A 1,153,433-nucleotide genomic window follows, 5' to 3' on the forward strand; every position below is an offset into this window, starting at 1 on the left:
CAAACTGGGTGGCTTAAAACAACAAAGCTTATTGTCTCACAGTTCTTGAGTCCAGCAGTCTGGAATCACTGGGCTGAAATCAAGGTGTCTGTAGGGCTGCATCCCTTTCAGAGACTCTAGGGTAGAATCCCTTCCTTGCTTGTTCTAACTGCTGCTGGTCACCAGCGTTCCTTGGCTTCTGGCTGCATCACCCCCCTTGTCTCCCTGATCATATGTATTTTTCCTTCTCTGTGTATCAAATGTCCCTCAGCCCTCCCTTTAAGATTTTGTTTGTTTGTTTGTTTGTTTGTTTTGAAAGAGTGAGAGCAAGTGAGCACAAGCAGGGGGAGGGGAGGGAGAATCTCAAGCAGTCTCCAGGCTGAGTATGGAGCCCACCATGAGGCATGGAGCCCAGTGAAGGTTTTGATCTCATGGCGCTGAGCTCATGACCAGAGCTGAAATTAAAAGTTCGTGCTTAACTGACTGAACCATCCAGGTCCCCCTTCCCTTAGGCTTCCTTTTATAAGGAAGCATGTTAGGGCACTTTGTGCCCACCCAGATAATATGGGATACTCTATTTCAAAATCCTTAATTTACTCTTATCTGCAAAGACTCCTTTTTTCCAAATAAGGTGACATATACAGATTCCAGAGATTAGGATCTGTTCTCTTCACGGCCACCATTCAGTCCACTGCACTATTCTTTGATTTGTAACCTTTCTGTGCCTTCTATCTAAGGTATGTCTCTTGTAAGCGATTTTGTTTAAAAAAAAAAAAAAATCTGACACTTTCTAACTTTTCATTTGCATGCTTGTTTACATTTAACAACATTGCTGATTTATTTAGGTTTCAAACCACCATCTTACTAGCTGTTTTCTATTTGTCCTACTCTTTTTCTCTTCTTTCTTACCTTCTGGATGGACAAAATATTTTTCCTTATCCATTGCATTTCTTTGTCTCAATCTCGTGTGCATGCTTTTAAACAGAGCAAAAAAATTTGCTTCCAGACTTTCAGTTGCAAAGGCATCTGGGAAGTGTATCTTTCAGCTCTTCCATTCTTTGGTTTAGAAGAAGTGTGCAAGGTGGTTGAGACGGGAAGTCCACCGTATCCAGCAGGCATAGTGAGTTAACAGAGCCGTGATCCTTCCCCTACTTTTCTTTATCTTCATTACACAGCATGACTCACTCTGTGTGTTCATGGGCTTTCCAGAACAAAATATGGAGCTTGGAGAGAATGGGTGGTTGGATATAAGGTTGGGCATGGAACGTGGCCATAAACTAAAGCACCATGACACCTTTATATTTTTATAACACTGTAGTGGTTTGTTGAGAGGAATAAACTGAGGAAATGATTTCACAGCTTATGTCTTGATTTTGAAGGGCTGTCAGAAAGTCTGATAAGGTGATTAATAAATGGGAATCGAGAATACACATCAGTAAAAGAAATCTGAAAATCTTTTCAGTCAGGTGATACTGACAAAGATTGATGAAAGGTGTGGTGAAAATGCATTTTTTATTGCATCTCTGATTAGTTCTGCCTTCACTGTGGATGGAAACATATCTCTATGATTTGGAATTACACTTACTTTTTAGTTTTGGTGTAAAGCAGATGAGAACAGAATAAAGCAGGGAGGGGCAGAATGAGATACCGGTTTGGTTCTGTTCCAAGTCAGTTTGGCACAGAAATTACAGCCTGAAATGGAGTGTCTCATTATGATTCCTCATGTGCTAGCAACAGAGGCTGAATAGATAATTTGCCTTAAAATACAATCCAGAATGGGAGTGAATGTGGGGACAGTTGCTGCTACCCAGAGAGCAAACAGGCTTCTGCAGCAGCCTAATGATCTATGCAAAATGATTCGAAGTGGCCCTTGCCAGCCTTGATGTTTGCTGGGCTGAGTTTTAGTTAACACCCCTCAGGGTGGTGCACATTTAAGTAGACTTCCAGAGACAGATTTGTGGAGTATTCAACCAGGTGATCTCCTCAGAATCTGTGCCTGGGCCTCTCTTTACCCTTTCTTGGAATACTTGGGACAGGTTTTTCAGAATTTAACGTTATGGACAGGTCTCTTAGAACTTTCTTAGTAGTAGTAGTGATTTTGTGTCCTAAACAGTCGTCACTATTTGGAAAGAAATTGCTAGAAGTAGAAAGAGTTTATATGACGTCTTCTAGAACATTGGTTTGAGAGATACTGTTTTCTCAGCCAGGATACCTCCCCAGTAAATTACTCCTATTCTCTACTCTGCATGTTGAAAAGGCTGCTTTTCAGGGGTGCCTGGGTGGCTCAGTGGGTTAAAGCCTCTGCCTTCAGCTCAGGTCATGATCCCAGGGTCCTGGGATCGAGCCTCGCTTCGGGCTCTCGGCTTAGCAGGGAGCCTGCTTCCTCATCTCTCTCTGCCTGCCTCTCTACCTAGTTGTGATTTCTCTCTGTCAAATAAATAAAATATTTAAAAAAAAAAAAAAGGCTGCTTTTCAGAGGAGGCCAAGTCACAAGTTTCTGGCCAAAAAACTATAAGAACTTTGGAGAGGGTTTTTGTTCCTGAATAAAAAGACAAAGCCTCAGGAAGATGACTGTAGCTTTTTGGTTTTTACTGCTTAATGTGTGGATGTAATGCCTGGAGATACAGCAGCCATTTTGTTAATGTGAGGATGAAAGTCATACATCAAGTTTGGGGGCAATGTAGGCGAAGACGAAGAACTCAGGTTGTTGATATCATTCTTGATCAACTACAAGAAGCCACAACGGTCTGCCTTCAGACTTTGTTTCTTAAGAAAAGACTTTGTTTGTGTTTGTTGAATTTTTTAATTTTTTGTCCCAGATTCTTCTTCTGTCATGTGGATCTACTTCAGTGACACAGCTCCTTACCCACTTCTCCCAACACATCCTACTTCCATACTGACATGTACTTGAACCCACTGATAAACCAATACCCTAAGTAAGTCAAAATTTTAATTTAAAAATGTTTAAAATGTTAAACATTTTGCATGTCGGACCTATATTATTTACTTTATGTAACCTCTTAAAAGTACTGGGGAAAATTACAGTGTATTAAAAATTAAGGAGTTTCCATATAATCCTAAAGGTGAGTGAAAATTAGGAATTGTATTTTTAAAAATTCAGTGTAACATTTTGATGCACACATGTTTGGAAGAATTATCACATGAGCTATACTATTTAAATTCAACGATTTTCATTTTGTTGTATTTGCCACATCACGCAACTCTGATACCACTGGGATCTGAGATCCTTTACATGTGACTTACAATAGTTAACTAAAATTCTGCATTAATAAGTTTTAAGGAATCTTTCAGAAGGAATTATGTGCAGCTCTACCAGTGTCCCTCCAGAGATACAGACTTGGATGTATCCAGATGTGAGACTGCTGGGCTTGCGGAAGAACATTGCTTCCCCACATTCTTACTCCATCTTTGGTCCAGGGGCCTTCTGAGCACAGTTCTTAAAGTATGATCTGTTGTGATCAGGATCAAGAATGAGAACTGGATGGAAATGCAGATTCTTTGGTTCCACTTCAGTGCTTTTAAATGAGAGATGCTTGAGTGCGCCCACCAACAAGGCTTTAGCTTTCTCATGAAAGTCTGAGAACTAGTATTTTTGAGAAATCAACTATACAGTATTAGATGGTGGTGGTTGAGGGCTTGTTATCACACACTCCTTCTTACAGTTGATCTTCTTCAAGATATACCACATGCATTTTTTTCCCCCTCTGAAAACACTATCACAAGGCATAATTTGTAACCAAAATAGAGATTAAAAAAAAAATACAATCTTACTGGAGCCAGCGGATCTGTTGTAGACCAAGTTCACCTCCACTGTCAGGTCTTTGTGGATGTTGATTACTTTTGTTAGTGTAATTGATCTGATAAAATGTAAAAAAAAACAAAAACAAAAACAAAAACAAAAAACAGGGGAGCAATTAATGTTTAAACTGCTCCCCCTACATTGCTCATGAACTGAGCAGAAATGTGACACTTTTTTCCTGATATGACAATTTAGGGGAATTCTTGCTGACCTAGCCTTTGTTTTTCACTTTCAAGTTTCTCCCCAAAGATACTGAGGAAATAAACTGTGTGTAATTGTAGCATTCAGTAATATTTATATTCTAATTCTTACAATGTCAGAAGCTTTGGTCTGGAAGCTTTTGTTCAAAATAAGTGTACATGTATGCCAGTGGGTCATACAAGTCATTCTTAATGTGAAATCAGAGCCTTTGGATGAAGAAAATACAGATGAGAGTGGGAACATGGGGAGTATTAAGGAATCTCTGAGAAAGACTCATGCACAGCTCTGCCACGTTCCCTTTGGAGAGGTAGTCGTAGACTCATCCAGATAGGAAATCCTTAAGCTTTATTCTAAGGATAAATCCTTAAGCTGTATTCTAAATTTCTTCCATTTAAGAGAGAATGAACAGAAAGCCAATGATATCAGAATGAGATGATTCAGTGAGTCTTAGAGGGACCAATAGTCTCAATGTTCCTGGGATTGGGGGGTTTCCTGGGATGCTGGACTTTATGTGATAAAACCAGCAAAATCTCAGGCAAAACTAGAATGGTTGGTCACTTTTATCTCTGTCAAGTGAGAAAATTCCATAAAAATGGATGGTTTCTAAATCTTTTATTTTCCTATAATGGGTTCTTGCTGTGAACATAAGGTCCCCCACCCCAGCAGCCAAGAGAATCTTAACTTTTTGTCATCACCAGATAGTAGTACAGGAGTCATGTTTCTAAGTGAAAACCTCACAGAACATTAGGCTAATGAAACCAAGGACTGAATCTTAGGAAGGAACACAGTGTTATCTCTTCCATGGAGGAAGAAGCTGTAGCTTTGACTCTTCATGGATTCTTGATCACGAGGATAGAAGTAGGACTAGGGCAGTTGACTTAATTAGCTGTATTGCTCATGAGTTTTGTCTTCCTGAAATGGGAGTAGAGCCACCCATCTAACAGAGTTGCAGATCTGAGTAAATGATTACTAATTATACGATGCAGCTTTGTTAACTCTGGAGTCACCGGAGGAGCGTGGCTCGTCACCTAAGTTCAACAGCACACTTAAGCAGGTCATTTCTAGACATATAGTAGGAAGATTGGGGTCTTGGTTGAGATGATTGTTTGCACATTTGTGTGTAGCCATAAAAGCACTTGAGATAGTTGTCATTGTTGCTGCATGAAGCACCATCATTATTCATCCATGCACACTCTTCTTTACGATTAATAATATAATGAACTACTTGCTAGTCTATACATAGGCTAACACCTCACCATTACTGATAATTCACTTCTCCCTATGGCCTTCTTTCTTATCTCATTCTCCTGTTTCCCCCAGAGGTAACCATGATCCTGAATTTTGTAAATTATCTTGTAGAGCTTCTTTTTTAAATTTTTTTTCGCTCATTATGATGTTATTAAGATTGATCAAAGTGGTCTCATGGATTTTCTTGCTGCATAGTATTCCATTGTGTGACTGTACTGTGATTTTTTGTCCATTTTTCTGTCAGTAGACACTGCAGTATTTCCAGGGTTTTGTAATTGTGAATAGAACTCCTATGAACATCCTCTACATGTGTCCTGGGGTACCCGTAGAAAGATATTTTCTGAGTTGTTATGAGGCAGTAGAGCTGCTGGGCCATAAAGAACATAAGATACTCAACTGTGAAGTAGAAATTGTTTGTCCAAGTGGTTGTAGCAGTTAACACAAATCAGCAATATATGAGCTCTCCTTTACTCACATTTTCCTGACATTGCCAGTTGGATAGGGTGGGGTGTCAAATGTTCTCACTGTGATCTCAGTTTGCTTGTCTCTGATTACTAATGAAATTGAGCATCTCTCTCTTTGTTCCGCAGTCATGTGGTTTCCTTTTCTGTGAAATGTCTGTTCTTCCCACAAGTGAGTTATCTGTCTTTATCTTACTTACAGGATACATGTGACTTTTTATTTACATTTATGTGGATTTCACATTGTGTGTACAAGTACACTGATTCCTAATACATATTTCTAATATGAACCCTTTGTTGGTATATGCATTTTAAGTATCTTCTTACAGATTATTTTTTTACCTCCACTTTCTTTAAAGTATCTTTTGTTGAACAGTATTCTGAATTTTAATATAATCAAAATTATTAATTATTTCTTCTGTGGTTAGCCCTCTGTTCTTAAGAAACCATTCCTTACAGCCAAGGTGAGAAAGACACTTCCCTGTATTTTCTCTTAAAGTCCTTTTTTTTTTTTTTAACTTCTGACACTTATATCCTTAAAATCTATCTTGGATTGATTATGTTGTGTATAATATGAACAAGTGTTCCAGGTTTTTTTCACAGACATAATGCTTTTTTCATCTCTATGGAAAAGATCCACTTCTGGGCTCTCATTCTGCTCAGTTGGGGGTATGAGCTCTCAGTTTGGTCGTGTGTGCTGGCACGGGGGAGGCAGGGGGGACGGTTCATCATTCTTAGTATCCATGCAAGTCTTAATTCCTAACATCTGTGTTTCTCTCGAAACCACACTGTAGGGGTCAGGGTTAAAAATACATCAGTATCTAGGTGTCCCTCCAAAATTTGCTTTAATTAGTCTGGGGTGGAGCCTGTGGGTCTGTATTTTTCAAAAACCCCCAAGGAGGTTCTAGTGTAAATGCAGGGTCCAGAAGAGCTGCTCTATGTTATGTCCAGAAATGATTTCAAGTGGGGAGCAAGCATCATGCTGTGCTACTTTGCCAACTTAGCAGAAACCCATAGGATGATTTTCAAGTTAACTTTTCTCCCTTTAAATCTACCATATCTCATTGCAGAGAAAACAAAAAGTTGAAAAATTTAAGAGTAAAAAATAATAATTCACAATCGCATAGCTTGTTTTGTATTTTTTCCTTCAAGCTTTATCGTAGCATGTATATATGCATTTAAGTGGTTAGAATCATCTTGAAAATCATTAAGAGCATTTTTCTACAGCATTCTTCTGAATCACTTTTAAAACTGTTTAATAGTCTATCTTATTATAATTATTATGTATTGTTCATACACACACTTACCCTGTCCTATTTCATTCCGGTTAGGGACTGATTTTGCTTATGGTGATTGCATTTCTTATTTTAGAGTGAAAAGAAAGCATATTTTGGGCATTGTAATTTAGCATTTAGCAGTTTTGGCTCCAGCGTCAATGAGATATGGGTTCAAATGCTACTTACCAATGGCGTGACTTTAGGGAAATTATTCTACCACTCTTTCTTTCCTTTTACTACACATTTACATGAAGATAATGCCAACTTCTCCCACACAGAGATCTATTTAAGGTTAAATGAGGTGACTATGAGTTGCTGAACACAGTGCTGAGCACATGCCAAGTATCTGATGAACCTAGCTCTATGCTAAGTTTTTGCACGCAATGTCTGGCAGATATTAAGGGCAGTCCTGTTCCACTTGGCTCAAGGGCCAGTATGATTTGCCTGACCCAATTTCTCTGGAAATAAATGTCCACTGGGAGGAAGACAGTCATCAAGATGAACTCTGTCATTGTCCAGCCCAGTAGCCAGGTGCAGAACAGGCTGGAAAGCTATTTGTTCAAAGGAGAAGGTAAAAAAAATATATATTTTTTTACTTATTTTTATTTTACTTATTTTATTGTTACTCTAACAATGGATGCTGCTCGCTGGCTAGCTGACTCGAAGTTAGAATAATTTCTCCCTAGGATTTTCCTTTATTGTAGTGAATAGGTCCCTGCAGTTGAGAGGCAAATGCAGTTTTGCAACTATGGAACCAGGTGTAAACACAGCTGGGGATCTGCCTGCTTGGATCTCCATATCCTCTTGGAGCCCAGAGGAACATAAAACACAAAGTAACAGCAAGCAAAATAAAGAGTCAGCATGTCCACATTTTCTAAGCAGAAGAAAGAGTAGTGGGGGAAAAGGAAAAATGCAGTGAGAGAAGATAGATTTGGGTTGGAGTGCTGTACGGTAAATCTGGTCGTATGTCCTATTTAAGAGAGCTCACCCTGGATAGAAGTGCAGCATCTGCACAGTGTTGGACACCTCATCTGCAATGCATACTTTTTGAGGATAGGAGATTTGGCTTATTACTGGGCTGTCCCTAAGAATTTAGAGCAGTGTCTGGTATATAGCAGGTGCTCAAATGGTTGATTGAATGGTCAACCACTGCCCATTATAACACTCAAAGGACAGGGAAGAGAAAAGAATCTCTTTTCTGAACCAAATTCATATCAGCAGGGAAGACCTGGTGAAGAAAACAGGGGAAAACACCAATATCAATTGAGCTCATGAGCTGGGGGGTAGCAGCCTGCCCATACAGAGCCAGTTGGACAGATGAGGCTTTGGACAGACAGACTGCAAAATGTCAAAATATAGTAATGAACCCAAGATCAGAACTTGGAAGATGACAGATCTGAGAGCGGGAGAAGACACTCAGAATTCTGAATCTCTGGTCAGGATCCCAGGAAAGGAGAGAAAAATGGTTCCAAGAGACAAATGTGGGTGGGTTAGTAAACTGTCCATTGAGTTGGTTTTCAACCAGTTTATGCAAAAGCTGGAAGGTGGGCAAATGCAGACCACCACAAAATAGTGGCCTCTAAGAGTAGTATTTGAAGCCTAAAATTCGGAATGCATGCAGGGGTGCAAAATGAGTTAGAGCTGATAAAAATATTTTTTGCTTTGTTTTAGCCTTTTGTCTGTTCAAAACCAGAATGTGAGAAAAGTCCTACAGTCCCTTAGATTTGACCAATGGTTTTCAAAGTATGGTCCTTGGACCAGCAGCATTAGCATCACTTGGAAGAGTGTTAGAAATGTCAATTAGCAGCTCTCACCCTGGACTACTGTGTTAAATTTGTAGAGGAGGGAACAACTTAGCATTTTGTGTTTCAGTAAACCTTCCAGGGAATTCCAATCCTCACTAAATCTCAAGACACACTAGATTAGAACAGTAATCCTCCACCCTACACATGGGAAGCTACAGGAGGAAAAAAAAAAAAAAAATCCCCAGCGCAATTAAAACGGACTCTCTGTGGTGGGTTCTGGCCATGAGTGTATTTTAAAATCTCTTAGTGAATTGAATGTACATTCAGGATCAAGAACCTAACTCCAATTCAGGTACCAGCAGTGCCATCGTATCCCCAAGGAGTTTATTAGAAATGCAGAAACTTGGGCTCTACCTGCTGAAAGAGAATCTACATTTTTAACTAGATCCCAGGTGACTGATTTTTAGGCACATTCAAGTTTGGGAAGCAATTGTATAAGATAAAAGTGTTAAAGGAGAGAAATCAGGATTTGTATTTTGCCTCCACTTTATTGATTTACTAATTTCTTTTAAAAAAAAAGGGGGGGAAATGACCAAAAAAGCCAGGATAAATACATTGACACTTGAGACACAAAGTAAAGGTTTGGAGTCAAAGAAAGGCAGATGTCAGGAACGCCATGTGAATGAGAGAAACAGGTGTTCTGTAAGCCTTAGGTACTTGAATTGCCCATACAACTCTTTTGACGATACTTGGGTTAATTTTTAGCCAATAAAATAAACACAGTAGGACAAAAGCAGGGTCAGTAACCATTGTGTGATCCCAGGCCATGGTGTTGAGTTTGGGAGAGTAAAGATATTCGGATTGTGCTGTAGTTTCCAAGGCATGCCCTGTCCTCCCCTCTCCCCTTGAGGAGTCCTGGGGAGTGTGTCCGGAGTCTGGAGGTGGTACACCACAGCCAGAACTTCTGATGGGGAAGACCTTGGGAATAACTTCTGAACTTGATTTGATTCCATGGCAGGATTGCAGGGAAGATGATCAAGGCGATGTCTTATTTATTAAGAGAGAAACAAAGAAAGCCCCAAAGCCACTCATGGTTCATGGAGTCATAGAAGTGTTGGTCTCTTAGGTTTTGTGACAGTCAGAAATAGTGTGGATGCAGTGTGTTGCAAGCCATGACAATAGGCATGTCCTTGACTCTGGTTTATTTCTTCTTATTTTTTATTAGCCAAAAGAAAGTAACACAGAACGATCATTCCTACAGTTTTGGGGAGTTTCTTTATTTTTTTTTTTTTAAGATTTTATTTATTTATTTGACAGAGAGATCATAAGTAGGCAGAGAGACAGGCAGAGAGAGAGAGAGAGAGAGAGAGGAGGAAGCAGGCTCCCTGCTGAGCAGAGAGCCCGATGCGGAGCTAGATCCCAGGACCCCGGGATCATGACCTGAACCAAAGGCAGAGGCTTTAATCCACTGAGCCACCCAGGCGCCCCCTGGGGGTTTCTAGTTAGAGCAATAACCATACTTCTGTTGATCTAATGCTGATTAATGCACCAAAGTCAGGCTCATCATGGGTCTCTGGTGGAAACCTCTAACGCCCTGCTCTGGGCTCTGTCATTTTCCAGAATATTATCACTACCTTGGCTGAGAGCTAGTAAAGCAGCATTGATCACTACTGTGATGACTGGAAGGGTAGGGAACCAATACAAATATCAGGATCTAAACAGATACTCATCTGAGGGCATGATAAAGCAAATTTTACAAAAGGATAATTTATAGAAGAAAAATATCAAATGAGAAATAGTACAGCAGCGGCAACTGGAGGAGGGGTTGAGGGATTTGAGTCCATTGGAGCCTGATTGTTTTTGTCTGTGTGAAGTGGTGGCCAACAGTGGTACCAGGTACCTTCAGCATGAATCATGATGACAGCAAAGAAGGGATGCTTCTTCTGCAACTGGACCCCAGCCACCCCACCTCTAGCACTGTTGAGTTTTTGTGTTCAGACGAGGTTAGCGCATTTCAATTGTGAAGTTAACATTTGGAGCAAGTTCATGTACAGGGGCCTGATGGATGGAAAGACCTGAATCTCTGTCCTGTTGATGTTGTAAGATGAGGACATGAAGGGCCCCGGGAGCATGTGGATTGCCTAGGATTCCATAGCTGATTCATCCTCCGACATAGGAGTTGTGATTCTGAATCGAGTACCTGCTTGCTATCTTATCTCTTCCCTCCTTCAGATGGAAGTGTTTCTGATGTAGCATATCCAGTCATGTATTGGCTTCCCACATCCTAGACTGGTTCCCATTCTGATGAAAAGAAGGACTTCATGGGAGGTTGTGTTCTCTCCTTTTCCACAAAGGCAGAGAGTACAAAGGGCAGGTCTCACCGGTAGCTTCCTCTGGATAACCTGGGTCTTCCCTGCCCTTAGAGACCCAGCTCCAGCCCCTCTTTCCACTGACTCTTCCAGCCCTCCTTCCGTGTTCTCCTGTTCTTCCTTTTGCTGACTGCTTTAGAAATATTTACAGAATGCCAGCTCCTTGTCCAAACTTGCTCTCAGTGCTGGGATAGTACGAGGAAGCAAACAGACAGTATAGCTTTTCTCCTAGTCCTCATTGCTGAGAGGGACCAACAAAGATGAAGAAACAGATAAATAAAGCAAGTGAGTGGATTCTCTGGGATGGGGGGAGGAGGCGGGCTGCTCCGTTAGATGAGCTCCGAAAAGACCTCTGATGTGATGATGTTTAAGAAACTGGAAATACTGAGGCAGTGGGGTCATGTGGCTGCATGGGGGTAGTTAGTGCTAGGCAAGAGAATAGACCTTACCTATGCTCAGTATATTTGAGGAAGAGTAGGGAGACCTGGAGGGACATTCGTTCTGCTGCCTGCTATTGGTCCATTTTCTATCACATCTGTCCTAGGGTGATAGACGCACTTCAACTCAGCTACCTTGTTGGGAAGGGAGGTTATGGAAGATGATTAGAACTGTCTTTTGAGGATTGTAAATTAAAGTATATAAAGCATATACTGTAATGCACATGATATACATAAGGTATATGACACATATAAAGGCAACGATATGTATTAAATGTACATATATATATATAATGTATATAACACATATAAGTAACAATTCCTTTATAGTGCTGTAGGTTTAACTTTTATCCTTGACATTGTCTTGATCACTGTTAATCTCAATTCTACCCCAAGGATCCAGGGGCAGAGTAAAGGTCCTTGGCAGTAGCTCTTTCCACTCCTCAGTGGAATGGCTTTTGTTATTTCGCCTGCACTCTTGCTCATACATCAGAATCATTGGGAAAGGCCATTACGTGATTTCTTGGTGAAATAAATTGTTTCTCCTACGTGGCCAGAAGTCAGCCTGGCTTACCCATGCACTCTTTTACAGATTGTGTTTGCACGTCTGGAAGGAGAAAGCACTGTGCCCTCCATCTGATTTTTAAGACAAGCTCTAACAACTGTGTTGGTACAGATGCTGGCTAATTGCTCTTGGCGTGATTTTTTTTCCCCCTCTTAATCCTCCTAAGTCTATGGGATACACCACAGTATTAATCTGTTTTCCAATGGAGAAAATGGAGGATTCAGAATGTGTCTGTAACTTTCCCCCAGGAGAGCTAGCATAAGGAGAGCCAGGTCTCACACTCGGTTGTTTGGCTCTACTACTTGAAAGTGTTTATAATCCAAAACTCCTATCTGCTGTAATTAGATTTTATCTCATTGACCTGTTGTATGAAGGGTATTTAAGGGATTGGAAAAGGTGGGAGATACTTTAATTTTTCTCAGGGTGATACTGAAATAAAATTTCTAGCTTTTTATACAAATCTCCTGGGCCAAGAGAACAGCAAGAGTTTGGTAGATTCTAGACACAGTAGAAAATCAGTCACAAGTGGATCCACAATGGGCCATTTAAATCCATTGAAATGGATTTTGGGTCCTTCCCTTGTGCTGAAGATCGGAGTCACCCTCTACAAATTGATACTCTTTTGTGCTCATGACACCCAAGTGAGTGTGAGTTTATCCATGAGGGTGTTTCTTACATATGAGTTTGGGGAACCCCAAATCTTAATCTTGCTGTCAACATGGACACCATATTTCTTTGGACGTATAGACAAATGCATTGTTGTAGTAATCTTTACTTAGATCCTTTGATAAGTTTCACAGAGATATTTATCTTTTCACTCACTTGCCCCCAGATTGTTTATTGAAGCTAATGCTCCTTTTTTTTCCTCTTCCCTTTGACACTTTTTTTTCATTTCTGCAGTTTTTAATTTTTATTGTTAATTTTTTATTGTTATGTTCAGTTAGGCACACTTTGGTTATTTTTGATGGGTGACTTACTAAGTCAGTGTCTGAAGGCTGTCTGGTCTTTGATTTTAAGGAAACAAAATAAACGAGCTTTGTGATATTCCTTTTTTATGAGAGTATTGAGCCCCTATAGGTTTACCATTTTAATTTCAGATATAACTTCACTTGTGAGCTAAGGCTTGTTTCTTTAACAAGTTTGGTTGTTTTCAGTATTCCCTGACTTAAGACTTCATGAAATAAGCTATAACTAAAAGGGGATAAACAACTAAAAATATTTATTTCAGGAAATAAAAAAGTTAACCAAAGTATTTTATTGGTACATTCTTGGACAATATCACAGAATTGAAAGAGAATGGAAAGGGGGAATTTTTCAGCAAGGGTGTTTTCCACTAAATTGGCACATAAGCAGCAAGATTAACGAAAGTACTTATTACAAACAGTAAAAAACATACATGCTTTTTTTTAAAGTCCTTATCACACTGGTCAGTCATAGAGGGGCATGAACAAAACCTCAAGACATGAAAAATCTGTATTCTTTTCTTCAAATAGCTTAATCATTATTAAAATTATTGCAAAATATCCATATACCTTAATTAAAATAACAAAAGAGAACACAAATACGAATATTGAACATAAATTATTAACATGTACTGTAAAATACATTACTGGCATGCATTCCAAAGAGCAAGACCTCTATTCAGTTCAGCCAACACTTTCCTTTCATGGGACCTATCCTCATACCAAAGATAGGTGGGGCATACTTTCTCAGCACAGTTTTTGGTCTTTAAATATCTTTTTTGTCTTAAAAAAAATAACATGATTTGCAGTGGTATTATAATCATAATTATACAGTCATTACATACATGGTTTTAATTTTCTTTCTTTTCTTTCTTTCTTTTTTTTTTTTTTTTGTCTGCCGAGATCTTTTTAACATTTAACTTGTTGCAAAATTTTCCCACATATTCTGCCGTCTGAGAGAATAGGGCTCTATGGAAACAAGGCATTCGAAAACAAACAGTGAACCGAGGTACAACATCAGATGGCAAAGTGCAAAAGTCCTCACAAACTGTACAGAAAATTTCAAAACTTGCAGTCTGGAAGTACATACGTAGAAAGACAGGTCAGCCCCAAAACGTTCACTGTGGCTCTCGGTGGTTCATCCTAAAGAGCCTGGGTGGGACTTGAGTCTCAACACTCCCTGTGGCAGGGAAGGTCCAAAATTGCAGCCGAGTTGGCAGTGCTGATACCAGTGACTTATTAAGCCAAGATAAAGTAAGAATATTTCATAAAGCAGCTGTGTAGGACACTTGGATCCTCTAACATTGGTCTCCTGGCTGGGGATGCTCCTCCAGTGACAGGCAGCGGGCAGGACCAAAAGAGTCCTATGCCAGGTTGGGTGACAAAATAACTGAGGGTCTTCCTCCTCCATGGTTCCATGGAATGAAACAGGTTAGATAACCAGGTTATTATAACTGACATACTTCTTTTTTGCAGCAGGGCCTGGAAAAAAATGTAAGAGTTAGTTGTAGCAATGATCTTATTTGCAAAGGTAGAAACAGACTTAGATCTGGGATGACTTGGGTGCAATGTCAAGATGGAACCATGCCCCACTGAGGAACACACATCACTCTGGATTTCCTTGATTCTTTTTAAGGTTTTGTCTACTAACTTCTACAGTGCCCAGCTATTCTCAAGCCATCTGTGCTCTCTATTCTGTGATGTCTCCAACCTCCCTCTTTAAGGTTTATAATGGTTAGTAAATTAATTAGTGGACGTTGTGCTTTCTAATCAGCTGACCCTAAGCTGAAAGCGCCCACCCACGTTGCAGTGTATTTTGTTGTGTGATCTTCTCCAAAACCTTCTCATAATAAATGGCCATTGCTTGGGACAGGTCTGTCCTGGGTCATGGTGACTGATTTTAGTTTAGGTCAACCAGTGCCTTCTTCAGTTACGATTCACACCGTCAAATTACTGGTGACCAACTTGCCCAGAGTTATCGTCAGTAAGTTATAAATAAGTTATAAATGGTAATTTATGGAACGACTTCCATCAAAGTTTGAGGCTCACTTAAATCTTACCATGCATACCTTTTTTGTTTGTTTTCTTTAAATAATCAATTACTTTTCTATTTGGTACAGTAATTCTAGAACTCAGCTCTACTCATTCATTCACTCATTCATTCATTCATTCATTCATTCAGCAGATTCGCATCAGTTGCCTGCCATATGCCAGACATGGGGCTAGGCAACTGACGAGCAGTTGATGAGCAAGACAGACCCTTTCCTGTTCTCATGCTGGAAATGACAACAAGATCCTGAAGTTTTACACTCTAGCTCTCAATACCAACTAATACAACTACTGTGATGTGACATGTTCTTTATTCACTAAATCTTAGTAGTTTTGCATCAGCTTCTGTTGGACACAAAGTAACTGTTAAGTGGCATTTACTGATGACTTATTTTATTTACTGTTTTTTATTCTAAGTAGTATTGTTCATTTATTATAAACAAGTAACAAGAATTCTTCCACCCCTCTTAAGTAGGGATTCATATGGGAATTCAGGAGACTGGAGAAGCCACAGTAACATACTAAGAGTTTGTAGCTGAACTTTGATTAGGAAACGCAGTTAGTTTATTACACATACGTAGATACATGTGTACACCATCCATAAAAACAGATTTTATTTCCTGGATTAAAAATTCAGACTCTCCACCTGGTAAATTCAGATTAGAAGATTCTGACTCATTTCCTCTATTAAATCACACTGCATTTATTAACTAGAACTAGGTTAAAGAAACACAGAGGTCCTCTGGAAAATCTCCCATCCAAGTACTAACCAGGCCCGACCCTGCTTAGCTTCCGAGATCAGACGAGATCGGGCGCGTTCAGGGTGGTATGGCCGTAGACTCCTCTGGAAAATCTAGTCATGAGCAGGGTCATGCTGCGTTGTCCTTGATAAATACATGGTGTCACTAATGCCCCACTGTTAACAGAGCCTTCACTGTCTTCACTGATATGCTTGGTTTGAGTATAAGGAGAAAAACTTTCTAAAAATGTTTTCTTTACTCTGAAGTCTATTTATAGTGTCATAGCTAAAAAATCCAGTAGATAGTTGTTAGAAATAATCACAGCCTGTCTTGTCAAATGGTAATATAATAATTATTCTCAGCAAAAAGGGGGGGATCAAAAAAAAAAAACCCAGAGGTTTAATGACCTAAATATCTGAGTTTACCACTATCATGTAATTATTGTGTGACTATTATCCATATAAGCATAACTGTCTAGTGACAAAAGCAAAACATATTTGAAATTCTTTAAACAGGTTACTCGAAAACACCAATTTCTCCAGAAAAGTCTTCACAAAAGAATAAGGAAGTTAGAAAATATTGTCCTTAAATTGTAAAGCTGAGCATTGTTTTGCACTAAACCATCATGAAGATGAACTTATGTTGTAAAAAATTCAAAATGATGATAATAGTAATGGAAATTCACTGATGCTTGGCATGGATTATCTTCTTGTGTATGTAAGCCTTGAGGTGAATGCTGTTATAATCCCTGCCTTACCCAGGACGGGTTTGAGTCGCAGAGGGACCAGCGTTCCAAAATGGGACTAATGTTTGAATCTACAGGTTGCTCTCCGGACCACAGTAGGAAGACCACGCTGCAGCTGGACTCACCTGACCCAGGTTCTGATTTAGCTCTGTCCACTTACGTGAAGTGTGACTTGACCAGTCCAGTGACATTGAACTTCTCTGAGCCTTTATAGAAATGGTTAGAATAATTGTTACCTTGTTGTCTGTTAATGGGATAAATGTATGAAATATTTCAGTTTCTCATTTGGCAACATAATGGGTAAAGGTATTTCTAAATTACAAAACTCTATACAAATGATTAGCTTCAATTCATGCCATCTTGGCAGAATAGCTGGGGAACTTTTCAGCAAAATGCTAATGGAGTTGTGTAGGTCCTGGAATGGTGATTTATGTGCTTTTCAGAGAAATACCCAATGTATTATAATGTTTATTTTTAAAATGTTCTGGCCTAATGAGTAAATAAGATAAGTACCAGTGGTGTCTGATAATTCCATTTATTTGAATACCAATGCAGTTTATGGCCTAGAAAAGAAAATTGCTTAGCTCAAAATAGTTGTACAGTGAAACACTTTCTAAGGAAAGGTACTTTTAGTATTTTTAAATAGTTAGAATTTTTTCTCTTGTAAAGTTACAAGATTTTCTTGTAAAGTTACAAGGAACATTAAGAATATACAGCAGGGTCCCTCTAGAATTTTTAAATAAGAGTTGATGTTCATGATGAGGCAGTATTATGGGTTCTAGCTTTTGGAATGAATACTTCTTCTCCTTTAAAACGTAAGACATTCCATCTTACTCTTGGTGTTTTGTCAAAATCAAAGTGGGCTTGACATTAACTTGAACTACTTGAACTACATTAACTTGAACTACTACAGGTGAACTACTTGTTTTCTCTTTAATTTCTCATGAGTCTTTTTGTTTCACAGAGGTTTCATTTCTCACTGTGTTCCATGGAACACTTAAAACCCAGACTATAGAAGTAAAGAAAAAAATAATAATAAATGGAGAAGAAAAAGAGTATTATGGATATTATAAGAAATACTAAATTATGGGAAACATAAGTAAATAAATATATAATTTTGAATAAGTAAGATTAAATAAGCCTCTGTTCTCTACCCATATTTTATTTCTTTATTTTTTACATAATAAGGAACTTGTGTAGTTCACTGACAATATTCCATATATTTCTGTGAGATCTTGTTAAAAATTTAAATGCATATTATATATATATATATATATATATAATTAGTGTATGTATGAAGTGATTCAAATAGCCACAGAAAGTGTAGACAATAGTTTATCACAGCCTTGAAAATAATACATTGATATATTTACATCTTTATTTCAAGTGCCCCTCCATCCACCCACAGAAAAAGCACAGTCTAGCCTTCCCTACTTCCCCACCCTCACTGCAAGTGCTTCCTTCCTTCTCCCATCCCAGCCTGTTACCCTGATGTGGGCATCTTTTCCAGCAAGGGTCATGCTGCTACAGCGTGTGTAGCTGCCCATAAAATACAGGGAGTTTTGCTTTGTGTTTTTTCAATTGTACAAAAATGGTATCACTGTGCATATCCATTTACAACCTGTTTTTCATATAATATTGTGGTTTTAATACTTATTTATGTTGATTTGGTAATCATAATTACTATATAGTTTCCTGTATAAGCATAACAAAAGTTTCTAGTTCTTTTTTAAAATTGATGGGCCCTACTTACTTTATAATTGTTTTCAATCGCAAACAATGCTGGAATAAATGCAATTTGAAAATTAATATCATTTATAAAGGTAAATGATAAAAAACTATAGAAGAAATTATTTGCAGTATAATTAAGTGACAAAGGATTGTTAAACAAAATTTTTTAATGTATACAAACTAAGAAATAAGAGATCTAATTTTTTAAAAAAATGAATCAAATGATCTTAAAAAGTAATTTGTAGATTAAGAAAACACTCAAAAAATGCTCAGCTTCAACAATTGGAAAATGCAAATTAAAATAATAAAGGGTCGGCATTTCATGCCTAGCCGCTGCAAAATAAAAAATGTATTGGCACTGATACGTGTACTAGTGAGGGTATGAAGTGTGGATTCTTAGACCACTCTGCTGAGAGTGGAAGTTGGTATAATTGCCATGTAAGAATCATTTGGAAAGACCTAGAAAAGCGGAGGATACACATAGCATTCATTGACTGGGCAATTTTGTTTCTACATAAATACCTGACACACATTTTCTCGTGTGCACATGGACATGTGTGGGACTTCTCAGGACTATTAACATAATGTTGTGCTTTATGATTCTCTAAGAGGGAATTCTCCTATAGTGGCTGGGCATAAAGTGCAAATGAGCAAAGTGGGTCAATGTGAGATACTAAGGAACAGCATGAACCCTGATCCATTGAAAAACACTTGCCCCATGTGACAACATAATCATCTGTAGGAGGCTTACCTTAATTTAGTCAGATATTTTGTTTTTTAAAGAGGTTGTTAAGTCAAGTTTCATTTTTTACTCACTTTAAATCTCTTTCAGAATTTATTTTTCATTTATTGAGCACATATTAGGTATTGAGCTCTCTTCTAGGAATTATAAATGCCTATTTTTTTATACCAGGTTCAAAATCATATTAAAACCTTGAGCAAGTCAAAGGAAAGAGGCCAGGTGGTTATTTCTTAAATGTTAGTCCTGCTTATTACTTCCATCCTTTGAAAGCTTATCAAACTTGGAAACACTGGTTTATTGCCTGATAAAACTTGGCTCAAACGGACTTTTCTATTAACTTATTCTAAGTGGTATCTGTGCCTCCCCTGTCCCCTGCCATTGCTTTCCTGTCAACATAATTTGCAGTTGTTGCTTGTTAAAAATACTTTTTTTGTTTTTACATTTTATTTATTTGTCTCAGAGAGAGAGAGAGAGAGAGAGAATGAGCAGGTGGAGCAACAGGCAGAGGGAGAATCATGTCTTCACTGAGCAGCAGGGAACCCGATGTGGGACTTGACCTCAGGAACCTGGGATCATGACCTGGGCTGAAGGCAGGCAACTGAGCCACCCAGGTGTCCCTAAAAATACCTGAAATGGATGAAATTTTTCATATATAGTTTACAGTTACTAAAACAAAAGGAAATATTTTAAGCTTTATTTCTGTGGTCACTAGCTTGTTTCCTGCTTGTTTGTTTCATTAATAAATGTCCTTAGCCCATTACTTAAGGGCAAGTAAGTATATGCTACCTTCAATTGCTAATTTCCACTCAGAATTTCAAAAGAGCTAGTAAAATTCCTATACTATGGTTTTACCTACACTTTTTTTTTAATGGATTGTCATCTAAAAGTAGCACATTACTCAGCCAAAAAGTTGGAATACCCAAGAATGGAGAATATGATTACCAAAAAATGAGGCATTCACAATTGTGCAAGTTGAACACTGATCTAAGAAAATCTAAGACTTTTCTACAACTTCTCTGTCTCACCTCTAGCTCTACTGCAGCAACTTATCAGGAGGATGTTGGAATATTTGTCTTTATGTTAGTTAGCTGGACTTATTGACACAAAGAACTTGGCAGGGGTGAAAATACAACCAGCTAAATATGTCAGGATTCCACATCACCAGTAATTTTAATCTAGTCACCAAAGATCCAGAATCTGAATTTCTGTCTATATATCCAACCATCCATCTAATAAAATATTATTTAGCACCTGGTAAATACCAGTCACTTTAATACATGCTAATCTTGCAAAATAGGCTTGGAAGCTTGCAAGCTGTTTGTTCGATTCTCTTTCATTGTAAATTTGGATTCTTTGACATTTAGAGAATACTGCCATGTGCCATCATCAAGGGCTTGGTATTTCCTTTGTTGTTTTTCCTCTGTAACGTGATCAGCTTAAGGCAGGAGATCATAGGTTAGAATCCCACTGGGAGGGGCCCCCAAAGCAAACTGGTACCTTCCCCAACATTAAATGAGAGAGGCCGTTCAATGGATAACTGGACCAGTCTACCATATTAGCAGACAATATTAATCCAGTTCAAGAAAACAGAGAAGCAACATTCTAGAAATCCTTAGAGAAAGTGTGCAAAGTGCTTGCTCCATTTTCATTAGAAACAAAGATATGAGTCAGGTATAGTCCCTTTTGTTAAGGAATTTGTTTTATAGTTGGGGAAATGATTATAGGGCCTGGGATAAGTGTTTAAAGATATTTAATGAGGGCTAACTAACCCTGTCTTGAATGCGGGTGTTTTGTACTAAGTCTGGGAAGGCTTCTCTGTGAAATGGGCACTTCATCTGGGAGAGCCCATGGGAAAATGTAAGAAGGATGCTGGTGGTTTAAAAGCATACCATGTTCATATCAACGTACAAGGAGAGAGGTGTCAGTTCTGGAATTGAAGGTTGATAGGAGGGTCCAGATAATTATTTCAGTAAATATGCATGCTGCCATACCAAATTCAAGACACTGAATGGGCGCCTGGGTGGCTCAGTGGGTTAAGCCGCTGCCTTCGGCTCAGGTCATGATCTCAGGGTCCTGGGATCGAGGCCCGCATCGGGCTCTCTGCTCAGCAGGGAGCCTGCTTCCTCCTCTCTCTCTCTGCCTGCCTCTCTGCCTGCTTGTGATCTCTCTCTGTCAAATAAATAAAAATCTTTAAAAAAAAAAAAAGACACTGAAGATAGTGATGAACAAGGCACACTCCCTATGATTATTTAGATTCCTAATGGAGTCTCTTGATAAAGGCCTTGAATGCCAAGGTAGGGTAAGTGGTGACTGAGAGGCTGTGGGGAAGCCATCGGTGGTTCTGAAGCTGAATCTTCAACTTGAAGTACCTCCCTACAATGTTTTCTAGCTTTCTCCTAAACTTGTTAGCTCCTACTCCTTGTTCTCTTTGTACAGTTTCTCAAAGTCACTTGATTCAGGGAGCCTTTCCCAACCGCCTCCAAACTAGTTAAGTGTCCCTGCTCTACTGTCTCCTGGCTTTTCTATTTTTCCTTTGCCATGCTTAGCACAGCGAGGGTGTGTCACTTACTGCTCATCGCTCCTGTGTGTCTCAGACCTTAGCCAGTGCAGGTGTAAGAATGGAACAAACCCTTGTTTTCCCTGGTGCTAGGTAGTGTGTGATACCAAATAAGTCTTGGTACTGAAGAATCATTGCAGAGAGGCTTCTGCTCTCTGAAGTCATTGTCAGATCTAGGAGCCTTTTAGGAGAGGAGAGTTCTGATGGCCTCACCTCACCTCCCACTCCTACCACAGAACACGTGGGAACTTTGTTGACTTTGTCAAGCTTCCCCCTCTCACCCGCCCCCACTCAATGCCCCACTCATTGCTATCCTGTACAAAGCTATTGCTCCTTAGATTTCATTTGTAACTTCTAAATCATGGTAGTCTGTCTTCCCCTTTTAGCAGCCACAGAGGCCCAAAACAGCCTAGCTAAAATTGAGAAATCAATTTTCAATTCTGCCATGAAAACGGTCAATGAACATTCTAGTGTTTCTTTAAGAAATCTAATTTGTTTTTTAAGATTTAAAGCATCAAGCAGAGGTTTACGTGGTTCTTGGAAGATGTTTTGGAAGCAAATAGACTAGGTCTCTGTTAGAAAACATCTTTAAGCTTGGCCAAGTTAAAATCTGGGTAGCTTGATTGAGGTTGTATATGTTTTGCCCTAGAAACAAAAAGGATGCACTCAATTACTGCATCATATATTCCTCCTTTTTCTGGTTATACACTTTTCCTGGGCATTGAAAAAGCTTTTGAGTATTTTGCAATTTCAGTCTGTTACAGATATGAGCATTCTGGAGCATATTATGGATGCAGTGGTGCCTCCAAGACTGAAGCTGTGCATGAAAGCCTGTCTTAAGGATAATGTTACAAATAAGGCAGTAGTGACAAAATAGTAGCAGAGGAGTACTTAGTGTTTCTGGATGAAAAGCTCTAGCTAAAATCCAGGTCTTGCTATTTTTGGGGTAGGACATTCACAGTCCATTCATTCATTTCTATTTTCTTTATTCTCCATTACTAAGAGCTTATGGTGTGCCAATGGTAGTTTAGTTTAAAACTAGTGGCTCAGAGATAGGGGATAATACTCTCTATCTTTGAACGACTCCTGCTTCAGTGCAATTCAGCTCATATTTATTGACCACCTACTATGTGACAAACATATGGCAGGGAAATTTAGCCACGTTACAGAGCTGCACAAACTCTGATGGTATGGTGCTTACACCCAATGCAGCCAATTCTTGTTACTTGCTGTTATATTCTATAAAGTTGCCATAAACATTGAATTATGGAATAGTGAACCATTGCTCCTAGGAGAAATACAAGGTTAGGTTCCTCTGAGACTCTGACCACAAAATTTTATCAACCAATCAAGACATAACATTGACTTATGTTTGCATCTGTTTGAAGATGCGTTATTTAATATATATTATTGGTCAGTATCATTGAACTCATGGCCAAGAGAATTATAATTCATTCCTGAACAAAGTTAAATAATACATGCATCCTGAACTAAAAAATACTAGATAGCACTTTAGTTTGGGGGCTATTTTAAACCACAAAATCACTGACAAAAACAGAACAATGCAAAACTTAGGCATTAAGCAAACTACAAATTCACCCTTAGAGCTAAAACAAAGCAGAGCATCACCTTGTCCAGCCTTAGCTGAGGCTGTGTGCATTGAATGACTCAAATATTTCCCTGCTCTGAATATGTCTGCAAATGACTTTAAAAGCACAAGTAATCACTTTGGAATTACACACCAATTTCATCAAGTAAGGGAGTTTGGAAATAGAGAACCTGTGAATAATGAGGTTCATCTCTATGCTGATGTCAGGCAATCACAAACACTGTGAAAAAAATGTTGACTAAGGGGTTAGAGGTTAGGCTGAGGTTGCTGTCCTAGGAAGGTGAGAAGATGTCCTTGGAGAAGATGACATTTGATCAGTGACTTGAAGGAGATGAGGGAAAAACTACGAAAATTCTTGGATCATAGAGTCAATAGCAGCTGCAAAGACCTGAGGTTGGCATCTGAAAAGCCAGAACGGCTGGAATAAAGAGAGTGAGCAGAAATGGTGGTCTGCATGAAGAATTCCAGCTTGGCAGAAGGTGCCATCATAAACTCGAAGAAGGTCTCAAAGTGCAAGGAGTATCCTGAGCAGTTAATTGTGGACATTTCTCTGCCAGGGAACCCAGAAGTCAAGGGTACAGGTATTGAAGAACATTCCATGTGGAGGACCTGCCACTGGCAAAGGCATGTTTTGTGAAAAGGCTGAGTGTTTGGAGATAATGGCAAAATATGTGGAGCATTTAAAGAGGACAGGGTTCATGGAGAGAAGAAAGAATGCTGGAGAAGATGACTAGGGAAGTTAATCTCTAATTGGCAAGGGCATTTTATGTTACATGTAGTGTTTTGGTTATGAAGATGAACTGTGAGAAGTTCAATATTTGAAAGAAGTAGAGAATGTTCCGATAGTTACCTGAAGGATAAGTTGGGGAGAAGAAGTGGATAGTAAGTGCATGCAGGGAGAACAGCTAGGAGTTGATGGAGTGATTAGGATTGTGTTTGTGATAAGTGGAATTCCAAAACAATATTACAGTGGGGGTTCTAGATGAGGAAGCATCTCATAGCTCCAGCAGTGCCCTTGCTAACATCTTGTTCTCTTAGGCATGAAAACATGGGAAAGAGCCTTGAAGGCCATTGTCATGGGGAAGTGCCTTGAGGCCAGAGCTAGGTTGTTTATTTGACTGATGGATTGATTAATTGATATTTAATTTAAGCGGGGGTGTATGTGACATTGCAGACAAGTGTTGTTAAGTTCAGTTAGGTTGACTTTGGGGCACAAAGAGAAGAAACCAGAGAAAACCTGGCCACGGCAGAGGAAAGAGATGAAGACTTAACATTTCCTTCCTTTTTTGGAGTCCAACTCATTTTAAGCTGATAGGCAAAAGACAGAGCCTGAGAACTGAGTCTCTGTTCAGGAGGAAGGATGCAGTATTTCAGAGAGGCTGTATGTTTTGGCATACTGGCTTTGGAAGATGGAAGGATTGGAATCTGCTACAGATAACAGAAATCAGCTAAAACTTTAGTTTAAAACAAATATAAAGCAAATGTCTACTAAATGTTTAACACTGGCTGCTGGGGTTACATAGGGAATAAGACATATCCCTGTCCTCAAAGAGGTCTCAGTCTAATAGACAGATTCCCCTGTGGCTAAATTAGGCAAGGACTGTAAAGCTTGAGTATGTAACAGTGAAGTGGCACACATAGGCTTCCATGATGTATAAAACTCATCAGCTCATATTCAGACCTGAGCCTATTATGTCAGTTTCAACATTAGAACTTTGTAATGATGGACTGTTCCTTCCTTATTATTAATTTGGCATATTAATTTGGCATATTAATTTTCTCATTTATTTAACAGTAATAAATTTTTATGAGCAAAGACATTCACATTAAACAACAGTAAATTTCAAGATTTTTTTGTTTTTTCAAGGGAAATAACAAACTTTTAAAAAAGTAAAATAGTAAATCGTATGAATTAATACTAGGAAAATGAGCATTTAAACAAAAAATATTAAGAATATTGATAGAAAATAATAAGGACCAAGCTATATGCACAAAGATGTTCAGGAAGAGGTAAAATAATATTTGCGGTTTTGAAGAATCTAAATCTCAAACTAGACAGGCGTTGAATAAATTCCAAAGCATTCTTTAATGGGACATTTAAATCTATCAAAGGTAGTGATGATATATTTTTTTTTTATTTTTTCAGAGTTATGATGGATAAACTTGGGAAAGTTTATGCCATAGCATTAATAATGTTTAGCACAAAGAATAGGTTACAGAATTGTGAGAGCTCTGTAATTAAAACAGTATACTGGGAATTCTGAAAGAAATGGATCAAATTATTAAAAGTTAAAAGAAAGCTGGTATGTCGGTATCATAATGGACAAAAATAAGACGTGGGACTGTTTCAGATTAGAGGAGTCTAGAGAGACAAAAACACTAAATGCAGTGCCTGATCCTTGACTGGACCATGAATTAAAAATAAACAAAACCCCCAAAATATTAGCTGTATTGGGGAAAATGGGAACATTTGAATTTTGACTTTATAGTAAGTAATAATAACACTGCTTACAAGAGGGAGCAGACAAGAGACTTCGTATTCAGATAAAAGATGGAGGGAACAGATGCCTGACCACACCATGCATGAGTAACGATAGTGGCTTCTATTGGAGGGGCTAGAAGAGTATACTGGAAATTGATTATGGCCCAGAGTTAATATAGCAAACTGGTTTACCACTCTGGGCTCTAATGACCAATCCAAGCAACATAGTCTGTGCCCAACCATAGCAGGTGTCTCATGGTTCCATACTTTCCAACCTCAGTGTTCTTTCTAGAAATGTTTCTCTTCTCTTCTTTTGTCTCACACATTGCCAATCTGTTACTTTGAATGGGATGGATTGATAATGACCCTTCAGTATGCAGATTAGTTCAAAGAGGTTAAGAGGATTTAACAATCCTGAGATATACCTTTCAAATTCCTGATTTTAAATTGATGGTTTACAGTCTTTGCCAAAACATTTTCTCTTTGCCATACTAATGCTTAATGGAACCGTCCACACTGCCTGTTCCTCTTTGTATTCAAGATCAGACCAATTATGATGTAAATTAAGGCATTTGGACAGGAGTCTGGAATTCTCATCTCTAGAAAACAGCAAGGTCTTGAGGAAATGAGCACTTAGCTGGGTTCAAGTCATTGGGTTTGGAGAAACTAGATGGAGGAAATGGAAGGGTGCCTTCTATCAGGAAAGACTGAGAGACTCTGAAGACTAGAGATCAGAAACTGAATGCTAAATGATGTTAGAGAATTACTGTGACCCTGGTTAGATAGATAATTATATGATGGTAGGTCGGAGAATGTCTGCATTTTATGATGAGCTAAATTTTTTAGAGTAAAGATTTATGGTATCTGTAGTTAAAAATGGTTCAAGGCAAAAAATTACATGGGTACAGATGGAGTAAGTAGGGGAAAATATTAGTTGTTCAGCCTTGGTGGTGGCTTATATTACTTTCCTTCCACTTCTCTGAATGTTTGAGAAGTTTTATGATTAAATAGCTTGAGACCTGTCATCTCCAAAGAAAAATGTATGCTTCACAACTTGTCTGAGAGCTAGCCCTACCTTTGTCTTATACCATTTGCCCCCAGGAAGCAGTGCTCTCAAGACAGTTTTGTATCTCAGAGAAGAGATGAAAACAAATGGCAGTTGTTTTGTGGCTGGGTATAGAACCCTGATGATCTAATTCAAGAGCAATCATCAAAAGAGCCACAAGAGTGAAAAGTAGAGCAGTGGAAAAGATGGACAGATGGACATACAAGGATAGCCACCACTCAGTTTTATGACCTTGGGCAAGTAACTTTATCTCTCTGGATCTGTTCCTATCTGAAAAATGGATGTAACCATAGTGTCAGTGGTGTTAAGAGGATAAAAGGTGTTAATACATGTGAGACACTTAGAACGGGATTTAGTATAATTTTAATATAGTTTGGCTGTGATCTGGCTTTTCTCTGGATGTGTTTGGAGAATGTCACACACATAACACTGACTCAATTGTGTGTGCACTGCCTTTCTCTTAGAGAAGGGGGTCCTTCCACAGCAGAAGGTCAGGCTCCCTGTAAAATGAAACCAAATTAGTTGTTTGGTGTTTGGATGCCCGTAGGGTGCCAACAGCTTTCCTTGAGGAGGTTTAAGGTGTTGTCAGAACACCTAGTGCATTTCTCTGTTCATTGACAAAGGAATCTGCCAAGTCACGGTCAACATGTTTCCACTTCTCTCTAGCTCTATTGCCATCATTAGCCACTGCTTCTTCTTTGCAAAAGTGTATCACTGAGCCCTTGTACTTTGAGAGATTGTGTGAGTCAACGGGAGCCAAAGAGGGAAGCAGGACTTTGGCAGGTTCTATTAAGACAAAAATGACAGTTTTTTTAACTGTATGGACACACTTGTACACATTATCAATGGCTGTTGCTACTCCTACATACAGTCCATGACATCTTTGTGCAATATTAGAACTTATTGATTCCAGGAACTTATTGATTCCAGGAACCTTTCCTGTAGTGCCATTATGTTATTGGCGAAATCAGTTACTAGAGCCTGTAAATGCGCATGTACTTATGTACTGCTTTTATCTGTTTTGATTTAGTAATTGGATATCAACTGAGAAGCACATACCAAAATCATTTAGATGAGCTGAAGTGACTTATCCTCTATTTATTTAGTCCTTAGCTTTGCAGTCAAGGTTTGAGTGGTGTCTGCACTGACAAAGCAAATTGAAGACTGGGCAACTACCAAATCAATTCTGTCCAAAAGACTGAGCCTGAAGCTATCTATGCATGTCTATGATACATGAATGTATAAGTACACTGGGTCCATATGACCCAGGTTGCTTAACAAACACTTAGCAGTGACCACTCAAATTTCCATGTTTTCCAGGGAGCATTTATGTACCCCATACCCGGGACAACCTGTTACATCCCAAGTGCAATCATACAACTTGATTGCAAACAGTGTAGGGTGGATCCTTAACCTCAGCAAACATTGCTGAGATGATGAAACACTATATATTTTTTTAATTCTCAATAGTTCTTCTTTCCCTGAAGTTAAGAAACATATGGATGTACAAATGCTTGTACTTTGACAGTAGTATTAGAACTTAAAATGTTCTAGGAACTCTGCTGTGTATTTGGTATTTACAAACCCTTTTAATACTTTCAGCCAACCCTGCAAGACAGATACCAATATTATCCCTACTTTACAAAAGGACATCTGAGGATTAGACAGATTAACAGATACATCCAATGTCACATCCCTAACTTCTTCCAAGTATGGGTTTTGATAAAGCAAGAAAGGAGTAAGAGAGGTGGATCTAAAGTCAAGGGGGCACAGATTATCTCTTATTCAACAAACAATTTCCAGGTGTCTACTATGTACCAGGCAGGGAGGCATAGTCAGCTCCAATAAGTCAGGACAACATCTCTGTCACTCACTCTGTTTTATATCTGGCATCTGTCCTGCCTTGGTGTCTTCCCCAGAATTCCATTCTCTAATCCCCACGATGTCTAGCTTGTTGCAGGAGGCACAGAATCCTGTGACGTGCTTAGGAAGTCTCAGTGACTAGAGTGGCAGCATGGATGCTTAGGTTCCAGGAGGCGGAGAAGCACTCTTACAGACAGTGAAATACCCTGACAACAAATCTGGCACGTGATAGCCCTTTGTTCATAATCACCTTCCTTCTCCCCAGAGGAACCAGCACAGGATAGATACTTGAAGAAAGAAACATAGCGTTTGTAGGAACTTGAGGATAGACCTGAAATGGACAGTGTGATCCTAATGCACTCTGTAAATTTGGAGATAAGTCTATGGCTGGAAGCAAAGACAAAAGAAAACAAAACGAAATAAAACAAAAGTTGACAAATGTCCAGACTTTGCCTTCCCCAAAAGAAGAGAAAGGTAGTATCACCCAAGTCAGTGATAGGAGCAGAGAATCTGGGGTTAAGGAGAGGTCTCTAGTGTCACATTTCAGGGATTTAAATCCCAGTTTTGCTCTATAATCTGTATCTTGTAATATACCCCTAAGCACCAACTTCCTTGCCTTTCAGTTGTTGGCAAAATCAGGATGGTGATACTAGGGACAGTGCAGGACATCGAAAAAATTATAACCATCACTTTCCCCCCTTACCCCCATCCCTCGCACCATTCACCTCCATCTCTTTCACTGTCCTACCAGCATAATTATCATCACTGAAAACTAGTCATCTGAACAAGACAGTGGAATTTAGAAGAATGGTTACATCTAAACTTAGCTGGTTACCTGTTTCACAGGAGGAACACATCTCATAGGCTGTGATTTAAGCACAAAATGGATATGAGACTCGGAATTGCCAGTTGTGCTATTATGTGCTAGAGAGTGGTCAGTTCTGAACTCCAGCTTCAGTGCCATCTGTTAGGCTCTTGGGGAAGAGCATTCCTGGTCTATATGTAGTGTGTAAGGAGATTATACTTTTGCAAAGAAAATAGAGGTGCATAGTTAAAAGGTAGATTTTGGTATCACTTCAGAAAATAAGAGTGGTCTCTAGATAAGAGAGCTTGTCTAAACAAATACTTTAATTTTAATTTAGTCAATGGGGTTTGGCTAAAGAAACAATTTTGGTTAAAGGAATATTTAAATATTTGAAATAAATTTCACTTAATTAAGAAAACTCTTAATATCAGGGCCATCTTAAAAATATGGGTTATTGTGTTGCTACAGAGAATAGCACTCTTTTGTTTTGACGAATACTTCCCAATAATAACTGTTCTCTAAGATAGTTACAGTCCCCAGGTTTACGTCACCTCAAACTGCCATAACGCAGACACCATTCCATCGCACAACTACCTGCCTCACTGCGAGGGGTAGAACAGTCAGTAAAGACTTACCAAGTCCCTAACCTGAGCCATCTTCCATTCCAGATTCTAGGGCTGGTACAGGTGTACAAATATATGAGGTATAACCCTAACCCTCAAAGAACTTTCAACTTGGCAGAAAATTTATGCGAATCATGCACACAGCAAGGTCGCCAACATTAGCAAAATTGCCACCAAAGACTGCTGCTCCAAAGCAGTCATTGCCATCTGTCAGTTTTCCATGACCTTCTCCTCAGGAAATTATTTTCTGGAACAAATGTCAATGACATCCTCCCAAATAGGAAGCCCAGACTGCTGGCGTGGCCAGTGGTCCTTGCTCAGGTATCCTCTCTAGGTCTTCTGTGTGAGTAGATGCCTGACTTTTTTCATTTCCATTTCATTTCCAGTCTGACTCCTGGGATGCTTTCAGTAAGCTGCTTCAATTCCAAGATCCGTGGTGTCTAAGTTAATCTTTCTCTCTCTCTTTGTTGGCTACCTTTCATTATGCCATTTTCTCAGGTCTGAGCTTTTCTGGAGGCTTGAGATAATTGTTCTCTACTCCTTTTAGTGCTGCCTTGTTCCAAGGCCTTCTTTTTGGTTACCTTCCACCCCCATATGATGTTATGAAGATTCTTCTGTCTATTGTAAGAATAATGTACAGAGGAGGGAGTAGAGAGAGCATGTCTCAAGTGCTGCTAGAAACTGCAAAGTGAGGGAACAATTTGAAATGCTGATTAAAGAGAATTTGCTTAATAATGGTAATAGTTGACATTTACAGCCAAGCATTATAGACAGATCATTTTCACCAGAGATCTGTGAAGATGCTTTCATTCTCCCCATTTTGCAGATGGGAGAAGAGAGGCACAGAGAGCTTAAATCTAACTTCCAAGACCACTGAGCTAATAGAGCTCGGTCCCCCAACCCGAGAACTCGCGTCTGACCCCTGGTGACTCTCTTCTTTATACAGGAAACTTCGGTCTTGCTCATCTGCTTCATCTTAGAAAATGGCATTATTGCACATCAGGAGAGTGGAGAAAGGGAATGAGGAGGGTGTGATAACATGTAGGTCCATTCTGCTGACGTGCTCTAGCATACTGGGGTGCCACACTGAGGACGAATAAAACGTAGCAGTGGACTGTGAAAAGCTGAGAGCAGATTTCCATCCATAGGAAGCGTCCTGGGTAGAATTTGCTGTCGTGTGTACTCTTCTTTTTCTTCTTGCCTCTGAAAAAGCTCATACCTGGAAAGAGAATCTCTTTTCTGTCTAGCACGGAAGCCCCTTCCCTCCTGTTGCTGATGGACCATTACACCTGTTGAGCTACAGGCTGCTAACGGATGTCCAGGAACAAAGATGTGTCAGTTTTGGGGAAGGACAAAAATATGATTTATCTTGGGCACTTATACTTGAATCGAGGTTTGCATTTAACCCGCTGTAATTTCTGCATTTGGGCAATATATCCATTGCTCCCTAAAGATCAAAACAGGTGATAGACTGAAGCATATATTGCAAGAAAATCCTATGGCTGAATGCCTGACTCTTCTTGGTCTCTGAGGGAGAAAAAATGCACCAGTAGTTTTCAGATCTTCCATAACTGCTAATATAAATTTTCAAGTCAACATGATTTCATCTTTTCAAAACTATAGTCAAGCAAGAGATCTGTGCTTTGCCTCTGTCTACTGGCAAAGAAATTAGTTTGATTTTGATTTTTTTTTTTAAGATCAAAGTTTTATTTTCTATCCATTTTTTGGGGGTGATTTTAAAAAAAAAAACTTAAACTCACCCATCTTTAAATCATCCATTTTTACATGTGGTTACCTAATCACTTCTTTGAAGAAGAATGGAAAAAAATAATCCATTTTTCAGAAATTAAGACAATCCCAGGAAGATATCACACATTCTAGACTTCCACACCTGCAAGTCGTTGTTTTACAGTTAATTCCAATAGTCAGAAAAATGAACTGCAGGCCATTTCAGAACTCCCACATGACAAGAGAAGATGAAATAATGCTCAGCGTGCTTCACCAAGTAAACAGAGTGCTATAGTTTTGAAAATAAAAATTTCAACTGTAAAGATGAAACAAAGACATGTTGTCTGGTAACCTCAAGTCAACCAGAAAATTCAATAAACCTCAAGGACCAGATTTCCCTGCTCACTGCTTAATTAGTGTTACTGGAATTAGTTTGAGTGAATCTACTTACTTTTCAACCAGCTGTTTAGATATCCTCTAAATACATCACAAATATCAATTTTTGTAGCAGAGCCAAACATAAAAATAAAATAAACCAGCAGCATCATTCAATCCACAGGATTAGGATGTCCATATGAACTATATTATGTATCCAAGTTGGACTGGGGCCATTAATGTCATTCCATTTCTGCATCCTCTGTGGTATTCTGTGAGCAAATTCTGGCAATCCCTGTTCTTTCCATGCCATATATTTCCTTTTTTAGAAAAGCCTACAGATGTTTCTACTTCTTAATATATGCCCTAGGCTTTGAGATGTTGACATGTAAAGTACTGAGCATTGGTATCATTTTTGCTGGAAATGGAATTGGATAATGGTCAATTTACAGACCCTAATCTTGAAAACTATTATTTTCTCTGTAGGCAAAAGAAATGAAAATGAGGGCAATAAATGTATCCTGGCCCTTGGGTAGTGATGCAATGAGTGTGGGGAATTGCTGGCTAAAGGAGCAGTCATTTTAGAATGTATCCTAAGAAGGAGACAGCTTGTGTGCCAGGAGCAGGATGCAAATGTACATGGAAATGTCCATTCCTGTGTTTTGGAGCTAGGAAAACACCCTCTAGTGTGTTAGAAAGCTCTATATTGGCCAAAGCTCCAGACCCTTGAACTAGGCACGCGTTTTCTCAGATGCTCTTGCACAGAGGGCATGTGATGGGCTCCTTAAAAGGGAAGAGCCTAGTGATGCAAGAGGATATATCAGGGATCAGAGGGGAGGGAGGCCATTATGAAGAGGTACTAGGAAAGGGCTGCTGAGTTCCTGTGTTCTATTTTGCAGGAGTAGCAGAAATGAGCAAAGGAGGAGACAGGAGACACTCACACACAATGTCGTGGGAGATGAAGAAGGAATAAAAGAGAAACAAATGATTTTTTAAAAGGAGGAAGGCTGAATTTGTGACCTTTAAGTTCTATCTTACTTCTCTGTGTACATGTAGAATCTGGATGAGTAGATTATGAGTGAGTCTCTGGAGCCAGGCTGTGGGAGTCTGAATCCGTGTTCTGCCGCTGACTGTGTGACCTTGGGCAGGCTGATGAAATTTTCTGTGCTTCAGTTTACTTATCTCTTCAATAATGATGATAGAACCTACTCACTGAGTGGTTCCAAGGATTATGTCGGTAAAGTACTTACTAAACATTGACTATGCACTTACTATGATGTCATCAGGCCTGCTGAGTATTCCTTTGTTCCCTTCTGTCTCTTTTGTGGCTTTCTTTTTGTCAGAGAAACAGTTGCAGACATGGTAGAGGCATACATTACACAGTGACTGCACATAATAATAAAAAAAGAAATAAACTATTTTAATTACAAGAGATGAGCCACCACTTAATAGGCATTGTGTGATGAATTCCTTTATAAGCTTATTTTGGAGTCATAAGGGATTGCAGAATCCAGGTCTGCTTATTAAGGGACTGGACCTCTTAGTTCTAGGATGTTCTTCTTGTATGTGTGGTGTTTCATTTTGTAAATTATCTTGGCATGTGTGGTGTTTCATTTTGTAAATTATGCCACAGTGTGGTATTGACTGTTCTTCTTTGGGCAACTGAAGAGTTCCTCTTAATCATCCTTCCTACAGAAACAGGTTCTCTGAGAGCTATATATTGTTAGAGCTGCTTGGATTTTATTCAGATTCAACAGGAAACATATACTGAACATCTAGCTGTTGGGTCTGATACTCTGGGAGTGTGTCTCTAGGCTCCTCTCCACACGATCTCAGTGTACCCCACATCCTAATAAAGATGTGTACTATTTCTCAACACTGCCCAGAATCACAGACCTAAGAGGTAGAGTTTTCAGAAGTTATCAGAAACATCATCATGATCTGGGAATGTGGCAATTTGTATTTTCCTCTTCCCAAGGGCCCAGAATGCTCTTCCACTGTCTCTGGCTTTTCTTACTCTTCTTTCATGTCATCCAGAAAAATTGGACCAAGGGCTGCTGCCCAGGGAGGATAAGAGAGCCAGTTCTTTCATGGGTCTCAGGAGAAATACCTCCTTTCTTTGTGTTTTCCTCACCCCTACCTCTGGAAAAAAAAAAAAAAATCCATGGGCTTTTACATCAGCTGTAACATATGGGTTGGTGATAAAAATCCAGCTAAGAGTAAATAATTCTGTTTTCCTGCTGTTTTGATAAACTATACAAACATACTTCCCTTAGGGACCTTGCAGGGAGCCTAGATGATCATCATGATGTCTCCATCTCTCTCACTAGCCATCACCTCATTTTAATTCTGAAACAAAGAAAATATTCTCCTTGCTCTAAAAGATTTCATGGCCTGGCAGTGATCTTTCATCTTTCTTATTTTATTATGGTCAACTAGGTCATTATCCTTACAGAGCAAATAGTATTTTCTTGTTATAGTCCCCAGAGTTCAAGAGCACATAAGACCATCTCTGAGTACAAGTAGTACTGACATTGAATGTGTGGTATATCAGGCTCTGAGACCCTGAAGATGCCTCCTTAGAAATGGATATTGATTATATTTGATGTGCTGTAATCACTCAATAGATGCAGATGCTTAGCTACTCTAGTAAATTACATAATGTCTCTCCTTGAGACTCTTAGGACAGTTTACTGCTCTGTTTACACAGAGCAATTGGGTCATAAGCAACACTTACAGCTGAAGCATTTTATTTGTATCCAGAATTCCTTACACATTCCTCAAAAAATTCCAAAGGAAGGGAATGCAATATTTTGCTAATCCCCTTACCTAGAAATTTGTTGTAATGGACTGTTCATTTTAGTTTGCAAGGAAATTTATTTTTAAAGAAATACTCTCCTTACAAACATGTTTATATTTGCTATTTTCTTTTTCGATAAAGATTGTATAGGTCAGTAAGAAAACTACAGGATCAGAACTTGAGGATGGGCAACAAAAGAAAACAAATGAAAAGCCCATCTAGTACTTAAAGGCACAGTCAGTAATAGATGGATAGTATGAGTTGCGATCAATGATAAATGCCTCAGCTAGCCATCAGGGTTTAAATACTGAATGTACATCTTCTAATAACACAGTCCCTAGGAAGTTCAAAATACTGCATTTGGGGAGGGACTATATTTGACATCCATTTACTTACCATAAACCAGTTGTGTTTAAGCAAGTTCACCCCTCCCACAGCAGAGTGGAGCAAGGGGCCAGCATGTTGAAAATCAGACTGTCTTTAATTCTTAGTTTACCTGTGTTTGTCATGTTGTTCATTTAAAGTTCTACAGCAGAATATCAGCCTGATCAATGGAAAAGGTGTCCAATCTCAATGGAGTGGATGCAAAGCATTTTGACCCTTGAATAACCAGTCAAACTTGACTTAGATATTGGTAGCTAGGGCTGCAAAATTCCCCGTCGGCCCTTTGATGAGAATCCCTTTAAAGCCCACAGAGGCAGAAGATAAAAGAAATGTGCATTTCTCTCTGAAATTGAAGCCCATGTTTGTTGTCCAGGGAGAGCCTTGGATGCCACGTTTTTGGGAAAGAGAAGCCTAGGTTCAACCACTGTTTGGCCGGGAAGAGAAGCCACCAGCTGGGTGGCTGTTAATTTGCCCCTGGCCTGGGATCGAGGCTGATAGAGCATTTTCCATCTGCAGATCTTCATAGGTGAGAACAAAGCCAGGCTTCAGTTCTGATGCTCTTCGTCACCACTGCCACCAACGAGCAATGTTCTCTGCAGCTTGTGACGGTGTCTCTTTTGGATTTAGGAAGAGATGGACTGAGGTATAGCCTCTCAGTATAGCTAGTTCTTCAGTAGAGGAGTTTCACGGGGAGACGTGCGTGTTGGTGGCCCTTGGCTGGTACAGCCGGGCTGCTGAGTAGATATACACACACAAAAATCAGCATGAGGCAGGCTAGGAGAGCAGAGTGGTGCTGAAGAGCACCTTTCAAACTATGACGTGCCTCTGAATCACCTGCAGATCTTGTTTTAATGTAGATTCTGAGTCACTTAACCTGGGATGGAGCCAAAGTTGATGCATTTCTAACAAGCTCCCAGTGATGCTGCTGTTGCTGGCTCACATACCAAACACTGAGTAGAGCAAGGCATTGGGGGAGTTTCTAGAAATGTACATCCCTGTCGTGTTCTGTTTATCACTCCCGGGCGTGTTGGCACACACAATTAAATGGAGTGCTGGCACTTTTTCCAAGGCTCATCAAGGTATAAAAGTTGAGATAACTGAAATAGACCTGGGTTGGAGTTCATTCTTCAGTTTGAGATACCAAAATGGTTGCCTCTGTTTTCTGTTCTTTGCTACGTCTATTTAAAGATGGCCTGTGCAAACATCTTCTCGCCAAGTCTGGTTTGTATACTAAAGCATTCAAAATAATTCCAAGCCTTCTGAATGACACCGTTCAGTTGTGTGTTTTGTTTTGCATTCTGGCTTCATTCACTGAGTAAGGTTGGCAACACATGCTCGAGGACGCGGGACTCAGAAACTCGGATGTGCACGCTGAGCAGAGATTGGTTTCCCTGCCTTCCAGTTCTGCGTCATGGAACTGACAACAGAGGCCCCTCTGCCTAATTCCAGGGAAAAAAACAGAGACATTGGGAATGGTATTTAGAACTGTCCTGTTTGTCCAGACAGGCTTCTTCACCAAGTTCGCAGTTTGGTTCCCAGGAACCAGGCACCGGGTCAGGCTGGTGAAAGGCTAACTCACACCACCGCAGGGAAAATAGCATCCATGCCTGGTGCTCCCCATGCAGCCAAGGGACAGACTTCATGTTGACAGCTTCCTTTATTTAAAAGTTGTAATCATCATCCTTTCACACGCAGTGTTCAAAGAACTTTACTTGGCACTAATGCCTGCACTATTATCTGAGCCAGGTATTATTTGTCCTATTACACATTTGAGAAAGCAACAATTAAGATAACTTATTCAAAGTCACGGTAGTAATCAGAAGTAGAAGTGGAACTCAGGCTTTTTAAAATTTTAATAATATTATTATCACTATTCTTTAGAAATTACACTTTTAAATGCTCCAGAGCTTTGAACTTTTAGTCCTGTAACCACTTGGAGTTCCATAGGGGACATGTTAGGGGTAAACTGCATCTCCCCCACCGCTCCCCCCGCCAAAGATATATTGAAGTCTTAACTCCCGGCACTGTGAATATGACCTTATGGAAATAGGGTTTCGGTGAGGAAGGGACAAAGAAAGAAGGAAGAGGGAGAGAAGGGGAGAGGGAGACTGTTCTGTCCTAACAAAATAGACCTTTATGCAGAGTTCAGCCCAAGGGGTAACTTATTTGAGGGACCAGCATAATGTATCCAATAAATAAATAAATGTTATCAAGTCTAAATACTGTGTAAGTAGTATTTCAGTTAATGCACACACACACACGTAAACACATAGAATAATCTATAAAAAAAATCTTTCATTGTTTTCATATTATAGATGTGATAATTAAGGTTTAGAGAGGCTAACTTACCCAGAGCCACCCAGATTATAAAAGGTGGAGCCAAGAGTCCCATCTGTCTGGTGCTGCCATCGCCTGTCCCTAATGTGATGGCCAAGAAGGCCTGCACTACTGGGGGAGACTGAGGCTTTCCTGGAGAGCCTGTAAATTGGAGGCAGAGGAGCTATGGATGCGGTATAGTCTCCTGAGTTTAGTTGTTCAGTTATGTAACTTAAGTAGGTGCAGAAAGAGCAGGAAGTACATAGACTGTTTTTTTCTCACTGTTTTAATAAAATATTTAAAAGTCTAAGAGTGACTTGTCATTTTATTCTTTTAACAGTCATAGTCCTTTAGATGGAGTTGATCAGGGAAAAGCAGTGAGATGTCATAGTCACCTGTGAGGGTAATGATGACCTCCAATATGTGACACACAGGTGAGGTGTCAAGAGAACCCTGGGAAGAGGGTGTTGTCCCTTTAGCAATTGAGCAGAATGTTTCCCGAACGTCTTTGAACACATCCTGTTTTTGAGAAATCTTATTCTGAATGGCAAGTCAGAAGTAGTTCAGTTAACATCACATGGTTGGTGATAGCCTTAGAGACTTTGAGACATAATGTGCCCTGTTCCTACCTGCAGCTCTGACTTCATTCCCTTTCACTCCCCTGCTCAGGTATTATACTACCCTTCTTGCCATTCTGGTGTGTGCCAAATTTGCTTCTACCTCAGGGCCTTTGTACTTGCTATATGCACAGTGTACCATTTCTGTCTTTCTGTCTTGAATGTCTTCCCAGAGATGTGGCTTATGACTTTTCATCATTTAGCCCTCTCTCCATGTCACCTCCTCAGGGATATTTTATCTAAAATAGCAACCCTCTATTTCTATACACCACCATGATGATTTTCTGTAAACATAACCTTTTCTTGCCTTTCTTTTCCACTGAAATGTAAGCTCTGCATGGGTAAGAATTTATCATGGATACTGTTGTGCTTGATACTTAGGAATTGTTCACCAAGAAGGGCCATGCGAGTGAATGAAACTGGGCAATGGCATAAAAGTGTGAGAGGGTTCTGTATACGGCAATGGGTATTCAGGAGGGGCATTCCAGCCTTAGAGAAACTCTCAGGAAGGGTAAGGATCAGTAAAGTACTCAAGCTAAGGTTGATGTTGAGATAAGGGAAGAGGGGGAAAGGTTTTTGGAGAGAGACTGGGACTTTTGAGATACTAAATGTTCAGCATGGATGTGGGGGTAGATTATGACACCGGGGACTTGGAGAGATGAAACTGGGGCAAGATCTTTCAGGGGCTTTGTCCCCCATGTTGATGAGTCTGGACAAACAGATTCTGGAGTATGGCAGAAGCCAAGACAAGTGAAGACAAGAGCTGAGCATCTCCTGATACGTGTTGCTCACCTAGGCGGGACCAATGTCCTACCTTTCCCCCACCTTGTCAATATTTAGATAGATGCCATCTGGCCTGGAATATTTGGTGAAGCCTTGGGTTTAATCTTGTGGGGCTGGGACTCTGGTTGGCTTCCTGATTTACTCCTCGTGACACCTTCTGGCAAGGTCCCAGGAATGTGAGTGACAAGGCAAAATAACACACCCTGAAATTACCTATAATGAAAATGACTGGTAATCTCTAGTGATTACTCTGTGTGTGAGTGACAGGGGTGCAGTTTCTGCAAAACCTTTTGCTGCAGCAAAAATGGGTCCTGTGGGGCTTTCAAGTTGGAGACTTGTATATATATATATATATATATATATATATATATATTTTTTTTTTTTTCCAAATGAGAATAGCTTCAAAACTTTGGCATCATGTATTCTTTTACCCAGATAATGAGGCTGATTATAAATATTTAATAAACCTTATGAGGAGATACACTGAACCTCTTTTAAAAATGTAAACCCAAGTTAGAATGGATGCAATAGTGTAATTCTTATATACTACAGTGGAGTGGGTCAGCAATTAGATGCCAGGGGTCCTATCCCAGGGCTTGAGTTCTTAGAACATCTACAGGTAACAGGGGAAAGAGGGAGCCAAGGTTAAGTGGAGGTGGAGGAACAGCCAATGTGTCTCCTAAGGTGGCATATGGAGAATGAAAGTAGGACCGAGGACGGTCTGACGGCCCACCTGCATTGACACATTTACTGTCCTTTGTGGATGCCAGTTCCCTGTTATGGAGAAAAGGGGGCTCAGAAATCATGGGGAAATGCCCTTCACCTAAGTTTCTCCAGACCAATGCAAGGAATTGGAGAAATACCGAGGTGCTTGTTGAAATTAGTTTTCAGACTTGTTTGGAACTCTAACTGGAATGAATACTGCTCGGGAAGCCAAGATAGATGCCAGATGATGGAGAGGCTGCTCTGCTTGAGCCCACATGGCCACTCTCGCCCCCGACCCTCTGGGCCACTTCCTGGTGTCCCTGTGCCATTTTTAGAACACCGTCTGTAGACTGGATACATGTATGTGTGTATGATTTTCAAATTAGATATAATTTTATATATTTATGTGTGATATTTATATTGTATATTAATATATAACTATATATACATATATACACATATATTTATATAATAATATACATATCTATATAATACATATAGTACATATAATAATACATATTATATAGATAGGTACTATATAGTACCTATCTATCTATATCTATATCTATATATAGTACACATCTATATAATATGTATATATTATATATATATACTATAAATATATATGTGTATATATGTGTATATATATATTTTTTTTTTTTTATGAGAAAAGAAGTCCAACCTTACTCACACCTGACTCCAAACTAACTCAGACCTGGCCTCAGGTGATTTTTTAGATCCATACCAGGTTACCAAGTGAACTGGTAGATCTAGCCAACCACAGGATGTCAGGCATCATGCTATCAAAAAGGAATGGTTTCTAACCTTCATTACTGACATTAGAGTCTCCATCCTGATCATGCTTGTCCTTCTTCCAGGCAAATGCCTTTGCTCCTATGACTGGAAGTTTAGGCTAGGTCTCCATACTCTAAAAGCACCTGTTCCTGTATCTATAAACATAAATGTATTGTACTAAGCTTCCCTCCGTCTTATCTACTAGACTCTGTACTTCTACCATGTTAATGCCTCTCAGCCTGTGAGATGCAAACTGCTGTCACCTCCCCCAGGAAGCCTTCTCTGAATACTTCAGGCAGAATTAGGTCTCTTGTCCTCTCTGCCCCCCTAGCACTCTGTGTTTTCCCCACAGTCAGCCTTTCTACCACCTTTTTCACTTTTTACCATATTTGTTTACTCTGTGTAGTATTGGTTCACTGCTTTCTGCGCATCAACCTTAAAACAATTCACTTGGGGGAAAAAAAAAGAAACTAGGCCTCCTTCTGGATAGCGATATACCAGAATGCATTGAAAAGTGAAGAAACCAAAATGCACTGAAACAAAAACTAGATATGTGTTGTTAGGATTGAAGATAAAAAGTAAAAATAAAAGAGACTTGGTGAGGGAAATAAAATGACAGAAGAGACTTGTTAATGTCCTGTAAAATCCTATAATTATGTGAAATTAGCCAAGACAAGTGCTCCATGAGATTCCCAATTTGATACATCCCCCAAACTTCCACTTTCTGAATTTGGAAATCAATAACAAGTTTGCTTTACAGAGTGTGGAAAATCAGGAAAATTAAAACCTTTATAGTGATCATGTCCTATCGCAGTGCTACAAAGACCATATTTTGCAAAGAATAAAGTTAAATGGCAAGAGGGCCAAACCAGGAACATATAGCACAGGAACCACTGTCAGAAGCCACTTACAATGGATCTGTCTTGGAGAGAGAGCCCATGGGGAATAGAAAAGATAAAGGGACTCAGAATTTCGGCAACAAAGAAAGCAAATATCAAATTAGTTCCTGGGAATGCTTTAGAAGCATCTGGCCTAAGTGATTTTGGAAATTTCTGGTGACCATGATGCTTCTACCATCTGCTGGTATCTTATAAGTAATATTTTCATCTTCTTTTAAAATAGATGGCTTCAATTAAAAAAAAATAGATGGAATATCAGCAACGATGCCAACTTAACATGGGGCTAACTTAACATAGTGTGTAGTACCATTGTTTACACATTATGTCAAGTGTTACCTCCATGGAACTGCTTGATTTTATTGAATGGCAAAGTATATGTAGGTGTGCCAGGGAAGAAACTGGCATTTCCTCATGGGGGTTTCCTCAAATATAGGAAGGGAAGTTATTAGGATCTGTCTCATTAACTGACTCAGCCAGAAATGACTCAACCAAGAAACTCAGAATTTGGAGAAAGATTAAAATGTTGAAATGGGGGCCAACTTCCCTTTTAGGTGATGTTAAAAAAAAAAATGCATTTTTCCTCCCTACCACAGGGGAGTAGATTTTGAGGACAATAAGAAAGAATAGATAGAGAAATCTTTAGAAGAAGCTTTCTAATAGATACAAAGCTAGTTCTGGACAAGGTAGAATTTGACCTTGGTTCATTTAATTTGCTGCTTCCAAAGAGAAATTGCATATTTCTACAAAGCCCATACTCCACTTCAATGCAATATTGACATTAATTACATTTCTACTGCTTGTGACATAAATCATCAATTTTTTTATATCATTTGCATATTATGCTGTAAAGAATTCAACCTTGCCCAAGAAGAAGTCTAGCCTTTTGCTCTTGGCCCTGGGATGTAACATTTGTTTGCCTTGGTGCCTCAGGTGAGCCAGATAGTAACGGTGTGATTTTGGGTGGGGGCTTTGGGTCATGCATGCCTGTTTGACCTGGAGACTGAGTTCAGTCACATGCACAGTCAGCCAATCAATCTTGCAGATATAATGGAGCCCCAGTAAATTTCTGAACACTGAGACTTGGCTGAGCTTCCTTGGTTGACCATACGCTGGGTGTCTTCTCACATATGAATGCCAGAAAAGGAATGCATGTTGACTTCATGGGGAAAGGACAATGAAAGCTTCAAGTGTGGGTCCTTCTCCTGGACTCTGTCTTACGTACCTCTTTTCTTGGCTGACTTTAATCTCTATCCTTTCCCTTTGATAAACCTTCAGTATAACAGCTTTCAGTGTCTTTCTAGCAAAGTATCAAATCCAAGGGTGGTTTTGGGAACTCTCTAAGCTTGCAGTTGGTGTCCTAACTGGGACGATTTTAAGGACTGCTCCCTTCTAACTTTGTAGCTGACCTAAGCTCATCACACATGTAAAATACTTTGACTTCTTGCATGGGGTTATGAATATAATATATATGGACACAGAGATCTCTTCTTAAAGCTCTCAAAATTAATTGGCTTTGTGCATTGGAGAAATTGTACTTTACTTCATAGTACAGATAAATGAACAATAATAAAATCAACTGAATTTGAGTAAAACGACTCTGTAAAGATTAACCAACCTACTTTGTTTTTCCCCATTTGGAGACACAGAAGTCAGTGAGTACGTAGGCAAGAACTGCCATCCAAGTCACCAGAATTTTCTTAAGGGTGGAGAACCAAATCATTACCAGATCCTGTTGGTTTTATCTCTGACATAATTTATCCCTTCCAGTTCTCTCTGCCTCTACTACCCCCCTATGCAGTCAAAGTCAATATTATCACCTCAACTAATAAATATCTTCAAGCTGAATTCTGGATGTTTACATACAGCCATTCCTCTACCCAGCTGCTGGAGTGATTTCTTCTAAAAATGTAAATCAGATCATGTTCCTTATTTTCTCACCTCTTTTGCTTGAAACTCTTAAATGGCTTCCTTCTGCCTTTAGAACAAAGATAAAGTGTCTCATTTGTTCTAAAAATATCTGTGGGACTTGACACTTACTTTTCCGTCTCTCTTGAGCCATATTTCCCCTGGTTTCTTGCCTCTGATCATACTGGCCTTTGCTCAACCTTTCCTCTTTTCCATGCTTCTGTAACAGGGCCTTTGAACATGCCTTTGCCTAGGTAGTTTGCCTACCACTTTTTGCTTGCTAATGTCCACATGCCCTTCAAGCAAACCTTTCTTAAGAAAGCTACTCTGGGTCTCCATAGTTAAGTTTCATAGCTCCCTATAATTCTTGTTCAGAGTGTGTTCTGTTATCTACATTTTATAATCTGTGTCTCTAGTAGACTGAGTTCTTTTAATTTGGGGGGCATCCATGGTACTGCACTTTTGCCAGGAGCCCCTGATCATTTTGGTGGAGGTGGGCTTCAGACTGGACTCTGTTCAGAAAACACTTGTCAGGCAGGATGCTGGCAGCTGACCCCTTGGGACTGAATATGGGTTGGAATGAGTGACTGCAGAACAAACGTAGCCACTCAGGATCATCATTCGCATCCAGGAGGTGCTTGCAGATTTTTTCCCTAGTGGATTTGTCCTGAGCCACTATTCAGAAAAGTGCCTTTGATGTCAAAATAATGGCATGGGTATGATAATTGGCCATCCTGTTGCCATCATGGGCTCCAGGAATGCAGAGTGTTGTAAGATACTGATCCCTTTAGACCTTGGGGCAGCTATTTGTCTACGGCCATACCACCCTGAACACGCCCGATCTCGTCTGATCTCGGAAGCTAAGCAGGGTCGGGCCTGGTTAGTACTTGGATGGGAGACCTTGGGGCAGCTATTTAAAGCTTGGGACAACCATATCAGTCATGTGTAGCCACCAGGAGCATTTTCTGGGATCTAGGTCTCCCTTGAAAGCTTCTTAAACAAGAAGGAACTGGTGACTTGTCTGACTGTTTCTACAGGTGAAGAGCACAATGAATGAGGTACAGCCCTTGCCATTCTTCCCTAGTGCATGGGCAATTAGGTGCTCTCCCAACTGGATATAAGATTCAGTATAGTGTGTGCCACTGCCATGGTGGACAAAGAGCTTTAAGAAGACTTCATCCATGTGCTCAGAAAGCCAGGCAGTTGGGGAGAGCAGGGCAAGATGGCTGAGTGGGCCTCCTGGCAAGTCCACATCCAACTGGTTACCCCGTATGTTTGCTTTCACATAAATAGTGGATACTTTTATCCATTTGTGACTGCGGCACCCTTTTAGTGGCAAAGTCTCAGTTGCATGATAACTGCTCTAACAGCACATGTGTATCAGCAAACTAAAGCATCATCATTATGTAAAACACTTGCAAGAAAAAGCTTGCACTGTATTCAAAATCCATTCACATTGTCAGAGGATATTTTAACACTACTTTTTTTTCAATAAAGGAGAAGCTACTAGACTCTTGAAATATAAACCCAAATGCTATGCATTTTTTAATTATTATAAAAATGCTGTCAAATATTCACCTACTTACACAAAGTTTTTCATTTATGGTCTCTATCAAGAATTTGAAGAGATCATCATCAAACAGTCTCGACCAGGGATACCCACTTCATGCATATAAGTAGATAGGAAATACCTGTTCATGGAATTAAGTCCAAGTTATGAAAAAAAAATGAAAATACTAGGTTTTGAAGTTAGATACAAATTCAGTCTCTTCTATAAAACTTTAAATTATTTGGTAATATCCTTACAAATAACATGCAATTTTTTTTCATCAAGTCTTGCATAGATTTCCCCTACCCCACCCCAAATCCTCTCGTTTGCCAAGTACACCTTACCAGTATTATCATTTTCACGTGTGCCAAGACATGAAAAAACACTGTTCCGATGGATAGATGGAATGCTAAACAGTCTATTAACAGTCTTGCTATGTAGTGTGCTGATCAATAGGACCCAGCAGGGATGATGAAGGGGCTAGGTACTGGCTATGAGGAACAAGGAGTATTTATTTTAGAGATAAGAGAATGTAAAATGACAGTTTAGTTTTCTTAACAACAGATTATTGATTATCATCTCTGAAAATGAATTCTCTATACTGCCTCAAGGCAAAGAACTTGGTATAAATTTGGTAAGAAACTGTATGACCTTGCCCAACTGTGAAACTTCTCTAAGCCTCAGTTTGTGCAGATTATGGGATCCATCCCAAGGGTCACTCTCACATATAAATGAATCATCTTTAAAAATACTTAGACTGTGTACCTAGTAAGCATCTGAAAGGGGAAAAGATTGGGCCATGTGGTAGTTCCTATCATTGGAGGTATTTGAGTGTATTATACATGATCTTATTTTTTAAAAGGCTTAGTGGCAATTAGACCTTTAATTAAATGACATTATGTTTCCTTCCATTGCTGAGACTCCCAGACTGAAAGTAGCAGAACCCACTCTAGAATTAACATTACAGGCCAGGTTGGAGGCCATCCAAAAGAGAAGTCTCAGCACGAGCTCTTTCAGTAGCCCCTCATAAGATCTCTTAGGTAAGAACACTGACAAGGACTTACCCACTTCTCAGAAAAGAACTTCCAGTAGCATGCATCAGACTCACCTAGAGGGCTTGCTAAAACATACATTGATAGACGCTGGTCCCAGAGTTTCTGATTCAGCCCATCAGGGATAGGCATGGGGTACAAGAATCTGCATTTTTAATAAATTCTCAGGTGATGTTGATCCTGCTGGTTCTGGGACCAAATTTGAGAATCTCTGCCATAGATCAAGGGTTCCCAGCCCTGGCTGCCATTAGACTCACCTGGGGAGCTGTTTGGACCACAGCTTCCTAGACCCCATCTGATAAAACTCCACAGAGTGCTAGGTGGTGAGGCCCAGAGTTAAAGGCATTCCAGGTAACTCCAGTGGGCAATCAGCGCCAAGAAATATAGAGTCAGAGTGTCTTTATTTCAGTCAGTGAGCTCAGGGCCCCTTTCACTAGACTTCAGTGTTGGATTAGTATTTGCGCTGTTTTTGTTATTACTTTCACTTTTGATTTTTTTTTTTTTTTGAAATGTCATAGTGACATTTGAAAAACAAGTGTTTTGTACTCTGAGGCTGTTCCAACCATAAGTCACACCCCTTCCTCGTAATTATTCAAGAGCCGACTCACTGTTTAGCAATTAGATGAAAATCTACAGTCTGTAATTATGATCAGTATATATGACAGTGCAAACAGGGCCTGAATATTTTACTATTTAACTTTTTATTACTTGATGTGTTTTCAACCATTGTACTTGCAAGAATAACCTAAAATGACTCACAGGTGAGACAACAACTTGCCATATTTTTATGTTTTCTCCTCAGAGAGACTAAAACACCTTCACATAGCAATAGTCAATTGAATCATAGGAGGTTTTCACATTCATTAACAATTCAGTGATTGTGTGAGGTTAGCTTAAAATGCTTGCATCTGGTCAATGCACATCTTTTATAGGTTAGGTTTTAAAGTCAACAAGCCTGGTAAAAGTTAGGCATGGTTAAAATTTTCCTACTTAGTCCCTTGAATCCATGATACCCAGAGTGTGGTCCAAAGGTCATCAGCATGGGCATCACCCAGGAGCTTGTTAGAAACAAGGAGTCTAAGAAACCTTTAGAGTCCACACCAGCATTTTAACGAGATCCTTGGATGATCACATGGACATTAAAATTTGAGAAGCACTGTCTTAAATTATACATTAATTGCTAAGGCCTGGGACTGCAGAAGCTGAAAAGTCCAGAATTACTTATTTGGATTCTCTCTGCATTTTCGCTGAGGCTTCACTTTTCCCTAGGTGGGGACACCTGTCTCTAGACTGAACAAGAAAAGCAAGGAGAGCAATTTTTCTTTCTTTCTCTTCCACCTCTCCTTCTACATTTTTCTTCTATAGAATCCATGTAGTTGAATTAATGTTCCTTGGAAGTACATGTATTGCAACTTTCATTGTATTTTATGCATTAGCTCAAAATTGGACTGCCCATATAGTGTGCACCAGGAACCCCACTATCTACTGAAGCTATTACAGCAGGGAGGAAAAAAAAACAGCTCCCAACTTAATAGACCTTAGTGTCAGAAACTATCCATTTAGAGATGTTATTAGCAGCTCTCATCATGTGAGTAATACATGAGTGTGTTCTGATTAACTCAGTGTTTGGTTTCCAAAAAAATTTTAGTGAGGAACCTTTCCTGTTAGGAGTTCCTGTTAACTGACCATCCACATTTGAGACTGAGAGGGCATTTTCTGAGTGAGGAACCTGCCATCAGTTTAATTAGACTCCTCCTACAACTCATAGAAAGGCAAGAAGGGATGGCTTGACATAATGTCTGAGCTTCCAGACCCAGCCTCCAATGGCCAAGGAGAATCAACAGTGTTGAGAACAAAAGCATCTTCTGGGAAAGGCTGGGCAGCATGCTAGCAAAGGTCGCATCTGTCGCTCTGCCAGAGCCTCTCAGTATTACTGTCCTGAGCATGTCTTGGGCTGTTGTCAGCGCCAACCCCTTGCTCTTCATCAGAGGTCCCAAACAGTCTAAACAATTTTGTGCTCCTGCTCCCTGAAGGAAAGAGGGGAAAATGCTTCTTTCTCCCCGCCCCCTTTGGAATTTATCAATTGCGCTTTCTGGCCGTTTGCGTTTTGTTGTTAACATCTTTCTTGGAGAATGCTTTTTTTCACTTCTGAAGGGAAGGAAGGCGTCTCCTATGAGATATGGGTTGATCACCTAATCCTGTGATCTGAATTTCTTCCTGACATCTTAAAACTACTTACATTCATGCCAGATGTTTGCCATCCTTAAAATGCCACAAGGCATTGCTTAGTGTTCTTTTTTCCCAACAATGGCTGGCAGATGTTTGGGGTTTGATGTCTTTACATGCCTTTCATCAGTATAGAAACTATACCTCTTGTTGGTTGTTCTTCCCATACAACGGCTGCTGTGTATTGATTTATTGTGTTTAGATGAGAAATTGCAACTTGCCTCCAAATAAAAGGAACAAAGCACATATTACAGGATATTTATGTCTAAATCTATTTACTATTTATGAAGAATCTAAAAACTTAACAGTCTCCTTCATAGACAAACGGTGAAGCTTGAAAAAACTACAGCTGTTTAAAATTTCAAATCATTATTTGAAAGCCAGATCTAGACTTAAACTTTCTCTTCGAGTACCTCTTTTAAAACAAAGCTGTTAAAGACAATGCAATTATGTCTTTTTCCCACTACAATGCAAGCTGAGGGCCTGATGTTATTTCCAGGAGAACTGCTGACTCGGAGATGCTGGGGTTCCAGTTTCTAGCCTCCTAGCCCTCCCAGCTAGCATTGAGCCCATGGTGAGATGGGATGTGGGGGAACCTCCTGCCTTGAGTTGAGGGAGAGTCAGACAGTGGCTGGAATGTACCCTTGCTGAAGCCAGGTCATTTTCCCATTTAAATACAAGAAGAATCTCCAGGAGGTTCCAAGATAGATCTGATCTCACAAAAGTCCTAAATGATTGTTTTAAGTTCTGGATGCGAAGGAATACTAATTACGGAATGTTGGGCATAGATCAGACCACAGCCTGGGGACTTAGCTTGTGTCATCTTACCCAACTTCAAAAGAGCCTTATTAATAAGGGTAGTCCAATCCTTCTGTTGACAGACATGGCAGCTGGAGTGGGAAGATACTTTTGTCAAAGTAACACTATGTCTAATTCTGAAGTCCATGACTCTCACCCTAAGGGTGTCTTTTTCTGTCAGAGATGCACTGTTTTCTTCCTGTAGGATTAGATAACTTCTCACAAGCAATCAAATTATACTCTTAAGAGAAATCCATCTTCGAAACTCCAAAGTTCATTAGAAGCTTAGAGCTGCACTAGATTCAAGATGGCCATGGTAATCTTATAAAGAAAGCTCAGAAAATTTTCCTTTCTAATCCTTTCCAGTGCCATAATGCACTGAGAGTCAAAACAGGGAATAGAAAAGAAAGCTGATGTTTGATGAACAGATGAAATTATGCAATTAGGCCAGTGTTTATTCACTGCCTGAGGCACAATTCTGAATTAGATCATTTGAGAACCATCTTTTGTTTTATAACATGTTTATTGTAGAATACTTAGAAAGTGGGTAGATCTTTCTTGCTGCTAATAGAAGAGCTGCTCTGAACACATACCCATAGGTCTGAAATTTTGCCCATTTAGAGACTTGCAGCAGTGGACATACTTCCACTGTTTCCACTGTTGCTAATTGTCTAGTGTATCTTGCTGTAGAAATGGCCTCTCTGAAGTTGTCATAACCATGTTCACACTTAACAACATAGAATCTGATACTGGAGCTTCTTAAGAAGACTGACTAGGTGATCAGTTTTTTCCCCTCAGATCCAGAAGTTTTCCTACCTGAAATAAAACTGAGTTTTGAGCTTTCAGGTTAGGGATTGGCTGCATTCCAGGGACCACTGGGTGAGATGGTTGCCTCAGCTTTTGGATTGTTCTTATAGATTATCCTTCGGTATCTTTAACTTCAAGATTTTGGAACATACAGTCCATAAAATCAGAGAAAATCTGTTCCTAAGCCGAGAACTCAGAATGTACATTGTATCTCAAAGAACCTACTGTTGTAAGGCTTCTGAAGGTTATCTCTTCTGCTGCCCTTCAGTTTAAAAACCCCAAATGGTGCCTTTCTTTCTAAGGATACATGCCCATAGCCTTCAGAATAGAATTTGAGGATAGTCACAGTTTTAATATATTTTTCTGTCTTGCTTCATTTTCACACATCATATGCTTGTCCAGTGGTTTCCAGCTGGGCCAATTGTGCCCTCAGAGAACATTTGGTGATATGTAGAGACATTTCTGGTGGATGTGCACAACTGTAGTGTGGAACTACTGGCATCTAGTGGGTAGAGGTCAGGGATGCTGCTAAACGTTCTACAGCACAAAGCACGGCCCCCTACAACAAAGATTTATTTGGCTCTAAATGTCACTAGTGTCATGGTTGAGAAGCCTTATGGTCTCGCTGTGCTGGGAAATGGCTCTTCCTCAATGTACCTATGTACCACAAGGCACTACAGTGGTCAGAAGCAGGACCTCTAAGCCCCAATGACTGAGCATATATTCAAGTTCCTCTATCTGTCAGTTGTGTGCCTTTGGGGGAGTCACTTAAAATCACTGTGCCTCACTTTCCTCATCTGTAATGTGGGCTTAATGATCCATATACAATAAGGTTATTATAGTAAATGAGTTAATACATGTTAAGAACTTAAAAATAGTGGCTTTTACGTGGGAGATAGTCAATACCTGTTACCCAGCCCTGTCACTAATATTGTTGCCACCATTTCACATACTTGGACTTTAATTAGGATGATCCATCTGTGTGGAACACCTTTTCCCATGTTGGTTCATTGTTTAAGCCACAGTTAGAATATCCCCTTGCCATCCATGAGAGCAAATGACCACTTTCAGCCCTCAGGACATACATCTAGTAATGCATCCATGAATCACATCTGCCAAGGAGTTGTTCTTCCCTCTCCTTTGGGTTGTGACCTAGGGAGCTCCCTATTTGAGAGTTACATGTCCAGTCCCTAACAATAGTAAATATTCCATAAATCATGTCGGTTGGTTTGGGGTCAGGATCTGTTGACAAGAAGACTAGTAGACAAAAGAAATAGTAAACTTATCTTTCTTTTCAGACTTGGTTTAACCTCTTTAGTAAGCTTCAGAAGCTTATAAAAAAGAAGCTTGAATTTAAATGGGGACATATGCATTGTCTTTATAACCCACTCAGCGTAAGCTAAATGAAATTCAAGACAGAATCCTCCTCCCTCCCGTCAGACACAACACACTCCTCTCTAGCCTTGCCAACCTCCTAGCCTCGGAGACATATCCAGCTTAAGCTGTTATCTGGTATTAATGATTCATTACTCCTAAAACTGTCTATCTTTATTTCCAATTCTGGCTTGAGCTGTTTACCTTTCCATAGAAAAGGTGACCAGTGGCTACTCATTGCTGATGATCTTCTACAGGTGGAAGGAAAGAGAGGCTTTTGTTGTTGTTGTTGTTGTTGCTGTGTTTGTTTTCCAGACTGTGCTATAAAAAGGAATCTTCTATAATGAGGGATTTTTGGCCCTTCTGCTCTGGCTTAAAAACTCACTTGTTAGTCTAAAGATATTTCAACTCTTTAAAAGAGTGATAGGTGTATGTAAAATGGTGTCAGAATGGCTTCCAAAGCTACCTCGTAAAAAATAGCGAGGATGATGTCCTTCACCCCCATGAGCTGTAGGTTGTATGTCTATAGATGCTGTATGTGCAAGCACAGGGCAAAATAAAACTATAAAATGTTATATACAGGGTAGTTGCTTGTCACAGTTAATTGATGATGATGCAATTTTTAAAAATTCTGTGAATTTTTCTTTTTATCTTTTCCTGTACTTCTGGAACATTGACTCATTATACTGTTCTGCAAACAATATTTAGAAATCAGTATAATCAATAGTGGGTTTTTTTTTTTCTTTTTTTCCATTAGACAATATATAGTTTGTCTGGAAAGTTCAGAAACAGAGGCACTTTTTGTTTTTCCTGTCCCTTATGCAGCCATTTTATATCCGAAGTTCGGGAATGAGCATCCGAGAAGCTAGGAGAGGCCTCTCTTCATTTGCTAGAGCTGCTCTGGGATTTAGTATATTGCATGGGCTCTTGTTCCTAGCGTTCTGTGATAGTTTTTCAGTAAAAGTTCTCTGGAATATAAACTGATAGCAGAGACTCCTTCAGACATGCATAACATCACTAACTGTTCCTCCTTCACATATAACGTCTTCTTGTTGAAAATGATAGAAATCTTCATTTTTTCACTTGTATTTTTTCCTTATTCTCAAACATTCACAAAGCACCTGCCAGGCACTGTTTCCAAGGACTAACCAATGCATAGGCCAAATCAAGTATCAATGTGTGGGACAAATCAATCCTAGGCCATGCCATTCTGACTCTGATGGGAAAGAACAATCATTTCTCAGCCAACACCAGCATTGCAAAGTTGGGTAATCACAAGTGAAAAGTGTCTGGAAATGTGCTATTTGAGATTGGGTGAAGGCCTGTGCTCACATCCTTGAATACTTAAGTTGACATTTCCGCTGTGGAGCAACATTGGTGTGGCAAGACAAATATGTACATTGCTTCCATTTGGGTGGCAATGAAGAAAATCATCCTCTCCACCAAAACATGTGATGACTACAGAGTTGCCACCGAGCTTGATTTTCAAGAATTATGTGCAGCTAGAGAATCAATAAATACAGAACATTATAAAAGAATGGGAAACTTTCCCACCTGAGAGAAAGCTGGTTATGGGAATTTTGTTGTTTTTCTTCACAGTATTTAGTGTATATTCCACAATGTAAACCACTCTTTACCAGATGCTGCACAAAAATGGATTCCAGTGCTTTCAGAGAGAGTCTTGAGACTATTTTCATAATCAGTGGAAAGTGCTAAGAACAAATGATATCACTTATATAAACGATGTTCCTATGCTCCTTTTTACCTTCTCTAGGTTACAGTCCAGAGCACTATCCAAGGGAGATCTTTAAGTGATGATGGCAGTATTTTGTATCTTTGCCATCCAATATGGTAGTCATTAGCTATGTGTGCCCACTGAGCACTTGGAAGGTGACCAGTACAACAGAAGAACGAAGTGAATTTCTTTCATTCTAATTAGCATACATAGCTCTGTGCGAGTAGTGGCTATCGTAGGAACCAATCAGCTGTCACTTAGTTGGTGATATTCATAAAAAGAATAACATAGTTATGGAGTATAATATTATATATCAATCAGTGTATTAAGCATATTATACGCACTAAGCCTAATCACAACCTGATGAGGTAGTCACTAATATTACACCCTTTTTGTAGGCAAGAAATTGATGCACAGAGAGTAAGCAAGGCCCCTACATTGTGATCTAGAACAGGGTACAGTTGGATCGGGCGTCCAGGAGTAAGAGTTTGGCACCCTCATTTTTAACCTGTGCACCAGGCTGCCTTTTTTTAAGATCACATTGAATTCATTAACACCAGTGGTAATTGAAACAATGGTTATCCCCATCTTTTTTGTTACCTGGTTGGGCAGAAAAGCATCAATGAAACTTTAAAATATTTCATCTCTTTGAAAACTTTTGGGGTAATTAAATTCAGAGGTGACCTACTGAGTAGCTTAGAATTGTTGCATAAAGATGTGTTACCTCACTGTGCCTACAGAAGGCCATGAACTGTGGCCCCGTTCAGGAACAAAAAACACTAACACAGCTTCTTATCTGGGGTTGTCATGGAGAATCAGCCTTAAACAAAGATGGTGCTATGTTTTCCGGCTCCGGTAATAGAGCTCAGCAATTGGCTTCATCTTTATTTAGTTTGGAGCAACAGTCTGGCAGACTCTCTCGAGAGGAGACCTTGAAATAGCTTCTCACAGTGCTAGCAGATAGCTAGAGATGATTTCCTGGGAACATGGTCGATGACATGTGTGTGACAAACCTGAGTATTTTTTTTTTTAATCAGTCATTTTAATATTCTGGAAAACACTCAGCTGTATAAATGATCACCATCACATCAACACCATATTTTATGTGTTATCAGGCAGAGTTTAAAGAGGGAAAAAAAAAAAAAAGAAAGAAAAGTTCTAAACCTGGATGTGTGTCAGAACCCTGGGGAATTTTGTGACATTTTGATGAGCACCAGGGGTAGGGAACAAAAGATATAAATTAGACTGAAGTATAAACTGAAATTCATTTCAAAAGATTTCTTCTTGGCAGATTTTCTGCCATAAATAGAATTTTTAAATTGATCCTTGGTATTTCCTTAAATATCTTAGTACTAACAGTAATATTTTAATGTAACATTGCCATGGTGGTGACCGTGTTGAATGTATTTATGGGAAGGAAATATGTGCTGTGTTATGAAATTAAACAGAAGCAAAGTGTGTTTAAATGTGGCTTCCCAGTTTCTCTCTTGATAGCGCAGTGAACTTTAGGCTTTAAGACACCGTTGCTCCAGAAATGATCAATACTAAACAGGTCAAAGACAAGACCGGAGATGTATTGATATTTCAATCTGAAAATCCTGCAAGTCTTTCCAGACAAAACTCAGATACAGATGGATTACTTGACACTCTCAAACTTTATTATGTGTGGTACAAAAATGGAATGGGTACAAGAGATCACATGGAAAAGGATCAGATTGGAATCTCCAAATTCTTTCCTAGAGGAAACACAAATAGAAAAATTCAGTTAATGTTAGGGGACCTAATAACAACACTGATGGCTAACATTTGAATGATTATTGTCCCAAACTTGCCAAACTCTTTTCTTTTCTTTCCTTTCCTTTCCTTTTTTCTTTCTTTCTTTCTTTTTTTTTTTTTTTTTGAAGTAGAGCCTTGAACTCACAACCCTAAGATCAAGAGCTGAGCTGAGATCAAGCGTCGGATGCTTAACCAACTGAGCCACCCAGATGCCCCCAAACTCTATTCTCTTTTATGTAGTTTTTCACAACTATGAAAACTAAAAGGTTATATTTTACATATGAGGAAACTGAGGCACAGATGATCTTTTTTAAAGGGTGAGCATTTTGTCCACTTGGCAGAAATGGCAGGGTCTCACACACTGATCCTATTTCACTTTCTTTTACTTTGTAGGGGAGTCAAGTAGGAGACCCTACTGATACTCTCATACTTGTCACTTTACCCAGGATGGAATGAGAACCCAATACCCAGGGAGGAACTGCCTTTGAAAGGGTCACATCAAAGTAGATCACAGTAGAAATCTCTCTCCCCATTTGCTGGTGTTGATGTCTTTCCTAAAAAAAAAAGTCCCTAGAAATGGTTCTAATGGGCTAAAGTCTAAAGTTTCCTTTGGTGTCGTTTCTCCTTGATTTTGGAATATTGATTTTGGAATATTGCTGTATATGAGGAGGACCACTGATGGCTAGCTTGTCCTGGAAATTAGAGAGGGTCTCTTCATCACATTCCTTGGTGGGTTGAGTAGTAAAGCTTGCTCAGGATACTTAGAAAAATGCAAAATTATACTTGCCTTGGGCAATTGCCTGACTGTATGCCCATGCAGATGGCCACTTGTGGTTGCACTTTTCACCTGAATAGAAACAACAGCTAAAGTCTTAGTCTGGACTTTGGCAAACCACTGCAAATTAAAATGCAAATGAAATTTGCAAACATGGCCAAAATGAGGAAAAGAGAAATTAAGTTCCTAGAATAAAAATCTAGAATTTTTCATGCTAACCCTGGGAGGCCAGCTTAATCGAATTTTCAGCTAACGCAGTTGATAATGAGTCCAGTGACCAGTTTCTTTATAGAGCTTCACTCTGGCAAAAGCAGACAGAGAAGGAGGAGGTGATGAAACTATGGTGGGAATTAGCTTTCCACATGTTTGTGCCAGGGAAGTGCCATTTTTTTTAATGTGAGCAAATCCTTTTCTAAGCTTAATTTCACTTGCTGAAGTTTACATAGCACTGAATGCAGAGGTGGAGTCTGCTTGCAGCCATCATTATCTGATGACGTGAGATTTTAACTCTTACAGACCCGCATTCACAGCCTGGGAGGACCACTAGGCCTTGAGTGTGTTATTCAGTGCATTTCAATGAGTTCTCAAGAGTTAACATTTTCAACTCTGGAAGACCATGTTCTTGGAGGCAAAAGCTACAGTCTTTAATTTTTCAGACCACCCTAAGAATCCAAGAATAGGTAAAACAACACCAAATTGTCTTATCATTTGCAGTACTGTCCAAGAAGAAAAAAAACGAAAGTGGGCCCTTCTCATTTCAAAGTGGCCCTGAACTCATTATGCTTTCTATCTTGAGGCCCTTGAGGGCTTTTAGAATCAACTGATGAGAGCAATAAATGTTGATGAGATAGATTATGTAGACTGAAGTGTTTTGTTCCACCCTATTTAATTTTAGAAATGTTGATTAAACGGGACTCTGGCCAGAAGCCCGTGTTCAGACATGCACTGTGCCACTGGGCACTGTGCTGCCTTGCTCTGAGCCTCAGTTTCTCCATATATTAAGTGGGGACAATAAGTCCTGTCTCAATGGATGGTTGAGCACTTTGTAAGTTTGTAGCAATAGGGATAAAATGGTCCGGTTACTATCCTCATCAGAAATGATAGTATTATTATTACTAATTATGTGAGGTCCTTTGAAGACTGAGATAAATGAGCCTAGCCCTTCAAGGAAGTTCTATATTTGATATAAGCTTGATAAATACCAAGCTTCAAAGTATCAACAAAGATCTCTGAGGGGTTTTGTTAATTGATTTCGTCGTAGTATCCTGGCCTTGAAAGGAAACAAAATGTGTTTTCACAAGCAAAGATTAAGGGACTCTGTTCCACTCAGTCATTATTCTGTCACTCAAGACATATCCCAGAATGATTATTTGTACTTAAAATGCTCTTCAACTTGCGAGCCAGCATGGAGTTACCTGTCGAAGTTAATCATATGGAGTGGTTCATGTATCAGGCAGTCTGAGCCTATCGGTCCCACAGCAGCCTTGCTGAGTGACTGATAGCCCTCCCTGTCAATTTCACCAAGCTGAAAGACTATCACTGACCCATCAAAAGACCAAAGTGACCCATCTTGGAAACAGAGCTTGTCGTACCTAGAGAAAAGGTTGTCTGACTTCACTGGCAATCTAGAGGTCATTTTTTCCAAGTTGGATGGTTTATGGAAACAAAAAATGTAACCATGAAAAGGAGGAGAAAGCAAAGCCAATTGAAATAAAATAAAAAGATGGGCAGGGACTAAAGATGCTACCTCATATATGCATAGCTTTTATAGAGGAAGGCTTTTATTTATAGGATGCCAGGCTCTCTTCATGGTATCCCCCTGGAGAAAAGCATGCTCCCGTCTTCTACAAGGGGAAACCGACGATCACATAGGACAGGACTTATCTAGGATCCCAGAAGGCCATGAGGCGATCAAGCTTATGCTACCTCAAATATCGGTGCAGAAACTTGGTGCAGTTTTCCTTATTCTTGGCCAGAGAAAAGCAACAGCATGCTCAAGGTCATAGCTAATACTTGGACCAACACTTACGGGAAGTGGGGTTGCTGATTCATATCGTGTTCTTCAAAGGGTTTGAGTCAGCTCAGCAAGAACAGGCTGTGGACAAATTTCCTCAATCCTCTTAGTGCAAGCTGGGGTCCTTGGAGGTTAACTCTGAAAGAAGGCAGAGATATAACGGCATTGAAAACTAATCTTAAACTTGAAAAGAAAAAAAAATGAGAATATTCATGTGGATCATAAAGAGAAATAATGATTACCTTTGATTCCTAGAGAAAGTTAATTTAAAATGCATCCAAGTTCCATTGTACAGCCAAAAACAACAAAAGAAAAAAAAAAAAAAACAACTCTGCGAAGCTGAGACATGTCTTTAGGAGGCAGAAATAAGAGTCAGCATCACTTGTGTCCTGAGAGGATGTGCATTCACAGTAATTGGGAAGAAGAAAGATTGTAGAGATTAACTGAGTTTGGTTTAGGATACACACTGTTTTCTTTTTAAATGCAAATGATACTTGGGGCCCAAAAGACAAAATCTGTTCTAAACGCCAGTTTCTTTAAAAAAAAAAAAAAGGTACTTAATAATCAGAAAACTACCAAATTGATTATGTTTTTGTTTTTACCAAATTAGAAGCTCTAACCACTTAAATCTGCACAGGATCCATTTCCAGGGGTAATTCTGAAGTTCACACGTCCTTTGAAAGACAAATAGAGTAAATATCCATAGGCCATAAAAGGAAAGAAATCGGCATGAAACTCTTGTTGATTTTATACACAGGGTTAGCTCATCAAAAGAGACTCTGGTTAATTACCTATGTGCAGATGTAGTACTGACCATCAGTTTTAAGAGTTTTATGTAAGAACCACAACATAGTTTTGAAACCTGTGACATCACAGTCAAAAAATTGCCTTTTCAAGGCAGTCTGCAATTTTTAGAGGTTTTATCTGGAAGACTATAACTCCACTTGCACAGTCTGTAGATGCAGTATTTTCTTATTATTAATAAATACTTAATATTTAATGTGTATATACTGTGTCCTAGGTAAGGTTAGGAGGCCTCGGTTTGTGAAGTATGATATATACTCCAATCATCTCATGCACATTTTCTGAGAACCTAGTATTTTCCATACCCTGTGCAAAAGGCACAGAGATAAAGGTGACTCCGTCCTTCTACACACAGGCCACTTTCCTGCATGTCATCCCCTACAACTATCTGCATCAAAACACAATACTTGAGCCTCACAGAACTGCTTTCTAATCCCAGCATACACCATATCCTTTTGTGCGTCTGGCTCTTTGTGCATACTTGTTTTCTGCCTTGAGTGTCTTTCCTTTATGCTTGCCTGGAGCCCTGCATCTTTTAAGACCAGCTCGAACAAAACCTGCTGGGTAATACTGTCCACCTGCAGCTTGCTAGCACCTGGTACAGACCTCGTCTAAGACCTACTCTTGTCACTTTGAACTCTAATTCCTTTCCTCTGAGTCTTCCATAAGATCTGGGCTCCCTGTGGGTATTGTTCACTTCTGTCCCCAATTCCTAGTCAGTTCAGGGCTGGCCCAAAGGAGTGGTGCTTGACAAACACGTCTTTGATGGACCCAACTTAAGTTCAGAAAGAGTTCATAAAGCCTGCCCAGATAGCATAGTGCTGTGATAAAATGTAAAATGTAATTGTCATGGCTTTGGGGTACAACGCATATGTTTCTTTAATGATAAGAAAGAGTGCAAATTCCAGCCATGTAAACTTTCATCCTGTTCCTTACGTGGAACTGAAGTTGTAGAACCGAGGTGGCAAATACTGTTTTTTTGAGGATGCTGAGATATCAAACCCCAATGAGAGAAATAATGGTGTTTCACGGAGCTCTTAGGTAGAAAGAAATAGGCCAACAAGATTTATAGCTGCATTTATTTCTAAGGTGATTCTATGTCAAAGGTCAGGTAACATATATTCTGTGCTATGCTATACTTACAGAGTGTTTCAAGATGGATTTTAAATTGACAGAGTTTCCAGTTAGCACAGAAATATCACACTGAATGTTAAGGACTAGGGAGAGTCTCAGTATGATACAAAAACGTGGCTTACCCAGTTCTGCAAAGCTTTAAAATATAAGATAACCCCATTATAGTAATTATAAGAGATGAGATTATTGATTTTTTTACAATATTGTTTGATAAATTAGTAAAATGTCAATAATATTATAACCAATGTGCCTGCTAGGAAGACTGTACCTTATAAAAATAAGACTCACGGCTATTACTTGTGAGGCTGAATTAAACTGTTCAAGTTTTAAAATGAGAAGACCGTCCTGTAGTGTGAAAATTTACCTCCTAATAAAGCAACCTGTTTGCTGACCTGGCAATGACTCTAGACTGATTGTGTTTTTGTTGCTTAATTGCATTTTAACACAAATGTCATTAGATTGATAACCCTCTGCAGAGTTTTAAAATCTACAAACATTCAGACAAGAGCCGGCAGGCAGTGCTGATCCAGTTGATGTCTGGCCTGGGGCGACTATGAGACAGAGCTGTTCAACGGAGTCAGGAGGTGGAGTGCATTTTCAAACCGGGTTGGGTCTGTTCTCCCTGAATTTGAACTTGCTTCCTTCAACCTGTACAAGTAGGTGCTTGGTCTGCTTTGTAGATTCCACCTTTGTTGGGGCGTGGTGGCTGAGACTGAATTTCTTACTAGCTCAGGAGTACAGAAGTTCACTCAAATCTACAAATTTCCCATTACTGTTTTGTCTGCCTACACACGACATAGTAGTGGATTTGAACGCACAACTTTACACGCCTTCCTTCCTTGTTCAAGAGTTGTCCTGTCTTACTGTCACCCGAACAAGGTAAATCACTCCCCTCTCTGAGTAAATGTAACTTGGACCTATTTCCCAATTATTTTTTAATAAGATCATTGTCATTAACTTGGAAAGCCACCTTCCCATTGGCAGAAAAGGAGAGCACCCAGTCAAGATCTTTGAAACAGGAAAATCCTAGCCAAAAGTTATTTTGAAACAGCACATCCTACAAGTATTTTTTAACTGAAAAATTGACTTAGAACATTTTCATCTTGCATCCTTTAACCCAAAAGGCATCAACTTAGAATGGAGCTAAAGAGAATTTTTAATGGATTGAGATTAAATCTATCATATTTACCCAGGGAAAATGCCCTCTTTTTTATTCTCAGAGAGTTTCATGTAAAAGGATGATTCAAGTGATGAGCTGCAGTGTTTTGACAAGCCCTTGGAGTACAAAAACTTGAAATCTCAGTGGAATACCGTTATATATTTGCTGGGAGAAAAGAATGCCCTATTTAAAAACTAGGACAGATCATTTTGATATAGAAAAAGGACATAAGTGTGTGAACAGTATATCCCAAATGAAAGACTGAGTTGGAGGCACCTACCTAAAAATCAACAGGAAATATAATATAAATGGATTAAAACACACACACAAACACACAGCAATTGATCTGATAAAAGTTCCATGCTAACAACATAGAAAAGAGGAATACTAGCCCAGGTTAGGAAGCAGTATTTCCCCCTCCCATGGCAGGACCTCTCCACTCTCTCTTGGAATCTTTCTACAGATAGGTTTTTCTATTTTCTAAGCACAATAGCAGATTTAAAGGGAATCAAAAGGCAACCTTTTATTCACAACCACCACATAATTTTAATAACTCTATACCATGTTTTCCACTATTTTCCTACAGTTTGGAATACTTTGACATTCAGCTGGAGAGGGATGCTTGTCAACACAAGGGTTCTTTCCCACAGTTTTATACTATTGTATAGGCTAAAGGAGGAAGGTAGTAATAATAATAATGAGTAACAATAATAATAAATTCATACACAGCATATACCTTTTAGTGAGCACCCCAAATAATAAACATCAGTGAAGAATCAATGATTATTCTTATGTCTGCTCATTCCCATGCCCAGTTCACACATCACACCATTCACCATTTCTCCTTAGTTATTTGTTTGAATATATTTGGTATTTATTGGTAATTCCTGGGTTTGACTAATGTTTAAACTCATTATAGATTCTTGATGCCCTTCATTGAAAATTTCCTTGCTCCGTGACGTGACTGGGGTTCGTTCTGTTTCTCTAAGACAGAGCTATGAGGCACAGTTCATCTTCAACAGACTTCTAGCCCACCTAGCATGGCCTTTTCTATTTCTTTATTGTGAAGAAGGGACCGAGACTTTTTTGGGTTTCATTGTTTTTTGAATGAATACATTACTGGGAATATATTTACTAGAAATAAAGCTGAACAAATATTTTTGCTAGGCTTGTAAAACATACCCCCCGCCTTGTTCCCTGTAAGTTTCCACATTGCCTTCTAAAACCAGAACAAGACAACATACATTTAAAAATAATCTCTCACCATCGGTCATTTTAAAGTAGCCCAAATACCAGAGTGACCCACACCAACTCCACCACTGTCAGCTACCTGATTAGAGAAGACAAATGTACACACACCCACATGCATGTTCTCCAGAAAAGAAACCAAGCATGTGGCCCATAGCAGCTGTCTGCACTATGCTTAGCAAACAGATCATCTTTGAAAACACGTTTTGTCAAGTAAATAGATTTACAGGTAATCATGCACAGTTTTCATAGAAACACTTCTTTTCTCAGTAGAGACAAGAACATACAAATAAATAAAAATTAGATTGTTTCTTACCTTTTAGAAAGCAGGCAAAAGCTATACTGTTGGTGGGATAGTGTACCAAGTAACAGACTTTTGTACACTCTTTCTTACTGGTGGTATACAGTCTACAGGAAAAGTAAATATATAGGTATGTATAAAATAAATGTACACACAATATTCCTTTATTTTATTTTTTCCCTTTTGGAGAAGAGGCTGCGATAGAGACCATAGAAAATATGCTCACTCTTTCAGTGCGTTCAATAGCCTTTGGTAGACCAGTTCACCACAATTCAGGTACCTCTGAACATGGGAGTGTTGGTGCCTCTTGATTTAAGGCAATCGGGTTTTAGTTGCTTGAGCTGTAGCAGTTGAGGGAACCAGGTCCCAAATAAGTTATCTATCTGGTCAGAACTTTCCTTTCTTCCTTTTGCCATCCCCCCCTTTTTTTCCCCCTCCTTAGCCTAGTCCAGCCATGCTGACCAGCTTGTATGGTTAGTCTGGCAGGATGAAACAAATAGCATAATGTTGAGAATGTTAGAGATCCAAATAAATGAAGAAGCAAAACAAAACAAAAACCATAACAAATTAACACAGCACAGGAGCGTGTTCCAGAGTTTTCTAGGCATCATTACTTATGTAGGTTTGGTAACTACATCCATTTTCCAGCAATATATACATATATATATATTTTTAATCAAATGTCTTCTTACGTTAACAGTTCAACTATTTTATGTAATAATTACCTTCTTTGAGAACAGCACAAGTTTTCATGTATGTTTTCCTTATAGTAGGTGCAAAAATGGTAGTAAAAAATGAAAAAAAAAAAAACCCAACCCAGCATCAGAATACAAACTTATATTTAAAATATCTTATTTTAGATTTTCTATTTTAGGTACAAATTATTCTTCTAAACTATGCTTCATCATACAGTGTATTCACAGGTCTAGTGTAGGTTTAGCCTCTATGTCAGTCAGTTAACCATACATTCCCACATCCTAGAAAGGGGGACCCAAGCTGTCCACCTGCCTGATATCTCTAGTTGCTACTGACCTTTTAGAGTCCAAGCTATCTGCAACCCTGCAGGTATTTGAGGACTTTGTCTGCACTACCTGGGGACATGGGCTTAGAAAATGGATCGTAGTTTAGGACAAAGGCAACTTAGGGCTACTCATCGCTATGCGCTACGATTCTTGACAAGGAGAGCATCTGGCCTGAAGATAATTGAAAGAATATCTTCTGTTTCTAACCAGTCCAGCTGAGGAAGGCAGCAGTTTTTATCCACCCATCCCAATAAAGACATACTGCCTCAGTTAATACCGTTCATCCAACTGGAAAAGGGTCCTAGTGGCCATCGATAAACCATGTCCCAAGCACAACAGGTCCTCTTATTTATTTGGCATCTACACGTTTGCCATGAACAGCCATCTACCAAGTCAGCAATAGAAAGTGTGGGGAAACGTGCTGAATTCAGGATGCAGATGCGAGAACCAGAGCTCGCGGTGCCCTTCTTCTTAGAAAGGAATGTTGAGAAGGCATCATGGTGGCCAGATCTAAAGCTATCTGAAGTAGGCCAGGCTCTTCTGATCCTCTAGCAATAGAAATCTTGTTTGTATACATAATAATTCAACAAGTAGCTGAGCTAAGCCCTTAGAAATCCTACTGTTTTTTCAATCCCAATACAGAAGCCAACTAGCATTTGCCCAATGCTGAATATCTAATGCCAGTAGTAGTAGTGTACAGATATGTTAAAATTTTAAGATTTACTTTTTGTGCATTCCACACAGAAGTTTTTCTTTTAAGCAATGACATTTTGACAGAAGAAGCAACCCAAGAGGAAAACTGAGCTTCCTGGGGGAAAACTCAGGCAGTGCTGGGGCAGTTGTAATTTCTGCTCATAGTAAGCCAACAAGCAAATTCACTATTATGTGGACATGTAGTTGCAGTGGATGAGTAGAAGCATGCATGCACCAGATGGCAAGCTGCAATGATGGAGCAGAGCTGTTAAAAACGAGAACACTCAAGGTTGAAATACATTGAGACTAAGTGTTTAGAGCAACAACGAATAAGGGGACACTGGTGTTTCATTATTACTTCGAGCTCATCCTATAAACCCAACTTCCTCTCAGATACCCTTCCTCAGAGAACAGCGTACAGAATTTTCCCTTTGGAAAGACACATTGCTTTTCCGAGTACATGGTATGTGCTTTTGTTTCTTTTTTCACCAGATAGCTTAATTTCAGCAAATAATTCCTTTGTTTCTGCTACCGAAGTTCAGGAATTTGAGAATACTTGAGCCATATTTGGTATAAATAGAATATAGTAATATTCCCTCACATCAGGTAGTCTTACTGTTTATTTTCATGAATTGAATTTTTCATTACTGCTCTTTGCCTGAGTTTTGCATTACTCAGGGCTGATTTTCCAAATAAAATGACTATCTAGAATACTACTATTTCTGGATTAGATGCTCTTCTGGATCATTTGAAATAACTACTTGTATTTTTGTCTCATCTCAAATGTTTCATCCCTTTAAGCTGACTTTATCCCTGGTCACCATCATTACTAAAACTTTGGGAGGCATTTCCAATACGTGCCCTAGATAAAGTCTTTGCCTATTAAGACATATGAATTTCTAGAGATGAGCTTTCTCATAGAGTAGCCACAAACACAGATGGCTATTTTGAATGAAATTATTTCAAAAAAACAACATTTTTTCCTCAATTAAGTAACCATATTTCAAGTGCTGACTGGCCACATGTGACTAGAACATTTCTACCACTACAGAAGGTTCTTTTGGGCAGATTTTGTTTGGATAAACTCTTTCGATTTTTGAGGGAGACCTTTGGAAGCTGGGTCAACAGAGACGCCAATGTTTGGAGGTACATGAATCTCCTCCTATGGTTAGGCAAATATCTATTCAAATTACTTATGGTATTTTAGGGAGTGTCTACACAAAACCAAATGAACTAAGAGTTTTTAAATTGTTTTGGACTGCTTATAAGACAAGGACTCTATTTGATTTCATTTTACCCCTGAAATGTTTATTTTTGCTCTGTGTAGACACGAAAATATCATTGACAAAACCCAACAAAACTTTTTCATGGGAAGACACCAAATGAATTCCAAATGGAATAGTTGTCATGACTGGCATAAATGGTAAGTTATATAAATTTTTGAGTAAGTAAGATGAGGCCTCTACCTGGGCAGCCTTCTTTGAGCTCAAGTTACAGCTATCTTTATAACAACACAGCAATAATAATACATTTCCCAGCACATTTAACTAAAGAGTCTGAAACACACATCATTATATGCCTTATATGCAACCTAAATCATCAGTTGAGGAAGCCAAAAGAGTAATTTCTGTTTTGGAAGTATGATATGACACTTACATTCTAAGGAACAGAGCAGCAGAGAGAAGTAGGCGTGGATTTGGGAGTCAGACCTGGGTTTCAGTCCAACCTCCACTGCTAACTAGATGTGTGATTCTGGTAATGGCACTTAATCTCACTCAGCCTGGGTTTCTTCAGTTAAAAGAACAATTCTCATACAGATGTACTGTGAGGGTGAGAGTGCACACAAAGCACTTTGGATAATGCCTATTTCAAAGGTTAGCTGATGCAATATTATTATTAGTATTTGTGTTAGTACTAGTACTAGTGTCAATATTAGTGTTAGTATTAGCATTTTACAACCATTACTGCATCCAAAATAGCTGCCGCAATTTATAATTAAATTAATAATAGTTAATTAATAAAATTATAATTAATAATTAATAATTAAAATTAAATCATTAAAAATAAAATTAATCATTAGAGATTATGCTGAGTGAAATCAGTCAAGCAGAGAGATTCAATTATCATATGGTTTCACTCATTTGTGGAGCATAACCAATAGCATGGAGGACAAGGGGCGTTAGAGAGGAGTAGGGAATTTGGGTAAATTGGAAGGGGAGGTGAACCATGAGAGACTATGGACTCTGAAAAACAGTCTGAGGGGTTTGAAGTGGCGGGGGGGTGGGAGGTTGGGGTACCAGGTGGCGGGTATTATAGAGGGCACAGCTTGCATGGAGCACTGGGTGTGGTGAAAAAATAATGAATACTGTTTTTCTGAAAATAAATAAATTGGGGGAAAAAATTAATCATTAGAATTAAAATTAAATTATTAATCATTAAAATTAATAATAGTAGAAAGGTTGTTTGAAAGCTAACTATTTTTAAGTAGCAAAGTACTGAATTGTCCAAATTCACAACTTCTAATGTGGTCATTTTTTTTTTCAATATGTACAGACTTTTGACCATATTTTCTGCTTATTAATTTTTGGGCATATCTAGTTAAATTCTGTGCATGTGTATGGGCGCACATGCTCAGATATAAATGTAAAATACTTAATGGAATGTCTTTAGGATAAAGGCTTAATAAAATGCAAGTCTAGCAAGGGGTCCTAGAATAAAACACTACAGAAGTATAAATGTGCAGGTATATTTATCAACACAAGTATGAATAAAAATAGATGCTTATGCATCTATTTTCATGGAAATATTTCTTTTTGGGCATCAGCTGCATCTACCTCCATACAGACCTGAACTCTACCATCACATCCACATAACCAATCACATTAAAATGTACTTTTCTGCCTTTTAAGGAATAAAAAAGCACAGTCACAACTGATATATTATTTTCTAGATGCATAACATTATGATACACTTATGACATAAATATTAGTATCACCATTTTAAACATGAAGGTGCTGAGCTTTAGGATAGCTCAGTGATTCTAAAAGCCACACAGCTGGGAAGTGGAGTGGTTGGGATTTGAACCCAGGTCTGTCTCAACCCAGAGCCTCTTCCAACATCACATCAAATACCACAGGATTCACTCTCCACTTTCCCTCCTCTCAATTCACCATTTGCTCTGAAGACACAAGAGCAGAGGCTATACATTCATTCCGTTTCTCCTTTCTTTCGGTGTGGTCTTTGCCCTTCCTCTTGTCTTGTCCCAGAATCCTTTCTATTAAAAGGTCCAAGTGAAGCCCACAATATTATTAACAAGCCTTTGTAACCCTGTCTACATATTCTCAATGAGTTTCGTAATATTCACTCAGCCAGCTGCTTAGAAATGGAGAGGAGCCAAGATCATGGATCTTAGCACAGTATTTGTCAGGAACAAACTCTGTCGCCTCCTGCTCTTCAAAGATCTCTTTCTTACTTGCAGAGTATAAAGGATTACCTCAGAGTCTTTAGAATAGGGATTCCTTTCTGCTTGGTGAGAAGTCTTTGTCTATGACAAAATGAGTTCATAACTGAAAAATGTCTTGAAGGATTTAATGGACGACCTGAACCCCCTCTACTTTTTAAAGCAAAGTATTATGAGCACTCGAATCTGCCACATTGTATTTGGAACTGGTCAGCTCGTTCCTAGAAAACAAATCCTGGAAGTAGTGGTTTTAATTTAAAATGCACTCTTATCACCATATTATTAGTAAAATTGACAAGTGGGAATTCTATGTGTTTAACCTCTAGTTAAAGCGGTCTTGTTTTCTTACATACAAGTGGTATCTGTATGTCCATCTTTTTGGAGTCATTGGCAGGGGTGACTAGAGGCTACCCAGGGGTTGCAGATATGCAATGTAGCATATCAGATGTGACATTTCACCTTTAATCTCCTCCCTAATATTCTGTCTTTCATGGAATGAAACTCTGCTCTGGTGGCACAGTAAATGTCTTTCCCATGTGGGGATGTCACGACCATGGTGGTCTTCAGCCTGTATACTTGGGTGTTTTCTTGTTTCTAGAAAGCTTGCTTAGTAAAGAATTATAACTTTCTCTACATTCGTGTTCCAGTGTAAAGAAGTTTTGCTTCCTAAGTTATTAAATATTCCAGTTTTATTCACTTTGCTACAGTTCAATCAGGTAATAAAGCTTCCCTACTGGGAAGTTGTTCCCCTAACATGAGGAGACCTAGAAAGGTGGGTGACAACCCAATGGGTATGTTTCTGTCAATTGGAGGGTTTGATACCAATGAGGACGAATGAAGGAGGAGATTTCACACTTCAGAAGCAGAACTTCTAAAAGCTTTTTTTCCCCACAGGGAGTAAAAGTGAAATCGGGCAAGAATAAGACAAACTCTTAAGAGCAAAGGTTAGCATTCACCCAGGAAATCACTCCATTAAGCCAAGAATGGACACCGTATCTCTCCAAAGAAAGGCAAACTCATACCACAGTTGCTAGAGCTTCTTGATGTAGGAGGGGAAGTCGAAAGGAAAGGAAAGTTACTTACTGTTTGGGTCTACGTTTTCACAGAGTTCTGTCTTTGCCTCACCGTTGGGTCTGTCACTGGGTTTGTGTGACAGCCGCGATGACATGGTGGCTGCCGTGACTACCGCCTTGAAGCTTCGCTTCCGCTTCTGGACATTGAGTTCAGGGTGGAAAATGATGATGTACACTTTCGGCATGTATAGCATCCCCAGAGCCACTGACGCACTTAGGTTCATGGAGATTGTAAGTGTGGTAGTTTGTATGTAGAGCTAGGAGACACAACACACAAGACACTATTACAAATAAAATGACTGCAAAGGAAGTCTGAATACTTAACACATGACATCAGGAATGATTTTGGCTAGGAAAGAAAGCATCTCTAGGGCCTATTCATTAAGAAAATAAAAAGGAAGTTGGTATAATAACTTGGCACATTTACTGGAGATTTTTTGCATATATTAATTGATCGAATGCTTTTGGGTAAATCCATGTGCATGCCTGTCCTGGAGAAGTCTCCTACATAGAAGTTCATACTGGTAATCAGAGTTGAAGTACTTTTGATCAGAACAAAGATGTGAAAATCACAGAAATCTGTAATCTTGAGTAAGGGTGGTTATTTTTTATTTTCCATATACGCACAGAAGAATTAATACTACATGATTTCTTGCTACACAAAGACTCTGGGACCTTTGAAAGTTAGGTTAATATATGCCCCTTTTGTTGTATTATTATTATTATTACTGTTCACTTTCACCATACCTACAAAGTAGTGAGTTAAGTTGCCCTGAAAAGTAAGCTTTTCTTGCTTAGTTCTGATTTACAAAACACTGACGGCAAGGACCCAAGATCTAGTGATGCTGACTCTTTTATGTTGACAAATTGCTAATAGGGCAAAAACATCCTGACATTTGTATTATTTGTGGTGTGGATGGTGTCTCCATAACTGTCCTTGTCTCCTTTGGCTCCCTTGAAAAATCAGTAAACAACTATTCACTTACTGTGCAGTGTGTTAAATCACTGCCTTGGTTATAAACTTGAAAAGATGTTGGTGGAAGAGCGTGGGGAGTTGTAAGATCAGTAAGGAGAAAACTACAGACAACTTGCCTTGGTCCAGTTGTGTTTATGAAGTGCCCTCTTTTGTGATCTGGAGCCCCACCCCTATATATTTAGATATGTTTGCCTTTTGCATGACTTCTAAAGGTTATATGAAATGTCTTCTAAAGGTTATATGAAATGTGAGGTGATGGACGCATTAATTAACTTGATGTGGTAATCATTTTTGAACTATACATATATTAAATCATCACATTGTATGTCTCAAAAAGGATCATGTTGTATGAACCTGAATTTATACAGGTTTTTTTTTAGTCATACCCTGGTAAAGCAATAAATAAATGAATATATTTGTTCATTCATAAAATTTCAATTACAATAAAAAAAATGAATAGGTGCCATGAACTTTTGTGTCAGTGGAAATCCAATGATATATTTATTCAATCATTGTGTTCCATAACTAGGAACCCATTGATCAGAGGGTAAAATCCCCATCCTTAATGGAGTCTACAAGGTCCCATGTGGTCTATACCCTACCAACTTTTTCAGACTAATTTGCCACCACTTTTCCCCTACCCTTCTCCCCAGGCCACCATCTATATGGACAGTCCTTTAGATCTTGAAGATGTCGTGTTCATTTAGCTACAGAACCTTTAACACATGCAATATTTCTTTACTTTTGTTTTCTTCTGTATGGAATGATTTTCCTCTGCTTCTTAGAACATCCATCCAAGGCTTCCCTCAACTACAGCTTCAAGACTAGGCCAGTTACAGGGTGCCTGGGTGGCTCAGTGGGTTAGCCTTTGGCTCAGGTTGTGATCTCAGGGTCCTGGGATCAAGCCCCACATCGGGCTCTCTGCCCAGTGGGGAGTCCGTGTCCCCCTCTCTCTCTGCCTGCCTCTCTGCCTGCTTGTGATCTCTCTCTCTCTGTCAAATAAATAAATAAAATCTTTAAAAAAAAAAAAAAGACTAGGCCAGTTTCTTTACTTATACAGAGAACTGTTTTCTTTGTACCATTGGCTTCTGCTTGTAATTATATACCCTTTGCTTGTAATTTATATACCCAATTATATGCCCCAATCATTTGACTGGCCATCTCTCTCTGATTAGGCCACGAGTACCATGAAGGCAGGAACAAGTGTCTGTGGTATATCACTGTGTCTGCAGTACTGACAAACAGGAGGCACTTAAATAAACATGATAGAGGAGCTCACTTGTTTGTATAATGGGTGTCTTTTACCTACCTGTGATTCAAACAGTCTTCTCTAAACATAAGAAAACTTCATCAGACCTATTGGCTGCCTGGATATTTCTGTATTGTATTTCAAACTGAGGCTCTGGTGAAGAATTAAGAGAGACTTTGCCATCTCATGTGGAAGGAATGTAGTTTTCCAACAAACATTAATTTGAATGTGCATGTCTTTGAATGGTTTTAAGGAGCTGCCAGCGGCTAACTGTATAATACATAATGAATGTAAAATAGAAAGACAAAACAATATTGAATTAATGATCCTTTTGGTTTTGAATCAGACTGTATTTTAAAAGCTTATCTTTTCCTACTGGAATACTTCTAGGCTTTGAATTCCATTCCACCATGCTAACCTACACCATTTAAGAAAGGCTTACCATGTTCACAGGCTTTAAGGACCTAGGCAATGTTGCTTCCTTCCTTCATGATCCTCGCTATCATCCTACTAATGAGGACTTTGCAAATCATGGTTTAGCAATCCAAAAAAGATAATGATACAATTTAACCTAGGGTTTTGTTCCTGTTTCTCTGTTCATGAGCAAATTTTACAGTTGAAGAAATCATCCATAGTTTCTTTAAACATAACTGTAAATTCTATACCTACATAAGCTTCTGTATGGGTGTGTGTCTCTGTGCGTTTACACTTTTTCTTAACAAATCCTACTTAGTGATTTAAGACCTCAAAAGCTATGATGTTCATTTTATGGAGTGTCTGATTTCATTATTCTCAAACTGGAGCCCATTGAGACTCGATGTTTTGTGTCGAAAGTTTTACAGTCTCTCGTGACACTTTAGGAGTATGTGAAAACCAACATGAATGCCACTGACCAAATTCCTGCTCCCACATTTCCTCCTTACACTGCATAATGTTTATGAATGAGTGAATGAAGCTAGCCTGAGTTCGATTCCCATTTCCTGGTTCTGTGACCTAGGGCAAAAAATTTAGCCTGTCCATGCCTTAGCTTTTGCTAAGGGGGTAATATGGGGGTGATAATAACAGTACCTACCTCATAATATCGTGTTGACAAATTAGTTTTTGTAAAGTACTTAGGATCAGACCCAGCAATACTATAAAAGTAGTTTTAGACAAGTATATACATATAAAGATATGCAGGTTTTAGTCTACAGGAATCCCAGAGGTATTGGTCCACAAAGATTCAACTCCACCAACTCCCAAAGAGAGGCCCCAAGTCACTGTCTCTTTGGCCTCTGGTGGGAGGCTCATCTTCTTACTGTGTTTATTCCACCATCAGCTTTTGGTACATTCTTTTTAATAAATTACAACTTATTTTAGTCTTGAGGCTATTCTTATTTTACCTGCTGCTTACTGTAAAATACATTATCCTGTTTATTTAACCTTGGGTATTTGACAATATGTTATCTTCTTTATAATTTCTTTAGCAAGGTCAAGGCATTGGTGATCACTGTTGGCCCCTTTCATCAAGATATAGAGGCCCTTGACACATAGAGAGATCAAGACTCTCTCCAGGGCTGACATTCAACTAAACCTCATCCCATTCTGGCTCTCTGAGGATCGTCCCCAGGGAAGCTAAGTCTCCCCATCTTGGCCAATCCTCAATGATTCAGGCCTGTGGGAAGGATGCAGATTGCCTTGGAAATTCAATGTGTTTTTATAATTAAGCCTTAATTTTATCATCACTCTAAGTGAATTTCCAGAATCTAGTTTCTGCTCCTTGGTTAAATGTGGCTTTTCTTACACCTATCATCTATAATTCAGCTTATATAACCAAACACATTCAGGCAAGGAATTTACAGTCAAGCCAAGAAAAGTTTTTGCATATATTCTAGAACAGTGGTTATTTTAAAGTCTAATCCCTGGAATTTTGGGCTATAACTCTTCTCTCTGTCCATCAGTTTCCTCATCTGTAGAATGAAGACCATAATTATTACTACCTCATATGGTGGTTTTGAAGATGCTCAGCATAATGCCTAGGAAAAAAGTACCCATGAAACATTAACTGCTTACTGTTATAGCTACTTTTTATTATAACCACTATTTATTTTCTGCTTAATATTTATTTAGATTAGGTTGTTGGGGTCTAGATCTCAAGATGAAGGCTCATAACCATTTTCATTTATTTTGAACTTTTCACATATGTCTTATTGATTAACTAGGTTGTAGTGTGTAAAACACCAGGCCTAGTCATGTCTGGTCTGGCTGAAATGTACCAGAAGATATATTGTTAGAGTGTATAGGTATATGCTTAATTTAATGTCAGGCAAAGCCCACCTGAATCTTTTTCATCTTGGTCTAAATTCATTATCAGGTAAAATGCTAATCCATATTATGAGATGCCATTGTTGTTTCAGAAGATGGTGTAGCACTATGGTTACTTGAGTTCTCCTTTTCTAACTTTTTATTGCTAAGATATTAAGAAATTTGAAAAGTGGTCAGATAGTGTTCATGTGCGACTTTGACATTTGCCAACTCTTCTGTATACATTTATTTTGAGAGATTTCAAGGGAAGCTATTAAAATTTGTAATAGTGACAGGCTTCAAACTTTTAACATCACAGTATTTGAGATACTGTTCAAAGAATAATGAGAAAAAGAAAGTAAAGAAAAAATTTTATAGAGCACAGAGACAGATACAAAACTGGATTAGGAAAAACTCACTTTCAGGTTTTTGAGTTCATGGAAATACTCTCATCATTACTACTGATGTCCTTAGAAGTATATACTACACAAAGGAACTAATACTATACTTATACTAATGAATTACCAGCTTTATCAGTAAAAATACTGTATTAGAAGAAGAGTTCTAGAACTATCTGATGGTGTCAAACTGTAGACATAAGATGAACGTACATTTGAGAACGTAATTTCTTCAAATAAGAACTATTTAAAAAGGTGTCAAGCCCATGCTGTAAATTCACGTTTAGTTCTATTTTCTAGACAGGTTATGTGAAAGACTTACTTCTCCACTCTTGGTGCTTTCATCCATGTGCAGGTTCTCCATTTTTACTGAGATACTACCAAATGCCTGCACCAGCCCAAACACTAAGTACACCATTGTGAAGACAATAGACATTCTCCCTCCATCCATTAGCCATAGTCTAATGGCATGAGAAAGCCAATCAAGAATGAACTAATGCACCAAATGTTCACTAAGTCCTTTCCCCACAATGTATATTGTCCCCCATTTTCCCCTCCTCTTGTCCTTTTCTTTGCTGACCTATTGTGCTTCTGACACCTTGTTGATATTTGATGCGTCATCCAGTGGCCCCCTCTACATAAAGCCTTCCCTATGTCTCCAGTCAGGGCAGTTCCCCTGTTGGCCCCATCATAGGTACAGCTCCAAAGAGCACTTATCCTGGACTGCTCAGAAAAGTATAGCCAGTTAGTTGTGTTTTAAGTCTTGTTTTGAAAATGCAAATGCATCCCTAACAGATGGATAGGTTAGGAAACAATTTGAATACAGTACAAAGCTTGTGCATGTATAAATTTTTTTTCCAAGAAACACTAGGTGAACACAGGAAACTATATACAGCTGTACCAAGCCATGCAGGAACACACAAAATGTGCACACACACACACACACACACCTCAAACATCCTTCTTTGTCCCCTTGCACAATTTTACAATAAATCACAAGCAGCAATGCTTCTGGCACTTCCTTCTATGAGCAAAGTTTACCTCCCTTTTCTTAAGGTAAAATGCCATATTCATTGTAACATTTATGCACTGCTTAGCCACTTAACTTGTATAAAACCATGCCACCATTTTATTAGATTTTTTTAATGTCACTGGTGATGTTTTTGAGTGTTATGTCCCTAACCCAATTTTTTCCCCATAAGTCTTGTATTTTTATTGCACAGTTTTGCCTAGCATAGTGATTTTTAGAGGAGAACTGACTGGATAATAAACACAATGTCTGCTAAAAAGTGTATGCTTATTACATTCTGGTTGAATAAAAAGTTCTATACTTGAAGCAGGCATTAGGTACCATAAATTCTTGGCATTATGTTGTGTTTTGAGGAAAGCTATTACTTGTAGTCTGTTAGTTTGATCACTTTTACTTTTGAAATTATTTGTGTGGCTCTGTTTCCTTATTTCTAGAGTGGAGATAATAATAGTACCTCTCTTAGCAGGTTGTTGGGACCAAATGGTTGCCATTGCCAATACAAGGTTATTGCATGTAGCAACCATTCAATCAAGTGTATTAGTACCACTGATTTATTAATTGGCTATACCATAAAATAGTTTTCTATGTTGCATTTCTTCATATTAGTTCATTTTGTAATGACAATATTTCTTATGAAATCTGAATCACAGCCTTTTCAAGGAACAGGCATTTCATTAAGTTTGCTTCTCTTTTGTTTGAAGTATTCTCAAACTCCTATTTTAGCTTTCATTGAATCTTTTATGAGAAATAGTAAATTCTGTGCATTCCCAAATGACAGGTGAAAATTGGGACAAGAAGGCCTTAATGGAGACTTCAGGTGGGAAGGGACAAGTTTTCATCATCCTCACAATATCCCCAAAGTCTGTGTAATAAAAATGAAACATGTGTCTGATGGAGTCCCAGAAAATAGGAAGGATACATTATTACCTGACAGATGCTTGGAACATTCATATGACTGAATTAAATGAAAGTTCCTGGCAGTTAAGACCAGTGTTTACCATCCTTACCCCCATACTCCTTGCTTCCTAATTAGAGTAACCATATCTTCAAGAAGAAAAAATAACATATATTTGAGGATAGGACAGGATGTTTGCAATTGGGACTTCCTCAGTCATCGGGAGGGTCAGTATACTCTTGGCTTAGTTATCAAATATTGCATGATGATAAAAGGATTCAGTATAATTATGGGGAAAAACAATTGTTTTTTGGGGTAGAGAGAGTTGCATCTTATAGAAGAATGGTGTAATAGAAAAAGTATGATCTTTGTTATATGAGAACTGATTACAAATCTTGGTCTCAGATTGTTGGTTGGTGAGAGTGGGCAAGCTCCTTCCCCTCTGGCAAGTGACAAGACTCAAAATTCAGACCCTAGCAATTTGTTACCAGAGGCTGATATACAACCCCATCAAACTCTACCACTACCATTGAGATGTTCTCACCATTTGAAGTTTAAGGGGTAGCATGTGTGAAAAGTAGTGCACAGTGCCTAGAATATGGTGGGTGCTCAGGAAATTCAAGTATATACATTACAGTTGATGGCCCCATCATCTGTAGATCATTTTCATGCTATTCTCTTTACATTTCCTATCTTTGATGAGGTAATAAAGAGGGAGGGAGGGATGGAGAAAGGGATATGGGATATACATAAAAAGATACGCACACCAAATAGTATAGCCACAATTTGTGGATAGGTGTCTGGCATAGAATTATAAATAATGAAGGCAACCAGATGACTATTGGATAAGACCTAGTTTTACTGTGTTTTGTTTTTGTCATTAGTATTTCTAGGCAGACATGATATTCCATCTACACACAATTACATTCTTTATTTGGATGGACAGAAGACTAGCACTCCCAGTGAATGTAAATCTGTTTCTAGAGTATGAGATAAGTGATTGTGTTATGCTTGAAATCATCTACATCCCAGTTCTTTCCTCTCCTGCACAGAAGCCTGGTGTTGTGTCTATTCCAGTGGGATGCTATTAGTACAACTGATCACATGCTTGGGAAATTCAGTGTTTGGCTCCCCACGATATCCTCAAGAGCTCCAGGCCACCTAAGTAGCCAGTTCTTCCGGGCGGTCACTTCTGATTTTGTTGGGCATAGGAATTTCTTTCCTCAACCAGTCATCTGACTCCTAAATTTCGATTTCAAGTTATTTTCCCCCATACCTACAAGGCATATTTGCTCTTTTATATATATATAGCCAGTGCTGGCACGGTCCATGCTGTTGTGTTATCTAGAAGGATATTTACCATTCCTGCTGGGTTGAGAGTCCCACAACTGTTAGGTCACTGCCTTGCAGTGATATAACATACAAAGGCAAAGCGTTTTCTCCACAGTCAGCCTGGAGAATCACACTTCTTTGAGATTCCATTGGTTCCCTTTGAACCTTTGGCCACATTCATCAAGAGTAAGCCGAAGATCCTTTTTGTAGGAAGCAACCTCAAATTCTTCCTTATAATATGAAAATGCTTGTTTGTACCTTGCTGGGGTAAAAGACGATGATGCTCTGTATTACTTTGCAAATAAAGCAAGTGGATCAACAACAACAACAAAAATTAAGTCTGGACTTAATGTATTCTTTTTCTTATTTTTAAAAAGATTTATTCTATTTTTGGTGGGGAGAGGGGTATAGGACAAGGGAGAGGAGACTCTCAAGTAGACTCCCTGCTGAGAGCAGAGCCCAATGAGGGGTTCGATCTCATGACCCTGAGATCATGACCTGGGCCAAAATCAAGAGTTGGATGCTTAAGTGACTGAGCCACCCAGGTGTCCCTAAAGTATTCTGTTTCTAAAGTTGTCATTAGGAATACTCCACTTCTATAAGTGCAGAGCTATCTAATCTTGCCAACTTTTAAAGTCAGCTTTATAGTTCTAAAGAACATAAAGAGTTAGAAATCAAATGAAAAAATTGATGTCAAATTAATAGCTGAAAGAAAGAGACGATCTTTGCATTTCTTAGGCATAGTCAATGTGTTTTAAGTTGGACTTGCAAAGTGTTCATTGAAACTGAACGCCAGAGTGTCATTGACAAGAAGACAAAGTCAGGCTCTTATTAAAATAAAGTATATTCTTATCTCAGTTTTCAAAGCCACTGACAATGGCTTTCTGTTGAACTTTGACAAGTTCCGATCATCATAATCATGTAGTTTTCTCCTTTCTCTTTTTCATTCTGGCTATTATTTTGGTTGATCTTCCTCTGTTCCTTTTGGACCCTATCTTTCCCATCTTGCTGCCAAGTTGTGGTATCTTTCTTTCTGCCCTTGAAATTCATTCCCCCTTTCATTAGCTCATGGCTTTCCATCTATCATTTTTACTCCCCTGCTTTTGCACTGCCTCCAGTGTGGTGGTGTGCATGTGGGTGGATGCAGGCCCCCTGTAGTGCTGCTATGCTGGGTAGTGCACTGTGGCACTCATTAGTGATCATGCCAAATGCTGCCCCTGGCTGATGGGCAAAACACTTCAACAGCTAGAACCCAGTCCAGCTGAATTGCCTGTCCAGAGGTAACTTAGGCTCTGAACTTCTCATCAAGGCCCTCAGCTGTTTAAGTCCATGGTTTAAGCCCATGGTTTTAGTCCCAAAGGAGCAAATAATTGCAATGAAACTTTACTCAGAAGATTGTCAACAAGTAGTTGCTCAGCCTATGGCCCTAACTGGAACAGTGAGGGCTCTGAGGTTGGGTAGAAAAATAACACCTATCCTTCCAAGAGAAATGTAGTAGTGAAAGGGAGGGAGCCTGGCTAAGGAGTAGGGGCTGTGTGGTTCATGGTTTTAATTCTGGGTTTTGCTTTTGTTTGCAAGGTCTTGTATCAGGGATCTCAAAACTGCCATTTCCTACCTACTCACTCTCTGAGCCTGTCATCTGGCCTCCATCATCCCCTAGTCTGAGTGTGTCCTTGAAACCTTCCAAGACTCCTTGTCAGACAGAAGAGGTTTTGTTTTGTTTTGTTCTCCCATGTGTCATTCCTTTTTACAATTCAGTGCTAAGGATAGTGCTCTTGGGGGCTTCTGCTGTCCTGCTGCATTTGCTCGATTTTCCATCACATTTGAAGTGAAGATAAAATACTCAACATGGCCCAGGGAACTCTGTAGGTGTCCCTTCTGTCTTCCCTCACCTTCTCTAAGTCCTTCAAGTGTGCAATGCTCTGTTTATCCCCAAAGATTTTGTACATGCTATTCCATCTGCCTCAGATGCTATTCCCACTTATCTTTACCTGGCTACCTCCTACCTGCCTTTCCTTTCTCAGACTTACTTCTCTGACTCTCAGATGTAACTTGTGACCTCCTTCTCTTGCTTGCATAAAGAATGCATCATGCCCCTTCATTACATTAATCATGGTTTGTGATTATTCATTCAAGTATTTATTTCCTAAGTATCTTGTCAGTAGACTCTCCCCCCGTCCCCCCGCCCCGCCACATGACATGTGGCCCATATCTTTCAAATTATTGTGTGTAGGTCCTGGAACATAGCATGTCCCTAATTCATAGCAGCTAAACAAAGCAATGAATATGGTACAGGAGATAGATACTCTACAGCCAAGAACAATAAAACGTATGACCAGTGCACTGGAATCACAGTCAGGAATTCGGCATTCGGATGTAGGCTCTGCTGCTTATTAACAACGGTGGGGGCATGGGCATTTTGAGTACCTCACTTAGCTTTTCTAAACTTGAATATTGCTACTTATAATATGAGGTGAGTAGTGGCATCTACCCTCGCTGTGACAAGGAAGAAATGACTTGTAAGTGGTCAGACTTCTTCAACTCTAAAGCCCTGGTCAAAATGCTGTGCTGGCAAAATTTATGTCTGTGTAGCATGGGATAAATAAACCATGTCCAGAGGCTCTTTGTCTCTGCACAATCATAACTGCTCCCCATTTTTTCAAATACTTTTTCCTTTAGCAATTTCAGTAGCTTCACTTCTGGCTCTACTCCTGGACCTGGGGCATTCCTGTGGCCCAGGCATGGTATTTGGAGCTAATAAATAGAGGATATAAAATATAGAGATAAATTGCTTCATATAATAGGGAGAGAACCAGAATATTTTATGAAGTCAGAGAGGAAGAGAATAGTTAGAAGTGAGCAAATCAAAGGCAGGAGAATGTTTATCCACATCTTCATGCCTGGCATAGGGAACAAATTCAATACATGATTGATGAATGATATGGTCTTCACTTATTTGACAAATCAAAGTCAAATTCAAAGGCATTTATTCATCTTTATTTTATAGTTCAACATGTCTCCCTGTCCCCTGGCCTCTTTCATATCCCTGAATATGGCATGCTGTAGTCTGCCACAGGGCCTTTGCATATGCTTTCCCCCTTTTCCTGGAATATTTCCCTACCCTCACCTACCTTGTTTAATTTATTCTTTAAATCTCCATGCAAGCATCACTTCTTCAGCTGAGACTTTTCTAATCAAAACTAGGTAATATCATCCTGGTATAAACTCTCAAAGCAATCATAAGATTCATACTTAAATATGTACATGAGTGTGTGTGTGTGTGTGTGTGTGTGTGTGTGTATCTATGTATGATAAATATCTGTCTCCCCCACTAGGAAGCATGTCTGTTTATTTCATATCGTATCCCTGCATAGCACTGTGTGTGTGTGTGTGTGTGTGGCAATAGAAGTGACTTGATTGATACTGACACTGTTAGTGAAGTAACTCTTAGTGATAAGGAGCTAGACAGTGTATTTCCAGTCTTTGGCTCCATACCTTCTTTCACAGAGCAGAGTCAAAAGGGAACCTGGCAGGAAGTGATGTTCTCATGGACTTAGACTGCCTGTAAAAAGTACCCTCCTAACTGGCCCAGGGAGGATAGAACTGTATTGTCCTGGGGGTTGCCACCAACATTTCTTAAATCCTCTTCCATGTGTTCATCAATAAATAAATAATTAAGTAGGTAAAGTAATTGCCAATAATGACTCCTTTGGAGCCAGAAGTAACAATGAAAATAAACAACCCTGCCCCTTTGGGAAGAATGAGATTTTTTTTCTTTCAAAAAGTTTGCACTACCACCCAGGTTAGAACTTAATTGTCCCTTTACAGTGAAAATAAAATGGTTGCTATGACAATGCAGTGAAGAATGCATTTTGTTTTTGTTTTTATTTGACAAAAAGCTGCTGATTTTGACTTAACTGAGGCCATATATGCATTTTGGTTTTGCAATTCTGATCCTTCCTGGAAATTTTCAGAAGCAGTACTAAAGATAAGTTAATGAATCCACCTTCTTTAGACAGTGCAAAAGCAATGAAGAGGATGAAAAAGGACAGGTGAGAGATGATATTAGGAGGGAGAAAAGAAAGGACATGGATGTGTTGGGTGGGAGGAAGTAAGAAGAAGTTACAAACAAGGGATCATTTTTTTACGTTCTACCTCATTTTATGCAAACCCCATCAGAGTACGATCCTAAATTGAATCAACCTTGCACAAACCCGAGAATGAGTTCTATCTCTCCTAAAAAAAAAAAAAAAAAAAAGTTGGCCTCCCTTCCTAAGTAAGAGCGGATTGGCTAAACATTTTTCCAAGAGATTTTTAAATTTTTTTAAGGATTTTATTTATTTATTTAACAGAGTGAGGGAGAGAGACAGGGAGAAGCAGGTCCCCCACTAGGCAGGGAGCTGGATGTGGGACTTGATCCCAGGATCATGAACTGAGCCAACCTGGGCCAAATGCAGATGTTCAACCAACTGAGCCACCCAGGTGTCCCTCCAAGAGATCTGAAGTGATATTAGCCTCCTTTGGGAGTGCTGGGACCCAGGCATTTATACCAGCTTCATCTCTCCCAATACCAGTAGAGCTCTGATCCTAATCTAGCTGATCATGCAAACCCAATCCTTCACCCTGAATTATTTTTATGGTTAAGATTTTCTCTTCAAGCCTCTACTCCACATTTATTCCTAGTTGGAACTCCTAAACCACCTGTGTAAAAAAAAAAAAAAAATCTACTTGTTTAGAAAGTACAAAAGAGATCCATAAAATGGTTAAGCACCAAGCATGTGAGTAAATAGCTGTCTCTCCACACCCCAAAATATTGAGGTTCATGTATAATCATTTAAGAAAAAAATTTTAACAGTCTTTGTCTCATGTGAGTCTTGAAACCATTCCACAGTTGGATTATAATTCTAAGAAAAATGGATGAAGGAGTCTTAAAACATAATTTTAAAGGCAAAATCTTTCTTCAATCTTGGCTTATGGAATCACCATATGCTATTTATGGGAAGGCAGATAAGACATGAAAGGTCTTCTCTACAGTTTATTCAATATGCCTACAGAGATTTCAGGCCTACATGTCAGCAGAAGGTTCTGAGAAGGTTATTCTTATTTATATGCAACTAGATGTTTATTATCTTTAGTGTAGGGATCATCACCTTTGCCATCCTCTTAGGGCTGATGACACAATCAAGCAGACATCTCAAATAACATTGAAAATGGGGATTTCCCTGCATCTTGCCATTGTACTAATTTTCCTCATCTCAAAACGTGTTACCCTCATCGACCTGGTTCCACAAATTGGAACTTTAAAGGTTATTCTTGAATACTTGCATTTCCCTCACATTGTACCATTTATATTCAGGCCATTAGCCAGTTAGCTAATATTATCTGTAAGATACTTCTTAAATCTTTTCCCTTCTCTTCCTCCTGCACTCCCCCACCCCAACTTAAATATGTTTAACCAGTAAACACAAGTAAGTACAGAGAAGAGTGGTTACCATTTCTCAGTTCTCAAATTTAGCAATGACAATGATGATGGTAAATGAGGATATGATGACACACTTTCACGTTGTTCCTGGGGTGCTAGAGTAGAATCCCAACTGATTTTACTATACCCATTTTTTAAGCTCCCTTTAAGCAACTCTGAACAGACTAACCAGAATGATCTTCGTAAAAACTGCAGATCAGCTTACATGGTCTCCTGTAAAACATCTTTCAAAAGACTTTTTCCATTGCCGTATGGTATGGTATCTGGCCTGGGTACATTTCCAACTTGTTAGCTAGACTTTCTTGAATATGATCAATCTACAATGGCATTTTCTTTTATTAACTTATAATGTATTACTTGCTTCAGGGGTATAGGTCTGTAAATCACCAGTCTTAAACAATTCATCACACTCACCAACGCACATACCTGCACAATGTCCATCACCCAGCCACCTTATACCTCCCTAACCTCCCAGGAACCCTCATATTTTTTCCTGATATTAAGAATCTCTTGTGGTTCATCTCTATCCCCAGTCCCATCTTGTTTCATTTTTTCTCTCCCTAGCCCTCAAAACCCCCTACCGTGCCTCTCAAATTCTTCATATCAGAGAGATCATATGATAATTGTCTTTCTCTGATTGACATACTTCACTGAGCATTATACCCTCTAGTTCTATCCATGTCATTGCAAATGGCAAGATTTGGGGGGTTATCGATGGCTGCATAGTATTCCATCATATATATACCATATCTTCTTTAGCTATTCATCCGTTGATGGATATCTATGTTCTTTCCATAGTTTGGCTATTGTGGACATTGCTGCTATAAACATTTGGGTACATGTGCCCCTTTGGATCACTACATTTGTATCTTTTGGGTAAATACCCAGTAGTGTGATTGCTGGGTCATAGGATAGCTCTATTTTCAACTTTTTGAGGCACCTCCATACTGATTTCCAGAGTGGTTGCACTAGCTTGCATTCCCACCAACAAAGTAGGAGGGTTCCCCTTTCTCCGCATCCTTGCCAGCATCTGTCATTTCCTGACTTGTTAATTTTAGCCATTCTGACTGGTACGAGTGGTATCTCACTGTGATTTTGATTTGTATTTCTCTGATGCCAAGTGATGCTGAGCACTTTTTCAAGTGTCTGTTGGCCATTTGGATGTCCTCTTTGCAGAAATGTCTGTTTATGTCTTCTGCCCATTTCTTGATTGGATTTTTTGTTCTTTGAGTGTTGAATTTGATAAGTTCTTTATAGATTTTGGATACTAGCCCTTTATCTGATATGTCATTTGCGAATATCTTCCCCCATTCTGTCAGTTGTCTTTTGGTTTTACTGACCATTTCCTTTGCTGTACAAAAGCTTTGATCTTGATGAAGTCCCAATAGTTCATTTTTGCCCTTGCTTCCCTTGCCTTAAACGGTGTTTCTAGGAAGAAGTTGCTGCAGCTGAGGTCAAAGAGGTTGCTGCCTCTTTGACCTCTTTCTCCTCAAGGATTTTGATAGATTCCTTTCTCACATTGAGGTCTTTCATCCATTTTGAGTCTATTTTTGTGTGTGGTATAAGGAAATGGTCCAGTTTCATTTTTCTGCCTGTGGATGTCCAATTTTCACAACACCATTTGTTGAAGAGACTGTCTTTTTTTCCACTGGACATTCTTTCCTGCTTTGTCAAAGATTAATTGATCATAGAGCTGAGGGTCTATTTCTGGGCTCTCTATCTGTTCCATTGATCTATATATCTGTTTTTGTGCCATACTTTTTTTTTTTAATTTATTTTCAGCATAACAGTATTCATTATTTTTGTACCACACCCAGTGCTACATGCAATCTCTGCCCTCTCTAATACCCACCACCTGGTTCCCCCAACCTTTCACCCCCCACCGCTTCAAACCCCTCAGGTTGTTTTTCAGAGTCCATAGTCTCTCATGGTTCACCTCCCCTTCCAATTTCCCCCAACTCCCTTTTCTTAACTCCCCTTGTCCTCCATGCTATTTGTTATGCTCCACAAATAAGTGAAACCATATGATAATTGACTCTCTCTGCTTGTGTGCCATACTTTCTTGATGCTGATAGCTTTATAATAGAGCTTAAAGTCTAGAATTGTGAGCCGCCAACTTTGGTTTTCTTTTTCAACATTGCTCTGGCTATTTGGGGTCTTTTCTGGTTCCATATAAATTTCAGGATTATTTGTTCCATTTCTTTGAAAAAAAATTGATGGTATTTTGATAGGGATTGCATTAAATGTGTAGATTGCTTTAGTACCATAGACATTTTCACAATATTTGTTCTTCCAATCCATGAGCATGGAATGTTTTTCCATTTCTTTGTGTCTTCCTCAATTTCTTTCATAAGTATTTTATAGTTTCCTGAGTACAGATTCTTTGGTTAGAATATTTTTGGTTCTTTGGTTAGAATAACTTCTAGAATAATTCTTTGGTTAGAATAACTCTTTGGTTAGCTATATTCCTAGGTATCTTATGGTTTGGTGTGCAATTGTAAATGGGATTGACTCCTTAATTTCTCTTTACTCTGTCTTGCTATTGGTGTATAGAAATGCAACTGATTTCTGTGCACTGATTTTATATCCTGACACTTTACTGAATTCCTGTGTGAGTTCTAGCAGTTTTGGAGTGGAATCTTTTAGGTCTACCATCTAAAGTATCCTATCATCTGCAAAGAGTGAGAATTTGATTTCTTCCTTGTTGATTTGGATGCCTTTTATTTCTTTTTGTTGTCTGATTGCTGAGGCTAGGACTTCAAGTATTATGTTGAATAGCAGTGGTGATAATGGACATTCCTGCCATGTTCCTCACCTTAGGGGAAAAGCTCTCAGTTTTTCCCCATTCAGAATGATATTCACTGTGGGTTTTTCATAGGTGGCTTTTGTGACATTGAGGTATGTGCCCTCTAACCCTACACTTTGAACAGTTTTGATCAAGAAAGGATGCTGTACTTTGTCAAATGCTTTTCAGCATCTATTGAGAGTATCTTGTGGTTCTTGTTTCTTTTATTAATGTATTGTATCACATTGATTGATTTATAGATGTTGAACCAACCTTGCAGCACAGGAATAAATCCCACCTGGTCAGGGTGAATAATCCTTTTAATGTACTGTTGGAGCCTATTGGCTAGTATTTTGGTGAGAATTTTTGCATCCATGTTTATCAAGGATATTGGTCTGTAATTCTCCTTTTTGATGGGGTCTTTTTCTGGTTTTGGGATCAAGGTAATGCTGGCCTCAGAAAATGAGTTTGGAAGTTTTCTATCCATTTCTATTTTTTGGAAAAGTTTCAGGAGAATAGGTATTAATTCTTTAAATGCTTGGTAGAATTCCCCTGGGAAGGCTTCTGGCCCTGGGCTCTTGTTTCTTGGGAGATTTTTGATGACTGCCTCAATCTCCTTCCTGTTTATGGGTCTGTTCAGGTTTCCTATTTCTTCATGGTTTAATTTTGGTAGTTTATCTGTCTCTAGGAATGCATCCATTACTTCCAGATTGTCAAATTTGCTGGTACATAGTTGCTCATAATATGTTCTTTTAATAGTCTATTTCTTTAGTGTTGGTTGTGATCTCTCCTCTTTCATTCATAATTTTATTAATTTGGGTCCTTTCTCTTTTCTTTTTGAGAAGTCTGGCCAGGGGATTATCAATCTTATTAATTCTTTCAAAGAACCAGCTCCTAGTTTAGTTGATTTGTTCTATTGTTCTTTTGATTTCTATTGCATCGATGAGTTATAGATCATTTACCCAATCTTTATTATTTCTTTTCTTCTGCTGGGTTTAGGCTTTCTTTGCTATTCTTTCTTCAGCTCCTTTAGGTGTAGGGTTAGGTTGTGTACTTGAGACCTTTCTTGCTTGTTGAGAAAGGGTTTTATTGCTCTATACTTTCCTCTCAGGACTGTCTTTATTGCGCCCCAGTGATTTTGATCAGTTGTGTTTTCATTTGCATTTGTTTCCTTGAGGTTTTTTGTTTTTTTTTTTTTTAATTCTTCTTTAATTTCCTGGTTGACCCATTCATTCTCTAGTAGGATGCTCTTTATCCTCCATGTATTTACATTCTTTCCAACTTGCCTCTCATAGTTGAGTTTTAGTTTCAAAGCATTGTGGTCTGAAAATATGCAGGGATGATCCCAGTCTTTTGGTACCGGTTGAGACCTGATTTATGACCCCAGATATGATCTGTTCTGGAGAATGTTCCATGTGCAATAGAGAAGAACATGTATTCTGTTGCCTTGGGATGGAATGTTGTGAATATATCTGTGATGCCCATCTGGTCCAGTGTGTCATTTAAAGCCTTTATTTCCTTGTTGATCTGTTTCTTAGATGATCTGTCCATTTCAGTGAGGGGGATGTTAAAGTCCCCTACTATTATTGTATTATTGTTGATGTGTTCTTTGATTTTGTTATTAATTGGTTAATATAATTGGCTACTCCCATGTTAGGGACATAGATATTTAAAATTGTTAGATCTTCTTGTTGGATAGACCTGTTAGGGATAATATTATATCCTTCCACATCTCTTATTATAGTCTTTGGCTCAATATCTAATTTATATGATACAAGGATTGCCACCCTAGCTTTTTTTGGATGTCTGTTAGCATAATAAATTATTTTCCACCCCCTCACTTTAAATCTGGAGGTCTTTGGGGCTAAAAGGAGTTTTTTGCAGGCAGCATATCAATGGGTCTTGTTTGTTTGTTTGTTTTAATCCATTCTGATACCCTGTGTCTTTTGATAGGGGCATTTAGCCCATTTACATTCAGAGTAACTACTGAATGATATGAATTTAGTGCCATTGTACTGCCTGTAAGGTGACTGTTACTGCATATTGTCTGTGCAATGATCCCAGAATAAAATATACAGTAACCAAATCAGAAGAGACAAAAATGGCAGGGGGAGGGTGGGACAGTAGGGAAAGGAAGAAGAAAGGAGGAAAAAAAAGAAAATATATATATATATATTAGACTGGTGAATAGAACAGAGCCACACACTTGATTTTGGGTGTATTTTGATCTGTTAGAAGAAACTACCTCCCAGAATTTTAAAGAAACATAAACATGTATATATACAAAAGTAAGGGTAAACACAATGAAGGGATGGAATATGATTGTAAAGATGAAAATTTAAAAAGATTCTAAAAAAGGAATTGATAAGATGTTCATTGAAAAAAGAAAAAAAAGAAAAGAATATGATCAGGCTGGAGACTAGAACAAAGCCATGTGTTAGATTTAGGATATATTTTGAACTTTTAGAAGAAACTGTATCCCACAACTTTAAAGAAATATAAACCTATATTGATACAAAAAATAAGGTTAAATATAAGGTTAAATACAATGAAGAGATAGAATATGACTATAGTAATGAAAATTTTAAAAGATTTTTGAAAAGGTATTGATAAAATAGTTTAAAAAAGGTTAACACAGGAAAGAGGAAAAATTTAAAAATAGAATAAGAAAAAAGTAAAATTTAAAAAATTTAACTTTGAAAGACTAAATAATCATGGGAGAAGAAGACATGAATTCTATGTGCTGCATTCTACTAGCTCTGGAGTTCATCAGTAATCACTGATCTGTGATCTTGGTTTTGGCTGGACATTCTTCTTAATTTTCTGGGGGAGGGGGGCCTGTTGCTGTGATTCTCAAATGCCTTTGTCCAACACAGAATTACACTGCCCTTGCCAGCAGCCAGGCTAAGTAATCTGCTTGGGTTCACTCTCAGCAGCTTTTGTTCCCTGAACACTTTCCGTACTGCTTTGGAGGATGGGAATGAAAATTGCAGCCTCCTAATCTTCCGCCCCATAGGAGCTGAGAGCTTGGGGCCCCACTCCTCAATGTGCCCTCAGAGAAAAACAGTCAATCCCTCCCTTCTCCCTACCTTCCAGAAAGTGGTTGATTTTCATTTCCTAGAATTGCTGCTCTTCTTCTTTTCGACCTCCTGCTGATTTTGTAGGTGTTCAGAATGGTTTGATGGCTATGTAGCTGAACTTCTTGGACCTGATGATATTTAGGTCTCCTTCTCCTCTTCCATCTTGCTCCTCCCCAACCCTGGCATTCTTGAGTGCTCCAAGTTCGTGTCAGCAAAGGGACATAGCACATACAATTCTCCCTGCCCAGAATTTTGTTTGTTTATTTATTTATTGCCTGAGTTCTTCACCCAGATAACTCTTAACTCATCTTTTAGGTAACTTCCGTGCATTTCTCTCTGACAGACTTAATATGACTACCTGCTGCTCCATGAATTGAGTTTTCTCCTTCCATGATGTTCTGTCACTGCAACTTGTTCTTTTTATTCATTGCATGTATTATAATCAGTAATGATCAACATAATCATGGATTCATTGATCCCAACTCTTAATTTCCTACTAGAATTTAAGCTGTGGCAGGAATAGACCTGTCAAACACACACAAAAAGACTTAAAAATATATATTTTTTTAATTAATGGAGGAGGATAAGAGTTAAAAAATAATTCTAAAGTAAGGCACAAATATAAACATCCTAATTAGTAAAACTGTTTTAGAGCTATAAATATATTTTGGGTAGATATTTGATCTTAGAGTAAACATCCTCAGAGAGTATTAAATCGGAATCCTGAGTTTCCAGATTATCACAGTAATGAGGTACAAAGCTAGGATGTAAGTTGAGGTCTTTTGATTCTAAAGTGCACTCTACTATATTCACATCCAACTAAAAAGTCTGTTTAATAAAAGAATGGATCATAGAACTGTTAAAGGTTTTATTCCCCAAGGCTTTAATTGCCAATGCTTAGAAAAACCAATAGCTCTAACCATTTCTAAAGGGAATAGACAGAAGCTTCCCATTCTTTTTTTTTTTTTTTTTTAAGAGTTTATTTATTTATTCGACAGAGGGAGTGATAGTGAGAGAAGGAAGGCATGAGGAGTTGGAGAGGGAGAAGCAGGCTTCCTGCTGAACAGGGAGCCAGTTGCAGGGCTCAATCCCAGGACCCTGGGATCATGACCTGAGCTGAAGGCAGAGGATTAACCAGCTGTGCCACCAGGTATCCTAGAGGCTTCCCATTCTTTATCACAGATTGCATATTTGTGTGCATTTTATATTTAAGACCATATTCCCCACCAAGAATAATGTGTAAATATCCCCTGCATGTGATTGAAACTGTGTCCAATTTCCTTGCCAAATCCAGCTTCTTGTCAAGAGGATGCAGCATTGCTGTTGTTCCCCAACTGTGCAGACACTTATACCCAAGGAGATGCCACAAATGAAATGATAAAAGGTTTGCTTGAGCAGGCAGAAAAACAGGATGAAAAATAAGTAATATGCAAATAGCATGTAAATATTATCTGAAGCACAAACAGGTTGCAATGTCTGATGATTCTGCTGACATGTGTTTATTATGTGACTGACTGATTTGGGAAGGTGCAGAGTAGACCAAGAAAACGGCACAGAGGAGAGGAAGGGAATTATCAGGAAAGGAAACTGGAATTCTTCAATTTTCAGGTAAACACTGAATGTCCTAGCATCTTTGTTTTTTCCTTTAGTGGTAGGACAGGACTCCTTCTCCTTCCCTTCAGTTTCTAAGTGTTTAGCATATCATAAGGTAGAATAAATAAAGAGCAGTTAGCTATTCCCCTACAGGCAGGGTGTCTGTGAGTAACAACACAAAAAGATGCTAAAAGGAGACCCAGCCCTGCAGTGGGAAAGGTGTGGTCCCTTTAGGGACATGTGGCAAGCATCTGAAACATGAAGTATTCATACCAGAGGACAGGAACCAAGAAGTAACACCTTGGTGAGAGGGGGCCAAGGAATCAGGAAGAGAACAAAAAGGATTTATTCCCATGACCACAAAAAAGAGGCAGTCTTAGGGGTGACCTCCAAAGGAAAGCCCTCCCCGTGCCCAGAAGTTGAGGGGATTAGTTGACTAGGAGAGAGGAAACTTTGCTCTGGCTGGGAAATATGGCTATAACCTTAGGATATGAACTATTTGTACCCCTCTCTGGACTCTGGGATATTTGGCTGGCTGAATATATTGTGTTTAATAATGAACTATCCCATCTCTTCCTTCCTCTATGAAGCCGAACTATGGGTTATACATACATTGGAGGTATTTTGGGACAAGCAATCTTATGCTTATGGTTAGAAAAGTGATAGTCTTTGTGTTAAGACTTGGGGCTGCCAGGTTTATTAATGGTATAGGGATGAGGTCAGTGGACTCAGGTGTCCGCAAACCTGGATGCTAGTTTCTGCTCTGACACTTAGTAAATGGATTTGGACAAGGCCATCTGTAAATATATTTGTGACAGTGTATTGTTATCTTACCTTGACCCTCAGAAACATGTGTCTACTGTCTTTAACTACATTTAAAAATAACAAAAACATAGTCTCTATATCATGCCATGAATTGAGGAAAGTTAAGCCATAATTTGGACAAAGTTAGAATTTGGAAATCATTTGTATACTGACAATGTATAAAAGCGATGAATGACTATATGCCAGTTACTTTATAAGCACTATAAACAATTAGTCATGCATGACTTGTAAAATAAGGAGGAAGAACCACAAGAAGCAGGGTGTTGCCTGCTTCTTGGGTCATGCCACACCACCCAACACGATTCCCGTTCAGAACTGAGGGATTCATTCCCCTAGATGCTGGTGGCTGAAAGGGGCTCCTGTTGTCTAAGGTTCTGTGCTGTAGCCACTGGAAGACCCCTTGCGCCAGGAGGGGGCAGCTTTGAAGCACAGCTTCAGAGCTTCTCAAGAGGCATCAGCTGAGATCTTGTCGATTCTGCATCATGGCCCAGCTTTTCCCTTATTTCGATCCTCTTTCTTTTCCTTCTATCTATGGCTGCTGATACCAGGGATACTCCCAAATAAACCTGCCCTTGGGCTCCCAAGGAGGCCAACTTGAGAATTGGCATATCAGTTATAATTCTTCTGGGCATCTCAGTTCCAATCACAATCAAGAATTTTCTCAGAACAATTTGTCCCATAGCACGGACCTCAAAGTCCAACCGAGCAGCCTACTGCATTTATAGCATGCGCTAAGTGAAGCCAGCTGATCTCAGACAAAATGTATTCCCTCCCCAGAACTTGTTCCTCCACTTCTATTGTGTATCCACGAAATGAAAATTTTCCCTCACTTTTCACATCCAGATACATGTATGTACTACCTATATTGTCCCCCAAATCTTATTAAAAACTTGAAAATTTTCAGAAACTGTGACGTAGGACAAGGATTATCTGTACAGTTCTCATTGAGGTCCACCACTTGTTAATATCCAACCCATTGTTTTCTCTTTGTCTTTGTGCCAAACACTTTTGTATGTACCACCTAAGGAAATGGACATTTACCACTTAACCGCAATAATATTATCATACCTAAGAAATTTAACAATTACATTGTATCATGTAATACATGATAACAGCCAAGTTCCCCCATTTTTCCCAAAAGTGTCTCCTGTGATTTTTCTCCAATGCAAAATTCAGTCAAGGTTCATGCATTGCATTTGGTTATGTTTCTTCAGATTCTTATAAATTAGAGCAGTCTTCATGCCTTTGTTTAAATAGCTTTATTGATGTAATGATAAACTGCACATATTCAAAGAGTAAAATTTGATGTTTTGACACATGTAAACACCAGTGAAATCATTACTACAATCAAGGTAGTAAACATATGCATCGCATCAGCTCCAAAAGTTTCCTCCCAAACCTTAATCCTTCCCTTTCACTCCTCCTCTCCCCCATCCCCAAGCAACCACTGATTTACTTCTTGTCATTGTAAATTAATTTGCATTTTATAGTTTTTTTCTGTGTGTGTGTGTGTGTATACACATACATACATATATGCACACTCTTCTGTCAGGCTTTTTGAATTCAGCATAATTACTTTGAGATTCAACCAAATTATTGAATGTATCAAGAGTTCATTCCTTTATATTGCTAAGTAATACTCCACTGTATGGTTACATGACTGTACTTATTCATCTGTGAACAGACATCTGGGTTATTTCAAGTTTTGGCTATTACAAATAAGGCTGTTATGAACATCATACCAAAATCTTTGTGTGAACACAGTTTCTACTTTATTTTGGGTATATTACTGAGAGAGGAATGTGTGGCTCATATAGTAAGTATATGATTAACTTAAAAAAATTTTTTTTCCAAAGTACAATCTAAAATGGTAGTATCATTGTACATTCTTTCCAGCTGTGTAAAAGAGTTCCAGTTCTTAGAATCCTCTCCAACACCTGGTGTGGTCAGTCTTGTTTAATTGTAGCCATTCTAATAGGTGTGTAGTACAATCTCACTGTCAATTAAATTAGCAATTTCCTAGTAGCCAGCAATATTCAGAGAAATTCATAAGGCTATTTCCTATTTGTATATCTTCTTTGGTGACATGTTTGTTCAAATCTTTTGCCTATTTGTTTTTTATTGGGTTTTCCTATCCTTAAAATTTGAGAGTTTTGGATTCCAGATATAGGATCTTTTTCAGATATATGTTTTGCAAAGATTTTTCTACCAATCTGTGGCTTGTCTTTTCATTCTCTTAATACTATCTTTTGAAAAGCAGAAGTTTTTAATTTTGGTAAAGTGTAATTTTTAATTCTTTCTTCTAAGGAATATGCTTTTGGGGTGTGATATCTAAGAAATCTTAGCCTAATCCAAGGCCAGAGATTTCCTCCATATTGTAGAAGTTTTAGAGTTTGGGGTTTTATGTTTAGATCTATAATCCATTTTGCATTAACTTTAAAATATGGTACTAGGTCTAGATTTAAGTTCATTTGGTGGGGAAGATGTGTGTGTGTCTATCCCTCTAGCACAATTTGTTTAAAAGGTTACCCTTTCTCCTGCATTACCTTTGTACCTGTGCCAAAAATTATTTGTCCATCCATGTGTGTTTTTTTTTAATGGACTCTTTATTCGGTATCATTGACCTATTTGCCTTTCTTTACACTAATATTATGCTATAGATTTATAATAACTCTTAACATCAGATGGTGCCACCCCTCCAGTTTTGTTCTATTTCAGAATTATTTTAGCAGTTGTAGGCTCTTTGTATTCTCATATGGATTTTAGAATCAGTTTGTCAGCTTCTGTAAGATTTTAAGGATTGTGATTGATATTGGATTGAGTGTATAGAATAACAATTTGAGTCGTCCAGCATATCAACAACATATATCACTCCATGTTTTAGGTTTATTTTAATTTCTCTCAGCAATATTATATAGTTTTCAATAGACATGTCTGTCAAATTTTGTTGTTTTTTAAGACATTGACTTTTTGGAAGATCCCAGGCCTATACCAACGTCTTATAAAATGCCCCACATTCTGATTTATCTGTTTTCTCATAGGTTGATTGAGGTCAGAATGTCAGGGTGTTCTGCTACTGGTGATGCTGTTTGATCATGTGGTTAAGGTGGTGACAACCATAGCTCACCATTATAAAGGTGCAATTCACTTTTGTCATTGGGAAATCATTTAGGAGTAGTACTAGAAGTCAAAACTGTTTAGAAAAGTTAAGTCATAAGTCATAAGTCATTAATACTTATGCTTTGACATGTGATAGTTTCTTTTTAAAAGATTTTATTTATTTATTTGAGAGAGAGACCAGGGGCAGGGAGGAAGGGCAGAGGGAGAAGTAGGTTCGTCGCTGATTAAGGAAGCCTGACAGGACATGGGGCTTGATCCCAGGATCCTGAGATCATGACCTAAGCTTATTAACTGATTGAGCCACCCAAGTACCCCTGACATGTGATAATTTTCTCAGTGAACGCAACTCCAGTTTTCTCTCCAGGAAAAGTATTAGAAAGTAGGCACTTATACTTTGCTTATCCTAACTCTCTCCTAAAATAATTTACCAGAAATAATAGGCCACTAGGAAAGGTTTGCCTGCCCCTAGTACCAAAAGCCCAATGATGGATCAGGGTGGGGTTAGTATGTATGAAATCTGAGATGAGCCCTCAAGACTTGAGGTTACTGCAAAAGCAAATCTTTCTCAAAATGTTGACAAAACAAGTTCAGCTCCTATCTCCATGAGACCTTGTCGCTATGAAGTCAGCCAGGTTTTGATCAATGCTGTAGGTTTATAAGCTCTGAACCAATTCTATAGGCCCTCAATCAACATTAAATACAAACAGGTGTCTTGTATAATGGCATGCACTACGTGTGAGCAGATGGGGTTTCCAGTAGGTGATCCCTTTCTTTTCAGACAGGGTGTGTTTTATATTCTGTGAAGAGAATGCAAATCTACTGATACTCTATATCAAGCTTCATGCTATAGGATATTACATGGGTGATCGCTTCAAAACAGTGACACACTAAGCATTATTGGAGGAACAGAAATGGACACATGGCCTTTTAATGGACATTGGACTCTTTGCTTTCATCCAATGCACCTCTCTTCCTTCCTCAAAAGACGCATTTCCCACAGCCGGAAAGTATATTTCTGTAAAATACACAGTATACTCTACTATGCAGTGTCTTCACATTCCTTTGCATCCATGAAAACCTGAGTAAACAGGTGTATTGAGATTTATGGAGAAGCAGCAGTTTTTATTTTTGCTCATGGGGAAATTGGCCAAGATTCAGCAAGTTACAGTTAATGTTCACCTCATTTGCCTTGGATCAGAGCAGGTCTTGGTAAGAGATGGCTAGAGAGAAATATGAGCAATTCAGACAAAAGAGCGTTTGGTTACTGGGTTGGAAAAGAGTAATTACTTTTACTATTTTAAAAGCCAGTTTTTACATCTTTGCTTAAATGCAAAGAAACGTTTCACATGGAATACCCCCAACACTATATTTATTTAAAATGTGAGTGTTAACCCTTATAAAACTTTCATGCCTTCTTTTCATAAATTAAAATGTAGCAAAAGGAAAAAAGCTGAAATATCTATAAATGACAACACAAAATGCATAGGAAATTGTTAGAATTGGAAGACGCCTTAAATTACTTTGTCGATTTCATTTACTTAAGGTTTGCTATTCTGTACACTACTATTATAAACAATGATAAGGATCATTCTAAGATACATTATTACTGTTAACAGAATATCCCCCTCTCCAAAAAATACTCTTTTTAAACTGTTTATACAGCATTTATCACAAAGAGCATCATTAACTTGGTTTATATCAGTCTGCTCTCGAAAAATTGTGGGTCAATTTCACTGGATATCAGACATTTTTGTTGCTGAGATCTCTTGCTATGGCTAGCTTTTATGGAATGTCATAGACCAAATGAGGTGGCAAGATAGCAACTTCTTCTGTCTAAACAAAATGATACAAAATAATGACAAAAGAACCAGTCTTCATTTCCCAAAACCAAACCGTTCAAGTTTCACACAATCAAATGGTTTTCCTTTCCTACTTTGTGGTATAGTCCGTATTCAAATGATAAATAGTGAATAGCGTCTTGCTACTGTATTCTTTAAATTCATTAGAAACTTATTAAACAAAAAAATAAAAATAAATTAAAAAAAAATTTTAAAAAGAAACTTATTAAACTAGGTTTATAAAGTTCACCATGAGACTTAGCAGGGTTTAACACCGCAAAGATTCATTTCAATTTTAGGGTGTGTTTACATGGATAGGTACATACATACTCAGTTTTCTTGCATGTATTCCCAGGGAATGCCTTTTGATGCACATGAACCTGGGAACTGTAGAGAAATGTAAATCGTGTTTTTCATCCTTAACAACTTTGGTTCCGCCATCATTTTTTGGTTAACGTCCTTAATTATCTAACAGAGACACAGGTCTAGGAGCTGAATGTTTTCCCCAAGCCTCACTTAGTTGTTTAGTTGGACGAATGAGTATTTGCTCTAACTTCCAGCCTGATCTGTATACTGAGACTAGAGTTCCTGCTCTCCTTGGGTGTGTCCCTTAAGGTTTCTTAACTTTCCCTGGCAGAGTATGGTGCTCCTTCTACTATAATTGGTATAATTAATAGTTTATGTATCTGTCTGCCCCCTCTCAGACACCACTACACTTGTACACTTGACTTTGAGGTTTTCTAAGGTATATATTATTCACTCTGCTAGCCATTATTGTAAGCGGATGGACTTTCAAAGTGATGGATACTCACTACGTATATATTTGGGGGAAAAAAGGAAATGAAATTTTTTAAAAATGTATTTTATTTATTTATTTGAGAGAGACCATGAGGGGGGTGAAGAGAAAGGGAGAAGCAGACTCCTCACTGAGCTAGGAGACAGATGCTGAGCTTGATCCCAGGACCCTGGAATTGTGACCTAAGCTGAAGGCCATTACCCAACTGACTGAGCCACCCAGGCACCCCTGGAATGAAATTCTTACGACTATTTTCTTTGTCTTGGTATTTCACAAACTCTGCCTCAATGGAAATTAACATCAAATCAAACCTTTTGTCCTCTTCAAAAACGTGCTTTAGCTGCTTCAGTACTTTTCTTCTTCTGTGGACTGGGTATACAGCAACACAAGCCCATCACAAATGAGCCCTGCCTAGACGTTCAATATGTGATAAAAGATTTACCGTTTCCATTAGATTGTACTGAAAATGTCTGACACTAAAAGGTATGGCCCACATAATCACTATTACTTTAATAGAATATCCCCCCCCCACCACATGCTTGCTATTTTTTTCTACTTTTAACATTTTTCTTATTTGGAGGACTCTAGACCAACACTGTTCACACAAGGGAATTGTGAACTCTACAACAACATATTCTGGTCACTCTTTCTGTTGACATATGCAGGGAACATGGAAAACAAGCTTTACATTCTGAGTACAAATGTGCCGTTCCTTTGGCACTCATTACCTGGTTAGCCTCAGTTCAGATAAAAACACTGGAAGATTTTCCCCTGTTGTTTTCAAAAGATCTTTGTACTTTACCCAAAGTAAACACTTATTATGTGTTCAGTAGCCTAAGTGTTCAAGTGACATTAGGTAATGAGAATTCACTTACTAGCTCAATTGGTAGGGAATTAGGCCCATTTTAGGTGACCGAATACTTCAGTTGATAAGAATGTCCTGATATTTTAAGGCATAGTCTAAAAGGCCCAATTATTTTATTTGTTTTTCTAGGAACTCTTCTTGACTATTTTTTTTTTTTTTTTTTTTTTTGCGGGGGGCAGTGCTTTGCTTTTCAAATGACATTTCTGAGGTGGGCTGTAATTTACAGTTTTAGTGTAGGCATAAAGGAGCTTGAGTCAAGTATAAATGAATGCTGATGCTCAGAGAGATGGGGTTTAACCTGGCTGTCACATGGTATTCTGCTTCTCTATCACCATACCTGCAGTATATGTCATTTTGTATGTTCTAGGAAATGTACAATCACAGAAACATTTTTTTATCCTGTCCAGATAGTGACAGGATACAAAGAAAACCTATAGTAAAAACATGTACGCATCACTAGAGAATGACCAAACAATCTCTCTAGGTTGCTGTCATATGCCAAGCATGGTACTAGGAGCTTTTACATTATTCTCATATTATAGATTGTAAGCCAAGTACTTTATGTAACATAAATATGGTCACATCGCACGTAAGTGTTGGAATCCAGATCTGTCTTGCATATGGTTCCTTTATAAAGAAACCCTGAAAACGGATGCATTTATTTTTGGATTTTTCCACATGTCCAAAATTTTTGAAGAGGGCAAGGATGAGCAGATTTCTATTCAGGGTGAGAAGTTGTTCCCACTCTTAGAATCCATATGCTACAATGGGAAAGCAGAATTGCATTCCTAGTCTCTTTCTTGTTTTGAAATTTTCAGTATCTAACAGTCATGACAACTAGTAAACCTAAAATGAAGTGATAAAAAGGGCGAAGTCTCACCCTAAATCCCATTCAGTGGGTGTTGCCCTTTTTCAATGAGGCCTCAAGGCAGGAAGGTTTATTTTCAAACTGAGAAGAAGTCATCTAGAAATAAGTCATTGTAATCAATTGAAAAGTGAATTGAATATATACTATATAATACACACACATACATATGTCTGTCTGGAGCTTGTGAAAGTGACCTTCTTTGGGATAACTGTCTCCATAGAGGCTAACATTAAGGATCTTGATTTTAGAATACCTTGGAGCAGGGTGCGTCACATCTAATGACAAGTGCTCTGAGAAGCAAAGAGCAGAGAAGACACAAAGTACTGTGAACAAGACAGCAGGCAGGAGTCATGGGTTTATTTATGAGCCACAGAAGCTGAGGATTGCTGGCAGCCCCTAGAATTTTGGGGAAAGGCTTGAAATAGACCCTCTCCAAGGAGCCAACCCTGCTCACACCTGCATTTATAACTTTTGTCCTCCAGAACTCTGGGAGAGAATACAAGCCTGTTGTTTGAAGCCATCACATTTCTGATAATTTGGCAGCCCTCAGAAACTACTGAAGCCAGTCTGGGGGCCAATGGAAACTAGTTTTGTCTTCCCTCCTCTCACCGTCCCCATCCCTTCCTTTGTTATTTTCTTTGTCAGCTATAGGGCTATCATAACAAAACTCCATAGCTTTAGTGGCTCAAACAATGGAAGTTTACCTTTCACAGTCTGGGAAGTCCAAGATCAAGATGGCGGAATGTAGGTTTTGTTCTTAGAACTCTTTTCTAGGCTTAGGTGACCTTCCCCTCACTGTATGCTCACATGAACTATTCTATGCATGCAGAGAGAGCGAGACAGCTGTCTGTGCATCTTCTTTGAGGACATTAATCCCATCAGCATGGTCCTACCCTGGTAATCTCATTTAACTGTAATTACCTCCCAAAGGCCCTGTCTTCAAAAACATCACCTTAAGGGTTACAGATTCAACATATGAATTTGGGAGGAGGGCCCAAACATTCAGTCCATAACCCTTTCTTCCTTCTTTCCTGCTCCTCTAGGTCAACCTTACTGACTGAGAATTACATACCATAAAATTCACCAATTTTAAATGCACACAATCCCACAGTTATTACTACAATCATGATAGAATATTTCCAGCATCCTGTAAAGTTCCTCCCTTCCCCTTTGCAGTCGAGTCTTTTTCCTACATTCTGGCCAATACAGATTTGCTTATCTTAATCACCACAGTTTTGCCTTTTCCATAACTTCATAGAAAGAGAATCATACAGTATGTTGTTTTTAGCATCTTACTCCTTATTTAGCATGATGCTTTTGAGATTCATCCATGTTCTTGTATGTAGTCAATTCTAGATTAGTATTCCACTGTATGGATATACGACCATCTATTTATCCCATGAATAGTTGGTTGTTTACAGTTTTTGGTGATTATAAATAGAGCTGCTATGAACATCTATGTACAACTTTGTGAGAACATATGTTTTCATTTCTCATGAATAAATACTTAGGGGTGGAATTGCTATCACACAGTATTTAATTTTTATAAGAAACCACCAAACTCTTTAATTAAGTGGCTCTACACTTTTGCATATCCATTAGTGTGAATGTATTAGTTGCTCCATATTCTTGCCACCATTGGGATTGTCAGTGTTTTAAATTTCAGCCATTCTAGTGGATTTTTAATAGTGTATCATTATGGTCTTATTTTGCATTCCTGGGACTGATTTTATACTTCTAATCCTGCACAGTTTCTCCCTCCAGTTATCTCAAAGAGCAGCACTGAATTCTTCATTTCATTCTTAGATTAAAAGTTGATAGCATGGGACCCTTGGACCAAAATAGTGTAGGAAAATAGATGTACCAACCATCGTACATAAGACCTATGTGCTTAACAGTGCTTGCCCCTGCAGTCATCTTGGGAAGAATTTTTTCATATTTGTTCAAGTTAACCATTATTATTATTTTTTTAAGATTTTATTTATTTATTTGACAGAGAGAGATCACAGTAGACAGAGAGGCAGGCAGAGAGAGAGAGAGGGAAGCAGGCACCCTGCTGAGCAGGGAGCCCGATGCGGGACTTGATCCCAGGACCCTGAGATCATGACCTGAGCCGAAGGCAGCGGCTTAACCCACTGAGCCACCCAGGTGCCCTCAAGTTAACCATTATATATGCTTCTGATTCTCATGAGTAGGGGGTACTAGGTAATAGGCCTTTCTTTTTCTTAGACCTTACTGTTCCTAATGTGAAAAGTATGGTCCACAATGGTGGTTTTTAAATCTGCATGCATACAAGTCACCCAGGAACTAAAATAAAAATGAAGATCTACTCCTAGCTTTCTTTAGTTAAGCAGATCTGGAATGAGACCTTGAATTTTGTACTTTTAACTGTCTGATTTTCTAGACTGGTGGCTGTTTTTTGGAAAGAAGCTTGCCTAGTTGCTCCCGGGTTGCTTCTAAGTTTGATATCCTATGTAGAACATGAGATGACCTTGCTCTATGACTCAGGCCTTTCCTCAAGGTTATAAAAAAATACAGTGTAAATAGTAGGTGCTTGATAAATAAAGGTGGGAAAGAAATCATTGATGGGAAGTCAGTTTTAGGAATTCAATTATTGTTTGCCTGGTTCAGAGCAGCCATCCCTGAGTGTCCAGAAACAGAGGTCTCCATTCATTTTCAGTCAGCTCTCTGATTTCCACCTGCTTCCTTTCATCCTGCTCTACCATCCTCTTGCTGTTGGACTGTGGCCAAGTGCTTTATTTCTCTGAGCCTGTTTCTACATTGTAAATGGCTATGGGGAGAACCTTCAAGAGCTGTTGGTTGTGAAATAATTGAAATAATACAGATGAAAGGCTGCATATAACACTTGGCATTTAGAAAATAATCAGTAAATAATAGCTATTGTTGTTTTGGTTACTATTATTCAGGGAAAATGATGCCCCCTCTCTCCTCTGAGCTGTAAAAGCTGGCTTCTGCACTTCCCTTTATGCCCTCCTGCAAGGCTTAGAAACCAAGAAAAGAGATGACCCAATTTAGCCTGCAGTCGGCCAAGGCTTTGAGTGTGCATAAAGGAAGGAAGCTAACATGGCTAGGGGTGAACTATGATGCCACAGATGGGGGGCTCTGAGAGTCACTCCTTGGAGGCTTTAGAAACAAATTTTCAGCAAACATGGCGGCAATTCATTAGAGAAGCTGAAGGAGAAGCTTTGGGGATTTTGCATAAAACTTCCTGCTCTTCGCTATCAAATTGAGGCAAGACAAAGCAAAGCTACGATATATATATATATTTTATGACAACAATCTAACAAAAGTCTACCTGCTTTGCTGTTTTACTGTGAAGTAACCCAACCTGAATCCCCTTTTAGTTGGAGGGTCACAAGCTGGACTTTAGCCAACTTGTTTTTTTTTACATGGGTCAATTCACTGATCTAGAACTCAGGATAACTGAGGCAGCTGATAAGAGGTTCCTCATGCATGTTCATTGACATCCTGTTACACTGTAAGAAGAAGAAGAGAGAGAGAGACAAAGGTGGGAAAACGAGGCAAATTTCTAGTCCTCTATGAGTAATAGCAATGACCATAAATAGAACATATATGTGGGCCACCATGTGGGATTGTTTTCTAACGCAGATTTAGGAGTCTAGAGAGGAACAACAAATAATTCAAGACTACCATGTTTGAGCATTTACTCTGAGCCCAGCACTGTGCTCTATATAATGTGATTTATACATCAGCTACTTTCAGCACCATGGTATCAATCTCAGGCAATTCCTATTTCCTCAGATGAGACCCATATACTCAGAACGTGGGGCCAATCTCACACAGTTGTCTAATGGAAGAGTATAGATTGAAACCCTGGGCTTCCCCTTTCCAAAACCCAGGGCTCAACCTTTCCAGCAACCTGAAAACAAGACTAAATCATGAAATGGAGGTGTTCTTTATAAAACAGTACCACTCCAGTAACTAATCCAGGAAAAAGAGCTTCTATATTAGAGACCTTATTAATTTGAGAAGAAAAAAAACATTTCTAGGCTCTTTTGTTAATAACTGAAAGACAGAGTCAAGTAGAAATTTGGATTCAAACTGGTAATACTTTAATTGTCGAGATCACACAAGGGCTAAAGACGTCACCTGACAGATGTGGGAGTGATAGATGAAGCCCCTGCCACCTCCCTTTATTATGTCGAGTAGGCAGGTTTGTGCAAAGGACACAGTGAAGAACAGGTTCAGGGGCATTCTCCAAGTATCAGTTAGTTTGCAACTTATTTATGTATCCCCTCTATTTCCACAAAGGCTTTTTATAAAAGACATTTTAAGGGGCTTACAATAAAACTAGATGAGCTCAGCGTGGATAGGGCGGGGGGACAAACGAGAATAGCATGCTTGAGGAAGGGAAGAGATGTTTTGAAGAGGGACCTAAGAGATAACTGCTACGAGCTATGAGTTTTTAGAGCATGATACTGAGTTTCCCGCCAGGGAATGAGGGCAGAATCAATGTCGTATCAGGATGATTGAAGGCAGAGGGGTTGGGGAGCATTGTCGGAGCCAGCAGTACCTGGAAGCACACTGCTCCTATAGTCCTGACCCCATGTTTTAGGTGCATCATTTTGTCTACTTACATATATTCAGAATAAGTCAGCTCCCAGGCACTGATTGGGTACTCTGACCTAGACCACCGCTGGCTCAGGTAAATGCACTGCCCTCCAGGATTTTATATTCTTTTGCCCAGATATTGGTCAAAATGTCCTATTAGGTTCTGATGCATTTCCAAAGGGATGAGGCAGGAGGAGACAGATGAGATACTCAAACTGTTTACTATTGTAGGCATGGGCCTGTAGGTTGGTCTGCAGGCCATGTAGTTATGCTTGGGCAAAGGAATGGAATCCTCTCCCTCCCTCTGTCTTAGTTCTTTTGGCTGGAGCTTTGTTCTGCAATGAACTTAACAGGAGCTTCTTCCTATCGCTGAGTTCCTTCTGCTTCTGTAAAATAGAGTAGGACTCCGTTATCTCTAAACACCACCGCCCAGGATATCTGCATTTGGAGCCACACAGAATGAGCACATCTTTGGACCAAATGTCCTTGCTTGAAATTCCCCCCATGGAACCAAATAGTGAATCTTTGCACAGAGCCAGGTCTGGGGATTCGTTCCCCGGAAGGTCTAATGAGATGTATGTAAATAGCTCTCCCTTCCACCAGCCTCCTCAATTACAGAACCGGAGCTTTGCCAATTCACCCGACTTCTAGAAATTCACCTCTCCAGTCCAGCAAAACAGGCATTAAGATGCCTATAAATAATCATCTTATTCCCACATTTCTGCAATAGCAGAGAGGCTGGTGCTGCAAACAGATAAACAAGCAGTTCATAGGCAATGCAAATGAATACTGAAGGATGAAGCTTGCCTGATGTATTTGAAAACAAGCAGCAGGTTGGGGTCTTTTTGGTTTTGTTTTGAGGAACAAAAGACAACCCCCTTCCCTCTGTCCCTCCTGTTTCAGTTTGTGGCTTTAACTCCTTCTCCAGCATTAGGTCCGCGGCTAGGGTTTCCATTTCACATGCTGAAGCTAAACTTCAGGAAGAAAGAAACCCTCTGGGTCCCTGAACTGGGAGGACCCTGTCATTTATCAGGAGAAGACATGAGCACCCTGTGCTATGAAGTTGCATGTATTGAATGATAAAGAAACTGCTTCTGGTTCCCCTCAGTTTTCTTTCAAAAGCCAGGACCTACAGCCAGATTTGGTGGCTGGGGTGGGATCGGGAGACTGTTTTCATGAATTTTCATTAGCACCCTTGCTGTAATTTTTTAAGGACCCTCTGACTCTGTCCTTTTGATGAGGAGAAATTACTGTGGACTTGGAATTTTCTCATTCCCTTCAAAGAAAATGACCCTGCTTACTCTCAGTAACACAGCAATGAAGCCACATTTCACACTCAGTGCTACAGTAATTAATAATCTTACACATCTGAAACCAAATTAGAGTCAGAGTCTTCAAAGGTGACAAGCAGAATGCCTTCTGCAAGGTGAAAGGGATACTTTCTTTACCAGCAGAAAGAATTATTTTAAAATTTCCATAGGGACCAATGTGAAGAATTGTCATCTTTTTGGTGTAATAGCCAATGGTAGGCTCTCTCCTCAGTGCTTTTTATGCAATGCCTCACTTAGTCCCTACACACCTTATGTGCTGGGCAGATGGGTGCCATCATTATCAGCAGATGTCCAATAAGTAACGAAGGCTCGGAGAACTCAAATCCTAATTCAAGGTCATATAGTGAGGGGTGCGGAGCAGGAGGCACAGTCAAAATCTGTACCTGGGAGTGTCCTCACTTCATAGCTCATGTATTTATAGCACACAAGGCCTTAAGTAACACTAATCTTAGTTAATGTCATGGAACTTCAAAATATCATTAAATCATTTCTCAAATTGCCCTCTTTTCTTTATGCAGCATAAAAGGTTCCCTCTCTTTACTGAACAAACTGGATTGGCAGACATAAGCATTCAAATCAAAATAATGAAGGAAAGAACATAAAAACAAATAATTCACCCTCTAATTAAGTCCTCAAATTTTCCATTTGAAGCCTAGATAATGATATGGTGTGATTATTATAAAAATAACAAACTATTATCACCACTATGAAATTACCAATTATTACAGAATTCATATTGACTTGGGAACATCTCTCCTTGTTAAAGTAGTACACCCCCATTCCCCATTTTTTTTTACCTGTAGTAGAAATAAATTTACGCAGAAAATTACATAAGGCATATTATATAATGAGAAAGAGTTTTTGGGAAGGAGGATGGTAAACACTTTGATTCACTCAGTAATCATTTTTCACCTAAATGTCAATGCTGCTCATCTTCCCAAAAGAAAGACACATACGTTTGTTAAAAATGGAGTGGTATAAAAATCTTCTCATGCAGGTAAGCAAGGCAGGTGGTGAGGGCATAGGGTGAACAAAGTGGGTGACCTTGAACCACTTAGCAAAAGAAAAGAAACACTTACCTCTCAACCAGGAGGCAGAAAATTTGTTTTTTGTGAAAAACTTTACCTAAAAGATTGGTTTTACCACCCTAGACCAAATGAAATATATAGTAACTTGAAAAGAATCTTAATTTCATCAGAGGCAGTCTCTTTATTGCAGAATGATCTTGGCCTGGTCAAACAGACACACAGTGCCCCATGACGGGGTGAGAAGTGCCTCCTTTGGTTTGTTCCATTAAACAAAGAGCAAACTTTGAATTGTAGGGGGAATGTTGCATGAGGCTGAGCAAACCCTATGAACACCACACTCTTGCTCTCACCAATTCCCAGAAGACCTACTTTTTCCTAATGTCACTAAGTCTGTCAGGAAAGTGTGCTTGCAGGAAAGCACACTTGGAATGAAGCTTAGTTTAACTGAATCTGAAGAACTTCTGCACTTTGGCTATTATAGGAAATCAGCTTTTTAAAAAATCCTCATTGTGTCCCACATCTCTATGTCTTTCTTTTCTCTATTAACCTTTTCCCCCTCCTTTCTACCCCTTCCCCACAAAATCCCAACTATTTTCCTATTACAAACATCAAAACTAAGCATAGTTAATAATTTAAAATCATAGCCACATTGAAAAAGGAAGTTAAAGGATTCTCTCATTTCCTTCTTTCTCAAAACCTCCTTTGGGAGTCCAAAAACACTCATACTCAAAGAACAGAGAAAGATCATACATTGCTTTGGAGATCCTGCAGTACAATTAAGCTTTGTCCCAGTTTATTTCTAGGTTGGTTATTGATCTACTGGGGTAGCATCATGAAATGGCATTTATGCCCAGTGAGCTTCAGGAGCCCAGTAACTCCCGTTGTGCTGAAATTCTCTTTTTATAGAGCTCAATAAACAAAAAGCAAGACATATAATAACAATCTCAAGTAGATTTTAGTACTTTTAATTTGTCCCCTTTCCTGCTACCTCCCAAATCCATTTCTTTCTTGCTCTACCCCAAGTCCTTCAATAACAAGGTCATCCTCTGAAGCCAGTGATGGTCTTCCTACCCTCTCTTCCTCCCTCACCCCCCAACCTTCAACCTGTAGCACGTCATGTCTGTTGATTCCAATTCTATGTCTATCTATTAACTCTGTCTCAGTGGCCACCACCATTTCTTACCTACAGGATTCCTAAGTGGTCTTCGTTTTCATTCTTGTTCCCGCTATAATGGAAAGAGATTTTTGTTTTTGTTTTTATTTTAAATGAAATTATGTAACTCTCATACTTAGAATCTCCTATTGGCTTTCTCTTCCTTCTGCAATAAATTCCAGACTCCTCAACATAGTCTACGCTGCTTCTGCACAGTCTGGCCCTAGCCTCCTTGCAGTTTCTCCAAAAATTCAGTCTCTCTTCTGGTTGAATTAGTTGGGCAAGGAAGTTCAGGTGGATGTGTTATTAAAAAAAAAAAAAGAAAGAAAGAAAAAGAAAAACAAAACAAAAAAAATTTTTTTTGAGACACGGGAAGGAGAAAAGACAAGAGATGATGATGTGCCTGTTCTTCCTAAGAGCAAGAAGGGGCTGGTTCAAAGCTGAATGAGTAGGAGGTCATAGTCACAGGCAGAGACACTGTGATTTGGAAGCAAGTGGCGGGGAGAGGTTTCCTAGGCTGATTCTTACAAGATAGGCATCCACATTCATCTCCTCATACCTACTTGGGGGCTTTCTTTTAGTCCATCTATGTAACCACACTTCTATCCACTTAGCAAACTCTCACAGAACACAAACTATGATCAAACAGAATGAAAAGTCAAGGAAACATTAGGACAAAAGAAGAATGCAGGTGGACAGCACTTCGGCTGGCCCCACCATATCTAAAAGCACACACTGGGGATGCAGCACCTAACTCAGGCCCTTTTCCTGTCTTGGTCCTTGAAAATGAACTCAGAATACAGACTTCCCATGACTCCCTGATTAAACAGCCAGCTGTGGACTGAACCTTCTTCCAGCTGTGGACTGAAACTTCTCTAGCCTAGGAAAGGGTCTTTTTTGACTTAAAAAAAGGGGGGGGGTCCCAATCTCAAACCATTTCCTATCATCAGAGATTCTAAGCTCACCTTCTCACTGTAATATATGCAGAAATATACATATAACCTTTCCCCCTGCCTCCCAAAAATCATGAAGCGGAGGGAGATATGCAGCTGGTTTTCTTGGGCGTGGGAAACCAGGCAAAGGCTGTTGACAAAAACAAATTACAAGCATGCCTTTGGCCCCATGTGTACTCTGTGACACTAACAAGGCCCTTCAAAAAGTTGGATATTGGATCTGACAGGACCAAGTGGCCTGTGATGGCTTGAAAAGAGACTGTGCTCCCCCCCAACACACACACACACTGGGAACAGGGAAAAAGCAACCAATGTTCCAGCTACGGAACACGGACCCTGACACTAATAACTTTTCTTTTATTATTAATTATTATTAATAATATTAATAATATTATTTGTTATTAAATATTATTATTATTATTATTTTATTATTAATAACTTTAGATTGGGAATGTGCTCATTAGATTTAAGTCCAAAACTGAGAGAGAGAGAGATAAAGAGATATGATGTTCTGATAGATTTTAAAACATATTTATGAGAGCTCAGCAAAAAGCACTTCTGATTTAAAACAACCAACCAGTTGCTCCCCAGACAATAACAAAATAAAATAGCTTATTTATGCAGGGATGAGGTGTGATAAAATTCTGTCTCAACATATTCCTCTGTAGTGGAGGCTTTGGACACTGAAAGGAAAATTGGGGTCAGACTGGGGAAGATTACCACATGCAGAGGCTAAATGCAAAGTCTGATAGCTCAGTCATAAACGGGGCCGTGGGGCTCATTTTCAATTCTCCTTCCCAGCAACTCACAGAATTGCGGCTGCTTTTTCCAGTATTACATTTAGGGGGATTGAATTAAGACTGCCTATCTTAAGACTCGAAGACTTGTATAGACTGGCCAGTCTACTGGGCTTCCTGAGTCTAGAAGACAGAGAATGTAGACTTCCTAGTGATTCTTTCATCTTTTTAGGGGCTGGCAGCAAGGAATTCACTTCCTATAGACTTTGATCCATCTCTCTCATTTCAGGAAGCAGACAGACCAGTTCTCGAGCAAGGTCTGAGTTATTCCTCTCACCTAATGCAATACAGATTCATCTGGGGGAATCTGGCAGGGAGAGCCAGCCTGGAGGAGGCTTGCTCCTTTTCATCTTTCTCTTCCTGGCTGAATCCATAGCTGAAAAGGGCTTCTGCAGAAAGGTGCATCTGGTGATAATGAGGCTTAGGACAGCCCTGGGAGAATGGAATTCCAGGTAGGATGTGGATCACTGAGAAACTGAGCAAGGTCTAAGAGGGAGTTTCTACCTTCTAGATCTGACCCAGAAGGGAGAATCAAGTCCATGTGAATTCCTCTGGAATAATAAAAATTAATTTTCCTTGTAAAACAAAAAACTATACAGACTGCTTGTATAATGAAAAGTGGTGGGAGCAGTTTTCCACATCTTACCTGGAAAAGTCCAGGTCGCTGAGACCAATTAAGTGTCTGTGGTAAATTATCAGGATAAATGGTTCAAGCTATCATTTTTCCTAGGGGACATTCGCCGGACTACCCTTTCAAAGAGTCTGACATGACATACCATGTTGCAGTATTTAGCATGATGAGGAATAAAGACCTAGGAATAAAGAATTGTTCCTCAGTTTCTGTACCTTTTAGCATTCTGGGAATTTGTCTGGAAGGCAACTGAATTATTTAGGTAATTTGACAAAAGGAATAACAAAAACTCACGATACTTTCTCACATAACGTATATCAAATGGCGACCAGGAGATAACTGAGGGATTACGTCTGTGCTGTTAAAACTAACCATTTCTGCAAGCCCCATTATCAGAAGATCTGTAGTCATAGAAACATGTTCAAGCACGTCTACAGCTTCATCTGTATTCTTTCTTGCATTCCATCACTATCTTGGCCCTCATACATACTTAACTGTACTTTAGGACCATAATAAGGGTCATAATTGGCATATTTAAAATCTGCCAATTTTCTCTTCAAGGCCACATATAGAAAGACAAGACCACAGAGTGGCCCTGCCCCTCAAATCATCATTCAGGCACTTCTCACATAGGAAGGATGGGTGTACTGCATCTACTGTCAGTAGGTAAATGGACTTTAAAAAGAAATAGCCCTCTCTCTCCCCTCATCAACACGGAAACCACTTAGGCATTGGGGTACAATGCTTAGGATGATGATAATGATATTAATAATCTTTTTTTATGCTTTATGATTTATAAGCGCTTTTCACTTACATTATCTCTGACCCCTGCCACAAAAATCGTGCATGGTAATTGTTATTAGCCTCATTTGACAGTTAAAAAAAAAAGACAAGGCTTTAAGACATAGTCCATAACCTGGTAACCACTGGACAACTCCCAACCCGTGTGGCAGAATGCTTAAAATTCATGACAGAATCACATTTAAAAGTCACAGATTTTCATGTAAAACTCTGGATTTCCAATTTTGTTTTAAAAATCTCAAGATCTGGGGTGCCTGGGTGGCTCAGTGGGTTAAGCCGCTGCCTTCGGCTCAGGTCATGATCTCAGGGTCCTGGGATCGAGTCCCGCATCGGGCTCTCTGCTTGGCAGGGAGCCTGCTTCCTCCTCTCTCTCTCTCTGCCTGCCTCTCTGCCTACTTGTGATCTCTCTCTGTCAAATAAATAAATAAAATCTTTAAAAAAAATCTCAAGATCTGGCCATAATTTTCTGATAGAGTTTGGTGGGGATGACCATCCTTAAGCAAAACAGGAGTGCTTTCATTTGTCACAGTCCCCACTGTGCCCTGTCACCCATGACTGCCCTGGTTATTCATTAGGCTCCCTACAGTTCCTATAGACACTAGAGTTGGCTAAGAAGTGGATTCAAGATGAAATGATTAATAAATGGTGGAAGTGAAGACTGAAATCTGAAATCAGCGTTCTGATACTAAGTCTATCTCGGCTTCTGTTTCTTTGGTGTTCCTCTCAAATAGAATGACCTGATTGACATTTTGGAATCCCAGGTATGGGGGGTCCAAAAGTCTGAATTTTGGAAAAATCACACAGGATGTGATGTAACTGAATGAAAGGAGCAACATCCTAAGGAGTCTGAAGACCCAGGGATCCCCTTGGTCTTTTGACTAAATTAATCTGCCTCTCTGTCCTTCAATCATGAAGTCTTTGGACACCCACAGAGTGCTGTGCTCTCTGGATGATGTCATCTTTTTGGGACCTTAGCTTCATTACTTACTTGTCAAATGGGTTTGATAATATTTGCCTTCTCTCTGCCATTTGGGTATTGTTATTTTCCACACTTGTCCATTCATCAAGCATTTACTGAATGTCTACCTTGTGATAGGAACTGTGCTTGGCTGTAGGGATCCAACATCACAGTGTAGACGTGGTTATTAAACCCAAGTGAGACTGAGCGGTGGGTGTGTATTATACAAAACGCACTTCAGCACTTACCTCATATTGGTAGGCACAGTCTTTACCAGAGTCCACATTGAGCTCACATGGTTAATGCATTCCTATGACCATGCCCCTTTTGTTGTGGACTTAACTGAAAGTCTTTTTCAAAAGCAACTCCAGGATTTAATTTTCCAGACAATGCATTTAAAAAGTAGGCAACTGTTCAAATGCCAAGTTTTAACTAAATATTTACTTATTTGCATGAGATTGAGAATAATATTGGCTCTTGCCTATGAGACTATATAGATGGGTATACTTAAGTTATATCTTATATATCCCTGACCATTATTTAAATCTTTAGAAAATCTAAAGATGAATATAAGCTATAGTCCTTTCTAAAATTCTGAAAGTTGACTAAGTCCTTGCTACTGAAAATTTGGTCCCAGAACCCCCTGTATTAGTACTTACTGGGATTTTGCTCCAAATGCAGTTTCTAGACCTAAATTTACATTTAATACAATCTCCAGATTATGACTATATACATTTAATTTTGGCAAGTGCTAAGTTAGATTCCTTAGTAACAGTTCCAATTAACCTCATTGTGATAATCATTTCCATATACACATATATCAAATCACATACTTTATATATGAGTTATACACACACACTATGTACTTGATATCAAAACATATATAATATATATCAAAACATATATAATCAAAACATATATATAATATATATATCAAAACATATATATATAATCACATCATCACATTGTACACCTTAACATTGAACAATGTTATATGTCAGTTATATCTCCAGAAAGCTGTAAGAAGAAGAAGAAGAGTTCCCAAGATGTGGGTGTTTTGGTATCTGCATTTATATAAGGACCTTTTAGATACAGAAGGCGAGGCAGTAAGTAGAAAGTGTCATTCCAGAGGCTCTAAAACTCTACTCTTGAACAGTTACTCTATAATTAGGATTCCTCTACTAAGTCTAAGTTGGTTTACGAATGGACAAAAAGACTGTCTGAGGCAGACACATCTCATGATAGTCACTGTCATGGCTTAGATGAAAATCATGGTCTTGACATTGTATTGGATAGTCCTAATTTCAGCTTGAAGACAAAACAATATGTCATTTTCTCCATAAAAGTAGCTGACATCACTGCAAAAGGCTTTATGGCCTCGGCATAATTTCCCACCTATTCCATAATTTTTTTTCCTGCCCCATGAAATTGGCACTCACTCTTAAGGCTTTAGAAGCTTGAAGTACCAGGCTCTAGTCATTGCTATAAATAATATCTCTGCCTCTCTTTAGATTTACTTTATACATAAACTAAAAGGGCAAACAGAATATGTATTCTCTCAAAATATTTGCTTGACTGGCATTCAGAATTTGAATTCTTCAACTTCATCACATTCCATTATTTGAGAACAAGTAGAATTTTTGACATTTTCAACTTCATCACATTCCATTATTTGAGAACAAGCAAAATTTTTGACATTTTCATTTGAAATTTGTGGTTATAAAATCCACAGAATCCAGGACATGGTAACCTGTCCCAGGAATGTGGTCATGTCAAAATGCCGAATTTCATAAAATCCACAGAATCCAGGACATGGTAACCTGTCCCAGGAATGTGGTCATGTCAAAATGCAGAATTTTACTTCCCCAGATATTGCATATTTGATCAATTCTCACAGAATATAATAAGGTGCTATAAGTATTGTGCTACCTCCTGCTTTACATCATGCCCCATAAAACCCTCACCTCACTAAAGCACCGTCCTGGGGACATAGAGTTTCACATGGGACATGCTATCTGCTCACATTTTACTTTTCTGCTGAAGTGGTCCCATGACCCAAGGAAGGAATTGATCATTTACTCAATTTAATTCAATAAATACGTATCCTGTGTCAAATATACTTCAAATCCTGTGTGGGGTATTGTAGGAGACAAAATATAAATTGGTTGTGCTCTTTGCCTATAAAAGATGACTTGTTAGGGGTGGAACAACAAGAACAAAAAAGACAAAGGCAAGGAGTTTTTTTAAAGATGTGGCAACAAAGTAGTCCAGGATTTAAGAAGTGTGTGTGTGGGGGCACCTGGGTGGCTCAGTGGGTTAAAGCCTCTGCCTTCGGCTCGGGTCATGATCCCAGGGTCCTGGGATGGAGCCCCATATCGGGCTCTCTGCTCAGCAGGGACCCTGCTTCCTCCTCTCTCTCTCTGCCTGCCTCTGCCTACTTGGCATCTGTCTGTCCAATAAATAAATAAATAAATAAATCTTTAAAAAAAAAAAAGTCTGTGTGTGTGTGTGTATGTAGTTATATATAACTATATCTATCTATCTATCTATCTATCTATCTATATCTTAAGGAAAGTTTTGAATAAAACAATCTAGACACAAATGAGTGCATACTATATAAATTCATCTGTGTGATGCTTAAGAGCAGGCAGAACTAATCGATGATGAATGAGTCAGAATAATGGTTATTTGAAAATTGGTACTAACTAGAAAGAGACAAAGGGAACTTTTTGGGCAACAGAAATCTTTATCTTGGTGTGAGTGATGGTTATACAAGTGTCCACATTTGTCAAAGTTCATCCCAAATAGACATAAGACGTGTGTGTTTCAGTTTGTTATTGAACAGTTATATATGTCTGTCTGTGCGTATAATTAAAAACAGAAATACTGTTGTACCAGAATATCATAAAAACGGAAATATCCAAACACTAGCTCCATCTTTTACTCAGAAAGAAGAGGGGGTTATTTCCCTGGGAGGCCTCCCTGTACTGGGGTGGCTTGTGTGGGAGAGTAAGTATTTGAACTGGTGGGAATCCCACCTCCATTACCTTCAAGTTGTGATCCTAAGGCAATCTTTTAATCTGAGCTTTAGCTTCCCCTTCTGAAAAAGATAATGATGTCTACTTTGGAGAGTTATTTTGAGTATCAACTCAATTAATTGGTGTCAAAATGCATTATAAACTGCAAATCACTGAAGAAAACTGAGCATCCGTCATTCTGTTTCATAATGGTTAAGTCCCTCTATTTGGGGAGCCTCTACTTCCTCCATCACTGAATGAATGTGTTCCCAGGACACTTTAAAGGCACAGTAATCTTTGTGAAGATTAATTTGTGATTCTGGAACTTGACCTTACCCCCTGCCAAAAGGATGTGGGTCTGTTAGAGTGAGCTTGTGTGGACCTCATCACAGAACATGCTTTCAGGGCCATTTTCTTTGTCTTGGTTTCTTATCCTGTGTCTCCCTTCTCTCGGATATGCCAGAGAGAAGTTAGCAAGTTTTCTCAAGGGGTCATCCAAGTCTCTGGACACTGCAGTGCTAGCAGGGGGCAGACGTAGCTTTTGGACTCTTAGGAGGCCTGTGTCAGAATTGTCAGAGCAGGTTCTGTGACCAGGCCCTGCCATAGAAGAGGGCCGCGAAGGCTCTCATGGGAGCGGACGCTCAGCACCACAGCCTGTCTGTGCCTTCAAGTTTCACTGCTGAGTTTGCACTAGCTCTTGCTGTCTCTGTTGTATCAGGTGTACATGCTGCGGTGACAGAGCAACACCACCATTCAGCCTGATCAACTCTGTCACCTCAGCACGTGGTCTGCCATGAGGGTTAGGTGTCTTTGTATCATAGGACTTCAAACTCTGTTTCAAATCCCCATGTGACTCCTTTCTACCCAACAGGTGGCATGCTCCTGCCAAGCCCCAGCAGAGAGAATTTCTACAAAGCAAGCTCTGTTTCCCCACTGGTAGACTTGTATCTGACTGATACTTTATTGGGGGGTGGCACCTGGCACGTGAGAATTGTCATTCTCGGGGACATGAACACAGTAAAGAAAGATTCTTTTTTTTTTTTTTTTTTCCTGACTAAATGGCTGGCTGAATGTGATCAAGTCTTTTGCAAAGTAACATATCATGACAAAGAAACCTAATACATCTCTTCTAGAAGTTGAGATACTCTTGTTTAGAGGAGGCATGTCTGCGACTGTTCCTCTTCCTTAAGTCTGTATCCCCCTCCCCCCCAAAACATACATTTCTGCTAAATGTTCTTTTGAAGCCATTTGGGAAAAAAAATGGAGCATAAGTTTGGGATGTCTCAGTTCATCTGGAAAATTGTCATGCCATGACTACTAAGTTACGGGCTTTTTCCTTAATCAAGGGAAAAGATCATTTTGGAGTATGATCTTTGAGGAAATTATCTCTTCTAGAAACCATTGATTTTAAATAGATAGAATGCTTAATATTTTCATGATTTGTGAGAAATTATGAAAGGTTTGCAACTTGGCATTTTACCATAGTACAGTGGTGAACCTTGGGTACTGGATGTTTATACATGATCCTGTCAGTTTGTGCATGAGTGAAGTGGTAACTGACACTCAGATCACCATGAATCTGGGCTTCTCTCTGCATCTACACTAACCTGGTGTGTGGGAAAATATTCTTTTTGTACATTAGGACCATAGCATTTAAGATAGGTTCAGATGCAATCACAGATGCCCTTTTAGCCATGAATTTTTATAAGAACCTGTATAGTCTATATCTCCAGTTGCTGTCCTGACATAGACAAGCAGATCTCTGCTTAGTACTTTCATTGAGAACTGATCCAGGAAGTTGTTCTCCCATACTTAATGGAAATGTTCTCATAAATTTTAGAATAAATATGTATTAATTTATCAAGTATTTGCAGTGTCTCTGCTATGCCCAGACCCCATCAGAGATTCAGAAAAATAAAGATGAATAGGACAGGGTCTCTGCCTTCATTTGGTTGAAGTCCAGTGGCAGAGAAAGAGAAGAGCACTCACTCCTACAATCTCTGTTAGCATGACTGAAGCAAAGCATAGGTTCTGGGAAATGGGGCAAGAACAACAACAACAACAACAACAAAAACCTCACACACAAAAATCATAAAGAGAGGCTCAAGCTAAATCTTGAAGGATGAATAGGATTTACCCAAGTGGACCTGATAAGAAAGGGTATTTCTGGCAAAAGTTAAGCACATATGAAGATAAACTATCTATAGTTAAAATTTGCCATAAACCGATTTTGAAGAAATCCCTTTTTAAAAATTTGCTGGTTGTGATTCTGTGGTGTATTTTTAAAATGATGAAAATCAGATATACTTTTTGTGGCGGGGCAGATTAGCTTGTACAGGTTTGCAGCAAATTTGGCTTTGGATTACAATAGTGTTACACAGAGGACTCTGGGCCTTGGATCGGTGTAACTCCCGACAAGGATCAAAGTAATTATCTACTGAAGATGCTACATGCAAACGCAGCAGGGCAGTCCATAGCATTCAGCTGAGAAATAATGAATTTCATCTTAAACACTAGTGACGATATCATCTAGAAAAGTTAATTAAAGATGCCATTTCATTAAAGAATTAGGCTGGTGTGACAGCCCCTTGTCTCAAAGTTCTTGATGAAACAGACATAGTGTTGAACATCCCTCAAGTTCTGCTTGACTTCAGCCAGTTTTCTTAAGTCACTGGAGAGATTTAGTTCCTGTACTTCTGTTGGGTCCACTTTTCAGGATTTTTAAGTCTCCTTTACTCACTGACAGTTGTTGTTTTAGGAGGTATAAATTCCTGGCTTTTTCCTCTCACTTGTATTGCAAGAAAAATCTCTATAGTTGGGTCATGCTACATAGTTCCATGGAGCTAGGAGACAGATGTGTTATTTACATTTAATTAAAATTAAGTATTTTATTCCTCAATTACACCAGTCACATTTCAAGTGTCCAATAGCCACCTGAGGCTCTGGCTATCATATTGGCAATGCTCATATAGAACATTTCCATCATCACAGAAAACTCTACTGGCAGTGCTGATCAATGAACACCCATGATTATTCCAACTTAACCATATTATAAGAGTATTAGGTAATACTCTTGAAGAGATCTTTTATACGTCCTAAAAACTTTTTTTTTGTGAATAGAATATCCAAAGTCTGGACCATGTACTAGTAACCTTGAAAGATCTATTATTTTCCTAAGTGCAAAATCCAAACCAAACATTCCCACCTTTAATGAAAATTTGACAATGTGTTTAATAGCATATTCTTTCAGTTTGCAATGGGAAAAAGAGATGTAGATATTCTTGGTGCTGTGTTTAGGAAATAGTTTCCTAATTGGCCCAGGAGAGATTAAGATGATATGTGAGAAATTACTTGATTATAGCCAGTTGGCAGTGGTGAACAGATCAGAAGTTTTGGTGAACTGCCTAGTATAGATTAAGATTAGTTTCACAGTTCTGAGCTGAAACCTACTGCTTCTTTCAGATTACTATTACGTTATCAGCCAAGTCATCCAAAAGTCACTCTACACATAAAAGGGAAATGGAGTGAACATTCAATATGATACCATATCATAACTAAGCACAATGTTGGAGTTTCCACATACCTATGGAATGAGATCTACCATGTTTTTCAAATACTAAATTAATAACGGTGTCTTTGTGAACAAAAAGCAAGCATAATGCATGGAACAAATTGGGATGTTTTCTCTTAGGCTGCTGGCAATATCTATTGTTATATACATATGCCAAGGTCAAGGAGTAGGACATCACTAATTAAGAGAGTCCTATTTATTGGAATGTAATTAAGTTGATGAGAAGGAGCTATACCACAAGATGTAAGAAATAATTAAAAAGAAAAGGTCAGCTTGAAAGGGTCTTATTGATAATCATTGGGTTCATACAAAAAAGCAAAGTAATGGAAAGAACATCAATGATCATTTTGCTAGCACCTTCTAATACGCTATCGTGCATAGCACAAAAACTTGAAATTAGTTTGGTGTGGTTTGTAGAAGCTGCCAAGAATAGTGGAGGATCACAAGAGGCTTCAGTACTGAGGACAAAAGCAATTCCTGTTTTATTCCTCTTTCCTCCTAACCACTTCATCCTTATCCATATGCACCCTGCTCTGAACATCACTTTTCCTAATTTATTTCAAATCCTGGCTCTATCACTTGCTAGCCATGCATTTTTGGGTAAGTTAATAAACCTCACTAAGTTCTCTGTTTCCTCATCTATAAAATGAGGCTAGTAATAGAATCTAAGATCAGATATCTACTACACCAAGTTGATAAGAGTATTAAATTACTAACAGAATAATCATGAACAGTTCCTAGCACATACAAAGTGCATGAATGCCATCTTTAGCAAAATGGGCTGTCTTTGGGAAACCTTTAGGGCCTTTGTCCCCAAATCGACATTTTATTCACATGATCATTGTAAGAATGCATGCCCCCTCCACTCCTGCATTGGCTGGGACCATTCTAGATTTTGATGTCTGTTGTATCCCAGCATCTAGTATGTACCCTCTTCATAGTAGGCATCAATCCAGATTTGTGGATGAATGACTGCTTGATTCCACCATTTCTAGGTAATAAATCAGGATACTAGTATAGTTTTCTTCAAAATATTTATTTATTTGAGAGAAAGAGCATGCAGGCAGGAGGGGCAGTGCAAAAGGGAAAGAGAGTCATAAGCAAACAATATCTTGAGCCCAGAGCCAGATGTTGAGATTGAGCCACTTAATCTCATAACCTGAGATCATGACCTGAGCTGAAACCAAGAGTCAGGAGCTGTAACTGACTGAGCCACCCAGATGCCCCCCACCTTGGCTTTTCTTTCTATCAAAGCACAATCTTATTTTCTGTTTATAGTTCTTAGGGTGATTCTGCAAACCTCAAGATTGGCTATTCAACACTGTACATGATATTAAGGAGTAAAATAATTCCACTGCAACTTTCCTTGCTCTATCATTAGTTAAAAATAGATTCACTAAGATCTTTTTTTCAAAAATAAGTTTAACATGAGTTAAATGCAAACTTTCATAACTAAGTTTAGGCTAGGGAATAGACTGTAGACTGCTGGTGGTCAAGAAGAGCAGGTGAATTTGAAAGACATGTAGGAGATAAAACATGACACTTAACATGGAGGAAATTGTTAAAAATAAGACAACAGATGTAGTGAAAAGAAGGGCCATCTATACCCCATCTATAGCAGCAGTGGCCACGGTCGCCAAACTATGGAAAGAACCAAGATGCCCTTCAACGGACGAATGGATAAGGAAAATGTGGTCCATATACACTATGGAGTATTATGCCTCCATCAGAAAGGATGAATACCCAACTTTTGTAGCAACATGGACGGGACTGGAAGAGATTATGCTGAGTGAAATAAGTCAAGCAGAGAGAGTCAATTATCATATGGTTTCACTTATTTGTGGAGCATAACAAATAGCATGGAGGACACGGGGAGTTAGAGAGGAGAAGGGAGTTGGGGGAAATTGGAAGGGGAGGTGAACCATGAGAGACTATGGACTCTGAAAAACAATCTGAGGGTTTTGAAGGGGCGGGGGGGTGGGAGGTTGGGGTACCAGGTGGTGGGTATTAGAGAGGGCACGGATTGCATGGAGCACTGGGTATGGTGGAAAAATAATGAATACTGTTATGCTGAAAATAAATAAAAAATAAATTAAAAAAAAATAAGACAACAGGCCCCAAATGGAGGGACTTACGCTAATCCCCATATCACCAAACCAAGAGTCTTAATCAGGAATCACCTGTTCATCACTAGTAAGGAAATCTGATAGACTCCTGACATTTCCTAAAGGAAAATGACCTTGCTACAATTCATCCAGTTTTTGCTAGTATAACTTCCTTATCCCTGCTCCCTTCTGCTTATAAAAGTCTTTCATTTGTACAGCTCCTTAGCATGCCTTTCCATCTGCTAGGTGGGATTCTGCCCAATTCATGAATCACTGAATCAAGCAAAAAAAGATCTTTAAAATTTATTCAGCTGAATTTTATTTTAATGAAGTTAATGTCATTGCTCTTGATTAAAGTAATTAAAATAATTATGTTCATATAGAATAAGGCTTTAGTTAATTATTTCATCTTCATTAATAGACATTTAATACATTCTATTTTGATCCCCATCTTACAGATTGGAAAATAGTCTTCAACACATTTCAAACCATCTTATCACTTAGCCATTTTGATTTTGTACCATCATTATTTCTTTTTAAATAAAATAGAATCTAAGATCAGATTTGGCTACAAATTAATTTTTCCAAATTGATGGGATTCTTGCCATATTATCAATAGGACTCTGTCCCTTTACTTTGTATCCCTTACAAGCACAAGTCAAACATACAGAGGGCCTTCCCACAGTAAATTGAGTAATAATGCTGACTTATCCTCTATTCCACCTCTTCTCCACCAAATACATTTTAGGAACAACAGATTTCCTCCTACAGTATAGACAATGTAAGTCAAATAATGTTATCTTCCATTCTTGAAATTCTCCAAAGCCTTCCCACCACATTTATAATAAAATCCAAACTCCTATCTCTGCCCCAGCACCCTCTTTGATGTGACTTGATCCTCCACCCCCAGTCCCATTCACATATGCCTGTTTCAGCTCCATGAATAGATCAACATTTGCTCCAAGCAAGGCCTGGGGACTGCTCTTTCTGGAACACTCCTGTATTCACTAGGATCCTTCTTTAAGTCTGATCTTAAAGATCACCCCCTTAAAGATACTGTCCCTAGCCTTTTAATCTAAATTAAGTCCCATTCTATGAATTTCTCTCTTACCTAGTGCCATATATGTTTCCCTTGTGATATTTGTAACTTAAAGATACACATATATGTATTTCATTTCATTTCTTAGTTTCCTTTTATTTTAGCCAGGTCAACCAAGGGTAGTTTTGTCCCTCCATTTATCTGGGGGTAAAAAGGTTTGGAGACCCTTTTATTGTTCCAACCAGGTTAAATGGGTGGCTACTGGCAGCTAGGGGATAGAGACCAGGGATATTTTTAAATATCCTACAATGCACAGACAGTTTTACTCCTCCCCAAAGAATTATCCAGCATGAAATGTCAGTAATACTGAAGTTGGAAAACCCAGATCTAGTTCCACCATTATCCTGAAAGCTTCACAAAGGCCATCCTTTCTCTGGCTTGTTCATCACTGTGGTCCCACAACCTAGCAAATTATCCTATTGGATGAATTAGTGAGTAATATAAAGAAGGGGGGCAAAGTGTGGCAAGTTCTGGAATCTAGAAGCTATCCAAATGCAAAGATCTCATATTCCATCAGGGCCTCCACTCCACTGATATGTTTTCATTGAAATAAGTATCCTCAGCTGGATTCTCCAGTACTCAACATTGCAGGTTACTTCTACCTGAGACACAGTAGTCCCCTGTTGGAATCTTTGTCATGTATAAAGCCAGAGATTTGTAGCAGAAACAGACTTTTCCAAAGGTGAGGATCACAGGGCACAAAGAGAAAGCACAATGGGTCAGAGCCAGCTGATTGCCCACTGGTGGTCTGGTACGGCAGAACACCATCCACCTTCTACACTACATGGGTCATGGGAGGGGCCAACTGTATTCCTGTGGTCTGGTCCCCACATCTGAAAAAATAAATGGTCTCTGACCCAGAGGTCTGAATGTTTGGCAAGCAGTCAGCTATGAAACAGACTACTGATCCACAGGGGACTAAATGAGGCTTCACAGTAATTTCCCCTTTTATAACACCTAAGTGTTGCAGTGATGATCATATTTGACATTTCTGGAAAAGTCACATCATTATTAAATAAGAATTCCTCCTTCACCTATTGAACTAGACACTTGGTGGTAACATAGATAATAATAATAATAAAAAATTAAAAGCAGGCAACATACATCGAATGCCCCAGAATCCCAAATAATGTCAAATATGCAGCTACTCCCTGAGGGTCAACAATTTCATCCAAAATTCATATGTCTATGAAACTGGAAGATGTGACATAGCTTAACTGTTCTCGGTAAAGTGTTATGCTTTTCTCCTAAAAAGGAATTGCTTGACTTCACTGATAATGTCAAATGTTGTCATAGGAAACAGAGGTTAGCTTACCAAAGCACGGACGTAGGATGAGGATACAAATGAATTGTAAGGGACCAGCCAAACCTGGTCCTCCAGTTCCAAGTGATTTCTAAAAGCCTTTTGTGAAGTAAGAGAGTACATTTTTGGATAGTAAATATCCACCCCTTTCCCGTCCCTATCTTCCCTCCATCTGGTCAGGAGGATGGACATCTGGCAATGCTGTCAGTGTGGCGGGTGAGCTCAACAGAGATGCAGGTCACCACCAAAATCTGATTTGGCAACTGACAGTCTTATGTAAATTTACACAACAGTAGCTATGTGCCAAAAATACTGAGGTAACTCAGTGAGCCCATTGTCATACTTGTTTGTGGCTGATCATACATCTCAGGGAAGATGATGTAGTCTGACAGAGCAGGTGAAAATTCTTATTCTATGTTCCCAAGGGGACTTTCTTTCATGAGTCTTCCACCACCCTCAAATTACTGAACCTTGATAATGGAACTCATCCTTGGCTTAAAAGATTTGGGGGCAAAAATACTACAGAGTACCAACCATACGTAAAACCAACTGCACTTCAGGCTAAACTTTAGGTGTCAGATTATACTAACAAGGCACCTTGCTTTAAATACCACCTCATTTCTAACTCTGAGGAGAGTCTAATGATTAATTCAAATTAACCTACTCCACAGCCAAAGCAGTATGTGTTATAAAACACGAAAGTGAATTGGCTGAAAATTTTTAATTTTCCCTACTTATTAGCTATCTGTTCTGGGAATAAATTGAAGGTGTTAATTTCCTAGGTTTCAAATCTATTTTAAAATGTGCTAGGCTGAGAGAAAGGGGAAAAAATGGAATGTAGAATAATCTTCTCTTTGAAACAGAATTAAGAAATGTGGCTGTTTTTTCAGAATTGTGCTGGCCTCTTAGATACTATTTAGGGTTCAGATGCCTGGTCTCTTATAATGCTTAGCATAAGATAATACTTAAAGTGATGTATCAAACCTGTTATGGATTGAATCGTGTATCCCCAAATTTACGTGTCGAAGCCTTAATTCCCCACTGTGACTACATTTACAGTTAGGGCCTTTGAGGAGGTAATTATGGTTAAGTGACGTTATCAAGGCTGGCCTTAATCAGATGGGACTGATGGTTGCTTTTTTTTTTTTTAATAAAGAGACACTGAACAGTTCTTTCTTTCTATGCACATTCAGACTTAAGACCACATGAAGACATAGCAAGAAGATGACATCTGCAAACCAGGAAGAGACAGACTGCACCAAAACCCATGCCTGCTGGCATCTTGATCTTGGAATCCCAGTCTCCAGTACTGTGAGAAAATAAAAGTCTGTTGTTTAAGCCACCCAAACTATGGTGTTTTGTTAGGGCAGACAAGCTTTTACACGACTTTACCTAATTCTCTGCTTTGGTCATACAGTACTATGTGTTACTAGAAAGTCACATAAGGAGACCTGTTTCTTACACAATTTCATCTTACTAGTGAGCCCAGTATTAAGTAATTAAAAACAGCTATCCCAACATCCATGTACTTTGAACTGTGATAGTCAGGTCACTTGCTTCCTTAACAGAGCCTTTGTAAATAATATCCACCAACCTACTGGGATCATCCTACTTTTTCCAGATCATTGCAAGATTTAGTTACAAGATAGGTGGAGATGCAGAATATATATCCCCATGCCTACTCTAAATAGGATGGCAGTTGAAGGGAAACAATCACAAAGAACAACCAGTATTTAAAAGCCAGTGATCTAAGAGGTCAGTGGTGACACACAACTAATTAATCACTGTCTTATCTGAATAATGTCTCTGCATGTTTCTAGAGGTTCACACTTGGGCTCAACTACCCACATGGCATCCGGAACTTGGGTCACGTTCTGGGACCACTCTAGGATTGATGCCACTTCTGATGACACTACCCAAAATGCTTTCACTACCCAAAATGCTCCTCTACCAACTCTCATTCATACTTCGTGATGAAACTCAACTGCCCCCTCTTTCAAGAGGGCCTCTCTGACTCCCCAAACCTGAGTTAGACATAGAATTATTGAATTGGAAGTGCCCTTAGAGCTTTCTGTTCCAAAGCACATTATGTTACAATTATAGAAACTACGGCAGGTAAGGTCATTGGCATAGGACTAGGACTCTTAGACAACCTTTTTTACACAACACATCAAAATACTGATGTCTAAAATAGTTTTTCAAATGCAGTTAAAATAAGGAAGGGGAATAGTTTGTAAGTAAGTGCTGAGCACTGAGGATATGAAGGAGAAATGGCTCCAGTGATTTTTCTAAAGTCATGGCCTAGACAAGTTGTGAACAAATATATTGGGGGCGTTACAGTAAGAACTTGATCTGAAGATACTGCCACAGCCCATGGACTGGCATACAGTAGGCCTTCAGGAGAAGGGTGGTGGATGAATTTGCTAATATCTATAATATAACTGAAGTATACACCACTTATTTAAAGGCAAAGGAAAAATGACTCTAATACCTTTTTTTTCTAAGATTTTATTTATTTGACAGAGAGAGGGAACACAGGAAAGTGCTATGGGAGAGGGAAAAGTAAGCTTCCCGCTGAGCAGGAAGTTCCATATGGCGCTCCATCCAAGGACCTTGGGGTGATGACCAGAGCCAATGGCAGATGCTTAACAGCCTGACCTCCCTGGGTGCCCCCTAATATCTTATTATTTCAAGTAAAAACTGCCTTAATTTTAGTATAATTTTGGGGAGCTATGCTTTGGAGTTTTAAAGTAAAATGGTAGCTATACTTTGCCTGTGAGGAGGACATTAATCTGGAGTGATCAAAGGGGAGAATGTTATGTGCTGATTGTGTCCCCCACCAATTCCTATGTAGAAGCCTCATCCTCGGTGCCTTAGAATATGTGACTGTATTTGGAGTTAAGGTCTCTAAAGAGTTAATTAAGTTGAAATGGGGCTATTAGGGTGAGCCTTGCATCTGTTATGACTGGTATCTTTAGAGGAGGAAATTTGGACCCAACGTGTACCTGAACAGGAGGAAGACCATGTGAAGACAAAAGGAGAAGATAGCTATCTGCAAGCCAAGGAGGGAGGCCTCAAAAGAAATCAAGCCAGTACCTTGATCTTGGACTTTTAGCCTCTAGAATTGTGAGACAGTACATTTCTACTGTTTAAATCCCCCAGTCTATGGTACTTACTTTATGGAAATCTAGCCAACTCCTGAAGTAGAAAACACATACCTTGAGATAAAAGGATTTTCCAGCAAGGTACAGTGACAAGCTTTCAACTCTGACTAGTTGAGACTTTGTAGTTCTAATCTTATGCAAATATCTGTCATGCTGACCTTTCTACACCTATAAAGGAAAATTTCTTATTGTCTTTATGAATATGAGATGCTACTCCTCCAATGGGGAATAATTATTTCTGAGATATCTAATCTTAATAAGCTAATGAGAACATCTAAAACAGGGACACGATCTCTGTTCTACATTCACAGAAACGTGGAGTGTTAATTTTTACTCCAGGTAAGATTTTTGAGACTAATTTGCCACCTAAGGCCATGCGCTTGATTCAAACATTTGTTGATCAATAAGAGGAAAAACAAAAATGACTAGGTTTCTTCTTGGTTTTGTATTTATAAACATGAAATGATAAAAAATAATGTTGAGTGTGCTTTATAGCTCTTCTAATCTCTTTTTGCATTTTATTTAATTTGAAGCACAATCCTGACTTGGAAGGATGAATTTCTAATATGTAAACAAGCAAGCTGAGGCTCAAAAACTTATCACAAGCTGAACACAGCCTGATAACAGTTGAGGTGGGACTGCAGTCCAAGGACCCTTCCTTTCTACCCAACTACTGATACTCTTAAGGCAGCTAAAGGGAACATAGTTGTTATTTCAGAGTTTGTATGAAGTGTAAATGAAAGGAGGCGCTTGTGTAGGCTTCTAGACCTGAGCTACAACAAATCAGATCACGGTAATGCCAGATTCTGAAATGATAAAGGTTTTGGTACTTCTGAATTCTGTTTCCCTCACCACAGATTCATATATGGAAGTCCTAACCCCCACTACTTAAGAATGTGACCATATTTGGGAATAAGGTCTTTGTAGATCTAATAATTAGTTAGGATGGAATCCTGCTGGAGTAGGATGGGCCCCAATCCAACATAACTAGGGTCCTTATAAGAAGGGAAAATTTGGGGGCACCCAAATTAAGTGGCTGCCTAAAGTTAAGTTTTAAGCTAAGTTAAGTGGCTGTTAAATTAAGTGACTCTGAAAAACAGTCTGAGGGGTTTGAAGTGGCGGGGGGGTGGGAGGTTGGGGTACCAGGTGGTGGGTATTATAGAGGGCACAGCTTGCATGGAGCACTGGGTGTGGTGAAAAAATAATGAATACTGTTTTTCTGAAAATAAATAAATTGGAAAAAAAAAATTAAGTGGCTGCCTTCAGCTCAGGTCATGATCCCAAGGTCCTAGGATCCAGCCCTGCATCGGGGTCCCTGCTCAGTGGGGTCCTGCTTGTCCCTCTCCCTCTGCTGTTCCCCCTGTTTGTGTTCTCTCTCCCCCTGTCAAATAATTAAATTAAATTTAAAAAGGGGGGGTGGAATGTGGACACAGACATGCATACATAGGAAATGCCATGTGAAGTTGAAGGCAAATGTTGGAGTAACATTTCAACAAGGAATGCCCAGGATTGCCAGCAAACTACCGGAAACTTTAGAAGAGACATGGAAAAAGTTGTTCCTTACAGCCTCCAAAAGGGACCAACCCTGATGACACCTTGATTTCAGACTTCTAGCCTCTAGAAATGTGAGACAATAAATTTCTATTGTTAAGAAACAGAAGTTGTTAAGTTCTGTTAAGTTACCCAGTCTGTGGTCCTACGTTATCCCAGCCCTGGCAAACTAATACAGTCCTGTTACCACTGTTGCCCATGTGATGATTTTAGAGCCAAGCAGAGGATATGCCAGTGTCTGGCCCGGGAACTCCAGCAGCCTTCTGGACTTTTTATTCTCAGGGATCTGCTTTATCCATTTATCTCCCAGAGCTGTTATTTCCTATCAGGTAGAATGGTTAGCTTCTACCAACCACCAATTTGTGAGCTATACTGTCCAAGTGAGACCTTGGGAGGAAGGGGCCAGGGCTCAGACTAGAGGAGCCTCGTTCAAAGTAGGCTGCCTGAGAAACCAGCTCCTGATATGGGCCACATTTTACCCCTTGTGGTCTAGCCTTGGAACCTTCCATTGCCCTAAGACGGCTCCCCTTCTCCTTAAAAAAATATCTCCATGATGCTTAATAACATGCTTTCCATGTTGTTGAAAACTGCCCTTTTCTCAGCTGTGAGGACAGTATGTAACCTGCATTTCTTCTCCCTTCTTGGGCCATGCCTTGTTCTCTTTTAAAGCCTTGTCTTTGCTCAACTTTTTCTCTACTTTCTCCCTTGCTGATATTGTCAGCAAAATGCCTGGATACAAATGCCTCTTTGCAGCCCCGGACCCTCTTTGATAATCCTAATATTTGAACTATCTACAGCACATTTCCATTTGCATGTCTAATAATTACTTCAATCAGCCTATAAAGGCAGCCTGGAGAGAAGACAGAGGAGATAGAGGGTATCTTCTTGCTCTTATATCTTTACCACATGAGTTGTGTAACCCTTAACTATTTCTAAGGCTCAATTTTCCCATCTAGAAAAGAAGCAAATGATTTATAAGGGCTTGTTCAGGTATAAAGTTCAGAGAGTTAAAAAAAAAAAAAATCAAGCTCCTGTACTAGTTGACTTGTTTTTTGTTAGAGTTCCATTATTTTTTTCTTCCTTGCCAGACTATGGACTTTGGACTCTCTTCATTCCTGATCTCTCCAGCAAATCCTGTTTCTTATTTCTTTGCTAGGTCCCTTGCAGGCATCTGACTCAACATTCCAAATGCACCATCTCAGAGCTGGTCCTTATCACAGTATGACAGCTATAAGAAGTCTCTACAGATTTTCTCTGGTCTGGAAACTTATTCCCATTACCCACTGTATCCAAAGTTGTGTGTAAACTGGCCTTCCTGAAGCTCTGCATTCCTTTTCTGCTCAAATCCTCCCAAGGTGGCCAGCCAAATGAAGTTCAGACTTGGGAAGAACAAAGTAGAGCCACAAAAAGATTATCACTAATCTAATCAATAGTGAGATTTCTAAGACAAATTAATGTTTATTGAGCCTCTAAAACTCTTTAGACTCTGAGTTAGATATTTCCTGCACGTTATCTCAGTAAATCTTTATAACAACTCAGACACAGTAGAATATATCACAGTTAGTAGAGATAATGGTTAATAGCTAAATTTACAGAACCCACTGTGAAAATTAGTAAAGGGAAACCTCACTAACATACAGTTGGAGTCTTACCATACAATGTCAACTGTTGGAAGAACTGTCATTTACAGACCCAACAGAACAATCAAGAGGGAAAAATAATCTATTAATTATAGGTCTTACCAGGGAGAGATGTACTTTATATCTCTTACAAGACACTAAGTATCCCTACAACTCAGCCAGTGAGATTCATTCAAAATAACCCCTCCCTGGATGCCTGGGTGCCTCAGTCAGTTAAATGTATGACTTCAGCTCAGGTAGTGATCTCGGGGTCCTGGGATGGAGTCCTGAGTCAGGCTCCTTGCTTGGAGGGGAACCTGTCACTCCCTCTGCCTATTGCTCCCCCTGCTTGTGCTCAGTCTTTCTCTCTCTCTTTCACTAACAAACAAATAAAAAAAAATATATCTTTAAAAACAAAACAAACAAAAAATTCCACCCAACTATGTCTTTATTCTCCATAAAATAATGTTCCTCTCTTTTGTTGGACTGGTCTTTGGTTTTCCCACAGTCCTTGCATGTGGTTCAAATTACAATTCTTTTATTTTCAAATGAACCCATTTTTACTGGTAAAATAATTGACAGTTTCAGTTTGAAGGTTCACAAACTGTTCTAGCACTTTCTATACATTAGGATTCTGTAGTTTGACAAACATTATATAAACTGAATTCAGTGTAGAGGTTTCATTAAGAAGTGTTATTAGAGGAGCATCTGGGTGGCTCAGTCAGTTAAGTGTCTGACTTCGGCTTGGGCCATGATCTCAGGGTCCTGGGAACAAGCCAAGCATCAGGCTCTGTACTCCGTGGGAAGTCTGTTTCTCCCTCTTTCCCTCTCCCTGCTTGTACTCTCTCCCTCTGTCTCTGTCTCTCTCAAATAAATAAATAAATAAATATATTTTTTTAGATTATTTTTTTAAAGTGTTTTTAGAAATTCCTGTGCTATCAGATACTATAATGCTAATATCCAAATGTACCTACCTAGTTATTACAAAGCCAAATGTAAATGATCTGTAGTTTTGCAGTTCCTGAGTGTATTAAATTCATACTATCATGACTTCTTATGTAGAGTTCTACTTCAGATCCTTAATTCCTGAAGTCCGTATGGTATCTCTCCTGCTAAGATGACTTCTTCTGGGAGAGGTCTGCCATTCCCATATATGAGACATAAACAGCCCCACTCTGAGCCTTTAACTTGCTTTATTTCTCTTCTTACTAATCATCAAGAGTTTACTTTCTATACCTTTGTTTGAAAGTAACCTCTGAGGGGTGTCTGGGTGGCTCAGTGGGTTTATGTCTCTGCCTTTGGCTCAGGTCATGATCTCAGGGTCCTGGGATCAAGCTCTGCATCGGGCTCTCTGCTGAGCAGGGAGCCTGCTTCCCCTGCCCCTCTCTCTGCCTGCCTCTGCCTACTTGTGATCTCTCTCTCTTTCTGTGTCAAATAAATAAAATCTTAAAAAAAAAAAAAGAAAGAAAGAAAGTAACCTCTGAGACTACTTTATTTCATTATTATACCTAGTCCTCAAAACAACCTTGTCACATAGACAGTATTATTGATAGAACAGGCGGTTAGCTAGATATGAGCTGGAGGCAAGGGTGGTGGTAAACAGTGGTTTTTTGGTTTCTCACCTCCTGGGGCTATCAGCCAAGAACAACAGTTGCCAAGCATGCACTCTCCTTTACAGCCAGTGTCCTACAATAACATATAATTTCATTATAGTATATTTACATTGCAATTTCAACCACCACCCCCATGGAGGAAGATGGCCATGAGGTCTGGTAAGAACTTCCTAAGGCCCAGCTCCCCCGCCCAACTGGTAGGAGGAGTCCCTCAAATGATTGGGAACAACCTCTGTCAGAGTCAGAATCAGCCCTAGTTATGACCCACACCTTATGCAAACGTAAAAAGAAAAACCACCCCTAACCCAGGTGCACTTGCTACCTCTGGGCCTGCCCGCTCTCCCACCTTGAGAGTGTACTATTCTTGATGAAATGCTTGTGCTTGATTAATTTCCTTCTGGCTTTCTTTACTGGAGCACAGATCCTCACGTAAATCTTTCGTGGGGAGTTCAAGAAAGAGAGCGCCATTCAAATCCCTCAAACCCTCCCACTAGTAACATTACCTCTGTATTGTAAACGGCTGAAGCCCAAAGGGCTGTAGTGGTTTAGGCCAAGATTCTAACCCCAATCTGATAAACTGGGCCCATGGATGCTCCTTTTGCTGTCGCAGAAGACAGTCGTCTGCCCAAAATTCTAGCCAAACCCATCTTGATTGAAGTTGATCAACTTCCTACGTGGGAAATTATACATCAGATCTGAGAGAAAGAAGTGAATCATCCCCATTTCTTAGTTCCTGTCCACGGTTATCTTCTGAAACTACACATGCCCCACCTTTTCCTGGATTCTCCTCCAGCCTCTTTGACTCACGGGCAGGTGTGTGTGTGCGCTTTTAGCTCCAGTGACGCATTATAAGGTCAGAGACACACACACTGACATAGTTTTCAGCTGGCCTTTCAAGGCTCCAGCTTGTCCTTATTCTGCCCCATTTTACATCCTTCTTCCCTCCTCAAGGGCCTTCCCTGTAGACTCCAAGTTCCAGCATCAAATGCCAGGATGACAGGCTTACAGACTCTGCCACCAGCTCCCACAATACCCTGCCTGTCACACTGAACACCTGGTTAAGTCTTCTTCAGATATCAGCTCCATCCCTGCTTGAAACTGGGTCAGTTTCACCCTAGTCCTAGTCCATGCCCCATAGCACAATATCCTTTCCTGAAGCACTTATCATTGTTGCAATTTCTCACTTATTTGTGGGGTTGCATAAAGACTGGCTGCCTCCCAGGATGCCTGGGTATTTCAGTCAATTAAATGTTCTTGATTTCATCTCAGGTCATGACCTCAGAGTCCTGGGATTGAGCCCCATATTGGGCTCCATGCTCAGTGGGGAGTCTGGATAGGATTCTCTCCCTCTCCTTTTGCCCACCCCCCCATTGCCTCTCTTTCTAAAATAAATAAATCAATCTTTAAAAAAAAATTTAAAAAGGAATGTCTGCCTCCCTTACCTTACCATAGTTCTCAAAAACATGGGGCATGTCTATTTCATTCAGTATTGTATACTTTGCACAATGTATATTCATTTCAATGACATTTCTGTAATGTATAGGTATCGAACACATTTCTTCAAAGGTGGTCTGTTGCATTTTGAATAAAAGGGCAACATGGCATAGGTAGGATGATATGGGAAGGGAAGTTTTATGGCAAGATTTTACTTTTTTTTTTTAAGATTTTATTTATTTGACAGAGAGAGAGATCACAAGGAGGCAGAGAGGCAGGCAGAGAGAAAGGGGGAAGCAGCCTCCCTGCTGAGCAGAGAGCCTGATGTGGGGCTCGATCACAGGACCTTGAGACCATGACCTGAGCCGAAGGCAGAGGCTTAACCCACTGAGCCAACCAGGCACACCTCATTTTTTTTTTTTTTAATTCCACATGCCTACCATAGTATTGGTTCTTAATAATTATGTTCATTGAATGTTTCAACAAACTGATACCCTAAAACCCACCTCTGAGCTATTTATGGAGCTCTGTTCTACAGTCTTCAGGGCAAGAAAGGCCCTGGCTTAGTGATTTGCAGAAAATCATCTTACCTCTGCAAGCTTTATGAGACTGACGCGCTGCCTACTGCGCTAAGAAGGCACTCCTCTGCAAGCTTTAATTCTCTCTAACTGAAACACGGAGATTGCATCACATTCTTTCCAGGACAGAGAGTATTAAGAGCAATATGAACAAACATTTACAGTGTCTGATGAGGAGAGAGCTGTTGTTCTAGCATTTCCCCAGATTCATAAGCAGAATTTAACAACACCATCCTACTTTATCTCAATTTGATCTATCATGCTCTTTGCTTCTCTGTGCGAAGTGCCCACCAGGCTTTCGATGATGTCAAAACATAGCTGGAATGCCACAGTTATTCCTATGTCCGTGTTTTCCATTACAAACTCCTATTTTCAGGAGCTCAGTGTGTTCGTGGAGACTCTGTGATTTCATCATTTTCTGTAATTGCTGTGAGCTACTGCCTCTCTCCGTGTGACATTTCACATATTTTCCTGATATGAACAGCAACAAAAAACCATGTTTCATTGATCACTGCTATTGTATTTCATTTGAGAACATATTTAAAAAAATAAATTATGAGTCTTGTAATGGGATAAGGCTAAGAAAGACATATGTAGAATACACAAGCACTTCAGCTCTCTCTCACCCTCAGCTGACAGGACTTACGCAATACACATTTTACAGGTGCATGCCAGTGGATGCTAATTTCATCCATAATTCTTTTGGCAGAGTCCAAGTTTCTGTTTAATTAACTAAATGACTTGAACCATCCAATTCTTGTTGCTACTAATGTATCACAATTAGAGCAAACAGTAGCCATGGAAACCAATGGCCTCGTCATAATTCCTAAAACAAGGATGGCTTTACTTTTGAGCCCATCAGATTCACAGCTCTCTGCAGCATACGTTTATGGTTATTGCTAAATGGGGATGTGGTCACTCTGGAATGTAATGTGGAGCTCCTCATTACAAACTAATGTCATTATAAGGAGTCTGTCATTTCACTTGTATTTGCCAAGTTCCAGTCATTCCCAGATCCCTCGTATTTATGTTCAATTAGGGAGATATTGCGGTTCATAAAAACAGATATGAATTCACTGCGGGGGTGGGGAAGCCCATCCCTTGTTCTACAGTATAAAAAAGGCAAAGAGAAAAAATGTGTGTTGGGCTAAAACTGTGACAGTCTTGAAATTAATCATTTACCTCCTCCTTTTACCTCCTCCTCTGAGATTTGTTCTCCCCTCTCCCTTGCAGCAAGAATGTTACTTTCCATAATTTTAGCACTAGGGTCTGCTCCACCACTGGGAAACACCACCACCACCACCACCAAAAACAAACAGACAAACAAACAAAAAACCCAAGATATGCCATTGTAATTCTGGACAAGCCTGCTCTAACCTAACAGGCAAGGACATGGAATCTGCTATTCCTGAATAGGGGTTGCTAAATGGTAGTTTACAATTTGGGTCATTCTAAAGCAATTTCTGTACTCTGTAACTGGCTATAAAAATGAAGAGAATCTATTTTTGTGTGTGGTGTAAGGAAATGGTCCAATTTCATTTTTCTGCACGTGGCTGTCCAATTTTCCCAACACCATTTATTGAAGAGGCTGTCTTTTTTCCATTGGACATTCTTTCCTGCTTTGTCGAAGATTAGTTGACCATAGAGTTGAGGGTCTATTTCTGGGCTCTCTATTCTGTTCCATTGGTCTATGTGTCTGTTTTTGTGCCAGTACCATGCTGTCTTGATGATGACAGCTTTGTAATAAAGCTTGAAGTCCGGAATTGTGATGCCACCAACTTTGGCTTTGTTTTTCAATATCCCTTTGGCTATTCGAGGTCTTTTCTGGTTCCATATAAATTTTAAAATTATTTGTTCCATTTCTTTGAAAAAGATGGATGGTACTTTGATAGGAATTGCATTAAATGTGTAGATTGCTTTAGGTAGCATAGACATTTTCACTATATTTATTCTTCCAATCCAGGAGCATGGAACATTTTTCCATTTCTTTGTGTCTTCCTCAATTTCTTTCATGAGTACTTTATAGTTTTCTGAGTATAGATTCTTAGCCTCTTTGGTTAGGTTTATTCCTAGGTATCTTATGGTTTGGGGTGCAATTGTAAAACCACAATGAGATATCACCTCACACCAGTCAGAATGGCTAAAATCAACAAGTCAGGAAATGACAGATGCTGGCGAGGATGCGGAGAAAGGGGAACCCTCCTACACTGTTGGTGGGAATGCAAGCTGGTGCAACCACTCTGGAAAACAGCATGGAGATTCCTCAAAATGTTGAAAATAGAACTGCCCTATGACCCAGCAATTGCACTACTGGGAATTTACCCTAAAGATACAAACGTAGTGATCCAAAGGGGCACGTGCACCCGAATGTTTATAGCAGCAATGTCCACAATAGCCAAACTATGGAAAGAACCTAGATGTCCATCAACAGATGAATGGATCAAGAAGATGTGGTATATATACACAATGGAATACTATGCAGCCATCAAAAGAAACGAAATCTTGCCATTTGCGACAACATGGATGGAACTAGAGCGTATCATGCTTAGCGAAATAAGTCAAGCGGAGAAAGACAACTATCATATGATCTCCCTGATATGAGGGAGTGGTGATGCAACATGGGGGCTTAAGTGGGTAGGAGAAGAATCCATGAAACAAGATGGGATAGGGAGGGAGACAAACCATAAGTGACTCTTAATCTCACGAAACAAACTGTGGGTTGCTGGGGGGAGGGGGGTTGGGAGAAGGGGGGAAGGTTATGGACATTGGGGAGGGTATGTGCTTTTGGGTAAATTGGAAGGGGAGATGAACCATGAGAGACTATGGACTCTGAAAAACAGTCTGAGGGGTTTGAAGTGGTGGGGGGGGTGGGAGGTTGGGGTACCAGGTGATGGGTATTATAGAGGGCACAGCTTGCATGGAGCACTGGGTGTGGTGAAAAAATAATGAATACTGTTTTTCTGAAAATAAATAAATTGGAAAAAAAAATGAAGAGAAAAGTAGCATGCCACATTCCTCCACCAGCATATAAAAGTCATTTTTAAAATAAAGCCACATATGTATATTTATGTGTAGCACATTTATAATGTGAGTGTTGGGCCCAAGTGTCACTGTATTGCCCACTAGGCTACAAATAGAAACCAAGAGGACATGCCATTCTATCCATTTCCTGCAGTTTTGTTTCTGAAAATGAACTGTGGTTTTAAGTCATCTTAGTTCACTGAGACAGTCACTTAATGCTTTACCTGTCTAAATTCCTGAAACATCACCTTCTTTCCCCCAAAGGTGATATATTTAGCTAGGCAAACTGAGTTGCCAGATAAAATAGAAGATACCTATTTTGATTTAAATTTCAGATAAACAAGAGGTATTGTTAATATGAGTATGTCCCCAATACTGTATGTTTTATACCAAAAATGATTCAGTTTAACTAATACTCAAATTTAACTAGGCATCATATATTTTTATTTGCTAAGCCTGGCAACTCTGGAAGCAACATGTTTGTAATTTTTTTTAAAAACATTATTTTTTTTATTTTTTTTTTAAAGATTTTATTTATTTATTTGACAGAGAGAAATCACAAGTAGACGGAGAGGCGGGGCAGAGAGAGAGAGCGAGGGAAGCAGGCTCCCTGCTGAGCAGAGAACCTGATGCGGGACTCGATCCCAGGACCCTGGGATCATGACCTGAGCCGAAGGCAGCAGCTTAACCCACTGAGCCACCCAGGCGCCCCAGTACTAAAACATTATTAATGATGTCAACAGTCTCTCTTCTTCTCTACTTCTTACTACTGATACTCAGCTCCCTGCAGAGGCCAGGGGAGTGGGCAATGAGATTAAGTGGAGGAAGCCTCAAAAGAAGGGGGTCACTGTGATTTATATTAAGTTGGCTGCCGTTTCTAAAAGAGCACAAAGGCAGAATTTCTGAAAAATGGCATTGGATGGCTGAAACGTTTTGCCAACAGTTACCTCACTCATCATGGACAACTGAGGCCAGAAATGATGCATGCTGAGGAAGGTGAACTTTTAGAACAGAAGACAAAAAATGTCATAAGCCTATTTACAAAATACAAGGTTTTACTGATCATTAGTCTAGGACTCCAGGCCACCTGTTCTGAGGGAGAACTTTCTGATCATAAGTTGTATTCTTTAAATCTGGCTTGAGTAGTCCTCAATACACTGAATACTGCCATAAATAGATACATGTTTCATGGACAGATTTGCTTCCTTAAAAAGAAATTCCTGGACAATGCCCATGTTTTACTGTGCTTCTCAGAGGACGTATGGACAACATAGCAGCTAACAATGATCCTTAACAGGACGGACCCTTTTTGAAACCATCTCTGCATCTTTTACTTTGTTCCTATGTACTGTTTAGTACCTAGGCCCTTCATGTCTTGCTTTTGGTCTTCATTCACAGTACTGAGACCAGGCAGATCCTTCTATGCAAAGGCCAGTATTTTCCTGAAATCCATGCATTTCTCTCTTCTAGGAGCCCACCTGATGACTCAGAGCCATTGTATTGTCCAGTATAGACTTTTATTGACACCTGACATTTGACTAATACCCCAATTCCTCAATTTCATCATTTAGGGCCATTTAGTCTTCACATTGTGTTGATAACCTAAATTATTAGCAAAAGCTATGCCACCACTAGTGGGGAGAAACTTGTCTTTAAATTACATTTAATTACCTTCATTAAGGATGGCAGCATTTGGTGACACATATTTGCAAATTGGACAGACTAAAATAAGCCTGATGCATCTCATTTCCTGAACATCCCAGGCTTTTTTCAGCCTCTGTCCTGTCTGTGTCTAGTCATTGTCCTCTCTAGCATTATGGTCAAAGGCAAGATCGTCCACACACTTTCTGACAAAGATATGGCCATCTTCTAAAAATAATTCCTTCTTTTGATCCCTGGACCTCTATTGATAAAGACTTTGATAAAGGCAATACTCACTACAGACTGGCATTTTTCTAAGGGACTGTAGATAGGCAATTTCTGCTTGCAGATGGGTGCCTATGGTCAAGAGAATTGGATCTTCAAATGGCTTTTCTGCATTATTATCAGGAAGTCACTGATGCCATGTCCAGTTCACTGTAATTAGTAGCCTTCAAGGTATAGGTTCTCTTAAATGAGTATGTGGATTGAGCAGTGGCCTGAGAGCTTCTATGAAGGAGATATAGCTTTGTGCTGGTGAGTTATGTAGGGGATTCTGGGTTACATACAGTCAAAATAGACTTTTTAAAACAATATTCATCCAGACTCAATTCAGTAGAGTCTGCTTTTACTTTATTTGTGATATTTAACTGGATTATTTAAAGTCATAGTTGGCAAGAGAAAATAAACTACCTAGGCCTACATGAACCAAAGGAAAAGAAAACAAAAAAAACACCTTTACTTCCCTTTTGAATGTTGTAAAAGTTGGCTTTGGAAGTTCCCTCTTGGAATCTTAACACACCACTGTTGGCAACAGATAGATCATCTAAGCAGAAAATCAACAAAGAAACAAGAGCTTTGAATGACACATTGGACCAATGGACCTCATAGATATATACAGAACATTCCACCTGAAAACAACAGAATACTCATTCTTCTTGAGCACACAAGGAACTTTCTCCAGAACAGACCACATACTGGGTCACAAATCAGGGCTCAACTGATACCAAAAGATTGAGATTATTCCATGAATGTTCTCAGACCACAATACTTTGAAACTAGAACTCAACCACAAGAAAAAGTTTGGAAAGAACTCAAACAGTTGGAAGCTAAAGACCAACCTGCTTAAGAATGTTTGCATCAACCAAAAAATCAGAGAATAACTTAAACAATTCATACAAACCAATGAGAATGAAGACACATCAGTCTAAAACCTATGGGATAGAGCAAAGGTGGCCCTAAGGGTGAAATACATAGCCATCCAAGCCTCACTCAAAAAAAATGGAAAAATCCAGTTCTTTACACCTTAAAGAACTGGAAAATCAACAACAAATTAAGCCAATCCCACACACAAGTAGGGAAATAATTAAGATTAGAGCAGAGATCAATGAATTAGAAACCAGAGATATAGTAGAACACATCAATGAAACTAGAAACTGGTTTTTTTTTTTTTTTAAAGAATCAATAAGATCGATAAACTACTGACCAAACTAATCCAAAAGAAGACCGAGGACTCAAATTAATAAAATTATGAATGAAAGGGGAGAGATCAAGACTAACACCAAGGAAATAGAAATTATCATCAGAAATTATTATCAACAGTTATATGCCAATAAGTTAAGCAACCTAGGAGAAATGGATGCATTTCTGGAAACCTATAAACTTCCAAGACTGAAACAGGACGAAATTGACAACCTGAATAGACCAATATCTAATAACGAGATTGAAGCAGTGATCAAAAACCTCCCAAAAAAACAAGAGTCCAGGACCTGACAGATTCCCTGGGGAATTCTATAAAACATTCAAAGAATAAATAATACCTATTCCCTTGAAGCTGTTTCAAAGAGGAAAAAAAAAAAAAGAAAAAAAAGGGAAAACTTCCAGATTCTTTCTATGAAGCCAGTATTACCTTGATCCCCAAACCAGGCAAAAACCCCACCAAAAAGGAGAATTTCAGACCAATATCCCTGATAAATATGGATGCCAAGAGTCTCAACAAAATTCTAGCAAACAGGATCCAATAGTACATTAAAAAGATTATCCACCATGGCCAGGTGGGATTTATCCCTGGGATGCAAGGGTGGTTCAACATTTGTAAATCAATCAATGTGATAGAACAAATCAATAAGAGAAGATATAAGAACCACATGGTCCTTTCAGTTGATGCAGAAAAAGCATTTGACAAAATACAGCATCCGTTCCTGATTAATACAATTCAAAGTATAAGGATAGAGGGAATATTCCTCAGCTTCATAAAATCCATCTATGAAAAACTCACAGCAAGTATCTTTCTCGATGGGGAAGAGTTGACAGACTTCCCATTGAGATCAGGAACACAACAAGGATGCCCACTCTTGCCATAGTCATCAACATAGTACTAGAAGTCCTAGCAACAGCAATTAGACAACAAAAAGAAGTAAAATGTATTCAAATTGGCAAAGAAGAAGTCAAACTCTCTCTCTTCATAGATGACATGATACTTTATATGGAAAACCCAAAAGACTCTACCCCCAAACTACTAGAACTCATATAGCAATAATGGGGCAGGATAAAAAATCAATGCACAGAAATCAGTTGCTTTCTTATACACTAACAATGAAACTATAGAAAGGGAAATTAGAGAATCAATTCCATTTACTAAAGCACCAAGAACTGTAAGATACCTTGGAATAAATCTAGCCGAAGAGGTAAAGGATCTGTGCTCGAGGAACTACAGAACACTCATGAAAGGAATTGAAGAAGACACAAAAAGATGGAAAAGCATTCCATGCTCATGGATCAGAAGAATAAACATTGTTAAAATGTCTATACTTCTCAGAGCAATCTATACTTGCAATGCCATCCTGATCAAAATTCCACCGGCATTTTTTCAAAGTCTGGAAAAAATAATCCTAAAATTTGTATGGAACCAGAAAAGACCCTGAGTCCTAAGGAAATGCTGAAAAAGAAAAACAAAGCTGGGGGCTCACGTTGCCTGATTTCAAGCTTTATTACAAAGCTGTGATCACCAAGACAGCATGGTACTGGTACAAAAACAGACATATAGACCAGTTTAAAGAGACCAGACGTGGACCTTCAACTCTATGGTCAAATAGTCTTCAACAAAGGAGAAAAAAATATTAAAGTGAGAAAAAGACAGTCTCTTCAATAAATGGTACTGGGATAATTGGACAGCTACATATAGAAGAATGAAACTTGACCATTCTCTTATACCATACACAAAGATAAACTCAAAATGGATGAAAGACCTCAATGTGAGGCAGTAATCTATCAAAATCCTAGAGGAGAACATAGTCAGTAACCTCTTCCACATCAGCCACAGCAACTTCTTTCAAGATATGTCTTCAAAGGCAAAGGAAACAAAAGTGAAAATGAAGTTTTGGGATTTCATCAAGATCAAAAGCTTCTGCATAGCAAAGAAAACAGTCAACAAAACAAAGAGATAAGCCACAAAATGGGAGAAGATATTCACAAATGACAGTACAGACAAATGGCTGATAACCAAGATCTATAAAGAACTCCTCAAACTCAACACCCAAAAAACATAATCATGTCAAAAAATGGGCAGAAGACATGAACAGACACTTCTCCAAAGAAGACATACAAATGGCTAACAGACCCATGAAAAATGTTCATCATCATCAGCTATCAGGGAGATTCAAATCAAAACAACATTGAGATACCATCTTACACCAGTTAGAAAACCCCAAATTAACAGGACAGTAAACAATAAGTGTTGGAGAGGATGTGGAGAAAGGGAAACCCTCTTACACTGTTGGTAGGAATGCAAATTGGTACAGCCACTTTGAAAAACAGTGTTGAGATTCCCTAAGAAATTAAAAATAGGGCTTCCCTATAACCCTGCAATTGCACTACTGGGTATTTACTCCAAAGATTGAGATGTAGTGAAAAGAAGGGCCATATGTACCCCAATGTTCATAGCAACAATGGCCACAATAGCCAAACTGTGGAAAGAGCCAAGATGTCCTTCAACAGATGAATGCATAAAGAAGATATGGTCCATATATACAATAGCCATCAGAAAGGATGAATACCCAACTTTTGTATCAGTATGGATAGGACTAGAGGAGATTATGCTGAGTGAACTAAGTCAAGCAGAGAAAGTCAGTTATCATATGGTGTCACTTACTTGTGGAGCATAAGGAATAACATGGAGGGTATTAGAAGGAAAGGAAAAGTGAATTGGGGTAAATCCAAGGGGGAGGCAAACCGTGAGAGACTGTGACTCTGAGAAACAAACTGAGCATTTTGGAGGGAATTGGTTGGGGAGTATGAGTGAGCCTGGTGATGGGTATTAAGAAGGGCACATATTACAAGGAGCACTGGGTGTGGTGCATAAACAATGAATCTTGGAACACTGAAAAAATAAATAAATAAAATATTTCTCATAAAAAATAAAAATAAAAGTTACCTCTTTAAAAGTTGGCTCATTGAATTAAAAAGAAAAAAAAGGATAAAACCATTAGATGAGAAAAAAAAAAAAAAAAAAGTGGTCACGTTTCCCAAATGTTCTTTCTGACATTTAAGCACAGTGTTGATTGCTACAGGTATTTTTGTCTAGGTAGAGCCAATTGTGCTCCTTTAACAAACACTTAAATGGCATTTAATGTATGCCTTACAAGTTCCATAGGCAACTATGCAGTCTAAATGTTAATTCAGTGAATGGTCTTACCAACCCTACCATGTAAGTACTATTATTTCTCCAATATACAAATGAAGAAACTGAGGCCAGAAAGGTTAAGTGGTTTACTCAAGATCATCTCCAGTTCCTTGATATGGATTTTGATTCCTGACTCAAAATGAAGGTGTGGAAGTAAAAAGTGTATCAGCCAACAGTTATTTTGCACTTGTTGTATGCCTACCACTGAGCTAAGCATTATCTATTTTCTCTTCAACAATTCTGTGGTATAGATATTCCTATCCTGGCACCCCCACTTCGCATATAAGAAAACTAAGGTACAAGTTGGGTCAGATGATTTGCCCAGGGCAATCACACAGAACAGGTATTTGGAACCCTGCTCACCCCCTGCACCCAACCCATTGTCCTAAGGTATTTATCGCAGGACTGAAATAGTTTGATTTACTGAGAAACAAATCCTTATTCTCTAATCAAGGGTCAACACTGGGAATTGCTAGCCATGGAGACTCCTCAGAATGTCCTCCAAATGATCTCGTATCTCTGGTAAGATTATATCTTGCTATTTTTCTCTGTCATTTGTTCACATGACTTTATCAACTCTGTCTATTCCAAGTTGTGGAAATTGTTTTCTATTTTTATTTTTCTTTTCCTTGATTTATTTTGTTTTCCTTACTCTAAGGAATCCATTATATCTTCTTGTTTCTTTTGTTTGCTAATAATATTTGTGTCCATTCTGTCATTCTTTTGCTTTACAGTTTCTTGGTTACTGTTCTCCTTAGAAAGTTCTTCCTGTCCTAACATTTTTCAAAATTTTATTATATTTATAGATGTTTTCCTTTTTAATTTTAGCTATTTTCCTTACCTAAAGTTTCCTTTTCATGCAAGATGTAAAATATAGGTTGAAATTATTTTTCCTTTCATGAAGAATATCCAGTTCATTTTATATTATGCACTGAGCAGAACACCTTCAGTTCATGATTTGCAATGACACTTGCAATATAAAGCAAATTCCCATATACATGAGTTTGTTTCTATACTTTCTATTATGTTCTACTGAGTTATTTACCCACCCTTATAACAATACCACTAATTATGTTAGCCTTGATAGATATCTTGCCATTTGACACTAACACCACTTTTCTTTTTTTTTTTTTAAAGATTTATTTTATTTATTTGACAGACAGAGATCAGAAGTTGGCGAGAGGCAGGCAGAGAGAGAGGAGGAAGCAGGCTTCCCACAGAGCAGAGAGCCCGATGCGGGGCTTGATCCCAGGACCCTGGGATCATGACCCGAGCCGAAGGCAGCGGCTTAATCCACTGAACCACCCAGGCGCCCCAACACCACTTTTCTAAACTTGTTTTTATTTTTTTATTTTTCTCCTCTATTACTTTTAGAATCTTACCAGAATTACACTGAATCTATATATTAATTGGGGACCAATAATCTTCCTATCCAAAGCCTATCTTCTCAATTCATTAAGGCATCCTTTACGTTTTTCTTTCTGAAGTCATAAATTACAGCAATAAAACTTAATAAACCTATTGTCTCTGGCAGGGTTTCTAAACTAATCAGTGCGTATCCTTAGTAACTTTAGGTTTTCCATAGTTAGGATCCAAAGACTTGGAGGTCCTTTCATATGTCTTACCTACCCCTTAAGCAGTTTATTACAACTACGTAGGAGAAACCAACTGTACAGATGCAGTAAGGAAAGGCTATCATACAGAAAATAAACACATGGCCCAGCAGCTAATGAGTACCAGAGCGTGGTAGCAGGAAAGTTCAATATGGCTGGGGTCATGAAGGGAATCTACATAGAGGAAGGGGGGTGTTTGCTGGGTCCTGATACACTTATTCAAAGTTTTGTTCAGTGAGTGACATGACCGCACTATGTCTAACCAGCTGCAACATACATTCTGGATTAGCAACCTGAGATTGAAAGTTTCAAGGACAGTCTGTGTTAAGTGTAACAAGCATGTAGATCACTTAGTTTTATAAACTTGAAAATATTCTAAGTTGTAAACTTTTTTTTGATGCTGAGGAAAGGGGAACACTTAATGTTGAAAGAGCCTTATGCTTTTCATTTTAGAAGCTTCAAATATGTGTGCAAAATGTCGCCAACAGTAAAGTCTGCTAGCATAAGACCTTGCATTTCATCACAGTAAACGTTTTTTGTCTGATTTTTAAGTAAAGTAGTATCTAAATAAAACATCATTAAAAATTGGATTTCAGGACACTTCTGCTAATGGCATTTTGGGTATTGCAGATCAACCTTCCAGTAAGGACAATTAGAAAAACTGAGCAAAAAAAAAAAAAAAAAAAAAAAGAAAAAAGAAAAAGAAAAACTGAGCAAAGTTGACAATCTTTCTCTTGCTCACTCTCTCTTGTTCTTTCTAATCTGTTCCAAGAGAAGAATTGTAGGGAGAAGATCGTAGGGAGAAGATCTTACAAAAGATGATAAAATATAAGTAATCCTTAAATTTTCAAGGGTTTTATTTTTTTCTCCTTCTATTTTGTATTTCTTCAAGAGCCAACTGCTTAGTCTATAAAACTTCATATTCATTCAGGCTTTGGTTTGAGATCTTAATGGGGTATAAGCTAGGAATAAAGACTATCTAGAAGTATACCAGTGCTCACAGAGATTGGTTTAGATTTACTTAGAAACAAAATCAATCTTTTCTACTACCTCAAATTATCTGTATAGTGTCTCCTACATAATATTCAGCAGGGATTCATTACTAGGTATTCAAGGTAACAAGAGTAAAATGATGGTTAAAAAAGTAACTCGGAAATTACTGCACAGATTTAATGGCAGATTAGAACAGAGCTCAAAATATTAGAAGATGTGTCAGAAGAAAATAACCAAAAAGGGAAAATTAAAAATAAGAGATTAACTAAGACATTCTAAGTTATTTAAACTTCAAGTCTCAGTATAAACTGAAAGTGAGAACATGGAAGAAGTAATATTCCTCTTGAATTTAGCCATTCAAGCTAAATCCATTTGAGGAGTGGACCAAAATTGTAGATTTGCATTTCTTACCTTCAACTGGATTCTTCTGTTTCTGCCATTATCCAAAACCTACTAAGGTGTTAGTGACAGGAAGGTGAGGGGGGTAGGAAGACCTAGGATGTTAGAAATACTCTAATTATGAACTTGGGTGCTGTTTATCTGGATGTGTTCATTTTGTGAAAATTCACTGAGATGCTCTTGTATTTTTCAGGTACTTTATTTAAATTAATTCATCAACTAGTTAATTATTTAATTCATGTTTTCTACAAGTTGAACAGCAGTATTATCACAATATCTAATAAAAGTATCCAAATGACAGTACAGACAAAAGGTTGATATCCAGGATCTATAATGAACTCCTCAAACTCAACCCACATGAAACAGACAAACACATCAAAAAATGGGCAGAAGATATGAACAGACACTTCTCCAATCAAGACATACAAATGGCTATCAGACACATGAAAAAATGCTCATCATCATTAGCCCTCAGGGAGATTCAAATTAAAACCACATTGAGATATCACCTTACACCAGTTAGAATGGCCAAAATTAACAAAACAGGAAACAACATGTGTTGGAGAGGATGTGGAGAAAGGGGAACCCTCTTACACTGTTGGTGGGAATGCAAGTTGGTGCAGCCTCTTTGGAGAACAGTGTGGAGATTCCTCAAGAAATTAAAAATAGAGCTTCCCTACGACCCTGCAATTGCACTCCTGGGTATTTACACCAAAGATACAGATGTCGTGAAAAGAAGGGCCATCTGTACCCCAATGTTTATAGCAGCAATGGCCACAGTCGCCAAACTATGGAAAGAACCAAGATGCCCTTCAATGGATGAATGGATAAGGAAGATGTGGTCCATATACACTATGGAGTATTATGCCTCCATCAGAAAGGATGAATACCCAACTTTTGTAGCAACATGGACAGGACTGGAAGAGATTATGCTGAGTGAAATAAGTCAAGCAGAGAGAGTCAATTATCATATGGTTTCACTTATTTGTGGAGCATAACAAATAGCATGGAGGACAAGGGGCGTTAGAGAGGAGTAGGGAATTTGGGTAAATTGGAAGGGGAGGTGAACCATGAGAGACTATGGACTCTGAAAAACAGTCTGAGGGGTTTGAAGTGGCAGGGGGGTGGGAGGTTGGGGTACCAGGTGGTGGGTATTATAGAGGGCACGGCTTGCATGGAGCACTGGGTGTGGTGAAAAAATAATGAATACTGTTTTTCTGAAAATAAATAAATTGGAAAAAAAAAAGTTTCCCCCAACTTTCCCTATCCTAAGACATAGTTATTGCACTAGGAGTATCAGTCAAAATAACAAACGTGGGGACCCTGGGGTGGCTCATTGGTTAATCATCTGCCTTTGATTCAGGTCATGACCCCATGAATCCCCTGCATTGGGTTCCTGAGCCTCCTTCTCCCTCTGCCTGCCACTCCCCCTGCTGTGCGCTCTCTCTTTCTCTTTCTCTCTCTCTCTGGCAAATTAAATAATTAATGAATTAAAAACAAAAACAAAATATTTAACTCAAGGTCCTGATGTCTGAAGTTGAGGCTTACTATCACTGTCTTCTGAATTAGCTTTTATCATGCCACCACACATTAGCTCATTTAGAAGTGGTCATAGATAGGAAACCAAGGCTCACATCACCTGTTTTCCCAAACACAGGGCATTCGTGTTTGGGGGAATGCTGAAAGACATTCTCTCTCTTGTTAAAATGTAAATATTCTTCAACTTCAAGGGGAAAACAGCAACTCTCTTTGTACATTCAGGAGATGTGGACATTTCCTTCTCTACTTCTCCACCCTGGGAGAGGTGGTTGCCTTATGTTTATATTCTGAGTGTCAGGGATGAATAATGCCACATAGTTGGAGTGTTTCTCAAATGCCCAGTCACCATCTGGGCTGAAATCTAGATCCTCTTACAAATGTTTTGCCAGCTATAATTGAATCTTGTTGAAATATGCTGGACATATGTATGTTACGGTTGGAATGCTGAATGCATAGACTGAGCCCTATCCAGCAGTTGGAGGGCAATCATAGAAACAAGTATTTTACTGGCCAACCCAACACTTCTGATATCTTTACCTTTACTATTTAAGCAAAATTGCATTAGTCTGGTAGTCATTGATTCCAAATCCCCATTCATTCAGACTAAGTGAAACTGGCAGAATTTAGCTCTGCAGATGAAAAATATTTCCCAGGCAAACTGAGAGGGTAAATACACTGGGAGATTGTTTTTAAGATCTTTACATCATATAAATATGTTAAAGACTTAGAAACACTAATTATATATTCATGTTGCTGATAATTATATGTTCATGTTATCTGTTCATTAAAGCAGCTCATTAATTTACTCTGAAAGAGTAAATGGTTCAAGTTACTGTGCATATTTGAAGGAAATGAAATTCTGCTTCCTTAAAGATAAGCAATGGATCTTTTACTGAATCTAATTGGTCCTCTCCACAAGCTAATTCAAATGCATTCAGTTTTATAGAAGTTCTTTAAGAATTCTTCCTTGGTGCCCAAATAAGTTAATCTCTCCTCTAAACCCAAGTCTTCCCAGATATTAGCAAATATGAATGGTTATTTCCCCAATCTTTAGTAGTCATCTCTCCAAAGTCCCTTCTACCCTCCATCTTAATTCTGCCCTTTGATGCCACATGGAGACATGTGAGCCGTTACTCCATGACCGCTCACTCTTACTTTAAGATGGCTACTATGTACAGTGTAGCTGTCTTATCTTCTCCAAGTTAAATAGATCCATTTCCACCATGAGCTAAAGCTTAATATTTCCATGGTCCTTTTGAACTTGGCCACTCACTTAATCCAGACATCCCCCGATTCCAATAATCACCAGCAGTTTCAACCCAGAGATCCCTCCTCAAAAGCGGGGATTCTTCTTTGTTGCACATGTTAGCCTTGGGCCTGACATATTAAACACTTAATGTTCAATGGTCTCAAATACTTTATAAATATTATCTCAATTTAATTCTAAAGATAAACTAAATAAAGTAGCTTTTGTTGTTTTCATGCCCATTTTAGAGATGAAGAAACTGAGACAGGTTAAAGAAACCTAACTAAGGGCATTAACATGAAGGTGGTGAGCTAGCTAGGGCCTGAAGTCTGACTCTGGAGTCCAGCTCTTAAATGCTAGTCTTTAACCATTCTCTCATGTATTATTAATGCCATCAATAGAACTACAGTCCAAGATTTTTAGAAGAATCTAAGACAGTATCTAGCAAAGCCACACAGAAAAGAAAGTATATCCAAAATAGGGCAAGGGACTTTAAGGTGACAAAATTAGGATTGAAATTCCAGACTACTGTCTTTCAGTCCAAAGTTCTTCCCACAATATTCTTCATGAGCAATGTGAATTTCTTTACGAAAAAATGTCCATAGTTTTTTTTTATTTGTTTCTACTTATTTATGACTATGTGCCATCAAATTGTGAATTAACTTTAATGTTCCACATCTTTAGACTTTGTAAGAGTAGCCTCATAGGGCTGTGGTTTTCTACCTTTAATGGGCATATGCGTTACCACCAGGGTATCTTGATAGAATACACATTCTGATCCAGTAGGTCTAGGGTCAGGCCCGAGATTCTACATTGCTGTAGTGCTCCTACAGGATGCCAGTGCTTTCAGTACATGGGTGTGAATTTACAAGCAAGAACACAGCTGTTCTAGTTCTTTGAGATCCAGTTTCCATTTCTAGTCATTGGAACCTTTGGCTTTGATAATGACAAAGACCCCCTCCAGCTCCAGTAAGTCTGTAGCAATTTTTGTTACTCTCTGGCCTCTCCTAATTTCTTTGTCCTCTTGGTAGAAATTCGAGCTTGTTAGCTGTGATTAGAATATGTAAGTTGGGGTTGAGAAGTCCTTCTAAATGAACCTGTTTCTCCCAATCTGGCTTTGGAACTTTGGAAATCCTCCCTCTCAATTTCCTCACCTGCAAAATGTACATGACCCCTTTACCCACAGAGTAGTTAAAAGGAGGGCTGGGTGGTGAATATTATTGTTTACACTGCCCTGGTGTGGCGATCAACAGACTTTTATTTCTATTCCTCTCTACCACCCCCATCACCGCCACCTCTCTCAAGGACATTACAGATTCGATCACATCACCTGCCTTCTCAAAAACCTCGATAGGTTATTAGCATTTTAAAAAAGTTCATCATACCTATTATCCTCATCTGGGGGAATATAGAGTCCTCTCTCATTATCATACCTAAAATTAAAGGTGCTTATTGTTCATCCACAAGTCAACAATAGAGGATAAAAATATGCAAAGCCACCTATAAAGAAAGTGGCCCTTGCCCAGATGATTAAAGCCAAAGAAGCCTTACAAGGCTATAAGATCTAAGAGAGAATTTGGGAATGGGAGAGGGGTTTGGTCTATCAGGCAAAGAACTTAGGGCAAAGCACTTTCTAAGAGCCTGATGCTATTAGCCTGTTGTATCTTGTTCTCCTGCCAAAAGCATCCTGAGGAGAGAAACAGTTACTAAATTAACTTGCCTGAAGCCCTTAACCACTCATTCATCTGACCCCCCACCATTATTTACCTAACCATAGGAGAGAGGACATGCTATTGGAAATTCCTGTAATGGACTGTTATGTCAATTAGTGTTGTGTTAGAGGCGGGGGTGAGGGCTGGTTCCAGTGGCAGTTCTGTTTGGCATTGCAAACTAATAGTCTGCTATCCCATTTTTTGTACAACAGTCTCCTGAGCTTGGATAATTCAAGTAGACCTATTTTATAGGTGGTAATTGAGTCTGATGGTCAGAGTCCACACAAGCAAACAGAGTTTCATCCACTGACTAAGCAGAACAATATGATCTACAGTGACTTGGGAGGGAGTGGCAATGGATGAAGGAGAGGCATTCTTCACAGTATAGTCATGGAAGGCTTCTCTGAGGAGGTGACTTTAAGTCAGACCATAGGTATGAGAGGTGAAGAAAGAGGATTCTGTACTGATCAGTCATATAGAAGTAAAGCACAATAAGGGTTGAGCATCATGTGTTCCAAGAATAGAAAGAGAAAGCTTCATAAGGAAGATAATACAATGAATGAGCTTGGTTAGAATAGAGACAAGGACCATACCATGCAGCCTTTTAAATTTTAGAGTTCCCACAGAGTACTGGGAACTCCAAACTCCCACAGTTTGGGTACAAACTGGCAAAACTTTCAATGGGGTAAAACATAATCCCTCACATAAAAAAGAATGGAAGTAAAGAACCCAGTCCAGGACTGTCATGGTCATAAGGAAGGATGGAGGTTTGTTTTCAGGTGGTAGCAATGCAGACTGGAAGGAAATAGGAATTACAAACATATTTTGGAGGAGGCTAGTTCCTCTTCCTTGACAGGGTTTTTTTGTCCTTTTTTTTTTTTTTTTTTTTTTTTTGCATCCCCATGTTTCCTACTTTAATTCCATGTTTCCTCTTCACGACAAATAACTCATTCATTTTCATATCATAGCTTACTGTTCTCATTCCCACCATTCTCTACCGAATGACAGGGGTCTTGATACAATAAAGAAACATTTTTTATATAGTAATTATTGGTCACTATTAGTCAGGCACTGTTCCAAGGAATTTATGTGGATTCATTCATTTAATCCTCACAACAATCTAAGGTAAGTACTACTAGCAACTCTATTTCAGAAATGAGAAATATGAAGGTCAACAAACTAAAGGAGTGTGTGCAAGGCTTGGGATGTTCATATGTATTTGTATAATTAAATTGATTATGATCCATGAGGGAATGTACAAGTCAATTCTACATATTCTCTAAGACTGCTTTGCATATAGATATATTTGAGGCTTGAGAGTATACTCCATTGGTTCAGCTATATCTAGTGAACAAAAAAAACTCTTGTTACACATTAAATATCTTCTCACTGATGTTTGTTTTTTAGTGGGTTAGCCAAGGATGGTCCATGTAAAGTTTAAGCTAACCATATCCCTTTGCTTATAATCTTCCATTCCAATGCATAGCGTGATAACTATAGGAGAAGCCAAAAACAAAAACAAAAAATCTTTAAGCCCTAAGAAAATGTGGCCTTGGGGATTATCTGGAGTCTGTGAAAGACTACAATTTCAACTGCTATGGGGACAGCAGAATAAGCCAGATGTAATGACCTGAATCATGAAAATAAGATCACAAGAAGCTTCTTTTGGACATATCTTGTACCTAATTCATTTTGCCATCTTTGCAATAGCTGACTTGTATTTTTCTGGTGTACTTCTTTTTGTTAGGCCAATTACCCACTGAAAACTGAAAATTTGTCCCCAAATATATTGCAGGTCGTTTAATTCTAAGTAGTAGTTTCATGGCCATAGCCAAGTATTTTAATAGAAATGAGAACATAAATGAAAATGCCTTATGACATTGCAGAAATTAAAAAATCCTATCTCGTTGTTTCATCTGCAGGGTAATTGCTTCATTTGACTAGACTGAAACCAATGTCAGCAGGGCTATTGGAAATTCCTGTAATGGACTGTCATGTCAATTGGTGTTGTGTTAGAGGCGGGGGTGAGGGGTGGTTCAAATTACTTTGAAAAGCATCTCTATTATGGCTAATTCTTTATTCAGTAGAGATTTCATGAATAGCCTTACACATTTAAAAAAAAAAAAAAAAGATTCCTGGAGATAACTACCACTACTATGGACTAAAATCCTACAGGAATTTGGACTTAAAATCCAAGAAACTTTTAGCCCAACACAGTTAGCCACAATTCTTCCAAGTCCTTTACATTCAATAAGATAGATGTTCACTCATACCAAAGAACAAAGATGTTCACTCTTTCTAAAAAATTAAAAAATTAAAAATTAAAATTAAAGTAAGCAGCAAGCTTACTGGACAGCAATGGTTGAGCCTGTTTTAAGTAAAACCAAGCAAACCAAGAAAGAGTTAAAGGACTAGAAATCTATTTGATACGAATACCCAGGTATAAGTGGGACAGCTACATTTAGAACCAATTCCTTCCTGGTATCATTTGTTTAAGTTTTCTTGCTTAACGTTCTTGAAGTAGGTTTTTCAAGTTGGCTTGTTTCACTTTAAATTCACTACTACTAATTTCAAGTGGCTTCTGGATGTCACCTAAACATCAGACTGTAATGCTAGTCCTACCTGTTCTAACTCTCTAGCTGATGATGTCTTACATTGTCTCATCCCCTTAAAATCTCAACATCTCTGCCCCCAATACTCATTTGATGTCCTTGTTTTCTATGTAACAGAAAAGAAGCAAACAGAAATTCCCACCAACTTCCAGCCCACGTTTACCCAGCTACCCACAAACTGTGTCATGCACTCTGCCTCCTCCTGACACAAAAGAAATGTCCATCTTCTGTTCAGTCAGCTGTTCCAATGAGTCTCTAGAGCTCATCTACTCTGCCCTCCTCAAGAACATTATTCCAGCAATCTCTGACCCCTCTCCCATGCATCATCAGTTTCTGTTTACTGGATCATCTTCTTCTACATGCACGCGTGGTGTTAGTTCTCCCAACATTCAATTTCATTTACTGACGCCACTTCCTTTATCAACTAAGATGACATTTCCTGCTTCTCCATAGTTTTGGATATCTAGATTATTTCGAACTTAAGTACAGTACAATAGTATACTTTTGACTTACATACATTTGTTTCTTACTTAGAAGCTCTATCTTTGGACTGTGCAAATGAATATATTCATTTTTGCCACTTTGAGAATCTGTATCGGGGCAGGTGGGGTGGTAGAGAGTTAAGTTTGCTTGTGAGTTCTGTGAGTTTGTTGAAATGCTGGTGGAGGACAGTCAGTCCTCAATTATCCACCTCACCATTTTGGTTTTTTTTTCCCCCATGCAGTAGTGTCTATTTATTTTTATTAACAATTATAACTAATATAAGCATTTGATATTACACTTAGGACCAATAGTTTCAGGGGAATAAAACTGTGTATACACTTCTGTGTTTTTTCAAGGAAAAGAATATTGCATACTAAAGCAGTGGGCAATTGGGTTTCTTTTATTCCTCATATTTGTCTCCTTTCTGCTCTTTACACACCTTATACTCCTACATTCTTAAAACCTATTAAAGACTCCAAGGAGATTTTATCTGTAAGTTGTAACCATCAGTATGTACCAAAGTAGAAATATAAAGGAAAATAGCTTGTATAATGATTCATGTGAAGATAACAAAAACGAAAACACTGCATGTTAAAACATCTTATTAAGAGTATAAAGTTAATTCTGACCTTGTATACTCTGAGATCTGTTCTAAAATAAAGTGTCAATTTGTTCCAGAACATCAAAGAACATGACAGACACAACTTAGAGGATGAAATTTATTTGCTTTTGTTAGAATACCTGAATCTGAGAAACTATAAAATGTGTTTGACTATCAGAAAAGCTTCTTTGATTTTGATTGACTTATTTTATTAATTTACTAATTAATGGCCTCTCCTGCAATATGAAGAATTAAATTTTTCTGCATAACCTCTCTAGGTAACAAAGGTATTGCTTTGCCAGATAAACTTCTGTGCTTTCTGTTGACTTTCTTATGCCCTTGATTAAGAAGAACAACAATCCTTCTCTTATTAAGAAGCCAAAGTTCTTTACAATTGTATTACTTTGTATGATTATTCACATGTCCTATTGTCAGATATTAAAAGTCCAAATCATCTCTGACATTATTTTTAATTTTTTGCCTTCCCCAAAGGAGATTCTTAATTAATAAAAAAGAAATAATTCAGGATACTTTTACCCCTAAAACTCTCTTTGATATTTCATAGAGGTCACCTGGAATCATAGCTTTGTTCTTCCACCTTATAGAAAGAGAAACTAGAAGTGATTAGGTTCATTTGCTATGTTACTGTTTATGGGATTGCATGGGAAAAGTCAAAATAAAAGAGGTGCTGAGCCTTCCCTAGATTAAATCTGTGTAAGGTAGATGTTATAAATATTCAGAAATTACATGCCTTATGGAAATTTCCTAGAAATGTGTCAGTGTCCTTACTGTGCATAGTATGTTTCTATTTCTCAGAGTCCTGGTTATGCTCGTTCTGATGATAGTATAATTATAGTACAGTGCAGCCATATGGTGGGCACCAGTCTAATATAGCCCACTACCTGTTTCTAAAAATAAAGCTTTTTTGGAACACAGACAAGCCCATTTGTTTATGTATTAACTATGGTTGCTTTTACCCTGTAATAGCAGAGTTGAGTAGTTATGGCAGAGACCTTACATCCTATCAGCTGAAAAGATTTATTAATTGGCCTTTTACAAAATAAGTTTGCTGAAGCCTGGTAGAGTGTTAGCCATAACTTTAAATTATTAAAATTTAAAATGCTTACTTGGCCGAAACCTCATTTCTTTTACTTACCTCTAGCGTTTTCTAGGACAATGGATTTCAATTTGGGGTGCACATAAGCCTTCCCTATGCAGTTTTATAAAGATAAAGATATTGAGGTCCAATTCTAGACTTGGGATATTTTTTCCATATTCTTGAAATTCCAGGTGATTTATGTCTTTAGATTATTATACGTTATACATCAAGATTTTGTTCATCTGTATAAATTCTGGTCACTAAGTTCTATAAATGATATCTAACATCCCCTATCTTCATTGAAAACAGAGTTAATTATTCCTAGAGAAGTTTTGTCTAAAACGTTTTTTGGATTAGCTTTGTTATCTGGTTGTCTATGCCACTGAAACAAACAAATTTCCTAGTCATTGAATTACACTTGATGTGAACTCTCATTAGACATTCCACATTTGAAAATGGCCACTAATAAATGAAACACAGCTACCATAAGTCTCTCTGTTTTACTGACTCTTCCCCAAAGGCTTTGCAATCAGCTACAGACCCTCTCAGAGCCCTAAGGTAAAGGATTACAGCAGAATTGGATGGCATGATTTGGACAACTTTCAGACTATACGAGGACTTCCAGAACTTTTTTTTGTCAAAACAGTCATCTTCATGAGACTGCTACCCAAGAGTCCAAATGAAACAAGAATTAATTACATAGGACTGAAGGAATTAATGAGGAAAATTTTATTTGTTAGCAATACTCTTGATGTTGGCCTAATGTCCTAGTTTGAATAGATAAGGAGACTCTTTTCCTTCTTAAGCTGTCTATAACTCATAACAATTTAGTAGGTTCTGCTTTTGTAAACTGAAATGAAACACTTGCAAATGCTATCATTTTCATTTTTTTAACTCTCCTGCCCCAGCTCAGGAATTCTTTTTGAATCCTTACTTCACATGACTGTATAGTTGCACAGATTCAGTTAAGAGTCTATTCCTCTATTTTACCAGGATAGGGAATACTGGTTATGCAACCAAAGACTTGCCTGATATACCATATCTGAGGGTGATATTCATCTAATCAGGTATGGCAAACCACATTTAAGGAAGAATAACTTTTACAGAAAACTGGTCCGGCACCTGGATTTATGGGGTCTCAGGTAACAGGTGGTAAGGAAGGCTGCTCTCAGGCAGGCCAAGAATACGGAAGTAATTTAGGAAACCTGAGAAGAGAGAAACTTAACCAAGTATTTAGATACTGCAGGTGAAATCAGGTAGACCTTCTTGGGCTTGACCTCCTAGCCTCAGAATGACAATGATAATCTTCAAAAGTCTAATACGAGATTCCTGAAATTTCCAGCGAAGCAAACTTAGGCTGTCCTAGATAATAAATTAACACTTGCTGCACCTCTATAAATAATTAGACTGAGCCTCATGAGACCAGTCTAATGTTATAATCAAGAATAATTTTTTTGAGATTACTTGTGGTCAAAAGGAAGACTACAAGAAAATTGGGAATAAATGCATAATTAATAAGTGTCTCTGTTGGAAAACTATGCATTTTCTTGTTTTTGTTTTTGTTTTTGTTTTTGTTTTAGAGCAACCCTTCCGGATTATCTGATTTGAACTTTCATTGCCTTTGAACTTGCAGTTAATTCATGGTATAATGCTAAATAATTCTTGTCTATAGACAGATCAGTTTTGTCCAGTATGTCCAAAAGTCAAACTTATTTCTCTGTTCCCACACAATAGTGAAAGTCAGTTTTGTGTCTACTGGAATATCCATTTCAACTTTTTTTATTCCATATAAATTTGTGCTTCTTTGATTTCTCCTCTGAATTGGTTGTATTATCTGCTTGATGCCCTCATTAATAATACTCTGAGCTCTGTGGGTTGCTGGGGGGAGGGGGGTTGGGAGAAGGGGGGTAGGGTTATGGACATTGGGGAGGGTATGTGCTTTTAGGTAAATTGGAAAGGGAGGTGAACCATGAGAGACTATGGACTCTGAAAAACAATCTGAGGGGTTTGAAGTGGCGGGGGGGTGGGAGGTTGGGGTACCAGGTGGTGGGCATTATAGAGGGCACGGCTTGCATGGAGCACTGGGTGTGGTGAAAAAATAATGAATACTGTTTTTCTGAAAATAAATAAATTGGAAAAAAAATACTAAAAAAATGTAATAAATAATAAAAATCATAATATTCTTTAGTGCAAAAAAAATACTCTGAGCTCTACAAAAACAATCTTAAACATGTATTTACTAACATTTCTTTGAAATTACTTGTGAAGCTGGATTTTTAAAAACAGTATCAAAATAACTTATCCCCCCCTCCTTGGCTGAAACCTGTGATAAATATAATAATTAGAGTAAAGCAGACAAAAATCCAATCATCCTAGACCTGACACTCTGAAAGAATAGATACAAAATGAATACCAAAAGGGGAGAGCAACAAATAAAACAAATCCATAAATTAGTACATTTGAAAGTGACAGTATTATGAAAAAAATACAAGACATCACTGGTAGGAGCTGCTACTCTGGACATTTAACTCAGTGGCACAGTTTTTCTCCAGGAGCTAACAAAACCTAGAAGGATAATTCTTGAGATTCTAGTGCCATTTGTGGCATATCAGGGTCTTGACTTTTGTGACATATACTATAAAATGGCAGAAATTTCTGGGCTGGGGGCACTAAGAAAAACAAAAATAACAGCTTCAAATAAGTGGCACGATGTATTAACCAGTCATAACCTTCTTTCCCCTAGGTTACAAAAGGCAGCCTCAAGCATGTGAGTTAAAGTGCTGATTTGACAGAGAGATTGATTTTTGTTTCCATTAAATAAGATTTGTACTTGACCATGTGCACATCAGGTCTTTGGGAAAGAAATTTAAGCTCTGTTGTACCAACTGAAAATGGACAGGTTTAACTGAAAGACACATGACTGGGCATTAGTGCAATATTCAATGGCAGCTAGAACTAGACAGACTTTATGACGTACAGTCTACACCACAGGTTTGTAGGAAATCAGACAGCTACAATTTTATGTCTGATCTCCCAATACAATGAGGTCATGAGATATCCCCCATTTTTGATATTAGATGGTTGGCTTACCCGTGGTAACCTACAACATTGAAAAACTGAACTTCTTACCTCACACCCAACAAACCAGCAAGCCTTTGGAAATAGTAGAAGGGGCTAGAATACTTACTCATAGGTAGTAGTGACGGCAGAATACCCTGATTTTCTACCAGAACATCAAAGACAAAACTAGCAAGTCTTCAAAGAATTCCACATTGACTACCAGCCTACCTTAGAGAATTCTAACTTATAAAAAAGTAATTTCTTCTGAAATAACTTTCTTTATTATGAAACAGTAGCAGGCAAATTAACTGCAATTGCATCTTCATAAAGATTTCCATTCCAAGAGCTAACATTTCAGGAAATCAATGGAGGGCTAATTATGCATGAGTAGTCCCTGATGCTGAAAGCAGGGATACAAGGGACAGTACCAGAGAGACATGAATTGTTACCTCCCTGAGATAGTATCTCTCCTTCTGCTGATAGGCATATGAATCTGTACATAATTATAGGAAGAAGATGACTTTCTGTTCTTTCTTTTTAATCTCTTCTGTAGATGATAATCAGAGAGACAGATACTGAATGAATATGAGGTATAAAATATGACAACAGAGAAGAACTGTGTTAAATTTTGGTGTTCATTTTGTATCCTTTCTTTCATGGTGTGTAAAGCCTGACTCACAGAGTGCCACCTGATTTAGGGGAAGAAGGGAATTGATTATTCAGAAGACAGAGATGCTTCTATTTCCCCTGCACATTCTTGAGTGAAATTCTACTCTAAATGCATTTTAAAAAAAAAAGCAGGCTGCCTATAAACATCATCCCTTTATAGACTTGCTCTCCCCATACCTTCTTTTCCAAGGAAATGTGTTTAACAAACATAGAATGGCATTTTTTTCTGCTAACACATGGTCTCTGATAAGCCTCCCTGAAGAGACGTGTGTCGTTGACTCCGTTGGTTCCCCAACTTGCATTTATCCCTTCCTATTGCTAACATGGCTTATCATTTGTTAATTTTTCAATCAGGCCCTCCTCAGCTGTGGACAAGGATGCTCATCAGTTTTACCCACCAATACATGATATTATGCTGGCAGGTCTTCTTGGTCTGGGCAATGACATTCATTCTAATTTGGCCTAGTGAGACTGAAGGGAAGATCACATGGTTAAAGGTGAGGGTCTCTTCCTTTCAACCATATAGAAACAAAGAAGCACATGGCCCTGTCTGCTCCTAGCAGCATCCTGTAAGCTTGACTACAGACATCAAAATTAAATCTTGGAAAGAGCCTGAGTTTTCCAGGTTTCAGAAACACTGACCACATTGAACCCTAAAACTGGTCACCTTTGGACTTCATGAGCACATGTCTCCTTAGTATTCAAGCCGTCCTGAGTCGGGTTTCTATTCTTTGCAGCCCAAATCATGTTAAAGAGAGAGAACTTTTTATGTACCTTTTCTCTAAGAATTAAACTTGAGCAGTCTGTATTAAATAACTAGATCCGGGTTGGGAGAAGGGGGGTGGGGTTATGGACATTGGGGAGGGTATGTGCTTTGGTGAGTGCTGTGAAGTGTGTAAACCAGGCGATTCACAGACCTGTAACCCTGGGGATAAAAATATATGTTTATAAAAAAATTAAAAAATTTAAAATAATAATAAATTTTTTAAAAAGGGGGATTGCATTCACAAAAATGACAATAAAAATAAATAAATAAATAAATAAATAAATAGCTAGATCCCTGAATGGTTATCTTTTCCAACTTTCTATTTTTTCACTTATTCATTCAACATATATTTATTTAGCATCTGCAGCATGCCAAAAAGTTTAATACACTGATCCAGCTACAGCCCCTCATCTAATTTATGGTCTAATATAGATCATCTTAAGCTCTTAGGTGCCCAAGACCTCTTGACAGTCCAAGGAAACCTATCGACTCGTTGGTATATTGCTTTTAGATGCGCAGGACCAAAAAAAAAAAATTGCACTACAAAGAAAACCATGTATATCAATATACAGTTATCAAAATGTTTTTAAAAATTGTGACATGCAGAGAAGCACACAAGTGCTTCTTTATTGATGATTTAAATAACAAGATCATGGCCGAAGTTTTAATAGCCAGCATAATTTAAAAGTAGTGATGAGCATAAAAGAGATATTGAGATAGCTACAAGTACAACGTGGTTTGAATATGTGCGAGATTTTTTTTTTTAATGTGTGTGATTTGTAACATGTGCAAAGATCCTGTGGCAGGACACAGCATAGTAAGTATGGGGGATTAAGGCCAGTGTGGCTGGGTCACAGAAAGTTAGAAAAAAATGATATAAATAAGGTTGCTTAGGTGAAGATAGGTTGCTTTTCTCTCTCTTATGCTTTGCTTTTCTCTCTCTTTCCCTGTATCTTGCACACACACACACACACACACACACACTCACAACTATAGAAGGGAAAGAGAACATGGCTTGGCTAAAATAGCACATGAGAAGGCAATGGACCTGAATATGCAGTTTTTGGAACAAATGGGGCCATTCATCAATTCAGTGAAATGTTAATTTTCCCAAAGACACTATAATCTATAGTCAGTTACAATCAAAAGAAAACCTTGCTTGAGATGCTATGGGCAACTGATAAGACATTTCCCCAGTTCATTTAATAATCATAGACTTTAGGTGACTTTAAAATCCATTATATGGATAAGGAAACTGATGCCCAGAGAGGAGAAAGTAACAAATGAGGTTACATGGGTGGACAGTGTCAGAGCCTGACATAAGCCCTGGTCCTTTCACTTGAATTCATGCTACTCTGTTGCTTTGGAACACCCAGTTGAACACGACAGGCGTAACAAGGTCATTTGTGCTGCTTACCAAGAGCTTTTATTGACAACTAAGGGCTCTAAGGAGAAATTCAAACAGAATTATCAAAATCTAAACTTGTCTTCTTGCCAGTCCCATCTCCCCACCTCTACTCCTGGGATCGGGAATGAGAATTTTATTTGATGTGTCTCTCATCTAGCCGACATTTCTCTGTGATAAAGAAAATCCATTTCCCACTAAATTAAAATTGCTTTTTCATCCTAACAAACACGATACCCCTGGTACACACCAGAATAAAAATAAATTGATTTTTAAGTATCCACTGGAAAAAAAATAACAATAAGAAGCATAAAAATCATGGTGCCATTGTATGCCTTTTGAACAATTTAGCTACAGAAATGGATTCCTTTCCTGGAGACAGCCATTATATGTCTATGATGGCAACACTTCAGGGAAGTTCAGCAGCTTCATTAAAAACTTCAGTCTTCAGGATATTTTGCATGAATGATGCCAAATGACCTGTTTGCTTGACATATTGCCAAGGTGATAAGATAGTTAATGGAATATACCATTCTATCACTCAATAAAAGAGAATAACTTAAAAAGCATCTCAACAACCTTTATGTCCTCACTAGAAACCCTCCAACCATGTATGTCAGGGTTTTAAAAGCCAGCACCCTATGGTGTGCTCCAGAAACAATAGCTGATACCTAGGGCTGCAAGGGCTCAGTTTGCCCCTAATCCCTTGACCTCTGGGAGACCAAGATCCTTTGCTCTGTCCTTCTGTCAAAAGGACAACTGTCCTTCTGACAACCCCTCCTCCATAATAAGCTTGTAAAACACTTGCAGAATCACACAAAGACTGCTTCTCTATGCAGTGCTCTGCTAGTCACTGGGAATATATCTTTCTTTTGATACTAAAGCAAGCATAGACAGATGTCTGTGTGCCCACCTCTGGATCTAAGAGCACAGACTCCCAGTACTAAAACTCACACACCAGTTATCAGTACAAAACTGAAGCTAATGCTTTGAGGACCAGGATTTCTTATCACTCAAGATACAGGAACTAAAGGTTAAATAGATGCCCGTAATATATCATTAAGTGATGCTCTGAACCTTTTTGGAGATTTATAACAACAAGTAGGAGGTAAATGTATTTTAGTTTCATGATTTAAAAAAAAAAGTCACAGAAGAATACTAAAAATCCCCAGTGTTTAACTTGTATGGCAAATATTAATTTTATAATAAAAACATCAAGAAGGACATCTCTGAATAATCAAAAAACCCCTATGAAAAGATAATGTGGTACTCTTAGTGCATTGTGGGAAACAAAATTTGCATTTGTCCCATTAAATGAAATCAATGCTGCCACTGATGATGGGTCCCTAAACAGGTCCCTTCAAATCTGAGCCTCTGTTCTCAGATCTGTAGAATAAAAGAGCTGGACTAGAGCATATCTATAGTTCCTCGGGGTCAAATATCTTGCAAGTGGGGGGGTCTCTTCAAAGAGACATATATAAAATTTAAGGGAAAAAGTTTAGTCCCGGCACCCTTGCCTTTTGCTCTGATTAACTCTATATAACTTCATTATATCCAAGCTTGGAATCCTTCTGAAAAGACATATTCATGTTTTAAGTCATCACTGCTCTATATTTAATCCATCAAAGTCAATTATTGATTATTTCATTATTGATGCAAATGCTTATTTTTTCATCATGGAGAAACCCTTCTGCTCTGTCAAGAATTATCTGTGTCTAGCCCACTTTGAAGTGTGCCTCATTAAATGCAGAATTGCCAACAGGATTTTCAGAAGCCTGAGTAAAGGTCACAACTTTTCAGATTAATTTTACAATTGTTTCAAGGATTAAAAAGTCCTATTTGATTTCATATCATCTGAAGGACAACTTCAAGACCCTTGTGATCAAAGCTTGGGAGCATGAGACCCTTTCCATGTAACTGATAAAAATGTTTTAAACAAAGTTTCTGTCCTCCACTATAGGGGTTGGAGCCATTGTGTCTCTATGAAGGAGAATGCTAGATAAATGGGTGGGGAGCCCAAGGGAAGTGCGCCTGTGTTATGGAAGGACACATTGTTGGTGACATTGCATGCTGTTGCAGAGATAGTGGTCACCTTAATACCCTTCCATCTCAGATATTCTCTCATCCCTCCTATGCTGCTGTGACCTCGTAAGTTGTGGGTTACAGACAACATCCCTGGAAGACAAAGAAGGGCTGCCCAAACTTTATCACACTTTACTTGGTCAATAACCACTAGGATATGGAGATTCATCATTTACGTCATATCCCAGCCTATACAAATACACGTCTTGACACTGACATTTAGCCAAGCGTTTTGTGATCACTGCTCCTCCCTCAACCTCCAGCTTTGTGTTCCTTATCTGTGATACACTGGATCCCAGAACTGAAGAACAGACTTGGGAGATTCAGAAAAAGTTCTGATTTGCATGCAGATTTTATGGCTGAACAAGGTTCAAACCTCAAACATATGCATCCCACTGTCCAGAGGAATTTGTCCTCTAGTCTTCCTGAGAATGAAACTCTCTTTCATTCTGTTCAGAGGAGTAGGAGGTAGAAAGAGAAGGGAGAGACTTCTTGTCTCAGACAGACTGTTGTCTATCCCCTGATGGCCCCATTTCTCATCTGTGATGTGTCCTGATTGACTGAAGACTATGCTGCTTCCTGTTCTAGCTTTCCTTCATTCCTGGAATCTGCCAGCACTATCGATCTATTTGATGACAGGTGTAGTTCCAACTGTTCATGATTCTGTGGTTCCAGGAGATAACATACTTTAAAAATCTCATCCTCATGGAAACAAACAAACAACAACAACAACAACAAACTCAAGGTCCACCATTACACAAAGAGATCCTAGATCAGAAGGCTTGAGATATATTCCATCTAATGGATGGAGGCATCACACCTCCTCATACACAACAGTCCCAGGAATTGATGTACATCCAATCCCAGTCAAGGAAGACCATTTAGCAGTCAGCTGGACTGCAGGCTCAGCAAACTATGGCCCATGGGCCATATCTGCATATTTGTGTATTGCCCATAAGCTAAGAATCATTTTTACATTTTTGAAAGGTTGTATAAAACAAGTAAGCAAATGAACACTTACCACTTTAGTAATGACTAAGTTTTCTCTCTCTGCAAGACTGTCTTTACCAACCAAACATTGTCTTCACCATCCAAACACTCTTCCTTAAGCTTAAGCTTCTAACCTCTACCTTCAACTTGGGTCTTCACAGCTATATTCAGGTTGTTTATAGAATTCTTATAGTCAGCCCCATGAAAGCCTTCACTATGCTCACTAATGAAACTTTCTCCCCTTGCAACCTTTCTCACATCTAAACAAGCTCTCACCTCTGCCATTCCAGCAAACCACTCTCTAAGGTCTCCTGTGATGACAGCATTGCCCAAGCCCATGTTCATGTTCGCATCTCAGTCTGCATCTTTCTCAACTTTTCAGTAGCATTCGGTCATTCCCTCCTCCTCCAAACCCTTTCTTCTATGTGTATCCAGGAAATGGTTCTCCTCCTCTCTAGCTGCAGGTTCTCATGCACTTTCTTTGCCACCTTTCCTTCCTTCTTCCCTAGTTTTAAATATGGGAGCATCCTCAGGATCATTCCTCCACCTTCTCTGCTTATAATCATGCCTAAATGACCTCACCAAGTCTCAAGGTTAATGTATTATTTGTAATCTGCTAACTTCCATCATTTCTCCTGAATTCCAGAATTGGATATCCAACTCCTAACTGACATCTTCACTATTTTTCATAGCAATCTCAAAGTTAACATGACCAAAATCATAGCCCTCCCTGCACCAAATCTGCCCCTTCCATAGCCTCTTACTTTTTAGGAAATATCATTGCCATCCACTCAGCTATTGACACCAACAACCATGGGACTCACACAGATTTCTCTCTTTTGTTTATACTGCCTATAAAGACAGTCACCAAATTCTCTCCAGGCCATATTCGCCTCTCCAAACTCAAGCCACGTCCAATACTTCCAGCCTTGTTTCTCCAGGCCAGGAGAACATCAACTCTTATATGGATTTCAGTTATTACACCTGACTCATCTCCCTTTTTCAACTTTTACCCCTAGAGTCTGTTCTCCCAATAGCCAGGAAGTCTTTGTAAACTATAAATTGGATCATGTCATTCTCTTGCTCAAAACATTCCAATAACTTAACATAAAAAATATAGAGTAAAATTGAGATTGCTCACTGTGGCCCTTGGCTCACCTGTCAGGTTCCTGCCTCTGTAAGATCCCCTTTTGCCTGCTCCACATTCAACACACCAACCTCCTGGTTCTTCCTCTTCCCAGTCATGCCTCTGTCTCAGTTCCTCTGGTTGTCCCTTTATCTGGAGTACTCCTCCTCACCATCTGCTCCCCTCCCAGATGTATTCACAGCTTCTTTCTCCGCTTTGTTCTCTGCACAAATGTTACTCCCCACAAAGGCCTTCCCTGACTACCTGCTCTCTCTCCAACCTATCATGTCACAACATTTAAGCAACTGATATTACATGTTCATTTTCTAATTAATTTAACATTGGCCTCTGCACCAGCATGGAAGTGCCATTAAAGAAGGAAATTTAATTCCTTAACTCTTTTATTCCCTAGAATGGATGCTCAACAAGTATTTGCCCCCTCAACACCGCCCCCCCCAAAAAAAATGGAATAAAGAAGAAAGGGGAAAAGGAAGTATCTAGGCACCTCAGTGTGAATGAGCTTAACAGATTATGTTTTCTCTCTGGATCTTTCTCAATACTAAGTCAGTGCAACTGTCACTTCCTCACTGAAGCCTTCCATAACTACCAGTCTGAAGGAGCACTGCTCTCCACAGCCACTCTCCATTCTCACTTGCCTATTTTAGTTTCTTCAGAGCATGTATGACTATCAAATTATCTGATGACTGTTTTCTCTCACTAGAATGAAAGCTTAATCTTGTCAGTTTTGTTCCCTCTCCAAGGCCTGGATAATGGCATGTACACAGTTGATAGTCCTAAAGCTACATTGAATGAATGAATCAATCAATAAGCCAAATGACTGAGTAGATCATTCCTTTGCAGTAGAAGACACCACAGTATAGAATATTAGAAAATGTGGTGGCAACAGAAACATACAGAGAGGGAGGAGGGAAGCAAAAGAGAGAAAGGTCAGGGAATAGAAGATTACTTTACCCTTCCTTCCACAATGATGTTGAGTTGACACTTTTAGCCCTATGAGAGGCTGGGCAACTTACCATCTGCTGGTTTCTCCTAGATTGTGTATCTTGTCTTGCTCATGGTGTGAGGGCCCTGAGCTTTGAGAAGAGCCTACAGATGTTTCAGTAGAGGCCCAGATGGTGCTCAGGGATGTGTCTAGAATCTCAGAGGAGCCCTGGCTGTAGCTCACCTCTGTTACCTGCTTTGATCTGAAATGTTTCTGATGGGTTTCCAGAATGAATGCTGCCAGAAGCCTGTCAAAGAGACAGGTTTAGAGGTTTTGCCTTTTTGAAAATGCACCCTGCTGGCTGTCCAGCCACTACTAGCTGGACTGGCACTACAACAGAAAAGATGTTAATAAACAAATGAACTCATTATGATGCCAGAACAAGGGTAATCACTATAACCTAGGTTCTCAGTAAACTGAAAAGATTACCTCTTGGTCATCTATTTCCAGTGGATGGAACAGTGGCAGGCTACAAGGTATAGCTGTGTAGGCTACACACTATACAACTCCATGAAGGGACATTTCCATCATAGTCTGTATGAAAAACAGACCCTGGCATTATGCAAGATATAACCTGCAAGACTCAACATTTTGATCCTGATTCATGGCATGCGGAACATCAAGGTTCTCTATAAAATGTGCTGAATGAATCAGGGAGGAGGATATACATGGGAGGCTCATTTGAAGTCAGGAACTATCTTAGATGGCCCCTGACCAGGTGGATGGGGCCTGAAAAACCCACCTCTTTTTAGAAGGAAAAAATAAAGAAGTAGGGTCCATAATCCTGGTGCATGACCTATAGAATTTGCCTACTTGAGGGAAGTTGTAGAACCTTACCTACCTACCTGGTCTGATAAAGTGGGTTCCCCAAAGGGAGGAAAACAAGATGTTTATGCTGTAAATCACTTTTTATTTCAATTTTCATTCCATGGATTATGTTAAGAACATAGTTGCAAAAACTCTATCAAATCTATGTGTGCTTCTGAAACTGATGTCTACCTCTCTGATCCTGCTCTGGGCTCTCTACAGTTTTCTTCTTACAAGCAGCCCAACTAATCTTTCTAAAACATTATTCAGGCTCTCAAGTCTCTTGTTGTTCCCCATCTTGCTCAGAATGGATTCTAAAGTCCTGCTCGAACATCCCCCAGTCTCCCTTCTTGAACCCATTTCCTACTTTCATCCTCTACATTCCAGCTTCTATTTCTCCAATCATACTCTGAGCAACTTTGCCCATGCTGTTCCTTGGCAACTTGGCCCATGCTGTTCCTTGGCAACTTGGCCTCCGCTATCTCATTTCATGCAGATTTCTGCACCTCCTCTAAGTCCTAACTGACCAGTCCCATCTAAAACAAGAGCCCTGGGGCACCTGGGTGGCTCAGTGGGTTGAGCCTCTGCCTTCAGCTCAGGTCATGATCCCAGGGTTCTGGGATCGAGCCCTGGATCGGGCTATCTGCTCAGCGGGAAGCCTGCTTCTTCCTCTCTCTCTGCCTGCCTCTCTGCCTACTTGTGATCTCTGTCAAATAAATAAAATCTTTTTTTAAAAAAAATTTAAAACAAGAGCCCCTGCAAGGTCTATTCCAGACCTGTCTTTATTTCTCCTACTTCTTTCTGTTGTTACCTATTTATTTGAATACTGTCTCACTTTTCCTACAAGCATAGAATTTCCCTGAGATCACAGATTTGTCTTATTCTCACTGTTTCATCCCTAATACATAGGAAAGTACCTGACACATATTAGACATTCAATAAGTATTTGTGGTGAAGGATGAATGAATGAATGAATCAATCAATGTTTGATGTATTCTAAATGCAAAAATTTTATTGTTGAATCAGAGCTGGAGGGATGCACCCATTTTAAAAGGTCTTCTGTGGTCTTCCTAGACTGTGTATTTCCATTATTGCATAATTACATATGTGAGTCCTAATGGTTGGTCCCAGGAAGTTATCAGCCCACTGAGGTCTGTTCAAACTTAACTGCTGTTAGGCTGAACACTAGGACAGGGTTGGTCAAGTATTCAGTTTCTTCATATTTTCCAGCACAAACTGCCTTCTCTTGAGCAATGAGGAAATAGCATGTACCTGGGTATATAAGGGGATAAGGGAAGATGAAGTTTTTCTTATTCTTTTACAATATATATTAGTCCCAAAGAAATTTTGAAAAATATATTGAAACTAGATGATAGATGGTGCTAATACCTCAAATAAAAATGTCTACACTTTATTGAACATTTAACATGTATCAGCCACTGTTCTGCATACTTGATATGAAATAAATGTATGTTACGTTGAACCCTTCAAAACTGAAGTCAGATCATTTTGCCTTCATACATAACCCTCTAAAGCCTTTCTATTTCATCTATTCTGATGCCATATGAACCAGTCCCTTGTTTTCTTTTTTTTAATTTTTTTTCAATTTATTTATTTTCATAAAAACAGTATTCATTATTTTTTCACCACACCCAGTGCTCCATGCAATCCGTGCCCTCTCCAATACCCACCACCTGGTACCCCAACCTCCCAACCCCCACCACTTCCAACCCCTCAGATTGTTTTTCAGAGTCCATAGTCTCTCATGGTTCACCTCCCCTTCCAATTTCTCCCAACTCCCTTCTCCTCTCTAACACCCCTTGTCCTCCATGCTATTTGTTGTGCTCCACAAATAAGTGAAACAATATGATAATTGACTCTCTCTGCTTGACTTATTTCACTCAGCATAATCTCTTCCAGTCCCGTCCACGTTGCTACAAAAGTTGGGTATTCATCCTTTCTGATGGAGGCATAATACTCCATAGTGTATATGGACCACATCTTCCTTATCCATTCATCCGTTGAAGGGCATCTTGGTTCTTTCCATAGTTTGGCGACTGTGGCCATTGCTGCTATAAACATTGGGGTACAGATGGCCCTTCTTTTCACGACTTCTGTATCTTTGGTGTAAATACCCAGGAGTGCAATTGCTGGGTCATAGGGAAGCTCTATTTTTAATTTCTTGAGGAATATCCACACTGTTCTCCAAAGAGGCTGCACCAACTTGCATTCCCACCATCAGTGTAAGAGGGTTCCCCTTTCTCCACATCCTCTCCAACACATGCTGTTTCCTGTTTTGTTAATTTTGGCCATTCTAACTGGTGTAAGGTGATATCTCAATGTGGTTTTAATTTGAATCTCCCTGAGGGCTAATGATGATGAACATTTTTTCATGTGTCTGATAGCCATTTGTATGTCTTGATTGGAGAAGTGCCTGTTCATATCTTCTGCCCATTTTTTGATATGTTTGCCTATTTTGTGTGTGTTGAGTTTGAGGAGTTCATTATAGATCCTGGATATCAACCTTTTGTCTGTACTGTCATTTGCAAATATCTTCTCCCATTCCGTGGGTTGCCTCTTTGTTTTTTTGACTATTTCCTTTGCTGTGCAGAAGCTTTTGATTTTGATGAAGTCCCAAAAGTTTATTTTCGCTTTTGTTTCCTTTGCCTTTGGAGACATATCTTGAAAGAAGTTGCTGTGGCTGATATCGAAGAGATTACTGCCTATGTTCTCCTCTAGGATTCTGATGGATTCCTGTCTCACGTTGAGGTCTTTTATCCATTTTGAGTTGATCTTTGTGTACAGTGTAAGAGAATGGTAGAGTTTCATTCTTCTACATATAGTTGTCCAGTTTTCCCAGCACCATTTATTGAAGAGACTGTCTTTTTTCCACTGTATATTTTTTCCTGTTTTGTCGAAGATTAATTGACCATAGAGTTGAGGGTCCATATCTGGGCTCTCTACTCTGTTCCACTGGTCTATGCGTCTGTTTTTATGCCAGTACCATGCTGTCTTGGTGATCACAGCTTTGTAATAAAGCTTGAAATCAGGTAACGTGATGCCACCAGCTTTATTTTTGTTTTCAACATTTCCTTAGTGATTCGGGGTCTCTTCTGATTCCATACAAATTTTAGGATTATTTGCTCCAGCTCTTTGAAGAATGCCGGTGGAATTTTGTTTGGAATGGCATTAAAAGTATAGATTGCTCTAGGCAGTATAGACATTTTAACAATGTTTATTCTTCCGATCCAAGAGCATGGAATGGTCTTCCATCTTTTTGTGTCTTCTTCAATTTCTTTCATGAGTGTTCTGTAGTTCCTCGAGTACAGATCCTTTACCTCTTTGGTTAGGTTTATTCCCAGGTATCTTATGGTTCTTGGTGCTATCGTAAATGGAATTGATTCTCTAATTTCCCTCTCTGTATTTTCATTGTTAGTGTATAAGAAAGCCACTGATTTCTGCACATTGACTTTGTATCCTGCCACGTTGCTGAATTGCTGTATGAGTTCTAGTAGTTTGGGGGTGGAGTCTTTTGGGTTTTCCATATAAAGAATCATGTCATCTGCGAAGAGAGAGAGTTTGACTTCTTCATTACCAATTTGGATACCTTTTATTTCTCTCTGTTGTCTGATTGCTGTTGCTAGGACTTCTAATACTATGTTGAACAAGTGTGGTGAGAGTGGGCATCCTTGTCTTGTTCCTGATCTCAATGGGAAGGCTGCAAGCTTTTTCCCATTGAGGATGATATTTGCTGTGGGTCTTTCATAGATAGATTTGACGAGGTTCAGAAATGTTCCCTCTATCCCTATACTTTGAAGTGTTTTAATCAGGAACGGATGCTGGATTTTGTCAAATGCTTTTTCTGCATCAATTGAGAGGACCATGTGGTTCTTCTCTCTTCTCATATTAATTTGTTGTATCACATTGATTGATTTGCGAATGTTGAACCATCCTTGTAGCCCAGGGATGAATCCCACCTGATCATGGTGGATAATCTTTTTAATATGCTGTTGGATCCTGTTGGCTAGGATCTTGTTGAGAATCTTAGCATCCATATTCATCAGTGATATTAGTCTAAAATTCTCCTTTTTGGTAGGGTCTTTGCCTGGTTTGGGGATCAGGGTAATGCTGGCTTCATAGAAAGAGTCTGGAAGTTTTCCTTCTGCTTCAATTTTTTTGAAACAGCTTCAGGAGAATAGGTGTCATTTCTTCTTTGAAGGTTTGGTAGAATTCCCCAGGGAATCTTTCAGGTCCTGGGCTCTTGTTTTTTGGGAGGTTTTTGATCACTGCTTCAATCTCGTTATTAGATATCGGTCTATTCAGGTTGTCGATTTCTTCCTGGTTCAATTTTGATAATTTATATTTTTCCAGGAATGCATCCATTTCATCTAGGTTGCTAAGCTTATTCGCATATAACTGTTGATAATAATTTCTGATGATTGTTTCTACTTCCTTGGTGTTATTTGTGCACTCTCCCTTTTCATTCATAATTTTATGAATTTGGGCTTTCTCTCTCTTCTTTTGGATTAGTTTGGCCAATGGTTTATCAATCTTATTGATTCTTTCAAAGTCCCTTGTTTTCTATTCTCCCTCAACTACTATGTTCTTCCTTACCTATACTGTCTTCCTTTTTATTTCTGAGCTATTCCTGACATGTTTCTCCCTCAGGACCTTTGTACTTCCTGTTCCCTCTACGTGGAATGCTCTTCGAGGGCTCCTCATGGTTTGCTTCTTTAAATTTCTGCCCAAGGGTTATCTTCTCAGTGGAGCCTTCTCTGAATACCAATTCAGAATTGCGAATGCCATCTCCCCCCATCCTGGCACTTCTGTTTCCCTTGGTTTCTTCATATTATGTGCCATAGTCTAACATTCTCAGTCTCTTTTATTTATTTAAAGTCTATCTTAGGATGCTTGCATGGCTCAGTCAGTTAAGCATCTACCTTCAGCTCAGGTCATGATCCCGGGGTCCTGGGATCCAGTCCCACGTTGGGCTCCCTGCTCAGCGGATTGCCTGCCTCTCCCTCTCCCTCTGCCAGTCCCCCTGATTGTGCTTCCTCTCTTTCAAATAAAAAAAATTTAAAAAAATGTCTATCTTCCCTCTACTACCTTACTGAGTATAGACTGGGAAATTTATCTCCTTCATTTCCTGCTGCTTCCTCAACCTACGCAATAATGCCCAACCCATGTACACATGTGCAATTAGTTAACTCATTCAATCTTCATGATAACATTTTGAGATACATATTACCTCATTTCTCATTTTACAACAGAGGAAACTGAGACACAAAAAGATTAAGTAATTTGTCCAGGATATCAGAAATGACTACTTCTATTGTTGATGTCCACACTCTTGAATATGGTAGTTATGTGAGACAGGCTTTCATCGCAAATTTCTTTGTCTTTACCCAGCTCTGGGACCAGAGTCACTTAACCTCTGTGAGCCTCTATTTTCTCATTAGTAAATGGGTGGATGTTAACATCTATTCAGAGTTTGGTGTGGAGTTTTTTTTTTTTTTTAAAGATTTTGTTTATTTGACAGACAGAGATCACAAGTAGGCAGAGAGAGATGGAGAAGAAGACTCCCTGCTGAGCAGAGAGACCAATGTGGGGCTGGATCCCAGGACCCTGGGATCATGACCTGAGCTGAAGGCAGAGGCTTTAACCCACTGAGCCACCTAGGCACCCTGTGGAGTTTTAAAGAGAAAATATATACAAAGTGTTCAGTCTAGAGATTGATGCATAGAGAATGCTCAACCATTGATACTCCAGACTTGATCATTTGCACTATCATTTTTTAACAATCCCAAGTAGTACACTGTATGGTAGATCTACAATGCATTTAACCACTTTCCTTTGGCCAGGCATTTTGATTCTGATGAATATTTGGTTACCTCCACCTTTGGGAAAATGTCCAATTTCTTCCTTATCCTAAACTCTTAGAAATGGAACTACTAGGTAAGAAGTCATTTATATTCTAAAAGCTCTTGGTGCATAGCATTAAACAGGCCCTTCTTATGACTTGATCAGTTTAGTGATGTGATAGAGGTCTTAAATATCGCTATGATTGCAACATATTATAACATCCAGTATACCAAGTTAACATATTGTATATCTTAAATTTATACAATATTATATATCAAATATATTTCAATTAGAAAAAGGAAAAAAACAGATGTTATCATCCATTTGTAATTAATAAGAATATCCATTTTCAATCACCACCATATATATTAATAGATTTTTTCATCTTGAGTATTCTGAAGACTAATAAATGGTTTGAGTTGGATATTTTTATAAATGATTTGGTAATTAATTTAAAAAATAACTTCCACAATCAGTTCCTCCAATTTAGAAGGACTCTAAGAGTGCCTGATTGTCTTTGAAATTTGCCTTGTTTGTGCAGTCTTCAAGAATACACTGCTCTGGCCAATCTTTCTCATTTCTTTCAATAAAGCAACTTTTTAATGGTTTTATATTGAAGGCCTGGGTTGCATCTTACTCCAAAATAGATTCATTCATTTATCTCACCCACTGAAATTCACTGAGCATTTACAAATTCCAGTCCCTGAGTTGCCATTTGGGACCATAGAGATCCAGAGTAGAGCCAGATAAACCAAGTGCTTGCACTCAAGGTACTTATATTTATGAGGAGACAGAGGCAAAATTATGTGTACAACTACTGATACTATTTATTGAAAAACAGGTAGAAACAGGATATAATGGGCTAGAGAGAACTTTAGCTGGGATGGAAGAGTTAAAGGACCTCTGAGATAAGTCTGGAAGCTGAAATCTGAATGATGAGAAAGAATAGTTTTGGAAGACAGCATTCTCGACAGATGGCACATCCTGTATAAAGGTGCTAGGAAGAAAATGGTCACAGTATGTTCAGGGGCAAGGGTTAATATCAGCAAGATGAAGAGAAATCAGCAAGCATGAGAAGCACAGGAAATGGGGGTCAGAAAGATCCACTAAGGCAGGGGCAGCAAACTTTTTTGGTAAAAGACCAGATTATAAGTATTTTCTGCTTTGCAAGCCGTATGATCTCTGCCACAACAGCTCAACTCTGTCGTTGTAGCATGAAAGCAGCCACTGGCAGTATGTAAATGAATGATTGTGGCTGTGTTCCAATAAAACTTTATTTATGAAAACAAGCAGCTGGTTAGATTTAGCCCACCAGCCAGTTTGTGACCCTTGTTCCAGATCCCATGGACTCTAAGGAAGAGTTTAAATGCTGTAATTTGCATGGTGACAAAGAGGCAATACTAATATTCCACTACTACTACCGCTACTAATATCCATGGGAAGCCACTGGGGAATTCTTTTTAAGAAAAGAGAGGGATAGGATTCCCAATTGTTGGGGTGTCAAGGCTTGACATGTTACAGACCCTGAAAAATCAATGCTAAGTAACAAGGGCTATTCTCAAAGACAAACTATTTGTAAACTCTCTTTCTGAGAATATCCAGCTCAGGGATGGTAGGCACTGGAAGGAAAAAAAAAAATAGTGCTATTACGGGGAACATTTACTGTTTTGGTGCATCTACTAACCCGGCATTTTTAGACCCATACAATGGGAAGCACTGGATCAAAAAATTGATCGTTGATTATAAGCCAAGCAATCAGTTGGAACATAAAGCTGAGTGGAAGTACACAGACACGTTAGAGAGATAATTTTCAATTTTAGGCACCTGAGGACCCGTTAGAGACACCAGCACTTTTGTGTCAGGCAGACTGATTGCTGGCATCACTGTTAAGGAATCATTCCCTCACGTTTTCCTTTCCTAACAGCTGTAGTGGGAAACTGGATTTCTATGACAAAATGAAACAATAGGCCCTTTCATTTCCCAAAGCTCTTTATTAGGACCTAAAATTTAACGAGCTCACTTACCAGTCATCCATACAGCTCAAACCCTAGCATCAGATGGTGAGTCTCCTCTGCCATAAGCATTCTTACAGTAGCCAGTTCATTTCCTGTCAGCTGTTTGTCTCTGTCTGTTGTTTTTTAGCTTTTGTGCCATATTTTCAACAATGGAAAATCTGAAGATGCTGAGCCCGTTCCCCACTACACTCTAACTGGGTAATGCCCCAATTCTGAAATTAACACACAGGTGCCAAAGTCTGATAAAACACTTATCCCTACTCCTGTCCACCCAGCAAGAATTCTGGGAAAAAGAAATGAGGAATTAGATTGAATTTCACTATGCAAATTGGAATTATCTGTGTGGCTCTTGGTCTCTCGGTTAAATTTCTTTAAAAAAATGAAAATGCACAGGATACTTCTACACCTCAAGATCTGGAACATTAAACAAAGACATAATTATTTTATTTCTTGGTTAAAACTAAGCACTCAGTTCACCTGGCTTTAGGTGCAGCACCAGATAGTGGCCCTTGTCTCATCAACAATGCAATTTGGCCATGGTATCCCAACCTAGTTACTTTGACAGGGCACTGGGAAGGTTACCAGAGAAACACAATGGACTTGATCAAATTGGAAAATTTAGCCAGTTTAAATACCTAGTCTTGGATGTGAAAACCCAATCATTGCAAGCTGATCTGGGGTTTTGGGGTTGTTGGCCAGAATCTCCCAGGTGTGAACAATTGAATTCTTATATATAAATCAAGCCTCATTGGAAACAATTTTAGTTTCCTAAAAGTTATAAATCAGCAAAGCATATCACATTGACATTTAAAGTGAAATTGGAAAGACTGCAGTATAAGAAAGAAAACGGGACTTCCTGTTTCAGTCATTCAGTTGCCCATTTTTACTGGTAACCCATTGTGCCTGACTGAGGTTCCTCCTTCCAGTGGTTAGGGATATTTGAGAATCTCAAGGAATTGTTAATTTAGTGGTGTTGACTTGTCCTTTACATTCCTTGCTATAATGTACACTCAGACTTTCCCTGTAATTTCTCTGTTGATAGTTTGTATACTCTTCTCTTCCCCAAAAACTCCATGTACATGAGACCTGAATAGGGAAGTGTGGTTTTGTTCAGAGTTGAGAGTTGAGAAATTCCACATGAGTCCTTTTGAGGACTAATTTCTTTCTTTTTTCCTTTTATTTATTTATTTTTTGTTGTTGTTGTTTTTATTTTTTTGGATGTTGCTCAATTCCTGATGCACTGACTTCCCAACAGCTTTATGGCCAAATTCAGCCAGACCTAGAGAGCCAAATGTGCTACTAAGCTGGGCTAGAAATCTACAAAAGGCACAGGTGAACAAACTTGGCCATCTGAGATTTTACAACTCCACAGCAGATGGCAGGCACCGTGATTCTAAGATCCAAGTGCCAGTCAGTTGAGGACAGCTTTATTCATTGGGAAATGCTTACAATTCAAAAGCCAGAGACTGTTATTATCCTTGGAAGAAACCAGAGTGGCAGTAACACAGTCTGGAAACCCAAAACCAGGGAGACCATGTACAGGCAATATTTCTAAATCTATATACTCTTCAAAACCATTCTTACCAACGCTCATAATATAAATCAACAAGTACTGTGTTGTAGTCTTCTCTGGGTTCTTCTCTATAGGTTCTTCTCTACATGGGGACAGAGAGTATAGACTGGAGGCAGTGTATACTGCCTCCAACCATCCTATGGAGTAGCGAAGGAAACAGGATTCTAATTCTCAGACCCCAGGTAACACTCCCTGGTATGGGAGGTTTTTGGCTCCTTTACTGAAAGAGAAGTAAAGGTAGGGACAGCTGGATACCAGCTCTAATCCAATGTTTTTCTTCAAGAGATTTGTCTTAATCTTCCTCATTCTTTGAATTATATACTATCATGGAACCAATAGTCTAAATAGAGGAAAAATCCACTTAAATCATCACTGATAACCACTGTCTAACTCTCCAGGTTAGCATTTCACATATAAATTATAAAATGTTCTGCACTCAATTCCAATGTGTGGATTTCCACCCCCCCCCCAACACACATCACCAGGCAAGGCTTTGGCACCTACTGAGTGTCCTGTAATTCAACCCAATTGTGACACTTTCTACTTGGAGATTGCATCAGACTGAATAAGGGCTCAGTCCTGTAAGACTGCACCTTTCTACTTCCACTTTAGATGCCAGTCTCAAGTTCAGGTTGTCACCTGTGCTTAAGACCTATAGGTTATAGATTAGAGGTTCCAAGAACACCCTCCTTAGGTTTGATTAATTTTCTAGACTGCTTAACAGAACTGACTGTGACTTACAGTAACAGCAAACAGTAAGTAAACTTACTGTTTACTTACTACATTACTGGGTTTTTGGCTTGTTTTCTTTTTGTTGTTTGGTTTTGTTTTCTTTTTGTTGTTTGGTTTCTTTTTGTTATTTGATTTTTGTTGTTTGGTTTGTTGTTTGGTTTGCTTGTTTGTTTTAAAGATCCGTTTATCTATTTGAGAGAGACAGAGAGAGAGGAAACACAGGCACTCAGAGTGCAGGGAGGGGCGGAGAGAGAATCTTCAGCCCAACTCTTTGCTGACCATTGAGCCTGACATGGGGCTTGATCCCAGGATCCGAGATCATTACCTGAGCTGAAACCAAGAGTCATACATTTAACCACCCAGGTGCCCTTTGTTTGTTTGTTTTTTTTTTTTTTTTTTTAATAAAAGGATATAACTCAGAAACAGCCTGATGGGAGAGCTGCATAATGCCTAGGTATTTTCCCTAATCTCAAAGCATTCATCAACCTGGAGACTCTCCAAACCCTGTCCTCTTGGTTTTTTATGAAGCCTTCATTATAGGCATTATTGATTAAGTCACTTGTCAGTGGCAATCCATTCAACCTGCAGGTCAGGCAGTGGGACTGAAAGTTCCAACTTTCTAATAACATGGTTGGCTCTCTTGGTAACCAGTCCCTATCCTTCAGTAGGGTCCAAAAGTCACCTCATTAACATCTCTTCATAAATTCCAGGGGTTCTGTGCCAGAAGTGGAACAAAGAGCAAACATATCCTTCTTATTATAAATCACAATATCACAACTATCATGCATACCATAACTCATAAGCAAAGAGGAATCTTTTGAAACCATAAATCCAACAATGTCCCACACATCACTGCTCTAAAATTCACTGCAAAACATTTCCCCCTTCTTGACTAAAAAACAAAATCAAGAATACAGGGTCCTTCAAGAATTCACCTCTCCCTGCCTCTTCAAAGTTCATTTCTATCATTCCTCTAATCCATACTAACTCCTCTACTTTCAGCTTCCTCAAATACAGGACTATTTTACCTTCTGCGGACTCTCTTGCCTTGACCTACAAAACAGTCTTTGCTAAGGGGACCCTGGGGTGGTAGGATACAGTTCTCCTTTACTGAGCATTTACCACAGGCTATAGAGTATTTGAAGAGCTCTTATATTGTAACTCATTTGTATAATTCTAGTTTCATTACTGATACAGTTTATAGTTTCAGTACCGGCACATAGGTTTATAGGCATAAGAGCACTTAATGAATAAGTTTCAGGAAACTAGAAGAGGAGGAGAGAAGGAAGAGGGTTTCTGGCAAAGCGGTTTTTAATGGCTTTATCGATATGCAACTGATGTATGATAAACTGAACATATTTGAAGCATGAAATTTGATTAGCTTTAACATATGCATGTGTCTGTGAACCCACCACTACAATGGAGAGACTGAACACATACATCACCCTCCAAATTTCCTTGTGCTCCTTTGTAATTCTTCAGTCCCTACCCATCCCCAGCAAACAAATGATCTGCTTTCTCTCACTGGAGATTAATTTCAAAGTTAAAAATATTTTGCTATAAGTAGAATTATACAGCTAATATTCTTTTTGTCTGTATTTCTTCAGTGAGCCTAATTATGTAGGATTTAACCAAGCTGTTGGACATATCAATAATCCATTGCTTTTTACTGCAGTATTCCATTCTATGGCTAGACCACAACTTATTTATATATTCAGCTATTGATGGGAATTGGGCTGTTTCCAGTTTCTGACTATTAAAAGTAAATCTACAAAAAAAATATATATATGTGCGAATGTATGCGGGTTCATTTCTCATGGGTAGAGAGACGGGACGAACGGCTAGAGTAGTACAGAATGTGCATGCACAACATTTTAAGAACCTTCCCAACTGTTTTCCAGAGTGGTTGACTAACTTGCACATTCCCACTAGCATTATGTGAGAGTTCCTGTTGTTCCACACCCTTACCAGCACTTGTTATCGTCAGTTTTATACACACTGTACTAAGCAATTTAAAGATCTTATTTTCTCCTACACACACCTAGAAGTTGGAATGATAATACACATTGGGCAAATGGAGGAACCTAGGGCCTAAAAGGTTAAGTGACACATTCGCACCATGTACAGTGATTAGGTTCAGAGCACCACAGCATGACAGGGTATGGAGGAATTGCCCTCTAGGACCACAGGGTACCTGGGACCTGCAAAAAATACTAAGTAGAGCAGTATTATGATCTGGGCTATGGGTAACTCAGGATCCCAAACCTGGATATGGCGGCCCCTGATGCTCACCAGCAGACTGTTCCATTATGATTTCCCATGCTTTGAGAAGAGTTGTTTCTGAAAATAACAGGTGGCCTTTGATGCTCAGAGAAATGCCAAAGAACAGAGATTTGTCTGACGTCCTAGTACTATTTATAAAGGTGAGGCCTGGGTCCTTGGAACTGTATCCTTTGGAGGCTGAGATCTCAAAGTGTAAGACACTTTGGACTCTCAGGGGACACCCCATGGAGGACTGGTTCAAGACTTGCTGAGTATTTCATTTTAGCAGCAATTTCTCTTTCTTGAGCACCTCTCTGTTCAAACCTTTAATGGCAGGGCCTTTTCTTTTAATAGACTAAGCTATTTCCTTATTCTCACTCAGTTCAGTTTTACAAAGGCTCTTGAATTTTAGCTGCTGAACTAGCTCTTCTGGCTAAAGAAAGGGACTAAGATGGTGAAGACTCCAATTATCCTAGTGACGGCACTTGAAACTAGATGATACATCATGAGGGGAGTACAGGAGAGCATTATCCCAAGCCATTGACTAATACCAGACATGCAAACAGCTGGTTTCAGAGTGCTGTCTGGAGAGGAGCTCAGTTATCATCAAGGTCCCAGCAGGAAGCGGAAAGGAGATGGTTCCATATGCTTCTGTTATGAATTTGAACGGACAAAACTGAACAACAGAAGCAAGACTTCAGCCACCAGTATGCTTGCCCATCACAGCATGAGTATACAAATGACTTCAGCCTGCGCTATGCACTGGGACACTTTTCTCAATTATGTTTAGATGCAAGGTGAAGGTAAGAATTTTTGTTTTAAAAGACATTTGTATTTGTGTATGAATATGTGTATATCTATGTATCTAGAAGCAGAGTCATCAGACTGTTGGCAACAACTATATACGGCGAATGGGAGAGAATCCTTTCTCTTGCCTTTAGTGGGCAAATTAAATAGTGGGCAATTGCTACTTGTAAAATTCAAAAAAAAGAAAAAAGTATCTCTAAGCATATCTCCATTTCAGGAACAAAGCAGCATATAACACAAAAAGAAAGATAAGGCATATTATGTTCTCATATTCTTTTAATGTTCAAAATGTTCAAAGCAGCTTTCAAACCTGCTTTATCTTTTCTAGTCCCTCAGGCCTTCTTCAAACCAGCACCATCTTTTGTCCATCTATTACAAGAGCTACTTGACTTAGTTTTCTTAACTCCAGCTGCTTCACCTTTGCTCAAGTACTGTCCCTGGAATTCACATTCCAAAATACCCTGTGTTGACGTTCTTCCCACCTTTATAAACTTGTCTTGGCTTAAAGGGATAAATCCAAAGAGAGTTCTCTGAAATTTGGATTTGCTGCTTTTCACTACATCATTAACTCTTTCACAGAGCATAGGCCTCCAAAATCAAAGGGTGGCTTGGGGGGGAGGGGTGGATTGCATCTGAGGGAAGACCCTGCATAATTCAACATAAGCATGAGGGAAAATATGAGCCTGAGAAAGGAAAGCAGGTGTTTCAGTTTACTAGTTCAAGTATTTAAAATTAACTTGGTCCGTCACTTTGAAAAGATGAGATTCTTGCCAATAGTTCAATTTGGGAATGAAATGTTGGGGTTCACCCTGTTTTAAAGTTTTCCCATAAAATGCAGTTCTATTAAGTTTTATTCTTACACCCTCATATTTGCAAGAGTCAAAGTTGCATTAAGCGTAATCTGTGTCTTCAGTCTCCGTACCATGTGGCGAAATTGCCATCCCATACTTTTTGACAGTGGATGTAATTTCTCACTGGGTTATCATAGTGCTTCCTCTGCCTGCTAACTTCAGTCCACTTGTCATTTTTCCATGAAGCAAAAGTGGAGTTCCTGTTTCTGGGTGCCCATCCTGCATTCCTTGTGCAACAACTACAGGATGCCTCACACTATTCAAAGTTGGTTTAAAAATATTACTCCCATAACAATAAATCTTGGAACACCGCATTAAAAACTAATGATGTATTGTATGTATAACACAGTAAAAATTAAAAAAAAAGAAAGAGAAAATATTATTCCCAAAGAGAGCTAGGACCCCCCTTTCTGTATGGCATTGTGAAAATTTAGAAGAGATGCGTAATCAGAGACAAAATAAAGACTAATTTAAGCACACTCCCATTTCCCTATTGCTTATACTTAACCAGATTAATTTTCATGAAAGCCACCCAATGGCTTTTGCATAAGGACAACAAAGCTGAATGGGAAGAGATATCAAAGGTCATTTGTCAGTGCCCAGTATTAATCAGAAATGACACATGGATTTCAGATTTCTTCTAGTTCTGACTTATTGGTAGTGGCCTCCTAAAGACTGTGTTGATAAGGATTTTTAAAACTGCACCTGGGTTCAGGGGAAGCTCACTGTAATTGATTATCAATGTCTGCGTAGGGCATGGATTAGGAAATGTTTACTTACCTGACAAATATTTCTGATCCCTAATATCAGTCCTAGGTTGGTCTGCTTTTTGTTCAAATTCTGGGGAGCTATCTGCTACATGTGGATGATCAAAATGTTGGTTTATAATCCAATCCCCTCTAGAAATACTCCCGGGACATATTCTTCCTGTCTTCTTGCTACCTCTGGTTGCAGGGCCAATGCCTTGGTCCTGCCTTGTAAGGTCTCTGGCTACAACCTTGGAGTTAACACTTCATTCAGACCTTCTGAGTCTAGGCTTTGTCTTTGTGAATAATGGCTTTCTTATCTCCTGGTTCCTTGATGTCTGGACTTCCTAGTTGCTTGAGACGAGAGTTAATATGTTCCTAAAGGCTCTAAAACTAGAGATCAGGAAATATTTAAATGATATATTTTGTAGATTAGGAAGAAAATGCTCAGGTAGTTTTAAGAAGCATGCTTGGTTTGCACTGATAAACTTCCAGCATGCTTGTTACAAAATCCAGCATTCTATGGCCATCCTATTGCCCTATTGAACCAGTCAGGAGGAGCAGATACAGAATATTTCTATTGATGGCTGCATAGTATTCCATTGTGTATATATACCACACCTTCTTTATCCTTTCATCTGTTGATGGACATCTAGGTTCTTTCCATAGTTTGGCTATTGTGGACATTGCTGCTATAAACATTCGGGTGCACGTGCCCCTTTGGATCACTACGTTTGTATCTTTAGGGTAAATACCCAGTAGTGCAATTGCTGGGTCATAGGGCAGTTCTATTTTCAACATTTTGAGGAACCTCCATGCCGTTTTCCAGAGTGGTTGCACCAGCTTGCATTCCCACCAACAGTGTAGGAGGGTTCCCCTTTCTCCACATCCTCGCCGGCATCTGTCATTTCCTGACTTGTTGATTTTAGCCATTCTGACTGGTGTGAGGTGATATCTCATTGTGGTTTTGATTTGTATTTCCCTGATGCTGAGTGATATGGAGCACTTTTTTATGTGTCTGTTGGCCATCTGGATGTCTTCTTTGCAGAAACGTCTGTTCATGTCCTCTGCCCATTTCTTGATTGGATTATTGTTCTTTGGGTGTTGAAAACAAGTTCCAATGGGGATTATCAGAGACACAAGTTTGAGAACCATGGGGTTAAGAACCCTGAGCTGGTTCAGAGATTGCTAATAGTAACCTTATTTCTGTCATCTAGTGAAATAATTCAGTAAAAAACAAAGCATTTGATTATTTAAGTGTTGTAACCCATGCTGTTCTACTCAGCTGTGTGCAGAAGATGGACTGTGGGTGGCATTATAGAAGACACACACTCCTTCCGTATGCAACTACTCTTTTTTCGTATTTTCCTCCAAGCAGAAAATGCCTCAATCCTTTACTTTCTCCTGTTCTCATCAACCTCCTACCTAAACAAACACATACAGACAGATGGGAAGACCTCTGAGACCCTCCAACTCCTCTCATGTTCTATCAAGGTCTACTTTGTCTTTACTTTGTCTTTGCAGAGCTAAGGGGTGTAGAGCTTGTCTCCTCATCCATGTGTAAAAAAAAAAAAAGATACACTGGTTTACCTAGAAAGTTCTGACAACAACTGGCTAAAAAAATCTGGATAATCATAGTGTCTTCAGGGTTTCTCAGATCTTGGGAAGGTAGCTTATGTCCTTCCTACCTGAAGCATGCTCTTTTCCAGGTTGCATGCAAAAAAGATAGATAAGCCACAAACCAAGCCTTTGTGTTCTTGGAAAGTAATCTAGTCCTCTAACAGCTCTTACTGGTATATAGCCATGGGACATTACCACACTTCACTAGACCAGCTAACTCCAACCTTGCTATTACTCAACTCTTTGCAGTGTTTCCTTGAATCATTTCAGTCATCTAAATAGAATTCCTAAAATCAAGGATTGTTCTCTTATGGCTAATGTTTACCTCTTCCATCCCTGACCATGTTGCATGATCCCCATTCTAAAAATCACAGGATTAGTAACAATAAAACAAGATAACTGTAATCTCCTGCATCCTTCACAAAAGCAAAAATATACTGAGGGTTGATGTTTCACAACAAAACAAACATTTCTCATCCTTTATGCTGTGCTAACAAACTCAAGTGGTAAGAAGTTTCACAAAGATATCCCTAGCATAATCAGAATGGAACTCAATTTCCTAAGACAGTAAATAGTTATTACTGAACTCACTGCCTAATCTTTTTTTTTCCTCTTACAATGGAATTCTTCCACTTAAAACACTCAAATTGTTTGATCTAAACAAAAATGTAAGGGCTGTGATTCTGAATATTGCTAGCTTGGCAATGATGCCTTTTTCTGTTATCTCTGTTGCATTTGGCAATTTGCCACTTTCCACAATTTAAATTCCATGGTTTCATGTACAAAAACTATTTTTAACTTACCACTCATGCTTCTGTAGCCATATGCCTATCTTTAAGATGTGTGAATTTCCATATAAAATTTACTGTTCCCATTTGGCAATTTAGTACCTTTAATTGTGCCAATCAACCACCTAAAACATCATAACCTACTGAGGATATATGAAGAAAAAATACATTTCTTCTCAATCTAGGATACCAAGCACACTACTTAAAGACAACTTAATTTTTCCTGCGGTTCAGTTCTACCAGCTCAAAGCCTTGTAGAACAAGTGGAATCACTGAATTCAATTCCTGAAACCTGGTATCATTTTCAGGTTTTTAAGCAAGTCAATTATACACTTAACCTTACTGAAAAGATTCATAGTCATGACTAGAAATGACAAATGAAATGGTAGACCCTTGCAGTGTCAAATATCATTACACCAAGGCCCATCTTTAAGACAGCTGCAGATGTTCCTGTCTTTTAAATCCCCCAAGAATAAATTTATAAGAAAAGGATTTAATGTTTTTAGCCTGTTACATAAGCAATTGTGTTTGTTTTAATAAAAAAATTATTATCTTCATAGGCTTTGATGATACACATCATTTCCCATAAAAAGTTCAATGGTTATCAACTTACCAGCATACATTTGGGAAATTCTTTTTCTTTTCTCTCTATTGCATTTCACTACCCTAACTCATATTTTACTATTCCCCTGGCCCAGGGATAGATGGAAGTAATAAAATGCAATTCAAGTTGGTTTCACAGATAGTAAACATGCATTATGAATTTGAAACATACTGTTGGAAACATACTATGCTCTTGAACATATATTTTAGAACTTCCTCATAGACACTTTATGACTAAAACCATATCTGGAACCACTCACTGTCCTTGGTTGCAGAATTCTTTGTGGTTTTATAACATATGCATTTAAAAAAAAAAGAAAAAAAGAAACAAACAAGCCCCCCAAACCCACACAGTCCAAACTGATATCTTCTGAATCAAACAGTTTAGGTGAAATATATCTCCTCTAGTGGAACACCAAATGTCATTAATTATAGGATTCTATGAGAATCGAAGTAACAAAGAAAAATTCAGATTCGACTAATTCCTAGAGGCACAGATTAGTGAATTTGTAGAGATACCTACTTCAGTCCTTGCTTTCTTCATGCAGGGCACTAAGTCCTTGATTGTTTTATGGACTTCTCGAAAGTAACATGGAATCAGGCTAGACTCCCTGTGTTCTAACTTCTAATCAAGCCATAAGTGTACTCTCTCTGATACAGCACACCAGTTAGGGCTCTAGGTCTTGGTTCTGGTTTCAGTTGTACTGCCCTGCCAAAGCTGACTTCACTGAATGAAGGACAATGTATCTTATTAAGACCAACATATTAAAACTGCCTAATTTGCATATCTACAAAACCATATCCAGGTGAGTATAAAAGTCAGATGTGTATGAACCTCATCTAGATTCAACGCTTTAGTTTTGCCTAATTTGCATGCCTGTCAAATCCACAGCTAGACATGCATTCATAGCTTTAGGATTCAACACATTAGGGCTGCCTAACTTACAGTTTCATACAAATGCATAACTCTATGTGGAGAACATGTATACTAACTATATCTGGGACAACACATTAAGGCTCACTAATTCTGAACTTCCATCACTTGACAACACTTGCTCTACTATATACTGTCCCTCCCACTGCTAGAAAGTTGAACCTCTGGTAACTCTCTGAATCATTTGATGCGATTAATGTATATCTAGTTTTAGGGAGCTGAGGGTGGAATGACAACCAAAACTTCCCTATATTCATCTATTATACACATACATTTGAAAATATTCAAATGGACAACTCATACATGGTGTTGCTCACACACTAGATCCAATCCACAGTGACAGCCTAGATGGTCACTAAGAGAGAGAGGGAGCTAGTAATCACCATCCCTATCCTAATAAAGGACTGTGGCCTTTTTCTTTTATCCTAAGGAGAGGGTGTGTCGAATGCATTGGAAGGTTTAATTTGGACAGATCACACAATTTTATACTGGATAATCTCTCGCTACGATGAGTAGTTCTATCATAAATTAACATAAAAAATTTACCTTTGGTTGGTTTCCAGTGAAATAAACATGGCACAGTTCCCTGCAGTTTTTAGATTTCTATAGAATTGATGCCTAGTAATTCAGGATATAAAAGTTCTCGTTCTATATAATCAATTTGGTTCCAGTATTTACAAAAACAAACATATTCCGAAATGAACAGGGTGGTGTGCATTTTCACTTACCTTTTCCGCTGACTGTGCAGTGCCAAAAAAAATGGGAATGAAGGCAAGCCACACTATACATGTCGTGTACATAGTGAATCCAATGGGTTTGGCTTCATTAAAATTCTCTGGGACACCCCGAGTCTTGATGGCATACACAGTACATGTGACCATGAGAAGAATGCTATATCCCAAGGAGCAAATGATTTGGAGATCTGTAATGTCACATTTGAGAACTCCCCTGGCCTGCTCAGGGTTCATTGTCTTATGTTCATCATAGTCTATGATGATGTTGGGTGGGTCAACACCAAACCAAATGAAAACACCTAGAAGCTGAACTGATATTAAACTGGAAGTGATGGCCAGCTGTGATGTCGGGCTTATGAGTCTGGGAGCTGTAACTGATTTCTTGCCCTGCTCAAATATGCGATAAATCCGATTGGTTTTTGTCAAGAGGGCTGCATAACTGATGCACATACCCAAGCCCAAGAAAACTCTCCGGAAAGAACACACTGCCACATCGGGTTTGGCTATCATCAGGAAAGTGATAATGTAGCAAAGAAAGATGCCAGTCAACAAAACGTAGCTCAGTTCCCGCCCAGATGCCCGGACGATGGGCGTGTCATTGTAGCGGATGAAAGTGGCCATGACAAAGATGGTGGCGATGATTCCCAACATTGCTAGGAAGACAGGGATTACAGCCCAGGGGGAATGCCATTCTAGTTTGATGATGGGGATATCCTGGCAGCCAGTTCGGTTTTCATTGGGCCTCTGGTCGTAGGGACAATGTTGGCATGTCATCTCATCAAACTGGTACTGGTAGCCGTCGCAAGGCTCACAGGTCCAGCAGCATGGAGTTCCCTTCTGTGTCTTCTTTCTTTGCCCAGGCTTGCATGGCAGTGTGCACACTGAGGGGGGGATCTCCCGGACTCCTTTACCCCACTGCATGTCCTCTATCTGCAGCATAAGAAATGAGAAGGGGTAACTGGCAGATTAGTTCAGAGAAAAGGAAAAGAATGGAATATAAGTGATAGCAGAAGCATTTGAGACTTGACAACATTAAGGGACTACCCCCCCGTCCCCACAGTCAGTATGAACTACAACTAAGATTTGACCCCAACTATTCCACCCCGGAATCCTTACTTCTCACCACTATGGAGTGTGCCAAACCTGCCTGATTCTAAGAATTCCCTGTGGAAACTATTAAAAGTACAAATCCCCTGTTCCTACCCTAGCCCTGCCAAATAAGAATATGCTAAAAATAAAAATAAGTAAAAAGACCTTGGGCTCTTCAACAAATGCCCAGAGGAGTCTTATGATAAATCACAATAAAAATCTTAAGTAATGCAAAAGTTACACACATCTCCCTTATTAGCTGCTTTAAAAAAATGTTTTAAAATTATTTTGAATGATATTGCAATGTTGACCACCTTCCCTAAAATTCTGTAGACATCACTGCCATTGTCAAAGAGAATTTTCAAGGAAAATTCAGTCTCGTCTATTATATATCACACAGGATCAACAAGGTTCATTACTGAAGGCTGTAATGGTAGTTGACTATATCTAAGTGATTAGGAGGCATTTGATTAAAAAAAAAAACTTTGGTCTAGAAACTTTTTTTTTAAATGATTTTATTTATTTCTTTGACAGAGATAAAGAGGGAGAGAAACTGAGAGACAGTGCACAAGCAGGGGGAACAGCAGGTAGGGGGAGAAGGAGAAGCAGGCTCCAGGCTGATCAGGGAGCCTGAAATGGAACTTGATCCCAGGACCCTGGGATCATGACCTGAGCTGAAGGTAGATGCTTCACTGACTGAGCCACCCAGGCATCCCCTGGAAATCCTTCAATATTGGTCATGTACCTATTTGGAGATGAAATTTAAAACTAAAAACTATATCCTAGAGGAGGATGAATGTGGATTTACTTAATCACAATAGTGGTCTTCTGGAGGGGAATTCATAGTCAACAGTGTTCTGAGAAATAATACCATTAGAAACAAAGAAAAAGTACTACTGGGTTGAAGTTTCATTGTACCAGAGGTCTCTCATTTGCCAGCACAGCGTCTAATCTTCCTCCTCCCTGACATCAGTTCCTCAGATCTATTTTCTATGTGCTTGTTGTAAGATGCAACTTACAGGGAAGCCCTGTTGCAGGGGGTAGGAGGGAGTGGGAAGTTTGCTCCCATGACCCAGTCTTCACCAATTTAGTGTACTGCACTGGTTCTCAAGCTCAAGCATTCCTCAAGATCACTAGGAGGACAATTTATCACCCAGTGGGCTGGCCTCCACAGCAGGATCTTTTGATTGTTTGGGTATGGGAGGGGGTCTGAGAGTATATATTTGTAACAAAATCTTAGGTGATGTTGCTGGCGGTTCTCTAGGGACCACACTTTGTCAAAAGCAAATATGTTCCAACCTCCTAGCCATGGAATATGGGTCAGGGACAGGATCATTATAGAATGGAAAGGAATTTAATTTTACTTTTACTAAGATAAATAAAAATATATATATTTTTTTGTTGGACTGGCAGTTTCTAGGATGTAATGATACCTGTACTCATGGTTTTAAGAAGGAAGAAGTTTATAAGAGAAAGAAGTCAATGCAAAGGGAAGGATTACTGAAAAAGAGAAAGAGAATAGAAAAATTACTGATTAGACTGTTTGAGTTACTTGATGTAGCCATGCCATGATTCCCTAGACCTCATCCCTATGCAAGCCAGTAAATTCTGCTATACTGAAACATGTTAAGTGGCTTTTCTGTTACTCACAACAGTCCTGAAAAACGTATGTACTAAATAAATATGTTGAGTATCTACTAGTTGCAAAAGCTGTGCTGAGTCAGCAAATTAATTTACAGAATAAATTCCAATGACCAAATTTAACTGATATTTCCCATAACTTTTTAACACAGTTGGGCCAAAAAATAGGTTAGGAAAATACTGGAAAACCTGAGGCTTTTAAAAAATGCATAATTTGGGGGCACCTGGGTGGCTCAGTAGGTTAAAAATGCATAATTTGGGGTGCCTGGGTGGCTCAGTGGGTTGAGCCGCTGCCTTCGGCTCGGGTCATGATCTCAGGGTCCTGGGATGGAGTCCCGCATCGGGCTCTCTGCTCAGCGGGGAGCCTGCTTCCCTCTCTCTCTCTCTGCTTGCCTCTCCATCTACTTGTGATTTCTCTCTGTCAAATAAATAAATAAAATCTTTAAAAAATGCATAATTTTAAGAGATAAGGGGGAAAGAAAATGAATTCATTGTTCTTAGAAGTTTAGTGTCATATTAAAACAGGATGTAATATATAGCAGGATATGATACTTCCATCAAAACTTGAATGGGAGCTATATTCACAATCTAAATCAAATGCAGGTAACTATGAAAAAAACAGCTCATGGATAAATTTCATAAAATTTCATAAAATATTTCATGAAATATAAAATATTTCATAAAATATCATAAAATACCATAACCATCTATGGCTGAATTTAAACTGTAAGCAGACACCCAAGAATCTTCAGATGACTCGTGTGAACTCATTTGCCTGAACGCAAAGCCCAAGTCAGCACTAATAAATCTTACTAAATATTAAACATAATCATCTCTTTCTCAACATCATCATTTTTGAGGCAGTAAGTCACTGGCAACCATCCCAAAGTCATAAAATTAAGGAAATAATTTGTAATAAGAGAGAAAGAGATATGCATTAACTTTACAAATGTCAAGTTGCAGTAAGTTGGAATCTAAAAAACTGCTATCATTAATACAAATGTTCCCAAATGTCAAATTAAAAGGTCTTACTCGTGTTTAATAAGAAAGATTAAGCAAAAACAAACAAACAAAACAAAACAAAATAAAAACAAAACTAAAAAACCCCTCTATAAATAAATTTCATTAGCTAAACTTGAGATTGCCTGATTCTAACACTAGTAGATAGTAATATACCATATGATTACACTTGATCTATGGGAATAGAAGTAGGGCTTATACAAAGATAAAAACAAATTATCATTATCTGTAATATTTTATAGCCAATTTTAAATGTTGCTAGCTCACTATTTTTCCCCACTTGGAATAAAATAAAATGCCCAGCAATGATGAATTGCGTTCGTTTCCCCCTTAACTTATACAAATATATACAAGAGCTGTAACTACAAACATTTCATTGACTGATTACTTAATTTGTTTTCAATTTTCATTTAAAGTACATCTCAACTCAGTTTAATTGTATACATTACAGCAATAAAGTTGCCTTTTGCACCAAATGAACAAAAGTCTAATTTACTTGCTTTGCCAACAAAAATCATTATTGAAAATATACTGTGTTCAATGAAGTCACCAACTAACCTTTAAAAGTTCTAGTAAGTGAGAATTTTTTTTAAAGTGATACTTTGATTTGTGTGTATTTATACCCAATCACACAACCTCAGTGGCTTGTTTCGTAAGAAGAAAGAGTCAGCTGCAAATGCCCATAGGTACTTATTGAAGGTAGAATAATCATTTAGGACTATGACAACTGAAGTATAATGTCAATTTACTTTGCCAGAGGGTAGTAGGAATGCAAATTTCAATTTCATTTTGAATGCTGCAACAAAGCCATGTTTCAGTTATGCATACTTGGAAAGCAAAAATTAAGGTGCTGAAAGATTAAAAAAAAGGGCTAGGATGTTAACTACTATTTTCTTTAGAAGATAGAGTTCTAAATTCTCTGTAAGAATGGATTTTCTTCTGGATGCCAGTGTGTATGGGTATTGAATACTGGATCTGCTCAGTAGCTGGCTCATGGGGAAGAGATGTTGAAATCCTAGCTGTTAGCAAGAGAAGAGACCCTTATTGACAGAACTATCAATTAACACCATGGGTGGCACATGTATTATATGGATAGGTAGATCAATGACTTAGGAAAGAGATAATATAGAGTTCTAGCCAATGCAAGCAAAAACAAGCCTGATGTAGTGTCCTAGGAAAGTGTTCTTCACTCTTAAAAGAGACACAAAGAAGAGATATACTGTCTTTAGCCTCTGAACTTTGATGTGTATAAATGTGATGTATGGAGCTGCAGCAGCCATTTTTTAGCCATAAAGAGACAAGTTACGGGAAGAAGCCAATATACTGAGGATAGGGGAAAAAATAGATAAAAAAGAATTTGTGTCTTTGATGTTGAAATAACTTTTTTTTTAATTAAATTGATTTATTTATTTTCAGAAAAACAGTATTCATTATTTTTTTGATGTTGAAATAACTTTTAGGCCCAAGATGGAGCCACCCCTTCCCAGGTGACATGTCAGAAAACCAAACTTGAATAGGCTGTGTGTCCCTATAAACAGGTTTTACTTGACCAGACACAGAGTGTATCCATTCAGCTGGTCCCCAAATGCCAACTCTGAAACAACCCCAAAAGAGACTGACTATATGGTCCCAGCCAATCAGATATTTTCTGTTTGTCTTTTGTTTGTTTATTCTTTATCCTGTAAAAAGTTTTCTGTCTTCCACCCCATTTTGTGGTTCTTTGCAAGGAGACTGCCTAGTTCATGATGTGTTAAAATTCGTTTGTATCATCTAAATTATCTTCATTAATCATTCTTTAAGAGCGTCATGATGATATCACCAAATTAACAAACACATGTACCACTGTACCCCTGCATTTTGAACACGAAATGATAAACTTTCCTTAGTTGATGACCAGTATTTCCCCGATAGTCTACTACTTGCAATGAAACATTGTAACAAATACACTTTTTCTTACTTCAGCATCTGGTATGTGAAGACCTTCTGACTGTAGGCAATTAGCCAATAATTCAAATTCCAACAGGGAGAGTAGATAGCCCCAGAAGGAAAACGGATTTTCAAAGCACATATGATCAGACACATGTGTCTTGTCTCTGGGGGATGCTCCTAAAAAAAGTGGTACAGCCCTAGACTCTGACCACAAGCTGTGACTCCATTGCTTCTGGCTCAGAGAGAAACAATGAAAAACACCTGTCAGCTAAAGTTCTCTAGCACATGTGACTAGCAAAGATTGGGGTCTGGCTCTAGTAGAGAGTTAGCTGCTCCATAGGGAATGTGCAGACCTTATAATCACTGGAATTTTAAAATAAAACCAAATTAGTTGCTGTCTTACTGCCAAATACAGAACTCAAACAGAGATAGAATTTTTATAAACACTGTTTGGTGTATCATTTTTATCTAGAAGAGATCTGTTCTTTTCCCTACATAGACATTTTCTATCTGAAAGAAATTTTTGTTACTTCAGGGATATTTTCTTTAGTGAAATTCCATTTGCATGTTTCCAAAGCTTACTCTGTAGACCAAACTGGCTGGGGCTTTTATTGCATAATTCTCTACAATATTATTTTCTTACTTATTAAAACCCTAATAGAATGAACTAATTTAAAAAGAGCTTTCTTATTAAAATACCATTTGTTCATTAAAATACATTTGTTCTGTCTAATTTATGAAAAAGGCTTTTTTTAGGAAACATGCAAAGGAATGTTGAATTTTTGATACTACAAAAGAGCTAGGTTTTCGTTCTAGGTGGAGAGGGTGGAGTGGGCAATGTGGAGGGGCCACCAAGAGCTTCACAAGGAATTCTGTAGCAGCACTCAATGACTTCCTTTTTATTTTCTTTCTTTTTTTCTTTCTTCCTTTCTTTTATAAGACTGAGCCTCTATTTTTAAGCCTTAGGCAGCATGACTAGACTATGAAACAGAATTTCAGGGCTGCTATTTTATAATAAAAACACTTACTAATTTAGATTCTACCTCTTCAAACTTTAATTATAAGAATCACTTTTTTTTTTCAATGTACTCTAGGAAGAATGCTAGGAATGGCTTTTTACTATGGTAGACCCTGGGCATTCATGGAGGAACCCAGAGCTTAATCTCACCACGAAGCCCCTGGAGATCCAAGATGTAGATAAACTGATGCTGGTATAGCCTTTAGTTTAAATTAAGCCAGTGGTTCCCAAACTTGCCTGCACATGTGAATCATTGGGGGAGCCTCTAAAATTTTCAAATAGGCATCAGTGTGTTTTAAAGCTTCTTAGGGGGCGCCTGGGTGGCTCAGTGGGTTAAGCCGCTGCCTTCGGCTCAGGTCATGATCTCAGGGTCCTGGGATCGAGTCCCGCATCGGGCTCTCTGCTCAGCGGGGAGCCTGCTTCTTCCTCTCTCCCTGCCTGCCTCTCTGCCTACTTGTGATCTCTCTCTGTCAAATAAATAAATAAAATTAAAAAAAAAATAAAGCTTCTTAGGTGAAATGTAGACAAGTTTGGGAACTACTGAATTATACTCTTTTAAGGGGCTAGGGTTACAAAGAAAATCTTTGCATTTTTTAAAGAAGCTACTGATCACAGAGATGTACTTCCCTGGACTTATGATGCAGTATCTCATTAAAAGTCTGAATGGGTGACAGGAAATGCTCAGTGATACTCTGTTATGATTTAATGGGAAAGTATGAAGTTGTAATGAAGTTATAGATTTGCATAGTCAGTAAAGTCTCCAGACTTAAATTTCATAATGTCATTGGCCAAACAACTTAAAATGCCTATAGCAGCAGAACATATGAAATAAATAAGTGACGTGGATAGGAGTAATACAATTTTGCCCCTAAAACAACCAAGTCTAAAGGAACAAAATACAATTCTGCATACTTATAAATAAGTGTCAAATTATACATCAAGAACAGACTTCATAAAAGTTCAGTCTAAATGATCTACATTCACTGTTTCAATGCCTGCATTTCCCTCGAATACAAAGCAATGGGGTGGGTGCTTATTTTTAAATGTATATAATTAAAACCTCCCAAATTAATTGAACGGTTTGCTCCTCAAGTCAATCTAGGTTCTCATTTTTCAATGCCACTCCTCTATATCTCTAACTAGAAGGAATGACTATACTTGGTTTCAGCACTTCCTTTCCCCACCCCCCAACAGCTTCATGTGAACCTTCTGATTCTTTATAAGATTGATGCCTTTCAAAAGATATCATGTACTCTGAGGGCCAAACAATGCACATCTGCTGATGTTAGCTAGCTGTCACTTTCTGAAACCATGCTGTCACTGGAGGAGCCATCTCCTTAAAATGTACATGCTAACTACAAATGACCATTTACCTACTCTTCCTCTGGGGATACAACTCCTTAAAAGATGCTTACAAATCAAAGATAGATATTTCATCTTGTTCTAATTACCGAAAACTTTTGGAAGCACTTTTTCTTAACAGCACGATTGAACAATCATTAGTAATGTGAATGTATGCATGTGGCTGCCTCAAAAATAGCTCCAATTCTAAAGTCATGAGGGACGCCTCAGGGTCTCAGTTGGCTAGGCATCTGCCTTTGGCTCAGGTCATGCTGGGATTGTCCCACATCAGGCTCCTTGCTCAATGGGGATCCTGCTTCTCTCTTTCCCTCTGCTGCTCTCCCTGCTTGTGTTCTCTCATGCTCTCTCTCCTTCTCACACACAAATAAATAAATAATCTTAAAAACAAACAAACAAACAAAAACTAAAGTCATGATCTGCTCAGGGACTGGCAATCTACTGCCCATGGTTGCTGACTGCCTGTTTTGCAAATAGCGGCTGGATCAGAACATCATAGCACTTGTTCGTTTAAGTTTTGTCTCAGGCCAATTTTATGTTACAGCCGCAGAAGCTGAGTATCTGTGGATGCATGGGCCACAAAGCCTAAACTATTTACTTTCTGGCCCTTTATAGAACATATTGACTGATTCGGATCCAAAGAAAACAGAAGGACAAAGCCCTAACATGGCAACCTTATCCGCCTATACACCACAAGTTTTGTCATCTGTCACATCTTTCCTTCCCTTTGGCCCCCCATATTTAAGTTACCAACAACTCATGTAGGTTTTACTTCTTGAAATTATTTAAGAGTTAATTATTTCATATAACAAACTATATATTAAATACAGGCATACCTTGATTTGTTATTCTTCCTTTTATGTCCCTTAGCAGGTATTGTACTTTTCAAATTGAAAGCTTGTGGCAACCTTACACTAAGCAAGTCTGTGGGTGACATTTTTCCAACAGCATTTTTCTTTCTTCCTTTCTTTCTTTCTTTCTTTCTTTCTTTCTTTCTTTCTTTCTTTCTTCTTTCTTTTTTAATTTATTTGACAGTGAGAAAGAACTAGCATGAGCAGGGGGAACAGCAGGCAGAGGGAGAGGGAGAAGCCGACTTCCCACTGAGCAGGGAGCCTGATGTGGGGCTTGATTCCAGGACCCTGAGATCATGACCTGAGCTGAAGGCATATGTTCAACCAGTTGAACCACTCAGGTGCCCCCGCAACAGCATTTTTCACTTCATGTCTCTGTATCATATTTTGGTAATTCTCACAATATTTTGAATTTTTGAATATTTTGAATTGTTATAATTATCTGTGATCCTTGATCTTTGATGCTACTATTGTAATTGTTCTGGGGGTGCCATCAAGCAGTCCTATATAAAATGGTGAATGGGTTATTTAATTGATAATTTATTTAATAAATAAATTTTGTTTGTTCTGGCTACCACAGCAGCCAGGTGTTTCCCCATCTTTCTTCGTCTCCTCCAGCCTCCCTATTCCCTAAGACACAACAATACTGAAATTAAGGTAATCAGTAACCCTACAATGGCCTCTAAGTGTTCAAGTGAAAGGAAATTTAATGGAGCAAACTTCATTATTGTTTTATTTTAAGAAACTGCCACAGCCATCCCAGCCTTCAGCAACCACGACCATGATCAATCAGCAGCCACTGACATTAAGGCAAGGCCCTCTACCAGCAAAAAAAAAAAAAAATATATATATATATATATATATATATATATATATATATATATATAATTAAATTTTTAAAAAATATTTAAAAAATTACAACTCAATGAACAATCATGCTTAACATTTTAAAATTTTTTAAATTTAAATTCAATTTAGTTAACATCTACTGTATTATTAGGTTCAGGAGTAGAATTTAGTGATTCATCAGTTGTATATAACACCCAGTGTTCATTATATCCAGTGCCCTCCTTAATGCCCATCACCCAGTTACCCCATCCCCCCACCCACCTCCCCTCCAGCAACCCTCAGTTTGTTTCCTATAGTTAAGACTCTCTTACGGATTGCTTCCCTCTCTGGTTTTACCTTAGTTTATTTTTCCTTCCCTTCCCCTATGTTCACTGTTACTTAAATTCCACATATGAGAGAAATCATACGGTATTTGTCTTTCTCTATTTTATTTCACTTAGCATAACACCCTTTACTTCCATCCATATCGTTGCAATTGGTAAGATTTCATTCTTTTTGATGGCTGAATAATATTCCTGTGTGTGTGTGTGTGTGTGTGTGTGTGCACGTGTGTGTGTGTGTGTGTGTGTGTTTGAGAGAGAGACATTTTCTTTATCAATTCAGCCGTCGAAGAAGAATATCTGGGCTCTTTCCATATTTGGGCTGTTAAAAACATTGCTGATGCTTAACATTTTTTAGCAATAAAGAATTTTTTAATTAAGGTATGTACCATTGTTTAAGACACAGTGCTATATCACACACTTAACAGACTACAGTTTAGTGTGAACATAACTTTCATATGCACTGGGGAACCAGAAAGTTCATCTGACAATCTTTATTATGGTATTTGCTTTTTTGTAGTGTTTGGAACCAAACCCACACTACCTCTGAGGTATGCCTGCAAACTCATTGGGTGTGATATCCTGTTTTAGTTGTTGGGAACAAAACAGAAAAAAAAAAAAGTGCTTTAGAAAAATGAATCCTACTTTCTCATCTTTGCTACCACACCTCCTCTGCAAAATCTTCCTGTGGAGTTTCCCCACCTCCCTTTCCTCCTAGCCCCTTCCTAATTCCATTAGCTGCACTAAAGCCAGAAGGATCCTTTAACATGCAGATTTGATCATGTCACCTTTAGGCTTAAGCTCTTCAGCAACATCTTGTCACAAAACATCCTAGATGATCCTGTACAATCCAGCAGGGACACACATCAACTGACTTAGCTGAGTTCCATGAAGTTTCCATGATGGTTACTACCCTACAGTGAGTATGGGGCTACAATATGCTGTTCTATGATTCTATTCTTTAGTTCACTGACTTCTTTTTTTTTTATTTATTTTTTATTTTCAGCATAACAGTATTCATTATTTTTGCACCACACCCAGTGCTCCATGCAATCCGTGCCCTCTATAATACCCACCACCTGGTACCCTGACCTCCCATCCCCCACCCCTTCAAAACCCTCAAATTGTTTTTCAGAGTCCATAGTCTCTCATGGTTCACCTCCCCTTCCAATTTCCCCCAACTCCCTTCTCCTCTCTATCTCCTCATGTCCAGAAATCAGTGGCTTTCTTATACACTAATAATGAAAATACAGAAAGGGAAATTCGAGAATCGATTCCATTTACTATAGCACCAAAAACCATAAGATACCTGGGAATAAACCTAACCAAAGAGGTAAAGGATCTGTACTCGAGGAACTACAGAACACTCATGAAAGAAATTGAAGAAGACACAAATAGATGGAAGACCATCCATTTGGAAAAGAAAAGAAAAAGTCATTTTAGGCCCCTGGCCATCTTGTGATTTCTCCCTAATCAGCACTACTTGCCCAAAGCACATTTCTTGTAGAACTTCCTGGGATATGTTGAAATTGCAGAATAGACCCCAGTAGATAATGATTTTAAGGGAACAACTGAATGTTAGAATAGCCACTATTAGGCTAGGAGATAACCTAATTATATCAGGGACAATCAATCAGTGGTAAAAGTCCCAATGCTGCTGGCTCAAAAGTAAAGACTGACCTGACGCACATTCTTGAATTATCTTTGTAAGATTTAAGCCCCTTTGAGCACTCAAATATGGAACCAACTAAAGCTAGAGGATGATGATGCTGACTGTTGCTGGACCTTATGACCTTGACTTGGACTCTGTTACCTTAAGATGACTTTTGCCCCAATTCCATGCTGAACTGCCTATCGTGTAAGCACCCTTAGTTTAAAACTTCCCCAGTATTGTTGTTCAGGGAGACACTGCTTTGGGAAAGATCTCCAGTGTTCCCCCTTACTTGTTGCATGCTCAGCGTGTCCCAGTTTCAGGTAACAAATGTTCTCTGAATACTACCTTCTGTTAATAAGCTTAGCTACAGCTCAAAATAGAAAGAACACAATCTGGGAAGTCAGACGTTCCTGGATTCAGAGACAGACCTCATCACCTTCAGACATGATACCCATAGGCAAATAGAAAATCCAAGTGTCTATTTGCCAAGCTTATCGGTTATGAAGACTAAGTGAGATAATGTGTCTAAGGAATTATCATGGTGCCTGACACACCACAGCTGCCTGAATAGTTATCATTAGAATATTTTATGGCTTCAGTGAGCAAGAACCTTCCAATGGCCATTGTCAATTCTCACCAAACTCTTGAGCACTGATTCTTCCACTAGAATATGAGCAGCAATTTATGCCACAGGGGCATTTCAGACTCTCTGTGTCAAAAACCGAACATATCATTTTCCTTCCTCATCTTGATTTTACCCATACCGTCTGACTTGTGTTGGAATAGCAGAGTACTCGTGTGAGTGTTAGACTCAGAGGGACATGTGATCAAATCCTAAGGGAAATCTTGGCTAGGTCATTTATGTTCTCTGAACTTTTTTTTTTTTAAATCTGAATTTTAGACAGTAAGAATACCTCCTGGACTTACCAAGAAAATTAATGATCTGTGACACACATCGTTTTACAACATGGTAAAAGCTACATGAGTTATGTCTATTCAAATAATTATTACTGACAATACTGTTCATTTTTGATACCCTCTCCATCTTGCTCCCCTCAAAAAATTACAGTTGCAAAGTTTGTTCTAGTCTTCTGTAAACCCCTTTTGTCTCTGTCCTCAAAGAGGAGGAACTATTATAATTATCATTACTATGTACTCTTAATGGCTTTCTCTGACTTTAGGTCTTCCCTTTCATTTCTTACTCTTTTCCTCTGGCATTCCTTTTCACAATAGTCACAATCTGCAATGAAACATGTATGTGTTTGCTTCTTTGCCTCACTCCCCGTGAAGAGAGCACATCGGAGTTGTTTCCTTATCTTCTTTAGAAGGAACCTGCACTTCAAAGGTTGGCTCGGAAAGACTATTTGCCATGTCAAGGCCAGAATGCCCTCTTGGAAGTGAGTACAGGGCTACTGCAGCCTAGATTCAAGTCCACTGCCCACCTGGTGCCAGTGCAGATGCCTCATCATTGAGTCCTTCCCTAATCTGACCTTCCTCTCCAGCCTCATCTGCATTCACCACCCCAACATCTTAAGTTACTCTTCTAGCAAAGGGCAGTACTTGTTTCCCCGGAATACCCTCTGATTCCCTACTTGTATTACCCAGTTCACACTGTCCTTTAGCTGTCACATATTTGCATAATTCTTCAAACACCGGCTCAATGCCCCAAATCTTCCCTGATGCCTCTGTGCTATAAACACCCTCTCCCTTGGTTGACATCTCTTAGCATTTTGACCTGGACTATTCTACCTCTTAGACTTTGAGAACTGGGACCACCACATATTTTTTTAAACCCTTCAGAGCTTAAAAGGTGGGTCAGAACCAGTGTAAATTCTGTTCCAAGAAAGAATCCCCAGGATTAGAATGTAAAGAGATGAATCCTTGGGCGGGGAGGGGTGTGTGTGCAGGGAATAGCTTCTTGTTATGCCCTTGAATGCTCCCCATTCTTTCTTTCTGTTTGAGACTCCCAACTCTGACTTGCTTAAATATGACAAAGTACATAAGCAAGCATAATAGAAGTCCTCATATCACTGCTACTAATCTTCTTTTCTAACCAGACAACTTGCAAATTGCTTTTCACCCACTCACCTGGGGTGAGTCATGCTCTCTGCCAGGTAAGTGGGGAAGGATGCTGATCAGTCAGTTTGCCATCTGAGACAAGAAGGATTTTGATTTTCTTTCTTTCTTTTTTTTCTCTCTTCTCTTTTTGTAAGCCCCTAGATCTCTTTCTTCCCTTTTCTAAACTAGAGGAAAGAAACTGTTTTTATACAGATTTTTTAGGATAGTTATCCCACATTTCATTCTGATGAATACTAGCCTTGCAATATATTCTTTTGAACTATAGGAACCCCACCCCCAGGCACCTCCCATTAACAACTGCCATGTTGGGAGGAGCCATAGTACAGTTTATTAAAGACCCTGAGAAGGTTTTCTATTAAGGAGACACTATGCTTTGATGCAAACCAGTGGTTTCTAATTATTTGAATATAGAACAAACATTCTTTACTGCTCTGTCATATCGACTATCTCAATATCCTGCAGAATCTGTATCTGTCCAATAACATACGGCATCCAAACACTATGGAAAACAGTGACACTGCTAATAATACTAATAACTAATTTGGGATTCTAGCATCACTTTTCAGATCTTTTTTTCTCTTCTTGGACGAGTGTAATCTGCCAGGTCATGGCAAGTCAGAGACATGAGCTGGATTGTCGACTCTCTGGATGCTAGCTGGATTGTCGACTCTCTGGATGCTAGCTGGATCCTCTTAGGCTTCAGTGAATCTTCACTTCCTCACCGGTAAAATGGAGTTAGTTATTGGAGAATCAAACATGACTGTACATTGGAGAGAGTTTTAGAAGACTTAATATTCAATTAAAGTATTTTTATTTTTTCTAACTTTTTCATTAGAAGGAGAATAAACTATTATTTCAAGCCGTCTTTAGCTTTCTCTTTTTCACTGCCTCCCTGCCTTTGACCACACAGCCCTGCTAACTGGCATGTGCTCTCCCCTATGCAGATTAGCAAGACTGAGCAAAATGTGTCTTCCTGGGGAACACCAGGCAAGCCATACTAAAATGTTAACTTCCTTATTACAGGGAACTGGGTTACAGCTCCCTACAAACTGAGCTTAAGTTACTCTTATTTTTAAAGCCTATACTTTTCAATGATGAATTGGAAATTTATCATTTTAACAGACATCTCCACATCAATCCAAGGAAACAACTCAAATAACTACAATTACAGACTCAGTTGGGAGCTCCGAAGATATGGAAGTGACATAATTGGGTAAGAAGCCTTTTGGTATCTTTCATATTACATCTAAGTAACTGGTCACCTACTGCCACTGAATTTTATCCCAAAAGTTTTGCAGAAGGGTGCCTGGGTGGTTCAGTGGGTTAAAGCCTCTGCCTTCGGCTCAGGTCATGATCTCAGGGTCGTGGGATCGAGGCCCGCATCGGGCTTTCTGCTCAGCAGGGAGCCTGCTTCCTCCTCTCTCTGCCTGCCTCTCTGCCTACTTGTGATCTCTGTCTGTCAAATAAATAAATAAATAAATCTTAAAAAAAAAAGTTAAAAAAAAAAAAGTTTTGCAGAAGGCTGTTGGGATGTTAGAATAGAATCTATGATGTCACAAGTGGAAAGTCCACAAAGAGACAAGTGGTCTCTAAACCAAAGAAGGACATGCTATTCTCCCCAAATTCCTACAGTGAAGAATTATCCCAATGGGATGATATTAGGAAGTGGGCTCTGGGAGGTAACTATGTCACTAGGTACAGCCATCATGAATGGGGTTAGCACACTTATCAAAGAGATCCCAGAGAGCTCTCTCACCCTTTCAGCCCTAGGAGGACAAAGTGAGAAGACAGGTGTCCCTGAACCAGGAAGCAGGCTGTCACCAGACACTGAATCTGCTGATGCTTTGATTTGGGACTAACCAGCCTCCAGAACTGTAAGAAATCAATTTATGTTGTTTACAAGCTACCCAGTGAATGATATTGGGTTATAATAGCCTGCATGGACCAAGACAGCATATTTGTTTATTTCTACACTGAGAAGCTAGGGTATCTTTGGGAGTGCAACGAATGAAGTGTTTATTTGATTCAGCTGATCTTCCCAGGACTACTAGACCACTAAATAAAGGGATATGAAAAGTATTTTTTCATCATGAAAAGTACATACAGGATTATAGAAACTATGATTTCTGGGAAGGTACTTTCATGGCAAAATTTTGAAGTTGACATGGGTGGTCTTTACATCCTCCTCCAGACATCATCGTGTATTTCTCCTGTCTCATAATTCAAAGGCCATTCCCTGAGACAGTCCTGTGCTCATGCACTACATTAAGCAATGACAATACAGACATAAGAAGCACCTATTTCCTTTCTCTCAGTTGAATTTTAGTGTCACGCTGAAAATTTGGACATAAGTGTCACTAAAATCCAATGTAACTCAAGATACAACTGTGGTCCAACTGGCCCTTTAACTACCTTTTCTAGGATATTAGTGCTGAGTATCTGGATGAATTGCACTCTTTAGTGTGACAAGATGGGAAGAAAGCATTCAGGAAGAATGAACAGCTTGAGCAAATGTAGAAAGCATGAAAACACTTGATTCACTGATGAGGATGAGGATGAAGAGCTATAAGTAGTTTAAACTGAGCTGAAATCTAGAATGCAAGGAAAGAAGAAAGAAGACAATGTTAGAGCCAGACACAGGCAGGCCCCAGATCACAGAAAATCAGTTTGCTCATAATGGATTCAACAACTGTTTACTGGTCACCCGGTCTGCACAAAGTGATGTTCCGTAGGATATGGCCGATGATCAAGTCAGGTAAGATTCCTTACCTTAAGGAGCTTATGTTAGCTTAAGTTAGTAACACAGACAAAGCAACAATACAATTAAAATATATATTATAACAAGTATGAAGCAAGAAATAATGGGCTAATGCAAGAGTAACGGGGGCAGCACCTCTCAGTAGATGAAAGAAAGAGAAAAGGTGATTTTCAAGCTATGAATTGAAGGATGAGGTCACATGAATGGGAAATAACTGGGCAACTGCAAGGGCCCTGAGGCAGAGAAGACTGGCCCATTACCACGATGACCACAGTGCCTTTCAGACTTGACTGTGCAAACAAATTCCCTGGGAATCTTGTTACAATGCAAATTTTGATTCAGTCTGCCTGGAGTGGGCCAGAGACTTTGCATTTTTAACAAGCTCCTGGGTGACAGTGCTGGTCTGGAGACCACACTTTAACAGCAAAGAAACTGAAGTCAGAGTGTGCCTAGAGCTTTATGGTGAGACTAACAACACTGTCTTTAAGTGTGGAGAGGAGGAAAGAGGTCAGCTCAGGACTGTCACAAGTCCCACTGGGAAGCCTATGGTTACCAGCAGGACTACAATTTATTCTCCTCCAGTATGGAGAGCTGGGGAGGGTAAATGTGGGGGCATCTTCCAGAAGGAAAAAAAAAGTAAAGTTGCTGCATCAAATTTCCTTGCTCTAACAACAGACTTCCAGGAAAACAAACCAATGGTAGGTTGAGAAGCTTATCTATGGAATGCTTTTAGCAGGATGTACCCACTCTGTGTGAAACTGCCTATGTTAAATAAACCCACTGAAATCTATCAATCTACAGGGTGTGATTTCCTAGAAAACATCTTATAAGCTCCGTACCTAAGTTTAAAATAATGTTTCATATCCAAAACAGCTTTTCTCCATAAATTTAGCCATAATTTAGCCACATAAATTACTTACAAACTTAATTTATTACCCTGGGTCAAAAGTATGACCTGAGGGCAAGAAAGGACCCAGGGGGTCGTGTTGGTACTTCCAGATCTCTCCCTACTTCATGTGTCTCACAATTATTTGTAACTCTGGAATTCAGAGTAAAATGTCTGTTAGTGGGTTTTATGGACTAAATAGTGTTCTCCCCCCAATTTGTAAGTTAAAGCCCTAACTCCCCCCGCCACCATGTAACTCTATTTTGAGATGGGGCCCTAAAAGAGATTATTAAGGTTGGATAAAATCATAAGTATGGGGCCGAAGTCTGACAGTATCAGTATCCTTGTAGTAAGTGAGGAGTCACCAGAAGTGTATGCACATACAGCAAGGAAGTGGGATATGCAGTCCAGGCAGAGAAGCCTCACCAGACACCAAGCCTGCTGGCACTTTTAGCCTCCATACCTATGAGGTGATACATTTCTGAGATTAAAGCCACCAAGTGTGTGGCAGTCTGTTACAGCAACCCGAGCTGACTAACACAATGGGTAAAATCACAATGTGTGGAAATCAGATTTTATCATCTAATCCTTTATGTTGACTCACCTTTGCAGAGGAGTTGCAAAATAATTCTGTAGAATGACTGATGGCTCAAAGCAGTAGTTCTCTGCCCAGAACATGTTGGGAGTTTTTGAAACGTACCCATGTCAAGGCCCTAGCCAGAAGAGCTCTGATTTAATTGTTCAGGGCCTGTACGTCAGTAGGTTTTAAAAGCTCCCCATAGGATTATTCTCTGCAGCCAGAGGTTTGAAACAGTGGCTTAAATTACAGTTGTGAAGAGATTTCTGAAGTTCCTGGACATAAATGTGGGCCACAAACCTTAGGTTTTGTCCTTCCCAGACGTGATAGGTGATAAACAGCACAGATTGCCTTCCTTTCAAACCTCCACATGTTCCCCTCTGTCAGGGCACTTGATTTTCTATTCGATGAGAAAGCAAGCAGTTCTGTAAGGGCCACAGATCCTAACCATGCCCGGAGTGCCAGGCCCCTCAATAATTGCCCATTTTAATGAAAAAAGTAACTTGGAATATATATGCATTATGAAAATGCACTCTCCAATCTTTCTTGCCAACCTGCACATTTCTATAATAAGCCATTTATTCAGAGCTCAATTATTTTGTGCTGTTTGATTAAACAAAAAAAGCACCAAAATAATTTTACTAGGGTTAATTGACATTTCTGAAGAAAATTAACCGTGTTTTTGGTCATGCTTTCAGTAACAAGCTTCCCAGATTTACATGGCCATATCTGAACACAATTCCTAAAGACCGCTCAGAAGATTGAATACAACCTCACAGATTGCTTTAACACAACAGTTACCATGTCAACAGATCAAACAGTTATTCAGCCTTATAGATAGCACTATAATATCCATAAGACTTGGCAGCCAGGATTTGACTACTTAAGCCTTATAATTACTTTCTTAATCTAGAACTTGAAAATGATAATAGTTTAATGCCCAGACTACGTCGGTAACATTTAGGCAATGGAATCCACTGAAACAGATAAAATTCGAATTCTCTTAAGACATATATGAGACAAAGATGAAGTTAGCTTGGATCTGGATTAGATAAGCTTTCTGAGCATAATAGTAATTAATTCATTGCTGTTGTTGTTGTCTATTACTATCCTCTTCCCTCCCATTAGGGTATGGTAGCTAGAATTGTAGAATTCTCCTATGGCACACAAGCACTCTATCAGTGCTAGAGGCCTTCACATCTTTTCTTTTCCTTTTTTGACTACCAGGTTAATATTTTTACTTGTGAAACTGCTTTGGACCTAAAACTGAGCCAGAAAAAAATTTATTTAGCTATGACTTATCATAATAAGACTTTTATTCTTCAATAATATAATTCTTGTTATTGAATATCCACTGAATGCCAGGCATTAAGTATACAACATCTCTAATCCTTATAAACCAGTCAAGGTAAGAATTATTGCCTGGACTTGGTGAATGAGGAAACTGGGGTTCAGGTGTTAAGGGTCTGAGTCCACAACTTTCTATTTATATCTTGGTGGCTTTCAGAACACAAAAATGTATTTAGTTACATATCTTTTAAAAATTCAAGAGGTTCATAATCATATACTACAATAACATAGTTTCCTTTCCATTCTTAGAGCCAGCTTCTCAGAGGCAAACACATTTGACCACTTTCCTGTACACGCTTCAGTGGATCTGTAAAAATACCTTCACTACTTGCAGTGCTTATGTTAATTTTCAAGTGTTTCCCTCACCTCCCCTGGGGCAGGGTGAGGGAAGAAGAGCTACAAGGGGTTCAAGACACCAATCATTAATTATAGATCTTGCTTATTTCTAAGGATTGTTCCCCTCCTCACTGGACTCTATGGCTCTTTGAGGTTATGCTCAGTTATAAAAAGAGCTGTCTTGTTTGTAAATGGCTGGCTTAAGGGAACAAAAAGAAACTTTACATATTCAGGCCCTCATTCAGAATTATTTTTAGTTATAGTAATTATAAACTATTTGAAGACGGTTAATGAGCTTATGTCTCCTACTGTTATCAAGTATATTTAATATGATTTTTGGTTACTGTTTTCATGAGCAAACTTGGATCTCTAAGGATGGCCGGGAATTCTAGTAGCTCTAACAGGTCTTTGCACACCCTCCTTCTTCTCTCTCCATTTAACGAAGCTCTCCATTGTGTCTCTTCCTCTGACCCAGCTCAGGGTTTTTCTTCTCCAGAAGGCACAGAGAAATCTCACAACTTCTCTTCTTTAGATCCAGGGCATCTTGCTTAAACCTCCACTCTGAAATTATAACTATCATCAAGATTTACATTTACATCTTCCTGTAAATTCTCCCAGGGTTGGAATGCAACATAAAGTAGGCATAGAGGAAAGATTTTTCTGGTGGAAAACTTGTAGTAGATTTTCATCTCATATATTTATGAGATCCAATACATATTTTCCTGATCTTTCACTTTGTATTTTTAGGCAAGTCAACACGTCTTTCAGAAACTTTTTCTGATTCAATCAATGAAGAGAGTGTCTGCCTTAGAAGCTTCTATAAAGATAAATGAAGATAAATTAAAAGCACCCAAAACATAGGAGATGATGAATACATGGTAATTTATCTCCTTTTTCTCTCCTCCTTCAATCTATGTTGTTTTTCTGAATTGACAAATATTGGCATTTTAGTTTTTATTTTAAATTAATTATAAAATACATCCCCAAACTTCAAAATTAATTCACAATCTGTTTGGATCTGGCCCTGTCCGGGTAAATGGTACAGCTATCCACACAGTTGAGGAAACAAGAATCCTTGGAGAGTTGCACTGCATATTGTCCTTCCCTATCTAATCGATCTCCAAATCCTGTCAATTTTACCTTCTGAATACCCATACCAGTCACCTGCTTTTCTCACTCTCCATATTTATCCCTAGAGAGTGAGTTCTCTTCATTTCTCATGAAACCCTAGACTCTAGAAGAAACCCTGTGCAGGTCAGTGCACATCTGTCTGCTCAGTTCCCCCCACCAGATACAGAAATGTTTCAAAAGGCAAGTGTAATCTAATCACAGTAACGCCACTTTTGTCCACTTAAAACCAACAAATGGGTATGTTTTCATTGTTCTTCAGCAAAATATCATACTTCTAACTGTAGCCTTCAAGACATGTTTTGTTGGCCTCATCCCGCATACCGTGATCCCCTTAGCTTTCTTCAAAGGCTTACGCATATCTGAGCTCTTGGAGCACATGTGGCTCCCTCTGATAGATTCCCCTTGCCTAGGCAAGCTCCTACTCCATCCTTCGGTCCTCAGCTTCCAGATCACTTCTTCAAAGAAGCCATCATTTCCCATTTGGTGAGATTCCCATAAAATGGACTTAGAGCATTATTCATTGTCACAAATCTAGTGTGATATGGTATGTGAGTGAGCATTTGATTACCATCTGCCCTGCCCCCCAACCAAGCAGCAAGTTCAGTGAAGGTAAGGGCAGTGTTTTGGTTCACCATTGCGTCCTTCTCAGCCAGCACAAGAACTGGCACAACAGAACCAATAAATGTCAGTCAAATCAGTATGTAAACCATCACTATAGATAACAACAGGTAAGAACTCAGTGCTTACTATGTGCCAGGCACTTTGTCTGGATCATAATAGATCTTTACACCAAGTATTTATACCTCTTGAACTCGACTTTAGAGAGGTGAAAATAATTCAACCATACAGCTTAATCTGTGTGGATTATCTAAAATGCTGATTCTCCTTTAAACATTTCAGGCTGAGGATATGAGGGTCTGCTGGTTGTTCCGCCATACTGAGCAGTGATCCTGCTCCTTAACTGCAACTGTCTGCCTTGAATATTAGTACCAGTAAATGCAAATACCCACCAACTCAAGATTTCTCCTGCCAAAGAGAAGAACTGAATTTCAGTCAGTCATAATAAGGTTTTATTTTTTCCATTAAAACTATACATAGGTTGTTAGAACTAAAAGAAATCTTGGAGAAAAGTTAGTTGAACTTATCATTTTATTATTTTTTTATTTTTATTATTTTTTAAGATTTTATTTATTTATTTGATAGAGATCACAAGTAGGCAGAGAGGCAGTCAGAGAGAGAGGAGGGGAAGCAGAGAGCCCGATGTGGGGCTTGATCCTAGGACCCTGGGATCATGACCTGAGCCGAAGGCAGGGTCTTCAACCCACTGAGCCACCCAGGCGCCCCTAAACCTATCATTTTATAAGAGAGAAAAGCCACAATAGCTATTTGCAAAATGTGAGTAAAAATGAACAACACACATCTACCCTATCAGAGTCCTGGTTAGGAAGCAGGTGTGGGGAGCCTGATATAACCAGGTAAAGGGAAGGGAAGACATTGTAGACTACTCCAGTGCTGATAAGCAAAGGACCAGGTGAACTATCACACTGACATAGGAGTGGACACATAGTAACCAAGAAACAGTAGCATTTTCTGTCTCTCTGATTTCAAATTCTAATTCCTTCAGGTCTTGCCTTGGTCACTCATGACAATCCCAATAACAATTTAACTGTAATAATGTGCTTGGAATAAACTAATCAGACTCTGTGCTAACTGTTATTTATAGAGTGCTCAATTATTTCATTTTACTGCTCACAAAACAGTGCTCTGGTATTGTCATCCATGCTTTATAGCTGACAAGAGCAAGGCATGGAGAGCCGGGATCACTAAATTCAAGCTGGCAAGTGGCAGAACCAGGAGGAGATCCAGGATGGCTGATGCCAGAGCCTGCATTTCTAATCCAAGTCATTTGCTGGGCGACGCTGTACTTGACCAGACTGTTCTCTACTTCTTCCTTGAGGCAGAGAACAACTCAAGACTCTGGCGGGCACCTAGCTGGTCCATGCTCAGACTCCCTTGCATTTATGTTATAAGCACGGTGGTGTGTTTCATTGGCAGACCTGCCCACATAGCCTTCCCCTTCAACTGCATGTATGCTGTCTGCCTGCTGAATAAGGGAGGAGGCCCTAGAAATGGCCACATGGGCAAATGGAGAGTCTGGGCACTTAAAAGACTGAATGGAGCCCAGGTCCTATCATCTCCATACCAGCCCCAGTCCCCACTGTCCAGCCATAGTGGCCTGTGACCTAAGAGAGAAAAAAAACAATTTTTATGTTTAGCAGCAGAGATTTGGAAGTGGGTTATTGACCATAACTAATTCAATGGTGTAGGTGTCCTGCACTGATCAAAATTACAATTTAATTTGTATGTTATTCATTTGCTGCTGTCTTCTTTGCTCAGTTGTAAGCTCCCTAAGGGCAGCAACCAAATCTGTTTTACCCACCACCATAGCTAGTAGCAAATACCCAGCCTGCAGCAATCCCCTGGTAATATTTGTTAAATATTGGGAGGGTGGGGAGTGAAAGCAACTAAGTGATCAGAGGCACATGCTCCCCTCTACTAGGGTTATGGGAAGTGCTGAATGGAATTTAATTCAAGAACCAGGAATGCTAGTGTCTTTGAGCATATTCTTAAATGAAAGCTTTAGGTTCAAAGGTTGTATATCTCCTTCCCCAAGAGATGTATTAGCATAAAATTAGAATTTAGCAACAAAATATGTCCCTAGATCTGGTAAAATTCTACCTTGCGTGGCTCATAGTGGCTTTGAACAGATAGTGGGGTCCTAGAAACCCACACTGAGGCACGAGGCCCCTGTTTCTACTGTATGGGACCACCCTCTCTCAGCTAACTTACAAATGGGGAGCTGAAAACAGATTGAGAACTTAATATAACTTTTAAGAGGGTCTGTGATCCCTCCTTGAAATCATAGCCTCCCCCAGATGATACACTGAATGAATGAAAACACACACACACACACACACACAACAAACAAAACTCTGAGAGCTCACCATGGACCAGGTACTAATATGATTCACCTAATCCTACCTCAATCCTCTTGAGCAAATAATGAAATAATCTTAACAATAATAATAATAATAATTCTAGTTTCTACGTACTTTCTAACTATTACGGACTAGTCATAGGCAGTGTCATATGTGCTTCAGACATTATTATATTATTTTTAATTTTTTAAGGTTTTATTTATTTTTTTATTTGGGAAAGAGAGGGCATATATGAGCAGTGGGGACGGACAGAAAAGAGAGAAGCTTGACCAGACTTTGTGTTGAGCATGGAGACTGGCCTGGGGCTCAGTCTCACTACTGGGATCACAACCTGAGGCCAAAACCAAGAGTTGGACGCTTAACTGACTAAGCCACCCTCGTGCCCCATTATTACATTTAATTATCATAACAAATCTATCATAACAAATTTATGACAAGTAATATCAAGGTTCTGAGATTTTACCCTATTTTCAAACTAGCAAGTTAGCCTGCCATGGTCTCATGGAGGCTGGCAGAAGAAAGCAAGCCCTGGGGAGAAACAAGAACCGTTTATTCCGTTTACTGTTCACAGTAATAGCATTAGCCAGAGTCACATCATTTGTGCTGGTTTCTGGAGTCCCAGTTCCCATAGGGCATTGTAAAGAAGGGCCTGATATAAGTTGTACAAACTGGTTGCCTTACAAGTGAAGGACCTGGAGTTTAAGAGACCCCAGTATCTCATAGGGACTGCACACACATGTTCTAAGCTCTGGCATGGACAGACATTATTTTTATTTTCCTGGACAGAAAACAAATCTGTCCTCTGCTCTATAAAGAGAAATTTATATCTTGCACAGTATTCACAACATAAATATCCTAGGGGGGAAAAAAGTATGAAACAAAAGCCGAATTCATTTGCTCACAAAACATGTGGAAATGTGACAGACCCATGGAGATTTGTTTCCCATTTTACAAATGTGATAACAGATCTAGGGTCTTTGGGTAATTTTTCCAACTAACTAACCATAACTAGGAAGAAGAAAAGCAAGGATTCCAACTCGGGTCTAACTAACTCTAAAAGCCACACTCCTAGCTACTATGCAACATTATTGTCAGGTTTTCTTGAGGAAAGAATTGAGGAATTAAGGATTAAGGCCCTTAATGCTGAAGGAGATTGTGAGGAAGATGAGATTTGAGACTAAACCATCCAGCTCCAGACCCAGTGGTATTACCACTATACCACAGCTACCGACCAAACAGACGCCAGGTAGGGACTCAGGGCAATCCAGACAAAGTGAACAAAGCAAGGAAAGGTATGGAGAGAATGGGAAGCACTGTTTACTCAGGTGAGGTAGGCAGGCTCCATCATGGTTAAAGAAGAGAGAGAGAGAGAGAAGAGAGGGAGAGGGATAGAAAAGTAAAAAGAAAGAGAGGGAGAGAGAAGGATGGGGGAGAGAGAAGGATGGGGGTGGGAGAGAGAAAAAGGAGCTAAGGGTGTGATGGGGCTTTAGTCTGAAGGTTGGTTTTTACTTTACAGGGTGTAGGTTTGCTATCTCATTCAAATGGAGATTGTGGGTACTGGGTTTGATGGACAGGTATTTTGGGGACAGACCTACCTCTCCTTTTCAGATTAGCTCACCTGCTGCACAATATCACATTATATTTGCCTGGGCTACCTGAAAGCTTAGCATAGCAGATGGCAACAACAAATAAATCTCACCAGTCATGGGAATATACACTCCATCCTAGGAGGCTTGTAGGTGATGCTTATAGGCTTTAAAATGAAATAAGTAAAAAAAAAAAAATTTAAAAAAACCCACAAAATACAAAAACCCACATAGGAAAATGAGCAAAGGATATGAAAGGACAGCTCATGGAAGGAAGGGAGGAAGGGAGGAAGGAAAGAGGGACGGAAGGACAAGGGAAGGGAAGGGATAAGAGATGAGATGAAGAGAAGAGGAGAGGAGAGGAAAGAAAAGGAAAAGAAAAGAAAGAAAAAAATACAAATTGTTTCTACCCCTATGAAAAAAGATCAAGGCCTCTCAAAATAAATAAAATACAATTTAAAATGCCATGGAGACACCATTGCTCAGCTGTCAGATTGGCAAAATCCAGCACTTTGACCACTCCTTCAGTGAGCTGGACTGCCAGGAAGGAGGCAGACCTTTCCAAAGAGTTACTCACTGCAGAATTGTGCAACAGCAGAAGAATTGGCTACAACCTACGGGTCAAGGAAGTGACTGATGAAATAAATTCATATAATGGAACACTCTTCAGCTATTATCGAAAAAATGAAGGAGATCTTTATGCACTCATATGGGAAGATAACCAAAATCTATCATTAACAGAAAAAAAGGAAAGGAAAAAAAAGCAAGTGAATATATTATGTAACATTTTGTGCAATAAAGGGGAGAATGGTGGTTAAAAACATATTTATTTCAACATGCAAATAAGAAACAAAGGGTATGTAAAAAGAGCAGTAGGGGTACAGAAGGCGCGGGGTGTTAGAAAGATGGTGTTTCTATACCTTCTGGTTGTTTGGACCACTTCACTATAATTTAAAAACTGAATTAAAATGCAAACCCTACAAATTTATGATCAAGGATTAGCTCTTCTGAAAGATCAGGATTGGGAAAGTTGGTCTTGGATTTCGTAAGGCAGTTTCATAAGCTTCTGGCATCAACATCACTCATGAGAACAGGACGGATTTCACCATCAGGAAGCAGAGCATGGATTCTACTGCTAGTTGCTGGATTTCTTTTCTCAGTATCTTCCCTAGTTTGTTTAAGATACTGAAAACCCCACCTGTTTTTTTTGTTTTGTTTTGTTTTGTTTTGTTTAAATATCTTACTTATTTATTTGACAGAGATCACAAGTAGGTAGAGAGGCAGGCACAGAGAAAGAGGAGGAAACAGGCTCCCCATTGAGCAGAGAGCCTTATTTGGGGCTTGATCCCAGAACCCTGAGATCATGACCAGAGGCGAAGGCAGAGGCTTAACCCACTGAGCCACCCAAGTGCCCCCCGACCTGGTTTTATAAGCACCTTTTGGGAAAGTCTTCTTCCAAGTTCTACCTCATCATTGTCCTTTGTGATAATAATCGAGGTGCTTCAACTGCACTCATCCCTTCTCCCCAAACAGTAACCCTACCCTAGAGGTGTGCTGGAAAGGTTGCCAGCCAGGTCAGTGATGGAGGAAAAAGGCTTACTTTATAGCAGTTGATGATTTCCACACTATGACTACATACTGTGGCTGATTTCGAGTCGGCAATGTGATGTCATGGAGCAGCACAGTGCATAATTATAGAGTATTTCCACTACACAGACTCAACAGATGTACATGACCTTAAGCATGGAGATAACAGTAAAATGCAGTAAAATAATTAGGAAGGCTGAGTTTTGAGTATTTATTACTTTTGTTTCTAATTTACTGAATTATAAGTTTATGTCACTTAATTTTAACATTTTCTTAAAGACTACCTCACAAATTTCCTAAAAATTTAAGTCAGCTCTTATGAATCAAAATACAATGGTGAGAGCTAGGTCCAGCGTGCCACTGCCATACCCCAAAGCTCTTTTCAAGGATGTGTACTCTCGCCACACTCTGCTCATGAAGCGAACTTCAGAGAAACTGAGTTAGACATCCCATGCCAGTTGATAGGCTACTAACAATCGTCATAAAATACCGAGGCTTACAAAGTCCCAGACACTGTGCAGTGTGCTTTCCATCCTGCCCAGCACTGTAGCCAAGCCAGACCCATGCCTGTTCTTTTTTTCTTTTTTTTTTTTTTTTAAAGATTTTATGTATTTATTTGACAGAGAGAAATCACAAGTAGATGGAGAGGCAGGCAGAGAGAGAGGGAAGCAGGCTCCCCGCTGAGCAGAGAGCCCGATACAGGACTCGATCCCAGGACCCCGAGATCATGACCCGAGCGGAAGGCAGTGGCCTAACCCACTGAGCCACCCAGGCGCCCCCCCCATGCCTGTTCTTGAACTCACCCTCAGCTCCTTGGAAATGTCTTCAAGAGAGGATTTAAATTGAGTTGGACAAATGAACCTAGTGGTCAATTTTATGAGAAGAACCAAAGAGAAATGAGACTAACAGGTGGCCCTGCTTCCCACCCTAGATGCAAATACATTATTCCTATTTTTTAAGATTTTTTTTTTTTGTTTTGCATTAGGTTTTACATTGAAATGTAGTCAGATTTCTCTCAGAATATTTTTCTCACTCATGCTCTGGGATGCTGTCTGGAACCTTTTAGAATCCGACTTGACACACCTTTAACTCTGCTTTTCTTCCTTGATCTTGCCAGCCACCCTTTCCTCTTTCTCCTGCCCATCTCCACCACTCTGCCTTCCTCGGGCTTTCTTTTGGGATCAATAGTCTAACAACTGTCTTTTCCAAACTAGTTCCTCAGGAAATGATGTCCAGTTAGTGAAAGGGCTCACCTGACTTCAAGTCCCCTGTATATAAACTTTTCCTTTTTAAGATTTCATTTATTTATGTGAGAGAGAGACAGTGAGAACACAAATGGGCAGAGGGGCAGCAGGAGAGGGAGAAACAGATTCCCTCTGGGAGCCCAACGTGGGGCTTGATCCTAGGACCCTGAGATCACAACCTGATACAAAGGCAAATGCCTAACGACTGAGCCACTCAGGTGTCCCTCAATTGTATTTTTAAAAGCCAAAGGAATGACACTTAAAGCATGTATGTGGCTAAGGAGCAGTTTATACCCATATTTGTTTATTTGTTTTTTGTCTTCTTGTTCATTTTTTCCTTCCCCTTCTTTGGGTACAAGTAGGTGTGAATAGGAGCCTTCTTAGGCTGGTGTTTGCCAAACTTTGTTACACATTGGAACAATCTGGGAATCTTAAAAAGATATATCGATGTCAAGGTCCACCTTGGAATTTTTAACTGGTAAGAGATTGGGCCTGGGCACTGGAGTGGCTTTGGTGATTCTTCTATGAAGCAAAGTTTGGCAAACAGCAGCAACTAAAAATTCACCCTGTAGGGGCGCCTGGGTGGCTCAGTGGGTTAAAGCCTCTGCCTTCAGCTCAGGTCATGATCTCAGGGTCCTGGGATTGAGCCCCGCATCGGGCTCTCTGCTCTGCGGGGAGCTTGCTTCCTCCTCTCTCTCTCTGCCTGCCTCTCTGCCTACTTGTGATCTCTGTATGTCAAATAAATGAATAAAATCTTTTATAAAAAAAAAAAAATTCACCCTGTAGGTGGCTGTGATGAGAAAGGCCACTCTCCCAAAGGGCTTTCTCATCAATCTCATATAGGACAGGTCCATTAATTAACACTTCAATTAACTAAATTTTCAATGAGCCCTCTCTTTCTACCTTAGGCCTGGTGGATTCATGATGTTTCAAATTCATGAGATGCAATTTGATTTAGTTTCCCAGCACCACCTTGCTTTCAAATAAAATAAAACAAAACAACCTCTCCCCCAAAAGAGATGCTCACTAAATAGAATGTAATTCAGCTGGCAGTAGAGAATGTTTTTCAATGGCTTATTAAGTTACTCTAACAGATGCATTTACATGCAAATAATTAATGGACAAATTATAAATTATTTGTTTTTGTTCATTAAAGCAGAACCATGAATTATTAAAGCAGGAACCAAAACAAATGCTCTTATTGTACAAATGATCCAGTCATTATAGAAAATTTAGAATGTAAAAAATCAGCATGTATGTAAGAGAAAAATATTTCTAGGCTTTTCAGTATTCATCCAATGGAAAATATGACTAATTCAAGGTCAGTGTTAGTTCATGAATTCACAAGCTCTTGGGAAGAATTTACATCTTCTGAGGTGTATGCCCTTGGCCAAGCCAAGGTCACCCAAAGTCTTTGTTTTTCACTTGCTTTTGTAAAGGACATAGTAGCCTTGAAGCTAAATTACCTCCATTTCCCACAGCAAGCTCTTTTGTTTATGGGCTGCTGAGAGACATAAATATGAAGGCCTGAATTAACTCAACATGAGACAGCACCATCCAGGTAAATTCACCTGAGAATATCTTCTTGATACTGGTCTATTGTTTACTAAGTTTCCTTAACCAGTTTCATCCCAGGGCTACGGTCCCTTTTCTGTAACAAAAGGCCCAGGTAGGGTCTGAGGAATGGATCTATCACACAGACAATCTACCAAAATGTTGAGTGTAGAATGCAGGTGGTTAGGTCTAAAAGAAGTCACTGTACCATTCTTTTCATTTTTCTGTGTGTTTGAAAATTTTCATGATGAAATGTTGAGGCCAGGGGGAAGTCTACATCTTATACTGTTTCTATACCAAGACCCCCATTGCTCATGAGCTGTGGTGATGGAGACTTCTAACTCAGTCTCAGTAAATCTGAGCTAAATGAATAATGCTAATGAATAACAACTAATTCATAATTACTAATCACCAATGAACCAGACCCTGTGCTAAGCCATTTGTATCCTACCATCAAACCTGTGAGGTAGATGCTAATATTATTTTGGTTTATAAAGACGGAAATCAAAGCTCAGAGAAGAAAAGTGACTTGCCTAAGTAAGTGACCTTTAGAAGGCTCAGACTTCATTTCTTGGTTTTATTATTCTGTCTTTTGGTTGAATTATAATGCACATCTATAAAAATACACAAGTCGTTAAGTGTGAAACTGTGAATTATCACCACCTGAACATATCCATATAATTAGCACCCAGATTAGGAAACAGAAACACCACAGAGCCCTCAAAGCTCCTCCTTTTTACCTCCCAATCACTGTCCCTGGGCCTCAAACTACCCCCTCTCCTAGCTTCTTATACCCTAGATTCAATTTGCTTGTCCTTATTCTTGGTGTGTCAAAATTCTCAGGGCAAAGTTCTCTTTTTGCAAGGAATAGCATTCTCATCCCAAAGATTTCTGGTTAAAAAGTGAGCTAAATACACTGCTATTCTAAAGTGCAAGGTTTCTTTCTCCTCTGCCTACAGAGGGCTTCCAGCTAACAGAAATAAATCACTTCAGTGAGAGAGAATTGGTGGTTATGAACAAAAGTATTATGCTCCACTCCTTCACTAGTGGAGAGATCTCTACACTCTTGGGACTATTTCAACCCAGGATGAGTTGATCTACATTTTAATTCCTCCTTTCATGTGTTTGTTCATTAAAAAGTTAACACAAAGTTAATGATACAGAGTAATAGGAAACATGAGTCCTATTGAGAGACGAAAACAAAGATCTGAAATAATTTCAAACAATGCTGTTGGAAGGTTTGGATTGATTTTTGGAAGTGAAAACAAATGTTTCCAATTGCTATGTAGCAAGCACAAGATTAAGCAATTTCTTTACATTGTTCTCAATTAATCCTCATCCCTCGACTGATAAATCATGCCTCCATCTGATAAATATCACTGTGCATTTCTTATGTGCTATACACTAAGGATACACTAAGGATACTGTTGTAAATAAGACACATATCTTTTGCTAGTCTATAATTTATAGTCTGGGGAGCGTATTCTCAACAAGGGGCAATATTACCCCCAACAGGCCCAGGGTGGTGGGTGCATTCAAAGAATATTAAATCTTACAATGTTTTATGGCCTTCTAAGGGACTACAGTACACAAACTGACAGAGCATCTGTGATATTAAAATACAATGGGGAAGGGAGCACCATTAGGAAAAAATGTCAAAAATAATCCCAAAGGGACAGTAATTCAGATAAGAAACACTGATCTAGAGGGAAGAACTACACCATGATAGATCATGGGTAGCAGAACAGCAGAAATACAGGGACTTTTGAAAAGAGGTAGCTAGGAGTTCTTGCAGGTGAGTACTTGGAAGTGACCTCAGGATGCCACCTGAAGGGATTTGTGGAACAACTGTAATCTTGGATTTATAAATGAGATACTGGGTTTATTCTGGCTGACAGCTACCTGAGATCTCCCACCTGGTGAAGAAGAGGCAGAGGTGATTTCGGATCCAGAGCCCTTTGCACCTGACTCTAGTCCAAGTGCATGCATGCTTTCTAGTCTGGAAAGTGTGAGAACTGAGATTCTCTATCCAGTCTACTCCAGACACCAAACTGTGAACTTGCCCCCTCCTGGCTGTAATCAAGCTGTAGTCAAGCTTCTTCACTAGATTTCTTCTTAATGAAATTATAGAATCCATACAATTGGCTTAACATAGTGAACAGCTCTGATTTAAGGAAAATGTAATAGCTTTGGCCAAAGAACAGCAAGTCTCAGCTTTTACTGGGATAGTGTAAGCCCAGGGATGGATCTGTGCCTCTCATTTAAAGCTAACTCAAGTGCGGTGCCATCCCCAGACCTGTATTTTGTCTCCTATCCCTTGCAGCAAGTGCTCACCACAGCTGAAGATCTGGTATTGATTTATAGCTTCCTAAAGACATATCCTAAAGATATACCCAAGGAATTTTCTTTTTCTTTTATATTCTAGCCAATTTTCTCTTTACAGCTTCTTACTAAAAATTTCCTCCATAAAGTCACAAGGACCCTTTCAAATTCCTGCACAGCCATCTTCAAGGATTTGAACTATTAAGTGAAATGGGCAATTCCCCAGGCCTGTTGCCTAGTGGCAATATTGTTGCTGAAGCAATTAGCTTCATGTGAAAAGCACACACAAAGTAGCCTCAGGATAGTACTGTCCTCTAGGTTTTTTTGGAGCTGGCCCATGAACTGAGTGAGACAAGATTGCTTCTTTGGGAACTTCCTGCCTGCCCCAACTTACATCACTGTTTTTTGATAACCTTCCATTGTTGCCTACCACCCACATCCTTGCATTCTGCCTCCTCCTCAATGACTAAGCCAAGTGGGTACTATAATCACCCCTGTTCTCCACACTGCATAACAGAGACTTAGAGGTGTCAAAGTCAAAGGTCATGTGATAAGTGATAAAACTGAAAGGTCTGTCTTATATTAACCTCTCTACTTTGAACATTTTATATAAGACTAACTTCTTGACAGAGATGTGTGTTTCCATACTTGCTTCTGGGTTATTCAATCACTCATTTGTTCAATTATTCCTTTGAACAAAAACTTAGGATACTTAGTGTGTGTCAAGCAGTGTGCTATAATTCAGAACCAGTCAAGATTCGTACCCTTCACAGAATTTATTTGGGGGGAGGGGGACAAGGAGAAAACCCCAGCAAGTCAGAAGTTAAATATTTACAGACTGTTTTTTATTTGTAACTTAATTATAACTATCTACAAATTGCTATGAAAGAAACTATCAGAGAAGAAAGAGAAAGAGAATAATAAAGAGGGATAAGGTCCTTTTTAAGAAAGGGTGTGATAAGAAATACATCTTAGAGGGGGTATTGTTCAAAACTAAGACCTAAAAACAAAGATGGAGAAAGCTCTCAGAAGATCAAGGGAGTGTACTCCAGGCAGAGCAATTTGTAAGAGTATATTCTAGACAGAGAGTGGTACATGCAAACAGCCTGTGATAGAAACTAAGGAGGATGCTCCAGAAAGTCAAAGATCAGTGTGGTAGCCTAGTGGGAGACAGGCAATGGGTAAAAGACAAATGGGCAGGTCTTGGGAGACCTTTATTATGGGTTGAATTGCATCACCCCTAAAGATATGTAGAAGTCCTAACCCCCAGTACAAGGTGACTTTATTTGGAAATAAGGTCTTTGCAAATGTAATCAAGTTAGGAGGAGGTCATACTCAATTAGGGTGGGTCCTGTTCCAATATAACCCTGTAAGAAAAGAAAACAGAAGCAGACACAGGGGAAAGATGCCAAGTGATGACAAAGGCAAAGTTTGGAATGATGCAGCTATAAGGCAAAAAAGGATTTCCAGCTACCACCAGGAGCTAGAAAGAAGCAAGTGAAGATTCTACCCAGAGACTCAGAGGCCCTGTCAATGGCTTGATTTAGGATTTCCAGGTTCCAAAACTATTTTGTTCAAAATTCTGTTGTTGTTTTAAGCCCCCAGGTAGGTGGTACTTTATTATGGAACAAATACAACCTTGTAGATGCCAGTAAGGACTCCAGACTTCATTCTAAGTGACTGAAAGCAGGACAAAGGGGCAGCTGGGGAACACTGGAGAGTTGCAGCAGCCAAGGAAAAACTGGTGGTTGAGTAGAGGAAAGCTGTCACAGTGAAAATTAAAACAAAGGGATAGCTATGTTTCAATACTGAAGCTAGGATTTTTATGTAGGACAGTGTAAAAGATCCAGAAACTACCATTCCTTACATCACTTGGGGGTAAGTTCTTAAAACAAATACATTATTCTGTAAAGTATGAGTCATAGACTTGTTGTGAACATTTACATTGCCCAGCACATAATAAACATCTAATCAGAGTTAGCCACTCTCGCTACTCTTGTTATTATTATTGTTATTATTTATTTATTATTTAATATTATTTATTATTGTTATTATTACTCATTATTACAACCCTTGTTATTATTACTGTATCAGCATTTAATGAAGCCTGGTACAAAACTTAGGCCCCAAATGTATGTACCATGTTAAATTTAGTGCCAGAAAGTTTGTGTCTAAATCTACATTCTTATAGTTAGGTTTAAAAAAATATTTGAAGATGAAATTTTTGATATTTTTTTTGACCAAGAAAAATTTCAATTTCTGATGGTTTAACCAAAGCTCATACTCACATGCAAAAGAATATTTACTATAATAAAATATAATAAATGTTGATCTCTATCATATTTGTCACTCAAGAATCAGAATATTGCCAGACTCTCATCTTTACCACAATGACTATGGTTTGGTTTTATTTTTTTTAAAAATTGGTTTTTTGTATCTATCTATAGATACAAAAAGTTGTATCTATCTGCCTACCTACCCACCTACCTGTTTATTTTCTGTTATCAGCCATTAAAAAGAGAACCACAAACCCAAAATAGAGTCACTAACATGTAGGCTTTATGTCAGCAAATCAAGACTTAACACCTAACAAAACTGCAGTCCCCACCTTCCCCAGGAACATAACCTTTAACCAGACAACGTGGGATTTTCTGGACAGAAGAAGTAAATTTTTTAATAGACCCCCTCTGTCCCTCTTAGAAGGGCCTCCTTCCCTAAAAGAACACATCACTTGCTAATAATTTCCTTTTCTTCTTCTCTCTTTGCCTTTAAAAACCTTTCCCTGATTGTAGTTCACCAGAAATCCTTTCTGTTTTCTAGATAGGATGCTGGCTGATTCATGAATCACTAAATAAAGTCAATTTCATCTTCAAATTTATTCAGCTGAAATTCTTGTCATTTAACACAGTGAATGTATGTTTTCAAGCTTTATAAACACAAGGAATAATCTTTGTATTTTTCTTCAACTTCATTTTTTTCCTGAATATGTTCTTAAGATCCATCCATGTCCTCACCTTTAGTTACAGTTGTTTCGTTCAGTGCTGTGTAATATTCTACTCTGAATATGCTGCAAATTTTTAAAATAATCTATTCTTCTGCCAATGGCCTTCCCTTGCTGGGCAAATTAAATCACTTTTCAGTAATCTTATGCCCTAATTTTTTTTCTCACATAGTTTTTGTAATGGAGATATAATCTGCATGTCAGAAAACCCTCCATTTTGAAGTTTAAGATTCAGTAGTTTTTAATGTATTTTAATACATTAAATATATTCATCAACTTGTATATAGTGTCACCACTGACCAGTTATAAAATTTCAATCCTGAAGCAAGCCCCAGACCCATTAGCAGTCATGCCTCAACCTGCTTTTCTCCATTTCTGGTCATTACTCTTTAACCCTCTGTCTCTATGGATTTGCTAATCCTGGACATTTCACATGAATGGGATCATACAGAAAGAGAGAGAGAGAGAGAGTATGTGTGTGTGTTTGTGTGTGTGTGTGTCTGTGTGTGGTGTCTTTCACTTAGCATAATGTTTTCAAGTTCCATCACTATTATAACATAAATCAGGACTCATCTTTTTGTGAAATAATATCCCATTGGATGGATATACCACACTATGTTCACTCACTCATCAGCTAAGGATTGGGTTGTTTCATCATTATGAACACTGCTACTATGAACATTCATGTACAGGTTTTTGTATGGATGTACATTTTTAATTCTCCTCAGTACACACCTAGAAGCCAAGGTGCTAGGTCATCCCGTAACCCCATATTTGACCTTTTGAGAAATGCCAAACTGTTTTCCAAAGCAGCCACTCTGGTTCACATCCCCAACAGCAATAAAGAGGGTTCCATTTTTTCCATTATCAGTACTAATACCTATTATCATTTGCCTTTTGGTTACAGATAGTTCCTCACTTTAAAAACAGGCATATAATAAGAAAACCCCATTTGCAAAGTTATTAAGGGAAACAAATATGATAGGTATGAGAATGCTCCTAAAATTGCTACATGTTCTTATAACACTGATGGAATCAAGGAAAATGAAGAGCTAGAGACAGCACTTCTTTAGTGTGCCACAGAGACACACAGGATATTTTAAGGACTAAGTAAGACAAGCCATCTTTGAAATTTGACTCAGTGCCAATTCCATTTACAATTCTAATGAACTCTTAAAGCTGAAAGAACTCTGGAGTTGGAAGCATTTAATCTCTCTTGCATTCCACTGGTTTGCCTTTACCAGGCTTTCAGTGACTGATGAGGGACTGGCTATAAAGAAAGCAAGAAAAACTTCATCAAGACATTTAGGAGAACTTCCTGATTCGAAGGCAAAAGGCAAATTTGCTTTTTCATGGCGTGGCACATGCTGATGGTTGGGTCATGAACTTGCATAAAACCCTGCCAGAGGCCATAGAGTAAATGTTAGGGTGAAGGCTTGGGGCAGAGTGGTGTGGTCTCCCCAGCTATTGTGCCCCAGTTCCCCACTGATCTAGACACAATAAATCACCTCAACAGACATGTTCTATGGCCTTTGAGTATTTAGAATCCCAGTTCTCATCTGTAAGAATCAACCATCTGAAAGTTAATTTTAGAGGTCCATGAAGAGGAACCAAATTTTGCATCATTTGGCAAATGGACGGTTAGTTTGGGGGTGGAGGCTGCTGTGAGTTCCTCTCTGAAATACAAAGGCACAGTGGGGCACAAATTCAGTTTTTCTCTTACTAGCTGCAGTCAAGCATAAAATCATATCCTATTTGCCAAGTCCCTTTTCTGATAACCTGCTTAGTAACCCAGGTTTACCTAGCATCTATTCACTTGATTTTGTTAGAAAAGGAACAAATAAACAAAAAGAACAAGAAAAACAAGATTCGTGGTAAATAATCCTTCTAGAACAGCTGACATTCCTTCTGAATCTTCAAAATACTATTAAGTTGTATTTAATTGTATGTTCTTTTCATCATGTTAAATTCTTTTTTTTGGTTGCTGTGGAGCATTATTGCTTTATAAGCCCTGAATCTGACATCTAGCTGGTCCTCAGTAATATTTACTAATTTGAATATGACTTTGCCAATACTATAAAAACTGCCAACATGCTTATACACTATCATCAACCAACAGAGCTTATTAAATTAAACCTTGGTACTTTCCAGTCTTGTGGAAAGAATGTGCATTTACTTATATACTTTCTCCAGCCTGGCAGGGGGGGGTGCTCCTGCCCAGGGGCAGTAAGAGCCAGAGAGGGCCACAGAGAAAGCCCAGGTGTCAAAATGCATTAATGACAAGGGCAGAAACTCCTGTTGTCATCATGAAGTCAGCAGAACCAAGAGGATAAGCTTAAACCTAGTTAAACTGTGGATACAGCTACCAAACATACTCCTTCCAAATACTATTTTCATCTTGCCAAAACCAGTTTGGGAAAAAAAACCCAAAACAAAAAAACAAAAACGAAAAAACTCAGCTGAACCTCTATTTTCTGTCCTGTTGATATAAACTGCAGACCATATCAGCCTTGATCAGTAGTTCTCACACTTTGGCGGGCCCTCTAAGAATCTGTCAAAAGCAATCGACTTTCACCTCTAACCATGGACATCTGCACTGTTAGTTGAAGCATATACAGGGAAATGACCCCTTCCTGGGCCACTCTGCCCACCTGCCTGAGTTCCAGAGGAGAGGAAGCTTACACATTCCATCTTTGAGCAAAACCTTTGAGCTAGTACAGGGCTTGCATGATCAGGCCTTCAATGTATTTCCAGCAACTGACCTCAAATCTGAAGCTGCTTTGGGCAATGCAACATGAAAGGCAAGTGCCTGTGGCCTCTTGCGTTGAGACTAGGGTTTAAATTGAATCAACCCATTTGCCTCTCCATGTACTTCTTTATTTTTTTGAGAGGTATTCTTCCAAGTCTCATGCATCTGCTGTGGTTGACCCTGCTGTTTGCCTCAAGCCACAGAGTTGGACACTCAATTCTGAAAACAGCTTCTTATAAGAACAAGAGATTCATTGTAGTCCTTTAGGGTTTGCCTGAGCTGACTGTCAAGAACCCTAGCTTTATGATATTTTTTAAAAATTTTTTATTGTTGCATGTTTTGGGTTCTTTATTTCATTTTTGGAGTGATTTATTTTTATTGTATTTTATATAAATAACATTATGTGCTAGATAAAAAAATTAAAAGCTTATCCTTCGACACAGGTAATTGGTTTATAAGACAGTGTAGGAGTACTCTTCCATACTTCTACCTCTCATTTCTCACATCCTATTCTCTCTTAAACCCATTTACTCATTTGTATAGCTAGCATGGCTGTGACCTGTCCTGACCCCTCTTCCAGAGGTCACCTGTAGCTTCCATGGACAGATGAAGTATATGCTATAAACATCCTTTCTCGGCCACCTGTGCTTCTCTTCCTCATGATTTTTTTCTGGCCACAGGAGCTCACCTGGCTCATGCAAGAAACAACTCAGAAGTGTTAGGAAGTTAATACCATGTATGGGTTATTAGTGCTGCAGAACAAATTACCCTGCACTTAGGTACTCTTTATTATCTCACAGTTTCTGAGAATCAGGGACTTGTGAAAAGCTTATTGAGATGGCCTCAGATCCTTTCTTGAGACTCTATTAAGGTGTTGGCCAGGGCTACAGTCATCAGGAGGTTTGACTCAGGCTGGAGGATCCACTTCCTAGGTCACTGACTCACATGGTTCTAGGCAGGGAACCAACAGGACCCATGTGAGCATCTGCACTTGGCTTCCTGAGTGACAGCTGGCTTTCCCCAAGTAAGTAATGCAAGAGAGAAAACAAGGCAAAAGTCACAATGTCTTTAATAATCTAGCTGCAGAAGTAGCAACCCATTGCTCTGCCATATTTTACTGGTCCTATAGACTGATGCTGATACAATGTGAGAAGGGGCCACACAAGGGCACAAATACCAAGAGGCAGGGATGGTAACTAGGAGGTTATATAGTTAACTACCACATATCCCCAGGCTCAATCATCATCTTTAGGAAATAGGAATCATAAATACCTGAGTTTTTGTTCCTTGGTGAGACAATTCTAAGTTGTGTCCTATAATGTTCTTAGATGGTTCCTAGTGGAATGAAGGCCCAGCTGCCAAGAGTGATAACTAGTATCAGCTTTCCTCTATTCCCTACCACATCACCATGCTTCCTGGGGTCATCTACCAAAAAGCTACCTGCCCTCAAACTCTTGGCTCAGAAGGACAAACTTAGACAATAACAAATAAGCCAACTTGGGGGCAAAGCTCAGGCATGATGTTTCCCTAGTCCATGCTCATAGCTATCACACATTTTTGGTATGGTTCTGGGCTGCAATGAAGGATTAAAACAATGTTCCTACTTTCCTGCACATTGTCTTACATGAAGGCCCAGCAGAGAGGCTCCAGTTTCTCACTGTGAGCATCTTGAGGAGCTGGACTGCTGCTAAGCCACATGGTACCTGGTGCCAATTTTTAAAAGGTATTACTCTCCCTGTGCAGATGCCGACCCCTAGACTTTTGCAAGTGTGGCAAGTGATGATGTCTCTGTGGGATGATGTATTCCCTGGGCTGGTACAAGTATCTACCAAGATGCACAGCTTGGTGAGTGAAACAGGGCTGGATTTAAACTCTCCTTAATGGTCAGCACTGTGGGTAATCTTACATCTATATTGCATAATATCTTTACTGGGAAAAAATTCTGGATGGATGTCTTCTGTTCTACTGGATGCTTAGAGGAATATTTATTGTTAGTCTCCTTGGGCATGGGAAGCAAAGATCTCAAGTCTTTCACTCCTAACAAAGGCTCCTACTGTGCCGCCGAAGAAACAGAGTGCATGGAGGTTAAGTAATTTTCCTGAAAGCACACAAGGAGGAGATAGCAGGCTGTCATTTGAACTGTTCCAGGTGAGTCCAGGTGTGGTCCTAAAGTCCAGATAAGACCCAAAAGAGGTAGAGTTGTAGAAGTGCTCCTTGTTCTCATGTCCCTGAGCATTCTGTGGCTTCCAAGGCATTCCCATAGCCAACAGTAGTCATCCCGGCTGGCTCCCAAGAACTACTTTGTGATTATCTCAGATTCATTAGCATATATCTATATCTATATCTATATCTATATTTATATCTATGTCTATATCCTCCTCCAGCTGCTTCAGCTCTGTCCCATGGGTCCTCTAAATCAGTCATAGTTGTTCCATTTCCTGAGACATCAATAATTTAGGGGATAGAGATTATGCAGTTCTGGCCAAAGATGCTCAGGAGTCTGTGGGGGAACATGTGGGAAAGGTTCTTAATTCTCTTTTTTAAGGATTTTATTTATTTATGTGTCAGAGAGAGAGAGAGAGTGCACAGGCAGGGGCAGTGGCAGACAGAGGGAGAAGCTGGCTCCCCACTGAGCAAGGAACTTGATGTGGGACTGGATCCCAGGACCCTGAGATCATGACCTGAGCTAAGGACAGATGCTTAACAGACTGAGCCAGCCAGGTGTCCCAAGATTTCTCCCTCTTAAAAAACAGGCACATAGGAAGATATGGTATATCCTTTAGTTTGTGGTCATTTTTGAGTAAAATACCTGATACTTTCACAACTACCCTGTAACAGTGAAGGAGGTTAGCTTCAGAATAAATGACAAGACAGAGTGGAAAGAAGGAAAGAATAACCTACATCTGCATCCTTATACTGTTGAGATGCTGAATGACCCAGCCCTCAAAGCACCCTGTCTGCGGTCTTCAGGTTATGTAAGGAAATATATTTCCAATGGTTTACATCAATCTGAATCTTGGATTTCTGTTCCTAAAAGCCAAAGGAAGCTCAGTGGTTTCACCACCTGAGCCATGTCTGGATTCCCACATGCTGTGTTTGTTTTCACTTGTCATATTGCTGTCAACTAGGCCATACATTCTGTAAGGACCGGGAACTGTGTCTTTAAGTTTATATTCCCTAGAAGACTGACTACAGTACCTTATTCACTGTAGCTTTTTTATTAACAGGACAAATAGGACAACTGAAATTTAACTCTTGCTTCAAAGAACTTTTAAAGGTGAAACAAAGCATAAGTATTCATGTATTAGCTGTGTGTGGCCTGCCAATGTTATTTTTGAATTTCCGTTTACACATCTGTGAAATGGGAGATGATGACAAACAGTGGTAAAACACCCAAGACGTGGAATTAGCAGCTATGGGTTCAAATCCTACCTCTGCCATATTCTAACAGGGCAAGTTGCTTCACATCTCTGTGCCTTTGTTCGCTCATCTGTAGAATCAGACAGTAACATATCTCAAAGCATGGTAGTGAGGCTTAAATATATATTTAAAGTATTTAGCACTTTCTATGCCCCATATTTAATACTTAGTAAATAAGTCACTTGTTGGGATTATTGTGTGGATGTAAGAAAATGTACTACTCATAGCACCTGACACATAGTAGGAATGCAGGAAATCACTAGGGAAGAAATTATGTCTTAGTTGTGAGGCTGAGATGGCCCAGCTTTTATTACCCTTTGGAACTAGGGGAAGTTGGCAGGTGAACGTAGGCCATGGAAGTATCTCTTACCTGTGGGAATTAAATATTGATTTCATTTTCACTTCATTAAGTCTCCTATCGATTTCAAACAGGCAGCGTGGAAGATGGCAGTCAATCACTAAACAGACACTCGATAAATATATATCAGGGAAGTTTGTTCTTCCTTCAGGATTGTGGCTCCCTCTCGATTTTGAGAACTTTTGTGAGGCCGCATGGTTGCCCTCATGAACCTAACCTCTAGTCCTAATTGTAAAAAGTCATCTATATATTCCCTAGGTTAGGTTTTAAGAATGACCATAGTTCTTCTTGTCACACCAGAATTTGACATCAAAGGACAGCACAGGGCAGAAGGGTCAGAATCCAGAGTCTGGGGGCACCTGGGTGGCTCAGTGGGTTATGCCTCTGCCTTTGGCTCAGGTCATGATCTCAGGGTCCTGGGATCAAGCTCCGGATCAGGCTCTCTGCTTGGCAGGGAGCCTGCTTCCCCCAATCTCCCTGCCTGCCTCTCTGCCGGCTTATGACCTCTCTCTCTGTCAAATAAATAAATAAAATCTTAAAAAAAAAAAAAGTATTCTCAAGCACTTTACCATATGGCACATACTATGTGACAGGTTTTATGTATTTTGTTCAAGCCTCACAACCACTTAGTGGTAGGAACTGCTTACTCTTATTTCACAGAAGGGGAAACTGAGGCTAGAGAGGATACAAAACAAACCCAAGATTGTACAGGCAGTAGTGGCAGTCAATACGCCAACCGAGATTCTTCTGATTCCCACAGTTCATGCTCTAAACCTCTGCTATACTGTTTATCAAAACCATGCAATAACAAGATTTCTCTAACACAAAGTTAGAGAAAACAAAATGGTGGAATGGGAAACCACACATACAGAATGGCAATAGCCATAAGGGATGTATACAGTAAGCAGACCAGGGGGAAAATGCCAAAATGTACACTGAGGTAGAATCAGGCATTATTTTCAAAGCTGCTGCTGCTGCTTCTTCTTTTTTTTTTTTTTCCTCTATTTCCCAGAATAAGCATGGGTTAGAATTAAAATGGGGGAAAACTTATACTTCCTTTTCAGCTATGTACTTCCAAGGTAAAGCCTATTTAGAAGAGGTCTTGGATATTATTCCACCTCCAGAGCAGCATGAAGTACGGAAGTACCCAACAACATTACAGGTTTTGTTTATGATATTTGCTGTCATTGTTTTGCTTTCTCTCCTGTATCCCTTAAATTTTAAACTATGCTAAAAGCACACTCCCAAAAGCTTTTGGAGAGACCCTTGGAAAGCTGGAATGGGGGGTGTGTGGTCAGATAAGCTTTGACAGAAGATAGCAGGTTTAATTATAGGACCTACTCTTGCTGCTCATTCGTAACCGCCCCCCCCCCCCATCTACTGGCCCTACTATTCCGGATGACCATATCTGGCCCCTGTTCATGTGTGTACTTCAATGTCCCTCAACCCAACCTCACCCTCAACAGCTCCAGCACCACCCCCTCCCCCACTACTGGTTGGTTCAGTGACCGCTCTGGCTATTCATGCAGGGTACATGGAGGGCCAGAAGGAAGTCTAGTTTCTACCTCATTTCTCTGCTGCTGCCTTTGTCCTGTACCCCTTATAACTCAGATTTTTGTCCTTCAGTTGTGATTCATATTACTGACTCCGTTTCCAGCGGTTTGCTGCCCTCCCAAATCCTAGAAGCCAAATGAATGTGTAGATAGAGGGCTAGCTACTTGAGTGGGTAGAGTCTTTCATTCAGAAGCACCTCTTACAAACCAGACTCTATCATAAACCTTCATTTAAGATTATTTAATATTATCAAATATTTAATATTATCAAAGATTATTTAATATGATCCTGAGTCAGGAACTATGCTACAAAATGGGATCTGTTCCTTCATGGCAGTAATTATTTTGTGACTATTAGGAGTCAGAGACCATATTAGACACTGGAACGCCCAGGATAAAAGGCTTTCCAACTTGAGTACATAGCAATTTTCCCAGACTTTTCCTAAAAATTTAGTTTCCCAGACTCTATTCCTAAAGATTCTGATTCAGTCCACATTGGCTGGGATTGAGAAACTGCATTTTTTGGATAATACCAAAAGATTTAATAATACATGGCTCAGATTACTTCTGAGAAACAGTGAACAGTGCTTCAAAGCATCATCTGAATTCACTTAGGGTCCAAACTGAACTCATTCCAGCCCACTGGTATTGTCAGTGACCTCCATGGGAACAAGATGGAAGAAGAGGGGCTTTTCCAGAGACACCTAGAGTTTACTGCTTTGGAAAACCATCGGCAGCAGAACCCAGAACTCTATGCTGAGATATCACCCCTAATCATCCTTTTTTGTTGTTGTTGTTCTCAAAGTCAGGATATATTTCTGGAATCCTCCCTCTCCCCATCATTGCATTTCTATGACTGTCTTTATTATCCAATATCTCCTCAATCCAGCCACCTGCTAATGTGACAGTGACTATGACTGTGACAGCCACAAAGGCCAGCATCAGAGCACATACCTTTCTAATCCAGTCCCTTTTAGGATCCTAAAGAATTCTTCCCTTTCCCCAACATTTTTCTTCTGATGGTGCCACAGCAGGAAAGCTCCTCCCTTGTCGTTTTCCCAGGTTTGCTTATTTCCCTTGAAGTTCAGTGATGCATATTGTCAAATGGCACATTTATTATTTAAGTGCAATTGGCTTCGGTCTTTCATGCACATGGCAGAATACAGCAGGAGTGTACCCTGCTACCAGCTCAGAGATGTTTTGCTGGCCACATTGTTCTTTTAAAGTCCAGTCAAGCAAAATGGAGTGCACATGAGCAGCAAAACACTTCAGGCTTTCTTAGGCTCCATTTGTTACAGGTTACTTGCTTAGGTGCAGGAAACTTGCTTAGGTGGGTTCAAGGTTTAATTAGGATAGAGGGGAAGGAGAGTGGGACAATTTCACGTTGGAAAAGAACTCCTTCTATATGTCAACTACTCCTTCCTCTTCTCTGACCTCTTTACTTAAAGACCCTACAGGAAATAAATGGTGACAAATAGCTCTCTCATGGGAAAATATGGGAAGAAAATATGTTAAGTAGAAAAAAAAGAAACACGAGAGCACAGAAATATTTTTCCTGTTTTTAAAAATAAATTTTTTCTTGTAATAACTATCATTAACAATTCTATATTTAATCCTTACCCTAGAGAATATACAAGCATACGCATTACCAGCTTTTAACATTTACTAAAAAGGTATACCCTATACTAATGCAAAAGGATAAGACTCCCTTCCCACACAGAATCTCTTCTTTACTATAGAGAATTCTCACTGCATTTGAATTAAGATTCTAGAGCATTCAGCAGAGAAGAACTTGGGTATTAGTCAGCTCCATCTGCCATAACAAAGTGTCATAGACTACGGCTTAAACAACAGAAACTTATTTTCTTACACTTACAGAGACTGAGAAATATAAGATCAAGTTTCTGGCCCATTCACTTCCTGGTGAGGGTCTTCTTCCTGGCTTGCAGACCACTGCCGTTGTGCTGTGTCCTCACATGGCAGGAAGACAGTGCAGGTCTCTCTCTTCCTACAGCACTAACCCTCCCAGGGCCACAAGCTCAGGACTTAATCTGACTAACTATGTCTTAAAGGTTCCATCTTCAAATACATTGACACTGGGGGCTTTAACATATGAATTTTAGGGGGATACAGTTCATAGGAATAAGCTATGGAGAGCATTCTGCCATGTTCAGGCTTCAAACCTTGACATGTGACTTACACTCTCTGAGTCTTGGCCTATAAATCCAAAGAATGTAAATTGAGAAGCAAAGCATTTTGGGAAGTATCAGATGTGGCCAGAGCCCAAAGAATGTTTGAACAGGAATTTTCTGACTGCCAAGTATCCATGCGTGCATGTGTGCATGGTTGTTGGTGGAGGAGGCAGGAAACTGATCTTCAGGAAATGGGGAGGAGGACAGGTTTTATAGCACTGAGGTCCAGCAGTTTGGGTCTCCAGATGGAGAGAGAGCAGCAGATAAGATGGTATAAATGGGAACATGAGGTCAAGGACACTTCAGGATCCTGGGAGGACAGGTTAAGTGGATTAAGTAGCACAGGAAACTAACTTTCTGGCCTATTTGTATGTTTCTAAACCTTAGGTTTTTTGGTTTTGTTTTTTAAGTTGATTGAATTTGTACACAAGGAAGGGATGGCACAGTATGATAGGATAGTCAAATTTTGGCTTTTGAAAGCTAAGGTCAAGTCATATTACAATGGATTTTTAATTGGCAAAACCAGTCTACCCCACCCTCTTCCCTTATCACCGGGCTAGATGAAGATTCCAGAAGCTGTACTATAAGTCAAACCTGAATAGGCTTATGGACCACCAAGTTGGGCTAGAAGGGAAAGGCAGGTCTAACCCTATATAAACTGCTTCCCTGAATAAAGCCCAAGGTTGAGACGCTGGGTTCCACACTCCAGTGTGAAGAAAGAATCAGAGAACATAAATGTCCACATGACTTTTGGAGGTGGGTGGGACTCGGGGGTTTTATCCAGCTCCACTGATTCACTGAGAATCAGGGAGCCTTCAACGATTTTTATACAGGTAAATGATGATAACTTCGTCCCCATTGAGTTGCTAGGTATCCCAAGTAGCTCAAGAGGGCAACTCAGTGTTTCTTTTATCTCTAAGGGGCATAGCAGTATCTAAAGAGGATCCCTGATGGAAGGATGATGATCAAAGATTGAGGCCACGCCCAACCACCATCATTGCTTTGAGGTCAGTGTCCATATACCACTGGAATCTAGGGAAAAATGGGAAGCAGAGAGACTTTGGCCTGCTTGACACCAGGTTCTTTTACCCAGTGGAATGAGGCACAAACTAGGAGTATATAAATTTATTCATTTAAAAATAATTCTTTGCACACCTGAATTTTGTCCTGATACTCCTTTCTATTCATTACAGCTAGATAATCATCCTACTATCAATTTAACTCTCTCACCTCCTTCTGCGTTCTTCAGGAATGAATGAAACTTGGATCAGAATCCACTCAGGATTTAGAAGGGCATGGGGTGAGAGGAAAACAGAATCTGGGGTATGTTAGGAACGGAAATCTCCCAAGTTTTATATATATTAGAGGGATGAGCAGCAATGAAGTAGAAATTCAAGTTGCCTTCACAATGAAGTGCAATATTATGCGCTGACAGGAACATTTCTGATGTCCCACTCTGAAAAGTAGGCCATTGGGATGATCTCCCCTAGGGAATGGAATCTATTTTAAATGAGAATCTGAACGCTACAATTACAGCTCAATTGTCTATGTAACAGCATTATAAGCCTCAGACAAGGGCAAGCTATGAATTGGGCCCCAGGAAACATGTTTTCTACACCCTCACACCCTCTGGGAAATAAAAAAGGAAACAATCCGTAGAACGTGAATTTGCATTGGGGTCAGTCTCAGTTGATTCTGGTTTTTAGATGCATTGTATCTTAATGGGCAAATGTTAAGAGTCCCATGGTGGTATTTTATTACATCCAGAGAGTCATTTGAATGTGGGATAAAAAGAAAACAGAACTTAGAACTAAGTGATGCAAGGAAGACCAGAATAAAGTAAGATGGACTCTTATGTGCCTAAAGCAGACACATGCCTGGCTAACCACTAAAGTAGCTCTTAAACCTATTAATTCAGCAGGCACTTGTCTGCCTCCTTCTTGTGTTACCTTTCCTTCAGGGTTCTAGCAACCATGGCTAATCAGATTACCAAGCTTTTGTGGGATATGACGTGTTCCAAATATGGCCCATGTCACATGCTCCTCTTATGACATAAAAGATGTTTTCTCCTTCAAAAGGTAAGATCTAAGTTTTCTCTTCTTTTATCTGGGTGGGGATTAGGATTGCCACAGTCAGTAGAGTAAGGTGAAGATGATGCTATGCTTTTTTCTGAAGGTTGGGTCCTTGGACTATAGTTTCTACCTGTCTCTCTCAATCTTACTCTTAGGATGGTTGCCCCTTAGCAGCCAGCAGCCACACTTTGAGGAAGCACAACCTAGCCCACAGGTAGAGAATATGGATAGGCTCACATGGAGTAGACCTGTGGTCCCAACAGTCTGCATCGACCACCAGCTAAGTCCGTGAATAAGGCTTCAGATGATGTTAGTGTTCAGTCTTTGAGCTGCTCTAGCTGATACTAAAAGTAGAGCAGAGTTGAGCTATCCCCACAAGACTTTTCTGAAGTTACAGACTCATGAGTAAAATAAACGTGTCTTGTTTTGAGCTACTAAGTTGCAGAGTAATTTGTATATTGCTTATAGGTAACTGGTACTGATGAATAGGTCCCAGGTACTACTATAGACTGGATTGTGTGCCGCCCCCCTGACCCACCAATTCATATGTTGAAGTCCTAACCCTCAGTGTGACAATATTTAGAGGTAAGCCTTTTGTAGATAATTAGGGTTAGATGAGATCATGAGGGTGAAGCCTCATAATGAGATCAGTGCCCTTATAAGAAGAGGAACTGGGGCGCCTGGGTGGCTCAGTGGTTAAGCCTTTGCCTTCAGCTCAGGTCATGATCCCAGGGTCCTGGGATCGAGCCCTGCATCAGGCTTTCTGCTCAGCAGGGAGCCTGCTTCCCCCACCCCACACCCCACCTGCCTCTCTACCTACTTGCGATCTCTGTCAAATAAATAAAATCTTAAAAAAAAAAAAAAAAGAAGAAGAAAAAGAGGAACTAACACCCCAGAGCTCTCTCTCTTGCCAATGTGAGGATACTGAATGAAGGCAGCCATCTGCGAGTCAGGAAGAGGGCTCTCACCAGGAAGGAATTGGGCCAGCATCTTTCTCTTGTACTTCCCACCTTCCCGGACTGCAAGAAATAAGTTTCTGTTGTTTAAAGCACCGTTCTGCGGCATTATGTTATGTCAACCCACACCAGCAAATATAAATCCTCACATTACTGAGGCACAAAATGATAGTATGATTCCTGGATCATCAATAAATGATCCCAGTTTTGCTTCACTGGTAATTAGAGTTATCTATGGCCTCTCTGACCCCTGTTCTAGGTAACTAGGAGTAAATGAATGGCTATTATTTGAGTTGGATGTAAAGTACATTACAAGTTCTCTACAACAACAAAGGTTCTAGACTCATCCCAGGTTACAGATCCAAAAAGAAGGGAAATATAATGGCAAAATATCAATTTTATCATGAAACACTTCTAGGCTCTGAGAGGTAGTGTGGCTTCATGAAGAATTACCTTTACAGCAAGAAAAAAAACTGGATTGAAGTATTCATTGTCGTTTTTTAGCTGAGCAGTCACTTAATTTCTCCAGACTTAGTTTCCCTCAAAGCAAAACTGGACTGACAATAGTGTCTCCTTAGCAAAGTTTGATGAAGAGTCAATTAAGTGGGTTCATAGAGGGAAAGTACTCAAAATTATTTCATGAATGAGAGTTACGAATGGCAGTTTTTTAATGATTTTTTTTTTAAAGGACCAATGTTAAAAATAGCCATCTAAATCTTAACATTAATCAGAGGTCCATTTTTCACTAAGGAAAATTAAAAAACTTATTTCATTAACTTATATTCATTAGTATTACATGAAAATTATTTTCCATATACTGGAAAATTATCTTAATAATTTCTACTTGGGCAGCTATAATTTTGAATTCCCCTGGCTTCTCAGAGTTTGATTGGCCGATGTTGGTCTTTTAACCAAAACATAAGCTACAGGAAACCAGGGCTGGCAGCTGCAATATTATAATTTTGACGTTTAAAAAGTCCAACCAGTTCCGAGGTGTTTCTCTTAGCATTTTAATGTCAATGAGTTAATGGCTTTGTGACAGGAGCAAGGTTAAGTCAAGAATAGGAATCTTAGATGTGCAATCTTTTCCTAGGAAGACAGGAAAGAACACCGTGGCTGGCACCCTTTTATCCTCTTGCTTAAAGCTTACCATGCCTGAATTACATAAGGTGACAGGGAACACCCAGGCCATGCCAGGCAGAATGAGAAAGCTTTTTTATGTGCTTTCTGATGCACTTTACACAGGAGCTATCAAATCACATTTACTTGAGCTATCTCCATCTGGGGTTTGATTGTGTAGAACTTCCACTGGTATAGTTAGAATTCCCCCACCCCTTGGAAGTGCTGCAAAGGTTCTCCAGTGGGAAACTATGAGGACTCTTTCTGAGGAAAGGATCACACCAAGCTGTTCTCTCTTGGGAGTACTTAGCTGCAAGGGTCCAGAGCCATCTTAAATCTGCATTTTGGGCACCTGTTCAAATCCCGCCTCTGTCACATGTCAGCTAGGTAAACTTGGGACAATTGCTTCACTTAAAGTCTGAGGATAAAAGAATTCTGATTTATTGAACCATTATGAAGATGAATTAGGGTAATCCATGAAAAGTGTTAATGCCTGACCCCTATAAGCCCTAAAAATAAGTAGCACTAGTATCAATAAATAATACTGTTTTAATGATATCAAGCATTAATTTATTTATAAAATTTATTCTCCATTCTCTACATGTTTATTAATATTTACTAACTACATGTAAAGGAAGTACAGAACAATTGAAATTAAAACAAATAAAAAACAACAACAGGGGGCACCTGGGTGGCTCAGTGGGTTAAGCCGCTGCCTTCGGCTCAGGTCATGATCTCAGGGTCCTGGGATCGAGTCCCACATCAGGCTCTCTGCTCAGCAGGGGGCCTGCTTCCCTCTCTCTCTCTCTCTGCCTGCCTCTCCACCTACTTGTGATTTCTCTCTGTCAAATAAATAAATAAAATCTTTAAAAAAAAAAAACAAAAAACAAAAACGACAACAGAACACTTGTGGACTCTGCCTCAGTTTTACCAAAAGGAAAGGAAACAGGACAGTTGGAGTCTCAGTATGATTTATGCAGCTCTGACTTGCCCATTGTCTCCTGTCTTGTCATGCCCTGTGACCACAATGCCAAGAGAGTCACAGAATGAGAAAGCTGCCACAGCCATGTCTGTGAAAGGAATTTCAGACAGGATCAGTGTACTTCAGCGAGGCTGGCCACAAAGAGATTGATATTCTAGGTGGTGGAAAGTGAACGGGATCTGCAGAGAGGTGCCTCTCAGCAACCTAAAATTAAGGTTCTCTTATAAAACAGGAGATTCACTAACTCATCTCAATGGAAATAGCAAGGCTCTAACTTAAACAGGACAGAGTTAAATCTGATTGGAAAAATGTTGAAATGCTGCGTCACTACAGAGGAGTCTTAGTCATCAATGGAAGCAAAGAAAAGAGATTGTTGAGACAATGTCGGCAAGACCCATCAAAGAACTCACAAGGGCCTCACTGGTACACAGCCCTACTGTGGGGTTCATTTGTGGGGTCTGGGAACTTGATGTCCTCCAACCCTCTGGTTTTTCAATGCATGCCCTTTGTTCTCACTACATGCTCACCAGGTAACTTCAGAAATCTGGCTTCCCCTACTTTGTTTTAGAGATCAACTGCACTGGTTACACCAAATTTAGCAAAGGTGGTCTTGATAATTTTATTTCTCTTTAGTGAACTAACCATCTAATTTTTATATCTGTCTCATGAAAGAGCCACTGCCTCCTAGTTTATGCAACAAGGAACATCTGGCCCTAGGTCAGTAAGATCTAAGAGATAAGCAAGGCTGAGAGCATATGGCCTTTCAAGTCTGAGAATCTAAGCCTTTCATGTAGCTAAATCATCAATTATATGTGACTTCTTCAGGTGGCAGGTCAGTTTACCTTGCTATACCCTAATCGCACTATGAGACTTCATAATTCTGGGGAATTATTGCAACAGATAACCATTATACCTAGGTAATGCTTTAAGGTCCCTTCTGATGCTTGTTTGATAAAATATTAGCAAGTATTGATTTCTGAGTCTTATTTTATCCTTTAACGCCTTAAAATCACAGACAAACTGCTAAGACAGACCTTCTTAGTGAAGTGATTTTTGCTCCCCAGGAAACATCTGAGTGCCTGGAAACATTTCTGTTGTCAGAACCAGGAGAAAGGGCACTACTAGAATTTACTGGGTGGAGGCCTGGGATGCTCCTAAACCTCCTACAATGCACAACACAAACTTCTGTCTCTCCCCATCTCCTGCCTCCCCAACATACATGCAACACACACACACACACACACACACACACACACACAAAGAATGAGCTTGTTCAAAGTGTCAGTAGTCCTCAAGATGAGAAAACTTCAGTTAAGAGAAAACGTGTGGGGTGCCTGGGTGGCTCAGTGGGTTAAGGCCTCTGCCTTCGGCTCAGGTCATGATCCCAGGATCCTGGGATCAAGCCCTGCATCGGGCTCTCTGCTTAGCGGCTCTCTGCCTCCTCCTCTCTCTGCCTGCCTCTCTGCCTACCTTTGATCTCTGTCTGTCAAATAAATAAATTTTTAAAAATATTTTTTTTTTAAAAAGAAAATGTGTTAGCTTTTTTTTTTCTCCATCTAATACTGTATTAGTTTCAAAGGAACAGGCACTAACATCTTTTGAGTATTTTGCTTTCACATGCATTCTTAATTTTCACAACACCCTTTGGGTATCAATCAGTATCCCCATTTTACACATAAAGAGAATGAGGATCAGAAAGGTTGAATAACTTGCCTAAGTTCCCACAAAAACAATATTCAGGCCAGGCCTGTCTGCTACAGTAGATATCCTCTATGAATTAAGATTTATAATCTGAATTCAAGGGTGAAAAAAACTCATCTAACTCCTAAAGACCAACTGAATTTTAGAGATATTAAAAACTAAGCAAAGTTTCACTGAAAAGGACTCTGGAGAATAAAAGCAAGTGCTTATGTCTTATGGAAAGTATTCCACTGAGTGGCACAGGAGGCAAAAGTTCTCACTGGCTCCTTTAATCATGGTATACACTTTCATCAAAGTTGGGCTCGTTTTGGATTTATATTGCACCATGCAGTGATTTATGTTCATTATTAAATTCTACAAATAAGATGGTCTTATAGGACTTTCACGGGAGTCCTGGGAATAGTGCCCAAGAACTACAGGAGATTCTCTGAGAAATCAGTTATCCTTACTGTAATGACCAGAAATAGGACTGGGGCACTGACTAGCCATAGCCATCCCAACCAAGAACCCTCTGATTAGAAAAGAAGTGAAACATCAAACACACATATGAAAGACAATATCTGGGCTTCACCACTTAGTAAATTCAGGACTGACTATTTTTTTTTTTTTACTAAATTTCTCAAAATTTGGCTTTCATCAGAGTACCTGTGAAGTTTATTAAAGAGGCAGATATGTGGGATCCTAGTTCAGAAAATCTTATTCAGTAGGAATCTGTAATATTTACATATTCTGGTGCAAGAGGTCCTTCTAACTACTGCTTTAAGCCAACCTATTCCAAAAGTAACCTAGAGTGAACCTCTATCTCCAACCTCATTTCTGTCCCTCTCTGGCATTTTTTAATAGGAGAATTACATATTTTTTATATGTTATATGCTCAAATTATTTCTTCAAAGAAAAGAGAAAAAAAAGGAGTGCTGGGTGGCTCAGTCAGTTAAGTGGCTGCCTTTGTCTCAGTTCATGATCCCATTGTCCCGGGACTGAGCCCTGCATTGGGTTCATGCCCAGTGAACCATGGGGAGTGTGTTTCTCTCCCCCCTGACCCCTCAATCTTGTGCTCTCTCTTTCTGTCCCTTTCAAATAAATAAATAAATATATTTTTTTAAAGATAAAAAGGTAATAAAAAATAGTAGCAAACTAAATTCGATAGTACATTAAAGTGAGATTCATCCCAGGAATGCAAGGATGGTTTAATATCCATAAACCAATCAACATGATATGCCAGTAATGAACCAAAGGATAAAAAATCATATAATCATCTCAATGAACACAAAAAAATACCCATCGTTTGACAAAATTTAACACCCTTTTATGATAAAAACTCTCAACAAAGTGTGTACAGAGGGGCCACAACCTCAACAAAATAGGGTTATATATGACAAACCCACAGCTAATGTCTTCCTCAATGGTGAAGAACTGAAAGCTTTTCCTTTAAATGAGACATAAAACAAGGATGTTCACTCTCAACACTTCTATTCAACATAGTATGGGAAGTCCTAGCCACAGCAATGAGGCAAGACAAAGAAATAAAAGGCATCCAAATGGGAAAGAAAGAAGTAAAACTGTCACTATTAGCAGATGACATCATACCACACAGAAAACCCTGAAGACTCCTCCAAAAATGAATTAGAACAAATAAATACAGTAAATTTGTAGGATACAAACATACAGAGATCTATTGCACATTAATAACAAACTATCAGGAAGAGAAATTAAGAAAACATTTCCACTTCCATTTTTATTAAAAAGAATAAAATACCTATAAATAAATTTAACCAAAGAGGTGAAAGACCTGTACTCTGAAAACTGTAAGATGCAGATGGAAGAAATTGGAGATGACACATATAGGTAAGAATATATTCCATGCACATGGATTGGAAAATTAATATTCTAAAATGTCCATACCACCCAAAGCAATCCTAGAAAAATACCAATATCATTTTTCACAAAACTAGAACAAATAATACTAAAATTTGTGTGGAATTTAAAAAAGACCCCCAAACAGCAAAACCAATAAAAATCAATCTTGAGAAAGAAGAACAAAGCTGGAGGTATCACAATCCCAAATTTTAAGATGTACTGTAAAGCTGAAATAGTCAAAAGAGTATGGAACTGGCACACACACACACACACAAAAAAAAACAGACACATAGATCAATAGAACAGAATAGAGAGTCCAGAAATAAAGCCATACTTACATGATCAATTAAGCTACTACAGAGGGGTCAAGAACAGTCTTGGGAACAGTCTCTTCCATAAATGATACTAGGAAAATGGACCTGCTACATGCAAAAGAATGAAACTGGATCACCTTCTTCTACCATATATAAAAATAAGCTCAAAAAGGATTAAAAATGTAAATGTAACACCTGAAACCACAAGGGATTAAAAACTTAAATATATCATCTGAAACCATTAAACTCCTAGAAGAAAACATAGGCAGTAACTTCTCTGATGCCAGTCTAAGGTATATCTATATCTGTATCTACATATCTATCTCCTCAAACGAGGTCAACAAAAGCAAAAGCAAACAAATGGAACTATATCAAATTAAAAAACCATTTGCACAGCAAATGAAAGAAACCATCAACAAAATGGAAAGCCAACTTACTAAGTAGAAGAAGATGCTTGCAAATGATATATCCAATAAGGGGTTGATACCGAAAATATATAAAGAACTCACAACATGCAATGACCAAAAACAAAACAAAACAAAACAAAAAATCTGATTAAAAAAACTGGCAGAGGACCTAAATAAACATTTTTCCAAAAGAAGATATAACATGGCCAACAAACACATGAAAAGATGCTCAACATAACTAATCATCAGGGAAATGCAAATCAAAATCACAATGAGATACTACCTCACATTTGTCAGAATGGCTAAAACAGAAAAATAACAGGTGTTGGTGAGGATGTGGAGAAAAAGGAACCTTCAGATACTGCTGGTGGGAATGTAAGTTGGAGCAAACCCTGTGGGAAACAGTATGGAGGTCCCTCAAAAAAATAAAAAATACAATTAGCATATGATCCTTTAATTCCACTACTGGGTATTTACCCAAAGAAAATGAAAACACTAATTCAAAAAAGATGTATGTACTACTGTGTTCACTGCAGCATTACTCACAACAGCTAAGCTAAGATATGGAAGCAATTTAAGTGTTTATCAATAGATGAGTGTAAAAAGAAGATGTGGTATGTGTGTGTTTGGAGGAGGAGAAGTGAAGATAAACATTCTTGAGGAAGGTGGAAAAGGGGACACACACATACACAAACACAGGGATATTATACAGCCACAAAAAGAATGAAATCTTGCTATTTTTTGGCAAATGGATGTACCTACAAGCTATTATGCTAAGTGAAATAAGTCAGAGAAAGAAAAAATACTGTATGATTTCACTTATACACGGAATCTACAAAAACAAAGCAAAAAAAATAGAACACAAACCCACTCCTACATATGGGGAACACACTAGTGGTTGCCAGAGAAGATTGGGGAGGTTGGGGACGCAGGCAAAATAGGTGAAGAGGATTAAAGGTAAAACTTCCAGTTATAAAATAAACATAATGTATAGGTCCATAAAATAGGACATAATGTATAGCAGAGGGAATATAGTCAATAAGGAAGTAACTTTGTGTGGTGATACACAATAACTAGACCTATTTTATATATTTCATAATATATAAAAAATGGTGAATCAATTATCTTATGTACCTGAAAGCAATTCATATGTCAATTATAATTCAATAATAAAATAGTATTATCAGCTGCCTTGTTTGAGTTCAAAGTACACACCAGAGCTTTTGGTAGAAGCTTCATTTAGAGTAACTTATTAATACCCACCCCAGACACTATCGTTACTCACATCCTACTGTTGAGGAAACTGATTAAGTTAGTCACTCAAGACACAAGGTAAATAGTGAAGAGCTGAGTTTAGCTCATTACTAAAATGAGGTATTGTTTTTGAGGAATTTTTAGACTAGTTAGAAGATAAATATGCATATAACTATAGATAGGAAAGATGAGGTCTAGTAAAAGAAAGACTGATTATGTCCTGGAAGTTCAGAGAATCAAGAGAATGCCCAGCGAAGGGATCAGTTCAGAGGTGGTCTTTGAGGTATGCCTTGAGGATTGAGTGTGGCCTTCAAGGGCTCACTAATGGAAAGCAGTGTTAATTTGTGAGGGTAGGTGCAGGGTAGCTGGGCATCCATCTCATTATTCTTAAGGAAGATATTGCCTAGGATGAAGTAAAAGTTGGCCTAGAGGTGAGAAAGCCCTGGGTATGCATGTACAAGGAATTGTAACTTGGTGACTGTTGGGGGAGGCTGTGGAGGTTGTTTCTGGTGTTTTTGATGTGTGAACAACTATTCTGAGTGTGCACTCCTCCTAGGGAAACACCAGGAGGGAGAAGAGAATGTGGAGAAAAAGAAGACAGCTCTGGCTGCATAATCCTAATGAAAAACACCACTTTGCAGACTTTATAGGTAATCTGTTTTCTGTGCAACAACCCTCCTAGGTTGAAGAGTCTAATGCCTTCCCTGAAATGCTCCTAGGAATTGAAAACAATTCCCTACTCCCTAGACTCATTTATTTTCTCCAGGTACTGCCTGGCAGCCATCTGTAACTGTAAACAATAGTTCCATTTGGGACAATTAAAATTGATTTTCTATTATGCTAAAAACACTTAATTAGTATTCCTGCCTTTGCCACATTGATGAATTTTTTAAACACAGTGACCCCTTCTAGTGACTGGGAGGGAAAGGACATCCTCTGAGTCTAGACTGGCCAGTCACATGCCTCCCTTTCTTGTCTATTTCCCACTCTTTTCCAGAATGTCTATCTTAGCTTCTCTCCTTCAGAGAAGTAGCTGCTGGGGCCTCTCCCAAAAGTGCTCTAGGTTGGGTAGAAATATTTTCCTCAGTATCAACTGATGGCTTTTAAAGAGCATTTTCTTCATTTCATTTCCTTGATTTGAAGGAAAGATACCCAGAAACACTCTTGGAGCAATCCCTCAAATTTCCCAAAAGCCTCTCCTCTATTAAAAAACATCCAAATGACAACAAATAGATCGATAAACAGGAAGACTCAAAACAAAAAGCTACCCCCACATATAGATCTATATTTATTTTCTCCCCCAAAAGATACTTAAGATGTTTCTCTTCTGTTGGAACCCAGAAAAAAGTTGACAAATGCCAAATATTTTACATCCTTATATACAAGACACACACGCACATGAACACCATACACACAGACACATTCTCTACAACTATTGCATACGAGCTCTATAGAAGTTGTATCATTTTTTTTTGGCGGGGTGGGGGGTCAAGGGACTGACCCTCACACTGGAAGGTAATTTACCAATCTCCAAACCTTTTATTACACTTAACTTTTTAAAGTAAAATTCAATTTCACATTTTTCACCTTTGGGCATTAGCCAAATATGCATTAGTCTGCTTAACATGAACTTCTCACAAGAACAATAGCAAAATGGTTTTTGTGCTGAAAACTATTGCTCCATAGGCCTTCCCATGGTCACCGACTGGTGCTGTTAATTTCATGGCAGTAACACATGAGGGTTAAGGCTGGACACACTGAAGACATCACTCCGATGAGCCTCATTCTTCCCACCACCACCTTCTTTCACCTTTGCAGAGAGGCAATGATTCCTCTGTTAGTCTTATTAGACATCTTCAGTTTAACTTCATTAGAAAGTGATTTATAGCAGTTCTAAAACTCGATTGGGAAAAGCAAAATAAATTTTTTTAAGTGCCCATGCTTTCCTTCGTGCTCTGCCACTTTAGCATGAGATGGGGCATCACTGGGTATGATCATCTTAGGCAAAATGCAGCTGCAGAGATGAAAGTTGACACTTATGATGAATGAGAGCACACTAAGTAATGAGGCGGCCGCTCAATCTTAATGACAAGAGGTCACAGAGTCAGGTGTGTGCCCACCACTGCTCAGCAACCTCTGAATGTGACCAGGTAGCAAACAGCTTCTGTTTATCTTTGGAAAGATACAGGAAGGAGCTCGGCTATGATTTTCTCTTGGCATTGCTGTTCAAGTACTGTAGTGAACATCTGCTCTTTTTGCTAACTTTCTGTGTGAGGTTTTCTCCATCCCCATCCCTACAGTCAAGGAGTGAATATGTAACCTAAAGCAAGCCATTCAGGCTCTCTGTTTCTAGATTTTGAAAATGGAGCTCAAGGAAACACTGATGAGGATGAACAGATTTGGTTTGATGGTGGCAGCCTAAATGTCAGTCTCTTTCTGCTATCTAGATTCCCAATAGTTCCCTGGTTTCTAAATTCCCTAAGCTCTGATCTCCCAGCTTGGATATCATGAGCTAATTTAGGAACTGGCAAACTTTTCCCATAAAGGGCCAGGTAGTGAATATTTTAAGCTTTGCTAACCATAGTGCCTCAGTCACAATTCCACCACTGTGTTGTGGCGGTGCAAATATAGCCGTAGAAAATACATAATCAAATGGACATGGCTGTGTTCAGTAAAAATTTATTTAGGGACACTGAAATCTGAATATCATATAATTCTCACATGTCATGAACTACTCTTTTTGTTTTGAATTTTTCAACTCTTTGTAAATGTAAAAATTATTCTTAGCTCATGAGCTGTGCAAACACATGCAGCAGAACCAATTTGACCTCACCCCTAACTACCCCTGATAACCCATCTCCTTCCTAGAATTTCCTTTATTTTACCTAATCTAAGTAGAGTCAGTTTCTGTTGCCCACAAGGGAAAAAGACTGGCCACAATGTGCACTGAATTAATTTGTATCCAAGAGACACTGGCTACAAGGTTCCCCAGCCAACACTATTCAGTTACTTATTTGTTCATTCATGGATTCAATCTGTGTTGAGCACCTTTTATGCTGCAGGGAATGTACCAGGCACAGAAAACAGCTATAATTTAGGCCAGCACCATTTTGCCTTCCTGAGGGAGCTTTCCTGTGTAAATTGTACGGACAACCCTGATGAGAAATAAAGGTGGGGATTTAAAAGAATCACCATTGGCTGCACAGGACACTGTCTGGGGAGCCTGGATGTTCAAAAGGCATGTTCCAGGAGTGGGAGGGGGGGGAAGGAGGATTAAAAAGTCCTAAATGGTAAAATAATGAATACTGTTTTTCTGAAAATAAATAAATTGGAAAAAAAAATTAAAAAAAATAATAAAATAAATAAATAAAATAAAAAGTCCTAAATGGTAAGAAAGGGTCAAGATGACTATGCTCTGAAATGATTATTGAAAACAAGTTAAGGTCATCAAAGGAATTTAAAACTCTCATTTAGAGAAAGGAAGAAGAAATAAGCAATCAAAATCTCAGAAAATCAATGTAAAGAAGATATTTTTAACACGTTTTTTATTGGTTAAAAAAGGAAACAAATAGTAGAGATGACATTGGCATGCTTTCATAATTTACCAAGTGTGGATGGAATCACACAAAAAAGCCATCTACTCTCTCTCTCTCTTCTTCTGCAATGTATGTAATCAATGTCCCCAACCAGGGTTTTGGCTTTTCAAATCTTTGTTGATGATTCAATATCCTTCCTCTCACCTCATCTTGCTTTTATTCCCTGATATGCAGGTTCAGTTTGTCCTTTTTAGTATTAAGGAAAACATCTGAAGCCAAATATATATGCCTGGCCTCCTTGCTGTGTACTCAGAAGAAATGAAATGTGAGGGCACCTGGGTGGCTCAGTTGATTGGGCATCTGCCTTCGGCTTGGGTCATGATCTCAGGGTCCTGGGATTGAGACCCACACTGGGCTCACTGCTCTGTGGGGAACCTGCTTCTTCCTCTGTCTGCTGCTCCCCCTGCTTTTACTCTCTCTCTGTCAAATAAGTAAATAAAAAATCTTTAAAAAAGAAAAAAAGGAATGAATTGTGGTTGCCTTCTCTATGAAGGCTTTCTGAAGTACTACTGATATTTGTTACTAGGATAAAAAAGAAATTGTTACTAGGTTGATCTTAAGATCATCATTCCCTGGGCTTAATTAATTTGGGTGAATATACTTCTTCCCAAAGGGATTATAGTCCAAATCCATTATGAAATGGTTTATCAGAGCACAGATTGGATCTACCTCCTATGGAAGAGAGAGGTCCAAAGTAGTGCCTCTTTCAGACTTGGCTTTCCAGTGCAGTTATAGTGTCAAGGGGATGCCAGGCATGTAGCAAGAGCTCAATAAATGCACTGCACTTTCATAGACATATTCTGAATTGACTTTAATGGGACATTACTGCTGCCTTCCCAAGGTTTTTGTAAATTCTGAATTTTGTCTTTTATTTTTCTAATTATCTCAAGGGAAATGCCATATGAACCACTTTTTCAAAAACAGCTTTTCAATCCATGAAAATGAAAACTGGCCAAACAAGGCACCTAAGAATACCCTTAGAAATACATTTCAGTCTCCTTTATCAAAGATTATTTGACCATAGAGTTGAGGGTCCATATATGGGCTCTCTACTCTGTTCCACTGGTCTATGTATCTGTTTTTGTGCCAGGACCCTGCTGTCTTGGTGATCACAGCTTTGTAGTAAAGCTTGAAATCAGGCAATGTGATGCCCCCAGTTTTTTTCTTTTTTAACTTTCCTTAGCAATCCAGGGTCTCTTCTGGTTCCATTCAAATTTTAGGATTGTTTGTTCCAGCTCTTTGAAAAATGCTCATGGAATTTTGATCAGGATGGCAATGAAAGTATAGATTGCTCTAGGCATATAGACATTTTAACAATGTTTATTCTTCTGATCCATGAGTATGGAATGCTCTTCCATCTTTTTGTGTCCTCTTCAGTTTCTTTCATGAGTGTTCTATAGTTTCTAGAGTACAGATCCTTTACCTCTTTGGTTAGGTTTATTTCCAGGTATCTTATGGTTCTTGGTGTATAGTAAATTGAATCAATTCTCTAATTTTCCTTTCTATATTCTCATTGTTAGTGTATAAGAAAGCAACTGACTTCAGTACATTGATTTTGTATCCTGCCACAGTACTGACCCTCACCTCTATGGTCAAATAATCTTTGACAAAGCAGGGAAAAATATTCAGTGGAAAAAAGACATTCTCTTCAATAAATGGTGCTAGGAAAATTGGACAGCTATGTGTAGAAGAATGAAACTTGGCCATTTTCCTACACCAAACACAAAGATAGACTCAAAATGGATAAAAGACCTCAACGTGCGGCAGGAATCTATCAAAATCCTATGGGAAAATATAGATAGTAACCTCTTCCACATCGGCCACAGCAACTTCTTTCAAGACATGTCTCCAAAGGCAAAGGAAACAAAAGTGAAAATGAATTTTAGGGACTTCATCAAGATCAAAAGCTTCTGCAAAGCAAAGGAAACAGTCAATAAAACAAAGAGACAACCTGCAGAATGGGAGAAGATATTTGCAAATGACACTACAGACAAACACCTGATATCCAAAATCTATAAAGAACTCCTCAAACACACACAAAATAGATAATCATGTCAAAAAATGGGCAGAAGACATGAACAGACACTTCTCCAAAGAAGACATACAAATGGCTATCAGACACATGACAAAATGTTCATCATCATTAGCCATCAGGGAGATTCAAATCAAAACCACATTGAGATACCACCTTACACCAATGGCCAAATTAAGAATGGCCAAAATTAACAAGACAGTAAACAACAAGTGTTGGGGAGGATGTGGAGAAAGGGGAACCCTCTAACACTGTTGGTGGGAATGCAAGTTGGTGCAGCTGCTTTGGAAAACAGTGTGGAGATTCCTTAAGAAATTAAAAATAGAGCTACCCTATGACACTGCAATTGCACTACTGGGTATTTATCCCAAAGATACAGACATAGTGAAAAGAAGGGTCATCTGTACCTCAGTGTTCATAGCAGCAATGGCCATAGTCACCAAACTATGGAAAGAACCAAGATGCCATTCAACAGACAAATGGATAAAGAAGATATGCTCCATATATACAATGGAGTATTATGCCTCTATCAGAGAGGATGAATACCCAACTTTTGTATCAACATGGATGGGGCTGGAGGAGATTATGCTGAGTGAAATAAGTCAAGCAGAGAGAGTCAAGTATTATATGGTTTCACTTACTTATGGAGCATAAGGAATAACACGGAGGACATTAGGAGATGGATAGAAGTGAGATGGGGGAAATTGGAGGGAGAGACAAACCACGAGAGACTGTGGACTCTGAGAAACAAACTGAGGGTTTCAAAGGGGAGAGTGGTGGGTGGTTGTGCGATACTTGTGGTGGTATTATGGAGCGCACGTATTGCATGGAGCACTGGGTGTGGTGCATAAACAGTGAATTTTGGAACACCGAAAAGAAAGAAAATTTTTAAAAATGAGGAAAAAAAAAAGAAAGAAATACATTCCAGCCTCCATCATATCGCTCATTATCAAAAGTAAACAGCTTTAAGGAAATTATTTATGAGTACTGTGTGACAAACGGACCCCTTTTTTTAATCCTGTGTGTGTATGTATATACACATGTGTACACATATATACATACATATAAAATTATACACTAATATCCTTTAGTGTAGAAATATTTTTTGAACATAAATTCTTTGTGTTCATATTTAAATATAAGCATAAAACACCACTTGAATATTTAAAGAACTACAACTTCATGGCACAGATCACTGCCTTCTCTCCAATATCTCAACTGTTATCTATCACACCCACACTTTTTTTTTTTTTTTTTTTAAGCCTCACTTTCTTTACGTTTTTCCCATAGGGCTAATTGTAAATGTGATTTCCACTCCCAGCGCTATTTTGTCACTGAAAGGGTTAGCCCACATATTCTTGTCTTGATAGTCTCACTACAGCTATAGGCCTCACCACTTCTAATCACTGGATTTCCCAGGATTAACTGGTTGACAAGTATCTGAGAAGGAAAAAATGCAAACAAGAACTTTCAGCACCTAGACACTCAAAATTATGCATTAGTTTTGAATGCTGTACATAAGAAAATAATACATATGGTCTTTTTCTGCTCTCAGACTCTACAAATCTATTTCTGGGTGATGATATGGGAAGAGGAGTGATTGCCCCAAAGGAAAAATCAAGGAGCTGTCACCAGAAGAATGGAAATAAGTGTTGAGCAAGCAAATGTTATCCAGAAATTATACATCTTTTCTGACCAACTTGAGGCATAACTATATCAGGAATTCCACCTTGTTTGAAAGAAAACAGAACCCTACATTTTACACTATGAATTCCTTAAAAAAAAATACACAGAAGTCTGAAAACAAACATTTTTTTTAAAGACTCAAAACAACTGGAATAATATAGTACCTTCTCAGTCATAATTAACTATCAGGTAATAGTTCAGGTTTGCTCCATCTGCCCCAAGTAACCAAAGTTAGTGGAACTACATCAGTTCTCTAATTGTACTAAGCCTTTATCTGTTGATGGATTAATTGACTTCATTTAGTTTGCAAACCTTTTCAGAACCACTGTAGTCCTTTAGTCTGATGAATCTTTGCAGAATAATGAATGCTTTCCCAGAAGCAGCTTTCCCCACAATACAAACACACGATACTGTATCTCCTTTCTCTACTAGGACTTGGTTTGATTCCTATCTGCTCATATTTCTTTATATGGAAATAAAAATCCTCTAAGTGTTCAAGGACAAATATGCAGTTTGTGTTAACTGACACCACATCTGTGTCCTGACCAGATGCCCCTGCCATGAGCTCGCTGCCACAGTTCCCACCTCCAAGTCCTCTAGACTAGACTGTTTCCTGCCTATTCCCAAGCTGGTTCTCCAACCACACAAGAGAAAATTTCATGTAACTCTCTTTTGGTTAAATTAACCAGAGTAAAATCCTGCTTTTTCCAATAAAATATTCTTATCTGACAAATCATTTATTCAACTGATGTTTTTTAAAATGCCCATGATCTGTCGGACAGTTGGGCTTCAATGATGGGCAAAACTAGTCTCTGCTTGTAGGAGCTCACACCATAGAAGAAGGGCTTCCAAGAATAGCAGTGAAAAACACACAGGATGTGAGAGGCACGTTGTGTCCCTTTAGATACGGTGACAGAGAGATGACTCTCTGAAGCTAATTTTAGAGCTCAGATCTAAGTGGAGAGAGGGAGGCAGATGTTTGAAGAGCTGGAGCAAGAACATTCCACACATAGGGAAGAACAAGTACAAAGATGGAGGAAAGAACTTGGCAGTTTTTGTTTTGTTTTGTTTTTAAAAGATTTTGTTTATTTATTTGACAGAGAGGAATCACAAGTAGACAGAGAGGCAGGCAGAGGGAGAAGGAAGCAGGCTCCCTGCTGAGCAGAGAGCCCGATGCGGGACTCGATCCCAGGACCCTGAGATCACGACCTGAGCCGAAGGCAGCGGCTTAACCCACTGAGCCACCCAGGCGCCCCTGTTTTGTTTTGTTTTAAAGAAAAGCAGACTGCCACATGCAGCACCTCATTTGGATGAGTCTGGGGTCTTGGAAGCTTGACTACCCTACGTTCTCCTACAGATGGACCTTGAGTGCTTGTTTGGAAGTTCTAGCAAGGAAGTACAGCTACTTATATACTTTTGAGTGAAGCTCTATTGAGAGGGTTGTTCTCTTTGCCTGAGCCTACAGTTTCAGGAGGGGCACAGTTGGAGCAATGAGAGAGAAAGGGGACACCTGCTTAGCCAGTCAGATCAGCCAAATCAATCTTGTCAATCAACGGGATGACATGTCACAATCAGATAATCCTAACATCCAAGAACTTGGCAGTTTTAAGGGGAGTGATTGAACCCGTGTTGGGTATTTTCACCAATAGCATCCTGCCCATAGATATCTTTGCCACAAGCATTTTTGCTGCAAATCTTTCTGTTACATAACTAATAGGCTATAGGGTAACTTGGCTGTAGAAGAGAAAAAAACAACTGGTTGACAGTTTGGTTTCATTTCTCCACTGATGGAGTACTCCAATTTTTATATTATATTCATCTTAGTTCCCATAATGGTTCCCATAGTGGTACACAGGCTTGAACGCACATTCCCCGTAGAATGTTGAAATGTCCATCAGTGGACGAGTGACAATGTGCCAAGGGTGGAGTGTGGGGCAGTGCATAAGGCTTTGATGAGATAGTATAAAGCTCAGTGACAAATGTGCCTTCTAGTATCTGGAACTAGTACCTCTCTTAGTGAGGGAAGAAATTTCAGCAAAGAAAAAAAAAAAAAAGAAAAAAGTGCAGTGCTGAATAGGGAGACAAATCAACTAACAAGAACAACAACAACAACAAAGTATAATACTATGAACAAACAACTGTGAAGATGAATGGTTAGGTACAATCCATAAAATAAAATCAGTTATTTGTGCAGAACTGCCATGAAACTATACCATTCATTTTAAGTATATTCAAGTATTTTGCAATCAACCCTTTTAAATCTTGTTATTCACTTTTTATGTTTCATTATGCTCTTTTTAATCAATGCCCCTCTTTTTCATATGATTTTATATTTTATAGCAAAATTACCTTATAAAAAATTAGTTACAAGGCAAAAATATTTGTGGCAAGGATGCTTAGGTAAAACTACCAATAACAATACCAATGATCTGATTCAGGTTAAGTGGGGCCTGGCCTCTCCTTAAATCCCCCCCAAGCCCCAGTAGCTATAAAATGCTTGTGAAGGGGCGCCTGGGTGGCTCAGTGGGTTAGGCCGCTGCCTTCGGCTCGGGTCATGATCTCAGGGTCCTGGGATCGAGTCCCGCATAGGGCTCTCTGCTCAGCAGGGAGCCTGCTTCCCCCTCTCTCTCTGCCTGCCTCTCTGTCTACTGTGATCTCTCTCTGTCAAATAAATAAATAAAATCTTTAAAAATAAAATAAAATAAAATGCTTGTGAAGCAACCATACTCCAAAAATGATATCTCCTTTCTCTAAAATTATTTTACCATAAAATTTTTACTTATTCTCAACTTGTTTTATACATTTGAGGCTTGTTTCTCAATAAAATTATAAACCCATTCAGAATTGGGGACACGTCAGGCACTTTCTTTTTATCCCCATGCATTATAAAATAGTAGGTTTCCCATAAAAGTACACCAATTGATATTCCAAGTGCCCATCAGGAGCAGATTATTGTTAGTCTGTTACCATGTGTGGCAATCATGCTGTAAAGATCTTGCAGCATTCTCTCTATGGGCCGCCTTATTTCTGCATTCATTAATTCAAGCAATTAGGATGGAGATTCTTCATATATCCAGTCTAGCCTGAAAAAGCTGACAGTTCAATTGGATTCATCAGCTAAGTCCCTAAAGTTACAAGCTCTTATAATTAGGAATTGACTTAGAGGATTTAGTGAACAATGACAAACATGCGGACATTTTCAATCCCTGCTAACACACAAAAATAATCATCTTTAATGCACGTATTAACACCATATACAGAGGGTATAGGCAGTATACTACCAAGTGGGGATCCACTCTGTAGTAGATGATTAAAAGATAATGTTTCCAGCATAATTGATTTAAAAAAAAGAAGAAGAAGAAGAAGAAGAAGGAATAATCACCAGGGATATGCCGAATGGTGGGTAAGTGATTTGCCTGGAATGTTTCTTGAAATGGAAAGAACTGAAATATATTACATTTGATGTGATGTGCAGGGATGTCTCAGGAAAACTGGGGGAAATAATTTTTTTTTCTTCTTGGTGGGGAGGCCATTGTCATCGAACAGGGAGCTGTACTTTCCATTTGTTCCCATGGCAATGAAAAGCTGCATAGTGGGGAGATATAGAGACAAAAAAGGCAGATGAACTTTATCTCATCTCTATCTTTCCTTGGGAAATCTTCATTTGTTCATTAATTTCAGAATTTTTTAGAATGTTTTGTCAAAATTAATGATATGGTTGGGTGCCTGGGTTGCTCTCATCAGACTCTTGACTGCCTCAGGTCATGATCTCAGGTCCGTGATTTCTGGAGCCCTACTTTGGCTCTGGGCTCAGTGGGTAGGGTGATTGAGATTCTCTCCATCTCCTCTCCCTGCACCCTGCCTCATTTTCTAAATAAATAAATATATACATAAATTTTAAAATTTAAATTTAAAAAGTTTTAAAAATGATACGGGAGATTTACTTGTCCCTAAAAAAGCAATTGTGTAATCCTGCGTGATCTTCTCCTGCCCTGCTTTCTAGACACTTCCTCTGATGCTAATTAGACATAGCTTGTGACAGGCATATTAATATCCTATAGAACAAATTACATCTGTTAGTTATTACTAAGTCTTTCGTACGGGCACAGAAATAGAGCAGGAATTTAAATTGAGAATCACAAGTCATAATTTACTGTAACACTGAATGGACTGTGTAGTTACATGGACTTAGAGTTTCATCTGTAAAATGGCATGTATCATACATCAAGGATTACATTAGAATTAAAATGAATGTTGATGAATATTCAGTCATTACTACACTAAATATATTGACCTTGCATTTTGTCTGTGATTTAATGAATATCCTCACCTATTCAGACAGCAGTAACTATTTACTAATTAGTAGAAAAGGATTTTTCTGGATAAATACCAGCATACCATACATTTTCTCTGAGCTTCTCAGGACATACAACATTCCATGGGACAGGTAGCAGTGAACCTATTCAGTAGAGACAATTGGGAGCACTCAGCCACACACATACACATTTGTATTTACTAGTATTTACTCAGATTGTTTACTCTCGTATCATGCATTTTGGTTTGTTAGTTGGGTTTTTTTGGTTTGTTTGTTTTTTTATATGGAAGGAATGAAAGTTGATCTAATGCAAACAGCTCATTTTAATGTCAAGGACCTGAGGCCCAGCAGAGGAAGAAACTTGTTGAGTTTCTTATGTCCACCTAACTAGTGTTGAAGATCAATTTCAAGAAGGTGCTCAATTCTGTGAAGTTTTAAAGAATAATGTCTTCAAATAAGAATATATGCAAATTAGAATGATCCAGATGGTGAGTGAACAAGACATAATTCCTTATTAGATAACAGTGGCTTTTATTAAATGATTTATTATTTATTGAGGATAGTCATTGAGCTAAAGGCTTTAATACATTTTCATTCTTGACTCTCTTTATAGCAAAGTGAGGTAAGCTCTACAATTAAGATTGTATAGATAAAAGTAGTGAGGCTTAGAGAGGTGACAGAGCTTACCCAAGGCCTTAGGTAGCAGGAAGCAGAGCCAGAATTTAGGTCCAGAATTTTGATACCAAAATCAAGTTCTCTTTTTCTCTCTAAATTTAATGAGTGGGGGGAGGGGCAGAGAGAGCGAGAGGAGCAGACTCCTGGCTAAGCCAGGACCCTGATACAGGCTGGACCCCTGAGATCATGACCTGAGTGGAAACCTAGAGTTCAATGCTCAACTGACTGAGCCATCCTGGCGCCCCCAAAACCAAGTGCTCTTTACCACTATTCCATGCTTCATTGTCTATCAAATCAGGTAACAAGTTCCACAGGATAGAAATCTCAGTGGTAGTTGCATGTAGAGCCCATTCTACCTTATGTTCTATGATCATATGCAACAGAAGAAGACCGATATCCAGTCCCAAGCTCCTTCCATTATTCACTTCCATTTCATTGCAGTGTTCGACACATATATTCTCAATCAATACTTTTTCAAGGAACAATTGCAAAAAATGATGAAGTCACTCAAGTAGGAAATATAATTTCTCTACAAAGACAATGCTAGTGAACAAAGTAGTAAAATATGCAGCAAAGAAATTCTGCATTCTGAATAAAGGTGACTTAGTGGAGTAAATTAGAAGTTAGGTGCTGTGTCTGAATTCCGTTAGAGTCACCTACAAGCTGTGTTACTTTAAGTATATTACTTAACCTCTCTGATCTTAAGTTTTTCAAGTATAATATAAGAGGATAAACAATAGCAGCCTCAGATGGCTATTGTGCACTAAGTGATATGATCAAAGCATACAGTCTGACACAAGCAGTCAATAAATGACACCCTTGATCACTGCTCTTACCAAATATGCCTGTGATAGTATTTTCTGGCAGGATTTCACCAAGGCCTATTCTTAAAAAGCAGAAGTTGTCAGTGTTCCAAGAATCTCAGAAGCATCTGCTTTTCTGATCTTAGTAAGGATTTTTGAAATCCACTTTGGTGCCTTGTTCAAAGGGGGAAGTTTTATGAATTATTCTAATCATTTTAATCAAAGGCAAAGGTCTTTCTAAGATGGAAAAATGGAGATAAGATTATATACTTCATAGGTTTGTTTTAGAATTAAAAGTTAATGCATGAAATGTGCTTAGACAGTACTTGATACCACATCTTAAGTACTTAATAACAATAATTTTATAACAATCAACACTGTTATGATTCTGGCACACCAATTTCAATGTGTTTTTTTTTTCCCCTTCCCCTAAACACTGAACAATTCTCTAACACTAGCATCCTCTGTGCCATCTCTCTTTAAAACTGAGCTTGTCCTTATGACTTGGAGAAACAGAACACTCTAGAAACTCTGGGTGGCTCCTAGGGCTAGGTTAGACAAGATGTGCTGCTTCTGTTCTCTCCTGGGATGCTCTATGGGAGCCTTCAGGTGCCCTGTAACAAGCCCAGTGATCTTGAGGCTGCCATGTGGCAAGACCACACCCCAAGACCACATGGAGAGTGAGAAATGCCTGAGGTGCTTCAGCTTTTCCACCCTGACCCAGCCAGAGAAGCTTTCAAGATCTTCAATGCCCAGCCACCACCACGTGATGGCAAGTGCTTATAGAATCTAAGTGACAGCTGCCTCACTGGTTCTAGTCAACCTCAGTTTCAGGGGTAATAATCAGTGACTTATTTTTTTCAGTCACTGTTTTCCCATGGTTTGTCATGTGCCAGTAGATACCCAGTTTGTAGTAATTCTGCAGTGCTCCAGTGGAATGAGGGAGCCAATGGTATGAAGAGACCCAGGGCAGGCTGCCCCAAAATATGCCACTATGACATATATATATATATATATATATATATATATATATATATATATTTTTAAATTTGTTTGAAAGAGAGAGAGACAGTGAAAGAGTGCACAGGCAGGGGGAGGGTAAGAGAGAGAGGAAGAAGCAGGTTCTCCACTGAGTAGGGAGCCCAATGCAAGGACCCGATCCCAACACCCTGCGATCATGACCTGGGCTGAAGGCAGATGCATAACCGACTGGGCTACCCAGGTGCTCTGGCATATTGCTCATTTTCAGTAAAAGTTCCTTAAGAGACACCTGTGCAAGAAGGACACTCAGAACTTCCTCCATCCCCCTGAAACCAGGAAACACATCTCTTATGGGAAAGGTACCCTCCCTCCTTATACCAGGAGGTAAAGAGACAACATTAATCACCAGAGATGGGACTTTAAGAGCTGAGAATATATATATAATAGAGGGTTATATAAACAACCCTTGTTACTTTTTACAATTTATTGCCCCCGCCCAAATTCTGTTTAGGATTCCTTACTAACCGAAGCTCCCAAGGTGAAGTTTGCTTTGTCCTGTCAGATATACTGTGTCTTTGTCTAAGAACTATAAAAAACTTCCTTCCTTGGTCAATTCTTCAGGACTCAATTTCATTATTGGGCCTCCATGCACACATAAAACTTTTTTTCCTGTTCATCTGCCTCATGTCAATTTATTTCTCAGTCTAGCTAAAAGAACGGTGGACTAGGAAAAATTTCAGCTTCACCTTCATGAATCATGAGGGTGGGGCTCTGGCTCACCCTCTCTATGTCAATCAGAATAATTCTCCTTTAGATACTGGATATCTCACTTTCTCTCTACATATATATTTTTTTCTTTTTTAATTTTGAAGAAAAAAAACTTTATGGTTCTGGAACTGGATACTATCGCAACCGTCTTCTAGATCCACAATTTCAAATATTAAGTTCACATTAAATAATGACAATGCTTGCCTATGTACTAAAAGCCACACGTACTGTGCACAGTGCTTTATATACACTGAATCATTAAATGCTCATCATGTTTACCAGCCTAAGGTCAACCAGCTGTGAAAAAACACAGCCAGGATGTGAACCCAGGCATTCTAATCTTAGGGCTCACACTTCTAATTAAATCACAAGTGCTAAGCTGAGCTGTACTGCTTAACAAGAAATAGACCTCAAGCTTCTTTTTTTTTTTTTTTTTTTTTTTAAGATTTCATCTATTTATCAGAGAGAGAGAGGGAGAGCGAGCACAGGCAGACAGAATGGCAGGCAGAGGCAGAGGGAGAAGCAGGCTCCCTGCCGAGCAAGGAGCCTGATGCAGGACTCGATCCCAGGACGCTGGGATCATGACCTGAGCCGAAGGCAGCTGCTCAACCAACTGAGCCACCCAGGCATCCCAGTCCTCAAGCTTCTTAAGAAAAGTTGTGAATGAGGGCCACATCTACTTGTAAGTTGAGTGTCAACTATGTGGCACAATTAGCTTCTAAAATATTGCTAACACAAATCACTGACCCCAACTGCACATTCTCTTTAGTAAAGGCTTTGCCACTGGGGAGAAGTGATTCATTAAGTCATTTACACACATTAATTTCTCCAGTGGACAAGCAATGTTCTATGAGGACTCAGAAATAAGAGAAGAGAGGCGAAGTTTATTGGTAGAAATGTCAATATTTTTTCCAAGCAAGTTATAGTGCCCAAAGGGCTGTTTCATGTGTATTGGCAGAGACAATGGGTGGTAGAAAAATTCAGATGAAGAACAACCTGAGGAAATCTGACACTAAAAGAATTAGAAGAGGTCCTCAAATAAAGATCTATATTTCTTTACTGAATCTTTCCAAAGGATCAGCCTTACCAGAATAATAATCAGTAATAATATGATATATTGTTAATACTAGTTATTGAGTCGCCAATACATACAATAGTTTTTAAAATATTACATGTAGTTATTACAATCACCTTATCATTGTATTTGCATTGTACTTATAAAGAAACTGAGATTCAGATGGGCTTAACACTTACTCCAGGCCACAGAGCTAACTATAAGAGGAGAAGACAGAATTTAAATCTGAAATTCAGTGACTAACTTTGACATATGCTCTTTCCTTAGAGACATAAGAGATATCTTAGGGGTGAGATTATCTCCCTGTAATTATACATAAAAGGCATATTTATATTTTTATCTATGTATCTACATAAGATATAGAAGAATCAGGTGTTTGATATATCTGACTCATATGGACATTTATATAAGATTAACTGTATGCAGATACATAGATATACCAAACAACTGACTTTTCTATCTCTTCTTTAAAATGACAGAAGAAAAAATTAAATGAGATGGATTATGTGGTCATGCTTTGTAAACTGAAAGCACTATGATGTAATCTCCAAGAAAATGTGACTCTGTGACAAAAAAGATAAATCCAGTGAAGCACAAAATTTGTATGTTGTTTGGGCAGTGGCTACATGGAGAGAAATCTAGGATCAAAACCAATTGTTAGGGGCACCTGGGTGGCTCAGTGGGGTTAAAGCCTCTGCCTTTGGCTCGGGTCATCATCTCAAGGTCCTGGGATCGAGCCCCGCATCAGGTTTTCTGTTCAGCAGGGAGTCTGCTTCCTCCTCTCTCTCTGCTTGACTCTCTGCCTACTTGTGATCTCTGTCTGTCAAATAAATAAATAAACTCTTTTTAAAAAAATGGTAATAAAGAGGGATTCATGAGCCATAAACAGATCCCAACAGGTAGGATTATGCTCCATGAGAGACATATATGTGGTTGCCAACACTCTATGAGAAACTCTGCCATATATTCTATTTATAAACTCATGTCATGGTGTGGCAATGATTTGCTGTATCTTGGACACCTCTGAGGCCCTGCAGGGTTTATCTGCTGAGGTGACATAAATTCCACACATGACTGAAAACAGCTCATACCACACTATCGAACTTATGGAAACGTTCCAGGAACAGTACAGAAAACTTCATACACTTTCACAAATTTTAACATTTTGCTATATTCTTTTTTTTTTTTTTGTCTGTTCTTTTTTATTTTTCCAATTTATTTATTTTCAGAAAAACAGTATTCATTATATTTTCACCACACCCAGTGCTCCATGCAAGCCATGCCCTCTATAATACCCACCACCTCGTACCCCAACCTCCCACCCCCCCGCCACTTCAAACCCCTCAGACTGTTTTTCAGAGTCCATAGTCTCTCATGGTTCACCTCCCCTTCCAATTTACCCAAATTCCCTACTCCTCTCTAACGCCCCTTGTCCTCCATGCTATTGGTTATGCTCCACAAATAAGTGAAACCATATGATAATTGACTCTCTCTGCTTGACTTATTTCACTCAGCATAATCTCTTCCAGTCCCGTCCATGTTGCTACAAAAGCTGGGTATTCATCCTTTCTGATGGAGGCATAATACTCCATAGTGTATATGGACCACATCTTCCTTATCCATTCATCCATTGAAGGGCATCTTGGTTCTTTCCATAGTTTGGCGACTGTGGCCATTGCTGCTATAAACATTGGGTTACAGATGGCCCTTCTTTTCACGACATCTGTATCTTTGGGGTAAATACCCAGGAGTGCAATTGCAGGGTCGTAGGGAAGCTCTATTTTTAATTTCTTGAGGAATCTCCACACTGTTCTCCAAAGAGGCTGCACCAACTTGCATTCCCACCAACAGTGTAAGAGGGTTCCCCTTTCTCCACATCCTCTCCAACACATGTTGTTTCCTGTTTTGTTAATTTTGGCCATTCTAACTGGTGTAAGGTGATATCTCAATGTGGTTTTAATTTGAATCTCCCTGAGGGCTAATGATGATGAGCATTTTTTCATGTGTCTGATAGCCATTTGTATGTCTTGATTGGAGAAGTGTCTGTTTGCTATATTCTTTATCTTATTCTCTCTCTCCCTTCCTCAACATGTGTATGTGTGCACATGCATGCAAGTGTGCTTGTGTGTGTCTATCCCTTTATACCTTAATGTCTTTTTCCTGAGCATGAGGACATTATCTTACATAACCACAGTTAAGTTACCAAATCTGGAAATTCAACACGAATGTCTTTCATGGCTTTGTCATTTTTGAAGAATATGGTCCCATTCTTTTTTTCCCTTTTTAATAGATGTCTTTCATTTTCAGTGTTTCTGATGTCTCCTCATAATAAAATTTTGGTTTGGTATTTCTAACCATAATATTATACAGATAGTAATATCTCCTTTCTCAACATAATGTATCCAGAGATTCATGGTGTCCACCTGCATTTATTGATGGTATTAATGATCACTCAGTCAAGATACTGGGTTTCTCCTCTGAATACTGTTCTTTCTCTTGCCACGTTCTGTGGGGAAACACTTTCATAGTATTAACTTCTGAGTCCGTGAATAAGGGTTAGATCCCTAGCTGCCTATATCTGCCCCCAAAACTTCCACATTCCCCTACTAATAAGACGACTGTCATAACAAATATTTGGGCATTGCTCGATATAAGAAAGGGTAGCAAAAAATACATTTTATGTTTCCTCTCCAGATGGGCTGACATAAACCCGTTTTTCCTTGCTTTTTCCTTCTAACTGTAACTATCAACTCTGGAAATAGCTTAAGAGACAACAAAAGGAGACCTCTGAAAGTGGGCAGAAGAAGGTGATTTGCAACCCCCTATGCAATTGAAGGCAGCCCAGACCCATGGTTGTCCTATACATGATCTAGCAATCAAAATCCAAGCGGATTATTTCTCCCAAGAAACTAGGAGTATCTCTGACACCACTGACAAGGGAGATCTACTGGGAGTCCCACCAGAAACAAGCCATCAGGGGGAACACTCTTTCTTTGCTGGGCCTGAGATTCTCCTTTCACCTATAGAGATACTGAGGTGGGCAGAGCAGGTCAAACCAACAAGGAGGACTCACATCTATCAAGGATTTGTAACCAGGAAGCATATTTGCCCTTATGGACCTGAAACTATTTTCCTCCATCCAGACACACAGAGGTAGATAAGGGAGGGACCCCACTACAGCAAGCATCCTGATCTGAGAAGCCTCTTTCTTCCTACAGACTCATGACTTTCTTCCTTCCTCCCCTGTACAGAAAAATCAAGAGGAGATGGGAGCGGTAGAAGCATCTCACCACAGCTCTCTTCCACCAAGACACCCACAGCCTGTCCTCTGGAAACCTATGCTTCTCCCTCAGGCAGCACCATCAGTGACCAATGGGAGTTGAAGTAACACCTGATAAGCCAAGCAGACCAAAACATCACTGCAAAGACAACAAAAATTAAGCCGTTATTGGAACCACAATTCACAGAAATAGGCCAAGACCCACATGCTAAATAAACTTTAATGCAGTGACTGCCTGCCTGTCAAAATTAAAGCTCAACTAAGCCAGAGTCGAGTAATACAATAAATAATATATGCAGGATACAAGTCGAAATTATTCATCATGCCAAGAACCAAGACAATCATAACTCAAATGAGAAAAGACATCCAAATGATGCTAACACAGAGTCAATCAGATGCTGGAATTATCTGACAAAGATTTTAAAGCTGTCATTATAAAAATGATTCAGTGATTACTTATAGATTCTTCTGAAACAAATGAAATTAAAAAAATTAAAGCCTTATCAAGGAAAATAGTAAGTTATTAAAAAACAAAAAGGAAATGATAGGGCTTAAATTTATAATGACAAAAAATACTCACTGGATGAGCTCAGGAAAAGAGCGGAGATGATAGAGGATACAATCAGTAACTTTGAGCATGTATTTATACAATGCACACTATTTGTACAAAAGACAACAGACTGGAAAACAATGACGAGAGCCTCAGTCACCTGTGGGATAATAACAGTCACCTGTGGGATAATATTTCTGTTTTTAGAGCCCCAGATGAAGAGAGAAAGAGAGTGAGGTTAAAGAGCATCAAAATAAATCATGGCTGAAAGCTTCCCAGTTTGGATGAAAGACACAAACCCACAGATTCTAGAAGTTGGACTGACCCCAAATAGGATAATCTAAAAGAAACACATGCCAAGACACATCATACTTAAACTTCTGAAAACTAAAGACAAAGAAAAAAAAAAATCCCCAATGGAATATTATCTGTAGAAGAATACCAATTTGAATGACAGGAGATTTCTTGTGGAAATGATGAAGGCCAGAAGGGTATACTTTGCAAATGATAAAAGAAAAGAACTGTTGGGGTGCCTGGGTGGCTCAGTGGGTTAAAGCCTCTGCCTTCAGCTCAGGTCATGGTCCCAGGGTCCTGGGATCAAGCCCCGCATGGGGCTTTCTGCTTGGCGGGGAACCTGCTTCCTCCTCTCTCTCTGCCTGCCTCTCTGCCTACTTGTGATCTCTGTCTGTCAAATAAATAAGTAAAATCTTTAAAAAGAAAGAGAGAAAGAAAGAAAGAAAAGAACTGTTGGGCACCTGGGTAGCTCAGTGGGTTAAAGCCTCTCCCTTCAGCTCAGCTCATGATCCCAAGGTCCTGGGAATTGAGCCCTGCATCAAGCTCCCTGCTCAGCTGACTCAAATGAACACGGATTGACTCAGTGTTAGCATCATACTGGGGTTGTGGAATCAAGCCTTACATTAGGCTCCCTTGCCCTCTACCACCCCCCCACCCCATGTTCACTCACTCATGCTCTCTCTCTGTCATAAATGAATGAATGAATGAATAAATAAATAAACAAGAAAACAGGGATTTGCAGGATTAAAAAAATGAACAAAATATATGCTGCTTAAAAGAAACTCATTTCAAATTTAGCTACATAGATAGGGTGAAGACAAAAAAATAATAAAAGGACAGAAAGATGTGTACCATGCAAATATTAATCCTTTTAAAAAAGCAGGAATGGCTACTTATTATCTTATAAAGTAGACTTCAGAGTAGAAACAATTACCAGAGATAAAGAAAAATGTTATTATAATGATAAAAGGATCAATTTATCTGGAAGACATAATGATCTAATATGTATAATCACCAAAAAACAGAGCCTCTAGCTAAATGAAACAACTGATGCAACTGAAACTTATAGACAGACCCACAATTATAGCTAGGAGCTTCAACACTCCCTTCTCAGTGACTATTTAAACAACCAGACAGAAAATCAGCAAGAATATTGAGATATGAACAACATATTAAACCAGCAGGATCTAATTGACATAAATAGAACACTTGACCCAACAAAAGAAAAATGTACATTTTCTTTCAAGTGCCCCTAAACATTCACCAGTATAGACCATATAATGGGCTATATAAAACAATTGCAACACATTTAAAAGGATTAAAACCACTCAGAGTGTTCTAGAATACCAACAGAATCAAATTAGGAATCAATAACAAAGAGAAAGAGGAAAATCTCCTAATAAGTACAAGTTAAACAAGATACTTCTAAATAATTCATGAGCTAGAAAGGAAATCTCAAAGGAAATTGTAGATTATCATTGGAGTGAATGGACATAGGCATTTCATATCAAAATGTATGGAACACAACTAAAACACTCCCAAGAAGTAAACTGCTTACTGATGCTTACTTTAGATATGAGGAAACTTCTCAAATAAGTTACCAAAATTTTTACTTCAAGAAACTGGAAAAAGAACAAAATAAACCCAAAGCAAGCAGAAAGAAGGAAATAATAAAAGGAGAAACCCCTGAATCTGAAAATAGGGAATGATAAGAGGAAACAATTCAATGAAAAAAATATATCAAATAATCAATAAAATTTATAAACTTCTAGGAAAACTGTTGAAAATTAAGAGAAGACATAAGCCACCAACATGGAATAAAATAAGATATTACTAGAAATCCTACAGTCATTAAAATGGTGAATATGACCAACAACTTTATATTCCTAAATTTAGGTACTTAAAAGAAATAAATCAATTCCTTAAAACTAGAAAAACAATTCCCAAACTCAATTAAGATGAAATAGACAGAAGCTCCTATCACTCTAATTTTGTTTATGTTTCAAAAGTCTCATTAAAAACCTTTTTAAAAATCTCAGTACCCAAGGGCACCTGAGTGGCCCTGTCATTTAAGCATTCCATCATTGGTTTAGTCTCAGGTCATGATTTAATGGTAGTGAGTTTGAGCTCCCAACTCTGGTGTCCCTCACCTCAGGTCAGCTAGGTATCTGCCTAAAGATTCTCTCCTTCTGCCCCTTTCTGCACCCGCACAAACTCATATTTGTGCTCTTTCTCTAAAATAAATTAATCTTTTAAAATGAATGATGAAATAGACAATCAAAATAGGACTGTAATAATCAAGCAAATCTAATCTATAATTTAAAATCTTGGGGCACCTGGGTGGCTCAATGGGTTGAAGCCTCTGCCTTCAGCTCAGGTCATGAAACCAGGGTGCTGGGATGGAGCCCTGTGTAGGGCTCTCTGCTCAGCAGGGAGTCAGCTTCCCTTCCTCTCTCTCTGCCTGCCTCTCTGCCTACTTGTGATCTCTGTCTGTCAAATAAATAAACAAAATCCTTAAAAAAAAATAAATAAAATCTCCTGAAAAAGTAATCTCTAGGCCCGGAGGAATTCACTGAGCAATTCTATCAAACACACAAACAAGAACTAACACCAATTTCATCCAATATCTTCTAGAAACCAGGAGAGAAGGAAATACTTCCCAACTCATCATAGGAAGCCAAAATTGCTTTGATACCAAAACCTGGAAAAAACAGCACAGGGGGAAAACAACAACAACAATAATAGACAAAAAACAGACCACTATCTCTCATTAATTCAGATGCAAATACTCAATAAATTATTAGAAATAAAATTTAATGGTATATAGAAATAATTATGTAGCATAATTAACTGGGATTTATTCTAGGTATGCAAGGCTGGTTCAACATTAGAAAATAAATCAGTGCAATCCACCATATCAACAAGGTGAAGAAGAAAGATGATATGATCTATGTCCTTGTTCCCCAAACAAAGTCTCTGTCTAAGTCTCTGTCTTAGTGCCTGAGTCTGGCCAGGTGAACCAGGGCTACTCAAGAGGCTCTCTGGAAAAGGGGCACATTCCTTCCAACACTAGAGTTTTTATGAAAGTTTTCTTGTCTTTTAGGCATTTCTTGAACATCTACCAGGTACTGTACTTTTTACCTGGTATTCCTATACTTTATATTATTTAATCCGTATTGTCTTCACTTTTCAAATAAGGAAGCAGATTCCGAAAGGCAAAAACGATTTGCCTAGGGTCATACAACTATTTTAGAGAGGAGCTGATGTCTAAATCCAACACCCATGTTCATTATACCCTCCACGGGTGACTAAACGGAGGCTATCACAAAATGTGGTCATTTTAAAAACTGGAAGGAAATGTAGGGTTTAGAGGTCTAACTTCCTCACCTCATTAATGAGAGGTGGAGGGACAGTCTCAGAGCTTACTTCCTGGGAGCCCAGGGCAATACCATAAACATAAACACCACACACCATAAACAAAAATTTTATGCAAATACCAAATGAAAGATTAGGCTCAAATTCCAAATGAAAGATTAGAAAGATCTGACCTACAGATTGCACATTCTATCTCAATAATTTTTTTAATATTTTATTGCACACACAACTATAAAAGTAAAAGAAACCAAAACATGTAAAATAATTCACCTAGAGTTCTAACACACTGACAAATCCCTAACAAAGTACCTTTTTAAAATCATTTTTGCATATTTCTCTCCAGTCCTTGTTTACCTGCCAATGTTATCTTTTTTTTTTTTGGCATTCTAATAAAACTTTATTATTATTTTTTTATTTTTAATTTTTTATAAACATATATTTTTATCCCCAGGGGTACAGGTCTATGAATCGCCAGGTTTAAACACTTCACAGTGCTCACCAAAGCACATACACTCCCCAATGTCCATAACCTCACCCCCTTTCTCCCAACCCCCCTCCCCCCAGCAACCCTCAGTTTGTTTTGTGAGATTAAGAGTCACTTATGGTTTGTCTCCCTCCCAGTCTCATCTTGTTTCATTTATTCTTCTCCTACCCACTTAAGCCCCCATGTAGCATCACCACTTCCTCATATCAGGGAGATCATATGATAGTTGTCTTTCTCTGCTTGACTTATTTCGGTAAGCATGATATGCTCTAGTTCCATCCATGTTGTCGCAAATGGCAAGATTTCATTTCTTTTGATGGCTGCATAGTATTCCATTGTGTATATATACCACTTCTTCTTTATCCATTCATCTGTTGATGGACATCTAGGTTCTTTCCATAGTTTGGCTATTGTGGACATTGCTGCTATAAACATTCGGGTGCATGTGCCCCTTTGGATCACTACGTTTGTATCTTTAGAGTAAATACCCAGTAGTGCAATTGCTGGGTCATAGGGCAGTTCTATTTTCAACATTTTGAGGAACCCCCATGCCGTTTTCCAGAGTGGTTGCACCAGCTTGCATTCCCACCAACAGTGTAGGAGGGTCCCCTTTCTCCGCATCCTCACCAGCATTTGTCATTTCCTGACTTGTTGATTTTAGCCATTCTGACTGGTGTGAGGTGATATCTCATTGTGGTTTTGATTTGTATTTCCCTGATGCCGAGTGATATGGAGCATTTTTTCATGTGTGTGTTGGCCATCTGGATGTCTTCTTTGCAGAAATGTCTGTTCATGTCCTCTGCCCATTTCTTGATTGGATTATTTGTTCTTTGGGTGTTGAGTTTGCTAAGTTCTTTATAGATTTTGGACACTAGTCCTTTATTTGATATGTCCTTTGCAAATATCTTCTCCCATTCTGTCAGTTGTCTTTTGATTTTGTTAACTGTTTCCCTTGCTGTGCAAAAGCTTTTGATCTTGATGAAATCCCAATAGTTTATTTTTACCCTTGTTTCCCTTGCCTTTGGCGATGTTCCTAGGAAGATGTTGCTGCGGCTGAGGTCGAAGAGGTTGCTGCCTGTGTTCTCCTCAAGGACTTTGATGGATTCGTTTCTCACATTGAGGTCCTTCATCCATTTTGAATCTATTTCTGTGTGTGGTGTAAGGAAATGGTCCAATTTCATTTTTCTGCATGTGGCTGTCCAATTTTCCCAACACCATTTATTGAAGAGGCTGTCTTTTTTCCATTGGCCATTTTTTCCTGCTTTGTCAAAGATTAGTTGACCATAGAGTTGAGGGTCTATTTCTGAGCTCTCTATTCTGTTCCATTGATCTATGTGTCTGTTTTTGTGCCAGTACCATGCTGTCTTGATGATGACATCTTTGTAATAGTGCTTGAAGTCCGGAATTGTGATGCCACCAACTTTGGCTTTCTTTTTCAATATTCCTTTGGCTATTCGAGGTCTTTTCTGGTTCCATATAAATTTTAGGATTATTTGTTCCATTTCTTTGAAAAAGATGGATGGTACTTTGATAGGAATTGCATTAAATGTGTAGATTGCTTTAGGTAGCATAGACATTTTCACATTTGGATTTTGTTCTTCCAATCCAGGAGCATGGAACATTTTTCCATTTCTTTGTGTCTTCCTCAATTTCTTTCATGAGTACTTTTAGTTTTCTGAGTATATATTCTTAGCCTCTTTGGTTAGGTTTATTCCTAGGTATCTTATGGTTTGGGGTGCAATTGTAAATGGGATTGACTCCTTAATTTCTCTTTCTTCCGTCTTGTTGTTGGTGTAGAGAAATGCAACTGATTTCTGTGCATTGATTTTATATCCTGACACTTTACTGAATTCCTGTACAAGTTCTAGCAGTTTTGGAGTGAGGTCTTTTGTTTTTTGCACATAGAGTATCATATCATCTGCGAAGAGTGATAATTTGACTTCTTCTTTGCCGATTTGGATGCCTTGAATTTCCTTTTGTTGTCTGATTGCTGAGGTTAGGACTTCTAGTACTATGTTGAATAGCAGTGGTGATAATGGACATCCCTGCCGTGTTCCTGACCTTAGCGGAAAAGCTTTCAGTTTTTCTCCATTGAGAATGATATTTGCGGTGGGTTTTTCATAAATGGCTTTGATAATATTGAGGTATGTGCCCTCTATCCCTACACTTTGAAGAGTTTTGATCAGGAAGGGATGCTGTACTTTGTCAAATGCTTTTTCAGCATCTATTGAGAGTATCATATGGTTCTTGTTCTTTCTTTTATTGATGTGTTGTATCACATTGACTGATTTGCGGATGTTGAACCAATCTTGCAGCCCTGGAATAAATCCCACTTGGTCGTGGTGAATAATCTTTTTAATGTACTGTTGAATCCTATTGGCTAGTATTTTGGTGAGAATTTTCGCATCTGTGTTCATCAAGGATATTGGTCTATAGCTCTCTTTTTTGATGGGATCCTTGTCTGGTTTTGGGATCAAGGTGATGCTGGCCTCATAAAATGAGTTTGGAAGTTTTCCTTCCATTTCTATTTTTTGGAACAGTTTCTGGAAAATAAGAATTAATTCTTCTTTAAATGTTTGGTAGAATTTCCCCAGGAAGCCGTCTGGCCCTGGGCTTTTCTTTGTTTGGACATTTTTAATGACTGTTTCAATCTCCTTACTGGTTATGGGTCTGTTCAGGCTTACTATTTCTTCCTGGTTCAGTTGTGGTAGTTTATATGTTTCTAGGAATGCATCCATTTCTTCCAGATTGTCAAATTTGTTGACGTAGAGTTGCTCATAGTATGTTCTTATAATAGTTTGTATTTCTTTGGTGTTAGTTGTGATCTCTCCTCTTTCATTCATGATTTTATTTATTTGAGTCCTTTCTCTTTTCTTTTTGATAAGTCTGTCCAGGGGTTTATCAATTTTATTAATTCTTTCAAAGAACCAGCTCCTAGTTTCATTGATTTGCTCTATTGTTTTTTTTTTAAGATTTTATTTATTTATTTGACAGAGAGAGATCACAAGTAGGTAGAGAGGCAGGCAGAGAGAGAGGAAGGGAAGCAGGCTCCCTGCTGAGCAGAGAGCCCGATGCGGGACTTGATCGCAGGACCCTGAGATCATGACCTGAGCCGAAGGCAGTGGCTTAACCCACTGAGCCACCCAGTCGCCCTGCTCTATTGTTTTTTTGGTTTCTATTTCATTGATTTCTGCTCTGATCTTTATGATTTCTCTTCTCCTGCTGGGCTTAGGGTATTTTTCTTGTTCTTTCTCCAGCTCCTTTAGGTGTAGGGTTAGGTTGTGTACCTGAGACCTTTCTTGTTTCTTGAGAAAGGCTTGTACCGCTATATATTTTCCTCTCAGGACTGCTTTTGTTGTGTCCCACAGATTTTGAACCGTTGTATTTTCATTATCATTTGTTTCCATGATTTTTTCAATTCTTCTTTAATTTCCCGGTTGACCCATTCATTCTTTAGAAGGATGCTGTTTAGTCTCCATGTATTTGGGTTCTTTCCAAACTTCCTCTTTTGGTTGAGTTCTAGCTTCAGAGCATTGTGGTCTGAAAATACGCAGGGAATGATCCCAATCTTTTGATACCGGTTGAGTCCTGATTTAGGACCGAGGATGTGATCTATTCTGGAGAATGTTCCATGTGCACTAGAGAAGAATGTGTATTCTGTTGCTTTGGGATGAAATGTTCTAAATATATCTGTGATGTCCATCTGGTCCAGTGTGTCGTTTAAGGCCTTTATTTCCTTGTTGATCTTTTGCTTGGATGATCTGTCCATTTCAGTGAGGGGAGTGTTAAAGTCCCCTACTATTATTGCATTATTGTTGATGTGTTTCTTTGATTTTGTTATTAATTGGTTTATATAGTTGGCTGCTCTCCTGTTGGGGGCATAGATATTTAAAATTGTTAGTTCTTCTTGTTGGACAGACCCTTTGAGTATGATATAGTGTCCTTCCTCATCTCTTATTATAGTCTTTGGCTTACAATCTAATTGATCTGGTATAAGGATTGCCACTAGCTTTCTTCTGATGTCCATTAGCATGGTAAATTCTTTTCCACCCCCTCACTTTAAATCTGGAGGTGTCTTCGGGCTTAAAATGAGTTTCTTGGAGGCAACATATAGATGGGTTTTGTTTTTTTATCCATTCTGATACCCCGTGTCTTTTGATTGGGGCATTTAGTCCATTAACATTCAGGGTAACTATTGAGAGATATGAATTTAGTGCCATTGTATTGCCTGTAAAGTGACTGTTACTGTATATTGTCTTTGTTCCTTACTGATCTACCACTTGTAGGCTCTCTCTTTGCTTAGAAGACCCCTTTCAATATTTCCTGTAGAGTTGGTTTGGTGTTTGCAAATTCTTTCAGTTTTTGTTTGTCCTGGAAGCTTTTAATCTCTCCTTCTATTTTCAATGATAACCTAGCTGGATATAGTATTCTTGGCTGCATGTTTTTCTCATTTAGTGCTCTGAAAATATCATGCCAGCTCTTTCTGGCCTGCCAGGTCTCTGTGGATAAGTCAGCTGCCAATCTAATATTTTTACCATTGTATGTTACAGACTTCTTTTCCCGGGCTGCTTTCAGGATTTTCTCTTTGTCACTAAGACTTGTAAATTTTACTATTAGGTGACGGGGTGTGCTGCCAATGTTATCTTTATAAAATTTCTCACTCAGTCCTTTGATACTTTTAATTAGGCACCTCATATCAGTTAAGAAATTTGCTGGACTATGGGGATGTAATGAAAAGCAAAAATAGTTTCTGTATCCTCATGATGCTTAGAAAATGAGGAGTCCATTTTTATTATTTTATCATAGTAATGTTCTTACATGTCCACATAATTTTATTTGGAGCTATGAAAACACATTCCATTTAGACAGAATATAACTTACTTATATTAAATGTAGAACTTGTTTCTCAAATTTTTACTGTTTTAGATAATAATACAGGTTTTTTGTCTTCTTTTCACTTTACATTATTTCTTCTCCCTAGGCTTCATAAAGTGGGGCTGTGGGGTTGTAAGAGTATGCATACCTATGTGGTGTTCAAATGTATTTCCAAGTTTGTTTCTGAAACTGCTGTCCATAGTTTATACAGCTGTCAGGAAGATACATTGGATTTTACCATGTATGTATTGAGATATTTTTAAAAACATTTATTTATTTATTTCTTTGAGAGAGTGCGTGTGTGAACATGATGGGGAGGGGCAGAAGGAAAGAAATTTTTAAGCAGACTCTGGCTTTAGCATGGAACCTGGCATGAGGCTCGATCTCACAACTCTGAGATCATGACCTAAGCCAAAACCAATGGTCAGACATTTAACCCATTGAGCCACTCAGGTGCCCCTAGGTACTGAAATTTTTAAAATAATTTTTAATGAGACTTTTGAAACATACACAAAATTAGAGAGAGAGTCTAAGGGACCTCCATGTATCAGACAATCTTTTTAATAATTACATACAATTTTTACCATTTTTTGAAGTATTTTTTTTATTAGAGTGGGGTTGAGAAAGAATTTTTTTTTAAGACTTTATTTTTTTATTTGAGAGAGAGAGTGAGCAAGAGAGAGCAAGAGTGAGAGTGAGAGAGAGAGAGAGGGAGATCACAGGCTGGGGGAGAAGTAGAGGGAGAGAGAGAGAAGTAGGCTCCCTGCCCCACGTGGGGCTTGCTCCCAGGACTCTGGGATCATGCCCTGAGCTGAAGGCAGACGCTTAACCAACTGAGCCACCCTGTGCCTAGAGTTATTTTTTTTTTCACCCAACGCCCACTAAATAAATATGCTACAAGTGATATTTCAAGTTATAGTTCCAGAGTAAGATGAATCCAAACATTTCCTCAACCAGTCAGCTTCTATTTAGTGAATATCATGTAGAGAAAAATTTGAATTGCATGCTACATCTGAATGTACTGAAAATGTAGCTTTGCATATTTATATCAAAAGAAGGATCTAGGGAATGAAAATCTGTTTTTTAAAAGATTTATTTGAGAGAGAGAGAGAGAGATAGGGAATGAGTGGGGGAGGGGCAGAGGGAGAGAGAGAATCTCAGGCAGACTCCCTATTGAGTACAGCACCTGGCATGAGGCTCCATTTTCTCATCTTGCGATTATGACCTAAGCTGAAATTAAGAGTTGGCCATTCAGCCAACTGAGCCTCCCAGGTGACCAGAGGAAAAATTTTTTGACTTGAGTTCATCCAGCACTTACTCTACTTCCAAGTTTCAAGTTTAAGTGCAAGGTGACTATGTGACCACAAGGTAAAAATACTGGGAAAGAAAACAGTTCAGAATAAAAGAAAAATAATGAATATGATAAATTTTCATTATATTTTTCATTAAACTTTATGTATAATGTCTACATATTGATTTCAGATGGCTGTTTATATAAATTTGTTTTTATTGTTCATTTAGTATCTTTTTCTGTTATAATCATTTATGGATCTTTGGTTGGGATGATTACAGCATATTTTTCATATTATAGGGTATATATTAATATCTGTGTGTATACATGTATGTAATTTTTATTATTTTATTATAGGGAATAATACATATTATTATATATCTTACTACTAATAATTACGTATACATACACACACAATCAGAGGAGTCTGGTGCTACAGTGCATTCTTCCTAAAGAAACTGGCTATCTGACTTTGGCTCAGGTCATGATCTCAGGATCCTGGGATCCAGCTCTGCATTGGGCTCTCTGCTCACCAGGGGGCCTGCTTCTCCCTCCCCCTCTGCCTGCCTCTCTGCCTACTTGTGATCTCTCTCTCTCTGTCAAATAAATAAATAAAATCTTAAAAAAAAAACCCGCAAAACTGGATAAATCACACAAGTAGGGGGAATGGCAGGCCGAGGGAGAAGCAGGCTCCCCGCTGAGCAGGGAGCCTGATAGAGGGCTTGATCCCAGGACTCTGCAATCATGCCCTAAGTTGAAGGCTGATGCTTAATCAACTGAGTTACTCAGGCACACCCAAATATAATTTTCTGAGCTACATTTGCAAAAGAGAAATAGCACATACATTTAAAAAAAGGTTGTTGTATTTACTAAATTATATAAAGTAAATTCCACTATATACAAATTCAACAGATGGTGGTTGTGGTAAAGGAGGAAGAAAAGGAAGAGGAGGAAGGGTACGGCATTTATGAGTCTACAACCAAAATCTTAACAAATAAAAGAATAAAAATACTTTTCTTTAGGTATGTTCATGTGTGTGTGTGTGTGTGTGTATGTGTGTTGTCATATGAAATGTGTTTCTTACATAAGCCACAGTCAAGTTTAAAAAAAAATCTGGGGAGACACTTTAATGAGTTAGCAATTATAACTAGTTGCTGAAGTTATAATTGGTATTGGTGACCTTGTCACTCTGTCTCCATACATGTGAAGAGTATGCTTTAATATGTACTCTAACTCTGTCTACTATGCCATACCTTCTGCTAAAAGAGCAAAGAAAGACCTTCTTGTATTACCAGTTTCCAGAACATGGAACAAAAGCAAACAGTGGACAGAAGAATCTAAAATAAGACAGCCAACTTTTAATTTTGCCAAGGACATAAGAAAAACAACAATATAATCTTCCTACATCTTATCATGATCACTACCACCACCATCATTACCCTTTACAAACCAAGTATATTTGAATACTTACAAATAAAACAGAAAAAAACCCAGAATAAAGTTAATCACATAAATGTAAAATCATGAAAAATCTTATAGTATCTGACTTGTTTCCTTAGAGCAAAGGGAAACATATTCCTAGATCAGAGTCCGTTCAAGAGGCAGTATTCAAGATCCACATTTTTCCTAATCCTTGGACTCTTAAACTTTAAAGCTATATCCTCAATTTTTGTGAGATCTGGTATTTATTTCTGGGGAATATAATCACATATAACATACCTGTTTCAATATGTATGCACTTACTTGCGCATTCACTTATGTCTTAGCATGTTAACAGTGCCTCAAGTTCCAGCTTCCACTATTATCTACTCATGGATTGCTGGATAAAACCCAATATTTAAGTTCTTCCAGTTTTTACTTTCATTCTACATGTAGGCAGAGTTTGTAAACATGGATTAATAATTTGTGCAGTAACCTTCCTATACAAGGGCACCAACAAAATTTTCTTGTTGTTGTGACAAACGACAAAGAACAGGAAATGCCTACTTAAAGATATATTTTTATCATCTTTGAAAAAGCAAAAATTAAGACAACAAAGAGGCATTCTGGGAAAACAAAAACTGCTATCACACATGTTAAACAATCAGCAACTCCTGAACTTCCTTTAATACTTTGATACTTTGGGATGAGTTAGTGTTTATCTTAGAGTTCTAATTTTAAAATCTCTTGTGTTTACACTTCTTGAAATTTTTTTCAACCACTCAAACATGAAAAGGTAAGTACAAACCAAAAGATACATAACACTATTATGAACAGATCTATCCCCCGGAAACTGGAGGAATGATAATTTTAGAACTGAGGTGATACATTATACACTTTCTTGACTAGATGTGTTTAAATGATGTGTCCAGGGCAGTCTTGGCAGGTGAACTGAGCAGCTCATGAAGGAACATTTTACTGTAAGTCTTAACTCCCTGGAGAATGTGCACATTTGAGGGGAAAAAAAAAAAAAAAAGTTGAACCCAAGGGAAAGGAGGCATATCACTTATCTACTGCTGTGTAACAAATTGTCCTAATGCTGACTTGAAACAACATACATTTTTTTTTCCTTGACTCGGAAACCTAGATACAACTTAATTGGGTCCTGTGGCTCACGGTCTCTCATACTGCTACATCCAAGGTGCCAGATGGGATGGAATCTAATTTCTAAGTTCAAAAGAGAGACTATTTCCTTCTAAGCTATGAACACCTCACTGCCTTTGCTTATTTTATCTATTACAAGCTGAGTCTCTAGCTTTTGCTGACACACACAGAGAAGAGAGTCACAAAAGCTTGAAACAAAGATGTGAGGAGCACTTTGGACCATTTTAGAGATCCCATTCCGAGAGGTTAGAAGGCTCTATTTTATCATACATTTCTCAACATTGAAATCAGAAAAGTAGGGGTATTCTAGTGGCTCAGTCAGTTGAGCATCTGACTCTTGGTTGTGGCTCAGGTCATGATGTCATGAGTCATGGGATCCAACCCCAGGTCAGGATCTGCACTCAATGGGGAGTCTGTTTGAGATCCTTGAGACTCTATCCTTCTGCCCCTTCCCCCATTCTCTCTCTCAAAATAATCAAATAAGCCTTTCAAAAATAAGAAACCAGAAAAGTAGAATTATAAGGAAATCATACAAACATACTAACACTGCAAGTACTTTTTGTTTGTTTTGTTCCAAGTGCATTCTGGTTCTAAGAACAGTGCCTGGCACACAGTTGAATGAAGGAAGGTGGGGAGGATATAACAGTTGTGCCCCCTGTCTGGGCCTCCAATTTATACATCCACACAATCAGGGGTTTGGAGTGTGTAATCTCCACTCGATGATCCTTCCAGCTCTGGAAGCTGGAGGAGACATATTTTCACATATCACGGGGACTGCCACTTACAGGGTATTGATATTATCCAGTGTAAAGCAATCCTCATAGTATGGACAAATGAATTTAAGAGAACTTTGGATTGACCAAAATAATAATGTTCACTGGTGCCAGTGAACATTAAGAAAATGGCAGAGCTATCAATTCTCTTATCTTTTTTTTATCTTCAGTGCCATTAAAGGGTGTAAACTGTTCTGATCCAATTAAGTCTGACAAAGTCCACACAAGCACAATGAACAACATCAGAAAGACAACTGGAAATAAAGATTGCTCTGCTGTTGTTAATAACATACCTTACCATAAGTCTTCATTTTATATTTACATTTTGTTCCCTTATGAGGGAACTTTCTCACTTGTGACTAACTATTCAAAAAAAAAAAAAATCAGGAAATAAACTGATTTTTTAGCCAGATCTGTGAATCTTAGTATCAGCATTTGTTAAAACACATTTAACAAAATAATAAAGTATACTCAATTATATTACTCTCACTAAAATATTAATGGTGTCTTAAATAGTAATGTTTAGTGAGAGCAGTATTTTACTTTTTTTTACTTTTAAAGAAATAAATTATTTAAAAGGTTACTTTCCTCTTTAGCATATTTCTCTCTAGCATATTTTAATGTATATTTTGTGTTTGATAATATTCCTAATATTGTAGTTCATATAGAGTCCAATATAATACATTTTTATATATCCAAAAATTTTTATACATATCAACATAAGCTTATATTGTATCTATTTATCTACAGAAAGATTGGGATTGCTGAAAGTTATTTTTATTCTTTGGAATTTCCATTTGAAAGACTTAATAAATGGTCCCTCTAAACCTGGAATAATAAAACCAAGAAGGCTAACTAGCTTCCCTACTGCTCCTATCCCCTACAACTTAGTCTCAGTCCCCAAACCACAGATATAACTCAGACCATATCACTTCCCTAATTAAAATCCTCAAATGACTTCTGATACTCTGAAGAAAACCCAAGCTCTTCCCAAGATCCAAGATCCACTGGCCCTTGCCTATCACTGACCTCTTTACCTGTCCCCTAATCTTGTTTACCTTCTACCATCCTAGTGGCTCCTTCAGTTTCTAGGACACACTTGTGTTCTCTCTCCTTGAGTTCTCTGTTCCTTGGCTGCTTTCTGTTTCATCTACCAAATCCATTCTGTCCACAGATTAGTATCCCTGGCCGCTTGTCACTGCCATGTCAACTTGACTGTCACCTCCACAAAGGACCTTTGCCTTCCAGTTTAAAGTATCCCTGTATCACATCAGGGATTTTCTTCTTATTTTCTTCTCACATAGCACCTATGGCTATCTCTTTAATTATTGGTTTATTGCCATCTTCTGCACCTGTCATGCTCCATATGAGCATAAACCTACACCCTTTTGACCAGGGCTGAATCCTCAGTATTTAGAAAGACATTTTGCACACAATACGCCCTCAGTACCTATCTACTAGATGAATCGATGAATATGCTAGAAGACAGTCATGTTACTCATGTTCTTCTTGCTCATACCCTTTTTGAAAAAGGGCAAATCAAGAATCACACACTTTTTTAAAAAAAAGATTTTTATTTTTATTTATTTATTTGAGAGAAAGAGGAGAAAGAGAGAGAGCCTGAGCAAGGGGTAGAGAGAAAAGCCAGCTCCCCACTGAGCAGCGAGCCTGATGCGGGATTCTATCCCTGAGCCAAAGGCAGATACTCAACCAACTGAGCCACCCAGGGAACTACACTTCTTAAGTTTGTTAGGAATATCATAGATGATAAGAGTAAATAAGGGTGACACGGGAGACAAAAAGTATATGTTTGTTCTTCCCCTTCTCTCCCTAAGGACCATATAATTCTCTTAATGTCACTTATTTAAAAAATCATCACATGACACAACAGAGCACATGAATCAGAGGAACCACATCCTCAACCTTTTTCTAGAATACTTCTGAGCGCTCTCTGCTTAACCTTTCATTAGTAAGGTCTGCTCATTCTCTCACTTTCTTTCCTTAAATTTCTACAATAACCTCTGTGATCTACTTTCTTCCAGAAAAGAATCCAGTTACCCTAACTTGGTAGAGAGTCTTTCACATCTGGACCTCAAAGTTGGCTTGTAGATATAGCATCACCTTTATATCACTCCGGCCTCTCATTTCATGACTGTCTAAAGCCATGTTGCTCCGTCCTGGCTACATCTTCCTTTAGGACCTTAGGGACTGACTCCTCATTGACTTTCACCAGTTCTCACAGGCAGAGCTAAATTGCTGGCACATTAAAAGGAGCTAGGTACATATGTATCCATTTTTCTTCCCATCTGCAGTTAAATGAGGCGGCTATTTTTCTTCAGGACATGCAAGTTTACTTAGAATCTATCAAGTGACAGATTCTTTGTCTAGAGCACTGGCTATGGGATTGAGACACATTTAATCAAAATCACTGGGTTTATAGGACCCAACTTGCCTGCCATGGTGTGAAATGTTAATTTCTAATTAGCAAAATGCTTTGACCTCTGAAGTGCATTCACACCTTCAATGCTTTCTGTAGTTCACAGCAGGGCTTTTGCATGGTGCAGCCAGATGCTCAGCCCAGCTAGATGGAGAATACTTCTTCCATATTCTCTAAGAACCTCGGGGAGGCACTGTGCAGATCCAATATCCACATGAATAGACATGAGTCCTTTTGCCTCCCTGAGACAGGTTCTTTCTACCAAGTCATTATAACATACATCAAGGGCTCCATCACACATAGTGATAACAATTATCGTTCTTCCTTGAAACTACCTAGCTAGCTGGCTATTATTCCCCCTTTCTCAACTGTGGAAATTGAGCCATGCAAGTTGCTCAAAGCCTTATAGACATTACTTGACAAATCTAAGATTCAACTCCATGTTTATCTTACTAGCTGCCTACCATTTGCATCAAATTAAAGAATGAATTTCAATTTGCTTTGAAAAGCCTGAAGACCAACTCATCCTGTACCCTGATGCCCACATGCATGCCCACTCATTCACACACTTTTGCACTGCTACCATCTAGGTAACCATTCTGGACTGTAACATAATGCCATTTTCAAATGTCTCCTTTTTAAATGTACTTTGTAAATGCATGGGTAAGCATTTAATTGATCATTTTGTTAAATTTAATGCAGCTCAATCTTGGCTCTCTTAGTAAATATGGGTAATGGGCCAGTCTTTCCAAAATGCATTCCATTCTTCAAGTACACAAGAATTACCTCTAATGCTGAACAATGTTGTTTTAGCAGAATCAGAATTTCAGAGGTGGTGGTGGCCTGTGGTAATCTCTATCTCAACATTCACTACAGTAATAGGAATGTATGGCAAAGCTTGAAACTCACAGCTCTAAACTGTATATTTCACCTCTCCTATCCTCCACTAGCTGTAAGTCTGCAATACTCACAATGAATTACTGTTCCCAGAGTGCAAGCAAAGAAAGAAAAAATAACATTTATAGACCATCATTTTGCTAGTTTGCTTTTTAGTTAACCTTGCAACACACTGGTAAAGTGGATATTATGGGGCCTATTTCATACTTTGAAGTTCAATCTCTGAGCGCTTAAGTCATTGTTAACAGAGCTCCAAACCCAATCCCAATTTGGTTCCAATTGCTTTGAGGTATGTTTATATATAACCCACTTTCCCCGCTGTAAGTGAAGAGGTTGGTCCCTCCCGCTCTGTGACTTTTTTCCTTATTATGTTGCTCTAAATCTGCATTTTCACCAGCTGGAACTTGGAAAACACAATCCAGGCAAGGAAGAAGAAACTCTCTGCTACCTTAAGGGGCCTAGCCTAGTTTTGCATGGTTAGTTTTCATTTCTGCCACTTAGGTAGGGAATCCTGGGCATCTGTACTACCTGGTTAGATTCAGTGATGGATGAGACTGTCTCCCCCACTTCCTCTCTAACTCCTAGCAGCTCTGAGAACAAAGCTCTGTGCAAGAGAAACCTCCCATAAATGCTCTTGACTAATGATGGCCTCTGTTTCTGACAAGCACAGCATCCAGTTGTGTGTAGCAAACGAATGGGTCTTGTCTAAATTAAGCAAAGTGTCAAGTCCTTTATCCAAAGGTCTCTTTCTGTAGTTACATAAATGGCCTGAGTGGAAAGGTAAAGATAAGGGTTAGAGTTAGTTAACATGTATGTGAATCTAAAGATGTTTGCAGTCATTTTCTGTTTCCTTTTACTCACAGAGAGGAATAACACATAGTTAGACATAGTGGTTAGACACAGAGACTGTGAAGCTAGATTGCCCAGGTTTGTTTATCACTCCCACTTAGTACCTTAGTACCTTTGGAACCCTGACAAATGTTGGGGAACCTTTGCTCCTCATCTGTAAAGTGGTAGTAAAAATACCCTCATTAGTTAACTGTAAGAGTTAAACAAGTTAGCATGTATATAGTGACTGGCAGACAATAACCATAGGTGATCAAAAATGTTATCTAACATTATTATTAATCAAATCTCTATTGTGAAGGCCCAGTGGGGTAGACATGGAGCTCATTCCTCTCTATACCTCACTCCTCTGTATACTCTGAGAAGAAGGTAATTAGAGCAAATGTCAGTGCTCTACTTTTACCAACATAGCCCACTTCAGAGGGTCCCTTGTGGATAGTTGCAGTATGTGCTGATTTCTTCCCAACACACTGGCCTGACATTCTTTGTTGCCTTGTCCAAGAGTGTTTACTGGCCATTTTTAGGTGGAAGCACTGGGGGATAATGCCCAAGGAACAGCCCTCAATCTATGAAGCATGCAGTTCCTTACCATGATTCTGAAGCTATTCTGGAAACTCACTCAGAGTCTCAGTGAGACTTCTCTGCAGATGCTCTCAATGATAACTTACCTGTCGACACACTCTGTACTGGCCTCTTCTTGCCTCACTCCCCTGCCCCCTTACATGTTTGCTAAGATCATCTCCCAAATGTGGAGATCTAAAACCTTGTCTCATAAGCTGCCTTTGGGGGAATGTAGTAGATGAGGACGACACAAATATCCTCACTTTACACATGTGTACACTAAGGCCAGAGAAGTTCACTACACTATGACATCTGAACTACCTGCAAAGATGAGTAGGCAATTGCATGCCTGGGGAAGGTGGTCAAAGATGGACTAATGAGCAATCATACACACAGGAATAATCTTGTGAGTTGTTAAAATACTAAAATTCCTTCACGTATCTTGGTGAGTAGGACTGACCCTTTCCTCTGGTGTTTCCTGCTGCTCTACATGCCTGGCCTTTCCCTGTGAGACCCTGAAACTGTCCATGACCCAGAAACTTATGGAGTAGCACAGTACGGGGTTTCCAGGACTCTAGGCTAGCAAGAGCTGGTGGCTGTGCTGTAACTGTACTGACTAGTTGGTCCCAGATCTTACTGGTTATTAAATATTTGTAATAAACCCTCTTGGAAGAAGGAAGAGCACTAGCAAAGATATTTACTTTTCAAATCCATCGTTCTTTCTCTCCTCTTCCTTTTCAAGTGCCCATTCATCTCACAGCTTATAATAAATAAATAAATGTCTACTTGATAGGTTGGCCAACATAAATTTTTAATGCCATGAGCAATTACCCAGTGAGTACATTCCCCAGAGCATACAAGCTGATGAAACAGAGCCCAGTGCTTAGCTGTGAAGACTTCCACCTATGAGGGCAGAAACATATGGTCTTGCAACAGGCCAGTAATTCCCCAGCTCTCCCTCCAGTTGGCTTGGGAAAGACCAAGCATACATATTCATGGTTACTGAAGGACACTGTCAGTGTGAGGTTTGGTGAGCTGAGGAAAGGAAAGCGACTACAAGGGAAGAACAAGCACAACAGACAAAGGACTGCCAAGTCCATGTTTCTAGTTGGAAAGCTGCATTTTTCACATTAATGAAGTCATCTGTTCTACACCCTGAACTCGATCTTCCAAGGGAAAGGGACAAGGGGTCATTATTAAAGACAAAGACTTGGCAACTTTACAAATGGACATCAGATGCCCTTTTGTACCACACTCTAGATTAGACATTGATATGTATTAAGGTTCTGAATATATTTGTATGTAATTTTACTTTTTATTTTTTATTTTATTTTATTTTTTTTAAAGATTTATTTTATTTATTTGACAGACAGAGATCAGAAGTTGGCGAGAGGCAGGCAGAGAGAGAGGAGGAAGCAGGCTTCCCACAGAGCAGAGAGCCCGATGCGGGGCTTGATCCCAGGACCCTGGGATCATGACCCAAGCCGAAGGCAGTGGCTTAATCCACTGAGCCACCCAGGCGCCCCTGTAATTTTAATTTTAATTGGAAGATACAGAGATTACAGGAGAGGGAGGAAAATTAGCAATCCCATGAGAAATGGCTGGAAGAAGGGATGCAAAAGCATTCAAATTAGATCTCAAAAGGCTTATTTTAAAAAAGGAACACATGATGATTTTTCTTTGTCGTGATCACAGCAAAGAAGAAGAAAACAAAAGGAATAAAGATCCACATCTCAGAATGAAACAACCAAAATGAGAGGCAACTAATAATAGCCCAAAGCCATGTCCTCAGAGGGTTCATTGTTAAAGAAGTTACCTAACACAGCTGAATCTGTTATCTCTGGCCACATGCCTGTGGATGCCTTTTTGAAAATAACCATCATGGATAGTAACTAATCTCTGTCTATTCATTCTGAAAGCCAACTGACAGTAGGGAGTTAAAAAGGTAAGATATCTGAAGTAAACCCCAGAGCTGGGAAGGGTAGGAGAGGAATGATTAGTGCTTTCTTAGTCTCTGTCTACAGAAGACTTCCTATGCCCTCTTCACCCTCTCTCAGGATAAGGTTGAACTCCAAGGGTCTGGGTGATTTCCTGCTCTGGGCAGCTGAGCATCTTGCTCTGTCAAGTGCATTTTACGAACTTTGGCCAGAGGTGCTTCTGCCAGCTTCAATAATGACTCTTCCCTTTACACCACAATTGCAGAACTCTCTAACAAAAAGGAAGTTGGTGGCAGGAAGGGGATCCAAGTTTTCAATATTTTACTGTTAATAATTTCATTCTTAAGTAGCAATTCTGTATCTAACACTGTGCTGGTGAATTTGGTTAGAGAAAGGAAGGTGCCATGGGGAGAGGGATAGTCCCATCTGGAGGGGAAAAGGAAGAGGAAATACTTGATGTAGGATCTTCCCAAGGAAGTTGGAGTATGTTCAGGGACCAGTGTTCAGTTCTGTAGTGGACTATGGCATTCATTTCAAGTGACTTGGTAAGATGCAGAAATGTCAGAGAGAATGTGACAGATCTGGGACACTTCAGGGAGGTCTGGGTGACATGAGTATAGCAGGGAGGTTACCTGGGAGAAGGCAGAAGCTGAGAGGAGTGCCCACCCTGACTCTGGAGGAAGGAGAGGACGGTGTACAGGTCTGGTAAAGAGTAATGACAAGGTCAAATTGGGTTTTAAGAAAAGCTGCAACAACAATAGTAGTCTTAGCAAATGGTGAATGTACCAGCCACCATGATCAGCACTTTTTAGGTAGGTAATCTTGCAACAGCCCTTGGCAGTAGTTCCCTTTATTAATCCCATCCTACAGATAGGGTGAGTGAGGCAAGTTAAGTGAGATGAAGCAAGTAGTGGTACTAGTAAGGAGTGAAGTTCAGGTGTAAGCCTTCATGGGCTTCCATGGTCCATGCTTGCTAACTCTATGTCATGTTGCCTTTGCCAGCATACCTGCTCATTTCACCTACTCCTCTCCATTTTTCAGCAAGGGAAATAAGGCAGGTAACACAAATCTCTTTCAGGAAAGGTCACCCAGAGGAATCAGTAGTATATTCTATTTGAAAATATTCCCATCAGTCACTTTAGCTCTAGGTATCTTTAAAAAGCAAATTTAAACATAAAGCCAAGACCAGCAAAAGCAGGCTGATTTCAACAGGAGTCCCTAAATCTTGTATACTCCTTTATAAAAAAAACTTTTACAATACTGGATATGCCCAATAAGAGGCTTGACAGTAACACGCACAAGGCATCCAGGAAATCTTCAACAGTTTTCCAACAATGCTGCAAGTTAATAACTATAAAGCGAATCAGCTAGTCTTCCCCTCAAGCTTCCTTTCATTATAGGCAGTCACTTCAAGTGGCGATGACACTCATTTCTGTAATAGTAACAGTGATGAGAGAGAAGAGCTATTGGTTCCACCCCTTCTCGCCAGACTCCTGACAGTCTAATCTGCCACTCTTGATTGAATCCTGTAACCTGGCATTTATAGTCAAGGTGATCTATACCTTTAATGGAAAAAATTAACTATTGGGAAATATGCACACAAATCATGTAACTGACTATTTACCAACTTCACTGCTAGCGTCTTACTGAAGCATAAACGATTTCAGGGCAATTTCAAAGAGCCACTTACCTTTCCAACGCATATCCATCAATGTGTTAAAGCTGGCTTTCAGAGCGTGATTTCAAATGGCAGGCGTCATGTTCCCTGCTAAGATAAAGGCCCTCGTGTCCTATTCAGTCATTGTGAAGGCTGTGTTACAGTATCACCACACAATAAATCAAGAATGCATTTGTTATTTATGAGAAATTTGGAGTTCTTTGTATTTTCCTACTGCATCTTTTCTGTCTTCCTTGTTCTGAGCTTGTTACTTCTTTCTCACTGTCATACTGAGGAGGATTATTAAGTAGGGCAATTGAAAAGCACCACCCACATCTGAATAGTTGAGTGTTTGTTGAAGAGGTTGTAAAGAATGAACACCTATTGGCCAGAGCACTGTGCCTGAGTGGCAGGCAAGATAACTCAAAGAAAGAGGACAAAGGGTACAGCTGGAAGACCACGGCTCCCAGGCTCTCCACATCTCATTTTCCAGGAACGACAGAGATTTCTCATGGGCTCCACAATCAATCAAATGAAAGAGGGTAAGCTCTGGGGTCAAAAACTCAACTGAAGCCACTTTTATTCTTAACAATGGGAAATAATCTGTGCAGCCGTGGAAAGACCAGCTGAAACCTGTTCCCAGGCATGGGAAACACATTTGTAAACATGCACAACATCACTGAGGGCTCGCAGGGTCTTTGCTCATTCAGATTTTTTGTGGGGAGGGCTTGCTAGTCTGAACTGTAGAATTTTTGGAGATGCTATTTGTAGACATGATGCTACATAAAATGCTAGGAAGAAAGATGGCTTTAGCAAAGTATCCCCAGGAATTGCAGTGCTTACGAGAGTACACTGGGGGTGGGGTGGAGGGAGTTTACAGGGGAGCAACCAGAAAAGTGAACTTTTCCAGACGAGAGCCCCTACTTAGGACACAGACATTAACTTCAACAGAGGATGACTTGAATAGCATCAGTTATGGAGGTGGCTTCCATAAGCAAGTAGAGTAGGTTGGGATGGCATATAGCTCAGTGTCTACGCTATTTGGGTTCTGAAGATTGGGAGAGAATGGAAAAAGCAGACAAGTTTGACTTTCCACCATGGCCAATGACATTTGGGCAAGAATTATCCCTGTATCTGAGCAGAATTGATACCATAAAACAACCCCTTGTTAGGTGTCCCAGAACTCTACTGAGGATGACTCTATACCCAGGTGGCTTATTGAAGGTGAAAACATTCTAACTTGGCCCATCTTTTTAGAAATTCTTGCATGCAAGCATCAAGGACACATCAACTGTCTATACTAACAATGGTTCCATAATCCCAGAAATGCTTGATCAGGAAGATAAAGTTATAAATATTTTTGTGGTTTATTATAGGAACATCCTAAAAATCCATCTATTTCAATATAGGATTTGATAATCCTATTTCAAGGAAAATAAATTGCCATAGGGGAAATTGTCTTTTTTCAGGAGGACTTATCACTCTACCTGCTCAAATCCTCCAATCAAATGATTGCTTACTCAAAGAGATATGCTCCCCAGCCCTCCTTGCTGTGTCCACCAACATGAAACTATAATATCATATACTTTGCTCAATTCTGATCAAGCCTCAGTTCAGACAGCCAAACTGTAGAAAGATCTGCCTTTGCCCTTTCTCTCCTGAGAGGCTATGAAGACTCTATTTAATGGGTGTCCTCCTTTACTGCAGTAATGGTACATATAACTTTGGTTTATCAACAGGTTGTGATGGTAGCTCTATCAGGGATAGATAGATAGATACCCCACATTTCAAGCTGGTACTATAGTCTATTGCTTCATGGTCTTTCATGAGCCACAGAAAGTTGGAGTTAAGTATATGCCTAGGAGTGGAATTGCTATTTCACATGGCAACCTGATGTTTATCTTTTTGAAGAACTGTTTTTTCTCTGCATTTCTGCTTTGCCAATTAAAGAGAACTAAGGTAATCAAAAATAAAGTGCTTGGGAATTGGGGGGGGTGCAAAATAGGAATAATAGGTTAAAATAATTGATCTTCTAAATTAAGAATGGGAATTAAAAGATTAATTAATTGGGGTAGGATGATTGGGAAACAGTAGTACTGTCAAATTATTATCCCCTGACAAATAAAAAAAGAAAATGGGTTAATGTAAGATGAAACCTCGTTTCTCATTACCCTTTTGGGAGTTTCACTTAATTTTAGTAGGTTGGGCCATGTTATCTGCCTTAGAAAGAGTTGGTGGCCACAGAGTTCCCTCCTGGAGCTGAGCTAAATCTCCTGTTGTACTGGAATCACTAATCCTTTCTGTTAATCTTTGATTTTGCCTCCCTTCTTAAAGAGGATTCTGTCTGCTTCTCATTAATTCAGGGTTCTTGCCCAGACTTTTCCAGAAATATGATTAGAACATTTATCAGTCAAAGTAAGGTAAGTCAAACAGGTAAGTTCCTTTAGACACCAAAGTTGCTTAAGTATACAGAACTGCATAAAACTCCTGTAACATATTAACTCTCTACTGATGAATAATGGGAATTTAATATGGATGTTATAGACCTCATAGAAAGAATTATGCAGTAAAGAACTGTAGTTAGGCAACATAATCTGCCCCCACCCCAACCCCAAGATTTCTACAACCTAATTTCTTAAACCCGTGAATATGTTCCAATACCTGGCAAAAGGGGCTCTTGTAGATGGAATAAAGCTCCAGACCTTAGATTATTCTGGATGATGAGGATGGGCCCCACATTGGCCCTTCAAAGTGGAAAGGAAGACATAAGGGTTATTGAGAGAGATTTAACTATGAAAGAGAAGGCAGGAGAGACCAGAGGCATGAGGAAGGCTTGACCTGCCATGGCAGGCTTGGAGGAAGGAGGGGGGTCACACACTACATCAAGATAGTCTCTAGAAGATGGGATTGACCCACAGCTGCTGGCCAAGAAAGAGACCCCAGTCCCATGCCACAAAGACCCGAATGGCTGCCAACAACATGAGTGAGCAGTTAACACATTACTACCTAGAGCCTCCAGAAAGAAACACAGTGCTGGTGACATGGTGATTTTAGGCCAGTGAGACCCACAGTGACTTCTGACTTCTAAGAGGATTCATTTGTGTTGTTTTCAGCCACTAAATTCCTGATTATTATTTCGGGCACTGATAAGAAAACTGATGCAAGAAACACAGCCACAAATGTCGTAGGCTTTCTTCTATCAGGAAAATTATTGAAATTTATTCTCAAAGTGTTCTTGTGAAGTAGCTGTTTTGCTTGACTTCACTTTATTTTAAATACATAAGGGAACTGTGGTTCAGGGATGTTAAATGATTTGTTTAAGCAGTAAGTGACAAAGGCAGGACTCCAGCTCAGACCTTCTGACACTATCTCCCTTTATAAGACTATCTCCCACTTATTTGAAAACCCTTCATATCTAATTCTTATATTTTAATTTTAACATAATCAGGTCATTCTAGATTTTTTGGTTTCATAGGGTGAAAAGTTGGGCAGAGGGTACATAAACTCAGCTCTTTCCTTTTTATAATTTTGGATTGGTGGCGATTGCTAAGAGCTCCTGGTATAACAGTTGAACCTTCTCTACTTGTCCTGATTACTCCTTCTTGCTTATGTATTATGCCTGAGTTCACAATGCACATGCTAATGAAATTTGAAAATTTCCCCATAGAACATAGTTGTATGTTCATAAACATGAAGTGATTTGCATGAATGCCTATAATGCCAAACAGGAAAAAAAAATGGGGTTTAGAGTTCTCTATTTAAATGTTTGTGGAGCCATAAGGATAATTATAAATACTATTAATCTTCCAAACGTTCATAGACTGAACAGTTATACACCACTGACTACTATAAAAAAACACTGACAACAAAAGAGTAAACCGTTTCTTCCATTTTCTTTTCTTTTTTTTTTTTTTTAAAGATTTTATTTATTTATTTGACAGAGAGAGAGGTCACAAGTAGGCAGAGAGGCAGGCAGAGAGATAGGGAAGCAGGCTCCCTGCTGAGCAGAAAGCCCGATGTGGGGCTCAATCCCAGGACCCTGGGATCATGACCTGAGCTGAAGGCAGAGGCTTAACCCACTGAGCCAACCAGGCACCCGTTTCTTCCATTTTCAATATTTCAGAATATGTACAAATACATATTTCTGAACAAAAGCACTGTCCTTACTAAGGCAGCCTTCTCTTGCAGGCTATATTTCCTGAGCCTTTAAATAAAGTGTTTTTACATATTAATAGGTGTTTTGGGTCATTGATAGTTCGATATATTATTGTTGATTTTTAAATTTCCAGAGAAAAACGTCCAGCATATGCTCAAACTAAATTAGTGGAAATAAATTAGAATGTATTCTAAATATAGATTGGGTGAATGAAACACACTGCTAATGGCAGTAAGGTAGTGGTGGGTTCTGTGGAAACCTGGGAGAATATACACCTTGCGGCGCACCTGGGTGGCTCAGTGGGTTAAGCCTCTGCCTTCGGCTCTGGTCATGATCTCAGGGTCCTGGGATCAAGCCCCGCATCGGGCTCTCTGCTCAGCAGGGAGCCTGCTTCCTCCTCTCTCTCTGCCTGCCTCTCTGCCTACTTGTGATTTCTGTCTGTCAAATAAATAAAAAAGGTCTTTAAAAAAAAAAAAAAGAATATACACCTTGCTCAGTGGGAAGCAGCTACTTAGGTCCAGACACTTGTTATAGCATGGGATAAAGATCTGTTATTGCCAGGTTTTCTGATTTTTAAAAGAATAGCCCAAAACATAGTTTTTCTTATGAAATTTCTTGATTTCTAAAATACTGCCAAATCAGTAACTTCCTAAACCTATCTGCTGTCTGTATTCAGTTTGTGACTTCTTGTCTCAAGCTGGCTGACAACTGGAAAACAGTAGTTATTGTCAGTTTCAGAAATGCTAACAAATGCAAAGAACTCTTGTTGCTTTGGTTTCAGGTGAAATGTCATCTTTTCAGGGAAGCTTCCCTTATCCTGGTTCATAGATCTAGGAACTGCAAAGAGCATGATTATAAACTAGATCTTCAGATCCCAAATTCTCTGCTCTTTGGCTCCACCACTAGGGTAGCATTAGAGGGTAGAGAAGCAGGTAGCAGATGGAACCAACTTCAATGGCTTGATTTTTGTTACTTTCACCAACACAAAAGTAGCCAATGACTCTCCCACTTCATTTCTCAGGACCATAATCCCACTGTTCTCAAATAGCAACAGGTAGGTTTATAAAATGAAAAATCAATGGAAACAAAATAAAACCATCTCCCATCCCCCTTTTTCCAAAGAGACCAAAACAGTCTATCTTTGCAATTTTAACAAGACTGTATACCACTTATAAAATGGAACCTGGCATCTGTCTGGTGAATCGAGTTCTTGAATGGATCTCTAAATCATACAGAATTTCTGACTAGGGTTGAACTCTGGATAAATTGCCCTATTCATTAATCTAATAGACACTGGAAATTCTACATTAAAAATGAAAAATCCTTACTCCTAGGTAATTTATGGTATAATTCAATGGTCTGTTCATCTCCTCATCTAGTTAATATAGAACAAGCCATTTTTATAAGCTAAGCATTATGTACTAGGGTATAAAAAATAGTGTAGCTAAACACTAGAAAGTGACATTTTGAGCAGTTACAGTTGATGTTATAAACTATAGATATTAAATTATTGTTGCTGTTATGGCTAACATTAGCTGAATATTTACTTTGTGCCAGGCATGGTTTTAAGTATACTCCATATATCACTACATTTAATTCTAACAATATCCTTAAGCTATTTGTGTACTGTAATCCTGCTTTGCAGCTCTTAAGTAGTAGAGAAGAGACGCAGGTCCATTTAATCAGGTCTGCTTCGAAACCTACAGTCTTAACAAGAAAACAAAAAATTGTAAAAGAAATGCTATTAATTATGATGAGCACTAAGGTGATTCTATAAAAGAAGACCATAAATTGAAGCTGAAGAAGTTCTAAGTTTTGACAAATCACATATATTTTTCCCTTGTCAACACTGCTGTGAGTATGGCTATCCATTACCCCCTATCTCAGGCAATACTCTAAATTATCAGTATGATTAGATTTTTGAAACATTTTTACTGTTGCAATTATGAACAATAGCGTGATTAGTAGTTTTATAGGCAGGTGTAAGTAAGTATTGATTGTGGCATATGTAATTTGATTAAACAATGATTTCTGCAATCAACTGTACTTTTTATGTCTTCAGATGCCTCTGAGAGCCAAACTTCTAAGTGCTGTGGAAGACTCAATATTTAACAAAATCTCAACATTTAAAAATTACATTTTGATCATCTCAATTTAATGAAATGTGGAAATAATGCTGCTTATTGAGGGTAGGCGCTTTTTCTTTTCTGATCTTGGCATATTAAGAGAAATTATTTTTAAAAATTTTGACGGCTACAGTGAATGATATTGCAATAAATAAGTAACATACTTAAGTTCATTTGATTTATTGATAATGGAAGAATCCAGACACCATTATAAGTGGCTTCTAGCAGGGGTTTCCTAGGGCTCAAAGGTAATGAGCTGGACTTAGTTTTTCTCTCCAAGTTTTGACTCCACTTCCCTGGAACTCCGTGGCCTCCAAATGGCTCCCTGTGGCTCTGAAGGGTCACACCCATTGGACAGGAGCTTCTTGGTACCTCAGATTACCCCACATACCCCTTGGTACTGACAGATTAGTGATTCTTTGTATTGGATGGCTTAGTTCGGCATAAACTCTATTACTAAGGTTCTGGCAATTGGCTTAAACAGAATCAGATCTCACCCCCGGTCTTGGGAATTCTCCAGGGCAAGCCATATGGCTAAAAGGAAACCTGGGGCTCCTCCCAAAGAGAGGAAGTATGGTTGCTTGCTGTAGGTCGTGTCTGTGATTAAAAAGTATTCATATTCCCTTTAAATGGTTTCATATATTAACAAAAACCCCAAAAGAAAAACACAGGTGTATGTATCAAGAAGTTCAGGTTAGAAGGTTATTATGGAATTTGATGTACTAGACAGCTCACTGTGATGATAAATAGGTTAAAAAATTATCTATATTTAAAAAAAAAATGAGCCAGAATAGTGGGAACAAATTAAAAATAAAAGTTGTCCTATGAAGTAGTGGTGGTTGTTCTCTTGCAGTCTTTTTTTTTGTTTTTTGTTTTTTTTTCTTTCCTGGTTCGTTTTCTGGGGGAGGGGCCTGCCACATGGGTTTTTAATCAATGATGTTCCCTGAGTTAAGTCCTCCCGCCCCGCTCAAGGGGGTGGGCTCTGAGGAAACCGGTTTTTTCAGGCTTTTGTTCTCTGGAGGTTTTTATGTTGTTCACTTTTTTTTTTTTTTCTCTCTCTCGCCTTGCCCGCTTTTGATGGTTTTTGTAGGTTTAGAGGAAAGCAAACTGCACCCTGATCTCCCTCTCAGAGAGAAGCCTCAGTCTGCTCTTCTGTGGGTGTTGCAGAGCCCATATAAATTCCCCCTTGGTCGTTGGCAGAGCAGGTTCCGACTTGCGGTCCCTGGGGATGCAGGATCTTCTTCAGCAATCAGACAACAAAGAGAAATAGAAGGTATCCAAATTGACAATGAAGAAGTCAAACTCTCTCTTCACAGATGACATCATTCTTTATATGGAAAACCCAAAAGACTCCACCCCCAAACTACTAGAACTCATACAGCAATTCAGCAATGTGGGAGGATACAGAGTCAATGTACAGAAATCAGTAGCTTTCTTATACACTAACAATGAAAATACAGAAAGGGAAATTAGAGAATCGATTCCATTTACTATAGCACCAAGAACCATAAGATACCTGGGAATAAACCTAACCAAAGAGATAAAGGATCTGTACTCGAGGAACTACAGAACACTCATGAAAGAAATTGAAGAAGACACAAAAAGATGGAAAACGATTCCATGCTCTTGGATCGGAAGAATAAACATTGTTAAAATGTCTATACTGCCTAGAGCAATCTATACTTTTAATGCCATTCCAATCAAAATTCCACCACTATTTTTCAAAGAGCTGGAGCAAACAATCCTAAAATTTGTATGGAATCAGAAGAGACCCCCGAATCGCTAAGGAAATGTTGAAAAACAAAAATTAAACTGGGGGCATCACGTTACCTGATTTCAAGCTTTACTACAAAGCTGTGATCACCAAGACAGCATGGTACTGGCATAAAAACAGACACATAGACCAGTGGAACAGAAGAGAGAGCCCAGATATGGACCCTCAACTCTATGGTCAATTAATCTTCGACAAAACAGGAAAAAATATACAGTGGAAAAAAGATAGTTTCTTCAATAAATGGTGCTGGGAAAACTAGACAGCTATATGTAGAAGAATGAAACTCAACCATTCTCTTACACCATACACAAAGATAAACTCAAAATGGATAAAAGACCTCAACATGAGACAGGAATCCATCAGAATCCTAGAGGAGAACATAGGTGGTAATCTCTTCGATATCAGCCACAGCAACTTTTTTCAAGATATGTCTCCAAAAGCAAAGGAAACAAAAGCACAAATAAGCTTTTGGGACTTCATCAAAATCAAAAGTTTCTGCACAGCAAAGGAAATAGTCAAGAAAACAAAGAGGCAACCCACGGAATGGGAGAAGATATTTGCAAATGACAGTACAGACAAAAGGTTGATATCCAGGATCTATAAAGAACTCCTCAAACTCAACACACACAAAACAGGTAATCATATCAAAAAATGGGCAGAAGATATGAACAGACACTTCTCCAATGAAGACATACAAATGGCTATCAGACACATGAAAAAATGTTCATCATCGGGCGCCTGGGTGGCTCAGTGGGTTAGGCCGCTGCCTTCGGCTCAGGTCATGATCTCAGGGTCCTGGGATCGAGGCCCGCATCGGGCTTTCTGCTCAGCAGGGAGCCTGCTTCCTCCTCTCTCTCTGCCTGCCTCTCTGCCTGCTTGTGATCTCTCTCTGTCAAATAAATAAATAAAATCTTTGAAAAAAAAAAATGTTCATCATCATTGGAAAAAAAAAATGTTCATCATCACTAGCCATCAGGGAGATTCAAATTAAAACCACATTGAGATATAACCTTACACCAGTTAGAATGGCCAAAATTAGCAAGACAGGAAACAACATGTGTTGGAGGGGATGTGGAGAAAGGGGAACCCTCTTACACTGTTGGTGGGAATGCAAGTTGGAGAAGCCATTTTGGAGAACAGTGTGGAGATTCCTCAAGAAATTAAAAATAGAGCTTCCCTTAGATCCTGCCATTGCACTACTGGGTATTTACCCCAAAGATACAGATGTCGTGAAAAGAAGGGCCATCTGTACCCCAATGTTTATAGCAGCAATGGCCACTGTTGCCAAACTGTAGAAAGAACCAAGATGCCCTTCAACGGACGAATGGATAAGGAAGATGTGGTCCATATACATTATGGAGTATTATGTCTCCATCAGAAAGGATGAATACCCAGCTTTTGTCGCAACATGGACAGTACTGGAAGAGATTATGCTGAGTGAAATAAGTCAAGCAGAGAGAGTCAATTATCATATGGTTTCACTTATTTGTGGAGCATAACAAATAGCATGGAGGACAAAGGGAGTTAGAGAGGAGAAGGGAGTTGGGGGAAACTGGAAGGGGAGGTGAACCATGAGAGACTATGGACTCTGAAAAACAATCTGAGGGGGTTGAAGTGGCGGGGGGAGGGTGGGGTGGGAGGTTGGGGGAACCAGTGGTGGGTATTGGAGAGGGCACGGATTGCATGAAGCACTGGGTGTGGTACAAAAACAATGAATACTGTTATGTTGAAAATTAATAAATTAATTAATTAAAAACAAACAAACAAACAAAAAAACCCAAATGCCTACCGTTTGCCAGGTACTTATTAGTAAGTATGAAAAACAATGACTTAATTTTGGGTTCTACCTTCCAGGAGCTTTTAGTCTCTAGGGGAAAAGTAAGTTCAACAGTGAACAAATCACTTAAAAAGCTAACGAGGCTCACATACCTCACAAGATCACAACGTTGTACTATTTTACAGAATGACAGATGATTGAGGATCCAGAAAAGGTTAAGTAATATTCATTCAGAGCCTTTTCTGTAAAAGGAGTGCAATTCCCTGTAGGGAGATGCCTACTAAGAATGCTTATTGTTTTGACACTCTAATTAGCATTTTGGTATTTGAAATAATTTCAGGTATTTGAAAATTTAACATTTGGGGGGCACATCTAATTTCCTACTAATTGTAAATAAATGAAAGATGACAAAAGTCACCTTCATTTCTCATACACATAATAAATACAGAGTTTACTTCACATCATACATTTCAAATTTTTAAAAACATCTACATTTCATTTTTTCCTTTCTCCTGACATAGTCCCTGATGCCAATTTTCAAATGATACTGCATTATGCATTTTAAAACGTGTTTTTTTCTTCTCCATCCTGGGAACACTATTTATCCTTCAAGTCCAACTCAAATATAAATAAAATGTAACTACAAAATTAAATTATACTATATCTAAGCTTTTTAGATGCAATATATTCATTACAGACCCCTTATCCTAGTCCATGAACACCAGGTACAGGGCCAACCCCTCCTTATCCCAGCATCTCCATTAGCTGTCATCCTTTCTGACACACTGCGGATGTCTCTTTGCTGCATTATCCCTTTTCCTGCTTTTTCTGCTAGGCATAATGTTTTATGGAGTCTCTGTATAGTAGAATACAAGCCTGAGAAAATAAGTCAGGATTATTTCCATGGAGGTAGCAATGGGGAGGGTAAACAGCTTTGCTCTTTAAGATTTCCTTCTGATGAATTCTTGTTCATACAGAAATATCCTAGTGGCAAATCGTGTGCTCATCTCTTAGTCCACAGAGCAGACAGACCCCTGGGCCTATCCAACAGGTAGTAAGGATGCACAATGGCATTCCCTAATGGGCAGCACACTCTTAGGCACCTAAAGTCCAGTTAAAGAACAGCAGAGCTGTCTGGTCGATAGACTGGATTCTTAAAACTCTGATTTCTTGGCTCAGAAACTCATTTGCAATCACTGACCACAGAAACAGCACTTGTGAAAATTTCATTTGCTAGAGATTAGCTCTAACTGGGGATTGCAAGAGTACCCCCTGAGTCTTTGTAAATGAGAACTTGGCACTTGAAATGCTTTGTTTTGTTCTGTTGACTGCAAGAAAGCAAACCTATGAAACTAAGTTTGCCTGAATTACACTCTTAATAGAATTTTTAACTGAGAGTAATTATAACAAAAGGAACCTTATGGACAGGGTGGTGCTGGGTAAGATATCAACCACTGGTAAGCACCTGAACCTAGCTCTGGCTGTCCAGGATAGGGTGCAGGAGTCCCCTCTGGATACTCTACTTTTCCCCTCTTTTGTCAATTTACTGATATCCTAAGAATCCCATAAAAGGCATCAACAGGCTGATAGCCTATCAAGGCCAGTTATTCTAGCAGCCATCCTAAACTGAATTAACCCAGCCTCTCACCATTTTGAACACCCTGGCTCAGTCATCCATACCTTCAGGTTGCATGTAGGACCAAGCATATGCTACTGGGTACATGTGAGAATTCAGGTGTCTTGTCTGCTCTTTATATAACACAGCGCTTTCAGCATGAAAAAGCAGAATGAAAAATGCTCCCACCTAATGCTATAGCTCCCTGATCAGCTTCCAGTAACAAACACAAAACCAAAGTGTGTGTTTGTCCTAACTTTCTGGGCTCATGAAACAGAGTCTTTCAAGTTGTGTAATATTTGGAGTCGTTGGAAAGGACCTGTACCATTTCCTATGAGGTTTTCAAGACCTTGGGTTCTTGGCTATTCTCTTTTCTCTTTCTTTAATGGCTTTAAATGTTATTTATAGGTTAACGACGAACTGGATTTGGTGGGTTGTTTTGTTTTTTAATAACTATAGACCAAAACTGTTTTCTGAGCTTCAGATTTCTATCCAGTTCATTTTGGCTCTCAAACATTTAAGAGCACTAACTCAGGATTCTCAGTTTTACCCCCTTTTCCCACCTGCTCTGAGTAGCCTTCCTAATCTTATGTGGCTATCATCCTCACAGCCTCTCAAGCTAGAAACATGGGGTTCACTTTTGACTTTTATCTTTCCTTCAACCTCAGCACTGAATCCATCACTAAATTCTACTATTCTTCCTCTAAGATCTATATATCTAAGAGGAAGAATATTTATACAGACACAGACACACACACACACACACATATGTAAATACACACACGTGTATTTTATGTGTTATCCACACATGTTTCTACTTACTTCATTGCAACACTACTATCAGCACACTCTCTAAGCCAGTGACCTCAAAGTGCCATCAGCATTACACAGAGGCTCTTAGAAAGGCAGATATTTGAGCCTCCTTCCACTCTGAGACCCTCTGAGTCACAGAGGCTGCTTTCAGGCAACAGGCTTGAGCAATGAAAACTTGATCAAGGCAAAGGGACCTGTGTGAGACCCCTTGGCTGAATACAGACAGGCTCATCAGGAGATCCACCTCAAGATATCCATAGGCGCTCACTGACCAATGGACTGTTTACCACCAGGCACAGTTCCCTAAGTCCCCATACCTCCTCACCTTCCCCCTTTAAAACAGCCCCACCTACTGCCCCATTGCAGACAGTTTCTCCTTTGCTATCCTTCCCATGGCTCCCTTGCAGGGTATTCCATAAATTTCTATCTCCTTTGCTCTGCCTTGGATAAATCCTTTCCCCACAGGTACCACCGGCTTCCACTGCACTGCTGCCCCACATCTGGGGGCTCTCTAGGTGGTCAAGACAGACACCACATAAATTAGAAACTCTGGCCAGCACAAACGCTCCGGATGATCCTGTTACCTGCTGAGGTTTGAGAACCCCCTTCATTAACCATCCTATTTCACTTGACAGCTAAAATCAACTCTCAGTTGGTCTTCCTCTCCCACTCTTGCCCCTTCCAATTCATTACCTTCTTAGTAGACAAATTAATTATTCCTAAATTTGATCCAGTCACTCCCCTGCTGAACAGTACTCAATGACTTTTAAATTCACTCTGAATAAAATTTAAAAATGTTTTAGCATAGCCTGCAAGGGTCTTCAAGCTATGTGTCTTAGCAATGGTACCACCTCTCTCTCCCCTCTCGCTTAGTCACGCCATTGCCACAGCAGCCTCCTGACCTGCTTGGTGGATCTTTCCTATTCCTCACACTGCTGGCTTCTCATCTGGGAAAACTCTCTTCACCTCCATTACTCTCCCTGCTTTATGCTTCTTCTCACACTTTCAAATCTCCAGATATACATCTGTTTGCTTGTGTCTCATGCACCTCCAATCCAAGACCACCAATTTTGTGAGAATAGGGACCATGTTTGTTTTCCTCCCCCACTGTGTACCCATTGCCTCCCGAGATGCTTATCACATCACAGATGCATTAGAAAAAAACAAACAAAAACCTGTTAAATGACTAATCAAATGTAATTTTTATGAAGGACAAAATACACACCAAATAAAGAAAAATAAAATTCTTGTTGATGTTGGTTCTTAAAAATTGTGGGCTTAAGAATTTCCTAGGTAATATCTGGAGTTGGTAAAACATGGTTGGGATTCTTTTGTATGGACAAACTACACACACCAGGAATTTAACACCGGTACAGGGGTTATGCTAGCAAAAGTAAAAGCACCTATATAATCTTGTGGGTCTTATAATAAGTGCTGAAAAGTTCACATGCATAGCACAGACTTTGATTCTCTACCTTTAGTTCAGGCTGATCCATCTTTGTATCCCACAGGCAATACCCATTCAAAACATACGTTAGCTATGTCAGCCAGGTTATGCTACTTTGATTCTGCTTCTGATTACCACCCCTTGAGATTACCAGCTGAATTTTGTTTATGTGCTTGCTCTGCTTTCATGTTCTCTTTTTGCTCATGAGTTTAGTATGCTTTAAGTTCAGCATAACTTTAGCTTTTTCTTTGCTTCTAGCACTCAGCTCTTATCCCAGCCATGGCTTGCACTGGCTGGTTGGTTCCATCCATTCTCGGATGCCGGATCACAATCCTTTGGACCCGATCATTGTGTGAACTCACTTGGATGGGAGATCTCAGGAGAGGGAGAACTGGACAGGTATTAAGAGAGCTAGGCCAGAGCAATGTGCAAATGAGGTAACTGGCCTCTGGTGGCCTCCTCAACACCCCACTCCACCCCTACTTATGAAAAATCCTCTCTTAGGATCTATGACCCAAAATCCCCACCCTATGACATTAACTCTGTATTCCACTCTCAAGAAACCCTTCTCTCAATAATTTCCAAAGTGCCTTCTAAAGGTATGGATTGATAAAAGCTAACAACATAATACCCAGCTTTGTAAGAGATATTAGAAGGAATTTTCTGAGGTAGGGCCTGTGATCATTCATTTTATGTACATGGGGTACCCAACCATTTGATTAAGCAGTATTTTAGGTGTGTCTGTAAGGATGTTTCTGAATGGGATGAATATTTAAACTGGCATAGTGGGTAAAACACATTGCCCTCCCTAATGTGAGTAGGCCTCAACAAACTTGAATGCTGAAATACAACAAAAAGGCTGAGTCAGAAAGAATCCTCTCAGCCTATCTTTACATTGGAATATCAGTCTTCCCCTTCCTTCACATTCAGACTGGAACTTACACCATTAACTCTCCTGGGCCTCTGGCTTGCAAATTAGACTTTTTGGGACTCCTCATCCTTCATAGCTGAATGAGCCATTTTCATATAATCTAACTACCTATCATCTACTCCATTGGTCCCATGTCTCTGAAGAAACCAGAATAATTCAGGAACCTGCTGGACCAAAGAAAATCATGTATTTGTATATACTATAATATTTATGAAGTTGGGATGTTCTACCCAATTTATAAGTCTTGCCCAGTGTAGCCACCCACCACACCACTGCAGGAAGGGACCTGCTGCAGAACCTCTTGAAGCATAACCCTCTCAAGTACACCTGAGCATAGAGGCCCCACAATGTCCTTACTTCTCCAACTTCTGCTGCACTGGGTTCCAGGACCCCAAGCACCAGGCTGGGACATGACCTGTTTAAGAACCCTTTCAGGAAAGGAGAAAAATCATGGGATACATGAGTTGCTGAGCTCCAGCTGGGTTTGGCTCAGCCAGGGTGGATGGACCATAGTTCGTGTTCTTTACTGTCTGTGAAGATTGGTAGATTTATTTGAATTAATAGTAATTTTAAGTAGGACATTGTAAATATTATGAGAAGCACACCAATGAATGTTGAACCTAAAATATTAAGAAATGAAAAAAAAATTTAAATGGCAAGAAAGCTGTTAGGTAACATGGAGGTGGGCCCATTCCAAACAGAACCTCAACAACTTCTGCAGAATATAAATGATAATCAGACAAAGTCACTCAATGACTGTGGTGGAACAAGACAAAAACAAGGCCACTCCACAACTGGGTCTGAAACTAGAAAGAAAGAAGGATACTCTGCAACCACAAATATAACTTCTCCCTTCTTCAGTTCTCCAAAGTGCCTATTATTTCTCTTTTAAGTGACATCTCTTGCTTAGCCTTTATCTCCCCATCCCCTACACAAAAATCACGAAGGTGTACTATCATCAACTTGTGTCTATTTCCTAAGAGGGCCCAAACCAAAACTAATCATTTCCCTAAACCTCCTGAAAATCACCCACCTCAGCCCCAAACATATAATAAATGACAACGAAACTCCTTCATCATGAAGAGGTTTTGCTGGCAGGAGAAAACTTCATGCAATTAAAAGTTAAATAAACCTAACTGTGTCTGACTACAGATGACCAACTGATGGTCTCTGGCTGGTGCACTTTGACCTAACCTTGCACAAGGAAGTGGCCGCTTACTCAAGGTCATGTTTGACCAGAAGAGGAAGAGGTTATGGATGTTAACATTGCAATTACTCAGAGAATCTCAGTAAAATCCAAAGTGACTCACTAAAATGCTCTAAATGAAAAAAATACATCACCATATGAAGAAGAAAAGAAGAAAGAAGAAAGAAAATATGACCAAGAGAAGGATCTTTTAAAGTATTAGCACGGAACTTGTTTGTTAAGCAATTCAAGCCTCAGGCTAAATGAGATCATTCCTGTAAGAGCTGAGTATAATACCCAGTACAAATTCAAAGCACACTTTTATCATCCTAATCATCATCACCATCACTCTTACATTATTATGGATTATCAATCCCTGCAGATGATTTTAACAGGATGCATGCCCACATATATAACTACACAAACATAAAAACAAGAATGTTTGCCAGACTGAGCACATTAAAAGTCTGTCCATTCATCGCATGAGAAAGGAAGAGGGATAAGTAGTACTCACATTGAGCTGAAGTTCATCTGTCCACTGCCCAATCAGGCGGTAACCAGGGTTGGTGGTGTTTGTGGTCTGGTACTGAAAGATGTCGTAACGCCCAGGAGCATCCCCATTTTTGTTAAACATTACTGGGGTGCCTGCACTCCCTGAGGAAGACAAGAAAATGCCAGATTTTATAATCGAGATTCTGTCTACCTTTTATGCCTTGGGTGATGGTCTGGAGACCTGCTGATAAGCAAGTTAGCTAGTAGATTATCACATTGTTTAATAGGTTCCCCCTAAATGGGCAATGGGTAACCCCATAGGCAAATCATCACTGTGGCCTGTGGATGCTTACTAGAGAAGGTGGGCAGGTGACCTGCCTCCCCCTTTGAACAGTTCTATATCTCAATATTTCTTGATATTTTATGCTAATCTTCTCCCCTTGTGGGGAAAATTAAATGCATTACTTCCCAGAGACCATCTAAAGTTGTATTATTATTTTAGTTTCCACTTAATTATCAAATGTGATTAATAAAGAATCATTTCAAAAATAGTACATTTTTTTAAAAAAAGAAATCTAAGAGAATTAAAATGCAACTAAACCAAAAACTTTACTTAAATATGTACTTGGATATTGGTCACATTTCAACATATTTATTGCTGACCATGTCTAATTTATATAACCAGTCTAAAATGCTTACCAATGTACACGGAAAGTATTTAATAATTTTTTTTTCAATCTGCTATGTGGGTCTTCTTTAAAATGTGGGGCTTAGATGAAACCCATTATTTTGGCAGAATTAGACACTGAAGTCAACTTAAAAAGACGAATACATTTATTGAGAGAGAGAGAGAGAGTGTGTGTGTGTCTGTGTGTAACCTTTGAAAGTTAGATGTGAGTGAAAAGCTCCTTAGTATTAACCACATGGACCAACTGGCAAATCATACACAGAGAATGAGAGATGTGGGTTTGGGTTACTTTCAGCAACAGTTACAAAGGATTCAAGAATTGGCAAACTGAGTGCTGTTTCTCTCATGATCCCTTGGAAATAGGATAAACACCACTGGCCTGAGGGTATGTGACTCTAGAGTATCTTAGAGTATTAAGAGTATCTTGGAGTATTAACTCAGAGTATTGATATTCTGCAGAGGAAACGATCTATTTCCTGTCTTTTACAAGGAAATTAAGGATCATTTATAAGCTGAAAGAGAATCACTAAGAACAGAAGTTCATTTTGCTATTTTTTGTTGAAGAGGGGTAGGATAAATAAAGATAATAAGCATGAAGCCCTTTTGATAATTTTCATTATAAATTTAAGACCCTAATGATGATAAAGTTCTGCATTTGATTAGCAGAGTCATTACCTCCTGCAGAAGCTGGGCCAACATGGTATTTGTATCAATAACATGCACGGGGTGGGGAGTGGGGGATAACAGACATGTTAACTAGAAAAAAATAACCTAAAACAGGAAGGAAAAAAAAAGAAAAAAAGCACCTATACTTAGGGAGGTAGGCATGGTGCTGAGTGGCCACACAAGGATAGAGTTAGGAAATGGGTCCAAACAGTGTGACAATATATTAGGTCATCAGAGACATACAGAATTGCAATCCTATGCTGAAGCTTACCTCTAGTGGAAGAGGGAATTCAAAATATAGGCAGGATACAGAAATAGCTAAAGAACTCCATACCATCCTCCAACTGCCGAGCATAGGATTTTATGATACTTCGTTATTGAAAATGGAAAAAAAAAAAATTGGAGCTTACAGTAGTCTCAGTACTGGCTCCCCAAATATTTCCATGTCCTAATCCCCAGAACTTATGAATGTTACCATACAAAATGAGAGATTTCTGGAGATATGATTGGGAATCATGAGATGGGAGAAAACTATCTTGGATTATTTGGTTAAACTTGGAGAAATCATAATGATCCCTCTAGGAACGAGGGAACAGGACTCAGAGGAGGAAGGATTTGTGATGGTCAAACCAAGGAGTTAGAGTGACGTGAGGAAAGGTTCATGATCCCAGAAGGCCAAGTGGGCCCTCACAAGCTAGAAAAATCAAAGAAACTGATTTTTTTCCCCTACACCCCACAGAAGGAACCAGCCCTGCCTTCACCTTAACAGAGCCCAGTGAGACCCATGTCAGACTCCCAAACTACAGAACTGTAAGATCATAAATGTATGTTGTTTAAGCCACTAAATTTATGGTATTTTTTAAGGCAGCAATATGAAACCAATAAAGAGCTAGAGAACACAGAACATCAAACTTGCTAATTTGACAGGTGACAAAGTATACTTAGGTTTAAAAGGGGGACGTTCCTTGCCCCAGAATGTCTCAACTAACGAAACTAAAATAGTCCTTAATAAATGGCTTTGGAATCCCGAAGAAGGGGTTTAAATTCCAGGAACCACCTTCTAAGTGTGACTGTTAAGTTATTCAGTCTCCTTCAGGTTCTGAATATCCCTAATGCTACCTTTCTCTAATGCTACTAATCTCATGATAGTGAGGATTTAGTGTAATTAAGTATATAAACTGCTTAGTTCCATGCCTCTTATGTAACAAATGCTCAAGAGACGGGAATGATTTTGTTTATTGTTTTTGTTTTAAAAACAAGCTCTGGCCAGTTATTAAAGAAAAAAATTTGTGTGATTTACTTTTCACCAGGCTGTCCTGGCATGCTTCTAATGAGAGCAGAATCAACTGGATTAATGATAACCAGTGTGCTTACTCTGTAGTATTTCCCACATGCTGTGCCCATCTCAATATTATTACCACTGTAGTGATGATGTACACCAGTTCTAGCCACAGGACATAGTACTCTATTTCTGATTTCCTCAGAACTGGGCAGTTGGTGAGGATGGCCAACTTCACTTTGCCATGTCTGATTGTTTTGAGAGTCTGTACTTCCCACTTTTCACAACAAGCTGGAGCCTAGGTTTATTGATCCCAGTGACTTTTTCATCTTCTCATGGCCACCGTCTTCCTGCCTTAGGTGAGGGACAGCCCCACAAAGAGTAGATGCCAAGGTGGCCAAGAGCGAGAATTATCATTGTTTTATTTGTTGGTATCTCAAGACGAGAACACCCATCTTCAGATATTTAGTTTGTTGTGCACCGAAGTTGTCTCTCCTAACTCATATCTTATTTGAATTTCTCCATCAGTGTAATTTTTTTTTATTTTCTAAAGATTAGATGACAGCCCATTCTGAAGATGAGCTGTGATCTATAAACAACATTAAGCTGGTCTCACCAACTTGAGTTAGTGGGTGCATCTTCGTTGGCCAAGGGCACTATTTCAATTTGCTCCTCCTCTGTCTTACCTAAACACTATCCCCATAGCCCACAAAGGCACCCAATTTCATCACAATAGAAAGCTCTTAAGCCCTCTCTGTATGCTAATCAACCTAAGCTTTTCCAGTAGAGAGGGGAAAACACACACACACACACACACACACACACACACACCATCAATAACAAAAATGATTTTTTTAAAAATTTTTTTTCAGCATAACAGTATTCATTATTTTTGCACCACACCCAGTGCTCCATGCAAGCCGTGCCCTCTATAATACCCACCACCTGGTTCCCCCAACCTCCCACCCCCCGCCACTTCAAACCCCTCAGATTGTTTTTCAGAGTCCATAGTCTCTCATGGTTCACCTCCCCTTCCAATTTCCCCCAACTCCCTTCTCCTCTCTAACTCCCCATGTCCTCCACGCTATTTGTTATGCTCCACAAATAAGTGAAACCATATGATAATTGACTCTCTCTGCTTGACTTATTTCACTCAGCATAATCTCTTCCAGTCCTGTCCATGTTGCTACAAAAGTTGGGTATTCATCCTTTCTGATGGAGCCATAATACTCCATAGTGTATATGGACCACATCTTCCTTATCCATTCGTCCGTTGAAGGGCATCTTGGTTCTTTCCACAGTTTGGCGACCGTGGCCATTGCTGCTATAAACATTGGGGTACAGATGGCCCTTCTTTTCACTCCATCTTTGGAGTAAATACCCAGTAGTGCAATGGAAGGATCGTAGGGAAGCTCTATTTTTAATTTCTTGAGCAATCTCCACACTGTTTTCCAAAGAGGCTGCACCAACTTGCATTCCCACCAACGGTGTAAGAGGCTTTTTAATACTGACTTTCTTCTTTCAGTGAGCATTCTAAGTATAAGGAGAAGAAAGAAAATCTGGATTCCACATGTTATTAGCAAGAAGATGAGAATCCTATCATTTTGCAGGAAGATATTAATATTCATATGCTCACCTTTCTTTTCTTTCACATTGGATACTATGATTCATGTTGTGCTTTGCTGTAATTCAACAGCTTCTATTCATTAAATAATATGACTTGAGCTTTTCATAGTCTTTGAGAAGAGAGAGCAAGAATATTGGAGGCCTGGGGCTCCAAAGGATCTCTAGCTCACCAGCTAAATATTCATCAAAATGAGACACACTGCCTAATCTTTCTCTATTCTTACAATCTTTGTTAGGAGAAATGATTCTTGCCATGCCCTTTCCATTCTCATTAAAGTTCATGCTTTAAAAAAAATTAAGGCAGAAGAGCTGAATACTTTATCTAAGTGATGACTTGTAATAGCATATTGTGTGGCTTTGACCTTTTTGATGGATTCTATAATGCAACAGGCTTATTCTTTCCAGGGTTTTCTTGTGCCATAGCTCCTATTTAACAGCATCCCTGAACTTCTTGAAAGAGAATAAAAGGGATTATGTTTAATGAAGACTTGAAAACTATATTAAAAAAAAAATCAAAGAAGTCCAGAGAAGAGAAAGAAGTTATCAAAGAGAAGTGATCATCTGCAGAAATGTCCACAGCTATCAGGGCCAGGACACAAGCATAGAATGGTGAAGGAAATAGGGCCCCTTGCCAAGCTAGGACACTGAGAGGAAACCAGATGACAGAAGGTATTTGTCATCAATATCCTCTACTGAATTAGAGTATCTGAATAAAATTCCTTTCTTCCAGAGCAGAATTTGGGATCTAGATTGCCCAGATGATGAGAGTCCTTTGCATCAAGGTATTTACATTTTTCTCTCACTTTACCACCCCATACCCAGATTCCAGAAATGCAGCACTGATTTGTGTTTAATCATCTATTGTTACTCAACAAACCACCCTAAAAATTAGTGCTTCAAATAATGACGACCTGTATTTTGAAATTTGAGCTGGGCTCGGCAGGGACATCACCTCTCTGGTCCTCATGTCAGTGGGGGCAGCTTGAAGCTCACATGCCTGATAATTGATGCTGGCTGTCACCTGGGATCTCAGCTGGGGCTATGGCTGCTGTACCCTCATATGGCCTGTTTGAGTTCTTGGCTTCCTCCCAACATGGTGGCTGTTTCCATAATACTAATGTTCCAAGAGTATCAGGCAGCAGTCCCGTTACTTTTATGCCTCAGAAATCACATGGTGTCACTTCTGCATTAGTCATAGGCTCCCTCAGATTCAAGGAGAGGGAAACTAGATCTTACCTCTCAACAAAGGAAAGCTAACCTTATTTTTCAAGAACACATGAGATGAGTCTTTCTTACAAAACATAGCCCAATCCGATGTGTTCTCTGGAAACTAACACATGTAGATACAGACACATTTCAGGTTAGCTACTTTCATGATACAGCAATTCTCTAAGATTAGATATGTGGATAACAAATTTGTTAAATTTACATCTGCAAGTAGTGACATTGAGTTGGATGGGCCAACACAGAGATAACTAAATCAAATTTAGGCTCAGGTCACTGCATTCATTTGGGATGCAGGAAAAAATGGCTGTAAGTAATGAAGAAAAAATTAGCCATCTTTTCTCTTGGTGCATAAAAGGAGGTTAAGTACTTGGTGAACCTATAACAATACTTTCAGGGCATTTTCTTACTTCCTAAATTGATGCTTTGGTAAATGTGAATTTCAGAGTTATTAAATTGTACTCTACTGGTCTGGAACAAAACTCCCAGGGGTACAAAAAACTTCAAATTAAAGTAACATAAGAGCACAATTAAGCTTACTGAGACAAAGAAAAATCAAAATTCTCCATAAAACATGCAAAAAAGTCTCCATTGTGTCAGCAGGAATGATGCAGTAAACCCTTCTTCTCAGACACTTAAATAGTAGTCAAGGGAGAAAGTTGTGGAGTTAGGAACATAGGGACCAAGTATGTAGCATCATCACTACATACGTGTCTTTGAACATCATTGTTCCTAATTTCTCTATGAATTTCCTTATCTATAAAAAATTAAGGAAAACAAGAGAATCTAAACAATTTTGTGTTTTGAAATTTAAGCCAGCCAATACAAGTGAAGTACATAGCACAGGTTTTGGTTCATAGTAATCATTTGAAAACTTTTTGTCCAGTTCCTCTGGCTCATCAGTGGGAAAGACCGTCTTGACTAAATGAGTCTACAGAAACCTAGAAGAAGAGTCAGTGAAAGGTCACAAAGGACATTTTTAAATCAACTTTTTCATTAAGGTAAGAATGCCCAAGCACATCCACAGACCAGAATGCAAAACCACAAACTGACCATAACACATATGATAAGCAGCTCTGTTTGATAAATAATAGAGTTTATATGCATTTAGTTCTGGGGAATTATATATTTTAGGATATTCTTAGAATTTGGAAAAAACAATAACAAAAGATTATTTGTGGTTAAACTGTTTTTCTGGTTTTATATATGGTCATTTTGGTCTCCATCTTAACTAAGAAACTATTAGTTCCAAAATTGGATATGGTTCCCCTACGTCCACCTGCAAGGTAACTCCTGAATGACTGACGTAGTATTGTGAGCTTAAATGGATTATTATTTACAAGAAGAGAAGATGATTTTTTAAACCATAATGTAATAATCTAATTCAGGAAATAAACATTGATTTAATACTATTTGAAACATATACAATTTTAAAAAGTTCTCACAATCAACAAACTAAAAGGCAATCTATGGAATGGGAGAAGATGTTTGAAAATGACACATCCATTAAAGAATTAGTATGCAAAATATATAAAGCTCAATACCCTAAAAGTAGTCCATTTAAAAACTGGGCAGAAGACATGAGGAGACATTTCTCCAAAGAAGACATACGGATGGTCAACAGACACATGAAAAGATGCTCAACATCACTCAACATCAGGGAAATGCAAATCAAAATTTCTCATACCTGTCAGAAGGGCTAAAATAAAAAAACTCAAGAAACAACAAGTGTTGGTGAGGATGTAAAAACAAGGGAACGCTGTAGTACTGTTAGAGGGAAAGCAAAATGGTTCAGCCACTGTGAAAAACAGTATGGAGTTTCCTCAAAAATTAAAAATAGAACTACCCTATGATCCAGCAATCTCAATATCGGGTATTTATCCCCAAAATACAAAGACACTAATTCAAAGAGATACATGCACACCTATGTTTATATCAGCATTATTGACAATAGCCAAATTATGGAATTAGCCCAAGTGTTTATTGATAGATGAATGGAAAGATGTGGTATGTATATAGAATGCAATATTTTTCAGCCATAAAAAAGAATGAAATCTTGCTGTTTGCAATGGCATTGATGGACAAGAGAGTATAAGGCTGAGTGAAATAAGTCAGTCAGTGAAATAAATGCCATAAGATTTCACTCATGTGGAATTTAAGAAACAAAACAAATGAGCAAAGGAAATAAAGAGATGCAAACCAAGAAACAGAACCAAGTCACAGTTACAGAGGAGAAGTGATGGCGGAATGGGTTAAATAGATGATGGGAATTAAGGAGTATACTTATCATGATGAAAAGAATAAAATAAAATGACAATTTAAAAATTCTTCATTGTCCTATTAATGTCCTTTAGTATAGGATCAATCAGTGTTCCCACATTACATTAATAGTAATGTCTCCTTAGTCTCTTTAGTCTGGAATAATTCCTCCTCTATCTTTATCTTGACTTGGAAAGTCTTAAAGAGTACCCATCAGTTACTCTAAAAAACATCCTTCAATTTGGATTTCTCTGATGCTTCCTTGTGATTAGAGTGAAGTTACACATTTTTAGCAATAACACCTCAGAAGTGATGTTGTAACATTCATAGGGTATCAAAGGTAAGTGATGTCACTAAGGTTCATTATTGGTGATGTTAACCTTGATTATCTTTTTAAGGTGCTGTCTGTCTTCCAGGTTTCTCCACTGTTAAGCTATTCTTTTCTCCTTTGCAATAAATGTTTCTTGGTGGAAGGTACTTTGAGGCCATGCAGAGGCCTTGTTTCTGATCATACTGTATCCCAATAATTTTAGTATCCACTGATGGTTCCTGCTTGGAACAATTAGTAGAGGGGTCCTTGCAAAATGGTGATTTTGAGCTACCATCTATCATTACATTATACTTCTTCTGCACTTATGTATTCAGTTCAGTTATTTATTTCTATCAGTATGGACTCATAGATGTTTGTTTCATTCTGTTATTATAATCCATTATTGCCCTCCAATTGGCAAGTGTGGTCTCCTTCAAGTTGGTTCCTGGGCTCTTTCAAAATCCCCCCTTCAGTTTTTGAGCACTCATACTTTCTGACATAACATGATGCTTCAGACTCATCTTTTAAATGTCCTGGCCCTTGAATCTACAGTTATTCTAGACAGCTCTCATGCTTTTTAATGGATAGTGTCTATATAAATGGGATGTGGGTACTAGGTGTCATCTTTTCTACCAGGGTGTCATTGCTCCTAGACCTTTCAGTGGCCAGAACTAGGCAACACAGGTATGTATACATATATAACATACACATATCTATTTCTCTATCTACTTATCTTCAGGCATATTAAAAGCTATGAGTTCTGGTGCATCTGGGTGTCAGTCGGTTGAGCATCTGACTTAACTTCAGCTCAGACCATGAGCTCAGGGTCCTGGGATGGAGCCCCATGTTGGGCTCCATGCTCAGTGGGGATTCTACTTGAGGTTTCTCTCCCTCTGCCCTGTCCTTCCAACATAATCCCCCACCTTGCTCAAACACACATTCTTTTTCAAAATAAATAAATCAAAAAAGAAAAAGCAAGCAAGCAAGCTATGAGTTCATGCAGGTATCTCCTATCCAAACACAACACAGCATTCCTTCCAGTTCTCTCTCATTCTTACTAGTAATTTTTTTTTCTGACTGTAAGAAACCTAGCGCTCATTATCCACAATATGCTTCATTATTCTCTGACTCCTCTTACATACATAAATTATTTTCAGAATTGTGAACCCACAAGTTTACTAGCTATTGTACAATAGTTGTGTATAGCTATTTTTGTCTTTGGTCTTATATAGCATATAGTCAAACTATGTTCTGAAACTACCCGTGCTCATTTTTTATTCCTTAAACCCTTCAGCATGGTTACATCACTCATTTGGACATAGTTAAATTTATTTATTACTCTCTATATTGAATTTTGCATTATACCTATGTGGTGGTTAACTTTCTGTGTTGCCTTGACTGAGATGCCCAGATAGCCAGTAAAATACTATTTCTGGGTATGTCTAATGAGGGTATATCTGAAAAAGATTAGTATTTGAATTGATAAACTGAATACAGCAGGTGTCCTTCCCCAAAGTAGTGGGGACATCGTTCAGTCTCTTAAGGCTCTGGCTAGAGCAGGAAGACAGAGGAAGGACCAATTCACTGTCTCTTCTTGAGACCTGTGCCTTCTCCTGCCCTCAGATACTGGTGCTCCCAGGTGTCTGGCTTTTGGACTCAGATCAGGACTTAAACCACAGGCCCTCCATTTCTTAGGTGTTTAGACTTGGACTGAATTACAATACCAACTTCCCTGGTTCTCCAGCTTGCAGACTGAAGGTAGAGGGACTTCCCTCTCTTTATAATAATGTGAGCCAATTTCCATAAGTTATTCTCTTCTGTATATCTATATATATATATCCTATTGGTTCTACATCTCTGGAAAACTCTGACTAATGCAAGCCACATTTGGGTTTATTTTAACTGTTTAGTTTTTGATACATGATGTGTTTAAATGTTGTAAGAGTCAATACTATATGAAAGATACTATCAGAGAAGTGGTATTTCGCCCTTATGCCTTCTACCCTATTTGCCCATTTTTCCTACCCTTTTAGGTAAACAATTTGTAACAGGAATGTGCATAATCTGGAATGTAGTTATTGTGGCAATTCACAATCATTATTTCAAATGACACAGACACCTGGAGCAATGGTTCCCTTTCTTTCCTCTTCCCCTTCCCACTCCTATGGATATTCACGGAGGAAGAATCTAGCTTTCTGCAAGTATCTTTCTATTTGGGGGAAGAGAAGACAAACCATAGCTCCCAAATATTCACTCACTCATTCATTTACTCATCATTCATATATTGAATGAGCCATTTGAAGTGATATAAACAGCTGGGTTTTTGCAATAAATAATTCAACTACATAACTTAGGAAACACACTATGCCAACACTTAGAATTCCAAAAGCGTGATTATTTAGAGACTCACCATTGAAATTAACATTGCGGATATATTTCAACAACTTCTTGCCCCCAGCTTGCTCCATCTCTGGACAGACGCCTCGGTAGTCAGCACAGAGATCTTTGTTCATATGATGGAGGGCATGAGCCATCGCATAGACTGCATCAATCACAAATTGAACTTTACCTTCCTGTTCATAGTTGGAATCTTTTCCAATTCTCTCCTGTCCTGCACATTAAAACAAGAAACACACACACAGAAAGATTGGTGTTGAGTAAAATGTCTACATTTGCATTTACTTTCAACTATACTTAAAACAAACAATGTTTTGGGGGATACAATTGTGCAAAGTACATATCTACGTTTGGCTACCTTATTAAGTTGTTTTGATAGTGTTTGGTATTTGACTTGGTAGCATTAATCTTTTTCATGTAATAGATAAATTTTAGAAGCATATTCCAAAAGATCACAATGACAGCTTTTGTAATAAGCCAACACACTGATCAAATATAGCAGTTCCATAGAATAAAGGGATTGTTGGGATTAAAGACTGGACTTCAATATTAAAATCTTCAAAGTTCACTCACTCTATAAAGGTGATAGATCAAAAGAAAAATGACAGAAAACAAACTGAATTCCACACCTAAATTTCAATCTTTTTCTATATACCTACTCCATCTTTTGTCTGGCTCAGTGTCTGGTATTACTGGCCACTCAGGTGCTCAGGATACAAATTGTCATTTTCTTATTCCTTCTTTTCTTACTCTTCACCCTCATATTATCTAATGAGGAGCCAAGTTCTATGAATTCTAGCTAAGTAATACTTAACAGTTGTAGCCACACTATGAGCCCCATTACGCCCTTCTCATCTTCCATTATGATGCAATGCTAGATGCCTCTCTTTATCTATTCATTCCTCCATATTCATCTTTCCAAACCACAGAGCTTATCACCTCACCCTCAGGCTCAGAATTCTTCCATGGTTCTTCATTGCCTACAAAATAAAATTCAAATTCTTTCCCCTAACAAATGAGGATGCTCATCACTTTGCCCTGATCTGCCTAATAAGAAGTGACATTAAATGCCCTTCACTGTGTTAGAAATGTTATATGTTATTTTTATTTCATTCTTACTTTATGAGTTAAATATTATTTATCTTTACTGTATAGATAGAAAAGGTCAGCCTTAATAGAGATTAAATTACTTCCCAAGACCACTTGGGAATAATCACTAAAGTGATTATGACAGGTCAAATCTGTCCAACTCCAAAGCCCATATTCTTCTTAATAGGATGGACTTACACAAACCTTTCACCAACAATTTTTTGTTGTTGTAGTTGTTCCAGACAGATAGGGTGCTCTTTTTTTCTGAATACTATTGACTCTAATGTTAAGTTACATTTACTCATGTTCTTGTCTTTGCCAGGAACATCTTGCCTCCTGCTGTCACTCATCACAACCTAATTTTCTCTCTCTGGCATGATGCAATTGTTGCCTACACTTAGTCCCTCAATCACATTTAAGGATTTTCAAGAAAAATTTGAAATCTTTATTATAAAATTAATAGTAGCACTATATTTTAATGTTCTACCAGTTTCCCATAATTTTTTCTTTCTTCCCCTTATGTCACCAAAAGCAAACACAATATTTAATATTTAGTAGATTCTAAACAATACTTGTATTAAATTATGCATTCATTAACCACATGATACCAGGAACTCTCTTTAGACTTCTTGATCCTTTAGGAAGAATAATTATCCACAGATTGAATTTCACTTTCACAGCGGTATTTCCCAAATTGTTTTCTATGGCACACTTCTATAGTAAACAAACAAGAGGAATTCTACAATCCCAAAACTTACCCCTGCAAAAGAAAAGATTCCTGATAGACACTGCATTACATATTTTTAGATTTGTCAACAGACTTTTCCAAAGCATTTAATGTTATGAGAAAAATTATAATCTCTAAGAACAATTTCCCAAATTTGCTTGAATTTGTATTTTTCCTTTTCAGACCACACATTAGTATCTCATAAGGTAGCCACTCTATTTTATATAGCTATAGAGACATAAGTATCTATCTATACATAAATATCTTTCTATGTATCTCATTTAAATATCAATCAACCTCATGCTTACTGCTTACATGCTTACTGGTTCTTAATGATACCGTTCTGAAGATTCATTTGCTCTATTCAATACTATAATGTTCTTAAAATATCGTGTCTAACACTCTAAGTATGTGAATAGCATTTTGAAAGTTGTTTTTCAGGGCACCTGGGTGGCTCAGTGGGTTAAAGCCTCTGCCTTCAGCTGAGGTCATGATCCCAGGGGCCTTGGATCCAGCCCTGCACTGGGCTCTCTGCTCGGCAGGAAGCCTGCTTCCCTCTCTCTCTCTCTGCCTGCCTCTCTGGCTACTTGTGATCTCTGTCTATTAAATAAAAAAATAAAATATTTTAAAAATTTTTTCAATTTTTTACTTATTTTGGTGGTAGAGTCTGAGATACGGATTGGTTTGTTAAAGGGTAAGTTTATATGTATTTTTTGCTAAATTCTGACACATTCTCTATGGTGAGACTATACTATTTGCTCTCCTACCAACAAAGGCTGAGAGTGATCATTTCTAAGGACCTCAGTCAAAGTATATTGTGGAACCTGATTTTATCAATCATATAGATACATGTGAAGCACCTCCTCAGTATATTTTCATTTGCAATTTTCATAGTATAGGGGAGGATGAACATTTGTGCATATGACTAAGGATGATTGTATTTATTTTTCTGTAAACTGTTCATAAAGCAACCAACTTTTATAAAACTTGGTCATTTCCTTGTCTATTTTTACAGGCTTTTTAAAATTAGAAACATTAACTCTGTGATTAACTTGCAAATCTTATTCCTAGTTGGTCATTTTTTCTTACTTTCTTTACATACTTCTTTTCCAAATAAAATTTTTAGATATAAAACTTTCTTTCTTTTCAGTTTTGTTATTTTAAATTCAATTAATTAACATATAGTATAATATTAGTTTCAGAGGTAGAGAGGTCAGTGATTCATTTGTCTTATAAAACACCCAGTGCTCATTACATCATGTGCCCTTCCCTTAAAACCCATCACCCAGTTACCCCATCCCTCTACCACTCTCCCTTCCAGTAACCCTCAGTTTGTTTCCTGTGATTAAGAGTCACATGGCTTGTCTCCCTCTCTGATTTCATCTTGTTTTATTTTTCCTGAGTTTCTTTCTTTCTTTCCTTTCCTTTTAAAATTTTATTTCTTTTTTAATTTCATTTTTTTTCAGTGTTCCAAATTTCATTATTTATGCACCACACCCAGTGCTCCATGCAATACATGCCCTCCTTAATATTCACCACCAAGCTCACCCAACCCCCTACCCCCCTCCCCTCCAAAACCCTCAGTTTGTTTCTCAGAGTCCACAGTCTCTCATGGTTTGTCTCCCCCTCCAATATCCTCCAATTCACTCTTCCTCTCCATCTCCCAATATTCTCCACGTTATTCCTTATGCTCCACAAGTAAGTGAAACCATATGATAATTGACTCTCTCTGCTGGACTTATTTCACTCAGCATAATCTCTTCCAGTCCCATCTATGTTGATACAAAAGTTGGGTATTCATCCTCTCTGATGGAGGCATAATACTCCATTGTATATATGGAGCATATCTTCTTTATCCATTTGTCTGTTGAAGGGCATCTTGGTTCTTTCCACAATTTGGCGACTGTGGCCATTGCTCCTATGAACACTGGGGTACAAATGGGTCTAAGAACCAGGAACATACTGTATGTTCAGTTCTTTGATGTGCTTATTGATGTTATCAGGTTAGCACACTCCTTTTATCCATTATATATTCCATGGCATTAGTGTCACTGGATTGCTTCATTCTGCTGTTGTAATTATGCCAACTTTTGTGCACAAACTTGAGCACAGAGGCTGGAATTTGAGGGGAAGGGTGTCAGTTTGAGTCCTTGTCATTCTGAGGTAAAGGTGTGTTGACTTGGCATTGAGCAGGTGGCAGGCAGTGCATGCTGACTTGGGCAGGAGGATGGCTGGACTGGATTTGGGAGCCATAGGCCAGTGCCATCATGTGTGATGTGGATGTGACTGGTTTTGCTCCTGGCCATGAATTCTTTTACTTTTGTTTTCTGGGAAACTATCTCTCCTTCTATTCTGAATGAAAGCCTTGCTGGATAGAGTACCCTTGGCTATAGATTTTGGTTTTTTCCTTTTAGCACTTTGAAAATATCATGGCACTCCCTTCTGGACTATAAAGTTTCTGCTGAAAAATCCACCGTTTGACTTATGGGGTTTCCCTTATATGCAACTGCTTTCCTTTCTCTTTCTTCTTTTAAAATTTTCTCTGTATTACTACTTTTGACTATCTTATTTACTCTGTATCTCGGTGCAGATGTCTTTGGGTTGGTTTTGTTGAGAGCTTTCTGTGCCTCCTGGATCTGGATTTCTCTTTCCTTCCCCAGATTCAGGTTTTCAGCTATTATCTCTTCTGCCCCCTTTCCTCTTCTTCTTCTGGGATCACTATCATCTGACTATTATGCTTGACAATATTACTGAGTTCTTTGGGTCTATTCTCATCTTGCATATTTTTTCCCTCTCATCTGCTCAGCTTGATTATTTTCCATCACTCTGTCTTCCAGCTGATCCATTCTTTTACTTCCTCTTGTTTGTTACTTATTCCAGGTGGTCTATTTTTAATTTCAGTTAGTAAGTTCATTACCTCTAATTGGTTTTTTGTTTGTTTGTTTGTTTGTTTGTTTTTAGGTCTCCTATCTCTTTGTGGAAGGTCTCATGGAGGTCCTGCACTTCTTTTTCAATTCTAGTCAGTATCTTTATGAGCATTACTTTAAATTCACTGTCAGACTATTACTTATCTCCATTTTGTTTAGGTCTCTTGCTCTGATTTTATTTTGCTCTTTCATTTGGGATATATTCCTCTGACTCCTCATTTTGTCTATTGCTGTGGTCGGTTTCTATGTGTTAGGAAAGTCAGATATGTCTCTTGCACTTGAACATAGTGGCTTTATGAAGTAGAGGTCCTGTAGTGCCCCATAGTGTAATGTCTCCATTTCACAGGAAAATAGTGCTTCAGTGGTATCTCCTATGTGCGTTGCTACAGGGGTGTCCTGCTATTGTGACAGAGCTGTGCTTGCCTTCAGTCCAGCCTGTGATGTTCTCTCGCTGGGCAGATGCTGGTGCCTGTGGTGTCAGTGGGCTAGTACAAGGCTGTCTTGGGCTTGAGTTGAGTCAGACCAGGTGTTTACCAGAGATGAGGTAGCATCAAACTGCTGTGCACTTTCCCTGTGTTGTCCCCTGAGAAGATTTATTGGGGGGTGGGGCTTGTAGTCAGGCCAGCTACCTGCCCTAGGCTACTGCTGGGGTTGCAGTCAGACTGGTGTGTGGTTATCTTCCCCTCACCTCTCCTTAGAGTGGTGCTGGCCCTTGTCTGGGCTGCTTGCACCCTACCAGGTTTGAGGCACTGCTTTGATGGAATCCTGCCAAGGCATATCTGAGGGGTTAAATTTCACTGTGGCCTCTTGTTTATATCTGGCAGCTGAGAGTCTGTTCTGCCAGTCTTCGGGTTGCTTTCTGGGTTATTTATGCTGATGTGTGTGTTCTCTAGGTGGCCACGTGACACAGGTGAGCCCAGTGTCTTCCTACCCCACCACCTTCCCAGCAGCCTCTCAATATAAAATTTTTTAAAACAAGCTTTCTTTTTCTTTTTTTTTCTTTTTAACTTCTAGGTTATGAATTTCCACTCTCAGAACATAGAATATTCCACACATATCTTTTTCTAATACTTGCACAATTTTGCTTCTAAAAGTTAGATAGTTTAGGGCTCCTGGGTAGCCCAGTTGGTTAAACATCTGCCTTCAGCTCAGGTCATGATCTCAGGGCCCTGAGATCGAGTTTCACATCAGGCTCCCTGTTCAGTGGGGAGTCTGCTTCTCCTTCTGTCTCCCCTGCTCATCCTCTTTCTATCAAAAATAAATAAATATAATCTTTTAAAAAAATGTTAGATATTCAAGGAGACCTGAGTGGCTCAGTTGATTAAGCATCTGACTCTTGATTTTGGTTCAAGTCATGATCTCAGGATTGTGAGAACAAGCCTCACTTTAAGCTCTGCCCTGAGTGTGGAGCCTGCTAAGATTCTCTCTCTCCCTTTCTCTCTGGCTCTCCTCTCCTACCCCTGCTATTGTGCATGTTTTTTCTCTCACTCCCTCTCAAAAAAAAGAAAAAAAAAAGTTAGATATTTGATCCATTTCAAATGTATTTGGTGTACAGAGTGAAGAATAAATCTAAATTTTATCTTTTTCCATATAGCTATTCACTTATAACATACAACAGCTTATTTTCTGTCACAAATTTGAGGTGGTGCCTTCATTCTATACTAAATTTCTGTATGTAATTAGGTCTATTTCTGGATTTTAAAAATCAATTTCATTGTTTGGTTTGTCTATTCATGCACCAACGCTAGGATTCGATTTTATGGGGTAACAGTTTTAGAACTGGTAGAGTTAGACATTTTTACACATAATTATTCTTTTCTCTTCAAAGTTTCCCAGTTATTTTTATTTATTGAAATGAATTTATTAATTACTTATATAGCTTGAGGAAAAAACTTGATGGTACATTTATTGGGTTTATACCATATTTATAACTAAACTAGAACAAATCTTTGTGAAGTTGAGTCTCCCTACCTTTTTCTTTCCTCTTGGCCAAGTCTACTTTGCTTCCTTAAATGTTTAACTATTTCTCAAAATAAAGGTTTTGCATGCTTCTTGAAAAGTTAGCCCAGGTATTTTATCTCTTTTTGCTATTATAAATACAATTTTCTTTGCTATGTATTTCTTATTGGGTTTTGGTTGTATATGTAAAAGCTATTCTTTGTTTTGTTGTGGTTTTATTACTTTCCAACTTTCTATCATGAAAAATTTTAAACATAGTAAAAGGTTAAAAGAACTTTACAGTGAACCCACCAACTAGATCCTTACATTAACATTTTACAATACTTAATTTACAAGGCAATTCATTTTCTCATATTAACTTTATAACCTGCTACTTTACAAATTTGTTATTTTTTATAGTACTTAAAAAAGGCAGTCGTGAAGGCATTATGACCACTATAAAATATGTACTATGGAAGAGGTTCAGACCAATAATTCAGGAGATTAGTTTCTAACTGTATTCATAGAGACATTTATCCCAGAAAGGATATCTTGAAAAATAATAGCAATATTTTAAATAATAGTATTTGTGGAACACTGCATGCTTTATATTTTTCTTGGAGAATCACCAGTTATATTCACTTATTTTTAAAGGCTCTATGAAGACTTAAGAGATAAGTTTGTCTTTGGGGCTACCAGGACTTGAAAAATGTAATTCTATATCAAGAGTATCAGAAGTGGAAAATTCATTACAATGAATTTTTTTAAAAGTTCAACTTTATTTTTCCTAGTGTCAGAGACACAGCTATTAGCCAACTTGCTCCCCTCCTTCTTTAAATGAGTCTGCTCTCTTCAGATACTGACACCACTAGTGTGTGTGTGTGTGTGTGTTGGGGGATAGAGGGAAGCAGGGAGATGGGGAGAAAGATAAGGAGGAGGAAAAAGAGAGAGAGAGGGAGAAGAGAGACAAGTGTTCTGAACCTTCCATTAGCCTCACTGAGTCGGTTCTGATTTGTCTCACTAATCTCATTTCTTCTGCAAGGGCCAGTTTAGAACAAGCATAGGAAGAAATTCTAGCCAGTGTGATAGAGGAGTTTGGTGGATTACTCCTGAGAAAGTTTATTGGCTCTTAAAGAACGATGTACTCAATTTTATCAAAAATTGTTATCAACACATACCCTGCAATTACTCTGGTCATTTTGTGGTCCTAAGGAAATTACACAGCAAACAAATGACAGCATAACAATATGCTGGGTATATGAAAATATAAATGAGTTTTGAGTTAGCCAAGCCTGAAATCACCCTATGTTTTCTCCCTGTGACATATTAAACAGTTTGTCCACTTAACGGAAGCTTAATACTCAATATTTTCCATGTTCCTATAATGCTACCCTTCTAATTCATATAGCACTTATATTATCCTAGCATTAAGTATCCTCTCCCCCCAAATACCACAAAATGCAGTTTTAATAAATACTTTTAACATAGACAGATGTAGAGGGAAATAAGAACATTTTCTTCTTTTTTTAAGATTTTTTTTTAAGAGGGAGAAAGAGAGCACCCCCACAAGTGGGGGGAGGGGCAGAGGGAGAGAGTCTTTAAGCAGACTCCCCACCAAACACGGAGCCCAAATTGGGGCTAGATCCCACAACCCATGAGATCACAACCTGAGCAGAAACCGAGAATCAGACACTGAACTGACTAAGCCACCTAAGTGTCCCGAAAATAACATTTTCAATTAATTGTTAGTTAACAGCTCATTCTTTCCATCTTTTGGATTAGCTAAGATGTTGTCATATTCTTTTCTTGGATGAAGTTCATCCCTTTCAACTTGTTTCCCAGGAAAGGGTCTCAGGTTTAGATGAGTAAGAAAAACTCTGAAGCATTATCTTTTATTTCTCTAGCATGCAAAGAAGCTTATCTTTTAAAGTCTCATGATTTTCTGGAAATAGACAAATTTCTAGAAACAAAATCTTCCAAAATGCAATCAGAAATAAGTAGAAATCTGAGCAGACTAATTACAAGTAATGAAATTATATTGGTAATTAAAAATCTAACAAAAAATTAAAATTCAGGACTAGTTGGATTCATAGCTGAATTCTACCAAAGATTTAAAGAGGAGTTAATACCAAAATCAGTAACTTTTCTCAAACTATTCTGAAAAATTAAAGAGGAAGGAGAAATTCAAAATATATTCTGGAGGCCAGCAATATCATGATTAACAAAACCAGGCAGAGAGACCACTAAATACATACATACATACATAAATAACCAAACCGCCAATATCTCTGATGAATATAGGTGCAAAAATCCTTGATAGATTATTAGCAAACCACATTCAATAATATACTGAAAGAATCATTCACCATAATCAAGTAGGATTAATTTGGGGATGCAGAGGTGATTCAATATTCACAAATCAAAGTGACACACCTCATCACAAAATGAAGGATAAAAATCATATGACCATCTCACTAGATGCAGAAAAAGCATTTGACAAAATTCAGCATCTGTTTATATTAAAGACTCTTCACTAAGTGGGTTTAATGGGAACATAACTCAATGTAAAAAAGGCCATATATGGAAAACAGAGATAACATTATACTTAATGGTGAAAAACTGAGAACTTTTCCTCTCCTATCAGAAACAAAATAAGGATATCCTCTCTCACCACTTTTATTCAATACCATGTTAGAAGTCTTAGCCATGGCAATCAGAGAAGAAAAAGAAAAAGTGGACATATGGGTAAAGAGGATGTTAAAATGTCATTTGCAGATGACATGGTATTATATATAGAAAATCCTAAAGATTCCATCAAAAATGTACGTAACAAATGAATTAAGTAAAAGTGTGTGATATAAAATTAACACTGAGAAACTGATAGCATTTCTCCCATCCAAGTACTAACCAGGACCGACCCTGCTTAGCTTCTGAGATCAGACGAGATCGGGTGCGTTCAGAGTGATAGCATTTCTAACCACTAAAAATGAAATAGTAGAAAGAGAAATCAATAATTCAATTTATAATTTCACCAGCAAGAATAAAATGCTTACTAATAAATTTAACCAAGGATGTAAAAGACCTGTACTCTGAAAACACTGATGAAAGAAATTGAACATGACACAAACAAATGGAAAGATATCCCATGCTCATGGATTGCATGAATAGTTACAATGTCTTTATTACCCAAAGCAATCTACAGATTTAATGCAATCCCTATCAAAATACCAACAGAAATATTTACAAAACTGTAAGTAGTAATACTAAAATTTGTATGAAACCACAAAAGACCTCTAATAGTCAAAACAATCCTGAGAAAAAACAAAGCTGGAGGTATGAGGTATCAAAATCCCAGATTTCAAGATAAACTGCAAAGCTATAGCAATCAAAACAGTATGGTACTGGCACAAAAATAGGCATACAGATCAACAGAACACAATAGAGAGCCCAAAAATAAATGCATGCTTTATAGAGTCTATAACCTATGCCAAGAGGGAAGAATATACAGAAAAGGACCGTCTCTTCAAAACACACTGCTGGGAATGCTGGACAGCTACATGCAAAAGAATGAAACTGGACCACTTTCTTATACAATATACAAAAAAGAACTCAAAATGCATTAAACATCTAAATATGAGACCTAAAATATATTCTGGAAGAAAACACAGACAGTAATTTCTCTGATACCAGTCATAGCAACATTTTTTTAGATAGGTCTTCTGAGGCAAGGGAAACAAAAGCAAAAGTAAACTATTGGGACTATGTGAAAATGAAAAGTATTTGCACAGCAAAGAAAATCATCAACAAAACAAAAAGGCAACCTATTGAATGGGAAAAGATATTTGTGAGTGATCGATGAGACTTATCAGTGATATATCCAAATATATATATATATATATATATATATCCATTAATATCCAAAATATATAAAGGATGTGTACAATACTAACACAACAATTTGATTAAAAAATGGGCACAGAACCCAAACAGACATTTTTCCAAAGATAACATACAGATGGTAGACACATGAAAATATACTCGACATCACTAATTAACAGGAAGAGCAAATCAAACCCACAATGAGATAGCCCTTATACCTGTTAGAATGGCTAAAATCAAAACAACAAGAAATAATAAGTGTTGATAAGAATGTGGAGGAAAAAAGGAATCCTTGCACACTGTTGGTAGGAATGGTAAAGGGTAGAGCCACTGTGAAAAACAGTATGGAGGCTGCTCAAAAAATTAACAGCAGAAATACTATATGATCCAATAATTCTACTACTGGGTATTTATGAACCACCAAAATTGAAAGCAGTAATTTGAAAAAATATATGCACCCCTAGGTTTACTACAGCATTATTTACAATAGGCAAATTATAGAAGCAATTGAAGTCTCCATCAGCAGATGAATGTATAAGGAAGTGTGGTGTACACATACACACAGGAATATTACATAGCCATAGGGTAGATGAAGAACGAGAAAAGGATGAAATTGTGCCATTTGTGACAACATGGAAGAACCCAGAGGATATTAGAATGAAAATAAGTCAGAATGAGAAAGAAAAATGTCATATGGTTTCACTCATATGTTGGTTCAAAAAGTAAATAAATAAACAAAAAGCAGAACCAAACCTATAAATACAGAGAACAAATGTGATTGCCAGAGAGCAGGGGAGTAGGGGGTTGGGCAAAATGTATGAAGGGGAGTGGGAGGTAGAGACTTCCAATTAAGGAATCAGTCATGGAAATAAAAGGGTGCAGCAAATGGAATCTGGTCAACGATACTGTAACACTGATGTATTGTGACATGGTAGTACACCTGCAGTGAACATAGCATAACACATAAACTTGAGGAATCACTATGATATGCAACTGAAACTAATGTAACATTGTGTGTCAACTCTATTAAAAAACATTTAAATGAAAAAAAACAAAACAAAAAACAAAAAAAAAAAGTTTAAATGAAAATAATAGTCTAGGGACTCCTGGGTGGCCCAGTGGGTTAAGCCTCTGCCTTTGGCTCAGGTCATGATCTCAGGGTCCTGGAATTGAACCCTGCATTAGGCTCTCTGCTCAGTGGGGAGCCTGCTTCTTGTCTCTCTGCCTGCTGCTCTACCTACTTGTGATCTCTCTCTGTCAAATAAATAAATAAAATCTTTAAAAAAAATAGTCTACTGATATTCTGCTCCTTTTGCATTTTTCCTTAAGAGTCTAGTATTTAGCTTCAAATGCACAACTTTTAACCTTCCATTGAATAAATTCTCAGCACTACACTACACAAAAATAATTCATAAACTCTTCCATTATCAGAATTTCTAGTGTTCATTTTGCTGGTGAAGTAAGTCTTCTCTTTGAAAGACCTGCTTATTTTACCCATTGTGGCACACTTCTTTCTTAGAGTGTATGCCTTAGTATGCATAAGCAAATTCTTAGAAGGAAAAGCAATTTAGAAAATGCAAGAAATTACATACTTAAATACATAATGTAAACAATCTTATTTCAGTGGGGAAAGCAAAAGAAAAAGACTGGGTGGGGGGCAGATAGGATTCAGAAGATGTTTGTTAATGCAGTCTGAAAAACTTACCAGACTAGTTCAGCAGCTTTGAACAACTGGCCTAAAGCTTACCATATGTTTATAAAAGAATGAAAAACTGTAATTTTTATTTTGATTTCACATATTGATTGAAATTATTTGCTTTGGAAAGACCTCTCTCAAGTAATGCATGCTTTGTGCTGACCATGCTTTTAAACCATGCATTTACAGATTTATTTTATTGAACATAGAGATTCAAACTTAAGTAAATCTTGAGGCTGAAGTACTGAGTAGTATACTACATAATTAACTATAATACTAATGTTTGGATTTATTGCAAATGGCAAATACCCTAAGCAACCGGAAAAGAGCGTATCACAGGAGCTCTCCAAATAGGGTCAGGGCAGATTTTGTTGGGATCATGACCTGAGCCGAAGGCAGACGCTTAATGACTGAGCCACCCAGGCACCCCTTCTTTTCATTTTTAAATTTAGAACCACAAATAATCTCTAAGTTTATGCTAGCCATGATTTTTACATCCTCTTGTCCCCACTGAGTTTTTCACTATAGAAGTTTTTCTTGTGGTGGTGGTGGGGGGGGTGATTTTGACAATGCCATCGTATCCTTCCCTGATCTCTCCTTGAGTGGAAAAAGTTAGCATCCAGAGAAATGGCCAAAATGCTGGCAAAGGAACAAAGAAAACAAAGGAGAAATGGCAGGTCACTTACCAACTAAATTCTTAGATGACCAAAATTTGATTACAAATGAACCATTAACATCCTAATGTTCTGCAGTGGATACACATGGAGTACTTTGTTATAGATTCATAAAGAGTTCCAGCAAGGAAAATACACAAGGTCTAGACACAAACTCTCATTTCTAATCATTTTTTTCCATGCAGGATGCTTCCTGGAGGGCTATTTAATTGTCCATTAAAACTGAGGTTTCTTCTGCAATTCTGTTTCCAGTGTCCAGTAAATACCAATAAAGATACATGCAGTGAATCAATGTATTTGTGTGGTGGGACAGAGGCAGGGGATAGTTTTCATAGAGTGCACTGGGGCACAGGAATAAAAGGGAGGGGTGTTTTAGTCCCAGTGTTCACACACCCCAAATGTGTAGGTGGTGTTGAGAGACTCAACCAAGGACTTTCTTCACTGCCAAGAGCAGCCTGTTGTAGGGAATGAGAGCCAATTCAGCAAAGGTAACAACACTACTTCTGAAACTCACACCAGTAAACCTGCTATACCAAACAAGAAAAAGATGTAGTTTCTTAAAGATGAGCATGGATCCAGTTTCAATTTCTCACATAGCTTTCTTCTCCTCTGATTTCTTAAGCTGAATTTCTGTTAATGTACTTTTTATTGTTTCTTCATGCAAACTGTAAAAACACTGGTGAAGTTTCCTTTCCAGAACAGACTAAAAGACTAAGAAAATATATGGTATAGATGACTATCTTTTTAACCCCTTCTTCAAGGGGTTTAAACTGCTGCAGTAATGGGGTTCTGTCCCTCTGAAATTCTGTGTATGTCATTCCAGGAATTGTACTCAGGTTGAACCTTCAGACTATTAATTAACCAACTTATTAAAAATACATTAGATACCAGGTGAAATAATGGATTTATGCAATCATCACCAGTAGCTGCTAAAACCATGAATGGAAAAGCTGATGTAAATTTTATAGTGGATCTGGCAACAACATTGGTGACACTTCTTAATCTTTTCCTTTCTTCTCTTCCCTCCCAACCTCTTTCTTTCTTTCTCTCTCTCTCTTTCTCTCTCTCTCTTTTTTTTTTTTGCTTTAAACATTTCACTATTTTTTTTTTAATTTAGAAATTGGCACTGTGTATGTATGTGTGAGAAGAGATGGAACATGTAAAACTAAAAACTTCACAACAAACACATTTTCAGAGTAAAAAGTGTCAACTTAGTTCCTTTGTCTCCAGTTGCTCCCCTTTCCAAAGACAGCTGCTCTCACTTATCATCATCATCGTCATAACATGTTACATGTCCTCTGAATGACGCAATAATAAATGCACCGCTTGGTAAACATTTTGTCCAACATAAGACTGCCACATAGAAAAAGAAAGAAAAAGAGTGAAAGAGAAGGGCAGAGAAAAACAGAGAGAAAGAAGGAAAGATCTGAATCTGATCTACTGAGTAAATGAAAGGAAATACAGGAAATGGAAAAACAGGTAAATCGACATTACAGAGATGTTAAGAGCAAGATCCAAATGTGAGAAATTCTATAGAAATAGTAATTAAGCTGTTCTATTCAACAAAGGCAAAAAGTAAAATAATGGAGAGAAACATTTTTTAAAATATTTTATTTATTTTAGAGACAGAGCATGCATGTGAATGGGAAGGAGCAGAGGAAGAGGGAGAGGGAGAAGGAGAATCCCAAGTAGGTTCAAGTGCTCAGTGCAGAGCCCAAAGAAGGGCTTGGTCCCAGGATGTGAGATCATGACCTGAGCCAAAATTGAGAGTTGGAGGCTTAACTGACAGAGCCACCCAGGTGCCGATGGAGAGGAACATTTTTAGATAAAAAGAAGATACATTAAAAATGGAGTGTATGAAAATATGCAGGGAATGATCCCAATCTTTTGATACTGGTTGAGTCCTGATTTAGGACCGAGGATGTGATCTATTCTGGAGAATGTTCCATGTGCACTAGAGAAGAATGCTGTGAAGCTAGAACTCAACCACAAGAGGAAGTTTGGAAAGAACCCAAATACATGGAGACTAAACAACATCCTTCCAAAGAATGAATGGATCAACCGGAAAATTAAAGAAGAATTGAAAAAAATCATGGAAACAAATGACAATGAAAATACAATGGTTAAAAATTTTTGGGACACAACAAAGGCAGTCCTGAGAGGAAAATATATAGCAGTACAAGCCTTTCTCAAGAAACAAGAAAGGTCTCAAGTATACAACCTAACCCTACACCTAAAGGAGTTGGAGAAAGAACAAGAAAGAAGCCCTAAGCCCAGCAGGAGAAGAGAAATCGTAAAGATCAGAGCAGAAGTCAATGGAATAGAAACCAAACAAACAATAGAACAAATCAACGAAACTAAGAGCTGGTTCTTTGAAAGAATTAATAAAATTGATAAACCCCTGGCCAGACTTATCAAAAAGAAAAGAGAAAGGACCCAAATAAATAAAATCATGAATGAAAGAGGAGAGATCACAACTAACACCAAAGAAATACAAACTATTATAAGAACATACTATGAGCAACTCCACGCCAACAAATTTGACAATCTGGAAGAAATGGATGCATTCCTAGAAACATATAAACTACCACAACTGAACCAGGAAGAAATAGTAAGCCTGAACAGACCCATAACCAGTAAGGAGATTGAAACAGACATTAAAAATCTCCAAACAAACAAAAGCCCAAGGCCAGACGGCTTCCCAGGGCAATTCTACCAAACATTTAAAGAAGAACTAATTCCTATTCTCCTGAAACTGTTCCAAAAAATAGAAACGGAAAGAAAACTTCCAAACTCATTGTATGAGGCCAGCATCACCTTGATCCCAAAACCAGACAAGGATCCCATCAAAAAAGAGAGCTATAGACCAATATCCTTGATGAACACAGATGTGAAAATTCTCACCAAAATACTAGCTAATAGGATTCAACAGTACATTAAAAGGATTATTCACCACGACCAAGTGGGATTTATTCCAGGGCTACAAGTTTGATTCAACATCCGCAAATCAGTCAATGTGATACAACACATCAACAAAAGAAAGAACAAGAACCATAGGATACTCTCAATAGATGCTGAAAAAGCATTTGACAAAGTACAGCATCCCTTCCTGATCAAAACTCTTCAAAGTGTAGGGATAGAGGGCACATACCTCAATATCATCAAAGCCATCTATGAAAAACCCACCGCAAATATCATTCTCACTGGAGAAAAACTGAAAGCTTTTCTGCTAAGGTCAGGAACATGGCAGGGATGTCCATTATCACCACTGCTATTCAACATAGTACTAGAAGTCCTAGCCTCAGCAATCAGACAACAAAAGGAAATTAAAGGCATCCAAATCGGCAAAGAAGTCAAATTATCACTCTTCGCAGATGATATGATACTATATGTGGAAAACCCAAAAGACTCCACTCCAAAACTGCTAGAACTTGTACAGGAATTCAGTAAAGTGTCAGGATATAAAATCAATGCACAGAAATCAGTTGCATTTCTCTACACCCACAACAAGACAGAAGAAAGAGAAATTAAGGAGTCAATCCCATTTACAATTGCACCCCAAACCATAAGATACCTAGGAATAAACCTAACCAAAGAGGCTAAGAATCTATACTCAGAAAACTATAAAGTACTCATGAAAGAAATTGAGGAAGACACAAAGAACTAGAAAAATGTTCCATGCTCCTGGATCGGAAGAATACATATTGTGAAAATGTCTATGCTACCTAAAGCAATCTACACATTTAATGCAATTCCTATCAAAGTACCATCCATCTTTTTCAAAGAAATGGAACAAATAATCCTAAAATTTATATGGAACCAGAAAAGACCTCGAATAGCCAAAGGAATATTGAAAAAGAAAGCCAAAGTTGGTGGCATCACAATTCCGGACTTCAAGCTCTATTACAAAGATGTCATCATCAAGACAGCATGGTACTGGCACAAAAACAGACACATAGATCAATGGAACAGAATAGAGAGCCCAGAAGTCGACCCTCAACTCTATGGTCAACTAATCTTTGACAAAGCAGGAAAAAATGTCCAATGGAAAAAAGACAGCCTCTTCAATAAATGGTGTTGGGAAAATTGGACAGCCACATGCAGAAAAATGAAATTGGACCATTTCCTTACACCACACACAAAAATAGACTCAAAATGGATGAAGGACCTCAATGTGAGAAAAGAATCCATCAAAATCCTTGAGGAGAACACAGGCAGCAACCTCTTCGACCTCAGCCACAGCAACATCTTCCTAGGAACATCGCCAAAGACAAGAGAAACAAGGGCAAAAATGAACTATTGGGATTTCATCAAGATCAAAAGCTTTTGCACAGCAAAGGAAACAGTTAACAAAATCAAAAGACAACTCACAGAATGGGAGACGATATTTGCAAACGACATATCAGATAAAGGACTAGTGTCCAAAATCTATAAAGAACTTAGCAAACTCAACACCCAAAGAACAAATAATCCAATCAAGAAATGGGCAGAGGACATGAACAGACATTTCTGCAAAGAAGACATCCAGATGGCCAACAGACACATGAAAAAGTGCTCCATATCACTCGGCATCAGGGAAATACAAATCAAAACCACAATGAGATATCACCTCACACCAGTCAGAATGGCTAAAATCAACAAGTCAGGAAATGACAGATGCTGGCGAGGATGCGGAGAAAGGGGACCCTCCTACACTGTTGGTGGGAATGCAAGCTGGTGCAACCACTCTGGAAAACGGCATGGAGGTTCCTCAAAATGTTGAAAATAGAACTGCCCTATGACCCAGCAATTGCACTACTGGGTATTTACTCTAAAGATACAAACGTAGTGATCCAAAGGGGCACATGCACCCGAATGTTTATAGCAGCAATGTCCACAATAGCCAAACTATGGAAAGAACCTAGATGTCCATCAACAGATGAATGGATAAAGAAGAAGTGGTATATATACAGAATGGAATACTATGCAGCCATCAAAAGAAATGAAATCTTGCCATTTGCGACAACATGGATGGAACTAGAGCGTATCATGCTTAGCGAAATAAGTCAAGTGGAGAAAGACAACTGTCATATGATCTCCCTGATATGAGGAAGTGGTGATGCAACATGGGGGCTTAAGTGGGTAGGAGAAGAATAAATGAAACAAGATGGGATTGGGAGGGAGCCAAACCATAAGTGACTCTTAATCTCGCAAAACAAACTGAGGGTTGCTGGGGGGAGACGGTTTGGGAGAAGGGGGGTAGGGTTATGGATATTGGGGAGGGTATGTACTTTGGTGAGTGCTGTGAAGTGTGTAAACCTGGCAATTTACAGACCTGTACCCCTGGGGATAAAAATATATGTTTATAAAAAATAAAAAATTTTAAAAAAATGGAGTGTATGGGGGCGCCTGGGTGGCTCAGTCATTATGCCTCTGCCTTCAGCTCAGGTCATAATCCCACACCCCCCGGATCAAGTCCTGCATCGGGTTCCCCGCTCAGCGGGAAGCCTACTTCTCCTCCTCCCACTCCATCTGCCTGTGTTCCCTCCCTTGCTGTGTCTCTCTGTGTCAAATAAATAAATAAAAGTTATAAAAATATAAAAGAAAAACAATAAAAGTAAAAATAGAGTGTCTGGATTTTGTTTAGATACACATGTGAACAAACCAACACGAAAGATATTCATGAGAGAAGTGGAGGCTATTTGATAAGGAACTAGTGTTTTTTGTGTGTACGTGTTTATCATATATTTTTAATAATTTCACAGAGATGTGCACTGAAAATAATTAAATGTCTGGATTCATTTTAAATGGGCCAGCAGTGAGAGAAAAGCACATGCTGGGTATATGAAAATAAACTACATTGGTACACATGGACTACTGCTGAGGTGCCGAGATGGACACATGGGATTCACTATACTATTCTGTCTGCTTTTGCATTTGTCTGAAAGATCACATCCCAATGAAAATAAAAATAAAAGGAGAAGAGGATAAAAGGGAGTAAAGGAAGAAGAAAAGCTGCAGTGGAAGCAGAGGTATGTGAAGGGGTACAGGAGGGAAAGGAGAAAGAAGAAGAGAAAGGGGAAAAAGAACAAAAAGTATAGGATCACCAGGGAGGCAGGTTAGTTGCATCAGAATGGCACCTACTACATGCCACAAACCCTACTAGAGACAAGGGATATAGATATAAATACAGAACCTTTTCCTATCGGAACTTTTCACAGTCCCACTCAGTCTCCAGCTGAAATGCAGAGTTTCCCTTATCTCGGGTCTTACAGAATGATTCTGCTTCCCAGGTGTTTTTTTCATACACACTGTAGATGCTAAGGCATATGGGCAGGGTTGCCTGACTCTCCCAGTCTAACGTCATTACCTAGAAGCACAGTGGCCAAGTTGCCAGGATGGAGCAGTTCCAGCTCAATGGCACCTTGACCACCACAGAGAAAAGTCCTAAGGGAATTCGTCTCACTGCAGGGTTTGAGAGGACTTCTCTAAATCATCCGTCCAGTGAAAGCTTATATAAAAAGAAAAAGCTATTGTTTAACTGCATGTGTGCTCCATATCCAGCACTAAGTGACTCTAAATAAAACAGACAAATATACCTACATTTATGTTCAACTCCCCAGAGGCAAGTCTGGAGACTTAAATGTTGCCATATGCCTAGAACCCAAAACAGGACCTGGAATGTAGTGGATACCTGCTACGTGTGTGTTGAATAAAGAATGAAATAATGAATGAATATCTTGGAAAGGGAAATAAAATAATGAGCAAGTAAGTACCTTCCGTAAAAGAGTAGGAAAGGAAGGTAGTAATCCTTCACTCAGGGTAGTTGATGGTGGGAATAGAGAGTTTAATTCCATACAAGAGGATTACATATAAAAAGGGAGAGAAGGTAAAAGCAAAAAGAACCCTGATATTTCGTATCTTTTTTTTTTTAAACTGAGTTTTTATGTGGCCAAAGTCTTATTTCTTTCACTGGATTTGATCATTTACATAAAGTTGAAAAAATACAGTTAGCCTTTTTTTTGAAGTCAATATTAATTTTTTTTGTAGGTCTAACTTTTTTTTTCCAATTTATTTATTTTCAGAAAAACAGTATTCATTATTTTTTCACCACACCCAGTGCTCCATGCAAGCTGTGCCCTCTATAATACCCACCACCTGGTACCCCAACCTCCCACCCCCCCCACCACTTCAAACCACTCAGATTGTTTTTCAGAGTCCATAGTCTCTCATGGTTCATCTCCCCTTCCAATTTACCCAAAAGCACATACCCTCCCCAATGTCCATAACCCTACCCCCCTTCTCCCAACCCCCCTCCCCCCAGCAACCCACAGTTTGTTTCGTGAGATTAAGAGTCACTTGTGGTTTGTCTCTCTCCCTATCCCATCTTGTTTCATGGATTCTTCTCCTACCCACTTAAGCCCCCATGTTGCATCACCACTCCCTCATATCAGGGAGATCATATGATAGTTGTCTTTCTCCGCTTGTGAAGTCAATATTAATTTTACACTAAACAAAAAACATATGTACTTAGACATACTTCTTCATACAAACTTTTAACTTTTTAGCTATTATAACTCAAAAATAAGGCTCAATATGAAGAAACTGGTCTTAACAATATCCCTAACTGATGAGAAATAAAGTCAACAGGATTCTCAACTCAGAAATTCTGAAGACTCTGCACTTCTTAACATTGCCACATCACACCAGCAGTAAGAAAAATCAGACACACTGAATAATTTGCCTGCAAAGCAACTAGCCACATCCATGTTACCTGTGGAGGGAAAAATCAGTCATGTAATGAAGTGGAACTCTTCACAGAGCAGTACCAAGAAGATTCTTGTCGTTAAGTTTCCAAATCCATGCTTAGTTAGTAAAACTTTGTCAGAGAGAGAAAACACAAGCAGGTTCCTCACCGAGCAATGAGCCTGATGCAGGGCTCCATCACAGGACCCTGGAATCTTGACCTGAGCCAAAGGCAGATGATTAACAGACTGAGCCACCAGGTGCCCCTCTATGCCCTTCCAACACATATTGCCAATAGGACTTAACTGGGTCAAAGTCAAAACACTAACATTTTGAAGCCAGTATGTGATGGCATTTCTATCTCTCCCATAAGCAACCCAACAACTACACGAGTTAGGAGCATGTAGGCTGGCATCAGACAAACCTGGGTTGAAACTCTGCCTCTCTGTGTATTATAGTTGTGACTGAAGTGAAGTTATATAAACTCTCTAAGCTTGTTTCTTAGTCTATAAAAAGGTAGTCATTATGAAAGAGAAACTGGGTACATTCTCCATGTGACTAGATAACATGAGAAATCTTTTATCACTGCCAAGACCTCCAAGCTTACAGCCAGAAATAAGCTACTGAAATAGAGATCATGATTTACCTTAACCCTATGGGGATTCTTGATTCCAAATTTCACCTGAATCTTCATAGGCTCAAATGATCACCCTCCTCCAGAACATTTTCAGAACTAAATTCTTCATGCCTCCTCTCTAAGCTTTACTGTGTACTGCCCATATGGCAAGCGTCTCTGGAGGCTTTACTTCCCTCTGACCTTTTACTTACTCTCATATATTGCCTTAGTCCTTGACCAATGACCAGCCCCTTCAATCTTCACATCTTTGGCTGTGCTCTCTGGAATTTTTTTTAAAGATTTTATTTATTTATTCAGCAGGCAGAGATCACAAGTAGGCAGAGAGCAGGCAGAGAGAGAGAGAGGGAAGCAGGCTCCCCACTGAGCAGGGAGCCTGATGCGGGGCTCGATCCCAGGATCTTGAGATCATGACCTGAGCCAAAGGCAGAGGCTTAACCTACTGAGCCACCCAGGTGTCCTGGATTTTTTAGTCCATATTGGTCACTCCTCTATGTAGTCTTACCCCAGTGTTCAAATACTTTTCCTTAACTAAAACCTGGCCATTTCCTGATACTGCTTACCCCATGGCTCTTTTAAATGGAGTCATCTTCTTCCACTTACACAACCCAAGTATCTTGCTGCCTTCTTTGCTCCCCAATACCACTTGCATCCTGTTATTTCTCCTTTTGTAAAAACACTCCTGCTCCTTTGAGTCTCATCCCCATAGGTCTTGACTCACTTGTCAAGAACTGTGAAGAGTCTGAGATTTTACAATGCCTGCAAGCCTACAAGTTACATACAGGAGAGACATGAGACTCATGGGTCAGTGCCAAAGGGCTTTATTATTCACAGCAATAGTATGGAGCATCAGCATTTGCTGGCCCTGGCTCTCTGACCCCAAGTTCATACACAAACAGGGTAACAGAAAGAGGGCCAAGTGATAAAATGTGCTGTGCTACAGGAAAGGAACCTGGTGTCTTACACCAGACCATAAACGTACCTGATCTTTGTCAGAAGAGAGTCACTACTTCCACCTTCCAAGATGGTTTGCTATATAAACTGCCTTGAAAAGATAGTTTGGAATAAAGGCACTTAGTGCAGAAATAGGAGAGACCTACAGATAATCACTTTCTGACAGCATTCACTCCTCTCATCATACCATTGGTCTCTGGGTTTGAGACCCATATTTCCTATCCTGGTAAGTCATATTCATTCAAATGACATTACCGATCATCTACTGACAAAGCTATGCTGTGTACTTCCACCACAGATTTCTGAGTTCTACACCGATGCACTGAATTGCCTTCCTAACCCTTCCGATTGGATGCCTTATTGCTGTACTGAACTCAACATGTCCAAATGAAATCAACTCTTGCCTTTCCCACCTACCAGATATTTCCCACCTAAATACTTGAGAACTCCTGCACTAGAATATATTGTTTTTCTCCCAAGATCTACTCAGCACCCTTCCTAATGCTCTGAAAAGCTCATGTTGGTAGACAGAATCACAGAATTCTCATCTAGTCAGGTTACCAAATAGACATCACAAGCAGGAGAATGGAGGGCAAGATGGTCTGGTTCTCCAGAGAGTACAAGTGAATACATTTCCCAACTCATCTTTTGAGATCAACATTAATCTGGTACCACTGCCATAAAAAGACACTATAAAAGATGCAAACTATAATACCAATGATGACCAGAGATCTAAAACTCCTTAACAAAATATTGGCAAATTTCATGCATCAGTACATTAAAAAATACTAGGATTACAAATTTAATATTTGAGAAGTCAGTATAATTCCTGGTAACTTAAAAAAAAAAAAAAAGCATTACATCAGCTCAACAGATCCTAGAAAAGCATCACATCATCTCAGCAGATACCAAAATGAGGAATTTATTAATGATAACAGAACTCAAAACTAGAAGGGGACCTCTTCAATCTTCTCAAGTAGGTCTACAAACATTGATACAAAATCCTAGATCTATGATCACATTCCCTGGTGCAAGAATGCTTTACCATAAGACTAGGAACAAAGTAAGGTACTTTCTTTTTTATTTAGTTTTTCAGGTAGCCTGCCTGGGTGATTTTTTTTTTTTAAAGATTTTATTTATTTCTTTATTTGACAGAGAGAAAGAGAGAGAGAGAAAGATCACAAGTAGGCAGAGAGGCAGGCAGAGAGAGAGGAGGAAGCAGGCTCCCCGCTGAGCAGAGATCCCGATGCAGGGCTGGATCCCAGGACCCTGAGATCATGACCTGAGCCGAAGGCAGAGGCTTTAACCCACTGAGCCACCCAGGTGCCCCTGGGTGATATTTTTTAAATTTAAATTCAATTAATTAACATATAATGTATTACTTTTTTCAGGGGTACAGGTCTGTGATTCATTTGTCTCTTTATAACACATACCCTCCCCAATGTCCATCATTCAGTTACCCTATTCCTTCCCCCACCTCCCAGCAACCCTGAGTTTGCTTCCCATGATTAGGAGTTTCTGGTTTTATCTTGTTTTATTTTTTTCCCCACTTCCTTATGATCCTCTGCCTTGTTTCTTAAATTTCACATATCAGTGAGATCATATGATGATTATCTTTCTCTGATTGACTTATTTTACTTAGCATAATATCCTCTAGCTCCATCCATGTCATTACAAATGGCAAGATTTCATTTTTTGATTGCCAAGTAGTATTCCATTGTATATATACCACGACTTCTTTATTCATTCATCTGTTGATGGACATCTGGGCTGTTTTCCTAGTTTGATTCTTGTGTATATTGTTATTATAAACATTGGAATTCAGGTGCCCCTACATTTATATATTTGGGGTAAATACCCAGTAGTGTGATTGCTGGGTCATAGGGTAGACCTATTTTCAACTTTTTGAGACACCTCCATACTGTTTTCCACAGTAGCTGCACCAGCCTGCACTCCCACTGACAGTGTAAGAGGACTCCCTTCTCTCTGCATCCTGGGCAACATCTGTTGTTTCCTGACTTGCTAATTTTAGTCATTCTGACTGGTGTGAGATGGTATCTCATTGTACTTTTAGTGTACTTTTATTATTACTTCTAATTAAAATTCTATTGGAGGGTCTAATCAGTGCATTATAGGACTAACAAAATGCACTGAGATCAGAAAATATAATGTCACAGATGACATGATCATTTACACAGGAAATCTTAAAAAAATCTATGAAAGCTTCTATACCTAGTGAAGTAGCACAGCAAATTTGTAGTATTCAAGCTCTGTATACAGAGGTCAATTTTATTTCAGTATGATAGCACTAACAATTGGAAAAAAGTACAAAGCCACTATTTTGCAGTAGCATAAAAATATGAAATACTTCAGGTTAAACAAAAGTTCATACAAAACACAGAAATAGTTAAATAAACAGAGAAGCACAGGATGTTGATGGATGAAAAATTGACTATTATTAAAATGTCCATTTTATTCAAATTGATCTACACTTTAGTATAATTTCAGTCAAACTCTGTTGCTGGTCTCATTTAAAAGTACACCCAAAACAACAGATATGACAGGATGACAGAAGTTTCATCATGATATGACAAAATTCTATTTTTGATGCTATTTATTGTAAACCTTTGGAGGGCACTAACCATCATTTAGGGATTATCCCTCAGTTCTGGTGATACATTTGGCTTGGGTATCCTTTACCAGAACAGTCCTGGAATAAGCTCTGCTCATCAGAAAAGATTTGAAAACACAACTGGATCATCCCTGGACTTAGATCTCATTCACTTTCATAGTATTACACATGTTCATAATATCATGAGTATAGTATCATAACATAATATGACAATAGGACAGCACTCACTCATCTTACCACATACTCTGACACTAGAAGTCCTGGTCTAATAAAATGTTATTCGACCTTATCAAAGACTCAGTTGCGACACCAGCTGGTAGACAGCACATTGCTGATAGGGATGGTATCTCAGAAGAGGAGATAGGTTCTTGTTAAAAAAAAAAAAAAAAAGAGTCTATGTGTAGTGTTGTTTCTCCATCACAGTGCTGGTTATCTTGAAAAGATCATCAATGCCTCTGTTCTCAAGATAAGTAGAAACATAAGGGACCCACAGAGAACTGCCCCAGTCAGATAATTATGAATAAAGCTAGGATGAGCATTTCTGCATAAATGTTTTGAGGATATGTATTTTTATTTCTCTTGGGTCAATACTTGAGAGTAAACATTGCTGTATCATAGGCTCTGCATGTTTAACTTTTAAAGAAGCTGCCCTGTTCCAAAGCAGTTATACCATTTTACATTCTTTTTTTTTTTAAAAGATGTATTTATTTATTTATTTATGGGGGAGTAGAGAGACAGAGAGAGAGAGAGAGAGAGCATGAGAGAAAATGCACGCACAAGTGGGAGGGGCAGAGGGAGAGAAAATCTCAATCTGCTGAGTGCCGAGCTTGATCTCGGGACCCTGAGATCACACCCTGAGCCAAAACCAAGACTCAGAAGTAAGGGAAAATGAAGGGTTGGGTGAGGGGGAGGAATCAGAGAGGGAGACGAACCATGAGAGACTGTGGACTATGAGAAACAAATTGGAGGGTTTCAGAGGGGAGAGAGATGGGGGGTAGCCTGGAGGGTATTAAGAAGGGCATATATTGCAATGAGCACTGGGTGTTATATGCAAATAATGAATCATGGAACACTGTATCAAAACAAATGAAATCCTGTGACTAACATAATAAACATAATAACATAATATAATAAAATCTTTGGAAAACCAAAAAGAAAAAATAAGGAGCTCAACTGACTGTGCTACCTCGGTGCCCATACCATTTTACTTTCTAACAGCCATGGATAAAGTGCAGGCGTCTCCTTATCTTCTTCAATACTTGATGTTATCTATCTCTTCATGTTATCCATGTGTAATCTCCCTGTGTTTATAATCTGCAGGTTTTTTGTGAATTACGATTAGTTACATCTTTTTCACATGCCTATTAGCCATTTGTATCAGGTCTCCTAGCCTCCTTTGCCATGCATCTTAGCATCTCAGCATCCTAGACTATCCAAATTCTCTACTAGATTAGTTCAACATTCCAAGAGACCACAGGATTAATGTCTGGATGATGGTCAAATTAAATTTATTTTAAAACTATCTTATTGGCTGCAGCCATCAAATAATACTGCACAAGACAACGACCTCTGAGTTGTAATTTGTAGCTAATTCTTTGTCATTTAGTACATCTTTCAAGGTCAGAACATAGAGTCTCTTTACTGGTTTCCCAATGAGCTACAGGTAGCAGCTTCTCTTATAGGATATCTAAATCATATTTTCCTATAGGCTTATTTAAGCTTTTTAAATGCAGTTTTAAAGATTTTATTATTTACTTGGTAGAGAGAGAGAGAGCGAGAGAGAGCACAAGTGGGGAGAAGAAGGAGAAGCAGGCTCTGGAGCCACATGTGGAGCTTGATCCCAGGACCCTGAGATCATAACCAGAGGCAAAGGCAGTCGCTTAACTGAGATACTGAGGGTGCCCTGTGTTAAATAAACTTTTAATAGGGAAAAGTTAGACATTGTTTGTTGTTGTTTATTTTATTTTTAAATTTTTATTTATTTATTTATTTGAGAGAGAGAATGAGAAAGAGAGAGAGCAAGAGCAGGAGCAGAGGGGAGAGGCAGGGGGAGAGGGAAAAGCAGATTCTCCGTTGAGCAGGGAGCCCGATATGGGACTCAATTCTGGGGCCCTGGGATCATGACCTGAAATGAAGGCAGACGCTTAACTGATTGAGCTACCCAGGCACCATGTTGTTTTTTTTAACCCCTTTATGCCAGGAGATGCCACTTCCATGAGTCATAGTTTACTAGAGTAAAAGAAAATGCTTTGGTTCAAATCACAGGTTTGCCAGATGCTATCCAAATGACTTTGGGCAAACCACCCAACAAATCTCTAAGAGCTTTTCTTTATCTTTCTCTTCTATATACTGTAAATATTATCAGCTCTGCCAACTCTGCTGAGTTGCAGGGATGATCATACGACACAAGGGGTATTAAAATAATTTAAATACTCTAAAGTCATCTCATAAAAAAGATAAATCAGGACCCAGACATAAAAAAAAAAAAAATGCTCAATCTTGCAAGTTATCCAAGAAGTACAAAAAGAAAAACAACATTTTAGCTGTGATTCCTGTGGCTAAATAAATTAGTACAAATCCTTTCAGAAAACAATTTGGCAATACATTTCAATTGTCCAAAAATACTTACATTTTGAGTCTAAAATGACTTTTAAAAAAGTAATATGTGCTTTAGTGGTATTTATCAAATGCTTCCTATGTGTTGCACATAGCACCAAGCACTTCACAACTTTATGTATGTTAATTTACTTAGTGCTTCTTCTTAAAACATAAAACCAAACCAAATTCTATCAGGTTTTATTATCATCTGAATTACAAATGAGGAAATGGGCACAGAAACCCAACACCATTTAGGTTAGGCTTCATGATAGAATGGAACAGGGATGGAAATTGATTTAAGGTGATTTGGCTTCAAAGTTCTTGCTCTTTATTACTCTATGGAACAACTTCTAGAAGTTCATCCTGAGAAAGTAATCCAAAAGAAGGAAAAAGCAAGGAGTTTAAAGATACTTTCTTAAGTATTTTGTATATACCTGCAAACATGTGGAACAATGTAAGTAAAGATTCAGTGATGGCAAATCTGATCAATTCATAGAACTATCATAGAACTAACATAGAACACTTAAAATAATCAATGAAATTCTAAGTATAGTATTTATGATGTAGATTTAAAAAAATTAAGTTATCTGAATTCCTTATTTTTACCACGTTAGGGTTATCAGATTGCAAGAATTTTTGCTCAGTCCTAAGGACTATGAAGTAGCACAAAATGCTACTTCCTATGACAAGATGAAATTCAAAAATCCAAGTGATGTCACCAGGAATTCCTTGTTTCCATGAACACTAGTCAACAGCAAAGAACCAATGAGATGTAACTCACTATTTTAAGGCAAGAACACACATTCTGGTGTTAAACTCAGAAGAAAATTAGATACAGATGAGCAATTAAAGATGCTGTCCCAGGAGAAGGGAAATAGTCTTAGTGGAACATTTGCCTGGAGTGGATTATGTTACTTACAATCTTCTCCATTAGAGAAGTGAAACTCCTTTCAACAACAATTTCTTTTCCTTTGTCCATTTCTTTTCTCTCCCCTTGGGCAGAAAAGAACTCAATTATTAAAAGATAGACACATACTCCTTTGGTGGGCCAACTCAGTAGTCCACAAACCCAAAGTAAAAAGCTCTGATCAGACACCCAAATTTAAAGCAAATGCTCAAAAGGAACAGAAGCCCGTGGTCATACGTGGCACTCTATTGCTCTTCAGCAATAGTAGTGGCTACTGCTGGATCCTGAATGTCTCGGCTTTACAGCATTTTCACTATGAGGTGTCTCTATTCAGGAGGACGGTTTGGAACAAAAATAAAACAAAATAAAAAAATAAAACAACACCAAATAGTGACATAAGGCCGTAGAGGTGATCAGACCTGGCTTTTGATCCTGTGTCTGCCACTTTCGAACTGTGTGACCATGAGAATGCAGCATAGCGAAGCTCCCAAAGGCTCAGCTGCCCTCCTGTGCTATGTGAGCCTGGGCCGGTCACTGCGGCTTCCTGGGCTTCAATTTCTTCATTCACAGAACAGTGAAATAACTATCTCAGAGGATTGTTCTGAGGAGTAAAAGAGTTAAAATTGGTTTCCTCTTCCTCAACTAAAAATTGAGGATAAAAATGTAATACTCATTTTGAGGATCATTGTTGTCTTTGATGAGTGCTTGAGCTACTGGCTCGCACATGACAAGCACTCAATAAATAGTACTTATGGTAATTATTTTTAAAAAGATGCTCGAAATTAAAAATCTTAAATGTGAAACTTGCAAAAAACTAATGTGTTTGTTCATTTTGGTATGTATTCACTGATTTGTTTGGTGGGATGAGAGACTATCATTTAAACATCTAATAAGCATTGCCTATTTTATTCTTTTCACTACTATGGTTTTAGACCTGAATCTCATTTCTTCCTCCTAGCATACAAAATGCAGGAATTCAGTTATGAGAATTGCAACAATCAATAGAGGGAAGGATATGATCAAAGCTGAGAGGCTGATGTGTTCCTACGCTCTGCTCCTGTGATTTTTTTTTTTCTTAAGGGAGGAATGGTTTATATATTATAGTTTATTGGATTTTGGAGTTTTCACATTTTTACTTAAAATGGAGTACTTGTCAACTCAAATAAATGCAGATCTTGCTATTTTCTTTTTGTGCTTTAAAAAAAAAAAACAACATAATGGGCTTATGAAACATGTAACAGGGGCAGCCCAATAAATCCTACAAAGACCTTGATTCAATCCATTTGCCCAGGCTGACTCCACAAATCGGAGATTGTGCTTCAGTTGCCTTACATGCAACAAGCTGGGCACCTTTAGCACAAGTCAGGCACGCAGGACCTGATCACCACCCAACGCCCACCCCAACCCCTCCCTATGACTGCAGGGACATGTTTTATGCAAAGCAGCTTTTTGTTTTAAGCACTGGAAGTTGATTCTTTGACAACGCCTACCCCATGCCTGCACTGAGCTAGGGCCAGCAGTATGAAGAAAGCCATCAACAGGGAAGTGGACGCCTGGTATCACGGCGCTCACAGCTGAGTAGAGGACAGAGACATTCACCACATACATAATCCAAAAGAACACCATTACAAACATACACAATGCCATTCAAAGGAAAGAAAGTGGGGGAGAAGATAACAAAGACCCTCACCTACACTGTGGTAGAAGCATCAGTGGAAGCTTCTCATAGAGGTGACACTGAGATATGAAGCATGTGTGAGTGTTAGCTAGTCAAACTAGTCCACTGTACTGAAGAAAGAATTCCAGGCAGCTGCAACAGCACATACAAAGGTCCCATGGTAGGGAAAATCCAGGTGCCTTTAAAGAACTGTAGGAAGTTCAGAGTTGCAGAAATAGGAGATGGTACCCTGCCCCAGGGGAGCCTGGAGATCAGGCTTAGAGTTTTAGTCTTTTTTCAGTGAACAATATATGGACACTGAAATGTCATAAATATTTGTGTAACATGATTACCGAATATTAAACATAGCACCAACCTAGGTTGTGAGCACTTCTTAAAATTCATTTAACACTTTCTCTGCAACCTCAAAACATGGAAGGAATGAGAATCTCCTGAAATACAGTCCGTGCTGGAAACGTGATTTATGAAGTCACGTTAACAGACAGGCTGTTGGATATTACAAGCCCAATAACGATCTGCCCTAATGATTTGTGTACACTTGGATCCACAGAAGGGGAACTGCTTCAGATTGGCTCTTGGCATAGTTGTCTTTTCCTCTTTGTGGTTTAAAAAAAAAAAAATTTTTTGATTCTAAAATGCAGCCATTTGTTACAAACTTGCCTGAAACTTGCTCCTGACAGTTGCATTTTTCTCAAATGAAAAAGCAATATCATGTTGTAATTCAACATTTTCCTTCCATAGTAAATTGCCTACTTCTGCCAGATCATCAGACCACTTTGGTAGCTCAATTTGTAACTGCTTCTCCAATATTGGTATGCATCCCCTTCAAGGTATTATTTTGTCCTTACTCCGTTTCTCACTTTCCGTCTCCACCATCTGTTCTGTAAGGCTGCAGGTCCCTTTGTCCCACCCTAGAAGGACAGGGAATCCCACGGGGGTGAGATATATTCAGAGAGAATTTTATGGTTGTAGCTGCAATTCCCTGTTGTATAATTATAGGACAAGGAGTTTGAATCCGGTGTCTTTTCTCTCTGCACAGCTACTAGCTTGTCATCAATAAAACAGAGTTTGAGCATAAACTGGAAAATACTGCTCTATTTTGAGTTCAGAAGAGGAGGAAAAGAAATGAGGTCAACTTGCTTCTTCACTGCACTGTACTGTTTATAAGGGAGGACCAAAGGGATCAATCCAGGGTAGTTTTCCGATAAATTCTACTAAGAGTCCTTCTGTGGCTGGGTGTCACAATGCAAGGAAATTGCTCTATAAACAAAACCACAAAGTTACCAGAATGATAAGTGCCTGGTCACACTCAGTTTTCCAGGAGTCCTAGAAGGTGACTAGGTCTTAGAGAAAAGGGCACTGAGAGAGATCAGCTGCCTTCATCATTTGGCAGCTCCAAGCGAGACACGGTTTTCTCATCTGCGAAATGGGCATAATAATCTTTCAGGGACAGCCAGCACTGTTGCGGTGACCTATGGCAACACCACTTTCCTGTGGCAATTCTTTCCCACGGTTTTCTAGTTTGGCCCCTTGTTTGTTCCTTTCGAAGGATTAGTCACAATTTACAATTATTTTATTCATTTGCTCTTGGTTTTCTGTCTACCTCTTGCGTTGGAAGAGACACCCCTCAAAGCAAAGCCTATATTCTCACCTCCAGCACAGGTCTGGCCCAGTGCAGCTACTGCACACACATTTACTATGAGAATGAGGAACAGAATTCATGAGGAAATCAATGTAGGCCACTGGGGTTATTTTATTTTTCTTATTAGCAACCATGCTCCCATGGAAGTCACAGGATTTCTCCAAACTTCGCTTTTGTTTTGATCTGTAAAAGGGGATGATACCAGCCTTGTCTATTTCACAAGGTTGACACAGGCATCAGATTGGATGATATAAACATATAAAAGTGTCTTAATACATGTATAGCTACATATAATGCAGAGGACATGGAAAGGAACAACAAGTCTGGGTATGAAAATAAGGAAAGGACAGCGATTCTAACTCATGGAGGAGTTTTTTGGGACCAACGGTAGCATCCATCATCACCACCAACCACCACACCAATGGCTGAACTCTGAGGCAGCGAAGTCCTGCTTGCCCTTGTGCATGATACTGCGTAGTAGGGACTATTTTTATCCCGGTTTTACACGTGAGGCTCAGGATGTTTGAGTCACCAGCCCATGGTGACATAGTGAGTCAGCCAGTGGGAATTCAGCGGGCAGCCTATCTTGTTTCGACCTAACATCCACTATCCTTCAAGCCGAGGAAGGGGAAAAAGATATACTATTTGAGGTCGAAGGAATGGGAAACTTCCCCATGTGTTTATCCACACACCCAATCTACCGTCATTGGAAACAGTAAGACAAAGTTAGAAGTTGCTCTTCCAGGTTTTTATCTGGGTTTATATATATGGTAGCTATTTAACGGGTGAGCACATTTTTATTCTCGGAAAAAATGAATATGATGCTGCACATGCTATAAAAACCTAAAATGCTTTTAGTATCCATATTTCTCTTTGGAAGTGGGAAGGAGGGAGAAAAAAAGAAAAAAAAAATCGTATTATTAGAAATTCTTCCTAAGGAAAGCTATACTCCATTCTAAGTTGCTTGATGATACTTGATAAGTCATTCAACAGCACTTGCTCATACCTACTAAAATGACTCTAAGCATCCAATTTATAATACTTCTATTGCTTAGAAGAGGTACTTTGTTTACAAGGACTGATGCTGAGAAGACACATACACATCAATTCTCCTAGTTCAGGAATTCCTTCTCATTAACTGCCAGGCCTGACAGACTTTCTGAATCTGGAAAGGCCATAACTACCATTTTTAAAGTCATTGCCTATCAGAACTAATGAGAAAGAAATGACACACAGCTCAAATAATTATGGCTTCTAACATTTATGGGAACCATTTTTCTCAAGTACCCCTGGGCTTTCAATTTGGTATTCTACTGTCTGGCTTGATTCTGCACAGAAGTAAGGACAACTCCTATAGATGCTTTGGTGTGCTGTCCGGCAAGAGGAACTTGAAGGAACATGACTTCAAGTACAAGGGTATTTGGTAGTGACACTTCTTTATACTTTGAAGGGTTTGTGGCAGAAAGAGTTCATTTACTGTGGTCCTATAAACATCTATTTCAGAAGGCTGAAGATAGCCAGCCCCTTACATGGGTATCTGGTCAAGGATTAGGAAAATGGGCTTTAGGAGTATAGTGCTATATTTGCACTATTTAGTGGAGACAAGGACCTGGCCTACCATCCACACCTCTGACACTTGGGTTGTGCTAATATAGTGTTAGATGGCAATATTCTTCTATGTTAATATGTTATTTTATTTTTTAAGATTTTATTTATTTATTCGACAGGGAGATTACAAGTAGGCAGAGAGGCAGGAAGAGAGAGAGGAGGAAGCAGGCTCCCTTCTGAGCAGAGAGCCCTATGTGGGGCTCGATCCCAGGACCCTGAGATCATGACCTGAGCCGAAGGCAGAGGTTTAACCCACTGAGCCACCCAGGTGCCCTTAATATGTTATTTTAATGTGCCTTTCATTTTCTTCCTTCCTCTCTCCCCTCTTTCTTCTTTCCTTCTTTCCTTGTGACTATCTCTCAGCCTTGGAAGCTATCGCTCTCATTCACTCTTTTTGTCAGTTTATAAAATAACACAGGAGAACAGGGAAAAAAAAAAAAATACTGACCTTTGAGTTTTAGAAGCCAGCATCATGCGGTCAGTATTAGGCCCTGAGCTTCAAAAGTGGAAGTCCTGAAAGATTGAGGACACACACAGTGTATACCATATACAAGAGGACTGGGAGGATTAGATTAGATCTAAGTGAGCCTCCTCCCCCAGCCTCTAACAGACACTCAGGAATGGAAGAGGAGAAGGAAGAGACCAAGGGGAAGCACAAAGGTGAATGCTGGCTTGTACCCCTGGAAAGGGTCCTAAGCTTGTCATCTCCCCCACCATGGTCACAGAAGGGCTAAGGAAATATTCAAAATCAGAACTGAACCCGGAGAAGCTTTGAGGCGAGGACCAAGAATCAACTGTAGTCAGTTTACATCTCTACTATTAAGGGCCAGAACAGTACATTCCTGCAGGTAGATTCATGCCCAGTAAGGAGTCATGGAGAGATGCCCAACGGCACAGAGCAAAGGGACCTCGTAAGCAACTCCTATATGCTAGCCTTGGAAAAGCCCTCTCTAACTATGGTTTAACCCCATTGATCGGTGGATTGAGGGACTCTAAAAATGGATTAAATTTTGACAAACTCTTAGAATATAGTCTTGTGAACAAAATGAAACTCTAGAAAACAATCAGAAGTTACATTTTTTAAGACTACTCATTATGTGACCTGGGAGTTGTACCTACCTTAATAGAGAACCAGAGGTGAGGCTATACTAATCATTGCTCTCAGAATCAAGAATTGCCACCATCTTGCTCACCTGCTCTCAAATGTATCTGCTGCAATAATGGACATAGCTACTGAGTTTCTGCCCATCAAAAAGAAGCCATTTTTTGTTCTTAAATTCTTTAAGAAAGATAATTGCATTGATTTTAAAATAATACAAGAAGATAAATTTTCATATCTAAGTGAATTAAAGACAAAGCCACAGAACAAACACGGCATTTAATGTTATACTAAAGCACTAAAGCCTCTCCTGACTTTTTTTTTTTTTTTTTTTGGATGATTCCATATGGGAACCAAATGTCCAAAAATGTAATTATCTTTTATGGACATGGGGTTTGTATCCAATACTCCTTTTCCAGAAAGAATTAAAAGAAGTTTTCCAAGAACAATGAGGACTTCAGATGTGACATTCAGGTAATTCTAACTTGGGGAATTCTATATTAATTATTGCTTCATTTAGTAAATTCTATTAGTAAATGCACTCAAATAGATGCTATAAAATTCTGTACTAGATCCACAAAGTCATATACTTGCAGCGTAAGTCTTGACAGTTTATTTTTTTGTTTTGTTTAGTAATTCAGACACAAGCTTCCTGATGTATACTTTGCAGAGACTTCAACTTTGAAGATGGTGATCTCCAATAAATGCATTATCAGCCACACAACTAGATAAAAGGGCCTGGCCACCTCTCTCTATTGAGGCTCCTCTGTTTTAGAAAGTGTGGTTGATTAGGTAAATGACCATTTGGGTCACTTGTCTTTTTCTGCACTTTAAATGATCACTTTTGTGCTTTATAAAGAGCAAGCCTGTGAAACCTTATGCCCCCACCCTCAGCCCTAATAAAAGTAGAAGGCCAGGCCCATGTGTGCATGCTCACTTTCTCTTGCTCTCCTCCTGCAACCTTGCTGGGTAGCCTCAGGTATGTTGTATAGTCTCCAGTCTTTTAAGTAATAAACGTATCTATTCACAGTTTCCTCATGGTTGTTGATGAAGGAGGCCATGAAATCACAGTAAGAACCTTAATGTCCAGTCCAATCACAACACTGGTAATTGACAGTCTGACAGCAGCACAAGAACAGTTGGTGTAATTGGCAGGATTGCATGTTTACTCTCGCAGTTAATGGAGGGGAATGCCCTATATCTGCAACCTACTTACTACCCACCTAATTCAGGTGGGTAATGCCATCTAGGAAAGGAGCACCATTAGCTTGGGGTGGGTCTTGTTGCTGTGTGCATGTGCGTATTGCCTGTGTCTTGTGTTGCCTGCAGTATCCAACCCAAGAGGTTACAGCTGCCACAGAAATCCAATGATCTCCCAGAGCATTGTGATCAAGGCCATATGGTCTAACGAGACTGTTATACTACTAATTAGAAGGACTTAATTGACTATTAATGTGTGTAGGGGTCCTGAAGACCTCAAGGCCAAGGAGAGCTAAGGAGGGTGAACTGGATGGCAAGGGTTTTGTCACCACCCAGGGTGGGGCTCTAGGCCCAAGACATGAGGAAAAGATCCCCCTAGATGGAGGACAGGAGACCTCTACCTGAGACTACTGAGTTTGAGGTTCGTGCCCAGGCTACATATCCTAACCCAGTTAGTGAAACACCCTAATATCCAGAAGGCTGCAGAACCACAGGAGGGAAAATCTAACAAACACCTCACAGTCTCTGTTTCACCACTTTACTAACTACTATTTATTGCTTTTTGTCCTCTGGCCAGATGAGATTTTTCTGGGTCCACCCTGGGTATCACCTTTCTAAAACCTTAATGGTCAAATATAAATGTGCTGAACATCTGGTGCCAGTGGCTTCTATGAACCACAAGGAGGTACACCAGCTCCTTGACAAATGCAAAACCCAAGGGACACTTCCCAGCTGTTATTCAATGCCATGCTTACCAAATGTGTCAGGACCCCGGTTTATGCTCCTGAGGCCCAGGGGCTTTCTGCAAAGACCCTGTGCATAACTCACTAGTGGAAAAAGATTCCGATCCCAGAGAAGTCTCTCAGGACACCTTGGGAAAGACAAGCAGCCACTTACAGAGCGGTTTCACTGTGGCATTATCTAAAATGTTCCAGCAATAACACATAAGATTAAGATAGGAGAAAAGTCAAGAAATAGAAAATAAGAAAAACAAAAACAAAAACAAAAACGTCATAAACACAAACCATACAGATCTCTCCTCAAGATTTTATGCAACAAAAAGAGATGGGAACTAACTTGGTATTGCAGGTTTTCTTGTTTGTTTGGAATAGGCTCTCAATTGTTACAGCTGCTGAAGTGCATCAACTGACTAGTATCTCTTAACACTCTAAAATCTGTAAAAATTTTTTTTAAAATTTTTTTAAAGATTTACTTAGAACAAGAGAGAACACAAACAGGGGGGTAGGGGGCAGAAAGAGAGGGAGAGAGAAAATCTGAAGCAGACCCCCTGAGGAGCCCAGAGCCACAGATACAGGGCCCAATTCCTGAACCCTGAGATCATGACCTGAGCTGAAATCAAGATTTGGTGGCTCAACTGACTGAGCTAACCAAGGGCCCCTGTAACTTTCTTTAAGATCCATCAGGGCTATCTGCTCATTTCCACCAAGGTACAGCACATTCTGGGTCCCCTCAGCTTTCCCTTGATCAGTGCAGAACTAAGAAATGCACCTCATGAACCATTCCTGCCACGAAGGGAAAAGCCAACAAGGTGATGGAGGCCCCTAGTGAGGAAGAAGGGAAATGGAAGACAAACATGTCTGGAGCCACTGATATTCCTAACAGGGCCTTCCCTCTCCTCACTTGGATATTTATTGTCTGACCACTTGCCCATCCTTCCAAAAGAGCAATCACTGTATGGCTCACAGTGAATGGAAAACATTAACATAAAGGCTTTCTCCTGCTGTGCAAAATTGATGTGGTCCAAGGGGTTTATCATGTCCAAGTCCAGAGTGACCCAGAAAACCCCCGCTTCATTTTCCACCCTGAAGAGGTCCCATCAGACTCTCAGTCCAGACAATTATTCTCTATAGGGCATTCCCCCTAATTACAAGGCTGCTATATTTTAATTGGGACTTCCAAAGCTATTCAAAAGGCAGTGAAACTCCTAGGAGGAAAACTTACATTTCCTGTCTCTGTTCCTTGAAGATAAAAGTCCTATCATGTCTTTGAAATGTAAACATCCCAGGAGGGAACTAAATTTGTTGGGAAATGAATTAAAAAAAAAAAAAAAAAGAGAGAGAGAGAGAGAAAGAGGCCTTTTTAAAATACAAACTGGTAAGTCAGTCTGAGAGAGGCAAATGCCATTATGATTTTACTTACATGTGGAATTTAAGAAACAAAACAGATGAACATATTGGGAATGGGGAGAGGTACACCAACCATGAGAAGACTCGGAGTTGATGGAGGGAGGTGTGTGGGGAATGGGCTGGATGGATGGGTGATGAGTATTAAGGAGGGCACTTGTTATGAAGCGCACTGGGTGTCGTTTTAAGTGATAAATCATTGAATTCTACTCCTGAAGCCAATATTGTGCTGTATGTTAACTAACTAGAATTTAAAATAAAAATTAAAAAAAATAAAATACAAACTGATAGAAAGGCTCTAGATCACAGGCCCCTTAATTAAGAGTACTTGTCAAGGATAAATTAAAAACTTAGACGTTTTCCCACAAACATTAGCAAAAAGCTTTTAGCAGAACTCCTTCTGCCTGCCAGAGACACAATTACTTAGCAACTGTTGAGTTTTGGATGATGCCTGCTTCATGGCTACGGTTTGGAATGAAACCAAGAGATCGGTATCTGCCTGCTTTTGTAGGTCCATGTAGGTATATTACAGATATGGTATTTTCCCTACCTCTGGAAAGTATTTCCAAAATTTGTAAAAGAGCTCTATCTAATGACTTAGAAATAAGCACAGCTATGAATTAAGTATTTCTAAATCCCAGAAATGTGACAGAAACTAACCCAAATGTTTTTCACATTCATGTCATATATCTTTAGAATTCATGAGATATATTCATATATTTGTCAATCTAAGGAATGCTAGTTTAATAGGCAGTTCACAATCAGTTTTCATAAGAAAGGATTTTGAGGGTTAAAGAATTCCAATATATGTCATTAAAGTTACTGGAAATAAGGGAAATGGTTGTATGCAAGGAAAGTAGGATCTGTTTTTGCCTGAGAACAGATAGGAAAAAAAGAAAAGGTACGAAGATATATTTTTGCTATGAGGAAAGAAAAGTAAATTTGTCCTAAAAGAGAACATGCTTTCAGCATGGGAACAAGGAAAACGAAGGACAAAATGCTACAGAAAATTAGGAAGAAAGAAATTTACCTTATAAAAGGTAAATTTGTGGTCATATTGGCTAAAAACTATTTTGTTATGAGGATTTGAAAATTAAGCTTTAATACCAAGTATATTCATATAAAATTAAATTTCATTTTCTTCTGCTAAAAGGACAAGTTTTCTTAGACTACTGATTTGCTCTTGATAAGATATTGTGAGAGCAAGGGTTTTTGTTTTGTTTTTACCCTTTGAAGTAATCTGCCTGGAAAACCAAGATTTTGTGTCTTGTCAAAATACTTCCCTGTGTTTCTTAAAAGATCTTTGATTATTTAAGAAGGCTGGTCCTTCTTGGGGTGACTGGGTGGTTTAGTTGTGTCTCTGCCTGCAGCTAGGGTCATGATCCTGGGTCCTGGGAGAGCCCCACATCAGGCTCTTTCCCTCCTTCCTCAGTAGGGAACCTGCTTCTCCCTCTCCCTCACTTTACTTGTGCTCTCTTTTGCTCACTCTAATAAATAAATAAAATCTTTAAAAAAGAAAAAAAAAAGGCTGTCCTCTATTAAAAGAGCTAAGTTGCTTTAAAACATATACATACCCACACACACATACACACACTGTAACTGTATTTGTCTGCAAAGTCTTCAATGATCACTTTGATTAAATGGAAAACTCTGTATTGTTTCAAAATGACCTATGATCCTATTCTACCAAGTATCCAAACATTTTGATATTTTTGACAAACTTCACTCAAATAAAATTCTAACTTAAGTTGTTTTGACCTTCAACTGAATCTAGGGTTTTCCAGAGAATCCCTGGAATGTGTCACAATGTCCTCTCTCTCCTTATCAGAATTGAGAGACAGAGAGAAAAGGATGTTACTTGAATTAGGCCTATTTGATAATGGGAAGTTGTCAAATAAGGGATGATAAACCTAAAGTTATATTATATGGGGAAATGTTATTAATATAAGTATCTTAGAAATTGTATAAAATTCCTAAAAATCTGACATATCCTGGGACACTTTTATCACTTATAATTCTATTTATCATCTTAAAATGTTTGTGTCCCAGAAATAGCCTTATTTCCTTTTTAATGAACTCTCATCATTCACCATGGCCATTCCTAAGTCTTTTATTATTTACAGTTACTATTACACTGTGATAGTTTTGTAGAAGTGTTTCATCTTAAAGAAAAGCTCATGGAAAGAATTCTGACAAGTACTCTAGAGTGTAAGTTTCTGCTTGCTTCTGGATAGTATAAGAACTGGGTAAGAAACTACAGAATTCTAAGGAAACAACTGATTCATAAAACTGCCAACAAAGATCAACAAGAATTACATGGGACTGAATGAACTGATAAGGAGGATTATAACTTTCATGACTTTTTGTGTGAAATATAGCTGGTTCTTTAATCTTTTGTTTCCCAGATATAAGGAGACCTGTCCTCCTAAGCTATTTATAACTTAAAGTAATTTAGAATATATCTTTGTGAGCGAAAATGAAACGTTTATGTCTTTCTCTCTACCTGATCCCTCCAGACTTTGGGAACTCTCAGTGAATATTCTTATTTTCATGGTAATATAGTTATTTGCATACATTCAATAAGAATCTGTTCTCCTTGTAACAGGACACCATTGGAAACACTGGTTCTATTACCAAGACCTTGATTAGAATGCCCTATTTGAGAGAGACATGCATAGATTTAGGTATGACCAGACTGCTTTAAGGAACTAAAGTTGCCTTGAAGGAGACAATAGGGCCCTCTGGAAAAACAGGCTGGTACCTTGTTTTCAGGATTTCCCAGCAGCCTTACCAGGTGAGTAAGGAAGGTCACTTCCTGATAGGCCCAGGAACCTCAGGATATTTGGGGACCTCAAGAAGACAGGAATCCACCCACATCTATAGGTACTCCAGGCAGTTTGATGGCAAGTTTTTGGTTTGGCTTCTTAGCCTAAGGAGGCTGTTAAAAGTTCAATCTGAAATTCCTTATAAGAGATTCCAATAAGGCAGACTTTCAAAAGCCTACATAGTCAATCATTACTCTTGCTGCACTTACATAAGTTTATGTGCAAAGGCCAAAGTTAACTGAACTTAATTTGCAAACGAATTAGTCTTACTACAGCTATCTTCAATAGAAACTGGGGTAATTGTAGGTGGAAAGACAGGTCAGGAGGAACTCTAAAATATGCCTATGGATATCAACTCTAGTTCTACTAGTTACTGTTGATTTTTTTTACCTGTTTTTTTACCTGTACACTGGATTGTATAGTGAATTGTTATTTCCTTTAATATCTGGTTACAATTTTCCAAACTAAGGTTTCCAATTTTTGGCAAATCCTCTGACTTGGAATCATTGACAACTAAAACTCCCTTTTTTTTTTTTTTTGAATTGCAAACTGAAGTGGGACAACTTGAGGGGCACCTGGGTGGCTCAGTCAATTGCATCTGTCTTCAGCTCAGGTAATGATCTCGGGGTCCTGGAACCTAGCTCCTTGTTGGGCTTCAGGCTCAGCAGGGAATCTGCTTTTCCCTCTCTCTGCCCCTCTCCCACTGTGTTTTCTCTAATAAACAAATTTAATTAAAAAATAAAAGGGGACAACTTGATATCAACTTCAGAGCAATCACAACAACTCATATATAGACAGTCTGCACACATGCACATGTTGCTGCATGGGCCACTCAGATCAGCAGGGACCATGAACTGGCACAATCTATCGGATTGCCAGTGCTGGCCCTCACTCTATCTGAAGTTACTTTGAGGCTGACATCTTTGAAATCTTCTCCAACTTAGAAACTACAGTTCCAGTATGCCCAGTTCTTAACCCTTTTTTAAAAATTTGTTTTCATAAAAATGCCTCTTATTGGGGGCATCTGGGTGGCTCAGTTGGTTCAGCATTTCCTTTCAGCTCAAGTCATGATCTCAGAGTCCTGGGATTGAGCCCTACATTTGGCTCTCTATTCGATGGGAAGTCTACTTCTCCCTCTCCCTCTGTGTTCTCCCTCTCCCTCTGTGTTCTCTCTCTCTCTCAAATAAATAAAATCTTTTTAAAAAATGCCTTATTAAATACTTGAAGGAAATAGGCCCAAAGTGGGTTACTATATAGTTGCCTCCTTTAATTGAACTGACCTGTTCTCAGGATTAAGAAACTCATTTGTTCATAGATGGAATAATCTATTAACTCGGGACAGGTTGAAATGTACTTACACTAGATGGCCCAAGATGTTAAAGTATTTCACAGTATTATTCAAATCCTTTAAAAGACTATCAGGGTAGGCCCCAGAGATCAGGGACCTATTTTCAGGGCTGAACTCTCCTTGTTTAGGACAATGATTGCAGACTGTATTTCAGACTCTTACCTCTATAATTATTAAAGGGTTTGTTACTATAATCCTACTTTGATGTATATACTCTCTGGGTTATCATGTGCTCTACTCCTGACTTTCAGCTTATCAGCTACCCAAGAAGTTAATGTCCTCATTGACTTTGATTTCTTGGCATCACAGGGCAGATTGTAGTAGAAGCCTTGACAGGTTTATTTTTGTTTGCTTGTTTGTTTCCAGTAATGCAAGTACCTGCCTTAAGCTCTGATTGCAGAGCCATCCTTTACAGAGGGCTATCTTTGTAACACATTGCTAGCCACAGGTACAGATCATGAGTCCTGAGGAACTTTCCCCAGTGAGATTCCTGTATTTTAGATCTTGGTTGATTTCAATAACTGACAACTTGGGTCACTTCCCTTTTCTCTTTCTGCACTTTAAATTCCCATTTTCTTAAAGATTTTATTTATTTATTTGACAGACAGAAATCACAGGTAGGCAGAGAGAGAGGAAGGGAAGCAAGCTCCCTGCTGAGCCAGATGCAGGGGTCAATCCCAGGACCCTGGGATCACGACCTGAGCCGAAGGTAGAGGCTTTAACCCACTGAGCCACCCAGGTGCCCCTATTAGGCTTTTAAACTCACCAATGAATACTAAGCCAAATGAAACCATGTGTCCTACCATGGCTCTTAATTAAAGTAGAGCCACAAGGCCAGGAGCATTTTCTTTCTCTACACACCAGCCCACTATGTGGCCCCAGGTGTGCTGTGTAATCTCAAGGTCTTCTAATTAATAAACCTATTTTTTTAAAGATTTTTTTAATTTATTTGCCAAAGAGAGAGAGAGAGAGAAAGAGTAAGTGTGTACACACAAGCAGACAGAGAGGCAGGCAGAGGCAGCGAGAGAAGCAGGTTCCCTGCAGAGCAAGGAGCCCGATGCAGGAGTCGATCCCATGACCCCGGGATCATGACCCGAGCCGAAGGCAGTAGCTTAACCCACTGAGCCACCCAGGCGCCCCAAAACCTATCCAGCTTTTTAAGGTTTCCTGATGGTTGTTGCAGAAAGTCTTCCAAACAATAAAAACCACAAGGACTGGTCCATTCACAATGGACCAGTGGATAATGGATAAAATGAGAAGGCAGAAAAACTCACCACACACACACACACAAAGAAGAACAAGAGGCAGCAACATCTATCATGTGCTCTACTCCTGACTTTCAGCTTATCAGCTACCCAAGAAGTTAATGTCCTCATTGACTTTGATTTCTTGGCATCACAGGGCAGATTGTAGTAGAAGCCTTGACAGGTTTATTTTTGTTTGTTTGTTTGTTTCCAATAATGCAAGTACCTGCCTTATCAATATGGACATTAGTAATAAGTCAGAACTAGAGTTCAGAATGATGATTATCAAGGTACTAGTGGGGCTCAAAAAAACATGGAAGATATTAAAGAATCGCTTTCTGGAGAAATAAAAGAACTAAAATCTAATCAGGTTGAAATAATAATTTAAAAAAAGCTATTAATGAGGAGCACTCAAAAAATACAGGCTCCTACTGCTAGAATAAATGAGGCAGAAGAGAGAACTAGTGATATAGAAGACCAAATGATGGAGAATAAAGAAGCTGAGCAAAAGAGAGACAAACAACTACTGGACCACAAGAGGAGAATTCGAGAGATAAGTGATACCGTAAGATGAAACAATATTAGAATAATTGGGATCAGAGTAAAAGGGGAAAGAGAGAGGGGGGCAGAAGGTATATTGGAGTGAATTATAGTAGAGAATTTCCCCAATATGACAAAGGGAACAAGCATCAAAATCCAGGAGGCAGAGAGAAGCCCCTTCAAAATCAATAAAAATAGGTCCACACCGTAACATCTAATAGTAAAACTTACAATTCTTAGTGACAAAGAGAAAATCCTGAAAGCAGCTCAGGACAAGAGGTCTGTAACATACAACGGTAGAAATATTAGATTGACAGCACACCTAGCCACAGAAACCTGGCAGGCCAGAAAGGACTGGCATGATATATTCAGAGCACTAAATGAGAAAAATATGCAGCCAAGAATACTATATCCCAGCTAGGCTGCCATTGAAAATAGGAGAGATAAAAAGCTTCCAGGATAATCAAAAATTAAAAGAATTTGCAAACACAAATCAGACCTACAGAAAATATTGAAAGGGATCCTCTAAGCAAAGAGAGCCTAAAATTAATTGACCAGAAAGGAACAATATACAGTAACAGTCACCTTACAGGAAATACAATGGCACTAAATTTATATCTTTCAATAGTTACCCTATACATAAATGGTCTAAATACCCCAATCAAAAGACACAGGGTGGGACGCCTGGGTGGCTCAGTTGGTTAAGCAGCTGCCTTCGGCTCAGGTCATGATCCCAGCGTCCTGGGATCGAGTCCCACATCGGGCTCCTTGCTTGGCAGGGAGCCTGCTTCTCCCTCTGCCTCTGCCTGCCTCTCTGTCTGCCTGTGCTCACTCTCTCTCCCTCTCTCTCTGACAAATAAATAAATAAAATCTTTAAAAAAAAAAAAAAAGACACAGGGTATCAGAATGGATTTTAAAAACAAGACCCATTGATATGCTATCTACAAGAAACTCATTTTAGACCCAAAGTCACCTCCAGATTTAAAGTGAGGGAAATGGAAAACAATTTACCATGCTAATGAACATCAAAGAAAGCTAGGGTGGCAATCTCTATATCAGATCAATTAGATTTTAATACAAAGACTATAATAAGAGATGAGGAAGGACACTATATCATACTTAAAGGATCTGTTGAACAAGAAGATCTAACAATTTTAAGTATCTATGTCCCTAACATGGGAGCAGCCAAATAAATAAATCAATTAATAACAAAATCAAAGAAAAACATCGACAATAATACAATAATAGTAGGGGACTTTAACAACCCCCTCACTGAAATGAACAGATCATCTAGGCAAAAGATCAAAAAGGAAATAAAGGCTTTAAATGACATACTAGACCAGACGCACATCACAGATATATTCAGATCATTCCATCTCAAGGCAATAGAATACACATTCTTCTCTTGTGCACATGGAAAATTTCCAGAACTGATCACAACCTGGGTCACAAATAAGGTCTCAACTGGTACCAAAAAACTGGGATCATTCCCTTCATATTTTCAGACCACAATGCTTTGAGACTAGAACTCAACCACCAGAGCAAAGTTGGAAAGAACTCAAATACATGGAGGCTAAAGAACATCCTACTGAAGAATGAATGGGTTAACCAGGAAATTAAATAAAAAAATTCATGGACACAAATGAAAATGAAAACACAACTGTGCAAAATCTTTGGGACACAGCAAAGGTGATCCTGAGAGGAAAATATATAGCAATACAACCCTTTCTCAAGAAACAAGAAAGGTCTCAAGAATATAACCTAACACTATACCTAAAGGAGCTACAAAAAGAAAATCAAAGAAAGCCTAAACCCAGTAGGAGAAGAGAAATCATAAAGATCAGAGCAGAAATCAATGAAATAGAAATGAAAAAAAAAACAGTAGAACAAATCCAATGAAACTATGAGCTGATTCTTTGAAAGAATTAATAAGATTGATAAACCCCTGGCCAGACTTCTCAAAAAGAAAAGAGAAAGAACCCAAATTAAAAAAATCATAAATGAAATAGGAGAGATCATAATCAATAAAGAAATACAATTATAAAAACATATTATGAGCAACTATACACCACCAGATTTGACAATCTGCAAGAAATGGATGCATTCCTAGAGACATATAAACTACCAAACTGAACAAGGAAGAAATAGAAAACATGCACAGACCCATAACCAGTAAGGAGATTGAAGCAGTCATCAAAAATCTTCCCAAAAAACATGAGCCCAGGGCCAGATGGGTTCCTAGGGGAATTCTACCAAACATTTAAAGAAGAACTAATACCTATTCTCCTGAAACAGTACCCAAAAATAGAAATGGAAGGAGAACTTCCAAATTCACTTAATGAGGCCAGCATTATTTGATCCCAAAACCAAATATCCCCTCAAACAGGAGAATTACAGACCAATATGCTTGATGAAAATGGATGCAAAAATTCTCACCAAAATACCAACCAATAGGATCCAACAGTACATTAAAAGGATTATTCACCATGACCAAGTGGGATTTATTCCTGGGCTGCAAGGGTGGTTCAACAATCACAAATCAATCAATCTGATACAATACATTAATAAAAGAACATGAGCCATATGATACTCTTAATAGATGCTGAAAAAAACATTTGACAAAGTACAGCATCCTTTCTTGATCAAAACTTTTCAAAGTGTAGGGATAGATGATACATACCTCAATACCATCAAAGCCATCTGTGAAAAATCCACAGTGAATATCATTCTCAATGGGGAAAAACTGAGATCTTTTCCCTTAAGGTCAGGAACACGGCAGGGATGTCTACTATCACCACTGCTATTCAACGTAGTACTCGAAGTCCTAGCCTCAGCAATCAGACAACAAAAAGAAATAAAAGGCATCCAAATTGGCAAAGAAGAAGTCAAACTCTCACCCTCTGCAGATAATATAATACTATATGTGGAAAACCCAAAAGACTCCACTCCAAAACTGCTAGAACTTGTACAGGAATTCAGTAAAGTGTCAGGATATAAGATCAATGCACAGAAATCAGTTGCATTTCTATACAACAACAGAAAGACACAAAGAAACAGAAATTAAGGAGTCAATCCCATTTGCAATTGCACCTTAAAGCACAAGATATCTAGGAATAAACCAAAACAAAGAGGTAAAGTATCTATAAAGTATTATAAAGTACTATAAAGTACTCATGAAATAAATTGAGGAAGACACAAAGAAATGGAAAAAATTTCCATGCTCATGGATTGGAAGAACAAATATTGTGAAATTGTCTATGCTACCTAAAGCAATCTACACATTTAATGCAATCCCTATCAAAATACCATCCATTTTTTTCCCAAAGAAATGGAACAAATAATTCTAAAATTTATACAGAACCAGGAAAGACCTCAAATAGCCAGAGAAATGTTGAAAAAGAAAGCCAAAGTTGGTGACATCACAATTCCCGACTTAAAGCTCTATTACAAAGCTGTCACCATCAGGACAGTATGATACTGGCACAAAAACAGACACACAGATCAATGGAACAGAATAGAGAGCCCACAAATAGACCCTCATATCTATGGTCAACTAATCTTGGACAAAGCAGGAAAGAATGTCCAATGGAAAAAAGACAGTCTCTTCAACAAATGGTGTTGGGAAAATTGGACAGCCAGATGCAGAAGAATGAAACTGGACATTTCCATACACAACCCACAAATATAGACTCCAAATGGATGAAAGACCTCAATGTGAGACAGGAATCCATCAAAATCCTTGAGGAGAAAAGAGACAGCAACCTATTTGACCTCAGCCACAGCAACCTCTTCTTAGAAACATCATCAAAAGCAAGGAAATCAAGGACAAAAATGAACTATTGGCATTGGAAGCAAGGGCATAAATGAACTATTGGGATGTCATCAAGATCAAAAGCTTTTGCACAGCCAAGGAAACAGTCAAAACCAAAAGACAACAGATAGAATGGGAGAAGATATTTGCAAATGACTTATCAGATAAAGGTTTAGTATCCTAAAATCTGTAAAGAACTTATCATACTCAACATCTAAAGAATAAATAATCCAATCAAGAAATGGGCAGAAGGGCGCCTGAGTGGCTCAGTTGGTTAAGCAGCTGCCTTCAGCTCAGGTCATGATCCTGGAGCCCCAGGATCGAGTCCCACATCGGGCTCCCCGCTTGGCAGGGAGTCTTCTTCTCCAGTTGACCTCTCTCCTCTCATGCTCTTTAATTCTCTCTCTCTCTATCTCAAATAAATAAATAAAATCTTTTAAAAAAAGGCAATTGGCAGAAAACATGAACAAGACATTTCTGCAAAGAAGACATTCAGATGGCTAACAGACACATAAAAAAGTGCTCAACATCACTCTCCATCAGGGAAATACACATCAAAACCATAGTAAGATACCACCTCACACTAGTCAGAATGACCAAAATATGGAGGTTCCTCAAAAAGTTGAAAATAGAGCTATCCTATGATCCAGCAATCACACTACTGGGTATTTACCCTAAAGATACAAATGTAGTGATCTGAAAGGGCACATGCACCCAAGTGTTTATAACAGCAATGTCCACAATAGCCAAACTATGGAAAGAACCTAGATGTTCATCAACAGATAAATGGATAAAGAAGATGAGGCATATATACACAATGGAATACTATGCAGCCATCAAAAAATGAAATCTTGCCATTTGCAATGACGTGGCTAGAACTAGAGGGTATTATGCTGAGCAAAATAAGTCAATCAGAGAAAGAAAATTATCATATGATCTCTCTGATATGAGAAATTTGATAGGCAGGGCAGGGGTTATAGCAGGGTAGGGAAGGAAAAAATGAAACAAGATGTGATCTGGAGGGAGACAAACCACAGGAGACTCTTAATCTCATGAAACAAACTGAGGATTGCTGTGGGGTAGGGAGGAAGTGATAGAGTGACTGGGTCATGGGGAAAAAAGTAGCTAGAATGAATGCTCAATAAATTTTAACTTGTTTTAAAAAATAAATTAAAAAAAAAACGATTAATTTGGCTTATATGCTTCCACTTACCATATAGACAGAAATCAGCCATTCAGGAAGAAGGTAGGGTCAGACTTAAGTGTGATGGTAGCAAGAGAAATGTCAACCAATTTATTGACTTCTAGAGGTAAGTCAGAATACAAATTTCAACAAAGAACCTAGTAACACAGAATTCCATCATGGTTGCTATGTGTAAACTAAGTTGTAATTAATCTGCCTTGAACTTTTATTTAAAAAGGCACTAGGTATAAAAATGGTATTTTACACTGCTTCTCATCAAAAGGACTTCAAAAAGTCAGAGCACCAAGGGGTTAGACTTTATCTGTAACACTTTGATGTGGATTCCTCAGTCATGCTGGGTATATTAGGTGCTGCAACAGAACATCTATATAATAATTAAAGGTCAATTCAGAATAAGATAAAATGGCAGGAAAAATTAATCAGTATAGTCAAATGCTTTCTGCACATATATTCTCAAAGCACTTGACTTACTCAAGTGTTCTTCTTTGTCTTGATAGACTTATTAAATTATGTAGGCTCTGATGGGCCTGGATCCCATGAGAAACGAATGAAAACTTGAGAAATACATGATTTATTCATTAACAGCTTTTCTTAAAAAACTTTTTTTTGTTCCACCAAGAAAGTGACCTTTACTTAAACTATAAGCTTTGAGAAGTGAGGTGTAAAGAAAAAGATAGTTTAAGGATTCTCCCAAAATGTGATCATTTACCAGAGTATGCTCTTAAGCCTGTGATAGCTTTCTACAATAACCACTGATTGATTAGGGACTCAATTCAAAATTGAATTTGCTTTTTGTAGGACTTGCAAGCACTCGCATGGAAAATATTTTTTTTTCAAAGTCATCAATTTATTCATCCTCTGTCATTTCAAAAGGAAAACAAATCTTTGAAAGTCAAATTGTGCCTTCATGGGATGATGGATTTCTAAATGCTGAGTTCCTTCTGTTCAGTAAAGAGGTAACTCTGATGAATCAGTATCCACAACATGGCATTTGGCAGAAGAGTAATGTTAGTTAGACAAATGTTCTATGTAAGTCATAAAATATGACAGAGTGATAATTTTTATGGGCTGCAATAGGCAAGCACATGCAAATACTCAGAACATCCTTCTGAATTTAAAAAATGGGCTTGAAAGTGAAGACCTTAGAGATGCTACCAACCACATAAAGATATAGCATATCAGAGATAAAATGGCACAAAAGTTGGACTTGATGGACACCTCATGTACCAAGTCCCAGGGATGCCTGGACACATACTCTACATTATGGCACTGAAATTTTTGAAGCCCTGAGCTTCGTATTCTATCACAGCATGAAGTTACCTGCCTGTCTGTAAACTTTTGCTATCTCATTATATCACTGTGCAATTTGTATCCCACTGAAAAGTTCCTGTCCATATTTACATTCTTATTCAATTCCCTGGCTGTGTTTTTCAGGAAAAATTTTATATACAGCCTGATTTTCTACAGCATTAACATGTGGCCATAGGATCTTCATGAAACCCTCACAGGCAACTGCACTGTTTCTTGAGGTTTCATGAAACCCTCACAGGCAATTGCTCCAAATGGCAGGTAATTGTTACAATTACTCAGTTTTCTTATTTATTCTTTCAAGATTGTATTTATTTGAGTGAGAGAGAGAGAGAGAGAGAGAGAGAGAGCAGGCATAGGTAGGGGGAGAAGGAGAGAGAGGAGAGGGAGAAGAATCCCCACTGAGCAGGAAGCCCGATGTGGGACTCTATCCCAGGACTCAGGGATCATGACCTGAGTGGAAGGCAGACACTTAACTGACTGAGCCAGTCAGGCTCCCACCTTACTGAGCTTTCATATACCAGTATCATTTTAGATGCCAAGTTACCTAATGTACTCCCTACAACAACTTCAGGTATAAAGCTTTATTATTCCCATTTCGAATATGAGAAAAGGTTTTGAAAAGCTAAATAATATCCAGTCTCTCATGGGACCATTCAGGGATAGCTCTGAAACATAAACACAGGCCTCTTTCATGCCAAAAACTGGTTTCTTAAACACTTGGGTAGAGTGATTTTTTTGCACTCCAGGATGGCCCCAAATTTCTTTTTCAGGGATATCACCATCTGGGTACTTTCCCTATTCCCTTAACCTTGGTATCTCCACAAAAAACGTGTCATTCCCCCAAAAGATCATATTCTAAACTGGTCTTTGTGTCAACAATATGCTGTTAAGTGTTAAGGATAAACACAGTTAGCTAGTGGGGTAGGAGTGGGGAAGCACAGAAAAGAAAAATCACATCTGACCTTTCTGTTCCCAAACAACAAATAGTCTACAAGTATACTTCTAGAAGTATTGAGAGGGACTTACTTTATTCTGTAATCTATCTAGAAGAACTTACTTTATTCTGGAAGTATCTAGAAGGACATTAGTATGTGTAGCTAGCACTATGTCCCTGACAAAATCTAGGTCTACTACGAAACAGCATAGGATCTTTCAGAATTTGTGTTTTCTGTGAAAGTTTAAACCACCAAAAAACTTAACTGCATGTCCCTGTGTGGAATGTCAGTCAAGCTAACCCATGAGCAGGATGGGTCACCAGCAAATCTTAGTGTGTATCCATAAAAATCTGAGAATCACCAGGGAGGGTAGGATGAAGAAAGACTAGCTCTTAAGGTTGAGAGAACTAGGAACTGGGTATCAAGCAAAGTTGGATGTTCTTAAAATATTGAAGACTATGGCAGCTTTCCTTGTTTGAAGGAGTTTAAATGTTTGAAGGAGCATTTAAATGCATATGGATCATTTATAACAATAAGAATTGCCTGGTTGTTCAGGTTAAGTTTCTATAATAATTAAGACACATCTATCTCCAAGTTAAATTACCAAGAGTACACAGCTTAATAGTAATATTTTTTTCATCATTCTTCCTACCATGACTTTTTAACATCTTGGCTTTTCAGAACTCACTGCTATTCCCTGACTGCAGAAATCTGCTCTCTTCAACTAGTATGGGACCCACTCCTCATCTTCAAAGTTGTCTGGGCAGGTGACTAACTCATTGAATGTCTACTTGGAGTTACTATATAATAAATACCTCATTATGGCTAAAGAAGCTATGTAAAACGATAAAGAGAAACAAGTTGGCATTTTAATTTGTGCCCAAATCCTAGAAGCATTTTAAGACTCTCTTATTCTTTAGCAGAACCCAGTCATAGAGGGAGATCTATAAGTTGGGCTGCTGTCTGCAGTCCTTAGAACAACCACGGTCTATGCTGTCTAGAGCCCAACTGTCTGCAATGCCAGACTTCTTAGTCTGCTTCATCAGGGTATTTATTTCCAATGTGACTATTATTTCTATTTTCAGAATCTCATTCCCAAAGCATCTCTTTTATCAGCTACATCCTTAAGCTTATCAACACTTCCCTCTCCCATCCACTCTTTTCCATCATTAAAACTTATTTTCTCACCATGGTTTCAAGAACTCTTATCAATACAATAAGATTGGTCCCGTCTCTCTCCATCTCTTCTTTCCCTCTAGTCTAGCGAATCTCAGCATGCTTTTTCTCTGATTATTCCACCGCCAAATTGACTCTTCAACAATGTGGGTGGTTAGTATTGTCAACCCCTTGCATAGTCAAATGTCCACCTATGACTTTTGATACCCACAAAACTTTACAAATAGCCTACTGATGCAAGGAGGCCTTACCAGTGACATATTAATGAACACATATTTTGTATGCTATAGGCATTACATACTGTATTCTACAAAGTATTCTAAAGAAAATACTAAGAAAGTTATAAGATAACACATTTATAATACTGTATTTATGGAAAACAGTCCATTTAAGTGGACCCGTGCAGTCCCAACCCATGTTGTTCAAAGTTCAACTGTTTCTAAAGGTCACAATTTTTAAACAGTAATTTGTGAATACTTCCAAAGCAGAATACAGGATTCACTGGATTTGGGGAAAAGTGGTACAAAAAAAAACAACAACAAAACACATGACCACCCATGTACTCATACTCAGTAACAGGAATAAGAGACACAATGAGGGTAGTAATATTTATCTCCACTCAATACAGCACATCTTAAAACTGCTAAAGTGGTAAGGAAGAAAAGAGAGCAGAGACAGTATTCAAATAATTTTGGGTCACAGAATTTAGTATATGTGATCAGATATTTTACATGGAATGAATGAGATATTTTTTGAAGATAATGATTTTGATCATGAGCTTATTTTTATGAACCTGAATTCTTGACGATCAACATGAAAATGTCACTACAGATAGAACAGTGTTGTTAAAACATTGAAAGTTTGGGGTTTGGCCTTAGAACAATCCTAATGGCCACAAAAATGATCCATCCTACCTTCTTGACTCTACAGAATACAAAATGTCAGAAGGAACCAAAAAACTTCTATCATTAATCATATAGATACTTCTAGTGTACCTGGATGTTTGTCATACAGACAAATTATCCAGATGTCAAACTCATTTTTTTCAGTTTCCTCTTGAGAATTTTGTTTCACCCAGTCTAGTCAACATTGAAATAATTTTTTCCTCTCTCCCTTCAATATTATAAAGATTGTATTTTTTTAAAGATTTTATTTATTTATTTGACAGAGACACAGGGAGAGAGGGAACAGAAGCATGGGGAGTAGGAGAGGGAGAAGCAGGCTTCCGCTGACCAGGGAGCCTGATGAGGGGGTCAATCCCAGGAACCTGGGATCATGAACTGAGGCAAAGGCAAATGCTTAATGACTAAGCCATCCAGGCATCCCTAAAGATTATATTTCTGAAAACACTGTTGCTATATACCATGGCATTAAGAATATAGTTCATGTGGAATTGTAATTTACTGAGTTGTTTATCTAATTATGTAACATTGATTTTGCATCATTATTTTTTCTCATACCTCTGTTCCTATCTTATCTCTCCTTAACAAAAACACTTTGAGGAAAAGCCATCTTCATACCATTCCTGATGTTTTTAGGACCATGGTTTGCATGCATTATTCCTCATTAATAGGTGTTTGTCAAATGGTTCAATCTACCATATTTGGATGGCCAATATTCAAAGACCCATACTGCAAAGATAAACTAAGCAACAGTATACCTAACATGAGTGCATTGTCTAGATCATTCTAGACAATTCTAGATCATTGTCTAGATCAATCTAGAATAACATTTTGGGGTTTTGTGGTATTTCAAGGTCATCGCTACAAATGATAAAGGTTACTGAAGTATGAAATTGGGGTATTGCTATGTAATAAAGGAGTAGGTGATAAGATGGTAGAACATGTCACATGCTTCTGTAACCACCACCGCCCCCACCCCTAGTTCCAGTATGCTTAGGGTAAAGACCAAATTCCATGTATGTCCCCACACATGGCTTACTCCTTGTCCACATCTCTACACTAGCAGCCTTAGCGGACATACTCATCCTATTCACTGTACTTCAGTCAGGTAATGCTGCTTTTTCTGTCCACAGAGGTACCATAATTTCTCCTACTTCCAGCCTTTTGCCATGTTATTCCTCTATGAGAAATTCTCCTATCTGTCCTTCCCTCTACCTAACTAACCGGTGCCTACTTCTTCCTCAAGGAGGTCTTTTGAGACAGCTTCTGCCTTCAATATAAGTGAAATTTCTTGGTTATATGCCCATATAGCCCTCAGAACACTTATTACAGTTTATAATTATGTATTCATGGGGAGCTCACAGGAATAATGTCGATTTTCTTTCACTGTCCTCTGAGAAGCACGAAAGCTAGGTCTTTACTGGCTTGCTTACCATTAGAGCATGGTGCCTAGTATTGTGTAGAAGGAGTTGCTCAATAAATACTTGTGAATGCACCAGTGAATGTTTATCCTCTGACTACTTCATACATGTACATACATATGCATAGCATACACACATGTTTTTTAATTTGGAATTATTATGAAAGTTTATTATGAGGCTGCTTATGTTTTTTGTTTGTTTGTTTGTTTGGGTTTGTTTGTTTGTTTTTTAGGTAAACTCTAAGCCCAACATGGGGCTCAAGCTCATTACCCCAATATCAAGAATCACATGCTCTATTGACTGAGCAAGCCAGGTGCACCCTTAAATATTTTTAAGCATATTTTAAATAGCAGCAGACACATTAACTTGGATATTATGGAAATTATTGAAACTCTCATCACTCTAAGCCCAAGTATTTTGTTTCTTTAATCAAATACACAGTACGGTCCATGATAACAGTTAAATCCGCTGCTTAGAGGGATTTGCTGGATTTTTGTCTATGTGAAAATGACTTCATACTCCTGGCTAAAACATGAACTAATATTTATCACTGAGAGCATTCAAAGCAACATGACCCTTTTGAATTTGAAGAATCAATGAAAATGTCAATTACTGTTAGATGGACAGGCAGAAAAGAATACAATTTTGTCTGTTCTACTCTTGTCCTGCAGGACTTATGCTCCCGTTCCATTTTCTGAACAATCTAGTAAAATTCAATTTACTTTTTCAATTTGTCTCCAACCAAGCTTCCTTCTGTCAGCTATGCAGACATTTCAATGCTGGCCACGTAGAGTACCAGGAGAAGAACAACTGGAATGAAATTACCTGTGCATTTGCGATCTGTGTCTTCTTTCTTTGACCCACTAATCGTCAACTTGCAGTTGAAGTTTTCCTCCCAGTATTCAGCAAACCATACATTTCTTCTGTTGTTTTCAAGTGTGCGGGACGTAAAATAGGCATCAAACCCTAAACAGAGTTAAATGAAAAGGTCATTGCTTGTGGGGCACTGCTGGAATGTTTAGAAATAGAAATACCAGTGATGGGTTTTCTTTGTTTTAGTAGACTGTATGCTCTTTCGTGTCAATTAAAAAAAAAAAAAAAGAAGAAGAAGAAGAAGAAGAAGAAGAAAAATATTCCAGGACTGACCTATGGCTAAATCCCTATTTCAATCTATCAGGCAGAGATGTGACCTACAAATGACACAGTCACAATGACCTTAGAGAGGACATGATGATCACAATATGTCTTGCATCTCCAGTGATGCTAGGCCAGGGACAAAATGTCTTCTTCCTTCTCACCAAGATAATTGATAATTTCAGTGCTTGCTATAGATAAGATTTTCTGCTTCACATAGATTCTTTTATTCACCTCAACAACCAATTCAGCAACCACTATCATTCCCACATCGCCAATAAGGAAAAGAGGCTCAGATGAAATAGAAGCATGACCAAAGTCAACCACTAGGCCATGCAGTTATCTGGGACTATGTGAGCTACTGACCTGTAAATATCCATTTAACACCTTCTTTTCATTTAATAATGCTCCATTGTGTCATTGATATCCTAATCAAAATGGAAGCTTTTGAAAAGGCCAAAAATAAAAAGGAGTCTAACAGAAAGCTCAGTGCTGCTCACTGAGTGCCGTGGCATATGTGAGGAGCAGAAACTCGAAAGGTCCCCAGGAAATCTCTTGCTACCTCTTTAGGAATGCAGCCTCAAATGCTCCAGTGGAGCCACAAGGTCTTAGGAGAATCAGATAGGATCCAGTAACACAATTTGGGCTGGGGGGCCAGCTCCACTCACTTCCTAAGTCAGGGGAACTTGAGCAAGTGCAAGCTTCCCTCATCATCCTTTCATCTTTCTGTAGAACTGAAGACTGCCCTACCTCCTTCCTTCTCAGTACCTTGTTTGGGATGGGGAGAAGACCTTGGAAACTTACAGAGTTCAGGGTCAACAATAACAGGAGATGGACTTGAGAAAACTGAGTAACTGTTATTTAAATTACTCAGTTTTCTCATTTTAAGGTCATTAAAAAAAAAAAAATAAAGTTTCAGACTCTTAACTCTATAATAGGGCCATATCAGGTTAACTATACTCATTACTAAGTGGCCAACACCAAATTCATGGCCTAACATATATGAAACCTACTATAAATGGAAAATCTAAAGTAAATGAGACAGTAAAACAAACCAAAATACATAAAGCACAAGAGATTATATAATATTTTAGAGAAAATAAAGTATTTTGCATCTCTTATTTCATTTTCTAGGCTCTTATCAATACATGCTGGCCAACTGTCCTTTTATCCCACTACCTTAAATGATCTGAAAGTAATCTGGCTAGAGTATGTGATTCCATTCCATTATCAATACTGATTAAGCTACCTGGCTGGAAGTCTTCCTGCCTCACTGTTCTCCCACAGCCCTGCCTCCAGATGACAATAAAGTAGAACAACACAATATTCTTCAACAAAGGAAAATCTCTGGGGGAAATACACAAGTCCCCAATGTTTCCCAAGACACTAAATGTATGCCTTCAGTCATGTATATACATACACACGTGCACACATGGTGACTGGTGACAGAGCTTTCATTTCTTTCACCATTTTGCCCTGTGTTCCCTCCTCCCACCTCCCCCACTCCCAAAACCCAATTAATCAACAGTGGTAGATTATGACAATGACCCTGACTAGACCTGCTTCCAGGGCTTCATACCCATACACGCCTTCCCTTTTCTGTGGGACATAGACGGGTGTGATGCAGGCAGAGTCTGGGAAGCCCTGGCCTCATCGTGGCTTGTTGTTGTGGAATTCTCTTTCTTGGAATCCAGCAGGCAGTGCTCTAAGACATTTGACAGCAGGATGGTAGGTCATGTGGCAAAAGCCCAGCTTGTCTCAGTCAAACTTCCTTGGAGATTGCAGCCCTCCAGCAGACGGCGGTGGAAGAACCACTTAGCTGAGACCAGCTCCCGTTGCACAATGGTGGCTGTTCATTAAGTCAGTAACACTAGAACTAGTTTTTTAAGTAGCTGGAAGACTGAAACTCTCCTTCTTTATCACAGTACCATAATTCTCTCTGTGCAATACCGAAACAACACACCCTTCACGAAGAAGCACCCTCGACAGAACGTATCCAAGTTTCAAAAGTAAACTCTTCTGCCACATGTCACATAGGTCTAAATCCCCAACCAGCCTCAGAACAGGAGCTACTAAAATGGCTCAGATTGTGGGGACTTTGGAACATTTAAAACAGAAGAAAAAGAACGCAAAACAGCAGTCAGAACTTCCCTCTCATCTGAGCAAGAACAAACAGACTTCTGGAAAAAAAAGCAAGCACAATTAAAGCTGTCTGTATGCACCACAGCACAACCTGAGCCACAACCCCTCTCCTTTACACTCACACACATAGCTGGTGCTTAGCTTCCTCCTCTTCCTCCTCCCCACGAGCCCGCTGGCTACCTGCATCTCTAAGTTGAAAACTGCTCTTGCTTCCCAAATGCATGTATATATGGACTTCCGGAATATCTCCTCAGATGCAGATTTGGGTGGAGGAGGTCTTGGGTGGGGCTAAATACACTGCATTTTTAACAAGCCCCAGGTGATGCTCATGCTGCCTACACTTTAAGAAGCAGGGCTCCAGGGCAAATCCTGCATTTTTTGTTGTTGTTGTTGTTGTTGAATTTTTTAAAAATTTATTTTCAACATAAGAGTATTCATTGTTTTTGCACCACACCCAGTGCTCCATGCAATCCGTGCCCTCTCAAATCCTGCATTTTAACAAGCTCCTCATGATCCTTATACTGCCCGTACTTTGAGAAGCAGGATTCTAGAACAATCCTGAACTTCAGCAGATGAGACTTGAACAGTTCCAGCCTAATTTGTGAGATCTTAGTATTTTCACCCTCAAATACATGTCTGGTTCAGAGGAGAGGGTCTTTGCTTTGCTTCTGTAGTTGCGACATTTGCTCAGTACCCAGCTCAGTATGGCAGGAGATTTGCCTTACCGTCTTACAGCCTGCAGATGGCCTGGGGAAGTAGAACATGTTGCCTTAATTGCTGGTGAATTTTCCTGGTGTGCTCCTGTGTCTATATATCCCTAAGCATTGTTTCTCTGGGTCCCTTTGCAGCCTCCAAAGTTGTTCCTCACCTTTATGCCCTGTCACCACTCTGGGCTCTCCAGCCTGGCATTTCAATTTAGCTGCATGTCTTAGTGTTGCTGAAAAGATAACCTGAACTAGCCTTGTGTCTTCACTACCTCCTCTGAAGGTCCTATGAGCTCTGAGGGGAAAACTCAGAGCTCTCAGTGAAGTAGTAGAATGTAGCATACATTTGCTTTTGAGTGGTGTCCTGAAAACCTCAGCAGTTTGGCTTTTTTGGTACGGAAGTCACATAGTGTACTGGTGAATATAGACATCAGAGACACACTGTGTGGGTCTGACTCTAACATTCTGATTTTCTACCTGTATGACCTTGAGCAGATGACTCAGCTATTTTGTGTCTCAGTTTCCTCATCTGTAGAAGGGGATTAATATTAATATCCACCTGGGGTGCCTGGGTGGCTCAATCGATTAGCCACTGCCTTCGGCTCAGGTCATGATCCCAGGGTCCTGGAATCGAGTCCGGTATCAGGCTCCTCGTTCTGCAGGGAGTCTGCTTCTCTCTCTGCCTCTGCCTGCTACTCTGCCTGCTTGTGCGCTCTCTCACGTGTGCTCTCTCTCTCTCTCTCTGACAAATAAATAAATAAGCCCTTTAAAAAAATATTAATATCCAACTTCGTATTGTTAGAAGGATTAAATGCGCCATTATTTGTAAAGTACTCAGCATTGTGCCTGATGAAGTAAAATGCAAACTGTTGGTTATAAAATAACCATAGTCATCCCTTAAGTATTTCTTGAACACTTACCCTGTGACAGGCACTATTCTCTACACTCACTTATCTTGGGTTAAAACAGGTGGCCCCTCATCAGACTCATGGCTAGCCTGGTGGGGAAGATAGATTTTGGCAAGTATCATTTAAATAAATATAAAATTACAACTGTGATTATTTCTATGAAGGAAGAGTACATAGTGTTTGGGGAGCACACACACATGCCCAGAGAGAGCGAGAACTCTCTTGGAGTGCCAGAGAAGGCTTCCTGGAGGGAGTAAACACAGGTGAGAAAAGGCAAAGAACAGTTTTGACCAGAAATGTAGGAAGCAAAGAGACTGGACATTTTTTCAGTGGAACGCCATGTGCTTTGTCTTAAGAATATTGAAGTCATTTAGCGTTACAAAATCCATCAGGACCACAAGGCTTTAAAATCAACAAATATAAAGGAACCATCTCCCATGTATATGCAATCTAGAATTTCTACTAAAATTCTAATAAACCAATGGCTTAAATGTTAATGTTAATGAATGAATAAACATGTGAATAAGCTATTCTTGTGAGTGGATGTCAAAATCTTTGTCAGATTTCAATTTGGTCATACAAAAAATTGCACTGACTATTACAATTACAAAGGTTTATTACCTTTGTAATAAACTTCATCTTCATTTTCACAATGAGTATCAGATAAATCCTAAGAAGTAGGTACTAATCATATCAACAGTTTTGAGATAGAAACTAAAGCTCAGAGAAATTTGGACCCAAATCAGTTTGCTTCTGGACCCTTGTTTTTGACATCCATGCAGAGTGGTGTTTCACACATTTTGGTGAGAATCACAATCATCTGGAGAGTTGATGAAGAAAATAGAGATCATGGAGGCAGGTCAGCCCTGTTTCTTTCCCCCTCGAGTTTCCCTAGGAGATTCTCATACTCCAAAGATTGAAAACCATGCCTATGGTGCATTGCTGGGGTCAACTTATTATGCTACCTCTTCACTCTCTCTAATAAATGCCCTATCACCAAGCTACTATATCAAACACAACTCCACTAGGCAACTGGACAGTTCAACAGGTGGAAGAACAAAGCTATTCTATGATCAGGTGCTGGAATGGCTGAGCCAATCCAAATGGTAAAACTGGCAGCATGGGCTCACCAAGCTGGGGCAAAAACTAGTTTCAGAAAACGGAGCTCCTCTCAGACAATTCAACAAAACAGAAGCAGAGGTCAATAGCTATTATTCAATCGAGTGAATCTTGCTGGTTTACCTCAGTTGAGTCCAATTTCTTGGACCTACTGTTTATTTTTCTTTAGCAGGGCCATGGCAAGAGATAAATTAAGTCTCACTGGTTCCCTCATTTTCATCCATATGGAATGAAGCTATTCAGGAAATATTCAAGCTTTTAAAAGAGACCTTGCTGTAACCATCTGTTTACAATGCCTTGTAATGTTTTTGTTGCCTTTTGGGTTAGGCACACATCATACCTCTGTTTTATTAATAGTCAAGGAGCTTCTGCTATGGGGTGGTTCAAAACTTTCCCTCCAGCTGCAGGCACTAACTCAACACTCTTGATCTGTCATTACAGTTTCTGCAGCCTAGTGATTTTACATTTGTTTTAAGTCGGTTCCACACCCAGCATGGAACTCAACGTGGAGCCTGAACTCATGACCCTGAGATCAAGACCTTAGTCTAGATCAAGAGTCAGATGCTCAACTGACTGAGTAATCCCTAGAGACCCAACTTCCTTTTTTTTTTTTTTAAAGGAATAGGGTATTTAATATAAGATGTGCAGTCACCAAGGTGCAACAGAATTAGGGACAGAAGCAGAAAGTAGAATAACTAATCTAATAATATATGTATACAGGGGTATATATGTGTATTCCAGTGAATTGAGACTTTATTCCTACTCTTATGGGAGCTCAGAAGAAAAGTGATCTGGTCACGCATGCCTTACTCTTGGTTAAATTATCAGTTTTAAAATTTAACCAAGGCACCAAGACTGGGATTTCATCTCACAGAAAATGGAATAAGAATTATGTTAAAGGAGAAGGTCATTCTTGTATGTAAAGCTGATGAAATTCTTAGCATTAAATTATTCCTTTTGTTGAACAGATTATTTTAATTTCAGAAATTAAGCTACAGGGGATTCTAAGGCAAATGTCTCACTGGGTACATGTTGAACAAAATTCATATAACCTTGGAAGTAAACTTAAAGCAACATGGAAATAACAAGAAGGGTTTTAGCTGGTGTTATAACTACATTTATATGGTTCTTTTCTCTTTAACTGGGGTGCTGCCCTCAAATGCTCCCTAAAATTTGTGGCTGAGACAAGAGTGTGCAAATCAATAGACACATAATTCATCCAGAGCAGGATGTTTAGGTGACCTTTCCAGCTGAGGAGGAAGAAGCTCTTACAAGTGTGTGGCAGAAAAGGAAAGCTATCAGTGTCAAGAGGGGGTTAGAGGACACAGCTGCCTGTTCAACCAGGGTGAAGGGATGCTGACAGATACTAATGGGGCTTTGTACAGTCTAAGAGAGTGACCAGTAAGTAGCCCTGATTGCTGATTTAACCACACAAGTCATGCACTGCAGCTTAGAACATCACTGTCAGCCTAAATGGCAGGGAGCACCAAAGGCTTCCTTCTACCAGTTCATAAAGGAGAGGTTCTTAGCTCTTCCTGAGCCACCTATGTTCTTTGTTCAACTCAGGAAAGATGGCTAATGATTTAGAAACACACAGGTTCTGGCACATCATAGGGATAGGATACTAACAGAATAAATCCATGAATCAATGAATAAAAAGACAGAGAGTGAGAAAGAATGACAGCGAGAAGGAGGGAAAGGGAAGGAGGAAAGAAGAGGAGAAGAGAGAGGGAACAAGGGATGGAGGGGGAGGTATGGGTGGGGGAGAGGCGAGAAGCACAGAATAGAGTAAGAACCAGGAGAACTCACATTGTCTGCTACCAAGAGGGTATATCTGAAAAACAAATTTTGAGAACCAGTCTTTATTTGTTTATCCCTTTTTCTATGTCTATTCTATAACTCATAGGGTTTAAATTGTAGTCCTCAAAAAGATATGTCCATATCCCAACCCCCTGAACTTATGAGTGAGGCCTTATATGAAAAATATTTTGACAGTGGATAATGAAAAATCATATGGCAAGTGGAATTAAGTTAAAGATCTCTGAGCAAGATCATCCTGCATTGTCTGATAGGCCCTAGATCCAACACAGAAGTATCCTTAAAGGAGAAAAAGGGAGCAGGAGTCATGGGGGAGGTCATGTGTAGATGCAGGCACAGACTTGAGTAATGGAGTCAAGCCAAGGTATCCTTGGAGCCACTTGAAGCTGGAAGAGGCAGGAAGCACCGCCTCTTCCACCCCCCACCCCGAAAGCCTTCAGAGGAAGAAGAGTCAAACTGACATCTCCACTTCAGACTTCTGGACTCCACAACTGTAAGATTATGATGTTCTATTGTTTTTAAGCCACTAAGTTTGTGGTCAGTTGTAATGGAACCCCCAGTAAATGAATGCACTTGTAATAAGTAAAAAAGTCTTATTGGTAGATACCTTTCTATGACTTTTCTCTGGTTGGAATGACAACATTTGTTTCTCAGATGTTGCAAACTGATGTCTTGCAGAATATATTTAGCCTATGGACTTGTCCTTTATATTTCTTCCAACAGTATTTCATTTTATTTCTTTTTCCCCAGTAGTATTTTAAAAATAATTTAAAAATCATAAGATTTCACTTGTAAGTCCAAATTTTTGGCTTCACTTGTAAAGTCAGAAGATCCTTTAACAAAGACCCCATTCCCATGTGGCAGCAGTCAGGTGCCAAGGGAAGTCTGTTCCCTTCAGATGAGCCTGCTTTCTCCAGCTCACAGTATTTTCCCACCACCTCTGATGGCCTCAACCTGGCCTCTTTTTGCATTCATAAGATGCAGTTTGTCATGTTTGACACTGAATTTTTCACTCCCAAGAAATGCATTGCCACTTTGCTGCAACATGAATGGCATACAGTCTCCACTGAATTGAGTATCTCTAGCCCCTAAGAATATATCCATGAAAAAGCTACTAAGAACAGAAGGAAGTCGGGAAAGGAGCAGGATTTAAAATTAACACAGAGTGCTCCGGGGTGGCTCCCTCCATTAAGCATCCAACTCTTGATATTGGCTCAGTTCCTATTCTCAACATTGTGAGATCGAGCTCCACCTCAGGCTCTGCACTAGGCATGGAGCCTGCTGTAGATTCTCTCTCTCCTTCTCCCCCCCTCACCCAAAAAAAAAAAAAAACTAACACAGAGAAATGTATCCTCATACGCACAAACAATAATCACTTAAAAGACAGAGCAAAAGAGAAGACCACGATTAAAAGCATAACACTAAAAGAATACCTATTGAAGAACAGGTACACCCTTCTACACAATCAAGCTGATTTTTGCCCTTAAGGAGTTTTGCTTTAATTAATTAATGTTTCTCTTGTGTCAGTTCTCTTGAAAATTGTACATTTTACATGATCTTTATAAAAATATTAATATATTTTCCCCCTAGAGCTAGGTAAGTTACCTTCAGAGCTCGTATGGAAAAAATAAAAGAATGAGGAGACTTCTGAAAAAGAAGAGCAACGGAGCATGAGTGTTTGGAGGGGTGCTGAAGATTGGAGGTCAGGACGAGGGGGGCAAACTCTACCAGGTAATATATTGTAACAACAGATTTAAGCTTTCTATGATTAAAAAAGAAGTCCTGACACAAGAATAAAGAAATCAATGGACCACTGAAATCTAACGGAAAGTCCAGAAAGACTTGATTGCACATGGGAATTTCATATAATAGAGAATAAAGGTAGTGTTTCTTTTTCTTTTTTTTTTTTAAAGATTTTATTTATTTATTTGACAGACAGAGATCACAAGTAGGCAGAGAGGCAGGCAGAGAGAGGAGGAAGCAGGCTCCCTGCTGAGCAGAGAGCCCGATGTGGGGCTCGATCCCAGGACCCTGGGATCATGACCTGAGCCGAAAGCAGAGGCTTTAACCCATTGAGCCACCCAGGCGCCCCAAGGTAGTGTTTCAAATCACTAGAAACATGTTACCATTTTAATAATCATGGTAATAAACAGCAACTTGTTGGATAACTGGTTAATGATCTCTTTGGATCCCAGTTCAGAATGTGACATTGTATCAGCCCACAAAAAAATATGGGAAGCATTAACATAGATTAAACCATAGTTAGTGAACATGGGGCTTTTCATCTTTGTAAGAGAAAGGATTTTGTACAGTTTCAGAAACTGGAGATCCTCCACACTTGGTGTGATGCCACCTGCTGCAGGACATCCATGGTAGGGTCCAGCGGCATGTGGCACACTCCCCAAATCCTGAGGACATGGCCCTGACTGTACTTGCACAGTGCTGTGGGAGATCATGTCCTTGTCTGTTTGTATCTCTCTCGTGACTCTGAGCTCTCACCATGAAGAGACTGCTCAAGTGCCTGTCAACATTTACTGAAGTAAATCAAAGTTAGAAACATGTAAATAAGTTTGGCGAGATAATCATTAGTGATCTAGTGGGATAAGTTAGGCTGTCAGATGTACCCCTAAATTTGCTGGCTGAATCTATTGAGAGTGGTGGAAACCAGCCATTATTTTTGAGAAAACAAATAAGAATTACTGCAATGGAAATTATCCCACAAAGAACAAAAATCTCATGGGAAGTGTTTATGGATGAGGTAGAAGGAATAATGTTTGCAATATTATTCCACAAAATGCGTCCAAAAAGCTGTTGCACATTATATAATGCTAGAATGCTTGCCATTTTTCACTCTTTTAAACTGTCTGGGACGCAGAAGGGCATTTTATGTAACCTGAGTACACTTATATAGGAACGAATATGGGTACAAACAATACATATTAAACTGATAGTTTTAGCATTACAATGGATAAAAAAAACTCCTTCCTAAACTGGAATTCAAGGGTTCAATTCCTAGTTTTGTCACTTCCTAACTAGATGATCTTGAGCAAATGACCTAACCAGACTAAGTTTTTCAGTCTGTAAAATGAGGATAAAATGATGATAATAGGGGTGCCTGGGTGGCTCAGTCGTTATGCATCTGCCTTCGGCTCAGGTCATGATCCCAGGGTCTTGGGATCAAGCACCACATCAGGCTCCTCGCTCTGCAGGAAGCCTGCTTCTCCTTCTCCCACTCCCCCTGCTTGAGTTCCCTCTCTCGCTGTGTCTCTCTCTATCAAGTAAATAAATAAAATATTTAAAACAAAATGATGATAACATCTACTCCATAGGATTTGTAAGAGGTATCCATGTGAGAATATATGCAGTGTTGTGAATAATGCATGGCATATAATAAGAGTACAGATGTTAACTAAATGAAAAGAAAATGAAAACAGACATACATGTAAAGTGACAAAAAAAGAGAGACTACAAGAAGAGGAAATTTAGAAAACTTTGAACTTGAACACTAGAAATTCTCCATGAAATAGCCATTTACCAAGTTCCTGGCTCCGGAGTCAGAAAGACCTGAGTTTGAATCCTACCTTTGCCAACCATCAACTCTTTTATTTAACTTCTCTTATGCTAAGTGGATCACTTACTATTCATATTTTGCTGTTGAACTTGATATCTATTCACTCCTTTGCTTCTCCATTCATTTACGCATGAATATATGCATTCATTCTTTCATTTATTCCAAAAGAAACGTAAAGTGGTATCTTTGTTTCACCTATTAAATAAGCACAGTTGTATCTACCTTAGAGATGGGTGGAAAGATTTAAAATATGAAGGCTAAACCAGCTAATATCTTATAGTTGCTCAGTACCTGGTGGTTCCTTCCTTTTGTTAATGTAAGCAGTTTCAGTAGCATCTCCAGATAGCATAAAACAATCACCTTCCCTCTGAGAAAGCTCCTCCTTGATTTCCTATGCTGTGTGCAGCATCTGTGAGCTTAACAGTTGGAATGGATGTTGCTTTGCAGCAACTTGGATGCACAAGGTCAGTAGACAAGAAAGATGCAGGGCCATCCCTCAAGTGAGTGCTTTAGGAGGTGAGATTTGAATAAGCCAATGTTCTGGAGGCCACAGGGTGAGATGGAAGGTTCCTGCTCTTCATTCTTCTACCCCACCTTCATAATGATGCTCAATTTAAACCCCTGTGTTAGTTGGTTAAATGTTCTACACAGAATGTTGGTCGAGGGCCAAGCTCAATGATCACTCACACAGGTTACAGCATTAACTTGGCCTTGGGTTTTTTATTGTCATTCCTATAATTTCTTGCCTTCCTCCCCGCTAGCCTCCCTTATCTTCCCCTTCATCTATCCATATTATGTTTTTTTCTATTTCCATGTCTTTCTTTCCTCTCCAGTAACAACAAACCTACGAATTATGGTGCCAAATTTGTGCAATCTTGGCTGTGACACATATTAGTGCTATGTATCAAAACTCATTTAAAAAGGGTGCAAAGTCTTTGACCTAGCCATTTTATTTCATGGTATTTACCTAATGAAGTAAGTATATGCATTTTTTAGAAAAGATGCAAGAAGTACTGGATGATATTAAGAAATCATTAATTTTATCAAATGTGATAATTGCATGATGATTATATATATAGGTTCTTGCCAGTTAGAAATACATTCTGATATATTTTAGGTGAGAAGTCCTAAAGTCTGGGATTTGATCTGAAATATTTCTTCACCATAAAAGGTCAGAGGGAGTAGTTAAAACATGGAAAAACACATGGTGCTTTTGCTCACATTTTCTTAAAGGAAAAATGGTATATTGTAGGGATTGTCTTTATAGAAACCAAGAAGAGTCAAGTGTGTTGCAAACATTGTTTATTGATGTCAGTGTCTGTGGCTTAATATTGCTGTTTGCATCATAAAAACTTTTTCTTTATTTCTGTAGGACTCAAAAGAGTTTAGAATTCACTATGGTTTCCTATTAGGCCACCAAGAGGCTTCCTCATGGGAAAGAAGTACAAGGATGAAAGGGAGCATATCGTATATTCCATAGAATACACATCCTGGTATCGCTCTCCTCCTGCCATCAGGGTTGAAAATCTACCACGTGATTAGCAGATTCCAGGGAGGTTCCTTCATTTTTTTTTTTAAACCATGTCTTTGAGAATCCATCTCCAAGACCCATCTCAGCTTCTATTACTTTCTCAACATCCAGGAATGACCATGACAGTAAGTTCCCAGACGGGCTGTTGGCCCAATTACCTAGCTGGAGAAGATCATGTTAAATCCAAAACAATCACTGAGGATCTTCCAGGGAGTTCTCCAGCTGAGATCTACCTATCATAAAATACGGCCTTTAGATAAGAAGAGGAATATTTGTCAAGGCCTGATGCATCTCCCTAGGGCTGTGCTATAGTGCCCCACAAATACTCATATGTGTATAGTTCCACTCTTGAGGAACTCAGCCTCTGTTCTGCATGAGGTATTTGGAGAATATCTAGGTCTGCAACAGTAGTTCATAACCCTGGCTATACTCTGGAATCATGTATGGAACATAAAAAAATAAACACACACATGCGCACGCACACATACACACACACACACACACACAGGCATAGACACACCCCTAGGGCTGGACTCCAGGCCAGACCAGCTAAATCAGTGCTTCCGTTGGTGGGCTTAGGCATTAGCATTTCAACTTCTCAGGTTATTCTGAGCTGCAGTCTAGAATATTGCTCTAGAATATTATGTGATTTTGTCACTCATACATATATTTTACACACCGTCCTAGAAGAGTTGCTCACGGCACACCAGAAGCACAGAAGACAAGGTCTCTTAATTTTAATGTATCTATTTTTGATATATATATCATGATTACTCAGTATCTATTCTTGGTATATGCATCATGATTACTCAGATAATATCACTTGCTCAATGTCTTTTGAAACATCAAATAAAAGTTGAGTATGTTGTCATAATTGACTGCATCTCAGTATCATTCTTTTAAAATTGGTATTCATTATATGAAAACTTCCCTAAATTTTAATTAATAAACTCTGCCATATAGAGAGTATACATATATTTATTCAAGCTCGATATTATTCTAATTAAAGATTTATGCTTTCATAGTAAATTTTGTGGACATTTGTAATACATGACTTTTCTGTAGACAAGTTTAAGAATTTTTAAGATCATACTATGATTACACTTGTGTGTGCCTATAGTTTTCCAACAATCATAACATTACAAAGTAATGAATTTAACCCACAGTAGGTATTGAACTTTAACTACTGGAACTTACCCATTTTTCCAGCCAACAACAGAGTGAAACCCAGACAAACTTGTTAGAGAATTATTCTACATTGTAGAAGCTTCACATTTTATTTTTAATAATGGTACAAAATCGTGTTGCCTGGTTACCATCTTCATTTTGTACCCTGATCTAAAAATGTCTCAGCAGCCAGAAGTTTTCAGTGAGCTCAATACCTAAACTTATATAATCAAACATCTATAACAGGCCAGAAACAATTTTACAAAAATGATATTTCATTTTCTACCTAATCACAGATTCAGCCATTGTCTAAAGATTGGGTAAAATTAATAATAATAATAACAACAGCAACATTTTGAGGTAAGTACTTTTCTTATACAGATCTGAGAGGAAGAAGAATAGTGTAAGGAAACAAAAGCCCTTAAAAAACAATACCAGTGGGGCACCTGGGAGGCTCAGTCCTTAAGTGGCTCAGGTCATGATCCCAGGTCCTGGGATCCAGCCAGGCATCTGGCTTACTGCTTAGCGGGAAGCCTGTTCCTCCCTCTCCCACTCCCCCTGCTTGTGTTCCCTCTCTCTCTGTGTCTCTCTCTGTTAAATAAATAAATAAAATCTTAAAAACAAACAAACAAAAAACAGTATCCCAAATGTTTGATCATGTATTATTTCAATTCCCATGGAAATATAAAACCAGAGGAAAAAAATTGGAGGTTCTGAAATTCTTAGATTGATTTTTAAAACAGCACCTACTAATTGCAAATAAATAAATCCCTTCTTGAGGTATTTTCAGATTTGAGAAGAACTGTCTAACATCCTGCATTTTTTATCCCTATGCCAGCAATTCCTAAAGCAAGTTATTTTGATGCATATTATTTATTTGTGTATTATCTGGCATATAAATAAAGACATCATACTTTCAGAAATGTAAAAAAGGACAAAATAAATGCCCCTAATGTCTTCATGTAAGAATCACGCTCATGAAACAAAGTCAGGTTATTTAATTATTTTACCACCCACGTTACTAAGCTATTTTTGGGGTAAAGACACTGCATCAGGTAGTGTAATAGGAAAAGGTTATCTGTTCTGTACTGTTCTCTCTTTCACTTTTGGGCAGCTATATCCCATTTTCCAGGAATCCACTTACACATTTATACATCTGTACTAGGTGTGACTGACTGAGTTAGGGGTAAGCACCTAAGCCAATCTGTGTCAATCAAATTCCTGTCCTTGGAACCTGAAATTGGAAATAATGAAATTCCTGAATCAACCCAAATAGTAGAGACATAAACTTAGGAGTTGCTGACAGCAGTCATGAAGACTGGGAAGTAGAAAAAGTCAGTTTGCAGTGGGAGCAAAGAGTGAGTCAATCAGAGGCCAAGAAAGAAGAGACATGGAAGAGGAAAAAAGAAATGTCTTGCATTTCCTACAAGGATCAAATACCTGATTCCATCTTTCTCTAGGACTTAGGTATGTTTCCTGTCTTTGGCTTCTGTAAGACATCTTTTTAACTTTATTATAAGTTATCCCCCCCTCCTTTGTGCTTAGGCAATTCCCAATGTGTGTCTGCCATTGACTGGTAACATATCCCGACATGTCGGGATTTGGATTTTGCTTTCAAGGAAATTGCTAAGCAGGATACACACAGATCATTTTTTTAAAAAGAGAGTTTTAGAAGTTGTAGAGGTGAGATAATAGACATTTTCACAGGAAGAAGCAAACTTTCCTGGTTCTGAATAGGTAGATCAGACAAAAAATGTTTTTCAGAGCAGTGATAATCAATGCTTTTGAAAATGTCTAGAATGATGAACAACACTATTTTTTGTAGGTAATCAATGTTACAGGAGTACAAATTCAATTTTATGCCGTTTGGTTCAGACACAGAAATCCTTGTTTTTCCTTTCAAAGTGAAATACCTCACAGGGAACTCCATGCTCTGTGTATTTCGCATAAGCAAAGCAATGGGATGAACTGGATATTCAAACCATGTAGCAACATAGTAAATATGGTCTTTCTCTGGACATGGTATTTCCAACAACAAAATATAGTTGGCATTATTTGCGCCATAGCCCCACTGACAGCATTCTCTTTAGAGTACCAGAGGAGAATTTTGTGACAGTGACTGGCAAAGCCTGTGACAGCACCTAGGTCACTGACATTATCCAAGGAAATGCAGTCCCATTTCATTCATCAGAGTTTGATTCTTTGTTATCCAAATTTCGACAGTCTTGGATGAAAACAAAACAAACAAACAAACAAAACAAAAACAAAACATGACAGAGCAATTAATCACAGCAAAAATTAATTAAATTAATTAAAGCAAGAGGCCCCATGGTAGGGAGATTATGAAAACATAATACACAGTCACTACCTCCAAGACATTTTCAGTTTTGGGTGGTGGGTGAGAAAATACAAATAACAATAATAACAGTAAAACTGACCAATGTTTATTGAAAAAAAATTATACTAGGCTAAGGGTGTTAAATGTATTAATTCAATCTTCAGAAACATTTTATGAGTTACCATCATTATTATCCCTATTTGGTGACTGAGTGAACTGAAACTTATGTAGTATAAATAACTTGCCCAAAGGCTTATAGTTAATAAGTGGAAACTGAACATAGTCTGCCTGATTCCAAAGGTAAGCTCTTAACCATAATGCAAAAAGAAATAAGAGAACAAAGCCATATAAAAATTTCAAATATACTCTTTAAATGTTACAGGAATTCAGGGGATGAAAGGGAACAGCATGCTGCAGTTACATGCATTTATTCCATGGCAGAGCTGTGATCTGAATTTAGCCTTGAAAATGCACAGTTCATATAGACAGGAAGAGCCAAATAAAATAGATGATGATAGCAAGAATAAAGGGGTGATTTGGTTGTGTTATACATGTTTCTTGGTGTTAACTGGATGGATTTGACTACCATGCTTTATTCAGGGAAGAACCTTAGGTAAAGTTACGATGGAACTAGGCTGTACAAGAAGTTTGCATATTATCTCTTGGGCACTGTGAAGTCACTGAAGGTCAGTTCTTAAGAATGCATGCCATGATAACAGAAAGACTTGAGGAAGAATACACCAGCAAGACTGGAAGGAAGTTTCATATATGCTGACCGACACTGTGATAGAAGCATTAATCTATGTGGTCTAATATAATTCTTATAACATTCTGAAATACAGAAACTGCCATGTCCATACTTGCTTATCAGGGAAAATGCCTCTTTTAAGGTCACCAAGTGGAAAAATTAGACGTAATATTTTAGTCTCATCTGTTCAAAACCCAAACTCTTAAAAATTCAATATGAAACACTCTAAGCAAAGAGACATTGCAGAGCTATAATAAAAATAATAACTAACATTATTAAGATATTTATTTCTAGATTCCAACTTAAATAAGTTATTAAATAAGCTATTGTAAATCCAATAGCCCTGAGATAGGTACTTTATTATCTCCATTTTTCACATGAGAAGAGTAAAGCAGACATAGCATGGGGACATTTGCCCATGGAGATGGGAAAAATCTTTCTGTCATTACCGAGGGAGATGAGATTGCAACCAGATTTTCTGGCTCTATAGTCCATGCTCATGGCTCTTCTTGGAGCCCCTCAATTACAACAGCAGGTGACTAAAAAATAATATGCATGCCACCTAGAGTAGAAAGTTTTACAAGGACAGGTTGAAAACATGGAACTTAATGGAGAAAAAAGGACATTTGGTGATTAGATCTAGAGTTGGGGTGGGGGATTGATGGAATAACTTTGTTTTGTTTTTTCATTTTAAATAGAAAGATGGTGTAATTTTCCAATCACTGAACTTTAGGTGATGATTGAACCATGAAGGAAAATACTCTCAAGAATAAAGCTATAGATTCAGAAGTCAAAGAAATGCATGTGATACTTGGAACTAACAGAAAGGATAAATCAAAAGGAAGAGGAGAAATGAATAAAAGAAAATATATAAAGGAGAAAGGCACATGAAGAGATGAGTCATGAGAAATACCTATATTTAAGGATGTCAAAGAGAAACAAAGAAGCCATCGATGGAAATGTTAGGGGGATTATCAGAGAAATAGAAGGCGGCCACAGGGTATTTGTAAAAACCCACAGCTCCATAAGATCTACGGTTGGCTTTATTGGCATATGCTCCTCAGAACTCCTCATATGAGTAAATTTCATTCACACAGGTCTTCAACTGTGGAAGGGCCTCATGCTTTGGCTTCGTGCTTTCATGTCATCATTCTGGAACTATTAATTTTTGAACAAGGGCCTTCTCATTTTTATTTTACACTGGGTCTCACACAATATAGCCAGTACCAGAAAGATCTCAGGGGTCATCTTTTCCAATTCTCCATTTAATGATAATATTTTTTTTCAAATTTTCCCAACCATATACTATCAAATTTCTTAATAAATTATCTAGTCACAAGGAACTTGGGGAGGGTCTGTAGCCTTCTCAAACATTTAGGAAGAAAACAAAGTGTCAGTATAATTGTGCTATCATTTTTATCTAACTTTCATGATTTACTAGATTTCAAATGTTTTGGCCAATAAACCCCATTAATTCTTCACTGCCAATTGCCAAGAATGTAGTTAGCACATGGTAGGCACTCAGTAACTACTAATAAATTAAAGTGATTCTGAATTACATATCCTAGATGGTTGTTCATTTTCAGAAAAAATACTAAAATGCACTTATGGGCCAATTTAAAATTTCTGAATATGTCATTTAAAATTTAAATCAATTCCTGCATGGTAATTCTGAAAAATTTTAGAAAACAATGGTCATATTTACACAGAATCTTCTCACTTTTTTTCAACCTTCCCTAAAATTTAAGAGAGTTTCTTCATCACCTGGGTCAACTGTGACTTGGAACATACCCAATGTTACAGATGTTTTGGGTCACCTTAAAGCAGGGTTCTTCAACGTTCACCCTATTAACACTATGGGCCCAGTAATTCTTTGTTGTGAGACTGTCCTGTGTCTTGTATGATATTTAGCAGCATCTCTGTTGTCTACCCAGTAGATACCAATATGACTCTCCCCACTGCAAACTGTAACAAACCAGTGTCTCTAGAAACTGTCAAATGTCTAGGGAAGGGCAAAATCACCCTTAGTGAAAACCACTGATTTGAAGTATAACAACTCCAGAAAGAAAGAAAGAAAAAGAAAGAAAGAAAGAAAGAAAGAAAGAAAGAAAGAAAGAAAGAAAGAAAATAATGAACTATAACCACTCCACACAATGGCTTTAACTGGGTGTGTGGCATTTGTTTCAGTGAATTACATTTATTTATTTATTTACTTGTTTGTTTGTTTGTTTATTTATTGCGAGAGGCCATGTGCCCTGCATGTGCCTAAGCCTGTTGGGGAGGGGAGTGCACAAGAAGAGAGAGAAGATCTTCCGCTGGTTCCACACTCAGGGCAGAGCCCATTGCAGGGTTCCATCTCACAACCCTGGGATATGATCTGAACCAAAACCAAGAATTGGATGCTCAATTGACTGAGCCACCTAGGCACCCCATTTATGTTAAATTTTAATATGATGATGCTTGGAAAGAGAGTATTAAAAATTTCATTATGGTAAACTTCCCTGGGGAATGAGCCTTAGTTTCTTCTCTATACTTTTTTGTGTTTTAGTTATGTCTTTGCACTTTCCATGCTCTTTAAATTATTAACAATTAGAATGAATGCTTTTTATAAGCAGAGAAAAATGGTGTTTTCATCTTGAAATTCAATTAGGAACATGTGGGTAGTAAGGAAATGGAGCCTGTGGGTATAGAAACATTTAAGGAGGATTCATATGAAGGACATTCCCCACTTTGCTTCCCAAGAACCCATATCCTACAGTATATAGGAAATAGGAATAATAATAGAGTCCATGAAGTTCTATTCTATGAGGCAAAACGATTTTATAAACACATGGGAAAAATAGGCTGATTCAATAAGTTGGGATAGTACTTTAGAACGAAGAAGTAGTCAGCCACACCTAAATACACTTGCTTCTGAGGAAGAGGAAAATGGTGCCATCGGCATCAGATGCCATGCACAAGAAGGGCTTGAGAGTTTCTTGGGAAATAGGCCACCAAACTGAATTCCTTTTATACATTTGCATACTCATGCTTTTAAAACACCTTCTAAAACAAGTACTACTTTTTTTTTTTTTTAAGATTTTATTTATTTATTTGAGAGAGAGACAGTGAGAGAGAGCATGAGCGAGGAGAAGGTCAGAGAGCGAAGCAGACTCCCCATGGAGCTGGGAGCCTGATGTGGGACTCGATCGCAGGACTCCGGGATCATGACCTGAGCCGAAGGCAGTCGTCCAACCAACTGAGCCACCCAGGCATCCCAGTACTACTTTTTATCTTGATGATACAGATATAGATATATTGATAGATAGAGAATGAGACACTACTCTTGGATTTCTCCAAACTTCATGTAGGCATTTATACCAAAATAATAGCAACTAATATAATAAAATATGGATAATCAGAAAAAATCTCTAATGTTAATTCATAATGTAAAAGATGAGAATTTTTTTTTAATTCATGTCAGGTTAAATGGTAAGGATTTAACAGCTATCTCTTTTGTTTTGTAGCATATTTTTTAAAAGAAAATAAAAGTGACAGAGAAGTTTTTCACTATTCAGACATCTCTTCTCAGATACATCAATTTTATTTTGCGTGGTTGACTTTTATTTCACTAAAGTTTCTAATAAAGAAGTTCTTTACTAAAATATATTTTCTTCTCTTTATAAACCATATATATATATAAAACAATATTATTCAGTCATTAAAAAAATGAAATTTTGGGGGCGCCTGGGTGGCTCAGTGGGTTAAGCCGCTGCCTTCGGCTCAGGTCATGATCCCAGGGTCCTGGGATGGAGGCCCGCATCGGGCTCTCTGCTCAGCAGGGAGCCTGCTTCCCTCTCTCTCTCTCTCTGCCTGCCTCTTCATCTACTTGTGATTTCTCTCTGTCAAATAAATAAATAAAATCTTTAAAAAAAAATAAAATTTTGTCATTTGCAATGACATGGATGGACCTAGAGGGTATAATGCTAAGTGAAATAAGTTGGTCAGAGAAAGACAATACTGTATGATTTCATATGTGGAATTTAAGAAACAAAGCAAATGAACAAAGAGAAAGAGAGAGAAAGACACATCAAGGAAAAGACTCTTAACTATAGAGAACAAACTGTTGGTTACCAGAGGGAAAGGGGCTAGGGGATGGACTAAATAGGTGTTGGGGATTAAGGAATGTACTTGTCCTGATGAGTACCTAGTAATGTAGGGAAGTGTTGGATCAGTATATATTGTATTGAATCAGTATATATTGTAATGTAGGGAAGTGTTGAATCAGTATATATTGTATACATAAAACTAATATAGCATTGTATGTTAAGTAATTGGAATTAAAATAAAGATTTAAAAAGCCCCAGAAAAGTTTTATTGGACTACAAATAAATAAATATATTAAATCCAATATGTGGTTATAAGGATTTTTTAAAAGGCTATTACTGGGAAAGTTTTTATTTTACCTCCCAACTCCTCCCAAAGTTACTTGGGGCTCACTAATGTCTTAAATAATTTTGGCTAAGATGGATCCTCTCAGAGATGAGAATCATGGTAAAAAAGAAACTATGATATTTGGGGTTTAATTTTTGTTTTCACTGAGTGGAAACATGGGGAAGAGGGACGATAACTGAAATTGAACTCTATAGTAGACTGGAAAGAGAATAAAAGGTAAGTAAGAGAAGTTATTTCCAATTTATTATGAGAACTAATGTGCACCCTATTTGGTAAATGTGATATAACTTACATGGATGACAAAAAGTAAATTAGGTTGCTTAGATATGAAGTGGAAGAAGAAGAAGAAAAACAATCATAAAATGGGGGGGCACGGGGGGCACCTCTGCCTTCAGCTCAGGTCTTGGTCCCGGGGTCCTAGCATCGAGCCCCGCATTGGGCTCCCTGCTCAGCAGGGGGCCTGATTCCTCTTCTCTCTCTCTCTCTCTGCCTGATTCTCTGCCTACTTATGATCTGTCAAACAAATAAATAAAATTTAAAAAAAAAATCATAAAATGGGAACAAAGGGCACCTGGGTGGCTCAGTAGGTTAAGCCTCTGTCTTTTTGGCTCAGGTCATGATTTTAGAGTCCTGGGATCTAGCCCTTCATCAGGCTCCCTGCTAAGCAGGGAGCCTGACCCCCCCACCTGCCTCTCTGCCTACTTGTGTTCTCTCTCTCTCTCTCTCTCTGTGTTAAATAAATGAATAAAATCTTGAAAAAAAATAAAAATTTTAAAAAAATGGTAACAAAATCTCCAAACAAATTAGGTTAGAGAAAAAGGGCATTTTGTCATTCTTAATGAGTTCAAATTCAGGTCCAACCAATTGTACTATGAACATTCTGGCAAGACTAAAAGAATATAGAGATTGATGAAAATTATAAAAATTAAAGTGTTTTCAGGTCTCACACTGAAAAAAATGTTTTTCCTACCTGAGAAAGGGGAAGACAAAGGAAGACAAATTATGGAAAACACGGAAGCCACTTTCTGGAAAATTTCCATGTACTTATATAACAAATGATCGTGAATACAAGAAAAGAATTTAAGGATCATTGAGAGATTGCTTGACAAAAAGAAGGTGACACCAAGTGCCTCTTTCAGTGACCAGGCTCCATAAGTAGATAGAACATCTAGAACACTTTACATATCCTCATTGGACGGGTTTTTTCATTATCATCTTTTACAGATTCTGTGAACAAACAAAACAAATGCTGTTTGAATCCATCCTTTGGCAAAATGTGAGTAAGGCAGATTTATAGCCGACTGAAATAAGTTTGTTGAACAATGGCTTAAAACAGAGCCAGAAGGTAAGACCGTGAAAGAAGTAGTTTTTGAATCAATTATATCTGGGTTCACATTTAGGTTCTGTTCCCTCCCAGCTAGACGTGCTCTTGGGCATGCTATTTAAATTTTCTAAGCCAGGGTTCATTTATCTCTAAGATGGAGGATAACAATGATGACTTAGAGGATTTAAAATAATAATGTTGTGTAACCTCATGTAAAATGATATATGTAAAATATATGCAGAATATCTAAACTGAAGAAATGTTACCATCGGATTATTATTGTAACTGCCGCTACTACTACTACTACTACTACCACCACTATAACCTAAGGGAAGTATCTAACTGATGTGCCACGAGTTCCTCTTCTTGCTGCTGATCTTTTCATGGTTTTAAGCAACACCTTGTGGAATGAAGACTTAGTTGTTACATTTATCAAATTCCTACCCATCCTGAAATGTAGAAGAAAGTAAATAGTGTGACAGGAGATACACAATAGTCTATAAAAAATGAAATGGAATTTAGTGAAGCAAATAGGTATATACAGAAAACCAATTAATTGTGAGTTATAATTCACATAAAGAAAATTATACAGCGCTTAGTTGCATGGTAAAATGAATCATTATAAAGCAAGCAACCACTTAACCAACAGCCAGGTTAAGAAGAATGCTGTGAGCACCAAGAAGTTCTCCCCTTTATTCCCTCTACTGCGACATCCCCTGCCTCTCGTGAGTTAATCATTACCTTGGTTTTTAGGAGAATTAGTTCCATGTTTTTCTTTTTAGTTTTAGCACATTGTACACCCCACTAAACAGGACAGAATACTATTTTGAACTTAACATAAGTGTAATCATGTTGTACATACTTTGGGCTTCATATTTTTTGCTCAACATTTTGTTTCAAAATGAACAGTCATTCTTATTGATGAGTTCATTTTCATTGTTGTGTAGTTTCCAGGATAGGAATACATCACAGCATCTTATCCTTTCTATCACTAATGGATAATTAAGTTGCTTCCAAAGTTTGACTTTTGGCAAGAAGTATGCTATGAATATTTTTGTTCATATCTTGCAGTGCATTTGTGTACACATGGAAAAGTATTCATGAAAAATATATTAAAGTTACTATTTAAGTTATTTTCTATTTTCCATTGCCAAGCAAGCATAATTTAATTCATGTAAGTTAAATCTATCCTTTTGACATTTCTGCACACAAAAATATATGTAGAGATATAATTTGAGAAAACCTAATAATAATAGTTGAATATTTCTATGAATTACGGTTCAGCAATGTATCTTGACCACAAGTAAGTGCTTTTTTATCAATATGTCTAACACATTCCTTCAGAAAAACATAAATTATATTAACATAAATAAAAGTCACATTCTATATGGTCAAACAGAACATGATTTAATTTCCTAGAAATGCATTTTCCTTTCTCTTGATGAGAGGATTTTTAAGATACTGTATGGATTTTTTTAAAGGGAGGTTGAAGTGGCGGGGGGGTGGGAGGTTGGGGTACCAGGTGGTGGGTATTATAGAGGGCACGGCTTGCATGGAGCACTGGGTGTGGTGAAAAAATAATGAATAATGTTTTTCTGAAAATAAATAAATTGAAAAAAAAAATAAAATAAAGAGAGGTTTTAACTTTTTTCTTTAGCCCTAAAGGGATATGTGAGATCTGAATATTGTTTAGAGGTTTTATAGATGAAATATTCATTTAAAGGTGGTTTACAAAGGAAGGTAAAATAGTGTCCTTTTTTTTTAAATTATCAGTCATGTGTACTGTGTATAATCTATTTGTAAGACATTTGGTCTTCATAGTACATTCCTCAAGTTTCTGACACCAGAGGAAAGAGAGAAGGGAAGGGATGGACAATAAAAAGTGTGGTTCAGGCAAAGACTATACCTTCCTAAATATTCCTGATACCCTGTGGAGCAGTTAGAGGTTAGCTGTTTCATGACTGCATATACCTATACTGTCCATGTTGGTAGCCAGATGCGGTGATTGAGGGATTGAAATGTGGCTAGAGCAACTTAGGTGTTCTCTAAATTGAATATACATCCATAATTTTGAAGACTTAGTATAAAAACAATAAGATATCTCACTTATAATTTTATATTAAATATATGTTAAGATGACACTATTTTGAGTATATTGGATTAAATAAAATGTATTACTAGAGTTAACTTCACTTATCCCTTTTTACTTTTCTTAATACTAGAAAATTTATAATTACATATATGTTTGCATTATATTTGTATGGGCAGCACTGGTATAGATCCTTAACAAAATAAACTATGCCAAAAGATCATAAATTTGGGGGTGCCTGAGTGGCTCAGTGGGTTAAACCTCTGCCTTCAGCTCAGGTCATGATCTCGGGGTCCTGGGATCGAGTCCCACATCGGGCTCTCTATTCAGCAGGGAGCCTGTTCCTCCTCTCTCTCTCTGTCTGCCTCTCTGTCTACTTGAGATCTCTGTCAAATAAATAAAGAAAATCTTTTAAAAAAATCTTTATTTTTTTTCAGATTATTTATTATTTCATGATACTCCTCAAATGGATAAAAATGTAACATTTTTTGGTCTCTAATGTTATAAATAGTTCACTTTTACACATAGAGTAGCCACTATGTGACTAGTTTATTCCTAGTGAGAATTATTATTAAAATTACTTATAAAAAATAAACTTCAGAAAGCTAAAGGAAAACTAGGGAAATTGTAGTTCCACGTAAAAAAGGTAAACATTAATGTTAATTAAAATAAATCTTGAGGTAGACTTCATCTATTCCCACTGTGGTAGGGGTACAGTTATGTATATTTCATTGGGTTAATATTTGGATGACTTAAATACAGATGTGTTTCTGTTTGTGTATCTTTGTCTTCCAATGTGGTAGAGAAAGCCAAAGGATTAGTTTAAAAAGTCTCTGGGGAAACTATGATATTTCACATTGACCTGTTCCTTGATGGTGGGTCTTAAAATTATTTACCAAAATCTGCTCATTCCCAGAGCATCTTATTTAACAGGTAAATACTACTCTGTAATAATTCGATAGGAAAGTATGTATGCAAACAGTGACTGAAAGTGTGTGTCCCTTTTTGGATGGTTATTTCCTAATAGCATGAAAATGGCCTAAAAGTTCATTTTCTTTTTTATCTCTTTGTATCACAAAGTTTATAGTTTCCACTCCTCCATAAACCATTTTCCTACCCATTTCTTTTGCACTATGTCTCCTCAGCTACTGCAGTTCTACAAACCAAAGAACCAGAAGGAAGATAAAACACACCCAAGCAGTTTCATGTATCCAGCTTTTTAATGAATCTAAATGAAATACCTTAAAGCATTTTCCATGGAATCCCATAGGAGAGGGGGAAAAAGTATATGATACCTCCTTCAGGATCAGTGTCTTGGTAACCAATGGCTTCCATCTGAAATTTGTACAGGAGGGTCTTGACGTTGAGTCAGGTTTGTACTGATATTTAAGACCACTTATGAATAGCACAAGATCAGTGCAAACACATTACTGACTTGGCTTGGTTAAAACAAGTTCCTTTCTTTAGAGTCATAGTCTGTGAGTGGTAAGGGCAGGGGGTCTGTGTGTTATGATGGAATGAATATATGTGAAGTGAGGATTAAATAATCTGCTCCAAAATCCCCGAGTTGAAATTGGGCAGAGTAATTTGATTACTTAGACTTAGAAATCCTGCCATCTTCAAGATCTGTTTCCTTAATGTAACTGAGAAGGTGGTGTAGTAGTCTTCCTGACTTCCATCAAATATTATTTTAGGTTACCCACTTCTAAACTATAGACAAATACTCTTAGAATAATTTATTTTTAGGTATCAATCTCTGCTCTTGCTTTTTATGTACACTTTTAATTCAACAAACTTCTTTTTTTTTTTTTTTATGGGTATCAAAAAGGTTTATTTGTAAAATTTATTTTAAAAAGTTCTAATTGCCCTCTACTCTTTTTTTTTCATTTTGTTTTATTTTATTTCTTTTTTTTTTTTCCAATTTATTTATTTTCAGAAAAACAGTATTCATTATTTTTTCACCACACCCAGTGCTCCATGCAAGCTGTGCCCTCTATAATACCCACCACCTGGTACCCCAACCTCCCACCCCCCCGCCACTTCAAACTTCTTTGAGTGTCTTTTATAGACTAGTTACTGTTCAAAACTCAGACTTCGGTGAACAGAGGATAGGTGAAAATTTCTGCTCTGTACAGTTCACATTTCTAAAGAATGTCAATGGATTCTCTTGTTTGCAATAGAAAAATTCTGATGGTTGGAAGAGGATTCTCAGTAAAGTTTAAGAATAAGGCAAAGACAAGTACCACCGCTGCCCTCTCCTGTACCACAAAGGACAGCTTCTCTAAAATAACAAAAGAAGAAAAAAAAACAAGAGATACATGGATTAGAAAGGTGGAGACAACATCCTCCTGGTTTACAGCCAATGGACTTGTAGGCATGGAAAGTCCATGGTGATCTAGAGGCATTATGAGTTCACAACGGTGCTTGGTAAATATCAACAACTTGCAATCATATCAGTTAAACACTACAGAAATCTCAATAGAGATCCAATTTACAGCAGCAGAAGATGCCACAAAGTAACCAGGTTAAAAAAAAAATCTTTAAAAAGAGAGAGATAAAGGATTATTATGGAGAAATTCATAAAACATTTTTGAAGAATGAGTTTTGGTTTATTGCTTTGTTTTATTTATTTATTTATTTTTAATCTCTCTGCCGAAGGGTTTGATGGTTAGTGATTCTTAACTTATTTTGAGTAATAGACTTAATTTTTGTGACATAACTTATGGCTTATCATCCTGGAAATAAATGTACACACATAAAATGTGGTGTTTGAGTGTTCGGTCAGCCTCTTATGTCCAGTTATTCTAAACTGTATAATCTCCAATGTCCCACCAACTCTAAAATGATTCTGTTTATCTTATTATTGCTCTAAGATTAAGATAATATTAATAGAATATAATAAAAATCACAGCAGCAGAGAATATTTGAGTTAATGAGATCCTATTCTTTGCCAACAGTATGCTAAGCACTTAATCTATAATGTAACATTTAATCCTTTCAATGCACCTATATTGTAGTCACTATTACTATTTCTACCTTATGGATAAGGAACTGGAGGCTCAGAGATCAAGTTATTCATACTTAAATGTGGTCAGGCTTCTCATTAAACTAATTGATTTATCACTTGTTTTTTCTTTTTCTAGAGAACTTATCTCAATTTATACTTATATACCCCTCAGTATGATTATTTGATTAATGCTGGTCTCCCCCCATTGGACTGTAAACACCAAGAATAGAGACCTGAATTAGTTTTGTTCACAAGTATAACTCTATTTTTTGCACATTACATAGGACTTAGTTATCACTCAACAAATATTGGCAGAATAAATCAATGAAGAGGTAAAAAAAATGAATGAATTAAGAATGAAGCTGTCCAAACCTGCACAACTTTTGAGTAGGAAAGTCTGATGTCCTGTCCAGATCTACATGATCCCAGAGCCCCACACATTGTAAATGAAGTGATAAAACATATAAAAAAATGAAAACTATAATACTTTAAGAGTAATGAACTTGAGCATCAAAAAGAAATCTACTAAATAATAGAATGAAACAAGGAAAGTAGATACAACTGGAGCACAGATGTGTATGTGGGGAAAGTAAAATTGGTTCTGAGATTTCCTCTGGCCCAGAACTAAGAAAGAAAAAAAGATGAATCACTTCTACTTTCAAATTTGAGTTTTTCCATCACCTTATACCTCCTGTATTATAATCCACCATTTTTGTGCACCTTGTCTTTTGACCTCAAAACACAAAGCCTTCCTTTCATACTCTTCACTTTAATACAAAATTTTCAAAGAGACTGTGGATATTACAATGGAAAAACACCAGTTTCCCCAGGGTTGTACCCTGGAAAAAATAGTGTAAACAGAAGGAGCAGAAATGGATCTGGCTGAGCAGTTCCATTGATCATAGTGAAATTTTGACCCCTAATGCTGAATCCTCCTAAGCTAGAATGGTGCAGAAAACACGTACTTTAAAAGTTATGTTCAACTCTACTACCTTCATATAAGTTAGTATGTTCAAAGTTGAGCAGGCTTTGAAAGACTGAATTTCATGATCCATAGAGACCCATTTCCTCACCCCCTCTTTCTAACTGTGGTGCAATATCTTAGCAGTTAATAATTCATTGATTTACAAAGCAGATGTTTACACTGTCAACATATGTTGCATCTTAAGCCAGAGAAAAAGAAACAGAGAGGTTGAGAGGAAATGAGTGTGCACAGAACCCATCTGATGATGCTCTAATTCATTCCCTATCAGGAAATTCATCCATCTGATATTTCAAATTTCATGGGTGCCATGTGACACAAAATATCCTCTGAATATGTGTTCTGAACAGAATATGATGCTCGGGGTATAGATACTCTCCCTCTTATTCTGAACTGAAACTCTTAGCCTCAATAGCACAGATCTTCCACAGTGGAATATTAAAACTTAAGGCTGTGTCCAAACTAGGTCATTCAGACCATTGCCTGCATTCTTGTGGGACATATAAGACTTCTCTGAACAATTCTTTGTTTCTCTCAAAAAGTTACCAGCATTTATTTGGCATAAGTGAATAGGTGCTCCTATATTTCAAGTCACTCCAACCTTCCCTGCTTGTTTCTTAAATTAGTTTGATTAGTTTTGAAATACCATTTAGAGCTGGAGTAGACGCAAATTAGGTGTAAGCTGTTTTTGCACAGGGTCATCTGTCAGTGAAAAAGAAAGCAGGGTGAGAAGAAGGTTGGGAGGGTTGGAGACCCAGGGATAAAACAAAAGACAAGGGCACAGTGTTTGAGGTTATGCTTAGGAAGCAGGTAAGGGAAGAAAAAAAAAAATCTGCTTTAGTCTCTCTGGAAATAGTGCCCTCTGTACAGTAAAGATTCAGAGAGCAAGAAGGAGCCAGCTGGGAGACACTGAACAAGAATGTAGGGCGACCTTATATTCTTAGGTACAGAAGGAACATATGTAAAATAGATTCCCAAAAAGGGTTTGCTTTAAATTTTAAATCTCTAGCAAGGATACATTTCTTCCTGAAAATTAACATACTTGCATTTTTTTACAGATTTATAAAACATTTGGTCAATTTCACTCCAAAAAGATGAATAAAAATATCAATTTCACACCAAAAAGAGAAACAGAATAACCCACTCTTTTGTAATTTTTAAGAAAGTAAAAGAGGAAAAAAAAGATACTAATAAAGGTTTAAGAAAACAAAGAAGGTGGTATTCTTAGCCATGTAGGGCTTAGGATATTAAGTTTGCCAGTACTGAGGCAAGTCATGGAACATCCCTAATTTGTAGAGGCTGCATTGACAATGCATAAAACATGCCAGACTCCTGAGATGTGACATGTGTTCAATAAATAAATTTATCCAAAAGCTATGTTACAAAGTTATATTTTAGCCAATCAGGAAATTTGATACTTGAATTGATAATGAACTGTATATTATTTCTGTTAGATATTGAGAACAGTACTGCATTTATGTAAGAGAATATTCCAAATACTTACAGAAGTATACTTAAGTATACTTAAGGAGAAAAAGTGTGATGGCTTGAAATGCTTAAGGAAGGGATAAAAACACAGAGGAATCAAATATGGCAAAATCCTGCAAGTGTTAAAAGCAGGTGATTTACATATGGGAATTCATTATTTTATCCATTTTGACTTTGTGTAACTTTTCCCAGAAAAAATAAGTTTAGCCATTGTTAGTTAATATGTTACATTGGGTTATACTGCAACATATTATGTTACTATTTAATTAATGCTAGCTAATATAATGTTATCAAATATACAACTAGCTCTTAAGTGCCTCAAAAGTCTTAACTGTTCCTCTTATCACAAACGGGATTCTAGCATGATATTTCCTGTAAAGAGAAGTACAGGAGATGAAAGACTCATCTTAGCAGTTGATGCACCTGGGGGCAGAAGACCCCTTAACTGCAGGAATGGAAAAAAACTTGAAATTCTTTTCTCTCAAGAGGTAGAGAATCCAGCCTAATCTGGCTAAAGCCAGTAGAAAAGTTTCACTTCATGTAAATTTACATGTCTAGGGGTTCAGTTACCTTTAGCTTGGTAGTGTCAGAACACCAAATATCATGAAGGATCAATTTCTATTTTTCATCTCTATCTTTTACTCTGAAGTCTCAGATTCAGATTTCATATAGTAGCAAGTTGGTGGTAATGATTCCAACCTCTATAACTTTTCAAGTTTCAGGACGAGAAGAGACTAGGAAGAGTCTCTCTCTAGAAATTCATGAGTGAATAGCTCTGAGTCGTGCTGCTATTCCACACCCAGTTATAAGGAGGCTTAAGATTGACATCGGTTACTTTTGCCTAGAATTGAGATTAAAATCGGCTTCACTAAAACAGCATCGATTGGAATGGGGGAGGAGTCTTCCCAGGAGGAGATAATAGTAGATGACCAGATTCTGAGAAATGAAAGCAACAATCATTTCATATAAGTGAGAACCACCATTTTGTCATCCACAGAGACAGAAAAAACCACAGATTTTTTGCAAAGACATTTCAGCACTAAGCAGCAACTTCCAATGTCTTTGAGACTCTAAATGCAAGGTTTTCTTGTTCTATTAGCACAACTAGTGTCCAGTATTTTTGTCTCTTCTTATATAATCTCTTGTTATGTAAGTATTTCTATTTGGTCTCTTACAGAAGCTGCTTGAAGAATTGCACCATGTCTTTCATCAAAAGACCTAGTTCACATCTTAAGGGATGCAAGCATTGTCTTTAAACATATACCCATGGCAGGGATTCCTATGTCCCTTTAATGTTTTTTCAACCCTATCACATTATGGTATTAGTATTTCTTTTTATTCTTCAGGTAGTGCTTTGCACATATCAGTTTCTCCCTCCATTCCTTCTTCCTCCCACTCTACCTCCTCTTCCTTCTTTCCCTCCTCCTTCCTTCCCACTTCTACCATTACCATTCCCATCCTTGCCACCCCTTGAGCACTCATTAGGTGCCAGGTACTCTCCTAAATGTTTTCTAAAAACATGATCCCATGTTAATTCTAATCACATTTTACAAATGAGGACATTCAGGATCAGAGAAAAAAATAATTTGCTCAAATTTATAGAGTTTATATGTTGATGAGGCTCAGACTTAAACTCGGTTCTACCAGATGCCACAGGATGTGCTCAACACCTTATGGCCATACTGCCAATCCACACACGTGACTTGACTTGAACTTCCAGTGGAAGGATAGTAATAGAATGTGGCTAGAAAAAAATCTTAATATTTTTCCTCTCCTAACCACACAGATATAGCTGTATTACCCTTGGGTCAGTAAAGTTTGTGTAACGAGTTTGCCAGAAGAAAGTAGGTGATACACTGGACTCCTTTGCATTTCTCATTACTTGATTTACTCTTGCTTTCTTCTAGAAATGTGTTTGTGTCTACTGTATCTGGAGAGTGGTTCTCTCTAGACTGTAAGTGGTTTTGCCCCATAGGGGACATTTGGGAATAATTAGAGACATCTTTACTTGTCACAAATGGGGAAGATGTGACACTAGCTTCTAGTAGGTAGAGGCCCAAGATGCTGCTAAATATCCCACATTGTACAGGACTGCCCCTGGCCACATCACTTATCCTTCCCCAAATGTAATAATTCTGAGATTAAGAAACCTTGCTTTAGAACAGAATTTAGGAAAAAAGTTTCCCTGTAAAAGGCCACATAGTAAATTTTTTAGGCCTTGCAAGCCATATGGCCTCTAATGTAACTAGCAACCCCGCTCTTGTACTGTGAAAGTGACCATAGGAAATCCATAAACAAATGGTCAGACTGTGTTCCAATAAAATTTTATTTACATATACAGAAATACAGGGCAGTGGGGTTTGTCCTGAGAGCCATACATTTGCCAAACCCTGGCCTAGAGTGTCCCTGAAACTGCCTAACCTCAGCCCAAAGGTAGCTAAAGGCTCTAAGACGAGTATTCTGAGGAAGATTCTATTTTCAGGTACTCATCCTGTCTCAGGGTATCAGGAAATTCTAGCTTGTTTGAAATTCTCCTCTATGTTCTCCTTAAGGAGCTTAAAGACATTTTGCAGAAGAGTGGGGAAAATACACACACGACATTTATTAGGAAAACAACCTTGTCTGAAGATTATAGCATTTATAAGAGACTATCATCAGAGTGCTGGCAGCAATGGGCTATGAACTAACAAGAGAGAATCAGAGGGAGAGGAAGCATTCTATTTGAAACAGAGTTGTCTGGCCCACATGGTGAGAAACATCCAGACAGCTAGAACCATGGTGTGTGAGCTCTTCGCTTGCCATAAAGCTGGTCAGCATGATACAGACACCAAGTCAGCAGGAAAGTTTAATTAAAACAGTGCCACCTTATATCTTTGAAATGCTTTGCCATTTTGAAAATGCTTTCACCTACATTAGTTCATGGGATCCCTGGGACAGTCTCATCTCCTCAGTAAGCCTTTCTGATGTATAATTAACAGGTATTTGGGTTACAGACAGAAGTGAGACTTGAGGTTTTCTTTCAAGGAGAATTTAGAGCAATAAAGGGAAAGACAGACATAGAGATGGAGAATAATGCCCTGTCTTTAAGGAAAGCATCTAAAAGAGGATGGTGACCCAGCCTGGCTTTGGGTAAAGCTAAGGTAGATGTAGTCGGGGAGGTTTTCCTAGGTTGTCTTGCTTGAATTGAATACTAAAATAAAGAGAAGTCAATCGAGAAACTGGGATGGGGAGGGAGGTAAAAAGGGAAGTGGTGTATGAAGAATTAGTCAATACAAGGATGGGCTGCGATGAGATGGAAAGGAGGAGGACACTGCAGGCACAGAAAGAGCAAAGCCAAGAAGGTGAAAAACAGCAGGGTACAGAGCCTCTGACAGGGCATGGCAGGGAGTCTGGGGAAGCCAGAGGGAGGCTGGATTAGATTTGGAGAAGAAAGCAAGTACAGAATAGATGTTTAAACAAGGAGGAGTGGATATTTAAGTGAGAGCCAGTTCATGATTTGTCTTTGGTTGTCAAGGAGGGGTATGGACTTGATCCTTTAGGGGATGGAGAATTCCAAATTTAAAAACTCAAATTGTGATACAAAGTCCATTATTCGTGGAGAGTCAAGGCAACAAGACCTGGAAGGAGATTGCTGTGTTATCACAAGAGGTGAGGCAGTGATAGAAGAAGGAGGAAAGGAAGTAGACTCCAGAAACACTTAGGAGGTAAGAGTTTCAGAACATGAAGGTCTCCTCAAATAGGCAGGCCAGGAATTTTCTCCTTTGACAAATGAGGTAACAAACTCAAAAATCTTAAGTCATTAGTTCACTGTATCAAATGCGGATGCTCCGGTTTAATCCAAATCCTCTATCACGTGCTCTCTGTTTGTGTATATATATATATATATATATATATATATATATATTTTTTTTTTTTTAAAGATTTCATTTATTTATTTGACAGAGAAAAAGAGAGACAGAGAGAGGAAACACAAACAGGTGGAATGGAAGAGGGAGAAGCAGGCTTCTTGCTGAGAGTGGAGCCCGACACGGGAATCGATTCCGGGACTCAGGGATCATTACCTGAGCCAAAGGCAGATACTTAATGACTGAGCCACCCAGGCGCCCCTCTGTTTTATATTTTTTAAACTAATGCTTAAAAAATGTCTACTTGTACTAGACCTCAAGAAAGTCCATGTCACCCATGCTGTATCTTACTAACGCTTCATGCGAGAAATAGTTCTTAGCTTTGATTTTTTCCTGGTGGGAAAACTGAGGTACAGAGATATCTGTAACATTATAGCACACCTGAAGGCCCAGAGATATTACCAAAAGAGGCTGGATTTTCACTACACCATGTTGTGTCTCCCAAGGAATGTAAGGAATGTGCCACTGAGTTGACCACTCTTCAGAACTGCCCTTCCTAAAAAAAAAAAAAAAAGAAAAAAAAAGAAAAAGAACTGCCCTTCCTTGACAGAGGCCACTAGTCACCTAGGCTATTTCAATTTAAATTATTTAATATAAATAAAGTAAAATATGCAGTTCCTCAGTCACACAGATTTCAAGTGTTCTATAACGACATATGTTTAGCGGCTACCATATTGCACAACACAGAAAATGACTTTCATTATGGTGGAAAGTTCATTTAATAGTGGGGCTACTTCAGAATATGGAATCCCAAAAGTGTATGCCACATTCCAATACCATTAAAGCAGAAAATTCAGAGCCAGCTTTTGATGTCACAAACCCATGGTCAAGGGGAATTGTTCTCATTTTGTTTTCTTTCTCTTCATCCCTCAGTAGCAGAGACCCATTTTGGATACAAAAGTTTCACCATAAAACAAGAAGAAAGCATAGTGTTAATAACAAAGAAGAGCTTTGGTTTTTGATGCTCTAGATTTTTCTTCTAAAGAACTGGTTTCTTGGTGCTGTTTATTAATGTGATTTAATGGAAACTGGAGATTAACTAGAGGAGGCTGATAAATAAGGTCTACCAAACCGATACTATATGGGGGATTAAAGATCAGTCTAAGGAGCCTCATATTCCGATTTCTCTATATTTCTTTGTGTATAGAAATAAAATAAAGTGGCCAAACTAGCACCATTTGGGATGCTATCACAAATAAACTTGAGTTAACCAAATCAGACAGCTCTGAAAAAATGAATGACCCAACTTCTTGGGTACCGAGTATAAAAGCAGTTTGTGATTTTGAAAGACTTGGCAAATGGGATTTAGAAAGCCGGGTATCAGTGGTAACAAAGATAAGGTACCACAGATAATTAAAGTATTAAGCAGACAGTGGTAGCTTTCCTTTGAACTATAAGTCCTTAAGCTGAGTGTCCTTGAGAGAGAATAAAACAGTGTGAGTGCCTTTGGATTTCTTAAATGGCCAAATCATAATTCCAAGTTCCAGGAAGATTTCAAATATACTGCTTCTAATTATGCCTTCCAAATGGCAATTTGAATTGTGTTGGCTTAGTGGTACATTATATAAGGTTTTTCTTTGTTCAAAAAAATATATAAAATAAAAAGAGAAAATCTCTCATGCATGTCCTTCATTGTCAAGGACACATTTTCTTGTAAAGTTTTTAAAGGTTTTTTTGCTGTTTCCTTTTCTCCCCCCACCCCAACCAACACACTCCTCTCACACATAAACATAAAATTTGATGCAGGTAAAAATTGTTGTGGTAAGATATAGCATAGATTAAAATAAATGATGGAGTCTTCACTGTCCTTGATGAAGAATATAAGTTTTAGAAATTACCTGTTTTGTACCAAAGTGAAGAATTAAAAAACACCTGCTACCTTGGGACCTTTTATTCTGAGTCACCCTGCTACATGTGAGAAGGAGGATTCATTGCTGAAATATTAGAGTCTAAACTGTGACCAAAGTGAATGGCATACAATTAGGGGTCACAAAGTATTCTGTATGCTTGTAGTCTCAGGGCTAATTGGGAACAAATTTCATGTACACAGACCACCCTCTACAATTCTGGTTCCTAAGGATCTGTTAGATTTAAGAAATACTTCACTTTAGATTCTACCCCTGAATTTCTCAATGTTTACTGAACATTATTAGCTTGTATGCAACCTGAGAATGCAAGATGAGTGTTTCTAGCACCCAAGAGTGTCTGAGACATATGAGGAACTTGAGAAAATCCATGTGTATGCATCTCTATATGATTGCCTTGCCTGCATTTGAAGCTCAGCAATCATATAGAGATGCATTATTAGATGCAACTCCTAAGAGGAACACTATCCTCTGCCCCGGCACCACTGCTTTTTACCTAGCTATCTCTTACTTTAGTTAGTGCCAGCAGCTTCCCGTCACCATGCCCAGGCTCCTGCCCAACTTTCCACCTACTTCTATAGATTCGGTAGCATTAGGTGAGGCCCTTACCTATACCTGCAGAATATCTGACTGGCTATCTCTTCCTTCAGACTCTTAACATCTCCCCATATCTGCCCTTCTAGCATATTCAACTGCTTCTCACTCTTGAGCATCTTCTACTTCTTTAGAATTATCTCCAACTATACCCTGAGGGTCTTCTGTTCTAGAACACTTGTCTACACACACCAAGATTACTAACTCCTTGATTCATACTTTTGCTCATTCTGTTTGGTACATCTGTTAGAAACTTTCTCCCTTTTCAAAATTCAATTCTTCCTTTAAAGCATTATACCGAAGAGAGTGGGCCCATGGGCTGTTTGCTTGAGTCCAACAGATTGGCCTAGGTGCAAATCTGAGATCTACTTATTACTAGTGTATATGTGTGGGAGGGAGGGTCCAGGGGGTACAGGAGGAGACAGAGACAGAAAGAGACAGGGACACGGAGAGACAAAAACACATCTATCTCTCATTATAGCACTGGTTTACCAATACAATAGTACCTACCTGCTTATATCTTTTCGGGAATTTCCTTTAGCTGTAGGATCAGCAATCAGTTTAGAATAAAGATAAGGAAAATGTGAGGAAATACACTGTAAAATAATGATGCTATTAAGACAAACAAATAAACAAACAAACAGAAAAGCCAAAAACTTTTACCATGTATTTCCAAGAAATTTGTCTTGATTCTGGGATTGTTCATCCATTTAAAAATATTTACTGAGCACATACTATATATCAGGGACTATGATCAGCATTAGTGACAAAATGATGGATGAAATGTACTTTCTGTCTTCAAGAATTCTAGACCATAGTTGTGGGGGGGGGGACAGAACAAAGTGAAATGACATCTACCATTCAAGGAAAATAGTAATGTAAGAGGGAATTATGAAAACTTACATGGCAATAACTGCTAATCATATCATAACATCTATCTCCCCTCCTTCAGTAATCAAATTCCCATGTTTTAGCTATCACCGTGGAAACCTAGCTAAAAATTACATTTCCCAGCTTCCCTATAGTTGGGTGTGGCCATGTGATAAAGTTCAAGCCAAGGGAATGTGAAGAGATGTAAAGATTGCCACTCTGGGAAGGAATGCATATGTGTTCCCCTTTCCTGGGCCTCTTTACTCCCTTCTCCTGACTGAACAGAACAACTGTACAGACATAGAAGACAAATGTTGATGACACTGAGTCATTCCACCATGCCTGACCATTTACCTCTATCCAGCTCCACAAGAGAAATGAATCCTTATCCTGTTTAAGCTACTTCATTCTGGAGTCTTTTTGTTACAGTAGCTTAGCATATACCCTAACTAATACAATACAGCTTGGGCACCTGGCTAGGTTTTGGGTATGTTCAGTGTAAAGGATAACAGAGTATGCAGAAGCTTGCGCTTAAAGAGATGATTGGAGTATAAGATGGGAGCTCTGTCATCTTGGGTCCTGAAGCTCTGTAAAAAATTTGGACTTTATCTTACGAATAATGTGTAAGATGCTTATGTATATTATTTACAAAGATCCTTCTGGTTGCCCTATGCGATATGGAGGAGGAATACGAGGAAAGATAAGTTGAAATAAGTGAGAATTAAACATGGTTGGAACTTAGTGAGATTTAAAAAAAATGGGAACAGGTTGGTGGATTCAGAGTAAGCATGGAAAACACTGATTAATATTATACATTTTCTTATTCAACACATTGTTACCAGACTACTATTCAATGACAAGCACTGTGCTTAATTTCACAAATACAGTGAAAACAAAGAATAGATAGTCTCTGACACTGTAAAACTACACCAAGAGAAGTTCTGTCCCATGCATTGCCCATATTTAATATCCCTACTATAAGTAAACTGCAATATTTATTATCACCATCACACATTTACTGATTGGAAAGATGAAGTTCAGAGGGTTTTTAAGTAACATGATCCAAATATGGCTTCTTTTATTGTTACAGCCTACATTTTCTCAAATAAATCATGCAACTCCTTGTGGAGTACCATAAAACAAAGAAGGAAATATATCATCTCTATTTTCAACAGTAAATGCTGAAGTAATCCAAAGGTCTGAGTTACATTTTGAATGAGAAAGTATGCAAGATAAATTATCCATTACTACCAATAAAACGTTATGAGTCTCATTTTACCTGTTGTTAATGCATAAACTCTAAGAACTTTACTTAATTAAAAAAATTAAAAACTTACAAAATAAGCCTTAGAAAAGGAAAATTTGGGGTTCACTTTGGAAGATGGTAAGGAAATACAATTACATATCACTTTGGTTTTGCAAATCACTTCCATTTTTTAATTAGAGGCATATTTGTATGTTGTAGCTCAACAAACCCACCATTATACCTCAGGGAGAAAAACTTCCCCAACTGCCTGTTAGTCCTTCCAAGCCAGTCTCCAGGAAGATGAATCCACTAAGGTAAAGTATTTTCTTAAGGTGTGAAGGTCTTTCATTTTATGTACACCTCTTACACTTATTTTTTTCCAAGTAGACATTATTGCTTGGGTTCTCTTAAGTCCTTTTAGAATTTTTATTTTATTTATCGCTTATTTCCTCTCTCTCTCCTTTTTTTTTTTTTTAAGGGATTAATGTTCCTTTTCCCTTAATTGTCAGGTTTGCTGAATAATTACTGCAAAGAGAGCAATGTAGAATATGAAGCTTTGGAGAAACGTTTGGATCAGCTGTCTATAGAGCCCCATCCTATTGGATGACAGAAGATCACAAGGGGATTTTACTATCCAGACTCTTCCACACTAATTTCTTTCCTTTTTGTCTATCTCTTAGAGCAACAATTTCACACTGCATTGTTAAAACACACTTGAGTTTCTTGAGAAGATACTGGAGGGTTTTATTTTTTGTTTCTGTTTCTTTTTTTTTTTTTGTCAGATGTGATTGTTGTTCAGGGCCTTCTTCCCATCCCACCCATTCTCCTAGAGTAGTTCAACTTGGTCTAAAGAAAACACAAGAGGGAAAGATAGAATACGATAAATAATATGCACATTCCACTAAAAGCATTCTTTCTAGTATCTTGTCAGTAATCCCTAACATATTTTAATAATGGAATTGGTATATAAAATAAATTAATTCTTCTTGCATTTATAGTTTAGATCATTACCATGCTTACAAAACAAAACTAAACAATAACAAAAAGCTCCAAAAAAAAAAAAAAAATCCAGGGACACCTGGGTGGCTCAGTGGGTTAAAGCCTCTGCCTTCAGCTCAGGTCATGATCTCCGAGTCAGGAATCAAGCCTCGGGCTCTCTGCTCAGCAGGGAGCCTGCTTCCTCCTCTCTCTCTGCCTGCCTCTCTGCCTACTTGCGATCTCTCTCTGTCAAATAAATAGATAAAATCTTGAAAAAAAAATCCAGTGATATCAAAACCCATTTTCAAGATGAACCTTGGGCTACAATCATTAGAAATACATCAGTGATGGAGTACATGCAGACAAACAGTTAAAAACAAAAACAGAGCACCATGAAGGGGAATAAGAGAAATACATTATATTCCTGATCCTTCTTCAACAAGATTTTAGAATTCTTATCTAGAAAGCATATGGATAAAAGTGCCAGCACTCTTGGAGTAGGGATAGAACCATATGATATAGAAATAGATGGATCAATGTCAGGAACTACACAGATGACCTGTAAGCCACTTTATTATGTTCCTACAAGCATCCTTAGGGAGATTCATAATAAATGTGTGGAAATGTACTTCCAAGATAATTTTAACATTAATTAAAAACCCCATTAATAAATATAGCATAATCAATCAGTATGACTTATCTGACCAGTTCCTATTAAAATGTATTTTGATTAATACAAATCTCAATTACCCATGGCTTTTGCTAACACATTACTTTTAGAGGAAAGACTCAAAAATGATAAGAGAGTTGAGTGATACTATGTACTATACAGAAATTCTAGTAATTGTGATTCAGAATTCATGCAGCCATGTCTCACATAGCTTTCTTGATCTCTCTTTTATACAGCGAGAGATGATGTCTTAAATGGCATACTGGAGAGACTGCAAATATCTTCAAACTAGAGAAAGATTAGGGTTATTAAATGGTATGCACTTACAGAAAAATATGGAGAGCAATTTTAGATAATTTCCGATCAGAGTTAACATAAAAAATGAGTAAGAAAATATCATTTCCCAAATTCATTAATTAAACATTACTTAATTAAGCATGTTCCTTACTCAAAAAAGTGTGAAAACATTGAAAAGAGCTATACCTCTATTTCTAGCAACATGGTGGACTAAGAATATGCAAACTTTCCAATAGTTTATTTTTTTAAAAAGACACTTAGAAAGTATGGATGGCATAAAACTTAACATTTTTTAGATATGTAGATAATTTGAGAGTGTAAAGAGAGTGTCAAAATTACCAGTGAAAATTAATGCCTATAGTACCACAGAGGCCAGAGAGGAGAGGCAGAAAAAAGGTAGTATTATCTACCTTCTAGTATTATCTAGATATAAGTCAGAACCAGTACAAGCTGAGTGTTGAAGTCCTCCTAGGGATGGGAGATACAACTTTGGGTCCATAAGAGTCAATAGGACCTCTGTATAAACTAGAACTCAGGAAAGACAGTTCCCTCCATTACAGTAAAAACAAAACAAAATGGCCCTTCCAGTCCAGAAAAGTAACAAAAGAAAAGCATCTCCAGCTTGTACCCCATACTGTTCTGTGGTCAAATTCACTCTACTAGTGCAGTGTAAGAGTCTTACACTGAAAACTTAATAAAAAAAAAAAACTGGTCCTAGACTGCTGAAATTCCCAGTTGTCTGGCAAATATTATATATTGATCTTCTCTATCATCACACTTTCACAGGACAAGTCATTCAACCCTCCACATAAAGAGCAATCCCTACCACAGAGAAGTTTGAAAACAAAAATTAGAGTTAGTGAAGAGAGCAAACATATAAATTAATCTGCAATAAATTGGGTAATACATTCATGTAAAGGAGGGGGTCATATACTGGGCCTAGATGATTAAGGAGATTAAATCATTATTGGTATAATAAAAAATTAGAACACTATGAAGATCAAGAAAGACAAGGAAATATATTATCATGTGATTAATCTAAATAAAACTTTGGCTATAAACAACACTAGCCATGATAAGTACAAAGATTAAAAAATTTATAAGCCCTGGAATTTAATAGAAATAGACATACCGGGGTGCCTGGGTGGCTCAGTGGGTTAAAACCTCTGCCTTTGTCTCAGGTCATGATCTCAGGGTCCTGGGATCAAGCCCCGCATCGGGCTCTCTGCTCAGCAGAAAGCCTGCTTCCCTCTCTCTCTGTCTGCCTCTCTCCCTACTTGTGATCTCTGTCTTTCAAATAAATAAATAAAATCTTAAAAAGTAAAAAAAAAAAAAAAATAGACATAGCCATGGAATATACAATTAGATGAGCAGGGTTATTCCCTTCAATAAAAAAACCCTATTGTTTGAGTGGAGAAAAGACACAATTTTTAATTTTTAAGTCAAAGTGAATGTTATAATTTCAGAAAAATAAAATGCATAATTTCCTAAAATAGGGAAGAAAAATGAATGAAAAAATGTTAAATATAGTAGGAGGAGAAAGGGAGGAAGGCAAATAAAGATTCTAGAATATAGAAAACAAAAAAGACGCCTGGGTGGCTCAGTTGGTTGGACGACTGCCTCCGGCTCAGGGCGTGATCCTGGAGTCCCGGGATCGAGTCCCACATCAGGCTCCCAGCTCCATGGGGAGTCTGCTTCGCTCTCTGACCTTCTCCTCGCTCATGCTCTCTCTCACTGTCTCTCTCTCTCAAATAAAATAATTAAAAAATCTTTAAAAAAACAAAACAAAAAAAAGAAAACAAAAAAGAAAGTAGTAGAAATAAATCCAAGTAATCATAGTAAAGAGAGCACAAGTAAAGATACTACTAAAAGGATATAAATCCTCAAATGCAGTTTTAGAAATCTAGACTGACAGTGTTTATAAGAGATTTACCTTAAATTTAATAATGAAAAAACCTGAGAAATATATCGACTAAAACTGAGAGACCCTACATATGAGACAAAACAAAATTTAAGATGAAATCCTTAAAATAGTAAAGATGTCATTATGAAAGGAAAGATTAACCAGGAAGAATAAGAAAATCAATATCATCTCTGAATTTCCAACCCTGCCCTCTGTCAAAACTGATAAGATTACTGGAGAAATTAAAAACACACATATACAATCATGATGAGACATTTTATCACAACTTTCTTGGAAACACACGGATCAAACAGTATGATATCTATTAAGAGTAAAGAAGTTTTTAATGACACAATTAATAAGCCTTATATACAATATATATAGAACCCAACTTCTTTTAAGTTTTTTAAAAAAATTTATTTATTTGACAGAGAGAAAAATCACAAGTAGGCAGAAGTAGGCAGAGAGGCAGGCAGAGAGAGAGGGAGAAGCAGGCTCCCTACTGAGCAGAGAGCCTGATGTGGGGCTCTATCCCAGGACCCTGAACCCATGAACTGAGCCGAAGGCAGAGGCTTAACCCACTGAGCCACCCAGGCGTCCCGTAGAACCCAACTTCTAACAGTTGGAGAATTCTCTGGTGAGTGGGAAATCCATCAACAGAAAAATGAGAAAGGATATGAATAGTCAGTTTGCAAAAGATAAGATTAGAATGGCAAATAAAGATATGAAAAGTACACTATCAGGGCAATGAAAGATAAAATAGTACTTTTTCCCATCAGATTTGTAAAAATTCAAAAACCTAATAATATTGTTGGTGAGGATATGAATTAAGAAGAATGTCCATTTAATGTTGGTGGGATAAACCATTTGACAGCTTATTTGACATCAGTTTGATTGAAGGTAGCCACATAAGCCATGCTCCAGAAATTCTCTTTAATGTAAATTTTTCTAGAGAAGCTCTCACACATATATAACAAGATGTTCATCATCTTTGCAAGTGGTAAGAAGGAAAATTCGGGAATACACTAAATGTCCTTCCAACATGTAAATGGATAAATAAAGTCTGGCATAATCATAAGTGTAATTAAAATGAATAAATAAGAACTAAATGAATTAAATCTTTGAAACATAATGTATCCCTGACAAATAATATTGACTGAGACAAAAAAATAGACATGACATATGACATTTAAAAGAATACATGTAAAATTTAAAACCATGTAGGATTTTACCGTATGTTTAAATATAAAAATACAGAGGTACACGTTAGACATGATTTTACACTATTGGTTCTTATTGGGGAATGACTCTCCAGAGACAAATAGAGGCACCATTACTAGGAAACGGATATAGAGGGGAAAAGATGTGTATTATACACCCTCTGTTAATCTTATGTAGAGAAAAAATAGGTTTTGTAAGTGAGTATTATGAGATGCAACTGATGTTCTGGTTAGTGGATTATGGGGAAAATTATACATGAGCCAAGGAGAAGGTCTAGAGGGTGTTTGTATTTCCCAAAGTCTCTCATAGCTTGGGTTATTAAATAATGTTCATTTTGCTGCATAACTTGCTCCTTTGGTCATACTGGCCCAAGTATTAGATAAAGTGGATTTTCCCTATCTTTATTTATCTTGACTTCTGGTTTTTTTTTTGGAGTCCTTAGTATTGGACGAGTCATGGAATTATGCTAACAGAGCAAACATGGCTTTTTCTACTTTGTGTACAGTGTCATTTAACTATCACAGTGACCCTGTGAGATCTATTAGATCACTGCTGCTATTTTCAGATATAAGAAACTGGAGTTTGGAATAATGTGGCCTGATAAGTAAAAAGCAGTAGAATTGATATTTGAACAAACACATCTTTTTATTATACTATCCATAAACTTGGACTTCTAGGTTTAGGGCTGCTATGCATGTTACCTACAAAGAGGTTTCTAAATAAATAGACATTAATTATATTTATATGAGTATAACAACTGTATGATGGACTAGCACTTGTGGATATCACCAATATCTGTTAATTGGACCACATGCATGGCAACATATGGGAGAGTTCACATAGGAATTATATTATAATAATTGGCTTTGAAAAAAATATTCTCCCAATGTTTCTTAAAAATTGTGTATCTCATGTCAATACCACTTTCAAATTCTGCTGAAATAATAAACAAAGAACAATTATTCTCAAGCATGATCATTTTAATCCATTTTGGGTTTTGACCCCATATATATAAATTTCTTTAGTATCTGACAATAGGCTTTTTAAAACTAGGATGTATCTTTGATTATGGGAACCTGTTATGCTATGTTTTTAAAATGTCCAAAATAATTATGATTATTTTGCTTCTTGCTTCCCACTTGAGTACTAATAATACACAGCTTCAAATTTCATTCATCCATGTCCCAGTGCACCTTGATCATGCTGTTACAAATGACTTGAAAAAAATGATCATTTTTAAAAAAAGTATTTCAAATACAATGACATGATATAACTCTCCATTTCTAGTTGTACTCTTTCATCTCCCAGATCATAATGACATACAAAAGTACTGCAGTATGACTCTACCATCAAAGATGAAACTTAGGACTTGAATAACCTACTTGTCAAAATTTATTGATATGTGATAACCCTTAAAATCACCAGAAATCTTCCCTAGTGATCCTCCAGTTCTATAGTTACCAATCTTGAATTAATTCTGGACGCCTACAGTTCTCTAGAAGCATTATTTATCCAATCTTTTCTCCTTCCTTCAACATAAGTTTTTGAGAACTCATTTGGGGCCAAGTATGTATTGAAACGGCCAGAAGAAAATATCCATAGGCTCCTAAATCTTCTGAGCTGTCCTACTTCCTATCCTTTTGGGCTTTTTTTCCTCCCCATTTCTATAAGCCATACATTTTCAATATACATTTTTTCTTAAATTATGTATTAGGCGCATCTGGGTGGCTCAGTAAGTGTCTGACTCTTGGTTTCAGTTCAGGTCATGATCTCAGAGTCCTGAGATCAGGCCCCATGTCAGGCTCTGTGTTCAACACAGAGTGTGCTGGCCCCTGTCCTCTGGTCCTCCCCCTACTTTCTCTCTCTCATAAAATAAATAAGATCTTAAAAAATATATTATGTACTGGTATGCACTAGTTTCTGTTGTTTGCAACTGAAGAGCCACCTGAATAATACAGTTGTGCTTGAGTGGTTTCTTAACTCCCAGAAAGAGGACAAGGTAGCCTATTGGGTATGATCTGAACCACAAACACACACGCATGCACACACACACACACACACACACACACATAAACTCAGAGATGCGAGTCTTAGCCAGAATACTTTAGAAAGCCAGAAAACTAAATAGTCATGTCAAGTACAAAGAACAGAAATGAAATCATGCACAGGAAATAGCCAGACAATTGCAGTCAAGAGAAACAAGGCTGCAATAGCATATGGTTAGCAAATAAAGCAAGGATGACCTTGAGTGACTTTGGATCTAGACTTGGAGTTTTTAGTTGGTTGGTGTTCAGAATTCAGTATAACAAAAATGCACAGAGTAGAGGCAGCCTGATGAATTCTAAAAGCTATTTTCAAAAAAAAAATTAAACAGAAAAAGCATATACTTATTATTTATAAGTCTGAAGTGGCTATTTAGAATACCAAATTTCTGCTTGGGTCAAAGATAGATAATAAATAAAATAAAACAAGTGGCTAAGCAAACACATAAATAATTAGTAACACTAGTTATACCATGGCACTTGGGAATTCTAACTTATCACTGAAATCATCAAGAGGGTTTTTTGTTTGTTTGTTTGTTTGTTTATTTGTTTTTAGAATAGAATTTTGGGGTTAGACACTATGACAAAGACCACATGTTAGATATATTTTCAGAACTTCTCAAAAAATATGCTCAGGATGGAATTATCTTGCAACATGACTGCAGAGAATCTCTGACCTTTTAAAATATAGGGGCTTCTGAGAAATGAAAATTAAAAATAAAAGTAAAGAAAATCTTTGGAGACTTAGTGATATTAGTTCAACCCAGCATGTTATACAGGAATTTTATTTATTATGTTTTGATGATTATCTACTCTTAATCGGCCTACATACTTCTAGCCATGCTAATCATCATGACATCACATGACATTTTGGCCCACCAGGAAACTTCACAGATTGGTAAAAACAGCCTCCATTGATGCAGACAAATAGTTTAGCAGGCCCCATTTGTTTGGTTACAACATTATTTGACACAGATGGATTAGAATTCCTATAGTTGAGCAAAGCAAAAGAACTGAATAATAGAGATATCAGTGAGCAAGCAATATTAGGAAAATATTTAGTATAAATGACAAAAAATATGGCTTTGTAGAACTTTGGAAACATTTACATAATTGTAATTTTTATGGTGATCCCAAATGGTTGTTACCTGATGTATTAAAGTGTAATTTAACAAATACACACTTTGTCAAGTTTTATTTCCCCAAAGAGTATATTTGTACATTTTTATAACTGTTTAATTAATTTTAATTGCCTTTTGTTCCAAATAATCTAAATGCATACAGATTTTTAAAATGTAAACTCTAGGCTTTATTTTTTGAATATTTGCTGATATCACTTTCTTCTCAGATGAAAATGGTTTGTGAATAAACACATGCAGGTCGATCCAAAGATATATTCATTCATTCATTTATTCTCTTTATACAATAGGTACATGTGCATGCGTGCACGCGCACGCACACACACACACACACAAATATAAAGGCATCTTTGGAGTGCCTGGGTGGCTTAGTAGTTTAAAGCCTCTGCCTTTGGATCGAGTCATGATCCCGAGGTCCTGGGATAGAGCCTCGCGCATCGGGCTCCCTGCTCAGCAGGGAGCCTGCTTCCTCCTCTCTCTCTGCCTGCCTCTCTGCCTACTTGTGATCTCTGTCTGTCAAATAAGTAAATAAAATCTTTACAAAAAAAAAAAACTATAAAGACATCTTCATGCTTGCCAACATTACAAAATTGAAATTTCAGGATAAAAACAAGTTTTCCCCAACATCAAAGAAGAATATCAATCATTGTAAAACAGTTCTCTATCAACAGCCAGATTTTTACTGGCAAATTATGTCTGCTAAAAAGCTCAGTAACTAATAAAGACCTTACTTGTCTGGCTGACTAACTCACTTCTCAGAGATCAGAAGAAACCTTGAGAACAATCCTGTTTGAGACTGAATTCTAAAAGAGGGAAGAAATGATAAATAATGGGAAAATAACAGGAATTACAGAGTAAATGCCTTACTTAGCATGAAGTTTATATTCAGCTCAGTATAGTTCCACAAATATTTTCGTCACAGCTATCACGTGCCATGTGCTGAACTCATTTATAAAGATACAAGTCAACTAAAAGAAATTGTGCTACAAAAAAGAAAGTCAGAGAATAGAAAATACATTTCTTGGATGGAGACATTCAAAGGGATATGCTTGTTATTTTTTAGTGTCTATTAAAAGAAAATTTTGAGTAAAAACTTCAAAATACACACACACACACACACACACACACACACACACACCCTGTAAAATGGTAAAGGCAAAGTCATTTTGAAATAAAATATACAGACCTAAGGAAATTCTCTGAGTTCAAGTTTATAAAGTACGTATGCAGTATAGTGAGGGGCAGGCTCATAAAAAAAAGAAATGATAAAAAGGGGCAATCACCTATAAAAATAATCTGTATTCTATAATGCTTATGACAAAAGGAATTAGATGGAACTTTAATCCCACAAGAAGTTAAAAATTATTACTTGCAAGAAGAGTGCCATGGAGAAATAAATTTTGGAAGCAGTATGTTCTAGTTAAATTGGTTTCTTTATTGCAGGACCTCTCAGAGCCTTTATAGAATTAAAATATACTTTGAATCTTCCAGGAATAAAAAAAAATAGTAAACTATATTTTCCAATATATATATTCCAGATATATTTATATTTTCCTATATATATTCCAAATATATTTCCAATATATTTGACCACAGGATCCTTTCAGTACAGAGATCTTTAAGAATAGATCTTTTGATATGAAAAATATCAAAACTCTGGTCCATATGGTCATTGAATTCCTTCAACTTTTTAAAAAGATTTTATTTATTCATTCAAGAGAGAGAGAGCAACTGAGTTGGGGGGAGGAGGAAGAGCAGAGGGAGAAGGACAAGCAGATTCCACGCTGAGCAGAGCCTGATGTGGGGCTCAATCTCAGGACCCCAAGATCACAACATGAGCTGAAAACAGGAGGTGGACACCAAACCAGCTGAGTCACCCAGGTGCCCCAAATTCCTTCAACTTTTAAGAATGTTTATTGTTAACTGAATGACTGGGTGGTGACCTCCTGGGACTTGATTAATGTATTCTCGCTTGTGGACCTAATTAACTAGATTTCTGGTAATAAGCTGATGTCTGTCCTTTCTTGCCTGACCATCACTTGGACTCCAGAATAATAATCTCCACATATGAAATATCTCTTCTTTTTATTCCTGGATGTTTTATAGATCTAACTCCGTCCCCCAGCTCTCCAAATATCATCCCTAAATTGTGAATCTGATTTTCAACTTCCAGGCCTCTCAGGAGAGTTGCTTGTAATGTGAAATCTTAGACTAGGTTAGAGGAGAGATGGAGCAGAGGAAGACAGTGATGTAGCACAGCATTAAGGGATCTATACTGAGGTTCTCATTTCACATGCCTACAGGGGCCAGACAGGTAACTGACATGAGTTAAGCTGTGCGAGGACTGATTTATTTGGTTGGAAGCAGTATTTTTTCATAGCCACAAATAACTAATTTTCTTATTAACTGCAATCCTCCTGGCCAGCATTTTAATGTCCCACTTTTGATAAAGAGATGAAGACATCTCTTCCTCATCTATGAGGAAGCACAGAGTATAAAAGCTAGGATACATGGTAATCAGTCAGGTTGAACATCAGAAAGACCAGTGAGAGCAGGGACAGTGATACATGGGGTACATGAGAAGGACGTATGTCCTTACCAAAGATGGCATTCTCTGCTGCAGAAAGCTCTTCAGCTGTGACTATCACCTGCCCAGAAAAGAGGCAGTGCAGTACAACATTCTGATTTTATTTTAAAGGATGCCAGACATAGAGATGTTATGGGAAATCTCTGGTTTTAAACATTGTCTCAGTATTTGTATAGCACCCTGCAAAAGGAAACATGTTTTCGGGACCTACAACCTGGAGAATTCAGGTGGAAAAGAAGGTAAGAGGAGAAATGGAAATCTTAGGGCAAGGACGATCCTGAAGAAGTTTTTTGTAATTCAGTACTGAAGAGTTTCTTGTGAGAGAAAAGTGGCAAGAATGGAAGGAGAGTAATGCCACAAAGCTCCGTGAACTGCATTGCGTTTTCTTGTGTATCCTTAAGGATATGTGTAAAAAAGTAAAATTCTTTGTTTATTTTCACCTGTTTGGACAGTTCAGTAGCACTGAACCACTGCTTCAGTGGAGTTCCAAGATTATAAAGGTGCTGTTCTTATGATGATGGAGGAGGCTGGCTCAGCACACAAGGCGGCCAACTGGATGGTGGGGGAAAAGGACCTAAAGATGGTGAGAGGATAACATGAAGTTCCTATATGATTTTTTTTAGTTTTCTGGGACACTAGATAAATATCTCCTGTCTGATATGCAATGGCAATCGAGGGAAAACACTTTCCTCTGATGGAAAGGAGCCTCCTTGCATTAAGATCTCCTTCCTAGAAGAAGGGATAAGTAGTATCCTGGGCTATACAGTGAGACCAACCTGGGTTTGAATCCTGGTTTCATCCTTCACTGACTGGGAAGTCTATGAAAATCACTTAAATCTCAAGAGTTTCTCCATCCTTATGACAAACAGGAAGACAAAACCCTACCACACAGGGTTGGTATAAGAATAAACATGGAACACTGGGTGTGGTGAAAAAATAATGAATACTGTTTTTCTGAAAATAAATAAATTAATTTAAATTAAAAAAAATAAATAAAAAGCCAAAAAAAAAAAAAGAATAAACAAGGTCATGTGTCTCTGATGAGACACATTCTTTTTTTTTTTTCCCCAATTTATTTATTTTCAGAAAAACATTATTCATTATTTTTTTCACCACACCCAGTGCTCCATGCAAGCTGTGCCCTCTATAATACCCACCACCTGGTACCCCAACCTCCCACACCCCCGCCACTTCAAACCCTTCAGACTGTTTTTCGGAGTCCATAGTCTCTCATGGTTCACCTCCCCTTCCAATTTACCCAAATTCCCTACTACTCTCTAACGCCCCTTGTCCTCCATGCTATTGGTTATGCTCCACAAATGAGTGAAACCATATGATAATTGACTCTCTCTGCTTGACTGATTTCACTCAGCATAATCTCTTCCAGTCCTGTCCATGTTGCTACAAAAGTTGGGTATTCGTCCTTTCTGATGGAGGCATAATACTCCATAGTGTATATGGACCACATCTTCCTTATCCATTCATCCGTTGAAGGGCATCTTGGTTCTTTCCATAGTTTGGCGACTGTGGCCATTGCTGCTATAAACATTGGGGTACAGATGGCCCTTCTTTTCACGACATCTGTATCTTTGGGGTAAATACCCAGGAGTGCAATTGCAGGGTCATAGGGAAGCTCTATTTTTAATTTCTTGAGGAATCTCCACACTGTTCTCCAAAGAGGCTGCACCAACTTGCAATCCCACCAACAGTGTAAGAGGGTTCCCCTTTCTCCACATCCCCTCCAACACATGTTGTTTCCTGTTTTGTTAATTTTGGCCATTCTAACTGGTGTAAGGTGATATCTCAATGTGGTTTTAATTTGAATCTCCCTGAGGGCTAATGATGATGAGCATTTTTTCATGTGTCTGATAGCCATTTGTATTTCTTGATTGGAGAAGTGTCTGTTCATATCTTCTGCCCATTTTTTGATGTGTTTGTCTGTTTCGTGTGGGTTGAGTTTGAGGAGTTCATTATAGATCCTGGATATCAACCTTTTGTCTGTACTGTCATTTGCAAATATCTTCTCCCATTCCGTGGGTTGCCTCTTTGTTTTTTTGACTGTTTCCTTTGCTGTGCAGAAGCTTTTGATTTTGATGAAGTCCCAGAAGTTTATTTTCGCTTTTGTTTCCTTTGCCTTTGGAGACGTATCTTGAAAGAAGTTGCTGTGGCTGATATCAAAGAGATTACTGCCTATGTTCTCCTCTAAGATTCTGATAGATTCCTGTCTCACGTTGAGGTCTTTTATCCATTTTGAGTTGATCTTTGTGTACGGTGTAAGAGAATGGTCGAGTTTCATTCTTCTACATATAGCTGTCCAGTTTTCCCAGCACCATTTATTGAAGAGACTGTCTTTTTTCCACTGTATATTTTTTCCTGTTTTGTCAAAGATTAATTGACCATAGAGTTGAGGGTCCATATCAGGGCTCTCTACTCTGTTCCACTGGTCTATGTGTCTGTTTTTATGCCAGTACCATGCCGTCTTGGTGGTCACAGCTTTGTAATAAAGCTTGAAATCAGGTAAGGTGATGCCGCCAGCTTTATTTTTGTTTTTCAACATTTCCTTAGCGATTCGGGGTCTCTTCTGATTCCATACAAATTTTAGGATTATTTGCTCCAGCTCTTTGAAGAATGCCGGTGGAATTTTGATCGGAATGGCATTAAAAGTATAGATTGCTCTAGGCAGTATAGACATTTTAACAATGTTTATTCTTCCGATCCAAGAGCATGGAATGGTCTTCCATCTTTTTGTGTCTTCTTCAATTTCTTTCATGAGTGTTCTATAGTTCCTCAAGTATAGATCCTTTACCTCTTTAGTTAGGTTTATTCCCAGGTATCTTATGGTTCTTGGTGCTATAGTAAATGGAATCGATTCTCTAATTTCCCTTTCTGTATTTTCATTGTTAGTGTATAAGAAAGCCACTGATTTCTGCACATTGACTTTGTATCCTGCAACGTTGCTGAATTGCTGTATGAGTTCTAGTAGTTTGGGGGTGGAGTCTTTTGGGTTTTCCATATAAAGAATCATGTCATCTGCGAAGAGAGAGAGTTTGACTTCTTCATTACCAATTTGGATACCTTTTATTTCTCTGTGTTGTCTGATTGCTGTTGCTAGGACTTCTAATACTATGTTGAACAAGAGTGGTGAAAGTGGGCATCCTTGTCTTGTTCCTGATCTCAGTGGGAAGGCTGCAAGCTTTTTCCCATTGAGGATGATATTTGCTGTGGGTCTTTCATAGATAGATTTGATGAGGTTCAGGAATGTTCCCTCTATCCCTATACTTTGAAGCGTTTTAATCAGGAACGGATGTTGGATTTTGTCAAATGCTTTTTCTGCATCAATTGAGAGGACCATGTGGTTCTTCTCTCTTCTCCTATTAATTTGTTCTATCACATTGATTGATTTACGAATGTTGAACCATCCTTGTAGCCCAGGGATGAATCCCACCTGATCATGGTGGATAATCTTTTTAATGTGTTGTTGGATCCTGTTGGCTAGGATCTTGTTGAGAATCTTAGCATCCATATTCATCAGTGATATTGGTCTGAAATTCTCCTTTTTGGTATGGTCCTTGCCTGGTTTGGGGATCAGGGTAATGCTGGCTTCATAGAAAGAGTCTGGAAGTTTTCCTTCTGCTTCAATTTTTTGAAACAGCTTCAGGAGAATAGGTGTTATTTCTTCTTGGAAGGTTTGGTAGAATTCCCCAGGGAATCCATCAGGTCCTGGGCTCTTGTTTTTTGGGAGATTTTTGATCACTGTTTCAATCTCGTTATTAGATATCGGTCTATTCAGGTTGTCGATTTCTTCCTGGTTCAATTTTGGGAGTTTATAGTTTTCCAGGAATGCATCCATTTCATCTAGGTTGCTAAGCTTATTGGCATATAACTATTGATAATAACTTCTGATGATTGTTTCTACTTCCTTGGTGTTAGTTGTGATCTCTCCCTTTTCATTCATAATTTTATGAATTTGGGATTTCTCTCTTTTCTTTCGGATTAGTGTAGCCAGTGGCTTATCGATCTTCTTGATTCTTTCAAAAAACCAGCTTCTAGTTTCATTGATACGTTCTACTGTATCTCTGGTTTCTCCCTCATTGATCTCAGCTCTAATCTTGATGATTTCCCTTCTTATGTGTGGAGTTGGTTTGATTTGTTGTTGATCCTCCAGTTTTTTAAGGTGTAGAGACAGCTGGTGTGTTCTGGATTTTTCAATTTTTTTGAGCAAGGCTTGGATGGCTATATATTTTCCCCTTAGGACCGCCTTTGCTGTATCCCATAGGTTTTGGACCGAAGTGTCTTCATTCTCATTGGTTTCCATGAATTGTTTCAGTTCTTCTTTGATCTCCTGGTTGATCCAAGCATTCTTAAGCAAGGTGGTCTTTAGCTTCCAGGTGTTTGAGTTCCTTCGGAACTTTTCCTTGTGATTGAGCTCCAGTTTCAAAGCATTGTGATCTGAGAATATGCAGGGAATAATCTCAGTCTTTTGGTATCGGCTGAGTCCTGATTTGTGACCCAGTATGTGGTCTATTCTGGAGAAGGTTCCGTGTGCACTTGAGAAGAATGAGTATTCTGCTGTTTTAGGGTGGAATGTTCTGTATATATCTATGAGGTCCATCTGGTCCAATGTGTCATTCAATGCTCTTGTTTCTTTGTTGAGTTTCTGCTTCGATGATCTGTCTAATTCTGAAAGAGGCGTGTTAAGATCACCTACGATTAGTGTATTCATATCAATATGACTCTTTATCTTGATTAACAGTTTTCTTAAGTAATTGGCTGCTCCCATATTGGGAGCATAGATATTTACAATTGTTAGATCATCTTGGTGGATAGTCCCTTTAAGGATTATGTAGTGTCCTTCTGTATCTCTGACTACAGTCTTTAGTTTGAAGTCTAATTTATCTGATATGAGAATCGCTACCCCAGCCTTCTTTTGAGTCCCATTGGCATGAAAGATGCTTCTCCACCCCTTCACTTTCAGTCTGCGTGTATCTTTAGGTTCAAAATGGGTCTCTTGTAGACAGCATATGGATGGGTCCTGTCGTTTTATCCAATCTGCAACCCTGTGCCGTTTTATGGGTGCATTTAGGCCATTCACATTGAGAGTGATTATTGATAGATACGTTTTTATTGACATCGAGTTACCTTTGAAGTCTTTCTTTCTGTAGACTGTCTCTATATTTCTGTTCAATGCTATTGGGATTTTTCCTCTTTTATAGAACCCCCCTTAATATTTCTTGCAGTATCGGCTTGGTGGTTGCATAGTCTTTTAAGCCTTGCCGGTCTTGGAAACTCTTTATCTCTCCATCCATTTTGAATGTCAGTCTTGCTGGATAAAGTATTCTTGGCTGCATGTTCTTCTCATTTAGTGCCCTGAATATATCTTGCCAGCCTCTTCTGGCTTGCCAGGTCTCTGTGGACAGGTCTGACGTTATTCTGATGGGCTTCCCTCTGTAAGTAAGGAGCCTCTTTGCCCTGGCAGCTTTCAAGAGATTATACCTACAATTATAATTTCTCAATTTGACTATCAGGTGTCGTGATGTTTTTTTGGAGTGTATAATCTTGGGTGGAGACCGTTCAGCCTCTAGTACATGAACGCTGGTTTCATTCACGAGATTCGGAAAGTTTTCATGAAGGACTTGTTCCACGACATCTTCTAGACTTCTTTCTTTCTCCTCCCCTTCAGGAATTCCAATAATTCTGACGTTGGAACGCTTCATGGCATCATTTATTTCCCTAATTCTGCTTTCGTGGGATCTAAGCTGTTTGTTCCAGGCTTCCTCCTGATCCTTTCTCTCTATCTGTTTGTCTTCCAGATCACTAATTCTATCTTCTGTCTCAGTTACCCTAGCTTTGAGAGAGTTTAGATTGGATTGGAACTCATTGAGAGCATTGTGGACCTCCTCCCTGGTAGCTTTAAGCTCCGCCCTAACATTGTGAACATCCTGTCTGGTCGCTTTCAGTTCGGCCCTAATCAATTCTGTTTGGTCATCCATGGCTTTCTCCAACCTAGCTATTGCCTGGATAATTGTTAGCCTGAATTCTCTTTCCGACATATTGTCTATGTTGATAGCCGTTAGCTCTATTGCAGAAGGTCCATCCTCTGTATTTTTCTTCTGTTGGGCATTCCTCCTCCTAGTCATTTTGGTGGGAGAAGACTGAACAGATGTAGCTGGATGTATCAACTCTGGTGCAGTCAAGGTGCACCCTGGAACACTTCCTGATCTCCGTCTCAGAGAGAAGCCTCAGTCTGGGTGCAGAAGCTGAATAAATTCCCCCTTGGCCGCTGGCAGTGCAGGTTCCAAGTTGCAGACACTGGGGGTGCAGGATCTTTTGCTCGTCCCCAAAGCCAAGGCAGTGGCGGCTGTCTGGGAGCTCCTGACCGCCAGAGAGGTTCCAAGCAGCGATCGCACACTGAGATTTTGCCGCCGGCCTGGGCTGGGAGTGCCCGGCTTGCGCGCACCTCTTTTCAGAGGCGGCTGTGGGTCGGGCGCGTGTCTGGGGCACTGAGAACGGGGCGCTGGTCCGTAAGCCGCAGGCTGGGCTTTTGCGCGCCTCTGTCCGGGGAAGAGTTTCGCGCGCACTCGGCTTAGACTTTGAAACAATGGTGCGGGTCAAGAAGTGCCCCCGGCGGGACGCCTGGGTGGCGCAGTTGGTTGGACGACTGCCTTCAACTCAGGGCGTGATCCTGGAGTCCCAGGATCGAGTCCCACATCAGGCTCCCAGCTCCATGGGGAGTCTGCTTCACTCTCTGACCTTCTCCTCGCTCATGCTCTTTCTCACTGTCTCTCTCTCAAATAAAAAAAAAAATAAAATCTTTAAAAAAAAAAAAAAAAAAGAATTAAAAAAAAAAAAAAAAAAAAAAAAAAAGAAGTGCCCCCGGGCCTTAGAAACCCAAGAGAGCTGGAGCGACGTGCCCGCGCATCTCAAGCTTTGTGGTAGGGCTAGCGCGCGTTCTGCAGACCGGCGCAGCTCCCATCCCCTCACAGGAGCCGGAACCCACGCGCTCTGGGGCGCGCTGGCGGCTTAGGGACCAGGAGCCGGTTTCTCCGCCGCACTCTCTCTGCCTCCGCGCCGGGGAGGCCGTCTGGGACCGGGGACTTAAGCCCCTGTCCCTAGCCGCCCCGATTCCCACAATTTGCCCCGGCGATCCTTTGCTCTTTTGGAGTGCTTTCAACCAGTCTCCAAGTTAATGCTGGTCCCCAGAGGCAGGGCACTCTCGCTCGTATCGGGGTATTACTTTTGCACCGGTCGCCTCTGGTGGCTCCCTCCCCCTTTTGTTTATCTTCCGATATCAGTCCGCAGTTCCCATTCCGCTTTACCTGCTCACTGGCGTCTTCTGTCCCTGTAGAGATCCAGACGTGTATAATTCTGATCTCAGGCTGATTTCATGGGTGATCAGAGTTCTTGGTAGGTAATCAGCTCACTTTGGGGTACCAGCTGAAAAGACGCCTCTTCCTAGTACCCCGCCATCTTGTCCCCCCCCTAAAACTTCTGATGAGACACATTCTGATGAGAATTTAATCTGATGTCCTACAGGTGTTACAGATATCCCCTCGAACTTTATCATATGATCATATATTGTCTTTTCCTTTTTTTAATTTTTTTGTCTTTTCCTTTTATGTCACACCAAAGGGAATTTGCTTATAATTGAATTCATATAAAATCACTCATATAACTGAGCATTCTCTGGTTTACCCTATTTGGAATGTCAGGACACCATGAGAAAAGACACTAACCTGTAACAACCTCAACCTATGCTAGTTTAGAGCATTACCAAGTTTCACTTAAAAAAAAAAAAAAAAAACAGCCAAAAATAAGTGTAGCACATAGCTATGAATTACTCTCAGTGGAATAACTAAAAGGGACAAGGATTAGCAACCTTAAAAATAACCTTTTCTAAGTCATTTTAGAAAGCAGTATGTACATGACTATATTGGAGAAGAACACTGTGAACACTTAAGGAATGAAGGAAACTTTAAACAATATGAAAGGGTACTGTTCTTATGTTTTGTCATTAAGCACTTACTGTACTAGGATCAACAATTACATCTATGACCCCATATCTACATGGAACAAAGATTGTATTTCAAAAAATGTAAGAGGAAGTCAAGATAATATGATCAGGAAAACTACAAAATGATTCAAAAAGTAGCTCTAGAGAAGACAAAGGAATTGGGCTTAAACATGCTTATGAAACACTTGAGATTAATTATTTTGTGAAAAGAAAAGGAATAATTCTAAACGAGTATGTCATTCTTCATGTGAATTAAAAATGTGCATATAAAATCCATAGATTAATAGATATTTGATTAAAGTGCAGAAAGTGTACAGATATTTGGTTATTTATAAATAGTGTATAAATAGATGCTTGATTATTTAAGCTATATCCTTAGCAGGCCAAAAATAACCTTTTTGTATCTTGTTATAGGGAAAATGGAAAGTTGTTTTATATTAGGTAATAAATAAAATATCTGGTTTCATAACGATTTGGTCATTTCCTAAACTATGGAATGTTCCCAGGGGTTGAGCCCAGTCATGGCGATGAATTTGGCTTCTTAAGTTGCACAGAGCTGAGGAAGACAGCAAAGTTTCAGTTCGCCTACTTTGATGCCATGTTAAAAAAAATCCCCTCTTGTCCAGGGAACAACTTGAAGACTTGAGTGCCAATGAGTATAAGTGCAGAATACATGTGGAGAAGATCAATTCAAAAATAAAAATGCTCATACTGTGCTTGAGGAATAGCTAGCCATTATGTTCTGAGCTCTACACAACCAGCCCATCAGCTGGGCCACTTTATGCTAATAGGAAATAAGCTGACATGTTACAGCAACCTGCAAATGCAAGTTTGCAATGGCAGGTCTCTTAATGAATGGAGAAAGAAATTTATGTCAGGCTGTAACCAAGCAAAATGATGAAGAAAATCAAAGTCCAATAAAGAGGGAAAAGGAATAAAAATATTCCGTGAGGAACTAAACTGACCGAGCCACTGAAACAGCCTTTAAAAACCTGTCAGGCTGTGTTCTAAAGCATGCTATATGGAAACCAGGGAGAGAAGATGGTTTCTTACAAGAACCTGAATTCAGTCTGTCTCTGTCTATGTAATATACTACTGAGAAGAGGCCTGCAGAGACCACACATCACACCCCAGGCCCCCTTGCATGGAGGTAGAGCTGTTTAATCAGCACTCACTAATAAAATATGGATGGAAGTGAGGTGTCTGGGTGGCTAAGTTGTTATGTGTCTGCCCTCGGCTTTCGTCATGATCCCCAGGTCCTGGCATCGAGCCCCACATGGGTTCCCTGCTCAGCAGGGAGTCTGCTTCTCCTTCTCCCTCTGCCCCTTCCCCTGCTCATGTTCACTCTCTCTCTTTCAAATAAATACATAAAATCTTAGGAAAAAAAACCATGGACGGAAGTGATGTGCATTGCTTCTGGGACAATGCTTTTAAGGTGCAGGTGTATCTAGTCCATAGTCTCTGAGTTTCCATATTCTGGGGGCAGGTGACTATGAGGCTGTGAAATAGTGATTCTCAAGCTTGGTGTACATCAGAACCACGTGGAGGACTTTTGCAAATATAAATTTCTTGGCCTTTTCCCCTTGGTTTCTGATTTAGTGCCTCTGGAATACAGCCTTTTAGTCTGCATCTCTAACAAGCTTTCAGGTAATGCTGATGTTACTGGCAGGAGTACAGTCTGTGAGAAATGGAGGGGTCATGTGGTTGAGAGGTGTCTGGGCCTATGAATCACTGTGTGGACAAGAGCCACTTGCTGATCATGGATATATTATTCTATCATAGTTGTATCTTTATCTATTTGCTAGAGAAGTATCACTACCATATGAATAGAGGGAATAAATGAATAAGGAACATTCCAGGAACCAGTGTTGGGGGAAACGAAAGTGAATTAAAGTTGAGTGTAGAGATAGGGTCAGAGCTGTGTGGTCGAGATTTATCAGTAAGGAGAATGACTAGTTAGAGTAAAGAATATACATTAACAAAAAGTAGGGATCTAACTCTCAAGATATAAATTGAAGTTCCTGGTAATATGGCCTAGAATACCAAATAGATTAACCAGGCTGTCAAAAGTCACTGCTTAAGAGAATGATTCTGTGAAGTTTAGATTAGAGGGCTGAGGACATGGACAGCAGGGTGCCATGTAGAAGAATCATACAAATTTACTAGCAGGGGACCTTATGAGGAGGTCACTTGATCAGTCACAGCCTCAGTGTCCTCTTATGTAAAATAAGAATAATGACACTCAGGTTATTATAAGAAGTAAATGCAAGTGTGTATGGAAAATATTCAGCACAATGCTTTGCTGTAAACCCACAATAACTATTAGCTGTAAGGCCAGAATTAAGATGAAAGAAATGAAAGGAAAGGATCTATGCAAAGGACAATACCAAAGAAGCCCTTTGAAGACTTTGTAACCAATTACATGCATTGAAGAAGGGATGGATAGGACTCAGTAGCATCTCTAACCTAGGACACCCTTAAAGAATGGGATAGAAAGAAACTCGGAAGAGAGGCGAGGACAAGGCAATGAAGTGTTGTATCTTTTTGTTTTTGTTTTTACTCCTTTATGTCTGGTTTCTGTTTGGTCAAGGGTAGATTTGTGGAAGCCCTTGAACAAAATGGGCTGTTGGGATGTTTGGATGGTTCTGTGCTAGAAATATTTACTCCTAATTGAATTTGCAGCACTTGAGAGAATTTCCAAGTTAAAATGACTCATTCTCAAAAATATCTTGTCAGCATACCCGCGAATGTTGCAGGGGACCCAAGCAGAGTTCAGAAAGGGGAAGGATCCACTTTAGGAGTTATCTATTGCTGTCCAGTAAGGTCCAAATATCCATTTACACAAGAAAATGGAAAGTGTGTCAAAGGTGTCAGTATGTTGTCTTAGACTCAAAGGCATTGTAAGGATCAGGCTTGAAATATTTTTAAGCGTGTTGTGCTAGCACTCTAGCAACATTAAAATTTCAGAGCCATTCTTCTCTCTAAACATACTTGAAGGCTTTTTTGGAACTGCAGTGACATTTTATCGATTTCACTAAGTAACCTGGATTGATTGAAAACTTGGGGAAACTTAAAACACTGAAAGTTCCTCAAGGGCATTGATGTCCTGTTTATTTTTAATACAGTGTTTCCCCTTCATAACCCATCTGTCTGACCATTTTATGTGTCTGGTTGCTTCTAGAGAGTTGAGGCATAGTATGAGATCTCACTAGCTGTGAGCCAAAGTCAAAAGTTACAAAACAGGTGTTAGGGGTTGTCACATAGGTTTAAGCTTTCATGTTTTAGACTTATGGTCTTTCTTGGTGCCAGAGCTCACCTAGAATTCCTGTATTACTAGAAGTATCAGATTAGATTTAATGGATATGACTTACATGGTGAAATCACACACAAAATGGGAAAGGTATCTTATAAAGGGAAGCAGTACATGCCTTTAGCTCACAGGCTATTTATCAGTGGGTGCTCTTACTACTCACTTGATAATAAAATGAGAGTAAGGAGACTAAGGGAATTATGAATCTTATAATTACTCTTTTCCACAGGAAAAATAAATGAAACTACATTTCTTTCTTTTTCCTCCACACAATCAATGTTGCAACTAGACATTCCTGGGAGTAACTGTTCTCTTTGCATCCCCACAGAATATGATTTTTCTCACAAGGAAATGATTCACTGGAGAAATCAAACAAGCAATCCCAATGAAATTCATGGAATTTTTATTAGTATTTCAATTCTTGGCTTAGTTCTAAAGAAGTCATGTCATCTACTTTCCACACAGACTAAAAATATGGAGACCTTCTGATGGCTCCTGAAATTCACCAAATCCAGCATTCAGAAAGTTGAGGTGGGCTATTAGAATTGCTACAGATCATTCTGGGACACATCAGAGTTGATATGGCATACACCACTTGCAGACAAATATGTTGTTAAAATCTGAAATCTGTGGTTTCACATTGACTAAAATCACCACGCACACAGAGCATAGCTGATAAAAACCTTATTATAAGCATGCCCTCACCCAGCTATGGTGACCATCATCCAATTCAAATAATACATAATGAGAGTCTTTGTCACATGTATGCTAGGTGCATAAATATCAAGATTAATGGGTATTAATTTGTAGCTTTTATAGTGTGTGGTCAATATATATGAAGGAAAGTGGTATGGTTTGATTCATGGCTTATAATTACTTCTTTGTAATGGTATTGCTAATCATAATATCTTTATACTATGCTTGAAAGCTGCAGCTGTACCTTACATAAATATACCAGAATTCTTAAATTTGAGGAACATCTTTTTCCAAATTAAACTTGATTTAGTTTTTGCGACTCTATGTGCATAAATACACATCTTATCTCAACCTTCTGCTGGTCTTAATTTCTTCTGATAGCTATAAGAATGAAAAATGGGAAGCATCTGAAATCTGGTTTGATCTTCACCCATTGTAGTGGCTGACCATAATCTGTAAAAGTTGACATTTATTCAAGTGCTTCTCATATTCTAGACACTGCATCTAAAACAGGCTGCAAAAAAGTCTTGCTGGTCATCAGAAAGAATGATCATGAAGACCTGAACATATATGACAAGTCACAAGCGGAAATCATTATCATTATTTAATAGGCAACCCCATCTGCTATGAGTTCAGATGAAGTTCAGACTTGGATATTTATAATGGAAAATTCAAATGCCACTTCAATAGTAGATCAGTATCTCTCTATAACAATTACATATTCTGGATTTTTCATCACTCCCCATTTTATGCATTTTCTTATTTTTATTAAACACAATTTGATAAATGTACAACTAAAGTTACATTACATATGTGTATATATATTTATTATTCATATAGACATAGATATATAGATAACCTTAGTCAGAGAACATACAGCTTTGTTAATTTGAGTGATCCCATTTTATTTATTTATTTATTTTTAAAAAGATTTTATTTTTTTATTTGACAGAGATCACAAGTAGACGGAGAGGCAGGCAGAGAGAGAGGTGGGGGGAAGCAGGTTCCCTGCTGAGCAGAGAGCCCAATGAGGGACTCGATCCCAGGACCCTGAGATCATGACATGAGCTGAAGGCAGCAGCTTAACCCACTGAGCTACCCAGGTACCCTGAGTGCTCCCATTTTAGACTCAAATAGTCAGCCCTTTAGTTGTAGCCTCTACATCGGGGCACCAGATTCCTGAGTCTTTCCTTCCCTACCTGCTGTATGCAATTTGTAGCTGAGGGGCTGTGAAGGAATTTCATGGCAATGCATAACTGTAAACACACAAAAGAAGAATACAAAGAGCAAAATAATTGAGATGACAGATTTCAATCATTGTCATGGGAAATGCCAGTCATAAAACCAGGCCATGGTCTGGTGACAACACAATTATTTCCAAGCTCTTGCAGTTTCTGGAAAGAGGCATCCTGCTCTACCTTTACCAAGAGGTAGCACTGAAGACGTTTCAGTGATTTAGTCTTTCTTCCCTCTAACAAATGTGTGTTTTTGTTGTGAGCATCAATCTGTGCAAAAGTCTGCCTCTTTGTTCATCAATTTGATAATGAAAAAACTCAAGCAATGGGTAACACAGTTTATAAGTAAATATTCCAACTGAAAATGGCCTCCTAAAACAGCTGTGAACTGCTGTAACCTCTTACATCCTGGTGCCTCCTGATGCTTAAAGGAATCCCATGTAAGATAGGTCTGGATGTTGAATTCTAATAAACTGAGCATTTGAGCACCTGCCATGTATAGAACAATGAGCTGAGTAAATGCAATGAATATATAATATTGGCTAATACCAAGTTCCAGGGCTCTTTTAAGCACTTAACATGTTTATATTCACTTAATCTTTGCAAAAAGCCCATGGGGAGGTATTGTTATTATCACATTTTACATATGAGAGACTATGGGCACCTTGAAGTTTAATAATTTGTCCAAAGCCACACACCTCTTAAGTGGTTGGGCTGACATTTGAGCAGGCAAACTGGCTCCAGAGCCCATGAGCACAATCATGATATTACCAATTAAACAGCAGTGGTTCTTAAAGTGTGGTACTTAGCCCAGTAGCATCAGCATCACCCAATAACTTGTTAGAAACAGAAATTCTTTGGCCCTGTCAAACATAAGGAGTTGAATACTCTGGTGTTGAGCCTTGGAATCTGCTGTAATAACATTCGGCAGGTAATTTGGAGGCAGGCTAAAGGTTGAAAATGACTAGCACAGAGGGTTGACAGACTCGAGCACAGCACATTCTGCCCTCAATAAACTCTTGAGGTAGAAAATAAAATTACATTTCTTATGCTAATCACAAAAGTGATAATGATATCTATCATGGACTCGGACATGGGAGGATGGATGAGCAGCAGGCAGACTGCATCCTTTTCACTCTACAGCCGCAAAGAATCTAGGACCTAGACACTGTTGATGTTTGTTGGCACGTTTAGAAGTCTGGATTGAGGATCCGCTTAAGAAAAGCAACTGAAGCCAGGGTGAATAAACTTATAGTTTGTCTTACAAATTACCATGCAAAGAAGTCAGGGAAAATACCATCTCTGGCTCCCTGAGTCACTGCAATGTCATTAAAGCAAACTAATTTCAGTGCCTCATGGAGAGGTAGGGCACAGATCCTGCAGGCGCTTTATTTATGGGACTATGAATTAAAGACAGAGGGGTACAATAAAGGAACAGTTTCTTTTACACCCCATAGTCTCACATATTTATTATTTAAGAAAGCTTGATGCCTAGTATCATCTACTTCTCCTAAATGACCTTCACTTTACCCTTCCCATTCTGTGAGTATAGCCTTGGCTCTTCAAGGACAGAGGCAATAAATCAATGGTTCAGAGTACTGGTTTGGGATTCACACAGCCTGAGTTCAAATCCCAGCTCTTCTTTTAAATTCCTATGAAACTCAAACAAGCCTTTAAACTTCTAACCCTTGGTTAATTCTAAGTATAGTTAGTTCTAAGTTAGCTCTAAGTTTAGTTAGTTCTAAGCTTCAGTCTGAAGCAATATGAAGTTCTATCCAAAAGGTTTTATCCAGAATTAAACACATGCACAATACATAGTAAACACTCAATAAACATTAAGCCTCTAAATGAGACAATGAGTTCACTGTCAGGACAGACAAATCTCTCAGATCCCATCCTTGTGCTCTTTGAATGAAATGGATTAAAAAAGGCAAAAACTTCTGCCTGAGGTAGTTTTGCAGATCTAATCAATGTCCAGAGTACACTACATACTAAGTTTATTTCTATCCACTAGATTCTAAGCTCCTATAAAAGAAAGAATATTTTATGAGCCTTTGCAATGGCCTAACTCATAGTAAATGCTGAATAAATGTTTGATAAATAAACAAGGAAAACATGCTCTGAATTTTACCATTATTTGCAATAATATCTCTATAGCCCCTGCACAAACCCACAATCTCCTTTAAATTGTGTTCTCCTATTGATGCATGAAGTTAAATCAATTGAATTTTTACCCTAACATGATCTCTAGAAGCGCTCTCAAATCTGAGGAAATGTTCTTTTCCATAGCATTCATTAACTATGGCCTTTGGCTTCCACAGAGATATTAGATATGTTTTTAGTAAGTGATTCTTTTCTAGCTAGAAGTTGTGCCAAAATTAACAATGCTGAAGAATAAAGAGAATCATCCGTCAGTGTGAGCTTCCTTCATTTCGAGAATCTGGCTGTGTTTGATTATGTTTTCTTCTTGCTGCAGAGAGCTGTGGGAGCTGCAGGCTGCCTCTGCTGGTACAGTACACACGCAGGGGAGGCAGTATGCATTGGCCTTCAGCCCTGTGCAAAGCTAGATGCACGCACACAACTCTCATCCTTGAGCAGTCTGAGCTTGCTGCAAACCCAACTGAGGTTTATGAAAAAAATCTTTTTCGAAAAACCTTCATTTCACTTAAGTCTCTTGGTCAGAAATTGGGAGTTACTAATTCTATTGCTCTTCACGGATTTTTTTCCCCACTTCTCCAGAATAAAATAGTATAAGTGATTGATCCAAAACTGAGTTAATACCATGGTTGAAGGCAAGAGCTGTCACTTCTGGGGAATGCCCTCCTTCTTACCAGGTGGGAATATGAAAATGCAATCGTGAGACACTGATGGAGAATGTAGTACTTTCATGGAGACACTGACCCTGGGCACAGTAAAGCATGCAAAAAAGATGTGACATCATTCTTGCTTGGAAGAAGCTTATTGTAGAGAAAAAAGATCAAAAACTATCCCAGCAGCAATAATGTGAGAACACATTCAACATATAATGTAACTTAAATGTTTACGTCTTAGAAGATATATTATTATCTTATCCCTAAATATTTAAAATTATCTTTAGGAAAGTTATTTCTCAGTTTCACAAAGATCTGGACTTTAGAATAACAATCTTTAGAGCCAAAACATTTTATTGTTCCCTGGCTTGTATTTTTCCTCTCCTGCTGTCCAACAGGTGTAGTCAGCAGTCACTGAAGTCATTTTATATTTAGTAGAATGTGTTCTTTGAGGTAGTGCAATGAACTTGACTGGCCAGTTATTTAGGAAAAATAGTCCCCAAAATAATTCCTCCAAACACCTAGGGAGTACTCAGCAGAGCTCTTCAATTCAGTCCTCCCATCCTTAATGAGATAAGATTGACTTTGCTCTTTGCCACAAAGTAGCCCATTTCTCCTTTTTTTTTTCTAAATTTTTAAAATTTTTAAATTTTTTTTTAGTGTTCCAAGATTCACTGTTTATGCACCACACCCAGTGCTCCATGCAATACGTGCCCTCCTTAGTACCCACCACCAGGCTCACCCATCCCTCCACCCCTCTCCCCTCCAAAACCCTCATTTCTCCTTTAAGTCAATTCCTCTAAGACATGGAGCACACTCATCTTCTAGGTGTTCTCTGTTTGACTACTGTTTCGGCTGACTCTAAAAGCCAAAGATGCTGGAGTTCAGATGCTCTAGGGGGCCACTCTGAAATTCTGACAGTGCTTTAAGGAAACTAACAATCTCCTAATTCAACAGGGGTTGGTAAAGATTCTATCAGAGACCAGTTAACCTAAAGCATTGTATTCACATGAAATGCCATGTCAGCTAAAGGTTATACCCTGTGGTCAATTACTGTGATTACTGAAAAAAACATATTCCCCATATGACTTGAGTCTACTTGATAAAAGGAAAAAGTAGCGTGCTAGAAATGGAGGGTAAGTACAACTCTTACCCTCCATTTCTAGCATGCTACTTTTTCCTTTTATCAAGTAGACTCAAGTCATATGGGGAATATGTTTTTTTCAGTAATCACAGTAATTGACCACAGGGTCCTACTGGGCGCCTGGGTGGCTCAGTGGGTTAAGCCGCTGCCTTCGGCTCGGGTCATGATCTCAGGGTCCTGGGATCGAGTCCCGCATCAGGCTCTCTGCTCAACGGGGAGCCTGCTTCCTCCTCTCTCTCTCTCTGCCTGCGTCTCTGCCTACTTGTGATCTCTGTCTGTCAAATAAATAAATAAAATCTTAAAAAAAAAAAAAAAGAGTTGGCACCTACTAACTGCTTTAATCTTTGTTCTTCTGATTGCTGTCCAATCTGTTACAGGTCTATATACCTAGCCAAGTGGCCTTGGAACAGTCACTCTGGCAATTTACAAAAGATGAATGGATTTTTCCAGAGCTTTTCTTCAGAGAGATTCCAAATATTTAACCATACTTCTGCCTACTACATCTTTGAGAGAAGACTCGTATGATCCAACCTATATTATTTAATTATTTATATTATTTAATTTATATTTATATTATTTATATTATTTAATTATATTATTTAATTGTTAAATACAATTCTCTGTGGCTTGAATAATTTTGATCTTTTAACTGTTATTTTGTGGGGCATCTGGGTGGTTCAATCAAGCATCTGACTCTCAGTTTCAGCTCAGATCATGATCTTGGGGTCATGGGATCAAGCCCTGCATCAGGCTTTGCGCTCAGTGGGGAGTTTGTTTCTCTTTCTCTCCCTCTGCCCTTTCCCTGCTCACTGTCTTATACTGTCTTTCTAAAATGAATAAATAAAAACTTTTAAAAAATGTTATTTTGTAAATTCTGATGTTCTTCTGAACTAGGTAGATGTGAAAAGATAATATTATGGGCAGTCAATATCAGGAGTTTTTCTGACCTAGATAGGAATCTCTTTTTATGAAATTATGGCAGGTGCAGTGTGCAGCTGGTAGAATGCCAAGCTACACTATAGGCCATAATTTTTTTCTACAATCATAAAATCAAAGAGATAATTTGTTGGTTTCGATACTCAGCTTATTTGGGGGCAATGATAAACTGTTATTTCTATAATCATGATATCAAATGAAGAGAGTTTACTAGTTTTAATATCCATGGTCCAGTGATTTGAAGCAATATAGACATTTATATACAGCATCCATGATAGTGAAATTCAAAAGGCAAATATTCTCCACGTCGTCATGAAATGCTATTCAGATTCCCTAAATACCAGCTATAGGTGCTTACTGCATTTGAAGATCCATGTGAGGGAAATGTGTTCTTAATTGAAAGAAGAGCTCTTTGAAGACTTGGTTGTTATTGATTATGTTATAGATTCATAAATGACCCAGAGGGAGATTACACAAAGACATAAATACATTATTTTAAAGTTTATTTAAACTACTTAGAATGACTATTTGATACAATGAAGATAGCTTATTGCCTATCTCAGTATGGCTTTTCTTTGAGCATAGCTTACCTCCTTTGGTCCCAAGAGACTGTATGGAAACAGGAGGCTTCAGTTCTAGTCTGACTCTCACTGATTTTTTTTTAAAAAGATTTTGTTTATGTTTTATTTATTTATTTATTTATAGAGCAGGGGAAGGGCAGGCAGAGAGGGAGAGAGAGAATCTCCAGCAAACTCTGCACCAAGGGGGTGCAGTGGTCAATCCCATGACCCCAAGATCATGACCTAGGCCAAAATCAAGAATTGGATGTTTAACCAACTGACATACCCAGGCACTCCCTGACTCTGACAATTAAGTCTAGGTAATCTTAGTTTTAGTGCTTTCCCCATAAATTAGATGAATTATATATACTTGTTCCATCTCCTCTCCCCATACAGAGTTGTTGGGGAGACCACATTTGATAAGAAATGGGAAGCAGCTCTATAAACTTCAAACACTAAACTCAGTGCAGTAGTAATTAGGGGGATGCTGGGTTGATTTTCACTTTTATTGTATTTAATGCTAAAAGGATTTGAAGTGCATTCTAGACAAAAGGGAAATTTCTGTTGGATATACCTTCAAAATATAATTTGATGACTTTTCACCATTACCTCTACTACTGATCTAGTCTGGACACCACCCTCTTACCTCCTTTAAGTTTTAATACCCTTTTCCAGATACATCAAATGGGATTGCTTTGGGTTGGTTTACTTTCCAGAGTGGTACTGCATAGAAACCTTCAAAAAATATTCTTGAAATTTAATTCCTTGATTCTTATGTAATTCTTTTTTTAAAGATTTTTTATTTATTTATTTGAGAGAGAGAGAGCACATGCTGAGTGGGGGAAAGGGGTAGAGGGGAAGAAGAGAGAGAGGAAGAGGAAGAGAATTCCAAGCAGACTCCCCACTGAGTGGAGAGCCTGACATGAAGCTCAATCCATGACCCTGATATCATGATCTGAGCTAAAATCAAGAGCTAGACACTTAACCACCTGAGTCATCCAGGTTCCCCAGATTCTTATCTAATTCTCGAATGCTGGAACCAATGGAACCCTCAGAGAGCTATCTCTGTACCTTTTTACATAAGGGGAAACTGAGACTCAGTAAGACAAGAGATTTCTTTTATGCCATACAAAAACTATGAGGCACAAGACAGGACCACAACAGGAGGACGTTGTTCTATGACAGACAAAAGCCTCTAGAAGACTGGAGAGGAATAAGGCCAATACATCTATGACTTAAGTTGCAGGGCTTCTAGGACTTCTGGCCATAGAATCCATGCTGCAGTTTCACAGAGACGGGTTAAATAGCTATATGAAGAAAAATGTAGTATGCTTTGAGTGTGATACTGTTTCCTAACACATTAACTTAACTGGTGGTGTGTCCACTTGGAGTCTCTGCTTCCACTCCATTTTCAGAATCTTCCCCAATTTGTCCTCCTACTTCTCTTAGTCTTTTGATCATATGATTCTCCTTTTCAAGAAAATTCTCCATTTTTTAACTCTGCTTGCCGAAATTCTACCAAGTCCACCATGAAATTCCTACTGATTGCCTCATCAGACATGTTCATTCCACTACACAATGTTTTTGTAGTTGGGTCATCACACTTGCTTTGTATTCATTTATTTTAAAATGTTTGTTGAGTACCTAGACCTCATTTAGACCTTATTTTTCAAATTTTAGTTCAGAGGGAAGATAGTATTAACTAAGAGAGACATAGTCCCCGAACTTGTGGAGTTTTTGCTCTATTAGGGGAGACAGGTAATAAGCAAGTGAATATAGAATTAATTTTCTGATAGTGGTTAAGTGTTATACAGAAAATAAACAAATAAAAAAATAAGATAGAGAGTAAGTTTTTGCAGGGACTCTGCAAAGAGAGACATCTCTGAAGCAGTGACAATTCAGGGAAGAACTGAATGACTGGAAGAAATCAGACCAACTGAAACAAAAGAAACGAGATACCAAGTAGAAGCACCACTTTGTTTGCAGGTCCTCAAGTGGGAACAAATATGGAATACTGGAGGAAAGGAAATGAAGTCAGCATGTCAGATACAAAGTTGCAGATAACAGGACAGAAAACAAGGGTATTGCAATCCTCCTAAGATGGCACAGAAAGGTGGGTTTTCTTTTCTTTTTCTTTTTTTTTAAGATTTTATTTATTTATTTGACAGAGCACGTGAGCACAAGCAGGGGGAGTGGCAGGCAGAAGGAGAGAGAGAGGCAGGCTCTCTGCAGAGAAGGGGAAGCCCAATATGGGACTTGATTCCCAGACTCTGGGATCATGACCTGAGTCATGGAGGCAGTGGCTTAACCAATTGAGCCACCCAGGAGCCCTGAAAGTTTTCTTTTAACTGGGACAGAAGTCAGTGGAGGGTTTCAAGTGAGGTTCTTCCATACATCTCCAGAGAATCACTGAAACCATCGAGTGTTTCTTAGACATTTTTGTGATTTTAGCAGGACTAAGACAGTGTCTTACAAATAGCAGGAATTCAACATATATTTGACAACCTGACTATGAAGTGCAATTTATGAGATGTTTTGAGTCCATTTAGGAAGGATTCCATTTAGCTGAAGTGGATACTCCATGTCATAACCTCTCAATTGACTAACATTATCTTCTGTGTTGCAAAATTACATTTTCTTCTTCCCAGTGGCATCCTTAGAATTTAGTAATAATTAGTACTATGTGGTGTTTCCAAAACACTAGTCATTCATGCACTTTCAATTTTTTTTTACTAAGTCCATGTACCATCTGTACAATTGAATAATAATATATTTCTCTAAAACAAAATACTTTTTTATTTAAATAAGCCTATTTTAAAGGGAAATATATACATATATTTATGTGTGTATACACACAAGCATACACATATACAGACAGATAAACATATGTCTGAGAGAAACATAAATACGCACATATATGCACATATAACACTATTGAGTATACATGAAATCATGGATGTGATATGCTAAATATATTTTTAAATCACATTAAAATGCATGATATAAAACAAAATTTAAATGTTCATTTATGTGTACACCAAATCACTTCATTAATGGTGTAAGTATCATCCTTTCAGAAACTATGGTCTTTATTCTATTAAAGCCACCTGGCTTTATTCTGAATATCCCAAGTCTCTACTCCTCAAATCAGGGCAAGGAGAAGAGTAGCTGGGTGGTAGGTAGTTACACACACCCAGTCAGAAAGAATAAATCAGGCTGCAACTTCTCCATTACTGGCAATGCAGTCTAGCCCATCATGGGTCAAATAGGTTCTCCAAGGTCAAATGTGACTGAATGGCAAGGTAAAGCAGCTTATGGTGAAGCATGGTTGAAGGGACCTGTTTGCTGAATGATGGATAGAGCAGTTTTCAATATAGTTGTCCCTATTAGAATGAGCCCCTTGGGAAACTGTCTTTCTCCTAGTGGAAATCACAGCAAAGTAACAAAGTTTAGGAGATAATTTGTCATCACAATGTTCCTCCAGTGACTCGTGGCCCTGGTTTGGATACTTTGATGATGTCTTTTGCAGCAGAAGGCAAGTTATGATTAATGTTAATGTCACAGAGCTAATATCCTTAATATAGGCCAGGTTATAGACATCAGAGGGCTTGGGATCTGGTTTTATTTAAGTTCTTTACCAAAGCTAACTCTCACAGAACTTTAATTTATGTTCAGAAGGAAGAACATCTGCAAAAAGACCAACAGGCCCTGTACCACAGGAAGTAGACATCCTGAAACTTTAAAACAGACCTCACACATACCCATCCCCACAAAAATGTCTCTGTGTTTCTCCCATATGAAAAACTCAATTCTAGGCACTGTGGGAGTAAGTAATAAACCTGATCTGTGAGGGGTTTCGCATGTAGCTTTCTCTATCTAGTACAAATCATGTCAAGAGATGAATGCCTTTAGCTTAAAGCAATAGCATTAATGACTTACAGGACCATAAACAGATAGAATGCAATGTTTGTTTCCTAACAAGTCCTCTGAGGACTGAAGTTTAGGGTTAGTGTCAAGGCTTAACAATATCATCAGAGACATAGGTCTATTTTAAATGTGTGTTTTGCTGTCTTTACCACACTGACTTATTAACTGAAAGGTAAAAGATGGTGGCTCCAGGAATGACATCTGCATGAAGGGCATAGAGAGGGGTCAAGGTGCAGAGGGCTGCTCTACTGCTTGTATTTTAGGGACCAAAACTCAGCCACCTGGCCAACTGTGACTAGCAGAGAAGCTAAACTATTAAGCAAAAGGTGGCCTATCAGTGAGTGACTAGAAATGATTTGAGGGCATACAAATCAAGTTTCTATTACATCAAATCTTTCTCCAGAGACTTTGGAACTAAGCCATGTGATTAGAGTGTGCACAATATCAATAACACTTTTATTAAACAGCACAGGGCAGGGGCGCCTGGGTGGCTCAGTGGGTTGAGCCGCTGCCTTCGGCTCGGGTCATGATCTCGGGGTCCTGGGATCGAGTCCCGCGTCGGGCTCTCTGCTCAGCAGGGAGCCTGCTTCCCTCTCTCTCTCTGCCTGCCTCTCTGTCTACTTGTGGTCTCTCTCTGTCAAATAAATGGATGGAATCTTTTAAAAAAAAAAAAAACAAAACAGCACAGGGCACAACAATCATGACAAAGAGTCAGTTTTCCCCAATCTGTTATCCTCAGTAAATCAAACATGTATAGGGCTATTAATAGGCAAATCTTTGTGAACCCTAGAGTTTAGATGAGCCACAATGTCTGGATATTAGTAGGTAGCTCTATAGTATGAGAGAAAAGAAAGAGTTTCAGCATTGAAGAGCCCTGGGTTTTACTCCTGTCTTGGTACCTGGTAGCTAACAACCCTAACCATAATCATACAATCTCAAAGTATTGTTTTCCCTGTCTACAAAACATCACTTACCTGTTTATAGGTTTCTTGTGGGAGTTATAATGTGTTTGTACATTATTTAGAACAGTGTGTGGCTCAAGATAGAAAAATAAATGGTTGCTTCTGGAATTAGATCTGCTTTTAATATCAGTTTGAGTTACATATTAGGGTCACCAGAGAAATTTTTTAAGAGTTAACTATGCTGAGATTTTGGACCTGGTCAAATCAAATTTTGGGTAACGAGGATCAGGAATTTTTATTTTTTGATAGGCTTCATTGGAAATTTGAGCACAAAGTTTGGTGTGAAAAATCAAAGAGGTCTGACTGCTTTTCCATGGTGAAAATATTTTCCACAGGGGAATATCAAGATGACTTTTTTTTTTAAAGATTTTTTAAAAAATTTATTTATTTGACAGAGAGATCACAAGTAGGCAGAGAGACAGGCAGATAGAGAGAGGAGGAAACAGGCTCCCCGCTGAGCAGGGAGCCTGATGTGGGACTCGATCCCAGGACCCCGGGATCATGACCTGAGCCGAAGGCAGAGGCTTTAACCCACTGAGCCACCCAGGCACCCCTCAAGATGAGTTTTTGAGGTTAAATGCAGAAAAAATAATTCTGCACTTAGAGAACATTAAGGTCAAATATGTTTTGAATATGTTATCCGAGGTTTTTAACCATTTTTCCTTATATGTCCCAACAGAATTCTGTATCACTGAATTATATTCAAACTAAAGAAAAAGAGCTAGAATACCTCCCCTTTCCTTCCTTCTTTCCTTTCTTCCTCCATTCTTTTTTCTTTTCCTCTCTCTTTCTCTCCCTTTCTCTCTCTCTTACTCATTCTCTCTCTTCCTCGTATAAGAGTCAGAGGGGAGTTCTCAGTATTTTTGCCTGGTAAATAATAATGGGGAAATGAACACCTAAGAACTGGTAATAAAGGAATAAATTCATGGACATTAACTGTAAGCCCATCTTTAAAACACAATGATATTTTCCTCACAATAAGTTTATTCTTATTAGATACAACTTAATTTGAATAATTAAAAATGAATTCACAAGTGTGCTCAGGGTGAGTTTTAGGTCCAGAGCTACTGGCTAGTATAGAAAAATACTTTAATGAACAAATCAAATTCTCTAACAGTTTCTTCAGCATGTATTATATTCCTGTCACCATGCTTGGGATGAACTAGAGAGACACAATATGTGTTCTCAGGAAGCTTAAACTCCAGGAACACAGACAGATACTCTACCCATGGTTATGCAAACAGTTATTTAAACATAACTGTAATAATTGTGGTGAGGAAAAAAAATTTAAGTCTCGTTGAGCAAGTATAACAAGGAGGGGTGGGCAAAAGAGCTGGGAGAAACCCTAAAGGTTAAGGGAACATTATAGGCCAATGCGAAAAAATAAACGAGTAAATATGAAGACATACTATATTGGAACCAGAGAAACGTTTACAACCTCCAGGGATGGCTAATGCTTCTGCAAAGCTCAGTAACTCAAGGGAGCCATATTTGTGGCAAAGGGAAAGCAGGTCAATTCATGCAATTTTGGTCTCAGGTAAGAAAAAAACAAATTCCGACAACTCTCTTCTCAGTGACTTTCATGTCTCAAATCAAATGTCATAAAAATTAAAGAAAGGAAGGGGAGAAAATATGTCCCCTTTTCAGAAAGCAAAAGAAACAGTGAAGATTTCACAATAGTAAATGTGTAAAGTGTATCTCAAATACTATTTGTTATGTATGCAGAGAAGCATATGTGCTCAAACACCTGCCAAAGAAGAGAATGACAAAGAAGAGAAGAGACAAAGAAGAGAATGACAATGGAAGGCTATTGAGAGCTCTGTGCAAACCTGCACAGAGATGAAAGATGATGAAAAGAATGGATGGATGCACAAGTGTGTGGGGGAGTCACTGTAGAGACAAAATGATGTAGTTACAACAGTTATGGTGGAGGTACCTACACCAATAAAAATAGCATTTGAGTATTTACAATGTGCCAGGCACTTTCCTGTGTACTTTACATGTATGAGCAGTGTGCATATTAAACTGAAAAGCTACAACAAATAGGTTGCTACTACAGATGGGTAAAAAACAAAAAACCAAACCAAAACAAAACAAAAATTACTAACCTAATACTTTCCAGGTCCCCTTCCTCCCCCTAATAGAGCTGATCACAGTATTGTTTCTACAAAGCTGCCTGGAGGAACCAATCTCTCTGCAAAAATGAGGACTGGCCCCCTCTTAGCTGGAGTACAACAATGCCATTCTTGGAGGCCACTGTGAAACAGCAGGGCCGAGCTCTGTGAGCATCTCATAAGGTAAGGCAACCAAAGGAAAGGAGAGATTCATAAGGTCTCAGACTTGCAAAGCCAGTTTCATTTTAACCAGGAAAGACTGGATTCAGTATGTAAAGAAAAAAATAAATGCTATTCTTTCTCCACAACAGTGGTTTGTGTTTGAGGATTATGTTGCTCTATAACTGGGTTCGTAATGTATATTCCATCTAGAAAATTTCCTCCATCTTTCAAAGCACACACATCTTCTCCCTCTTTCCCCACCCCACACTCCATACTACCGTTTTCTATCTGTCTCCATGTCTCTTTTCTGTCTTTCTGTTTCTTTCTCCATGCATCCCTCTCCCTCTCCTTCCCACTCTCCTCTTGGCTTATGTCTAACTCTCCAGCTTCCTCTCAGTAGCTTCCTCAATGGCCCAATACCTCCAGGCCCTTACCTCACTCTCTCAATTCCCTAGTTATTCCGCCTTCCCGACATCAATCCCAATCCCTCCCTCTAAATGTCTTCTACTTCTCCTCAGTGTGTCTTCCTTTCTCCCTGACACACAGAGTGCTTAATTCAACCTTGTTATCTAATGCTATGACAATTAACTGACAAAAATATTGCCTGGAAATCCTCTTTAATGTTGAGCTCTTTACAGCAGAAGTTCTAGAGTCACTAAAATGCATCATCAACTGCAGTTCAAAGAGGATCAGGATCATAGTAACTCACCTGCAGTTGTACCTAATGAGTTCTCAAGACTTAGTTAGCTCAACACTGACAGAAAGGAAAAAGCTATCCAATAATTATGTGAACTTTAAAGTAGGCCTCCTTATATGAAACCACATGATTAGGTGGTTGTTTACCCCTCAAAAAAAGTAATTTTTTCCTACTGTTGTTCAACAGATGTTGGCACCCTTGATTACTATGATTCTCACTTAAATCTAATTTCAAAGCTCTTTTCTCTTTGCTAAGAATCAGGTGGTACTCAAGCTTTTGGGAGAATAGAAGGGCTCATTTACTTTCTTTAGACAAGTTGGATTTCATTTTACTATGATGTTCCTTCAAGCAATGGTTCATTAAGATGAAACACATACTCAGGCATGGTTTTTGTGCTGTTTCTTACCCACAGATGGGTGTAGGCAAATAGTCCTTCATTTCTGAGAAAGAGAGAGAGAGAGAAATTATGAATTAATTAAGGGCGAGAAAGTCCAGAACCACCAAAATTTTCACTGCTGCATCATTTGGAGGAATAAAAATATGTACAATATTATTATTTTTAAATCTAATTTAATTTTTTTCAGTGTTTTGAAATTCATTGTTTATGCACCACATCCAGAGCTCCATGCAATACATGCCCTCCATAATACCCACCACTAGGCTCACCCAACTCCCTGCTCCTTTCCCCTCCAAAATCCTCGGTTTGTTTCTGAGAGTCCACAGTCTCTTATGGTTTGTCTCCCTCTTTGGTTTCCCCCAACTCACTTCTCCTCTCCATCTCCCAATGTCTTCCGTGTTATTCCTTATGCTCCACAAGTAAGTGAAACCATATGATAATTGACTCCCTCTGCTTGACTTATTTCACTCAGCATAATCTCTTCCAGTCCCCTCCATGTTGGGTTTTCATCCTTTCTGATGGAGGCATAATACCCCATTGTATATATGGACCATATCTTCTTTATCCATTCATCTGTTGAATGGCATCTTAGTCCTTTCCACAGTTTGGCGACTGTGGCCATTGCTGCTATGACATTGGGGTACAGATGGTCCTTCTTTTCATTACACCTGTATCGTTAGGGTAAATACCCAGTAGTGCAATTGCAGGGTCATAAGGTAGCTCTATTTTTAATTTCTTAAGGAATCTCCACACTGTTTTCCAAAGTGGCTGCACCAACTTGCATTCCCGCCAACAGTGTAAGAGGGTTCCCCTTTCTCCACATCCTCTCCAACACACATTGTTTCCTGTCCTGTTAATTTTGGCCATTCTAACTGGTGTAAGGTGGTATCTCAATGTGGTTTGATTTGAATCTCCCTGATGGCTAATGATGATGAACATTTTTTCATGTTTCTGTTAGCCATTTGTATGTCTTCTTTGGAGAAGTGTCTGTTTATGTCTTCTGCCCATTTTTTTTGATGTGATTATCTGTTTTGTGTGTGTTGAGTTTGAGGAGTCCTTCCTAGATCCTGGATATCAGCCTTTTGACTATAGTGTCATTTGCAAATACTTTCTCCCATTCCATGGGTTGCCTCTTTGTTCTGTTGACTGTTTCCTTTGCTGTGCAGAAGCTTTTGATCTTGATGAAGTCTCAAAAGTTCATTTTCACTTTTGTTAGTTGCTATGGCTTGTGTCGACAACGTTACTGCCTATGTTCTCCTCTAGGATTTTGATAGATTCCCACCTCATGTTGAGGTCTTTCATCCATTTTGAGCATATCTTTGTGTATGGTGTAAGAGAATGGTCAAGTTTCATTCTTCTACACATAACTGTCCAATTTTCCCAGCACCATTTATTGAAGAAACTGTTTTTTTTTTCCCCCACTGGATATTTTTGCCTGCTTTGTTGAAGATTATTTGACCATAGTGTTGAGGGTCCATATCTGGTTTCTCTACTCTGCTCCACTGGTCTATATGTCTGTTTTTGTGCCAGAGCCAAGCTGTCTTGGTGGTCACAGTTTTGTAGTAAAGCTTGAAATCAGGCAATGTGATGCCCCTAGTTTTTGTTGTTGGTTTTTTTGTTTTGTTTTGTTTTTTTGAGGAACTAAAAAAAAGGAATTCGTTTATTGAGGGCAAGAAGATGCAAACAATATAAAACTCAAAAGCTTATCTGACTTTAATTTCTCTGCTTCTCAAATGGGGTTTGGATTTTATCTGTACATTTTCTGAGGGTCCCCAACTGCCAATGGAATACTTTATACAGGGGGAAGCTGTGGGACAGATTCCTTAAGAGACACTTCAGAAGAACTCTCATTGGGCAGGAGTAGTGCTCAATATTGCCTACTTCTTCCTCTTCTGCTTCATGTGTACTACAAAATAGTCATTGCATGCAATGTTGAGCCCCACGATTAGTGAAAAGCAGCTCTGGAAGCCCACTTTGCCATCTCGGCACTGGTCGAGGTCTTTCATTATTTTGTCCATGGTCAGAGGGTCTTACTGATTTTTCAAAAAATCCTGCGAACTCCTTTTCCATGAGTACTTGCAGGTCCTCCTTTGTTAAGTAGCCTTTATCCCTAGCAAACTTGTGAAATGTGAACATCATGGTTTCCATGGCATTTTCCATTTGAGACGGCATTTTGGTGAGGTCTGTTGAAACCTTGGTCCAAAGCACAGTGAGGATGATTGGTTGGCGGGATGCACCTGTTTTTTTTTTTTTAACATTTCCTTAAGAATTTGGGGTCTCTTCTGGTTCCATACAAATTTTAGGATTGTTTGTTCCAGCTCTTTGAAAAATGCCAGAGGAATTTTGATTGGGACAGCACTGAAAGTATAGATTTCTCTAGGCAGTACAGACATTTTTAACAATGTTTATTCCTCCAATGCATGAGTACGGAATGGTCTTCCATCTTTTTGTGCCTTCTTCAATTTCTTTCATGAGTGTTCTGTAGTTCCTTGAGTACAGATCCTTTACTACTTTGGTTAGGTTTATTCCTAGATATTTTATGGTTCTTGGTGCTACAATAAATGAAATCAATTCTCTAATTTCCCTTTCTATATTTTCATTGTTAATGTATAAGAAAGCAACTGATTTCTGTACATTGATTTTGTATCCTGCCCCATTACTGAATTGCTGTATGAGTTCTAGTAGTTTGAGGGTGGAATCTTTTGGATTTTCCATGTAAAGTATCATGTCATCTGTGAAGAAAGTGAGTTTGACTTCTTCTTTGCCAATTTGAATGCCTTTTACTTCTTTTTGTTGTCCAATTGCTATTGCTAGGACTTCTGGTACTATGTTGAATAACAGTGGCAAGAGTGGGCTTCCTTGTCGTGTTCCTGATCTCAAAGGGAAGGCTGTCAGCTTTTCCTCATTGAGGATAATATTCTCTGTGGGTTTTTCATAGATGGATTTTATGAAGTTGAGGAATGTTCCTTCTATCCCTATATTTTGAAGAGTTTTAACCAGGAACGGATGCTGGATTTTGTCAAATGCTTTTTCTGCATCAATTGAGAGGACTATGTGGTTCTTGTCTCTTCTCTTATTAATATGTTCTATCACACTGATTGATTTGCAAATGTTGAACCACCCTCGCATCCCACGGATAAATCCCACCTGGTCATGATGATAAACATTTTAATGTACTGTTGGATCTTATTACCTAGGATCTTGTTGAGAATCTTGGCATCCATATTCATCAGGGCTATTGGTCTGAAATTTTCCTTTTTGGTGGGGTCTTTGCCTGGTTTGGGGATCAAGGTAATGATGGATTCATAAAAAGAGTCTGGAAGTTTTCCTTTTGTTTCTATTTTTTGAAACAACTTCAGGAGAATGGGTATTATTTCTTCTTTGAATGTTTGGTAGTATTCCCAGGGAATCTGTCATGTGCTGGGCTCTCATTTTTTGGGAGATTATTGATCACTGCTTCAATCTCTCTACTAGATATTGGTTTATTCAGGTTGCCAATTTCTTCCTGATTCAGTCTTGGAAGTTTCCAGGTTTCCAGGAATGCATCCACTTCATCTAGGTTGCTTAACTTATTGGCATATAATTGTTGATAATAATTTCTAATGATTGTTTCTATTTTCTTGGTGTTAGTTGTGATCTCTCCTTTTTCATTCATAATTTTATTAATTTGGATCCTCTCTCTTTTCTTTTGGATTAGCTTGGCCAATGGTTTATCCGTATTATTATTTTTTTTAATTTCTTTTCAGCATAACAGTATTCATTGTTTTTGTACCACACTGTTTTAGTGACTCAATATGTAGAGATTCTTGTAGAAATTCTGTTCTGAAGTAAGTCATGTGTAATTAGAATGGTGAATTCAACACTATTTAGATTCGCGTAACACCAGGTGTACTGGATGATTTGGAGCCCACCAGATTCCCTTTCCAGGCTGGTACATCTATCCATAAATTGTGTGTTGGCTGATAATGGCTTAGAGCTGACCCTTTCTCCAGAGCAGTGCTTCTCAAAATGTGGTCCCTGGACCAGGGTATCAGCATCACTTGGGAACTTGAAATGCAAAAACTTGGATCCCACCTCAGACTTGGCAGATCAGAAACTTGGGTTGAGACCCAGCTATCTGTGTTTTATTTTATTTTATTTTATTTTATTTTTTCCAGCTATCTGTTTTTTAATAAGTCCTCCAGGTGATTCTGATTAACACTTACAGTTTGAGAAACATTGCTCCAGAAAATTCCCTTTAGGTCAAAGAAAGCCTATCAAAAGAAGTGCTACCAAGGAATCTGTCATGGTAATATCAAGACAGGTATACTTAAGCAACTTCAATACCCAGATCTCTCTGAATGCTCTGGTCCACCCCTTTAAGTAAGATGGATTCTTGCTTGAAGATTCTGAAAATGCATAAATGGATACAGGTGGCTTATAAGACAGTGCTTGGTCTCCTCGTGTTCCACATCCCCTAGTTTCCTGGTCATTAGAAAAATAATCAGAAATAATCCCAGCATAACCTGACCAGAGTAGTGCTGGCTTGCTAAGTGAGGAGAGGAGTTATATGTTGGAAAATGCTGCAGGACCAGCTAATATATACTATTAGGAACTAGAAGAGTGTATGTGGAAATAGGACTTCAGTGTTAGGTCAAAGGAGGAGGGGTCAGAATAAGAAGGCAGATAATAGAAAATTTTTTCATATGGGATACTTTCCTATTTGACATCTTGACAAGGATCCTATGGGCTCCATCCTTAAACAGTGTTGGAATGGCTCTTAGAAGGAGACATACCAAAATGCCATAGCAGAAAGTAACTTATGGTCATGGCTATTGATCTAACAAAAGTTAGATTTCCAATCTTTCTAACAGAAGTCCCCCTCAATGCCTAACAGGCAAGAATATCAAAAGCAATTTGCCTTTAAATGGGACAAACAAGAGTATATACATTAATGCTGTTACAGGATTTTAAGTTTTCTACTTTACCACAGTTTATTTCAATATTGTAGACATTTTGCAGAAGAGAAAATGTGCCCACAATATTAATAATATTATGTTCATCAGACACATTGGGCAATAAGCAGCAAGTTCTCAAGATATCTTAGTAAGATGGATGTTTACCAGATGGTAGAGATTGTATTATGAAGATTTAGGATCCTGCTACATCAGTAAAGTTTTCAGAGGGCCTAGTAGTTTGGGACATGTCAAGACTAATCCTTCTAAATAAGGAAAAAAGTATCAGTCTTGACTCCTCTTACTCCTAAAAATGATTCACAATGCATGATAATACAGGCTGGGTATCTGTGGCCCACCTTCCCAATTTCATATATTAAATCCAAATGCCCAGTGTGATTACATTTGGAGATGGGACATTTGGGACATGATTAGGTCATGAGAACAAAACCCTTATGCATAGGATTAGTGCTTTTATAACAGAGAACTCAGAGAGCTACTTCTTCCCTTCCTTCATGAGGCCATCATGAGAAAAGGGCCAACTCTGAACCAGAAAGTGGGTTCTCACCAGACACTGAATCTGCCAGTGCCTTGATCTTGAATTTCCCAGCCTCTAGACTGTAAAAAATAAATTTCTGCCATTTATAACTCCCAATATAATGCATGTTGTTGCAGCAGCCCAGATGGACTAGCACACATGATAAGCTGCTAATAATTCATAGCTTATTTCCTTCTTCTTTGGCTAACCAGGGACTGAGCCTATGAAGTTATTTATACTTTCTCCTAGGGGAAGCCTTCACCTAATGAATAACTAACTGGGTTATATAAATATTCCTTCTTCTTGCCTTATAGTGGGATCAATTCTCTGGATAAATTCATACTTTAGAGATCTCCTTGGAATCATGCCAAAACTATGCTGCAGTGGGAGTCATGTCCTCACTTAGCACCTTCCCCTTACCCCACCTTGCTTTCTTCATTCCCCTTCTCCCATGAGCATTCCCTCAGTAAGACATATGCATCAGAATCCCTGACTCAGGCTCTGCTTCTAAGGAATTTAATCTAAGACACTGATGCCATCAAAACAAGCACTTTTCTAACATCCAAATGACACTTTCAATATTTCCCCAAGCTCCATTTTAAAAAATAATAATAATGAATTTTATACAGCAACTGGTCAATCTACTCTTTACTAAACAGAATATAAAATGGTAGCTAAGAAAAAGTGCTAGGACTCAAATAGCTGTTATGGTAAAATCCCAGTTTCAGCATATATTATTTTATTATTTTGTGTAAGTCTGGGCAAGTTATCTAATCCAAGCATCCATTTCTTCACCTCTTAGATGTGGATAAAAAAGTTTTTACTTTCAAGATTGTATTTCATAATACCTCCATATTATAAGTGTTTAACGTAAGTTTATAACTAATGTCATTCCTGTAAACATCAACACACCGCCATCATCATATCATAATCATCGTTATGATAAATAGCTCCATATAACTATATACTCCCCTATCCATGCAGGAAAAGAAAACAAACATCCAGATGGCTTTTTTTTTTTTTTACTATTTACATAGCTAATTTCAAAAGAATCCTGTTTTTATTTCACTCTTGATTATGCTTTTGATATTCTTCGGTTCTTTCTTGGACTGAAATACTAACTTACCAGAAGCCACTGATATTGACATTGACATATGGAGGCCAGATATAACCTAAGCATAGCATAAGTCACTGACATCTGCATGAATGATGTTGAGAGTTGAAATAATCAATTCAAGACAAGAACATTTTTTGGAATCCCATGGTACCCAAAAGTACTGGGTATGTGCCAACATGCTGTGCTTCACTTGGCTTATGTATAAGAAATTCCATAAAACCTTTTTAAAAACATCAGACAGAAATTTTTAATGCTCAATTTATTCCTAAAAAGTAAATTCCCTGAGGTTAGAATAAATTAGTCCTCCAAATGTCAATGTCAGAATGATTGGCTTTTGGCAAACTAGTATTTGATTAAAAAAAAAAAATATATATATATATATATACACACACACACACACACACAAAAACAGAATACCCTGACACAAAACCCAAGTGTGTTAAACAATGTAAAATATGAATAGGGAAAAAGAATTTTTTCTACCATGAGTTGTATAAAAACAGATGATAAAATGTAGCAGAGAGATCATTAAAAAATGCTATGTTTCCTAAGGATGAAAATTATGTGATTAATTACTCTACTTTTAGACTAGTCAGAGGTTGGTTTCTATATTCATCAAATTCAGCAAAGAACTAGACTCTCTACTTACATATATTGCTATGTATGTACACAGGGCATGAGGAACTTGGGTCTAAAAGTAGAACTGCAAATAGAAATCTCATTTAAATGTAAAACCTGTTAGTATCAACATTACTCTCAGAACCTCATGAACTCTATAGTATTTGCATGACAACACAGGTTTAGATCATATATAATATTAATAGTTCTCACATTGTAAGCCATATCTTTCTGCATTCTCTGACTTTTCTTTCCATCAATGTATATTGTTTTTCTCTGTGACTTTATGACTGCATCAAGAACTCATCAAAGGGGTTCAATGACAATGAAACAGATGATGGAAAAAAGCACTAGAATACTTTGCTAAAATGGGCACATTAGCTGAAAATGTACAAGAATATCAATTTGCCCAGTAAATTTTTCTTCAAAAAGTAATAAAAGATAACAGGTATATTTGTGCCTTAATACAGTGTTTCAGCTTGAAATTGGAAGAATCAGAAATTACATTGGCAGAGCACCATAACACAAATGTTTATGATGTATCAGTGGATAAACACATTGCAGTGTTTGGACAATGGAATATTACATAACAATAAAAAGAATAAACAATGTTATATGCTGCAATAGGGTTCTATCCCTAAAATAGTATATTTAGTGAAGAAATTAGATACCCACAAACATACACGGTATGATTCCATTCTTTCACATATGATTCTATGGATTTCAGAGGCAAAACAGATCTATTGTGGGGGCGCCTAGGTGGCTCAGTGGGTTAAAGCCTCTGCCTTCTGCTCAGATCATGATCCCAGGGTCCTGGGATCGAGCCTTGCATTGGGCTCTCTGCTCAGCGTGGAGCCTGCTTCCTCCTCTCTCTGTCTCTGTCTGCCTCTCTGCCTACTTCTGATCTCTGTCTGTCAAATAAATAAATAAAATCTTTAAAAAAAAAACAGATCTACTGTGAGATTTAAAAAAATCTATATGAAGTGAAAGAGAAGACAACATTAACTCTTTTGAAGATGGAAGAATAAGTGATAGAAAGTGAAACCAGGAGAATTCATTTGGGGTGATGAGAAAATTCTATGTCTTGATTTCTATGGTGGTCACTTTGGTGTATACATGGAAAAAAGTCACCGAATGGTGCATTTAAGATTTACATATTCAAGCCAATGGAGATTATACTCTAATAAAATATTTTAAAATAAATTTTAAAAAACAAAGCAACAGAATACAAAAGGAAATCAGATTTAGAACAGGAAATGCATCTAAATGAACAATGAGGAAACAAGAATGGTGTGGAATAGCTAAGTTTTGTCAGTTTTTTGTTAGTCATAAGTTAGAAAAGCTTTTGGTTTTTGGATCAAGTTCACTAGTAACTTCAGGCAGGCTGGAACTAAATACCTTCAAATAGCCAGTCAGATGTGGACTTTTTTGTTCAACCATGGTCATTCTCTGAGGATAAATTTTGGTGTCCATAAGAAATCTAAGAAAGACCAGTCTGAGCTCTGTGTTGACATCAGATCCTGGGATCAACATCTCAAAGGTTCAGATTGGTCCACTTTGTTGCAAGTCTTCAGTAAAGCATGCCCAGGGTCCTGCTTATGGTTTAGTCCCTGCCAGTCTGTCCACCAGTGATCCAACCCCCTCCAATGGTCTTCAGTTTGTTCTAACATGTTGAAATACTATTTGTTACTTCTTGCCCCTTGTAAATTCTGCTGTCACTAAATGGAACCCTTCTACCTCTTATTTAGTAGGTCAACTACTATTTGTTCTTTTTTTTAAATTTTTTTTTATTTTTTTCAGCGTAACAGTATTCATTATTTTTGCACCACACCCAGTGCTCCACGCAATATGTGCCCTCTATAATACCCACCACCTGGATCCCCCAACCTCCCACCCCCTGCCCCTTCAAAACCTTCAAATTGTTTTTCAGAGTCCATAGTCTCTCATGGTTCACCTCCCCTTCCAATTTCCTTCAACTCCCTTCTCCTCTCCATCTCCCCTTGTCCTCCATGCTATTTGTTATGCTCCACAAATAAGTGAGACCATATAATTGACTCTCTCTGCTTGACTTATTTCACTCAGCATAATCTCTTCCAGTCCTGTCCATGTTGCTACAAAAGTTGGGTATTCGTCCTTTCTGATGGAGGCATAATACTCCATAGTGTATATGGACCACATCTTCCTTATCCATTCATCTGTTGAAGGGCATCTTGGTTCTTTCCACAGTTTGGCAACCATGGCCATTGCTGCTATAAACATTGGGGTACAGATGGCCCTTCTTTTCACTACATCTGTATCTTTGGAGCAAATACCCAGTAGTGCAATGGCAGGGTCATAGAGAAGCTCTATTTTTAATTTTTTGAGGAATCTCCACACTGTTCTCCAAAATGGCTGCACCAACTTGCATTCCCACCAACAGTGTAAGAAGGTTCCCCTTTCTCCACATCCTCTCCAACACATGTTGTTTCCTCTCTTGCTAATTTTGTTCTTTAAAGATTACCTCTCTCGACACGTACTTTTGTCACTTAATGCCCTCTACTAGTGATGTTCACATATACCCCTCTCCACCTGGCTTATCTCATGAGCACAATTCATCCTCTGCCATGATGATAATCAACTCTTTCGCCTGATTGTCTTTACTGTCTCCAATACACCATGAGGTTTTTTTAGGGAAGGCATTAGCATCGTATCTCTTATCTCTGGAGCATATCAGAATTTCTGGGGTGTATTCAACTAAAGTTTGTTGAAGATATGTTTAATAAAGGGACTTCAAAATACATCACAATTTGCCCTCCTCCCATGTGTCTTTCCAAGACTTCCTAAAATTCAACAAGACAAAGTAGTATTTTTGTCTGAATTGTGAATTCTAAGAAAGGTAGTCAGCAATTTTACAATATTAAAGAGGTTTGAGTGTTAGAGGTTAGGGAAGTAATTTTCCAAGTCAAATTACAAATAGCAAAATAGACTTAGTGCTTAGGAAACTGCAAAACAACCCCTTTAACAACTGACTGGGGAAAAAAAATTCTATTTAAAGTTAAAAGGTCATTTTTACTTGAAAATTTCAATTAACCTAATAGCACACACCTAATGTCATACATACAGTGCCTGAAAAAGCCCTTATCTGATTTAGTAGGGTCTTTTTTCTTCTTCTCCAAATGAGGAGAGATTAACAAACATCTAATTTTTGTTAAGAACATTAAAGAAACCCCTTCAACCTCTCAATTTTTGTAGCTGATTTTTCTTCCTGCCATCCATTTGGCTAACTTAATGACCCTTTAAATTCTTACTACTGCTTTGCTTTCATAGTCGGCCCTGAGTTTAATAGTTTCAAGTGCTTCTGTTCATGCTTAGTTCAAATTCATGACACTTTTTAATTCTACTAGGTGCAGCTATTTAAAGCCTTAGTGGAGTCTGTGGGTTCCTGCAATGACCCACTGCCCATAAAGAAGGAGAGCCTGGTCTCAGTCTTGATTCAATGGTCTTCTTCTAGGCAATGCACCAAGTCAATGCTCTCCTGCATGCTGAAAACAGAAACTGTTTCCCTTTCTTTCTGTTAAGGAAATAAATAGTTATTGTGCTGGAAAAAGGAGAAAACGCTATTGTTCTGGAAAGAGGAGAAAAGTTGGTTTTGAACAGTTCAATTTCGAAAATAGGGATTTTCAAAGAGTTATAATATTTGTGAATTTTCCTCCTCCTTACTCAATGTGTACATTTCTTCCTTTCTTTCAACTTCTGATTTTAAACTTTACTTCTCCCAGATTCCCTTTCTTGCTTTTCTTCTTTGGTATCTCCTCCAATAATTTCATTGTTTTCTATCTCTGTCTTCTATATGAGTGAAGTAAAGATGGGTATTTTTAAAAATATTTTTGGTCTATTTTACAATTTATGACTGTTCTGAAATTTTGCTATACTTGTGATTCTATCTCTTTATTGTCTCCCCTGGGTGCTTACTCACAGCAGGAGTTATAGTTCTTTCTGTCTACGTTACACACACTAACACACTTAGCCACACACTCATGTAATTTTCCCCCAGTGGATAATCAGAGAACACTAGGGCATTAGCAGTTCTCACTAATCATTTAAACCTATCCTCTCATTTTCTATAAGAGAACACTGAAGTAGGAAAAAAAATGCCTACTCAGCACCTAACTAGTTGGTGGCACAACAAAGGAACTGATGTTGATTAGCTCTGTACTCAGATCCATTGTGTATGCATTTAGCAATATTGTTGGTGGTGATTATAGCACACACACTCACACATACACATACATTTCCTATCTGCCAAAATATAAGTACAAGTATATGAAAAAAATGCTTACAAGTAAATTCATCCTGTTGAAGATACTAAATACCTGCCTTGTTAAGTTCCTCTGAGGCTTTTGCTCTATCTACATGTTATGAAATGGTTTCAGATACAAAATTAGCTTGATATCCTGAAAGCAGGATTATTATTTGTCTTAAATATATATACCATTTTGCCATTTATAATGGCATATCCCTTGAAGATACTCCAAATATCTTTTGTATTTGGGTACCATATGGTGTGACATGGTACCATGCTGTGACCATACCCCTTCCTCTAGGTCTGTAATAAACCTGGGGAAACATTGCTGGGGATTCTACAGGATAGTATTTATTGACTACAGACACACTCCTACAATACTTTCATCCAACAATTTCATCCAGGATTTTGTGCATCACTCAAATATAACAATTTGTCAGAAATCACCAATGAACTCCACTTTGCCAAACTGAATGGCCAAGCATAAATAAACAGTGTATTTTGATGAAGCAGATGACATTCCTCTACTCTGAAATATTTTCTTGATTTGATTTCCAAAAAACCATAGTCAAGTTATTTTTATCCTAGCTCACTGGTCAATCTAGTTTCTCCTCTTTGTAGTCTCTTAATGCTAGAATATTTTAGCAATCACTATTTGGTAACTTTTTACTCTCTAAAATACTTCTTCAAGTATTTCTTCAAGTAGTGAGTCCAGGAAATTAAGAGGCTTCCAGAAGTCTCTCTTAAATTTCAGATTCCTATAATGAATTGTTCATTTCATATCTCTACTTGGATGTGTAAGTATCTCTAATTCAGCACATTCAAAATTGATATTGCTGTTTGTTTCTCTAAAACCTGCTCTACTGATGGTTTTCCCCATCTCAGCCGGTGAAAATTCCATCCCTCTTGCTGCTCAAGTAAAGAACTTGGCAATCACTCTTGACTTATCTTTCCTTCTGTCCAAAGCCTACTGGTTTCATTTTCAAATTATATTTTAAATCAAAACACTTTTTACCTTCACTGCTATCCCTTGGTTCACCTTACTGTTATTGCTCACTTTATCTACTATAAGAGCATCGTAACCATAATTTTAGACTTTACCCTTGTTTTTCTATATTCTATATTCAACCTAACAGTATTATCCTCTTAATATACATGACATATCATGCTATTCCTATGCTCAAAACCTTCAACGGTCTTCTACTCTATTCATAATAAATGGCAAAATCTTTACAATGGCTTCTAAGATCCTATATGATCTGAGCCTCCCATTATCTCTTGAATTCATCTCCTTCTTTCTCACCCTGTCCCAGGCTCATCACATTCCTTGCTCTTCACATACACCACACATGCTCCTGCCCAGGACAACTGCACTGTTTTCTATAGACAGTTATAAACTCTTGTCCCTCCAAAGAAATACCAAAAACAAGCAGAAACTACCAAAACCAACTATGTCAAAACTCTGGAAGACACTAAAAGGTTACAGCAACCAAGTGAATGCTAAATTAAGAAAAAAGCAACTTGAAAGTGTTAGAAAAGCTTTGTGGCTTTTTTATTTGCTTTTGCCCCCATCCACCCCTTGTTTCAATGGCAGTCTTAAAAAGCTAAAGGCCACAGCCTGCATTCTAAGAGTGAGACTGTCATACTTGGTTCTGGGGAGAAAGCAGAGCAGACCTTATTAGAAAAATATCATGTTTCTTTATTTTAACCTTTCTGGGGGCTACCTGAAAGATTAAAACCACATACTTGTTTCCATTTTGCCTAACTTAGAAATTATTCAAGGTGTAAAAGAGATATACATTGTTCATAATCATTATAAAGTGAATGGAAAACCCATAACCACTTGGAGCAAAAGATTATGATTGAAACATGTAATAGGCAGCCTAAAGCCTGGGAGAAAAATCTGAAAAGAGAGTTTCTTTGGGGGCACGTGCACCCGAATGTTTATAGCAACAATGTCCACAATAGCCAAACTATGGAAAGAACCTAGATGTCCATCAACAGATGAATGGATCAAGAAGATGTGGTATATATACACAATGGAATACTATGCAGCCATCAAAAGAAACGAAATCTTGCCATTTGCGACAACATGGATGGAACTAGAGCGTATCATGCTTAGCGAAATAAGTCAAGCGGAGAAAGACAAATATCATATGATCTCCCTGATATGAGGAAGTGGTGATGCAACATGGGGGCTTAAGTGGATAGGAGAAGAATCCATGAAACAAGATGGGATAGGGAGGGAGACAAACCATAAGTGACTCTTAATCTCATGAAACAAACTGTGGGTTGCTGGGGGGAGGGGGTTGGGAGAAGGGGGGTAGGGTTATGGACATTGGGGAGGGTATGTGCTTTTGGGTAAATTGGAAGGGGAGATGAACCATGAGAGACTATGGACTCTGAAAAACAATCTGAGGGGTTTGAAGTGGCGGGGGGTGGGAGGTTGGGGTACCAGGTGGTGGGTATTATAGAGGGCACAGCTTGCATGGAGCACTGGGTGTGGTGAAAAAATAATGAATACTGTTTTTCTGAAAATAAATAAATTGGAAAAAAAAAAAAAGAGTTTCTTTGGGAAATTAGGACATTCACAAGTGCCTGTGTACACTGGGGAATTTAGAAAACCACACAAAAATCCAAGGCAGGATTGGTGCTCAGGAAAGACCTACGACCTTAATCTCGCATATTTGGCTAATCCCTAGGCTCAACAAAGGCAGGAAGTAAAGCTAAGGCAGAATTGTACAGGTTTGTTTAAGTCTTGAATGAGTGCCCCAGAAGACAGCCAATTCACAAAGACTGGATGGTATGTCTTATTTGGATCCTGTCAAAATTTATTTGAGGTCTCTACCAGTATCTCAAATGTGAATGTATTTGAAAATAAGACCATTACAGATATAATGCATTAAGATGAGGTCTTTAGGGTGACCCATAATTTAATATGACCCATATCCTTATGCAAAGGGAAAACTGGGACAGACAGACAGGGAGAACATATGTGAAAATGAAGGCAACCCAAGGAATGCCAAAGATTCACAGCAAATTATCAGAAACTACACAAGGGAGCATGAAACAGATTTTCTTTCAGACCTCTGAAAAGGAACAATCATGCCAACATCTGGATCTGCCAACACTGGTTCCAGAACTGTGAGACAATAAATTTCTTTTGCTTAAGCCACCTATTTTGCAGCACTTTGCTATGAGACCCCTAACAAACTAATTCACCATGAAAGCTCTGCTTTGGGTGTTTTGTTTGTTTGTTTATTTGTTTGTTTTAGGACCTGGCTTTCAAGGAACTCTCTGTCAAAACACAAGCTGAATATAATAAGCTAACAGAGTGGGCAGAATGTCAGTGATCATACAAGACAAATAATACAGTCTTTTCATATTTAGAAAAGCCACTAAGCAAACAAACAACTGCAGCCTTCAATAATCAAGACCATCAAACCATAGGGAAGATGTAGAATCTCATTGCCAGAGTTACCACATTAAAATAGTCAAAGTTTTAGTTTTCAACAGCAGCAACAACAACAGAATCACAAAAAAAAATTAGTAAAGGACAGGCCATTCAAAGAAAAAAAAACTACACATGTACAATACTGATAATGGGAAAGGCTACACATGTGGAAAATCTCTGTATTCCCTCTCAATTTTGCTGTAAACCTAATATTTCTCTAATAAGGTATTTTTTTTTAAATTAATTTATAGGGGTGCCTAGGTGGCTCAGTGGGTTAAGCATCTACCTTCAGCTCAGGTCATGATCTCAGGGTCCTGGGATCAAGTCCCACATCAGGCTCTCTGCTCAGCAGGGAGCCTACTTCCCCCTCTCCCTCTGCCTGCCTCTCTGACTACTCATGATCTCTCTCTGTCAAATAAATAAATAAATTCTTTCCAAAGAATTAAAATGTGTCTTCTTTGAAACAGCAGCTCTCTCTTTTACTCTCTTTGCACTTACTTCACTGGTTTATACAATTTTAATTACATAAAATAATTATGGTAATACATATCTCTGCAATAAATACATTTGGAATCAAAACTAGCTAGTTCTTTATAGCCAAGAATTCAACCAGTGAGACATCCTAGAGATCCAACTATTAACTATGAGTGTTCAGGGTACTGGGGGCATGAGACAGCATATCAGCAAACAGAATGGGTATTTTCTTGATGATTTCCATATTCACTGGCTAGGAAATGATGGGTAGCCAGTTAAGTGAAGCCCGCTAGGAAAGCATCTATCCTAGGAGATGGGAGACAGCATGGCTCAAAACCTGGGCCTTTATACACATAAAGCGAATTGTTCTCAGCTCTCTATAGTTATTCAGGTTACAGGTGTCTCTGTTTACATTTCTTACCACTTGCTCAAGGCCAACAATCTCTAGTTTAAACAACACAAGATGAAAAATAAGATGTTATTTTTCTTTATACACCTATTCTCACCTCTGTGACCTGCCGGCCCTCTCTTTTTCAGTCTGTTCTATTAGTAGAAACAGTATGGTCTGGAAAAGAACTTCCCACTGGAAGGTCTAACACAAACAGAGGCAGCCTTATCTGTGCTTCCTACTTTCTGAGGAGTCAGAGCTGAGGCTTCCCTTCTGTATTTAGAACACCCTAACAAGTCACCTAATTGAGCCATGGTGCTGATCCTACCCAGAAAGTCTCTTCAGCCTTGGAAAACAAAGGCAAGAAGACCAAGAAGGCAAGAGGTGCTCCAAAGGCAAGCAAAAGGAAAAGTGTGCAGACCCACTTTAAAATTCCTGGAGCGATTCCGAATGAGATCCTGGGAATTCCTGAACATGGTCTTTCTACTAAATGTCCTAGAATACAAAGTCGAAGAGAAACCATTTTGGACATATCTTTCCCCATCCTGAGAAAATTTTAAATTCCCATAAAAATGCAGTTGTTTGCCTATTCAGGTGTTATAGATAGTTTGACATAGAAGAGACAAAAAGACAAATTTAGCTTTTTAAAAGTTTACTATATCTTAGATCTTCCAGTAAATGCTAAGGAAGTAGAAGCAAAGATGGCTAATCTCAAGGAACCCATGGGCTGTAGGCACTGCCTCCAAGGTTCAGATTCTAGATCTAAGTGTTACAGTGAGCATGGTTATGTCTGGTGCTTGCTGTAAAGGGCGTGTGTGACACATTTTGGACTTGGAGAGCAATGAGCTTGCTTTTTGCAGGGTAGAGTAATGCTGAAAAAATTAGGTAGTCTTTTGAAAAGATTAATGATTTGATCTATCGTGAAGAAAAAATTATTTTCCAGATCAGTAAGAAATAGGGAAATGGGAAACCTTAGTGGGTTTTAACCAGTGAAAGAATCTGATAAGAATATGAGCCAGGAATCTAGAGTGCTAGAGAGGCTCAAGCCACTGGCCTGCACCAACATCCTCCTGATCTTTGTTTTGACCTGCATTGTGTCCTGGTCTCTCTTCTTCCTTTGTATCTCCATAATTTACAGACTGGTCTTCCATGGAAAAAATATGGAAATTGATCTAAAATGTTATTTCCTTATTTATATTTTTTCCATCATCACTTATCACCTCTAAATTAAGTAGGCACCTCTATGGGAGCAGGGACCTGGTCTAGACTGTCACTTGCTATTTCTCACTGTTTAGGTTGGTCCCTGATGCCCTGCTAGAGTTTATAAACTATTTGTAAAAGATTCAATAAAGAAATTGCCATGACACCAAACAGGCAATCCTCTTACTTCTTTCTTATTACACAGGTGATAGCTCTAAAAAGCTCTAAATAGCTCTAAAAAGTGTTTCTCAGAAATAGCCCTGTGATTTAAGGCAATGCTTTCTTTCCTGTCTGTTTTCTCCCATTCCCCTAACAAAACCTTGTGATATGTGTGGAATGTTCCTGGTACTCAAGGAAGGCTAAAGTAGGACACATCTAAATTGGAGCTAGAAATATTTTAGTTCAGCTCTTCATAGCTTTGATCTCTGGCTTTAGGAAAAATAAAGAATTCATTTCAATCTTGAATTAAAAAAGCATGAAATAACCAAGTTTTTTTTTTTTTATGCCAGGTCAAGAGCACTTTTTGTCTCTCCTACATATACTGCAGATTTAATTCAGGAACCAAGCTGTTCTGCAGCCCCATTTGAAAGTATCACCAATAGTCAGAGCCATTTTAGTTAGCTTTGAAAATCCACCCTTCATTACGCTAGCTCCCTAATGTTAATGATGATGGCTGAGATGAAAAGATGCTGGTCCATGATCCCTGTTGACTATAATTAGAGGATGCTTTGGACGCCTATTCTCAGAGAAGCAGAGCACTTTGTAGAGCAAAGAGTTGAAGGCAACATGGGCATTTTTTTTTTTTTCCTCTGAGGATTTGTTGGGGGCTGGAGAGGATGACAGAGAATCCTAGTTAATGGGGCAACAGAAGAGAGAAACATGCCAGGGATCCCTTGGCTCATCAGACAATTCAGAGAAACTAAATATTACAGAAGTGTTTTGGCTCAGGAGCTGGAGGAAAACTGCCAAGTTGTGGAGACATTCTCCAGATATCCTCTGACTGCCGGGCAGCCATCGAGGCCACAGCTGACCTTTCCCGGGCACAATTCCTATCATCACCCATTGAAAGGGGGAAGAACAACACACTTGGCTAGCAAACACAGAGGCCCTTTATTCTATAAATGAAGAATAAATACAGATAAAAGATAAAAGAAGATGAGCACTACTTTCACAGAGACCGCGTGCTTGCTAGCAATTTGGCCTAAAGCAATTTATTGTTAATTATTCATGGAGATAGAGAAGAGACCAGCCAAAAATCCAGAACTTTGCTGAACATGCTCAAAATATAAATCTAAAGAAAAGAATCATGTTGATTACTGCTTGGCCTCTTCCTGTTTACATCTGTACATATAGCATTATAAAACACAAAAATACAGGGATATAGCAGTGTTATAAATATTTGGAGGATGTTCCACGGCACTAGAAATCAATACAGAACATTCATCAGAAAGAAAAAAAATAGACAGGAGAGGAAAACTTATTTGCCAATACAGAATGTGCTTGATTATCACTTTCATTTGTGATATTTCATAGCTTGGTTCAAAAACCTTAGTGCAAGTGAAAGCATTTCTTTTTTTACTTCCTCAGGAGTGTGTCACTATAAATGTACAGCCACAGTCTTGATGTCTCATCTCCTGGGTGAACAAATCCATGCTGTTCTTTGTAATAATGTACATAGACAATATTGGTTAGACAGAAGCCACACACACACCAGCTACCAAAAAGTCTTCATTTCTATCTGGGTAAGGATGGAGAGTTTTGTATAAAGAGTTGCTGCTCAATCACATCCCAATATTCCTATTGCTAACAATATTTCTCTTTCATTTTGTTGTTTGGGATTCTCTCTCTCTCTCTCTCTCTATATATATATATATGTGTGTGTGTGTGTGTGTGTGTGTGTGTAAAATTTCTTTTTACAGATTTAGGATGCTGTTTGTGTCTGATTTAAGAACTCTGTGTATCTAAGAAAGAAAGAAAGAAAACTGTGTATCCCTAAACACATAAATACATAGCAGGAATTTTTTTTCAAAAAATTTTTAAAAACTTCAAGATACATAGTAATTTCCATAAATATCATGAAACTGGAGTTGGTAACCATGGAGTATGGGCATCCATGTCTATGCAGCATCTACAGCTGAGGAAGGAAGGATCTTACTCCTTTCTTGCTTGCTTTGGCTCTCACCCAACTCCTACTCATCACCTCTTCATAAAGTCACCTGAGTGAACTTTCTTTGCTCACATCCACTTTTCAGATGCTGCCCAAACTTTCAGAATAAAGAACACATTCCTTAGTATAATTTCCAGACCCTTCATAATCCAACTCAGGCCAATTTTTCTACTATATTTTATGCGAGGACCTGAGGTAGTCTGTGATTCCTCCATCCATTCCAGCATCCAACCACATCCATCCACTTAAAAATCTGCAATATGCAGGCCAAGTTCTAGGTGCTGGGGGTACAATGGAGAGATTGCATAAGAGATATGTTTCCAGACAGAGACAACTAAAGAAGTACAATGGTAGGGGTCATGTAGGATGCTGTAGAAGGAATAGAAAGGGCTTCTAACTCCAACTTAGCTGGGGTGGAATAGTCACTTGTAGTCTCCAAGGAAAATTAATATCTCAGCAGAGACCTAAAGGATAGAAAGGAGCCAATCGGGCCAATGGTATAGTGACCGGAAATCTGGAGGAGAAAAGAGTTCTCCCAATGCATTGTAAATGGGAACACTTTTAAAGAACTCTAAGAATTTCAGAATCATAATGCAGGACTATTTTGCATAATGAATTATTTACTATTACCCCAGTGTGTCCTTCACTCTTCTGTTCCTGCTCCGTAGGTTGGGAGTACAAGACATTCCTCTCATTGCTTGCTGGATGAACTACAAAGTCATCATTTTACCTTCTCTCAGGAATATCCCCGACCACACCCTCACCACTGGAGAGACACTTCCACAGTCTTTCCTTTGTGCCCTGTGGTATCTATTCCATACTGCGCTTACACAGTATCTCATTTGACCTAGTCATTAGCTATTTTTGACACCTTCTCTCAGCCCTGTATGCTTTGAAGTTAAGAGTTTTGTCCTTATCTTGTTTTTCCAACTTTTGTAACAGAGCAAGACACACAGCGGATACTAAAAATTTTGAATAAAAAGGAGTGGAGATAGTTAAAATGTTGTCTTTTGTTTCTGCAACCCATCTGCAAGTGCATTGGTCTGTGTTATAAGATAAGCAATCTTCTCAGGACACGTTCTGAGGAATGAAATGAATTCTAAGACTCCCAAGGAACACATGGGTGACTCATGGGATCTTTATCTCCCCCAGATAACACAGAAAGGCAACAGTGACAGAACCACAACCTGGCTTGTTTAAAAAGGTCTCCACAGACCATGCAGTCTTCTGAGGAGAATAATTAATTATATTGGAGTGGAGACAGAATGGAAAGAAATGCAAATATTTGATCCCCTTTTGAGTAAGAGGATAGAGGCTTTTTTAATGTGCAAAGCCAGCATGTTTTAGGAAATCTTTGGAGACCTGGCCCATCAGAAAAGAAACACAAAGAACAGCAGCAGAGGAGCTCCTTTTCTTTACAATATCTTCTTTTAGAAAAAGTTTTCTTTTCAAATTAAAGGAAAATGTAAATTATAATCAGCGACTTTTGTTAGATCAGAAGGATGCTAATAAAAACCCTCTCCTCCTTCTTCCTCTTAAAGAATCATGAAGCAGCAAGGAAGACAAGGAAAAGAAAGAGGGCAGTGATTTAGGAAGGCACAAGAAAGAGAAAGAGAAAGTGAGAAAAAGAGAAAGAGAGCAAGAAGAGACCCATGAAGACAAAATGGTGTTAGTGCCCAAGAGAAGTGGTATGTTTTGCCATTGTGGGCACTGGAAGAAACCCCACAAGGTAAAGAGGGAAAGGATCCCTGTAGTTATCCTGCTATAGAATGGATACATTGCAAAGGGAAAATATTCTCTCAGAAAATGCAGTTCACTTAAGTACACTTGGATTGTGTTATTATTTTACTTATTAATGGTAATGTTCTTCTCTCGGAAAGCTCTGGTGCCATAATGAAAAAAAATATGCTAATTATTATAAAAATACACGATCTCTTCAAAAGAGGAATATCAACAAAAGAACAGACCAGATATATGGCTTAATTTGCATTTCATGGCTACATGTTTGAAATTATACTGCATAATTTTTAAATTATGTAAAAAACACCAAACCCTCAAAGAGACACATGATTTAGCCATCCTTCCTGGTACAAACCACTCTCTTAGTGCGTTTTACAACTGAAAAAAACCATACCTTCTACAGTTGCTCGCTTGGGCTGAATGGTAATGGCTCCTTCTGCAATATCTTCATGCTGATGCAGTGGGTTGATTTTGGATCCCCAGCTGTCTGATCCTACCCAAAGAAAATGGCCCACTTGGTCAGCTCTCTTGGCTGCTGCAAGGATCTGCCTGTGAAAAAGAACATGAGACGTTATATTAATGATAAGGAGCAGCTGCTAAACATATATGTATTAGTAATGAAGCAGAAGAAAAGCAAGCTACCAGTTCTCAAAAAGTAAGTAGTCAATGGCAAAAAAAAAAAAAAAAGTATGCCTCAGGATTTATATCTTACTTATATAAAGAAATCTTAAAAACTACTAAGAAAAATAATCAAAGCAGCTTGAGGAAAATACACAAGAAACATTGAAAGTCAAAATAAAAAAGGAGAAATATAAATAACCAGTAAGCTGGAGATAAATATTCATACAGATTAGAAAGGAGAAAAATATAAATTAAGGAAAGATAATCACTTTTGGTTCTCATGTTGGCCAAAAGATTTGTTTTGGTTTGGTTTGGATTGTGAGTTTGGGCATGGGGCTGGAGAAATGAGTGCTTACATTCATTGCTGGTGGTGTGTATAATTTCTGGAAAGCAACAGGCCAATCTAAATTAAGGGTCTTAAATTATTAAAATAAACATGTATGTTATACTTGAAAATTTTACAGCTCATATTCATAAATAAAAATAGTACACAAATAAAAAGGGCAACAAGGCAAATAAAACAAAAGGAAACTAATCATTCATAGTAAAGTTATTAAAATTTTTTTTTGAAAGAAGAAGTAGATAAGAGGTAATTGTAGATCAGAAGAAGCTACAACTAAAGCTCCTTTCGTGGGCTGTATCACAGGAGTAGCGGTTTCTTTGTTTCTCAAGACTTGGAGATACTAAGTATGACAAAGGTACATGGCCAAATAAAAGAGAATCAGTTGAAAGGTTATATATAAAATAGCAAAACCTTAGGTTTCTTTTTTTTTTCTTCCAGGCAGAAAATGGAACGGTAATTTAGTAATAAAATTTTAAGGAATAGGTTCTGATATTGTAAACATCAAAATACCAGAAGGTTGTGAGTTAGAGATGGTGAGTTGAAGATGAAGGGAAGGAAGGTAAGTTAAATTTACCACTAAGTACTGAAATGGTAAGATCCTCTACGAAATCTACACTTCTGCTGACAGAATGTTAGAAACTAAGGGAGTGTCACCGGAGGTAGAAAATAACTTCTCTGGAAAAATCTGGACCCCCCCTAGAAAAAGAATTCTATATACTGACATAGAAAGACCCTCTAATGGATGGCAACTTGGATGTCTGACCAGTCCGCCAAAGGTCTGAAGTCTGAAGGGACAGGACTCTGCTGTTTGCATCAAAGTATTTCCAGTCATATTTTAATTTTTAATATGTGCATGTATAATTTTAATAAAAATCAATGTAATCAATTATTTGTACCCTTGACCTAGAGATATGATTTCTACTAATCTGTCCAAAGGAAATGATCAAATACTCTCTCAGAAACATATGTTCATTACTGCAGACAGCCTCAGTGCAGAGCAGCAGGGAACTGTCTGAATAAATGACAGGGAGGATAGACTGGGAAACAATCAGAATATACTGAGTAAGATTTCCACAAGCACTTGTTAAAAAGAAAAATCAATTTAAAAAACTGCAAGAGATTATCCAACTCATATATAAGAAAAAAGCTGCCTAGATGTTGCTTGTATGTGTGTATATACACACAGGAGTAAAACCATCTGAGAACACAGAAAAATAACGATAATATACAATGTATTGTTAGCCTAATATTTCACCTGGAAGACACTGCTGAGATTGAAGAAGTTGCAAAGGTGGCCAGAAGCCAAGTAAAACATGAAAAAAGACAAAACTACATAAATGCAAAAAGTGGATGTTCACTTTAATATAAATGGAAAAGTGTGGGTTTATTGACAATGATAAACAAGATTAAACCATTTAAAAATACTTATGGCATCAAAAGTGACATGTGAATTACAAAAAGTGGGAGATAAAAAGCAAGAGATTGTTTTGGGGGAAAATCTATGTATGTTTAGAAAAAAGTGCTGGCAAACATTAACCTAGAATTTTATGCTATCTCTGAGTATTGGGATTATAAATTTTATAGGAAATTATTTAACCTTTATTTTTTCTAGATAATCAGGAGACAAAGTAAACTTAATGGCTCCTTTCAATAAAGAGCAACAACAACAAAAAAAACCTTTTCCTTTTTCCAGTAGATATACAGTAGCTAGGTATTATTTTTATAATCAGAATAAAGTATTTCAGAAAAAGGGTTCACCCTTGTCTTAAATCCAAATTATCGGTACCCATGACCTACTTTGCATTTATTTTAGCTTTAAAATATAGACATTACTGTCTTCTCACTGCCATTCTCTTACAAAGTATTTGAAGTTAATGTTCTAAAAAATCTCAAATTTCCCATTTACAGTGTAAATCTTCTGAAAAAAAATTATAACACTGTGAGTTAACAGTACTCTTCAGACATCCATGTATTTAAGATCATGTTTTGGAAGGAAATTATATATGTACTTAAATTTTATCACTGTGCTCAAGAACTATTTCTGCTATCACTGCTATGAATCACAGTATGCAATAATATTCAGCACACAAACCCCAAAACAAAAGAATGAGCATACTTATTGTGCAGATTGCATGCAGTTTTACATCCTAAATTAAAACTTCACATGACCTACAAGTCAGGAGTATCAAAAAAAAATTAGTCATCAGAGCTATTTGTGGTAATTTTCTATGTGACATGTACAATGTATGTGGAGATAAACACAAAGCCACACTTATCAATGTATTACATATTGGAAAATATATAAAATATTTATGAAAAGCATTTATGAGATAAGAAAGATATCAACAGAGATGAATAAGATATAAGCAAAAAAAAAAAAAAAAAAACCCACACCAAAACAGCAGCAACAACAACAAAACAATGACCCAAGAGTAATATTATGAAAACAAAATCTATTAAACAACTATAACTCAAACTGTAGATGAAAAATGCCCTAAGAGCAACACTAGAGAATTTTTAAGGAGAGAAGTAATACATTTAAGGGGTCACCAGAAACAGTTTCATGGAGAAGGGCATGTTCAAGTTAGATTTTGAAAAACAGATGATTTCAACAAGTGGAGAAGGAGAGAAAAAACACCATGAATAAAGGCCATGGGGAGGAGCAATCAGGACTGTGCGGGACCACAGCCATGTATTCTGGGTGTGGTAGTGGGTGAGTGGAAGGGGGGTCTAAATGTTAAATTAGGAACACATTCTAAAGCATTGTGAAGTCCACACAGAGAAGTTTATATTTAAATTATTAAATGGAGTTCATTAGCATAGTGACTTTACTCATTCATTTATTCATTACTGTTCCTTGAGCATTTACTCTGTACCGAACACCATGATAGGAACTGAGGATACAGAAGGAAGTTAAATGAGGCATCAGCTCTGCCCCAGAGATGCTTAGGGCCTTGCAGAGAAGGTGGACGCTAAGCAAAGGATCAAGTGATGTAAAATAACATCAGTGACATTCACTATGAAGAATATGCCAAACCTGCATTGTGTAGAGACGTCTTCCTTCAGAAAGACACACTAGAGACAGCACCATTATGAGAAAGTAAGGCAGGAAAAGCCTTCCAGGTGTGTGCGAGAGAGCACACAAAGACCAGGAATGAGGAAACACAAAACGTGAAGGAGCAGGGAATGAAATAGGTTAAGAATGGTAGGACGAGGCTGGATAACTACAAAAAGAGCTCAGAAGGATTTTCATTTGGAAGAGCTGAGGCTCAGAAGTTGGGAAGCAGAAGAGGGCAACTGTGGGGCAATTTCCCAAAGTGACACAGTGGGCATTAGTAAAACACCACACACCTATCTCAATGTCAGATTTCATTAGCTTTCAGTTGAATAGTCCTGCTACCTGTGATCAGAGCTGAATACTGGGAAAATGATGGATGGATTCAGGGGCAGCAGTTAGGGGGCATGTGGAGGAGAGACACACAGAACTAGGAGGCTCATGATGAGGACAATGCAGTAATCCAAGCAGGATGCAATAATGGCCTGGGCTCTTAAACTTTCTGTTAATAAATGATACCCACCTTCAAATTAAGTATTATATTTTATCTAAGACAAATACTAAATAACTCCATACAGTTTGCTCACATCAGTGGAGATGTAAACTAGCACAAACTCTTTGGAAAACTATAATCATATTGGGACACACCTTGTCCTGGAAAAGTCTTTTCTGGGGATTTATGTTAAAAACACATAAGTAAATATATAAAATTATGTAATTCCATATTAACATATAATTGTGTTATATTAATATTATATATCCAACTCTTGCATAGAATGTTTATATTAATATGATATATTTGTATATTTATATTTGGGTGCACAGATTTTTGTAAAAGGAAGTTTATCACAGTGTTATTTATGATTGCAAAAGTCTGTAATCAAATGTCAATCAATAAGGGAGCATTTAGATAAATGACAACATGCATGTAAAATGAAATTATGCCTAGCTATGAAAAGACTGAAGAGATAGGTACTGACTTTCATAGACATCCGTGATAAAATAGTAAGTAAAGGTTAGCAGGGAAGAGAACAAAATGTACATACAGTATGCATCATTGTGCAAAGAGATGCAGACTGTCTCTAGAAGAATATTCAAGAACCTAGTCATTAGCCATTGCATCTAAAGAGAACTTGTTAGCTAAGGGCAGGATGAATGGCACTTTTTTTTTATAACCTAGATTTTTAAAATAGTTTTTTAAGCAGGTGTAGTTGCTGTTTATTTTAAATAAATAAATATTCTGGAACAAGGTGGTAGTGGGCAGAGAAGAAATCAGGCACATTTGTTTCTGTCTTAGAAACACATTCTGGGCATGTTATCTTCTAGAAACAAAGGTTAACTCAGCCTGGCTTGGCCAAGAATGCAAAGAATGAGGAAAAATGGGGAGTCGAGATTCCAGTCGAATTTTTGACTCCAGGGAGGATCGAGGTAAGAAAAGAGAGGAAGAAATGAATTAGAGACATACTAGTAGACAAGGTTGGTTTGGAACATACTGGGTCTAAAGCGGTAGCAATACAACCAGAATTATAGGACTTTTTTTTTTCTTTCCTTTTACATTAAGAGGAACCATTTTTGGATAAAAGTCTGTTACATTTGGATATATTTTTAATAAAAGAATCTTTAAAAGGTCTAGTGGTTTTCTCTTTTTACAAGTAATTGAATACATTTATTTTGCTAATAGAGGGGGAAGACATGACAGCAACACAGTGCTGCTTCCATGGTTTGCTCTAACTACTCATGTAAGGGAGAAAGCACGAACAGACTTTGCCTCTGTGTAATTATAGATTTGCTTCTGTGCTATCTTTTCCCCTTTCTCTGCCAGTATCCTGATCTTTCTGTCTCCTAAAGTTGCAGCATGCATATTAATGAATTTCACCAGTCATCCTTACTTTATATCCTCATCGTTGGCAAAAATCACGACGGCCCTGGAGTTGGGGGTGTCCAGGAGCTGTTTGATAATTCTATCAAAGTCAATAGTTCTGTCTTTGCGTTCTTGGGGGATTCTCACGGACTGTGCAATGCAGAGCCCACCTGTTTAAGAAAAGAAAGCAGAGTGTCAATAAAGTTCCCTCAGACATACCAAAGGAACCAGGGTGAGTAGCTGGGGAGGAGAGAATTTTGAATTCTGAGTGCGCAGCACTCCCTTGGTGATCTGAATGAGGAAGCCTTAAGATATCATGCCAAGTCCTGAGCCGTTATTCATACTTGGTGCACCTTCCATGAAATTGCACAGCCTGATTTTCTTAGCACTGCACTTGTAAAGGACTAATGATGCCCAGGAACACCAGTGATATCAATTGTGGGGAGGTAGATTTAGGCTGACAAACTGGGTGGGGGAAGGTCTTTAAAATGAATGCAATATAACCACAAGAAAACTGCAATCAATACACTACAGTAAAAATGTACTGAAAGACATAAAACTCAGGTGAATTTCTGTGGCTTTTCTGGTCTTTGCATTCCCAGGACTTTTTTCACCTTCTTAGTCATCCCAACTTTTAAAGGTCAGAGTCAATGGAATAAATCTAAAAATAAAACAACAGCAAGAACACCAACGACTGTAAATCAGAGCAACAAACTATGAGTGACCACATACAATGTGCCCAACCTTCAAATATGTGTTTTATGTATATTATCCCATATTAAAATTTCTTAAAGTTATTTAGTAATATGTATTTTTGGTTAGAATGTAAGAGGATTAAATAGAAAAATAGATTTGTTGACTCCAGACTTCTCAGATCTGTGATGATATTAATTATCATTACAAATTTCAAGACAGGGTAACATGTAGCAATTTACTAAGCAATTGATACAGTCCTCACTACCTCACCTCTTGCTTAGTAGCAGCCCCTGGATCTAGTATTTTATAAAATACACTTTAAAAAAGGCTGATATAGGTGAAAGGGGTAGAGGGAATACTTGTAGAAAGGTAACAAAATCCATCCAATGGACAGAAGACCTAGAGGCCGAGACAAATGGATAAACTTGTTCTTGTAATGTGCTGGGGAGGTAGTTATTATCAAGCTTACACCTCAAGCATGGACAGCTGGGTGAATGGTACTAGGCTTCTACAAACAGAAAACTATGAACTCTAATCCAAAGTTGAGCTCCATTACACTTTTAGCTTGATTAGTGTTAGTTCTCTGTAAGTGGCTCTTAATTTTCAGTATGCATAAAATCTCTAATGGTCATTTTTCAAAATGTAGAGTTCCCAATAACATTATCAACCAACTTGACCTAATTAACATTTATAGAACAATCCATAGGACAATAGAACAGTATACATTCTTTTCAAGTGTAAATGAAACATTCATTAACCATACTCTGGGCCATTAAAAAAACAATAATAACAAATTTAAAAGCATAGAAATTGTACAAAGTATGTCACCATGCCTAACAGAATCAGACTAGAAATTAATAACACTTGGAAATTTGAAAACACACTTCTAAATAACTTCTGGGTCAAAGAGGTATTGTCAAGGGAAATCTGAAATATTTAAAACTAAATGAAAATGAAAGTGGAACATACAAAATGTATAGATTACAACTAAAGTGGTATTTAGCAGGAAATAGGTAATCATCAAATGTTTATGTTAGATAAGAGACAGCCAAAATAGAAACCTAAGCATCTATTTAAGAAATAAGAGGGAAAGAGAGCTAACTAACCACCCTCCCAAAAAAGCAGAGAGGCATGATAAAAGAGCAAAAAACAATGAAACAGAAATCAGAAAAAATAAGAGAGAAAAATCAGTAAAATTAAAAGCTGCTTCTTTGAGGGGCGCCTGGGTGGCTCAGTGGGTTAAAGCCTCTGCCTTTGGCTCGGGTCATGATCCCAGGGTCCTGGGATCGAGCCCCACATTGGGCTTTCTGCTCTGCTCGGCGGGGAGCCTGCTTCCCCCTCTCTCTCTGCCTGCCTCTCTGCCTACTTGTGATCTCTGTCTGTCAAATAAATAAATAAAATCTTAGAAAAAAAAAAGCTGCTTCTTTGAAAAGATTAATAAAATAGATAAATCTCTAGTCAAAGCTGACAAAAAGGAAAGAAGTCACAAATTATCATGTCAGGAAGAAGAGGGGCTAACCTTACTGACAGATCCCACAGCAAAAGGTTGTAAGGGAATATTATAAATTATTTGATACCAATATATTTAGCAATTTAAATGAAATGAATGAATCTCTTGAAAGACACAAACTATACAAACTGAGGGCAGAGTGGATAATATTAATAGTTCTATATATATTAAGGATAACAAATTCATAGACACAGACACACACTTAAAAAAAAAAAAAAACCCAGGCTCACATGGTTTCACTGATAAATTCCACCAAACAGTTAAGGAAGAAATAAAACATGATTTATATATAATTTCTAACTGAAAATAGGAAAGGGGAGAAAATAACTCATTTCATAAGGTTGCTATTACCCTAATACACAAATCAGATGAAGATATTATTTAAAAAAGACCAATATCATTTATGAACATACTTGCAAAACTCTTAAGAAATACTAACAAAATAAATCCAGCAATATACAGTAAATTGTAATATATCATACATAACCAAGTGGATTTCACCCTAGGAATGCAAAGTTGATTCATTATTTTAAAATCAAGAATTATAATTTATATATGTTTAAATTAATAAGAAAAACCATATAATAATCTTAATACATATGGAAAAAGCACTAAACAAAAATTCAATATACATTCATGATAAAAACTATAACAGGATTAGATGAGACCTTTCTAAGCCTAATAATAGGCATCTACAAAAAGCCTACAATAAGCATCACATTTAATAGTAAGAGATGACAAGGCAATTTTGTCCTATCTTAAAACTCTTATACAACATTGTACTGGATGTCCTTGTGAGAGGAATAAGGAACAAAAAAGAAAAGTAAAGAAACAAAAGACAAACAGCTGGCAAAAGAAAAAAATAAAATTCTCTCTATTTGCAGATGACATGATTGTCTATGTAGAATATTCTAGAATTAAAAGGTGAGTTAAGCAAAGTTGTGGGATATAAACTCAAAATACAAAGGTCAATGATATATCTACAGATCAGCAAGGAACAACTAGGATTTTAAAGGAAAAAAAATCATTAACAATATCACCTAAAATGTGGTATTTATGTATAAATCTAACAAAATATGTAAAGGAGCTATATTCTAAAAACTATAAAACATGGCTGAAAGAAATTTTTAAAAATCATTTATGTAAACTCTCCCCGATTTCATCTATAAATTCAATGCAATGTCAGTCAAAATCTCAGCAAGCTTTTAAAAATATGTATCAATAGCTAATTCTAACATTTATACCAAAAATGAAAGGAACCAGAGTAGTCAAAACAATTGAAAAAGAGCAACAAAATTGGTGAACTTGAACTACGTAAATTCAAGACTTACTATCAATCCCAACCTGCAGCTGCAGTAATCAAGACAGTGTGGGATTGTGAAAAGGAAAGACACTTAAGATCAATGTAACAGAAAAGAGGTCCAGAAATAGACCAACACAAACATAGTCAACTGATTGTTGGCAAAGGTGCAAAGGCAATCAGTGGAGAAAGGATATTCTTTTCAAAAACTGATGCTGAAAAAAGTGATATTCATATAAAGAAATAATCTTGACAAATACTTCATGCTGCATGTAAACATTAACTTCAAATGGATTGAGAGACCTAAGTCTAAAATATGAAACTATTAAACATTTAGAAGGAGAAAAAGGGAAATCTGCAGTGGTCTTAGCTTTTGTAGAGTTTCTGAATATGAGATCAAAAGCACAAACCATAAAGAAAAAAAAAGACAAATCAAATTTTATGCAAATTTAAAACTTTTGTTCTATGAAAAATAGTATTAAGAAAATGAAAGCACAAGCCAAAGACTGGGAGATAATCATACGCCTAATCAAAGACTGGTATCTACAATATATAAAGAACTGAAACTCAGCCATAGAAAAATAGAGGAAGTAGGCAAAATATCTAACTAGACACATGCACAAAAATAGATGGCAATTGAGCACAGGAAAAGAAGCTCAACACCAGTCATTAGGGAATTATTAATTAAAACCACAAAGATATACTACTACAATACCTCCTAAAACAGCTTTAAAAAACAGCAATATCAAATTCTGGAGAAGATGTAGAGCAATAGGAATGTCTGTTCATTGCTGGAAGGGATGTACAATGGTACAGCCACAGTGGAAATCAGTTTGGCAACCCCAAAATGTTAAATATAGAGATAACATAACAAGCAGCAGTCAGTTCCAATCCTAGGTACTTATCCAAATGAATTGAAAGCTGGTGCTCACACAAATGTGCACACAAATGTTTATAGGAATTTTATTCATAATCACTAAAACTGGAAACAACTAAGGCATCTGTCAACAGGTAAAGAGATAAACAAACTAGTACATGCTTACAACTGAATCCTACTCAGCAACAAAAAGGAACTGCTGATTTGAGGATGAGCATGAATACATTTTAAAAGCATTTTGCTAAGTGAAAGAAGCCCCACTGAAAAGGCTACATATTGTGTAATTCTGTTCATACGAACTTCTAGAGAAAGCAGAACTATAGGGGTGGAAAATAGATCCGTGGAATCCAAGGGTTGAGGGGAGGGGTTGAGTACAAAGGGACTTTGGAGGTAATCGAAAAATTCCGTATGGTACTATGGTAGTAGATGCATGACTCCACAAAACCCTAAAAACAACACACCATGATAACCAGACTTATGCAAAATTTAAAAAGTCATCCAGGATGCCAGGGGATCCTAGAGTGGAATGTGGACTGTGACAAATTAATTAACTGTATTACTAACATATGAGGAAATTTTACTGATGGAGATGAATAGAAAATAAGTTGACCTAAGTAACTTAAAAATTGTGTTTTGACTGGAAACTCTAAAGCTAGAGAGTAAAAGAACTGAACATAAAATGGTACTCTGATTTGTATATTGTCTGCAGGGATATGAGTTAGCAATTCTGGAACTGCTTTTCATGCTCGAGTTGAACAAAACAGTAAATGCATGGTAGATAACATGAGCCAGGGTTCTCACTGTAAAGAATTTATGCACAAGCAGGAAAGTAAGGCTAGCATGAACCATGTGGTGCCAGAAAGGGTCTGAACTATCCGTGGAAACTCACGTTTTAGATGGATGCTTGTATCCATGGGTTACTACACAATGTCCACTGAGAGAGCTTAGAGGCAATGACAGTCGAGAGCAACAAGCCCTCCTAGGACCCCAGTGTTGGTTTCGAAATCCCACCTTTCAACAAAAAGATGGTTCTTTCTCTTTGAAGAAATGACTGATTCTAAGGCTAGGGCAGGGCAAACACAAGATGAGCCTAGAGTGTCAGGAAGTAAGAAGAACACAAAGGAAAAAGAAAGTTACGGGTACATCAATAGGACACAGGTGCCACCTAAAAGTGTGTCCAGTGAGCAAAGCTAGAACAATATGAAAAATAAAATAAGTAATGGTGGTATTAAATGATTATCCAAAGAATAGAATACAGTATTTCAGCATGAGACCATACTGAAAAAAAAAAAGACTAAATAAATATATAAATAAGAGAGAAGGAATTAATTTTCTGTACAGAACAATTCCAAGTAATAAATGTAGAAGGAATGAGAGAAATGCAATATCACCCTGAGAACACGATAGTTAATAACGCTGCACAAAAGAGGCACCGATAGATGCTCAAGTTAGTGTGAAAAACTGTAAGGAGATGCAGAACATTTATATAGCTTAAATGTTTTTTTCCCCCAAATATTTATTAATTACTCTGGTGGTTTTAACATATGCCTACAACTTCTTTGATCCCCTTTCTTCAAAGAGGTGGCGATTAATTCCTCTACCTTCGAGTTAAAGCCACACTTGGTGACTTGCTTCTAAAGAATATAGGAAAGGAAAAATAGTAACTTTGGAGTAGAGAAATTCCAGACAGCGGATCACTTTAACTGGATCATTAAGTTAACAGCACTACTAAGTAATGAATAAGGTGCTGCTGGCTGATTTCACGTCATCCCTGTGATGATAAGGGCACTCCATTTGTGTTTTAGTCTTCCCCCAAACCCATAACCTTCATCTAATCATGAAAAAATAAAAAAATTCAAACTGAAGGCCATTCTGCAAAACACCTGACTTGTGCTCTTCAAAACTGTGAAAGTCACAAAATAAAAGACTGAGAAACTGAAAACTGAATTGGATCTTGGGACGGAAAGACATTCGTGTAAAAACTAGCAGCATCTGAATAAAATCTGTAATTGAGGTAGTAGTATTTTTTCCATTGAGTCATGTACACTGGCTATTTAAGATATTAATATTCGGGGTAACTTGGGGAAGGGAAGGGTAGAGAGGAATTCTATCTTTGCAACTCCTCTGTACATCTAGAATTATTTTGAGGTATACATCTATATGTATACATCTACCTATCTACCTATCTATCATCTACTTATGTAATCTACCTAACTACCAACCTACCTGCCCAGGTCTTACCTCTGGAACACTTATTTAGTAAGTAGTACAGCAGGTCCAAGAATCTGAATTTTTAGCAAGAGCTTTAGGTAAGTGATTCTTAGGCATTAGTTCACCTAGAGGACTTGTTAAAACACCCATTTCTGGCCCCACTTGGAGAGATTCTCATTCAGTGGGTTTGGTAAGGCTTGTGAATTTGTGCTTCTAACAACTTCTCCAGTGATTCTGGTGCTGCTAGTCTGGTGGCAGCCAGAGAACACTGCTCTAGGTGAGATGGCTGCAGGTGGCTAGGGGAGCAGGTTCCAAGAAACACTGGCTTGGGCACTCCAAACTGGCTATATATACCCAGCTTAGGCAGACGTAGCATACTTGTATACATTTTCTAGTCAAACGTTTTTAGAGAGCTCTTAGGAGGGTGAGATAGGGAGAAGGAAGGAAGGGAAGGATCATAATGCTTTGTTACAAGGTTTACAATAATGCAGAGAGAGAGAACAACAGGAGAAATCCCTGGGACTACAGTCTCCATGCCATAATTCCTCCAACTCTGGAAAACATCATGGAGTATGGAGAAATGAACCATCTACAAACTGTCCTGCGGCTGCTAGGGAGAAGTAATGGCTACTTTACCCACCTTCTCAGCAGGAGAAGGGGAATAATTCTGGATGGAAACCCAGCTTCCCATCAGGATTCAATTACAGCTGAGTGATTAAGCAAATTAGAGCAAACTCCATTTGGCGATGTGATTAGTGGAGGGGCGGTCTGCACTCACGGATTTGGGGCCCACCCAGTGCACACCGGAGGAATCCATGCATGGAGCTTTGTGATTGCAGAAATGAGCTGCTCGCCCCCTATCATACAGAACTGCCCACAGGTGTACAAAATCAAACAACTCAACAGAAGAGAGAAATTGGCTATTAACATGTTAACGGGAGCGAACATCTTCATAAAGCTAAAATCTTAAAAAAGAAGATTAGAAAACAAAGGATGAGAGATAAACAAGCTGTTTTGATCTTCTGTTCTTAGAAGGCTTGAGCTGTGCCTCATAGAAAGTTGGTCACTTCATTTGCTTCAGATTTGTAAGGGAATGTGGTAGATTGGGAATTTTAGGTATATTGTACATACATGACTTCTCCTCAAGAATTCAATCGAGGGACGCCTGGGTGGCTCAGTTGGTTAAGCAGCTGCCTTCGGCTCAGGTCATGGTCCCAGGGTCCTGGGATCGAGTCCCGCATCGGGCTCCTTGCTCAGCAGGGAGCCTGCTTCCCCCTCTGCCTCTGCCTGCCATTCTGTCTGCCTGTGCTCGCTCTCTCTCCCTCTCTCTCTCTGATAAATAAATAAAATCTTTTAAAAAAAAAAGAATTCAATCGAAAGTGTATCATGCTAGAAATGTGTCATTGTGAGAAAGTAATGCAAGTCTTATTTCTATTCCAGCAAGGAATGAAATGGTCTGCACAGATGCACATGCACGCCCACACACTTGAGGCGTCCTGATATCAGTTAGCTTATTTTTCAACAATGGTGGTTAACCCAGCAGTCTACATTCTCCTCTGACCTGTGACCATCTTTTCTTCCTAAACTGCTGCCTCCTGAATATTCACTTACTCTCTATGGTTTGTCTCTCAGCTTAGACCCTCACAGTGGATTCAGCTTGCCTGCTGTTAACATCTCGGATGTAATTGTGGCCACCAAAGTGTATAGGTAACCTATATCCAGAAAAATAATTGTTCAATATCAAGAGCTTAAGAATCTCACTTGTGAGGGGCATTTCATAACTCACATGAAAAGTAACTAGAGTTTTATGGTGCAGGTTGGCATTGCAACTGCCAATTTAATTTTCACTTCTGTGGGGAGTAAACATATAGGGAAAAAATGAACAGTTTCATCATAAATGGTGCAAATGAAGAGGCATGTCACAGACAGGATAACACCATTCATGACCTGCCAGCTTTATCTAAGAAAGCCCACTGTCAGTGGCTTGAGGGGGGAGATACAAGCCACTGAGGTAATGGAAAGAATTTCAGAGTCCTGGAAATCAATCTGCTTCTCAATTTGAAGCTGGAAACTGGTCAGTTTTCTGTCTGCCTGTGGTAGCTAGCAATCTATAACAGCAAGAAGAACGTCAGAACTTAGACCACAAATGACTTCCATTAGAAATATTTTTCTCTCTCAAATGAGAATGGATACTTTTCCATCTAATAAGCAGAAGCAATAGGAAACCATTTAACATTTGCAGCTCAATCTTGTCAGAGGTTATACATGATACAGTTCTACTGATGATTTGCTCTATTATTTAGGTCTGCCAATTCAATTTAGAAAATATTTATTGAGACTGTTGTGTGAAAGGCTCTCTAGGATTTTTTATAGGAATAATATATGAGAGGAAAAGGAGCCTGAGAAATAATCTCATCTAATTCCCCATTATGAGGGGAGAAACTGAGTCCAGAGAGTTTAACAGTGATAACAGCAATCATAGTTGAAGGATTGGAAATCACTGAATTCTATGTGTAATAGACCATTCTAATGTGTTACGTTACTGATAGAGTCCATGGTCATACAACCATATGAGGCAGGTGGGCTAACATCCCCATTTAGACAGGAGGAAACAGAGGCATTCTGAAGTTTAGTAACTTATCCCAGACCATAAATTTAATGGCAGAGAAGTACTACAATTTTCACCTTCATGCTAAGTGATAATACAGCATTCTTGTCCAAATCAAGAGGGGGAGAGGAGGGCAAATGTTATATAAGCAAAAAAAAAAAAAAAAGGTAAACATCTTGTTAGAGGAATCATCAAAGGCCTTATGGGGGAACTAAGTCTTACATGGGTTGTTTCACATCTGGGGGGTCGAAGAGGGCATCAGTGGAAGAATGGAAGAATATGTAATGAAGGGAAGAGAGAGATCAACTGGAGAGGTAATTTTGGATAAAACTGCCCAACTGTCCATTCCCTTTCTTTGCTGACAGATACCTGGTGCTAAGGGGTGTCAGCTAGCCATTCCCAAGCATCAACCCATCATTGATCACCATCAAAGGTGCCTATTCTTTCCAAATCTCTAACTTCTTTTCCAATAGGAATGACCTTGTTACTCATGAAACAGACTGCACTTTTCTGGGGACAGTTCTGAACAACTAAAACTGAGGGGGCTGTGGGGTTAGAGGGGGTGAGGGAGAGAGAGAAAGAAAGTCTGTGCTTCCTCCAGCATTTTGGATATCATGTCTGGAACATTTATTGTCCTTTTGGCATCACTGAAAAGCATGAAAAATGATGAAAATGAACACAGTAAAAATAGTAAAACAGAAAGCTAGAACCAGAATCCCTGAAGTCATGCATCTTTGGGCAGAAGAAATAGTGTCAGTAACCACTGACTCAGGGACTTCCTGATACAAACCACCTTTTTTATTTAAATTACCAGCAGTAGGTTTATGTTATTTGCAATTGAATACATTACTAATTATCCTTGCCTTCTAAGAATTCTCCTCCTGATATAGAATGGGGAGAAAATTCCCAGAGTGAAAGAATTTCAAGGAAACATCAAGCAGAAGAGAGACCAGGGCTCACCATGGCAGTAGAGAAGCTGGGGTAAAGGGACTGAGTGGTGCCTGCATGTATTTGTGGATGAAACTTTTAGGTAGGAGAGGGAGACAAAGGGAAAGAGTAAGGATTCCCATGGAAATTAGAAACAGTACCCCGGATTGGAGGAGGGTTGAGCAAAGACAAGGTGATGGAGGCATACCTGGTGGAAGCCTGGGAGTTAGGACTTCAGGGTTCTTGTTTTTTTTAGCCATCAACTCTCTATTTAATCTTTTTATTTTCCCAATGTAATATTTGAGATATTATTGTCCTTTTCAGGATTGAGAAGGGGGGAGGAAGGAATGGAGGAAGACAGGAAACAAGGACAGATGAACACCCCAAGAAAATGCTCAACTGCCAGAGTATAAACAGCATTTTGGGGAGCACGGAGAGATTAACTTGCTTGGAGCAACATAGGATAAAATGCAGTAGTTAGACTGGTGGGGTTAGGGTTGCATGGCAGAAGACTTTGTAACAAGACACTCAAGGCTTGGGCAAGAAATGTTCTGTTTGTGGCCTGCCAGTGAGGAGGGAGCAGAACTCATGTGCTACCTCTACACAGTAATTGGACCTTATTCCATCACGTCTTTCAGCCAAGTGATGTCGGACAGCAAGTCTCAGTTAAGTATGTTCAGGAATTTCAGTGGCTTCATTTTGCCTGAGAAGAAGCTCATGGAAGCTTGAAGCAATCTTGAACAGAACCATGTATATTCTAGCTGACTTGATCTTAGAACAACCCTCCCATTGTAAAGATGGTGAAAATGGTATAGAAACAGGAAGTGACTGACCAACTTGGCACCAGAGCTGATGCTCTGCAATTAGGCTTTTTGATTCCTGATTTGATAATCTTCTGGCTGGTGATGTTGCCCTGTGGATTGCTTTATTTTCCATTTTCACAGCCAAGCCTTCATTCACTCTATTAAACAAAATATTTACTAAGCATCTGCCATTTTTTTTTAAGACTTTTTTTATTTGAGAGAGGTAGAGAAAGCACAAGTAGGCAGAGCAGCAGGCAGAGGGATAGGGAGAAGCAAGCTCTCTGCTGAGCAGGAAGCCCAATGCAGGGCTTGATCCCAGGACCTTGGGATCATGGCCTGAGCTGAAGGCAGAGGCTTAACCGACTGGGCCATCCAGATGCCCCATCATCTGCCATGTTTTAAGCACTCTCTTAGTTGCTAGCGATATAGAAATCCAAAAAAAAGACAAATATCCTACTCGTTCACATGAGGATACATACTAATAAGACAACTTTTCTTTCTAATTCTCTTTCAGAACTGTGCTGGCCTCTGAGAACCCTCCGAGTTTAGTTGACAACCAAAATCCCAACATGGAACTACTTTTTCTCAACAGCTGGCATCTTGGAAGGTTGTGAGTGAGTTAATTGAGAAAGTGCTCTGATTCAGGAAGCTTTTATTTTTTATTTTTATTTTTATTTTTTTTAATTTTATTTATTTGACAGACAGAGATCACAAGTAGGCAGAGAGGAAGGCAGAGAGAGAGAGGAAAGGAAGCAGGCTCCCTGCTGAGCAGAGAGCCCGATGCGGGGCTCAATCCCAGGACCCTGCGACCACGACCCAAGCAGAAGGCAGAGGTTTAACCCACTGAGCCACCCAGGCACCCCTCAGGAAGCTTTTAGAAGGCAAGTTGTTCCTTTCTTGGAACAAGAACTAAGAAATCGGCTGATTATTTCCACTGACTGCTTTTCCCTGTGGCTTGAGCATGCTCGGGGGTCAGAGTCAATTGTCACTTGTCTCCAAGCAGCAACTCTGGAAGTATGTCCCAGTATGCATCTCTGGACAATAGGAGGTCAACTCATGAGTCTAAAACATGATTGATATTTCTGAACTACTGTTTGCATTTGTTCAGTTCTCACTTGGGTGTGTGGTCAAAATGGAGCAATGAAGCAGGCCAATTTCATGATTGATTTTAACTCTTGAAAACAAGGATGTAATAGGATATCATATCTGTGTGGGAATCCATCCAGCCAGAGAATTCAAATTTAGTGGAAATTTAGGGCAGGCATACACACATGTACACAAACAGACATGTGCACACACACAAACTAGTTCATATTCTTAGGACAGTAGTTCTAAAGATATGTTCTTAGCTTTGTGAATTCTTTGTAATCTGTGTGTGTATTTCTTGAGGTACTATACTCTAGTAATTAAAAAAATCATTTCCATACTATTATCTTCCATGAATAAATTAATAAGGGATTTATGTCATTCTTCATTGGTCATTTCACGAATTGGTTACTATCTTTTCCCTAAAATAATCCTTTTTATTGGTCCAAAGCTTTTTTAATTCATCCATTCTTCTTTAAACATCACCAAGTATTATAAGACATAGAGAGAGGTGGAAGTACTTATAGATGAGGAGACAGGAGCTTGGAAATTAAGCCTATTTGCACAATACTACATAGCTAAATAGAGTACCAAGGAAAAAACTGAGGGTTCCTGACCCTTAATCCAGAACTATTTCCCTACCTGCTCTCAGGAATTCTGATAAGATTTGCTCCATCACTCTCTCCTCTATCATATTTCTCTCAATGAATCTATCAAATAAAAGAAATGGGATGCTTATAGCTCCTGTGACCCTCTAGTCTATCAAACTCTCCTGAAAAATAAACATTTTTGTTAACATGTTTACATTAATGTCTCTTCATTTAATGAATCAGTGCTGATGTAGGAAAGACATTAGGGTTCAAAGCCAATGGCCAAGAAAGAATTCTTGAGATGTCTTTGGTGCAGAAAGGTGGATATATTAAAGCACAGGGACAGGACCCTTGGGCAGAAAGAGCTGCACTGGGGTCATGAGGAGTGGCCCATTATGTACTTTCAAGTTGGGAGGGCCTTTATGGATAGTGTAAGTCTCCAAGGAAGTTTAGAAGCAATGTTTTCATGACCTAAGGGGGCTAGCTATTTGGAAAAAGGTCATTTATTTACCATCTAATGAAATCTTAGTCATGAGACCCTTCAGATGTATATTGGTGGGCCATAAGCTTGGGGATGATTGCCAACATTTTTCTTAGGGGGTTTAGAGATAAAGGAAATTTCTAAAGGAATTTTTATATGTTAAAGTAGACTTACAGGATTATGCTTCGATCAGAAAGGATGAATACCCAACTTCTGTATCAACATGGAGGGGATTGGAAAAGATTATGCTGAGTGAAATAAGTCAAGCAGAGATAGTTAATTATCATATGGTTTCACTTACTTGTGGAGCATAAGGAATAACACGGAGGGCACTGGGAGACGGAGAGAAGAAGTGAGTTGGGGGAAATAGGAGGGGGAGACCAACCATGAGAGACTGTGGACTCTGAGAAAAAAACCTGAGGGTTTTGGAGGAGAGGAGTATGGGGGGTTGGGTGAGCCTAACGGTGGGTATTAAGGAGGGCACGTATTGCATGGAGTACTGGGTGTGGTGTATAAACAAAGAATTTTGGAACACACACACACCAAACAATATTTAATTAAATTAAAAAAATAAAGTAGACTTACTGGATCCTTGTTGGGGTGGGGTTGGGAAGATGGGGCTAGGATTGCCTTTGGCCCTTAGAAAAATGTTAGCATTGAGGCCATTGAGTCCCCAAAGGAATGTCACTCAGCCTATTTCAAAGACTTATCAATGGGCTGTAGGTAGTAAGGAAATTTAATGATTTTTCTTCTGCCTCTGTTTCCCACATCAAGTGCCAGATATTTTAACCCAATATCTTCAAACAAACAATTTTATCCTTTTTGTATATCCTTAGAGGATTAAAAAAAATGATTGAGTCTTATCTTGTCAATAGGAAAAGAGTAATTTGTACTTAGATCTCTAGGCTTGGTCTTCATGATTGATGAAATGTGTTTAAATACACATAATTCAACTTTGTAAAGAAATATAAAGAAAGCATTACTTTTATATGAGTAACTCCATCGATTTGGATAGCAGTTTGCCACACTGGATGACAAAATTATAATTATATGATATGATTATCTATCATTGAAATAGTGACCTCTACATGTAAATGATAAATTGAACTTTAAGAATTATGCTACTTTTCATATCTTTTTCTACAGCTCTCTTTCCTCTTCCCCTTAATATCTCTGCTAAGATATATCAGTACTACAGCAAACTGTTATTCTTTTAACAGTTGGAACAGTACACATATCAATAAAATACATGTTTAAAGAATTTGAGCATCTATCATTATTAAATAATTCTTGCTACTTATTTATGTCCAAACCAAAGAAGTGGAAGCACACTGAATCTGACATTTGGTGGCTTTAGAAATGTGTCACCCTCACCATTTTTCACAAAGCCCAGAAAAAAATATTTTCCCTACTCATTGAGAAGTGTGGTACTTAAAGCTTTATGCCATCTGACACTTCTTTAATCACAAGAGGTAGATGAAGATGCTGGTTAACAGCACAATCTTTACCTATATGACCAAAGCAGGTAGCTTTGTATAAATGCTTCCCAAGGCCCAGGAGATGAACTGAGCTATTGACAGTAAGGAGCAATGAATTCCATGAACTTTTCAAGGGTCTTAGATAGAGTAAGGCATTTGAAGTAGACTCCTTCAACTTTCAATTGGTCTGCCTTTGGAGAAGTCTTGTTCCCTTCCTTTATATTTTCTTTAGAGAATTCCCACAAGAAATCATACTACAAAATGGGCCAATAAGTTGGAAAATTCAATACTTTCTGAGTTCTTAGGTCACTTCAGAGTTTGAAGATTTATCCTCCAGATATGCTCATTTATTATTTGCAAATGAGATAAGAGCTTACTGAAAGGATTCTTCTGGAAATCAATCTCCTTCCATAACATCAACCATGCTAGTGGTTAAGTCAAGGAGGGGCTTAAGTTCTCTGTCTAGAAATCAGGAAACAAATTCCTCTACAATCATCTTCCAGGTGATTTACCCAAAGCCGCACCTGATAAACACAAGGTTCTATTCTGGGAAGGTGCTGTTAGTGTTAAATCAAAATGACTTTTTTTTTCACTGTATTTGCAAATATACTTATCTTTTGTGATATAATCTTTTTTTATTAGTTGATAATAGCAATGACAAACCTTCCATTCTCAGAGTATATTCAAAAGAGAAATAAATAAAATCACACCTTTAATGACCTGATATAAATTTGATCAACCATTTGCAAGTCTTGAAAGAAGAGAAGGCATGTAAGCAGATATCCTCAAATCCCAAAAAAAAAAAGACAGGAATAACTAAAGAAAATATGATCAGCTTTTAAAGCTTTATATTTTGGGTCACCAAAAAAGGTATCACTTTCACCTTTGACTCCCATATATTCTCAAAGGGTGATTGAGATAAAGTAAAATACCTAAAAATTAAGTGTTATGTACCATGCATGAAAATAGAACCAATGATCTGAAGAAGCTGGGCCTAGAAATAAATTGCTTCTGATAAACTGAGTTTCAGGCTGGTATGAGAGCAATGCCTACAAGAAAAGATGTTGTAGAATAAATATTTGTAGCCATCACACGATTTCTACCCAGAGTGAGAAATCTGCAATGACAAAATCCTCAGGATTATCGACTGACCCAACAAATAACAAATGGCACTTTGAAATGTGATTACACAAAATACATTCTAATAAATGGAACGTTAAATGTTTATTGTAAAATATTAAGAAAACACATGTAACCTTGAGACAGAGACTATGGGTCTTAAATTAGGATGAACTTTTGTGATTATGTGAGCTCTGAGCATTCCCTAGAGGGGAAGGCACACATTTTGTCTCATTCAAATATCTTAATTAGAGGTTAGGATCAGATCCGGGTTGCTACCTTTATGACGGTGCTGTAACTTGAAGGAACCAAAGGAACACACGTCTAAAGGATATGCTATATTCACACATGGTTTAGATTCAACCAATGTTACCTGCAAAAGATGCCATATGGACCTGGGCTCCAAAAGCTTTATCCACACTAAAATGACCCTTGGGCTTCAGGAATTAGTTTAAGAGGTAAATAGGAGAAGGAAAAATCCATAAGGAAAGATGCTAACTAGAAAGGTAATCATATATAAAGAATCAATAATTATTTTCGTCCTCGTCCAAAGTTAGTGTTGGCTTACCAACAGGGGATAGATATCACACAGCAGTCAAGAAAGGCAAAATACTACCTGAAAGTAGAGGCATCTATAATTTCAGCAGGCCCTTGAATATATACTTAACCTAGCCTGGCCCTCTGGGATATAGGAGTTTATATATAGATATTGCAAGTGTATGCTTACTATGCCATACATTTCATCCCCAGTTTTACTACTTGTATGTTTGTGGACTACCACCCCTTCTAAATTATGGTGTTGTGCTCTTGAAAGGGAAAGCATACTGATAAACATGGAAGGTTTATGTTATAATAGACTCTATTTGGTACTCATGTATAATCTTTATTCAGTAAGATGACATAAAACACTGCAGGTTGAACCTGAGATAAACCAAGATGGCATAGTGGGATTGGTCAGTCAATAAGATGTGCAATGTCTATAGTGGGAATTAAAAAAGAAACCATTAAAAGTCATCTGCTTTTTATTACAACCGTATCAGAGCAATTCTAAAAAATAACAGGTTAAAAAATTACTTTTTGCCCCCAAAACTTTGGTTGATCTATGTCAGGAGTCAGCAAACTCTTTCTATAAAGGGCCAGGTGGTAAATATTTTAGACTTTGCAAGCTGCATAGTCTCTGTCATAGCTACTCAACTCTGTTATAGCAGAAAAAGTCAATTTCCCTAGAAAATACATTTAAAAAGTGGTCAATTAAAAAGATATTTATAAAAACAGGCACTTGAACAAATTGGGCTTGAAGGGCAAAGGTGAGTGAATTTTTGTTCAAGTTTTAAAAAATCGCTATAGTTACTACTGACTTTTAGTTTTGTGTGTGTGTGTGTGTGTGTGTGTGTGTTCTAAATTCTAAATTACCACCATTTTTATGATGTATCATTTAACAAACATTGTATTCAACATGTAAGTGAATCCAGAGACCCAAATTATGCAGTTGGCCTCTGACACGTGCAGATTCAGTACACACTCTCATTTCAAGAGTAAGTTCCTAATGCCTGTAAGTCATTCAAGCTCACGTCAGGCATAGTTCATCCCTCCAACTCCTACAATATTGCATATTCTTGCATTTAAACAGTGCATTTGCAGTAATCAGTGATAGTACAGTGATTGCAAAGATGAAGAAATAACACTGAATATTTTGATTCTGTTAATTATTCTAAAGCAGTGGATTAATGTCAATAATTGGCATCAGTTACCATTTTACCTGTTTTTACAGAGAATGATGTTATAAAATATAATAAGCATTTAAGATGAAGTTGTTGACAAAGGAGAATTTTTTCCATATGTGGAGACATTTGAAAAATCATTTCCAAAGAAATAAGGGGATGGATGCTATGGCAATTTCTGAAATATCAATGACATAGGAATTTCATGAATTTTGGCCAAACTTATGCTTATCTTCAAGAATTTTCCAAATTCTGTATCTGTTGCTTCCTATAAAAAAGAAACTTTTAAAAATAAAATTAATAAAAAAATTTTCTTTGATCAACTTTGAACAAATATAGATTGACAAATCTGGCTAAGTTGTCCACTGAACATGCAATAGGTAAAGAATGACTTCTACAAAGTAGTTGACAAATTTACAGAAGTCAAAGCCTACAAACAAAAACTCTGATATTACTTTTACTGTAACAAGCCAACCAATATAGAGATATAATGTTTTTTCCTTATTTTTATTTATTTATTTATTTTTAAATTTCTTTTCAGTATAACAGAATTCATTGTTTATGCATCACACCCAGTGCTCCATGCAATACGTGTCCTCCATAATACCCACCACCAGGTTCCCCCAACCTCCCACCCCCCGCCCCTTCAAAACCCTCAGACTGTTTTTCAGAGTCCATAGTCTCTCATGGTTCACCTCCCCTTCCAATTTCCCTCAACTCCCTTCTCCTCTCCATCTCCCCTTGTCCTCCATGCTATTTGTTATGCTCCACAAATAAGTGAAACCATATGATAATTGACTATCTCTGCTTGACTTATTTCACTCAGCATAATCTCTTGTCCTGTCCATGTTGCTACAAATGTTGGGTATTCATCCTTTTTGAGAGCCCAGATATGGACCCTCAACTCTATTTTTATTTTTTTTTTAATTTTATTTATTTGACACAGAGAGAGATCACAAGTAGGCAAAGAGGCAGGCAGAGAGAGAGGGAGAAGCCGGCTCTTCGCTGAGCAGAGAGACTGATGCAGGGCTCAAACTCAGTCCCCTGATACTGTGTCCTGAGCCAAAGGCAGAGGCTTAACCCACTGAGCCACTCAGGCACCTGTTTTTCCCTTTTTAAAAAAGATTATGTATTTAAAATTTATCTCTTCCAAACTCCTATCCTGAAATTTTTGTATATTTATTTGTGTATAATTTTATTACTAACATGAATATACATATGAAATGCAATAAAATAATATTTTTACCACTTGCATTTTCCCATTACCAATATTACTATTTTTCACTTCATGATTATTATTGAAAATAACTTTATCATACATGAGAGAGAAGTTGCTAAAAACTATTTACTTTGAGAGTCAAACAGGTTAAGTATGACCCTGGTAAATAGTAGTTTTGTTTCATACATGGAGGAAGAGGTGAGAAGCTGATTTGCCCAAGACCAGCCAGGAGGTAAATTAAGCCTTATTTCAAAACTAGGTCTAATTATATACCACAAATATCCTATTATTTCATAACAGACAGCATATAACAATGACCGTGGCTTAGAGTAAACCTGAGCTAGAACAAGAAAAGCTGCCCTAGGATTCTTAGCCAGTGCTCTACTGAGAGTAGGATTACATCTAAATTGTAATAAAGAGGTGGAAGGGGAGAAAACTTTTAAACTCCAACCTCTCCCAAACTAGATTTCTCTATTCTAAGAGATGACATATTCCATCCTATTAATTATGTGAGGTAGTGCTGATATTTTGGTAATATATCTGTCTATATATTTCTGATTGTATCTGTTAATATATTCATATTGACTGTTAGCATTGGTTCTCGGCAGTAGTGTGAAGATCCCAGAGAGAGCACATGTACACAAAGTGACACACATACCATATACATATATCACAAACATCACACATATATGCAGCACACACACATGGCATACATAGCACACACCACAAACACACCACACACACACACACAAACCCCCCACATATCACACACATCATATACCACACACCCCTCACTCCTGAAGCTAACCACTCTGGTACTTTGGTAATCAGCATTTTGTAACTATGTTTATCTGTGATTACGAGTATTGTGATTTCGACTTAGCTAATTAAACCTGGGGAAATTAGTGTGTTTCTCTCAACTTCCTTCAAAGCTCATTTTTCTATCACAACCTAATTGAGTTATTAGGCTGCAATAGAGACAAATTAAGATTCCCGATTATGTTTTCCTCTCTCAGGAAAGATACTGACACTGCAGTTCCAGTTATATTTGAACTGCCACTGTAGAAAGGTATAGACAGCACTTTTCATTGCAAGACCTAATCTTCTGAATTGGTTTGATTATTATGTTGCTGGAATCAGCTTTCATATAAATGGGTTTTGTTTATAATTTTAAAATAAAATACCAGGTTAGGAGCCCAATTTATTTCTATCAAAAGAAAAAACAAACAAACAAACAAACAAACAAAAAGAAAACTTACTAACGTGTTTTATGTGTATCAATAATTCTTTGGGAAATGTTTAACTGCCAGTACAAATCCATGTGTAGAACCTGAAAGAATCTTCCACTGATTTGGCTGAAGTAGCCTAGATTTGTATAGTCAACTGAAATGGTACTCATGATAAAAATATTTCTGCCATATAATGTATCAAAGCCTTTATTTTTTTTTTAAGATTTTATTCATTTATTTAGTTATTTATTTGTCAGATAGAGGGAGCACAACAGGGGGAGCAGCAGGCAGAGGGAGAAGCAGGCTCCCTGCTGAGCAAGGAGCCTGACTCTAAACTCTATCCAGGATCCTGATATCATAACCTGAGCCCAAGGCAGACATTTAACTAACTGAGCCACAAAGATGCCTCTTTACCAAAGCCTTTATACTTAAATCTTATTTACTCAACCAAATGATACTCTAAACTCTTTTCTCTGGTTTGTATTTAACAGTAAATCTTAGAATTTCCCTCTTTTTTGTGTGTGTGTGCTTTTTTAGAATCAAAAGTACTCTTTCATACCCAATAAACCAACATTCCTAATGAAGAACAGGGCTTATTCTCCTTATGTTATTTACGTATTTGCATAGGACCTTAGTGTTTACATTTATTTTCTATTGATAATAATAATGATAATAGTAATAACCAAAAATTAAAACCCTCATCAAAAGTACTTAATATGGGGCCCCTGGGTGGCTCAGTGGGTTAAAGCCTCTGCCTTCGGCTCAGGTCATGGTCTCAGGGTCCTGGGATTGAGCCCCATATCAGGTTCTCTGCCCAGAGGGGAGCCTGCTTCCCCTCTCTCTCTGCCTGCCTCTCTGCCTACTTGTGATTTCTGTCAAATAAATAAATAAAATCTTTAAAAAAAAAAAAAGTACTTAATGTGAGCTAGGCTTTGTGTCAAGTATCTTATGTGCATTACCTAATTTAAATTCACAGTTTTATGAGGTTGATTCTACTCTTGCCCAACAGATGTGAAAACTAAAGCACAAAGAGATCAAATACATTTTTATAGGTCATGTAGCTACAGCATCAGCAGTCTACCCCAGACTGTCTGATTCTAGAATCCATGTTATTAACATTTCCCAAAACTCAGAACTTGGAATTAGAGAGATTAAAATCTGAAAGGGTAAGTGGTTGGTCTAAGACATGAATGTAACTTTCTTAATATACCAATCAGAATTAAAGCAGAAGAATAAAGTAATCTGACTACCATTACAGTAATTTGAGATTAAGTCCAATAAGGAAAACCTAGTCCTAAACCTAGTCCTAAATCTAGGCCCATACTTCCCAAAGTCTAGGAGAGCTTAAAAAAAAAAAAAAAAAAAAAAAAAGAGTAATGGGGACAAATACATTTGGGGATTATTACACAGTATATCCAGTATATCTCATCCTCAGAGCTTCATAATGTGATTTTAATACATTCTCAGGGCTTCATAATGTGATTTTTTAAAAATATTTTCTTTATTTGACAGATCACAAGTAGGCAGAGAGGCAGATAGAGAGAGAGGGGGAAGCAGGTTCTCCGCTGAGCAGAGAGCCCGATGTGGGGCTCGATCCCAGGACCCTGAAATCATGACCTGAGCTGAAGGCAGAGGCTTTAACCCACCGAGCCACCCAGGTGCTCCTTCATAATGTGATTTTAAGACTTTGAGAAGTCCTGCAGAACAGACATTTTCTATTACCCAAATTTACTAGGTCAAGGATCCTATTTGTGAAAGCAGAATAATGACACCCTGAAGATGCCCAGTTTTCAATTCCCAAGGCCTTTGATTAGGTTATGTTTTATGAAAGGGAAAATTAAGTTGCAATTGGAATTAAGGTTGCTAACCAACTAATCTTAAGATGTGGACATTATTTTGGCTGTCTAGTGAGACTATAATATTCACAAGGGTGTTTGTAAGTGAAAGAGGGAAACAGAGTCATTGGAGTCAGACAGAGATGTGAAGATGCTAGACTACTGGCTTTGAAGATATAATGTGGACATGAGCCAAGAAATGGGATCAGCCTCTAGAATCTGGAAGACATAGGAATATCTTCTTCTTGAGTGTTCAGAAGGAATATAGCTTTTTGACACCTTGATTTTAGATCACTGAGACCCATTTTGAGCTTCAGACCTCCAGTATTTTAAGATAATATATCTTACGTTGTATTGTAAGCCAATAATTTAAGGTAATTTGTTATATCAGCAAATATGAAACTGATACACAATTTTTTTTCTAACATCTATTGTCACTTTGAAATACTGATCTAGTCCATTATCCTGGCTTGAAGAGACACATCCTATAAGCACAGGGATCATGAAATCATGTTTTAATGTAGCACTTCTCAAATTATAATATGTGGGGGTGCCTGGGTGGCTCAGTGGGTTAAGCCTCTGCCTTCGGCTCAGGTGATGATCTCAGGGTCCTAGGATCGAGTCCTGCATCGGGCTCTCTGCTCGGCAGGGAGCCTGGTTCCTCCTCTCTCTCTCTCTCCCCCTCTCTGCCTACTTGTGATCTCTCTGTCAAAAAAATAAATAAAATCTAAAAAAAAAATAATAATAATAATAAGTGTGGGGATTACGTAGGTACATTTTTAAAACACAGATTCTGATTCAGTGTATCTTGGCTGGGGCCCCAAATTCTGTATTTCCAACACCTTCCAAGGTGATCCTGAATCTGATACTGATCAGATGTTCACATTTAGAGTGGTAAAGAATACCTGAAAAAAAAAAAAAAAGTCCCCAGCCTTCTTCAGAAAATTTTAGTAAAAGGAATTCCACGAAGTTTCACAAAGGAAATGTCTGGCTTCAAATAAATGATCTTGGAAATAGGGTGCCTGGGTGGCTCAGGCGATTGTGTCTAACTTTGTCTCAAGCCATGATCTCAGGGTCCTGAAATCCGGGCTCATGTCAAGCTGCTTGCTCAGCAGGGAATCTGCTTTTCTCTCTCCCTCTGCGCTTCCACGTCTCCTGATCACTCTCTCTCAAATAAACGAAGAAAATCTTTAAAAAATGATCTTAGATTTGTGAGTATTGCCCCATCCATCAGTATTTATGACAAAGAAAAATTTCTAAGGAAAGGGGGATAGAGGAGAAAAGTCACAGTTCATTGAGGTCTCCCCTCTGTGACAGTTTAGAGACAATCTACCTCACTAATAAGACACAAGAAATATAAGGCACAATAGGAGGTTTTATAAAACATTCTTGTTTGGATAACAAAGTCATATAAAATACCTGGTGTAAACTATAAAAAGAACTAGATTTATAGAATAAAATGATAAATTTTTAAAAAATCTGGAAAGTTCTGCCTATTCTCTTTTAAAAACTATATTCTAGGGGCACCTGGGTGGCTCAGTGGGTTAAAGTCTCTGCCTTCTGCTCAGATCATGATCCCAGGGTCCTGGGATAGAGCCCAGCATGGAGTTCTCTGCTCAGCGGGGAGCCTGCTTCCCTTCCTCTCTGTCTGCCTGCCTCTCTGCCTGCTGTGATCTTTGTCTGTCAAATAAATAAACATCTTTAAAAACAAAACTATATTCTAAAACAAAACAAAACAAAAATTCCCCTATGTTTCATACTTTGCTCTAGAAGCACCTGAATATATGGAACCAGAAAGTGTCATCAATTATCTTACCTATTCTCTGCTTGGAGGGAGGAAAATAGAGCTTAAGTAAATTTGAGGGTGCCAAAGAGAACCATTCTCCACTACCTCTGCAAGCAAGAAAAGAACAGATGCTTTTTCTTTTTTCTTTTCAGAGTAAATTTAGTGTCCATGAAAGATGCCAAGTTAAAGTCCCTAGAAAAAAATGCAGTCTCTGTACCTGCAAGTCTGGTAATGATGACAAAAGCTTTTTCATATACCTGCTCAGTCCTGCAGGAGAACTCACTTCTAGACCATTTCTATGTAAGTGGTCCTTATACAAGGAGAGAGAAATTACAGATTAACCCATTAGTAAGCTGCCAGTTGTAGGTGTTTTGAAGAGTAATCCAAAATACATCATTTTGTACGTCAAGAAACCTTTGTTTGAACATCACCACATTATGTACAATGCTGTAAAATTTATAAAGCATTTTGTAATGGCAAACACTTAACTATAAAAACTTTCCTGAGCTCTTAGTATGTGCTGGGCACTACTAGGCTTTGTATCAGTGCTTTATATGTTTTACTGTATTCACCTCTCACAACACCCTGTAAATAGGTCCCATTGTTATTTTAATTCTGCAGATACCCAAGGTGACACACAAATCCAATATGTTGCCTATGGTCATATAGCTAATCAGTAGAGAGGCCAGGATTTGAATCTAGGATACTGGTTCCAGAGCTCACTCATTTAATGATTATAGAACATAACTATCACAATTCCAAGAAATAGAAAATTGTACTTACCAAATGATAAAACCAATCCCAGGGTTGGCATGATAACCAGCTACCACACAGAAAGTATGCTGAGTCATACTTGAATGCAGCACTGCTTTCAACAGACCAAACACTTTTCATCCTGACCTGATATACTCGCTCAAAGTGCTACCTTTTAATAAGTTGTGCTAGTGTAGATTCAATTTCACCCATAAGAATAAAGGGTAGGTAAACCCTTTTATGATTAATGAGGATATACAATGCTAAATATTTCTGGCTTTCAAATTAAACAGTAGATTAGCTTTTATTTTAACAAAGCAAGCACACCCATTTCTGATGGAAATATGTCCTAGGCCTGGGAAGAAATTCAAGCTCAAGAGGTTTCCTTGTAGTCACCAGCCTCCCATCTTGACATCCAGCCTCGAGTTAGTTTTTTTTTTTTTTTTTTTTTAAATTTATTTATTTGACAGACAGAGATCACAAGTAGGCAGAGAGGCAGGCAGAGAGAGAGGAGGAAGCAGGCTCCCTGCTGAGCAGAGTCCAATGCGGGGCTCGATTCCAAGACCCTGAGATCATGACCCAAGCCGAAGACAGAGGCTTAACCCACTGAGCCACCTAGGCGCCCCTACAGTGAGTTTTTATAGGGAAGGGCATGGGACACTGTTCTCAGAAGCAAACGAAGTAGTCCAAATATGACGATGTACTTGGCAAACCTATCTCTCAGCAAGAAGAATCATAAGGACAACCTGACTGGCCTTTGAGAACAGCAGGTACTTTGGTTTCAAGGTCTGTGATTCAACTCAAGTTTTCTTTCTCTCTAACACACACAGACACAGACATACATACAGAGGCACACACTGGTATGGGGTCCTAGAGAAGCATGTGTACCACTGAAACTGTTCAGCTGGGTCTTATGAAAGTGGAGCTGCAAGGCATGAAGATCTTAGCTATTCCTCATCTACTCTTCCATTTTAGGTTTTCTTGATTTCCATTCATCTGCTGAACCCTCCTTTCCACAGAGAACTTCCCCTGCTTCCTCATAGTTTCTGCCTCCTCCAAACTTAAGCATGCAGACATCTACTGGTGGCTGTGGTGCCAACTCTTAGAGCCCACAGCAAAGCTCATTGGCTCCATCTCTCAGTACTGCAGCATATGGGTTTGGTCAAATGTCCATTTCTCACACAATTAGTTGTGCAGTGAGGGAAAGGAGGATCCTCCTTTGCAACATTTTGTATATATTGTATACATGCATACATACATATGTGCATATGTATATATATTTTTTATATTTTTTAGTTGGGACAGTGATTGAAGTGAGTAGAGATGTTGGCGGTATGGTCAAGCCAAAATTTGCCGACTTCCATCATGTTAAAACTGATTCGGGCATGGCCTCATGTTTGTTACTTAGAGTAAGTGAAGATTTGTTCACAATATAAAGCTTTTAGATAAAATGATTTAATATCCTTATTTAACAAGTCACTCTAACATTTGATGAACCTTAACAAATCCATTATATCAACTCAGTTGTTAGTAAATCTGTAATACAATGTCTTATCTATGCTGAAAAACGAAAACATTGTCATGCAGTATTTAATTTTTGCACCAAAGTAGATATTAGAATTATAAATTGTCAGGTTTGAAAAGGACCACAGAAATAATCTATTTGGGGCATGATATTTTCACAGTTAGATTTCAATAATATTGAAATTTCTAATCTTAGGCCTACCAAAAAGCTAACTGTGTTTGATATTTCTTATTTGCTTGGAAAAGACTCAGTTTGTACCTAACCCATTAAGCAAAGACCTGAGAAGTCTCTGTATTCTAATTATACCTCAATTCTTTTATCTTAATGCTCTTGCAGATTCAATTCTATACTTTATCATGACTGTTATACTTTCTGAATTTGCTTATATACTTGTTTTACCAATTAGATAGGAAATAGCTGATACCAGCAATCACATCTTATTCATCATTAAGCTCTTAACACCAAGTAAATATCTGTGTAAATAGGTGCTCAATAAATGTTTGTCAAATCAATAAACAAATGCATCAAAAATATATACATTAAATGATCAGTGAATAAGTTAAGAAGAAAGAAGAGTAGAAGGAAAGCAGATGTTCTTGTCTCTTAAGAAACTTAACAAGTGAAATAAAACAATGACATTACTTCTTTAAAATATGAACATACTATGCAGCTATTAATTAAATACATGTTTTCATTTACCTGAATATCGATTTGCTCAAATAAGACAAATCACAGAGTTTGAGCCTTATCACACTTTTATCTCTACCTTAAATTTAGCTAAGCCATGATAAAATTAAAGTCAAAGACAAAATAAAACTGAGGGCCCAATACTAATCCTTAATAAATTAAGATTCTGTACCCAGAAATTGCTTTTAAGGTATCTTATATTAAACACAGTCTATAGTTTTAAGCATATCTTAAATATGATTTTCATGCTTTTTATCACTTCTAAGAATATTTTATTATGTTAACTAAATCAAACTCCCTATGATATAGAAATGCTACTGTAAACCTAATTTAAAAATTAAAATGATATGACAAATGAAAGGCAAATATTAGAAGACAAAATATCAAGCCAGAAATATTTGTTTTCAGCAATAAAATAAGACTTAGAATACTTAACATCTTGAAAAATCATCAATTATTACTTAGTCTCATAGTAGCCTAAGGAAGAAATAGATTCAAAATATAATACATAGGTACCACAACCATCTTCCCTAGTTAATAGCTATGACAAATGTAAAATGTGTCAATAGTACATCTTCCTATCTATTTTTTTTCTTTGTCTTCATCTTGTTCTCTATAATCCTCTTCCTTTTTAATATTCATTAAAAAAAAAAACCTCTGAGTATAGAAGACACAATATTTCAAATGTATAGGAACAATCATTTCTTCTTAATGTAGGTCTAGACAGCTAGACTGGTACCATGTGTACCTATACCCCAGGACACTAGTGGTTGGTTCAGGATGGGAATGTTGATCAAGTGTAGCCAATATTTTTTAAATAATGTGAATAGTAGATAGAAATGGATTTTGTTTCGAGAGGTCTTGGCAAATAAAGTATTAGTAATCTCACATTAGCCCACAGATTTTTGTTTTCTTAGAAAATTGTCTGGACAATGAAATCCAACATAATAGAAATCACCTACCTAGTTTAGTGTGGAGGGACAAAGTCTTTATGAGAGAGAAAATAAGAGGTTAAAACCTGACCCTAGAGTTTTGATGATTACTTTTGTGCATCAACTTGGACGGAGCTCTGCAATGCCAAAATTAAACATTCTTTCTGGGAGTGTCTCTGGATGAGATTAACATTTGAATCAATAGAGTAAGTAAAGCAGACTGCCCTCCCCAAAGCACCCCATGTGGGTGGGGCTCATCCAATCCTTTGAGGGCTTGAATAGAATAAGATGGCAATAAACAAAGAACTCACTCTTTCTGCTTGATTACAGAGCTGTGACATTATTCCTCTTACACCCTCACACTCAGACTAGAAATTACACCTTCATTTCCTTACGTTCTCTGGTTCTCGGGCCTTTGGACTTAAGACTGAACTAGCCACCAGCTTTTCTAAGCCTCCAGCTTTCATGGACCTTCTCAGCCCTTCCATAATTTCATGAGCCAATTCCTTAAAATAAATTTCTACATGTAAATACATATACCTGTCCATATATGTATATATAATTTATATTTCAATTTGCTCTATTTCAGTTGAAATCTCTGACTAGCACAAGGGTAAAATGGATAACAGTCCATCAGTGACAAGTTTGGTCATGTGATGGATTAAGTGCCCTTTCTTTGACTCAACTGATTACCACTTATAATATTGCTCTTGTTTCAAGCTGAAAATAACCAACTCTTATCACAAACCTAACTAAGTTGGAAAGTAATTGGACATTCATGATAAATTGTCATTGAGCATAATAATGACAATATATTACTGTACCCACAAAGCACTTTCCTATAAATGATATTGTGCAGATGGTTCTCACTGTACAATAAGCAAGAAACAAACAAATGGCAAAGGAGACTTAGGTGTCACTAATTCCAAGGGCTGAGTAGGGCTGTAATTCACTGAGTCAAAAAGATGACTTGATAATCAGCTGGCATTGTGCATCGCCTGGAATAATCTGAAAAATTACCCATAAAGAACCTCACAACTAGAATTCTTAGGCATATTCTAGTCCTCTATATTAGCCATTGAATCTGCGATAATTTTCATCTGAGATCGTTATGGAGCGTGCAGTAATACTAAGTACCGGGATAGATCAGGAATGGGAAGTACTCAAAGGAGAGTAAGTCCAGTTTGTGTGTTAGAGAGGCTCCTTTCTAGGGGAGACTGCCATGCAATGCCTCTTTGAGCAACCTCTGTGTGTCTTGCCAGGTTATCAAGAGAGAAATTAAACGAATTATTCTTTTGCTATTAACTAGGTTGGAGATGGAATTCATGATTTTGGAAGGACAATACTAAAATTTAGAGATTGTTCATTTTCTCTTAGATTCAGGCAACATTTTCACAATAAAGGGACAATTTTATATACATCTATTTCATGACATAAGTAGTGGTTATAATGACAAACATTTCACATACAGTGGAGTGTGTAATTTCTGCATTCACCTACAACACGCAGCCCCTATGCAGTCCTACTTAATGGGGATACATGCTCAGCAGGGATTAGGTTAGGTCAAACTCTATTTATAGAGAAAAGATCACTGGATTGGCCATCAGAAGCCTGCATCATTCTTTCCTAGGTTACTCATGAGCAAAATGAGAGTGCCTGCATTAAGTGGAAGTTGAGACTCCAAATGAGATGGTTTACATTATAAAATGATGTTATACAGATGTCTAATAATACAAGAGGAAGAGGAGAAAGGGTCATGGAAGGAGAGAAGGAAAGAGATGGGGATGAACAACCAAAAAATGCGACAATGGAGAAATAAGAAGGTGGGATGTGAGACTAAGTGACGGAATCCTAACTACATAGAAACGGATTTCTTCCATAAAACATGTGTATGATTTAAAGCTCCCTCATAGGTTTTTCTTCTCCACAAATCTGTCACAATATTTATGATTTCTCTTTCTTTCATTCTTTTAGATGGGACTTGGAAAGACCCTGTTAAAACCGATTTGCTGATCTCTGAGGAAGGGTATGAGAAGCAGTTACCAGCTGCCAAGAGCACAACATGAACGTGTTGACAAGATTAGATAAGCACTTTGCTAAGAAGGCCCTGACAAAACAGGAAGCAGCTATCTCAACTGGCAGATTTTGGAGACTGAAGATGCACTTGGGCTGATGGAGAGAAAAGTGTTTTTTGAACTTTAAAGTGCAGAGGAATCACCTAGGGCCCTTGTTAAAATGTGATTCTAATTCAGTGAGTCCAGAGAGGGGCCCAAGAGTCTCTATTTCTAATAAGCTTTGAGTGATGCTGAATCTGCTGGTTCTCAATCACATTTTGAAGATAAAGAATATGCAACTTAGAGAAGAATCCATTCTCAAGCCAAGCTGAGGTGTCACAGAGAAGACCTCCAGATGGCTGGAAAGTAACATAATATATTAAGAATTGAAAATAAAGAAAAGGGGGGTATACTGAGAAAAATTTACATTTTAAGCTGAATGCTTAATGAGAAAAAGTTTATCCACAATTCAATACTTAATTGCCCATCATGCAATACAAATGTTAAAGATACTATGATGTTGAGAAGAACATGCAGCCAAGAATACTATATCCAGCAAGACTGACATTCAAAATGGATGGAGAGATAAAGAGTTTTCAAGACCAGCAAGGCTTAAAAGACTATGTAACCACCAAGCCGACACTGCAGGAAATATTAAGGGGGGGTTCTATAAAAGAGAAAAAAATCCCAAGAATAGCATTGAACAGAAATATAGAGACAGTCTACAGAAAGAAAGACTTCAAAGGTAACTCAATGTCAATAAAAACGTATCTATCAATAATCACTCTCAATGTGAATGGCCTAAATGCACCCATAAAACGGCACAGGGTTGCAGATTGGATAAAACGACAGGACCCATCCATATGTTGTCTACAAGAGACCCATTTTGAACCTAAAGATACACGCAGACTGAAAGTGAAGGGATGGAAAAGCATCTTTCATGCCAATGGGCCTCAAAAGAAGGCTGGGGTAGCGATTCTCATATCAGATAAATTGGACTTCAAACTAAAGACTGTAGTCAGAGATACAGAAGGACACTACATAATCCTTAAAGGGACTATCCACCAAGATGATCTAACAATTGTAAATATCTATGCTTCCAATATGGGAGCAGCCAATTACTTAAGAAAACTGTTAATCAAGATAAAGAGTCATATTGATATGAATACACTAATCGTAGGAGATCTTAACACGCCACTTTCAGAATTAGACAGATCATCGAAGCAGAAAATCAATAAAGAAACAAGAGCATTGAATGACACATTGGACCAGATGGACCTCATAGATATATACAGAACATTCCACCCTAAAACAACAGAATACTCATTCTTCTCAGGTGCACACGGAACCTTCTCCAGAATAGACCACATACTGGGTCACAAATCAGGACTCAACCGATACTAAAAGACTGAGATTATTCCCTGCATATTCTCAGATCACAATGCTTTGAAACTGGAGCTCAATCACAAGGAAAAGTTCCAAAGGAACTCAAACACCTGGAAGCTAAAGACCACCTTGCTTAAGAATGCTTGGATCAACCAGGAGATCAAAGAAGAACTGAAACAATTCATGGAAACCAATGAGAATGAAGACACTTCGGTCCAAAACCTATGGGATACAGCAAAGGCGGTCCTAAGGGGAAAATACATAGCCATCCAAGCCTCTCTCAAAAAAAATTGAAAAATCTAGAATACACCAGCTGTCTCTACACCGTAAAGAACTAGAGAATCAACAACAAATCAAACCAACTCCACACATAAGAAGGGAAGTCATCAAGATTAGAGCTGAGATCAATGAGGTAGAAACCAGAGATACAGTAGAATGTATCAATGAAACTAGAAGCTGGTTTTTTGAAAGAATCAATAAGATCGATAAGCCACTGGCCACACTAATCCAAAAGAAAAGAGAGAAAGCCCAAATTCATAAAATTATGAATGAAAAGGGAGAGCTCACAACTAACACCAAGGAAGTAGAAACAATCATCAGAAGTTATTATCAATAGTTATATGCCAATAAGCTTAGCAACCTAGATGAAATGGATGCATTCCTGGAAAAATATAAACTACCAAAATTGAACTAGGAAGAAATTGACAACCTGAATAGACCAATATCTAATAATGAGATTGAAGCAGTGATCAAAACCTCCCAAAAAACAAGAGCCCAGGACCTGACAGATTCCCTGGGGAATTCTACCAAACCTTCAAAGAAGAAATGACACCTATTCTCCTGAAGCTGTTTCAAAAAATTGAAGCAGAAGGAAAACTTCCAGACTCTTTCTATGAAGCCAGCATTACCCTGATCCCCAAACCAGGCAAGGACCCTACCAAAAAGGAGAATTTTAGAACAATATCACTGATGAATATGGATGCTAAGATTCTCAACAAGATCCTAGCCAACAGGATCCCACAGCACATTAAAAAGATTATCCACCATGATCAGGTGGGATTCATCCCTGGGCTACAAGGATGGTTCAACATTCACAAATCAATCAATGTGATACAACAAATTAACATGAGAAGAGAGAAGAACCACATGGTCCTCTCAATTGATGCAGAAAAAGCATTTGACAAAATCCAGCATCCGTTCCTGATTAAAACGCTTCAAAGTATAGGGATAGAGGGAACATTCCTGAACCTCATCAAATATATCTATGAAAGACCCACAGCAAATATCATCCTCAATGGGAAAAAGCTTGCAGCCTTCCCATTGAGATCAGGAACAAGACAAGGATGCCCACTTTTACCACTCTTGTTCAACATAATATTAGAAGTCCTAGCAACAGCAATCAGACAACAGAGAGAAATAAAAGGTATCCAAATTGGTAATGAAGAAGTCAAACTCTCTCTCTTCACAGATGACATGATTCTTTATATGGAAAACCCAAAAGACTCCACCCCCAAACTACTAGAACTCATACAGCAATTCAGCAACGTGGCAGGATACAAAGTCAATGTGCAGAAATCAGTGGCTTTCTTCTACACTAACAATGAAAATACAGAAAGGGAAATTAGAGAATCGATTCCATTTACTATAGCACCAAGAACCATAAGATACCTGGGAATAAACCTAACCAAAGAGGTAAAGGATCTGTACTTGAGGAACTACAGAACACTCATGAAAGAAATTGAAGAAGACACAAATAGATGGAAGACCATTCCATGCTCTTGGATCGGAAGAATAAACATTGTTAAAATGTCTATACTGCCTAGAGCAAACTATACTTTTAATGCCATTCCGATCAAAATTCCACCAGCATTCTTCAAAGAGCTGGAGCAAAGAATCCTAAAATTTGTATGGAATCAGAAGAGACCCCGAAGCGCTAAGGAGATGTTGAAAAACAAAAATAAAGCTGGCGGCATCATGTTACCTGATTTCAAGCTTTATTACAAAGCTGTGATCACCAAGACAGCATGGTACTGGCATAAAAACAGACACATAGACCAGTGGAACAGAGTAGAGAGCCCAGATATGGACCCTCAACTCTATGGTCAATTAATTTTCGACAAAACAGGAAAAAATATACAGTGGAAAAAAGACAGTCTCTTCAATAAATGGTGCTGGGAAAACTGGACAGCTATATGTAGAAGAATGAAACTTGACCATTCTCTTACATCGTACACAAAGATAAACTCAAAATGGATAAAAGACCTCAACGTGAGACAGGAATCCATCAGAATCCTAGAGGAGAACATAGGCAGTAATCTCTTCGATATCAGCCACAGCAACTTCTTTCAAGATACATCTCCAAAGGCAAAGGAAACAAAAGCAAAAATAAACTTTTGGGACTTCATCAAAATCAAAAGCTTCTGCACAGCAAAGGAAACAGTCAAAAAAACAAAGAGGCAACCCACGGAATGGGAGAAGATATTTGCAAATGACAGTACAGACAAAAGGTTGATATCCAGGATCTATAATGAACTCCTCAAACTCAACACACACGAAACAGGTTACATATCAAAAAATGGACAGAAGATATGAACAGACACTTCTCCAATCAAGACATACAAATGGCTATCAGACACATGAAAAAACGTTCATCATCATTAGCCCTCAGGGAGATTCAAATTAAAACCACATTGAGATATCACCTTACACCAGTTAGAATGGCCAAAATTAACAAAACAGGAAACAACATGTGTTGGAGAGGTTGTGGAGAAAGGAGAACCCTCTTACACTGTTGGTGGGAATGCAGGTTGGTACAGCCTCTTTGGAGAACAGTGTGGAGATTCCTCAAGAATTAAAAATAAAGCTTCCCTATGACCCTGCAATTGCACTCCTGGGTATTTACCCCAAAGACACAGATGTCGTGAAAAGAAGGGCCATCTGTACCCCAATGTTTATAGCAGCAATGGCCACGGTCGCCAAACTATGGAAAGAACCAAGATGCCCTTCAACAGATGAATGGATAAGGAAAATGTGGTCCATATACACTATGGAGTATTATGCCTCCATCAGAAAGTATGAATACCCAACTTTTGTAGCAACATGGACGGGACTGGAAGAGATTATGCTGAGTGAAATAAGTCAAGCAGAGAGAGTCAATTATCATATGGTTTCACTTATTTGTGGAGCATAACAAATAGCATGGAGGACAAGGGGCGTTAGAGAGGAGAAGGGAATTTGGGTAAATTGGAAGGGGAGGTGAACCATGAGAGACTATGGACTCTGAAAAACAATCTGAGGGGTTTGAAGTGGCGGGGGGTGGGAGGTTGGGGTACCAGGTGGTGGGTATTATAGAGGGCATGGCTTGCATGGAGCCCTGGGTGTGGTGAAAAAATAATGAATACTGTTTTTCTGAAATTTAAAAAAAAAATTAAAAAAAATACTATGATGTTCACAAGCACAAAAGATTTATCCTCATGAAGTGCAGTCTAGCTAAAGCCTAGTGGAGAGCCAACCAGTTATCAAACCACCAGAAAAGAAATGACAGCAAGCTAAGATTTAAAGCAGTGGTTCTCAAAGTGTAGTCCCAGGTGAGCAACATCAGCGTCACATGAGAACTTGTCAGAAATGTAAATTCTCAGCCTTATCCTACATCTACTAGATCCAAAAGTCTAGGGGGTGGGACCCACCACTGGTTGCATTAACAAGCTCTCCATGTACTCTGAACGCACACTACAATTTGAGAAACAGTAATCTAAAGGAAGTGTAGAAATTACCACACAGAAGATAGAGGGAATGGAGGGTTAGCATGAGAGAGTAAGAAGGTATTCTTAGTTCAAGAGGTCATGAAATGGCAGCCTGGAGAACGAATTTCTTCACAATGCTATCTTCCTTAGCTAGCAGAAAAAAAAGCAAAAACAAAAACAAAACCAAGTTTAATTTAACTGGATAAGAGGAACAGATCTTCCTGCATTTACACCATTAGCCTGGCCCCCAAAGACCTTCAGTTTTGCAACCTTGGCTAACTCATCACAATAGAAGTAGTTGAGAAGTCATACCCGTATCTGCAGTGCATTAGTTCTTAGCATGGCTACCTATTAGAATTACCCAAGGAGCTCAACCATATATAAGATGCAGGCGGTAAACCCAGAACAATTAAACTGGATGTCTGGGGCTGGGTCCAGGCATCAGATTTTTTAAAGTTCCCCAGGCTGTTTTAATATGCAGCAATAGTTGATTGAGCACCACTTAGTTTGAGGGGGAAAAAGGAGTCAGTAAAATCACGGTTCTGGTAGATTTTCTTTAAAGATGCTTAAAGCAGCGAAGAATATAGGAATGACCATTTTGGTTTTCTTGTTCAATCCCCTTTTGTTCCCACTGGAGAGGCTTTCTGTTAAATTGTAGACTCATTTTCATGAGCAGAATGAATTATGGATCGCTACAAATAATAGTAATGCAAATTGTGCTTTCATGGAAAACTATGCCTTATTTAGAGAACACTTTTCCTTCTAGGTTATCTGATTCTGGTTTTGTGGGGATTCTGTCCCTTCATTGCCTTTGAGCTATATTACAATTCCAGGAATTGTAGATAACTGATAGCAGTGGGAAATAATTCTTGGCTAAAGACATGCAAATATATTCTATCTGTTGGAGGTTCAACTGACTACCCTTCCTGGGAGCCAATTTTGCATCCATTTACAGTACATTTCAGTATCCCTGATCTAAAATGTGTCTGTTCTTTGGATTTTCCTCTGAATTGGTTTTAATATCTCTTTGGTTCCCTTCATTAATAATTAGTTAAATAAAATTTTTAATGGGCTCATTTTATATCTGTATGAGAGTCATAATTTTACCTTTCTTGAAAAATTATATTTGATACAACCTTGACTCTAAATTAGTGCTAAAGACACTTGAGAAATGTGGAGGTATGATAGGGTTTCTCTATTAGGGCTAATGAAAAAAAGCAAGGGGTATTTATAATACTGGGCACTTACTCCATTCTTTCCCTGGTTCTGCAAAAATTAAACTATCACAAAAGTACAATTCTAACCCCCTGCCTCCCAACTTCTCATTAGAATACCAATTGATACAATTTTCTCATTAGCCCATTCCAGTAAATTAAATCAACATTTCTAGAAGGTCTTATGGTAACAGCATGTTTTTATTAGGGGACATAGAATACTCATCCTCTTATCGAACATTTTTTTGCTAAAAAAGGGGGAAAATAAAAAAATGAAAAAACAAATGAAAGAAAAACCAACCCCCAAGCCCCAGCTTTCTTTTCCCCTTGCCAGCCAAAGGTAGTAGACTGCATATAATCAATAGTTGCCAAAATATATAACACCTACAACTTGGAACTTTTAAGTTTCTATAATCAGTATCAATTGGTACATTTCAATTTTCTCCGAAGAAGCGATTTCCACTTTTATAAAAACAAACAAATAAACAAGCAAATAAATAAATAATAGAGACTGTCAACCATAAATTCCAAGTGTATAATAATAGTTACAGTTAGTTTCCCTCAAACAACAGACAACACAAGAATCATATCAGCAAACACCACACTCTTTATGGAAAACTACCAAATGCCGTTACGAAGTCAAAAATGGCCTATGAACACATGAAAAAGTGCTCCATATCACTCGGCATCAGGGAAATACACATCAAAACCACAATGAGATATCACCTCACACCAGTCAGAATGGCTAAAATCAACAAGTCAGGAAATGACAGATGCTGGCGAGGATGCGGAGAAAGGGGAACCCTCCTACACTGTTGGTGGGAATGCAAGCTGGTGCAACCACTCTGGAAAACAGCATGGAGGTTCCTCAAAATGTTGAAAATAGAACTGCCCTATGACCCAGCAATTGCACTACTGGGTATTTACCCTAAAGATACAAACGTAGTGTTCCAAAGGGGCACGTGCACCTGAATGTTTATAGCAGCAATGTCCACAATAGCCAAAGTATGGAAAGAACCTAGATGTCCATCAACAGATGAATGGATAAAGAAGATGTGGTATATATACACAATGGAATACTGTGTATTCCATCAAAAGAAACGAAATCTTGCCATTTGCGACAACATGGATGGAACTAGAGCGTATCATGCTTAGCGAAATAAGTCAAGCAGAGAAAGACAACTATCATATGATCTCCCTGATATGAGGAAGTGGTGATGCAACATGGGGGCTTAAGTGGGTAGGAGAAGAATCCATGAAACAAGATGGGATAGGGAGGGAGAGAAACCATAAGTGACTCTTAATCTCACGAAACAAACTGTGGGTTGCTGGGGGGAGGGGGGTTGGGAGAAGGTGGGTAGGGTTATGGACATTGGGGAGGGTATGTGCTTTTGGGTAAATTGGAAGTGGAGGTGAACCATGAGAGACTATGGACTCTGAAAAACAATCTGAGGGGTTTGAAGTGGCGGGGGGCGGGGTGGGAGGTTGGGGGTACCAGGTGGTGGGTATTATAGAGGGCACGGCTTGCATGGAGCACTGGGTGTGGTGAAAAAATAATGAATACTGTTTTCTGAAAATAAATAAATTGGAAAAAAAAATGGCCTATGAAAACCTTGATAGGACCTCCAGGCAATCTCAGAGTCAAAGGACCAGTTGAGTGGATATAAAATAAGTAAAAGTCATGTCTAAATATAGAATAAAACTTATTTTAGGATACATGGTTAGCTCTTTGTTGAAAAAAAACAAACGAATTATCCAAGTTCAAAAAATGAATGTGATTTTATGATTGTAGGTACAAGTACATTCAGCAACTTGAAATGTGATACAATGCATATTTTCTATTTAAATTGTCATAAAATAAATATATTTTTTCTAAGTTATATTGGATTTACACCAAAAATCCTGAGCTAGATGTTTTCACTAGGTTGAAAAATAAAATAGAAATCATTTTGTTTAGTTAAAAAACCAAACAAGCAAACAAGTTGGCACATTGTTTTGTTTTCCCCATTTAATATTTTCAAAGGTGAATAAGTATTAGAGTTTCTTAAAGTTAAATGAGATCAAAATTCTCCTTTTTTTTAAGATTTTATTTATTTATTTGGGAGAGAGAGAGAATGCAAGACAGAGCACAAGCAGGGTGGAGGGGCAGAGGGAGGGGGAAGCAGGCTCCCTGCTGTCCCAGGACCCTGAGATCAGGACCTGAGATGAAGGCAGACGCTTAGCCAACTGACCCACCCAGGCACCCCAAATGAGATAAAAATTCTAAGCTGAAAAACTTTTATTCAAAACATGCTCATAGATAGAATGTTAGATACTATTAGAGAGGGACATGGGCTGTGTCATTTTTGATATTCTATCTAGCATAGGGTAAATTTGAATGTGAACCCAGTCCTTGGGAATGAACTTGCAAATATCCAGCTGTCCACTCAACCAGAAAAGGTATTCATTAAGAAGTGTATCAGTGATTTGCAAGTTAAATATAAATATTTGCTTCTCCACTAACCACTAAACATAGATCCTCATCGAAAAAGGTGCATAGAGATCCAATGAAAATAAACCTATTAAAAGTTAACTCAAAATCAATTAATTATTCACTGACTAACAACTCATGGCAGCTTTAATGCAAGCTGCTTTAAATACATTTGCTCATTTAGTCCATCTTCATTTCAAAGATGAGGAAACTGAGTCCAGGGGAGTGAGCTTAATATATTTTGACACACACCTGATCTTAAGTGCTTTTCACTTTTCATATGCTTGGTCTTCACAGCAACTCTTAGCTACAGAACAGTGTACTCTTTCAACTCCAAGAAGTCACTTAACTGGGAAGTCCACATTTTAGTCTCTGAGACTGCAGTGATTACAGTATTTATAACCACAACATACACTTGACCACAGCCCTAGGAATGCAAAGAACCGATTCAGCCTTTGCTCCTAGCAACTCTGTTAATCCCTTGGAGTCTCAGCTCTTCATCAGCAAAATGAGATTAAAGTACCCCAGGACCTCAAGGGGCCTTTGTGAAGCTAATGTTCTGTAACTGTTGGAAATAAAAATCTCTGACCAGAACCTTTCCTGAGTAAAACAGTGAAGCAGGGAGCAGTGCTATTGAGCCCCTCTACCACCAACTTCCCTACAGATTCCTGACCCACATTTCTCCATGATATCCACTTTGTTTATAACCATTTTGTGAGGCATAGGGCTCTTCTATGCGGCTTGAGTGTGTTGAAGACTTCTACTTTACATATTAAGTAACATTCTTGAAAAATTTCAAAATTTATTAAGCAGTCAGCACAGGCTTTTGAATTCTAATTCACTAGTGTTGCCTTGCTTGCCAAATGGTGTAGCAGAAAAGAGACAGGAAAGAGATTTCACATGAGTGTATGAAAGGCTGTGAGCACAAACGGATCATTTACACTGTCAGCTTTATCTTCTCCATCTGGCTCCAACCTAGCAATAGACCAATGCCAGTGCATTCAACTGGAACATCCTGCAGGGTGCACATGTTCTGCACACATACCTTAAGTGACTCTAGTAAAGTAGTTTTACAAAATTCTTGGACTTTTCGATACTCGCTTTGGATTGTCACATTTATGCAACCATTCCTTTCTGTTCCTTCAGTGTCTGTGTGCATATTCAAGACCACCACCTTTCCCCAGCTACCCTTTTGTCATTGTCATTTCCTTTTGATTCTTTACAAGCTATTGGGATGGCAGCAACACACTGAGGATTTACAGCACAGGTGTCCTTGAAATAAATCAGAAGGATATGATGGCTTGTGGCAAGCATTCATAGATCTACAGTTTAACCAAGAGGATATACTTGTGGTCCATGGTCCAAACACCGGCAGGAATCGTTTGTTTACACATTGTTTTTAAAAGATTCGAATTAGTAGCCCCATTTCAAAACTTGGAACTTTTTTACAAGGACCTGCATTTCTGGCTTTCATTGGAGAGCAGGGGATTTAGCCACAATGGGCCCATTTGCCCAGGATTAAATAACAGCTTCCTTTTCACAAGGATTTGAACTCTCCAATTACCGTTGATCATACTAACCCTTACTACTTTTATGAAATAAAAAATACTCCACCTGCTTTTTTGGTAATCTACTTACCTAGATTCTAGGCCTTTGGGTTTTTGAAGCTAGACATAAAGCCTACTTTCTCAACCCAGTCACCCATTCCACAGTCCTCTATACTCTAGATTTGAGTATGCTTCTGTGCAATCTCCAGTGACTCTAGAAGATATCATGCAAGTGGAGTGAGAAGAAAAAACTAGCCAAGAAATCGGATAATGAGAAGGCAGGGAGAGAGTAAGATTTATACTTAAAGAAGGATGTTGGTACAGGAACACTATAGCATAGTGGTTAAACAACAGAATTCAAATCAGGCTATTGTCATGTGCTGGATGTAATTTGTGAACTATTGTACTTTTCGGGGCCGAGTACTCTCAATGGGAAAAAAAAAATGTTGCAAAATACTACCTCACTCTTAAGGTTAGAGTATAAGGATTAAAGGAAATTCTTAGCACAGCGCCCAACACATGGATGGTTTAGTCACTGGAAACTCCTAAGTGTGTGTGAGAAGGTAACTGGAAAATAATTCCTACAATTCCTTATGGCTAGTTAGCAAATTAGGACAAGAAGGGGAAACAGGGCATGAGCATGTAATAGACATTAACTGTTCACTATGGGAATCTCTTACGAGGGTCAATGAATGAAACGTAAATAAAAGTTTACAAGACTGTGTGGGATTTATGGAAGAGGTGGACATGTGAAGTGCTGAAAGCTGGAACACTACTAACAGGAATGGTTTTGCAAAAGCCATCATTATCCTAGTTAAGAATGAGTCAGAATTAAATTTGCTTGACATTGCTAGGTTTCTAGCAATGTCAGTTGGACCAAGGTCAGTTGGACAGAATAAATAAATGCATATAATAGACATGAGCAAACTATACACCTGGCTCAATCTTTATGATACATTTGTGGGAGAAATAGAAAGGAGCCAAAGCTAAATTAGAGCTCTCTAGATACCTCCACTCCTGAGGCACCAAGTTTCCTAAGTTAATTGGCATGGGGTAAGCAGATTTTAATGGCCATTCAAAGAGATTCTCTCTGCTACTTAATATGCTAGGTTGCTCTTTATCAAAAAACTCTTTTGATCTTGAGTAATCAAGATATCCCCAGAGAATGCCTTTGAGGGTGGGATGGTGGATATAATGATGGACATGGAGACAATGATGTAAAAAAAATAAATAAATAAATGAAAGGATATGGCTTTCTTGAGTCATTTACTTACTGGTAGGGTTGCCCTCCACAGAAGATTTTATAAGGTCCCACACCTACAATGAGCCTACCTCAAAAGCCTCCCTCATTTAGGATTCCCCCAAAAGGCAGAATCTGAGAATTAATTCAGGGGCAACCTGAATTTTCCATCCACTCAGGATGGAAAAGAAAATTCCATGTCCACCCAACAATCATAACTTTGCTTAAACAGATCCCTCAGCTAAAATGGCATTCTCTTCCCTTCTTGGCAAATGCTATTTGTCTTTGGAGATCTAGTTACCTAGTTAAGGTTTCTCAAATACCTGTGAGAAATTTAAACACTCTATCTTAAGTCTTCTCAGCAATTTTTATTTTCAATAAAACATTTATTGAACTATCTTTATCCTTTACAAGATGATAAATTCCTAAAGGATAAGTGCCACACTTAACCACTTTATTATTATTATTAATTTTTTAAGATTTTACTTATTTATTTGACAGAGAGAGATCACAAGTAGGCAGAGAGGCAGGCAGAGAGAGAGGAGGAAGCAGGCTCCCTGCTGAGCAGAGAGCCCGATGCGGGGCTCGATCCCAGGACTCTGAGATCATGACCTGAGCCGAAGGCAGTGGCTTAATTCACTGAGCCACCCAGGTGCCCCACCACTTTATTATTTTTATTATTATTATTATTTTATTTTATTTTTTTCCATTTCCAGCGCTTGGAATAGTCGTTGGGATATAGTGGGTGCTCAGTTAATGGAACCTGAGCACCTTCCTTTAGGGACTTGACATTACTTATATTGTGTGTATGTAGGGGGAGGGCTAAAATAGCTAGAATAGCCAGCACTTCAAAGGGGTTACCTAACTATAAAAACTCTGACTATAACAATAGAAAACCATAGAGACACGCTAATAACCATCCAGCATTTTCTCTAACACTGAAATGATAAAATGGTGAGCAGGAAAACTATTCTGCTTTTTGAAATACATTCTTTCAAACAAACTACAAACAGAAATCATTCTTATTCATCCATTCAATAAATACTTATTTAGTGAACACCTAATGGCATCAGGCAGTGTTCTAGGGACTGAACAGAACATGACAATCCCCTCTTTCAAAGTGATTTCCTTCTGGCAGGGGAAACTATAAACTAATGAATAAAACAAATAATTTTCTAGTATGATAATTGTTATCTGATGTTTGAGCTGATCCCTGAAGAACAGCAAGCAGACAAGCATGCAAAATTCTGGAGAAGTGTTGTTCTAATAGAGGAAATGGCTGAGCTGGGGCTCTCAATGTGAATTAAACATAGTGTGTTGAAGAAATAGAGAAAAGGCCAGCATCATGAATGAGGGGCAGAGTGGGCCAGGCAGGAACATCTGTATCAGATCTGTGACCGGTGGAGAGATGTGCATTTTTGCTAGGGCTAATGGAGTAATTTGAGGTGAGGAGTAGCAGAGTGTGGATTCTAGTTTTGTATGTTTCTTGTATAAAAGTTTTATTTGTTTCTTGTGCTATGGGAAAACGGACTGCAGGGGAACAAGAGTGGAAACACATAGCCCCTTGGGAGGCTATTGTCTTAATCCACTTGGGGATGACATTGTATCGCTGGTTAGTGTGGTTAGTTCTCTCTGGAACCCAGAGAAAATCTGTGTTAATTACAAGAAGGTTGTGTAGTTCTCATTAACAGTTTCTTCAAGGGAGAACGCCAACTATTACGGTTATGAGTTTCACCCAAACAACCTCTTCACCTTCCCTTATATAAAAAGCGTATATGACTTAAACACCTTGGATGAGTAGAATGATTGTTTTTAGGCCACTTTGGTTTTCATCCTTATCTAAAAAAATATTGAAGCAAATATTTGGTGTTGCCAAAGGACCTAATTAAAATGGGAATATTTCTGAATGTGCTTTTGTAATGCATCAGCTTTAATTCAGAGTCAGATTTGGTTGATAAGAAAATGTGTTGATTCCTTATTTTATGCATGAAGAGTTCTGGCAACTAAGAAGAAACTGGGTAGACCATTTACTCTGGGAGCTGGAAAAGCAGCGGCCCTTTTGAGACTCAACGGAACATCACAAGCTAGAACTAGTGGAGACGGGCATTAAAGCCAAATGCAGTTCCAGTTTAACTGCTGATTACCTACATAATGAAACCTCTCCAATTTAAAAAGGGCATAGGGCAGAATTCTAGTGCAGCCCCTTCAATTTGTAGATGAGAAACAGAGGTGTGAAGATGGTAGTTCCCTTGAAAGAATAAGCTGGGCCTTTGCCTCTTAGTTGACTATTTCCAGTGAACATGGATCCTCTATGAAGGCCAAATCATTGCTTCCTTTCCATGAAGACTTACAAAGGAAGGTAGAGAAAGATCGTTTAATCGAGATATTTAAAAATATGTTTGCTTTTTTCTCAAGACTGATCCAGCAAAGGATTTGATTAAATTATCTCTTGTGTGTTTATTATTTGCAGAATGCATAGGGGTCTGAAAGTCAAGCAGTTAGCAATGACTGTAAAAGTCGTATATGTAGTAGTTCAAGGAGTTATCACATGTTGAACTGTGCTGTGTCTTTTGTGCACTGACTCATTTAGTACTCACAATCACTCCATGAACACAGCATTTGTATTATCCAGGCTTTACAGAAAAATAAACTGAAGCTTAGAGATGTGAAGCAACTGGCCCAAAGTCACAGAGTAAATGGTATAGCCAGGATTTGAACCTGAGCCATCTGATTCTAAGCAAGGATTAGTAAACTGCAGCCTACTGGTCAAATCAAGTCCACTTCTTAACTATATAAAGTGTCTTTTTTTTTTTTTTAAGACTTATTTATTTGAGAGAAAGAGAGAGAGAGAGAGATCTAGCAGGGAAAGGGGCCAAGGGAGAGGGAGAAAGAGAATCCCTAGGAGATTCCCCAGGGGTTTCTATCTCAGGATCCTGAGATCAGGACCTGAGCCAAAATTAAGAGTCTGACACTCAATCCACTGAACCACTAGGTACCCCATGTATAGATAAAGTTTTATTGGAACGCAGCCACACTCATGTTGTCCTCCGTTGCCATGGCTGCTTCCATACTAAAATGGCAGAGTTAAGTAACTGCAATAGGGATCATCCAGTTGGCAAAGCCAAAAATACTTACTATCTGGCTCTTAAAAAGTATTCTGACCTAAATCCTGTACTCTTAACGTTCTTTAAGAATGTTTACTGAGGGGGATGCCTGGGTGGCTTTGTCAATTAAGCCTCTTCCTTCAGCTCAGGTCATGATCCCAGGGTCCTGGTATTGAGCCCTGCATCAGGCTCCCTGCTCGGTAGGGAATCTTCTTCCTATACCCCTACCCCTGATCTGTTCTATCTCTCTCACTAACTCTCTCTCAAATAAATAAATAAGTAAAATCTTTTTTTTTTTTTTTAAATGATGATTACTGACTGCTTATAATGTCAGGGCACTGTTCTGGGTGTTCTGAAGGTCTAATAAGGAAAACAGATAAAGATTTTTGCCATTGTGGAGCTCTACCCTAAAATATTCTAGGGCTCAGTGAAAAATGAAAATGGGGGAACTTCCTTTAAAAATAGTAAGAAGAAGAATACATTCTGGATGGCAACGGCAGAGCATAGCACCAAACAAAGGGCCTTTTCTAGGCATGGGGTCCTGTGGGAGTATAGGCTACATGCCTATGAAGCTAGCCTTGCTCCTTATATAGCCTTGCTATATATGGGCTATGATACAACTGTGCCCAAGAGAGCCTCACAAAGTAATCTCGATACATAAGGAAGGAACACTCTACTCCTACTTGCCTAGTTGACCTCCTGGGATGGGTGGCAGAGGTCTGTGTAGCTCTCTAAATGGGTCACATCCCACAGGGTTAACAGTATGCAGAGCTATGTTGCTTACACTTAGCACAAACTCACCGTACATTCTCCTTTTTAAGCAATACTTATGCAGCGATCATTTGTTAAAGTGCATAAATGCCAAACAATTTCAGTTTTCATGTTCTGATTTAATCAATCATCATACAATAGGATAATGAAACAACTCAATTTTTAGCTTCCATAAATATCTACTACATGATGAACTTGAAGTGTGCATTTATGAAGCATTCTCTGAGAGGGCCATAACCCAGTGGCCAAGAAATCTTTGTGGGATCCCTTAAAGAGGTGCAATTCACCAATAATGGTGGGTGAATTCATGAATGTATGTTTGAGAGTTCATTCAGGATAGTTTAAAAGCCCCACCTCCAGAATCTGAATGCCTGCTCCTGAATGCTTACTCTACCACATCCTAGCACTGCAACCTGGAACAAATTCCTCAACTTCTCTGTGACTTGTTTCCTCAGCTATAAAGTGGGAGTAGAAACAGGATGCTGTGCAGATTAAATAAGTGAAAATGTATAAAATGCTAAGAACAGGGGTGCCTGGGTGGCTCAGTTGCTTACATGACTGCCTCCGACTCAGGTCGTAATTCCAGGGGGTCCTGGATTCAAGCCCCACGTCAGGCTCTCTGCTCAGCAAGAGCCTGCTTCTCCTCTCGCTGTCGCTCCCCCTGCTTGTCTGTCTATGTGTGTGTCAAGTAAATCAGATCTTTAAAAAATTTAAAAAAATAAAATGCTAAGAACAGCATCTGGCAATGCTGAATACTATATAAATTTGAATATCATTATTAATTATTATCATTATTTCCTTTGGGTAGGCTATAAGCAAGAGGTCATAAATTAAAATATCTACCTAGGTCACTTTGAGTTAACAAGGGATTGACATAAATGAATGAAGCTGACATTTTAAAACACAGTTGGGCAACTTCTGAAGTGAGGAATGCATGCTTATCAGAAGGGTCTTCTACCACTCAGCTTAAGCCAGTTGCTGCCACGTTCAGCACTATTTCAGTGTGGCTTTTTTTCCCCAAGAAAGAAAAACAACTAGAAACTTGAATATATATAAGAAATCTCTCAAATATTCAATGTTGACAATTACTTTAATTTCATTTAAATGCTCTGAGTAGCCCAAACAACATCTGAGCTCATCCTCCAGACAAAGGTTTTACGCACTTGGCTCTGTAGCATCCATCAGATTCTCACAGAAGTGTAAGCTTCCCCAAAAGGGTAAGAACTCCCATTCTAGAGCATCAGTGGACCATCCACATATCTCAGATCGGCGCAGACCATTCTATTTGGGAAGGTCTTCTGAGAAGTTGTGGAGTTATGTGTTCAAAAGGACTCAATGGCAAGGGAAAGAACAGGTGAACAGGGAAATAAAACTTGTTCCTTTTGAGGCAGCCATTTCTACTGCCAACACGAGAACCATCTCAGACTAGCCTTATCATATAGGAGAGCTTCGAGTTCATGCATCTGCCTTTCTAGAACAAATTCTATTCTCCCTGTCTGGTTTCCTATCTATGATCTTTTTTCCCTCTTTCACTATCAAAAGTCAACCCAAGGAAGAGTTATAATTTAATGTGAATGGAAGTCAGAATTCTTCCATTTCCCATGCATTTTTATGAAGGGCATAGGGGGCTTCATGTAGAGTGGATTCCCTGTGTTCCCTCTTGGTTAATCATATTATTTCAGGTAGCTAGAAAAAAAATGGGGGGCATTGTCCTCTGGCTGATGGAGTTTACTTATCCATTCTGGGCCTCTCACTTCAAGCAGCAGAAAAGGAAGAGTTAGTAACTTTAATAATTTTCACTTGACTAAAGGTTATCTGTATGACTTTTAATGCATACAGTGGATGTAAAGGCCTTAAATCTTAGTTGTCAGGGACTGTTTTGAGGAGTCACTATATTTGCAATTGTCTTACAGTGATTGGGTATACCAACTGAGTTCACTGAAAGGACTGGATTTCTTGGAACTGAACTCCATGGTGGCCAATGTACTTCAGATATTTTTGCACTGCCACCATCTGAACAAGTTACCTATCTCACAACAAGTATTAACATAAAATGATCCTAGGAATAAATCCCACTTGGTTGTGGTGAATAATCCTTATAATGTACTGTTGGATCCTATTGGCTAGTTTTTTGGTGAGAATTTTTGCATCTGTGTTCATCAAGGATATTGGTCTGTAATTCTCCTTTCTGAGGGGGTCTTTTTCTGGTTTTGGGATCAAGGTAATGCTGGCCTCATAAAATGAGTTAGGAAGTTCCTTCCATTTCTATTTTTTGGAACAGTTTCAGGAGAATAGGTATTAATTCTTCTTTAAATGTTTGGTAGAATTTCGCTGGGAAGCTATCTGGCCCTGGGCTCTTGTTCTTTGGGAGATTTCTGATGACTGTTTCAGTTTTCTTACTGGTTATGGATCTGTTCAGGCTATTTCTTCCTGGTTCAGTTTTGGTAGTTTATATGTTTCTAGGAATGCAAGCTTTTCCTCCAGCTTGTCAAATTTGCTGGTGTATAGTTGCTCATGATAAGTTCTTATAATTGTTTATATTTCTTTGGTATTGGTTGTGATCTCTCCTTTTTAATTCATAATTTTATTAATTTGGGTCCTTTCTCTTTTCTTTTTGAGAAGTCTGGCCAGGGGTTATCAATCTTATTAATTCTGCCAAAGAACCAACTCCTAGTTTCAGCTGTAAGGTTAGTTCAACGTCCACAAATCAATTAATGTGTTACAATACATTAATAAAAGGAAGAACAAGAACCATATGATACCCTCAATAGATGCTGAAAAAGCATTTGACAAAGTACAACATCCCTTCTTGATCAAAACTCTTCACAGTGTAGGGATAGAGGATACATAGCTTAATATCATCAAAGCCATCTATGAAAAACCCACAGCGAATATCATTCTCAATGGGGAAAAACTGAAAGCTTTTCCCCTAAGGTCAGGATCATGGCAGGGCTGTCCATTATCACCACTGCTATTCAACATAGTACTAGAAGTCCTAGCCTCAGCAATCAGACAACAATAAGAAATAAAGGGCATCCAAATCGGCAAAGAAGTCAAACTCTCATTCTCTGCAGATGATCAGATACTTTACGTGGAAAACCCAAAAGACTCCTCTCTAAAACTGCTAGAACTCATATAGGAATTCAGTAATGTGTCAGGATATAAAATCAATGCACAGAAATCAGTTGCATTTCTATACACCAACAATAAGACACAAGAAACAGAAATTAAAGAGTCAACCCCATTTGTAATTGCACCCAAAAGTATAAAATATCTAAGAATAAATCTAAACAAAGAGGCAGAGAATCTGTACTCAGAAAACTTTAAAGTACTCATGAAAGAAATTGAGGAAGACACAAGTAAGTGGAAAAACATTCCATGCTCATGGATTGGAAAAACAAATATTGTGAAAATGTCTATGCTACCTAAAGCAATCTACACATTTAATGCAATCCCTATCAAAATAACATCAAAATTTTTCAAACAAACGGAAAAATAATCCTAAAATTTATATGGAACCAGAAAAGACCCTGAATAGCCAGGGGAGTGTTGAAAAAGAAAGCCAAAGTTGGTGTCATCACAATTCCAGACTTCAAGCTCTATTACAAAGCTGTCATCATCAAGACAGCATGGTACTGGCACAAAAAGAGACACATAGATCAATGGAGCAGAATAGAGAGCCCAGAAATAGACCCTCAACTCTATAGTCAACTAATCTTCAACAAAGCAGAAAAGAATGTCCAATGGAATAAAGACAGTCTCTTCAACAAATGGTGTTGGGAAAACTGGACAGCCACATGCAGAAGAATGAAACTGGACCATTTCCTCACACCTACACACAAAAATAGACTCAAAATGGATGAAAGACCTCAATGGGAGACAGGAATCCATCAAAACCCTTGTGGAGAACACAGGCAGCAACTTCTTCAACCTCAGCTGCAGCAACCTCTTCCTAGAAACATCACTAAGGGCAAGGGAAGCAAGGGTGAAAATGAACTATTGGGACTTCATCAAGATCATAAGCTTTTGCACAGCAAAGGAAACAGTCAACAAAACCAAAAGACAACAGAAAGAATGGGAGAAGATATTCGCAAATGACATATCAGTTAAAGGGCTAGTATCCAAAATCTATAAAGAACTGCTCAAACTCAACACCCAAAGAACAAATAATCCAACCAAAAAATGGGCAGAGGTTATGAACAGACACTTCTGCAAAGAAGACATCCAGATGGCCAATAGACACATGAAAAAGTGCTCCACATCACTGGGAATCAGGAAAATACACATCAAAGCCACAGTGAGATACCACCTCACACCACTCAGAATGGCTAAAATTAACAAGTCAGGCAGAAACAGATATTTGCGAGGATGTGGAGAAAGGGGAACCTTCCTACACTGTTGGTGGGAATGCAAGCTGGTGCAGCTACTCTGGGAAACAGAGTGGAAATTCCTCACAAAGTTGAAATAGAGCTACCCTAAGACCCAGCAATCACACTGTTGGGTATTTACCCTAAAGATACAAATGTAGTGATCTGAAGGGGCACATGCGCCTGAATGTTTATAGCAGCAATGTCCACAATAACTAAACTATGAAAAGAACCTAATGCCATATATATATATAGATATATATATATAGATACACACACACACACACACACACACACAAAGTAATACTATGTAGCCATTAACAAAATGAAATCCTGCCATTTGAAAAGAGGTGGATAGAACTAGAGGGTATTATGCTAAGGGAAATAAGTCAATCAGAGAAAGAAAATTATCATATGATCTCTCTGATATGAGGAATTTGCGAGGCAGGGCGGGGGGGTCATGGGGGCTAGGGAGGGAAAAAATGAAACATGATGGGACTGGGAGGGAGAGAAACCATAAGAGACTCTTAATCTCATGAAACAAACTGACGGTTGCTGAGGGGTGGGAGGAAGGGACAGGATGGCTGGGTTATGGACATTGGGGAGGGTATATGCTATGGTGAGTGCTGTGAAATCTGTAAGCTGATGATTCACAGACCTGTACCCCTGGGGCAAATTAACATTATAATTAACATTATATGTTAATAAAAAAAAATAAGGATTCTAATAGCCCAAAGACAGAACTTTAATTTTATTCTCTACTGTTTGCTGTATTACAGTGATTTCAGAGCAATGATTCAAATTACTTAAGCATATGGGATTTGAACAGGATTTAGTATTTTTTTTCAGGTATTCTCATTATATTCCTATGCTATCTCTGTTAAAAAGATAACATTCCCCCCCATTATGTTGATACCCTGACAAAAATAACGATGTAAGGTCAGGCATTTGAGAGAATAACTTAATTCTCTTGACTCCTAGCCAAATATACTTTTCTCAGGAAATGAACCATTCCCTTTTTTCTTGCTTTGAAAGCATTAAAATTCTTCCTGGTTGTTCAAACTTTTAATAGCTCCTTATTGAACTGCGTCAACTATGGCTACTTTCCTTTCAATATATCATTAGTGAAGACTTAATAACATAACATTCACCTTATGTCTCCCAATTGCCTACAGAATAATATCCAAACTCCTTACCAAGCTTTAGAAGGTACTTCACAATCTAACCCGAGTCAGCCTCTCTGCCATTATAATCTTCCACTTTTACTCTGTATTTCCATGTTAGCCAAATTGGTCTTCTCTCCATCTTTCTTTTTCCTAAGCTTCCCTAATTGGTATCTCTCACTCATAATCAAGTGCACTATCTAATGCATTCATAAATGAACTAGACTTATTCCGAAGTTCCTGATTGCCTATCATGCAAGAGTTTTAAATATTTTATTTATTTATTTGACCGAGAGAGATCACAAGTAGGCAGAGAGGCAGGCAGAGAGAGAGGGGGAAGCAGGCTCCTTTAGAGCAGAGAGCCCGATGCAGGACTTGGTCCCAGGACATTGAGACCATGACCTGAGCCCAAGGCAGAGGCTTAACCCACTGAGCCACCCAGGTGCCCCAAGAGTTTTAAAGATATTTTCTAGTATGCCAATTATTTTTAATTTTTAAAATATTATCGAATGTTTAGTTTTTAAATGAATCCTTACTTATTAATATGAGTTATTTCTATGGTTAAATAACATTATAAAGTAGTTCTTTCTTTTATCTACTTCTAAGTACTTCTTGCCAAAACAGTAAAGAAAAAAAAAATTATGTATTCTGGCTCCCAATAATGGTCACTGGCAATTAGAAGGAATGATACAATCCTTTGAAAAAAATGCATAAAGGAAAAGGAAACTTCTGATTTTTTTTTCCCTTCTCTGTAGCTTTGATTCTTTAGGGATATCCAGTTCCAAGTAAGTTTTTCCATCAATATCTACTCTCCCCTTTTAGTGCAGAATATTCAGCTAAGCCTTTGGCCCCAAAGAATACTGTGACTAACTTCTGACCAAGAGATATGAGCCTAAGAGTGTCAACAACCTCTGGCCATGACCTTAAAATGAAAGAGTGTTCCCTGGCCTTCCCATTTCCTACTTTCTGCCCTCTATGCAGACACAGTGGTATGACATCTTGATTTTTTGCAGGTGAGGGCAATGCCCTGGGCATTGTAGAAAAAAACAGCATTAATTTAGGCCCCTGCTGACTTGTGGATAGAGTCGCATTAGTGAAACAGAGGTACACCTCTCTCTTGTTTTGATTGTGTTATTTTTGTTCTCTCTCTCACACAACTATATCTCTATTATAGCAAATATAGAAACATAAAATCCTTGTATATTTCCACAAATTTTTTCACATGGAAAATTCAGGAGGCAACCTTATTCTAATGTGGTGATTTGTCTATGCCAATACTTTTCATTTGGCTGATTAAGAAGTGATTTGTTTAGTCATGCTCTTTTTTACCTCTAAATCTAATTTCATGTCCCTTGTTAGAGTCAGTTTCTATATTATTGACCCATATTTAATTTTTAAAATTATGTAACACAATGGTTTTGAAGATAAACATTCAAAATCATTGCTACCCACATTTTCTAATCGTCTCTAGGTATATGGCTGATAGCACATAAAATTATTCTGTCCAAAATAATACTGAGAATTCTTTTCCTCTCTCTCATTTACCTTCACTCTAAGAAATGATGGGAATTGTAAAAGCTAAACAAAGCCCAAGGAAAAAAATGCAGAGATCTATAGAAGGCACACTCACATTTACATCTATGCTCTAGGGACCTTTTGCTTTTACTTTCACGAGCCAGGTAACTGCCTGGAACAAAAGCACATCAGGAAAGATAATTCTGTGAATAGATGTAATGAGGTTTTTTTGGAGGGAGTCACAAAATTCCTTTGAGAATCTCAGGCAAGTTATCCCAGACTACCTATCTATCTATCTACACACACACGTGCGCATGCGTGCACGCACACACACACACACACACACACATACACACACACACATATATATGTATATTTAGCATATAATTCAGTGAATTCACTTTAAAGACTTCTAGAAGACCATATATGAATTCCAGAGTAAAATCCTAGACTTGAGACTGATATCCAGATATCCATACTCATGTCTGTGTCTATGTCTATGTCTGTGTCTGTGTCTGTGTCTATGTCTGTCTATCTATCTATACTTTTCATCCCGGATTTTTCATACATTTAGTGTTTAAACTGCTGTGTTCTCTATCTTATATCTATTTATGAATAATGATAAACATAATAAAACAGTAAGATCAGCAACTGCTTTTATTAATGACTTCCCATGTCTCAGCTATTGTGCACTTTTTCTGTCATTTAGTCTTCAAAATAAGTCTTTTATATAGATGACTTACTCTTGATGGTATATCTGAAACATTGAATATTTGTATCACTGGTCAAAGGTCTCCCATAGAAAGTGACAGAGTTATTATCTGAAGATAAAATTATCTAATATGAAGAGAGAACTCAAAACGACCTAATTATGCCAGATAAAACGAACCTATATGGTTAATTTCATTCTCAATCAACTTTTTTTCTTAAATTGAAGTATAATTTACATGTCATAAAATGCACAGATTTTGAGTTTCAGTGAGCTTTTACAAATGTGTAATCAAAAAAGGAGCATTTCTCTAACCCCCAAAATTTCTTTCCATTAATCTACTTCCTCCAAATGTAAGCACTGTTCTGATTTTCAGCACCACATAACAGCTTTGACTATTCAAGAATGTCACAGAGGGGTGCCTGGGTGATTCAGTGGGTTAAGCCTCTGCCTTCGGCACAGGTCATGATCTCAGGGTCCTGGAATTAAGTCCTGCATCGGGCTCTCTGCTCGGCAGGGAGCCTGCCTCCTCCTCTTTCTCTCTCTGCCTGCCTCTCTGCCTACTTGTGATCTCTCTCTGTCAAATAAACAAATAAAATCTTAAAAAAAAAAAGAACGTCGCAGAAATGAAATTATTCAGTATGTTCTTTTTGTGCCTGCCCTCCTTTAGTGGACAGGTTTTTAAAAATCCATCCATACTGGTCATTAATTCAATTCTATTGCTGTATAGTATTCCCTCATATGAATACAGCACAATTTGCAATATCATTTTTGCTCTTCATGAACATCTCAGTGACTTCTAGTTTTGACCATAATGAATAAAGGTCCTATGAGTATCTACACACAAGTCTTTAAGTGGACCCATGCATTCATTTTTTTTTTTTTAAATAAAAACTAGGAGTGAGATTGCTGGGTTATAGTCCAGGTATGAATTTAAATTTATTAGAGAGCGGCGCCCGGCTAGCTCAGTCAGTAGAGCATGAGACTCTTAAATTTATTAGAAACTACTGAATGTGTTTCTAAAATGACTGCCATTTTATGTTCCCCACTAGTAATATGAGAGTTCTAGCTTATAGACAACATTGATACTGTATATATTTTTTTTTTTTTTAGTTTTAGTTTTAGTCATTCTGGTGGCTGTAGGCTAGCATCTCATTGCAGTTTTATTTGGCATTTTCTTGATGGTAATGACATCGAGTACTTTTCAAATTCTTATTTCTTTTTTGTGCTTACTTTTGTGAAATTTTCACTAAGTCTTTGACCTTTTCTTACTGGATTCTTTGTCTTTTTATTATTGATTTGTAGGCATGCAGACATTCTTAATTTATAAAAAAAATGAGGTATATATATTATTTTACATACTATCATATTTTTTCCTTCTAGGTATGTAGCTTATCTTACTAATGAGTAGAACTTTTAGGTTTGACAAAGTTTAACTTACCCATTTTTTTCTTTTATAATTTAGTTAGTGCTTTTTATGCCAACAAAATCTCTTCTTACACTGAAGTCATGCATATATACAGCTGACCCTTGAACAACATGGGATTAGGAGTAGTGACCCCCCACAAAGTTGAAAATCTGCACATACCTTTTGACTCCCTAAAATCTCAACTGCTACTAGCCTACTGCTGACCAGAAGTCTTACCAGTAATATAAACACTCAAGTAATACATATTTTGTATATTATATGTTATATACTGCAGTATTGCTAGCCCTCACTCCTCTCCGACAGCCTCCCTCACCGTGCGCACGCTCTGCCACTGCCCTGAAGAAATGCTTCAATTGCCCGCAGTCCTTCGCCAAATTAGGCCTATGTCCAGAGCACTGGCTCCTCATCTCACTCGGACCTATGCCAAAGATGTAAAATTTGGTGCAGATGCCCGAGCCTTAATGCTTTAAGGTGTAGACCTTTTAGCTGATGCTGTAGCCATTACAATGGGGCCAAAGGGAAGAACAGTAATTATTGAACAGAGTTGGGGAAGTCCCAAAGTGACAAAAGATGGTGTGACCGTAGCAAAGTCAAATGACTTAAAAGATAAATACAAAAATATTGGCACTAAACTTGTTCAAGATGTCACCAATAACACAAATGAAGAGGTTGGGGACAGCACCACTACTGCTACTGTCTTGGCATGCTCTATTGCCAAGGAAGGCTTCGAGAAGATTAGCAAAGGTGTTAATCCTGTGGAAATCAGAAGAGGTGTGATGTTAGCTGTTGATGCCATAATTGCTGAACTTAAGAAGCAGTCTGAACCCGTGACAACCCCTGAAGAAATTGCTCAGGTTGCTACCATTTCTGCAAATGGAGACAAAGAAATTGGCAACATCGTTTCTGATGCAATGAAAAAGGTTGGAAGAAAGGGTGTCATCACAGTAAAGGATGGAAAAACACTAAATGATGAATTAGAAATTATTGAAGGCATGAAGTTTGATCGAGGTTACATTTCTCCATACTTTATTAATACCTCAAAAGGTCAGAAATGTGAATTCCAGGATGCCTATGTTCTATTGAGTGAAAAGAAAACTTCTAGTGTCCAGTCCATTGTACCTGCTCTTGAAATTGCCAATGCTCACCGTAAGCCCTTGGTCATAATTGCTGAAGTTGTTGATGGAGAAGCTCTGAGTACACTCGTTTTGAATAGGCTAAAATTTGGTCTTCAGGTTGTGGCAGTCAAAGCTCCAGGTTTTGGTGACAATAGAAAGAACCATCTTAAAGGCATGGCTATTGCTACTGGTGGTGCAGTTTTTGGGGAAGAAGGATTGACTCTAAATCTTGAAGATGTTCAGCCTCACAATTTAGGAAAAGTTGGAGAGGTCATTGTGACCAAAGACGATGCCATGCTTTTAAAAGGAAAAGGTGACAAGGCTCAAATTGAAAAATGTATTCAAGAAATCATTGAGCAGTTAGATATTACAACTAGTGAATATGAAAAGGAAAAGCTTAATGAACATTTGGCAAAACTCTCAGATGGCGTAGCTGTGTTGAAGGTTGGTGGGACGTGATGTTGAAGTGAATGAAAAGAAAGAGTTATAGAAGCGCTCAATGCTACACGAGCTGCTGTTGAAGAAGGCATTGTTCTGGGAGGGGGTTGTGCCCTGCTTCGGTGCATTCCAGCCTTGGATTCATTAACTCCAACTAACGAAGATCAAAAAATTGGTATAGAAATTATTAAGAGAACACTCAAAATTCCTGCAATGACCATTGCTAAGAATGCAGGTGTGGAAGGATCATTGATAGTTGAGAAAATTTTGCAGAGTTCCCCAGAAGTTGGTTATGATGCTATGCTTGGAGATTTTGTGAATATGGTGGAAAAAGGAATCATTGATCCAACGAAGGTTGTAAGAACTGCTTTATTGGATGCTGCTGAAGTGGACTCTCTGTTAACTACGGCAGAAGTTGTAGTCACCGAAATTCTTTTTTTTTTTTTTTAAGATTTTATTTATTTATTTGAGAGAGAGAGACAGTGAGAGAGAGCATGAGTGAGGAGAAGGTCAGAGAGCGAAGCAGACTCCCCATGGAGCTGGGAGCCTGATGTGGGACTCGATCCCGGGACTCCAGGATCACGCCCTGAGCCGAAGGCAGTCGTCCAACCAACTGAGCCACCCAGGCATCCCAGTCACCGAAATTCTTAAAGAAGAGAAGGAACCAGCAATGGGCGGAATGGGTAGAATGGGAGGGGGTAGGGGAGGTGGCATTTTCTGATTCCTAGAACAGTGCTTTTTACCATTATTAATGAACTGTGAGAGGAAGCCCACGCTGTGCTCCTCACCCACAACTTCAGAGAAGTCAGCTGAAGGAAATGACTGAAGAAAAGGCTGGCTGATGTTTAAGAAAATCACTATAACCATCAGTAACTGGTTTCAGTTGACAACATATAATGGTTTACTGCTGTCATTGTCCATGCCTACAGATAATTTATTTTGTATTTTTGAATAAAAAGACAATTATACATTCCTGATAACTGAGTGCAAGAGCCATGTACCAATGTACTGCTTTCAACTTAAATCACTGAGGCATTTTTACTACTATTCTGTTAAAATCAGGATTTTAGTGTTTGCCATCACCAGATGAAAAGTTAAGAAGCAGCCTTTCTCTGGAGAGTAAGAATAATTGTGTACAAAGTAGAGAAATATCCAATTATGTGAAAACCTTTGTGTAATAAAAATTTGTTTCAAGTTAAAAAAAAAGAGTAAAGTAAGCTAGAGAAAATTTACTTGAAAAATCATAAGGAAGAGAAAAGACATTTATAGTATTATATTGTACTTACTGAAAAAAAAACCCTCTGTAAGTGAACCCATACAGTTCAAACCTATGTTGTTCAAGGGTTAATTATACTCTCACATATTTTGTTTTCCTAAAAGCTTGATAGTCTTAAGTTTTATAATACATTTATGATTCTGATTAATTTTATGTATGTTGAGAGATAAGGTTGAATTTTTTAAAAAATATAGATATATAGTTGATAAAGCAACTTAGGCTAAAAAAAAAAACCAAAAAAAACCCAAAACAAAACAAAACAAAAAAAAACAAAATACACCAACTTTCCTAACACTATTGAATTATCTTGACACTTTTGTAGAAAATCAGTTGACATGTGTGGATCTATTTCTGGATTCTATTATATTGATTTGGTCTATTTTTCTATTTTTATGCCAATGTGATATTGTCCTGATTACTATAGCTGTATAATAGGTCTTGAATCTGGCATAGTAAGTCCTCCAACCATGTTCTCATTTTTCAAGTCTGTTTGGGCTACTGGCTGTTCCATATCACTTACATTTCCATATAAACTAAGGAATTGGCTTTTACAATCTCTACACAAGAAAATCCTTCTGGGAGTTTGACTGGAATTGTATTGAATTTACAGATCAGCTGGAGAATTGACATAGGGAGCTGTCTTAGATCTATTCACACCTTATTCAGACTCACAAGGCGTGAGTCCACAGCTGGTACCTGTCTATGCACAAGGATTCAAGTCAGGTAAGAACTTGGCAGCAGTACACAGGTCAGGATTCCTACTGCATGTAGTCCTTATTTCTGTACAAATAACCATCCAGGAATTACTGTCTTTGATCTACCAAATGATGACAGTTGAGGGAAGAGGAAACAGGATCCCCACTGTGGATGTGAGGCCCACCTTTCTTAGCCCTACACACATAGGAGCCAGTATCTCTTGTAACAATATCATGGATTTAGTTTCCAGGACTCCTGCAAGAGATATGTCAATATATAGGATTCACTTGACTAAAAGAAATCAAAAGTTAAGTCTTTCTATCAGGAATTTATATTACTTCCCAGCGAGATGCTATTCTGGGGTCACATTTATCATATGGTTAATGTTGCATCTTTTTCGTATTTCTTGGGGAGCAGAGACAGAAAACTCTGTAGAAATCTAATTATTTTTTTATCTAATTAAATTTCCCTTTAGTCCAATACCAAATTCCATCTTGATACTAAGTTCAAGTTCTCATGTAGAAGGAAGAGTTTTTTGTTTAAGATGCACTTAAGGGTGAACTAGTAATATTAAGTCTTTCTAAATATAAGCAAGTTATAATTCTCCAGTTATTTACATTTTTCCTTAATTATTCTTAGCAATGTCTTGAAATTTTCAAGGTAAAAGTCACATACATATTTTGTTCAAATTATTATAAGTATTTTATTATTCTGATGTTATCTCAAAGACACTTGCAATTTAAGAAATGTTTAAATAACTAATTCATTTACTAACACTGTAATTTTTATTTTTCTGTGTTATAAGGCCCTAAACACGTTGCTATTCTTTTGGTTTGAATACTTAAATGTAATTCAAAGAATTTAAGAATAGGAAAAAACAATGATTTCTATTTGTCTGCATATTTACTTTTCTAGTGTTCTTTATACCTTCCCAAAGATCCAAATTTCTATTATGTTTCATTTTCCTCATATATACAGAATTCTCTGTGTTGGTTCCTCCTGTGTAGGATTGTTGAGATTCATTCTCTCAACTTTCATATTTGAAAATGTATTTATTTTATTTTTAAAGTATATTGTATTAATCAGGGTATTCCAGAGAAACAGAACAGGATCAAAAGGAGACATACTTCTCACTCTCTCTGTCTCACCACTTCCACTCTCCTTCTCTCCCTCCCTTCCTCTCTCTGTCTGTCTAAATGAGCATACAGGAGTGTGTGTGTGTGTGTGTGTGTGTGTTTATGTGTATAAAAAGAAGGAGGTGGTTGATTGATAGAGAATTCACTTATATGTTTGTGGAAGCTGATAAATCTCATGATCTGCCATCTGCAAATTGGAGTCCAGAAAAGCCCATGGAGTAATTCTAGTCTAAACCTGAAGGTCTGAAAACCAGGGGAGCCAATGGTATAAGTCCTAGCTCAAGAATAAAGGCCAGAGAACCAGGAGCATCAGTGTTTGAGGGCAGGAGAAGGTGAATATCTGTTTAAGAATAGAACAAATTTTCCCTTCCCCATCTTTTTGTTGTATCCAGGCTCTTAATGGATTGGACAGTACCCACCCACCCTGGTGAGGCTAATATTCTTTATTTGTCCACTGATTCAAAAGCTAATCTCTTTTATCTACAACCTCACAGACATACCCTGAAATAATGCTTTACCAGTTATCTAGGCATCCCTTAGGCAAGCTGATACATAAAATTAACCATCACAGATATTTCCCCTGGATATAGAACTCTAGATTTATGGTTTTTCCTTTTCTCTTTTCTAATTCAGCATTTTAAAGATTTTTTCATTGCTTCTCACAATAAGTGGGACATTGTTTATTTTTCTTTACATTTTTCCCTTTTCTCTGTCCACTTTTGATAAGTTTCATCTTCTTTGGTTTTCAGCAATGTGACTGTGGTGTGCCTAGATATGATTTTCTTTGCATTATATTGTATGAGGTTCAATAAGATTCTTTGATCTACAAATAATTGTTATTCATCATCTTAAGATAGTTCTGCCGTTACTTATTCCAATATATTTTTGCCTCTTTTAAAAAATTTTTAAATTATTTTATTAACATATAATGTATTATTTGCCCCAGGGGTACAGGTCTGTGAATCATCAGGCTTACACATTTCACAGTATTCACCATAACCCATACCCTCCCCAATGTTATTTTTTGCCTCTTTTTATCTCCTAACCCTATTGGGAGTCTAAATATATGTATATATACATATACATACATATGTATACACATGTATGTGTATACACATATACAAAGATATATGTGTGTATATATGTATATGTGTGTGTGTACACACACATACACACACACACATTATTTGATGTTATGCCACAGGTGATTGAGGTTTTGTTCAGTTTTTTTCAGTCAATCTGAGCTTCATTTAGATGATTGCTATTTATCTTTCCTCAAACTGATTGATCAAAGAATCTTATTTCCAACGAGATGTTACTCTCATTTAATAAGTGTATGACTTTAAATACTGCATTTTTCAGTTCTGGATTTCCATTTAGTCATTTTTAAAGCATTTTTTACAATTCTCTTGAAAATAATGTAATAAAAAATCATAGTAATATAGAAACCAGAAAATGTAGGTTTTGGAAATCAGAGTATATCTATTATTTTACCAGCCATCCATTCTCTCTTCTTTTGGTAATTATACTTTTACTTTGTGGGATGTCTATTTTATTTAGGCTCATCCTGACTCAGGAGTAAAGTGCATGACTTTAGCTTAAAGAAATCAGTTATTTACAGTCCCCTGAGCAAACTGATTGCTTTGGGTATAGGTTCATGTTTCATTCAGAACCAATGAGATATCAGAAGAATTTCTACAGGAATTCTGGAAAGAGACTTCTCATTCTTGTAGCATTTTATCCCAGAACTCTGAAAAGTCTAGAATTGCTGAAACCATTTTGCCATCATGAGATGATCAACCTCCTGAAGATGGGATCAACATACAATAAAACAAGAGACAACTTGAGCTAAGGAGTTGAAGGTGAGGTCTGATCCAAAGCATCAAGCCTCAATCTTGCCTATATTGCATGAGGCAATATACCATTTTACCTTAAAATGATAGAGACTGGATTATCGGTTAACTCTAATGCCAGCTGAATTTAGGTTGGAGCTTTGAAAATGATGAATTATAGATTATGTCATAAGTGAGTAAAAAATGTGTTTACATATTAATCTTTCAGGCTTTAGGAAGGCCAGAAAGGTCTGCAGCCATTAGAGCTGTTCAGGTGGTCGGCTATACCTACTAACAACCTCAAAAGGTTATTTCAGTTTGTCATGGGCATATCATTATCTTCCATCTGTGCAGCGCTATGAAAATGTTTGGAAAGCATTGCCTTATGCAAATGATTTAATATTTCTAAACTTCATTTTTACCATATGTTAAATAAGAAAGCTATAAAATGGTATCTTTAAGGGATTTTTAATCTATACCACTTTATGAATCCACATGGTCAATTTTGGCCACAAAATTCCAATAGCCAAGTCCAATCCAGGTTATTGTATAACCCTGATAGGAAATGGATTATGTCAACACTAAAAGAAACAAAAGGAAAGGCATAATTAACAAATGGAGACACACTGAACACACAACGCTGGGACACACCGGATCATTAGAGATGAGTGTGCATTAAAAAAACTTTCTAAAATGGGTCGGATCACTTCATCTATAATCTAGATGGTAGCACCCAGTTTTAAGAAAACTCTACACCTAAAACTGCAAACACATCAAAATAGATAGATACTGAGTCTAAAGGCCCTATCAACATTAAAGTTTCCATCATTTGATTGGAATCAACAAATCAGGCTTCAATAATCAATAATCAACCAGCATCAGGCTTCAATAATCAATAATTACATTCCTATGTGCAAGAAAATTGTCTGAAGTTGCAAACAAAAAGGAATGGCCTTCAAAAAGTCTATAGCAGAAAGCGAGACATAGATTGAATGTGGGCACATCCAGTGTCACAAAGAAAAATACACTGCATTATGCTGGAAGAGGTCTTATTCATCCTCTAGCACAAATTCATCATTTTAAAGATGAGAAAGACCATGACAAATCTGATCTTTTCTGATAAACCAAATAGGTTCTTTTGCCACATGGTGCTCAACCATGGTCATCTAATTTGAGGTGTACACCCTGTAAGAGATCCCATATTATGAACCTCCATGGCTTTTTTTCCTGGTAAATAAATAGCATGTGCTATCCCTCTGGACCATTTAGCTCTTGCTAGTCAGAGAATCATTATTTAAGTTGAAACCCTTGTTTAATAATCTCATGATGCTAAGATATATCCTGCAGGGAATCAGATAAAACCTTTTAGCTCAGAAAGGATTATAAGTTAATGGCTCAGTTGGTGGTACATATGCCTGTTGTGCTTTCTCAGAGATAACTATGCTGCTTCCATTCCATTTCACAAGATGTAAAAAAGTTCCATGGGTAGAAACCAAGAATTTCAGCAGGTGATACAGAAAAAATAGGTGTAGTTACTGTCACTATATGTTAGCGTGGCTGAGAAACTTACTCCTGAGGCATGATGAAAAAGCTGGGGCCCTCGAAAGCTGGCAGATCTCTGAAATGTTCTAACAACCAAAGCATGCATCTGTGCATAAATAGAAATCTGGAGGGATGCCCTGGAAAGCTGGTTAGAGCGACCATGTGACTTACTCAGTTGGCAAAACTGAAGTACCACCAGCTTCCTAAGTCTCCCATTTTTCATGCTGATGGGAGTTTATAACAGTTCTGAAAATTCAGAATCAGCATCTCATCTGTTCACACCTTCACTAGCTAGTCCACCCAAGCCTGCAACCTCGTGTTTAGCTGAGCATTAAGCTCAGAGTTGGTAACAAATATATCTTGATGGAGTATGTTTAATAGAAAAGTAAATAATCTTTCCTTTAAGTTTTCCTTTCCCTTTGTTTTTTAAAAAGATTTACTTACCTGGGGCACCTGGGTGGCTCCGTAGGTTAAGCGTCTGCCTTTAGTTCAGGTCATGATCTTAGGGTCCTGGGATCTAACCCAGCATCAGGCTCCCTGCTCAGCGGATTGTCTGCTTCTCCCTTTCTCTCTGTCTCTCCCATCTGCTCGTGCCCATTCTCTCTCTCTCTCTTTTTCTCAAATAAATAAAATCTTTTTTTTTTCACAAAATGGATTTAAGAAAACAAAAAATGAAAATGTAGACATAGCACTCTTAATATTAAGGTAAAATTTAATACAGAGCATATTAAAAGGGACAAAGAGGGATTAATAATATTGTTAACATGAAGTATATACTAATAAATAAAATCTTTAAGAAAAGATTTACTTACCTACTTGATAAAGAAAGAGAGAGAGAGTGTGAGAGTATGTGAATGGGGAGGGGTGTAGGGAGGGCAGAGCCATCCAGGTGCCCCTATCCTTTTCCTTTTTTGACCTCAGGTTTATGGGATGGCTTTTTCAGTTGTTTCATATATTTTTTTAAATTCCTAATTTAAACATGCAAATAAGTTCCTCTACAGATAGCAAATGTCAACAATGAGTATAAAGTAAACAGGTATGTGCAAAACCCTCAACGAAGTGCATGGCACATATATAAGCATTGTTACTTACTCATTGTTGTTCTCATTATTATTACTATCATGAGTAGTACTAATATCACTACCACTTAGATACTTGTAATCTACCGAGACACCTACATTCACAAGCCCTATAGAAATCAAAATTCAACATTTTTGATCAAATGATCAGAATTTGATCATTTTTGATCAAAAGTGCCATTTTGTTCATTGATTAAGTTTCTCTCAAATTGGAGATCAAGCAAAGACCATCAACATTGAAGTAAGTTTTGGCTAAATTATGTTTTATTTAATTAATTTAACAACCATATGCTGGCTGCTTATGTATCTGCCAAGCACCGTGTGAAGAACCATGTGAGAGAGTGTGAGTGAAGGAATAAGCAGTCAGAAGCAAGACTGACATTTTCCAGAAAGGCAACGTAAAAACCAGACTTTTAAATCCTATATCAATGTTACAGGTGGGAGACTTACGTTGCTGATGGAGATACATGGTTCTTCATAACTAGATCTTCAATTTATGCCAAGATCTAACCATATATTAATAATTATGTAATTCCCTCATTCATTATTTCAAATGACTTTCTATGTCTTCTTGCAAACATAAAAAAAAAAAACTATTTTACAGGTCACAAATTCTAAGTTAGTGGGCTGAATTTACTCACAACAGACATGTTTATTTGGAGCATTTTAAAACTGGGAGCTTTCAGATTTAAAATTTATGCCATATGTCTAGACGCTTTAAAAAAGTGGAGGATGTTGCAATGCGGGGCCTTCATTCCTGTATGACCACGGCTAGCTGAAGAGGAATAGCACCTGCCTTCTTGAGAAAAGGTTTGTCTTCAGGGCACCTGTGTGGTTCAGTGGGTTAAGCCTCAGCCTTCAGCTCAGGTCATGGTCTCAAGTTCCTCAGGCTGAGCCCCACATTGGGCTCTTTGCTCAGTAAGGAGCCTGTTTCCCCCTCTCCCTCTGCCTGCCTCTCTACCTACTTGTGACCTCTCTCTGTCAAATAAATAAATATAATCATAAAATAAAAATAGGTTTGTCTTCTCCAGGGTGTCCAGGCCCCACTATTCACTCCAGGATGAATGAGCATGCACTTAGCTCACTTCGCTTCTTCATAGGACTTGCTCAGTGCCTTCAAGGAAGGCACTGAGCAAGTATTGAATGGTATGACTTACCCTCTATATCCGTAGATTTCCAATATGCCTCTAGATGACCACAATGCCCTGTGAAGTTAATGATGCCTAAGCTCAGAGGCCCCTCACTAGCACAAATCCTTATAACTGCCCTATACCTAATTTTATATATTTAGCAGGTCTTCTAAGTTTCAATAAGTTTCAACCCCATACCACCTTGATCTGCCTCTGCTATCTCTAAAATATTGTCAAACTAAAAGGAAATTCAATTATGAGAAAAATCAACACCCAAACCCATACATGCTGAAAAATTTCTGCCACTCCTAATTAATGGATATTTGATGGAAAACAACTGGGGATGGTGGATATCTGCTATCGTTGGGCATTATTTCTGACTGGGTATGGAAAATTAATTTATAAAATGACAGAGTGCCTTACTCTTAGAACGCTTGTTAAAATCTGGGGGATTGCTTGCAGCCAAAAGTAATTGAAATTGTGATCAAAAGTTACATCCAGACCACTGGTATAGTGTATGATGCTCTGATTTTAGGGGGGCAGAACTAGTGAATTAAAGCCTTGCAAGAAAACCCTGATTCTGGAAAAAGGAACACAAAGTCTTAACCCCTACGTCTCTTGCTCCCAGACCTCTACTTTCAGGAAACGAGTTAAGTAGAATCTTTCAGAGTCTTGAGAAAAATTTTCCAGACCAAAAATGTCTCTTGTGAACAGACCCTTAGATCATGTTCTTAAGAGATGGTGGTGGTGAGTTAGGGACAGTCATGAGGGTCTCTGCAGGAACTGCAAGATTTGTTGATCTTTAATAATAGAATCCTGTGTTGAATCTGCCTGAATTGAAATGCAAGGGGAATTCTCAGAAAGGCTCAGCCTAGGTTGGGCTCCACAGCATTTGGAAATCCAGCCAAAGCAGTAAGAAGCCAAAAGAAAGGCAAAACTGATACACAACAGTCAGTAACATATCATACTCTACATCAGCAGTTCAACAAAGCATAAACCACAGACCACTAGCCCCTTTTACTACCTGGGCTAGGCCCATACGTAGGGGGTTCAAAAATATAATAATTATAGGAAATGACAGACGCTGGCGAGGATGCGGAGAAAGGGGAACCCTCCTACACTGTTGGTGGGAATGCAAGCTGGTGCAGCCACTCTGGAAAACAGCATGGAGGTTCCTCAAAATGTTGAAAATAGAACTGCCCTATGACCCAGCAATTGCACTACTGGGAATTTACCCTAAAGATACAAACGTAGTGATCCAAAGGGGCACGTGCACCCGAATGTTTATAACAGCAATGTCCACAATAGCCAAACTATGGAAAGAACCTAGATGTCCATCAACAGATGAATGGATCAAGAAGATGTGGTATATATACACAATGGAATACTATGAAGCCATCCAAAGAAATGAAATCTTGCCATTTGCAACAACATGGATGGAACTAGAGCGTATCATGTTTAGCGAAATAAGTCAAGCGGAGAAAGACAACTATCATATGATCTCCCTGATATGAGGAAGTGGTGATGCAACATGGGGGCTTAAGTGGGTAGGAGAAGAATAAATGAAACAAGATGGGATTGGGTGGGAGACAAACCATAAGTGACTCTTAATCTCACAAAACAAACTGAGGGTTTCGGGGGGGTGGGGGGTTGGGAGAAGGGGGGTGGGGTTATGGACATTGGGGGGGGTATGTGCTTTGCTTTGGTGAGTGCTATGAAGTGTGTAAACCTGGCGATTCACAGACCTGTACCCCTGGGGATAAAAATATATGTTTATAAAAAATAAAAAAATTATTAAAAAAATAAAATAAATAAAAAATAATCATCTTCTTCGAGTAAATATATATATATATATATATATAATAATTATCTATCAGCTATTCTGTAGTCTTCCTAGAGCATCCAATAGTGACTACTTGGAGTTGAACCTTTCTTAAAGCAACTACTAAACATCATCATTTTAAAGGGATGGGGGGCAAGAGAAATATGAAAAAAGAAAGAACAGGGACTTTAGTCTTGTGCTCAGATGCTGGCACTGCCACTTAAGGCCCAGCTGACTTGGTGTAAGGCAACATTTCTGAATAACAGTTGCTTCATATGTGAACGGAGGTAAGATTCTTTTGAAGCTAAGACGTTCACTGAGGACCAAATGAGTTTACTTTCGTTCTCACAGAGTGGCACGTCAGGAAACATTTAATAATACTTTTGTCCCCTTTTTTCATTAGCAGCATCAATGCACTGGGTCACTGAAGTAAGAGTAATAAAAGGAAGAAAGCCCGCTATATCAGATAACCATTGTTGTATGACAATCTGCTCCAAAGCACAGTGGTTTGAAATAGTACACATTTATTGTTACCCAGGAATACATGAGTGGTTCCACCTGTCTGGGCCATGATTCGTTGATCTTTAATAATAGAATCCTGTGTCTCTGGTCAGCTGGGTCAGAGGCTGGGTGTTCTAGGAAAGATATCACTTATATGTTTAGTGGTTATTTGGCTGGCTTTCGGCTATGGCAAGGATAGGGACTGGTTATGTATCTCTTATCACCTACTAGGCTAGCCTGGGCTTATTGCCATGACATCTGAGCAGGGTTCAAAAATACAATGCAAAAAGAGGCAAAGCCTTCTGAGAGCCAGATCGGAAACTGGCACATTGTCAATTTCTGCCACATACTCATGGTCAAAGCAACTCACAAGGGCAGTTCATATTCAAGCAGCAGGGGAAATCCTATTTCTTATTAAGAGTTGCTATCCTTTCTGGAGAAATAAAAGAACTAAAATCTAACCAAGTTGAAATCAAAAAGGCTATTAATGAAGTTCAATCAAAAATGGAGGCTCTCACTGCTAGGATAAATGAGGCAGAAGAAAGAATTAGTGATATAGAAGACCAAATGACAGAGAATAAAGAAGCTGAGCAAAAGAGGGACAAACAGCTACTGTACCATGAGGGGAGAATTCGAGAGATAAGTGACACCATAAGACGAAACAACATTAGAATAATTGGGATTCCAGAAGAAGAAGAAAGAGAGAGGGGAGCAGAAGGTATACTGGAGAGAATTATTGGGGAGAATTTCCCCAATATGGCAAAGGGAACGAGCATCAAAATTCAGGAGGTTCAGAGAACGCCCCTCAAAATCAATAAGAATAGGCCCACACCCCGTCACCTAATAGTAAAACTTACAAGCCTTAGTGACAAAGAGAAAATCTTGAAAGCAGCCCGGGAAAAGAAGTCTGTAAAATACAATGGTAAAAGTATTAGATTGGCAGCTGACTTATCCACAGAGACCTGGCAGGCCAGAAAGAGCTGGCATGACATTTTCAGAGCACTAAATGAGAAAAACATGCAGCCAAGAATACTATATCCAGCTAGGCTATCATTGAAAATAGAAGGAGAGATTAAAAGCTTTCAGGACAAACAAAAACTGAAAGAATTTGCAAACACCAAACCAGCTCTACAGGAAATACTGAAAGGGGTCCTCTAAGCAAAGAGAGAGCCTACAAGTGGTAGATCAGAAAGGAACAGAGACAATATACAGTAACAGTCACCTTACAGGCAATACAATGGCACTAAAATCATATCTCTCAATAGTTACCCTGAATGTTAATGGGCTAAATGCCCCAATCAAAAGACACAGGGTATCAGAATGGATAAAAAAACAAAACCCATCTATATGTTGCCTCCAAGAAACTCATTTTAAACCCGAAGACACCTCCAGACTTAAAGTGAGGGGGTGGAAAAGAATTTACCATGCTAATGGACATCAGAAAAAAGCAGGAGTGGCAATCCTTATATCAGATCAATTAGATTTTAAGCCAAAGACTATAATAAGAGATGAGGAAGGACACTATATCATACTCAAAGGGTCTGTCCAACAAGAAGATCTAACAATTTTAAATATCTATGCCCCCAACGTGGGCGCAGCCAACTATATAAACCAATTAATAACAAAATCAAAGAAACACATCAACAATAATACAATAATAGTAGGGGACTTTAACACTCCCCTCACTGAAATGGACAGATCATCCAAGCAAAAGATCAACAGGGAAATAAAGGCCTTAAATGATACACTGGATGAGATGGACATCACAGATATATTCAGAACATTTCATCCCAAAGCAACAGAATACACATTCTTCTCTAGTGCACATGGAACATTCTCCAGAATCCTCGGTCCTAAATCAGGACTCAACCGGTATCAAAAGATTGGGATCATTCCCTGCATATTTTCAGACCACAATGCTCTGAAGCTAGAACTCAACCACAAGAGGAAGTTTGGAAAGAACACAAATACATGGAGACTAAACAGCATCCTTCTAAAGAATTAATGGGTCAACCGGGAAATTAAAGAAGAAATGAAAAAAATCATGGAAACAAATGATAATGAAAATACAATGGTTCAAAATCTGTGGGACACAACAAAGGCAGTCCTGAGAGGAAAATATATAGCGGTACAAGCTTTTCTCAAGAAACAAGAAAGGTCTCAGGTACACAACCTAACCCTACACCTAAAGGAGCTGGAGAAAGAACAAGAAAGAAACCCTAAGCCCAGCAGGAGAAGAGAAATCATAAAGATCAGAGCAGAAATCAATGAAATAGAAACCAAAAAAACAATAGAACAAATCAACCAAACCAGGAGCTGATTCTTTGAAAGAATTAATAAAATTGATAAACCCTTGGACAGACTTATCAAAAAGAAAAGAGAAAGGACCCAAATAAATAAAATCATGAATGAAAGAGGAGAGATCACAACTAACACCAAAGAAATACAAACTATTATAAGAACATACTATGAGCAACTCTACGCCAACAAATTTCACAATCTGGAAGAAATGGATGCATTCCTAGAAACATATAAACTACCAAAATTGAACCAGGAAGAAATAGAAAGCCTGAACAGACCCATAACCAGTAAGGAGATTGAAACAGTCATTAAAAATCTCCAAACAAACAAAAGCCCAGGGCCAGATGGCTTCCCGGGGGAATTCTACCAAACATTTAAAGAAGAACTAATTCCTATTCTCCTGAAACTGTTCCAAAAAATAGAAATGGAAGGAAAACTCCCAAACTCATTTTATGAGGCCAGCATCACCTTGATCCCCAAACCAGACAAGGATCCCATCAAAAAAGAGAGCTATAGACCAATATCCTTGATGAACACAGATGTGAAAATTCTCACCAAAATACTAGCCAATAGGATTCAACAGTACATTAAAAGGATTATTCACCACGACCAAGTGGGATTTATCCTAGGGCTGCAAGGTTGGTTCAACATCCGCAAATCAGTCAATGTGATACAACACATCAATAAAAGAAAGAACAAGAACCATATGATACTCTCAATAGATGCTGAAAAAGCATTTGACAAAGTACAGCATCCCTTCCTGATCAAAACTCTTCAAAGTGTAGGTATAGAGGGCACATACCTCAATATCATCAAAGCCATCTATGAAAAACCCACTGCAAATATCATTCTCAATGGAGAAAAACTGAAAGCTTTTCCACTAAGGTCAGGAACACGGCAGGGATGTCCATTATCACCACTGCTATTCAACATAGTACTAGAAGTCCTAGCCTCAGCAATCAGACAACAAAAGGAAATTAAAGGCATCCAAATCGGCAAAGAAGAAGTCAAATTATCACTCTTCGCGGATGATATGATACTCTATGTGGAAAACCCAAAAGACTCCACTCCAAAACTGCTAGAACTTATACAGGAATTCAGTAAAGTGTCAGGATATAAGATCAATGCACAGAAATCAGTTGCATTTCTCTACACCAACAACAAGACAGAAGAAAGAGAAATTAAGGAGTCAATCCCATTTACAATTGCACCCCAAACCATAAGATACCTAGGAATAAACCTAACCAAAGAGGCTAAGAATCTATACTCAGAAAACTATAAAGTACTCATGAAAGAAATTGAGGAAGACACAAAGAAATGGAAAAATGTTCCATGCTCCTGGATTGGAAGAATAAATATTGTGAAAATGTCTATGTTACCTAGAGCAATCTACACATTTAATGCAATTCCTATCAAAGTACCATCCATCTTCTTCAAAGAAATGGAACAAATAATTTTAAAATTTATATGGAACCAGAAAAGACCTCGAATAGCCAAAGGGATATTGAAAAAGAAAGCCAAAGTTGGTGGCATCACAATTCCGGACTTCAAGCTTTATTACAAAGCTGTCATCATCAAGACAGCATGGTACTGGCACAAAAACAGACACATAGACCAATGGAACAGAATAGAGAGCCCAGAAATAGACCCTCAACTCTATGGTCAACTAATCTTCGACAAAGCAGGAAAGAATGTCCAATGGAAAAAAGACAGCCTCTTCAATAAATGGTGTTGGGAAAATTGGACAGCCACCTGCAGAAAAATGAAATTGGACCATTTCCTTACACCACACACAAAAATAGATTCAAAATGGATTAAGGACCTCAATGTGAGAAAGGAATCCATCAAAATCCATGAGGAGAACACAGGCAGCAACCTCTTCGACCTCAGCCGCAGCAACATCTTCCTAGGAACATCGCCAAAGGCAAGGGAAGCAAGGGCAAAAATGAACTTTTGGGATTTCATCAAAATCAAAAGCTTTTGCACAGCAAAGGAAACAGTTAACAAAACCAAAAGACAACTGACAGAATGGGAGAAGATATTTGCAAACGACATATCAGATAAAGGACTAGTGTCCAAAATCTATAAAGAACTTAACAAACTCAACACCCAAAGAACAAATAATCCAATCAAGAAATGGGCAGAGGACATGAACAGACGTTTCTGCAAAGAAGACATCCAGATGGCCAACAGACACATGAAAAAGTGCTCCATATCACTCGGCATCAGGGAAATACACATCAAAACCACAATGAGATATCACCTCACACCAGTCAGAATGGCTAAAATCAACAAGTCAGGAAATGACAGATGCTGGCGAGGATGCGGAGAAAGGGGAACCCTCCTACACTGTTGGTGGGAATGCAAGCTGGTGCAACCACTCTGGAAAACAGCATGGAGGTTCCTCAAAATGTTGAAAATAGAACTGCCCTATGACCCAGCAATTGCACTACTGGGAATTTACCCTAAAGATACAAACGTAGTGATCCAAAGGGGCACGTGCACCCGAATGTTTATAGCAGCAATGTCCATAATAGCCAAACTATGGAAAGAACCTAGATGTCCATCAACAGATGAATGGATAAAGAAGATGTGGTATATATACACAATGGAATACTATGCAGCCATCAAAAGAAACGAAATCTTGCCATTTGCGACAACATGGATGGAACTAGAGCGTATCATGCTTAGCGAAATAAGTCAAGCAGAGAAAGACAACTATCATATGATCTCCCTGATATGAGGGAGTGGTGATGCAACATGGGGGCTTAAGTGGGTAGGAGAAGAATCCATGAAACCAAGATGGGATAGGGAGGGAGACAAACCATAAGTGACTCTTAATCTCACGAAACAAACTGTGGGTTGCTGGGGGGAGGGGGGTTGGGAGAAGGGGGGTAGGGTTATGGACATTGGGGAGGGTATGTGCTTTTGGGTAAATTGGAAGGGGAGATGAACCATGAGAGACTATGGACTCTGAAAAACAATCTGAGGGGTTTGAAGTGGCGGGGGGGGTGGGAGGTTGGGGTACCAGGTGGTGGGTATTATAGAGGGCACAGCTTGCATGGAGCACTGGGTGTGGTGAAAAAATAATGAATACTGTTTTTCTGAAAATAAATAAATTGGAAAAAAAAAATACAAACTAAAAAAAAAAAATAAAAAAAGAGTTGCTATCAAAGATGTTGGCCAGGTTGCAGAGAAAGGGGAACTCTCTTATACTGTTGGTAGGAATGCAAGTTGGTACAGTCACTCTGGAAAACAGTATGGAGGTTTCTCAAGAAGTTAAAAATAGAGCTACCCTATCACCCAGCAATTGCACTACTAGGTTTTTACCCCAAAGATACAAATGTATCTTTGTATCCAAAGGGGACCCTGCACTCCAATGTTTATAGAAGTAATGTCCACAAGAGTGAAACTTGGAAAGAGCCCAAGTGTCCATCAACAGAAGAATAGATAAAGAAAATGTGGTGTATATATACATATATACATATACATGTATACATATGGAATATTATTCAGCCATCAAAAAAAATGAAATCTTGCCATTCGCAACTATGTGAATGGAATTAGAGGGTATTATACTAAGCAAAATCAGTCAATCAGAGGAAGACAATTAAATGATTTCATTCATATGTGAAATTTAAGAGACCAAACAGAGGAGCATAGGGGAAGGGAGGGAAAAATAAAGCAAGGTGAAATCAGAGAGAGAGACAAACCATAAGAGATGATTAATCACAGAAAACAAACTGAGGGTTGCTGAAAGGGAGGGGGATGGTTGAAAGGGAGTAACTGATTAACAGACATTAAAGAGGGCACATGATGTAAAAAGCACAGGTGTTACATGCAACTGATGAATCACTGACCTCTCCCTCTGAAACTAATAATACATTATATGTTAATTAGTTGAATTTACATTGAAAAAAAGTTGCTGTCAAATTGTACTGTATAGGGCATGGATATAGGAGGCATAAAAAATTAAGATCATAACCAATCTACCACATCTCCTTCTTCTGAAAAAAAAAAAAGAGAGAGAGAGAGAAAAGAAAGAGAGAACAATATTTTTCCATGTTTATGGTAAAGATAAAATGAGACAAAGTATTTAAAAGGTCAAGAGCAATGGCACATCCTAGGCACCTAATACAGCTTTTGCTATGTGGATCAATCTTATGCACTAGAATTCAATCAAACATTTTCTTCGCAGCTTGTGTTTTTCTTTCAAAGAAAAGCTAAACTTCAAATAGATTTAATTCTGGCTGAAAAACAAATTATATGTACATTATATTCTTTACATCTAGTTTAGAAATGATGAATATTATCTGCATAGGCAGCTCAAAAATAGGATGTGTTTCCGTTGTGAGTTGAATGAATTTGCATCTTTTCTGTGATGTGTTAAATAGAGAAGCAAGCTATAAATTCCAAGTGAGGGTTGTGCTGTCACTTGCTATGAAGGATCTGCTCGGTGGCTGAGGCCACATGCCTGGAGGTGTTGGTGTAACTCTGCATGAGCACAGTCCTTGGAGGCTAGAGATAAAGGCTGGTAAGTATTACAGCATAATGGAGAGCCTAGGTATATTTAAGAGTACTATAGAATTTTACACAAGTGGTGGTCAAGTTATAAGGATAAACAGATCTCTTCAGAAAAGGTTAAGAAGCAAAAGACTATACTTACCCATGCACGAAAAGTGCTGTACCAAATACAATGAGTATCTTGACTTACATACTGAGAGCTGAAAAATGCTCTTTATGAGAGCAGAAAATTGCAGAAGGCACATTGCATGAAGGACTATGTACAAATACTGGGACACAGAAAATGCAAATAGGAAGGGAGTCACTGGTCATTCCTGTTGTTTATTATCTGATGGATTAGAGATGACGAGCAAGATAATGCAGGTTTAAGGCAAAAAGTATTAGCTAGTTTTCTAACTTTTAGACTGGGAACTTTATTCTAAGGTAAGAAGTGCTTAGATAATAATTAGATACCAAATGGGTCTACAGAAGGGTGACATAAATAAGTAATATAAGGAGTTCTGTCTTCTAACAACCAACAAAAAAGATCGATGAATGCCATATTGCAGAGTCCTGTCCTAAAATAATTCAAAGAAAAAAAAAAAAAAAAACCTTTAATGAGTGCAGTGAAGGAATCTTGGATCTGGCACCTGTCAAGAATATTAAGTAGTAGGGCACCTGGGTGGCTCAGTGGGTTAAGCAGCTGCCTTCGGCTCAGGTCATGATCTCAGGGTCCTGGGATCGAGTCCCGCATCAGGCTCTCTGCTCAGCGGGGAGCCTGCTTCCTCCTCTCTCTCTCTGCCTGCCTCTCTGCCTACTTGTGATCTCTGTCTAATAAATAAATAAAATCTTAAAAAAAAATTAAAAAAAAAGAATATTAAGTAGTAAAAGCAAAACAGCATCTCTACTGGAGAGTATATTCTACAAAAAATTCACAAATCTTTCTCTTAGTTAACAAATTATCTCTCGGCAACAGTATTTTGCAACTAAAGAGTGTTTTGTAAACTAATGATTTTTATCCCAAAACATAAAGAAATCATTTTCTTTCGGTGTTGCTAGAAAAATATATGGAGAAATGAAAGTTTTAGAAAATATATTATCACATAATGTTATTTTTAGAATCATTCCTTAAAACAGTATGGGGTTCCTCAAGAAGTTAAAAATAGAACTAACCAATGATCCAGAAATTGCACTACTAGCTATTTAACCAAGGGATATAAAAATACTGATTCAGAGGGATGCATGCACAGTGATGCGTAGAGCAGTATCATCAACAGTAGCCAAATTTGGGAAAGAGCCCAGTTGTCCATCAATCTATGAATGGATAAAGAAGATATGGTATATGTATATGGAGTATTACTCAGACATAAAAAAGAATGAAATCTTGCCATTTGCAATGAGATGGATGGAGCTAGAGAGTATTTTGCTAAGCAAAATAAGTCATTTAGTGGACAGATACCATATGGTTTCACTCATATGTGGAATTTAAGAAACAAAACAAATGAGCACAGGGAGAAAAAGAAAAAGAAAGAGGCAAAGCAGGAAAAAGACTATTAACTACAGAGAACAAACTGATGATTGCTGGACAAGAGCGGGGAGGTGGATGGGGGAAATAGGTCAAGGGATTAAGGAGTGCAATTGTAATGATGGGCAGCAGATGATGTATCTAAGTAATGAATCACTAAATTCTACACTTGAAACTAATATTTCATTGCATGTTAACTAACTAGAATTTAAATAAAAACTTGGGGGGAAATCACTCCTTAGATAAGATACTTGATATATGTGTCATCAATGGACATTTGTTGACCGACGATTCCAGTAAGTGTGTTTTTATGGGCCAGGACCATTGCTAAGTACTTTATAAACATTGTCACAACCATGCAACAATCTTACGATGTAGGTACTGTTATTACTGGTTAGGAAACTGAGGCCCACAGAGGTAAGCAACTCACCACAAATGGTACAGTTACTAAGTGGTAAGGATGGGAATCTAAACCATGCATTTGGAATCCCATTAACCACTACCTTCCTTTCCCCAGGTGAAGTAATAATTAACACTGAAGAGGTAAGTACACATTTTCTAAAGAACCTCAGAATCCAAGTCAAAATATCAAAATCAGTTTCCATTTCTGAAAATTACTTTATATTTTCATATTTATCAAAGCATTGTTTCTGGGTAAATATAGGGCATAATTCTGAGTTCTTCAGTCCCATTCAATTTGCTTAAGAATCTCTTTTCTTTGACTATCCTGAAGGTTTCTATCCTGAAGGTTTATATTTTAAAGATCTTAAACTGTGTTAAAGATAGTAGAATATGGAACAACTAAAATTAGAATCAATGGGTAGAAGTTGCAGGAAGAAAACTGAATGTTCCAAAGTACTTGAAAATGCTCTGAGCTACGACAGCATATAACACTCATGCAGGAAGTATTCAAGACAAGGTTAGCTGCTCAGAAGAAATGCTGCAGGTTAAGGGATATTCAACAACAGTTGGGGAGGGGAGGACTAAATGGTCTACCTTCCAACCTAGAGAGCCCAGTAATTAGATTTACTCACTACAATTTGAAATAATTTTGTTTGCAAAAACCAAACCAAAACAAAACAAAACAAAAAAACAAAAAAAAAAAAACACAAAAAACCAAAACTTCTGACCTGTTCAAAAGTCATAGCCTGTATGAAAACTAAATAGAGCAGTTCCATCTGACACTTTCCTCCAGCAGACCGTCTCACATGGAATAGATATTCCATAAATGCCTATTACTATATTGACCATAGTTGGTGCAATTACACAGACTACATGGTTTTTCAAAATAGCTATTATAGACATTTATTCTCACAGCTCAGATTAAATAAACTGCAAGGCTTTCAAAAACCTCAGTTACAATAGCTGGTATAATCTGATATCATAATCAGAACTCTATGTTATTCTCTGCATCCTTTTTCCTGTATTTCCTAACAATCATGGCAGTGGTTATTTCCCACTATATGAGAAGATTAGTCACTGATGTTTAATCAGTGAAAGGATCATAATTAATCAAAGCATCCATTTAGAAGAATTTGCCAGTGGTCGGGAAGACTTTTTAGCCTTCTGACAAATCTTATCTTGGAACACTACAGTAAGCAGATTAAATAAATTGGGCTTTTTCAATACAAAATGTAATTCTGTAACTTCAATTACTTACAAAGTTTCCAAGAATTCTGAACTAGGGCATATATATTCCACTCTCTATTTCAAGAACATATAATCAGTCTTTGAAGTAAAAGCAAAAAAAAAAAAAAAAAATCCTTTGAAGAAAAAAAAAGTCCAAACCAAAACTTAACAGCTTTAAGTTCATTCAACACAAAGAACTATTTTAATATCACTCTCTCATCAGGAGACTCATAAGTATCCATAAATACCCATCCTTCACTACCATCTGAAGATCCACAGAAGACAGCCATCTAGAAGGGGTCATAACAAGGCTACCTTAGGAGGCTTGCAAGTTCATCTTTGTCAGGCTGAAATTGAGTCTATCAGGCCTAAGTTGGAATCTCTGCTCTGCTTCTTAGCAAGTGTGTTACCTACAACTGCAAAATGTTTTGAAGCAAAGCAGCTCTTACAGTCAGGTTGTTGAGTGGATCAATTGAATTAAAACTTGAAAAGCACTCAACAGTGCTTGGCACATGGAAAATATGGCCTAAAATATTCAACAGTTTTTCACTACATACTGTGAGCAAGAGCCCTTCATCAATGTCTCAGGAAATTCAAAAGGATGTGGATTGAGTTATATTCTGCCATATGAACTGATCCCAAGAAAACCTTCTCCCACTTTACATTTCTCCACTTATCATTTGACATTGCAGCCCATTTTCCCCATTTACAAAGAGATTCTTCTCCCTAAACTGATCTAGAAGGGAGTTGATGATGGGCGTAAGGGAAAATAAAGGTTCTGTCTGTCCTATTTTTTATCATCTCTGTCCCGACTGAGTCTCTAATGATAGATACATGTCATTATACCTTTGTCCAAACTCAGAATGTACAACACCAAGGACGGATCTTCAGGTAAACTGCAGACACTGGGCAGTAATTATTAAGAAATATACCACTCTGGTGCAAGCCTTTTTTTTTTTTAAGATTTTTTAATTTATTCATTTGATACAGGGACCACAAGTAGGCAGAGGGGCAGGGAGAGGGAGAAGAAGGCTCCCTGCTGAGCAAGGAGTCCAACGTGGGGTTCCATCCTAGGACCCAGGGACCACAATCTGAGCCAAGACACTCAACTGACTGAGCCACCCAGGCACCCCATGGTGGGAGTTTTTAATCCCTGGGGAGGCTAGACATGTGTGGAGCAGAGGTTATATGGGAAATTCCTGGATCTCTCTCTCAATCTGTACATTCCTTAAACTGTGCTAACAATGTTTTAAATAAATGAAGCATTAATAAAAGAATAATAACTTTAAAAAAGCTCAGTCTAACCTTTTAAAAAGTTGACCTACATTTTGGGAAAAAGTGATCTACATTTTGAGTCAATCTATAGCCAACACTGTGAATTTGACTGAGAAAAGATGTTGGAAAAGAGTTTTCCCATATACAGGAGAAAGCTGTCTCATGCCTCCATACTGCTCACAGGTGCTACTTCCCCTGTCTGTTAACATCCCTTCCCTTCATTTGTCAAAACTGCTACCCGTGCATCAAAAGACATCTCAGATGTTGCCATATCCGTGGAGTATTTCCTTTCCTGATTCTTCAGTTAATCACTTATTTCTCTGTCCTACTTGATTATCCTTGACATACTTCTGTTCAGTGAGCTGCACATAGTTATTTGTTCACATCCCCGTTTTTCAGCAGCTCCCATGGCTGAGACTCCTTGCGCCTTATCATTACCTCCTATGGTGCCTAACATAAACCGGGTCTTGATACATGTTGAACTGAGGACCCATGGGAGGGTGGTAGCTAAGGGGGCAGATTTAGAGCTGGACTGCCTGCTTGAATCCAGATCTGCCTCTTCCTAATCAGGGGTCTCTGGGCAATTATTCAAACATTAAATGCCTTAGTTTTCTTATCTGTAAATAGATAATCATATAATATGTTATAGAGATGTTGTGAGAATTTAAAAAATCAGTACATGGAAATTCCTCAATTAGTGAGTACTACGTAGTATTCTGTAAATGCATGGTGTTGTGATGACTGTCACTGTTACTGGTGGTTATAGTGATCTGTCCATAGATTTGTCATGTCATCACTCCAGGAACATCCCAGCAAAGATAATTTCATTGGTCAGCCTTGGAACTCTATCAATATAAACTGTTTTTTAGAGAAAAATCATATACTCCCAGTTAAAAAAAATTCAGATAAAAATATTATAGAATGCCATCTGTTCATATGTTGGAGATGGCCAATTGGATGGAATCCTAAAGTAATATATTTAAGTGCTGACATTGTACTATTAGACACCTTTGACTGGGTATCGAGTTTACTCAGGTAATCTTTGTAAGGCATATTCATAGGATGGATCATGGGGTATATGCAACAAGAAAAATGACTGGTGTCTAGGAATCACTAACTCATATCGTGATTCACAGAGTGCTAATTCAGTGTTCAAGGCTCACAGCCTTCCATAGGAAACATGACAGAGCTGGTGCACAGAGCCCTCCTCTCTGCCTCTAGCTGTCTTTCTGTCTTCTCTGTAACACACACATACACTCATGTACATACTGCTTTGTAATAGCTCCAAGTTTGAGAGTTTGAGCCTGTTAGGTGGGTAGTTTTTCAAGGCTCCTGTGAATAAGTGAATGGATGGGTAGGTGTGAATGGTGTTTCTTGTGGTCCAGTTGAGGGGGTAATGGCCTATATCACTATTCCATCACTACAAGGCTCATAAATATACCATCAGGTCTTAACCCAATAGCTGATTCCCAGAAGTACTTCTACATGAACAACCCTGGTTTGCTCCATTATTTCTTCCCTGCAGCACACTTAATACTGTTTGTAAAAAATCCTTAACACATAAGTTTTCCAGGTCACTGTCAAGTCACACAATGCTGTTTGGGGGGAAAAAAAATTCATTCTTATACAAATAAAATCTCTCTGAAAGCTTTCTTCAAGTTACTGGCCTACATTCAACTTGTAATCTATGTCCAAGTTTCTCCTTATCTTTTACACTGCTCTCATAAATTCAGATGAATCTTGAACATTTGTAGGAGAAGAATCAAAGTTATACCAAATGCTTCCCTTACTAAAAAATGAACCTTCACTCAGAATTAGACAGTAAGAAACACTCATTGGTATATACTTAATCATATGACAAGAATTCAAGTAACTTATACATAATACCTACCTGTTGACCCTTGACGGTGTGAAAACCCAGCATGATGTAATCTTGCCCACTCTTATTTTTTTTTTAATATTTTACTAATTTATTTGACAGAGATCACAAGTAGGCAGAGAGGCAGGCAGAGAGGTGGGGGGGGCAAAGCAGGCTCACTGCTGAGCAGAGAGCCCCATGAGGGGCTCCATCCCAGGACCCTGGGATTATGACCTGAGCTGAAGGCAGAGGCTTTAACCCACTGAGCCACCCAGGTGCCCCCAGGAATGTGTATCTTAAGAGAGGGCAACGGGTGCCTGGGTGACTCAGTGGGTTAAAACCTCTGCCTTCAGCTCAGGTCATGGTCTCAGGGTCCTGGATGGAGCTCAGCAGGGAGCCTGCTCCCCCCCCCCAACCTCTCTGCCTACTTTGATCTCTGTCTGTCAAATAAAAACAAGTCTTTAAAAAAAAGATACACATTCCTTCAAAAGGATAAACATCTCCATGGTGCCTTTTCTACTTTAGTTTTTAATTCCTTCCAAGTGTTGGGTATAAAATTTTATTACTTTCTATTCTAAAACATTTGTGAACATATATTTATTTCACTATTAATTTAATCAATTAGAATAGATATTTTTCCCTACATAAGGGTTCAAGTAGAAGATAGAGAATTGTTGATCCATAAAATATATAAATGTAAAGAAGCATTAAACATCTGGGGTGCCTGAATGGCTCAGTGGGTTAAAGCCTCTGCCTTCGGCTCAGGTCATGATCCCAGGGTTCTGGGATCGAGCCCCACATCGGGCTCTCTGCTCAGCAGGGGGCCTGTTTCCCTCTCTCTCTCTCTCTGCCTGCTTCTCTGCCTACTTGTGATCTCTGTCTGTCAAATAAATAAATAAAATCTTTAAAAAAAAAAAAAAAGAAAAAAACAAAACAAAAAATCTGACAACAGGGGTGCCAGGGTAGCATAGTCCATTAAGCATCCAACTCTTGGTTTTGGCTCAGGTTGTGATCTCAAGGTTGAGAGATTGAGCCCCATGTTGGGTTCTGCACTCATCATAGAGTCTATTTGAGACTCTCTCTCCCTCTTCCCGTTTCCTCTCTAAAATAAATGCGTAAATATTTTTAAAAATCTGACAACTAGAAAAAAAAATGTGTCTAATGTGAGCTGAGCTGGGGAAGGGAAGAACTTCATTTGTTTTCTGTCTTTTCCATCATTGTTCTGTTTTTTTTTTTCCTCTCCAGAGAGAATTTTGCATTAAAATCCATCTACTTTCCAATTTTTCTCAGAAAATATTCAAACAGTCTCAAAAATTTTCCAACACCTAGACTCTACTAAATTAGGATAATTGATAAATAACTAGCATCTTCATGTGTAGCGAGAGGCAGTTTAACAAATATGTATAGAGTTGTTGGTTTCTATCCTAGTTCCAGAGTCATAGATGTAAGACACTGGACATGTTTCTTAGCTCTCTGTGCCTCAGTTTCTTCAGTTATAATAAAGAAATAATAAAATAGTCTACCTTATAGGGGTGTTATGAGTAGGAGGTGAATTAATACAAAGAAGTGCTTAAATTGGTGCCTTTACAAAATCAATGCTCAAAAAGTTATCTAATGATAAAAATATTTCTGTGAGAGTAACCATTTTGTCTTTCTCCTCTTCCTGTTTTATTGTCATAAGTATTGACATTACAAGGTGAACATAAGATCCATGAGTTTCCCCCACACCTACTCTTCAGTTGAAGCCAGAAAGACAAGGTCACTTTTAAGTGGTTCTTAATCAATCACAGCAGACATCAGGGAAAAGTACTCAAGTCCACTTTTTCTTACTCCATGACTCTTACCATTGCATGACACCATGAGGTATTACAAGAAAAAGTCTGATTTTTTTCCTTTTGTATAAAAATAAATATTCACTACAATGTCAATACTTGTCATATTATTTAATAAAACTAATATCTTAGCTAATTAATAGGTAGCTGATGATATCTTCATAACATCATTCTCAAAGCTACTATCCTTTCCCATTCTAGACATCTAAAATGTAGGTACCAACACTTATCCACACCGAGAAAGGCAAGGAATGGAAATAGTAAGTAATGTATCTAATATCACATTCATGGGAATAGACCCATGGTTAAAACCTTGTACACTTAATTCCAAATTCCATATACCTCTATCAAAAAGGACTCTACCATGAGAATGAAGAATATGGCTCTAGAGGCCTTCTCTGTATTCTTGTGTGCCAAATATCTATTTCCATGTCTTTTGACGGCCCCTCAGATTTGGGAAGTTGTTCTTCTCCCACTGGGCACATTACTAGTTGGGCTGCTGTACAAGATTCTCTCATAATTCCCCCAATTCTAGACAAAGGATGAAGACCTGAACCAAGCTAGGGGAATAATTCACTTTTGTTCTAGAATTTGATTCTCCTTTCAAACAAATTTGTAGTAAATTCTCAGAGATTCCTTAAGCAACAGCCCGAGATTGAATTCCTAACGATGCTGTGTCCTGAAATTCCTGAACACTGTTTCTTGTATTTTATTTCTGGCCCCTATCCTAGTAGATTTGTGTTTTGTTAGTGTTAGCCAAGAACAGTATCTATTTCTTACTAGAAAATGTTATACCTTACACAAACATAGGCATTCACCTTAAACATAGTTGTACTGAACACCTGTTCTTTTGTTTTTTGGTATAATATCTAGCATTGACCCTTCCCACCTTGTGATGTCAACAATTCCCCTCATCCATTCATAAACCACGTGCCTCAGTTTGGGTTGGCCTCACCCACGGTGCTAAGATTGGGCAACCTTAGCACTAAAATCACCTCATCACAGTCACATGCTCAGTGATGGATTCATCACATAAATTGTTTCTGTGAAACAAACTGTGAAGGAAAGCCTTTCAGGTTGCTGTGAGAGAATCAGTGACTCAGTGAATATTTTCATACTAAAGTAGGTGGTAGATTGTGGAGAAAACCTAATTCTGAAAGTTTTTAAGCCCAAGAACACAATTATCCCTAAAGCTAAGAACTGTCCTGAACTTTTGAATCATCTAAGCCATTATGTTGCTTATCTCTCTGGTTTGGGGAGTCGTATTTCTGTCAGTTGCAATTAAAAATGTCTGATCTAATATGACAACCAGTGAAAATTCCTCTCACAATTTTGTTCTGATGCTAACATGTGATAGTAAAGCTGTCTCTTCATGTCTTTTAGAACTCTAATTTAAAAAAAAAAAACAAACCTCCTACTTGTTTATTTCTTATTGTATTTTTTTTTCACTTTGATAAATATTTTATTTTTGCCATTTCATTTTAACACTAAGAGCCACATGGGGAAGGTAATGTTATTTTTCCATTTTGCAGATGGGAAAATCAAAGGAGGGGAAAAGTTTAGTAATTTATCCAAAGTCATACTGAAAGGTAGGCAGAGGACACAATTCTAGGTTTCTAAGAATTCACTGCTCTACCTTCTTTAGGAAAATATGGTGAATTTATTGAAAAAAGAGATGTCAAACACAGTCATATAGGTACTACGAAGGCAATAGTTTCTCTACTATCTGCTAGAACTCTAAAAAGCATGTTGTACAGAGTTGCCCAATTATTCTAGAATAAATGATTGACCCTTATTTTCTAAATGTCTAAACTGTAAACTTTCATTCAATATGGATGAATAAGAATTCAATATGTATCCTTGTAATTTCTCACAGATCCATAAAAAAATGGTAAAATTACAAATGGTAAAAGGCAATCCAAAAAGAAATTATACCTAATACAAAAAAAAGATTGATATATGACCAAGTATGACTTCTACAGTTAAATAGGCAGAATACTGCAAGAGATTCCTTAATTAATATTAAAATAATTTAAATAAAAATTATACCACATATTCCAGTTAAAATCTATTTTCTTCTAATCTGTAGGTGACTCTTTAACCTCTATCAAGTCTTAGCTAAATCAGAATACCCTTGAGAATGCTCTTTGAATATGCTTAATAGTAAGTGAAATTTATTTATGGAAGCAAATTAGAGTAATGCCACTTTTAAGCTTTGTATGATTTGATCCTGAAACAAATGTTTGTGATGAAATAATAAAAACCCTTAAAATAGAGTTTTATTATCATGCAAATTCCCTGGGAGCTGACTATGGAGTATCACACAACATGAGGACTTTCACAGTTACAAAGTAGATAAATGAGAGAATCAATTGAACATAATAAAAAATAGGGCAGAAAGCTTGTTTTGTACAATTTCAAATAGAATATTCACTTTTCAGATTACCTTATTCAGTAGACACACACTGAATAATCCATACCCTTGAATAATTCCCTCCCTGAGTGCAGGTAAATCCTTTGACTTGCTTCTAATAGAATATGACAAAGTTAATGGGATATTGCTCCTGTTATTATGCTATGTCAAGTAGTCAAGTAGGGCCCCATCTTAGCCAAATGGGTTAAGAAAATTTTTCACTGCCCTTGAAAAAACAACAACTATATAGAGGACAAAATGGCAAAAACCTATGGAAGGCCTCCAGGACGTAGGGTTGGCCGTTAGCCCCACCATAAGAAGCTGACACACTGAGTCATACAGCCACAAGGAAATTAATTCTAGCATCAAACTGAGCCTGGAAGTAGATCCCCCTCGCCCCGGCCCCTCAAGCCTCAGATGACACTGTAAAGGAAGCTGATACAGTAATTGCAGACTTGTAGTGTTGCCCTGACTTCTGACCTGTAAAAACTGTGACATAATAAATGAGTACTATTTTGGGTTGGTAAGTTTGTGGTAAGTTGCGATACAATAAGAGAAGGATCAATATACTTTCTACTCTGATATTCATGTTCTCCTATATTTTTGATGAATCTCAGGACCTGTCATATAATAGATACACAGTAAATATGTGTTGATGATAGATGTGAAAGTAATTTTTTTTTTTTAATCCAGAACTGGGACTACTGCCCTTACCAATAGAAGACACGGATAGTCTTTTGAAAAAGGCCATGCAGATCTGAAGATGTGATATGAAGCTTCTAAATATTTCACAAGTGATTTTGTTATTCTCATAGACACCCAAATAAGTAGTCATTATATGTGGAATATCAGATGAGGCTGATATTCCAGGTACCATTTATAAACCAGCATTTGGGTTTCAGAAATTGAAAATCTCTCCTAAAATAGTTTATGAGATATCACTAACTTGCAAATGAAATAAACTGAGAAAATTAAAGTCCTCAAAGACCAAAATGTAAGGAAACTGAACAATTCCTAAAGCCACATATATAAAAAATTCTTGAGTGTAGATGCAGAGATCTTGCCAATTAATTAGTGAGATTAATAACAACAAAAAGTCACCCATATATATATTTCAGTCAATATACAAATTTTAAGAACAAATATCTAGATAGAAAAACAATATGGAAAAAAGGGGGGGGAATGCTGCTTCCTCTCCAGAATGTTTAGCAATGTGAATAAAATTATGAAAAAGAAAATGTATGATTCCAAAATTCACTACCGATATGCTGTCATTTACGTTGATGGTAAGAGATAAATACTCTTACATATACAAGTGCCAAGAAAACAAACTGGATAAAATTACTGAAAGACTGGCTTTGAACAAAGAAATAGTTTAAAAATAAAACTAATCCTAATTAACACTGTGAAATGCAATGCAAATCTCAAGATCACACCAATAAATCTCAGATAGGATGGTGTGTAAAGGAAAACTGAGATTGAGCTAATCTCACTGCCTGCTGTATTAATTTTGCTATTACCACCATGACAGACTCACAAATGTAGTGGTTTAAAACAATATGCATTTATTATATCATGGTTCTGTTAGTCAGAAGGCTGGCGGGTTTAGTGCTTCTCTACTTTGAGTCTCACAGGCTGAAATCAATGTGTCAGCATGGCTGCATTCGTTGCTGAGGTCTCTGGGAGAGATTCTACTTGAAGCTCAATCAGGCTCTTGGCAGGATTCAGGTAAGACCAAGGTCCTGTTTCCTTGCTGGTGTCAGGAGTCATTCTCAGCTTCTGGGGCTTCCTGCATTTCTTACAATCCTCTCCTTCATTTTCAAAACCAGTCATATGGGATGTGTTTCCCCACTTGAAATCTCTTGCTTCATCTTCTCTCTTTCTTCCAAACTCATCTCTCTAATTCTTTTGCCTTCCTCCTCTACTTCTAGGGGCTCAGGTGATTACACAGGACCTGCTATGAAAATCTAGAATAATCTCTCTATTTTAATATTTTATGACATCTTCAAAATCTCTTTATAGCACTACGTAGATTATTGTTTGATTGAATAACTAGGAGATGGGAATCTTTGAAATTCTTTGAATTTTTTGAAATTTTGCCTACCATACTTGGCAAAGGAAACATTCAGAAATACTGTCATATTGTTGGTGATGACTCATAAATACAACTTCAAATAAGATTATTTTTAAACTGAGAGTTAATTATTAGGGAATGTAAAAATAGGATGTATCTCCTCCAAGTCAGTAAAGAGAAATGAGAAAAGAAAACTTAAGTAGCAAAATATATAAAGCAAAGAAAAGTGGAAGGAAGAAAAGAAGTAAAATAAAAGACTAGAAAGAAATAAATTTAAGAATTACATTAGTAGGAGGAGGAGTCAAGATGGCGGAGAAGTAGCAGGCTGAGACTACTTCAGCTAGCAGGAGATCAGCTAGATAGCTTATCTAAAGATTGCAAACACCTGCAAATCCATCGGCAGATTGAAGAGAAGAAGAGTAGCAATTCTAGAAACAGAAAAACAACCACTTTCTGAAAGGTAGGACTGGCGGAGAAGTGAATCCAAAGCGACGGGAAGATAGACCCCGGGGGGAGGGGCCGGCTCCTGGCAAGCGGCGGAGCAACGGAGCACAAAATTGGGACTTTTAAAAGTCTGTGCCGCTGAGGGACATAGCTCCAGAGGCTAAACCGGGGCGAAGCCCACGTGGGGTCAGCATGGCCTCATCCCGCAGGGTCACAGAAGGATCGGGGGTGTCTGAGTGTTGCAGAGCTTGCGGGTATTGGAACGGGAAAACGGGCTACAGAGACAGAGCTGACAGTGAGCTCACAGCTCGGGGTTACCTTGAACAGATCGCCGGCTCAGTGAGCTCAGAGCGCGGCCGGAGGTCAGGCAGACAGGAGATACTGGGTGCTGTTCTCTGAGGGCGCACTGAGGACTGGGGCCCCGGGCTCTCGGCTCCTCCAGGCCGGAGACCAGGAGGCCGCCATTTGTATTCCCGTCCTCCGGAACTCTACGGAAAGCGCTCAGGGAACAAAAGCTCCTGAAAGCAAACCCGAGCGGATTACTCAGCCCGGCCCCTGGTAAGGGCGGTGCAATTCCGCCTGGGACAAAGACACTTGAGAATCAATACAACAGGCCCCTCCCCCAGAAGATCAACAAGAAATCCAGCCAAGACCAAGTTCACCTACCAAGGAGTGCAGTTTCAATACCAAGGAGAGCAGCAGAATTCCAGAAGAGAGGAGAAAGCAAAGCACGGAACTCATGGCTTTCTCCCTGTGATTTTTTTAGTCTTGCAGTTAAAGTAATTTTTTTCTTTTTCATTTTTTTCCTCTTCTTTTGCTAAAATTTTTTTTAACTTTTACCCTTTTCCTTTTTAACGTTTTTTAACTAGTTTATCTAATATATATATTTTTTCTTTTTTATACTTTTCTTTATTCATTTTCTTTTTTTAATTTTTTTTCCCCTTTCTTTCTTTTTGAACCTCTTTTTATCCCCTTTTCCCCCCCCTCACGATTTGGGATCTCTTCTGATTTGGTTAAAGCATATTTTCCTGGGGTTGTTGCCACCCTTTTAGTATTTTACTTGCTCCTTCATATACTCTTATCTGGACAAAATGACAAGGCGGAAAAATTCACCACAAAAAAAAGAACAAGAGGCAGCACCGAAGGCTAGGGACCTAATCAATACAGACATTGGTAATATGTCAGATCTAGAGTTCAGAATGACAATTCTCAAGGTTCTAGCCGGGCTTGAAAAAGGCATGGAAGATACTAGAGAAAACCTCTCGGGAGATATAAAAGCCCTTTCTGGAGAAATAAAAGAACTAAAATCTAACCAAGTTGAAATCAAAAAAGCTATTAATGAGGTACAATCAAAAATGGAGGCTCTCACTGCTAGGATAAATAAGGCAGAAGAAAGAATCAGCAATCTAGAAGACCAAATGACAGAGAATAAAGAAGCTGAGCAAAAGAGGGACAAACAGCTACTGGACCACGAGGGGAGAATTCGAGAGATAAATGACACCATAGACGAAACAACATTAGAATAATTGGGATTCCAGAAGAAGAAGAAAGAGAGAGGGGAGCAGAAGATATACTGGAGAGAATTATTGGGGAGAATTTCCCCAATATGGCAAAGGGAACGAGAATCAAAATTAAGGAGGTTTAGAGAACGCCCCTCAAAATCAATAAGAATAGGCCCACACCCCGTCACCTAATAGTAAAATTTACAAGTCTTAGTGACAAAGAGAAAATCCTGAAAGCAGACTGGGAAAAGAAGTCTGTAAAATACAATGGTAAAAATATTAGTTTGGCAGCTGACTTATCCATAGAGACCTGGCAGGCCAGAAAGAGCTGGCATGATATTTTCAGAGCACTAAATGAGAAAAACATGCAGCCAAGAATACTATATCCAGCTAGGCTATCATTGAAAATAGAAGGCGAGATTAAAAGCTTCCAGGACAAATAAAAATTGAAAGAATTTGCAAACACCAAACCAGCTCTACAGGAAATATTGAAAGGGGTCCTCTAAGCAAAGAGAGAACCTACAAGTGGTAGATCACAAAGGAACAGAGACAATATACAGTAACAGTCACCTTACAGGCAATATAATGGCACTAAATTCATATCTCTCAATAGTTACCCTGAATGTTAATGGACTAAATGCCCCAATCAAAATACACAGGGTATCAGAATGGATAAAAAAACAAAACCCATCTATATGTTGCCTCCAAGAAACTCATTTTAAGCCCGAAGACACCTCCAGATTTAAAGTGAGGGGGTGGAAAAGAATTTACCATGCTAATGGACATCAGAAGAAAGCAGGAGTGGCAATCCTTAGATCAGATCAATTAGATTTTAAGCCAAAGTCTATAATAAGAGATGAGGAAGGACACTATATCATACTCAAAGGGTCTGTCCAACAAGAAGATCTAACAATTTTAAATATCTATGCCCCCAACGTGGGCGCAGCCAACTATATAAACCAATTAATAACAAAATCAAAGAAACACATCAACAATAATACAATAATAGTAGGGGACTTTAACACTCCCCTCGCTGAAATGGACAGATGATCCAAGCAAAAGATCAACAAGGAAATAAAGGCCCTTAACGACACACTGGACCAGATGGACATCACAGATATATTCAGTGATATACATTCTTCTCTAGTGCACATGGATCATTCTCCAGAATAGATCACATCCTCGGTCCTAAATCAGGACTCAACCGGTATCAAAAGATTGGGATCATTCCCTGCATATTTTCAGACCACAATGCTCTGAAGCTAGAACTCAACCACAAGAGGAAGTTTGGAAAGAACCCAAATACATGGAGACTAAACAGCATCCTTCTAAAGAATTAATGGGTCACCCGGGAAATTAAAGAAGAATTGAAAAAAATCATGGAAACTAATGATAATGAAAACACAATGGTTCAAAATCTGTGGGACACAACAAAGGCAGTCCTGAGAGGAAAATATATAGCAGTACAAGCCTTTCTCAAGAAACAAGAAAGGTCTCAGGTACACAACCTAACCCTACATCTAAAGAAGCTAGAGAAAGAACAAGAAAGAAACCCTAAACCCAGCAGGAGAAGAGAAATCATAAAGATCAGAGCAGAAATCAATGAAATAGAAACCAAAAAAACAATAGAACAAATCAACGAAACTAGGAGCTGGTTCTTTGAAAGAATTAATAAAATTGATAAACCCCTGGCCAGACTTATCAAAAAGAAAAGAGAAAGGACCCAAATAAATAAAAACATGAATGAAAGAGGAGAGATCACAACTAACACCAAAGAAATACAAACTATTATAAGAACATACTATGAGCAACTCTATGCCAACAAATTTGACAATTTGGAAGAAATGGATGCATTCCTAGAAACATATAAACTACCACAACTGAACCAGGAAGAAATAGTAAGCCTGAACAGACCCATAACCAGTAAGGAGATTGAAACAGTCATTAAAAATCTCCAAACAAACAAAAGCCCAGGGCCAGACGGCTTTCTGGGGGAATTCTACCAAACATTTAAAGAAGAACTAATTCCTATTCTCCTGAAACTGTTCCAAAAAATAGAAATGGAAGGAAAACTTCCAAACTCATTTTATGAGGCCAGCATCACCTTGATCCCAAAACCAGACAAGGATCCCATCAAAAAAGAGAGCTATAGACCAATATCCTTGATGAACACAGATGCGAAAATTCTCACCAAAATACTAGCCAATAGGATTCAACAGTACATTAAAAGGATTATTCACCACGACCAAGTGGGATTTATCCCAGGGCTGCAAGGTTGGTTCAACATCCGCAAATCAGTCAATGTGATACAACACATCAATAAAAGATAGAACAAGAACCATATGATACTCTCAATAGATGCTGAAAAAGCATTTGACAAAGTACAGCATTCCTTCCTGAACAAAACTCCTCAAAGTGTAGGGACAGAGGGCACATACCTCAATATCATCAAAGCCATCTATGAAAAACCCACTGTAAATATTATTCTCAATGGAGAAAAACTGAAAGCTTTTCCGCTAAGGTCAGGAACACGGCAGGGATGTCCATTATCACCACTGCTATTCAACATAGTCCTAGAAGTCCTAGCCTCAGCAATCAGACAACAAAAGGAAATTAAAGGCATCCAAATCGGCAAAGAAGATGTCAAACTTCACTCTTCGCAGATGATATGATACTATATGTGGAAAACCCAAAAGACTCCACTCCAAAACTGCTAGAACTTGTACAGGAATTCAGTAAAGTGTCAGGATATAAAATCAATGCACAGAAATCAGTTGCATTTCTCTACACCGCCAACAAGACAGAAGAAAGAGAAATTAAGGAGTCAATCCCATTTAAAATTGCACCCAAACCATAAGATACCTAGGAATAAACCTAACCAAAGAGGCTAAGAATCTATACTCAGAAAACTATAAAGTACTCATGAAAGAAATTGTGGAAGACACAAAGAACTAGAAAAATGTTCCATGCTGCTGGATTGGAAGAATAAATATTATGAAAATGTCTATGCTACCTAAAGCAATCTACACATTTAATGCAATTCCTATCAAAGTACCATCCATCTTTTTCAAAGAAATGGAACAAATAATCCTAAAATTTATATGGAACCAGAAAAGACCTCGAATAGCCAAAGGAATATTGAAAAAGAAAGCCAAAGTTGGTGGCATCACAATTCCAGATTTAAGCTCTATTACAAAGCTGTCATCATCAAGACAGCATGGTATTGGCACAAAAACAGACACATAGATCAATGGAACAGAATAGAGAGCCCAGAAGTCGACCCTCAACTCTATGGTCAACTAATCTTCGACAAAGCAGGAAAGAATGTCCAATGGAAAAAAGACAGCCTCTTCAATAAATGGTGCTGGGAAAACTGGACAGCCACATGCAGAAAAATGAAATTGGACCATTTCCTTACACCACACACACAAAGAGACTCAAAATGGATGAAGGACCTCAATGTGAGAAAGGAATCCATCAAAATCCTTGAGGAGAACACAGGCAGCAACCTCTTCGACCTCAGCCGCAGCAACATCTTCCTAGGAACATCGCCAAAGGCAAGGGAAGCAAGGGCAAAAATGAACTATTAGGATTTCATCAAGATCAAAAGCTTTTGCACAGCAAAGGAAACAGTTAACAAAATCAAAAGACAACTGACAGAATGGGAGAAGATATTTGCAAATGACATATCAGATAAAGGACTAGTGTCCAAAATCTATAAAGAACTTAGCAAACTCAACACCCAAAGAACAAATAATCCGGTCAAGAAATGGGCAGAGGACATGAACAGACATTTCTGCAAAGAAGACATCCAGATGGCTAACAGACATATGAAAAAGTGCTCCATATCACTTGGCATCAGGGAAGTACAAATCAAAACCACAATGAGATATCACCTCACACCAGTCAGAATGGCTAAAATCAACAAGTCAGGAAATGACAGATGCTGGCGAGGATGCAGAGAAAGGGGAACCCTCCTACACTGTTGGTGGGAATGCAAGCTGGTGAAACCACTCTGGAAAACAGCATGGAGGTTCCTCAAAATGTTGAAAATAGAACTGCCCTATGACCCAGCAATTGCACTACTGGGTATTTACCCTAAAGATACAACGTGTGATCCAAAGGGGCACGTGCACCCGAATGTTTATAGCAGCAATGTCCACAATAGCCAAACTATGGAAAAAACCTAGATGTCCATCAACAGATGAATGGATAAAGAAGATGTGAGATATATATACACAATGGAATACTATGCAGCCATCAAAAGATATGAAATCTTGCCATTTGCGACAACATGGATGGAACTAGAGCATATAATGCTTAGCGAAATAAGTCAAGCGGAGAAAGACAACTATCATATGATCTCCCTGATATGAGGAAGTGGTGATGCAACATGGGGGCTTAAGTGGTTAGGAGAAGAATCAATGAAACAAGATGGGATTGGGAGGGAGCCAAACATAAGTGACTCTTAATCTCACAAAACAAACTGAAGGTTGCTGGGGGGAGGGGTGTTGGGAGAAGGGGGGTGGGGTTATGGACACTGGGGAGGGTAGGTGCTTTGGTGAGTGCTGTGAAGTGTATAAACCTGGCGATTCACAGACCTGTACACCTGGGGATAAAAATATATGTTTATTAAAATTAAAAAATTTAAAAATAAAGAATTACATTAATAAAAAAATTAATTACATTAATAAAAGCAAAATGTGAAAATAAATGCAAAAAATAAAGAAAAAAACAAAAACCCTATAGATGTATTAGGTGAAAATGTGGAAGATTGTTCATAGAACCTGAGTGTGGGAAGTCCTTATGATTATAAGATGTGGAATCTATGAAAGAAGAGATTGGCTAGGCCAATTAAATAAAAAATTTTCCAAACACCAAGAAGAAAACTTTCAACAAAGCAGAAAACTACTTGTTGCATGGCTTCTCTAAATCAAAGAAAAAGAACAACCCAATAGAAAAATAAGCACAAGATCTTGGGGCACCTGGGTGACCCACTCAGTTAAGTGTCTGTCCCTGGCTCAAGTCATGATCCTGGGGTCCTGGGATGGAGGCCCACTTACCAGGGACCCTGCTTCTCCCTCTCCTCCTTGCTTGTGCTCTTTCTTGCTCTCTGTCTTTCTCTCTCATATAAATATATAAATAAACAAATAAAAGAAAAATAAGCAGATCTGGATTGAAAGTTGACAGAAAAACATACAAATATTAAAAAAAAACTGACTGGTTTCGACTATATCATAAAAAGGAAAAACAAAATTATCACACTAATGGATAATGACTGCATTTATCATGGTGAGCAGTAATGTACAGAACTGTTTAATCACTGAGTTGTATACCTGCAACTAATATAATACTGTGTGTTAACTACAGTTCAATAATAAATTTTTAAAAGGGAAAAATACACTGAGATTTTATTTTTAATCAGAGTAGCAACATACAGAATCTCTGGTAAATATTTTGTAAAGGAAACTTAAACTGCTAGTGGAAGTTTAGATGGATATAACCTCAATGTAGGGGAGATTGGGTAATGTCTCCCTTTTTTTAAAAAACAACTTTAGAATTCCAGACTGACAGAAAAATTGTGAAGACAACTGCTGAGACCTCACACTTACTTTCCCCAGTTATTAGCATCTAGCATTAATATGGTACATTTGTCATAATTAATAAGCCAATGTTGATATAGTATTAAGATTCATACATTATTAAGTTTTGGGGGTTTGTTTTTCCTAACGTCCATTGTCTGTTCCAGAATCCATCCAGGTAACAATTTTACTGTTAGTTATCATGCCTCCTTAGGCTCCTCCTGGCTATGGCATTTCCTTAAAATTTTCCTTGTTTTTTATGACTTTGGAAAGTTTGAAGAGTACAGTCAGGTATTTTGTAGAATGTTCCTCAATTAAGATTTTTTTCTTGTTTTTCTCATGATTCATCTCAATCTGTGTTTTTGAGAGGAAGAGCATGGAAGTAAATTGTCAGTCTCACCAAATCATATCAAGATTACATACTATCAGCATAAATTGCCACTATCGATGTTTGCCTTGATCACCTGATTAAGGTAGTGTTTGTCCGGTTTCTCCATTGCAAGTTACTCTCCCCCTTCCACAGTATACCTTTTGAAAGGAAATCACTCTAAGCAGTCCGTATTTAAGGAATGGCAAATGATGTTCTATCTCCTTGAAAGTGGAGTATCTACAGAAATTATTTGCATTTCTTTCATATGGGGGCTATGTCTATCCTCATTTATTTATTTATTTACTTACTTATTTAGTAACTTATTTATATCAGTATGGACTCATGGATATTTATTTTATACTTTAGGTTATTATCTGATACTATATTATTCTGTTGCTTCAAAACATTTTTAGCTTTGGCCATTATGAACTCTTAGTTGGTTCTTCGGTCCCTTTGACTTACTTTCATCATCATGGCTGGGTTTTTTGTTGTTGTTTTGTTTTGTTTTTGTTTTTGTTTTTAGTTCTCTACTTTCTAGAACTATAGGATTTCCAGAGTCATTTTTCTTATTTCCTCTCCCAAATATAAAATCAACCATTTCTCTAAGAAGCCCTGATTCTTTTTACTGGGGAATAGAATATAAGTCAAGATTTTGGTGCCGACCATACTTGTTGACACTAAGACGTAATTGCTAACAGGCCCTCTCTGCTAACAGAGCAACAAAATACATGTGTACAATAACCCATGTATATATAAATATCTATCAATATTTCTATATGTGTATGTACATACCTACTGTAAACTAAATATGAATTCATCCTGATGCCTCCATATCTAATCCATTACCACACAACCTCCTTCCACTGTTTACTATAACCTATCCTACCAGTTAAGACAGTGTCTTTGAAATAAAAAGATACATCCGACACTTTCAGTTATACAGACCAAATCAACTACAAATTGACATATATACAAATATACTCATTTCAGCACAACTTAGAAGTCAAGATATGAAAATAATTAAACCATCAACTGATGACTGATTAAATAAATTTATTCCATAGGTGGATTTTATGTAGGTACTGTATAGTCTGACCAGAAAAGATCCTCAAGTGATAATTTTTTAATAAATTAATAAATAAAATGATGAGTGAATAAATGAATAAACGGATGAGTGGGTAAAAGATGAATCACAGAAATGAAGAAAAAAATCACTGGACATTATCAGAAAAATTTATTTATATGTAAGAGAAACCTTTTAACTAAGGAAGGAAATTCAAGAGCTGGAAAAAAAATAAAGTTTCTCCTCAATCTGTATGCAATAATTAATCTCAGAAGGATTAAACCTTTTCAGTGGGAAATTAAAAACTTATGTGACCATATTATGTTTAATAATCAAAGTACAACACAATTTATAGCACTAATGCTAAAAATACCACATAATTAATAGCCTAGCATAAACACCATTAATTTATTTTAAGGACAAAAATTGCAAGTATAATGTGAATAGACAAAAGGTGCTTTGAAAAGCAATTTTAAATTTGTAATGCACATGACAAATCAGTAACTATAATATTCAAAGAAAGCTTACAGTTAATATGAAAAGACAACACAATAGAAATGAAGATAGAAAGTATGAATAAGCAACTAATAGAAGAGCACATTTAAATGGTCATACATATTTGAAAAGATTCTCTACTTTCCAAAGTAATCAGGAAAATGCATTAAAAATTACATGTGCCTCTATCCAGAAACCAAAATATTGATAGTTTTTTCTCTTAATTTTATATATATTATTTGATCTTCCCCCACAACAATTATGTATTACTTACCTAATCATACAATCAAAAGTATTTTTATTAAAAAAATAGAAATAGACTAAAATGTGGGAAGAGGCAATTCAAAGAAGAAAAATGAAGCAAACTAAAAATAAACATATGAAAATTTTTAATTTTACTAGAGAGCAAAGTATCATTAAATAAGGCAGTATCTTCAACCACCTAAGAAATTTCCAGTGATGAAAAATATTGATAATGCTGTACTATTTAGATTTTAAGTTGGTAAGGACTGTCTGTAGGGATTTGAAAATATCTATCAAATATTTAAACATACATTTTTAAAAAAATTTTTAATTTTTTAAAATATTCTGTTTATTTATTTATTTGAAAGAGAGGGAGAGACAGAGCACAAGTAGGGTGGAAAGGCAGAGGGAGAGGGAGAAGCAGACTCCCCACGGAGCAAGAGCTCCACTCAGAGCTCTATCCTAGGATCCTAAGACCATGACCTGAGCTGAAGTCATATACATATACATATTTTTTAATCAACAACTGAACTGCTAGAAACTTATACTAAGGAAATAATCCGGGATTTCTGGAGGTTTGGCTGTAAAATTGCTACAGTGTTAGTCACACCACCCATTGTTACATGCTTACAACTATTCAGGTCCCTATGAATTTATGAACAATAATTATCTCTTGAATTTAGGAATTTTAAAATATTTAAAATACTAAATATAAATATTGTCATAAAATATTTTTACCTTACAGATAGTTTCTTACAGAAATTTTAAAGATTTCATAATGTGCATATATTACTTTTCTAATTATATGTGTGTGTAGGTGAGAAAAACTCATGAAACATGTTCATAAAACATGAACAATGGACCCTGGGTTATTATTTTCCTCATAACTTTCTTTATTATTATTGAAATGTCTTTTAAATAAATAAAAAGTAATATGGGCTTAGTGATTTGTAGTTTTTTTCTTCAGATTCTAGGACTGGATAATCATGACTATTTAAAAAGTCAATAGTAAGGATCTGAACCAGAGTGGAAAAATCAATTGTAGGTAATAAAGCTGAAGAAGACAGCCAGGAACCCACAGGGAAACAATAACAGCTCTACAGTTTGCCAGTTGAGTGGGAATTAGGTCAGTCAGCACACAGTTAAGTTGATCTGCCATTGGAACAAAATTATAATTTGCTTGAATCCCATTATCAGGGTCACTGGTGGCCCATTTGCAATTCACTTGTAGTTCATCACATCCTTTCTCAATCTGGCCATCATAATCCCTCATTCCTCCCTCAAATTAGCTGCCTTCTGTTATGAAAGACATTTTGTCGTTTTGTTTATTTTCTCCTTTCTTTCTATTTCAGCAACAGTTAAGCAGACCTCAGAGGTACACCAGTTTGCCTAAAGATAGGAACCACTTTCTCAAGATGCAAAAACCAAATTATGTGATTATATAAATTACTAGAAATCTTTCCATTTGGCTGGTTACAGAGATGCCTGAATCAAATACCAAGACAGATGCTTGCACTTACACAAATACCCTAAAATCTGTTGATGTAGCAAAGTTTAATATTGGCATATCCAACACCATCTATAAAGCTGTCAGTTGGGTCACTTGTGTCTCTAATGAAAGCAAACCAGCAGAGAAGACAACACACACAAAACCAACCAAACCTTAACCATTCTTCAGATGTGCCCTTTCAACCTGAGATATAAAAATATTTGCTAGAAAATTTCTGCAGTAATAGAGAATAGATTTTTTCAGGATTTTTTTTTATTAGATTTATTTATTCATTTGAGTGGGGAGGAGCTGGGAGAAGAAGAGAGTCTTTTATTTATTTATTTGTTTGTTTGTTTGTTTATTTATTTATTTGACAGACAGAGATCACAAGTAGGCAGAGGGGCAGGCAGAGAGAGAGAGGAGGAAGCAGGCTTCCTGCTGAGCAGAGAGCCCGATGCGGGACTCAATCCCAGGACCCTGAGATCATGACCCGAGCTGAAGGCAGCAGCTTAACCCACTGAGCCACCCAGGCGCCCCAGAAGAAGAGAGTCTTAAGCAGACTCCACACTGAGTGCTGAGCACGGAGTCCACTGAGGTTCTCAGTTTCATGACCCTGAGATCAGGACCTGAACCAAAATCAAGAGTTGGAAGTTTAACCCACGGCACCACCCAGGCACATCTATTTCAGCTATTTTTAGGAAAGCAGGGGCACTGATATCACTAATCTGCATATATAAGAATGTAGGCACAAAAGATTTATTATTTTCCAATTTTGAATAAGCATCTTAAAGCAATCTCCAATCATTATATATTATGTAGAAGAGAGACAATCTCATCTTTTTACAGGGTTGGTAAAGATGGTATTATAATATTCTGTCATCAATTTTAGTGTGTAATTTTATTATTCTAAGGGAATAAAAATTACAATATACTACATATTCTGCACTCAAAGCCTATCACAGACATGTTACATGCACACACACACACACACACACACACATTTAATTGTTTCCTATTAATTAACAATCAAGTATTCTCTATTACATTATCACAGGATAATAATGCAAAGACATGTTTTCTATAGAAAATTCACTCTTTGCTCTTCTCAGCTTCTAAATTATAAGCGTATAGGGATATGTCTACCTGTTTAATCAGGTATGTTCCTTTGAAGTTAAAGGACTAGCAGAAAGAGGTAAGTTTCTAAGGCATTTCTAAAATCCTTTGGAAATAAAACAGAATCAGACCTGGGAAAACATTCACCTTATTATTTTAAAAAGATTAGAAAATTTAGAAACCTTTATGGAGGGGTGCCTGGGTGGCTCAGTGGGTTAAAGCCTCTGCCTTCGGCTCGGGTCATGATCCCAGGGTCCTGGGATGGAGCCCAACATCGGGCTCTCTGCTCAGCAGGGAGCCTGCTTCCTCCTTTCTCTCTGACTGCCTCTCTGTCTACTTGTAATCTCTGTCTGTCAAATAAATAAATAAAATCTTTTAAAAAATATAAAAACTTTTATGTAGAGCTAGGGCTAACTGTCTTTTAAAATGGTGAATATTTGACCATTTGTATTCCTGTCCTCTGACATGGGATATCATTGCCAGGAGGGTTTTCAAAGAGAAAGAGTTGGACAGGGATCACCAGCAAGACTCCAAGCATTCTCTCAGTTGGAAAATTGAGCTTTGTCTAATTTTCCAAAAGCTGTGTTAAGGATAGTGACTCAGAAAAACGCATAATGTCCAGTTCTTCAAAACTTCATTCACAAGACGCTGGTCTAGTCTTTAAGGTTTATAAGCTACCTTCACACATATTTAACTTTTTAAATGCACATTACTAAACCTCTGAGGGTAGAAAAGAAATAACACTTCAAACACTGAAGGAGACTGAGGCACACGGATAAGTTCAGGGGTTTGCCCAAAGTCATGAAGTAAGCATCACAATCAGAACACAGATTTCACTTTGGATTCCAAAACCTTTGTTCTTTCCAATTGGTGAAACAATTTTGAATGCTCAGAAACACTAAATTACAAGAGGTTGTAATCAGAGTTTCAGAGGATAAAGCTTAGGGAAATGTATTCTTCAGCAAACCCACCAAGTGATGCATGTATGCTACCAAGTTATTTTACCATTTTGTTAAATAGTTTGCCCATTTTTGTGGCGGTCACTTTTTAAAGGTCGTAACAAATCCATAGTTTCATGAAACACAGAGGATACATTTTCTCACTATGAAAGAGGTTTAAATGGGAGACATATCATTATTCGCAAATCAGGCTTTCAGGTCTTTCTAAACACTAACCTCAGAAAAATCCTAGAGTGCATCAGGAATTCAATGTTACAACCTGGGTAACCTTCCTAGGAAAAGTCTGTAGATGGCTGAATAATAATGCCAAGAAAATAACAACAACAGCAACAACAAAATCAAAGCCAAGATGATTTTTTCCAGTAACTAGCAAATCATACTTCTTCTTCTTCTTTTTTTTTTCCTGTATGTATTTTTCAAAACTGGCAGGGTTTCCTTTCCTTCTAGTCCACCTCAGGAAGATTTATGAGCTCTCTGAAATCTGGCTGAAGATGAAATATTTGGGGGATAATTAAATATTTAGAGGTATGAAGTTTGAAGTTCAAGTATTTGTCTATGTGTGTAGAATAGTCTGTTACTTGTTTCATTCTACAAACATTTATATGCCAGGCAAGAAGGCACTAGAGATATAAAGAAAAATGTCCCATTACTGTATCCTCCAGAAATCCACAATATGGGGGAAAGACCTAAGACAATACAACAGAATGACCTGCAAGAGAAGAGGTCATAAGAGCCAAGGCTTTATTTTGTTTGCTGCTCATTCTTCTCTAGGGTCTGGAATATCACCTGGGACAGACAGCAGCACAATAATTATCTGCTGAATTAAGAATCTGAAAAACAATGTTTTTTAATCCAATTATCAGATAGCTACTAAAAATGACTTTCTTACTTTCCTGTAGGCATATATTTGTGACCTCTATATTTATTGTACTGCCCCAGAAAAGACCTTCAGAATCTTCATTTAAATAGTTGCTAATGCTTTCAGTTATAAGTTTTCATCCTCAAGAATCATCACTGAGTACAGTTTCTTTTCCTCCTCTTCTGTCAATTAGCTAGGACAGACTCTATGGGCATCCCAAACTAACTTTGAATGATATTTTTCAGGTGAATATAATATCTTCAAATAGTGCCTTTTGTATAAAATATGGAATTGAGACACCACCCAGTAATGAGAAACTTAGTAAAGAATCAAATATAAGGGGCACCTGGGTCAGTTAAGCATCTCCACTGGGCTCAGGTCATGAACCCAGGGTCCTGGGATTGAGCCCCATATTGGAGACTCCCAGCCCTGCACTGGGCTCCCTGCTCCACAGGGCCTACTGCCCACCCCCACGTCCCCACCCCCCTGGCCTGCTATTCCCTTGTAGTCTCTGTATTGTATTCTCTCTCTTTCAAATAAATAAATAAAATCTATAAAGAAGGAATCAAATATAAGGCTTTTTGTCCACATTTACTAGGAGATATTTTTATGAAATTATCCTCATCCTACATGGCAAATATTGTGGTGAGATGCCTGGGTACACCTTGAGACCAAGTTCCTCATTCTGGCAGGTGCTGAGAGTGTTGGAAGGTGATGGCTTTCCTAAATCTGCCCTTGTCCAAACACTTATTTATGTACCTCCAGGCAGGACAACTCTAAGGGGCCATCCTAGCCCAGAGTCCATAGTGGGATCATTTGAGGTACTTGCTGTGGCTACATGGAAATTCAATGCCTTCTTTTGCCTTCCTGATCCCTCTACTCGCTCACAGGTGTTTCCATGGGTTCTCCCCAGTAAAACTGCACACATATCTCTCATAACCTATATCCCAGATAACACAACTTTAGGAACCATCTATTACAGTACGTATGGCATTTGCATAAACTATGATCAACTTGTTTAACATCTGTGAGCTTCATTTTTATTCTACCTGTAACATGAAGATATGGCTCTGTGATCTCCAAAGGCCTTCTTACCTGTAATGTTGTATGCCTCCACTACCTGATAATGTTACTATGAGATAAATAAGTGGTAAATTCCATAGATGTTGGGAAAAAAGAAAAGCATAGTTATTGTCAATCTTTTAGAGCAGTATTTGGATAATACTGTTTAAAACCAATTTTCATGTCAAGATGACACAATACCTTATTTTTTTCTCCTCTAGGAAAGAATAGTCTAAGAATTTTGTTCCTGACTTGTTGAGCTGGTATCTAAAGGAGTCTTTGTAGCCTTGAGCAGGGACTGATAGAACTAGCTAGTAATTATCTTACTTGGAGCTCAATGACATGAGGAATTAAACCTGCAAAAATGGAGAGTCAGGATGGTGAAATCTAAGGCTTCCCAATAGTTAAGAGTTTTGTACCAAGTTTTTTGGTAATACAATAGTAGTCACTGCTACTATAATTTTTCTAGCAGCCTCCTCAACCTGTATCTGTCCCCTCCTAAGCATCATTCACTGAACATACATTGTGTGTCAAACATTGTACTTACTCCTACTTAACATGAACAATAACTTGGCAAGTTTATTATCTTGTCCTTTTTAGCTGGTGATAAAAATGGAGTCAGAGGTCAGAGAGGTTGAGCCCCTAGCACACTGTTTCATAAGTAGTCACTGCCTGGCCTAGGATTTCAGTTGAATCTGTTGCCACAGCTTTCGCTCTTTCACTCTGGTACACTGTGTTCTGGAGGGAGAAGTTTCTAGGGCAAGGAAATACACCAAGAGACAAGTATGTACCAAAGCACAAAGACTGAGTTAATATGTGTCATGAAGGACCATAAATTGATTAACTTTACTTAAAGAAAAATGAGTAATCAAACATGGTATGATTGGAGTAGCCCAAGAAGTCTCTTTTAGAAAGTTTAAATTGGTTATACAATGAAGGCACTGGAAGATCTTCATTTGTTGAAGGTATTACTTACAACTGAATCTCTTGTTTTAAGTACATAATCAGGCACCAAACATTCACTCAAATATTATTAGCTGGCTGATGAAGGAAGGCATGAACAAAAACATAAACAAAACTTTAGAATGTTCTTTTCTTGCTCCCACTCAGCTTTAGCCACATCTGTCCCCTCTGTTCTTTCAGCAGGAAATTATCTTTCTTAGAGGTACCTTCCTCCATCTCTTCCTGCACACTTATGAGATCGGTTCTCCAGACAAATTTACAGTATTCTGAACATTAACTTCCTGATGTTGATCAAAGTTTGCAATTACATATTTGTGTAATTATTTCACTAACCTATAATCATTAATGTTCCATACATGCTAGTATGGATCCATACTCTCTCTCTCTTATTGCATCTCTGGAAATTAGCATAATGCTTGACACATAGCTGACAATAAGTATTTGATAGGTGGATGGATGGATGAATGGATGAATGGATGGCTAAATACTTAGTGAATGCAAAAAAGAGAGAAAGAGATGGAAACTGAAAGGAGAGAAAGAAAGAGAGGGAAACCAAGGAAAACAATTACATATTTCAGTTTTTCTACCATTTAGTGGAAATGAACAAGTAGATGATCTAAATCCCAGTGGGGGGGGAACCACAAAAACAGAAACAAACAAACAAACAAAAACCCAAGGAAATGATAGAAGAGGAGTTGGGGAAGCTATGCTACATTTAGAAGGGGTGGATTAACTCCATGGTTTAACATAAGAACAAGGTATTTAACTGGAACTTGTATAGAATTTTAAGTTTGGTGAGGTCAAGACTTCAAAGGTAGTTTAGGATGGGATAAGCAGGCCTGTTAACAGTTGATCCTATTTAAGGAAAGTGTTGAGCCTGAGGAAGTAACATTTGTTCATTGAGAGAGGAGTGCCACCCAAAAAAAGAGAAACCAGCCAAAAAGTGGTCCAGGGCCAGCAGTGGGACTGAAAATTCTGAGTCAGGGAAGTCAAGAGTGGGAAAGTTTTAATATAAGCAGCCACCATTGGTGATGTCAAATGCAGGAGAGAGTTCAGGGAAGAAAGGTAGTTCCCTTATGTTCCTCTTTAATAATCTGTGCTATTAAATCCAATGTGAAGTATGAAATACAAATGAATTTCTGCTAATACCTGCCTTCTATAGATATTCCTAGTTGACATGCACAATAAAGTTTTTTCTCCTTTGGGGTGCCATTTTTTCTTCTGGAAGCGCAGAAGGAATACTGGGAATTTATTGGCTTCTTCTATAAGTTTATGTAAAAATTAATCTCCCAAATAGATTCTACCTGTTGAAACTGAATAGACGATGGGTTTACCTTATTCTACCCAGCAAGAACTAGAGCAAGGCTTTGCCAATTAGGGTTTCAAGGCTACTCAGCTCTCACTCAGGAACCCGAGATGACCATGATCCAAATCCAGTTTTTCTCAACGTCTGGTTCTCTTCCTACCTGAAACAGATTCCCAGAGGGACTAGGCCTTCCCTGTAAGGCATCTGATTTAGAAGTCCAAAAGGGAGCTTCTACAAATGTAACAAGCACCTGGTGCTCTGGATGCATACCACAGTTTGCAAAACTACATTGGAGTTTATGCAGAATCCATCTTCGTGCATTTGCCTTTTAGAAAATGTGGTCAAGTTATACATACATTTTAAAGGTACAATGCTTTAATCTAAAGGTGAAGTAGAAAATTCTACTTTTTTTTTTCATACTCATGATAAATACCATCATGTGAAAAAGCCTGACAACCTCAGTAATAAACACAATAATACTTACCCTGTGGCTTTTTTTTTTTTTTTTTTTTAATTTGTGGAGTTGCCTTTTCACTTGAGGATAAAACTGGTGGATATCACTTCACATGATTTAGTACCACCAGGGAGAAGAAACTTCTCCATTTAATAACCGAATGGTTTCCATTTCTTATATTCTGTAGCCTCCTTGTTATTTATTACTTAAACAGTTATTCATCACACCAATCCCTCCTCTGGAAGTAACATTATTTCAAATTTTATAAGGAACAAACAGGACACTGTAATTCCTCAAAAACCCAATACACAATATGTACATAATCGTCCCTACTGCTGTGTCATTTTGTGTTTTCACATACTATACCTAGAGCACGTGAGCAGAGGGCAGGTCATAGAGGTCTTTCTTGGTGAACACTGTCCTCAGTTTCCACCTTGATACTGAGGTATTCATTTTATTTCCTTTACAACCTTTCTTGAATATTACCTTTATCGTGCAGACAGCAAGATCTTAAATTAGAAGGAAACTTCCATTAAAATCCCATCTGTGGTGCTTCCAGCATTTCTGTTCTTGACTTGATTGTTAAAAACACATTCCTTCCCTAACACCTTGTCCTATGCTTCCACATCCCTGCACTCTCTATCTAGAGTTTATCAGTTAAAAAAAAATAATAATAAGGTTCTACTTTCAGGATAACAAATCCTCCAAAGATATGCAAACCTCATTCATATGCTGAATGGGATGCTAAGGTTTTATAAGGAAGTACTGGGAACCTTTCTTCCACGCATTTCTAATGTCTGTGAAGCCACTGCAGCTAATAGATGAGAACTGAATAAATCCTCCATTTGTTTAAGCTGATAATACTTTTGCCAGCTCGGTGCAGCAAAAGCTCGGTGTGAAATTCCTTAGCTAGGATTCCTTGACTCAGCACCCAAGCCACTTCCAATTACCTTGAAGAATGTGGCAATAGTTGAATGCAAAGAGGTATTTTATGTGATCAGACTGTGAACAGCTGATGAAGATTAGGCTCCTAAGTAGACCGGAAGGAAACACTTAATTATCATGCTTAAAGTATCCTCTCTGCAAGGATGGTAATGAGTTAGTACGAGTCGTGAGTCCGTCTTACTTAAAAGTTTTACTGTCTGGGTTTTTTCACTTCCCATCTCCACTCCTCTGCCCTTTGTTCCTAAGAGGTAAGACACAGATCTCCCCCGCCAAGTTCAAATCATTGCTCCTCTATACTCCTATAAAAAATAAACAGAAAAATTACGTTTCCAGGCCCATGTCTGCCAGCTGCACCTTCCTCTACTCTTACCACCTCATCTCCTGGCCCACAGTACTGTTCTCAACACCTTGCTTCAGGGTCACACTTTAATTTTACCCTCTACCTCTTGGATGCCTTCCATGGGCCTTTGAACTCCATCCTCAACAGAAAGTACCTCAGTTGCCTTTGTTTCCCCTGTACATTCCACATTACCTCTACCTGTCACAGGACAGTGTCTACGAAGCTCTTGACACTTTTCTGAATTGTACCATCTTTTAAAGCTTTTAATCAACTGCCTGGCCCTCTGGCATGACCCCCTGTGCTTCTAGCTCTCACACTCCCTCAATCAGAGCACACTGTTTCTGGAGATTTCACCTCCCTATTTCCTCTCCCTTGATGGGGCCTCTCCTCTCATGTCCTTATTCCTTTATCTTGCCAACTTAGATCCTTCCCTCGATTCATTTATTCATTCAACTAATTCTTGATTTCCTACTATTTGCATTACTTATCCCTGAGAATATAGCAATAAATAGCAAAGACAAGATACCTGACCTTGTGCAAGGTACAGCCGACCATGCTCCTGCTGAACCCTGAATCACTTCATTTTGTATCTATCACATCCTCCTGGAATAATTCTGTCCAGAATTATGTTAAATATTTATCATCTCTGCTTTTACACCCAGATTCTCTGGTGCTGCTAACAAAGACAAATTGCAGAGCTCTAGGAAGTGATGCCACAAATTTGATTAAGCAAAATAAAAACGTGTTTTATAAATCAGAATATATTTGTGATCACCCTCATTCTGAATCCCTTGCAGAACCCAGTATAGTCCTGTGATAATAAAAACAATGGCCACTAGGGTTTATTGTACTAGGTGCTATGTAAAAAATGCACCCCGTTAAAAAGGCTCCCTCCTGTCTCTGCACCTCTGTCACCTGGCACCAGGCCCAACACATAGAATCCGTGAAGGTAGATTTGGCAAATAAATCTATATCTTACGATGAGAAAACTGAGGCTGAAAGCAGCTCAGTTACTTGCCCAAGGTCATACAGTAGCAAGTACAAGCCGGCACCGTGAGAACTGCAGCCCCGGGCACCTTGCAGCCCTCCCTAGTCTATCACGTTGAATGGACACTGCTTGTGTCATGTCATCACCACTAAGGAAGGCATGAAACCTAGTGAGGGCTCGGGCTGTGTCTGCTTTGCTCTCTCTTCTTTGCTCTTCTTTTTCTTGCCATTTGAAAAAGAAAAAAAAAAAAGAGAGAGAATGAATGAATGAATCGTTAGAGTGAGAGATCAGATGGGGAGGGGGGTGAAATATTTATCTTCTCTGACTGTGAGGCGTAACTGTGGCTGAATATGTTGTTGTCAAAAGTACTCATGCCTTTCCAAAGTGCCTTCTCGATTTCTCTTGCTGGAGTTGGGTTTAAGGCAGCTGTACTAAATATAGAAGGCCCAGGATCTCTAAATGACCTATTTAATAACGTTTCTCTCTTGTGCTCCAGACATTTCCTTAAAAAAGAAATGGGTTTGAGTAAATAAATCCCATTTTCATGGTAATAATTGCACAGGCATCTGAAAGATAAAATGGGCCATTTTCATCATGTTTGTGAACAGATATAGCAGAGCCAGGATGATTTGTAAAAGATAGCAACATGTTCCGAAATATATGCTGGGAGTGTCTTGAAAATGTTAAATATCTATTGTAATTCTACTGTTTCCTATTACAGATTTTAACATCTTACACATTTAGTGTCCAAAGCTGAAAACAAGGAGAGGAGATCCTCGATTTGACATAGAAACCTCCACTTATGGAGACACTACTATAAAGAGTTTGCTTCTACAGCTGGAGTGTTAGGATATTTTATCAGTTTATCTAGATTTCTGTTGTGGCTGAGACTATGTATGCAGAGGAGAGAGGGTGATGGGCAGGATAGAGAAAATGAGCCTGCAGATGGGAAGGCAGCCCCATGAGAGAAGATGGCATTAAATGACATCTTCATATTCCAGAGTCGTGGCCGGCTGGCTAAGAAGACTGTACAGTGGAGTCACCAAGTATAAGCCCAGTCCTAGACCAATTCAGTAAGTATCTCTTGGAGTAGGAAGGAAGCATCAGAACACTTTCAAATTCCCAAGGTAATTGCAAAGTCCAACCAAGCTTGAGAAATGCTCTACTGGTGTTTCTGGCAGACTCAGCTGTTTGGAATCGGAGGTCACAGCAGCTCATCTGAGCAAGGCCAAGTGTGTGCCTTCATGCTCTGTATGCTCCCCAGCAAACCTTCTGTTCCTTTGTATTTTCCCCTGTTTCTCTTTCAGGATACATTTAATTTCTCATACTAACTTTCTTCATTGCTGTTACCTTCTCTCCATCCAAAAAGTCCATATGCAAATTATTTTTAGCCAAAACCCCGACTTCATTTTTTCATGTATATATTTTGTCCATATTTTTAACCTCAAACCTTCCCGGTGCTCCTTCCACTCCAGCATCCCCCAGCACCTGCGTTCCAGGATCTATCACAAAGCCAGCTGTTTGGAAGTGAGCATCCAGGAGAGCACTTCTAATGATAAAAGAAGGCTGACATGGCTTCAGATTTTCTTTACATCACCTGTTATTTAAACCAATTAGAGTCACGCTATCACAAGCAGGGCCCTGCAAGATACCAACACCTCTGAATTTTCTCAGATGCTATCTCTCCTTTTGCTTTTCTTGCCAAGGTTTAGCAGATATATAGATAGACTCTCCTGTCTTGCACCTCAGAAACAACAGGGTTATTTTTGCTTTGTCCAAGATGATTTGATGTAGCCATTATTAGTACTGTTATACATCTCAGAGAATAAAGAAGTTTGTCTTTGTGAGATCAGACCTTGCTTTATTAAATTTGAGTTTTATTAAATATATAATACTTGGTATCTTTTACAGTAAAAATTTTTAACTGTGAGCAAGAAAAAGCACATTTGCTATAATTTAGTTGTGCAATAAATTGACTGGTTTAATTTAATGATCAATTATTAATGAATTAGTAACAGATAAATAAATTCCATAGATTATCCCTAAGCTTCCTTTTAGCTAATAACGATAGCTTCTTCTTCCACTGAACATTTAATAGGAGCTGCTAACAAGTTGCAAAATTAGCAGATTTAAGTTTCATTACCTTTTGATTTCCCTATCTGCCTTCTAATGAAAGATCTAATAAGCAAAGAAGTGGCCAAGAGGAGGCAGTGAAAAAGAGAGGAAGAAAATAAAAGCAAAAGGACTGAGACACATAGACCTAAATGTACATCATTACCTACTCACTACTTAAGAGTCTCTTCTCTTTGAGACTTTGGTGTATGTCCGCGTTAGAGCTACAGCACTAATACAATGTCATGAACAAAGACAATCATGTCCAATACACTGACTTACCTTAGGGAAACTCAAGAACGATTAAAAGACACACAGCACAATTTTATTCATTCCTATTTTATTTAGCCAGGGTGTTTGAGTAAACGTCAAAGTTAAGGCTCTTCAAACAACTCTTTCATCAATTTGGTACAAATGAGCAGATTATCAACATACATTTTTTTTTTTTTAAGAATCATCATCTTTTTTTTTTTTTAAAGATTTTATTTATTTATTTGACAGACAGAGACCACAAGCAGGCAGAGAGGCAGAGAGAGGTGGGGGAAGCAGGCTCCCTGTTGAGCAGAGAGACTGATATGGGGCTTGATCCCAGGACCCTGAGATCATGACCTGAGCCGAAGGCAGAGGCTTAATCCACTGAGCCACCCAGGCACCCCTAGAATCATCTTCTTGAGCAGTTTATCATAGCATGTGAAAATTACTATTATCACTCCATACTCATATCTTGCTATTGCCTTTCCTACCTCCACATGATGGGTCACCATACTCACATAATAAACCTGCTACTGTTCTGAATGACTGTTGTATTTCCAAATATCGAACCCATCTTCAAATAAATTTGAACCCCTCTCACAGAATATTAAAATCAATAAGTCTTGCTATTGGAAAGCAATTTTGAAAGGAAACATGATGTAAGACAATTAAGTAAAAATAGCATGGCTTGACAATCTTGCTTTGTGTGTGATTCTGGGTGAATTATGTGCCTCTGAACCAAGGACAGCCCTGAAAGGCAAACCTTCCATTTCCTGATGCCACCAGGGGTATGTGTTACTTAGTTGACTGAGCTATGGAGTTGAAATGAAAAACTTCACAGTACTAGTTAAAGTTCTTTCCAAATTATTAATTCAAAGTTATAAGAAAATGGTGACACTAAGTCTAATGCATATCCATAAGGCAAGAGTCCCCAGATCTTCAGCTTCTTTGAAATTATTATTATTATTTAAAAACATGTTTCTGAACAAACCAATTCATCCCATTCAGAAAAACACTGATGTTAATTTATAAAGGCGTAACATGATGTTTGGGAAAAGCTATCTTACATTGTAAAAAAATAAATAAATAAGAGTAAAAAACACATTTGGTAGTCTAGGACTTTAGTCCTCCTAAGAATAGGATTCAATTTGAATGTAAAAAAACATAGTCACTTTTCCACACTACTATCCTTTTTCCATACTTATTTTTAGAGCTAATGCTTAAATAAGTCACCCAGAAAGCAAGATGATTATTAATTATTTACTTATTTGGAACCAAACCATTTTAATCTTCACTGAATTACTTATTTACAAATGAAAAACAGTTCAGAAATCCCCAAATATTGACCTAGAACATAAATTGCACGTTTTTTCCTCTTACAAAGCTATTTTTAATATGAGCAATTATTAATGTATTCATTTCCAAATGGAGGGAAAAATCACTGCTCTACAATTAATGTAGTGTTGGGTCCAGTATTTTTCCACTTCTGTTAAAAAGCAATAGACTGTCCAGCACTCACAATGGAGAAGAAGTGAGGATGTGAAATTCAGTGCAATCAAGAACACTTCTAGCACCAGAACTACCAGACCTTCTTCCTATCTCTACGGTGGTTCTTTGCCCACCCAGCATCCATTTCTCAGTGTTTTCACCCTTTATTATGAGGTAGTCCATGTGCTTCAGGGAGAGCTGATCTAACCTCCAGATCTGATTAGGTTCAAGGGACTCTTTTACCCTTGTCACTGATGAACTCAATAATGCAGGACTAAATCACTCACTTTCATGAAACATTCTTGGCTAAAGGGATTGGTGAAATAATTGGCAGGTAACCCATTATTGTCCAGTAAAACATAATTAATTATTGCTTAAGCCACTGAAAAAGAGATGTCTTTGCTTCTATTAGAGAACCACTGGAAGAATCATCAATCCTTCTCTGAACTTCAAATACTACATGAGGCTTCAACATGCCCCAGCCATGCCCTCCTGTCTTTAGATGAAGCTGCCACAGCAGGGAGTGGTGGCTGATTCAGGGAAACAGGGAAGGAGTCTTGAGCAATGACTTCTGTCCTACACCTGAACTCTTTCCTCTAAGTGCAAAATACATGTTCTGTCTTCTGTTAGTTTGAATTTTCTTCCTTCCTATTATATATAACCCCAAATACTTTTTTTTGACATGTCCCAAAATGTTTTTTATAGGACTCTTCCTAATACACAAATAGTGGAAAACAACGCAAATGTTCACGAACTGTACAATAGGTAAACTGTAAAATTCAAATGGAATATTGTACAGCAATAAAACAGAACAAAGTATTGCAACAGGTATAATTCTCACAGACATAACCTGGAGTTAAAGAGGCCAGATATAATGGAGTCCACTTCCTGTGATTCCATTTATATTAAGCCAAAACTAATCCATGTTGGCAGAAGTTTGCAGAATAGTGGTTCCCTATAACCCAAAACACTTTGATCTATTCTTCGATCATAATCACAAACTCTTCATATATTATATCCCAGCTTTCTCCACACACTAAAATGCCTATCCCCTTACAACTGCCTATTTTTTTTAACAATTTAATTTCCTTTTTCTCAGCAAGTCTTTCCTGCTTTACCTGGAATCAATCTAATTTCAAATATCTAAATTTACCGGGGAAGGGAAGAGGCACTGGGGCATGGATATGAACACACATAAGTATTTATTTTCTGTGCATCCCAGTACAAAAGATGTTTATATACTACATGATGCCTAACATACTCAGAAGTTTCACAATTTAAAAAATAGTCTGGACTCAAAAAAACCCAACAACAACAAAAACACCTCATGATAAGAATTAGTTTCTAAGGTATCAGTGGCCTTCTAAACTACTGTAGCTCAACATCTAGATTATGGTAAATGCAGAAGCTCACACTGTACGAGGCATTACCCAAAAAAGCAGTCTCTTAAACTGGAGATTTTGGACTCAGAAGGTCTGGGATGCACTTAAGATAGACGAGTATATCTTCGAGAAAGTTGAGAACCAGGAGTGGTATTTTTTTGAAGGAGCAAAAGAAATGTTATGTGCTTGCTATTGTTTTAAGAATACTTTGTATACTTTTCCAGGACCCCAGCTTGGGGACTGGGTTCCCCATGGTGGACATCGGGCTTCGGACTTAGCCTTCTTGCCCTCACTGGGGGTGAAGGCAATGGGCCAGGAGGGCTGGAGCCTTGCTGGGTTTCCAAGGCCCTCCTGATAGTCAGGAATCAGACTGAGGTGTGGGGGATTCACCCATGCCCCCCCATAGGAGTACTGGGGTGGGATTTTATACTGTGAACCTCAGGTTAAAATGGGGATAGTGCCCCAAGGTGGCCTTGAGACCTGGGAGCAGAAAAGCAACTTCGAGGGGTCCTCCCCCGACCCTGTACTATCCCACTAGAGGCTGTGAAGCTGTCAAGGAGAAGTTGGAGCAAATCCCTGGGAAGTCCCAGAACATCGAAGTTCTTCAGAAAGACCTGCAACAATTTGCCAAACTCCTGAAGCAGAAGAGGATCACCCTGGAATATACTCAGGCCAATGCAGGGCACATGGTGAGGGTTATCTTCTGGAAGGTGTTCAGCCAAACGACCATCTGCTATTTTGAGGCTCTGCAGCTCAGTTTCAAGAACATGTGTAAGCTGCGGCCCCTGCTGCAGAAGTGGGTGGAGGAAGCTGACAAAGATGAAAATCTACAGGAGATATGCAAAACAGAGACCCTCGTGCAGGCCCAAAAGAGAAAGTGAGTAAGTCTGGAGAACTGAGTGAGAACATGTGCTTGCAGTGCCTGAAACCTGCCCTACAGCCAATCAGCGACATGGCCCCACAGCTCAGGTGTCAGAAGGATGTGGTTCAAGCATGATTCTGCAATCATCTCCAGAAGGGCAAAGGATCAAGTGGTGAGTATTCACAAGGAGAGATTTTGAAGCTGCTGGGTCCCCTTTCTCAGGGTCACCGGTATACCTTCTTCTGGCACCAAGATCCCATTTTGGTGGTCCAGGGTAGGGAGGCCTTACTAGGCTGTACCCTCGGTCCCTTTCCTGGAGGATGAAGCCTTTCCCTCTGTGTCTTGTACCACTCTGGGGTCTCCCATGCATTCAAACCAAGGTGCTGGTCCTTCCCAGGAAATAAGGTAGGGGTGGGGCATTGCAGAGAAAAGGGGAGAGCTAAGGAAGGAGAACCTGGGATTTGAACCAGGCTTTGGGATTAAGTTCTTCATTCCTGAAGAAAGGATTTGGGAACACAAAGGGTGTGGGGGCAGGGAGTCTGGGGGAACACTTTAGAAGGAAGTTGAAGTTCAAGGATGTTCTTGTTTTTAATCCCTGCATCACTCATCACTTGTTCTTAAATAAAGAAATCTGTGACAAAGTAGGTGGGGGAAATGTATATTTGACTTATGAGTAGAAAATTGAGTAATGGTGATAGCAAAAGGCTACTTGAAACTTTACCTGAAAGCAGGTATTTAATGAAAGAAGATGACATAAATGGGGAAAACACTTTCCACGTATATCTTAGAACAGAGATCAAGACAATCCTGAGAATTACATTTGATTTGAGGCAACATGACTACAAACTTTCTCAATTAACCACGCCAACAAGCCAAAAGACACTACTAGGGAACACAGAGCTCCAAAAGCAACAGATCTTAGTAGAAAGTTAAGATAAATACATTAAAGTTTCAAGAGGGTTTAAAAAAAATAGCTGGTAATGTAATTAGTAGTAGAATATTGTACAAACTTCAGCCATGTTGAGGCAGCACATAATCTAATCTTGTCCCCAAATTATTTTACCCATTATAGAGAGATCATTCCATTTTAACTATTGCTTTACATAAAAAGTGTTCTTTTTAAAAAATTGTATTTAATACAGATGCTTATATCCTGCCTCTTAATCATCTACCAGTTATCCTATGAGACAATGTAAAACTCTGGCTTTGATATTAATTAGTTATATGATCTTGGGCAAAATATCTTAATTTTGGTATGCCTCAATTTCCCCATCTAACCATTGGGAATAATAGTACCTGCTTATGGAGAGATTATCTGTCTAATACATTAGATACATAAGAGATTATCTGGTGTATTACATTAGATAGCTTTTGCTGAGTATTTACGTAATGTCTAATACATGGCAAAAATCCAAGAAAGTTTAACTGTGGCCATTACTATTGATGTTTTCTCTTTAAGTTGACAGCAGCATACAACTTGTAGCTGCTACAGAGAAGGAAAGTGCAGGGACTCACAAAGAATTGAGAAACTATACAGGAAGAAGCACCCTTTCTAAAACTGTACTTCCGGTTCTAGTATATAATCCATGGCAGCCTTCATAAGCAGAAAAATGTCTCTACTCTTTTAATGCTATTTGATATTTCAAAATAAATTAAAAATGAGAATCAGAAGCAAATCAAACCAATTATAAAATTAAATGTGTTTTTCCGTGATTTGCCCAGGCCCCTCCCATAAACACTACATATTCTAATATGTTCCCCTAGTACAGTGTTTCATAAGCCATGGTCCTATACCACTAATATTAGAATCACCCCAGGTGAGGCAACTTATTAAAATGCAAATTATTTGGTTCCCATCCCAGAATGAAGGAAGAAATGTAGTGGTGAGTGGGGAGAGGTTCTGAGAACCTTCAATTTTTGCAATCGCCTGAGGTAAATTTTTATGTACACTTAGATGTGCAAAATAATAATCTAGGGCATTGGTTCTCAAGTGTGATTCAGACTACTAGCATTAGCATCATCTAGGAACTTGTGGGATATACAAAAGCTCAGGCCACACCCTAGACCTGCAGAATCAAACCTGGGCATGTGCCTTCTAGGTTAAACTGATACACGCAAAAGTTTGAGAACTACTGCTTAAGAGTCTGCTATTCAAAGTGTGGTTCAAGAAGCAATGCTTAGGCATCACCTAGGAGCTTGTTAGAAGTCAGAAATTTGGGACTGCAATACCATCAGGTTTGTTCTTTCCCAAGATTGCTTTAGCTATTTGGGGCTTCACCCGAGTCCACATAAACCTGATTTAAAAAATTTTAAACAATGGCCAGATTATTTCTATGCACATTAAAATCTGAGAAATTCTGGGCTAGGTCAGTGTTTTTCAAACTTCCATGAAAGCAAAAATATAACTTTCTAAGCTCCTTCCCTAGAGATTCTGACTTTGAGGGTCCAGAATGATTTTAAGATTTTATATACATTAACATGAATCCTAGGTAATTAATGTTATCAGCGAAGTTTAGGAAATATGGCTTTGAAGACTAATTCCTGGGTACCACCTAAATTATGAATCATTGCTCTACATCAGGTTCTCAATTTTGGCAATATAAATATTATGGGTCAGATGATTCTTTGTTGCAAGGGCTGCTCTGTGCAGTGTAGGGTGTCCAACAACGTCCTTGGCCTCTCCCCACTAGATGTCAGTAGCAGCCTCTTCATTTATGACAATTAAAAATATCTCCAAACGTTGACAAATGTCCCCTATGGGAAAAAAATCCCCCCATTCTCTACTGAGAGCCACCACTCTAAAAGGCAACTGTTGTAGTTACCTATTATTTTATAATACACTACTCTGAAGCTTAGGAGCTTAAAACAAAAACCATGTGGTTTTTCTCAAAAGCCAAGAATTCAGGGCAGTGTTGGCTGAGTCGTGATTCTTTTGCTTCATGTGACATCATCCCATGATACTCCCTTGGTTGTCTTCTATCAGCAGCTGAACTGGAAGATCCATAAACACTCAACATCTGGTCATTTAGAGCTTTCTCTTTCCCCATGATGGCTCAGCATGTGGCAGCCCAACCCAAGATTCTTCAAAACATGGTGGACAGTTTCCCAAGAAATAAAGCAGAGGTTTCCAGGGATCTTAATAGCTGGGCATGGAATTGTCACAGTGTCATTTCCTCCATGTTTTAAGGATTAAATTGAATTGCAAAGGCAGCCCAGATTCACGTTGAGGCACATGGACCCTACGTACTTATAGGAAGGGAGAGATTGATAGCAGTCACCTTTTGAGACTACCACAGTGAGTTTTGCAGGTACAGTCCACCTTAAGAACAGAAATTGCTATACCATGTGTAGTTTTTTTTAACACATTTCTAGTATGTTTATGTAAAATACTGAGAATTCAATATAATATTGTCCCTTAGCATTTTTTAAATTAGTTCTAGTATAATTAACATGCAATGTTAAATTAGTTTCAAGTGTATAATATAGTAATTCAACAGTTCCATATATTACTCAGTGATCATCAAGATTAGGGTACTCTTTTTATTTATTTATTTATTTATTTTTATTGGCAATATACATCTTTTTTTTTTTCTTTTCAGTGTAACAGAATTCATTGTTTATGCACCACACCCAGTGCTCCATGCAATATGTGCCCTCTATAATACCCACCACCTGGCTCCCCCAACCTCCCACCCCTTCGAAACCCTCAGATTGTTTTTCATAGTCCATAGTCTCTCATGGTTCATCTCCCCTTTCAATTTCCCTCAATTCCCTTCTCCTCCCCATCTCCCCATGTCTTCCATGTTATTTATTATGCTCCACAAATAAGTGAAACCATATGATAATTGACTCTCTCTGCTTGACTTATTTCACTCAGCATAATCTCTTCCAGTCCCGCCCATGTTGCTACAAAAGTTGGGTATTCATCCTTTCTGATGGAGGCATAATACTCCATAGTGTATATGGACCACATCTTCCTTATCCATTCGTCCACTGAAGGGCATCTTGGTTCTTTCCACAGTTTGGCGACCATGGCCATTGCTGCTATAAACATTGGGGTACAGATGGCCCTTCTTTTCACTACATCTGCATCTTTGGGGTAAATACCCAGTAATGCAATGGCAGGGTCATAGGGAAGCTCTATTTTTAATTTCTTAAGGAATCTCCACACTGTTCTCCAAAGTGGCTGCACCAACTTGCATTCCCACCAACAGTGTAAGAAGGTTCCCCTTTCTCCACATAAGATTAGGGTACTCTTAATACCCATCACCTACTTCATTCATCCCTACCCTCACTGTGGTCCCTTTGGTAACCACTGGTTTGTCCTCTATAGTTAAGTCTACTTTTTGGCTTGTCTCTCTTTTTCTTTTTCTCCTTTGCTCATTTGTTTTGTTTCTTAAAGTACATATATCTTAAAGTACATATGAGTGAAATCATATGGTATTTGTCTTTCTCTGACTGACTTATTTCACTTAGCATTTTACTCTCTAGATCCATCCATACTGTTGCAGATGGCAAGATTTCATTCTTTTTGATGGCCGAATAATAATACATTGTATATACCACATCTTCTTTATCTTTTTATCTATTGATGGACATTTGGGCTGCTTTCATAACTTGGCTATTGTAAGCAATGTTGCAATAAACATTGAGGTGCATATAACCCTTTGAACTAGCATTTTTGCATTTTTTTGCATAAATAACCAATAGTGTAATTACTGGATCATAGAGTAGTCCTATTTTTCAAATTTTTTGAGCAGCCTTCATATTGTCTTCCAGAATGGCTACACCAGTTTGCACTCCCACCAACAGTGCATGAGCATTCCTTTTTCTCCGTATCCTCACCAACACTTGTTTCTTGAGTTTTGAACTTAGCCATTCTGACAGGTACGAGGTGATACCCATTGTGGTTTTGATTTGCATTTCTATAGTGATGAGAGATGCTGAGTTTTTTTTCACACTATGTCTATACATTCTATTAGACTTTTTATTTTTTCTCCTAAAAGATGTATTGTGGAAAGGATTTCTTCTGGCTTTCCAATTCCAATTTCCTTCACTCTAACCTCATCCCCATTTTGGGGAATAGACTTCTTGAATTTTTACATACTATAAAGTATACATAACTAAGTTATAGAGCTAGATGAGTTTTTACATCCTGGACCAGGATATATGTTATCAGCACCACCAGAGCCTCCCAGTCACTACATCCCTGCAAAAGTAACCACTGAATTCTATCACTATGAATGTTTTGCCTACTTTTCAGTTTCATATAAATTGAGTTGTAGAATATCACCCTTTTGTGTTTGGCATATTTTTCTCTCTATCATGGTGGAAGATTCATCTGTGTTGTATAGAAAGCCTAACCCTTCTTATCTCCCCTTGATTGGTTTATTTATCCTCCATCTCTTTTATTTTATTTCACCCTTTATTCCACAGCTGCTTTAATATTTTTAAAAAGCTGATTCTGTAAGTCTTCTGATAAAAACTCATCACCAGACCCTAGATCTCTACTACTTCCAAAATAAAATCTAAATGCTTAGCCTTCACAATCTCATGCAACCTATTTTTCAAATCTTACATCACTTACTAACCAGAATACCCAATTGGATCCCACTTAATCTTTGATGTCCAGCATGTTTTCACTAAGCCTTTTACCAGGGTCCTGATAGAGAAATGGACCTCTTCTCAAGGTCCTGCCATTTTTGTTTTTCCTTCCTCATTTGAGTTGATTAGGCTTTCAATTATGATTTTTTAAGCTCAAGGGTAACTATACACTCCAGGAACTGGTCAGTTGAGATCTAATAACACTAAGAAAATTGAGACTGTTTCTGGCTATACTGGGAAAAAACCTTGAGGTAGAAAGCATTTCTCCTTTGAGATATCACCTCAGAAACAGAAATTCTCAAAATATAAAACTTGACTGATATTTCAAAACATTACATGTTCAGGAACAGGTAAAATAGAAGAGGTTAAGAGAAACAATTAACAGAGGTATATTTGAATAGAACTGCACTATCTTAATTAATCATCTTCCATACTACAAATATGTCCAGAGAAAGAGTGTTGGTTGAGTCTCTAATAAACAACTTTGCAGGGACCATCTACTAAAGAATCAAGGGCATCAGAGAAGGCTAAGAGTCCAGGAAAAAGTAATTATCACTGACAGAACTGTAATTTTTTTTTAACATGAAGTAATAGTAGACATGAAAGATGTCTTTAGTTATTTGAAAGAACATGATTTCTGTTTCCACTTAGTCCAGAATTGGGTTTTATCCATGTGTGTCAATATGGCATAAACAGCATATGCACACAATGAGCTCCTATCATCAGGGGTGGGAGCCCTGACTTAGGTTAAAGTTTGGTCTAATATAGGTAGTTCCCAGCTGCTGGTATATTAACTAGAAGCCCAAGAGTCACTGAGGTACTTTTTACAAGGGAAAAACTTCTAATCTCACTTCCTAACCTACTGAATCACATAGGACATAGTATCTAAGAACATGCCTTTTTAAGTTAAGTACCTATCAAACTTTAAGATCTCCTTTAACTGAAGAAATGTTTGCCTTTGATACCAAAAGGTATAAGGAAGTATTTCAAATTGTTCCTGATTCAAAAGATTCTTTGGACTTCTAAGCTTAATATGGAAAATATTTTTTTCAACTTCCTGAAGCTTCATCCATTTATTTGGGAGCTACCATGTGTTCTGACATGGAGTTAACACAGCAAGTCAGGTCCATGAACTCACATAGTATCCAAATTGAAAGGGAAAACAGACATGAAACTGGGAGATACAGAAAATGAATTAATAATTACTACTATGTCAAGCCATATAAATGGATGAGTATAATGAAAGAAACTATGGCTTGATGCAGAGATGCTAATAAGGAAGTCTGATTGAGACTGGAGTTCAGAAATATCTCTACTAACAAAAAAGATATTTAAGCTGAGGCTGAAGGATTGGAGAGGGATTTTTAGGTCGTGAATGAGTAGAAGGGCATTTCAAGCAGAGGGAATGGTACCTATGAAGACCTTAAAGTGGAAAGAAGGAATTTGTATCTGTGAGGAACTGAAAGAAGGCCTGTGTGTTTGAAGAAGAAAAGCGGTCTAAGATGAAGTTGGTAGTTAAACAGGAGCCAGATCATGCTCAGTGTGATGTTTAATTTTATAATGAGGTCAAACATTATTCTGTATGTTTCCCTGAGGGTGATTTGAATGAGAGTGACATTTAAGTAGGTAGACTTTATGTAATGCAGATTGCCCTTCAAAATGTAGGTGGACCTCATGCGACTGAAGTCCTAAACAGAGCAAAAGAACGACCTCACCAAGAAAGAGGGAATTCTGTCAGAAGACAGCCTTAGGACTTGAACTGCAACACTGTCCCTTCCCTGAGTTTCCAGTCTGCTGGTTCACCCTTCAAATTCAGGACTTACCCGACTTTTTTTATATATATATCCACATATATCCTCTTGGTTTTATTTCTCTGGAGAACTATGATTAATGCAACAAAAGTTGGAAGATTTATAATACATACTTTATTTTGCTAAACATTAGAATGGGAAGCCATTTCAGAGAAGTAGCTTTAGCAAATAGTGATCATCATATATTTAGTTTTTGTAGATACATTTTTATCCTGATATCTCCATATGCAGACTTCTAGAAAGGGCTACCAGATCCATAGTTTCCCCTTAGGTCCCTTTATCTCTTTAATACACTCTCCCATGCATTTTATATCTTTCCTTTATCCCCCTATTATTTCATTAAGTCCAATATCAAAAGTTCTGCACTCCTTGTTTTAAAGGTTTTGCTGGGGAAATCACTGAAATAAAGCAGCTGTGAAACCAGTTTAACTCCACTGCTCCCAACATATCAACTCCGTATACTTCCAAAATTCCAATATTCTTTCCCTAGAATTTACATTGAAAGACCAGAAAAATTCAGCCCAGATCCCCAAGTTAAAAGAAACATTAATTTATTTCCCTTTCTAGAAATAAATCTGTAAAGAACTTCTTTGAATTGGGATGCATGGGTGGGAAGTCTTCTTGTAATTTATCTTCATAGCTCCCATCCAAGGGAAGTCACCAAACTAAATCAAGTGAGACAGAGGCACCCTGACTGATTCACTAAAGCATAGAGGGAGATCAGAATCTTCGTTAAGGATTCACACAATTCAAACAGCAATTATAGCTCTCAATTTTCTCACTAGGCAATACCTGCATGACTTGGTTTAAAAAAAATCATGAATGATATTTGGGCTTTCATCATCAAATATATTTTTTAGAACCTACTATGTACAATTTCAGGTCTTAGGAATTAGATGATTGATAGCATACACTATTCATTCAACAAAAACATGATGTACATCAAGCCCTGTTCAAGCCTCTGAGGATACAGCAGTAAACAAGGAAATATGAAGCATGGATCTTTCCTCTTCTGTTGAATCCTTTTTTATTCTGGAGGGGGTGAAACAGACTATAAAATTATAATTAAGCAAGATAATTTCAGAATCCAATAAGTGCTATGACTATAATCATAAAAAGAGCAAACACTTAACATATATTTTGTGCCAGAAACTGCATGAAGAATTTTATTCACATGAACTAATTTTACCCTCACAACAACTCTATGACACAAGTACTATTATTATCTGTTAAACAGATTAGGACCCTGAGTCATCGAAAGGTTAATGAATTTGGCTGAAACTAGGTAGAGCCAGGATGTGCCTCCAGGCCCCTCTCACTTCCATGTTAGGCGAGCGGCTAGGATGGGAAGGCACTGGGGTCCACTTAGAGGATATAGTCAGAAAAGGCCTCCCTGAGGATTGATAGAGCTCTAAGACATAACTAAAGGATTCAAAACATTCCAGAACCCAAAAAACTCAAGGATTCAAAACATTCTAGAAGTCAAATGACTTAAACCGTAAGTAGAAATATGATGTCTAAAACAACACAACAGGAGCACTCAACATTTTTGGAATGTTCCTTATTTGCCAAACTGTGTTAAGTGCACCCTCAGCTCAGTCTCAGTTAGTCCTCCAAATGCTCCTATGTGGTAATGCTATACATCCCCACTTCAATGAGGAAAGCAGGAATTCAGAGATAATAGACAGCTTGCCTTGGGTCAGCAAGAGACCAAGAGTGATTATGTGTACAGAGTATAGAAACATTTGGTGACTGTGAAGGCAGGTAAATTGGAAACCATAAACTGAAAGAGGAAAGAAGAGTGACTAAAGTGAACAGAAAATATATTTTATACACAGAGTTTGGTTTTTTCTTCATTAATGGAGATGAGCTATGTGGTTTACTAGAGAATGTCTCAAGCAGAGACAACACCTTTTTGTGAAAAGAAATGGAGAACAGAAATGACATTTATTGATTATCAATTACATATTAGGCACTGTATTCAGTGCTTTTTGGAATTACAACTTCTAAACTTGAAGTAATCAAGATTCCCACTAGCAGCTCAAGGTACTAAGTTTGAATTTACACTAACAGTTGTCATCTCATTAATGCTTGATGCCATGAGGTTTCTTACAGATGTCAGAAGTCTGGTCTCTAGCTATATATTTAAATGCCAAAATCTCTATGATTTTGTTGTAGCTGGAGCTCATATTTTATTTCATTTATTCTTTTAAAGATTTTATTTATTTATTTATTTACTTACTTACTTGACACACAGAGAGAGATTGCTTCAGAGAGAGAGAATACAAGCAAGAAGAGTAGCTGTGGGAGGGGGAGAAGCAGGCTCCCCGTTGAGAAAGGAGCCTGATGTGGGGCTTGATCCCATGACCCTGGGATCATGACCTGAGCCAAAAGCAGATGCTTAACTGAGCCACCCAAGCACCCCTAGAGCTCATATTTTAAACATACCTCTTATTACCTTTTTAAAAAAGATTTTATTCATTTATTTGACAGAGATCACAAGTAGGCAGAGAGGCAGGCAGAGAGAAAGGGAAGCGGGTCTCCATCCCAGGACCCTGGGATCATGACCTGAGCAGAAAGCAGAGGCTTTAACCCACTAAAGTCCCTTTTACCTTTTAATTGAATAAAGTATCCCAATATTTTAAGTTATGTGAGTGTATATGACTAAATGAAAAAGAGAGCAAGAAAGAATAATAGCAAAAGAGAAAAAAGAATGAAATATAGCAAGAGATAGAAATAGAGATATATAAAGAGAATGCATAAAAATGGGTTTGTCATAGGGAGATGGAGAGGGGATGGGAGTTGAGGAAAATCGGAAGGTGAGGTGAACCATGAGAGACTATAGACTCTGAAAAGCAATCTGAGGGTTTTGAAGGGGTGGGGGGTGGGAGTTTGGGGGAGCCAGGTGGTGGGTATTAAGGAGGGCACGTATTACATGGAGCACTGGGTGTGGTGCAAAAACAATGAATTGTTATACTGAAAAGAAATTTTAAAAATAAGTTTGTCACAAAAATCTTAGCTGTCACAGATGCTTCAAAGAAGTGGTGTCCATGTATTACCATTCATTACCTTAGTATAATTCAGATCCTTGTTTATGTGTTATTAATTTGCACAATAGAGTCAGGTCCCTGGAAAAAAATACAAAAAGGAAGAGGTCCACTGAATCCTTGGTCTTCCCAAAGTGGTCCAGTGTTCAACAAAATTTCCTGTTCTATCATGGAACTTCTAAGATAAACACAATTTCATATTCTAGTCATCTGGAAGTGATGAAAAAGGGAATAATGAAAGCAAATAAACAACTTAGAGTCTGTCTCTGCTTATAAGCAAACCCATGCAATCAGAAATCAGTGACCTATTTCTTTCAACTGTGGTGTTTCTCCAGTTCATAGATACTAGCTCAGTTATCCACCCTTATAGTCACCCATCTATCCTCTCAACAAACACACACTGGGCACCTATAATTAAAGGCCTATGATCTTAACCAGAGGTACAGTTACAGGAATTACAAGCCTACAGATGATGACTAAAGTCATAGACATAGAAGAGATTTCCCAGAGGGGAGAAAATCAGTGAAAAGAAATGGAGGCCAGTGGCAGAAGCCCCTGGATAAGGCAGACATTGAAGCATAAAGAATTATGAGCCAGGAAAGGAAACTTAGACAAAATGATCAGAAAATTAGGAGGAGAACAGAAAAGTTCTACTTTTTAATAAGAAAGGAGGGCCTGACAAGATCAAATCAGAAGAAGACTGGAATAGTCCAGAGGCTTCAGTATCTGCGAGGTTATTGGCATATTTTCACCTGTGACATCTTAGTGCAAGGTTGAAGGTAAAAGCCTGATTACTGTGAAGTGACAAGTGAAGGATAGGCACTCAGTGGAAACTGTAATGGGAGATCTACCTGAGGACTCTAGCTGTGAAGAAAAACAGAAGGGGTGAGCAATAAAAGGATATTCTAAGTCAAAGGAGAGTTTCTAGTATAAGATGGAGGTGACAAGCACATTCACAGGCTGTGTGGAAGGAACCAGTACAGAAAGAAAAATTGGAAATGCAGGAAAGAGGGAGCAGAGGGTCACGAGGCACTCAGATCAAGAGTACAGAAGCAGAGATATGTAACCTTTGCAGGTGAGACACACCTTTTCCTCAGGCACTGAAAAAGAGAATGAAATTAGATGCAATTCTATATTTTAAAGCATAAGAAGAGGAATTTGAAGGAGAGCACATCTAAAAATACTGTTTTTCTAGGTGACAAAGGCAAGGTTCAACTAACTACTGGGAGAGTAAGGTCGAGAATTTGAGGGGGCTGGTGTGGTATGAATGCCTATGCTGCAGAATGGAAGGGGAAGCGAATCAAGGATGTTTAGAATTACTGAGTGGACACAAAAGAACCATCTGAGTTTGACATTCACTTCATAGCTTTGAGCTACAGTGGCATTTCTTAAAGTCTGTCCCACAAACCACCTGAATTATATTTTCCTGAGGTCCTTGCTAATAATGCCAATTTGTGGGTCCATTTCAGACCCTACTACATCTTATCAGTTGATTCTGGTGTTCTGTGAAGTCTGCAACCACTGATCTGGACAATTTCTCAAACTTTCTCAGTCTCCCAAATCACTTAAGCTCTTGTACAGATTCTTAAACTTTGATCAGATCTATTGAATCAATATCCTCAGTAGAAAGTCTTGGGGGTCTTTACTGTTAATGAAAGGCCTGGATGTTTCTGATGACCAGTCAAGTTTAAGAACATGGACCTAAAGTTCAGATGTGATAGAAGTTAGCAAGGAGTATTAATAATGGTGTATGGGGGTACCTGGGTGGCTCAGTTGGTTAGGCATCAGCCTTCAGCTCAGGTCATGATCCCTGAGTCCTGGGATGGAGCCCTGCATCAGGTTCCCTGCTCAACAGGGAGTCTGTTTCTCCCTCTCCTTTTGCCCCTCCCCCCACTTCTGCACACACACACTCACTCTCTCTCTCTCTCCCCCTCCTCTGAAATAAATAAATAAAACTCTTTTAAAAAATAATGGTTTAATAGTTCACAGAGCATGATTTTTATTTTATTTTTTAATTTATATACAGTAAAATTGATATATTTGTGTCCAGTTATAAGAATTTTGGGACATATATAAATTTGTGTAATGATCGCTACAATCAGAGTGGTTGAATAAAGCAAAAAAGTTTTCTTGTATATCAAAGTAAAATTCTCCCCTAATTGCTGGCAACAAATGACCTGTTTTCCATTACTACAGTCTTGTCCTTTCAAGAATGTCATATGTTATCATTAAATGTGTAACCTTTTGAGACTAACTTGTTTCATTCAGCATAATACTTGTAGATTCATCTAAATTGTTGCTTTTATGAACACTTTGTTGTTTTTCTAGCTGAATAGTATTCCAAAATATAGATGTACCACAATTTATTTATACATTTACCCATTAAAAGACATCTGGGTTGTGATTTCAGTTTTTATAATTATGAAAAATTCTGTAATGAAAATATGTGTGCAAATTTTTATGTTAACATAAAGCCTTCATTTCTTTAGTGTAAAGAACCAGGAATAGGATTTCTACAAGATGAATTCTGAATTCATTAACAAATAGTTATTGAGCAGTCGTTGTGTATAAATGAAAGTTTTAACTGTCTAGTTGTAGAAGAATTATCATAATGTTGAGTAAGATGCAGGATGACTTTCAACATGAGGTAGAGGAAATGGACATACACATGGTAACTGCAAAGGAGTGAAGTATGGAATTAGGAGTAAAGGATCAGGGGGAAGCAAAGACTGTGGATTGAACGGCAACATATTCAACTTCAAGGTTGATACAATTATATAGAAGGACCAATTTCTCCACTCATTGCCATGGCTAATACTATAGAACTCTGTGGGCTTGAAAGCTATAACAAATCTAAAGCAAGTAAAACAAAAGAAAATAAAACAAAAAACAACTTTCACTGATATTTTTGTCTACCACTATATCAAAATATTAGACTATAGTATGCAGGCAACGAATGCTTGTTAAAGGAAGAAGAGCCATGCATAGGTTTGCTGAGGGCCAGAGGGCATGACTATTTCAGAGGAAGTGGGTGAGTAAGAATACAGGTTGTTAGTGCTGTAGCAAAAGAAATCAGATGCATTTAAATCACTGTTTATATTGTGAAACATTGTTTGGGGATGATGGGAAATAGATTCCCATATACTAGTACAGCTTTTGTAGGATGTCTGCCTTACCTCTAGCTGGGATGTGCCACTGGCTGTACTAGTCTTCCAAGTCTAGCAGGACACTCCACTCAATGGCATGTGTTAACTGGGGATTCAGCTGTACCTATATGGTTTACATGGGGGGCGCATAGTGAAAAACAATCCAAGAGTAACCTTCTCACAGGAGAGGCAGCCAAAGCACAGTAACGAGTTTGCAAAATGATGGTCTCTAGAGCCATAGCCCAGGCCAGCAATCAGAACTGGCGAAAACAAGGCATCATGCTAGTATGAATTAAACTCTTTATGAAAAAGTCTGTAGAATAAAGCAAAGTTGCTCAGGCAGTAAGCAGGAAGGGATCAAGGGCTATCAGATCTTATTTACAAACAAGCAAATAGCAGACTTAGATTCTTCCTTGGCTTTAAAAATAGGTCCAGGAAGCACCTTTGTCTAAAACCAGTCCATACTTGTTTTTGAAATTCACTCCTGAGGTGCTTTGCTTTGTTTTATTTTGACCAAGACAGCATCCATTTAAGGAACATTCCCAGAAGAGACACTGTATGTGGAAGATAACTAAATGACAGCCTTAAGTTCGTCAAGGGATATACTGGCTTACTTATATGAAACGAAGGCCAAATGCCTGCTGTCCTTTAATTAACATGCTTCTAAAACCGTATATTAAACAAGAATATCAAGAAAGCACAGAGAGAGGGTATTTGCAAATAGCATCAAGGACATGTTACTTGACTAGAGGATAATCACAGTAATGACCATGGCTCTTGGTTTAGGAAGTGAGTCAGAAACAATACAGACATGAGGACTTTATCACTGTTCAACAACCTCTCAGAGAAGAATAATTTGTTTAATTTTTTGTAATTTTTATAATATTCCACAAAGACCATGAACCTTACTTGTGGAAAATGTATGTGTGTGTGTGTGTGTGTGTGTGAGAGAGAGAGAGAGAGGGAGAGAGAGCATATGTACATGTGTATATAAAACATGCACTGCAATAGCCTCAGCAAAAGGAATGATGCTTAGTCCTATTCTAATACACCACTGGAGGAATGATTCCTTATCCTGCAATGTTTTTCTATGATGCTTTTTCTATGATGCTTATATTTGATTTGCAACCATTAAATTCCTGAGTCCCTGAGGAGCATATAGGTGCAGGAATTATTTTTATCACTGCTTTTGCTTGCTGATGGGCACCTATTTTAAATTTACCCTGCAAACCAGCTCTTCACATCTTCCCTGGATCCATTATCCCATTATACAAGACAAAAGTTTTAGGTCATTGTGCTTTATGTCTCTCTTTCATCTATCCATAGTCAGCTGTTATTAAACTCTATAAACATTTCTTAGAATATTTCAAGAGAATAACAACACTAACTGAAAACAACAGCAGCAGCAGACATCTTTTATTGAGCATTTAGTATATGTCAGATGACCTAAAGACTTCAAAAAACTAACCCTTCCTACAAAGCCAAGAGTCAGATAATCCTCATTTGACAGGTAAGAAAATAAAAATACATTAGAAAGAGCAACATCTTGCTCAATATCATAACTGGAACAAAGAGCCAGGAGTTTTAGGACAAAGTTGAAAAATCCAGAAAGAAACAGGTAAGAAAGATCAGTCTTTAGACTCCAACCACCCTTGATTCATTGCCTCCTCATATGTGTGTGCATGGGTTTGTGTGTGTGTGTGTGTGTGTGTGTGTGTATACACACACATATATACATCATATATATCTGTATATGTAGGCTTTATCTATATATCACTATATGGCTTCTGGTTCCATTATTATGTAAAACAAACACTTTGCAGCTGAGTTCATTCCCACAACCACCCCTCATTCTAGCAGAAATGGCTAAACAGAGCAAGTGGCCATACCACAGATCTATGACTGGAAAGGGGCCACTCAGCCAGGAAGTTCAACTCCCCAAATCTTCTATTTTTAGTTTAGAACACATAAAGAGCCACTGTCAATAGAAAATAAATGGAAGGGATGGGAGTCACTTAAAAACCAAGGTTTTTACGAAGAAGGTATGTCAGTCACTCTATTTCTCTCTTCACTATTTGGATGCAATAATAATGGAATCCTATGGAATGTGAGGGACACAAGATTATAAGAGCCTGAGTCCCAAAATTTTGTATGAATGAGAAATAAACTAGCTGCTCAATTGGAGAAATTTATTGTTAACCACTGTCTTTCCTTCCCTACACATTCAAGAAGATCCTTTATTTAATTATCTTTACTTATCATTCCTATCATTTTCCCATGCAGGGACCAGAACATTTTTTCCAAAATGGCCAAATAGTAAATATTTTAGGCTCTGAGGGCCACAAAACATCACTGTGGCATATTATATTTCATTTTTTAATGATTTTTTAATGTTTAAAATAAAAGCCTTGGAGTGCCTGGATGGCTCAGTGGGTTATGCATCTGACTCTTGATTTCAGCTCAGATCATGATGATCTCAAGGTTGTGATCAAGCCCTCCACTGGGCTTGATCCCAGGGGTGGAGACTGCCTGGGATTTTCTCTTTCCCTCTGCTCTCCCCCAGATGTATAAAAATAAATAAAATAAATTTTTTTTTAAGATTTTATTTATTTATTTGACAGACAGAGATCACAAGTAGGCAGAGAGGCAGGCAGAGAGAGAAGGAAGCAGGCTCCCTGCTGAGCAGAGAGCCCGATGCAGGACTCGATCCCAGTACCCCGAGATCATGACCTGAGCCGAAGGCAGCGGCTTAACCCACTGAGCCACCCAGGCGCCCCAATAAAATAAATTTTTAAAAGTCTTCACTTGAGGGCTATACAGAGCATGCTGTGAGATGGATTTGGCATGCGGGCCACAGTTTGTCAACCCCTAACTTAGGGACATTTGGTCAGGCTAAAATTTTAATTACAAATTATGTCACATACCCACTAACAAAGTTATCTGGGTCTGCACTTCCTATTTTATCAGCTATGAAGTTTTTCTCCTAGATTCCAGACTCTTCCTCATGCTGGTTATGCTGAATTCCCATCTTCCAGTTACTCTCTAAAACGAGCCCATTTCCTCATTCCCCACTTAACATACATCCCTTGTCCCATGTGTAGACCTCCTTCTACAGTGCTTGTTCATGCTCTTGCCCAAAGTTCAATGTCAAGTACATGACCAGGCAATGCCCACTCTATGTCTTTTCTCCTCCAAAAGCCTTCACTATTAAATTTTAATCCTTCCAGTTTTCCCTTTCTTCTGAGCTCCTGAAAGAGGAACCTTGCATTATATTATTTGGTGCTTAATTATATTCTTGGGACTCAACTATGCACCAGTATTGTCCCGGACACTGAGACTGCAAGAATGCATATGTCATAGGCCTTGCCCTTAAGAAATTTATGGAGGACTAAACAGACTAGCACGCAATGGCAATACAAGGTTATAAGTGCCACCAATGAGAATCAGAGAGCAGCGTGGGAAGTGCGTAGTGAATAGTTTGTCTCAATCTTCATGCTTTTTTTAAATTTTGTTTCAAAGGCACATCTTATTGTTAGCTTGAGAAAATAAGATTGTGTGTGTGTGTGTGTGTGTGTGTGTGTTCTCCCCTTTTGCTTAGTGCTGAGCATATTTCAGAAGAGCATTTGGTTGATGGAAATACAAGAATTCAGACCAAATCCATTATTAACTTTGGCATACTGATATGAAGGGCAGTGTCTCAGACACTTTGGTATGCTAGAAGAAAATAAAACATCACATGTAATTATGCCAGTTTCAGGAAAGTTTTGAAATTACTAACCATAGAAGACTAATTAACACCTGGATCATTAAAATAAAAATAAAAATGGAAAAGTAATATAGTACAAGGGAGACTGCAATTATTCCAGAAAGACAGGCTAAAGATCATTATTACAATGGCATATTAAATATGTCTCTGAGCTACATAATAACCAATATAAATATACACAATAAAAAGAGAGAGACCGACAATATTATCTGATGAAAGAAAGAGAATCAGTTAACCAGCCTAGCTGAATTATCTGGTGAGATATTTATTTTTAAAAATAACTATGCCCTGAACTTACTCATTTTAATAAATCAAACCAAAATGTTTTTAATGGCTAATTAGGAATAATACCAAGGTAATCAGTACAAAATCTTCCTGGCAGTAAAACTTAAAGGTATTTTGGTATTGTATTGCCTGGATTCTTAGACAAGGAAATATTCACATGTAACAATTTTTAAAAAATTAACCCTAGAAGAAGCCTAAGTTTAAAGAACAGCTCTATACTTGAATTTCTAAAGGAAAAAAATAAATAAATAAAACTGTGTGCCAAACACTAAACCTTTTGTTGATTTGAACTGATAAAGCAGGGCACCTGGGTGGCTCAGTGGGTTAAAGCCTCTGCCTTCAGCTCAGGTCATGATCCCAGGGTCCTGGCATCAAGCCTCACATCGGGCTCTCTGCTCAGCAGGGAGCCTGCTTCCTTGTCTCTCTCTGCCTGCCTCTCTGCCAACTTGTGATCTCTGTCTGTCAAATAAATAAATAAAATCTTTTAAAAAGATTAACTGATAGAGCAAAAAGACAAAAAGTAGAATTCGAAATATGGATGATTGTTTAAGTCTATTATACTGCTCCTCCTCAATGTCGATGGGTATAGGAAGATTTTTGGCAGATCCTGAGTAGCAGATGTTTAAAGAGTCAGCTCATTATGGAATGACTGGAAACCAGGATTTGTCTCCTGGCTATGGGAGATGTACCTCTGCTATAGCAGTCAGACATGCCCATTGCCAATTTGGCATTTTGTTAGAAAACTTAAAAGTTCTTAACTCATATCTTTGTTGAGATGGAAGACTGTATCACTTCCATCTGAAGATGGGGGAGAAAGGGCAGGCCAACTTTGGCCTCATGAACACAATTTGCTCAATTTTCTGTTGAAGTATTTAGATCTGGCCCCAGAAACGTAAGCACTGGCATGATTTGGAAATTTAGAAAGGTAGGTATTCCCAATTGGCTACATAAACCATAATACATTGGTTCTCATGGGTTGGCATATATCAGAATCTCCTAGAGGGTTTGTTAAAACAGATGGCTGAGTCCTTCTCCATAGTGTCTGAGTCAGTAAATGAGATGTAAAGCCCAAGAATTTGCATTTCTCACAGGTCATCGGTTACTGTTGATTTAGGAACAACACCTTGAGAAATAAATCAATAATGAAATACTCGGATGCCTAGACAACATCTCATATTAAACAGTACAGCTTTTTAAATAGGCTCATTCCTACTGGCTAGCTGCAAAACAGCCACAGAAAATTAATTAAATTGCCCAAATAGAGTTACATAGTAGGATCCATCTGAAAATTGAGGAAAACTGGCTAACATGATTATTTTCTTTGGGGCATAAGTTGTCTTTAGGACTCCTCTGAGGTTTTTAATTCGTTAGTATGCTCAGATGAGAATGACAATGACATGACAATGAATAATAAAATGGAGGCCAATCAAATTTCTCAAATCCCTATGTACCATTTCATTGTGACAAATAACCAGTCTTTTCCAACTCTCTGTGAAAGTGTCAAAGTTTATTTTGGAAGATGTTAATATCAAAGGATAAAAATACTTTCTTTGTCTTCATTATAACATAGTCTAGTAATTAAGGCTATGGTGGCCTGCATTCAGAGGGATCAGAGTTTAAAATCTTTACTTCAGCACTTACTAACATATCAAATTAACCAAGTGTTTTGTTTTGTTTTGTTTTAACTCGCCAAGCCTGTTTCCTTATCTGTAAAATACTTGTAATGCCACTTAATCCACAGCACTTTTAGGAGAATAAAACTGTAAATGTTTTTAAGAGAATTAAACAACAAGCTGCAGAGAGGGAGAAGATATCCGCAAAGATACATCTGAAAAAGGATTGTTATCTAAATATACAAAAAACTCCTACACCTTAACAAATGAAAACAATCTGACTAAAAATGGGTCAAAGACCTTAAGCGACACCACACCAATGAAGATACACAGACAGTGAATAAGTGTATGAGAAGATGCTTCACATCAGATGTCTCTGGGGAAATGCAAATTAAAGCAGTGGTATACTACTCTGCACATATTAGGATGGCCAAAATCCAGACCATTGGCAACACCAAACGTTGGTGAAGATACAGAACAACAGAAATTCTCATTCACTGCTGGCAGGAATACAAAATGGTACAGTCACTTTGGAAGACAGTTTGGCAGTTTCTTATAAGTCTAAAAAAAAAAAAAATTCTTGTGATATGATGCAGCAATTATACTCCTTGATATTTACCCGAGGAGCTAAAAACTTATGTTGATACAAAATCCTGGACACAAATGTTCATAGCAGTTTTGTTCATGATTGTTTAAAACTTGGAAGCAAACAAGATGCCCTTTAGTAGGTGAATGATAAATACACTGTGGCACATCAGACAATGGAATACTATTCAAGCCTAAAAGCAATAAGCTATCATACCATGAAAAGACAAGGAAAAACCTTATTTGTAAAGGCTACTATGGTATGTTTCCAATTATATGACATTCTGGAAAAAGAAAAACTATGGAGATGGCAAAAAGATCAATGGTGGTCAGGAGATAGGGTGGGAGGAGGCATGAATATGCAGAACACAGAAGACTTTTAGGCAGTGAAAATACTCTGAGGTCATCTGGGTGGCTCATTTGGTTGGTTAAGCATCTTTCTTCAGCTCAGGTCATGACATCAGGGTCCTTGGATGGAGCCCTGTGTTGGGGTCCCTGCTCAGTGGGGAATCAGTTTCTCCCACTCCCTTTGACCCTCTCCTCTCCCTCTACCCCCACTGGTTTTCTCTCTCTCTCTCTCTCAAATAAATAAATTAAAATCTTTAAAAAAAGAGAAAATACCCTCTATGATACTATTATGATAAACACATGTTATTATATGTTTGTCTAAACCCACTAAATGTACACTAATAATGAACCCTACTGTAAACTACGGTCTTTGGATAATTGTGATGTGTTACTATAAGTACATTAAATGTACTACTCTGGTGGGGTATGTTAATAATAGGGCAGGCTATGCATGCCTGAGGCAGGAGTTTATAGGGACTCTCTGCTCCTTTCCCCCAATTTTACTGTGAGAATAAAACTGCTCTAAAAAATGTACCTTAATTTAAAAAATACAGAATATATCAAAACAGTATAGTGAATGACATACAGTAAATTCTCAATATTGAAATTATTTTTCTTATTACTATTACAATCAATGACAACTGGGTGAGCACAGAACACCATTAATTAGAAGAACAAGAGTGAAATGGAAATGGATCAGCAACAGAAATGCCAAGGCAGAACAGGACTACTACATTAATAATGTTAAGAGGCATGCATCACAACATGGTTTGTAAAAGCAAAAATACTTGAGTATATTAATATTCATCAAGAGTAGGATGCTTAAGTATATTAGAGTTCAGGTAATGGAATACCATATAGTCATTAAAAATGATGATGTAGCTCTAATTCATTTATATGATAAGATACCATGATGCACTAAATGGAAAACAGAAAGTAGTTCACAAAATAGAGTAAAAGACACCCATAGGAAGAGAGAGAACAGAGAAGAATTATATCAAAATGTATCCATACACACAATGTTAACAATATTTATCATTGAGCAGTAGAATAATTAATATATTGTACTGTCTTATGTATATATTTTTCTTTTATAAAAAAAATACCAAAACACATCATAACTACATGTATTTTACAATTGTAAACATTGTTTTTTATTTAGAAAAAAAATAAAACTAGATTTATTTTGGAAATTGATATACAAAATCAGTTAATACAACTAATATGAGGAGCTCTATAAAAAGACAAGGATGACAACAGGGAGCAAATCTCTAGAACACGGTTAGGAAGCAATACTCGTACATTTTTTTGTTTTGTTTTTTGTTTTTTACTTTTTCAAAGAAGAAAATAGATGATTTCCCATTTAAAGCTGGAATTTCCTGCTATAAAATTGTTTTACATAATACATTATGTACTTAATAAAACAGTTCTGCCTTTGGCCTCAACTTCTCTCTTTCAGTTTCTCCCTTCCTTTTCTCCCACTTAGTCATCTTACCCATTATCATGAAATCAATTATTCCAAAGCAAAAATTTGATGTCACTGTTTTTGCCATACATATTTACTAATTTTCTTTCGTGTGTAAAATTACTTTTTCAAATATGACATATATGCACCTTTATTGTGTCATATATTTATCATTTTTTAAGTAGGTCCCTCACCCAACATGGGGCTCAAACTTATGACCCCAAGATCAAGAATCACATGCTCCACCAAATGAGTCAGCCCAATTTTCATGCAATTTACCTTCTTCTCTAAAGAGTTCCTTAATTTCCCCACCCTGAATTGTTTTGTTTTTGAGTTCTTACAACTGTGTATGTATGTGTGTGCATACAACTGTTGTAGCATTTATGATAGTCTGCCTTGCTAAGAGCACCAAAAGCAACCACAATGACTACAATGGTACAAGTAGAAATGAACATATAGTGAGTACTTATGTAATGCCAAACCCATGACATGACCTTTCCATGAATCACCACTTTCAGTTCCCCATTAAAATATAAAGTTCCAAGGAATAAATGAAACAAGATGGGATCAGGAGGGAGACAAACTGTAAGAGATTCTTAATGTCACAAAACAAACTGAGGGGGGCTGTAGGGAGGGGAGTAGGGAGAGGGTAGTAGGGTTATGGACATTGGGGAGGGTGTGTGATATGGTGAGTGCTGTGAAGTGTGCAAACCTGGCATTCACAGACCTGTACCCCTGGGGCTAATAATACATTATATGTTTATAAAAAAATTTAAAAAATATATACAGTTCCATGTGTTAAAAGCATGAAGTATTTTTCCCCCGGCACATGCCTAGGAAGTGTAATAGGCAGAACTTAATTATGTTTTTTCTTAATCTGGAGTCTTTGACCTTAATAACCATAATACTGATAACTATCCTTGAATTCTCATTGGGTTTATGGAAGAAACTTAAAAAAATATGGATGTTTGGCTACAACCTATAACTGCAGAACTGGCATCTTTTAGAATAAGGCAAGGGCAAGAATGTGTGTGTGTGTGTGTGTGTGTGTGTGTGTAGTTATTGAAACATTTTAAAAGCTCTGTTTGACTGATTAGGATTTACCAAGAGTCAGATGATTTGTGTCATTTATACTTTCCCCATTGAACTAAGCCTATCATTTTTATTTATCTATTCTTTTATTTGGCATTAAGATTTTACTTTTTTAAAGCCATTTTAGGCTCACAGCAAAATTGAGGGGAAGGGGCAGGAATTTCTCATATATACACCTTTTCCACACATTATCAATATTCCCTAACACAGTAGTACATTTGTTAAAATGGACAGACTCACATGGACACATCATAATCATCCAAAGTGCATAGTTTACAAGAGTTCAATGACAATGTTGTACATTCTATACATTTGGACAAATGTATAATGACACGTACTCATCATCATGGTATCACACAGTGTACTTTCACTATACTAAAAACTCTCTGAATTCTACCTATTTATCACAAGGCCTCCATCTGAGGACCCTGAGACCATGGACCTGAGCTGAAATCAAAGGCCCAAGATTAACCAAGTGAGCCACCCAGGGACCTTGACATGCCTTTTTATTATTGGTGAGATCAAGGAAAGTTTTTCTTCAGAAGAAATGCTTATTCCAATTAATTGAACCTCTCCTACATGAGAATTTTGGGGAATAAAATACGCAAAGACCCTTTGAAGGAGTTGGTGCCATCTTTCTGAACTTGACCTCTGTAATGACAGCTAAGAACAGAACATAAACTACTAGATTGACCATGTTGTAACTTCATCTTTTTTCCCCTGAGGTCTTTCTTCCTTTATTGGGGAACAAAAGGTAAAAAAAAGAAAAAAAAAAAAACACCACAAAAACAAAAGCAATTCTTTCCAAAAGATTTCTATTGAAGCAATAATGTTTAAAAGCTTTCAGAAAAGATACAAAGGAAAATCTGCAAACTATACAAAATAGCTGATTACAGCTCAGTTTTATACAATGCTTGGATAATGCCACATTAAAGGGTGAAGAGCTTGAGGCTATCTAAAGGTTAAAATATATTAGGATTCTCTTTTACTTAAGTAGGGGTTTCTTTTTTGCATTATCAGTAAATTCTGAAAGGTTTTTATTACCTGCATAATTCAATGAATTTGAATATTGACAGTATGTAAGAACAAGAACAATGGACACACACAAAAAAAAGATGTCAAAAGTAGAAAACAGTTATAAGTGTAACAAGGCTATTTTTGGCCTATGCTATTCTTTAGCCATGAACTTGGAAAAGAGCGTAACAGATTGACATTGTATCAAGGCTACTGTTAATTAGATTTATATATACATATATATGTTAAGTGAAATTCTTACATCTTTTCTTAAATTTTGTGTAATTAAATATTATTTAAAAGCTGGAGGAAAAGGTATTTCCCTTGTAAGAAATGACAGAGCATAGTCTATAAAGCATAGACTTTTACTTTTGTTGTTATTTTCAGTGTTTTTTTAAGAAATGTGAGAATACAGGGAATTACTAATTGTACAGTCGTTAAGGGTCAATAAATGGAGTCTAGATTTTGAAACTTTGGCTAAGGCTCAAAAATTATGGGTTCTTACATAGGAAAAGACTGGGGAAAATGGATCTACAACGAGAGACAAATCCAATTAAAGAGTCTCTAAATTAAATCTGAAAAAAAAAAAATAAAGTCATGGTGACCAATACAGCATAAGAAATGCAGGAATACCTCATGCCCAATCATTATGGAATCCAAGAGGTATGACAACAGGGAAAAGGTACTAATTTAAGATCTTTATGGAAATATATCATGGAAGATTGGGGAAAAATGTAAAATAACATTTAAGATATTCTATGATCCACACTCAAAACATCAGTTATAAGTAGAGAATGAGACTAGCAGAGAGGAAAATGATTTCAGCAATCAACATTACTTTGCCAAATGGGACTTTTTTTTTTTTTTTTTCCTGATCATGGGAAGTTTCACTAAGTTCAAATAAAAATGACTTGCTAGATCACTTATTTGTGGAGCATAACAAAAAGCATGGAGGACATGGGGAGTTAGAGAGAAGGGGGTTGAGGTAAATTGGAAGGGGAGGTGAATCATGAGAGACTATGGACTCTGAAAAACAATCTGAGGGGTTTGAAGTGGCGGGGGGGGTGGGAGGTTGGGGTACCAGGTGGTGGGTATTATCGAGGGCATGGATTGCATGGAGCACTGGGTGTGGTGAAAAAAATAATGATACTGTTATGCTGAAAATAAATAAATTTAAAAAAAATGACTTGCTAGAAATGGAGGTCAAACAGTAGATGCATTAAGGATAAAATGGACTGGCTCAAATTTTTAAAAAAACTTAAAGGTTAGTATAAATATGATAGCAAAGTTCAATAAAAATAATAGGAGCCAAAAGTTGCAAGCTGTAGACTCCTAGTCAAATGGAATATATTGTTACTCTATAACTGAAACAGAAAATAGACTTAAGAGTAATGGGAGATGTAAGTTTGCCAACCATCTGCTAATGTGTTTCCTTGCTAAAAAGAAGTATCTAATAAACCCTTGGCTTGACATGGGGTCTATCAGAAAAAAAAAGTATGAACTTTGGGGTCAGGACTTTGGGCTCTAGTTCCTCAAATTAGAAGCTGTGATGTGAGTTACACCTGCCTGAGGTAACTGGGTTCCGTGTCTGAACTGTGTTTCAACTGTGGGAATACATTAAAAAAGAGATCACCCTGAGTGTCACCCTGGCTTGTACTTGTATGCAGTCAGTCAGTGTACGCCCACACGCTACTGTTTGGGATGCACTAGGCTATTAGGAACAGTAAAAGATACTAAGATGTATAAGCTCCCTGTACATAACAGCACAATGTACATTAATTTCATCACTTTCTCTGCAGATAGGGACACAGAAGTTATTTACTGATAACACTGGTCATGATTCTAGTACAAATAAATAAAACTGTAAACATTTGAAAGTAAAGTGTTACCACTAGATTCCAGTCTGGTTTACTACCCCCAGCAAGTTGTAACAAACCAATTTCTCAAATAATTCATTTTAAAATCAACTGATTATCTCTAAAAAGATGGTGTTTTGAAAATAGAAAAATGGAGTAGTCACATACAAAAGAAAGAAATTAAATCTTTACCTTATAGTATATATAAAATTAACTTCCAAAGTAACAAAGACCTGAACAAAAGATCTAAAGCTATAAAATGCTTAGAAATAGATTTAGGGGAAAACTTTGCAACATTGAGTTTGGCAAGGAATTCTGAGATGGGATACCAAAGCATAGACACAAAAGAAAAAGAGACAAATTTTTATATCAAAGATCACAATCAACAGCGCATAAAGGCAACCCACAGAATGGGAGAAAATATTTGCAAATCATACAACTGCTAAGAGGTTAATATCTAGAATACACAAATAACTCCTACAATTCAACAAGAACAAAATAACTCAATTTTTAAAACAAAGGAACAGCTTGAATAGATTCTTTTCCAAAGATGATACACAAATGTCCAAGAAGCAATTCTGACACAGGCTACAACATGGATGAATTTCTAGGACAAAACACACACACACAAAAACACAAATATTGTATGATTCTACTTACATGAAATACCTATAATACACAAATTCAAAGAAATAGAAAGCAGGATGATGGCTGCCAGAAGATTGAAGAAGGGGAAATGGGGAGTTAGTGTTCAGTGGATAACTGGTTTCAATTTTACAAGATAAAAAAGTATTGGAGATTATTTGTACAACACTATAAATATATTTAACAGTAATGTACTATACACTTAGAAAAGAGTAAAATGGCAAATTTTATGTTATGAATTTCCTTGCCATGATAAAAATGTGAAATATTGATTATTAGACTACCATTTTTAAAACTACTTTCTGTGAGTGTCAAGAGATTTTTAACTTACAGGAGGTAAAAACAAAACAAAACAAAAACAAAGCAAAAGAGAAAAGGAATTCCAAAGTCAATTAAGTTTGGAAATTGCCTTGTTAACCAAGTTAAAGATTTTCTACTCAGACTTTGCAGAGTTATTAACATGCTAATGTGTAGTGAATCTCTGAATAGGGAATAAGGTATGAAAAATTTCCCAAACTTTTATTTTTTTGCATAAAGTAAAAAAAAGCAGAGGTAAATGGTGTTTTTCACACTGTTACTTGTTTTTTTCTACACAAAGTGAACTTAATCCCTAGCTAGGTCTATTCTCCCTTCAGTATGACACAGCTAGAGACATGTAAAAAGTTTAACATGAAACTAACGTTTCTTATTCAGTACCAGATATATTACAACCCCCAAGCAACTCTATTATATCTGAAAAATAAGACTAGATCCACGTTTTCTATTTGGAGAGTCTCAGCTTGCCTAAGTATTGGGGTTGTAATATTAGTTAATTTAATTAAATATTACAGATGCTGCTACATGCTCCTGCCCTGTGGTAAATGATTTTGTGAATGTTGGGCTGGACTGGGGAGTGGAGATATGAATATGACATTCCCCCATTGACTTTAGATACCAAGTTCCTCTGTGCATAATGAAGTTTGAACTGCATGTACTAAGTTAGATTCTAGAGTACAAAGATACTGTTTTTGAGGAATGGTGTATGTCAACTATACTTAAATTAAAAAAAAAAAAAAGAGGGATGCTATGTTGTTGTTGTTATTTTATAACATTCCTGAAACAAAGCACAACACACTTACTTGGTGTTCAATTGAAGAACTGGATATCTGTTTCAAGGTTAAGGAAAAAACCCAACTGTGTTAGACCATTTGCAACTTGTGACTTTAGTATGGAATTCTCAAGGATAATTTTGGCAATATGCAATTCCTGCCTTATGGGCTGGCTCTTGAAACCAACCATTAAACTCATTTTCTATGTATGTACAAACCTAAAGCCTTAGGAGAGGAAAATCAGAGTGGGGGTTGCAGTGCGCACAAGGGCTCAGCATGGAGCTATTCGCATTATACAGCTTCCAGGGAGATGGAGATCAACAAGAATGTGATGTAACTAACAGAAGTACAAGATCATTGGGCCATTTAAAAGTCAAAGTGCAGGGGGAAAAAAATAAAGCACAGAAAAAAAGGCAAAATCTAATTATACCATATAAAACAAATACTATGTAATAAGTCAGGAAGAGAATGGCAGAACTAAGGCAGTGAAGAAGAATTTAAAAAAAGAAAAGGTTTCTAAATCAATTTTTATCTTGGTCTTAATGCCCAATACATCAGAGGTGTTGCCTTTAGAGTAATTCTAATTAACTACTAAATGTCCTTAGACATTTTGTCTAGACTTTCTGATGCCATGATATGACTCTGGCTTCAATAAAACAACAGAAAAAATATTCTTTAAGAAGCCTTGCTTTCATATTAGATGAAAGATATGCTTAACCAAAATGTTAAATTCATTAACGTCATCTGCTAATAAGGAAGGCAATTAATCAGCAAATCTGAGGAAAACAAGAAAGAAATTAAGTGAAAAAGCAAGCTACTTTAACATTTAACATAGGACTACATATTTTGAACAAGATTAAAAGGAGTTATTTCTTAGAGGCAAAAGACATTACTATTGGAATGAAAAATTTCTATTTTAAAAAGTACTCTCATTTGTGATAGGTTTTAATCAAACTTGAGGACTTAAGTAACAGTGAATTATAGGTAACAATAAAAAAGTGTCACTCTTGAGTCCTAAGAGCATACATGAAGACAAGTGGTTTAATAAGTAGTAGTATTAAAAACATATTATATGTCCACAGTCTTGAGATTTAAAAACAAAAATGGTATTATTTCCCTCCTTCCCTCCTTCCTTCCTTCTCTCTTTCCTTCCATTTATTTTAATAAACACAAGATATCAACTGGATACCTAGATGAATCAGACACTGCCTTTCCATAATTAAATGCAGGGGCAAAAGTCATACCAGGACAACTTAAACACAATTACTATATCCTTCAACAGCTCATGTTCAAAGAGTAAAAATAACACCAGTAGTAGGATAGGCAAAATGGCACCTGTTATTTTGGAAAAACAGAAAAAGTGGTAAGAGGGAAGAGATTTTTACTTTCATGTTGATATTTTAACCTCAAAGAGCTCTAAAGGCTATATATACATTTGGGGGCATATTTTAACAATGAGAAAGCCAAGGCCCCAGAAGTTTAAATGGCCTCCTCAATGCTCTGCTAAAAAGCAAAGAGAACACTGGAATCAGAATTCTGGGACTCTATCTTAAGAATCCATACTCTTGAAGATTTGGTTGAATCCTGACTTGTAGAGATCAGAAGTTAAGGGAGAAGAGAACAGAGTCAGCAAAGAGAGGGAATTTTGAGGTCTGGGAGGAGAAGCATAACAAACTCACTCTTGCTTGAACTTTGATTTCACTGAATGGTACTAGTTGAAAGTTAAGGACAAGGGTAAGGCAGTATAAAATAATAAAAAAAATAAAATATATAAAGATAAAATAAAACATCTCACAGATGGAGGTACAGGGCTGGCTCCAAAAGGGGTTGTTCAAAGCTAACAGTCCACAAGCAATAATCAATATGATTCAGCCCTTGGTTTGCCTAATATGTCCTGAAGCAAAACGTTTTCCTGATTAATAAAAAATTACAAATGTTAAAAAAAAAAAGTAATGCTTAATCACAAAGTTAGCTTCTGTTCTTCTATAGGTAATAATGAGTCACAGAACTTTGAGTGACATGAATAAAGATGATTTATTAAGACAGAGGTATAAAATGGAAGACAATTTGGGTTAATTGGTTATTTTATAATCATTGAGGTAAGAAGACAAAGAGAGAGAGATGGAGGCCAGAAGGATAGGATGTGGCCAAAATAAAATTAACTCAAAGACATGACCAATAAAATAGCTCAGAGAAACAAGGAGGAGGCACGAGTGGAGAAATAACTACAAGGTTTCCAGTTTGGGCTCCTGGAAGAGTCATCTTTAGTTCTTTACTTTACTTTTCTAGGTTTCACTAAAAGTTACATGATATTTAGTAAGTCTTGAAAAGAGGGACATATTGTTTAGTTTTCGCAGATCAATTTAGTAGGTAAGCTTCATTTATTTTCTTGAAAGAATAAATATGAAAGGATGAGCCTGTACAATCTTAACATAAAGTATTGGGTTTTGTGGATTTATTTGACTTTTTTATCTCATTTACAAATGCAAATCCATCTCTATTGAAGTTTTCCAAGGCACATAGTAACATGTAGTCAAGTCAAAGTCAAAAGTGGGAATCACACTGAAAATGTTATACTTAACAATGCAAGTATAATCTCTTTCAAATGTATGTATATGGATGGATGGATGGATGGATGGATGGATGAATAGACAGATAAGACAGAACAAAGATTAGCCAACAATGAAGATACCACTTTTACTTTTAATGCTTTTGTGCTGATTTCTCTGCAGCATTTTTTGCCTAACTTTTGATGATGTTTATTAGTAAAATATAAGATTTCAAGTTGGTTTAAGTTGTTCTTCATTATTAAATTGTTCTTATATTTGTTCAGTGTAATATATTAAATACTAAATTTATTCTTTTATATAAGCAAAACCCAATGTTTGTTTCATTGAGCCACTACAAGAATGTCAACCAATCTTTAATAAAAAAAAAATAACTCAGAATGGAAACTGCTGAAGATTATAAAGTCACGGCAATCTCTGAATACTCTGCTAACTTGAGAGAGACGAAGGACTATGATATTTGCATAGAATAGAACTGCTAGGAGCAGCTGCTGGCTGCATTACAGAGTTGTCTCTAGCTGAATATGGGAAAGTTATCATTTTCATTCACGTTCTCAAGAGTTTAAATATATGTTCCAAAAGCAAAACTGAAAACATCAATTTAGAACCAAGTTTAACACACACTTTTCTTGGTGTCTCTCATTCCTTTCCTTTTCCTCTGCCTTCAGTGGACTTTCCTCCCTGATCTTCTTCCTATTTAATCCAGAGCAATGGATCACTTATGTTCTTGATACTATGCTGGGACATTTCACATATCCTTATTCCTCTTTAAAAATCTATATGTTAGCTATTATTGCCAGCATCATTTTACTGAAAAAGAAGCTGTGGCTTAGACTGTGCAAAATAATTGGTTGGATGCCTGCCAAAATTTCAAATTCCTCTTTCCACAGTGTGAAGTTGTGTATGTGGTCTGTGGCCACCATATGGAGAATGAACTGAAGTGGGAAAGGAGGTGGAAAAAGCAGCTCTGATCCATTGTAATGGTCCAGCATAATGCGAGACATTACACTGATCTGATACAAGGTAGTGGCAGTGGAATTTAGAAGTGGCTGGATCCAAGAAGATTGGGAGTAAATAGGGGCAAGAGAATTTGATCATTAATTTGCATGTAGTTGGTTGTTTTCTTCAAGTACTTAGTCTTTCTTTCGGAAGGCAGAAGAGAGGACCTAGGAAACCAAACTAATAATATTCAAATACTGGTTCTGTCACTTCCTAGTCCCATGAACTTAAACAAGTTATTATACTATCCCTCAGCAGCTTCACCTGGAAGACAGTTTTGAGACTGACATTATATATGTGTGTATATGTGTACGTTTATTGCCATGGTTGTGTTATTATTATTATATATAATTTACACTCCTCTAGTAAACAATTATTTTTTTAAAGGTAGGAATGACACAGAGCATAATACCTGCATCTATTAGAGAATCGATATATGTCTATTAAAGATCCAGTTAACTACATATATCATTTTTTAAAATCAGTATAATAGTACCACTGGGTTTAACCCCTCAAAAGAAGTATGAGTTTTCAAATAAAACTCCAAATGTTTGCTACCATGCTACCAAATGCCCAGAATGTGTTGTTCTTTTCCCCCAAAAAACAACAGGAATTAAGTTTATAGCCACTGGCACAGGCCCAATGATGTAATCTGGTAATAAATATGCAACATTATATTATACAATATGGGTAGAAGGCTATATATTGACTTTCACAGATGTCCTGGGGATTGTGAGCTACAAAAGATGTGAGCATTGTTTTCAGGACTTCTAGCATGAAGAAACAAGACTAGCTCCTCAGCTTTTGAAAATAGGCACAATAGCAATTTACTGAAACTGCTCTTGTCTCAATTAAGACCACAATGTCATACAAACATGTCTGGAGAATCATCTATTCATTTTATTTATTTATCTTCAGAAGGACTACAGCTAATGTTTAGGTGATAGGGGGGCTATTAATAGCTATTTCATTTAAGAATTTTAAGTGTCGGGGCGCCTGGGTGGCTCAGTGGGACAAAGCCTCTGCCTTCAGCTCAGGTCATGATCCCAGGGTCCTGGGATCGAGACCCACATGAGGCTCTCTGCTCCAAGGGGAGCCTGCTTTCTCCTCTCTCTCTCTGCCTCCTCTCCTCTCTGCCTGCTTGTGATCTTTGTCTGTCAAACAAAGAAATAAAATCTTTAAAAAAAAAATTTACAGACCTTAAAAAAAAAAAAAAAAAGAATTGTAAGTGTCTACCACATCACTCTTCTAATTTTACCCCTAGATTTAGCTCGCAATTTTGTTGCTTGAAAAAACAGACAAACAAACAAAAGTGGAGCTCTATCATTTCGAGTCCCAGAGGGGAATCTCATATGTTCCTCTGGCAAATCCTTTGGGTGTTTAATAATTTATATCTCACTGGCATTGTATCATTTGGAAAACCCTCTGCTAAAAGAATGCATGTGGAAATGGAGCACACTGACAGTTTCAAATACCAGCATGGAAATCCTTTTCCAACAGTGCTGAAAGACACACATATTTCTAGGAAGAATGTATTCTAAACCTATTTCTACAGCCAGGGAATCAGTGCACTGGGAGCACTGCATGCTGTTTTCACTTCATTGCTGATCTATTATTTTCCTAGGGGAAGTTGTAGAGAGAATGCTTTAAACTGTGAAGCTTTCCTGACTGCACATAACCCTCGCCTGAAAATATGTAATGCACTTGGCATTTGCTTGTGCTGGTGTTCAGGGAGGAGGTGGTGTTGTCATTTTCTAAATCAGAGTTCTCAACAACTCATGGCTCACATGAAAAAGACCAAACAATTCAGATGGGTGGCCAGGGCTCTTACCTTTTGTTTATTTAACACATACACATTGGAACTCTAAGAACCTGACCTTGCTTCCTTGGGAATATGATCTAATGGTGGGGACAGACAATCATGCCACTGCATAACTAACAGTGACATTATAACTGTGATATAGTCTACAATTGGAAACAATGGTGCTATGAAACCTATTGTTATAGGTTGAATAGAGTCCCCCAAATAAATATATGGTGGAGTCCTAACACCCAGTTCCTCAAAATGTGACATTATTTGGAGATAGGATCTTTATGGAGGTCATTAAGTTAAATTGAGGTCATTAGGTGAGCCCTAATCTGACTGATGTCCTTATAGAAAGGAGAAATTCGGACACCAGACACAGACACATATATCCAGGGACAATGATGCACACATACCGGGAAAAGCCTTAGGTCTGCAAATCATTGATGGGGGCCTTCTCTCACAGCCTCAGAAGGAACCCTGACAACATCTTGATTTCAGATTTTACAACTGCAGAACTGTAAGATAATACATTTCTGTCATTTAAGCCACCCAGTCTGTGGTCTTCTGTCATGGGAGTGAAGGAGGTTGCGAGGGTCACAAGAAGAGGCAGCTGAGCTGAGAGCTGAGCATGAACCAAGCAAAAATAAAGAGGTTATAAAAGCAGTCCAGACCCAGGGAACAGCATGACCTAAGACATATTTTAACACATTTGAGATGGAAGAACCGCAGACATAGGTGGAGATGAATGACCAGGAGGAAGCAAAAGACAAGATGAGGCTGAAAATGGATGTCGAAGCCAGATCACAAAGGGCCATGTAGGTGTCATTACGGATATTCTTTCTTTTTCTCACATCCTCTCCACTTTATAAGACAGGCCACTTTTGTCCTTTTCTTCTGAGTGGAAGCAACCAAATATCTATAAAACTTCTTTGCAGTGGACCCGTTTTCCCTATGCTTAGTCCCTTATGAATCGTCTTGCTGTGTATGACGATAAGACAAGGCTTGTTGGTGTCACTTACCTGGGTCCCTTTTCTCATCTAATGCAGTACTAGGTGACAAGCATCCGCCAATCAGATTTGGGCCTGTGACACTGTGCCTCAAAATCAAACAAGCTGAGGAAGAAGGCTCCAAAAAGAATTCAAGAGTGGAGAAAACATATATTACATTCTGGGGATGATAGTAGTTTTCAGAAGTGGCGTCATTTGCAGGCAAAGTCACAACTATAGCAAAGTGAAGTTTCTGAAAGTACTGAAACTGTAGCAAGAATCCCTTGCTCAGGTCTTATGGGCCATTTAGTCCTCAGGCCATTTGCTTGGTGTTGTTTGAGTCACTGTTCCTGGAAAATTGGCTACCACAGTGGTTCCACTTCAACCAACCAGTATCTATTTAATATAATGTTTCCATTTAAATAGCTAAAATCTGGTTTTTATAATTAAGAATGCAAATAACTGATTTGCTGCTCTAGTCACCCCCAAGAGTGTAGCAGTCACCAATCATGCCTTCACAGGTTCCCATGTCACTGGTTTCTAAAGCTTGGTCCTCAGACCAGTAACACCTGGGAATGAAAAACACAGATTCTCAGACCCGCTGTGGGTATGGGGACAAACAATATGTGTTTTAACAATTCTGTTAAGTGATTCTGATACAGACTAAAGTTTGAAAACCATTGCTCCATATACACCTCTATTTTTAATATTTTAACATGTTAAAAATGTCTTCTTCCCTACCAGACTGAGCTCCTTGGGGAAACTACCACATCTTACTCATATTTAGATCCTGAGTATTTAGATTGAACCGGCACAATAATGTGATGACTGGCAAAGACATTTCCTACTCTTCTCTTCGTCAAAATGGGCTAATCAGTGCCCAAGAGCTTTGTCTACTACGGCTACATCTAAAGGGGATGAAGAACAACAGACCTTCTTTCCATCAACAGTATACATATAACAACAGGACAAGAATAAAAAATGTTATATAAATGAAGCTTAGATGTTTACCTATGGTTGTACCTACTTTCGTTGCTATCTGCTAGTACATTCTTCAGTTTTCAAAGCTCAGATAACATTACTCTGCATCTCACTCAATGATATAATTATCACAGTGCTTCACTGTGAAATCACATCCAATTTTTTGTGGGCATTTTTTGACACGCGTGTGTGTGTGTGTGTTTCTGTGTGTGCTTTGTTGTTTTTTGTATTTTTATTGGTTTGGAAATTTAAGGACTCTTATGAGTAATTCTTCAGTCAAGCAACCCTGTGATAGAAACAATGAATTAAATGAAGCCTGTACTTCAAAGGGGCTACCTCAGTTCTTTATTACACTAGGGGATTAGGTGGGCAGAGAGCTGGAAGTCAGTGTTGACTGGAATAAGTAATATTTATGAACAAAGACACAATGTATTTCTTTGACATGGATGCCTTAATGTATAGAATGGAAGCCAGGAGAAAATCTGTGGTACTCCTATGCTTCCACTTCAGGAGAGAAAGACTTCCAGGAATCAGATAAAATATTAATCCAAAACAAAGGGAGAGGAGAGTGGGTCCTGGCAGGGGGTGGGTTGGGGGTAAGGTCCTGAATACAAAATGTGGTTATATAAGCAGTTTGTAAATCCTCTGAATACATATATACATACAAACAAAATAAAAAATATGTGTGAATATTCATGCACATATAAAAATATACTTTTTCTTTTCTGCTTTAATATTTTCTTCCTTTATATTATACAAGTAATGTAGAGATAATTAGATGGGAGACTTGTCCACTACAAGTTCAATATCAGGACAAGATAAAATCCTACCAAGGAGAGGCTAGTCATCTCCATAGGGAATGTTATTCCATAACATCACTTCTGAATCTACCCTCTGGATATAACCATGTATGTTCTCACACTGGAGAAGGTCAAATAAATGTTTAGTGCTGTATGGGGTATTTGGATCAAGCTAACAGGAATATTTGAATGTCCTGAATAACAACAACAATGAAACAATTATGTAACCATCACCAAAATAATAATGGAAACCTAATTGCACTTTTATAAAGTACCAGGCACTGAGCTAAGTGTTTTCTATGAAAAGTGAGTGTTTGTATATTCTAAGAAACTAGAAGGTAGGAATATAGGAGGCATTCCTGGGCTGACTACTTAGCTCACAGTGGCTCCCCTCTCTCAGAGTTGCCATGTGATCCTGATCTAAGAGTGAATACCAGATATTATTTGGACCAGATTATCCCAAGAATTTGGATTATTATTATTTTGTATTTTATTTATTTATTTTTAAAGGATTTTATTTATTTACTTGACAGAGAGAGAGAGAGAGATCATAAGTAGACAGTGAGGCAGGAAGAGAGAGAGGGGGAAGCAGGCTTTCCGTTGAGAAGAGAATCCAATGCAGGGCTCCATCCCAGGACCCTGATATCATGACCCAAGCCGAAGGCAGAGGGTTAACCCATTGAGCCACCCAGGAACCCCTTATTGTTATTATTTTAATAAAATAAGACAGATTCTTAGAGTCACCATAGTTGATATGGTAGATTCTACATAGATGATTCATTAGGACCCACATCAAAAAGGGGGTGATCTCTTTTGATCTTATGGTTTCAAAGGCTGCTTATGCAAGTCTGCCTTGAATGCTATGATGTAGGCAAATACCTTTCAATAAATCATCATTTTCCTTAAGCTCGTATGAATAAATCTCTATTATTTGCAACCAAAGGACTCTTAGCTACCCCCAAAATGGCACTCTGCAAAAGTACATGCAGGGATGTGTGAAAAACTGTTGATCTTCAATCTGAAGAGGGCTAGGGAAAGTGAAGCTATCATCACAATATAATGATTAGAAATGGTGTGTCGCAGGCTGCACAAGCAACCAACAAGTTTCAAAACTGAATTCTTACTGGGTGTGGCTAATGCAAATTACACTTATTAGGGTTAGTGTTTCTATTTGGACAATAATGTAAACAAAGAAAAGGTGGTACAGTATTTTTGCTTAGAGTGCTAATGAGGAATCATTTGATTGAAAACAAAATCACTTTATTAAGGTTCCATTACCAATAAAATAGTGACTATTAAAATGCAAAGAGCCATATTATCTACGTTATTAAAATACTATTCTATCTTTTATCACTTCATTCGTGGTATCCCATTCAGCTGGGCAAAGCTTACCTTATTTCATAACTGAAATATAATAAAACACAAAGGTTGCCATGATTTACAAGAAATTTTTCATTTAAACACAAATAGTCAAATTTTATTCATTTCCTAAATCCTAGATAACTGCCCAGGCAACATGGGCATTTATTATTAATAAAGCAGTAAGCGGGAATCTTGGGACAATGCTTACAATAGTGACTTTTGCACTGCCCAGCAACTGATTCAAGCAGAATCATTTTCTCTGATGAATGTCAGTGCCATCGAGTGACATCTGTTTGTTAATAAGCAGCTGCCCTGGAACTGGCTGAGGAAATGTAGGGATTTGGTGTCCATGGTCTAGCAGTTAGAACAGCAGGCCGAGAGTGCACATTTCTGGGCGAGAATCCCAGCTCTGTTACTGTCACTTCAGGCTGCCTTGGAATGAAATGTAATCTATATGGCACTAAAACAATCTCCTAATTTGGGTGGAGGCAGTGGTTGGGAAGGGGTAAGGGAGGTTTCATCCCAGTTTGTCATCTGAGAGAAAACATTCCCTGCTAACTATCGGATTAGTCATTCATCTGCCGGATGAATACTGAAATACATGAATGGCTACTATCCAAAATGCTCATTTAGGCTATGGGTTAGGTGGATACATAATTCCACTGTCATGAAAAAATATTACCATATTACAGGCATAAGAACAGCAAGAATAATTCACCCATGCTACTACTAGAAATTTAAAAAAAAAATTTCCCTATTTAAACCCAGTTAATGGGGTACCTAGGTGGCTCAGCTGGTTAAGTGTCTGGCTCTTAATTTGGGCTCAGGTTGTGACCTCAGAGTCATGGGATCGAGCGCCACATCAAGCTCTACACTCAGGGAGTAGTCTGAGATTTTTTGTCTCCCTCTCCCCCTGCCTTTCCTCCTGCTTGAAAGTACACACACACACCCTCTAAATACATACACATACATACATAAAATCTTTAAACCCAGTGAAAACTCCTTTCTTCAAAAGAACAAAGTTTTATAATTTAATTACCACTCCAAAGTTTTGCTTTCCATGGAGATAGACTGCTAAGTACAAAATTATATAAGAGCTCTTTGTCTCAGTTTCTTTAATTCTAAAATTGGTACTGATAACCCTTAGCCAATGCAGACAAAATTGGTACTTTGTCTCAGTTTCTCTAATTCCAAAATTGGTAGTGATAACCCTTAGCCAACTCAATGAACTTTCCAGATAACACATTATAAATAACAGTAAGATAAAGAAAAGTTAGCATTCACATTGGTGAAAATTAACTTTTGCTCTTGACATTAGAGTAAGAATATATTTCCAAGTACTAGAGAATTTAAAACTACTTTAAAAGCAAAATTAATTTGCAATTACTGAAAAAATTCATTGAGAATGAAAAATTAATTGGCAATGCCAAATATATAATACAAATGTTGGTATTAGCATGTAATTTTAGAAAGCCAGATGGCTGGACTGAAATTTTAAATATTTAAATAGAGCTTTGAAGAGTTTACCATTAATATACAATTTTAAGTAAATGTTTTTAAGTAAAATTTCCTGAAGAGTCTTGTGGTAACCAACATTTTTTCCCCTAAGGTCATGATCACACATATTTAAGTCCTTGTATTTTGACAAGCTGTACAGACACTGAATTTACTGAGTATACTCTATTAAAATTATTCAGTATATACTACAGTTCTAATATTACTCTATATTAGCAAAAGATTTCCTTCTTTTGTGGTGTATCTGGAGTCCGTTATTATAGAAAATAATATGGAAGTTTGAGCCAAAATGTAAACTACTTATGGTTCAAGTAAAAATACATATTAAAATACATGTGTATACTCAAACAGTAAAGTGAATGGGCCATAGAAAATAAAGCATTTGATTGTAAATTACTCAAATAGTTTAAGTTTTTCTATTTTTTTCTTCTTTATCACACATAGTACCACCATAGAGGTAGGCACTGGCCTTTTATGACCAAATGTAGCTTATGATAGCTTGCTCTGTAGAATACATTTATTGGCAGATTCACTGAAGATATTTAAGCAAGAAATGCAGTTGCTGGGGATGGGCCATGGGGTGGCTCATCAGACAGCTGAGGTGGGGGTGGTGAGGCAAATGGGAAGAATGGAAAGATGGAAATGTGAAAAATGCTATCTCAATATCTCAAGTGAGGGATGATAAAAACCTAAAGTAGACATCAGTTTTGTTTGCTCCTAGATGCATTCCCCATCCCTAACAGCATCCTGATATGGCCATGAGAATATGTCTAGTGCTGGTGGGGCAATAAATACCGATGTCTACCCTCTCGCTATGGGAATAATAGGACTCACAGACTGACTTTTTTCTTTCTTTCTTTCTTTCTTTCTTTCTTTCTCAGCTTGTTCTCATATTACACTGCTATCACCTTGTGATGGGCAAGGGACCCAGTGGGCCCAACTGGATCCTCTCTCTTAGATTTTGCCTTGAAGTCAAGTGTTAAAAGGACTCAAGGTATCTTTGAATGTATTCATTCCAATAGCAGGACCAATAACAAGTGGGTGACTCTTACGGAGTGTTCAGTTCTTATAAGCTACTTCCCTCCTGTTGTTTCCAATACATTTCTTTACATGTAAATTAGGGATAGTTTGGTTTTGCTACTTGCAACCTAAGAATTCTGTCTGATTCCTATGGCAACAGCAGTGGAAGAGGATATGGTCTAGCAACTAATAAGACTTGAAAGGGAGAAGTGAAACTGTGACTCTGTTAATGATGATGCTGGAGACGGAATTAGACATGTCATGTGAAACATGGCTTGGGGCACGGGTGATAACTAACTGTGGAAATGCCGCTTTGAGAAAGAAGTCTTGACCTTCTTTGTTACTTACTTCTACAAGTGTCCAGAGATCTAAGGAGACTAAATTGAGTCTAGGCTGAGATTTTATGTTCTGATAAACAATGAGGTGAGATGATCTAAGAGGTGGCCATCTGAATGCTTACCACAGAGACTATAAGGAAGCCACCTGACAGTGTAGCTGTTAAATGACTTCTGTATTGGAAGGGAAGTTATACTCATACCCCAGGATTTAGCCTCTTGTTCAAAAAATTCTACACACAACTTAGAAAGTGATCAAGGGAACTTTTTAAAGTATGAAGTATGACACAGATGTGATCACAACTAGATCATTCCATATAGTGACATTCTTTCTTTGAAAGTAGTAAGATATTCCTACCTCAAGCTCTTTGAATACTGCTGTTTCCTCTATCTAGAATAATTCCTCCTAAATCTTCATATGATTCAGTACTTCATTTCATTCATCCTACTGTTCAAGCATCAGCTCCTCAGAGAGGTTTTTCCAGCTATTTTATGTAAAATGACATCCAACACATATGCTTTCACTCTCTCCCATTACTGTTTTATTTGCTATTGTTGATTGTCTTCACTCACTAGTATAAACTCTATAAGGACAAGGACTATTTACTATTGATTACTCAAAAACTCTAACAGCAATGGGCACAGAGTATATACTCATTAAATATTTGGTTAATGAATAAATAAAATGAAAATCTCTCTCTCCTTTTTGAGTTCTGCCTTGTTTACTTCAAGAGAAAGGAAGAGCAGCTGGTTACAATCTCCAAGCGAGACTGTTTTACATTTCCATAAAACTCACGATCAGGAAGCAAGTGCTCCTCAATATTGATTCAGACACCCTGGCTGCAACTTTTGGGAGACCTAAAAGATCAGGCCAGAAGTCTAGTCACTGCTGCTGATACTCTGAGTCTGACCTAGAGCAGTGCACCCTCTATACCACTCACCAGCTCAGGACCTACGCAATGAGCTTTTCAAGAGAAAGGCTGAAGTAGTCTCATATTTGCATCCTTAGCCCAGTATAGTTTAGAGCAGCAACAGTTTGGAGAAGGAGGGAGATGAGGAACAAAGTGGGTGAAAGGGCTGGAGGAAGTAGAAGAATTGGAAGAAGAAAAATGGGAATAGGGAGTGAGGTGACTCTTCAAAATGCTATCCTTGACTCTTCCCAACTCTGACAGCTGTTTCTCTCCTCTCTATTATAATTCTCCCCTATTAAGCTCTCTACTCACTTTGTTCCATTTATTGGCCTCCATTCTTGCTTAAGTTTATTTTATTCAAGTTGTGGCCTCACTGTCCCACCAAAACATCTCTTTCAAAGCCATTAATGACTTCCATGTAACAAAAACCAATGGTCAATTCTTAGGCCTCATCTAACTTGATTTTCCATTCATCACCCCTGCTTGTTGAAACACTCTTTTAACTTGGTGTCTGGGTCACAGTACTTCCTGGATTTCTTTCTACTTTTTCAGACACTTCTTAATTCTTCTTGGTGGAACCATTTCCAATTCTGGACTTCTAAACTGACTGTTGGGTCAGTCTTCCCGTGTTATACCCCGTGGGATATAAAATGATTATATCCCACCTCAAAGCATTATGTACCATTTATATGCTGATAAATTTTCAAAATTAGATCTCCATCATGGACCTCTCAAATGCCAGATCAGCCCTTTTACTTGGGTATACTATAAGTATTTCAAACAACGCAAGAACAAAACAGGGATCTCAAATCAATACTCAATACTCAAATCCCTCCTCAGTACTGGCTCTACTTTAAAAACATAACCAAGCATTTGTGACGCTTCACTCCCCTTCACCCTGTTTCAAGACATGTATGTCCCCATGTAAGCATCAAAAATAAAAGGAATTTAACAAAATTCACTGTTGTATAAAATAACTCTCAGAATTTCCAAGTAGTAATGACCATGTACGTGATATATTGAAGTATGTGCAATAATGGCATTGTGACATGAAAGTACTTGTGATCTTTATAATTTAAAGAGTTACCAGAACTGTTCTTACTACTATGGTTCATTTCTACATTTATAATACAATGAAATTCTGAATTTCAGTTATATATTTGTTAAAATAAAGATGCATGAGAAAAGTGAGAAGAATTTTTTTTTTGTTCAAAGAGAGAGAGATAAACAAAGAAACAGACTGTTGACTACAGAGAAAAAACTGATGGTTGTTAGAGGAGAGATGGGTTGTAAGATGGGCAATATAGGTGATGGGAATTAAGGAGGGCACTTATGATGAGCACCGGGTAATGTGTGGAACTGCGGAGTCCCTATATTGTACAACTGAAATTAATACAACTCTGTATGTTAACCACCTGGAATTAAAATAAAAACTTAAGAGCCAAAAAAATTAATTCTAATTTAATTTAATTAAAAAAAACTTTGTTTCTCACATCCTCAACACTATATGGTTATTTGTTTACTGTACCTGCTTATCTCTTTAGAATGTACAGGAAAGGTCTAGATCTATTTTGTTCAACACTGACATCCAGAATTGTGCTTGAAAACCAAGACACCCTCAAAAAATATTTGTTGACTAAATGAAAATAATATAAGTATAAGAAAGGAAAGATTATTATTATGGAAGTACTAGTAATATCTACCATTAAGGTAAAGATCATTCTAACAGCTAATGTTTATAAAGTATTTAGTCTGTGATAGGTATCATAAGCAATTCTATCCATTAAATTATTTTATTTATTTCACACAAAAGCCTTCTAAACTAGTATTATTCTTGTTTTGTATACAAGGACATGGAACCTTTGTGAGGATAAGTGACCATACATTACTTTTTTTTTTTTTAATAAGCTTTTTATTTTTTTAAAGATTTTATTTATTTATTTGAGAGAGAGAGAGATAAAGCACAAGAGGAAGGAGGGTCAGAGGGAAAAGCAGACTCCCTGTTGAGCAGGGAGGCTCATGTGGGATGAGATCCTGGGACTCCAGGATCACTACCTAAGCCCAAGGTAGTCACTTAACCAACTAGACCATCCAGGTGCCCCTCTGACCACACATTTCTGTAAATGACTAACTTCCAAACATGCTCTTAACCATCATGAAACAGGAATATTCAAGTGTTCTATGGTTTGGGAAAAGAATGACAAATGGAAAAAAGAAAGAAAGAGAAGGAAGAAAGCTTGATTGCCAGGTATTGAGTATTTGCCCACTTCCTGTTGGTAAATTTCTGTCTTCCTCTAAAAAAATAAAATGAAGTTTGATCTTTCTCCCAGACTGATTCCATTTACAGGGGAGAGAAATATGAAAGAGGAAGTCAGTTAGACCCTTTATTCTCTTCTCTAATGAATGCACCCAGACCTTGATTGCTGCAAAAGCTAAAGCAAATTTATCTTAAATCAAGTAGTAGTCCTGTCCTATGGGAAATACATTTCTCCTGAAATGTAGTAGTTTATTGTTTGTTCCTCTTCTATCTAACTTTTCTTAATTTAGAAAAAAAAATCATGTTTTAATCCCCCAACTCAACAAAACCTACTTGCATTTAATTTTCTAGCTCCAAGCATATATAATTGTCTCTATTTTAATTTTAATCTTTCATACACACAAATCTATGAAAAATTACTTCATGTGTTGAATGTATAAAACAAACCCTTTAATCTCTGTGCAGAGTGAGTTTAAGATTTAAGAATGTGATTAGATTAGGTCTTGTTTTAAGAAACTCAAGGGCACTGACAAAAAGAAAATCACTAATAAGGCAATCATAAAACTAGTGTTAACTTTGTATAACTTTCCTAATCCATCATAAACTCTCACCTAAACCAACCTTAGGAAATTGCAGGATACAGGTTTCTTTACCAGATTGCCACCGCAGCTTGTCTCCAGTATTACACAAGGTGGACGAAAGGCTCTCTAGAGAGGTGAGATTTACAGAAGGATTTGAATGAAAAGGGCAAGTAGATTTATGGATTATGGATGCCAGCATTTCACTACATAAACAAATGTTTATTTAGTATCTCATATTTCCATGGGGCTGTGTGTTATAAGTTCTGGCCAGCACCTGGACTGGGGGAAATGTCCAAGAATGTTTAGTTCCCTTTCACCACGTTAATATCTGAGGCTGCCCCTATGGAGTTCATAATCTTTCCTGTCATAACAGTGACAAAACAAAATAACTATTGCCAGAGAGATATGTGGAAGTGCAAGGAATAGTACACAAGAGTAGAGATGAGAAAAGAACATACTGAAAAAACTTCACAAAGAGAGGTATATGCCAATCAACTGAGCTTGGGAGGGGATATTTCAGGCAGAAGAAAATAGTTGAATGAACGCCTGAAGGGATGCAACATTTGGTGTGTGGGGTCTAGCTTGTCAAAGGAAAATAAAGGACAGTGGAAGCTAACCAAGGGGTCAACCTAAAACTGAGAGAAGGGAAAATAGATTGAAAGCAGAATGAAGTGTCCTCAATCCTCTTTCTCTGTATTAGTTTAGGCATTGGACTTTGCTTCATAACAGAATAATAACACACATCTTATTTGCTTTTCATTTCTGCACTTTACAGGGTTTTGATTATTCACATGTCGGAAAAGTAGATACATATGTTAAATACTCCTCTTTCACACAGTTAGCATTTTCCCAACTAAACAATTAATGGCAGGCTCTTTAAAGCTAGCTTTCCTAGAAATGTTTCTGTCTCCCACATAGTGTTTGAAAAGTGTTTTCTTAGGCTCTATGGCAAACACAGCCAGAAGCTTCTCATCCCTGTCCCAGCATGCAATGGGCCCCTGTCATTTTCCTTCTCAACAACTATTGTTTCTCCTGGGCTTCAACACAGAATGTTCAGCCACCTTATTAAACTTATGCCCCTGCAGGGAAGAACTCAGGAACAAGGCCTGTCTACCACCACTTCTACATTTCAAAGGGAGTTTGTTTATTACCATTATCAAAAATTCTCAGCCACAGAGGTTGGCTTGGAGGAATTCTGGGATGTAAAAAAAGAAATCACATCGCTTTTTCTAAACTGCTCAGCACAAATGAGCAGAAGCCATTCTTATCATGTAAAAATGCCCCTCTTGACCCTCTGTCATTAGAATGAGTGCTCAGATTCTGTGAAAATTTCCAGTGGTGGTGATAAATCTCAACCCCCCACTCTCATTCTTTATATCTCAAGTCATGGGGTAAGGTAAAACTAATTGGATCACCTGACGTTTGAAATCTGACTCTTAATGAATCCCGTCACTGGTGTAAAGCTTGGAAAATTACATTCCCTATCTTTTTAGAAAGCCAGTGGTTTGGGAAGTATTCTACAAGTATTTAAAGTCAGAATGGTTTCCTTAGAAATCTCTTTAAAGGAAAAAGAAAAATACTTTTATTTTAGAAATGTAACAGAACTGATTCAACTAGAACATTTTACATTGCTATAAATTCTATTATTTCCTTCGAATGTACAAGGAAAGACATTATGGAGACTGAGAAGAAAATATACGATATCACATCTGGTAGGCCACATTTGTCACCTGCTTGGATATTAGGATCTGATGCTTATCTTAGATGTCTATGGATCTGATGTTATCTTTGATGTCTACATCCAAAAAACTGTCTGGTATAATTGTTAATCAACTGTCAAAGGATGGGCACATTGCAGAGTTCTGATAGATCCTGTTTGGAGCACAAAACTAGAAGTCTAAATGGAGTTGGAACTGATTCGTGTTGTTGGTGGTGTTCTGAAGAGTCAGTTCTTTATCTCCTACTACCTGAATTTTCAGAGTAGCCTACTTTCCTGTCTGTTTCAAGCTTAGTTCCTTGGTTTTTCCTCTATTTCCTTGAGAGAGCTCATAAACTTTCCATACAATCCTTTTTTTTTTTTCCCCCTTAACCACCCATAGTTAGTTCATGTTGCCATGTTTTTTCCTCCTTTTTTGGTAATTCTCAAAAATTTTCAACCAAATGATTTAAATATCTAATAAGATTAAACAAATAAAAACACCACCGACAAAGGAACTTCCAGAGTAACTAGAAATTCTACTGGTCTGTCTCATGGTGCCAATTCTGTCCTAGAGCATAAGACAAGGTCAGGATTCAAAAACATATGTACTCATTTTGCTGTGTACTAATTCAGGGATTTTATACATAGAAAAGTGACTTTAAGACTGAAGTTGTTCAGTACACATTCAACTGTAAACACCTTTTTGTATTTTCCCATAATAGCTATGAGGATGACTTACCCCTTTAAAAGGAATGGATATAGGCCAGGCAGCAAATAATAATTACCAGCCAAAAGCCAGTCAAACTGGGAATCAGACAGCTCTGCAGAAGTGTTGTTTTTTTATCGATTCAAGTTGCCACCAAAGCCATTACTCTAATATAGATGCAGTAATCTAAGGCTGAGTGAATTTGTTCAGAGAAAATAAGCCACTGTTAAACCTTAATTCACATTATAAGAAAATGGAAACTTTCCCTTTGCTCAATAACATTAAGGAAGCATCTTGGAAAACTGTAACCCCTCCAAAAAAAACAAAAACAAAAAACAAAACAAAACAAAACAAAAACTGTAAATGAGTTTATATTCTGAGACCCTCACCTCCTAATTATTCTCTGCCTCATGACTTCATTCTTACCATCCTGTGATCTTGACTCCAATAATCTTCACCACTAATGCTTAGCTTCCAACCAGCATCTTCTGTCAGTTCTTCTGTCTTCTCAACAATGGGTTTTATTTAGAAATTTAAAAGGGTTTGCAATTTAGTATTACCATTTTTTTAGTGCCTTATATCAATTTAACAAAAACATATAGAAGAATAGTAAAATATATTGATCTGATTCAGTCTAATCCTTTTTTTTTAAACATTTTTTTTAAAGATTTTATTTATTTATTTGCCAGAGAGAGAGCACAAACAGAGGAAATGACAGGCAGAGGGAGAGAAAGAAGCAGGCTCCCGTTGAGCAGAGAGCCCAATGTGGGACTCGATCCCAGGACCCTGGGACCACGACCTGAGCTGAAGGCAGAGGCTTAACCGTCTGAGCCACCCAGGCGCCCCCTCAGTCTAATTCTTTAGAAAAGTCATTACTTAGTTAACACATACATTTTCATTACAAAATGTGCTTCTTCTATCTTTTTCCTTTCAATTTAGGTTTACTATACCCAAGTATAACTTATATTCTATTCTTTAAAAATATAGTGGAGGGGAGTGACATCAGCAACATGGATGAGTAAGATATTTCTTTTTGTATCTCTCTTCAGTACAGATCAAAGTACCTTTGTAGGATCTGTAGAATGGTACAACATACACCAAGGGACTGAAGAGGAGTATTACCCACCCATGTATTAGGCAACAGATGTACAGACCTTGAACACGAGCCTGCAGTGGCCTATGAGCTTGATCCTCTTGGCCATGGTTCACAGGTCCTTGGAGAATACTATCTTATGCAATCACTCATGGATAAATAGGCTGTTGTAGTAGTCCAGGTTTCCAGTGGAGAAGTCCCAACATATAATTAGAACCAAAACAAACATACAAATAACAACAACAACAACAACAACTGAACGAGTTTGGATGCATTGGAGAGGGTTAAGAGGAAGACTTGACTTTACTTGAATTGCCTCTGCATTTCAGAATTATACTGCAATTCAGTGCAATTCGTGCCAGATGAAATCTCAGCACATGATTTCTCCCAGGAGGTTAAGTGAGAGCGGGGGAGTGGAAGCCTGTCTTTCCAGCTATGTGGGACATTACCAAAGAGGCTCAGATCTATCTCACCCTATCTCATGAGTATGGTAGAGTCATGAATCATGGAGGGATTGGTAGAAGAGAGAGAAGCAGCATATAGGACTCTTAGATTATATTAAAGAGATGTTGATCCTACCAACTGCATTGTGGACTCCATCAAGAAGCACACTCAGGAGCTGCTAAGAACACCTTGCCCAAAGATCCTCTCAACTGGCCCACAGGCATCCCCGCTGCTGTATATACCTCATCCACAAACACTCCTAATCTGTGACTGGATCTCAATGCAAGCTGCAAAATGTGGCAAGCATGAACTTAAACTTTGCCAGGTATCTAGTGAAAATATACAGAAAGCCATCATGAATCTGTGGGCCAGAAACAGACCACAAACTTGAGATTTAGCTCCACCTTTGGGAAAGCAAATGACAGGCTACAACTACCTAACATGGTGTACTGAAGGATCAAGAAAAGACACACAAACCTAAGTATCTTGCCACAAGAAGAAGCAAGAAACATAAAGCAGACATATCCATAAAAAGACTGAGAGAGCCTCAGACTCCCTACCAGAAGTAATGGAAATAATTTCTCTCCAGTCTGTTAGTAATGATTAGAGAGGTGACTGCTATTGCAAATTCAAAGACAGCAATGCCAATACTTCAAAGAACATGAAAAATCAAAGAAACAAGACGCCACCAAAGAATTACAATAATCTTTCAGTAATAGTCTCGAAGACATGGAGACCTACAGCTTATCTAATAAAGAATTCAAAATAGCTTTTTGAGGAAACCCAGTGAGCTACAAGAAAACACAAAGATAATTCAATGCAATCATGAAAACAACACATGAACAAAATGATGATAAGTTTAACAAAGAGACAGAAATCACAAGAAAGAGTGAAACAGAAATTCTGGAGCTCAAGAATACAACAAATGGAACAAGAAGGAGAGCATCAATATCAGAATGGCTCAAGCAAAAGAAAGAATCTATAGATTAGATGATAGGAACTTGGATATTATCCAGGCTGAAGGGAACAAAGAAAAAAAGCATGCAAAAGAAACAAAGAAAATGTATGTGATCATAAGATACAATCAAAATAAGTAATTACTGCATTTTCAGAGTATCAAAGGGAGAGGAGAGGGAGAAGAGGGCAGAAGGCTTATTTAAATAAATTATTGCCTGAGAACTTCCCAAATCTGGGGAGAGATTTAGAAATATAGTTTATGAAGCTCAGAGGTCATCAAACTCAATTTAAAGAGATCTTCCCTAAGAACCATTATAAAGATCAAGGGAACCCTTGATCAGCAGATTTCCCAGGAAAGAGTGGATGATATATGCAGAATGATATGAGAAAAAAAAAAAAAAAGACAACAAAGAAAGTTTTATCCAGTAAAGTTGTCTTTCAGAAATAAAGAAGAGATAAAGACTTTGCCAGATAACCAAAAGCTGAAAGAGTTCATCACCATTAGATTTTCCTTACAGGAAAAGCTAAAAGATCTTTTCTTCAATTGAAAGTGAAAGGAAGCTAATTAGTAACAAGAAAATGTATGAAAATATACAACACACTAGTAAAGGTAAGCTTTTATCAACATCAGAATATTCCAACACTGTAATGTGGTATGTTAACCACTTAAGTATAAAGTTTTTAACAAGTACTAAAAAACTATAATTACAATAGTAGGCTAATGAATACACAATATAAAAAAGAGGTCAATTGTGACATCAAAAACATAAAAGGGTGGGGGGGAATAAAAGGGTAGAGTTTTTGTATGCAATCAAAATTAAGTTGTTATCAGCCTTATGTCATATATATAAGATGTTTATATAAGCCTCATCATGGTCACAAAGCAAAAACCAATAGTAGATACATAAAAGATACCAAAAAGAAAATCAAAGCATTCCACTGTGAATTGATTATTGGAAAACCACCAATTCACAAAGGAAGGCAGAAAGAGAGGTAGAAAGAAACAAGGGAAACCATAAAACAGCCAGAAAATAATTAATAAATGGCTTTAGTTTTTGCCTATAAATAATTAATCTCAATGTAAACAGATTATAAATTATTGAGTCAAAAGGCATAGCATTGCTCAATGGATTTAAAAAACAAATAAACAAACAGAATATGCATATGTCATATACCTAAAACTAACATACTATTTCAGAAATACATAAATAAATAAATAACATCAGCAAGCTGAAATTAAAGCACACTAAAAAGATCGTATATCATAATCAAGTAGGATTTTTCTTTGGGATACAAGAATGGTTCAGTAAGTAGAAATCAATAAATGTTATATACTAGATTAATTAGAACAAAAGTTTTAAAAAGCATATGGTTACCTGAATAGATGCAGAAAAAGCATCTGACACCACATCCTTTCATGATAAAACTCTCAACAATTTGGGCACATTAAATAAAAACTTTTAAAAAAACTGGGTACAGAAGAAATCTACTTCAACATAATAACATGCTAAGCCCTACAGCTAACAGCATCTTCAATGGTGATAAGGTTAAAAACTTTTCCTCTAAGATCAGGAACAAGAAAAAGGTACCTACTCTCAAAACTCCCATTCAACATAATACTATAAATCCTATCAGGAGTGATCAGGCAATAAAAAGAAACAAAAGATCCAAATAAGAACAGAAGTAAAATTGTTTTTGTTTACAGATATGATCTTACATACAAAAAGTCCTAAGGACTCCACCAACACTAATAGAACTAATATAGAATTACAAAGACTCTGCGTAGCCAAAGCAATCCTGAGAAAGAACAAAGCAGGGGGTATCATGCATCCTGATTCCAAACTACATTACAAAGTTACAGTAAACAAAACAGTAGGATATTGGCTTTAAAAACAGTCACATAAGTCGATAGAATAGAATAGAGAGCCCAGAATATAAATCCTCACCTATACATTCAATTAATATTTGAAAGGGAGCCAAGAATACTCAATAGAGGAAGAATAATCTTTCCAATAAATGGTACTGGGGAATTGGATAACCAATGCAGAAGAATGAAATTAGATTCCCATCTTACACCACTCACAAAATTTAACTCAAAACAGATTAAATGACTTAAACAAAAAACCTGAAGCTGTATGATTCCTAGAAGAAAACAAAGAAAGTTATCCTGATACTGGTCTTGGCAGGGTTTTGTTTTGTTTTGTTTTTGTTTGGTTTGGTTTGGGTTTTGTTTATTTTATTTTGTTTTGTTTTTTGATATTACATCCAAAGCAAAAGCACCCAAAGCAAAGATAAGTAAGTAGGATTACATCAAACTAAAAGTTTCTGCACAGCAAAAGAAATAATTAGCAAAATGAAAAGACAACCTACAGAATGGGAGAAAATATTTGTAAATCATATATCTAATAAAAGGTTGATATCCAAAATATACAAGGAACTCATCAACATAATAGGTAAAACAAAAACAAAGAAAAAAAACCCACTCTGATTTAAAAAATGGGCAGAAGAACTAATAGACATTTTCCAAAGAAGATATACAGATGGCCAATAGGTACATAAAAAGATGCTTAACATCACTACTCATCAGAGGAAAGCAAATCAAAACTCCAATGAGATACCACCTCATACCTGTTGTAATGTCTATGATCAAAATGACAAGACAAACATGTTGGTAAGAATGTGCAATACTGGTATGGAGGATCCTCAAAAATTTAAAATTACAAGTACTATATAATCCAGTAAATAGACTGCTGGGTATATATCCAAAGGAAATAAAATCAAGATTGCAAAGAGATGTCTGCCCACCCATGCTCCTTGAAGCATTATTCACAATAGCCAAGACAAGGAAACAACATAAGTGTCAATGGATGAATGGATAAAGAAAACTTTATATATACATAAATTACAACATATACACACATATATATCTATACACACACACATACACTGAACTATTAGTCATTACAAAGAAGGAAATGCTGCCATTTGCAACAACATGGATGGACCTTGGAGACATTATGCTAAGTGAAATAAATCAGACAAAGAAAGACAATTGCTGTATGATATCACTTATATATGGAATCTATAAAGCCAAACTCATAGAAACAGAGAATAGAATGGCAGTTGCCAGATGCTGGGAGGCAAGTAACTAGGAGATCTCAGTCAAATGGTGCAAACTTTCAGTTAGAAGATGAGTGCGTGCTAGGGATCTAAGGTACTGCTTGTGGGTGTGGTGCATAAACAATGAATCTTGGAACACTGAAAAAAAAAAATTAAATTGAAAAAAAGAAGGTACTGCTTGGTGATTATAATTAACTACACTGTATTACACACTTGAATGTTGCTAAGAGAGTAAATCTTTAATGTTCTTACCACAAAATGAAACGGTAATCATGTGAGGTAACAGGTGGTAACTAACCCTACCATGGTAATTATTTTATAATAGATAAGTGTATCAAATCACCACATTGTATACTTTAAACTGCCCCCATTGCTGTATGTCAATTATAACTGAATAAAGCTGGGAAAAAATATGGTGCAAGCCCAATAAATAAATGATGCAAACTCTTGAGAAGAAGGCAGTCTGTGAGCATAATGCAAGCCCTCCCAGTTTCCACTTCCTATCTTAATTATTCACTAGTTACAGTTGAACAAAACTTCTGGAAGAAGAGACTGATAACAAAATTTACATAAAGTGTGGAGAATGGAATGTGTACTAAGTGCCTTACCATATACCAAGATTTTAGAAAATAGCACTCATGATCCTGATATAAAACTAGGCATTAATATTTGTGCCAAAAAACTTTGACCAGAAGAATATGTCATTTCTGCCCCCTTTTGTATTGAATTTGAAAACAACATACTTCTATATAATCAGTCATCACTCACCAAAATTTCTGTAATGATAATCCTAACAACTTCAGCATTCCCAAGGAAATTTACCTTCTTTGAAAAGAAATATAACAGGTTTGTACATATAATATTGATTTTTTTTAAAATTTAAATCCAAAGGATCACTAACAGCCTAAGAAAAATAAAGCTTTTTCATAAGTGGACACTTAAAGTAAGCATTCTTTCATTTTTAGGTGCTTCTAATATATACCTCAAATTTTTCTCTTAAGACTTGTATCACCATCATGATGACTTGACTTTTAGTATCTACCCACGTATGTACAAATCTATGTTGTTACTATATACTAGTTTCTCAAAGGATTGCCTAAATAGTATGGCTTATAAAGAGTGATGACATCCCATTGATAGCTATCTTTTTTTTTTTTTAAAGATTTTGTTTATTTATTTGACAGACAGAGATCACAAGCAGGCAGAGAGAGGGAGAGGAGGAAGCAGGCTCCCTGCAGAGCAGAGAGCCCGATGCGGGACTCGATCCCAGAACCCTGAGATCATGAACGGAGCCGAAGGCCACTGAGACACCCGGGCGCCCCCATTGATAGCTATCTAAAAAAGAGTTTGCTTGACAGTTAATGTCAACTTTAAGATATTAATATAATAGGATAATACCAGCTAATCACTATTGGCAGTGTGTTTCAAGTGCCTATTATTTAAGATACCCAGCCAAAAGAGTAACAAATTTGAAACATCAGGAATAGGCAAATTTGGAGCTACCCAAGGTCTAAGTATTTCAAAGTCTTGAGGTAGTACGCATTTAGGACGGCTGCTGACCATCAGGTTGCCCGAGAGTGCCAATGCGACTGGCGGCAGGCTTTGTAGAATTTCCTATAACCTCCTGAAAGATTTAACAGCAGGGATCCATTTGCGAAGTAAAAGGAAAACAGATCCCTCAGCTGGAGCCTCAAACCTCAAAGAGGCTCCATTTACCCACATCAGTTCAAAATACAAAATTATTTAGGAAGGAGCTGGAGTCCAGTAAATAGATATTTCACAAGCAACCAATTATTAATTTAAGTTTTCTTGAACTAGAGTATCTATTTTCTAGAACTATCCATTTGACTAATTCCAGTGCCCATCTCCTTGCCACCCACTGTTTTGATGAATATTGCACTTTTCTGTGTGGATTCTGTTCAAAACTCCCTCCCCTTTTTACTTGACTATCCCAGTGGAATGAAACACTGAGAGGCCTCTGGCAAAGGCAACCAAAAAATAATATATTTTGGAGTATGACCACCCCCAACTTTTGGTTAGAGCACTGAAATTACTTTGGGAAACGTCTCTTTTCCACCGTGCATGGCCTTAGTGGGACTCAAAATCAAGTCTTCTACTTTCCCACAACTAAAACATAAGCATGCCCACTAAGCACTTGAACTCTATATGTTTCCTTCTAGTTCTACAGGCAGTTATTCTATTTTTTTTTTCCTACTGCAATTTCTCTCTCTTGCTACCATCCATCAAAACCTGTGAGATTCAAGCTGAGAGTCTCTTCCAATAAATATTTTTGTAAAGACCAAGAAAAGAAAGCCTCACTTGAAGGCAGAATGCAGCATCACTAAGTAGGGAGAATAAATCCAACACTCTGCCTCTAAGGTTTAGTGGATATATTATTATGTAAAAGCGTGGCTACTTTCCAATGTAAGTTCTGGGGTACATACTTACCTCAGAACAACAATGTTCTTCTTCCCTACCCAACTGACCATGAAATTCTATTGTTCATTAGAATTCTCTACTTTTGAGTCTCTCCCATATTTTAAGTTGAGCTATGTTCCTTTTTCAATACATCTTTAACCTCAGTACCAGAATCCTATGTCCTTCCTCTACAAAGCATGGGCAACATATGGTAATCATACCAAGTAGGTGAGAAAAACGGGAGTTCCCTTTATCTTCAGATCCTTTCATATGCCTATGTGATGCTCAAGTGCACTGAAGGTAGGTGGAAGGGGTGAGAAGGAATTGCTGAGATGTCTTTTCGAGTGTCTATTCCTTCATGCAGCAAAAAACATTCTGTCATCATCTATTTCCAGTCGCACATCCATAGTGACAGTCCATTTTTGCCTGGAAGAAACCTACCCTTTGCCATCTGGATGATAGGCATCTGAGAATCGTCAGAATCAAGAAAGGCCAGTTTTCTCAATAAATATGGGATGACTTTACAAAGCAAAGGAGCAGTAGGTTGACTCCCAGTCAGTTACTGTAGGACTTAGGGCTGAAATGAGAAATTTTTGGCCCAAAGCCAGAGCATTTTCTGCAATAGTTTCCATGTTGTGTGGAAGAACATTTTATATCATAGTAATTCAAAATGCATTCTTTTTTCAAAGCAATGCTATTTCTTCTATCCTTTAAAAATTAAAATACCATTACATATATATATATTTTTTAATATGACTCTCTCTTCCTAAAATGGCATTCATTACCCCATTTAGGTCAACCTTCTCTGCCAACTCCTTTGAGGCTTAGCTAAGCATCTATTTTCTTCTAGAGTTCACCCTTACAGCATGCCTCAACGAGGCTGTTTTCATGGCTCTACTTAGGTCTTTCTACTCTTAGAAAGCAAAGATTATTATTACTATTGCCTTGTGGTTGTTACTACTATAATTATTATTTATGACTATTATGCTGGAACAGTATCTGACAAAAAGTATTCAGACATACACTGTATGAAGGAAGGCAGACTAGCAGATATTTTATGCCTCTTTTTCCTTCTATAAAATCAGTTTATTACAACAGATTAATGATGAGTTTGGAAAGCTTAATTGGAAAAACTTCCAACAGTTTCACTGTGCCAACTATAGCCATTAAATCATTACCTCTTCCATTATTAAAGACCATTTTTAAATTAAATGTGCATTTATTGAGCTTACTCTATATTGGACATTATCCTGGGTATAGAGTATTGAAAGACAAATAAAACATAAGCCTATCCTCAATAAATTTACATTATAAAGGGAGTGGATAATTAGACAGATTACAATAACATGCAATCAATTCTATGACAGAGTTATGCAAAAGGTATTATGGAACTTATAGAAGAGACACTCTCAATTATATTAATGAAGGTAAAAGTCAAACAACTGAAGCAAAGCCTGTCTAGATTAAGTAGAAAATAAATTATAAATTTAAATTATTATTTTAAAGTGTTTTTGTTTTGTTGTTTTTTTTTGTTTTTGTTTTTGTTTTTTGAGAGAGAGTGCACATGCACACACACCCACACAGGAGGAAAGAGAGAATCTTGAGCAGGCTTCACACCCACCAGGGAGCCTGATATGGGTCTCGATGTCACGGCCCTGAGATCATGACCTGAGCTGAAATCAAAAGCCACATACTCTGGGGCGCCTGGGTGGCTCAGTGGGTTAAAACCTCTGCCTTTGGCTCAGGTCATGATCCCAGGGTTCTGGGATCGAGACCTGCACCGGGCTCTCTGCTCAGTGGGGAGCCTACTTCCTCCTCTCTCTCTTTCTCTCTCTCTCTGCCTCTCTGCCTACTTGCGATCTCTGTCTGTCAAATAAATAAATAAATAAATCTTTAAAAAAGTCACATACTCAAACTGGCTGAGCCACCCAGGTGCAACCTTAAATTATTATTTAAATTATGCTGGACACCCCATAGAATCCCTAGGGAGGCCAGGGAACCAAAGTCAGAAAATGAGCCAAAACAAAGAATGACTAAGCTATCAATATCAATGCCAAAAACGGTGTCACAGAACCAAGTTAGCTAGGGCACTGTTCCTGCCACTCTTGGAAGTTGGAGACTGTCCTTCTGCTGCCAATTCATGCTGGATGTCACCTCCAGCCTGAGAACATGGATATCACTGCTGCCACTGTCAATGATATGGGTTTCCATTGCTTCTGCTTCTATGCACCCCCAGCTATTAATTCACCTAGGGTGTGAATGTCTGATTAGCCAAGACTGGGTTGTAGGGCTATGTCTTGGCTTTAAGGGAGGCTGGGAACATGAACACCTAGCAATTTTAGCTCTACAGGGAGATGAAGCTTGTTTTCTCCTTAAGACTTATGCAATTAGTTATTCTCCATGAATTTGTTCAGAGAAATAGACTTAAAATGGAGCACTGTTAAAATAGACAAATGTATACACTGCAGTCCGAAATAGAATCGCAAAGGAAGATTAAGACAGGGATGCCTTTTCCCAAGGTGTTTCATTTTGAGAAAATAAATTGAGAGTTAGCTGGCAGTCTAGGCAGAGGTCTAGCATTTACAAAGGAACAGAGTATCCTGATACCTACAGAAGGTTATTGTGGCAGGGTAAAGAGAGTATGTATGGGGGTTTGAGGTGAGAATAAAAGAGGACAGGGATAGTATGTGAATGAGACTGGTGACTGAAGCACACACTGGATCACAAAGGACCTATATGCCATGCTAGATCTCTTTTACTTAATATTCTGGGGAAAGGGAGACCAGAGACCAGATAATGAAATTTCTATTTTAGAAAGATTATCATCATAACTGAATGAATACTGTATCAGAGGGGCTAATCTGGAGGCATGGATAGCTGTAGCTATGCATGAAGGTGAATCAAATGGGGCCCAGAAGTTAACAACAGTGATGGGGTGGCTAAGGGGTCACCCTCAAGATGTACTAAGAAATGGAGTCAGGGTTAAAATCTAAAATGCTGTGCTAACCCCTGAGAATCCAAAAAATAACATGAAAATATAAAGCCTTTTCTTGGGGAATTTACAGTTTAGTTTTTTTTGTTTTGTTTTGTTTTTTTGGAGCTGGGAGCCTGATGCGGGACTCGATTCCGGGACTCCGGGATCATGACCTGAGCCGAAGGCAGTCGTCCAACCAACTGAGCCACCCAGGCGTCCCTTACAGTTTAGTTTTAAGCACAACTGAAGATAAATGATGTCACGGGAGTTCTTGTGATTGTATGAATTAGCCTTTAAATAAAAATTAGCCTTTAAATGTGTAATACTTGTATTTAAACTAGGACCACTGAACACTTCATTCAGGAAACAATGCAGTTAGGCTTTAAAATGCCTCTGAGTTTTCTGTATTCACCATGACACAGGCAGTGACAAAATCAAAACAAAACAAAACAAAACAAAAAAACAAAAGGAAAAGAAAACCCTGAAATCCATCCTAGATGGAGAACTGGGAATTAAAAACATGGTGCATCACACTGCTTCAAGTTTTGTGATGGGATCATAAGACAGAAGAAGGTAGTAGAGTCAGAGAGAGAGCAGCTGTAATAAATCACAGTAAACAGGTATAGGATATAATTTTTTATGATCCACAAGCCACAAAATTATAGATCATAAAATTATATATCATAAGTGCTTCATCTACAGGCTTTGTTTTTCTAAAAGGCAAAGAAGACATGCAATTCCTCCTTCCTCTTCTCCTTCCCTTAAATATTTATTGAATGCCTTTTATATGTCAAATACTATGGTAGATTATAGAGTCACAAGGCTAAGTCCTTGACCTTGTAGAGGTTATGGTAGGGTAGGGAAGACTGACAATTTTCACACAATAAAAGAGAACACTGCATCTCTGAAAGAGAGAGAAGCCCAAAAACCTATAAGGAAAACAAAATCCCATAATTAGAAAATCCAACTAGCTCCTGAGATCTAGGGAAAAAAGAAATCTCAAAAAACAAAAACAAAAACAACTGAGGGTTGTAAAATAGTTATTAATAGTCAATTAGTCTCACTTAAGTATTCTAGGAAAGAATATTCTAGATTAAGATAGAGTACTAAATAAAAGTAAGTCTATGGTTTATCTGACTAATAATGGCTAATTACTTTATAAGACCAATTGAGAAGGGCGCCTGGGTGGCTCAGTGGGTTAAAGCCTCTGCCTTCGGCTCAGGTCATGATCGCAGGGTCCTGGGATCGAGCCCCTCATCGGGCTCTCTGCTCAGCAGGGAGCCTGCTTTCTCCTCTCCCTCTGCCTGCCTCTCTGCCTACTTGTGATCTCTGTCTGTCCAATAAATAAATAAAATCTTAAAAAACAAAAAAAGACCAATTGAGATATCTGTACTAAGTAACTGGCATGAAAGACCAAAAGGATAGTTCATCTGTTATTTAAGATTTTGAAAAGTTGACATCTGTCATAATACCATGGGTAGTAGCAAATCATTACTATTTGTGTCATATTGTGAAGCAGTGGTCATGGGATTCTCCTAAAAATTGTCTGGCAAACTTGAAAGTCATAGTGATGTACTTGTTCTCATAATCTTTGAACCAAATTTGATTCAAAAGTCTAGGATATATTAATGCTGTAAATGCTATCATAAGCATTTACTTTTACCTTTGCTTTAGAAAGAGGAGACTGTATGTCTAACTTAGGCTCTTTGGGTCATTATGTTGACCTGAATATTAAAGTGCATTGGGAGTGAATAATCTCTCATTCTTATGATATAAAACAACAAATTGTTTTTGTTGCTATTGCATGTGCATTCATTCAAATAAACAGGGCAATTTATGCAAATATCACTGTTTTACAAAAATCTCATCATCTGAGAAAATCATGTTACAGTCCTCTCTGAAAGTTCAACAAGGAGCAGCACCCATGCATATTTAAATGTCCAATGACTACATGATAGAATTACTGAGGTTTTCTTTGACAGTTTAGAGAAAGTGTGCCTAGGCTTCCATGTTCCAAATGAATTATATGGCCTCCTGATGGAGGATGGCTCTTTTCCTCAGAGATCATTGTCTTGACTTGTTCTATCAGAGTATGATAAAGGATTGTTCACACATGTTTTTGACTATGTGCCTGCTGGATACACCTCACACTCTAGTCCCTAAGGAGAACTGCTTTAGGACTTAAGTTGAAAGTAAGGTTTGGAACTAAAGTATCCCGAAAGGGTAAAACTCTTTTTTTTTTTTTTAAAGATTTATTTATTTGAGAGAGAGACAGTGTGCATGGGAGGGCAGAGGGAGAGGCAGAGAGAGCATCTCAAGCAGACTCCCTGCTGAGGCACAGCACCCACGCACGGCCTGATCCCACGTGGGGCTTGATCCCAAGATCCTGAGATTATGACCTGAGCTGAAGTTCAAGGTTTAACTGACTGAGCTACCCAGGCACCCCAGGTGAAACACTTAAAGACATTTATAAAAGAGAAGATTCCTAATCTTCAAAGTCAAACTGTTCAGGAAGAATGGAAGTAACCCCTTCAAGCCTGCTAGCAGTACACAGACACATCAATGAGCTTATGCTCTCTCTCTCTCGCATTCTCTCCCTCTCTTTCTCTCCATATACACACAATACATACATAGGACAATATAAATACTTAACCTCCTTTTCATCTTATGCTTCTTATCTAATGAAAGCATGTTAGCAAAAATAGCAACTCAGCTATTATATACACTTACAGGTTCATTATATTATATAATTATATGTAATATATAAAACCTTGTAGTTCTGGCTGAAGGCAGATGTCATCCATCACTTATATTATTTTCAAATTTTTAAAACTCAAAAGGTAACTCTACTAATGAGTAAGGACAGGTGAGGCTAGGGAGAGACAGGTTGGGGACTACCTAACCAGGCTCATAGAAATCCCAGATATGGAGAAATGTTATAGACAAGTTATTAGCCAGAGAGAAGGAAACAACAAATCCACCTTGTCTGTTCTAAATATTGGCAAGATATTTTCATATTTACAAAGCCACCTGTTTGTCTTCAGTGTTATAGACAAGGTATTTGCCAAGTGCCCTGGTCAGTTTTCTATAAAACACTGACCATAAAAATCCCTCAATGGCAACCCATTCAGGCCCCCTCACTCTAGAGAACTCTTTTTCTTTCCTTTCTGTTCTCACCTTCCCTTAATCAACTTTCACTTCACTTCACCCAGTTGTCTGACAGATTCATTCTTCAACTCTGTGAGACAAGAACCCTACAACTGTGGGAGGCACTAATAAGAATCTGGTACTGTTAGGTGTGAAGTGATTCCCTATATATGATCGTACTTAACGTTACTAACCTGATGAAGCAGGTATTAATTTCATTCTCTACATGAGGAACCTGAGACCTTCAAAGTTAAATCATGTATCAAAAGTTTTACAGCATGAAAGTAATAGTGCCTGTTTCTCAATTTCCCATCCTTCTGACATCAGAGTGCTTACTTTTCTCTGTGCCCCACCACCCCTCCTACACATGCATGTGGACCTGAATCTTTCTTTGGGGACAAGGTTCTACATTCCTCAGACAAGAGGAAAAAAGTAGACATTTAAAATTACCCTTAAAAATTCCTTAAGCATATATACTTCTAAGAAATTCCAATAAAGCAATTTTTTTCTTTTCTTTTTCTGTTTCTGAATTAGAATACATCACTGTTTCTTTGGCTGAATACCAGAGGAAGCAACTGGATTATTTTAGAGACTATGGCATATGATTCTATATCTGTCTACTGAAGTCATGCTTGGGGTAGGAAGATGCTCATATTACGAGGCCACAGAAGTGACAACAGCTGAAGAAGCAATACAATCGTGTTTCCCACCTCAAGTTTTCTCTAAGTAATGTACACATTGGAGAGTAAAGGTCCTACATGCCATTTAAGTTGCAATATCCCCTCCTTTCTTTTCATTAGGAGAGGAACAGGGTGTTTGCTAAGCTCATGAGTGCATTCACTTATATTAATTGCACATATGCTCTGGTTTCAATGAAATTTATTATAAATACATAGTGAATATCATAATACTTATAGGAAAAGAACCAATCTTTTGGTATTATCTGTGAGGTATTACCTGAACCCTCAATATTTTCTTGCAATTCTGCAACTGGCTTTTTAGTTATTCTTGTCCCCAAATTCAAAGGCTCTTAAACTGAAGAATCTCATTTGAAATGCCTGCCGATGATACAATTTTTATTTCTGCACAGGGTCATTTCATTGTATGTTTAACAAAAATTATGAGCTTGGAGTTCACCCTGTATTGCAACAGCTTTTCCTTTCTGCAGTGTCATTATAAAGCAGACTCTGATATTGTATCTTAAGTTATCACCAAGTGACACTAGGAATAAACAACCATATGAAACTCACCACTGATCTATCTATAAAATATAGTCTTTTATAAAAGATCCAAAGCAAACATTTGCCTTGTTCCTGTCCTTTACTGAACAATCAACATGATTTTGACCTCATGGACACCACATTTTGTAACAAAATAGGTACTGTTCTTTGCTTTATCCCGTACAAAGATCAGCATTAAATCTGAGACCAACTTGCAGCAATTACGTAGAATAAGATGATATCTGAACTGTGTCTCTGAGCCTTATCTTATTATTTTACCCATATTTTTGCTTTATCTTTTATATTGCCTTTTATGCTCATATTTTAGTTATTTCTCTAAATTGGCTTCTAGCATTTGGATCAAAATAAGAGTCAAAAAAACAAAGAAAGAAATAAAAAATGCAGTTATCAAAACTGATAAGGTATGTCTTTAGAGATTCACAAAGTGAACTATTAATGATGCCTATAAATCCAAGCATGCATGACACGAGCCCAGATTTAAGGTTTCTTTCCTAATCAGAGAATTTCTGGCTGAACTATACTGAGTATGTTTCCCTTAGAAACACTGTGGCTGAGATTGTAGTACTGAATGAGACAGACAGGATCCCCTCTTAGAGTCTATGGGGCAAGACAGAAAACATTGACAACAACAAATTATACTAGTATGTGACAAGAGCTGTGGGAGAAGACACTAAAAATACAACCAAGTGGGTAGACCCAAGGAAGTTTGGAGTATGCTTATATATAAACCTAGATATGGCATTTAGGATGAGACCTGTCAACAGTCTAGAGTTTTCTAGTCAAAGGTATGAAGAGTAAGAACACTTCAGTCAGATGGAAAAGTATAAAAAGGACCCAGTTCTCAAGTGAATTATTCAAATTAGAGCAAACAGTAAGGGACTGAGTTAAAATTATGGGATTTATCCAAGCCCTGGCTCCCTTTTTCAGTTGCCACATGCAGATATACCATCTATCCACTAACACATAACATGTCTTGGTGAAACTGTACTCTGACAGTCAAGTATTCAAAACCATGTCTTCAGGATTTATGACATCTTTCCTCATGAAAAGGACTTTTCCTGTGTGTGTGTGTTTGCCTTAACAGTCAGCTACACATGTTTACTGTATCCAATATTTCCGTATGGGGAAGCCTCAATATTTATTGCCAGAATTCTGAATTGTGAAGATTCTATCTCATTTTTCAAAATCTCCTCAATGGCAACCAGCTGGCCAAACACTTGAACTCAATACTTCTATTTTGAGCTAACGAAACATGAAAGAATCTACTACAAGTACTATTTAATTGAACTGTTTTTGTCAAAATAAAGTTCCAAAGATATTTGGCTAAATACAGTCTACCGTCCAGATAATTTGTTTAACTTTGTTGTGGATAAGTCATTCAGAGTTGTCACTGTCATTGTTCTTCAAAGCAAAGAGCCCCGCATGATTAGTGTCCCATAATTTTAAACAATTTGTGCATTTTAGAGAGGGGCAGAGAGGAAGGACATGCATACTCAGCAGCACCGCCTCAGGTTTCTGTATGCAGCCTGCAATCCACACCATTACTCATTACACAGAAGTAAGGTACCAGATTAAGTGCATATTCTCTTGTCTTCCTTTCTGCTACCGAAACTTAAAGGACTCCAGTTTCACACTTTTGAAAATATTCTCTTCAAAAATGGCAAAGTGTTATAAATAAAGTCTTTACCAATTTACTTAATAAGCAGTAGGAATGTGAGAGTAGGGGTATGGTGGTTATCTACAGTGTTGGTTTGATATGACAAAGACTGGAAAGGACATTAAAAGCCATAGACATGTGAAGACTGTCATTTGACCAATGCAATCTCTTCCTACCTGCCTCTTTGGAAATCTGTGTGAAGGATTCCACACCTTTCTCTCCATAACTCCCTTCAGATGCAAGGGTAGACACATAATTCCAGCCTAGGGCCTTCACAATGTCCACCATAGCCTGAGCTTGGAAGGAGTCGGGTGGGACCACACGAGAGAAGAAGTCGTAGCGTCGGTCATCACTTAACTCAGGTGCTGTTGATGCGTAACTGATCTGGGGAATCTGGAAAGAAAGGAAAGCACCACATGAGAGAGCACACGACCAGGATGTGAGAGACTCATTTATACTTGGGATAATTTGCTCAAAATACAGGGCTTGAGCTCCAAAGAGGATGTGTGTTTTAGCAAACAACACCCTGCAACTGTGAACCATCTAAATGCAACCAACTACTTTCAGACAGCACAAAAGGGCATACTTTTGTGCCTTGGCCTTTTGTTTCCTCCTCAGAGAGAAAGAGGATGGCATGGGAATCACATGAGTCATGGTGCTTAGGAGAAAAGAGTTTGCAAACATTCGGACCAACACTTAGAATCATCCTTTACTTTTTTTTAACTTATATATTTATTTGAGAGAGAGAATAGAATGCAAGCAGGAGTAGGAGGGAGGGGCAGAGGGAGAGGGAAAAAGCAGGCTCTCTGCTCAATGGGGAACCAGTCATAGGGTTTGATCCCTGGACCTCTGCGATCATGACCTGAGCCAAAGGTAGGTGTTTAACCGACTGAACCACCAAGGTGCCCCCATGCTTTACTTCTTAAAAACTATTAGACACCACCACCACCACAAAAACACAACTGCCTAACTGGAATTTGTATAGAGACTGGTTTAGTTGACCCAGCTCATGAATATTGGTGGACGTCATTAGACATCTAACATTGAGTACCAACCATCTATGAAGAAACACCTAAGTGAGTTGCATGCATTATTTCATGTATTATTTATAAGAATATTATGAAGTAGCTAAGTAACACCCTGAGAACCAGGCCAGGGGGTTCCTTGCCGCAAAACCTTCTCTTCAGTAGTCCCTGTACTCTGGAGGGCCTTCCTCAAAATTTCTTAAGCTCCTCTTTGGGTGATGACAGAGGGCTGGCAGTTCTGCTTGTGTCAAGCCCATAGGGGTGCCTGATTCCCATTTTTTCCATTTAGACAGTCCTCCAGTCCCCTACCCTGCATGGTATTAACCAGGTCTCCTAAAAGCTCTAGAACTTATACCTGTGAGGATCATCCTTGGCCCCAATAGCAGCCCCCTCATTCCAGAAGGTAGCCTAAAATGCAGATTTCTCCCATTACCTGATATAGCACTTGTTTCCTAAGATCGCATGAGATTAGGCTATCTAAGAAGGCCTGACATCCTGAATTTAGCTCAAATTATGTATACATAAAGAGGCCCTACAAAAAATGTTTGCTTTGGATTCCAAATACCCAAGAGGAAACCCCGAATTAGCCATCAGTTAGGACCCTGCCTAGGTCCTAACTTCAGGACCTCTAAACCACTTATGACTACAATACATTGCCCCCTTGGTCTTCTAACCTCAGCATGTAATAGCCTATGATTGGTACCATTAATCTGCCTGTAACAATGAGCAACTTCACAAAATTCTGCTTGCATACTCCCCCAGAACTTACTCTTGCTTTATCATATAGATTTCTGAAGTATCTACAGACCAGTTTTGATCTTTGCTCAAGCAAAGCCCAAAAGTCGCTCTGCTCCAAAAATGCCAAAGTTACACTGGAGTCGATTCTTTGAGCCCTGAAAAATTCTACTCAGTGTTGATCTATTCCTCTCCTTCCAGTGCAGTTTGCCTAAAGTAAATCCATTTACTGTTGTTTAAAGCTGGTTACCACCTCTGTAAAGCTCATTTTTCTAAGAATGTTCCTAGGTCATCATTACTCTACCAAGTCAGACAGCCCTGACAATAGGTAATACCCACCAGGCAGCCCATACTTGATGCATTTTCCTCTTTGTCCACTGGGGGCACTGTCACTGATTCAAAGCCCAAAATCAGTGTGACAAAGTCAGCTGATAAGGAGAAACTCCTTGTAGTAGTAGGTGTTGTGAGGTGTAATGGAAATAAAATGGGATTTAGTATTGACAGGATCCAGAACCAAAGCCCGATGTTTCTCTTCATGACAGTGTGCTCTTGTGAAGTTGTTTTGTTTGTTTGTTTGTTTGTTTGTTTTAAATTCAATGAGGTATCATTAATAAAAAGTTGATTTGAGGGATAAGAATAATGATTATGCTATGCTTAGCATAATGCTGGGATGGACTGGTTGATTCATACATGGGGGTGATGATAATCAAAACAGACAACAGTGTGTCTTTCCTTACTAAGTTTACCCATTACCCATATTTGACTTCTCAAGTACTCCATGGCACATTATCACATACATTCCCCTTACTGTCTAAGGGAAGAACATTTTTTTATATATTTCTGTCATTATTGTTTTAGAAATAATGCCTATTATTTATCCAACTCTTACTTACAGCCAGTTATGTTCTAAAAGTTTCCTATGCATGAGTTTATCTAACCATCAGTAAATATTCTTTACTATATTAGATTACTACCTCATTTTATATAAGTGGAAATTGAGAGTTCAAAGTAGAATGTGACCTTGCCTCATGTCACAAAATTTTAAGAAAGAGAGCAGTACTCACACCTGAAACTATCCGGTGCGAACTTCTGAACTCTCAACTATGATAACTTTGCTGTATTGCTGGTAAACCATTTTAATAAGAAGAATAAAACAAGGAAGGCAAGTAGATTTTTGAAGTTCACAGCACTGACTAGAGAGCCACTAAATGTTTTTTAGTGATCATTCTTAGACTGCTACTCAAATATTTTATGTAAACACCTTGTTGAAGCCGATACAGATATCTTAGTAAAATGAGCTCCATATGTTTCATTTATCATTCCAAGCTTATGAATTTTAGGTAAGGAAAACATCAAATGAATAAAGACTTTGGGTGGGAAAAAAAGGAAGGGATTAAAGGGAGGGACAAAGAGAGAGGGAGAGAGGAGAATAGTGGGGAGAGAGACAGACATTTTCATATAAGAAATAAAAAGGAAAGAAGCCAAGCATGTCAATACATTTCCATCAATTTCAACTTGTGGAAATGTGAAAGCTTCATGCTGTTGCACAGATGCCTTTGCTGCCAAAAGCCCTTTTCTACCTTTGAGACAGTGCTAATGAAGATACATCCAGCCCTCTACTTGAATTTGCATTTATGTAGCTGCTGTAAAAAATCAGAATTGTAAAGCGCTCCCAATACAAGTGCATTTTCTAAACTGTATCCCAAGTTGAGTGATGAAAATCCTGGTGAAACAATTTTTTCCCTCACTACCATGCATCCTTTCAAAGTGGTCACTATCTGGAATCTATCTCTTTATCATAAATAAGACATATCTCCTGGTTTAAGACTCATATGCACCTTTAGGATCATGCACACAACTTATACACAGTGTATTTATTCCTACATTATGCATATTTAGAATAAGGAATGAAAGAACAAACAGATTTCGTTTCTGTGATAAAAATATAGCTGCATAAGGTATGCCTCCTCACAGTAAGAGGGGAGAGACTGCAAGAATTTATGTAACCTATGAAATATGATGCTACTTACTTAAGTAATGTGTTGCATATTTAGTTACTTGTTTTCAAAATAGTATTTAAGCACACCAAGTAATTATTTTGAAATGTATGTTATAATTGGTACCTACAACTGGCCAAATTATTTTTAGTCATCTCCCGTAATTGACCTTCACACTCTCCTTGATACCTAGCAATACCTTCTCCTCCTGCTACTGAAACCCTCCTGTCTATAGTAATGCAGAATTGATCTTTTGATGAAGAAAATTTAGTGTAATAATACTTTGGCTATAGAAAAGTAGATATTCGATTTCTTTTTGAGACTTCCTTTCTCTGATAAAACAAAAAACAAACCAAAAAAGCCCACTAAAGTGTTTTTTTAAAAGATTTTATTTATTTATTTGACAGAGAAAGATCCCAAGGTGGGGCAGAGGGAGAGGGATAAGCAGACTCCCCACTGAATAGGGAGCATAGACCTGGACCTGGACACTGGGCTCAGTCCAAGGATCCCGGGATTAAGACTTGAGCCAAAGGCAGATGCTTAACTGACTGAGCCACCCAGGTGCCCCAGGCAATTTTAATCTTTATCATAGGACTAAATTTTCATTTTATTTTATTATTCTCTACTCTTCATAAAAATTTGCCTATGACATAAATATGGTTTTGTTAATGATGAGTCCCAAAGAGGATTGGGGACATTTATAATCCATTGTAATTGTATGTATATGCTATAATGTATGAACTTGTACTTTTTCTTAGAAATGTATATTATTTGTGAAAAATAGAGAAACAAAAGGAAAATAACTTTAATGACTTCATTCCTGTTAACATTTTATCTCTTTACCATTTTTTGTTTGTGCATGTGGGTATGCACATACATATTATAAAGTATGAAAATGTGAGTCTTAATCTCTTCTTTCCTCCTCCCCTTATCCCCAGCCTTTGATTTCTCTTTCTCATTCTTTTTGGTTGTATAATATGCTCAGCTAAACCTAATCTAAGCCTAATGTTCACTGTTGAGTGCTTAAACATTTTCCAAGTTTTTGCTACTAGAAAAAAAAAAGAACAATCCTCAATGTTAATTTTGTGTACATATCCATGAGCATTTTCCTAGAATATTGTTCAAGTCCCTACCCTCACCAATGTGACAGAAATATTTGAAGTTTACCTTTAAATATTTCCCTATATGGGAATTATTTGGGATTATTGTAGAAGGTAGACCAGCAATCTATAGTGACTTCTCTTAAATGGTTAACTACTTGCCCCAGCAACATATATTAAATAATTAATCATTTTTTATTGATGAGAAAGATCATCTCCTGTCATGTATTAAATTCTTAAGTATCCTTGGATCTTTGGAGTGTATTCTCATTTCACTTTTCTATCTTCCATGTCTTGGGGCAGTATTTTATTATTTTAGTTATTATAAGCGTAGAGGATTTAGGTCTCTTAGTTGGAATGTATCCTCTATCCATAGTTCTTTTAAAAATGACCACAGGCAATCACACACGTTTAATTTTCTAGCTGAAATTTTAGCATAATTTTTTTCAAGTTCATAATAAAGTTTCATTAAGATTTTGATGAGAATTACATTATATTTATAAATTAATTTGGGAAGAATTGATACATATATAATATTTTATTTTCCCCATGAGAAAATAACTATTTTCATCCATTCTGTTGTTCATTTTTTCTCTTAGTAAAATTTTATGACTGTCTACATGTAGGCACACTGTTATCTTTATTTCTAGATAATTGGTATTAACTTTATTTGTAGATAATTGTTATTTTTATTGCATTATGAATGATATAACATTTTCATTTTGTTTTCTATTTATTGCTGGCATACAGGAATCTATTAATTTTGTATATTTACTTTGTGACTTACACCCCTGTTAAAATTCTTATTAGTTTTAATAGCTTTCAGTTTATTTCCTTGGGATTTTCAGGTAGGGAAGTTATATTATAAAAATTCATTTAGTTTGATTTTCTAATTACATCAGCTAAAATATCCAGGAAAACAAAAATGATAATGGTGAAAACAGCTTCCCTTTTTCACATTTGTCAAACTGAGCATCTAAAGTCAACTAGTATTTATTTTTATTTCTTATCTTAAGAAATATATTGTCAAATGAAGAATTAAGGCTGTCAGTTAAAATCTTATTTTACAAACAAAACAAAGCAGTGTTTAGATAGAACTCATGGTACTCTAAGTGTCTTCAAAGAGTAGAAAAAGCATCCACCTCCACCAAGTCTCTTTTTTAAAGAAAATCTCAATTTCTCCAATTATTTCTCCCAAGGTATGAATCAGGTGACAATAATTACAAGATGGAAACTAGTTTCAAGTAATCAAGTTTTTGAGCTATTCTCACACCTAAAAATTGTCATTTGAAAGCTATGTAGAAGCCAAATTCCTCGACCCTTTTTTAAACAGTGAAAAGCAAACAAAATAAAAACAGCAATAAAACCATCATTCTTCAAGTTATGAGATGCGACATTTCTCAAACCCATATATTACTCTTAAAATAGAAAAGAGAACAACAACCAAACAAAATTCCAATTCACTCTGTTCTTACTTTAACCTTTAAACCATGTATGCTGTCGCGAGCAAGCCCCTGCGTCCCGCCAGGAGGTCGCGGCTTATAAGAATGAAGAGAGATTTGTAAGATGTAACTCACTTGATCTTTATTGGGACGAGGTCCGCACTACAATCGTCGCGGTTTGGCAGCTCATCAAGTTGTCACGATGAAGGAGACGTCGCCTCACAATCTAGACAGAGAGGTCACCGCAGAAGTTGAGACTGGGAACCAGCGAGTGATCGGCAACGAGACTGTCGGGGCATCGGTAACACCAGCGATGATGTTCTCCCGACAGGGAACTCGCTTCACCTCAGTCCAACCCGATGCCTCTTTTTATGTGCTGTGCTAAGTCTCCTTCATAAACATATTACATCACTTGTTTCTCATATGCTTACACTCCACAACACACACACACACACACACACACACACACGTAAACATGTTTTTGCAACATTTTTGCAATATAATTTCACTGGTCAAAATATTTACAACTTATTGCTCTACGTTCATCTTTATCACTGCACACACATTAGTCTTATCACTATACACACATTGGTCTAGGCTTACTCGCTATGCTTGTTTATCTGCTATGAATGTTTTCGTTTGATTGGAAAATACATGTTACTTATTTCTTCATTCACTCATTTATTTATTACATTCATTTATTAAAGGTGTATACTCACTACAATGCACATTTACAATTCTAAGAATTCCTATAAATCTAAGAGAAGTAAGACCAGGGGAAACTAATTTCAAGAATTTTCAAGAATAGTTAAATGGGCATTTAAATAACTTATATCCTCTTTATCTTCTAAAAAATTCAAGTTCATTTGTTTCTAACAAATACAGTGACTGTGGTACCTGATTTGTTTGGCATACAGACAGAGTAATCAAGTTAATTCACATCCATTTCCTGGCACTCACAATCACTAGGAGGCCCCCAAGGCTCTCTCCTAGACTTCAATGTTCTCCCTAGAAAGCCAGAGTTCATGGGAAGGTCAACTGATAAGTTTTGAAACACTGTGGTTTTCCTTCCGAAGTAAGTGTCACAACTTTCAGTATGCTGTTAGTTACCTGTGTAATTATCTGTTTATTCTTCTCTCTTCTTCTGGAGAAAATTTACCCCCATGGAGAACAAGGAACTTGTTCATCATCGACATTAGATAGCACTGTGAATGAGTAAGCCAGCAAATGAATGAACAGAATAATCATAAGAGAACAGAACCGTCATCTGCTTGGTTGGTGTGGGCCGAGAGACCCACAGGAGCTGGGAGTTATCCAAGTCTTTGGTGGACCTGTGACTGACAGGTTTAGGAATGGATGCAAATGCCTTCTTTTGCCCTTTTTTTTCCCCCTTGGCACACTATTCCCTAGGATTTCCTTCCTCTTCATTGGAATGTAGAACAAGCTGACATTAGTTGGGGATTCAAAGGTAAAGGGAACTTAGGAAATCATTTAGACTGTTCATTCGTTTTTTTTTTTTTTTTCTCTTAGACCTAAGATTTGATAATTCTAGGCACCACTGGGCAGTGCCCAGAGTTCAATCTAACTCTGCAAAATATACTTAAATTTATCATTTTAAATAGGGTCATTCTGCCCTGCTGTCTCCTTAGCTTTTCTCCCTTCCCCAGCTAGGCTTGGATGTCAGATGCAAGAAGCAATTAGTATTTGGCATCCCATGTCCTTGGTTCTAGTTAAATGTCTTTGTTCAATGTTAACATTGTCATAAGCAAATTAAAATAGGGGGTAAAAAAGGGAATAAATTAAACAAATCTAGAGAAAATAATTCTATGCCATGTCTAATAGAAAATCAAATGAATGTGTGATGTACTTTCACTTTTCAAGTATTGACAAGATTGAAATCTACTAAATTTAATTTATCCCATAATTACTGCAAAGTTAAACATTTCTAAGCAAAGGGATACCTTGGGCTTGGAATAAACACTCTTTTAAGCATCACCTTAGTGTCCAAATCTGCCAAAATAACTGAAAACCCAAATCCAGATTTGGACTGGATTACTCTAATGTTTTTAATCAAACTGTAACCATTAATCCAATGTAAACTTGATACTCTTAAAAATAAATTCTTAAATATTTACAAAATGAAAGACCCATTTCACTTATTTAGAAAAAATGAAAGATGCATTTTGAACTTCGTCTTCTTTATATTAGAAGGACTGCCTATGACAAGGTTGGTTACCTGGAAACTTGTTATTTTTGTAAAACTGAATGAGGTTTATGGTTCCATGTTCCTGGGAAATCGGCTCAATAAGGAAAGGAAATACAAAATGTACTAATGCTTGTTCCAGAGGGCAGTTTCCACAAAACTTCTTAAAGACAATTTTTGAATGTATCATGTGCAATTAAGATAATGCTTCAGTGTACCTGTTGAGATATTAATGAACTCCCAGTGGGGCATTATTAAGTTCACAGTTAGCAGTAATTTCACTCTTAGTTCTTATTAAGCTTTATTGATATGGATCTGGAAAAAGGGAAAATGAATAAATAAACTTTTCAGGTTCATTCTTTGAAGCATTCTCTTCAATTTATACTTATCTCTTCCCTCAATATCTCAGCTCATATAAGGATGGTTGGACTTCAATCCTGATTTTTGGTGGTATTTATTTATTTCAAAGTACTGAATAATGATTAATAACTTTCAATTTGTCTAATATCTGGAGTTTCATTCAACTTTAAATTACTCACAACAGAGATTATCATCAAGTATTTCAACTGTTTTTCCTTCATCTTTCATTTCTTTAATTGCATAACACCAAACACCTTCAATATTCCGTGGGTGGTAATAACCATCTTGGCAACCAAGTAGTTCTATGTATGGATTGTAAACCAAATTTGTATAATACATGTTTCAAGAAATTTATTTTATTACAATTTCTTTATTAAATCTCTCTATATATTGGGCTTTTAGATGTGTGATACTTTATATATGTAACCTCATGAACTTTGGCAACAACCTTTAATAGATAAAAATATTACCATCATGAATTTCATTGTTTTGCCTTCTTCTCTCCAAGTTTCTAGAATTGCGGCAAAGATGACTGTATTTCAGAATCCAGATGTTGGCACATGTGGCCAAATAGCCATGATTCATATAGCCATTGAGTCAAGGGGAACAACATCACCTGATCTAGACTAATGTGAATAAATGAGATGTAATATAAAGGCAAAGTGGGGCAACCTAATATTTTACACCTCTCATAGTTGGCAAATGTTAAGAACAGTTAGGAGATGTCCTTGGAACATCTGTGTGTCACTTAGAACATGTATATCCACTGCATTTTTTTTTTATTTTTTTTAAAGATTTTATTTATTTATTTGATAGACAGAAATCACAAGTAGGCAGAGAGGCAGGCAGAGAGAGAGAGGAGGAAGCAGGCTCTCACTGAGCAGAGAGCCCGATGCGGGGCTCGATCCCAGGACCCTGAGATCATGACCTGCGCTGAAAGCAGAGGCTTAACCCTCTGAGCCACCCAGGCGCCCCTCCACTGCATTTTAAATTCAAGTTTTAGAATAATCTCATTTTAAATTTTATTCTTTTTTTCTTTTCAATTTTTTAATTTAAATTCAATTAACTAACATATAATGTATTATTGGTTTCAAAGGTAGAGGTCAGTGAATCATTAGTCATATCCAGTGCTCATTACATCAAGTGCCCTCCTTAATGCCCATCACCCAGTTACTTCATTCCCCCACCCATCTCCCCTCCAGCAACTCTCAGTTTATTTGCTATGATTAAGAGTCTCTAATGGCTTGTCTCCCTCTCTGGTTTCATCTTGTTTTATTTTTTTCCTCTCTTCTCCTATGATTCTGTTTTGTTTCATAAATTCCACATATGAGTGAGATCACATGATAATTATCTTTCTCTGATTGACTTATTCCACTTAGCATAATACACTTTAGTTCCATCCATGGCACTACAAATGGCAAGATTTCATTTTTGATGGCTGCATAGTATTCCATCATATATCTATACCACTTCTTCTTTATCCATTCATCTGTCAATGGACATCTGGGATCTTTCCATAGTTGGGCTATTATGGACATTGTTGCTGTAAACCTTGGGGTACAGGTGTTCTAATCTTCAAACTCTATCTTGGCATAAGGTCCTCCAGCATTCAGGACTTCTGTTAAGTGGCTATGCTCTTTTTTTCTTCAGACAATGCTTTGAGGATTTAGTTAACTTTGGACCAAGCTGATCCATACTTTCAAAGGACTCAGTGATTGGTTCTATGATGGACTTTCATTTTTTTTTTAAATCTAAATCTGGAAAATATATACTGGTTTAGTAATTCCTATCTACTCTGATCTTTAAGAGTCACCCATCTACCTCCCCAGCCATGTTCTGAGTGGGAAGCCCTACTTTATGTATACATGAAAACACCAAAGTAGGAGAGGAACAGGATCTAGATTGGAGCCTCTCCTTATTTTTCTACCTGTTTGTATTCATTTCCTTCTCTGCACTGCCTGGATGCGCACAAGGGAAACAAGGGGGTGATATTTTCTTAAGGGTCCTGAGACCATCATAATTTTGTTGAAGTCACATTCTTGACATCCTGATTCTAATAAATCAGTGTATAAAGTCTCTGGCGGGGGTGCGGGGACATGTCTATCCACACTTCTTATGACCATAAATACCCAAGAAGGGGCACCTGGGTGGATTAGCGGTTAAACATCCAGCTCTTGACTTCAGCTCAGGTCATTGTCTCAGGGTCATGAGATCAAGCCCTACATCAGGCTCCATGCTCAGTGGAGAGTCTGCTTGAGATTCTCTCATTCCCTCTCTAAAATAAATAAACAAATCTTTTTTTTTTTTTTTTTTTTTAAAGACAAAACAAAAAAGAGAAAGCTGGAACTGTTAGATGGTTAACAGGAGCCAAAACAGCGATAACACATGTAATTCCCATCAAGATAGACAAGCTCAAATAATGAATACTGTTTTTCTGAAAATAAATAAATTGGAAAAAAAAAAAAAGGTAGACAAGCTCACCAGAGTTATTTTTCTACCCATAAAATAGGGTTAATCATATAAGCCCAAGCTACATCACAGGGTAAAAGTGAAAGAGCTACAAAACAAAAATTTGACAGGTCATACATGACATACAATGCTGTTTGTCTGGTGATAATTTGCTTAAAGAAGCATCCTACTTAAAAGTGTGTCTGGGGATATATATGTATATAGTATACAGACAGGATATCTAAGGACTTTTGTAGATTAGATAAATATCTCCACCCACATTTCCATAGCATTCAATGACAAAGTTAATGGAGACCTTTCTGATACCCCAAACATAGCACCATAGAAGTCATCAGCATATGCTTTACTAGAGAAACAGAAGAAAATGAGGGGGGGTGAGTTTTATAACCTTTCAGCCTTCTTCCTGATCCTATACATCTATAAATTACCTCTGGCCAGTATTCCTGCAGACAACCACATATTAAGAAAAAAAAAAAGTAACCAAAGTAAGTGTTACTTCAACATTTCTCATATTTATTAGATATGATCCTAGATCTCTTTGAGGCCATGGCGGCCAGAGTCTCACATCTAGAGTGTGGTTTACTGAACACCAAAGGCTGACTTTTGAGGTATTCCACTAGCAATATAAATGTCAACTGTCTGTAGAGTGGGATTCCTTAACTTTGCTGCTATTGACTTCTGGGATCAGATAATTCTCTCTTGTGGTACAGGGAGGGGATCATCTTGTGTGGTATAGGATGGTTAGTGTCATCCTTGACCTCTGTCACTAGGTGCCAGTAGCACAAACTGCAGCTGTCACAGTCAAAGATGACTGCAGACAACACAAAATATTGCCATCTCTGTGTGTGTATGTGTTGGGGCAGTCAGAGGGGGCCGATGCAGGGGGTGAAAAATTGCTTCAGTTGAACCAGTTGAGGTTTGTGTGTGGAAAGGACAATTGTAGTTACAACACTGTGGTCACAAAATAAAAATGAAGAGATATTTTTAATGTCTTGCCAACTCAGCTTTCCATATTTCCCCCTCTACCTGTCAATCTTTCCCAATTATCAGAGCTCTGTGCATTTCCGGTCACCTTCAATTATCTGGTCTCTCAAAAGAATGCATGGAGATAAGCAACCGATATGCTCAGTCCTTCACATGGACAGGGCCAGAAACTTCTTAAAGTGAAAAAGAAAATAAAATGAAATCCAAACTTATTTTCTCTCTGAGAACCATTGCCACCTTTATAATTATGTTCTAGTACAGTAAAATGGAGTATTGAAAATGGACTACTACAGTTAATTGATGTTGTAGTAAACTATGCGCCATGGTCTATGTGAATTTCAGTTTTCAAGAAGTTAGGGCACAACAAAGTGCACTAAACAGAAATACTATTGAACATGATGCAATCTTTGCTTAATGACTTAGGAGCCTTTTCAGGGTCTGGCAGGGCTCTAGGTACATTAATTCTCATTGTATAAGACTACAGATGTAGATGTTCCAGAAGGTGAAGTTAAATCTGTGCTGATCCTTTGATTCCCTGAAAGAGGCTTACTAGAGAAAAATTCCTTATTTACTTTTTTTCTCTTCTACAAGGGAGGGAAAGCTATGCTGTTTATTTTAGCTTTTATATGGCTTATATTCTGAGTAAACAAGAATTTAGGAACTATTTATTAATACAAATAGGATGATTTATCAGATTCCTGCATAATAAATATCATTTAATTTAGGTGATAAGATACTATACTAGCACTGCATGACTAGAATTTTTTTTTATTTGTAAATTTAGGATTGTAGGTATAAGAATTAAGAGATAGACCAGCTTTAGGGAGTGTGATGATTTAATATGTAAATATATTTGGAACTACTTTGGTGGGGGAACTGGTCTAAATAAAATACAGAAATGAAATACAGAAATTTAAATTCAAAATTTGGAGGCGATATGACCAAGATGGGCTGTTCAAGCTAATTGGAAGACAGGAGGCAGATAGCCCCCAGCAAAGGAACGAAAGAAAGTCTCTGATGTAAACAATGCAAAAAGTAAGACATGGGATTCTTTTGAAGAAAGCAGAGGAACTTGCATGACTTGAGAGTAGAATCCATAATTTCACTTGCTTTAAAGCTGGAGAAAGAATAGGGAAAAATGATGAAATAAAATGAATACCTATCTGAGTTTATTTTGTTTCTTCTATTATAGTAATAACTTTTACACACTAATAAAATACACAGAACCTTTCTGACATCCATTAGTGTACTCTCAGAAGAATAATAAGGGGACATAAAGGGAGAAATCTCAAGAGTTACTAGTCCAGGTACTTGGTGTGTAATAACTGAAATGTTCCTTTCATCAACAATGTGTCACTGATCCTTCAACGAAGTCTCTGTGACAGAAGTTTTTCATGGTTTCACCTGACACCTGAAGAGGGGTATTTCCTATTGTTTGGGGAAATGAGGAATTTGGTCACTTTGCTAATAGGTATATCTCCTGCCTATAGAACTCAAGCATTGGAAGAAGCAGTAAAGCTGAGCATTTGTCTATTTTTTTTTTCTTTCCAGTCCTTCTTCCTAGTTCCTGGATGGGCATGGAAGAAACAAATGGCAAAGATTTTGGAAGGACAAAGTCTCAGCCAGAGGTCCAAAATGTTGGTGAAGTTCAGACTGTGGAGTTAGTAGATGTTGATAAAATTGTAAACTATTTGAATTTATATAAAACAAAACTGTCAACCGTACGTAAGTAGAACTTGTACTGGTTTCGGCACTCATGTCTTTCATTGACCCAGATATCTCCCTCTGGAAAGAAAAGTACTGCATTCATCTCTATGTTAGCTTCAGTTTTGGGGACCTGGAACCAGGTGACTAATTCTTAGTTAAGCATATGTGTGATAAAATACCCCCGTAAGATTTCCAGGATATTTTGCAGACTGAAATAGCCTGGTAAGTTTCTTCACTGTACATTGTTGCAAATATTGATTTGTTCTGGAATTTACCATTTTTAATATTCTTTCCCTATATCCTGCAAGATCTACTATCACATCACCTGCCACCATATCATCATCCAATTACCATGATTGCATATTTTTTTACATGTAATTATATTTTAGATTGACTGCTTCTTATAGAGATTGAGGGAGAGAGAAAATATCACCAATGGCAGTACCACACCTGGATTTTAACAAGGTTGCTTCAGGAAAGATTTTGAGACAGATCTGCTAATCCCCTCCATAACACATGGATTCTTATTAGAGGCAAGTTTTGCCTGGACGTGGGCATCATAACTTTTCCTGATCTTGTCCTTTAGATGCCAGGTTGCAAATGGCAAAGGATATGATGATGGTACTAATGGAGTCAGACCTCTACTTCTTCCAGGAAAAAAAATAAAAAGATAGGCAATATAATTTGTGAAAAGTCACCTTGTCACAGTGTTACTGAAAAATTATTAGAATCACATCTTTTGACTAGTTCTCACAGTGATGTTTCAAAAAAATCCATACTGTTTTAAAGTGCAAGATCCCTCTGTATATTATATTTCAAAATTAAAAAGACTCATTTTGGCTTTTATCCAATACCAATTATTAACTGATTTGGTTTCAAAAATAGAAAACTCAAAATAACAGTTACTCATAAACATGTGTTTTATATGAGTCATATAAAATGTTCTATATGTTTATATATATATATATAAGCATATATTTATATGTTTGAAATGTTTTATATGAGTCATATAACATGTTCTATATGTTTATATATTTAAAATGTTTTATATGAGTCATATAAAATAAGTTGATAGGTAAACAGCCCAGAGCTGGCAGAATGGCGGGACAGCCCCATTGTCACCAGGGAACTAGGCACTTTGTAGTTTTCTGCTCTACCATACCAGCATATCAATTCCATCTTCAACATCACTTCTGGTTCTAAAGGGTATCAAAGCTCCAGCAATGATAGACTCCTTTGAGGCAGCAATATGGGAGATGTGGAAAAAGACAAAGGGGCACATTTTCCAGTGAGATGAAGTCTTTCTAAGCCATATTTCCAGCCTTGCATGTAACATTTCCACCTATGTTACTGTTCAAAAGTCTCATGATCACAACTAGTTGCAAGAAAAAAAAATTTTGTTTAATGTAGTCTTTTAGTCATGTACATTGTCATCTCAAATAATACTGAAGCTTATTACTAAGGAAGAAGAAGGAATATAGACAGAGTTGCCATTACCTACCACAATCTTGAAGGATGGATAAGTCAGCCATCTGCATCTCTAGGCCATGGGACCGGTAAGTAGATACAGCTGACAATTTAAGTCTGATTAAACTAATCTCCAAAACAATTGTGGACAAAACAAAGAAGACAAAGTAGTAGTCAATAATTAATTCCCTAGTAGGATATTAACTATATATTGACCATAGGTGATAAAAGATGTTGGGAGTACATTTCTACTAATACTATCCTACAATGACCTCCAAATAGTATTCTTTTTTTTTTTTTTAAGATTTTTATTTATTTATTGGACAGACAGAGATCACAAGTAGGCAGAGAGGCAGGCAGAGAGAGAGAGGAGGAAGCAGGCTCCCTGCTGAGCAGAAAGCCTCATGCGGCCTGGATCCCAGGACCTGATCATGACCTGAGCCGAAGGCAGAGGCTTTAACCCACTGAGCCACCCAGGCGCCCTCCAAATAGTATTCTTATTCCAGGAAGAGAGTCCAGGCATTAAAATGGTGTGTTTAATGGCATGGCCTTTATAATTTCCCAATCTTCTGCTAGAAACATCCATGAAAGTTCACTAAACTTTTCCGATCTTCTCCCACCCAAGACTCTTTTCAAATGTTTTTAATATGAGTTGGTTTACTATTCATTCAAAAAAAAAAAAAAAAAAGTTTCATTTTATTTTCTCTCAACTTCAGCTTAAAGGCAACATTGTGATTATTTGGGGGCCTTTTTTTTTTTTTTTTTCCCCATAGCAATCCTTCACGGATTGTAAAGACAGCTCCCTTTACTTATTGTGCTTCAAAAAATTAAGGAAGTTACAATTCTTGATTTCTGTGCTACCAAAGGCAGGAAAACAACTATAGCTATAAACCATCATCCCAAATGAAGAACTCATTGAGAGTCAGTGTCATCATTATCAGCCCAACTATCTTGGATCAATGAGTTACAGATACTAGGTGTCAGGTTTTCAGCAGTCAGACTGTCATGCATGTTTAGATTCATGCATAGAAAGTAAAATAAAATGAATGAAAAGATCATTTCCTAGCTAAAATGCCAAGCAGAGTTATGAAGATACATTTCATTTCTTATAGTGAATAAATATACTTTAAAAGAAAGCCACAATCAAATTTTAAATGAACTCAAGAAGATCTATATTGTAAGTAGTTGATTTTGAAAGTTAAAAAACTACTATGCCAAATAGAAAGTTTCTTCTACTTTCTATCCAATAGTGGTCATTTTGTTTTACATCGGCCAGATTTGTTGAAAGCAAAGGGCCCCATATGTGTATTTAATTTTGACTTCTTCTAGTCTTCCCTTAGCCATCTTTCACCTTAGCTCTCTAAAATTACAATGGATAAAGAAGATGTGGTCCATATATACCATGGAGTATTAGGTCTCCATCAGAAAGGATGAATACCCAACTTTTGTATCAATATGGATGAGACTGGAGGAGATTATGCTGAGTGAAATAAATCAAGCAGAGAGAGTCAATTATCATATTGTTTTACTTATTTGTGGAGCATAATAAGGAATAACATGGAGGACATTGGGAGACAGAGAGGAGAAGTGAGTTGGGGGAAATTGGAGGGGGAGATGAACCATGAGAGACAGTGGACTCTGAGAAACAAACTGAGGGTTTTGCAGGGGAGGGGTTGGGAGGTTGGATGAGCCTGATGGTGGGTATTACAGAGGGCATGTATTGCATGGACCACTGGGTGTGGTGCATGGATAATGAATTCTGGAACACTGAAAAGAAATAAAAAATAAACAAAATTTTTTAAAAAATTACATTGTGTGTGCTCCTACTTAAAGAATCCTCTTTACCCAGGCTGGCACTATTATACCTTAGAGAAAAAGCTCTGTTTTCATTCTGATCTAATCTATCTCCACACCAAAATCAACAAACATATTAAGGAGCTCTGGCTTCTCTACTTCTTGTAGAAAACTTGACAGATTTGAAAATTTGTCCTTTGGATTAGGCAAATGATATTGGAAATACCAAAAATGTGAGAAAATCCCAAGATAGTTTCTCTTAGGTTTTAGAATAAAATACTTATACATTTCCCATGCATGTGTAGTATAAATAATGTTTACTATCATTACTCTGTATATATTACTAGTGATAGTACTATATATTACATGTGACTTAAAGGATATATCTTCCTAGTTAGTATTAAGAAATATAAAACTAAAAACCTGAATCCATCCTAAGGAATAGTCTAACTAGATGCTATTCTGAAGACCATTAACACTGGAGTAGAAGGCAGCCATCTTAAAGTTAACAGTTATTGGTGACAAGGTAAATAGATGATAAAGCACTGACTCTAATTTGTCCAAGGAGATGCCACACTGTTACTGGTGTTAGATGCTTTGATCTATTTTCTTTGTAGTGATGGTTTCTCTGATCAGTTCCATTCACCTAACACTTTCCTGGAACCATCCTGTGGGAGATGTCAGGGACACAAAGGGATAAAATCTCTCTTCAAGCATTTAGTGAGGAGAGAGCTGTGACCTTATAAATATACAGTAGAGGTGGCTACTCTCTAGAAATGCAAATAAAAGAATATATTTCCCAAATATTGCCTTCCACATGCTCAGTAAAATGCCAGTGTTAGATAATTTTACAAGTGACATCATTTTTTTTTAGTGAAGTGATAACTCCTTCTAAAATTAGTATGAAGCCAGTTTGGATTAGTTTGTGGCTTCTAAACATTACCCACCTCTGCATAACTTCTTTGAAATAGCACATTTAGATAACTGAGGTTTACTTAATTATTAAAAGCAAACTGCATCTTGCTCCCAACATCTCAGAGAAATGGTGTCCCAGTGCATTTTTAAATTTTTTTAAATTTTTTAAATTTTTTTAAAGATTTTATTTATTTATTTGAGAGACAGAGAGAGTATGAGAGTAGAGAGGTCAGAAGGAGAAGCAGACTCCCTGCCGAGCAGGGAGCCTGATGTGGGACTTGATCCTGGGACTCCAGGATCATGACCTGAGCTGAAGGCAGTTGCTCAACCAACTGAGCCACCCAGGCACCCACCAGTGCATTTTTTTAAAAGCCTTATTTATTTATTTTAGGGAGGGAGGGAAGAGTAGAGAGAGAGGAAAAAAAAACAACAACAATGAGTTGGGGGGAGGGGCAGAGAGGGAATCTTAAGCAGATTCCCTGCTGAGTGTGGAGCCCAAGGCAGAGCTTGATCTCAAGACCAAGGAGATCATGACCTGAACCAAGAGTCTGGTGTTTAACCAACTGAGCCACCCAGGTGCCCCATGCCTTTTTTTTTTTTTTTTTTTTAAACAAACTAAAAGTAGTCTGGCCATGAGGGGGAAAAAAAAAAATGAAGGATTTAAAGCCACAGAGGTGGGAGATGGAGATATGCTGACAGTAGAAATGAAGAGATTGATAAATAACAAACAGAAGGACAAAGTAAAAGAGAGGTAGAGGAGGGGGAGAAACAGAAGGGGAGGCAGTAACCCAAAATTTGTTTTAAATGGACAACATTTTTTATCTTGGAATGTTGAACTTTTTGTGAATTAAGGATTCCTCTAAGTTTCCTATGATGCAAAGAGTAATTAAACTGATTCCCCTCCAAACTGAACATAATCCAGGAAAAAGTGGAAGTTTATTTAGGAAACAAAACACTGACAAGCCAGATGCCCAGGCATTTCTAAGCCCGATCATTTTTCAACCACCAAAACATATACCCATCAAACTTGATAAACTATCAGGGTTTCATATGTGACTAGTGGTTTCCCATAGCAATTTAAAATAAGCTATGCTGTCTAGAGCATGGCAATTAAAACATCAGGGCAATTTTAATTCATTGCTCTCCAACTGAGTGTCACACATTTGACCTCCACTGACTACTTAAAAATGGGAGTTTGAGTGCAGAGTTACGGTAATAGATGGCACTTTCAGAAAGGTAATTTCAAATCTTAACAAAGTACCAGAGCACCAGCCTATTCTGGGATAGAAATCACGGAACCCATCATTAGTCAAGTTCACTTAAGGCTGGAGGCAATTTGAAGCACCTGAGTAACCTTCCCGAAAAGCACATCTTCACGACCGGCCAGCACCTTTGAGCTATTTCCAATGTGACTTTTCCTCGGCTCCCAGGCTGCCCTGATCCCCTTTGCTTTGCAGCAGTAAAAGAGATTCTGTTTTTCTCTTCTTCTATCTCCTGACAGTGCACAGAACAAATTATAATTAGGAAACCACCTGAGGGGGAGGTGACAATTCAGTTGTCAATTTTCATGGATAAATCCCATTTCTAACAACACAAGCAAGGCAAGCCTCTTACCCTCAAAATAGATACTTAGGGGATGCTACTGTTAGCTGGTTCACTGCCCTGAGAAGGAAGCAAACACAAAGATGACAGCAACTGCAACAACAACAGAGATGTGAACAAAAAAAAAAAAAAAAATCCTCTCACTATAAATATTTTCACTGCCAACAAGTCTCTAATGTGGTATGGTGGAGTGATGTGAAACAGCCATGTTGCAAAGCACCCCTTATAAGGCTAAAACTAAAAGCTGTCACATCAACGCGTTGAACGCAGCCCAACAGGGCACTAGGAGATAAATGAGTGCAAGTGTTCAAAAGGCAGAAAATAAGCAAGTGTGTAGCTTGTGGTGGGAATATTTATACAGCCCAGCCTCATGTGAGATTTTAGCTCAGAATGGATTAAGGAGATGTTATAACTGTCTTATCTTTAATCATGTGGATGCAAGCTCTGAAAATAAGTTAGCCAAATAGATTTTTTTTTAAACCTCAGATTAATTTTTCTTACAACACGCTATCTTTATTCTACACATGCTCCATGAAAATCTACCCAGAGAGTAAGACACATATGTTAAAGGTAGGATGAGACCAAAAGTAAAGCAAGTATTAGAAGTAAAAAGGACATTAATCTTAGGCTTGCATAGTAGGTGTCAGATACAAAAGCCATCATTAGCCTATGGGACTGAAACATAGCTATATCTAGTTATTATCTCAAGATATTATCTTTCTTTTGGACCCATTTTCTTTCTCTTCACAAAAGTTTTTCATTTGAGGGGAAAGAGCCCGGGGAAGAAGAGGGTCTATTAATAAAAGACTGTGCCATCCCCTTTTATTAAGGGAAAGTATAGTTGGTGTGGCCTGAGTAATTAGAAAAGCTCCATATTGCTTATGTCTACGGTGGCAAAGTAATTAATATCTTATCAGATAATTTTAAACAAAATTGTTCTGAGTTTATGAGGTTCCAAATCTGTGTCTAGCACTCCCCACCCCAGTCCATTTAATTCTCAATTACCATAGCTCTCCTCTGTGGAAGTAAAAGGCTGTGGTACTCTGACATTTCTTCAAATCTAAGGCTTCTATATTTCACATATTAATTTGCCTGAAATTGGGATGTTTCTTCAATCATGAAGTTGTCAGAATCAGAGAATACTGTCACTGATTAGTTTAGAAACTTCTGATTTAATAGTATCTTTTTCAATTATACCCTTAAAACCCCAGAAAAAACAATAGTTTCCACAGCAGCTTCATCACAAGCCATTATGTATCACAGCAGGAGATGAGCAGCAGCATATTAGGGGTGTGGAGAAAGGGGAAAAATAGACAAAACTTTCTGGATGAGAACAGGCAATAGGTCAAGATAAGGGCAGGGCATCAGGGAGGAAGACTGGGTCCAGGACATAATCCATTCTGAGTGAACCAGGAATATACTCAAAGTAGAACTGAGTAAAATGGAGACCCCCAAATTCAGAGTCAGGAAGCAGGATAACAAACGGATCTGCAGGAACTGATGGCTAGAACAAAGGACAAAACAAGACTTGAGTGGCAAAGACAGATTTTATCAAGGAGGCAAAGTAGACCTAAATACAAAGGCATTTCTATTGTCTTCTAATGCCAGGAAGCATTGATCCCCAAGGTTGATGACAGAATTGCAGTTGTGTCCCATTGGAGTGGGCAGTGGATGAAGCAGAAAAATAATCACTGATGTCCTGTATTACACAGCAAGGCAACCTATTTCCTTAAGAAGAGTATAGGACAGTCATTGTAATGATAGTTGGGACACCACTGTTCAAATATGCCACCTTCCCTACATCATTGGTCATCCTCATCTAAGCAGCTAAAAGAAAGAAGAGAAAAACCTGTTTGAAAGTTCCTGCCAAACACTACTGTGATGATAAAGAGAAGGAAAAAACCTAATTATCATTATTTTTAGTATCAGGTATACAATGATTCAATAATTCTATATATTACTCAGTACTCATTTTAAGAGGTGGGAGAAGAAAGAAATGAAAAGAACACAATATGGGCAAATCATTTGTGAATCACACATTCTCCACTGACATATTCAAAGATGAGAGGTTTCTGACAATAGTGATTCTGATTTACCAATTCACTTTGGGAAAGGGTGCATAATTTCCACATGTGTCTCCACAGGGAAAATGGAACCTTTTCAAAAATTCTCAGAGATGCTTTTTATACCTACTAAGTTGTTCCTACTGCTGATTATTCAAGGTTAAACAGATGTCCCTCCTCACGATAAAATACTTGTGAAGAACTTACAAGCTGCTTTCAGTATTTTTCTTAGACTTAAAAGCTAACTATTATTTTTGAAAAGTAATTTGTACCTAATGGTAGGTATCTACCCCTGTAGATGTTTGCTAAATAACATATGCTGATGCATAAAATGTTCTTTTACTATTTTCAATAATTTAACATGTTAGCACTTAAATAACTTTAGCTCACAAGTACTTTCAAAGTAGAATAAAAGTTGAATAATTATTGTATAAGTAAATCAGCCATGGTTTTCAAAGCATTTTCCTACCATTTTCTGTAAAAGTCATATTGGTAAAATATGTAGTTTTATGAAGTTAGTTTACATAGTTTGAAGAGCTAATTACAGTAAAACAAAGATAATAATATTTTGATTAATTCTTACGATGGTAAGATGCTGCCTAGTCTATAGTATTCTGTTGTAGCAGCCCAAACAGACTAAGACAGTACTTAAATGCACTAGATTGGGTCACGGGTTTTTGAAAGAGTATATCAAATGACTTCAAGAAGGTAATTCACAAATTCATTAATAAATCCAATATGTGACAAGCAAAGTAACATAAACATAATTCTATAAAATGGATGAATGGATGGATGGATTGATGGATGGGTGGATAGAAAAACCACACAGATAAACTATAGCAAAGGTCAAATGGCCCTTCTTTTGTATGTGCAGCTAGGACACACGGTCATTTAGTCACTTCCTGTTAGTGAAATCTGCCACAGGGTACAATGAGTTCTTGGGCCAAGACCAAATGAATATTACGGAAATAGCAGAAAGATGTGATGGTAATACTCTTCCAGTTACAGTTCAACTCAATAAACATGTTATGAGATCTGTGTCAGGAACTCTGCTAGGGCTTGGAGCATGTGATGGCTAAGAGGCTTAATATGTAGCTTTGGAGAGAGGGAAAAGTCACAATACAAAAGCATGATAAGTGTGGTGATTCTGTAAGGGCAGGATGTCCTTGGAGGCATAGTGAAGAGCACATAAGCTGTGACAGAACCTGGTGACAATTTAAGATTTTATTCTACTTAAGTTTTATAATTCCAACTGTTCCAACAAAATCTACATTCTAAATATTTTATTTATTTATTTGACAGAGAGAGGAGAAGAGAGCACAAACAGGGGGAGCGGTAGGCAGAGACAGAGGGAGAAGCAGGCTCCCAGCTGAGCAGGGAGCCCAATTCAGGACTCAATCCCAGGACCCTGGGATCAGGATCTGTGCTGAAGGCAGACTTCTAACCTACAGAGTTACCCAGACACACCTAAAAACTACATTCTAGAAAGTTGTATTGGACACCTTACTGTGGCCTACAGGTAAAACTAGCTTCAGAAATATAGGATATTATAAGAATGGTGTTTTGTTTTGTTGTTGTCATTATTGTTTCGTGAGAACGCACTAGGGGTGGGGGGGGGAGAGGGAGAGAGAACAAATGAGAAAGAATATTGAGCATGCTGATCATGGAGCCTATTGTGGGGCTTGATCTCACAACCCTGGGATCATGACCTGAGCCAAGTAAAAAAAAGTCAGATGTTCAACTGACTGAGTCACCCACATGCCCCTATAAGAGTTTTAACATTATGGATCAAATAAATAGTTTTTTAAAAATATTTATTTATTTATTTGACAGACAGAAATCATAAGTAGGCAGAGAGGCAGGCAGAGAGGGGCGTTGGTGGGAAGCAGGCTCCCTACTGAGCAGAAAGCCCAATGCAGGGCTGGATTCTAGGACCCTGAGATCATGACCTGTGCCAAAAGCAGAGGCTTAACCCACTAAGCCACCCAGGTGCCCCAAATAAGTAGTTTTGATCCAAGAACTTTATGGATTTAAGATTTGGGTTGGTTTTAGAAATGGGAAATAGCCTTTAGTTAACACATGTTTTTGAAATTGTTTGTATATTTAATGTAATTTCTTTCTTTCTTTTTTTTTTTTTTGCAATACATCTAAATACATGCAGTAGAATCCAAATATAATCTTGTAAATTTGCCATGGAGTTGATTGTTGCATAGTTCCTATGTTCTCACAAAACTATAAATGCATAATAGGAAATGTTTAGTACCTAAGGGCATTAGTCACTTCTATAGCAAGATAAGTATGCTGTGCAATCATCTGGGAAACATTAAAATTAATATTGACTATCATTATGATAAAGAATGAGTACCAAAAATCTTCCCTCTTTTCACTAAACATGCTCTGTAAATTAAGGTAGAGTTGGACAACTACCTACTAATTCAAGATCTGGGAGCTTAAGATCTTAGAAATGCAGAACTCAAGTCCCCTATATGAATATCTCAATTTTTCCACATTTCACTCAGAGATTTTTGTTTTTGTTATAGTTTCTCTGGCACATGAATATTTCAGTCACTGCGTATATCAGCTTTTTGCAGTCCTAATGGTTTGCTTTCCACTTTCTTCCTATTTTTATCCAGTGTTAGGTATCTCAAAGGTCTTCTATGTTCTTAAATATTATCATGGATTTTTTTGTGCTTGTTCTTAAATATTATCATGGATTTTTTTGTGCTTGTTTATTTCATCTCTCACTTGCCTGAGATTTATTTGCAAGACTCTGGGGGGAAAAGTGTGGGAGGGGTAAAGGGCAAGGGAAAGGCAGACTCCCTGCTGAGCAGAGAGCCTAACATAGGGCTCAGTCCCAGGATCCTGAGATGACGACCTGAACTGAAGGCAGATGCTTAACCAACTAAGCCACCCAGGTCCCCTAGTCAAAACTTTTTTTTTTTATATATATAGATAATTATGCATAAGGAAAATATTCTTCCTTTTGACAGAAATTTTTCCTCTTTTTTTGTAATCCATGGTGATAGCTAATCTTCTTTCCTTTACTGGCTGTTATTTACTAGGCCCAACGCTTCTGGGATCTGATTGAGGGAGATTCAGAATCATCCTATGACTTTATAGACAATAAGAAACTGGAGTTTTAGCTTTAGAAAGAAAGAAGTTACTCCTGGGTAATTTCTATGAGGCTGGCATTTTCAGAAACTCATTTACTCTTTAGCACAAACACATAGGTAGTGACTGAGGCTTTAGTTTACCATTTCATCACTGAGGACCAGAGTAACCAAGGGTATGCCCAGCTTCACACAGCCTTAACTGTTGAAGTGGGATGTTTAAACTAGGCTTTCTTTTCTGAACTATCGTGGTCTTTCCTCTGTTTGCTTTGAGATGGTAGAATAATTCACCAAGGGAACATGAGGACACTTGGTGGTGGTGACGGACTCAGTATCAAGTCGTCGGATGCCTCGTAAGTCCCGTGGTCGAGTCTAGCTTGAGCCACCCTGATGAAGGAAATCAGATGCCACATTCCCCCTCGAGCAAGTGCTACAAGGCAAGGATGTTTTCTTAGGTGGTCTGTGGCTATAGAGATGCAAGTGGTTTATTACTTGGTTCCAAGAACAGATGGTCAAAGCCTTGGTTCAGAATTTTACTGAGACCAAGGATTCTCAGGCCAAGAACTGTGATGTTATTTGCTCTTTTCAGATACTGTTAGAAAAGACAAGAAAAGGGAAAAAATCAGGCACTGTGACATGGATTTGTTCTTTCCACGTCTGAGTTCTGTCATAGTGAAGATCACAGGGGAAGTGTCCACCCCGGCATCACCTTGTAACATGTGACTCTTTCCCTCATTAGGCTATCATTGTGGTGTTCTTCCACTTCTCCTACTGGACTGCAAGGTCTTTCAGGACAGGGATTTATCTCTTCTTGTATTCCCAGAGCTGATAAAGCTCCCAGACATATGATGACAGAAGTGCTCGTCCTCCATTACTATGCCACCTACTCCTAATTTCTTCTTACAGATTTATTTTTATGGGCGAATTATCAAATTGCTTGAGCCAAAGCTTTATTCTCCAATATGGGTTGAAGACCTGAACTTTTAAAATGGCCAAATGTTGCTGGGTAAGGCAAATTATCCATTTTCACAATCACAAGCGATTGAAATAGTAAACACTTAGGAAGAACCCATTTATGGCCCAATTTCTTTTTCAAAAGCTACCCAAGGTAGGAGTATTATGCTCTGTTGATGATGTTATTTTACAGCAAAATAAACCTTGACAATGTTTTAAGGGAGGAGATAAAATAGAGGCATATCAGAGAAGATTAAGATTTTGCTCCAAATGACCAAAGTCTGCAAAGTACAATAACTGCAGCAGAATTATTTTTTCTTGGCCCCATTCCAAGTCATCCCTTTTCTATTTGCTCCAGAAGGTATTGCTTTCTTTTAATAGCAAAGTAACCCTATCACTTCTTTACAAGTGCAATGGTTGTCCACTTTTTAAATAAGGGTATAAATAGAAACAGAAAGGGATAACGGTAAAGGACTTAACTCCCCAGAGGGAGAGCATCTGGATGCAGATTTGTGGGTTTCCACTTATCAGGTGCATCTCTCTATGCCTTAGTTTCTTCATCTGCATAAGGGCACGATGCCAGGCTTTTGTTAGCTGTATTCATTGAGCAAATACAAGCCAAGAGTCTACAATGGTGCCTGGCACATAATAAGGCCTTACATCAATTTCAGCTGCAATGCAGTTGTTGTTGTGACTGAGGAATTTTAGCTTATGGGAAAACTGACAGCCCTTCAAGAATAAAAACAGATTAGGCAATTGTTCTGGTGAACACCAGGAGAACAGCTACCAAATCTACAAAGGATATTTTGCCACCATTACCACACTACGTTGGCACAGTCTTTGAGCAACCCTATCGAACACAACAAACTCACACCCTTGGAAGATGCTAATATCAAGTCTAGGCAACACACCTCATGACTTAGGACATGTTTAAATCCTTACTTGTAAAGCCTGCAGTTTGATTGCAGGAGGACTACATGTAATAGTCTTCTGGAAAAACCTAACTATCCAGAGTGGCCATGATAAGACACTTCAAATGCAATATATAAACCAGATAGGGGAGTCTGGGTGGCTCAGTCATTAAGCCTCTGCCTTCGAATCAGGTCATGATCCCAAGGTACTGTGATTAAGCCCCACATCGCACTCCCTGCTCGGTGGCAGGAGGCCTGCTTCTCCCTCTCCCAGTCCCCCTGTTTGTGTTCTCTCTCTTGCTGTCTCTCCCGCTGTCAAATAAATAAATAAAATCTTAAAAAAGTAAAAACAAAACAAAAACAAGATAATTTTCTGGTCCCTGTTTTCAACTTAAAGCAAAGCCAGGGGGCACCTGGGTGGCTCAGTGGGTTAAAACCTCTGCCTTCGGCTCAGGTCATGAGCCCCACATCAGGCTCTCTGCTCGGCGGGGAGCCTGCTTCCCTTCCTCTCTCTCTCTGCCTGCTGCTCTGACTACTTGTGATCTCTGTCTGTCAAATAAATAAAGCCAGGTTAATAATTTGTGATAGCAAGGAGGCTCTGGCGATTTAAAAATTCATTCAACCCTCTGACATATCTACTACAGTCACTGATTCAAGTTCTCTCTTACCAACCCTTCCATTTGTTCATAATAATTAAGAATTTTCTGAATGGGATGAATGTATTGCATTCTCTTCTGGTCTCTCTCCAAGAGTACTTGGGGAAGACACCATTTAATTAGATGATCTGAATAACTCTGGTATAGCTACCTTTCCTGAATAACTTCCCACACAGTCTCCAGGAAAGACTAACATTTATAACAGATTAGCCATTTTCTAGGGTTGGAAAATAGGCAGGGAGTTATCATCCACTGCCCTCTTACTGACTCTAACATGAGAAAAAGACTCTCAGAAGTATTTTTTAGCATCCATCTGTAAGTTCATTGCTGGCATAAGGGGCAAAATGTCTTAGTTATGAAGATGGCAAGTTTCTCTTAGAACTACTCAGGAGAAAATAAAGTTGGGAAAGAAGCTAGCATGTCCTAGGAACATAGGATTTTTTGAGGCACTGGTTTAATTGCTTGGCTTATGTTGTCTTGAAGGTTCCTTCCAAACTTCAGCAAGTCTGTTATTGCTAGTTTTATAGATTAGGAAACTGTAGCATGTCCACTATACTTGATATGCCACCAGGAAAAACAGTAAAGGTAAAACAACAAAATAAAACAGTGCAACTAAACTATGATACAGTGTATTCTAATCATGTAGAATTGCTTTGCATTTATATAAAGAATTCATTTACATACATTGAAACAAATACTTTATTTTGTTTATGCGTACTTGATAGTGTAATCAAAACCAAGCCAAACCAAAGAAGTGGTTAAGGAAAAAAAAAAAAAAAAAAGAAGTGGTTAAGGTAGTCCTAAAACTTCATCCCATTCAGGATCTAACTCTTCTCAATCACTCTTCACCCCGGGACCCACTGACATCTGTGCCCCATTACTTTTTGCAGAATGTTCATACAAGTGCATCTTGCCAATGTTGAGGCTGGCACTTGCCTACCTTATCAAATTTGGTTTGGTCTCTTCCTCTGTTGAGCCACAGGCCACTGGAAGGAAAGGAGCTTCAGTTCAAAGTCAGCAGGGAGTTGTACTACCATAGTCTGTGGTGTTAGCCGCAGTCCTGCCAATCGCTTGTGACTTTGGCCATTCTTCTATTCTGAGGGAGGGTTAATTTCTCCTCCCTTTGGTGGCACTGCTGTGCATGTGGCACCAACAAATGTGGCCGCAGCAGTGCACATAACTCCACTGAAATGATGATGGCCATCACTCAAACAAGTGCAAGCACATGAGGGCAAAGGCAATGGGGTGGGAGTTGCCACAGACGAGGTTGACAGTGTCAATAATGCAGAACCAATTGTACTGTACATCTCAATGACAGAGATACAATAATATGGAAAAATGTCTTTTAAAAATGATAAAATATGGAATCTTGATTGGCAAACTATTAGAGAGAAATTTATCTCCTTCCATTAAAATGGATATCCAAGTCCCTACTATTATCAGTTCCTGGACTAAAAACATAACTGTTCCTTTTTCAAGATTTGACCTTTGCCATATATAGTATTCAGAACTTTGATGAGTCCCCCACCTTTAGAACTCCTGCCAACTTAAATTTCAACTTCATCCATTTTTGCCCCTTACCAAAAACACTAGGCAGCCTGAAAAATATAACTTTTAGGGACTGTCAATCTCAGGCTTAAATTTAAAAGGCCCTGAAATGAGGCTTTTCTAGTTGACCAGTGATATTCTTTTTGATCTGAGATGCTGTTCATTCTGGAAAAAAAAGTGGGGTCCTGTACAAATCTTTAGTTTAGAGCTGAGTGGTTGTTTGCAGAGTAAAAACACTATCTATGATATGTGCACTTTTATGTGTGCATATTATAATTCAATTAAAATATAAAAAATAAAACAAACAAAAAGACCTTAAAATATTCTGAAGAAAAACAAATTCAAATTCAATAATCAGTTTATTTTATAAGTCTGTGTACAAGCAACACTCTGATACTGTAGATCTTGTTCAGACCACCACAATAAGCGAGTATTGTATTAAATGAGTAGAATTAATTTTTTATTTCCCAGTACACATAAAAGCTATGTTCACCCTATAGTATATTAAGTGTGCAATCCCATTTTGTGAAAAAAAATCAATATACATACCTTAATTTAAAAAAATACTTTATTGCTAAAGAAAGGCTAATCATTATGAGTTGTCAATGAGTCATAATAGTTTTACTGGTGGAGGGTCCCATTTTGATGCTCACAGCTGCTGACTGCTCAGAGTGGTGGCTGTTGAAGGCTGGGGTGGTGGTAGTGATTTCTTAAAATAAGGTAACAAGGAAATTTGCCACATGACTGAGTTTTCCCTTCACAAATGATTTCTATGTAGCCTGCGATGCTGTTTAATAGCATTTTACCCACAGAAGAGCTTCTTTCAAAATTGGAGTTAACTCTCTCAAACCCCATCACTGCTTTGCCAACTAAGTTTATGTCATATTTTAGATTCTTTGTTGTAATTTCAACAATCTCCAAAGCATCTCCACAGGACTAGATTCCGTCTCAAGAAACTACTTTCTTTGCTCATCCTTAAGAAACTACTCCTCAACTATCCAAGTTTGATCATGAGATCGCAGCAATTCAGTCATGTCTTCAAGCTCCACTTTTTTTCTAGTTCTCTTGCTATTTCCACCACGTTTGCAGTTACTTCCTCCATTCAAGTCTTGAACCCATCAAAGTCATCCATGAAGATTGGAATCAACTTCTTCTAAATTCCTGTTAATGCTGCTATTTTTACTTCTTTCCATGAATCATGAATGTTCTTAACGGCATCTAGAATGGTGAATCCTTTCCAGAAAGTTTTCAATTGACTTTGCCCAGATCCATCAAAGGAATCACCATCAATGGCAGCTATAGCCTTACACATTGCATTTCTTTCTTTTCTTTTCTTTTTTTTCTTTTTAAGTTTGTCTGTTTGTTTGTTTGTTTTCAAGTAAACTTTATACCCAACGTGGGGCTTGAATTCACAACCCTGAGATCAAGAGTTGCATGTTCTTTCAAATGAGCCAGCCAGGCACTGCACAGAATGCATTTCTTAAATAATAAGACTTGGAACTAAAAATGACTCTTTCATCCATGGGCTGCAGAATGGATGTTCTGTTAGCAGGTATGAAAGCAACATTAATCACACTGTACATCTCCATCAGAGCTCTTGGGTGACCAGGTGCCTTGTTAGTAAGCAGTAATATTTTGAAAGGAATCCTTTTCCTTTTATCCCAAATTCTAGGTCTCAACAGTGGGTTTAAAATAGTAAGTAAACTATGTTGTAAATAGATGTACTGTCATTCAGACTCTGCTGTTCCACTTCTAGAGCACAGGCAGAGTAGATTTAGCATAATTCTTAAGGGCTCTAGGACTTTAAGTATAGTAAAATAAGCATTGGTTTCAACATAAAGTCACCAGCTACATTTGCCCCTCAGAGAGTCACCCTGTCCTTTGAAACCAGACATGAACTTCTCCTCTCTATGAAAGTCTTAGATGGCCTCTTCTTCTACTGGAAGGCTATTTCATCTGCATTGAAAATCTGTTGTTTAGTACAACCACCTTCATTATATTATCTTAGCTAGAGCTTCTGGATGATTTGCTGCAGCTTCTGTATCAGCACTGGCTACTTCACCTTGTACTTTCATGTCATGGAGACGGCTTCTTTCCTTAAGCCTCACAAACCACCCCTTTCAGCTTCACACTTCACTTCTGCAGCTTCCTCACCTCTCTTCACAGAATTGAAGGGAGATAGGGCCCATCTCTCCATTAGGTTTGGCTTAAGGAAATGTTGTACCTGGTGTGATCTTCTATCCAGACCACTCAGATTTTCTCTGTAGCAGCAATAAAGTTGCTTTACTTTCTTATCACTGAAGTACTCACTGGGGAAGCACTTTTAATTTCCTTCAAAAACTTTTTCTTTGGCTAACTGTTTGGTTCAGCTTTCAGGCTGTCTTGGCTTCAGACATGCCTTTTTCACTAAGCTTGATCATTTTTAGCTTTTGTTTTAAAGTGAGAGACATACGACCCTTTCACTTTAACACTTAGAGGCCACCAGAGGGTTATTAACAGGACTAATTTTAATATTGTTGTGTCTCAGGGCATAGGGAGGCTCAGGAGAGTGGAGAGACAAGGAGAGATATGACCAGTGAGTGGAGCAGTCGGAACACACACGTACAACATTTATCGATTAAGTTCATTATCATATGGCTGCAGTTCATGGTGTCCAGAAACAACTGCAATGTAATGTCAAAGATCCCTGATCACAGATCATCATAACAAAGATCATAATACTGAGAAAGTTTGAATTTTGGCCATAATTACCAAAATACGACACAGAGACACAAGGTGAACAAACGCTGTGGTAGAAATGGTGCCTATAGACTTGTTCAATGCAGGATTGCCATCAACCTTCAATCTATAAAAACCACAATATCTACAAAACACAAAAAGTAAACTGCAACAAAACAATTTATACCTGTACTGATCACAAATACCATTGCAACTAAGTTGATTCTTTAAGCAGAACCTCTACTTCTCTGAATCTGTCAGTTAGAGGCAAGGCCATCTCTTAGCTACTCATAGTTCCTGCTCCTTTCTTCCATTCTCCCACCCCTCCCAATCTTTAATCAAGTGCAATGTCATGCAGAGTTCACTTTATAAAGGCACCTTGACTTGGTGCCCTTATATCTATCTCTTCCTAGTATCAGGCCCTCATAACTCCCTGCCTGTGCTTCTGTAATATAATACCATCTACAGCAACTCTGGCTTCTCGTCTTGCCTACTTTCAATCTGTTTTGTCACCATGTATCATGAAGTACCTGTCAGGCCATGAGTCTTCCTGAGTAAAAGCCTACTTCAGTGCCTCATCCATAGGGCAGAGTCAGCAATCCTTCTAGAAAGGGGCCTGGATCAATCCTTATAGCCTATGTGAACATTACCCCCTGCCTTGCACTTTACCCCCTGACACATGTGGTTTCCCTATACCAGGACATTTCTCCAGTCCTTGCAGCTACTCAGGCTGGCGTAGTTCTTTCCTTCATTTCAGCCCTTCCTCCTGCCTCTTCTCCAGGCTCACTACTGGCACTTTAGTTTGTATCTCAGGCATCATTTCTGGAAGACTCCAGAACTCCCTTTACCCAGGCTGTGTTGAATTTCCCTCATCTGAGTTCACTTCCAATGTACACACTTCTCCTGCAGATCTTGTTATATCTTGTTACTGCTTATTCACAAGCTCTTCTCCCCTCTAGACCATTCCACAAACATTTCTATGGATCTTATTCCTTCTGGCACGCTCATCCTAGCATCTGGCACTTAGTAGGCAATCGACTAATATTTTATGAACTGAAATGAATGCCAAAGGACGCATTGAAATGGGAGGGCACAACTAGCAAGAATCTAATTATAGCAATTAACCTGAAGCTAAGTAAGCTAATATAATTAATTTCCCTTTAGGTATTTGAGAGATTTTTGGCATACTTCTGATTCATTTCTAACAATTAGTGTTATATCCTACATTATAGTTTCCTATAAGGAATAATACATAATCAATACTCATGTAATATGAAATGGGAAAACATCTGGCATTAGAGTTTTTGAAAAGTTTTCACCATAATCAAAACCTGTTGGAGATTTAGGTACTATGTTAAATTACTTGGCCACTAAATGATTTTGCACACTCAATGGATTCAAATTTTATAGTTTCAATGTTTAAAATAAATAATGAGATTTAGTCTTCAGGGCAGAAAAACCTCACGTCCCATGTAATTTTTTTTTTTTAATATTGCTATTTACAGTCAGAGAACGATTAAAGTACATTTGTAGCTAGAACAGTTTGGCTTTGATTTTTGTTCATCTAATTTAAAGGAAGCTAAACAGATTTAATTTAAAAGTGGGAGATAAAAACATAAAAAAAAGAAAAATCAATTCTAGATGAGAAGATTACATTTATAATGGAATCACGGACATGCTCTTCACAATGGTGGGTAGAATGGGGAAATTGTAATAATTGCTTGCAATGGTATTGCTTTTCTCTAAATTGATATTACCTGCATACTATTTCAAAAATAATCAAAGAAAGATACATATGAAAGTTTCCTTTTACTGGTAAGTGAATTGTTTCATTTGTATATTAAGCTCTTATTTTTAGCATGTAAAGCTGAATAAAGCAGAAGAAATGGAAAAGAGTCCAACCTCCTCCATAAGGAATTGGAACAGCAGAGGAAAATGCTAGAGAAACCCAAACTAAGCAGCAGTATATTTGGGCCATTGTTTGGACATTCCTGGATAATAAGTTTATTGGCAATGATTATTTTTCCTATAGATGATCACATATCTCAGCAAAAATTGAGCTAAGTGGGGCGCCTGGGTGGCTCAGTGGGTTAAAACCTCTGCCTTCGGCTTGGGTCATGGTCCCAGGGTCTTGATCAAGCCCCACATCAGGCTCTGTGCTCAGCAGGGAGCCTGCTTCCTCCTCTCTTTCTCTCTCTCTCTCTGTCTGCCTCTCTGCCTACTTGTGATCTCTGTCAAATAAATAAATATATATATATATATATATTTTTAAATAGAGCTAAGAGAATAGCTAAACATAAAAACCTGTGCGATTTAGTTTAAACCCATATTGTTGACCACAGGCTGGTAAAATGGAGGAAGGGGCACAAAATATTCATCAGAGTTGATACAGAATTTAGCAAAATCAGTATCCATGTAGCAACATTTACACAACATGAATTATACAAAGAGAATGATTTTGTCTTCGAGTGTTCTTTATATTTATTTCTCTTCATAGCTTTTCTTACTGATCAAATTTCAAAATGACCACTTCCTTGAATATAAACTTGCTACTGAGTTCTGGTTCAAATTAAACATTATAGTCAATCAAATGTGAATGCAAGTGTATCTCAGCAAAAGGAACAGGTAAGAAGGAAAAGGAAGAGTGTAGCTTCCTTCCCATTTCCTATCAGCCTCTCTAGTCTTCAGTGCTTAGATAAACACACTTGTTGAGGGCTCTGCTGGCTCACACCTTTTATCACTTACCCAGTATCTGAGAGAATATCATAAATGAAAAAAATAATAACATTATGCTCTAGGAAAAAAATACATTATGAAACCCTCAATTATATGCTACCCCTGAGACAAATCTGCTTATGAGTTTTGCTATTATGTTGAATCTTATCACTCTGTGGAAACTTTGGAACTTAACCTGCATTGAACCAGGTCCCTCATATGATTGCCACCTCCCTGTGAGAAAAACAACCCTGGATATCCCTTCAGCAGAAGTGGCCTTTTCTGTATGGCATGTGATTCTTTTATTTTGGCCATAAGTAGCTATAAGAGTGCAAGGGCCTCTAATATGGCCTGGTATAAGAAATCAAATAGAACTTGTCCATAATGGATGGCTGATTACACCAACCTTTCCTATTGCATTATCTTTAATTTACGGAGAATAAATGATACAGTAATAGGTAAGTAGAGATCTCAGAGAGACAAGAAACAATGAAAAAACCCACAATAATGGATAAGTCCAAGAAGTAGCAAAATCACAGTAGAAACAAACACCTGCTTCTAATGGACTACAAAATCATTGAATCTTCAGAGTCACATCAGTAGGTCTATACTCAATAAGTAATCAGTAATTTGTCAGTTCTCCAGAGAGCCTGGCCATATATTTGCCCAGACTCCTTCATAACCTTCATCATTGAAGGCCACCCGACCATACAATCAGCAAGCTAACACAGGCTCCTGACATGGTTGCTGACAGTCCATTTTCACTCTAAAATACAGATTGTAGAAGACTATATGGTTTGCTGAACACCGTATCAAGCAGTACTTACTCATCAATTTAAACAAGCTCCAATCATAGCACAAACACCATTTCCACTAAAAATGGCACACTATCCAAGCAAACAACCTTACAGCTTGGTTCAGTAAATAACAATCGGAAAACTACTATTTCTTAAAGGGTCATACGCATCCATCTCTTTTCTACCTGCACTTAAATCTTTCTCTTTGCCCACCTTGCTTTCACTGGCAAGCATTTTATGAATATGCAACACCTGTTCTATCTCCTTCTTCATCTTTTATCTTAATTTTCTGATTCTGAGTTTTGGCAATATTCTGCAACTTAAACTGGCATAGTAAAAGGCCAAGTAATTCCTAATTTCCCAAACCTAATTTTTATCTCTTCAGCTCCCTTCTTGACAGACCTTTAGGTAACATGGTAAAAATGACTATCCTTTCTTTTAAATTCTCCAAACAACTGTTATCTTCTTGCAAACACTTCTTGCCAATCTATTTGCAATTAAGTGTATTATGAACTAAAATTACACTGACAACCAATTTTACTGGTGTCTCTTCTTAAACTTTAAAACTTCAAAATCACTGGCTTTGCTGGAACTTTGAGTGCAGCATCTATTTCATAGAATTTATGTTGGATTTGTGCTATTCCATAGGATGTTTTTCCAAGGACTCTGCTGCAGCCAATATCCTGCCTGATACATACCTTTCTTATATCATTTATAGAAAGTATATGGTAGCAATCATGCATGCTATCCTTGAGAAACTCCCCTTTAAAGAATTTTCATCCATATAATAGATTTATAGGATATGACCACTTGAGAAAACTGACACAGACTTTACTGTAGAATATATTACATAAATACTCATTCAGCAAACATTTACCAAGCTCCTGTTAGCCGCTAGGCACCTATCTAACTGGTGAGAGAACTACAATTTATACTCTAGAAATTAATAGGAACCATGTATTTGAGTTATAATCTCCACTATTTTCTCAGTGCATAGAGAATATCACTATTTGGGGGGAGCTCAGGAAGAGTTTCTTAAAAGAAAGAAAGCAAATGCTGCATGATCTGGGCTTCTCATATTCTACCAATCTCAATGCAGGCTATCTTATTCCTCACGCCCCACGTCCCTTGGGCCTAAGGTGAGTTTGAAGGGTTATTCCTTTCAAGCTCAGCACATTGACAATGGTTTTTTTGGTCACCATTAGATCCCTAGCATACTACCTTATATTAGACTTGACATTCAATCATTTGTTCAGTGAATGGAGTGATTTTCTCTTTTCATTTGTTGAATAGAGTCTTGGGGAAACAATAGTTGTAATACTTCCTTACCTGTCAGACATACAGAATCTATCTGCTTGTAGACATTCAGTAAATGGGTAAAGACAAGACACAGTATGGCTTTGTTTTAGTCCACATCACCATTCCAACTTCATCCCACAAATAGTCAAGTGTCTAAAAGCAACAGTGACAAATGCAGGTGGAATTAGGTCACTAGGAGAAATCAAATGTCCAAATGCCAGAACAGAAATGGACATAGTGCCAAATTAATCCAATTGTAGCCTTTGCTTCAGCTGGATCATCCTGCATTTGTTCCAACTCAGCTGTTGCCATTATCTATTTGTTGATTGCTGCCCCATTCTTGGAAATACACAGGCATCCCATTCATTCAGAGCTTTGTTTTCTTGAAAATTATCATTCACATTTGAATTTTTTTTTTTTTGTAGCTGCCTAACATAGCAATGTCCAAGAAGTTTGAAAACTCAGGCATTTGATGAAAAAAGAATTGGACCATCAATGAGGTCAATAAGGAAGCAGAATGGTTCCAAAAAAGAACAAAAGAAGAAAAAGATTTTAATCTCTTTATTAAAGATGTTACTGACTATCTTCAACTAATTTAATTTTCTCAGAAATCTGAATTTTGAAAAAAAATACCCAATACTTTTATTTTAGATATACATTGTGATTTTTAGTTTAAAAGTATTAATTGGATGTGAACATTAGTTGGATGAATGAATGGATAAAGAAGCAAATGAACTGAATTAAGTAGAAATTAGTTGAATGGGAAACATAAAGCCTATAAACATTTTCCAAATAGAGATCTGGAGAAGTTAATGATTTTCCAGGCAGGATTGTACTATATAATTTGAACTGTGAGAAAATCATCAATAAATATCACTATAAATTCCAAATGGGTCCCTTTGAAAGCGAATTCAACTTACTTCAATATTATTATTGAACAGAAAAATGTTTATAATAATGGCTTTTATATAGTATTAGTGTATACTTAATAGTAACTAAAACCCTCTATTTAAAAAAAATCTCAAACACTATTAACAGAAAACCATTTCAGTTTATTCATCCCACTCCATTCTAAATTTTTGTTCTAACTTTATAATTCCACCTAGTTTGCAAATACTTGACATGATTCAAAGGTAACAAAAGAAATGAAGACAAAGTAGATGTAGTAGATGACAGAATCAATGAATGGGAATTATCAATGTTTCTAAGATCTTTAAAAAATTAAATAATTAAGGGATGGAATAGTTTCTATAAAAGAAAATTGAAAGATTTAAGAGGAGCTTATTGGTTCCTACAACTTTAGATGTTTGCTCAATTTAGTCAATTAAATGAGGCAGGGCAAACCCCTGAAAAAACATGGAGGATCTACTAAAATATAATTTATGTTCTGTTGCAACTGATTGAACTGATTTCTAATAATGTGGGAAAAGGGTAACAGCCAGTAGGTAAACCCAAAGTAGGCAAAGCTGCTACCAGAATTTTCAACTTTGTAGCTAGATCTCAGGAAGAATGGTTACAGATGAAAGATGTCAGTGGTTTTCATTCATTTTGGATAACCAAAGCCCTGAGACAAATTTGCCAACTAATTATAAGCCAACAGCAAATTTTCTGGATTTCCTAAATTAGGAAGATTTATCACTTTCCACATAAGTTAAGCTTTTTACTATTATTACAACATTGTGATAAAGAATGTTAAGACTGAATTAAACAATATGTCAGGATCTGAAATCTAGGTATTTCAGAAATATGGGCCTGAATAAAATGAAACACATTAAGTATTTATGGAGAATCTTTTGTGTACACTGCTTATGGGTAATAAAATAATGCCTTCATTCTCAGAGAACACACTATGAAACCATATATTATTAGATGGAGATATAGAATTATATAAAAAATAGAACTCAAAGAATGGCAAAATATTCTTTCTTTACTTTCCTTTGAAAAAATGTTCAATCTAATTTATGTTCTTTGAATGGACAAGAAGTAAATCACACAGCTCTTTGAAGTTAAGTCACCAAAATTTTATCTAATTTCTGCAGTGGAGGTCAATGGAATCTGATAGAGTAATACTGTCATAAACAGAAAAAGAGATTGATATGCAAACATATTATAGAAGTGGTTAGTAGCCAGCTCCAGCTGTCATAACAAAACACCTTACACTGTGTGACTTAAATGATAGAAATATCTTTTCTCACAATTCTGGAATCTAGAAGTCTGAGATCACAGTACCATCATGTTTGGGTTCTGGTGAAAACTCTCCTGGCTCGCAGCCAGGAACTGTCTCATTTTATCTTCAAATGGTGGAGAGAAAGAACGTGAGAGCTTGCTAGCTCTCTGTTGTCTCTTATAAGGGCACTTACTCCATCATAAAGGCCACACTCTCATGACTTCATTTAAACTTAATTATCTCCCAAAAGGCCCCATATTCAATACCATCCTACTGGAGTTAGGACCTCAACGTATGAATTCTGGTGGCACACAATTCAGTGCATTGTGTGGAGACAGAATTTGTGAAGTTAGACAAAGTAAGAACCCAATGTTGGAATTCAAAAAACCCAGAGCAACAAATCACAATGATACAATAACTGGATATATTAAAAACACTGGCTGTGAACAAATTTAAATTGTTTAAATTGTGGGTTCTGGATTCCTCTTATCATGATAGCCATCTCTCAGGGGAAAAAAAGGGAGAAAAAAGAAGAGATCCAAGACTAAGAATCAAACTGACATGGTGTGAAGAATCCAAGCAATTAAATGTTAGGACATATTTGATTGAAGAGGCATGGAATTATCCCTGTCCCTACACGAATGACCTGGTACAGAACTATTTATTATAGACTCAAGTGGGAGAGGCTCTTGGTGCTCCAAGCCTCTGAGTGCCTAAAGGAAATAACAGGCTTGCCTCTATTTGAGGCAAGGCCTCTCTTTGCCTCTCTACTCTGTGTTTTGGGGTGTGTGTGTGTGTGTGTGTGTGTGTGTGTGTTTTAATTTCTTAAACTTGGTCTTGATCTCCCTTTGATTTATTAATCTCTTTTTTTCTCTTCCTGGCTGAAGTTCTTTTCATTCTCAACAAATAGTTTGATTTTCTTTTAAAGGACAAGTGAGCATGAGATAATTTTACTTGTAAAAGTACAAAGCTGAATGAAGTTTGAGCTGGCAGGCATCAACTATAGGAGGATTGTGCTCTGAGTTTAACCATATCCCTCACAAGAGAACTTTAAGAATGTTAAGAAGAAAAAGATAAAGGTTAGTTAATAGGTTAATTGCATTGCACATGTTAGTGATTAGATTAGTCAGCAAATAATCTCTAGAAGGACTAAGTTATAATGACCCTCATAAGGCTGGTTCAGTTGCAATTATATATGCAAGAATCCATTCTCTTCATTAAAAGGGACCTGCATACAATGTTTGAAGTGTCCATGGTAATGGCAGAGATTTGGGAAAAAACCTTAAGAAATCTCAAAATTTAGAATAAGGAGTTTAGTTAGGGATATAACACACATTGAAAAGTTCAGTCTCTAGGTAAACAGGTCATCTCAGGAAAGGCTTGCATAATAACAACAGTTGAAACAGTTGTTAGACGACAAAGCTAAAGCTATGTTTTCTCAAAAATAAATCCCAGTAATGGCAGATTAGCTTGTGTTGGCCTACATTCTTCACAGATCAAAATTATAAGGGACACCTGGGTAGCTCAGTTGATTAAGTGTCTGACTTTTGATTTGGGGTCAGGCTATCATCTCAGGGTCCTGAGACTGAGGCCCTGTGTTGGGCTCCATGCTGGCATGGAGTTTGGCATGGAATCTGCTTAAGATTCTCTCTCTCCCTCTCCCTCTGCCCCTTCTTCCCACACATGCAAGCACTCTTCTCTCTATCTTAAAAAGAAAAAAAAAATATCTGGGCAAAATATTATGAAAAAAAAGTTTGACTATACTAGAGTAACAAAAACCAGACAGACACCAGAGAAAATTACCAATTAAAGGAAAGAACTCTACTGATAAAGACCATTTGTTGACATGATTTACCACCTGAAGACAACAGCTAGAGGTGTCAGAAACTAGAAGTCAAGGGTCCCAGAATGTCTGAAAAATGAGTGGGAAGGAGGATTCTTGCAAAGAAGGAAGCAAAGTTTCTTGCAAAGTTTAGGAAGCCCCCATGTCTGCACAGGTTTATAAACATGGAAAGAAGAAAGAAACGAGATTATAAAAGTGAAGATAAGAAAAAAATATGGATAAATTAGACAAATAGAAGAACCCAATGCTGAAACTCAAAAGCCTATGGAAATAAAACCAGAATGATGCAATGTCCAGGTGTGTTGGGAGCACAAGCTCAAATCCTTACTGAACCCTGGGCTATATATATGTGGAGTAACCTTCAAAGATCTTAACAGAAAGCAATAGCTGGCCATTTAAAGAAGCTAAGCAGAGAGTTAAGTTTCAACCCATTATAGGGAAGGCAGAATTCAGAGTTTGAATTCTACAAAAAATATAAAAGCTTCAGGATCATACCCCAAGGACAACCTTAAAGGCGCACCCTCAGACTAAAAGACAAAACTGAAACAATGTATGAAGTAAAGCCTCTGTAAGTTCAAGTTAATTGTCCAGGAAATTTTTTAAAATATTTTATTTATTTATGTGCAGAGAGAGGGAGAAAGCACAAGCAGGCATAGCAGGAGAGGGAAAAGCAGGCTCCCCACTAAGCAGGGAGCCCAAAGCAGGGCTTGATCCCAAGATCTTGGGATCACGACCTAAGCTGAAGGCAAAATGCTTAACAGACTGAGCCACGCAGTTGTGCTAATTACCCAAGATTTTTAACAGCATATTTGAAAAAAATCCCACAATATTCTTTTTTTTTTTATTAAAGATTTTTATTTGTTTTTTTTTCCAATTTATTTATTTTCAGAAAAACATTATTCATTATTTTTTCACCACACCCAGTGCTCCATGCAAGCCGTGCCCTCTATAATACCCACCACCTGGTACCCCAACCTCCCACCCCCCCCCGCCACAATATTCTTAATAGAAGGATAATAAAGTCCTGAATTCCTACAACGTATTATTCTTAATTTATGTTTAGAATTATTAAAAAAATATGCAAAGAAACATAAGAATGTGATCCAAATTCAAGAGAAAAAAATCAATAGAAACAGGCCCCCATTGGCACCTGGGTGGCTCAGTCGGTTACACATCTGCCTTCAGCTCAGGTCGTGATCCTAGAGTCCGAGAATCCAGTCCCACATTGGGTTCCCTGCTTGCTGAAGAGTCTGCTTCTCCCTCTGACCCTCGCTCTTCTCCTGATGGCTCTCTCTCATTCTATCTCTCAGATGAATAAATAAAATCTTAAAAAAAAAAAGGCCCCCAAATTACCCGGAATTTGTTGAAATTAGCAAGTAAAGTTTTAGAGGAGTTATAATATATCCTGAAATTTAAAGGAAAAGATGGTAAAATGAAGGAAAAAAGAAAAATCCAGCAGAAAAAAAGGAAACCCTATGAAATAATCGAATAGAAATTCTAAAACTAACATACACACACACACACACACACACACACGCAGTATGTGAAATAAATTTTTATTTACTGGACTGGCTTAACAGAATGCTGCATACAGGCAAAAAAATATAAATAAAATAAAATAAAATAAATTCACTATACTAGAAAACAGATAAATAGACTTTACCTAATATAAATATGGGAGAAACCAAAAAGTTGAAAAAACAAAATGAACAAAACCTTAGTGAGCCTTGAGACAATCCAACACAGTGAAACACATGTGTAATTAGTCTTAGAAATAAAGGGGAGAATGGTCTAGAAAAACATATTTGAAGAAATATTAGCTAAGTATTTTCCAATTTAAGGAAAATGCTTTCACTTACAGATCGAGGATGCAACAGACTCCAAGCAGGAAGAATATAAGGAAATATAAAAAATATAAAGGAAAAAAGAATATAAAGGAAAAAATATAAAGGAAAAAAGAATATAAAGGAAACCAGACCTATGTACATCATAGCCAAAGTGTGAAAACCAAAGATAAAAAGGGAATCTTGAAAGCAGCTAGAGAAAAATAACATGTCACATACAAATGAATATTTATTTGAAAAAAACAAAAAAAAACCTGACCTCTCTTCAGAAACAATGGCAGCCGGAGTACAATGGATCAGCATCTTTAAACTGCTGAAAAGATAATTTTTTTTTAAGATTTTTAAAATTTTTTTTTTATTTATTTGTCAGAAAGAGAGCGAGCACATGCAGACAGAGTGGCAGGAAGAGACAGAGAGAGAAGCAGGCTCCCTGCTGAGCAAGGAGCCTGATGTGGGACTTGATCCCAGGATGCTGGGATCATGACCTGAGCCGAAGGCAGCCGCTTAGCCAACTGAGCCACCCAGGCGTCTCTGAAAAGATAAATTTTAACAAAAATTACACATTCAGGAAAAAATATATTTATATGAAGTCAAAAAATAAAAAAATAAACATGCAAAAACAGTAACAACAACCAAACTAAAAAACTACCAGACTAAGACAGTTGGTTGGCAGCAGAAGTGCACTCAATAAAAGATAAGGCAGACATTTTTCAGGCTGAAAGCAACAAGGATGGAACAGAAAGAGAAATGGTAAATAGGTGGATAAAGATTTTGCCCCCTAGTTGCTGCAAATGATAACTGAATATTTAATGCAAAAATTGTCCACAACATATTATGGGACATTTAATATATATAGCTATTAAGTAGTTGACAAAAATATGACAAAGGATGGGAGCAGGTTAAATGAATTTATAATTTTGCAAGTCTCTCACATTTTATGTGAAGTTGTACAATGCTATCTCTAAATGGAATATGATATGCATATGTATATTTCCAGAAAAAAGTCATGGAAACACATAAAAAAATTATAGGCAAAAGCCATGAAAACAGTTTAGCCAAATGCCAACCATCTAAAAATATATTTTGATAACCCAAGAGAAGGGGTGAAAAGAGGGAAATGGAATTAAAAAAAAAATGGCCTAGACTCATAAAAGAATGGTAGAATAAAACTTATCAGTGATTATACTACATGTAACTGTCTTAACACTCAAATGAACTGAGTAAAAAATAAAGACACAATTATATGCTATCCATAAGGTCTGCACTTTAAATCTAAAGACACAGTAAGAAAAGGAAAAAGATAAGTCAGGCAAACCATAAGCATATAAAAGCTGGCAGGCTATATTAATATCTGACAAGTTCTCAAACAGAGAAATGTAAATTAAAACCAAAATGAGATATAAATACACACTATACAGAAAAGCTAAAATTGTAAAGACTGGCAACATCAAAAGTTGAGAAGCTGTGGAACAATTGGAACACTTATTCATTGCTTGTTGGAATGAAAAATGGAATAATGACTTCGGATAATAGTTTCAGAGGTTTTTTTTTTTTTTTTTTTTTTTTTTTAATAAAGTTAAACATAAAGCTACCTTATCTCCTAGCAATTCCACTCTTTAGTATTTACCCAAAATAAATGAACAATTGTCTACAAAAAGACATGTAAAAAACATTCATGGGATTCCTGGGTGCTCAGTCAGTTAGGTATCTGACTCTTGATTTCAGCTTGGGTCATAGTCTCACGGGTTGTATGATTGAGCCCCATATCAGGCTCCATACTCAGACTGGGGGGTCGGGGGTACGGTCTGCTTCAGGGATTCTCTCCCTTTGCTCCTCTCCACAGTCATGCTCACTCATTCTCTATCTCTCTCTCCCAAAATAAATAAATAAATCTCTTTAAAAAGGACATTTATAATGGCTTTTTTTTCATATAACCAGTTTCCATATAACCAGTATATGGAAACAACATAAAATTCCATCAGCTATATAATGGCCTAACAAATTACAGTCTACTTAGAAGATGGAATACAACTCAGCACTGAAAACAAGTTACTAATAAACAACAATATAAATGAATCTCAAAAGTATACTTTAAAAACTGTTAAGCAAAATAAGACAGAATACTTAATGTATTATCACTTTTATAAAAGCTTCAAGAACAAACAAAATAAATCTGTTCTGCTAAAAATGAGGACATTATTTGTCTTTGGGGTGGGAAAAGGTCAGAAAAGGACACAAAGGAGTTTTTTCCATTGATAGAGATTGAGTTCTTTATCTTCGTGGGGGTAGTGGTTCTCTATCTTGATAGGAGAAACAGTTCTTATTTATCAAAACTCAAATAATGCTACTTTCACAATTTGAGAATTTGAGAATTTGTTTTTAAATGAGAAAAATCACATTTCCAAATAATAATAGAACAGGAATTTTAAAGCTCATCTAGGGGCACCTGGGTGGCTCAGTGGGTTTAGACTCTGCCTTTGGCTCAGGTCATGATCTCAGGGTCCTGGGATCAAGCCCAACATCGGGCTCTCTGCTTACCAGGGAGCCTGTTTCCCCATCTCTGTCTGCCTGCCTCTCTGCCTATTTGTGATCTCTGTCTGTCAAATAAATAAATAAAATCTTTAAAAAAATTTTTTTAAAATTTCAAATATTTTTAAAAAGTAATAAATTTCAGCTAATCACAAGTCTCATGTTTTTTTTTCACTATTCCACACTACACTCATTAACATTAAACCGTGTCAGGGATTTTAGACTATGATTTCGGTTAGTATTTTTGGCTTATAAAAAACTATCCTATTTTTGTTTTTCTAATAGCAACATCTTCCTTTGTACAGTTTTCTTTCTGTGGAAGAAAAAGAAAAGTGATTACCTTGGGAGGCTGCATCAAGCTCTTTAAAACTGTAGGGGTGTCAATTAACAAAGTTTCAGCAAGTGCCTGAACTTAAATCCCAGAGTGACATTCCCTTATCATCCAGTACAAAGTCCATGAAACACCATGTTGTTTCCTAAAGCTGATATATTTCAGTAATCATCTAAAGGAAACAATAGTTTTACAAAATGTAAAAGTTGATGAACCCAATATGTCATAAAATTTTAGGTTTTTAACTCTGTCCCATTTTTCTATCAACATTGAAGATGTAAGTGAGTCAATGTCTATGGCTCTCTGTGGAGAAAGTAAAGATTTTTTTTCTTCTTTTATAATTTAAATCTATGAATTTAATTTAAATCTGTGAAAGGCCCAATGTCTTTCTCCATTCCTTGTTCATGCATGCATACATTAAGTCATTCATTCTAACAATCATAACAATTACTAAACTATTACTATAAAAGAATATTGGGTCTGAACAAATTCAAGGGCAAATAATGTATAGGTCCTGGCCTTAAGAAACTCATAGTCTCGTAGAAATGAAGGATAATTAAAGGATAATGCTAAAACTGCATAATGAGTGCTGGAATAAAGAAAGGCCCATGAGCACCAGAGAGCATATTTCACAGCTATTTAAATATGCCTGTGCATGTGGACTGTGTCTCAATGGGAGAAAGAAGGTGATGTTTATCTAACATGTATGTACAGCAAATGTCATTTCTTCCTTAAATGGAAAAATGCATCATACACATAGCCCATACCTAAGGACCCCAGATTGTGACATCTTCTTAGAGTACTAAAAAATTAAGCCCAAAGAAGGTGTTGTCCATCTTAGATGTCTTTGTGTGTGTTTTTTTTTTTTAATGGCACCAAAAATATTTCCTAAAGCTTTTTCCACTATAGCTATAATGGTAGTCTTACTGAAGAATAAAACTAAAAATTAAGAATATGTATTTTTACCTTGAAGCTCTTCTTTAGCTGATGTCTTCCTTGCTATTTAGTCAACTACATAAAGATGTGGGACACATAATATATGAAATTAATTCACAAATGAGGAAAAAAATGTCATATCGGATTCTAAATTTTAGGGTTGGGCATTTCTTAATGACATCATCTTCATTTTTTTGATAGCTCAAAATGACCTTAGAAACCACTAGTTGAACCAAGGAATTGTGTTATAGAATATAAATGGTGAATTAGATTTCCAAGGTAGTTTAATGCATCCTTCAGAATCACAAATATAGCTTTTATTATTATTTAACACAAAAAAGACCCAACAAATATGCTAGATCTATTTGAAATTGTTACTTCATTGATCAAGCTATTCAAAGCACCATGGATTCCATTTCCTGGCATACCATTTCAACATTCATGACACACAAAGTTGAATCACTAGAAGACAGAAACATCTGTTACTGGTGAAATAAGGGAACTCTATAAAGGATTTAAAAATTATTCTGGGTAATCAGCTTCAATTTTGGAAATTAACAGCTGCTTTGAAAACACAAAATCTATATGCTTCAGGCTTTATTTTGCTTTTGTTCCTTCGCCATTTTAATGTTTGTCATCAGGATATAACAGCTGAGAATATGCAATATATTGGGTTTTCATCAGTTACTCATCTCCTCAAAGAGATTCAAAGGCTCCTATTGATTTCTGTAAGTCATAAGCATGTTAAATTCAAACAGTGTTGGGTAATAATTATAAGAGAAAAAGTTTCCATACAAAGGGGGAGGTCGCAAATGTTAAATGAGTCAGAAGAGTCAAGGGTTTAAAAGTGTGTCCAGACCATGGAACTTGTCAGTTGGGAAGTTCTGAAGACCTCTCACAGAACTCATCAAGAGTATAGAGACAGGGGCGCCAGGGTGGCTCAGTGGGTTAAAGCCTCTGCCTTTGGCTCAGGTCAGGATGGAGTCCCGCATCAGGCTCTCTGCTCAGCAGGGAGTCTGCGTCTTCCTCTCTCTCTGTCTGCCTTTCTGCCTACTTGTGACCTCTGTCTGTCAAATAAATAAAATCTTTAAAAAAAAAAAAAGAGTATAGAGACAAAGCTCTAGCAGCATGTTGAAGGAAAGGAAGCAGAGGAGAGGAGTCTATCTATAACTCTTTTTTTTTTTTAAGATTTTATTTATTTATTTGACAGAGAGATATCACAGGTAGGCATAGAGGCAGGCAGAGAGAGAGAGGAGGAAGCAGGCTCCCTGCTGAGCAGAGAGCCCGATGCGGGACTCGATCCCGGACCCTGAGATCATGACCTGAGCAGAAGGCAGCGGCTTAACCCACTGAGCCACCCAGGTGCCCCTATCTATAACTCTTAAGTGAATGGAGGATTCTTTATTCCTTTAATTATTTTACTGATGCTAATACTTTTATATTTCATACCACTCTACTGCAGTTCTTTGTAGATGAGTTCAGTGCTGAGTAGAGGATCCTTCTTCACTATTCCATAGGAGAAAGAAATATTTTAAGGACTAGTTATAGTTCTCCATATAATACTCCTTACAGGCCAAAATTGTAAGAACAGTGAATTTGATTGAAAAAAGAGACTAGCATCAAAAGTTCGTATTTTTTTCACTAACATATATTGTTATTATATTGAAAAGCACAGCTGTAGCCATTTCCTGGTTGTTTCACATCACTTTAGGCATGCCTATGTGTAGGTAAAATGTTCACTTTGATTATTGATGTAAGTGGTGAGGGAGGATAAAGTATCCAGCAATGTCCAGGGTAGATGTATGTACCATTCTCCATCTTGTTTACCTGTCACGGGGTAAGTGATCAAACTGGCTTTGTTCTGCATGCATGAGTGGCTTCAGTGTAAAGGAAAAGTTTTGGGAACATGAAATCAGGCCTCAGATTCTTGCCGTATGCTCATTGGTTCCACATTTAGGACTTTCATGTTTCTTATTCATCACTTATGATTTAGATGGAAGGATGGAAAGTAGCATGACTTCACTATTAATATACACTTGTCTTTGCCTTTATTTCCTGACTAAATGTTGATTTTGAGAGAGGGACTCTGTAGTATGTATGTATGTATGTATGTATGTATGTGTGTGTATATATCTTTGTCCCTGTTTCCTAGCAAGGATCTTAGGGGTCTTAGAACTTTTTGGCATTTCCTGAAAGGTAGCAGTGTCTTTGGTATGCTAATGAGAGAACTCAAGGTAGGCCCCTGGATGGCTTCAGAATAAAGGTTTGTCTATAAAAAGATTAACCATATGATTAGGACATTGGAACTCGGGACAATCTCAACCTCATGGGAGGACAATGGGGGTTAAAGATTAAGCTCAATCCTGTGGCCAATGATTTAATCAATTATGCCTAGGGAATGAAACCCCAAAATAATTTCTGGATATCAAGGCTCGGTGGAACTTCCTCGTTGGTGAACATGCTGATGTGCCAGGAGGATGATACACCATGACTCCACGGAAAAGAACATGGAAGTTTTGTACTCCCTTCCTTGACTTTACCCTCTGTGTAGCCTTTATAATAAAACTGTAATCTTAAGTATAGCACTGTCTTGAGTTCTGTGAGTCATCCTAGCAAATTATTGAACCTGATGGAGTTACAGGAACCCTCAAATTTATAGCCAGTACATAAGAAATGTGGGTGGCCTGGAGGCCCTCCAAGTGCTGCCGGTGTGGGAAGTAAGAGCAGTCTTGTGGAACACCAAGCCCTTAACTTACGGGGTTTGTCCTAACTCCAGGTGGTTGACATCATAATTGTATTGCCGTATGCCCCGTTGATGTTGGCCAGTGGGGAAAGTACAGAATAGAACCTTAAGGAGCCAGCTGGCTTGAAGGACCTTTTAGATAGGGAAGACCAAACTGTTTTTGCAGACTTGACAGAAGTTTATAGAGAAGATACTTGAAAGAGATCCCCCCTAAATAATTGATTCACACTATAAAGTCAATATATTATTTTCAAGATTCTTAGTTTCAAGCAATAGAAACAATAAAGTATATATGTATATGTATATGCATATAGACACAAGTACTTTATATGTATAAAGTATATATATATATAGCTATATTTTTACTATATTACATATGTATATGTGTGTATAAAATGTGCATACACACATTCACACATTCTTACATACAACTCTATACACATATACATATGCAAACAGGTATATATTCATACATGCACACACATATATTCTCAAAGGGCACAGGGCATTAAGTAGTTCCAAGAATGCCAAGAAAGCCAGAGAGCAGGAGATGAACATTTTGAAAATGAACAGTCAAAATCATTTCAAAATTATCTCATAGACAGCTCATGAGGAAGGCTATCAACAGCTGCAAACATCTTACATCAGTGTCACCACCAGCATAGGACACAGCTGTCCATCGCAATGACCACACTGTCTTTGGAAACTGGTTGCTGCTGCTAAAAGTAAGTTCCAGCACTGTATTTTTGATTTGTGAGCCTGAGATTCAAAGCCTAAGATTGCCCAAGTCTGACTGGCTAAGCCTTGAATTCTTGTCATCAAACTTGCAAGGGTCTTCAACCTTGCAGGGAAGCACTTTTAGCTTCTTTATTGGAAGTTAGGCTTTGCCTTCAAAGAAGATTCATGTGGTTAAGAATTTCCTATATATAATGTGTGTTTCTTTTTCAAGCAATCAAAAATTTACAAATCTGTATTTCAGTTATCAAGCAATTTTTTAAAGTTAAATAAAACAGTTGGGAGTATATAGCTTCTGAATCCTGAGTCCTCTTGAAATCCAACCCCTTATAAATTCCTCATTCTCCCACTTTATTTCACATACAACCAATATTTTATTGCGGATGTTTTCAAACATGTAGCAAAGTATAAGAAATTTCGCAATGAATACCTATATAGCCACTACCTAGATTCTACTATTGGCATTTTATTATACCACTTATCACAGATCTCCCAGCCTAAAGTATTTTTTTAAGATCTGTTTACTTATTTTAGAGAGAGAAAGGGAGGGAGCACAAGCATGAGGGGCAGAGGGAGAAGGAGAAAGAACTTCAAGCAGATTCCGAGCCAAGTGTGAAGCCCGATGCAGGGCTAGATCCCACAACCCTGAGATCACAACCTGAGCTGAAACCAAATGCTAGACACTCAACTGACTCTGCCACTCAGATTCCCCTCAGTCTGAAGTGTTTTTAATGCATTTCAAAGTAACCTATAAATATTAATATACTTTTCTCTAAATATTTCAAAGTGCATATAATTAACTAGTGTTCAATAATTTTCAAAATTTATGTAAAATTCAAATACACTGGAAGATAAAAATCTTTTTTACTTATCACTTATTTGAGAAGGAGAGCATGAGAGAGAAAGAAAGAGTATGAGATGGGGGAGGGTCAGAGGAAGAGGTAGACTCCCTGCTAAGCAGGGAGTCTGATGCAGAACTAGATCCTGGGGCTCCAGGATCATGACCTGAGCTGAAGGGAGTCACTTAACCAATTGAGCTACCCAGGTGCCTCTGGAAGACAGAAATCTTAAGTGACAATTGTGTTTTGACAAATGCATACACCTACATGATCCAAGAAATATATAACCTTACAATCACACCAACATGCTGATTATCTCTTCAAAGCCCCCAAAGCAACAACTATTATGATTTTTTCCAGCATACATTAGTTTTGCATAATATAGAATGTTCACAGAAGGAATTATACACTATTTATTATTTTCAAATAAATCTTTTTTCACAAGTATTTTGAATTTTTAGTAAGTCTCCTACTTTTCCTTGAGAAATTGAGCATCTTAAAGGATCAAAAGAGAAGTGAAGAAATTTAACCATCAGCAAAAAAGAAATATGGTTAAATGAACACAGAAGAGATAACTTCCTCTGAAACCAATATATTGACCACATTTTTTATGATACTTTGCATTTTATCTCATCTCTGTATTCCATGAAGATGATATAGAATACATTCCAATCTCAAATATGAGAAATGTCTATCTCCATATAAAATAGAAACATGGAGTTATTCTTCAGGCAACCAATGAAAAAGAATGTTGTTTTTGCATCTCCCAAAGTCCCAGGTTCCCCAGAATGTGTGCACTCAATGTGAATGAGTTCTGTTGAAAGAAAGGAAGGAAGAAGGAAAGAGAAAATTCAAAGCAATGACAGACAATAAGCTTGAAAATTTCTTAAAGAAGGGGCAACAATTTGGTGATTAATTTCTCACTGAGGAATTCCTTAAAAAAGAAAGTACAAAGTATCGAATTAATGAGTTTATAGAAAAAGTCAAGCCATTTAGTAATCTCAGAGAAAGAATAGAATCTGAGGACTCATTATTTATATTCATCCAGCTGTTTGATAATTAAAGTTATTTAATTTTGAGAGGTTTAGGGACAATTAATTTATTTCTTCAAGTAATTTGAAGGTGAAAACTTTGTTTATTTTTAGCAAGTCTTTTCCTCATATTTACTAGGTTGGGCATGACTATAAATCATTACTAAATACCAAGAGATTCTACTACAGCAACCCAAAAATATATTATAGAGGATGACAAGAAACTAAAGCAAAAGGCATTGGCCCAGACTCACAAATTTTTAAAATATACATACCTTTTGGTACCTACTGAAGTACCATTCTTCTATCTTATTCATCAAACATTAATAAATGTCCCTCTATAATTATTGTAATGAACTTATTAAAGTTCCTTGATTAAATCAAGATTGAATAACTTTTTAACTTTTATTCTATACTAGGCTTTGTGTAAAGTGACTTACATGTATGAATTTTCTTCCCCAAATTTATAGTATATCTAATACATTTTATTACTACCATTTACAAATTATGGCATTGAGGCTGCACGAGTTTAATTTTTTTCCCCAATTTACATAGCAAGAAGTAGAAGAGCCAAAATATAAATTCTGTAGCCTATAGTTTTAAATATATTGCCTACAAAAGCTATTTAAAGTATTTCTATATGATAATTTAGTTTAGGCAAAAATATAGCCCAGATGGGAGTCCATCTGGTGCAAGGAACAGATAGGCAATGTATTTTAAGCCTAGTTCTGCCACTACCTATCTCTCTGGTTTTGATGAAGTTAATTCTTCGTTTTCTATTGTAAACTAATAATGGTGTGGGAGATTTCCTGTCTCTTTGAGCCCTATGTAATCCTTTTTAAGACAGAAGCCATTTCCTATGGGAAACGATATGCCATAATGTGGTATAAGCCTCACATAAGTGAAATATTTGTATGATCATTTGTGCAGGTAGAATGTAAAGAATGGAACAATATAATGTGCCAAACTTATTCTTCGTTTCAAGGAATTGTGCTTCGCTTAGCCTACTTTGTGTACAGAGCCACCTCTACTGTCTGATGATAAATTAGTGATCTATTTATTGTTTGTCTCTTCCAGTGGAATGAAAGCTCTTTGAGGACAATAAATTTATTTATACTGTTTCCTGCTGTATCTCTAGCTCCTAGAATAGTGCCCATCAGACATTCAATAAATAAATACTGCAAGAAGAAAATGGCTAAAGGATTCAATGATGAAATATAGTTTTCTAACTCCTACATTTGGGCTAACAGCTCATTTTCTGGTTATTAATTTCTAACCACACTACTTTCAATGATACAGGATGGGTGACAACATCTACAGCAGTTCCTGGTACACAGTTGGTGCTAAATAGGAGTTCCTTGGAACATAACATAAAACTCTCTACCTGGTCCCATTATCTTTTCACATTTTAAAAAGCAAAAGCAATTACTTTTAACAAAGAGTGTAAGAATTCCCTCTTTCCTCCTGATACACACACACACACTCACCCCTATGCCATCAACCCAGTAATATTTACCTTCTCTGTCATTGTCTGTCCATATAACTTAGGAATATCAATTAACCAAACTTGGTTTTAGTTGCCTCGCTGGAAAATTAAAAATATTTTAACTGCCTGAAGTCTCCAAGCAAAGGAAAGTGACTGCTAATCTTCTCTGTGTCACTCCCAAATCAGAGTTTAAATTTTCAGTAATTTCCTTTAAGTTTAATATTGATAGTAGGAGAGGGTCCACCTTTCTGACTAAGGTTAAATATTCTATTATGGCTTTTATCAACATGACAGCCACCTTTCTTATAAATGTTAACAGTTCTTCTGACCTGGTTATAGTAGTCTTCAGAGTTTACAATGATACTTCAGGATCCCAAGGAATTTATGAACATATCAGATCCCCACATTCAAGAAATATTATTGCAACTGAAAACAACACAAAGAACAATCAATACGGCCCAATATTTAAATGTTCATAAAGTGTCAGTCAGCTTTAATCATGTAACATAAATCATCTCACCTAAACCTTCAATAAGCCATTTTACAAAAAAACAGAAGTACAAAATGATTATTAACTGACCAAAAGCATGAAACTAGGAAGCAGTGGATCACAGATTAAACTAAGAAATTACAATTGTAACTAAAATCTGTTGTTAACATTATAGATAGATCAACAAATGCATCTAAGTAAAGATCAAATAAGGAATTATTATCTATTAAAAATTCCTGTCCTAGAGGAAGAGCAAGATGGCAGAGTAGTAGGAGACCTTAATATTCTCAGGTCCCAAGAATTCAGCTACCTAGTTATCAAACCATTCTGAATAGCTACAAACTCAACAGAAGAGAGAAGAGCAGAGTAGCAATTCTAGGAAGAGAAAATCAACCACTTTCTGGAAGGTAGGACATGCGGAGAAGTGAATCTGAGGCAACATTCGTGAAGATAGACCTCAGGGGGCATGGGCCCGCTCCTGGCAAGTGAAAGAGCAGCCCAGCACAAAATCGGAACTTTAAGAAGTCTGCTCCACTGAGGGACATCGCGCCAGAGTCTAAGCGGGGCTTAGGAGCCCTTGCAGGGACAGTGTGGTCTCAGGACTAGTAGGGTCACAAAAAGACCAGGGGTGAGGTAGTGTTAAGAGTGTGACTGAGCTCCCAGGTACTGGAGGGGGGAAGCTGGCTAAAGAGACAGAGCTGAGGAGTGGGCTCTCAGGTCAAGGTTACCTTAAACTATAATCCAAGGCACAGTTAGACCACTGTACTTCCAGCAGGGACCGCACAAGTGCAGGTCCAGGGAGACTTACCATCCTCCTCCAGGAGGAGTGGCACAGGAGTGTGCTACTGGTATCTGCTCAGTTTAGAGATTTCAAACAGGGACATGTGCCATAGATAGAAATGCTCAATCACAGTCTGGGTGAGATCAGAGTGCAGCCAGAGACCAGGGAGATGGAAAGGATTGCCTGCTTTTCTCTGAGGGTGCATTGAGAAGTAGGGCCCTGAGCTCTTGACTCCTATGAGGCTGAGGCCAGCGATTGGGAGGCTGCAATATTCATTCCCATCTTTCAAAGCTCTACAGAAAGCGTTCAGGGAACAAAAGCTCCTGGAGACCAAAACTGAGCAGATTACTTAGCCTGGCCCCTGGCAAGGATAGTGCAATTCTGCCTCAGGCAAAGACATTTGAGAATCACTGCAACAGGCCCCTCCCTCAGAAGAATTCATACCTATTCTCCTGAAACTGTTCCAAAAAATAGAAATGGATGGAAAACTTGCAAATTCATTTTATAAGGCCAGGATTACCTTGATCCCAAAACCAAACAAAGACCCCCTAAAAAGGATAATTACAGACCAATATCCTTTATGAACATGGATGCAAAAATTCTCAGCAAAATACTAGCCAATAGGATCCAACAGTACAATAAAAGGATTATTGTCCATCACCAAGTGGAATTTATTCCTGGGCTGTAAGTTTGGTTCAACATCTACAAACCAATCAGTGTGATACAATACATTAATAAAAGAAAGAACAAGAACCATATGCTACTCTCAATAGATGCCAAAAAAGCATTTGACAAAGTACAACATCCTTTCTTGATCAAAACTCTTCAAAGTGTACGGATAGAGGGTACATACCTCAATATCATCAAAGCGATCTATGAAAAACCCACAGCTAATATCATTCTCAATGGGAATGGGAAAAACTGAGAGCTTTTCCACTAAGGTCAAGAACATGGCATAGATGTCCACTATCACTACTGCTATTCAACATAGCATTAGAAGTCCTAGACTCAGCAATCAGACAACAAAAAAAAATTAAAGGCATGCAAATTGGCAAAGAAGAAGTCAAACTCTCACTCTTTGCAGATGATTGAATACTTTATGTGGAAAACCCCAAAAATTCCACTCTAAAACTGCTAGAACTCATATAGGAATTCAGTAAAGTGTCAGGATATAAAACCAAAGCACAGAAACTAGTTGCATTTCTATACACCAAAAGCAAGACAGAGGAAAGAGAAGTTAAGGAGTTGATCCCATTTATAATTGCATCAAAAACTATAAGATACCTAGGAATAAACCTAACCAAAGAGGCAATCAATTTGTATTCAGAAAACTATCAAGTACTCATGAAAGAAATTGAGGAAGATACAAAGAAATGGAAAAATATTCCATGCTCATAGACTGGAAGAACAAATATTGTGAAAATATCTATGCTACATAAAGCAATCTACATACTTAATGCAATTCACATCAAAATACCGTCACCTTTTTTCAAAGAAATGGAACAAATCATCTTAAAATTAATATGGAACCAGAAAAGACCCCATATTTGGGAAGCCAGAGGAATGTTGAAAAAGAAAACCAAAGTTGGTGTTATCACAATTCCAGACTTCAAGCTTTATTACAAAGCTGTCATCATCAAGACAATATATGCTGGCACAAAAACAGACACACAGATCAATGGAACAGAATAGAGAGCCCAGAAATGGACCTTCAACTCTATGGTCAACTAATCTTGACAAAGCAGGAAAGAATGTCTAATGGGAAAAAAAAGAGTCTCTTCAACAAATGGTGTTTTGAAAATTGCACAGCCACATGCAGAAGAATGAAACTGGACCATTTCCATTTACCACACACAAAAATAGACTCCAAGTGGATAAAAGACCTCCATGTCAGACAAAAACCCATCAAAATCCTTGAGGAGAACACAAGCAACAACCTCTTCGACCTCACCTGCAGCAACTTCTTCCTAGAAATAACACCAAAAGCCAGGGAAGCAAGAGCAAAAATGTACTGGACTTCGAGATCAAAAGGTTTTACACAGCAAAGCAGTCAACAAAACCAAAAGACTGACAGAATGCGAGAAGATATTTTCAAATGCCATATCAGATAAAGGACTAGTATCCACAATCTATAAAGAACTTTTCAGGCACCTGGGTGGCTCAGTCATTAAGCATCTGCTTTTAGCTCAGGTCATGATCCCAGTGTCCTGGGTTTGAGTCCCACATCGGCTGCCTGCAGCCTGCTTCTCCCTATCCGACCCCCCTGTTTGTGTCCCTCTCTCGCTGTCTCTCTGTCAAATAAATAAACAAAAATCTTTTTTTTTAAAAAAAGAACTTATCAAACTCAACACCAAAGAACAAACAATCCAATCAAGAAATGGGCGGAGGACATGAATAAACATTCCTGCAAAGAAGATATCCAAATGGCCAGCAGACACAAGAAAAAGTGCTCAACATCACTCAACATCAGCGAAATACAAATCAAAACCACACTGAGATATCACTTCACACCAGTCAGAATGGCTAAAATTAACAAGTCAGGAAATGACAGATGTTGGTGAAGATGGAGAGAAGGGGGAACCCTCCTACACTGTTGGTGGGAAAGCAAGCGGGTGCAGCCACTCTGGAAAACAGAGAAATGAAACAAACAAACAAAAATGAAACAAGATGGGATTAGGTGGGAGAAAAACTATAAGAGACTCTTAATCTCACGAAACAAACTGAGGGTTGCTGGGGAATGGGGGGGTAGAGATAGGGTGGCTGGGTTATGGACATCGGAGAGGGTATGTGCTATGGTTAGTGCTGTAAAATGTGTAAGCCTGATGATTCACAGACCTGTACCCCTGGGGCAAATAATACATTATACGTTAATTAAAAAAAGGGGGGGGCGCCTGGGTGGCTCAGTGGGTTGGGCATCTGCCTTGGCTCAGGTCATGATCTCAGGGTCCTGGGACCAAGCCCCACGTTGGGCTCTCTGCTCAGCAGGGAGCCTGCTCCCCCCAACCCCCACCCCACCTCTCTGCCTACTTGTGATCTCTCTCTGTCAAATAAATAAATAAAATCTTAAAAAAAAAAAAATTCCTGGGTGGCGCAGTTGGTTGGACGACTGCCTTCGGCTCAGGGCGTGATCCTGGAGTCCCGGGATCGAGTCCCACATCGGGCTCCCAGCTCCATGGGGAGTCTGCTTCGCTCTCTGACCTTCTCCTCGCTCATTCTCTCTCACTGTCTCTCTCTCTCAAATAAATAAAATAAAATCTTTAAAAAAAAAAAAATTCCTTTCCTGAAGGTGTTCAATTAGCAATGGAAAAAGATGATTTAGGGGCTCATAACTAGATTCTGGTTTGCTATAATACTGTATCATGATTCCTTTATTTTATGGCTTAAAAGCAGTTTTATTTTATTCAATATATTCTTCCACTTTACAAATAAGGAAATCGAAGGTCCAGGTAACAAAGTGACACCATGTGACTGCTTTGAGTTAGATAATTGCAATACAGGTCAAGAAAGAGCTTTCCTACATTGCGTGAAGGCAAAAACTTCACTATAAAGTACAAAGCAGCAGAAAGTAGCTACCGTATCATTTCAGCTTCAAAAATTATTCCGAGTTTTTAAACTCAGTCTGCATCATCCTGTCAAAAATATTCACACTGACTTTAAATACCTGGCTTTAATTAAGTTATTTATATAGGCTTTACTCCAAACGTGTTAGTCGAAAAGGCAGAACATATCAAAAACAAATAGTGAGATTTTGCTATTCATTATTGCATCTCCCCTCCTGCACATAAATGATTTAATGAGATAATGGGACTCTAGATGAGAGCACAAATCCAAAAGGGAACAGACGCTGACAGAAAGGTCATTTTTTGATGCCTGTAGCAAAGGAAAATGTTCAAAATGGACTAGTGTAAACACACCAGGAGGCACAGCACAATGTGCTCTACAGCCATTTATAAGGTATTTTATGTGTTATGTCTGATGGAAATAATAAACATCTTATATCCAAAGGTGGAAATGATGTTGTGTGTTTCTGTACTTCACTGTAGTATCTCTTTCTGTGGCTAGAGAAACCTAGAGGATGTTTAAATCCCAGGAAAGTGTCTTTAGTCCTCAGCATATAACAAATGCCCTGTTGCATCACAGGTCCTTCTAGCAGGTCACTGCTGGACCCCCACACAAATCCCTTTGATACCCATTAAACTGTAAAAGTTCTGTACCCTCTGCAGAGTTGGAGAATTTGCATCAATTAATTTGTACATCACACACATTCCAGAAGATGGTCCCAAATAGGAAACACACAAGGTCAGTATCTTGGGACAAATAAATAATCACAGATACATTTAATATGCTAATCATTTTGAGTCAAATTCTTAAAGTTCAGCTCAGCATGTCCTTACTATTCTATTTTTTAAACTCCATGTAATTTTCTTAAGTAATTGTTTGCAAAAGCTCTGTAATGGGATCTCATCACAGTTTAAGATTTTTTCTTTTTTTAGAAGCCAAATGCATTTTCTTAAGGACTTCAAAGACTCACTGCTGACCTTGAGTTAGCTACTCATGTATAACAAAGAATCACTTTCTCAGTCTTAGAGGTTCCTCTCTCTCTATATATATATTTTAATACTTCATTACCTATCACTGGTTCCCAGTCTGAGTTCCTTAAAAATAGTAACTGGCAGATACAAGAGTTCTCTGCATACAAGATAATTAAATCTAATTGTTTATCTTCAGTTTGGAACACTATCAACTCTCTGTGGCCATACTAATCAGAAGTTTTAATTGGCTGTTGACATTATAAGAATAAACAGGCATTATCAATGAATTAGGCAGTTATCAGAGCAGAGTGGCACTTGTTCAAATCTTCAATTTGTTAAGAAGAAAGTGGAGACATCTAGTAGCAACACTGTTGGGAACACTCTTGCATTTTGAATGAAAACCATGTTCTGGAAACCATTCCTAATTTCATAAATCCACCCCCTGCACCAATCCTAATGCCACTTAACTCAAGCCAACATGACACTCATACAACCTCCTCATGGGTCTACATTTCCAGATTGATCTGTCCTCAACCCAGTTACATTTTTCAGATTAATTTTCCTCAGTGGCTGCTCATTCTTCACACATAAACATGCACACACACACACACCACACACACACACACACACACACCATCCCAAACCCTCATTACATTTTTTCAAGGTCTACTTATTGCATGTCTATCCTTTAAAAAGTCCCCAAACCCTACAAACCCTGTAATCCATCTCTTTTAAATCAGTATTATACTTAGCTATGTTTTCCATCATTACTCTGGTCGGGCTCACATCTCAGCATCCCTTGAAATGTACTTATTTTCCAACAGCCAGCACTTTCTTTACGGGTGTCTTCCTCTTTCTCTAGCAACTGAAACAAAAGGTCTTCATAGATGTAGCTTAGGTTCCAAACTCTCAAAGTTTACAAGTCAGTCCATACTGATAACCTCCATCCTGAAAGTCTATATGATTCAGGGCTTTTATCAACTATCATGGTGCTCAGTCACTTACCACCTTTGGCTTTAATTTCCCTATACATATAGCCTCCCCTCCTCCAAATAAACAAAAACAAAAACAGAAACAAAAAACAAACAAACAAAAAAACCCCACAACACTACTTAAAGGGCAGAGATAATAAACACAATTCTTCTGATGCTCTCACAGCTCACGGTCAGCATTTTGGTTGACTACATACTATTTAATGAGGAGGAATATATGTCTGGAGAATTATGGAAGTGAAACAAACAGCTTAGAAAGAAATGGATATACAAAACACTCCTTTTTTAAAAATTTTTAAAATTTTTTAATTTACTTACTTATTTATTTATTTTTAAACTTCTTTTCAGCGTAACAGTATTCGTTGTTTTTGCACCACACCCAGTGCTCCATGCAATATGTGCCCTCTATAATACCCACCACCTGGTACCCCAACCTCCCACCCTCTGTAAAACCCTCAGGTTGTTTTTCAGGGTCTATAGTCTCTCATGGTTCACCTCCCCTTCCAATTTCCCTCAACTTCCTTCTCCTCTCCATCTCCCCATGTCCTCCATGCTATTTGTTATGCTCCACAAATAAGTGAAACCATATGATAATTGACTCTTTCTGCTTGACTTATTTCACTCAGCATAATCTCTTCCAGTACCATCCATGTTGATACAAAAGTTGGGTATTCATCCTTTCTGATAGAGGCATAATACTCCACAGTGTATATGGACCACATCTTCCTTATCCATTCATCCGTTGAAGGGCATCTTGGTTCCTTCCACAGTCTGGTGACTGTAGCCATTGCTGCTATAAACATTGGGGTACAGATGGCCCTTCTTTTCACTACATCTGTATCTTTGGGGTAAATACCCAGTAGTGCAATGGCAGGGTCATAGGGAAGCTCTATTTTTAATTTCTTAAGGAATCTCCACACTGTTCTCCAAAGTGGCTGCACCAACTGGCATTCCCACCAACAGTGTAAGAGGGTTCCCCTTTCTCCACATCCTCTTCAACACATGTTGTTTCCTGTCTTGCTAATTTTGGCCATTCTAACTGGTATAAGGTGGTATCTCAATGTGGTTTAAATTTGAATCTCCCTGATGGCTAGTGATGATGAACATTTTTTCATGTTTCTGTTAGCCATTTGTATGTCTTCATTGGAGAAGTGTCTGTTCACATCCCCTGCCCATTTCTTGACATGATTATCTGTTTTGTGTGTGTTGAGTTTGAGGAGTTCTTTATAGACCCTGGATATCAGCCTTTTGTCTGTACTGTCATTTGCAAATACCTTCTCCCACTAGTGGGGTGCCTCTTTGTTTTCTTGATTGTTTCCTTTGCTGTGCAGAAGCTTTTGATCTTGATGAAGTCCCAAAAGTTCATTTTCACTTTTGTTTCCTTTGCCTTTGGAGACATATCTTGAAAGAAGTTGCTGTGGCTGATATCAAAGAGGTTACTGCCTATGTTCTCCTCTAGGATTCCTATTTGGAATCCAAAGCTGATGCAAGAAAACTGCAGAATATCAGAAACCTATATACCTTTCTCATTGATTTTCTGACTTGATGTTCTATTTATATTATTTCTTTATCCTACTGCCTTTCTTATAGATTTTATAGTATCTCTGGTACTACTGAATTCTGTGAGGCACTTGGTAAATACTTTGAGATAAAGTAACTCTACCAAGGGAAATTGGAATTTCTCCAAAGATACACCTTTTTTAACCAAAACCATTAGAAAACTGGGAGGCTAAACTGAAAGTAATGAAAAGTTCACTTGTGATTTTTGTCACTGACATTTGATTTTGTTTGGGGGAAAGCTGTTTTTTTCTTTCTGAAGGAGAGCAATAACAAACAGATGATGGTATAGTGTCTTGCTTTTAAGAGAACAGCTGTACATCAACACTGAAATACATCTCGTTAGGATATCTACTTCACCAAATAGCTTTGAGAAGCTCTGAAAAAGGTTCTTTTTAAAAGCCCCTGTTCCATATTTTACATGCTGCTCTAAAAGTAATTTCTAATCCTTCAATCTTTGGCTCAAAAGGACAGGGTCATGGGGGTGTTGTCCCTGGAACCCTCTGTTTTATAGCACTTCTGCTTAGCACATCAGTTCTCCTATGGAATGAGAAATCAGTAAACTTCTGGGAGCCACCAACACTTTAGGTGACTTTCTGGGGAAAAAAAATGAACCATATGATCTATGCAGCAATGCACATTTATGTGGAAGCTATGACCATAAACTTTCTGAGGCCACACATTTAGAAGATCACTGACCTCCATCTTTTACTGGTACACTATAGCCATCAACAAAAAAACAAAACCAAAAAAACCAAAACCTTTATTCTAGCTAAACACCCATTTATAATCATGTGCCATTTTTGCTATTTTTTAAAATATTTTATTTATTTATTTTACAGAAGACAGATCTCAAGTAGGCAGAGAGGCAGGCAGAGAGAGAGAGAGAGGAAAGCAGAGGCTTTAAGCCACTGAGCCACCCAGGTGCCCCCATTTTTGCTATTTTTTAATTCCATATAAATCTTATATTTTTTACTTCATTTTACAGATGTTTTGAAGAATCTCTCAGCTTCTTCTTCTAGATATATTTGAGTCATAACTGGTGATCAGTTCCACATACTTCCCAGATTTTGGTAACCATCAAGAAAGGGAGAACTGACTTTTTCTTCCAGCATGAGTCCCCCACAACCCAGTCTATGCCCCAGGACTAAGGAAAGGGTGCTGAACTCTTGGCAACTGAACTGAGTAATGAATGACAATAATAGTTACTTTTTATGGCTCTGCCACAGGTTTATTGCTAGATTCTCCACATTAATCTTCCCAGTATGACTGTTAACTAGGAGTTGCCACTATTATTTTAATAGATATGAAAAATGAGGGTCAGAGATGTTAACTATTCTGCTCAATGACACAATTATTAAGCAGTAGAGAATCCACACCTGTCTGAAAGCAAAACTTATGGTTTATGCCATTGTTTTGTGCACTAAGCCATGTTGTTGCTCTTGTAAGTATTAGCCAATGTTGGCCAACTAGTAGAATGTTTTTATATCAATACTAATAAAGTCATTTCACATTTATATATCATTTAATTGCCACACCCTTTGAAATAGGTGGGCAAGGTATCATTTGTTAAAAAAAAAAATTAATTTTAGAAACTCTAATGCCACAGAGTCCTCGTACTTCATCTACAAAACATTGTCTCTAGGGAGATTTTCAGCTCTTAGATCATTCATTCACTCACTTAATCTCTTTCACCTCTTCACTCAGGGTTTTAGAACAAAGTACTGGCTCATAATAGCATTTAAAATTTTGATTGTGTGAATCAACACAATCAGGAAATACAGATATTGAAAAGTCTATGTCTTCCTCGTCCCTCAGCTGTCTCTCTCAAGTCAACAGACCCTGAAAGTTTTCTTTCTCTCAGCTATAAATAAGCTTGTTTTTGTCCTATCAATTAGAAAAAGGTCATAATAACTATAAATAATTGTTCAGTTAGAGTGAAAAAATTGAGTCTATTCCAACCTAAAAGATACACAGTCACTAAGAGGAGAATTTGGCACACATCAGATAGAACCATTAGGTGTACCCAAAAACATAATGAAATTAAGATAACCATTAACTTGTAGAAGGGGAGGGATATATTCCAAAACATTTAAGCTCCCAGAAAGGTTATTTCATTTAACAAACTTAGAATAACTCTCTTGATAAACTAAATCTCTTAATCATTAAATAGATCTCCTTTTTAAAATTAACATATAATGAATTATTTGCCCCAGGGGTACAGGTCTGTGACTCATCAGGCTTACATATTTTATAGCACTCACCATAGCACATACCCTCCCCAGTGTCCATAACCCAACTAGATCTCCTTTCTTAAGATTGTTTTTAAGCTCCAGTTACATAACATACAATGTAATATTCATTTTAAGTGTACACTTTAGTGATTCAATACCTGGTGCTTATCACAAAAGCCCTCCCTAACCCCCATTACCTGCTTAACTCACCCGCCTCCCCGCTGCTAACGGATTCCCACTAGATATGTCTCCTGAGCAAGGGAAACAAAAGCAAAAATAAGCTATTGTGACTTCACCAAAATAGATCTCTTAATCATTAAGAAAAGGCATGGTTATCAATGAGATATGTTGGGGATTTTAAAAACGGCTCCTAAACTTAAAAGTGAACATTTTTTACTTTCTTGTATTTGCTTTCTTTTTGACCTCCTGAAATGCCTTCCTTTATTTAGCACTCATTGCCTCACCCAGGAAATGTGTCTCTTTCATGTCCTTATTTACTTTTGGAAAGAAGCACCAGAAGGGCAGCTCCACAGACTGAAATCCTCATTAGCCTCAGAAATAGTAGCATGGGCTCTGCCATCTGACAACAGCCAGGAGCCAGAGAGTCACCTCAACCTGAAGCAACATTTCCACTCCTGAGTTCTTGAGCCTGGATCTTTCCTCTTCCTATTCTTTTATCTTTTTCTTACATAAATGCAACAAGAAAGGACAAAATGGAGACTGATCCTTTATGTCTTTCAGTTCACTGACACCTGCTAAGGCCTAGTGGCCTTCTGTTCTTCTACCCGGCTAGGTTCCTTGGCCACTTCTCTTTTTAAAAAAATCAACAAAGTGCTGAACAAGAGAATAATATCTAGCTGCCAACCCCTAGACCTTCATATCAACAGTTTTCTATACAGAAGTCACCAGGGTATTAGGAAACTATCACAAAGTATGTGAAATATTTCTTTGGAAATATTTTCCTTCCTTCATATCCCTCACTTTTGTCTTCTAGAAACACTATGTGCTCACATATTCCTCTACTTAAAACTTCTGAATGCTTAAAGCCAACCTAGTTTGACTGACCTATGGTTATAAAGAATACTAACTTGTGTCCTAAAGGGTTTTTTAAATTTTAAGATAAACATTTATAAACACATAGATTTACACACACACACATGCCCTCACACACTATTTTTTTTATTTATACTGATAAAGCGCCACATGGAGGATTATTCTAGATAAATTCAAAACCCAAGTAGCTGCAAAATGTAAATGTATTAAATAAAATGTCTCGGGGGTAGGTTTCCCCATCACTGGAAACAGTAAGGAAGAAGTCTTACTGACTACCTACCATGAGTGCTGAAGGTATTTGGAGAGGATTGGCCTAGATAATTTTGTAGGTTTCTTCATTCCTAAGATTCTGGAATTGTATAAGTATTTGGATTTTTCTAATAACTGAGGTAAACAAGAGCTAGGATTTTCATTCCTATTTAACATTTTAAGAAAGAGCTCAACAATAATATTGAAAGGCTCAAACTCTATAGTGGCAAAGCTAATATTCAGTTCTAATTCCTTATGGTTCTCCAAAAATATCATATATCCCTTTTCTGCTTTGCCCAGCAAAAACTAAAACTAACATATTCACTGTTCGACTAGATATTAGAAAGAAAACACATTGCTTTTAAGGATAACCTATTCTATGTTTGTCCTCCCAAGGGACACGTGTATTTTTAAAAAAGGAACACAGCAGTGTAAACTATACATACTGATAGATAAAATGTGGAAAGCAGTAAGGAGATACCATCTATGACGAAAAAGAAATCCCCTAAAATTTAAAGTGATTTTCTTTTTCCTTATGAGTTCAAATTTAATAAAATAAAACAAAGTATTATTAGTCACCTCAACTTTATATGCCATATACACACAACATATAATATATACATATATATATATGTTTTGAAATGTTTTGATCATATATATGCAATGGTCAGATTCCTATTTGTATTTATTTACCTAAGGTTGAATATTTAAAATGTAAATAAAATTATATATGTATATATTACATATATATTCTTATATGTCTGTATAGAGATTTATTTATACATTTATTATTTTCCTTCCCAAGATTCATGAAACAATTTTTTTAAAGGTTTTATTTATTTATTTGACAGAGAGAGAGAGAGAGAGACCACAAGTAGGCAGAGTAGCAGGCAGAGAGGGGGAAGCAGGCTCCCCGCTGAGCAGAAAGCTCTATGTGGGGCTCGATCCGAGGACCCTGAGATCATGACCTCAGCTGAAGGCAGAGGCTTAACCCACTGAGCCACCCAGGTGCCGCTCATGAAACAATTTTATTTTATTTTATATATATATATATTATATATATATATATATATATATATTTGTGCCTTCAAAATTAGCCTCTTTATCTTCACTAGAGCAATGTCTTTTAGTACATTTTTCTTCAGTAAATTTTTTCTTTCATGTTTTTGAAATACAATGTTTATTCAATTTGAGTATAATACTATTCCTAAAAAAATTATATCACAAACTGAAACATAGAATTCCATAATATCGGAATCTCTCATTTTTTGTATCGACTCCATAAGCATATAACAATGATTTCTACAAGATAACTGCTTACTACTTTGTAAAAGGGAATTTGAAGACATGCTTAGAATGACACCAAATATTTCTAATTCTGAGGTAATATTTTCATGAGTATATATCAAATCTGTCTTAATTTTTCTTCCCAATTTTTTTTTTAAATTCTTGTTATATAACCTCCTTAAGCATCCAAAATAAGCATTGATTTGGGTAATTTCAGGCTATGGTGTATTCTCTAAGCAGCACCTTGTTCCTTTAAATAAAGAGCCTTACATTATGGGAGAGTCTGTAAGAAATCCAATACAAGATACTTATCTTTTTGGCAGATGTATTATTAGTACTGTTGTTATTTTAAAACTTCTTCTGACATTCGGGCATTATGATATTTATGCATGCTAGACCACACTTCTGCCTAAAACAGCAGAGGCTAATATTTGACATGTCACTTCTAAAACAAACCCTCCTGCCATAGTCCTTGTTCACATTTCCAACTAAACCTAAACCTGAACCTTTGCAGGTCCACAGAAATAGAGAGCAAAGAAGAGGTATGCAAGGCACATCCGTCACCTGAAGCATTTTTCACAAACATCACTTCTCAGTCTAACTGCACACTGAATGACAAGACAGAATCACCTAACAGTCAGCTCAGCAGCACAGAAGCGATCTTTTCTGCAAAACATGAACCGGAATGCCAGGTGCATGTCCAAGCAGCTAATGTCAAGTTGGAGAAGCTCTGAGCTATGCTGGACGTGAATGAAAATGTTAGAGGACACAGTGAAACACAACTTCAGAGTCCATGAGGTTAACCAGGATCTGTGAGGGCCATGAACACGCACCCCTAGCAATGACTACACACATTAGGTTCAATGGATCTCTCTTCAAAGATGTTAATTCTAGCAAGTTTCCGATCCAGAAAGCAACTTTATCCTGACCAACTCAAAACTAAGTCATGACAACTCAAAGTTTGTCAACACAGTTTTTATCACATGCATTATTTTAATTATGCATATCACACATTGTTTTTATGCCTGATTCATACATTTGCATCATTAAGGCATGCTGACATTTCTATTGGATTTGAATAGCCTTTAATTACTTTAAACAAGTGAACAAAATCTGTTTTTCAGTGGTTTGGGTAAGTTCCACATATTTTTTCCAGCTACCTGTGTCCTTGTGAGAGGCTCAAAGGGGCCTTGGAAACCACTCCAGGGTTTTTTAGCTTACTAGCTTCCACCTACTGGGCAAACCTCTCTATTCTTTCTTGGGTACTCAGCAAAACAAGTAGTTGAACTAAACAAAATTGCATTCCATCTTCAATATGCCGAGAATAAAAAAAAAAAAATGCCTAGAATAATTACCTTGAAAGTTTACTCTATTTTCCAGCACTTTTCTTGAAAGTTTGCAACGCTAAAATTCTAGAGCATCAAAATATATCAAAACAATAATTAAGGACAGAACCAGGCAACTACTATTGTTTATAATTAGGTAGAGAGTATACTATTACTTCAGATTCTTAATTCTGTAAAAGGTCTAAATATAACTAACTATCCCACTATAATTCAGGTATATTGTTAGTTGAAAAATGGCAAACATTTGATTCTTTAAATAGAAAGAAAATGTGTTATACTTCAGATAAAGGGGAAGCTAAATAACATGATACATAATTCAGACATCCAAATTTTACAAAATAATAAATTATGTATCAGCAGCCAATATAACTTTGAGCCTGGGCTGTTCAAAATTAAATTGATTGGTGCAAGTTAGGCCTAGCAGATTCTGAAAATATCTGATGGGAAACAGATTTTACAGACTATTAGGATCTTTAGTTTCATCTTCACAAAGAATTTCACTCTGTGGACTTCTAAAGCAACTCAGCCCCTCAGCAAGCTGTTCAATCAGATACAGAATACGACCTGAAGATCTGACATGCTCATGATACCTTTGTCTTTCGAAGCAATAATAGAATAATTTTAATTTCTGGGTTCATTAAAAAATAGTCAGTTAAGAGATTCTATTAGCTGATCCCTAGCATATGACAAGTTAGAGGAATTAGTCTCAGGAAAAATGTAAAAACTCACTTTGCTTTTGGAGCTAATTTTAAAACTGTTGCCCTACATAGTTCTTTAATATCTATGGATCCTCATTGAGTTTTACTTCTTGAACAAAAAGAAAAAATCCAGAATAGCAATCGAAGTCTCCATATATATAACAACTGAAATAGACTTATTAAAGAGAAAAAGAACTCCAGACATGAATGCCCAACTTCCTACTCACAACTTCACTCGGACGCCTGATGGACACACTGAAAAGAATATATCGGAATGAAAGTGATCCTCATTCCAGCTGGTCGTCTCAGGATTTTTCTCAGCATGTGGTAACTGGATTCTACCAGTTTCTCAATCCAAAAACCACACAATTATCCATTCCTTACACATACCTCACATATAATTATCAGTCAAACCAATCCGCTCCAGCTTCAACATATGTCAGGAATGGGATGACTTCTTACTGCTTCCGAAATCATTCATGCCCCAGAGTGGTGGTTTTCAGATGTTGGCGAGCATCACTATTTGCTGGAAAGCCTGTCACAATGCAGGTTTAGTCTCTACCTACTTCTAAGGTCTTTAATTCAGAAAGTCTGGGGTGGGACCTAAGCAATGTTCATATTGCTCCAGAAAACACCCATGAAAATGATTGTCCTATACTAAGTCACCAATACTTCCTGACTAGACTTTTTCATAGACTCCTCTCTGGTTTCCCTTTTTTCAACCCTTATTTCCTTGAGGATTTCTTCCTATAAGTATCACAGATGATCTGCTTTAAATCTAAGTCAAATTACGTCACTCCTCTTCTTCTTCTTCTTTTTTTTTTTTTAAGAGTCTTTATTTATTTGACAGAGAGAGAGAGAGAGAGAGGTCACAAGTAGGCAGAGAGGCAGGCAGAGAGAGAGGGGGAAGCAGGCTCCCCGCTGAGCGGAGAGCCCGATGCGGGGCTGGATCCCAGGACCCTGAGATCATGACCTGAGCTGAAGGCAGAGGCTTAACCCACTGAGCCACCCAGGTGTCCCTGTCACTCCTCTTCTTAAAATCCACTCACAGCTCCCATCTTGGCAGAGAGGAATCTAGAGTGTCTATAATGCCCTCAGGTCATTAATATACCCTTCTCCCTCTCTAAAATTACTAACTCTTCTCTGGTTGTACTGGGGGATGCACCATGAACATCCGAATACCTTCCCACCTTAACGCTGTTCACGTTGCTGTGGGTTCTGCCTGCACTACTCACCTCCACCTTGCGGCATGATACATTCTTTCAGAATGTTCCAAAGACACCTTATCAGAACTACTGTTTATTTCCTCTTAGCATTCACAGAGAATATATATAAAGTTTAATAAATGTATTCACTTATTTTATATTTGTCTCCCACTATGAAACTATAAGTAATCAAAAGAGTGGAGATGTGGCCTATTTTGTTCACCACTGGATTCTCAGCACCTGAAATAGAACCTTACATACAGTGACTGCTTATACATTATTGGGTCGATAAGTGAAAAAAATGAATATAAGCCTAGAAAAGCAGTGACAAATTAACATAAGATCATATACTATGCTTTTGTATCAGGCACTATAGTAGACACTATATGACACCATTTATATCCTTACATGGATTCTGTGCTATAGCTGCTTTTATATATTGTAGTAAGATGACAAGAGAGATTTTTAGACATAATAATAAGGTGACAAGAAGGGGTTCAGAGAAGATACATAACTAGATTGTACAGGTATGAGTGGATGTCTAGGAATCCAACTCAAGTTTGTGTGAATCTGAGTTTCTTCTATGTTTTTGTCACTGAACTGGTTTAACCCACTTACTAAGTATTCTGAGTGCCAGTTTTATGCCAGTCTTTATCTAGGTAGAGGGTGAACTGGGATAATTAGATGAAGAAAAAGAACGAAGGGAGGAAGGAAAGATGGAAGGGAGGGCAAGCAGGAGGCAGTGACCGCAAAGAAGTCTCCATTTTATAGTCCAGTAGAGGGAAAATACAACATAATCACTATATATTTTAATGTCTAGTTATAAGAGGAGATGAAGCAAAATGGACTATTAGAATCCTAGGAAAGTTCAGTTTATAGCGAAGAGCTTCTTGCTATATTGAGGAATTTAGACTGGACTTGTTATATTTCAGTTGCCTAAGAAACAGCTAAGAGGCTGAGTAGGTGTTACTGCCCATCAGTGTGAAGATGAACATCTGACTGAGGGGTCCACATTTTAGACTTGTCATAGGAGAGTTAGTCAATCACTTCATTACTATGAATGCTATTTCCAAAGCAAAGTATACACAGCGAGTTCAGCAGGGGACCAAAAATCACCAAAGGAGACTGTGGTATTATAGGGCCCATGGAAAAGTGCTCTTTGAATAGTGCAATACTTAACAGTGTCAAAAATGCTGAATGACTTGATATGATTAGACTTCAAGGAAATGTCTTTTGATCCCAAGGGCACAAAAGTGGCTGGTGATCCCATTTTTTGGAGTTTGTGGAGAAGAACGTAGTTTGGAGAAGTTTGTAGAGTGGGAAGGGGAAGGGATAGGGGAAGAATAGAAACACCATAAAACAGGTTATAAAGGGATTGCTGAGGGATGTGCTGGGAAAGGGATGTCTTTCAGAAGCTTCACTGGAATGGGGAGAGAGAATTAGAATGGGTCTCCTAAGGAAACCCAAATTCCTTCAGGTTTCACACAAATGTCATTCATTAAATGAACACTAGCACAGAGTTTCCAATTGTAAGAACAGATGAATAAACATCTTTGAATACCTGTTCCCTATCAGGAATTATGTTAAGGTTCTCCCTTGCTTATGATCACCTGGGATTCTCACAACACCCCAAAATGCACAGTTATCAAAACCATTAAATAACTTAATTGTGCTTTTTTTTTGGTAAATTACTTTCCAGCATGTCTATTTCACATGCATTTCCAAACTCCTGCTCCATCAACTCCAAAATCATAGGCTGGTATAGCCCAATCCACCTCTCTACACCAGTTACACTTTTCTCCCGCCCCTCACAGCCCTTTCCTTGGTACTCATACTCAATTAGACTAAATGCCCGCTAGGTGTAATGTTTAATCACCCAACTCTGACTGGAAAACTCTCCCCAGTCACCTTGGATTAATTTTTTAAAGGAAAAAAAATGGGATTTGTTTCAGCCTCCCAGTCATTAGACAAGTCCCATTTTTTCTTCTAATAGTCATCGCTGCCTGCTTAAAAGGTTGAAATCAGATATTTCAATTTTAATGTTATTTATATAGTGCCATTCTTTCAGAGATTTATATAGTGCCATTCTTTCAGAGAGCATAGTGACCTTTATCATCTGTCCTCAACCATATCTGTGGAAGAACAGGCATTATTCTCATTTAAAGGCTGACAAAGCCACTGTGCAGGTGTAGGGACTGTTTGACTATGTTCTCTCCCACTCAGGCTTAGCAGTGAACTAACCACATAGAAGTCTTTATAGAATGTACACTCCTTAGAAAAAGAGGCATTCGAGCTATGATCTGGATCATTACTCTAACATAAACCACAAAGTTAAATTCATATGGAAAGCATAAGTGACTTAATTATGACTGCTATACCTCACATAGCAAAGTTAAAATAATGCAGTATTCATGTTTACTTAAATTCTCATTAACACTCTTTTGTTTAGTTTTAGTCTTTAAAGCAAAGTTTCTTAACCATAGTAATATATCTCTATTTATCTTTTTCACTTCAAAGATGACAGCCACCTCATTCTGATGACATCTATTAATCCTAATTACCACAACCAAGTAATGAGGGAAAAAATGCATCAGGATTCCAAGAGGACTAACAAAATGCCAGCAGGAGGTAAGCCTATCTTTCTCCCATTAACTGATTTCCCAGAAATGACTTACTGGGAGTACAGCCATGACTTACTGGCTAAACAGTGGCACTAATACGCTACAGCCCCTATCACTCCATGACTAAATCCCACTCATTATTCAAGGGCAATTTCATATAATACTTCCCTAAACCCCACTAGATTCTGAGCTCTCTGGAAATCTTAGCAGAAGTATGAATGAGTAAAAAAAAAAAAAAAAATTGAACACTGTTGGTGGGAATGCAAGCTGTTGCAACCACTCTGGAAAACAGCATGGAGGTTCCTCAAAATGTTGAAAATAGAACTGCCCTATGACCCAGCAATTGCACTACTGGGTATTTACCCTAAAGATACAAACGTAGTGATCCAAAGGGGCACGTGCACCCGAATGTTTATAGCAGCAATGTCCACAATAGCCAAACTATGGAAAGAACCTAGATGTCCATCAAGAGATGAATGGATCAAGAAGATGTGGTATATATACACAATGGAATACTATACAGTCATCAAAAGAAACGAAATCTTGCCATTTGCGACAACATGGATGGAACTAGAGCGTATCATGCTTAGCAAAATAAGTCAAGCGGAGAAAGACAACTATCATATGATCTCCCTGATATGAGGAAGTGGTGATGCAACATAGGGGCTTAAGTGGGTAGGAGAAGAATCCATGAAACAAGATGGGATAGGGAGGGAGACAAAGCGTAAGTGACTCTTAATCTCACAAAACAAACTGTGGGTTACTGGGGAGAGGGGGGTTGGGAGAAGGGGGGTAGGGTTATGGACATTGGGGAGGGTATGTGCTTTTGGGTAAATTGGAAGGGGTGGTGAACCATGAGAGACTATGGACTCTGAAAAACAATCTGAGGGGTTTGAAGTGGCGGGGGGGTGGGAGTTGGGGTACCAGGTGGTGGGTATTATAGAGGGCACAGTTTGCATGGAGCACTGGGTGTGGTGAAAAAATAATGAATACTGTTTTTCTGAAAATAAATAAATTGGAAAAAAAAATTGAGGGAGTGATTATATTAGTCTTAGCATTATGGTAAGTACTTCAAGAGTATCATCTCAATTAATCATACAACACACAGGTGCTAAAATCATCAGCATCACCTACCTCTGAGCTCCTCCAATAATAAGGTGCAAAAAAAGTGGTTTTTTTTGTACTTTTTTAAAAAGAGCTTGTTAAAGAGCAGAATCTGGATCTCCACCCCTGGGGCAAGGCCCGAGATTCTGCATTTTTGAATAGTTCCTAGGTGATACCTATTGGGATCTCACTGAGGAAACAAAGGCTCGGAGAGCTGATGGAACTGGTACATCAATCACTACACACCTGGCATTGATACTAGAATCTGTTACCTAGTGTGACTGCAAAGCCTGTACTCTTAATAAGGGTTCAGCGAGCCACAGGCTGCAGGCATCACTGTGACACAGCCAGGCTAAGTGGGTTCAGTGTTGCCTCAGGCTGTCTTCCTTCAAACTACTGAAGGCAAAGTTGGGCTGGTTGTGACCAAGACAATCAGCTCTGAGAACCTCAAGTATTTATTTTCAGGTTACTTTTTAGAGAAAGTACGCTGAGCTCTGCTCTTAGTCATTTTACTACATGTCATACACATTTTTTTTTTTAAAAATTCCCAGACATAGGTGCATAGAGAGAACTGAAATAAATGCTTAGAATCCATTCAGTGTGCAGTAACAGCTCCCGTCTATCTCTGTGCATCATTACTTTTATAACTGTCACAATAAATTATACTCTACTTTGTGATGTATTTACGTAATACCTGTATGATCCCACCTTTGAAGAGTGGTCTTTACAGTAGTACACTTGTCTAAGGAGTATTCCAGGTGACCCACAGGGATGCAAAAAGAAAACACTAGAATTTCTATTTGTAATTATTTTGTCTTATTCTACCTTTATTTGGGTGTATTTTAGAATTATTCCTAATGCGTATTACAAGGACCTTCCCAGTACACACTGAAAGAGTCAATGACCCATATTTGTATGCTCCCTGTGTCCAGCAGAGAGGCCTGCACATAGCATGTACATGGTAATTCTGTACAAAGTACTCATTCATTTAGTAAAGGATTTTTCTTTAATTTTAAAATCCTAGATGTGATTGTGTTCATATGGTTTCAGAATCTGAGATAGAGGGCCACAGCCAGAAAATAAAAACTCATTTTTTAAGCATGGAGGAGAAATTCAATCTTCCAGGCATATGGCAGAGAGGATTACTCAAATAGACTGGCATTCAGACCCAAAGATTCTATGAAAGACTCTATAATTCTATGAAAGATATATGGAAATTCAGGTCTTAAAAAGAAGAAAGTTTTGTAGGGAAGGAAGATTTAAGAGGAAACCAACCCTGTGGATTTGAAGGAGGGGAGAGAAAGGCCTGGGAGGCACAGAAATTATAGAGAAGAAAGACCTTAAAGGTGAACCTGGCAAAACAGCACAACAGGCTGAAATTTCTGAAAGACAGCAGCTAATGCTGCCTCCTTGCTGCTTAAAATCTTCCTGTTTGCCTCTAGTGGGGAAGTCTGGGCATTGAGCACCAGGAACGTACCCTGAACAGCTGTAACTCTCCAAGTGCCCAAGTCATCATTCTAAAGCACTAGTTCTCATTGGAAACGACAGAAGATGGATTTGAGTCCAACCAGATTCTAAATTCTTTACAAATTGTTTTTGACATAAATCCCTTACATGGCCCTTTTTCTTCTCATTTGCCCCCTCCCCTAGGATCAAATCACAAAACTAGACTGGCTAAAGGAGGCTCTGCTGAAGAAAGGAGGTTCTGCTTCAGGACCCTTCCCTTGACCAAAATGTTCACTGGAGTGAAATGCAATGAAAAAGCTGTTAAACAAGTCTTGGTTTTTATTCTAGTGCTAACATGCTTACCTGGCTGTGACTGAAAATCTACCACGTGCTAAACACACTGCTAGATGCTAGCTACTACATTCCTGCTTTTACATTCTGCAGCAGTCTTCCAAGGCAGAGACTAAACCCACTGAAAGAATAGAAATGAACAGACACCAGGATGGCCTCAAACTACATACAATGAAATACCCATTGGCTTTGTTCTGATTTTAAAATTTCCAATCTGTTGTTGATCATTACTTATAACATACACCAAAAATAAAGTCCTGGAAATATGAAATAAAGTGTAAGATGCAAGCTTGATTTATTATTATTGTTATTATTATTATATCCAATACACATAAAATTACTGTCAAATAGTTTTGAAGTATTGATTCTTAAATTTTGTATTTATATTGCCTCAGCACGGTAACAGATATAACTAGCAGAAATTCACTGACCACACCTGGAGTAGTGCTCTCTACTTCCCTAGGAAGAATGTTTCCATCCTTAGCTCCTCTGGGTAACTTCTCTGTATGTTGTGATTCAGGCAAAATGGATTTAAGTCCAGGTTGACATTCATAGGATTTACTGGATCTGCAGGTGAGCTCTACCACTCATTGACTGTATAACCTGAGTCAAGTGCTTCAACTACTCAGTTTCACCTTCCTTTGGCTACAAAATTGCAACAATGATAGAAGCAACTCCTTAAGTGCTACTTTGCCACCTGACAGAGTACAATGCATATAAAATGCTTAGAATACATTTTAGTCCATTGGAAACACTCAGATATGTGTTGTTGCTACTCTTAATAATAAACATAACTGCAGAAATACCTAAACATAACCACAGAATTACCTTGATCCCTGTCCTTCCTCTCTTGCCATATGCAAGGCCAGTGTCCCTGCTGTGTAGACTATCAACACTATCTGGCAATCTTTCTCTTTTAGTCCTGGCTATCTATATCCTTAAACATATCTGCGAGATTCTTTTCTAAAAACCCCATAATAAGAAAATGTCTATGGAATGTTTCATTTCAGTGACATTTCCTTTCCACCTCCCTCAGGGCAGGTGGTTCTTGTCTAAGGCATTACTTACCCATTTATTTTCTGTTGCTCCAGGCCTTTGTAAATAAGGGCAGGGAAAGTATCACCTCTTCACCTTCATCAGAAGAACCTAATACATCCTGAACTTAGAGCTCAATAAGTACTTACTGAAGTAGAGTCTCAATAACCAGTCTAACCTGGAAATTTTAGCATAAACTCTACAAACTTGACAAAACTCATCAACAGCAATAATTCTTTTTACATTCTTTTTACATTAGATGAACACAGCCTGTTTCTTTTTCTTTGATGAATTATTAGCTTATGCAACATTCATTTGGGAATCAAGGATTTTTTGAAATGTGACCTGAAAATCAACTATTAGAGGAAGATTACAATTGTTTTTACCTTCAAATAAAAAAAGAAGATAGCCTACTTGTCAGTAATACTAAGATACAAGCGCTGTCTTGAAACAAGGGGATTAATCAGACATTCTTTATGAATTCCTTCCAGCTCCAAGGATTTCATGGAGTACTGAGCCATTATTTTCAAACTGCATTGCCATTAGCTAATCAGCATCCATTCTGGCAAGGCATGAGGTGTGGTACAAAGAGGAATTATTCTGAGATATGAAACAAAGTATTCTAAGTGTTTCTTCATATCTTGGATCTACTTAACTATTTTATCACCATGTCAGTTTGAAAGGATTTACCACATTGGTTATGCATTTTGTATATTTGCCATTAAAATTGAAAATAGTAGTACTTGACCCTTTGTTATATGGAAATAAGTAACATATGATATGGAAAAAAAATGTAGTCCTTGGTATCATAGGAAAATACACCTCTCCTTCACTAGATAAACTACTATAAAGATTACTTAATAGAGGGACCATCAAGTTCCACTTTTGAACCTTTAAATCCTTACAGGTCTGCACAGAAGGGATATGACAGCAGGCACATTGAGGAACGTTCAATATCACAGTCTAAATTTAGTCAGACTTTAGCCAAGACGGTATGATTCAGGAAAATAGCAATCCTTGAAACATATTTTAAAACCCTTCAAGCATTAGTATCCTTTCACAGAGTTTCTAGAAACATGGGAAATTTTACAACTCAGTTAACTTGAGGTAACAACTTAAAAATATTTAAGGCTTCATGAGCTCACTGAACCCCACCTATAATAGATGACCTTTCCAGCTCCACTGTGAGAATTTGAAATAGCTAATGGGGAAGGGATTATACATCTATACCACACTCTCCTACAAGAGATGGTACAGATTATTCTCACACAGGAATCTCTCCTTGGTAGAAACTGAGCATCTTCCTGTCACATGGAGTTATCCAGGACTATCAGGGGGAACATATACAGAAACATAATGTGAATTCATCCATGAAAGGGGAAGACAGACTTCTTCTTTTCCTTGCAGTTGTCATAGTAACAGTGGGACTGAATTTAACATTTTACTCAAGCTTTTTTTTATTATTTTTTTTAAACAGTTCTTGGAGATTCAGATATAGTTAGTAAATATTAAATGTTATGACAAATCAGTGTTAATGTTATTGTAGTTTTAACATGACCAAATGGAATTCATTCCCCCATGATTCTAACACTAACTTGACAAATCAGCTGATTTTAGAGGAATTTCCTTTAGCCACTGATTGATACCAAAAATTATAAAATAATTGTCAAGAAAGTAAATGTTGTGTGACTTTGAATTAATATGTTATTTTACATACTGCAAAGGACCTAGCCTCACTAAAAGTTTTTTTTTTGTTGTTGTTTTTGTTTTTATTTGTTTGTTTGTTTGGTTTTTGGTCCTAGGGCTCCTTTTATGATATATCTATTTCTCCTCAGTGTGGGGAACAGTTTTTCATTTATTTCTTGGACAGTAATCAGTCTAATGCAAAGATAGTATGTTATTAGAACATTTCAATAATTGAGAAGAAAACAGAAAGAAAGTAAAGTAAAAAATATTTAGAAAGTAGAGGAAAGTATGTCCTCACCTCTGGAATGTCTGTATGTTCTTCCTTAATACTGAGGACAGAACCTGGAAATTTTGTGCAGATGAAACTAGTTGGGTGTCCAAGTCTTGGATGTTTCTTTGAAAGGGGTTCAAACTTATTCTAACAGTGACTTTAAAAACTACTACCTATGGGATGCCTGGGTGGCTCAGTCAGTTGAGCTTTTGTCTCAGGTCATGATCCCAGGTCCTGGGATTGAGTCCCACATCAGGCTCCTTGTTCAGCTGGGAGTCTGTTTCTCCCTCTGCCTCACTCTCTCTCTCTCTCTCTTTCTCTTTCCCTCTCCCCTTCTCTCTGACAAATAAATAAAATATTAAAAATTAAAAAAAAATTAACATGTCACCTATTTCATTTCTATCAACTCTTTCCAGGTTCTTTTTATGACTGAAATGTGGAAAAGCATCTAATGTGGGGAAGCATTGTAAAAGCAAAGGCCCATGCACAGGCAAATGGGTGTAGGTAAGAATCAAACAGAAAAAAGTCACCATCCCTTGCTAAGCTTCACTTCAGTGGGGCCTGTGAGTTTTGTGACCCTCACAACGGGAGGCTGAGTTTTTCAAATGAACACACAGTCACTATTTTCTGTCTTCCCAAAGGGTCTCAAATAGAAAGCCACTAGCACTCTTCAAATGGAAGTCTTGGTCAATTTTAAAAAGCAAATTAAATCCCAAAACCAGACAAGGATCCCATCAAAAAAGAGAGCTATAGACCAATATCCTTGATGAACACAGATGCGAAAATTCTCACCAAAATACTAGCCAATAGGATTCAACAGTACATTAAAAGGATTATTCACCATGACCAAGTGGGATTTATCCCAGGGCTGCAAGGTTGGTTCAACATCCGCAAATCAGTCAATGTGATACAACACATCAATAAAAGAAAGAACAAGAACCATGTGATACTCTCAATAGATGCTGAAAAAGCATTTGACAAAGTACAGCATCCCTTCCTGATCAAAACTCTTCAAAGTGTAGGGATAGAGGGCACATACCTCAATATCACCAAAGCCATCTATGAAAAACCCACTGCAAATATCATTCTCAATGGAGAAAAACTGAAAGCTTTTCCGCTAAGGTCAGGAACACGGCAGGGATGTCCATTATCACCACTGCTATTCAACACAGTACTAGAAGTCCTAGCCTCAGCAATCAGACAACAAAAGGAAATTAAAGGCATCCAAATCAGCAAAGAAGAAGTCAAACTATCACTCTTCGCAGATGATATGATACTATATGTGGAAAACCCAAAAGACTCCACTCCAAAACTGCTAGAACTTGTACAGGAATTCAGTAAAGTGTCAGGATATAAAATCAATGCACAGAAATCAGTTGCATTTCTCTACACCGCCAACAAGACAGAAGAAAGAGAAATTAAGGAGTCAATCCCATTTACAATTGCACCCAAAACCATAAGATACCTAGGAATAAACCTAACCAAAGAGGCTAAGAATCTATACTCAGAAAACTATAAAGTACTCATGAAAGAAATTGTGGAAGACACAAAGAAATGGAAAAATGTTCCATGCTCCTGGATTGGAAGAGTAAATATTGTGAAAATGTCTATGCTACCTAAAGCAATCTACACATTTAATGCAATTCCTATCAAAGTACCATGCATCTTTTTCAAAGAAATGGAACAAATAATCCTAAAATTTATATGGAACCAGAAAAGACCTCGAATAGCCAAAGGAATATTGAAAAAGAAAGCCAAAGTTGGTGGCATCACAATTCCGGACTTCAAGCTCTATTACAAAGCTGTCATCATCAAGACAGCATGGTATTGGCTCAAAAACAGACACATAGATCAATGGAACAGAATAGAGAGCCCAGAAATAGACCCTCAACTCTATGGTCAACTAATCTTCGACAAAGCAGGAAAGAATGTCCAATGGAAAAAAGACAGCCTCTTCAATAAACGGTGCTGGGAAAATTGGACAGCCACATGCAGAAAAATGAAATTGGACCATTTCCTTACACCACACACGAAAATAGACTCAAAATGGATGAAGGACCTCAATGTGAGAAAGGAATCCATCAAAATCCTTGAGGAGAACACAGGCAGCAACCTCTTCGACCTCAGCCGCAGCAACATCTTCCTAGGAACATCGCCAAAGGCAAGGGAAGCAAGGGCAAAAATGAATTACTGGGATTTTATCAAGATCAAAAGCTTTTGCACGCAAAGGAAACAGTTAACAAAATCTAAAGACAACTGACAGAATGGGAGAAGATATTTGCAAACAACATATCAGATAAAGGACTAGTGTCCAAAATCTATAAAGAACTTAACAAACTCAACTTCCAAAGAACAAATAATCCAATCAAGAAATGGGCAGAGGACATGAATAGACATTTCTGCAAAGACGACATCCAGATGGCCAACAGACACATGAAAAAGTGCTCCATATCACTCGGCATCAGGGAAATACAAATCAAAACCACAATGAGATATCACCTCACACCAGTCAGAATGGCTAAAATCAACAAGTCAGGAAATGACAGATGCTGGCAAGGATGCGGAGAAAGGGGAACTCTCCTACACTGTTGGTGGGAATGCAAGCTGGTGCAACCACTCTGGAAAACAGCATGGAGGTTCCTCAAAATGTTGAAAATAGAACTGCCCTATGACCCAGCAATTGCACTACTGGGTATTTACCCTAAAGATACAAACGTAGTGATCCAAAGGGGCACGTGCACCCGAATGTTTATAGCAGCAATGTCCACAATAGCCAAACTATGGAAAGAACCTAGATGTCCATCAAGAGATGAATGGATCAAGAAGATGTGGTATATATACACAATGGAATACTATGCAGCCATCAAAAGAAATGAAATCTTGCCATTTGCGACAACATGGATGGAACTAGAGCGTATCATGCTTAGCGAAATAAGTCAAGTGGAGAAAGACAACTATCATATGATCTCCCTGATATGAGGAAGTGGTGATGCAACATGGAGGCTTAAGTGGGTAGGAGAAGAATCAATGAAACAAGATGGGATTGGGAGGGAGACAAACCATAAGTGACTCTTAATCTCACAAAACAAACTGAGGGTTGCTGGGGGGAGGGGGGTTGGGAGAAGGGGGGTGGGGTTATGGACATTGGGGAGGGTATGTGCTTTGGTGAGTGCTGTGAAGTGTGACCTGTACCCCTGGGGATAAAAATATGTTTATAAAAAATAAAAAATTAAAAAAAAAAGCAAATTAAAGAAAAATAAAAGATCATTTCGGTGACGTTAAACCAGTTGACCATTCATGAACCAGTTGTTATAGTAGGACTCTTTGAATATACATATATAAATCAGTAGGCTTCTGTCTACTGGATATACATAATTTCTATTAGCCCTGCCTGTATTTCTTAGTTCTTCCACTTAATCAATCATTTCAACTTACATTCTCATAATACAAAAAAGAATTTATGAGCAACTGATTGTATCTAGATGGTCAGAATCTCTCAAGATACAAATTACTGTGATAAAAGAGAATGGACAGCGAGAGAAACCAGCTTGATGTCCATTATAATCTCACAGTGACTGGTTTGTTGCTTTGTTTTGTTTTCTTTCTTTTTTTGTTTTGTTATATGGCAATTTTCACCAAACCAAAGGAATAATCCTACCTGAAAAAGAGTTTAAGTCCTTATACTGGAAGAGTATTTACAAATGGCTATGTTTTTCTGTACTGTTAACTATTAAAATAAATGTTTTAGCAGAACATGATTTCTATGTTGAACATTAATTTAGAATTAAGGTAAACCTTCATTCCATAATGGAAAAAGTTTTCAGCATTTGGAGTGTGGATCTGGATCCTACATGGTCAACAGCAGGTAACTTTCATTTTCCTCAGCTACCTGGGAGATTGCAAACATAATATAGTTTAGAAACTGTTGTTCAGACAATTAGCCATTTCATAAAACACTTATTGACCAGTTAGTCCTTCTCAGGTCTTGGGTTACACTTTGAGGATATAAATATTTTTTGAAGTATGAGGAACTATCCTCTTCTTCCTTCTTCTATATATTCCGCCCCCCCCAAAAAAAACCCAAACAAACAAACAAATAAAAACTTAGCTCATCTTCCCAAAGGAAAGTACTATGGTTAAGACACATTTTTTTACTCTCAGTATTACTTTTTCCTCCTTCTCTGTGGAAAAGTAAATTTTTAAATTGCGGTAAAGTACAAAGCAACTGGGATATACTGGGCTTTCTCACCTGCAGGGGAAAACGTGGATCTTAAAAACCAGATAGAGAGTCTACTATGCCATCTTCTTGGATCTATAAAAGTATTTTGTTTGAAAACTCCTCCCCATATACAAGTTACTGACCAGTTGTTAATCATATTATCTAGACACCAACACTGACAAGGTTGTACAACCAGAACACCACATTTCCTTGGCTACCCTGTGTGGACATATGGTCCATGAAGAGCCAATGAGAACTTCCCCTAAAAATTACATCTGGCCACAGGAAGAAACCCTATCGACTTACTCATGGGGCTAAATTGGGCATGTTGGATACCCTCCATTTTCCCTTGTGTACTAAATTCCCATCTTGCTCTGTACCCTCGGAAGTTGACCTCTATGGGATGCATCACCTAGATTCTCTTACATTCAGTTAGATTTGGCTCATGAGAGACATTTGAAGTCTAAGAGAGAAAGAAAGAAGTTTTGATATACTTTTGTATATCAAAGTTTTGATTGCTTCAGTTCTCTCCCTCTGGGTTGCAGTTTGGCAGTAGCTGTGTTTTTCTACTACCACAGTTCCTGTTGAGGGGCCCTCTCTTACAACTACCATAATCACTGGTTCTGATAACTCATTCTTCTGTTTCTCTCTTCGGCCTAGGAGTGCAAACATTCTCACCAACCCTTGTAGCTGTCTCTAGACCTGCCTGAAACTTGCAAATATCTTCCATATTAATTCGCTTTGATCATCCTTTTGACTATGCTATTTTTCTCTTGCTAACACTGATATATATATATATAGACACCATATTGACACCATGAACGAGCCTTAGTCCAAATAAACCCCCTTAATCTGCCTTAGAGAGAAAGCCTGCATTCAAACTAAAGTCCAGCTTAGTTTGAATTGAGAGAAGTCCAGCTAAGAGATAAAGAAAAAGAGATGAATACTTAAAATCCTATTTGGTTTTTGTTTTGTTTTGTTCTATTTCAAGCCATGGCTACAGATGTGCTTGAAGCCAACAAAATCCTTGAGCAATCCAGTTACATGAATTAATACATTTCCATATTCTTAGAGGTAGTTTTGACTGCGTCCTTGACACTTGTAACTGAAAAGAGAGGTGTATTTTCTGTAGTGGAATATATGCAGTACTGAGAACTTCACATTATGCAACATCAATAAAAATAATATGGTTTGTAAAGAAAAGTAGGTTTGAGAGAGTGTGGGTTAAGCCGCTGCCTTCGGCTCAGGTCATGATCTCAGGGTCCTGGGATAGAGTCCCGCATCGGGCTCTCTGCTCAGCAGGGAGCCTGCTTCACTCTCTCTCTCTGCCTGCCTCTCCGTCTACTTGTGATTTCTCTCTGTCAAATAAATAAATAAAATCTTTAAAAAAAAAAAAACCTCCACAACCACAGCTCTGTATCTCACTCTCTAGCTCAAACAACCCTAATAAAAATACACTTTATCATTTTTTTAAAGACATACTACATTTCTAGTAAAATTAGCTACAGTAAGCACTGTTGCATACAACACATAATAGAGAGCATGGTCAAAAATAGTTCCTGCAGAAATAGTGAAATGCAAGGATGTCTTGGCAACCAGCTGTATTAATATAGTTTGTGTTTAACTACTGTTACTTGATGGCAGAAATCCTTAATGGGCTGAGAGAAAAAAAAAGTGCATAAATCAGTGTGACTTGCATATTATGCTGACATCATTATCCTATTTACAAATAACAAATGGGTTAATTCAAACCATAGAAACATGCACTGTCCCAGGATAGACAGTAGGCCTGTAAACTATATATTTTTTTCTTTTGCTCAGTTGTTTGACTGATTTAGAAAGATGTACATGTTGCATTTATTTTATCAGTAATTACCTCTAAGTTTTCTAAGAACACATCTGAATGTTTTCCATTTCCATGCAGTCTCCCAGTCTCAGATGATTTGTCATAAAGACTTCTACTTTCTGCAACCAGATTTAGTATCATTATGTATTATGAATTAAAGCATATCTAAAATGTTCTATTTTTTTAAATACCACATCATAGGGTGGCAGCTGTTCTGAATAGGCTGGATGTGGGTTATTTCCTCAGTATTTATATGATCAATATTACATTGCAGTTTGACAGAGCAGGTATTTCAGGCAATAAAATATCGGAAGTTGAGATACTACATCACAAAACTGGTTGTTCACAAAATTTATTTCCTTTCCTTCTAGACACACAACTAAATGATGCCCCAAGTTTATTTTCCTTATCATTAAATTCCAACCAATGGACTTCAGGCATGAGTAATATATTATCTTTCCAAATTTAGCCATGGAGCTCCTTTCAGGTCTCCCATTTTTCTCTTCACCTTGTCAAGAGGAAGCCAGTCATCAAGACTTGCCAATCATCAGAGCATTCTTGGGAGTCATGCACTAAAATGGGACCCCCTCTACCAGCTTAAGCCCCTGAATGACTAGGTGTGTCAGAGGCTTCCACCTAACACAGACACCACTCTACATGGAAAAGAAACAAACTTCCATTGTGTTAAGTCACGAGCCTTCCAGATTTATCTAGGATATCAGCTTGTGTGATTTTAACTAACATGTAGAGCTTCTGTTGGTCATCTACGTTATTATTCAAAAACTGTAGACCCAGATAGATGGGGGAAAGAGGTTTTTGTTTTTGTTTTTATAATTTTTCAGCACTAAAGTATATAAGGAACAATTTGGGAGGTGGGGGAGTGTTCCAGTAGGAAGTTTTTCACCTATATACCAACCAGTTTCTCTTTTCAGTTGATAATGATTTTTTTAAAGATTTTTATTTATTTATTTGACAGACAGAGAACACAAGTAGGCAGAGAGGCAAACATAGAGAGAGGAAGGGAAGCAGCTCCCTGCTGAGGAGAGAGCCCAATGCAGGGGTTGATCCCAGGACACTGGGACCATGACCCGAGCTGTAGGCAGAGGCCTTAACCCACTGACAACCCAGGCACCCCTCAGTTGATAATGTTTTAAGACATTTTTGGATTCAAGGATTAAAGACCAATCAAAATTATCTCACAAAGAAAGTAATTATTTTAAGGTATAGAGTCTTACTGAATTCATGAAGAATGAAATTTCTGCAAAGAAGTTAATGTATGTCAAGACCTGAGGAACCTACTGCCTCTAGGTATAGCTAGTACTGTGTTTCTCCTCTTTCTGCATGTTCATCTCATCCTTTAACAACTAGCTATTAGACTCATGTTCTAATACTTACTCATTAAACTCATGGTCCAACATGGCCACCAACCCAGCATTTGCCAACATAGCTCAATAGTCTCTGAGTTCTTTTATTTATTTATTCGACAGACAGAGATCACAAGTAGGCAGAGAGGCAGGCAGAGACAGAGGAGGAAGCAGGCTCCCTGCTGAGCAGAGATCCCAATGCAGGACTCGATCCCAGGACCCTGGGATCATGACCTGAGCCGAAGGCAGATGCTTTAACCCACTGAGCCACCCAGGTGCCCCTAGTCTCTGAGTTCTTGACAGAATTCTTGACAGAAGGCAAGTGAATGGATATGAATGGAGCTGATGAATTAAAATAATTACTCATTCAGTGAATCTTGCTTAATGAACCTTAATTAGGTCTTAACTGTCCTTAGTTTAGTCATGTGTTATTCTCTAGACTAATTAGTCATGGCCAAAGGACTGGGATACAAGATCAATACTCCTGCATCAGAGAGTAGGTTTAAGACAGACAACAGTGAACATGTTTGGAACAAAATGGCATCCAGATGAAGTAACTGCCTGTCTTACTTTGAGGGAAGGCAGGAATCAAATGGTTCCAAGTACTCTCTCCTCAGTGTGACTTTCTGGTGTTTATCATGGCTCTCCAAAACATCAGCAGGAAACAGATGATTTCTCAGACAATAGTTATATCTTTTAATTATGACTATTAGTATAGTTCTTCCAGTGATATTTCCAACCATGAATTATCTCTCTTATAGAACTATTTCTCTTTAGAACTATCTAGGAAGAGGCACAGACAAAATAAATATTTTTCGAAATTCAATCTCTTACGTACCATATTTGACAGAAATTACTCAGATTTTTTTAGTTTATTGATGACAACCATCTACGATTGATACAGATTGTCTCAATTCTTGTAAATCTATAATTTAATTGAATTTAGATGTGAAAAGATGAGATTAGACAAATATACTAAAAGTCAACTTTTACTTGAAATTTTCTATTATTCATTATCAATACCAAATGATGGGCTGACCCATTATCTAGGGCACATTTTTTCAAATGGTAAACACCTTGGATTGACTGGCCAATTAAAGATACTGAATTATAGAAACCCTATTTTATAGTTCTTTGTATTGTTTCTAAAGTTTAGCTTAACGTTGTACATATAATAGGTACTCTGTTTCCTTTTTAAAAAAAAAATATTTGTTTTGATAGAGAGAAAGAGAGAGAGTGTGTGTGTGTGTGTAAGTGGGAGGGGCAGAGGGAGAAGGAGAGAGAATCTCAAGTCAACTCTACACTGAGCAGCCTAATACAGAGCTTGATTTCATGACACTAAGATCATGACGAGCCAAAACCAAGTGCTTAACAGACAGTGCCAACCAGGTGCTCCATAGGTCCTCTATTTTTTAATTTATTTTGACTCTCTCTTTTCAGAATGAAATTCTCTCTCTCTCTCTCTCTTTTTTTTTTTTTTGGCTCTTCATTTCTTCCTTAATTTGTGGATGGGTGCTCTCAAATTTAATCCACAGCCCTACTGTCTGCCTAAAATTCTACATCATCACTTTCATGTCCACCGAACATAAACTCTTCAGTATAATGTCCCCATCCATTAACCAACCCATCTCCTGATTCCCATTCATTTCTCCCTCATCTCCTAAGATCCCTGTACTCTGAACAACTCAAGATGCTTGATTCTCACTATGTTCATATCTCTAAGAGTTCCCACATCACTCACCTTCCTGCAAGACCCTTTAGCTGGGTAGATAATAATAATGGAAAATCTGCTATTTTGTATTTAAAAAGACTGAATTTAAATCCCAGCTCTTACATTTACTCTTACTTTGACAAGAAAGTTATTTAATTCCCTTGTGCTTCAGCTGCCTTGCTTAAAAATTCAATGATAAAAAACTATTTTGCTGGGTTGACTTTTTGGGAGGGGGTATTAAATGAGAACATACATATAAAACACTCAATCATGTTAGTTCCTGATCCTCTCTTTCTGTGTCAAGTCTGGCTTATCCCATCTAGCACACAGATCAAATGTCACTATTTCTCATTAAATCTATGCTTAATCATTTTCTTGACTGAGTATCTAATTCATGTGCATGCCTGGCTGTTTCAGTAAAGAACGGTTGAAATATAAAACTTTTCTTCTTCTTTTTATCACAGTTCCCAAGTCTCAGCTGGGAGGTTTTACAGTATGGTGGCTAACAATGGTCAGCTCCAAGTCTGAATTCCAGCTTACTCTCTGTGGAAACTTAGATAAGTTAGCTAACATCTCTTTTTTATTTATCAGCAAATGAGGTTATGTTAGTAACCTACCTCATCCATTTTATATGAAGATTAAATGAGTTAATATATGTTATAAAATTGAACAGTATATAATATATAGTGAAGCCTCAAAAATGCTGGCTACTATTATTTTTACTATACTAATATTATATTACCATGTTTCATAACCAACAGTCACTCTGCAAGTACCTAAAAACAATTCAACCAATATGAAAGTGACGCATCCACATTATATGGAATTTTCATGCACAGCCTTACATGATTTATCTTACCCCAAATCCTAACATGAGGGATGTGCTTTTCAGCACATATAAATCTTAGTATTTTTATGAAAGCGTGTCACGAAATGCCTGTACTAACACGACAGTGAATTCTAAATAAAGCTTAAAGGGCATTATATTACATTCACAGAAACAGCTTGGGAGAAGGCTTATGGATTCAATGGCAATGTGTTCTATAAATCAGTCACCCAGTATGACAGTAGACATTGGAAAGGGGATGATACATCTCATGTGAGATGGGAAAATTGCTTGAGAGATAAACAATGAGCCTTAAAACATAAACATATGCTTCAAAGACACTGTCTTTATCTCTCCTCATGACATTTTTTTTTCTTTCCTACTTTTACAATAAAAATAAGACTATTTCTTCCTTTATAGACACAGGGAAACATCTAGGCAGTAAAAGAAATAAGCATATTATTTTTATTTGACATGATTAATCCAGAAAGCCATTTGAGTCACTGTAATGTTAGTGGCTATAGCAAATAAATACCAAAACTGGAGTGGCTTAACATAACAAAGGTTTATTTATCATTCTTCTAATGGCTTATTAAGGATGTTCCTGATTCATAGGCAGCTTTTTTTCTGAAAGTGATTCCTTCCATTCTGCACACTGGTGACTCCTACAGCCAGAGATTTCTTTTGCCTCAGTCAATGAAGAGAGGGAAGGTAGAAAGACACACTGGTGTCTCACCATCTTGTCCCTACAATGATATATCCTTTCTGCTCTTACACAGTTAGCAAAAACTAGTCATAGAGTCACATCCAAAGGCAACTCTCCTGTCATGGTGGTGGTGATGGTAGCTATAAAGTTAGTACCCTCCTAGACAGCTATTTCCATTGACTTTCTACCAAACCACAACAAAGACAGTCTAGATCTTGGTAAACACTAGTCTCTCTGTTACAATTGCTCTTGAAATTATGAACGTAAAGACCTTGCCAATCATCTTAAGGCATTTATGCTAAAAGACAGAAATAAAGGCCAACTGGAAGGAAACCCCTAAAAAACTTTGATCCACCTTGTTAAAGGTTCACTTTCTTCCTTTTGGTTCCTCAATCAATTACAAGATACAGGGAGGGAATTGAGACTGAATTTCTCTGAGCATATATACTTTCTATCTCCTCTAAGAATGGAAAATAAACTATTATGGGAAGATTTAAGTTTCCTTTCAAGAAATCTAGCAATCTCCTGGGGGAAAATTTAGGACTAGTAATGATCAACAGAGCTAATATAGACATATCTCTTAGTCTTTAGAGATATTCCTTCTCTTATCTTATAAAAAATAAAGATTAAATAGAAACTTTTCTCAAGACCTTTTTAGTTGTAAAAATCTGTGAATTAAACAATGGCAGGGAATGAAGAAGAAAGAGAAAAAGTGTAAAAAGATGAAATATATCTGAGGGGTTTGAAGTGGCGGGGGGGTGGGAGGTTGGGGTACCAGGTGGTGGGTATTATAGAGGGCACGGCTTGCATGGAGCACTGGGTGTGGTGAAAAAATAATGAATAATGTTTTTCTGAAAATAAATAAATTGAAAAAAAAAGAAAGAAAAAAAAAGAGGAAATATATATTAGCTCTTTAGATCCTGTTCACAGGTATGAAAACTTTTGCTTTTGAACATTAAAAAAATAAAACTCAGTCTCTCAGTCCCATGTGAATTCACTTTGTTCTATTTAAAATAGATATCGTAAAAACACTAATAATTAAAGATAAAAATCTAACCAAATAAATGATAATTGAAATTTCAGTGCAACTGGCGCTTAGAATCATAAACACACAAAAAACAACAAAAAAGTCAGTAAAACAAAATTGAGCCAACTCTTTCCAAACCTGTATTTTAATAGTAATCAATGTGATAATCCAAACTAACCAATTAACATGGAACAGAGGCTTTAATATGATGTTTGTGTTGAACATTTTTCAATTGTAAAATGCGTAAACATAAATATGCAAGTAGAAAATTATTTAGTTCCTACTTTCTAGAATTAGTTTATGGACTCTCATAGAGCTAGTTACCTAGAACTATGGGTAGCCTAAAGAAAGAAAATGTGATATGATCAATCATCTCACAAAGGCCAAAAATCTCAACTTCTGAATTTCAATAAAAAGGTATCTGAACTTACAAAATGCAGAATGTTTCACTTGTTTATTTTCATAGAAGTTAAAGACAGAGTGATTCACACACAATTCAGACAAGACTATCACAATATCCCCAGGAGATTTAATTAGGTCACAGAGGGGGCACTGACCAAACACTAATGGACTGTCTAAGAACTAAAAGTCACATATTATATAAAACATATCCTATCTAGATACTTGATGAATCCATGGCCTTATTATGTATCATTCATTTGCCTATGCAAGTCAATTGACTAACAGGATATTAAGCAATAAAGTACGCAATAGAGATAGAAGTGACCTAACTCATGACTTAGTGAACCATAAACTACATACTACACACTAGTCATTCTAAAATCTTGTTGGGGCTCAATTTCTCCATCTGGAAAATTCAATTTGGAAAAGATTTTAGAGATCAGCTCACCTAATCAAACATCCTAGTATTATAAAGCAGGTATGCTGTGGATTTTACATTCTTTAGAAACATATTTTTTTTTTCTTCAAAATGCAATGACTTACCACAACTCAATTATGAGTTGTGGTACAAAGAAAATGTTTGATTTACTAGAAAGGAAGCTCTTGGGTATTTTTATCTGTAAGTTGGGTCAGAATTAATTGTTTAGGGAAAAGGTTATTAAATATATTTTTAAAATAGTGAAGTAACACCTAAAGAGAAAAACTTAAATGACCCATATTTCTATACCTAGTGATAACCACTGCATTACTTTTGTACTATACCAATTTAAAATAAGTTAGCTGAAATGAAGGATCATTTATAAACAAATGGTATGTATAAATACAGGGGTAAACAGATTGCAGAGGTAATACTCACAAACTATTCTTGAGTGTGAACCTTCCCAATATTCCCTTAAGTGACTGAGAAACCTTTATTTGCATAGAAACAACCCATATTTTAATTGAAAATCATTCCAATCTACCAATTCAAAGAAGTTTCCTAGGGATCTACCACTGACAACACTTATTTTGTCAGCATAGCTTTTCACATCAAATAGTTTTAAAATGAACTTAATTGAATTTCTTTTAATATTTTCATTAATTCATACCACATTTATATAGACTCTTCCTACAAATTCCAAATTAGTAAGTTTAATTGTACTGCAGAATGACTTAGAAAATTTAATCAGTTAAGAAAAACAAAATCCCATTTTTAAAACCTTGTAACAAATACAGACATCTATGAGGTCTACAGTAAAAAGCACTAAATTATGATATTAATGTAATATAATAATTCAAATTCAATTTAATGATATGGTGAAATATAATATTAATTTTAGGAGGAAAATCATTAAGATCTTTTTCTCTTTGTTGTTCCATTATTTGAAAACAGATATGAAATTTTCAGTAAATGTGGATAATATATCTAACAAATATAGGTAATATGGTACACACAATTTCCTTGGAGGACCCCATAATGATTTTGTTGGGCTGATAAGTGGACCTCAAAGAAATAAGCTATCATCTTCCACAGTAGGTTCAAAAACTGAGAAACTACCAGGCTGCTTCCCACTTGGATAACTGAAAACACTTGTTCTGAGGTGTGTATCAGAGGGGATTTATTTAACAAGTTCTAATGATTCTCCCGATCAACAGTGAACCGACCATGAAAATACATATACACATACATATGCCACATATATCTTTAAGTTCTTGATTTGAATGCATAAGAGAGACAATGTAGCATGAATTCAACAAAATAGTTCACTACCTACCTATAAAAGAAATAATCTGAGTAAAGATGTTTGGCTAGCTACCTAAGACTGGCTACTGATTTTGAGAAATAGCTTGTTTGGCTAGCTACATAAGACTGGCTACTGATTTTGAGAAATAGCTAATGACAAGTAATAACCCTCACCAGCTGACAGAAGGAAAGAAAGAGAAAAAGAAAGAGAAACACTATCCTAATGAATTGTTTGGTATATTAACTAGAACCCTAGAGAATGAAGTAAAAACATGACTCAAAGACTACAGATTTGTATTTGGTCCAAGTAAAAAACAAAACAAAACAGAAAAACAGAAAAAGACCAAAAAATGATACAAAACCAATAAATAGTCTTCAACTTTAGGGTCACAACAGGATAACAGAGGCCTGATTTAAAGTTTATATACTCACTTTAAACAAAGGAAAAGTAGAATATGTATATAATTCTTCTAAATATATGTGAATATGTACATATATGATATGTATGCGTACATCTATATAATATGTATACACGTCCTCATATATTTTTTTTCAGACATTAAATATAGGCAGGAATAGGGGACGCCTGGGTGGCTCAGTTGGTTAGGCAACTGCCTTCAGCTCAGGTCATGATCCCAGCGTCCTGGGATCGAGTCCCACATCGGGCTCCTTGCTCCGCAGGGAGCCTGCTTCTCCCTCTGACTCTGCCTGCCACTCTGTCTGCTTGTGCTTGCTTTCGCTCGCTCTCTCTCTGACAAATAAATAAATAAAATCTTTAAAAAAAAAATATATATATATATATATAGGCAGGAATAGGACAGTGAGCCCTGACAGATGGAAAACAAATTAGATGAGCCCTATAGTCATCCCAGCTTTTCTTCTCAACAGAGATTCTAGGATATACCATATGGAGGAGTAATCTAAACAGAGCCCGGTGGATTTCCTGGGTTGGAGAGTCAGACTTTGTGCTTCAGGGAGCCCAAGATGGCTAGAAATTCAAGAACAGAAGGGAAGAGTTGGCACAAAGAGGAGGGAGATGCACAGAGAGGCCAGTAGTTGACAAAGACAAAGGAGTCCCCTTGAGTCTTGGGCCAAATAATGATCTGCACATGAATGTGTGGAAATCAGCTAGATTGTGCAAAGTACCATGGGGAGAGAGTAGATGGTACAGTATTCCGAGTCTACGGTAGGATTGAGGTTTTGTTCTGCATAAGGCATCAAGTAGCATCTGCACAGGGCATCAAGTAGCATCCTCAGAAAAGTACTGCTTTAGCAGCAGAGCCAAATTAGCCCTAGTCTAAAGGCTACACAGAATCTGACCTAACAAAGCTTAAAAGCAAACCTTAAAAGAATAAAACTGTGTTTCAAGCAACTTAGCTGTGCATTAGAACGAAACCCTACAGTAATGAAAAGGATACGACAAATGTAGTGACCAAAAAAGTAAAATACACAATGTATTTTCAACCAAAATTGAAAACAAACAAACAAACAAACAAAAACAAAAAAAAACAAGGTAAGCTGACCCAAAATTAGGAGGAAAAAACACAACAAAAACAAATTTAGAAATGATGGATCTAGCAGACAGGGAGGGACTTCTTATAAAGACAAGGGGATTTCTATTATACCTATTCTCCACATATTCAAGAAGATAGAGGAAAGAATGCCTATGAGATGAAAGAAATGGAATTATAAGAAAAACATCTAGATGGGACTTCTATAGATAAAAAATATAATATCTAAAATGAAAATTATGCTAGGTGGAATTAAAAGCATATGAGGAGTTTAATGAAAATAAACACATTATAATAAAAACTATCCAAGATTAAATAGTGAGAGAAAAAAGATTTGAAAAAAGCAGGCACAGTTTATCAGTGAGCTGTGGGAAATTAACCAGCAGTCTAACTTGGTGGTTATTAGAGTCTAATAAGGAGGTTTTAGTTTTGTTTATTTGTTTTTTGCTTGGACCAAATACAAATCTATAGTCTTTAAGTGATATTTTTCCTCCTCTCAAAAGGAGGCACAGAGAGGGAAAAAATTGATAAAAACAATATTTTTTTTAACTTGATAAAAACTATACAATAGAAGTAAAAAAACCTTTATGCAAAGGAGAAGGAACAAAAAGAAAAAACGTGGCACATCATCAGCAAAATGCTGAAACTACTGATCAATAGATTTTAGAGCAGCAATAGAAAAAAATAATGTATAGAAAAACAAAAATAATAATGATAGTAGACTTCTCTTCAGAATCAGTGTAAACAGATGGTTACTGAGTGAAATCTTTAAAACACACAAAGTTTGTGCTGTGGGGGGAAGTGGGAGATGCACACCCAGCAAAAGTACCTTTCAAAAGTAAAGATGAAACAAAGATTTTTTTTCAAACATACTGAATTTGAGATTTGATTTCCATATCTATACTTCAAAATCCCTTAGTAGCCCAGACAGAAGAAAAATGAGACCAAATGGAAATCTGGATATATACAAAGTAAAAACACCAGAATATGTAAGAGAAAATATTAAAGGCTTGCTTTTCATTGCTTAAACTTTTTTAAAAATTGTAATTATATGGTTAATGTAAAACAAAAAGTCTCAATATATTTGAAAAGATGAAAGTCATACAAAATATGTGAATATATAAGAAATTGGAGCAAAAAACCAAAGAGATAAATGAAAAATAACTAAATATTTAGAAATTAAACAGCACATTATAAAAAGATACTAAAGCCAACCAAAATATCACAAGAAGAATTATAAAATTTCTTCAATTAAATGAAAGTAAAACTGCCGTATATACAATTTGCTGGATACATGCAAATTAATGAATGTGTAAAGGGAAATTTCATAGCATTAAACACTTATTTTACAAAATAAGTATATAAAAAACACTTATTTTGGGCGCCTGGGTGGCTCAGTGGGTTAAGCCGCTGCCTTCGGCTCAGGTCATGGTCTCAGGGTCCTGGGATCGAGTCCCGTATCGGGCTCTCTGCTCGGCAGGGAGCCTGCTTCCCTCTCTCTCTCTGCCTGCCTCTACATCTACTTGTGATCTCTCTGTGTCAAATAAATAAATAAAATCTTTAAAAAAAAAAACACTTATTTTACAAACACTTATTTTAAACACTTATTTTATGATTTTTTCTTCACTAAGAAGATAAAATTGATAAACCCTTAGTCAAATGAACAGGGAAAATAAAAGACAAAAACTACCAGTATTAGTAATCAAACAGATGATGTCAGTACAGATTCCAGAGAAATTAAAAGAGCAATGACATATGCAGAAAATCCACTGAACTTCTGAATTAAATCTCATTAAAAGAATTGTAAAAAGGACATAGTAACAACTTTATGCCAATGGCTTGGAAAACTTAAACGGACAAATTCCTTAAAGAATCCAAACAACCACAACTCACTCAAGAAGAAATAAACAATCTGAATAATTCTCCAAATAAAAAGGAAAAGAAACCTACCTTCAGCCAGTTTCCAGTTCCACATGTAAAAAACTTGGAAGCCACTAATCTATCTCAACCAGCAAAAAACCTGAATAGGCTGACCAATCAACAATTTTCCTTGGATCCTTAAGAGAAGGAAGGACTCAGAGAAGCCCAAGGCCCCCAGGATAGAGAGTCAGACAACAATCACAGTCCTGCCTTACCAAGCGCAGAGACTCATATAATGAAACTGGCGGGGGCTGGGGGGGCCCAAGCCCAAGGACTTGGCTAGGATAGGAAAACCTAGACTGAACCTTAAGAATTGCTGGAATATCACTGTAAACAACTCAGAACTAAAAGCTCTAGGAACCCAGGGACAAGGAAGAGGAAGCCCACAATATGGTGAGATTTACCTCTTGGAGCTTCACTAGGTTAAATATCAGTAAATGCCACCACAGTAAATATCAAAAGAGAAAAACAAAACACCTAGTAATTCCAGCAGGGAGAGGAGGAAAGGGGCCACTTTGAAATCTAGGGGAGCACTCTTTCTTAACAAGGCCCGCACTCAAGGGGAAACTAATTAACCACAGCCTGACCTGTTGGGGGGAATTATCAGAGCCTAATTCACCTGAGAGAAGGGAAATGACGAAATCCAGCCCTCTTTAGGGCTAAAGTAGAAAGAAGAAAAGGGAAACAAACAAACAAACAAACAAAAACCCAAAAACAAAAACTGAGAATTCTTGTGAAGCTCACAGTCCAGAGGTGGAGGCTCGCTAAAATAATGAGATCTAGTCTGTCACTGGAAAGAAAGAAAGATATCCTGCCATTTGTTACCATATGGAACTTGATTGAGGGCATTAGGCTAAGTGAAATCAGCTAGACAAAGACAAATACTGGCTGGTTATCATTTTCACGTGGAAGTTTAAAAAACAACAACAAAAATCAACAACAACAACAAAAACACAAGCTCAAATACACAGAAAGTAGAAAAGTGCCTACTAGGGGCTGGAGAGTGGGGCAAATAGGGAGAGGTTGGTAAAAGGATACCAACTTTCAGATACAAAATGAATAAGGTCAGAGGATCTTATGTAAAACATGGTGACAATATTAACACTGTATTTTGTTATTGAAATTTTCTGGGAGAATAGAATTTAAATGTTCTCTCACACACACACACACATACACACACACACACCCCGAAGAGATAATAGATGTGTTAAATAGAAGGGGAAAATCCTTTCACAATGCTTACATATGTCAACATGATGTACACTTTAAATTATTTTATAATTTTGTCAATTATACCTCAATAAAGCTGAAATTATAAAGATAAAATAAACCTGATTAAAAAATGAGCCAAAGACCTTAGCATATAACCCCCCAAAAAAGATCTATAGATGGCAAAGTAGCCTATGAAAAGATGTTCCACATCATATGCCATCAGGGAAGTGCAAATTAATACAACAATGAATTTCACTACATACCTATTAGCATGGGTCTCAAACCTAGAACACTGACAACACCAAATGCTGGTAAGGATGAACAGGAACTTTCATTCATTACTCGTGAAAATGCAAAATGGTAAGGACACTTTGGGAGGCAGTTTGGTGGTTTCCTAGACAAGTGAACTCTACTAGGTGACTGATAGTGAGCAATGAGTAACATATAGAATTGTGGAATCTTTATATTATACACCAGAAACTAATGTTTGTTAATGTTGTATGTTAACTATACTTCAATTAAAAAAAAAAAGAAAACAAACAAAAAACTAAACATACTCTTACCACAGAATCCAGCAATTGTATTTCTTGATATTTACACAAAAAAATAGTTGAAAATTTACTTTCACATAAAATCCTGAACAGTTTTATTCATCATTGTCCAAACTTGGAGGCAGCCAAGATATCCTTCAGTAAGTGAATGGATAAATAAATTGTGATACATTCAGACAATAGACAATTATTCAACTCTAAAACAAAATGAGCTATCAGGCCATGATAAGATACGGATAAACTTTACATGCATATTACTGAATGAAAGAAGCAAAACTTAAACGCCTACATGCTGTATAATTCCCACTGTATGGCATTCTGGAAAAGATGAAACCATGGAAAGAGTAAAAAGATACATGAATGGAAAATAAGCAAATGAGAAGATTCTTAATATTGTGAAGCCTTAGGGAAATGCAAATTAAAATCATAGTGAAATACCACCACACACCAAATCGAATAACTAAAATTAAAAAGAGAAAAAGCAAGTGTCATTGAAGATATGGAATAATTATACTCTTATATAACACTGGCTGAAATATAAAGTGGTATGGCAACTTGGAAAAGCAGTTTAGCAGTTTCTGGAACACCTGGGTGGCTCCGTTGGTTAAGCATCTGCCTTTTGCCCAGGTCAGGATCCCAGGGTCCTGGGATCGAGTCCCACATTGGGCTCCTTGCTCCACCAGGAGACTGCTTCTCTCTCCCGCTCTCAACCTGCTCCTGAGTGCTCAATCTCATTCTCTCTCTCTCTCTGACAATAAATAAACAAATTCTTAAAAAAAAAATAAATAAATGCAGTTTAGCAGCAGTTTCTTATAAAATTAAACATACATATAAAATAAAACCCAGCAAAACATTACTAAGTATTTACCCCCCAAATTAAGACATATGTCCACTGAAAGACTTGTTCAAAAGTGTTTATAACAGCTTTGTTCTTAATAGCCCCAAACTGAAAGAACATAAATACCCATCATCTAGGGGATCTACAAATAGTGGTGTATCTAAACTACTCAGTGATATAAAAAAACAATCTTCTGATATTTGCAATTATAAGAATGAATATCCAAAGCATTAAAATGAAGGAAAGAAACCAGGTACAAGGATTACCTACTGTTTGTTAAGAGGCAATAGAAAGCAATCCAGTGGTTACTTGGGTTTATGGATAGGGAAGAAGACTAACTTCAAAAGGAGCACAAGATAAAAAAATTTAGGGGACGATAGAAATGTTCAATATTTTGATTGTGGTAGTGATTTAAGTTTTCAAAACTTATAGAATTGTACATGTATGTTGGTGAATTTTGTCTCTAAATTATACTTCAGTTAAACTATAAATAGAAAAAAATATCTAAAAGTTAATTTTTCTTAATGCTTAGATTTGGATAATTCTCAAAGAGTCCCATGCACAAACTAGTACAGGGATTTTTTTTTATATTATTGTTAATATAAAACTGAACAGGGTAGATAAATAGTTTAGACCAGTATGGTGTCTCTTAGGGAAGAAGTTCCCATATTAAAAATCAAGATAATGAAACTCAAAGACAATCATTCATTCATAAAACATTTTGGTCCAAATATTGTGTTACCTCTTTGTAATCTGAAAGGTCCAAAAGTATATTCCTGGAGCAAAGTATAAGAAAAAAACAGAATTTCTAAAGCAATGAGATGACTTTGTTAACATGATTTATTAATTTATAGGTTAAAACTGTGCTTATATGATGAGAGGGAGGGCTGGTATCGTCTTGCCTTCTGGCACAAAGAATTAAAACTTAATTCACATAAATATTTTTTACAGCTTAGCAACTTAATTAGATTAGATTTATTTAGTTTCTAAACTATTAAATAAAGTTGGCCATTGATGTAGAGATTATAGTTGATCTGACAGGTCAAGCCTCTCTTCTTGTTTTCATTATATACGCTGAATCCTTCTAAAAATATTTTTCTGGTTGAAATCAATAGATACTATTGCAGAATACAAGAAATGCTCTTGACCTTAAAAGGCATTTTAAATTGCTGACTTTATTTGAATCTCTAAAAAAGAAACCGATCTTTTAAATTACAAGCATAGGGAGGGCAAAAAGGAGAAAGCTTCCTATTTACCTAATACCTTTGGACACTTTTTAGTGAAGTGGGATTGGACCAACTTTCTCAAAGATTCCAAAGGATTTTCCACATTTTTCAGTCAAAAGGAAAAACTTGCCCAAGATTCATTGCTTTTATGTTCTGGAGCTAGACTCTCTTCAGACTGGAGAAATGCTACCTGAGAGATAGAAGTGAAGGTTCTCATAGACAGCCACATGGGTTCAGTTTCACAATTATTTACCCTTACAATTCATTAGGAACTCCATGATCCCATCATGCTGAGCAGAAATTTATACTCTTGCAGTCACTGTACTTGAACTCTCTCAAGTTTAGGCCAACCACTGTTTTCAATTAATGAATCCATCTCATAGGGTTGGGTGAAGATTACATGAGAAAAGAGTTTGAGAATTTTTTTAAGGTTCAAAGAATCTTTTATAAGGAAGTTTCCTATACAAGATGAAGCTTTTGATTCTGGACCTTAGAGTGTAAACCCATGTATACTCATTTGCAAATAGATGTCAGATTTTTACCTTAAATTAAACTACGGATCTCCAAACTCCAAAAAAATGTGTGCATGTGCATGTGTGTGTGTGTGTGTGTGTGTGTATACATATATGTGAGAATTTTTTTTAGATCAGGGAAAATAAATTTCTAATACTTTTTGCCACACTTCCCTGAGGAGTTTTCCCAGGTGAATGTTAATTTAATCAAATACAAAAGAAACAGAATTCCAATTTCAGAACAATTAAGTTTTCTTTCAACTGGCATCTAATCGGTGATCAAAAAAGGAGGAGAACTTTTAAGTTGAATCCTACTGTCATAATAAGAGATTATGGGTGCTTATCAATACATGCAACTCCAAATCCTAGTGGATGATCATATTGCATAAGCAATATTCAAAACAAAAACATTTTTCTATACCCCTGGGTAGTCAAATGGAATGAACTTTTGAGATTTACCTCCTGCATTTGCATAGGTTATGATTTAATTTAGCATTTAGGTTCTTAGCTCTACCTCTGAAAAGAAACATGGATTTACTTTTTGAAACTTCATTACATTTTATTAAGTAATATAATTGAATATTGATCCCTATTGAAATATTTACATTAGGAGAGGACTCTAAGGTGACTGTATTGGATAAATCATGGGTTTAGTGGTGAAACTGTCATGGATTTAAACTTTGTTCCCATGCTAAGAAGCAGTGTGACTTTGAGAGTCACTCGAACTTTGTAAAGCTTAACTTCTTCATGTATAGAATAAGATTCTATTCTCTTATATTTGTGAAGTTGATGTTGACTAGTTTGATGTATGTAAGGCTTTTGATTCAGAGCAGATTTTCATATTAGCATTCCTCCTCCTTCATTAACAAAGAAATCTTCGATTTCACAAACAGTTATATGGGTGAATTCCATAGAGAATTCCATACTTATGAAATTGTGGAGCATAAAGAGACATCCCATTGTACAAGTCACTTAACACAAACCTCGCCCAGGTCTTTTATCTTTCTTTCTTAGCCCTGCTCCAATTCATTACGAACCTAGCACCAGGAATGGTATTTTCAATTCTTAAATACAGCCACATTACCTCCCTGGTGAACTCTTCACTGGTTGTATTCCTACAGTGAAGCCAAACTTTTCAGTGTGATGAGCCTGGTGTGATCTCTGTTTTCTTTTTTTCTTTTATTTATTTATTTATTTATTTATTTGAGAGAGAGACCGTGAGAGAGAGCATGATCGAGGAGAAGGTCAGAGGGAGAAACAGACTCCCCATGGAGCTGGGAGCCTGATGCGGGACTCGATCCTGGGACTCCAGGATCATGACCTGAGCTGAAGGCAGTCGTCCAACCAACTGAGCCACCCAGGCATCCCTGATCTCTGTTTTCTATATCTACTCCCTCTATACTGAACTAGGCTGGGGTTCATTTTGTAAACCAGCCATTATGCTTCCTCTTCCATGACACAATCTTTGTAGAGGCAGCTCATTTTGTTTGGGACATTCTCCTCTGTCCTCCATCCACCTTGAATTAACTATTTGCCTATCAGTTAGCTTTCAGCTCAAATAAACGCTGGGTCCCCAGTTTATAACAGGTTTCCTTTGTATAGTTTTTCACAGAACCATAGAAGTCTTATCTTTTCCTCTATAACACTTTTATCAGGGAGTAACTCTACATTTACTTTTGTGGTATAATTTTATTAATAGCTGCCTCCCTTTCTATTATACAGTATGCCTCAGGAGAACAAGACAAGTGTGTGGTTTGGCTCACCATTTATTTCAAGTGCCTAATTGAGAGTAGGAGCATACTGAACTGTCAATAAATACTTGTTTAACAAACAAGTGTGAGAAGAACAAATGGACATGGATGAGTAAGATGCTTCATTTCTAAGTTTTAATATTTATTTTATCCTTGAGTAATAACACTATGACAATTCACTTTTTAAATTCCAGAGATGCCTGTTTTGATGCCTGTTTTGGTTTTTTTTGTTTGTTTGTTTTTTAATCTAGATGAGGAACAGAATCATTAATGGAAAGACAAAGTATAAAACATGGAGAGAGTAAGGGTTGTCTTCCTAAACCTTGAGCCTCATTTAATTCTAATTAAGTCAACTCTCACCAATGTATTTCGTTTTTTCTCTTTCTTTCTATCTTTCTCTTTAAACATGATAACCCTTACTTCCTTTGGTCAGCAAAACAAAAATACAAACATCAATTTAGCATAAAATTCAATGAACTATTATTTAAAGTGAAACTTGAGACACTGATTTTAATGTCAAAGTATCGATTTTATGCGTACACCTCAGTGCAGACAAAATAACAATAAGAATGAAAAATCTATTCAGTTCTCTCACATCAGATGCTAACCCAACTCTGAGTTATGTGCTCTGACATATAAAAAGACAATAACTCAGTTATGCTTGGATCAGGAAGAGAAAACTTTGAATGTAATCTGTTACTTTGCTTATCTATTATGCTTGACAGTGCAAGTCAGAGATAATTAAAAATATAGGAAATCAAACTTTTGTGGAGGACTTTAATAATCCAAGAACTCAATGCACAAATTTGGCTGTGTTCCATTTTGTCACAAAGTTGAACTCCAAATAAGGATTATTAATTACGTTCATGTCGGAGGGTTATTTAACATCAAAATCCTCACATTGGCAATACTTCCCATGAAGAAAGCACAGCTGAAAAGAAGGATAATTAAGCACCATGGTCTGAATTGCATTAGTAGAACTGGGAATTCGAGGTTTCATAGAAATTTTCAAAATAAAGAGCAAAATTATCTTTTGAATCAATAAAAATAATCTTTGAAGGATCCCTCAAGCTTTTTGATAATGCTGACCCAAAAGTTACTTCCAGGATCTTATTAAACAAGTCCATGTTATAGACCAGTGGAACAGAGTAGAGAGCTCAGATATGGACCCTCCCCTCATCTCTATGGTCAAATAATCTTCAACAGAGCAGGAAAAAATATACAGTGGAAAAAAGACAGTCTCTTCAATAAATTGTGCTGGGAAAATTGGACAGCTATGTATAGAAGAATGAAATTTGACCATTTTCTTACACCATACACAAAGATAAACTCTAAATGGATAAAAGACCTCAACATGAGGCAGGAATCTATCAAAATCCTAGAAGGGAACATGGGCAATAACCTCTTCGACATCAGCCACAGCAACTTCTCTTGACATGTCCCCAAAGGCAAAGGAAACAAAAGCAAAAATGAACTTTTGGGACTTCATCAAGACCAAAAGTTTCTGCACAGCAAAGGAAACAGTCAACAAAATAAAGAGACAACCCACAAAATGGGAGATAGGAAAAGGGCTGATATCCAAGATGTATAAAGAACTCCTCAAACTCAACACACACAAAACAGATAATCACGTCAAAAAATGGGCAGAAGACATGAACAGACACTTCTCCAAAGAAGACATACAAACGGCTAACGGAAACATGAAAAAAATGTTCGTCATCATTAGGCATCAGGGAGATTCAAATCAAAGCCACATTGAGATACCACCTTGCACCAGTTAGAATGGCCAAAATTAACAAGACAGTAAACAACATGTGTTGGAGAGGATGTGGAGAAAGGGGAACCCTCTTACACTGTTGGTGGGAATGCAAGTTGATGCATTTTTTTTTTTTTCCAAAATGTTTTCCACTTTGTTAAACAGTGTGGAGATTCCTTAAGAAATGAAAAATAGAGCTTCCCTATGACCCTGCAATTACTACTAGGTATTTACCCCAAGGATACTGATGTAGTTAAAAGAAGGGCCATCTGTACCCCAATGTTCATAGCAGCAAGGGCCACAGTCACCAAACTATGGAAAGAACCAAGATGTCCTTCAATGGACAAATGGATAAAGATGTGGTCCATATATACAATGGAGTATTAGCCTCCATCAGAATGGATGAATACACAACTTCTGTATCAACATGAACGGGATTGGAAGAGATTATGCTGAGTGAAATAAGTCTAGCAGAGAGAGTCAATTATCATATGGTTTCACTTACTTGTGGAGCATAAGGAATGACACAGAGGACATTGGGAGATGGAGAGGAGAAGTGAGTTGGGGGAAATCGGAGGCGAAGACAAACCATGAGAGACTGTGGACTCTGAGAAACAAACTGAGGGTTTTGGAGGGATGGGGGTAAGGGTTTGGGTGAGCCTAGTGGTGGGTATTAAGGAGGGCACATATTGCATGGTGCACTGGGTGTGGTGCATAAACAATGAATTTTGGAACACTGAGAAAAAAGTAAATTAAAAAAAAAAAAAAGAAAAAATGAGTTCATGTTATAGTCAGGTCTCCCTGTTATTACCAAGAGTTAAATCATCATTAGGTAGTATCCAAGAGACATGAACAAACATCCCATTACGCAGCAGCTTCCCAAACTGTGAGTGAATCCTGTCAAATACTAATCAAAAGGGACCAACTTATCTCTTCAAATTCATAATGTAAACCTTCTTTATCAGTTTCTAGGAACTGTATTGGCTGGAACTGTAGCAGCCTGGAGGTTTATTCTCTTTGTCTCTTACTTGCTGTGCAACCTTGGGCAAGTCATTTCACCTTTCCTGCTCTTGGTTTTCTACTGGCAGGAGTGGTAGGTGTTAAACTGGATGATCCCAATGAACCTTTGAGCTCAATGTTAAAGTCAGACACTTATTTCCCAGTGCCATGGTAGCTCTAACCATTCACATGGGATTTTGGTAACAACAATTTCCTAGTTTGTAACCATTTTCTATATAAAGCAGGTGTTGACAAAATTTTTCTATAAAGGCCTAGATAGTAAATAAATATGATCACTTTTTCAGGCCATACAAACTCTGTGTTGCAACTACTCAAATCTGCCAATGTAGAGCAAAAGCAGCCATAGAAAATACGTAATTGAATTGTTTTTCCAATAAAACTTTACTTATAAACATGGGTAGTGGGCCAGATTTGATCCATGGACTGAATTTTGCCAGCCCCTGGTATATACCATAGCAATTACAACTAAGGAATTAGGATTTTAAAAAAACAAAACAAAACAAAACTTCTTAATCATATCCCTAGACTTGCCCAAAGGGTTTGGACTTATTAAATAAATAATTCCATTCTTTTTATCAGAGTTCATCTTTAATCCTTCTGTCTTCCTCTTTCCTTATAAGAACTACTTCATTGTTCTTATAATTTCTACCTCCCAGAATTTACTTTGAACCCAGTTCATGGCAAAAATGTAGTATTTTCTGGTAACAACAGTAACATCAGATTCTCCTTTACAGAAACTAAAGTTTTATCAATCAGGATTATTTTTTTTTAAGGACCCTCGTGTAAGTATCCATTCTCTCTCTTGTCATAATCTGACTGGCTCTAGTTACAGTTATTAGCTGACTTTGCCTTCCAAAACAAACCCCTCAGGGAAAACACCTAATCACTCACATAATCTATATATGTCTCTTGAACAAGAGTTCTTGTGTAAACAACCTGAAAATGACAAAACTGCAAACCAGAAATGCGGTTTGCAAACAAATGTGGCTGTTGCTAGATTCTGCAAAAGATAGTAAGCAAAGACAAATTCTAGAAAAGTTAGTCTGTCTTCCCACCATATCAACCAACCAACGGCAAGCAAACAGCAAACAACTTTGTGTGGTTTACCATGTTGAAGACATGTTGATATTTGTATAGAAGCCATAAACACAGTGACAGTTAAGTTCCTCAGAATGAGTCCAGCTCCAGCTCATCAAGATCCCCAATTCTGCCAACTGCTCACACTCACCTGTTTAAACTCAGCTTAGAGTCCCATTTAGAAATGTCTACCAACAATGCAAAAGTAAGCACTATTAAATTTTAATGAATACCTCAAGAGTGAGGTCAGGTCGCCTGCAGTATTATCACTCATAAGGGGCAACAGAAAAGAAAAGAAGAAAGAAAATTTACCCGGTTTTTGATAGAATTTTTCATCAAACATTTAAGTTCGTTTGTTTCAGTTATGAAGATTTTATCCTAAGATACATATACACAGGGTGATGGGTATTACGGAGGGTGCGTGTGGCAATGAAAACGGGTGTTATATGCAACTGATGAATCATTGAACCCTACATCAAAAACTAATGATGTACTATATGTTGGCTAATTGAACATAGTAATAAAAAAATAAACATTCTTAAAGATGAAAAAAAAAAAAAGAAACATACAATAAGGCTCAAAAGTCAAAAGATAGAATGCTTCCCCTGGTATCTTTCTGCAAGTTTATAACAAAGAAGCAAGAAGCAAGTTTATAACAAAACTACCAAATAAAATGAAAAAAAAAAAAAACATGAGAAAAGCATGGCTACCCTGCTAGTAGCAATATGGACAACAGTGTGTGTGTGTGTGTGTGTGTGTGTGTGTGTGTGTGTGTCTTTGTGATTATGTTATGTTATGTTATGTTATGTTATGTTATGACATTTCCATAACAGGAGGTGAAATTCAGCATTCCTGGCTTGCATTAGCCTAAGAAGTAATCTGAATAGAAGGGTAACACACTGCTTTGTCCAGCCACCCAACTGGGAGAGGATAATGACAGACAGTTGGGGTGGAAGTCCATGAGGTCTATGCCCACCTACGTTAGAAATACGGATACTTCTATGCGTGGTGTCAGGATGGAATGGAGAAATGAACAAAAGATGGAGTCATCCAATTATAATCAAAGAAGATAAACATGTTAGAAACTCTTAGCAGTGTGCTAGGACATGTGCAAACCAGTGAGAACAATTAAAAAAAAGGCTTTTCTCCTGTGGTCAAATCTGGCTAGCAGCTCAATGATTCCTCTTTTCCCCTCCTAGTGTTAAAGACAGAAGTCATAGCCTCGCTTTCATGCAAGGTGGGACACTGAAATGTGATGCTTCTTGCATCCTCTCTTTGCTTGTTGTCCAGGCAAAGGCAGAAGATTAAAAAATTGGTCTTAAGTTGGATGAGATGGAAGGAACTTTCCATGGAAGGCTGACTGCCAAACATCAGATTAGACTGTATGTACTTTGATAATACACCATGAAGATTTTGTGCAGTTTATTATAGCCAATGCCAACAGACTGAACACAACAACTTGTGCAATTCAAACTTATAACACTTCACAGATAGGAACAAGGGCAGGCTCCACGTCAAAAGCATACCACCTTTCCTCACGCTAACACACAGCTTCAGCAGTCACACTCACACCTGAGAATAGCTTTTAGAAAACATCATCTATTGTATGCAGTCTAGTATCTATATTAAAAATAAGAAAGAAAAAGAAAAACAGGACTTTGTGACAATGTTTCAACAATAAATACAAACAGGAGGGAAATGAAATGCTTCCACTGATTCCACCCAAAAATTTTTGACAAAAAGTAATAATAATAATGATGATGATGATGATGATGATAATGATCATTTAAAAAAAGATGACCTGCAAACTGGTCTGGGTAAAATAAATACCAGTGAAAAGATGGAAAGAATCAGGATCTTTAGGAGTGTGGGTGATTTTTTACCAGATAAGGTCCATCTTACTGCTAGGAGGCAATTAGATATCAAGAGATATCTTGATTCTTTACCAAAAACCTAAATGATATCAGAAATGTTTTGTGTTTTTAATGCATAAAAATGTGGATTTAATGAAATTTCTAACTGTAGTTGTCTCTTGCCAGTGGGATGAGAGGTGACCTTTGTTTTTTATTAGTTTGTTTTTATATTTGTCTTTGGAGTATTTTTTACCTGGACATCAAGAATTTGGATATCTGATAATGATGGACAATAGTCTCAGAAAGATAAAAAATAAATGAGGTTGAGTCCAACGATTACCTCAGCTTACTGGATGGAAAGAGTTTCCAAGCTGTGACACAGAGGGGAAATGTAGACAGAGCCCAGGGGACTTCATCAAGTGAAGAGACAGAGCTGAGAGTCCAGGGAGACAAAGGTTCTTAGAGTTCCAAGACAGAATATCAGAGAGAAAAGAGGAAACTCAGAGAGAGAACTCTGACCATGTTCAGAGCACTCCACAACTGCAGTACATAGCTTAGGACTACTCATTTCATTAATATGAAGTCATTTTCTGAAGCCAAAAGAAGAACCACTTAAAAGTATTTGAGAGAATAATAGCAGGTCTCACAAAGCTAAAACTAGTTTTTGTTCCCACTATGCAAATTGGAAAACCTCACAACTCATGGGCATCAGATAGAGCACTCAGAAGAGTGTTTTTCTCAGCAGTGAAGCAAAAATTAGCTCTTTACTTAACACCAATCTGGTTCCATATGTCAAAGCTTAAAAGAAAAATGAGAAAAGATCAAACTGGCTTCAAGTAACTGAAATATACCCTAGAACAAAGCACAAGAATACTTGTAGAAATACCAAAATATCCAGTACTCAGCAAATAAATTCACAATTTTTGACAACCAATAAAAAATTACCAGGTAAAGGTCATATATGACAAACTCACAGTTAACATCAAACTCAATGGTGTAAACCTGAAAGTTTAAGATCAAGACAAGACAAGAATGCCTACTCTTGCCACTTTTATTTAATGTTTTACTGGAATTCCTAGCCAGAACTAGAAGAGAAAAAAAAGGCATACAAATTGGGAAGGAAGAAGTAAATCTCTCTCTATTTGCAGATGGCATTATATTATAAACAGAAAACCTTAAAGACTCTACCCTAATTTGATAAAACTAATAAATGAATTCAATAAAGCTGTACAAAATCAACATATAAAAATTAGTTGTGTTCCTATACATTAATAGTAAACTATCAAAAAAAGAAATTGAGAGAACAACCCCATTTATAACTGTATCTACGAATTAATTAATTAATTAATTAAATACCTAGGAATACATATAGCCAAAGAGGAAAAAGGCCTACACACTGAAAACTGTAAGACATTTGTGAAAGAAATTGAGGAAGATGCAAATAAAATGAAAAGATATTCTGTACTCAAGGATTGAAAGAATTAGTATTGTTAAAATGTCCACACTACCCAAAGTATTCTATAGAGGCAATGCCTATCAAAAGTCCAACGGTATTTTTCAGACAAATGGAAAAATAATCCTAAAATTTATATGTAACTAAAAAAAGACCCTAAATAGCCAAAGCAACCTTGAGAAAGAAAAAGTTACACTTCCTGATTGCAAACTCTAAACTTCTAAAGCTACAGTAATCAAAATAGTATGGTATTGACATAAAACCAGACACAAAGAACAATAGAACAGAATAGAGAGGCTAGGGGAAAAAAACCCCACATGTATACATTCAATTAGCTTACAACAAAGAAGCCAAGAATTTACAATGGGGAAAGGACAGAATAGACTCCAATAAATAACAGGAAAACTAGACAGCCACGTTCAAAAGAATGAAACTGGGCCATTGTCATATATCATACATAAAAACCCACTCAAAGTGGATTAAAAACTTGAATGTAAGACTGAAATCACAAAAGTCCTAGGAGAAAACAAAGAAGGTAAGCTCCTTGACATCAACCTTGGCTATGGTTTTTTGAAAATGACAACAAAAGCGAAGGTAACACAACAAAAACAAATGGGACAAAAATCGCCATATACACAAAAAGAAGGAAAATATGACCTACAGTGAGGAGGAAAACCAATCCATTGAAATAAACACAGGAATGACACAAATGATGAAATTAACAGACAAATATGTTAAAACAAATACTATAAATATATTCTACGTGTTCAAGTAGCTAGAAGAACACATTGCATGTTAAGTGGAGACTTGGAAGATGGAAAAAAATCCAAATAGATATTCTAGAGATGAAAACTATTATAGCAAAGATGAAAAATATTCTGGATAGAAATAAAAATAGATAGAAATTATAGAGAATATTTTATGAATTTGAAGATTTTTAAAATGACGATTCAGGGTCAGTAGTTTGACACGTGCCTGAAATCGTATCTAACATCCCACCTAGTGAGGGCCACACTGGTGGTTCCAGGACAGTATTTTCAGTAGCAAGGGATCAGGGTCTTACTTGAGACCCCAAACAACAGAACTGGGCAATTAGGTTAAGATTTTAGGGAGGAAGAAAAAATCAAGCTATGAAATATATCCCACTATTCCATTAGAAGTGTTGAGTCATCAGCGTTCAGCTATGTTGTGGAGAAGATGGAACTGGAACATTTCTGAACTTCCTTCCAATGCTAAAGTAAGAGGATTCACTAAACTTGAACTTAAGTATGTTTTATAAACTGGCGATCTTGGAATATGGCCACAGAAAGGATATACTGGCTTTGTGAAAACAACACAAGAGCAGCAGTCTGGGGAATAACTTCACTGGCGGCAGCATTGTCTACCCCTCCAGTGGATACTTTTTTTTTTTTTTTTTTTTGCCCATTCTCACACCCAACTTTTATTTTTTTTTCCAATTTATTTATTTTCAGAAAAACAGTATTCATTATTTTTTCACCACACCCAGTGCTCCATGCAAGCCATGCCCTCTATAATACCCACCACCTGGTACCCCAACCTCCCACCCCCCCGCCACTTCAAACCCCTCAGACTGTTTTTCAGAGTCCATAGTCTCTCATGGTTCACCTTCCCTTCCAATTTACCCAAATTCCCTACTCCTCTCTAACGCCCCTTGTCCTCCATGCTATTGGTTATGCTCCACAAATAAGTGAAACCATATGATAATTGACTCTCTCTGCTTGACTGATTTCACTCAGCATAATCTCTTCCAGTCCCGTCCATGTTGCTACAAAAGTTGGGTATTCATCCTTTCTGATGGAGGCATAATACTCCATAGTGTATATGGACCACATCTTCCTTATCCATTCATCCGTTGAAGGGCATCTTGGTTCTTTCCATAGTTTGGCGACTGTGGCCATTGCTGCTATAAACATCGGGGTACAGATGGCCCTTCTTTTCACGACATCTGTATCTTTGGGGTAAATACCCAGGAGTGCAATTGCAGGGTCATAGGGAAGCTCTATTTTTAATTTTTTGAGGAATCTCCACACTGTTCTCAGTGGATACTTATTAAGCTAATTGTTATGTGCCTAGTACAATGGATACAGTGGATGGCAAGACTGGCATTCCTGAACTTGGCAAAATCATTTTTAAAAATGACATCACTAGGACAGAGAAGCCAGTTACGCTTTCCTACTCGTAAACATTCCAAAACACTGAATAAAATAGGAAATAACCAGTTTACATATTCACAAGAGACACTTAGTCATGAAAGACAGATTAACAACAACAAATCAAATCCACAGTCAGTGGAACAGCTTCTAGTTTATCTAGGAATTCTCAAAGAATTTTTTCTCAGTTGTTCTGCCAGAACATTACAAGAATGACACTTTCTCTGAACTGAATTTCAACTTCGTATTGATTGACATTTCCTAGGTGGAAATTATGTCTTTTACTTTCTCCTATCACGGCACATCCAATATTATCTATGTAACATGCGTTTGCTATATTGTCATCTTTGCAAGAAAATGATGCCACTATAGATTGATTAGCATATGCATTGCTCTAATCCCTTGAAAGGGAATAAGCTGTCACAAATGTTCAAGATAGAGAAGGTTACTTTTTACTTCAGTGCACTTAATTAGAGAAATAAAGACATAAACGTAATTTCTTGATCCATAAAATACCTGTCACAAAACATAAAAAACACTTTCTCGTTTAAGATCAAACCAATTTTCTCCACGTCATCTGCCTTCCTACATAATTACGATCATAAGTATCATGCTACAGGGTGACAGTAACTTGGAAAATTTGGAAGGTTTGTGTGTTTTTCCTAAGTTTTTCTTGACAACTTATTCTTTCTTCAAAGGAACCACACAAATTCCACAATTTCAGGCTTATAAAAACAAAACAAAACAGCAAGCTTAGCTGGGTCTATGAGGTCATTTTCCGACATTAAACTAAGACTTCTTCTTCTTTTTTTTTAATGTGGGAGAATAGAGCACAAAGCAGTGGTCCTCAAACTGGACATCAGAATGGCATCAGAATCGCTGGGAGCTCAGTGGAGCCATAGATGGGTGGACCCCACCCCCAGGGTTCTAACTCTCAGTAGGTCTGGGATGGAGCCTGAGAATTTGCATTTCTAATTCCCAAGCCATGCTCTTGTTGCCTTCTGGCAGCACTTAAGAACCACTGGCAGCAAGGTTAAGAACAGGGGGGTTGGTATCAGAAAAGGGGAGTTGAGTCTTTATTAATCAGTGATGACCTGTCTACAACCCCGTTGAGCAAGTCACTAAAATTCTCTAAGCTTCAGCCTTTTTACCAGTAAAATAAATATAATAACTTAATCAGTATCTTTTTATGAATGAGAGAAATATCTAGAATAATGCCTGTAAGAAACTTCTCATCGGATGTCAGGCTCCAGGCATAAAGAAAAGTTAGCCAACTAGCCATCATTAATAGCAGTTAATAATATAGGTAGGGAGCCTTTGGGGAGAGTATCCTGGGTCTTGTAACCAGATGAGTATTTTCCTAGCTCTTCACTCTATAAAGCTTCTCCCTTCTGACCCTCAAAGCAAAGGGTTCTCTTGGGCAGCAGCTAAATCAATGAGCTTTGCTTTTGCTGTCTCTCACCTGTTGATAAGATCTGCTTGAGTTTAGTGCCAAAAGCTAGGAAAAGGAAGAATTGAGCAAGTCTGTCAACAGTTTATAGAGTAGCAAGGATTTGGGAGGTAGAGATTCTTTTTTATTTTTTTTTAAAAGATATTATTTATTTATTTGATAGAGATCACAAGTAAGCAGAGAGGCATGCAGAGAGGAGGAAGCAGGCTCCCCACTGAGCCAGGACCCTGATGCCAAGCTCTATCCCAGGATCCTGGGATCATGACCCCAGCTGAAGGCAGAGGCCTTAACCCACTGAGCCACCCACGCGCCTGGCGGGTAAAGATTCTTAAGACTGTGTGCTAATGAATACCTTGGAGCCTTCCTTCCTGGCTAGTTGTTGAGTGGAAGTTGGTCAAGCAAAGATTTTACTAAAGATGATCCAAAAGATTTCAAGGTTTAAAGAAAAATAATAATATATCCTCGAACACGTCACGGGGGCACTAGGCTGCAATGGCCTGGTTCCTAGTTGCTATGGTGAAGCCGGGCTGGATAAACCCATCTTTAGTCAACAAAGGAGTTTGTATATAGGAAAAGCAAACTTTTCTCACTTCAGATGTCTTTTTTTTTTTATTGCCTGAAATTATATTATTTATTATAATTCATCAGCAGAAAAAGAAAGTGGCAAGGTGAAAAATAAAATAGTGGCTATCTGTTTAATATGGAAAGCAATCAGACTTTGGTTAAATTAGTAGAGCAGAGCTCGAGTACTTTATGTTTGGAATACATTTCCATGCTTATGAGGTCTCAGTTTCTTACTTAATAACTAGAGACTTGGAAATCTGCTTAAAGTATAATTTCCCCTTTGTGGTTTCTATGACTACTCTCCCTTTTATTTTATGAACTCCTTGTCATTAGATGTACGGCTGTTGCTGCAGTAACAGGATCTATTTCTTGAGGCAATTAAAATATTTGTACCAAATATATTTTCCCTGTTCCTAAAGGCATTTAGCACAATATTAAATATATCACTTGCTTGTTGGTTCCTTCGTTCAGTCAGACATGGTATGTTTAAATTTCTTTTCAGTTCTTCAAGAAGTGTGGGAAAATATTGCATGTCTCTGCAGAAAGGCACCCCCATTCCAAAGAAGGTGAGAAAAGTAATAGCAATGCTTATCTAGCACTTTCTGTGTGCCAGGCACTATTCTAAATCCTTCCCATACATGAACTTACTTAATCCTTAAAACAAGCCAAGGATGTAGTTTCATTATTTCTATTTTTAAGATGGGGAAACATGAGACAAGAGAACATTAAATAATTTGTCCAAAGACACACTGCTATGAAGTGTCAAAGCCAGGTTCTAAAACCCATACAGTATGGTATCCAGACTCCTTCATAACTTAGTATTGTATAGAGTATATTTCTTCCCATCCAATAAGGATAACTTTGTTCTAAATGAGAATGGAAAGCCCATTAGCATTCTGTCAATTGAGTCAGCTAGTAAACTGCAGTAAAACACTGCTGTTTTCCTTCTGCTTTGGGAAAAACTCATACAGCTGTTGCAATATTTCTAGGTATTTACCCAAAGCCAAAGGTATTCTTTGGTACTTAGTGAAGCATCATTAGAAACATTAATAAACATTTCAGCACCTAAGACATGCATCTACTGATTACCCACGCCACCAGGCCATCTGTATTACAGGTAATTCAGGGGTTATAATGGTGGGACTGTTTCATGGATGGAGACATCTGAGACTCAAGAAACATTGCTCATCCATGGATCACTTGCTCTGCCACACCCTCTTCATTTCATAAATTTCAGGAAACATTCTGGCCAGACTATTTGCGGATGAAGCAATTTGAAACATAGGACAGTTCATGATTTCTCTGAATCTTATTCAAAATTTGTGACTGAGTTTGTAATTGCTCTACAGCTTGCTAAAAGGCAGTAAAGATGTTCCTAAATCTTTAGAAGAACAGTGATTTAAGCTGCCAAACTGTGGGGCAATAACAAAGAAATTGGAGTTTACTGTAATTTCTGTATTAAATAGGGAACCCTTTCTAGTCATTCAGTGGAATTAAAGTATATAAGATTTTAAAGGAAAAAAGTCAACCAAATAAAATATCTATTTTATAGTTCAATTAGCTCTTCATTGAACTCTAATTGGATTATACTCCACATTCTCCCCTCTCCCAGATGATATTTTTAATGAATTAGATATATAAATTAGAGATTCCATAATCAACTCTGAGCTTGGTTATCTGGATGTTGTCCTGAAGATTATGACCTCAAGAGCTCTTCCCATTTTCAAAATCATCATCTGGGCAGTGGTCAACAACATGAGGTACATTCTCACCCCACAAAGCAAGTAAAGTAAACTCACTACCATAAATAAAATTAGACATGGAAATTATATTGTAATGTCATAATGTTGTAATATGCTTCTTACTCTTCCCTTCTCAAACTCATTCCAAACCAATGGCCACAACTCAGCTCTCAGAGTCTCCTATTTATCTGCCATTCTCAGTGATATTTATTATACAATCATAATACACTAGACTCTGTGGTTATACCCACAAAGCATGGATAATACAAGCAACTGGTTTGAAGTTTGATAGACTTGTCCCAGTTCTGTCCTACTCTGGTTTGCTGATCTTAGATAATTTAATTCACCTGCCTCCTTATCTGTAAAATGGAAGTAATAAAAATACCATATCTGTTGTCAAGAATAAACAAAATGATGCACACTGAAGGGAGTGGAACATTTCACCCCAATATATGATGCAGTAGTTCAGAACATGCCACCCCCAAATAAGTCACATTGATATACTGGTTATTTTGAGCTCTAGGCACTACAAAAACATATGTGGAAAAAGGCATTCTCTGAACTCCTCTTATCTACCTGAAGAGACAAATCCTCCAAAAAGAAATTGATTGTCATAAATTCTCCCTCTGGGCATTTTATCCATCAGAGAGTGTCAACTCATCACAGCAAAGGAGACTAGAAATGAACAAAACACACACACAGATAAACTTTGTCACAGATTAACAAACTTCCCATCTATTCTTCTAAGGGCTCATTCAGTCTTTCCTAAAGATCATTTATTCTTCCTTGAGAGGCCTATATCCTCTCACCACCCCACCCCACTGCCATCCCACCTCCACCCCTCACTTCCTTTTCCCTATTAATATCGTATTTAATCCTAAATTCTAAAGCCACCTCTTTGAGAGTCACTTACTTTTCCTGGATCACCCATATACACATGAAGGATGCATGTTAACAACATCTCTGTGTGTTTTTCTTGGCAATATATCTTTTATTATAGAAGTATCAGCTAAGAGCTCAGAAGAATAGAGGAAAAATTCTTTTTCCTCTTCTACAAAGTCATAACTTTAGTAACGGAGCCTAATACATAGTACATGCTCAATAAAATGTTAGCAAACAGAGAATACTGATGCTTAACCCCATGTGTGTTTTACCTGGGCTAAAACAACCCATGAATATTTTTAAGACAAGGGGGCTGACAGGGTGATTCTGTATAAGTACCACGCGCTAACCGATTGCACCACTGGAGCTCCGAGAGGGTGATTCTGAAACTAGTCTCTGGAATGTCCCCACATCCTTGATGTTTTCTCACTTTACATGTCTACATGCTCTTGGGAGGCCAGATGAACTGCTATCTTCTTTTTTACAAAAACATTATTTATTTACTTGACAGAGAGTGAGAGACAGCATGAATGAGGGGACAAAGAGAGAGGGAGAAGCAGACTCCCCACTCAACAGGAAGCCCCTTATGGGACTTGATCCCAGGACCCCTGGGATCATGACCTGAGCAGACACTTAATCAACTGAGCCACCCAGGTGTCTCTGATACCTCCTTTTAAATGAGTTCTAAGAGGACATGTGACACCCAGGTTGTCTCTTACAGGTGGCACCCTCCTTATGCAACTCCATATGGGCCTTGAAACATCATTCTCTATTGTGTATTTGCTTTCCCACCCTTAATAGGATAATGTTTTATTCCAATGGGATTCTTTCTAAGTCACTGGCTAAAGTATCTGAAACATCTTCTTTCCTAATTAGGAAGCAAGAAACCCTAATGAGGCTCTTCTGCTTCCATTTTCTTCTGCAGCCATTTCCATAGTCCAGGACTCTGGAGTCTCAGGCACTGCATGTCTCTGAGGTAAAAGAAGTATTTTCTTTGACCTGCCACAGGGTGCACCCACAGTCCCTCACAGGGTGCAGATGCTCAATCCCAAAAAGGTGGCCAGTGCTAACACTCCTATCTCCACTCGATCTTCTAGTCCTAGTCAACCCAGTATCCACGGACCTCCTCAGAACCTAACAAAGATCAACCCCCCATGAAGCCAAGTGTTCTGTACAAGGTGACTCACCCAGACCTGGAACCTCAGACTTCTTTTATTTCATCTGGTCCTATGCTTTCTGAATACCTAAGAGATCTCCCTCCATACTGCCACTGTCCTCATCACAGGGCCATCACAGCCCTCTACCTCCTGAGCTAGGGAAATCAACACAGACTATCAGGCTGAAGTGGACTCAGCCAGTCACCATCTAATCGTTTGGGGTCCTGGCTGCTATAAACAGATCATTTGACTTTTTATTGCTCTTCACCACAAACATCTGTCCCCGATTCCTGGTTTACATTTGCCAATGCTGAGAACACAGCGTAATTTGTGATGGACTGAGAGTTCTCAAATTACATGACTAATAAAGTCTAGAAGGAAGTCATAAGATTCGAGTTTTATTATTATTTTTATGCCTTTTTCTAGAGTAGCTACAAATCAAGTAGTGATGCAGCAATGCTTCTAGTGGTGAGAGTTATTTGCCCAGGCAATGCTTTGGTGTCGGTCCTTTTGTTGATAACTCAAATGTAGGCCAAATATTTCGGTCATTTAACTATTTTTCCCAAACTCAGTTCATTATCAGAGTCACCCGGAATATCTATTGATAAACCCAAGTTCCTAAGCCCACCAGAGACCTATTAAACTTCTGACTATGGGGTCAGAAAGAACCTTTTTCTTTTTCTCCAAAATGATCCCCAAGTGACTTAGGTAATGAGCCCAGTTTTGGAATAAACAAGCAATGATGGAATGAGACCATTCAAGAAACCTGGTCCAGTCTTACCCAGAGGAAAATCTTCCCCTCAGCCCACCCTTAGCTAACTCCTGTATCATCCTGTATGTCTCTTCAGCTGACTGGAGAACAAAGTATTAATCAAACCGAAGGGGACAGCTAGAAGAAAGATTCAAACTCTATGTCCTATAATGATGCCTAGGCATGGCTGCAGATAATCACACTTGAATATTTTAATCATTGTGGGTTTTTTGTTTTGTTTTGTTTTTTATTTGACAGAGAGAGAGAGAGAGAGAGAGATCACAAGGAGGCACAGAGCCAGGCAGAAAGAGGGAAGCAGGCTCCTGCTGAGCAGAGAAACAGATGCAGGGATCGATCACAGAACCCTGAGATCATGACCTTGGCTGAAGGCAGAGGCTTAACCCACTGAGCCACCAGGTGTCCCATTCGTTGTTTTATCATGCAAGTAAACTAAGGCAATTCACAGAAGCATGCACTTTCAGAAATATAATAAATTCACTAATGAATACTAGTTAGTCCTCTTCATCACTTTAACCCCCTTGGGTCACCTTCCCACAAGACCCCCTGCCAGGGTGACAAGTTCTCCCAGTTTGCTAAGGAGTGAGGGGTTCCCCAGAATGTGGGACTATCAATATTAAACATAAGACATCCTGGGAAAATTGGAATGTCTGGTCCCCCTCATCAGCTCATGTTTCTTAGGCAGAGAGAAAGAAATCAAAGAGACCTGGAGCAGAGGGAAAAAGTAAGGCAGGCAGCCCACCAGCAGCCTAAGGGGGCAAATACCTTTCAGAAGCCTTTTGTATATGGCTGAGCGGTGAAGAAAGCACATCTCAGGGAAGAATAAATCTGAAAATATATGTGTTTAGAAACTATAGTTTTAAATCTAGATTTATTTTGAAAGTGTTTTTCACAAATATTACTGCTTTTTAATGTTAATCACTAAGTAACATAAACAGAAAAAAACTTGATTTTAAACTTATTTTATTTTTTAACAGTTCAGATTAATTTTCTGCATTTTGTGAGTTGAATAGCATACTCCAAAACTCATGCCCACATGGAACATCAGGATGTAACCCTTTTGGATATACAGTCTTTGGAGATATGATTAGTTAAGTTCCAGTAGATTCAGGTGGACCCTACACCCAGTGGCTGGTGTCCATAGGACACAGAGACACAGACACACAGAGAGGAGAAGACCATGTGATGATCCAGACAGAAACTAGAGTGGTGTGTCTGTAAAGCAAGGAATGCCTAGGATAGCCGGCAACCACCAGAAGCTGGGAAAAAGGCATGGAACAAATCTTCCCTCAGAAGCTCCAGAAGAAACCACTCCTGTTAACACCTTAATATCAGGCTTCTAGCCTCTGGAATTGTGAGAGGAAAAATTCCCACCCAGTTAGTGGTGATTTGTTATGCCAGCTCTTGCAAATGAATCCACTGTACCAAGTGAGTACATTATAGAGTACTCCCCTGGAATGAGAACAGTGTCTAGGTTCTAATCCCAGGATTGCCTTTGATTCACTCTGATACTTTGAACAGGTTACTGGACTCTAATTTTTTCATTTGTAAAATGAAAGAATGATTAAAACTAGATTATTTTCAAAGAGCTCCCCCACCCCCCAAAAATCTGTGATCTAAGTATCATGACTCGTTTCTACCATTTTTGTTGTATCATCGCTGCATCATTTGTACAGTTTACAAGTCACTTCCTACTTATAACCCATACAATAATATCTCTGAGGAAATAATTTGAAATCCTGAAGATCTATCAGACCCTGTTATAGGATATATATATATATATATATATATATGAATGATATAAAAAATATCCTGGGAAATGGATCCAAAACATGGTTAGGGAAACAATACTAAGCATGAAAATAATAATAACAATAACAATAATAATAATAATGATACTTGTATCTACTATGTCCTTTAACACTTATACAACCTTACAAAATTGTAAGAAAATATTATAGAATTACCTGCATTTCCTGCTCATATCTAACGAATAACTTACAGACCATATAAGCACAGTTTGGGCTAAAAGCCACATTTTCCCACAGCTACTTAATCAGTCATGCATTTGGGTATGAAGTATAGATTCTACATTTCTCTCCAGCAGAAGGCCTACATACATTTTTGAGAGAAAAATCATCAAAGTATAAGAACATATTGTTCCACAAGCTGGCTTACCAAATTAACTCCCATAGTGGCTGACAGCTATGTAAGATGTCTTTTACATATTTTAAGAGATCAGATGCTTCAAATGTAATATTCATCTGCAATTCCTTCCCTTAGACATAGAGGCATTGATTACTATTTCCCTCAATGTTAGAGGCTGAGAGGGTTAATGGAATAGGCACAGGTAAGTTAGCATATCGTGGTAGTACACTCAGCTGTGTTTCCTTGTTCATGTCTGAGTTTGACTGGTTGTTTTATTTTCACTAGAGGTTTACTAGAAGCCTATGTGTGCTAGATCTTATATTATACTCTAGGGATAAATTATTGAACACAATGGAAACAGAGCATATGGTCCTGGAAAGACAGAAATTAAGCAAAGTCAGATATTAATGTGTTAACATTAACAAATCAACACAATAATTACAACACAAGATATTAGCAATGTCTATAAAGAAAGTATTCAGGGTAATACTATAAAAGAGAGTTCAAATTCAATGGCATTCAAGGAAGGTCACTCAGTAGACATGAAACTAACATCCAAACAAGGGGAAAGTGTCCAAGGAGTATTATGTGTGAAGGAACTTAGCTTTTCGAAGAATGCTATGGGAGTTAATTTGGTAAATTTATTTACAAACTTCTAAAGAAAGGCAGCATATCAGAATAGAAAATACAAGGACAGTGGCATGGTATGAAGTGACTGCATTTTTTATCCTGAGTTTAATTTACATATAATGAAATTTTAAAATCTCTAAAATATGGACAGGAGTATTTACTACATAGTCTTTTTTTTTCTACCTAAGGAAGAATGTGATAGTATTAATGAATATGCCTTATATAAGTGTCATACAAAATAAGGTACTTCTTACTACACATCCTTTTCAATAAGAACAACATAGAATCTGTTCTTTAAACTGTTTCAAAAATTGTCCAAAGAGGGCCAGTTGAAGAGGATGCTTTAACATTACACTTCAAAAGAGTTAGAGTTTTTGGTAAACTTGATTCTGAATCATTTGCTTCTAAATAATAGATGCTAGACAATTTTATGACATACATATTAATTATTCATTTGGATAATTTAAATTGATTTCAAATTATACTATATCATTTTCTATTAAATTTCAATAAGCCTGCAAGGAATCCATTAAATTCCAAATCATTATCATTAATTTTCATTAAGATGCATAGACAACAAATATATTCCATTTCTTAGAGTCAGTAGTTTCCATGATCCATCCGATTAAATTATAGTGAACAGCAGCCAGGTCTTGGCTTGTGCCCTTCATAAATAACAATGGCTTTTGGATCAGATGCATGTAGATATTGTGATAGTTTAAAACCCTTTATTTGGGTATAATTAAAATACAAAAATCTTCACATATTTAAAATGTTAAATTTGATGAGTTTTGACATAAGTATGCATTTATTATAATAGCACTACAATCAAGTTAATGAACATATCCTCCTCCAAAAGTTTCCTAGTGGCTCTTTGAAACGCCTCCATCTCACCTTGTGTTGACACCACCCTTGCTTTCCCTCACCCACACACAAATCTGTAGGCCATCACGGCTCTCCTTTTGTCACTATAGATTAGATTGTTTTCTATATGTTTTATTATATTTTCTATAAATTTTCTAATGTTTTCTATAAATGGCATCATAGAGTGTACACCTATCTTCTTTCACTCTGCAGAATTATTTTGATATTCATCAAATTTGATGTGTGCCTTAATAGTTTATTTCTTTTTATTACTGAGCATTATTTTGTTGTATAGATGTACCACAATTTGTTTATTCATTTATCTGTTAATGGATATTTAGAATGTCCTCAGTATTTGGCTATTATGAGGAAAACTGCTATGAGCTTTCATAAACAAGTCTTTGTATAGATATCTATAATTGTGACTATTCTATGTACCTCATATAACTAGAATAATAAAATATCTGTCCTTTTGTGTCACATTCATTTCACTTACTATAATGCTTCAAGTTTCATTCACACATGTACACATTTTGTTCATCCATTCATCTCTCAGTGGATATTTGGGATATTTCCCATATTGTGAAAGACTATTCTGAATAGTGATGCTATCGACGGTGGTGTACAAATACCTTTTCAAGTCCTGGCTTTTAGTTCTTCAGGGTATATACCCAGATGTGGAATTGATGGGTCATATGGTAATTCTATGTTCAATTTTTTGAAGAACCACCATATTGTTTTTCCAACAGGCCATACCATTTTACATTCCCACAAGCAATGTACGATACTTCTAATTTCTTTAGTCTAGCATTTTAAGAAACTGCCCAATTGTTTTCTAAATGATTGCATTATTTTACATTCTCACCGGCATTTCCAGTTTCTCTGTATCAGTGCAAACATATGGTATGGTTAGACTTTTTCATTTTAATGATTATAATCATTGTGTAGTGGTATTTTATGGTGGTTTTAATTTGCACTTCCCTAAATGGCTAATTCTCTTGAGCACCTTTTCATGCATTGATTTGTGCAATAAGCTAACACAAACACAGGTATCACACCTTGCTTTTTTTCCCTTCCCTCAGGAATCTTTGTCCTTAGTTGCTCAATTTTTATTGTCTCAAAAAGACATACAGGGGGCATCTGGGTGGCTCAGTCAGTTGAGCGTCAGATACTTTATTTTGGCTAGGTCATGAACTCATGGGTCCTGAGATGGCTCCACATTGGGCTCTGTGCTCAGCAGGGAGTCTGCTTCAGATTCTTTCCCTCTGCCCCTGCCCAAGTACTTGTGTTTTCTTTCTCTCTCTCATATAAATAAATCTAAAAAACAAACAACAACAACAAAAAACCTACAGATGGCTAAAAGGCACATGAAAAGGGGCTCAAAGTCACTAATCATCATGGAAATGCAAATTGAAACCACCATGAGATAACACATTATTCCTGTCTGGATGGCTAAAATAAAAAACACAAGAAATAACAAGTATTATTTCCAAGGAGGTAGAGAAAAAGGAACCTTAGTACACTGTTGGTGGGAATGCAAGTTGGTGTGGGTGCTATGGAAAACAGTATTGAGGTTCCTCAAAAAATTAAAAATAGAAATATTATACAGTCCAGTAATTCCACTACTGGGTATTTAACCAAAGAAAATAAAAACACTAATTTGAAAAGACAGATGTACCCCTTTGTATATTGCAGCATTATTTACAATAGCCAAATTATGGAAGGACCCCAATTAGTGCCCATCTGTAGATGAATAGATAAAGAAGATATGATACTATATATGTATTATGCAGGCATAAAGAAGAATGAGATCTTGACATATGGACGGACCTAGATGGTATAATGCTAAGCAAAATAATTCTGTCAGAGAAAGACAAATACTGTATTTGAGGTGAGGGACAGTGCAGAGGCAGAAGGAGAAAGAGAATCCTCAAGCAGGCTCCCTGCTGAGCACAGAACCCAACAAAGGACTCCATCCCAGGACCCTGAGATCATGACCTGAGCCAAAATTAAGAGTCCCATGTTTGACTAAACCACCCAGGCACTCCAAAACACTCTTAACCGGTGGTTGCCAGAGGAGAGGTGGGTGGGAGGATGGATGAAATACCTGAAGGGAATTAAGAATATACCTACCGTGATGAGCACAGAGTAATGTACAGAACTGTTGAATCACTATATACTACACCTGAAACTAATGTAATACTGTATGTTAATTACACTTCAATAAAAAAAGAAAAAGCATTACTTCATAAATGTTTTGGGTTTTGTCTTTAAACAATTGTTTCCAACAAGAGGGTAAATATAGAACCTGTTAATGCAATCTTGGCCAGAAGTGGTTATCTGAATTGACTGTTTTTAAGCTGCGAATGTCATTATCCAAAAGTTTTAAAACTAACGTAATTAACACATTTTTTTCACGCTGGCCTTTTAAATTTGTTTTTGAATCAATCTATAAACATATTGTCAAATGTCTACTAAGCTTCTATAAAGAGCTAACTAACTACTTTGTACTTTTCAAAAAATTAGCAGACAGGTATCACTTATAAGATGCTTACAAATTCATTGGGCAGGAAAAGCACAAGTATCTGTTCTATGATGTTATAAGCCAGGAGTCAGGTAGGCACAAATATTCAGTAAGCTATTCACCTATGATTGCTATACTCCATGGTAGGCACTGAAAAAACTGCAGTGAAAAAGATAAACATGGTTTCTGACATCCTGGGGCTTAGTCTAGTGGAAGGAAGTAGAAAAGATAAGGATTCAAATACAGAAATAGGATCATGTTAGATATATAATCAAGGAAAATAAGATAGGGGCAAATATGATTTGGGGGGGGAGGATGAAGGTAACTTCATTTGAGTGATAAAATGATTACTAGCACTTAAATAATGAGAAGAAGCCAGCCATGTAAACATTTGGAAGAAAACCTTCAACATTACTAATAAGTACAGAAATGCCATCAAAGCCACCATGAAATATCATCTCACACATTTTAGAATGGCTATTGTCAAGAGGATAAGAGATAAATAATATGTATGGGTGAGGATGTGGAGATAAAGGAATCTTGTGCACTGTTGGTAGGAATATAAACTGGTGCAGCCACTGTGGAAAGCAGTATAGAGGCGCCTCTAAAAATCAACAATAAAAAACTACTGTATAATCCAGCAATTCTACTTTCGGGTATATATCCAAAGGAAACAAAACTACTCTCCTAAAGAGTTATCTGGATCCCTATGTTTACTGTAGCATTATTTACAATAGCCAAGACATGGACAACCTAAGTGTCCACCAACAGATGAATGAATAAAGAAAATGCGAAGGGTGTGTGTGTATATATTTGTGTGCGTGTATGTGTGTGTGTGTGTGTGTGTGTTGTGTGTGTGTGTGAATTGTATTCAACCATAAAAAGGAAGTAAATCTCGCCATTTGCTACAACATGGACAACATGGATGGACCTTGAGGGTGTTATGTTAAGTGAAATAAGCCAGACAAAGACAAACAGTACATGACCTCATTTATATGTGAAATCTGTAAAACAAACAAACAAACAAATAAATACTCACAGGAAAAGAGGTCAAATTTGTGATTGATAGAGGAAGAGGGTGGAGTGAGGGATAGGGGATGAAGATAGTAAAAAATACAAACTTTCAGTTATAAGATACATAAGTACTAGGAATGTAAGTCCAACGACATGATGACTATTGTTAACATGGTGGATGGTATATTTGAAATGTGATAGAGAGTAAATCCTAAAAGTTTTCATCATAGGAAAAAAAAATGTGGTTTTTGTTTTGTTTGTATCTATATGAGATGATGGATGTTAACTAAATGATTGTGGCAATCATTTCATAACACATGTACATCAAGTCACTACACTGCACACCTTAAATGTATACAGTACTGTCGATTATATTTCAATAAAAATAGAGAAAAAAGATTTGAAAGAAAAACAAATTTATACAGACTGAACAGCTTGGCATATTCAAGGAAGAGAAAAAAGGGCAATGTGGTTGATGCATAATGAGTAACAGGGAAATGGGTCTCAGCGAAGGGAGGGTATCATAGGAATATGCAATTTATCTAAATTCAATGGAAAATCATTGGGGGAGGTGGATTAATGGAAAGAGAACAACCATTTATGTACTTTTTGTTTGTTTTTCTTCCTTTTTAAAGGATCATTCCACCTCCTACATAGATAGTAAGCAGTGGGGAGGCAAAATAATGAATATGAGAAAAACAAACAACAACAACAAAAAAGGTAAAGGCCAATGTGTGTGCTGTCATTGTCCTGGGAGAGATAATGATGAAATAATAAAAATGAGTAAAGTTGGCTGTATAAAATCAAAAGGGAATAGTGTCTAGCAAACTGAAGTAAATATCTGTATGTATGAGGAATGGTTACCACTCAGTTCTATTGGATTTTTGCCACATTAAATGTAGGCCCAATGTTGCCCGATGTTGTAATTTTTCAAGGGTCCAGACATCCAAGGGTTTAAGATATTCTAACTCAGAAATACTATATGGAATGCCACAAAATGTCTGTGAGATAAATGGATACTGTGGACCAAGTTTGCAGTCCTTGGTATCAACTGATAATACAAAAGTTTAAAGGCAGGAAGGTGCTCAGGAAAAGAGAAACTGATGTTAAGTTTTGTGATTTCTGCATACTAAGAGCCCACCACCAGGATGTGCGTCAGGCTCCTTGCTCTGGGGGGAGTCTGCTTCTCCCCTCTCCCTTTGCCTCCTCACTCATGCTCTGTCTCTGTCTCTCAAATAAATAAATAAAATCTTAAAAAAAAAATAATAAGCTCACCACCAGACAGATGATGGGAGTCAGGAATGGCTTCATGGGAAAGTTGGAGGCATTTTTTGAAAGAAGCCATGGTTTGAAGTAAGGCAATGAGTTTTGAAAAGCCTAAGAGCAGTTGGGGGAAGATGAGTCACCTAGCCAGCACCAGGTGTTTGATAATGGAGCAGAATTAAATCCAGCTGGGAAGGTAGATTGGGGTCAAAAACATTAACTTGGGCATTATTCTTTTTTTTTTAAGATGTTATTTATTTAACAGACAGAGATCATGAGTAGGCAGAGAGGCAGGCAGAGAGAGAGGGGGAAGCAGGCTCCCCGCTGAGAACCTGATGCCGGGCTCGATCCCAGGACCCCGAGACCATGACCTGAGCCGAAGGCAGCGGCTTAACCCACTGAGCCACCCAGGGGCCCCATGGGCATTATTCTTATATGGATATAATTTCTGGGCATGCATTGTCATAAATGAGCATTTTTCCCCCCTCTCTTCTGAGTACCAGGAAGATGTTTCTCTTTTATATACGCACCATGGTGACAAATATTCCAAAGTACTTTAGTAAAGGTAAATTTACCCCATTTCAAAAACATAGCAGACAAAACTCCCAGTGTTAGAAAAGCCCTTGGACTTTCAATGTAGTGAGTCCTGTATAGGCAGGAATAAATGATAGGATTCTAAAACAGGCAATCCTTTTCAGGATTCAGTCATCCTCCTTTGAATGCAATGACTAAAGCGATTCACAGGATGGCATTTCTGTTGAACAGCATAGATCTGTCAAGCATTGAGTTGTCATTCCTGGTCCTACTGGCTACAGAATTCCTGGCAACTTAGAGGTGGTCCTCATAGATAACAACCTTGGCCACTGCCTACAGTGCAACCCAGCTTGTCTTAGGGAGGCTGCGTGAGTCATGTTCCCAAAATCACCAGGTTACTGCAGGGCCCATCAAGCTCTCTGATATGACTGGTATGACGCTGCCAGAATCCACTCCCTCTGCCTCAGCCCCCTTTTGCTTAGTGTATAAAGTGATCAGCACAGAGAAACTGCGATTTAGTCATTGTCAGGGGTTGGGGGGATGACAAATAGTCACAGGTAGTCACCTAGCTGCATTCTCTTAGCCATGAAAAGCTTTGCAAGGTATGTGTCATGAGATAGAAGGGATATAAATACATCGGTACAATAATTCTGATGCTGGAGACTCCTACTACTTGTAAGTAAATGATAGATTGCACACAGAATAGCTTCTGCCTTTTAAATACAGATGCTACAAATGTCATTCTCTCAGTCATGGTCATTTGCTAATCCTCTTTAACTAGATCTTTGGGCAAGGAGGCTTCTAAAAGAGCACAGGAGGTCAGGATTAGAATAAGAGGCAGGCAGAGCAAAACACACATGTAGGAAGGCCTTAAGTGGAGAAACCAGCAAAGACACAAGAGAGAGAAGAGGGCAGGGGAGTGTTCCAACAATTCTGTTATTGAAACATACTCATGTGCCCTGGATCATGACCTGGGGAGTTGGCATCCAAGCCTTCAGAGCGTTGATTGAGAGCAGAGTTCTGGGTATACTTGAACGTCATATCTTAAGATATTTTTCAAGATCTGCCCCCAGCTCTGCATAAACAGAGAACTGCTGACACCCACTCTACTATGTATTAAATCCTAAAATGAACTACCCTTTAACTTCTTCACAGAGATGTGTTGCACCAAAGTCTGTATTTTAGCATCTCCTAGTGGTAGGCAGAAAGGTGTCCAAACTGTAACCTCTGACATCCAGATATGTCTATTATAAGGCAAAGAGGAAAGATTGTAAATGGACCTAAGATTACTAATCAGCTGACCTTGAGGAAGGGAGATGATGATGATCCTAGTGGGTCCAATGTAATCACCAGGGTCCTCATAAGTAGAATGGAAGGCAGAAGAGAGTGTCAGGGTAATGGATCATGAGAAACACTGGACAGGTCATGGCTGGCTTTAATGACGGAAAGGGACATGGACATGGACAAAGGAATGGGGCAGCTTCCAAAAGTTGGAGAAGGCAAGAAAACATACTCTCTCCTAGAGCCTCCTGGAAAAAACACAGCCCTGTCAACACCTTGATCTAACCCAGTAAAATTCATTCCAACTTCTGATGGCCAGACCATAAGATAATAAATGTATATTGTTCTAAAACCAATGAGTTTGTGGTAATTATTATGGCTGCTGTGGAAAACTAACACATTCCTACATCTACCCAGGAGCCTATGCACTCTAATGCCACCTTTATGTGGGGAGATTGCTGGGAAAAGGCAGTTGTAGCTTTTCAGAAACTGCCCACACAGAGTCCCAGTAAAATGATGTCTAACAAATAGAACTTTATAGGCTCAATCTTATTCTGCCACCACGCACTCTAGGCTGGTAGCCACACTGGACAATTATTTTGTGAACATGTCACCTGTTGTCATACTTGGTCTCTGTTCATGCTGTGGTCTCTACCTGCAATGTTCTTCCCACCCACTTATCCCAAAAGCTATCTGTTTGTACCCAGCTATCTTCTATTTGTCTATTAAGTCCCAGTCCCAGCAACATCTCCTCACCGAAGCTTTCTATGTTAACTATCTTCCTTCTTAAAAAATACTAATTTTTCTCTCCTCTGTAGCATGATACTTATGTCAGGATATACATGGTCAGTTTGCCTCATCTTGGAAACATAGAGATTGCATTTGGTTTGGGGGGTCTGAGTTGGCTTCTTTGCCATGGGGGGCTGCTATATATTCCCCTTCCCTCTTAGGGGGATTTAAATATTAAAGCTTCCCCAGCCTAAATGAGAGGAAACAAGTTCTTTCCATTACTTAAATTTTAGATTTGGAATTAAATAGGTCTGCTGCAAATAAGACAAAAGGAAAATCTGAGGAGATACCACCCCTAAAAGAAACAAAAGGAGGTGATATGATTTCCTCAGAATTAAAAAGATACTCAAAGAAAGAAGTCATCAAGGCAATTTGTGCAGCTAGGAAGTGGGCCTGCAGGGTTTGGGTTCCCTTTGCTAGATAACACAGCTTGCAGACAATATGCTTGCAGACATCATGAAGACTTCACTCACCATCTCACCTGCCCTCAGGAGGGATATCACCAAATTTCATTTTGTCCCCTTCTGATTATCCCACAGAAATATTCTGTACAGTTGAACTATGTCCCCCCAAAAGATATGTTGAACTCCTAATCCCCACTACCCATGAATATGAACTAATTTGCAAATAGGATCTTTGTAGATATAATCAGGTTAAGATGAGAGCTTTAGGGTGGATCCTAACCCAATATGACTGGTCCTATAAGAGGGAAATTTGGACAAAGACAAAAAGGGAGAATGCCAGGTGATTACAGAGGATTGAAACAAAGCAGCTGCAAGCCAGGGGACAGCAGGAATCACCAGTGCCATAAGAAGCTGGGAGAGAGGCATGGAATAGGCTCTCCCTCAGAAGGAACTAACTACCAAAACATTAATTTCTGACTTGGAGCTCTTCGAAATATGAGAACAAGTTTTTGTTGTTTTGAGCCACTCAGACTGCATACTTTATAGAGCAGTCCTAAGAAACTAACACACAATCCTTCAGAAGGAAGCTTATAAGCCAAAAAAAGAAAAGGAACCCCCAGGACACCTAGTGGTGTAAGAATGGGAAAGCCCCCCTCATTTCTGCCGCCATGGCTGTATGATGACATTCACGGGCTCAAGGCACTTTTGCTTTCATGGGTCTCTTCCTCCATTAAAAAAATAAAATAAAAATAAAAATCTATTATATAACATATATATTTTTTACAACTAAATTGATATGTACATTAATGTATTACTATATATTCAAACATTTTCTGTAACCTAAAAGTTCAGTGTTCTTCTGATTTGAAAAGAAATAAAATATTTTATTGCGTCCCTAGAAAGATTTGGACTCCGTAGAACCTGAAAAGATAGCAGTTCACTGAGATGGGACAGGATATGGAGAAATACATCTCCATACAGACTTTTATTTTTATTTCTTTTTAACAGTTTTCTCTTAGGTCAAATTATGTTTGGCTAACTATGTAGTTAGCACTGTATAATCATTTATTCCTTTATGAAAGCTCCTCAGTGTTGTAATGCATTTGACGACATTGAGGTCACACCAAATGCTAAGTGGTGCTAATTGCTACAGAAACAACTTGTGCTGAATTGCAGCCACTTCATAAATATTTGGCCACTCTTATTAACAAACACAAAAAAAGATAAGAAAACAAGAAGTTGAAACATATTGTCTTAAAACCTTTCAAGTCAAGGCCTGCTCTAAGATTTCCTAGACAGGGTTCACATCTTCAGTTCATTCATCAGAAATGTTCTTCCTCCTGAGGGACAGGTTGCAGAGTGGGAGGCAGAGGGGACGGTGCTCTGAGAATGGCATCCTACAGTGCTTCTGAAGTTCAGCTTCTTGATCCTCTAGCAATTATCACATAAGTGACCTTTCCTAGGTAAGGAAGGCACTGCCATCACTCAAAGGTCTAGTAACTTAAAGTTCATTCACTTAATGTTCTTTTTGATGTACTAAGTGGACAACTATGAGCAGGTTACACCTATTCCCACCCCAGGGGGGAAAGCCAGGTTAAATTAGTAGCTTCTCCTCAATTACGATGAAATTACTCTAGTACATTCCATAAGAATTTATTATTGAGTCAGTTGGATAACGCATGAATGTATATATATATTGCCGTAAAGCCCCTGTGAACATATAGAGGAAATAGAGAATTCACATCAGCTTAAGTTCCATACGGTTATTTGGTAAGAAAGGGAAAATGCATATAATGAGTAGCTTTAAAATAACACTTTGGACATTATTTTCATATTCATATTATTAACAAATCGTTAAAAAATTGTGTCTAGGAAACATACAAACTGGCGGTTTATTAAAGTGATCTGCTCTAAATACTTCGCATGCAGGCTTTTTTTTTTTTAAATTTAAGATTATTTATTTATTTATTTATTTGACAGACAGAGATCACAAGTAGGCAGAGAAAGGCAGGCAGAGACACAGAGAGGGGAAAGCAGGCTCCCTGCTGAGCAGAGAGCCCTATTCAGGGCTCAATCCCAGGACCCTGAGATCATAACCTGAACCAAAGGCAGAGGCTTTAACCCACTGAGCCACCCAGGCACCCCAACACATGCAGCATTTTAAAAACAGGTCTCCTTTGGGGCACCTGGGTGGCTCAGTGGGTTAAAGCCTCTGCCTTCAGCTCAGGTCACGATCCTCGGGTCCTGGGATCGAGCCTTGCATCAGGCTCTCTGCTCAGCGGGGAACCTGCTTCCCTTCCTCTCTCTCTGCCTGCCTTTCTGCCTACTTGTGATCTCTGTCAAATAAATAAATAAATAAATAAATAAATAAATAAATAAATAAATAAAACAAGAAACAGGTCTCCTTCCTTCTTAAAAGGCCCCATCCACCATCATAGCTAGGGATGTCTTCTCTAGGAACGTATTTTACATTATGTACCCTGACACTCATCAAGCTGAATGATAATCTATGTTCTGTCAACCAGACCGAGCATTTTCAGACGGGAGAGAGTATCTTATTTTATCATAAATTTCCCAGCATCAAAATAGACTTGCGCATAGTAGACACCCAAAAAAGATTAGATAAATAAACTAACGCATAAATAAGGCATGAATAAAATAAAATTCCGTATTTACACACAAGATCATTGGGATGCTTTTTTTAAAAAAGAATTTATTTATTTAATTGAGAGAGAGACAGGGAGAGAGGCAGACTCCCTGATAAGCACGGAGCCAGAGGCAGGGCTCCATCCCAAGACCCTGAGATTCTGACCTGAGCCAATAGAAGCTTAACCTACTGAGCCACCCAGGCACCCCAAGAATTTTATAGTGTTGTATTTAGCCTAAAAAAGAGGGTTTTAAGTAGTAGATTTCACAGTAGCATTCCTCTGAACTGTAGTTTTCAAGCTTTAATGGGTATGCTAATTGTGTAGGTACCTTTAAAATTCAGGGGCCTGAACCTAGTTTCAGACAGTGTGATTGTAGTAAGTGTGAGGTGCACCACAGAAATCTACATTTGAACAATGAAGCCCAATGTCTGTTAAACAACTTGAGAAACTTTTCTCAATAGGGAGATCTCCTGTGATACATTTGACTGAAGGTCTTAATTCACTTAATAGAAATATACCTATTTTATACAGTGAGATAATCACACAAGTGTCTTAATTAATTGATTACATCCTGGTGCAGTGCACTGTTTTTGAAACGTTAGTATACTTATGAATTGCTGGGCACCTTGTTAAAATACGGATTCTCAGTGAGTCTGAGGTGGGCCTGGGATTCTGCATTCCAAAAACTTCCAGGTATGGCCTTTCAGTTGATGATATCTCTGTCTCCCTTGTATGTGTCCAGTGGCATTTAGGCAACGTATATAACTGCATGTGGAGGCGGCTGGTCCAGGAAACACACTTTGGGTACAGCATCTCTCTGTAAAATGTGATACATGATTCATTCATTATAAGATACACCTTACCAAAAGTATTCCTTGTGTTTCCAGTGAGACTCCAAGACCTGGCCTTTACTGCCTACCTACCTGTACTCATTAACCTTTGCCTTACAGTTCCCCCTAAGCTCTCCTTTCTGGATTTCCTCTTAACTAAATGAAACCTGAAACCACACCTCAGGTGATGTGATGGTGACTGTCCTCACAAGGCCATCTGTTGGCTCAAACCACCCAGACTCTGTGAGCTAAACCTGACTCACGCCTCTGCAGATGGACTATGGATTGGCCTCTGGAATGACCTACAATTACCTTTATCTCATTATAATACTAATATCTTCACCCAAGGACGTGCCTCAGCCTTATTTACATAACATACTATGTATATATTGGCCTGTTTCCCTAAGGCACACATGTGACCTTATGCCTGCCTCTACATGTACTGACAAGGCTTCCTGATCTAAATATGCATCCTAACCCTAAACAAAAGAAATCCATTCACCTTCTCTCAGGTGGCTTTGGAAGCCATCCCCGTGAGCTCCTTATTTGCTATAGTTAAAAGTTTCTTTGTGGGACAACTTAATCTGGTGCAGTTTCTGACTCACCAAAGAGCAAACTCACTTTGGTTCAGTTACACTTGGACAAATAAACATTCTCAATGCTATATGTTCTAGAATGCTCTTGAAAATATCACAATACATGGGAATGTAATATATTAGGAGTTGTGGCAAGTCATACAACACTTTTAAACAATTTTAAATTCACAAAATTTATTTTTAAGCATCACTATCAACTTCCTGTGGAAGTGGTACTATCCAGTGTGTAGGACATCTCTTGTGCCACTCAGAGCCTCTCAGCCCCACCCTCACTCCAACCCCTGCTGCAAGGACTATTCTGGGCTCTACCTATTTCAAGAACCTGATGGAACCTGATGTGGGGAACAAAGGCAAAAGAAAAATTTAATTTCCTTACTACCTACAGCTCATTGACAAGTCCTTGAAACTGGCAGAGTAACATTCCTCAAGGAATTCTGCTGAGTCCATGTTAATTAATACTTCACTAAGGGCAAAAGACAGCCTGACCCCTAGGATGCTGTAAGTCTATTTTAACATATGAAAATTCCTTTGGAAACTTCGTTTATCTCTCCCCTTCACCAAGATACATATTGGCAATCATCCCCCAAGCATATGACCCATTGATTATATCTGAAGAGTCTCAGCACTGAGTTTTTACTGAACAGTAATAAATGACCTTTTTCTAACAATAACTGGCCCTGTCAAAGTCCTGAAAGACTTGCTTCCAGAATACCTTGGAGGCTTGTGCTATCCCTAACCCCCTCCCAAAGTGAAAGTATATAATGGGCCACCCCACAGGACCCCAACATTCCTACATCAGAACCTGCTTGGCCCATAGGCTTTGACAACACAGAAATGTAGGGCTCTTAGAGTTATGGGGCCACCCTTGTCCATAAAGTGATGGATCAATCTTTATTTATCAACCCAGCTGAACAGTTCTCAGATATATTTAATAAGACTCCTGAGAAGTGTCAAAAGCCAGACCACTGTAGGGGTGGCCCTCATGGTAGCACATCTCTGCCCCCTTCTCTGTAATTCTACTCTTTCCCTCACTCCAACTCTCTGGTATTATTTTCCAAATGACCTGATAGGAAATGTTTGCTAGTCTGAATTTAGTTGTACTATGAATAGAAAATACACACTTGATTTCATAGCCTTTGTATTAAAAAAATCCAAACATCCTCTTAACTAATTAATTGTGTTGATTACATGTGAAAAGTAAAATTTGAATATATTCAGTTGTGATACTGTGATTTATATCATAACAAACATATATTTGGCCTTTATCCCCATTCCTGAGATAAAGCTCCTAAAAACTTTGGTATTTTCTAAGTGATAAGAATGATAAAGGTGATGTGTGTCTTTTGTTATTCATAACAAGCCTCTTTTAACCCATACCTGAGTTTATGTTAGTGGGGTGACTCTAGAGAGCTTCCAAAGGGGGCTGGTTGCCAGGGGAAACAACCACCTAATTAGAGGGTTGGAAATTTAAGCCCCCTCCCCTTTTCCTCAGTCTCCTGGGAAGGGAGATGGGCTGCAGATTGGGTTGAATCACCAATGGCTCATGATTTTTATCAATAATGCCTACGTAATGAAGCCTCCATAAAAATCCCTCAGCTCAGGGTTTAGAGAGTTTCCAGGTTAGCGAACACATGGTGGTTGGAAAGGTAGCCTGAGTGGAGAGGGCATGGAAGCACCACATCCTTTCCGCATACCTTGCCCTAGACATCCTTTCCATCTAGATGTTTCTGAGTTAGATCATTTTTTAATCAACTGATAATCTAGTAAGTAAGTTGTTTTTTTCCCCTGAGTTTGCTTGAGCAATTCTAATAAATTGTCAAACCTGAGGAGGGGTTTTGGTAGCCTCTGATTTATAACTAGAGGTCAGAAGCACAGATAGCAATGTGGATTCTGAGTGGCATCTCAGGGTGTGTACATGGGGCGAGAAGTCTAGTGGGACTGAGTCCCTAACCTGTGGGGTCTACAGTTTAAACAAGGTACTTAATGTGTTAGAAAAGTGCTTGACATGGGAAAAATCCACAAACATCTGATACCCAATGTATTGAGAAGGGCATAGAAATAAAGAAAAAGAAAAAGTGAAGGTTTTTTTTTTTTAATCTGTTAAATAAAATATATTTCTGAAGTTAAAATCTTGCCTGTATTTATTTATTCATTTACTTATTTATAAAAAGCACTACTAGAAATGTAAAATCAGGGAATGTGGTTCACATCTGTGTTGGACAGCACCATCATCACCTTGGCGGACTACCACAAATCCTTCCAGAAAATTTGTCCTCATATCTATTAAGCTTGTATGTGATTAAGCTGTTTGCAGCCTAAAGACCCAACCGGTAACTCTAGTAGGACAACAGATAAGATGTTATTGTGTAACTTTTCATTATATCTCCACTTATGCTCACTCAACTAGCACTAACTGAACAATCAAGATGTACAAAGACAGATTGGAACTCACAGAAATTCTCTAGGTCAATGGTTCTCAACTCAGATTTTAAATTAGGCCTATGTGGATGGTTTTTTAAAAACTTCTGGTAAAGGAGGCTCATGAAAGATCAATTAAGTCAGGATTTCTGGGGAAGAGGCCCAGGCATCAGTATTGTTTTAGGAAGTTCCTATGTAATCATAACATGTAGCAGATGGAGAATCACTAGAAAAGTCTGTCTAGACAGCACATCTTATCTACTTCAGATTAGGGGAAATATGACTATTACTGACAGACCGTGGGAGTAGCATTTCCTTCCACATAGTTGCTTTTGAGCACCTAAGGTAATGAAATTTTCCTCAATTCCTGTATGATTTCATTCAATATCAATTAGCACAATAGACTTGCCACTTGTTGGAGTTGATACTCAGTGGACTTAAATTTCATTCTCTCTTGGATATGAAGAAAAATGTCCCAAGTCCCTGTATTATTAATTATTATAATTATTAAAAGTACATATCAAATTGGTCCCTCTTTGTAAACCCTGAATGGTTCTTCTTAAAAAAAAAAAAAAAGATTACTTATTTATTTGAGAGAGAGTGTATGTGCACCCATGCAGTGAGAAGGGGCAGAGGGAGAGGGAGAAAGAAACCCAAGTAGATTCTGCACTGAACACAGAGTCCAAAGTGGAGCTCGATCCCACAACGCAGAGATCAGACTTGAGCCAAAATCAAGAATAGGACACAACCAACTGCGCCACTCAGGCACCCCCAAATGGTTCCTCTTAATTTTGTTGAAAATTGTCAGGAAAGGGGAAATGTGTTAACACCAATAGTCTCACTATAGTAACAATTCAAAAGTTTCATTTTCTTTTAAGTACATATCTTCTACATGGTTATTATATGTACAGAATTTGAGTTATTTTTATGGCTGTAAGTTTCCTTAGAGATATCAATAGCATAGTCCTTTAAAAAAATGCTTCTCAGATTTTAATGTGCATCTGAATCAGTGGGAGCTCTTGTTAGAAATGCAGACACTACTTCAATAGGTCTGGAATATATGGCCTGAGACTCTGCTTTTCCAACAAGCTCCTAAAAATGATGCTGATGCTACAAGGCCACAGGAAAAAAAAAAAAAAAAAAAAAAATCAAGAGGCAGTGTTTAAAGTCTAGGGTATAAACTGAAATCAAAACTGCTGGAGTTTGAATTCTGTCTCTACCAGTGGGTGATCTAGGCCGAGTTACTCAATCTCCCTAGGCTGGATTTCCTCATCTCTTAAACAGAACATTAGTGGTTACCATGATAACTGAAAGAGGTACTTCATCTATAGCACTTAGAATTTCAGTACTCTAGTATGTGATGTGGGAAATAAAGGTAGAAAAAAAATTATTAGATTTCCTTACTACTTACAACCCATTGACAAGTCCTTGAAACACGCAGAGTAACATTCCTCTATAGACTCAACTGCCTTGATATTAATACTTTGCTAAGGGCAAGAAGCAAACTTAGCCCGATGCCCAGGATCCTATAAATCTACTTTAACATATAAAAATTCCTTTAGAAATTTCCTTTACCTTTAACCCCCCAAGATACTTGTTGGCAATCATTCTGTAAGCATATGGTCCAATATACATCTGAAAGTCTCATGACTAAGTTTTCATTAGACAGTAATAATTGGCCTTTTCCCAACAATAGCTAGCCTCCCCGCCACCCCCACCCCCCGCAAGGTCCTAGAAACCATGCTTCCAAAATTCCTGAGGGACTTATACTATCCCTAACCCCCTTGAAAGTATATAATGGGCCACTCCTCCTGACCCCAATGGAGCTCTTTCTGCCCAAGGATCCTGTCCCCATTCTTTAATAAAATCACCTTTTTTGCAGCAAAGACATCTCAAGAATTCTTTCTTGGCCATTGGATTCAAAACCTAAAGTGTTTCCTACCTCAATACATACCTGATAAATGTTACTTCATTTCACTGTAGTTATAGCCAAGTTCAATTCCAAATTTTTTCAGTTTCAAAACGTGTGACTCAAAGGAAAATAAGAATAAGAATAATAATTTGCCAAAGCTACCAGTTTCGTTTGTAACAGAGTTAACCAGGATTTCGACTCAGATTTCCAAACTCTTATTTCATTGCTTATTCTTCTTCTGTGGCCTCCTAAAGCTTCTAGATCCACTTTGGACATCTCTCTACTATAGCTTTTCCTATACATCATGATCATCATTATTTGTGGTGGTTTAAAAAAATGTCCAAACATCCTTTGTCACTTTCTTTAAAAGATGTAGCCTAATTGTTGAGTGTGGACTGGAATTAGTTACTCATTCCCAAGGCAGAGTGAACAGAATAAGGCAAAAGTGAAAGTGTGTGACTTCTGAGATTAAGTCATAAAAAAGCACAGTGGCCTCCATCTTGCTCTCGCTTAATCATTCACTCTGGGAGAAGTCAGCTACATATTGGGAGGACACTCAATCATCTGTATGGAAAGGTCTACATGTCAAGGAATGGAGGGCCCCTCCCAACAGATAGCAGGGAAATGATTGTATCTGCCAACCACCACATGAGGGAGCCATGTTGGAAAGGTATCCTCTGGCTCCCATCCAACATTCAGATGAATACAGCCCTGAATAACAGCTTAACTGCAACATTCTGATATGCCCTAAACTGGAATCTAGTTAAGCTTCTCCTGAAACCCTTACCCATAGAAACTATGAGATAATTTTTTTCTTGTTTTAGGGTGCTAAAAGTTTCTGTGTTAATTTGTTGTGCAGCAAGAGATAATGGATACATTATTTACTTAACTGTGTTCTTTAATAGATCTTAAAAGCACGTGCCTGGAACAGCATATAGTACTCCATTTATTCATTGAATCACTCATTCACTTTCATAACAATCCACCTACCCATCAAATATTTATCAAGAACCTATGATGTGTCAGGTATCACTTCTGGATATTGGGGAAACAATGGTTAAACACAGTACAGATCCTTTCCTTAAGGAGCTTACAATGAAGGCAAGAAGACAGGTTAGTATTCATTAAATATCTGATAAATGACTTGAGGTAGAACATAGTAAATAATGTAAAACCCTGACTAATGTTAAGTGTTTTAAAGATATGCTAATTTTGCTGATTTAATCACACTGAGCCAAACTGTATCTACTCTCCAAGTTCAAGGTAAGCAAGAAATTATAGAGCAGTCATAAACTGATGATGATACCTAGAGTTTTTGTTTGTTTACTTAAATACCTTAGTAAATTAATAGATGTAGGCATTGATTACTAAGAGATATAACATTACTAAAAGACAAGCATCTATAACTCATATGCATCTAAACGGAAGAACACAAAAGCATAATGGTTCCATATATTCTTGAAACAAACTACCATAATCTGTTTAAACCTTTATATATACTAATAAATATACTGAAAATTCAAGGAAGGGACACACATGTTAATACCACAAAGAACAAAATCCAAATTGTGAAAACCTACACAGGAAAAACAAGTAAGTTTTTTCTACAAGTTCTTTACAATAAAAATAAATAAATAAGAAAAGGAAGGACATACTAATAGATGAACAAATAAAATACTTAAAAGACATAGCAACCAATTACAATTACTTTTATTTAGCTGTCAGTGAAAACAAACTCTTAGATAAGACAAAGAAATAAAAATAGGTAAGCACTTAAAACATTCAGGAAAACTATGAAAATATCAGAACTTAAAACACTGACTATATATTTTTTTTAAGATTTTATTTACTTATTTGACAGAGAGAGACACAGCTAGAGAGGGAACACAAGCAGGGGGAGTGGGAGAGGGAGAAGCAGGCCTCCTGCTGAGCAGGGAGCCTGATATGGGGCTAGATCCCAGGATTCTGGGATCATGACCTGAGCTGAAGGCAGATGCTTAAGGACTGAGCCATCCAAGTGCCCCAGTATTTGGAGTTCCATTAAAAACTATCTTCTGCCTTTATTTGTGTTTGATATATAATGAACATTTTGTTTAAATTAGGAGATTTCAGATAAAACCCCAGGTTTTCAAATCATCTTAAAATATCCAAGTATCAGGCAACAAGGAATTGTCACTGAGCACTGAAAGCTGGCACCTCTTCTACACGTAAGCCGTGCTTACCTTACGCTGACTATAGCCCACCCTATTTTCTATTGTCTTTGTTTGACTGGCTTCATTTACGTACAGTGTTGTGCACTCACTCAATGCGTGCGACCTCTGGGGAAACTAGGCTTCTCTGCAGCACCAGGTTGGAAACCAAGTGTACTCAGGTACTCTAGTGGCAAGGAAAGAACATGCAGCCCAAGTAACAACTCAGAAGCAGGGTTAATCTGATTCAACAGTTTAACCTCCTTCGAAGGTTAATTCAAAAGCCTTATCTTGGAGGAAAGCTCTCTTCTAGGAATCTTCATTTGCAAGACAAAGGACAGAATAAAAATGAACCAAGTAGAACCAAATGGCTGATAATGTTATTTCCTAAGGCTTTTGTAGAAGCTCCCATATAAAATGATACTTTCCCACTGTTTCTATTACAAATTCACTTAACATTTTAAAATCTCTTTTTAATCCTTTAGGAATGAAGAAAAGAGACTCCTATTACCACACACATGGCTCTCAGTAGAGGTAACTCTGCCTCTTCTTTTTTTTTTTTTTTTTGGTTTCTACGTTTGCTTTCACTTGTTAGTCAATTGTAGGAATAAGTTCTTGGTGGTATTAAATGGATTCCATTTTAGATAAAGCTAAAACCACTGGCACTGAGTGATAGCTATGTAAGTGAAAAATAGGAGATAATTACTCTGGCTTTGTTCTCTACATTAACTGTAAGGGGGGCAGCATGCAATGACTAAAAATGGCCCAAAAGCACCTCATGGTGGTCACATGTCACCAAAGAAATATAAACACTCATTTTAAAATTAATGAGTCAATAAATTAATAATTAATTAATTAATAATTATTTAATAATTAATAAAAACTCAATTTAAAATTAATGAAACAATTTATAAATGCTTCTAAAGAGAAAACTCGGCACTAAGGACATCAGAGACTTATCAATAAACTAATGGTAATAAAGGTTATTTTCTTCTATTTATTAATAGCTATTTTATATATGAGCTTTCAATTAATAATAATATTAATTATTTTTATCATTGAAAATATTGATATATGTGCCAGGTACCATTCTAACCAGGTGTATGGATTACCTCATTTAATTCACATAATAATCCTACAAATTAATTATGGTGATTACCTATTCTTCCCTAGCATTTTTGCCACATAACAGAACCAAGTCTTTGAAGGCTAAACCTTCATAAACTGTAGAGTTAACCCAAAGGGAAACAGGATGCCAAGTTAAGAAATCTGACTTGATATTCTAAGCACTCTTGACAAGTCTTGATGTTATCCACTGCAGCATTTTTCTTAAACTAAGTATCAAGAATATAATCTGAAGGATCTGGAAGACCCTTCTTCCCCTGACTCTGCTTCTACAGTCATTTTCCTGAATGTTCAATCACAAGGAAAATGCTTTTGCATTTTCTGGAAGTTCCATGGTCTCAAATACCCATAGGCTTGTCCAACAAATTCCCTACAAAGACGACTGAGACTTGAGGGTTGGTTGCTGCTCTTTGCCTCAAGCTAGGATTGTAGGTGTAGCTAGAAAATAAATTCTTTTTAATGCTGAGTCTAAAGAAAGGGCCCCTTTGATTAAAATAAAAGTTGCTAGTTGTAATTTAGGGTATCTTCTTGGGTCCTGGCATTCTGGAATCCAACTTGAGAATCTGTAAACTGTTCACCAGCTACAGGTTGCATTTAATTCCAGAGATTTCTCAGACTCCCAAAGCCTATTCAAAGGATCTCCTAGATGGCCAGGGATTGCTGGTTAAGAACTCTTTCTCTTATGACTACCCAACACACAGTGTCAAAAAGATGATGTCATTTCTAGCCACTAAAAGCAGGCAGTGTGCACAGGATCAGGCAAATAGAACTGGACATGGAACACACTCTGTCACTTACCACTTCTATGACTCAGATAATTCCACAAACTCCAATTTCCTCATTTCTAAAGTGAGTTTGTTTATAGTTCTTGTGTCATAGTTGTGGATGAATTAATTGTACTATGTAGTTTAATGCTTAACACACAGTGAATACACAATACATGTCATCAAAATGATGAATATATGGTGATACAGATCCTATTATCATCTGACATAATAAACCTTAATAAAACATAGGTAAGGATAAAGAAGAGTTTAGACACCAGATGTTTTATTTCTGAGCACAGAATAATAGGAAACTGGTTTAACTGAATAAAGCACTTATTGCCTTGGGATAAACAAAGGTCCCCATGACACAAGAATTAAGAAACATTAAAATTATTTCTTTAAAGAAATCACTAGATCCTAGTAAGACTTACAATTTTGGAGAAGATCCTTTGACATTCTTTATTTCATCCAATTCTCACACAAATTTTTTGAGATAGTCATTATTTTCACCTGCATTTTTCACATAAGAAAAGCTAAGTTTCAGAAAAGTGAGGTGTTTTATTTAAATTCATGGTATTAATATTCAGCAGAAACATAATTTGATTATTATTCACTGGTTCTAAACTCACTGCAAGCAAAAAGGAAGGAAAGAAAAAGGAGGGTGGAGAGGGAAAGAGGAACAACAAGAGGAGGAAGGGAAGACTAGAACCATAGAGGAGATTTTCAGGTAAGCCTACTCACGCTCTGAAGTATACCTCCAGCCCTAAAATGAGGTAAAAAACAACTAAATGCTTCACTTAAAATTTTAGATATAAACTTCTACTGGAGGAACAAAATCCACCATGTAGTAATTGTAAGTAGTGTAGTAAGTGTCCACAGGTTTCCCAAGATGATGTGAGTTGTCATCAGAGTCCCCATTAGTTAAGAGTGTTTGCTTGGAACCAAATCAACTATATAATTTCTTAAAGGCCCAGGCCCTAAACAAAGGATGAGCTTGGATCCTCAACAATAACCATCCTTGAGAAAGACAACAGACAACTGGAAAGACAACTCCCACTGATGCTCCAGCTGTTTCACAGATGCTTTAGAGTCAATTCAGCTTTATAATTCTTTCTGATCAAAGAGGTACCTTGTCACAAGGAGAGAATCCATGCATTTTAAGTGACCCCAATAAAAAGGTCAATAAATAGCTATAGATGAGGGCTATACACTTACTTCTTAAAAATTGCATTCTAATTGTTATTTATAGAATATAAATGAACACTGTATCATCTTGCTAGCAAGTCTGTACCATATTTCATTTCCTTGTGACAAGCTGGACTTTTCACTTGGAAAAGATTATAAGTTACCTTCAATTCAATGTAGAACAGGAAGAAAGGAGTGTTCTAGACAATTCTTGTATTTCTCATTCTGCAGGGGCAGTTGAGCAAAGGACCAAATCTGCTTGATGTCAACAGTCAGTTAATTGTTATAAGGCCTATATCCCAATATTAAAGTCTGTCAAAACTTTGTGCAGTTTCAATTTGGATTTAATTTGAAGCCACTGCTAACCACTGTATATAAAAATTGTTTTCAGTTTCAAGAAAGGAATAACCCATGAATGAACCTGAAGTTTTTGTGGGGTATCAGATAACTTAAAATTATTTCATAAATATATCAAAATTTCTGGTAAGTGGGAAGTTCAAGCCAAATTTTTCAGGGCAGAGGAAACTCAGATAATCCAGAACTTTTCATTTTATGCCATGAGGTTACTTCTAGGCACAGGTGTGACTGGGAGAGTAATGAGAGCATGAGATAATTTGTGCTTAGAGACGTTGAACTGTTCCAAGTATTGAGACATACTTGTTCACTGATCTCTCTGAATCTTTGTTAGTTGGCAATATGGCAGATATTATCTCTATTTTGAGGGATAAAAATCTGCTACAAAAAAAGTTAAGATTGCAGAGAAGATCTCCAAGACCAGTAATATCAAGAGCTAATATTTTTATTGGTATTTCTATTGCTTTGTATAAACTGTGCCATTTTATCTTTGCAACCACCATGTAGGTTAGATGCAACCTTCATTTCCATTTGATTGATGGGGAAATGGAAACATAAAATGCCAAAGTAGGTGAATGAGGGACACAGAGCAGCTGTTAAATGGCAGAACAGAAACCTGAGGGGTCACCTGCCCAGTTCTGAGCTTTATCTTCATCAGCCATACTGTCACTAATTATTCAAGAAATTTACTGTAAGCTGGAGACACAAGTAAAATTACCTCCGACCAGTATATTCAACCTATCCAGAAATAATAGTCAAATTAGCTCTATCAAGTTGTCTGTCAAAAATTTGTTACTCTTAGCAAACAGACCTTCTAATACTAGAGATATTCTGTACTGTCTGAAGTTACTCACATGTCTTATCAGTATTACTTGTCAAGGCTTTGAAGGAAAGTCCCCTCTTTTCTTTCGTTGTATTATTCTCAGATCCTAACACACAGTAGGTCCTCAGCAGTGCTTGCTTAACTTAATTCATTAAAAATAGTTCAGGTTTGTAAACTGGAATCCGTACGTCTTATGTTCTTTCAGATCTATATATACAAGCACCCATACATGTCTATATATTCACACATACAAGATATATATATATATATATATATATATATATATATATATATACACACACACACACACACACACACCACACATATATATATATATCTTTGGCTCATATTATTGTAAAATCAAGCACTGAATAACAGTCATGAGGAAAGCAGAAAAGATATAATGACCACAAAGACTATTATTATTACTATGGCAAAACAACACCTTTTCCTTTGAGCTCCCTTGCCTCCAGAGTAAAAAGATAATAATAATTGGATAAGCAATCTTTCTGATCTGATGGGAGGAAATACATCAACTCATCAAGAATTGATTAACAGGAATTTATCCATGGCCATTCACACTGAGTGACACTACAGATTTCTCTGACTACAGTTCCTAGCAAATAGAGATGTTCTTCACACATTTCCTGGTGATCTAATTGGTATGACTTTGAAGCTCAGGGTATCTACTGAGTTTCAGTAAGGATTAATGACCCAATTAGTTTTCTGTTATCCTATCTATCTCAAAATGAAAAAGGCTGTAATATAATGTAAAACAGTGCTTCCTAAATTCTTGGGGAACTCTTCCAAAATAAAAATTCAAAGCCCGACTCTTTTGAAATTCAGGTTAGCAGATATAATGTATTTGGGAGTAGGGATAGCAAAAGGGTGACCAAATATCTATTTTCCCCTTCTGATTATAGCATCTCATTTTTCCTTTAAGGAATCTGGCTTCTTCTCTATCTTACAATGTGGTTTGAATGAAGTTGGCTCTACACCCTTCATTACATGAGTAGGCATGTGACACAGTTCTGGCCAGAGCAATCCTCTCCTCTGACCATACAGCCTAGCTTAGCAACAGGAAAATGAGACTCAATACTGAACCCTTTGTTAGAGCTATTAGGAAAGTGGCAACCTCTATATGCTAAGCATTGAGTGAAGATAGGAAGTAAGCCCACTGCTGCCTATACATAGAGCCATCTGAGAGAAATCCAGAGCTCCACTGAATATTCTGATGCCATTTTTGGTGCTCCTGAATTTTGGTGCTGAAGTAATCCTGGATTTTAAATTCAAATTTAATTACTGATAGCTGCTATTACAAGGGTAATAACCAACAATGCCTAATCATCATTATTTTTAAATCATACAAACAAACCTTCCCAGATTAGTTTTATGCTCAGCCAAGGTAGATAAACAATGCATAAAGTATTTTCAAGAAGCACATCTTAGTATATCCGCAAATACCCAAATCAGTGTACATTATTATTAGTTATGTATATCCGCAAATACCCAAATCAGTGTACATTATTATTACATTTAAGTTCATTCATAAAATACAGTATTACTGAAAACTTTGAGATGCTTTCTCAACTTGAGAGATGCCATGATTAGATTATAGGATCAAATTCATTTATCAGACTCTTAAAATATGTTACTCCCATGCTATGAGTGAGTTATAGTTTTGGCAAGGCATAGGGGTCCCATGTACTTGGTGGGGGGCGGAATTAGAGCCAACCAACATCTAACTGGATAGAGCCACTGGGAAGGTCACCTCCACTTGTGAGTACAGTCTAGGCGTCTATAGAAGGTAGTCCTGAGAGGACGTATACTGGGTAAAATCATTCAGCCCATGATGGTCCTAAGTGGCAGTGAAAATGGTGAACAATATCCAACATCGACTGCCCCTCCATGATATGCTTGGCCAAGGACTTGACCTACTACCTGGGCATCTACCTCAACAGCTGGCTGAATACCAAATGTGGACCCTTCCATGTGGACATAGGATACTATCAAGCTTTTTACAAAGCTTGCTGCATAGACAAAGGACAATCTGTAGAGGGGACTGTGCATGGGGATGACAAGCAGGACTCCTGATGTACACAACTCCAGGCAACAGCCTGAAATCTAAGTCCTCTTGAATATTAATTTGTTTGTCTTCTGATGTGTTTTTTAGAGGAATTTGTCTTTTTTTCCCCATTTTTTAACAGGCATCGAAGCTTATTGTAGGACTCCTAATCTAATAACACAGTGTATTTCATAAATTAGGGTTTCATCATTACTTTGAAACACTTGACATAGAAAAAATTTGATTAGATTTGAAATCCATTCACATTATCACAATAAATTGAAAAGAAAGACCTGTTAAAATCTGAAAACATAATTTTATATAAATTCCAAATGGGTATAAAATGATTTTAATTCTTTTAGTATCCACTTGTGTAAATGAAGTTTCTTATTAAAGATGCCAATCAAGAATTTGAAGAGAGCATCATAAAATAGGCTTGATCACAGAATCCATGTATCCATTTCAAGCATAAAATTAGCTCTTAAATAATTTTGCTCTCAAAGAAAGTTCAAGATTCTTATTAATAACTTAAATAGATTTTATTTAAACATTTTACCCAATTCAGTATTTCATATCTGTCATCTTACTTTTATAAACCTAACCAAAATTATATAATATATAAAAAATAAATATTTTCACTAAACCTCACTTGTATACCTTCAAATTCTTCCAGTATATCTCAGTGCACTACAAATATGTAACTCTTGTTTTTATTTTAACTCCTTTAGCTAGGCTCTTAGATAGGCCCCAATTATTCTCACCTCCTTTTATTCACTCGCCTACTTAGTCACCTTCTCCGCTGCATATAAGTAACATTTGTAACCATGAGTCATTGCATAAATGATGGAGTATGACTTCTAAGATGAAGTCATAAAGATCTATGTGGCTTCTGCCTTAAGCCCCTTGGGATCACTTACTCTGGGGGAAGATAGCTGCCACCATGTGAAGACACTAAGCTTCCCTAGGTAGTGGGCCACCTTGCAAGAAATTGAGGCCTCTCTCCTACAGGCGGGGCTAACTTGCTAGCCACTTGAATGCACCTAGGAAGTGAATCCCCCAATTCTAGTTGAGCCTTCAGCTCTAGTTGCCACTTTCACTAAAATCCCATGAGAGATGACGAGGCAGTTAAGTAGCTCCAATTATTCCTGACTCACAGACACTGGGTGAAATAATAATAATAATAATAACAACAACAATAACAACAACAATAATAATAATAAATGGTTATTGTTGCTTTAAGCTGCTACAGTTAAGGGGGAAATTGTTACACAGAATAGATGCATATACCATTGTGTTATATTGCTATGCTAACACTACACTGCATTAATTACTAGTATAGTAGCAATTACCCACCACTTAGCTAAAATTGCAAAATAAAACAATACTAGAGCATGTGGTTGACACAGATCTAGACTCATTCACTAGCTCAGTGACTCATTTCCACATGTCAGTCTTAAAGTGATAATTCATGGTTCCCCAGAAATATCTATGGGTTTTGTACACTATAGTCTTATGAGGAGTACCCCAAAATGTAAAAGCATTATACTGCAATGGTCTATGGTGTAAGTTTATTACAGAGCACTCTAACTTCTACTGTCTCTCCCATTAAGCTAGGAACCATTGCTGTTTTGGCACATCTCTGTATGTCCAGTGGCTAGCAGAGTGCTCAGGATAAAGTAGGCATTCAATAATATCCTTTCATTTATGTATTTGAAATATAATTAGGCATCTTATATGTGTATATTAGTGATTCTTTGTCAGTAATCTGTATATTTGAATATCATGTAATCTCTGGAATGGTGCATAACATGAAAGCTATGCTTTAATGAGGAACACTATCTGCTAGGCACATTAGTTATAATTTAATGTTTAATGTCACTATCCCATTTTTCAGATGAAGAAAAATAAAGTGTAATAAAGACTATGCAACTTCCCCAAACACAAATTGGGAAAGTTGTGGAGTAAGATTAGAGAAAAGTAGATCTGTCTAACTCAGGGCCCTTGCTCTTAACCACTGTACCCTCAAGGTATCAGCCTCCCTTCATAATTCTTAATGATTCAATCTTCAAATAGAATTATTTGTCATTTTATACTTCTGATTCTTTTTTAAGTTGAAACAATAGTTTATAAGGAAGTATCTCTTCTTGTCTGTAATGTTTCCCATTAAAATGGGATATTGATACTATATAATTTAGGATTATTTCCACCATTAATAAAATGTATATAATTAAAGATGAAATGAATTAAATGTCTCAGGTTAGTAATTAGTTTGGAGCAGTTAGTGCATCCTGCAATAACAGAGCATGTAGTGTGAATCAATGTACAGATGGGACTTCCACCTGCAAGTGGTACATAATTCATGTTTATTGCAGAGAAAAGTTTGATGCAGGGGAATAACTGTGAAAAATAAAGTTTTAAAATAAGTTTATTTTTCATTCAAAAGAGGCAGTCCAAAGACAAATTAATAAAACTTATATTGAGCACATTTTGTTCAAAAATAAATTAATTTCAAAGCCCTTAATTCAGTTTTAGAAAGTGAAACCACTCTAGTAACTCAATTTATCTATAACTTACTCTTTTTTCAACTCAATTTAAAAGTTAACCTTATTATATTTTTAAACTCTAAAAAAAGCTGTTCTTTGTATGTGGGGAGGAGCTTTTTTCCCAGCTTACAGATAGATATGTTTTTCATTTGGTCTTAACAGATTTACCAATAAGTTCATAATTTAACTAGTTCACCTACAAATTACACATGCATAAATTCAATATGCATACTCCTCTAAAATGTAACATATTCACATGCAAAAAAAATAATAGACTTTATAAAGCTTTGCATGGATATAAATTGTCAAAAGTTTGGTTTAAAAAATAGTATTATTGTTTTTTACCTTATTCCGGGTTATGTTGGAAGGTTAGGTTATCAATTACTATCATCGATTTGAGGACTTTCTGAAGAAGGCCATTACTGCACAGAGTATCCCCCAATTGGTATGTAGCCCTGAGGCATGTTACATAATTCCTAATCATGGTTTCCCCTTTTCAGCCCCACAGATATATCGAAATGTGCTTTCAAGGACCCTTATAGTCAGAGTGCACATTTCTGCACAACTATTAGGCTCTATTATGTGACCCATTCTGGCCAATAACATGTGAGCGGGGGTGACATAAAGCAATGCTTAAGCAAAAGTCTGGCTTTGTTTCTTGCTTTTCTCACTTCATGAGAATGACTGTCCCAAATAGGAGCCAACCCTTGAGCCTGGGTCCCAGGGAAAGAAGAATCATGAAATCGCATCAATCAGTACACAGCTGCTAATAACTTGGCTTATACTTGTGGTTGTAATCTACTAAGATTTGATGACTGTTAATTAAAGCACTTGGCTGAAACAATCACCTTTCAAAATTATCTCATTCAAATAAGACAGTATCTTTAAAAAACAACAGATAGGACCACTGATGAACTTCCTACTTACCCATCTAATTCAGATAATGCTAGGTAAGGTAGGGATTTGTATCCATTATACAGAAGAGGATACTAAGGTTCATGGAAATTACATGTTGCAAACCACAAAGCAAACAAGTACAGAGAAGGAAATTAAACTTGGTTTTAAAATGCTCTACTTGTACCTGGAAACCTCAGAATGCACTTTGTAAAATGTCAGACCTTGTATCATTATTGTTGCAACTGCATTCATGTTAATAAAAAAAAAAATACTTGAACATAGAAGAAGCAAATCCTGAACAATATTATATAAGCCACTCTACTATGTGCATAATTAATCCAATACTGTTTATTATTCACAGTACTTATGATGGCATAAAGTTTAATTTGGAAATAAAATTAAAACACCTTTTATTTCAAATATAGTAATCATATTCACTAAACTATTAAGTATTAAGCCAAAGCTTCAATTAAAAGCAGATAACATAAATTAGTCCTGTAGAAAGGCAACCTCAGTCATGGCACCTGACTAAGATAATTGTCCAATATAGCTAATAAAACCAGCTTTAAAAGACAGATAAATAAGTAAATAAATAAATAAATAAATAAAAAGGAAAAAAGAAAAGAAAAGAAAAAGAGAAAAGAAAAAAAAATGAAAGAAAAAAAAGAGAAACAAGAGAACCCAAGAGTTATGGAGTAATGAATTAAATATACCCATATTCAGTTTTTACTCTCACATATAGTAAGCAAATAATAACTAAAAGCCGGTTCTAAAATTATTAACATATCTGTTTTTGTGTTCAAGCACAACTTCTTACTATGTTGCCGCTGTATGAGAATTTTTCATTCTGAATTGTTTCATCTGGGTTTGTGGGTCAGGGAATTGGGCGGATAGTTTTCCTTCCAGGCTGTCTCTACTCCCCTTCCCCGGATTTATTTGCCACGGGTTTGATTCTGGTGAGTAAGATCCTCTCAGCTCCCATCTGGAATCCCTGGCTCAGGCTTCTGTTTACACAAAGCAGGAAATCAGCCACATGAATGACAGGAGATAAGACATAAAGGCTGAAGGAAAGAAAGATACTCTCCGCCTTTGCAACAGAAAATGTGAAGGATGTAATAAATTTGTCTGAAATGGCCCTCGCTGTTAATGGAAGGAGAACTCTGGTATGCTTTCTCACCAAAGAGGCATCGGATACTTGTGAAGTTTACCAAGAGAAGCACTTACTTAGAAAATAAGGGAATCAGGAGCCAACTTACAAAGACAGCCTTGCCTAAGCCATTACTGTTACAGAAAGCTGAAGTTGACTGATGGCATAACAATCACACTTTACAAATCACCCTGAAAACCAGATTGTGCACTTATTATGTAGCATTTGAAAACTGATTTCCCTCACTTTATTTTTTTTTAAGATTTAATTTATTTATATGACAGAGTTCACAAGTAGGCAGAAAGGCAGGTAGAGAGAGAAATGGGGGAAGAAGGTTCCCCACTGAGCAGAGAGCCAGATGGGGGGCTTGATTCCCAGGACCTGAGGTCACGACCTGAGCCAAGGCAGAGACTTAACCCACTGAACCACCTAGGTACCCATTTTTCCCTTTTTAAAAAAGATTATGTATTTAAAATTTATTTAATAATTAGTTGTAAATTTTTTTTTTCTAAGATTTTATTTATCAGGGAACCTGGTTGCTCAGTGGGTTAAAGCCTCTGTCTTCAGCTCAGGTCATGATCTCAGGGTTCTGAGATTGAGTCCCGCATAGAGCTCTCTGATCCACAGGGAGCCTGCTTCCTCCTCTCTCTCTCTCTCTCTGCCTGCCTCTCTGTCTACTGGTGATCTCTGTCTGTCAAATAAATAAATAAAATCTTAAAAAAAAAGATTTTATTTATTTATTTGACAGAGCAAAAGAGAGAGAGACAGAGCACAAGTAGGGGGAATGCTAGAGGGAGGGGGAAGAACAGACTCCCCGCAGAGCAGGGATCACATGCATTCTATCCCAGAGTCCTGGGATCAGGACCTGAGCTGAAGGCAGACACTTAATCCACTGAACCACCCAGGCACCCTTGTAAAATCTTTTTACTGAAGTAGAACATATATGCAGAAAATGTCACATATTGCAGATGTACAGCAGTACACCTTTTTACAAAGTACTCTTAACAAGGAGCATCTCGATGCAACCAGCACTGAACTTGAGAAATAATAATATTATGAGTATCCTAGAAGTCTAATTTTGTCTCTTTATAAACTTGCTAATGATCATTTAAGCCCAATTTCTGGGCTCCTGGGTAGCTGAGTTGGTTAAGCAACTTCCTTCTCCTCAGTTGATCCTGGAGTCCCAGGATGGAGTCCCAGGATCGAGTCCCATGTCGGGCTCCCAGCTTCATGTGGAGTCTGCTTCTCCCTCTAACCTTCTCCCCTCTCATGCTCTCTCTCTCTCTCTCTCTCTCTCTCTCTCTCTCATGAATAAATAAAAACTTTAAACCCAATTTCCATTCGTATTGGGGTTTAAGTGATATGGAGGAAGTCAGAAAACCTCTTCCCATGGACCCTTTCTTACAGATGATTCATTTCTGGGTATTATTTCTCTATCATTACAACTGCTCAAAGTGGCTTTCTTTTTTCCTTTCTGTGTTCAAATTGGAGAAACTTTCTAAGTGTTGGCCTATTTTTTTCTTAAATAGCTGTCCTAAGTAGATTTTATGTCCTTATTTCTTTAATTCCTAATATGACTCATTCAGATTAAAGATCTGAAACCCAAGTGATTTTATGCGGTCTCATTTTAACAAATATTCTCCCAGAGAAGTACGAAATGCCATCGACTCTTCAGGTCTCACATACCCTTTGTGAAGTGTAGTAATAGTTACTTCAGACAGTACAGGCTGGGTGATGCTAAACACAACAACCTCAACAACTCAGTGGCTTAAAGGAGATGCCAATAAATTATGGTTCATGGGCTGAATCTGGCTGCTGCCCGCGTCTATAGATAACATTTTATTAGAACACAGTCATGCTCATTTATTCACTTATTATCTGTGACTGTCTTTGCACTACAATGGCAGAGTTGAGTTGTCGATGACAAAGACCATATCACCCACAAAGCCAAAAATGTTATCCTTTCCTTTTCAGAAAAAGTTTGGTGACCTCTGCTTATAAGCAATAAATACTTAATAAATAAATAAATACTTCCACTCATACCTCATGAAGAACGTAGGTTGGCTGACAGAGACTATGCTCATTGGGTCATGCAGTATTCCAGAAAGAATGAATCTCCATTCCTTTATGATGCCAACACAGATTTACCAAAGGAGAACTCTATAGCAACTCTTGAATGCATCACTTCTGCTTACTTTTTATTAGTTAACACAAGTTATGCATCCCTGACTAATGTCAGATGGCAGGGAGTGTAACCTGTATGCTCTGGGTGGGAAGAACCAAAAATAGCAATTATCCTCAAATAAAATCTCCTTCTAAATATAGAAATATAGAAGTCAACTTAATCGAGCCATTCAGACATACAATTCCATTACGGAAGACTTCAGAAAAACACTAAGAATTATTTTTAAATGTTTACCATAGGACCAGGAAATAATGATGACTAAAAAGATAGCAAAACTGTTTTATGTTACTATCACTGACTAAGATCTAATCATAACAGCAAATAATAAGTTGTCCTTAAAAAAATTTTAAATTAAAGAATTAACATGTTCAAGATAAATGTCCCACTAATGTCATTTAAGTTGTTCCTTTTAAAAATTATCAACAGAAGAAAAAGGGGGCTTTATATTTCTGCTTTAAGTATGGGGATGTTATGGCAATTTAATTACTCAATGAGTCACTCTTAGAAACTAATCTCTCCATCCTGTGGACTCCAAGCATATTGTTACTAATTTTTTTTTTTTTAAGGACAACAAGTACTGTTTCATTTACATAAAACCAGCTAGAAAATATGAGAATAAGAGAATTGATTCCCTTCTCCCTGCAAATATGCTCATGTCTTCTCTATTAGAGAAACAAAAAACCACATTCCTGCCCAACCACCTCCCTGCATATGGTCTTACTCATTCTGCTCCTTGACCATCAGAGTCTGCAAGAGTAATTTACATAATTACACAATCCAACAGTTTTTCTTAGTCCTGATTCTTATTTGAAATATTTTACCTTAAAAATGCCTCTTTCCATGGATTCTAATGTTCCAGTATTTTACACCTTTCTTTCCCTACTTCTGTATCTTGTATTAAACTCTATATAGAATCACATCTACTAAAATACTATTCACCAGATTTCCACTAACAAAGATGTTATTGTTTTCTATCCTTAACAACCCTATTCACTCTTAGGCAACTATCATCTTCAGGAAGTTGACTACCAAATCTACAACTTCATCCCATAATCCATTCCCAAATCTTCACCCCCTGCACAAGTAACTAAAAATGATTTCATCAATTTCTCCTTCAGTTCTACTTCTTGCCGACTCCTCCTTGTGCTATACTACAACACAGGTTACCCAGGTTCAAGTCTTCATTCTTATATTTCCTTTCATATTAATCCAGGTTTAATCCTGTGCCTCTAGAACCATAATTTCTTGCTTTCTCCCCACAGCCAACATCCTCTTCAGACACTCATAGTTGTTCGCTTTGAACACTGCAAATATGCACCTGAGTGGTTTCTGTGCATAGGGATTCCACCACCTCCCACTTACCCTGACATTAGATTGTTCCAGCATGCCATTCTTTTTTAAGTCAAAACCATTCAACCACCCACCACGGTACAAATCACCCTGCTAGGCATCTGCGGCTTTCCTCTATATTCCTCTCAAGACCACTTACCTATACATGCCATCTATTAGCCAATCTGAATGATCATCTTTGATTTTCCACTTCCTTGTCTCTTCTCAATCTGTTCACATTCCTGGAAATGCCCCCCCCCGATATTAACCATATCATTTATGCCCCAAATCTTATACCATTATGTGACCTGCTTCTTTTTGACACCTCCAACGAGGACACTCTATTTTCTTCCTCATCCTCATCCTGATCCTTTTTTTGTCTGTGCTGGTCTGTGTCCCAGAAAGCTGACCCCCTTGACTGCCTTACTCAGTCTCCCACATCAACTCAGTTTGAATTTGCTTGACCAATAGCATGCAACAGCAAGAGATAAGAGGATCAGAAGAGAGAAAGTTGGAGGTGTTTCTTCCTCACTCTCTCCTTATTCAAGGCTTTATTTTCTGGCAGTGGTCACTTTTCTCAATGACTACAGCCCCTGTGGGCCAGCTTTCATCCATGCCTCTACTCCTTACCAGGCTCAGTAAACTATTCTGTCTCCTGGCACATTTGGGGCCCAAGATGAAGCTTCCCATGACTGTTAGCCTCTATAACGTCAACATCCCTTGTTAGTTCCTTGGAACCTATTCACATTTCTATGAATAGTATTTCATTAAAGGTTTCTAAACAATTCAGATTAGATTCTTTGCCTGTTGGTAGTCTTATTAGTATGAAGAGGTGTCATTACCCACTTATGAGCCCCCAAATGCAATCTGTCCCTGTTTTTGTGACCCATGTCCAATTCTGCACTGCATTTAGGTTATTTGTATGTGTGCATCATTTCTTCCACTTGACTGTAAGTGGTTCCTGGTCACATATTTATCTTTGCAAACTTCAGATAATCAATACTCAGTCTGGCACATGTAGAGACTCAATAAATACTTGTTGAACTGAGTCTATGGAATAGTAGTAAATTAAGTCAAAGGTTCACATGGCACAATAGACAGACAGAAAAGGAATACTAAGAGCAATTTTCCTCATTGAATGCCCATTTTCAAACAGTCTGTGGTTGTGCCCCTAACTCCCATTACTTCTTTCCACTTTGGCCTTTCTTCTGTGACCATAACTCTTCTACCTTTCTTTCTTATCTCTGAATCCTCCTCAACTTTCCCCTTACATGGCACAATTATGAAAACTGAATGTTTGTTAACATTTCTGTTTCCCACCAGTGACTTTATAAACAAGGAGAGTAGTTACAACTTTTAAATGCCTCAATGTCTGCTGTTTCACTAACAAAGAAAAATGAAGAAAAAAAGAATTCTTTTTTTATATATAATTCCTAATCACAATTCCCAGTCCAGGATTAATGGACTTTCAGAAGTAAAGAGATATTCATTTGTTGAACCCCCAAAAGAGTCCATGAAGTTGTACCATTGGGTTTTATTTACTTGTTTCTAAAGTTTTTATTTTCTTCTTATGGAACTTCTAAATGTTAAGGAAGCAATGGATTAAAATATATGTCCAGAGTATACATATCTTTCAGAAATTTTAGCAAAATAATGATCAGATTCAGAATACCACCACTAGCCTTCAATTTTTCAATTAGTTCAAGATAAAAGGGGAGAGTATACATATCTTTCAGAAATTTTAGCAAAATAATGATCAGATTCAGAATACCACCACTAGCCTTCAATTTTTCAATTAGTTCAAGATAAAAGGGGAAGTTGGGAAGGACTGCCTATATCTAACATCCAGAAAGTCCACAGAAAGCCCTGATCAGTCTAAGAAAATAAGCAGCTCTATTAACACAGCCTTTTAGAAATGGAGGAATGAATATAGGTAATTTAGAAAGGATTTGGAGAGTCATCTGGCATTGTGTGCTCTTGAATGTCACAGGATCTGGGCAACTTAGGGAATAGAAGCTCTGAAGATAAGTGGAAGCAATTGTTGTTCACATTTCTGAGTCCTTAGGCTAATGCTCCAGGAGAAGACTAATTAGCACATACAGGTCTTCCTCTTTCATTCTGGAAACTCTATTTCTGTTCATGCATGCAAAGATAATATTAGCTCTTTTCATGGCTATGTTACACTGATAAATTCATATCCAGTGAGTCAATTAAGACCGCTTCATTCATCTAACCTGCAACACTCCTTAGGTCATATGAGCTATCAACTTTTTGAAGTGAAAATTGGGAATTTTCCTTCAACTACAACCACTTTTGTCATCTTTAGTTGGGCCAATTTCTCTTAAAACACTTTTTGGTTCTAGATTCAGATGTCTCATGTATTTGTCATCATGACCGTTCACTTTAAGCTTCAGAGTGAGAATTGGTGGGGGGGGGGAGGCAGAGGAGAAGGAGGAGTGGGGGGAGGAAGAGGTGATATCAGCCTTTTAAATATTCCAGATATCATGGACTTATTAATCTATGTTCATCTATAAAGTACTAATAGGATTAGTAAATGTATTAAAGTACTTGAAGTCAATGAATGCATAAACACATATTACCTCTTTTGGACCAGAAAATAACCTTTTGAATTGCTATTTATACATAGAAGCAACTTCAAGTGATATCTTTTGATGTGTAATTCACAGACTACTACTTCCAGAAGCTTTTCATAATAGGAATGTCTTGTCAATTTGCTTTGAGAACTGTGGTACATTCTACTCACCTGCTCAGTTAGAAAGCTCAGTTAGAAAGCCTCAAGACACATTTGCATCCCGAAGGATTTGCAAAATCCCATTCTAAAGAAAACCGATTTTGTTTGCTTATTAAAAAAAAAGATAGGGAAGTAGGAGTTTCTCCTGGCAATAATACCATTAACATCTCAAGAATCAAGTTGAACTTTTAGAAAACATTGCCTTAGGAAGACTTATTGATATGACCTAAGAAAAATGCTAACATTGGTGTGTATGGAATAAAGAAATTGCCAACTTTCATGATGGTTTGCAATTAAAAGATAGAAAATATAAATTATTTGGAACTTTTGGTCCAATGAAAAATTTGGCACAGTGGAAGTACACACAACAGAAGATTTGCAAATAAAAATTAAATTTTAAGAACCCAATCTCTAGTGCTATCTTGTGAAATGGGGAAAAATGGTATGAAATATCATGATGTTCTGGTACAGGGGAAAAAAAGTAAAAGTAAGTGTATTTTACAGTGTATACCTGAGCTAGAGCTGTGAGGGTTGATACTTTAAGGCTTCAGAGTTAATAATTACGAGAATAACATTAAGACATGTCATTATGAGACTTTATCAGTAGAAAAGTAGAGGTTTTTTTTGTTTGTTTGTTTTTGTTTTTAGATTTTATTTATTTGACAGACAGAGATTACAAGTAGGCAGAGAGGCAGGCAGAGAGAGAGAGAGGAGGAAGCAGGCTCCCTGCTGGGCAAAGAGCCCAATGCGGGACTCGATCCCAGGACCCTGAGATCATGACCTGAGCTGAAGGCAGAGGCTTTAACCCACTGAGTCACCTAGGTGCCCCTGGAGTGTTTTTAAAAAAATTATTCCCTCAGTAATTGAACAGCATTTTTGGAGAATACTGGGTCCATCTGGTGCCTGCTGGAATTTCTGATGGCCACCCAACAGGTCCGCATGTTACTTCCTGAAAGAGTGGTCCATGATGACCAGGAAAGCTAGAGCTGATGCAGCTTTCCTAAACACCAGACTAATTCGTAGGCATAATTCATGCAGGGACAGACCCTCTTTCTGTGGCCTTGAGTTTATCCTTTAATGGTATGTTGTTCTTCTGGGATGAGTGCAAGTAAAGAGATGAGTCTGCCTCAGTCACTATCAGCCTGGCCCAGACCACTGTTAGGTGTTTCCTGGACCATGTCCATAGCCACCTTCTGGTCTCCCTGTTTCCAGAAATCTTCCAGTATAATTGATTCTTCACAGATCAGCCACCATGATTTTTTAAATATGGGAGTTTGATCATTCCATTTTCCTGTTAAAATCTCTCTACTGGCTTCCCATTGCACTTAGAAAACAGTGGTCTATAGGCAAGTAGCACAGTCTGGCCTGGAAAAGCTCTTGAACTTCACCTCAGTATGGTTCAGCTCCCTTTCATTCTGCCTCTTGAAGATATCACACTTGCTCCTGACTCAGAACATTCTTACTGTCTTGTTCCAGGCAGGTCTTTTTCCTCTCATCACTCAAGCCTCAACACAAACCGCTCTTTATTAGAGAAGTTTACCGTAACCACCTTATTTAAAGTAATGCTAGCCACTTTGCCATAAATTTTTCTTTCTTTCTTTCTTTCTTTTCTTTCTTTCTTTCTTTCTTTCTTTCTTTCTTTCTTTCTTTCTTTCTTTCTTTCTTTCTCTTTCTTCTTTTCCTTTCTTTTCTTTTTTTTAATAGCACTAACAAACTCTTTATTTACCTGTCTTTATTTACTCCTTGTTTGTTGCTTATCTCCTCTCCACTACTAGAATGTTAGTACCCTAAATGCATGGAAATTGTTTGCATTTTTTGCCATTTTGCTCTTGGAACCCATATCTGTCCCTGCTACAAAGTAAGTGTTCAAGAAACACTTGACATAAACTAGAAAAGAAAAGGCTTATGAGAGGAGGACAGCAAACAGAACTGTTGTTGAATGGGTTAAGAATTAACTGAGTAACAGAGGCTGGGATCAAATTTTTGAAAAATATGTCATTCATTTATTTATTCATTCACTTATGTAGCATATGTTAAATGCTTGCATAAAATGCTGCTGAATGCTAAGATGGAAACACGCAAAGAATGGCTGTGGAATTCCAAAGAGAAACCACTACTTTCATGTATCAGTGGAACCAGGGCAAGTTGCCTGGAAAAATAGCATTCTCATAAAAAGCAGAAGTTAGCCAAGTGAAAAATGGCAAGATTCTATTCTAAGCAGAGGGCACAGAGGGGAAGAAGCAAAGGCAGCTTAGAAAATCATTATGATTAGTTCTAAGATTAAGAAATAACAAGTTAAGGTATGAGGCAGAAGCCAAGTATGAACCTCAAGAGTGTGATCATAGTAAGTTAGGAAAACAAGGAATAAGTTTTAGGAACTAAAATACTGCTTGTAGTGGAATTACTGAGAGTTTGGAAAGCCCTCAAATAGGTGAATTTGAGTCCTGATAACATTACTGGTGGGGCGCCTGGGTGTCTCAGTCAGTTAAGCAGCTGCCTTCGGCTCAGGTCATGATTTCAGGGTTCAGGGATCAAGCCCTACATTGGGCTGCCTGTTCATTGGGGAGTCTGCTTCTCCCTCTCACTATCCCTCTGTTCTTTCCCTTTCTCTCAAAAAATAAATTTAAAAATCTTAAAAAAAAAAAACCCACAATATTTGGCAGGGTTTTCTTACACATTATTTTAGAAGAAAATATTAAGATACTATATATGTCTTTGTAATTTACTCCCTTTGCAATCAAGCCCATTTTGAGAATTAATAATACACCCTTGCTACATGGAGGCCAAACTGCTTCTGTCATTATCTGCATCTCTTTCTTACCACCTAAGCACCAGCAGCTATAGAATAATGGAAAGTTAAATGGGAGTTCAGTTGGAAAGTAGAGATTCACATCCAAGGTCTACCTCATATTGGCCGTGTGACATTGGGCAAATCATTTAAGCATGGCAAGCTTTAATTTCTTCATCTGTAACATGGGATTCATAAGTTATACCTACAAGTGTGTTGTGTGGGTTAAACAACATAATACTTGTAAAAATGGTTTGGAAACAATACATTAAGAGTGTGATAAATGATAGAAACACAGTGAGCTGTGAGCTTTGCCCACACCAGTGTCTGTAGCCTTTTTAATCTCTCTGAAGCTGAAGAAAAAGATGAGGCACCGAAATGGATTGCTTCTTCACTTGAAGCATAAATACAAATGTTTTGGCACATGAATGTCTATCATAATGAAATACATTAAGTCAGCAACCTACTTTCTGTACCCCAATGGGGAATGGCTTTGTTATACTCCAGGAACACTTTCTCAACAGTCCATGACCTTACTTTTCTTGCACTTGATTTTCTAACAAACACTGACCTCACAACCATCACTGGGATATGTCAGTGTACCAGAAGGGTGGTCTGACAATTTCCCTCCACAAAGGCTAAAGATAGCATTCAGGGTGACTGCAGTATCCACAAGAACAGTTGGTCCACCAGAAGACAGATGTAAATATAGGTTAAATTCTTCTACAATATTCACAGAAGAAAAAATAAATTGCTGTAGCATAGATATGGAACTTTTTATTGTGATTACTGTAAAATACCTGGTAATCACGCCTTAATGAGAAAAAGAGATTACAGAGTCCAGTAAACACTGATGGAATGAAATCTATGCAATCCTTACTAAGGACTGCCTTTGTAATGCATCAGCTTTCAAAAGGGTTGGGGGATACATCTTAGACAACAAGATTATCAAAGCAAGACACTGTTAGCTTCACTGATAGAGTATTATTCCTTCTCCTAACCTCTTCTGTGCTCTGCTTTTTGTCAGCAGATAGGTACTAATTGGTGAGATAATAAGGATGATAATAATAATACAGTTATATTCATTTTGCTCTTGATGTTACAGTTCTTTTTCTTAACTATAAGGCTCAACTGTCTCCAAGATGATGTTCCAAGGAATGAATATATATATATATATATATATATATATATATATATATATTTTAGCAGGAGTTAACTGGGGATAATGTCTTAATTTAAAGACCATCTAAAATATGGTAGATTCGTGGGAGAAATATTTTTGCAGTTAAGCTTTTCATTTGTCCTTCAAGTTATTCCATGGAAACAACTACCTATCAGGATTCTATGCCTGACATAAGTTCTTTGTTTCATGACAGAAAAAAAAAAAAAAACAAAGCATGCAAGGGTTGTTTTGGTTGTTTTATGGGTTAAATAGGATGGTCTTTTCAGTGAAATCTATTAATTTTTTGGCACTCAGAAAACTGAAAGAGAAGAGAAGAAGACGAGAGAGAGGAGGGGAAGGAAGGGGAGGGGAAGAGGAAGAAGGAAGTAAGAAAAGGTCATTTGAGGGTAAGATTGTAGGAAAAAGTTTAATGCACTTAAGTCCATAAATAGGAATTCTGTAAAAGTTGGGTTCTTCCACAATATTTAATTTGTAGATGAATTGGATTGTATAATGTCAAGCCAGAAAACAGAAATGTCCCAGAATAATTTATAAGTTTACAAGTTTATAATGCCCTAGTCAGACATGAAACTTTATATCTTTTCATATTTATTCTTCTCTTTTATTTTACTTGGGGAGGGAGGTAAGGGAAGAGAGGGAGAGAGAGAATCTTAAGCAGGCTCTTCTAATGTGGGGCTCGATCTTGCAACCCTGAGATCATGACCTGAACTGAAATCAAGATTCAGATACTTAATCTACTGAGCCACCCAGGTACCCCTGAACATTTATGTCTTTTTAGTAAATGCTGAGTTCCTTGTATGTATAAAAATTATGATAAACAATGAAGAGACCCTCACTAAACATCTAATTTGCACAGTATCACTAATGTATCCCTATATTACTCTTGAAAAAAATCAATTTCTTGAAATCTTTAAGTAGAGTAAGCTTTCCTTCTACCCAGTCCTTAAAGACTCCTAACCATAGAAACCTGAGAAATTTTCTTTTGTGGATTTATGACAGTTCCTTCTCTCCCTGAGGCTAGAAATATCAGGCCTATTTTTTTCCTGAAAATGAATGAAACTGGGGTGCCTGGGTGGCCCAGTCAATTAAGCATCTGCCTTCAGTTCAGGTCATGGTCCCAGGGTCCTGGAATGGAGCCTGGCATTGGGCGCCCTGCTCACTGAGGAGCCTGCTTCTCCCTCTCCCTGTCCCCTTCTTATGCTTTCTCTCATGATCTCTCTCTCTCTGAAATAAGTAAATAAAATCTTAAAAAAAAAAAAAGAAAGAAACTACCCATTTTCTTGAAAATAAACTATTTCCCATTCATTATCATTGATTTGTTGATTTCCCTCTGCAGCAAGTTGGCAATTTTTCCCCCAAATATTCTTGGATAATCAGAGACAAGTGTGACTTTTTAGTGATTTGTTATAGTGTCTAAATTTTCAAGGATATCTTGTTTTCATAATCTTTCATCTTTGCATTGAGCACAAAGATAAAAAAAATCAATAAAAATAGAATTTCTAGAGGAAAAGTAGAGATTTGTTAGAAATAATTTGTGAATATTTTCCCCCACGACGTTTTCCCCTACAAAAGTCTTAAGTGAATAATTCCATTCCTGATGATTTTCTCTCAAAAAATGAAAATATACATTCATACAAAATCCTGTGCATGAGTGTTCCTAATAGTTTTATTTGTAATATCCCCGAGCTGGAAGCAATCCAAACGCCCTTTATGGTGTGAATGAATAAATAAACTGTGGTAAATCCTTATAGTGGAATACCACTCAGCAATAATAAAGAATGAGCTATAAATATAAAGAACAATTTGGATGAATCTCAAAGTCATGTTAAGTAAAAAATGCTGAGTTTCATACTATATTGTTCCATATGTATAACATTTAAACAGGCAAGACTAAACTGATGGTGATTAGATGAGTAGTTTCCAAAGGTTATCTGCTGAGTGAGAGAATCGAATTATAAAGGAATAAATAGCACCAGGGACTTTGGGGGGGTGGGCAGTGGACAGGGGAAAGGCAGATAATGGAACTGTTCTGTGTCCTGATTGTGGTGTTATTTCCACAGATCTATACATGTGCTAAAATTAATATAACTGTATACTAAAGGTGGCTATATTATGTGCTAATTTAAGCAGTAAAATTAGAGAAAGATGTCCTAGGTATTTTATAGTTGTTTTTATGTTATACATTCTATTTTCTTCCCACCGACTTCCTTGCAGCATCCTCTTACAAACCAAAATTTGATTTTAGTGGAAACCAAGGCAGTCCTTGAGGGAACTCAAGCTAAAAAACTCACAATCAGGGGCTATCAATTTGAGGGTGATCAAGTGGCTAGAAAGTACCTGTGAGGGAGATGAATCCCCAGCCTATTAAGGGGAATGGTGGGACCCTGAGTAATTATCCTGCAATGCAATTTTTACATTCAAGAGGAACAGGCCTTAGCTAACACTAGCCTCTGGATAGACAATTATTTATAAAAAGAACCAACGGCACTTATGGAGCCTCATTTAACTAATTTGAACAGGGATGGAGAGCTTCCATTGCCTTCTTCCAAGTGCCTTGTTCACCTTCAACTACTAGAGAAAAACACCCACAGCAAAGAAATCCCAGAAGTTGTGGGGAATTACATAATATGCCTAAATTTAGACAGTACATGTAACTATATTAGAGTTCTCAAAGCCAAGATATTTCTCCCTTAAAAGAACACATCTGAATTATAAATGAATCAAACATTTATAATTTAAAAATCAAAAATATGCAATATGGAAGTCAGTTAGGTCCCAACACCCTTCAAAGTCTTGATGAAACTTTGAATTCCATTCCAGGCCCTGCGCAAATTTCTATAAATTCCTTCCAGGACTCCCTGTTTTTAGCTCTGTGTACATTCTCTCTTACTTAGTTCTCCCCAAGGCAGGCTAAAGATAAAATTTAGCTTCTTTGAGTCTTTGTATCAGAGAAAAAGAATCCCCTCCTAATCTAGCATTTTGTATTTCAATAGTTTTACCAGTTCACATTGGCTGGATCATGGAGAGGGGTCACCCCACAAATCTGTAGCCTTTTCCAGTTCTTCTAGCTTCACACTTTTCCCTTCATGTAATCGCAGTCTTTCTTTGGGGTAATAAGCAAGTTCTTTTTTTTTTTTTTCTTCTTCTTCTTTTTCCAGCAGGGAAACTCACCCAGGCCCTCCTGAGTAAGTTTCCCTAACTTGTCTCTCTAATAGGATTGAGGTACGTGTGACTCATAGGAATTTAGGTATGTGTGGCTCAGAGAATTCTAAACATGTCATTATATGTACATTGGGTATGAGCTTGCTTAACATTAAAAGTGATCACATATTCTTGTTGTAGATAGGTGGACACAGATAGGTAGATATGTATCATTTATTTAATACATATCCTCATAATCAAACAATGGAAGTTCTCATATGAACAATTTATTTCTTTTATAGGTAAGTTAGTTGGAAATCATGGATATAGAGCTACACATCCAAGTTTCCAGAGTCTGAAACAATCAGGGAGAATTGCCCTTCAATTTTTTTCTTGCATTATAAGGATTTGTTGCAAAGATAAAAAAGTGACTAGTGTCATGAAGAGGCAGGGATACAAGACCGACATTTGTCTTTGTCTAAAACACAACTCGAAAGTATCTCAAAGGTTATTTAGCCAAGGAGTTCCTAACCTGATCTAAGGAAAACGACTTGTGATGGGCATCAAATAGTTCATGAACACCACTTTCTCCCAAAAATTGTATATAAAGTTTTATGTATGTGTATTTTTCTGGAGAAAAGATGAATAGTGTTTATCAGATTAGATATAGTTCTGTGATGCATATAATTGAGTTAACCATTAACAGTATGACATGATTATTTAGTAAGGGTTTTATTTGCTTTTCCTTCCCAAGGTTTCTTCTTCATTAGAAGTTAAATAAACTAACAGAGAAACAAACAAACACATTATGAAGTTGAGTTTAGCAAAATATATTCCTTTTTAACATTTGTTCCTATAGAGCATTAATCACAAAACACCAGAAGTGGGATAGTAAACAAAAGAAGCCTTGTTGAGATTCAGGGTTGTACAACAAGAATGATTAATTGTTATGTGTTATTCCCATGTCTGTATGAAACTGAACATGTTACCTCTCCCAGATCCACATGCACATCAATATATATAATTGGTCAGACTGATAGTCACACATGACCTAGTAAATTGATTCTGGTACAAATTACAATGTTGTATAGGTAGTGGGGGTAGGGGGTTAGAGAGATAGGGGGAAGGGTTCCCCATAACAACACTTATCAGGATACCAACTGGGTGTCCTGCAGTTCAACTCAGTTCTGATACCATCTACCTAGAGATAACCAGTTTCTACAGGTTGAGAGCTCAGTCTTACAAGATGGTCACCTTTCCCCACTTCAGACACCAGTTCCAAGTCCAGATTGTTACCAGTACTTCTGACCAACTGACTATAAATCAGAAGTTTCTAGAAATCCCTACTTAAGTTCAATTAATTTGCTAGAGAGGCTCACAGGACTCAGAAAAACATTATACTTACTAGATTGCTGGTTTATTTAAAAAAAAAAAAAAAAGAAGGATAAAACCAGAAATAGCCAAATAGAATTTGTGCATAGAGCAAGGTATAAGAAAAAATACAGAGGTTCCACGTGTTGGGTCAGTGGACTCCAGGAGTGCAGGAGGAATGACTGCTGGGGCCTACCATCTTCCAGCCTCCCCCACCTTCCTCAACCCTTGACCCTCCCGCCCAAAGGATGTATGCCCAGGTCACGTCTTCATAGGTAACCTGATACCTATGTAGGAAACAGAAGTATCAGGACCCCCCACCCCATACCCTCCAATCACCAAATACCCTACCATATTTGGATGTGAGCCCATGCCCTACCTTGGCCCGATAAAAGACCCCGGCCAACTCCCTCCCAGTGCAACTTCCTCCACTCCCTTTCCCGGAGTCGGGGAACCTCGCCCGAGGGTGCCCACCTCCTCTTGGTGCAACTTTCCTGGCTCCCCTTCTCCTGAGCCCCGAAACTTTGCTGGAGAGTGCCTTTAATAAATCTTGCCTTGTGCCTACCTCGCCTGGTGTTGTGTTTATCTCACCTATAAAACCTTACACCATGTCCTCTCCAGGTGCACAATTCTCCTCAACCCCCATGTGTTCACCAACCCTAAAACTCTCTGAACACTGTCCACTGGGTTGTTTTTTTTTTTTTTTTAATTTTATTTATTTATTTGACAGACAGAGATCACAAGTAGGCAGAAAGGCAGGCAGAGAGAGAGGAAGGGAAGCAGGTTTCCTGCTGAGCAGAGAGCCCGATGGGGGGGCTTGATCCCAGGACCCTGGGATCATGACCTGAGCAGAAGACTTTACCCACTGAGCCACCCAGGTGCCCCTGTCCACTGGAGTTTTATGGAGGTTTCATTAAAGATGTGTGATTGATTAAATCTTTGGGCATTGATGACTGCTACCACTTTCAGGCCCTGTCCTTCCCTGGAGGAAGGGATAGGTACTAAAAAATTCTAGCTCTTTAATCACTTGGATGATTCACCAGGCAACCAGTAACTATCCTTAGTTTACCTATGGACTTTCCAAAAGTCACTCATTAACATATCAAAATACGCCTTTATGGACTTTATCAGAGGAAATTCCAAAGGTTTTAGAAAATCTGTGCCAGCAAGATAAAAAGCTTCTGCACAGCAAAGGATACCATCAACAATATTTAGAGGCAATCCACCAAATGACAGAAGATATTTGCAAATGACATTACAGATAAAGGGCTGGTATCTAAGATCTATAAAGAACTTACCAAACAACACTCAAAAAACAAATAATCCTTCAAGAAACAGGCAGAAGACATGAACAGACACTTTTCCAAAGAAGAAATTACAAATGGCTAACAGACACATGAAAAAATGTGCAACATCACTAGCCATCAGGGAAATACAAATCGAAATCTCAGAGATGCCACTTTACACCAGTTAGGATGGCAAACGTTAACAAGACAGGAAACAACAAATATTTGTAAGGATCTGGAGAAAGGGGAAACCTCTTGCACTGTTGGTAGGAATGCAAACTGGTACAGCCACTCTGAAAAACAGTACAGACCCCAGCAATTTCACTACTAGGTATTTACTCCAAAGATACAGAGGTAGTGAAAAGAAAGGGCACCCCCTCAGCAATGTTCATAGTAGCAATGTCCACAATAGCCAAACTGTGGAAGGAGCTGAGATGTCTTTCAAAAGATGAATGCATAAAGAAGATATGGTTCATGTATACAATGGAATATACTCAGCCATCAGAAACGATGAATACCTATCATTTGCATTGATATAGATGGAACTGGAGGGGATTATACTAAGTGAAATAAGTCAAACAGAGGAAGACAATTATCATATGGTTTCACTTATACATGAAAAAGATGTACTCACACAGCGAACCACAGGAGAAGGGAGGGAAAACTAAACAGGAAAAAATCAGAGAGGGAGACACACCATTAGAGACTCTGGACTCCAGGAAACAAACTGAGGGTTAGGGAAGGGAGGAGGATGGGGGGATAGGATAACCACATGATGGGTATTAAGGAGGGGACATGGTGTGATGACCACTGAGTGTTAAATGCAACTAATGAATCATTGAATGCTACAAAAAATAAAAATTAAATTTAAAAAAAACCTATTATAGGAACTGGGTCAAAGACCAAATATGCACATAGCATAAAATTTTCTAGTCTATTTTTTGTGCACATATATTTTTAACAAAATTGAGATGATGCAGTAATTAATACTTTTCAATATGACCTTTCAACAGCTCAATAAATATAGATCTCTGTAATTATTAAAAACTGATTCATTTTTCTATAACCTAGACAGGTAATTATGTAGTTAATCTCCATATCAGGATGTTAAGTTTTTTAGACTTTTCAGTTATTAGTAAATACCATTGAGATGAACATCCTTGTAGATAAATCTGCATGTATCACCATGCTTACCATTACTCCTCTGTAGGTGAGCAATACTGCCACCCCAAAATGTGTCTCTTTGGCATGTGGATTATTTTAGGCTGATTATATTTAAGAAATAACAGAGGTTCAGGGACGCCTGGGTGGCTCAGTTGGTTAAGCAGCTGCCTTCGGCTCAGGTCATGATCCCAGCGTCCTGGGATCGAGTCCCACAAGGGGCTTCTTGCTCGGCAGGGAGCCTGCTTCTCCCTCTGCCTCTGCCTGCCTCTCTGTCTGCCTGTGCTCACTCTCTCTCCCTCTCCCTCTGACAAATAAATAAATAAAATCTTAAAAAAAAAAAAAAAGAAATAACAGAGGTTCAGAAAGAAAATCTAACCTTCCCCAATGCCAAGAAGAATTTATCTAGATAGATAACCTGATATAGAAAGAGAGCTATTACAATAGAGAACTAAAATATATTATTAACTAAAATTGTAGATAGGAACTTAGCAAAGTCTCTTTGTTAAAACTCCTCTTTGCTTCCCATGGCGGCTATAAAACCCAGCAAACACTTGTTTACCAAACATTTATTCTGTCCATTATTCCTGTGAATTTTCTTCCTTCTCTTTAAAGCCCCAGACCACTACCTCCTTCTACTCAGTCTAGTAGAATCTCTTTTTGCCTGACTGCCTTTGGACCCTCATATTTATGTGTATTCCCCATAATACATAACTAAATATTATTTTCTCTTGTTAATCTTTCTCATGTCAATTTAATTCTTAAGAGCAGCCAAAAGAATTTTGAAGGGTAGAAAAAAAATGTTTCTTCCCCAACACCAGGAAATATGACTGTTGGATCAGAAGGGTTTCAAAGAACCCAATATTAGTATGTTTCCCTAAGGCTCATGGTGAACATCAGAGATACCAAGTGTTTTCCTCTACCCACTGGCAGGAAAACCTTGGCTCTCAGTGTAGTCCAGATAGGTCTTTGCCTTTTGAACATCTTATTGAGCATAGTGTCTTAAGATCATGACTACTGACATGTCCTACTGTAGAAATTTCTCCCCTGCTAATGTTTAGATTCATTCCCTTATTATCATTAATAGGAAACATTAGAAAATTTCCTATTAAAAAGTTTTGGGGTGCCTGGCTGGCTCAGTCAATAAAGGGTGTGACTCTTGATCTGGGGGCCATGACTTTAAACCTTATATTGGGCATGGAACCTACTTTAATTAATGAATTAATTAATTTTTAAAGAATTAAGTCAAATGATGGGTCTTTTTGGTTGACTTTACTGAGAAACATTTTAGTACAAATACTTGCTATTCAATAGTCACTTTAAAGAATGCAGTGGCTATATTGGAATAATCTGTTTTATTTCCTCACTTACTACTTGGCAGACACACTACTCTGAAACATCTATACACTCACCCAGAAGCTTCTTCCTTTAAGAACTTGGGTAGAGTGAAAAGAGATGTGTGAACTCTTCTTTCTAGGTCCTCCTTTATTTTGAGCCACTATTAAGAATGAATTTACTCTGGAAGTGTTTGGATGTCTGCCTTCCACCATGGAAGAATAATACTTACAAATGCGTAACAGACACATGAACTCTGGGTTAATAAATTTCTACTTGTTAACAGAGTCTTTCCTATTTTTTTTAAAGATTTTATTTATTTGTCAGACAGAGAACACAAGTAGGCAGAAAGGCAGACAGAGAGAGAGGGGAAAGCAAGCTCCCCACAGAGAAGAGAGCCCAATGCAGGGCTCGATCCCAGGATGCTGGGATCATGACCTGAGCCAAAGGCAGAGGCTTTAACCCACTGAGCCACCCAGGTGCCCCTTTCCTATTATTTTTAATAAAGAAAACTGTTCTAAGAAGCCTTTATTTCCTGCCATGCTACTATGTTCTCCTCTAATGGAAATAATGTAGATAAGTTATCCTCACTCCCACTCACCTTCATCAAGGGAAACAGTAGATAAAACAACTTCATTTCATAGTTTTACCAAACCCAGCATTTACCTGACTAAACAAAGTCCCTGCTTGTAGAAAATTATTCTAGAAAACAATGGAGTTCAATGCATAATAGCAACTTAATTGTTGGATATAGTAGGAGAGAAAACAGTAATTCTCATTGCCCTTGCTGTGTTTGTTTATGACTTGTGCAGCCATTAAAAATTTTTTTTCAAAAACTAGTAATTCAAGACAATAGAAAATGATTCACTCATAGTTCTGAAGGTCACAAGTCGAAAATCAAGATTCTGGCATAACTGTACTCTCTCCACAGCCTCTAAAGGAGAATCCTTCCTGGACTCTATTTGGTGACTCCAGAAGTTCCTTGGCTTGTGGCTGCATCACTACATCTTTGTCTCCGTCTGTACTTAGATTTTCTTTTTCTCTGTACATCTCTTCTGCTGTCTGTGTTGAATCTCCCTCTGCATTTCTCTTAGAAGATGTCTCTTTTTCATCATTGGATTCAGAGCCCACCCAGATAATCTAGGATAATTTCATTCTGAGATCATTAATTATGTCTGTAAAGATCTCTTTTTCAAACAAGCTTACATTCCCACCTTCTGAGGATTTGGACATGGACATACTGTTGGGGGAACCAACACTATTCACCTCACTATACTTGTTCACCTGAAGTTTTTCAAATAAACCTAATAAGTTTATTAACATAGGATGAAAGCAGAACTTTATTTTTCCCCATTTATTTTTCAAGAAAAGTTTATCTTCCTCGAATCACTCAACCATTGACCAAAATACTATCTGATAGGATTACATTAAAAGGCACTTTGCCAAGAACGTGTAAGTCCTTGACTCACCGAAGTTGTGCTTGACCTAGCATTTGGCAATACTCATATATTTCAGTGTACTTATTATCTCCTGTCCATCTACAACTTGGCCCATTCTAGTAAAATCTACCGAAGTGCTCATCAACAATATAAGGAATACATATTGGATTGGATTTTGATCATATTTATGGCTGATTTGTTTGTTTGCCTCCTGTGTTTTTACTTTTGTTTGTGGGTTTGCTTGAGTTCCTCCATTTAATGGTGGGTTTATATTGCTAGATCTAAATTCTAAACTTCAGCGACCCCTGACATTGAAGAGAAGAAATTAGGATGTTATGGTTTTCATTACAGAATACAGTAATCTTTAAGACCTGTTTCAGTCATCCATCCCATACAAAACAATACAAACACACACACACACACACACACACACACACCAGTTTAGCATCTGCCATTATAGATATGGGAGAAGTATCTCAGCACAAGAAGAATAAGATATATCACAGACCAAAAGCCCTTTTGTTTTGGTAGTTAACTTTTAGTCTACATTGCTTGCTTACGACACTAACTATCCCCTAGTCTTTCCTGTAGTCCTACTTGGCCAGCAGTTTGTTTTATCACTCCTTCCTGGTTGCCCAGAAATGGGAGGAGGAAATGGATCACACTGCTTGGAAATCAATGAATAAATGGCCAGGAATCATGGCATTTAGCAGTTGCCTAATCAGTGACTATAAATTTGTTCATAGTCACTTTGTATCATTGCCTCAAACTCTACACAGGCATAGATTATCTCTCGGCTGTATTCTAGGGGTTGGGTATCTACCTTTGAAAGGGACAAAGAAGTATGAGGTAAAGGACTGACCCCAAAGAGTCTGATGTGATCTCATGAAGGAATTTATTCATGCTATTATCAATATCCTTTTAAATAATACTACGACTCATCTCACCTATACATATGGAGACAGAGATAACAGATTTTGTTTCAGAACTCTTGCAGGAGAAAAAGTGAACCCATGGGATATGAAGATGAAAATGCTGATAAATTAATAAGCTTAGGACCACAAATTTTTAGCAATTAGAACATAAATGGAGATTTGATGGTGAACGAAGGGACTCCTTATGTCCTGCCCACCAGAGGGAACAAATCAACAGTTCCTGATTTCAGAATTGTGGCCTCCTCTGACTCCAAAAATATATAAGTAAATAAATAAAAAAATAATAGTAATCTACAGTTACAAAGACCATATAAATTGTTATCCAAACCAGACTTATAAGGGTGAAAGGAGAGTTATTACTAACAATTACACTTGAACAATAGGTGTAAAGTGAGTGTTACTAGAAAAATGAGATGTATGACCTCCTCATTTACAGTCAGTTTTTTTTGTTTTGTTTTGTATTGTCTATTTTCTGGCATCTGAGTCAACTGGGTACCTGTTTCCTATTATCTATGAGAAGTTCTTTTTCTCATTAAAATATTTTAAGTGAATTATCCTCTCCCTGAAGGAATTCCACTTAAAACTCCTCTTTTCTATACAACTTCTAACAAAATGGCATATTTTTGGTGCTTACTAAGCATTTATTTATTGGAATTTAGTTATTGCTATTGTTCTTAAATTACATGAGGGATGACAAACTCATATGCTTGTAGCCTTAAGGGAGTGGCCTAGGTGAATGACTTGATCAAGTGTAGAGAGAGAGAAAACAGACTGGAGAATTCAAGGAGGGGCTAAGGAAAGGAACATCAATTCTTCTGTTTTTAAGTTTGTTTTCTAATTTATATGTAGAAATATAACTTGTAGGATTACCCCATTTTAAGATCTTGATAACTAATTTTTTTAAACAAAATCAGCCTGTGGTCCAGTTTTATTTTCTGACCACATATTCTTAATATGGATGCTGTGATTGAGATTTCGTTATCCTGCATGATCTCTTTAAAAGTTCACAGAATTTCATAATTACAGATTAGGAGGCACTTGCAGGAGTGTCTTTTAAAACTATTCTCTTTGTGTGGTATATATGTACAATGGAATATTACTCAGCCATCAAAAAGAATGAAATCCGATCTTAATGTGGATGGAACTATGACTAAGAACTATGTAGTGTATATGTTAAGTAAATATGTCAGTCAGAGTAAGAAAAATGCCATATGATTTCACTCACATGTGGAATTTAAGAAACAAAACAGATGAATATAGGGGAAGGGAAGGAAAAATAAAATAAGATGAAAGCAGAAAGGGAGGCAACCCATAAGAGAGTCTTCACTTGAGGAACCAAACTAAGGGTTCCTGGAGGAGAGGTGGGTGGTGGGATGGGGTACTGGGGGATGGGCCTGAAGGAGATCACTCAATGTAATGAGCACTGCCCATTGTATGCAACTAACGAATCACTAAATTCTACTCCTGAAACTAATAATATAGTATATGTTAAATTGAATTTAAATAAAATATTAAATAAATAAAAAAATAAAATAAAATGAAAAACCTGATTAAAAAAGAAAACAGATGAACATAAGGGGGAAGGAAGAAAAAATAAAGTAAGATAAAAACAGAGAGGGAGGCAAACCATAAGAGACTCTTAACTATAGGAAACAAACTGAGGGTTGCTGGAGGGGAGAGGTCAGGGGATGGGCTACCTGGGTGATGGGCATTAAGGAGGGCACATGACATAATGAGCACTGGGTGTTAAATGTAACTAATGAATCATTAAATTCTTCCCCTGAAACTAATAATACACTGTATGTTAAATAAATTGAATTTAAGTAAAAATTTAAAAAAAATAAAAATAAAAGTAAAACTGTTCTTTTCAAACTATGGATCATGATCCACTAGTGGTTTATGAAACTTATTTCACAGTCAGATTAGCCAGACTTAAAAACAAACAAAAATTAAAATACATTACTAAAAATATATTCGGACAAAATAGATTAACACAGAAAATACCAGACTATCACATATAGGAAGAATAAACATTGCTTTTTACATTTTTAATATTTATTTATTTATTTAAAGACTCTATTCATTTGACAGCAAAATAGAGAGAGAGATTGAGAATGAGCAGGGGCGAGCAGCAGGTAGAGGCAGAGGGAGAAGCAGGCTCCCGGCTGAGCAGGGAGCCCGATGCAGAACTCAACCCCAGGACCCTGAGATCATGTGCCGAGCCAGAGATGCTCAACCGCCTGAGCCACCCAGGTGCCCCAACATAGCTTTTTTAAACTTTGGTTGTGTAAGTACATGGGTCTATATCAGCATGTGTCTTTAATGGGTCTAATACAAAATGTATTAAGATAAAACAAAATGTCTTAAAGAGAGCTCTGGTCAAGAGGTTGCACCATGGGGATCCCAACCCATAGCCCCCTCACTCCCAAGCTCAGCTTTGAGATAATGCACTGGCATTCCACGTTTTAGGTAGGACATAAGAGTTTTTCTTTTACATTTGTTCTGTATCAGTATCTAATAGTATCCATTCCAACTGATTATGAAGATAAAATACTCCCCAGAAAGTACATCCCTCTTCAAGAAGATGAGACAAAATGATAATTTACAATGTATAGTAACATAAACTCATTTCAACTTCTGTAAAAGACATCCATGTCTTCTCACTTTAATTAAGAGTCACTTAATTACAGGAAATCATGGAGAGCTTGTTAAAGTTTTATTGTAGTTTAGCAACCTAAAGTAATGCCTATGTGTTTACTAATATTGTTTGAGAACCAGTAAAATTCCCTAGCTACTATGCTTTCACACACTCACCTAATAACATTTAATCAACTATAATCCTCAGTGTATTTCTATAAACTAATATTATTATTCTTCATTGTAATTCTGTAAATTAGTACTATTATTCCTCTGTATAAGACACCAGAGGATAAAAGGTCAAGTCTCACAAGGCAAAGGATGGCAAAATTATAAATGGCAAGGCCAAATTTTACCCCCTCAGATCTCTACTCCAAAACTATTACTCTCACTAACATCTGGGCTCCCTCTACTCTTGCTTTACTGACCAGTTACTGTCACAATTTCCATATTTGACTTTAAGAACATCACCCTTCATTTTGACCCTTCTCCCCGATTGGAACTTTCTAATAGATGCACTGATTTATCACATATATTGAACTTAAAACAGAAGATTTAATGTTTAAAAGTGTTTTTACAGGGTGAGGATAGAAAGACTCTTGCCTGACTCAAAGCTAATGAGCAGCCTTTAGAAGGTTCACTAGCTGGCAAAATCTGACCCTGCTTTCTAAGAATATGTATTCATTGCAAGAAATGTAAACTTCAAAAATACAGCACCTTCCATTTATAGCTGGAGACCCCAGGAAATCCCCAGCCTAGAAGGTCTCTGTATTACTCATCTAACCTTGCATCTTTACATCTTTCCCTCCTATTTAAGGTTATTCTACTTTAATCTTCAACAGAAAACCATCAGTTATGAAAGAAGATTATTTTGTCACAACTCTTTCACCTCCTGCCTACCCTAATTATGCGGTCTGGTAGAGAAGGAGAGTAAAATGATGCCACCCAAAAACATAAAATAAATTCCAGAAGTCCAAACAATTCCCTGAATCTAATTAGCACTGGTGGAATCACAGTTAATTATTATTATCATCACAGGAACCTGGTTTGGGGGAGAACCTAAAGGGTATGTAATATAAGCACCAGTGATACTTAAATTTCCTTTACAACATTCCTGTAAAATAATTCTCCTCCCAGGTTTGAAAATCTTTCAGATCACCTTAGTGCAAATCATAGGGTATAGTAACATGGATAATCAAAACACTATTTCTTTTCAGTATGGACAGGATTTCTCAACTTCCGTGTGACCTGTTTGCAGATATTCTGAAGAGCCCCTGAACTTCTTTCTGCCTGTCCATTATTAGCAGAACTTTTGACTGATGCAAGTAGAACAGTGCTCACGTATTCCCCAGAATGCACTGCAAAGCGGTTGTTCTTGGGCAGAATTTGGGCTGGGAAGGAGTCAGAGCAGCCTAAGATTTTAAATTTAAAAGGAATCTCCTCATAGCAACTATTTGAGCTATCAGATGCAGATAGGAAGTGGGAATAGTAGATGCAGCTAACAAAACTATCTCCATGAGAAAGTGGAGACAAAAAGACCCAGTATTGTTCTTAACTTTCTCTCCTCTGTGCTTCAGCCACATTGGCTCCAAATCATTTCCTGACAAGTGGCAAAGGGCATGCTCCCTCCTCCCCACAGTCTTTGGATATGAAGTTCCCCCAGTTAGGGACGCTCTTCCTCTCTCCTCACCAGTCAATACCTACTCATATCCCTCCAGTCTCAGCCGAAGTGATACTTTGTCAATGAAGCCTTCTTTAAACACACCCTTGTATTTCAGAGCCATTAAGGAGAAGATCTCTTACATTTCCCTTATAGCTCTTACTGTTTGTGCTTCTACATGTATATAGTAATGTGATTTCTATCAGTCTCCTCCACTAAACAACAGGATGGACAAAAGTAGGAACAGGGTCTGTTTGTTCGTCATTTCCTCAGTTCCTAGCTTAGGGCCCAGCATATGGCAGATGTTCAATAAACACCAACTGAATGAATGAATTCATTTATTCATTTTAAAATTGGTAAAATATGGGTGCCTGGGTGGCTCAGTGGGTTAAGTCTCTGCTTTAGGCTCAGGTCATGACCTCAGGGTCCTGGGATTGAGCCCCACATCAGGCTCTCTGCTCAGCGGGGACCCTGCTTCCTCCTCTCTCTGCCTGCCTCCCTGCCTACCTGTGATCTCTGTCAAATAAATAAATAAAATCTTTTAAAAAAAAGAAATAAAATAGGTAAAATCTCTCCCTCCTATACCTTCTTGTCATCATGCATGAAATCTCTCGCTTCATTTGTAAAGCATTTCTTTTTGATAATACATGACATTCAACCTAATTTAAATAGTATCAGTTTAATTGAATACTATATGAAAATCTTTAATTCCAGAGAAGAAAGATAACAAATAAAAGTAATTTTACTTTAAATAATAATTATTAATATGTTATTAATATGTTTGTGCATATCTTTTAAGATAAATACATGGATATGTATGTAGACAAAACAAAAATCATATTGTTATATTTTTACAAATTTAATAATATTCACTAATATATTTCCAAGTCAATGTCAATATACATCATAATTTCTTTCTTTTTTTTTTTGGTTTTGTTTATTTATTTATTTGAAGAAGAGAGAATGTACTTGTGCATGTAAGTGGTGGGAAGGGGCAGAGGGAAGGAGAGGGAGAGAATCTCAAGGAGATTCTGCACTGAGCAAGGAGCTCAACAAGGGCTTGATGTCACCACCCTACCCTAAGATCATGACCCAAGCTGAAACAAAGAATTGGATGCTTAATCAACTGAGCCACCCAGGGGTCCTTATGTATCATAATTTCTAATGACTGGATAGTATTACAACATAAAGAATTCATTTAACTAGTCCCTCCTCCCTGAGTTTTAATGGAATTAACTTCACACAATGGAATACTATGCAACACTTAAAAGTGTCCCCATTTGGGAGCTATTAAGTTTTATAAAACTGAATTAATTCTACATAATGGAGATTATTGAACAATTAGAAATGTCCCCCATTTTTGACACTTAGATTGTATATAATTCATCAACCATACTGTTTAATATATTGCATTTAAACAAAAAGAAATGTGTATGGGTATATATCTTGGGAGGTCATATCAGCAGTCATCCACTAACAATTAAAGTGAATTAATATATCAGCTCACTTCCCTCAATGTCACCTACATAAGACTTAGTTCAAAATTGAGTTGGGGTATTTACGAATCCAAGGCTAAAGGGAGATTGGGAATATCTCTGGAGAAGAAAGGAGAGGATAGGTTTATAGTCATTGGAAGAATTTTGGTTTAAAGAAAATGTCAACATTGTATGTTTTCTTGTGGATCTTGAAAAACAGGTTAAAAAATGAACAATAAACTTTCTCTGCTTCACAATTCTCATATAACAGGGTTCAGAATTAGAAAAGATGAAATTAGAAATGCAGACTCATGTTTTTACATTTATTAACTGAGAAGGTCTTTATAAAGTAGGTATGGCAGAGTTTATAATCTTCAATTTAAGATAAATTAAATGAGGTTGAAAAAATGTGGTATATATACAACAGAATATTATTCACCCTTAAAATAAAAAAGGAAATTCTGCTATTTGCAACAACATTGATAAACCTGGAAGACATTAAACTAAACAAAATTAGTGAGGCACAGAAAGAAATATGACATGATGTGCGACAACATGGATGGAACTGGAGGGTATTATGCTTAGCAATCAGAGAAAGACAACTATCATATGATCTCCCTGATATGAGGAAGTGGAGATGCAACGTGGGGGGTTTGGGGGTAGGAAAAGAATAAAGGAAACAAGATAGGATCGGGAGGGAGACAAACCATAAAAGACTCTTAATCTCACAAAACAAACTGAGGGTTGCCAGGGGGTGGGGTAGGGAGAGGGTGGTGGGGTTATGGACATTGGGGAAGGTATGTGCTATGGTGAGTGCTGTGAAGTGTGTAAACCTGGAGATTCACAGACCTGTACCCCGGGGCTAATAATACATTGTGTGTTAAAAAAAAAAAAAAGACATATAATAAAAAAAAAAAAAGAAAGAAATACAGCATGATTTTACTTATATTTGTAATATAAAATAGTCCAACCCTTTAAAAAGAGAGAGAGAGAGACTAGAACAACAGTTACCAGGGGCTGAGAGGCGGGAGAAAGGGCGAGATATCGGTTAAAGGATACAAACTTTTACTTATAAGATGAATAAATTCTGGAGACCTAATGTACTGTGTGGTGACAAGCTAATAATAATGCACTGTATTACTTGATATTTGCTGAGAGTACATCTTCAGTATTCTCACCATTAAAAAAACGGTAACTATGTGAGGTGATAGAGATGTTAATCAGCTTCGTTGTGGTAATCATTTCACAATGTATATGTATATCACAACATCACATTGTATACCTTAAATATATAAATTTGTTCTTCTCAATTATACCTCAGTAAAGTTGGGGAAAAATTAAACAAGTTTCAGCAGAAATAAGATTAAAAATCCAGTTTGCGGGGTGCCTGGGAGGCTCAGTTTGGGTGTCCGACTCTTGATTTCAGCTCAGGTCTCAAACTGGGGGTTTTGAGTCTGGGTGCAGAGTGAAACTTACTTAAAAAAATAAATAAAATAAAATAATAAAAATAAAATGAAATAAAATCTAGCTTGTGACAGTGAAATCTCATATCTTTGACTACAAATATTGGGTTATTTTTTAAAGATTTTATTTATTTACTTACCAGAGAGTGAGAAAGTACAAGCAGGGGGAGCAGCAGGCAAAGGGAGGAGCAGCTCCCTGTTGAGCAGAGAACCCCCTGTGGGACTCGATCCCAGGATTCTGGGATCATGACCTTAGCCAAAGGCAGATGCTTAAGCAACTGGAGCCACCCAGGCCTCCCAAATATAGAGTTCTTTTCATAAATTTGTCTCAAAAATTCTTTAAAGTTGTCTGAAAACCTGAAAGGTTTTGAAACTGGAAGACATTGAAATTTTTCAAGAATCATGTTTAGCATCTAGAAAATTAAAAAGGAAGTGACTTTAGTAAGGTTGAGAAAGGAAGAGAAAGAGGTGAAATTCTTGCAGAGTTTGGGGTCCAATACTTCTCTGACTCAAAACTGATGTCTGATGACCATTTGCAGCTATTTTTCCTGCTTTCATCTGCACCTAAAACCAAACTCACCATGGTTATTTCACACCAGCCCACCCTCCAGACTTCTTGGTGTAACTGTCTGCGATAATACCATCACCTTCCCCCGGTGTCCCAGGTATCCTAAACCTTTGCTGGTTGTCATGACACAATTCAATGAGACAAATGATCCTAAATCTTTGGGGATTATTGACACAGAGAATACAGGGGAAGGTGGGGGAATTTGTTGATTTTGGTGGGAAGAGCAGAGTCAGCCAAGAAGGAACCAGATATGTTGGAAAAGTAGGGCAAGTCACCATGGAAAGCAAAACAAAGTTTGAAGAGGAAGGGGGTGCTTAATAATGTCAAAAGCTATCAAGAGACTTTTAAATTTGGTGATTAAGGCATTGTTGCTGACCTTGAAAAGTGCAGGTTCACTTAAGCATTGCATAAAAATGTGAGGGTAGGACTGGGAAATCAGTGGTGACAACATGGGGGCAGCAAATAGATGGTCTTGCAAGGAAAAAAATTAAGTGGTAAAATGAAGGTGGTTTCCTGAAGGCAATGAAGTGTCAAAAAAATGTGTGTAGAAAAAACTCCAATGGAACTTAAGTTTGGCAAACTCTGATATGCACAACAGAAATGAAAAATAAAAGCTTGCATTTTCTAATTCACACAGAAAACCCTTAATATTAGTTTTGATTCCACTGAAATCTGGATGCTATCACATAAACCATTATTGTTTTACATAAGGAAAAAAATGTTACTAGTTAAAATGCAACCCACATCAATTGTAAGTTCTACCCTGATTTCAGAAATGCTAAAATGTTTGCGTAGATGAGCTTTAGTGTTAGCTTTACCTTCTCTATTCTCGAGTCTATGCTGCTGTAAATTGCTAGCAGGGGTATATTTTTTAATGCAGGAGTCTACCCATACATCCTCATGAATGACACAACCGCAGAAACATCTGGATTCTGGCAGTCGTATTACATGGACATTGTCTCAATTACAGCGTAGGTATTTGGGGTTGCTGGGCTCAAGAAAGCAGGAATAACAGTCAATAAAAGTTCTTAAGAACCTTCAACTTTTGAGTTTTCTCCATGGCTTTATTTCGGCAAATAATTTACTTCTCTCCTGGAAAAATCACAAAGCTTTATGTTTATGCTGAACCAGCAGCTGTACCCACTTTACAGAACACCAACCACCTAAAAAACATTCCTGAAGAAAATAAGGGCTCCCATAGACTATCAAGACTGTTTTCAATCTTATTTATAAAAACTGCAATTACATACTACAGAAGAATAAAGTGAACATGGGTCCTCTGGCAGTTTTCCAGAGATGAAGGCAGTTTCCCCCCTGCATTTAACCTTGAAGCATACTTCACGGAATACAATCACGGCATGATTGATAATAGCTGCAGACAGGTAAGCAGCTTAAATTTAAAAAGTAAAATGATTACAGTATTTGCTGGGGTTTTTGTTTGTTTGTCTGTTTTTTGGAAGAAATCCTCTCTATTCTCCTGTGGAGTTGTTAATCTTCTGGATGCAACCTGGGACTATCCCTCTCCACTACTTTGGTAATGCTATTCTTGCTACAGCGTGACACAGTGGTTAAAAGCAAGCATTCTAGTTGGTTGTGGGTTTGAATCCCAGTCTTGGTACTACTACTTATAAGTATAACCCTAGTCATATTACTCGTGTTAACTGATCCTTGTCACATTTAACCTCTTCTTGCCTGCTTTAAATGCATCAGCTAGACAGGAATAAATATACGTCATCATTACTCATCATTTCAATATTATTTTTGCTTTGACTGACTACTGAAGGAGGTTTAATATATTCATATTCCTCAGTTTAATATATTTATATTAATATATTCATATTGCTCAGAATTCATATTCATTTATCTTTGTAGTTCTAGCTATTTTTTCCTTTCATTACCTATGTGAGCCCCACCTTTTCATCCTTTTCACTAATTCTAGCATACTGTTCTTTTTACTTTTTCATGTTCTCTGATCCCCTGAATCCTGGATCAAGTGTCTATAAATGTACATTTTATGGATACTATTATCCAATGGGAGAACTGTTTTTATTTTGTCATGCATTCATTCAATAGAAATGAATACAGTATCTACTACATGCCGGGATTGCACAAGACTATGCAGATGAAAAGACAAAACTCTGACACAGCTTTATTGTCCCCAAAGTTCAGTGGGGATAGACAAATAGTAATTATGAAAGACCAAAATAACAGCTAAGGGACAGTTAGCTCAGAGAAGTCAAGAGGATGCATAAAATGATGAATGGGAATTGACTGCCATATTCGGCAAATTGAAGATGTGGAAATGAAAACTCAACTGGAATGGAGTAAAGAAAGATTGAAGGTTGAAGGTGTTTGGGCACATTTTTCAGGAATTCCCTATAAAGGGAAAAGGAGATATGGGGCCCTGGCTATAGGAAATTTGTAGTTAGGTGTTTGTTTGTTTGTTTGTTTGTTTTGTTTTTTAGTTTTAAATGGAATATAGTACTGCATGATAGCTTGTTTATACTCCAATGGGGACAATCTACTGACAACTGAGAAGTTGAAGAGGAGAGACTCAATTGGCAGACTGGTAGGTGAGAGAAGGAAAATAATTGCATGAGCAAAGTGCTGATATGTAGGGCTGCCTGGGTGGCTCAGTGGGTTAAAGCCTCTGCCTTCAGCTCAGGTCATGGTCCCAGGGTGCTGGGATGGAGCCCCACATCCAGCTCTCTGCTCAGCAGGGAGCCTGCTTCCTCCTCTCTCTCTGCCTGCCTCTCTGCCTACTTGTGATGTCTGTCTCTCTCTGTCAAATAAATAAATAAAATCTTTAAAAAAAAAGTGCTGATATGTGATGGGGAGGAGGTAGAGGGACTGCATACACAAATGGATTGTTTGCCCCTGGTTAGCAAAGAGATATCATCCATGGTAAAGGGCAAGTGGGTTAGTACACTTAAGAAGAGAAAGACAAAGCAGCTTCTCCTCACTGTATTTATTTTTCAGTGAAAGAGGCAGAATCACTGAGAGTAAAAAAGAAAATAGGATGTACAACTAGTCATTTAAGTAGAGAGGAGAAGGTGCGATTGATGGAGGGTATGGGGTAGGAGTTCCAGTCAATGTAGAGGTTCACTGAGAACTGTCTGAGACTGGTCAGAACATCTATGCATTTTCCTCAAGCCATATTCTACTCCTGGTACAGGAGTCTAATAGGTGGAGAGTTAAGACAGGATTGTCAGGTGAGAGGAACAGATGGGAAAGAGGTGAAAGAGTTGAAGACTTGAGCAAGGAAGTTATTATGACAAGAACTGTAGCCATTAAACTGAGGAAGGAGGAAATGACTTGCATGGGAGTTATTGGAGATCTGAAAGGGTTAAGCAAATTATAAGTGAGATTATTTGTGTGATATGGAAAGTTGGGAGGCAGCTGTGAGAATGTGAGATGTTAGCAACTGAGATTTGGGAAATGTCACTCTTTGGATGATAAGTTCTAGAATGCATCCAAAGGAATGAGCAACTCGAGTCAGGTGGAAAAGATCACCAAATGCATAGAGGCCATGAAACTGGGGTTTGGGGTAGATTATTCATGTGACTTTTAAAGTCTCCAAAAATACTGGCAAGAATAATGGCAGAAAGACAGAAGGCTAAAAGCAAAAACATTTAGGAAATGAAGAGACATGAGTGAGATTTAATAGATCATGACACCCAGGACAGCACAGACTGATGGTATGTACTTAAAACAAGCTGAGTTTTTGGAGACTATGCCAGATTAAGAGACCTAAGAGGTTGTAGGGTAACCCATTGTAGGCTTCCAACATGCTCAAAATGAAGTCATGGCTAGGGAAAGAGAAGTCTATACCAGAACCACAGAAAATTCTTCAGGTTCTTCTTGAATACAGAAGAGTACAAGATATCAAAATGAGGGGAGGCTGGAGACAGCAGAGGAATGGCCTGAGGGCAGAGTGACCTTGAGTCATTGTCTGAAGCCGGAGCTTGCCTTAAAAGAGAGAACAGGCAAGTAGATATTTGCCTAATGTAACAAGAGAATTAATTACTTCAAGGAAAATGCATTCAGGAATGTAGGAGTCTATCACTCATGAGTATGAAAAAAAAATTAACCTCCCATTACAGAAACTGCATTTTAAACTTACCATAAGGAAAATGAACATTGAAGGGGCCTGTATGATCAAAGGCTGATGATCCATAACACATATAGTCATAAAGATAAATGGATTCTAAATGGATCTAGTGATAGATTCTATTTACACTTCTGGTACCTCTTATTAAAAAAGACTACAAACTCATTTTAGGAATATATGCTCTTTGCAATTAAAGATGATAACCAGGCTCCTTAATGAGCCCATATGGGGTAACACACTGTCTAGTACTAGCATCATGCTCTTGCCACTTTTCAGGAAATGCTATTATTCATTGCTTGCTAAAATCTTTTCATAGATTCACAGATAATCATGAAGTATAATGTAATCATGAGAAAGCATTTACAAAAAACTTCATTTATTTGGCATGATTGGGAAATAAATGTTTCCACCCTAAGCACTATTTTAGATGACTCGAACACTCCCCTTAAGAATCTAAAATTTAGGGGCACCTGGGTAGCTCAATGGTTTAAGCCTCTGCTTTAGGCTTGGGTGGTGATCTCAGGGTCTTGGGATCGGGCCCCACATCGGGCTCTCTGCTAGGCGGGGAGCCTGCTTCCCCCTCTCTCTCTGCCTACGTGTGATCTCTTTGTCAAATAAATAAATAAAATCTTTTAAAAAAAATCTAAAATTTAGAGAAGAAAATCTGTTTTAGATGGAGTCTTTAAAAAATTTGTTATTTCTTTAAATGGGGTAAGAGAATATCAAGTAATCCTTTCCTGATTACTTAGACTAAGCAGGCTGGAGTCATAACTAAAAGCTAGGTAACTAAGGTCAAGATATTTAAGTTCTCTCAAATTTTTTGCCTCCTTTACAAAATACACCAATACCTACTTTATAAGTCATCATGGGAATTTAATGAGATAATGAATATAGAGTTTAGTTTCAATTCTGGCACATAAAACACAATCAAGGGTTCCTATCATTATCAGTAGCCTCATCAGAACAGTATTTTAATTGGTGAAATAAAAATTTGCTTCCACTTTAATCAAGTGATGCCATCAGGTCACAGGACCCTGGACAAAATGGCCCAAGACTGTAGTGGTTTTGAATTATAGTTTTATGTTTTCATAAAATATAATTCTATGTTTTCACTTTTTCTTGCAGTGTGTGTATGTGCCATATCTGAATTAATTCTCCTCTTTGCTACAGGATTTTCTGCTTCTGATGTAAGAAACTTGATATCTGAGTTTACTATGACTGTATAAAGTATAGAATATATTTTGAATGAAAACTAAAGAATCTCTCTTATAAGCAAAGTAATGAATTTTCTGTATGAAATTGGTGACATCCATACTGGTTATTGGGAAACTGTTCTTGGATTTATTTCAACTTTTCTTCTCAAATATTTGCAAGGGATCTGTTACATAAGGTCTAGATCAATGTCACAACCATTTATTGAATGATCAAGTGTGTCAGAGGACTTAGGGTGCTGGGTGTCTTAAGTTTAATGTCCAACTCTTAATTTCAGCTCAGGTCATTATCTCAGTGTTATGAGATCAAGCCCTGCATCAGGTCATGCACTGGGCATGGAGCCTGCTTAAGATTCTCACTCTCCCTCTGCCCCTGCCCCAACTCCACTCAGACACAGTCTCTCTCTCTCTCTCTCAAAAAAGAAAAAAAATGTATTTTTTATATTTATATTTATATTTAAGATGGACTGCTATACAAAGTATTAGGGATGCAATCATAAAGAGTTAGGCCCTACCTTTAATTAGGGAGGTGGACCAGAACCTTGGATATAATAATAGCTTAAGATTGGAATAGAGTGTTGAGCTAATAAAAGTTATTTTATGGGCACCTTGGTGGCTCAGATGGCTGAACATCTACCTTTGGCTCTGTCGAGTCCTGCATCGGGCTCCCTGCTCAACGGGGAGCCTGCTTTTCCCTTTGCCTCTGCCTTTCTCTCTCTCTCTCTGTCTCTCATGAATAAATTAAAAAAATCTTAAAAAAAAAGTTATTTTACCTAGATGTGAGCTCTCCAGAGGAAACAACATTTAATTGGTTAAGTAAGATTTAAACAAATAAATGGACAGAAAGGCAGAGACATTGAGAGTGCAAAGGTTCAGAGGTATGAAAGAATTTGGAAAGCCTGATGTGACCTAAAAAAAGCTTATTATAGGTGAAACATAAAATGGAACAGGAAGAAAATACTGAATCATAATGTAAGAGTGTGCATTAAACTGAAACATGGATATGCAGACTATGTAAACCATGGTATAGATTTGGGGCTTTTTTTCCAAGAATTATGGCAAGCTATTGAAAGGTTTAATCTAGAGTGATATACTCAGGTTTATTTCAGTATACAATTTTTTTTGAAGGTCATTCTGTCTTAACTGCTGATATGGATGAAGTGTGCAAGTCAAGGCATGGGGGACCAGCAAAGATGCTGCCCCAGTATTCCAGGAGGCAGAGAGCAGTGATCTATACAAAAGCACTGGCAGTGCAAATGGTAAAGATTTTCATGAGAGAAAATTGCAGGACTTAAAGACCAAGAAAATAAAGAGGGTAGAAGAGGAACAGTTGTCAAGGCAGGCTTTCTATGTTGCTAACTCTACAGATACTGGTACCATTTACTAAACTAAGGAATACTGACAGGAAAACATATGAAAAATAAGATCAAGAACTGAAATTCAAAACTTGCTAAATTTGAGGTGCTTTTGAAATATATAGTTAGCCTTGGTCAGGAACCAACAGAAGTCCCGACTTTGCTCCTTCAAAGATCCATTTCTTTATGTACTCCAACTTCTTGCACTGTTTTCTTGCATCAGTTAAAGTTCTGATATTATATCCCAGGAATTATACTCCTAGATATTTATTCAGGGGAAATGAAAGTACAACCTCCACATAAAGACTTGTAACCAGGTATTCATAGCAACTTTAGTTCTAATAGATGAGACTGGAAATAATACAAATGCCCATCAGCAGGTAAACAAATGAACAAATTGTGGTATGTTCTTGCAATGGAATACTACTCAGCAGTAAATGAGAAAATAAATAGAGATACATGTCACAGCATGGATAGATCTCAATATCACTATGCTGAGTAGAACAAGGCAAACCAAAGAAAACCAACCAAACAAAAAAGAGCACGATGCCATTTTTTACAAAATTCTAGAAAATGCAAACTAATATACAGTGAGTAAAGCATAGAAAAGAGGAGAGAGTGCAAGGGGGCACAAGAAAACATGGGGGAGGGCAGTAACATATTTGGTATTTTGATTGTGATGATAATTTTGTGTGTGTGTGTGTGTGTGTGTATATATATGTCAAAACTTACACTATTTAGTATACTTTAAATAAGAACAAAGTATTGAGATATAGTAGTAAACTATATCTCAATCAAGTTATAAAAAATTTCCATCTGTTACTCCGATCACTTACTTCCAAATCAGGTGAGCACTTGTTCCCCATTCTACTTCCCATTATAACAACGTGCACTTTGGCTTTATAAATGCATCCAATTGTGTTTTGTAATTAGTGGTATATCTGCTTGCTTAATGTCTTTCTTCTCCTCTAAACTGTCAGTTGCATGCAGGCAGATTATATCCCCCTCTTATTCACTGTGCTTCCTACATACCCAACATGTTAAATAAATAGATGAATCACTGATAGTCTCCCTTGTGCTGTTAACTACCTGGGAATGAGTCTCCTTTCCTGTTAAATCGGGTCCTCTGAGGACAAGGCAATAGGAGATGGATCAATGGTGAATGTGAGGAAAGGTGTCTACTTACAGTGATCTGGTATGCAAGTGAGAGATGGAGAGTGAACAGTGGTGGATAGGACATAGGGCAGAAACAATGCTTTAACTTCAGACACACACAGAAAACCAGTGAAAATAAAACAAAACAAGCAAAACCTTCAGAGGTAAAATACAATTAAAATATATCCCATGGAGGGGCGCTTGGGTGGCTCAGTTGGTTAAATGCCAACTCTCGATTTCGGCTCAGGTCATGGTCTCAGGGTCCTGAATCCAGCCCCACGTAGGGTTCCTCACACAGCGGGGAGTCTGCCTGGGATTCTCTCTCCCTCTCCCCTTGCCCCTTCCTCACTCATGTGCATGCACAGGCACTCTCTTTCTCTCTCTAAAATAAATTATCTTTTTAAAAAAAGGTAGAATGTGCTATTGATGGGACATTAAGGAATAATGCTTGCATTTTACAACTGGTGTCAGAAATACAGGTACAAAGGGAGACTTCTGTGTATATGTTAGATGCAGCCCTCAGGAAACACCTATTTTGAAATGAAGTGGTATCATGCAGCACTTTGGGGTTCCACTGCCATACAGCTACCTTTGGAGCTCACTGCCCTCACCAAGCTGGCAGGCTAGACACCTTAATTGAGAATGGAAAGCTCTGAGTCTTGCGAGATAGTCCTGTAGCTGAGAGATTAATTTTAACTAAATGGAAACCCCTCATGAAATGAAAGCAAGAGTGGGGCTTAATGGAAAATTTTAGGATTGCACATGGTGGCAGTCCTAAGATGAAACACCAGGGTCCAAAGGTAATCTTAAAAAGATGCTTTTAGGGTCTCTTAAGACATCTGAAATGACCTACAGTGGAAAATAAAATTCTAGTGGGCAAATCTTTACACTATATATGCCTACAATTGGAAGGTTAAATAGTCATCTAGCTATTTTTAGATATTCAATTTGATGCAACCTTGATGTTATTCTCAATAGCATCTTTGCAAAGCCCTCACTGAATGTCATTTTAATTGAAATTATATTTATTTAGCCTATGTGTTCAGTACCAGTGGGTTGCAAATTGTAATTTAAGTCATAATCGATGCCTGCCTTCAAGGATTAGCCTCTCCCTTCAAATAACATTTCCTGCCCCTGTGCTACATGAACTAGACATGGTAATGTAATTGAAAAATATGGAAGAAATTCTGCAATTTAACTCAAGTGAGTGACATGAAATGAACACCGTTTCAAGGGGGTTAGAGAGAAAAGAGGTCTATGTGAGCAGTACTAAATGGGTAACTTTTCAGAGAAGAGTAGGACTTTAAGGTTACTCTTGAAGGGTTCTTATATTAGTGAAGTGATATCAGATAGAGGAGGGGCATCCACATAGAACAGGATAAAGAGCATGAGAGAGATGCCAAAGAAAGCTCTAAGGTTTTACTCTTTGTTAAGAAAATGTAACAGTTGCTGAGTTTGTCCAAAGTCTCAGAGAAAAGCATCCAAGAGAGCAGGGCTTCTCGGCAATTACTTAATTATCTAATCTGCATTAGAAACCACCTCAGAACAGAGGGAGGTAAACAGACACACTCCAACCTCCTCCCACCAATGCTCATTGAAGGCATTACTCATAGATTAAAACCCTTTTTGACTGTGGACTTCAGAGGTAGGCTGTCTAGAATATGGGCCTATGGTGTTCAACATTAAGCTACCTTTCATCTGTTTCAAATTTACTTTAATATTCTCTACAACATTTGTAGTGAGAGAGCCTCTAGCTGGTTACTAAGTTTCCAAATGGAATTAGTCTTTACTAATGATATTAACATTAACCTGGGGTAGTAGGACTTATAAAATCATAGATATTAATATTCCCCTACTTTGTGATGAAAGCAATCCATGCCATGTCATGCATTTAAGAAGTGTTGCCACACAAATCCAGCGATGGTTTTTGTACACAATTCCAGTGGTCAAATCCTTCAGGAAAAGGATGCCATCCTATTTTTAAATAATAATGTTAATAAATATTAATAGCACTATTCCTTACAGTTGCTTGACGTTCGTTTGTTTTAATCATAACCTATAACAGGCCATGTAGAAGGCATAATTTATGTGAACTAGGGCCACTGATAATGAAAATGCAAAGAATTTTAACAGATACTTCACATTGTGCAGGTTCTAGGCAAGGTTCTATGCAATTTCCCGTACCTTATAATCACTCTATCAACCCTGTGAAGAGAATATTATTAGCCATATTTTATAGATCAGGAGACTGAAGTTCAGCATTAAGCAACAAAGCATGGATATAAATTTAAGTTATCCGACCCTAATCCCAATATTCTGCCTACTGTATTATACTGTCCCTTTATTATAATCACACTAAGTATAAAAACATTTATTAGGCACTAAATTATATGCCATTTCTTTGCCTAATTGGTTTATGTATTTTTTTTTATCTTATTCCCGCCCTAAGGTCCCTATGAAGGTAACACCACTGGCTAAAATGCACAGAGTCAGAATTTAGGATGTTCAGTTGATAACAATGGAGCGAGTGTTTAAATACTGACTTTAGAACCAAAGTTCTTTATTAGTATACTTACTGCCTTTTGTAGGGTAGTAAAATTCTAAAAGCAGCTTCAAGGTATTCAGCCCTTATTCAGGTAATATCTCTCTGACAAGGTGAGGGGGAAAATTCAGTCTCTTGAGAAATCAGACAGCAAGCACCTATTAAAATCTTATTAATAGTTGCAGAAAACAATTTTTCTGCAAGTTTAAATTTTTAAATTTTTCTACATATTATCACCATCCCCAACAAGGGCACTTCAATTTTTGCTTAACATTCTATCTTTAACTCATAATTATAAGAGTTTCAATTATTGCTTTCTATATGTGCCTTAGACCAAAGTGCTAAGTAAGCACTTTACATAAAATATCTCATTTTAATCCCCATTTAATAATTTAAGCCTGTCTGATCTATGATTTCTTTATGTAAGTCAAGGAGGCAGTCTACAAAGCCCCAAAAACTCCAATAGGTACTAACCTAACTAGTTATGGGGAACAAAACAATTCTGGCCCCAAATGCCTTGGAAGCTAATTATCTTTTCCTTTATATGGACACCAGAGTTGGAGATTATTCAGCAGTCACTTGGTGAAATGTAATGTATGGTTTTGATCCAAATGTGGGAAAAGTACTATGAAAAGAAACCCTCTGTACTGTCCTTCTTGTACAAAAGAAGGTTCCCTTGCCAGTGTGAGTGGATGAACCACTAAAAATATATTTAGGCTTTTGCCCATGATCAGAGTTTGGGAGATAGAAAAAAATAATAAAGCATACATTTTAGAAGCAGGTAAAAGGCCACAAAGTTTGTCAAGAGATGGTTTCCTTATATCAAGTTGTTGCTAGAAGCTAGTCTGCCAGGACTGCATGTCCCAGTACAGCCTGCATCCAGATCTTGCTATGAAATGTGAGCTGAGGTAATGAAGGTCGCTTCTGAGTTGGGGTGATTAGGAACAGGGCCTTCCATACTCTCTTCTCTGTCTTCCAGCTGTATTTCAAATTCTATGAGGCCCTAGGAAATGGCAGGGTCAGGACATAGAAGAAGTGTGGGCCCCTAATTCATTTCATGGAAAAAAGCCCTCAGCAAATCTGAAACACCATATTGGATTATTATGTGAACAAGAAATAAACCTTCTTTTCATGTCAAGTCACTAACAAATAGAGATTTGTTGTTACACCAACTCATATTACCCTCACTAATATAATGCAGAAATGTGAATCTTTTTTTTATTTCATTAAGAACAGATGTTGTATTGTGCAGTCAATTATCCGTTTGTCGTCGGAATTCTGCATCATGACTACATTGTAGAAATCCACAGGGAATTATGAAACTTCATTTTCTCCATGAGGATGTTGGTAGTAGAGTAACACAGAAAGGAAAGTCATTAGCTACCATTATTTCAATTTGGTATTCTCACAAACTGCCAATTTCCAGTTAAAATGTAATACAAGGACTACATTTACTCTTTTATCTGAAATGTTAAAAAAGAAAAAAGTAGAACATATGAACCAAATGTTTAAGAAACTAGGTACCTATCAGGCAATGAAGATCAGTGATCCCTAAGAGAGAGGACAAACGGGGCAAGCCCAAGACTGCCCCAGAATACTGCATTAGTAGAGTTTTCAGACCACAAGGCAGGGAGAGGAAATAATGCAGAGCCTGGCCGACTCCATGAGCTGAAGACCCAGAGATGAGAAATCAAAGCCACTACAGTTGACAGGACAGAGTGCCAAAAAGAGGAGAGCTGCATACAGAGGGAACCCCAGAGACCTGCAAGGGTCCTCCTTAAGTGTTTAGCGTAGTACTGATTTGTACATGCATGTGAAAAAAACCACCAAGCAGGAAAAGAATATTTCAAAGGGATTAGCAGTAACAGTGCCTGGTGCACACAGGACCTGGAAGAGCACCAATTCCTACTCTCCAGTCTAGCTAATCTCATAATTCATGAAATATTAGAGGACTTGGAAGAGTCAAGCCTCGGTGTGTGGAATAATTAGACCTACACTAAATGTGACTTTGGTCCTTCCTAAAAATGCCTAAAAGCAAGACCAGAATGAGACTGTTTCATGTAACATAACTTCATTCCAGGACAAAGCTCCAGAACATTTGAAACCTAAGATTCAGAACAGATTAATCGAAAACGTAGCAAGATAATAGGCTTAAACCTAACAATATCAATAACTGCTTGTCAAAGAAAGCTGAGGGGTTATATTAAGACCAGTCAAAGCGGATTTCAGAGCACAGAATATTACCAGAAACAAAAAAGATCATTTCATAATGATAAAAGGGTCAATTCATCCAAAGGACATCATAGTCCTAAATGTCTATGCAAACAAACAGACAAAAAGAGTTACAAAATGCATAAAGCAAAATAATCAAAAGAATAAGCAGATAGGAAAATCAGTAGGGGTATATTAGACTTTTAAAACATCATCAACAAACTTGCTAATTGACATTTGTAGAACTCTTCATCCAACCAACAATAGTGGAACACATACTGAAGTGCATTGGGAACATTCATCAATATAAGCCATATTCTGGGCCATAAAACAAGCCTCAAAAAATGTAAAAGAATTCAAGTTCTACCAATTAGAAATCAATAAAAGAAAGGTCTCTGAAAAAAAAATCTCCAAATATTTATAAACTTTAACACACTTCTAAATAACCCATAGGTCAAAGAATAAATCAAAAGGGAAATTAAAAACTGTCTTGAGCTAAATGTCAATGAAAACATAACCTATCAGTATTTGTGGAATGCTACTAAAGCAAAAGAGGAAATTTATAGCAGCAAATATCTATATTGGAAAAAGAAAAAAAATATTTCAAATCAATGACCCCAAGTACCACATTAAGAGGTTAGGAAAGAGAAAATTATACCAAACATCAGCTTAAGAAAGAAATTTAAAAAAAAAATCAGACTGAACTAAAAAATACAGAAAACAAAATAATACATAACATCTATGAGACCAGAATTGTTTAAAAAAATAAAATTGATAATTTCCAGTCAGATGAATCAGGTGGGTAAAAAAGACATAAATTACCAAGATCATAAATGAGAGAGGTAGCGTAATTACAGATTCTACACATATTAACTGTGTAACAAAAGAACATTAGAGATTAGTATTTTTGCCAACAAATCGATACCTTAGAAGAAAGACATGAGTTACCAAAGCTCACTTAAGAAATAGAAAATCTGAACAGATATGCAACTATTAATGAAATCAAATGGAGAAAAAATATCTCACAATTAAAACTACAGGGGCAATGACTTCATTGGCAAATTCTACCAAGTATTTAAGACAGAATCAATACCAATTCTAAACAAACTCCTGGAAACTGAAGAGGAGGGAATACTTCCCAACTTATTATATGAACCCAGCATTACTCTGATATCAAAATGAGAGAGAAAAGGGCATTAGAAGAAAACAAAACTACACATCAATATCTCTCACGAATGCAGATGAAATATTCTAAACCAATTTTCAGAAAATAAAATCTATTAAAAACTATCATATATCATCTCCAAATAGGCTTATTCTGAAAATACAAAACTGTTTTAGCATTTGGAAATTAACCAATGTAATTTAACATATTAAGATACCAGTAGAGGAAAGCCATATATAGTTGACCCTTAAATAATATAGGTATGAGCTGCATGGGTCCACCTGTACATGGATATTTTTTAAAAATTAATATAGTATAGTACTTTAAATGTATTTTCTTAATAACATTTCCTTTTCTCTAGCTTATTTTATTGTAAGAATATCATATATAATACACATAATATATAAAACATGTGCTAATTGCTTATGTAATCAGTAAGGGTTCTGGTTGACAGAGGCCCAAACTGATCAATAAATTCAACACAATCCCAAATTACAACAGGTGATGTTGTCAAAATTGACAAACTGATTCCAAAATTCATGTGGACATGCATAGTACTCAGGATAGGCAAAATAATCTTAAAGAAGAAAGTTAAATGGTTGTTATTATTCAACTTCAATACTTATTATAAAGCTAAAGTAACTGAGAAGTGTGGTATTGACACAAAGATAAACAAATGAACCAATTTACAGAGTCTTACCCACAGCAGTTTTTTGACATAGACAATTTAACGGAAAAAGGAAAACCTTTTCAACAATTGTGCTGGAAAAAAATGTATTTCCATACACAAAATAGTGAATTTAATCCATACTTGACACCACATAAAAAATTAACTCAAAACAGGCTACAGATCTAACTGCAAGTCATAGAACTATAAAGCATTTAAATCAAAACATAGGAGAAAATCTAGGACTTTTATTTAGACAAAGATTTCTTAGACACCATATCCAAAAAATGATCCATAAAAGAAAAAATAACAATAATTTGGACTTCAAAAAATAAAACACTTCTACTTTTTGAAAGTCCTGCTAAAAGAATGAAAAGATAAGCCTCAGCCTAAATTTTTTTTTTTTTTTGCAAAGTATATCTCTGACAAAGGACTTATCTCTGGGATATATGAAGTATTCTCAAAAACTCAAGAAAACAACAATTGAACAAAGATCTGAACATATACCTTACTAAACAAAGAAATACGGATGACACAAAATAATCTAGAGATAATCAAAATCATTAGTCATTAGGGAAATATAAATCAAAACAAAGATATATCACCACACACATGTTAGAATGACAGAAATAAGAGACTATACAAAATTCAGGGGGAATGTAAAAGAGTTACAACTCTATCACACTGCCAGTGTAAATGTAACATGGTACAACCACTTTGGAAAACAATTTGTCCATTTCTTTAGAAAGTTAAGCATACTGTTACCAAAGTTCCACCATTCTATTCCTATGTATCTACCTGAGAGAAGTGACAGTATCTACCCATACAATGACTTGTACATGAATATTCATACCTGTTAGTTTCAAAAGCTGAGTTAACTGGAAATAACACATATTCCCATCAACAAGTGAATGGATAAACAAATATGGTATATCCACACAATGAAATAATATTTTGCTGTTAAAAGAAAATAAACTATTTACATGATCTCAAAGTAATTATGCTGAGTGAAAGAAGCCAAATGCTGACTTTATGAGTTCTTTAGAAAATACAAACAGAGTCACCTGGGTGGTTCAGTGGGTTAAGCCTCTGCCTTTGGCTCAGGTCATGGTCTCAGGGTCCTGGGATCGAGCCCGTATCAGGCTCTCTGCTTAGCAGAGAGCCTGCTTCCCGCCCCCCCTCTCTCCGCCTGTCTCTCTGCCTACTTGTAATCTCTATCAAATAAATAAATAAAATCAATTAAAAAAAAGAAAATACAAACATATCTATACTAGCAAAAAAAAATGCATGAAGGAACTTTTGTGGGTGTTGGATATTGTGGTGAGAGGTTTCACAAATGTACACATGTGTCAAAACTTACCATATTGTACATTCTAATCATATTTATTTTATGCCAAATATACCTCAAAAAGCTGTTCAAAATCAGGCCTTTATGTGCATTATTTCTTTTAATCTTTATATTTTCGTACTGGTAGAAATTGTGGTAGTTATTGTCACTCTACAAAAATGAAATCCACCCTTTTGGAGAATGTTGGAAGGGATCATAAGAAATAGCTGAATATATATTCAATTAAAATATAGTTCTTGCATGTGAAGCATATGAACATAGTTACTTGCATGTAAAACATCTGAGGCAATGCAGGTAAAATAAAAGTAACTAAGACATGTACGGTGCCCTTAAAAGCACCGCTTAGACAGGTAAATAGTCAAGTATACAATGAGACTAAATGAAATAGCTCTCTTCTGGTATTCTGTTCATAAGACTACAGTGGTACTCGTCCAATTGCGTCATGATTATGTGTTAACCACTATGACACCCTTCAAGACTAGGAGAGCCTACAAGGTGATGACAATGACTTTTTTACCTTTCCAGTCCAGCAGCTAGATCAATACCAGGTCAAGTCTACACAAACAAAAACTTGGTAAATATATGAATGAATATGTAAATGGATTAGGGACCCTTGGGTGGCTCAGTCAGTGAAGTGTCTGCCTTTGGCTCAGGTCGTGATCCCAGGGTCCTGGAATCTAGTCCCCCATCAGGCTCCTTGCTCAGCGGGGAGGCTGCTTCTCCCTCTGCCTGCTACTTCCCCTGATAGTGTTCTCTCTCTGACAAATAAAAAAATAAAATCTAAAAAAAAGAAGTAAATGGATAAATACATGAGTACAAGAATGAATAAATGAATGAACAGACAAACATACAGAAAAAGAAGCCATTATTTCCATATCAAGACCATTTAAAATACTCCATTTATTTTAGAAAGCCTTTTTGAAGTTATATTGAAACGTGGATGTGTCTAAATCTCTTCAAAATCATTAATAATAAAGTTAAGTCAAATAGTTAGAGTATAAATCCAGCAGAAAGAGCTTGTTTGTTTTGCTCTTGTTCCTCACTTTCTCGCCATAAACTTTCCTGGCTGAGGCAAAATGCCAACCTAACTTGTATTGCCCTTTTTTGGTTCAAACTGTGTTACCTTCCAAATTATTGTCTTAAGTGGTAGACAAAGAATAAATGTATGTTCTCAGTAGGAAAAGCCTGTTTTCAGCTCTTTTTTAGCTGTAGGTTTAGTCTAGCTAAGAAAAAGTAAAATAGAGAAATCTGCCATTTAGAGTACTACTTTGAAATTTCTTAAAAGCTATTTAAAGTCACATAACTAAAGCAGAGGGTGCAACCATTCTGCTTAGGTGTATCATTGTGAATCTAATGTTTATAAGTGGGACACGAGGCAATGATCCCTTTAGCCCTTGGGACTGCCAGGTGAAGCCTTGGTTACCTAAAATCCTGGAGCTTTTCACATTCAACCATGAGTAGCATCTCTGGGGTCTCCCAGGAAGGTGGCCCTAGAGAGGCAGAGTCTGAAAGAGGGTCAAATTGATCCAAAGTGGTCTCATGGCAGGCACAATGAGAAATATCCACACCCATGGGTCCAACACAGTTTGCTCAACATTCAACCAGTGGGCAACAATTTCTGCATTACTTAGCTGCACAGTATGCCAATGTTCATAGTAAGAAGGTGGGGGAAAGATTGTAATATTGCTGGAAGAACTCATGTTTCAGGGCATGGGTACAACATGTCAGGGGTGGAATTTCAGAGAGAACTTATCAGCATAGTTTTAGGTAGTTGCTCCATATCTCTGACTTTATGTAAAGATGATATGACTGTGTTACAGATGCAGGCACTTTAAAATAGCAGGTCCTCCCACCATAATTATTGTGACATACTTATAAAAGCAACAACAAATTGGATTGAATTCAATCTCATACACATTGTACGATGACATTTCAATAATCTTTTCATGTGAAAGAAAAAAAAGAGAAAATAGGTTCTTTTTTCTTCAAGATTTTATTTATTTATTTATTTGAGAGAGAGCCAAAGAGGGGGAGGGAGAGGGACAAGCAGACTGCACTGAGTGTGGAGCCCGATCCCAGAACATGAGATCATGACCTGAGCTGAAACCAGGAGTCTGATGCTTAATTGTCAGAGCTACCCAGGTGGGCAACAGGTGCTCCAAGAAAAACTAGGTTATTCAAAAATAATCAGTTCTTGAAAATTTTTGAGTAGTTGTAAAAATGATTAAAATTTTCTTGCTGAATGTGATTATCAAAAATCATAATCTAATATTAAAACATCTTGACTAGAATTACAGTCATCACTTAAAGTATAAAATCTGATGGAAAAACTAATGTTTGTAGAAGCAAGCACAAATTTTTTAATAAAAACATGGAAACGTTATTTGAAAGTTTTATGTAAATTAAGTATTTAATATCTACCCAAATACTTGGCATTTTATTGTAGTTGTTTTGTTAAAAATTTTATTTATATTATAGTTGTTTTATTTTATTTTTATTTTCATTGTTTAAAGAAGGATATATAGTTTTTACCAAGCTCCACTTTGATTCCCCCCAGATTGCCCTAGTGTGACCATACAACTATCATTTTATAAGTGTGCCATGATGTGAAACAGTAGGTATTAGTATCCTGATATATGAGCAACATATTAATATTCACAACTAGACACTATGTTTTAGATTTGAAGGGGACAGAAATCAGAAGATTCCCTTAGCTGTTGATTAGGTAAATGCTCAATTTTAGACTATATATTCCCTAGATGACACACACACAAAATAAATACCAGGATAATGATGGGATTTGAGATGTGTAATTTCATCTAGCAATGTAATCCTTAGGGCAGCAATCACCAGTGTTTGATGCACTAATTGCTTACCACAGAGCTTTCTGACACAGGATAGAAATTAATTTCATATAGCTCCATACTATAAAACTTACTTACATTTTTCATGACACATGCAGAATCTGAAGATTTATAAATATGGAATAGATATGTTTTCCATTTAAAAGTGGTATCAACCTATCATTCTGAACTGAAAATAACAATGCAAATAATTTTTGTTTTAAAAAAATTCCAGTTACTTAATATTTGCTGCTATTTGTTCCTTTGCCCACTTTTTAAAAAATCTTACTCAATGAAGTCAAGTCAAAATATTCTGTATTTGAAGAATCAGATTTATTGATTGACGGTGATATAGATGAATCACACAATGAGGAGGTAGGACAACTAAACATTTCTGATTAAAACTATTTTATATATATTTTTTGGCTGTGTATGGATTCAGTCACTTTTCTTATTTGAGCTAGAGTTTCCTCATCTCTAGAATGAAGGTTTACATTAAATATTTATTGAGTTCCCTTAGGCATCCTGTGAATTTTGTTATCTTGTATGAATTATAATGGAAAAATAAATATACAGAATCTTAGAAGTACTTATTCTCATTATAAATTCAAACATGGGTTTGGGGAGTTCAGTTTATACACTGAGTTCTTTTGATTTAATGCCATACTATCTGCTAATAAATAAATACCAAGTGCCCTGACAGTGATTCTATAATATTATGAGATGTAAAAACATTTTGGGATTGAGAGCTTGGATTCACCTCCCCCATTTATGTTTCCTGCACTATCTCCTTTTATCGCCAGTCTCCTTCCTTTCTTTGCCAGACTTTTTTGTTTTTGTTTTTAACACCAAGAAAAACCTTCATGGTACAGAATTTCCCAGAAGTAACCCACATTTGAATAGCATAATTCCAATTAAGAAACTCAGGAATGGGCCACACTCAGCACTCCCTGCTGACATATTCTTCTCCCCATCTCACTGCTTTCTTCACTGCCTTGTGACTGAAGGGATTTTTGGCAATGGTGTCAATGCCTGTCTTTCCTAGGCTGTCTTATTTTTAAATCCTCGACAAGCCCAGCACAGTGATCCAGCTCTCTACACGTTAAAGGTGCTCGAGATATATTTGTCAAGCCATCACATCTCTCTCAAGTTCTCTAGACTATAGGCCCTTAATTACAGACCCTAGAACAAGTGGGAGACAAAGGAATGGAGTTGTGACTGGCCTGGCAGAAACTGCAGACTTTTACTTACAGTGCTTTGTGTATTAATTCTGGATAAGCACATGATAGAATGTTGTACATGTGAATTTTATTTGTCAGGTGTAGTGATGGTGGGAAAGAGGCTGGTAATATCTATGCTAGACCATATTGCACTATAAAACATCTGATAAATTCAAGCAATTCCATTCAAAATGGTCAATTAAGGGGAAAAACATAGTCATTAAACTTGATAATTCTACATGAACATTAAGTCCAACAGAGACTCCACTGAAATGAAAGCTGAAAGGAATTGAATGAAAGTGGAAAAAGGTTCTCTTTAAAGTCTGATTTCTTTAGCTCCAAACACATGGGAAGCAGTAAAGCAGACTGCTTGAGCCACTGTATTCACCTGATCGTGGAGTCAAACAGTCTAATCTGTGCACTGGGTGAATGGATGGATAACTGTGTGATCAGAGGCAAATTTCTAACTGTTCTCCTCCTCAGTATCTTCATCTTTAAAATGGGGATTATGATTGGTACTTACTTATTAAGAGCTTCATGAGGATTAGCTAAACGAACCCATGGACAAGAGGCATATCATCTCCACAGTAGGTGCTCAATACAGTGCTTGTGTTCTTTTGTTGATAATGACCATGACAACAATGCTACTGTTTGTCTATCTATTTGTATGATTATATTGTGATTATACATAATACATATCACATCTCCATGTTCTGAGATTAGCACAGCCTCCCTTGCAAACCATCATATGGCTTACCAAGTACCAGTATTTCTATCAGTTCATTCAGAAAGCATCCATGTTAAGTTGAAAGCAAACATTGAATTAAGCCTCGGAAGCATGTCTGGTTCTAGAAGGCATTGCCTCCATGTACTTCCTGGTGGGAGGGAAATTCCAATAGCTGCCAGTCATGATGAGTCCCTTAATTCAAATTAACCTAAAAGATCCTCAATAGTTTAGATATGTTTAGCTCAGTATCAGAGATTATTTATACTTGGGAGGTAGTCATGTCAAAAACAACAACAATGGACCCAAGGATTTGGGGTTTCTAGCTGAAGCTACAGGAGTTCTTTTCTGCCAACACTGGAAATCAGCCAAGTTCAATTTGTTTAAGACATTCAGGTTAACGCTTTTCTTTTTCAAAGCCCTCCAAGAACCACCAAAATATTCTGAATCATTTACTTCATCATTTGATGAGGTGCATTCTCCAATTGTATAACACAGGAAAATATTTAATCAGAGAAGCAGCAAGAAGTGATTTGTGATAATTGATTTTTAATGGCTCAATCTCAAATCTAGTTTCAGTTCTCATGCTACATGAGAGATTTTTCAGATTCTTGCTATGAATGCTTAGCTGAAGACAATAAAAACCATGACTTCCTCACTTTTTTCTCATATTTTATTATTGCACTAATAAGAGTGCTCTCAAAAGAGTTCAGTGCTCTCGAAAATATATACATCACTTAATGTGATATGTTCATCATTTACTTCAGATTAAAATGTCCAAATGACCAAGAGTTAATTGTAATAAAATCATTATGGATATATATAAACAATGTGTACAAAGTTGTTTACTAGAGAATTGTTTACAATTTTGAAAATGGAAATAGTGTGAGTAGATATATCTGTATGTATGTATAAAACAAATAAGAGATGAAAGAGAAAATTATATTTACTACTATATAGACTACTATATAACCATTAAAATAAGGATGCAGAAATTCAAGACTGTTGTGAACAAAGGGGTTCACCATTCTTTTAAAAATTAAAAGAATAATAAACATACCAGTATTAGTTGGGGAATTTAGTCATTATCCTGGGTTCAACCAAGAGGGGAAAGCCACATAGTAATTTGAGCATGGAAAGTTTAATAAAAAAAAGTATTAATTATGACAGGATTAGGGTAATAAGGGCATAGCTGGTTATGAGTAAAGAGAACTCTAAACTATATACAGATAGCACATAGAAGGAATAGCCATGAACTTTCCCAATGAGAAGGAAACTCTCCTTTCTCCTCACAGGACTGAGGTCCAGATTAGGTTAGAGACAGCTTAACCATGGATTACTGGATGGTAAAGAAGTTGCTATGATGCCTCATGGGGGAACTTTCTGAAAATATGCTCTCTATAGCCTGCTGGAAATTCACCTTCTATAGTTCCAGAGAAATCTGCTCATGGTGAGATTTCTCACTGGAGGCATACTTTTGCAAAACTTGTTGATAGGAGGTGCTGATAGGGAAGCTGCTGGCTGCCAAGTACTACTGTGCACTGTCAGAACTGGACACTGAGAAGGCCCTTAGGGTTGTAGGAGGTGGGTGCTGGAGAATCCTTGAATGCTGGAGGAAATTACATGCATTGCAGAGCTGGCTACTGGGAAACTGACAGGTGTTGCAGCAATGGGACGCTGGAGAAGCCACCAGGAGACTTCCAAGGAAGCACACCAGTATCACAAAGCAAATCCTTTCTCTGCAATGCTCCTTCAGTGCCATCTATGAGTAGAGGCTAAAATCACTCCAGATGGCAAAAGAAAAGCTATTTAAAGGGCCCATACCTATTTTCACAGAGCAGGTGAAAAAGAGTGAATTTAGAGCTGAAATGCAATAAACTTTAAAAACTGGAATGAACAGCATATATTAAATTGCTAACAATGGATCTCTTTGGGTGCGAGATTATAGGTTAATTTCACATTTTTCTTGGAGTATTGCCATATTTCTGCAATGTAAATATAAACAAATAGATTTCCTTTGTAAAAAATAAAATTATCAAGTCAGCTACCCAGTAAACTTACTATTAATTCCATAACATTTACTTTTTATTTAATTATTCACAGCATAAAGTACAAAGTACAATGTGGATGCTGCATATTTAACGGAATTCAGTCTTACTCACTTTATGGAATCAACAAAAAAGGATCACTGAATTGTCTATCAAGTTCTCTCCCATTCTACCACCTAAAATACTCCATCTAACAGGAGGAATAATGTGGATCAAGTTCTAGTTCTCCAAATAAACTATGTTTAACATATGGTCTAAGTATATTGGTTGTTGTGGGCAGGGGAAGGTAGGTACAGGGTAAAATACTTTCAGGGAATGATCAAGGAACTAAAAGAAATAGGCTTACATAATACTGAGCTTCTCAGGATGTGTAAAATGCTGATGTACATTGAGAACTTAATTCTACTTGGGGGCAAGAATGTCAGCGTTTTAAGGAATGAAGTAAAAAAAAAATTGTGTGCCAATAAAAGAAATTGGCACAATAAAAGAAATTGGCACAAAGCAATGGGTTAAATTAATCAAAACTATTATTTTAACTATATTTCAAAAAGAAGACACAGAGATATAGTAGACTGGGTTTTTTTTGTTTGTTTTTTTGTTTTGGTTTTTTTTTTTAAGATTTTATTTATTTGACAGACAGAGATCACAAGCAGGCAGAGAGGCAGGCAAGAGGAGGTGGGAGAAGAAGGCTCCCTGCTGAGCAGAGAGCCCAATGAGGGGCTTGATCCCAGGACCCTGAGATCATGACCTGAGCTGAAGGCAGAGGCTTAAACCATTGAGCCACCCAGGCACCCGAGGCTGTTTTTATTTTTATGTGTTCAAAGGAGTCGTTACGTGTAAGAGATGAGGCAGGGTGTATTTGTAAGGCCTGGCAGATGGACAAGAACAGAGAAAAGAAACTTGCTTGTAGCACTGCCAATTCTCTGATGGAAAGTCTATGAATATTATATATGGCAAAGGAAAACATACAAGAGATAAGGCTTCTGTGCTCAATATCACATTCACCTATGAACCATTCAGCAAACAAACTCTATTCATTAAGAATATTTGCCTATAAATGTTTCTGGGATGAACCTTCCCTATCCTTAAAGGTGTAGGGTGGAGTTTTTCTACAAATGGGAAGAAATGTAATTCAGAGCCCAAATTCCAGATTAGTGCCCTGGGTTTGAAACAGATGGCAGAAGTGAAAGATCTAAAAGCGGATGTGACATCCAAAGGTAATGGAAAATCAACAGAGCAAAAACTTTTCCTCTAGAGCAGTGATTCCTAAACTTTAGTATGAATTTCAGTCAACCAAGGAACTTGTTAGCAGTGAAGATTCTAGGGCTCTATTTGGAGAGTAGATCTAGAGTAAGACTATGGTATCGGTCATTTTTATAAAATTCACCCAGTGATTCTGATGAACTGGGGCTTTGAAAAAAATTTTGAAAATTTCTTCATCATGGTAGGCAAATACAGGTATTTCTTCCTAATAGTTCTTCACTGGAATTGACCCTCCTGCTCCTCTATCCATACGGGATTGTAGGCACAGCATGTCTGTACTGTGTCCTCCAGCTGGAGGTGACCGGGCCTGATCCCTCAGGCAATGACAAGAAGCCCTGCTATATGTGACAGTAGGCTGAGAGTTTCCTCTATCAGTATGAATGGCCTTTTGAAACAAGAGGTAAACTTACAGTAATGGCAGTTTCTACTTTCTAGCTTGCGTGCAAACAGGGGAAAAAAATCAACCTAGGAATGAAGCAGATACGCAAAGAGGAAACAAAGAGGGGACTTACTGATCTCCAAGTAGGATTCCATTCCTGGGTTTTCTAAGTTCCTGAGATGAGCATATATGTTTGACCTGGGATTTTGAAACACCCTCTGTATCCGTATATTTGAGCTTCTATTTTGATCAAAGGTAAAGCCCAAAGAGCCCTTACTAATGCAAAGAACATTCTTCGATTTACTGACTCTCCTTAATGACTTCATGCTCACTCTCCCATTTACTCTATCTGGTTTCTAGACTTAATACTGCATCAAAACACTGTGTGATATCGCTGATATCTCCTTCCTTCAAGAAACACATCATCCTCATGGTTATCTTCCTTACAGCTTTCCTTCTATTTCTCCAATTATTCTAATGTTCTTTGGGAGCCCACTTTGATAGCCTAATTACTAACTGTTGTAGCTCATTAAAATTCAGCTCTAGGCCCTTTCTTTCTGTCCTTCTATAGTCTTACACATGACCACAATTTCAGTTTCCACCTGTGTATCAAAAGATTCAACTTTTGTATAAAATTTCAATCTTAACCATATTCATATATATCCATTTACTTACTCAGTATATTAAAGCTGTGGGGTATCTCAAACACACATCAAACTCGACATGTCTAAGATGAAACCAATTACATCAATCCTTCCACCCTTAAAAATGTTGATCTTCTTTCATACTCCTTTTTCTCAAAGCATAATAGAAACATTACGTGAGGCTAAAATCTAGGGGTCCTCCTTGAAAACCCTTCAGTAAACCAAACTTCACCAAGTCCTATTGCTTTAATATACACTCACTTATATTGACCAATAAATAAAATAGTTACTATTCTATCTTAATCTTTTCTGAATAATAGCATAATTTTGGCACAGTTTTGTATCTGACTTTGAGAATGACTAACAATGTTTTTCTAAACAATGTTTTTTTTCTTTTCCCCTAAAATGACACATTTGCTAAAATGTAGCCTGTTTGATTACAAGATAGGTGTTAGGCCCAGAATTCATCTTTATTATTTCAAGAATATGATGAGGAATACTTCTGGTTTGATCTTGTAAGACAAGGCTTGCAGTTACTTTGTTTCCCCCTGCTCCTGTTTTAGTTTGATCTGAAGCAAGTTGCAAGATGTGTTTACATCAGTGGCCTCCTGTATTCCAAGTTAAACAGGGGCTGAATATGGCACTGACTACATAAATTCTTCCACTTTAATTTAAAATTCATTGGATAGCTTTCATTTTAAAGTAAGCAGCATCCATTTGATTTAAACACTATTTATGCTTCTATCTTTACGTGACATATGGATTCATATAAAACTGCAACAGAGGATCCAGTTAGAGCCTAGATATGCTCCTCATTTACCAACCCAACAATGAAACTCTTCTCTGCACCTGACTGAGTCAAGGTGATGAGTATGTTTGGGGGAAATTTTAGAGGCCTGTGCCAAGTCCTATAGCTCTCTTAAATGCTATACTATAATTATAAAAGGTTTTACTTTCTTTCTTTTTAATGACTTTTATCTTTCTACCTTATTTCCTATATTTTGTTAAATTTCATGTTCGGTTAAATGTGATTTAAAGAAATGTTTTGCCCCATGCTTTTTTTTTTTTTTTTAAGATTTTATTTACTTATTTGTCAGAGAGATAGAGAGAGTAAAGGCAGGCAGAATGGCAGGCAGAGGCAGAGGGAGAAGCAGGCTCCCTACGGAGCAAGGAGCCCAATGTGGGACTCGATCCCAGGACACTGGGATCATGACCTGAGCCAAAGGCAGCCACTTAACCGACTGAGCCACCCAGGCATCCCTGCCCCATGCTTTCCTAATGTATCCCTCCTTTCCGTCATCTCTACCTTATATGTATAAATAAATAAATAAATAAATAATCAATCTAGCCAAAAATCTCCAGCTTATTTTAAAAAGGCCTCAACAGCAAAGGGGCATGTTACCTCCTGCTACAATCAATATACCTAACAATTTATCACTGAAGTTGTAAGAAAGTTAATGGCATACCTAAAGTCATCTTTTATTTTAAATCTCCTTTGCTGTACTAGTCATGACTTTTCCTTTATTATCCCCAAGTCATATATTTAAATCTAAAAAGCCAAATGCAATTTCATTTCTCTAAATTGTTCTACTATAACCCCATGCCCCTTAACTGTAGAAGATGCTTAAGTCATTCCAGAAAACTTGTGGTCACATAATCCCCACTGACCCTTTTGCAAATGAACCACAAGTTTCCATCAAGGTCACTGGATCACATCAGTTAGTGAATATATCCGTAAGACACAGGATAAAGAGTTAACATTAAGAATATCCTTAAGGGAAAAGCCTAATTGTATGTGCTCTGAAGGCAAAATATTCATTATATTTATTTTAAAATGCTTTCAGGGCCATGCAATAGGTACATGCTGATATAGCTGGAATTTAATTTTAAAAAATCTTTAATGGTGGAACATATCACTCAACAGATCGCAAAAGTTGAAGTGTTGTATTTTTCTAAACAGATTTATTGAGGTCCATTTTTACTCGTTACTCTTCAAAACCCAATCTTAATATCACCTCTGGGATGCTTCCCCAACACCTGTCCCTGCTCCCCCAGGGCAGTGATATTCCCTTACATCTGTAACTCTTTTATCACATTGCATCGTAATTATTTACTTAATAGGCTTTCTCCTTTACTAGAATATGAGTTCTGTGAAGCTAGGATCCCTGTTTTATTAAGTCTGAATCTCCAAAATTCCATGCATCCATTTTTCAACAAATATGTATTAAATGTCTACTCTCCCAGATGTGTCCTGGGTACAAGGTGGCTGGCCAAAAAGAGAGATTTATTGGGGGCACCTGGGTGTGGGCTCTATGCTGAGGAGCCTCAAGCATCAAGCCTGCTTTGAGAGTCTCTGCCTTCACCTCTCTCCCTGTTCTTTCTCTCTCTCTAAAATAAATAAACAAGTCTTTAAAAAGAGAGAGAGGTTTAGTTCTTGAACTCATAGGGTTTAGAGTTCACTCAGGGAAATAATAAACATAGAAGTAAACATTCCAATAAATAATTACAAATTCATGAAAGTTGTATGACAGAAGAAAGAAGGGAAGTTTCTTAGGATAAACGGAAGACCTTCCTGTATGGACCACTTTGGAATAGTGGGTGCTCAGCAGAGCATCCAGGCTGAGGGAATGGAGTGTGTGAAGTTTTTGAGTCAGGGAAGACTCAGCAAGAGGAAATGGAGGATTGAAGGAATTAATGAATGGTCTAGAAATGAGCTGTGCAGCAACGTGATGGGCAACAGAAACTACCTCTAGCTCCAAAAAGGTTAGAGAGAACAAGAAAATTCATGGACCTGAGAATCACCATCTTTTCAGCCCTGTGTGTCACACATCCTATGTCAATTCTTTCTTCTTTCCCCTAAGACAGACATTGCTAATCAATAATGGCATTCTTAACTCACTAAGGCTACACAGAGCCTTGAAATTTTTCTTGACTCAGTGCTTCTGGCAGTCACTACAGATCATTTTACTTGAAATGATACTGTTTTGCCCTGATTTAAATCATTAATATCATTTTTACCTAATGAATAAGGGATTTGATAGTCTTCTGAGGAAGATAAGAGCTAGCAAACTGAGCTAATATATATAAAGCAGTGACCAATGTTAATTGATACGGAGTCTGGCTCATGATAGATGCTAAATTGATAGGAGTGATTATAACGATGGTGGTAGTGAAGGTAATGATAGTGGCAAAATATGGGGCATCCTAGTAACTGATGGGAGTTAGCATTTGAGGTTGCTCCTGAGGGGGAGAGAGATAACCAGCTGGGAACCACTGAGTGCCCTTTAATGACTTCATAGTACTCACTTGGGACAGCTGAGCTAATGTATTCTCAAAAATTCAGAGAAAGAAATATTCTTACACTAAAACAGAGGGGACCAAGCTCTTGGCTTTGCTGAGTCCACCCCTTAGTCTGCATACTAAGACCAGAAACCCAGGAAGCCAGAATCAGCATGACCAAAATGTTTATTTTTCCCTACTGCATTGAGTGAACCATGGATGTTAGGTATAAAATGATAGCATTTATAATTCAGTAAGAGCTGAACTCAGAAGTACTCTAATGCATTATTAAGGTTAAAAAATCAAACACTTAGAAATCAAAGAAATACAAAGGTTTCCTTCTTATGATCATATGAATTGCAAATTCGTTGCCTATACTCCGTGGTGAGAATCTCCTTGGATATGAATTCATGTGTTGGGACATAGCCACGGAATCTAGTCACACAGTCAGTTAACCCTTGTTTACTTATAAGTTATTGTGAATAAGTTTTTATTACATATTATTTTGCTTTAGGACTACCTAAGTTGGATAGAGTACTTTTCTTGAGTTAGAGTAACAGTCATCACTTTTAGGGTCTATGCATGTCATGCATGCCTTTTACATGTATTATTTCTTTTTTTTTTTAAGATTTTATTTATTTATTTGACATAGAGAGAGATCACAAGTAGGCAGAGAATCAGGCAGAGAGATGGGGGAGGAGAGCAAGCTCCCTGCTGAGCAGAAAGCCTGATGAAGGGCTAGATCCTAGAATGCTGGGATCATGACCTGAGACAAAGGCAGAGGCTTAACCCACTGAGCCACCCAGGTGCCCTACACGTATTATTCCTAATGGGTACAGTAACCCAGCAAAGACTGACTCTATTTCCACTCTACAGATAAAGCAACTGCAATTTAGAGAACTTAAGGAACTTGTTCAGTTTACATAACTAAGTGAATGGTAATGTTAGAGTTTCAAAGTAGTTCTGCCCTATTGCAGAGATCCTGTCATTTTCACTACCCTTTGTTTGTCTGCACATTAGTTTTATTTTATTCCAAAGCCCCACATGGGTTAGAGAAAATTAGATAATCACTACAGACACATTTACAGGGGCCTGCTTTATAGAAGGGTAAGAATGGGTTATCTGTGAGGAAGAGAGTTGTCCCCCTCTAATGCCAGAAAGACCTATGATTCATATACGCTCCATCAGCCCTGAAATCACTCTGACCACACCTAAGCAGTGTGTGCGATCCACAACTTCTACGTTCTCTATGGCTGCTTATGATGCTAATCAACTTTATTATCTTCTTATAGATGTTCATTTTTGTTAGTCTCTCTTTGTAAACAGGGCCAGGTGTAAAGCCCCATTTTTGCTCCATCCACCCTCTTGATGCCAAATACTCCATCTGTATTCTCCCTTAGCTTTATCTCAAAATTATGGACAATATGCACTGTGAGTCTTAAGCATGAATAGATAGACATGAATCTATTCTCTCCTCCCTGGAAAAAAAAAAGAAAGAACACCTGCTGGGTGATAATATGGCCAGGAGGCTGCTGTATCACCTTTACAAGCAGGGTGTAATTATTCAGTACTAGTTTATATACCCTTTCACTAATTTCCTGACTCTCTTTATTTTGTGCAGCTCATAAGAGACTGATTCATTTTTGCAGAGAGCAGTCCCTGTGCTCTCTCTCAGTGCTGTCTCCAGAAGACATTTCAAAGCAAGTACAGAGAGGAGCATCTGGTAAGATGGGGGAGGTGGCCAGGAAGGCATGGAGACCTAAACAGATTAGTAATGGGGCTAAGAAATGAGAATGGAAGCTCTGTGCATTACTTAAGATGAATATGAGCCTTCTTGCCAACCAGATGTACCATCTTCATATAATTGAAACGACCCCTTTCCCCACCTCCCCTACATGGGCTACTTTGGCTCTGATTTTTATTGACAAGTCAGCATGTGCTTTAATAACAATATCACACTGAACAGAACAGATCGACAGTGCTAGAAATGCCAACTTCTCTTTCCACTGTTTTCCCAGCTTTCTGAACAGGCTGCGGGTATCTTGTGCAGTTCTCTGATTTGCTAGCAGAGGACAAGTGATAAAAGTCATTACCTAAGCACCTGAACAGGGTTTCTAACCAGCAAAGCAGATAGAAAAAACACTTTAAAATACTGTAACTGGCATTTTACATGCCAGTTCAAATATGGGGAACCCAACAATTGTGAGTGATAAGCAAGTGCTCACAAATCCACTACTTATTAGCACAGCATGCTCCATTTAAAAGGAAATTTTCTAATGATAAATACAGCAGAAGGCTACAATTACAACCTTTCAATGACTGCTATCCATGAAAAAGCCATTTAGTTATAAATTGGAGGCCAAGAGGAGATTATCACCTGCTTAACTATGCTTCTATTGATTCTATCAAGTTGTTTGCCTGGCAATATCAGGGTTATGATGAAAAAGTTGAGAAAACTCTTTTTTCCCCTTATCTAAATATTATTCATCACAAGCACTCATTTTGAAAGGTATGCGGTACTTCGGCAGAAAAGGATCTGCTTGACAACTACTAATTATACTTACTAATAAATAGTATTTATCATTTACATAATTATTTTCATATATAAATACTTTCACAGATGTTGCTTCCTCATATGCGTAAGCTATACATGAAATATCAATGCAACTTCACTGTACAAGTAATGTTGTGATATTCCTGTGGATATAGCCCCAAATTGTAAGCTCTCACCAGAAACATAGTGGGGATTACTCACATCCATGTTAACAAACATTAACAAATCATAACAAATCATTGGACCTGCATTTTTTTCAGTACCTAAGAGGGTACTGAAAAAATTTGAACTGATTTTTGACAAAATGCTTAGTTAATGCTCAAATGTGCAAATCTGGTTAGATGTGGCACAGGTATGAGGCAACAAGATCAGTGAGGGGTGTGTTAAATTAAAATATCTATCATATATCATCTATTATCTATTAAGAAGGTAAAACAAAGGAGCACAACAAATAAATATAACTGATATAAGTGTGAATGTAAAAGCCTGACTTAGGTTTTTTTAAGACTGGTATGAGTACAAGTTGGATTTTTGACCTAGTGACTACATATGTAGAAATGTACTCCAAGAGTATAAACATAAGAAGTCACAGAAATCTGGGTACAATGGCATTAAGTAGAACATTACATATAAAAAGAAAAATGTGGAAATAATTTAAATATTCAGCAAGAGGGGATTATTTAAATAAGTGATCCTATAAGTTGAAATATTAAAGAATTTGCAAATTATCTAAACAAAGAATATATTAGATATGGAAAATAGTCACAATGTAGTACTAGGTAAAAATGTAACAGAAATAAATATTATATAAATAGTATACCTTAATATTATTAAATAATATATACATAAAATATGACTTTATGTAAATATATGTGTATATAAATGTATATGCATATATGTGGATAAAATAAAAATGGAAAAGATAAATAGTTATGTGAAATTTCTACGAGTATATGTATGCTTATTTTTTCCTTTATATTTTTATATTTATATATTTTACAATTTTTCTACAATTACAATAAACTATTAGTATAATTACTCTATAATCTTGAACACTTCCATTTCTTAAATTTGTTTTTACATATATAGTGATTAAACTTTTGCTTAACACAGTGCAAGGACAAAAATGCAGGCTGTTTGACTCTTTGTTTTTTTTTTTATTTTTTTTTCCAATTTATTAATTTTCAGAAAAACAGTATTCATTATTTTTTTCACCACACCCAGTGCTCCATGCAAGCTGTGCCCTCTATAAAGGCTGTTTGACTCTTAAATAAAGAGCACAGGGCTCCTGGGTGGCTCAGTTAGCTGAGCATCCAACTCTTGATTTCAGCTAAGGTCTTGATCTCAGGTCCATGAGTTCAAGCCCTGTGTTGGGCTCAACACTGGGTATGGAGTTTACTTGAAAGAAAGAAAGACAGACACACACTCTGGAAAACAGTATGGAGGTTCCTCAAAAAGTTGAAAACACAGCTACCCTACGACCCAGCAATTGTTCTACTGGGTATTTATCCTAAAGATACAAATGTAGTGAACAAAAGGGGCACGTGCATCCAAATGTTTATAGCAGCAATGTCCACAATAGCCAAACTACGGAAAAAGCCTAAATGTCCATCAACAGATGAATGAATAAAGAAGATGTGGAGGGGGGTGCACATGTCACACACAATGGAATACTATGTAGCCATTAAAAACGAAATCTTGCCATTTGCAATGACATGGATGGAACTAGAAGTTACTATGTTAAGTGAAGTAAGTCTATCAGAGAAAGACAATTATCACATGATCTCACTGATATGAGGAATTTGAGAGGTAGGGTGGGAGGGTCATAGGGGAAGGGATGGAAAAATTAAATAAGATAGGACCTGGGAGGGAGACAAACCATAAGAGACTCTTAGTCTCAGGAAACAAACTGAGGGTGGCTGGAGGGGAGGGGGGTGAGAGGGATGGGGTGGCTGAGTGATGGACATTGGGGAGGATATGTGTTATGGTGAGTGCTGTGAATTGTGTAAGACTGATGATTCACAGACCTGTACCCCTGCAACAAAAAATACATTATATGTTAATAAAAAGTAAATATATATATATATATATATATATATAATATTATTAAAAATTTTATGACCGAAATGTGAGGCAGAAATCTATCAAAATCCTAGAGGAGAACAAAGGTAGTAACCTCTTCGACATCGGCCACAACAACCTCTTTCAAGATATGTCTCCTCAGGCAAAGGAAACAAAAGTGAAAATGAACTTTTGGGATTTCATCAAGACCAAAAGATTCTGCACAGCAAAGGAAACAGTCAACAAAACAAAGAAGCAATCTACAGAATGGGAGAAAATATTCACAAATGACACTACAGACAAAGGGCTGATACCCAAGATGTATAAAGAACTACTCAAACTCAACACACACAAAATAATCACGTCAAAAAATGGGCAGAAGACATGAACAGACACTTCTCCAAAGAAGACATACAAATGGCTAACGGAAACATGAAAAAATGTTCATCATCATTAGTCATCAGGGAGATTCAAATCAAAGCCACATTGATATACCACCTTACACCAGTTAGAATGGCCAAAATTAACAAGACAGGAAACAATGTGTGTTGGAGAGGATGTGGAGAAAGAGGAACCCTCTTACACTGTTGGTGGGAATGCAAGTTGGTGCAGCCACTTTGGAAAACAGTGTGGAGATTCCTTAAGAAATTAAAAATAGAGCTTCCCTATGACCCTGCAATTGCACTACTGGGTATTTACCCCAAAGATACAGATGTAGTGAGAAGAAGGGCCATCTGTACCCCAATGGTCATAGCAGCAATGGCCACAGTCGCCAAACTGTGGAAAGAACCAAGATGCCCTTCAACGATGAGTGGATAAAGAAGATATGGTCCATATATACAATGGAGTATTACGCCTCCATCAGAAAGGATGAATCAACATGGACAGGACTGGAGGAGATTATGCTGAGTGAAATAAGTCAAGCAGAGAGAGTCAATTATCATATGGTTTCACTTACTTATGGAGCATAAGGAATAACATGGAGGACACTGGGTGATGGAGAGGAGAAGTGAGTTGGGGGAAATTGGAGGGGGGACAAACCATAAGAAACTGTGGATTCTGAGAAACAAACTGAGGATTTTGGAGGGGATGGGGGGCGTTGGGTGAACCTGGTGGTGGGTATTATGGAGGACACATATTGCATGGAGCACTGGGTATGGTGCATAAACAATGAATTTTGGAACACTGAAAAGAAATAAAATGAAATGAAAAAAATTTAGAGCATTCTAAAAAAAAAAATTATACACACACACACACACATAGAGAGAGGAAGAGAGAACAAACTGACAGTTAACAGAGAGGAGGTGAGTAAGCAATGAGTGAAATTAGGTGAAGGAGATTAAGAGTACACTTATCCTGATGAGCACTGAGTAACATACAGAATTGCTGATCACAATATTGTACACCTGAAACTAAATATAACAATATGTTAACTACACTATAATATAAATTTTTCTTTTTAAATGTAGATTGTTTTTGTGGCCCTGATGATGATTAAAGGACTAGAACAAGTTCTAAAAGCTCTAAGTCTATTTTGGCCAAACAATTCCTTATCTATTCTAGGAGTTTATCGTAAAATTATCAAGCAACTGGGTAAACAAACTGTACAAAGATGTGTTTTGCAACACTATTTATAATGGGAGAAACATGGAACCAACATTAAAGTCAACAAACATGTGGCATATCTATTCCTTATAGTTCTACAGCTATTCAAATGATGATGTTCAGGGAACACAAACTCAACCCTAGAGAGGGTGTTATTGTTTGAATGAAATAGTTAAGGCTGATTGATGGCTATGCCCACTGGAGAACACCTGCCCAGGGAAAAGCAAGCACCTGCTATTCTGCATTTTAATTTTTAAAATAAATATCTATATTTTATGATTTAAGAATTATACTTAATTGAAATGTAGTTTTCTGGGGCACCTGGGTGGCTCAGATACTTAAGCATCTGCCTTCAGCTCAGGTCATGATCCTGTGGTCCTAGGATCGAGCCCTTTGTTGGGCTCCCTTCTCTCTCTGGGGAGTCTGCTTCTCCTTCTTTCTCTTCCCTTCCCCTTGCTTGTGTTCTCTCTCACTCACTCACTCTTTATGAAATAAATAAATAAAATCATTAAAAAATATATATATATATAGTGCTCCTGATATGGTCTATCTGAGACAGAATGAGACAAAGCATACATGCACATACACACACAAGAAAAACAACATATATATATATATATATACACACACACACATATATATCAAATAAATAAATAAAATCATTAAAAACATATATATAAAACATGTTTATATATATGAGAAAGACAACATACATATATATAAAATATATATATCAAACAACATATATACACATACATATATATCAAATAAATAAAATCATTAAAAACACATATAAAACATATATAAAATATGTTTAAAAAACATCTATATAAAACATATATAAAATATGTTTTAAAAACATATATATAAAACATATATAAAAACATATATATGTTTATATATATGAGAAAGACAATATATATATAAAATATATATATCAAACAATATATATACACACACACATATATATCAAATAAAATCATTAAAAACATATATATAGGGGCGCCTGGGTGGCTCAGTGGGTTAAGCCGCTGCCTTCGGCTCAGGTCATGATCTCAGGGTCCTGGGATCAAGCCCCGCATGGGGCTCTCTGCTCAGCAGGGAGCCTGCTTCCCTCTCTCTCTCTGCCTGCCTCTCTGCTTACTTGTGATCTCTCTCTTTCAAATGAATAAATAAAATCTTTAAAAAAAATCATATATATAAAACATATAAAATATATGTTTTTAATGATTTTATTTATTATATATATATGTATATATATATGTTGTTTTTCTTGTGTGTGTATGTGTATGTATGCTTTGTCTCATTCTGTCTCAGACAGACCATTATCAGGAGCACTAGATAAAGTTCCAAGCACTACTCTTTATGAAGAAAACAAAAGCAGTGTAAACATTAGTAAACAAGATGATGAAGGGCTCAGACATACTTCCACAGGATTACTAGAAAAAAAAAAATTACTGGTATTTGTCCTAAAGAGAATTCTTCAGTGGTGCGATAATGGACTACATATATCTCAAGTGCCAACATGGTATTCAAAACTGAAATATTTTTCTCTGTAGTTCAAACCAGTATTTTTCTCTGTAGATCAAACCAAGACCAATGGGTGGGATGCTTCAGGGAGGTGAATATAAGGAAGTACTTTATAGAAATTATAGCTGTTTATATATAGGATAATTTAGCTCAAACAAGTAGAACATTCAAGTCACTGGAGGCTGGATGACCAGTACCTGGTTGAATATAGTAGATTCCTACATTGGATGAGGTGACAGAACCAATGATCTCAACTTCTGAAATCAAATCACTTTTCTCTTTGAGACTAATGGTATTTCAGTACAGTCTTCTCAGATACTGTATAAAGCAAGTAAGTGATTTGAGAAGGGTACTGATTTTGAAGTTACATTGACCAACTGACTGATTGATTGATTGATTCATTTATTCATTCAACAAACACTTATTGGGGGACACCCTGGGATCTCACAGAACAAAATTCCAGCAGAAGTGAATGTCTTTAATCGAACTTAAAATATGTGGAAGACAAATCATTATCTGCTTATATATAGTAAAGCATGTAATGTATCCTGAAATAGGAAATTTAGATGATTTTATGTCCAAGGCTTTCTCTAGGAGCAAGTCTTCTCTAAATAGATTACTTTGCTTTTCTCTTTCTTTCCCCTCTCTGCCCCACTTACATCTCTCTTTTTTGTTCAGTGAATGACATTTGTCCTTTCCAATTCTAGCTGAAAAGAAGTCTCAGGTGTCAATTTTCTATATAATTGTGTGTTCCTCTTTATATTATGAAACAAGTCCCAGGGGCCAATGAGTCCTGATATCATGACCCTCCAAAGGGTAACAAAAAGTTGCTGAAAACTGCAATCATTTTGGAATCTTCCCTACATTTCTCCAATGACCCAGGTATGAAAACTTCCACATCACAGGCCTAGACTCCCTAGAATCACTGGAAACATATTTCCAGTGATTTCCATATTTCCATTAAAACATATTTTAATGATAACATACTATAAGTTCCTTTAATTAGTGCCTGGTAGCCTCCCAAAGTAGTTCCATATATATGATCAGCCACCATTAAAAAGGAAAAAAGAAGTCCACATTGCTAGTCATCCTCATTGAATTGCCCATGTAAGAAGCAGAACTACCCTGACAGAGCATCTCTTTTATAATACATTAGCCACAGTATTTTAAGTTATATAGTAGTTCTTAATCTTCACTGTGTATTGATCATACTGAGTATTAGGGTTTGCCAGAGAAATAAAATCAATAAGACGTGCACATATACATATATATGTATATTAACATATAAGAACATTAAATTTATACTAAATATTAAATATATATGAATAGTAAATGTAAGCTGGAGACCAGGAAATCCTGAGAGCTGGATAGCCCATTTCATGTCACCATGAGAGGGCAGAGCACTGACGTTCCAGCTCAAGCTTTCAGGCAGAAAGGACAAATTATCCCTTTCTCTGCCTTTTTATTCTAATCAGGCCCTCAGCAGATTGGAAGAGGCCCACGTACAATGGGAAAGACAATCTACTTTATTCCATTTAACAATTCCAATGCTAAACTTATCTGAAAACACTCTCACAGACCGACCCAGAAATATTTCCCCAAGTATGATCTAGTCAAGTTGACATATAAAAGTAACCATTACATTCTGTAAGAATTAAAAAATATGCCGATGCCTCAGCCTAATTCCCTAGAAATTCATATTTAATTGGTGTAAATTATGGCCTGGTCTTTACGATTTCTAAAAGCTCCCCAGGAGATTTTAATACATTGCCAAAGTTAAGAGCCACTAATATCACAGATTACCTCTCCCCTGATGAGAAGTCAAAACGCTTCTCACTTTATCTTAGTTGTTGATGGACCTCTTTGAGGTGACTCCAGAGTACACCTCTGTACTCCGTGTAGTCAATATTTTCAAACAAACCATTGCAAACATGTGCTTCCAAATCTGGTGAAAATCAATCCAATTATTTTTCCCTAAAATGTTAGCAGATGGGTAGAATTTCTTTGATGTTTACCACATTGTGTGGTAGTCATAATTATCCCCACACAGAAGGTGAACTGAGATTCAGAAAAAGTAAGAGCTACAAATTACCATGAAGCTAGCAAATTTTAAAAGGCAGGAAAAGATAAGGGTTTTCTGACTTCAGTTTAAGTGTTAGATGTCATTATTTTATTCCACAGACACAACTGTCATGAGTGAGCAGAAATAAAGCACTTAGTGAAAATGTAGCAGGCTTCTGAACAGGAAGATAGCTAGCATCCTTCACACAAAAGACCTGGTATGTGTTCAGCCATTAGAGAGGTTTAGTCAGCTGTATTTATAGCCTCATAAATGGGAAGAAACATCAGGACAAAAGGAAATTCTATGAATCCAGGGAAAAACACATCACATTAAATAAATGATTCATAGACAGAGCAAAGATCACAGAGTTGGCTCTGATAACAAAGTATCTAAAATAAGTGTTATGTGCTTCTCCAATCACCCAGTCTGTCAGTCCAGGTGCAGAGGAAAAAAAAAAAAAACTGCTATAGATCTAGTAAAAGTTAAACAGAGAATAAAAACCAACAGCAGAGATGAATTCTCAATTGATGATTCTTTGAACAACCCTCAAAAGATTTCCACTGCTATGTTAATGCAATGTCAAGGCCATTTTAGAAGTAAAAGAACATTTGCCTTCTTGCTAGAGTTTAGGCACGTAACTCCTCAAACTGTACTAAATCAAGATGCTTCTAGATTCATATAACTGAAGATCATCAAGGATTATTAAAGAACTATAGATCCCCCCTCATTTCACAGGTAAAAACAAACAAACCAAAAAACCAAACAAACAAAATCCAAGGTAGTAAATGAATGTGTGATGGACTTAAAGTCAACATTATTCCTGTCAGTGGCCAAGACAAGATTATAATGCAGGTCTCCTATTTCCTTTTCACATAATTATTCAACACTCTTTACCCATTTGAGCACAACTAATGCACTCCTGTTTGAAACCTGACCATTCTAATGACAGTCAAAAATACCATATTTCAACAGTGTTTCCAATATCTTTAAACAGAATATTAAATAACTTGGCAATCATGTTCTGATAATTTCCAGGTAAATTATGTGTTAAGCTCTATTTCAATATTTATTTGTAATATACTTTCTAGTATGTTAGTCTTCCTCTTGTCTCTGTACTATATGCATGCTAGAATTTCTAAAATGGGATTTTCTGAAGGATATGGCTTTCTCTACCATGACCAACAACCCAACAATAGTCACTGCTTGTAACTAGGGGAAAAAAGTTGATAAATTTACAAGTGAATCTTCTATCCATTTACTTTATGAAAAGGAAACCTATTTGATCTAGAATCCAAGCTCTAGTAGCACATATAGGGCTTAAAGGAATATATAATTCCTTATATATTAATATATAATATATTACATTGTTGTAATTATTATATGATTATATATTCTTAAGGAATATATAATTTTTCTATGAAATATTATACTGGGGGAATTCTTGTCTATTTAATCAATTAAAGCACATCATTAGTCACTCAGGTCACTAAAAAAATGGAAAAACTCACTTAGAAGAAATAAGTGACCACCTTACCTAACAAAAATGTAAATGCATTTCAATCTTACTTACAGTTGTTCATTTCTACCCTGAATGTGGCTCATTTCTCAGGACATCACTATAAAAAAGCAAACTGACAGGTGAGAAGGATATGCAGAATAACAGAGAGGTTAAAAGCATGGACTATGTGACATGCACAAGCTAGTCAGCCTTTCCAATCTTCTATTGGCACATGTACAAAACAAGGAATAAAACATGTTACAAAGAGATATGCTTCTCCTCCTCCCATGCTTTGGCCTTTACAGGTTTGGGAGGAAGCAGGAGATCTGACCCCTTCTCCCTTCATCCTGTTCATGGAATAGGAATTGTTAATGTTACTGGTTAGTAACCAGAGCAACTATTGAACAGTGAGTAGAACTATTGCACTGGAAAGTGACAAATGTGCCTTACTGTCCCAGTAGATCAGCTTATAATTTAGAGAGTAAGGCATGTTAGCTTGGACTTGTCCTGTGATTTGGGGAGAAGAAAGAGAGAGAAAGCAATGGGTCCAATTTAGAATTTCAAAATGAGGTAACAGGGGCTAGCTTACTATTAATAAATAACACTGTGGTCTTTTTTTGCCATGTTTCTTATATACAGAACCTTTGGCAGGAACCTTAAGCATCCACTTCAGAGGTCTGTCATTAAATAAGATAGAGTATGTAAACTGCAGAGTGCTGTGCCTGGTACACAATAAGTTGTCAAAGAATACTATCTACAGAGCCTTGGATTTGTACTTAAGCTTTTGCTGTTAAATCAGTTTGTGTTGGACTGGGCATTCTGAGCCTCAGGATAAAATGGATCCATATGTTCTAATAAATGAAAGGCTCTTTTAAATTCTAGATGGCAGGTTGGGAGAACTCAGGTAAGTAGAAGCTATTGGTTAGGCATTCCCTCAGGACACAGGTATTGACTGAATGAGGACTCGGGGTGTAGAAACCGGCTTGGCAGTGGATGGTAAACCATCACCCGGGCACATGCTGCCTCCTGTTAAGCAGAAGGCTCTCATGCAAATTGCTTTCTAAATCATTAGCTGTCATCTACCCCCATTTCTCCTCCTGCAGCTGCTCTTTCTGATTCTGCCTGCAAACTTTTCACATTGGGAAGGTTCCCAAGCCAAACAAGCTGCCTCTCAGCAGCCTTTGTTCCTCTGGGAGCTAGAACTGAACCACACAGCTAAGCCAAAGTAAGGATGCAGCATGGGCTGATACACTTGCCGAAGGAACAGACTCCTCAAAGCTCAGGTCATGAGTGCCTTCGAAAGTGATTTTCATGTTGGCTCACCTGAGAATGTCAGTCAGTCTCTACAAGTTATAGGCCATAATTTAAAAATAATCTGCCTCTTTAGGCTTTTCTAAAGCTGCCATTAGCTAAGAGGTACCTTTAGATCAGACTGTATCTATTAGATAGAAACATGCTGATAATATCCTCAGGAAGGTATGATTCTGAGATCACATCAGGTCACTCAGGAAAAATGAAATGAGAAGCTCATGTAGAGACCACATCTTAGGAACTGGGCTTTCACACAACAGCGGCACATGAAAAAACAACTCAACTGGTTCTGGAAACCTAAAGGGAGAGGTAGGCCCAGCTCCAAATGACGGCAATCATGCGTAGTGGAGTCAGTAAAAGTAATCTATCAATTCAAGCCCACAACTCATGAGAGGATACAGTAAACTAGTTTGATTTGACCTGCAAAGACATTATTCTCCATATTTGTGAAAAAACTCATCCATGTCTATTTTTCTTGATTTGGGGATTGATGAAAATGTATCATTGTTGTATCACTAATTATAGTTAAACAATCTCAAATCTCTTCTCAATCTCAAATCTCTAAATAAAGAAGAGTATGAATACAATTGAACTAAAACAAACAAGAAAACACTGTCTCACATTTATATCGTGTTCTACAATGTTTAGTATCTATATATTATATATTAATTGTCAGGGCCAAGGAATAGAACACAGCTTTGTCTGACTCTTTACCACTATGTTATACTCCTCCCTAAAAAAAGTATATGCTATTAAAAGGCATGGAGGGAACTTAAACAATATTAACTGAAAGAACCCAATCTGAAAAGGCTAAATGTTGCTTGATTCCAACAATATGACATTATGGGAAAAGCAAAACTATGGAGATAGTAGAAAAATTAATAGTTATCAGGGGGTGAAACTACTATGTAAGAACTTGGATACATGCCATTATAAATTTGTCTGAATCCATGGAATGTGCAACACAAAGAGTGAACCCTAATGTAAACTATAGATTCTGGGTAATAATGATGTATTGGTATAGGTTTACTGATAGTAACAAATGTACCACTATGGAGGGTGATGTTGATAATAGGGGAGACTGTGCCTGTGTTGGGGCAGGGGGTATGTGGGAAATCTGTATGCCTTCTACTCAATTTTCCTGAACCTAAAACTACCCTGAATAAATAAATAAGCACATTTAGGGGCGCCTGGGTGGCTCAGTGGGTTAAGCCTCTGCCTTCGGCTCAGGTCATGATCCTAGGGTCCTGGGATCGAGCCCTGCATCGGGCTCTCTGCTCTGCAGGGAGCCTGCTTCCTCCTCTCTCTCTGCCTGCCTCTCTGCCTACTTGTGATCTCTGTCAGATAAATAAAGAAAAAATCTTTAAAAAAAAAAGCACACTTATTTTAAAAATACACATATTTATTTATTTTAAAAATACACATATATATCTGTGTATATAACATATCTGTATATGTAAATATACAGATACATATATATAAATTCTGAGCAACATGAGGAAATAAGATCATATACATTTTAAGCCTTTAAAAAAAATGGAAACATTTGCTGAATAAGCACCATGGCATTTGGGTTAACTAAAGCAACAGAAACTAAGCTTCATCTATGATTTTAGCAACTTAACTGGGTGAAAAGCTCATGGCAGAGGCACAAGCCTCTGTGAACAAGCCAAGGTGCATGGAGAGGAAGGAAGGAAGGATGTTTTAGACAAATCCCAACTTTCTATCGGGGATAAATATAATATCAGTAATGAAATAATTTGGGATCTTCTCAAAAATAACTTTCTCTATAATGTCCCCCTAAAGTTGACAATTAATAAAAATCTAAATCAAGTAGGAAGAGGCTCCCCATTATCTTCTATCTGAAATCAAATTTTTAAAATGTTTTCTTCAGAATCTCTTTTGTCTGATTGCAGAAGGAAAAGAGGCTGAGCAGTGCATCCAGAGAGAAAATGACAAATAATGAAATCATGTATTTTTTACATTTTGAATAAGAAACCTGAAATATGTTTCTTTAAAGATTCCTTCTATCTATGTTCCCATACTTTAAGAATCAAAATTAAAAGTAAATTATATTAGAGCAGAGGGACAAAAATATCTAGCCAACCAAAAGGGCTGCCTTATATGCTGGCTGAATAAAATTACAAGTCCATATCCAGACTCAGCTGGAAAATTAAAGAGTGCTTTAACCACTTGGTGTGGAAAGAGGTCATGGAGATTGATTTCATTTATACACACCCTCTTATATAATAGTTTCTCACTTTCTTCCCGAGCTAATTTCCATGCTTACTTAATCCTCATTTAATCCTTACCAATGAAACTCTGTGAGACATGCTTGAGCATTATTCCCATTTTCAAGAGTGAAAACGGGCTAGAGGTGTGGTGCAACCACAGTCACCAACATTGTCACTCTAAATGTCTCCAGGTTTATCTCTTTAATCTGCATGCTGGTCCTTTCCATTGTCTCTGCCGTCTGAGCTCTTTAACGTTTCCTGATGTCAATCCAAGTCTTGACCTCTCCTGACCTCTCATATCCACTGAAGGATGCCTTCCAGCCTCCTAGATAAGTTTAACCATTCAGAATATTTGACGTGGAGCAGGTGCTTTGTGAACTGAATTAATTAATAAACATGGGGCGCCTGGGTGGCTCAGTGGGTTAAGCCTCTGCTTTCGGCTCAGGTCATGATCTCAGGGTCCTGGAATTGAGCCCCGCATCAGGCTCTCTGCTCAGCGAGGAGCCTGCTTCCCCCTCTCTCTCTGCCTGCCTCTTGGCCTACGTGATCTCTGTCAAATAAATAAATAAATAATCTTAAACAAAAATCAAAATAAACATGTAAGACAGCATTCAAATTGCCACGTAATGGAAGGAGAAACAGGCTCTGAACAATCAGGTAACTTCCTTTGTGTAAGCAACAGAGTCGGAATTCAAATTCTAAAATCCATGTGATCAGCCATGAGAATAACTGGAGTTATCTTCATCAGGATGGAATTTATCCCTCATTAGACTCTAAGTGACATGAGGAAAGTTCTAGGTACCTAATATGCTTCATTTTGCATAAATTTTTCATTCACACAAAAATACTATTTAAGGATGAACTGAAAGATAAAGCTTCCCCCGCTGGCTTCCCTGATGAACTTAGAGAATTACTGTGATGAAATCCTCATTTAACTCCCTGAATGACCTTGCACCAGCAGATTCCCTCTACAGCCACAATATCTCCTTCTGTAAAATACTGTCGACAGAACTTGTCCTACCTGCCTCACAGAGATGCATATATAGAGCACTTTGGAAATTATGAAGCTTTCTTCAAAAGCAAGCAGAATCATTGTTGGTGGTATAGTGGTGAGCATAGCTGCCTTCCAAAAGCAAGCAGATATTGTAAATGTCATTGCCATAGGACTCCTTAAGCAGAGATTTTTTTTATGGTAAAAAGAAACCTTAGTTTATCAACTGCACAGCTAAACCATACAAAATTTAAGACAGAGCATTCTGATACAATAGTAATTCCAAATAAACCCCTCTGATGGTTAAGAGTAGTCAGAATTCTTTTCGGCACTATTTTGATTTAATATGAAAGGTATCCCTTCAGAAGCTATGGAAGGTTAGATACCAAGCCTCAAACTCTAGATTGCAATGTGATTCTTTTTTCCCCCTAAACTTCTGCTGCCAGTCTTGCTATCAGTTCTGTTGCAATGTAATATATTACTGCATTTCATTTCTAGGCAAGAACATTATTTACTCACAGGAGAAATACTTTCCTATGGAAAGATTGTCTTTGGGAACTTTCAAGGACATTTGAGAATGCTTCAACCCAAGCCACAAAATTATGAGCATTTGTTTGTACCTCTGTGTTCCCAAGGAACCATTTTTAAAAGTCTTTCATTTAAGTTTATTACCAACATCTATCTTCCCTTTCCCAAAAAATAGCAATTAACAAAACTTCATTGATTTCTAGTTTTCATAGGTGTCATTTTATAATGCATATATTTTAATCAGTTTACATCATCATTTTTGCTTCTTTTAACATTTTCCTTGTGTTCCTATCTGAATTTTGACATTGTGTAGAAAATTCTGTTTATCACTTGCAACTACTTTGACTGAATCTAATGTCAAATTTCATCATTATTTAATTAGGTTTATTTTCTTTAATCTGCTTCTAACTTAGCAGACTATGGGTGAAAATATCATATAGTTGCTAATATTTATATAGAGACATAGTCCTAAAGGCTTATGAAATCTTCACCAAATCCTTTAAGTTTGATGCTACTAACCTTATCATCTGACAGATGAGAAACTAAGTCATAAAGTGGTTAAGCAACCTTCCAGAGGTCATACAACTAATGACTGGCATAGCTGGCATTCTTCTGAATAGTCACTAGTAGTATCTGCAACCCCTCCTTCCCAGTCAAAAGGGGGATAGGGGAAAATCCTAAGGATTACATATAGTGGTTACCTTGAATCAGCTTCATCTTGCAGCCCCCACTGTCTCCCCCCAAGAAGTGAAGCGGTGTTTTATTCCCCCCCTGACATCTCATCGCTGAGAATGGTATAGATACATAGTAGGGTCCGAATGGACAAATAAATGAATTAATAAAGTTTTATCATCCTGCATTGCTCTTCTCCAACACTTCTCATCACTGATATCATTTAGCCAATGCACCCCTCTGATCTCAGTTAAAATGGCACTGACATAGGGAAGTCTTTCTCAGACCTCCTGAAAATATTGGCTTACCATTTACTTGCTTTCACAGCCTCATGTTTATTATTTATTTCATATATATTTGTGTCATTATTTAATGTCTGAACCCCTAATCCCCATGGGAAACTTTAGTCCCATTGTGCTTTCTAAAATATAAGATCCATGACGACAAGAGCTATGTCTTTTTTGCTCAACACTGCAGCTTCTCTATTTGCTATGTAGTTAAGTATCCAGGAAATGTGTTGAATGGATGAATAATAAATGGCTAGATCAATAAATTCAATGGATCATAACATAAACAACAGCAGTGCCATGTTGAAAAATTTACTCTGGGTCTATTACTAGAACGCTTCTTAAAGTGGGTTCCTGGTTGTTGTCTACACTATCAACTAGAAGAAAGAAAAGCCAGTCAATGACTTTGTCATTATGCATATGGGATGAAACTGATGAGCTGTATTGAAAGACAGGATGCTTTAGAATAATTCTGCTGCTGGCTGAACTATATATATATAGAAATGAGTCTTGGGTTAAAAAGACCTACTTTTAATATGTTTGGGTGAAGAATGAAATAGAAGGTTCAAGCCCGTAAGTTGTGATACTTATTTCTATTGTACATTTCCATATCCATTTCCATGAATTTGGATCCCTTTAGGTCAAGCTCAACCAAGCATTTACACTACCTTGATGAATAATGAAATATCAATGGATACACAGAGAGAAATTTTCCAAATTTAGCAGAGAACACATTAGCATGAACTTGTAAATTTCTCATTCAAGTTCATTGGCATGCATAGAACCAAGTAACTTCTGTTAAAGTAGGAAACTTTATGACTAAATGAGGTGATGAACACTGAAAAAGTGCTTCCTATTTTTGAATCACAAAATTATAAATATTTTATTTTTTTTCTTTATTTGACAGAGAGAGAGATCACAAGTAGGCAGAGAGGCAGGCAGAGGGAGGGGGGAACCAGGCTCCCCGCCAAGCAGAGAGCCTGATACAGGGCTCGATCCCAGGACCCTGAGATCATGACCCAAGCCAAAGGCAGAGGCTTTAACCCACTGAGCCACCCAGGTGCCCCAAATTATAAGTATTTTAATGAATCACATGCTTTCATATCTGTCAGGCAGTGACAGCAAAATTCAATATTTATGCATGAGAGTCTTAAAATATTCTATACTTATGTACAGAATATAAGAATATATATGACATATATAAAATACAAAATATATTATATATAGACTATAAAATCATAACTTTATAGAATGTAAGTTATCTCCTTAAAATTTCCAAGGTACAATATAGAATAGAACAAATAGAACACGAAAAACGAATTATAATATTTTGGCTTCTCTTAAATGTAAAATGATTACTATATTCAGATGAATAACAAAATAAAACTATAAAGGATTGTACTCTATAGAGTATATAAAATATTAATGACTATTTTACATGTGATTCATCACAAAATCATAAAAGTGCAATTCTCCATTGTATGTGTTTAAGAATATTCAAGATGATGGATAAAAGCCTCATATGGCTGTGCATATTGGCTTAGATCTTGGAATATGTAGACTTTTTCTTACATTTCTGTCAAACACATCTGCTCAACTGCTAAAAACGAGTAATGCTATGGAGAGAAAGACGGGGCCCTTACTTTTTGTCAATAGAGATGGGTAGAACTGGGAGAAGTTTCCTTAATTCTCTAAATTTTCGAAGTCAAATTTACTAAATAAATAAAACAATGTGAAAATAACCACCCCAAAGAAGAAAATGATAGTAACATTTTAGGTAGGAGACGTCAAATAAGTGACTTCACTTTTCTATGGGAGAAATAGATCTATTATTAATAAAAATTAACAACTTTATTTGGATTGAGGAGGAAAGCTTCACAGAAACAAACTATGAACCTATTAATAGTTTAATGGTGAATTGACTTACTGATTCTGGAAAGGATTGTTTTCTTAAGGCTAGGTAGCAAAGGTAGTAAAGGAAAGGACAAGGATTTAGGACTCTAAAGAATTTGAAAAAAATCCCAATAGTTCATTTTTGCCCTTGCTTCCCTTGCCTTTGGCGATGTTCCTAGGAAGATGTTGCTGCGGCTGAGGTCGAAAATAAAAAAATTATTAAAAAAAAAAAAAGAAGAATTTGAAGGGACTTTCTAGCCAGAGGAAACAGGGATACATTGGAATACAAGAGAAGGAAAAGAATTTGTCTTCCAGATAACTGAAATCAGTCAAGTGAATGGATATTCAGCATATGAAAAAAGTGAAGAACAAGACTTGAAGAGGGTTTTGGAGGATTAAAGTATGCAGTATTTTGAATACCGGCATACCATTTTTGAACAAAATGGTAACATGACCAAAGTCTAGGGTTAAGAAGTAAACTGCTAGTCAGAGTTAGGTACTCAATCATTCAGTCTGGTTATCCATTTTTCTATCAGAGGGAGTTGATCAGAAGAGGGTTAGGGAGAAGACTGTGAAAGACTACTAAAACCACCAGAACTCTAAAACCTAAATGGAACAACATTCTAGCTTGACTAAGAATACCACTTAATAAATCAAGGATGAAATCAGAAGGCTCACCAAACTTGGAACTAAGAATAGGGAGGTTGATGAGGAGGCCTGTAAAGAGCCAAGAATTCAATAGTGATGAGAGAATTATAGCATCCAGAACTAAGGATGTGAGAAATTAAAAACAAAAAACAAAGTAAAACAAAAACACAGAGAATATAAGATTTGGAGGATTCATTCTACCTACTTTCATACAGCAGGACTTTTTGGTCACCCATGTATTCATAATCTACATCCACATGGTTTTAAGTTATTTATAGATTCCAGCTTTTCTAAGTTGGCAAACTACCCACCTTATTTCAGTCAATTATTTTTTTATTGATGAATACATAAATAAACATAATATCACATTAGAGAAATAAAATTTAAATCAACTTCAAAGTGAAATCCTAAATTTTAAGATAGAAGATCATTAAGACTTTGTAAATAATACCAGAGATCTGCTAGAATAAACATACAAAGCCACTGATAAATGAGAATCTGTCAAAGATACATGGTTAACAATTTTAAAAAAGAAAAAGACACCATTAAACAAAAAGAAGAAGAAATGTATTTGAGTATCAAATGATTAAGAGAAGGCTTTAGGAAAACTGATGAACTCCTTGGATGAATTTTTGCCAGAATTACCTAGTTTGATTGAGATGCTAACATTGAACATGTAGTGAAGCACTGTTCATATAATCTAGTTTGAAAGAAGAGCTCAAAACCATATGTAACGTTTTTTTTTCATTCTAGCAATTATGCATAATTATAATTTTGCCTAAATTTTATTAGATACAGGATAAAATTTACTGATACTATTTATGTAATGACAACATATTTCAACTTAAATCTCAAGTCAAAATAATTTTTATAAGTATTTTCAATTAATCTGTGGTCATTATTTATAGATAAATTTAAGTATTTGTTTTTTTTTCATGTATGAAAGAAAGACTCTTTTACCTGAGTAGAATTTGTCTTAATCCAGAGATCACCAATAAAAAAATTAAAATTTAGAACTTTCTAATAGTAAAAGGCACTTAAAAAGTTAAAACTTCCTAACAGAAGAGCATTCTAACCATAAAATCATCAGATTTAAGGTAGTGAGCATTTTGTTATCAAAATATGCATCCACAGCCAAATGACTCTGTACATGGATATAGTGTAGATTTCTGTATTGGATTTTGGATGAGTTTGCCTGTGGGCTTCCTTCCAAATGCTAAGATTTCAACAGCATAACTGAGATTAGAACAACATTTCTAAAGTTGCTAGAAACAAGAGTCCTTTAAAATGTTCCATCGACAAGAAGTTGAATAGCCAAATAAAGTTTAAAAATACTTCACATGGCAAAATGGGTAACGGAGAGCAGGAGATACAGCCTTCAAGTTATGGAATGAATAAGTCAGAGGAATAAAAGGCACAGCAAAAGAGTAAAATCAATGGTATTGCAGGAGCCATATATGGAGACAGATGGTTGCTACCCTTGTGGCGAGCCTAGCATAATGTAAAAACTTGTCAAATCACCATATTGTACATCTGAAACTAATGTAACTGTGTGCAAACTACCAAAAAAAAAAAAGGGGGGAACAAAAAACCCAAAATGAGAAACAAACACTTCACACCAAACCCTACTTAACATGGAAATTCACATTATAGTTCATTACACATGTCCAAAGACTTCCAGTCAATAAGAATATTTAATTTTATTGAATCCAGCAATTCTCAGATTTTATTTTACTTCAAAATCCTTTTTCCTATCTTCTTTTCTGCTTCACATCAATGAACGGTCTCATGGAAGCATAAATGGTATTCATAATGCTTAATAACTTGAGGTGAAGACACTAAACAATCAGGCAGTTAACTAGAAGTATAATAAACTAGTGTTCTTTGGATCATATTTGGGGATGGGGAAAATTTTGCATAAAATTGAAATCTCATTTAATAATCTAGTATCATCAATCTGCAAAGTTGCCTTCATTATCAGATTTTTTGCTTCCAGTTGCTGAACTTGCTTGTAGTTGACATGATGCAAATCATTTCACAAAGATTGTATATATGATTGTAACATGCTCCCTCACATCATAGCCACTGTTTTAAGTCTAAACTAATCTCCTTTTTAAGTAAACTTTTTTTTTTTTTACTTTGGTAGGTTTAGTCCTAACCTAAACAAGCTTTAAGTCAATTTTCAAAAATTAAAAAAATAAATACAGAGTAGAAACAGGTAATAACTAAAAGAGAAGGTGTTTCCATTAGCCATGAAAAAATCTCCTCTTAAATCTGATTTAAAACCTTTAAAACATATATATATATATATATATATATATATACACACATTTGCCTATGTCCATAAAAATCTTCTGACAGACACATAAGAAATTATGGCAGTGTTCAAGAAAGGGGAAAAAAACCGCTAAAACTGGTTGCATGAAAGCACAAAAAAATCCCAGAAGGAATTTCCTATATTTATCGTTTTTTTTAAGGATGATTATTTCATTTCTATTTCAAAATATCTAATGAGATAACATATTCCAAAATCACATAATATAAAAAGACTATAGATAACATGGTTTTATAAACTTTGGCAAAAAGAAAACTGAGGAAGAATTTGAGTATAGTGTTCAGCAGGCCAAGAAATAGGAAGGAAGAAGGAATTATTAGAATGTCGCCAGAAAAATGCTAGATTTAGGAGAAACTTTTTGATAAGAGCAGTAAACCTTCTCATTTTTTAGTCAAGGATAGTTAGAGGCTCCCACAAGAGGGCTAGAGGGGGCTGGTGTCCACGTTAATTGAATTGTTGAGATCCTGATACCAACTACTAGAAATCATCCAGGGCGCAGGAGGAGGGGAAAAAAAAGGTAGATTGCAGTTGCCAATACAGTGCTTGGTGGATGCAAGTATTTGTTGGTTTACTAAATAAATGATAAGACTATAATTCTTGCTATCTAGTACACAAACTAAATTGGTAGTTTTCAGTAGATGATTTAATTTATTACCATTCAGAAGTCAAGTTAGATGGGACAGTGCTCCTCAATGATTAAGAAATCAATCTTCCTCAACCTTCATGCATCACCATCTGCAAACATTGCCCCCTGGCAAAGATTACTCATCTTCAGCTGTGACTGAGACAGTGACATGCATTTTATTTTTCTGTTCCTGGACACACACATAATAACTGCCTTTTCTAAGTTGGGTAGAGGTCACGTTTTTGCATTCTGGCTAAAAGGGTATGGGTCCAACACTCCAAGGCCTGATCAAAAAAACTTACGCCTTACTTTCCATGTTCCCTTTTGCTGTAGTTTAGGAGGTCATATACTTAAGACAACAACACTGTAAGATGGAGAAGGTATTGGTTCTTGATTTGCTACTTGAAGGCAATCTGCTGAGAAAGAACTACCTTATCCACACTGGTCTTGACGTGACAAATAAACATTTATTGAGTTAAGACATCTGACTTTAAAGAGTGTTTGTTATAGTACCTAGCATTGCTCACCTTGACTAATTCATTGCTATATGGGTACACTGGTAATAACCAGTGGATTAGAGATGAGTCTACTCAGTACTGAACCTGTCCATTTCTTATTGTCCATTTCCTCTATCTACCAGGAATTATTTTTCATACTAACTCTTGATGACTATGTAAGTCTAGATTTATCCATCCTACCTCCCTATCTAATTTTTTCTCCATCCCAACTTCCCCAAAGGGAAGCTGGCGTTATCCCTCTATATAGATATAATCATGGATGATCAGGTCACAAAGAGATCATATCTAGAAAGGTTCTGTTCTGCAAGCTTTATGGTTTGTTTCACTATATTTTGGCACCATATGTTTGTTTAAAATCAAAACTGGTATGACTTTTGAAAGAGGAAGAGAAGTGGCTGAAAGAAATCTATTTTATCAGGTACAAATATATTTTTCCCCTGAAGTTTATACTAGGTCTTCTCTTTTTTATTATTCTGCAAATCTGCATTTTTACGTAAAAATCAGTTATTATTCCCAGTGTATGTCATGGCTAGAAAACAGGATTCTTCTTGTGTCTCAACTCAAATCAAATAGTGAAGGATTGTTTATACGGTGCTAGTGGCTTATATTGTACAAGGATCCCGAAGTCATGTCTAGTCCCAAAGAGAAGAATCTCATGATAGATTAACAAGTACTATAATGAATATAGGAAGGATATGTATTGGCAGATGTGCTAGGCATTCATTTCCCTGACCAAAGTAATTTCTTAATTATATACAGTAAAAATCGCAATACTCGTTAAGTTGTTCATGAGCTGCATGACACTGACCATCCATCCCCCCACCATTTAACTAACTTTTGTGAGAACTTAATGTAGACCAGGACCATGTTATCTTCCTGAGAAATAGTGAAAAATAATACCATTTTTCCTTATGAAGCTCAAAGAGGAAGACTTAACTTATACCCGAACAGTATCTGACACAAGATAATGGGCTGAATGGGTGGTTTCTTTTATCGCACATTTGAGAAATAGAAAGCAGAGAGAAAAATATCTCCAAAGAGTTGGACAGTTTTATTGCCATTGATTTTTTGGGTAACCACCAAGCAAAGGGCAGGTTTAGCAACTAGAAATGAAGACCTCATTAGATGACTACAAGACCATACACTTTTAAACATTTTTCTTAATTTCTTAGTTCCATTTTCATTTCATAAAGAGTCAGCTTGGTAAGTCGAAGGTCATGTTCTTATATGTCCAAAACAGAGATGATTTAATGCAACTAGCAAGCTACCTGCTGGGCTGCCACCTGAGGTCATAAGATTTTGAATCATGGGAGGATTTAATGACTTGGGCAACTTTCTTTCCTGCAAATAATGTGCAGGATGGATGATGAATAGTATTGAAGTATAATAGATGGTACTAATTATGAAATTTAAATTCTTAAGAAATGGAGTAGAAACAATTAGCAAAGGGCATTCTTGACTTACCTGAGCAGCAATGCATCTCTGGTTCCCGAGACACTCGTTTTAGCAGTCAGGCCCCAAGATGTATCTTTAATTTCTGCAAAATCTAGTTCTAGCTAAAACTAATGGGAACATGATCTTAATGGATATCTCATGTTTCTCACGCAGTAGGGCTATGAAGTTTTATGGGATGAAGTCAACAAAAAGACTGTACATTTTTACAGCATTCTTTGTGTCTGGTCAGTGTTGTCGTTGTCTTAGTGTCCTAACAAAAGGACATCTCAGGGACTGTGAGGACAGGTACAGTGCATTTTTAGTCAGAGTAGACTAGCAGATGGAGAATCACATGAGAGTGGACAAGAAAATAGGGGTGCTATTCCTGGCTGTGGTATCACCTCAAGAATGACCTTGGTGAAACCATTTAACCTCTTTGAACCTCAGTTTTCTCATCTGTGAAATGAGGGCAAGAACATCTGCTCCTTTGCTCCTCCCAGGATTGTTGGAGAATTAAACAGGTCAGTACCATAACCTGAAGTACATTAAGCCCATGAAAAAAAAAGAAAAGAAGAAGACACTACCTAAGTGCATCATATTCTTTTTATTTATCATTATGAATTTCCAAAGGTAAAGATAACCTTGTAAAAGAATGGTATAAGCTGACTGTATTTTCAGAAATCAATTAAAGGCTTAGCTTATATCCCTGCATTAGAAAAGAGAACTTTTATTTCCAAACCTACTTTAAGATAAATAGAACACAAAAATATCCTTCCACTTATCTAAGGTTCTTCTATTATATTATATATATTTACACACACACACACCCCTGTGTGTGTGTGTATACACATATATATAATGTGTTTTTATATATTTGTATAAATGTATATTAGTTATTGTATATTAGTTATTGTCCTCCTTAAAAATATGCATTATATTTGGGGGTCTTGATGTTGCATAATTTAGCATATATAAGGTAATTTTTAAAAAATTCACCAATAGAAAGGAAGTAAGGGAGAGAGGGAGAAAGAGAAGAAAGGAGGAAGAAACAGAGAACGAGCATATATGGATAAAAGAAACTGACCTAAAAAAAAAACAAAACAACTTCATAATTTAAAATACTATGTAATACATGGGAACCTGGGTAGCTCAGTCAGTTAAGCATCCATCTCTTGATTTCAGCTCAGATAATTATCTTAGGATTGTGAGACTAAGCCCCATGTCAGGCTCCACACCCAGCGCCCAGAGCATGAAGCCACCTTGGGATTCTTTCTCTCCCTCTTCTTTTGCCCCCCTGCCTTTCCCCACAACTAATAAATAAATAAATAAATAAACACTTAAAAAATAAAAGAAATGGGATAAAGTTCTATGTAATACAAATGAAATTAAAGATGTGTTTGCCCAGCAGAGGGTTCCCCGGAACTGTAGTGATGTGATTTTCTGGATAATGTCCTATACTTCCCTAATTTAATGAGGCACCTGGTTCTAATAAGATCTCTATCCACCAGGACATTTCGAGAGGTAAATCTTCTTTTTTCCATGATTTCTAAAAACCAAAATGGTCTTATTCCTTCTCATTGTTCTAGAAAATAATATTCTAGAATTACTTTGAAGTAATTACAGATTATTCAATGATTCTTGAGTTCCAAGTTTCTTCATATGAAAAATAAGAAATTGGACCTCATGATCCTAACTTTTTCTTTGGATCTAAATGTAGTTCTCTGGGACCATATTGGTAGAGCACTATTTCTTCTTTTTGCAAATAACTTTTGGGTTGGAAATCAGTTACTTAACTTCTTCAATGTACCCTGTAACAGTCAAATGTCTAAGGACATTTAAGAACTGTTTTTATCTTGTAAATATTTTAAAACTGTTAACTTTATAGTAGTTTTAGTAGTACTAGGGGTGGAAGACTAGGTGGATGATGAGTTTTTCCTTCTTTGTATTTTTTTAAAGCTTTTATTACCTTTTTTTTAATTAAAAAAAAGGGAACCCAGCACAAGAAGTGTGCACATCTTTAGTGCACTTTTAGTAGGTATTGATTATAAAGTGTGTTAAGGTAAGAATCTAATATATACTCAAAGAAACACTTTTTAACCTTAGATATACTCTCAATAAATTTTAATTCCTTGTACAGTAACTAAACACTTAGGAGAAAATATTAGTAAGCTACAGATGAGATATACTGTGTGATTATGTGATTCTTAAACATGGGTTCAAGAATCTACTATGAGAGTAGAGTCTTCTGAACATGTTCAGTGCATGCAGAGAACCACTTGTCCAAGACGATATGATTTAAAATGTAATACTCATTTCTATTCCCTTCAACATATTAAGTACTTTAAGACAGAATGATAGCACTGGAGGTAGAAGAAGAATATTGTGCTAAATAGGGGCACTACAAAAAAGTCAAATTTGCTTTATGAAACAACAGCCAAAAACCTGAATATAAAATTATTCCACACTTTTAAACTGTATTAAAAAAATTGTGATAGGACTCTTCAAAAATGATAATAAGCCCCCTTCTTGACCCTCATACCTGGGTTATCACTTTAGCAGGACTCTGGGCTTTGGCATATTATCTTGCTCTACATGGTGAGACAACAGTGAAGGAGCTTGACCTCTCAGCAACCGTGGACTACACTACTAGGTTCTGAAGACAAGTGTACCAGATTTTTCCATTGCTCAAGACAAGTGTACCAGATTTTTCTATTACCAAACATGTGAATGGCTCAGGTCATGATCCCAAGGTCCTGGGATTAAGTCCCAGGGGCTCCCTGCACAGTGAGGAGTCTGCTTCTCCCTCTCCCTTTGCCCTTCTTCCCTGCTTGTGCTCTCTCTCTCAAATAAATAAAGTCTTAGGGGAAAAAAAAAAAGAAAGAAAGAAACCAGAAGTAAAAAACAGCCCAGATGAATCCAGTCCCAAACTGGCAAGTGATTGTTATCTTAAGCCTCTAAGTTAGTAAAGCAACAAAAACTAATTTATACAATAACACAACATGGCCACTTGGTTTTTATCCTAGAGAATTTAGGTTGGTTAAATAGCAGAAAATCAATCAATGTGATTCATTATATCAGTTAAATAAAGAGAATCATATGATCGCTTTATTAGACATAGGGGATAAATGTATCCTGTAAAGTTCAAAACCTATCAAGTGGGGTAGATTTTATAAAACTATATCCAGATAATAACTGTCTTTCCTTGATAAAGGCTATATACAAAAAAATACATGGTACATGTACACAGTAATAAAAATTATCATACTTAATATTTTTTTAAATTAGCATTGCTTTTAAGAAGAAAATTGAGATAAATATTTCCAACATAACTGCCTTCACTTAACATGACCTTGCAACTGACCAAAATAACAAGATGTAGATTTAGAGAAATACAAAGAGAAAGAAATGGTTTAGAAGAATATAGATTAAAATGTCATATTTATAGATTGTTTTGATCATTTATTTGGAAACACAGGAAATGAAATAAAATAAAGAATCTAAGAAAAGAGCTCAACAAAATGCTAGAAAAAAATTAATAAATACCTCATTCAACTATATTCCCAAATAACATTAATAACCAGATAATATATATTTTCCACAGCAACAAAAACTAGAGCATATAGAGCATATACAGCTTCACCTAATGCAAAAAATCTTCATCTTTAAATCTATTAGGGGACACACAAGTAAAAGAAATGTATACCACAGTTATGGTGAGATGACTTACTATAATAATAACAAACTCCTTATATTAATCTATAAATTAAATGCAAATTCAATAAAAAATCCAATATTTTCTCTTCAGGACAATGTGAAAAAGTGATTCTAAAATTTATCTGGAAGAATAAAGTTCTTCATACAGTTAAGGAAATTTCGGAAAATAAGACCAAAATGTAAGAACTTGCCCTACCAGATATTAAAATACATTGGCAAGTCATGATAGACTTGCCAATATTTTTTAATGCACTGTTTTCACAGTGCGATGCTGTAGGAAGAAGTGACAAACAAGAAAACACTACCAGACAGGCTATCTAGAAATAGAGCCATATACAGATAGAAAGTTGGCACACAAAAGAAATGCCATCACTGTCTTGCAGATAAAACTGAATTATAGCTTTTGGGCAAACAGGCTCATTATATAAAGAGAGAAAACTGGATCATAACCTAATGATATCATGCCTATTGTGCACAGTCTTATATAGCTCACTTAATACTCACAAGCAGTCCCCTGTGGCATAAACTATTTTCCTGACTCGACAGGTGAGAAAACTAAAACACAAGAGATAAAATGACTACCTAAGAAGTGCATGGCAGAGCTGGAACTTAAACCCATACAGTCTGTTCCAGAACTCCTTTTATCAACAGCTATATTGTATAATCTCATACTATGTATAAAACAAAAATATAAAATATTTAATATATAAATGTGAAAAATACAATCTAAATAAAAGAAGGGAATATCTTTGTGAAATCAGGAAAGGGAATAAAATTGATCTTTGAAAAGAAGCGTATTATACAAAGCAAAACTGATGAATTTGACTAAATTAAAATTAGAGGTTTATGTACAATAGAGGACACACAATTCAGACTTAAAAATAACTGATGAATAGAAGGCATAAGCAATACCTAAAAATCGATATTGGGTTCATATTTAAATGCAAAAAACTCCTACAAATCTAAGTAGATATTCAATAGAATAATGGGCAATGGTCATGAATAGGAAATTCACAGAATGAAAAATATGAATAGCAGAAATGTATATGAAGACTCAACCTTCTTAGTATCAGAAAAATGCAGAATTGAAAAAAAAATATTACATGTGAATCTACACATGTCAGATTTCCAAAAGTTAAAAAGCAAATTAATATAGTGTGGTGGCAAAAGATACAATGAGAGAGAAATTTCAAGTACTGCTGGTGAGAAGTAGATAGTGCAGCTCTTCTGGGGGGTGATCTATCCCATAAGATATGTGTGTGACTTCTACCTCTGCCACTGCATGTCTGAGCATAAGCCATGGGAAAACTCTGCACTGTTCCTCAAGGCGACATGAAGAAATAGGTTATGAATGCCTTATGGTCGACTATAAAGTGTTGCAAACAACGTAAGTATGGATCACTAGGGTAAAGGAGAAGCAAAAAATGGTACTAACATATGGCAAAATATTAGAAGCAATAAGAAATAAATTTACATGAGGCAACATAAATTTTAAAACTATAACTCTATGGGGAAATTAAAACATAAAATGTGATTTGTCATCAATACTATTTTGCAAAAGTTAGAAAACACAAAACATTCAATCCATTTTCCAGGTGTGTGTGTGTGTGTGTGTGTGTGTGTGTGTGTATTTAAAATAAGTATGAAAGGTAGTTGGGAAATTACATACTAAGTGACAAAAGTGGTGCTAAGTAGGGAGGAAGAAAGGAATTAAACCTGGCAGAAGAATGTCAGGACTAAAAAATAATAATCAAATATTAGAAGATAGGAGACCATATGCATTGATGATAGAGTAACATGAGTTGAGGTTCACTGTCCATTTTGTCTAAGTGTCTTCAGAACAAACAACAAATATCGTTAAGTTCTAAAGAATTATAAAAATATTTAGTGCTATTGCGGTACATAGCAGAAACATATAACCTTTGAACTTAAACAAACAAACAAAAAAGACATTAAATATCACCATTGTTCCTATGGTATCCATGCTAAAGAAGCAAAAGGAAATCAGCTTTTAAGAGAAATTTTTACCATGAAAGATAAACAAAGAAACAAAAATCCAAACTGCTTACTCCTCTAACGGGAGAAAAATCAATTTGACAAGTCAGAGTAAAACTCCTTTGGGATAATATTAAGCATATTTCTTTAAAACAGAATTTTAAGAAGCTGGTTTACAGAGTTTCTAATTAGCATACCAACTAAATACAAGGTCCATTTAGTCCAGAAGCACATAAAAAAGTTCTAACTCTTAAAATTCTAGGTCCCAGAGTAAGTGCATTCAGGGGTGTGTGTGTGTGTGCGTGCACGTGTGCGCGCGTGCGCGTGTGTGTGTGTGTGTGCATGTATGTGTTCAATAAATTCAGTTATGCAACTAATAGAATGGATACCTCAGCAATAACCAAGAGTTTACAAAACAATAATGCCCAAACATTCAGGGCAGTAAAAATTTAGGTCTAGAGGTTAGCTAATTTAACTTGGATTTTCTACAACTCAAACTACAGGTATATACTATAATAACCCTAAAAACTTCTGACTTTGTGGTTTAAGTTTTCTCTGTAAGTGATGAAATGATGTAACCAGATGTTGGACTTGTCTACAGGTTTTCCTTCTGTGTTCTCACAAACAAATGTTCAGCTTGATTTTTGGATTGCTGTCATTTAAAAAAAAATTGCAAAATCTAATGCCTTTTGCTAGAAGACAAAACAATTTCCCCTGGACATGCAGTCATACAAGGCTGTGCCATGTACTGAAAGTAAGTGCTTTGTGCAAGACCTTAATCTGGAGGTTAAGCGCTCAGTGGTCTGGTTGAAGTCCATAAACTATTTCAAACATACATATAGTGTTAACTCACTTTGTTAAAAAAAAAAAGCCTTTATTTCCTCATATAAAAATTATTTTTTCTTCCTATTTTAAGCCGAAAGAAAGTCCTATAAGTCTGTCTCCTAGGGGAAAACATAAAGAGGCCTTTTTAAAAACTTATTTATTAATTAATCTCTACACCCAACATGGGGCTCAAACTCCCAACCTCCGAGATTAAAAGTCATCTGCTCCACTGATGGAGCCAGCCAGGTGCTCCTATAAAGAGTTCTTAAGATGGAAATGTTCATAGAAAATATGTAGAAAGCTAGAAACGGGGGCACCTGGGTGGCTCAGTCATTAAGCATCTGCCTTTGGCTCGAGTCTTGATCCCAGAGTCCTGGGATCAAGCCCCTCATTGGGCTCCCTGTTCAGCCAGGAAGCCTGCTTCTCCCTCTCTTACTCCTCCTGGTTGTGTTCCCCTCACTCGCTCTCTCTCTCTCTGTCAAATAAATACATAATATCTTTACAAAAATAAATATAAATTAGAAAGCTAGAAATATATCAACTAGCCGAAGATGTTGAGGTAGTCTAAGAGAAAGTCCCACAAATAGAAATTTAAAATAATTTCACTGAGATTTCAGTCCTGAGAACAAATAAATTATTTCTAAATGAAAAAGTAAATGGAGATAGTAAAGATTAAGAGCCAAAAGGAAATATTTAGGAGCCAATACAAAGTTGAAAACCTATTAATTTTATTGTATTATCAAAGGCTTCACAAAACTTCTCATAAATACTACAAATCAGAATAAAACAAACAATAATTGGAAGCTTTTTTTCCCCCAGAATTGTCCTATGAACTGCTTACTGCTAAAGTGGTAGGAAGACAAATTCCCTTTAACAACTGGATTTTATACCCATCTATATTAGCTCTTAGGTGGATCTTGTTATATAATATGTATGATCATAAAAGAAAATTTGTTGATTATTTATCTATCTATTTATTTAATTTTGGCATCTGCCATTCCATTTCATATTAATTACATCACCTTAATTTTAATAACCTTAAACCACCTTAAATTGTTCTTAAATAAAAACGAAAGCAAATACAGTGTGCTTCACACCATTAATTTCAGGCTTCTTAGAGTTGGAGAAGCTCAATCGAGAGAATAAACTTGAGTTTTATTGAATGAAGAAATCCACTTTCTAGTTTAGGAAGAGGAAAGGACAGATTATCCAGTTTCAGTGGAGGAGGCAATCACAAAGACACAAGTGGAATAATCCTTTTTCCGTGCTAATGCCAGAAATACCATGAATGTTGCACCAGACTGTGTAAAAATAGCCACTGGTCTAGCACTCACAGGTCTAGGTCATGGTATGTTAGAAATCCTACCTTGACCTGATGGTACTTCTCTGGGCCAAAAAGCTTTATTCCATTAACCTCACTGCATTGCATTGTCACAGGAAATGTGTTTATTTTTTGAAATGACATTGAAATATATCTTTTAAAGCACATTTTAGGTCTCTACAAGTTTCTCTTATTTTCAGGCAACACATTCCCTTTTATAAACCAATAGTTTACTTCTCTTTTTAAAAAAATCATCATATTGCAAATCTGTAGCAGGCAATTAATGTTAATGTACTTTTTCCAAAAATGTTAAATTTCTATGCCCTCCACCTTAACATGTCTTCTCAGGGCAAAGATTATCTTTCCATTCCTTATAGAATAGTCAGGATTATGGATTTTGTTCATTTTTTGAAGTGGTGTTTATGGACATTAATTAATACAAATATAAAAATACTTTGTATTCTTCACCAGCTGATTGAATTAAGTGATATGCTTTTAAAACAACTACTTTACTGCTCACCCACTGGTTCAAATATGCAGAAATATATTTTAAGTTTAGACTTATTTTAAGTTTAGACTTAAACTTGTGACTTTTCTTCAATGCTTTCCTTCCAGGCTGAGGTCCACATATCAGCCTCATATTTTATTCTTAACTTGTTGCTGTTGTTGTTCAATCTATATAATCTCCCTTGAAGCCTCTGAAACTGCCTATAATTTAAACTTCTACTTTTGGTGACTCACTGTTTTCAAATTGCCATCTCTGACCATATCCCCCTTCCAGCTGAATTTATGCAGTCTTTTAACTAATAATTGCTTTACTTTTTACCTCTATTTTTGGATTCTTAAATTAGCTGTTACATCAGTATATTTTCTTGTCCAAATTATTATGTTCTTAGTCATTTTTCCTGGAAGTAAGTCCACGCTGTTTTTGACCAGCAGATATTTAACTTCTGAAAGAATACTGATAATTTTTGAAATGGATTTATGTCCTGAATGCACCACTAAATAACTGTGTCACCCTGCATAAAAGCACCTTTAATGTATCAGGTGCTCTCTTTGCTCAATTCCAAAAGTGAGTTGATTAAAAGTCTGAATATCTTGCTGTTTATGCACTTTAGTTTCAGTTCAGTTACTGAAACTCTCAAAAGTACATCATATCGCCATGATTTTTATCATTAGCCCATGTGTCTAAAATAAATTACTATTTATGAAGTGAATATTTTCCTTTATTTTTGCATCTGATCATTGTAAATATTTTCATGGACTCATTCTTAGAAGGCCAATAAGTAACGGCCTCATACGGATTTCCCCTTTGAAGTCTTAGTGACTTACCTTCCCCAATAGCTTTCAGTGAGAGCTTTTCACCCTTTCCTGGTACTCCTTTTGACCTTCAAAGACTATAGAACATTCAAAAGACATCACACTGACAATAGATTACCACATATCCTCCAAAAAGCCCCAACCTGTTTGTGCCTATGTATTAAGTTAATACTTTATCAAAAGTTTTCTAATTGAGATCTTTAACCACAGATCTTTGTCAGATATTTTACATGATCTCTGCTATAAAGCCCTCAGGGTCATTAAGAATTAACTTTATTATATATTCTCTCTGATACTTTCCTCATGACTGAGCCACTGATTGTCTCTTGTCTATAGAAAGAGAGCTAAGAGAAAGCTACATGAGAAAAGACATGCAAAAGAACTGGCACAGTATCAGGCATATAAGTGCTCAATAGGTGGTAGCTATGATTCTTATCATAATCACGTTTGTCTATATGTATTAAGAATGCACTGCTGGACACTCCTCTTACTTTAATTTCTCATTTTTTAAAGACTTCATTTATTTATTTGACATCCAGAGATCACAAGTAGGCAGAGAGGCAGGCAGAGAGAGAGGGGGAAACAGGCTCCCCACTGAGCAGAGAGCCAGTTGTGGGGCTCCATCCCAGGATCCCGAGATCATGACCTGAGCCGAAGGCAGAGGCTTAACCCACTGAGGCACCCACATGCCCCATTTTCCTTTCTAATTTGATTCTCACAGCAAGTCTTGAGAAAGCTACAGGAACCCTTGAGTAAGCTATACCTTATGCCCATCTCATAGACTGAGAGTCTGCAGCATAGGAGGTTTGAGTACCTTTGATGGAAGGCGTATCACCAGGAACTGAGCCTGTATTTGTCACAATCACATGTCCATGTTTTGATGGAATGATGCCACTCATCATTATGCACCTGCACTAAGGTATTACTAAATTTTCTACTCTTACTCTCCTCCCTTTTCTTTATCCTGCCATTGCTCCCTCCCCCACTCAGGCTTCACTCCCCCAATCTTAGTGAAGAGAGTAAAAGGTAAAAAGTGAGACTAGAGCAGAGAACTTTCCTGTAATTCAAGTACTGACTTCATCTTAATTTCTAGCCATTGCCTACCCATTCCCTGCTCCAAATAATATTTGCTCTTCTACCATATGTCTTGCCTTCACTTATCTTTACACTATTGCCTTTTCTCCGTTTGCAACAAATCTTTCCACTTTCCTTGCTTCTTCACCAATTCCTAATCTGCACTTCCCATTAAAATCCAGATCTTCTTTTAAAGCCCAACTCAGTTCTGCCCTGAAGTATCCCGGATCAGCCAGGTCAGAACCAACCACTTGTTCTGCAATGCTTCTACAATGGTTGTTATGTTAAAATAGCAAGTGGTTTTATAGCTTGCTCACCAACTGTGGCCCTTCCAGATTCTTTCTCTATCCAACTCCATGGTATAGACGGCTTATATGACCTTCCTTAGTAAGTGTCTTCATTCTGTTTACCAGTGAAAAGGACCAAAGACTATAGGGAATGAAGAAGGAATCAGAGGTCAAGATGTTAGTTCCTCTAGATTCCACCCTGCCAAGTTCACGAGGGCTGGTTACACTACCATCCCGAATCATAGAAGCTAATGCACAGCTTCTATGACAAGTACACAGCTGCTATGCGGAACCCTCTCTCTAGCAACGCCTCCCTTCCCCTTCCATTCTTTGGCCTGAAGTGATAAAGTCACCAAGCCTCTACTAAACCCAAGATGCTGCACTACCTAATTTTCTACATTCTGCTCAAATGGACACCTGATTTCCTATAAAGAACTTGTCAGATAAGCTTGTTAATATGCTTTACTAAACTGTTAATTTTTCACACTGCATGATTACACTTATTAGAAGAGTGTCTGCAGGATGAGTCCAAAAGTTCTGATTGATGATAATGGTTAACAGCTAGAATTTACTGAACATGTACTGTTTTGGTCACTCTCCTGAATGCATTGCATATATTAATATAATTTAATTAAATCACTATAAGCTAAATAAGGCACAGAAAGCATAAAAGTTACCAGAAGTAACTTGATCGTGGTCATCCCAGTGGCTTAGTTGAGCTTAGGATTCAGATCTGTCTAAAGCCTAAACCATAAATTCTGCATCTAAGCCAGGGTTTCCCAAATTGTACATGAATGAATATCACCTAAAGAGCTTATTAAAACATAGATACTGGGCTCCACCCCAGACTGTCTGAATCTTTAGGTCTGGAGCAGGCCTAAGAAATTGGAGCAGGCCTAAGAAATTGATATTTAACAAATTCCCAGGACAAGCTCATGTGCTATTCTGGATATGACAATTTGACAGCCACTGGTCCAGGAAAACCGCTTCCCATATATAATGACTTAAGAAACTGTTGGACAGTATGAAGAACAGAAATATTAGGGGTAGTTTCTGGTTTAATCCCTAGCTGAAAGTCAGAAGAACAAAGAAGGATTATTGTCCATACATTATCAATACAGTGTGGTCCAATTCAGCCACCATTTTAGGTGTTAGAATAATTGGCTAGTGATAAAAGTCAAAGAGAAATGCACCACACTCAAGAATTTATTCTGAGCAAGAAAAACTTAAGTAAATAAGTATGACTCAACATGAATAACTATTGTAATAGAGCATATATGACAAGTGTGTGTACATATACCAGGGGAGGAGTACAATTCAAGGAGAAAAAAATTCTCTTCATAAGAAGGTAATAAATACTATCTCATTCCATAATGGACTATACTTTTATAAAAAAGAGTTGTCCTCCCGGAAAACAGGAGGAGATGGGCATTCTAAGGACAGAAAATGTCCTTTCAGAAAAACTACAGAGAGAACTAAAGAATGACATTGCATGATTCTGGTACTCGATGTTCATAGAACACAAGTGTGGATACACTGCCTCTCTAAAATGGGAAGCCAACCTTTGTTTATTAGATCCACACATTATTCAGTACAAATTCTTACTGAAAATAGCATTCTCTAAATGCTAGACACTGAACTCAACATCATCACTATACTGATGATGCAGATATGGTACCCGCCCTCAAGGAGCTTTCATTTTATATAATGCACATCAGTTAGATACACTGCATTGTGGAAATATACTGGATTCAAACTCAATCTCAAGTAAAATATATTCACAAAAGTGATCCAGGAGTCAAATAAGCAAAAAACCTCACCTCAGAAGCAGTGTCTGTTTTATAAATGATAGGTAAAAAGTATATGCCAAGATAGGCTTTGCTTAAAAGGCATAATAGCCTTCTATATATACTATATGAGCCAGCTTATAAGCGTGTGACTTTTTCTGGAAGAAATTTTCCCTACTTTCCCGAGAAGCTGAAAGTAGGGGTCAGAGGTGGGAATACTTTCATCGCAGGCAAAACCTCATTCCAACTGCTCAGCACAGCTCCAATTCACATCCTTCTGAATGCTTTCCAAACTATATAATTTAACAAAGTGATGATGAAAAAATGGCCCATTAATCTTATGCTGCGTGTTATAATTTAACTCTGGGTTTAGCATAGGAAAAATATTATTTGCATTGATTAGAAATATGCTTTATGGCTGCATATATTACCAACTCTGAACATTTGAAAATTATTGGCTGAGCTGACATGATGAACTACACAGGAGCACTTCTAGATGGCACCTCAATGTCATCTGTTACTCATATCATATTGGTATAGAAATAAATAAATGTTCTATTCAATGTGAGATTTTATCCTGAACCCCCAAATATGCTCTTTTCTATTAAATGGTGGTGATGAAGAAGCCATCAGCTAAACATCATTTAGAAAATTCAATGCAAGTAAATGCAGGTGTTAATTATCCAACTATTATTATGCCATTTCCCACTCTGCTGAACTTAATGACCTGATTATTGTGACTATGAGGACTTATTTATTAATTCATTCAAGTGTTCTTAGATATATTTTGAAGAACTGCAGGATCCAACAGAAAGAAAAAAAAATCCACAGAAAACTGTGCAAATTTATCTTACTAGTTGTGTGATCCTGGCCAAGTGACTTTGCATCTGTGAGCCTCAATTTCATAATCTGTAAAATGGAAATAATAATAGAACCCAAGTTGTAAAGCCAAAGAAAAAAATAAACGTGGTAATGTATTTTGGCACAAAACAGCAGTTAATCTAAGTCATTATTAGGAATATGGTTTTTAAGATTACTGAAAACCTGTTGTATGTTAGGCCCTGTTCAAGCAGCTGGAATTTCAATACTGTTCTCCAAACTTATCTCAGTTTTACCTCTAAAGTTCTGCCACACAGTGGGGAAAAAAATAATAACAACAACAACAACAACAACAACAAAGCCCATAATGGCATTTTTAGGAAAAGGGACCACTGTGTGATATCTTTATTCTAACAGGTATAGAAGGTGTACAAAAGTTGTAGCATATCTTTGGGGTCCTTCTTTGGATTTCTAATTACCTTTCACTACAGTGAGCCCTGACATCCACCCAGCTATCTGGGACAAGGTCAGTCAGTAATGGTGGCAGCTTCTCTGCTTCACGAGCAAAGGGCAGAAACACAAGAAGAAAAAGCCTCTCTTTCCCACTCCTCTAAGAACCATCTTGGGATAACAATAATCTTAGACAGTTTGCCACCTTGTTGCACACTATAGAAACAAGGCAGTATGCAAAACAAATAGCAATGGCCTCTGTTACACTTGTATTTCACTTGAGATTTGCCTTTCCAGACTGGGAGTAAGCAGATGTTTCAATACTTTCCAGGTACTGGAATATTACAATCTGGCAATCTCCACCACTGCATGTTTGTTCATACTATTCCCTCCAGATGGAAGGATTTCCAATAAGGAAATTATTGTTCCAATAAGGTCAGATTGACCAGTGGAAATGCCTGCTTTTATCGTACAGTCAGGATCAAATAACTTCCTGAAATTCTGCTTAGTTTATTCTTCTTTCTGTGTTAAACCTGTTGTGAGCTCCCAAATTGAAAACAACTTTACCTTCTTCAAAGACATTGTGTACTATATAAAATGTATCTTACATAGCAATATATGTATATGTGTGTACATTTTTTTGTTAAAACTCCTATGTCTTCTTCTAATGAAACTGAACTCCCTTATAATCCCACTGTTCATCATCGTACATCACTGCATACTCCAAGAGAGACAGAGTAGTGCCATAGATTCAGTTTACAGTTGCTTAGTATAAAGTAATTAAATAACTATTACAGAATACTAACATGTCTTCAAGTATGTTCAGGGGATCACAAATCCCATAAAAAAGTCCATGAAGGATAAATTTCGGACTGCCTGTCCACTACATCTTCTTCTCAGAGATTCACAAGACTCTAACAATTCTTTAAAAAAAAATAAAGAAAAAATAAAACCATACAAGATAAATATAGTATATACTATATTAATGAGAATAATAACAAGATAGACATATTTATAAAAATCATTTGAAATAATACATATAATACTTTTTTGGAAATTTACATAATAGCATATTTATTTATTTTTAAGATTTTATTTATTTATTTGACAGACAGAGATCACAAGTGGGCAGAAAGGCAGGCAGAGAGGGAGAGAGGAGGAAGCAGGCTTGCCGCCGAGCAGAGAGCCCAATGCAGGGCTTGATCCCAGGACCCTGAGACCATGACCTGACCTTGAAGGCAGAGGTTTTAACCCACTGAGCCACCCAGGTGCCCCCACAATAGCATATTTAGTGATGGTATCTGAATATATTTGCTTCAGAAACCTTACTTAAAAGGATGGTTACTAGAAACTACAACTCGAATCCAAAACAACTAATTTTGTTCATTTGTCCCCACTCCTTATTATTTTCAGGATAGAGGGGATAGATGCATACATTTATTTTCTGCCATAATGCAACATCACTAAAGGCATGATATTTTATTACCTAGAAATAAGATCTTTTGTTATTTTGTATATTCAGTAACATAAAATTATTCCTAGATATTTTTCCCTCATGTGACTTTCATAGCATCCTAGCTACAATCTACTTGGGAGATTTGGATCAAATGCCATATTAATTTCTTAACCTGCTTACTATGTGATTCTACTGTATATTTAATGTCAAGATAGCAAAAGGGAGAAAAAAAGAGAGAAATGAAATACAGGAACTAAACACCAGTCCCTACTAATGAAATGTCCCAGAATTTTATGGAAATTTGTATTTATAAGTAGAAAGATTTTCCATATGGAAGATACGGTAGTTGAACTTTCAAGAATTTCTTTTTCGTTACTGAAAAGACAATGTTCCTGATTTTATCATAACCTAAAATCTTTCCATTTGCTTAAGGTTTGCCCTCAAGACTGCTATTTGCCCTAAGAGAAGTCACTCAATATTTACCAAGGAAAGAATGCACAATTTAAAAGGAATGCCAGAGGAATGATACAAAGATTAGTCTCTCATCCCACCAATAAAAAGATACATGTAGATTTTTCACTCTCCACCCTATTTCCCCCTTATTTTCATGGTTTTGGAATTAAAATGTAGGGCCTGATGAGTTTGTCAATATTCCATAACTGATAGTGTTATTAAAAAGAATATAAATAATAAGCCATGTGTAAAAATGCAGTGCAAATAAGATATTTATAGAAAAAAATACAAATTAATGAAAATTAGTAAATGCTAAGAGAGATTAACAATATAAAGGATATAAAATGACAACCATATTTCATATGCTGGGAGATTTATCTATGGGTCTTTTTTCTCTCTTGCCCTTCCTCAGCCCTGAATAAGTAAAGGGATGTATTTATAAGATGGTGAGCATGTTGTGGACATTCAACGGGTGTTTGTGGAAATGAACAAAGATAGTTACCTCAATCTGGTTATATATTATGTAAGAGATGAGTGAGGCTAGAGACCAAGGAAGGATTTATGTTAGTGAGTTACTAAAATGTGAACAATCACAGATACGCCAGCACAGCACAATAGGCAAATATACTTTTAAACACTTTTAAATACACTTTTAAAATACTTCTAAACTTCCCTTATATTCTTTATGGTCTGTAAAGACATCTTAGTTCAGTCATCCTCAACTGCTCTGCATTTATTTCCACAGCTTCTGAGTAAGAATCTCAAACATATAAATGACTCTGTATCAGGCCAGATAATTGCTGAGATCACAGGCTAGGGATACAAGCAGAGCTACCGTTCAGGTTGTTCTACCACTCACTGGTGATCTAGGGTATATTCCAAATTTTTTGAACTTTGAAGAATCTAGAATAATTTCTCCTACTTCTCAAGGTTGTAGTGGGGTTAAAAGTCATTAGAATGATGTGCTTTTCACTGAGGAAACATGAAAAAATGTTACTGATGTCACCACCACCATCATCATCATCAACATCATAACAGGTCAAGGACATATTGCCGAATGGAAGTTCAACAATCCCTCGGCCATGCACACCTTTCCTTTCAAGTATTCATAGTCTATCTGGGGTCCTAACATCATAAAATATCACAAACATAAGTCCTTATGCTTTTTTTCCCTTGTAGCTAATTTTGGCATCTTTCACCTCTATCTATTTATGTCTTGGTTTAGCATATTCTTGTCACACACAGAAGCTGCTTCCAAAGCAGATCCCAATGTGGTGTCAAGTGGCAAAGACACTGAGTGAAGTCTTTCACATCTTAGACTGTACATAATACAGCTCCGTGGGCCTCTGAGTTGGCAGCACTGGGTTGACTTCACCTGTGTGTGACAGGTGAAGGACATGGTACTTAGGTGTGTGCTCTGTGCAACAAAGGCAGTGGCAGATAAATTATAGCACAAGCAGAGATTCAATTCTTCCCTCTTAGTTTGTTTTCCTCATGTTCAGATGTTCAGAGAACCTTCCTGCCCTGTGCCCCTGACAAGAATATGTTACATCCTACTGGAAAAGTAGGTCACAACTGTACATCAGGAAAGTTCTTATTTGTAAGCAAGAGGAAACAGATATGGCTGATTTAAGCAGAAAAGGAAATGTTTGGAAGGTTATTGGTTAGATCTCAGTTACTAGAAGCAGACTGAACAACTGGAAGCCACGGCTATTCTATTGAAATCAAGTATTCATGCCAAGCGATATTATATGTCCCCACTTGCTTTGCTGACCCGGCAGGAACAAGATACAGGAGGCTGACACAGACACTGGTGTCCTTGATTCTTCATATCACTTATTTCTAAATCAAAATCTAGGACATCAGTGTAATTGGCCAACTCTAGGTCACTTGACTGTCTTCCAGCTGTAAGGGAGACTGGGGTAAGAGAGTAAACAATGTATCTGGTATTTCCAGCTTGTATAATGGGAAGCACTGTTTCTCACCAAGACTCACAAAGTGGAAAATTCCCTAAATAAAGAAAGGAATTTCAGATCAAATGCTTGTAAGTTAAAAACAATAACATCCAACAAATTCAGATGTGGAATTATACACAGAGTACATTTTTGGAGTGATTCAGACCTAAGTTCATACCTTGAGCAAGCTATTCTTTCAGAGCTTCAATTTCCTCTGAAGGAAAAACCATGGAAGGTAATATGTATATAGTAACTTGTGGTATAGATTAAGTGAGATAATATAAGGAAAGTGTCTGATATAGTCTAAGAATTTTATAAAATTATTATTATTATTATTATTATAAAAATTAACAGGGAAAGCAATAATAAATGTTAATGCAGTGTTAAGGGGTACTTTTATTATCTCAACTAAACATGGTCTGACTCAGCAAATACTCCACATATCAGAAAATAACTTGTTAGTATAGTTTTTTATAGAAAAAAAAAAAGGCCTTAAAGGTATTAAAAATGTACCCAAAGTCACTCAGTTTAGAGGTAATGGAATATTATTCAGTTTTTCAAAAGGAGAGCCTGTCATTTGTGACAACATAAATAAACGTGGAGGATGTTATGCTAAGTAAAATCAGCCAGATAAAGACAAATACTGCATAGAATAATTTATATGTGAGAAAAAGAATGAAAAGAAGCAAGGAAGGAAGGGAGGTAGGAAGGAAGGAGGGAAGTTAGTTAAACTCATAAAAACAGAAGAGTAGAAAAGTGGTTGCCAGGGGCTGAGAGAGAGTGGGGAAAATAGGGAGGAGTTGCTATAAGGGTACAAACTTAGCTCTAAGAAAATTTTGGTGTGAGGATTTAATGTATAACATGGTGGCTATAGTTGATGATACTGTATTATATAATTTGAACTTTGCTAAGAGAGTGGAACGTAGGCATTTTCTCAAACACACAGAAAAGGTAAATAAATGAGGTGTTGGATGCGTTAACTCAGTGGAGAAAATACTTTCACAATGTATGCATGTACCAAATCATCACAATGTATATTTTAAATATCTTAAAATCTTGTTTGTCAATTATACCTCAGTAAGACTGAAAAAAGAAGAGGTAATGAGGGTAAGATTCCAATCCAGGATTATCTAGCTCAAAAAACCACACTCTTAACCATTACAATATATCCCTCAAAATGTTATGACTATAAAATGCTTAACACAAGGAAAAATTAAGTGATATTTATTATTACTATAACACAGCCTGCAATGACGTCTCTCATTTCCCAACCCAGAGTCTCCTCAAGTCTGTTGTTCCTCACACCACCTTCTTAAGATATGGGAATAATGGGCTTCTCACATTAGCACTGGGCATGGAAATCCATCCATACTTCCAGGTACATATTAAACTTTAGTTTCTCATCATCTTGGAGTCAATATATATTCTAATAATATATTAATATTAATATAAAGATCCCAGGAATAGTGAGGCATATATGTGGAGTATTAGAGGGATCCAAATAGCTTTCTGAGTTGCCAAAGTTCTCTATCTTCAGGACAAATGTTAGGGTTCCCCTTATAAAGATTAATGTTTAGAAATGAAATTTAAAATAAAATCAATGACATTTATAATTAACCAAGTAGGTATTATGGGCCAGGCTATATACTAGGTACCACTCATCTTTCTGGGGTCCTTCAAAGCATACATTATTATTTCTATTTCATATAATAAAACTGTGTCCAAGCAGGTTAGGGACTTGCCCAAGACCACATAGCTAGGTTACAAGAGAAGGAAAATTTTTTAAAAAGATTTTATTTATTTATTTGACAGAGAGAGACACAGTGAGAGAGGGGACACAAGCAAGGGGAGTGTGAGAGGGAGAAGCAGGCTTCCCGCTGAGCAGGGAGCCTAATGTGGGGCTCGATCCCAGGAACCTGGGATCATGACCTGAACCAAAGGCAGAGGCTTAACAGCTGAGCCACCCAGGTGTCCCAAAAGGCAGGTTTCAATGGTCAAAATGGCTATGGATGGTATAAGAAGAGTATACCTAATCAAATGTGTAAAACTATCCTAATGCATCGTTAGGGTTTCCTTTTCTTTTCTTTTGTTTTTCCTTTTCTCTTTTCTTTTCTTTTCTTTTCTTTTCTTTTCTTTTCTTTGGCAGAGAGAGGGAACACAGCAAGAGAGGGAACACAAGCAGAGGGAATGGGAGCAGTGGGCAGAAGGCAGGCAGAAGAAGGCTTCCTGGTGAGCAGGGAGCCCGATGTGGAGCTCAATCCCAGGACTCTGAGATCATGACCTAAGCCAAAGACAGCCACCTAACAAATGAGACACCCAGGCACCCCTCGTTAGGATTTCTTTAGAGTAACTTGGATGCCCTAGTGAGTACAATAGTTGTAGAGATTAGAAATCGTTTAATTAGCTGATTATACACATCTATTTTAATATTCTTGGTGACAAGGTGCTAACTACATGACAAGGCACCTTCTTCAACTTTTAGACATCTCTAGGGGTGAAATGCAGTAACATCTTACTGTCCACAATGTCACCTGGTTCTATCTAGGGGAATAAAGCAGAACAAGTAGCCACTATTCTTGACAAATGGATACAATTTCAGTTTTTCAAAATGTGAGTGTTCCATTCATTCATTATAATAGATAGATCTGTCACATAGCTTTGCCTATTTACCAATGGACAGTATACTACAAAAACATGGTAGGTCATTTAAAGGACTAAATGTCACCTCATTGATACTGTTATCAATATAATTTACATTGGCATTTTGTCTCACACTGACTTAAAGGACTATGGAGGGAGCTCCAAGTCTGCAGATCAAGGCTTGATCACCTCTGCTTGACAACTCTTTACTCATTTCCTGAAAGGACCAAGGATAAATGCCTGGATTTCTCAATTTACTCATCCTACCTGACAGCACACACTATCTAAGCTGATTGCATCAAGACATCCCAAGCAGGAGACCCAGAGTTTAAACTCCTAGTTGCTTTTAGAAGGAAAATCTGCCCCTCGCTACCACAATCCTCACTTGTTGCTGCTGGCCCTATCATAGTTCTTAATAATCAGCATTTCATACTAAAAATTAACACTGCATATCTTATGGCAAGCACACAACTTCAAATGTCATTTTTATAAATAAGGCAAGATTCTTTAGAGGGGTAGATTCTTTCCAACAATATGAGGCAAACATTTACATTCTCACACTGCCCAAAAGGAAATAAATCCATTATAAATTCAAGAGGGTAACTGATGATGTTCTGTATGCCTGTGTTCATTAAGGGGTTTTTTAATAGTCTTGACAGTATTAGATTTTAATATGAATAAAATAAAAATTAGTTAAGTGAAATCAAACTGCATTATATAATATGTAAAGAATAAATATTATATACAAAGGTGTTATAGATCAAATGGAGAAAGATGGATAAAGGTCATAATGTCATAAGAAGAAGGACAGCCAGTTAATATATGAATATATGTTCAACCTTACTATTATTAATCAAAGAATTATAATTAAAATAATTGTCATATTTCACTCATCAGAATGACAAAAACTTAAAATATTAATAATACTACTATTGTCGAGAGTGTAAAAACCACACAGGATATAAAATTCTAGCAGAAAAGTAAGGCAGTGTAACCTTTCTGGAAGGCAACATGTCAGTACGTACCAAAGTTGACAGGCAGTCATCCATGTTCTAGAAATCCATTCTAAGGAAATAAATGAACAACTGCTCAAAGAAATGGGAAGAAGGCTGTTTCTCTCATTGTTTAGAGAAGCAAAATGTTAAGCAGTAGAGGACTGGTAAGATAAATAATGGAATGCTGTTCAACCATTAAAAATTATGATGCAATTTTTAATTAAGTGATATGGAATTACGTTCATAATCTGGTACTAAGTAAAAATATGTTTGCATTGTGTTTGTGTGTACCTTCCCTCACAAAAAAGTCTCAAAAGACACCTTCAAAAATGTAATAGAGATGATTTATCAAAAATGGAAATTTGGGGGGGTTCCTTTTTTTTTCTTTGTATGTTTTCCACTTCTGTAGTTTTTGTACTAAGTATTACTTTAACAATTAAAAATACTTTAATTTTCAAGAAGAAGATAGATTTTTCTAATTTCCCATTGATTTTGCACCATGGCTCAAGGTATATGTGTAAAAGAAAAAAAACACCCCCCCCGTTTTTTTTTTGGTCCATCTCAATTTATCTTCCACAAATTTATCATGTGAAATTGGTAAAAATTGTAGAGTAAAACTTTTAGGGTTTGAGTATTCTATTACCTTTCAAAGCATTGGAGACTTCAGAATAATTTCTTTCAGCTTTCATTTGATATTGAGGTGGCAGTGAAATAGCAGGATGGAAGGAAACAGACAGTAGTCATTTTGAACTAGGAAAGACAGCAAGAAGCAATTTGCTGTTTTCTTTTTTTAAGATACAAGCTCCCAAGTTTCAGCTCATATTAAAATGCACACACACACACACACACACACACACACTTTCTCTCTCTCTTTCTCTCTCTCTCTTAATCCACTGCCTTAGGCTGATCACTCACTGTGGCAGAATTAACCAGCTGTAGACTAGAGCTTGTAATTAACTCCTCCAGATTATAAAGGCATCATTAAAACCAAGCTAAGACAACATTCTCCATCCCTGCTTGCAACTATGCGTGGCCATATTACTAGTTCTTTCCCAAAGAATGTGACCAAAAGTTATATGAAAAGTTGACATTTGAAGGATAATGAGTTGATAATTGAGCTTGTCTCTCCCCTTTCCCTTTTGAGACAAATGTAAAGCCACGTGTTGAATGTGGTGGGTTCCCGAATCACTGAGCAGAAAACAGACCTTAGAACTACAAAAGACCATACTGAATTACTGAGTGGGTAGGTAATAAAACTCCAATGAGTTACACTACCACGATTCATGGCTTATCACCTGGAGTTCAATAACACTTTTTTTAGTCCTCAATGTCCTCATTTGCAAAATAAAGTATTTGAAGGAGACCAACTCTCAGTTTCTTTTAGTGCTTTTATTTTTCTTACTTTTTTAATTCTCAGAAACGGTCCACGTATTGCTTACTTTCTCAGTTCACCAGCAAGTCTACTTTTTTCTTTCTTTTTTTTTTTTCCCTCCTACAGAAGCAGGGTCTTCAAGTTAGGGAGACATCATAGCAGACTATTGCTTTAGTTTGAGTTAAGAATCCAAATATGGGATAAGAAGAAACAGTGAGGACCCAGAGAAATGCTTTTGACAAAGAGGTGTGAGAGATAGTAGGCCAAAGAAAGTTCAGTAATAAAGAATTCAAACAGGAGTAATGGATACATAGTATCTAACAGATTTGTTCAGAGACACTTCAGAAAGGAAAATTTGTGAAAATAGAAAGATGAAAAAAAACAGCAGGCATGAAATTCCTTTTAGTCCCTAAATGAATTTTATTTTGAAGAGATTTATATCACTTATATATGTATCATAAATTTATCTGTCCACTTCTTCCAGAATTTTCTAAAACCTGACAGAACATCTGCAGAAAGAGGATGTCATTCCAGGATAATCAACTGCAAGTTACTAAATTAAGATCAAAATGTCCTCAACCTTGAACAGTTTTCAAAGAGTTTTTAGAAGAAAGGAGGTCTCTAGAGGATTGTATAATTATATAATTGTACCCTTTCTGAGAGCCTATTTACAGATAAGTAAAGTTTCCCATCATTCTTTAAAGTAAAATACATGAGATAAAATAGAGTTGGTGGGTATTTGTTTGGGATAGAGGGGAGGAAGTCTGTTCAGACTGATAGTTATCTAATCAATAACCACTCTCCCTATTCCTTACTGTCAGAGCCCTGGTTTAGGGGACCTCGTTATGCTTAAGGTTAAGGTAGTCAAGTTAAACCTTTAACTGCTTGAGATCTAAATGGAAGTATGCTGAAGATCTGTAAGAGATAATTTGCTGTTTCATTTTAGACAGTGCCTGTCTGCTCCCCACCCCCGATACTCCTCCCCTGCCACAACACACACACAACACACACTCTTTTATCTTTCTTTTTTCCCCTCTCCTTTCCTTGTTTTATTTTTTTAAAGATTTTACATATTTATTTGACAGAGAGAATGAGAGAGCACAAGCAGGGGGAAATAACAGAGAGAGAGAAGGAGAAGCAATCTCCCAACTGAGCAGGGACCCCTACACAGGACTCAATCCCAGGACCATGGGATCATGACCTGAGCCAGAGGCAGACACTTAACTGACTAAGCCAACCAGGTGTCCCTTTTCTTTTCTTTCTTCCTGCCTGAATGGTCAGAACACTGTTAGAGATTCAGCAGCCACCTTGCAACAATGGGGATCACAGCGACATGCTAGAGATGCAGGAGCTAAAAGATGAACAGAACTCAGTCCCTTGCTGACATTCTCAGCAGCAGAATTAACTAGAGGGACTATCTCCAAACTTCTTGTTACATGCAAAAAGTAGCGTAAGCCACTCTTATTTTCCATTAGTTCAGCAAAAGCCATTACTAAAAGATACAGAATTCTAACCCCAGGTTTCTAGAATGCTACTCAGCATCCCATAGTTATACTCTTGTTTTAGACTCCTAATTACCAGATTTGCTTAGGGTAGGTGTGTGGGGAGGGCTGGTTCCTCTGGAAGGCCTGATACTCTCCTCTTCCCATAACACACACGCCAAATGAATAATGTATTTATGTCTACTCATCCTTCTATCTACACTTGGAGGCCAAGGAGACCTTCACTAACGACCTTTACTCCTCTCAGAATGGTTAAGAATGTGGGTTCTGGAATCAGACTTTCTAGATTTGAACTCTTAAATTGCTACTTACCAGTTTAGGACTTATACAAGTTAATTACCTTCTTTGGACCCCCATATAAAATGGGGACATGAAGTAAACACCTATATACTTTACTGAAGGGATTAAATGAACATTCAAAGTTCTTAAACAATGTTTTCTGAGTCAATCAATTCTAGCTACCATTGTTACCTCTGAGTAATTAGGGTAGAATCCCCTTGCCTCCATGGGTCTCTGTCCCTGTCTCTTCCATGGCACACACAATCCCATACTGCAGAACGTTGAAGATGTTTTCCATAAACAAGTGGTAGGTCATTCTTTAAGTGTTGTCCCTGGACTAGCAATATCAGCAACACCCAGGGACTGATTAGAAATATAAACCCACTGATTCAGAAAATCTGGGGGTAGAGCCCAGCAATCTGTGTCTTAATACTCTCAGGAAAATTTGATGCTCATTAAAGGTTGAGAGCAACTGAAAAAATCCATCTCAGACTCTCTTGGATGTGCTCACCAAAAAGAGTTTCCTGGACCTCATACCTGACCAGTTGGAGAAGGGGATCAGGAATGGGCATGGTTAGCATGACTGCCATGATTCTTCAGCACATTAATATTTGAGAATCACTGTCATTGCTAATGTGAGGCTCACTCTGTTTTTCCCGTGGACTGCCAGATTTCCTTGCAAGGAAGGTCTGTGAAAATTCATATTTATTATTATTATTATTCTAGAATTTCTAGTGCATAGTGCAGTCTCAGGCACAAAATAATCATTAAATGGGTCTCTGAAAAGTCTCCAGTAGAGCGTCAAGATTAATTTCTTCAGAAGAAGAAATATCATGCACTCACAAAAAACCAAAAACACAAAGCAAAACAAACAAAGAAAAAACTGCTTAGAAGTTTAATTCTTTGCATTTCCTTGCCAATTCTTATTTTTCATAGTTTTGGATAATACTTTTTATAATTTTAATTTTTTTGTGTTTCAGGCAGTATTTTCCTTCTTCAATCAGAGAGACAAAAACATAAATACAATTAAATATTTCCTTTTTAAAATTTCCAAGAGTAAATAGGTATAAGGGAAATGTAAATAAACCATCAAATTGCTTTTTGGGGTATGTCTGTAATGCATATATCTGAGGGTATTAAAGATTAAAAATATACTAAGACATTTGAAACATGCTATATTGTTGTTAAATCAATTCAATCTTGTGTAAAGTGGTAGAAATATTTTCTTCAAAAATATATCCGCAGATATAAAATCACAACCACAAATCTACAAAAACAAAAAAAATAAAAAATAAACCAGCTACTGAATTAAATCCAATTAGTTCTTTTTCTCTGCTTTGTGTGCGTATCTGCTAATAATTTCATTTGCTACTGGCTAGCAGAAGCCCAAATTTAAATATAAATATATATATTTTCTCAATATCTCAATTTAAAACTCCTCATATGTATGAGCAATTTTATATATATGTGTGTGTGTGTGTGTGTATATATATATATATATGTATATCTGTGTGTGTGTGTGTGTGTGTATAAATAATTGGATATATATGAATAATTTTCAATTTAGGAAAGTATATCTGGTGTCCCATTCTTTTCCCTATGAATTCTAAAGGAATACCACTTTCTGCTCTTAACAGTAAAATGTCTGTCAATTTCAAGGGCAATTTAAAGTTTTATTTATTTATTTATTTATTTTGAGAGAGACAGAAACAGAGACAGAGAGCATATCCACAGGTGGCGGGGGGCAGAAAGAGAGGGAGAGAGAGAATCCCAAAAAGGCTCCACCTCAGCATGGAGACCGGCACAAGACTCGATCTCATGACCCTGAGATCATTACCTGAGCTGAAATCAAGAGTCAGATGCTTAATCAACTGAGCCACGTAAGCACTCCTACTTCAAGGGTAAATTAATCAGCATGTTTGAAAAACCACAGGTTTACACAGCGATTTACTTACTGGGGGATTATAAGCCCTAGTGACATTGTCAAGACCTTATCCATAGGAAAGATAAGAAGGTACTTGTTTGTTTTGTAAAAAGTAGGAGTAGTGGGAAATGATGAGTAGCCTTCTGCTGATGATACCTGATATCCATTTATTTGTGTAATAATAAGCCCACTTTCTGTATCCAAATCCAAAACTCTTGTACCATTAATGCCAGGCAAAAAAAGTAAGATTCACGAGTCTGCTATATCATGATATCACAATGCCTCTGAACTCATGTGAGCATGTCTTGGTTTTGTCAGTGGGGCAAACTAGGGCCTAGGACCCACTACCACCCCAGACCAGGCAAAGCAGTCCAAGACCTCTTTAACTGTTGTGAGAGAGTCTCTGGAAGGGGTGCTCACTCTACCATGATGTATATGTTCTCAAATACCTTTGTACATAGCAGGCATCAATATATGTTGAATGAATAAGTAAATTGGTGTCATAAAACAGATCTCATACTTAACTTAAGGAAAATCCATTCATAAGCTGGAATTCCTCCCTATTCCTCCTCACCCCCTATTAAACCTGCAATCAAACAATTATAAAAATTTAGAGCTGAAAAAATTTTAGAAACAATCTAGACACCACTCACAAAGTTATGTAACTTTAATTTAGTGGTAAAAATCACTGATTTGGGAGTCAAACAGATGTGAATCCAAGTTCTACTTCTACCATATTTCAATGAGTGAATAACTATTTCTGAGGCTTTATTCCATGTGTACATTATGGGGGAATCATAATAATATATATTTTTACTGTATGACTATCAGGGGAGTAAATGACACAACCAATTTACAATGGTTAGCTAAGTGCCTTGCACCTAGTAAGCACTCAAGACATAAGCTAATAGAGGAGAGATGGAAACTAAATCAACCCTCAGTGACTGACTACCATCCCAGTAGTCCCAAAGGTCATAATGATCTTCCATTCAGCCTACTCCCTTTTCATTAAGACTAAGGAGAAAAGGATGCTTAAAATTCTTGACCTCTGCAGAAACATGAAAGGTACTCTCATTCTTTATATTAATTCTCTAGAAAACCAGTTTGTAGCTCTAATGTATCTTCCCACCCAGCCCCACACCTGCCAAATGTCACAGTAAATGGAAAAATCAACAACATACAACCAACAAGCTAAGTTACAAGCCAGTGAAGATTTACAGATTTGATAGAGACAATATGATTATATTATTATACATCAAAATAAGATAATATGAAGTACTTAACCTCAAAACAAAACAAAAACCTGAAGAGCTATAACTTCCACAATAATCCTTATAAAAATAACCAGCTAAAAATCTATTTAGAAAGTTTTTTTAATAAAAAGACTATCTCTATATAACTTTTAATGCACAATTAATGAGGACAATTCAACAAAACTCAAACAAATATTTGCAGATGTACTATTAGAAGAAAATAACAAAGTTAGATGCTAAAGACCTAAAATTATATTTCAGGATAAGACTCTAAACTTGGCCTCAAATAAATTAACATGGAATAGAGTGGATGAGCCATGTACAGAATGTAAGAATCCTAGACGGCCAAAGTAAGTGCTGAAAATAATATGTAGGGATTCTTGGGGCACCTGGGTAGCTCAGTGGGTTAAAGCCTCTGCCTTCAACTCAGGTCATGATCTCAGGGTCTTGGGATCGAGCCCCACGTCGTCGGGCTCTCCGCTCGGCAGGGAGCCTGCTTCCTCCTCTCTCTCTGCCTGCCTCTCTGCTCTGTCTGTCAAAAAAATAAATAAAATCTTTAAAAAAAATATGTAGGGATTCTTAAGGAAATTAAATATTAGTTAATTGATTCAGCAATGCCACAAAGGAGCAATTTCCCTTTGACCGGTCTTTGAAGAGGTCCCTTTCTCTCCTTACTAACTCCTGAGGCTAGGGTAGCATGGGGAATACAGGAATATGGGGATGAAGAATTTTCTCTTACCTAAGTGGCTGGAAGCAGATTTTCTTACCAGGATGTGGTGTAATAATATTTAAGGGCTGTTGAGGTCAGAGAGATAGGGGTTTAAATATCCTGGCTCCATCTCTTGCTATCCATCAAGATGCTTATTTTTTCAACACCTCAGTGTCTTTTATCTATAAATTGTGGATGATGGTAATCAGGTCTCCCACCTAAATATGCGAACATGATATGGTGCATATACAAGACCAAGTTTGGTGCCTGGCCCACCGGAAGCGCTCAGTATGGTCAGTTAAGTGGCACCAATGGCAATGGTAATGGTGGTAGTGGTGGTAGTGGTGGTATTGATCCAACCTCCCCCACCCCCAGGATGAGCTCTGATGAGGAGCAGAGTTGGAGGACTTCTGCCATCACGAGGCTTTATAACAATTCTTAATAAATGTAAGCTGATTATTCAAATGGTTATGTGCAATTTAAGAAAAAGAAGGACATCCGATTTGCTCAGCTACTTAACAGTACTAGTAGTGATAGTACTTATGGAAGTTAAAATGTATTAAGTGATTACTATATGCCAAATAGTGTGCTAAATGCTTTATTAAATTACTATAACAATACTATGCAGCAGGTCATAGTAGCTTTGTATCAGCTATGAACTCACCAGAGTTACAAAAACACCTAACATCTCACAGTCAGCATATAATGGAAAAGAGTTCAAATTCAGTCTGTCAGATTTGTTCTTAAGTACTAAAGTATGAAATTAACCATTTTGTCCTTTGCTGATTTCCCTTTTGAGGCTTGGGTATTATTCTTAGTCTCCCCCCGGATAAAGAAAAGAGAAAACTGTTGGCCTCAACATTCAGCTTCCCTTTTCAAATCAGAAATTGTCTCAACAAGCAGCAGTGAATGCTATCTCCAACTCCAGTCACTTTGGTGACCAGGTGTCAGATACCAGTGGAAATAAATGCTCTGTAACAACCTTACCCTTGTAGAGAAACATTACAGAAATGGTAGGGAGCAGGAGGTAATAGAAGAATGTACAGGAGAGATATTACCTGGCCTGGTGGTGGTGGTGGTGATGATGATGATGACAATGGCAATGATAAATAGACCTTGCTGTGCTCTAAGCATTGTGTTAAGTGCTTGGTATGGGTAACTTCATTTACTCTTGAAAATAGTCCTAAGAGGATGGAATATTATCATCATTTTATAGATGGGGAATACTGAGGTGCAGGTAATCAGGTAAACTGATCAAGTTTATACAGTTAGCAAGTCAAAGAAGGAATGTGAACCATATCCTGTGCTTGCAATCTTAACCATTATGCCATACAGCCTTCTGAAGATAAAAAAAAAATTCCAGTGATCTTTCCCATAACCCACTCCTGCACTGCAAACTTAAGTGAGTCCAAGAGAAAGAGCCAGCAAGCTTGGAGTGTGGCAGCTGAGAAAGTGTCAATCATTTCTAAACAATGTACTTTACTCATAAGATACCGTTTCTGAGATAATCTTCTCAACCAATATTCAAGAAAAGGAAGCAAAGATTTGAGTGTATGTCCCAATTTACAAGGAAGGTAGGACTGCATATTTGACATCGGGTTTAACTATTCCAGAAAATGTGGTCCCAGTAGACATACATGCTAGTAGATCTTCCCCACATACCAAATCTAAAACCAATATGTCATTTCCATGTTGCTTTTCATAATCCCACCCTTTAATGTCTGTCATTCATCCTCTAGTGTCTTACTCCCTCCATTTCTGTACAGAAAGATGCTAAGTGTATGTTCTCTGATGTTAAAAGGGTGTGTTATGACAGGGAGCCATGGTGCCTCAACATTTTTTTTTTTTCATCTTAATTCGATTATGCCAACTCCACTGAACTTAATTATAGGAATAGAGAATTACACAATTACCCTCTGTTCTGTTCTTCAGATGCTATATTTTGAAAAAATTTACTACATGCTGTTCTCCCCCTGAACACTAGAAATGGATGTGTGTTGATATAAAATTTGTTATAATTATAATTAAAATATAGCTTACATAATGACAGTGTTAAAATACAATTATAGATGTGCAGAGACAACATGGCCATGCATTTTTTTAGTATAAAGACATGCTTAGACCAGTATCTGATAGTCAAGTGAATAAGGAACAGAATTTTGGTTAAGCTACAAAGGGTATTAAAGGATTTGCAAGGGACGCCTGGGTGGCTCAGTTGGTTGGACGACTGCCTTCGGCTCAGGGCGTGATCCTGGAGTCCCGGGATCGAGTCCCACATCAGGCTCCCAGCTCCATGGGGAGTCTGCTTCGCTCTCTGACCTTCTCCTCGCTCATGCTCTCTCTCACTGTCTCTCTCTCTCAAATAAATAAATAAAATCTTTAAAGGATTTGCAAAAGCCTAAAGGGAGCTTGCAACCAGTAAGATAAAAATCCCCCCACCATGTTTTCAATTGAAAAGTGAATGGAAGATATGAAATGCCTTGTGAAATTCTTCAAAGTAGGTGCCATAATGGGATATTATAAGAAAACCCCGTTATTTTTCCTTGAATACCTAGGTCATTGCATAAATTCTCATGTGCAACTGACCCTTGAACAACATGGGTTTGAACTATGTGGGTCCACTTATACATGAAGTTTGTCGATAAACACAGTACAGTACTGTAAATGTCTTTTTTCTTTCTTACAATTTTTTTAATTATATTTTATTTTCTCTAGTTTATTGGAAGAGTACAGTATATTATACATATAACATATAAAATATGTATTAATCAAATGCCTATGTTATCAGTAAGTCTTCAGGGCAGTGGAAGACAAGTATTAGTCAAGTTTTGGGGGATATGAAAGCTATATGTGGATTTGCAGTGGTGTGGGGTAAGTGCCTTTAACCCCACATTGTTCAAGGGCCAAATGTATTATCAGTGATCCAAATTCTCAACTGAGTTTTAAATTTTACATATATATATATATATATATATGCACATAAACATATATATATATTGCACTGAACTAGATAGTTCAAAATTATTTTTAATAAAATAGATACTCTATCACAACTAACTAACCTTACAAAATATAGTTATTGCTACATTACCACAATGAAAGGTAGGAGATTGAAATGTTATTATAATGTTTGCAGTATGGTGTTTTGACTTAAAATAATTGTCACAAATACTGTTAAAATAATTGTGATATTTTGTTCAGTTTTATTGCAAAAACAAACTATAAGATTTGTTTTCATTTCATGTAATTGCCTTTAACTAGGAGCTGTTAAATTTTTTGAGAACACATAGTGTTAACTGTATTATCTCTTTATTTTTATTTTTTAAAGATTTTTATTTACTTATTTAACAAAGAGAGTGAGAAAGCACAAGTAGGGGAGTGGCAGGCAGAGGAAGAGGAAGAAGCAGATTCCCTGTGGAGCAGGGAGCCCTATGTGGCTAGATCCTAGGATCCTGGGTTCATGACCTCAGCCATAGGCAGATGGTTAACCGAATGAGCCACCCCCCCTATATTATCTCATTTATTCTTTTTTTTTTAAGATTTTATTTATTTATTTATGTGTGTGTGTGTGTGTGTGTGAGAGAGAGAGAGAGAGAGAGAGAGAGAGTGCATGCACAGGCAGGCAGAGGCAGAGAAGCAAGCTCCCTGCTGAGCAAGGACCCTGATGTGGGACTCAATCCCAGGACCCTGGGATCATGACCTGAGCTGAAGGCAGCGGCTTAAGTGACTGAGCCATCCAGGCGTCCCTCATTTATTAAAATAGCACTTCCATATAATTATTCTTAACATGACTATTTTATTAAAATGTATCTCTAGTCCAGACCTTTCTTCATAACTGCAGATTTGTATTTCCAACTGTGCATTCAACATCTCTGTTTATATGTCAAAAAATTTCTCAAACCTTATACCTCCAAATCTGTTCCTTAATTCCTCAGTTGTGCTTCACTCCATCTGAAGTGATAGTAATCCCACCTTTCCAGTTGCTCAGGCCCCACATCTTGAATTCACCTTGTCCCTTTCTTCCTTTCACATCTCCCATTTGATAGACCAGAAAATACTGTCATAATCTTCCAAATGTATCACTTCTTGAAGCACTTGTTGCACAAATCATCAACAACCATCTCAGGGACATCTGTAATCACCTCCTGAGATTATCCCTGATTCCTCTCTTTCCCTCATCCTCAATACCACAGATGAAATTCTTCTAAACCAAGAGACAGATCATCCCCCACCTCCGCTAACATCCTACCACACTGCCTACACTTAAGGTAAGACAAAATGCATGTGATGGTTTCCAATGACTTACCTCATCTGCCCCCTCATATCTCCAACCTGAAGCCCTCCTGCTGCCCCTTTCTCTTCCTGACTTACCCAACTGTAGTGGCATCCCTGATATTCCCTCAAACCTGCCAGGCATATTTCTGCTTTGGAGTTCTGACACTGGTTGTTCCTGCTCGCAGGGAGTGGTCTTCCCCTAATCCATCCTGACAATTCCCTTGCTTCAAGTCTTTGCTCAAATGCCACCTTATGAAATTCATCCTGACTACCATAGTTAAAAATAGAACCCACCTGTACACTCCTCAGCACTCCCAAACCAACACTCTTCAGTGTGCTTCACAGTCTTTCCCTTGTCCCAAAGGGCTCATCAACTGCTAACATACTCTAAGACTTATTTATAACATCCATCTGTTTCCATGTGAGAGTGTAAACTGAGAGACAGAAGAATAGAGATAGGAGGAAGGGAAGAGGAGAGAGGGGGAAGGACAGAATGTGAGGGAGGAGCTCCTGTCTATTTTAGTCACTGATATATCCAACCATGTAGAACAGTGCTGAAGGGGGAGTCTTAATAAATATTCCCAGGGAAAAAAGAGATCTATAAAACTAGTAGTAAAGCTCAAAAAGTTTAAATAAGTTCTTCACGGTTCTGCACTAAAAATGGGTCACAGTGGACTTCAAACTTGGGGCTGGCTAACCTCAAAGCCCACTGCCCTGAACCTGTCTGGTATCTAAGCCCATGGCATTCCTGATTCACCTGAATCAGTGCCATAGAAATTCTAATTCCACTGAATACTATCACTAAACTGTGTTCTCTCTCTCAGTCTGTGTAATATTTTTCATTTTTAAAAAAAGATTGCATTTATTTATTTTAGAACACTAGGACTGGAGTTCAAGTGCCTGGTGGGGAGGGGCCAAGAGGGAGTGAGAGAGACAAGCAGATGCCACGCGGAGCAGAGAGCCTAACAGGAGTCTCAATCTTACCCCCAGAGATCTAAGGACCCTGAGATTATGACCCCAGCTGAAATCAGGAGACAGATGCTTAACTTCCTGAGCCACCCAGGTGCCCCTAATATTTTCCATTTAAACAAAGAAACAGAAGAGTGAAATCCAACATGGATTATTATGGTAATTTTACAGTAAATTCAGCAATAGTAACATTTAAGAAATAGTGATATTTAATAATAGCATAATAATAAAATAAAAGCTTTTAAATGTATTAAACACTCATTACATGCTAAACTCAGTGCTAAAAATATTTCCATGTATATTTTGTGCAATCTTTATAATTACTTTATCAAACAAGTATACTTGTATCATTCCCATTTTAAAGGTAAGAAAATTGGTGAAGGGTATGGTACTTGTTTGATCAAGGTGAGTCTGGTAATAAGTGGTAAGTATGAATTTAAATTCAAATCTAACTCCAGAATTTTATTCTTAACCCCTACATGAAAATTCTATGATTCCTTTGATAAAAGTATGTTTTCTCCAGGAAAATATCCCACATTATCTCTATCCGTGCTAATACATTCAGAACATAGTCAAGTTTAAAACATAACAAAAATGTTTAAGCGTGCTTTAACGAATGGAAATATTTTCATCTAAACAATAATGCAGAAAAGCAGGCTGAGCCTTTGAAGTGGATTCCTTGCTATCTTCCAACAAGAACAAGAGAAAGAACTGGCAGCCGCAGAATGGAGAGAGCACAACACCCAGAGATGGAGAGTTCTGTAAATGACCAATTATAAAACTATTTAGCTGCAGCACTTTTATAGCAAGAGGCAAAATAATCCATTAAACTGAAAATTCTCCTACCCCTCACTTCATGGCCCACACAAACATTAATGTTGCATTTATTAGGATGTATTTCCCGTGCTCCATCAACTTGACTTTCAGCAATTGTATTAATACAGTCCTATCACTTTGCACATATATCTGAATGATGGATTTTCCCACTTGAGGTCTGTAGAAAGAGTGGAGTGAATGAAATAAAGTTCAGGAACAGCCGTCATCATCCATAATGATGGGCACTGAATCAAGACAAGAAGAAACATCTTTTCTCATTTGTTTGAGAGAAAAGCCTACTGTGTATTTATTGCCTACATACAGGGCTATCTGTTGAATAATGGAAAACAAGCATCTTTCACTTGGAGGTGAGAATTTGTGTGCTCAAGTCTCAATACACAGAATTAATCTCATTGCAGAACTGTAATAAAATTTTTTTTCTGCAAACGAATGTGGTTAAGGAATCAGCAACTCCGATGTTGTCCTCAAACCACCACAATTTCAGAGTAGGTGAATCTATGATTATTTTAGGTATTTCTGCATAGGTGCAACAACTGAGCAGCATGCATAGTGGTTAACAACCAGGGTATTGTCAGGCAATCCACTGTGTGAATCTAGACTTTGCCACTTACCAAAAATGTGACTTGGGGCTCTGAGAATCACTTCCTTCAGCTGTACACAGGGATGATAACATGCCTTTTGCAGAACTATTGTAAGAACTAAATGAGATGAAGTACTTACAGTGCATGGCATAATGGCTCATAGGAAAGATAAAGTTATTACTGTGGTCACTACTTTTATTGAAAAGAAATAAGAACTTCTGTTCTTACAAAATGAGATACGTATCCTGTATCATTGTAACTTCCTATTATTTTATTTTGACATAATAATCCAATAACTTGATCCAAGAAACATCTAGTAGTAAGGATAATTGAAAGGAGGTTACTTGTCAAACATGGAAATGCCATCACAGTAATTGCTGGCATAATGCTCTTCTCAGATATTTACCTGTAAAAAGATTTTGTTTTGCCTTTAGTAAGTGCATAAAACACACATATTTGCTGTGCCAATTGACAAAAAATCCTTGAATTAATCAGTCTGACTATATGTTGCATAACTGTCCTCTAAACAGTGATCATATACACAGATGTTGGGAAAATGTGTTTGTGACTCTTCTTTTTTGCCTACAAAAAACAAGTAGTTAGGCTGGATGCTTACTGTAGAGTAACCCAGGAGTTTAATGTACTTTGTACTCCATTATGCCATGAAAAATGCTTCTCTGCCCTGGAAACATCAACAAAAGATTTGTTTTAATGAAGGGAGCCAAGTAGGTTTCTAAAGTTTCCAAATAGGAGACTTCTATGCTGCACCCTACATCAGATGTGTTCACCTTATCTCTCAACTGCATCAGGTTGTGATAACAAATACTTAAAGATAATACATAAAATTTTGGGAAGAGTGGGGAAGAATGCAGAGTTGTGAATATCCCAGACCTGGACTAGAGGATTATATTTAAAGTAAAGAAAATATCATATATAATTTTTCAATTAATGAATGTCAGTCAGCAAACCTTACATTAACATAAGAAATCAAGTGTTTTGGCAAGGAGGCTTTTAATTGCACAGGCCTGAAAACAAATTCAAAATAGTAGAAGAATTTTTTTATTAATTAATTTATTTTAAGAACAAGTGCTGGAAATTCAGGGATGCAGCTAGATTTGGATTTAGCTAGATTTGAGAGTTTCAGAATATCTTCAGGGCTCTGGCTTTCTCTCCGTCACTCAACCCTGCTTACTTCCCTGTGACTTTTTATTCTACAGAAAGCTATTGGGAGTCCCAGAGTCATATCACCCTAGCTTAGAAATTCCAGAGAGAAGAGCCAATTTTCCCATTTTCCTCTGGCAGAAAAGTCCTGGGAAGGATTTGATAGGTCTAGCTAAAGTCAAAAGTCTACACCTGAACTCATCACCTGCTTTGCCTGAGTTCAGCCAGGGGACTCATCCCTGGGGCCGGGGAGGAGGCAAGAAGTCACTATCTGGCATCACTGCAAAAGAAAGTCTGGGGTTTTTGCAAGATGAAAGGGAAGAGAACACTGGATAATAAAAGTTATATCTACTACTATAAAGCCCACAGTTCTTCTCCCTACCTGGTGTATTATAACCATGCAGTAAGCTGATCCAGGAAGTCATTTTCCTCAGTACCAGCCTTGATATACGTGACGAAGGAGCACACTGGCAAAACAAGGGATAAGGCTTAAATATGGGAAATCAGCTAGACTGATATTAACTAAGATATCCGTGTGAAAATATTCTTTAAAAGTTTTCCCAAACTCACTCTAAGTTCAAAGTAGGAGCTGGAAATTCAATGTCATGGAGTTTGGATAAGAGCAGGTTTTCTTCAAGCAAGCTATGACCCAAAGAGATTGAAAAACTTAGAAACCACATTTGTTTTTAAAGAAAAAAAAAATCACATGAGGTAATTGAGGCCTAGAAAGATTAAGTGACTTATTTAGGGTAAGAGAGCTAATTCGTGGCATGACTGAGACGGGAGTGTACTTTGTGTAATCCAGCTATGGTCTTCGAAGTCCATGACACAATCTATAGATGTAGGAAACAGAGCATTTATGATTTGTTATACTCTCAGTGTTTATGAAATTGAAGCAAAGGCATCCATTACTTTAATTATGTTGAAGAGAAAAATCCCCAAAGACATCTTAATGTTGTGGGCACATATACATAAAATACACATGTAGAGGTATCTTCAAATATAGTATGTGCCTGTCTCTATCCCTTCCCTCTCTGTTTTTTTTCAAAAATGTCCCTTTAAAAATTGCCTACTCACCATCTGTTAGGTAAATTTCCTGAAACACAGTAAATGTGGAGGCAGAGATTGTTATAGAGCCTATTCCAAATGGCACTGACACCTGTATTTATGAAATTTTGTGAAGAATTAGGTTAGAGCTATTAAAAAAAAAAAAGTCCCCACTATAGTAATACCACACAAATCTAGGTACCCAGTTCTATTCAATTACATAAGACAGAAAGAGAGAAGAGAGGGAGCAAAAGAAAGGAGGAAAACTAGAGAAAAAAAAATATATATATATAATGTCCCCAAAGTTGGAGATTATATTCAAGCTTCAATGAACATTTAGAAATTTACAAATGTATTTCATTTATGATATAAGTTCCACAGGTTTAGATCTGCAATGTGCCCCAACAAGAGTCAAGTTGGCCACTTTTTCCATTTAGTTGCTTTTGAAGGGACAAAGCAACTGAAATAGACACCATCCAACTCCAAGTCCATAGCTTAGACCATGTCACTGGCCAAGAAATATTGTTCATTCAGAGTCAGGATGTAGTGAGAGTAATTTATACGCTCAGAGTGTTTGCTCTCAAGTCAATAACAGAGAAGCCTTGAATAAAAACATGCCCATTACTTTGTAATATAATATATCTTACTTATAGCCCACAAAGAGTGGTCAGGAGATTTATTCTTTGGATACCATATTATATAAGCTCTTCACTTTAAGCCATCCCTACTCTCTGATTATTTTTTAAATATGTTACTCATAGTCAAAATTAATTTACATTTAATCTTTCTTAGCATTAGGAAGGTATTATTTTGTACAGGCTCAGAAACAAATCTCCAGAAATTCCTCCCTGATGCTTCTTTGAGGCTGAAAATGCATTGCAGTGTGGTTGCAGTGACTTAATTCTAGTTGGCAGAGCCCTGGCCACACACTAATTTCATTAGCCTCAAATTCCTAGATTTGAAAGACCCAGCAGACATCATTCCTGTCCTCTGACATGTCACTTACTAATCAATTCAGTGTGCATAGGAGAGAGAGAGAGAGAGAGAGAGAGAGGACTTGCTTAACTCATATCTTCAGTCTGCTATACCAACAGACAAATGAAAATTCAAAGTCATAGACACTATTCACATCTGAGGATTCATTCTTGCCCAAGTCCTCATTCTCAGGAAAGAACTACATTCTAGTTTTTGCTGGCAGCAACAGCACTTGCTACATTTATTACTATTTCATTACTCTTTCCTGTCCTGAATCCCCACCCGCAATCTGTAGCACTCCCCCATTTAAGTCACTAAGTATTCCTTCCTCCAGCCCAGAAGCTTATCTCACCATAAATTTTTATCTCAAATGAGAGGTTTGGTATGGTCCCCACAGCAAGCTACAGGGCTCAAGAAAAAAAAACTCAAATATCTGGAGAGCTAAGAATTCAATTATTTAAAGGAGGGTTTTTTGTTTTGTTTGTTTATTTGTTTGTTAGTTTGTTTTTTGTTTTGTTTCAAAATATAAGACAATCTTAATTGAGCTGAACCCTGCATTCCCAGCAAAGATTCCCCTACCATTCTTTTCCTCTCTCTAAATTGATTGTGCCTTTGAACAATGGGTCTGTGTACCACTATTCTCTCATTTTGCAAGCTTACAGAGGCTGGGAAACTGGGGATTAGACTTGCATGCCAGGAGCTCCTATGATCACGTGCAAAAAAGGCTACTGGAAGAGACTGTTGGAATATATAAATACATATTCCAACACAGGCAATGGTTAAGCATGTTCCCACACCAACAGTTATACCCAGCTCACAGCACAAGCTACAAGTTGGTAGCATTCCTCCTACTACCAGCCTCTTCTCCATAAATGCAGGTGAAAACTGGGGGCTCTTTTCCCCTCAGCTGTTCAATCCAACATGAATAGCTGCAATTTGCAAATTAGAGGAAAATGACAGTGTTTTCTCTGAATGGTTTTAGTCCCAACCCACACTGCTAACATTGGCATTCGCTTCCTTTCCTTCCCAGCCCAGGGAACGAATGGGGGAACTAAACATAAGGCAAACCATTTCTTTTCCTCACAAGAGCCTCAGGTTCACACACCAGAGGAAGAATCAGCTCCCCCTGGAATCTTTTTCAGCAAACACAGTCCCTCAGCCTAGTCTGCAATCCCTCTCTTGACTTTAACATTTCACTCTTTTAGACAGACAGGCCCATCTGCAGCACTGCCTGTGCTCTGAGGGAAGAGAGAAATAGGCACCAAAATAATTTAAAAATGTGAGACACCAAATGTGCCTTCAACCCCCAGGACTCAGGGCTCACAGGGCTGTGAGTCACCCCAGTGGTTCTCAGGTGATCTCTGACCTCACTTTATCCTGCTGCACTGCCCTCTTAAGTTGTCTGGCTTTAAAAGCTCAGGCAAGAAGGAAAGGCTTCTGGGTTTTGCTTACAATAGCCTCGCTTCTTTCCCAAAAGCACCATCTCAGAATTAAGGGTGTCCCCAAAGCATTTCTGAGTTTGCAAATAGGGATTCCTAGGGATTGCCAGGACAGAACACACAAGAAGTGTTAGGGATGCTCAGAAGATCAGAGGGGCCACATCAGGCTGCAGCCTTGGGCAGGCACCTCTCCTGGTGCACACATAAACTTCACACTCCTAGGAGCTGATGTGGTGACAGCTTAAATCTCTCAAGGAATCCCCTCCAGGAACCCAGTACCCTAGGGAAAGCATTTGGAAGGAACCCAATTCTTTAGATATAGGGAGCATAAGGGCATCAGGGTTAGCCAGAACATCTGGAGAAGGGATTAATTGGGTTTGGACTCTATTAGGCAGGGAGAGGGCTGTGTATTAGGAAAGGATCATCTCAAGACAGAGATGAACAAAAAACTTGGGGTGGGGGGAGAGGGAGAGAAAAAAAAAAAGAAATTGAAAGAGAAGGAGCGAAAAGAAAAAAAACAAAAGAAGGAAGAAAGATAAAGAGATACACCGGAGGTAAAAGAAGGGAACCCACAATCATACAGATCCTGAAACTCAATTTCTTAAAATCCGAATTCCATCCATTTATACCCAATGCAGCACAGGAGCCACGGGGCACAAAATGCAGGAGCAGGCGGAGAGAGAGCACTGCAGTAGAACCCACCGCTCAGCTGCCCCGGATCCGCCTTCCTCCCATTTTCGGCATTGCCCTCTGGCGCCCAGAGCAGGAGGACCGCCGGCTTTACTCAGCGCACCCTAGTGCCTCCCTCAGGAGCCTTCTCTCCTGGCTCCGGGAATCGTCCGCGGAGCCGAGAATAGGGGCTGAGGGTCTGTGTTAGGGAGGTCGTGGGAAATGATGGGCGGAGGGTGGAGGCAGCGAAAGCGATTTTGTTTCGCAGTTAGCATGAGCTCATCTCTGGGCTCTGAAGTGGCTGGAGTAGAAAGCTGATCGCCCAGCTCCTGCCAGTGGCCGGAAGGCAAACGCAATTTAGACGGTGCAAACAACTGCCCAGAGCAAATCACCCGGGGGTCGCGTCTGCAGTGGCATTTCCCCATTTGGAGAGCGTCCCCGTGCCTTTTCGCCCCATGCCCTCGCGGAGACAGGCTATAGGTCGGGAGATCCAACCTGAGAGACATGGGCAATTAACATCCACATGTAGGTGAAGACCTAGCCCTCGGTTTAAGATGTGCCCCCCTAAGCTCTTCTCGAAAATTTCCAAGGGAGCTGCGGCTTGCTGGGCGGCTTGGGGCTGGGAAGGAAGCTGGGGAGTTGAGAAATGCCCAGTTTCGAGGCGTCTTCTCATCTTTCATATTCCATGAGCCTAACCGGCTCTCACAGGAGCCCGGCACTTTTACAAGCCTGTTTTGGACCATATTTCACTCTAATGCAAACCCATTTAAATCATCGCCTTGTTTTTCGCAGATTGCTTCTTGTAAATGGGGCCATAAATCCAGGATGTCAAGCCGGATGGAGTGGAGCGCGGACAGGGGAGAGATGGAAGGGAAATGAACCAAGCAGGGAAGGTACCTCTTCGGGTGGGGTGGGAGGGATTCGCAGGATCTCCAGGGTGGAAATGAGTGAAGGCTGACCTGACCCCGCACCCCTGGAGTCCAAGCCAGCTTTTGGAATTAAGTGCGCGGGGAGCTAGAGCGCGCTGTGCCCCGGAGGGAGCGCCTCCCTACCTGGAAGAGCCTCAGGATGTTGGCTACCATGATGGAGACCGAACTCCCCGAAGCCCCAATCACTCCAACTACTTTCTCCGGCTTGACGAAAACCGGAGGCTCGCCGTTGGTGCAGCGCACGTCGGAGGTGTCCTTTTGGATGAGCGCCTGGACGAAAGTGAGCGACTGTTCGAGCGCGTAAGTGTCCCTGGAACAAGTGTCCAGGATCCGCGCGCCCAGCGTCACGTTGGGCAGCAGGTTGGGATCGCTGTTGATCTGGTCCAGGGCGTAAAGCATCGCTTCCAGCCTGTGGATCCCGTTCTCCCTCTTGATGTCGCCGCAGGGCACTCCGCTAGGACCCTTGGCATGTACCGGGAACAGCCCCCCGAGGGTGACGTCCCCCTCGATCCGGATAGAGTGCGGGGCGTACATCTCCTGACCGCGCGCCGCCGCCGCCAGCGCGCACAGGAGCACCTCCAGTACGCAGCAGGGGAACTTCATCAAAGTCAGGACGCGGAGCAGCTTCCCCAGCTGGACCATGCTGCTCCGGCTACTGCGGTGGTGGCGGCGGCGGCGCTGGAGGGGATGGTGGCGGGCTTGCCGGGGTCCGGGCCCCTTGGGGTGAGGTCCTCCGGGGAAGCCCAGAGGCTCTTGCAGGCACGGAGGGTAGAGGCGCCCGGGAAGGGGCGGCCAGAGAGGCTACGGGGTCCCGCGGCGCCTGCCAGATTGGGGCTCCGTGCGCTCCTGGATTCGCCGGCCGGCGCGCCGCGCTCGCGCTCCGCGGCTTGCCGCTCGCGCTCTCCAACAACCCAGCACTGGGGAGAGGGCAAGGATTGCTATCGCTTTAAATGGTCGTTCGGCTCCCTCTCCTCCTCCTCCCACTCCCTCCCTCCCTCGCTAGCTCTCCGACTCTCCCCACCCTTCCAAGCGCCCGCCCTCCCCACTGGTTTGCATCATCACGCAGGGAGGGGCTGCGTGCTGAGGAAAGGAGGGGGGGAATGGGTGGGCGGCTAAGCTGGGAGTGCCTCGGACTGGGGAGTTTCGCGGTCCCCAGGGAATCTAGGATTACAGGTTTTAGGCGAGAGCTGAACTCCTTCTCCCAGCTCCCGGTAGAAGCCTCCAACTCGCCCGCCTGCACCCACACGCACCTTCTAGGCACGGGTGTCATCAACCCCGAGAGGGGGCGGGGATGCCAGGAACCCACTGCTCCCAACCCTGAGGTTGGGAGCCCCAGCTGTCAGACCTAGGAGAATGCGAGGAAGTCGCTAGGTGGAGGACGCAGTGATGAAGGGAAGCAAGGAGATCCCACTTTCTACTACTGATCAGTCTATGCCAGTTTTTCTCAAGAAAAAACACAGAGACTGCAACCTGATTGACGACTTAACCTTTACCCTGAGACTTCTTGGGGCGAGGCACTGAACTAGCTCTTAGGAAAACACAGCAAAAAAAGCTAGGAATGTAAGTGCACCCTTGATCTTCGGGGTTACTGGAGCCTGAGATGGGTGGACTAACTGCGGTCTCCGGCAAATCTGTGGCAGAAACCTCGGACTCTGCTTTCCTTCCTTTCATCGCCAAAGATGTAACAACTGAGAACTCTGCAGAGCGCACGTTCTTCTCTGGCACTGACAGGTGCAAGGCTCCCTCCTACCCATTTCCAGAGATACTTCTGGGCTGGTGACAGGTTTTTGCGGGCAGGAAACAGCAGGAAAGAGGTGATAGTAGGAGGAAGAAGTAGAGGAGGCAGGTAGAAGTCTCCCCAATGATCCAGATGCCTTTCTTTTTCTGGCTGAAGATTTGGTAGCTAAATCAGGATGCAGTGCAGTTAGGAAGCTGATTTTCAAAGGTGTCCCCTCCTGCAGGCGGAGTCCAAACTTGAGCTATTAAAGCAACAGGTGGCCCTAGTTCTTATGTAAAGGTAGCATAATGTCTCTGTCCCTATAAGGAGTGAGTGGACTTATGATGATTAACTAAACTCTTGCTGAGGTTTTCTGTTGGAATGCAGCAAAACTACATTATACAGATTTGAGAATGAAGAGAAAACCAGAAACAAAGCTATACTTTCTTTTGTTGTTGTTACAAACCAAAGAAAACTGTCCTTTTACAAAAAGCAAGCGCACATGCACGCACGCACACACACACACAACACAAAGTCAGAAGATTGGTAGTGGGTTGTCTCTGCCATAAACTACCTGTAAGTCCTTGGCATTTCTGTTTTCCTTTCTGGGCTTTAGTTTCCCCCTTTGTAAAATGATGAGATTGAACTGGGTGCTCTCCATGGTATCTGTTAACTCTCAAATCCTTGTTAAAATAGGCCAGATCCCTTTGGCCACAGGGCTCTTTTTAGGCCAATACCCTCTGTTCATCTATGTGTAGGAGACAAATTTTTTTGATCTCCAAAGAACATTACAAACATTTTCTGGTATAGATGACTTTTTTCTTTTTCTTTTTTTCTTTTTTTTCCCCTTGCTCACCCTCTGTTCTTCTTCCTTTTAGGGATAGTCCAGTCCAGTTTCTTTTTCTCCATGTTTCATTACTTGTGATTTGAGAATGGAACCCACTTCTTATAAATTAGGACTGATGACTGGCTACAGTGATGAGTTAAAGGATGAGAATAGAGCCCAGCCAGAGCCATCAAGGACTGATCCCTGGGCATTTGCTATGGTACCTAGGATAGTGACACAAGGTTACCATTATCCAAAAGACAATCTGTGAGTGAATTATGGGGAAAAAAATGCTTCAAAAACACTTCATGCATATCCTTTGGAAAATGTTATACTATTCTTATTATCTAAGAACACACATTACAGAGTCTTCTTCAAGAAAACAGTGCTGTAATTAATATACTAATCTACTTCTGTGTACAATGTGAGTATTGATCAATCTTAGATGGGATGCCCTGCCACAACCTTACACAATCATAACCCCTACTCTTCCCTGGAGCTGTAAGGATACAAGCCTACAGCTGTGCTAGGAGCTTCCACAAAAACAGAGAGATATTTGAATTCTATAATAAGAGATATAGGAGAGGGGGAAAAGGAAAGGAGAAAGATAAAGAGAGTTAGGGACTTAATTTAAACATCTGAAGTCTTGCATCTAGACATGCCATCAAGATTGTCTCTGGATTTTTTTTTTTCAGTTTTATACTATTTTCTTTCTGTTGTTTGAAGCCAAGAAAATCTTGTTCTAATCCACATGTTCTAAAACACAAGCTCAAAAAGGGTGAAAGACCTGAAATGGTACCATCAAGATAAGAAAGCAATAGAAAGGCATACTTGGGAACACAAGTACTACTATCCTACTGTTTAAACATCATTGCCCCAGTCTGTATTTCAGAGAACAATATCTTTATTCAGCTTCTAATTTAAGGATATTTATTACAAACTTGGTGACAAAAACATATTTAGAAAGTTGAGTAACAAGTCATGTCACCTGATTTTTCTCCTGCCCATTATCCCAATCCACATTTTACTCTTCCATGCCCATTTATATTTATGATTGCTCAATAAATATTTCTTGGCTGACTACTGAATGTTGCCTTATTCTGTGTTCTCTCTTTGCTTTGCTCATTCTCCCTAAACATCTGGCAGTAATCACTATCTTCATTTTATTGCAGCCATCTGTGTTCGTGTCTTATTTCCCTTGCCACGTTGTAAGACCCTTGAGGGTAAGGGCTGGTATTATTTATGTTTTTCTCCTGGACAATGTTTAGAATGGTGTTTTGTACCTAAGAAGCACTCAGGTGTTGAATGAATCAGAACTGGTTTTGCCATTCCCCACTGCCTTTATTTGACAGTGACTGAAACACAAAGTGGGCAGAGCAGAAACAGTATCAGACAATTTGCTGCCCTCTTAGTCATGAAATGCAATTTCTAGAACTTAAAGGATAATTAGTAGATTTCAAAATAATTTTGTCTTACAAAAATTGCCCAATATTGAAATACTGTAACCTTAAAGCTCTTGATTAACTATAAAAGAAGGCTTCCATTGGCTCTTCCTGAGTCCAGTGTTAATTATTGGACCAGTATCATAGTCTTGTTGAGGAAGGGCAGAAGCCAGACACTAGCACCATTTTAAACAAATGGGAAGAGTGATCTGTTACCAGAGAAACAGGGAAGTGATGCTGAGCTTGTAAAATCTACAGACATCCAGTACTTATAGTATATAATTCATCTTTATATCTTTAGCCACAGAGCATAGGATCTGGAACCCAACAGGTGACACAGTATTTGTTTTTTTGTTTTTCTGAGATTTTATGAATCAAAAATCTTATCTGTAAGTCTGGTTAATCTAAAACTGGGCCAGGCCAGTCATCATTCTAGCAACATACTTAACTGGAAGAGAATCTAGTTTTAGGTCCAAGGATCATACATCATAAAGTGTGTTCACCGGCTTGGTTTTGTGAAGTCCTTAATCTGTCCTCACCCAAGGATTAATTTAAAAAATGTGTAATTCAAGTTAAGGGCTCAGTCTTAATTTTATCTTTTCAGCACTGTGTTTTCTTAATCATCTCAGTTTTATTTTCTTCGTTGTTCTCCTCTGCCCATCATATTTCTACAGAAAATAATGTCTCCACTTCCAATTCCCTCTCTATTTAAATCCAATTTGTAATTTACGAAGTTGTCAGCCTTACCTGCTGCTACTCCTGCTATTGCTGCTAATATAGTCTGGCTATTCTTCCACCCTTTATCTAAATCTTCAGCCATAGTTGTGTTTTGTTTTTTTGTTTTGTTTGTTTTGTATTGTTTTATTGTTTTTATTGTTTTGCTTGTTTATTTATTTAATACAATATTACATGTGCATTGCACTACTGAGTGGAGGTCATTTCATGGAAAGAGAAAGAGAAGAGAGAAAGGGAAAATATGTTCTCTTTCATCTGCTAGACTTTCCTGTCATACTTATTTGAGTAGACATCTTGTGTCACTCAACATCTACTTCCTGATCCCATCTAGTTAAGAAATTCTGATTTTTATACCCTCTATGTTGATAGGGGAGGAAATTCCTGCTGTTCCTTTGGTAACACCATCAACTATTCTTTTGGAAAAGAATGCTTTTCAGCCTCTATAAGTTGGGTTGGAGCTATCAATCATAATGCCTTACCAACTCAAACTCAGATGCAGGGTTGACTGAAATGAGATCTCCCTTCTCCTGATGAGGCTGAAGAATTCAAGGGCAGGTAAAGGACCTGAGATCTGATGCACAGTATAGAAAGAAGGCAGACCTATTCCTCTTGACTTCTTATCTATGAAGATAGAAAGTGGAGATTCCTATTTTTCCTATCACATGAACAAAGTCTGTATGAGAATAAACTAATCCACACAGGGAAGCAGATTAAAGGTGTAAAGAAAAAGGTAGAACCCTTATGAGATCATCTGGAACCTCAGATCCAGCACTGCCTGAAGCTGCTTTTGTTTCTAAACATTTCATTTTGTCACCCAATATATACCATTCTCTGCTCAGACTAGTAATTCATTTGAGTTGGGTATCTCAAAATTGAGGATGTTAATTTAAATCATTACCGCTCAAAGATAAGCACATGATTAAAAGAAAAACAGCTACTAATTCTTAGATTCCCATGAGAATGATCTATAGAAAGTTTTGAACTCTATTAATTATAGAGTTAGCTCTTAATGGGAATCCAGACACTGACCATATGATATCAAGCTCCAAAGGATAGTGATTTCAAATGACCTGTTGAATGAAAAGTAAAATTATAACTGATAGATTGTAAAATTCTCTTCAAAATATAACTTATATTCATCTCTGTAGCAATAGTACAGGTTTTTGCATGTGCGTAAGATATATAGGGTGAGTTATTTTACCTATCAACAGCTAGTAGTAATTCTAAAGTAGCAGAATTTGCTTCATTACTTGGAAGAATCACACCCTTATATTCCTGATTCCTGCTTATCTATGAGCAATGGCGCATTTGAACCTAATAGTTGAATCTCCTGGATTTCTTGAATCAACCATGACTAATGTGTGAAGTTTAGTCTGTTTTATTAAGTACTTACTATCTATTAGGAACAGAATGAACAGCTGATATTCAGTGACTCATTTAAACTCTATGTTAACCTATTAAAGAGCTACTATTATTATTATCCTCATTTTATACAAGAAATAATTAGAATGGCTAATACTTATCTTGCACTTACTTTACCCCAGGTACTGTTCTAAAGGTATACATATGTTGGTTTATTTAATCCTCATAATGAACTGAGGATTTATTTAATCCCCAATGCATGTAAGGTAGGTATTATCATCACTCTTATATTTCAGATAAAGAAGTTAAGGTACAAATTTAAGATACTTGCCAAGGACATAAATCTAGGAAGCACCAGGGATAAGGAAGTCTACTTCCAAGGTCTGTGTTTTAATTATTCTGCCCCCTAACTCATGGGTACAAAAAGCAGAGTTTACATCTATCTTTAAGTTGACTAATCATGCCTTTAACTACTACACTCTCTTGTCTGTCTATGTCTTAGACACTGATCCCTATCAGCAGAGTGTTTCTAAGATTGTTCCTCCTATGTGAAGTATCTTCAGGGTATGTCCAGTGGACAGTAAGTACTCTTTTGCCCAATTCCTGCCTTCTACCCCTTCCTACACTCACGTGTACAGTTATAACAAGAGGTAGGGCATATCTGTTCTCAATCAGCCATCTGGGTATTCATGTGGCTATGAATACCTCTACTGTACGTTAAGGTCCTGTACAAGCTGCCCTATTTTTGTCAGGACTTCCTCCCTGTATCGCACTCTATTACATCTTACTGAGCTGCTACTCCCAACCAGTTGGAGCCCTGTCCTTAAACTTTGAAACTGCCAAGTACAACACTTGCCTACATCAAGTTTCAAGTTCAACACCTCATTTGAAGTAAACCAAGGGCATGTCTTCCTTCCTAATTTCCAAGTATCTCTTTTACTACACTATTAGTGTATTCTTTAACCCAATCTATCAAGGTATGATATGTTTCAGTAAATATTAACTGAGTATTTTATATTTTATAATAGCTCTATTTTCAAAATCCCTGAACATAGCCATCTAAATGAACTTCTGTGTCCTCCAACATTATCCAGGTGAGCCTAACTTAATCACATAAGTCCTTTAAAGGCAGAGACTTTACTTTGACTATTTGTAAAAGGTTAAATCAGAGAGACTGTAAGTGTTGAGAGGGATTCAACATGATGGAGGTTCTTTGTTACTGAAAGGGAAGAAGCCATATATATACTTGAGAGTGGCCCTAGCTCCTGTCTGGCCCCTAGAAGATAGTCAACAAGATGAAAGGAACATCAGCCCTACAGTTGCAAGGAACTGAATTCTGTTAATAACATGAATAAGCCTGGAAGTAGATTCTTCCCCCAGAGCCTTCAGGTAACTGAGTAGCCTCAGTGACTGCTGCTTTGACTTGAGACTTGTGAGAGCCTCAGGAAAGAACCCAGCCGAGCTCACCCATACTTCTGTATCTACAGAGCTATGAAATAAATGAGTGCTTTTCAATGCTACTGTATTTGTGGTAGTTTATAACACAACAATAGAAAGGAATATAAACAGCTAGTGTAAGTATATTCAAGAATTTGAGGAAAATATGAATACAATGAGGAGAGAAGTAGAAAAAAATATAAGATGAGCCAAAGGGAATGACTAGAGCTGAAAAATACATTATTTGAAATTCACTGCAGGAGCGTAACAGCAGGTGCACACTGCATAAGAAGAGAGATGAACTTGAAGAAACACAAGGCATCAATCAAAATAGACCACATATTGTTCCACAGACAAGTCACAGTACATTTAAAGTACTGAACTCATTCTGATAATGTCATTAACTTAAAAATCAGTAATAAAGTATCTGAAAAATTCCCCTAATATATGAAAATCAAACAATACACTTCCAAATAACAGTTCAAACAAAAATACCCAGGTAAATTATTTTTAAATGATAATGAAAACATTCTGTCAAAATTTGTTGAGTATAGCAAAGTAGCCCTTAGGGAGAGATTTATAACTTAAATCCTTATATGAGAAAAAAATATCTATGTATTAAATTCAATAATCAGATTTGGCATTAGAAACTGGAAAAATAAAATAAATTAAAAAATAAATTAAAGCCACTGTAAGTAGAAAGAAATAAAGAATAAAGAGCATAAGTCAATGAAATAGAAAGGGGCAAAAAAGAGAGAAAAATCAATAATGCCACAAACCTTCCTTGTAAAGATCAGAAAAACTCAGTGTCTAGGTCAGCAGATTAAGAAAAGAGAAAAAAGAGGGGTGTCTGGATGGCTCAATTGGTTAAGTGGCTGCCTTCGGCTTGGATCATGATTCCAGGGTTTTCAAGCCCTTGCTCAGCAGAGAGCCTGCTTCTCTCTCTCCCCCTCTTTCTGCCACTCTGCTTACTTGTGCTCTCTCTCTAGGCCTCTGTCAAATAAATAAATAAAATATTTCAAAAAAAAAAAAAAGAAAGAAAAAAAGAAAGAAATGACTAATATAAAATGAAAAAGATCACTCTAAAAGGCCCAAAACAAAACAAACCAAAAAACAAAAACAAAAACAAAAACAGGGGCAGGCAGGGAGCAGCACCTGGGTTGCTCAGCCAGTTAGGCACCTGCCTTTAGCTCATGTCCTGGGATCTAGTCCTGCACTGGGCTCCTTGGGAGCCTGCTTCTCCCTCTGCCTGTGGCTCCCACTGCCTGCACACTCACTCTCTCTCTCTGACAAATAAATAAAATCTTTAAAAAAAAAAAAAAAAAGAAAGAAAGAAAAAATCACTCTAGATCCTAGACTCATGAAAAGAATAAGAAAATGTACTGAAAAATTAATATTAAATAATTGTTAATTTAATGGACAAAAGCATTTTAATAAACAATTAAACTGACTCAAAAAGAAGGAACAAATGGAAAAGCTTGTCTTTCAAATTTCCTTTATGATTAAAACCTTCATGTGATTGCCTGGGGCAGTGGTAGGAATGGAGATTAACTTGAAATGCATATAAAGGATCTTATCAGGAGGAATGAAAATGTTCTAAAACTGATTTATGTTGATAGTTGCCCATTTATTTTGATAATAAAGTTACTAAAAATGATCAAGTCATATAGTTAAAATTGGTGAATTTTATAAGTAAATTTTTCCATGGTTGTGTGCGGTAAAGTTGTTACACACTGATTTGCTATGCTTCTGCTGCTTCTTTTCTTTTTTAAAGATTTATTTATTTATTTTAGAGAGAGAGAGAGAGAGAGAGAGCATAAGCAAGAGGGGCAGAGGGACAGGGAGAGAGAGATTCTCAAACAGACTCTGTGGAGTTCAGAGCCTGATGTGGGCCTCGATACCAGGACCCTGAGACCATGACTTGAGCCAGAGCTGGATGTTCAACCAACTACACCATCCAGGCACCCCTACTGTTTCTTCTTTTAAATAGTATCAACCATAGTGTATTAAACTTTCCATTCTGTATTTTCATTTGTGTTTTACTGAGCCTTTAGGGGTTGCATGGGGGTCTTGCAAAATGAGGAGTCGCCAATAGAGAATATGCAGCAAGTTTAAAAGGGAGGGAGTACATGAGAAAGAGTTTGAGGCTCCCTCAATAAATCTATTTAAATAAGATTAATAAAATAATATGTAAAAATTCTTCTACACAATGGAAAATTCAAGATTGTTTCCCTGGTGAATTTAATCAACAAATGACCCTACTACCTATTAAAATAGCTAAAATTTAAAAATTTGAAATTAAATTTAAATTTAAATTTAAAAAGACTAGGCATTTGAATTAGCAAAAACACAGAAGAAGTAGTAATTCCATCCACTGGTAGCCAAAATATTAAACGGTCCAACTACTTTAGAAAACTCTCTCAGTTTCTTATAAAGTTCAACATGCATCCCCCACATTTCCACTTTTACCCAAGAAAATAAAAAATGTTGGTCTACAGAGATTTATGTTTATACTGGTGTTATCCAAAATAATTATAAAATGGAAACAATTCAAATGACCATTAAAAGGATAAATATACTATGGAGTTTCCATATAATGGAATACTATTTGGCTATAGAAATAAAGAAACCACTGATACACATATCCCAAATAAATCTTAAAAATGTTATACCAAGTTTAAAAAGAAAGACTAAAAAAGGAGTGCATTCTATATGACACCTTTTATATGAAATTCTAGTAGAGTCAAAATTAACAAAATGTGATAGCAGATCAGCCTGGGCTTTGGAACAGGGACTGGATTGAAAACATAGGGGAATAAGGGATATTTCCAGGGTGATGGAAACAGTCTATATCTTGATTGCAGTGATGTTTCTGATATAAAATCATACTTAGTTGATATGTTTATAAACTCATTAACCAATATATTAAATATGCATGCATTTCTGTTTATTTCAATTATACATCAATAAAGTTTATATAAAAGGTTAAAAAAATCCTATGATCTGGGAAAATTATGCAGCTCTTCTCTTATCTATTTTTAGCATGTATAACCTCAAGAGATTTTTTTTACTTTCTGAATTTTAACATTTCTTTCAGTTTAATTATATGCCATGATTTTTATAATGATTGATAAAATATAAACTTGCATAATGTCTCCTCATGAACTTTTATATTTGTGTTGCTTCTTATAAAAATTATTTTCCCATAAATTGAACAGTGGTTAATGCTGTAACACATACTTTCAAAAAGGCATTGATAAAAGTGCTTTTAGAAGACACTGATAAAGCCTTACTCCTACTTCAGGTACACTCTTAGAAATTATTTTAATATAAAATACCATTGGATTCTCTTGCTTGACATCCTTGTTCTTCAGGAAGTGGTATCCCATGATTTGATCCAAAATAGTCTTCTCTATGCTAGATTTGTCAAAGTCATATCAGACTTCTTCACATCTTGTCACATACACAGCAGTTATGAAGGAAACCATTGGTTCCTTGTGATTTTATTTTTAATCTCCTTTTCTTAGGAGATGTGTTCATGCTCATGTTTCTACAATGGGACAAGGTTTTAAGCCCATGGGATGGTAAATCCTGCATGTCCTAATTATTCCATTCAGAAAAGATATGTGGAGAGATAGCCAGTCTTAAAAAGTAACCCGATAGAATCAAATATAGTTAACAATCCAGCTATTTGTTTTCAGAGCAATTCAAAATTGTGTAATATGTCTGCTACAGTTGGAATATTTTTGACTCGATTATAACTGAAAGAATTCCTGAATTAACAGAAGTTAAAACAATGTTAGAGGGTTCTAAACCTCAATTGTGATAGTAGTTACATGGGTTCATATATCTGTCAAAGGTAATGGATTCATACACTTAAGATGAGTGCATTTTCTCCATGTAAATATACATTGAAAAGCTTAATAATCATTTCAAAAGAGTAACTTTACAGTGGAAAAACATGTCCAACAGCACTTCATCCAGGTAATCCAGGTTAATATCAACAGTGGTAAGCCGTGTGGATGGTATTTACCCTTGATTTGATGTAATAAAATTGGTATTTAACCTCTGTGGGGTTTTTTCCCCCAAATCCACAGTCCCATTCTAATAGTGAGAAAAACATCAAAAAAATCCCAATTATGAAACAGTCTACAAAACATCTCAGCAGTACTTTCCAAAAATGTCAGTGTCATCAAAAACAAGGACAGGGTGCCTGGGTGGCTTCGGTCATGATCCCAGAGTCCCTGGATTGGGCTGCCAACTACTCAGGGAGTCTGCTTCTCCCTCTGACCTCTGCCTTTCATGCTCTCTCTCACTCTCTCTCTCTCAAATAAGTAAAATTAAAAATCTTAAAAAAAAAAAAAGTATAGTATAGCCCAGAGGTGCCTGGGTGGCTCAGATGGTTAACCATCTGACTCTTAATTTTGAGTCTGATTATGATCTCAGGTTCATGAGACAGAGCCCCACACCAGACTCTAAGCTCAGCGGAGAGTCTGCTCAAGATTCTCTCTCCCTCTGCCCCTCCCCACCGCTCTCTCTCTCTCTCTCTCTCTCTCTCAAATAAATATATCTTTAAAACAAAACAAAACAAAACAAACAAACAAACAAAAACAAAAAACAAGGACAGCTTGAGAAACTGTCAAAATTAAGAGGACCCTAAGGAGACATGATGACTAAATATAATGCAGCATCCTGGATGGGATCTTGTAACAAAAATAACAACACAACAAAAGACATACAATAAAAACTAAGAAAAAAATGAATTAAGCATGGACTTTAGTTAATAAAAATATGTCACTACTGGTCATTAGTTGCAACAAATAATGTAAGATGCTAATAATAGGGGAAACTGGGTGTGGAGTTCATCAGAACTCTCTGTACTAACATTGCAACTTCTCTGAAGATCTGAAGCTCTTCTCCTAAAAGTTTTGCCGAAATCATTTTGAATGAAAGGCATATATATAAAATATGTGAGAGTTCATATATACTAATGAGGGAAGCAGAATTAGGGTGATCATATAACTTACTGTCCAAATATGGACATTATTTTTTTTTTTGTAGTAGAAGAGAGGCTATTAATAGTTACATGAAGATAAAAGGCCTAAGTTAAGATGTATGGTCACCCTAAATACAAAGTCATATTAAATGAATATTAAATATTCAAATTCTTATTTCATGCTTCCCATGTTTCAATCCATTCTCTATCACTTACAGGTTGGGTAAATTTACTACATTCTCTATCACTTACTAGTTGGGTAAGTCACTTAAACTTACTGAACATCATTTGCAATTTGAGAAGGAGAATAATATTTACCTTATAAAATTTGGGAGAACTGAATGAGATGATCAAATTAAAGAGCTTACTCAGTAAATTCCTAGCACATGATCAATACTCATTAAATGATAGATAATATTTGTGCATATGTAGACATTAGTGAATTTTGCCAAAACTTGCCTATCTAATTATACTGAATCCTCTTTACTAATACATCCTCTTGCTTTTCAGCCCAACTCAGTGGTGGTCATATAAATACTACACTTCTAAACAGTTAGTTCAGATGTCACCTAACAATTCCCAGGTCCCACCCAAGATGGGTTAGGAGAATGAAGCACATCTACAATAACAATGTTAATTAACATGATAACATTAAAAAAATGATCTTGACTATACAGCTTCTTTTTTCTTCAGATAACACTCTCTCTCACACTTCTCCTTATCTTGGAATATCTGTTAGTCTCATGGCCCGAGCACCCAACTGCAGAAGCAGAACGTGGACAAGGCTGCCACACATTCACTTAGATACAGGGATTGGTCCAGAAACAGGTCTTAGACTGAAGCCGAGTCACTCTGTATCCTTTGGGAAAGAGAGGTAACTTTTACCTTTGGATTCATGACCTCTAATGATGTTAACCCAGAGCAACCAATGGTCCTTTCCACACATAAAAAGACGTTTCCTGAGGGTAAAGTCAATACACAAGTAAACAAAACTAAGAGGCAGAGAGAAGACAGAGTTCTAGTGTCATGGTTTGAAATCCTGAGTTCAGCTGTACCTGAATTCCATGTCCACACAAGCGTTTTCTCCTACTTAAGTTTAGTTTGAATTGTTTTCTGTCACTTACAGCTGAAGAAACCACAACAAAAGAGTGAATTTCCCATTACATTCTGTGCTTGTCTACACTACAGTAGCTATCATGCTGTACATGATTTCTTGAATTTTCTTTTCTCCCTAGACTAAAATATTTTATAAAAACTGCAAAGACTCAATCTTTATCAAGTTAGAATCCCTCCCTCTTGGTTGTTGATTTGGAAATGGGTTGAATAAATAAATGTTACAACTCTTACATAGGTGAGTTGAACTCTTTGTCCTCCATCATTAGAATTTGCAAAGAGTAGGTGAATAGAAGGACAAAGTCACTGGTTTGATTCTGGACATTTTCCTCCTCCATTATCGTCTCCATTTCAATCTGTTATGAGGTCATTTTTCTCTGATGCTTGCTTGTCCTTGAGGAACAGGCTTGCAAGATAAGTCATATACTCACTACTTTTTTCATTATTCACTGCATTAAAGTTCAAGGGGTTTTCTACCCTTTGCTGTTATCCGGTTGATCTTTTACTTCTTTAGCTGCCACTCTGCTGTCTCTGTATTTGCAATGCCTTGCCCACATTTGCTCACTGGGAATATTTCCTATACTGAGCAGACCTTTTTCAACTGTAAATGATGGAAACCTAACACAAACTAGATGAAACAAAAAGAGAAAATTTTGTTGAGTCATACTGTTGGATGTCCAAAGGGAAAAAAGAACTTCAGCTATGGCTGGATCGAGGTACTTAAAAACGTCTTGGGGCTGTTTGTCTTTCAGGGTTGTTTGGCTTTGTGTCTCTTTGACTGTTGGTTTTATTCTCTCCTGTTGTGTCCAGGCTCCTTGCATTGGCAGATAAGACAATCACAGATTACCACCTTTATAGGATCATTAAAGGTCAAAATCTAAAAGTAATAAAGAGATCTCTATGCCAATGCCCATAAAACAAACACAAAAAATATCTGAAAGTAATAATATTGGGCAAAACCGAGTCATGCTTTGCACTGGGAAGTGATCATCTAGGGGTTGAAAGACTCACTAGAACTATGTGGGCAAAAGAAAAGCAATCCACGCTGTAAATAATAGTTGCTCACTAAGTACGAAGAGGAGGAGGAGGAGAGGATGGTGGAAGAGGAGAAACCAACATATAACTCCTTTTTATTGTAATAATGGGAAGCTAATTTACAGATATTCTTGTTTTTAGGTAGCAAAGGAGTAAGTTCAGGACAGAAGTTACATAGAATATCATAGTCCATTCCTCAAGACAGCCCTTTCTTCATGACGTTTTCCATTTTCCACTCTGAAACACATGCATGCATCAAAATGACAAGCTTAAAGAAATTCTGTCACCATCACCGTGCTCTCAAGTTTAACTGCTTTGCCAAGGGGTCACACAAGTGTTCGTGGTAACTGAGTTCTATTAAATTATAATATCAAATTTTTTGTTGACTCACCATACCTGCTAGGCATATAATCAACTCACATGCATCCCACTTCATTTCTATACATTAAGCCTTGACTTCCACACCTACCTCACTTCTTATTGTCCCAAATATTTTCCCTAGAATTTTGAAAATATCTGACTGTGCTGCTTAAAATCTTGGAACACATATACACACACAATAACTAACATATGGTAGCATATCTTCAATTAGTTCTCTCAATTCTGAATTAGATACTCTGGATCAGTGGTTCTTACCTGTAGGTGATATTGCCCCCCAGTGGATGTTTGGCATTGTCTGGAGATATTTTCAATTGTGATTGAGAGATCTCTTCACAAATCTAGTTGGTTGAGGCCAGGGATGCTGCTAAACATCCTATAATGCACAGGGGAAAAAATAAAATAAAATTCAGTAGTGCTGAGGTTGATAAATCCTAATCTGGATTAATAGGCCATGGATTATGGACAAAATTCTATTATTTAAATTTTTTTATCACTTTCAATATCTATAATGAATTCAAACAGATAGAGAAAGAATTTCAATCTTCTTTGTAATTTTTTCCCTATATTCTTTCTATTTTTTTTTTCTTTTTCAAGACATCATGTCCAATATATCATGACATTACAATTGGGTTCTTAGATCTTTAATAAAAAAGTGAAATAAGAAACACAATGCACTTAAACTCAAGAAACCATGGTCCTAGTTTCAATTATGTCTTTTATTAGAGTTATGATGTGGGAAAAATCATTTAATCCCTTAGAAACTAATTTTCCACCTTTTTGATATAAAATATTTAGATCATTGACTTCAAATATTTTTTCATCTAATAAAGAAGACCCCAGTGTAAAAAGAAACTCAAAGAAATGCCATTGGGGGAGAAAATTGAGGAACCAGGAACCTTGCTAATTTAGCTCACCTCCTTTCTCCACAATGGTACCAGAATGTGGATTTTTCTAAATTCATTTTACTAACCACAGAATTCAATTAACTCTATTTTCCTTTCCAGCACTAATGTTTAATGACTAAAGGAAAATTTATCTGTCCTAGGCCCGATTTTTATAATTCTTTGCTCTCTATCAGGGATTAAAGTTTGACCTAATAAAAAAACCAATATCTATCCTTTTAGATACCAACATGTAGAAACATTTTGGAAATAAACACAGAGAGATCTCTTCGGGAATTATTCTGATACTTGTATTTCCAAACATAACGCCATTCTAGTGCAGGTGACATTTTAGGTGAGGGTACCATTTTACTTCTGTCAAATAATGTGAAAAGATAGCTCTTTCAAGACTTGCTGAAAAAGGACAGCTCTAAAATGCCAAGCCACAGAGCAAACCATGTTCCTGAGACAAATGACAAGTGATGGAAGGTCACTCCCTAGAGCATCCACTTGCTCTATGGGGGGAAAAAAAGCCTCATAAACAGAAAAACACTTAATTTTTTGAAAAAAGGAAAAAAGTACAAAACAATATTTTTAAAAAGATTTTATTTATTTATTTGACAGAGAGAGACACAGTGAGAGAGGGAACACAAAGAGGGGAGCAGCAGAGGGAGAGGGAGAAGCAGGCTTCCCACTGAGCAGGGAGCCCAATGTGGGGCTTGATCCTAGGACCCTGGGATCATAACCTGAGCTGAATGCAGATGCTTAACAAATGAGCCACCCAGGCACCCTAAAAAGCAATCTTTTTATTGTTAAAAGGATTCTTCTAACAGTGTTTAAACTAAAATTTGCAAATAAGGTTTGGGAGGGCCAGAAAATGAGTAGGGATATAAAGCAAGCAAAGGCACTTACTAAGAGTTTATCCATCTTTTCTAGTCCATCCCAATTCATTGATGTATAATTATTCTCAGTAGCTTTTCATGTTCTTTGTATTTGTATGGTATCAGTTGTCACGTCTCCTCTTTCATTTATAAGTTTGTTTGAATCCTCTCTCTTTCTTCGTAAGTCTAGCTAAGGGTTTATGTATTTTGTTTTCTTTTCACAATACAAGCGATTGGTTTCATGGATCATTTCTACCGTCTCTTTAGACTCTTCTTCATTTCTTTCTGCTCCAATCTTTATTATTTCTTTTCTTCTTTTAACTTTGACAATAGTTTGTTCTTCTTTTACTAGTGCCTTGAGGTGTAAAGTCAGGTTACTTATGTGAGATCTTTCCTTTTGCTCATTGTAGGTGTTTACCACTGTATAAACGTCTTTCTTAGAACTGTGTACTACAAGTTTTAATATGTTGCATTTTGCTGTATTCCATAGGTTTTGATATGTTGTAACTTCATATGTCTGAAGATTTTTGTTTCCCTTTTATATCTTCTTTGCTCCACTGGTTGTTCTGTAGCATGTTGTTTAATCTCCAAATATCTGTGGATTTTCAGTTTTCTCTTTATAATTGATTTTTATTTCTATACTCTTGTGGTCAGTAAAAGTGCTTTATATGATGTCAATCTTCCTATATTTTTCTGAAGAACACCTACAGATGGCCAATCGGCACATGAAAATGCACTCATCATCACAAATCATCAGGGAAATGCAAATCAAAACACAAGACATCACCTTGCACATGAGAATGGTTATATCAAAAGCCAAGGGTTTACAAGTGTTGGAGAGGATGTGGAGAAAAGGGAATACTTGTGCACTGTTGACAGGAAGATAAACTGGTGCAGCTGCTATTGAAAATGTATGAAGTTTCCTCAAAAAGTTAAAAATAGAACTACCACATGATCCAACCATCCTACTTCTGGGTATATATGCAAAGGAAATGAAAACAGGATCTTGAAGAGATGTCAACAATCTCATGTTCAATGTAGCATTATTCACAGTAGCCAAGACATGAGAACAGCACAAGTGTCCTTCAATAGATGAACAGATAAAGAAGATGTAGGATGGATACATACAAAAATATTATTCAGTCATGAGAAAGAAGGACATCCTGCAATTTGTGACAATATGGATAGACTTTAAGAGCATAATGCTAAGTGCACTAAGTCAGACACAGAAAGAAAAATATTGTATTATCTCATTTATATATGGACTCTAACAAACAAACAAACAAACAACTCGTAGAAAGAGAAACTAGAATGGTGGTTACCAGAGGCAGGAGGGTTGGGGGGAAAGGGGAAATTATAACCAGAGTACAAACTTCCAGTTTTAAGATGTAAAAGTTCTGGGGATCTAATGTACAGTATGGTGATTATAGTTAATAAAACTGTTTAATATATTTGAATGTTCTCATCACAAAAAAGAAATGGTAATTATGTGAAATGAGGGAAGTGTTAGCCAACCCTATGGTAGTCATCATTTTGCAATATATAAATGTATCAAATCAACACTGTATACCTTAACTGTTACATAATTATATCTCAATAAAACCGGGGAAAAGTTCTTTTCTAAATCCTGCTCTTTCTTTCCCTCCTCTCTCGATTAATGTTAAACATTTTGGTTTCTTCTTTTTATTACAAAACAAAATTTCCCAGGTGACTAATGTAGAATATTAATCTCAAAAAGTGTTAATATTTTCTTCTTTATTTAAGAAAATAGATGACCAAATATACCCTTTTGTGGATCCATTCCCATTGCCAAATACATTTTCTGAGAAGTTCTACAGCAAAATTTACTTTTTAAATTGTTTCCCAAAGATATTTCACAATTGAACTCTGCCCCAAACTTCTTATATTTTTCAAGCAATGGCTATTAAAACCTATGAGGCAACTAGCAGAACAAATTCTGGAAAATGTTAATCTCTGACTTTTATGTTCCTGTCCATCTCTTCCTTTCAAAATTCTTTGCAATCTGGATTGTGGCCCTTAACATACTACCCACTTAGTAGCAAAAGCACTTTTGCAAGAATCCTTGAGGATTCTGAATTTTTTATTTCAATGTTGTCTTTTAAGTCTCCATCATGATTGGCTTTTCTGCAAGGTATATAACAGAACCCATCACTCACTCCTTAATTTTCTGAGTCCCTTCATTTTCAAAGAACTATTATTATCTTCTGATTTTCCTCCTCTTAAGTGTTTTTTTTTTTTCCCCTTGACTCTTTCATCTTATAAACAAGTCACCACTTGGACTCCACCCTTAGTTCAACTATTTCTTTTCTTTTTTTTTTTTTTTTTGTTACAACCTTTTATTGTAGAATGTGACTTGAGCACTACATTTCCACTCACGGAACTTGTGGAGTTACTCCTCCAACAGCTTTGCAACACGCCTAAGTAGGCTGAGAATGTCGCTACTCTAAACAACGCTCCTCTTTGGAAAACAAGCCCTATACACGGTTACTCCCTTCCAGTTGGTTGAACTACTAGTTTCTAGAGGCCTGGTACATGCATCTGGTAACTACAGGGTACAGAAGATTTAAAAAGTAGATCCTAGAGGGTGAGAGCTGTTTTAACCAACATTTCTCTTTAAAACATCAAAGTATAACTCGGAACACTTCAGTGACAGACAAATTTGGTCTTACTAAGGAATCCGCTTGGTAGCTAAACACTTTAGACCACAGTTAACGTTAGGTTACGCACACCTCACAACAAAGGTCACCTTGTCCGGTTACAACGAGCCGGCATGGCACTAGGGAAGAAAAACTAGCTAGGCTTTAGCTCCTACACGTCACAGTATCACACTCTAACAGAAAGAAATCTTATCTTCCCCTTAAGTAGTTATTATCATGCCATACAGATCCTTAAAATGTTAACAAAAATAAAGAAAAACATCCTTGAAAATATATTATCAGAGGGAATGAAGATAAAGTATCGAATACATGTACAAGTCATTCTCGCTGCACCTAGTCAACCTCCTCCATGCGCGACGTGTCGTCGTCACATTCCGGGGGGGGGCATCTCCTCACTCACGGCCGCACTGCTGTCGTCAGCGGTGGGGTCGTCTTCATCAATACCGAGACCGAGCTTGATCATCCTGTAGATCCTGTTGGCATGCGTCTGCGGATCTTCCAGACTGAAGCCGGAGGACAGGAGCGCCGTCTCGTAGAGCAGGATGACCAGGTCTTTCACAGACTTGTCGTTCTTGTCGGCCTCGGCCTTCTGCCGTAAGGTCTCGATGATGGAGTGGTCGGGGTTGATCTCCAGGTGCTTCTTCGCGGCCATGCAGCCCATGGTGGAGTTATCTCTCAAGGCCTGGGCCTTCATGATCCTCTCCATGTTTGCCGTCCAGCCGTACGTGCTTGTCACGGTGCAGCACCGGGAGGTCACCAGTCGGTTTGACACGACCACCTTTTCTACTTTTTTCTCTAAGATGTCCTTCATGATCTTGCACAGGTTTTCAAACTTTGTCTTTTTCTCTTCCTGTTTCTTTTTCTCTTCTTCGTCTTCTGGAAGTTCCAAGCCCTCTTTGGTCACAGACACCAACGTCTTCCCCTCAAACTCCTTCAGCTGCTGGACGCAGTACTCGTCAATGGGCTCGATCATGTAGATCACTTCCAGGCCGTGCTTCCAAAGACGCTCCATGAAGGCCGAGTTCGCTACCTGGTCCTTGGTCTCACCTGTGATGTAATAGATGTGCTTCTGGTTCTCCTTCATTCTGGTGCAATAGTCCTTGAGAGACACCATCTCGTCACCGGAGGCGGACGTGTAATAGCGCAACAGTTCCGAGAGCTTCTTCCGATTCTGGGAGTCCTCGTGGATGCCAAGCTTGATGTTTTTGGAGAACTGTTCGTAAAACTTTTTGTAGTTCTCTTTGTCTTCGGCCAGTTCGGTGAAGAGTTCTAAGCACTTTTTGACCAAGTTCTTTCTGATAACCTTTAAAATTTTGCTTTGCTGCAGCATCTCACAGGAAATATTTAGAGGAAGATCCTCAGAGTCCACCACACCTCTGATGAAATTCAGATACTCTGGGATGAGCTCCTCACAGTTATCCATGATGAAAACTCTGCGAACATACAACTTAATGTTGTTCTTTTTCTTTCTGTTCTCGAATAGGTCAAAGGGAGCATGTCTTGGCACAAAGAGAAGAGCTCGGAACTCCAACTGTCCTTCCACTGAAAAATGCTTCACTGCCAGGTGGTCTTCCCAGTCATTGGTCAAACTCTTGTAGAATTCTCCATACTCTTCGTTGGTAATATCGTCGGGGTTTCGGGTCCAAATAGGCTTTGTCTTGTTCAATTCTTCCTGATCAATGTACTTCTCCTTGATCTTCTTTTTCTTCTTCTTGTCCCCATTTTTCTTCTCCTCCTCCTCCTCATCAGAACCAACATCTTCTATCTCGGGTTTGTCATCAGACTCTTTCTCCTCCTTTTCTTTTTCCTCCTCTTTCTCTTCCTTTTCTTCAGCTTCATATCGCTCACCTCTTTATCACGTTCCTTCTCCACGAACAGAGTGATGGGGTAGCAGATGAACTGGGAGTGCTTCTTCACGATCTCCTTTATCCTCCTCTCCTCCAGGTACTCCGTCTGGTCTTCTTTCAGGTGCAGGATAACCTTCGTTCCCCGACCCATAGGTTCGCCTGTGTCGGTGCGGACCGTGAACGAGCCCCCTGCGGAGGACTCCCAGGCGTACTGTTCATCGTCGTTGTGCTTGGTGATCACCGTCACCTTCTCGGCCACCAAGTAGGCCGGATAGAACCCGACCCCGAACTGGCCAATCATAGAAATATCTGCGCCCGCCTGCAGAGCTTCTATGAACGCTTTGGTCCCCGACTTGGCGATGGTGCCCAGGTTGTTGATCAGGTCGGCCTTGGTCATGCCGATCCCGGTATCCACGATGGTGAGGGTCCGGTCCTGCTTGTTCGGGATGAGGTTAATGTGCAGCTCCTTCCCCGAGTCGAGCTTGCTGGGGTCGGTCAGGCTCTCGTATCGGATTTTGTCCAGAGCGTCGGACGAGTTGGAGATCAGCTCCCGCAAGAAGATCTCCTTGTTCGAGTAGAAGGTGTTGATGATCAGCGACATCAACTGCGGGATCTCCGCCTGGATGGCGAACGTCTCCATCTCCTCCTCCTCCATCGGCTGGTCTTGGGTCTGGGTTTCCTCAGGCATCTTGGCTAAAGGACCGCACGGGCTCCGAGAGGATGCAGCACCAGGACGCAGGAGCAACTCTGTTTCTTTTGTTTTATTTTATTTTCTTGTGTGATCTCATTTACCACATGCATTTAGTTATAACAACTGGTTGTCAGTAATTTTCAAATCCATATCTCTAGCCCAGATTCCAGTTCTGAGTTGGAAAATAAAATCTCAGTAGTTCCCAAATAATAGTCCAGATTTTGTGAACTCCTTGTGGGTAGGAATGTTGTGTTTCATTCCTTTATTTATTTATTTATTTATTTATTTATTTATTTATTTTAAAGCACAGCACTTCAATTACAGTGCTTTCATCATTACACATACTTCATACAACTTGGTGGAATCAAAATTGTGAACTAAATAAACCACATTGTTCAATAATACATCTTAAAAATGTGAAGTCAGTTTAACTTGCCATTCATTAAATCACTTAATTTCTTTGGCTGTCAGTTTCATCTGAAAATTGGAAAAGATGGACTGATAATTGCTATGGTTCTTATTAGCATTACTTTTTTGTTTCTAAAATTCTCTATTATCTTTCTTTAAAAATGGAAAACATCTTATTAAAAAAGCCACTTAAAGCAAGAGAAATCTTACATAAGAAATTATGTTACTTCAGTTACATTCATTTAACAAACTTTTCTAAGTGCCAAGTATATGTCAGGCACTGAATTTGCAATTTTATTAAGATGAATAAAAAATGCTAGGTATAAGCAGAAAGATGAGGCTAACAAAGTTGAATTACATTTCCTTTAAAGTCTTATATTCTCTTGGGGCATCTGGGTGGCTCAGTCAGTTTAGGGTTTGCCTTAGGCTCAGTTCAGGATCTTGGGATCCTGAGATTGAGCCCTGAGTCAAGCCCTACACTCAGGAAGGACTCTGCTTGAGATTCTTTCCATCCATCTTCCACCACCCACTCACATTCTCTCTTTCTCTAAAGAAAATAAAAATCTTCAAAAAAAAAAAAAGTAATGATAAAATACTTTCCTAATTTTGAAATGTAACAAAACTGAATCTAATTGCAAAGACTTAAAAAAAATTGCACTATGTTAACCATCAAATAATTATTCCATTTTGTGTTTGCTACAAACTTCAAAAAGGTGAAGGAAAAAAGGAAAATCAAAACAAAACAAAACAAAACAAAACATTGGCCAAATACTGCTCAGAAGTACTGGAAGGCCAAACAATGGTGCCCAGTCATGGAGTGGAGTTTTGAGTGAGGCCAATGACCTATAGACATTTATAAGTAAAAAGCCATCTGCTAAAGCACTAGACGCTATCCTGTTCAATTTTTTTCAGAGATAGAGAGATGATTCAGAAATCTCAGGAGATTGAGAAAGATTTAAATTTAACCCTCCTCACACTTGAGTGAAAAACTTTTAAAAGAGTTGTAACTAATGTAGACTAGCAATTAGTGATGAGGGCACACACTTTCAGTTGCTCTTATGTCTTTAACACTTTCTCTAAATTATACAGTAAAACATTACATAAAATACTGGAAGAAAAGCTAACATAAAAATTATTCGCATGGGGGCCTATTTCTAATAGGTAAAACCATTTATTATTAGTTTTTGCACTTGGTGGAAAATATGAATGACTGTTTGTGATCCCCTTTGCATGATCCTTTTTGCATTCAGGGTCCAGTCCCCACTCATCCTGATATTCCCCATATATAACTGGTACGTGTCCACAAGTAGGCGGTTGAATTCAACTAAGTGAAGAGAAAAAAGGAAACATATAATATATGCATGATTGATACTACCATATAAAAAAATGTGTAAATAGGGCAGGAGTCCTTTTAACTGGCCTCTACTTAACTAACCCATTGGATTAACTAAGAATCCCAATTTCCCTTGCAAAGCCCATAATTTATGTTCATCACCCAAGCCCTGCTCAAGGCTACTAAATTATGGTCTAATAGTCTCTCATTTCTGCTACCACCAGATAAGCTTGCATGCTTACTAAGAACAATTTGTATTTTTTCCCAAATCTTTTTTTCTCCAGGTGTACTTTTTGTTACTTCTTTCATTATTTTTACAACTAATGGAATATGAGCATGGAAGAGAACAGTTCTTTAGAAAAGAACAAATTAACAATTTAACAATTGTTAAAAAAAAAAAAAAAAAAAGCCCTGACTCATGTACAGAAAAATGCAAATGGAAAAGATTGGGAAGGAGATTTTTGCAAATATGTTTGAGTTCTTATTTCACTTTAAAAAGACAACCTGGAAATTAAAGACAATGCACTATGGATACAGTTTATAAAAGATAAAGAACACAGACCTTCAATCAGCAAACTCACATTAAAAAAGCAAAAAAACAAAACACACACACACACAATAAAATGTAACCCTACTTTAAAATATTGGAAAATGAAAGACAGTTGAAGCAGTGCATTAAAAATATTAAACATTTTTGGGGCACCTGCGTGGCTCAGTGGGTTATAGCCTCTGCTTTCGGCTCAGATCATGATCCGGGGGGCCTGGGATCAAGCCCTGCATCAGGCTCTCTGCTCAGCAGGGAGCCTGTTCCCTCCTCTCTCTCTGCCTGCCTCTCTGCCTACTTGTGATCTTTGTCTGTCAAATAAATAAGTAAAATCTTTTAAAAAATAAAAATATTAAACATTTTTAAATTACTACAATGAAGGCTTGGCCATCAAACTTATCACCTCAGGTAAAAACAGGACTAAGCCCAGAATAACACAGTCACTGCATAGTTTCAAGACTTCAACATAGACTTGTTTTTCCTCATGGGGAAAACTTATCTTCACACCTTGACTATGTTAACAACAGCAGAATCTCAAAATTCCTAAAGATCTTGTACGAACAAGGTAGAAGCCAAGATTGGAGATATATCTGGTGCATTTTACTTAGCAACCTCATAGTCACTTATAGATAATCTTTTGAAAACTCTTTTTACAAGAGAGGTACCTAGAAAATTCTTTTGCTTTGGATGCCCGCTTTTAAATCATGTGGAAATGCATCTTTATTTTTATTAAACACCCTGTTATTAAACACTCTGAAGTTGGTCCCCCCCATCCCCGCCTTTGGTAGTGGTTAGTTGTAGCTAAAGAGAGAGAGTGGCTTGGTATGCCTAAGAGAATAAACATGAGATAGTGTAGGATCTACACACAATGGGAGAGGGATCTAGAAGTTCTGATATTCCTCTGTGGAAGAGCTCAGAATTGGGAGCCAAGCTTGCCATGAGGCTAGGACCACCCTGATGAGGGAATAGGTAGCCTTGGGATGGTTGCTTTGACATGAATAGTCTAAGCCAGGGCCTGGATGGCAGGTATTTCTGAGACTCAAAAGATTTGAAGAATCAGTGAGAACCAAAAGAGAGCCACATTATGGGGAAAAGGGAACCACCATGATCTGAACAGACCATAAGTTATACCAACCTCAAGGTATTTCAGCAGTAGGTAGAGCAAGTTGTGAAACCATGGCTCAGAGTCTAGTTGAGATGAGTTAATGAATCATCTGGAATTTACCTGAAGTAATGAAGAGAAGAGCATGCATACCAGAGACCTCTTCTCCAAATCCATGGACATAGGTATCTCTCTGTACCTAGAGGAGATTTATAGTAGGAAGAGGAATCCTGGAACATCATTTGATATGGGATCAACAAACGTGACAGTAAGTGTGAACTATGGCTTGACTGAATATTCATCTCATAATATATTACTTTCCCTCACGAAGTTTAAGTTTTTCTGAAGTTCACTTATGGAAAAATAAGGAAACCATATTGTTCATTGTTTCCACATTTGAATGGGAACATATGTATTTTTAAACATACACATATATACACACTCAAACATATATGCACACAAATCTAAGAATTTTTTTTAAAGATTTTATTTATTTATTTGACAGAGATCACAAGCAGACAGAAAGGCCGGCAGGGCGGAGTGGGGCAAAGCAGGCTCCCCACGGAGCAGAGAGCCTGATGTGGGGCTTGATCCCAGGACCCTGAGATCATGACCTGAGCCGAAGCCAGAGGCTTAAACCACTGAGCCACCCAGGCACCGGCTAAGAATTTTAAAATGAAAGGGCCTGAGAAGAAATGATGTTGATCTCTTTGGAGAGAAAGCAAGATTTATTCCATTGATGTTAATGAAAATTGATGTGAATTAAAGTGTATAGCTCTCATCTTTGTTTTACTTATTAAAATGATTCATGGGCAGTTTTAGAAAATAGAAACCCTAGTATACACCCTCAAAATGTTTTTAGACAGTCATAAGAATTCACGTACAGAGTTAATTATTCTGATATATGTAAATATGAGTAGCTTAAAAACATATGGAAACCCTAGAGCTATGGAGAATTATTTTATGCATGAGATTAATTGTGGCCTTGTTTTCTCATTTTTTAAAACTCATGGCTGATGAATCAGAACAATAAATTTAATAAGAATAACACCATATTATGTGGAGGTATTTTACTGAAAAGTTCTGTTTTTGATGAAATGTATAACATGTTGTTAATGAATCAGTCTGTTTTCACAAGAACACTAAAGTACATTTTAAAGAGCCAAGTGTTTAGCAAGACAATAGCTCTATCATCATGGTATAAAACAACCAATTTGACTTTTTTTTCTCCAAAATTGTATTTTCTTGACTATCTGAAAGCAAAAATGGCAAATTTTATTCTAGAGTCATAATAGTAGAACTTCAATGCTCAAGTTTCCAGCTTTGCTTTCTTTTTTTCCCCTAAAATTGCCCACTGTTTTCCAAAACAAATTTCCCATACAATACCATCAGAAAAATGCAGCTGTGAATTTTGAAACAAAGTCAGAAACTGTACAGATAACCTCTCCTTTTAGAAGAACATCTTACTTATGATCACTTTCTCCTCACAGTTTTTGTTTTAACAGTGCTTGACTCTTTCTTAGAAGATATGCAACTCTAACTCAGTTATACCCTGTCAGCAAAAGTGAAAATGCCAGATTAATTACAGAAAAATCCAAAGGAGGTAAAGTTCTTTTAACAAAGTTAATTTTGCTAAAAGGAGTTGTTCTTTCATTCTTTTACATTCTCATCAATATTATAGACAACAGTAGATAGAATATTCTCTCGTCAAAGTTTGATTTTCTTCCTGAACACATTTTATTTCCTGATCTAATGTGGAAAATAAAGGTTTACTTTATCACTAATACTACATTTCTTGGGTAGTCATGGTCTCCCAAAAGGTCACAGAATAGTGCAAAAATATAACATTGTTGTATTGGCTTGCTTCTCATTAAAGCTGTTAAACCTAATCATAACTTTCTTTTTCCCACCAGAAGTTATACCTTCTATTTCTATTATGCACTGGCAATTCATCCTTGAATGAAATGGAAACCATTTTGTTTTTCATTGAATTTATATTCAAATAGAGGAAAGGGACAACAAGAAGTATACAATAATAAAAATAATTTCTCATTTTAAAACATCTTTGATGAGGGGCACCTGGGTGACTCAGTCAGTTGGGTGTCTTCCTTCAGCTCAGGTCATGATCCCAGGGTCCTGGGATCGAGCCCCACATCTGGCTCCCTGCTCAGCTGGGAGCCTGCTTCTCCCTCTCCCTCTGCCTGATACTCCCCCTGCTGTGCGCACGCTCTCTCTCTCTCTCTCTCTCTCTGTCAAATAGATAAAAATCTTTTTAAAAAGGACATTAAAAAAATAAAACATCTTTGATGAAAATGGGATATTGAGGCAGATATATCTGAAGGTGAAATGCGGAAACCTAATTTAGATGAGGTGGGCAGGAGGGCATATCTAAATAAGTGGCATGTCAGGCAGGGCTTGAAAGTGAGAAGAGACTAATTTCAAAAGAGAAAGAAAGAAAGAAAGAAAGAAAGAAAGAAAGAAAGAAAGAAAGAAAGAAAGAGGGAGGGGAGGGAGGGAGGGAAGGGAAGGAAGGAAGGAAGGAAGGAAAGGTAGAGAGAGAAAGAAAGAGAGGAAGAGAGAAAGAAAAGAAAGAAAGAAGAAGAAAGAGAAGAAGAAAGGAAGGAAAGGAAAACACTTCTCTCTGAGGGCAAATGGGAGGCCAGGAGTTGGAAGGAGACTGGATCATAGAAAATCTAACATAGGGCGCCTGGGTGGCTCAGTGGGTTAAGCCGCTGCCTTCAGCTCGGGTCATGATCTCGGGGTCCTGGGATTGAGTCCCGCATCGGGCTCTCTGCTCAGCGGGGAGCCTGCTTCCTCCTCTCTCTCTCTCTGCCTGCCTCTCTGCCTGCTTGTGATCTCTCTCTGTCAGATAAATAAATAAAATCTTTAAAAAAAAAAAAAAAAGAAAATCTAACATAAAAACAGTGTATCTGCACTGAGGGTTGCTGGGGGGAAGGGGGTTGGGAGAAGGAGGGTGGGGTTATGGACATTGGGGAGGGTATGTGCTTTGGTGAATGCTGTGAAGTGTGTAAACCTGGCGATTCACAGACCTGTACCCCTGGGGATAAAAATATATGTTTATAAAAAATAAAATTTAAAAAAAAAGCTGAAAAAATAAAACAGTGTATCTGCAACATAGTAAGCAAGGTGGAAAGTGACATCAGACACAGCTGGAGTGTTGGTCAGTAGACAGGATATGATAGACATGAGAAGGCCTTGCTGTCACTGCAAAGTGTAAGTTCTGTCCATTTTTTAAAATATCAAATGTCGAACAGGGCACAAAGTAATGAGTTCTTTGTTTGTGATGATTTAAGAATTCTGTGATGGCAGCTACATTCTAAACTATTAGAATCTTTACCATCATAAAACACTTGCTCTCTCAGACTTTGCTCTGTCCCTACCATCAATTCCTAGTAATGCCAAGATGCCAATAGTACAAGCACTGTAAAGCATATATTTTTCCAGCCAATAATAGTTTAATCAATAGGAGTAAGAATGTTTTGAGGTGCTGGGGCGCCTGGGTGACTCAGTGGGTTAAGCCTCTTTCTTTGGCTTGGTCATGATCTCAGAGTCCTGGGATGGAGCTCCGCATCAGACTCTCTGCTCAGCAGGGAGACTGCTTCCCCTTCTCTCTCTGCCTGCTGCTCTGCCTACTTGTGATCTCTCACTCTCTGTTAAATAAATAAACAAAATCTTTAAAAAAAAAAAAAAGGTTCAGAGTTGCAAGAGTTTGGGCACATACCATTCAACAAATTTACTTTGGGTCACACACCTGGTCTACCTCCCAGATCTGCTTCTCATTCTTCTAATTGTGGTCTGTAATAGCCACAGGTCATGGGTTCTAACAACTGTGCACCTGTAATTATAAGAAGGACTGTTTTCCATAATTCTTTTCCTCCTCTGTAAGAAACACTGAGTCCATGGTTCATCCTCTCACCCCTTTTGGGGTAAACTAACAAATCCATTTTATACATTTAATAATTTTTTACTTTCTTAATTTCTCAAAATCTCACTTTTCTTAAGCAGAGATTATTAAATTATTTCCAAGAACACTCAGAAGTAATTGTGTTAATCATGAAGTTTTAAGTGGAATTCATTTCTAAGAAACACATAAAATTCTGGTGGGAGGGCGAATCATGATGATTTCATACTCTTCCACAAAATTTGGCATTTTATAAAATAAATGAGAGGTTTCAAGCTGTTTCTGAGAAAAATAAAATAGCACTCAATAACTGCAGAGACTATAAATCTTATAATTAATAAAAGTTATTTTAATTCTAATTATAAATAATTATAAAATATAATTATTATATAAAATATAATTTATATAAAATATAATTTATATAATTATATAAAATATAATTTATATAAAATATAATTTATATAATTATATAAAATATAATTTATATAAAATATAATTATAAAATATAATTATTGAAAGACTTCTGGATTCATTAATTATATATATAGTTAATAACCATGGGACTTTAGTACTATTTCACTAAATTACTTATTTTTTATTTTGTTAGGTCAGAGTACAGCACACTAGAAGGAAGAGTGAGGTAGCTCAAACTTCTACAAATGGAGACATTTAGCATTTGGAGACATTTTCTCTCCCCTCCTTTTCCTTCAAGCATTCTTAAGCTTTTGTCCAACAGAAAACAAGCTCTTTCAAACTCTTAGAGTGAGTTCAGACAAGCTAATTTCACTTCAGATATGCAATGAAGAGTATGTTCTTGAAAATTGCAATTAGTAATAAATTAAATAAGAACAGAGCAAATAGTGTGTGAGCCCCAGCAAGCATGCCAGTACTTTGCATGTGTTGTTTTTACCTGCCCCACAATCTATAGGTATCTCTAAAGAAGGTTCCAAATAAATTATATCACGGATTCTTGTTATTCCAAATATTATAAGGAGTGAGGAATTATTTATATAAAAAATTACAACAAAATAAACAAAACAAAGAAACAAAACCCACTACATTAGAAGCAGAAGGTGGAACTGATAATGTTCTCTTTGAGTACAGGTTCCAACAGGAAATCAATGCATTGCATGCCTAGCCTTGAGGATAAGCAATTATCTTCTTGGCTGAGATCAGGATGGGAGATCCAGGTCTCATGGCTATATGACACTAAAAATAGAGCTATGTTTGGTGGCTGCATCAAGCAGAATTATGATATTTGATTACTAGTTCTGTTATCCCGGGATGAGTTAAACATTGAAGAAATTCCCTTTCATTTGTTGAAAGGAGTAGCCAAGTTTCTGTGGTGGTTTTCCATTAGAAACTGGAAAATTTCACTATTAACCAGAAATGGGCAGCCAATCTAATTATTTTATCAGATGAATTAACATGGACAATATCATTTGAACCTCTGCCTGGGGTGATGCAAAGATAATGAGAATTTGGATCAAAGAATATAAATGCAAGTGTTCTTAAGGTAGAGAGACCTCATAGTCACTTAGAGATAAACTTCAAAAAGATTCTCTTCTTGCAAGAAAGGCACCTAGAAGAATATGTTTGTGTTTCTTTTGAAGTTGTCTTAGTTCTAAGCACATTGTAATGCCTCTTTACCTCCTAAAAATTCTTCCCTCTGAAAAGGATTTGCTACTAGTCATTTAGTAAAATAAAGTCATTATGTCTTTTCAGCCAAGGGAATGCATGCTTGTATTAAAAATGCATTTAAGAATTTGTCTCCTAATTCCTAATGAAAGAAACCATAAAGAATGGAAAGGAGGAGGGGCGCCTGGGTGGCTCAGTGGGAACCTTCGGCTCAGGTCATGATCTCAGAGTCCTGGGATCGAGTCCCGCATCGGGCTCTCTGCTCGGCAGGGAGCCTGCTTCCCTCTCTCTCTCTCTGCCTGCCTCTCTGCCTACTTGTGATTTCTCTCTGTCAAATAAATAAATAAAATCTTTAAAAAAAAAAAAGAATGGAAAGGAGGAAGTGGAATATAAAAAGGAAATGGAAAGAAAAAAGAATAGGATGGAAAGGGAAAGAGAATTCAGAGAAAGAAAAAAAAATTTAAGCATGAAAAAAGTGACAAGTGTTATGCTATTAACCTTCATGTCCTAATGCCATTTAGTTTCCCAACCACAAGTAGTATCTCAGATGCATTCTGAGAGATGACATGAGATTTCCTTACTCTGAATTCACTTGTAGTCATGGGATCCTTCATCATTAGCATCAGCAAAAGGTATCATGCTAAGTGAAATCAGTCAGATAGAGAAAGACAAATAACATATAGAATCTAAAAAATAAACAAACAAAACCCCCAAATAGACCCACAGATACAGAGACAAACTGGTGGTTGCAAGAGGGGAAGGGGTGAGTAATGGGTGAAACAGGTGAAGGGGATTAAGAGGTACAAACTTGGGGTGCCTGGGTGGCTCAGTGGGTTAAGCCGCTGCCTTCGGCTCAGGTCATGATCTCAGGGTCCTGGGATCGAGTCCCGCATCGGGCTCCCTGCTCAGCAGGGAGCCTGCTTCCTCCTCTCTCTCTCTGCCTGCCTCTCTGCCTATTTGTGATCTCTCTCTGTCAAATAAATAAATAAAAAATATTAAAAAAAAAACAAAACAAACTTCCAGTTACAAAATGAAAATTTCATTGAGATGAAAAGTACAGCACAGGGAATACAGATTAATATTGTATGGTGACAAATTGTGACTATATTAACGTAGTAAACATTTCATTATGTGTAAAATTGTCAAATCATGATGTTGTACATCTGAAACCAATATAATATTGTGTTGTTAACTATACTTCAATAAAAAATAAATAAAAAGAAACCACTAAAATGAATTTTAATAACCTAATATATATAAAATATCATTTTAATATGTTTTCACATAAAAATTATTGAGAAAAAAAAGGTAAGAAATTAGAAGTCCAGGTGATGATATTCAGGTAGCAAGGATATCAACTCCTATTTTCTGTGCTTTCCAGTGCATTTTTTTGAATCCAGAGTCCAGTTCCTGGTATAAACCATAGATTTAGAGGAATATGTACCTAATCTGGCTTACTCACCTGAACAGTAGAAGGGAAATCCTTTTTACTTCAATAGATCATTAAAATTAGTTCCTGGGTTGCATCTCACTCTAATAAATGAACCCATAATCCTCCAGTCCTATGCCAAGCTCAGGCAGTAATGGGGGTAGAATAATGTGCAAATGGGATTTATCATTCAATCAGCATAGGCTATTATTAATTACAATAATGTATAGCTTGTCCTTTATTTCAGTGCATAAAACTACAGCCCAGTAATAGGCAATTATACAAAAAAAAATCCACTACCATTTATTTTTACTATTATGTAGTTAATAATTATGAACATAATTATAAGGGAAACATAAGGATATTTATAATGTTCTTCATTAGAGAATTATGAGTCACTTTATAAACTATTTCCATTGTCCAATTTAAAATAATACAACCTAAAACGATTATAGTGATCATCCAAGTTATATTCTTTTACAAACATGTAACTTTGAAAAAATTCAAAATACTTTAAAAATAATCTCCTTTGCCCTCACATCACACCTGTGAAATTTTTATCTTCTATTTTACAGAAAAGAAAAACATTTTCATCTTTATAGCTCTTAGAGTTTGCAAATTTTCCTCACTTCTATTATCTAATTTTATCTTCATAACACCTGCATGTTAAGCTGAACAGGCATTAATATTTCCATTTTACATATGATAAAAAGGAGACTTTTTATCATATGTGCGCTCTTTTCAAAGGCATACAATGAGAAATTGGCAGATTCAACCACAGGCTGTGGTTGAAAGATCAAAGTTTTTTCCCCATCAAATCCTAAGACATGGAAGGGTTATACGACTTGCTTAAGGCAAATGGCAGGGCAAGGACAAGGAAAAGATCTTGAGATGTTGAACTTAAGTGCATATCACAATCACCAGGTTCTTATGAGAAATGCAAATTTCCAGGACTTATCCTCAGGAATTCCAATTTGGTAGGTGTGGTTGGGGCCAAGTAATCTGCTTGTTAAGCAAGAGCCAATTATATCTGATAGTGATAGATAGAGACTGTACTCAGATAGAAAGCCCTGCCACAAAGTCAAACTTTGTGACTCAGAAAAGCGAATTTATTGTGGATCTAGAAAGATGTCGTGGGTACCATATATATCTTTCTGTTTACCTATCTATATCTTACTTTTATTCATATATCTTACCTTTTATAAGATATATATTTATATAAATCTTATCTTTAAATACACACAGCTTTTTATAAGCTATGTTTATAAATAATAAATATGGTTCATTTTGCCAAATATGTCAATATATTTAATATACATATAAATTATATACTTAATATTTTATAATATATTTAATACAAATATTTACATATTTGTGGAAAACAGTTAATATTTTCTTTTTAGAAACACACGTTTATATGATCTGAGCACTGGGTCCTTTGTAGACATTTTGCACTATATAGAAATATAGTGCATATAGAAATGTTTCTAGGATTTAATTCTTACAACAGCCCTGTGAAGTCTGTTCTGACATTATCCCCATTTTATGGTGAGGACACCACTATAAGTTTAAATGATTTTCCCAGCCTTACATAGCTATATATTGGATGAGTTGAAATTTAAGCTAATCTGCTTAGCTCTTAGGAGTAAACTGGTATTTATATGGGCCTAATAAAGCGTCAAGAAAATGTAAAAAGTCATAGTAAAGGAGGAAAACTCCAGTTATCAAAAACATTTCTACCCAAGGGTCACTTAAAATTAAAATGAATTCACCCTTCCCCATTAACTTAGGTTGAGTTTACCGCACTAGTAAATAGAACAACAACAAACTGATAAACGTACACTGCATTTTGAAGATAAGTGAAATAACACCCATTTCTTTTTTTTAATGTCTCAGGAATTCAACAAGTTTGATATCTTGATATCAAGATACCTCTCACATTGGGAAAGAGGTGGGAGGAAAAGGAATGTTTTGTTATTGTAAGGAAAGGTAGAAAGTGTTTTGGACTTGAAATTAAAAGATATGGCTTCCAACAGTCTTGTGTGCCAGATTTTAAAACTTCAGCTGGTAGATTTTTACCTTTTTGAATCTCATAAATGAGTATTTTCAGTAAGTTTGTACCAGATTTAGGGATTGATTGAATTAACATATAAATTTCTAGTAACAGAAATTCTATCCAATACATGTTCCTTAAAGCTGATTTCTACCCTAGATTCTGTTAACTAAGAAATGATCTTTGGGAGAAAGAAAATTACTTTAGGGGTGGGACATTATCTTCCAAGGAAGATCACTTACCAAAAGCAGATTTTGTTAGAAAGAAAGAGATCTGTAACCCATCGCTTACAAAATAAAGTCAGTGTTCAATTTTTTTTTTTTTTTTTTGCTGGTAATTTCTTTTTTATTATTTATTTATTTATTTATTTTGCCCATTTTTTTTTCCAATTTATTTATTTTCAGAAAAACAGTATTCATTATTTTTTCACCACACCCAGTGCTCCATGCAAGCTGTGCCCTCTATAATACCCACCACCTGGTACCCCAACCTCCCACCCCCCCCGCCACTTCAAACCCCTCAGACTGTTTTTCAGAGTCCATAGTCTCTCATGGTTCATCTCCCCTTCCAATTTACCCAAAAGCACATACCCTCCCCAATGTCCATAACCCTACCCCCCTTCTCCCAACCCCCCTCCCCCCAGCAACCCACAGTTTGTTTCATGAGATTAAGAGTCACTTATGGTTTGTCTCCCTCCCTATCCCATCTTGTTTCATGGATTCTTCTCCTACCCACTTAAGCCCACATGTTGCATCACCACTCCCTCATATCAGGGAGATCATATGATAGTTGTCTTTCTCCGCTTGACTTATTTCGCTAAGCATGATACGCTCTAGTTCCATCCATGTTGTCGCAAATGGCAAGATTTCGTTTCTTTTGATGGCTGCATAGTATTCCATTGTGTATATATACCACATCTTCTTGATCCAGTGTTCAATTTTTATTTTCCCTGAAAATTTGTGAAGAATCTCCTATTTTGATTTTTTTCAAGAATTATAGGGACTGTATGCAAATCTATTTCTGTTACCAGATATAGTGCTTCAATCTTGACAATTATCATACCACTTAATTCTCGCTATTACCTTGTGAGCTAATTATTATTATCCCAATTTCCATAAAAATTAAAAAGCTGAGATTGAGAAAGAAAAGTCACTTTCAGACATCAGAATCTTTCCAAAATTTCTACTATACTATGCCCTTAGAGTTCTGAAGCCCATACCACAGGAAGCTTTCTGGTTAAGTTAGGTGGAACATGAATTATTAGGAGAATTTTAGGGGTCTTTTAAGACTTCCAGAATGTTGGCAATTCAGGCCAGTGACCTTAAGACTAGAAATGACACCTAAACTCAGTCTGCCACCCACTGGCTGAAAAGTAAGCTGGGAAAGCTTATGTTGGGACATTATAGCTGCAATAGTATAAGGGGGTAAGGGGGGGGTCTGATAACCGGGAGGGCCTCTCTAATCAAGTCTAGGAAGGAAGAAGAGATGCTAGATGTCCAAAAAGAATGATAAGACTCTGATATATCCTGTTTAAAACTGTAGAGTACATGTAAAGGTGAAGCAAATTAATACAAGGTATTTATATTAACAAATTATTTTTCTATATGTAAATACTAAAAGTCAATTGTATATAATTACCTTTATGTATGTAACACATGTTCCTATGTATATAATAATATATATGAAATATTAATGCCCAGTGATTTCACTATTACTGTATAAACAAGTATAGATTTTGACAAAGTAAGACAATATTGGCAGTAGAAGAACTCAGGTTTGAGTGCTGACACCTCTGTTTCCTGTGTGACCTTGAAGCTTTCTGGGAGTCACTTTCCACTTGTAAAATGGAAATGGAAATGCTTACATCAAAGGTAGTTATGAGCATACAAGTACAACATTCCAATGCTTCATACATAAAGTGCTGGACATTCGGCAGCTTAAAATTATAAAGCCAAATAGGATGATGTGGTTTTGTTCTGGTTGACAAATACATAGTATATAATATAATGTAATAAAATCACTGAAAGTTCCACCATATTCAAAACACTTTGTGAGAGTTGGGAAAGATCACAGAAGCCTTTATTGAAAAAGAAAGTTGGTATTTGTGCTCAACCAGGAAAGGTGGTAGGTAACATTGCTAATAGATTTTCAAATAACCAAAGAGAACCTATGATCACATGTTCCAAATCCAGAAAGACTCATTAATTTTTCTCTCTGTATGCTCTTTAGTGTTCACCAACATGAAATAAGGACTTTGGAAATCATATTTCTAGGTCCATTCCAACTCTGACCTCCTGTTATTCCTATTTAGTCTAATGCTTTAGTTCACTTACTCTTTGATACCTGCCCTTGGATCTGTAAAATTTTACTCTCCAGCAAGAAATAAGTATCCAGTGGCAAAAGTGGCTATCTATGCTTTTTTTTTTTTTTTTTTTTTAACTGAAGTATACTTGAGGCACCTGGGTGTCTCAGTTGGTTGAGTGTCAAACTCTTGGTTTTGGCTCAGGTTGTGATTTTGGGTCATGAGATCGAGCCCCACATTGGACTTTGTGCTCAGTAGGGAGTCTGCTTGGGATTCTCACTCTCTCCTTCTCTCCCCTCCTCCCACTCTTTCTCTTTCTCTCAAATAAATAAATCTTTTTAAAAAATGAAGTATGATTGATACACAATATTACATCAGTTTTAAGTACACAGTGACTCAACAACTTTGTATATTATGCTATGCTCACCATATGTGTAGCTACCATTTGTTATCATACAACGCAATTACAATAACCATTGACTGTGTCCCCATGCTGTGCCTTTCATTCCTATGAATTATTCATTTAATAACCAGAGCCCATACTTCCCACTCCCTTTCATCCATTTTGCTATCTCCCCATCTCTCTTCCTTGTGTTTATCTTCTGTATGGGTCTCTTTATTGTTTGCTCATTGTTTTGTTTTTTAAGATTCCACATATAAGTGAAATCATATGATACTGGTCCTTTCCTGACTTATTTCACTTAGCATAATACCCTCTAGGTCCATCCATGTTGTCACAAATGGTAAGATTTCATTCTTTTTTGTGGCTGGGTAATATTTCATCGTGTGTGTGTCTGTGTGTCTGCGTGTCTCTGTGTGTGTAAAACATACCACATCTTCTTTAACTATTCATCTATGGATGGACACTTGGGTTCTTTCCATATCTTGGCTATTGTAAATAATAACACATTAAAATAGGGGTGCATATATCTTTTTCGGATAAGTGTTTCTCTTTTCTTTGAGTAAATACCCAGAAGTGAAATTACTGAATCATATGATAGTTTTATTTTTTTGTGTGTGGAACTTCCATACTGTTTTCCACAGTGGCTGCACCCCATTAACACTGTAGAAGGGTTTCCTCTTATTTACATCCTCACCAAATTTGTTATTTCTTGTCTTTCTGATAACAGCCATTTTGAGAAGTGTGAGGTGATACCTCACTGTGGTTTTGATGTGTGTTTCCTAGGATTTGTTTGCATTATGCTAAAGTTCTTTCTATCAATCACACAGTTCCAAGAAAGCTGACTGCCTTTTCTTAGCACCACAAACATTCCCTCCTCTTCCGAATACCACCTACAGTAATGCTCTGTGACCATTACTATAAAGTAAATATTTACTGAGAATGACAGGTAGCTTTTTAGTCAAACTAAAAAGTCACTATTAAATATTTAGCTCATCTTTTGGAAAATGTCTGGCACCTGTAGTTTCTCAATAAATATTTGTTAACTAAATGAGTGAATATGTTGATTCCACTGTGGGACAAAGTTGAACACAGAACAGAGGACAAATTCTTATACAAGTGACAGGGGGGAAAAACTATTTGCTATAGACCCTCTGCTGCTTCCTAAAAGGACTTATGTTTTATATTTCTGAAAGGAGTAAGAACCAAAATCTTTACTAAAGAAGCCAAGAGAGATCATTTGTTTGAGATCGGAACAGGTAGAGTGTGTATGTGTGCACGTATGTGTGTGTAGGCAGGTGTGTGTTTGTGTGTGCTGGGAGAGAGATGGGAGGGTAATGAAAATAGAAAACAAGCTGACTGACTGAAAAGCCTGTGTGTGTGGGGGGGAGAACTGTTTGCATTGAGAGGAGGTAAAATAGGAAATTGGAAGGAACTTTTTATAAAGGTTGGTCACATGATGTCTGATATAGACTTTTTCATGGGTCTTCATGAAACAGTAAAAAACACCAGTTTCTCTTTAATATAATGTAGAGTTGGTTGTTCCCAGCATATGTCAAAATGCTGAGCTTTGCTTCTCCAAAGGTGGTGAGTGAGAAGCTTGTCACATCCTGCTTATAGATGCTAACAGTGCTATTTGCCCCAGGCAATCCTGCAGAAGCCAAGCTCATGTGCCTTTTATATCAGCTCTTTTGATTTTTAACATTCTTCAGTGGGGAAATAAAAAGTACTAAATCACCCTTGCTCCTCAGAGCCCCTCCACCCTACCACACATACACATACACACACACACAAATCTCAGTACGCCGTAATACTAAACCAGCATATTCCTAGAGGGACCAGTTAGAGAACACAATCAAGAGTTTTCACAAAAAATCTGCTGGGTGTCCAAAAAACTTTAAATAAAATGAGGTGGTTGGGGAAAACTCATCCAAAGGGAATGTTTGCTTTGAGATCTGCACTTATATTTTAAATCTTTTGTATAGGTGTCAACCTAATATTTGAGCTATTTGACTTAGGGTCTGAAATTTTTGCTGAAGAACAGATGAGCAGTTTTTACCCTTTGAAGATAAAATTTACTTTTGGAAAGAGAAGTGTAGTAAATTATTAAGAATACTATATTTAAGCATGTGTAAATCAGAAGCTTAAAGACAGATGTTACTAGGATAATATGACAAATTCAAAGCAAGTCCACTTGCCATATTTGCTAGACAATGATCAATTTGGTTCAACATTATAAACTTCAAAAATATTTAAAATGGGATACATGGCAATTATTTCAGAATTAAGCTAAGGACAATAACTTTTAAAAAAGAAGATTTATTGGAAAATCTGTAAGACCATCCTAATTCACAAATGGGCAGGTAAATTTCTGCATGTAAGCTATAACTTTTGAGAAAGAGAATACTTAGCTTTGTTATCACTTACGTGAACGTCAATAAAATCAGACTTTTTTTCAAAAACATACTGCAGTTCAGCCCTTCCACTAATTCAGATTTGCTCAGCAGTCCTCAGATTAGCACAATTAACGACATTACCATTCCTTTTACTTATCCATTAATTACAAAATTTAACTATGTGTTATTGTTCATATAACTATATATTTTGCTAGGCATTGAAACTACACAAACCAATGAAACTGAAATCTTTCCTCTTCAATTCACTGGGCAGCCAGGTAGGTGGATATACAGAAGATAAACAGATGATAAAAAATAGAAAATATTAATTCAATACCTTTTATGTGCCAGATGCCCCTGTAGGTCCTGGTAATCTAATAGTTAATAAAACACGAATGTCCCACGCTCATGTGGGACTTCTATCAAAGAAGGTATTAAAGTGCTAGACATATATGATGCATAATTAAAAAAATAAAAATGCCCTACCCCCCTTCTTCCAGCCCCCCTCCCCCCAGCAACCCACAGTTTGTTTCGTGAGATTAAGAGTCACTTATGGTTTGTCTCCCTCCCTATCCCATCTTGTTTCATGGATTCTTCTCCTACCCACTTAAGCCCCCATGTTGCATCACCACTCCCTCATATCAGGGAGATCATATGATAGTTGTCTTTCTCCGCTTGACTTATTTCTTTGCTTTCTATATAGAATATTATTGAAATCCCAATTGAAATTCAACAACTTCAGTTATTGCTATAATATCCCAAAGGATACTGTGCAACATAACAGCAGAGATGCCAACTGAGAATCAGAACACACCTTTGACATTAACTTAGTTTATGCAATTAGGTAGGTAATTTAACATATGTAGGTCACATTTTCTTCATCAATTTTATCTGTAAAATGAGAGGACAGATCATGTATTATATAAGATGTCTCTAACACCAAAACTCAGCATTTCTGAAACTACAGACTTCATCTAATCCAGGGATATGTGTTGGGTTAACTTCAAACAGTAAGGGAGGAAGGGGGGACCAATGTATAGTCGTAAAATACATATTTTCAAAGAAACAATGTTAATCAAGGAAAGATGGGTGCTGTGATAGTCACTATGGCTGTTTACCAAGTATTTCCTGTTTTGTCTTGTTTTTTGTTCTTTGTTTGTTTTTTGTTTTCTTCATTCTGTAAGTATGATCAGATTGCCCTTGAATTTGGGCCCACAGGGGACTTGAGTAACCTGAGTGGAAACAATGAGAAGCAAGGACTCCTGCTGACCTGAGATGGACATATGATCTGAGAAAGATTTTGTTGTTCTGAGCCTCTGTGTTTGTTAACACAGCATAAACATACCCACCTTGACTGATTTGGGGACTATATTAGTACCTCCCCAAAGTGTATTACCAATAAATCTCTTCCTGTCTTCTCTCTCTTTTGTATGCAAAGTTCAGAAGGTTGACTCCTACTAGTTTATGGCTATTACAAAAAGGAGAGAGAGAGATTTCATCTTACTATATACACAACTTGCTAGAGGTTTAGTAAACTTTTCAAAATGAAAATTATTATTTTATCCTTCATTCTTAAACTGAATTTCATTAATTTGGGCAAACTTCATTAGTAGTATCATTTAAACATATACTCCAAAGGTCCAGCATGGCTTATAAAAACTCAGCAGAAAAAAAAAAAAAAAAAAAACTCAGCAGAAATTTATTGTAGATACTAGACCCAGAACCCCTATTTTGATTCCCCCCTTCCTACCATGAAGACTGCATTACTCCTTTGTAATATTTTTCAGCCCAATTAGAAATTCTAGATGTAATAATCCCAAAGTGTTTGAGTATTAGAGTTATCAAGTCATTATTTTCTTCTAGAAGTTTCCTCAAGCATGTAAAACTGCCCAGCCTTTATCAGGCTGACTCATTTAGAACCTGTCTGTTCATACACCACCCACCCCTAACATGTGGGACTCCAACACCAAGTTGAAGACTCCTACACATCAAATCCTGGTTTACAAAATCCAACCCACAATATAACACCTGCCAGCAATAATATTAGGACTGTAACTCACACTGCTCAAGTGCTGACCACAGCATTATGAAAAGATTATACTTTGTGATATTTTTATGACTTATTCTGAAGCAAAAAAGGTGAAAAAAAAAAGAAACATGGATGGTCACAAGTTGCTGGTTATTGACCTTTTCTGATCTGCTTCCAGTTTTTAGACCTGAGACACAGTACACTAACCTATTTGGAAAGAAAGAATGATCCCATTCATCAGCCTTAAGTAATAATTCATAAAGTGTGAACTATGTTACTGATCATGTGTCTTTTTATGCCAGCTTTATTTCTACTGGTAAATAACAATCCATTTAATTACCAAAATAAATCTGCTACGCCATCACCATGAACTTGAAAGTGATAAAAAAGTTTAATAAAATAAGCCCCAGAAATAGAGAACTCAATTAGATGCCATCCTTTGGCCTGAACATTATTTTATTTTCGTTCTTAAAAGACTTTTTCACCTCCTTAAACATAGCTGAGGAATGGAGATAATTGCTAGTCCTTCTTATTAGTAGTTACCTTTTCTGAGTTCTCTTTGTTAAAACTATTTAGTTTCTTATTAGTCTCAGTCTCTTTGTCAGATAGACTGAACTCCTGCCTATGTTGTATATTCTTTTCTTTCTCACCACTTTTTCCTCTTTTTTTTTCTTTTTTGCTATGATCTTCCCGTCCTAGAAAAGGTAATTTCACACATACTGAATTACTGCAATTTAGGTCACAGAGACCAGACACCATGAAAATAAGATCTTTATTTAGAAAAAAAAGTTTCTGATCTATATCTCTTGTTAAGCTTGTGAGAGTGTCACCTTTTTTTGTGTTATGGCTATTGCCAAAAAAAAAAGGACATTTTTTAGGCATCCTTTAAATAACTCCTGAGAGGTACAAATATGCTAGTGTCTTCCCATAATGCTGTTCAGGATAAGTAAGACTACATTATAGGAAACAAAGGGCTCTGATCTGGATCCTTCTCTTTATGTCATTGGCAAACCTTGCATGATTTAGTTCAAACCCGATATGATCTGTCTTTTTATGCTAAAGTTATGGAGGAGTTTAGTGTGCTATGACTATGTTAGTTTTGGCAGTCTGTGAAGGTTTAGGGAATTATACTGCAGGGTTAAATTTTATTTTGTATTTGCTAATAAATACTCATTTCTCTTTTGTGAGAAGGCATATTTACACACTGCACTCATACTGTTCCAACAGCTTTACAAAAATTGCACCATTTTATCAAATACAACAATATTCTATTTCCTAACTGAAGAAAATGAAGATTTTGAAAGTTCAAGTAACTCAACCAAGATTACACAGCTCAAAAGTGCTATTGTCAGCACTAAATCCTCACGGTTGAACAGTGGGAAGTTCTAACTCCATTATTCCTTTTTTTTTTTTTTTTTTTTTTTTTTTTGGTCTTCCTCTGCCATCCTCTGCCACCATAAGATTAAACATAGTATCTGAATTCAGTCAATAGATATTATTGAAAGGCTTCCATGGACTAAGTGCCATGTCAGATGCTATAGGACATGAACAGGGAATTAAAAACAAAAACAAACAACAACAACAAAAACAAATAAGAAAACACCTCACAATAAAGTAATGGTGGAGCTAGTCTTTTTTTTAAGATTTTTTAAAAAATTTTATTTATTTTACAGAGAGAGACAGCGAGAGAGGGAACAGAAGCAGGGGGAATGGAAGCAGGGGGAAATAGGCTCCTTGCAGAGCAAGGAGCCCTATGCAGGGCTTGATGCCAGGACCCTGGGATCATGACCTGAGCCAAAGGCAGACGCTTAATGACTGAGCCACCCAGGCGCCCCTAATCAGAAGTCTCCAATGAGAGAAATTACATTACTCAGAAGTCTCCAATGAGAGAAATACAAAATGAGTAGAGATAGATGTTTTCCTTTTTTTTTTTTTTTTTTGAATGACAACCTGGTCCAGCCAAATGTTTACTTTTTGCTCTGGAGGGACATGGCACTAATAGAAAGATGAAACTATTTGCTAGATTTTATTTATTTATTTATTGCTAGATTTTAGTCATAGCTTTCTAGCAGATGCCTCAAGACCCTATCAAAGACTTTACAGCATACCTCGATATATTGAGGCTGTCCAGAGGAGCAGTGTCTCTATGGAAAATGTAAAGAGAAAATGATCTTATAATAAAACCTAATGGAAGTGCCTACAATATGCAATATTGCAAAACACAAGGGATTCAGAGGGAAATGCAACTTATCCATAGTCTTCCATAAGAAGCTCCCAGACTAGTGAGGGGGACAGATGTTAAAGCATATTAATGCACAAATAAAAATGTAATTATAGGTGATGATTAGGACTATAATCAAAGGTTCGTGTGGTAAGTGAGGAGACGGCAAGAGTAACTACTATAAACTACTTTAGGTTGATAGGCCAGTGTCTCATTGTTTAGCTATAGTCCCATCTGAATGTTTTTCTCCCTCTTATATGATTACCTTTACAAACTATGTGATGAAGCTTGGTGTCATTTTGAAGATAGAGCCAGTGTGTTTGTATGCAATGCTCATATCTGGAATCTCCATCACTGGGCTCATGACCAGCCTGCTTGGGATACCTTAATTTCAGAGTTTGAATTATACCAAAGAAAATGTATATATTTGCTTTAAATTTCTAATTTATTTATATACAACAAAACATAAATTAACTTTCTACCTAGCCAGAGATGTCAATTAAAGCATGATTTACAGTATAATTTCTTTGACTACCCAGCCCTTGAATTAAGAACATACTATATTTTAAATTTCTCATAGCAAATTTGATGCTAAATCAAGAGTAATTTCTAAGTAATTTTTAAGACCAGTGATAACATTATGATGTCCAAATCATATTCACTAATATGAAGCTAAACAAGAATATTCTAAGTATTTCTTAAAGCCACTGATAACATTACAATGTCCAACTCCTATCCATTAATATGTAAATAAATGTAAATTTTATCACATACTGAAAGTACCTTTTACATCAAACACATTCAGTTACACAGGTATTTACTGAAGTAAAGTGAAATACTGGTAAAAAAAAATAACATAATTATCAGTCATTCCCACCATTACAGTAAGCAGACTGGTTCAGTAAGAAGATATAGGAGTGATACTACTCTTATATTAACTCATGATACTCAGAAACCTAATAGCCAAATCCCTCTGAGTTATTCTTGTATAACAAAGGTTTAGAAAAGAGTGACAAAAGGGGAATAAAAAAAGCAAATTCCTTGCCCCTTAACTTCAGTCAAAGTTGGGAAAAAACCCATTCTGGAGGAATTCAGGAAACACTTGATGGCAAAACAATCAAGACTGACATGGTCAGTAGCATCTTTTTTTTTTTTTTTTTTCCCCTGAAGTTTTAAATGTTTCCACTTACTAATAAGATTGGGCAAACTTTATTTTCTTTGTTTTCATTAAAAATAGAAATAATTATAGATGTATAGAAGAGAAATCTATAATCTACAACTTATCCTGTAAGGTATCCTAGGACAGTTCAAGTTGCAATTTTCAGCTCTGAATATATTTCATAATAAGGGCACAGAACTAAAATCCTGAAGGACAAATAATAAACCAGGTTGTTATGGGCAAAGGAAAAGACATTTCCACTATAACTTCTGAAAACAGCCATTGTGTTGGTGGCCTTCCCCATATTCCAAGATTAATAAGAAATTACCATTTGATGTTTCTTACAGCTTCAGATAGGAACACTAAATCTTTTAAATTCATGATTTGATGTTCAACATTCTCCTTGATTACTTTAATCACATCACACACAGAAATACTTCAGTCATCCAGTATTTCCCAGGAGGCACAGCCTCAATTGCTATCTCTAATCTTTTTTAGAGCACCCTCTTCTGCCGCTGTTCATTAATTAAACATAGTTCTGCTGATAGTTCTTTTGGCTGATGTTCTCCCAAAAGCTGCCCAATCGCTTGTCATCTAATTGTGTCCTTCATCGCAACCACATTGGTTCACCATCAATTATTTCCCTCCTTCAAAATTATGTTCCTCTCTCATAATAGTCTTTGATAACTTGATAAATCTTTACAATCAAATTTCACCTAATTTATTCAAATTAGTGTTCTTCAAAGACACTACCAATCTTTCTTTGTAATCATTTCCTTATTCCCCAAAGGAGCTTGACTCCAATATTAACTGAAGACATATAAAAGTAAATGCCCATATTAAAAAGTAAATTTCAAGCCCAAATCTGTGTCAGTTAGAAAAAAGCAGGAACTAGGATAATAATATAGGTTTCTTTATTTTCATTCACTGAATTTATTCATTCAATAAGCAAATATTTAGTAAAGTACCAATACTGTGTCAGACACTGTGCTGGCAAAGTAGATATAGCATTTTTTTGGCAGACTGCATTTTTTTGGTGTGGTCATGCTCACATGCTCTTCTCATTATGTAATTTTGATACTTCTCCTATAGTGAAATGATGGTCTATATTCTTTCCCCATGAATCTGCATGGACTTGGAACTGTGCCAGAACTAATTATTTGACTCCTCAAGTTAGACCAAAAAAACCACAGTTTCAGACTGGACCGACCTTTCTTTCTTTCTCTTTCTTTCTTTCTCTTTCTTTCTTTCTTTCTTTCTTTCTTTCTTTCTTTCTTTCTTTCTTTTCTTCTTTCCTTCCTTCCTTCCTTCCTTCCTTCCTTTCTTTTCCCTGCCTGGATTTTTTGTGACACTCACTTAGAAGCTCTAAGGTACTAGGTAAGCAGTGTTACCATCTTGAGGCAGCCATACTGTGCGGGAGCCCTAATAAGCAGCCAGCCTGAAATAAGGGCTCCAGTTTGGGTTGCGTTTACTATGACAGCTGTCACCAACTTTCTAGTTATGTAAGTGAGCCATCTTGAAAATGGATCCCCAGCCTCAAGTCAAACCACCCCCAACTGAAGCTCCATGGAGCAGAGCAGTCATCCTGGCAGACCCCTGACCAAATCATAGATTAAATAATTATTTTTGTTTTAGTGACTATGTTTTGGAGCACACTGTTACTCAGAGATAGACAATGGGTACATCCCAGACTTCGGAGCATTACAGCCTACCTACACTGGAGAACAGAAAATGTTACCAACTTACATTTATATTACATATTGTGGTATGCACAACGTTTTCATATATTTTATCATGTTTGGGTTAGTGGATAAGAACTTATATGCCAGGAGGCCACAATTCTACTTCAAACAACAACTTCATGTGAATGAGAAATAGTTACTCCTTCCTCACGAATTTCACTGTTATTTACTGGAACACATGTGATACTAATCTAGAGGCACCCCTAAAATTATGTGTGTAGTGTACTTATGGTCCTGGCTGAAATGTGGCATTTGAAAAGTCTCACAAAGTTAAAAATAAAGTCCAGCAAACCAGAACCAGAACCCCAGAAAATAATTTAATACCTTTTGACAGAACACTCTTCCTAAGTCTTACTATAGTCATGACCTATAAATTCTACTGCTACGAAGTGTTCTTTTTAACTTCTAGATCTAGAATATAATAACAATAATGATACTACTATGCTACTACAATGACTAATGCTATTATGTTTATTGATCAGTACTATTTATTAAATATTTTATTGTGCATTACATATATACACACATATATACACACACACATGCATTTTCTCATTTAATCCTCAAGTATTCCTATAGGAAGGATAAATATATCAACATTTCATAGAAAAGAAAACTAAAGCATAATTAAGTGAACTCAAGTGCCCAAAGTCATGCAACATGTCAACTATGGTGTTATATGTGAACTCAGATAACCTCAATCAACAGCATACACTGTTAAAGACTGCATATCGTGCCCTCTTTTGTGCTGTGGTGAGCAGTGTGATGGCTACCATTCAATTTACTCATGTTAACTGCCCAATTTATTGCTAGTTCCTGAGGGCAAAAATCAAGTCTTATTCACCATTCTATCTGTATAACCGCCAATGAAGTGCCTGGAACATGTGTGTTCGGTGCCCAGTAAATAATTGTTACCTAAATGCATGACAGGATGAATTATATAAGTCATTTCTCCTCCCCAGTCTGTAATATCCTCAATGAGAAGATAAGCAGTTTATGTACATGGTGAGGAACATCTTTTTCAGCTCGGAAATTGTACAATTCTTTGAGCTGAACCACCTCTAAGTAAAGCTGGAACTGAGAATTTTCATTCAATTTTTCCTATCCTCAGACTAGAAAATAATAAAATTTCATAGGGTTGTACTGAGACTGCCTTCTTTTCTTAGCATTGGGGATTTTCTGTACTACTTTAGTGAAATAGATCATACACTCTGGATCCTTAAGAGACAACCAGGTGAAAGAGTCATACTTTTGTTTTTTAAGATTGGTGGGGAAATAGAAAAATCCTCAGTGCCCACAGGGCTTGGCAGTTTAGAATCAGAGCAGAAAGAGGTCAGAGTTGGGATTCCATTAGCACTCTTTTAGGTCTCTGGTCTTCAGGAACAACACACCTAGTACCTCTTCACCATGCAAACCACAAGTAGGAGAAATGGGTAGCCAAAGCTACTATTGCAAGGTAGGAAAATGAACTCTACTTTTTATATTATAGTTCTTGAAATCTGATATATAAAGTCTATGGAATGCTGAGTCAGCTTTAGGAGGGAGAAGATCCAGCTCTGCTACTTAGTCTAATTTTGCACTTTTTTTTTTTAATTGGGGAAGAGGAGAGTTGTATTAAGTTCATTGCCAAGCAAAATTACTCAATATAAATCTCCCCCATTGAGCTCTCACAAATGAGAGATATGAATCTATGTCCCAGATTCTCTGCTCCACCATTTAGTGTTGGGGATCGCCTGTGGCCAAGGAAGCTCCCACCATTGCAAGATGGTGCCTGGCCAGGTGCCAAAACAGACCTCCACGTAAACAAGTCAATATCCGCGGCAGCCCATGTGGGGGAGGAAAAGCAGACCCTGGATAGACTAACTAGAGGAAGCCTAGCAGCAGGTCTGTGATTGGATGTCTTGAGAATATCTGTCTTCTGATAGGGTGCCCTACTGCATATAAGCAAGTGTGGTATGAGAATAAAAAAAAAGCAACATTAACAAGAGACCAGGCTACGTGTCGTTCTTGCGGGTCGAGAGCGACAAATGGTGCCGAAACCCGGGAAATATTAAGAAAAACAGAAAAACCTTGCAAGGGAGAAGTCAGCAGGTAAGCGGGGTAAAACCACGACAAAGGTGGTGGGAAACTTGTACAAGTCCGCAATAAGAAGCGGGGCAGCCACAGAGCCGGGATTTCACAAGTCCGCAATAAGAAGGGGGGCAGCCATAGAGCCGGGATTTCACAAGTCCGCAATAAGAAGCCGGGCGGCCTTAGAGCCGGGATTTCACAAGTCCGCAATAAGAAGCGGGGCGGCGTTAGAGCCGGGATTTAGCGGCAAGTATACGCTGAACAACCATTAGGTTGGGATTCTAATTATGGGATCTGAACTGTCAAAGTCGAGGTTGGAGGGTGCCCTAAAGGACCTTCTAAAGGCCAATGGCACGCCGTTAAAAATGAGAACTGCTAGGATATTCTTGAATACAGTTGAGACCCTGGCGCCTTGGTTTCTGGACGAGGGCTTGCTAAATATTCCCCAATGGGACCATTTAGGCGAGGATTTTAAGAAGAGGGATAAGAACAAACCATTGCCGCCGGGAACGTTAGTTATATGGACTCTAGTCAGAGGGTGCCTGGGAGGACGTAAGCCGAGATGTAACTCAGCTATTCAGGAGGGTGCTGAGGCACTCGAGGAAGTGAAAGAAGAACGCTCATTTCGTGCTTCGGAAAGGAGCAGTTCTAGCGAAGGGGAAGAAGAAAAGTCGGGGGAGGAGCTAGAGTGGAAGTTCAAATTAAAACTAGGCCCTCCCTGTTCAGCAGTGACCCCTAATGCTCCGCCTCCCTACAATCCCCTGGTGGAGGAGATGACATGTAAATGTCGTCCCTCTGCCAATGAGGATTGGAAGACCGCATGGAGGGGGGCCAATAGCAGTTCAATGTTCCCAGTTCTAGAGGACCAAAATCATCAAAGATATCACCAGCCCTTGGACTTTAAATTAGTTAAACAATTAAAGGAAGCGGTCATGCAGTATGGCCCTCAGGCAGCATTTACTATTTCTCTAGTGGAGTCCATAGCAGGCATGAATTTAATCCCCGAAGATTGGGGGAATTTAGCAAGGGCAGCCCTCTCTGGAGGGCAATATTTGGTCTGGAAGACAGCATGGCAAGAGTATTCCCAGGATGTTGCACGGCATAATGCCACGGCAGGCAATCCACAATGGAATCTGGATATGCTTATGGGCATGGGGCCATATGCTGGTAAACATAACCAACTGCAATACAACCCTGCCGTACACATGCAGATTGCAGCTGCCACTACTAAAGCATGGAAGACCCTCCAGGGCAGTGGGGACTTGCAGGGTCAACTATCTAAGGTGATACAAGGACCAAATGAAGCATATGCTGATTTTGTTGCAAGATTGATGCAAACAGCTGGGAGAATATTTGGGGATGTTGACACAGCCATGCCTTTAATTAAACAACTGGCCTATGAGCAAGCCAATAAATGGTGTAAAGAGGCCATTAGGCCATGGAAAGCTAAAGATTTAAGCACATACATCAAGGTATGCAGGGATATTAATGACAGCGTTATTCAAGGACAAGTACTTGCTTCAGCCATTACTCAAGGCCCGGATCCTGTATTAATCTGGAGCAGAGGCTCCATTTGTGTTTTCCCACAGGACAAAGAAGTGCCGATTTGGATTCCAGAGAGACTGGTCCGGAAAGCCCCTGAGAACGAAGATGAGGACAGAGGAAGCCGTGATCCTCCTACTGTCGTGGGGGACTCTGATATTCCTAATTCCAACGATGGCGACATGTAAATTATGGGCTATTCTGAAAGCTTGGCCCTATCCTTTACCTTTAACTAATTTTTCCTTTATTTTCCCCCCATTCTTTACCACCAGTCAAACCCTAGGCTTAGCTGAAATACTGAGTGTTGGTTGTATTGTTCCTTTTTCTGTGCTCTGTGTTACCCCTGTAAAATTCTCTAGCCTTAGTCAGATTAGCAATTCCTCCCAACTGCTCTCCTGATATTTACAAGGCACCTGGTCTGAAGACTTTCAAAATTTTACACAGAGCCTTCTTGCTGAGATCACTAAGGTTAATAGTACTTGTGTACGGCCCGCATCATTTCCAGACATACTAAATGCACTCGGCAATGTTTCTAACTTTACTAAACAATGGGCTGGAACGATTGGTCTGCTTGTCCTTCTCCTCATAGGCATGCTACTTCTCACTAAGAAAATATATCAGTGGAGACGACAACATCAGGAGCAAAAGCGAGCCCTAGTACAAGCTCTGCTGGCAGTCGAAGCTGGAACATCCCCCCAAATATAGTTAAGCATGCTGGATCGGTAGTCAAAGACGGGTAAGATCAGTAGAGAAACATACCAACCTAAGACAGGACAGAGATCATTGATATCTTGTGTCTGATGACGGGTAAGGATGTTTTCTGCTACTGACAACCTAAGACAGGCACGATCCCTGCCATAAAACAAAAAAGGGGGAGATGTTGGGGACCGCCTGTGGCCAAGGAAGTTCCCACCATTGCAAGATGGTGCCTGGCCAGGTGCCAAAACAGACCTCCACGTAAACAAGTCAATATCCGCGGCAGCCCATGTGGGGGAGGAAAAGCAGACCCTGGATAGACTAACTAGGGGAAGCCTAGCAGCAGGTCTGTGATTGGATGTCTTGAGAATATCTGTCTTCTGATAGGGTGCCCTACTGCATATAAGCAAGTGTGGTATGAGAATTAAAAAAAAGCAACATTAACAAGAGACCAGGCTACATGTCGTTCTTGCGGGTCGAGAGCGACAATTTAGGTGTCACAGTCGTCCTGTCAAAGTCTTTTTTTTTTTTTCTTTTCTGAGAAATGCTTACATTTTTCCCCCTCTGCAATCTATTGACTACTCTCTCGTGTAAAATTACATGGTCTTCCTGGGCTGTTACATTCTACTGTTTCCTCAGCAATGACTTTAGAAAAAAAATTTGTTATCTGTAGGGCACAGTCCATACCCTCTTTTTCTTACTTCATATTCTTGTCAAGTTGTCTATCATGTTGCATTAAGTGCACTCAAGTGCCCAAAGTCATTTCTTTTCTCACTAACATGATAAAATTGAAGTTGCCACCTTGGGGGAGGGCAGCCTAAATGAGTAGAAATACTTTTTGATTAAAGGGTTAATATATGGCAGTTTGACACTATAGATACTTAAACAATTTCCCTCTCCAAAAGCACAAGTACTATATTACTTTCTTGCTGAGTCTACCTCTAGTAGAAAGTGCCTCTCTTTTCTTTATGTTCTCAAATATACATTTATTTTATTGCCAACAGTTTGGTAAATTCCTGGAATTTATACCTCTGTTATGAGCTTCATTGTTCTGTGATATCTTGGGCCATTCCTCATGGACCTTTGTAAATATTGACACTTTGTGCCTGTTATCACAATGCTGTAGACAAAAATTTTGTGAAGCCTTCTAAGACTCTTTCTCCCAGGGTTACCCAATAGCCTCACTCATATTAAACTTTGGATATCAGCCAGGTTATTCCAAATGAATACGAGAGACTACCAAACCCTTGCTCACTGGGTTTCTTTCTTTCTTTTTTTCTTTCGTTTTTCTTTCTTTCTTTTTCTTTTCTTTTTTTTTTTCTTTTGGTCCTCCTTTGTTCTTGACTACAGCATCTAATGACACACTCTCTCTCTTCTGTTTCCATGGCTAGTAACCCTGAGGTCACTTTTGACTCAGATTCTTTCTTTGAGATGAACATTAGTCAGACCATTAGGAATTCATATATATACAGCTTGGCACAGAGATATACAAAGAAAATTGGAATGATGGTCACACACAGTCCTGTGTCTTTAGTTTCTTTGTTGCATTTAGTCTGCCTCATGGTGTGGAAACATTGGGTTTCCTGCTTCTTTCTAATCTTTAATTATCTGGTACATTTTGGATTGTGTATAGCCTCCTAATAAGATTTGAATCTACAAATCTCTCATTTATACCTGTCATACAGAACTACAGATTTTTTATAAATGTGGATGGTCTCTTTACTACTTGGCCACCCTCCCTTTCCTTCCTTCCTTTCTTCCATTTATTTATTAGACATTTGTTGAACATCTATTATGAATCAAGTATTGTTGAGGACACTTGGGCTAGTTTGCTAAGGAAAAGAGATGCCTTATGATTACATTTTAGAAGGCAGGGAAAAGAGGGAAGAAGGAAGGGGGGAAGGAAGGAAGAATGAAGGAAGGAAAGAAGGGTGGTGGGAGGGAGGGCAGAAAAAGAAAGGGAAAGGAAGGGAAGGAAAGAAAAGGAAGGGAAAGAAAAAAGAAAAAAGATACTATGAACAGGATAACCATTAACAGCAGGATAACCTCTAACAGCAATTATAAAGGGTAGTGTAATTGAGAGTGAAAGGGGGCAAGGAAGATTATCAGAGAAGACTTCTGAGTTGAGTTGAAATGATCATGATAAAAGATAATCATGGACGGTTTTACAATAAGAACATTCCAGGCCAATGGAAAAGTATATGCCATGATGTGGGGGATGGGGTGGGGTGGGGGGCGGGGAGGAAGGGCTTGGCTTGATAAAAGTATGGAAATAAAATAACAAAAATGTTAAAAACCAAACTAGAGCAAGAAGGCATTGCATCCCACCCATGTTACCACAGAATGAGTAATAACATTTCAAAAAAGACAATGATCATCTATTTTCTCTTTTCATTTGTTTCCAATGATACACGGTAGAACTCAGCTTAATCCACTCAATATTGATCTAAAAAATCTGTGAGACTGCCATTAGGTAACTAACTCAGTATATCTGGCTCTATTACATTACCTCAGCCCTGCCTTCCCACCTCTTTTCATAATTCTACAGAATTATGCTTGCCTGATATAATAACACCAAAGTCTGAGAATTAGGAGATGGAAATATATGCACATGTGGGCCAAGAAAGAGGTAAAAGACTGCTGAGTTATTCACAACAAACAACCAAATGCTATTCTTTCTAAAATGGATACATTTTAGGATGTTTATACAGTAGAATAAATTGTGGCATATTTATACAATACAATGAAAATGACCCCAAGTAATGCTACAAACAAGAACATGAATGAATATCACAAATGGAGAGTTGCATGAAAGGAACCAGACATAACAGCATATGTACTATTATGATTCAGGTTTGAACTTAAAAACAGATGAAAAAAAAAAAAAAACAGCATTTCTGGATGCATGTGAACGTGCTCAAACTATATAAAGAAAAGCAAAGTTAATAGTCATGACCCTATGAGGAAAGGCAGTAAAGAGATGAAAAGGAAAGGAGTTGGAATTAGGGTTAATGTAGTTTTCAAATGTTGGTGAGGTCTGGAGTCCACGGCCAAGTAAGAATTCTTGAGATGTCTTTGGTGCAAAAAGGTAATTTTATTAAAGCACAGGGACAGAAACCATGGGCAGAAAGAGCTGTTGCACTGGGGTTATGAGGGGTGGCTGATTATATACCTGGGAGCTGGGGGATATAAGGACAAAGAGAGGTGTCTAAAAGGACTTTCATCAGCTCAAGAAGACTCAGGATACTGGAGGCCTTGCTACTGTCAAGCCCAGTTTGTTTTTCCTCTAGTAAAGCATTAAGATAGTTGGGAGCTTTTTGGAGGAATGTTATACTCTTGCTATTGTAAGTCCTTGTCAATAGCCTACCGGTCTTGAAGAAACTTTGTTTACATTTCCTTATGCCTCTGTTTTCCACATTACCTATATAGGGGAAGGAGATGTTAGGGCTCTAAGAAATTGAGTTATGGGTCTCTGAAAGTTAGGCTATTGATAAGAATGCTTTTTCCTTGTAAATCACTAAGACATTGGTAAACTGATGGAGACTTCTCTGGCAGGACTGTGATCTCTATTAATTAACCATTTGTTTTTCCCTTCCCTTAGCTTTAGGGCAGCCAGAAGTGCCTAAGGAATGTCACACATATCCCACATGGCGGCGGGGGGATGGGTTGTGGGGTGTCAGCTTGTACTTTGCCCTCAGCTTGCCTTCTTCTCCCTCATCAGGGACGGCTGTTCAACAATTCTGGGGAGGAGGTAATTACCCATATAAGGTCTGAGCGGCATTACCTGAGTGCTCTTTTTATGGTAAATTACTGACCTATATAACTTTTTTGGCAGACTCACCTATATGGATACAATAATTCACAATAAAAAATTTGTTAAAAACAGAGAATAACATAGTTTCTGGCACACAATAAATATACCATTTATTAAAGCCGATGGTATTATGAGCTTGGAAAAGACATTTCTCCTCATTTGTGAAAGGAAGGAGTAAGTGAAATGTTTTCTAAGTACCCTTATAGCTCAGAGGAAAGGAAAAAAAAAACTATTTTAAGAAACTGTTTAACCTAATGAGTCTATTAGTTTTCTCTGGACTCAGTTCCCTGAATATAACATGAAATCCAGATGTGGATTTGTCCGGAGTATTTGGAAATAATAAAAAATAAATAAAAATATGTCAACACTAGGTAGGTTAGACCTACCTACATTATGTGCTCTAAAGCCACTCAATTTCTATTTTGCATTTCTTTACATGCATATAATTAATGGATTTAATGCAATTGTTTGAATAGTCTGCTAGTAACAACTGAATGGGGTTAGAGGTCATTCTCAACATGGTTATTGTTGGATTCTCGCCTTCTGTGGTATATGGCACATAGCAGGCAATGAAGAATGTTTGTGATTTTGCTGACTGAAGTCATACTCTCTCAGGGCTTTTATAAGTTAAAGTAATATTAAGCTGTTGGAACAGATACACCCAGATTCTCAGTGATGAATAACAGTTTTACAAGCAAGGTCTAGAGAGTGGTGTCCACAATGTGGTCACTGATGACAGAGGGTCTGCCTCAGGTTGAGTACCTACTAACATCCAATTGGCAGAGGGGGATAAGAGAGACACACGGAAAATCATATAGAAGGATTGTGAGGAGACTAGCTTGAGAATGGCATATATCACTTCTGCCCACATTTTCTGAGGAAAACCCTATAACATGGTACCCTGTAGATGCAAAGGGGACTAGGCAATGTAGACCTTGTCTGGAAAGTTCCATCATGGCAAAAAGATCCTCTGGAAGGTTTGTTCATCATGAACTTGGAGTGGACAGCTGGCAGAGCCTGCTATAAGACTGTTCATTTCTTTCAACCAGCCTTATATTCCACTAGCTAGACTCTAAGCAGATAAAGGGAAAGGGATTGGATCAGAGTTTGAGAAGATGTGACTTCCCTCCTCTTCAAGACATCCTTTAGTGTGACCAATGCAGATGATTACTTTGTATTTTAAGAAACCAGACTGAACAAACATTTATGTTTTCACTCAATTGTGAGGATGTAAATGTATGTATACACATGCGTGCACACACACACACAGACCCTTGCTTAGAGTTTTTGAGAGAATATCTCAAAACATTCACATTCAAAACAGAACAGTTCTGCTGAGAGATTAATCTTCATCCTCACACAATGCTGGGTGAAATTTGGAAGTATAACCTTGATTCTTTGATTCACACCAACAAAGGATATTTCCAAGAAACTCTTTTCCACATCAAAATCTTAATTTGTTAAAACAAACAAGACTCTTTCTTTTGTAAATGCTTAATACAATTTCAGACTACTTCTAAGCTGTATGTTCTTTGTTATTAAAAGTCAGCTGTAGACATGTTAGCTATTCAAGACAGAGGATTTTGAAAATTTTAAATTCCTAAGAAGTGACCCCAAAATGCTGAACGATCATAAAGAACTGGAAATTGTGGGACTTTTGCTTCTGTGATGTCAAAATTAGAGCTTGCAAAATCTCTCGAATAACCAACATATAAAATAGCACAGGGGTGATTTAAACATGAAAAACAGGTACAGGTAATGTGGTTTAGAACCAAATCACTGAAGTACTGAAGATTAAACAGAATTAATGAATTTTATTCTGCAGTCTCCATAAATGAGCCAAAAAATATGCAGCAAAATCCTCAACTGTAGCCTTGAAATAAAGAGCTTAATGTAATTCAGTGCATACTGGTTGCCTAGAAACTAACTTGGAAGGGGGTTGGGGAGGGAAGACTACAAAACATGAAGAGTTCATAGGTTTAATAAGGAAGTTATTAACTCTGAACTGCTTGGTGATAAGATATTTATGTTCAACAATGCTCTCTTCTCCTAAGAGATCCTTAATGTATCAGAGAGCAAGGTTAGAGGGCTCACAGAAGAAGCTGCTATAGAATGACAGGACAGTGGTTAAAGGCTTCAGGCAACCAGTGATAGAAACACCATCATCATATTCAAACTGCAGTCATTGTTACCAGAGATCATCTCAAATTGTTGTCAAACTGCATCTGTCAGTAAAGCTTGCTTATATACTTTTCCTAAATTCTCTTCCTATATACAGCTCAGGACTTATCTCCTACATGAGACATTTCCTCATTTCATTACAACACTTAAGATGTTAAAAATAAAAAATAAAGGACAGGTAAGGAGTGGGAGAGATAGAAGACAACTGAATAGCTTTTAGATTAGGAAAGTAGAATGGACTGAGAAATGGGGCACAAATCTTCATCCAAGAGCCTTTTGGAAAAGGAGGAACTAGTTTTTAAGTTTTAATTGCAAACCACAATATATTATGGGGTCATTTATATCGCACATGGAACCATCCCCATTGTTAGTCCAGCTTCTTGTATTTTATTTAGATACAGAAACTGAGGAGGTGATGCTCAGAAGGCATTTCATGAGTAGCATTTTAGCATTTCCTCTAAAACTACTGAATAAATAGCCCTCTCAATTTTAGCATAGTGAATACACAGGAGATACCATGCTTTAGCAACTTAGCTTAAAAGACTTGCTTAGGGAGGACATATTTCATCCTAATTATTTTTGACAGGAATTAGGTCAGATTAATTAGTTTAAAATTCAGCTGAACAACAGCGTCTTTGCTAATTACTTCAGGGTGTATACATAATTCATTTACAATAAGGGAAAAAAGGAAAATACAACCCTGACCCCTTTGATGGGTGATTCCTAAAGAGAGGACACTCGGTGACCTAAAAGGAGACATGGGGAGCAGAGTATTTGGAGCACTTTGTTTAGTAGGAGGAAAAAATAGTTATTTATACAAATATACATATTTATATAGTCATATGATTTTAGGTACATTTAAAATATTTAAAAATTTAAATATACCTTTGAAAATAGCTTAGAATATAAATGCCACAGTAGAAAGTGAGTGACAAAGTAGAAAGTGAGTGGTTAAAAGTGAGTGACAAAGTAAAAAGTGAGTGGTTAAAAACAAGGGTTTCAGGGAAAAGATCTTCTCAGTTCAATTCCTTACAAGCTTTGTGACCTTGGGCAATGTGCATACTTCTCTAAGTTTCAGGCTCTTGTTAAACTAATAATAGCATTTAGCATCTACTTTAGGGCTTGTCCGGAGAATTAAATGAGTTAATATATGTAAACCATAGCAAGTGACACAATATTTAATATTTCTTGGGTATTATCATTTCTATAGCAGCACAAAAAATTAAATAAATGTTTGCCATGCCATCAACATACTTTTAAATTAGTCCCCAAATTATCTTTAAATTAATTATAGCTTTGGCTTAAATTGCATTAAAAAAAGAAAGAGCTCTTTAAATTTAGGCTCAATTTTCTATGGGGAAAGATGGATTAAAATATTTTAGTAGATTAAATGTGAATTGATACTAACCAAAAGCCAAAAGTATGCAAGGGGACTTGGACAAACAGGAGAGTGTAAGTTTGTATCACTTGCCCATAGTCCTATATTACAAGAAAGGATTTCCAAATCTTTATCAAACCCGAAAATTTTTGTAAGGAATGCCCTGATATTTAAAGTTGCATCCACAGATTTTTTAAAAATTACAGGAGAGAAACAAACTTATTCTCATATTGGTTTCTATTAATTGAAGAATTCTAGCCTAAATTTTGGGTGTATTTGTGGTCCTATTATATACATTTAGATACATATAAATTTAAAGACTAATTTTGCTGGCATATCAAATTAGTTTTAGTTGCTGTCATTAAGGGCCACTTTGATTTTCTCTTCAAATACTGGATTATATTTATAGTTTAAAAATTAGGTGGAACAGATGACATTAAAAGTGATGACACTGAAGGAAACAGTAAAAATTATTTTCAAATGTGGACCCACGTTGAAAACAATTCACGACACCATCTGCATCTATGCCATCTATTTTGTTGACTAACATATATGTTAACATGATGGCTGTGACTCTAATTTACACATTTCCCTCACAAAATAACTGAATACTGACGAGAATCTACACCTCCCAAGATATATGATGTGCCGCAAATGCTGCCGACCACATCTGGCCGAGAAGATGCTTTCATATTTTCCACACAGGAACTGTGTATTTGAACACTGTGGTAGGCTATCCAAGTGTTTTCTTAATAGTCCTCTCCCAATACCTGATTTCCATATGAGAGGCATGCTCTTTGCTCAAGGGAGAGCTTTTCCATTCAAGTTATAAAACATCCCAGTAAAATGAGCAACTTAATAACTGCCATCAGAGAATAAATCCTAAACAAACATAATCTGCAGCATTTTTAAGAGATAAAAAGAGTAAGCATTCAATCTATATAGACAAAAAGTCTAAAGTCAAAAATGTCAAAAGTTAACTTTGGCTATTTCAGGGCAAAATTCAGCTATTAAAGTGAAAAACAGAGTAGATAGTGTTGAAGTGATGTAGGAAGGAGAAAGGAGTTAGCTTGCATTGCTGAACAGCTGATTGTAATCATCAGATATAGGTGATTCCTGATCTTGACCCTTAGTCAGAGCAACAAACGTGCATGAGATGAGCCTGAGCTGTATCTCGTAAGCTTTTCTAGTCTTTGTACTTCTCAATATCAACCGCCTGTAACAGATACGGTCATTCCCACTGGCAGGGCTAGCACAGCAAGTAGTCAAGATGTGGAGTCGTGGTGAGAAAGATATAGCTGAAAATCTTTTCTCCAACATGGACCATCTGGGATCTTTGCCTACCTCATAAAACTGTTCCAGCACTAAATTTTACCTAAGGAAGGTAAATGTCTTCATATATCGTTACTCTAAGATAATGAAGGGCATTATGGTTGTTACTATTGTGACTTTTATCTGTATCAAATAAAAATAACCTAATTCTAAATTTAAGAAGGTTTCCATTTGAAAGAGGGAATATTAACTTAAGATATGTGCAAATGAGAAGAATCATATAAAAAAAATAAATTTCATAAATATAACTGCATCATAGTATTTGACAACACTTCTTGATCACTTTTTTTCATTATAAAATGCAAACACTTGCATTTTTTGAACGCCAACTCTGGGCTGAACTGTGTTAGGTCCTTTACATATAAAATTTCATTTAATCCATTACAACATCCCTATAAGGTAGGTATTATAATCCTCATTGTAAAGATGAGAACCTCAAGCTTAAATGAAGCTTAGTATCACCCCCAAAGTCCCCCGCTGGTGATGCTTAAGCTGTGATAGAAGATACTGGTTATCTCAAGTAGACAGCAAGATGTAGGGACTTCCATCCTCCTGCCCCACTAGATCCCAGAATGTATCACCTATCTTTGTCTGGGTGTAGTTAAACCAGCTGTACACTGTCATGTATTTGCAAGAAAGTACAGAGGTGGAATAACAGACTATGTGATGGAAGGGATAGAAAAGTCATTTCCATGACTGGCCCCTTGTAATCTAGACCACCTCTGATACTTAGGTACATTTCAAAAATTTTAAGTATTAGCACCATGTATAAAACATGAAGCAGTAACTTACTTTGCTCCCCACTATCCGAAAGGTGCACAGCTCTATTTCCTTCTAGGCCAAATAAATGAATCCAGTTACAAATGTAAATCAAATATCAGCTTTTATAGGACTGGGGTGGGAATGTGGGCATAAAAAGTAGGGGCACCTAGGTGGCTCAGTGGGTTAAAGTCTCTGCCTTCGGCTCGGGTCATGGTCTCAGGGTCCTGGGATCGAGCCCTACATCAGGCTTTCTGCTTGGGCGGGGAGCCTGCTTCCCTCTCACTCTCTGCCTGCTTCTCTGCCTACTTGTGATCTCTGTCTATCAAATAAATAAATGAACTCTTAAAAAAAAAAGTGGTGCAGCCACTTGAGGAAAGTGTTTGACAGTTTCATAGAAAGTTCAACATAAACTTAATATACAATCCAAGAATCCTACTCTTAGAGAAGTAGCCCAGAGAAATGAAAGCGTATGTTTACAAAAAAGATTTGTAAGTGAATGTTTATAGTAGCACCATTTATGAATAATGGTCAAAAGGTAGAAACAGGGGCACCTGGGTGGCTCAGTGGGTTAAAGCCTCTGCCTTCAGCTCAGATCATGATCTCAGGGTCCTAGGATCAAGCTCCTCATTCATCGGGCTCTCTGCTCGGCAGGGAGCCTGCTTCCCCCCTTCTCTCTCTGCCTGCCTCTCTGCCTACTTGTGATCTCTGTCTGTCAAATACATAAATAAAAATCTAAAAAAAGAAAAAGTAGAAACAATCAGATGTTCATCAATTTAGAAATGGATATATAATAGGTGGTATATCCATAAATGGAATACAATTCAACAATAAAAAGGAATGAAATACTAATTGCATGCTACAACATAGGTGAACCTCATCAATGACATACTAAGTCAAAGAAGTCAGACATAAAAGACCACATATTGTACAATTTATACAGAATGTCTAGAGTAGGTAAACCTACAGAGATAGGAAGTACATGAGTGTTTGCCTGGAGCTGGGCGTGGGACTGGGGATTAAATGAGCATGAGGGATATCACTGGAGTAATGGAATTATTAAATACTGGATTATGGCAAGGGTTACACAACTTTGTAATTTTATTAAAGCCAATGAAATGTATACATTAAATCAATGAATTTTATAAAATATTAAGTTATACTTCAATGAATTTGTTTTAAAAAAATGCCAAGAAATTAGGAATGGAGCATGTCAGGTATGATGTAAGACTTTGACTCAAGTTGTTTCCTTCCTAAAACATTCAACCTCCTCCCCATGCTCTGCTGCATCAAACTCCTTCCCTTTTCTGAGACTAACTTCTTTTAAAAGACTTTGTCTAAAAAAAAAAAAAGACTTTGTCTCTGCTTCATGTCTCTGAATCCTCATCTCATATTCAACCCTCAGCCCACTGCAATCTGGCTTCAGCCCACATTATTCTACTGAAGCTGCTCTTGCCAACTTTGTTATGACCTCCTTTTTGTTAACATCTAATACATGTATTTCAGCCTTCATCTTTACTTTATGTCTCAACACTTTTGACCCTGTTGACCATTTCTTCTCTTGTATCTTTTCTCGTCCCATAGAATTTGTGTCATTTGATTCTCCTGGGTTTCTCTTCAATGCCTCTGGTTACTTCTTCACAGTCTTCCCTCTGGATTCCCATTGCTCTGCCTGTCCCTTATGTGCTGATCCTACTAAAGCTAATTTGCAAGGCCCTCTTCTTTTATTTCAGAGTGGGATCAGATGATCGTCTGATCAAAATCATGTGATGGGACTCTATTTGTCAAAAACAGATACGTATCAACTACATCATACACCTACTCAATAAGATACTCTGGAGTAGGTACTCTGAATTTTATCAGGTCTTCTAGGTAATTCATCTGAACCCAAAGTTTGAGTGAAAATCACCCTTTTAAACATCTTCTCTGAGTAATATCATCTACTCCCATATGTTCAATTACCATCTACTTGCTGAAAAGTCTAAAATCTGTATCTCTAGTTCAGATCTCATTCCTGAGCTTCAGATTCCTTAGATCCAAATTTCCGCTGGCCATCTCATTTGGAATCCTACAGAAACATAAAACTTTCTATGTCCTACGATCTCCCTGATATAAGGAATTTGAGAGGCACGTGGGGGGTTTTAGCAGGTAGGGAAGGAAAAAAATGAAACAAGATGGGATTGGGAGGGAGAAAAACCATAAGAGATTCTTAATCCCCTAAAACAAACTGAGGGTTGCCAGGGCGAGGGGCATAGGGAGAGGGTGGCTGGGTTATGGACAATGGGGAGGGCATGTGCTATGGTGAGTGCTATGAAGTGTGTACGCCTGATGATTCACAGACCTGTACCCCTGGGGCTAATAATACCTTATATGTTAATAAAAAATTAAAACTTATTTAAAAAACCTTTCTATGCCCATAAATGATCTCATGGCCTTCCCTTGTAAGCTTATCCTGAGTTTTCTATCTTTGGAAGTAGAACCAGTTACCACTATTGTAGATTCCAGAAATCTAAGTTAGGTTCCCTGCCCCCTCATCCTCATCCTCCCCTACTTACAAACAACTCCAAAGCCCTCTCAATTTAATCTTCTAAAAATCTGATGATACCAGCTACTTCTCTGCATTGTTCATTAGTGGTATTCTAATTGAGGCACAGCATCTCTTTTCAGGAACCCTAAACCAGACTCTAAATAAGACCTTCAGCATGTAGTTTCTCTGCTCTCATCTGCCTATCATCTTTTCTTTACACTGAAATGTTTCTACAGTGTGAATCTGAACCAGTTCACTTTATTTAAGAAAATCTTACTAAGAATCCCACTGCTCTTAGAAGGAAGGTCAAATTGTTAAATATAGTGAAAATGGACTTCCATGATGCAGTATCAGCTTATCACTTCATCCTTACTTAGAATACCCAGTTCCTATTTCATTTGCTCAAGAATTCTAACTTCTAGTTACATTGGATTTCTCTTACTTCTTCAAAGAACAGCAATCCTCTTTTGTCTTCAGACTTTTCACATATGATGCTCACTGCGATTAAAGAATTCTTCTCCATCCCTTTGCTTAGCTGACTTCTACTAATACATCAGGTATCATCTTCTATGTCACTTTCCCTGGAAACTCTCTCTGACCCCCCAATTTCACGTAAGAGGATCCTGCAATATGTAATTATAATGTGCTGCACTGACCTCATTATAGCACTTGTTAGATTGCATTTAAACTCTCAGGTTACTTAATTTTTCCTCCAGTAGACTATAGGTTTAATGGAGGCTGGAACCAAGTGACCAGAACTTTGAATGTGCCAATACACATCTATTGAATGTGCCAATCTTTACTTAAGGATTCAAGAGGTGAAGCATTTTTTTTTAATAATCTACAATCTAAAAGTGTTAAAATCTTATACTTGTAGCTCCTATATAATTGGAGTCAAAATCAAGGGTGAGAGGTGCCTGGGTAGCTCAGTCAGGTAAACATCAGCCTTTAGCTCAGGTCATGATCCCAGGCTCCTGGGATTGCATCCCACATGGGGCTCTCTGCTGCTCAGCAGTAGCCTGCTTCTCCCTCTCCCTGACACTCACCCTGCTTGTGCTCTCTCTCTCTCTGTCAAATAAGTAAATAAAATCTAAAAAAAAAAAAATCAAGATTGAACACTTATATTCTAGATTTTTGGATTATAATACAGTTATTATTTTAATATTTATTTTAATATAATATCTGAATGTTTAAGAATGAGTATGTTTATTCATATTTTAGGCAAAACTATTAGAAAGTATTTACAATTTCAGAGCTAACTCAGTATGAACCATGATAAATTATATAAAAAATTATCTTTAGATATGTGGATACACGAAATACCACTATAAATTGTAAGCTATTTAATAGTCACAAATTGAATAAAATTTTCATTTAAATAGACATGAAAAAAGAGTCTTCTTCAAGGTCTTTTATCCCTGTTGATTTTCCTCCTCGAATGAATCGCATTTAAGAAGCTATAATATCCATTTCCTTATTTGAAAACAGATTTTCCTCCTGGAAAGCTTATGCTTTTATTCTGTAGATTTCAGGGTGACCGCTTCACTGGCAATTTCAAGGTACTTCACTTATTTTTGCATGTAGGCTTTTAAATGAAACTAGACTCCTTTAAACCTTTCTATTTGGAATCCAGGGAGCAAATTCCTTAGGAAGCTCCAGTAGGACTCTTTAATTAGAAGCTTGGACTCGATGTGCAAAAAATCAAATATTCAAAGCATATGAACCTGTTCTCCTTCTTCCCTCAGTGGCCATCTGGTGGCAAGTTCAGTTCTGGATAACTCCCTTAGAAATTAAGCAAAGTGTGGAGATTCATTATAACCAGCAGTAAATCCCATTCAAGGTGTTGTTACATTGCCACATAATGGCAAATCAGAGTTGCACAACCTCATAATACACTGGTATATGCAATTAGATATGGGAAGTGATGAGGTAGAAGCAAAATTAAGTTTTTCCCTCCTATAAATGCTGAATAATTTAAACATTCAAACAATAGAGTCCGAAAGACTAGTTCCTTCACTTACTAGTTGTATGACATAAAAGCAAGTAAGATAACACATGTTTTTAATGAACATATATCATATTTAATCCTACAAATGAAATTCCACAGCTCTGAAAATGATTTCTTTTAAATATCTGGTTTGTGAATTGTATAAAATATAATTTAATATACTAGTATCCTCCCTTGTATCACACACTGTTCTGGTTAGCACCAATTCTTCTAACACACTGCACTGCCTGGAAGAAAGTGTCATGATATCAAACAATAGGGCAGAATTCCACCAAGTAATACTGAACACTTTTAGTAAGGAAACAGGAAAAGAAAAAGAAAATATGAAATAGCGAGAATTGCTCTGCACAAAAGCTGAATAAAAATTGCTACCCTCAAGGTAGAAAAGTTTCTTGAATTGGGAAATAATACCCTGAACTGAGAGTTTGGGACATTTGTTCACAAACCTATTAACTTTTCTATAGCTTCACATTAAACATCACAAGTAGTTTATTCCCTTATCATCTGGGCCAGTAGGCCAAATTCTGTCCTGATTTTTTTTTTATTCCTATATTCCTTTTGGCTGTCTTTACTGATCTAAATGCCATTTCTCATCAAGAGTGGCTTTGTTTTGCCCTTCCTAATTTTCAGGAGACATTCTTGTGATCTTTGTGACCTTTTCATGAGGGATGTTCAGCCCGAAAGAAAGAAAAAGAAGAAAGAAAAACCCAAAAGCTATGTAAAGGTGCCTCTATGGTGTTCTGTAGAATACAGAAGAGCTCATATCTATGACCTTGGGTGGCTGTGTACCCACTGGGGCTTAGGTTCCTCACCTATGAAATCAGGATAATGATAATAAATATTGTTAGAAGGTTGTTTCTTTTTTGTTCTCTAACAAAGTAACTTTTATAAATATTACTTCATTTAAACCTTATAATATCCTCTATCCCTGTGAGGCAAATAACACACTCAACAGTATTTTATAATGGTGTTATACAAATACCATGGGGAGGTTAATATGAATCACTGCACCAGGCAAAAACTCTCATTTAAGACTGGTTATGTCTGGAGGGAAAATTACCTGTTAACATGCAACAAATATTTCTTGAGCATCTGCTATGTCTTATCAATGTTCTGTACACAAAAAGGATAGAGCAATGAGCAAAGGAGAACATGTCTCAGTGCTTAGCAAACATCTGGGAGTTAAAGTGGAGAAAGACCATACATTAGGAGGCTAAATAATAAATTAGATTGTAGGGAGAGGGAAATGACACCATGAAGGTAATAAAACAGTTTAATGGAATACAGAAGGAATGAGAATGTCTTGGAAAAACAACCCTAGGATGATCAAGAAAATCTTTTTTTAGGTAATATTTATTTTCTATTCTGAATAATTAAAGGTAGGAGGAATGCACAGTTCTAAGAAAGGTGACTTGAAGGACAGAGCGAAGATCAACTATAAAAACCTAATGTGGGAGTTAGTCTGCTATGTCCAGCTGTCAGAAAGATCTATGATAACCAACGGAGGGGAATGATATAAGAGGGAATTAAACAGGAGCTAGAGATCATATAGGAAATTATAAACCAGGGTAAGATTTAGATTTTACTAAAATTGTTATGGTCAGTGATTTGGAAGGTTTTGAACGTGAGAATAACATGACCCAAGTTGTTTTCTAAACCATGTCACTCTGTGGGCAATGTATGAGAAGAATGGACTCTGTGGGGGCAAATATAACAACACGGAGAAACCAGTTAGGTGAACTACGGGAGTTCAGGTGAAAGATGATGATGGTACAGACCAGGATGGCAGCAGGAAAGGGAAATATTCAGGTCCTGTTTACAAAACAGAAATGGCTGATGGAATGGTTGTGAGGAATGAGAGAAAATATATCAGAAAAACTGTCAGGTAAAATGTATTGATAGAGTCCTGCCATCTTAGAATTGAAAGAGGGCTTAGAGATTATGTAGCCATACTTCTCTATGTTGCATGTGAAGAAGCTGAAGTTCAGGAGCAGAAAGTGACTTCATTTGTAATATACAGGCAGTTAATGCCATAACTAGTATTAGACATATTTGTTATACACCAATGCAAAGCATCATCATTATCTGTTGATGTATGCATCTGACCATCAGTAGAATGAATCAGCCACTAACATATACATTCAATCTTTCACTTATTTACTCATCAGTAAGTATTCACTGAACAAGTGCTCAGTACTGGAGGATGAGAGTGAGCAACACAATGTTGCATATGGCACTGTTGTTCCCTTAATGACCTTATAGCCTGGTTGGAAAAGATAAAATAGATCAGTAGCTAGAATCTTGCTGATCTAGACCACATGCTGACCACCTTGCTTTTACCATAAGACTTTCAATATTTCACATTACTGGACTAACTCCTTCACAAAGTATCTCAGAAGATTCTTATCATGCCACCTATGGATAGTTTCCAAATTCTCCTTAACCTCAGCTGAGGCTGTTCCCCATGCCTTCATGTAGGAAAAGAGGAAATATTTAAACCTCTAATGATTTCAGAAGGAAACTTGAAAGACTGAGATGTATCTTATATTTCATGGCTATGGAAGATACCAATGCTCACCTACAAAGAATCTTCACTACTTCTCTTACAGATAAAAGACTTCAATACAGATGTCGAATCTGCATGAACTAAACTAATTTCCATACATGGAGTCATCAGAAGTCAAAACTTGGAACAGAACTTAGAGATAATAAAATACAACCTTCTCATTTTGTTAGAATTTAGAGAAATAGAAAACCATCTGATGGAAAAGAAAGGCTTACAATCTGGGTCTTTAAATTCTTACCCACTTACATTTCTCCTCATCTCCTTAACTGCTCTTCTCTTTATCTCTTGTATCACCACAAAGTTAATTGTTTTAATTTGTTTTTCACTCAAGGAAACTTTAAGTAATTTGAGTTTAAAAATGGTTGTGTTTTGTTTTTAAGATTTTATTTATTTGACAGAGAGAGCACAAGCAGGGAGAGCAGCAGAGGGAGAGGGAGAAGCAAGCTCTCCACTGAGCAGGAAGCTTGATGAGCTGAAGGCATATGACTAACCACCGAGTCATCTAGGTGCCCCAAGACTAGTTATGTCTTAAGCTACAATTCTGTGATTTTCTGAATATAAGTTAAGAACATGATTTTCAGTCATCAGATATTATAAAATAGATTATAAAGAACATAGGTAATCCCATCATGCCAAGGAAATCATTATTAAAAGAATTTTGGAGTATATAGTTCAGGTATTTATTTAATACCTGCAAAATTATATGTTTGTCTCTCATATAATTGGAATCACTCTATAATCTACTCTAACCCCCTTTTTTAATTTTCCAAAATATATAGAATTTTAAATCAATATATGTAGATCCTCTTTATGGTATTAATATTTATAAAATATTTATTTGAAGGATTTCACCAGAATTTACTTAACTCATTCATTTTGATGGGCACTTATATTGTTGCCAACTGCTCACTACTTTAAGCACCACAGCAATAAACATGTGTACAGTTATCCTATAATCCTCAATTATTTCCTTAAGAGATATGTTGAATCAAGGGTTATACACATTCAACTGGTGATGTATACTGCCAGATTATCATCTAGGAAGATAGTTCCAATTTACACCTGCATCAACATTATCAATCTTAGAGAGAAGTATTTGTGAACATAAGATTGAGAAAATGTTGAAGGAAGGAGAGAGGTAATCAATACCAGTCCTGGGAACTGAAAGAGAGAGATTACTTAGGCAGAACTCATACTCAGCTAGAAACAAAAAGCTAAGCAGTATCATTCTTATCTCTCTCTCTCTTTTTTTTGATAACATATAATTAAAAAGTCTTGATTGTGACATACACAAAAGATATATTTTTACTTTATAATATGCATTTATGTATAGGTATATATAAGTGTGTATTTACATATATAACTCTTTATCACATATAAGTCAACATTGGCTATTAATATTAAAATAATATTAGACATTCACACAGGTCCAAAACTCAATCTCATTATTTAGTTGGCAGTTTTTAGATTACAATATAGACTAACTCTATTCTCCTGTAGGTATTAAATACATAACAATAATTTCCCATTCACCCTTCTTATTATAATTGTCTAACAACCTTCACTTTTGCTCATTTTTTGTAGTGAATTATTTTAAATATTCTTTATAATTTGTAAAAGCTCTTTATATATTAAATATATTCTCCTTTGTCATATATGCTGTCAAGATACAACCAACATAATTTTTAATAAAGCCTCAAAGTACATTTTAGTTATATTCTGTATTCTTGTATTGTCTGCATGTATCACAGATATTCCTGTATGACTTAATTTTTTGGGCTTTATCACTCTTGGCCAAATATTTAAATTAGGTGGAACATACGAATCATGAGGCCAAAGTTTTGGGTGATAGGCATGATTTTCAAAAACTTCAGAGGGAACTTCTAATCTTAGGCAAACACCATATCAAGGACTACCTTGTGTTCTTGAAAGAGAGGATTATGACTCGGGATAATTAAGCCCAATTGTAGAGAGCCCAATTGCACAAGTCTTCCTCCTCCAAGGATGCCTATGTCATCTTCACACACAAAATATGACACATTATTAATAAAGACTAGTGGGGAAAACATTTTTAAGGCTATATGTTTGCCAAAATTCAGCAACTAAACTAATATTTCCCAGAGGTTGTCAAAAGCATGTTATCTTCATGGTCACAGAAGTATTTATAAAAAGCAAATCTAATCACTTTGAATAATTATCAGTCCACTGTCCATAATTGTCCAACAATTACAAAGTTTTCAACTTAACAGGACTCAGACTTAAAAAAAGGTCTTTCCCCCAAAAGAAATCTGCATGTTGAATTCTGTCATTCTTCATATATAAGAATTATTAAAGTATGAAATTGGTGTGTGTGTGTATACACATATATATTTCATAAAGTATGAAATTGGTGTGTGTGTATACACATATATATTTTTTAAGAAACCCTGGGAAGGAATGTTTCTATCATTTCCTAAAAGTATGTATGTATGTATGTATGAATTTCATATAATAGCAAATCTAAATACATCTGCTATTAAAAGCACAAGTGTGCCCCCTTCTGAATAAATGAAATATTGAGTCCTATATTTGCTCTTAAAATAACTACCTCCCTCCTTTCTGGACCAAACTGAATAAATGAATCTGGGCAAATATCAGCAGTGAGCTTTAAGAGCACTCTTTTCTAGACACATTCAAGATTGGAAACATTAAAGAGAATGCTCTGATGACATGATTTGTCTTTTTATATTTGTCTTTTTCCACAGGAGAAATCTTCTAAAAGAAAGCGTGTAAGAAGAAAGTTTGCTCTTACTCTGAACAGAGAGCCAAAAGCCACTTTGCTACACAACACAGCGAGGGGCAGAATGAGTTGGGTAGAGAGATAACAACTCTTTCTGAAACTGAAATAGTGATAAAGATGTTATCAAGAAGTGAAATGACTTCTTGACTTCCACTGACACAAACCATTACATTTTCAAAGACATGGCTACATGAACTAAGTATTTGTGTTGACTTCAAGTTTTTCTCTCCTCTTCCAGTTTTACAGCTGAGGAAATGAAGGCTCAAAATGAGTTAGTAGGTTTTGGAAAATCACTTAATAATAAAACCATACCTTCCCATCCTCAATCCAGTGCTGTACGTAGAGTAAAACACAGTGATCCAAATTAACTATTCTGGTAGTTTTATGCTATCTGACGGACTTCATCTTTAAATCCATTCATTTCAATCTAGACTCCCTTTTTATTTGTCCTCCTGCAAATTCAAAACCAAAAATAATTGTGACCAAAATAAGGCAACATGTTCAATTTTATTATCTTGAGCAGTGTGCCACTTACTTAACACTTATAAAATGCTATGGAAATGAAATGTTGATGACGATGGTGAAAATGACAACAGCAGTAGTTATGGTCAGGAAAATAATAATGAAATGCAATGTTATGGTAAAGCCCTACATTATTAGAAACTGATAGTTAAATGATAAATTGTAGTTAGTTTTAATCTTGAACCACTTGAATGAATGAATGAACTTAGAACTAAGTTGTCTAATTCATAGTCAGGAAATATAGTCCTTCGTCTTATGTCTGCTCTTATAGAGGTAAAAATAGCTTCTCCTTTCAAATACAAAGGTGGAACGATTATGCCTATAGCAACCATGACAGTTTTTAATGGAATGGGTGGCTAAATAAGTTACCTTCTTTCCCAAATCCTATCATCTCAATAGATCAAAAAACAAGGATAGGAATTGATGAAATTTATTGAAATAAATAAGAGTTTTTTCTTCTCTTTAGCAAATTTCATCATTTCTTGGCCATTTGACTTAAGTTAAATATAGTTTTTCACAGAGCATATACAAATCTATATCCTCCATGTAAATATTTTTTATTTTCTATTTTTTTTTCCAATACATTTCCTGAAAACACCAACTGCTGATGTTATCAGAACTTTGGATTAAGTAAATACAGGTCTTTTAATGAAATAAAAGCAGTCTATCAACCTAAATTCTTTCCCAACACCATTCTTCCATGATACTATAAAGATCCTAGATAGTAGAATCTTTCCATCAATGTATTTGTTACTGAATGAGGTCTTCAGAAAAACTGCATTAAGAAACATACAAAATGTTGAATGTTTAAATTGTTGTCCTCAATGAATAAAACAGACAAAAGCACATTTGTAAATGTCAGTTGCCATATGGCTTATACTTTTGGTAATGATCAATCCCAGGATTAAATCATTCATTAGAAAAATATTATAAAACCATGATATGTTTACACTAACTCTCTTATTTTCTCCTGAAGTCACACAACTAACTTATGCCAATATTTATATATATTTTATCTATGCTCAGTCCTTCCTACTACAATATTAAATCTCATCAATTGGATTTAGACTGGAAACCTGTTATTTGGCCAATATAGTCATTTTCAAAGAACCCTTATTAAATCAACATATGTAAAAAGCTCTATGATTGGATTAATAGCCATTGTATATTCATCGCCAAAAAATATGTTCTCAAGCAAAACATACGCTATGATCATCAGCTCACAGTCACTGCTGATTATTCATAATTGTGCAATGAACCATCGGGTAAACAACCTCTATACTTCTTATTTAGGGAAACTTTAAAACATTCAGACTAGTAATTACATTGAATAATAGCTTAATTTAAATCATAAAAGACTTCTAGTGGATTGTTTATTTCTTCTCCACTATGTGATATGTTTCACACAGAATGGAGTTATACGTACTCATGAATCAATATGCACAACCAAGAATTAATGTTGAAAAATAAATGTATTTTATTCTATTTTGCTTTAAATTGTAGAAATTGAGTTCAATACTCCCACTGCCACTTATCCCAACCTCTATTGCCCATGGGCACCACCTCTTTCCTTGACTTTTAAAATTTGCCACCTATTTTTCATCTGATAATTATTTAATTATGAATATGTCTTCTAATATTATTATATTTTTGTCAGGAGACGTGTGTGTGTGTGTGTGCGCACATGTGCACGCACGCACGCTTGTGTGTGTATTACTATCTGACGCAATTACTAGTGTGAAATCTGATTCTCTTCCTTAGGTAACTGCAAATTATCTCCCCTTTGTGAATTTGGTAACTGCAAATCACTACCAACCCTTGAGTGATAGACCAGAGACATAAATCTTCTAATCAACATATTCCATTCCTCTGACTGCGGAGACTGGTTCAGAGATGACAAATTAAAATTGATCCAGTCTCATTAGGACACTGAGAATTAAAACAACAATGATACTAACACACATTTTTTAAGAATGGCTAAAATCTCAAACACTGAAACAACAAGTACTCTCTAGTACCTGGATATACAGGAACTCTCATTCATTGCTTGTGGTAATGCAAAAGAGTATGACCACTTGGGAATATACTCTAGCAGCTCCTTACAAAGCTTAACATAGTCTTACAATATGATCTACCAATTAAGCTCCTTAGTATTTATTCAGTGAAAACTTATGTCTACACAGAACCTGCAAACATATATTTATAGCAACTTTACTCAAAACTGCTAAAACTTGGCAAAATATCCTTCAATAGGTGAATGGATAAACAAAATGGTATATACAATAGGATACTAATTCAGCAATTAAAAAAAAATGGGGGCACCTGGGTGGCTCAGTGGGTTAAAGCCTCTGCCTTGGTCATGATCCCAGGGTCTTTGGGATCGAGCACTGCATAGGGCTCTCTGCTGTGGGAAGCCTGCTTCCTCCTCTCTCTCTGCCTTCCTCTCTGTCTACTTGTGATCTCTGTCAAATAAATACATAAAATCTTTAAAAAAAAATGGGTTGTCAAGCCACAAAAAGACATAAAGGAAACTTAGATACATATTGCTAAGTGAAATAAACCAGTATAAGAATACTAAATATTCTATGATTCCAATTATATGACATCCTATATAAAGCAAAGCTATCACTGGTTGCCAGAGGTCCAGCAGGAGTCGCGGAGCGGAGGGAGGATAAATAAGTGGAGCACAGGGAATTTTTAGGGCAGTGAAACTAATCCTTATGATATTGTAATGTCATGTATCTGACACCGTGCATTGGTTAAACCCATACAACTGCATAACACAAGGAGTGATCATAATGTAAACAAATATGGACTTTAATAATAATATATCAATACTAACTCATGACTTACAATAAATCTACCACATTAATGCAAGATGTTTATAAGAGAAACTGTTTGTGTAGGGAGAAATAGTACAAGAACTCTGTACTTTTCTATTCAACTTATCTGTAAACCTAAACTCTTCTAAAAAATTAAAACCTATTCATTAAAACAACTGGTACAATAAATTGCAATTCCAAAAATGGTATAAGAATTACTGGAAAAGAAAAGCACGTTAAAGACCACATGGGGGCTACCACATGAAGAAAACCTGCACATAAATAAAGTCAATATCTGTAAAATGAGGTGAATGACAGGAAAAGAGAGACAGGGAGAGATGGAAAATTGTATTTTCTAAGCCTTCTGGAGGGCAACTGTGCTTAAACTCAGCCCTATCCCTATGCCTTTCAATCATGTTGGTCAATAGAACCCCTTTAAGTCAGAATGAGCTGGATTTTGTGCCACTTGCAACCAAAAGACTGCTGAATAATAGAGTTCTACAGATACAGATCAATGTTTCAGTGCTTGTTTTACATTATGAGTTAGAATCCAAGACTACTTTTAGAGTGGGGAAGAGAACATTTTCAAATAACATGATGATAGACCTCCAGAAATTGAGGTAGACACTGAAATACATTTTATCCAAGCAGTATTTTTAATTTTGAATAAGATGGAGCCCTAAACAGCCCTTGGGATTATCTTAGTGGCTATTCTGGAATAAGCAGATGCCACAGGTGGATATAAGCAATGAGCAGACAAGGCTCCCAAACTCAGCAACACCTCCTCATCCTTATTTTATTTACTGGGCATCTTCATAAGTTCTTCTTTGAACAAAGAATTGTTCATTCAAGGTAAAGTTTGAAAACCATTATGTTTGGAACATGAGTGGTTCCCAAGTTCAAGCGATGTTCAGTTCTACTGGAGGCATCCAATAGAACCACTAGAATAATAACATGGAAAGTGAACTTAGCAACAACTTAGTGTTGCAACAGGTGCACTAGTGGGATGAGAACAACTGCCATCTTTCTAAGAAGAGAAAATCAGCCTCCACAGGGATAGCGAAGCTTGGTACCTTGGAAAATCCACTTTGATGTCATAATATAGGAGAAAAGGGGAGAAAACACATCAGCACCGAAGTGTTATGAGAGCAAGAACAAATGACACTGATTTACCTTATAAATCAGGACTCTGATTTTATGAAGGATATCTCAACATGGTCTGTCCAAATTACTGTTTCTCTCCAGTATCTTCTATTCCATGATACTTTATGGAATAAATGAACAGATGAATGAACAAGCCCCTGGAGTTTTTCAAAGCAAGGCGTTGCTATCATGTTATTACCCATTGTTCAGTCTACGTATTATGAGCTATTTCAGGTGGGTATGTTAGTCTTGATGCCATACTGGCAACATGGCCTCCTAGCAAGGAATGCTCACAGTTGTCTTGATTCCCTCAGAATTCTAGGCCATCATGTTCTAATTGACCTCCAAATTATCCTTTCTTACCCCAAATTTTTTTCCAGGCAACTTCTGAAATGTTTGATTTAATTTTTAATATTGAGGTTCATTCCTATTCAACAAAGCTCTTGCTTTCTGACAAACTTATTTTGTGTCTGTGGGAAGACTTGCACAGAGCTATAAGAAGGTAATAACAAACACGATAATATTAATAGTAATTACTTATGTTGTGTCACACTGTACTCACTTATCAAAGACTTTGAAATATATAATCCTATTTTAGGAACTCCTAATTTCTAAATAAAACATTGACTGACTTCTCTAAGGTGTCCTGAGGATTCCACCCCCAAAAAACTGTCTATTTAACAGGTACAACTGGCAATTCTGCCAACTGGGATTCCTGCTGCTAATGTGGTTTCCCATATTGTTGTGTAGGAAGCAATCGTGACATCAGTTTCAGAACTAACCATGGAAATAGCAGATCTCACACACACCTACTCTCCACAAACCATCACGGACAGTTTCCCTCTTTCATATTTGTATGAAAAAGGGGAACAGATGATTTGTGTTACTTGAGGGGGTGGAGATAAAAATTCTCCAGCTATTTGTTGCACATCGCAGTCATGGAAAATGTTTCAAGAAAGATTTGAAGCAGAAATGAATAATTTTGGATTCTGATCTTGCCTCTACTGCTCTCTCAAGAAGTGTGCATAACAAGAATGTTTTTCCTTTTATCTCAGAATTCTGGCAAACATTTCAGAGAATGAGGATTAATCCAATTTCTGAAAAAACTGTTTTTAGTCATAAGAAACATTGAAAGCAATTTTTACGAGCATTCTGATGCTTTTATGTCAATAATATTGAAGATGGGAAAAATAACAAATTAAGGCTCTACTTTCCTCTTAATTAGTTATCTTTAAAGGACAATGTACTTTTATAGAAACATGCATACTTTGAAAAGTGTACATCCTACAGAGAAAAGTTTTTGTTAAATTAAACTGTATAAGAATTTTGCTACAGGATTTCTTTCTTACTCAAAAATTTTATGTGATTTTTTTATTGTGCTTGTTCACCATTATGCTTAAAAAATAATCTTACATTGTAGCTCAGTTTTTACCTGTAATATTTTAGCCTTTAAGCTTCTTTGTATAAACCTCAAAAGAAGTTCCAAGCAGTATGGGACTATGCATAGCCCCATAGTCAGTTAGGGCTATGCCAAGTGTTGGGTTCTAGTTCTACATATATAAAATTCATGCTCCAATACATGATTTCAAATACATTTTCCCTTACAGATTCACATTAGTACTTTAAAAGGTAGACGGAAACAATAATCTTATTTATATAAGAGAATTCCCAGGGGTAGAAGGGTGTTTGAATGAGATACAAAACTGTCACCTTTGAGAGAGCAAATGTGGTCCAGCCAATGTCAAAAAATCAAGGTTAATTGTGAGGCAGAGAGACAGGTATTTTTTTTCACCAGCTAAACCAGCTTCACCATGTGGCATATACAATTAGTTTCCAGGGGAATTGACTCACCAGTTTTTGAATGTAAAGATTCTATTTTCCTATTCTCATGTTATAAATAAATGTTATAAATAAAGACTATTTTGGTATCCTTATTAGCTCACTATTTTAAATTTGCATGGTTCAGTTTAAGAAAATGTGACTGCATCATAAGACACATTAAGGTGTCCAACACATGGAAGATCCTCTTACATAATAAACCTAACCTTTTGCTGTAGTCATCCTCATTCATGTTGACACTGATCCTGAAGAAGTAGAAATAGTTTATACTAAAATAAATTCTATTTACTGACCTTGCCCCTACTAACTCACATTTAATTTATTCTTTTGGCATCAAGTCAACCATGTGAGACTCACAGAGCAGATACCTGATTTTATTTCTGTGCTTCAAAAAAGACAGCATAAAAGAGCACCCCATCTATGAAAAAAGCTCTTCATACCTCATATTTCACACTTTTGTTTCAAGAAATGGCTTTAGTTATGTGCATTCAGAATGCTACCTAAAAGAGACATGAAAAATATTGAACCCTATGACATTTTCTTTTGGAGTATTTTTTGAGCTTGTGAAGGACTGAAGAGATTACAAATGCAGTCCATTAAGTTTTTTTTTTTTTTAATTTTTTAAAATTTATTTTCAGCATAACAGTATTCATTGTTTTTGTACCACACCCAGTGCTCCATGTAATCCATGCCCTCTATAATACCCACCACCTGGTACCCCGACCTCCCACCCCCCGCCCCTTCAAAACTCTTAGATTGTTTTTCAGAGTCCATAGTCTCTCATGGTTTACCTCCCCTTCCAATTTCCCCCAACTCCCTTCTCTCTATCTCCCCATGTCCTCCATGCTATTTGTTATGTTCCACAAATAAGTGAAACCATATAATAATTGAATCTCTCTGCTTGACTTATTTCACTCAGCATAATCTCTTCCAGTCCCGTCTGTGTTGCTACAAAAGTTGGGTATTCGTCCTTTCTGATGGAGGCATAATACTCCATAGTGTATATGGACCACATCTTCCTTATACATTCATCCGTTGAAGGGCATCTTGGTTCTTTCCACAGTTTGGCGACTGTGGCCATTGCTACTATAAACATTGGGGTACAGATGGCCCTTCTTTTCACTATATCTGTATCTTTGGGGTAAATACCCAGTAGTGCAATTGCAGGGTCATAGGGAAGTTCTATTTTTAATTTCTTGAGGACTCTCCACACTGTTCTCCAAAGAGGCTGCACCAACTTGCATTCCCACCAACAGTGGAAGAGGGTTCCCCTTTCTCCACATCCCCTCCAACACATGTTGTTTCCTGTCTTGCTAATTTTGGCCATTCTAACTGGTGTAAGGTGATATCCCAATGTGGTTTTAATTTGAATCTCCCTGATGGCTAGTGACGATGAACATTTTTTCATGTGTCTGATAGCCATTTGTAAGTCTTCATTGGAGAAGTGTCTGTTCATATCTTCTGCCCATTTTTTGATATGATTGTCTGTTTTGTGTGTGTTGAGTTTGAGGAGTTCTTTATAGATCCTGGATATTAACCTTTTGTCTGTACTGTCATTTGCAAATATCTTCTCCCATTCCGTGGGTTGCCTCTTTGTTTTCTGGACTGTTTCCTTTGCTGTGCAGAAGCTTTTGATTTTGGTGAAGTCCCAAAAGTTCATTTTCACTTTTGTTTGCTTTGCCTTTGGAGACATATCTTGAAAGAAGTTGCTGTGGCTGATATTGAAGAGATTACTGCCTATGTTCTCCTCTAGGATTCTGATGGATTCTTGTCTCATGTTGAGGTCTTTTATCCATTTTGAGTTTATCTTTGTGTACAGTGTAAGAGAATGGTCTAGTTTCATTCTTCTACATATAGCTGCCCAGTTTTCCCAGCACCATTAAGTTTTATAATCAATATCCTTTAGATCCAAAGAGGTAGACTTAATTGTACTCCAAAATTTTTAATACTGTAAGCTAGTCCCCAGTCTACTGGGTACTTAACTCCATATAGTTGGTGCAGTTTGTTTTATTCTGCCTGGCTGTTTATTCACTGAATGAAGGTCATTGCCTGGTGTTCAATTAGAGATGCAGCAGACAAGGGACAACCTTGTTTGCAGTTCTTTTGGCCAAGATTTTCCTATCTGGAAGCAGATCACCTGGGTTTGTAAACAAACTCTGCCACTTACTAAATGGATAAATTACTTAACCTAATTATATACTACTTTCCTTATTTGTAAAATGGGAAACTTCGAAGCAACCGCTTAGGGTGTGTTTTATGAAGACTCAGTAAAGATGAAATGCTTAATCAGTGTCCACTATAGCCAAACTGTGGAAAGAACTGAGATGTCCATTGACAGATGAATGGATAAAGAAGATGTATGTGTATGTATACACACATACATCATACATACACAATGGAATATTACTCAGCCAACAAAAAAATGAAATCTTGCCATTTGTGACAACATGGATGGAACTAGAGGGTATTATGCTAAGTGAAATGTCAATTAGAGAAAGACAATTAAATGATTTTACTCATATGTGGAACATAGGAAACAACACAGAGGATCATAGGGGAAGGGAGGGAAAAAATGAATGTTAAGTCATCATAGAGGGAGAAAAACCATGAGAGATTTTCAGCTATAGGAAATGAACTGAGGGTTGTTGGAGAGGAGGTGAATGGGGGATGAGGTATCTGGGTGGTGGGTATTAAAATGGGCACATGATGTGATGAGCACTGGGAATTAAACACAAATGATGAACTACTGCTCAACACTACATCTGAAACTAATGATGTACCATAAGTTGGGTAATTGAATTTAAACTTTAAAAAAGATGAAATGCTTAGCATAGAGAATGCTTAATAAATTTTAGCCATTGTGATTAGTATTATCATCAGTTCAATCTATTTCCAAATAAATAAATAGTCATAATAGAACTTTCTTCCTAACATTTTTTGTACTCTGTGTAAACTGCCAGTCTTCATACTTTTTTTCTTCTCTATAATGAATATATACATATTTTTCCAAGTGTATTTTCCAACTGTATGTGTATGTGTGTATTTTTTCCCAGTGTATTTTCTAAGAAACATTTCCAATGCCCAATTAAACTCATGCAAAAGAATGAAGTACCAATGTCATAGGAAAAACGTGCCCAGAAAAAATGGACAAAATATTTCCATCACTACTTGATATTGATTTTTATCAAGCAGCTCCTAAGTTCTCTCAGAAAGTCTTAGGAAGTATCTCTATTAATGATTATTAAGTTCTCTCTACAATGGAATACTATATAAATGCTATAACAAGAAATGACAAAGCCATTGTTTATTGTCCTCAAAAACAGAGTTTTAAAAACCTCTAGGAAAACTCTTTCCTGCAGAAAGTGATGACTTCATGAAACTCTTAGGTATAGATCTGATCAATAAAATACCTATCTCTACAAAAGAAACTAAATGTGAAGCTTCTATTAACCAACTAATATTCAAAAATGAAAATAACCCCCAATCTATTTTCCACATGATACAAAAAAGTAAATTTAATCAACATAATGTGCTTTTATCGCACTTTAGCACCACATCTCAACCCACAGCAAATTATTATTCATTTTTAGTAAATACAACACAACACATCTGCATGTCAAAATAAAGAAAACTATTGAGGTTGTTTGTTTTTTGCTGCTTTTTTGTTTGCTTGTTTGTTTTTATTTTTATTTATTTATTTATTTATTTTTAAGATTTTATTTATTTGTCAGAGAGAGAGAGAGGGAGAGAGAGTGAGCACAGCACAGGATGGCAGGCAGAGGCAGAGGGAGAAGCAGGCTCCCTGCCAAGCAAGGAGCCCGATGTGGGACTCTATCCTAGGATGCTGGGATCATGACCTGAGCTGAAGGCAGCTGCTTAACCAGCTGAGCCACCCAGGTGTCCCGCTTATTTGTTTTTAATAAAACCCTGCATTCAAGTACAAGAACTACTAAAGATTATATAAGAAAAAAAGTGAAAGAAAATTATGATATAAAGAGAATCAAATTAATGGACAGTCATCAAGCAGCTAAATGACTGCCTGCTTGTGAATTGTTAACATCCACTTTCTCAAAATTTGAAGAACGTTCTTATTAACCATGCCACTTCTCTTATTCAAAATAAAGTTTTAAAGCACAGGGTTTCCAGGTTTGGGCTCTAGGTTCCACTTTTATTTTTATTTATTTATTTTTTTAGAATTTATTTTATTTTGCTTTTTTCTTAAAGATTCTATTTATTTGACAGAGAGAGAGAGAGATCACAAGTAGACAGGCAGGCAGAAAGAGAGGGCGGGGGAAGCAGGTTCCTCGCTGAGCAGAGAGCCCGATGAGGGGCTTGATCCCAGAACCCTGAAATCATAACCTGACCCGAAGGCAGAGGCTTAACCCACTGAGCCACCCAGGCGCCCCTAGTCTCCACTTTTTGATCAGTTACTTCCTAGGTCAAAGTCTTAGTTTACTCATCTTTAAAGTGAGATCAACAATAATATATATCTTATAAAATACTCAGTATAAATGTCTGGAACATAACTAAGTATGTAGATAGATATGTTACATATAAACAATTTTTTTGTTTTTCTAGGCAATACTCAAATGGTACATGCTCGGCAAAAGTCAACTGATTTTAATATTAGCCGAAACCAATTATTTTTTTCTGGTTTCTGTTCTCCTTGGCCATGAAGAGTGTGAGATTTTTCACACAGTAGACATTTACAATTTAATTAATTAAAGCTATTTTTGCTACTTCTTCTTTACTTAGACATGAAGAGTGAGTTTATTTATTTATTTAAAGATTTTATTTATTTATCAGAGAGAGAGAGGGAGAGAGAGCACAGGCAGACAGAATGGTAAGTCTCGGCGTTCTGTCTCCTTTTTTATCTCTGTCAGAGTCTATTGGTGTTATGTAGGGTTTCTCAGCCTCAGTACTATTGCTATGTGATGTTGGATAACCCTTTGTTGAGGGGGCTGTCTTGTGCATTACAGGATGGTGAGCAGCACTCCTGGCCACCACCAGCAGGATGCTAAGCAACACCTCACCCCCTTGTAACAATGAGTAATGTCTACAGACATTATTAAATGTCCCCTGGAAAATTGCCCCCAACTGAGAAGCACTATGTGACATATTGGTTAAATGTACACTTTAGAGTAGGAAAGTTAGCATCCAAAAATAACTTGTGAAAATAATGGCTGAAAACTAAAAAATCACTTTACCTCTCCAATCCTTGGTTTCCTGATTTCTAATATGAGAATAATAAAAGAACCTATGGTGGGTATTAAAGGAGGGCATGTATTGCATGGAGCTCTGGGTGTGGTATATAAACAATGAATCTTGGAAAAGTGAAAAAATAAAATTAAATTTAAAAATAAAAACCCTATATAAAAAAAAACATCGGGGCAATTTTCTTAGTACACAAAAATAAATAAATGAAACAGCCTATTTTAAAGAGTTGTTTGAAGGACCCTGGATGGGATTTAAATGAGATAATACACTTGATCGATCCTCAAACACCATGTATTTGAACAGCACAGGTCTATCTATGTGTGGATTTAAAAAAAAATAAATACAGTACAGTCCTATAAATATATTTTCTCTTATGATTTTCTAAATATCATTTTCTTTTCTCTAGCTTACTCTACTGTAAGAATACAGTATATAGGGCCCATAACATACAAAATACCCATGAACTATTTCAACACTAGGCACTAGCAGCTAAGTTTTGCAGGAGTCAAGAGTTGTATTCAGATTTTCAACTGTGTGGGGATCAGTGCCCCGACCCCTGTATCATTCAAAGTTCAACAGTGTATGTCAGCTCCTGGGTTTAGTTTAGGTATCTGAAACAGAAATCAGATAGGATTAAACTCACAGGGATTTGATAAGGGGAAATGGCCCCCTGACAGATAAAGGGACAAGACTAAAAACCTGGAGCTACAATAATGCAATATTGCAAGCCTGACTCTAGAAGGAATGTTGGGGGCGCCTGGGTGGCTCAGTGGGTTAAGCCGCTGCCTTCGGCTCAGGTCATGATCCCGGGGTCCTGGGATCGAGTCCCGCATCGGGCTCTCTGCTCAGCAGGGAGCCTGCTTCCCTCTCTCTCTCTCTGCCTGCCTCTCTGTCTACTTGTAATCTCTGTCTGTCAAATAAACAAATAAAATCTTTAGAAGGAATGTTGGTTGAGGTGCCCTTAGCTGCCCATACAGTCTCACAAAGTTTCAACATGGTTGAGGGGAGTGTTCTGGAGATATAATCAGTCATTAAAGGAGTCCCACCTGCCCTGGAATCCCTGCATGTTCAGTCCTTCACTGCAGCTTCAGTGCACCCACACAATGGATTTCAGAGCTCACCAGCTGGGGCACTTGATCAGTTACACTCCTCATAATTGGAGGTCTGCCAGATTCATATTCATGGCTGCCATACACTATATACAAGGCTTTAGGCAGATTAAAGCCTTATTATTAATAATAATTATTATTACCATCTTCATTATAATTACTAGTCTTTTTCATATGCTAACTACACTATGTAGCAGGCCCCATGTCCCCAGCCCTCTTCTGAAATTCTACGGCACATATTGCTTGCATCACCTTCTCAACATCCATCATACCTCTCTACAAGGACATCTAATAGGAACCGTGAAATTAAGATGTCCGAAACACCACTCTCAATTCCCTTGATTGGCAATGTCTTACTTCTCAGTCGTTGCCAGCTCAAAAATGGGCACCATTGTCTAACCCAACCGCTTAAACCAAAACTCCTGAAATCATTTTTGACTCCTCTCACACCTTGGATTCAAAAGCCACCTGACCTCCTGAATCCAAGTATTTATTTCTCCCCTATGTCTAGCCCTTCATTCCATCTGCCATCTTCTTTGCATGGAGAAATAATAAATGATTATACTGCAAGGCTGAACATTGTTACCTAGGCCAGAAGTTGGCAATTTTTTTTCTTAAAGAGCTGGAGAGTAAATATCCTAAAATTTGCAGTCAAGAGGCAAAATAAAGGATTTTATGTAAGTATTTAAATAAACAATTAAAATGTAACCATTTAAAAATGCAGAGGGATGCCTAGGTGACTCAGTCAGTTGGGTGTCAAATTTTGCTCAGGTCATGATCTCAGGGTCCTGGGATTGAGTTCTGGGTGAGGATCCTTACTTAGCAGGGAGTCTTTTGTCCCTCTCCCTCCCCCACTGCTCTCCCTCTGCTCATGCTCCCATGCATGCTCTCTTTCTTTCTCAAATAAATAAAATCTTTTTAAAAATGTGGAATGTGGAAACTAGAGGAGGAGTCAAGATGGCGGAGAAGTAGCAGGCTGAGACTACTTCAGGTAGCAGGAGATCAGCTAGATAGCTTATCTAAAGATTACAAACACCTACAAATCCAATGGTAGATCAAAGAGAAGAAGAACAGCAATTCTAGAAACAGAAAATCAACCACTTTCTGAAAGGTAGGACTGGCAGAGAAATGAATCCAAGGCGACGGTAAGATAGACCCCGGGGGGATGGGCTGGCTCCCGGCAAGCGGTGAGCAATGGAGCACAAAATCAGTACTTTTAAAAGTCTGTTCTGCTGAAGGACATTGCTCCAGAGGCTAAACCAGGGTGAAGCCCATGCGGGCTCGGTGTGGCCTCAGGTCCCGCAGGGTCACAGAAGGATCGGGGGTGTCTGAGTGTCGCAGAGCTTACAGGTATTAGAATGGGGAAGCCGGCTACAGACAGAGCCAAGGAGTTAGCTCTCACCTCGGGGTTACCTTGAACTGGTCGCAGGCTCGGTGAGCTTGGAGCGTGGCCGGAGGCAGTCAGACGGGAGTTATTGGCGCTGTTCTCTGAGGGCACACTGAGGAGTGGGGTCCCAGACTCTCAGCTCCTCCGGGCCGGGCCGGAGACCAGGAGGTCGCCGTTTTCATTCCCGTCCTCTGGAACTCTACAAAAGGCGCTCAGGGAACAAAAGCTCCCAAAAGGAAACCCGAGCAGATTACTCAGCCCGGCCCCTGGTAAGGGCAGTGCAATGCCGCCTGGGGCAAAGACACTTGAGAATCACTACACCAGGCCCCTCCCCCAGAAGATCAACAAGAAATCCAGCCAGGACCAAGCTCACCTACCAAGAAGTGCAGTTTCAATACCGAAGAGAGCACCGGAATTCTGGAGGAGGAGAAGGCAAAGCATGGAACTCATGGCTTTCTCCCCATGATTCTTTAGTCTTGTAGTTAATTTAATTTTTTTTTTCAATTTTCTTTTCACTTATTCTGATAATTTTTTTTAACTTTTACCCTTTTCTTTTTTAATGTTTTTTAACTAGTTTATCTAATATATATATTTTTCTTTTTTATACTTTTTCTTTGTTTTCTCTTCTTACTTGCTTCTTTTATTTTTTTTTTCTTTTCTTTCTGAACCTCTTTTTATCCTCTTTCGCCCCCCTCACGATTTGGTATCTCTTCTGATTTGGTTAAAGCATATTTTCCTGGGGTATTTGCCTCCCTTTTAGTATTTTACTTGCTCCTTCAAATACTCTTATCTGGACAAAATGACAAGGTAGAAAAACTCACCTCAAAAAAAAAAAAAAAAAAAAAAGAACAAGAGGCAGTACCAAAGGCTAGGGACCTAATCAATACAGACATTGGTAATATGACAGATCTAGACTCAGAATGACGATTCTCAAGGTTCTAGCTAGACTTGAAAAAGGCATGGAAGATACTAGAGATACCCTCTCAGGAGATATAAAAGGCCTTTCTGGAGAAATAAAAGAACTAAAATCTAATCAAGTTGAAATTTGAAAAGCTATTAATGAGTTAATGAGCTAATAAAAAATGGAGGCTCTCACTGCTAGGATAAATGAGGCAGAAGAAAGAATTAGCGATATAGAAGACCAAATGACAGGGAATAAAGAAGCTGAGCAAAAGAGGGACAAATAGCTACTGGACCATGAGGGGAGAATTCGAGAGATAAGTGACACCATAAGACAAAACAACATTAGAATAATTGGGATTCCAGAAGAAGAAGAAAGAGAGAGGGGAGCAGAAGATATACTGGAGAGAATTATTGGAGAGAATTTCCCCAATATGGCAAAGGAAGCAAGCATCAAAATCCAGGAGGTGCAGAGAACCTCCCTCAAAATTAATAAGAATAGGCCCACACCCTGTCACCTAATAGTAAAATTTACAAGTCTTAGTGACAAAGAGAAAATCCTGAAAGCAGCCCAGGAAAAGAAGTCTGTAACATACAATGGTAAAAGTATTAGATTGGCAGCAGACTTATCTACAGAGACCTGGCAGGCCAGAAAGAGCTGGCATGATATTTTCAGAGCACTAAACAAGAAAAACATGCAGCCAAGAATACTATATCCAGCTAGGCTATCATTGAAAATAGAAAGAGATAAAAAGCTTCCAGGACAAAGAAAAACTGAAAAAATTTACAAACACCAAACCAGCTCTACAGGAAATATTGAAAGGGGTCCTCTAAGCAAAGAGAGAGCCTAAAAGTAGTAGATCAGAAAGGAACAGAGACAATATACAGTAACAGTCAATTTACAGGCAATACAAGGGCACTAAATTTATATCTCTCAATAGTTACCCTGAATGTTAATGGGCTAAAAGTCCTAATCAAAAGACACAGGGTATCAGAATGGATAAAAAAATAAAACCCATCTATATGTTGCTTAAGAAACTCATTTTAAACCCAAAGACACCTCCAGATTTAAAGTGAGGAGGTGGAAAAGAATTTACCATACCAATGGACATCAGAAGAAAGCAGGAGTGGCAATCTTTATATCAGATCAATTAGGTTTTAAGCCAAAGACTATAATAAGAGATGAGGAAGGACACTATATCATACTCAAAGGGTCGGTCCAAAAAGAAGATCTAATAATTTTAAATATCTATGCCCCCAAAGTGGGAGCAGCCAACTATATAAACCAATTAATAACAAAATCAAAGAAACACATTAACAATAATACAATGATAGTAGGGGACTTTAACACTCCCCTCACTGAAATGGGCAGATCATCCAAGCAAAAGATCAACAAGGAAATAAAGGCCTTAAATGACACACTGGACCAGATGGACATCACAGATATATTCAGAACATTTCATCCCAAAGCAACAGAATACACATTCTTCTCTAGTGCACATGGAACATTCTCCAGAATAGATCACATCCTCAGTCCTAAATCAGTTCTCAACCAGTATCAAAAGATTGGGATCATTCCCTGCATATTTTCAGACCACAGTGCTCTGAAGCTAGAACTCAATCACAAGAGGAAATTTGGAAAGAACCCAAATACATGGAGACTAAACAGCATCCTTCTAAAGAATGAATGGATCAACCAGGAAATTAAAGAAGAACTGAAAAAATTCATGGAAACAAATGATAATGAAAACACAATAGCTCAAAATCTGTGGGACACAACAAAGGCTGTCCTGAGAGGAAAATATATAGTGGTACAAGCCTTTCTCAAGAAACAAAAAAGGTCTCAGGTAAACAACCTAACCCTACACCTAAAGGAGCTGGAGAAAGAACAAAAAAGAAAAGAAACTCTAAACCAGCAGGAAAAGAGAAATCATAAAGATCAGAGCAGAAATCAATGAAATAGAAAAAAAAGAAAGAAAGAAAAAATCAACAAAACTAGGAACTGGTTCTTTGAAAGAATTAATAAGATTGAGAAATCCCTGGCCAGAATTATCAAAAAGAAAAGAGAAAGGACCCAAATAAATAAAATCATGAATGAAAGAGGAGAGATCACAACTAACACCAAAGAAATACAAACAACTATAAGAACATACTATGAGCAACTCTACACCAACAAGTATGACAATCTGGAAGAAATTGATGCATTCCTAGAGACATATAAACTACCACAACTGAACCAGGAAGAAATAGAAAGCCTGAACAGACCCATATACAGTAAGGAGATTGAAACAGTCATCAAAAATCTCCAAACAAACAAAAGCCCAGGGCCAGACAGCTTCCCGGGGGAATTCTACCAAACATTTAAAAATGAACTAATTCCTATTCTCCTAAAACTGTTCCAAAAAATAGAAATGGAAGGAAAACTTCCAAACTCATTTTATGAGGCCAGCATTACCTTGATCCCAAAACCAGACAAGGATCCGATCAAAAAAGAGAACTACAGACCAATATCCTTGATGAACACAGATGCAGAAATTCTCACCAAAATACTAGCCAATAGGATTCAACAGTACATTAAAAGGATTGTTCACCACGACCAAGTGGGATTTATTCCAGGGCTGCAAGGTTGGTTCAACATCCACATATCAATCAATGTGATATAACACATTAATAAAAGAAAGAACAAGAACCATATGATACTCTCAATAGATGCTGAAAAAGCATTTGACAAAGTACAGCATCCCTTCCTGATCAAAACCCTTCAAAGTGTAGGGATATAGGGCACATACCTCAATATTATCAAAGCCATCTATGAAAAACCCAGCGCAAACATCATTCTCAATGGAGAAAAACTGAAAGCTTTTCCGCTAAGGTCAGGAACACGGCATAGATGTCCACTATCATCACTACTGCTATTCAACATAGTACTAGAAGTCCTAGCCTCAGCAATCAGACAACAAAAAGAAATTAAAGGCATCCAAATCGGCAAAGAAGAAGTCAAACTCTCACTCTTTGCAGATGATATGATACTATATGTGGAAAACCCAAAAGACTCCACTCCAAAACTTCTAGAACTTGCACAGGAATTCAGTAAAGTGTCAGGATATAAAATCAATGCACGGAAATCAGTTGCATTTCTCTACACCAACAAGACAGAAGAAAGAGAAATTAAGGAATCAATCCCATTTACCATTACACCCAAAACCATAAGTTGCCTAGGAATAAACCTAACCAAAGAGGTAAAGAATCTGTACTCAGAAAACTATAAAGTACTCATGAAAGAAATTGAGGAAGACACAAAGAAATGGAAAAATGTTCCATACTCATGGATTGGAAAAACAAATATTGTGAAAATGTCTATGCTACCTAAAGCAATCTACACGTTTAATGCAATCCCTATCAAAGTACCATCCATCTTTTTCAAAGAAATGGAACAAATAATCCTAAAATTTCTTTGGAACCAGAAAAGACCTCGAATAGCCAGAGGAATATTGAAAAAGAAAGCCAAAATTGGTGGCATCAAAATTCCGGACTTCAAGCTCTATTACAAAGCTGTCATCATCAAAACAGTATGGTACTGGCACAAAAACAGACACATAGATCGATGGAACAGAATAGAGAGCCCAGAAATAGACCCTCAACTCTATGGCCAACTAATCTTTGACAAAGCAGTTAAGAATGTCCAATGGAAAAAAGACATCCTCTTCAATAAATGGTGTTGGGAAAATTAGACAGCCATATGCAGAAAAATGAAATTGGACCATTTCCTTACACCACACATGAAAATAGACTCAAAATGGATGAAGGACCTCAATGTGAGAAAGGAATCCATCAAATTCCTTGAGGAGAACACAGGCAACAACCTCTTCGACCTCAGCCACAGCAACATCTTCCTAGGAACATCGCCAAAGTCAAGGGAAGCAAGGACAAAAATGAACTATTGGGATTTTATCAAGTTCAAAAGCTTTTTCACAGCAAAGGAAACAGTTAACAAAACCAAAAGACAACTGACAGAATGGAAGGAGATATTCGAAAAGGACATATCAGATAAAGGGCTAGTATCCAAAATCTATAAAGAACTTAGCAAACTCAACACCGAAAGAACAAATAGTCCAATCAAGAAATGGGCAGAAGACATGAACAGACATTTCTGCAAAGAAGACATCCAGATGGCCAACAGACACATGAAAAAGTGCTCCATATCACTCGGCATCAGGGAGATACAAATCAAAACCACAATGAGATATCACCTCACACAGTCAGAATGGCTAAAATCAACAAGTCAGGAAATGAAAGATGCTGGTTAGGATGCGGATAAAGGGGAACCCTCCTACACTGTTGGTGGGAATGCAAGCTGGTGCAACCACTCTGGAAAACAGCATGGAGGTTCCTCAAAAAGTTGAAAATAGAACTACCCTATGACCCAGCAATAGCACTACTGGTTACTTACCCTAAAGATACAAACGTCTTGATCCGAAGGGGTACGTGCACCCGAATGTTTATAGCAGCAATGTCCACAGTAGCCAAACTATGGAAAGAACCTAGATGTCCATCAACAGATGAATGGATAAAGAAGATGTGATATATATACACAATGGAATACTATGCAGCCATCAAAAGAAATGAAATCTTGCCATTTGCGACAACGTGGATGGAACTAGAGGTATCATCCTTAGGGAAATAAGTCAATTGGAGAAAGACAACTATCATATGATCTCCCTGATATGAGGAAGTGGAGATGCAACATGGGGGGGTTAAGGGGGTAGGGAAGAATAAATGAAACAAGATGGGATTGGGTGGGAGACAAACCATAAGTGACACTTAATCTCACAAAACAAACTGAGGGTTGCTGGGGGGAGGGGGGTTGGGAAAGAGGGGTGGGGTTATGGACATTGGGGAGGGTATGTGCTATGGTGAGTGCTGTGAAGTGTGTAAACCTGGTGATTCACAGACCTGTACCCCTGGGGATAAAAATATATTATATGTTAAAAAAATTAAAAATATATTATCACATCTAAAAAAAAATGTGGAAACTACTCTTAGCACTCAGACTAAACAGCAAATGCAGTCAAAGAAATAGATTTGGTCATGATCTGTAGTTTGCCAGCTACCAGCCTAAACTATCATCTCTCAACAAAGAAGTCCTCTTTCCTCCTTTTTGATTTCCACACTATTCTTTACAGGATATTCTTTATATCACTCCATTTCCCTCCTTTCCTTTGTTTCTTATATCAGCTGTTACAAAATTCAAAATCCTTACTTTGACCTGTAAGGGCCTATTGATTTGTCTCACACCTCACTCCATGTCTTTGATTTCATTCCCCATCACATTGCCTCTTGATTTCAAACTGCAGCCATAATGGTTCTTAAGTTACTTCAAATGCTGTTCACATGTTCTGCCTCAGGGCCTTTGCACTAGTACTTTCTTTTGCTATCTTCTGAGAGAGCCACCTCACATCTGTCTCTGCTAAAATCTTTCTTCCTCAGAGAAATCTCTCCTTAACATCCTATCCAAAATATCATTGCTCTGTCACTCTCTCTCCTCTTAGCCTGCATTGTATTTCTTCACAATTACTGCTGCCAGGCAGGTGTTCATTTGCTGGTAGCCTGTTTCCTCCACTGAAATGCTAGTCATAAAAATATAAGGATTTGATAGTTTAAAGACATCTCCATGCAAGAAGAGTTCCTGACACTGATTAAAAAGGACTTCAATATTTTTTGATTAAATAATAAATAGGATGTTATGACTTTTGAATCATTTATTGCATTGTCTAGGCTAATATGAAGCACCTTAAGGTTTGAAGCTCATCTTTCATTTCTTTCCGTTCTTATGACTTACACATAATTAGTACTAAACATTTATCACCATTAAACCCATCAAGCATATCTCACAGGTATCTCCTTTCTTTCAGTAAAATAGTTATATTTCTTTGTTTTGTCAATAGGAAAGCAAGTCTTTATTTTTTTTCTGATAATAAAACTAGTGTATATTGACCATTAAGAAAAAGTATAGAAATAAAATACATACAAGTTGAAATTTCCCTAAAATCTCAGTCGTAAGAGGCAATCAGTGAATGGGTTGTTCTAGACCTTTAGTGTTCTTCTATGCACAAATTACATCTTTTACTTTAATAAAATCAGGATCCTACTCCCTTATAATGAATGCCTTAATACTTTGCGACTTTTTGTTGTCATTGCTGTTAACACTAGGTCTCTGATATATCCTCATGCCAAGAACTTATAATTTGAGAATTCTTTCTTTGAAAAATAAACAAGGAAAATAAAAAAGCCATTAATTAGGATACTTATAGATTAAATCACGGCAGAAGTGACAGTAGGGGACTTTCAGTGAGCAAGATGACATTTAGGAGTCAATGAGTAGATAGTGAAATCTAGATATAAAGCTGAAAAAATAATGTAGGTTAACAGACTACCTAAAAATCACAGATTAACAGTCTGAATTCTACGGGAGTAAGAGTAAGATTGAACAGTATAATAAAAGAAGTAGCAAAATTACAATGGAGCAGTCAAATAGATATGTTTTTTGGCAATAATTGTGAAAGGTCTGGAAATGAGAAAGTGGGAACAGCTAGTGGTTGCTGTATAAAGAGAAAATAAATGAGATTAAATAGCTCAAGTTTTAGCATGATGACTTCTTTAACAATCTGGAAAAAGTTTTGGGAGCATTTAACCAAAGACACATATTTTATATGCAATATTAAGGTTAAAAAACTCATTTTCTGGTTAACTTGAACATATATATATCTCAAATGCAATGTTATTACATTGTATAATTTAAATTATTATTGCTGATATCTTCATCCAAGACCCTTAATTTTTAGTTAGAGATGTCAGACACTTTCACACAACAGAAACGCATTAACAAAATAAAGTAATGTAAAAAAATTTTTGCTATTGTTTTTAAATGGGATTGTTTATATGCAATCATTTCTGCCTTGTATGGGGTTATTAGTGTTTATACTGACCAATCTTTTTGCTTTCTGCTCAGTTGAGTTTTTAACTTGATTTCATCTCCATTCAGTTGTGATTCTTGTGATTCTAGTGTAATCCTTTGAGCCAAAAGCTATTTCTGCTAAGGCAGTACTTATGATACACCCATAACCCCTGTTTGAAATGTAGCCCTTTTCTTTATTTATTCCTCCTTTTGCTCTTGGAGCTGGGTGGAAACAATCTAAGTTCCTTTAAATGAAAGCATGCTGAGAATGTGTGGAACCATACATCACCCTTTTCAGCACAGATTTCACAGGTGGCTTTAATGCTTTGTTAAGTGAAATCCTATGAGAGCTATTAATTTTTCTTAAGTTCCTTCTGTTTTCCTTGGAAATTGAAATATGTTCTCCATCTGTAATCTAAATGGTTTGGAGGGTAAAGTAAGGCAAAGTATATTAGTTTAACATGTGTATGTCTAAGATAGCCTTGCCCTGAATCCCTTAATATTTCTCAATGGTGATCATGGATTTTGGGGGTTATCTCCTGAACTGCAGTAACTTGATCTATATGGACTCTGATTTTGAGTGGCACTCTCATTTGTGGCTATATATAACAATAAAAACAACTTACATTAATAATGTACTTGGTGTAGATGAGACACTACTTTAAGCACTCTACACATACTAACTTATTAAGTCCTTAGAAAAAAAGATGAATATTATCTGTATTTCAGTTGAGGAAGCTGAGCCTCAGTAAGGTTAAGTAACTTGCCCAAAGCCACACAGGTAATAAATGTCAAAATCAGGAAATCTGGATCTAACACCCCATCTGTTAATAATTATGCTCTATTGTTTCTTATTAAATTAAATGATCTATTGATTATTGGCATCTTTTAGCTGCTGCAAGATTAATAACACAAGATCAAAAAAAGACTAATAATGTGTGGCAAGGGGGAAACAGAGATTGGCCCCGCTTAGAATGATTTCAAGGCATCAAGGATTAGCGTCTTTCTTTCTTTTTCTTTCTTTTTTTAAGATTAATTCATTTATTTTTTTGACAAAGAGAGAGGGAGAAAGAACGCATCCACAAGAAGGGGGAATGGCAGGCAGAGGAAGAAGCAGGGACCCCCACCAAGCAGAGAGCCTGATGACATGGGGTTTCATCCCAGAACTCTGGGATCATGACACGAGCGAAAGGCAGACACTTAAATGACTGAGCAACACAGGCACCCCAACGATTAGTTTCTTTGAGACAACAACTCAGCTGCATTTAATATTATTAGACGCATGTCCCATCGCAGGAACTCAATTAGAGAAAGATGAATCCATTCAGACAACAAATATGCACCAAGTGTCTGTTATTTTGAAGCATTGTGCTAAAGTGCTTTTAATATAAGGATGGATAAGCCAAAGGATGCCTCTACCTTTAAGGATTTTACATTCCAGTGAGAGAAGACCAATGAGAGACAGAGAAAGATTTCCACAAGCCACTATCAGACTGTGATGAGCTCTATAAATGAAATCAGCATAACTTGAAAGAGAGTACTTGGAAATGCCTCTTGGAAGAGGTGACATGTGAGCAAAATCCTGAAGAGTAAAGAAGTAGTCTTCTCCTAAAAATTGTGCAAGAGGATTCCATGCTTTAAACAAGGACATTCCTGAGGAAAAGAAAGCAGGAACAAATGAAAGAAGGAGCAAGAGATTTAACTGAAAAATGCAGATGCACTCAATGTTCACAGTGTAGCCTCTAGAGGACCCTTTCTAAGATTCAAGATAATAATTTTCTCACCTTAGCCCTATTTTAAACATAGCATTTCATTTAAAAATTTACTTTTGCCCTTAATTGAAGATTCCATATCTCTGTTTCCCTTTTTCACTTAGAAGAGCTTCTGTACCTCAGTAAATTTTCTGTGACTCAGTTTCTCTTTCTAAGCATAGGGGAAAAAATACTTGTCTCACTTACCTTCAAAGGGTTATATGGGAATTGCAGAAGGTAGTAGGTGTGCATGTATTTGGAAAATACAAGCATGGCTATAGAATGCATAAGAGTGACATCTACCATGAGTAATAATTCTTCTTCCTTTTTACACCCCCCAAAATGGTCTTTCATTACTTTTTCTCCCCAAATCTGGGCAGATATGGTCCAGAAGAACAGGATCTTTGCAAGTTAATCCATCTCCTAAAAAGCTTAGTGATCCTGATAATTGGCAATGATGAGAATAGATGCTTTCCCTACTCTGTTCAAAAGAAGTCTCCCAGAGACCATTGATTTCATTTTGCATTGTCACTTACAGTCTCATTAGCATGTCCCTTTATCCATCAACTTCCTTGATATGCCATGACAACAGAATAATTTACAGCCATCCTTTGTCTGACTCACAATGAATTCAAATTCACTGGAGGCATTTCATTTAGCACTCTGTCAAAACACTTCTGGAAACAGAACTGTCTTCACCTGACCCCAAATTCCTGCATATCCCATTACCTTATTAATGACACGTTTTCTCTGTAAATCCTTTTAATCTTTGGCAAAGTACTTTCAGATTCATTGATTTATTTGTTCAATTCAATGTAGGCTTACTGTGTGCAAAGCACAGGGTTGGGGCAGGGAGAAACAACAAAGAAAGTACTGTCCTGCTTACAGGGAATCTAACCAGGAAAAGCTGAAGCAGAAGCGCTGAGCAGTGGTATTGACAATGATTCTCAAAATGTGGTCCCCAGAAAAGCAGCACACACATCACTTGACATTTTAAGAAATGGGTTAGAAAGGCAGTGTCTTGGGACCCAACACAGACTAACTAAATCAGAAACATGAGGAAAAGCAGGAGGGCACCAGTGACTTGGGTTTTAATATGACCCCAAGATGACTACAATGCTCATAAAATCCAACAAACACTTAATTATAGAAGAATATTTTCCAAAGTGAAACAATGTACTCACATTTGGAATTCCCTTCAGAAACTAGGTTATAATGGTCAGAAGACCATTAACTTTCAAACAGAGATGATTTTGTTCCCTAGGGGATGTTTGACAATGTCTGAGACATTTGTGATTGTCACTACTGGGAAAGGAAGTGCTCCTGCATCCAAAGAAGAGGACAGAGATGCTGCTAAACATCTTAGAATGCAGAGAAGTCATCAAAAACAAAGAATCATCTAGTTTAAAATATCAAGAATGCCAAACTAAGACACCCTGAAATAGAGTTACAGCAAAGGGGTTGCAGGAACAGAGGAAAAAATGATGAATTTGTAAGACAGTAATTCAGAAACCCAAGGATAAATCAGGAGGAGGTGGTCCTTGGGCCAAACCTCAAAGGAGCAGAAGATTTCTACCAAGGAAGAGAAGATAGCGGGAGGTGAGGGATGGGGTCCGTTATCAAAGGAACGAGACTGAGACAAAATGAAAGTTATGCAAAGCTTTACTCTATGCCAAGCATTAGAAGTCAGACTGACCGGCCAGGGCTGCCTCCGAAGAGAGCAACCACCCCTTGGTCTTACAGGCTAGTTTTATAGAGCACAACCACAGACCTCTACATATGTGGCTTTGGCTAATTGGATGTCTCCTACCTGTCTGGCCTTTTTTAGGTGTGTGTTTTAGCAATGGTTACCCAGAACCGATATCAGTAACTGCTGAGATGTTTATTAAACAACAAAATGGCTACCTAGTCAACATGGGGTCACTCTGGCTAAGCAGGCCCAGGCAGGCCTTAGGGGTTTAACAGGTTTTAACATGGAATTGGCCCCAACAGTGATTGTAGGGAGAATGGAAGAATGGGAGTTTGAAGTGGGAATTCTAGGTTGAGAAAACCCCCTGAAGTAAAACCAGGTAAGTAGCAAAGGATGTAATTCTAACTCTGTTAGTCAAGCACACCTCCTTACCCCATCCCCTTCATATACGTCTCTGGGCCACTTTTCCTCCTTCTTCCATGGGCACAATATATATTTGGATTTTCCCATGTTAACACTTGTCTTGCTTAATTAAGGATTCAGCTACACACCTATTTCAGCAACATGAAGTATCTGCATTATCACAGCTTCATATTTGTAAGTTATATGGCTATATTTCAAAATACTTATTTTATCTCACTTGAGGGCAAACAGTATTAGCTGTTAGTTTAGGAGCATGAGACCAGAGATTCAAAATGATCCAGTTTGGATCATGGTTCTTTGTAACTTGGGAATATGAGCTGTTATAAGGATGAAATGAGATAATGCATGGAAAGAAGCTAACACAGTGACTGGCACAGTAACAGCTTAATATATCTTAACTGCTATTAATAAAATACTTGTGAGATTACATTTCACCCCAATGCTCTCAGGGAAATAATGGATTTTCCTACTACACATGAAACCAAAGCTCTGACAGAATAAGCAGCTAATCCTGGAGAACAAAACAGGGTTTTGTGGCTCTAGACCCTGAATCTCAGTAAGCTTGGAGCTTTCTATTTCAGGTGGTCAGGCATAAACACATATTCAGCATAATTATTCAAACGAAGATTGGGATCCCAAGTAGCTTAAAATTACATCATTTACTTAAGAACACATATAGGGCAATCAAGCTAGAAAGTGCAAGTAGCTTTCTCTAAGGTAAAGACAAAAGACAGCAGGGAATGGGAAGGCTTTACACTGGGGGATAATGTTTAGATAAAATGATTATATCAATACTACCTGAGTTTCACCTTGTGTCTGGAACTATAGTGGTTACTGGGGCATACTCAAAGAATTCAGAGTCTCATTCAGTACAGATTTAGGCACAGGAAGCTGTGAGAACAGGGAAAGGTCATCTAACCTGCCTGAAAGTGTTGATCAGTCAGAAACCATGTCCCAAGGGAGTTACAGTTAAGCATAGGAAAAAGGAAATTACATGAATAAGTGGTATGTGGCTGCAGAGAGACTCTGTTCAGACCCACATCATCTTTAGTACTTTTCTGTCCACTTCTCCAAGATGTGCAGAAGGAGAATATGGGCCCAAACTTTACAGTTTGGAAATGCCCCTTCAAGTCCACACTTGCTACAATATCCGGAACTTAAAGGGCAGAAAAGTCACATTTGTGACCTTTGAATTCTTATAAACATTATCTTATAGTATCTTATAAAGTATGAATTTTTACAAACATTAAAATAAGTGTCAGAGTTAGTGCACACAGTTTTTAATATATGTTCTGGATGATATTCATTTGTGCAAATGTTCATAAAGTGAAATCAAGTAAATTTCTGTCTTAGTAGGTAAATACATAACTATTTGCTGTGGTCCCATATTTTTCGTACATAAAAATAGCAAAATGTCCACAGGGAAAGGATATGGGTAAACTGGATTCCAGTCTAAAGCCTATAAAGAACTGTGTGGCCTTAGGCAAGTCCTGCTCTGGGTCTCAGTGTCCTGTTCCATTAAAAGAGGAACTTGTGACTTCATATTCTTTCAGCAATATGTAATTATACATGAAGTTAGTTGTAATATTTTATGATCCTAGAAACAAAGTTAATTCCTCTTCTTTTCTTCCCTCTTGCTCTGTTTCCATTCTCCTCTTCCTAAATAGCATTTTTATCCAAGCATATGAATTTTTGATAATGTTTTACAAAAAATATTGGGTGTCTGAAAATTATGCCCACTTAGAACTTCTCCATATTAATTTATAAAATACTTTGATTGTATATAAATTTTTCATTCATTCATTCATTCATTCATACAGCTGTGAGTCCCTGCAGCTATGCTATTGACAGTGTTCTGGGTCTTTTGATTACGTTTTTATCTATGCATGTGCTGGCTGTGTTAGCATATGAAGGGGCTGCTGCATAAGGAGAAGAGGTCTTCTTCACAGCAATCCTGGTCTCCTTCACCCGTGGTTATCCTTGTCCCCAAATGACAGTCTTGCACCCATAGTCCTGGGCCTGCCTCCTATCACCGGTCAACCTCCTTTTCCTACAGGCACAGATATTTCTCTCACTGAGTCTGGCATCTTATTTTGCTGGTAAATAAATGCAATGGAAGGATTTACCACAGCACAGGTCTTTCTAGAGACTCCCCCATAGGTTCTCCAGTCCAGAGAGCTACCCCCAACAAGATATTTATTTTGAAGAAGAAATTGTTCTGTTTAAAGACAGATGATCATAAAAGGTGGTATAATGAAAAAGTACATGGTTGCTATAATGCTGTACTATACACACGCAGGCATATATACACACACATTCACATGCATACACACAGCAGCTGTCTGGTACATGAGAACAAAGGCAACACGGACATTTTCTATATGTGTAATTGTCACTACAATAGCATTTGTATTTGAAAGACAATGTAAAATATCTTATTCCTGAGTGGTGACTCAGCTTCAACCTACCTAGGTTTATTTTTACATAAAGAGCAAATGGAACTCAAGATGAAATGTTTGAGCAAACCTTACTGCTTTCAAAAAATCATTCAAATAATGGTTTAATCTTATCTCCTATTTCAAATCTTCTAAAATATTTTGTCTCCATCCTGGGCTTGTCTGAGTCTGAACACTGAAGGAAAAACTTCCTCAGCAAGGAGAAAAAAATAACTAATTCATGACTTCCAAATATTGAACACTGACAAATTTTAAAACTATTTTCCACATCTTGTTACATTTTCACCTTTATATCGTTCCAGAAATACTGTCTTTGAAGAAAATGACAGTCAGAAAAGGAATTAAAGAGCACATTTCTTTCTGACTACTGATGCTCATGTCAGCAAGAGACTATATAGTGCTATATAAATCAACTGTTGGTTTCAGTTGTGGGAAGGGTTGGTCTTGCTTATGTATCTTAGATATCAATAAAATGGTCAAAAGGAGGAAATCAAAGTCAACATTACAGTGATACTATACTTGCCACGGTCTCTTCCAGCCCCCATGCTATCTGTTCCCCTTTCCTCTTAAACACATAAGAAAACAAACCACAAATAAAGCCTCTGAAGCCACAAAGTTTTCTATTTGTCTCCCCCTCTAAACAATCAATTCTTTCCCCAATATTCACAACATAAGCCCTGGGAAGACATCCAATACCTAACATTAGAACCAGGAGGAAAGACTTTTACATTTAAAGTAGAAAACTACAGAATCACTGAAAACATTAAAACAGGACAATTCAAGAGAGTGTCAGGCTCAGCAAAAGAGAAATCCTCATTTTAGCTTTTAGCTTTCATAGAAAGCATTCGGGGAAGACAAAGACAAAATTAAAGATAAAGAGAGAGAGAAAGCAAGTATACTTCTTTGATACCCTGGCCCTACTCATCCAGGCTAGTTTATCAGGGTAGAAATTGTGATTGGAAACTAAGACCCATTGGCTATATAGTAATAAATAATGGAAAACAGTCCGAAGCAGTGTGCCTCCAAAAATAGATTTACCAGTACCACTTTCTTCATTTGGTTTTCTTTACATACCATCCATATTACCATTTTTTAAAAAACTGAGCCATTCTTCTTATTGGACTGATTTAAATAAATATATCTAAAGAAGGACACTTCAAATCTTCATAAACCTCTTTACTTTAAAGGCAAAACCAGCATCATTCTGGTATAAAGATAACTCCAAAACTGAAGGCAATGAAAGGAAAATGGTGTTCAGAGAGTCTGTGTGGACACAGAGAGCTCTGAGCCTCAGGTCTTTTTAAAAGTCAGTCATCCCTTGTCATGAGAGATGTCAATCCTTAACAACCACTGGAGGGAGGATGACCAGTAGTGCTTCATGATTTCTGTGGTGGTAAACACTCCTACCATGGACAATTTTAAGGTCACAAAGTGATGTTACTGAACATGAATAAGAAAGGAGGCAAAGCATCAGCTCTCATGACATCTATAGGGCAGCTTCAACATAATACTGCCCTGAAGTAATCAGAAGTGCTAAAAGAGTAACATTTTCATTATTATTGGTTTCCATGTAATTGCATTATAGTTCTTGTTGTTGTTATTATTATTTTTTAACAAATAATGTATTATTAAACCCAGGCGTATTATTATTATTTTAACAAATAAAGTATTATTAAGCCAAGGGGTACAGGTCTGTGAATAGCCAGGTTTACACACTTCACAGCACTTACCATAGCACATATCTTCCCCAATGTCCATAACCCCACTACACTCTCCCTTCCTCTCTCCCCACTGCAACCCTCAGTTTGTTTTGTGAGATTAAGAGTCTCTTATGGTTTGTACCCCTCCCAATTCCATCTTGTTTCATTTTTTCCTTTCCTATGCCCCAAAACCCCCACGTTGCATCTCCACTTCCACATATCAGGGAGATCATATGATAGTTGTTTTTCTCTGATTGACTTATTTCACTAAGCATAATACTCTCCAGTTCCATCCATGTTGTCGCAAATGGCAAGATTTCATTTCTTTTGATGGCTGCATTTCTTTTGATGGCTGCATAGTATCCATATATATTATATATATATATATATATATATATATATATATATAATATATATGCCACATCTTCTTTATCCATTCATCAGTTGATGGACATCTAGGTTCTTTCCATAATTTGGCTACTGCGGACATTGCTGCTATAAACATTCGGGTGCACGTGCCCCTTCGGATCACTACGTTTGTATCTTTAGGGTAAGTACCCAGTAGTGCCATTGCTGGGTCATAGGGTAGTTCTATTTTCAACTTTCTGAGGAACCTCCATGCTGTTTTCCAGAGTGGTTGCACCAGCTTGCATTCCCACCAACAGTGTAGGAGGGCTCCCCTTTCTCCGCATCCTCACCAGCATCTGTCGTTTCCTGACTTGTTAAGTTTAGCCATTCTGACTGGTGTGAGGTGGTATCTCATTGTGGTTTTGATTTGTATCTCCCTGACGCTGAGTGATGTGGAGCACTTTATCATGTGTCTGTTGGCCATCTGAATGTCTTCTTTGCAGAAATGTCTGTTCATGTCCTCTGCCCATTTCTTGATTGGATTATTTGTTCTTTGGGTGTTGAATTTGCTAAGCTCTTTATAGATTTTGGATACTAGCCCTTTCTCTGATATGTTCTTTGCAAATACCTTCTCCCATTCTGTCAGTTGTCTTTTGGTTTTGTTAACTCTTTCCTTTGCTGTGCAAAAGCTTTGGATCTTGATGAAATCCCAATAGTTCATTTTTGTCCTTGCTTCCCTTGCTTTTGGCGATGTTCCTAGGGAAAAGTTGCTGCAGCTGAGATCGAGGAGGTTGTTGCCTATGTTCTCCTCAAGGATTTTGATGGATTCCTTTCTCACATTGAGGTCCTTCATCCACTTTAAGTCTATTTTTGTGTGTGGTATAAGGAAAAGGTCCAGTTTCATTTTTCTGCATGTGGCAGAAATTTTCCAATTTTCCCAACACCATTTGTTGAAGAGGATGTCTTTTTTCCATTGGACATTCTTTCCTGCTTTGTCAAAGATTAGTTGACCATAGAGTTGAGAGTCTATTTCTGGGCTCTCTATTCTGTTCCATCGATCTATGTGTCTGTTTTTGTGCCAGTACCATACTGTTTTGATGATGACAGCTTTGTAATAGAGCTTGAAGTCCGGAATTTTGATGCCACCAATTTTGGCTTTCTTTTTCAATATTCCTCTGGCTATTCGAGGTCTTTTCTGGTTCCAAAGAAATTTTAGGATTATTTGTTCCATTTCTTTGAAAAAGATGGATGGTACTTTGATAGGGATTGCATTAAACGTGTAGATTGCTTTAGGTAGCATAGACATTTTCACAATATTTGTTTTTCCAATCCATGAGTATGGAACATTTTTCCATTTCTTTGTGTCTTCCTCAATTTCTTTCATGAGTACTTTATAGTTTTCTGAGTACAGATTCTTTGCCTCTTTGGTTAGGTTTATTCCTAGGCATGTTATGGTTTTGGGTGTAATAGTAAATGGGATTGACTCCTTAATTTCTCTTTCTTTTGTCTTGTTGTTGGTGTAAAGAAATGCAACTGATTCCTCTGCATTGATTTTATATCCTGACACTTTACTGAATTCCTGTACAAGTTCTAGCAGATTTGGAGGGGAGTCTTTTGGGTTTTCCACATATAATATATCATCTGCAAAGAGTGAGAGTCTGACTTCTTTGCCGATTTGGATGCCTTTAATTTCTTTTTGTTGTCTGATTGCTGAGGCTAGGACTTCTAGTACTATGTTGAATAGCAGTAGTGATGATAGTGGACATCTATGCCGTGTTCCTGACCTTAGTGGAAAAGCTCTCAGTTTTTTCCCATTGAGAATGATATTCGCTGTAAATTTTTCATAGATGGCTTTGATGATATTAAGGTATGTACCCTCTATCCCTACACTTTGAAGAGTTTTGATCAGGAAAGGATGCTGTACTTTGTCAAATGCTTTTTCAGCATCTATTGAGAGTATCATATGGTTCTTGTTCTTTCTTTTATTAATGTATTGTATCACATTGATTGATTTGCAGATGTTGAACCAAACTTGCAGCCCTGGAATAAATCCCACTTGGTCGTGGTGAATAATCCTTTTAATGTACTGTTGGATCCTACTGGCTAGTATTTTGGTGAGAATTTCTGCATCTGTGTTCATCAAGGATATTGGTCTGTAGTTCTCTTTTTTGATGGGATCCTTGTCTGGTTTTGGGATCAAGGTAATGCTGGCCTCATAAAATGAGTTTGGAAGTTTTCCTTCCATTTCTATTTTTTGGAACAGTTTCAGGAGAGTAGGAACTAATTCTTCTTTAAATGTTTGGTAGAGGGGCACCTGGGTGGCTCAGTGGGTTAAAGCCTCTGCCTTCGGCTCAGGTCATGATCCCGGAGTCCTGGGATTGAGCCCTGCATCGGGCTCCCTGCTCAGCGGGGAGTCTGCCTCTCCCTCTCTCTCTGCCTGCCTCTCTGCCTGCTTGTGATTTCTCTCTGTGCCAAATAGCAAATAAAATCTTTAAAAAAAAAAAAAAAAGATTTTTGTAAATGTTTGGTAGAATACCCCTGGGAATCCATCTGACCCTGGGCTCTTGTTTGTTGGGAGATTCTTGATGACTGTTTCAATCTCCTTACCGGTTTTGGGTCTGTTCAGGTTTTCTATTTCTTCCTGGTTCAGTTGTGGTAGTTTATATGTCTCTAGGAATACATCCGTTTCTTCAAGATTGTCAAATTTGTTGGCGTAGAGTTGCTCATAGTATGTTCTTATAATTGTTTGTATTTCTTTGGTGTTGGTTGTGAACTCTCCTCTTTCACTCACGATTTTATTTATTTGGGTTTTTTCCCTTTTCTTTTTGTTAAGTCTGGCCAGGGGTTTATCAATCTTATTAATTCTTTCAAAGAACCAGCTCCTAGTTTCGTTGATTTGCTCTATTGTTTTTTTTTGGTTTCTAAAAAAATTGTTTTTTTTGGTTGATTTGCTCTGATCTTTATGATTTCCCTTCTCCTGCTGGGTTAGGCTTTCTTTGTTGTTCTTTCTCCAGCTCCTTTAGGTGTGGGGTTAGGTTGTGTACTTGAGATCTTTCTTGTGTCTTGAGAAAGGCCTGTGTCGCTATATATTTTCCTCTCAGGACTGCCTGTGCTGTGTCCCACAGATTTTGAACAGTTGTGTTTTCATTATCATTTGTTTCCATGAATTTTTTCCAATTCTTCTTTAATTTCCTGGTTGACCCATTCATTCTTTAGAAGGATGCTGTTTAGTCTCCATGTATTTGCGTTCTTAGCAAATTTCCTCTTATGACTGAGTTCTAGCTTCAGAGCACTCTGGTCTGAATATATGCAGGGAATGATCCCCATCTTTTGATACTGGTTGAAACCTGATTTACGACCCAGGATGTGGTCTATTCTGGAGAATGTTCCATGTGCACTAGAGAAGAATGTGTATTCTGTTGCTTTGGGATGGAAGTTCTGAATAGGTCTGTGATGCCCATCTGGTCCAGTGTGTCCTTTAAGGCCTTTATTTCCTTGTTTATCTTTTGTTTGGATGTTCTGTCCATTTCAGTGAGGGGAGTGTTAAAGTCCCCTAGTATTATTGTATTATTGTCAATGTGTTTCATTGATTTTGTTATTAATTGGTTTATATAGTTGGCTGCTCCCATGTTAGAGGCATAGATATTTAAAATTGTTAGAGCTTCTTGTTGGACAGACCCTTTGAGTATGATATAGTGTCCTTCCTCACCTCTTATTAGAGTCTTTGGATTAAAATCTAAGTGATCTGATGTAAGGATTGCCACCTCAGCTTTCTTTTGATGTCCATTAGCATGGTGCATTGTTTTCCACCCCCTCACTTTAAATCTGGGGGTTTCTTTGGGTCTAAAATGAGTTTCTTGTAGGCAGTATATTGATGGTTTTTTTTTTTTTTTTAATCCATTCTGATACCCTGTGTCTTTTGATTGGGGCATTTAGCCCATTTACATTCAGGGTAACTATTGAGAGATGTGGATTTAATGCCACTGTATTGCCTGTAAGGTGACAATTACTGTATATTGTCGCTGTTCCTTTCTGATCTACTACTTTTAGGGTCTCTCTTTGCTTAGAGGACCCCTTTCAATATTTCCTGTATAGCTGGCTTGGTGTTTATAAATTCTTTTAGTTTTTCTTTGTCCTGGAAGCTTTTTATCTCTTTCTATTTTCAATGATAGCCTAGCTGGATATAGTATTCCTGGCTGCTTGTTTTTCCTTTTAAGCATTCTGTATATATTGTGCCAGTTCTTTTTGGCCTGAGGGGTCTCTGTGGATAAATCTGCTGCCAATCTAGTATTTTTACCATTGTATGTTACAGACTTCTTGTCCCGGGCTTCTTGTCCTGCTTTCAGGATTTTCTCTTTGTCGCTAAGAGTTGTAAATTTTACTATTAGGTGACGGGGTGTCGACCTATTCTTATTGATTTTGAGCGGGGTTCTCTTCACCTCCTGGGTTTTGATGCTTGTTCCCTTTGCCATATTAGGGTAATTTTCTACAATAATTCTCTCCAATATACCTTCTGCTCCCCCTCTCTCTTTCTTCTTCTTCTGGAATCCCAATTATTCTAATGTTGTTTTGTCTTATGGTGTCACTTATCTCTCGAATTCTCCCTTCATGTTCCAGTAGTTGTTTGTCTCTCTTTTGCTCAGCTTCTTTATTCTCTGTCATTTGGTCTTCTATATCACTAATTATCTCTTCTGCCTCACTTATCCTAACAGTAAGAGCCTCCATTTTTTATTGCACCTCCTCAATAGCCTTTTTGATTTCGTCTTGGTTAGATTTTACTTCTTTTATTTCTTCAGAAATGGCTTTTATTCCTCCAGACAGGGTTTCTCTAATATCTTCCATGCCTTTTTTGAGCCCGGCTAGCACCTAGCACCTTGAGAATTGTCATTCTCAACTCTAGATCTGACACATTACCAATGTCCGTATTGATTAGGTCCCTAGCCTTTGGTACTGCCTCTTGTTTTTTGTGGTTGTTTTTTTTTTGTTGTTTGTTTGTTTGTTATTTGTTTGTGGTGAGTTTTTCTGCCTTGTCATTTTATCCAGATTAGAATATATGAAGGAGTGAATAAAATACTAAAAGGGTGGCGAAGACCCCCCAGGAAAATGTGCTTTAACCAAATTGGAAGAGACCCCAAATTGTGGGGGAAAGAGAGGCAGCAAAAAGAAGTTCAGGAAAAACATAAACTAAACTAAAAAAAATAAAAATATATATAAAAAAGAATATATATATATTTATTACTGGTGGCTAGAAAAGGGTCACCCACTTAATTTTGTGAGTATTTTGGTCTCTTAGAAGAAACTCCCTCCAACATTTTCAAGAATGAAAAACATATATAAGGGTAAACCTGATGAAGGGGTGGAATATGAGTATAAAGATGAAATAAAATTTTTTTTTTTAATTTCTAAAAAAGGAATTGGTAAGATAAGTTGGTTGGGAGAATAAAGAAAAAGAAATTGGAGAGAATTTGCTCAGGCTGGAGACTAGAACAAAGCCCTGTGTTAGATTTAGGGTATATTCTGATCTATTAAAAGAAGTTGTATACCAAATTTTTTTAGAGGAAAAAACCCTATGTGTGTACAAAAAATAAAGTTAAATACAATGAAGGATAAAATATGACTATAATAATGAAGGTTCAAAGAAGATTTTTTTAATGAAAGGTATTGTTAAGATAAACTAGTTAGAAAACGTTAAAAGTGGAAAGGGTAAAAGTTAAAAAAAAATTAGCAGAAAAAAAAATTAAAAAAATTAATTAACTGCAAGACTAAAGAATCATGGGATGAAAGCCATGAATTCCATGCTTTGCTTTCTCCTCCTTTGGAATTCTGCTGTTCTCCTTGGTAAGTGAACTTGGTCTTGGCTGAATTTCTTGCTGATCTTCTGGGGAAGGGGCCTGTTGTAGTGATTCTCAGATATCTTTGCCCGAGGCAGAATTGCACCGCCCTTACCAAGGGCCAGGCTAAGTAATCTGCTCGAGTTCAATTTCGGGAGCTTTTGTTCCGTGAACGCTTTCTGTAGAGTTCTGGAGGACAGGAATTAAAATGGTGGCCTCCCAATCTCTGGCCCAGAGGAGCTGAGAGCTCCGGGGCCCCACTCCTCAGTGTGCCCTCAGAAAAAAGTGCTCAATCACTACCATCTCCCTGGCCTCTCCGCTCTCCAAGCTCACCCAGCCTGTGACCGGTTCAACGTAACCCTGAGTTGAGAGCTCACTCTTTGGCTCTGTCTCTGTAGCCAGCTTCCCCGTTCTAATACCTGCAAGCTCTGCGACACTCAGACACCCCCGATCCTTCTGTGACCCTGTGGACCTGAGGCCATGCTGACCCTGCATGGGCTCACCCCGGTTTAGCCTCTGGAGCGATGTCCTTCAGCAGAACAGACTTTTAAAAGTCCTGATTTTGTGCTCCATTGCTCCACTGTTTGCAGGGAGCCGGCCCTTCCCCCTGCCGTCTATCTTCCCATCGCTTTGGATTCACTTCTCTGCCTGTCCTGCCTTTCAGAAAGTGGTCGATTTTTTGTTTCTAGAATTGTTGCTCTTCTGCTCTTCGATCTCCTGTTGAATTTGTTGGTGTTTGCAATGATCTGATAAGCTATCTAGCTGATCTCCTGCTACCTGATGTCATCTCAGCCTGCTACTTCTCCGCCATCTTGACTTTTCCCCTGGGAATAATTTTTTGAAATTTTTTGTTTTCTGTCTTCTCATATTTTGATGACTATTTTAAATTTAGTTGAAAAATGAAATCATTAGTATAAACTATATGAAACTTTTTAAATTATAGTGTTTCTTTTAGTAAAGATATTTCCTAAAGTAATGATTCAGAAGAGAATTACCTGGTGGTCACAGATTTCTCTGCTCCATCCCCAGCCTACCCTGTCAGAAACACTGGAAATGGGCCCAGGGATTCACATTTCTTCCTAGTTTCCAGAATGAGACTGTCTGGAACTAGGACAGAGGTGATATAAGATGAAGGCTGGAGTTGTTAGGTTGGGCATTTGACAGACACAGATTTGAACTTTGGTTCTGCCATTAGTTAGTATAACTATATTAAAAGGAGGAAGTTATTTGTTCCCTCTAAGCCTTGACATTTTTATCTCTAAAATGAGGCTAATTATTTTGATTATGAGGATGAATGAGTCAATATTTATATGGCATGTAACACAATAATTAAACACTTTGTAAGCACTCAAAATAATAAAGTTATTATTTAAAAACAAAACAATATATATAAATAAAAATTTTTAAATGATGCAAAAAATAATAAACCCCATTAACATTATTATTAGCCTCTTAATAGCCTAGCATAATGCAAGGCTATTGCATGATAATGCAATTTAATAGAAAAAAAATGCCTGAAGTCAATTTATATAAAAATTTCAGGTTCATTCTAGGGGAAATTTTTCTGTCATCTACTCTCAAGGGCAGACTTCCAAATGGCTTCATTTTCTGTCAAAAATCACTTCTACCTTTTTTAAAAATTTTAGTAGAAAGAAAATTGAATTTTAAGATCACTACTGATGTAATAGTTTCAGAAACAAAAGCAAACAAACAAATCACCTCCAGTGTTCTCTGAAAGGAAAAAAAAAAGACGGGAAAATCACTAATGTTGAATTAGTAAGGACATTTACTTGCATCCCATGTGCTTGGGTTAGGCTTGACCCCATGAGTAGCAATAGCAAAACCGAGTTCAGAGAACTATAAGAGAATTTCTAGATTGAAGCCAGGTAGTTCAACACAGACTGAGTTCTAGCCAGCCCTTGAATTGGCAGGAAAATTAAAATAACAGGCAAATAAACCTTTGTAAAGTCATCATAAGGAAATCTGAACTAGGTTTTGTATCCTGGAGCTTTTACAGATGACAAATCAGAGTGCATGAATATCTGGTATGAAAAAATTAGAAGATTCATATTATAACTATTTAAATACAGGATACTTGAATATATGTCTTCTTCTTCTTCTTCTTTTTTTTTTTTTAAGATTTTATTTATTTATTTGCCAGAGAGAGAGACACAGAGAACACAGGCAGGCAGAGTGGCAGCAGAGGCAGAGGGAGAAGCAGACTCCCTGCTGAGCAAGGAGCCCAATGTGGGACTCGATCCCAGCACACTGGGATTATGACCTGAGCCGAAGGCAGCCTCTTAACCAACTGAGCCACCCAGGCGTCCCTGTTTTCTTCTTTTTAAAGATTTTATTTTTTTGAGACAGAAAGAGCATGAACAGGGGAGGGACAAGAGGAAGACAGAGAAGCAGACTCACTAAGAAGGAACCTGGCACAAGGCTCAGTCCCAAGACCCTAAGATCATAACCTGAGCTGAAGGCAGACATGTAACTGACTGAGCCACCCAGATGCCTCTATATTTCTTCTTCTTCTTTTTTAAAAAGTTATTTATTTGCTATTTATCTCCTATTTTATGATTCTCCCCTCAAGAAGAAATAACACAATTTTCAAAATTACTTAAATGTATTTTTAAACAGAGAAATGAGTTGTATGATAATGTATTTCTGGCTGTTATTTCAAAGTTAGATTTGGGGAGGATGAAATTGGATCCCAGTATATTAATTTGGAGGCTATTACAGTATTTTTGATAGACTAGTCTTTGTATGAGTGTGTTTGTAAATTTTTGTTTACTGAAATTATATTTTATGCAAGCCAAGTAAAATACGTGGCGAGCAGAAGACAGCATGTAATTAAATGATATCTGTATTTATGTTAATTAGCCATTCTTAGTTCATAGGGGCAGGGATAAGGGATATGTGTCAGTTTTTTTGGTTTGTTGGTTTGTTTTTCCTACTGCTCTGCTACCAGTAGCTAAAGCAGTGCCTGGCTTAGAGTTAGCACTGTTAGGTATGTTGGGCATTTGACATAGGACATCAGTAAGATAATTTATACAGTGACAGAGTGAGGATATCTCTGTTCTTTTTATCTGAAACAACTCCAAAAACAAAAGAGACAAACAAAAAATAGACTAACAGATGCCTAAACACTTTAAATCACAAAAGCCATAAACGGTTAGGAAGGAGTGTCATGGGAAGAAAGGATCTGATGGGATGCTAGAAGACACTGAAGAAAATCATTCTTCTCTAAAAAAATATTTTATTTATTTATTTGAGAGAAAGAGACCATGATTGAGGGGGAGGGGCAGAAGAAAAGGGAGAAGCAGACTCCCCGCTGTGGATGGAGCCGAACCATGGGGCTCCATCCCAGGACCCTGGGATCATGAACTGAGCAAAAGGCAGAAGCTTAACCAACTAAGCCACCCAGGTGCCTCATGAAGAAAATCACTCTTGCAGCAGAATGTAGCAAAAGTTAGGAAGATACCGGTTCTCAAATCTTGTGCAGACCAAGAGGCCAGAACAGCAGTACTTTAAATAAATGATCAAAATGCACAGCTTGTTACAGAGACTCATCTAATTAAAAGTAAACAATATTGCAAAAGGAATCAGCATATTTATGTAAAGATTAGGGACAGGGATGGAATAGAGGGGTTGGGGAAGGGGATGGAGAAAAGGAAGAATGGATCCAGAAAAGCAGGAGGCAGAGAACATATTTCAGAAAAATGTTGCTCTGGGGTGGATGAATATTGCAAGCAAACTTATTGTCATGGACTCAAATAATTGAAATAAACAATCCTAAATTTTAAAAAAATTGAGGCAGAGATATGATTTTTAGTAAGAAATTATAATTATGTTCAACAGAAACAGGTGAAACTAAGTTGGCAGAGCTTAGGAAATAAGTGAAGAATAAAATTATCACATAAATGAAGACACTATCTGAAAGCAAAACAAATTCAAGCAAACAAAACCTCAGGGATTGTTTAAAACACAATGAAAATACAGAAGAGAAGACAGATTGAAGAAAGTAAACACACAGACCAGAAACTAATAGTAGATTTAATAGAGTTACTGAAAACAAAGGAGTATCAATGTATGTTTATCATCCTTGAATAAAATAACCTCTCACCAAGGTGGAAAGTGAAAACATACTCTAAACACTATTTAAGGATACATTCAAAGCACATCACAACTAAAGAAAAATCAGTAAGATATGTGTAAAACTGAAACATGACTTTGTCAAATTATGGGTTTTAAAGATAAGTATATAATTTGTTGAGTATTCCAGCCAAAGATCAGATAACTTACAAGGGGAAGTATCAGGCTTTCCTTAAAGTTCCCAACAATATATATCATTAGAAAACAATGGTACGATAAAATGCATAGTCATCCAGAAAATAAAGTGTCAGGAAAATGTTGTATCTAGACAGCTTGTTGAAGTAAAAAGGCAAGAGCAAGGGGCACCTGGGTGGTTCAGTCAGTTAAGTGTCTGATTCTTGATCTCAGCTCAGGTCTTGATCTCAGGGTCCTGAGTTCAAGCATTATGTTGGGCACCGTGCTGGGTGTGGAGGCTACTTTATAAACAACAACAACAATAACAACAACAAAAATAAGAGCATGTACTTTTGGTTGTGCAAGTACTATGAGAATTTATTCTTACATATCCACCATGACAAAAACAACAACAATGAACTAAATAAAGGAAAACAGCAACAACAACAAAAACAGAGGTGAGCATAAAATGAATTAACTTTTTTTTTAATGCAATTAACTTTAAAACTAAGGAAGGAACAACTCTTGGAATCATAGTTTCAATACATAATGTGAATAGAAAGACAATAAAGAAACAATGTAACATAGAAGTTGGAGGGGAACTAGTTGTATAAGAATATCAATTATTTCATCTTTTATAATCACATTCATTTGCCAGGTTCTCTTACATCAACCACCCAAGAGTCTAGCTGTAAGAAGTAACAATCTTGGGGCACCTGGGTGGCTCAGCGGGTTAAGCCGCTGCCTTAGGCTCAGGTCATGATCTCGGGGTCCTGGGATCGAGTCTTGCATCAAGCTCCCTGCTTGGCGGGGAGCCTGCTTCCTCCTCTCTCTCTCTCTCTCTGCCTGCCTCTCTGCCTACTTGTGATCTCTGTCTGTCAAATAAATGAATAAAATCTTAAAAAAAAAAATTAAGAAGTAACAACCTCTTCCCTCCTCTCCACCATCTTCTTGGCAGCCACAAATCAGTAACCCCGAGTGAATGTATCTCCATACGTGTTAGCCAGGCTGGTGTTCAGATTGGTGATGTCTTTTGGGAACCCTGTTGCTGGAACACATCATCCCAGCCAGCTGGTCAGATGCCAAGTGACAGGATTATTGATGAAGAAGGCTCTTTTGACAACTTCTTTGATGAAATCAGTGCTGGCAAGCATGTGTGCAGGGCAGTATTTGTAGACCTGGAACCCACAGTCATTGATGAAGTTCATACTGTCACCTACTGCCAGTTCTTCCACCGTGAGCAGCTCATCACAGTCAAGAAAGATGCTGCCAAGAACTATGCCCAGGGTTACTACACCACTGGCAAGATAATTTGCCTTGTTTTGGACAGGATTCAGGAACCAGCTGACAAGTGCATAGTTCCTCAGCATTTCTTTGCTTTCCACAGCTTTGGAGGGGCAGCTGGTTTCAGTTTCACCTCCAATAGAACATCTCTGTCGATTATGGCAAAATCTCTGTCGATTATGAATAGAACAATAGAACATCTCTGTCGATTATGGCAAAAAGTCCAAGCTGGAGTTCTCCATTTACGCAGCCACCCAGGTATCCACAGTTATAGTTGAGTCCTACAACCCCACCCTCACTACCCATACCACCTTGGAGCACTCTGTGCCTCCACGGTAAACATTCAGGCCATCTTTTATGACATCTTTGATAGAACCTTGATAATGAACACACAGCCTACACTAACCTAAATAGTGTTGATAGTCAATTTGTGTCCTCCATCACTGCTTCCCTCAGATTTGATGGAGTTCTGAATGTTGATCTGACAATTCCAGATCAACCTAGTCCCATCCCCTGTTACTGCATCCACTTCTTCTGGCCACATATGCTTCTGTCATCTCTGCTGAGAAAGCCTACCATGAACAGCTTTCTGTAGCAGAGATCACCAGTGTATACTTTGAACCAGCCAAACCAGATGAGGAAATGTGACATTGTGACCCCTGCTATGGTAAAACATGGCTTGCTGCCTGTTTTACCATGGTGACATGGTTCCCAAAGATGTCAATGCTGCCATTGCCATCATCAAGACAATGTTTACCATCCAGTTTATGGACTTGTGTCCCACTGGCTTCATATTGTAATTAATTACCAGCCTCCCACCATGGTACCTGGTGGAGAACTTGCCACAGTACAGGGAGTGGTGTGCATGGTGACCAATGCACCACAGGTATTGCTGAGGCCTGGGCTCACCTGGACCCCAAGTTTGATCTGATGTATGCCAAGTGTGCCTTTGTTCACTGGTATGTGGGTGAAAGTATGGAGGAAGGAGCATTTTCTGTGGTCCGAGAGGCTGCCCTTGAGAAGGATTATGAGGAGTTTTGGTATAGATTCTGTCAAAAGAGTGTATGAAGAAGGAGAGTAATATTAAAGTTAAAAATGTCATAACAGAGGTGCCTGGGTGGCTCAGTCATTAAGTGTCTGCCTTTGGCTCAGGTCATGATCCCAGGACCCTGGGATTGAGCCCCACATTGGGTTCTCTGCTCAGCAGGAAGCCTCCTTCTCTCTTTCCCACTCCCCCTGCTTGTCTTCCCTTTCTCACTGTGTCTCTTTCTATCAAATGAATAAATAAAGTCTTCTTAAAAATGTCATAATATGGGATACCTGTGTGGCTCAGTTGTTTGAGTGTCTGTGTTCAGCTCAGGTCATGATCCCAGGGTCCAGGGATGAAGTCCCGCATGGGGCTCCCTGCTCCTCAGGGATCCTGCTTCTCCCTCTGCCTCTCTCTCTCTCTGTGTCATGAATAAATAAATAAAATCTTTTTTTAAATGGCATAACAGGGGTGCCTGGGTGCCTCAGTCAGTTAAGTATCTGCCTTTGGTTTGGGCCTTGGTCTCAAGATGTCAGGATCAAGCCCCATGTTGGGCTCCATGCTTGGCGGGGAATCTGCTTCCCCCTGTGCCTCTCACACCACTTGTGTTCTTTCTCTCTCTCAAATAAGTAAAATCTTAAAGAAAAGTCATAATATTGCTGCTTTTACAGGGAAGCTTATTCTGTTGTAAATGTTAGAAAGTTGTGCTCTGATCATTTAATTTGTGTGTATCAGTGTATACTCTCATATATGAATACTGACCTATGCATTAAAACACACTTTCTAACAGACCCAAGCTGTCCATTTCTCTCATGGGTTTGAATAAAGTATTACTTGTCTTTAAAAAATCATGTATAGCTGATAATTAGAACAGGTGGTATTTGAGTATAGTTTCAGGTGAGGAGTAAGCATTAGAAAAACTAATGACTATAGTGATACCTACCAAAGGTATTGGAGATAGCAATCCATCATTATTCCTAGGGTCTATAAAATAGAAGATTGGGTGTACAAAATAATCTTTTAGATATAAAATAAAACACTCAAATGACCCAAAAGGGAAAAGAAAGTTTCTGAAGTGTAGTAAGCTACCCAAGTCATGCACAACAAAGCAAAGAAATACACAAAACACACAAAAAATAAAGCAATGAAAGAGAAAACATAACATAAAATGTGATGCTGGAATGAATATAGATAATATATTTTAATATAAATGGGATACACTTATTGAAAGAAAAGAGTCTTAGACTGTATTACAAAGCACAAGCAAAGTGGTACTGTATGTGTGTGATAAATCCAAAGCAGAAAGATTAAAAATAGAACGACTTGAACAGCATACTGGAACCCACACATATAAAAAACAGTATTTATGTTCTTAATATAGACAAACATAAATCAGGGCAAAAAGCACTGAATGTGATAAATAAGGCATTGTAGCTTGAATCATGTCCCCCAGGAAGACATGTAAGTCCTAACCCTGGTACGTGTGAATATGACCTTACTCATTGCAAATAAGGTCTTTTAGGTGTAATCAAGTTAGGATGAAGGCCTAATGGGTTATAGTGGACTCTAATCCAATAACTGGTATTCCTGTATGAGGGAAATTTGGACAGAGACACATAGAGGGAAGACAGATATGTGAAGATGGAGGGCAGAGATTGGAGTTATGATGCCACAAACCAAAGAATACAAAAAATTGCCAGAAACCACCAGAAGTTGGAAGGAGGCAAGGAAGCACCCTCTCCTAGAATCTTCAGAGAAAGTGTGGCCTTGCTGACACCTTATTTTGACTTCTAAACTCCCAAACTGAAAGGCAATGCATGTATTTTGTTCTAAATGACCATACTTGTGGTACTTTGTTATGGCAGCCCTAACAATACAACAGGGAAACAAAATTCCTATTAATACAATTCATAAACAAAAAAGTGCAGTTAATCAGTGGAATATCAGTCAAAACACATTGCTCATAGGACTATCATATACTCATCTGAGGCCATGAAAGATCAAGTGTATGAAAGATAAATTCACAAAAGTCTAAATGACAAACTGAAGTATATAGAGTGGATGTAACTTTAATATATCAACATCTATACTCTGAAAGAGAATGCTCATAATTTCTCTACGCCAATTAAATATTTACTAGAAGAATAAATAATAAAATATAGAAGTATCATGGACAACTATATCTAATCCCAATACAACAAAACCAGAAATTAAGATCAAAATTGTAAATCATGCCTGATGACCCAGTAAAATAAATGAGAGATAGTGAGGGGAAGAGAGAAGAAAAAGAAAAAAGAAAGAATGAAAGATTTGGCAGAGATTTGATAGCTGGAGATGAATGAAGAGATCAGGTGAACATGTTACCTGAATGTTGGTTTAGCAAAGAAATCAAAGTAAACATTTCAGGGTATATAAAAAATGATAAAATAATACATAATGGAACATATGACATGAGTGTTCAGAGAAAATATATCATCTTAAACATTTAGATTGTAAATAGGTGGAATGAAAAATCAATGCTTTGAACATGTCATTCAAAATATAGAATTAATAAATATAAGTATGTCTTCCCCCAAAGCCTGTATTTGGCCAAATTGGAAAATACTGTAACTTTCAATTGAACTTATGATGAAAACAAGGATGATGCCTGTTAAAAATATGTGTCGTTAAAAATTGGAAAAAATAAGACAGGATTTTCATTATTTGCAAGAAATACAGTAGACCTGAAAAGCATAAGGACATCAGCTGAGAACTACACCAAATGAGAGAATTCAGTAAAATGACTGAGAACAAAATTAATATTAAAAAATCAATAGCCTTGCTGTATGCAAACAGCTGTATTTTAAAGTGGCAGAAGAGATTCCATTTCTGTTAGAAAGATAAAATACCTATGAATAAACTAAAGAATATATATTGAAAGAATATTTATTGAAGAAACTGTGAATGTTACTGATACCTAAAAGGAAACTTGAACAGAGGGAAAGGTGTACTGATCCCAGATAGATAGACTACAGAATGAAGATTTCAGTTTCCCATAAATTAGTCTATAATTCCAATTGGAATTCCAATGCAATTCCAATTAAAATACCAGCAGGATATTTTTCTCTCTGAGATTAGAGAATCAGATACCAAAAAACACATGGGAAAAAGTCTAGAAAAGTCTAGAAAGATGTGAGAGATGTGAGAATCCAAATCACACTTCAGATATTATTCAGTTGAATAATAATGTCAGATGCATTATTGGAACAGAACAGAGTTCCTGTATAGAATCAAACAGGTAGGGGATTTCTTTATCTATCAAAAATGGAGTGACTATCAAGGAAGAAACAATCACTTGATAAATTCCATGGAGAAAAGATATAAATGAAAACATTACTTGATGAAAACATGGAAGGCTTATTGTTTTGAAATTATGTAAACTTTTCTAAGACTGCCTTTTCTTCAAGAAATCTAAAATTTCATAGGTAGTACAGAAAGGTATACATATGAGAGTAGTCACTCAAGACATTTGTTGCAATATTTGGAACTATTTTAAAAAAATGCTGAATAGTAAGACACTGAATTCAATCGTATGATATAGCTTGGTTATATCACCATTTGGGTGCTGGTGTATGCTTAGATTGTATCTGGAAGAATTCACACAAAAATGGTAATAGTGCTTGTATGTAAGAAAGGAAACAGGAAAACAAAGAGGAGGGTAAGAGTCTTACTTTTCCCTGTGTGTATGTTTGTAACTTTTGATGGTATACCATGTGCACGTGTCAGCCATTCAAAAAAGAACTAGAGCGGCACCTGGGTGGCTCAATAGGGTAAGCAGTTAAGTGGTTAAGTGTCTGTCTTTGGCTCAGGTCAGGGTCCCAGAGTTCTGGGACTGGGTCCTGGGATCCAGGCCCCTGTTGGGCTCCCTGCTCAGTAGGGAGTCTGCTTGTCCATCTCCCTCCCCCGCCTTCCACCGCTTGTGCTCTCTCTCTCTTTCTCTCTCTCCCTCTCTCTCTTGCTCACTCTCAATAAATAAAATCTAAAACAAAAAAAGACAAAAAAAAAAGTAGAAAGATATAATGGGGTGAAAGGGCTGTAGGCATTTTGTAAGTGTTAGTTATGCTACCTTACACACTTGGTGTGAAGTTTTCCTTTAAAACTTGAATGTTACATTATTTTGTGTATTGGAATACTTTTAATTTTTGGAGAGATATATATATATATATTGGATTGTTCGACTATACACAAGCTTCCAAAATATTTAGAATAAATCAGAAGTCATCAGTTTTTTCCACCATTGATCTGGTGGTCTGTTTATGCTTAGAAAGATAGGAAAGAATTAAAGATGATTTTTTCTCCCAAACTAGAGTTATCAAATCACCATTTCTGAAGGCTTACCTATTTATATCTGACTCAGAACTGTTTAATGCTGTCCATTTGCATACTCTGAAAGAGAATAAATATTCCAAATATTTAATAAATCTTCCAAATATTTAATTTGTGTGCAAGATATATCTAACCTAGAGGCTCTCATCTGTCTTGATTTAATTTGATACTTCATTTCTTCATTTTAGAACAGTCTGAATATTTACTACAAAGATTTTAGTTTCCACTAAAATTCCATCACGGACCTTTTAATTCACTTCACAAATATTTACTTAAGCTCTGGGTGTATGCAATACAGTGGATATTTGTATAGAAGATAGTGGAACAGATAATTATATGTAAATATCATATAAAAGTGCCTTTTAAGCCTCTGATATTTTGCCATAATGTGAAATATTTATTTACATTTACATTCAACTTACATTTGTTGGATGGCAGGCACTAGAATATAAAAATAAATGAGCCATGGTCACTGATAATCTACAAGTGTAACATGAATGGTTAATTATAACGGAATGTGGCAAATGAAGTACAGAAAGATATACATGAGCCAAGAGGAAGTACATATACTCTAAGGTGAAAAGTGGAAAAGGAGAAATCTTGCTGGAGTTGGTGATTCTGAGTCTGAAGAGGTGGACTGCACTTAACAAGGGAAAATACAGAGAATATTGTCTAGTGGTGAATCAGTAGTTTTGAATCCCAGAATCTAAAACACACTAACTGCATGACCATGGCCAAGTTTATTTAATCTCTTTAAAATGGTGATTGTAATAGTCCGTGCATGTCAGAATTGACTGATGATTAAGTGAAATAATTAGAACAGTACCTAGAGTGTAGTAAGTGTAGTATAAATATGTTACTATTTATTATTATTATTATCATTATTATTAATTGGAGTAGAGCAGGAGGATGAAGAAAAGAGCCTCGCAGACAAGCAAGTATACCATGCCAGGAAAAGAAAGAGAGATCTGTTACAGGGTGCAGTTCAAAGGAAGGATGGCTAAGTGATGATGCGGGAGGGATAGGCAGAGACCAGATCACTCTGGCCTTGAGAGAGAGAGCGCCGAATCCTAACAACTAGACCACCAGGGAGCGTCTCTGGCCTTGAATATCATCTTTAGGCTTTTGAAAATCATGCTGATGTGCGGATATTCTGTGCAGGGAAATATTGTGGAGATGTGATCCATGGGTCTTATGGATTCCAGCTTGAAACCAGGTTATCATTAAAGAAGAAGGCATCTGTGGTAGGGAGTTGATGAGTAAGGAAGGGAGACATTATTCACAACTCCTTTACCCATTTTTTGAAATCTGGAACCTCTCTTTTTAAACAGTTAAGCCGTTCAATTTGCTAAAATGTCAGCTCAGTTGAACATTATGGAGAGTAAGGAAGTATAAGAGTCTCCCCTGACAAATTATGCCTTCTCTCTGTCGATGTAAATGCTCCTTTAAATCACCCGTAAATTTTTCCTCTATTCCTGAGGAACTGGTTGGGAACGAAGCAGGCTATAATAATTTAATCTCTACATAAATTCATAAAATGGAAGTGACAGGACAGAGTTTCACCCTACTATATTCTGAATGTTCACATCTCATTTCTGGATGCCATTGAATCTTTATCCATTAGAAGAACATCAGATTTTTAAAAATCTAGTAACTTTCTTCTTATTTGATTTGATATGGCATTCTGAAGAGATTCAGGACATTTTCCATCTCTGCTTTTACACATTTGAATTCCATGTAGATGCTTTCAAGGTCTTAGTTGCTGAATCTGCATTGTTGAGATGAAATCATGAGTCTTTTGATTTAATGTAAGAGTTTCATTATTCTCAGCTGTGTCATTTGGTGCCTGTATCTCTACTGCCTGAAAATGCCATTAGGATTCATCTAAATAAACAAAGCTTCCTAAAATTTATTTTCTGTCTGAGAACAATAGGAAAAGTAGTAAGAAGGGTATAAAGAAGCTTAAGGAGGATGCACAATGTAAGTGAGGGAATTGAATAAGAAAAAATATGTACTTTTTTTTCTGAAAACTTTGTCTCATGTCAACATTTTGAAAATTTCTGATAAATTCAGAGAACAAATCCCATTTCCTTCCCATAGAAAAGTTAAGTTTAAAGATGTTAGGATATTTTCTCTTTTAGTTTTTTTTTTAAAGATTTTATTTACTTATTTATTTGTCAGAGAGAGAGAGAGAGAGAGAGTGAGTGAGCACACAAGCAGGCAGAGTGGCAGGCAGAGGCAGGGAGAGAAGCAGGCTCCCTGCCTAGCAAGAGCCCTATTTGGGATTTGATCCCAGGACCCTGGGATCATGACCTGAGCTGAAGGCAGCAGCTTAACCAACTGAGCCACCCAGGCATCCCAATTTTCTCTTTCAGTTTGTGTTTATTTTGTATTTCACAAAGTTGAAACAGAAGCTTATTCCTATGACATTCATATTTATATTTATTATGTACTTTCTGCAGATGGATCTTTAGTATATAAGAGAAGGTGTGAAAAGTATGATGTACAATCTTAACTGTAAATCAGGCTTTGAAGTAAAAGATGATCACCTTTTTCAAAGTAAGACCTTACTATTAAAGTATCTCCATTAAAAAAAAAAAAAAAAAAAAGAGAGAGAGAGAGAGAGATCTAGCTCCTGGGCAGTCACCTAAGACTCCTGTTTTCCAAAGTGGGTATAAATAGTACAATGATAGGTAATACAATTTTGGGCATAAAACTATAATGGGGAGGAGGAGTCAAGATGGCGGAGAAGTAGCAGGCTTAGATGACATCAGGTAGCAGATCAGCTAGATAGCTTATCAAACCATTCCAAACACCTACAAATCCAACAGGAGATCCAAAAGAAGAAGAGCAGCAACTCTAGAAAGAGAAAATTGACCACTTTCTGAAACATAGGACTGCTGGAGAAGTGAATCCAAGGTGACGGGAAGATAGATGCAGGGGGAGGGGCTGACTCCCGGCAAGTGGCAGAGAAACGGAGCACAAAATCAGAAGTTTTAGAAGTCAGCTTTACTGAGGGACTTTGCTCCAGAGGCTAAACTGGGGTGAAGAAGCCCACTCGGGGACAGCGTGGTATCAGGTCCCATGGGGTCACAGAAGGATTGGTGGTGTCTGAGTGTGGCAGAGCTCACAGGTATTAGAGCAGGGAAGCTGGCTACAGAGATGGAGCTGAGGAGTGAGCTCTCAACTCAGGGTTACCTTAAATTGTGATCCATGGCACAGGCTACTGCTCTGTGAGCAGGACCCCACAAGATCTGGGGAGACAACCCTGGAGGAGTGCAGGGATCTGAGGGGTTTGGAGACTCCAGGTGGAGCTGTGTGCCAGAGACAGAGACTCTTGATCACAGGCAGGGTGAGCTCGGAGTGCAGCCAAAGACACTTGAGAATCAGTACAACAGGCCCCTCCCCCAGAAGATCAGCAAGAAATTCAGCCAAGACCAAGTTCACTTACCAAGGAGAACAGCAGAATTCCAAAGGAGGAGAAAGCAAAGCATGGAATTCATGGCTTTCATCCCATGATTCTTTAGTCTTGCAGTTAATTAATTTTTTTAATTTTTTTTTCTGCTAATTTTTTTTTAACTTTTACCCTTTCCACTTTTAACGTTTTCTAACTAGTTTATCTTAACAATACCTTTCATTAAAAAAATCTTCTTTGAACCTTCATTATTATAGTCATATTTTATCCTTCATTGTATTTAACTTTATTTTTTGTACACACATAGGGTTTTTTCCTCTAAAAAAATTTGGTATACAACTTCTTTTAATAGATCAGAATATACCCTAAATCTAACACAGGGCTTTGTTCTAGTCTCCAGCCTGAGCAAATTCTCTCCAATTTCTTTTTCTTTATTCTCCCAACCAACTTATCTTACCAATTCCTTTTTTAGAAATTAAAAAAAAAAATTTTATTTCATCTTTATACTCATATTCCACCCCTTCATCAGGTTTACCCTTATATATGTTTTTCATTCTTGAAAATGTTGGAGGGAGTTTCTTCTAAGAGACCAAAATACTCACAAAATTAAGTGGGTGACCCTTTTCTAGCCACCAGTAATAAATATATATATATTCTTTTTTATATATATTTTTATTTTTTTTAGTTTAGTTTATGTTTTTCCTGAACTTCTTTTTGCTGCCTCTCTTTCCCCCACAATTTGGGGTCTCTTCCAATTTGGTTAAAGCACATTTTCCTGGGGGGTCTTCGCCACCCTTTTAGTATTTTATTCACTCCTTCATATATTCTAATCTGGATAAAATGACAAGGCAGAAAAACTCACCACAAACAAATAACAAACAAACAAACAAAAAAAAAAAAAACAACCACAAAAAACAAGAGGCAGTACCAAAGGCTAGGGACCTAATCAATACGGACATTGGTAATGTGTCAGATCTAGAGTTGAGAATGACAATTCTCAAGGTGCTAGGTGCTAGCCGGGCTCAAAAAAGGCATGGAAGATATTAGAGAAACCCTGTCTGGAGGAATAAAAGCCCTTTCTGAAGAAATAAAAGAAGTAAAATCTAACCAAGACGAAATCAAAAAGGCTATTGAGGAGGTGCAATAAAAAATGGAGGCTCTTACTGTTAGGATAAGTGAGGCAGAAGAGATAATTAGTGATATAGAAGACCAAATGACAGAGAATAAAGAAGCTGAGCAAAAGAGAGACAAACAACTACTGGAACATGAAGGGAGAATTCGAGAGATAAGTGACACCATAAGACAAAACAACATTAGAATAATTGGGATTCCAGAAGAAGAAGAAAGAGAGAGGGGGAGCAGAAGGTATATTGGAGAGAATTATTGTAGAAAATTACCCTAATATGGCAAAGGGAACAAGCATCAAAACCCAGGAGGTGAAGAGAACCCCGCTCAAAATCAATAAGAATAGGTCGACACCCCGTCACCTAATAGTAAAATTTACAACTCTTAGCGACAAAGAGAAAATCCTGAAAGCAGGACAAGAAGCCCGGGACAAGAAGTCTGTAACATACAATGGTAAAAATACTAGATTGGCAGCAGATTTATCCACAGAGACCCCTCAGGCCAAAAAGAACTGGCACAATATATACAGAATGCTTAAAAGGAAAAACAAGCAGCCAGGAATACTATATCCAGCTAGGCTATCATTGAAAATAGAAAGAGATAAAAAGCTTCCAGGACAAAGAAAAACTAAAAGAATTTATAAACACCAAGCCAGCTATACAGGAAATATTGAAAGGGGTCCTCTAAGCAAAGAGAGACCCTAAAAGTAGTAGATCAGAAAGGAACAGCGACAATATACAGTAATTGTCACCTTACAGGCAATACAGTGGCATTAAATCCACATCTCTCAATAGTTACCCTGAATGTAAATGGGCTAAATGCCCCAATCAAAAGACACAGGGTATCAGAATGGATTAAAAAAAAAAAAAAAACCATCAATATACTGCCTACAAGAAACTCATTTTAGACCCAAAGAAACCCCCAGATTTAAAGTGAGGGGGTGGAAAACAATGCACCATGCTAATGGACATCAAAAGAAAGCTGAGGTGGCAATCCTTACATCAGATCACTTAGATTTTAATCCAAAGACTCTAATAAGAGGTGAGGAAGGACACTATATCATACTCAAAGGGTCTGTCCAACAAGAAGCTCTAACAATTTTAAATATCTATGCCTCTAACATGGGAGCAGCCAACTATATAAACCAATTAATAACAAAATCAATGAAACACATTGACAATAATACAATAATACTAGGGGACTTTAACACTCCCCTCACTGAAATGGACAGAACATCCAAACAAAAGATAAACAAGGAAATAAAGGCCTTAAAGGACACACTGGACCAGATGGGCATCACAGACCTATTCAGAACTTCCATCCCAAAGCAACAGAATACACATTCTTCTCTAGTGCACATGGAACATTCTCCAGAATAGACCACATCCTGGGTCGTAAATCAGGTTTCAACCAGTATCAAAAGATGGGGATCATTCCCTGCATATATTCAGACCAGAGTGCTCTGAAGCTAGAACTCAGTCATAAGAGGAAATTTGCTAAGAACGCAAATACATGGAGACTAAACAGCATCCTTCTAAAGAATGAATGGGTCAACCAGGAAATTAAAGAAGAATTGGAAAAAATTCATGGAAACAAATGATAATGAAAACACAACTGTTCAAAATCTGTGGGACACAGCACAGGCAGTCCTGAGAGGAAAATATATAGCGACACAGGCCTTTCTCAAGACACAAGAAAGATCTCAAGTACACAACCTAACCCCACACCTAAAGGAGCTGGAGAAAGAACAACAAAGAAAGCCTAACCCAGCAGGAGAAGGGAAATCATAAAGATCAGAGCAAATCAACCAAAAAAAACAATTTTTTTAGAAACCAAAAAAAAACAATAGAGCAAATCAACGAAACTAGGAGCTGGTTCTTTGAAAGAATTAATAAGATTGATAAACCCCTGGCCAGACTTAACAAAAAGAAAAGGGAAAAAACCCAAATAAATAAAATCGTGAGTGAAAGAGGAGAGTTCACAACCAACACCAAAGAAATACAAACAATTATAAGAACATACTATGAGCAACTCTACGCCAACAAATTTGACAATCTTGAAGAAACGGATGTATTCCTAGAGACATATAAACTACCACAACTGAACCAGGAAGAAATAGAAAACCTGAACAGACCCAAAACCGGTAAGGAGATTGAAACAGTCATCAAGAATCTCCCAACAAACAAGAGCCCAGGGTCAGATGGATTCCCAGGGGTATTCTACCAAACATTTACAAAAATCTTTTTTTTTTTTTTTTAAAGATTTTATTTGCTATTTGGCACAGAGAGAAATCACAAGCAGGCAGAGAGGCAGGCAGAGAGAGAGGGAGAGGCAGACTCCCCGCTGAGCAGGGAGCCCGATGCAGGGCTCAATCCCAGGACTCCGGGATCATGACCTGAGCCGAAGGCAGAGGCTTTAACCCACTGAGCCACCCAGGTGCCCCTCTACCAAACATTTAAAGAAGAATTAGTTCCTACTCTCCTGAAACTGTTCCAAAAAATAGAAATGGAAGGAAAACTTCCAAACTCATTTTATGAGGCCAGCATTACCTTGATCCCAAAACCAGACAAGGATCCCATCAAAAAAGAGAACTACAGACCAATATCCTTGATGAACACAGATGCAGAAATTCTCACCAAAATACTAGCCAGTAGGATCCAACAGTACATTAAAAGGATTATTCACCACGACCAAGTGGGATTTATTCCAGGGCTGCAAGTTTGGTTCAACATCTGCAAATCAATCAATGTGATACAATACATTAATAAAAGAAAGAACAAGAACCATATGATACTCTCAATAGATGCTGAAAAAGCATTTGACAAAGTACAGCATCCTTTCCTGATCAAAACTCTTCAAAGTGTAGGGATAGAGGGTACATACCTTAATATCATCAAAGCCATCTATGAAAAATTTACAGCGAATATCATTCTCAATGGGAAAAAACTGAGAGCTTTTCCACTAAGGTCAGGAACACGGCATAGATGTCCACTATCATCACTACTGCTATTCAACATAGTACTAGAAGTCCTAGCCTCAGCAATCAGACAACAAAAAGAAATTAAAGGCATCCAAATCGGCAAAGAAGTCAGACTCTCACTCTTTGCAGATGATATATTATATGTGGAAAACCCAAAAGACTCCCCTCCAAATCTGCTAGAACTTGTACAGGAATTCAGTAAAGTGTCAGGATATAAAATCAATGCAGAGGAATCAGTTGCATTTCTTTACACCAACAACAAGACAAAAGAAAGAGAAATTAAGGAGTCAATCCCATTTACTATTACACCCAAAACCATAACATGCCTAGGAATAAACCTAACCAAAGAGGCAAAGAATCTGTACTCAGAAAACTATAAAGTACTCATGAAAGAAATTGAGGAAGACACAAAGAAATGGAAAAATGTTCCATACTCATGGATTGGAAAAACAAATATTGTGAAAATGTCTATGCTACCTAAAGCAATCTACACGTTTAATGCAATCCCTATCAAAGTACCATCCATCTTTTTCAAAGAAATGGAACAAATAATCCTAAAATTTCTTTGGAACCAGAAAAGACCTCGAATAGCCAGAGGAATATTGAAAAAGAAAGCCAAAATTGGTGGCATCAAAATTCCGGACTTCAAGCTCTATTACAAAGCTGTCATCATCAAAACAGTATGGTACTGGCACAAAAACAGACACATAGATCGATGGAACAGAATAGAGAGCCCAGAAATAGACCCTCAACTCTATGGTCAACTAATCTTTGACAAAGCAGGAAAGAATGTCCAATGGAAAAAAGACATCCTCTTCAACAAATGGTGTTGGGAAAATTGGAAAATTTCTGCCACATGCAGAAAAATGAAACTGGACCTTTTCCTTATACCACACACAAAAATAGACTTAAAGTGGATGAAGGACCTCAATGTGAGAAAGGAATCCATCAAAATCCTTGAGGAGAACATAGGCAACAACCTCCTCGATCTCAGCTGCAGCAACTTTTCCCTAGGAACATCGCCAAAAGCAAGGGAAGCAAGGACAAAAATGAACTATTGGGATTTCATCAAGATCCAAAGCTTTTGCACAGCAAAGGAAAGAGTTAACAAAACCAAAAGACAACTGACAGAATGGGAGAAGGTATTTGCAAAGAACATATCAGAGAAAGGGCTAGTATCCAAAATCTATAAAGAGCTTAGCAAATTCAACACCCAAAGAACAAATAATCCAATCAAGAAATGGGCAGAGGACATGAACAGACATTTCTGCAAAGAAGACATTCAGATGGCCAACAGACACATGATAAAGTGCTCCACATCACTCAGCGTCAGGGAGATACAAATCAAAACCACAATGAGATACCACCTCACACCAGTCAGAATGGCTAAACTTAACAAGTCAGGAAACGACAGATGCTGGTGAGGATGCGGAGAAAGGGGAGCCCTCCTACACTGTTGGTGGGAATGCAAGCTGGTGCAACCACTCTGGAAAACAGCATGGAGGTTCCTCAGAAAGTTGAAAATAGAACTACCCTATGACCCAGCAATGGCACTACTGGGTACTTACCCTAAAGATACAAACGTAGTGATCCGAAGGGGCACGTGCACCCGAATGTTTATAGCAGCAATGTCCGCAGTAGCCAAATTATGGAAAGAACCTAGATGTCCATCAACTGATGAATGGATAAAGAAGATGTGGCATATATATTATATATATATATATATATATATAATATATATGGATACTATGCAGCCATCAAAAGAAATGCAGCCATCAAAAGAAATGAAATCTTGCCATTTGCGACAACATGGATGGAACTGGAGAGTATTATGCTTAGTGAAATAAGTCAATCAGAGAAAAACAACTATCATATGATCTCCCTGATATGTGGAAGTGGAGATGCAACGTGGGGGTTTTGGGGCATAGGAAAGGAAAAAATGAAACAAGATGGAATTGGGAGGGAGACAAACCATAAGAGACTCTCAATGCCACAGAACAAACTGAGGGTTGCAGGGGGAGGGGGGTGGGGAGAGGGTAGTGGGGTTATGGACATTGTGGGGGGTGTTTGCTGTGGTGAGTACTGTGAAGTTTGTAAACGTGGCGATTCACAGACCTGTACCCCTGTGGCTAAAAATACATTATATGTTTATAAAAAAATTAAAAAATTAATTTAAAAAAGTGTTCCCTTTAACTCCACCACTCAAAGGTAGCTATTTTTCATACTTATTATGTTTTCTTCTTTTTTATGTATAAGTATATCCTTTTTAATTTTCTCTTCTAGGCCATCTATGATAGTATTCCACATACAATACTGTATCGTGATTTTTACATTTAATATTGCATTATAAATAGTTATCATAATATCATATAGATCCTCATAAAACTTGGGTATTCTAGTTGTACAAAAACATGAACCCAACTGGAAGTGGTTTTTATAAAAATAAGAATTTATGAATTAATGTACTACACTACAGACAGAACAAAGGGAAATTAGATTCATGATATATATGAATTATTCATTAGTGACACCATTTCATCTAGCTTAAACACAGTACAAATCTGTGGTAGGAAATGGTTTCTAAAATTTTTTTTATTTATTTTTTATTTATTTTCAGCATAACAGTATTCATTATTTTTGCACCACACCCAGTGCTCCATGTAATCCGTGCCCTCTATAATACCCACCACCTGCGGGGGGTGGGAGGTTGGGGTACCAAGTGGTGGGTATTATAGAGGGTTTCTAAAATTTTAAGTGTTTTTTTATAATTATAGTATACTATGCTTTATATTACAGTATGATTTTGTGTCATATATGATAATGTATGGCACAGAGAAACAGATTATACATAAAGGGACAAAGTGAGTCTACTCAGAAAAGAAGATTAAAAAGTACAATAGCATTTGGTAGAATTAAAAACATCAACAGGTATATACGGACCATATCTTCTGTATCCCGTCGTAAACAAGATATGTTCCATATATAAAATCGAGTACTATACCTCCATCAGGATGATGAATACCCAACTTTTGGAACAGCATGGAGGGAACTGGAAGAGATTATACTGAGTGAAATAAGTCAAGCACAGAAAGTCAATTATCATATGGCTTCACTTAATTGTGGAACATAAGGAATAACACGAAGGACATTAGGAGACGGAGAGGAGAAGTGAGCTGGGAGAAATCAGAGGGGAAACAAACCATGAGAGACTGTGGACTCAGAAACAGCACTGGGTGTGGTGCATAAACAATAAATTTTGGAACACTGAAATAAGATAAAATTAAATTTAATTTTAAAAAATATCAACAGGTGCTCATATTGTCAAAAACAAACCAAAAAAAAATGTAATTTTTCTGTCCTGTCCTAAATTTGCTTGTAGTCTCTGTGTTACATACAGGGCTCATAGGAAATTATATAATCTACAGATTTAATAGTTAGATCAAAATTTGTACACTAACAGCCAATAAACGAAACTAGAACTTTAAGAAATTTGGGGGTATAGGGAAGTTCAAAATGACCTACTACAAGTTATGATAATATAACAAGAGCAACTTAAAAATATATATGGGCATAGTGGTAAAAGAACAAAGGAATTGACTTGAAAAAGTTTTCATTCTCTAAATGTTAGCAATGAAAAACATTATAATAAGTATAATCAACTGAAAAATAAGTCAAAGCTGTATAAAGCTTCCCTGAAAATACATATGAGAAAACAGTATTAAACACAACTCATACATAACTTTCCAATAATTTTCACACACAAGTTTAATTTGCAACAAAATTACATCAGCACTATACCCAGGTTGTTTTGGTCAAAACTTAAAATTGGCAGTCACAGATGACATAATTTAAAAGTCAAAGACTTCAAAATATAAATAAACTATAAATGATGAAATAGTATATTGAAATATCATAGTCTTTGACATTTTATTTTATTTTTTTAAAAGATTTTATTTATTTATTTATTTTACAGAGAGAGAGAGAGAGAGAGAGAGATATCACAAGTAGGCAGAGAGGCAGGGAGAGAGAGAGAGGATGAAGCAGGCTCCCCGCTGAGCAGAGAGCCTGATGCGGGGCTCGATTCCAGGACTCTGAGGTCATGACCTGAGCTGAAGACAGAGGGTTTAACCCACTGAGCCACCCAGGCACCCCGTCTTTGATATTTTAAATAAAAACTCATATATGTCTTCTACATTACAAGTGACATTATCTTAACACTGAGATTAAAAGTTGCTAACCTATCATCAATATAAAATATATAGAACAAAACATAAAAATCAAGTGGGAAATAAGTTTTATACAAATGTGTGTGCATACACAAACACATATGCTCCTATTGCTTCAGGATATTGCTTGAGCACTACTAATTCTTAAAACCTATCTATAATAAATACTTATTTACACTTTGGATTAAGGTCATACTGAATTACATCATCCACTGAAAACAGCCAAGCTGCCCAAATCTAGTTCATGCACTGAGCCTGGCTACAGAAAATTTAAAAATAAAAAATAAATAAAAATAAAATATTCAGGGGAGGGGGGACAAGATGGCGGGGTAGTAGGAAGAGGCGCCTTTTCAGCCATACCCCAAAGTGAGCTGATTACCTACCAAAGAACTCCAATCACCCATGAAATCAGCCTGAGATCAGAATTATACACGTCTGGATCTCTACAGGGGCAGAAGACGCCAGTGAGCAGGTAAAGCAGAATGGGAACAGCGGACTGATATCGGAAGATAAACAAAAGGGGGAGGGAGCCACCAGAGGCGACCGGTGCAAAAGTAATACCCCGATACGAGCGAGAGTGCCCTGCGTCTGGGGACCAGCATTAACTCGGAGACTGGTTGAAAGCACTCCAAAAGAGCAAAGGATCGCGGGGGCAAATTGTGGGAATCGGGGCGGCTAGGGACAGGGGCTTAAGTCCCCGGTCCCAGACGGCCTCCCTGGCGCGGAGGCAGAGAGAGTGCGGCGGAGAAACCGGCTCCTGGTCCCTAAGCCGCCAGCGTGCCCGAGAATGGGTGGGTTTTGGCTCCTGTGAGGGGATGGGAGCCGCGCCGGTCTGCAGAACGCGCGCTAGCCCTACCACAAAGCTCGAGATACGCACGCACATCCCTCATGCTCTCCTGAGTTACAAAGGCCTGGCCGGCGCTCTTTGACCCATGCCATTGTTTCAATACCTAAGCCACGTGCCCGAAACTCTTCCCCGGACAGAGGCGCGCAAAAGCCCAGCCTGCGGCTTACGGACCGGCGCCCCGTTCTCAGTGCCCCAGACACGCGCCCGACCCACAGCCGCCTCTAAAAAGAGGTGCGCGCAAGCCGGGCACTCCCAGCCAGGGCCGGCGGCAAAATCTCAGTGTGCGATCGCTGCTTGGAACCTCTCTGGCGGTCGGGAGCTCCCAGACAGCCTCCACTGCCTCAGCTTTGGGTACAAGCAAAAGATCCTGTGCCCCCAGGGTCTGCAACTTGGAACCTGCTCTGCCAGCGGCGAAGGGGGAATTTATTCAGCTTCTGCACCCAGACTGAGGCTTCTCTCTGAGACGGAGATCAGGTTGCGGTTTGATTTCTTCTAATACTACAAAAACCATCAAAGGCGGTCAAGGTGAGAGGAAAAAAAGCGAACAAGCATAAATACCGCTTTTTATGCCTGAAAGCCTGAAAAAAAAACAGTTTCCCCAGAGCCCACCCCCTTGAGGGGGGTGGGAGGACTCAACTCAGGAAACATCATTGACTGACAACCCACATGGCAGGCCCCTCCTCCAGAAAACAAACAAAGAAAGAAAAAAAAAAGGACTACAAGAGAACAACCACTACTTCATAGGAAAACTTGTATTGTTCACTCATTTCCATATTCCAGTTCATATTTTTTTTTTACACATAGGTAATTTTTTAACCTATTTACCATCACAGCGAGCTGTACAGTACATCAAATTCCATAATACCTTTCTAACCTGAACTTTTTGATACATACACCTATGTTTTTCTTTTGCATTTTTATTTTTTGAATTCCTTTTTTAAAATTTTAGTTTAGTTCAGTCTAGTTTATTCCTTTTTATCTTTATCTTATAATATTCATATAGAGTTAAACTTCAAAATAATCTCCTTTCCCCAATTAATACTACCCCTATAGGTAAACCAATTTTTAATCCCCTTTATCTTAGGAAAGTTGAGTCCTTTAACAAAGATATCAAGATACATCCAGGAAGAATCAAAACTGAGGATTTATAAGAACTCTCCCATCTTCTTCCACCAGTGTTTCTGTGTTGTTTGTGTTTGTCCTGATAGCATATAAATTTTACACTTGTGGTTCTTTTTGACGAGGTTCTTTCTTTACTTGCATATATATATATTTTTTCTCTTGCCATATACTTGTATCAGACTTTTTATCTCTTTTTGTTTGTCTGCTTCATAAATCTTACCTTGGGGCCCATCTGGGCTGAAACTTCTTTTTCATCTTCCCTTTCTTTCCTGTCTCTCTCTCTCTTTTCTTTTTCTTCTTTTCTTTTTTTTCTTTTTCTTTTCTTTTGTCTCTCATTTGGGTGGGGAATCCTGATTGCTCAGAAGTGTTCCAGGGTGCACCTTGACTGCACCAGAGTTGATACATCCAGCTACATCTGTTCAGTCATCTCCCACCAATATGACTAGGAGGAGGAATGCCCAACAGAAGAAAAATACAGAGGATGGATCTTCTGCAACAGAGCTAATGGCTATCAACATAGACAATATATCGGAAAGAGAATTCAGGCTAACAATTATCCAGGCAATAGCTAGGTTGGAGAAAGCCATGGATGACCAAACAGAATTGATTAGGGCCAAACTGAAAGCGACCAGAAAGGATGTTCACAATGTTAGGGCGGAGCTTAAAGCTACCAGGGAGGAGGTTCACAATGCTCTCAATGAGTTCCAATCTAATCTAAACTCTCTCAAAGCTAGGGTAACTGAGACAGAAGATAGAATTAGTGATCTGGAAGACAAACAGATAGAGAGAAAGGATGAGGAGGAAGCCTGGAACAAACAGCTTAAAAACCACGAAAACAGAATCAGGGAAATAAATGATGCCATGAAGTGTTCCAATGTCAGAATTATTGGAATCCCTGAAGGGGAGGAGAAAGAAAGAAGTCTAGAAGATATAGTGGAACAAGACCTTCATGAAAATTTTCCCAATATCCTGAATGGAACCAGTGTTCATGTACTAGAGGCTGAACGGTCTCCACCCAAGATTATACATTCCAAAAAAACATCACGACACCTGATAGTCAAATTGAGGAATTATAATTGTAGGTATAATCTCTTGAAAGCCGCCAGGGCAAAGAGGCTCCTTACTTACAGAGGGAAGCCCATCAGAATAACGTCAGACCTGTCCACAGAGACCTGGCAAGCCAGAAGAGGCTGGCAAGATATATTCAAGGCACTAAATGAGAAGAACATGCAGCCAAGAATACTTTATCCAACAAGACTGACATTCAAAATGGATGGAGAGATAAAGAGTTTTCAAGACCGGCAAGGCTTAAAAGACTATGCAACCACCAAGCCGACACTGCAGGAAATATTAAGGGGGGTTCAATAAAAGAGGAAAAATCCCAAGAGTAGCATTGAACAGAAATATAGAGACAGTCTACAGAAAGAAAGACTTCAAAGGTAACTCGATGTCAATAAAAACGTATCTATCAATAATCACTCTCAATGTGAATGGCCTAAATGCACCCATAAAACGGCACAGGGTTGCAGATTGGATAAAACGACAGGACCCATCCATATGTTGTCTACAAGAGACCCATTTTGAACCTAAAGATACACGCAGACTGAAAGTGAAGGGATGGAGCAGCATCTTTCATGCCAATGGGCCTCAAAAGAAGGCTGGGGTAGCGATTCTCATATCAGATAAATTGGACTTCAAACTAAAGACTGTAGTCAGAGATACAGAAGGACACTACATAATCCTTAGGGACTATCCACCAAGATGATCTAACAATTGTAAATATCTATGCTCCCAATATGGGAGCAGCCAATTACTTAAGAAAACTGTTAATCAAGATAAAGAGTCATATTGATATGAATACACTAATCATAGGAGATCTTAATATGCCTCTTTCAGAATTAGACAGATCATCGAAGCAGAAAATCAATAAAGAAACAAGAGCATTGAATGACACATTGGACTAGATGGACCTCATAGATATATACAGAACATTCCACCCTAAAACAATAGAATACTCATTCCTCTCAAGTGCACATGGAACCTTCTCCAGAATAGACCACATACTGGGTCACAAATCAGGACTCAACCGATACCAAAAGACTGAGATGATTCCCTGCTTATTCTCAGATCACAATGCTTTGAAACTGGAGCTCATTCACAAGGAAAAGTTCCGAAGGAACTCAAACACCTGGAAGCTAAAGACCACCTTGCTTAAGAATGCTTGGATCAACCAGGAGATCAAAGAAGAACTGAAACAATTCATGGAAACCAATGAGAATGAAGATACTTCGGTCCAAAGCCTATGGGATACAGCAAAGGGGAAAATACATAGCCATCCAAGCCTCCATCAAAAAAATTGAAAAATCTAGAACACACTAGCTGTCTCTACACCTTAAAGAACTGGAGAATCAACAACAAATCAAACCAACTCCACACATAAGAAGGGAAATCATCAAGATTAGAGCTGAGATCAATGAGGGAGAAACCAGAGATACAGTAGAACGTATCAATGAAACTAGAAGCTGTTTTTTTTTGAAAGAATCAATAAGATCGATAAGCCACTGGCCACACTAATCCAAAAGAAAAGAGAAAGCCCAAATTCATAAAATTATGAATGAAAAGGGAGAGATCACAACTAACACCAAGGAAGTAGAAACAATCATCAGAAGTTATTATCAACAGTTATATGCCAATAAGCTTAGCAACCTAGACGAAATGGATGCATTCCTGGAAAAATATAAACTACCAACATTGAGCCAGGAAGAAATCGACAACCTGAATAGACCGATATCTAATAACGAGATTGAATCAGTGATCAAAAACCTCCCAAAAAACAAGAGCCCAGGACCTGACGGATTCCCTGGGGAATTCTACCAAACCTTCAAAGAAGAAAAAACACCTATTCTCCTGAAGCTGTTTCAAAAAATTGAAGCAGAAGGAAAACTTCCAGACTCTTTCTATGAAGCCAGCATTACCCTGATCCCCAAACCAGGCAAGGACCCTACCAAAAAGGAGAATTTTAGACCAATATCTCTGATGAATATGGATGCTAAGATTCTCAACAAGATTCTAGCCAACAGGATCCAACAGCACATTAAAAAGATTATCCACCATGATCAGGTGGGATTCATCCCTGGGCTACAAGGATGGCTCAACATTTGCAAATCAATCAATGTGATACAACAAATTAGTATGAGAAGAGAGAAGAACCACATGGTCCTCTCAATTGATGCAGAAAAAGCATTTGACAAAATCCAGCATCCGTTCCTGATTAAAACGCTTCAAAGTATAGGGATAGAGGGAACATTCCTGAACTTCATAAAATCTATCTATGAAAGACACACAGCAAATATCATCCTCAATGGGAAAAAGCTTGCAGCCTTCCCATTGAGATCAGGAACAAGACAAGGATGCCCACTTTCACCACTCTTGTTCAACATAGTATTAGAAGTCCTAGCAACAACAATCAGACAACAAAGAGAAATAAAAGGTATCCAAATTGGTAATGAAGAAGTCAAACTCTCTTCGCAGATGACATGATTCTTTATATGGAAAACTCAAAAGACTCCACCCCCAAACTACTAGAACTCATACAGCAATTCAGCAACGTGGCAGGATACAAAGTCAATGTACAGAAATCAGTGGCTTTCTTATACACTAATAATGAAAATACAGAAAGGGAAATTAGAGAATCGATTCCATTTACTATAGCACCACGAACCATAAGATACCTGGGAATAAACCTAACCAAAGAGGTAAAGGATCTGTACTCAAGGAACTACAGAACACTCATGAAAGAAATTGAAGAAGACACAAATAGATGGAAGACCATTCCATGCTCTTGGATCGGAAGAATAAACATTGTTAAAATGTCTATACTGCCTAGAGCAATCTATACTTTTAATGCCATTCCGATCAAAATTCCACCGGCATTCTTCAAAGAGCTGGAGCAAATAATCCTAAAATTTGTATGGAATCAGAAGAGACCCCGAATCGCTAAGGAAATGTTGAAAAACAAAAATAAAGCTGGCGGCATCACCTTACCTGATTTCAAGCTTTATTACAAAGCTGTGATCACCAAGACAGCATGGTACTGGCATAAAAACAGACACATAGACCAGTGGAACAGAGTAGAGAGCCCAGATATGGACCCTCTACTCTATGGTCAATTAATCTTCGACAAAACAGGAAAAAATTTACAGTGGAAAAAAGACAGTCTCTTCAATAAATGGTGCTGGGAAAACTGGACAGCTATATGTAGAAGAATGAAACTTGACCATTCTCTTACACCGTACACAAAGAGAAACTCAAAATGGATAAAAGACCTCAACGTGAGACAGGAATCCATCAAAATCCTAGAGGAGAACATAGGCAGTAATCTCTTCGATATCAGCCACAGCAACTTCTTTCAAGATACGTCTCCAAAGCCAAAGGAAACAAAAGCGAAAATAAACTTTTGGGACTTCATCAAAATCAAAAGCTTCTGCACAGCAAAGGAAACAGTCAAAAAAACAAAGAGGCAACCCACGGAATGGGAGAAGATATTTGCAAAGGACAGTACAGACAAAAGGTTGATATCCAGGATCTATAATGAACTCCTCAAACTCAACACACACGAAACAGGCAAACACATCAAAAAATGGGCAGAAGATATGAACAGACACTTCTCCAATGAAGACTTACAAATGGCTATCAGACACATGAAAAAATGTTCATCATCACTAGCCCTCAGGGAGATTCAAATTAAAACCACATTGAGATATCACCTTACACCAGTTAGAATGGCCAAAATTAACAAAACAGGAAACAACATGTGTTGGAGAGGTTGTGGAGAAAGGGGACCCTCTTCCACTGTTGGTGGGAATGCAGGTTGGTGCAGCCGCTTTGGAGAACAGTGTGGAGATTCCTCAAGAATTAAAAATAGAGCTTCCCTATGACCCTGCAATTGCACTCCTGGGTATTTACCCCAAAGACACAGATGTCGTGAAAAGAAGGGCCATCTGTACCCCAATGTTTATAGCAGCAATGGCCACGGTCGCCAAACTATGGAAAGAACCAAGATGCCCTTCAACGGATGAATGGACAAGGAAGATGTGGTCCATATACACTATGGAGTATTATGCCTCCATCAGAAAGGATGAATACCCAACTTTTCTAGCAACATGGACGGGACCGGAAGAGATTATGCTGAGTGAAATAAGTCAAGCAGAGAGAGTCAATTATCATATGGTTTCACTTATTTGTGGAGCATAACAAATAGCATGGAGGACAAGAGTCGTTAGAGAGGAGAAGGGAATTTGGGTAAATTGGAAGGGGAGGTGAACCATGAGAGACTATGGTCTCTGAAAAACAATCCGAGGGGTTTGAAGTGGCGGCGGGGTGGGAGGTTGGGGTACCAGGTGGTGGGTATTATAGAGGGCACAGCTTGCATGGAGCACTGGGTGTGGTGAAAAAATAATGAATAATGTTTTTCTGAAAATAAATAAATTGGAAAAAAAATAGTAATAAAAAAAAATAAAATGTTCATACCAAAAGAACTTAAATAAAAAGTTATATACTAGGGGCGCCTGGGTGGCTCAGTGGGTTAAGCCGCTGCCTTCGGCTCAGGTCATGATCTCAGGGTCCTGGGATCGAGTCCCGCATCCGGCTCTCTGCTCAGCAGGGAGCCTGCTTCCCTCTCTCTCTGCCTGCCTCTCCATCTACTTGTGATTTCTCTCTGTCAAATAAATAAATAAAATCTTTTAAAAAAAAATAATTTTTAAAAATTATATACTAATACTCATCAAAACATTAAAATTATATTCCCAGGATTTAGTGAAAACTTAAAAGACTAAAAGTCATAACAGTATGTCTAAAGATTGAATATGCTTATAATTTTTTGATTCCAGAAACATCTCTCAGTTTATTTCTTAATCTGGATAAAATTTAAATGAAACATCTTATTTGTCAATATGTAACTTCTGCAAAATGGAATATCACTACAATAAAAAATAATGCAATTCCAGCAATAAGGAAATAGACTATACAACTTACAAATAAAACTGAGACTTAGAAATTCTTGCCTACAAACTGCCATTTATAGGAAACTTTAAATTCTAGTGACATTTACTTCATATACTATGGTCCTCTCTGGATTGTTACCACCAAACTCAAGGTGTAAAATGAATCAGCACCAGCTGCCCATATTTATTTGCCTTTAATAGGTCAAATACAATATTAATTTTTAATACATTGACCCTCTCTTTTCAATAATGAGAAAATGAAGGGATTATTCCAGAAAACCATTGGGCAGACTTCCCTTTAAAAAACTCATTTGTTAGCCTTGTCAAAAGTGGTTTCACTAGCATGGGGAGGGGACTGGGAAAAGAAGCAGACAGATGAGTAGAAACAGCAGGTACAAACAATATTTTCAATGATTTTTATTATAAATCAAGACAGGGAAATGGATAATAGTTGAAAGAAGTTGTAGGGTTTAGGAGGAATTTCTTTTTTAAATATGAGTTAGGTTTTGAGGTGCCTGGGTGGCTCAGTAGGTTAAAGCCTCTGCCTTCAGCTCAGGTCATGATCCCCGGATCCTTGGATCGAGTCCCACATTGGGCTCTCTGCTCAGTGGGGAGTCTGCTTCCTCCTCTCTCTCTGCCTGCCTCTCTGCCTACTTGTGATCTCTGTCAAATAAATAAATAAAATATTTTTAAAAAATAAAAATAAATAAATATGAGTTAGGTTTTTTTGAATGTATGTTGAATGTAGTAGAAAGGAGTTGAAGAATGAGTCTTCAGCTTCCTGTGAATGAGCATAGTAGACTGGAACAATGTATTAATGTTTGCTATACTTTGGGCAAAGAGAAATCCATTCATTATAAAAGAAAGGGAGGCATGTGCAGGGGCAGATTTGGTAAAGGGATGGTGATGAAGAAGTAGAGGAAGTGACACTGAAAATGAAATAAAATTACTATTTCTCTAGGCAGTATAGACTCTTTAACAATGTTTATTCTTCCAATCCAAGAGCATGGAATGGTCTTCCACCCTTTTGTGTCTTCTTCAATTTCTTTCATGAGTGTTCTGTAGTTCCTCGAGTACAGATCCTTTACCTCTTTGGTTAGGTTTATTCCCAGGTATCTTATGGTTCTGGGTCTTATAGTAAATGGAATTGATTCTCTAATTTCCCTTTCTGTATTTTCATTATTAGTGTATAAGAAAGCCACTGATTTCTGTACATTGACTTTGTATCCTGCCACGTTGCTGAATTGCTGTATGAGTTCTAGTAGTTTGGGGGTGGAGTCTTTTGGGTTTTCCATATAAAGAATCATGTCATCTGCGAAGAGAGTTTGACTTCTTCATTACCAATTTGGATACCTTTTATTTCTCTTTGTTGTCTGATTGTTGTTGCTAGGACTTCTAATACTATGTTGAACAAGAGTGAGAGTGGGCATCCTTGTCATGTTCCTGATCTCAAAGGGAAGGCTGCAAGCTTTTTTCCATTGAGGATGATATTTGCTGTGGGTCTTTTATAGATAGATTTTATGAAGTTCAGGAATGTTCCCTCTATCCCTATACTTTGAAGCGTTTTAATCAGGAACGGATGCTGGATTTTGTCAAATGCTTTTTCTGCATCAATTGAGAGGACCATGTGGTTCTTCTCTCTTTTCTTATTAATTTGTTCTATCACATTGATTGATTTGCGAATGTTGGTTGCCAAACTGTGGAAAGAACAAAGATGCCCTTCAATGGACAAATAGATAAGGAAGATGTGGTCCATATATACTATAGAGTATTAGGCCTCTATCAGAAAGGATGAATACCCAACTTTTGTAGCAACATGGGTGGGACTGGAGGAGATTATGCTGAGTGAAATAAGTCAAGCAGAGAGAGTCAATTATCATATGGTTTCAGTTATTTGTGGAGCATAACAAATAGCATGGTGGACATGGGGAGTTAGGAGAAGGGAGCTGGGGGAAATTGGAAGGGGAGGTGAACCATGAGAGACTATGGACTCTGAAAAACAATCTGAGGGGTTTTAAGTGGTAGGGGGGTGGAAGGTTGGGGGAACCAGGTGGTGGGTATTAGAGAGGGCATGGATTGCATGGAGCACTGGGTGTGGTACAAAAACAATGAATACTGTTATGCTGAAAATAAATAAAAAATAAATTTAAAAAAAACAAAAAATTACTATTTCTCCATAAAAAATCAGTCAGAGAGAAAATAAAAATGTGTCCTCTAAGAGAATGGGAGATCATCAGAAAAATATGATAGGACAGCTAGGACCCAGTTCAGATCTGTGGGTAGAACTTTAAATGGTATCAGTAAGCAAAGTTGTTCACTGCTCAGATGAATATACAGTGTAAGTAGAAATCTAGATGCAAATCTATGGTTGGGATCTTGCTAAGAGAATACAGTAAAGAGAGGTACAAGGTAATTGCAAGTATGTGCAAACAACCATGTATTCTGATGGGCCATGGAATCTGTACTGGAAAGGAGAGAGTGAAGAAAATCATGGGGGACAATTGCTAAAGCTTTGATGAAACATTGTGCAGGTGGAGTAGGTGGTGTATACAGATTAAATGCTGCCTTAAACAATCAATCAAGCAAAAACAGAGAAGTAGTGGCTTTGAGACAAGGAGAGACATGGTCTACCTGCAATTACAGGCAAGGAGGATATCCACTCCACTCCTACACACTGTGCTGTGAAAGACGAAGGTCACTGTAGAGGAAAATAGAGAAAGCAGGGGGACCCAAGGATATCAGGTTTCAGTTAGAGTAAATGTGATTGACAAGACAGGCAAGTTTATCTGTGAAGGACACTGAATGCCAATGAGCACAGTGGAAAGACTAGGGGATTTTAGAGGCGTGGAAGATTGGATCTGAACCATTTTAACCATTTGAACTTACAAAGTTTCTTAAGGAAGTTGCATTGGGAATGGTGCATTATTTTCTTAAATTCATTGATTTCACTTTATGGAACAAATGCAATAGGAATAAACTTTAAGAGAATTGTGGGTTCACAAACAATGCCACTTCACTATTTAATTAATGCTACCATGGAATATGGTAGAACCTGCCTAGCGCAGCCACCTTGAATGTACTAAGGGTTGAATGCCATAACTACTTATTCACAAGCCCACAGAAAGATTTTTTTGAATAATCTCCACACTGTTTTCTGGAATGTCTGTAACAGCTTTCGTTCCCACCAACAAACAGTGTAAGAAGGCTCCCCTTTTTCCACATACTCATCAACATCTGTCATTTCCTGACTTGCTAATTTTAGCCATTCTGACTGGTGTGAGGTGGTATCTCATTGTGGCTATGATTTGTAATTCTCTGATGCCAAGTGATGTTGAACACTTTTTCATGTGTCTGTTGGCCATTTGGATGTCTTTGCAGAAATGTCTGTTCATGTCTTCAGCCCATTTATTGATTGGATTATTTGTTCTTTGGGTGTTGAGTTTGCTAAGTTCTTTATAGATTTTGGGTCTATTTATCTGATAAAACATTTGCACATATCTTCTCCCTTTCTGTTACTTGTGTTTCAGTTTTGTCAACTGTTTCCTTTGCTGTGCAAAAGGTTTTTTATCTCAATGAAGGCTCAATAGTTCTTTTTTGCCTTTGTTTCTCTTGCCTTGGAGATGTGTCTGGCAAGAAATTGCTGCAGCTGAGGTCAGAAAGGTTGCTGCCTGTGTTTTCTTCAAGGATTTTGATGGATTTCTATCTCACATTGAGATCTTTCATTCATTTTGAGTATATTTTTGTGTGTGGTGTAAGAAAATGCTCAAGTTTCATTCTTCTACATGTGGCTGTCCAATTTTTCCAAAACCATTTGTTGAAGAGACTGTTTTTTTTCATTGGATATTCTTTCCTGCTTTGTCAAAGATTAGTTGGCCATAGAGTTGAGGGTCAATTTCTGGGTTCTCTATTCTGCTTCATTGATCTATGTGTCTGTTTTGTGTCAGTATCATACTGCCTTGATGATTACATGTTTAATACAGCTTGAAGTCTGGAATTGTGATGCCATCAGCTTTGGTCCCTTCTATTCATATACTATGAAGAGTTGAACATGAACATCAAGAAAGGATGTTGTACTTTATCAAATCTTTTTCTGCCTACCTACTGATAATGCCTAAGATTTATCAAATCTTTTTCTGCCTATCTACTGAGAGAATAAGATGGTTCTTGTACTGTCTTTTATTTATATAGTGGGTCACAACGACTGATTTGCAGGTGGTGAACCACCCTTAAAGCCCAGGAATAAATTCCAGTTGGTTGTGGTGAATAATTCCTTTAATGTACTGTTGGATCCTACTGGCTAGTATTTTGTTGAGAATTTTTGCATCCATGTTCATCAGTGATATTGGTCTTCAGTCCTTTCTGGTGGGGTTTTTGACTAGTTTGGGGCCCAAAGAAAGAGTTTGTAAGTTTTCCTTCCATTTCTATTTTTTGAAAACAGTTTCAAAAGGATAGGTATTAATTATTCTTTAACTGTTTGGTGAAATTCCCTTGGGAAGGCATCCAGCCCTGGACTCTTGTTTGTTGGGAGATTCTTGATTACTGCTTCAATGTCCTTGCTGGTTACCAGTCTATTCAAGTTTTCTCTTTCTTCCTGTTTCACTTTTGGTAGCTTATAGATCTCTAGTAATGCATCCATTTCTTCCAGATTGCCTAATTTGTTGGCATATACTTGTTCATAACACGTTCTTTTAATTGTCTATATTTCTTTGGTGTTGGTTGTGATCTCTCCTCTTCCATTCATGATTTTATTTATTTGGTCCTTTATCTTTTCTTTTTGATAAGTCTGGCCAAAGGTTTGTCAATCTTATTAATTCTTTCAAAGCTCCTACTTTCATTGACCTGTTCTACTACTCTTTTAGTATCTATTTAATCGATTTCCATTCTGATCTTTATTATTTCTCTTCTCCTGTTGGGTTTAGGCTTTATTTGTTATTCTTTCTCCAGCTCCTTTAGTTAGGTTGTATGTTTGAGGCCTTTCTTGTTTCTTGAGAAAGGCTTGTATTGCTATACACTTCCCTCTTAAGACTGCTTTTACTACATCCCAAAGATTTCGAACAGTTGTGTTTTCATTTTCATTTGTTTCCATGAATTTTTTAAAATTTTTCTTTAATTTCCTCATTGATCCATTCATTCTTTAGTAGGAAGCTCTTAAGCCTCCATATATTTTAGTTCTTTCTGAGTTTCCTCTTGTGACTGGGTTCCAATTTCAAAGCACTGTCATCTAAAAATATGCAGGAAATGATCCCAGTCTTTTGGTACTGGTTGAGACCTGACTTGTGACCCAGGATGTGATCTTTTCTGGAGAATGTTCCATGTGCACTCAAGAAGGATGTGTATTCTGTTACTTTAGGATGGGATGTTCTGAATACATATATGAAGTCTATCTGGTCCAATGTGGCATTCAAAACCCTTGCTTCCTTGATGATCTTCTGCATAGATGATCTCCATTGAACTGAGTGTTAAAATCCATATTATTATTGTATGATTATCTATGTGTTTCTTTAATTTTGTTATTAATTAGTTTATAAAGTTGGCTGCTCCCATATTAGTGGCATAAATATTTATAATTATTATATCATCTTATTGGCTATACCTTTCAATTATGATATAGTGTCCTTCCTCAAATCTTATTACAGTCTTTGCTTTAAAATCTAATTTGTTTGATATAAGAATTGCCACCCCAGCTTACTTTTGATGTCCATTAGCATGATAAATAGTTTTCCATCCCCTCACTTTAAATCTGGAGGGGTCGTTAGGTCTAAAATGAGTCTCTCACAGACAGTATATCAATAGGTCTTGCTTTTTATCAAATCTGATATCCTATGTCATTACATTCAGAGTAACTATTGAAAGAAATGAATTTAGTGCCATTGTATTACCCATAAAGTCACTGTCTCTGTATATTGTGTCTGTTTCTTTCTGGTATCTGTTACTTTTGGGCTCTCTCTTCATTCAGAGGATCCCTCTTAATATTTCTTGCAGCCATGGTTTAGTGATCACAAATTTTTTTAGTTTCTGTTTGTCCTGGACTGTTTTTCTCTCTCCTCCTATTCTGAATAATATCTTAACTGGATAAAGGATTCTTGGCTGCATATTTTTCTCCTTTAGCACTCTGAATATATCATGCCAGTCCTTTCTGGACTGAGGCTCCCTTTCCCTATGGTTTATCTTTCCATATATTGCCTCCAATTTACTCCTCCACACCTCCTACCATGCAGAAAGTGGTCACTTTTCTATTTGTAGAGTTGCAGCTATTCTTTTCTTAGATCTCTGGTTGAGTTCACAGGTATTCAGAATGTTTTGATAATTATCTAGGTAAGTTCTTGGGACTAGACAAAACTAAGGTCTCCTACTCTTCTCTCATCTTGGATTATCTCCCAAACTCATAATTTTTAAGGACTGTGGAGCTTATAATGGAAAATCCATATTTTATCAGCTTCTTATTATTGGGTATTCTGATCACTTCTCACATTTTTATTATTATAAAAAAGACCACAGAAATATCCTTTATACATGCTTAAGTGTGTATCTTATTATCCTCTTCTTTAAATTCCTAGAAATGAGACTTTGAGGTCACAGGAAAAAAAATGTCCATACTGAACATGACCATCTCTCCTACTCATTTATCTATTTTTAAAGTCTGCCATTGTTTTTAGAGCAGGTGACTCTTTGGGCTCCTTTGGCAAGCTAAGAGCAGAACCTTCATTGGAAATTATTTCTAGTAGGACCTTAAAAATAAATCTATAAATATTATCTATTAAATTTATAAGTAGTCCCATTTCAGCAACTCCTAAACTTTGAAACAGCCATGATCTGGTTTAGGGTAGTTTAGAGGTCAATGAGAAAGCTTACCCTACTAAAAAAATAATAATAAAAAAAATTTTAAAAATAAAATAACACCTGTTACGAATTAATTCAGATAAAAACAGAACCTCTATTGCATATAAGGAGCATAACCCCAGCTAACACCAAAACATTATGACCGTTGGTAAATGCATTTTTCTTTCTTTCTTTTCTTTTTTTTTTTTTTTTACAACTGAGAGTTTGCTTTTTAGGACACAAATAAGACATTCCAATTCACTGTTCAAGTAACCATTTACCTGGTGTCAGATAAACTGGCCCTAATTTCAAAAGTAAATTAATGATAAACTTCAATTTGAGGCAAGTTGAAGCTACATATATATTATGGAGCTAATTTCAAAAAATGACACAAAGCTAAAATGAAATAGCCTCTAAAATTTGAGAAACTTCAGACATAGTAAATCTTAGTTATAGGAGAAAATGAAACATCTGATGATAAGATCATGTCTGATAAGATGTAATAAAAACATGAAGCATGATACATAAGGTCAGAAGAATCAATATAAAATGTGAAATGAACACACAAATTGCATAGTCCTAGTCACCAAAAGTGGTTGGAAATGACAGGGGAATTAACTAGTAAGTAAAGCTGAATATTAAATGTGGCTGAGAGTATCATACATCATTCCTAAATCTATCTAGGTATTCCTAAAATGTGGGCCACCTTTTCCCTGGAAATAACTAAAATCTAATCCAAGGTTAAATGAAAAATAAAGTTAGAACATGGAAATGATTAAATTTAAACACTGGCATTGTGTATATTTGAGAGGAAAGAGATGAGAAGATGGAGCATCTGGCAGCAGTAAACAGAGTTAAGAGAATGACAGATATTTATTCTTGTTAAACACAGTCTGACATACTGGCCTGTTCTTACACCACACCTTGAAATTATCAGAGCAAAACCCACAGGAATTGAAATTGCCAAAAACCTCACATTGAATCACAAAGCGGCATGACATTATCCCACACAGACCACTGACTTACTCACATAACTCTTTAACAAGCACAAAGGCACCTTTTTAAATTTTCTGAAACATACTCTCTTGATAATAAAAAGTGCTTTGGAAAGAGGAATACCTTTCCAGCTTGTCATGGCTGGATTTCAGCTCTGTCTTTGCTATCATAGTTCATGAGCTAGGACAATTTCCAGACTCCCCTGAACCTCAGTTTCCTCCTCTGTAAAATGGATAGGAGTCTTGTGATTGTCAAGTAAGCTAAAATATAAGCACAATGTCTGTTAACTTCCCCAAACCTGTTAATTTCTCTTTTTCCCCTGCTACACTTTAACCTCTAGACATGCAAAACTATGAATTGATCGTAACTGAACTGTTGTTGCCTTCAATTTGAGGTTAAAAATCGATCTCCGAGATTAAATGCAAAAGGGAAGGGGAGGTGATAAGAAATATGATTAATGGTACAGGCTCATAATAGTTTACAAGGTGCATTGCAGGCTTATCTCAAAATCCCATGAACAGTTAGAAAAGGTAATCTATAGAACCTGAGGCTCTGGGTGACAATGACTTCGAGATCAATGGTCTCCTCATACTGATACTGTCTTACATGTTCTATATGAATAATGAGGGCATTATTTAATTTTTCTTACACTTTTTATAGTACCTGGTTTTCACCTTATTGTCAGTATTTTCTAAGTATTTGCTTGTCTGACAGAATTTAGTATAGAAGAAATGCCAAAAGGAGACAGTATCATTGACAGTCAAAATTCAGTAGGACAACAGCCTTGAAAAACATGCCACTGTCTTTGTAACAGATTTGCTAAATTATTTTCTCTCTTCTTTCCACTTCACATGACTGACCTTGTTGGACTCACTGCAGATCCCTCCATTGTGCAGAGATCAAGACCTCCAAGCTGCTGGACTCCAGAAGGTACCATCCTCACTGTATTCAACGGTTTTCTCAGAGGATGCCATTACATAAAATACAATCTGAATAATGTGCAAATAGATACTTTTATCCCATGTTAAAGTCAGGTGGAGTCAGAAGGAATAAAGAAGGTGGAAGGGAAATAAAAGGAAAACAATTTCTGCTGTCCACTTAGGTGATGCAAGGGAGAGAAAGTTAGGGCAGAGGAGTTCATGAAGGGGACAGATGCAGGGGTCCCAGTTGGGGAAGCACATCCAATAGTTCAGGAAATTATGGGTGATAGGGATTCAGGACTTGCACCCACCTATTAATCTGGAAGGAGAGTTCTTTGTAGGCTGTACCCACAACATGTAGAGGACAGGCACATAAAAACAGAGGGCCACGGAAGGTTAGTTTCCTGGGTGGTCCTTCGATCTGATGTGGCAAAGGTATATGCAGAGCAGCTGAACGTGTGTCTGGGATGCTGATCAGATGAGTTTACATTAGGGTTTCTGTTCCCAGGGCTTCAGGTGAACTGGGGTTCACAGTCAGACAATCAGGGCATGGATAGCACCATCAAGAGCTCACATGTTGCTGAGGTAGCCAGAAAGTATCAGAGGGCCCTGTCTATACACACAGAAAAGATGTTGACTACAGCACTAAATGCCAACAGGACTGTCAGTTCCAGGATGAAAACGGACATCACTCCGGAGGCCAGGGCAAGAGAAGAGTGGCAAGAGGAAGTACAAGCAATCCCTCTCTTATACCCAGGTATCACCTTTAGGAAAGAAAGCAGGGATATTTGGGGTACAGCAGTCTTTGAGATAGAGTAGGGGATTATGTTTAAATGATCAATAAACAAATCAAATGAACAATTTCAAAATGTCTTAGTTTACATGTTGAACAAATTTTTACTAATAACTTCAGATCAGGTTGGAGGAGGCAAACAGAGTTAAAGGCAGAACATGAAGGTTTATTTTTTCTCTCTACAGCTAAATTGAGTAAAAATTATCTGAAAAATGGTACCACCCATGATCTGTGCACTGTTTACATTTGCATGTCATCTAAATAGTATTCCTGTTAAATAGCACTTTACTTCTTATCTTTGTGCATCAAAGCCTAAAGTTTACAAAACATCTCCAAATATATTGACTTTAGAATGAGATTATCAAGCCTGAAAACATGTGGATTTCTCCAAGAGGTCTGGGGTACATAAAGCGAGAGAAGCAGGAAGGAAAGATAAATGGGGGAATTTAGCTATAATAATTTAAAGTAGGAGAATAATGACTGACTGAGATCTTGCCCTATCACATATGCAAACATATCCTAAAGCTGCAACAACTACATCAGTACATTGCTGAAGTGTAAATGAGAAATCAGGACAACAGAAAAGAGTCTGGAGTAGACATACATATACATGAATTTCCACATACATACACATTCTTATATGAAAATATATGATTCCAAACGAATAGGTGGAGGATGGACCATTTAGTAGCATGAGTATCTACAACAGATTATCATCTTGGGGGGAAAAAAGTTAGATGACTATCTTGCATCTCCCTCTAACACATATATAATTCCAAATTAATTCATGAGAGAAAATAAAATTTAAAATACTGAAAGATGGCATGTCTGGGTGGCTCGTCAGTGAAGCATCCACTCTTGGGTTCCGGCTCAGGTCGTGATCCTGGGGTCATGAGATGGAGCCCTCCCTTGGGCTCTGTGCTCAGCAAGGAGTATGCTTGAGTTTCTCTCTCCCTCTGCCTGGGCCTCTCCCTGCCCAACTTTCTCCAAAATAAATAAATAAATCTTAAAAAAAAAAAATTCTCTCTCCCTTTCCCTTTATGCCTCCCAGCTCATTTGCTCTATCTTAAAATAAATATATAAATAAATAAAATAAAATACTAGGAGAAAAAATATATGTTAGTTGGAGAAAGCATATTTCCTCAAGAATGAAATAAAAGCCAGAAACGATAACGGAATTACATAAAATTAAATAATATTCAAATATTTTTTAAGAAAAGGAATTAAATTTCCATATTGCAAATAATACTATAAACAACTTTCATATTAAAGACAAACCGGCAAATTATTTACAAATATAAAAAACTGATGCACTCAGTGATATCTAAATATCTGAACTATTAGAGCAAATATTTATTAAGTGCAACTTGTAGGGCAATTTGATTATATCAACATTTCAACTGAGGATACATAAGCTGCTCATTCACTGACATCAAGACCATATTTTGAGAAAGAAGCAAGGAAGTTAGGGAGGGAAGTATTCATTAGAAACTAGGGATTTGCACTCAGAAGGGACTAATTTTTTCTAAACTCACTGGGTTACATACTGATTTAAATACTTCTTATTAAAAATCAGCAAGTGCATTATTAGGATTTTGTTATACGGAATAACTATCCCTACATATGCATACAGAGATGCACAAGGATAAGAAGTAAAGTACTATTTAACAGGAGAAATAGCAGTTGCCTATTAGTAAAACTGAAATAAATCTCTATGCTCTAGTGTGGACTGAGTTCAACATGTTCCTAGATTAAAGGAAGTAACCTGCAGAAATGTGAATGTAGTATAATCAGTTTCATAAAAAGTAACAATACAAACACTCATTATATACACAGATTTGTGTGTGTGTTTTATATATATGCATATAGAATCTGGAATGATCTTCACCAAGCTGTAAATGGTGGTTAAAGTTGCAAAGTAAAATGGAAAGGAGAAATTTCTATTTTAATTATGTCTTCTTCATTCCTTTCATTATTTTCTTCCTTTTCATTCCCTTCTCCTCCCCTCCTTTTTTCCCCCTTCTCTTCCCTTCCTTTCCCTTCCCTTCCTTCCCTTTCCTTTCTTGGAAATTTAAAACATGAAAAGTACTGCTATTTATTTTAAAATACATTAAGTAACTAAATCACCTTTGTATAACAAAGAAGGGTGTCATTCTGTATATTGGCTTTTTTTTTTAAAGGTTTTATTTATTTGTTTGACAGAGAGAGTACAAGCAAGGGGAGCAGCACAGAGAGAGGGAGAAGCAGGCTCCCTACTGTGAGGGAGCCCAATGCAGGGCAGATCCTAGGACCCTAGGATTACAACCTGAGCTTTAGGCAGTCCCTTAACTGACAGAGCCAACCCAGGAACCCCTGTAATTCTCTGTGTTGATTAGAATCATACTTTTATTTAAGAAAAATGAGTAAACTCACTCAAAGATTCAGTCTTAGTTGGAAATGAGGTGGGGAAGTTTTTTGGGGGGAAATTTACCACGATATAAATAACAGCTATGGAAAATTTCTTTTGAAAGATCTTAGTTATTTATTTGAGAGAGAGAGAGCATGAGTAGGGGAAAGAACAGAGGAAAATAATGTCAAGCAGATTCCACGTCCAGCATGAAACCCATGTGGGGCCTGATCTCAGGACCCTGCGATCATGATGTGAGCTGAAACCAAGAGCCAGATGCTTAACCTACTGAGCCAGCCAGGTGCCCCCAGCTATGGATAATTTAATTTACTTAATTTTACTTTTAACTCAGTATCTTATGTGACTGCTTTTATTATCCAGAAAAAAAAATGCTACTAAAATGACAAAAATTCAAGTCAACTAACTATTTTAAAATACCTCTTTTTGTACCTGTTACTTGGGTAATTCTGTATTGATAACTAAATTTATTATTTCAGCAAGCACTTAAGAAGGTATCTGTCTTAGATTGGGTCCCCTAGAAGGAGACCCTGAGATCAGGAATTGACTTGGGTGAAAGTGCTTTATTTATTAATGAAATGCTCCCACAGGAGATAAGTAACGGACTGTGGAGGGAAGTAGAGTAAGAAAGGGAAGAAAACCCAATAAAAATGGGATTTCAGGCAATGCCTCTTCAGAGTTTCCAAGTCTATTCCAGCAGGAGGTCTCAGGAGTTTAAATTAAATTCAGTTTCCAAACCTAGGTATAGTGGTTGGGCTTTGTTATTCACTGACAGTGCTACTGCAGGAGGGAGGAGCTCCAGTGGGTGAGAAATAAATTCTGCAGGAGGTGGATAAAGCTTTTCCTAGCCCTGTGGCAGGCTACCTAAGAGAAGTGCACACGCAATCCACAAGCAAACCAAACACATGTCAGGAGAAGGATGCACCCAAAGAGAGAAAGAGATCCAAAGAGATCTGGCAGAGCACCAATGGTACTCATTTCAAAAAGGATTTTATTTACAAATACTTCATTTATTCAAATTATTCAGTTGAACAAAGGACTTTTCCTGTTTTTGCACAATAGGCCAAAAACTTTTATTTTTTTTTCCAAAAATTACAAGTCAAGAAACCTGAAGCAGCAGCAATTCTCAATTAGGGAAGCTTCTAAGAATTTCCAGAAGGCAAACAATTTAACAGCTTCAAATTTAGTCAGACCAAAGTTCAAAGTTCTTAGTATTTTAAGGACTTAAGCTTTCAAGTTTTAAGATCAAAACAATGATTTAGCTCCTATTCCTACTGTTCTTCAAGATCTATTTGTTTCAGTTTCCAGCATTCTATTCTATCCTCTGGGAAACTTAGTAGAGAAACAGTGTACTTGCTTTAGAAACTCTGTATATTTCACAGAGATAATCCCAGTTATTTATTCTTTAATTATTCTAATGCTTCCCTGGACACTAGGGAAAACGAGTGCTTTCAGGCTGATTGTATGCAAAATTTCAACTGTAGCACAAAGGAAATAAGAGAAGGCATATGCAAAATGGAAAGTAAGTGCTCAGAGACCTTACTAGTCGTGATGCTACATGAACACGCTTTCATTTTCCCCACAGATTTCTTGTATTCTACTCTTCTCTCCTTATAACCTTGGGCAAATTTCTCAAGCTCTCTTAACTTCAGTTCCCTATTCATTTCCTGATAGGGCTCTAGCACACATTCAGCACCAAGGAAATGCTTGTTCTATACATGAGGAGATAAAAAAATACATCAACCTTATTTTGATCTCTGGATCTTAGTGCATGTGGCTCTATACATCTAGAATATACTCATCTTTTTTTCTTATTTATCTGTATTAGTTTCTATTGCTACTTAACAGATTTCCACTAATGTAGTGGCTTAAAGCAACACACATGGATTTCTCAGTTTCCATGGGCCAGAAGTCCAAGCATAGCTGAGCTACAACCTCTGCTCAGGGTCTCACAAGGCAACACTGTCCGCTGGACTGACTTCCTTCTGGGTCGCCTTCTAAGCTCATGTGGTTGGTGGCGGGATTCAGTGCCTTTCAGCTGTGGAGCTGAGGTGTCCATGTTCTCGCTATCTATGGGTTAGGTGCCACTCTCGGCTCTAAGAGGGCACTGAGAGTTCCTCTCACAACGTGGCAGCCCATTTCTTCAGAGCCAGCAAGACAGAACACTCATCTCACATCTCACTCCACTCTGCTCAAATGTGGCACATAATCATATGTGTGTGTTAGAAGCAAGTGAGTCACAGGCCTGCTCACACTCAAGGGACAGGATCACATACGAGTGTGACTCACTGAAGGTCACCTTATGGAGCATTTCCCAAACTATGCACATTATATTTCCTTCAAAGTCAAGCTCAAGTCATAACTTCCTCTTTCTGACTGCCAAATACCAAGTCAGGTAGGACAGAACTAAGCATTTATCTATGGTGATATTTTTCATCAGTTACCATGTCTTATAGAACATACACACAGATGAACACACAGATACAGAAACCATACATTTAGAGCTAAATGCTTAATGGGCATGGCTAAAGATTCTCCTAACCTGTAATCTTGGAGATACATGCAATCTTTATATGTCCTTCATATGTCCTTTAGTCATGCTACCCATCAGCAAATAATGCTAAATTTTCTGTACAGAGACTTAGAAACTCATTTCTTCCCTATCCATGGGTATTCACTTTGTTTCAAACCTCAAATAAATCATGTGTGAAAAAGCCTTTTGGTTGTATCTCATGCTCCCAGTCTTTGTTAACTGTGTTGAACCTCATGCTATACCCTGGCACTATTAGCACACAGAGATCTCATGTGATCATTGTGGCATTAGCCAGATGTCTTCTTTGCTTAAAATATTTGAAAATACCTAAATATCTCATATTTCAATGAGCAGTTGTATAATGATTAAGAATGATTTATATGTTGTTTTTTGTTAGGTAACACAAACAGTATTAGAATAATACTTTCAAAAAGTTAAACAGGCAAAATGCCAAACACATATTGAATAAGGCAAGTCACTTATGATGAAATAAGGAAAGTACCTAAAACCCTGTTTTTAAGATGCAAAAACAAGACTACCTTGAAGCTGTTTTGTTTCTTTGTTATGAATATTAATTTTTCTCAAAATTAATATGTGTAAGAAAACCCATATTTTTGTAGATCAGTGTGTGGAGCACAAAAAGTACTAACCAATCAAGAGTCACCTATAGTCAGCTATGCCCTAAATGGGTAAAGCAATTCTACTCAGTGTTCTGTTTTCCAAAGCTGTCTGATGAGTCTGACACAGCTTAAGTCAGACCTTGACACTACAGAAACTCATGTTAAATATTGATGCTATGAAGTAATTAGTACTCTCATTAGAATAAGTGAAAATTAAATTCAAAAAGGCAAAAAAAATATTTACAACAGCATCAGTGATGGCCAAGACCAGTACAAATTGACACAATGAGCAGAACATATTTTTTCTTCCATCTGCTTCAAGGAACTATTTATTCATTTATTAATTTAATGACATGGGGCTTTCTTGGTGCTTTGTTGAATTTTGGGAAGTCAAACATGGAACTTTGGTATTGTGATGATTCTCCAAAACCCACTTTGGTGACTAAAGTTTATTTAAAGCTAAAACAAGACAGAGGTAAATTTTTTAACAAATTAGTGTGTTCTGTCCAAGGAACAATGCAGGAATGAAATAAGTGATTCCCAATCTTCCATGTTTTAAATAGTACTTCTTTTATTAGTACTCACTATTAAATACTTCTAAGTACTGATTATTCTGTGCCGTGTTAGCATATGACAAAAGTAGTGTTTCTTTTCTATGATTAAAGAACAATAATCTTCCAGACATGCTGAAAAACTATAGCTAAATCTTTCTGGACAGTAGAACATAATCTTTAATGATCAGTAAATATACTTAGTATCTAATGGTGCATTCTAATAAATTTTTGTTTGTGTGTTCATTCTGTTTTGTTTGGTTCACCATACCATGAACAATACTGACACTGCACCATTGTGGCTCCTAAAAGGCCCATACTTAGACCGATGTTTTCTTTTAATTAAACATAAAAGTGTTCTAAAAGAAGTGGCCCAAATCCTCTTCACATGTTTCCTCTCACTGGACCATTTATACTGTGTCTGATTTAATTTATTTTAGGTTCTACTACCTAAGCCTCAACAAGAATCAGAAGCCATAGTTTTCAATAGAACTGCTGCAGTAAGTAAACCACTGAAATGTCTAAGTAAGTAAGTCATGGCATCCATGGACATTATCACCAATCTTATCATCATGCTTGCTCCAGCCACATAGATTTTAAGACAAACTGTGCTGCCTATCCTTGTCATATTTGAGCCATGTTTTTTTTAACCTTGTGAAACAAGGCCTCAGCTACAGAGCTGATGTGAGTAGTTAACAAAAGATGAGCTATCTATAGGTCAGTCAGCATCTGAAAGAAGTGAGGTGGGTAATCGGATCACCTGAGGAATTTGAACTAGGATACATAAAGAAATAGGAACAATTAATAGTACCAGAAAGGCATAAAAGGACATGAAAGAACAGAAAATACTCCTGAAAATTCAAAACAAAATAAAAACAAACACGCATATACACACACGTAAAAGAAAGAAAAACTCTGAGGAAGCTGTGACACAAAGGTAGTGTGTCAAGAAGACAGAGGAACTCCAGGGAAAGGATTCAAGAAAACATGAGGCTAATGGATTCATAGAACTGCCAGTTTCTGAAACTTCATCTAGGGTACCCTCTCAGTAACCTTAATTCTTCCTCTGAAGTTTCTTGAATGTCTCTGTTTATATTCATATAACAACAGCAACAATAACAAATAATTTGATATCCTACATCTCGGTGTAAAATTCAAACTGTTAAATAATCAGCACAATAAGAGCAATGACCAACCAGAATGAATGGATGCTAAATGTAAGTATCTACTACTCACGTAACAGGTAGCCTAACTAAAATATTCAACCTGCTAATGCCATGCAATATATGTTTCTCTAAATTAGAGCTGGTTGGGGCACCTGGGTGGCGCACTGGGTTAAAGCCTCTGCCTTTGGCTCAGGTCATGATACCACGTCCTGGGATTGAGCCCCGCATTGGGCTCTCTGCTCAGCAGGGAGCTTGCTTCCACCTCTCTCTCTCTCTGCCTGCCTCTCTGCCTACTTGTGATCTCTGTATTTCAAATAAATAAATAAAATCTTTAAAAATAAATAAATAAGAGTTGATAACATTGTACAAATCATCCTGTGTTCACCTTTGCCTTTGTCATCAGTGCAAAAATGATCATAAAATTTAAAAGTAGCACAGGATTCCAACCTAGCCCTCTTTGGCTTCTAAGTTATATTAATTCTATTTGAAGATTAGATTATATAAAACAGGACTAGGTGGCATTTATTGAGTGCTTAATATATACCAAACATTTCATTTAGTCTTGACACTTATTATTGTACCCATGATAGAGATGAAAAAAAAAAAAAAAAACTGAAAATCTGAACAACTGGCTCAAGGTCACATAACTAATACATTTTGGAGTCGAGTTTTAATGACAGTCTAACTTGGAAGCCATTTTTTTTTTAATTTATTTTTTTTTCCAATTTATTTATTTTCAGAAAAACAGTATTCATTATTTTTTCACCTCACCCAGTGCTCCATGCAAGCTGTACCCTCTATAATACCCACCACCTGGTACCCCAACCTCCCACCCCCCCGCCACTTCAAACCCCTCAGATTGTTTTTCAGAGTCCATAGTCTCTCATGGTTCATCTCCCCTTCCAATTTACCCAAAAGCACATACCCTCCCCAATTTTTAACGGTGACACTATACTGTTCCCACTATCAGATAATACTTATAATGTAGTTTCCAAAAAGTCTGACACAAAAGAGACAGTGTGATAAATTATGTATGACTGCAGTAGCCACACAGCACTATCATGGAAAGCTTCGTTTGTATAATATGCTTTCTGAGATCAAGAGTGAGCATTAACTACCAAGTGCACAGTAAACCTAGCTTGGTGTTGTGACTTGTAGGCGGGCACCTATGATTTGTGGGACATAATTTCAAGACATAATCACAAGATGGCTCAGCTGCCCCAAAGCAGGCTTAGAAATTGAGAGTCACTGGGTAGCCTAAATCACACAGAACATCTGAATCATGCATCTAGAGAGAGCAATGAAAGGTGCAAGGCACAAAATGAAGACATTGAGGAAAGCCAATAATCAATAAAACACAGGGCTTCTTTGCCTTTACCATAACAAAACCCACATTTTTTTTCTCATAGTTTGTTCCTATAGCTTAATGCAGTTTCAAAGAGCTAAGACAAAGAAGGTCAGGAAATAAATATCCACGATAAACCAGGTAATTTCATCAGTACTTATCTAATAATAAGAGTTTACTTAGATAATTTAAATATATAATGATGCCCCTGTGTCGTATTATTCTTAAAGCTCATTAAAGCAAAGGTCAGAACTTTATTTTCTTTCCAATTTAACATCCTCTGGTCATTGAACCAATTCAGTTCAAAAGTATCAAATAAGCTCCTACCATCTATGCAATAGCACGCTAAGTGTCCAGAAAAATGCAAAGGACAAACAGACACCATGCCTTCCCCCAAGAAGCTTACATTAGACCATTACTACTACTATCAGCTGTTCTTCATAAAGCATCACCAACAGAGTCCATTAATTTATTCACTCATTTAACAGTTACTAAGTATCTCCTTTGTATCAAATGCAATACTAAAGTTTTGTTTTGTTTTGAGAGAGAGAGAGCACAAGAGGAGGGAAGGTCAGAGGGAAAAGCAGATTCCCCACCCAGTGGGAGCTTGACTCTGGGCTCAAAGTGGGGCTTGAAGCGGGTCTCAATCCTGGGACTCCAGGATCATGACCTGAGCTGAAAGCAAATCCTTAACTTACTAAGCCACTCAGGCACCCCACAATGCTACAGTTTCAAGCAAAAATAGAGTTTAAAGAAGAAAGAACCGACAGGTCAGTGAAATATATGGAAGTGCCAATGAAATATCTGAAAAATCTAAAGTAAGATTCCCACCTTCTTAGGCTGACAAGTTAAGAGTTTATCCAAATTAAGGGAATTCCACAAGAGGCCTTTTAGAAATAAGGTAATTCTCTCTTTCCCAACAAGTATCTTGGTACACTGTGGGAAATGGTACAGCTAGTGTAAATACCAGTTATCCTTGGTATTGTGGCCTTGGAGCTAAGCTGTGACCTTCCTATTGACTTAGTACTTTTAGACTCCTTAGGTTTGATGAGAGTAGAAAAATCAAATGCCATAGTTTTCCGTAATTAGAGATTAAAATATCAGTGAAGCTTCGGATAAGTCAGAGGTGGTGCGATAGTAGTCTGCCAGTGGCAGGATTAACAATAACAGTGCCCATTTGGTCAGATCATGTTTGCATACAGAATAATACACTGGCTTCTTCATCCTAGCATAGAAATAGTCCTATTAATCTTGACTACACTCGCTAATTTGACTTTATTTCTCCTTATACTGCTCTAATCACATAGATCTCAATATTACTTCACTGAATATTTAGCAGTGACAGATTAAACCTTTGTATTTATTTATCCATTCTCCTGGAATTACATTCTGGTCCCTGCTCCTTAATTAGAAATTCCTCTCCATCCTTCTTTCAAGCTCAAATCTCTCATTTTTTTTTTTTTATTTTTTTTTCCCCCAATTTATTTATTTTCAGAAAAACAGTATTCATTATTTTTTCACCACACCCAGTGCTCCATGCAAGCTGTGCCCTCTATAATACCCACCACCTGGTACCCCAACCTCCCACCCCCCCGCCACTTCAAACCCCTCAGACTGTTTTTCAGAGTCCATAGTCTCTCATGGTTCACCTCCCCTTCCAATTTACCCAAATTCCCTACTACTCTCTAACGCCCCTTGTCCTCCATGCTATTGGTTATGCTCCACAAATGAGTGAAACCATATGATAATTGACTCTCTCTGCTTGACTGATTTCACTCAGCATAATCTCTTCCAGTCCCGTCCATGTTGCTACAAAAGTTGGATATTCGTCCTTTCTGATGGAGGCATAATACTCCATAGTGTATATGGACCACATCTTCCTTATCCATTCATCCGTTGAAGGGCATCTTGGTTCTTTCCATAGTTTGGCGGCTGTGGCCATTGCTGCTATAAACATTGGGGTACAGATGGCCCTTCTTTTCACGACATCTGTATCTTTGGGGTAAATACCCAGGAGTGCAATTGCAGGGTCGTAGGGAAGCTCTATTTTTAATTTCTTGAGGAATCTCCACACTGTTCTCCAAAGAGGCTGTACCAACTTGCATTCCCACCAACAGTGTAAGAGGGTTCCCCTTTCTCCACATCCTCTCCAACACATGTTGTTTCCTGTTTTGTTAATTTTGGCCATTCTAACTGGTGTAAGGTGATATCTCAATGTGGTTTTAATTTGAATCTCCCTGAGGGCTAATGATGATGAGCATTTTTTCATGTGTCTGATAGCCATTTGTATTTCTTGATTGGAGAAGTGTCTGTTCATATCTTCTGCCCATTTTTTGATGTGTTTGTCTGTTTCGTGTGGGTTGAGTTTGAGGAGTTCATTATAGATCCTGGATATCAACCTTTTGTCTGTACTGTCATTTGCAAATATCTTCTCCCATTCCGTGGGTTGCCTCTTTGTTTTTTTGACTATTTCCTTTGCTGTGCAGAAGCTTTTGATTTTGATGAAGTCCCAGAAGTTTATTTTCGCTTTTGTTTCCTTTGCCTTTGGAGACGTATCTTGAAAGAAGTTGCTGTGGCCGATATCGAAGAGATTACTGCCTATATTCTCCTCTAAGATTCTGATAGATTCCTGTCTCACGTTGAGGTCTTTTATCCATTTTGAGTTGATCTTTGTGTACGGTGTAAGAGAATGGTCGAGTTTCATTCTTCTACATATAGCTGTCCAGTTTTCCCAGCACCATTTATTGAAGAGACTGTCTTTTTTCCACTGTATATTTTTTCCTGTTTTGTCGAAGATTAATTGACCATAGAGTTGAGGGTCCATATCAGGGCTCTCTACTCTGTTCCACTGGTCTATGTGTCTGTTTTTATGCCAGTACCATGCTGTCTTGGTGATCACAGCTTTGTAATAAAGCTTGAAATCAGGTAAGGTGATGCCGCCAGCTTTATTTTTGTTTTTCAATGTTTCCTTAGCGATTCGGGGTCTCTTCTGATTCCATACAAATTTTAGGATTATTTGCTCCAGCTCTTTGAAGAATACCGGTGGAATTTTGATCGGAATGGCATTAAAAGTATAGATTGCTCTAGGCAGTATAGACATTTTAACGATGTTTATTCTTCCGATCCAAGAGCATGGAATGGTCTTCCATCTTTTTGTGTCTTCTTCAATTTCTTTCATGAGTGTTCTATAGTTCCTCAAGTATAGATCCTTTACCTCTTTAGTTAGGTTTATTCCCAGGTATCTTATGGTTCTTGGTGCTATAGTAAATGGAATCGATTCTCTAATTTCCCTTTCTGTATTTTCATTGTTAGTGTATAAGAAAGCCACTGATTTCTGCACATTGACTTTGTATCCTGCCACGCTGCTGAATTGCTGTATGAGTTCTAGTAGTTTGGGGGTGGAGTCTTTTGGGTTTTCCATATAAAGAATCATGTCATCTGCGAAGAGAGAGAGTTTGACTTCTTCATTACCAATTTGGATACCTTTTATTTCTCTCTGTTGTCTGATTGCTGTTGCTAGGACTTCTAATACTATGTTGAACAAGAGTGGTGAAAGTGGGCATCCTTGTCTTGTTCCTGATCTCAACGGGAAGGCTGCAAGCTTTTTCCCATTGAGGATGATATTTGCTGTGGGTCTTTCATAGATAGATTTGATGAGGTTCAGGAATGTTCCCTCTATCCCTATACTTTGAAGCGTTTTAATCAGGAACGGATGTTGGATTTTGTCAAATGCTTTTTCTGCATCAATTGAGAGGACCATGTGGTTCTTCTCTCTTCTCATATTAATTTGTTGTATCACATTGATTGATTTACGAATGTTGAACCATCCTTGTAGCCCAGGGATGAATCCCACCTGATCATGGTGGATAATCTTTTTAATGTGTTGTTGGATCCTGTTGGCTAGGATCTTGTTGAGAATCTTAGCATCCATATTCATCAGTGATATTGGTCTGAAATTCTCCTTTTTGGTATGGTCCTTGCCTGGTTTGGGGATCAGGGTAATGCTGGCTTCATAGAAAGAGTCTGGAAGTTTTCCTTCTGCTTCAATTTTTTGAAACAGCTTCAGGAGAATAGGTGTTATTTCTTCTTGGAAGGTTTGGTAGAATTCCCCAGGGAATCCGTCAGGTCCTGGGCTCTTGTTTTTTGGGAGATTTTTGATCACTGCTTCAATCTCGTTATTAGATATTGGTCTATTCAGGTTGTCGATTTCTTCCTGGTTCAATTTTGGTAGTTTATATTTTTCCAGGAATGCATCCATTTCATCTATGTTGCTAAGCTTATTGGCATATAACTGTTCGTAGTAACTTCTGATGATTGTTTCTACTTCCTTGGTGTTAGTTGTGATCTCTCCCTTTTCATTCATAATTTTATGAATTTGGGATTTCTCTCTTTTCTTTTGGATTAGTGTAGCCAGTGGCTTATCGATCTTATTGATTCTTTCAAAAAACCAGCTTCTAGTTTCATTGATACGTTCTACTGTATCTCTGGTTTCTCCCTCATTGATCTCAGCTCTAATCTTGATGATTTCCCTTCTTATGTGTGGAGTTGGTTTGATTTGTTGTTGATCCTCCAGTTCTTTAAGGTGTAGAGACAGCTGGTGTGTTCTGGATTTTTCAATTTTTTTGAGCAAGGCTTGGATGGCTATATATTTTCCCCTTAGGACCGCCTTTGCTGTATCCCATAGGTTTTGGACCGAAGTGTCTTCATTCTCATTGGTTTCCATGAATTGTTTCAGTTCTTCTTTGATCTCCTGGTTGATCCAAGCATTCTTAAGCAAGGTGGTCTTTAGCTTCCAGGTGTTTGAGTTCCTTCGGAACTTTTCCTTGTGATTGAGCTCCAGTTTCAAAGCATTGTGATCTGAGAATATGCAGGGAATAATCTCAGTCTTTTGGTATCGGCTGAGTCCTGATTTGTGACCCAGTATGTGGTCTATTCTGGAGAAGGTTCCGTGTGCACTTGAGAAGAATGAGTATTCTGCTGTTTTAGGGTGGAATGTTCTGTATATATCTATGAGGTCCATCTGGTCCAATGTGTCGTTCAATGCTCTTGTTTCTTTATTGATTTTCTGCTTCGATGATCTGTCTAATTCTGAAAGAGGCGTGTTAAGATCACCTACGATTAGTGTATTCATATCAATATGACTCTTTATCTTGATTAACAGTTTTCTTAAGTAATTGGCTGCTCCCATATTGGGAGCATAGATATTTACAATTGTTAGATCATCTTGGTGGATAGTCCCTTTAAGGATTATGTAGTGTCCTTCTGTATCTCTGACTACAGTCTTTAGTTTGAAGTCTAATTTATCTGATATGAGAATCGCTACCCCAGCCTTCTTTTGAGTCCCATTGGCATGAAAGATGCTTCTCCACCCCTTCACTTTCAGTCTGCGTGTATCTTTAGGTTCAAAATGGGTCTCTTGTAGACAGCATATGGATGGGTCCTGTCGTTTTATCCAATCTGCAACCCTGTGCCGTTTTATGGGTGCATTTAGGCCATTCACATTGAGAGTGATTATTGATAGATACGTTTTTATTGACATCGAGTTACCTTTGAAGTCTTTCTTTCTGTAGACTGTCTCTATATTTCTGTTCAATGCTATTCTTGGGATTTTTCCTCTTTTATAGAACCCCCCTTAATATTTCCTGCAGTATCGGCTTGGTGGTTGTATAGTCTTTTAAGTCTTGCCGGTCTTGGAAACTCTTTATCTCTCCATCCATTTTGAATGTCAGTCTTGCTGGATAAAGTATTCTTGGCTGCATGTTCTTCTCATTTAGTGCCCTGAATATATCTTGCCAGCCTCTTCTGGCTTGCCAGGTCTCTGTGGACAGGTCTGACGTTATTCTGATGGGCTTCCCTCTGTAAGTAAGGAGCCTCTTTGCCCTGGCAGCTTTCAAGAGATTATACCTACAATTATAATTTCTCAATTTGACTATCAGGTGTCGTGATGTTTTTTTGGAGTGTATAATCTTGGGTGGAGACCGTTCAGCCTCTAGTACATGGACGCTGGTTTCTTTCGCGAGATTCGGAAAGTTTTCATGAAGGACTTGTTCCACGACATCTTCTAGACTTCTTTCTTTCTCCTCCCCTTCAGGAATTCCAATAATTCTGACGTTGGAACGCTTCATGGCATCACTTATTTCCCTAATTCTGCTTTCGTGGGATCTAAGCTGTTTGTTCCAGGCTTCCTCCTGATCCTTTCTCTCTATCTGTTTGTCTTCCAGATCACTAATTCTATCTTCTGTCTCAGTTACCCTAGCTTTGAGAGAGTTTAGATTGGATTGGAACTCATTGAGAGCATTGTGGACCTCCTCCCTGGTAGCTTTAAGCTCCTCCCTAACATTGTGAACATCCTGTCTGGTCGCTTTCAGTTCGGCTCTAATCAATTCTGTTTGGTCATCCATGGCTTTCTCCAACCTAGCTATTGCCTGGATAATTGTTAGCCTGAATTCTCTTTCCGACATATTGTCTATGTTGATAGCTGTTAGCTCTGTTGCGGAAGGTCCATCCTCTGTATTTTTCTTCTGTTGGGCATTCCTCCTCCTAGTCATTTTGGTGGGAGAAGACTGAACAGATGTAGCTGGATGTATCAACTCTGGTGCAGTCAAGGTGCACCCTGGAACACTTCCTGATCTCCGTCTCAGAAGCCTCAGTCTGGGTGCAGAAGCTGAATAAATTCCCCCTTGGACGCTGGCAGTGCAGGTTCCAAGTTAAAGACCCTGGGGGCGCAGGATCTTTTGCTCGTCCCCAAAGCCAAGGCAGTGGCGGCTGTCTGGGAGCTCCTGACCACCAGAGAGGTTCCAAGCAGCGATCGCACACTGAGATTTTGCCGCCGGCCGGGGCTGGGAGTGCCCGGCTTGCGCGCACCTCTTTTCAGAGGCGGCTGTGGGTTGGGCGCGCGTCTGGGGCACTGAGAACGGGGCGCTGGTCCGTAAGCCGCAGGCTGGGCTTTTGCGTGCCTCTGTCCGGGGAAGAGTTTCGTGCGCGCTCGGCTTAGACTTTGAAACAATGACCCGGGTCAAGAAGCGCCCCAGGGCCTTAGAAACCCAGGAGAGCTGGAGCGACGTGCACGCGCATCTCAAGCTTTGTGGTAGGGCTAGCGCGCGTTCTGCAGACCGGCTCCCATCCCCTCACAGGAGCCGGAACCCCCGAGCTCTGGGGCGCGCTGGCGGCTTAGGGACCAGGAGCCGGTTTCTCCGCCGCACTCTCTCTGCCTCTGCGCCGGGGAGGCCGTCTGGGACTGGGGACTCAAGCCCCTGTCCCTAGCCGCCCCGATTCCCACAATTTGCCCCCGCGATCCTTTGCTCTTTTGGAGTGCTTTCAACCAGTCTCCGAGTTAATGCTGGTCCCCAGACGCAGGGCACTCTCGCTCGTATTGGGGTATTACTTTTGCACCGGTCGCCTCTGGTGGCTCCCTCCCCCTTTTGTTTATCTTCCGATATCAGTCCGCTGTTCCCATACCGCTTTACCTGCTCACTGGCGTCTTCTGCCCCTGTAGAGATCCAGACGTGTATAATTCTGATCTCAGGCTGATTTCATGGGTGATCAGAGTTCTTTGGTAGGTAATCAGCTCACTTTGGGGTACCAGCTGAAAAGACGCCTCTTCCTAGTACCCCGCCATCTTGTCCCCCAGTTCCTCAAATCTCTCATTTTTAAAAACGATTTTCTAAGTCACTCTAAGTTATATCAATCTCCTATTGTCTTATGGCATTGTTTTGTCTGTATAAAGCATTTTAGGTGTTCCATACAAAAAGCTGTATGTAGTAGCTGTTATGGAATGAATGTTTGAGTCCTTAAAATTCATATGTTGAAATCCTAACTCTCCTCCTACAGTGGGGGTGGAGGTGGTCTTTAGGAAATGAGTGGAACTCTCATGAATGGCATTAGTGCCCTAAAACAAACAAACAAAACAAAACAAAACAACAACAACAAAAAAAACAAGAGAGTTTACTTCCTCTCTCTTTGCTCTCCATCACATGAGGACACAAGGAGGAGACAGCCATCTGCAAAACAGGAGGCAGGCCTTCTCCAGATACCAGATCTGCTGGCACTTTGATCTTTGACATCTCGGAGTCTGAAACAGTGAGAAATAAATGTTTGCTATCTGTGATATTCTGTTATAGCAGCCTGAACTGCTGATGACAATAGCATACTTTTTCCTACATTTATGTCTTCATGCTGCCAGTAACTAATTTACAAGTTACCAAAGGACAGTCTCATACTCACTTTCCTTTCTTAGGCTCTTTGTGCCTAAGACTGTGCTTATGTACACATACACACACCAAAAAAAAAAAAAAAAAAAAAAAAAAAAAAGCAAAAGTTGGTATCCAATGCTAATGCAGAAACCCTTCATGACTTGGAGGAATGCTATTAAATTTCTCCATCAGTTTTTTCTTTCTCTTCTTTAGGTTGAAAATAAAAAGTCTGACATTTCTACCTATTTCTTTCTTCCCAAGATTAATCTAAATGTGGCTTTCTTGCCAATTAGTAGGCAATAGATCCTTGGGCTCTTAAATTTATTGTAGGGAATTAGCAATGGAATATGCTATTAGAATAGCAATAATAATGGTGTTTAAGGAAGAATGCAAGAAAATTCAAGGTAGACAATTTTTATAAAATTAAACCCTTATCTGTTTTTACTCTGGCCTTAAAGATAGATCTTTTCTACTAAAATAGCTTCTGAAAGAACTCATTAGATTATATAGGCAAAGCACCAGATAAGACTAAATGAACGAATGTTACAGTAAGTTCTGCCATTACTACTTATAGGACCTACCAAGGACCCTTTTAAACAACTACAAAATGACAAAACTTACTACATAATCTCTGAATCTTTTCTCTTCCAAAATTTAATGATGAAGTAGTTCGAACTGTTAAATCTCACATATCTGGGTTTATCTGGAGAACAAGAACTAAAAATCTTATTAGTTCATATTGAACTTCTTTTGAAATTTTTTTAATTGTGGTTAGAACATTTATATGACTATCCTCTTGACAAAAAAATTTTTTTTAAGATTTTATTTATTTATTTATTTAGCAGACAGACCACAAGTAGGCAGAGAGGCAGGCAGAGAGAGAAAGGAGGAAGCAGGCTCCCCGCTGAGCAGAAAGCCCGATGCGGGGCTCGATCCCAGGACCCCGGGATCATGACCTGAGCCGAAGGCAGAGGCTTTAAGCCACTGAGCCACCCAGGTGCCCCCGTCTTGACAAAAATCTAAGGGCACGATGCAGTAATGTTAATTATAAGCATAATGCTGTACAGCAGATATCTAGAATTTACTCATCTTGCATAAATGAAACTATATACCCATTGAATAGCAACTCCCCATTTCCCTCTCTCCTCAATCTCTGACAACCAGCATCCTACTGTTTCTATGAGCTTTACTATTTATTTTTTAAAGATTTATTTATTTATTTGCCAGAGAGAGAGAGAGAGGGAGAACACAGGACCCTGGGCTCATGACCTGAGCCGAAGGCAGCGGCTTAACCAACTGAGCCACCCAGGCATCCGGAGCTTGACTATTTTAGATACCTAAAGTGTATCCAAGTGTGTATCTAAGTGTATCTAATTGTATAAATGGAATCGTGCTATATTTGTCTTTTTGTGACTCGCTCATTTTATTCAGTATGTCCTCCTGGTTCATCCATGTCATTACATATGGCAATATTTCCTTCTCTTTTTAGGCAAAATAATATTCTACAATATGTATAGGTCATATTTTCTTTAACCACTCATCTGTCAATGGACATTTAGGTGGTTTCCTTATCGTGGCTATTGTGACTAATACTACAAATGAACTGGGAGGGCCGATATCTCTTTAAGATCCTGGTATCAGTTCTTTTGGATATATACCTAGAAGCGGGATTGCTAGAGCATATGGTAACCCTAATTTTAATTTTTTGAGGAATCCCCATACAGTTTTCCATAGTGACTGCACCAATTTAAATGACCAAAAGTATACAAATATTCTAATTTCTCCACATTCTTGCAAAAATGTGCTAGCTTCTGTTTTCTAAAAATTTTGGTTAGTAAAGTCATTAATTAATTTTAAAAATTTTGGAGAAAATTTTTTACTATTTAACTTCTTCTGGGCTGCCTTTCCTTTTTCATACACACTGTCTAATAAATGAAGGTAGTTAAATTGACTTGATTTTTTAAAAATATTTCTTCCACTAATAATCTTTATATTTTCTTCTACACTTTAGAATCTAGAGTTATGGCTCTTAAGCCCATTCAAAATTTAGAACAAGCCTCATGATATGCAAAAAAAAAAAAATGGACTATGGGAAGAGCCTAGATGTCCATCAACAGATGAATAAAGAAGACATAGAATATGGTATACAATGGAATACCATGTAGCCATTAAAAAAAAAATGAAATCTTGCCATTTGCAATGACATGGATGGAACTAGAGGGTATTATGCTAAGTGAAATAAGTAGATCAGAGAAAAACAATTATCATATGATCTCACTAATATGAGGAATTTGAGAAAAACAGAGGATCATAGGGGAAGGAAGGGAAAAATGAAACAAGATGAAACCAGAGGGGCGCCTGAGTGGCTCAGTGGGTTAAGCCTCTGCCTTCGGCTCAGGTCATGATCTCAGGGTCCTGGGATCGAACCCCACATCGGGCTCTCTGCTCAGCAGGAAGCCTGTTTCCCACTCTCTCTCTGCCTGCCTCTCTGCCTACTTGTGATCTCTGTCAAATAAATAAATAAAATCTTTAAAAAAAAAAAAAAAGATGAAACCAGAGGAGGAGACAAACCATAAGAGACTCTTCACCTCAGGAAACAAACTGAGAGTTGCTAGAGGGGAGGGTGGTAGGAGAGATAGAGGGTGGCTGGGTGATGGACATTGAGAAGGGTATGTGCTATGATGAGTGCTGTGAATCGTTTAAGACTGATGATTCACAGACCTGTACCCCGAAACAAATAATACACTATATGTTTAAAAAAGAAAGAAGGAAAGAAAGAAAGAAAGAAAGATGGACTCCTGAATTAGTATCTTTCTTGGTCAATATTGGTCTCATAGTGATGTTGAATGCATCTTGTCTTGTAACATGAAATCCAAACTCTGTACAACCTCTGTTTCAGTAAATGGGGTTGCAGTGGATAGTTATTTATTGTTTTAAACCATTTTCATAGTTAGTAATTTACTGGCCATTTGTTAAGTATCTGAAAAGCACCATTTATTACGCATATGATTTTGCAAGTTGGCAATTTGGAACAGGTGGTTCTTCTAATCTTCATTAGATTTACTGATGGACATATTATCAGCTTACAGGTCAGCTGGAGACTAGCTGGTAATGACAACTTCAGCAGGCACAGTTGCCCGTGTTTCACATGGTCGCTCATCCTTTAGCAAGCTGTGCTGGACCTGTGCACCTGAGAGCATGCAGGGATCAAAGAAATTAAGAGGAAGTATTGAAGGTCTTTTAATGTTTAGGCTTAAAACAGCTCTACTGGTCACTTCAGCCATATTCTATTGGCCAAAGCAAGTCCCAAGCCACAAAGCCAGCCTAGCTTCAAGAGACAGAGAGATAAATTCCACTTTTTAATGGGATAAGCATGGAGACAGAGGCAGAAACAACTGTGGTAATTTTTTCAATCAGTTCCCACATGACACTTTATTTCATGCCTAAGATCTTATCGTGACACTATATTCTGAGGGACCAGTTTCTCCTGCAAAGTTGCCATTGTTCAAAGTATACCCTCCAAATTCAATCTCCATCATTTATTTCTTACTCCCATACCAGACCTTTTTGATGTCAGATTTTTATCTGATTATTTCCAACACCTGCATTCTCCTCTAACTGTGATCCACCTACCTACCTGGTCTCCAAGCCCGAATGAACCAAATCAAATGACCTTCTCCAACATAGTACCTTCATTATCCTTTAAGTTTGTCATGTATTGCATTCCCCTTTCTATTACTGGATGAGCTTCTATCTGGGCACTGACAAAACCATATATACAGTAAACGATTCTAAGATGGTCTTAATGTGAAGAATAAAGGCAAGTAGTAGGCAGGTAAGTTAGATGGAAAATAAGACTAATGGCTTGATAGTAACAACAGAGTAAAATCCAGTAGAATCTGCAGGAAGTCCCTAGGATGGAAAGAAATCATGAGACAGGTGTGCTGATGGCACGAGTGTCAATCATGATTTCTAAAATAAAATGTAAGGGGAGAGGAACCTTATTGTTTGATCACTTTAGTAAACCCCAAGTCAAGGCTGAGAAGAGATGATACAGAGTAACCTAGAAGAAAAAAAAAAAATTAGCCTTGGTAAGTGCCAAGTCAACGATAATGCCTAATGCAGTCTTTCTTAGGACAAAGTCAAAAGAATACATATTACCAAAAACTAGATATTTCATTTGTAGATTGTATAGCAGCTGTCAATTCCGGACTGGGGGCTGTGAAAAGCAGCTACTTTGTTCTTACGGATAGCTCAGAAATCTGAACAATTCAGACTTCATTATATTTTCATCAAGAACTCACTTTATCAGAAACTTGTGACCTAAAATATTCCTGCTTACTGGAATTATCATGGTGAACCAGAAAGTCATTTTCAGCTGGGCTAGCAAGTCACTGATGTGAGCTTCAGGAGTACAAGTGAATTTTATGTCCTTTATTATTCAAAGAAAAGAACAGATTTATGGCCAACAATTTAAAGAAGAAATTTGCTAAAGAGAGGAGATGCAGCTTTTCTTTTTGAATAGTGACCACTGGGTAACTTGGTAACAACTCAGAGTCAGAAACAGAGAAGGAAAATTACTACATTAAGATCCAGTCAGGAATCAAGATGGTCAAGATGATGTAGTCCGGACTACATCATATGGAAGTCATGAGGTAAAAGGGTAGAAACTGGAAGGAGAGGCCTGGGAAAAGTGTGCTTCATAGATATCTAATACAAACAAGCATTTCTCAGTCTCGAACCCTCTGTGGTCCCTAACAGTCAGGGCAAACAATGCACCTACCCTGAAATCTCTAACACTAATGGTAGGGACATTCACAATTATAGAATTATGGATCTTATTGATGATCCACATTAGTCACCTAAATATCAATTATTAAAGTTAAAAACAAGTTTAAATCAAGAATAAATGATATTCTTTAAATAAAATCTTAAAAAAATAAATGATATTCTAAACACAGATGATATAACATGTAAATATGTTTAGAACTTATTTATTCTAAACATAGCCAATTAGAATATGGTATAAACTTTACTTAATAACTCTTCTCTACCACATACCTTTTCATTTAATAACCAAAACATATTTAAGAAAGCTTCAAGATCTGAAGAGAAATGAGACATCTCCATTGTCTGTTCTTACAAACACATACCTGTAACATTAAGGCAGCAGTATGCCCTAATCTCTTTCCACTTTATACATATATGAGAATTTCTAGTTCAGGACCTTGTTCTTCTAGAATATTTAGTATTGCAGAGAGAATGTTATTAACACAATTACTCAAGACAAATCCATTCTCAACTCAGTGACAATAAACTGACTACTGGGGGAAAAAGTTTTCAGCAAGTCATGGAAAAATTCTATTAGATTAAAAAAACCTTTACATAATTTACCTTTTTAGTGTTGCAATCCATGTGTATATGTACTGACTATAATCACTTTCTTGAATCTTAATTTATTTCATCATTTGGTTAAACAATGATGCTGATAACCTTCAAGAAAAATGATTTTCTGGTTTTTTATCAAATAATGGGTTGTAGTATGTGATTAAAATATGCATAATCAGAGAAGAGATGATTGGAGAAGAAAAGGTTCTGAACATGTTTTCATTTGAAATATTTATCATCATCATCATCATCATCCATAAATTAATATGTATCTTTCTTACTCTTTGTTCTTTGCTTGAAATTGACTAATACATCTACTGCGAAGGGAACATCTTGGTTTCTTTGCTGGCTAAATGTTGAATTCACGATTGATAAGAATCCTTAACTTTAAGACCTATAATGCCCAGTTTAAAGTTTTACAGACATGACAATTAAAACATGATACTTTCTTAAAATTTATTTGTGTGTGTGTGTTCCAAAATTCATTGTTTTTTGCACCATACCCAGTGCTCCATGCAATACGTGCCCTCCTTAATACCCACCACCAGGCTCACCCAACCGCCCATCTTCCTCCCCTCCCAAACCCTCAGTTTGTTTCTCAGAGTCCTCTGTCTCTCATGGTTTGTCTCCCCCTCCGATTTCCCCCAACTCACTTCTCCTCTCCATCTGCCAATGTCCTTCGTGTCATTCCTTATGCTCCACAAGTAAGTGAAACCATATGATACTTGACTCTCTCTGCTTGACTTAATTCACTCAGCATAATCTCCTCTAATCCCATCCATGTTGATACAAAAGTTGGGTATTCATCCTTTCTGATGGAAGCATAATACTCCATAGTATATATGGACCATATCTTCTTTATCTATTCGTCCACAGAATAGCATCTAGGTTCTTCCCACAGTTTGGCGACTGTGGCCATTGCTGCTATGAACAATGGGGTACAGATGGCCCTTCTTTTAACTACATCAGTATCTTTGGGGTAAATACCCAGTAGTGCAATTGCAGGGTCATAGGGAAGCTCTATTTTTAATTTCTTAAGGAATATCCACACTGTTTTCCAAAGCAGCTGTACCAACTTGCATTCCCACCAACAGTGTAAGAGGGTTCCCCTTTCTCCACATCCTTTCCAACACATGATGTTTACTGTCTTGTTAATTTTGGCCATTCTAACTGATATAAGGTGGTATCTCAATGTGGTTTTGATTTGAATCACCCTATTGGCTAATTATGATGAACATTTTTTCATGTTTCTGTTAGCCATTTGTATGTCTTCTTTGGAGAAGCATCTGTTCATGTCTTTTGCCCATTTTTTTGACATGATTATCTGTTTTGTGTGTGTTGAGTTTGAGTTCTTTATAGATCTTGGATATCAGCTGTTTGTCTGTACTGTCATTTGAGAATATCTTCTCCCATTCCATGGGTTGCCTCTTTGTTTTGTTGACTGTTTCCTTTACCGTGCAGAAACTTTTGATCTTGATGAAGTCCAAAAAGTTCATTTTTGCTTTTGTTTCCTTTGCCTTTGGAGACATGTCTTGAAAGAAGCTGCTGTGGCCAATGTCGAAGAGGTTACTGCCTATGCTGTTCTCTGTGATTTTGAAGGATTCCTCCCTCATGTTGAGGTCTTTCATCCATTTTGAGTTTATCTTTGTGTATGATGTAAGAGAACAGTTGAGTTTCATTCTATACATAGCTGCCCAATTTTCCCAGCACCATTTATTGAAAAGACTGTCTTTTTTTGTATATATTGTATATTTTTTCCTGCTTTGTCAAACATTATTTGACTATAGAGTTGAGGGTCCATATCTGGGCTCTCTATTCTGTTCCAGTGGTCTATGTGTCTGGCTTTGTGCCAGTACCATGCTGTCTTAGTGATCACAGCTTTGTAGTAAAGCTTGAAATCAGGCAATGTGATGCCCCCAGTTTTGTTATTCTTTTTCAACATTTCCTTAGCAATTCAGGGTCTCTTCTGGTTCTATACAAATTTTAGGATTGTTTGTTCCATCTCTTTGAAAAATAACAGTGGAATTTTGATTGGGATGGCATTGAAAGTATAGATTGCTCTAGGCAGTATAGACATTCTAATAATGTTTATTCTTCAGACCCATGAGCATGGAATGCTCTTCCATCTTTTTGTGTCTTTTTCAATTTCTTTCATGAGTGTCTGTAGTTCTTCAAGTACAGATCCTTTACCTCTTTGGTTAGGTTTATTCCCAAATATCTTATGGTTCTTATTGCTGTAGTAAATGGAATCGATTCTCTAGTTTCCCTTTCTATATTTTCATTGTTAATGTATAAGAAAGCAACTTATTTCTGTACATTGATTTTGTATCCTGCCACATTATGGAATTGTTGTATGAGTTCTAGTAGTTTAGGGGTAGAGTCTTTTGGATTCTCCATATAAAGTACATGATACTTTTTTTTAAGATTGTATTTATTTATTGTATTGTATTTATTTATTTTTTTAAGATTGTATTTATTGTATTATTTGACAGAGAGAGCACAAGCAGGGGGAGCATTGGCAGAGGGAGACAGAGAAACGGGCTCCCTGCTCAGATCCATTCCACGACCCTGGGATCATGACCTGAGCCGAAGTCAGACACTTAACTGACTGAGACACCCAAGTACCCCCAAAACAAGATGTTATTAATCATTATAATTTCATATTCTTTTATCAGAATGATGTAATATGTGTATTTATGATTAAGAACTAAAAGTGAATGTGCAGGGACACATGGTTAGCTCAGTTGGTTAAGCAATCAACTCTTGATTTTGGCTCAGGTCATAATCTCAGTGTCATCAGACCAAGCCCCATGTTGGGCTCTGCACTTAGCATGGAGTCTGCTTAAGATTCTCTTCCCACTCTCCCTCAGTCCCTCCATCACCCAGCCCTATTCTCCTCCCCCTTCTTGTATGCCCCAGCATGCTCTCTTTAAAAAAATTAAATGATAAAGAAATAAATAGAAATGTATAAAACTAGAAATAATTAATATGTCTGAATGGTGAAATTAATGAGAAGCCTTCCCTCTCTTCTGTTAAATTATTTTAAAAGTTCTTGGAATACTGATTTTATATGAAAAATAAACTCTATTTGTAATATTACTCAAAAATCTAAAAGTGTCCATTCCTGAGCATTTATGTGTATGTGATGTTATACAAATGTTAATACAGTTGTCTTAAAACTCTAAGTAATTAATGTACATTAAAAGAAAATGATGAGCTGTTTTATATTACTAAAATAAAATGTGTAGGCTATATGTATGGGAAAGCGTGTATAATTAAGTCGTATATGTATAATTCAACTATATTTAACAATGCATCAGAGTTCTAGCAACTTCCATATAACAGATCCCCAAACTCTGAAACAAAAATTGACTCCGAGCTAAATCTTGCTCTAAACTCCTATGCAAACCAAAGGTTTAACTCTATCACTTCACAGTCTATTAACTCTTTGGTAGCTTATTATAATCTATAAACTTTCTTTTCTAATTTTCCAGTCCATGGCAGATTAAAAGTAGAGGATAGAACGATTTGGGGAAGAAATATGGGGCGGAAGAGGTTGGTGAAAATACAAGAAAAGCAATAGCTGATAGTTTGATCCGTAAAAATAGAATTGGCCTGTGTATTATATCATCACCATAAAAGTAGCAAACAACAAAAATATCTAATACTTACTACGCATTTCTTTTAGACTATATACCTTTAAACTACATACAAATAAGTAAAAATTTGCATGAATTATTTTGTTCTGGTTCTCAAACATGCAAGATATATATAATAATTATTACCCTTTTTTTAAATGAGGATTGGAGAAGGTAAACAACATAGCAAAAGTCACAGAGTTAGCAAGTTACAGAACTAGAATTCAAACCCAGACATCTAGACAGTCAGCATTCAACATATTAATGTTATAACTGTGATTAATATCTTTTGTGTAAGAAAGAATACAAATGTTCTTACAAATTTATTTGTGTTTAAAAGAAGTAATGCATAAGGACATAAGGTTCATTTAGCCAAAAAAAACCCTACATATGTGGCTACACATTTTCTAATCAACGAAACATTGCTGTATCTCTTCACTCATTCACTAATCTTTACTTCTAAGTTAAAACACAATTCATGTTGAATAAAATTAAATGAGATTTTGAACAAAATGTACTTACACAACCAAGTATTTTTCTTTCCAAACACTTTAAATTCCTTTAAAAATTTCCAGAAACAGGATTACAGTTCTCTGAAGGGTTTTTAATAAAGTCTAAGTAGATGTTCTGGTATTAGCTTGTAAAATGCTGAGTCAAACACCAAGGGTAATTTAGTCTTGAGAACTTCTAAAAGAGTTATACAGTTAAGTCACCTCAGGGCCACATCCTATCTGCTAGTTCTATCTTATTACAGGCTTTTAAAAGAAAGTAACAGTGGCATTTTCTTTTTGTAGCCATATTCAGAAACTGGTAATAATAAAAGCATACCTGTGTTTGTGCAGTTGAATTTTTCAAGCATTAAAGCTTTTTGAAGTATACCCACCAAATAGGCAAAAGCTCTCTGTGCGATGGTATGTTTGTTGAAAGTTAAGACAAGGTGACACTTAAGTGTAAGCAGTTGAATCATCTTGTTGGAGTTGATGAACTTCAAACTTTAATTTGCTGAATAGGTAATATTCTTAGGATGCCATTTGCCTAGTTTCCTGTAATATATTCTGACAATTTTGCAGCCAATTGGCTGAAATTAGTCTAAGTGTCTTAAAAAAAAGAGCGACTGAAAATAATTTTCCTTATAGAGAACATAACCTGAGCTCAGCTCTTGATGCCAATTCCCAGGCACTGCTAGGAGAGGACGTTAAACCATGTTTTATTGGCGGAATCAGCAAAGTCAGATATGCAGGAGTCATATGTAAAGGTGTGTTTTACTTCAACTGGGTTCAAGATCCAACTGAAACAGATATCTACAGCCAGAGAAATGTAATGGAAATTACTCCTTTTTTTTTTTAAGATTTTATTTATTTATTTGACAGAGAGAGATCACAAGTAGGCAGAGAGGAAGGCAGAGAGAGGGGAAGGGAAGCAGGCTCCCTGCTGAGCAGACCGAATGCGGTGCTCTATCCCAGGACCCTGAGATCATGACTTGAGCCGAAGGCAGAAGCTTTAACCCACTGAGCCACCCAGGCGCCCCGTAACCTGCCCTTTAAAACAAAGGACAACAAATATCAACTGATACCTGAGAAGGAAGAGAGATGGTCATAATGTAACATAATTTATTATTTATGCTTGGATGTTCTTGAAGTCATGAACCGAGCTCACCTGGTTATCAGAAAGACCTTACAAAGTTTGGATTTGCTGTCATCACTGTCACTTGTGTTGAGATCAAGGTAAGACATCATTATACACATATTATAGATGTCACTGGGTATCAGAACTGTGTATCCCTGATATTTTGGGGTTTAGCTAACTTACCTGCAAATACCTAGACTTGTTTGGTGGATTTTTTTTTTTTTTTCCTATCAGCCAAAGTCTTTAAAAATGGAGTACTATGTTGAAACACCAAAAAAATTAAAAAAAATTGGCTACATTAGAGCTGGTCTGATTGAGACAGATTGGAGGCTGGAACTTATCCTACCTAAACACCAAGGAAGCCTCTAAGAATTACGTGACATAGAGAAAAACCACTAGACTGGATAATCTCAAATGTTTATGATCTTGTCCCTTTGACTGATGTCTGTTGTACTGATCTGTTGTGATTTCAGAACCAGACTTGAGCACAGGAAAAAGAACAAGTTTGCCACATGTAACTCATATACTAAAACAAGCAGTCATTTCAGTTGCCACTTCGGAGTCACCATAATTCTTGGACTGAATCATCCTTGTGGACCATGACTTTAGTTAATAAATATTAAGCCTTTTTTTTTTCTCATTTAAGACGCCACATGACTTTTTGTTGTTGTTGCTAAGTGTCATCAGGACATACTACTAAATGTATCAACGGATTTTTTTCAAAGCACTCATGCTTGGATTCTCAGAAACTTTGATTCAAAAAAAAGAGATGCTTTTACTGATCATTTGTGAAAGAATCTAGGGGAAAAGTCAGATCTGCGAACTGGAAAGGCAAATTTAAGACCTATTGGAAAGGAAAAGTTGTGCAATGGTACTAGTTTGATGGATTTCTTTTTAATTGAATGGATTTTAATCCTCATTTTATGCTTATTAGAATCACCTGGGGCTCTTTTAAAACATACATGCACTCAACCTCCACCCTAGCAAATTAAATCTAAGTCTAGCAGGGTGTCCTAAGACACAGGTGCTTTTTTTTTGTTTGTTTACACAAGTTTTAACTTCAGAATAGTTGTACATTTACAAAAGATAATTTTAAAACAAGTTTCAAAGATTAAATGTGTTGGAGGGGATGTGGAGAAAGGGGAACCCTCTTACACTGTTGGTGGGAATGCAAGTTGGTGCAGCCTCTTTGGAGAACAGTGTGGAGATTCCTCAAGAAATTAAAAATAGAACTTCCCAATGATCCTGCAATTGCACTCCTGAGTATTTACCCCAAAGATACAGATGTCGTGAAGGAGGGCCATCTGTACCCCAGTGTTTATAGCAGCAATGGCCACGGTCGCCAAACTATGGAAAGAACCAAGATGCTCTTCAATGGACGAATGGATAAGGAAAATGTGGTCCATGTACACTATGGAGTATTATGCCTCCATCAGAATGGATGAATACCCAACTTCTGTAGCAACATGGACGGGACTCGAAGAGATTATGCTGAGTGAAATAAGTCAAGCAGAGAGAGTCAATTATCATATGGTTTCACTTATTTGTGGAGCATAACAAATAGCATGGAGGACATGGGGAGTTAGAGAAGAGAAGGGAGTTGGGGTAAATTGGAAGGGGAGGTGAATCATGAGAGACTATGGACTCTGAAAAACAATCTGAGGGGTTTGAAGTGGCGGGGGGGTGGGAGGTTAAGGTACCAGGTGGTGGGTATTATAGAGAGCACAGATTGCATGGAGCACTGGGTATGGTGAAAAAATAATAAATACTGTTATGCTGAAAATAAATAAATTAAAAAATAAATAAAAATAAAAATGAATAAATAAAACTTAAAAAAAAATTAGAGTCTCCCTATACCCCATAATACTTTCCTCTATTATTATCTATAGTAATGGATATATTTCCACTACCCCCTATAATATTATAAAATAATATTATATTAACACTAATATGATACATTTGTTATAATTTGTATACTAAAAGTGATGCATGGTTAATAATTAAAGCCTATAGCTATCACATTTTCCTAGTTTTTACCCAATGTCCTTTTTTCTGTTCCAGGAAACCACATCACATTGACTCATCATGTCTCCTTATGCTTCTCTTGCCTATGACAGTTTTTCAGATTTTCCTTGTTTTTGATGACTTTGACAGTTTCAAGGAATGCTGATTCATTTCGTAGAATGTCCCACAATTGAGATTTACCTGATTTTTGTTTTTCAAGAATAAACTGAAGTTATGGGCTTTGAAAGAAAAACCACAGAGGTAAAGTGCCATCCTCACCATATCACATCAACAGTATGTGTCATCCACATGACCTTACTATTGACATTGACTTTGATCATCTGGCTGAAATACCTTTCTATCAGGTTTCTCAGTGTAAAAGTACAACTTCTTCCACCTTTGTTACTACACTCTTCAGAAGGAAATCATCAGCCCATAATTACAGAGAAGGTAGTTAGTTTTCCACATCTTGGAAGTGGAATATACATAAATTATTTGGAATTCTTCTGCTCAGCAATTTGTGTTTTCATTTTTGTATTTATTTATTTAGTTATGTAGTCATCTAATTATTTATATTAGTATGGACTGATGGACACTTACTTTATATTTTGGGTTATACTTCAATATCACATTTATTTTGTTCTAATTGTTGCAAGAGAGGTTATTGAGAGCTCTTCCATTTGGCTCCTCTGTCCTTTTACAAAACCCATCATTTTGTTTTTTGAGCTTTAGACTCATCTGCATATTCGTTGCCCCAGCCTTACAGTCAACCATTTCTCCAAGAAGCCCTGGTTCCTCTTATTGGAGCATGGCATTAGAAACCAACACCTGGGTGTATGGTATGCCCATTGCTTCTGAAGTGTTGTTGCTTCTAGGACCTCTCAGAGAACAGAGCTAGAAATTACATGTGTGCATTACTAACCCATATAAGTAAATTAAACATGAGTTCATGCTGGTATCTCTAGCTCTAATTCATTACCCCGTGGCTCATTCCAGCCTTCTGCCCTTTGCTTATCTAAACCAGTATTGAGAAACTTGGATCCAGTCATTCACCATCTATTTACTTAATGGTTTGATTCCACTGTATATGTGTAGAAGTTTCAGGATTATTAACCTGTGCCTCTGTAGAAACTAACTTTACTAAATAGAGTACAATGTTTCTATACAGTTTGTATTACCTTTCGTCCTTAGTCTCTACTTAATTCCAAAGTTACTTAGTGCAGCACCTTTTCCCTCCACCTTATTCGGTAAGGTTATGTATTCATTATACAGTTAGATTCTTTGTTTACAGTCGACATCCCATCTTGGGATTCTCTGATCTTATAATTGGTGTTTTCAGGTTTTCATACAGTAGGGTTCAGAGTTTGAGCTGTAAAATTTTGTGGGTTTTGACAAAGGCACAGTGTCAAGTATATACTAATAAAATTAAGAATATTTCTACCACTTTAAAAAATAAAATGAATTTTTTAAAGCATATTAGGGGATTCTAGTGTGCATCCAGAACTAAGAGCTAGACTTTTCTGTCTAGCCAGGTTGTAGTGTATCCAAGAACTTAGTTTTAGTGTTTTGGATTTTTTTGTTTTCCTGTTTAAGTTTTTTGTTTGTTTGTTTTAACTCAAAATCTAGAAGAATACTGTGTTTCTTACTTAGTGACGTGCCAAATTAGCTAACTTCTCTATCCAGATGAACTATCCCCTCACAGAGCATTTCAACACCTGCTTTAGAGTGGTTTGAGGACTTAAATGGATTTTTGAAGGTAAAGCACAATGACAAAAGTTGAAAAGGAGTATGTGTTTAGTAAATGTCAGCCATTATTGCATTGTTTTCATTATCACCTCTTTTAGTCAGTAGTTACTCCAATCCAGTTTGTCAAAGTTGTCCCTATGGCTTCTTAAAAGACAGACAAAGACAGACAAATAGAGGTAAGTCTTATGTTTTTGCTTTTTAATTTTTATGCATTCTACATTAGACATTAACTAGGTTGCTGCCTAGAATCATCTGAGGTGATAGAAAACTTCTGATGCCTCATCTGTAGCCAGAGTCACTAAATGATTATCTCTGATAGTGGTGGTGGGGAGAGAAACTGCCTTCAGTTGCACGCACAGTGGGAACGTTCCTCCTCTACTCCAACTCCTTATCTCTCTGACTCAAGTTTGAGAAAATAATTTAAGATGTTAAAATATTACCAAAAAGAATAGCCTAGCTGAAGGTACCCATCAGTCACAGAAAACAACGATTATAGTTGTGATGAGTAACTTTCCCTAACTATAAACATGTTTCCAAATCCAATTCTCAGTACTGTGTTTCATTCCAATCACTAGTGTAGTTAAGGTAATGACAACTAAAGTCTCTGTCCTATAGGTTTTTCCAGATCATATGACTGACTCTCTAACCATGTCACTGTTTCCTATTCCAGATGGAGATTATCTACCCTCTTGATCACATGTGTTTATGCCTCAACAATTACTGCTCCAGTGTTTCATTCATTCATATACAAATATATATATATATTTTTTATCTCAATTTCTCTCTCTCTCTCTCCCTCCCTCCGTTCCCTGCTTTCTCTCCTTCCTTCACTTCAGCATTTTCCAAACTACTTTCAAATAACTTACTTTAATGTGAGAGGTTAAGAGATTTTGAAAAAGAGTACTGCCTTGGTTTTTTAGGAAATACTACATCCTTCCTCCAACACCTGTAAAAACATGTCAGCTTATTAAAAATAATATGATACTCTCCAACTATCCAATTCTACTTATATTAAGTTGTCCATACAAATATGATTTTAAAAAACATTTCGAAGTGTGATAGGAAAGGGATGCATAGCTCTTATAAAAAAATTCTGGTACAGAACACAAAATAATTACATAATTATAATTATATAAGATACATAAAATATCTTATATACTTCTCCTTCCCCATATGTGCAGTTTAGTGTCACTTACAATGTGAAGCCCATTATCTACACTCAAAATCTTATTCCAGTATACTTCATAAAATTTTAGAATCACTTTATAATTAGTTTTAAATGTCCATAGTCAAAATTTAGTAAACAGATAACATTTTTCAGGTATTTTTATATAAGTCATCTCATTAGTTCCTTATACTAACTCTGTAAGATATTATCCCCATAAGAGTTCTCAACTTTGACTACTTGTATTTTTGATCAGATAATTCTTTGCTGTGTGGGGGTTCACCTGTGTTTATAAGATGTATAGCAGCACCCATGACCTCTACATACTATATCACAGCAGCATATCTTTCCCTCAAGCTGTGAAAACCAAAGTATCTACATGCATGCCAAATGTCCTCGAGGGGACAAAAGTACCCTGTTACTTGAGAACTACTGGTTGAAACCCACACAGCAAATAAAATACCAAAATTCACTGTTTTCAGTTTTCTGTCTAGACATCTAAATACTTCTCAAATATAATGCCTTTATGATTCAAGTCCTATCACATATCATTAATTGCTAAGCCCTTCCTAAAAAGCCATCATCTTCTTCACACGATTTATTATTTCTTATTGGTGAAACCAGCTAGTTCAAATGACTTGGCATTCAGGTATAACTTGGCATGGGCCATGGAAACAGACAGGAGCCACTGGCTCTTGCCTTGCAAATGTGCAGCATTGGTATAAACTAAAATGTCCAAATGAATCCCAATCACCAGTAAAACAAATGGTGGGCCTGTAATTTCATCGCTGGATATACAGCACAACATTATAATTGGAGCTCCACAGTGTAATAACCTCCCAGACTATGTGGCATTTTCCAAACTGGCATCAAGTTTCTTTATCATTATTAAATCCTTCTAACACAATGATGATAATTAGATTTTTCTTCATCTTTCTGGCATTTTTAAAAAATCTAAATGTTAGCCAGATTTGTGTTCCATAGATTCTCCTTTCTCTCAATTGTGGGATTTCTCTTGGTTGTGTAAATGCATTACAAGTCAATTTCCCTAATTTCCTTATTACCTACATCATCTTCTTTCTTTGTAAAGTTGTTATTTTCTTTTGTGGAGACAAAATTCTCATATTCATTTATTTTTTTTCTGCTCATAGATACTTGCTCCATCAATAAATTACCTCTTTCCTTCCTCTGACAAAGCTGAATGCCCAATTACTACCTTCCCTCATCAGGTAATAACTCATCTTAAATACCTATATGTATAGGTAGATGGATAATTGATAGATAACTTACTCTTAAAATAATTTTTTAAAAAAGAATTCAGAATTGACATTTCCTTCCATGTAGTTTACCTAGATGAAAGTTTTGAGTAGAAAAATCTTGTTGAATCTCTTTTGAAACAAAATTTCAGAAGACACCAAAGTTAAGACCAAAACTTCTAAGTTGACTGTGATGTATTTTGCCCCAAGGCTGCATTATGCCAAGTTCAAGATATGAAAAGTAAAGAAAACACCCTTCAGTTCCCTGGCTCTTAGCAGTTTCCAAGAAAGCCCAGAGCTTTCTGCAGCCCTAGAGCCAAACTGCCTAAGCATGAAAGATTCCCACTTGGCATAACAGGGAGGTGTTTTTTTTTTTTTTTTCCCCAAATTCTTCACTATTTTCAGAGGGACCCTAGATTCTTTCCTTTTTTAAAAAGGTTTTATTTAAACTCCAGTTAACTAACATACAGTGTAATATTAGTTTCAGGTGTACAATATGGTGATTCCACAGTTTCATATAACATCCAGTACTCATCACAAGGGCACTCTTTAATCTTCATCACCTACCCACCTCCCTTCTGGTAACCATCAATTTATTCTCTATAGTTAAGAGTCTATTTCTTGGTTTGCCTCACTCTCTTTCTTTTTCCCTTTGCTCAAAAACCCTCAAAATTGGAAAAGGTATTAATAGTTAACTAACTCCCCACTAGACATAAGAAAGTGATCTTTTATCAAATATTACTTAAAATGTTTAGGAAGTTAGCTATACCTTGCTTCTCCCTCCTCCAAATCTTCTTAAAAACCTCCCCCCATTACCACTAATGTTCTTTAAGATTGATTCCTTGATTCTAATAAAGAACAATATCTAGAAGTTCATGGCCAGAGTGAAAATACAACTTTCTGAAGCAATTTTAAAACAACCACTAAGTATATTTTAGGGTAGGTTTAGGTTTCCTAAAACTCTGTCTTAAAGAGCAGCTACTTTTAAAAACAGATCATCCCTAAACTGCTGAAAATATACTTTCACCCTTCTCCATTCTGGATCTAATCTATAAGAACTGCCAGGTGGGCCTCTCCATTCCCACGGAGCTGTGTACTTAGCAAATCCTCTGAGGTGTTGAAATTCATAACCAGATATAAGATTCACTGCTTTATTTTTTTTTAAGATTTATTTATTTTAGAGAGCATGCACACATGCATGTGCATGAGTGGGGGAGAGGCTGGGGAAGACTGAAAGAAAGAATCTCAAGCAGACTCCTCCCTGAGCTCCAAGCCCAGTGCTGGGCTCAGTCTCATAACCCTGAGATCATGACCTGAGCCAAAACCTAGAGTCGGATGCTTAATCGACTGAGACACTCAGGTGCCCCAGACTCATTACTTTAGAAGATAGCACAACTGGAAATAGAACTCTGAAACAGAGTTCACTACAGGGCCAGGAGAGAGGATCTCACAGTTTGCTGATTTTCAGCATTTGCCTAGCACTGTGCCTAGAACATTATGAGGTATCCAACAAATATCTGTCAAATAATTAAACAATAGTATTAGCACAATATGATCAACAGTAACAGTATCCTATTTCTTATTTCTTAGGGTAAGAAATAAGTTACAAGCTTGACATACTTATTTTGTATCACTCCTACAATGATTTTTTTTTCAGGAAAATAGGATTACTGACTTCTCATTTCAGTGTCAATAACTAAAGCTTAAAGAGGTTGCACTGATTAAGGGCATGCCTGAATGAAGAATGTGAATCTCCAAAACATGTGTTCCTACTTCTATGCTCCACTGCATCTGCCCCTCCTGGTCTTCCTTCCACAAGTATTATTGAGTGCCTACTATGTTCTAGGTACAGGAGATACAGCAATCAAAAGGGACATACTGTCCCTATCTTGTGAAATTTAAATCCTTTTGTGAAGAGACAGAAAATACCAGTGAAATGTAATAAATATATTATGTTATATGTTAGGAAGTAGTAAGCACTAGGGGTATAAGGCATAGAGGACAAGTAATGTAATACCACTGTAAATGAATTGGTCAGCGTACACATATTGAAATAATGACATCTTAAAAAGACTTGAAGAGGGAGATAGATATATGAAGGCATCCTCTTAAAAAACAGGGTTACCTAGAGACAAACCAACACTTCAGGTCTTATTTCACTGTACTGAATTTCCATAACAAGGGAAGCTATGTCCTAGCATTATAGAACCATACACCTAAATCAGACATCAATCTGAAAATTTATATCAGTTAGATTCTTAACCACAGCAAAATCTATTAGATACCACCTATCTTCTCTCCTTTTCCAACTTCAACTCCACAGCACTCATACCATTTGATATGAATATATTTTATTTATTTACTTATTTTCTTTTTGTCATTATAATGTAATATAAATACAAGAAAGGGCAGAATTTATCTGTATTTTGTTCACACATATCTCCAATTACCCATACAACTGCCTGACACATAATAGTTTCTCAGTAAATATTACTGAGTAAATGATTCCCATACAAAAGAGCTGGTAGCGTCAGACACTAGTTGAACATCTCCTGGGAAGGGTGATCTAACAACATCTAAAAAGGCATGTCAATCTATTCCTCATCTGTAAAAACAAACAAACAAAACAAAAAGGCTTCTTTGTACTACTTCAAGGAGTATGCGAGAAATTATGTGCCCAACACAGGAGGAAAGGTGGCTAGAACTCTATGTCTTCATGTGCTGTCCAACTAATCAGTGAATGGCCTGTTTCATCATTATATACATTGCTCATTGTCCCCATTTTGCTGAGTGAGAAAGTTCAATAACTCAGGAGTCTAAAAACCAGAAATTAAGATTCAAAGGAGGTGTTCTGGATGAGTAAGAGCTGGAGAGTATGTTCATTCCCAGTACTTAGCTCAATGTCTTAAACTCAAAATGAATGTTGAAAAGATGATCAAATGGACAAAATCTGCATTTCCCCACTATTAGGGGTTAATTTTGACATCCCACTGGCTTAATAAAATTAGTATTTATTTCTGGTCACATAAATTTAGTTTGTGGAATAGATGTTTCTCTTTTCCCATTTTGTAGCTCAGAGACCTCTCTTTCTTTCTTTCTTATTTATTTATTTTTATCTTTTTATTTTTTTATTTTAAGACTTTTTAAAATTTATTAATTTTTAAATTTTTTTTAAAAACATACAATGTATTTTTTTCATTTATTTATTTTCAGCATAACAGTATCATTATTTTTTCACCACACCCAGTGCTCCATGCAATCCGTACCCTCTATAATACCCACCACCTGGTACCCTGACCTCCCACCCCACCACCACTTCAAACCCCTCAGATTGTTTTTCAGAGTCCATAGTCTCTCATGATTCATACAATGTATTTTTATCCCCCGGGGTACAGGTCTGTGAATCACTAGGTTTACGCACTTCACAGCACTCACCATAGCATATACCCTCCCCAATGTCCATAACCCCACCACTCTCTCCCGTACCCCCTCCCCCCAGCTACCCTGTTTGTTTTGTGAGATTAAGAGTCACTTACGGTTTGTCTTCCTCCCGATCCCATCTTATTTCATTTATTCCTTTCCTACGCCCAAAACCCCCATGTTGCATCTCCACTTCCTCATATCAGGGAGATCATATGATAGTTGTCTTTCTCTGATTGATTTATTTCACTAAGCATAATACCCTTTAGTTCCATCCACATCGACACTAAAGGCAAGATTTCATTTCTTTTGATGGCTGCATAGTATTCCACTGTATATATTTACACCACATCTTCTTTATCCATTCATCTGTTGATGGACAACTAGGTTCTTTCCATAGTTTGGCTATTGTGGACATTGCTGCTATAAACATTCAGGTGCATGTGCCCCTTTGGATCACTACATTTGTATCTTTAGGGTAAATACCCAGTAGTGCCATTGCTGGGTCATAGGGTAGCTCTATTTTCAACTTTCTGAGGAACCTCCATGCTGTTTTCCAGAGTGGTTGCACCAGCTTGCATTCCCACGAACAGTGTAGGGAAGGTTCCCCTTTCTCCGCATCCTCACCAGCATCTGTCATTTCCTGACTTGTTAATTTTAGCCATTCTGACTGGTGTGAGGTGATATCTCATTGTGGTTTTGATTTGTATTTCCCTGATACCGAGTGATGTGGAGCATTTCTTCATGTGTCTGTTGGCCATCTGGAGACCTCTCTTTCTCATCTGAAAAAGGGGGTTGACAACGTAGATATCTTTTGATTTCCTTCCAAGCATCCATTTTCCCCACTTCTTTTAGCACTGTGAATCTCCATTTGTGGAGAAGCCATGTAGTTTGGGTGGTATTGGTTGTACTTCCAAATGAAAGGGTGAGCTCTGACTAACTAAAGTAACTGAATGCATTCCATCTTATGATGGAAACCATAGAAAACCTGATAGTGAAGTATATGCTGTAAACAAAGAGTGAAAGTGATACAGTTCTTAATGAGACTTTGAGCCACTAGATCAAGCCTTCCCTGAAGCTTGACTTATATTCAGACTATTAATTTATAGAGATCATTAATTCCCTTTTTGCTTAAGTGAGTTTGAGACATGTATTCTGTTGCTTGCTGCACGAAGAGTCCTGATACAGATGATCTAACTGATATAATCTCTAAAGTCCCTTTCAACTATAAAGTTCTAAGCCTCTGTTTATTTGTCTTCTGATTGAGGACTATTTGGAATTAAAAGCAAAATAAATTCAGAAGGGCTGCCAAAGACAGAGCAAGAATACTCCAGAGAGATATGGTCGAGGTGAGGAACCTTGGCAGAAAGCCTCTCCAAAGGCACATTCATCTGAGGGAAACTGATTTATGTTAGGCTCATGTCTACAGTATTTTATAACTGTAGTGGCCAGTAAATAAAAAGAAATTGTTTCTGTCAGCTTACCACCTCTCTTATCATGAATGGAAGAAGCAGAAGTACCCAATCTTTAAAAATTACATAAAGGTCAACCAGGGCTCTGAACACACCTTCTCCAAGCTGGGAAAGGATTTTGTATTTTCCAAAGTAGGACGTAGCATCATGATAACATCATATAACAGATTCAGTAATGATCAGTACTTCTAATAAACTTAAAAGTACACTTCACTTGTACTTCAGAATGATGTTTTAATTTTAGATATAAAGATACTAAAATGTATTCTTTGCTTGACTGAGTTGTACTATGTAGCTGGGGGCCAGGAAATACTTACCTCTCTGAGTGCCTGGATACTAATGACACCATAGTACAAAACTTCCTAAAGCACTGTTAGAAACAAAACTATTTAGTAACTGGAGGCATCCCTTCCTCAATTTAGATGCAATTTTTTTTATAATGATAGAATTTATCTTCAAATCTTTTCATTGGCTTATTGTTATGAATTTAATTTATTTTTGGTGTTTTTTTTATTTTGTTATGTTAGTCACCATACAGTACATCATTAGTTTTTGATGCAATGTTCCATGATTCATTGTTTGTGTATAACACCCAGTGCTACATGCAATCTGTGCCCTCCTTGATACATCACCAGGCTCACCCATTCCCCGACACCTCTCCCTTCTAAAACTCTCTATTTGCTTCCCTGGAGTCCATAATATCTCATGGTTCATCTCCCACTCCGATTTCTCCCACTCTGATTTCTCTGCCTTCATTTTTCCCTTCACCTAATGTCCTCCATGCTATTCCTTATGTTCCAGAAATAAGTGAAACCATAAGATAATTGACGGTTCTCTGTTTGACTTATATTTTTTTAATTAAGTGAAACTGAATTCTGGTTACTATATCTGGTAATTATTATTACAATTATTATTATTTTTAGTTCACAAATATCATAGAACCCTGAAAGATGAACACACTGGGATAGTGAAATGTGTCACCACTGTTTGCAGTCTGTAAAAAATGGTACATTCTAGAGACTATTTCCAAATATCAATTCTACTACTTATGAGCTGTATGACCGAAGACAAGCCATTTCACACCCTGTGCCACATTTCCTTTATTTACAAAACAGAGGTTATAATAATAGTGTTACAAAGAGCTGTTGTGAGAATAAAATGTATTAACTTATATAAACATTTAGAGTAGCACCTGGTATAGCTATTTTTTTTTTTTTGGTTCCTGATACTGCATTTTCATTTGTGATAAGTTTTTATGAAGTTATTTCAGTTAAATAAAATACAATTATTGTGAGAAAAATGTTAAAAGTACAGTCATATAGTGGTATGTAGAAATGAAAAAATGTCAAGTGCTATCTTATTAAAAAATAGTAAAACATTGAAGGGTAAGCAGAATGTGAAGAGCAAATATTAAAGAATCTAAGGATGTACTGATATATATTTTATGATTCAGGATGTAAAACACATTCCAAGCATGAAAAACAAAAAGTAATTCTATATTATAGAGAAACTTCAGAATACTTCACAGATCATAAAAACAATCAGAGAAAATAAGAGTTGAATTTCAAAGGCAAGAAAACTAAACTCATCTTAGATTATTTTGTACATCTACCCCAGACACTCTGTAAATCTGCAACACCTACTGGATGGTACAGTAGGAATGAAATTAAGAGAGTGATTTCAGAAAATAGTTTAGATGAAATATCAGGGTCCCGTTGCTCATTACCTAAAGAGAGTGAAGAGAGAAATAAGAAGGCACCAAAAATGACTGCCAAGTTTGAACAAACATAGAGAGGAAGCTCTTCCCTAAGACAAGAGCAGAACAAGCATGAGATTGGGAAGATCATGAGGTTTTTGTTTGTTTGTTTTCAGATTTTATTTATTTAAGGGAGAGACTGAGCCTGCAAGTGGTGAAGGTCAGAGGGAGAGGGAGGAAGAAATCTGAAGCATACTCCACACTGAATGCAGAGCCCAATGTGGGGCTCAATCCAGTGACCACAAGATCACAACCTTAGCTGAAACCAAGAGTCGGACACTTAACTGACTATGCCACCCAGGTGCCCCTTGAAGATCTTGTGTTCTTAAATGAACTCAGGAATGTGAGGAAATCTGTAAAACCTCAAGCATTTTTGCCTTACAAGAAGTTGGAGTCTGAAGCTAAATTGAGAAGTCAAAACTTTATAAAAGAGTTAGTAGTTATCAAAATAAAGTTGGTAAATAAAACTGTGGGATGGGGACACCTGGATGGCTCAGTTGGTTAAGTGTCTACTTCTGGCTCAGGTCATGATCCCAGGATCCTGGGATCGAGTCCCACAGGTTCCCTGCTCAGTGGGGATCTTGCTTCTCCCTCTCTCTCAGCCCTTCTCCCTGCCTGTGCTTGTGCACGCTCGCTCTGTCCCTCTCTGACAAATAAACAAATAAATTAAATCTTAAAAAAAAATACAAAAAACTGTGGGATGAAGTGACCAAGAACACTTAGCGGAGAAGGAGATCCAGAAGAAAACCTTGGGATAAGCCTAAAAACAAAATAGACACAGAGAAAAGCCTCAATTAAAGAATTAGAAGGAGCAAACAAACTCAATGTCATATAAACCTGAAGAATGCAGAGTTTAGCAAAGTGTATGGTTATATACCAGACTTTAAGAAAACAGAAATTTAACTTTAAATTAGTTTAATCATGAGGCATTTTATAGAAATTGCACACAGGTCGGTTCTATTATCAATTACACTTAAATACCTTAAAAACAGCAAAGATTGAAGTTCTGTCAAATTTCTGCTCTGCCATTTTTAGCACTTGAGTGCCTTTCAGATGCACCAGTTCCAGATGTAATATGTATACATCACAATGCCCAGTGGAAAGAGAGGCATGTTTCATTTATATCTCTTTTATCCACAGAAAATCTTCCACACATCACCCTCCCCCGACAACTGCCCAAGGTTCAACCTAACTATTCAGGTTGTTTCATTGTTCATATTGGCCATGCTCATAGTCAATGCTTATTCCCAAACCAATCAATAGTAAGGAGAACAGATTTCATCTCTGATTCACTTAAACTTGATAAAGATCTATCATCTTTCCTGGTCACAGGGTGTGGTAGAAATGAAACAAATTGGGATTCTGCCAAAAGTAAAGTGGAAGCAAAGCAAGGTTTCAGGTAAGAACCAAGAGCGTCTGCTAAAATGGTCAGAAAGATTAAATGAGGGGCCCCTGGGTGGCTCAGTGGGTTAAAGCCTCTGCCTTCGGCTTGGGTCATGATCCCAGGGTCCTGGGATGGAGTCCCACATCAGGCTCCCCTGCTCAGTGGGGAGCCTGCTTCCTCCTTGCTCTCTGCCTGCTTCTCTGCCTACTTGTGATCTCTGTCTGTCAAATAAATAAATAAAATCTTAAAAAAAAAAAAAAGAAAGATTAAATGACACACAACAGTCAAAAAAGCTAGAAAGTAACAGGAGACCACCAAACAAACATATTTGTTAGACAGATGTTATTTGGATTTCTCTTATATGCCACGCACTGTTGAATGTGTGGAAATGCAAAGTAAGGCATAATCCCTGCCATTTCAGTGCCCATGGTTTAGACAGAGAAGTCTGCAAAAAAATGATGAGATTAAAGACCAAAGAGCAGAAGTCCAACCTGCTTATTTTATCAAGTATATTATACCACAAACCATTTCCACAAAAATCAATTTGCTCAAATGGTACAAAACTCTATTTGAGAACATTATCTTACCTAGCAAGCCAAACCTTTTCTGTTTTTGACTTGGAAGAAAGTAAAATCAGGTGGAAATTTCCCTTCGGTCATATTACTCCCCAGGTATAGTATTTGCAAACAGTGGAATTTAATTTGAGGATCTGTATCTCTAATTTCTATGAAGTTTATTCTAGTTGAATCATCAGTTTGTCTTCATGATATTGAGTGTAATCTTATGGCAAGGCAGGGTAAATAGTATACTTTGGTAAAACAGGGTTATAGAAGAGAAAAAGGAAAGAATTAGGAAAAAAAATACACTATGTAGTTCTCAAGCACTTTTACATCTGTGTCTGTATTGATAAGTATATAGCACTATGACACTAAAATTGAAAAAAGAATCAAAATTCACAGCTTAGGATACTCTGTATTGTTAATGTTTTATTTAGCTTCATTAAATATTCATTGGCCATTAGACTAACAAATATTTTATGGACAAAAGTTAATTTTTAATTTCCTCTTATTAATTTAAAAATTTATTCCAGTTACTACAAATCATCTAGTACAAAGAATAAACTGTTTTCTCCCTAAACTTAACATTCTTTTTTCTACTTTAAAGCTTTCCAATACATTAACATAGCTGCTCAAATTTGTGAACATTTATAATTGCACCAAAGATAAAATATTAGGCCAAGAAAAGACAGTTCTTTTGGAAAAAATCAAGTAAAATAATCCTGATCTCAACTTCCATAAATATTTTTTAAAATTTTTCTTCTGTTGTTAGATTAATACACAGAAAATTAGCTAAAGTATCTCAGATATTTCACCCAGATATCTATGAATCTGATAAAATTATAAATCACTTTTGACATGGAAACACAACCATCAAGGGGGAAAGAGAGCTAAAAGAAAGAAGTATATAAATAGAAACAGATCAGTTAATGTTAATGAGAATAGAAAGTTTGCACTATGGCCATGAACGAGTTCCTTTAAAATGAGTTCAGTGTTGGCAGCCATCTTCCCTCCTCCAACCAACAAAATCTGTGAATATAAAGTAACAGAGCTAAAGTATACATAAGAGATAGACATTAGTCATAACTAAGTTTTAAAAATTCAAAAGCTTTGTGGTATAACCTCATTAATTCAGAAAATAAATATTTATTACAGGACTTGCTCACATTTTGATTTTGCTGAATTCAACACAATGATTCCCAGAAGTAAAGTGAGACTGAAGAGTAACACTATGCAAAAATTTCAGGCTCCTCGATAATTGTCCTTGTAGAAAGAATAGGTTATATGAGCTTATGTGTAATTAACAACATATAGAGAGAATAAAGTCAGTGGACTTGTATATTTCTTTAGTGTTCAGACCGCACTATGTGTTTGACACCATGCAAATAAAATAATCAATGGAAATAGGTAGTAACATAACATAGAAAAATAGGCATCCAGGTAACTATCATAATAATCATATTGCTTAAGAGAGGCAGATGGTGAGTTATAATTATGGCCCCAAAATGTCAGTAGGTCCTGAATCCACAGCCTTACCATTGCCTCATCATTGCCTTGGAGCCATGTGACTTTGGGCTCTTGACTTTGCACTTGGCCTGTGATCTGCTTTGGCCAGAGGTGTATGGGTGGAAATGACAGTATGACAATTCCGAGAACAGGCTTCAGGAGGTCTTTGATGTTTCTGCTTGTCCTCTTAGCCTCATTTAGAACCATACTTGGATGGCCACTCAGTAACCATCATGAGGAGTACATGCAATATTTAATCCAATAGTCTCAGAAGGAGGAAGAGGAGAATGACATGTGCTAACCTATAGACTTGCAGTAAGAAAAATGCTGTCTCCACCAGCTGAAGGCCAACCTATCTAAAAATACATGAGCATTAATAAATGATTATTGTTTTAATTTACTGAGTATTGGAGAAGTTTGAGATGCAATATTATTTTTATAAAATCTAATACATCACATACACAAAAATTACAAGGACATTTAGAAAAGAGTTACAACCACCTTTGCTTTTGAATGATGGGCAGATAGAACTTGGCCATTTGAAAATGTTGAAGATGGGTGTTTCATGTTTAAAGAGGAGTATGTAAGAAAACACATGAAAAATAGAGTATATATGCCTTTGAACACACAGAGCAATCTGGCAATAACACATTTCTGCTAATTCTCTGGCCTCCAGATGTTGTGTTGGCATCCTTGTTCAAGCTTAGAAAATGAGGCTGGAAGAAGAGAACTGAAAAAGATCTGGGATAACCTGTCCTTCTCTTTCCTACTGCCCTGATGACCTAGAAAGGTGGTTTGTCCATTCATTCAACAGGGCCAGCATTGTGTCCTGGCCAGCTGGAAAAGGAGAAATGGATGGTTCTAAGATTAAGTTGTAGATTTGTGATAATGAGAGAAAGTCTCTCATACATTATACACAAATGTGGTATCAGGGCATTAATATAATTACATCATATGAACATGGTATTAAGATAGTGACAAAAATCAATTTATAAGATATTTTGTAACAGCTATAAAGTTGAATATCACTCACTAGTCCATTGATCTAAATGGAAAAATACTTTCTTTTACAGTCTCATAACTCATGTCACTACGAGCTCACATCACAGAATTCTCTATAAACAATTTATGTACAGTTTTATCATTAAGGTAAATATGGTGAGAACAGTAGTACTAAATTAGGGTTAATTAAAACTGTTTTTTTCAATTAACTTACATTTGATCTGTTTTCATTTTCATTAACTTAATTTTATTGAGAAAATACCTACACAAAGTTCACTAGCTTTAAGTTGCAGTAAATTTATATCATTAGCACACCATTTTATTTGTGTGATTTAACACCTTTAATAAGAATTTTGTTCAAACAAGGCCTCAGATCCTCCTGTGTACAGACTATACATTGAAAGTATATTAATTAGCAATTTAGAAAATATTCTCTACTTTTAGGCTGCTATCAAATTTGGAAGTTTGAAGAAGCACTCTGGCTTATTTGAAACAACCTAAGAATAAAACCGGTAATTTCAAATGTCATTTTGGCCACTACTATCAATTTTCTTCTTCTTTCTCTATGGTTCCTGCAAGTCAGTGACAAATAGTTGATATAGTTGTGTAAATATTTCACACTCCTTTAAACCCAACCACCAAATAGGAAGAAAAGGAAGGTTTTAGTTTCTGTTCTCCAGATTCATTGTTCAGATTTCCCCATGCCTAAGATCTGGTCTGGCCAATGGTCCATGGGCAGAAAAGACAGTATGTCAATTCCAACCCTCAGCCATAGAAGGTATTTTAGAGAAATCTGTTATTACTAAATTCACTTAGCAATTGCCCAGTTTGCTGATTCACTGTATATATCTCCTTCAGATACTGTTACAAATACTAAGGATAGCCTGTCTCTCCTTAGATACTTTTTTCAGCCACAAAATTTCATGATAGCATCCAGTAAGTAAGGCCACAAATGCACTACACCAAGCATGGAACAGGTGAAAGGATGGAGACCTTTGGAGCTCTAGGGAAACCCTGAAAACAGATGAAGGAAGAGGTCTAACCAATGGTTGTCTTTCATTGCTTGCATATTTCTTGTCATTGGCAGAGAGCCACACTTAGATGTTAACTGAAATTATGATTAACACTGAAGCCTACTACAAAAATCTTCATTTGCAGTCAGGGCAATCAGTGTTTGCTGCATGGGTAGACATTATTATTTTCACTTTGAGTGGCATCAGTGCTATAGTAACAACAAAGAAGAAAGAAAGATCTTGGGTGACTAGCCTTATTTTCCTTTTTCTAAAATTTTTCCAGAAGTAAATAGACACCAGTTTGAACTCTGAATGGAGCAAATTCCTACAGCTCTCAGAATGAAGTCTGTGAGGCCCTGTGTAGGAGAAAATGGTCTATCATAGGACTCAGAATAACAATAGTTCAGACATCTAAAAATGTCATCTTATTTTTTCCCAGGATGGTAAACGACAAATGACAATAGGTATTTCAGAGATAAATCTTATTATACAGCAAAAAAAGATGAGAGAATGCACATTTTAATCTCACAAATATTTAATTTCAGCGTGCATTTTACAAATCAGGCAACCAATGGTCACTTTAGGAACATCTCATACCCCACACCCAGTACAGACACTACTACCTTACACAAAGAAAAATAACTTATCCTTTTGAAAAGTCCGTTTTTGTTTCCTTTTAAAGATTTTTATTTTATTGATTTACTTGCCAAAGAGAGAGAGACAGAGCACAACCAGGGGAAGCAAGAGGTAGAGGGAGAAGCAGGCTCCCCGCTGAGCAAGGAGCTACATGCAGGACTTGATCCCAAAACCCTGGAATCATGACCTGAGCAGAAGGCAGAAGCTTAATCAATTGAACCACCAAGGTGTCTCAAATCTTTGGTTTAAGTTTAAAAGAAAGTAGAGAATGTGAAAAAAGCTGACTTAAAGAGACTTGTTCTGGGCAGACGTATGAATATATAGCAGTCTTCCTGTTTGCCCCCAAATCCCTCCCAATCATCAACCTTGCCTAAAATATTTCATTTCATTACTCTGAATATAGGCCAACCAAAAATAGATTAATCTGGGTTAATAAATAGTTTCTTAAAAACACACTTCTAGCAGTTTTATCAGGCATTTATTCACATATCCATGCCATTTACCACAAATACTTATTTAGACTTTTGACATCAAGCAGGTGAGAAGATCCAGAGGGAAGGCACCCATGATTTAAGCCATCAGTTTTGTTTTCTTTTGTTTTATAACTTAATATTTGAAGTGACATCCCATTATTATCCTATACTCTATTCAATAAAATATAATAACTCTGACATACTCTCTTAAAGCAGTGTATTACAAAAAAAGCATGAATACCAGGAGACAGGATTACTGAGAGCCATTTCAGAGGCTTCTACTATAGAGATGGATACATTTTGAAGGATGAGTAGCTGGAAGGAAAACAGTGATTGAGGAGTCCTGGTGGAGAATTTAGGAAAATATATAGAACTGGGTACCAACATACCATAGTCACAATCCCCAAAATATGTGCTTACAACAGCCCTTTGACAGAGACACTCTTATTTCCAACTCACAAAGAAAAAAGCCTAGAATTCACAAGCCTTGGGTGATACTGGCATATGAAGAGAGGTATCTGAACCCAATGACCCTTATTTTATCACCATACTTACCATACTGGAAGGAGGAAGACAGGAAGTATTGCAGAAAGGAATCTATACAAATGCCAATAATATTTATTTAAAAAAAGAAAAGCTTAATTTTTATAAATCTTATCAAACAAAAGAAATTTCTTTTCCACCTCTTCATTATTTTTGTCTTGGCTTCATGCTTCAAGACAACTCAAGCTGGCATTGCTTATATGACAGTTCAGATTCATAATACTGTAACTGAAAACTGTACTTGGATAATTGTAGATTTACATGAAATTATAAGGAATAATACAGAGGATTCACATGGGCATATACACATTTCAAGCAGTATATGATCTTCCTATTGCTGCTGTAACAAATGACCACATACTTAGCAAATTAAATCATCACAGATTTATTACCTGATCATTATGGACACCAGAAGTCCAAAATAGCTTTCATTAGGTTAAAACCAAAATGATGGCATGATTATATTCCTTCTGGAGACTATGGGGGACAATCTGTTTCTTTGTGTTTTCTAGCTTCTAGAGGCTGTCCACATTCCCTAGCCAGTAATTACATCACTCCAATGTTGGCTTACATCCTCATATCCTCTTCTCTGAATCCTCTCCCTCCGTCCCTTATAAGGATCATTGTGATTGGATTGGGTCTACTTAAATAATTTAGCAAAATCTCCCTGTCCTACATCCTTAATCACATAAGCAAAGTCCCTTTTGTCATTCAAGGGGGGCATATTCAGGTTTCAGGGATTAGGACACAGATAAGAGCGAGGGGCATTTTTTGCCTAGTATAACTGATGCTCTCCAATGATAACATTTTGCAAAACTATAGTATAATATCACAACCAGATTATTGAAATTAATATAATTCACCAGTCTTATTAAGATTTCCACAGTTCTTATAGTCCTATGTATGTTTCATTCTATACAATTTTATCACTAATGTGGGTCTGTCCACAACCAAAGTCAAGACAATGAAGAGTTTCATCACCACAAGGATCCCTAAAACCACTCATGTATAACACCCTCTCCCTCTTGACCCTTCCCCAATATTTCCAACTCCTGGAAGCAATTCAATATTTTATCCATTTAAAAAAAATTTGTTATTTCAAAAATCTTATATAAATAAAATCATACAGTATGTAATCTTGTAACCTTCAGGAATTGGCCTTTTTCATCCAACATAATTCCCTGGAGAATCATCTAAGTTGGTATTTAAATCAATACATCTTTGTTTTGCTCAGTGCTAAGTACTACTGCATGGAAAGTATGTACCATATTTTTTTAAAACCACTCATGTATTGAAGGACATACGAGCTATTTTCAGTTTGGGGCTACTACAAATTAAATAATTATGAATATCTGTGTATAATCTTTGGTATGAACATAAGTTTTTATTTCTCTGTGATAAATATAAAAAGTACAATTATTGGATAGTTTTAATTTTATAACAAACTGACAAACTGTTTTCCAGAATGGCTGTACCATTTCTGCCTTCCCTACAAGATAGAAAGATTTCTTTCCATTCCTGCCAACGTTTATAGTTGTCATTTTTAAAAAATTTTGGTAATATTGTTAGGCTTGTAATGATATTCATTGTGGTTTTAGTTTGCATTTATTTAATGGCTAGTGATGTTGACCATCTTTTCATATTCTTATTTTCCACCTGCATGTTCTCTTTAGAGAAATGTCTGTATATTTTCTTTTCCAATTAAATTATTTTGTTGTGGTGGTTTGGTTGTGTCTTAATGTTGGGTTTTAAGGGTTCTCTATATATTCTAGATAGTAGTCTTCTGCCAAATATGTGTTTTACAAATATACCCTCCCTCTCTGTAGCTTTTCCTTTCATCTTCTTCATATGAACCTTAACAGAGCAAAAGCTTTTAATTTTTATGGGGTCAAGTGTGTGAATTTTCCTTTGATTGATTGTAATTCTGTTACCAAGTCTATGAAGACTTGGACTGGACCCAAATCCTGAATATTTTCTCCTATATTATTTTCTAGAAAGGTTAATATTTTACGTTTTCTATTTAAGTATGCAATCCATTTTTTGTTAACTTTTGTGTAAGGTGTGAAACTTAGGTTGAGGTTTATTATTTTCTTTATGGACGTCTAATTACACGAACACCATTTGTTTAAAAGGTTATCTATCCTCCATCGATTTGCTTTTGCACTTGTATCAAAAATCAGTTGGGCATATTTGTGCGGAGCTATTTCTGGAATCTTTATTCTGTTCTATTGATCTACACATTAATCCCTCTGCCAATAGCACACTGTTTTGAATACTGTAACAACATAATATCCCTAGATATCAGGGAGAGTGATTCCTACCACTTTCTTCTTTGTTAAGATTTTTTAAACTGTTCTAGGATTTGTACTTTCCCCTATACATTTTAGAACAAGCTTCTCTATGCCTATAAAAACAAAACAAAACAACAACAAAAACTTGTTGGGATTGTATTAAGCCTGTATCTAAACTCAGGGTAACTATCATCTTCACTATGTTGACTCTTCCAGTCCTTAAACTGAGAATGTTTCTCCACTTGTTTAGGTCCTAATTTCTTTTAGCAATATTTTGTAATAACCAGCATACAGAACCTGAATCTGTTTTAGGGTAAACCTACTTCCTTATCTTTGAGTGGTTTCAAATGGTATTACTTCGTTTTGGTTTTTTTCCTCAGTTTCTGCATGTTCACTGTTAGAATTCAGAAATGACTCGCTTTTATGTATTAATCATGTATCCTGAAACCTTGCTGAACTCACTTATTATTTATAGGAGGGCTCCTTTTTTTAATAGGTTATTTGGGAATTTCTATGAAACAATAATGTCACCTGCAAATGGGCATTTTTATATATTACTTTCCAATCTGTATGCCTTACTATAATGGCTAGAAACTCCAGTACTATATTGAATAAGAATGGTGATAGTGACATGGTTGCCTTGTTTCCAATCTTAAGGGAGAAACATTCAGTCTTTCACCATTTATTTTCGCTATTTATTAAGTTGAGGTAATTCCCCTCTACCATTCACTTGCTGGACTCCTTAAAATGAATGGGGTGTTAAATTTTGTCAAATGTTTTTTCTGTGTCAACTAATAGAATCATGCAATTTTTCTTCTTCAGTTTGTTGATATGGTAGGTTATATTGATTGATTCTTTTTCTCCTTCTCCTTCTTTCTCTTCCTTCTCTGCCTCTGCTTCTTCATGTCAATTTCTTTCTGTTTTTCAATGGATATAGTATACTGATTTGTCCTCGAGTTCACTGATTCTATTCCTTATTATCTCCAATCCACTACTGAGCCTGCCCATAAGGTTATTTATTTATAGTATTTATTTTTATTTTTTGTAATTTACATTTGGTTCTTTTTTTTTAACAACTTTTATATTTTATGTGAGATTTTTCTTTTTTTATTTGTTTGCAGAGAATTTGTAATGGATCACTAAGGATTTTTACGACAGCTACTTTAAAATTCTCCTCAGATAATTGTAACATCTGATTCATCTCAATGATGATGTGTGTCATTTGTCTTTTATCATTCAAATTTTCATTTTCTTGGTTCTTAGTATGCTGGGTGATCTTCAGTTTTATCCTAGACATGTTGTCTACTGGGCTAGGAGACTCTGGATGCTGTTTAAATCTTTCATTTGAGTAGGTAGTCACTCTGTTTAGCCAACAATAGTCCTACTCTATTCTGTGGACTGGAGTTCCTTATTAGTTTAAATTTCACAGCCATTGTGGCATTATTATTTTGGTTTTATTACTGTTTTGGTCTGATGCCCCTAGGGCTCCCACTAGTACTGCCTGAGGAGGAATTTAGGAAGTTTACTCAGGTGGAGCCACTGTCTCCTGATAGAGGAAAGGATTGCCAGGTCCAGCAAAGCAGATGTTCTCTGGCCTGATACCCATTTGTACTTGGATCACTCTTGGTGCTCTCCTACCTCCAGGTGCTCCAGGGTCTCTGCTCTGGGTGGAAAAGAAGAGTTTCAGGTCCACAGGGAAAAAGAGACCTTGCATGTCACGACACCTTCCATGGCTAGGTCTTTCCTCTCATTCTGTTTGCCTATGCTGGTGTCTGCCAGGGCAGGTAGGTATTCTCAGGCATGGATGGGACATCCTAGTTGGAAGTTTGCTATAGCAGGACCCCTGCTTGCAGGGATCTGGAGACTGCTTCCTGCATCAATTGGTGAGATGTGCCCCTCACTTTTCTTGATGTCACTGTAAGAGGGTATCTCAGGCCCATGGTGACAAGAAGGCTCCTCAAATTAGTCTGCTTGTTATGTCTCTCTTGCAAATGCTAACAGCAGCTTTAAGCATTTCTCTGAGGAGGAAGAAGTCTCAGGTGTGGTGAGAAAAAGTGTTTCCCTGGTTGCTTATGTTAGTAGATTTCTAAATTAATCTTCTTTCCAATCCTGCAAGTTCTCTATTTTCCATGGGGCTCTGGTTCAGTTTGGATGGAGGACAGGGATACCTGAGCTACCTCTTGTTACTACTTTGGGGGCCAAGAAATGTTGAATCTAAGCCCCCTTCTTCTGTTGAATGGGGGGCGTGGGTCATAAGATATTCTGTGGCTGTGTTTATCCTCTAGTTCTAGGGCCCCTAATTTTAGTTTACCTTCTTACCACCTTTCAAAGACCTCTGTTGGTTGCCTCTTGTACTACATCCAGAAGCAAGAAGAAATGGCTCTATACCATCTCGTCCCGACCTTGGTAAGTCTATAACATGTTTTTCAAAACTACTTTTTCCAGTCTGAAAACTGTTCTCAGTATTTAAAACTGAATGTCAGTAAACATGATATGTAAACTGGATAGGAAAAACTACATGGTATCAGCTTTTCCCACTCATTTCCGTCATATTTTAGGGTTGTCAAGATAAAGGGCCATTTATATAATTAAGTTCACAATGAAAAACCTTAAAGTTCTTTACAAAAAGCAGTTAACTTTGTCATTATGTAACGGTCTGCATTTTATTCTCCCAGATGAGTAAAGCAATAAATTCAGACAAAAGAAGAAAACACATAAATTTCTGTAGTAAGTTAATGGGACATACAAAATACTATTAAAATTAATTACTGATTTCTGGCAATTCTAATTGAGTCTAAAAGACGGCCATGGCTAAACAACCTAACAAATTTCAATTGAGAGCACTACTAGAAAGGGCTATAAAAAAAAAAAGAGGAAAAAAAATGTGTGCATCTGTGTGTGTGTGTTTATAAAGCTATAATTCCTAATGAATGGCAAATGTAAAAGTAATATGTATCTGTTGATTTTAGCTGATCAATGTAATGGCATTCCTGCTTATGATGAAATAAGAAAGTTCTCTTATTGTCATGTCATCTATAGCAACGCAAACAAAAGGTGGTTTAAAAGACAATGTGTAGTTTCTAGGGAGTCTGAGGCTTCAAGAAGTGGCATTCATGACCCCAGAAACTTGCACCATACTAACAAATATTCAAGTCAAAACCTGAATATTTCACAGAGTGCATCAGTCTCTATACAAGGTTGAATAAATGGGTCCTAAAGGATATCTACATATTCATCCCCCAAATCTGTATGTTATCTTATATAGCAGAAGAAACTTCACACACATGATTATGTTAAGATCTTGAGATAGAAAAATTAGCCTTGCTTCTCTGGGTGGGGCCAATGTAATCACAAGGGTCTTTACAAGAGAGATACAGGAGGGTCAGAATCACAAAAGACACAATGACTTCCATAGGATTGGTGTAGTATGAGGGAGGGATCACAAAAGCTAGGAAAGCAGGCTGCCTCTATAAACTAGAAAGGCAAAGAAATAGACTTTCCCCTAGAGTCTCTAGAAAGAACACAACTTTTTCAACACCTTGATTTTAGAATATCTGACCTCCAGAAATGTTAAGATAATAGATCTATCTTGTTTCAAGACACATTTCTGGTAATTTGTTACAGCACCAATAAAAAATTGAATAAAGTTTCCAAATAAATTTTTCTCAAATCGTTTTCACTTGTACGGTTTCATCAAAACTTCCTTTTCATTCCCTTTCTTATAAACCTATTGCTCTTTTGCCTAGCTGACAAATATGAGGAAAGAAATCTACTTTCTGGAGTTAGTTTTGAAAACCATACTTCTACTAAGAACTGTACTTCAAAAATCTTCTGAAGACACAAAGGAGATTTTTACATCAAATGGATTTGTGTCTGTGTGCATGTATGTGTACGAGTGAGTGCAAACATTTCTCTTTTGATTACATATACACACACAGTCTTCTTAGACAATGTAAATAATACTAACACAAGCTCTATGCAGGCAGAACTTGTTTGTTTTTCCTATTCACTCCTAGGTTCCCAGAACAATGAATACTTGAACAATGAAAGATTAAATTGAATTAAAATATAGACCATTATACTCCGTCCATTCTGAGTTAGCAGAACAAAGTATCTTTTGAGCTCAAGCTCTCCAGCTACATCTAGGTCTTCAATTTTTAATATCAAATTATCTCAAGCTGGCTTTATATGTGGCTTGTAACTTAGAAATACAATGCATATGGTTTTTGGAGACCTTTAAGAGATTTAATTTACCTGTATGCTTACTGTTGACAACTTTCACTTGGTTGTGGCAGTCAAAACAGAAATAGATTTATGTTAATGAAAACATAATGAATAATTTTTCCTATAACTGTGTCGAAACAGTGGTTCAGAAGGGAGCCAGAAAGGGTGGAGTATATCCCAATTTTTTTTTTTTTTTTTTTTTTTTTTTTTAAGAAGGAGGGATTAGGGGCACCTGGTTGGCTCAGTGGGTTAAACTTCTGCCCTTGGCTCAGGTCATGATCTCAGGGTCCTGGAATCGAGCCCCATATCGGGCTCTCTGCTCAGCAGGGAGCCTGCTTCCACCTTTTTCTCTCTGCCCTGCCTCACTGCCTACTTGTAATCTCTCTCTCTGTCAAATAAATAAATAAAATCTTTAAAAGAAAAAAGGGAGGGATTAAAAATTCAATATGGAATACATTATGACAAATTGATATAGATCAAATCCCATTACATCTAAACCTTTAGAGCATCTGGAATGTTCACTGTGATGAAAGTTCATCATAAAAACACAGCAGGATATCACATTCCCAGATGGAGAGGAGCTAAGCTAATATCATCGTCTTTGGTGAATTTACAAACATAAAAGATTACATTTTTATGGTATAAAGAAGGGAAGGGTTTTTTATGTAAGTATTCATCCTTCTTCCCCTTTCCTTCTCCAAGCTCCTGGATCATTGTAGGCAGTCTCATTGCACTTTGCTTCGGATGATGATTTAAATCCAAATTTTTATTCCTACACTAGCTATTGGAATTTTAGAGTTGAAGGGGAAGAGAGAGGAACAGGAAGTAAGGAAGCAATTATAACTGAATGAAATATAGTATGTATTGTCAAATATTATTATTATATCATTTATATCATTATATCATTTACTTTTTTTTTATTATATCATTTACTTAAAGAGTTCAGCGGTATTTGAGAACTACTAACCATCTTCCAATGACTTACAAATAGAATGGTTTTAATGACCAAAAATATTTCCCTGGAATCAAATTGATTTTGAATTAGTAACCAGAATACCTGAAAATGGCCAATAGAATGGTATTCCTCCCAGTGCCCTTCCAAACTAAGGGGATGAATATGATATTATTATCAGTCGATATGTAACCTAACGTACTTCTACAATCTATTGAAACAAGAGAGAAAGCAATGCCCAGGCTTGCATCCTACTGCTCCTTCAGAACCAGGTGGCATTCACACAGCACATGCTTCCCAGATCCTCATTGGCTGCATGTCTTATATGCTTCTTTTCAACCTGACAGGAGTCAATAAAACATTGCAGAGAACAAAGAGGACGTGCAGAATAAAAATGGCGATGAAAAACTTGAAAATCTTGAATCATACTTTGGTCTGGCGAATAAAGGACAGACCATTCATTCTAGGATATGCTCTTATTTTAAGCTCTAATTATTATTATGGAGACACACATGTAAGCAAGGATTGCAACTTCATTGTGAAATCATCAATGACCCAGGGAACAAGAATAGTTGAAATAAAAGATGGTTTGTGAAATAAGTCACTGCCAGATCTTATGTTGTGCATTATCATACAAATTTTTGTCTAGATCATTCCATGCTAATTCCTGAAATTATAGTGAAAGATAAATGAAGGGTGCCTACGCAAAGAGCTTTAGGATCACCATGTTTATTACTCAAAGGAAAATTATTTGCATTTCATTGCAAGGATATAATAATTCCATTAACATAAAAGAAAAAAAGAATGTAGGTCATAGAGGAAATGACTTGGTTTATGAAGCAGTGCCATGTAATAGGAAATATACTAGACCAGAAATTAGGGAAACTGGTAGGAGTTTCAATACATCTCTAACTGGCAGCACAACCCCAGACCACTTAAGAAATAAAACCTTTGCATTGGGGACTGCCCTCATCTGCCCAGTGCAGGGAGGCTTTAAAGCCCACCTCATATTTCTCAGTGTTGTGCCAATTAAAGAATAGAGAACTAGATGTGGTTCTCCTTATAAGCTATCACTACTAGCAGCTATGAAGACATTAATAATTCATTTAAATAATTCTTACAGTTTCTTGGTTTGGATGAATGCTTTTGTCAAAACATAGTTTTGTTTTTTAATGTATAGGTCTCAACTCTTATAAATACTCTAATTTTGTGTTGGAAGTCACCACTTTTTTTATTCCCTTCTTCATCATCTCTGTTCTCTTCCCTAGATGGATTTTTCTAGAAGCATATTGAACTCTAAACTATTTTTATCCCTTATGTGCACAATATAGGTTAGGAATGGGCCACAGTGGTACTAACCAGAAGTCAATAGGAATGCAGACACTTGGGCTCCCCCTGAACCTTGATCAATCAGAGTCTGCATGTTCACAAGATCTCTGATTGATTCCTTTGCACATTAAGTATAAGCAGCACTGATCCAATGCCACTGAACTATTCTTTGAAAGATATTTTACAGAGCGCCTGGGTGGCTGAGTGGGTTAAAGCCTCTGCCTTGGCTCAGGTCATGACCCTGGGGTCCTGGGCTCGAGCCCACATCGGGCTCTCTGCTCAGCAAGGAGCCTGCTTCCTCCTCTCCCTTTGCCTGTCTCTTTGCCTACTTGTGGTCTCTGTCAAATAAACAAATAAAAAATCTTTAAAAAAATCTTAATAAAAAATCTTTTAAAAAATCTTAAAATATTATATATATATATATATATATATATATATATATTTTTTTTTTTACTCCATACCCCAGTTGCTGAGGTAGGAATAGAGATTCTAGAGATTCAAAACGGAGAACAGAAGCTATTAAAGCTAAAAGGGGCCTCTCTAGTGGTCTAGTCTAGCAACCTCATCTTAAAAGTGAGGGGAGGAATGAAACTCGACCATTCTCTTACACCGTACACAAAGATCAACTCAAAATGGATAAAAGACCTCAACGTGAGACAGGAATCTATCAGAATCTTAGAGGAGAACATAGGCAGTAATCTCTTCGATATCAGCCACAGCAACTTCTTTCAAGATACGTCTCCAAAGGCAAAGGAAACAAAAGCGAAAATAAACTTCTGGGACTTCATCAAAATCAAAAGCTTCTGCACAGCAAAGGAAACAGTCAAAAAAACAAAGAGGCAACCCACGGAATGGGAGAAGATATTTGCAAATGACAGTACAGACAAAAGGTTGATATCCAGGATCTATAATGAACTCCTCAAACTCAACCCACACGAAACAGACAAACACATCAAAAAATGGGCAGAAGATATGAACAGACACTTCTCCAATCAAGAAATACAAATGGCTATCAGACACATGAAAAAATGCTCATCATCATTAGCCCTCAGGGAGATTCAAATTAAAACCACATTGAGTAATCACCTTACACCAGTTAGAATGGCCAAAATTAACAAAACAGGAAACAACATGTGTTGGAGAGGATGTGGAGAAAGGGGAACCCTCTTCCACTGTTGGTGGGAATGCAAGTTGGTGCAGCCTCTTTGGAGAACAGTGTGGAGATTCCTCAAGAAATTAAAAATAGAGCTTCCCTATGACCCTGCAATTGCACTCCTGGGTATTTACCCCAAAGATACAGATGTCGTGAAAAGAAGGGCCATCTGTACCCCAATGTTTATAGCAGCAATGGCCACGGTCGCCAAACTATGGAAAGAACCAAGATGCCCTTCAACGGATGAATGGATAAGGAAGATGTGGTCCATATACACTATGGAGTATTATGCCTCCATCAGAAAGGACGAATATCCAACTTTTGTAGCAACATGGACGGGACTGGAAGAGATTATGCTGAGTGAAATCAGTCAAGCAGAGAGAGTCAATTATCATATGGTTTCACTCATTTGTGGAGCATAACCAATAGCATGGAGGTCAAGGGGCGTTAGAGAGGAGTAGGGAATTTGGGTAAATGGGAAGGGGAGGTGAACCATGAGAGACTATGGACTCTGAAAAACAGTCTGAGGGGTTTGAAGTGGCGGGGGGGGTGGGAGGTTGGGGTACCAGGTGGTGGGTATTATAGAGGGCACAGCTTGCATGGAGCACTGGGTGTGGTGAAAAAATAATGAATACTGTTTTTCTGAAAATAAATAAATTGGGAAAAAAAAAAAAAAGTGAGGGGAGGGGCACCTGGGTGGCTCAGTGGATTAAGCTGCTGCCTTCGGCTCGGGTCATGATCCCAGGGTCCTGGGATCAAGCCCCGCATCGGGCTCTCTGCTCTGTGGGAAGCCTGCTTCCTCCTCTCTCTCTGCCTGTCTCTCGCCAACTTCTGATCTCTGTCTGTCAAATAAATAAATAAAATAAATCTTTAAAAGCCGCTGCCTTCGGCTCAGGTCATGATCTCAGGGTCCTGGGATCGAGTCCCGCATCGGGCTCTCTGTTTGGCAGGGAGCCTGCTTCCCTCTCTCTCTCTGCCTGCCTCTCCATCTACTTGTGATTTCTCTCTGTCAAATAAATAAATAAAATCTTTAAAAAAAAAAAAAAAAAGTGAGGGGAATAGTAATATGTTTAAGGTCATGTTCTTCCTGAGCCAGGAGCAGAACTCAATCTGTTGGTTTGAGTCATGTTAGCAAAGATATACTTTGCTACTGAATTTTTCCATTTTCTCTCTCCAGCTAGAGAAAAGTTAATCACAGTTTCCCGGGGTCACTCCTGGTCTTTGGAGTCTCGAGCTCCTGAGTGCATGTACTTATTTATAGTGGAAAACAACCATAAACCATTCATTGGAGACCAAGGCCATCTGGGTAGCTTGAGGGGTAGCTTGGCTAATTCACAACCCCTTGCCTCTGGCTCCTCAATTATTGAGTAGGAGATGATTCATCTCTATAGAGACCTTTGACAGTCTCAGCTGAAAAGCATCTGACAAGTGCAAAGCATTACTGTGCCCTGCAACTGAAAACCATGCCACTCCCTGAACTCTCTGTATTTGGAACTGAAACTAAAAGTAGCAGCGGCCATTGGTCTATGCCACACATTACCCCACAGTTTATTCCCAGGGGTACAGCCAAAGTTGCTTTGAAGATTATCAATCTAAGTTCTAGGTTCTATGTAAAAGTGATAGTATATAGTAGAGCAATAAATTTGAGGTTAGAAGTTCTGTATTTGAGCCCTAAAGTCCTCCACTTACTAGCATTTTTGGTTACTATTTCAATTCTCTGGGTTTCCATTTCTTCATCTTAAATACCTTGCTACTACTTATTGTCACCAGATTTTCTTCCCCCTTGTCCTTGTTATTAATGCTTTATCTCTTCCATGTGTCCACGGCCTCAGTTAGTGATCACTTTTCCACATGCTCAGCATTCACATATGTCCCTCTCTGCCTCTCTCTTCTACGACGACTTAGTTTTCCATTTTGGTGTCTAGGAGGGACCAGAGAAGATTATTCTACTCTCAGCATCTCCAGAATAGTCTGTGAAACCAATGAGCATTTGTGGAACCCTCTGTTCATCATGAGTGAGTTCAGTAGTTGTCTTGTGAACAACTGAGCTAGCCCAAGAGAGTGAGTCTTGGGGTTATCCAGGGAATGCTGCAATCAAAAGGTCTCTTCCTCTTTACTTCCTCTTTTATGACTTTACTTCCTTTTTTATGACTTTACTTCCATAAACAGAAGTCAAATTGAGGAGAAAGCTGACCCACTGAGATGGCACTCTTTCAGAAGAGTGATTAAACTGAAACCCTAATAAAAAAATAAACTTGTGGATAAAGTTATACCTAAATGCAACATTACCATAGTACTTTTAAGTAATCTGAGTCAATTCTCTTCATTTCTTAAACAGTTTGAGTCTGGTTTTCTCTTTTATGAAGCTTTATCGTAGTAACAGAAACATTCCAGTCTCAACAAAACCTCTAAGTAGCCATGTTGTCACATGGTTTTCTCATACTACTCATAATTTGCCCCAATCCAAAACACTATGCATGTGCTGTCTGAACAGGGTTCTCTGAACATTGAGGTAAGTAAATACATCCATGCTTTGTAAACTTTGAACTACTACAAAAATCTAAAATATTATTTTGCCAAAGCAGCGAGTTGTTTTATCTGATTCTTACTTTATTTGGGGTCAAGAAACTAATAAAATCTATGGACTTATCCTAAAAAATACTGAATATAAATGCATACAATTTTCACATAATATCAAAGAGGTAATAAGCAAACTGCACAGGATATTTATGATCTCTCCAGGACTGATCTCCTAGGACTGGTTCTTAATTTGTAGTCCATGGGCCTGTAAGTTACCAAGGAGGTTAAGAACCACAAACTACATTAAGGACCAGTGAGCTCTATGAAGTCCTCTACTGAATATATCAGGAAACTCCCACATCTAAGCTATATTAGAATTCAGTCAAAGCTCCATTAAAACTAACGCCATAATTAGAGCTATTCTCCTGAAGTTCCGTGCTTTCCTCTGAACTTTATTTACATTTCTCTTTAAATTATTTCATAACACTAAGGATGGTAACAGCAAAGGAAGTGACCCTAGTACCAGTCAGATCACATTTCCCTCACTGGGAATAATCTACAGATTTGGCTCCACAAAATCAATTGGATTGATATAAAGTTCAGTACTTTAATATAAAACATAACTACAGACAGCAAGGTGGGGAAGTTTCTGACAGGCATCTGAAGCACAGATTGAAATGGAAAAGATGAAGATAATTGAACTCAAGATCTTACTAATGGTATAATTTCATAACTATTTAAAAGCAACTCCAGAGATTTCAGTGGCCTATCAAGCCAGAGAAGGTGAGAGTGGCAGTAAGATAAGAGGAAAGGAATCTGGAGGTAGGTTCAGTTTGGTGAGGAGTATTTCCATCCTTTTCCCATCTCCAACACTACAAACCCTGAGTCAGCAAAATCCTTAACACGAAAGGACAACTTTATACATAGGATTCAACCGTGCCCTTAGGGAGTCAAGAAAATTTTGGTTTTTCTGAAAATAAATAAATTGGAAAAAAAATAAAATAAAATGAAAAACTAAAAAAAAAAAAGAAAGAAAATTTTGGTTTGAAATCCAACACTGCTACCTTCTTGCCATGTGACATGGAGAATGCACCTAACTGACTTACAACACTGTCCATGTTTCACTATTTCTCTCCCTCTGCAGTCTATTCTCAATTCCTCTTCCTTGCCCATACCGCTCCAGCCAAATGTGCTAGCACATTCTCCCTAATGGACTTTGCCTAATCCTCTCAAGACAACCATAGGGCTTACTCTCTCATTTTCTTCAAGTGTTCTCTTAGATCTCTCATTTTCATTAAGATCTCCCTGACTTCCACATTTTATACTGCAATCTTGTCCTACCCCACTGCATTATGCTTTCTGACTTTTCTTTTTCTTTCTTTTTTTTTGTCCTTAGTATATATCATCTTTACACAGTATATGACATTAATATAATATTATGTTTACTGTACCTCTCCCCATTGTATTATGAACTCTGCAGAAGTAGGAGAGCTTCATCTGTTTGGTTCTCTGATGTATTTCCACCACTTAGACACATAACAGGAACTAAATAATACTTGATTTATAAAAGCAAAAAATTAATCTCTGTAAGTTTTTTATCTAGAAATTAGACAAAAGTATAGTCTCACAAAGTTTTCAAACTATTAAAACAATATTTTTATTTGTCTAAAACTGTTTACCAATAATTGGTTATTAATTTTTTTTCTCTCTCTGTTGTCTCCTAAGCAAGTTAATGGACATTTAACAGGTTGATATTAATTATGTTTTAGAAGCTGGAGTCTTCATTCTCTGCCATCTTTGGTGTTTGGGAAATCAAAATCCCACATAAACAGGTAAGGGGAGAGTCTGAGTTTTGGGGAAGAGTCAATAAATGATTAGTTCAAGGGACAGTCATGCTAGAATATGAATGTAAATGCAAGTGTTAAATGGGGTGACTGACTTCACAAAAAGGAAAAGTTAAAATGGAATGGATACAAATACTACTTGAAATAAAATTCAATAAAATGAAAACAAAACAAAAAAAATGCTACTTGACCAGCATTTAAATTGAGTCCCTAATTCTTATTAATCTGTAGGCAGAAAAACAATAGATGTACAATTCAGATTAAGGGAATGGTTGTTGGAATCCAGTCTAGGGAGCTCTCTGGGTCTACACTCTCATCTGAGGAAATTCCATTTCTGGAAGGAGAAGGATTCTTACAACTTTCAGGAGAAGTATTAAAGTTCTGTCTCCCTTTTCCTTTAACCATTTTCTTATTTCTCTCAAACATGGGTCAGGATCAGAAGAAAAACATACAACCCCTGATAATGAGTTCCAATACAGATTGGTCATATTCATGGAAATATACAGAGTCAAGGGCAAAGGGTATGCTCTTTATAAAAACCATTTAGGTTTTTAGAGGGATATATTCTGGTGAGGTTTAGGAAGAGAGAAGGGGGGCAGATATAATTCACTTCTAGAAAATAAAAAAGAATACAATGCACAGGCAGACAATATTCCAGGAAGACAGAACAAGAAAGGGGAAGCATGTGGGTGGTAGGGAGAAGAGTGAAGAGTGAAGTAGGTAGAGGGAAGTGAAGCATGTGGCTAGAGGTATTCCCTGACTAGAACTGTTTTTTTTTTTTTCAAGTTTGACAGTTTTTCATTTGTTTATTTTAGCTTTAGTTATTCTGATTGCTGCCAAGCAAAGGTTCTGTTTTTGTTTTGTTTCTGTTTTTAAGTGTAACTTACCAGTCTCTTCTTGTTTTTGATTTTGAGTCATAATTAGACAGTTTTTCCCTCTCCAAGATTACAGCAGAATTTATCCATTTTTTCCTAATATTAGTATTGTTTTATATTTCACATTTAAACCTATACTAACAATCCTTTTCTTTGAAAATGACAAAAATTTACTACATTCTAAGAATTGTATATGAGCAACCCATTTATTCCCCACTATAATACTGAGCTGAAGACTGTATATATGTATAAAAAGGGAAATTGAGGGTCAGAGAAGGTTAAGTGACTGCTACAAGGTCAACCAGTTATTAAGTAGCAATGCAGTAGAGCCAGGAGTTCATCCTACCTGTGATTCTAGAGTACTTATATGCATTAAGATGATTTCCTGAAAAGGACATAGTCAGAAGAAAAAAATTATGAGAGTAAGGTAATGGGGAATGAGAATAAGTCACAGGTTGTGCCATTTTATGAAGAAAAGTGATACTATAAGATCAATTAAGTCTCAAAGATTATTATACTGTTTGTTTTTGGATACTTCCTCTCACCAATGCAATAACTTATGAAAGTGATTTTTTTCATTGAATCTGATAATTTGCCTAACAATCAGGATTTGTCATTTTCCACTGTATCTTCCACTAATATCAATTCCCTCAGTACTTACTGATAAGTACTACCTAAGTTTACTTTCAAGAGGAAAGGGAGCTCATGCATAACAAAACCTTGAAACTGATTAAAGAGTGTCTGAAGGCATATCTCAAAATCCTAGCTTATCCACTGTGCTCAGAGTTTTAGTTGTGATAAATCATGCATTATGCAAGAACAAAGGAATTAAGAGAAAGTTCAGCAAAAATCATTTGAACTTCCATTAAGAGAGTGTTACAGCCGTCCCTCTCCTCCATCACACCACAAAGCATCTCATTATCATTAGCTCTCTGTCAGTTTTAACAGTTTTCTTTTCATCTAAACACCACTTCATTCTCTGACCCAACAAATGCAATTTTGACCTCATTAACCTGGTTGGTATTAACCTTGGAATAATAACAAGTTGAAACTATCCTCCATGAGCATTGTGAACTTAACTCACTTAAGGCAGGTAGTTTAGTTCCTTGCCTTGGTCAAAGGCTGTACCTTGCAACAGGTCAGCAAGCATGCCATAGGAACCCAGAGTTTGTCTCAAAGTATGGCAATAAGTAAATGTATATGCAGTTCCATTCATTAATAGAAAAAACCTTAGACGCAAGTGTTCTTTTGTGTAGTAGAAAGAGTTCTGATTTTGAAAATAGAGGACCCAAACAAACTCTAGTCCCAGTTCAGATTAATATACAATTGGATCTGGGTAAATCAATCATTCTAGGTTTTCATTTCTTTACTAGTAAAATCAGGCTATTAAACTGAAGGGTCTTAAATTCTCTCCACTTAAAAGACTAGTAGAGAGGTCCCTGGATGGCTCAGTAGGTTAAGCGTCTGCCTTTGGCTCAGGTCATGATCTCAGGATCCTGGGATCATGCCCCATGTCAGGTTCTCTGCTCCCTCTCCCTCTGCCACTCCCCATCCTTGTGCTCTATCTCTCGCTTTCTCTCTCTCTCTCTCTCAAATGAATAAATAAAATATATTTTTAAAAATGAAAAAAAATTAAAAAATAGCACATGTCTGGTGCCTTGCCCAGATCCTCTTTTGAGAACAGTGTACTCACTCTCCAGATGACCCACAAGAAATTCTATGACCTTCTTTGGAAAATCACACTTGTCCAAAGAGGGAAGACACACCGTGGGAAGTTGTTCAAGTCTAATTTCCCTGTTCTCACCTATTTAGGCAGCTTGTGATAGCTGCATACAAGAACCCAGCCTCTTGTCTTACAGTGAGACAACTCTGGTACAAATTACATTCCAGTATACTTCCTTACTCCCATAGCATCAGACTAAGTCCAGATTTTATGTGAGTGCACATAATTTCTTGGATTTATTTCCCTATCCTGCTTCCTTCACTCCTCACTTCCTGGAAAGAACTTCCTCAATGATCGTAATGCACCCAAATTTCTGCCTTTGGCTCTGCATCTCGGGAACTCAGAGATGCTGTATCTTGCTGATTTTCCAGAATGAGCATGTTAGAGGAAAGACTTAGCAAATTATTTTTCTCATATATGATTTTAGAGGTCAATAAAACATTCTGGGCAGTGTACTTCTAGACAGAGGCTAATATTCATGGAAGGTCAAGGAAAGATCTCCCGAATATAATACTGTATATTATAATATATAGAATATAATATATATTGTATATTATATATATAGTATTCTATATATTTATATTTATATATATAGTATTTTATACACACACACACACACACACACACACACACACACACACTGTAGCTGCCTGGAAAAGTAAATTCTAGAAGAAAGGGTATGTCAGATAGAAAGAACAGCATCTGAAATGGATGAGAGACCTAGCAGAAGTATACAGTATACTTGTTCCAGGAGTGGAAAGATAAAATGACAGATGAACTTGAAGAGTATAGTCATGTGGTGGGAAGGGAAGCAGGGACATCATGAAGATGATATCACAGGTAATATCATTTTAACACTTTACTCTGTGTCAAGCCCTGTGTTGAGTATTTCCAACCTATCAATATGTTTCATCCATTCAACCACTGTAACAGAAATATATGTAAGGTAGTACTCTAATTTTTATTTCACAAATAAGGAAATTGAGACTCAAAAAATAAAGAGTTCCACGGGAAGGAAATAACAGACCCTTGTCATTTCAGAGACTATCTTATAGAACTCTGAAATGTGATGGCCTCTCATAACCATTTACCACCTTTATTCTGTGTTAATGAATTTAGAAGACAGTGAGGAAAAACTGAAGGATATAAAGCAGCAAAGCCATATGATTTTATTGAGGCTTAAAAATATTCATCATTATACTGTGTGTGTGTTTTTTTTTAAGATTCTATTTATTTACTCAACAGAGATCACAAGTAGGCAGAGAGGCAGGCAGAGAGAGGAGGAAGCAGGCTCCCCACTGAGCAGAGAGCCTGATGTGGGGCTTGATCCCAGCACCCTGGGATCATGACCGGAGCCAAAGGCAGAGGCTTTAACCCACTGAGCCACCCAGGCACCCCTAGCCCCTATACTGTTTTTTATTAGAAACTTCCATCAAACAAAATGGAAGACAAAACTAAAGTAAAGAGAGTGGGAAGCTTTTGTCAATTTTAGTTTCAAAGATGGTACTGTGAATATTAGTCTGCTTGAGTTGCTGTAACAAAATACCACAACTGTGTGGCTTTAACAACAGACATTTACTTTTCATACTTCTGAAAGCTGGAAGTCCAAGACCAATATGCCAGTTGATTAGATTCCTGGTGAGTACCCTCTTTCATCTTCCAAATAACCTCCTCTCTTGGAGCTTCACTACCAAGAAAGAGATAATTCTCTGGTTCATTCCTATAAAGTACTAATCCCATCATGAAGAGCCCAACTTCATGATGTAATCTAACCCTAATTAACTCTTAAAGGCCCCATCTCTAAATACCATCACAATATGTGGGGAGGAGGGTAGCGTGGGGGAGGTGGGAAGTGAGGGGTGTTTCAATATGTGAAGGGGGGTGAGGCATAAACATTCAGTCTATAATATAGTCTTAACCATTGGGGCAGTAGTAGGGATACTGAGGAGAGGACAGATTTGAGGGTAGTTGGGATTTTTTTTTACTTTTGGCAGAAGTTTAATATACTATATGAATTTTGTTGTTATAAGGCTGTCAGATTTACCAGATAAAAATACAGAATTCCCAGGATTTTTGGTCTTATTTTGTTTTAAGTAGGCTCCACACTATGTGGAGCCCAATGCAGGGCTTCAACTCAGGATCAGAGACTTGAGACTCGAGCAGAGATCAAGAGTCTGACACTTAACCAAATGAGCTGCCCACATGCTCTCCCAGTTATATTTTAATTTCAGATAAGCAAGTAATAATTTTTAGTGTATATCCCATGCACTATTTGGAAAATATTTTTACTAAGAAATTACTTATTATCTGAAATTCAAATTTAACTGAGCATACAGAATTTTATCTGGAAGTTCGAGTCTTGGACTATGTCTTATTTTGGGATTTGGGAAGCTACACTTACAAAATTATCTGGGAGTAAAATATGCTCTCCCGCCCCTACCACACAGTAAATTTAACAGAAATTGCCTTCTCTGTATTTCCTGTATTCTAGTATCTGCCACACTTTCAGGAGGGAAATGAAAACCTACTTGTAAAATATTATAGAGCTTGGATTTTTCCAGCCTAGTAGAATATTTAGTCCTGTTGTTTACTGAATGGCATTAATGAGAAAGGAGGTTACCGGATTGTTTCCCTAAAGGTCCAGTTAGTACTGAAAAGAATCATCACATTTTCTAGCTGGAAGGGATCAAACCATAATTTCAATGACCTTCTTTTCAGAAGAAGAAATGGAGGCCCCAAGTAGTTAGGGGGCTTATCAAAGGTCATACAGTGAATGACACTGATTTTGTACCACTCACTATGCTAAGTCATATGTAAGTATTTATCACTTAATCCTCAACACAACCCTGACAAGTAGTGATAGTATCACAATCTTATATATAAGAAAAGCATATAAGTGAAGTTAACTAATTTTGCTTAAGGATACATGGCAGAAAAGAGCAGAGCTATGATTTGAAATTAAACTTTTTAACTTTTAAAAATTTATTTATTTGACAGAGTGAGAGAGAGAGAGAGAGGGAGAGTGCGCATATGTGCAGGCACACAAGCAGGGGGAGTGGCAGGGAGATGAAGAAGCAGGCTTCCTGTAGAGCAGGGAGCCAGATGTGGGGTTGGATCCCAGGACCCTGGGATCATGACCTGAGTCGAAGGCAGATGCTTAACAACTGAGCCAGGCACCCTGAGTCCATTCTCTCTTAATCTTTACAAAATCTCTCTTTCTCTCACACACATACACACACATACATACATATTATACACACATATCTCTCACACATATCATACACACACACACACACTCCCCATATCAACCTCCCCATGAAGATAACATAGTTCTATTGCATAGTGTATCTTTGAAGAGGTCAAAAGAATTAATAAATTTTGTGGGGTTAAGCATTTATTTTTTAAGTTTTTGAATTTTAATTCCAGTAGACCTAACATACAGTGTTAGTTTCAGGTGTACAATATAGTGATCCAACAATTCTATACTTTTACTTAGGGCTTATCATGCTAAGTGTACTCTTAATCTTCTTCACCTCTTTTACCCATCCCCTCACCATTCTGATAACCATCAGATACTTCTCTATAGTTTAAAGTCTATTTCTTGCTTCGTCTCTCCTTTTTCCTTTGTTCATTTGTTTTGTTTCTTAAATTCCACATATAAATGAAATCATATGGTATTTGCCTTTCTCTGACTAGCTTATTTAGCATTATACTCTAACTCCAACCATGCTACAAATGGCAAGAAATCATTCTTTTTTATAGAATTACAGATTTTTAAATACAAATCCAGTGCCAAGACAAAAATAAGCAATTACAGATAGGCTAGGAGTATCATTTCCACATAGATATATATATCAGGCTTCAATACTATAGCATAATGCCATGGTTGGCCTGTAACTTCTTGACTGGGATACCTTTATTCTGTTTTGTGTTTCCTAGTCCTGATTCCTACCTCATAGCAAACTTTTCAACAGAGCACTTGAATTTGAATATTCCCTGCATTTTTAATAGATTTTACTTCTTTATTAGAGAAGTTTTAAGTTCATGACAACATTGAGCAGAGAATACAGAGATTTTCCATATATCCACCCTATCAATCCCCACAGCCTCCTCCACTATCCCCCCTACCAGAAAGGTACATTTGTTATGACTGATGTACCAACAGTGACACATCATTATCACCCAAAGTCCATAGTTCACATTAGAGCTCACTCTCATTGTACAATCTGTAGGCTTTGACAAATATATAATGGCATATATACATCATTATTGTTATGGCCTGCATTTATATTCCTTTTCTGAGTTAGCAAATGCCAATCTGACTAGAATCAGCCTTAGAAGATAGATCATCTTTACATGCTACAGAAATTTTGGGCTAAAATAGATTTAATGAAATATTTGAGTAGAGTTCATAAAAATGTGCTAAAGCAGTCAGTACTAGGCAACAGTGTAGCTTTGACAACCTTCACTAGTTTTATAAATATTATTTTAAAATCTACTTCAGGAAAGGTATGCAATGTTCCAATATTAAGTAAACATATTTAATATGTAAACAGTAAATTTTTCATGGGAGTCAACAGTGAGTCTAAATTGTTTCTATTCTAAAGATTACTTTGTTTTCGTAAATATTATCTTGTTCATTACAAACCTGTGACATTAACAGGGTAAAGATTAAATTTTATATTTATTCCAAATGGAATAATGACCTTTTCTTTATGCTTTCTTTGGAAAAATAGAATTGTTCAACCCAAGAGATTAATTTATAGCAAAATGATCTTAATTAATCTAAGCTCTCTTGTGCTAGACTACTTTGGCATCTAGGCAACCTAGTATGCTCACACTTGTGAGCTCACTTGGAATATATGAATATAGCAGAAAAGACAACTTTCTTGGCACTGGCTTGCTTTAAAAAGAAGAGTTTAGAATTATATCAAATATTTATAAGGATTTTAATTTCTCATACTCCCTTTTCCTCCCTAATACATCCAAAAAATTATATTGATAAACTGACCCAGTACCTGGAATATTTGCAATGCTCAAGAACTTTTAAATGAGCTTAGGTCATGTCTTAATATTTCTGACTCAAAATTTTTTGAAAATTATATCATTTTAAAATGATATAATTATAGAATGAGAGTGCTAGAATTAGTGGTGCTTACACTATCAGTCCAATTATTAAGATAGCCACATTCAAGACACTAAGAATTCCTACTGATTATATTACCAATGAATAGCTCAAATCTTTCCATTTGTCTCCATAACCTCTTCTACCAATCCTGCCCAAATTTGGTAGTTTCCACATGGTCTATAATAGCCTTCTATCCTTAGATCCTAGCTCCCTCAGCCCCTCCTGGCCCATCTCCCCCCACTGAAACATCACTTCTTTAGTTCCCTGATTGTGGAAGCTTTATAAGTTATATTTTAAATCCATTTCCAATTACCCTCAGAACAAAGTAAAAAATCTATCACTGTCTTGCAATACCCTGAGCGATTTAGCACCTGTTCACTTACTGTTTATTGTGATCATTATACTACAGCCAGCATCTTATTACACTTAATTTCACTCACACTCATGTTCTTTCTGACCCCTTTACTCATTGAGATCTTGTCAGTGTCAAAGCATGGGTTATTCCTTTACCATTCTGTTAATTTCAATTCATCAATTCTGTCCCAAGGCCTCCTCTTCTGACATCCCTAACAGGTTAGGTAGCCATGCTATAAGCTCTCATAGCATCCTGAAGTTTTCTTTTATCTCACCTACAATTTTATTCAAACAATTATAATTGTGAATATCCACGTGATATTTCTTCCTCCATTAAGTTCCCTGAACCTACATATGTGTTTTTCATCACATGGTACTTACTCTTGGCTGAAAATTAAAATAACTGGGAGGGATTTTTTTTTTTTTTTTTTTTTAAATTCTGATGCCTAAGCCATGGCCCAGATCAAGTAAATCAGAAACACTAAGAGTTGATCTGGCTATCAGTTTGTTTGTTTGTTTTCCATAAAGCTCCTTAGGGCACCTGGGCGGCATAGCTGGTTAAGTATCCAATTCTTGGTTTCAGCTCAGGTCATAGTCTCATATTCATGAGATCAAACCCAGCCATTAGGCTCTGCACTCATCATCGAATGTGCTTGAGATTTTCTCTCCCTCTGCTTCTCCAGCTCATTCTCTCTCTCTCTCTTTCTCTATCTCTAAAATTAATAAATAAATATTTTAGAAAGGGATCCTTAATATTTTATTTTTAAGCTTTCAGCAAGTTTCAAATGGAATTCAAGGTTAAAAACACCTGACTTCACATAATTCTTGATATAAAATAGATGCTCAAGAAGTATTTGTTGTACCCAGGGAAGACTAGTTTAAGAATACAAGATAACCACAAGATCACGGACTGATAGGGAAGCAAAAAGGTAGCCAAATTTAAATGCAAAAAGAAAATTTCGAGAAATCTTCTATGAATTGGGTTGAGCTTTGATCTAAAAGGTGGAAATTTTAAAAAAATTAATCATTACCCTATCCTCTAAGAAAACACAATCTAAGTATACCTATGCTTGACAGCTACGTACCTATAAAAGTACCTATAAAAGAGAAGATCAGAAACTTGTTGCAAAGGAAGGAGTCATCTCCCAACACAAGAAATGCTTTATTGGAATGGGAGCAGTGAGAGTTAGAGAAGCAATTACAGAGGTATGAGAATTGGGGCCACCTGCATCCACATAGTTTAACTAATAGGACTGAGAGATGAGGATACCTCCATCAACATGACTATTTGTTCCAAGGCAATCTTGCGTAGAAAGATAAGACTATAGACCAATAGATATCTTCTCTGATTGCTCCCGTAGATTCCTATAAATCAATATATCTGAATAAACACGTTGCTCATCTGGGCAAATAGACTTCCTGCTGAGACATTGGATTGTTCATGTGGGCAAACAGCTCATTTATTAGACTCATTTCAAGCCTCTCATCTTGCTGTGATCACCAATGATAAACTATTATATTATTAACTTTACCCTGCCCTAATTAGTTTCCCATCTTGAAACACTTGCCTTATGCTACTTGCACCTACATATCAAAACCCTCAAAATTTGCTGCTCACCTCCCACTTGTGGAGACATATTAAGATTCTTTAATAGTTTGGGGGTGGAGTCTTTTGGGTTTTCCATATAAAGAATCATGTCATCTGCAAAGAGAGAGAGTTTGACTTCTTCATTACCAATTTGGATACCTTTTATTTCTCTCTGTTGTCTGATTGCTGTTGCTAGGACTTCTAATACTATGTTGAACAAGAGTGGTGAAAGTGGGCATCCTTGTCTTGTTCCTGATCTCAATGGGAAGGCTGCAAGCTTTTGCCCATTGAGGATGATATTTGCTGTGGGTCTTTCATAGATAGATTTGATGAGGTTCAGGAATGTTCCCTCTATCCCTATACTTTGAAGCGTTTTAATCAGGAACAGATGCTGGATTTTGTCAAATGCTTTTTCTGCATCAATTGAGAGGACCATGTGGTTCTTCTCTCTTCTCATATTAATTTGTTGTATCACATTGATTGATTTGCGAATGTTGAACCATCCTTGTAGCCCAGGGATGAATCCCACCTGATCATGGTGGATAAAGTGACATATAAATAAGAAACCTTTCATAAAAATAGATTGACAGATCAGATTTGAAAATCTGTATCCTTGACAGAAACCAGCCTGGCTATTAAGAACACTACTTTTTTCCCCATATGTCTGCATTACAGATAAATACGACATAAATTATGATGATCAGGGTTTGTATTTCACTTCTAAGACAGATGGTAGTCCATGAGCACAGGAATTCAGCAAGAGGGGTTTCATGACATTAGAAATGTCCTTGACTAAAACCAAGACAACAGATCTCCTCAACAATGGAACAGGCCTCTTCCCCATGGAAAGTAAAGAGGTCTGTGTTAGAGAGTATCTTAACCACAGCTAGTCTCTACCTGTGACTGTATAGATTTGTACTGAGTTCTCTAGAACCCTGGATATCTTCAACTCAAAAAGAGTTATAAGAAGCCTTGTTTTAGCCACAATTACTAACTGCACTTTTTTAGACTCCTTATGTTGATATCACAATTGTTTAGGACTCAAAGGGATCACAGAGTAAGTGATTAGCATCCTCCATTCTACGACAAGATACTTTGCAGCAAGTCAGTACTGTTGTAAATAGATCAATAAATCAAGTTTTTATTTGACCCAAATAATTAGAATAAAACCAAGACAAAAATATTGGGTCAAAGCTCAAATTATAAGGCTCCCTTAATTTTTTTTAAGTTAAAAAAAAGTGTTACAGCAGTTTCACATTCACAGAAAAACTGAGAAAATAGATTATCCATATAACCCCTGCCTCCACAAATGCACAGTATCCCCCACTATTAACAACCTCTACTAGGGTAGTACATTTGTTGGAAATGATGAACCTGCAATGAACATCGTTGTCACCCCAAAGTCCACATTATAGTTCACTTTGGGTGATATACTTTCTGTGGGTTTGGAGAAATATATAATGACATGTACCATCATTATAGGATCATACAAAGTATTTTTTACTGCTCTAAAAATTCTCTGTGCTCCAACTTTTTATCCCTTTCCCACCCTCTCCCCTCGCACACACTGATCTTTCTACTGCCTCTGTAATTTTACCTTTCCCAGAATATCATATAATTTGTAGACTTTTTGAATTGGCTTCTGCCATTTAGTAAAACTCATCTTAGGTTCCTCCATGTCATTTCATGCCTTGATAGTTTATTTCTTTTTAGCGATGAATAATATCCCATTGTCTGGATGTACCACAACTTACATATCTATTCATCTACTGAAGGAAATCTTGGTTGCCTTAGAGCTTTGGCAATTGTGAGTAAAGCTACTATAAACATCTATGTGCAGACTTTTGTGTGGACATAAGTTTTTAACTCCTTTGTGTAAATACCAAGGATTGTCAATACTGGAACATATGACAAGAGTATGTTTAGTTTTGTAAAAGACTTCCAAACTGTCTTTGAAAGTGCATTTTTTTCATTCCATCTACATTTTATTGGCCAAATTAAGTCATGTGACAAACTAAAACATTCAGGGGGTAGGAAAAATTCTTTTTTTTTTTAAATTTATTTTCAGAAAAACAGTATTCATTATTTTTTTTTCAGGTTTCTTTTTTTTTTTCCAATTTATTTATTTTCAGAAAAACAGTATTCATTATTTTTTCACCACACCCAGTGCTCCATGCAAGCTGTGCCCTCTATAATACCCACCACCTGGTACCCCAACCTCCCACCCTCCACCACTTCAAACCCCTCAGATTGTTTTTCAGAGTCCATAGTCTCTCATGGTTCATCTCCCCTTCCAATTTACCCAAAAGCACATACCCTCCCCAATGTCCATAACCCTACCCCCCTTCTCCCAACCCCCCTCCCCCCAGCAACCCACAGTTTGTTTCGTGAGATTAAGAGTCACTTATGGTTTGTCTCCCTCCCTATCCCATCTTGTGTCATGGATTCATTATTTTTTCACCACACCCAGTGCTCCATGCAATCCATGCCCTCTATAATACCCACCACCTGGTACCCCGACCTCCCACCCCCCCGCCACTTCAAACCCCTCAGATTGTCCATAGTCTCTCATGATTCACTTCCCCTTCCAATTTACCCCAACTCCTTCTCCTCTCTAACACCCCTTGTCCTCCATGATATTGTTATGCTCCACAAATAAGTCAAACCATATGATAATTGACTCTCTCTGCTTGACTTATTTCACTCAGCATAATCTCTTTGAGTCCCGTCCATGTTGCTACAAAAGTTGGGTATTCATCCTTTCTGATGGAGGCATAATACTCTATAGTGTATATGGACCACATCTTCCTTATCCATTTGTCTGTTGAAGCAATCTATACTTTTAATGCCATTCCGATCAAAAACTCCACCGGTATTCTTCAAAGAGCTGGAGCAAATAATCCAAAAATTTGTATGGAATCAGAAGAGACCCCGAATCGCTAAGGAAATGTTGAAAAACAAAAATAAAGCTGGCGGCATCACCTTACCTGATTTCAAGCTTTATTACAAAGCTGTGATCATCAAGACAGCATGGTACTGGCATAAAAACAGACACATAGACCAGTGGAACAGAGTAGGAGCCCAGATATGGACCCTCAACTCTATGGTCAATTAATCTTCGACAAAACAGGAAAAAATATATAGTGGAAAAAAGACAGTCTCTTCAATAAATGGTGCTGGGAAAACTGGACAGCTATATGTAGAAGAATGAAACTTGACCATTCTCTTACACCGTACACAAAGATAAACTCAAAATGGGTAAAAGACCTCAACATGAGACAGGAATCCATCAGAATCCTAGAGGAGAACATAGGCAGTAATCTTTTCGATATCAGCCATAGCAACTTCTTTCAAGATATGTCTCCAAAGGCAAAGGAAACAAAAGCGAAAATAAACTTTTGGGACTTCATCAAAATCAAAAGCTTCTGAAAGTGCATTTTTGAATGCACTTTGAAATGTAGCATTTTGGGGTGCCTGGGTGGCTCAGTGGGTTAAGGCCTCTGCCTTCAGCTCGGGTCATGGTCCCAGGATCCTGGGATTGAGCCCCGTATCGGGCTCTCGCTCTGCAGAGAGCCTGCTTCCTCCTCTCTCTCTGCCTGCCTCTCTGCCTACTTGTGATCTCTGTCTGTCAAATAAGTAAATATAAAAAATCTTAAAAAAAAAAAAAAAAGAAATGTAGCATTTTGCATTCATACCAGCACTATTGCTCCACATCTTCTCCAGCATTTTGTGTTAGTGTTCTGGATTTGGCCACTGTAATAGGTATACCATAGTATCTCAATGTTGTTTTAATTTGCATTGCCCTGATGACATATGATAGGAGCTCAGTGGGTTAAGCATCTTCCTATTTATGTCTTTTACAAATATTTTCTCCCAGTATATAGCTTATCATTCCTTGATGTTGTCTTTTGCAGACCAGAAGTTTGGTGTGTTTATTTTTTAATAAAATCCAGCTCGTCAATTATTTCTTTCATGTATTGTGCTTTTGATGTTGTATCTAAAAATCATCATCAAGGGGCGCCTGGGTGGCTCAGTGGGTTGAGCCGCTGCCTTCGGCTCAGGTCATGATCTCAGGGTCCTGGGATCGAGTCCCGCATCAGGCTCTCTGCTCAGCAGGGAGCCTGCTTCCTCCTCTCTCTCTCTCTCTGCCTGCCTCTCTGCCTACTTGTGATCTCTCTCTGTCAAATAAATAAATAAATCTTTAAAAAAAATAAAAAAAAATAAAAATCATCATCAGAAATCTAATTTTTTAAATCACGTATTTTGACAAGGGAATTTGAAACCATAAACAAATTGTTCTTTAGAGATTTGTTTCAGAAATTATCTTCAAATAGCCATGCAACTCCATCTGTATCATGTCTGCATCAACTTCTAACATCCACTAATATCAGGGTCTTTCCCTCTTTCCTTCCTTTCTCCCAATAAGACTACAAGAACTCTTGACTAATAATGATCCATAACAGAATTTTCTTCTTATATCCCATGAGAGAAACTGTCCCATTGTGGCCATGTTTTCTACAGTGAACAACTATATATGATTTATGTTAGCCTTTCTGTCATTTTTAACAGGTAATTTTAAGAGTATTTCACACAGGGAAGCCTGGGTGGCTCAGTGGGTTAAGCCGCTGCCTTCGGCTCAGGTCATGATCTCAGGGTCCTGGGATCGAGTCCCGCACTGGGCTCTCTGCTCAGCAGGGAGCCTGCTTCCCTCTCTCTCTCTGCCTGCCTCTCCATCTACTTGTGATTTCTCTCTGTCAAATAAATAAATAAAATCTTTAAAAAAAAATTCTTCAGTAAATAAAACTAAACTCAGTGTTTTAGGGCTATGTGTCATTCACCAACAGTTTAATGACATATTTTCTGTACCACGCAACGTGGCAAGGATTGAACACTAAATCTTGCCCAATTTACTCATTATAGATAGCAAAGCTATGTCTACTAACATCATATTATCTGCTAATCCATGTTACCTTTACTCCTGTCATAAGTATATTTTTCCCTTTCTGTGTTTAATATTTTGCTTCTTCTTAAAATAATAATCTTAAAAATAATTATATATTTAAAAAAAAAACAGTAAAAAGGGTACCTCTGCTGGGGAAAATAACAAAAAAGTAAAACTTCTTTGACTTTTACCTCCCAAAAGAATTTCTCTTTGCCAAGGAAGTTGCTCTTCTTCTTTATCCTCTTGACCATTAAAACTTGTTGTGGTACATGTGCATGTGAATTCAGTAAGAGGAGTGTCACAACATGCAACAAAGTAAGATAGGAAATGGAGGTGATAATGAAGAAAAAATCTTTTATGAATGAGAGATTAGACTCTTTGGTCTGGATAGAGATGGCTGATCTAAGACCAACAGAAAAAAGAAGAGATGTTAGTTCACTAGAAGAGAAGGTATTCTCACAACTAAAGTAATTTAGTAAATGGGAATGTGATTTCTCATGAAGTTTATCCGTGGGGATATCAGGGACAGACAAGGCAGCCACTTATCAGATACATTCAGTGAAAGTCAGCAGTGGGAAAGAGAAATGGATTATGTTTCTTTTTAGTAAAGCGTGAGATAATTTTATCTGGTAGCATTAAATAACTTTAACTAAATAACAAAGTTATTCTTCACTTGTCCTCAGTCCATTGAGAGAAAGATTCAGTTAAGAGCTAGTATGACTCAAACACTTCATAATCCGCTTTTGAACCAGTTGAATCCAGGCTTCAGATTCAGAGTATTTAATGGACAACCATAATCCACTAGGCTTATCTCAGAGTTACTGCAGATTTGGTTCTAGACTACTACAATAAAGTTAGTATTGCAATAAAGTGAGTCACATAAATATTCCGGTTTCCTACCTCATATAAAAATTATATTTATATTATATGGTAGTCTATTAAGTGCGCAATAGCATTATGCCTAAAAAAGCAATATATATATACCTTAATTTAAAAATACTGCTAAAAAATGCTAATTATCTGAGCTTTCAGAGAGACATCTCACTGATCACAGAATAGCACAACATATAATAGCAATGAAATAGTGTGAAATATTGCAAGAATTACAAAAATGTGACACAGATAGAATGAGTAAACGCTGTTAGAGAAATGGCACCAGTATACCTGCTCAATGCAGGGTTGTCACAAAACTTCAATTTGTAAAAACACTATATTTTACAAAGCACAACAAAACAAGGTACACATGTATGCTGTTTTGTTAAGTTCATATTCATTTTTCATCCTCACATTTTACTTCTGGCAAATCATTTTAAATTTTCTTTTGTGATAGTGACCTAAAGTTCACTGTTTAAATAAGTTTATTTGCATAAAATGTGAAATGATTTTAAAATATTAAGTAAATAAGAATATAGGTGGCAACAATTATGGCAAAAAAGTAAGTGAAGTAGTGAATGATTGGGAAATGCTGAACTATATAATAAATGGATTCTTATTCAGAAATTGTACAGCTCAAAGTGCACTACAGGATGCTACAGGTAGGGGATGGTAAAAAATATTTCTATTGGCCCCAGCCCTTAAAATATGTCTAAGTGCTGATATCCAAGATCTATGAAGAACTTCTCAAACTCAACACCCAAAAAACAGATATTCATGCCAAAAAATGGGCAGAAGACATGAACAGACACTTCTCCAATGAAGACATACAAATGGCTAGCAAACACATGAGAAAATGTTCATCATCTGCCATTAGGGAAATTCAAATCAAAACTACATTGAGATACCACCTTACACCAGTTAGAATGGCAAAAATTAACAAGGAAGGAAACAACAAATGTTGGAGAAGATGTGGAGAAAGGGGAACCCTCTTACACTGTTGGTGGGAATGCAAGTTGGTACAGCCACTTTAGAAAACAGTGCGGAGATTCCTCAAAAAATTAAAAATAGAGCTACCCCATGACCTGGCAATTCCATTACTGGATATTTACCCCAAAGACACAGATGTAGTGAAAAGGAGGGCCATATATACCCCAATGTTCATAGCAGCAATGTCCACAACAGCCAAACTGTGGAAAGAGCCGAGATACCCTTCAACAGATGAATGGATAAAGAAGATGTGGTCCATATGTACAATGGAATATTACTCAGCCATCAGAAAGGATGAATACCCAACTTTGCATCAACATGGATGGGACTGCAGCTTATGCTGAGTGAAATAAGTCAAGCAGAGAGAGTCAATTATCATGTGGTTGCACTTACTTGTGGAACATAAGGAATAACATGGAGGACATTAGGAGAAGGAAAGGAAAAGTGAATCAGGGGAAATCAGAGGGGGAAATGAACCGTGAGAGACTGTGGACTCTGAGAAACAAACTGAGGGTTTTAGAGGGGAGGGGATTGGGGAATGGGTGAGCCTAGTGGTGGGTATTAAGGAGGGTATGTATTGCATGGAGCACTGGGTGTCATACATAAACAATGACTCTTGGAACACTGCATCAAAAATTAATGATGTATTTTATGGTGACTAATATAACACAGTAAAAAAACAAACAAAAAATGTCTAACTTAAATAACATGTAACACAGTTAAATTAGCAACAAAATATATGTGAAAAACTGTTCAGAGGCTAGCTTCAAGTATATACCCAAAATAAGCAAAATATTTATACATATGTAGTTTTTAAAGATATTATTTATTTATTTGAGAGAGAGAGACAGAGAGAGATAGAGAGTGACAGAGGGCACAAGTGGCAAGGAGAGGGAGAAGCAGGCTCCCCACTGAGCAGAAAGCCCGACGTGGGGCTGGATCCCATGACCCAAGCCAAAGGCAGACACTTAACTGACTGAGTCACCCAGGCACCCCAAAATATTCATATTTTGAATAAGGGATAGTAATGTTTCTTCTACTTCTTTACCATTTGTAACCATTCACTAGAATTGACTACATGTACTTATGACAAAAAATAAGACTTGGTACTTAGTACAAATACACAATCCATAAATAAAATCATATTAGTTATTTTTGACCAATTAGTAAAATACCTTGAGGAAGTTAAAATAAGCTAAGCTTAATAAAAAGATACTGTGTAGACTCTATAACAGTTAGGGTTCTCCAGAAAAACAGAACCAGTAGGAATTGGCTCATGCAGTTGTGGAGCTGACAAGTCTAAAATCAACAGGGCAAGCCAGCAGGCTGGAAACTCAAGACAGGAGTTGATACTATAATCTTGAGTTTGCAGCTGTAGGGCTGGCTAACAGGCTGGATATTCAGTGAGGTTTTCTACTACATTCTTATAGAAGAATTCCTTCTCTGGAAACCTCAGTTGTTATTCCTATGGCCTCTGACTGACTGAATGAGGCCCACTCACATTCAAAAGGTAATCCATTTACTTAAAGACAACTGATCATAACTACAAAATACCTTGACAACATCTAGACTCTTGTTTGACCAAACTGGACAGCCTAGTCATGTAGACACATAAAATTTAGCCAGCCCACAATCTTGGGACAGTATTTTTTTTTTTTAATGGCAATAGATTAGAGCTAGGGCAAACATTGGCTTCAGACTGCTCTTGTTCAGTTTTCAAGTTTGTATAAACTTGAATCAATTGCTTATAACTTATAACTTGTTTCTTCCAGTGAACAGGAATGGTTGATGAAAAGATTACATGAGAAAGTTCTTATGAAATGTGAAGCACTGTACTTAAAGTAAATGCTCAATAAGTAGTAGGGATAATTAAGAACAAATATGTAGACATTGCTTTCTACTTGATAATAATTATTTTGACATTCATATAAATCAATGTTATCTGATGTCTAGAGTTATTTAGCATTCCTCTCCTAAGCAAAAGCCTTACTCATTAATAGAGTACCAGCCTAGTTGATAACTTATTAAAACCTCATTTTGGTCCAGTAGGTATATACTTGCTCATTATAACATATAGTATCTCAACACAGAAATTTTAAAACTGTAGTATTACTTAGGATGAGTTATATTGTATATTTTCTATTTATTTGCCTTATTTTACACATGCTACCTGTCTGTAATCTAGTTTATAATCCATTTAGATCTTGAGAATCTTTTTCCTACATCTAAATGCAAATTATATACATTTCATTAACTCAAAAAAGTTTTCAAATTCATTTTAAGTTGATTATTTTTACCTTTGAAGTGTTTATCCATGTAGTGTGGAACCACTATATTTTTAAAACATAGCTTTATTTTAATGTAGATTATTAAAAACTTAATTTCTTGAAAAAATACTACATGGAAAAAATCATAGTAACAAAAATACAAAAAAGTTAAAAAAAACCCTCTACTTAAAAAATTACTAGTATTGCTCATATAATTTCAGACCTTGCTTATGCAAATATGAAAATATAGATCTTCCTTGGTTTACAATGGTGTTATATCCCAATAAACCTATCATAAGTTGAAAATGCCTTAGGTCAAAAATGCATTTAATACACAGTCTACCACAAACGTCATGGCTCAGCTTACACTACCTTAAACATGCTCAAGACACTTTACATTAGCCCATGGCTGGGCAAAAATCATCTAACACAAAGCCCATTTTTTAATAAAATGTTGAAGATCTCATATAATTTACTGAGTGCTATAATGAAAATGAAAATACTGTTTTTCAGAGTATAGAAAAGTTTTAAGTATATCAGTTGTTCATCCTTGTGATCATGGGGCTGAATGAACTACTGCTGACTGCCACTGTCCAATATCATAAGAGAGGATCCTATTGTGTATTACTAGCACAGAAAAAGTCAAAATTCAGATTTCAAATTTCAAGTACAGTTTCTACTAAATTTATTTACTTTCACACTACTGTAAAGTCGAAAAATCATAAGCTGAACTATTTCAAGTCAGGGACACTGGTAAATAAATCTATTTTTATATTGCATGTCTTTATGTATGGATAAGTGGTCTGTGACCATAAATGGATGGTTGATAGATTAAAAATAAAAAGAAATACTACCTGAAAAAAAAGATAGTACATAAAGATAAAAATGGGGTCATTCCATGAGATTCTGAAAGTTTCAGAATAAATCTACTTTTGCTTGAATTTGACAGATGAAGATGTTGAGGAAAGGATGTAACAATTGTTGAACGATAAATATTCCTCACCGTAAGAAATAGCTTTTCTTAAAGTAACCCTCTAAAATTAACAAAAAATGTGATTTAAAACAGAAAGAGGTAGAGTCTCTTATTTTTACTAATACTATTTGATGCATTGTTGGAACATATCTGTTTATCCAGTGATTTGAGCAAGAATTAACAGTAAATGCTCAATAAGTAGTAGGGATAAACACAGAACCAGTAGGAATTGGCTCATGCAGTTGTGGAGCTGACAAGTCTAGTGGTGAAGATGAAACACAGTATTGCTTACCTGGGTCTCAAGTGCATGATTTCTCTTCCTGGCACATAGGGGGCACCAATAAAATTCTTAGAATGAATGAATGAGGACCTGGAAAGGGGAGAGAAGATACTATTATAAGCCATACCTAGTTTTGGTAAATTGAAATTTTACATTTAAACTGACATCTAGGACTGACTTATCTTAGGGGTCCACTGTTGTACATATCTAACATGATAAGGTGGGCAAAAAAGCTTGTTCTTTTATACACATATGATTATTGGAAAGGCTAAATTATGTTACAGACCCTACAACAAAGTCTGCAATATAAAATATTCTCAATAACTATGATTTTAAGAGTGCTAGGGATGATCTGAATAACTCTCAATCTTTATAACTTAATCTATAAAATACCTTAAGATAAAGTTCTATTACATCTGAAAGTATAAGCTTCTCAATAGTCTCTTTGAATTATAAATTGAGTGAGCATCTTAAATAATTCAAACTGAAACAGATTCATTTCTCTTTCCACACTGGGGATCAAGAAGTATTTGTTAAAACAGAGAGGCAAAACCTTGGGATCCTACAACTAGGAAGTAACTATGTTTTAGAGTAGCTTAGTGGCTTAATACAAGGAATTCATTACTTGAATGTCATGTAGAACATTTATAGACAAATTCCCTCTGGCTACACCGGTATTTTACAAATATATTGGCAAATGTCAGAGATTTGCATGTTAGAAATATCTTCCTTTAATTAGAATATCAAATAGTTTGGTTATGAAATTACACTTCCCACATTCTGTAAAGACTTGATATGTCGAGGGTGGATGCTCCAGAGGCCCGGAGATCCGTCAACGGCAGAGCTTTGTAAAATGGCGCCCGGCGATTTGCCAGAAGGTGTGTCTAGAGTGACTGATCGTAAACAGGAAGTACTACCTATTGGCTGTTGAACTATTGCTATGCTGTGGGTACTTGGTAACAAGCTTAAGATTGGTAGATGCATATCGCTGTCTATGCTGATTGGCTTAGCTCCCCTATATAAGCGATGGCCAGAGGAAATAAAGGGCTTTTTTGAAACCCAACCGGTCGGAGGGTCGTTATTATCGCTGCTGGACGGTGATATTGATATATTTGGTTTAAATATAAGTTATAGTTAAAGTACCTTAACAGTTTAGAGAAAGCTTGTATTTCCCAACTGTAGAACCTGTGTATGTGAAAACATTGTCAGGCATACAGACACAAGTGGGAGATATCATAAGATCTACTTCCCTCTTGGAAGAATGGCTCTACTTTCCTCCCTAATGGCGACTCACACAAAGACATTAAAATTTTAAAAAATTAAAAAATACTAACTTCAAAACAGCACATCTCTGTGCTCTACTCCACCTCCTGAAAGGTCCAGAGGTGTCTAAGGCTAGTTGTTTTTTTAATTACTAGGTAGGGTGTACCAAGGCTTGGTTCTTAACTTCAGGATCTCCTATAATCTTCACCAGAATACTGCGAATTTTTCCAAAATGCAGGCAAGGAAAGAGAGCGTCAGAAAGATTAATGACTTCTGCAGAGGCAAAAGACAAGTAGTTCGTTGGCCTGAATTGGCACTGAAATCTTTTTTTTTTCTTTGAAGATTTTATTTTTTAGTAATCTCTATATCCAACATGCGGCTTGAACTCACGACCACAAGATCAAGAATCCCATACTGTACTGACTGAGCCAGCCAATGCTCCAGCACTCAAGACTTCTGACTCCATAACAGGAAATGATAAAATGCCCAAGTCTACCCATTATAATAAATAGCTAAGAAAATGACCAACCAAAGGTATTTTTATCATAGTTAATACTTTACGCAATCAGAATTTGATTTCAGGTCTGGATGACTCTAAAGCTCATTCTACATCCTTCCTTTTAGGTTGTAAATACATAGGCCCCATGAAACTAGAGAATGTGTTTTTGTGTTCATTGTTGAAACTTTGGTGCCTGGCACAATGTTTGTACGAGTTGCTCAGCTAAATGTATATTAAATAAATATAAACCACTGAGGACATGTCATATCCATGGTACCCAATTGGGCAGTGGTTAATGTCCTCAATGTGATACTGCATGTATATATCTTTACCTTGATTGATTGATTTAACTCTTTCTCTCTCTCTCCTATTTGCCTACTAGCCCATTGGCCCAATTGGCTCAGAATCCAGAGGGAAGTAGGGATATTTAGATTCCCCTGAAATCCCGATCTAAGTGAAACAATGAGTAATAGGGAAGGAGTGCCCCATTGCCAAAACAGGAACTTCATTACTTGTAAAGCTGGATTTCAGAATGCACCTTGGAGCACAACCCAAATTTGACTTGATCCTTCTTCTTTACCCTCAAACCCAGAATCCTGGTATTCCTCTGTGGAAGACTATATCTAAAGACTACTAGAAGACTCTGGCCTGTCTCTGCTAGCAGGAAAGGACATGAGGCTGAATCAAGCCTACCTTTCAGTGCTTTGGTGCCAAGAAGAGGGAAAGCAAGAAGAGGGAAAGCAAGAAAAGACAGAAGAAACCAATGAAACTATCTTTAGAGAAACCACTGAATGGTTCTCACCAGTATTATCCATTCCTCTTTGAAAAGGAAAAAAAATGTGAGGGGTAGAATTCAGGGACCAGAGAGATGGCCTTCTCTCCAATATGAAAGAGTGAAAATCCTATCCCTTCTGTGAAAATGCAAGGAGAGATGTTCTAAGTTTCTCACTATCCATAGTGATATGAGATGAGAAACAGTGGAAATGAACAAAGAGGGAAAGAGAACACTAGAGAAAGCATAAGAGTTATTTTGAGTGCCTTTTATTAACTAGGTGATGCACACATGTTTCTCAGCTGTATCATTCAGCTATTTTTGCCTCTTTTGCCATGTGAGCAGAAAGAAACTCAGAGCTCAGAGCATTTCTAGCACTGATTGGGAAATTCAACTAGATATCTTCAAACTTTCCTGGTAACTAAGATTTCCATGATGCAGTGGGCTTGAAAAGCAATAAATAAAGCAATCCCTTTATTTTAAACTAAGCAGAGTGAACAGATTTTCAAGTGGAGCAATTTGGGCCTGTGGGCAGGCAGGCACCATGAGAGAAACACAGAGATAAGACAACAGCAGCTGGAAAAAGCAGCCTAGAAAGTGTCTCTGCCAAAATAGCCTAAAACCAGGAAAAAAACCATCTCAGGAGAGTCTAAGACTGAGACAGGATTCAAGGTGAATCAGAAATGAGGATTCAAGCAATAATCTATTGAGAAAAATAGCATAGACTTAACTGACAAATAGAAAATCCATGGATTATAAATAGGTATTATTTAGAAGCTTTCCCCATAACAAGTTATCTACTTTATTGTTCAATTATATTTATGTTCTGCTACTTTAATATACTTACTTTATGCCTAATAGAAAAGCAATACATGGTTGATGAATAAAGTCTAAGATCCTCTAATCAGAATTCATATTTTCCTTGCCTATATGCCCAAGGTACATAGTCTGAATCCATTATAACACTACCCTCTGCGTGGGAATCCTGGAAACAAAGCAGAAAGATCTTGACAAGGTAGTGGTACAGGTACAGGTACAGTGGAAAGGCACAGGGTTCAGAGATTCCAGAGGAAGAATGAAGGGTTCATGATGATGTGGGGAGAGGTAGCATTTTGGGGGGATTTTGGATGAATGAGGAAAAAACAAAACTCCAGAAATGATGTCCAGGTTTGTCTTGAATAAATGGCTAACCTATTAGTTCTTCAAAAGCAGGGTCTCCCAACCTACTATGTTTGGCACAAAGGTGCTCAATTGCTTAAATTGTTTTGAATGATTTGTACTAGTGCAGATGATGGAAACCTAAGTAAAAGCATATTTGTAATGAGAGGCAATAAGTTCAGTTGTACACCTGATAAATTTAAAGTTCTGATGGAAGCACTAAACGAAAATGTTCCATTGCTCGCTGGATACATAGGAATGAGACAGGTGGGAGACAGAGTCTACATATGTGGACGTGGTGATAAATGAGCATATATGTGCTTACTGAAAGCAACATAAAACAAAGAACATATATAAGCTGTAAAGAGTAGAAAGTATCAGGCAGATGACATAGGAGCAACAACATTTAGGGAAGGGATAGGTATCCATAATGAAGACAGAGCAAGAACAGCTGGAGATGTAGGAGGCAATATGGTCTCAAGGAGTTCAAGGAAAAAAACTCATAAAGAAGAGAGTACCCAACTGTGCATTTCATTGGGTACAAATTATAGGCCAATAAAAAAAATATAACTAAGTCCCAGAAATCTTTTACTAGTTCTTTTTGGCCTGGATTATTTTGCTGCTGAAGACTTATTGCCTGTCAGTGCGTTGAAATATTGGCAGCCTCTAGTCCCTATGGTGTGAAGGACTCTACAGGATTTAGAGACTACATACTGTTTTTATTCACTTAGTACATGCGCAACAAAAGCTACTTGAAATAAGTCAACTAACTGTTCTTCGTTCAGAAATAAATGCTTTGTGTGATCTTCTGTTAGGGCAAATAATTAACACTGCCTTAAATAGAAAATCCTGGGATTATGCTACAAGCAGTTAAGATGGTTTTCTAAAATACTAATACACAATACTATCCTCTGTGGCACTTTGAAGTTAACAAGATTAGCATTGTTCTTCTCCCTTCTCTTCAAATTATGGCAGTTCTGATAAGAGGACAGCATACCAAGAGTTGTGTTCGGGTCTGAGTTTATAACCAGTTATTTTTTCTTTATAGTAGTTTTTCTTAAAAAGCTAAAAAGTTTGTTTTTGCCTAATAAGCCTCCAAAAGGTCTGGCATTAACAATAATAGTCCTAAATCTCAAATTTCTACTCCACCTCTCAGGGTCTCTTTTCTACCTCCTTTTATGATCATCTTATCTCCTTATCCAATCTACTCATGTTTTTCCAAACCTCAAAAATCGGAGAATGCCAGTGAGTTCTCGAGACCAAGCACTACGTCTTGCAGGAACACAGTTTAATAAATAATTGCTGACCCTTCCTCACAGTTCTTCATAACGTTCTTATTTCCACTCATCAGATTTCAGACCTTTCTTGAAAGCCCAACTGCCCCAAGCTGAATTAATCCCTTCCCCATCCCTCCACAGCTCTGCCTAACTTTGTCAAAGACTCCTTGCTTCCTTAATCTCTATTCCACTGGTGAAACTAAGTTTCTCTGAAATCCTCACTGTTTTGCACTGACATGCCTTAAGTCCAGGCATTTAGCAAAAGCATGAGAGACTATGGACTCTGAAAAACAGTCTGAGGGGTTTGAAGTGGCGGGGGGTGGGAGGTTGGGGTACCAGGTGGTGGGTATTATAGAGGGCATGGCTTGCATGGAGCACTGGGTGTGGTGAAAAAATAATGAATACTGTTTTTCTGAAAATAAATAAATTGGAAAAAAAAAAAAGCATATATCCTAAAAGGAAAAGATTCACCAAGAAGGAAGAATTCAGGCTACTGATTGATTATTTTTATGTGTCTTTGAAATCCCAAATTTGTTTTCATTTTAGCACTTTGTTTATATCTCATGATGAAGTGAAATATCAATGTTTAGAAATATAACTTTACATTTGTGACTATATCTAATTTATTTAAGCTGTTTCCCGGGCCAAAAACAACAACAACAACAACAACAACAACTACACTTATATTGCCTAAATCTACCTTAATTTGATGTTTTTTAAATATTTATTTGAGAGAGAGAGATTGCACATGTGCCCACTTGCAGGGGGGAGGGGTAGAGAGCATTCTCAAGCAGACTTCCCACTGGATGTAGGGCCCACCATGGGCCTTTATCCCAGGACCATGAGATCACAACCTGAGCCAAAATCAAGAGTTGGATACTCACCAGACTGAGCTACCCAGGCACCCCTAATTCTCTCTTATTTTGGAAGTATAAACCTTTACATGTTTGTAGCCAATAATCCCCCTGTTTCACTAATTTTACTGGGAAAAATCAAACAAAACAAAATATTTGCCTTCTAGTTAAAGAAAAACTAAGTAAGAAAAGGTTGTTTTAAAATAATAAAAACATGTATTAGAGGGAAAAAATTAACATAAAGAAAAAGAAGTCTGGGAGGCATTAAGGAATTCCAGAGCTTTCTCAAGGTGTCTTAGGGCATGATGGAATGAATGCTAGATTCTTACACATACTAATGCTTTATTTTGGGAAAGTCATGGACTCTATATATGATTCAGAGGGATGCTGTCAGGATCAAACAAGATACCATATCTAAAAGTGTTCTGTATAGTGTTATGTTCTTCCAAAATTGTAGTTAAAGGGAATTATTTAGATGTTTCCAAACAAGTATGTAAATCACACTCTGGGATTTTGTTTTGTTTTTCTAACCAGGTTTTAAATATACTGTGATTCAATGACATATAAACTCCAAGTACTCCCAGTAACTTTAGAATATGACTTGTATTTTTTATTCAAAACCAAATCATATTGCCCATCTAACTATAATAACTCAAATATTTTGCAATTCAATAACCTCTGGATTGAAACAGTTATGTGTCTATAAGTCAAGCCATTGGTGCTGACATATAAAATGAAAGTTAGCACAGCACTGTCTTGCTTACTCTTTTTACCATTCCTTAGCAAAGTGCCAACACAGGATATGTAATAAATATGATAATTCTGATGATCCATAAATTAATGGATAAATGAGTGACCAAATGAATGAATGGCATGCAGAAATCAAGGGGCGTTAGAGAGGAGTAGGGAATTTGGGTAAATTGGAAGGGGAGATGAACCATGAGAGACTATGGACTCTGAAAAACAATCTGAGGGGTTTGAAGTGGCGGGGGGGGGGGAGGTTGGGGTACCAGGTGGTGGGTATTATAGAGGGCACGGCTTGCATGGAGCACTGGGTGTGGTGAAAAAATAATGAATAATGTTTTTCTGAAAATAAATAAATTAAAAAAAAAGAAATTAAGGCACATAAAGGCAATAAACATACTGGTTGATTAATAGAAAACATGAGGTTAATAACTACTTAAGATCCTGCCTCACAGTTCAATTTTGAAGCCTCCTTGACCCCTGCCAAAAAAACAAAAGTATCTAAAAATGTATCTTCCAACTTCTCTAATCCTTGGTAGAAAGGAATTGCTCACTCAGAACTGTGTTTATACTTCTGTTAAGAGCCCCTACCCCACTGCATGATAACTGGCATTGGCAGTTGGCTCTGTGACCCTGTACTCCCTGAAGAAGCAGGTGTGTATTTCTGAATACGCAGATCCCAGGACCATGCTGACACAGATAGAAGGTCTTAATAAAAAGCAAAGAGTCCATTAAATAAAAAAGTGCTTTAAATTTTATTTGGATTCCTTACTATATAAAGACATTAATAATTTGCCCTTTTAGAAGAAAGGAAAGAAAACCCAATAATTAAGTAATGAGCTCAAAAGACTTGCCAAAGAAAAACAGCTAAACAGTCTTAGCACAGCTGAAAAGCAGACTCCACCATTTGTTTTTCTTCTGCATTTGAAACACTTGAGCCTGCTGTTCCCAGTAAAACTACTATAAACATTTTTATTTATGTAACATAAAAGGTCAGCAAGTGTTTTCTTTCTAAAAAAATTTAACTTATGTTAAGGTTATCAAGGAGTCCATTCAGTGGACCCCACCTTTTCTTCCAAAAGCCACAAAGATTCATAATTGTCATTTAGTAGATTGTCCTACTATATGGGTACTAGATTATAAGAAAGTAAGCTCCTCCCTTCCCCTATATAATATAAATTCTGTAAGGGCAGAGTGTTGTGTATTATGTTCACTGTTCCTTTCTCAGTATTTTGATCTACACCTGGCACAAAGCAGATACTCCCCAAATGAACTACTGTTTGAATGAATACTTATTTGATCATAAAGTTGTGAGTTCTCTCATTTGAAAAATCTGTTTTTCATTCTAAATATTTGCTCCTTTTTTTTTCATAAAATGGTACCTAAGTATAACCATAAAAAAACCCAGAAAAGTAAAATATGTATATACCTATTAAATTTTTTGTGCATATTCTCCATTAATTCCCCTTATTCCATTTAAAATCTAGAAATTCATATGATGCAGGCTTTCTTAACCAAACTCAAGAAAATGGAGAGCTTTATTGATTTTAAGATCAATGTGTGACTTAACTATGTCTGTTTATAGCACTTCTTATTGAAAAGGAAATTTATGCATATTTCTTAATGTTTCCATTGTGCAGCTTAATTTTTTTACTGTAAACCTATAACAATGTAATTATGCAGTGAATCCATAAATTATCTGAGTTCTTTTATTTTACTTAGCCTTTCTAGAAATACGTTTTCCTCTAGCATTAATCTTTGATTACATTCCAAGTAATGCTGATCAATATAAAAGTCCTAAATTCAACCATGTGGCTACCGCAAAGTTTATGCAGGTAAATTCTGAGTAAATTTTTTTTTAAGATTTTATTTATTTATTTCTCAAAGAGAGAGAGAGAGAGCGCACAAGCGGGGGTAGCAGCAGGCAGACAGAGAAGTAGGCGCCCCACTGAGCAGAAAGCCTAGATGTGGGACTAGATCCCAGGACCCTGGGATCATGACCTGAGCCAAAGGCAGACACTTAACTGACTGAGCCACCCAGCCATCCATCTGGGTAAAATTTTAAAATTATGCATTGTTACCATTTGAGATATTAAGTATAGGACAATTTACTCTGTCATTGTCAAACATTTCATAGAGCTGCTAAATTAATATATTCCAAAAATGACTGCAATGGCAATTTTTAAATTTCTAAACATTTGGAATATTCCAAATATATCAAGTTATCTAGGGAAAAAGTAATGTATATTCATATAATCAACACATCACACCTTTACTTTTTGCTTCAAAACTTTTTTGTATAACTAGATCTTTACAGATCTAACTGAAGCTTTTTATGAACTGCTGCCCAATCTCACACCTCTCCCCCAGCCCCATCATCCCTATCTCAGTACCCACTCCTCTGATTTTTGTGCTCCTCATTCCCACGTTTACCTTATTTTATTTACAAAAATAGTTTCCCTAAATGATAAATAGTAACATTTTGCCTGTTTCTTTAAACTTTACTTAAACCAGACTTATAATTTGCCCAGCACAGATACTCTTGCCATGCCACATGCTTTCTTTTCTCTTGACATTACATTTGAAATTTATACTGTTGAAACATGTAGTTCTGATTAATTCACTTTAGCTCTGCTATTGGGCTTTACCATGTTAAGTATGACCCAAAGACAATCAAGCCCTCCTATCTGAAATAGCCTTTTTCACTCTTCCCTCTGCAAAACCCAGCATCCAGCCACACCTCCAGGGTGCAGCCCCCATGACCCTTTCCTGTGGACTGCTTACTGGTTTTGTAAAATACTGGGTTGGTGTGGAGTGATTTTTTTCCTTGAAATTTAAATATAACCATCAGTGTTGATTCTTTAACAGATATAAGATAATGTTAGTGGTCTTACAGTGATGATATATGCAGACTATAGAAACCAAATAAATGAATAAATAATAATAAATACATACATAAATGAAAGAACAAATAAAAGGAAAACCTAATAAACGTACCTAAAATGTGTATTTATTTTTTAAAAAATATAAGTAACTTCACAATTAAGTCTGTATATGTTTGGGAGTTTTTCTTGAATCATAATTAGAAATCACTAGTTGAAAATGTGTACCATTTCACATACTAGATACTACAAAAATGTTCTACAAATTGGGTTTGGCAAGCGAAACAGATAATAGGATCTAAGAATTTCCTTTTCTATACATCTTTACCAAAATTTGGTATTTTAAGAATTTAAAATGTTTTAAGAATTTGATAAGTGTGAAACATTTTCTTGTTAAGTCACATACATTCCATCAATGTCTAGGGAAATTGAGCATCTGGTCAATTATTTATTGGTCAGTCTAATCTGTTCACTTCTGGAAATTACTTCCCTGAATCCTTTGTCCATTTTCCTATTATTGTCCCTTGTATCTGTTAACTTGTAGGAATTCTTTGGAAATTTGAAATACTGATTCTATGTTGTTTATATATGTTGCCAATATCCATTCCCAGTCTGTGCCTTGACTATTTGTGCTGTTTTTGTTAAACAGGACTTTTTTTTTTTTTTTTCAGTTTTGATGCACACCAGCATATCAACTC

General features: G+C 37.7%; 1 protein-coding gene and 6 pseudogenes across 5 annotated transcripts; 3 read left to right on the forward strand and 4 right to left on the reverse strand.

Annotated features, from left to right (window-relative positions):
- Positions 1–13,301: 13,301 nt before the first annotated feature.
- On the reverse strand, positions 13,302–915,599 carry GRM7 (glutamate metabotropic receptor 7). 5 transcript variants are annotated; one of them, XR_006385106.1, is made up of 12 exons: positions 915,076–915,599; positions 642,276–642,492; positions 466,851–466,992; positions 461,337–461,491; positions 364,074–364,214; positions 308,794–308,994; positions 298,354–298,493; positions 184,164–185,099; positions 68,394–68,640; positions 62,151–62,242; positions 57,505–57,627; positions 54,579–54,660 (listed from the first exon to the last, which is right to left on the reverse strand). XR_006385106.1 is itself a non-coding variant. In XM_044253106.1 (11 exons), the coding sequence occupies exons 1-10, from the start codon at positions 915,592–915,594 to the stop codon at positions 62,172–62,174; spliced, it is 2,769 nt and encodes a 922-aa protein (XP_044109041.1). In that variant the 5' UTR covers positions 915,595–915,599; the 3' UTR covers positions 13,302–14,546; positions 62,151–62,171. The 5 variants fall into 5 exon arrangements, 4 of the variants coding, with proteins under 4 accessions (XP_044109041.1, XP_044109044.1, XP_044109042.1 ...); XM_044253106.1 differs by lacking the exons at positions 54,579–54,660; positions 57,505–57,627 and adding an exon at positions 13,302–14,546; XM_044253107.1 differs by lacking the exon at positions 54,579–54,660 and having other exon boundaries at positions 57,477–57,627.
- LOC122909246 lies at positions 300,982–301,293 on the reverse strand (annotated as a pseudogene).
- On the reverse strand, positions 441,908–442,255 carry LOC122909245 (annotated as a pseudogene).
- On the forward strand, positions 521,252–522,910 carry LOC122908440 (annotated as a pseudogene).
- LOC122908454 lies at positions 578,306–579,566 on the forward strand (annotated as a pseudogene).
- Positions 915,600–934,685: 19,086 nt separating the features above from the next.
- Positions 934,686–937,019, reverse strand: LOC122909247 (annotated as a pseudogene).
- An 89,708-nt stretch (positions 937,020–1,026,727) lies between these two features.
- Positions 1,026,728–1,028,028, forward strand: LOC122910623 (annotated as a pseudogene).
- Positions 1,028,029–1,153,433: the final 125,405 nt, after the last annotated feature.

Source organism: Neovison vison, chromosome 6 (genome assembly GCF_020171115.1).
Source record: "Neovison vison isolate M4711 chromosome 6, ASM_NN_V1, whole genome shotgun sequence".
In the NCBI taxonomy this organism is placed as follows: domain Eukaryota; kingdom Metazoa; phylum Chordata; class Mammalia; order Carnivora; family Mustelidae; genus Neogale; species Neogale vison.

Bases quoted from the DNA above. Each gene is read 5' to 3' on its own strand.
- GRM7 (XM_044253106.1), bottom strand. From the start codon at position 915,594: ATGGTCCAGCTGGGGAAGCTGCTCCGCGTCCTGACTTTGATGAAGTTC. The intron at 308,995-364,073 runs GTAATTTCATTC...TTTAATGTGCAG, and splicing joins CACAGATCGCAAATGCACAG to GACAGGAGAGAATTGGAAAA. The intron at 185,100-298,353 runs GTGAGTACTACT...CTTATGCTGCAG, and splicing joins CAGATGAACTTCAGCTCAAT to ATAGAGGACATGCAGTGGGG.